This window comes from Microcaecilia unicolor, chromosome 8 (assembly GCF_901765095.1).
Source record: "Microcaecilia unicolor chromosome 8, aMicUni1.1, whole genome shotgun sequence".
NCBI lineage: Eukaryota > Metazoa > Chordata > Amphibia > Gymnophiona > Siphonopidae > Microcaecilia > Microcaecilia unicolor.
In genome coordinates this window covers 30,902,161-32,055,593 of record NC_044038.1, presented here as the reverse complement: position 1 = coordinate 32,055,593, position 1,153,433 = coordinate 30,902,161, and the positions used below count along the sequence as shown (strand labels likewise).

The window sequence follows — 1,153,433 nt, the reverse complement described above, 5'->3', positions numbered from 1 at the left end:
CAGCCATCTTTTTTCCATTACCAGCTGAAGCCGGACATCTCATATCCACGCCCCCGTCCTACCTTCCATACCCTTCCGAAACGCCCCCTTTAACTTTGGCCGGCTCTGCGACGGAAAGCAGTTGGAGATGGCCAAAATCGGCTTTCCATTATACCGATTTGGCCGGCTTCAGGAGGTGGCCGGCCATCTCCCGATTTGTGTTGGAAGATTGCCAGTGATCTCTTTCGAAAATAAGCTGGATAGATGCTTATAAACCCTTATAAAATAGGCGCACAAATACTGTCACACAAATTGACACCTGCCCTGAAGAAGATGTAAATTTGTTTGTGTAGTCTATCCCCCAAGTTCTATAAATGGTGCCTTAAGCTATGTGCGCTAACTTGGCCGCATGGCCAAATTATACACATAACTTAACTGATTAACAAGCCAATCAGTGCCAATAATTGGTACTTAACAACCAATTAGTGGCACTAATTGGCTTTAATTAGAATTTGTGCACAACTTTCTAGGTGTATTCTATAACGTGGTGTGCGTAATCTCTAACACATGCAGACAAAAAGGGGGTGTGGCCATTTCAAAAACTATGCACGCTATTATGGAATACACCTGATCTGCGCCTAAGTTAGGAGCAGGTATTTAGAGGCCTGGTTTTAGGTGGTCTAAATGGGTGCGCCTATATTTTAGTCGCAAGAATGGCGCATGAGCATATTCTATAAACTATACCTAACTTTAGGCGTAGTTTATAGAATTGCAGTAAGCGCATGGCTTTTTGGCTCTGATTTTTAAGGTGCCTTTTATAGAATTTGGCCCTATGAGCATAGAGACCGCTGCTCTCTGCTTTCCATCCCTTCTCTTTTGTGTTCATTAATCATATTCTCCAGGATATTATTTCTGAGCCTTGCAGCTCCATCTTCTGGTTCTGTTTCATCAATTGTCATAGTCTGCTTATGTCTATATAAAATGCAGTTGTACCATAATCTGTACCCCCCACCCCATTTTTATGAATTTGCAGGGTATTAAATATTCCAAACAAATATGTTTTGAAATATGTGCATATATGTCAGCTTCACCCTAGCTCCATTCAAGCTTCACCCCCAGGAACACCTATCAGCAGATTGGGCTCGATTCGATAAATAATACCTAAAGTTAGGAACCGAGAAGATCCGCACTAAGGGGCTCCTTTATAAAACTGCACCAAAAAGTAGCCTGTAGTAGTGTGGGCATGTGTTTTGGACGCGCGCTGGACCATTTCTCCATCACATCTGGAAAAAAGGTTTTTTGGGGGCCGGGAAATGATAGACCTCATAGATCTACCAACAAGAAACAGATCCAGATCAGCACGATCATACCTAAACCTACATTACCTCAACTGCAAAGGGCTAAAATACAAAACAACATTTGCATCTAGCTTTTCCATAGTGAGCACACAACTATGGAATGGACTCCCACATGCTGTGAGAACAATACATGACCATCTAAACTTCAGGAAATCATTAAAAACCTCTTCAAAATAGCCTATCCCGCCGATCCAACATAACTCCCCACACCCAGCAACACAGCATAATCAAGGATCGTACTGGACAACCTACTATCATCTTTCCCCTCAACCCAATGACGTCTGAATCACATCTACCTCATTTGACCATAACACAATCTTGTATTTGTTACCAATCGTAATGGCAAATGCCTTACGGTTACTTGTAAGCTACGTTGAGCCTGCAAATAGGTGGGAAAATGTGGGGTATAAATGTAACGAATAAATAAATAAATAAATGTGTGACAAAATTAAAACCAGCGTGCATCTATTTACAACCTGAGCCCTTAACACCACACTTTGACTTAGCAGTAAGGGCTCACGCATTATCTGCTTGGTAACCGTCCAGCATGCACCAACTGCCAGTTACTGCCAAGAATGCCCCTGCAGTAGAAAATAGAAAATTATTTTCTACCGCGGGTTTTTGGCGTGCAACGAACTCAGAATTACTGCCAGGTGCACACGTTAGCCGGGCAGTAATGCCGATTTGATGCACACTGCACGCACGTAGGCCTTTACATGCGTTTGTAAAAGGGCCTCTAAGCTATTATTCTGTAAATGGTGCTCTGTGCAGACCGAGCTCAACAGAGAATTAGTTTAGTGTGCATTTCACGCCTAACTTTGGCCACAAGCATTTACACCTGCCAAAAGCTGCTGCAAATGCTGGCATCCAACTGATGGCAGTTAGCCATGCAAATGCAGGTATTCTATAACTTCTGGAAACAGCCCTGACCCGCCCATTCTCCCCATAGCCACGCCCCATTTGCAGTTGCATGCTGTAAAATTTAGGCTCTCATGTTATAGAATGCGGACGTGCTTGTTAACCACAATAATTGATTTTTAGCACCTAATTGACTAATTAGTTTACATGAGGATCTGTGAACCACGCCCACATTTGGGTGCCCTATACAGAATCCGGGGTGTCATGTATAAGCAGGTGCATTCTTTCCATGCGTACTTATTATACATGCACACTCATGCACACTGTTAGAAAAGCTCTTTTCTTCATGTAAATCATGCTTCTTGATTGAAGAATGACTTCTAAAATTATTCCCATTGTAAATGTGCTGAAAGTGCTCTCCTACTTTGCCATTTATTTCTAGTGTGGGTGGCTAAGAAGGTAAACTAACATTCATACTCTGGAAAATGTTATGTATATGTGTCTTTTCCTACCCTGATCTAAATATGCTCCCCCAAAACACTTGCTTACAATCCAGCTACAGCTATGGGTATAAGCTAAAGCATAGTTTCAACTATTCCAGAGGGCAATTTCCAGACAGGGCAACTAAGGAGCATTAATTCATTTTGATGCTGCTAGCTTGCTTTGACAATTGTTCTCCCCATGACTAAAAACACACCCTAATACTGACCATGCACAATAGAAGATGTTAGGTCTGTAAAGCCAGCTAGAAATGTCATGAATTGATAATGCCTCAATTATAATACACAAAGATTTCAAAACATATTAACTAGCCTAGAGAGGGGATCTATTATGCAAAAACAGATGGAGAATGGGAATGTAAAGAAACATAAATATATTGCCGTTCTACGGTTGCTGTCAGAGATTCCTTTCCTACATCAATTCATATTTATTATAAAGTGCTTCATCACGCAATGCTGAATTTGCTTATTAACGCTTATCCTTGTCCCCAGGCCAGGCCTCCATTAATGCACCCCCTGACACTAGGAATTCTAAATATAAAATATTAGATCATTAATATTCATCAGAAATCCCATTTCGCAATGTGAGCCTTTCCACCAGTGACTCTAAATGCATGGTCTCTGATATGTCGTATATAAATAGCTGAATGGTAATTGGACTGCAGAGCGACAAAATGGAACAAAATTCTAAACAAGCTGCTTACCAAATTGAAAGTGTGCATTCCATTCATTAGACTGACATATGACTAGTCATTAGTAACAGTTCATTTCAAAAGTTACAGTGGATAAAAGCTGATTAAAAATTAACGAGGCCCAACCATGGCAGAAATAGTAGTGTTGTTTAAAATGGCAGTGCCTCCTAAGACAGGTCCAAAGAGTTGCTGAAATATCACCACCCAGCACACACAGAACAGTGAATTTCGGATGAGGTGGTTCACAGACATCTGGCTCCTCCCCAGCACTGTCTAAAATCTTATCTAGGTGACGCATGCAGTCCACCACCTTCACGCCAGGCAGGCAAGTAACCAAGTGATCCTCATGTCCACCAACCACCCAACTATCTACATGCCTAATGATTGAATCTCCAACTCATATGGCCGTCTTAACCCTTTCCTCCTGGGCTGAAGCCCCTGGAGACACATCCTTGGTGCAAGAGGATATTGTATCCCCTGGGAGGAAGGTCCTGGATGTTCTCCCTTCAGGTGATCTTTCTCCTCCATGGTAGCACAGAGGTTGCCAGTCTGAAGGTGGGACTTCTCTACTATGTCCCTGTAGGCCTCCTCTATATACAGGCATTGGCGCCAACTCCGTAGGTGCTGTGGGTGCTCGAGCACCCCCATTATTTCCCCACCGGAACCGGAAGTTCCCCAGGAGCCAGCCCGCAGCCCGCAGCCCGACCTCTTCTCCCACTCCCACAACAGTCCTTCGCCTGCCCCTCGCCTTCCTGCATGCCGCCCATAACTTAAAAGTCATCTTACCGGGATCCCGGCAGCAGCAGTAGTGAAAGGCGAGCACGAGCAGGCTCAGCGAGTCGGCGCTTCAGCTTGCCTTCCCTTCTCGTTGCTCTCAGCTCTGCCTCTGGTCCCGCCCTCGCGGAAACAGGAAATGAGAGCGGGACCAGAGGCAAAGCTGAGAGCAACGAGAAGGGAAGGCAGGCTTAACTTAGCACCGACTCGCCGAGCCTGCTTGTGCTTGCCTTTCACTACTGCTGCCACCGGGACCCCGGTATGGGCGGTATGCAGGAAGGCGAGGGGTAGGTGAAGGAATGTTGTGGGAGTGGGAGAAGAGGTTGGGCTGGAACTTGAGTCGGAGGGGGGGGGGGGGGTCTGGAAGTTGGAGGGAGGGAGGGGGCATCTGGTACTCGGAGGGAGGGGGGTCTGGAACTTGGAGGGGGGTCTGGAACTCTGAGGAAGGAGGGAGGGAGGGATTGGGGGCTGGAACTGAGGAGAGGGGGGGCTGGAACTCTGAGGAGAGGGAGGGGGCCTGGAACTCTGAGGAGAGGGGGGCGAGGGGAGGGGGACAAATGCACCACCTGTAAAAAAAAAAATTAAGCACCCCCAATCATTTTGAAAAGTTGGCTCCTATGTATACAGGGGTGGCCTGAACATTAGGCCACCTAAGGCGGGGGCCTCAGGCAGCACCCTTTCAAGAGTGGATATCTCCCCCTTCCTTCCTCCACCCCATTCCTTGAGTTTATCTCCTTTCTTTGTGTTCCAAAAGCTGGCAGTGGCAGGCACGATTCCCATTCACTGCCCTGCCACCGGCACCCGCCTCATCTATTTACTGTGGCCACCTCTCTGATGTGACTTCCTGTTTCCTCAGAGGTGGCCGCAGTAGAGAAGAGACTGGTGCTGGTGGCAGGATAGCATATGGGAACCGCTGCCGCCGTCAACTTTGGGAACATAAAGAAAGAAGATAAACTCAGGGAACTACTACTACTACTAATAGCATTTATCGGGTAGAGAAAGGAAAGAGGGAGATGCCAGAACTTGACCTCAGAGGGGATGGCATCTCTCAGAGGGGATGGCATCTCAGACCGGGGGGGGGGGGGGGGGGGGGGGGGGGCAGCATCTTAGCCCTGCCTCGGGTGACATCTTGCCTTGGGTCACACCTGTCTATATACCTCTTTGCTTTAGCTCTACCTGGGCCCCCCGTGGCTACACCACTGGTTTATAGGATATCAACTTTATCTAAAAATTGTTTCCCCAATATTTTGGTGAATTTACTTGCATATAACTGGTTTACATATGTTTATCCTTTGTTTGAAGAGGCATACCTGAGGGCAGGATGAAGAAGGGCTTGCACATGTATATACTTTAACCCAGAAAAATTGTACACCCCAAACAGCTAGTGTTTGTGAGAACATAGTTTTCTTGTGATAATTTTCAGTGTAGACGTACATATCTACTTTTGCTTTGAAAGCCTGGCAAAGTCTACAAGTGAAAAACACATACATACTTTTTATCCTTATGCTCAGTTTTAAAATTACCTTCATCATGGCACTGGAGGCACAGAGGATATTTTGTGGATAAAAATGAAAGCATTCCCAAGAGCAGAGGGAATAAGAAACATAAGGGATGTCAGTGATGGAGTTGTATGACCATCTCATAAAGATGAGGATTCAGTTCAGCTAAATTGAATGGCTGCAGGAACCAACAGTGAAACATGTACAGAGAGAAGAAATCCAGCAAAGCAGATAGCTGTCAGTTTGACTGATACTTTTATAAGCTGCCAGACAGAATAGAAATAAAGGGGGACTAAAGTATCTACCTGTGGTCGAGATTAGAATTTAACAGAAGAACTCTAGGAGGCGCTATACATATCTTTCACTCTTCATTAGACTGTATGGACTCCACTTTTAAGATGTCTTGGCATACACAGAGGGGCATAATTGAACGAAAACGTCTATCTCCATTGCCGTGAAGGGGCGGACCGAACCGTATTTTCGAAAAAAAATAGACGTCCATGTTTTATTCGACAATTTGTGAGCTGGGCGTTTTTGTTTTTCAGTGATAATGGAAAATGAAAGCGCCCAGCTCAAAAACGAATAAATCCAAGGCATTTGTTCGTGGGAGGGGCCAGGAGTCGTAGTGCACTGGTCCCCCTCACATGCCAGGACACCAACCGGGCACCCTAGGGGGCACTTTTACAAAAACAAAAAAAAAAGGTAAAAGAGCTCCCAGGTGCATAGCACCCTTCCCTTGTGTGTTGAGCCCCCCAAATCCCCCTCAAAACCCACTGCCCACAAGTCTACACCATTACTATAGCCCTGTGAAGGGGGGCACCTACATGTGGGTACAGTGGGTTTGGGGGGGTTGGACGACTAAGCATTAAGCAGCACAATTGTAACAGGTAGGGGGGGATGGGCCTGGGTCCACCTGCCTGAAGTCCACTGCACCCCCTAACAACTGCTCCAGGGACCTGCATACTGCTGCCAGGGAGGTGGGTATGACATTTGAGGGTGAAAATAAAAAGTTGTGAAACATCATTTTTTGTGATGGGAGGGGGTTAGTGACCACTGGGGGAGTCAGGGGAGGTCATCCCCGATTCCCTCCAGTGGTAATCTGGTCATTTAGGGCACTTTTGGGGGCCTTATTCATGAAAAAACAGGGTCCAGGAAAAGTGCCCTAAATTCTAGCTACAAACGCATACTTTTTTTCCATTATCGGTGAAAGGCGCCCATCTCTGTTTGGGTGATAACCATGCCCCAGTCCCGCCTTCACTACGCCTCCGACACGCCCCCGTCAACTTTGTATGCTTCCGCGATGGAGTGCAGTTGAAAACGTCCAAGTTCGGCTTTCGATTATACCGCGTTTATCGTTTTTGTGAGATAAACGTCCATCTCCTGATTTAGGTCGGAACTTGGGCGTTTTTCTCGTTCGATTATAAGCAGGACAGTGTATCTGATAAAGCATTTTAGCTGTCCCATAGTTTCATAAAAGTATGCAATACGGTTCCTTCTGTCTCATTATCCTATACAGGCCAATTTTATAAAGGGACACGCTTAAGCTAAGCGTCAATTACTTGCGTAATTCATTAGAATAATGGCATATATGTGCACATATAGGCATAGACACCAAATTTCTCCTTAAGCGCTGTTCTTTAAATATATGCGCATCTTACATAGTATGTAATTTGTACACATAGGTGAAGTCTGGGCAGAGCATGGGCGTGACTCATGCAAGTTACTTATAGACTACTATAAGTTGCCAGTGTATTTCTAACACTGGCATAAGTACCCGTGCCTAACTTATAAGCACATATTTTTGCTGTTATGCTACTACTCTAAACAGAAAGTAGGCACCTATATTCCTTTATATTAGGCTCCTACCAGGTGCCCTCTGGGCAGTGTGGGCCTGGGTGGGCCAGGGCCCACCCACTTAGGGCTCAGTCCCACCCAACAGTAGCACACATTTAGCGGTAGCTGGTGGGGATCCAAAGCTCCGTCAACTGAAGACTTCCGCCTAATGGTAACAAAAACGCTACTCTCAATGATACCGGAACCCGCGCACGCTCAGTTTTCAGCGCATGCCTTCTGCAGACTGCCAAGGTGGAAAGAAGCGTTTTTCTGCCAGCTTAGATATTTTTTTGGTGGTGGTGGTGATGTGGAGAACACTTGGTGCCCACCCACTTCTTGCCTAACCCCCAGGTACTAACCCCCGGATTCAATATATTGCGCCTAACGTTCTGCGCCAAAATCCAAGCATATTCTATAACAGCGCGTGTAACTTATTTGGCTTAACAAGCCAATCAGAGTAGTTAACAGCTCTTAACAAGCAATAATGAGCACTAATTGGCAATAATTCGAATTTACATGCACAACTCCTTAAGCGTATTCTGTAATACACTGCACCTAAATTCTAATGCATGCAGGCAAAAAGGGGCATTTTATGGGCAGGGAAATGGGCATTTCGTGGACATTCCAAAATTTATGTGCGTAGTTATAGAATATGGCCTAGTGTGCGTAATTCTACATGCCAGGATTTATGCCACATTTTCATTGGTATAAATGGATGCACATAGTTTTAGGCACTAGGTTATTGACTAAACCTATTCTATATACCATGCCTAAATCTAGGCGCTGCTTATAAAATACGCTTAGATAGAAATGTTTTCCACGCGGATTTTTTAAGTGCCATACATAGAATCTGGCCCTAAGGGACTGGTTGGTCCTATCTCATATAGACTACTGTAGTGGAATTTATGCTGGCTGCCGAAAATTCATCCTGAAAAAACTCCAGATTGCCCAAAACACAGCTGCAAGGCTAATTTTAGGCAAATCACGCTTTGAACATGCTCAACCTCTTCGTTTTAACTTACATTGGCTCCCCATTATAGATCGTATTACCTTTAAAATCTGCTCATTGACTCACAAGATAATATATGGGGAAGCCCCTGCCTACATGCTAGACTTGTTAGATCTTTTATCCAAAAATGCTTCAGTGACTTCTCGTTCCTACATAGGAGCCGACTCTGTGGGTGCTGTGGGTGCTTGAGCACCCCCAATATTGAGAATATTCCTTGTATGTGTCCAAGGAAGGATTATTTCCACTGGGCTTAGCACCCCCAATAATTTTGAAAAGTTGGCTCCTATGACTACACTATCCAAGCTGCAAGTCTGTTAAATATAAATTACTCTTTTCCTCCTCCTTCTCCTACGTCTGCCCAGCACTATCCTCACCTCCCCACCACCAGCCCTGCCTCCCAACCACCGGCTCTGGCACAGACAGTACAAGTCTGTCTAGCACTATCCCCGCCTCCCAACCACCAGTCCCGCTTCCCACCACCGGCTCTGGCACAGACCGTATAGGTCTGCCCAGCCCTATCCCCGCCTCCCAACCACCAGCCCCACCTCCCAATCTTGACTAAGCTCCTGAGGATCCATTCCTTCGGCACAGGATTCCTTTATGCTTATCCCACGCATGTTTGAATTCCGTTACCGTTTTCAATTCCACCACCTCCCGCGTGAGGGCATTCCAAGCATCCACTACTCTCTCCGTGAAAAAATACTTCCTGACATTTTTCTTGAGTCTGCCCCCCTTCAATCTCATTTCATGTCCTCTCGTTCTACCACCTTCCCATCTCCGGAAAAGGTTCGTTTGCGGATTAACACCTTTCAAATATTTGAACGTCTGTATCATATCACCCCTGTTTCTCCTTTCCTCCAGAGTATACATGTTTAGTTCAGCAGGTCCTCATACGTCTTGTAACGCAAATCCCATACCATTCTCGTAGCTTTTCTTTGCACCGCTTCAATTCTTTTTACATCCTTAACAAGATACGGCCTCCAAAAGTGAGGCTTACTGGCCTGTAGTTTCCAGCTTCTTCCCTATCACCACTTTTGTGAAGAGGGACCACATCCGCCGATCTCCAATCCCTCGGAACCTCTCCCGTCTTCAAGGATTTATTAAACAAATCTTTAAGAGGACCCGCCAGAACCTCTCTGAGCTCCCTCAATATCCTAGGGTGGATCCCATCCGGTCCCATGGCTTTGTCCACCTTTAGCTTTTTTTTTTTTCTGTCTATTTGTATCATTACCCTCATTGAGTTGTAAGCTTATGTAACCCTGAAAGCCACATTGTGCCCACTCTAGTGGGAAAATGTGTAGTATAAATCAGGGGCGTATCTGCGTGGGGCCACAGGGGCCTGGGCCCCCGCAGATTTCGCCCTGGCCCCCCTCCCCGCCGTCAACCCTCCCCCGCTGCTTACTTTTGCTGGCGCCGAGGTCCGACCCGCAATCTCCGTTTTTCGTCTTCCTCCGTGGCCATGCTTCCAGGAAGTAACGCTGCAGTGCTGATTCGTTGAATCCAGTTCGGCGTCTGACGTCAGACGTCGAACTGGGGTCAACGAATCAGCACTGCAGCGTTACTTCCTGGAAGCATGGCCACGGAGGAAGACGAAAAACGGAGACTGCGGGTCGGGACCTCGGCGCCAGCAAAAGTAAGCAGCGGGGGAGGGTTGACGGCGGGGAGGGGGTGGAGAGAGGCGGCGGCGGCGGCGGTGGCGGGGGGGGGGGGGGAGAGGGAGGCAAAAATGTGCCCCCCCTCTCTGGCTCTGGCCCCCCCTACCGCCGGATTCCAGATACGCCCCTGGTATAAATGTACTAAAAACAAATAAATAATAAGAGCCTTATTCTATAAAGTTTATTCTCCTAAATTACGAGCCTAATCTATGCTCCAAAATAGATTACACTCATAATTTAGGAGCATAACCTTTATAGAATAAAGCCCTAAATCTAGGCACCCAAAATAGACATTAAGGACTAGATTCTATATATCATGCTTAAAAAAAATTGGCACCAAAATGAAACATGCCATGGCATACTTTATAGAATAAGCCTACGGCGCCCAAATTACACATAGATTTTAGAAATTGCCACAACCCACCCATTCTACACCCCATTTTCAACTATGCAACTTAGAATTTACGCGCATCACGTTAAAGAGTATGTTTAGACAGTTCTGCGTGTAAATTCTAATTAATGCCAATTAGTGCCAATAATTAAGTGGCAATTATCAGCACTGATTAGCGTGTTAACTAATTAAGTTGCATGCGCAAATCCAGAATATGACTGGATTTGCGCATGCAACTTACATGGCACTATATAGAATCTGGAGGTAATTCTATGGGCTAAGTCTAGGTACACAAACTAGGCACTAAGGGAGTCCTTTTACTAAGGTGCACTAGAATATTTAGCTCATGCTAAAAATCAGCTGGTGTTAAACACTAAGACGCCCATTATATTCCTAAGGGCATCTCAGCGTTTAGTGCCAGCTGATTTTTAGCATGAGCTAAAAATTCTACGCACCATAGTAAAAGACCCCTTAAATCTAGGTACACAAACTAGACACTAACGCCCCCCCCCCCCCCCAAAAAAAAAAATGCCGCAGTGGAAATGTTGTACGATATGGGCTTGCTGGATATTAATAAAGGCCCCTAAATCTAAATCTAGGCATAGGACAGGCAAATACACACTTCCCTCTCATTCGCCTTCAAGCACTTCATATAGAGTCTTTCTGCTGAAGCTATCCTGTCCCTCCAAACTCAGCACAGAGTCTTGAAATTCTAAACTGTCTTCGTATGCTCCCAAAGATTTTAGACATGAGACCAAGAGCTTTCTGAATCTGGTTTCAGACTGAGGAAGGGAAAGTAGCCAACCACAAAAGGAATGCCATACTGGGTCCAAATGATGTTGTATTGAGTCCACTATCCTGTCCCTAACAGTGTTCAATATGGACATTTGTAATCAGTACCCAACAGATCATAATACTGAGGTCCTTCACCCCCATCTCCCAGCAGTAGGGGTATAGCCTTTTGGATTCAGGCCTACCCACTCATTGGCAGTGACACAGGTCAATGGGAGGAGAATCGGAGACAGTGTCAATAGCTGCAGTGCTTCTTGGCCATGCATGTTTATCATGGGCACCATCAACATATCATTCCTAGTTACACCACTGCCTAGCAATAAGAGATGGTATTCCCCAAATCTACCTCATCCAAGTAGGAGTAACATCAGGAAATACCTTTCCACAGGGATGCTAGTGCCAGCACTTAATCTCAACCAGTAGCCACATAGTTTCTGGGTGGTGGCCTGCATTTCTCACACCTGCTCCCCTTCTTTCTAATCCTACCCACCATGACTGGACCTCATCACTACTACTATACTCTAATTCCAATCCCCTCTTTGACCCTGTCACCATTACCAGACCCCTCTATTGATTCCAATTCCTCCGTCACCATTGCCAGACTCCCCATGCCAATTAGACCCTTCCTGCTACATCTGCTAGTGTGGCCACCACTTTAGAGCTTTAAGTGCAAGGGGTAGGAGCGAGCGTGGGTTTATTAAAAATGTTGGCCGCTGACAGTTGGTTATTGACTGGAACAATTATCTTCAAAAATTTAACATCTTAATTATAAGCAGCAGTGGCGTAGCCAAGGGTGGGCTGGGGTGGGCCCAGGCCCACCCACTTTAGGTTCAGGCCCACCAAGTACCAGAACACCTATAATGTGGCTGGCAGGGACCCCAAGCCCCACCAGCCAAAAACTCCCAACAACTGTTTGCTGCCGATGAAAATCTGCTATTTAAAAGGTATACAGGGGAGAGGGGATGCTTGAAAGACTGTATGGTATGCAGGCGAGAGAGGGAGAAACCAAATCACTTGTAGGACAAGGCGGAGTTCTGCACACCCACCTTGGGTCCAGGCCCACCCAAACTTGGGTGTCTGGCTACGCCCCTGATAAGCAGTAAAACGAAATTAAAATTAAGGCAACAACAAAAGAGGCAGAGACAAGTTAAATGTTACTAAACACTTTTCTTAAAGTAATTATCATTATATTGTAATTGTTTAGCTAAATAATGAGAGTGGTGGAATTCACTAATTAAAGATTCTAGATATAATTCTAAGTAGGATCATATACTTTGAATAAAGAGGTTCCCATTTTATCTGTTATCGACATTTCAAATTTGTAGCATTGTAGGAACAATTATACCAAAATTGATCACTTAAACTATGATTGTCTTTCCAATTAGTTAGTATCATTTTTTTCCATCACAGTGATAGTGTATCAAGAAGTTTAGATTGTGAGGAAATCTCGATTTCTTTTTTATATTGATTGCATAACTAACAAGTTAAACACTTACAACAGAAACACAGAATTAATAATAAATAGAAAAGTAAAACCAAAAAATCATGCAAAACATCACATTCTTTCATAAACCACAATAATTTTAAGGGACACAGCAGAAATACCAGGAGATATTATAATGGAAAATCAAGCAAAACTGCTCTTGCCATCACATGGCCTTTAACATGGAAACAAGCTCCCATTGGTTATCTGTCACACTCAAATCAATAGAAAGGTCAAACAGACCCTTTTGTGATCTTCTTCAGCTCCAGAAAAGAATGCAACTGTCCCAGCACTTAAAAAACATATTTAGCACCCAAATATTTAATGAGACATTTACAAGGATAGGCCAAAACAAAAAGTGCTACACTTATGGTCAGGACTTCCTGTCTTAAAGCCAAGAAAGCCTTCCTATGTTCCTGAGTCTGCTTCGTAACATCAGGAAACACCAACACTTTTTTTTTTAACCACACTACAATACCTAAGAGTTCCAAAAATAACATTTCAGAACTGCAATCAAGTATTGTTCAAAGACTAACCCAGCAGATACATTTAACGGGTCAGATCCTGAGTCCTGAAGACTCTTCTTAGCGGAAATGTAGTAAACTTTATTTAAAGGAGGTGTGGTTTCAGGGGAGAATTTAAGTACCTCAATCAAATATTTTTTAAAGGCCACTGTGGGAGAAATCCCCAGGGACCTAGGAAAATTCAGAAAGCGCAGATTTAACCTTTCATTAAAATGTAAGCGCAGATTTAACCTTTCATTAAAATGTTCCATAGCTTCAATTTTCTTATGTTTAGCTAATTTGTCTCTCACTAAAATTGCAGTAAAATTTTGCAAATCTGTGACCTACTACTACTACTACTATTTAGCATTTCTATAGCGCTACAAGGCCAAGTGCCTTCTGAAAATCCATATACAATATATTGACCATCTTGCTTTAAGTTTTTTTTTTTATTTACACATCTTACTGGAATATTACTGCCCCATCCTTGACCATCTTTAAATCTAGATTGAAAGCCCACCTCTTTAACATTGCTTTTGACTTGTAACCACTCCCCCACATTAATTGATTTGCATGCTTTATTTTTGTCTATTAGATTGTAAGCTCTTTGAGCAGGGACTGTCTTTCTTCTATGTTTGTGAAGCGCTGCGTACGATTTGTAGCGCTATAGAAATGCTAAATAGTAGTAGTAGTACGCAGCGCTGCACAAACATAGAAGAAAGACAGTCCCTGCTCAAAGAGCTTACAGTCCTAATCTGAGCGGTAAGCCCATTTTTAGTGCTGTCTAGATTTTGAGTCAGCATATCAGCTTTATCACAAGAGTGTAATCTCTTATGCAGACTTCTCAGTAGTACCATTTAGCCTTTAGAGAGCTTCCCAAATGCTTTCTGATGACACCACCGCTGGAACTTTCGCTATTGCCAAAGCTACCAGCCATTCTCCACTGCTCTCTACTGCTCCACCGACTTCCTCAGCAGTCCTGTCCCAGCCTGGATCTTCATCTTGTGTGACTTCCATATAATATGCTCCAGGAGCTTCATGTATGTCGGTTGGGCACGGCGGTGGTTCAAGCTTCAGATGGGTCAGAGTGACTTCTAATCCAAAGGCAGAGAGCTCTCCTTCTCCCGGCATGGTCGGATTCCCCTCTCTGATTCCAATAACGGGAGTCCTTGTTGCATAATGGTCAATCCTTTGCTGTTTAGGTGAAGAGGTTAGATTACCCCCTCTCTCTTAGTATGCAACTTATGTATAATATGAAGAAAAATCCAACAGCAGCCAATGGAACCCTCTAAATGCAGCAAAGGTTCATGCTGCCATCTTGTCACGTCCCTAGGCTCGGAAACCTCACTTTAAATACAGAAAATTTCATTTTCGCCTCCCTTTCTTGGCTATTTCAGTAGCAGTAAATGAAGACACTAGTGAAAGCTTCAGGGTCGATATTCAGCATGGTTCAAACAGGCAGGAGAGGCTCTAACCACCACGGCACTGCCAAGGTAGTGCTGGAAAGGTCCAGGGGTGCAGTCAGGGTAGAGCCACCAGTTAGGTACATAAGTACATAAGCATCGCCATGCTAGGATAGACCAAGGGTCCATCGAGCCCAGCACCCTGTCACCGACAGCGGCCAAAAGAACAAGCAATTTGTCCCGCCCATCCTAGAAATACTGTATTATTCCCTCGTCTATTCAACAACATTCTATGGCCTTTTCCTCCAGGAAGCCATCCAAACCTTTTTTGAAGTCCGCTAAGTTAACCGCCTTAACCCCCTTTTTCGGCAGCGAATTCCAGAGTTTAACTACATGTTGAGGAAGAAATTTGAAATTTCCTCCAATTCGTTTTAAATTTACCACAGTGCAGCTTCATCGCATGCCCCCTTGTCCTAGTATTTTTGGAAAGCATAAACAGACGCTCCACATCGACCTGTTCCATTCCACACATTATCTTATAGGTAGGTACCAGCCATATTCAGTACTGGGGTCTGTATGGCTGTGGGCAGCTAGGACTACACAAAAGACAGTCCTCTCTTTGCCTGCTTAGCTATATCAATGTCTGCACTGAATATTGACCGACACCCCCTTAACATTGCTACCACACCTCAAATATTGTGCTCAATTCTGGTTGCTGCATCTCAAAAAAGATATAGTGGAATTAGAAAAGGTACAGAGAAGGGCGATGAAAATGATAAAGGGGATGGGAAGATTTCCCTATGAGGAAAGGCTAAAGCAGCTAGTACTCTTCAGCTTGGAGAAGAGACGGCTGAGGGGAAATATGATAGAGGTCTATAAAATAATGAGTGGAGTGGAACGGGTAGACGTGAATCACTTGTTTACTCTTTCCAAAAATACTAGGACTAGGGGGCACGCGATGAAGCTACAAAGTAGTAAATTTAAAACGAATTACTCAACGTGTAATTAAACTCTGGAATTCGTTGCCAGAGAATGTAGTAAAAACAGTTAGCTTAGCAGGGTTTAAAAAAGGTTTGGCTGGCTTCCTAAGGGAAAAATCCATAGACCATTATTAAAATGGACTTGGGGAAAATCCACTGCTTATTTCTAGGATAAGCAGCACAAAATGTATTGCACATTTTTGGGATCTTGCCAGGTACTTGTGACCTGGATTGGCCACGGTTGGAAACAGGATGCTGGGCTTGATGGACCTTCGGTCTATCCCAGTATGGCAATACTTACCTACTTAACTTCTTATTTGGTGGCTGACCCCAAATATTCAATACTGGTGCCCAGATATGGCCCTGCATTGGATATGTGGACTTATTTCTGCCTGTAGTAATCAGCTGTTCAAAAAACGCTGACCACCGTGAGCTCAGTGTTCATGTTTATGTCATTTTTAACAGGCAGCATCAAATATGGCTTTTGTTGTAGAAGCTCTATTCGTATTTTGGATGTATGAAAACCAGCATTTAGACATTTATATTGCATGGATGTCAAAATCCCAATTTTATAAAGCCAGGATATGGATGTCTAAAACTGCAATAGGTCCATATGGCAAGGAGGGGACTATGGCGGGGCTAAAATATTGATTTATTTAAAAACTTCTATTCCGCTCAGTCCAAAGTTCTCAGTGGATTACATAATCATATACATAACATAACCCTCCCCTTGTCCCTTCTTCCTTCTCACCCATTACTTCCCTCACCCGTAACTGCCATGTCTGTCTGTATTATTTAGATTGTAAGCTCTTTTGAGCAGGGACTGTCTCTTTGTATCAGGTGTTCAGCGCTGCATGCGTCTGGTAGCGCTATACAAATGCTAATAATAATAAACAAAACATTCAAACAACATTCTAACTCCAGTTTCAGAAGGGGAAGGGATATCCATGTCTCAAAAGATGGATGTCCCTATTTAGCTCTGGTATTTGGCAAGTCCAGGTTACAGAAAGATGCTCTGAATGCACAGTTCTGTACTGGAGGGAGTAAGGAAAGTCACAGTAGGTATTTGTCTGTCCATGGAGGGCTCATAATTAGAAAAAAAAGAAAATGACAAAGAGCTGCAGTGGGATTTGATCCAGAACCCGTTGGGTCTTACTCAGGCTGCTTTAACCATTCGGTTACTCCTCCCCATAGAGTCTGGTAGCCATTTTCTATTATGGATGTTCCTATGCTGTCGCAAAGCCATCCAGTCCCTTTTTTCTCCCCATTCATAATTTGGATATTTCATTTTCTAAAATGGATGTTCAGGCTGGATGTAGCCAGCACTTGGACATCCGTTCTTCATGTGTTTTAGAACAGGTTGTATGTGGGCAGATCCTGTTCTAACATAATTGAGAAACTGGCTTTCATATGTGACGCACAGACTTGGACGTCCATCTTCTAAGTTAGATGTCCTTTCTAAAACGCTTCTGTATGTTCAGTATACTGCTGAATGTAATTGTGATTACTGTTGTTAGTATTGGGTACAGACTTTATAAATATTATCTGGGCTCAGGGATATGCTAAACCAGTAGCACTTGTCTGTTTGATTAGAGAGCTGAATTGGTCTTTATGGACCCAGTGGGTACTGTACCTTTTGGTTAGCAGATGGTCAGATATTAAACTGGCAGAACACTGCCTCAGCAAATGGAGTCAGCTGGGCTTTTCCCAGATTTCAGAGCATGAATGAATCAACGTTATGTAAAAAAGTGAACAGGCAACAATTCCTAGCAATTGTTAGTATTGTTTTAATATTGTGACAGAAAAGACTTTTAGATAGTGTAGCAGCATTCCCTAGGCTACCTAGAGGGGCATAATCAAACGCGAACGCCCATCTCCATGGGCGTCTATCTCCGAGAACGGGTACGTGAAGGGACGGGACAAACCGTATTTTTGAAAAAATGGGCGTCCATCTTTTTTCCGATAATACGGTTTGTGCCAGCCAAATGCATCGGATTTGTGCAGATTTGAGCTGGGCGGTATTGTTTTTCAGCGATAATGGAAACCGAAGGCGCCCAGCTCAAAAATGACCAAATCCAAGGCATTGGGTCATGAGAGGGGCCAGGATTCGTAGTGCACTGGTCCCCCTCACATGCCAGGACACTAACCGGGCACCCTAGGGGGCACTTGTAACAATTAAAAAAAAGTTAACTACCTCTGAAGTTCATAGCTCCCTTCACTTTGGTGCTGAGCTCCCCAAATCCCCCCCAAAACCCACTGCCCACAACTCTACACCATTACCATAGCACTTATGGCTGAAGGGGGGCACCTACAGTGGTGGAAATAAGTATTTGATACCTTGCTGATTTTGTAAGTTTGCCCACTGACAAAGACATGAGCAGCCCATAATTGAAGGGTAGGTTATTGGTAACAGTGAGAGATAACACATCACAAATTAAATCCGGAAAATCACATTGTGGAAAGTATATGAATTTATTTGCATTCTGCAGAGGGAAATAAGTATTTGATCCCCCACCAACCAGTAAGAGATCTGGCCCCTACAGACCAGGTAGATGCTCCAAATCAACTCGTTACCTGCATGACAGACAGCTGTCGGCAATGGTCACCTGTATGAAAGACACCTGTCCACAGACTCAGTGAATCAGTCAGACTCTAACCTCTACAAAATGGCCAAGAGCAAGGAGCTGTCTAAGGATGTCAGGGACAAGATCATACACCTGCACAAGGCTGGAATGGGCTACAAAACCATCAGTAAGACGCTGGGCGAGAAGGAGACAACTGTTGGTGCCATAGTAAGAAAATGGAAGAAGTACAAAATGACTGTCAATCGACAAAGATCTGGGGCTCCACGCAAAATCTCACCTCGTGGGGTATCCTTGATCATGAGGAAGGTTAGAAATCAGCCTACAACTACAAGGGGGGAACTTGTCAATGATCTCAAGGCAGCTGGGACCACTGTCACCACGAAAACCATTGGTAACACATTACGACATAACGGATTGCAATCCTGCAGTGCCCGCAAGGTCCCCCTGCTCTGGAAGGCACATGTGACGGCCCGTCTGAAGTTTGCCAGTGAACACCTGGATGATGCCGAGAGTGATTGGGAGAAGGTGCTGTGGTCAGATGAGACAAAAATTGAGCTCTTTGGCATGAACTCAACTCGCCGTGTTTGGAGGAAGAGAAATGCTGCCTATGACCCAAAGAACACCGTCCCCACTGTCAAGCATGGAGGTGGAAATGTTATGTTTTGGGGGTGTTTCTCTGCTAAGGGCACAGGACTACTTCACCGCATCAATGGGAGAATGGATGGGGCCATGTACCGTACAATTCTGAGTGACAACCTCCTTCCCTCCGCCAGGGCCTTAAAAATGGGTCGTGGCTGGGTCTTCCAGCACGACAATGACCCAAAACATACAGCCAAGGGAACAAAGGAGTGGCTCAGGAAGAAGCACATTAGGGTCATGGAGTGGCCTAGCCAGTCACCAGACCTTAATCCCATTGAAAACTTATGGAGGGAGCTGAAGCTGCGAGTTGCCAAGCGACAGCCCAGAACTCTTAATGATTTAGAGATGATCTGCAAAGAGGAGTGGACCAAAATTCCTCCTGACATGTGTGCAAACCTCATCATCAACTACAGAAGACGTCTGACCACTGTGCTTGCCAACAAGGGTTTTGCCACCAAGTATTAGGTCTTGTTTGCCAGAGGGATTAAATACTTATTTCCCTCTGCAGAATGCAAATAAATTCATATACTTTCCACAATGTGATTTTCCGGATTTAATTTGTGATGTGCTATCTCTCACTGTTACCAATAACCTACCCTTCAATTATGGGCTGCTCATGTCTTTGTCAGTGGGCAAACTTACAAAATCAGCAAGGGATCAAATACTTATTTCCACCACTGTAGATGTGGGTACAGTGGTTGTTGGGGGCGGTTTGGAGCACTCCCATTTACCACCACAAGTGTGACAGGTAGAGGGGAGATGGACCTGGGTCCACCTGCCTGAAGTCCACTGCACCACTAACAACTGCTCCAGGGACCTGCATACTGCTGTGATGGAGCTGGTTATGACATTTGAGGCTGGCATATATGCTGGAAAAAAAAGTTTTTAAAGTTGTTTTTTTTGGGTGGGAGGGGGTTAGAGACCACTGGGGGAGTCAGGGGTGGTCTTCCCCGATTCCCTCCGGTGGTCATCTGGTCATTTAGGGCACTTTTTTGGGACTTGTTCATGAAAAAAAAAGGGTCCAAAAAAGTGACCCAAATTCGCGCTAAAAAGTCTTTCTTTTTTCGATTATCGGCTGAGGACGCCAATCTCTCCTCGGCCGATAAACACGCCCCAGTCCCGCCTTAACCATGCCTCCAACACGCCACCGTCAACTTTGGCCATTTCCGCAACAGATTGCAGTTGAAGACGGCCAAAATCGGCTTTCGATTATACTGATTTGGCCGCCTACGGGAGAAAGACGCCCATCTCCCAATTTGGGTCGAAATACGGGTGTCTTTCTCTTTCGAAAATAAGGCGGCTAGTGGCTTAGATTAATGTGTCCCTTGAAAAATTGCAATAGTTACTCCTAAGGGAATCCTGTGCAAAAAAATAAATTCAAAATTCTGCACACACTATTTTAAAATTCTGCAAACTTCTGCACACATTTGTGGATTTTTGTGCAGAATTCCCTCATCATAAGGTCTGATATCCCTCCTCAGCGCTCTCTTGTTCCAGCTGCAGTTCTCTCTCCTCACCCCTCATTCTTCCCTGACCCCTTCAGTTCTTTCTCTCAGCAAGACCCCCGATCCTGTGTATCCCCAAGGTTCCCCCCAGGCATATACCCCCACCTCTCCTTCTCCCCAACCCTTATGCATTTACCCCATATCTCTCTCTTAGTCCCACTCACGCACTTACCACAACCTCTATTTTCACTCCCCTTCCCATTATTCCTTCCACCACCATGGCACACATACCCTCAGCTTGCTGAAGTGATCCCCCCCCCCCCCCCACCCCAGCTTACTTAACCAATCCCCACCCACAAGGCATACCCATCCCAGCTTGTTCATGCAGCTCTCACCCCCATGGAACACCTCCACCTTAAGTATATAAGTACATAAGTAATGCCACACTGGGAAAAGACCAAGGGTCCATCGAGCCCAGCATCCTGTCCACGACAGCGGCCAATTCAGGCCAAGGGCACCTGGCAAGCTTCCCAAACGTACAAATATTTTATACATGTTATTCCTGGGATTTTGGATTTTTCCAAGTCCGTTTAGTAGCGGTTTATGGACTTGTCCGTTAGGAAACCGTCCAACCCCTTTTTAAACTCTGCTAAGCTAACCGCCTTCGCCACATTTTCCGGCAATGAATTCCAGAGTTTAATTATGCGTTGGGTGAAGAAACATTTTCTCCGATTTGTTTTAAATTTACTACACTGTAGTTTCATCGCATGCCCCCTAGTCCTAGTATTTTTGGAAAGCGTGAACAGACGCTTCACATCCACCTGTTCTACTCCACTCGTTATTTTATATACCTTACTCCAGCAACCCCTGGCACTATCAGTAGAGTACCAGGCAGAGGTGACAGAGCTTGGGTGTTTCTTCTAACTGTACAGATAAAAAGGAATATTTAATTGTTATCCACATAGTATGCAGTTCAGTTTAGGACAGCCTTTTTGCTAAGATAGTGTGCCCTCCAGAAATAAGACAATATGTACTGTACCTGACTGTAATTCACTTTGAGCGCCATCTGAAAAAGGTGTGAGCTAAATCCAAATGCAAAGTGATGCACATAGGTAAGAGTGATGCAAACTACAGCTACATGAGTCACTTAAATCCTTTACTCGGTGTGCAGCAGCAGCCAAGAAAGCAAATGCCTAGGGGTTAGGGTGAACGAGAGGGGAGAAACGAGCGCACAAGGTCACAGCAGAGAGACTGAATGAAATCTTTGACTTTGTCTTTACTGAAAAAGATGTAAGTGATCTAAATATACCAAAAATGGTGTTCAAAGGTGACGATATGGAGGAGCTGAAAGACTTCTTGGGGACCCTGGAAGACACACTGAGCCAAATTGACAAATTAAAGAGTAGTAAATCACTGGGATCAGATGGTATGCACCCCAGGGTACTGAAAGAACCCAAATATGAAATTGCTGATCTGCTGTTAGGGATCTGTAATTTGTCTTTAAAATTGTCTATAGTACCTGAAGATTGGAGGGTGAAATGGTCTGCACAGGGCCCTGCAATTGCTAAGACTGTCCCTGTCTGTATTTCTCCATGGTGTGACCTGACCTTGTGTGCAATTCTGGTCACTGTATCTCATAAAAGATACAGCGGAATTTAAAAAAAGGTTCAAAGATGAGTGACCAAAATGATAAAAAGAATGGAACTCTCATATGAGGAAAGGCTAAAAAGGTTAGGGCTCTTCAGCTTTGAAAAGAGATGGCTCAGGGAGGATACAATAGAGGTCTACAAAATCCTGAGTGGTGTAGAATGGGTAAAAGTGAATCAATTTTTTACTCTAGCAAAAAGAACAAAGACTAGGAGACACTCAATGAAGTTGCAGTGTAATACTTTTAAAACAAATAGGAAGAAATATTTTTTCACTCAGGGCCTCTTTTACAAAACCACGCTACCGATTCTCAGTGCGGCAAATGAAAGAAAGCCCATTCAATTCCTACGGGCTTCTTCTCATTTGCTGCACGGGAATTGCTAGTACGGCTTTTTTAAAGAAGCCCTTAATGAATAGTTAAGCTCTGGAACTCGTTGCCTGAGGTTGTGGTTACAGTGGTTAGCATATCTGGGTTTAAAAAAAGCTTGGACAAGTTCCTGGAGGAAAAGTCCATATTCTGCTATAGAGATAGATATGAGGAATACCACTACTTGCTCTGGGATCGATAGCTTGGAAACTTGCTACTACTTGGGATTCTTCTAGGTACTTGAGACCTGGATTGGCCATTGTTGGAGATGGGATATTGCGCTGGATGGACTATTAGTCTGACACATTATGGCTATTCTTATGTTCTTATTAGGAATTATTAGATAAAAATGGAGAATAAAACAGAGAAAATCATAATGTCTCTACATCACTCCACAGTACCTCAAATATTATGTGCAATTCTGGTCACCATATCTCGAACAAGATATCCCTGAATTAGAAAAGATACATAGAAGGGTGACCAAAATAATCAATGAGATGGAATGACTCCTGTATAAGGAAAGGCAAAAGAGGTTAAGGTTTGTAAAATCATGAGTGGAGTGGTAAGGGTAAATGTGAATTGCTTGTTTAATCTTTTCAAAAGTACTACGACTAGGAGGCACACATTGAAGCTATTAAGAAGAAAACTTAAAACTAATTGGAGACAATACTTCTTCACTCAACTTATAATTAAGTTCTGCAATTCATTGCCAGAGAATGTGGTAAAAGTGGTTAGTGTAGCTGGATATAAAAAAGTTTCGGAGAAGTTCCTGGAAGAAAAGTCCATGAACTATTATTAAGATGGACTTGGGGAAAATCCACCACTTATTCCTAAACAACTGTTTTGGGATTCTGCCAGGCACTTGTGACCTGGATTGGCCACCTTTGGAAACAGCATACTGGGTTTGATTGATCTTCGGTCTGTCCTAGTATGGCACTGCTTATATATATATGTAATTATGTAAAATCTGTTCCCTTTAAAAGCCATGGGACTAATGGCACACCAGCAGACGATGCTAGATGAGTTAAAAGAATTAACTCAAACCATGAATTGGCAGATGGCTTAAACCTGAACTTGTTTGGGATTAAAATAACAAGGTGGCTCATGACAGCCGAGCATGGCCTTCTGGATAAGTGTGTCAGTTTCCATTCCTGGCAGAACTCATGCAAATAATACAATAAAACACCTGCTGAAGTCAGTCCAGATTGAAACCACTCTTCTAATTATACAAACACATCCGTCGGATAGCCGTAATCTCTATTAGCAATAATGATACAGGGATGTGCCAAACGGAAAAGTGAATACTGGCATGCCAGAAGATGAAGGAAATAGGGATCAATAAATCATAAAATTAGCCCAGGCATCTTTTGTGGCTTCTCTTCATTCTGGTTATTATACCCCAGGGCTCCAACTCATTTATTGCATTTTCAGATTATGAAAACGTGTCAAGATGCAGACTGCTTAGTGCACAGAGTAAGGCAAATTGCAGAACTATTTTTCTGATGCTAGAGCTGGCAATTAAACAAAGCCCCGAAACAATCCCACCCTCCTTGTTGCATTTGGATGACTATCGTCCTTCTAGAAGAGATATTAGCATTTGATGTTTTGAAAATCGTTCACGATAGTTACCCTTAACATGATAACTTCAACAAACTGCACTGGCTTCCCATAGCAGAAAGACTTAGGTTCAAAGCTGTTCGTTTAGATGGGCTGGTGCGTTTAAAACACAGACTAGGAAAATCAAGGTACTCCCAGACTGATGGTTCTGGCTAGGACAAAATAACATTATTATTAATTTATTTATTTATTTATTGGAATTTATTAACTACTTTTATGAAGAGATTCACCCAAGATGGTGTACAGTACATACAGTTTAACATAAAATTTACAATTTTTTTGTTAACAGCATAACAATAGTAAAATAACTAAGAATAAACATAAATGCGATCAATGGAGTAAACTTGAAACAGTAAATTGAAACATAACAATAGAACTACCGTGAAACAGTATCAAAAATATAACAGCACTGGAATTCAAAGACCAGAGATATAATACAATGGGGCCCTTTACTAAGGTGCGTAGGTGCCTATACACGTCCAACGCGCGTCAAATTGACACTACTGCCCGGCTACCGCGTGCCTGGGATGGTAATTCTATTTTTGGCGCGCACCCAAAACACGCAGTAGAAAATATTTTCTATTTTCTACCGTGTGACGCTTACCCAGCGGTAATCGGCAGTTGATGCAGGTTGAACGCTTACCACATGGTTAGCGTTCGTGAGAACTTACCGCTAAGTCCTACCTTACAGACAAAGCCAATAGCTGAGCAAAAAAATCTTCCTTTCACATAAGTAACAGATCTGTAGTCTGGAGGGCAGCTTCTTCTTGTTCTGGGCCTCCCTGACTTTCCCCAATTCTAGGTTTTTATCTTCCCTGGACAACACCCTCCTGGCTGAATTTTCCAGCCCTGGCTCTGTAAGAGAATGTGTTAGGAAGGATTGCCCTCACACAGCCCTATATATGAGTCTTAATTGGCATTGTAATGATTAGCCCTGGGCAGTTTTTTTTTTCTTTTTGTAATTCATTTTCCTTTTTTGTAGTTGTTTATTATTTCTTCCATGTGCCACCTCCACAGAGGGTTTAGTCAGTTCTATTTATGTTTGTGTTGACGTTTCTTTGAAATTTTAGATTCTGATGATTGGATGTCTTATTTGGCCTCCATTAACATTATAGTGAATTTGAGTGAATGAAGAAAAAATAAGTATATAAAAAAATAAGCATAGAAGTCCTAAACATTCATGAAGGGAAGTATATATAAAACAGGAAGATTAACTCTTCTGTGTTCACACCATCAATCACATGGTTTTGTGCGCCAATCTTCAAAGTTGCTTATGTGGCCATCAGCTCTATGATTAAATGCTGCTGCATACATCTATATGTGTCCATAGGAGCCGGCTCTGTGGGTGCTTGAGCACCCCAATATTGAGAGAATTCCTTGTTTGTCTCCAGGGAGGGGTTATTTCCATTGGGCTTAGCACCCCCAATAATTTTGAAAAGTTGGGTTCTATGTATGTGCCGAGAATTGTCCATAGAAAAAAAGGGGCAGGCTTATCAGTGGACTGGGGGCCAATCAACCAAAAAATGATCTAGAGAGCAGCGGCATAGCAAGGGCGGGGCGGTGGGGGCAGTCCGCCCCGGGTGCACGCCGCTGGAGGGGTGCAGAGAGCAGCCTTGAGGATCTCGGCTCCGCTGTTTCCCTGCTCCCTCTGCCCCGGAACAGGTTACTTCCTGTTCCGGGGCAGAGGGAGCAGGGAGCCAGCGGAGCTGAGAGCCGCGCGGCTGCTCCCAGCGGCCAAGAATGCACCCTGGGGGGGGGGTCATTGCGCCGGGAGGGGGGGGGGGTGAGCATCGGCGATCCGCCCCAGGTGGCAGCCGACCTAGGAACGTTACTGCTAGAGAGTGCCAAAATTCAGCTGTTTTCTGGATAACAGACGCATAAGTTAGGCCAGATAAATAGCAGGCTACTCTGCCTTCTGGCCCTTTACATTTGAGAGTCCATTCTCCCACCCCCTTCCCTTCCCAGCTCCCCTCATCCCTCTCAAACTTCTGTATTGGTTTTCTTTTAAGTTCTTATTTGAGTTCTCATGTAACTGCATTAGGAACCCCCTTTGAAAATAGCTCTCTGCAGCGGTGTTTTATTACAGGATTACTTTACTGACAGTCTAATGTATCATGACTTCTGTTAGAAAGGTTTCAGTAATTACTTAAAATGAAGATTAATAGTATTATCCACACATTCCTTGTACGTCCCCAGATAGCAATGGTATTACACCAAAAGTCATTTCCGAAAGCCAGAATGAACAGCTGGTGCCAAATTTAATCCCAGTTATATAGCTAAGAAAACAATGTTCCTTCCTTTCAAATACTGTCCACGTTAGTGTCAATAAGAACATAAGAGCAGCCATTCTGGGTCAGACCAAAGGTCCATCTAGCCCAGTATCCTGCTTCCAACAGTGGCCAAACCAGATCACAAGTACCTGACAGAAACTCCAAAGCTATCAAGTGACTATAGCGCTCCCTCCCACCCACCCCAAAAAAGAAAACCATTAATAGTAAACAACGGCTGCTATAGCTTTGTCGGTGAGGGAATTTGGAAACCTTTGCTTGAACTCAGCAGCTAAGCTAATAGCTAAGGGGCACTTTTACAACGGTGCGGTAGGCTCTATGTGTGTGCAGCTTGTGCCAAAATGAGACTACCGCCAGGCTAGTGTGCCCCCCTGGCAGTAATTTCGGATTTGGCGCGCAACCTGTTATGACCCGGTAGTAGTGAGCCCTTGTGCCCCGATAGAGCACGGCAGAGATGGAGTGCTACTACACTCAGTCAGGCAGCCAGACAAACCCTAGCTTCACCTGGAAAGCGACCACCGTTCACTGGGAGTTGAGCTCCCAGCTGCAGGCGGCCACCAGGACTTCTGGAACCGGCGGGGTTGCACAGCCGCTGACCAGGATGGCAGGAAACAGACACAGTCCAGAACCAGTACTCCGACAGGCAAAGAATAGTCAAAATCAGTCCAGGGTGAAGGCAGGCAGCAAACAAGCGTAATCCGAGAAAACTAGCCAAGGTCCGGTGCACAGGTAAACAGGACAGAAGAATAGTCAGTGAACAGCACTCCCACAGTAACTCCTCAGAACAATTGAGGCCGAAGTAATGAAGGCCTGGAGGCAGTGCTTTAAATAGTGAAGCAATCTGAGTAAACCAAACTCAGGTGAATCCAACATGGCTGCCCCCATAGGAGATCCTCCCAAGACCAAATATGGAGTTCCTTCCTGTTCTTGTTTGTACAAGATGGCTGCCCCCTCCTGAGCTAGCCAAGAAAGCTGCTGCCCTTGCCCCAAGCTGGATGACAGCTGCCAGACTTAGGAAACTGAAACAGACCCTCCTAAGACTGAACCTTGTCCCTTTTGGACGGAGCTGAGGAATGACTTAGCCGGGAGGAGCGTCAAACAGGTGAGGGACATAACACAACCATAACACGGGACAAATTATTTTTTTATTTCCTACCACATGCGGTGTTTCCGGCATTAATTGGCAGTTGGTGAGCACTGACTGGTCACTGCGTGTGTAGCGCGTGAACCCTTACTGCTTGGTCAATAAGTGGCGGTAAGGTCTCAGGCCAAAAAAATGGATGCACGCTGGTTTCAATTTTAGCGCGTGTCCATTTTCCGGCCCCTTAAGAAAGGCCCTTTTTCCTAGACGCGGTAAAAAATGGTCCAGTGAGTGCCCAAAAGATAAGCTTGCACTACCGCAGGCCACCTTTTACCACGGCTTAGTAAAAGGACCCCTAAGTTTATAAAAAATCTACCATTCCAGCAATATGTAGCATCCAGTCTCTAGTCGATTAAGCCATATCTGGATGAGGGCTTTTTGTGTAGTGCTGTCCAAGCAAGCTTTACTTGCATGGTCTCGATTAACGTGTTTTACAATGGAATGTTAGAGCGAAACCTGGATAAATTCCAATTATTGCAGAACTTGGAAGTTTGATTTTTGGACTAACAAGGTGGAATTGATTATTGATTATATAGAAGTTTATTGATCTATCTAGACCATTGTACCTTCTATTGTTACCAAATCACCGAAGAAGAACATTACGATCTGTGATTAGTTGGGATGTTATGAGGCTCATCCACTGGAAAAAAAAATGGTCCTTTAGAATTATTGGTCCAGAAGGCAGGAATAATCTTCCTCAAGATTTGAAAGATCAATCTTTGTTGTCATCTTCTAGGTAGAGGATGTATTTTATTTATTTATTTTTGTTACATTTGTACCCTGTGCTTTCCCACTCATGGCAGGCTCAATGCAGCTTACATGGGGCAATGGAGGGTTAAGTGACTTGCCCAGAGTCACAAGGAGCTGCCTGTGCCTGAAGTGGGAATCGAACTCAGTTCCTCAGGACCAAAGTCCACCACCCTAACCACTAGGCCACTCCTCCACTGTTGCTACTATTTGAGATTCTACATGGAATGTTCCTATTCCAACATTCCATGTAGAAGTTGGCCCTTGCAGATCACCAATGTGGCCGCGCAGGCTTCTGCTTCTGTGAGTCTGACGTCCTGCACGTACGTGCAGGACGTCAGACTCACAGAAACAGAAGCCTGCGCAGCCTTCTACATGGAATGTTGCTAGTGGAATAGAACATTCCATGTAGAATCTCCAATAGTAGCAACATTCCATATAGAATCTCCAATAGTATCTATTTTATTTTTGTTACAGTTGTACCCCACGCTTTCCCACTCATGGCAGGCTCAATGCGGCTTACATGGGGCAATGGAGGGTTAAGTGACTTGCCCAGAGTCACAAGGAGCTGCCTGTGCCTGAAGTGGGAATCGAACTCAGTTCCTCAGTTCCCCAGGACCAAAGTCCACCTCCCTAACCACTAGGCCACTCCTCCTTACTGTTTCTTCTGGACTATGGAACCCAGCATTAAACTATGCCAATATTGAAATTTGTATTTTATATCTTTTCTATTTTATTCTCACTCCTACTGTTATTGTTCTTTTTAAATTGTAAACTATTTTGAATGGAATTGTTTCCATAATAATGGCATAAAAGTTTTATAAATCAATAAATACAATACATTGTGAGTTGGCAGAATGGCCCACAGTTGGTACTACTATGAATAAGGGCACAGGAACATACTGCTAAAGTTGAGGAGAGCTTCAGAAGCAAGGTAAGTTGATACCATGGGCTCCTCAATCCTCATGGAGGAAGAAAAGCTGTGCTCTGTTTTCCTAGTGCTAGAATTCCAAATGGTAACAGCTGATCTGTTGCTCACCTTTATCTGCACAGCTGGAGAACATTGGGAGCCTTAGGAAGGGTTATACCTGAAAGGCATAGGGAAAGGACAAGGGGTGTTTTGTTGGGTTTTACTTTCTATATTCGGTAGGGAAGGGAATAAAGGTAGCAGAAGTTTCTTTGGATATACCGTTGGGCATAGGTGTCTAGTATAAGAGTCTTAAGCCCCCAACTCTCACTCTAGGCCAGTGATGGGCAACCTTTTGAGCTTGGTGTGTCAAAATTGGCCAAAAAACCGAGCATAACTCGGGTGGTGTGTCACTTCGAGAAAAAAAAAACATAATTTCGCGATATTTATAGTTTAAATAACAAAAATGTATAATTGTAATATATAACTGTATTTAATAAACCAAAAACTAATTAACTTACCTGCCGCTATTTCTAATGGCGGGAGACGGCACCCATGATTTATTCTCCCTTTTTGTTTTCCCTCTCTCATAACGAATTGCTACAAACAAGTAGTGAAAGGAGCATTATAAAAGCAATGAAAAGTGATTTCTTAGCTGGACCGGTATTTTTAGGAACTTCCCAAACAAGTGTGGAGCAGGAGCAGCAGTCAGTGTCCAAGCACAGCTGAGCTAAGGCTGCAACAGGATCACAGAGAGGAAGAAAGCGGCCGCTGACCCGACTTTATTTGTCTGAAGAGAGCCGTAGCTGCCTGGGTTACTCGCACTCAGCACTCAGGTTCGACATTTAATCACAATTGCCTCGAGCCTCAGGCAGTTTTTTCATCTGGCTGAGCTACAACTGCAATGAGCTGTGATTGGTTGTAGGGAGCCTGTCTGGCGCCTAAAAGGGCACTCCTAATTGGATGATTCTGATGAAGAGGACTGCTGGTTACCAAGGCTGCGAGGTGGGGCGGAGCAGGGGGGGTTCCGACTCGGAGGGGGGTTCTGAAGCTGCGATAAGACCACCAACGCCCCTGTCGCCCCTGCCTAAGACTGGCCCTGGCAGTAAGAGCAGGTAGGCTGGGTTCTATTTGCTGCCAGCTTTCAACCCGCGTGTCATCCAAAATGGCTATACGTGTCAGTGCTGACACGCGTGTCATAGGTTCGTCATCATGGCTCTAGGCAGTAGGGTGTCCACGTCATGGTTGCTCCAATTTCCAGCATCTCTCTCAGCATGGGTCCAGCACTTCCCTTTCCCCATCCATCATGCAGGTCCAGCATCTCTCCCGGTTCCAGCGTCTGTCCCTCTCCCTCCCCTCTCCGCAGTCCCTCTAACTAGACTTGATCACCACCAGTATCAGCACTGCATCAACTAGAACAGCTTGCTTTGGGGCTTTGGCCTACTCTGTGATGCGTCTTGTCTCCTCCGGACACAACGTCCTGTTTTCATGAGGGGGACAGACTGGCTGAGGGCTGATGAAATGTAAGAGAGAGAAAGAGGGGAGCAGACAGGCTGCAGGCTTCTATAGAGGTGTAGGCATCTTATAGTGACACTTTTTTAAATCCACTTTAATTTAATTGCCTAAGAGACCTATATATATCTACAGAAGTTTGCATTGTTTAATTTTTTTGCCATTTTATTCTTTGGCATTTATTTTATTTATATTTATTTTTGATATGTGTCTTAATATCTATATTTAATAAAAGGTCTTAGTTGCAACTTTTTGATGGCCTTTTTTTCTGCATGTTGTCAGACAATTAAGGACCCATGCCTTGCCTCACTCATATTAGTTTCCCAAACAGCTGAGCTGATGACTGCCTATGCTGTCGGGGTAGAGAAACTATTGTCTGCCAGGGATAGAGGGAAGAGGTTCTATCTTTGGAGGGAGACAGGGGCCTAGCTTCTCCTCTTATAAGGGCACTTGGGGTGTAGACTACCACTGCTTTAAGCAAGTTAACACAAACTCAGGATTCACTTTCGTAAATTACACATTTATTTATTTATTTGTTACATTTATACCCCACATTTTCCCACCTATTTTCCAGGCTCAATGTGGCTTACATAGTACTGTGAGGCGTTAGTTACCTTCAATGAAAAACAGATACAAAGTGATGTTATTATCAAAGAGGATCATGTGTTACAGATACATTAGGAGAATCATAGAGAAGAAGAGTTATATAATGTTCGTTACGGGCTTTGGTTTCGTGTGTTGCTGGATTCAGGCATTTAAGTTGGGCCAGTAGGGTATGCCTTTTGGAACAAGATGGTCTTCAGTGATTTCCGGAAGCTAAAGTGGTCATGGATTGTTTTCACAGCTTTTGGGAGGCCATTCCATAGTTGTGCGCTTATGTAGGAGAAGCCGGATGCGTAAGTTGTTTTGTATTTCAATCCTTTGCAATTTGGGTTGTGTAGATTTAGATATGATCTAGCAGAACCGACACTGTTTCTTGTTGGTAGATCTAAGAGGTCTACCATGTATCCTGGGACTATATCATATATGATTTTGTGGACCAGAGTGCAAATTTTGAAGATGATCCACTCCTTGATTGGGAGCCAGTGCAGTTTTGCTCGAAAAAGTTTGGCACTGTCGAAGTGTGTCTTGCTGAATATCAATCTGGCTACTGTATTTTGGGCGGTCTGGATTTTTTTTTGTTAGTTGTTCCATGCATCCCGCATAGATTTCACTGCAGTAGTCTGCATGGCTTAAGACCATTGACTGTATTATATGTCAGACCTCATAGACTTGCCTGGGAGAAATGCAAAGAGATCATCATGCACATACCTCAATCTCCACTATCCTAGCTGTAAAGGGCTAAAATATAAATCCACATACGCGACCAGCTTCTCATACATCAGCAAGCAGCTATGGAACGCACTACCGAAGGCCATAAAAACAACGCAAGACCTAACCATCTTCCGAAGGCTAATGAAAACAGATCTCTTCAAGAAGGCATACCATAAACATCCATCTTAAATACTAATTAATAACACTACACATGAGCTATACAAAACCGAACCCTTATCACACAAAAAATGGCACATGTGAGTTTATCTTGTTGGGCAGACTAGATGGACCGTGCAGGTCTTTCTCTGCCATCATCTACTATGTTACTATGTTACATGACAGACATCACCACCCTAAACCTTATGTAAAACAAGATCTCTCTACAGTCGATGACCTAAAGTACTAATGCAATTTATTACTCTGAAACCTTCAGGCTATACCATAATTATTCTTCTCTACCATGTATGTACGCACATGGTATATATATATACCATGATCTACTCCATATATGTTATGTTCCATGTATGTTATCATGTATATATGCACCATATGCAATAACCTTTGCAATACTACTACCCGAAATGGCATCCGCCATTACGGCAAACGTAAGCCACATTGAGCCTGCAAATTGGTGGGAAAATGTGGGATACAAATGCTACAAATAAATAAATAAATAAATTAGATATCGAAAGGTTTCCCTTGGGAAGAAGGGTTTTAGTCTTAGGGAGCACCTAAAAGTACAATGTTAGGATGCAGCTTCATACTTGTGTGCTAGTCAGTATTCTATCAGGGGCCACTTATTTATGTAAATGACTAGAATACCATTGCATTTTTGCTGCCTTAAAACTAGGTGGCCCCTTATAGAATTACTTTCCTACTATGCAAATATGAAGCTGCATCTCTCACACGCACTTTTAGGTGTAATCTAACTCTATTACACACTTTTTATACACAGTAATGTGTGAAATGTTTATGGAATTACCCTCTCTGAGTATAGATGAAAACTGATGTTACTGTTATGGCCTAGTTAACAAGTTTTGCCACCACTTAGCCCTTCCTTTGGAAACAGTTAAAGTAATTTAACAGAAAACGTGGCATAATTAGCAATTAATAGTTAGAGCCAATGAATCTAGAGTACAGATTGTTTCTCTATCGACCCTCGCCTGCCTTGTCAGCACTCTGGAGAGGCTGAACTTTAAGTGCTTAATTCAGCTGTATCCAACCAATGATTTTTGTTTTTATCCTCCAAACAAAAGTGCCCTTGTTTATTCTTCTTTCTGCAAGTAATAAAATCAATCAAACTATTTTTTTTTCAAACTTCATGCCCCGTAGAGTCGATCCATTTGAAATGTCAGTGTGTTCACAGAAAATGCCCTAATGCATTGTGAATTCTGAAAAGCAAAGATTTCAGCTAAGTGAAAATTTTAGGAACTCACGAAACATCTACTGTGCTGATTTTTTGGTAGAAGGGATTAATAATTAACCAACGCTAAGCACTTTCTGTCTTTGCCAATGTTTCACTTCTCTTTCCGAATTTGATCCAGTTTTGCCTAATATCAAACACTCCAGAGCAGGTGTGCCAAACATGAATCCCGTAAGGAAGTTGTGTGCGGCCCAGGTTGTAGCATCTAAAGCGCATTCTAAATTTAACATCTGATTAATTACATAATGTAAATTTTGGTCCTAAGTAATTGTAATGGGGTGAATAGGGAGGATGAATATTTTAGTGCCACCCATCGATGAATGAGCAGCTGTTGTAGTGACCCATCATTAGTCCTGAGATTGACATACCTACTCCAGAGAAAACAAGATCGATAATATATTCCAAACCTAGCTAACTGCTTGCCTGCATTCTTGAGACCCCCATGAATACACTTCCCATATATTGGGTTATTTAATTTGAACAAGAAGAGAAGAGGCAAGGATCTCTTCAGGATAGATATGTGTGAAAATAGTGGTGCCTCAGAAAGGACTGCAGAGGTCAATCAACTATGACGATGGTGCACTGAAACACTTGACCATTGTCCATCAGATCTTCCACTCTGGTCTTCGAACATTTCTGTCAAGCCTTCTTGGCCTTTATTCTCCTCAGTAATCCCTTCGTTCCTCTCATCAGCATTCACTTACTGTCCCCTTCGTTCACCATATATGACTTGACTCTTTATGTAACACTTGCTTTAGTGTTGTTGCACCCACTCTATGGAATGCTCTTCCTCTTTCAATCAAGACCGAGGCTTCTCTTAAAACATTTAAGGGCAGCCTTAAAGCACTCTTATTTTGTCAAGTTTTTCTGCAATCCTGACCATCTCTTCTGTCACGCCCAAGGCATTGCGCAAGAAGGACCAAAGAGTTGTATGCGGATAGGTGCACTTGAACTCCCATAGAACAGAGCAGGGTGGTTAGCAGACAATTTAACACTGCAGTACTCAGGACAGAAGACAGGGAGACATTCAGCAGATAAATTAACAGTGTCCCCCTTCCTGGGGAAAGCAATTTATTTGCTCAGGCCTTCAGGGCTGCATAGGGTACATAACAGGGCTTTTAGTTCAAAAGCTTTGTCAGCATTCACAAAACAGTTACAGCAGCAAAAAGAAACTCCCCTCCACAAACAGCAGGTTGGAGAAAATGAAGTTGGTAAAGGAGCAACTCAGATATTTTGTTACATTTGTACCCCGCGCTTTCCCACTCATGGCAGGCTCAATGCGGCTTACATGGGGAAATGGGGGGGTTAAGTGACTTGCCCAGAGTCACAAGGAGCTGCCTGTGCCTGAAGTGGGAATCGAACTCAGTTCCTCAGTTCCCCAGGAACTAGCAACATTCCATGTAGAAGTCGGCCCTTACAGATCACCAATGTGGTCGCACAGGCTTCTGCTTCTGTGAGTCTGACGTCCTGCACGTACGTGCAGGACGTCAGACTCACAGAAACAGAAGCCTGCGCAGCCTTCTACATGGAATGTTGCTAGTGGAATAGCAACATTCCATGTAGAATCTCCAATAGTAGCAACATTCCATGTAGAATCTCCAGTAGTATCTATTTTATTGTTGTTACATTTGTACCCTGCGCTTTCCCACTCATGGCAGGCTCAATGCGGCTTACACGGGGCAATGGAGGGTTAAGTGACTTGCCCAGAGTCACAAGGAGCTGCCTGTGCCTGAAGTGGGAATTGAACTCAGTTCCTCAGGACCAAAGTCCACCACCCTAACCACTAGTCTACTTTATCCAATTCTGTTGCAGAACCTGAAATTAGGGGAAAATTTCTCCAAATGGGCTAGTTTTGCACATAAAATCCCACCATGGAAATCATTTAATGAAGCACAGCTCAAACTAAAATTGCCATGCCATTGCAGGAATGAACCTCATTCCTGATATTAGCACTGAGGATTATCATATAGAGCAGCAGGATGTCTGCAGAGGTTTTTAGTAGACAAATCCCAATTAAAACAACAGCAAACAGGAGCATACAGGAGATAAAGTTACAGAAATATGAATTGATCAGGTCCTATTACTCATTCCCAAGCTTTTCAAATCAGCAGTAATTAATGTTTCAAAACATTATCAAATGTGACACAGCATAATCTTTTAAATTATAGTCTTGGATACGTGTTTATGACTCATGATCCATTTCAACTCTGGATACATTTTTTCAGTTTATACATAAATAAAATTGAGATTACTTTTTCTAAACCCATAAAATTGATACGGAATTTGCATGATAATGTGTGTTCTAACCACATGCAAAAGCCTCAGCACTGATTTCTGAGGTGTAGGTGTGGCATGTTGCGTACACAGGATTCCATTATTTATCTGCTGAAAAAGGGCCAAGAAGGGAAAAGGGCATATGAAATGACTGAAAAGTGGAGCCTACAGTTACTATCAGGCTTATTTTCGAAAGAGAAGGACGCCCATCTTTCGACACAAATCGAAAGATGGGCGTTCTTCTCCCAGGGTCGCCCAAATCGGCATAATCGAAAGCCAATTTTGGGCGTCAACTGCTTTCCGTTGTGGGGATGACCAAAGTTCACGGGGGCATGTCGGAAATGTAGCGAAGGTGGGACTGGGGCGTGCCTAACACATAGGTGTCCTTGACCGATAATGGAAAAAAGAAGGGTGTCCCTGATGAGCACTTGGGCGACTTTACTTGGTCCATTTTGTTTTTACAACCAAGCCTCAAAAAGGTGCCTGAACTGACCAGATGACCACCGGAGGGAATCGGGGATGACCTCCCCTTACTCCCCCAGTGGTCACTAACCCCCTCCCACCCTCAAAAAACATCTTTAAAAATATTTTTTGCCAGCCTCTATGCCAACCTCAAATGTCATACTCAGCTCCATCACAGCAGTATGCAGGTCCCTGGAGCAGTTTTAGTGGGTGCAGTGCACTTCAGGCAGGCGGACCCAGGCCCATCCCCCTCCTACCTGTTACATTTGTGGAGGAAACAGCGAGCCCTCCAAGACCCACTGTACCCACGTCTGGGTGCCCCCCTTCACCTGTAAGGGCTATATTAGTGGTGTACAGTTGTGGGGAGTGGGTTTTAGGGGGGATTTGGGGGGGGGGGGCTCAGCACACAAGGTAAGGGAGCTATGTTCCTGGGAGCATTTTATGAAGTCCACTGCAGTGCCCCCTAGGGTGCCCGGTTGGTGTCCTGGCATGTCAGGGGGACCAGTGAACTAGAAATGCTGTCTCCTCCCATGCCCAAAGGGCTTGCATTTGGTTGTTTCTGAGATGGGTGTCCTTGGTTTCCATTATCGGCAAAAATCAGAAATGACAAATTCTAGGGACGACCATCTCTAAGGATGACCTAAATTTCAAGATTTGGGCATCCCCGACTGTATTATCAAAACGAAAGATGGACGTCCATCTTGTTTTGATAATATGGGTTTCCCCGCCCCTCCACCGGGACGTTTTGCGAGGACGTCCTCAACAAAACTTGGGCGTCCCTTTGGATTATGCACCTCTATGAGACCGGGCATCTAAGTGGCAGATGAAATGTCATGTGGACAAGGATAGAATGATACACATAGGATAAAATATCCCAACTACAGGTAAAAAAAGCTGGGTGCTGAGTTGGGAGTCACCACCCAGAGAAAAGACCTTAGAGTCATTGTGAACAATATAATGAAATTTTTAACCCTGTGAGTCATGGCTGGACCCCCCCCCTCAAAAAAACCCCCAACCCAAATAAAATGTTAGGAGTTACTTCTAAAGGAATGGGGAACAAAACTGAAAATATTGCTATGCATCTATATAGGTCCAAGATGCGACCACACCTTAAAATTTTGTGCAGTTCTGGTCACCCCATTTTGAATAGGGTATAGTGGAACCAGAAAAGGTTCAGAGAAGGGAACACTTCCCTTACAAAGAAAGAACATGATAGAAGTTTATAAAATAAAGAGTAGACAGAACAGTTTAATGGAGAACTGCTTAACCTTTCAAACAAGTGGACACTTCACGAAGCTAGAGATCGGCAGATTGAAAATAAATCACAGAAAGTATTTTTTTCATGCAATGCACAATTGAATTGTGGAATCTGTTGATAGAAGATGTGGTCAAGGTAACTAACATAGCACCTCTTTTATTAAGCTGCATTAACGGTTCCTGCGCAGCAATGTCGACGGAGCCCATTCAAAGTTGGCATGACCGCACCAGGAGCCACTAGCGTGGTTTGATGAAAGACGCCCAGAATGGGATCTAGGGGTCCTTTTACTAAGCTGCAGTAAAAAGTAGCCTGTGGTAGTGTGGGCTCGTGTTTTGGGCACGCGTTGGGCCATTGTTTTACTGCGGCTGGGAAAAAGGGCTTTTTTAATGGTCTGGGAAATGGGTGTGCGCTGAAATTAAAACTAGCGAATGCCTATTTATGGCCTGAGCCCTTACCACCACCCATTGACCTAGCGGTAAGGACTCACGCGCTACCCACGTGGTAAACGTGCAGCGTGTGACAACTGCTGATCACCGCTGGGAACGCCCCCATGGTAGAAAATAGAAAATGATTTTCTACCACGGGATTCAGCATGCGCCAAACTCACGCCGAATCTCGTCGGTAAAAGGGCGTGGGTAGCATTTGCCCTCCTGCACCCTTTTACTGAGGCATGGGAGGGCTAATGCTACCCGCTCATTTGCCCTCCTGCACCTCAGTAAAAGGGCCCTTTAAAGAGGTTTGGTCAAGTTCCTGGACAGAAAGTCCATAACAATGTATCATCCAGGCAGAGCTGGGAAAGCTCTCACTTATCTCTGGACATTAGCAATGTGAAATAGATCTACTTTGGGGATCTGCTTGGTACTTGTGACTCAGGCTGCCACTACTGGATACAAGATGTTAGGCTCAATGGTCTTGGCCTGATTCAGTATGGCTGATTGTATATTAACCATGCAACAAACACAGAAACTCTAATGCTAGGGAAGTGAGGGTGAAGCTGGACTCTGAGTAGAATCTGTGGTTCTGTAAAAGGTAGGAAAAATGAGCAGTCTAGCTTCGTGTTTCTCAGATTGGTCCTGGAATATCCTCTAGCCAGGCTGGTTTTCAGGATAACCACAGCGAATTTATATGCAAAAGATTTGCATGAAATGGAGACAGACTTGCATGCAATAGGGGAAGCTGGTTGCTCCCAGGGGACAAAGAGGGCCATTTTCATTAGAAAACAGTCTCTAATTGGGCTTTGTTTTCTCTGGTGTATCCCTAGGCACATAGCTTGTGCATTATTATTTTTCTTGGCAGGATACTGGTTTGCTTTTAAAAACATCTATTAATGAAAAGCAGTCAAATAGAATTAAGAAGACATGAATAAATCCCTACAAGGTTTAGCAGCTCAGCAACATATGGTAAAGGGATAAATTGGGCAGAAATGAGAAGAAACCAAAGGGAACCAATGCAAAAAGGGAATAGGCAATGAGGATATACCAGGTGTTTGCATTCTTAGGTTTATAAACACTAGCAAACTCCTGTATCATCTAATAAATATTTACCAGAGATAGACACACGTTAATAAAACATCTGACAGCCTTTTGATCCAGACTTTCTAGAAGTGCAGAATCAAAACAAATTTTAGAAGGGACGGGCTGCCAAAACTTTGATCCACAGATTGCTGATGTGGATGCAATCCTTTCCAGTCTCAAGATGGTGACATGACACGCTGCAGGCGCCGGCGTTCTGAATCAACTCTTTACCCTTTTCCCACTTTGTCTTATAGATGTCCCCAAAGAGGAAGAGAAGGGATTCGGCCCATCCTACTTCCTGTTCTGGTACTCCTTCAGTTCAGCACACAATAGACACTTATGCAGCATGGCAGATTATTGAAGGAAGGGGTTAAGTTTCTCCTGCTGTTTACTGAACTGAGGGAGGCTGAAGTGACTTGAGAAACAAGCTTTTGCTAAGCCCCCACCAGCAGCTACCTCCGGCATTGCGACCAGTCAGCCCAACAGAGACAGTGACAGAAGCGGTCCCCAGAGATGACCTTACTCAATTGAGCAGGATGGCCATGTTAATGTCAACTGAGCCAGCTGTGGACTCGAACACTAATGCTGCTGTGTTAGGGGACAGTCAACTGTTGGCTGTGTTGTCACTGGGGGACCCTCAGGCCCAGTAAAGTTGACTTCAATCTCATATCAACTGTTTCATTTATTTATTTAAAACTTTTTCAATCCACTTATCTGCCTTGGCAGAGTACAAGAATCTTTCTCCCTGCTGGTCAAGCTGCCAGTGGTAACTCTGTATTTGATCTGGAATGTTTTGGTAAAATGTAATACTCGTTTATCAGTTTGCATGAAGGAGCTGAAAGCTTGAAGTTTGGAATTTTTAAATAAAATGCAGCAGAGGCCGGATTTGAAGCTTTCAAAAGGTAAAATGTTAGATATGGAAAATGGCATGAAATAAGTTAAGACTCTTGGGAACCCTTTTACAAAATGGTGGCATGAACTAACGTGTGCTTACCGCATACTAAAAAGGTGTGTCACGCTGTAATTCTGGGATTGGCATGTGCCAATCCCGCGTTAAAAAATGTCAAATGTTTTTAGCACAGGGGGGGCATATTTGGAGGTGGAGAGTAGGCATGCCCTGTGTTATCGGATAGCGTGGGTAAATCACAGCGTGCTACCCAATTAGTGCAGAGCCCTTACCATCTAGCAAATAGGTGGCGCTGTAGTGGTAGAAGCTGACGCACTAATGGCCATGTGCTAATTGGGAAATTAGCACGTGGCCACTAATGGAAAATAATTAATTGTGGCCATTTTAAAGCCGCATTAAAAGTTGCCTCAGCGTGCGGGAAACCTATACGCTAAAAAAAAATAGCAAAGGCCACTTTTTTAGCAGGACTCCTTGGTTTTACATTGGTTAAAGATAAAGATATTTACAATAGAAGATTGGAACAGCTGGAAAATTATACTTGTGTCAATTTAAGACTTTTAAACTTCTTCATGCTTCAAGATTTGGAGCCTAAAAAGACATTTAAGAAATACTGGTGTGAAATTCTTAATATTTCTTTGGATTTACTGCCTCCTAGTGCAAAGGCATAGTACCTTCCCATGGAAAAGCGCAGCTCTGGGGCTTTGCCAGTGTTGTTTAAATTTAAGACCCTTTTTAGAATCTTCGAAGAAGGTTGTTCAGGGGGAAAATCAATGGTAGTGGCCTCTGTTGTCTTTGAGCAAGTTGAAAACTTGATTATACAACTTGTATTAACAAACTTCTCAGACTTTATTTCTTAGCATAAAATTGAATCTATCCTGATTATACTAGAGTGACTCAGCAACATCGCAAGTTCTTCCTGGCCAAGTGTGAAGAAACATGTAGCAGAGAGCATCCTTTTTTAAGGATATCCCTGCAAATGCTTTATAAAGGGCTCCTTTTACAATGCGCTGCTACCGATTAGTGTGCGTTGAACGCGAAGAACTCGTGGGAATTGAATGGGCTTCTTTGCATTCTGCGCACATGCTAATTGGTAATGCCGCTTTGTAAAAGGAGTCAGGGGGAGAGCATACCTGGACTTCTGGGGGGGGGGGGGGGAGATGCAGGCGGTTCATGCTGCAGGCTGGGGGGCTTTATTTAATTTTTTTTAATAAATCATGCGGGCATCCTGATATTCAGTGCCGGACTCGCATAGCTACGCTGGCCAAACTTAGGACAGCTGAATATTGGGGGGTAAAGTTTATTTTTTAGCGCATGGAAACATGCCTCAGTCCGCCCTATGGTAAGCACTTTTTTACAGGAGCGTATCTATAATGGGGCCACGGGGGCCAGGATCCCCGTAGATTTGGCCCTGGACCCCCTACCGATGGCCCTTGCAACCCCCCCTCCCGCCACCTACCTTTGCTGGCGGGGGACCCCAACCCCGCCAGCCGAAGCCGTCGTCCTTCATTCGTTTGTTTTCTTCTTTCTGAGTCTGACTCATCTCTGACATCCTGCACATACACACCGTGAAGGACGTGTGCAGGACATCAGAGTCAGACTCAGAAAGAAGAAAACAAATGAACGAAGGACAACGGCTTCAGCTGGCGGGGGTTGGGGTCCCTCGCCAGCACAGGTAAGCGACAGCAGGCGGGGGGTCGAGAGGGTCGTCGAGCGGGCGACAGTTGTTGGAGGTAGTTTTGGTTCTGGTGGTGGCGGCTGCAATGGCAGCGAGGGGGGCAGCATTGGCGGTGCCGGGGGGGGGGGGCGGCAATGGCGGCGCCTGGGGGGGTCACTGGGGGGGGCCTAAAATGTGCCCCCTCACCTCGCCTTTGGACTTCCCTACCGGCGAAGTCCAGATACACCCCTGCTGTGAAAAGCACGTGCTAGTGCTTACCACAGCTTAGTAAAAGGTCCCTTAAAACATGGTGTAATCTTGTGATTTCTCCTCCAAGTCAAGAAAAGTAGATGAATAGGCTGCTTATAGGATTATCTGCTGATAGCCATTCCTAATACCCTTTTCGTTAATCATTTTCATTGGTTATTTCTTATTTTCTCCTCCTCCCCCCCCCCCCCCCATAAGATTGTGGTCTAATGGAGCTTTTTCTTTTCATTATAGTATGGTAATCTGTATTGATTTCTTTCTTTGTTTTCCTCAGTTGTTCAGGTTGCTGTAGCAAGTGTTTTTCTCTACTTGTGATTGTTAAAATTTTCAATAAAAATACAATTAAAGAAAAGAAGAACCTTTCCAATCTGCTCTGAAATTAGCCCCACCTCTCCTGCCATGTTGCAAGGTCTCTCAATGTGCAGGACGCCAGACTCACAGAAACAGAAGCCTGTGCGGCTGCATTGCTGATCTGCAAGGGCAGGCTTCTACATGGAATGTTGCTAGTGTAATAGCAACATTAACATTCCATGTAGAATCTCCAATAGTAGCAACATTCCATGTAGAATCTCAAATAGGGAAAGGGAAATGGGACTTGATATACCGCCTTTCTGAGGTTTTTGCAACTACATTCAAAGCAGTTTACATATATTCAGGTACTTATTTTGTACCAGGGGCAATGGAGGGTTAAGTGACTTGCCCAGAGTCACAAGAAGCTGCAGTGGGAATTGAACTCAGTTCCCCAGGATCAAAGTCCACTGCACTAACCACTAGGCTACTCCTCCACTATAGATCTGCAACAGTTCAGACTAACAAGTGCAGCACTTAGGAACCCACAGGTGGTCCCTTTGCCATAGCAGAAATCACTTACCACTGCCCCCTGAGCTCCAGTTAACCTTTTCTCTTTGTACCCAAAGGTTTTATTCAGCCTTTCTTGTAGTTAATGCTGCCGTATACAGCATTAAAACAAACAAATTGCAGGAATGTGCACAAAGGGAAAAAATGTGGTATTTTTTCAGACTTTTCCCCTGCTTTTTGGTTCATTTCAGACATTAGTTTTAAATGTAAAACTTTTTGAGGTATTGACTTTTTGGCATAAATACGTATATCAATTATGCACACATTAATTCATAGGCTAAAATATGTTAAATTGATTTTGTGCTTACTAAGAGGACCCTTTTACAAAGCGGCGGTAAACCCAATGCAGGCTTACCGCTCGCTAAAAGGGAAGTACCGCCAGGCTAGCGCAACAGCCCAGCGGTAATTCCCACCCTCAGCGCACATTATATCTGGCGCTACAAAAATATTTTGTAGTGCCGGTAATTGGGCAGTGCCGCTTGCTGCCCTGTTACCTCCAGGTTAGCGCAGGAGCCCTTACCGCCACCTCGATGGGTGGTGGTAAGTGCTCCCCCCCAAAATGGCCATGTGACAAGTGCTTCAGTAGCCTCACGGCCATTTCCTGAAAAAAAGAATGACCTGCCTTTTAGCCACTGTGGTAAAAGGGGGCCTCGGCGCATGTCAAATACGTGCTGACGCCAATGTAGGCCCTCTTTTGCTGCAGCTTTCTAAAAGGGGCCCTAAATATTTCAAGGCATGCTAATAAACTGAGGGGTCCTTTTATTAAGATGCACTAACAGACTTCCAAAGTTCCACAGAAACCTAAGGAAATTTGGAAGGCTAAGTGCTTTGAAAATATCAATGCATAGGTATAAAATGGGCTTCTTAGCATTTAGCACACACTAATCATTAGTACGCGCTAAATCCGTTTGTAAAATCTAATCTAATCTAATTTATTGCTTATATTCTGCAAGTTCCCAAAATTGAGTTCAATGCGGATCACATGAAAGAAAAACAGGCAGACCCTGTGAACTAACAAACGCACTCATGTAGTTTAGAAAATTACAAAGTATTGTTACAACATACGTAATTTACAAACACATTCAAGCACACTAATGAATGCAGATACTAGAAGACAGCTTCAGCTGGCAGGGCCGGTCTTAGCAAGTGCGGGGCCCTGTGCAGACCAATTTGGTGGGGCCCCATCCTAGCCCCGCCCTGCCCTAGCCCCGCCCCATCCCAGTTCCACCCCATTGATAATATTATTTAGAAAATTTTTTATTTATGAAATTTCAAATAAAGGCAAATGAAGCTAAACTTGTACAGAAAAGCTGATTGAAATAATAAGCACAATGCTATCATGAACCCGCCCCTCCTCCCCAGAAATTATTCAGTTCAAGTCCACTACAATTGGTAGTTCCAATTCTCATAACCCCGGGGGGGGGGGGGGGGGGGGGGGGGGGGGGTCAGAGATGCAGACACACAATCTCTCCACTGCAAAACACTATACACAAACTTGTGCAAAAACACACTCATAACCTTACCAAACCATAACAGCACTAATTCCAAGGACAGGACGAGCTGCAACCTTATGCATGGAAAGGCAGAACTGTAATTACACCAGGCTCTAAAACACCAATACAGTACCTCATGAAAAAAAACAAAACAAAAAGGGCTGCAAATGCTACACGCTAGCAGGATACTGCACCTTGATCACACATGACACAACAGATATGAAGGCAAAATACTGAACTGGAAAGTTACCTCAAGAAGTCAGACTCAGCATGCAGCAATACTAGAAAAATTGAAACTTACATGCAAAATATCACAGATGCACATTTCCAAAAGCTGACATATTCCAATTAATAAATTCTGAATAAAATACTTTTTTCTACCTTTGTTGTCTGATCATTTGGTTTTTCTATTCTCTTTGGACCCAGTGTCTTCTGTTTTATGCAGTGTCTTCTTTCCATTTGATATTTTTTCTCTCATCATGTCCACCATCTTCCTGTGTCCTTATGTGTCCTGTCTACCGTCTGTAGCCCTGTCCCTATCCTTTCTCCAGTTTCAGTATCTGCCTTCAAAGTGTTCCGATCCAGCCCTTAAATTCAGCAATTTCCCCTTCATGCATATCCAGCATTTCTCCTCCCTCCCCTCCATGTCCAGCAATTCCCCTCTCTCCCTGAGCCCTGCCCTCCCATCCATGCTCCTCTGTCCCCTGCCCCCTCCATTTGTCCCTATCCAGCAATTCCCTTCTCTCCCTGAGCCCTGCCCTGCAATCCATATCCATCCATGCCCATCTGTCCCCTGCCCCCTCCATTCATCCCTATCCAGCAATTCCCCTCTCTCCCTGAGCCCTGCTCTGCAATCCATATCCATCCATGCCCATCTGTCCCCTGCCCCCTCCATTCATCCCTATCCAGCAATTCCCCTCTCTCCCTGAGCCCTGCCATCCATGTCCAGGTCCTCTCTCCCTTGCCCTCCCACTCCCATGTCCAACTGCCTGCCCGCCCTGGCGCCCTCTTCTCCCCCCAACCAAGGATCCTTTTTCTTTTCTTTTCTTTTAAATTTACCTGACCTCCGAGTCTGCATGGACAGCAGCATCACTGAAAGCGCTCCTCCCCTCCCGAGTCCCGACGTCTCTAGCAGAAGCTTCCTGATTCGTGAACGAATCAGGAAGCTTCTGCTAGAGACCTCGGGAGGGGAGGAGCGCTTTCAGTGATGGTGCTGTCCATGCAGTCGGATTCCGGCGACGAAGGTTAGGTAAATTTAAAAGAAAAGAAAAAGGATCCTTGGTTGGGGGGAGAAGAGGGCACCCGGGCAGGCAGATAAGTGGCGGTAAGCTTACCCGGCCCCGGGAGGAGGCTGACTGAGGCACGCTGTGCGGGGCCCCCCTAAGCGCGGGGCCCTATGCGGCCGCCTCAGTCACCTCGGCCTAAGACCGGCCCTGTCAGCTGGCATGAAGAAACAGCCTAATGGTTAGAGCAGCAGCCTGAGAACCAGGGAAAACAGTGCTCAGACTCCAGTGACCAGTGACACTCCTTGTGTCCTTAGACAAGTCACTTGTGACTTAACCCTCCGTTACCTCAGCTACAAACCTGGGGCTAGATTTCTTAACACATATTAATGTGACAATACACTATTTCATGGAAGCCCAATTATTGCCAATGGAGCCTATTTAACACACATTAGTAAATCAGGTGCTTTGGGAGCAGGGAAATGTCTACTGTATCTGAATGTAATTCACCTTGAGCAACCCTTGAAAAGCCTGTAACCATTATACTAGTGAAAAGGAAGATAACAACTGGGGGGTGGGGGGGGGGGAGGGGGTTGTTATTTAAAGCAATTATACCAGGCAGGAGACTCTCCTGCATTGTTAAATCATGTTGAGTGGTTTAGGGGTAGATATTCTATGGCATTTAACTGCCATGCCATTATCAGGTTAGTGTCAGGGTGGGCTGGGGGTGGAGTTGGGGAAGAGTTGGGAGTTCTATGGATACCACCAAAATTCAGTGCTGAGATCACATACAGGCTTATTTTCGAAAGTGATCGCCGGCCATCTTCCGACATAAATTGGGAGATGGCCGGCGATCTCTCAAAAGCGGCGAAATCGGTATAATTGAAAGCGGCTTTTTGGACACCATCGCCGCTTTCCCGTCGCCGCGCCGGTGAAAGTTCAAGGGGGCATGTCGGCGGCGTAGCGAAGGTGGGACATGGGCGGGCATGGGTGTGGCTACCAGATGGCCGGCTTTCGCGGATAATGGAAAAAAAAAGCGACGTTAAGCAGTATTTCGCCGGATTTACTTGGTCCTTTTATTTTCACAACCAAGCCTCAAAAAGGTGCCCCAACTCACCAGATGACCACCGGAGGGAATGAGGAATGACCTCCCCATAGTCCCCCAGTGGTCACCAAACCCCTCCCACACAAAAAAATACAAATAAAAACCTTTTTTTGCCAGCCTGTATGCCAGCCTCAAATGTCATACCCAGCTCCCTGACAGCAGTATGCAAGTCCCTGGAGCAGTTTTTAATAGGTGCAGTGCACTTCAGGCAAGCAGACCCAGGTCCATGCCCCCTACCTGTTACACTTGTGGTGCTAAGTGTTGAGCCCTCCAAACCCCCCCAACACCCATTATACCCACATGTAGGTGCCCCCTTCACCCATAAGGGCTATGGTAATGGTGTAGAGTTGTGGGGAGTAGGTTTGGGGGGGGGGGGATTTGGGGGGCTCAACACCCAAGGTAAAGGAGCTATGCACCTGGGAGCTATTTGTGTATTTTTTTAAACATTTTTAGAAGTGCCCCCTAGGGTGCCCGGTTGGTGTCCTGGCATGTCAGGGGAACCAGTGCACTACAAATGCTGGCTCCTCCCATGACCGAATGCCTTGGATTTCGCCGAGTTTGAGATCGCCAGCATTTTTTTCCATTATCACTGAAAAACAAAACCGACGATCTCAAACCCGGCGAACTCTGGCATTTGGCCGGGCTAAACCGTATTATCAAAAAAAAAAGATGGCCAGCCATTTTTTTTCGATAATACGGTTCTGGCCAGCTGTTGTGCCGCCGCCAAATTAGATCGCCGGCGATCTATTTCGCCAGCGACGTTCGATTATGCCTCTCATAGCTAACCGGGCATGTTGGATACCATGAATATCAGTCCTAATTTTGCACGGTTAGCTATGTAAGTACAGCACTGAATATTAGCTATATCTGGATTGCTTCTGGGTGCTACCAAAAACCTGTTTATTCTGCAACACTGCCCAGATAAGTCCCACACTGATTATCCAAATCTAAAGTCTAAGGGGTCCTTTTGCTAAAGTGCGCTGAAAATGGCTTGCAGTAGTGTAGGCGCAGGTTTTGGGCGTGCGCCGGTTCATTTTTCAGCGCACCTGTAAAAAAGGCCTTTTTAAAATTTTCGCTGAAAATGGGCGTGCAGCAAAATCAAAATTGCTACACGTCCATTTTGGGTCTGAGACCTTACCGCCAGCCACTGACCTAGCGGTAAAGATTCACGTGGTAACTGGGCGATAATGACCTATGCGTGTCAAATGCCACTTGGCATGCGTCCGATATGTGTGTCCGCAAATTTGTTTTTCAGACACGCATATTGGATGCACGCCAAAAATGAAATTACCGCAAGATCCACGTGATAGCCGGGCGGTAAGTCCATTTTGGTGCCTGTTGGGCGCTCGTAGACGCTTACACGGCTTAATAAAAGGGCCCCTAGCTTAGTCAACAATAGTCAGCAGTTGCCTCCAGCTGAATACCGACTCCTAAATGTCTAAGATTATTTCAAATCAAAATAATCTTTGTTTTTGTTATCTGTTGTTGGTGTGTAGAGAGTGTTGAGTTGCTAGCTTATGTAAAGGCAAGCCAACAATGACACAGCTATCCTGCTTTATTTGTTATTTAAACAGCACAGTAGTAGTAAATGTGTTGGAAAAGTTTAGTAAAATGCATAAGAGAGTTTAAAAATATATTTATTTATTTATTGCATTTGTACCCCATATTTTCCCACCTATTTGCAGGCTCAATGTGGCTTACATAGTACCGTCAAGGCGTTTGCCCAGTCGGTTAATAGGAGATACAAGGTTGTATATTGATCGTATGAGTTATAAGTGGAGGGTTGCAAGGAATTAAGATTGCATGTTGTCCATTCCGATTATAGTCATGTTGTGTTGCTTGGGTGAAGAGGTTTACGTGGGGTCATTGTGATAGGCCGTTTTGATGAGGTTGGTTTTTAGTGATTTCCTGAAGTGCAGATGGTCATGTATTGTTTTCAGAGATATATATATCCCAGGGAAAGGTTCTGAGGACAAATGAATCTAGTGCAGAGGTTCCTAAGCCTGTCCCAGCAAGTCAGATTTTCAGGATACCTGCAATGAATATTCATGAGATAGATTTGAAAGCAACCTACCTCCATTGCATGCAAATTTCTTTCATACATATTCAATATGGATTTTCTTAAAACTCAATTGGCTGGGGGGCCCCCCAGGACAGGTTTGCCAGAAGTGATTTCCCCACAGGTCATCTCTTTGCAAAAACCAACATAATCACAACAAAACACAACAAACCTAACACTCCTGCCAAGACCAAATACACCATGAGCAACAAAGGGACTGACAACAGTCAAGAAAAGGACAATAGCGGTGTTACTGTCAGCTGAAGGAAGCCGGCATTGTTTGTTTCCAAGCACAGGGACCTTAATTCCTTTACACAATAGGCCTTTAATAAGCTATTAAGAACTACTTAAACAGGAAGAGGGAGAAAATCCTTTTCAATAAGGCATGTTTTCATTCGATTAATTAAAAATAACATAGTTCAGCTATTTTCTTTTACTTTTCCAGGAAACTTTAAATAAATTTCAAATTGGTGGAGAGAGAGAGAGAGAGAGGTACCATAAAATTAGGGCCTCTATTTTCAGATGTTTGTAAATTGTTAATTTAGGAGTTTATTTTCCAGGTTTCTTTGGAGGTACAAAATATCAGTGCGTTCACAATATTTTTTCAGGTGGAATCACATGTCACTTAGGAGTCCTTAGCACAGAAATGGCACAGAACCTGAATGCGGAGTACCCCAAGGATCCCCCCTCTCACCAACTATATTCAACTTGATGATGATACCTTTGGCTAAACTACTAGCAAATCAAAACCTCAACCCCTATATATATGCAGATGACGTCACGATTTCCATCCCGTTCAGACATGATCTAAAGGAAATCACCAACGAGATCAACCAAAGCCTCCAAATAATGCACTCCTGGGCAGATGCATTCCAGCTGAAACTAAACGCAGAAAAAACACAATCCAGCTTATAATTGAAAAAGAAAAACGCCTATATTGCGACCCAAATCGGGAGATAGACGTTTATCTCACAAAAACGAATAAAGCGGTATAATCGAAAGCCGAATTTGGATGTTTTCAACTGCACTCCGTCGCGGATGTGGACAAAGTTGATGGGGGCGTGTCAAAGGCATGGTGAAGGCGGAACTGGGGCGTGGTTATCGGCCGATCAGAGATAGGCGCCTTTCGCCGATAATGGAAAAAAAATATGCGTTTTTAGCGAGAATTTAGGGCACTTTTCCTGGACCCTGTTTTTCCACGAATAGGGCCCCAAATAGTGCCCTAAATGACCAGATGACCACTGGAGGGAGTCGGGGATGACCTCCCCTGACTCCCCCAGTGGTCACAAACCCCCTCCCACCACAAAAATATGCCGTTTCACAACTTTTTATGTTCACCCTCAAATGTCATACCCACCTCCCTGGCAGCAGTATGCAGGTCACTGGAGCAGTTATTAGGGGGTGCAGTGGACGTCAGGCAGGTAGACCCAGGCCCATCCCCCCCCCACCTGTTACACTTGTGCTGGTAAATGGGAGCCCTCCACACCGCCCCCCAAACCCACTGTACCCACATGTAGGTGCCCCCCTTCACCCCTTAGGGCTATAGTAATGGTGTAGACTTGTGGATGGTGGGTTTTGAGGGGGATTTGGGGGGCTCAACACCCAAGGGAAGGGTGCTATGCACCTGGGAGCTCTTTTACCTTTTTTTTTTGTCAAAGTGCCCCCTAGGGTGCCCGGTTGGTGTCCTGGCATGTGAGGGGACCAGTGCACTATGACTCCTGGCCCCTCCCATGAACAAATGCCTTGGATTTATTCGTTTTTGAGCTGGGCGCTTTCATTTTCCATTATCGCTGAAAAACAAAAACGCCCAGCTCTCAAATTGTCGAATAAAACATGGACGTCTATTTTTTCCCAAAATACGGTTCGGTCCGCCCCTTCACGGACCCGTTCTCGGAGATAAACGCCCATGGAGATAGACGTTTTCGTTCGATTATGCCCCTCCACGTCTTATTCTCACCTCACAACATAACAAAAGAAACTTCCCCACGATAACCACACCATAGTGTTCTCTGCCTATCTCCCAAAACTTGAAGATTCTAGGAGTCACCATTGATCAAAACCTTACTCTCGACACCCACTTGAAAAACACGATGAAAAAAATGTTCTATTCCATGTGGAAACTCAAAAGAGTAAAACCTTTCTTCCCGAGATACGTACTGTATTCCATACCCTGGTACAGTCAATGGTAATAAGTCACCTTGACTACTGTAATGCACTGTACGCAGGCTGCAAAGAAGAGAACATCAAAAAACTCTAAACTGCCCAGAATACCGCAGCCAGACTCATATTTGGAAAACCTAAATATGAAAGCGCAAAACCCTTAAGACAGAAACTCCACTGGCTCCCACTTAAGGAACGTATTACATTTAAGATCTGCACATTGGTAAGCAAAATTATACACGCAGATGCCCCAACTTACATGTTAAACCTGGTGGACCTACCACCCAGAAACGCCACAAAATTATCCCGCAAATTTCTCGACCTGCACTTCCCCAGCTGTAAAGGACTAAATTACAAGCTGATGCATGATACCACCTTCTCCTACATGAGCACGAAGTTATGGAACGCATTACCCAGAAACCTAAAAACAATCAGCGAAACAACTATCTTTCGCAAATCCCTCAAGACATATCTCTTCAACAAAGCATACAATGTAAACTCAGAACCTTACTAATCCACTGCTGAAAACCTACCATCTATTATAACTAATAAATGCCTTCCTTCTACTCTCTACTTCTTCCCTTAACTAATCTCGCTATAACAATAACTGTACCTGACATCCAGGACTAATTGTATTAACAAAATTATGTAAGCCACTTTGAGCCTGCAAATAGGTGGGAAAAGGTGGGATACAAATGCAATAAATAAATAAATAAATAAACCTGAGCAGAGAATATAAAAGAAATCAGCGGAGCGTGAAAGAGTGCTAGGGAAAGGGGTATTTTGGGGGTATTTATCCTATAAATACCTATTTTAGAGGCCCTTTTACTAAATTGCAGTAAAATCTGGGTTTAAAATGCTTTACATGGGACTGTCCCACATGTTAAGCCCAGATTTAACATGGCATTTATGGGGGATTTATTAAAAATATTTTATTCCAGGTCATTAACGTATGGCACCTGCAAACAGTTAACATGGGAACACTTACTACCTCCTATTAGGAGACACCAGGTGCTCCCGCATTAACTCTGCATTATCCAGTCAGCGCACGGTAATCAGTACGCTGTAGCTGGATAACGAGCCAATGCCCACTCTCCGCCAATGAAACTCCCCTCCAAAAATATCTTTTAAAAATAGATAATGCTCTGGTTAGAGAACACAAACAGGCAAATTACAAGCCTCATAATGCCTAAGGCTTAGGTTAGGGAGTTTTGTAAGATTAGGGCTTGCTCAAAAATCAGCTTAAATTCCCTACTTGTTGCTGGTATATTTGTTTACTCACTCTCTGGAGTTATTTCTTTGCATGCCCCTCATATAGTTTCCTGTAGTGGTATTTCCTTAAAGTGTATTATCTTGTTTGGAAAATTTCTAACAGGCCCTTTTACTAAGCTGCGGTAAAAAGTAGCCTTTATCATGCCCTTATGCAGATCTTTCCCACACACTTTTATTGCAGCAGGAAAATGGCCGATTTTCTGTTTTTTTCCACAAATATTCTCATGTTTAGACTCCTGAAGCAGGCCACCGGGCCGAAACAAGGCCGTGTCGAGTCCAGTCCTTCTTGCCGATCAATAAACCTTCTAGATCATACAGCATCTTCACCTTATTGTGTCACCTTCGCTGTCTCCTGAGTGAGCACATAATAATTTTCCCATGGGTGTGTGAGCCCCCACTGCCACCTATTTTGTACACGCTAAAGGCCAGATTCTATATAAAACGCCTAAAAAATCCATGCGGTAAACATTTTTGCCTAAGCGTATTCTATAAGCGGCACCTAGATTTAGGCACAGTATATAGAATATGCTCAATTGATATCCCAGTACCTAAAACTACACGCCTCCATTTACACCAATGAAAATGTGGCGTAAATCCCTGTGTGTAAATTTATACGCACTGGGCCATATTCTATAACTATGCACATAAATTTTGGAACACCAAGACACGCTCACTTCCCCACCCGTAGCCACGCTCCTTTTGAACTGCATGCATTAGAATGTAGGTGTAGTTCATTACCGAATACGCTTAGCGAGTCGTGTGTGTACATTTGAATTATTGCCAATTATTGCTCATTATTGCTCATTAAGTGCTGTTATCAACACTGATTAGCTTGTTAAGTCAATTAAGTTATGCGCCTGCAAATAGGTGGGGAAACGTGGGGTACAAATGTAACAAATAAATAAATAAATGGCACTGAAAAATGGTGCCGAAAAAGTCCACGCACAGTGCTAATCTATAAATGGTGCTCCAAGTTGAGCACTGGTTTTTGAATAGCGCTTAGAGGCCTGCGGTAGTGTAGGCGCGTGTATCGGGTGCACGCTGGGCCAGTTTTTACCGCATCTACAAAAAAAGGCTTTTTTAAAAATGGGATGGGAAAAGGACCTGCAGTAAAAATGAAATCAGCACGCGCCCAAAACCGGTCTGAGTCCTTAATGCCACCCATTGATCTAGCGGTAAAGGCTCATGCGCTACAAGCGTGGTGACTGGTTGGCGCATGCCAAGTGCAGATTACCACAAGGAACTGGTACGTGTAGGAGGAAATAAATAAATAATTCATCCAGGCATTATGGGCGTGCACCAAAACTGACATTACTGCCAGGAGGGTGCACTGGCCTGGTGGTAGTTTCATTTGGGCGCACGCTGCACGCGCAGAGAGCCTACCACGGTTTAGTAAAAGGGCAGAGTCTATTTCCATGCCAAACTTAGGGTGTAAGGATTTACACCTGAAATCTGGTGTTAATCCTGCGTTGTAAGTTAAGTGCTGATCCCCAGCAGGGGCGTAGCCAGACAGCAGCTTTTGGGTGGGCCTAGGCAAGAAGTGGGTGGGCACCAAGTGTTCTGCACCGCACCAAAAGAATATCTCAGCTGGTGGAAAAATGCTTCTCTCCACCTTGGCAGTCTGCAGCAGGCATGCGCTGAAAACTGAGCATGCGTAGGTACCGGTATCGTGGAGAGCAGCATTTTCGTTACCATCAGGGGAAGTCTTCAGCTGGCAGAGATTGGGATCCCCAACAGCTACCGCTAAATGTATACTACTGTTGGGTGGGCCTGAGCCCTATGTGGGTGGGCCCCAGCCCACCCAGACCAACCTGTGGCTACACCACTGATCCCCAGTATTCAGTAATACTGCACACATCTTTAGTGAATGCCCCTGACCCGCCCATGCCCCTCCCCCTTTTGAGTCGCATGCTATTTACGCCTGGATCTTTATAGAATAACGCATAGCAAGGTGTGCTCGCAAACCAAAAATATTGCCAATTTAGTTGTACGTACATCTCAGGATAATGCGCAGTTTTGCGTGCAGAAATTTGCACGTCATTTATAGAATCTGAGGGATGATGTAAATGACTAGAATATTGGCATTAACCTGCAAACTTGCTGCCTAACTTTAGGTGGTTCTTTATAGAATTACCTCCTATCGGTAATAATTTTGAGGAAATCACATGAAGAAAATAGCTACATAAGCATCACCATAATGGGACAGACTGATGGTCCATCAAGCCCACTATCCTGTTTCCAATAGTGCCCAATCCAGGTCACAGGTACCTGGCAAGATCCCAAAACAGTAAAACAGATTTTATATTGTTTATCCCAGGAATAAGCAGCAGATTTTCCCAAGTCCATTTTAATAATGGTTTATGGACTTTTCTTGTAGGAACTTGGCCAAACCTATTTTTAAATCATGTTAAGCTAACTGCTTTTACTACATTCTCTGGCAACAAATCCCAGAGTTTTAATTACACATTGAATGAAGACATATTTTCTCTGATTTGTTTTAAATTTACTACTTTGTAGCTTCATTGCGTGCCCCCTAGTCATTGTATTTTTGGACAGAGTAAACAAGTGATTCATGTCTACCCGTTCCACTCCAGTCATTATTTTATAGACCTGTATCGTATCTCCCCTCAGCTGTCTCTTCTCCAAGCTGAAGAGCCCTAGCTACTTTAGCCTTTCCTCATAGGGGAGTCATCCCATCCTCTTTATCAGTTTTGTCACTGTAACTCATTTTACAGAAGGGCTTTCAAAAGGAGTTAAATGAATAGTTTAATTTATTGACGACAATACTTAAGGTCTAACAAAACCTATGGTGTACACATTTGTTCGAAGAAATCTTCTCATTCCACGGCATTAGCTTTGTCAGAGCAAGTCTCCATAACCAGATGGCAGCATTAAGGATGTGATTAGGAATTTCTATTTGCTTTCTCTGTTTTCATTTTACAATCAATAATGCAATGAATGAGAGAGAAACACTCTGCAGTAATATAACTTGAAAAGAGCAAGGCAAAAGTATAATTTCTTATTGATTAGTTTCACATTGACGGCAGCAGCAATGGCCAGAGACAAAAGCAGATCGACTGTGGTGTTAAAAGAACAAAACACTTTGCACGACCAAAGGAAATATGTGTTGGATCAAACAAAAAGCTTATCAATATACTCATCCTCTGAAAGAAATATGTAAGAATCAATGCATTACATGGCTGAAAATTAGAGAAACAATGGGAAATTTAAACTGTTTAACCCATTCCTTATTACTACCCTGTTTCCCCGAAAATAAGACCTAGTAGAGGTTTTCCTGAATTGGTAGATATAAGGCCTCCCCCGAAAGTAAGACCTAGCAAATTTTTGTTTGAAAGCAGGGCCGCCGAGAGCCGGATAAGGCCGCCCCCGGGCCGCCCCCCCACCTGAGGTCGCCGGGCCCCCCCTCCACCCATCCTCCATCGCTCCCGGAACTAACCTTAAACGCCTCCTTTCACCTTCGCAGCAAGCAGCAGCAGGGCAGACCTCTCCTTCCTTCCGTGCCCCGCCCTCGCGGACGTTACGTCAGGTGAGGGCGGGACACGGAAGGAAGGAGTGGCCTGCCCTGCTGCTGCTTGCTGCGAAGGTGAAAGGAGGCGTTTAAGGTTAGTTCCGGGAGCGACGGAGGGCAGGTGGGCCAACCCCGATCCAACCCCGATCCAACCCCGATGTTTCCTCGAAAAATAAGACAGCCCCTGAAAATAAGACCTAGTTCATTTTGGGGGGCAAAAATTAATATAAGACAGTGTCTTATTTTCGGGGAAACACGGTAGTTAATCTATCACAATGCTGATACAGTCCAGTTGTAGTTAGATGGTTTCGGTTAGGGGATTTTGGATTTTGCTCATAAGCTTCTCAGTTGTTCAAAGTGAGTGACTGCACAGATGGATTGTAGACTATGGGGAGAAGTTATCTACATGGGTTGGCATTAAGACAGGTTATTTTATTTATTTATTGTAGCATTTGTATCCCACATTTTCCCACCAATTTGCAGGCTCAATGTGGCTTACATTTGCCGTAATGGCGGTTGCCATTTCCGGGTAACAGAATTACAATTGGTCACGGGTTAAGGTGCATACATACATGGTAAATGGAACATATCATGGCAGGGGCGTAGCCAGACTTCCGTGGGAGGGGTCCAGAGCCCAAGGGGAGGGGGTACATTTTAGCCCTCCCCCCGGCACCGCCCTCCCGCCGCCATTGCCGCCCCCCCCCCACGTCTTTGCCGACCCCCCTCCCGCCGCGAACCCTCCCCCGCCGCCGCCTACCTTCGCTTTTGCTGGCGGGGGACCCCACTCCCCGCCAGCCAATGTCCTCTCCGTCCTGCTCCTGCTCCTGTTGCATGCATTGCTGACGTCCTGCACGTACAACGTGCAGGACGTCAGCAATGCATGCAACAGCAGGAGCAGGATGGAGAGGACGTCGGCTGGCGGGGAGTGGGGTCCCCCGCCAGCAAAAGTGAAGGTAGGCGGCGGCGGGTTCACCGGGAGGGGGGTCCAGGCTGTAATCTACGGGGGCCCAGGCCCCCTCAGGCCCCACGTAGCTACGCCACTGTATCATGGTATATATATACACCATGTGCATATATATATGGTAAGGAGGAATAAAATATGGTATTGCATAAAGGTTCCTGAGTAATGGATTGGATTGTAACATACATTAGGTCATCGACTATAGAGAGACCCTACTCAGCATAAGGTTTAAAGTGTTATTGCTTGATCATTGATATCAGAGAGGTTAATCAGTCATGTGATAGGAGTTTGGTTTTGTATAGGTTGTGTATAGTGTTGTTAATTAGTATTTAAGATGGTTGCTTATGGTATGCCTTCTTGAAAAGATCATGCTATTTTAGCACAGGGTCTCATTGCATAAAAAGGGGTTCTATGTTTATATAGCATGACCTGTAGTAAATTAACATGTCAATATTGCTAACTTCCCCCCCTAAGTTTGTACCTGAAGTAATGGGGGTTTAAGTGACTAGCCCAAGATCACAAAGAGAGGCTGTGGGATCTGAATGCTGATTTCTCCGGTTCTCAGCCCACTGCTCTATTAGGCTACTTCAGGAGCAGACTGTCCATTTGGGCAACTGGGCAGCGTCCAAGGGTCCAGAGGCTCTGCCTAGATGCCCGGCGCACCGTTGGTGATCTAGTGGCCTCTACGAGGGGGAACATGTTCTTTCTTGCCCAGCCCACAGGACTGCCACTATTCCCCTCCCCACCTGGCACCACCGTATTTTAAAAATGGCAGCCGAGATTCCCTGCTGAAGTCTTGTGAGACTCCCTGTGGAAGCCTTGCGAGACTGTCGAGACCCGCGAGACTACCGCGAGAAGTCTTGGCCACCATTTTGAAAACGCCGGCAGGGGGGTGTATAGTGACAGAGCAGCGGGCAGGAAAGAACATGCTCCCCCCCACCACAGAGGCCACCAGACCACCAGGACCCATCAGGTAGGACAAGGGCAGCAGGGGCATCGGCTAAGGCAGCAGGGGGTGTCAGGCAGCAGCCAGACGGGGGGCCCAGACCACCCGTACCAGCTTATTTTCAAAAGAGAAAAACGCCTATAGTGCGACCTAAATCGGGAGATAGATGTTTGTCTCGCAAAGGCGCCCAAATCTGTATAGTCGAAAGCCGATTTTGGGCGTTTCCAACTGCACTCCGTCACGGAAATGAATAAAGTTGATGGGGCGTGTCTGAGGCGTGGTGGAGGCGGAACTGGGGCGTGGTTATCAGACGAGGAGAGATGGGCGTCTTTAGCTGATAATCGAAAAAAAAGGCGTTTTTACCGCGATTTTTGGTCACTTTTTTTGGACCCTTTTTTTTCACAAACAAGTCCCAAAAAAGTGCTCCAACTGGAGGGAATTGGGGATGACCTCCCCGGACTCCCCCAGTGGTCACTAACCCCCTCCCACCAAAAAAAAACCCACTTTCCAAACTTTTTTTCCAGCCTCTATGCCAGCCTCAAATGCTGTACCCACCTCTATGACAACAGAATGTGTTCAATCCTGTCACAGCCTTTCCCTGGGTCAGATGTGGCTCTCAGGTGCAGTACAGGGTCACATCAGCATTGCATTGTGGTGGGTGTAGGGTATTGGGCTCCGTGATTTCATTAGCTTGTGTTACAGTCTCACGATGTTGGTAGTTGGTAGGCTCTTCTCCCATGGTGCTTTTCCCCCTGCCTACTGGGTCAGAGTGTGCCCTGTTGTGTTTCCTGTTGTAGTCCATGCGGTAGTGGCCATTTTTGTAAGCCAGTTTTAGTTCCCTTTCCTGTGTTAGCCACGTTAGACAACTTAGTTCTTCCCTTGAATGTGGCTGAAAGAGGGCATTGTACAGCATTCTGCCAGCACTGACCTACTGCTAATCTCAGTACCAGGGAGACTCGTTGCCAGTGGGGCACAACCTCTGATCTGCAGTTAACTGTGAGTAAAGGCGGTTATTCCAACAAAGGACGTTTTCAGAGAGATTAGTCTTCAGGTGTCAACTGGTGTGCCAATGTTATATAGCAGCAACCAGTCCTAGAGGCCTGCGTGTATGCAGGTTCCTGGAGCACTTTTAGTGGGTACCGCAGTACACTTCAGCCAGGTGGCCCCAGGCCCATCCCCCCCTACCTGTAACAATTGTGCTGGTAAATGGGAGGCCTCCAAAACTCACTGTACCCACATGTAGGTGCCCCCTTCACTCCTAAGAGCTATGGTAGTGTTGTACATTTGTGGGTAGTGGGTTTTGGGGGAGGGGGGCTGGGAGCTCAGCACCCGTAGTAAGGGAGCTATGCATGTGGGAGCTTTTTCTGAAGTCCAACGCACTGACCTAGGTTGCCCGGTTGGTGTCCTGGCATGTCAGGGGGGCCAGTGTATTACCAATCCTGGCCCCTCCCACGACCAAATGGCTCGGATTAGGACGTTTTTGAGTTGGGCGTTTTTAGTTTCCATTATCGCTAAAAAAAACAAACGTCCAGCTCAAAAACGTCCATTTTTTAAAAAATTCGGTTCAGCCCGCCCCTTCACGGACCCATTCTCTGAGATAAACGCCCATGGAGATAGGCGTTTCCGTTCGATTATGCCCCTCTTAGTCCGCTCCTGGGCTACTTCTTCAATGTTTCCTATAAAGGATACTAGAGGATGACCAAAACTAGGCTCTCGGTTTTGACCGAAACTAAATCAGCAGCTGAAATTTGCTGCTCGATTTTGTCTGAAACTGAAACCGGAAATGATGCCTCCCCCCCAACAGATAGAGTGGGTCCTCCAGGGCTGCCATCCCCAACCTCCAGGCAGAGAGCATGAGTCCTCCAGGGCTGACCACCCCCTGCCCCCACTACTTGAAGGCCCTTCTCGGGCTTACCTTTAAATGCCCTGGTGGTCTAGTGGCCTCTTCTAGGCCAGAGCGATCCCCAATTGCTCCTGCCCCCATTGGTTCTTAGTCAAAATGGCTGCCATGACTTCCCTTGGCAGCCTCGCAAGACTTCTCACAGGAGGTCCCAGCAGACATTTTGAAACCGGAACCGGCATGGACAGGAGCAACCTCCCAGTCGTGCACACAACTGCAACATCTAGTCATGGACATTTACACTAGCCATTAACATGGCTTAAGTGGCTACATAAAATGTTGATTTAAGCTAGTATTCTTTAATGGCAATTACTTGCATAACGGCCATTAAATAATTAATGCTTAGCATGCAGCATTGTAGCACCTAACTTCAGGCGATCTGGAGAGAATTTACCCCATTGTTTTTTAATAAAATTCTGACAGCTGTGAGGATTCTTCTTCTCAAGGGAGGCCGACTAACAGGGAAAGAACTCTAACATTTTAGAACAAGAGAGAGCATTGATTTTCTTGCAAGGATCTGACTAGAATTCGGGTTTCAATATGCAGCATGGCCATGCAGTCTAAAGTACTGTGTCCAGTGTTGTGCTGCACATTACTGAAAAGACAGATTATATCTGAAGTAGAAAGGTTCAGAGAAAACAACAAAAATGATAGGGGGACTGCAAAGTTTTGAGTTACAGTCAAAGATTAAAGTGAAAGTGACTTTTTTTATTTTACCCTGCAAGGGAGGCATGATTGAACTGCTGAAAATAGTGAAAGGCTAAGCAAAAACAGAACGCTCAGGTAACTGAAGCATTATGTATGAAAAACCAAGCTGACACTGGTTCAAGTTATTAGGAGACACAATTTAAGGATAAACAAAAGTACTAGAATAAGATACAATAGACTGAGAGCAGCTAAGCTATGGAATACACTAACAGAGGGTATAGAAAATGCACAGCAGCATGCCAAGACTGATAAATACTTTACCTATAGATCCTTACATACATAAAAATTTCACTGAAAACCTGCCTTAATTATGAAAGTGTATATCATGACCTAATTAAAATGCTATAATACTTTCTAATGCAACTAGAAGGGGATAGGAACTGGGAGACTACCTACCATTACACAATGGAGCCATCTGGGGGTGATTCTGAAAAACTTAAAGAAATTTAAGCGTGAATTCTATATTGGTCACCAGAGGCGTAGCCAGACTTCGGTGGGAGGGGGGTCCAGAGCCCAAGGTGAGGGGGCACATTTTAGCTCCCCCCTGGTGCCACCGACCCCACCCCCGCCATTGCCGATCCCCCGCCACCGCCGCCGCCACCACCACCAACAACTTTGACCCCCCCTGCCGACGACCCTCTCAACCCCCCCTCCCGCCGCCAACCCCCCGCCGCCGTCGCCTACCTTTGCTGGCAGGGGACCCCAACCCCCATCAGCCGAGGTCCTCTTCTTCCTTCGTTCTGTTTCTGAGTCTGACGTCCTGCACGTTGTGCGTGGAGGACGTCAGACTCAGAAACAGAACGAAGCCTTGCAGATCTCTGCAAGGCTTCGTTCTGTTTCTGTGAGTCTGACGTCCTGCACGTACAATGTCAGACTCACAGAAACAGAATGAAGCCTTGCTCAAGGCTTCGTTCTGTTTCTGTGAGTCTGACGTCCTGCACATACAAAGTCAGACTCACAGAAACAGAAAGAAGCCTTGCAGATCAGCCAGCAAGACGTCAGACTCAGAAACAGAATGAAGGAAGAAGAGGACCTCGGCTGGCGGGGGTTGAGGGTCCCCCACCAGCAAAGGTAGGTGACGGCGAGGGCGGGTTGGTGGTGGGAGGGGGGGGGGTCGAGAGGTTCGTCAGCAGGGGGGTCCAGGGCCAAATCTACGGGGGCCTAGGCCCCCATGGCCCCACGTGGCTACACCACTGTTGGTCATGCCCCCTTTTGAGATTTGCACGTTAAAATTTACGAGCCCCACTTTACAGAATATACTTAGAAAGTTGTGTGTGTAAACTAATTAGTGCCAATTAGTGCTGGCCTATTATTGGTGCCGATTGGCTTGTTAAACAATTTACTTGCGCATAAAGTTTGGCCTAACTGCCAAACTTGCATGCACAACTTTAGTCGCATATATAGAATCAGGGGGTTTATGCATGAAGTAATGTTACAAAAGGCATTTTATGCATGCATACTGGTATATACAAGGCAAAAAATCTTTTATAGAATTACTAGGGATGGGCTGTCATTTGAAACAAATGTCATTCACCGATAAGAGTGTGCACTACTGGAAAAAAAATGTGCAGTATCTCCCTGATTCTATACAGGTTGCCGAAAATTGAGCGCGCAAATTTAGGCGCAGTCCCGATTTGCGGGCAAAATTTAATAGGATAATGAGCCAATTACTGCCAATAATGTCGCGGGCATTTGTGTGCGCAAATTTTGGCAACTTTTATAGAATCAGGGAAGTAGTGTGTATTTTTCAAGAGAAGTGTCCACTATGTGCACATAGGGGGGTCTCTTATTAAAGCACACTAGCATTTTTAGCGTGTGCTATTTAGGGCACGCTAAACATTAGCGACGTCCATATATTTCTATGGGCGTCACTAACATTTAGTGTACCCTGAATATTAACGTGCACTAAAAATGCTAGCGTGCCTCCATTAGATTGTAAGCTCCTTTGAGCAGGGACTGTCCTTCTTTGTTAAACTGTACAGCGCTGCGTAACCCTAGTAGCGCTTTAGAAATGTTAAGTAGTAGTAGTAGTTAAAGAGGCCCATAGTGCACACTATTAACATTTAGGGGTCTTTAAACTAAGGTGTGCTGAAAAATGGCTTGTGGTAGTGTAGGCGTGGGTTTTGGGCGCACGCCAGTCCATATTTCAGCGCGCCTGTCAAAAAGCCCTTTTTTAATTTTTGCCGAAAATGGACGTGCGGCAAAATCAAAATTGTCGTGCACCCATTTTGGGTCTGAGACCTTACCGCCAGCCATTGACCTAGCAGTAAAGTCTCATGCGGTAACCAGGTGGTAATGACCTACGCATGCCAAATGCCACTTGGTGCACGTAGCAGATGCGCACCAGAAAATAAAAAATATTTTTCGGACTCGCATAGCTGACGCGCACCAAAAATGAAATAACCACAAGGGCCATGCGGTAACTCCATTTTGGCGCACATTGGACACACATAGATGCTTCACGTGGCTTAGTAAAAGGGCCCTTTATTTTGAAACAAAAAAAAAAAGAAAACCCAGAAAAAAATGATTAAAAAATATGGTGGCTGCTCAGTCCTAAAAGTTATCCCATATATGCAAGGATTTTTAGTTCTGATGTCTTTTGGAAATCAGTGAGAACTCAGAAGTACAAATTCACATACACAGCTGGATAAGACCAGGACTGAATTAGCCTGTTTGACTGATCTTGGGGATAAAGTAATAACCCTAAGCATAGATTTGGAAAGCATATTTTTAAGAAAGATAATGGCATTCATCTTGCAGAGCTGCAAATGGTGGTGACATGAACGCAGCCGCAGGCAGATGGCTCAAAGGTTCCAGAAAGGTAAGAATACAAAGCGATTTCTGCTACTGTACAAGGTAAACTATGAAGGTCAAGAACTGCTGATGTAGCCTGCATGCAGCAACTTTGACTTGCATTTCATGATTTTATATTCAGAATAGAGAACAACCTGACATTGTAAATCGAGCAGTTGAACAAGAGGTCAGGTGCACTGTTAGCAGCTGTAAACATCACATGATCTGAAGCCTGATGATCTGTCCACTGTTGATAATGTAGATTATGCCTTTAGTGTCACTACCTCCATATATCAGCTGACGTCGTTTTGGTTAAGCACCACCTTCCCTAGCCAAGGTGACCTAATGCAGCATTTGGGAGTCAAACTGAATGCAACATCATTTCCTTGAAATATTATAGAAACATGACATGACGGCAGATAAGGGCCAAAAGGCCCATCCAGTCTGCCCTTCCTCAGCAACCACTAACTCCTCCTTTTCCTAAGGGATCCTACATGCCTGTCCCGCGCTTTCTTAAATTCTGACCCAGTTCTCGTCTCCACGACCTCCACCGTGCATGTACTTATTTATTTCAAATGCCTAATTTGCACTGTCCTACTTTCTTTGTGGATTACAAAGTTACATACAAAGTAATAGAAGTACATCACAAACCTCAGATCAAAACCAAAACAAATCATAAAAATTGTTTCCATAGCCATGCACTTGCCCCTCCATCTCACAAACCCGTGAAACCTCCTATCCCCTTAGAGATGAATACTGTTGGCTATAGGACCACAATTGCTTTCCGCAGCTATCTCAGACTTTGAGTTTCAGCCTCGGTGGATGTGAAATAAGCTAGCACTCACAGAAGCAGGCTGTCTCTTGTGTGGGTCCATGTTTTTGGAATTCTGTCCCTAGAGAAATTCAAATGTGTGATAGTATAATGGTATTCAGGAAGGCAGTGAAATTTTGTTCTTTGTCTAAGGATTTCAGGATGTGGAACTGATAGGGAGTCATTTTATAATTGGCTGAAAAGATTATGTGGCAGAAATTTGCATAAACTGCTAGGGTTGTGCAACCAAAATATCATTTTGTTTAGTCTCCTGTGTTGTTTTTGAAAATTATGTTTTTTTTTTGTTTCAGAAGCAATATCATAAATATTGTGCACTATTCTCCAATGCATGATTTTGGAATAAATTGGGAAAGAATATGCAGCCTTCTGAAAAGTGTGCACTCTTCCAGAAAAGTGCATACTACTTATGGAGGCATGGAGGTTCTGATCCTGGGGAACTGGGTTCAATTCTCACTGCAGCTCCTTGAGACTCTGGGCAAGTCACTTAACCCTCCATTGTCCCAGGTACAAATAAGTACCTGTATATAATATGTAAACCACCTTGAATGTAGTTGGAAAACCCACGGAAAGGCAGTATATAAGTCCCATTCCCTTTCCCTTATGACATAAATAGTCAAAAAACCTCAAAATTTCAGGGATTTCCAGAGACTTATACAATGGCACTATCACCTCCTTTTTCCTTTGTATAAGTCTCTGGTGAGGCTCCATTTAGAGTACTGAGTGCAGTTCTGGAGACCGCACCTACAGAAAGATATAAACAGGATGGAGTCGGTCCAGAGGGCGGCTACAAAATTAGTAAGCGGTCTTGAACACAAAAAATATAGGGACAGGCTCATGAACGTCAACATGAATACGCTGGGAGAGAGGAGACATGATAGAGACATTTAAATATCTCAAGGGCATTTATATGATATGATATGCAGATCAGTTTTCCAGAACTATACACCATATGTTCTGGAAGCCTATGAAAATCTTTGTTTTGCGGGTCACTAGGCTTTTAAGATTAAGCTGGCAAATGTTCAAAAGATATCCAGGTATCTGTTCTGCAAGTCTGCCTTAAACTAATTTAACATACAATCCATGTTCTGGAACCAGTGGGCAGAAAATTATGGCATATGCATCTTATACAAGCCACTGGCAGGATTTAATAGACTCAAAAACTACCTATGATGGCCAAAGATTAGTAAAACTAAAGTCAAAACTAGCAGGCACAGCAAAACACGGCAGCCCCAGTGATTGCCCTTCTCCCCCAGTGGCATTTGTGAGATGAGGCACACAAGGCACCAGTGCAGTCAGATGTGAGAGTCAGTGTTGGGTGCCACAGGTATTTCACCAGTGTCTGCAGAAGCCTTCTTCCCTTGCCCATTCCAGCAGTCTTCCCCGGCCAAACCTCACTACTAACACCCAACTGTTTGATCTTCTGCTCCTGTTGGTTCAAGCTGCCAGTCTTGTTGTTGGCTGCATGTGTTTGAGGCCAGTTTTCAGACCTCTTTCCTTCCCATGTGGCTGCTGGAGCCCCGCTGTGATCACAGTAGTGGTGTGTACATGCATGCTGATGTGCACATAGGGATTCCACTGATGCTGACAGATACTATTTAGGATAAGTGGTTCTATGTTTCCTTTTCAAGTTATCTCTGAGTGGAACAATTTACCTGGTTTAATTAGTTCAGAATTAGATTATATGTGTCTGCGTAAGAAGCCGAAAACTTTTTCATTTGATACATTTTATGGAATTTTACGTTTTCATTTTATTTTATATGTGTTGTTATTCCTCACTTTGTCTGAGTTCTTGTATTGTAAACTGCCCGGAACCTTCTGTCGGGATAGGTGCGGTATATAAACGGTGAATTAGATTAGATAAGTGTATTATATAGAGAGAAAGAGTTAAAGTATTGCTATGAATGTTTAATATTATAAAAGGCAGATATTAGTCATCAACACTATCACATTTTTGGAATAATTTGTTAGTGGTTAAATAAAATTGTAATGATCCTTTCTTTCTCTTCTGATTTGTTTCATTCTTGAGCCAAAGCCCAGTCTCAACACACAGGCAGAGAAAATGAATATGAAGACAGATAAAAATGGGAGGATTCAGCTAGTCTGCCCACTCCCTTTCCCCTTCTCCTGAAACCCTCATTGCTATTTTAGCTTTATTTGGATGAATGAATTTGACACTTTCCTATCAACATATTGTAATTCCTTGCCTCGATTCCTCTTATTGTTTTTTTTTTTTAATTTGTACACCGCCTAGATCTATCTGTTAGTTAAGGCGCTATACTAAGTTTGCCAAAATAAATAAATGAATAATAAAAAATAAAAACATGTAGATTTTTTATTATTTATTTATTTATGTTTTTAACAGTGATCTACTTATTTTATAAAAGGCTCAGTATCAATACTTGCCAGCCTTGCCTAGTTTTCAAGGAATGGCTGTAGACATCTGTTTCCCACACCTAGATAACAGTTTTCCTCTGTAGATTATTGCTTTGCAGTTGGCCAACTTAATTCAAGTCAACTAGGGTTGTTAATCTAATGGATCCTGCTAGACAGAAACGAGATCAAATGTACTGAGCAGCAGTAACATCTTAGTTATTTTTCAAAATTACCAGAAAATTGATTACTGTCAAGAAGATGGCATGAGAATTGTAAATCTGAAATGAAATGGAAAGCAGACAATGGGATCAATGTGTTCTAGTGACAGAATTGAAGAGTTGCTTCATTATATCTGCAGTAAATATCTGCTGCTTCTCTTAATATCACCTGTAAAGTTGACATTGTTCCAATTACACACTGTATTGAAGTAATAAAACCACCACGCACTGAATGGTTGCTAAAATGAGGCTGTAAAATCCATAAAGGGCACTGTGCATTGACACAAACTTTGCTATTAGTCAATAGTGACTGAAAGTCATTGCATTTGAAAAGTGGCTGGTGACCTACCTGAAATAAGTTGGTGGGCTCCAGTCCAGTTCCTTGTGGATGAGTATCCACAGACCAACAGGAGTAGAGGCTGACCAACAGACAAAAAACCAACTCGGGAGATGGTGCTGAAAACGTTTTATTGATTGCTTGTATAAGGGACCCAACACGGTTCGTGTTTCGACGTGATAAAACACCTACTTCAGGGATCACAAATAGTGTTCACAGAGTATACTAAGAGTGTTGCCACCAAGCATATGCTCTGTGAAGTTAAAAAACAAATTCTCCCTCTGAGCATTGACTCAAGGGATGATGAAAGAACTGCGTTCCAACAAATAACAGCAAGATTTCCCGGCGTTTTTCCTGCATGAAGGCAATCGGAAAAGGTTAGTGCATCTCGTTACAATAAGGTTTCTACACGAATTGCTCATCTGCATTCCGTTTTCGTTAGTTGCTACCGTCGTCGGAAAATGGCCTTTAGTGCATGCCACGGTTAAAAACTTGTTCGTTAAAGGCTCGTTTAGTTTAGTGCATCTGGCCCTTAGTCCACTGAAATGGTATCATCCTTGACCTCAGTCTGTTTACTGGTCATTACTTAAGTTTCTCAAACTTGAAACAAAAGGTATAGCATTTCACTGTGAAAGTTTGAATATTATATAGTATCAAACTGCAGATCTGAACTCTGTAGTGATAAGAGTTCATTGTAAAACAGAACAATGGCTGAAAACATTTGTCATCTGTTTGACTTCTTGACAAAAAAGTGGTTCAAAGACCTAGAGATGTGGCCAAAAGCAAATGAAAATATAGCTGGCTATAAGTACTTTTTTTTTTATAGATCGGGACTTTAAAGAGCTTTTCATTATTTGAGTCCAAGCTGCAACGTATGAATAATGTGTTTCATTCTTGTAACTAAAAGTGGAAAATCTTCTACTCAAGAATGGGTCTTTCTTGTATATTAAAAAGCATTCAGGCTATTGTATCTCACATTCAGTGTACTGAATGCTGCATTAGGTTTCTAGATCATGCTCACAGCTGGCATGCAAATGCAGACAGATTGAGTGCAAAAAGGCAGTCATCTAGATCCATGTTTGCATGCAACTGCAGTAAGCCTTGGTTTTTATGTGAAAAGAAATTTAAAAAAAAAAATACCCAGGCAAAAGGAGCAGAGACCTTAGAGTCTTGTACAGCAACCATAACTGAGTAGTAAGCATTAATTATAAATATCATGCATAAACTGCACGGTGTGGACTCGTATGGAACAAAGCCCTTGATTTAGCACATTCCCTTTTATTCTCCATATGCCAAGTGGAAGGCTCGATAGCTGACTTCTATTGATGACATTATTCATAAGAACATAAGCATTGCCATACTGGGATAAACCGAAGGTCTATCAAGCCCAGTATCCTTCTTCCAACAGTAGCCAATCCAGGGCTCTGTCACAAAAGTCAGGAATAATAAGCCCTTGGGCCACTGCCAAAGACCGGCAGCAGTAGGCGAACCACCCAAGCAAGGATTGAGGCTGAAAAAATTAAAAAGAACTGAAAAAATTAAAAACACAAGTAAGGAGACTTGAACGAGCATGGAAAAAAATGAAAGATGAACATACACTTAACGCATGGAAACAAATGCAAAGAAAATACAAATATACAATAAGACAAACCAAAAGGTCATACTACAAATCCAAAATAGGGCCAGATTAGAAAGAAACAAATAAACTGTTCCAACTCGTGAACAAACTACTTGACACCTCACCAGTTACCACAACCAACACAGACACCCCATCAGCAGACATCCTGGCTATATACTTCAATGAGAAAATTATAAAACTACGATCCACGTTACCACTTAATACCACCGACCATGAAAAATTCATTAACTGTCTGGACCTAACCACCGATGAATACCCAGCAGACCAAATCTGGAAAACTTCAATCTACTGTCCGACAAAACCGTCACCTAAGCAATCAACAGATTCGCCAAATCCCACTGCAAACTGGATATATGTCCCAACAACCTATTAAAATTTGCCCCTCAACGCTTCATAACAGACCTCACCTTATACCTAAACTTCATGCTACAACATGGACTCTTCCCTAAGGATAAAGGAAATATATTACTTACCCCAATACCCAAAGATTCAAAGAAAAAAGCAAATGATATAATCAACTACCGCCCGGTAGCATCCATCCCTCTGGCAGTAAAACTAATGGAAAGTATGGTAACCAAACAACTTACCAACTACCTAAACAAATTTTCAATACTACAGTTTATAGAATAAATAAACGTTTAAGTGGGGCGGTCACATGCAATTTTAGGCACTGCCATTTGCACCAATGAAAACACAAACATAAACACAAATGCCTGCACCTAAATTTACGCACAGAGCACCCATATTTTGTAAACACATGTGTAATGCAAAACCACGCCCCTGTTCTGCCCCAAAATGCCCATGGCCCTCCCATTTCCACGCCCCCTTTTTTGGTCCATGTGTAAATTTTAGGCACAGATCCCGCACCTAACTTTACTAGTGGTAGTCTACTACTACTACTACTAGTACTTAACATTTCTAAAGTGCTACTAGGGTTACATAGCGCTGTACAGTTTAACAAAGAAGGACAGTCCCTGCTCAAAGGAGCTTACAATCTAAAGGCCGAAATGTCAAGTTGGGGCAGTCTAGATTTCCTGAATAGAGGTATAATGGTTAGGTGCCAAATGCGACATTCAAGAGGTGTGCTTTAAACAAGGATTTCAAGATGGGCAAGGAGGGGGCTTGACGTATGGACTCGGTAGTCCCAATTAAATCTAATTATTTGCAATGATTGCCTGTTAAAAAGCCATTATTATTGGCACTAATTGGTTCATTATTCTATGAAATAATGCAAACCAATTGGGAATGTGCCTAAATTTGTACACACAGTTTTTGGCAACCTTTATAGAATCAGGGAGATAGCGGTATTAACTCTGGCTGTTCTTAAAATGGTGCATTATGAAAGAAAACATGACATAGGCCTGCTGTGATAAAAAGGTTTCTCTATTTTGAATCTATAAGAAAAATAGTTAGGGCCAATATTCAGTCAATACTGTGCCCTAATGGTTAGAGCAGTGGGCTGTGAACCAGCACACCCCAGTTCAAACCCAACTGCAGCAACTGGTTATCTTAGGCAAATCACTTACCCCCGGATTCTGTATATGGCGCCCAAATTTGGGTGGCGATCCAAGATGCACATGAAACTTAATTGGATAGTGAGCAATAACTGGAGGTTGACAACCAATTATTGATGTTAATTGGTGTCAATTAAGATTTGCACGCACATCTGGCTGCAGCCCAAATCCTATAATGCACAACCCAAAAGGGGGCAAGGCATGAGCTGGTCAGGGGGTATTCCAAAAAGTTGGGCACAATGTAACAGCATATGGGGAATGCACACCAGGATTTATACCAGGTTTCAGCTGGTGTAAATCCAGCACCCAGAATTGGGCATGGGAATCCTCTCTAAGTGCTAATTTAGAAAGGGTGTACGTCCCTATATAGAAAAGAGTTTAGTGCCAAGTTTTCTGGCGCCAAATTTTGAGCAGTGAAGGTCCACCCAGGCAAAGGAACACTAAGATGCCATGATAAAATAACAGAGAGACGAAGGTAATGGGAGATAGACCAGGCTGACCAGGAACAAACGAGGAGACTTCAAATGATGGTAAGACGTTTATTAGTGAAGACTCGGCACAGCACCGTGTTTTGGCAGTGAGTCTGCTTCAGGAGTCTAAATTAATAACAATGAAAATAAAATATAATGTACATAAACATTAAAAATTTTGAGCACCATGTATAGAACATAGCTAGGTAAGAGAGTAAGAGGAGTTAGAAAATAAGGCAGTTTACAACAGCTTAGTTTACCACAGGAGTCACTAACCCGTAGCAGCAGAGTACTACAAGTTAGTGACTACCCCGGTAAAGAATATTGGAGTGAAAGTGGTCAATATTCAAAGCAATTTAACTACGCAGGAATGGATCCTGCCAGGTTAAAGCACCTGTGCTATGCTATCCACTGATATTCAGAGGCACTGAATTGGACAGTACCACTGAATATCAGCATAAACCGCTTAAGCTGAAACTGGCTATTCAGTGGTGGACTGGGGCCAGAGTTGGGGCAAAGATGGCACTTAACCGGTAAAGCGCCGATATTCAGCCCTTAACTGGTTAAGTTAACTGGCCATATAGGGCCACATAAACAGTAGTCCTATCTTATAGAATATGTCGAACATCTGTCTGCTCAACTAAATTTAGTCGCGGGCAGTTACGCCAGGTAAAACTTGGTGTAAATGCCAACACCTAAATTAGGCATAGATTGGGTGTATTCTACAACAATGCACATAAGAGTGTAGATTTTCAAGCGCATATACTTCAACCAATCTTACTGAGGTGCATCTCTTTCACCTTCCCTTTTATTCATTTTTGTATGTATATATATATTTTTTTAAATTAATCTCTGTACATGTTTTGTTATTCTTTGTACCATTTTCAAAAGGTAGCGGTATATTACAAATGCTTCTTTTTATATCATAAGTGTCACATCAGTTCAATCAACATTTCTTTTATATCTATGTATATGTACCATATTTTTATCTTCTTTTCTGTATTTGTACATATGTGTTTACGTTTTATATATTTAATGTTTGTTTATTATAGACCCCTGAGGCAGGCACTCAGCTGAAACATGGTGCCATGTCAGGTATTACAAGAATAAAGTTTAGAGTATTACAAGATGCCATCTTCCTAGTGTTTTTGGAAAAGCCTTGCTGGTCGCACTACTCCTCTTTACCCATAGAATATAGAAACATCCACAACCTGCCCATTCCACACCCATGGCCGAGTCCCCTTTTCAACTATACGACTTAGAATTTACGCGCACCACATTACAGAATAGGCTTAGACAGTTGTGTGAGTAAATTTTAATTAACGCCAATTAGTGTTAATAATTGCTTGTTAAGAGGCATTTATCAGTGCTGATTGGCTTGTTAACTAATTAAATTGCGCAAAAATCCAGAATAAGACCAGATTTGCACATGCAACTTAAGTCACACTATATAGAATCCAGGGGTTAATGGGCTCCAATTTTGAGTGTCCAAATTTGGAGCTAACAATGATTTGGGCACTGATCTGACTGTGCGCTATTCTGTAACAATGGGCACCTAAATTGAATCGCATGCAATAGGGCAGTGATGGCGAACCTATGGCACGCGTGCCAGAGAGGGCACGCAGAGCCCACTCTGTCGGCACGCGCACCGTTGCCTCAGCCAGAGTCGTACTGCTGCTATGTACTACTGGCGCAATCGCGCTAGCAGTTCAAGGTTGTGTCGGAGCAGAGGAGAGACCCACCGGAAGTTCGTTCACCCACTGGAAGTTTCTTTCCCTCCTCCCTTCGAGTTCCAGGCCCCCTCCCTCCGAATTTTAAAAGTCATCTATTTTACCTCGTCGGGGTTAGGGCGGCAGCATGCAGGCTCGGCTCGGTGCTTAGTTCAGTTTTCCCTTCTCTCTTTCTCTCAGCTCTGGTCCCGCCTTTGCGGAAACAGGAAATGAGGGCGGGACCAGAACTGAGAGAGAGAGAGAAGGGAAAACTGAACTAAGCACCGAGCCGAGCCTGCATGCTGCTGCCCTAACCCCAACAAGGTAAGATAGATGACTTTTAAAATTTGGAGGGAGGGGGCCTGGAACTTGAAGGGAGGGAGAGAGGGTGGGACCCTGGAACTGGGAGGGATGTTAAATTGCCCTGTTGGCACTTTGCGATAAATAATTAGATTTTGGGTTGCTGTTTGGGCACTCGGTCTCTGAAAGGTTCGCCATCACTGCAATAGGGGGTGTAGTCATAGGAGGGGCATGGGCGGGTCAGGGGCATTCACAAAAATGACTTCAGTGTTGCAGAATAGCATTGAGCACCTTATTTTATCAGTGCCATTGATAGAATCTGGCCCTTAGTGTGCATTAAATCAATTTAGTGCATTTTAAAAATTTTAGTACACACTAGTGAACTAAATGTGCAATACAGATCACACACTAGTGTTCAGGTACTGTTCAGTACATACTTTTATTTTTGCACTAGGGATATATTGATTAGATCCCGACAAGCTAGAGGCTACCAATTTGTTTATTAATATTTGTTGCTGCTCTTACGGTCAACACTGTCTTCTTTTCACTTTTTTATCTACTTCAATGGCACAATGAACAAGGTACAGAAAGCTGATCTCTTAATCTGATTACTCTTAAATTATCTCCTTTAAACTGTTGTTCATTCAAGCGTTTAATAGGTATTCTGTGTTCCTTGTTTTGTTGGTTTAGTAATAGGTGTCACAGTCTACATGGATTACAGTTTTCCTTGCAACTTTAAAACAACTCAACAGTGCCATTTGTTCAGTTCTTGTATTAGTCTGTAAGTATGATTAAGGTTATAGCACATTCTTCTGAGCTTGCACATATGGTAGATACAAATGAATGCACAGTCTTAGCGAGCACAGCAGGGCTTCAATGCTGATATCAGAAATGGAAATTTTAGTCATTTTGCTGTTCGCAGTTTTCCTGAATCAAGTATATAGTTTATATCTAGAATTAAGGATAGATAAATCTGTTAATTTCTCTGTGTGTAAATATATATCTATACGTTGCTATATATCTATATCCATATGAGACATAGAAAGTTAGAGATATAAATATATACACAGAGAAAGAGAGTAAGAAATTGAGAGAATTGGCTAGCAGGAAGGAGGTGATAGTGCCTCTGTATAAATCTCTGATCAAACCTCATTTTGGAATACTCTATACAATTCTGTAGACCCTGCCTTCAAAAATATAATAAGCAGGATAGAGCCAGTCTAAAATGGTCACTGGTGTTCATCATGAAGCATATGGGGACAGACTGATCTCAGTATGTAGGTGGGTTTTATTAAGAAACAAGGAAAGAGAAGACATCTTGGTCAAGTACTTTAAAACACAAACAGATTTATTCTTTCAGAATTCATAACTGTCAGTTTGCTTGCCTTAGTAAAACTTCGCAGAAATGTGAATGAATGTTGTTAATTTGCAGGAGGGGGATGGGTCCCACAGCTCTGCCTGCATGCAAATGGCGGCAAACAGACAGGTTGATGGGAGCTCTTTTTACGCATTATGAGGGGATTAATTCACTGAAGGGAATAAAGCTTGTGGGATCCATGATGCACACACACTGAATGGAGAAAGCTGGATCAGAAAAAGGGAATTAAAAACCTGCTCCTCATGAGTATAGGGACGAGGGAGATTAGTGGCATGTTGGAAATTCACTGAACGCGGTAGATCTTGGGTTTCGTGTTCACCTTTGATAGATGGTCTTAGTGTCTGGCTAAGATGGGAGATAGTTCTCTAGAGGGAAAAACTGGTAGCTGGCAGTTGCAGAGCACTGCTAAGGGTTTGTAATTCTGAACCCCAGCTGGTAGAGTATTCTTAGAAACTCTCTTGCAGCATGTGGGAGCATTGCTCAAGCAACAGAGGCCTTTGTGAGCAACTCAGGTCAGAAGAATGAGCAGTAGCCCTTGGACACATCAATCAAGGCTAGAAAACCTTTTGGAGTAGCTTAGGACAGAAGAAAATGGTCTGCAGGTGCTCTATTGGTGTCTAGGGCCAAGAAGAGCAAAAGTTGCACTCTAGTGGGGAACCCTGGAAGTGGTAACTGCAGAGCCTTGTTAAGGGTTGGCAATCCTAAACCTTAGTAAGGAGAAACCTCAGAGCCCCCTCTTGAAGAGAGGACCAGTGAGGGTGTGAAGGCTGCCTCGGGGGTGTGATCGGCACTTGGGTCCCAGCATGGGAGAAGGCTGCCTAGATGTGGCTAGCACCAGGAGCCCAGCAGAGGAGGATAGCTCTTGGGAGGACAGCCAGTCCTCTGAGCCCAGGGAATGTTTCCAGGAAGCTGCAGTATGGACAGGCAAAGCCAGCCTGGAAGCCAGCTCAAGAAGTTTCCAGTAGAGAGGTGAGATCTGAGGGGACTGGGAGAGGGTGGAGTTGTACGGAAAGGAGAGGAAGGACCTAGGCAACACAGCCACGCCCGTGCACTGATTTAACTAAGCAACAGGGAAGAGCTTAAAGCTGCTACCTTGCCAAGCAAGAATGAAAGCGTTTGGAATGTGGAAGGGACTAAATTACTGATTCTGAATATCTGAGTCAAAGACTAAATGCTATTGGTAGCATGCATAAATTAAAAATTATTTGGTCTAAGAGGTTAAGTGCCAAGACTACTGGTGTTTGTTTATAGTACCTGAGTAATATTTATCTGTGTAAACAGTTCAATAAAACCAGTTAAATTTATTAGCCAGCCTTGTTCACAGCAGTTCTTTTTTTTGTTTTTTTTTTTACTTTTCCTGGGGGGGAGAAGAAGGTAATCCCACCCACTAATGCTTTTCTTCCCCAGGTGGAGTCACTGAGCACCAAGTGAGTAAGGGAGACTGCCCTTGGGGGCCTCCAGTTAGGTCAGGCCCCAAATCCAGGAGTGCCCAGTAAGGGGGCATTACATATATTTTGGAAGAAATGAGGGAGAGGGGAGATATGATAGACATTTAAGTATTTCTGTGGTATAAATACACAAGAGACAAGCCTTTTTCAATTGAAAGGAAGCTCTGGAATGAGGAGTCATAGAATGAAGGTGAAAAAGGATAGACTCAGGCAAAACCTAAGAAAATATTTATGAGATTCTTGATATACCACCTTTCTGTGTTCACCGTTCACTCTAAACTGAGTGGGCGTCCTCTAACTGCTGCCAGTGGGGGGGGGGGGGGAGTGGGTGGTGCTTCAATATTGTGTTTTCAATTGCTAGGGACCAGGGGCGTATCTGCGTGGGGCCACAGGGGCCTGGGACCCCGCAGATTTTGCCCCGGACCCCCCTACCGCCGTTAACCCTCCCTCCCTCGCCTACCGCCGTCACCTACCCCGAGGTCCGCTTCCTCCGGCTTTTTAAAATATTGCTTCAGCTGGCGGGGGACCCCAAGCCCCCGCCAGCCCAGCCGCGATCTTTAACTTTTTCATCCTTGTCGTGCAGCGCGCTGTGAAAGTTGCATGCATCTTTAGATAAACGTGCTGCGACGTCAGACTCCATCCAACTGGATCTAAAGCTTTCACAGCGCGCTGCACGACGAGGATGAAAAAGTTAAAGATCGCGGCTGGGCTGGCGGGGGGTTGGGGTCCCCCGCCAGCTGAAGCAATATTTTAAAAAGCCGGAGGAAGCGGACCTCGGGGTAGGTGACGGCGGTAGGCGGGGGAGGGAGGGAGTGTTAACGGCGGTGGGGGGGGGTTGTCGGTGGTGGGGGGGGGGCTATAATGTGCCCCCTCACTCTAGCCCCTGCCCCCCCTACCGCCGAACCTCAGATACGCCCCTGCTAGGGACAGGCAGGATCCCTGCAGTCCTGCAGAACTTGCATTTCCCTCACTATTGAAAATGTGATAGTGAAACAGCACCCACCCACTGGTGAGACTGTAGGTCGTGGACTCCTGCTCATCTTAGAGGGAACAGTGTCTGTAGTACAACTGAAGCAGTTTACATTTTACATACAGGTACAGTGGGTATTTCCCTATTCCTAGTGGGTTCACAATCTAAATTTTGTACCTGAGGCAATGGAGGGTTAAGTCATTTGCCCAAGGTCAAAAGGAACTGCAGTGAGAATTGAACCCAGTTCTCAGCCCACTGCATTAACCATTAGGTTACTCCTCTGCTACAGAACATGTATGGAATGGCCTCCCAGTGGACGTGGTGGAGCCGAGAACTACTGTATATCTGAATTCAAGAAAGCATGGGAAAAGCTCAGAGGATCTCTAATGGGAGAGGAAGGGATGATAGAGCTTAGCAGTTGGACCGGATGGGCAGACAAGATAGGCCGCAAGGTCTTTTTTTGCTGTCACGTTCTCTGTTTCTATACAATTGAGTAGCCTTTTGTCTAGACAGTGGAAGAATAAAGAGAAAGACAGAATGAAAGTCAGTAAGGGGCCAATGTATTAACCCATGAAACATTTTGCAGGTATATTGATTGCTTTTGGAGAAATTTAGCCACTGAAGCAAATGAGCTCCTGGTTCAAGAGCACTCACAGCTAAATTTCATAAGAAATTTCTTGCTTGTTCCTGTCCTTGGCAACTCATGAGAAATCTCCCCCCCCCCCCCAAAAAAAAAAAAAAAAAAAACATCCTTCCCTTCCTACAGCAGTGGCAGGCTCTTCTCCTGGGATAGTAATTTGTTCCTTTTTATTACTTTTGATAAGTAATACAGTAAAATCTCCCTCCAGGATTTTAATTTAGAGCCCAGCGTACTAAGGTGTGTTACGCCTAAAGAAGTATTAAAGTGCTAGGCAGTAGGCTGGGGATAGAGGCGCAGGTTCTGATGGGTGTTGGAGGGACAAAAGGATCTCAGCATTGGTGTGCTGGGGTAGGTAGGGGGATCAGATGAGTGGTTTGAACAGCAGTTGTAGTGGGTTGGGGATGGTAGGATCTTTCTACTGGTATGATTGACCTTTATGAGTTTTAGTAATTTGTCTATGTTGTTATTGTGAGTAAAGTCTATTGATTTCCCATATGTTAGGGTATATGTGTTAGTTCCCCAATTCTTTGATCAGTTGGTAGCTGTTATTTATACACTTATGAATTCCATAATTAAATTATAAACTGCCTTGATAGTCTTCTTGATTCAAATGGCAAATGGCCTGGAGACTCTTAGCTTTGGTGTGCCAAGGTGAGTGCAGGGACCAGACAGCCACTGCACTGGTAACAGGGTAGGTAGGTTTAACAACGTTTCATGAATTGAGCCTTAATTTGGTATTTTATGGAAGATAACACTAGCATTAAAAGCTTCCTGTGAAGCACATTAATGGCCAATTTCACTGCAGCTTAGTATACTGGCCTCTTAATAATGATGGCATGCTATTAACAAGAAAAATGAAATTATGCTACAAATGTCACAAAGAAAATCAACAAATACCATTTAGTGTTCTTGGACAGTCTGCTTCAGCTTAGCTATAATAACTACTGAAGCAAACAAGCAGAACTGATATTACATGGACAGTTCTAGAAACATTCTGAAGCCTGAGCTAGAAGGAGCTCACTCCTGAATGTGAAGGCGGATGAGGTTCTAGACGTGAGACACTAGTTTTTTCTTTTATTAAATCTGTATTTATAATACTGTGAAACAGTCAAAGAAACAGTACAACACATCAGAATTTACAATGACCCCTCATCCCTCCTCCTCCTTCCTCCCTTTCTCAACTCTCACCCCATTTAAACCCCACAGAAGCATAGCATCCATCCACTCTGTCCCTGACACGTTGATCAACCATTCAGTACATGGTTGTCAGCCATATGGGGCAATGTAGGCCAGAAGGGCTAGAGCTCCCCGCCAAAAAAAAAAAAAAGAAAATTCTACAAGGATTAGAATGTAACCTATGGAAATCATTTAAAACAGATAAGTATCTATTAAAAACTAAGTGTGGTGTTCATAAGAAGCTATTGTGAAGTCCTGTGAAAATGCTATTTCAATGTTATGCTTTTCTCTTCAAGAAAGAAGAGACCTGGTAATTGCCAGGTACTGACAGCTGGCAGACTCAAAATAGCTGTGCCTGCTGTTAGCTGTTTGGAAAGAAATGTATAAAAAAAAAAATAAGATTTTCTGCAAATGGCCTGACACTTTGGGACACTACAGCATGAAGCTGCATTGCAGAATATTGTGACTAGGGGGAGAAGTATCTGTAAATTTCGGAGTTAGCTGCTGTGTACAGCTGTGCCCACCCGCAAGAACATCTGCTATTTCATCATTTTTCCCCTTATAGCTTGAGGCATCTACGTTAAGCAGTTGGCACATTCTCAAATAAATCATGTCCCAAGGCCATGGCTAAAAAAATTTGTGGAAACAATATCTCCAAAGAGAATTCGGCTTCATTTGTGGTTTTTTTCCCCCACCTCTATAACTCAGAGAAGCAATAAAAAACAATTTATTTTGGATTTCTCAAATCTGCAAAACCTATACTATACCTGTGCTCTGTATGTTCTACAGGAGAATGCAAGCGGCTAATTCACTGGCAGACGGGAGGGGGGACAGAGGGAATTACCAACTTGCCGTAGCATATCGCATTTTATCGCAGCTTAATTTACCATCTTATTTTTCCTCCTTGTAAGCATCGGGCTGCTAACATGTGGCCCAATACTCCCTGCAGCCTTCTTAAATGGGGCTGGTGGTCTTTCAAGGACGCAAACACCCACAGAAGGTGAACTCTCCACAGGAAAACCAATGAAAGGCAAAACACACAGTGGATCCAAAAAAGTCCTCTCACAATGAGTGTCTTCCTGAACAAGGTCTTTATTAACAGTAGCAGGACTGCACCACCAACCCCCAATCTCTCCCTCAGCAAACATCCCTCAGTCACAGCCCTCCCCCAATCAATACCTCCTCCCTGACAACAGCCTCCCTCCTCCTCAGACAGATTGGACCCAAACCCTTCACCCTGAATTCATAAGAGATCCCTCACACACAGCGCAAAGATATCCCCAGGCCCCTGCTTGAAGACACCCCCATCCCTGAAACAGACCCTCTCTGGATACCCTCCCCACCATTTCTTATTTGGCAGCTTGACCCTTTAGTTGTATTACCATGAGACTACTGAAAGAGGGGTAGAAACGACTGGGGATCACGATAACCCTCTACAGCTAGACAGGTCTAGTTGGTGCAGAGGTAAGTCCAGGGATGTCTTTAGGGGTATGGGACCAGGGGAGGTATCTTCAGGGAGGGAGTTCTATTTTGTTTTGAAGGGATGGGTGCTTTTTAAAAAATATAGTGATCGAAATTCAAAACAATTTATGTGGTTAACTTTTAAAACCCCAGGCTGCTAACCATATAACTGTTGACTGCCCATCTCGATGGCCAATCAAAAGTTGTCCAGATTTTAGGGAAGACCTGATGCCATGCTCCTTCCTGGGTTGTGTAGGTGGTAAACAGCACTTTAGTAGGTTTTCACTTTCAGTGCATGATTTGCCACATACACAGCCCAGGAAGGAGCACAGAATCAGGATTTGTGTAGCTGTGTATCTTGCTGCTAGGCTGGATTTCCTGCTGTCCCTCTTTCCTCCAAGCTACAGCCTTGCTAAACATTAAGCTGTGTGTTTTTTTTTTGGAGGGGGGAGGGGTAGTGAGAGAGAGAGAGAGAGAAGGAGCAACATAGGGGTGAAAGGGAAGAGAGAGGGGACAGAGAGAGTTGCTGCACCATAGGAGTGGAGAATATGTGCTAGTTATGATCTGCGCCTGGGGGGAGATAGGGCATTTGTGGATGCTGAGCATGTTTACAGTTAATTTATAAGAATTGCCATACTGAATCAGAGCAAAGGTCTGTGAAGGTCACGCATGTAGTATGTCACTATATGTACGCGAGCATCGTCCAACAGGTGTGTCCCAACTGAAAAAAGGTGGAGAACCACTGATCTAAGCTGAGCAAGGGTCCTCCATCTGCAGTCCTACCAGTGGGAGGTGCTGTTTCACTATCAAGTTTCCAATAGTGAGGGACAGGCAGGGCCGCCGAGAGAGGGGGAAGGGGCAGCAAAATTCCACGGGGCCCGAGCCTCCAAGGGGTGCCTAGCACTGGGGTCTCTTTCTCTCTCTCTCCTTGCATTGCCTGCCTAGCAGCTGCTGGGCTCTCAGGCTGTGCATGCTCAGTTTTGAGACTGACCATGTGCAACCTGAGGAAAGCAGCCGCAGGGGCAGGCAATGCTGAGCAAAGAAGGTGGCGTGCTGCCTGCAGCTGGCGGGGCCAGCCAAGGTACTTCAGGCTAGGGCGATGACGATTCTGGGGGGGGAGGGGGCAGCGATCCTGGGATGGAGTAGCGGCCCTGTCCCGGGCCTGGCGGCAGCCCTGCACAACAAGGAACCTGCCTATTCATAGTGACTGAAAACACAGTATTGAAGCACCACCCACTGCTGGCAGCAATGCAGTTGGAGGACCAGTGGCTTAGCTACGTGGGGCCATGGGGGCCTGGGCCCCCGTAGATTTGGCCCAGGACCCCCCTGCCGACAACCATCTTGACCCCCTCCCTCCGCCAACCCTCCCCTGCCGCTGCTGTCGCCTACCTTTGCTGACGGGGGACCCCAACCCAGGGCTGCCGAGAGGGGGGACAGGGGGGGACAAAAGTCCCCGGGCAGGGGCCTCTGGGGGGGGCCCGGCACCGCCGCAGTCTGGCCCGCCTGCCCTCCGTCGCTCCGGCCAAAACTAACCTGAAGCGCCTTCATCTTCGAAGCAAGCAGCAGAACAGGCTACTCCTTCCTTCCGTGTCCCGCCCTCGCCTGACGTAACGTCCACGAGGGCGGGGAAGGAAGGAGAGGTCTACCCTGCTGCTTGCTTCGAAGATGAAGGCGCTTCAGGTTAGATCAGGGGGCCCGGCACTGGCAGCGGGTGGAGGGGGGGCCCGGCGACCTCGGGTGGGGGGGCGTGACGCGACCTCAGCTGGAGGGGGGCCTGGGGGTGGCCTTGTCCCGGGCCCGGCCCCGGCTCTCGGCAACCCTGCCCCAACCCCCGCCAGCCGAGGTCCTCTTCTTCCCGCGCAAGGCTTTGTTCTCTTTCAGTGAGTCTGACATCCTGCACATACGTGCAGGACGTCAGACTCACAGAAACAGAACGAAGCCTTGCAGATCAGCCAGCGGCCACGTTGCTGGCTGATCTGCAAGGCTTCGTTCTGTTTCTGTGAGTCTGACGTCCTGCACATACAACGTGCAGAACATCAGACTCACAGAAACAGAACGAAGCCTTGCGCCGGAAGAAGAGGACCTCGGCTAGCGGGGGTTCAGGTCCCCCGCCAGCAAAGGTAGGCGGGGGAGGGTTGGCAGCGGGAGGGGGTCGAGAGGGTCGTCGGCAGGGGGGGGGTCAAAGTTGTTGTTGGTGGTGGTGGTGGTGGTGGCGGTGTCGGCAATGAGGTGGGTTGGCAGTGCCAGAGGGGGCTAAAATGTGTCCCCTCACCTCGGGCTCTGGACCCCCCTCCCGCTGAAGTCTGGCTACGCCCCTGTGGAGGACTCCCGCTCAGCTTCAAGGGAACAGTGATGCTGGCATATACATGCTTGAGTGTGCACATGCTATTATTCTAAAGATTTATGCCCTCAGTGTACACATATGTGTTAGCACCAGCGTTATAGAATTGCGCTCCAACGATCATTCCTTAACCATGGCTGTAAACATGGGTTACGTGCAAAACCTTAGTGTGGCTTAGTAACTAGGCCGTTTAATATGCAAATCAGTGCATATGAACCACATAATTGCCACATCACTTCGGAAACATTTTCACAGAATTTTCCAACTGTTTTCATGGAATCTAACCTTGAGCTGGTATGGGAAAACCGAGGAGTGGAGTGGAGGAGTGGCCTAGTGGTTAGAGTGGTGGACTTTGGTCCTGAGGAACTGAGTTCAATTCCCGGCACAGGCAGCTCCTTGTGACTCTAGGCAAGTCAGTTAACCCTCTGTTGCCCACCACATTGAGCCTGCCATGAGTGGGAAAGCACCGGATATAAAAAAAAAAAAAACAGCTTTTAACAGCCATCAGAATACTAAACCATACTATAGGTAGAATTTTTTAACGCTTAATTTCATGTACATATATATACATGTTACACACACACGCACACATGCATACACACATATCACATCTATATCTATACCCATATATCTAGATCTATCTATCTTTGTCTTCATTAAAATTCTTCTATACTGCTTAACATATAAAAATGTTTGTTCAAAGCGATTTACATATCTATATCTATATATCTAGATCAGGGGTTCTCAACCCAGTCCTCAGGACACAACTAATCAGTCAGGTTTTCAGGATACTCGCAATCGATATGCATAAAATAGATTTGCGTACAACAGAGGCAGTGCAGGTAATTCTCTAATATGCATATTCATTGTGGATAGTTTGCAAACCAGACTGGCTTCGTATGTCCGAAGGACTGGGTTGAGAACCTCTGATCTAGATCTATCTATCAAACATATATTTATATGCACACATATACAGACTCATACAAATACATGTGTAATATGTACATCGGCACATGCCAGCTTCTTTAAAAGTGCCCCCTGTAGATTGAATAAGTTATGCAGAAAATACTCTTCAAGTTCTGTCAGACAGCTCTCACTCTTTCTCTTGCAGCGTTTCCTCTTCCTTGTGCTATTTTTATAATTTATTTTCAGGACTGCTGCAAAAAGAATCTGAAGAGAATAATATCAGCACAATGCATCTTGAACTTCTCGTTTCCGAAGGAGAAGACAAGGTGAGTCCAAGGTCAAACGGTCTATTCTAAAGGGATAGGAGATAGAGGAAACCACAGCCCATGAAACACACAGCATCTGTTATCACTGCCTTAGAAATGTAGATAAAAATGAACACCAGTTTGAATGTCTGTTGGGCAGACAGTGTCCAACATTAAAACGCATTTGATTCCTAATTGTTCTGGGGGAGTGAACAAAGTATTACATGATTGTCATTGCTTTGGAAATGACTCACATTTAACTAAGTATGTTTGTGATCACATCCTTAGGTCAATCCTCTTTAGAAGTTCTTCCTGACCTGCTAATGTTTGGAGTCTCAGAGTAAATTTATGTTTGGGGGCAGAAGATAGAACGGAGGAACGTAATAATATTTAAGAAGCTATGCCCGTCATCCATCTGCAGGCAGGATATTTGAGATCTTTCATTTACGACTGATGAAGTATGTTGTGATCGCACATATATTGTATACTGCTTAATGAATATGTAGCAAGCAGTAAAGCAAATGAATAAATTGAATGGAATAGAACAGAATAAATTGGAGAGGAACACTGGACTGCGAGCCAGCAGAGCTAGGGTTCCATTCCTGCCTTTACAACAGACATACTCTGTGACCTTGGGTAAGTCACTTTGGGGTCCTTTTACTAAGGTGCGTTGAAAAATGGCCTGCGGTAGTGTAGGCGTGTGTTTTGGGCATGCACAGATCCATTTTTTAGTGCGCCTGCAAAATATGCCTTTTTTACATTTTTATCAAAAATGGACATGCAGCAAAATCAAAATTGGCACGCATCCATTGTGGGTCTGAGACCTTACCGCCAGCCATTGATCTAGCAGTAAAGTCTCATGCGGTAACCGGGCGGTAATGACCTACACATGTCAAATGCCACTTGGTGCACGTCCAATACGCACATCTGAAAATAAAAATTATTTTTTGGATGCATGTATCGGATGTGTGCCAAAAATGAAATTACTGCAAGGCCCACATGGTAGCCGGGTAGTAACTCCATTTTGACGCATGTTGGGCATGCGTAGACGCTTACGCGGCTTATTAATAAAGTGTGCTAGAAATCTGGGGCTGCCCTATTCAACTGCAGGAGGTGGCCATGCTGCCTCTAGAGGTCAGCACTGAGCCCGGATATACAATTTAACTCATCAAGCCGATATTTAGTGCTGGTCGGTTAAGCTTTAACCAGCCAAAGATATTCCACCTATTGATGTGGCCATATTTGGCCATCAAACATAGCCGGCCAGACGCAGAATATTAACGCTGACTGGCTAGGTCACTCGATATAGCTGATCATCCACTGACTATTAGCACTTAGCCAGCTAAGTACCATTTAACTGGCCAGGTCCTACCTTCCCCCCTAAGTTCAGTATCTCCCCCATCCCCTATAACCCCCTACCCCCACCAGGTGGTCTGCATTTCATCTCTTCTTCTCCATCCATACCCTATGTCCAGCATCTCCTCCTCTTTTCTCAGACGCTGCTGACACCTCCTACCTTTTGTGCTGATCTTGAGCTTAAAGAAGAGTGAACACTGAATGGGTCCTATAAATCATTGAAGTGCTACCGTGTCTTGCACCCCTCTGACAGGAAGCCTGCCTCATAAGGGGTAGGCGAAGAGCTGGCTTTGAATCCATTGATTGTCATATTCAGAAGGATGCACAAATCCCTACCCTTGAACTTGAACCCAAAATCCCTTTCCCATGGAAAGCAGTTGTTCCTGGCACCCAGAATATACCAGAAGACAGAGAATTCCCTATTGGGAAGAAAAGAGAGGGAAGATCACAGGTGTATAGGAGGATTTAGAGGGATAGGGTCAACAATGGGAAAAGTACTGAGGGAGATGAGTCTCCCTGGCTTCATAAATACTATAGAATAGCTCTCAGCAGATCCAGAGATGGGAAACTCCAGGTTGGTCCTGACAAGCTTGAGGAATCCACTCCTATGAAGGTGGAAGTGAATGAGGTATCTGGGGATGATCAAGTGTCAGATTTTGAATTATGATCTGTACTGATGCAGAAGCTCTAATGGAGCCACAAGATATGGATATGTAAAAGGGGTGGAAGGAAATCTCACTTTGTAATGAAGGACTTATATACGTTTTTTTTGGTTGATAGCTATGGGGCAGAGGATAATGCCTGAAGTATGTGAAAACTATCCCAAGGGGAGGAGCTGTCAAAGATCCCAGATATATTATAGCTGAGAAGACCCTAAAACCAAGAAAGAGAGTGAGAGAGAGAAATGCAAGGTAACCAACTGAGTACTTTGTGCTTAGCTCTGTACAATGTGTGGTGACTAAAGGTGCTCTGAGGCGGGGCCTAGAGAGATCTGAATACCGGAGGAAAAGACTGGAATTTTCTAGAACCTTATTCGCATATACAGTAACTGTGGACAATTCAAGAAGCTGGATTTCAATTTGAGGGAATAGGAATCCAGATCTGATGTTATAGACTATTGCAAACTAATTCAGAGGTTTGCAATGTTTATGCTGATGTCCAGTTTCAAATTTCTTCATTCACCCTGACTAGGAAGGAGGCTAGGAACTAGGACTCTGGGAAGACGAGCACAGTACTCCTAACCTAGTTCCCTTCTCCCAACCTCATTTTGAGAACTCATTCTGTTGTAGTGTGCTGTATCATGTGGAGTAGCATATGAACACTATAAGTGCATGGAACCTTTTGATTGGCAGAGGAACCCTACCTGTTACAATGCTTATTTTTCTAAAGTGGATTTTTATGCTGTATGCTCCTAGTTCATAAACAGTCATTTATTCTGTATCTTAGAACAGGCTCCACATTGGTAGAGTTCTAAAGTATTGGTGAAACTTCAGATGCAATGAACTGCATGTCTCAATTTCTACTCCTATGACCTATCTACAATGAGGCTGCAAATGTTCAAGGTGGTTTACAGCAGGAGAAGCGTGGAGCAAGGTGGCAGCACATTAGTTGGAGGGAGAACACTATCTTAGGTTTTGCCTGTAGATATTATTTCTTACCTTCCCTATGCCTCGGAAATGGAAGAGGGTTGCTCACAGCCTTCCAGCCACCTCTACTCTGGTGACCGGGCAACATAAGATTGATGGATTCCTTCATTCTACATCTGGTGTAGCGAACTTAGAGCAGACTCCTATTGAGACGCTGAGTGAAGAAGGGGCCTGGGCATCCTTAGGAGTGGAAATTTCACTTTCTCTTCTGCCTTTGGTGATGTAGAGTGAGCATTGTGTGGTGATATTCACAGAGTTCGAAGAGCAAGTAGCACATCCTGAAGAGGTCAGTATAAGCATTGTTCTGTGAGGGAACCTGGTGTTTTGTCAGAGCTTAAATATGAATGGCAACCACCAAAGCAATTTTGGGTGCAGATTAAGTGCTGGCTGCATGAGTGGTGTGGTCAATGCACTCTACAACGGTCTGACTACAAAGGGTCTGCACCAGCTCCAATTGATTCAGAATGCTGCAGCAAGACTCAAAGAAGGTTGCAAGCAACGTGACCACATCATGCCATTTTTGCAAAAACTTCATTGGCTACCAGTGCAATATAGGGCTAAATGTAAAACTCTATTAGTAAGTCTGATCTTTAAGGCCCTTAAAAAAATGGCCCTGAGTACCTGAAGAACAGGATGATACTCTACACACCTCCAAGGAGACTAAGGTCCTCTCAACGACTATCACTAACCACACCCTCTCCAAAAGACATTACATGATGATACTCACAAGCGACCCTCTCCAGGGTAGCCCCGACACTCTGGAATGCACTGCCAGAAAAGCTCCACTTTACACAAGACTATCTCTACTTCAGGAAGCAGTTGAAAGCTTGGCTCTTCAACCAGGCCTTTAATGGAAGAAGTAACTAACCTGTTAGTCTCACTCACACACACAAGGAGTGACATGGGCTGCACATACTGCAAAAGGACATGTTTATCCACTCCTACCCTAGCTGAAATAATATTTAACCATCTCTCTGACATCACGTGTACTTTTCTTTAAATTAGTCACCTGATTTTGTAACTCCTCTTACTCTCTTTCCTATCTATGTATTCCATCTTTGATTATCCCTATATTGTCTATTAAAATGTTCTATTATATATTGTGTTCACATTGTAAGTAGTATACCACGCCATTCTTTGTATTGTTATCTGAATATTTTTACTGCAGTAATTGTCTATTGCTCATGTTTGATTTATTCTTACTGTATACCGCCTTGAGTGAATTCCTTCAAAAAGGTGGTAAATAAATCCTAATAAATAAATATATGCATTTTTTTTTACTATTCTTCCTGTTTAATTTTATTATGTATTATTTTATACAGTTTACATTTTGTTGGTCATTATTATTTTATGTGGTTGACAATTTGTGGGTTAATATCTCTATACTGGTCATTCATTTGAATTAGATACATATGTACAATTGATGTTTGTCATCATTCCTATGGGTTTTATTTTTTATTTTGTTGCATTTTATATTTATTTCTATTTTCATGTATTTGTAGACTCCTGACGCAGGCCATGTTGCTGAAACGCGGCCCATGTCGAGTCAGATGGACAAACTGTCAATAAAAGATCTCCTGCCTTTTTCATCCACTCCGCTGTTTTTCTTTGCATACTTGCTTTGTGCGGGGTATGGACTCTTGTTTGTGCTTTCTCTAGTGTGCTAATGGCAACATTAATGCATTGCCATTAATGCAAAAATGGAAAATCAGAGTTTTTACAGCCATAGTAAAAATGGCCTTAGCATGAAGGAAAGACCCCTGTAACGGTGTGCTAAGACCTATTTTTATATAAGCACATAAGCACCGCCACGCTGGGAAAAGACCAAAGGTCCATCAAGCCCAGCACTCTGTCTCCGACAGCAGCCAATCCAGGCCCCAAGAACCTGGCAAAAACCCCAAAATTTAATAACGATCAATGGACATTTCCTTCAGGAAACTGTCCAGACCCCCTTTGAACTCAGCAAGGCCAGTTGCCATCACTACCTTCTCCGGCAATGAGTTCCAGAGTCTAACTACACGCTGAGTAAAGAAAAACTTTCTCCGATTTGTTTTAGACCTACCACATTCTAATTTCAGTTTAGTAAAAGGACCCCTAAGAGATTTGAGATTTCAGAGCAAATAGTTGCAGTGAGAAAGGCTGCTTATCTACTCCATTAGAAAATGCCCAACTCTATTCCTTTACAGGCTCAGCCAAAACTCTGCAGTCTCCTAGATTTTTCATGCTCTGGAAATGGCTTTTTATCACAATAACACCCACAAGTGAGAGTAAAATCACTTTATTTATGTTTCTGCTGTTAATACCTCCTCAGGCAGCTTTACAATAGCAAACCCATTATTCACTCTTAAACCGCTAATTCACAGTTATTCTTCTGATATATCTCCAAGACTGGAAACTGGAAAGCACTTTTATTTATTCTGTTAGTACTGAAAGATTTACGCAAGAAACGGTGTCATATAGAGATAAGGCTGTAGTGTGGTATTATAAAGGATGCTTAAGCAGAATCTAATTGTAGTGCTCTCTTTCAAATTTAATAGAATAAAAACAAGAACAAGCTTATTTTTTTTGAATATGTGCTAGATCTGAGACGTAGCTTGACTATATGGAGCAAGACTGCCTATATAACCTCAGTAACAAGAATTCATGTTAGTCTAATTAAATATCCTGTATAATGTCTAATGAATAGCAATGATTACACCCACAAGAGACATGCTTACCATTTTTTACTGTGTTTGGATGAGGGATGGCTCATTGAGTCATTACAAATAACTTGGCTGCACTCATACTCCCAATTACAGTTTTGAAAATCCTTTTTTTTTTTTTTTATTGACTCCCCAACCCTCTTATGCCATCTACTGGTTACAGAGAAAGACAATATAGATTGACAAAATAACCTGAGATTTGGTCAAGAAAATAGGAAATGTCGGAGGCAAAATAAGTCAATTTACAGATTCCATAATATTTCGGGTTAGCTTGGGGATGCTGAAAGGAAGTGAGAACTTGTTTCACTTAGGAATATACATTCATTTGAAACAACATGGGAAATGCAAACAAAATGTTATTTCATATTACTTCTAACCTGAAATGATAGGGATCAATCCAAAATTTCAGGGTCAGGGTCAGGGTCTTCCCCCCCTCCCCCCACCAGCATTCTCAATAGTTCAATAGTTGTAAGTCATGAGCCAGCCTCAAACTAGTGACCTTTGGGTTGAAAAACACTTGACTTCCAGGGGGACAATTCTGTCTCTGGAGAGTCTGGTTCTAGCTAGCCAATTCCTAGTATCTTGTGTTTCTGGTAATCTTAGTTCCTGTTTCCTGATTAGTTCAATCAGGACCAGCCCTGTTTCCTGGTTGGTCCAATAAGGAGCAGCCCAAGGTGAATTTAGGTATTTCTACCCTGCTTCTGGGCTGGTTCCCAGCTGCTTCAGCCTTATTTTCTTCATCAGTTAAGCATCTGGTTCCAGACGCTTCAGTATTCCAGTTGCTTGCTTTCAGTAATCTTGTTTGTCCTTTTGAGTTGGATGCACTTCTGAGAGGTACAGTGACATTAAAAACTACCTTGAGCAATCCTAATTCCTGTTTTGTTCTTATCTTGTATTCAAGTCCCTGTCTAGTGGTTGCCCACACCCTGGCTAGTGACTCTATGACAGAATGAATCAGCCAAAGTAAAGGTACTAATAGATTGATTCAGTCAGTCACCTAAATAAAAAAGATGAAAGAAGGATTCAGCTAAAATTGAGTGTCACAGCAGTTACAGAGCTGTCAACTTACCCAGTTCTAGCACAATAAATTCTTGGGAAAGTATTAAAATGCTGTAATTTCCATGTTGAATTTTAGATTTGCAATTCTGATTCCCAAAGATCTTTGGACACTAGCTGCCTGATATTCATCCAGCAGCGGGCAGTGCTTTGACTGCCCGCTGCTGGCTTTCGACCCAGATATTCAACATTGGGCTATTTCCATCAACTGGCATTGAATATCTGGGTTTTTCAATGCCAGTTAGTGCATGACCAGTTAAGTTGATATTCAGACAACTGGCCATGGCTTAGAGGCAAAGATAGGCTTGCTTTTTATGTGGCCTTATTTGGCCACTAAGCCTGGCTAGTTAAGTTCCGAATATCGGGGCTTAACTGCTCATGCTCCTGGAATGCCCCAACATCGCTGGCTGTATTTTCGGTACTAACTGGACATTTTCAGTGGAGATAACTGGTTAAATGCTGCTGAAAATACCAGTTATCTATTGAGACGTAAATTAACCAGTCAGCAGCTGTTCCCAGCCAGTTAACTCACACTGAATATCGTCGGTAGGAAGTTATTCCTTGCTACATTAACAGTGACTTTTCTTTCGAGATCTGATAGAACTAAGATCTTGAAGTTATATTTTTGAAATAATACTAGGTTGTTTCCAGATATTTCTAGAGAGACTCAGAAATTTCTGAAGATGTGCCCTGGGGTGTTACAGTTGGGTGCCCCGTTCTATCTTCAGTGTCCTTGTAAATGTCTGGTAAAATTTCAGTCATGTCATAGGCGCCCGGTAGGTAAAAGAGGCTAGGACAGGCTAAGCCTCCCCTGCTGTGCTCTGAGAGGTTTAAATTGTTAATTTACCTCCATCCTCACAGCAGGAGCTGCAGTGAAAGCCCTCTAGCCTTGTGTAACCAATTGTAGAAATTGGTTTATGGTTTGTTTACCTTACTGCTGGGAGAGCAGGGGAAGGGGGGGTTGGCTGGGTTGCCAGGGAGATATTTAAGGAGGATGACTTCCTGACCTGCACTGAGAACAGATAGCAGCAGAATGGGACAACCAGACAACAAAGGTAGAAAAGATCATTTTATTTTCATTATAGTGTTTGGAATATGTCCACTTTGAGAATCAGGTGCTCAACATTAAAAGTTTATATTTATTTATTTACTTATTTATGGCATTTTATCCCACATTAAACATGAATTAGGGTGTTTTGTGGCTCTACATGAGAACTGTGATATTATGATCCCTTGTTTCATATTGTTGACAGTCTGCATTTTCCGTATGGGTGGTATATTGGTGTATTAGGTTCTGCCCAGTGTAATATTTATGATACAGTAAGGTTCTGAGTGTGTTTTTGCACAAAGTTGTGCATAGTGTTTTGCAGTTGAGCGATTGTGCTTAGAATATGCTTTGAGCAACCACTTTATTCTTTGACATATGATACATATCTAATATCTAAATTTAATAAAAGGTATTAATTGTGATTATTTTATTTTTATTTATTTATTTTTTTCTGTGTGCTATCAGACAATTATGGATTTAAGCTCCACCCCTGGCCCCACCCCTAACCCCACCCCCTTTAGCCTCCCCAAACATTGGGCCACTGACTGCCTATGAGTCATGTAAATATATTCTGTTTTTGAACCATTGCAATTGTTCACTTTTCCAGCTGCCAGGAATGTACCTGTGGGACTGGAAGTGATTCCTAAGGTTAAAGCTGTGTAAAGTTATACTTTATTCCTAAACTTAGAGAAGGAGTACAAGGACCTGAAAAGGATATTCCTGATTTACAAAACATCTCTGATATATTAGAACAACCTTCAGATATTATAATGAACAGAGCTACTGTGATTGTTTCTATGGTGTTTGAGCAAGACTATAATACTATTCTAAGACTTTACTTTAGAAACTCTAAAGCTCAATTTTGTGGCTCTAAAGTATGGATATACCCTGACGTCACTAAATCAACTCAACAAAAAAGGAAGAGGTTTCTTGCTTTAAAACAAAAGACTATAGATTTAGGTGCTTCCTTTTTTCTCGCTTATCCCTGTAAGTGTGTAGTTAATTGGTCAAACTAAATATTCTTTCTTTTCACCGGAACAACTCAAAACGTTTGTAGAATCGAAACAGCTGAAATAATGTATATCTTGGAATGAGTGCAGCCTTTGCCTTTAATTTAATTATATGCTACTATACACTTCTCTGATTCTTTTTCCCCCTCCATTCACAATTTGAGGTCTAAGAAAGGTTTTACAATATAATATTGATATAATTATACTCTAAATTTAGAGAGTTATTTCTTTTGTCTTTTTGTATAGTTACTTCAAAATTTATGATATGTATGTTTGGAGTTATATATATTATTTCCACCTGTATTTCTGAACAAGGGGATCCTTGATTATTGTAAATTAAAATTATAAATAAAGAATAAAAAAAAAAAAAGCTGTGTAAAGTTCTCAAAAATTATATCCTGAAGCTATGGGGATAGCCCATAGTATTATTTTCTAGACAGCTTGTAGCACTAATTTCTTGCTACGTATAATTCTCCTAAACTTCTCCCTTTAGACTTCTTGGAACTTAGCTGTGTTCGGTGCTAACACGTGCCTAATGCAGCAAAAATTGCATAAGACGGGTCATGCTAAAGCTTCACGCATTAGTACTGGGATGTGCGTACGCTAACAGTGTGGTATGTTTTGGAATTTTTTTTAGGATGCACATCAAGAGCGGAGTGTGGACTGGTTAGCACGTGAATAATGCAAGAGCCTTTTAAAATAGGTGGCAGTAAGCACTCCCATAATCATTTTTAAAAATTGCGGCACGCTAATGGCAACATTAGCGCATAAAATAGTTTGCTAAACATAGATGGCTAAGTCAGATGATGAGGGGCTATAATAATCTTTCTGATAAATAAAAGAGGCCTCAAAGCTCAACAGACGCAGGGCTAGCCAACATAAGTCAGAATCCCTACAAAGAGTCCCCAATTATTATCATTGGCCTCATTAATCCAACTCCAGAAAAAAGAGAGCAGCTAGTGGATTTTTTTTGGTTGCTCTCTTTTTTCTGAGCAACCAAAAAAAATCCACTAGCTGGAGAAAAACAGTTGCGTTGCTCCCCAAAAAACTGGAGAAAAATAGCCCAAACTCTCACAATCTAAATCAGATGTCAAAAATTCAAAATAAAAAAATTTCAAACCCTACCATAATCAGTTCCAAACAAAGCTGGTGATTTTAAACTTGTAGTCAGATACAGTTCCACAACTACTTAGCTTTAACTGAAGAAAATCAACTTCATCTCAATTTTTCAGAATATCATAGTCCTCAAGCGATATGGCGCCCAGAATAATGCTTCTTCAGATGCTATACTTCATAAACTATTCTCAGCAGTTTCATAACCCCGACAAGGGCCACTTGTTTTGCGAACTCACTGCGGTCAGGAGGTGGAACCAATACTTAAAAGAATCCAAAATGGCGACCAACCTTTCAAGCAAACATTCATAGGACCAACCAGTCCTAGATCAGCATTATCTTAAAGCACTAGTCCTTTAATAAAAAGCTTGCCATTCCACAGCAGTATTCAAGCCCTTAGACTCAACAGTCCTGAGGTAGAAAATCCATCGTTCACAGTGCCTTAGCATTTTTTAATGTCCCCACCTCTTCCACCCTCATATAACTGCTCAATTACCCAACAGCGTGTATCTTGAAACTCATGATGAGCTTTAGTACAATGTTGAACAAATAGAGCCTCTAATTTTTTTTCATAGATATGACGGTGTTAAATAATCCTTGTTTTGAATACACGAGAAGTTTGTCCCAGATATAATAAACCACAAGGGACAATGAATGGCACAAATAACTCCTCTGGAGTCACATTCAGTACTGTTTTTAATCTGTACCCATTTGTTATTATTCTTATCATAAAATGAAGAACATTCTTCAGTAATGGAGCAAATAGAACACTTGCCACATTGACTAAGTCCCCCAGTTTTTACTGATCTTTTAGTCCAAATGTCTGATTTACACAATCTATCGGCAAGATTTCCATTCCTGGAATAAGTTATCATGTAGTCAGTATTAGTGAAACATGGATGAACTTGCATAACATGCCAATGGCGTTTAATACAACTACTACTATTACTACTTATCACTTCTATAGCGCTACAAGGCATACGTAGCGCTGTACACCATACACGAAAAAGACAGTCCCTGCTCAAAGAGCTCACAATCTAAATAAGACAGGTAAACAGATGGTGGCTTTAGGGTGAAGAGGGCTCAGGGCTCTCGACGGAGGGGGGGCTCAGATGGGAGAGGGGGGGCTCAGAGGGGAGAAGGGGATTGGTGAGGCTGCTTAGAGGGGAGAAGGGGATTGGGGAGGGTGAGGGTGCTCAGAGGGGAGAAGGGGATTGGGGAGGGTGGGGGTGCTCATAGGGGAGAAGGGGATTGGGGAGAGTGGGGGAGCTCAGAGGGGAGAAGGGGATTGGGGAGGGGAGTGCTCAGATTGGAGAAGGGGTCTGAAGCTGGAACTGGGGTCTAACAAGTGGGCAGTAGGGAAAATGGGTCCATGCCTAGGGCAGGTGGGAGAATGGGTCTGGGGCTGAAAAGGGGGGATGCAAGGCATGTGGTGGAAGAAGGGGGCTGGAACTGGGGGCTGAAAAGGAGGGTATTTGGGATAAGGGGGCTAGTACTGGAACTGGGGGCTGAAACGGGGCAGGGGCTGAAACTGGGGGCTTTAAAGGGGACAGGGAGAACTGGCTGGGGCTGAAGCTCGGGACTGATGGGAGAAAAGGGCTGGGGACTGGTGGGATAGTGGGGCTGAAAAGGGGGGCAGGTGGGAGATGTGGGCTGGGGCTGGAACTAGGGGCAGGTAGAATAAGGGGGCTGAAAAGAGGGGGCAGAGAGAGAGAGAGGGGACAGACCCTGGATGGAAGTGGGGAGCGTGAGGGAGAGCAGACCTTGGATGGATGGGAGAGGGAGGGCAGATGGATTGAAGGGGCAGAGAGAAAGGGCAGATGGTGGGTGGAAGGGGGAGAGAGAAAGAGGGCAGACTGGGGTAAATGGTGGATGGAAGGGGCAGAGATAGAGAGCAGATGTGGATGGAAGGGAGAGAGAGAGGGCAGATGTTGATGGAAGGTGGAGAGAGAGATGGCAGACTGGGGCAGATGGTGGATGGAAGGGGCAGAAATAGAGGGCAGATGTGGATGGAAGGGAGAGAGAGGGCAGACAATGGATGGAAGGGACATTAGAGAGGGCAGACACTGGATGGCAGAGAGAGAGCGAAGACAGATGCTGGATGGACGGAAGACAGTGAAAAGAAGATGAGGAAAGCAGAAACCAGGGGATATAGGATATAGTATTGTAGCTGTGTTAATAAATGTTTATAAATAGAACATGTAAATAAGGTAATCTTTTTATTGGACTAATTTTAATACATTTTGACTTAACTTTCAGAGAACAAAACCCCCTTCCTCAGGTCAGGATAGGATAATGTTACAGCACTATACTGTATTGACCTGAGGAAGGAGATTTTGGCCTCTGGAAGCTAAATGTATTAGTCCAATAAAATGGTATTATTTTATTTTCTGTATTTGTTTTATTTCTATTTGTTAATTTGTAAAGTGGTGATTGGTGTTAGTTTTTTCAAATTTACATCTGCTGTCTTTATATTTTGCACAGTACTAGGGGACAGTTTCTGTTTCTGTTGTGTTGCATTGTATGCAGAGTCTGGCATCGGGGGTTCAGTTTAATTTTTGTCTAAATAGATTACTTATTCTATAGTGGATTAGGGTGTATCTGTGTTAGTGAAAATGACATGGCTTTCGGTTGGCATTGACTGCAGGATCGACGATCTGTACTAATCTGTCTGTTTTCGTTTTACAATAGGTGAATTGATGTTCTAGTGCTCACTGCAGTGTTTAAGATGCTTTCCTTTTCCTTGTGTGACTCGTACAAATTACTGCTTATGGTATGGTAGAATCGCTCTATAGGTCCTGAATGTTTTGTATTCTCGGTATGCCTAGTACTGGATTGGGGGGGGGGGGGGTGTTAAAAAATGGCCGGCCCCGTGTGTCAACTACCCTAGGTACGCCACTGCTCTGTGTCTTCCATTTGCTGCATCCCACCCAAAGGAAATTGTATCAGTGGAGGCAGGATATGGCAGAGGAAAGACCCAGGGGCTGGCTAAAGGCTGCCTGTCATGCTGCTGGCAACCAATGTAAACTTTACAGGACTGCAGGAGAGAGGAGAAGGAACAGTGCTGGACCATGGGAAAGGGGGACAGAGGAGGGGGAAAGAGAGATCAGACATGGGGGGGAGAGACACTGGCCCAAGAGAGGGAGATATGCCGGACCTGCAAGGGGGAGGGGCACTGGGAGTGATCCAATGGGGGGAGGCACCACCAAAGCAAGACGCCAGCCACTATTCTTTGAGCCAGCCCTTGTGATTCATAAATTTAAAAATAAATTAAATTATTGGTTTTTATTTATTTACAAGATTATATAACCTGCATCATCTAAAACTCTAAGTGGACTAGAAATAACATACTTAATGAGGCTGATTTTTAGACTATGGGAATTAGACCGGCAAACTCCCGCAGTCAGCGCTGAGTACAGATATTCAATTCCGGGCCATTTCCGGTGACTGACATTGAATATCTGGTTTATTTTTGGATGGTTTCAAGAAAACTGGCTAAGTCTGAATAATCTTGAAACTGGCCAAAGATATTCTATGGTTTCATGCAACCAAATATGGCCACTAAATTTGCTTTATAAATCAGTGGGTAGCTAGTTATATTGCACAATATAACTGTTAGCTGGGGATATTCAGCGGGGGTAGCTAGTTAGATCTGCAGCCGGTTAAATCGCGCTGAATATCAAGGGGAATAAGAAAAACATAAAAACATTCAATAAACCAAAATCAAAATACAAATTACATACAGTTTTAAGTGCCTCTGCATAATCCTTACTAGTGTGCTGACATCACCCAATTCAGGAAAAGTTTTTTTTTACTTTGCATTAAACTGTTTGCAAACCCAAAAACCACATACGCTCCCTCACAGACCTGAACAGAAAGGAACCATGGCAAGTGAAATCACTTGTGTTGTGTACAAGGAAATAGAGAAACACTGCAAGGACTAATGAGGTAGTGGTCAGTACTTTCTCTGAGAAGGTACCAGCCTGAACCTATTTTTAAATTGTCTCTGGCACTCATTCTTCATCCCTGGCCCTTTAACCCAATGACATGGCTGAACCAGAAACTATGACAAAGAAATAAAGTCTCATTTGCAGAAGGGCTGTGTTTTCCCTGCAAAAAATACCATGAATTAATAAATAAAATTTAGCTGTTCGGTATCTAAAACCTATTAGCTTCTTGACAACCTGAAAGAAACTCAGCCTTTCTACTAAATACAATGGATCCTTCTAGGGCAATTTAAAGGAGACACTTTCACATTTTGTAAAATGAGAATTTGACAAATCATCCAAAGATGAAACCTTGCTCAGTGTTACTTTTTTCCACTTACAACTTTTAGTTCGTTGCTGCCTTTTTGGTGATTTAAAAAAAAAAAAAAAAGAAGATTTTAATGAAATCTTTAAACCCTTAAGATCACCATTTGCTGCAACTAACATAACAGACATTTGTTTATAAATGTGGTGCAGCAACAGAAATATGCAAAACTGAAGCAACCTGGACTCAGAAGCAGTTCAAGAAGTGGTTTAGCTGCATGGGTCAATCTCACATACTCTATATAGTGAATTTTTTAGGGTGTATTTATCCCTCCCAATATAGTGGTCCACCCACTAGTACCTAGGAAGAAATAAATCACCCAAGGCTGCAGCAGTTTGCTCTTTATCAGATACCTTATCAAGTTTTGTATTATTAGCAGATCAGTGATATCTCAATAGGAGTACAGAACATTGCTACACAAGAATTACTTCTATATCTGAGACTCCAAAGAATATACAAGCAATGAAATGCTTTTATTTATTATTCTCCAAATATATGCACAATCAAATGATTATGGGAATACAGTACCACAGCTACACATAGGTGTTCTCTGGGTCTGAGTCTCTAATGTTTTATTTTAGGGTCTTTTTCACCCTCACCCCAAATTACCACCTAAAGCCAATTTGCAGATATAAAAGACTCGAGGATACTTATGAGAAAGCAATAGGATTACTTGCCAATTGATTGGTTTCTCATGGGAGAGCAGCTCCGCTTGCACAAAGGTGCTGGCTGTGACTGTCTCACTCCAAAGAAATAGGAAGTGCAATCACTTATATACGCTCATTAACAGGTCATTCTGACAATAATCCCATTTATTGGATATATGCTAATGTAATGGTTAACACTGATCGGCTATGGTAATGAGTTGATTAGTATTTACTGGAAAAGCTAACAATAGACCAGCTCTTACTGGAAGTAACTGACTCTGCCCTGTTGGTAAACTGCACCATCCTGTTTATGAGGTTTTTGCACCCTAGCCGTTCCTTATTTTACTGCATGGTATGTCCCAACAGCTCAGGAGTCTTACTGGAACTTCAAAGTTCAGATTACAGTTAAAGGCCCGTAAGCTTTTCTGTCACTTTTAGATCCTGACCCAAAGTCTCAGGCCTTGAACCAAGGCTCTCAGTTATGATAACGATATTCAATAGTTTTGCTAATGCATCATGGTAAAAAGAAACTGAAAATGTTCCTACTGCCTGTTTACCAACCCTTAACAGTGTCCCCTGGGTGAAAATAATTATATATTTCCAGATTGACCACATTCAAGTTCATCCTCTTTTCTCCATCAGAGAGAAAAATACTACTTCACCTCTCTCTACCTGTACCTCTGTCACTTACCTAAAGATTAGTGGACTGGAGCATTTTGAAGGCAGAACTTGGACTGCTAGTGAGAGAATGCGCAGTTTGGTATCGTCCCTGAATGATATCTAATTTGAGGTGCCACAGCTTGTCCACATGACCATGGGTCCTACATTATCCGGATAGCAGACCGGACAGTGCCACTACCCGGACTGGTTATCCGCATGACTTAGGGTCCCACATTATCTGCGGCGGCGTTTAAGAAAGCAAATAGAAGGTTAGGTATTATTAGGAAAGGAATGGATAACAAAATTGAGGACATTATAATGCCTTTGTATTGTTCCATGGTGCGACTGCACCTTGAATATTGTGTTCAATTCTGGTCACTCCATCTTAAAAAAGATATAGTGGAATCAGAAAAGGTACAGAGAAGGGCGATGAAAATGATAAAGGGGATGGGACGACTTCCCTATGAGGAAAGGCTAAAGCGGCTAGGGCTCTTCAGCTTAGAGAAAAGAAGGCTGAGGGGAAATATGATAGAGTGGAACAGGTAGACGTGAATCACTTGTTTACTCTTTCCAAAAATACTAGGACTAGGGGGCACGCAATAAAACTACAAAGTAGTAAATTTAAAACAAATCAGAGAAAATGTTTCTTCACTCAATGTGTAATTAAGCTCTGGAATTCATTGCCAGAGAATGTAGTTTAGCTTAGCGGGGTTTGAAAAAGGTTTGGATGGCTTCCTAAAGGAAAAGTCAATAGATCATTATTAAAATGGACTTGGGGAAAATCCATTGCTTATTTCTAGGATAAGCAGCATAAAATGTATTGTACTTTTTTGGGATCTTGCCAGGTACTTGTAACCTGGATTGGCCACTGTTGGAGACAGGATGCTGGGCTTGATGGACCTTCGGTCTGTCCCAGTGTGGCAATACTTATGTACTTATGTACTTTTGTACCTTAGGCAACTCCCTGAACCTGATTCTTATAATTTCCTTCAAAATCACAGGCACACGTACTGCAGGGGCTTTCCGAGACTACAGCACCACTCATTAATTTAACTGACACTATTGGGACCTAGAATGTTCCTCCTGCTACTGCATAGAATGGGATACTGTAGTGATCTACATATACTCCCCTCCCAGCTCATTTAGCTCTGTTACTACAGTGGTAGCCCTTGCCTATGACCAGTTCCAGAACTCTGGAGTATTACATATATCCCTACATTCAGCATGAGGTATCCATTTCACAATGGCTGGGAATCATACCTACCCCCCCCCCCCCCCCCCAAACACCCACACCCACACACACCCACACCTCTTAATGCAGTTTCCACAGCAGCAGCAGCCTTAGCAAACCCAGGGAAACAGATGATCTGAACCGAGAATCAAACCCAGGTCTTTCACTTGGCATTCCTTTTTTTTTTGTTTGTTTTGTTTTTAAATTATGAAACCTAGAATATTATATGCTGCTGGTGGCAGGTCATTGCTTCCTGAATCTAGAAAACTTGTCCATGAACTGCAGTTTGAACAGGTTCAGAAATCTTGTTTTCGGGTGTTTTGCCCTTTTAATTGCACACCAACAGCACTGACGGAGAAGGAGGAGAAATCTAGCGGTTAGAGAACTGAACTGTGGATCAAGAGACCTTGGAGAAGCCACTTTATCTTCCTATGCCTCCAGGACTCAGTTTTCGAAAACAAGCATTTATCAATCTGGCCTTTTTGTTCACCAAACTAACAGAAAAAGAAAACTGCAATCCTAATGCAGGTAACTTTGGCCGATTATGCAGCGCCGTAGTTTTGCTTCTCGGTGATGAGTACTGCATTGAAATTCAAGGCACATTCCCTTACAGCAACAGATTTCAGATATTTCAGCGTGCCTAGCCACCAGTCTAGTTCATTTGTATTGCACGGTAATAAAAGAAATAACTTTAACGAAATAGCACTTAGAAATGGAACACTTCAACTAGGCAGAAGGGATCATATGAATGCGGTCGAATACCACCTGCTGCATAGTCATGCATGATCTCTTTGTCTGATCATGTATGCTCAGCACATGATACTGTAAACATATTATCACACAGTAAACATTAGTGAATAGGAGCCAAAATAAAATGGGAAAGCTGAGCATATCTCAGAGTAAGTGTAATTTTATAAAGGAAAAAAAAATCACATATATTTCCTTTATAGAATAGGAATAACTTAATTACATATCGCAGGATGGCCGAGATTGGGTGGCAGAGATTAGCCGAGATTGGGTGGCAGAGCCAGCCGGTGGTGGGAGGCAAGGATAGTGCTGGGCAGACTTATACGGTCTGTGCCAGAGCTGGTGGTAGGAGGCGGGACTGGTGGTTGGGAGGCGAGGATAGTGCTGGACAGACTTATACGGTCTGTGCCCTGAAGAGGACAGGTACAAATCAAAGTAGGGTATACACAAAAAGTAGCACATATGAGTTTGTCTTGTTGGGCAGACTGGATGGACCATGCAGGTCTTTTTCTGCCGTCATTTACTATGTTACTATGTTACTATATATCTGTGGCACAGGCCAGATAACCTGCTGTAGAATTATCCTTTATTTGGATGGGTCGGAGTGGGGCTTTGATGATAGTTTGAGTAGTTGGGGAATAAGAAAAGTGCCGGGCAGACTTCTACGGTCTGTGCCCTGATCATGGCAAGGTCAAATCAAGATCAAGAATACACATGTAGTATACGTATCATATCTTATATTATGAGCTTATCTTGTTGGGCAGACTGGAAGGACCATACAGATCCTTATCTGCCGTCATCTACTATGTTACCACGGGGCTCATTATTAAAACAGAAAAATGTCCAAAAAGCAGCACAAAGTGGCAGATGAATTTTTTGTTTACCAAAACGTCCAAATTGCTATTTTTGAAACCTATTTTTAAGACGATTTTCTATGCGATTCATATGCGGTGCATCCAGATCACAAGGGGGCATGGGTTTGGGCGTTCCTAAAACTTGGACATTTTTCTGCCACAGTGGAATTAAAAAAAAAAAAAAAGTTAGACGGTTTGGTCTAGACCTGTTTCAATCACAACTAAGTCACAAAAAGGTGCCCTAGATGACTAAGGTCCTCCTTTTACCAAATCGTGCTAGCGATTCCCACGTGGCAACTCCAATGAAGTCCATTCAAAGTGAATGGGCTTTGTTAGCATTGTCGCACAGGAAACTGCTAGTACAGTCTGCAAATAGGTGGAAAAATATGGGATACAAATGCAATAAATAAATAAATAAATAAATAAAAGGGGCCCTAAATAGCCACTGGAGGGATAAAGGCATGACTCCCCTTACTCCCTCAGTGGTCACTGCCCCCCCCCCCCCCCCATAGATGTGAAAGAAAATATATACCAGCCTCTATGACAGCTTCAGATATTATGACCAGTCCTATTAGAGCAGCAAGCAGGTCCCTGGAGTAGCCTATTGGTCGTTGCAGTGCACTGTAGAGAAAGGGACCCAGGCCCATACCCCACTCTACCTGTTACACTTGTGATGGAAAGTATGAACCCTCCAAAACCCACCAAAAACCTACTGTACCCACATATAGGTGACACCTGCAGACATAAGGGTTATTGAAGTGGTGTACAGTAGGTTTTTGGTGGGTTTTGGAGGGCTCACCATATAATATAAGAGGGTAACAGTGAGATGTGTACCTGGGACCTTTTATGTGAAGTCCACTGCATTGACCACTAGGGTGCCTCACTGCTCTGCTGGGATGTCTCTGTGGCCAGTCTACTAAGAATGCTCCCCCCCCCACCCCCACCCCCACACACACATATATGCCAATGCGTTTTTCCCTTAGACATTTTTTCTTCTTCAAAAATGGTCCAAAAAGATAGATGCACTGAGCACAAAAACATCTAGCAAATGGTCATTTTCAAAACAAAAAGTTGGCCATTTTTCTGGTTTGGAAAATGTCTCTGCTCACTACTGGTTTTTTGGATGTGTTCCGCAAAACGTCCAAAATCAGATTTAGACGTTATATCGAAAACACCCCTCCATGTGTACATGTGATAATAATAACAAAACAAGATTTGAATAATAGGTTAACAGTTTTCAGCAGGAGAAGAAAAAGAACCAGGATTACTGCGATGCTTTATTGCAATGAATTCCAATCAACTTTAAATGGCGGTTAGCTTGGCAGAGTTTAAAAAGGGGTTAGACGGTTTCCTAAAGGACAAGTCCATAGACCACTACTAAATGGACTTGGAAAAAATCCACAATTCCAGGAATAACATGTACAGAATGTTTGTACGTTTGGGAAGCTTGCCAGGTGCCCTTGATCTGGATCGGCCGCTGTCGGGGACAGGATGCTGGGCTCGATGGACCCTTGGTCTTTTCCCAGTGTGGCATTACTTATATACTTATGACCTTCTTCAGATACATGGTAGCTTAGCTAAATTATGGTACATGTTACTTGTTTCATATTTTACGCTTTGCAATAATGTCTCAAATACAGAAAGACATTTTCCTGCAAGATGAGAGTGTATCTGCAGGTCACAGTGCACATAACCGTTAGTTTAACATGGCAGTAGTTCTTGCTAGAAAGTGGGCTAATGATTCAGCTCTGGGTTTTGCCAGGCTCTGCCTCTCAGGGCATGACAGCAGTGATATTGATGAAACATCAGAGTCACTTCCTAATTATCAGTACAAGTAAAAGCTCTAAAGAACAATTCATGAGACCTTAGAGGACTATTCTACTTAACTGAAGGAGCAAAAGGCAGCACAATTCAATTAAAAAGTTTCTTTTTAAAATTAGAAAGGCACAATAAATATAAAGGGGGAGACTCAAGAAAAGGCACCACCGGGCGAAGCTGGGATTTCGAAATATTAGAAATTTGATGGAAAAGACGAGCGTTGTATGTTATGAGTCTGTTGGGCATAAAACCTACTTGGTTAGGGTGTATAATAGTACTGAGAATTTAAGTCTGTTGGATAAAATCTTGGCCAGTGCAAACACCAACTTATGGATTACTTGCATAGTTTTATATTGGTATTGTATTAAAATTTTAGAATAAATAAAGTTGGACTATATAAAAAAAAAAGAAAAGGTGGCAAAAGTAAGGTGCAAAAAATAACTGAGCGCTAAGCAAGTATTCTATAATGACAAAATTGGGCGCAGAAGCTGTAATTGAGTATTAGCATAAGTCTGCATTTGAGCGCCTAACTTCAGATGTCACCATTTATGCAATGTCAAAGGTGTCTAAGTACTGTCATTGTGCATGTAACTGACGTAGGGACCCTTCTACTATGGTGCATAGGCACCTACGCATGTCCAACGCAGTGGCGTAGCTACGTGGGGCCATGGGGGCCTGGGCCCCCTTAGATTTGGCCCTGGACCCCCCTGCCGACGACCCTCTCGACCCCCCTCCCATCGCCAACTCGCCGTCACCTACCTTTGCTGGCGGGGGACCCCAACTCCCGCCAGCCAAGGTCCTCTTCTTCTGGCGCAAGGCTTCGTTCAGTTTCTGAGTCTCCCTGGTGGTGGGAGGGGGGTCGAGAGGGTCGTCAGTGGTGGTGGGGGGTCAAAGTTGTTGTTGGTGGTGGTGGTGGCGGGGTTGGCAATAGCGGGGGAGGGCTAAAATGTGCCCCTTCACCTCGGGCTCTGGACCCCCCTCCTGCTGAAGTCTGGCTACGCCCCTGATCCAACGCACGTCAGATTGGAACTACCGTCTGGCTACCGCATGCCCCAGGCGGTAATTCCATTTTTGACGCGTATCCAAAACACATGGTAGAAATTGGTGAGGCAAGATTTCCCTTCACTAAATCCATGTTGACTTTCAGGCTTATTTTCGAAAGAGAAGGGCGCCCATCTTTTGACACAAATCGGGAGATGGGCGTCCTTCTCCCAGGGATGCCCAAATCGGTATAATCGAAAGCCAATTTTGGGCGTCCTCAACTGCTTTCTGTCGCGGGGACAACCAAAGTTCATGGGGGCATGTTGGAAGCATAGCAAAGGTCGGACTGGGGTGTGCTTAACACATGGGCACCCTCGACCAATAATGGAAAAAAGAAGGGCATCCCTGACGAACACTTGGCTGACTTTATTTGGTCCTTTTCTTTTTACGACCATGCCACAAAAATGTGCCCTAAATGACCATATGACCACTGGAGGGAATCGGGGATGACCTCCTCCTACTCCAACAGTGGTCACCAACCCCCTCCTACCCTAAAAAAAAATTATTTTAAATATTTTTCCAGCCTCTATGCCAGCCTCAAATATCATACCCAGCTCCATGACAGCAGTATACAGGTCCCTGGAGCAGTTTTAGTGGGTACTGCAGTGCACTTCAGGCAGGCGAACCCAAGCCCATCCCCCCCTACCTGTTACACTTGTGGTGTAAATGTGAGCCCTCCAAAACCCACCACAAACCCACATCTAGGTGACCCCCTTCATCCCTAAGGACTATGGTAGTAGTGTACAGTTGTGTGGAGTGGGTTTTGGGGGGCTCAGCACACAAGGTAATGGAGCTGTGCACCTGGGAGCTTTTTCTGAAGTCCACTGCATTGCCCCCTAGGATGCCCAGTTGGTGTCCTGGCTTGTCAGGGGGACCAGTGCACTATGAATGCTGGCTCCTCCCAGGACCAAATGGCTTGGATTTGGTTGTTTCTGAGATGGGCATCCTTGGTTTACATTAATGCTGAAAATCGGGGACGACCATCTCTAGGGACGACCATCTCTAAAGTCGACCTAAATGTTGAGATTTGGGCATCCCCGACCGTATTATCGAAACGAAAGATGGCCGCCCATCTTGTTTCGATAATACGGGTTTCCCTGCTCCTTCGCAGGGAAGTCCTGCGAGGATGCCCTCAGGAAAACTTGTCATACATTTATGTCCCAAACAATATTGTATATTCAGCAGGAAATCATTTCAAACTCATATTTAAATATATCCAGTAAATATTTCTCAGAATTTTATAGATATACTTATAGGGATTATCAGATTTCTATGCATCACGCAGCCATCCGAACAATAATGTTCTATCGTTTTTTCTTTTCAACGAAATGGCGCGGTGCAAATCCTCATAGAATCCCACTATTTTCACTCAAATATTTTAATTAGTTTCATCCAAAAAGAGTTTTCTCAGAATTTCTTAAAGATTGCAACTTATCTTTAATGGCAGCAGCATAAAGTTATCAGGAACCTCCGCCGACATGGCCAAGTTTCGCTATACGCTTTATCAAGGAGGAGGCTCACTGCAAACCATCAACATAAATAAAGATAGAGATTAGACTATTTTCATAAAGGGATTCCATAAAATCTTAAACTTTAAAATGAGTAAAGTATAATATTTACCGTTGTAGCTTTCATATCGTTCCTGCATCAACAAAATGGCCGCGGCATCTAAGCACATGCCTCCCTCTTAAATAGGCTACAGCTGATCAAAGAGAGGAACTCCAGGATTGGATAGACACCCAACAGCAGCAACCAATCAAATTAGATCAGTGACCACCAATCTATCTCAGAATTCAAACCGCCAGGATACAAAGATTTAAGTTGAAAAATCCATCTTTGCTCTTTAAAATTTAATAGTTGACCAATATTACCACCCTCCCATCCCGCACAAATGTGATCAATAATTCTCCATTTGAGGTCTGTAAATGAATGATGAAATTCTAACCAATGTTGAACTAAAGGTGCTGAAAGCACTTGATGCTTTATACGAGACTTGTGTTCATTCAGACGCACCTTAATAGGTCTGCTAGATCTCCCTACATATATCTTATGGCAGGGACAAATAATAACATATATCACATTATTCGTTAAACAGTTAGTGTTTGATCTAGCATAAATCGGTCGAGACTCATCTGAATGTCGCCAAAGTACACCTTCAATAGTGGTAGCACACCACTGGCATGCTCCACATTTTGAATGGCCTACAATAGAGGAGTTAGTACATTCATAAACTTGGGCACCCCATTCGATTATGCCCCTCCACATCTCATTAATCCATGCTTTTGAATATGCTCTGTAATGTTCTTTATAATAGTCTCTACCATTTCGCCCGGCACCGACGACAGACTCACCGGTCTATAATTTCCCGGATCTCCTCTGGAACCTTTTTTAAAAATCGCTGTTACATTGGCCACCCTCCAATCTTCTGGTACCACGCTCGATTTTAAGGATAATTATATATTACTAACAATAGCTCCGCAAATTCATTTTTCAGTTCTATCAGTACTCTGGAATGAATACCATCCGGTCCAGGAGATTTGCTACTCTTCAGTTTGTAGAACTGCCTCATTACATCCTCCAGGTTTACAGAGAATTCATTAAGTTTCTCCGACTCGTCAGCTTCGAATACCATTTCTGGCACCGGTATCCCACCCAAATCTTCCTCGGTGAAGACCGAAGCAAAGAATTCATTTAATCTCTCCACTACGGCTTTGTCTTCCCTGATCACCCCTTTTACTCCTCAGTCATCTAGCAGTCCAAAGGCAATGGATGGCTAAGGGACCATTTTACTAAACTGTGTTAGGCACTAACACATCTTAAAATGCCATACAGCAGGATGTGCTCAGGCATCCTATGGTAGCTGCCACATGCTAAAACATTTTTATTAAGGGGGCGTCTCAGGGGCAGAATTTGGACAATCCTATGCTAAACAGTTATTTAGGGGCCCTTTTACCAAGCTGCGAGAAAAAGGTCCTTGCACTGGCAGCGGGGTCATTTTCCCCATGTGCCAGGGCCCTTTTTACCACATGAGAGAACTCTTACCACATAGCCATGTGATAGGGAGCCCTTACCGCCACCCACTGAGGTGGTGATAAAGGCTCCCACATTAACCTGGCGGTAACCAGGCAGCTTGTGGTAATGCCCGATTACTGCCGGGCTACTGCTGACCAAGCCATTTCCGGGGGTTTTCTTTTTCCACCAGAAATGGTGCACGCTCGAGGCGGGACTACCGCCGCAGCCACGTTGGGCTGGTGGTAGTCCTGAAAGAGTGAGCGGTAAGCCCGCATTGGCCTTACTGCCACTCTGCAAAAGGGCCCCTTATTTATTTATTTTCCAGATGTATATCCCGCTCACTCTAAAATCCTTGGTGGGTTACAATAAAACATACATAACCATAATTTGCCCTAGGTACATTCACAAACAGAATAAAATAAATAATAATCTATACTAAAAACACGAAGACATATTCAAAATTAAATGTCTCTAAAACAGTTCTCCTTTCACGACCAACAGTTACTCCATTGAAATGAACATCATTCCACCATACCATGTTATTGTTAGTGAATCTACATTAGCACATGCTAACTGGTTAACACAGGAATACCACATGAGCTCTCACCGCCTGCAAAATGGATGACAGTAAATGCGCATGCGGTTTTTTTTTTTTTTTTAGTGGCCACTTGCTAATGGCAACGTGCATGGCCATTAATACCAAAATAAAAAATCTGCTATTTTTCGGCTGTGGTAAAAATGGGCTTAGTGTGCGGGGAAAACCCATGTAAGGGCACATTAGGGCCATTATTTTCTGCAGCTTACTCAAAGGACCCTTAAGTGACTTGGCCAATTTCTCTGTTGTAAAATTAATCACCCCCAAAAACAAAAAGCGGACCATAGCAATACAAAATTACAAAGCTAGATAAAATAAAATGATGCTAGAAATGCAGGAAAGATTGTAAAGAACCCACACGTTTGCTGCATCTGATTGCATAAGACTCCTTGCCTGTACCATCTTTGGGTGAGATGACAATGCTAATAAACTATATTACTCTATCTACTGAATACTGAGCTCCTTTCTAATTGGGGAGGTTGCTACTGCCTGACGGTGTAAGCCTGTCATGAGCAGATTCAAGGTTGGGGTAATTAAGTATCTAGAGGGGATTTGCAGCTCTTTCTAGGATAGTACAGAGAGCCCATGGCTTCCGCTGCCCAAACGGGTGAGGCAGATGTAATAATTTACAGTTTCCAGTGGCAATATCTAAACAGCAAGTCAACTGCTTGTATTTAGTAATTTCACTTCCTTCATTAGCTCTGTTTTACAATACCTATGGGCCGGATTCACTAAGCAGTATTCCCATTGAAACAAAATAGGAAAAGCCCTTCAGTTCATTTAGGCACTAAAACGTAAGAAGAAATATGTAAATTCCATTGTAGTGAAATTCCATTAAATGAGCTTCCATATAATGAGGGTTTGCTCTGTGTGTGTGTGTGTGTGCATGTGCATACATCTTACACCTCCCCCACCCCCCCAACACACACACTGCAACATCATTTCAGCTATAGTAGTACTGACATATTCCTCCTGACCAGGTTTAATGAGCCTTTTGTAATAGCAGGGAAATGTCAAATGTCTTCTCTTGAAGGGAGAAAGGGACCTATCTTTGAAGGTTATCAGTGGCCAGACAATAAAGCGTAGAAGACATGGGCCAGCTCTTAAAATGATAGTGAGCACTTTGCCATTCACATTAACTGAGGAATGGGAGTATATACTGTATGGATATATAGATATAATCTATATTTAGATCTATCTATCTATATCTATCTATCTATCTATATATCTATCTATATCTATAGATAGATAGATAGATAGATAGATAGATAGGTATAGAAATAATCAGGAAACTTCAGACAGCCCAGAACACCGCAGCCAGACTCATTTTTGGAAAAACAAAATATGAAAGTGCTAAACCCCTGCGAGAAAAACTACACTGACTCCCACTCAAAGAACGTATCACGTTCAAGATATGCTCCCTAGTTCATAAAATCATCCATGGAAATGCCCCAGCCTACATGTCGGACCTGATAGATTTACCACCCAGGAATACTAAAAGAACATCACGCACATTCCTAAATCTACATTTCCCCAGTTGCAAAGGTCTAAAATATAAGCTAACACATGCGTCAAATTTCTCCTACTTGAGCGTACAGTTATGGAATGCACTGCCGCACAACTTAAAAACGATTTACGAACTCACCAACTTCCGCAAATTTCTAAAGACCCACCTCTTTAATAAGGCATACCACAAAGATTAACAAACGTAAATGTAACACTTCTCCTCTTACCTATATTTGGAACTGTTTGTATATATCTACTTGCTTAAATTTTACCATGTTATTCAAGGTCTCTATGTAACAATAATTGTCTACTTTCCAATCTATTTCCAGCAAGATTGATCCATTTTAAGCCACATTGAGCCTGCAAAAAGGTGGGAAAATGAGGGATACAAATGCAATAAATAAATATATATTCTCATTCCTCTGTCATTGTGACTGGCAAAGTGTGCACTATCATTTTAAGAGCTACCTGTGTAAAGTTGTGTGCATAACTGGGAGCCCTGTACAGCAAAGCAGTACGGATAACCAGAAAAGAGCTGATGATGCATGAAAATGAAATGGGCAGCTAACGTGCAAGTTTAGATATACAACTGCTTGTATTTGCTAATTTCACTGTCCTTTAATAGCTCTTTTTTACAATACCTAAGGGATTCACTAAGCAGTTTTCCCATTGAAACAAAATAGGAAAAGCCCATCAGTTCCAAGTATCATTTAGGTACTAAAGTCGTTGGTGAGGCCCCACTTTTAAAATTGTGTTCAGTTTTGGAAGCTAAGGACGTAAAAAGACTTGAAGCGGCACAGAGAAAAGTGACGAAAATGGTATGGGGTTTGTTTCGCAAGATGTATGAGGAGAGACATGAGGATCTGAACCTGTATAGCCTGGAGGAAAGGAAAGACAGGAGCGATAGGATACAGACATTCAGATATTTGAATGGTATTAATATACAAACAAGTTGTTTTCAGAGGAGGGGGTGGTAGGATATGAATTGAGGTTGCAGGGGGGCTGACTCAGGAATAATGTCAGGAAGTACTTTTTCATGGAGAGGGTGGTAGATACCTGGAATCTCATGTTGGGCTTACCACCATTCTGTTAAAAGGCATCTTAATGAGGAAACTATATATGATCTTTAATATTATCATACTTCTGACACACTTCTGACATATTTCTGTCACAAATGAAACGGGTGCTAGCAAGGTTTTCCTCAGAGTGTGTATGTTTGAGAGAGTGTGTGTGAGAGTGACTCTGTGAGAGAGAGTGAACGAATGTGCGAGTGTGTGACAGAGAGAGAGTCAGACTGGGTGCGAGTGTGTATGTGAGAGAGAGAGAGTGTGTGTGTGAGAATGAGAGTGTGTGCCAGGGGCCCCCCTCCCTCCCTCCCAGTTCCAGGGTCGTCCCCTCTCTCCCTCCGAGTTTCAGGGTTATCCCCTCCCTCCCTCCGAGGTTCAGGGTCCCCCCTCCCTTCCTCCCTCCCAGTTTCAGGGTCCCCCCTCCAAGTTCCAGGGTGCCCCCTCCCTCCCAGTTCCAGGATCATCATCCCTCCCTTCCTCCTTCCCTTCCTTCCAGTTCCAGGCCCTCTCCCTACGAATTTTAAAAGTCATCTTCACTTACCTCGTCGGGGCGTGTCTCGTCACTCATTAACCGGGAGGGCGGCTAATTTGAGAGGCAGGCAGGCTTGAGCCACTGCGGTAAGTCGGGAGGGTTACTGTTGAGCGCGTCAGTGGCGTCAGGCAGGCTCGAGCCACTTTTTTTTCTTTTGCTGTCAAGCTGTATGGTGGTTCAAATATGCGCGAGCCAGTTTTTTTTTTGGGGGGGGGGGGGGTGGATCAGCTGTGAGGCATGCATGTGCTTTTTTTTTTCTTTTTTCGCGGGTTCTAATGTTGACATCATATGGCTATGGTGACGTCAGCCTGTGCTATGGAGCCTAGCACACCAACTCCGAAGAAGTCACGAACACAGGCAGCAAGACCCATAGAACGTTGGAGGTGAGAATTAATATATAGGATATAATTTAAATTTAACTCTGTACTCCATCAGCAGCCAATGAAATTTAAAAAAAATATGGCATTATATTCTCAAACTTATGGACAGAATAGATAAGTCTTATAGCTGTGTTTTGGATTGTTTTAATTGTTTAACTAAAGCTTGTTCTCACCACTGTAAAAGGTAGAGCCAATGCTGGAGTGGGGGAGGGCAGGGAGGTGCCAATGCAGATGGGTGAGGGAGGGGTGTCAAAGCAGAATTTGACTCAGGGCACCACAACCCCTTGAGCCAGCACTGTTAGGGAAATAAAAGAACATGAACATACAGAGGGGCATTTTCGATATGATGTCTAAATCCAATTTTGGATGTTTTGCGGGAAAAGTCCAAAAATCCAGTAGAGAATATGGCCATTTTCAAACCAGAAAAATATCCAATTTTTTGTTTTGAAAATGGCCATTTGCTAGACATTTTTGTGCTCACTGTGTCTATCTTTTTGGACCAATTCCAGAAAAAAAAAACATCCAAGGGAAAATGCACAAAACCAAGCAATTTTATTTTGCTCATACCTTTTTCAGTAGTAGCTGAAGGTGAGTTACATTCAGGTACTCTGGATATTTCTCTGTCCCAGAAGGGCTCACAATCTAAGTTTGTACCTGAAGCAATGGAAGGTTAAGTGACTTGCCCAAGATCATAAGGAACAGCAGTGGGATTTGAACCAGCCACCTCTGGATTGTAAGACTGGTGCTCTAACCACTAGGCCACTCCTCCACTGGGTTGTATTGAGGGGGGGGGGGGGGGGCAGCATTCTAAGTCAACTGGCAACACAGACTTAGCACCCAATTTTTTGATGCCTAACTTTTAAAGTCATTTATACAATTCCCCCTTAGTGGTATTTCAGTGGCACTGAATATACCCTGATAAATGTAACTGGAAAAAAATATCAGTTCACTTTAGAAGTGGCGTAGCCATGGGTGAGTCAGGGTTGGCACAGACCCACCCACTTTGAGCTTAGGCTCACCCAGCAACGGCACAACTGGTTTGTGTTTGGCGAGGATTCCCAAGTCTGCCATCTGAAGACTCCCGGTGATCGGTGTCTCTTAACTTCCTCTCTGAACCTCTCCCCCGTTACCTTTTAATGCCGTGACGACAGCGAGTAGCGACTCATATCAGCTGCTTGAGCTGGCCCTGAGCCTTCCCTCTGATGCAACTTCCTCATCCCTCCTCTCCTCCAGGGTCTACATATTCAAGTCTTCAAATTTCTTATCATGCATCTTCTTATGGAGATCCCATACCATTCTGGCTGCTTTCCTCTGAACCTCTTTGAGTCTTTTTATGTTTTGGGCATGATATGGCTCTAAATCTGAACACAGTCCTCCAAGTGTGATGTCAGTAATGATTTGTACAAGGGCATTATCACTTCCTTCTTTCTGCTGGTTATGCCCTGTCTATGAAGCCAAGCATCTTCCTGGCCTTGGAGACTGTGTTATCATATTGTTTCATGACCTTGAGATCCTCAGACACTGTCACCCCAAGGTCTCTTTCCTGGTCTGTGCACATAGCTTCTCACCTCCTTGCACATACAGCTCTCCAAATGCATTACTCTACCTTTCTTCACATTAAAGCTCAATTGCCAATCATTAGCCCATGCTTCTTTTTGTAGATTGTTTCTCATTTTTTTCACTTCCTTCGAGATGTCAATTCTGTCAAACACACAGAAAATAGTAACAATAAGAGATGATAAAATGGTAAAAGACAATAAAATACAAACGTACACAACCAACACACACACACAAAAATATACACAGAGTACAATGTCAGATCAAGAGAAAAAGCTGGCTTCAAAGCCAACAGGGCCCAACAAAATAGTAAGGTTTTAATGCAATGTATTGAAATTAATTTGTAATATTTAGGGTGAAAGCTTTAATTCATATTAAATGAGTTTTAAAGTTTGAAATCAAGTTTTTCAAATGTTTAATTCTTCGTTCAGCATACATGTTACTGTGTATTCTACAGCCTCTCTGACAAAGGTCAGACATAAAATTATGTAAACTTAGCAGAGATTCCAGTTCTAAAGTTACCCATTATCCCCGGGATTCTATGTATTGCACTGAGATTTCCATGTGGAAATCGAAGCGTATGCCATAACAATGCGTATAACTTCTTTAGTTAACAAGCTAATCAGTGCTGATAATTGGATGTTAACAATCAATTACCAACAATAATTGGCATTAATTAGAATTTATATGCACTACTTGCCAAGTGTATTCTGTAACGTGATGTATGTAAATACAGGGAGGGGTATTTTCGATCGAGGATGCCCATCTCTAAGGGCGCTCATCTCCGAGGACGGCGCCGTGATGGGGCGGGGCCAACCGTATTTTCAAAACGAGATGGGTGTTCATCTTTCGTTTCGATAATACGGTTGGGGGCACCCAAATCTCAACATTTGGGTCAAATGCTGAGATCGCTGGCTGTAGAGATGGGCGCCCTCAGTTTTCAGCCATAATGGAAACAAGGGCGCCCATCTCAAAAACGAACACCTCCAAGGTATTTGGTCATGGGAGGGGCCAGGATTCGTAGTGCACTGGTCCCCCTCACATGCCAGGACACCAACCGGGCACCCCTAGGGGGCACTGCAATGGACTTCACAAATTGCTCCCAGGTACATAACTCCCTTACCTTGGGTGCTGAGCCCCCCAAATCCCCCCAAAACCCACTCCACACAACTATACACCACTACCATAGCCCTAAAGGGTGAAGGGGGGCACCCACATGTGGGTACAGTGGGTTTGTGGTGGGTTTTGAAGGGCTCCCATTTTCCACCACAAGTGTAAAAGGTAGGGGGGGGATGGGCCTGGGTCCGCATGCCTGAGGTGTACTGCACCCACTAAAACTGCTCCAGGGACCTGCATACTGCTGCGATGGACCAGAGTATGACATATGAGTGCGGCATAGAGGCTGGCAAAAAAAGTTTTTAAGGTTTTTTTTTTAGGGTGGGAGGGGGTTAGTGACCACTGGGGGAGTCAGGGGAGGTCATCCCTGATTCCCTCCGGTGGTCATCTGGGCAGTTTGGGTACTTTTTTGTGACTTGGACCTAAAAAAAAAGGGACCAAATAAAGTGGACCAAATTCTCGCCAGGAACGCCCTTCTTTTTTCCATTATCGGCCAAAGCCGGCCATGTCTTAACCATGCCCCCGTCCCGCCTTCCATACCCTTCCGACTCGCCCCCTTGAATTTTCTCCGGCTCTGCAACGGAAAGCAGTTGGAGCTGGCCAAAATCGGCTTTCCATTATACCGATTTGGCCGGGTTCATGAGATGGACGGCCATCTCCCGATTTGTGTTGGAAGATGGCCGGCGATCTCTTTCGAAAATAAGCTGGATAGTTGAAAAGTGGATGTGGTTATAGGCATGGAATAGGTGGGTCATAGGCATTTCTAAAATCTATATGCGTTGTTATAGAATACACCCGCTCCGTGCCTAATTTAGGTGTCAGGATTTATACCAGGTTTTACCTGGCATAATTGACTGTGACTAAATTTTGTTGGTGGACCGGTGCTCGGCGTATTCTATAAACCACGTGGAAATTTAGGCTTATTCTATAAAGTATGCCTAAGTTAAAGCATACTTTACAAAATACACCTATGCGAATTTCATTTTGGCGCCCAATTTTTAGGAGTGATATATAGGATCTAGTTCTGTTTGCTAAAAAGCAGGCAATTTAGTAGAAGAATGGCATACAAAACTTTTGTCCACTTTAATTAGCTCTTTAACTACTTTATGATACATCTTGTGTCCTGAAAGCTATTACTGTGCAAAGGTTTAATGAAGTATGCAATTACACAGAAAGAAACCATGAAGAAAATCTAAGTTAAAAAATTTCACATGACTATTAATTTTAGTGCTTTAATGTGGCCTTGCAGCTGCTCCGAGCTAATAGGGGCAATAGCTTCCCTTTGTTTTCCTTAATCTAAAGAAAATTACATTTTTGTATTAAGTGCTGTTCATCACCTTAATAGTGATTAAATCAGCTGGTACAATCAATACATTATATGAATGTTAGCTATTATATTTCAGATGCCTTTGCAAAAACAAAAACAAAGAAAGAAAAAAAATATATACATTTAAATTATAATTTCTGTTAATTTCATTTTTATTTCATACTATATTTCTTACAGCCAGGAGAACTAATCAGTAGTTGTGTTTGAAGCCATAAAAACATGTTAATTATAAAAGCTAAAGCCGAAACATTACTCTGGTCAGTAAATTACGTTTTGTTACAAAGAACTGACTTAAAACAGCCACATTAATCCCGTAAGGAATGCAGTATAGTGGGAAGAACACATCACTCTATTTTTGTACCCTTTCTTTCAAAGATGTCCAGAGTAGAGAATGACACAGAGACAACATCTGTCCACATCCCCACCCCATCCCCGGAAACTCAAATTCTATCCCCACCCCATTCCGGCAACAGTATAAAATCTCATTCATATCAAAACCGAGCAAAAATGATAGAACTATTTCGCTGGTGTTTACGTTTGAGGGTACGACATGGGGATGGGGGTCAAAGATTGCAGGACTGGGTGGGGATAAGGATGGGGTGGGGATGGGGGCAAACTTTGTCCCTGTTTCATTCTCTAGTCCAGTGTTCCTATCTGTGAGTGTAATGCAAGTACTTCAGTATAATTCCTTTGTATAATTCTTCTAAGTATCTATTCTATTGGTATCGTACATGTGTTTAAGTGGCAAGGAAATTGTCGTTTTCTAGGTGATCACAATGGGCTTGATTTACTCCAATTCATTTTGGCCTCCAGATGATCATAATGGGGCAATTCTATAACTTGGTACCTCCATTTAGGTATACCAACGCCGCATGCCAAGCACCTAGCATCTGCGTGCCAAGATGCCATTACAAAACAGTAGCATAAATTCAAATTAGTGCTTCTAAAGTTAGATGTGACAATTTACACCATGTCAATGGCACCATGCAAATTGCATAACTTATAGTATAACTATTATATCATATTAATAGTATACTATTTGTATAACTATAATTTAAGCACGTAAGAGACACACCCAGAGCCCTCCCATGCTCTGCCCACATATATGGCCCTTTAAGTTACATACTATTCGCTGGATTCTATAAACGTCATCCAAATTTGCATGCCAAAATTTGGGCACAATCCTGAGATACGTGCACAACTTATGGGCCGATGATCAGAAGCAAATGCAAGCGCTAGAGGCTATTAGTGCCATACCATTGCCTGCATTTGCTACCACCCCATGATCAGAGCCCCCGAGCGCGTGAAACAACGTGCTCGCAGGCTCTGAATGCAAGTAGCATGCAAATGCATGCAAAACAGAGCTCTAAGCTCAAGTAGCAAGCTAAACATATTCATCTACAATGATCAGCGACCCCCCCCCCCTGCAGGAGCAGGAACCCCCGACCACCCCCCCCCCGCCAGCAACACAGTGGCTGGGATCTCCAGTTCCCCCTTGACACAAGTTCAGGGGGGCCTGGAGATCCGGTGCTCAGGCACAATCCTCCCGCACTTTACCCTATGATCAGAGATAATAGCACACATAAATTTGCATGCTATTATCTCTGATCATAGGGGTGGTAAAGCCCCATGCTGTTCCAGCGCTATTTTTAGAGTGCTCTTTGGAACAGCACAGGGCTTTCGATCATCTGGGCATTAATTAGTTAATGAGCCAATTAACAGCAATAATTGGGTGCTAACAGTTCTTGAAGTTAATTGGCACCAATTAGTATTTGCACACGTATCTGGCTGTGCACTACTCTATAAGGCACGATGCCTAACTCTAATAGTGCGTAACTCATTTTGGGAGTGCCTCTAACCCTCCCATGCCTCTTCCCTGGCCACGCCCCTTTTGAAAAAGATAATTTAGGTGCACAGTGTTGCAGAATAGTGCATAGGCAGATCCATGCATACATTCTAAATAATGCCAATTAACATCAATAATTGATTGTTAATGGCTCATTAACTAATTAGTTTGCACACGAATCTGGGATCCATGCCCAAATTTGAGCAACCTTTATAGAATCTGGGGACTGGCATAGTAAGTCCTATGCCTTGAACTACAAATGAAACAAAGTATCAGTCAAATCAAAATAGATATGAAATGAAATGGTAGCTTTCAGTTTCAATTTGGTGGCGGCTATGCCACACTACCCATTAAGGACAGAAATAAGATTTTATTCATTAATGTCTCGGTACAGATGTAAATAAAGGCCTGACTAGAAGGTCTTGCTCTCTAATGCCCATCCGTTGTACCCCTAGGCAAGATACTTGCAGTAATTCTCTTTCCTAAACTGTTTTCCAGAGAGCCATCCTGTGTTCTCTTCAGCCTAGGTTATGTAACAGATGAACGTCTGTAGCCTGAAAGACACCAGCTGATAATGCAGAGTGAAGAATGACCTTGGCTTTGTTTTCCTATCTCACTAAACCTGCTTATCCTTGCTAAAACAGAGACCGAATTTCCATTTTTAGATTCCTGAGGTGCATGTAGTTAACTCTAGCTGCTGTACACAATCTGCACTGTATCTGGCCAACAGAGAAGTGTTGAACAGAGGACTGTGGCTCATTGTTTTGAAGAAAACTGAGGTTTTTTTCTTGAAATCAGAATTTTTGCCTTCAAGATCTGAGCAAAGAATTAAAAAAGAAAAATGCCCCGGATGACTTACATGATCAGCTTTCATCTGCAAAAATGTTGTAAAGAAAATATGTTTTGTACTGTGAGCAGTAATGGCATAACATTGTTTGTTCAAGATGGCTTGACTCTTATGAGAGAAACAACTACTACTACTACTACTATTTAGCATTTCTATAGCGCTACGCAGCGCTGCACAAACATAGAAGAAAGACAGTCCCTGCTCAAAGAGCTTACAATCTAATAGACAAAAAATAAATAAAGTAAGCAAATCAAATCAATTGATGTGAACAGGAAGGAAGAGAGGAGGGTAGGTGGAGGCGAGTGGTTACAAGTGGTTACGAGTCAAAAGCAATGTTAAAGAGGTGGGCTTTCAGTCTAGATTTAAAGGTGGCCAAGGATGGGGCAAGACGTAGGGGCTCAGGAAGTTTATTCCAGGCGTAGGGTGCAGCGAGACAGAAGGCACGAAGTCTGGAGTTGGCAGTAGTGGAGAAGGGAACAGATAAGAAGGATTTATCCATGGAGCGGAGTGCACGGGAAGGGGTGTAGGGAAGGACGAGTGTGGAGAGATACTGGGGAACAGCAGAGTGAATACATTTATAGGTTAGTAGAAGAAGTTTGAACAGGATGCGAAAACGGATAAGGAGCCAGTGAAGGGTCTTGAGGAGAGGGGTAGTATGAGTAAAGCGACCCTGGCGGAAGATGAGACGGGCAGCAGAGTTTTGAACCGACTGGAGAGGGGAGAGGTGACTAAGTGGGAGGCCAGCAAGAAGCAGATTGCAGTAGTCTAAACGAGAGGTGACAAGGGTGTGGATGAGGGTTTTGGTAGAGTGCTCGGAAAGAAAGGGGCGGATTTTACGGATGTTGTAAAGAAAGAAACGACAGGTCTTGGCAATCTGCTGGATATGAGCAAACACACCCGATATTCAAAGCATTAACCAGGTAGCAGTACCTGACACCTGTTAAGTGCCACTGGCTAGACTGAGTCATCGATTTTCAGTATTATTATTCAGATAGGGGGTAATTCTCAAAGGTCATCTAAAGTTAGATGCTGGCAGGGGCGGACTGAGAGTACTCTGGGGACCCCGGGCACCAAGATTACTCTGCCCCCCCCACTACCACTGCCGTCGCCCCTGACCCCTACCACTGCCACCCCTGATGCCTCTGCTTCCCCACAGATGCTACCGCCATCCCCGCAGCTCTTACCTTCTTCCATGTCCAGCAGCCTGTCTTCCGATCTCCCCTTTCCCACCTTCTTCCATCCCTGCTGTTGCTGAGCACGTTGCTGCTGCTGCCCGCGGCAGCTCCACAGTTTAAAATGGCATCTGTAAGCTCTCACGGTAGTCTCACGAGAGTTCGCAGCCACCATTTTAAACCACGGAAACAGGCAGCGGCGGTGTGCGGAGGCAGCGGCAGGCAAGGGCAACCAGGCAGAGCCTCTGGGCCCTCGGGCACTGCCCAGTTGCTCGAATGGTCAGTCTGCCCCTGGATGCTGGGATGATCCATGCAAATTCTATATGGGCAGTTACAATCATAATTGCCATTATAGAATACTACTGCAAGTCCGCAGTTATGCTGGTGTAAATGCTTGGGCTAACTAGTAGTAGTTAGGTGTGTCACTGATAGTATACTATAAGCTTACCAAACTTCACCCTTCCCATCTCAGACAGCCTGAAAATTCTTGGAGTCAAAATCAGGGGCGTATCTGGACTCCGGCGGTAGGGGGGGCCAGAGCCAGAGGGAGGGGGCACATTTTAGCCCCCCCCCCCCGCCGCCACCGACCCCCCCGCCATTGTCAGAGCCCCCACCGCCACCAATGACTCTCTCCACCCCCCTCCCCCCGCTGCCGTTGCTTACCTTTGCTGGCGGGGGGCCCCAACCCCCGCCAGCCGAGGTCCGCTTCCACCTGCCGCTGCCTTAAAAACTACTTCTTCAGCCGGCGGGGGACCCCAAACCCCCGCCAGCTGCCCCGAGGTGTTTAAAGTTCATCTTCGGCCTCCGTGACCGTGCTGCTGTTGATAGGAGCTGTTGAATCCACTTCGGAGTCTGACGTCGCAGCACATACAACGTACAACGACGTCAGACTCCGAAGTGGATTCAACAGCTCCTATCAACAGCAGCACGGCCACGGAGGCCGAAGATGAACTTTAAACACCTCGGGGCAGCTGGCGGGGGTTTGGGGTCCCCCGCCGGCTGAAGAAGTAGTTTTTAAGGCAGCGGCAGGTGGAAGCGGACCTCGGCTGGCGGGGGTTGGGGTCCCCCGCCAGCAAAAGTAAGCAACGGCAGCGGGGGAGGGTTGATGGCGGTAGGGGGGTCCAGGGCAAAATCTGTGGGGGCCCAGGCCCCTGAGGCCCCACGCAGATACGCCCCTGGTCACAATTGACCGAAATATGACACTCGAAAGCCATGTGAAGAATACAGCAAAGAAAATGTTCCCTTCAATGCGGAAACCCAAAAGAATTAAACCTTTCTTCCCAAGAGAAATTTTTCGCAGCCTAGTGCAATCAATGGTACTAAGTCGTATAAATGATTAAGAAGCTTCAAACAGCCCAAAATACTGCAGCCAGACTCGTATTTGGTAAGACAAAATACGAGAGTGCCAAACCCCGACGAGAAAAACTGCATTGGCTCCCACTCAAAGAACGTATTACGTTCAAGGTCTGCACCTTGGTTCATAAAATCATGTACGGTGACGTCCCGGTTTACATGTCAGACCTCATAGACTTGCCACCCAGAAATACTAAAAGATCAGCACGCACATTCCTAAATCTCCATTTCCCCAGCTGCAAAGGACTAAAATACAAATTAACACATGCATCCAGCTTTTCCTACATAGGTACGCAGCTATGGAATGCATTACCACTTGACGTGAAAAAACAGAGCGACCTAACCAACTTTCAGAAATTACTGAAAACCTGCCTCTTTAACAAGGCATACCGCAATGATCCTTCATATGAACTTTAACGCATTACCTCTTTACCTATTATCCTGAATGTGTTCTCTTTATACCTGTTTGCTCAATTTTATTTCTGTCATTCATGTTCTCTATGTAATACCACTTGTATCTCTCATTCTGGAATGGCGATTGCCATGACGGAACAATGTAAGCCACATTGAGCCTGCAAATAGTTGGGAAGATGCTGCGTTCGGCACCTAACCCTTACCGTTCAGTGAATCCAGACTGCCCCAATTTGACTGCCCCTATCGGACCGACCGTTCACTTGTCTATTAGATTGTAAGCTCTTTGAGCAGGGACTGTCTCTCTTTGTTAAATTGTACAGCGCTGTGTAACCCTAGTAGCGCTCTAGAAATGTTAAGTAGTAGTAGTAGTATTAAGATGTGGGATACAAATGCAATAAATAAATATACTAAAACCCAAACACGTCAGTGCTAGGCATGCCACTGACCTGCCCATGCCCCACCTAGGTCCACGGCACCTTCCAATTGCACGCTATGGAGTTTCTGCACACAATTAGTAGAAAACTGATTAAGGGCAGTTACACGTGTAACTGCAAATTAGTGCAAAGCAGTGCCACTTAAAGCCAACTAGCAGGCAATTACTAAATTAAGTTATGTGCATAAAACTGACACAATTCTATATTCGATACACTCCTGCTATCTGTCTGGATAGCACTGGGGCAATTCTATAAACTGCACGCACACCTTTGGCAACCTAAGCATAAAAGTTATAGAATTAGACGCATAATACTTCTGAGAATCATAACAGACTGCTTCAGCACTATCTGGATAGCACTAGAGCAGCCAGTGGGCAGTTAATAGCGATATTCAATACACAAACAGAACAACTATCCTGTTATCTACCTGGATATACTGGGATATTAGCGGGCAGTTAACAGCAATATTCAATACATTAATGAACAACCTATCCTGTTATCTATCTGGTTAGCACTGGGACAGTCAGAGGGGGGTTAACAGCGATATTCAATACACTAACGGAACAATTGGCTCATTAACTAATTAGTCTATGTGGGCAACCAGTATAAAATCTGAGGGATAATATGGAGCAAATACACTGTCACTGTGGTAACTATACGGGAAGAAGCTGGTCGTGCCCACAACACTTAATATAGCGGCTTTGCAGTTTTATTTTTTGGTTACATTTGTACCCCGCACTTTCCCACTCATGGCAGGCTCAATGCGGCTTACATGGGGCAATGGAGGGTTAAGTGACTTGCCCAGAGTCACAAGGAGCTGCCTGTGCCTGAAGTGGGAATTGAACTCAGTTCCTCAGGACCAAAGTCCACCACCCTAACCACTAGGCCACTCCTCTGCTGTTGCTACTATTTGAGATTCTACATGGAATGTTGCTATTCCAAGATTCCATGTAGAAGTCAGCCCTTGCAGATCACCAATGTGGCCGCGCAGACTTCTACATGGAATGTTGCTAGTGGAATAGCAACATTCCATGTAGAATCTCCAATAGTATCTATTTGATTTTTGTTACATTTGTACCCTGCGCTTTCCCACTCATGGCAGGCTCAATGCGGCTTACATGGGGCAATGGAGGGTTAAGTGACTTGCCCAGAGTCACAAGGAGCTGCCTGTGCCTGAGGTGGGAATTGAACTCAGTTCCTCAGTTCCCCAGGACCAACGTCCACCACCCTAACCACTAGGCCACTCCTCTATCACATGTTTATTTATGCTACTACCATGCAATAGCTGCAAAGGTTTAACTTGCTTTAGTAGCAGGGTCTCTAAATTCCTTTTCTATACTGTGTCTGAGACAAATAGGATAATTATGAAGGTTGATTTATGTTACCAATTTAGAATTTATTGTAAAAGGCGGATTCCATCTTGAAGTCCCCTGATACTGTGTGACTTTTAAATCTTTCAGGCCTACAATACATCCTCAATGAGTCTAATCTCGGAAAGCATTTTGGAGATTATAAATTTAGGAAAAGGAGGGGAGCTCCTGGGAGACTTTTGCAATAGCAAATAATGAATTTAACCAGCATCTTGAGTAATCCACAGGATTTATGACATCTATAGAGACTAAAGCCACAAAATCTTTTACTTCTGAGTTTATAGCCTCTATTACTTGTAGTTCTAAGTGAAGGCATGATGGTCTGCCCCACTGAATTCAATTCTCTATAAAGTCAGCTTTAATCATTTAGGAATCTACTCCCCCAGATGTCTATGTAGAAGGAATATCTGGTCTAAGGAGAGGGGCATGGATACTTGACGATGCTATCGGGGATTATTTTGAAAAGGTATTCTTGGAATATTCAGATGTTTCAACCCTTGTTAGAAGTTTTTGACCTTGATTTGGAGGCTAAAAGCAAGGTTGTTTATGAATATTTTACAGAATGAGATTCAGCTTTACTGAATTTAGGCTCAGAAGACATTTTGATAACTAAGGGGGGGAGGGGGAGGTTATCAAGTGTAGTAAAAGGTAGACTTTTACCACGCATTGATTTACCACGGGAGTCAGTAACATGGGGTATAACAGTCCCGTAGGTTTTTGGCTATCATAGTACATGATTAATGCTGCTTGAGAGATGGCTCATAAGCAGTGTTATTCCAGCAGCATTGGGTCTCAAAGCTGCAGCCCAATGCTCCTGGGCTGGAGCCTAAAGAGCCTGTCCTGTGTATTTTCGAAGGAGATGACCGGCCATCTTCCGACACAAATCGGGAGATGGCCGGCCATCTCTTAAACCCGGCCAAATTGGTATAATCGAAAGCCGATTTTGGCTGGCTCCAACTGCTTTTCATCGCAGGGCCGGCCAAAGTTAAAGGGGGCGTTTTGGCAGGGTACGGAAGGCGGGGTGGGGGCGTGGTTATGAGATGGCTGGCTTTGGCCAATAATGGAAAAAAGAAGACCGGCTCAGACGAGCACTTGGCCGGCTTCACTTGGTCCGGTTATTTTTAGGACCAAGCCTCCAAAAAGTGCCCGAACTGACCAGATGACCACCGGAGAGAATCAGAAATCACTTCCCCTTACTCCCCCAGTGGTCACCAACCCCCTCCCACCCCCCAAAAAAATTAAAATTCATTTTTTTGCCAGCCTCTATGCCAGCCTGAAATGTCATACCCTGCTCCATGACAGCAGTATGCAGGTCACTGGAGCAGTTTTTAGTGGGTGCAGTGCACTTCAGGCAGGTGGACCCAGGCCCATTCCTCCCCCTACCTGTTACACTTGTGGTGGTAAATGGGAGCCCTCCAACTCCCCCCCAAAACCCACTGTACCGACATGTAGGTGCCCCCCTTCATCCCTAAGGGCTATGGTAGTGGTGTACAGTTGTGGGGAGTGGGTTTTGGGGGGATTTGGGGGGCTCAGCACACAAGGTAAGGGAGCTATGCACCTGGGAGCAATTTGTGAAGTCCACTGCAGTGCCCCCTAGGGTGCCCAGTTGGTGTCCTGGCAAGTGAGGGGGACCAGTGCACTACAAATGCTGGCTCCTCCCACGACCAAATGCCTTGGATTTGGCCGGGTTTGAGATCGCCGCCATTAGTTTCCATTATCGCTGAAAACCAATGCCGGCCATCTCTAAAGCCGGCCCAAATGTTGAGATTTGGCCGGCTCCGACCATTTTATCGAAACGAAAGATGGTCGGCCATCTTGTTTCAATAATACGGTCGGGACACCGCTTTACGGGGCCGGCCATATAGATGGCCGGCCCCGTTCGACTATGCCCCTCTGTGCTGTTTCCCCATACCCCAGATCACTTCCCCCCACCCTGCAAAAGGCCCCCACTGTCTTAGAAGGCCTACCACTGATCCAAGTCCAACAAAAATGCGTGTATAAATTTCAATTAATGCCATTTTCCACCAGTAATGAGTGTTAGGTCCCAAATATCGTCGGTAATTAGCTCACCATAGACTGTTTTTTCTTTTCTTTTTGCTGTGATAAAACTTCACTAGAATAACTAATACATTCCCATATGGTTTCTTCTTGCAGTTAAATTTTTATGTGATAATCTCTCTCCAGCACATGTTGGGCTGTGCTTCCTTGTAAATGTCCTTTAGTCAGGGCCAGTTTTAGATATGTTTGGGCCCAGGGCAGAAATTAAGGAGGGAGCCCCTCTCCCAATCTCCTCACCCACCATTACTACCACACATAAAAAAACTTTAAATGACTTCTTCAAACATGAAACACAGACAGACCTTCACCAAATACAGAACAAGGGATTAGAAATGGAAATATGAATACCAAAATTAAACTGGGAACGCCAAGAAGTTAAACTTGGAAAGTAGTGCAACACTGAAGAAATAAAACCAGAAATGCACATCCTTTAGTTCTGAACACAATTGGTGGCAAAGCCACAGGGTCCCGGGCCTGGATCCCCAAAATTTGTGTTCAGATTCAGACCCTCCAAAATTAGCCATCAACCTTGCTGTGGCTGGCAAAGATTGGTCAAGCTTAGCCAGCTGAAGACCACCTCCTCTGCAGCTAGTGGCAGGGTCCCCAAGCTGCTGCTGACACTGCTGACCCACTTCTGTGACTGCTTGGTTTTTCTGCATGTGTGAAAACTGGTATCTACCATCTCTTCCCCTTCTTGCCACCCCATCTAAGGTCTCCTTCCATTCCCTTCACCTTTCCTGTGTAACTTAAATCACATTTTTGTTCAAAGGAGGTCGAGTGCAGCAGCAATTCTGATACGCTGCCTACATCTGCCATGGCGCTGTTTCTCTGCCACTTTCCTCCCAGGCTGAAAACAGGAAGTTACATCAGAAGGGGAAACAGCGTTGGGGCAGACACAGGCAATGTATCAGAATCGCTGCCGCGCTGGCGACCTCCTATGAACAAACACATGATTTAAGTTAGACAAGGAAGGTGAGGGGAAGGGAAGGAGACCTTAGATGGGGTGGCTACCATAACCAGATATATACGCATAACATTTAGGTGCAAGCAGTTCTGCCAGCCATAGAGCTCTGTGAGCACCTAAGTGTGACAGATACCTGTGTAAATAATACATTTAAATGAGAGCTCTGTCCATGCGCCACTCCTGTGTATGCCCCCAGGGGCGACCCAAGGCGATCTGCCATCTGAGGCAGGGAAGTGATGGTGTCCCCGGCACCCACTCCCCAAGCCCAGCATCCCTCCCTTCACACTTTTCCAAACTCCCTCCCCCCTTCCCGGCCATGGTCTGGCATCTCCCCCTTCCTTCCTAAACCCCTTCCCCGAGTTTGCCTTTTTTTTTTATTTCCAAAAGGTGGCAGCGATTTCCATATGCTACCCTGACACCAGCACTGGCTTCTTCTCTATATTGCGACCCACCCTTGAGGAAACAGGAAGTTACATCAGAAAGGCAGCCGCTGCACAGAGAAGAAGCCCATACCGGCGGCAGGACAGTGTATGGGAATTGCTACCTCGGTCGAATTTTGAAAATCAAAAAAAGAAGGTAAATTCGGGGAAGGGGATTGAGGAAGAAAGGGAGAGAAGTCAGACCGCAGCCAACGTTGGGGTGAAAAGGAGCGATGTCACTCCATAAAGAGTGCCGCCTGAGACCCCTGTCTCTGTTGGCCTAATGGTAGGGGTGCCACTGTATGCCCCTCTTGCAGATACATACTGCAAACTACTACTACAAATCATTTCTACAGCGCTACCAGTCGTATGCAGCGCTTCACAATTGAACATGAAGAAAAGACAGTCCCTGCCCAAAAGAGCTTACAATCTAAATCATGACAGACAGATAAGACAAATAAGGGATAAAGGGTAGGACAGTCAGATAGGACACATAGGGAAAGGGGATTATTGAAGAGAGGAAGACAAGATAAAGGTTACAAGCAAGTGGCAAGTTAGGAATCAAAAGCAGCATCAAACAGGTAGGCCTTTAGCCCGGATTTGAAGGCGGCCAGGGATGGAGCCTGACGTAATGGCTCAGCAAGTCTATTCCAGGCATAAGGTGCTATGTACATACATGCTATATAGCACATGCATAAATGTCACCATCTAGTTTTTCCCATAGGGAGGTAATTCTATAAGCTGGGCACCAACATTCTCCTATACAAGCACACAATTATGGAACGCACTGCCTAAAGTTGTGAAGACAACCTACGACCACCTAAACTTTAGGAAATCATTAAAGACTTACCTGTTCAAAAAGGCATACCCCGCCGACCTAACATAAATGCCTGCACTCTGCAACACATCATAACCAATGCTTGTAACGAACACTAAATAATCTTTCCTCTCCTTGATTCCTATTGTAATTGAAACATATGTTCCTTACTCAACCATAATACCACCTGTATTTGTTTCTTTACCGGACTGGCGAATGCCTCTACGGTACTATGTAAGCCACATTGAGCCTGCAAATAGGTGGGAAAATGTGGGATACAAATGTAACAAATAAATAGATAAGTGCCAAGAATGCTTTGAATATTGGTACATTTACCAGAATGGCACGTAGCCAGAAAACAGTCAATCATTTATGTACATATGTACCCACGTATGAGTGAAATGTGTATAGCGCTGCGTATGTCTAGTAGCGCTATAGAAATGATTAGTAGTAGTAAAATGTCTTGAATATTAGCATATACACATGTTCTTGCCATCTAGGCACCTCTTTATAGAATTACTTAAAGCTTAATACAGAAAAAAACCTAGGTTTTTGTTGATAGGAGCCATTTTTTTTCTAATATACTATTTCCAGAAATACAGATTAATATGTTAGTAAAGAAAGCGTTTTTATTGTCAAGAAAGCTAAGAGGGATTAGAGGTTTTTTTTTACAACCCTCTGCTTTCAAATTAGTGGCTTAAAGTCTTATTTTGGGACAGTTGGATTACTGCAACATAATTTATCTAGTATGTACAAAATATTTATTACATAAATTGCAGATAATGCAGAATACAGCAGCTAGAATGATATTCTCTGGTAAGTCTGCATTGGTTACCAGTGGAGGCATGTATTCAGTTTAAGTTATATGTAATGATTTTAAACATTTTATATGGGATTGCGCCCTCTTATATGTTAAAATCTAATTTGTTTCCCGAATTTGCGCAGAGCTGAAGTATCACGGCATGCTTTGTTGTTACAGTATCCAAGCTCAAAGGGTATTCATTTTAAATCTATATTTTCATCGAATTTTCCATTCCTAGCAGCTCAGAGCTGGAATGCACGCACTACCAATACAGGTTAGAGTTGTGAAAAATTGTGATAAGGCTAAGCGCACCAAGCAAGGCCAAGGGCAGGCAGGTCCGGAACTACCCTACCCAGAGTTCTCCAGGAGGCCTAAAGAAAAGGGTATACAGGCAATCCCGGTGGGGATTCCTGAGAATAACTGGAAGGGAGGCAGCTCAGGAAAAGGGATGTCATTGAAGTCAGTCACCAGTCATTTCCTTGGGTTCATAATCAGTACCAGATACCCAGTGGCATTCCTTGCCTGGATGGCACCCCCCCCCCCGGGTGCAGCGCGCCCCCCCCCACTAAATTACACCTTCCCCCCCCCCCCCCGGCGAAATGACACCCCCCCCCCGGGTGCACGCCGCTGGGGGGGTGCCGTGGCGCGCACCTGCTCCGAGTTCGCTAAACTTCTTTGCTCGTTCGCTGCAGCTCCCTCTACCCCGGAACAGGAAGTAACCACCCCACCGCCCCCCCCCCTTGGTACGCCACTGCAGATACCTCCCAGCTGTGAAAGGGGGGGGAGGAGGAGGAGGCTGAGTCCCTGAGAACAGAGAGCAGTGAGGAGGAAAGGGAAGGTTGGAAGGAGAGGGCAGAGCCCATGGACTGTGTGGAAGAAGGGAGGGAGGAGCCAGCACATATGGACTGGGAGGAAACAACTACAAGGTAACCTTTCCAGCCCTAAGTGGCAGAGTGCGGGTGGTCAAAGATGTGAAAACTATGAAGAGGATGGTGCTCTGCTAGGCCTGCTTTGTGCAGGTCCCATACAGTGCTCTGGGAGGACTGGGAACAGACTTTGAGAGAATTTAGTTTGGACTTCTTGCATTCATGTTTTGATGAAGTAAGTGAACTGAACTCTTTGACTTATTTTTTTTTTTCTTTTGCTTGCCAGTGTATGGAGTTTGTGGTCGTGGATTGCACGGCAGCTGAGCTGAAGTGATAAACTGGGGTGGTTGTTTTTTTTTTTTTGTTCTGTTGAAACAAAGCAGCCCCTTTGCTGAGGAAGGGCTGCTAACCACCTGGATGAAAGTTTTTTTTTTCCTTTTGGCGTGTTGTTTTAAAACTGAGTGGGATTACAGTGTGGTGTTTAACTGGATCTGGAAGTGAGAGCTGGACTGCAAGGAGCCATTTCCTGACCTGTGAGGAAAGGACCTTTACAAAATATAAGAAATTATTGGAAGCCAGTGGCGTAGCGGGGGTGGCTGCCACCTGGGGCGGATCGCCGCTGCACCCCCCCCCCACGGGTGCAGACCAACATGACACTCCCCCCCCCCACCGGCGTGGACCCCCCCCCCACCCACCGGCATAGCGCCACCCTGACACGGTCCCCACCTGCCTACGAGCTCCATCCATCTGCAGCGCTGCTGTAAAGAAGAAATTGCTTCGTCGGGCCTTCCCTCACTCACTGTGTCCCGCCCTCTGATGTAACTTCCTATTTCCTCAAGGGCGGGACACAGTGAGTGAGGGAAGGCCCGACGAAGCGATTTCTTCTTTACAGCAGCGCTGCAGATGGATGGAGCTCATAGGCAGGTCGGAGCCGTGTCGGGGGGGGGGCGCTGCGCCGGGGGGGGGGGGGTGGACGGATGCACCCCCCCCCACCCATTGACACCCGGGGCGGACCGCCCCCGCCCTTGCTACACCACTGTTGGAAGCTGTTTTGTTTATGAAATTTCTGTTGAGTTTAGGTGTACTTTTGTATGATTTTGAATGCTATTGTAATTCTTCTGGGAATTTGTCTGGAATTCATGTTTTCTAAGATATTTGTAATCCACATGGAACTCGGAATGGTTATTGTGGAATATAAGAATATTTTATAACTGCAATATGTGTTACCAGCACCTACTCTTATGCACATATAGCCCTGGACAAATGTATAAGTGCCTACATGAACATGTAAATGACCTACGTGCCCCAAGTCACCTATAGAATTACTCTGAATCTGAATTACGCGTCTTTAATGTCTTTTGCTCTAACACTATCATATATTTCACCATCATGTACCCAAAACTTTCTGTAAAACCAAATGTATATTTTTCTATTTCCAGTATCCACGATGAATTGTAAGCCACATTGAGCCTGCAAAGAGGTGGGATAATGTGAGATACAAATGTAATAAAAAAATAAATAAATAAATAAAATGCCACAGGGTTTGAGGGCTCTTCTGGATTATAGTTTATCTTTCCTCCTGCTCTTAACTTCCCTAAATCAGACATCTTCCCAGGAGCTGCATCAAGGAGTGTGAGACAGTCTACCACATGTGCAGTACATTTAGCACAAACCTCCAACAGTTCCTCTAAAGATGTTTAATGATCTAGATGGACTAGAGTTTGTTTTTTAAATTGAAAATCCTGATGTTTAAGCTACTTTTAATGTTTCTAAACAGGCAAGCAAAGAAATACATTAGTTTTGAACTAAGCAACTAGTACATTGTTAAGCCTGCTAAATTATTACGTAAGTACAATCAGCATGCGTTCACAAAGCTAAATGTAACTTGGTAATGTATGTATTTGCGAGTGATTGACAAGCATATTCCGCACTAACTATAACCAGACTATAACCAGCTTGGAGAAAAGGCGGCTGAGGGGAGATATGATAGAGGTCTATAAAATAATGAGTGGAGTTGGGTCTATAAAATAATGAGTGGAGTTGAACGGGTAGATGTGAAGCGTCTGTTTACGCTTTCCAAAAATACTAGGACTAGGGGGCATGCGATGAAGCTACAATGTAGTAAATTTAAAACGAATCGGAGAACATTTTTCTTCACTCAATGTGTAATTAAACTCTGGAATTCGTTGCCAGAGAATGTGGTAAAGGCGGTTAGCTTAGCGGAGTTTAAAAAAGGTTTGGACGGCTTCCTAAATGAAAAGTCCATAGACCGGGGAAAATCCACTATTTCTAGGGTAAGCAGTATAAAATGTTTTGTACATTTTTGGGATCTTGCCAGGTATTTGTGACCTGGATTGGCCACTGTTGGAAACAGGATGCTGGGCTCGATGGACCTTTGGTCTTTCCCAGTATGGCAATACTTATGCACTTGTGTACTAATAACTAGGGAGTAGATTCAAAAGGGGTTCAAGTGGACAATACACGCGCCTAGACAATTGCAGGCCACTTTTTACCGTGGCTTAGTAAAAGGACCCCTCAGTGCTATTCTATTTCTAGTACAGCGCTTAGCATTGTTCTTTCCCGGTTCCCATTTTTGAGGGTGATTTACAGAATTCTCCCTTAAGATCCTAACTTCTTTACCCCGCCCTAAATCTATCCATGTTACCACCCACTTTTTATGCTTCTAAATTTGAGAGTTTAGGGAAATTTTGAGTCAAAATGTATGCACTCAGGTCTAGTAAATTTTTAAAGAGACCAATTTATGAGCATAACTCTCAAAGTTAAGACCATAAATCCTTTGAATATTGGGCCCTTAGTGCATTGCTTTTAGTTTTCTAAAATTGTGGATATAAATGACCTACAAACATTCACACCAGCTTAAGAATAATATTATAGAATGTGTTTTATACTTGCATACTGGCATATATTTTATGTAATTACCCCAAACATTTGCAGAGTGCATCACACATAAAAACAACTCAGACATTTATCAAAGTAAGTATGTTCTCATATTAATTCTTCTCAACATACATACAGTATAGTACGAGGTCATTGTAAACCACAGGAGACCATTAGTTCCCAGATTCTTGAACTACTAGTCTGTGAAATAAAGGATAATACATTTGATGACCCATTATGCTGTATCCTATGCAATTGTCCCTCCTGGAAAATGGCCCGAAGCAGAAAACATTTTCCAGGAGTTTCTTGCTAGATACCCTGTACATTATGATTTTACATTCCTACTAGGGTATATCAACCTTCATTTAGATAAAGTCTCTGAACCCCAGGTTACAAAATTCCTTGGTTCCTTAGAAGCTCCCACCCACGACAGAGGTCACCAATTGGATTTGATAGAACCTACTATATCCTCAAATGGAAGTACCTCTCTCATTACTGTCAGAACAGTCCCATGGTAAGACCTCTCAATATTGGACATCATATCCTGGAGAGAAATGTCCAAAACAAGATCCGCTCTTCAACATCTCTCTCACTACAGACCCAAGATCAATCCAACTGAAGTTTGGCTAAAAGCTGATAACCAACTCCTCTTGACCTGCCTCAATGACAAGAACTTTTTTTGAAAGCTGGAAATCATTATGCAGAATAATACTTGACACCCTAGCTCTGGTTAGATGCAAACTGAAAATTGTCCATAAATCAGACAAATGGTTTGACCAGGATCTCATACTCCTCAAATGGTTATGCAGCAGATTAGAACAGTTTTGGAGACACACCCTACCCCAGAAAACAAAGTATGGTGAACCAATATTTAGGAATACAAGTCCCTACTGGCCAGGAAGAGAAGAAACTACTACTACAAGATAATTGGGAATGATGGGAAAGGGAAATGGGACTTGATATACTGCCTTTCTGAGGTTTTTGCAACTACATTCAAAGCGGTTTACATATATTCAGGTACTTATTTTGTACCAGGGGCAATGGAGGGTTAAGTGACTTACTCAGAGTCACAAGGAGCTGCAGTGGGAATTGAACTCAGTTCCCCAGGATCAAAGTCCTAGGCTACTCCTCCTAAACTGAATGTCAGGAAATTATTCTCCCTCCTTGATCAACAGACTAATATTAACCACCTAGTAACCACCAGGGTTAACACTTCCCTATCTGCAACAGACCTAGCCACCTACTTCCAATCTACAATCCAGACAGTCACAAATAATCTCTTCTCAAATTCTAGCTATGACCCACCACTTTATTCCCCCATTTCTACAGCAGCTGACAGAATCTGGTCCCAATTCAACGAGATACAACTCCCTGAGGTGAACCACCTCTTCATAAATAACACCAAATCAACCTGTTTTACAGCATTGAGTATGGCTAGTACGTCTAGCTTTCACCTAGTGGCTGAACTTTCAGTTGTGCTCCGGAAAATTTCCTCTTGCCGGAAGCGACATCGTCCTCACACTCATACCAAAAAATAAAAAACTGAGTATGTCCAAAGTAAGCAACTACAGCTCAATTGTGCCCATACCTCTATTTAAGACTATGGAGGCTATTTCCAAACATTTGACATTTTACACCCCTCCCAATCAGGCTTCAGAAGAAACTACAGCAGCGAAACCGTGGTGTCAACCCTGATGTCATACACTAAAGAGCTACTCTGCAAAGAATAATGCGCAATTGTTATGCAATTTGACTTCAGCAGCGCCATTGACCTAGTAGATTTCGAGCTAATCATCTAAATTCTGAATCACTTCGGCATTTACTACCTAGTCAAAAAGGACGGGATGCTTTCTGACAGCAGGGTTCCCCTCTCTCCCTTTCCCTTTTTAACCTCCCTATACAGTCCCTAGGTACCACCCTCAATCTTGCCAGGATACAACACTTATCTATGCAGACAACATCATCATGATCATTCCTGTCTCCCAACTATGGTCCGACACAACTGATCTCATCAGAACCTGTATCATTGTGTTAGAAAACTGGACCACACTCCATAAACTTAATCTGAACAAGAGTAAAACCAAGTTTTTATGGTTAGGCCTGAAATCAGACCCTAGATACATTGAGTCTCTGACATTAGATGGAAAAAATTTCTCCTTGGTCCTCCATTCAAAAATTCTAGGAGTAGAGACAGATCATCTACTATCAATGCAGAACCACATCCTGTCAATAATCAAACAATCCTTCATCACCCTGAGAAAACTGAGGATAATCAGAAAATATTTCACCCTATAAACTTTCCACCTTTTGCTCCAATCATTAATTCTCCCCAAACTGGTCTACTGAAATTTAGCAGTAGCTGCATGTTCCAAATTAGAAATTCACCGTCTGCAGCACGTACAGATTTTCGGCAGTCAGACTAACCTTTGAAATACCATGTTTAGAATCACCTCAACCATATTTTTCTAAGCTCCACTGGTTACCAGTTAGGGAGAGAATATAGTTTAAACTGGGTATCACCACCACAAAACTCTCAATGGGGAAGCGCCTGAGTACATGTTAAACCTAATATCCCTACTACGGAGCTCATCATCTAGGTACAATACTCCAAAACTTATTCCACCTGAAATTTCCAACTTTACAAGAACCTAAAATCAACCAACCACTTGACTCTTTTCATTCCATACCAACTAGTCAACCTGTGGAACCAACTCCCTGATTTTCTTAAATAGTGCACACAGTACCTCTAGTTCATAAAGCTCCTCAGAACCTTCTTATTCAGTAAGGCAGGCCTATCTAACACCTAATCTAACTACTGTCATGAGGACCCTTCCATAATTAACAGACATGCCTCTAGATGCTCTATTCTCATGTTACTTCTGGATAGTCTAGTCCACTTTATCAACTGTGATCCATCCTTGAACTGTATAGGTATAGGCGAAATACAAAAACTGTAATAATAATAAATCACAGAATTCAGCCATCTTCTTTTAGGTAAATGAGACTTGTATCTTGCAGAAGAGGTGGAAAAGTAAAATATTCCCCCACATTGCCTGACAGCCATCCAGAAAAAAAAGGTTTCCTCTTAAGTATTAAATTAAATAAGTCCCTGCTATGTCTGCTAATTAGAAAGACTGGTAGAGTTGGTTATACCCATAAGAATTTGTTATAATAAAGGCAGCCTGAAGAAGTAACACCACCAGACTTATTATTTAACCACAGTGGAAAAAAAAAAGGTGTTGATTAGGGAATATGTGATCCTACCATCAGATCAATTTTGAAAACTGGAGAACAACATGCAGATTAGCTGTCACTGGTGCAATATGTCTTAATTACGGTGCACATTGCTTTGACACTAATGGCAGTGGGGTAGCAGGTGATCTGCTGGTTGATTCACATTTATGTCAAGTTAGGCAGTAACAAAAATAATCCCTGTAAAAAAAAAAGTAAAGAAGGAAGTTTAATTGCCTGTTCATATTCAAGTACAATACACTTTTTTGTTCAGTCTCTCATAATTTATTTATTTATGTACTAATTATTATGGGACCCTTTTTACTGTGCAGCTCCATTTTAGATAAAATGTAGAAATTGGAATTGAGTCATCCAGGTCAGGACATGCCAAATTCGGGAAGTATTTTAGAAAAAGTTCTGTTGACAAATTGTCCTTTCCAAAATGCATGCAGGACTACTACTACTACTATTTAGCATTTTTATAGCGCTACAGAGCGTACGCAGCGCTGCACAAACATAGAAGAAAGACAGTCCCTGCTCAAAGAGCTTACAATCTAATAGACAAAAAAATAAAGCAAGTAAATCAATTCATGTGTAGAGGAAAGAGGAGAGGAGGGTAGGTGGAGGCGAGTGGTTACAAGTCAAAAGCAATGTTACAGAGGTGGGCTTTCAATCTAGATTTAAAGATGGTCAAGGATGGGGCAAGACGTAGGGGCTCAGGAAGTTTATTCCAGGCGTAGGGTGCAGCGAGGCAGAAGGAGCGAAGTCTGGAGTTGGCAGTAGTGGAGAAGGGAACGGAGTGCACGGGAAGGGGAGTAGGGAATGACGAGTGTGGAGAGATACTGGGGAGCAGCAGAGTGAGTACATTTATGGGTTAGTAGAAGAAGTTTAAACAGGATGCGAAAACGCTTAGGGAGCCAGTGAAGCGACCTGAGGAGAGGGGTAGTATGAGTAAAGCGACCCTGGCAGAAGACGAAATGGGCAGCATAGTTTTGAACTGGAGAGGGGAGAGGTGACTAAGTGGGAGGCCAGCAAGAAGCAGATTGCAGTAGTCTAAACGAGAGGTGACAAGGGTGTGGATGAGGGTTCTGGTAGCGTGTTCAGAAAGAAAGGGGCGGATTTTACGGATGTTGTAAAGAAAGAAACGACAGGTCTTGGCAATCTGCTGGATATGAGTAGAGAAGGAGAGAGAGGAGTCAAAGATGACCCCAAGGTTGCGAGCTGAAGAGACAGGGAGAATGAGAGAGCCATCAACAGAAATAGAAAACAGGGGGAGTGGAGAGGTGGGTTTGGGGGGAAAAATGAGAAGCTCAGTTTTGGTCATGTTTAATTTCAGGTGGCGTTGAGACATCCAGACAGCAATGTCAGACAAGTGGAATGCATATACAAATACTGTCTACGTGATGCAGGAGCAATCATTTACAACTGTCAACATCGAAAACATTAATGGAGGCAACTTGGCAACGTAGACGTCTACATGTTGGAACTTACACATGTAAGCTGGTATTTCAGAATCTAGACATGTGCTGACTATTAAATGTGTGTGTGTGTGTTTTGAAACTCTATAAGGCTGATTTTCAGACCACGAGAGTTAGACCGGCTAACTTCTGCGGTCAGTGCTGAGCCCTTATATTCAATACCAGGCTGTTTCTGATGACAGACATTGAATATCTGGTTTATTTTTGGCCAGATATCTTGAAACTGGCCAAAGATATTCTACAGTTTCATGCAGTCGAATATGACTGCTAAACTCGCTTTAAAAATTGGCAGATAACTGGTTATATCGTGCAGTATAACCGGTTAACCACTAGCCATGGATATTCAGCAGGGGATAGCTGGTTATCCCCTGCTGGATATTGGTAGATAAGTACATATATATTGCCATACTGGGACAGATCGAAGGTCCATCCAGCCCAGCATCCTGTCTCCAACAGTGGCCAATCCAGGTTACAAGTACCTTGCAAGATCCCAAAAAAGTACAATACATTTTATGCTGCTTATCCTAGAAATAAGCAGTGGAGTTTCCCAATAATGGTCTATGAACTTTTCCTTTAGGAAGCTATCCAAACCTTTTTTTAAACCCTGCTAAGCTAACTGCTTTTATTACATTCTCTGGCGATGAATTCCAGAGTTTAATTACATGTTGAGTGAAGAAAACTTTTCTCTAATTCATTTTAAATGTACTAGTTTGTAGTTTCACTGTGTACACCCTAGTCCTAGTATTTTTAGAAAGAGTAAAAAAGCGATTCACATCTACCCGTTCCACTAAGCACTATTTAACTAGTCAGCAGCCATTCTGGCCACTTAAATAGCACTGAATATCTGGGGGTATGTGTCTAAGTGTTCCTAATTACAATCATTCAGCACTATCAATTTTAGGTGGGAATGAATAGGGGTCATTGATGCAATTTTAAACCCAGTGTTGGCAACGGACAGGAACAACTGGTGTTCTGGGATCACATTTGCACTGACCCCACTAGACATCACAGATTGAGTCAGGTAGACCCAGTGACAAGGCTTTGTGTGTGTGTGGGGGGGGGGGGGGGTCTGGCATTGGAGCATCATGGAGAGCAGAAAGAGGGAAGGACAGCTCTAAGTATCAGCCCCTTTAAGGAGAGCACAGAAGCATTGTGGCTTGATGCTCAGGACATTAAAACAACACCAGATTTTTGCTGGTGGTATTTTCAAGGAATAATACAGCTTGCAGTGTTCACTGCAAGCCACATTATTCAATTTACATAGTAATAAGCTGTTTTGTATGCATTTCCATACTTTGAATCTCATTACTATGTATCTTGCAATACCTCATATTAATGTGCATTACGGTTATCTAACATTCTTGATTGCCCTTTAACAAGCTTTAAGTGCAAATAATGAATGTTAGGGCCTAAATGTATCTAACTACACCCGTAAGTGATCCACCCAAGGTCACAAAGAGTATTAGTGGAACTTGAACTCTGACTTACCAGGTTTGTGGCGCATGCTCTAAACACTAGACTACTCAAAATTTGAGTCAACTTATTTAGAAAAAAAACAACCCCCCCCCCCCCCAAAAAAAAACCAGCCTTCTCCAAACTGAAGACATCTTATAGACTTTGAAGTATAGTTATCAACATGGGCTACAATTAATACAGGTTATTTTACCACAAAGTCGTGCTATTTTAGCACAGGTCCCGTTTTATGCAATGAGACCTATAACAATAAAATAACACGCATTAACAATAGCCCACATTGATAACTCCACCCCTTAAAGAAAGAAAGAAATGTCTCTAGAACTCAAAACCACTGCTATATGTAATAAAAGTGAGCCAAGCCATTGTGGCATCACTGATGAGGTTGGCTCTTAGGCATTGGTGGAATGAGGCATTATGACATCACAATATCAGCTCTGGTTACCAGAGACTGAAACTCATCACACTAAGGAGCACAACCTGTTCAAAAAGGCATACCACAATGATCCATCCTAAATACTACAATGATCCATCCTAAATACCAGACAACAAAACTCTTCCATAACTAGACAAAACCGAACTCTCTATACCTAACTGCTTCAGTCACTCTGTCACTAACAAACGTTAACGCACTACCACCTATTTCTCACACCAGAAATGAACTGATTTACTCTATAGTTTACTCTACCATTTATGAACGTAATGCTTTACCACTTTGCATTTCTCAATCCGGAAATGGCGATCGCTACTACGGCACACTGTAAGCCACATTGAGGCTGCAAAAAGGTGGGAAAATGTGGGATACAAATGCAACAAATAAATAAAATAAATCAATTGAACAAAATAGGTGACAGTATCGATTCTTGTGGTACCCCACAGGTCAGTGCCCATGGTAGCGATGAGATGCTGCTGAATAGTATGGACAGTTGCCTGTCTGATAGGATCTGAACCAAGCAAGTACTGTTCCATTATTAATACCTGTTTCTCTGCCAGTCTTGCTAGCATGATATCATGATGCACAGTGTCAGAAGCTGTTGAGAAATCTAGCATTATTAACATTGAGGCAAACCCTCTGTCTCTGTTGTCACTGAATCTCAGTTCATTCAGGTTGGGTATGTCAGCTGGTTCTCTGTATGTGCCAGTTAATGTCAGTCATTCCTACTTTAACAATCCTGACAGTATGCCGGTGCATAAAGGCACAGTATCTTTAATATTAATCAACCTAACTTTGATGCCATACTATTTTTGAGAGAGAATGTAAACCTCTGAGGCATTATATATGCTGACGTTTTGACACTTCAGCTTTTTCACTGTTTTGGGCAAGCTGCATCTATGGAAAGTGAGGCTGTGAGTTCTGATTTTGGTCTTACCCTGAAAGCACTGGCTTGGAGGTTTAGACTTTGGAGCTTTGGATTTGATCTCATAAAACTACTAAAGATTCAAGTTTAAAAAAAAATTTTCATAAAGGTTTTTTTTCATATCAGCACTAACTTGTGTAGTGGTACTCAAAATACCAAGAAACCATGTGTTTCATATCCTTTATTTATTAACAATTTAGGGGTCCTTTTACAAAACTTTGGTAAAAATTGGCCTTAGCCAGCCCTTACACGGGTCTTCCCATTCGCTAAGACCATTTTCACCACAGCTGTAAAAACCCAAACTTTCTATTTTTTTTAAATTAATGGTCATGCACAAATGTTTAAATACCACACCGAAGCTTGTCGAATATCACTTCATTCATCAATGAATCAAAAATACGAGATATCTACAGTTTGACGATGCAGTAGAATTGTCTAAGGAGGAAAAGCCTCAAATAAACGTTGGGACACTCCGTTGTTAATATGGTAATTAACTTGAGGGAGGCCAACACATTCATCGCCGGCTGAAAAACCTCCTGCTTATACCTTTACTAACTCTTCAAAACAGCTGTTAGATTTAAATGTGAAAAAAGACTTATCTTTCACGTCACCCAGTAGTCTGCTGAATCTCTAACCACTAACCACGGCGGTTATACTATACTACGTGCGGTTGTACTGTGAATTAAGTACGATGTAACTGATTTTGTTCTGTTTTCAGATCCCAGTTTTTGTACACCGCGGACCCTGATGCAAGAGTCGAAACCTTGGCCATATTAACAACGGAGTGTCCTAATGTTTATTTGAGGCTTTTCCTCCTTAGACAATTGTACTGCATCATCATCGTCAAACTACTACTACTACTATTTAGCATTTCTATAGCGCTACAAGGCATACGCAGCGCTGCACAAACATAGAAGAAAGACAGTCCCTGCTCAAAGAGCTTACAATCTAATAGACAAAAAAAAAAATAAAGTAAGCAAATCAAATCAATTAATGTGAACGGGAAGGAAGAGAGGAGGGTAGGTGGAGGCGAGTGGTTACGAGTCAAAAGCAATGTTAAAGAGGTGGGCTTTCAGTCTAGATTTAAAGGTGGCCAAGGATGGGGCAAGACGTAGGGGCTCAGGAAGTTTATTCCAGGCGTAGGGTGCAGCGAGACAGAAGGCGCGAAGTCTGGAGTTGGCAGTAGTGGAGAAGGGAACAGATAAGAAGGATTTATCCATGGAGCGGAGTGCATGGGAAGGGGTGTAGGGAAGGATGAGTGTGGAGAGATACTGGGGAGCAGCAGAGTGAGTACATTTATAGGTCAGTAGAAGAAGTTTGAATTGAACTGTACATGCACAAATGTTGCCATTTTTTTTAAATTACCGCAGGAGCACTTACCGCCACTTATTTTGTAGGCTGTAAGGGCTCCCACATTATCCATGTGCTCACCAGTTAGCCCACAGTAATTGAGATACACTAACTGGTTAGTATAGGAATGCCCAATCTGTGCCCTTGACACCCCCCCCCCCTCAAAAAACCCCTATAAAATAATTTACCATGAAGATATTCCAAAACTAACACGTGGTGCTTTAGCACACCCCATGTTACACCATTTTTGCTGCATCAGGTGTGCGCTAGCACCTAACGCAGCTTACTAAAAGGACCACTTAGATATTATATGAAAGGAAACATGGGCAGTTCATTAAAGAGATGCAAAATTATAAACATAACAAATGCATGTTTTTTTCATTCAAAGAAAAAGTAAGCCCTTGGGAAAAAATAAAGATAGACAAAGTAATAAGGAGAGTGAAAGCTGAACTACAAAAAAAAAGGCATTTACTCTGAAATTAATCAACCAGAAAATGAAAAAAAAAATGCAAATGTCAATCCTCTCAAGAAGACACTGAGCCAGTCTGCTCCTAATTGTTTTTCATATACGAAAGAAGCTGTTCAGGCTCTAATATGTGATGTGGTAGGATAAAGACATGTATAAAATAACTGTTTAACACTCTGGAATAATAAAACCATATCTCTTAATTAGCTGACCTGAGCTCAAACTCCCTCTAGATATAAACTGATAAACTACAAAAACACATAACTAAAAATAACAAAAAGATGTACTTACAAGTATGACATATAAACTAAAATGGAAACAGAAATAACTAGGATTTAAAAGTTATGTATAAGTGTTTAGAAAGTGACAGAACAAAAGGTGAGAATAAAAGTTATTTAAATGCTAGTCATGTACGTATCAATTGGAATACCATACACGCCCTACGGTAAAATGCCACCTGTTTGTCCCCTGATAGGATAGTGAATATAGATCTTGACTTATACAACCTGAGTAGGTGATGTAAGCCACTTCCTTCTTCAGGGTGACTTGAATATCAGGTGTTTGCCTTGTCACAGGCATGGCTCATGTTTGACCTTTAGCTGTTGCTAGAGATCTGACGCTCTGTTCTGAGGTTAATTAGATGAGGTGAAGAAGAAGTCGGTCAATGATAGTTGATAGTGGTCAATGGTAGATAGGTTTTCTCTTGCCACAGCAAATGCCCTTTTATATCATTTTGATATCAGCAATGTCTCTGGTGGTTTGATAACATCGCAGGAGGTGATTGGCTTCTGCTCTTTTGTTATGGCTTGACATACCACAGAAATGTTTTTTTATATCAATCTGGAGGATTTTTCCCATATTTTGGTCTCCAGGCAGGCTGGGGTTGATATGACCAAGGGTCTTTATCACATTGCCTATACTCCTTCTTGATTGCATCAGCCAGATGGCCATCTTGACAATTCTAACTGGGTCACAGGTTCCTTCCTTCAGAAGGGCATGACTGGGCAAGTTTTAAATGTAGCACAGAGCAATTGTATATTCTGTGAGCTGAATAGGTTGTACCACATTTCTGGTATAATCAAGCTCTGCAATAAACTGATTATATTGTGGCAAGAGCTTTTACCCCTCCAAAACATAATAAATGACAGCAGATAAAGACTTGTAAGCTCCATCCAGTCTGCCCAGCAAAGCAGAATAAAATATATATACTTGAGCCTGATCTGTCTTTGCCATTTTCAGGACACAGACTGTAGAAGTCATCCGGGTACCGGTAATGCTCCTAGCTTTGAAGTGGACTGATGCGTATGCTTCTTTGGCTTCCCTCAATGCTCAACATTGTAGTCCCTTGGCACTGATGAGGATGACATTGAACCCATAGGCTTCCTCTGTGTCGGGTCCAATGCTGACTGGTCCCAGGGCCTATTTTCAGCGCCCAATGTTGAGTTAGATAGAGACCTCCTCAATGCCGGTACACTCCCAGTGGTAGATTAAGTTTGGGCAGCCACTGAGGTCGATGTTGGTGGTTTGGTTCAAGGCACCTGATGCACCAATTGTGTGGGTCTGTGGCAAAAATCACCTGATTACATTGGGCACACCTTTTGGAGCCACTGGAAGGGGGGGGGGGGGTCTTCTTAGACATCAAGAAAAGAATCATGGTCAAATTAAATTCTTTAATCTTGAGCTTCAAAAACGGGCAAGGCTCTGAGGTTGGTGCTCAGACTTAAACGAGGCCTAAAGGGCCACACAAAAAAGAAAGAAAACTTGAAAAGCCAAAAAAACCTAATAAAATAAAGGGGAAAGGTACTGAAAACAAAAAGATGAAGAAAATGAGAAAAATTAAGCAAAAACTGAAACAGAAATGCAGACAGAGACCACGAAGATGTGACCTCTCATTTCTGCAGATAAAAACAAATGGAAATAGATTCAGGAACCTGCACTTGTGCTTCAGGCAGGAAGGCACCTGCACATGTGTGGTGGGATGCTGCTATATACACTAGGCCGCATCCACACCAGTATTTGTTTGATGACATCACCCAGATGTGAGAATACAGATGGCCTGCTTGTCCTTGGAGAAACTCCTTTACTGTATGTGCAAAGGGGTAATTTGTTCTAAATTTAGCACCTCCTAATCATTTGAAAAGTTGACTTCTAGGTGCAGTCACACAGAATGATGTCCTCTGTCTCTTATACCACAGAGAATGGCTGTTTGCACTCTCGTAGTCACAGATTCTTGCTCCCCTACCTCATCTGTTAAACATGGTGCTTTATGGCAAGATTTAATCCCATTTCACTTGCTTTCTTGTAATGCAAAAACAACATTGCACAGCTTTTCCATTATGTCAATCTACCTCCAGAGATAATTACTTTGAAGATAATTACAGCTGAAAAACCCTATCAAAACAGCCCTGGATTTTTCATAGCTTTCGTTCCCATCTCCTGTTATTTCAGCATGTAACATCCTTGCTTTTTCAAGGTAAGTCCCCCGAGCAAAACATTGTTGATTAAAAATGTATTTACTTAGGGATTATATCAGATCTGGATTAACTGAAACATACAGAATGATTTCTCCTGCAGCTTTTTGGTCAGTAGCTACAAACAATTACTGACAGCATAATAATAATAATAATAAAATAAAAATTAGCTCCCGTCAGTCATTCTACATTGGTGTGTGACATCCGTTACCAGCTGCTTTACCAGAAGTATATTTTAAAACTGGAAAGCAAGCAAGCACACTACTTTGTTCAGCAGCTGGAAACATCGCTCTGAAATGAGTCGGATTGGAACATTTCCAGGAGCCATTCTGGCTCAGGATTAGCTTTCTGAACTCCACAGAAACGTATGTGGAAATGCAGGAACAGAGAATTTGGCAACAGTTCAGAACAGCAGTGGCCACCTTGCCTGCCCACTTTCCCTTGCTGTTACAATACCGACCTTAGCTTCCCCCTTGCCCCTAAGGATCCTCTTTCCCCATGCCGGACTCTCACGAATTCCAATATCTTCTTTACCTCTATCACCTCTACCAGAAGGCTGTTGCTTGTGTCCACTACTCTATGATTTTTTAAAGCTAATTCTAAGTCTGTTCACTTTCACTCTCATATCATGTTTCCTTGTAGAAGCAGTTCTTCTCTGCTGGAAAAAATAGGACATCAAATGGTAAAGTAATGCGAACAGTAGCAGTCACATTAGGGTAGGATGAAATCAGGACAACAGTGGAAGACTCTCCCCCACCCAGTGAACACTAGCAAGCACTGTCAAATGGCATTCCAAGGATACTGACAAAAATAAATAAAATGGACTACCTTTTGCTTGCAATAAGGGGGGAAGTAATCAATGTGGGCTACTGTTAAGTTGGGTTACTGTACCACACGTTAAGTTACTTTAATACAGGGTCTCATTTTATGCAATAGGACCCTGTGCTAACATAACCTGACTTGTGGTAAAATAACCCAACTTAATAGTAGCCCACACTGATAACTTTCCCCCTAAATGTAGTTAATTTTATAGACCTTTATATATTGTAAAATTAGCCTTATTCATGTTTATTTTTGCTGGATTTCGCATGTCCTTTTCTCCTTCTTATCCCGTCAGTATTCTCTATTGTTCCCTCTTCACTTCCCTCCAAAAGCATGCCAGTACAGTTTAGGGGATCACTCTTCCAAGGTACACCCTCAAGAGTTACCTCAATAGTGGCTACCATCTTCCCTTCCGTTATAACCCAAGCCTACCACCTCTGTTATATGCCTAAGCCTGTAGCTTGATGTGATAAATTTGATGGATTATTGATTTTTGTTACATCCTAGATTTATTTTTGACCTAGTATCTTAGTGGTAATCCGCTATGAACTATATTACTTGTATTACTACTACTACTACTATAAATCACAGCGCTAGCGTGCTATACATAAATTAACTTGTTGAAATTATTTATAAATAAATAAAAGTATTGCTGGCTGGAACTGATCAGATGAACTCAGCTCTGAGAAAATCTGGCCCCCTCCTCCTCTTCCGGGCCCTTGCTCGGAGCAAATGCGGGCACGTGAGGCCATTAGCGCTGGACTAGCACCTTTGTTTGCTGGTGCACCATGCTTAGAGCTCCCCCCCCCCCCCCCCCACGAGAAATAATAAGCGCGCCGAGGGATAGCACAACAATCATTCAAATGAGCTGATTCCCTATTCCTCCCCAATACTTAGTGGACAGTGTGCCAAACAAGGGCAATCTTGCTACTGAAAACTCTATGCCAGCATTAGGGTTGTCAGCGGCAAGTTCTGTCTGCTGGGAGGAATAGGGAAGGCAGCAAAAGACCTTCTCCATATTCCTCTTCCAACTACACTGCAAACAGAAGACACCTGAGCCAGGGTTTGAGAAAGGCAAGCAATCAAATCCAAATCCAGCCCTTTTTTTTATATACTGTCCCTTTTACCTCCACAAATTTGCAATGTATCTAGGAGAAAGTGGCACAGATTCCAAGAAGAGTAAACATCTCATGAGAGTTTCTTATGGGCAATGAGAAGTCATTAACATGTCAGCACTTTTCTTTCTTTCAGTCATTCTTTTTTTTTTTAACTTTATTTTTACATAAACTTTTGACATTTTTCATATAAATATTTGTTACAAGTTGTTGCATTAGTACATTTCCTTCACTTTTGCAATTAGTAAGAGGATTTTTTATTTTTAGCCATATGACTTCTTGGGAGGACGTTGGAAGGAATCAATATATTTTATTGTTCTTTCTGTGAGCTAGTGCAATAAAAGATTGTACAATCTATTTCTAGCAACCTACAGTGGAGCTTTGGTTAGGATTCAGTGTGCTCTTTCAAATAAGATTAATTGGCAAAATAATCCATACAGTAAAATGTAACATAAAATAAGTTCTAGGAGTCCAGGACTCATCAAGTGTTAAAGTATAGGAAGGAAACAAAATATATCGATAATATCAATGCCATCACTAAATTCATAATCAAGAAACACATTACCGTATTTTTCGGACTATAAGACGCACCTGACCATAAGACGCACCTAGGTTTTAGAGGAGGGAAATAGGAAAAATTTTTTTTTTCCTTTTTCCCTCCTCTAAAACCTAGGTGCTCCGGTGCGTCTTGTCCGAGTTCGGGATCGCCCTCCCCTACTTACGTCACGTGATGTTCCCTGGTGGTCTAGTGACGTCGGGGCAGGAAAGAGCCCCCTCTTTCCTGCCCAGCGTGCTGCTCTCCGTCCTTCTGGATGCTGCCTGACGGTCTTGGCGAGATTCAAAATGGCCGCCGAGAATTGACGTCTCGGCGGCCATTTTGAATCTCGCCGAGACCGTCAGGCAGCATTCAGGAGGACGGAGAGCAGCGCGCTGGGCAGGAAAGAGGGGGCTCTTTCCTGCCCCGACGTCACTAGACCACCAGGGAACATCGCGTGACGTAAGTAGGGGAGGGCGATCCCGAACTCGCTACCTTCGGACTATAAGACGCACCCCCCATTTTCCTCCCAAATTTTTGGGGAAAAAGTGCGTCTTATAGTCCGAAAAATACGGTAAATACATGATGCAATATCATTTATTTATTTATTTGTAGCATTTGTATCCCACATTTTCCCACCTATTTGCAGGCTCAATATGGCTTACATTTTCCATAATGGTGATCACCAATTCCGGAAGAGAAACACATATTTAAGGTGAAGGAGACAGAGAGGATTAGGAATACAGTTACAGAAAGTGCATTTTCATAATCAGAAATAAGAGATGTTGGATTAACTTCAATCGTGATAGATTAACTTGGACGATCAGAAATATTAAACTTCAATCTTGTTGATTAGTATGGACAGTTGGGAAGTACAGAATTATGTTTAGTGAAGATTCGGTGTAAAATTTTGATTAACTGATATTTAGGATGGATTATTGTAATATGCTTTGTTGAATAGGTTAGTTTTCAATAATTTACGGAAATTATTTATGTCGTGTGTTGTTTTTATTGACTTAGGTAGTTAAATCAACATTAACATTTATATTACTAAAAAAAGGAAAATAATAATTCAAATTGCATCTTTATCCCCAATAAAAATTCAGTTCCTCAAAACCAAACCTTTCCGCGCTCCCACTAAGGGGCCCTTTAATGAACGTGTGGTAGGCTATTATTTCCCTCCCATTCTCCTTCCCTTTCACCTATCATATCCTTGTCTACCTTCCCTATTCTAGTTCATTACGTTCTTTTCACATGTCCTTTGTAATGCCTTTCATAATGTAAGTAGTTATGATCATCACAATTTATAATACTGTTCCTACATTTCCTTGTTTTTACTGTATTCTTTACCATGTAAGATGCTATCTTTTACTATGTAAGCCGCACTGGACCTGCTGTATGTGGGAAAGAGCAGGGTACAAATGTAATAAATAAAATAAAATGAGTGATGTTAGTGTGCAGTAACAGTTAATGCACAAATGTGCTAACTGCTTTTTCTGATATTTTTAAAGTTACTATGTGCTAAGTCGCACGTTAAGGGCATTCTGTGTTTGGGGGACAGAACTTTGCAAAGCATGAATAGAGAATGGGTATGGGGAGTGTACAGCATTTAACATGGTTTCCCTTACTGCATGCTAACCCCCTGATTCTATAAAAGTCGCCACAAATTGTGCACACAAATGTAGGCATACCCCGGATTTGCACACGCAATTTAATAGAATAATGAGCCAATTAGTGCTAAGCTTCTGCTCAGTGTGCTGCTGTGGCTAAGAAAGCAAATAGAATGTTAGGTATTATTAGGAAAGGAATGGAAAACAAAAATGAGGATGTTATAATGCCTTTGTATCGCTCCATGGTGCGACTGCACCTCGAATATTGTATTCAATTCTGGTCGCCGCATCTGAATAAAGATATAGTGGAATTAGAAAAGGTGCAGAGAAGGGTGACAGAAATGATCAAGGGGATGAGACGACTTCCCTATGAGGAAAGGCTAAAGCGGCTAGGGCTCTTCAACTTGAAGAAAAGGCTGCTGAGGGGAGATATCATAGAGGTCTATAAAATAATGAGTGGAGTTGAATGGGTAGATGTGAAGCGTCTGTTCACGCTTTCCAAAAATACTAGGACTAGGGGGCATGCGATGAAGCTACAATGTAGTAAATTTAAAACGAATCGGAGAAAATGTTTCTTCACTCAACGTGTAATTAAACTCTGGAATTCGTTGTCAGAGAATGTGGCAAAGGCGGTTAGCTTAGCAGAGTTTAAAAAGGTTTGGACGGCTTCCTAAAGGAAAAGTCCATAGACCGTTATTAAATGGACTTAGGGAAAATCCACTAGTTCTGGGATAAGCAGTATAAAATGTTTTGTACTTTTTTGGGATCTTGCCAAGTATTTGTGACCTGGATTGGCCACTGTTGGAAACAGGATGCTGGGCTTGATGGACCTTTGGTCTTTCCCAGTATGGCAATACTTATTAATTGGCTTTTTAACAAGCAATTAATGGCACTAATTAAATTTAAAAATCTAGGTGTGGGATCCATGCCTAAAATTTACACGTGGCCCGAAAAAGGGCGTTTCGGGGCAGATCAGGGGCATGGTTTTGAGTTACACACATAATTATAGAATATGAGTACTCTGTGCGGGTATTTGCACCACATTTTCATTGGTACAAATGGCGACACCTAAATTTACATGTGACCTCTCCGCTTTTGCATTATTCTATAAACCATGCCGAACTTTAGGTGCGGCTTATAGAATACCATTTAAGAAGGGTTTTTTAAGGCACCATTTATAGAATCTAACCCTAACTGACTAGCACACAATTAATGGAGGACCACGTACTGCCTCTTAAATAGGAGGTGCTAAGTGCTAACTTGGGAACTGCAACCTGATTACTGCACACTAATGCAAATGTTAACACACAACCTGCAATGAAAAATGCTGGGCACCCTTCCAATACCATGTTAGATCTGAAGCTACTGTGCATTAATGTTCTGCACGATAGCAAGGCTGTACAATGGTTTTTGTTATTCCTATCTCACCAACTGCAAAGCATGGAGAAGTGGAGGAGTAGCCTAACCGTTAGAGCAGTGGCCAGGGCTCAAATCCTACTCATACACCTTGTAATGCTGAGTACTAACCATCCATTGCCTCAAATATGCCCTTTGGAGACAAGGAAATGCTTATTTAACATAGTAACATAGTAGATGACGGCAGAAAAAGACCTGCACGGTCCATCCAGTCTGCCCAAGAAGATAAATTCATATGTGCTACTTTTTTATTTGTACTGTCCTCTTCAGTGCACAGACCGTACAAGTCTGGCCAGCCCCATCCCCGCCTCCCAACCACCAACCCCACCTCCCAACCACCAACCCCGCCTCCCAACCACCAGCTCTGGCACAGACTGTATAAGTCTGCCAAGCACTATCCCTGCCTCCCACCACCGGCTCTGGCACAGACCGTATAAGTCTGCCCAGCCTAGTCCCACCGCCCAACCACCAGCCCCGGCACAGACTGTATAAGTCTGTAAGCATCCTGAGCTGGAATTATGCCCTGGGCAACATGGCCTGTACTGCCCTGCCCCGCCCCACCCCACCCCACCCACTGCACTACGGCCACCTCAGAAGAGACAATGGACAGGGAGTGAGTTTTGTGCCCCATCTCCACTAGTATGGTCCTTGGGATGGCTCTGACTCATTGTACCTGAGTATAACTCACCCTGAGTTACTGTTGGAAAGGTACTGTATACACTTAATTAAAAAAAGAATGACTGGATATTTTTCATGCTCAGGATTTCACAGCACATGCTACTATTCCATCCAGCTGAAATGGAGAGAAGAATTTTCTTGACTAGTGTTTCCATCTCCCTTTAGCATAAGATCTTGGTATACATTAGCTAAGGTTCAGTTTCTTTATAAATACACGCCCACTGGTGCCACACCTTATTGACTGCCAACAGGCAATACAGCAGAAAGGGCATAGAATACTGTGTTATCTGCATACTTATACTGATGTTAGATGAATGCCATTAGCAAATACAACACACATACAATGTCCTCAGTGCAATGATTATTCTCATTAATTTACTGTATATAAACCATATTTATTGTATCACGTAAACAATCATTTTTAGTGGGCCGTCAGAGGGTGGAAATCTTAGTGATCTATATTTATACCGCATTTCTCATTCCATGCACTTTATCATTTCAAAAATGAGAACTTATCTTGAAACAGACTCCAGGGGACCACCCGACATAAATCATGCATCAGAGAAGGTGATCACCTTTAGTTGCACTACTTGCAGATTATATTATAACCTACACCATGACTGACATTAGGAATTTATCGTGAGCTATTTTGGGGACTAGCAAATACAGTATCATATCCGTGCATACAGGCAGATTTATCCAAATACAGACATTTTCCATGATTAATAAATTTCTTGTGTATTCCATGAGGCTAGTTGTGGAAGCTCAACTAGAATAGTTCTCACACTTGGGGAAAATGATTGGCGTGGCTATATCGGCTATTAAAATTGGGAATTATTTGAATCTGATTACAGAGGTGTGATGCTATTACCATCAGAGATTTGGAACATCTTTAAAAGAGGCTTGCAAACAATTCAAGAAACGTGGAGGAAACTGTGAGGATTCTTTGAATTGGTTCAACAAACCTCTTTTAAAGAACAAGTACACCCTTCAATCACTATTCTGGACTTTGCTTGACTCCTACCCCCTTGATTCTATCATCCCATAATACTACCAAGTCTCACATCTTGTAGACACCACCCAGCCTTCCACTAGCACGTCCCTCACTCTCTCCCACCCACTGATGACACTATAAACATTGGCCCATGCAACCATCTCCCAGTCCTGCTTTTTCTCCCTCTCACTCATCCTCTTCTGATGCTATTAAGGTCCCCCTTTTCCAACTGGCTACTTTTCAGCTCTGCCCCTTCCTTCCCCACAAACCCCCTTAATATCACTGAAAATGGCTTCCTTGCAACATGCAGTGCTACATAACCCTAGCCTCTTCCTTCGTTTCTCCCTCCAGAGCTCATACCACTGAAATCCACACCCTTCCTTACATGTTTCACTGATGCTTTCAAGCATCATTCCCCCCACCATGGTACTATAGAACCTCCCTTCCTCAAGAGGATGGTACTAGATGGCGTAGTTGGGGAGTAGGACCCAAGGGATGGGAAGGGAGGGGCCAGGCTTCAGCAGTGTTGGAGCGAGGAGAAGAAGGGATGGGACAGAAAATTCACTTAGGGGTCCTTTTACCAAGCTGTGGTAAGCACTAACATGTGTTTACCACAGCTTAACAGGGCTTACTGTGAGGTGCACTGAGCTGTCCCCTGGTAAAATCCTGATGTAAATGTACTACCCACTCTGGGGGGTGGAGAGTGGGTGTGTATGCTAATCAGTTTGCACAGCTGTGTGCTAACTGATTAGTACATGAGCTCTTACTGCCTAGAAAGTGAGTGGCCGTAAGGGCTCATGCACTAATGTCCATGTGCTAATCACAAAATAGAAAATGGGCGATTTTCTAGCCGTGGAAAAAGTGGCCTTAATACATGGGAAAGACCCACATAAGGGTGCACTAAGGCCACTTTTCGCCACTTTGTAAAAGGGCCCCATAGGGAATATCTAAGAGCTGAAATTGTCAGCCAGTCTGAAATGTATTTGGTTTGAGTTAGAGCACAAACTATCTCTAGTTATCATCCACAAAACATGTGATTACTTATTTCCCAAGGAAATGGCAACTTTCCATTAATACAAGTATTATATATATATATATATAGATATAGATATATATATATATAGATAGATATATATATAGATAGATAGATAGATATATATATATAGCAAGACAATCACAGCAAAAATGTTTGCACGGTATATTTTACATTTGTCAATATGTTGACTATTAATGGGACTTTTTATATTTGTTTGAAAAGGGCCATACCACAACTTATGATTTTAACATAAACAGTATACATTTAATTGTGTAAAAGCCAAACTTTAATTAAAGAACCAATTTTTTTTAAATAAAGTACCATTATTTTAATGAAAATGAAATTCACTAGTAGATATTGATTTTTTTTCTGGTTTTAATAACAAGACCTCCAGGATGATGAAAAAAGCAATAGCAGATAAGACCAGATTGACATGGAAGATGCTTTTTAGTAAGAGGAGTAATGTGAAAATAAGGGATTCTTTGAACTTTTGAAAGCTTCAATTCCCCACTGACATCGGCAGCTGTAGAGTTAGAAATCAAGAAGTGGTGGATGGAGTTCAAAAGTGCTGGGCAGTGGCAGGAAAAAGTTACACTTAAACTGGATGAAATTAATCAGAATCACTTGAAAGACTTATGAAAATGCTAAAAAATAAAAATCGTGCCATTATTTGTTATATGGCCTGTTTTTTTTAGAAGCTCCATTACCAAAGGGCATTAAACCTTAATGCACGCTTAGGAGGAGAATTCTATATATGGCGCCTAAAAAAAACTGGTGGTGAAATCAGTGTCGACTAAGTATATTCTATAATCAGCACCTAGATTTAGGCACTGATTATAGATTATGCTTAGTTGATATTTCAGCGCCGATATCTGTGTGCATCCATTTACACCAAAGAGAACCTGGTATAAATCTCAGCGCGTAGATTTATTTATTTATTTGTTGAATTTGTATCCCACATTTTCCCACCTTTTGCAGGCTCAATGTGGCTTACAGGGCTCCCGCGTTAACCCAGAAATGATGGCGCACTAGAAGTGGGAAGTACTGTTGAGCTGCTACGGTAACCCGGTGGTACTTCCTGTATACTGAGCGGTAAGCAGTAGTAAAAGGAGCCCTTAGAGCGCAGTAATGCGGACAAGTTAACTGATTAGTGCAGGAACGTCTACTCTCCATGTCCAGACATGCTCCCTCCAACAACAAAAAAATACTTAAAAAAAAAATTGGTGATACCTTTATTGAGAAAAAAAACCCAAATACAGCATAAAATGTACAGAGAAAAAAACAATCAAAAATCAGTGACAGTCACAAATATGAGATATCACCTGCTTTACCTTTTTCTTTTGTTTTCCTGAAAAGCACCAATCAATCTAATCTATAGACCAATCACAAACAATACAACAAACAAGAATTGCGCACAGTGAGAACACGCCGATTTAAAACTTACCCCAGGACACCTTAGCGCATCCTGCAGTAAGCCATTTGAAGCTTCAGTAAGTGTGCAGTAGTGCTTACTGCAGCTTAGTAAAAGGTACTTAAAAATAAAAAAAAAACATACATGAACGTAAGAAAACTTGCATATACAAATACTAAATCATTAAAAATTCAAATAAAGAACATACATTAAAATTATATAATACACTGATAGCAGATGGTGGTCTCAATGGCACCAGGCTTCCTGTAATGGAGGTATAATAGATAAAAACAGCTTCAATATGTATACAGGGATATTCAGAATACTTTAGATGGTTAGCACATCCACACCCATTCTCTGCACCTGACACACCCCTTCTACAATGAATACTGCGTGCAACTTACTGCAGAATGCTTTAACGCATTTTGCACTGTTTTTATGCATTAGGGCTTTACACATTTTAGTAGACATATCCTATAGTGTGTTTAATAAGAGAAATTAGAGAAATGTATAAATACAAACATACATAGCATAAAACAAATGAAAAATAACATGCCACTCGTAAACAGTTCATAGTACTAATAGAGTCATCAAGGAGTTGTATTCACTACTTGAAGAAGTCAAAGGTGCAGTTGGAAAAGGGTTTGCAGTTACACATACACGTTTGAAAATTCAGGGGAGAATTCATCAAGCAGTGTCAGGGTCTTAAGTTGTGTCATTTAGCCCTTAATACAACTTAAACAGCCTTAACACTGCCTGACAAAAAAATACCAAGTCACCACGGGTAAAGTGGTAATAATATGCAAAACATGTAAATACATGTTTTGCATCTCATTACTATGCAAATACCGTAACACGACTTGCAAGTCATGGAAGGGCTAAAAAATCACAGTATAATAACACCAGATGTTATTTCACTGCCCAGGAGCATCAGGCTACAAAGCCGTGTCCTGATGATCCTGTGCCAGCAGAGCAGGGTTCCTTCAACTTCTGGGTCCCCCTGGCTAAAGGCCCCATCTGGCTTAATCCCCACCCATCTCACAAGTTCAAGCCTCTCATCCCCAACCCCCTACCTCAACAGTAGCCCTTGCTCCCTCTAAGGGCCACTTGCAATTATTGGTGGTCCAGGGAGATGGCTTCTGGGGGCTTCATGCAAGAGTGATGCCCAGTTGCCCCTGCCCAGTCTGGTGCTGACTGTAAAATGGCTCCCCTAGCAGTAGTCCTGCACGACTATCACTAGGGGTCATTTCCATATGAACTTCTTCAACTGATCAGTGAACTGAATATTACTGCTGACCAGTTAACTGCTGGCTCCGCCCAAGCTCTGCCCACAGACCACCTTGGCACTAGCTGGGCAGTGCTGCTGCAATCAGAGCTAATATTTATTTATTTTATTTATGTATTTGTTACATTTGTATCCCACAATTTCCCACCTTTTGTAGGCTCAATGTGGCTTACATAGTACCGTAAATGGCATTAGCTGATTCTGGTATGAACAAGGTGATATCGAGGTACATGTATGGTAAAGACCATTGGGAGGAACTTAGAGAGGGAGAGGAAGGATTAAGATATGTCCAGTTATGGACATTGGTTAAGTTATGTCGCTGGTATCCCTTGCCAGTCAGGATTTCAGGATATCCAAAATGGAGTATGCATGAAAGAAGATCTGCATGTAATAGAGGCAGTGTATGCAAATCAAGATCATGCATATTCATTGTGGATATCCTGAATATCTTCTTAATATTCAGCAGTTCTGCTCAGTTAAGTGCTGCTGAAAATTTGCAGCCGAACTGCTTAATCCACACTGAATATCAGCCCCTACAGTTTTTATTTTAAAGGACCGGGACTTTGGCGAAAATTTCTCAAAACAGGGTTGCCTGCACCTGGCAGGAGGGTAGTGGCCTATTGAAAGAAGAGTCAAGAAGTTTTACTTATTACCCTGAATGTTTCCTTGAAATTTAAATTGTGGTAAAATATTTGCACCTCTGTTCTGCCCTTTTACCCACATTTTTACCCAGCTTATATGTTTGTTTTCCCAGTGGTTATGGTGTGTATATGCTGCTGCTAATATCTTGTTTATTATCTCTGCTGGAGCAGAGGGGAGGAAGCCCTTAACACAGATTTTGCTTGGGGGGAGGGGGGGGAAGGGTCCTAGAATTTGAACTTAATGCTGCTGAGTGCAGTGTGTGTCCACAATTTTGATGCCCAACTCTTTAATTTTACCAAAGGCAAATTTTAATTTTATACCATCATCCTCAGACACCACTCATGATAATTTGGTTCTGTTAGAATCAATTTGGAATTTAGATTTAATTATTTGCCTTTACCACATATGAGCTCAAGGCAAGTTACAGTCAGGTAGATAAATTATTTCCCTTCCTAAGTGGACTTACCGTCTACATTGCACCTGAGGCAATGGAAGATGAAGTAACTTGTCCAAGGACACACGAAGCAGCATCTGTGCCCTGGTTTTCCAGTATACCATACTTTATGTAATTATAAACATTAAGCCCACATGATGGACAAGTTCTGTTGAGCATAACATGCAACTGAAAAGCACATTTAAAATGCACTGTGAGAAGAAAGTTCGATGCAGACTAATATACTTAAGCAATATTATCCAACAGAGAATAGTGTAGTTAAAGACTAGGGGAAGAATTATAGATCATTTTTGACCTCCTCTTTCCAAGGGCACTGCATGCCTGGTTGCTGCTTATTCTGAGGACTATATTGTTAAATGTATTACGTGCCAAAAACATTAGACTTTAAAACATTTTATTTAAAAGTACATATTTTGACTGTGGGTGGAGATACTATTTGCTAATAGTAGCTAGTCTTTCCTGGGTGGCTATTATTCGCTGAAGTAGTTAGGCAGCATAGCACACAGTCAACTATTTCTAATTTCCAATTCTTCTAACAATCTGTTATACTTAAAATCAACTTGAAATATTATTATCATATGGTAATAACAGATGGGTCAAATTCTGCTCTATTCCTTGTGGTGTCATAGTGAAAATAGGTAATGTGAGGCCATAAAACATTCGCTGACAGTGCAGTACAAATCACCAGTCAGCAGCAAAATTCTTTGGCTACTAGTTTGCTGGATTATAATTCTCAACTAGGAAGTGATGGGCTAGACAGGAGTAGGGATGTATGCTAGTATACAAATCAGTTCACATCCAACCAAAAAAGTAGTTAACCCATTCTGTTCATGCAGCTTTGGCTCACCATAGCGCTCACCATAGCTTACTTCTAAAAGTCTATGCAGTGGATGGACTTTTGGAGAAAACATGTGCAGGCAGTCCTTAAACTTTTGCAAATCAAGTTCTAATGTTTTGGAAGGATGTGCATTTGTTTGAAATGATCTTGGAAATTTAAACATTTCCTGTGTCATTTCATATGGTTCGTAACCTGAAACAATAGGAAGAAAACCATAATTTCAGGGTTTTCTTTTTCCCCAGTGTCGTTAAATTTGGTGGAGGCGGGGAGATTGCCAATATTTTTAATAGCTGCCAGTCATGAGTCAGCCTCAAACTAGTGATCCTCAGGTTGGAGATCACCTGTTTACCAGGAGGAACTATTCTGCCAACTGGGAATTGTGCTGTAGCAAACCCATAATTAGCTGTGTCTTATATTTCTGGTAATCTTAGTTCCTGTTGCCTGATTGGCGCAGCAGGGCATCCTTGGTATTTGTTGCTTTAGTCTTCTTTTCTTGATTGGCCCTGCATTTAGTTCTTTTTTTTTTCTTTTGTTTGCCATGCCTCTTGCCAATCTGTTTACTTTCAATCATCCTTTTTTGTTCTTTTGTTTAGACGAATTCCTTGAGCAATCCTAATTCCTATCTTGTTCTTAACTAGTATTCAAGCCTCGGAAGTCCCAGTCTAATGGCTGCCAACATATTGCCTATGGACTCTGTGACAAAATGAACCAACTCAAGTAAAGGTACTGATCAACTCAATCACCTAAATAAAAAAAAAAAACAGAAGTACTCAGCTAAATTTGAGGTCCTACAACAGCTTATGAAGAGCTGCCAAGTTACCCCAGTTCCGGTTTAAAACTTACATCCCAAAGCAGTTTGAGGATTTTTTTGTCTTTGATTCTACCTGTTGAAATAACTGCTGCAGGTCCCATTATCCATCAGGATGAGGTTTTCAGAAATCCAGGACTGGCCTACAGTTTCTCTCCTGCAAATGCTTTAGAGACCTACTCCTAAGACTTTTCTAGTGCCATATTCCCAGCACTGTAAGTTATAGGAAAAGTATTCTGGAACATTTGTTAAAATTTTGTCTTGTTGAATTTTTTTTTTATGTATGACTTTTACCAAGCCTGGTCTTCATCCGCTTTGTCCAGTTATCCGGTTTGATAGCACTCAAGAAGTATTATAGCTGAACTGCCAAGTTACCCAGTTCCAAGAAGAAGATTTTAGGGTAGTCCTGGCTGTCTGACAAGCCTATCATGAAGCATTATAGGACCTATGACATGGAATTCAATAGAAAGAATCAAGGACAATAAATTTCATGCCAAACGTGGAGTGGCCAAACAGTCTCCCTCCTGGAAATGGGTAACTTGGCAGCTCTGTATTAGAGAGGTTCCTTACAACGTATTTCTAATGGTTCCCCTCCCTCTCCTCTGAAAGTGAAATCGAAAGGGCACACCAGGCTATATGACAGCTTCAGGTATTATGGGCATTCTTAACAAAGAAAGGAAGTTTCAGGAGGAGCCAGTCGATACTGCAGTGGACTATAAACCAAGGGACCCAGGTTCAAATCCCACTTCTGCTCACTTTTAAATTGTGAGCCCTCCAGAAACAGAAAAAATATCTACTGCACCTAAATATATAAGCCACCTGCAAGCCTGAAGGCTATTGAAGTGATGTACATTCAGGTACGGTAGATATGTTGCAGTTCCTGGAGGGCATGCAATTACAAAATAAAAGAGTCAAAGTGGGATTTGAACCTGGATTCCTTGGTTTACAGTCTACTGAGCTAGCCACTAGGCTTCCCCTCTGCTCTGCAGGGACATCTGTGTGGCCATTTTCTAAGGATGCTGCCATACAGATGTCCATGTCCCTTATTTTCCCCTGTTCATAATTTGGACGTTCCAGTTTGTAAAATGGATGTTTATGCTGGACAGTTCCAGAGTATAGATACCCATTTCATGTATTTTTGAACAAGAAATCTTGAGGTATTTCTTGATTGAAAATACATGTGAGATGGATGTCTGTTTGGGACATTCTGATTTGGATGTCCTTCCAAAAATGACCCTCTATATGTTTCTTTTAAAGAAACTGTGTAAAAAAAAAAATGCTCTTATTACTATGTTATAGACAAAAGACTTCAACTTTATAGCAAATTAATACAATGGAGGAGTGGCCTAGTGGTTAGTGTGGTGGACTTTGGTCCTGGGGAGCTGAGTTCAATTCCCACTTCAGACACAGACAGCCCCTAGTGACTCTGGCCAAGTCACTTAACCCTCCATTGCCCCAGGTACAAATAAGTACCTGTATATAATATGTAAGCCGCATTGAGCCTGCCATGAGTGGGAAAGCGTGGGGTAAAAATGTAACAACAACATGGAATGTTGCTACTATTGGAGATTCTAGATGGAATGTTGCTACTATTTGAGATTCTACATGGAATGTTAATGTTGCTATTCCACCAGCAACATTCCATGTAGAAGCCTGCCCTTGCAGCCGCGCAAGCTTCTGTTTCTGTGAGTCTGACGTCCTGCATGTACGTGCAGGACGTCAGACTCACAGAAACAGAAGCTTGCGCGGCTGCAAGGGCAGGCTTCTACATAGAATGTTAAGGAGTGGCCTAGTGGTTAGAGTGGTGGACTTTGGTCCTGGGGAACTGGGTTCGATTCCCACTTCAGGCACAGACAGCCCCTTGTGACTCTGGCCAAGTCACTTAACCCTCCATTGCCCCAGGTACAAATAAGTACCTGTATATAATATGTAAGCCGCATTGAACCTGCTATGAGTGGGAAAGTGTGGGGTACAAATGTAATAAAAATTTAAACAACAGCAATCTCAAGGGTGCCTACAGATGGTCTACCCCTTGACAGACTCCTCATCATCGGTTTCACTATAGCCTCCAAAACCAACCACAGTGTAAAAAAAACTCCCTACTGGAGAAAAGACACTGTAGCAAAAAAAACCAGAGGAGTCTTTTAAAGAAAGCCATCTGAACAAAAATGAAAGCCCTATCTTTCCACTGGCCTCAGATTTCATATGTGGTACCTGCACTTGTGACTATTAACACCACGGTTTGTTATCAGGATTTGCACCCATTTTACATATAAATAGTTCTGACCAGAGTAGTGACCAGCCATGCTTTAATTTAATTTATTGTCCTTTTGGCAAGTGAATAGTCAGTGGTTTTCTAGCACTTTTAACCTTGGTGGACCCTTGGGAAATAAAAATGAGATTGAGAGAACATAACTAATAGTGAGGAACAGTACAAAAGTGACAGTAACATATATAAACCTCAGGCAGCAGTGGAATCGAGTGTCATATTTTTGAATGCTGCCTTCGAAAGCTCAATATTACATTCTTGATTTACACTTTTGTAAAATTTTCAGCATTTTTTTTATGCCTTTGGGGTTTTTCACTTACCCTTGTTATTAAGGCTGTGTGATGGCATTAACCTATTTAGCGATAAGCAATGAGCAAGAGAGCAGCAGCTGAAGTGGCCGATAGTAATTGAACTTCTCTGACCAAATACTAAAGATCCATTTGCTGCTTCCATCACATTTCCTTTTTCTAACATTTCTCTGTGATTAACACATTAAAGAGTACATTTGAAAAACTATAGGTGTCATTGGCATATATTAATAGTGGACATATACATGCAAACAGACATATACATATAAGTAGTCAGGTAGATATTCAAAGTGATTTTAACCAGACAGCACTGAACTGAAAACTGGCTATTTGGGGGCGTTTCAGGGGCAGTCAGCATTTGGCCTGTTACTGTAAGTGCCAATATTCAGCATTCAACCAGCCAAGGTAACCGCATGCATAGGACTTCATAAAAGTCAATTTTATATTTATGCAGTGCCCCACAGCCAATTAAGGGTCCCTTTTACCAAGCTGCGGCAAAAGGGGGCCAGTGCTGGCATCGCAGAGTGTTATACACACATGCCGAGGCCCCCTTTTACCGCAGCTGGTAAAAGGGAAGTCTCGCTTGCCTACAGGAAATGGCCAGGCGGCAAGTAAAGCACTTGCCGCATAGTCATTTTTTTGGGGGGGGAGCCCTTACCGCCACCCATTGAGGTGGCAGTAAAGGTTCCGCGTTAACCCGGCAGTAACCAGGCAGCAAGCGACACTGCCCGATTACCACCGGGTACACTCTGGTGTTAGGGATGGGAAGCACTGCCGGGCTGCTGTGGTAGCCCGGCAGTACTTCCTGTATAACGAGCGGTAAGCCTGCATTGGATTTACCGCTGCTTAGTAAAAGGAGCCCAAAGTGCTGAATATCACACTTAATTGGCTATGCGTTAGCCAGCACCACAAACCCAGAAGTTCAATGCCAATGCCCAGACATAGACCGGGACTGAATTTCTGGGTTTAACACTGGCAGAGGTCAGCAAAACGCTGATCGCCAGAGCCGCCAAGATGGAGAGGGCACGGAGGGACAAAATTCCCCGAGCCCTGCTTCAAAAATCTACACATGCCCTCCATGGTCCGATATCGCTGCCTTCCTTCCCTCCTAGTCCTCCTCTTCAGCAGTCCTCCACTTTTTCTGTGGGCTGCCGGCAGCATCAATAAGAGCAAGCTGCCTCTGGCTGTCCCCGAAAACATTCCCTCTGCTGTGTCCTGCCTCCTCTGACACAACTTCCTGTGTCCGCATAGGTGAGACACAGCAGAGGAAATGCTTCCAGGGCCAGCCATAGGCAGCTTGCTCTCCTTATTGACACTGCCAACAGCACACAGAACAATGGAGGACTGCTGAAGGGAAGGACAACAGCGATACCAGACCGCGAGGAGGGGGAAAAAGAAGGGTAAAAGATGCCAGCTTGTGTGCAGGGAGAGAAAGAGATGCCAGTAAGCAGGCAAGGGGAAGAGGGACAGATGGTACACCATGGGGGTGTGGGCCTTAAGATTGTTTGCCCTGGGCCTAATTTTGTCTCTCGATGGCCTTGCTGATCACCACTCGCTGAATGTTGGGCCCTGTGATTTTAGAAAAGCAGGTGGTATGCAGAGATTAAAATGCACAAAAAGAGGTATGGTTTGACTGGTCTTTTGTGTATATATATATTCTATATTTCTGAAATTATTTGCAGTCCAGTTCGTTCTGTGGGTCATTCTATAAATAAGGTACTTACCAAATACCTGGGTATATGATTGCCTCAATTGCATGCAAATATAACTCAAGAATGTAGATATCCCAAAACCCCAATGGAACTAGGTGTGCCCCGAGCACTGGATTAGGACTAGCTCACATATATGTTTAAGTGGAGCAAGACAGTGAAGTGGGCCACAGATGGAACAACACAGCAGAGTCAATAAAGGAAGCAATTTTATTGAAGGACCCGGTGACCCATGTTTTGGCAATTGCCTGCATTGTTGCCCTCACATTGTGTGTGCTGTCAGAAGTCTTGTTTTGGCCTCTGAAATATTATTATTGATGACATTATGCAGGAAGCGCTATATCAATGATTTACAAGATTTTACACGGAGAAGCCCCCACCTACATGAATCACCTTATCGACCTCCCAACCAGAAACAGTTTGACATCTTCCCGTACTTACCTTAATCTACACCTCCCCAATTGTGAAGGTATTAAGTACAAATCCTTCTACGCATCCAATTTTTCCTTTTCAGGTAGCCAGATTTGGAATGCTCTACCAAGATCCATTCAATCAATCAACGGCCTTTTGCCCTTCAGAAAAGCACTGAAGGCCCATCTCTTCAAGATAGCCTACCCCAACGATTCAACCTAATGTAAAGCCTGCCCACATGATTCTAATTGACGATTGCTATACACTGACCATGTTTCCCATTATCCTTATTGCTATTCCATATCCATTCCTCACCATCTTCCTATGCCTACCTTTTAACGCTTATTTCCTTCTGCACCCAATTCCTCCTATGTTTTAATTTACTTATCAACCCCATTAATTTTACGTTTACTACAAACTGTATATTCTTTTTACAACTTTGTAATTCTTCATATTGTTACTATGTAAGCTGCATTGAGCCTGCCATGTGTGGGAAAGCGTAGGGTACAAATGTAATAAATAAATAAATCACTGTGTCATATATTTTTACCCCTGACACAAGCAATTGCTGAAACATGGGCTGTGTTGGGTCTTTCAATAAAATTTGCTTATTTCTACTGTTGACTCCGCTGTGCTGTTCCATCTGTGGCCTACTTCACTGTCTTGTTCCATGTCCATCTTGTGTGGCTGTTTCCCTCTGTTCTGCTTTGATGTACATTTAAGTGCCAAAATCCACCTAAGCAAATGCATGTATTTCTTAAAAGGTGTGCATCTGACAAATGAATATATATATATATATATATATATATATATATATATATATATATATATATATATATATATATATATATATATATATACACGAGTGGAGTCTGCTGCTCACACTTAACATACATAACTTACATAATATATATATAACTTACATATATATATATATATATATATATATATATATATATATATATATATATATACACGAGTGGAGTCTGCTGCTCACACTTAACATACATAACTTACATAATATTATATGTTATGCATGTCACTCTGGCATTTAGATGCAAGCATTTATACCAGCTGTATGGCTGGCTGACCATATACGTGTATATATACATAATTACACGAGTATTCCATAAGGGAAAGTACCTACCTTCCTTTATAAAATAGGCATTTAAATATTATCACTGAACCCTTCATAAAGACATATAAACAAGCCATTTTAAGAAAACCCTTCAAATAAAAGCCAATTGGAATAAATATGTTTTCAATTGTTTATGGAATGCGAGCAAAAATTCACATAAACATGACCATAGAACTGGGCTTGCACCATAAACAGTGTATTCCTGTATTCTTCCAATCTAATATGTCTGAAAGATGGAAAGACGGGACCTCATGAAGCTGTTAATTACTGGATCTCAAAGTATGAGTAGGAATGTACAGAAATTAGATTGTAAACCCTCTGGAAACAGGGAAATACCTAGTGTACTTGAATGTAACTCACTTTGAGCTACTCCTGAAAAGGTGTGAACCTAACCCCCCCAAAATAAAGAAAACTACAGGCACAATTGTTATAGAATAGCTTTTTTTTTTGCATGAGCAAATCTTGTATTTGCTGGTCATTTCCCCCCCCCCCCCCCCCCCCCCGGATTATATATATGGCACCCAGATTTGGACATATCAATGTGGGTACAATCCCAAAATATGCACACAACTTAATTGGCTAATGAGCCGTTGACCATCAATAATGGCCACTAACAACCAACTATTGATGCTAATTGGCACAGATTAGGATTTGCAAACACGTCTCCCTGTGTTCTATTCTATAATGCTTGGCACCCAAATCTACATAAGTACATAAGTATTGCCATACTGGGAAAGACCAAAGGTCCATCAAGCCCAGCATCCTGTTTCCAACAGTCGCCAATCCAGGTCACAAATATCCGGCAAGATCCCAAAAATGTACAAAACATTTTATACTGCTTATCCCAGAAATAGTGGATTTTCCCCAAGTCCATTTAATAACGGTCTGTGGACTTTTCCTTTAGGAAGCTGTCCAAACCTTTTTTAAACTCCACTAAGCTAACTGCCTTTACCACATTCTCTGGCAGCGAATTCCAGAGTTTAATTACAGGTTGAGTGAAGAAACATTTTCTCCGATTCGTTTTAAATTTACTACATTGTAGCTTCATTGCATGCCCCCTAGTCCTAGTATTTTTGGAAAGTGTAAACAGATGCTTCACATCTACCCGTTCAACTCCACTCATTATTTTATAGACCTCTATCATGTCTCCCCTCAGCCACCTTTTCTCCAAGCTGAAGAGCCCTAGCCACTTTAGCCTTTCCTCATAGGGAAGTCGCCCCATCCCCTTTATCATTTTCATTGCCCTTCTCTGCACCTTTTCTAATTCCACTATATATTTTTTGAGATGCGGCGACCAGAATTAATATTCGAGATGCTTGCACCATGGAGTGATAGAAAGGCATTATAACATCCTCATTTTTGTTTTCCATTACCTAACATTCTATTTGCTTTCTTAGCCGCAGCAGCACACTGAGCAGAAGGTTTCAACGTATCATCAACGACGACACCTAGATCCCTTTCTTGGTCCGTGACTCCTAACGTGGAACCTTGCATAGCGTGCAACTCAAAAGGGGGCATGGCCGTGACAGGGGCATTCTGAAATGTTGTGTGCGTTGTTACAGAATAATGGATCAGTGTGCTCAACTTGGGAGCCAGCATTTCCACCAGGTTTCAGTAGGCATAAGTCTGGTACCAAAAGTTAGGGCAGAGGAATCAGTGCTATGCACTGTTCAATAAATGCATGCATCCTTTATATAGTAACATAGTAACATAGTAGATGACGGCAGAAAAAGACCTGCACGGTCCATCCAGTCTGCCCAACAAGATAACTCATATTTGCTGCTTTTTGTGTATACCCTATTTTGATTTGTACCTATGCTCTTCAGGGCACAGACCGTATAAGTCTGCCCTGCACTATCCCCGCCTCCCAATCACCAGCCCCACCTCCCAACCACCGGCTCTGGCACAGACCGTATAAGTCTGCCCAGCACTATCCTCACCACCCCAGCCCTGTCTCCCAACCCCGGCTCTGGCACAGACCGTACAAGTCTTCCAGCACTATCCCCGCCTCCCAACCACCAGTCCCGCTTCCCTCCACCGGCTCTGGCACAGACCGTATAAGTCTGCCCAGCCCTATCCCCGCCTCCCAACCACCAGCCCTGCCTCCTGATCTTGACTAAGCTCCTGAGGATCCATTCCTTAGGCACAGGATTCCTTTATGCTTATCCCACGCATGTTTGAATTCCGTTACCGTTTTCATTTCCACCACCTCCCACGGGAGGGCATTCCAAGCATCCACTACTCTCTCCTTGAAAAAATACTTCCTGACATTTTTCTTGAGTCTGCCCCCCTTCAATCTCATTTCATGTCCTCTCGTTCTACCACCTTCCCATCTCCGGAAAAGATTCGTTTGCGGATTAATACCTTTCAAATATTTGAACGTCTATATCATATCACCCCTGTTTCTCCTTTCCTCCAGAGTATACATGTTTAGTTCAGCAAGTCTCTCCTCATACATCTTGTAACGCAAATCCCATACCATTCTCGTAGCTTTTCTTTGCACCGCTTCAATTCTTTTTACATCCTTAACAAGATACGGCCTCCAAAACTGAACACAATACTCCAGGTGGGGCCTCACCAACGACTTATACAGGGGCATCAACACCCCCTTTCTTCTGCTGGTCACACCTCTCTTTATACAGCCTAACAACCTTCTAGCTACTGCCACCGCCTTGTCACACTGTTTCGTCGCCTTCAAATCCTCAGATACTATCACCCCAAGATCCCTCTCTCCGCCCGTACCTATCAGACTCTCCCCTCCTAACACATACGTCTCCCGTGGATTTCTACTTCCTAAGTGCATCACTTTGCATTTCTTCGCATTGAATTTTAATTGCCAAACCTTAGACCATTCTTCTAGCTTCATTATGTCCTTTTTCATGTTTTCCACTCCCTCCGGGGTGTCCACTCTGTTACAGATCTTAGTATCATCCGCAAATAGGCAAACTTTACCTTCTAACCCTTCGGCAATGTCACTCACAAATATATTGAACAGAATCGGCCCCAGCACCGATCCTTGAGGCACTCCACTACTTACCTTTCGCTCTTCAGAGCGAATTCCATTCACCACCACCCTCTGGCGTCTGTCCGTCAACCAGTTCCTAATCCAGTTCACCACTTCGGGTCCTATCTTCAGCCCCTCCAGTTTATTTAAGAGCCTCCTGTGGGGAACCGTGTCAAAAGCTTTGCTGAAATCTAAGTAGATTACATCCATAGCTCGTCCCTGATTCAATTCTCCTGTCACCCAATCAAAGAACTCAATGAGGTTCGTTTGGCACGATTTCCCTTTGGTAAATCCATGCTGTCTCAGATCTTGCAACTTATTGGCTTCCAGGAAATTCACTATCCTTTCCTTCAGCATCGCTTCCAGTACTGATCTTTTCTGGCACTCATTTTTGAGTTAAAAAAAGAAATAGACTATAATATACAATTACACACAAAACTCAGAGCAGTGGGCAAATTATAAACCAATTGTAAATAAAAAATGAAAAATAAGAATGAAAAAGCCTCAAGAAGCTCCCAGCCAAAAGCTGCAGTTGCAGGACTTCTTCGACATTGGCAAAAAACCTCCTTAATAAAACAGTGTCAACATAATAACTTTACTATACCAAGCTTTTCAAAAAATAGTATATAACAGCTATCAATACCTAGCTGTGGAGTTTCTATAGCAAAGCAGACCGTGACCAACAGTGGCCAGTGTTTCGTCAAGCTGCATCAGGGTCAGACTGTCAAAAGAATCTGCAAGAGAGAAGAGAAAAATCATAACCTAAAATCTTACAAACTTCGTTTAACTTGACGCTTCATTAGCCCATTGTTGCTCTCTTCAACTCCGTTCATAATCAGACGGAACTAAAGAGACACTCCTGGAAAAAATGGAAGCCCCTATTTAAAAAAAAAAAAACTGACGTCAGACACTATTTTGAGTGTCATTTATAGAATCTAGCCCTTTATGTCCTGTGATCTAAGAACGCATTTCAAGTACAGACTTTGACTTCTTACACCTTTTTTTCCATTAACAAATATTTCCATAGTGTTGATATATATGTATTGTAATTCTGGAGTTCTCCCTTATGATGAAACCTCATTGCTCAGTCACACTTAAGGGCCTTCTTTCAGCCACTCAGAATGTGATACTTACTGCTCTTGGAACACTGTTTCCACTTTAGTGTGACATGGGTTTTCTGTTGTGCTGAGTTCAAAGGTTTCAACAGGACACCATGAACTTTTTCGGGAGCTCAAACAGAATTTTAAGTGCTCAGGGTGAGGCGAGTTCATTGCAACCATATGTATTATCTGCTACAAAGCTGGATATCAGAATGCTGTTGAAATAATATTTATCTTGTTATCCATCAAGAACAAGCCAATTAAAGTGTCAGGTTAGAAATAATTTTACAGAAATAAATTGTTACTTTTGGTTATTTTGTCAGCTCAGTGTCTTATTGTCAGAGGCTCCACTAGCTGTTTCCCCCATTGCTTCATAGAAGATTCAAATAAACCACTTTGGAGAATTTCTCCCTTCTTTTTAAATATTATTATTTATTATTATTATTTATTGCATTTGCACCCCACATTTTCCCACCTATTTGCAGGCTCAATGTGGCTTACAGAGTGTTGTTATGACAAAGTCATGACAGGATAATGGATACAATCGATGGTAGGCTGAAGATGGATAAGGAATTGGAGAATATGGTGGTGTTAGATAGGGTAGTTTAGGAGGTGAATTTGTGTCTTTAAGGGTTCTTTTTGTAGGCTCTATTGAAGAGATGTGTCTTCAGAGATTTGCGAAAGTTACTTAGATTATCCATGGTTTTTAGGGCTGGGGGTAACCCGTTCCATATCTGTGTACTTCTGTAGGAGAAGGTAGAGGCGTATGCCTGCTTATATTTAAGTTATTTACAACTGGGGAAATTCAGGTTGAGGAATTTGCGGGCTGATCTCTTGGTGTTTCTGGGCGGTAGGTTCACAAGGTTAAACATGTACAGTGGGGCATCTGCGTGGATGATCTTGTGTACAATCGTGCAGATCTTGAATTCGATACGTTCCTTGAGTGGAAGCCAGTGAAGTTTCTCTCTTAAGGGTTTCGCACTTTCGTATTTGGTCTTTCCAAATATGAGTCTGGCTGCAGTATTCTGGGCTGTTTGGAGTTTCTTAATAGTTTGTTCTTTGCAGCCAGCGTACAGAGTATTACAGTAGTCCAGGTGACTAATTACCATAGATTGTACCAAGGTACGGAAAATGTTTCTCGGGAAGAAAGGCTTAACTCTTTTGAGTTTCCATATCGAGTAGAACATCTTTTTTGTCGTGTTCTTCATGTGGGTATCGAGAGTAAGGTTTCGGTCGAAGGTAACTCAAAGAATCTTCAGGTTTTCTGATATAGGGAGGGTGCAGTATGGTGTAGTTATAGTAGAGTAATTGTATGTGTTGTATTGTGAAGTGAGTACTAGGCATTGAGTTTTTTCTGCATTGAGTTTTAGCTGGAATGAATCTGCCCAGCTATGCATGGTTCTGAAGCATTGGTTGATCTCGTTGGTGATTTCGTTTAGATTGTGTTTGAACGGGATGTAAATCGTGACATCGTCTGCATATATGTAAGGGTTAAGGTTTTGATCGGCTAATAGTTTGGCTAGAGGTGTCATCATTAGGTTGAAGATGGTTGGTGAGAGGGGGGATCCTTGAGGAACTAGGATCTCTTTAGGGTCTCTTGAACTCTCAGTCCAGAGGAAATAAAATTATTGCTAGCTTGTTCTAGATCCAGATGTACCCTTGAGTCAGGGTTAACGTCTGGTGACCACACAATAAGGGAGCTCCCCCTCCCACCACCCCAGTGGTATTCTTGGCATGATATAAGAGTGGCTTGCTGTTGCCTTTTCCTGAGGCATGAAGAATTAAGCACCTTGCCCAAGATCATGAGGAGCTGCTGTGGGATTTGAACCTGGGCCTTCTGGTTCCCAACTGAGGGAGTCTTTTACTAAAACGTGCTCAGGTTTTTGCGCGCACTAAAACCGTGGACTTTCTAAACATTAGAGACGCCCATAGGAATGCATTGATGTTCTAATGTTTAGCGCACCCACAATTTTAAAACCTTATCTCCCCCTGAATACTTTCCAGAACTTGGTACAATCCACGGTACTTAACCACGCTGACTACTGCAGGGGCGTAGCCAGACACCCAATTTTGGGTGGGCCTGGGCCCAAGATGGGTGGGCAGAACTTCCCTGTCCCACAAATGATTTGATCTCTTCCTCTCTCAAACATCCCCCTCCCCCGCATCCCATTTAAATAGCAGATTTTCACCAGCAGCGAGCAGCAACTAATACACACTGCTCATGTTGGCCCCACAGCCTTCCCACTGATGCAACTTCCTGTTTCCCCATAGGCAGGAATACGTCAGAGGGAAGGCTGTGGGGCCAGTGCGAGCAGTATGTATCAGTCTCTGCTTGCTGCAGGCAAAGATCTACTATTTACAAGGTATGCAAAAAGGACAGTTGTTGGGAGTTTCCGGCTTGTGGGGCTTGGGGATTCCTGCCAGCCACATCATAGATGTACTGCTAATGGGTGGGCCTGAACACAAAGTGGATGGGCCAGGGCCCACCCTTGGCTACGCCACTGGACTACTGTAAAAGTATTTTCTTAGGCTGCAAAGACCCATATCCTGAAAAAACTTCAAACTGCCCAAAATACAGCAGCAAGACTTATTTTTGGCAAATCTCGATTTGAATGCGCAACACCTCTTCATGAAAAACTTCATTGGCTCTCTATTAGAGAACGTATCAACTTCAAGGTCCATACATTAATCCATAAGATTATCCATGGTGAATCTCCGAGCTATATGCTTAATCTGATTGACCTTCCCACCAGAAACGTCTGAAACTTCACGTACTTACCTCAACCCCAATTGCAAAGGACTCAGATATAAAACCTATTATGGATCCAATTTCTCCTTCTTAGGCAGCCAACTCTGGAATGCCCTCCCCAGACCTATCCGATCAATCAGCGACTATCTACCCTTCCGGAAGTCACTAAAAACCCATCTGTTCAAGCAAGCCTATCCTAATGACCCAAACTAATCCTATGAACCCTACTACCCAACACATATCCAGGCGACAATGACAATGACCTAGACTACTTCTCCCACCAAAATTCCCTATGCTTATCCTGTAACCCATCCCCCTCCCACCTCCTCCATCCCTCTTCCAATGTTCACCTACCCTTGCTCATACCTCTCCTACTCCCCTCACCCCTGTCATTCTCTACCTACCTATCTCTTTTGTTATTCTGCTATACTTAACTTTTTTATTTTCTTTATCAATATTCTGTAATCCCTATTTAAGCCGCATTGAACCTGCTTTGAGTGGGAAAGTGCGGGGTACAAATGTAATAATAAATAAATAAATTTTAGAGCACGCTAAAAGCGTGAGCGTGCCTTAGTAAAAGACCCCTGAATTAGGCTACTCCTCCATTCTGATAATTGTTTAGTGGCAGTGTTATATAGCACTATTAAAATGAAATGAAGCATCAAGAAAACAAAGAAATGAATTCCACATGGAATGGTAATATTTTTGTAATCTTTTTTGCTACAGTATTCAAGTGTGAATAGATAATTTAATCACAACACTAACACTTTAAAAGTAGTCTGGCAGCCCTGTAATCACTTGATGAGATGTATTTACCACAGTCCATAAGGAATAACTGTTACAGAATCACTGAGCAATTAAATTTGGTGGTCGTGGGCATATGTCCAATGATTATACACTCAAGTTGAGATTCCTATCTTACAGGTACAAGTCGGGGGAGGGGGGTTTCCCTTCACGTGAAACAAAGAAACCCTCTCAATAAATCAGGCCCAAGGTTTCTTGTAGCAAGGAAGTAATTCTACAAAGTTGTGCCAAATACACCTGTAAATAACCGATCAATAATCTGGCTCTGCACGAGGGAGAAGGAGCCTAACCAAGATGGTCGCTGACAGATTCGAGCCGTGAGACGCCGTCCCTACCTTGCTCATGATGAGGCGCAAATCGAAAGACTGGGTTTTTCCAGTGGATCCCAGGGTACTTCTCAGGTTGGGGCAATGGATGCCTTCGTGGTTCTGGGAGCAAGCATACAAACTTCGGAGGTTGCTTCTTTTGGGGGCAGCAGCATGGTGGAGACCTCATATTTCCCCTCAAGGCAGTCTGTTTTGTGCAATAAGATGGAAGCAGTTGAGACAAAGTTCGAAGTATTAGAAAGCCGAGGACAAACTTGGATGAAAGATAGTGTGAACCTCCACACTAATATTGAGAACTTGGAAAATTCTGTTAGGCGCCAAAATCTCAGACTAATAAATTTTCCAAAACAATATCTGCAGTGGACATGTTTAAAAGATATCTTTCTGAAGTTTTTAAGGTTCCAACAGGGCTGCCGAGAGGGGGGGGGCAGGGGGGACAAAATTCCCCGGGCCCGGGCCTCCAAGGGGGGCCCAGTGCCAGGGTCTCTCTTCTCCTGCTCCCAGACCACCAGCACTGCAGATCGCCTCCCTTCGGGCCCTCCCTCACTGTGCCCTGCCCTCATGGAAACAGGAAGTGACGAGGGCGGGACACAGTGAGGGAAGGCCCGAAGGGAGGCGATCTGCTGCTTTCACGCAGAGGTGAGGCGCTGCCAATTTGAATGCAGGGCGCCCAGTCACAGTGGCAGATGGAGGGGGGCTATTGATGGAGCCGAGGGCAGGCAGCTGAGACCAGGGACTGCAGCGCTGGCGGCCTGGGAGCAGGAGAGGGGGGCGACAGTAGTAGAGATTGGGGGGGGCGGGGGGGGCACGGCTCAGTCTCTCAGCGGCCCTGGTTCCGGAATCCTCATATCCACCGATATCAAAGATATTGTTGATGATAAGTTGAAACCCTCTGCTCAGTGTGCAGTGGAGACAAAGAAAGCAAGTAGAATGTTAGGTATTCTTAGGAAAGGAATGTCTTGTATTGTTCCATGGTGCGACTGCACCTCGAATATTGTGTGTAATTCTGGTCATCGTATCTCAAAAAATATATAGTGGAATCAGAAAAGGTACAGAGATGGGCAACAAAAATGATAAAGGGGATGGGATGACTTCCCTATGAGGAAAGGCCAAAACTGCTAGGGCTCTTCAGCTTGGAGAAAAGACAGCTGAGGGGAGATAGGATAGAGGTCTATAAAATAATGAGTGGAGTGGAATGGGTAGATGTGAATCGTTTGTTTACTCTTTCCAAAAATACTAGGACAAGGGGGCATGCTATGAAGCTACAAAGTAGGAAATTTAAAACGAATCTGAGAAAATATTTCTTCACTCAACGTGCAATTAAACTCTGGAATTCGTTGCCAGAGAATGTATTAAAAGCAGTTAACTTAGTGGGGTTTAAAAAAAAGGTTTGAATAGCTTCCTAAAAAAAAAAAAAGTCCATAAGCCATTATTAAAATGAACGTGGGGAAAATCAACATAAAATGTGTTGTTTTGGGATTTTGCCAGGTACTTGTAATCTGGATTGGCCACTATTGGAAACAGGATGCTGGGCTTGATAGACCTTCGGTCTGTCTCAGTATGGCAATACGTATGTACTAATTACCTTCCTGCTAGTAGCAGGCAAACCCAACCTAACCTACAGGATTTACCTATGGATACATTGGGCTTAGCTGGTTTCTTGGAACGGTCGGATTTGGAGGTCCTGGCTCCTGCTACATTAATAGTTCAGTTAGCACTGGACTCTAACAGGAAATGTCTTTTGAAGCTGTTCTTTAAATATAAAGATGCTTTGTTTATGAATTGTAAGATAAAAATGCATCTTGATGTATCTAGAGTGACGCAGAAGAGGAGAAAACAATTTTTGTTATTGAGACCAAAAGTGCCTCAGCAAAGGGCGTCTTTTGCCCTTTGTTTCCCTTGCAAATGTGTTGTCCCCCCCCCCCCCCTTTAAGATGTCATATATGTTTTCTTTGACCCTGGGCAGCTTACTACTTTTCTACAGTGTCTTCCAGCACTCCTAAATGATTGTCCCCCTGTATGTGTTTCTCCTTTCTGGGTAGTCAACTTTGGAATGCTCTCCCAAGACTCATCCGAGCTATTAATAACTATTTACCTTTCAGGAAAATGTTAAAGTCCCATTTTTTTCAAGCACGTTTACCCTAATGGACCAGCTTAATTACACCAGATCACCTACGATACTCCTGCTAAGACGTCGATGCATACTCTGACCCCAATGTTATACTCAATCCCTCATCTTCTTCCCTCCATCCTTTACCATTTCCCTCCCATTCTCCTTCCCTTTCACCTATCATATCCTTGTCTACCTTTCCTATTCTAGTTCATTATGTTCTTTTCACATGTCCTTCGTAATGCCTTTCATAATGGTAAGTAGTTATGATCATCACAATTTATAATACTGTTCCTACATTTCCTATTAGAGAACGTATCAACTTCAAAGTCCATACATTAATCCATAAGATTATCCACGGTGAATCTCCGAGCTATATGCTTAATCTGATTGACCTTCCCACCAGAAACGTCTGAAACTTCACGTACTTACCTCAACCTACATTACCCCAATTGCAAAGGGTTAATCTTTTACTATGTAAACCGCACTGGACCTGCTGTATGTGGGAAAGAGCGGGGTACAAATGTAATGAATAAATACATAGAGGAAAACATGTCAGTTCTGTCAGGAGCCTCTTTAGTTTCCCATTATAATTTTCCTTGTTTCATCTCTGCCAATAATAGCTCCGTCCTCTTTTCTTTATAGTTGACTAACAACAGTAGCTGTGTATCATATGCTATGGTTTCCCTTATTTGAAGGGAACTTTTGCTGACTTGTGGTGAAATAACCCAAATTCACAATAGCCCACATTGATCATTTCCCTCCTCAGCTGCTTAAGTGCTGACTCTACCTCTGGACTGCACACTGAATACCTGGTCTTAGCTTAGGCAGTTAAAGCAGCAGCTAACCCTGCACAGCCAATTTAACTGGGCAGGAGAGGCTGCTGCCAGGCTTAAATCACTTTTAATATTGACCTCTCTGGGGGCAATTTTATACACTGCATTTTAAATGTGTATACTGGCATATACATGTGAAAAGGGCCTGAACTGCATTAAAACATAGTTTCTTTCACTTCAAATTATATCTTTCCTCACCTTTTTTGTATGATTTATTCAGGAAAGGAAATAAAAGTAACAGGTAGAGAACAAAAAAAAGCATAGTAAGGATGATAATTATTAGGTTACTGTTGGAACTGCTGTGTGAAATGTCCAGGATTTGTCTGCGCTTCCTACTAGTTCACCTGTGTTTAGATTTGACCTCATGATGAGCACCGTAAAGTCGCACGTGTTATATTGGTGCTTAGTTCAGTCCCGAGTTCCAGTCTTCAATTCTGAAACCCACTGGGACACCTCAGTGAGATCCTCCTTCAAAGAGACTTGCATTTGTGATCTCGCAGCACTCTGAGGCAGTGTTTATCTGCCAGAGCAGTTTATTTCTGGTGGCTGAACATTCTAGTCCCTTGTGATTTGCAAAATGAAATGTGAAAGAGTGTGAAACTAGTTTCCTTTCTATGGAAACTCATCCTGAATTTATTAATCTTCACAAAGACAAAACTAACCCTCTTCACTTTAAGGTAAAGCTAAACTCCCTGCACTGCCTATTATAGTCCTTGTACCATCCTGAATCTTGTTAAGAAAATTCTAGAAACTATTTTTAAATATCACCACTGTGCTCAAACTGCCTGCAGCAGTCAGTGTTTTTTTTAAATGCCAGCTGCCGTGGATATTCAGCGCAAAGCCATACCCAGATCCTGACACTTAATATCCAGGTTGGGCTGGATCCCAGATCCGCATGCCAACTGATGAGCCATTAACAATCAATGATTGATGTTAGTATATTAATGAGCATCAATTTGGAGTCATGTGTGCATTTGCCGTGCAGGCTATTCTATAATATGCTCACCTAAATTTTGTAGCGCACAACTCCAAAGGGGATGTGGCCATAGGAAGGGCATGGACAGGACAGGGGTGTTCCCAGAATTTAGGTTCAATGGTACAGAATAGGGTCCTAGGGTCATTTGTGTGCCCAACTGCTACTAGGTCCGCACCAAAATACACACACAAAAAAAAAAAGAACCAGAAGAGGAAAAATCACCAAAATTAAAAACCAAGTAGGGACGGACAATGTTCTTCCACACATAAAAGTTTTTGTTTTAAATCCAACAGTTGTAAAGGCACCACATATGTAGAGACGTGACACGGGACCACTGATGCATTTCAGCATAGTAATACTGTGTGAGCAGAGTTTTGTTTCTTTCCTGTGCCCCATCGTGTTCAATCTGCATCTTTTGACAACATCGTACAGATTGTGTGACCCCTGAGGCAGGTGATTTTACACCGCCGAAACACGGTCCTGAGTCAGGTCAATGCACATGTGGTGCCTTTGCAACTGCTGGTTTTAAAATAAACTTTTACATGCACAAGAACATCGTCTGCCCTTACTTGTTTTCTTTTTTGTTTTTATTAGTTCCACACCAGCATTTACACCAAGTTTCGGCAGGCGTAAGTGCCATGCCCCAAATCAGGCGTGCGATTTGTGCTAAGCTAGTATTCTATAAAGTTCACGCACCCTTTGCAGAGTACCAGTTTAGCATGGATCTTCACAATGCCTAACTTTGGGCATCATTTACTGAACTTCCCCCCCCATAATGTGGCCTCCTAGACTTAGCCAGGGACCAGCAATATTCCACCTGTTATCTGGATAGCTACCCAGATAAAGTTAGGACAACCTTTTTTGCTGTCCTAACTTCACCCAAATAGTTATCCAGTTAGCAGACTGAATATTGCTGCTGACCAGGAAACTCCTGGCTCCACCCAGACTCCACCCCACACTCCACCCTGACTCCACCTCCAGACTCCACCCTGACTCCACCTCCAGACTCCACCTCCAGACAGCCCCAGCACTACCCAGATAGTACTGCAGTGGTCTGCCCGGATGCTCAGGTAAGGCTGCTGAATATTTGGATTAGCCCTGGTGAGTGCAGTTGAACTGAGCTGGAGCTTCTCTTGCTTGGTTAAATCATTTTAAATAGCTACCCTGAAATGCATTTTATATAAAGAGTGTTGTATGTGACTTGTGCACTGCAAATGGAAGTATTGAGTGTTTCAGAAGGCCTAAATGGATTAGAAGCCTTTTAAAATGCTCTGTCATTTTTCCATTTAAGGGATTTTGTTTTGGATATTACGTTCGCTGATTGCCGTAGGGGATGTATAAATGGATTAAGGAACCTTTAATGTTAGCCAGCCTCTCTGTTCTAATATCATATACCACGTAAGAATGTTATTACAGTTCTTTTATGAACCTTACTTTAGTTATCGTCAACTCTGATTATTAGACCTGGGACATCTATTGCCAGTTCAACTTCCTATTGACTCACATGGACTTTAATAAACAGTAGAAGGATATTGTCCATCTTTGGTTCTTGTCTGTTGTACCATACAGTAAGGGGAAAAAGTTCTTTGGCTGGCCAAACCATCAATTCACAGTGTAGTAGTTGTACATAACTGTTGATATAGGCTAGTATTCTATAATAAGTAAAACGATAACAGATCAGATTCACAAAATAACTGTGACGCACACCCACATCATGAATCAAAGAGTTGGCACTGGTACACTAATTAAATTGAGTTGAAAAGGGGAGGGGAAAAAACTCATACTACTACTGTGGCCGACCAGGGTCTGTGAAACCGATCTGCAAAAATCAGCAAATTCTAGAGCACACAGTAAAAAAGTAATCATCGGTTGAAAAAAAACCTCCCTTCAAAGTCCGATTCAAAGTTCAATGTTCTTTTGAAACAAAAATGCCATGTACATTTGTCATAAAACAAGCAAAGGCACTTATCTTCAATCGTACTAGTCCATTTTCAGTCGCTCGATGCTGGCGGGGTCAATGTCAAAACAGCGAGGTCCCGACGGACCCGTTTTGCTCCAGCTTCCTCTGAAGACCTTCACTGCACCCGAATGTATCAGGGTAAGTACATGACGAGGGAGGGAAAGTGGATCGGCACACTTCAGTCCGATACTCGGAAGCTGTGTGGATGCCGGCCGATATTTAGTGCTGGTACCTGCATAGCTAAGCAACCAAAGAGAGGACTGCTATTTATGCAGTTCTGTTTGGTCGCTTAGCTATCCAGGCACTGGAACTGGATATTGCTAACTGTACCACCTGTTGTATCAGGGATGCAAGCTATGGATAGTGCCATTTCTGTACCTCCATCTGCTGGTAGGAGGATATAACCTGTATGTATGGATTTGGCGTGGCAGGATTCAAGGAAAGGAAATTAGCAGGTAAGTCCAAATTTCACATTTTAACACATAAACCCCCCCATCTGTCATATTCTCAACCTCTCTCTCTCCAATGCAACTGTCCCTGACACCTTCAAGCATGCTGTAGTCACACCATTCCTCAAAAAACCATCACTTGACCCTACCTGTCCCTCCAACTACCGCCCAATTTCCCTCCTACCCTTCCTCTCCAAGATACTTGAATGCGCCGTTCATAGCCGTTGCCATGATTTTCTCTCCTCTCATGCCATCCTCGATCCGCTTCAATCCGGCTTTCGCCCCCTACACTCGACAGTTGATAACACCCTCATCCTCCCCATCTCATCTGCCCGCAACATCGGAGTCATCTTTGACTCCTCCCTCTCCTTCTCTGCGCATATCCAGCAGATAGCCAAGCCCTGTCGCTTCTTCCTCTATAACATTAGCAAAATTCGCCCTTTCCTCTCTGAGCACACCACCCAAACTCTCATCCACTCTCTCATTACCTCTCACCTTGACTACTGCAACCTGCTCCTCACTGGCCTCCCACTTAGCCATCTATCCCCCCTTCAGTTTGTTCAGAACTCTGCTGCACGTCTTATCTTCCGCCTGGACCGATATACTCATATCGCCCCTCTCCTCAAGTCACTTCACTGGCTTCCGATTAGGTACCGCATACAGCTCAAGCTTCTCCTACTAACCTACAAATGCACTCGATCTGCAGCCCCTCCTTACCTCTCTACCCTCATCTCCCCCTACGTTCCTACCCGTGACCTCCGCTCTCAAGACAAATCCCTCCTTTCAGTGCCCTTCTCCACCACCGCCAACTCCAGGCTCCGCCCTTTCTGCCTCGCCTCACCCCATGCTTGGAATAAACTCCCTGAGACCATTCACCAGGCCCCCTCCCTGCCCATCTTCAAATCCTTGCTCAAAGCCCACCTCTTCAATGTCGCCTTCAGCACCTAACCACCATACCTCTATTCAGAAAATCTAGACTGCCCTAACGACATTTCGTCCTTTAGATTGTAAGCTCCTTTGAGCAGGGACTGTCCTTCATTGTTAAACTGTACAGCGCTGCGTAACCCTAGTAGCGCTCTAGAAATGTTAAGTAGTAGTAGTAGTATTACATATAGCAGTGATTTAACCAGAGCTGAGATTGTGATGTCATAATGCCTCATTCCACCAATGCCTAAGAGCCAACCTCATCAGTGATGTCACAATGGCTTGATTGTCCTATATTTGTCTCACTCTTATCTATTAGATTGTAAGCTCCTTCGAGCAGGGACTCTCCTTCTTTGTTAAACTGTACAGCGCTGCGTAACCCTAGTAGCGCTCTAGAAATGTTAAGTAGTAGTAGTGGTTTAACATGCAAATGGACTTTTAACAAACTCTATATTTGAAATATAGGCATGAAATGAAACCATGAATGTTTTGTATAAATCCAAACCAGTGCAGGAAAATCCAGATTTAAAATATATATTCCGAGTCAAATTAGACTGAAACTGGCCATCTAAATACATAGATCTAAATGTGAATTGCAGCTGAATTAAGAAGCAAATGTACATAAAGTACTTTCAATTTCAACTTTGCCCAGACTACGGATGATTCATATCCCTGAGCTTCAAAAGAAAAATCAGGTTGCTCCTAGTAAATCACAAACTGTATGAAGAATAACAGGCTTTGTTTTCGTGTGCCTGGTGTGATAGCACATTTTCACAGTACGTTGAGGTTATTTCACAATTTGAATAAAAAGAATTCCACAAGGCGCCAACAGAATCACTTGACCAGAAAATCCTAGCAGATACTTTTTGAAACTGTAAGCAGAAGTTCTGGGTAATAAATAAACAGGTTTCCCCAAATGAATAATTCTGATGTGCAGATGTATAACTTCATTTTTTTTATTTTTATTTTTTGCTTTTGTTAGAAAAGAGAAGGAAAACATTCCTCTTCGTGTGCTCATGTTAAACCCAAGCATCAGAGCAATAAAAAAACGTAAATTGTAATAGGACATGAAGCAGATGCCTTTGACATTTTGTTCAGATCCTGATGGCATTCTAGTTGAATTTAATTAGTATTTTCAGTACAGTAGCTTTTGTGCATTTAGTAGGGATGTGTCTTGCAACATATGAGTCAGACACATAGGATGGAGGACACCATGAAGCCCTTAGGTGGGAGTGGGTGCAAGATATACTTTTGTATTAACTTCCGGGGGATAATATTCAGCCGGTGGCAGTCAGGGTTTTTATAAGCGCTGACCATTGCTGGCTAAATTTGACCTGGATATTCAATGCCAGGCCATGTCCTCTGAGAACTTGCAGTTATGCGCATAACTGCACTCATTCATAAACCCACCTCCCCTCTTCCCCCTTTCTCTGTCTCTGTTAATGGCTCTCACATCCTCCCTGTCTCCTGGGCTCGTAACCTTGGAGTCATCTTTGATTCCTCTCTCTCCTTCTCTGCTCATATGCAACAGATCGCCAAAACCTGTTGTTTCTTTATCTACAATATTAGCAAAATTCGCCCCTTCCTTTCTGAATACGCTGCCAGAACCCTTATCCACACCCTTGTCACCTCTCGCTTGGACTATTGCAATTTACTTCTCACTGGTCTTCCGCTCAGCCATCTCTCTCCTCTCCAATCTGTCCAAAATTCTGCGGCACGACTTATTTTCCTCCAGAATTGTTATGCCCACACTAGCCCACTCCTCAAGTCACTTCACTGGCTCCCTGTCCGCTTCTGCATTCAATTTAAACTTCTCATACTGACCTTTAAATGCATCCACTCTGCAGCCCCCCATTACCTCTCCACTCTCATCTCTCCCTACATTCCTCCCCGTGAACTCTGCTCACTGGACAAATCTCTCTTGTCGTCCCCCTCCTCCTCCACTGCTAACTCCAGGCTTCACTCCTTTTCTCTCGCGGCACCTTATGCCTGGAATTAGACTTCCTGGACCTCTATGTCTAGCTCCATCTCTACCTGTTTTCAAATCTATGCTGAAAACCCACCTTTTAGCTCCTAGCCACTACTCAATTGCCCTCCCCTTGTCCCTTCCTTCCTTCTCACCCATTACTTCCCTCACCCGTAACTGTCTTGTCTGTCTGTATTATTTAGGCTGTAAGCTCTTTTGAGCAGGGACTGTCTCTTTGTATCAGGTGTTCAGCGCTGCGTGCGTCTGGTAGCGCTATACAAATGCTAATAATAATAACTGCAAGGGGGTTGTGGATTTCGGAGGAGACTGGGTGGATCAGGGGCCTGCCCAGAACTTGTGTGTTGAGGTTATAGAATACTTAATACTGAAACAATGTAAAGGTATGAAATTTTGGTCCAAATGAGAGATGACAATATCAACCAGTTCTGGGCCAAAACTGGTTGATATGGTTATAGGATACTGACAATTATGCATGTGATTGTAACATTTAGCTGCAGACCTTAAAACAGTCATTGACATGATGTAAGCAACTGTATGTAAATGTTAGCCCATACCTGTGGACTTAAGCTTGTATTCTGTAATGGCAATCATGCGCTTAATTGCCAATATCGAATTCATGCTTAGTGCAAAGCATCCTGGCACCTAACTTTTGCCATCTGTAGGGAATTACCCCCCTTATATGTGGATTCAAGCTATAAGATATTACTATGGTCTATGTGTATAAACCGATGCTTGTATTTGGACCTAGAGAGACTGAGTCAGACCTGTTTTTTTTTTCTCATTGCATGCCGAGATGTGTAGCTTTAATAAAAATAAAACCTGCCTCTCCCTTCTGGCATGGAGTTCATATTGAACATTAAGTCAAAAAAGAAACACAAACAATATTGAAAAGAAATGCATGGCTTTTCCTGCTTTCAACATATCAGAAACATTTTTGAACTGAGACATGAAAACTATTCAAATCTTCTTTAAGTAGCTTTCTTTAAAATGCATGCAGCTTTTAATAGCTACCTCTCTTCTAGATGCTGCTTGAATTAGTTCAAATATGTGAAAAATTTAGTCTGTGTTCAGTTCCAGCTCCCTCGGGCATCAGGTTTAAACATCTGCTCACACAATGGCCTTCATGCCTGAGCCACTGAAGTAAGGTATTGTAATTCTGCTCAGTATTCATGAAATGCTCATTTACTCCTGGGGGGGGGGGGGGGGGCAAAGGGTAAAGAGTTCATATGGGCAGAGAGTCTGGGGATCATTCATTATTAGCACCTTCATTATTTGGGAGGTCACTGCCACCCTTTGCCCACCCCAAACTACACCTATGAACAAATGTTTGACTAGAATGAGAAAGACCATGTAACTGGGTGTAATTCTAAGTAGTGTTGCCAACTGGCTCCAGATTTTATAGCTTTTCTAATTGTTTATTATAAAACTTGATATACCACATTTAAAAAAAAATGTCAAAGTATTTAACTACATATTAAAAAAAATAGCACATAAAATCTTGAGAAATAGAACTCCAATTAGGAAAGAATACAATCATAACACAAGTGGGAGACAGAAAACAAGGATGGGAGAAAGGGGGAGGAAAGAAAGGGGGGGGGGAGTCAGTATGGAGTGCAATGTCTCAATGTTTTCCCACAGGATCTCTGCTTAATCTGGGGCAGTACCAAAAGCCATCTGGAAATGACAGGTTCTCAAAAACTGACTAATGAAAATTCTGATCTAATATCTGCAGGCAAGCTAATCTAGAGACTTGGGGCTAGAAAGTAGAAAGCAGAATTTCGAGTAGGGAATGCAGTTACTACTACTACTACTACTACTTAACATTTCTAAAGCGCTACTAGGGTTACGCAGCGCTGTACAATTTAACATAGAAGGACAGTCCCTGCTCAAAGAGCTTACAATCTAAAGTTGGTCCCAGTTTCTCTTTTTTTGCTTTCATGTCTGTCCTCTGTTAACTTTCAAGTGACTGCTGTCCATTTGTCATTTCCCCTCTTTCCTCTTTTCTTTTTCCATTTCCTCACTTCATCTGTTTCTAACATATTCCCTGCATTCAATAGGCTAAGCCCAGGAATGAGTCAACTCTGTCAGGAGGGGGAGGGGGGAATCTGGAACCAGATGTCACCTGAAGGTATAAGAGCTTTGATTGGGCCTGTGTGTGACTGTGACTTCAGGAAGAGAAACTGATGTATTTGATTACGTGGATATTTTAGACTTGATTTTATAATAGGACACCTATGTGAGAAGTCTAAAAAGATGTAAAGGCAACACAGGTGCCCATGAATTTTTATAATATAGACACTGTTCTGTATGTACATGATGATATTTGATGGCACACACTTTGCAGGTGGGTGTTCACATGGGCGGAGTTTCAGCAGTGTGGGCGGGGCACCTATTAATGTGTATACATCAAACAAGCAATATAAAGCACTGCAAAAGGTCATTCTATAAGTGGGCGCTCATGTTTACATGTCACTTGAGCATATAAATGAAACAAATAATAGCAGTATTGTGACAGACTGTACAATTACCCTTGGATTCTACATATGGCACCTAGATCAGTGCACCCAAATTTGAGCGAGCTCCCGAGATGTGCATGCTATTCTATAAGGCACGGCATCTAATTCTAACAGCAACTAACTCAAAAGGGGGTGAGGCTATGGGCGTATCAGAGGCGTTCCAAAAAGTAAGGTACATTGTTACAGAATACTGCCTCAGCACACCTCAAATGGGCACCAGCATTTACACCAGGTTTCAGAAAGGCGCCAAGCATGCCCAATTCCAGGAATAACATGTACAGAATGTTTGTACGTTTGGGAAGCTCGCCAGGTGCCCTTGGCCTGGATTGGCCGCTGTCGTGGACAGGATGCTGGGCTCAATGGACCCTTGGTCTTTTCCCAGTGTGGCATTACTTATGTACTTATGGTCATGTCCCCTTTTGAGATACATGCCATGGGAGTAGGGTGCACTACCTTATGGAATGGTGCACATCCAGATGCGCACGCAAATTTTCATGAGTTCCAATAATTGATTGTTAGCACCCAATTATTGATGATTCAGAGCTCCTTATCCAGTTTCTTTGCATGCCATATATATAATCCGGGGGGTATAAGCCTTGATTTTCAGGCACCTGAAGATTCACTCCCTCCCCCCACTTTATAATCCCTGAGCTTCCAAGTTGCCCGGTTCCGAGAGGGAGACTTGTTGAGAAGTCCTGATTTAAAACTTACATCCCAAAGCAGTGCGGATTTGGTAGTCCCCGATTCTACCCACTGAAACTGGTGCTACAGGTCCCATACTGCATCAGATTGAGAATGCCAGAGATCCAGGAATAGCCCAGAATTTTCCTCTTGAAACGGGGCAACTTGGGCAGCTCTATATCCTCTCTCACATCTCTTTTCCAAGTTGAATAGTCCTACCCTCTTAAGTCTTTCCTCATACAAAAGGAGTTCCAGCCCCTTTATCATTTTGATTGCTGTTCTTTGAATCTTTTCTAATTCTGCTATATCTTTATTGAGATACGGCGACCAGAATTGAACGCAATACTCAAGGTGAGGTCGCATCATGACTAGAATACCCTCATCCCCGCGCAATACTATTTAAGCCAGCATATGTCCATTTTGGATTAAATTCTATAATTGGTGCTTTGGCACTGAAAAAAATAGCGCTATTCTAAAAATGGTGCTTAATTTAAGCACCATTTATAGAATAGCTCTTAGCGCCAGGAACCACAACTACATTTAGGTGTGACCATTTACACCAATGAAACCTTGGTGCAAATCTCCTCGCTTAAATTAGATGTGGATCCCCTTTATTCTGTAACAATGCATGTAAATTAAAGGAACACCCCTGATCCACCCATGACCCTCCCATGGCCATGCCCTCTTTTTTGGACCTGTGCCTAAATTCACATGCATAAATTTTAAATGTAATCCAATTAGCACCAATAATTGCTTGATAAGATCTCAACTATTGGCAATCATTGGCTTGTTATTCAATTAAATTGGGTGCGCACACAAATTTGCACGCACAATTTTTAGTACTTTTTTTTATCAAATTTGAGGGTTTATGTACACTGCTGGTCACTATAATGTGGTTTGTGACCTAAGGTTGCTTCTTGGAATCCATCGTCATCATCATGTTGAGGAATGTGGCTTCTCCTGGGTGTCCCATTTTAATGGATAACACACTAACCCCAGAATTCTGTATATGCACCTTAATTTTTATGCAGAGATCAAAGCGTATTCTATAACACTGCATGTAACTTAATTGGTTAACTTGCTAATCAGTACTGTTACCTGGATGTTAACAAGCAATTATCAGCATTGATTAACATTAATTAACATTTGCACACACAACTCAGTAAGCATCTACTATAATAAAACTGACCCTCAACGTTCTGAGGACACTGACGTCAGTGAAGCCAAGCCCTGACTTCCTTCAAAAAGGTTCGAAGGTTCGTGGTGGTGAAGCCACCAAAATCGCTCCGGGCCCCGCCCTCGAGGGCGGAGCAATGGCAGAACAACGAAAGGGGTTGGCAGGGAGGGAGGCAGGGAGGCGGGGTGGAAATCGCTACGGGCCCCGCCCTCGCGTCAAACGTCATGACGTTGGGGGCGGAGCAATGGCAGAACAACGAAGGGGTTGGCCAGGGAGGGAAGGGGTGGCGACGAAAACCTTGCTAGCGCCCGTTTCATTTGCTCTTAAACTGGCCTCTTTTACTAGTATTCTATAATATGGTGAGCCTAAATTCTAAATCTCATAGGTGAAAAGGGGGTATGGCCATGTGCGAGGGCATAGGTGTCTCTAAAACCTTTGTGTGTTGTTATAGAATACACCTCTTCTGCGCCTATATAGGCATCAACATTATTCTATATATCGTGCAGAAAATTCCTTTAGAGAATACGCCTAGGTGTATTTTTTTTTCCACGTGGAATTTTCAAACGTCATCTATAGAATCTAGTCCTATTTGACTGACTGGCCACATAATCCTCCTTTTCACCGGAGAGCTGTAGAAAATGATTTCCATTAGCACTCATTTTGTCAATTTCCTGGCCAAAGAACTAAAACAGATGAAAACAGTTTTGAGTTCTACTTACTTTCTAGTTTTACATAAATGCTCTGTACTTCGAACGAATCTAATTAAATCATCTCATTGTGACAGGTTCTTTTGAGACATTTTATGGTGCAAGACTATGTGACTTCGCTGAATGCTTAGCCACCATGCCAGAGGATTGATGGACTGAATTAATATGTGAGTTTTGTGAGGAGAGCTCCTTCGACGTTCATAGCTCCCTAGATAATGGTTCTTCCTTACATTAATGTCACTGTATCTCCCATCAGGAATCAGGCAGCACAAGCCAGTGATCACACAAGAGAGGCCCCTTATCCTCGCTAGAATTTGCAACTTTTCTTTTAGTTGGCATCGCTGACAAGCTAAGCTCTTTTACTCACCATGGCTCCGTTCTGGAGAAAGGATTTACAGATGCCGTTTGGTGCATACACTGGAGAGTAGATTTGTACACCAGGCTTCATAATTGTTTTGTTGTTGTTACAAATGCAAATAGTAAGAGAGATTAAGCACACGCTATGCTAAAATTTGCTACTAGTCCACTGCTATACAGAAATACGAGAAAGACAGTCCCAGCTCCTGGCAGCTTACAACCTGGTCAAGATTCACAAAAAACAAAGATGAATGATGAAGAATCTAGAAAATGGGAGCACTGAACTTACAGGGAAATTTCTATAACTGGGTGCCTGGTATAGGGAGCCTATTCTGCAATAAAGCCTAGGTGCCTATGTTTATTTATTTATTTATTACATTTGTACCTCACGCTATCCCACTCAAGGCAAGTTCAATGCGGCTTACATAATAATGTGGATTACAGAGAATTGATAAAGAGAAAATAAGTTAATTAAAGCAGAATAATAAAAGAGATAGGTAGGTAGAGATGGGCAAGGGTGAAGGGAGTACGAGAGGTATGAGCAAGGTGTAGTTGAGCATTGGAGGAAGGGTAGAGGAGGCAGGAGGGAGGATGAGATAAGGCAGGGGTAGGCAACTCCGGTCCCCGAGAGCCGCAGGCAGGTCAGGTTTTCAAGATATCCACAATGAATATGCAGGAGATAGATTTGCAAGCACTGCCTCCATGGTATGCAAATCTATCTCCTGCATATTCATTGTGGATATCCTGAAAACCTGACCTGCCTGCGGCTCTCGAGGACCAGAGTTGCCTACACCTGGGGTAAGGGAAAAGCATACGGAAATGTTCTATCTAGAATACTAGAGTAACCGATATCGACACACCTAACATTTAGGCATGTGTATGTAGGCCAGCCATACAGCTAGTGTAAGTGTGAGCTCATAAGTAAGGCAGCGACATGTGTAACTTACAGTATTCTATAGGACAGATTGTTTACTGCAGCATCTGCTGGCCACTCCCAGAAGCTGCTGCCCTGGGCAGCTGCCTTGTCCGCCTAATGGATCAGCCAGCCCTGGCCAAGTTGATATTTTGACCAGTGTAGGTATATAGCTGCTTAGCACCTGCCTCCTTGATATAGGCTCTTTGTACCATTTTGCCTACTTTCAGATATTTGGGGGGGAATCGTTTATTAAATTGTGTATGATAATTGTGTTCCTACACAAAGGGGCCCTTTTACTAAAGAAGAATAAGCACTTACCATGTGGTTTACCACTCAGCAGCTGCTAGCTATTTTAGCAGTTACTGAGTTGTAAACTGTGGGCTCCTTTTACTAAGAGGCAGTAAGCCCGGTGGTGATTTCCGGCACTACAAAAATGTATTTATGCTTATAAATTTAGGAACATAATTTATGCTTCTAAATGTATGCTAAGTCTACGAACTTTAGGGCCTGTTACGCTCATAATTTAGGAGCATAAATTTAAGAACATAAATTTAGGAACATAACCTTTATAGAATAAAGCCCTTAGGGCCAGATTATATATATATATATATATATATATATATATATATATATATATATATATATATATATATATATATATATATAGTTACCATATGTCCGGATTTACTCGGACATGTCCTCTTTTTGAGGACATGTCCAGGCAACCGGACGGGTTTTGCCAATCTGCCCATTTGTCCAGAAATCTGGATAAACGGGCAGATTGCTAGCCTCCCTTCCCCTTACTTACTACTGCCCTGGTGGTCTAGTGACTTCTTCTGCCTTTGGGGCAGGAAACAGCCCCCTCTTTCCTGCCCGGAGCGCTGCCCTGCATGCATCCTTCCTGTTCGTGATCTCGGCGCCGATTCAAAATGGCCACCGAGAGTTGAAGTGACCTCGAGAGACTTCAACTCTCGGTGGCCATTTTGAATCGGCGCTGAGATCACGAACAGGAAGGATGCATGCAGGGCAGTGCTTCGGGCAGGAAAGAAGGGGCTCTTTCCTGCCTCGAAGAGGTCACTAGACCACCAGGGCAGTGGTAAGGGGAGGGGGGGTGACGGGGTGTGTGACAGGGGGGAAGGTAAAATGTGACAGGGGCGGAGTGAGGGCGTGAAGGGGCGGGGCGGGTGTGAAAGGGGCGGGTGGGTGTGAAAGGGGCGGGGCATGTGTCCTCCTTTTTAGGGCAGTATATAGAATACATTTACTTGATATCCTAGTCCTAGTGCCTAGAACTACATGTCTCCATTTACAACAATGAAAACATGGTGTAGATCCTGGCATGTAGATTTAGGCGCCTTATTCTGTAACTATACACATAAATTTTGAAATGCCCATGAAACTCCCATTTCCCCGCCTATAACCATACCCCTTTTTGCCTGCGCTCTATATAGAATCCAAGGGTCAGTGGTTAGCCAGTTAAGTGCAAATATCCACCGCTAACTGGCTAAATTTAGCGGTTGGTAGACCATATAAATAGCAGGCCTATCTTTAACCGCCAAGCACTTAACTAGTTAGTGCTGAATATCATCTTAACCGGTTAAGCTGCCGTGGACAAAACTGAAATTGAATATTCAATGTCAGTTGCCAGATACGGCCCAGCATTGAATATCCAGGGTCAGCGCTGCCAGAGGCAGCTAACCACACTGCTTGGCGCTGACTGAATATCGAGGGGGGGGGGGGCTAGGCATTTTGTCACAGACACCTAAACATTCTTGTATGTATGTATGTACTTTTTGGGATTTCTTAGCTGCTTTCATGAAGAGATTCACCCACCCACCTATAATATCCAGGAACGATATTCTCTTTTCATGCCTTGATAAATCTAAAGCACTTTTAATAATCCCTAAAAGAAAAATGGAAAAATGAAAGCATTTTAAAAAGTGTTCTTTAAGAAAAATGATGTAGTTTCTTGTTCTGTTTATTGAAGATTTTTCCCCATTACATTCAGTCTAATTACCCTATAAAACATGGCCAACAATGAAAAATAATCAATAGGGAAGTTATGTTCTGACTTCCTGTGGTAATGCTGTTTACTCGCATGCCTATCAAAGGTTAAAAAGAAGATTGAGTGATACTCCGAGCATCCATACAAAATACTGTACACAGTAATTAGTGCCTGATGCGTCTGGCTTTTCCTATCAATCGAACATGGAGGGATAAAGCATTTGTGAATCAACCTGTAAAAGTGATTTTTTTAAAAATGATTTGGTGCAGTAGATGTTTGCTCCAATGTTCTAACAATTTATTGCCCACCGAAAACAGCGGCACACAATTTTACTTGTAAATCAGTAGCAATTTTGGCATTACATTAAAAAAGGTGTTTGATAAACAGCCCCATCTTCCTCTGCAGAACTGCAGCATTCTACATTTGCTACATTACATTAGCAAACAATATACTAAATAAACCCCTACTTCTATAAAGTCACCAAAACATTGCGCACACAAATTTGCACACATGCTCAATTTGCGTGCACAATTTAACTGAATAATGAGCTAAGTAGCGCCAATAATTGGCTTAACAAGCAATCATTGGCACTATTTAGATTTATTTGGCATTTCCCCACAATCTGAAAATGGGGATGCAGAAACGGGAGGGTCATGGGCATTTCTAAAATTAACGCGCATTGTTATAGAATAACAGGGATATGCACCTAATGTAGGCATGAACCTTTGCACCACATTTCAGTTGGTGCAAGTGGCCACAGCTAAAATTAGGCACAATTCCCAGGCATAAGTTCATTCTATAAACCATAACTAACGTTGGGCCCCTTTTACTAAGCGGCAGTAAGCCCAGTGCGGGCTTACCGTTCGCTAAACAGGAAGTACCGCTGGGTTACTTCAGCAGCCCAGCAGTACTTCCCACACCTTGTGAGCTGTCATATCCTGCGCTACAAAAATATTTATTTTTGTAGCGCCAGAATGTACCTGGCAGTAATTGGGTAGTGCTGCGCACTGCCCAGTTACTGCTGGGTTAGCATGTGAGCCTCTACCGCCACTTCAATGGGTGGCACTAAAGACTCCCCCCCCCCCCCCCTCTGAAATGGCTATGAAGCAAGTGCTATACTTGCCGCACGACCATTTCCTGCAGGAAAGAAAGACTTCCCTTTTACCCGCTACTGTAAAAGCGGGCCTCAGCATGCATGAAAAACACACGCTGATGCCAGCGCAGGCCCCTTTTTGCCGCAGCTTGGTCAAAGGGGCCCTTTAAGTGCAGCTTATAAAATAATTTTTTTGGTGCCCATATATAGAATCTATCCCATAATTCCTAATTGTCATGGGACTCCACAGATAGTTGAATCCTGGTAGTGTGCAGTGTTATCAGACTAATTAATTGCCAAAAGCCATCAGTCATTAAACAAAAATCAATACATTGTGCTCTGAAACATCCTCCAGCACACAGCAATATTTTACAGCTACTGAATGAAGTGTTCCATAAATGTTAATGAGGCTAGTTGGTTTTAATTCCACTCACGCTCTAACACGACAGCCCATTTGGCAATCCACTGCTTTTGACCTCACAAATGGGTATTTACTTTAATGGCCATTCAGCTGCCAGTGGCTCCCCAATTCACCGACCAGAAGATTTAGGAAGAGTTCACAGTGCAAATGAACGTGATCTTCCTTTCAATCTGTACACTCTTCAGCGTGAATCTAAAATATTGTTTTTCCCCTCTCCTCAAGTCGCTTCACTGGCTCCCTCTCCGTTTTCGCATCCTGTTCAAACTTCTTCTACTGACCTATAAATGTACTCACTCTGCTGCTCCCCAGTATCTCTCCACACTCGTCCTTCCCTTCACCCCTTCCCGTGCACTCCGTTCCCTGGATAAATCCTTCTTATCTGTTCCCTTCTCCACTACTGCCAACTCCAGACTTCGCTCCTTCTGTCTTGCTGCGCCCTATGCCTGGAATAGACTTCCTGAGCCCCTATGTCTTGCCCCATCCTTGGCCACCTTTAAATCTAGATTGAAAGCCCACCTCTTTAACATTGCTTTTGACTCGTAACCACTCGTATCCACTCGCCTCCACCTACCCTACTCGCCTCTTTCCTCTACACATTAATTGATTTGTTTGCTATATTTTTTGTCTACTAGATTGTAAGCTCTTTGAGCAGGGACTGTCTTTCTTCTATGTTTGTGCAGCGCTGCGTACGCTTTGTAGCGCTATAGAAATGCTAAATAGTAGTAGTAGATGCGTGCAAATTTCTCCACATAGTTGTATTTAGGATCCTAAATATGTTTTTTTTTTCTTTTGTTAAACTAGATTGCCAGCATTAAAACCATATTTTCCACAGGCAGAATGAGAATCTGTGAGCTGGAAAACAAAAATTGAGATGAGGGGAACCTACATTTTCCCTTTTAAATGTTTTATTATTCTAGCTCAGGGCTCTCAACCCAGTCCTAGCCAGTCAGGTTTTCAGGATACCCACAATAAATATGCTTGAGATAGATTTTGGGTATCCTGAAAACCTGGCTGGCTAGGTGTGTCCTGAGGACTGGGTTGAGAACACCTGTTTTAGCTTTATCATCTGACTATTGGTGATGATTCATGTTGGTTATAGTACTTATAAACTGTCTTCCTGGTTTTTAAAATCGAGACCAAAGCAGCGTACAAAACCAGTTTCTGGTGTCAGTGAATCTAACTGGAAATATAAGCTAGGATTGTACTGTAAACTTGGTCTCCCTCGGTGTTGAAACTAAGGCTAAGGTTCCTAAGCTAGAATTAAAAGCTAGAGTTGGAGGAAAACTTATTTTAATTTATTTCTTATTTACATGGTGTCCGGAAAAAAACAGGACCCCTTACATAGATTCAAAATACTTCGCAATTGTAGGGGTCCTTCTACTAAGCTGCAGTAAGCAAAGGATTGTCCTAACTTTTATCCATGTAGTTATCTGGGTACCAGTCTGAATATTGCTGGTACACTAATATTTAGCACAGGTATTGGGATACGGCCTGGTATTGCATAGCCAGGTATAAAAACCAGTGGTGGCCAGAGTTTTTAAAAAATACTGACTGCCAGAGGCTGAATATTACCCCGACCTACTACAATCACATTTCACTACATCACATAAGCTAGTCTAACAAGAATATGAATTAAAATATTATTTAAACAATATTAAGAACATAAGCATTGCCATACTGAGACAGACTGAATGTCCGTCAAGCTCAGTATCCTGTTTCCAACAGTGGCCAATCCAAGTCACAAGTACCTGGCAAGATCCCAAAAGAGTAAAACAGATTCTATGGTGCTTAGCCTAGAAACAAGCAGTGGATTTTCCCCAAGTTCATCTTATTTATTTATTTATTTATTTATTGCATTTGTATCCCACATTTTCCCACCTATTTGCGGGTTCAGTGTGGCTTACAATACATTGTGAATGGTGGAAATACAATTTGTTACAACTCGATTATGGATTACATTGTGAGGAGTTATGCGAAAACAAAGTCAAAGTATCGTTAAGGGAATAGAACAGTGGAGAAGAACAATCTTACTAATGGCTTATGGACTTTTCTTTTAGGAGACTATCCAAACCTTTTTTTAAACCCTACTATGCTAACTGCTTTTATCACATTCTCTGGTAATGAATTCCAGAGTTTAATTATTCATTAAAATATAACTATAATTAATTAAATTAATTATGAATTAAGGAGACCTTTAGTGTGTTAAGCACTTAAGGCTTGATTCTGTATATAGCACCAAAAAAGAGTGCATTAAGCGCTATTCTATAAATGTCACTCTGAACTAAGCATCGTTTATAGAATAGTGTGTAGTGACAGGATCCGATCCCATTTATACCAACTGAAACCTGAAGTAAATCCTCACATCTAAATTAGACGCGAATCTGCCTTATTCTATAAAAGTGTACAGAAATTTTAGGAATGCCCCTGACCCGCTCATGCCTTCTTTTTGAAAACTTTGTATGTGCTCATCTTTACAGAATACTTACCATGAAGATGTGTGCGTAAATTCCAGAAACCGGTGGCGGCAGCGTATGGGAATTGCTGCCCATGATGACTTTTGGAAAGTAAAAAAAGGAAGGTAGATTCGGGGAAGGGGGTTGAGAAAGGAAGGGGGAGAAGGGAGTTGGGGAGGGGGGGAGAGAGACACACAGAGACAGAGAGAGTATGAAGGGAGAGATGTTGGACATGGGGGGATGCTGGGGGGGGGGGGACCAAGGGTGCAACCTTATCCCTTGCCTTAGTCGGCAGATTGTCTTGGGCCGTCCCTGCGTTGTGGTATGTCATGTATTCCATGGTTCTACCCTTTGCATTATTGAGGTAGGTCCCATAATGCACCAAGATGTGGTTGCCTGAAATCCAGGGTAGGCATATATTCTCCCTCTTGAAACTGGATAAGTCCTGTTACCATGGTGTTCTGGCAAAGACTGTGATGGATTCTGTATGTCTCAGGGTGTTTCTCGGCCTCTATCGATTCACCTCACTTGTTTCTCTGATTACTCGTATTAACATCTTTAGCAACTAGTGAAAACTATAGCTGATTCCTGTGTGACAAGATTTAATTAAAACTTGCACCAAAATAATTAGCAAAGGTATCTCTATAGACCTTTAAAAAAAAACTGTGTGGTAGTGAGGACCAAATACAGTTAACACTGTCATCAAAGATCAGAGTTGTCAAAGAATGTAGCTGGAAATGAAGTCTTACTGCAAGCAGCCTAATGAAGAAGAGATCAAATGCAGCTGCGATTTCTCTCTCTTGAGTCCTATGCACAAATTGATTTGACATGGGAAATTTCCCAGTGGCCACTTAAAACTGGTAAATTTCCATTAATTACACAGCAAAAGAATATTACTTCTATAATTTATAATCCATTAAGCCCTTTTTTTTTTGGTTGGTGTTCTGCATCTCTTATCAGTATTTCTTACTTTCCCTACCACATGTGGAATGAGCAAGCAGGTATAAACAAGCGATCTTCTGTTGGTCCTTAGGAATTAATTCTAGAAATCTTAGGCACTATTCCTATAAATGGGAATTGGAATAAGTGTATTCTGTAAATTAGAGGTCCTCAAATCCAGTCCTCGAGGTCCACAACCCAGCCTGGTTTTCAGGATTTGCACAATGAATATGTACGTGATCTACTGGCATGCAAAGGAAGCAGTGAGTGCAAATAGAAATCACGTATATTCATTGTGGAAATCCTGAAAACCAGGCTGGGTTGTGGACCTCGACGACTGGATTTGAGGACCTCTGCTGTAAGTAGTGACTTTAGAAAAGGTAATACTCTATGTACAGAATGCAGGGTTCTCTGTACAGAGGGGAAGAGTGTTCCAGCATACTCTGTTCAATTCTTTGTAAATTCTTTGATGACGTTTTTTAAAGTATTTTTCTTTTTTGATTTTTTTTTTTGTTTCAGTGTGGACAAGTGCAAAGTGATGCACACTGGGAAGGATAACTCAAATTATAGCTATGTGATACTAGGTTCCACAATAGGAGTCACCACCAAGGAAAGGGATTTAGGAGTTATTGTAGACAATACATTGAAGTCTTCTGCTCAATGTGCAGCGGCAGCAAAAATGCAAACAGAATGTTAATAATTATTAGGAAAGGAAAAAAATAAAACAAAAAAATATGTCATAATGCCTCTATATTGCTCCACGGTGAGAATGCATGTTGAGTACTGTGTGCAGTTCTAGGTGCCGCATCTCATAAAAGATGTAATGGAACTGGAAAAAGTCACAAAGAAGGGTGACCAAAATGATTCGGGGACGGAACAACTCTCATATGAGAGAAAGCTAAAAAGAGGTTAGGACTCTTCAACTTGGAGAAGAGATGGTTAAGGGGAGGTGTGATAGGGATGTATAAGATCCTGAATGGAGTGGACTGGGTTAAATGCAAATTGATTGTTTACTCTTTCAAAAAGTACAAAGACTCGGGGACACTCCGTGAAGTTACATAGCACATTTAAAACAAATAGGGGAAAATATTTTTTCACTCAAAGTATAGTTAAGCTTTAGAATTCGTTGACAGAGCAAGTGGCAAAAGCAGTAAATATTGCTGGGTTTAAAACAGATTAGGACAAATTTCTGGAGGAAAGGTCCATAAACCGTTATTAAGGTAGATCTGGGGAAAGCTACGGCTTATCCCTGAGGTAAAGTAGAATAGAACCTTGATTCTTTTGGGGACTCTGTCTTTGGTCTGATCCAGTATGGCAGCTCTTATGTTCTTTTCTTTATAGAATAGGCTTAAAATAGGCACCGTAACCAGCAGCTTTAACTAGCCGCCCGGTTATAGAATTACTGCTATTGAAACAAAAGTGAAAAAACAAACCCAAAACCGTTCGAGAATAAACAAACTGAATTTTATTGTCTGCGCATATCCTTACACTATTTCCCATCAGAGTACACAATGATAGTTTAGCACTCATTTAATTATTCTTATTATTGACTGTTAAAGAAACATTTAGGAGATCATTAATGATAGAAAGCAAAAGCTCATAGTGAATTATATAGAGTTGTTTCCAATGCAACAAAATAGTAGCACAGTGTTCCAATGAATCCTCCTCACCAAGCATATCAACAATTTCTGGAGAGGTGAGGAAAAATTTGAAAGGCGATGATGATGATGATGAGAGCATCTCCAGTTCTTCACTTCTATCTTCATCGCTCTGAAATGGCATTAGCGTATAGCACTCTGCTACAGGCAGCAACTGAATACCCACCAAGTGTTCGGAGAAGGGGAAAGAGAATTCTTGTATAGAGAAAGAATAACACTTTTAAACACTCTCTGGAGGATATGTTGATCTATAGTTGGATGAAGAGGGGATTGGCAGTGATGAGGATAAATCTTTCCACTTACGAAGAGGCGCAGTGCAATTTGTAAGGCATTTGATTCCTCATAGAAAGGAAAATGACTAGAATCAGAGACTGATGGTTTGCGGAGCTGTAGATGAGGAAAATAAATTTCACTTTATTCTAGGTGTGATAAACAAAAGGATTTCTTGCCTACAGTTTTTTTTTCTTTCTTTATTATAAAAGACGAGTTCTGACAGAACATTTCTGTGATTGAGTAGGTGCTTAAATGTTCAGGCCCAAAACATACAGCAGTCTGAACTAGGAAGCACTATTTTTGTTTGTTACATTAACGAAGCTTTCAGAAATAAATCTTGTAAAGCTCAATTCACCCAAATATAGGAGTCTGAAACTTTTCTGAAAAAAAAATTCACTCCATAAGTGATTAAACAAACAAAAATCCCACTTGCCTCAAAAAATATTGCTGGTCTATCATACAGATTTTTAAGCTGGCCCTCACTTAGCCCAAAAATCTTTTTTTACAATTAACTCATTCTTGAATGTGCTGCAATCAGGTGGAGGAAGTGTTCTGAACATGCTCCAACTATGATATCAATTGGAACTAAGGACAATAAGAAATCCTCAAATATTTATTTATTTATTTATTGCATTTGTATCCCACATTTTCCCACCTCTTTGCAGGCTCAATGTGGCTTACAATACATCATGAATGGTGGACATATATTAGAAAATAGACATTTAGTGTTACAGAAGGATCTTGGGCAACATGATAATGATAAAACATGATAATAGTATAACAAGCAAATATTATAAGTCAGTTCTGAATATATGTGGATGAGTTGTGTATATTCACATTGGTTGATCTTTGTGGTAAGCCTTGTTAAAGAGATGGGTCTTCAGTAGTTTGCGGAAGTTCATTAATTCGTAAATCATGTTGCGGTTACTAGGAGGTTGAACATTCCAAGAATCAATTAAAACAGGTAAAGAACACAGGAAGCTTTCACTGGTCACGGAAAAAGCAGTGTGGTAAGTAGGAGGACTATAAATGGTTGCCATACAAGGATATTGTTTACTGTTTTGTATTTATTAATATGAACTGCTTCATAATCTATTTTTTACAATAATTGATTTATAAACTAGCATATTTTAAGTGGGTAAGAGAAGCTTCTGCCTGCTCAAACCAGGTTGAGTGGACTAGACGTAGCACTTCACCGCTGTGCCACAGAATATCGGCACTGACCATGTCATAGCAATGATCAAGAAAACCCAGTCGACGGGTCTCAGCACATAAGGATGCATTTGACCGAAAGGTATTGCTGTTCCTTAAGCAAGTGTTCTCCTCGGCCATGCAGGCTGCCATATGTAGAGATTATCAGGCTCATTTTCGAAAGAGAAGGACGCCCATCTTTCGACACAAATCGGAAGATGGGCGTCCTTCTCACAGGGTCGCCCAAATAGGTATAATCTAAAGCTGATTGGGCGCCCAAAGTTTACGGGGGCGCATCGGAGGCGTAGTGAAGGCAGAACTTGGGCATGCCTAACACATGGACGTCCTCGACCCATAATGGAAAATAAAGAGCGTCCCAGATGGGCACTTGGGCGACTTTACCTGGTCCTGTTTTTTTTTTTACGACTAAGTCACAAAAAGGTGCCCGAACTGACCAGATGACCACCGGAGAGAATTGGGGGTGACCTCCCCTTACTCCCCAGTGGTCACTAACCCCCTCCCACCCTCAAAAAACATCTTTCAAAATATTTTTTGCCAGCCTCAAATGTCATACTCAGGTCCATCACAGCAGTATGCAGGTCCCTGGAGCAGTTTTAGTGGGTGCAGTGCACTTCAGGCAGGCAGACCCAGGCCCATCCCCCCTACCTGTTACATTTGTGGTGGTAAATGTGAGCCCTCCAAAACCCACCACAAACCCACCGTACCCACATCTAGGTGCCCCCCTTCACCTGTAATGGCTATGGTAGTGGTGTACAGTGGTGGGTAGTGGGTTTTGGGGGGCTCAGCACACAAGGTAAGGGAGCTATGTACCTGGGAGCTTTTTCTGAAGTCCACTGCAGTGCCCCCTAGGGTGCCCTGTTGGTGTCCTGGCATGTCAGGGGGACCAGTGCACTACGAATGCTGGCTCCTCCCACGACCAAAGGGCTTGCATTTGGTCATTTCTGAGATGGGCGTCCTTAGTTTCCATTATTGCTGAAAATCAGAAACGACCAAGTCTAGGGATGACCATCTCTAAGGATGACCTAAATTTCAGGATTTGGGCATCCCTGACCGTATTATCGAAAAGAAAGATGGATGTTCATCTTGTTTTGATAATATGGGTTTCTCCGTCCCTCCACCGGGACATTTTGTGAGGATGTCCTCAGCAAAACGTGGGCATCCCTTTCTATTATACCCCTCCACGTGTCTCAGGCTTTGTTACAGTGGGACAAGCAGTTGCTGGAACCCCTGAAGGTGGCTTGCCTGGAGTTAGGGGCAGCCTTTCAGGCAGATGTGCTTTACAATCTTGTCTGAATCTCATGATTGGTGACTTCTCGTAGTAGCCCTCAGGAGGCTGTATTTGCACCATTAGGCAATAGATTTATTTATTTATTTATTTATTACATTTGTACCCCACTCTTTCCCACATACAGCATGTCCAGTGCGGCTTACATAGTAAAAGAAAGCATCTCACATGGTAAAGAATACAGTAAAAACAAGGAAATGTAGGAACAGTATTATAAATTGTGATGATCATAACTACTTACATTATGAAAGGCTATACAAAGGACATGTGAAAAGAATGTAATGAACTAGAATAGGGAAGGTAGACAAGGATATGATAGGTGAAAGGGAAGGAGAATGGGAGGGAAATTGTAAAGGATGGAGGGAAGAAGATGAGGGATTAAGTATAACATTGAGGTCAGAATATGCGTCGACATCTTAGCAGGAGTATCGTAGGTGATCTGGTGGAATTAAGCTGGTCCATTAGGGTAAACTTGCTTGAAACAATGGGACTTTAACATTTTCCTAAAAGGTAAATAATTATTAATAGCTTGGATGGGTCTTGGGAGAGTATTCCAAAGTTGACTACCCAGAAAGGAGAAACTGGATGCATAGTATGTTTTGTACTTGACACCTTTGCAGTTTGGGAGGTGTAGATTGAGGTATGTTCACGATGACATTGTTCTATTTCTAATTGAGATGTCAATCAGGTTGTTCATATAATTGGAGGATTCTCCTGATATGATCTTATGGATAATTGTATGGATCTTGAAGTATATTCTCTCTTTGATGGGGAGCCAGTGAAGCCTTTCTCGAAGGGGTGAGGCGCTTTCAAATCTTGACTTTCCAAATATAAGTCTGGCTGCCGTGTTCTGGGCAGTCTGGAGACTTTTCAGGACTTGGGATTTACATCCAAGGAAAACACTGTTGCAATAATCAACCTGAGTGATGACCGTGGATTGAACCAGGTTCCGGAAGGTGTTCAATGGAAGATAGGATTTCACTCGCTTCAGGATCCACATCATATTAAACATTTTCTTTGTGATCAGCTTAGATGTGGCATAGTTCAGAGTTCTGCCCTTTGAACTAGCTACAGCACCCTGCCCCTTTTACAATGTCATGGTGGTGGTGGTGGTGGTGGTGGTGGTGGTGTACCTACGCATGCAGGGTATTTGAGTGCAGCCTCATTTGAATGACTGGTTGATTCAGTCCAACTCAGAAACAGATTCATGGGATTCCCCAGTGGTAATGGCTTTGCCTGTTTGGAATGACTCAGCTAGATGGTGAATAGTTATTTATTTTATTTATTTATTAATTTATTACATTTGTACCCCGCGCTTTCCCACACATGGCAGGGTCAATGCAGCTTACATAACAACAATATAAACAATTACAAAGTCGTAGAAAGAATATACAGTTTGTGGTGCCCTTGCTGGAATTGGAGTAGCTTGGGGTATGCTTTAACAGCTGGCAGGGGATCATGTTCCTACCAGTGAAGTAGACGCTCAAGTTGCAGTCTCAGAAGAGAGCCCTTAGTCCCAGGACCAAGGGGCTTCCTGTGCACAATCTCCAGTTTCTCAGATCCATGGCAGAAACTCTGGAGGTGGTCCCATGAGCAAGGGTCCACATGCATCCTCTTCAGAGGGCACTGTTTTGTCATTAGGCTCACTGCTCCCAGGAGTTCAACACTGGTCTTTCTCTTTCCAGGTCTCTGTGAAGGCACCTGGCTTGGTGGAAATAGCCTGGTCATCAACTCCAGGGGATGCCTTTGGGCTCTCTCGAATGGTTGGTAGTAAGTCACATAGGTTGTGGAGTCAATTGCTTTGGCTGTCTTGCTCAAGGTCCACGGTTACAGATGAAAGCAGTTTGATGCATCAATTGTCTGGAAGCAAGGACCACTCGATTGGAGCTGTGGGGGTTTCTTCCCTTATTGAAGGGGAAAGTAGCCTGGGTGATATCCAACAATGCCACAGCAATGTCTTACATTCACAGATAAAGGGGAACCAGGAATGTAGTTACTGCACTGGATGCTGGCTGCTGTGCAACTGGGTGGAGCTGCATCTCACAGCAATCTCTGTGATGCACATCACAAGAGCAAAGAATGTTCAAATGGATTTTTTTCAGCCAGAATGCCTTAGATCCAGGGGAGTGGGTCTTCAAGTTCCTTGTGGAGTGCTGGGGTCCACCATGTGCTACATCCTGATGGCATCATGTTGAAATACAAAATGTCTTCTATTCTTCAGTCACAGAAAGGAGTTTGGCTCAGCGGGCATTGATGTGCTAGTACAGCCTTGGCCATAGAATGAGCCTCTCTAAATGTTTCCACTCTGGTCCCTTTTCAGAAGGGTCCTTTGAAGAGTGTCCAAGCATTCATTTCTTGTGAGTCTCGTGGCTCCAGTCTGGCTCCTTCACCCCTGGTACACAGATCTGGTTTGCCTTCTGATAGGACCCTGCTTCCTCTTCTGCAGAGACAGGGGCCTCTAAGGCAGGGCTCAGTTGTCATGGAGGACCCAGATCCATTCCGGTTTATGGCATGACACTTGACAGGCATTGCCTGAGGAACAGGGGTTACTCGGCCTCAGTCACACCACTCTACTAAAGGCGTGTAAGCAGTCTTCAGTCCTTACATATGTCCAGGTGTGGCAAGTCTTTGAGCAGTGGTGGCAAGTGAATTTGTCCTCTATTGTAGCATTTTTGCAGAAGAGGTTGGAGCAAGGTCTGGCTCCAAGTTCCCTGTAGGGTGAGATGGTGGCTCTTGCTTGTTTCAGGGGCAAAGTCCAAGGGTTGTTTCTGGTAGTGCAGGTTGATGATGTGGGATTTTTTAATGGAGTGAAGCATATTCAGTCCCCCCCCCCCCCCCCCCAGGGCACTTATGCCACAGTGGAACCTTAACCTGATCCTCACCGCCCTGGTGGGCCCGTTGTTTGAGAAATCTTAGAATGGGCTTCCTTAAAGAACCTCACCCTCGAGGCAGGTTTTATTGTCATCATTTGTTTCTAAAGGCAAGTGTCCGAGTTGCAGGCCCTGTCCAGTAGAAATCCTTACTTGTGCTAGGCTGTATTATTCTTGCTAAAAGTGGTTTCTTCTTTTCATGTAAATCAGGTGGTCTCACTCTAAGCTTTTCAGGAAGAGAAAACTTGGAAGCTGTGCAGAACCTCCAAGTTGGATGGCCATATAGTACTTTTGCTGTATCTGAAAGTTACACGTCCCTTCCAGAATTCTGAGAGACTGTTTCAGGATCTGCACAGAGGATGCAATCAAGGCGGCATATATCCTTTGTCAGAAAACATTTCCAGTTTGGCTTCACGCACATTCCACATAGGCACAGGCCACCTCCTGTGTGGAAGCTCGAGTGGTTATGCCTGAAAATATTTGAAAGACAGCAAATTGGTTGTCATTAAATTCCTATGCAAAGTACTGCAAGATTTATGTTTTGGCCAGAGATGATGTTGCTTTTGGATACAGGGGGTCTTGTCTTGTCTTCTCCTGTCCAGTGATACTGCTTTGTACATTCCATTGGTCTAGACTGATCTAGAAGGATAAAATGGAGGTGAAATCTATATCTATCTATCTATCTATCTATCTATCTATCTATCTATCTATCTATCTATCTATATATATATATATATATATATATATATATATATATATATATATATATATATTAATGTCCTTTCTTTGAATCCTGTAGCCCAGGATGGTGTTAGGGAATTTTCTTTGGACTGTCTACTCTCTTCTCTCCTACTAAGTTGAAAACAGTTCTCTAAGTGTGGGCTTTGGTAGTATATTCTGCAGTGGTTCCCTAAAGAGTTTTTCAAATTGTGTGAAGTGGTTTTCACATTGTGCAGCTTTGGCATTAGCATGTTGAAGGATTCCAGGATGCACCAGTATTTATACCAGTGATGTCGCTTGAAAAGTTGTTTCTCTACTTCCATCTGCTGGTAGGCGGTCACAACCCACTGTTCTGGACTGGTCTAGTAGGATTGAAGGAAAGGAAATTAACAGCCATGAATAAATTTCACCTTACATGGTATAAGTATGAATTTAGAGTCAAAAGTATTTAAAATGTATTGCTAAAACAGACAAAAAATGTCTATCTAAAAAAATCCTTTATCTGTTGCTGTCAGCATATACAAAATACAGTAACCTTTATTTGCTCTGTATAAGTGTATGTATTACATTGAATTAAATTAAATGATATAAAAGTGCATCATATCTATTTATTTTAAAAGTAAATGCTTTCAGTAACAAACAGGAAATAATAAAAGTCTTAGTTAGAATATAATAAAATATGCACATTTATATAGTAGTTAGAAAAGTGCATTAAGCATGCATTTAGCTTCTGCATCTAGGTATTTCAAAGACTGGAAACAGTGAGGGCTCAAATAGAGACAGGAGAGTTGTTTACTGACCTGTCAAACTATACTGAAATGTAAGTACCCTAAGGTGAGCTCAGGAAGGAGGCAGAGAATGAAGAAAAGAACAAACTATTCAGTTGGTTTTGATTTTTACAACAAATAAAATTAGAACCTGGAAAAGCAACTTTCTAGTCCCTGAGTTCATAGAAAATATAAGTTTTCTGCTTTATGCCATTTGAACTTATTATGAGATCTTGCCTTATCCCTTTGGTTTACGACCTTCCTTAAAAATGTATATGTATATCTCACTCTTTGAATCGGGTCTCACCATCTTCCACCTTTGTTTATGACTTTAGTGTATTTCTTGATCTTAAACTGTGTATTTTATTACTAACATTGAGTTCCTTTTATATACCACCCCCACCCTTGGGGATGGTCAGCTACATTAGCCAAGCCTGCATCCTAATCTGGGAATCCTTTCCTTGCCTAGGGAGTGCATGTCTGTTTCTGGCAAGGAAAGGTTTCCCAGATTATGATGCAGGCTTGGCTAATGTAGCTGACCATACCCAAGGGTGGGGGTGGTATATAAAAGGAACTCAATGAGTCATAAGAACATAGGAATTGCCATACTGCGTCAGAGCAAAGATCCATCAAGTCCAGTATTCCGTTACCAACAGTGGCCAATCCAGGTGACAAGTACCTGGCAGATGCCAAATGGTAGATAGTTTCCATTAGCTTACCCCTAGGAATAGGTAGCGTATTTCATCAACTCCACCTTAATACAGATTTATGGACTTCTCCTCCAACAAATTGTCCAAACATTTTTAATCCCAGCTACACTAACTGCTTTTACCATATCCTCTGACAATAAATTTCAGAGTTTAATTATGCATTCATAGAGTGAAAAAATAGTTTCTCCAATTTGTTTTCAATGTATTACTAAAGCAATTTCATTTATACCTTTTGAATTGTGTTTACCTGTTTCATTCCACTCATTATTTTATATATTTCCGTCATATCTACCCTCCACCACTTCTTCTCTAAACTGAAGAGTTCCTAGTGTTTCTTCATTCCTACAGTTATTCACAAAGTGCCAACCTTCGTCCTGTTTGCTTTCTTGTCAACATTTGGCAGTGGAGAGAATGATGTCATTTTCATGCATATGCTTTTAAAGCATGATTTTGGTGGCCAGCCTGGTAACTCAGGGGCAATGCAACATTTTAACTATATGGAAGATCAGAGTTCTTTCTGGGGTCAGATGGTCTGACCCCCAGGATGAACTGGATTGGGGAGACTGTAGCGGCAATGTTCACAGTCACTTGTGGGGGAAAAAGTCCCAGTCATGGTCAGCCTTCCTAAACGTTTATAAACTAGCCAAGCCCTTAAGATCTGAGGCTGTGATGTATCTAACAATTCCAGCTATTAGAAAAATCCATTTTGCGAGTCCAAGAGAATGAAGTCATCTCCCAGTTCAGCTCAGGTTAGGTTAACAGATCTTTAGAAAACAGTTGAAGGCTTTCTTATTTATTGGCACCTTCGGATATGCTGTTTATTCCATGATCTTACAATGTTTTGTATTCATGTAATTTGTATTATGCATAACAGAAATTGGGATTTTAATATTTATGACTAGGATAGAGAGGTGATACTAGTATATATGTGAGATGTGATGATGTCATATAATACTCTTTGCTTTTATTTTTATATTGATTTTATTTTTGAAATTCTGTCTTTTATATTGTTTTATTTATGATTTATGGTTTATTGTATTTGATATACTGTCTCTCGTATATAAACAGCAAGGCAGTGTACAATTAAAATCAGAAAACTGAAATGAATTAGAGGCTTGACATGTAATTATGAATGTTGTATTGTAATCTGCCTTGGTTTAAAGGCAGAATATAAATAGTTAAACAATAAACAAACGATCAGTGTAATAAAGACCAGTTCTGATTAAGCTAAAAGCACAAAGGAACAGGAAGAAATTGCCGCACCAAATAAAAAGATTGATCTTGGGATGTTAGGTAGGGGGGCACAGACTGCATAGTAAAATAATACAAGAGAAGGGCAGCCAGAAAATCTTTATTTCATGTCAAGTCCCATGTTATTTCTGGGAATGTTTCTTTTATTCGTTTTCATTTGGCCATTTTTTTCAAAGACCAAAATCATTGAGTATGCACTCAATTGAAAGAGAGTGTACTATGTACAAAGAGTTGGTACTCTTTGTGGAATACTGCCCACTATGGGCCATTCAGTAAATGGTGCTCAAATTTAGGCACCAGTGAAAATCCACATAAGCGCTTTTCTATAAAGGATGCTCCAAGCTGTATGCCCTTTATAGAATAGCGCTTAGAGTAGATTCCTGTTCCCAACTTTGGGCACAAGGACTTACGCCAGCTGAAACCTGATGTAAATCCCACCGTGCAACCTGGGCACCTAATCCCAATATTCTATACCCCTGCCCCTAAATATTTGCAATGCCCCTGACCTGCCCCTGCCCTTCCTATGGTCACACCCCCTTTTGGGTTGCACATGAGACATTTTGGGCACTCATCATCATAGACTAACGCAGTGGTTCCCAATCCTGGTCCTGGAGGCACCCCAGCCAGTCAGGTTTTCAGGATATCCACAATTAATATTCACGAGAGAGATTTGCATGCAGTGAAGGCAGTGCATGCAGATCTGTCTAATGCATATTCACTGTGGATATCCTGAAATCCTGACTGGCTGGGGTGCCTCCAGGACCAGGTTTGGGAACCACTGGACTAACGCATAGGCAGATGCGCACACAGAACCAAATTAGTGCCAATTAGGTGACAATCAACTACAATTGAAACCACAAAGAAAATGTTCTTCTCGCTATGGAAGTGGAAACGAATAAAAACCTTTTTTCCCCGAGAGAGGTATTTCATCACCTAATACAGTCCATCGTTTTATGCCACTTGGATTATTGTAACGGAGTTTACGCTGGATGTAAAGACGGCCCAAAACACAGCAGCCAGATTAATTTATGGAAAATCCAAATTTGAAAGTGCCAAACAGCTCCGAGAGAAATAGCATTGGCTTCCTGTCAAGGAACGAATCACCTTTAAAATCTGCTCCCTAGTTCACAAATTTCTATATGATGAAGCCCCTAGCTACATGCTTAATCAAATCACCCTACCACCCAGGAATGCATTGAGACTATCCCGTCCGTATCTAAACCTTCATTACCCAAACTGCTCCGGACTCAAGTACAAATCCACGTATGCCTCATCCTTCTCCTTCATCAGCTCACAACTATGGAACTCTTTACCAAAAACTATGAAAACCATCCACAACCATCTAAATTTCAGGAAATCACTTAAGACCCTGTTCTTTGGAAAAGCTTATCCCAAGGACTCAGCATGTGTCTCCTCTGCTTGATACACATCAACCTAGTGACAATCTTGGACGCACCCACCCTTCCCTCCTCTCTCCTGGTTTCCCTGCTCCTTCCGTCTCTTCCCTATCCTCCCCAATAGTACTTGTGTATGTTTTCTGTTGTATTAGCTTAATTTTGCTGCATTGGCATCTGCCTCTGCGGTGCGCTGTAAGCCAAATTGAGCCTGACGCTGTTGGGAAAATGTGGGGTACAAATGAGATAATTAATTAATTAATTAACATCAATAATTGGTAGTGGTTGATGTGCATATCTGCGCTGTGTGCCCAAGTTTGGGCAACCTATATAGAATCTGGGTGGTATGTGAACATGCACAATGCTTCATGCACATGTGAGAATTTGTGCATGCACAAAGGGTACATTTTTGCAAACAGTGTGAATTCTCTTGAAAGAGTGCACATTATTAGCAACAAATGATATTGAATTTTCATGTTTTTTCTGCTCATTTTCATTTGATAACATGCCAATGACATGAATATGTCATTTTGACATTTCTGCTATTGTTTCAAGCAAATGCATATCTCAATATAATACCATTCTCACGTAATGCTGTGGTAGTGAATTATGACTACTGGTTTTTGAGCAGGGTTACCTTTTTCCTGCTATGGTGCCTTTTGGGTCAGATTTTTCTCAGCTTTCTGGTTGTTGACAGCAGGTGCCAAGAATCTAATTCTGTGAAGAATTTGAATATAAACACATATTTTGATGTTCAGTCTTGGATAAGATGCGAGCTGAACTTTATTTTGCAAACCATACTAGGCATTAGTAGAATTATGTGCTAAAAATCCTAGTGTCAGGTCCTTCAATATCATTTAAATGCCCACTGTAGTTGAACATGAATTTTTCTTGCTCTGGGAAATGCACGGTAAATTGGAAAAAGAAATCACAGCTCAGCCGCAGTCCATTTTTGTCCATAATTGTGCAGTATATTTAACAGTTTCACAATTTCCATTCACTGTAGGTAAAGTGCATTTGCAATTCAATTTTATTAGACATAGAAGCTAGGATTTCCTGCGGCTTGGGGGGGGGGGTTCATTTGACTACAAATTTGCTATTCACACAAGAAAGTTCCCATACTCAAACTATATTGACAGGGCTGAAATGCATTGCAGCTTTACTAATCAACAAGAAAAATATTGACAAAAAGAAAACTTACCCCTCTCTTGGATATTGAGGGGCTCTTTTACTAAGCCACATAAGCGTCTACATGCGCCCAACGCGTGCCAAAATGGAGTTACTGCCCAACTACTGTGTGGCTCTCGCAGTAATTTCAGTTTTGGCGTGTGTCCGATACTCGCATCTGAAAAATATTTTTTTATTTTTGGGCGCGCGTAACATACGCGAGCTAAGTGGCATTTGGTATGTGTAGGTCGTTAACGCCCAGATTCTTTACCACTAGGTCAATGGCTGCCCGTAAGGTCTCACACCCAAAATGGACACACAGCAATTTTGATTTTGTCGCACGTCCATTTTCGCCAAAAAAGCCATTCTGCCCAAAACACACGTCTACACTACCGCAGGCCATTTTTTAGCACGCCTTAGTAAAAGGACCCCTGAGCCTGCAGTGGTCAGCGGTTTTTAAAAACATTGACCACTGGGACGCAGAGGTGCCGGCGAGATGGCGACTGAGTAGGAAGTGGTAGAGGCAGCTCCTTGGACTCACCTCTTCTTTGTTTGGTTGTCTGTTTTCCTGATTCCTTTTTATGCCTAAAAGAAGGGGTAAACAGAGGGTTTCTCCTGCTTTCTCTGTAAGACCTGAGATGGGCCCGATGGACCGTTTCACCATCCGAGGAGGAATGGCAGGGCAAAATGCTTCGTTGCAGGGAGAAGCGGGGAGAGGTGAACCGCTTTCCCCTCCTAAAAGGGACATCACTTTGAGCCCTGAAATGCGGAGCCCTCCTGTGATGCCGGCAGTGCTGCAAAATGGATGTCTTGGATCGCTTAGACCCAATGTGGAGACGGCAGACCCGGGAGCAGGGGCAGAAGTGAGAAGTGGATTGCCGAGTACAGCGACGCAGGGATGCATTACTGGGAGTTCCACAGGAGATGTAGGAGTAACAACGGAGGAAGTGAGAGCCGGGGGTAGTGGAGAGGCCCAAGAAGAAAGTCAGCTTCAACTTAAAGTTTATCACTGACGAAAAACCCAGAAGTAATTACCTTAGAAAATATATGGGATGCTTTGGTGAGTTTAGAAATTTCTTTTACTCAGAAAAGTTCCTCGATGTTAATGGTTACTCAAACACTTCCTGGTAAAGTGGTAGAAATGGAAAAACAAATGGAATGAACTGTGATTTTTGAACAAACTATTAAGAACGAAACAGATAAAATTAAAGATGGACAAGTGGCACAAATTAAAGAAAACTTATTACTTCAAAGAAAAATAGAAAATTTAGAGAACCAACAACGATTTAGAACATTACCATTTATAAATTTTCCTAAAGTCCCAGCTGTGGCTCCTATATTAACTTTTAAGAGATATCTTTCAGAAATATTAAACATTTCTGATCAATTATATCCGCCAGTATCAAGAATCTACTACTAATTGCCGTATATTAAGAAATCTACAGACCATGCAGTAACAACAAACTCTGAGATACCATTTGAGGAATTAAATTTAAACCTTTCTCAAATAATAGAAAATGATTTACTGGGAGTACAAGCAGCTACATTGATCGTGGATTTTGTTCTACAGCCAGACCGGGATTGGATCCTAAAGACTTTTTTTTTCTCACACAGAGGAAACTTTTCTGAATTGTAATGTTAAGGTATTTCTAGATATTTCTAGACAAACTCAGAAAAGGCGTCAGGCATTTTTGAAATTGCGTACAAGAGTCCTCCAATTAGGAGGAATCTTCTGGCTTAATTTTCCTTGTAAATGTGTCGTTAAATTACATTCTGTTAAATATGTTTTTTATGAAAGTGAACATTTGCAGACCTTCTTGGACTCTAAACAAGACCCGGCCGTACCCCCCTCGCTAGTAACTCCTATAGCATCTACTCCATAAGAGATGTAGCTCGGATGTTATCTTCCTACTCTTTTCTTTTCTTTTCTTCAATTTATTATTTATGATAAACTCTTTGAATTGTGCCTTGCCCTAAAGGTAGACTTAAGATGTAATTGTCACTTAAAGATTTACTTTGAATAATTAGTAGCTTTAAGATAGTGACACTACTCTTTCTGTACAAGAATATTTTTCTTGTTAAAATTTTTTTGAAATTATAAATAAAGTATTTTAAAAAAAAACAACAAAAAAAACATTGACCGCTATGGGCAAATAAACCCAGATATTTAGGAGCAATATCTAGATCAGTGGTTCCCAAACCCACCCTGGGGGGAACCCCAGCCAGTCAGGATTTGTGTATATCTGCGAGGAATATGCATGTGTCAGATTTGCACACACTGCCTCCATTGCATGCAAATCTAACTCATGACTATTCACTACATATAAGAGGGTCCAAGAAAGCAAAAGGGCAGACGGTCTGCAAACTCCAAGACGGAAAATCAACAAAGCAGATCGTTATAAAAAATGCAATTTATTAATAGACTAGGAATAAATGCCCGTTTCTGAGGGCAATGAAACGGGCGCTAGCAAGGGGCCCCCTCCCTCCGAGCTACTTGCCTTGTTCGGTGTTCGCGTCGCTGTGTGTAGGTAGGGTTTTTTTGTTTGTTTGTTTGCTGCACCTCCGTGGCCGTGCCTGTGGCGTTTCGGTTTCGGGCCTCGAGTGTTATAGCTCCGCCCTTGACGTCATGACGTTTTGACGTGAGGGCGGTGCAGACACTCCAGGGCACACCGGATATCTCGGGCGCCTCAACTTCCGTGGAGGCTTCAGAATGTTGGGGTTGCCTTTTATATAGAGAGATGTTAAAAATTATATACAGTACAGCCCGACACAGGCCATGTTTCGCCCAGCAGGGCTGCTTCAGGGGCCTACACAATGATCCTCTACTGTCAAAATATGGTAGATTTGATGAAACCAAATGTACTGAAGACCGCAGTCGTGAATCTTCTAGTATATATGTTGAAAAAAACAGCTCAACCGAATAAACCAGAAAAATGTGCTGACATAAGATATGTCGGACACTCTCTTGATTCAGCATTACCAGAATCAAGAGAGTGTCCGACATATCTTATGTTGAGCTGTTTTTTTCAACATATATACTAGAAGATTCACGACTGCGGTCTTCAGTACATTTGGTTTCATCAAATCTACCATATTTTGACAGTAGAGGATCTTTGTGTAGCCCCTGAAGCAGCCCTGCTGGGTGAAACACGGCCTGTGTCCGGCTATTCACTACATATATCCTGAACACCTGACTGGCTGGGGGTTCCCCCAGGACAGGCTTGGGAACGAACCACTGATGTAGATAGTGGCTGCCGCTGAGTATCCCGACAGAGTGGTGAGGTGCCAGCACTTACCGGATAGCGGTAATAGTCAGCCACTATCTGGACAAAACTTAGGATAGATTTTTTGCTGCTTTAAGTTATCTGAATAGTTATTTGGTTAGCAGTGCTGGAAATTGCTACTACCCAGATAAATTATGTCTATGCCCAGACTCTGGTCCTGGACCACAGCTCCACTAAATATCTGTCTTAGATGCATTTATCTGGGTAGTTATGAGAATTTGCCCCTTAGCGTGACTTAGGGGCCCTTTCACTAAGCTGTGTAGGCACCTATGCACTCCCAACACGCGCCAATTCAGAACCACCGCATGGCCTGGGCGGTAATTTCATTTTTTACAAGCACCGAAAAATATACTTTATTTTCTGGTGTGCGGCGCTAACCGGGCAGTAATCGGCATTGTGCACATGCTGATGATTACTGCCCAGTTAATGCATGAGACATTAATACTAAGTGAATGGGTGGCGGTAAGGTCTCAGGCCCAAAATGAACGAGCGCTAATTTTCATTTTTCCGCATGTCCATTTTCAGCCAAAAAAAAAAGCGGTCTTTTTTGCAGGTGTGCTAAAAATTGGACCTGCACACATCCAATACACACGTCTACAACAGCGCAGGCCACTTTTCGGCGCAACTTAGTAAAAGGACCCCTTAGAGCGCTAATGCAGCTTATCCTGCCCTAATGTGGCAAAATTTAAGTCGCTGGTGGTCTGGTCTGGGGCTTCCCTGGGCAGGAGTGGGGTAGAAGCGGGGGGAGGGCTCTTGTTCGGGAGCTCAACATCAGGGAAGGCCTGGAAGTCATGACCCAGGAGCATTGGAGGTCTCTCACAAACAGCATTATTCATTTTTCAGGGTAGTCACCCACCTCCCATGGTAAATCAAGGTACGGTAAAAGCTCACCTTTTACCACACCTTGATAATTTCCCCCCAGAAGCTTTTAAATATTGGCCCCTTAGCAATTTTATACAAAGAATTCAAAGAACTTTTCTAATGGAATCATTCAACTATTTGTTCATGGAGGTTGAGTTGAGTTTCAGCAAACAGTGTATTCTGACAGAACAGTAGAAAAACATATAAGCAACAAACTACATTTGATTTTATTTTTATACCTTTGAGGATTCCCTGGAGGTCCTATGAAAATTCCGGTAACTTTGACTAAGAACACAGACTCTACAATAAAGAGAGATTTATAGTACACATGGCCTGTCGTATAACAAAGTCTAATCTACAGAAATGTATTTTGTGTCTGAATGTAATGTATTTGCTGTAGTATATATCTGTTTTATCTTGAGAATGCCAGCAACTCATTACTTGGGTAAAAATCATCCCAGGAAACAGATAGCTGTCATATTTTCATATGGCATAAGGAGAAAAAATAAGAATGCTGATCTAATTGTACTGAAAGTTGGCCTGTACAGCTGAGATGTAAAATTGTACCGTCTCAATCGTGGGCTGAATTCAGTGGAATTCTGTGGGAGCAGAAGTGCGCTTGGGAACTAACGTAAATGAACTTCTGCACAAGAGTGAACTCCTATTTTACTAACGCACTTAATTGTGATGTGTTATAATTTACTGGTGACACCGTGGAAGTTATTATGTATAGATCTGGAACTTGAGATATAAAAGTTGGGTTCCACATTCAAATATATTTATCTGAATAGCAGGCGCTGCTAATTGGATAACTGCTGAACAGATGGATATTTATTTATTTACTCATTTATTAATTAATGACATTGATATCCCGCATTACCCCAAACAAGTTCAGGTTCAACATGGCTAACAATAAGCATTTGCAAAAAGTACAATACAATTAGTTTTAGCACACGTAGTAATAATACAATGCACAAACTTCACTACTATGGATAACAAGAGCAGGGTCCCAAACATGCCCGAGAGCTAACAATTATTGTGAGTAAGGGATTTACTAAATAAAAATGCTTTCAACTGCTTAAAAAAATAAGAGGTAATCGGTAACGTATCTTAATGGATTAGTCAGAGAATTCCGTATCTTCATACCTTGATAGTTAAAGCCTGCATTATGAATACATTTATAATGAAGCTTCTTAGATCCACAGAGAGGGTGGTGGATACATGCAATGCCCTCCCACGGGAGGTGGTGATGAAAACGGTATTGGAATTCAAACATGCGTGGGATAAACACAAAGGAATCCTGTTTAGAAGGAATGGTTCCGTGGAATCTTAGCAGAGCTTCTTGGGTGGTGATGCCGGTAATTGGAAACAAAATGGGAGCTGGGCAGACTTCTACGGTCTACGCCCTGATCGTGACTGAATAGATAGGGATGGCTGGAGTGTAAATTTTAAGGGGCTTCGATGTTAGCTTCAGAACTTAGTACAAGAACAGTGCTGGGCAGACTTCTACGGTCTGTGCCCTGAGAAAGGCAAGGACAAATCAAACTTGGGTATACATATAAAGTATCACATACCACGTAAAATGAGTTTTATCTTGTTGGGAAGACTGGATGGATCATACAGGTCTTATCTGTCGTCATTTACTATGTTACAACTTGGGTAATGAAGGATGAGATAGTCCCTAGACGTAGGAAAAGCATTTCGTAAAGGCAGTTCTATCAAGTTTTGCATGTAGCAAGATAATAAACCATACAAAATTTGATAAACAAGTATACAAAAGGTAATCTGAGAATTTATTGGAAGCCAATGTAATTTAGCCAGGAGAGGAGTTGCCTTGATATATCGAGGAACTCTACAAACAAGATGGGCAGCAGTGTTCTGTGCTGATTGAAGTTTTTTGACTAAAGAATACTTTAAACCTGAGTAAACGGCATTACAATAGACAAACTTAGAGAGTACTAGTTTTGGAGCAAAGAATGGAAGATTGAAAGGTCTCAATCGTTTCAGCTAGAGCTGCTCAGTGTGATCCCTGGATCCTATATATGGCACACAAAATTATATGTGCAAATTTGGACATGCGCGCAAATCTAATTGAGTAACCAACCAATTAGCACCAAAGATTGGGCACTAATAATCAATTATCAGTGCTAATTGGCAATAATTAGAATTTATGTACGCATCTTGCTAGGCGCTATTTTATAAAATTATGGATATATGCTTGTTCGTGGATCTGAACATGAGAATAGCCATACTGGGTAGACCAATGGTATCCTGCTTCCAAAAGTGGCCAACCCAGGTCACAAGTACCTGGCAAAAACCCAATTACTAGCAACATTCCATGCTACCAATCCCGGGGCAAGCAGCAGCTTCCTCCATCTCAAATAACGGACTATGGACTTTTCCTCCAGGACATTGTTCAAACCTTTTTTAAACCCAGATATGCTAACCGCTGTTATCACATCCTCTGACAACGAGTTCCAGAGTTTATTCTTTGACGGGGTCTTTTACTAAAGCTTAGCTCGAGTTATCTGCAGCAGGGACCATAGGAATAAAATGGGCCCTGCTGCAGATAACTCGAGTTAAGCTTTAGTAAAAGACCTCCTGAGTAAAAAAAACAATTCCGCTTGAGGGTTCCCTTATCTTTGTACTTTTTGAAAGAGTGAAAAATTGATTCACTTTTACCCGTTCTACTCCACTCAGGATTTTGTAGATCTCAATCATATCTCCCCTGAGCTGTTTCTTTTCCAAGCTGAAGAGCCCTAACCTCTTTAGCATTTCCTCATGAGAGGAGTTTCATCTCCTTTATCATTTTGGTTGCTCTTCTTTGAAACTTTTCTAATTCCAGAATCTATTTTTTTGAGATACGGCGACCAGAACTGAATTCAATACTCGAGGTTGCACCATGGAGCAATACAGAGGCATTATAATATTCTTAATTTATTTTGCATCCCTTTCCTAATAATTCCTAACATCCTGTTTGCTTTTTTTGGCTGCCGCTACATATTAAGCAGAAAATTTCAGCGTATTGCCTACAACAACACCTTTTTCTTGACAGCTGATTCCTAAGGTGGACCCCAGCATCAAGTAACTATGATCTGCATTATTCTTCCCAATGTGCATCACTTTCCATTTGTCCACATTAAATTTCATCTGCCATTTGGATGCCCACTCTTCCAGTTTCCTAAGGTCTTCCTGCAATTTTTCACAATCCCCGCATGTGTTTTGACAACTTTGAATAGTTTTGTGTCATCTGCAAATGTAATCACCTCACTTGTTCCAATTTCTAGATCATTTATAAACATCCCAGTTTCTATCCCTGTGGCATGGCCATGGGAAGGGGCATGAGTGGGTCATAGACGTTCCAAGAATTTGCACGCAGTGTTATAGAATATGGCATATCTGCGCTTAATTTAGGTGTGGGGATTTACACCAGGTTTCAGTTGGTATAAAAGGGGTTGGACGGTTTCCTAAAGGACAAGTCCATAAACCGCTACTAAACGGACTTGGAAAAATCCAAAATTCCAGGAATAACATGTATAGAATGTTTGTACGTTTGGGAAGCTTGCCAGGTGCCCTTGGCCTGGATTGGCCGCTGTCGTGGACAGGATGCTGGGCTCGATGGACCCTTGGTCTTTTCCCAGTATGGCATTACTTATGTACTTATGTACTCATGTCTAAAAGTTAGGTGTGGATCCCGGAGCTAGGCGCTATTCTATAAATGGTGCCCAACTTGAAGTTGCTCCAGTATCTAAAACACTTTACATCAAGTTTCCTATGATGCTTATTTTAGAAACACTATTTGTGTTTAAGATATTCATAAGTGGCATTTGGGCATGCTTGTTACATGGACGTCCAAACCCTGATTTTACAAAGCCAGGATATGAATGTCTAAAGCTGTAAAATGTGCATATAGTGGGGGGGGGTGGGATAGTTTCTGCGTGGTTTGGGTGGGACTCGGATAGGTTTCAAATGTGGACATTCATCATTTCAGAAGGGGAAGGAACGCCCATGTCCTAACAGGTGGATGTGGGGAATTAGATCTGCTGCTTTGGATGTTCAGGAGGCCCTCTTAAGAGTGGGCAGTAGGTGTCTCCACTTACCCTGTGTTAACTGCAAAACATAACACAGGGTAAGTACAAAGCCTGTGAGGTACAAGCAGAGAGTGTGCCCAGCATCTGTCCTGCATGTACTGCACCCACTACTATCCAGAGCCCCCAGAAAGCCATGGTGGTGCACTCCAAACCTTTGGCCCCCTCCCAATCTAGGCAAGTGCAAAACCCCCTCCTACTTCCCTCCAATAATTCTGATCCCCCCTCTGACAGCCCCCATTCTGTCCTGATCTCCCTCTGCTCCCTCATTTAGTCCGGAACCCCATATACCAAACCCCACCCCAAACATAGGATCGGCACCTACCCACAGCCCTATTCTCTTCCCCCCAGATCCTCCAGGACCTACCTGAGGTAGCTGGAGCCATGGCACTGTTGTGTGGCAGCAGTGCTCTATCTTTGTTGCTGTCTGTGATTGCACTAGGATCCAAAATGGCAACTCTGCCGTCTAGCATTGCTATAAGGCAATACTAGATGGCAATTGGCATTAAGTATCAAAAATAGCCCTTAAGTGGCATTAATTGGTGGTAATTGGCACAGATTTATACTCGTATGCATAACTGCACTTAGGCGCTAGTCTATAAACTTAGCACCTATATGCTGTAGCACGCAGCTACAAGGGGCGTGTCTTGTAGTTGTATATGTAAGTTACAGAATACTATCACTTACATGCACAACTGCTTAACTTTAGGCACAAACATTTACCGTATTTTTCGGACTATAAGACGCACCGGACCATAAGACGCACCTAGGTTTTAGAGGAGGGAAATAGGAAAAAAAAATTTTCCTTTTTCCCTCCTCTAAAACCTAGGTGCTCCAGTGCGTCTTGTCCGAGTTCGGGATCGCCCTCCCCCCGGCCCTGTCACCACTTCTCCCTACTCACGTCACGCGATCTTCCCTGGTGGTCTAGTGACGTCGGAGCAGGAAAGAGCCCCCTCTTTCCTGCCCAGAGCGCTGCTCTCCGTCCTCCTGTACAGTCCTCCTGTACAGTCCTCCAGCCAGCCAAATCTCTACCTTCGGACTATAAGACGCACCCCCCATTTTCCTCCCAAATTTGGGGGGAAAAAGTGCGTCTTATAGTCCGAAAAATACAGTACATCAGCCTTTGACATGGCATAAGTGCTCGCACCTAAAGCTAGGTGTGCCCATGCCAACTTATGCCCTATTCCAACAGTTCCCAAACTGTGTGCTGCAGTGCTCCAGGGCACCACAGTGGACTCACAGGGGAACAACAGCATATTTCAAGACACCCTTCAAAATTGCGGCACCCATGGAGTGGATGGTGGGGATGCCCAAACCCCATCAGCTAAAGTGGTTTGCTGCCCGAGCCCTGAGCTGCATTCTGTCTGAGGAAGTCAGCAGCATGTTTCAGCCACCAATGCCAGCACTTTTGCACATGCTCAGTTGACGTTGAACTGAGCATGTAAAGGACTGCCGGCGTCTATGGCTGATGCATGCCACAGATTTCCTCATTGCTGAGGCAGCATACAATTCATGGCCATCCCCACCAACAAAAGGTAAGACTCCACACTGCCATCGCCATCACCGCTGGGGGGGGGGGGGGTGCAGAAGACCTTGTCAGGAATTGTATGGCTTAGGGGCACCATGAAAAAATTACTAAAGGGCCCTTTTATGAAGCAGCAGTAAGCCCAATGCAGGCTTACTGCTCACTAAAAGGGAAGTACTGCCGGGCTACCGCAGCAGCTCGGTCATAGTTCCCCCCCCCCCCCCCCCCCAGCGCATTCCATTTCTGGTGCTGCAACAATATTTCAATTTTTGTGGCGCTGGTGTGTATCTGACAGTAATTTGTAGCACTAGTGTGTACCCGGTGGTAATTGGGGAGTGCCACGTGCTGCCCAGTTACTGCCAAGTTAGCGCGGGAGCCCTTACCGCCACCTCAATGGGTGGCGGTAAATGCCCACCCCCCCAAAAAAAAAACCAAAATGGCCGCACGACAAGTTCTTCATGGCCATTTCTTTAAGAAAAAGGAAACCTGCCTTTTATCCACCGCGGTAAAAGGGGACCTCGGCGCACATCAAAAACACATGTCGATGCCAGTGAAGGCCCCCTTTTGCTTCAGCTTAATATTAATATTACGATTAATATTTCGCCAAAGTCGCCATGCCCATATCAGCCCTCTTCTGAAGTCACTTCACTGGCTCCCTATCCTTTTCCGTATATAATTCAAGCTCCTCTTTTTAACCTATAAGTGCATTCACTCTGCTGCCCCTCACTACCTCTCCACCCTCATCTCTCCCTACACTCCTTCCCAGGATCTCTGTTCACTAGGCAAATCTCTCCTAATTGCACCCTTCTCCTCCATCGCTAACTCCAGACTCCGTTCTTTTTATCTCGCCGCACCTTATGCCTGGAATAGACTTCCTGAGCCATTACGTCAAGCTCCATCCCTGGCCGCCTTCAAATCCGGGCTAAAGGCTTACCTGTTTGATGCTGCTTTTAATTCCTAACTTGTCACCTGCTCGTAACCTTATCTTGTCTTCCTCTCTTCAATAGTCCCTTTTCCCTATGTGTCCTACCTGTCTGTCCTACCCTTATCCCTTATTTGTCCTGTCTGTCTGTCCTGATTTAGATTGTAAGCTCTTTTGAGCAGGGACTGTCTTTTCTTCATGTTCAATTGTGAAGCGCTGCCTACGACTGGTGGCGCTATAGAAATGATTTGTAGTAGTAGTAGCTTCATAAAAGGACCCCTTAAATACTAAGGGCACCATGAACCAAGAAACTTTAACAACCAGTGCCCTACTCTATAATGGCAATTTTGCAGCAATTGCCTGTACAGAATTGGCACTTTGCACCCATATTTTTGGCGCGCTTTGTAGAATCTATCCCATGGAATTGTTCATTTTGGGGGCCCTTTTACTAATGTGTGCTTACTGCAGGTTAAAATCTAACACCTCAGGGCGCACTCAGGCGTCCCATGATATTTTTCATATTTGTGTGCAGTTCCCATTCACTAAACAATTGTTTTTATTTTTTAGCACTTGGGGTGTGTTTGGGGCCAGAGAGTAGGCATGCCAGTTAGTGCAGCTATATCGCCATGCACTGATTGGCACATGGTTCGCTCAGGAGCACTTCTCACCTAGAAAATCAGTGTCGGTAAGTGCTCTCTAATCCGCTGTTAACTGGGAAATTGATATGTGACCATTAACTGAGGAAATGGTAAGGGCTCCCATGCTAATGGCCACGTGCTAACTGGGAAATTGGTGTGTGATCATTAATGTACTCACTCTGCTGCTCCCCAGTATCTTTCCACACTCGTCCTTCCCTACACCCCTTCCCGTGCACTCCGCTCCATGGATTAATCCTTCTTATCTGTTCCCTTCTCCACTACTGCCAACTACAGACTTCGCGCATTCTGTCTCGCTGCACCCTACGCCTGGAATAAACTTCCTGAGCCCCTACGTCTTGCCCCTTCCTTGGCCACCTTTAAATCTAGACTGAAAGCCCACCTCTTTAACATTGCTTTTGACTCGTAACCACTTGTAACCACCTGCCTCCACCTACCCTCCTCCTTCCTGTACACAATAATTGATTTGATTTGCTTACTTTATTTTTTGTCTATTAGATTGTAAGCTCTTTGAGCAGGGACTGTCTTTCTTCTATGTTTGTGGAGCGCTGCGTATGCCTTGTAGCGCTATAGAAATGCTAAATAGTAGTAGTAGTAATTAAAGAAATGAAAATGAGGCCATTTTACAACTGCACTACAAGTGGCCTCGGTGCACGGGAAACCCACGTGCTAGTCATAGCGTAGGCCACTTTTTAGCACAACTTAGCAAAAGGGCACCTGTCTTGAAAACACTCGTTGTAGGTTTCGTTGCAAAACCTTTTTATGCATACAAAGGTTTTCAGGAAGGGAGAAACTCCAATATTTCGACAAAGACAAAGAAATAGAGGATTAGAGAGCACTTTCTTAACCTTCCATAGAAATAAATTGTATTCTATTGACTTTCTATAATAGGCTTCTAACACTTCGCATTCAGCAGTTTTTCTTTTTAAATAATAATTTGCCTGGGTAACCTTCAATTTCTGGAATTCATTTCTGACATGAATATTTTCCCGTCATATATAGGGTCTAAAATTAAAAATAATAATAGTAGCAGTAATGCTTTGGAATAAATTCAAAGGGATGAATGTGCATTTTTTTAAAAAAACATGCATCATTCAAGCACTCAAATTCTGAGCTGTCAAATTGTCTAAAATGAGAAATAAAACATTCAGTGTGCTGCCGGCAGCATTAAGTTGCTGTCAATCTGTGGCAGCTCCACCACTTGTCATCAATTCCATCAATATCGTATGACTGAAATTAAAATGAATTCCTGCTCTGTAAAGCAAGCAGTATCCCTCCTAGCCGCAGGACTTAGCCTGATCTCATCATCAAATTTCCTTATCCTGAACACACGTGAACATTTCATAGAGGAAATACAATTTATCAATTTTGTTTTACAGCTAGTTGTGTTATTGGTCTATTTAACACTCTTTAATAATAAAGTGAGAAAAATCTAAGGTGTATGTTTACTAAAACATGTCAAGCAGTTAGGGCTAGATTCTATATATGGCACCAAAATATCAGCGCCAAAAGAAACCCCGCACTTAGCAGTATTCTATAATCCTCGCCTAAAGTTAGATGTGGTTTATAGACTACACATAGGGCCAGATTCTATATATTGCACCTAGCGTTCTGCGCCTAAATCTAAGCATTTTCAATAACAAGGCGCGTAACCTAATTGGCTTAACAAGCCAATCAGCATTGTTAACAGCACTTAACAAGCAGTACTAAGCACTAATTGGTAATAATTAGAATTGACGTGCATAACTTGCTAAGAGTATGCTGTAATGAATTGCGCTGAAATTCTAAAGCGCACAGTTCAAAAGGGACATGGCTATGGGTGGAGAAATGGGCGTTTCATAGGTGTTTCCAAATTTAGGCACGCTGTTATAGAACATTGACCCAGTCCGCGTAAATCTATGCACAGGGATTTACACCACATAGCCAAGGGTGGGCCTGGGTGGGCACAGGCCCAATCAGTAATAGAACACCTATGTTGTGGCTGGTGGGAATCCTCAAGCTCTGCCAGCTTAAAACTCATGGCATCTCTCCTGCATACCTTTTAAATACCAGTTCTTCTCCATCAGTAACTGATACACACTGCTCACGCTGGCCCCCACAGCTAGGGTTACCATATTTTGTCCCCCAAAAAGGAGGACACATGCCCCGCTCCGCCCCTGTCACACCCTCGCTCCGCCCCCTGTCACATTTTCCCCTCCCCATCACCCCCTCCCCTTACCTTACTACTGCCCTGGTGGTCTAGTGACCTCTTCGGGGCAGGAAAGAGCCCCATCTTTCCTGCCCGGAGCGCTGCCCTGCATGCATCCTTCCTGTTGTTGATCCTCGGCACCGATTCAAAATGGCCGCCGAGAGTTGAAGGCTCACGAGGTCACTTCAGCTCTCGGTGGCCATTTTGAATCGGCGCCGAGGATCAGCAACAGGAAGGATGCATGCACGGCAGCGCTCCGGCCAGGAAAGAAGGGGCTCTTTCCTGCCCCGAAGGCGGAAGAGGTTACTTGACCACCAGGGCACTAGTAAGTAAGGGGAGGGGAGGCTAGCAATCTGCCCATTTGTCCAGATTTCTGGACAAACGGGCAGATTGGCAAAACCCGCCGGGTTGCCCGAACATGCCCTCAAAAAGAGGACATGTCCAGGCAGGGGTGTGCTGGTAAATTGTTAACAGGGGGCTCTCTCTCGCCAGCAAAGTAAAAGAGAATTCAGGAGGGGCCCAAGCCCACATTTTGGGATCCATTTGTTAAAGTAGCCATGGAGAACCGGCTCCCAAAATTCTTAAAACTTAACAAACGGCTCTTGAGAGCCTGTGAGAGCCTGCTCCAGCACACCACTGTGTCCAGGTAAATTCGGACATATGATAACCCTACCCACAGCCTTCCTTCTGATGCAACTTCCTGTTTCTGCATAGTGAAGACAGGCAAGTTGTGCAGGACTCCAGGGCAACTCACAATACAATATTGAAGCACTGCAGTTGGAGGACTCCCGCTCAGCTTACAGGGAACAGTGACAAGCGTGCGTCTAAGTGGTGCCTATTCTACATTTGTGTGTGAAAATGCAAGCATGCCATATCTAGAATTGTGGCAACAATATTTAGCTGTGGTATCTGGATTCCAGCCAATGCTGCATATCCAGGCATCAACACTGACTGGTAGTGCTATCCAGTTAGCGACAATATTCAGACTGCTAACCAGATAAAATTAGGACAACCTTTTTGCTTTGGATAGTGCCATCATTCAATGATTTATGCATATAAATCAGTGTGTAACTGTGGAGGGAACAGCCTAAATAGTTGTTGCAGGAGTGTTACATTAACATCCCCAAGCTTTTGCAGTTAACAATGGTTAGATGGGAAACCTTAGTACGCTTTTGTAAACAGAGGTTTTAGTGTTCACAAAATGCTGAAGAAATTATTCAAGAGACAGAAGAACGTTTGCCAGCAAAGTCAGGAATTGCACTGGCTACATGTACCATTCCTATATGACATAATGACACTTCCCCAGCAGCCGCGTGATGTATTATATTCTCTGCATACTGCAAAAATCATTACTGTAGTACAAATCCATCTAGCGCTCTATACTTCCACCCATCTCAGAAATGCAATTAAATTGGTAGTGCAAGAAACCATTCAATAAGCTGCAATCTGTAAATATCATGCAATTTAACAAGGAAAATCAAAAGAGCATTTTGTGAGTGGTATGGCTCAGAGTCTCAAAACGACTAGCAATGCTGCTCTAATCATGATTGAAATTCTAAATATGGGAAATACAGAGTATGTGGTGCCTTTGTGTAAACAATTTTATTAAATCAGACCTGAAAGAGGGGCTCACAAATAAATAGCATATTTCTGTTCTATGATTGTTTCACAGTATTATTAAATGTGTGTATTTCTGATATTGTATCTTGTTAGTCCGATTACTAGGATTCCATTTGCCATCTACCAGTTGACCTGATTGTATTTATTCTTATATTTGGCCATTTCATTACTATTATGCTGTTCAAACTTTGTATCAAACTCAATTTGCCATCCACCAGTTGACCTGATTTGGTCATTTCATTACTATTATGCTGTTTCAACTTTGCATCAAACTCTACCTGCTGTACATCATCTTGGGTGAATCTCTTCATAAAGGAAGCTAATAAGCCCTAACAAACAAATAAGGGGCCTTTTATAAGCCGCATTAGGCACTAACGCACGTCTAACACAGCTGAAAATGGCATAAAGCAGGATGCTCTCAGGCATCTATGTGCCAAAATGCATGCACTAACCACTCGCTAAAAAATAGATATATATATTTTTTTTTTTGAGGGGGCACATATTCAACAGATCGCCAAAACCTGTCGTTTCTTTATCTTCAACATTAGCAAAATTCGCCCCTTCCTTTCTGAATACGCCACCAGAACCCTTATCCACACCCTTGTCACCTCTCGCTTGGACTATTGCAATTTACTTCTCACTGGTCTTCCGCTCAGCCATCTCTCTCCTTTCCAATCTGTCCAAAATTCTGCGGCACGACTTATTTTCCGCCAGAATCGTTATACCCACACTAGCCCACTCCTCAAGTCACTTCACTGACTCCCTGTCCGATTCCGCATACAGTTTAAACTTCTCGTGCTGACCTTTAAATGCATTCACTCTACAGCCCCCCATTACCTCTCCACTCTCATCACCCCCTACATTCCTCCCCGTGAACTCCGCTCACTAGACAAATCTCTCTTGTCGTCCCCCTTCTCCTCCACTGCTAACTCCAGGCTTCGTTCCTTTTCTCTCGCGGCACCTTATGTCTGGAATAGACTTCCTGGACCTATACGTCTAGCCCCATCTCTACCTATTTTCAAATCTATTTTGAAAACCTATCTTTTCACAACTGCTTTTGGCTCCTAGCCACTACTCATTTGCCCTCCCCTTGTTCCTTCCCTCCTTCTCATCCAGTACTTCCCTCACCCGTAACGTCTGTCTGTATTACTTAGATTGTAAGCTCCATTGAGTACTGTCTCTTTGTGTCAGGTGTTCAGCGCTGCGTGCATCTGGTAGCACTATACAAATGCTAATAATAATAATAAAAGTCTGGGGGCACAGAATGGGCATTCCTGCACTAATCAGCACAGCTATATTACTGCACTCGAACATTTGCCATTTTAGTCCAGATGCTTATCCTCCCCCACCTAGATGCTTAAGAAAGCTACAGTTATTACAAAATACTGCAGCTCAGTTAATTTTCAGAATCTCCATGTTTACTAGTGTATCCAATTATACTGTTCAATTGCACTATATTATTTAAAGCAGCTTGCATTTTTTACCAGATGGTGTATGGTATGACTTCGGCTCTACTGATTGAAAAGTTATTGTTATGCTTTATTCGGGATGTCTTCTCGCCTGCTTGACAGGCTTATGATTCGCCCACCTTCCTGTAAGTGTAGCCAAGACTATGTTTTCATCTGTAAGTGTTACTCCTTGGAATTCGTTTCCAACCACTCTACAACTCGAGCAGAGCTATTGGAAATTTAGGAAAAAGCTTAAGATGTTCATAATCTGGTTCATTTTATTATTTACACTGTAATTATGAGTTTTTGCTAAATTTTGTTTTATTTTATCGTGAAAGCTTTATGTGATTCTGTTTTGTAAGTCTTATGGTATATCGCATTGAACCCAATTAGGGTCTATAGCAGTTTATAAGTATTATACTGGTATTGGTATTGGTTAGTACAAGAATAGTGCATGGGCCCTTATTACATAAGTACATAAGTAATACCACACTGGGAAAAAACCAAGGGTCCATCGAGCCCAGCATCCTGTCCACGACAGCAGCCAATCCAGGCCAAGGGCCCCTGGCAAGCTTCCCAAACGTACAAACATTCTATACATGTTATTCCTGGAATTGTGGATTTTTCCCAAGTCCATTTAGTAGTGGTTTATGGACTTGTCCTTTAGGAAACCGTCTAACCCCTTTTTAAACTCTGCTAAGCTAACCGCCTTCACCACATTCTCCGGCAACGAATTCAAGTTTAATTATGCGTTGGGTGAAGAAACATTTTCTCCGATTTGTTTTAAATTTACTACACTGTAGTTTCATCACATGCCCCTAGTCCTAGTATTTTTGGAAAGCGTGAACAGACGCTTCACATCCACCTGTTCCACGCCACTCATTATTTTATATACCTCTATCATGTCTCCCCTCAGCTGTCTCTTCTCCAAGGTGAAAAGCCCTAGCCTCCTTAGTCTTTCTTCATAGGGAAGTCATCCCATCCTCGCTATCATTTTAGTCGCCCTTCGCTGCACCTTTCAATTCTACTATATCTTTCTTGAGATGCGGCGACCAGAATTGAACACAATACTCAAGGTGCGGTCGCACCATGGAGCGATACAACGATATTGCCTACATAATGTGTGGCAAGTGCTCATGTGCTAAATATTTTTATATGGCCGCATACTAATGGCAACATTAGCGCATGGCAATAATACAAGGAATAGAAAAAGTCCATTTTTATGACTGTGGTAAAAATGGCTTTAGCGTATGAGAAAAGCCTGCGTAAGGCTACTTTTTGCCGCAGCTTAGCAAAATGACCCCTAAATAAATAACATTTTGCAACATAAGTTTGAAACTCTAAACTCCACTCCCAGAACTATTCACTCAGGGGTCCTTTTACAAAGGCACGCTGAAAAATGGCCTGCAGTAGCGTAGGCGTGGATTTGGGCGCTCATCAATCCTTTTTTTTAGTGCGTCTGTAAAAAAGGGCTTTTTTTTTGTTTTGCCAAAAATGGACATGCGGCAAAATGAAAATTGCCACGCATCCATTTTGGGTCTGAGACCTTATCGCCAGCCATCGACCTAGAGGTAGGGTCTCACGCGGTAACTGGGTGGTAATGGTCTACGCATGTACAATGCCGATTACCGCCCGCCAGGAAATAAAAATATCTTCTGGCGCGCGTAGCGGACTCGCGTCAAAAATGAAATTACCGCAAGGGTCACACGATAGCCGGGAGATAACTCAAAATTGATGCGCTTTGGGTGCACCTAGGCACCTACGCAGCTTAGTAAAAGGGCCCCTTGATGTTTGGTAAAAGCAGTTCACGTTATAGGATGAAATAAGATGAGCTCCCCACATTTCCATGCACAAGGAAGGGCCCGGGGCTGAACAACGATGCAGAACTAGATGAGGCAGCTCCGTGCTGACCCTGTAGTTATTAATCTGCAGAAGAGGGATGATCAAAAATAGCCTAGTTTAACAACAAGCTGACCCTGCAGAACATAGGTGACAGACAAACACAAAAAAATTGCTGATTTATCAAAGGCTGTATGAAGCTGCCCCTCAGTATTTGAAAGAGATAATACGTTTGTATAGACCATCATGGAAATTAAGATCTGAAAAGGATGCATGTTTGGCAGTACCAAATTTGAGCAGGTTCCATTATGTGGAGACAGCAGCAGGTTACTGGGGAATAACTACTACTACTCCTTAACATTTCTGGAGCGCTACTAGGGTTATGCAGCGCTGTACAGTTTAACAAAGAAGGACAGTCCCTGCTCGAAGGAGCTTACAATCTAAAGGACGAAATGTCAAGTTGGGACAGTCAAGATTTCCTGAATAGAGGTGTAGTGGTTAGGTGCTGAAGGCGACATTGAAGAGGTGGGCTTTGAGCAAGGATTTGAAGATGGGCTAAATTCAGTTTTGTACTACTGTCCAACAATTTAAAAAAGATTATCGAAAACACATCTGTTTGTGCAAACTTTAGAAACAATGGCGCGTACTTTCAACAAGGGTGGAGTTTGGGCAGAGTGGGCAAATATGTGCATAAATTATATAATACTATTATTTATGCGCATACTTAAATATGGGCATGGAAATTTACACCAGCTCTTGAGCTGATATAAATGTTTGCATCTGCCAAGTACTTACTTATCTTTATAAAATAGGCTTCCCATAGGTGCCTTCTAAAAAATTATACACGAATCCTTTTAAATATTGATGAGAAAGTCTTTTTATCTTTCATTTTAAGAAAAAAAGAAACAGCATCTAAGAGTGGAGGGATTTTGTCCATCTAGTACAGCACGACTAAATGAAGATTTACATCTCCCCTATTTTACCATACAGGCAGTAGTCCCTCCCTGCTAAATGCAGGTGATTCTTTTTTTTTCTTGTGTTTGATGAATGAATGGACCTCCTTTTTGTGTTATTTCCCTATTTACAGCACAGAGATAATGTCTTCACCGCAGACTAAATCTCTTTCTTCTGACATACTCAGTAGAAAGAAATGTTTCATATACTACCTACAAGAAAGCTATGCATTCAGGGATTTTTTTTTCACTACCATTATCATCATTGTTGATTTATTTCATGATTTCCCAACCAGAATAACTCAAAGCATTTTACAGTAGATTAGGATCTACAGTTTAAACATAGTACAGTAAATACATCAAGGAGATAATCATATTGGGGTAGTCAAATACAGCAAATAAATACCATCAAAGGAGTTAACTGCAATGAGGCAGAACATAAGGCAATATTTGGGGTGCTTAAGGTAAATTATCATCCATAACATCAAGTTTGTACATTGTCTTTTGTAATATTCTACAAGGTATCTGCATTGTACGGGCTGGCCTTCCATATAGGAGGACTCCCCCCCCCCCCAGGGGTGAATGACTAGCCAGTGGGTGCCCAATTCTCCTTAATACTCCAGAACTATAACATAAGTTTTTTCTGGGCACCCACAAATAGGGAATATACAGGAAAGAGGATGAAAGAGGGTAGTGATAGAGAGGATTCACCAACAACATGGGGTAATGTACCTCCTATTCCTACTTTTCATAATTTGTTGAAATAGCAGATTTGGAGGGGCATAATCAAACGAAAACGTCTATCTCCATGGGCGTTTATCTCCAAGAACGGGTCCGTGAAGGGGCGGACCGAACCGTATTTTCGCAAAAAATAGACGTCCATGTTTTATTCGACAATTTGTGAGCTGGGCGTTTTTGTTTTTCAGCGATAATGGAAAATGAAAGCGCCCAGCTCAAAAACGAATAAATCCAAGGCATTTGTTCGTGGGAGGGGCCAGGATTCGTAGTGCTCTGGTCCCCCTCACATGCCAGGACACCAACCGAGCACCCTAGGGGGCACTTTTACAAAAACAAAAAAAAAGGTTAAAGAGCTCCCAGGTGCATAGCACCCTTCCCTTGTGTGTTGAGCCCCCCAAATCCCCCTCAAAACCCACTGCCCACGAGTCTACACCATTATTATAGCCCTAAGGGGTGAAGGGGGGCACCTACATGTGGGTACAGTGGGTTTGGGGGGGTTGGACGACTAATAAGCATTAAGCAGCACAATTGTAACAGGTAGGGGGGATGGGCCTGGGTCCACTTGCCTGAAGTCCACTGCACCCCCTAACAACTGCTCCAGGGACCTGCATACTGCTGCCAGGGAGGTGGGTATGACATTTGAGGGTGAAAATAAAAAGTTGTGAAACATCATTTTTTGTGGTGGGAGGGGGTTAGTGACCACTGGGGGAGTCAGGGGAGGTCATCCCCGATTCCCTCTGGTGGTAATCTGGTCATTTAGGGCACTTTTTGGGGCCTTATTCGTGAAAAAACAGGGTCCAGGAAAAGTGCCCTAAATTCTAGCTACAAACGCATACTTTTTTTCCATTATCGGCGAAAGGCGCCCATCTCTCCTCGGCCGATAACCACGCCCCAGTTCCACCTTTGCCACACCTCCGACACGCCCCCGTCAACTTTGTACGCTTCCGCGATGGAGTGCAGTTGAAAACGTCCAAAATCGGCTTTCCATTATACCGATTTATTCATTTTTGTGAGATAAATGTTTATCTCCCGATTTGGGTTGAAATCTAGGCGTTTTTTTCTTTCAATTATAAGGTGGATAGTCAACTGGTTTGAATGCTGCAAACACATCAATCAGCAAAAGGACTACACTACCTCCTCTGCCCACCCCCATGTGGCCACCTTGATAAATCATCTACCATTGATGGCAATACAGTTTACAATCTGCAATGCTGCCTAAATCCTAACTAGCAGGTATCCAAAAACGTATTCCCGCCATGACTGTGGTCAGTAGATCTCACAATTGTTTTCTTAAATAGGGAAGGATTGCCACCACTCTATAACTAAATCTTTTGCTCTATTCCAGGTCTCTTCAATAAGAGCCTAACAGTCGGTTTCTTGGAAGTTTCTGGAAACAGGATATTGGTCTTGATGGACCTTCGATCTGTCCCAGAATGGCAATGCTTATGTTCTTATATGACCCCTTCCTGAAAAGAAGCTTTCACCAAGTTAATCAGTCTGTCTGTCACATCTCATGACCTTCCCTGATTCTCTAATAAGCCAGGAAGAATATGCTTTCAAAAGTACAACTTCTACCTGTTTGTTTATTTTATTTATTAGGGTTTATTTATTGCCTTTTTGAAGGAATTCACTCAAGGCGGTGTACATCAACTGGCCCAAAAGACTCTTAAATGTCCAGACTGTAATCTTACCCTGTACCCTTTATCACCATCTCTCCACAATGGAGCCCCCAAACATGCAGATTTACTTTCTTTCTCTTACCCTGGCCCCTACATCATCTGTTCTAACATCAATCTTTCTCAAATGAAATAATAAGCATCAGACCTGGTACCAATAGTGAGACTGAGTCAGCATTTGTAGATTGTATTTGATCAGTTTAGTAAGGTAGATGTGGGGGGGGGGGGGAGTAATTTCCCTTATGGGTGGGGTTTACACCTATGTATTTTTAATATATGCCATAGATCAGGAAAATTTATATAAGCTTGGTTCAAACTGGGGTACTAGCTTCTATGAACAGACGCACATGTAATTCTACTAGTTGTTTTTTTTAGGTATTGTATTGAGCAAAAGGATTTGCATTTGAGAGATCAACATCAGCTGTCATGGAATAGTCCCCTGAGAAAGCTAGAAGGTGAAATAGCTGGCCGATGGGATGTAATATATAACCATGTTTGATCATGACATCAGTTTTTAAGATAAGTCTCTTTAAAATTTAAGTATCCAGTTTAATTTAAGTAAACAATTTTTATATGGATAAATCAAAAAATAGGAATGATTGAGTCACAATTTGCAAACTAAAGGCCTGTAAGATCAGAGCCATTCATAGGTCAATGGCTGGCGGTAAGGTCTCAGACCCAAAATGGATACACGGCAATTTTCATTTTGCCGCACATCCATTTTCGGTAAAAATTTTAAAAAGGCATTTTTTACAGGTGCGCTGAAAAAGTTTTCTGGGTGGGTCAAAAACATGCATCTACATTACCGCAAGCCATTTTTCAGCACACCTTTGTAAAAGGACCCCTAAATATTTTTGCATTAACTCAAAATGACTTTTCATTATTCCTGTAAAAAAAATTTTTTAAGCCCATGCATAAATTGGTTTTTGATTGAGTTTTACGTCACACATCTCTAAATAGTACAATTTCCAATACGTCACTCTCACATTTGGGATTTTCTCTTCTGATTTTGGATACCGAATTAGACTGATGGCGGACTGTGGATGCTATTAGTGTGCTGTAATACTTTGGTTTTGAATAATTTATTTATTTGTTACATTTATATCCCACATTTTCCCACCTATTTGTAGGCTCAATGTGGCTTACATAGTACCGGAGAGGCGTTACAGACTCCGGTGTAAACAAATACAAAGTGATGTTGTGATAAGATAAAGTTCATGTGGCACAGCCACACTAGGGAATCGTACAACGGAAGAGTTGTGTTATGTCCGTTACATACTTTAGTTTTGTTCTGTTGCAGAGATCAGGCATTTATGTTTCATCGGTAGGGTATGCCTTTTTAAACAGGTTAGTTTTTAGTGTTTTCGGAAGTTTAGGTGGTCGTTCGTAGTTTTCCAGTCCGATAACAGGACATACCATAGCGCTAAATCATTGTCTGTCCAGTGTTAAATGTGCAGTAAGTGCCAACCTTCCAGTCTCAAATCTTTCTACCACATTTATATGGAAGAAACATTTCTAGACAATGAGGATGAAACATCAGGATTCACAATCCATAGGAGTTTGCCATAATGGTAGCAGGAGCCAGTTTTATGAGAGCCTGGGGCTCCCCTATTTCCTATCTTTTTAGCCTTTTTATAGACAGATGGATTATTTAAGTGTATATGCTCAGGCAGGCTAACAGTGTCTGTGCAGCACTGCCTTCCAAACCGAAGCTTTCCAAAATTCTCCTTCCAACCAGCCCCAAATTTGTCTTAATTTCTAATTAAAGCCAGCTTTGAGATATTTGAAACCAGTCTCAGTCAGGGTAAACAAAAGCTGTGTTCCTGACACTAATACAGAAATCTGTCACACTTAAACCTGCCTTCCAAAATCCAAGAACAGCATAGAATGTGTCCAAAAAATAACTAACTTGGCTTCTACAGGGAAAATCAACACTGCTCTGACTCTATTTTAACAGTAGTCCTCATCAGACTTTCTCTCCATGCACACTCACTCTCAGCTTGTTTCAGAAAAAAATCATCAAATGTGCTCCAAAATAATTCTCACCTACTTTCACAACTTAACATTACTATTTCTAGCAGGTTTTAGGTTGAAGCAAACCTTTTCAGGGCTCTCAAACACTGCAGCACCCTGTTCTGTCAGCCATTGGTCCCCAACTGTCAGCAATGGAACCCTAGGCTGTGACATCACTTCCTTCCTGGGGCTGCTATCATGAGCAGTCTCGTGCTCCATTCAAACAGTGCAGCCCTCATGTTTATTCCACCTCGTTACATTACATTACATCCAGACTTATGTCCCGCTAACACCTTTACAGTTCTAAGGGGCCCTTTTACTAAGCCACATAGGCGCCTACACGCATGCCAATTCAGAATTACCACCCAGCTACTGCGTGGCCTGGGCCGTAAGTTCAATTCTTATGTGCGCCCACTATGCACGCCGGAAAATTTCCGGCATGCAGCGCTAACCGGACGGTAATTGCCATTGTACGCGAGCTGACGATTACTGTCCAGTTAATGTGTGAGACCTTACCGTCGCAGGCACAAAATGGATGTGCACCAATTTAAATTTTGCCGCATGTCCATATTTGGCAAAAAAGGGCCTTTTTTGCAGGTGCGTTAAAAAATGAACCTGCGTGCGTCCAATACACACATCTACACAAGTGCAGGCCATTTTTCGGCGCACCTTAGTTAAAAAGGACCCCTAAGTGGGTTACAGATAATTATCTTCTAGTCAAGCAGAAAAGCTAATCGTGCTACAAGTTTTTTTAAATAAAAAAGTTTTTATATTTTTTCCTAAAAGAGAGATATGGTTGAGAAAAAGAAAACATTCCAGCAATATCACTCCATAGGTGTGCTGCTTGAATGGGCAAAGATTTATCAAAAAGTGCTAATCTTTTCTTACCCTTAATTGATGGAAATGTGAAAAGAAAAAAAAAATTATCAGTATCCTATCTCCTAACTCTGGCAGAAAATGCAAAGCAAAAATAAGCAAGAAATAACCAGGAAACTGCCTGTGCAATGCTTTAAAAAGAAAACAACCTAACTTGAAAAAAACTATGGCCTCGATTAGCAACCAATGAAGCTTAATATAAAAGGAAGACACACTATCAAAAGTTTTATTTATTTTAAAATTTTACACATCACCTATTACCTAGGCGATTTACAGAAACAGTTCCCCATTACACACACTCACATGCATCCATAAAATAGCATATTAAAAATAGTGTTTCAAAACAGGGCCGGTCAAACCCGGTAAGCAGGGTAAGCGCCGGAGGGGGGCGCCTGCCTTCAAGGGCGCCACTGCGGCACCATACCGCGCCGCCCTTGGTGCTTTAAATCTTTAATTTACCTCCGTTCCAGCAGCCGCATCATTTGAAAGCCCTGCCCCGTCTCTAGGCTTCCCTCCCTTCGTGAGTTCGTTCCGCAGTCCCGCCTTCTGATGTCATTTCCTCGAGGGTGGGACTGCAGAACGAACTCACGAAGGGAGGGAAGGCTAGAGACGGGGCAGGGATTTCAAATGATGCGGCTGCTGGAACCAGGGGCGTAGCTACGGGTGGGCCTGGGTGGGCCCAGGCCCACCCAATTCCAGCCCAGGCCCGCCCAGCGCCAGCGCCAGCTCCCATTGCCGGCCACTGCTGCTTTTCCTGATGAGCAGCAGGGCCGGCGCCCGGCGCTACAAAAAGAAGAAGCGCTCAGCTGACTGAGCTGAGCGTCAACGCGTCGCTAAGGACAAGAAAAAATGTTTTTTAAAAAATGCGGCACCGCAGGCAGCCTCGAAGCATTGGCTGCTGGCTCTGTGCAGGCTCCTCCCGTCTCTTACATCACTGCCCCTGTAGCGAAGCAGGGGCAGTGACGTAAGAGACGGAAGGAGCCTGCAGAGCCAGCAGCCAATGCTTCGAGGCTGCCTGCAGTGCCGCGTTTTTTTTAAAACATTTTTTCTCGTCGGGTTAGCGATGCGTTGGCGCTCAGCTCAGTCAGCTGAGCGCTTCTTCTTTTTGTAGCGCCGGCCCTGCTGCTCATCAGGAAAAGCAGCAGTGGCCGGCAATGGGAGCTGGGGCTGGTGGGCCTGAATGGGAGAGGGAAAATGGATGGCAGGATGGGGAGAAAGAGGAAAAATGGAAGGATGGGGAGAGAAAGAGGGAAAACAGATGGGAGGATGGCAGAGAAAGAGGGAAAATGGAAGGATGGGGAGAGAAAGAGGGAAAACAGATGGGAGGATGGCAGAGAAAGAGGGAAAATGGAAGGATGGGGAGAGAAAGAGGGAAAACAGATGGGAGGATGGCAAGAGAAAGAGGGAAAATGGAAGGATGTGGAGAGAAAGAGGGAAAACAGATGGGAGGATGGCAGAGAAAGAGGGAAAACGGAGGATGGGGAGAGAAAGAGGGAAAACAGATGGGAGGATGGCAGAGAAAGAGGGGAGATGGATGAAAGGATGCAGAGAAAAAGGGGAGAGTGGAAGGATGTGGAGAGAGAAGGGACACTGAACAGAAAAGGGTAGAGAGATAGACACTGGTTAGAAGGAGGGAGAGAGACATTAGATGGAAGGATCAGGAGAGAGGGTAGATGGGTGGAAGGATGGGGAGAGAAAGAGGGAAGACGCTGGATGGAAGGGTAGGGAGAAAGAGGTGACACTGGATGGAAGGATGCAGAAAGAAAGAGGGGAGACTATTGGAGGATGGGGAGAGAGAGGGGAGACACTGGAAGGATGGGGAGAGAAAGAGGAGAGCTGCTGCATGGAAAGGGGGAGTAGTGAAAGATTGGAGAATAAGAGGAAGGGGCATGGGGAGAACAAGGGTGAGAAAAAGATGAAAAGCCATAAGTAGATGAAGGAAATTAAAGAATGGATAGTAAGAATGAATTAAATCTGGACACAGAGAGAGGCAGAAAAATATTGAAGAAAGCAAAGAAAAAGGAGAGAAAAATGACAAATGGCCAGGAAACCCTGGCAGAAGAGTCAAGCGAAAACGAAGGAAAGCAGAATCTAGAGACTGGGAGCAACACAATGAGCAAAAGTAAATGGCCATACAACAAAGGTAAAGAAAATAATTTTATTTTTAATTTAGGATAAAGTAATATGGTGTTAATAAAGTTTCAGAGACCAATACTTCCTTCCTTAGGTCAGGAGAGGATACCTTAACAGCATTATACTGACCTGAGGCAGGAGGTTTTGGCCTCTGAAAGCTCATTGAAAAGGGTGTTAGGCTATTAAATAAATTGTCTGAAATCTGATGCACTGAAAAGCAGCACTTTACCCTGTGTGACAAATGCATCTGAGTGTGACTACATTTTGCTGGGGGGGGGGGGGGGGGTAGAGAGAAAATTTTGTGCCCACCCACTTTGGGTTCAGGCCCACCCAAAATTGGCAGTCTGGCTACGCCACTGGCTGGAACGGAGGTAAATTAAAGATTTAAAGCACCAAGGGCGGCGGGGAATGGGGGCGAAGGAGAATCGCTGGACAGGGGCAGGGTGGGAGAAGAGAGAAAGGAGATGCTGTGGGGGGCAGGGGCACGCGGCTACCAGACAGTGGGTGCGCGGGCTTCAAAAATAACACTGCCAGTACAGCTGTATTTGCTGCAGTACAGTGCTGTATTCCCAACCCTATTTACCTTGCCAGGGTCTCCCTCTGCATGTAGACACACACTGGACCCAAATCTTTCTGCCATGCCATATTCTCAGTGCAACTATAACAAGCTGCCTGCTTTGCCCCTGTCCCCTGATTCTATAAAGGCTGTCAAAAATTGCACATGCAAATTTAGGTGTGTTCCCAATTTGTGCATGCAATTTAATAGAATAAAAAGCCAATTAGTGCCAATTGGCTTTTTAACAAACAATTATTGTCACTAATTAGATTTAATAGGGACCTATGCGCTTAAAGTAAGGTATGGGATCTGCGTCTAAAATTTACACACGGTCCAAAAAAGGAGGCATGGAAATGGGAGGCTCACTGGCATTTTGGGGCAGAACAGGGGCGTGGTTTCAAGTTACATTTGTAATTACAGAATAATAGGGCTCAGCGCATAAATTTAGGCGCGGGCATTTGCACATTTTCATTGGTGCAAATGGCCGCACCTAAATTTACATACAACTGTCCACTTAAGTGTATCTACTGTAATAATTTGCACCTCCAACGTTCTGAAGCTGACTACCAGGAAGTTGAAGCCCGGTTCGTAATGTCTGAGCTCTGCCTCTGGACCCACCCTTCCAGAAACAGGAAATGAGGGCGGGACCACAGGCAGAGCTCAGACTGATAGGAAGGTAGTCTGTAGCGCTGCTCGCCTTCAATGCTGACACCGGACCCCGAGGTAACAATTTTTAAATTACAGCCGGCACGCAGGAAGGCAAGGGGCTGCCGGAGGACAGGTCCTCCTTGCACTTCGAGGGAGGGAGGCGCAGGGGCGTGGAACTCGGAGGGGAGTGGAGGGAGGGAGGCGTCCTGTAACTTGAAGGGGAGGGGGGCATCCTGCAGCTTGAAGGGGAGGAAGCCGTGGAACTCGAAGGGCAGGGGAGGGGGTCCTGCAACTCGAAGGGGAGAGGGGCCTGGAACTTGGAGGAGACAGAAGGAGGGAGGGGGGCTGGAACTCGGACGACAGAGAGGGACAGAGGGAGGGGGCCATGGAACTCAGACGACAGACAGGGAGAGAGGGAGGGAGGAAGGGAGAGGGGCGTGGAACCTTGCTAGCGCCTGTTTCATTCCTCTACGAAACGGGCCTCTTTTACTAGTATTCTATAAACCGTGCCAAACTTTAGGCGTGGCTTATGGAATATTTCTAAAGTAGATATCGTTTGGCACCAATTTTTTAGACACCATATATAGAATCTAGTCCTGTATGTCTTCCATGCCTCCTGCTTACCCTGAGCACTTTTTTCACCTGCTTACATTATCATGTCAGAATCAAAGAACTAATACGTCTAGGCACAGGAATGTACTAAAAGAGGAAAATTGAATTACATCATCGAGACATCTTCAAACTCTGGGGTCCTTTTACTAAGGTGTGCTGAAAAATGGCTTTCGGTAGTGTAGGCGCGGGTTTTGGGTACACACAGAATCATTTTTCAGAGCACTTTTTAAAATTTTTGCTAAAAATGGACATGCGGCAAAATGAAAATTTCCCCGTGTCCATTTTGGGTCCGAGACCTTACCTCCAGCCATTGACCTAGTAAAGTCTCATGCGGTAACCGGGCGGCAATGATCTACGCACACCAAATGCCACTTGGCGCACGTCCAATACGCGGGGCAGAAAATAAAAATTATTTTTTGGCTGCACGTATCGGACGTGCACCAAAAATGAAATTACCGCAAGAGCCACTCGGTAGCCATGCAGTAACTCCAGTTTGGCGCGCGTTGGGCACATGTAGATGCTTACACGGTTTAGAAAAAGGGCACCTCTAAGAAGTAACCGATTTTGAACCCTAAAACAGACCAAGTGTAGACTTTGGCTATAGCTGTTTCACTAAGTTCGCTCTTTATTCCACCTTCCTTCAAACCCCCATCATCATTTTTTTTCAAAATATCCATAATTAATAAACTTGATATATGTATGCATAAATTGGGTCCAAGAACTAGGTTGAGATATGGAAATATATCTAATGAATATTCATTATGGATATTCCAAAATAAACAGATCATTTAAGGGGTATTTAAGCACTACACAGGGAATCTGTGAAGTACAGAATAAGATGTGGCTTTATGATATATTTGTATTTGTCTGATGAAGTATATTTGTCCTATTTTCTTCTCTGAACATAATTATGCAACCCAGTTATATAATATATTTCCTTCTTTTGGCAGCTCATGTTATTTTCTACTGCTAGTAAAAGTTCCTCTTTAGGACTGTTCCTGGGCACAGACTTTTGGGTGGCTCATACGTGAAGAACTGCATGCATGTGAATTTCTAAAAGAACCCTAGATGCAATGCAGCAAGTGAGAATTACTGAAAAGCTGACTTCTGTGTTAACATCTATACTTCAGTATGTGACATATAGAAACATGATGGTTTTTTGTTTTATGAGTACAGTCTTTTGTAGACATTAAACTGAGGTTCATCCAGTCTTACTCAGCCAGTAGGTATAAGTATGCATTCTACTGAGTATTGTTGACATTTTGAAGAGACTGATCATGTTGAGATAAGGGTATATGGCTGGAATGAAAACCAAAACAATCCATCATATATAATGAATGCAGCCAAACCTCTCTTGACCTTGGCGTAATCTATAAGATAAATTCTGAATGAATTGTCTAGACACTCTCTTTAGCCATGTTATTCTCTATGTGAAGTCACCTTCTCTCTGACTTTTCTGCTCTGTTATATATGTGTATATACAGGTAGATAAAAGCATAACAGAATAGCATCCTTAATTTCTATAGGATATCTAGATCAGAAAATTGACATTTAGGTCCATGTATGCAAAACCGTGAGAGTATTTTATGAAGACCTTGCTAAATGCAGAGCCTTTTATAAATTATGTATATCAGTGTAAGAAAATTTGTTTGTTTATTTGGCAGCCAACACATGACATGAAACCATTTTGCAAAACTACGTATTCAAAAAAAGAGCAGCATTTTTTGGAGTGTGTGTGTGTGTGTGGGGGGGGGGGGTTGCACTGTTTTATTCATGCCTTTGGGGGTGACTATCCAACAAAGCACATATGTATGATGTCTGCAGGTATTTTCAACCCACAGACTTTACATTAGTTTTCACAGGGAAAAATTTCTTATTGAAAACTGACTCAGGAAAAGTATCTGCACAGGATTGCACATGCCATTTGCGAGATACTTTTGCCATTAAACTTATGCATAATGTTTTGGTAATCCAAAAAACGGGGCTCTTTTATTAAAGCAGGGTAAGTTATTGCACATACTGTGCTTTAACAGGAAATATTAAAATGTGGTACGTCCCCTCCGAAGGGACACCACCTTGTAAGTGGTGGAGGGGCTTCCGTGTTTCAGAGGGCTATGCTGAGGGGTTACCCATATCAGACAGGCCTCTGAGGAGAAACCAGACAAAAAGTGTCCCAAACTGGAGGATCCAAGATGGCGTCGAGGGAGGATGTACGTTAGTTGAGTTCCCGTTTTACACCAGAATACCTGAAGAAGTAGGCGCACTCCCCAGAGAATGGGGAAGAAGAAAGGCAAAGCCGTGGTGTTGCCCTCCTCGAACACGGCTGGGGTTCCCACCACTTCTCAGTCTACTTTGAAGAGATTCGGGGTCATAACGTCGGGGATATCGGTTCCTGCTTCGGGGAACAGCAAGGCTTTATTGCCGAATCTCAGTGGAGAGGGAGTGACTTTGAGTCCCCCTGTTGGCATGACCTCTCCAAGACCCGGAAACAGTAACGCTTCGCTATGGAGGTCGACAGTGGAAACGCCCGAAGTGGGTTAGGATTTTCACGCGATCCGAGGAGGTCCTGGCGCAGCATTGACTCCGGATAATAAACCAACTGGGGGATTGGAGAGTGAGCTCTTCCCCCCCCCCCCCCCCCCCGAAGATATCTGGAGCAGTTTCTGTGGAGAAATTGGCCCTGGTGAAGCCAAACAATGTCACAATGGACGCACTATAGGAAGTGCTGCAGAATGTGAATAACTCTCTTCTTCAGATGTCAACATTTTTTTAGGAATAAATATGTGATTATATCAATACTTATCTAACAAAGTGGAAGTCCAAGATAAAAAAAATAAAGACTTTGATTTCAGAAATGGTTTCTCTATGAAAATCAGTTAATCTGGTAATGAAGGACAATTTATGTTTCTGGTAAAAAATTGGAACTTCTGGAGAACCAATTAAGGAAAAATAACTTGAGAAAGATAAATTTTCCTAAAATACCCTGTATATATTATTAATGACTTTTGCCTTTGATTTAGATAGGAACAATGTTTTGAAATTGTATTTCCGACATATGGCTGATAGTTTTTTTGGGTTCAAAGATAAATATATTTCCTGACATATCAAGGGAATCGCAGACTAGGAGGTGTGAACTCTTGGCTTTTAAGCCAAGAATCATTGCCCTAGGTGGGACCTTACTAGAGCGATTCCCTTGTAAGTGTTTTATTCCCTGATTACTTATCTGTTGAACCCAGGAAATTACAAGAGTTTGTGGAGTTAAAAGAACAGATGAAGAACCCTCTGCAGCAACTTCCTTTAAGTTACCACTGTACCGGCTGCAATTACCGATTAACCTTCCTCCCTCCGAAAATATGAATTGTAAGATTAACCATTCAGTGTTTTTCTTATTTTCTTTGAGATTGTTTTCCTGATCTTGGATCCCCCAATTGTGGACTAACAAAGATGATATTTTTCCTTAATGTTTGTTTTAATTGATATTTTCTCTTTTCTTTCCCATATATGTATTGGACATAAATATAAAATGAATAAATAAAATAATTTAAAAAATAAAATGTGGTACATGCATAGGCTGTGCTTTAATTGTTGTGGGTGTTCCCAGCAGTTAGTGCAGCGAATAGTGAGGCACAAGCACGTCCATGCTAACTGCATAAGTGACAGTGTGAGGCAAGTACCATGCACGAACTGTAGTGTGCAATTTACACCCGTTCTCTTCCCATATCCCACCCAGTCCCTGCCTCCCAACACAGCATGTAGTTAGCACACAAATTAGCTTGCAGTATCATGCGATCGTAACAGTCATCACACATGTGCAATTAAGCCCATGCTACTTCTTGCATTAACTGCTTAATGCACTTTAACAAAAGGGCTTCTAAGTGCACTTTCTGCAACAAACAGTCAACTTCCTTTTCACACATTTATTTTTTTATGGGCTAACATGGCACACATACAAATCCAATTTCTCATGATTTGTCACTCATTGTACTTAATATTTCATTTTTCTCCATGCTTCCACACAGTCTATGTTAAACATGCCAAGGTCTAAGGCAGAAATTTGGAAGGGAGCCCAAACCCTCCAGCAGGATCTATCATCAGCTTCAGGCAAGCTTGGGCCTCATGTGGAATGGAGGCCCAGGGTAACTGTTTGGGTTGTACCTTAACATCAGCCCTGAGCAGCAGCGTAGCCATGGATGGGCCAGGGTCCACCCAAAATAGGTGCCAATTTTTTCTTGCACCGGATTTTGAGCAGCTGGTAGAAAAAGGGGCCACCAAGAATAAGTTAGCGTCATAATATGGCTTATTAAAAGACCCGATATGGTCCATGTTTCGGCAGCCTGCCTGCGTCAGGGGTCTGTTCAAGAAACAATAAACAACCCATTAATCAATGACATAATATCAAAAAATGATCAAGTAGAGCTAGAGTGAATACTGTGCTCTTCAACGCTGCCACAGCTTTCACTAACATGTCCCGTGCTCATATTCGTGCTCGTGTTTGTGTGTTGATAAAATTTTTTATCAACACACGAGCACAAATATGAGCACAGGACATGTTTGTTTGTTTGTTTATTTATTGCATTTGTATCCCACATTTTCCCACCTCTTTGCAGGCTCAATGTGGCTTACAATACATCATGAGTAGTGAAAAGTATATAAGAAGATTGACATTTGGTATTGCAAAAGGATCTTGGGTAACATGATAATGATAAAACATGGTAGTAGTGTAACAAGCAAATATTGTAAGACAATTCTGGATATGTGTGTAGGAGTTCACATTTGTTGATCTTCGTGGTATGCCTTGTTAAAGACATGGGTCTTCAGTAGTTTGCAGAAGCTGGTTAGTTCGTAGATCGTTCTTAGGTTGCGCGGCAGCACATTCCAGAATTGTGTACTCAAATAGGAAAAGGTTGACGCATGCATCAACTTGTATTTTAGCCCTTTGCAGTTGCTAGTTGTTAGTGAAAGCTGTGGCAGTGTTGAAGAGCACACTATTCACTCTAGCTCTACTTCATCTAAACCAAAGCTAAGTAAAAACTATCTGATAGAACTTATTGATATATGCTCGAGTGTTAAGACCCTTTGAGTACTTCTACAGAATGGCAGGAGGTAGGGCAAGAGTGCAATGATGTTTTGATCATATCATGTTTGCTTTCTAGCAGCCCAGCTGTAGCAGCTTGTTTTTTTGACTGAGCACTCTTAACAACATTAGCTGTTGGCTACCACCTTTGGTTGCTTCACAATAAATATTTTTTTCTGATGCATGTTTCACAGCAAATATAAAAACAAAAAAATAGGATATTGAAGTAACATAACATAGACATATTAGATGACGGCAGAAAAAGACCTGCATGGTCCATCCAGTCTGCCCAACAAGATAAACTCATACAGTGGTGGAAATAAGTATTTGATCCCTTGCTGATTTTGTAAGTTTGCCCACTGACAAAGACATGAGCAGCCCATAATTGAAGGGTAGGTTATTGGTAACAGTGAGAGATAGCACATCACAAATTAAATCCGGAAAATCACATTGTGGAAAGTATATGAATTTATTTGCATTCTGCAGAGGGAAATAAGTATTTGATCCCCCACCAACCAGTAAGAGATCTGGCCCCTACAGACCAGGTAGATGCTCCAAATCAACTCGTTACCTGCATGACAGACAGCTGTCGGCAATGGTCACCTGTATGAAAGACACCTGTCCACAGACTCAGTGAATCCTCCTCTTTTCTATCTACACTTCTTCCCTTGGCTCATTAATCTCATCCCATGGCTTTTCCTACCATCTCTATGCTGATGACTCCCAAATCTACCTTTCTACCCCTGATATCTCACCTTGCATCCAAACCAAAGTTTCAGCGTGCTTGTCCGACATTGCTATCTAGATGTCTCAACGCCACCTGAAATTAAATATGACCAAAACCGAGCTTCTCATTTCCCCCCCCCAAACCCACCTCCCTGCTCCCCCCGTTTTCTATTTCTGTTGATGGCTCTCTCATTCTCCCTGTCTCCTCAGCTCGAAACCTTGGGGTCATCTTTGACTCTTCTCTCTCCTTCTCTGCTCATATCCAGCAGATCGCCAAGACCTGTCGTTTCTTTCTTTACAACATCCGTAAAATCCGCCCCTTTCTTTCCGAGCACTCTACCAAAACCCTCATCCACACCCTTGTCACCTCTCATTTAGACTACTGCAATCTGCTTCTTGCTGGCCTCCCACTTAGTCACCTCTCCCCTCTCCAGTCGGTTCAAAACTCTGCTGCCCGTCTCATCTTCCGCCAGGGTCGCTTTACTCATACTACCCCTCTCCTCAAGACCCTTCACTGGCTCCCTATCCGTTTTCGCATCCTGTTCAAACTTCTTCTACTGACCTATAAATGTATTCACTCTGCTGCTCCCCAGTATCTCTCCACACTCGTCCTTCCCTACACCCCTTCCCGTGCACTCCGCTCCATGGATAAATCCTTCTTATCTGTTCCCTTCTCCACTACTGCCAACTCCAGACTTCGCGCCTTCTGTCTCGCTGCACCCTACGCCTGGAATAAACTTCCTGAGCCCCTACGTCTTGCCCCATCCTTGGCCACCTTTAAATCTAGACTGAAAGCCCACCTCTTTAACATTGCTTTTGACTCGTAACCACTTGTAACCACTCGCCTCCACCTACCCTCCTCTCTTCCCTCCCGTTCACATTAATTGATTTGATTTGCTTACTTTATTTATTTTTTGTCCATTAGATTGTAAGCTCTTTGAGCAGGGACTGTCTTTCGTCTATGTTTGTGCAGCGCTGCGTATGCCTTGTAGCGCTATAGAAATGCTAAATAGTAGTAGTAGTAGTAATAATCAGAATATATAGTCTTTCAGCTCCTTCACCTCAACAGAAGATACTAAAAAGTAAGAACACCTTTTGTTTTGTAATTGATCAAGTAGAGACCAATATAAGAGAAGGAGACAGAGCAAGGCGTCTTCTTCAGCTAGAACAACGCTGGATTTTTAAATTTCATGCTTTGGAACCGAAAGGTTTAAACACAGCAATTCAATGGGCAGCGTTCCTTTAAATCTTTAGTGTTCTGATGATGTCATGATTTAATTAGTGTCCTTTTAAGTAAGGGCGCCATGTTTGAATACCGACAAATTCACGCTGGCGGCCGAAGAATGCGGCGATTGTACAAGTAAGCATTTTTTGTTTGTACTGAAGTTTTGGAAAAATGTTTGATTGCAATGAATATTTGAGCACTTCAAAGTTCCACAGAAACCTATGGAACTTTGGAAGGCTAAGTGCTTTGAAAATATGCCTCCAAGACAACTTGGAATATGACTGTCTGGCAATGACGATAGTCAGTCATGAAGGTTTTGTTTTAGTAAGATGACATTGTAAACTGCTTAGATCTAAGTGGTATATAAATATTGAAATGAAAGAAATGAATTACATGGTGCATTTTATTGTCTTCTCTGTGTTCAATTTTTATGTAATCTATTCCATTTATATCATTATTTTCTATCAGTTTTTATTGATGTCTTTTAATTTACATGTACATTATGAGATTTTTTATGGCTTATATTATTCATTTACATATTATTCTATATCTATCTATCTATCTATCTATCTAAATGGTGCTCCGAGTTGCGCATCCAGTCTGTACAAGCCACTTCATCACTCTCACCATTGTCCAAGATGTCCAAGAACTGTGACCCTGCAACAAATATGGGAGCGGGAGGCTGGTGGGAATGTGATACATTCTAATTGGACTAAAATGGTATGATGTACTGCCTTCAGCATCTTTGACGCAGTCCGTGTTTTTCTTGCTGCATAGAGCTCTGTGGACTTCCGTTCGTCTTCAGCATGTGGATCCTAAAGTTTCTAATCAGCATTGTCTGTTGGAACATTGGAGCATATGGCAGGGAAAAGAAGGGAGTGGGACCTTCACTGAACCACAGGCATTTTGGCAGCAGGTATGGAGCAGAATTTGCAAAACCTTTCAGCTTGCAACTCCACTGATGTGTGTGGGTCTTTTATTTAATCCTCCTGGAGACAGGATTATTTTCGAAAGAGAAGGACACCCATCTTTCGACACAAATCGGAAGATGGGCATCCTTCTCACAGGGTCGCCCAAATCGGCATAATTGAAAGCCGATTTTGGGCATCCCCAACTGCTTTCCGTCGTGGGGCTGACCAAAGTTCCTGGGGGTGTGTCGGAGACATAGCAAAGGCGGGACTTGGGTTTGCTATGGGCGTCTTCGACCCATAATGGAAAAAAAAGGGCGTCCCTGAGGAACACTTGGACGACTTTACCTGGTCCTTTTTTTTCTTACGACCAAGGCACAAAAAGGTGCCCAAACTGACCAGATGACCACCGGAGGGAATCGGGGATGACCTCCCCTTACTCCCCCAGTGGTCACTAACCCCCTCCCACCCTCAAAAAAACATCTTTAAAAATATTTTGTGCCAGCCTCAAATGTCATACTCAGGTCCATCGCAGCAGTATGCAGGTCCCTGGAGCAGTTTTAGTGGGTGCAGTGCACTTCAGGCAGGCGGACCCAGGTCCACCCCCCCTACCTGTTACACTTGTGGTGGTAAATGTGAGCCCTCCAAAACCCACCACAAACCTACTGTACCCAAATCTAGGTGACCCCTTTCACCCGTAAGGGCTATGGTAGTGGTGTACAGTTGTGGGTAGTGGGTTTTGGGGGGCTCAGCACACACAGTAAGTGAGCTATGTACCTGGGAGCAATTTCTGAAATCCACTGCAGTGCCCCCGAGGGTGCCCGGTTGGTGTCCTGGCATGTCAGGGGGACCAGTGCACTACGAATGCTGGCTCCTCCCACGACCAAAGGGCATGCATTTGCTCATTTCTGAGATGGACATCCTTAGTTTCCATTATCGCCGAAAATCAGAAATGGCCAAGTCTAGGGACGACCATCTCTAGGGACGACCTAAATGTCAAGATTTGGGCATCCCTGACCGTATTATCGAAATGAAAGATGGACGCCCATCTTGTTTTGATAATACGGGTTTCCCCGCCCCTTCGCTGGGATGTTTTGTGAGGACGTTCTCAGCAAAACCTGGGCGTCCCTTTCGATTATGCCCCTCCACGGGGGACCTTTTACTAAGCTGTGATTAAAAAGTGGCCTGCGGCAGTACAAGCACGCCTTTTGGGTGCGCGCAGGGCCAGGTTTTGCTGCGTCCTGGAAAAAGGGCCTTTTTTAAAGCCCAATGTGGGCTTACCGCTGGCTAAACAGGAAGTACTGTGGGGCTACTGCAGCATCCCGGTGGTACTTCCCACCCCTAGCGCGCTGTCATATCCAGTGCTACAAAAATGTATTTATTTTTGTAGCGCTGGAGTGTAGCCGGTTACTACTGGATTAGCACAGGAGCCCTTACCATCACCTCAATGGGTGGCGGTAAGGTCTCTCCCCCAAAATGACCGCACGGCAAGTGCTTTACTTGCTACAAGGGCCATTTCCTGCAGGAAGGAGAGACTTCCCTTTTATCTGCTGCAGTAAAAGGGGGGCCTTGGCATTTATGAAAAACACTCACTGATGCCAGCGCAAGCCCCCTTTTGCCACAGGTTGGTAAAAGGGGCCCTTAATGTGTTAATTGTTAGCGAATGCTAACTCTGTTTTTCGCACCTTAGTAAAAGGACTCCTTAGTTAGCTTACCATCATGTACTAAAGTTCTGTTTGTCTCAGGAGTATGTAATATAACATTTAAAAAAAATTCTCTGCTATTCAGTTCCCCACATGCTTTTTATTGAAGACATGAGAAAAATATGACAGATGTAAATGAGATAACAGCATTCAACAAAGAACACGCTTGTGTATGTAAATGAGATCTGACTAATTTAGGCTGCAGTTGTGAATTATGTTTCCTTGCATTTATAATTAGAGGCTAGAACAGATGTGAAGTTTTATTTTAAAGAGATGCGGTCATTAAAAGAACTTTTTGTTTGCCAAGTAATTGTTTATTATAAAAAGTAATTTATTCACTAGTAGGGAGCATGTCCCCTAGAAAAAAAAAATAGAAAGAATAGTGGGGACCGGCTTTGACATCTAGAAGGCTATTTTCAAGAGTTATTTAGCAGGATAAGAACTGCTTTATCTGGCTGAACTGGGCTGTCTGAAATGTGTTCACCTTATTCCAGCTAACAGTACATTTTTACTTGTTTCGTTTGTACCCCGCGCTTTCCCACTCATGGCAAGCTCAATGCAGCTTACATGGGACAATGGAGGGTTAAGTGACTTGCCCAGAGTCACAAGGAGCTGCCTGTGCCTGAAGTGGGAATCGAACTCAGTTCCTCAGGACCAAAGTCCACCACCCTAACCACTAGGCCACTCCTCCATTCCATTACATGCAGTAATGCACAAAACAGGGGAATTTCTGTATGTGGCGCCATGTTTTAGGCGCAGAAAAGCGTTCTAACGGATGCAAACACCAAAACGGGGCAGAGATGGCAGACCCGTGCAAACACACACGTACCCATTTATAGAACAGCGTCTAAGTGTTTCCGCACAGACCTGCAAAGGAGGTGTGGCCATGGGAGGGTTACGGGTGGATCAGGGGCATTCCCTGAAAAATACATGCAGAGTTCTAGAATTTGTGGGACCTGCGCCCAACTTGCGCACTGGGATTTATGCCTGGATTCAGTTGGTGTAACTCCTCACGCCCAAAGTTGAGCGCGGATCCTGGCGCTATGTGCTACTCTAGGGTGCCAATCCTGGAATGCTCATTATAGAATATTGTACAGTGCTGATTATGTACTTATTGCCAATTAGTGCTCATTATGCTTGTTAAGTGCTGTAAACAATGCTGATTGGCTTGTTAAGCCAATTAAGTTACACGGATCGCTGGGCTCACTATATAGAATCCAGGGGATGATGGCTAAATTCACGGAACTGAGGTATAGTCTGATTCCTGTGGGGTGTGGAGGTCCTTTTTCGCCACAGTTGTTGTGTGTGATGACGATTCATATTAAGGTGATTATTTTTAGTATTTATTTATTTATTTATTTATATGTAGGCCTCTCCACACATTAAATGCTTGTAAAAGAAGGGGCAATATGTGGCGAGATATAGAGATAATTATTAGTAAGGTGTAAATTAAAATATATATTGTTTTTATTATTTTTAAGACTCCTTTTACAAAGCGGCGCTACCAATTAGCAGTGCGCTGAATGCAAAGAAGCCCGTTCAGTTCTCATGAGCTTCTTCGCATTAAGGAGCCCTTAATGTTTGTAACCTGATCTGAAGGGGGATATAAATCGCTAATTAAAAAAAATGTTTTTTAAATGCGTAATGTGGTTTACAAATTTAAAACAGAGTACAGTATAAAAACGCACTCAATAGCAAGCAGCCAATTCTTATGCTAAAGATAACCAATAGAAATAAAACAAAATAAAACATGGAAAAGAAAATAAGATGATACCTTTTTTATTGGACATAACTTAATACATTTCTTGATTAGCTTTCGAAGGTTGCCCTTCTTCGTCAGATCGGAAATAAGCAAATGTTGGTAGGTGGCAGTATATATAAGTGAAACATCAAAGCATTTCAGTGACAGTCTAACAGGATGAGGGTGGATAGGTGAGAGACAGGAAGAGTCGGGTGGATGAGGGACAGGGGGATATGCATGGAGATAGGAGGGTGACAAAGCAGTACAATTTTATGGTTTATAATGGGCTAGAAAACCCAGATCTTTGTTAAGTCCTGTGTGGTGGGTGTCAAAATATTTAATCATTCTGACTTCAAAGGTCTTACGTTCCTGTATTGTTTTAAAGTTCCCTTTTAGGATTCTTACCATGAAATCACTGGTACAGTGTTCTGGTTTTGTAAAGTGCTGCCCCACAGAGGTGACATCCTGATTGGTGCTAGCATTTTTCATATGGTGTCTATGTAAATTAAATCTCTTCTTTAGCATCTGACTTGTTTCTCCAATGTAGCAGCCTTCGTTGCATATTTTACACTGAATGATATATACCACATTGGAAGATGAGCACGTGAAAGATTTCTTATGCTAAAGATGAAACTAGACAGAACTGATCAATTAAGAAATGGAAAATATTTTTAAAATAGTCTTTCTTCCTAGGTCTCCATAACAATGAGATCCCAATATTAGGTTTATCAAACCCCATTTTTATACCAAGCTCTAAATACTCCCTCCCACATTCTGTTGTTATTGTAGGTCAGTGAGATAAGGGTACAGATATTTACATTTACTATAGTTGGAAATATGGAAACAGATCAGCAAGTTTCTAATAGACCGCCTAAGGCTATGATAGATGACTGTGTCTTGTGAAACCCCTAGAGGGCTGCAGATCAGCGTGACCTTGTAATTCCATCCTGATGTCAATACAACGGCAACAAGGAGTGATAGAGACTCTGGCATTTGCTGGGGGAGAGTCAGCATCCTCTGTCAATACCAGCCTGTGGCAACTGCTGCCCAATTGTATGGGGAATTGTGAGGCGTATGAACAAAGGTCAAAGAGATGGAATATCTGCTGAAGCGACAACTTCATCTCCTTTTCCCAAATGAAAGCACAAAGTAGAAATGAGTTCAAACCGTGCACGTAATACTGGATCCGATAGCTAAAAGTTAATCATTTAGGGGCCCTTTTACAAAGGCACGGTAGGATCTACGTGTGTGCAGTGCACGCCAAAATGAGACTACCGCCAGGCTAGCACACCCCCTGGTGGCAATTTCAGATTTGACATGCGCCCATACCAGTGGCGTAGCCAGTATGGGGCCACGGGGGCCTGGGCCCCCATAGATTTGCCCCTGGACCCCCCTGCTGACTACCCTCTCGACCCCCCCCCCCCCCGGCCGCCAACCCACCATCGCCTACCTTTTGCTGGCGGGGGACCCCAACCCCTGCCAGCCGAGCCGAGGTCCTCTTCTTCCCAATCCCATGCAAGGCTTCATTCTAGTCTGATGTCCTGCACGTTGTAAGTGCAGGACGTCAGACTCACAGAAACAGAACGAAGCCCTGCAGATCGCAAGGCTTCGTTTTGTTTCTGTAAGTCTGACGTCCTGCACGTTGTACGTGCAGGACGTCAGACTCAGAAACAGAACGAAGGAAGAAGAGGACCTCGGCTGGTGGGGGTTGGGGTCCCCCGCCAGCAAAGGTAGGCGACGGCGGGTTGGTGGTGGGAGGGGGGTCAAACTTTGATGGTCAAAGTTGGTGGCGTGGGGGTTCGGCAATGGTGGGGGGGGGTCAAAGCTGGTGGCAGGGGGGTTCAGCAATGGCGGGGGTCAACAATGGCGGGGCAGGGGGGGTCAGCGGTGCCAGGGGGGGCTAAAATGTGCCCATTCACCTTGGGCTCTGGACCCCCCTCCCGCCGAAGTCTGGCTATGCCCCTGGCCCATACCACCAGGACAAATTATTTTTTTATTTCCTACCAGGTGCAGCATTTCTGGCATTAATCGGCAGTTGGCATGCACCGACTGGTCACCACGCATGTAGGGCGTGAGCCCTTACCGCTAGATCAATGGGTGGCGTTAAGGGCTCAGGCTGTAAATAGGCACACACTAGTTTCCCTTTTCCCGGCCCATTGATGAAAAGCCTTTTTCCCAGACTTGGTACAAACTGGCCCAGCGTTCACCAAAAATACGTACCCACACTACCACAGGCCACTTTTTGCCACAACTTTGTAAAAGGACCTCTTAGGAAACAACTGATACGGTTTGTAAAATTCTCTGGACTCCTGGTCTGTTCTGTGTCCCACTTCTTGGTTAATATTAATCACAATTGTCCTTTAACCATATTTTAGGATAAAATTTAAAATGATCCAGCAAGATGCACATCACCACTTAACCTTATATTCTGAATGCTCTCTTTTTATATACGTTTGCTTAATTCTATTTGACATCCTTGTTCTTTACGTAACACCAATTGTATCTTTCACTCTGGAATGGCGAATGCCATGACGGAACATTGTAAGCCACATTGAGCCTGCAAATAGGTGGGAAAATGTGGGATACAAATGCAACAAATAAATACATAAAATGTCAAGTTCTCATGATAAAGTTTCTGTAGTCTATACCCTATAGGAGAAAACATGTTCTTTTGTTTAATTTGGAATAGTACAAAGCAATAGATCCTGATTTCAAGAAATAAATGTCTTGTGTATGAAGTAATTAAATTTAGTAATGGTTTTGGCCACTCTAATGGCTCCTCCTATCTCCATTCTTTTTGCATTCTTTCCTATACTCATTTTAATTTCTCCAATGCCCTTTTTTTCTTAATTTGAGTTTTATTAATTTTCAAATGATATATTAGACTTCTACTTCCGAGAAGCAGTATTAGAATTCACCAGTTCAACACAACTGTAACAAATAAGACCCCTAATGCCCCCCCCCCCAACCTCTTCCCTCCCCATCCCCCACTCTCACTACCCTCCCAATCATAACTTCACACTGACCACTGGCGATTAAATTAGGCTGAAATAGTCAGAGCTAGGCCCTACCCAGTAACCAGCACTGCATAAGCAGGCCATCAGCGGTGCCCAAGAAGTCATGCGAGTATGGTCAATATTCAGTATCCACATGGCGACCAGGAAAAGTTAGGAGTGCTATTTATACCGCCCTTCTTGCGCAGTTAACTGCTCAGGCACCAGCACTAATATTGCTGATGTCTGTATAACTCTTGGCTCCACCCAGACTCTGCCCCAGACTGCCAACACCATGGCGGTCAAAGTGCCCCTGTATATCCACTCCTGGCCTGCTCATTCAGGGTCCCTGTTGCTAAAGTGTGTAAAGCCCTAATACACAATTAGCATGCCAAATGAAGGCTTACCACAAAACGCATTAAAACATTTTGTAGTAAGTTGCTTGTTAGCAGCGCCAATTGTGCATTGTTTATTTTTTTTGGTAATTTTGTTCAGAAGGGACGTGCCATGGTCAGGGAATGGGCATGGAAGTGTTATCCAGCTAGCGCATACTGATTTGAGTGCACCAACTGGATAACGTGGATTTAATGCGGGAGCATATAGGGCCAGATTCTATATATGGTGCCTAAAAAATCTATGCAGTAAAGATTTCCACTTAAGTGGCACCTAGATACAGGCGCAGTATATAGAATGTGCTTAGTTGATATCCCAGTGCCTAAAACAATGAAAATGTGGCCTAAATCCCTGCACATACATTTATGCACACTGGACCATATTCTATAACTGCACATGTAAATTTTGGAATGCCCACGAAACGCCCATTTCTACGCCCATATCCATAACCCTTTTGAACTGCGCGCATTAGAATTTAGGCACAGTTCATTACAGAATATGCTTAGCAAGTTGTGCACATAAATTCTACTTATTGCCAATTAGTGCTCATTTTTGCTTGTTAAGTATTGTTATCAATGCTGATTAGCTTGTTAAGCCAATTACGTTATGCATATTGTTATAGAATGCACCTAGATTTTGGTGCAGATCTCTAGGTATGCTATATAGAATCCAGGGTTAGTGCCTCCTAATAAGTACTCTCATGTTAATTTTTTGCTGTCTTGTGCACAAATGGGAAAATTAGTGTGGGTCCTGCAAAAAAAAACAAAAAATTATTTAAAAAGCCCTAAATACTGCCATGGAAATTCTGGCCTCAATGCATGGGAAAGTTCCATATTAAAACGCTTTAAGCCCAGATCTTAATGTGTTTTAATAAAAGAGCCCCTCAATCATTTTGAATATCCACCAAGATAGAGGTGTTAAGAAGCAGTCATTTATAGTAATTTATCAGAGGCAACTCGACAAAATTACTGTCCGAAAAAGTCCGATATTGCACTGTCTATGAAGATAATGATATGGGAGAATGGAGTGGTTTCAGTTACTCTGCATTAAGTAGCAACAATTCATAGCCATAGCTAGACTGTGACACCATCCGCTGCAGCTGGGTTTCAGAACACACCGAAGCGTGGATTCTTTCTCCATAAGAGAGCTGGAGGAAGAAAAGGGGACACTAATAAGCACGTGTGTATGTACACCCCTTCTTTTGTTTCATTTCATCTGGGGGGAGGGGGAAGCTTTTAATTTCATTATTTTTGTTTTGTTTCCATTTCACTTTTAGCATGACAGTCTACAAATTGTGGGACCCTTTTACTAAGCAGCGCTAAAAAGTGGCCAGCGCTATCCCCAGCACGGGTCTTTCCCACGCGCTGCAAACACTTTTACCAAGGCGGTAGAATGACCCCATTTTCCATTATTCCTATTAATGGCCACACGCTAATTTCCCTATTAGTGTGTGGCCATTAGCACATGAGCGCTTTTTGACACCTATTTTCTAGGCGGTAAGGGCTCACATGCTAACCACGCCCTAAACGATCAGTGCACGGTGATGTAGCTGAGCTAACCAATTAATGCAGAAGAGGGCTGCCGAGAAGGAAGGGAAATTCCCAGGGCCCAGCCTCCAAGGGTGGCCCAGCATCAGGGTCTGTCCCTCTCCTGCTCCTGTCGGGACCCGAGTGATTGCATTAATGCGATAACCCGGTCCTGGCACACAGGAGCAGGAGAGAGACAGATCCTGGTACCTGCCTCCCCCCCCCCCCCCCTTGGAGGCTGGGGAGGAGCAGGCGCACTGATGCAGGAAGGTAGGGGTAGGGGCAGCGATGATAGCTGCGGCTGCGTCCCGAGTGGGGGGTGGCGTCTGCATCCAGAGTGGGGGGTGACGGCTGTGTCCCAAGTGTGTGTGGGGGGGGGGGGGGGTGGGGATGGCGGTTGAGGTGGTCTTGCCCTGGGCCTGGCTCTGTCTCTCGGTGGCCCTGGTACAGAACACACTTACTCTCTGCCCCCCAGACACACCCCCAGTGCTAAAAAATAAGTTCTATTTTTTTAGCTCGTGGGTAGCGCTCGCCAATCCTGAAATTGAAATGCTAAGTAGTAGTAAGTAGTAGTAGTAGTAAATTACTGTGGGATGCCTGAACAAGCCCCGCAGTACTGCTTTTTAACCTACTTACCACAGCTTAGTAAAAGGACCTCTTTATGTGCTAGAAATGAAACAGAGCAAAAGAAAATTTTAAAAATTAACTTCATGTTCAGGCCTACTTTGTTGACTGTTTCATTTAGTTTCAGAATAAATGCACATACTTAAGAGACTGAGGCACATGACCTCAAAATCTTGAATCTAATTCTGAATGGCCATCGGCAGGCCATACTGAGGAAGATCCCCCAGGTGAATCTTCTTATAGAGTCTTCGTACTCTTTCCTTTAGAAGCCTCTCGGTGTCCTCTACAAAGAGACAGATGAGAAATATCATTTTAAAAAATTACAAATTATCCAAAATGCAGCAGCCACATTATCGTTAGGAGGGCATCACTGGGGGAGTGCTAAACTTCTTTTGAGTCAATTACACTGGCTTCCCATGAAGGAAAGGGTACAGTTTAAATTATTATACTTAATTTGTAAGGTACTACATTTTCAGAAACCAGCATATTTGAAAGAGAAAAAGTATTTCTTATTCACCAAATCGACTGCTGCGATCAGGCCAAGGTAAACTACTTCAAGGGAAATGGGCCATTGTGACAGTGTTGGGATAATAACCAGTTACGTTTCAAAGGTTGCAAAGCTATCATTTACTATTTATTAAAATTTGCTATACTGCCTTGTTTGCAGATCAAGTCAAGGTGGTTTACAATTATAAAATGAAATTAATAAAAGAACTCCATATTCCATAGGAAAGAAGACAATCATTCAAGATACATAATATATTACAGCAAATTCAGACTGACGTTCCCTTTCCTGTTGCCACCTTTCTTCAGTAGTAAAGAAGAAACAGGAGAAGATCTGTAGATCGGAACAGGTTCCAAAGGAGTAGAGGATGACACACAACTTCACACGTATAAGGAGAACAAAAAACCCTTTATTCAAAGCACCAAACCTGACCCGGCACAGGTCCGTGTTTCGGTGGAGGACGCTGCCTGCATCAGGGATCTGATACAATTGCTACACAAGAAAACAGTGGTTAGGGTGGTGGACTTTGGTCCTGGGGAACTGAGGAACTGAGTTTGATTCCCGGCACAGGCAGCTCCTTGTGACTCTGGGCAAGTCACTTAACCCTCCATTGCCCCATGTAAGCCACATTGAGCCTGCCATGAGTGGGAAAGTGCAGGGTACAAATGTAACAAAAAAATAAAAAATAAACATCAGAACTAAAACAGAAAATGCATATTACTACAAATAACAACATATGCTAAAAAAAACAGACTTAAAAAATAGAATGTAAAACAGAAGTGGACTTATGTATAATCACCACTGTACTCATAGCGATCATTAGTTTCCATACATACCAGTGGTACTAGGTATGCGCTAGAAAGGACTGTATGTCACCTCTGCGTATCAAAGAATAACCTAGTTGTCACAAAAGGTTATGTGTTGAATCCACTATGCATAATTCAAGAAACCACATCAAAGTAACCCGCCTCTGAATGGCAAAGCTCCTATGTGTGGTGTAATGGAAGAAAAGGCTGCTGTAAAGCAGACAATGTGAATAATCACAGTATCACTTCTATAATAAAGAGAGCGAGGAGAGAATATCTCTCCATATAAAAGGCAACCCCAACGTTCTAATGAAGCCTCCACGGAAGTTGAGGAGCCCGAGATATCCGGTGTGCCCCTGAGTATCTGCACCGCCCTCGCGTCAAAACGTGATGACATCGAGGGCGGAGCAATGACACTCGAGGGCCGAAACGGAAACGGCACAGGCACGGAGGCGCAGCAAAAAAAAAAAACCCTTCCCACACAGAGCGAACCACGAACAACGTCCGACGGTCACACGGAGGCAGGCAAGCAGCTTGGAGGGACGGAGGGAGGGAGCCCCTACCATTATAGAACCTTGCTAGTGCCCGTTTCATTGCGCTGAGAAACGGGCCTTTTTTTCCTAGTGTATACATAAAACTGACTCTGGTAAGAATAAATACATGCATCTGCTATTTGTATATGAAGAACGGTAAATAAAATTGGATTACTTCTCTAAAGTAGATAAATAAAAACAGGACTCTAGGACCCCCCCCCCCCCCCAAAAAAAAAACAAAAAAAAAAACATGCTTTAAAAAGCACATAAACTGATAAAAAACGGGCTTATTCAACACGGATTATATTAATAATACAGTATCATAAAAGCCGGTTATGCTTAAAAACGATTATACTTTAAAAACCAGTTATTCCTTAAAACCAGTTAAAATTTTTTTTAAATGTAACTGGTTATCCTAACTCACAGCACACTGAATAAAGTAATAGTCTCCACTGGCAACATGCTTAAATCAGCTTTACTGGCATTGAACTAAAAAATGGACAGAAAAGAATATCATGTCAAAGAAAGGGAGAAGTATAATGCAAACATATAAAATAAAGTCACCACCGTGACAAGTGAAACCGCTAAGCTCCTAGCTGCTGTCAGGCAAAACGGCACGAAAAAAGACACCAGTGGCGACACAACCATTAAAATACGTCAAACACGAATAATGCATAAGCATACCAAAAAGCCATGGCTGGTGGCACTTGTTAAAAAATGTCCGTATAAAAAGGATATAAAAACTGATTATAAAATAAGCCAGTTATAAAAAAGCTGGTTAAGAGAAAAACAGACAAAATTAAAACGGAGATGATAATAAAACAGCCAAAAAAGGGGGATAGACTGGTAATGATAAACTATCTATGGAGTTTAATGCATGTTGGAACTGATATAATACTTGTTAAGAACTAGTTTTGTCACTGGAAAATAAAATGCAAAACTTGTTGACAGAAAAAAAACATAAAACAATAAAAAAAATTCCAGAACAGATGTGGATGTATGTGTTATGGCAAAAAAAAGGCCTCACAGAGCTCCTAGACGCAGAAACATCTCACAGAGCTGAATCGGATCTAAAACAAATCCTCTGTTCATCATCGGCCAAAAACCTTTGACAATGTAATAACTATACAGTTCTTTACATCTTTGTTATTACATAGTCAAAGGTTTTTGGCCGATGATGAACAGAGGATTTGTTTTAGATCCGCTTCAGCTCTGTGAGATGTTCTGCAACTAGAAGCTCTGTGAGGCCTTTTTTCCTTAAAAAACATACACAGCAGCTGCATTGTTAGGTACGTGCTGTATTTTCATTCAGTGGAGATATGCTATTTAATTCATTATCTTACGATTCCGTATTTCCACACCCAACTTCTAGTATATTTATGGCAAAAAAATGTCTAAAATCCACCTCTGAATTTAGTCTAGACAGTGAGAGGGTTCTCATGAAGACGATTGTTCTTTGCTCCTCCTTGAGGAGACATTTGCCTATATCGCCTCCACTCCGTGAGTTTGTGAGAGCTTTAAAGACAAAAAACTTCAAGTCATCTATTGTATGGTTGCTGGTGGTCAAGTGTTACGCGCAGTGGCGTTCCTAGGGGGGCTGGCACCCGGGGCGGATCGCCGATTCGCCCCGCCCCCCGGGTGCAGCGCCCCACCTCGATGCAGCGCGGACACCCCCGCGAAGGAATCCCCCCCCCCCCCCGCCGGGTGCGCGCCGCCGTGAGGGGGGCCGCACGCACCTGTCCTCTGTTGTTCCATGCTTCTTCTCTGCCCCGGAACAGGAAGTAACCTGTTCCGGAGCAGAGAAGAAGCATGGAACAACGGAGGGCAGGCACGCGCGTGGCACCCCCCCCCCCCCTGGCGGCGTGCACCCGGGGCGGACCGCCCCCACCGCCCCCCCCTAGGAACACCATTGGTTACGCGAGAGGTGCGCTTTTCATATCTCGGCTGATACAACTTCTGTGTTCAATTAGGAGGGTTATTCACTGGTCTTTTCGTTTTCTCCATATAAAGGAGGTGACGTGGAGGGGAATAATCGAACGGCGCCGGTGAAATAGATTGCCGGCGATCTATTTTGGCGGCGCCGCAAACAGCTGGCCGGAACCGTATTATCGAAAAAGATGGGCGGCCATCTTTTGTTTCGATAATACGGTTTGGACCGGCCAAATGCCAGAGTTTGCCGGGTTTGAGATGGCCACTTTTGTTTCTTCAGCGATAATGGAAACTAAAAGCGACCATCTCAACCCCGGCTAAATCCAAGGCATTTGCTCGTGGGAGGAGCCAGCATTTGTAGTGCACTGGTCCCCCTGACATGCCAGGACACCAACCAGACACCCTAGGGGGCACTTCTAAAAATTAAAAAAATATATACAAATAGCTCCCAGGTGCATAGCTACCTTACCTTGGGTGCTGATCCCTCCAAAACCCACTCCCCACAACTCTACACCATTACCATAGCCCTTATGGGTGAAGGGGGGCACCTACATGTGGGTGAGGTGGGTTTTGGGGGGGGGGGGTTGGAGGGCTCAACACTTACCACCACAAGTGTAACAGGTAGGGGGGATGGGCATGGGTCCTCCTGCCTGAAGTCCACTGCAACCACCAAAAACTGTTCCAGGGACCTGCATACTGCTGTCAGGGAGCTTGGTATGACATTTGAGGCTGGCATACAGGCTGGCAAAAAAGGTTTTTATTTTTATTTTTTTAGTGTGGGAGGGGGTTGGTGACCACTGGGGGAGTATGGGGAGGTCATCCCCCATTCCCTCCGGTGGTCATCTGGTGAGTTGGGGCACCTTTTTGAGGCTTGGTCGTGAAAATAAAAGGACCAATTAAAACCGGCGAAATACTCATTAAGGCCACTTTTGTTTTTTCCATTATGCGTTGAAGCCGGCCATCTGTTAGCCACGCCCATGTCCCGCCTTCGCTAAGAAGCCGACACGCCCCCTTGAACTTTCGCCGGCTCAGCAACGGGAAAGCGGCGATGGTGTCAAAAAAGCAGCTTTCGATTATACCGATTTGGCCGCTTTTGAGAGATCGCCGTCCATCTCCCGATTTATGTCGGAAGATGGCCGGCGATCACTTTCGAAAATGAGATGGATGGGCACTGTATGATGTAGATGACTCGTGACGTAGGTCAATCAGATATATACTTCAATACCAGAGTTTTACCAGACTGTGGATGTACAAATGATGAAACATCCATAGCATGATGGCACATACTACACCTCCCACAGCATCTGTGTCCTAAATGAAGATCAGCCAGAGGGTCAGTGGGTAGTACTGGAAGGGCTGATGGTACCAAACGTACCTTGAGGTTCCTTCCTCTAGTCAATATATACAACCATCAGTTGTTTATCTCGAAAACATTCAGGGGTCCTTTTACAAAGGTACTGTAAAAAGTGCCATGTGGTAGACAGACTTATACGGTCTGTGCCCTGAAAAAGACAGGTACAAATCAAGGTAAGGTATACACATATGAGTTTATCGTGGGCAGACTAGATGGACCGTGCAGGTCTTTTTCTGCCGTCATCTACTATGTTACTATGTTACTATGTAGCGTGGGCGCATCTTTTTGGAATGCGCTGGGCCACTTTTTACCATGGCTGGGGAAAAGGGCATTTTTTAATGGGCCTGGAAATGGACGTGCAGAAAAATTAAAACTAGTGTGTGCCTATTTATGGTCGGAGCCCTTACTGCCAGCCATTGACCTAGCGGTAAGGGCTCACGAGCTACTCGTGCGGTAACCATGCAGCGCGTGCCAATGTGGCCGCACTGCCAATTACCGCCGGGAACGTCCCCCCGCGGTAGAAAATAGAAAAATATTTTCTACAGCGGTATTCAGCATGCGCCAAACTCGGAATTACTGATGGGTAGTGCCGATTTGGCGAGCGCTACCCGTGCTTTAGCCCTCCTGCACCTTTGTAAAAGGGCCCCTCATAGTTCTCCATGATATGCCAATTCCTTCTAATTGTCTTCTGAATCTGAACAGCAATGTGAGAAAATTGTAGGGTACATACTAAGAATGGGGCTTTCTTTTCCTGGTGACTAGTCAAAAGGTCGCTCCTGAGTTGGCTGCTAGCTTTATCAACACCCTCCTTGATACCAGTGTTGCCATTGTATAATATAATCGGTAATCTGTTAACCTTAAACCCATTAATATTATATACATTTATTTTTCTAAAATGGAGTTCATGCTGCGTGAATCCAGCACATTTCTTCTGTATTCTGCTCTAAAACACTGGTGAAACTTGAGACACACTGACCTGCACACCTGCACTTGACTAAGAAAGGACTCTGAGGCGGTCTTTTACTAAGCTGTGGTAGCATTTTTTTTTTTAATCATTTATTTATAATTTTTTCATTTTACAAGGATCACTTGCAAAACAGTAAAACAGAGATGATTGTACATTAAAACAATATTAGAAGAAAACAATCTCAACAAGATAAATGGATTTTATACAATCTTTCTCTTTCTTAGACCACAAAATAAACAGGGAGAGTGAAACAAGACAAGGAGATCAATTTAAGCAACAGCAAACAAAGAAAACGTGGTATTAACCCGATTATCCCCAGTTATTATTTATCTAAATCATTATTCCACATTGATCATCTGGTTGGTTTCTTCAAGACCATAACGGTGCATAGTCCATCAGTTTCATTGGAAACATACTTATTGTCCATTATTAGTGAAAGTAATACACCTGATTTCATTTTTTTCCCTTTTAAAACCAGAAATTGTTTAACAATACAAACCCTTGAATCTCCAATCCAATTCCCGCTGATTAAAGTAATCCCAGTTTCACAGGCTTCACTCCTTTTGAATTAATATATTAAGAGGAATCATTTCAGAGGAAAAAAAACATTAGGAATCATACCCGGAACTCTGGGAAAACAACAATCTCGATATTAATCATCTACAACAATATTCATTTTGTTCAAATTTTTTCTGGTCTTTTATCATTTTCAAATCTTAACCGTTTCCTACTTCAGTAGAACTTCATTTGCTGTATATTCTCAAAGGATTCGATTCGATTATCCATGTGGCTCATTAACAAGACTATATCTGAAGCAAAGTCATTGTCTACCACCGTCAGGTCCTGGAGCACCCTCCAGATGACATTCAATGCAACCTCCACGGGAGCCAAAAAATCCAAGCTGATAACTCTTAAGGGTTTAGGAGTAGCACCGCCGACACGGGTTCAGCTGTAAACGACTTCCGTTTCAGCATACACTCCTGACTCACTCCTCCACTCCTTTGGGCATGGTGGTTAAATGATTTTTGAGCGATGAAGTTGTTTCCAGGTCCAAGAGCATCGACGCTCCTTCGTCGGCGCTAATCAAAGGACTCATCAACCAGTCATCTATGGGCAGCTCGTCATACAGCGGTCCCACACTTGCTGCACAGGGGACAAAACGCTGGTCATCGGCGGCTGACTCCCCATTGTCCCCTTCCTCTGTTAAGGCAACTGCAATGCAGAGAGGAAATTACAAGTGAACAAAAACTGAACTTCAGAGGACAGCTGGGCCGTTGAGTGTACGGGCTTCAGGTCACCATCTTTCCCCTCTCCCTAATTTGGGACACTCTTTGTCTGGTTTCTCCTCAGAGGCCTGTCTGATATGGGTAACCCTTCAGCATAGCCTTCTGAGTCACTGAAACACGGAAGCCCCTCCACCACTTACAAGGTGGTGTCCCTTCGGAGGGGTGTGGTAGCATTTTTAAGTCGCATTATTCCTATGGGCGTCTCGGCGTTTACCACCAGTTGATTTCTACCGCAAGCTAAAAACGCTACTGCGGCTTAGTAAAAGACCCCCTAAGTATACAGGCAGCTCTTAAGGAAACTTTTACCCTTCATCCTTCAGTCTACCGCTCTTCAAAGTGAATGATCTTTAAAGAGCAAAAGAAACAAGCAGAACTAAAACCGCAATCAAGACATTTCAATATATACATCTGTGCTTTATTTCATCTTAAGCCCCAGTGGGCTTCTTTTTTTTTTTTAACAAAGGATTTTGCAAGCAATCACCAACACAATCATTTGATAATTATCTTTGCCTCCTAATTTGCATTGGGCAAAAGACAAATAAGTAATTAGCGCAGAAGGCCTTGCAAATACTGGAGCCTCTATGAAATCTGACTTACTATTTCCACTGTAACACTGAACACTCATCCGCAGACTGATATGCTACAGTGCAGTAACTCATAATACTGCTGTTATCCCAGCAGGTCACCATGCATTTTTCAGTCATTTGTCCCTATTGAAAATAATGAGTCCATTGGTAATTCATACGCATGGAAAATCCACATTAAAGATTGGAAATATTACCACATTTTAGTCAATCAGCTCTTTAAAGTGTTAATTTTGACTTTTCAGAGAAGAAATATTGCAGCATAAATGAGAATATTTAGAAGGATTCACACTTTGAGGGGGCAGATTGTATTTTTTTTAATGAAAACAATGTGAAGTTTAGAAAGTCAAATCATAATTTAGTATTGGGGCAGTAACTGGACAGAAGGAAGCCTCAGGCAAGGGTTGTGCTCAATGAAGACTTCCCTTTGGGCTCACGTGCTTACAGACTGACTCAGAAGGGCAGTGTGGGGTCCCCTTCCCATGGACTAGCATGCAGAGTGGTCTCTACTACTACTACTACTACTACTATTTAGCATTTCTATAGCGCTACAAGGCATACGCAGCGCTGCACAAACATAGAAGTAAGACAGTCCCTGCTCAAAGAGCTTACAATCTAATAGACAAAAAATAAAGTAAGCAAATCAAATCAATTAATGTGTACAGGAAGGAGGAGAAGAAGGTAGGTGGTGGCGAGTGGTTACAAGTGGTTACGAGTCAAAAGCAAAGAGGTGGGCTTTCAGTCTAGATGTAAAGGTGGCCAAGGATGGGGCAAGATGTAGCGGCTCAGGAAGTTTATTCCAGGTGTAGGGTGCAGCGAGACAGAAGGCACGAAGTCTGGAGTTGGCCGTAGTGGAGAAGGGAACAGATAAGAAGGATTTATCCATGGAGCGGAGTGCACAGGAAGGGGTGTAGGGAAGGACGAGTGTGGAGAGATACTGGGGAAGCAGCAGAGTGAGTACATTTATAGGTTAGTAGAAGAAGTTTGAACAGGATGTGAAAACGGATAGGGAGCCAGTGAAGCGACTTGAGGAGAGGGGTAGTATGAGTAAAGCGACCCTGGCGGAAGACAAGACGGGCAGCAGAGTTTTGAACTGATTGGAGAGGGGAGAGGTGACTAAGTGGGAGGCCAGCAAGAAGCAGATTGCAGTAGTCTAAATGAGAGGTGACAAGGGTGTGGATGAGGGTTTTGGTAGAGTGCTCGGAAAGAAAGGAGCGGATTTTACGGATGTTGTAAAGAAAGAAACGACAGGTCTTGGCGATCTGCTGGATATGAGCAGAGAAGGAGAGAGAAGAGTCAAAGATGACCCCAAGGTTTCAAGCTGAGGAGACAGGGAGAATGAGAGAGCCATCAACAGAAATAGAAAACAGGGGGAGAGGGGAGGTGGGTTTGGGGGGAAAAATGAGAAGCTTTGTTTTGGTCATGTTTAATTTCAGGTGGCGTTGAGACATCCAGACATCTCTACTTACCCCTCCATGCAAGTGCCCTACTTAGGATTTTTCAGGAGACACCAAGCTCGGAACTAGAGAAAAAAAAATTCTCCTTTGAATTCTGTAAAGCACTACAGTTTAGAGCAGTGGTTCCTAACCCACTCAACCAGTATGGGTCAGTTGAGTTTTCAGGATATACACAATGAATATGCATGAGATGTATTAGCTTCCACTTCCTCCATTGCATGCAAATATCTCTCATGCATATTCATTGTAGGTATCTTAAAAACCCAACTGACCAGGTGGACCCTGAGGACTGGGTTGAAAACCACTAGTTTAGAGGACACTTTTCATATGAATTTCTCTGAGCAAAAGAGTGCTTTTGTCCATTTATATATGCCAATGATGTGACCATTTACATACCATTTAACAAACAGATCACAGAGATATTGGATAGGATGACATAAGGGCTGGACCTCATGGAAGATTGGACCACAACATTCAAACATAAATTAAACAGAGACAAAACTAAATTCCTGGTCCTATCCAGTCAACATAACCCCATGCCTGATCAAAACTTCACATGTGACAAAAAGACATACCCAATCGAATCACAACTAAAAATTTTAGGAATCATCATTGACAAACACATATCTCTTGAAAATCAAGTCACAACAGTCACATTAAAGACCTTTAAAACACTATAGAAACAAGAAGGATCGGAGACTACTTCCCTAGACAGTCCGTTTAATAGTATAATTGCTGATACTGCCCAAATAGATTACTGCAATGCAGCATATGTTGGATATGCAGAAAACATACTAAATTCGCTGCAAACCGTACAAAACACAGCAGCAAGACTGATATTCAAAAAATCAAAATATGAAAGAGCAGATCCACTGCTTACAACACTACATTGGCTCCCAGTCAGGGCCAGACTGTTTTTCAAAACTAGCACTTTTATTTTCAAGATACTGTTCGGCATGTCTCCTGATTACATGCTAGACTTGATTGAACTATTGCCGAGATATGCAAGTCCAGAGACCAGAGGATATAATTACTCCATTTGTCCAACTACAGAAACATAAAATACAAAACCATCTACATGGCTGGATTCAGCTACCTGGGTTCTAAATGGTAGAACTAAATTCCCACCGAGTACCTTCAGTTCAGGAAAGGCTTAAAAACCTACCTCTTCAAGAAATATTATGGTTAACCACATATGATACAAATGTCCGACACTGAACGTAATGCTATGATGGTAATGTAACGATTGTAATGTAACGGTAAATACAAAAATGTAGCATATACTACCTGAAAATTGAAAGCCTCATTGAACCGAAACCTGTTTTTGAATAATTGAGGGATATAAGAATGAATAAATAAATAAAAATAAATAAAGTAGGCTTTAATAAAGCTGCCCACTCAATATGTTTTATATTTAATTTATTTTGGAACCCTTTTACAAAACTGCGCTAGCATGAGAAAGCATTCCACGTTGGTTTTGCCATTTGCACACACTAACTGCATGGTAATTTTTGTTTTTGGGAAGGAGCATGTCAGGGGTAGAGAATGGGCTTAGATACATTAATAAGCTAGGGCCCCTTTTACTAAGCCTGACGCAGGCTTACCACTCGCTAAACAGGAAGTACCGCCGGGCTACATCAGCAGCCTGGCAGTACTTTCCACCCCTAGCGGAGTGTACGCGGCAGTAATCGGGCAGTGCCGTGCGCTGCCCAGTTACCGCCGGGTTAGCACAGCAGCCCTTACCACCACCTCAATGGGTGGCGGTAAGGGCTCCCTCCCCCCTCAAAATAGCCGCGCGGCAAGTGCTTTACTTGCCGCACAGCCATTTCCTACAGGAAAGACAGACTTACCCGCTGCGGTAAAAGGGGACCTCGGTGCACATGAAAAAAACACGCCACACCAGCACAGGCCCCCTTTTGCCCCAGCTTGGTAAAAGGGGCCCCTAGTGCACTGATACCACTGGCATGCTAACTGGTTAGCATATCTGTAGACTAGGACCCCTTAATGCCTCCTAAATAGGAGGTGGTAATTGATCACAATTCAGCCTAACCAAAGCCTGCCCACATGATTCTTATTGACGATTGTTTTACATTGACCATGTTTCCCATTATCCTTATTGCTACCCCATATCCACTCCTCTCCATCTTCCTACGCCTACCTCCCAATGCTCATTTCCTTCTACACCCAATTCCTCCCATGTTCAATTTTCTTATCCGTTAACCCCATTAATATTGCATTTACCAAAAACTATATATTCTTCTACGGCTTTGTAATTCTTTATATTGTTACTATGTAAGCCCGCATTGAGCCTGCTATGTGTGGGAAAGCGCGGGATAAAAATGTAATAAATAAATAAATCACACAGTAATTTTTTTAATGGTTGCACACAGCCAGAAACAAAACAAGCAGGACAAAGCCTGTTTGGACTTCCATTCTATAAATGGCCTTAGCGCGTAGCAAAGACCCATGCATGGACTCATTAAGCCCATTTCTTAGTGCACCCAAGATAAAGATCTAGCTGCTATTGTAGATAATACACTGAAATCTTCTATCCAGTGTGTGGCAGCGGCCAAATAAGCAAGCAGGATGCTAGGAATCAGTGGCGTAGCCAAGGGTGGGCTTGGGTGGGCCCAGGCCCACCCACTTTGAGCTCAGGCCCACCAGTAGCAGCACACCTATGATGTGTCTGGCAGAGATTCCCAAGCTGAAAACTAACAACAACTGTCCCTCCTGCAAACCTTATAAATAGCAGATCTTCGCCTGCAAGAAGCAGTGACTGATACATACTGCTTACACCGGCCCCACAGACTTCCCTCTGACGTATTCCCGCCTATGCGGAAACAGGAAGCTGCATCAGTGGGAAGGATGTGGGGCCTACATGAGTACTGTGTATTAGTTGCTCCTCACTGCCGGTGAAAATCTGAAGGTGTGCAGGAGAGGAGGGATATTTGAGAGACCATATGGCATGCAGGCAAGAGGAGAGACCAAATCACCTATGGGATGGGGTGGGGTTCTTCTGCCCACCCATCTTGGGCCCAGGCCCACCCAAAAGTGGGTGTCTGGCTACGCCCCTGCTAGGAATTATTAGGAAAGGGATGGTAATAAGACCAAGAATATTATAATGCCTCTGTATTGCTCCATGGTACGACCTCACCTTGAGCGTTCAGTTCTGGTTGCCGTACCTCAAAAAAGATATAGCAGAATTAGAAAAGTTTCAAAGAACAGCGATCAAAATGATAAAGGAGATGGAACGTCTCTCGTATGAGGAAAGGCTAAAGAGATTGGGGCTTTCCAGCTTGGAAAAGAGACAGCTGAGGGGGGATATGATTGAAGTCTATAAAATCCTGAGTGGTGTAGAACTGGTAAAAGTGAATTGATTTTTCACTCTTTCAAAAAGTACAAAGACCAGGGGACACTTAATGAAATGGTATAGAAATAATTTTTCACCCAAAGAATAGTTAATTTCTGGAACCAGTTGCCGGAGGATGTGGTTACAGCAGTTACCATATCTGGATTTTAAAAAAAGGTTTGGACAAGTTCCTGGAGGAAAAATCCATAGTCTGTTATTGAGATGGACATGGGAGAAGCCCATGAGAAGGTGTGACACCCCCCCCAATTGAACAGAATATGCTAATAAGCATAGAGTAGCACATTTTGCAATCATAAAGAAAATAAGGAATCGGTGGTTACGACATTTTCAGTATTTTTGAGGAATTGATGGACAAAAGCTAACAGTTTGTCAGCATTTCAGGCGTTTTATCTGATAGTGTACCATGCAAGAGATTGATTTACAAGGTTGACAACCATGATACAGGGAAACCATCTGGAATTGATTAAAACTTAGCTCCGGAACACGGTTATAGGATTTCAATAAAGGTGGCATGTGAGGTGCTAAAATGACTGTATTTCTGTCTACCTTGTTTATGAATTGCCTTCATAATTGGAACAAAAAAAAAGTGTGATTTGGTGCCATTAGGTGAGAATTGCAAGAGCAAATGCTTAGACAAGAAAGACACTAATTGCATTTGTGGAGACTGTAAGAGAATCCTGAAGAAAAGTGCATGCTTAATTGAGTCTGACTTAATTTTTACTTGTCCTGTTAGGATGCATGTGATCATTTACACTGACAGTTCGGGCTTTTTTTATTTGAGAAATTGAACATTGAAGTAGGTATTATCATTAATAATACGAACTGTGTATTTTTCTGTTATAAAACATTTACCCACTCGTTTTGGTGTTCTCTCTGTGAAAGGAAAAAGAGGATTATTATGATAGGAGAGACAGAATGAAGGCTTACTTTCCATAAGCATTGTTTGTAGTGACAAATATTTTGTGCTGAAGGAGGAACTTTTTATTTTCTCAAAAGCTTCAGCATAATATCAACTTTAGATCATTCTTATGTTGGCCCATAAAAGTGAAACAACCCATGAATAACCAAGAGACCAATGTTCTCTAGTGCAGGCAAACTTGAATAAGTGCAAAGTGCTCTTAGAATGCACCAGCGAGGGGCTCACTCAGATTGTTTATGCACTGACCTTTACTTCTGTGCATACACTCCCCAGACCTTGCTAATGAGATAATGAGATGCAAAATTGTGCAAAAAGCCTCTATTAGCATGTAAGTGCATGGGCAAACTTCATCTCAGATAATGTGTCATGAGAAAATTCACTGCACCTCCAGATGTTGTTAAGGCAAGTTTCTGGAGAGAACATAGTAAAGTGAATATTATGGCATGATAATTAAAACTATTGGGCCAATTATAAGCTTTGCATTAATATAGATGCCATCAAAAAAAAATCTTCAATATAACATCTCAATCTTTGTTCACAATTCTCTCTAAATAATTAATGAGGACAAAAAGTACTTCCGAAATTGAGCCTTCTCTAATACAACAGTAGGCTAATTCTTCTTTTTTTCATTCATTAGTCTAAAAATTCCTTTTATTTATACTCATTATCAAAACTTCTCATAGATACATAGAAAAATTAAGGCAGATAAAGACCATATGGTCCGTCCAGTCTAGCCATCCATACCATCGTCTACTCCTTCCTCTCCCTTAGTCCTATGTACAAAAACCATATGGCCTCTCCAGACTATCCATCCATATCATCTTCTATTTCTTCCTCTCCTTTAGACATTCTACGTACTTGTCCCAAGCTTTCAGATACAGTGTTTGTTTCCAACCCCTCCACCAGGAGGCTGTTCCATAAATTCATCATTCTTTCTGTGAAGAGGTGTTTTCACAGGTTACTCCTGAGTCTGTCCCCTTTCACTTTTGTCCTATGCCCCCTCATACTAGAGCTTCCTTTCAATTGAACAAGATTAACTTCCTGAGTATTTACCAATGGAGATATTTAAATGTCTCTATCATATTGCCTCTCTCCTTCCAAAGTATACATATTAAGATCCCCATTCTCTTTAGGATGAAGACCACTGACTATTTTAGTAGCTACCCTCTGGCTGGACTCCATCCTGTTTATATCTTTTTGATGGTTGGGTCTCCAGGACTGTACAAACTACTCTAAATGAGGTCTCACCAGAGACTTATGAAAGAGGGAACCTGGAATTAAGGAAGAAATCCCCAGAGTGCCACCAGTTTTCCCTCTTATTTCAAGGCTAAAAAACAAAAGGGAGAAATTCAAATGTAATGAAGGACTTTCCCAATAGAGGGCACTAGGATGCACATAAACTGAGGGAGGATGTAGATTACAGAAGAAGGAGGGGAGATGTTACAAGGGAGAGGCTCCCAAGGGAGAAGCTAAATGGTATAAAATCTCCCAGTGAGTTAGACCTGGAGGATCCCATGGAGGTGGAGGATTATCTCCTAACTGAGGAAACCAGAATTTAGGATGATGAAGAGATGTCTGAGCCTAGGGATCCAGGGGGAGAGATGGAGGTTCAGTACCTTTAACAACTGGAGAAAGGTAGCAGTCAGCAGTCTCTGTAAACAAGAAGTGAATGATTAACCTATGAAGAAATAGGACACCTTATGTTTTCCTTCCTTGTGTGAAAACCCTGTTACTGGCAGAAATGGGGTTGGTCACATTGCAATGTAAGCCTTCTGTGGTGTGGAAAAGGGTTGGGCCTGCCAGTCGTTGAGCCGTAGGTTTGGTGGGAAAGAGAGCTCAACTCAAAAGGGGGAGGGGAGGGGAGGCATTTTGTTAAAGCGTTTTGTTTTGGTTTCTTAAAATACATGACTGTGTTGAAGAAAAAGAAAAACCATAATAAGAGTTTTCTTTGATGAACTGCTGAAAGACTTGCTAATACTGCTTGGAACCAGCTGTCATAAATTGGGACTAAGCTTGGGAGGGGAGGGTGAGAAAGACATATAAATCATTGACTTATTTGGAACTAATTTGCATACAACTTTCCTTTCCTTTTGCATGAACATTGAGACTGTTGTTCTTCATTCTACAAGAATAAAGAGGAAAGAAATTACTAAGTAACTGGTTATTCCTGTTGAGAAAAGGAGTTCAAAAGATTGACTTAAGATGAACTCACCCTAAAAGAAAAGGAGACTGTTAAGATAGACTATGTGAATGAAAAAAAAAAAAAAAGAGAGAGGTTTTTTAATGGTGGAAAAGTGCTCTATAGATGTCTTTTTTGGGAGAAGAGGAAGTGCTTACTTTCTAGCATTTTTTGTTAAAAGGTATAGACTAATGTTTTTTTGTTAAAGGAAAAGCATTAGGAAGAGGTTTTTTTTTAAGTTTCTGAGAGAATAAAAAGGAATGTTCCTGATGGAGTTCAGTAGTGCTTTTCTTGGGTGAGAAGGAGTAGGCTGTAAAGGGCATTGTTCCTTTCTTTTTCATTCTGGTTATTTTTGTACTAGGTCCTATCTCTCTGATGTAAATTCTTATGGGTAGGATTCAGCAGAAGAAAGTCCTCACTAATCAAAGAGGGGCAGCTTTCAGCGTTCTCTGCAATAGCCTTTGGAGGACCTGCAGACTGAGGATTCAGTTATAGGTGACCCTGGGCATTTTGCTAGGCTCGATCAATAGTGGCTATACCCCTGGTGGACCTACAGTCAAAGAAGCAGCACTGGAAACCATGAAGCAGCTTAAATCAGAGTTGCACATAATTTTAGGCATTTATATTTCAGGCACTTTTATAAGAAGCTATTTCTGTGTATGAAACTCTGATTTACCTTGCATGTACTACCTGCTCAACAGGCTTTAGTCAAAGATCCTCATAGATTATTGTCACGTCTGTGGCCGTGACCACCCTCAGCCTTACCTTCTTTCTGGGGGTCAGCAGCTCTGCTGGCTTCTGTCTGTGTTTGTGTTTGTCTTGTCTCTAGTCTCTGTGCTGATTGCTTCACTAGACCTCACCTGTGTGGGCTATGCCTCTCTAGGGAGCCAGTATCTAAGATGGCTGCCACCGGCTCTGTGCCAGCTTCCAAGATGGCTCCTGCTTGTCTTTCCTGTGGGCTCACTTCCTATGTGTGTCAAGCCTCTCTTTGGGGTCTGTGTACTTCCTGCTTCTGCCCTACTGCTGGTGACTCCTCAGTGAGAGCCTTCATAAGGAAGTGCTGTGCTTGCAGTCAGGGCCTTTGCATAAGTGTTATGCTCTTAGGCCAGGTCAGGTTAGTAAGTGTCTGCTGCACAACTGCTTAGCCTCTCTCTGGGTTCCAGCCCAGTTTCTTTCTGTGTCTGTGTCTCTGTTGTCCTTCCGTGGGGGGTCTTCCCTGCCTCTGTCTGTCTATGGACTGTGGGTCCTTCCTGGCTTACCCTGTGTTTGAGGTGAAGCCTCTGTTCCTGGCTTACCCTGTGTTTGGGGTGAAGCCTCTGCTCCAGGCTTACCCTGTGTTGGGGTGAAGCCTCTGTTCCTGGCTTACCCTGGGTTGGGGTGAAACCTTTGTCCGGGTTTGTTCTCTGTCTGTATGCGAAGCCTCAGCCTTTGTGGGTTCCCCAGTCAGTGTGTGGAACGGCTGTGGCTTCAGACCCTTGGCCTGTTCTTCCTGGTTACTCTGTTTGCTGTGCTGCCTGCCCAGACCCTTGGCCTGTTATTCTTGGTTTGCTCTCTTTACCCTGAACCCTGCCTTGCCTAGCCTGTGTGCCTACCCTGCTTGTATATCCTGAGGGTATATCCTGAATCCTGTATCTGTCTGGCTAATGTGTTTTCCTGGGTGATTATTCCTGTATCCTGTCTCCACCTAGCTAGAGGGTTTACCCTGTGGGTATTCCCGGATCCCCGTTCTGCCTAGTGTGTTGCTGCCCTAGTCCTTGCTCCTGCTAGCTTCTGTACGCCTTGTGTTCCTTGGTCTGTCTTCTGGGTCTTGCTAGTGGCTGTGCAGCAGCACACTATCTGAGTCTAGTTCCGTGCCCTGTCGCCCTCGTGTATCCCAGACCCAGGGTGGGTCCTCTGGATCTTCAGTTCCTGCCTTATCCTGCAAGTCCTGCCGGCCGCCTGCACTTCGGAGCTCAACTCCGGAGGAACGGTGGCTAGGTGCACTTGAAGCTGTTCCTGTCTCATCTGTTCTAGTTGCCTGCCTTGTACTACTCCAGTCCAGAGTTCCAGTACTGCTCTTCTGTGTTTCCAGTCCCGAGGTGGTCTTGCCTGCCGCTCCTCGACAGTGGCCCAAGGGCTCACGAACTCCAGTCCTGCCTAATCTCCTTCACACAATGTGTCTCAATGTGTAGATTAATAAAGATTTCTCTCTCACTGTGGTACTCAAAAAGAACTACTCAACACGGTGGTATTATGAATATATATAGTTCAAAAGAACACTTATCTTTTGAAACTGCTTGCACTAGGGTATTTAACGATTCTGACTCGTTCCTTCTCTTCCCTCGCCCCAAGCCAACAATGGCCAGCGTTACGTCTCGCTGCGTCAGGGTCTTGGTGGCGGGACTGCTTTGGAACGGGTATTCACACTCCGTAAATTGTGTCTGTGCCTAGCCTTCATTAGAGACAGCACAGACCCAATGAAGGAAGTATAAGTCTTGAAGGCACTCATAAATGTATTGGTAATCTAAATCTTACCATGAACTTGTTGGTTGACCTTTATTTCTATAGCAAATCCTACATGCAATCATATGTGCATTCAATATCATTTGTGAGCATGAAAATACAGGAGAAAACACTCAAAACAAGCAGCAGCAAACAGCAGAGGCGGTCCAGAGAAGGAAATATTTTTAAAAACAAATAGGAGGAAATATTTTTTCACTCAGTGAATAGTTAAACTGTGGAACTCTTTGCCGGAGGACGTGGTAACAGTGATTAATGTATCTGGGTGTAAAACAGGTTTGGACAAGTGCCTTGAGGAAAAGTCCATAATCTGCTATTGACACAGACATGGGGAAAGCAACTGCTTGCCCTGGGATTAGTAGCATAGAATGTTGCCACTAGTTGGGTTTCTGCCAGGTACTTGTGACCTGGCTTGGCCACTGTTTGGTCCAAATTTGGTCACGTGGAGAGATACTCAGTGTTATTCTATATACTGTGTGGAAATTGAAGTCTATTCTATAAAATTTAAGTGTACTTTAGAGAATACGCCTAGGCGTATTTTTTAATGCATGGATTTTTCAGGTGCCATATATGGAATCTATCCCTAAGTACATAGAGGTTAACAAGGATAAATTATATAGCAAGAATTTGGGGACAATACTGGGTGAATTAGAAAGAGATTTGGAGAAATGACACTCTAGTTATTTATTGTGATGGGGGGGGGGGGGGGGAATGGCAGCCATAAAAATGAACATTCTATCTAGGCTCTTATACCTAGTTCAAGTTCTCTCCATTGAAATTCATTTCAAGACTGCTTATTAATTACATAAGGATATTAGGTATTTTATCTGGGGGCATTAAAAGCCAAGAGTAGCTCAGGAAGTACTATTTCAGCAGAAGGAGGGTGGAGGCTTGGTCTTTTCCTAATATTACATACTATTATTTAGCAGCCCAATTAAAGCATATCTTGGATTGGTCTTTAGGCCAATGAAAACCAGGAGTTATTCTTGAAAAGGCAGGGTGGACACCATTTTTTTTGTTACATTTGTACCCTGCACTTTCCCACTCATGGCAGGCTCAATGCGGCTTACGTGGGGCAATGGAGGGTTAAGTGACTTGCCCAGAGTCACAAGGAGCTGCCTGTGCCGGGAATCCAACTCAGTTCCTCAGGACCAAAGTCAACCACCCTAACCACTAGGCCACTCCTTAAATGCTTATTCTGGATATCAAGAGGGGGAGGAGGTTGGGTGATTCTATGCAATCCCTTCACCCTCCATTTATTGCAGGTTTGGCAAGCGGTCTTTTGTCTCCAAAGGTATCAAGAAAGCAAGCTTCGTTTGCTCTAATTAGAGAGGAAGAGGCTTTTATGAAGGGGAAGGAGAGGACAATTTTTAATAGGTGAGCAGCGTGAGGCCTACAAATATTTAGTCAGATGATTGGAGAGGAATAGTTCCATTCACTTCAGGAACTGCAAGAGACATATGTACTGGGTCCAGGGGACTTTCTTGTAGTCCACCCGGTTCAGTATTATTCCCCAGATTCTATAAACGGTGACCAAAGTTGTGCAAACAAATTTGCATGTGTAGACTATTTGCTCATACAACTTAATTGCTTAACAAGCTAATCAGCACTGATAATTGTCCACTAACAAGCAATTATCTGCAGTAATTGGCACTAATTTAAACATTCTAAGCGTATTCTGTAAAACGGTGTACGTAAATTCTAATATGCGGATCTCTAAAGGGGATGTTGGCATGGGAGAGGCAGGGGCGGATCATTGGGCGTTCCTAGAAATTACATGCACTGTTATAGAATAGGCCTGTTCCATGCCTAAATTAGGCATGGGCATTTACACCAGGTTGGAAAAGGATTTTTGACACAGCATGGAAATGGTTGGTATGCTCAGTGATAAAGATGATTACCTACAGGGTTCTCTACAGATGGTATCTCTTCCCCTCAAGACTGAAAAAAGATTTATCTGATAGCCTCCATCCTTTGCTGGAGGCTGTGTGGTCATGAAGGGACTTTTTGGCATTTATGATGGAAAGTAGGGAATTCTGGAAGTAAGTAGGAGGAGATACATTAAACTATCTGAGCAGCCCCTGAGAATAGTACCAAAAGTGACGCTTTTAGGGCTGCTGCCTCCTAAATTTAGCAAGGGAAAAGAAAGGCTGGTTAAATGGAGTATTATGGCAGCACAGAATACCGTAGCAAGTTGTTGGAAACAAGTGGAAGTTCCAACACTACAAAAATGGAGAGAGCATTTGCAGTTTATAGCAAGGATGGAAAATATAACAGACATCGGCCATTAAAGATTTGGAGGAGGAACCTTAGGCAACTTTGACAGATTTGGAGGAGGAACAAATTTGCCTGTAATTCCAAATTGCTGCGGAATGCTCCAAATTGGGGCAGTACTGGAAAGGAGTAGCAGAGGGTAACATAGTAGATGACTGCAGAAAAAGACCTGTACGGTCCATCCAGTCTGCCCAACAAGATAAACTCATATGTGCTACTTTTTGTGTATACCCTACTTTGATTTGTACCTGTCCTCCTCAGGACACAGACCGTATAAGTCTGCCCAGCACTATCCCTGCCTCCCAACCACCGCCTCTGGCACAGACTGTATAAGTCTGCCCAGCACTATCCCCACCTCCCAACCACCAGCCCCGCCTCCCACCACCGGCTCTGCCACCCAATCTCAGCTAAGCTTCTGAGGATCCATTCCCTTGGAACAGGATTCCTTTGTGTTTATCCCATGCATGTTTGAATTCCGTTACCGTTTTCCTCTCCACCACCTCCCGTGGGAGAGCATTCCAAGCATCCACCACTCTCTCCGTGAAAAAATACTTCCTGACATTTTCTTGAGTCTGCCCCCCTTCAATCTCATATTATGCTCTCTAGTTCTACCGCCTTCCCATCTCCGGAAAAGTTTTGTTTGCGGATTAATACCTTTCAGATATTTGAACGTCTGTATCATATCACCCCTGTTTCTCCTTTCCTCCAGTGTATACATGTTCAGGTCAGCAAGTCTCTTCTCATACATCTTGTAACGCAAATCCCATACCATTCTTGTAGCTTTTCTTTGCACCGCTTCAATTCTTTTTACATCCTTAGCAAGCTATGGCCTCCAAAACTGAACACAATACTCCAGGTGGGGCCTCACCAACGACTTATACAGGGGCATTAAAACCTCTTTTCTTCTGCTGGTCACGCCCCTCTCTATAAAGCCTAGCAACTTTCTACTTACGGCCACTGCCTTGTCACACTGTTTTGTCGCCTTCAGATCCTCAGATACTATCACCTCAAGATCCCTCTCCCCGTCAGTACCTATCAGACTCTCACTGCCTAACACATACGTCTCCCGTGGATTTCTACTCCCTAAGAGCATCACTTTGCATTTCTTCGTATTTAATTTTAATTGCCAAACCATTCTTCTAGCTTCCGCAGATCCTTTTTCATGTTTTCCACTCCCTCCTGGGTGTCCACCCTATTACAAATCTTAGTATCATCTGCAAAAAGGCAAACTTTACCTTCTAACCCTTCAGCAATGTCACTCACAAATATATTGAACAGAATCGGTCCCAGCACCGATCCCTGAGGCACTCCACTACTCACCTTTCCCTCCTTCTTGCGAATTCCATTTACCATCACCCTCTGGCTTCTGTCCGTCAACCAGTTCCTAATCCAGTTCACCACTTCGGATTCTATCTTCAGCCCGTCCAGTTTGTTCAAGAGCCTCCTGTGGGGAACCGTGTCAAAAGCTTTGCTGAAATCTAGGGGGAAAGAATGGGCAGGGAGAGGGGAAGGGAGGGCAGGTTGGGTGGAGGAGGAGAGGGGAGTATTGATCTGTGAAAGTGAAATATTATAGATGGTTCAACGTTTTCTATACAATGAATCTGTTACTAAAAAATGTTAATAAAGATATATTCATTTGGGAAAAAAAGAATTAAGAGCATAAGTAATCAGATAAGTTTAAGCAGATTTGCTCCTCAAAATATCAGCTCCTATAATTTTGGCACATCTGCTTCCTAAATCAGAGTCCATTGCAGAAGAACTGCTCTGCACTTTCAGTGTTGTTTCCAGTTAATATGTTCAGTTTTCTCTGGCAGATGGACAAGCACCGTATTGGTCTGTGTTGGGAGCTTAAGAAATGGATGAATCTAAAAAGCACAGCAGCAGGGAGGGTTCCTGAAGTAGGATGAACTCAACCTAAGTCATTTCCCCAGATTCTATAAAAAAAGAGTACACAAGTAGATGCTTAGCAGCCAAAGTGGTGTGCACTGTTATAGAAAAGGGCAATAGGCATTGTTCAAATTAATAAAATAATTCGCTCTTAAAGGACAGCCAATTATTGGCTATAATTAGAGTTAATTGGTGCTAAGTGGTGTCAATTTGCACTTGCCTATGCAACTGCCATTAGTTAGTATTCTGTAACCTGAACGTGTCAATTCAAGGGGGTGCATCTTGAAAAGGGGCAATGATGTGTGAGGGGCATGAGCAGGTCCAAGGCATGCCCAGAAAATGCACGCATAGGTTACAGAATACCTGTATTTTTGCGTGTATTTGGCACATTTAGGTGTCTGCATTTATACCAGCCTTTGAGCTGGCATAAGTGGGCTACCTAAATGGACACGCACAAATGCAGACTTAGTCACTATTCTATACACATACGACCACCTAATCTTTCCAGAAACTCCTAAAGACTAACCTGTTCAAAAAGGCATACTCAAATGACCCAACCTAAATGCCTTAACCCCGCAACACAACAATATAAATGGTCTTACTGGACATAACCTACTCTTCCCCTTATGACCCCCAATGTGTCTATCAATCCTGATCATTATTCTGTCATAACCTCACTTTGTATTTGCCACTACTGTACTATGTAAGCCACATTGAGCCTGCAAATAGGTGGGAAAATGTGGGATACAAAGAAACACGTCAAGATCATCACGAACATACCTAAATCTCCACCACCCAAGTTGCAAAGGACTTAAATACAAATCAACCTACTCATCCAGCTTCTCCTATATAAGTACAAAACCAAAACTCGTATTGGACATAACTTGACTCTTCCTCCTTATGATTCCCTAATGTGTCTGTCACACATGACCTTTACTTTACCACAACCTCACTCTGTATTTGTTCATACCAGTATTGGCGATCGCCTCTACGGTACTATGTAAGCCACATTGAGCCTGCAAATAGGTGGGAAAATGTGGGATACAATGTAACAAATAAACAAAATAAATAATGGAAAATATGTACTTTGCACACATTTTCCTGATGCCTAAATGTGGGTGCCCTATACAGAATCTACCCGACTGTGGGACAACAGCTGTTTCACTCTTCACAATTGTTCTCGTTATAACCTAGCAATAAACACTCGGGCTTTGCTGTGAATCTCAAATAGCACAGCAGTGTGGAGCCACGCTGTGGCTCGCGGTCATTAGAAGAGCCTCCTATAATGCTACAGTTCTTTTTGGTGAGCACTTAACATCTTGCATTTCCTGTCTAGGAAGAAAACAGTTAGTGGCCTAGAGGTCCTGTATTATACGTAGTAAATAATGGGTATTGTTCCAAACAAGTCTCAGATGAATGACTGCTAATGAAATAAGGATGAAAGAGAAACAATTCTATAGATAATGCAGTTGAGGTGAGTTTTCAAAATATGCAACAAAATGTGGAAAAAGAGTGGAATGTGTATCAAATGCTTATTGGTTTCAGTTCATGAACAATTGTGCTGGTATTTGTGAAACGGAATGGTAATCATAGAAATAACTTATAGCTTTAATGCAATAATATTGTGTGAGGCTTTCACTATGACCTTCAGTCTCTTGTAGCTAATAGAATTTTTCACTAATTGAAAGATTCAGTGTGAGAGTCAGTAAATGTATAACTGTGCTCCCTTTGGCTGTCTGTTGTGTAGCACATGCAGTATGAATAAAATATTTTTTGGCCTTTGCCAAAACCAACAGTATGAATGCAATTTGCAGTAATTACATCTTGTAACAGAATGGCCTTGAACAAACAAAAAACATTTTTACATCTTCTCGGGTGCTCTGTATTGTCTGGTTTTATTAGAATGCGTCGGATTAGTAAAAAAAAAAAAACTTGGATACCAGCTATTGGAGGGTTGATTAATTTAAGTTTGAAAATATGTTGGGATGAGAGTGTGTTTTCTGTATAATGACCCCTGAGTCTGAGTTTTCAGATCATCAAGAAAACAAATTGTAGGCAGCTGCTTAATCCCTTACCCCCCGGATTCTATATGGTGCGCCTAGAGATCCGCGCTGGGAGGAGGAGGTCCCTGTTGGGAATAAGGCATTGGAATTTGCGTTGCAGGGTTGGAATTTATATTGTTCATAAAGATGGTTTTTGTGTATGTTGATGAGTCCTTGTTCAATTTAAAAAAACTGAATAAAAAAGTAACAATAAAAAAATACAATCCTCAACAACACCAGAACATGCTCATCAAAATATGTTTTTAAATAAAGGCAGCATCAACATTCAACAGAGCCATTGTGTTTAAATTATGTGCTTCAAATAATATCATCTGTCTCACATATTTTACAAAACCATGTGTAAAGTATCTCAAGCTAGTCATATTTAAACTTTAGGGCTGTACATTTAATGCATTAATAATGCAATTAATGCATTAAGGGGGTGTTTTACAAAGGTGTGCTACCATTTTTAGCGTGTTCCAAACACTAGAGACAACTATATAAATATATATATATATATATATATATATATATATATATATACATACATATATATTACTATCCTGCTTATAATCGAACGAGAAAAACGCCCAAGTTCCGACCTAAATCGGAAGATGGACGTTTATCTCACAAAAACGAATAACGTGGTATAATCGAAAGCCGATTTTGGACGTTTTCAACTGCACTCCGTCGCGGATGCGGACAAAGTTGATGGGGGCATGTCAGAGGTGTGGCGAAGGCGGAACTGGGGCGTGGTTATCTGCCGAACAGAGATGGGCGCATTTCACTGATAATGGGAAAAAAGTATGCGTTTTTAGCTAGAATTTAGGACACTTTTCCTGGACCCTGTTTTTTCACGAATAAGGCCCCAAAAAGTGCCCTAAATGACCAGATGACCACTGGAGGGAATCGGGGATGACCTCCCCTGACTCCCCCAGTGGTCACTAACCCCCTCCCACCACAAAAAATGAAGTTTCACAACTTTTTATTTTCACCCTCAAATGTCATACCCACCTCCCTGACAGCAGTATGCAGGTCACTGGAGCAGTTGTTAGGGGGTGCAGTGGACTTCAGGCAGGTGGACCCAGGCCCATCCCCCCTACCTGTTACAATTGTGCTGCTTAATGCTTATTAGTCGTCCAACCCCCCCCCCCAAACCCACTGTACCCACATGTAGGTGCCCCCCTTCACCCCTTAGGGCTATAGTAATGGTGTAGACTTGTGGGCAGTGGGTTTTGAGGGGGATTTGGGGGGCTCAACACACAAGGGAAGGGTGCTATGCACCTGGGATCTCTTTTACCTTTTTTTTTTTGTTTTTGTAAAAGTGCCCCCTAGGGTGCCCGGTTGGTGTCCTGGCATGTGATGGGGACCAGTGCACTACGAATCCTGGCCCCTCCCATGAACAAATGCCTTGGATTTATTCGTTTTTGAGCTGGGCGCTTTCATTTTCCATTATCGCTGAAAAACAAAAACGCCCAGCTCACACATTGTTGAATAAAACATGGACGTCTATTTTTTTCGAAAATACGGTTCGGTCCGCCCCTTCACGGACCCGTTCTCGGAGATAAACGCCCATGGAGATAGACGTTTTTGTTCAATTATGCCCCTCTATGGGTGCCTCTGGCATTTAGCGCATGCTAATTTTTAGCATGTGCTAAAAACACTAGTGCGCCTTAATAAAAGGACCCTTTAATGTTTAATTCGTGCTAAAAATTACCACTTTGCCAAGTCTCTCTCTCTCTTTTTTTTTCTGTCAGGACTTTACCTGTCCAATGTCAGGGTTGCCAGGTGGAAAAATTTTTTCCCACCCAATCGAGCCCAAATCCAGCCCCAAACCTGCCCAAAGTCAAACCCCGCCCCTGACACCCCCACCCCCGCGTCATCACCCCCGCCCCCGCCGTCATCAACCCCGCCCCGCCATCATCAACCCCGCCCCCGTCGTCATCAGCTCCGCCTCCCCGTCACCGGCCCTGCCTCCCCCATCATCGGCCCCGCCCAAAACATCACTAACCCTGCCCCCCGTGGCCGAAAAAACCGCTTTTAAAACCGCCCAAAAGACCCAAAAGGAGCCCAAAAAACCGCAACCCGCCGCGGGCAAAAATTGCCCGCGGCGGGTCGCGGAAAACCGCCCACCTGGCAACACTGTCCAATGCTCCGGCAGCCCCCTCTCCTCCGCGTGCTCCAAGCCTCTCTCTCTGTAACAGGAAGTTCTGTTAGAGGGGTGGAACTTCCTGTTACAGAGGCTTCGGTGGGTGAGGCAGGGAGAAAGGAACTACAGCACCATGAGGAGCACTAGGTGCGAGGAGTTACCTGAGAAGCGCTGCATGTGAGGAGCTGCCGGGCTGGCTGCCGCATGGTAGGAGTTGTGCGCCTCAAGAAGCTGCCACAAGGAGGGAGAAGGAGCTGAGGCCTGAGGAGCAGGGCCTGAGGAGCAGGGAGAGGAGCTGCCTGGTGCTACCAAAGTGGTGATTATTTCTAACCTCCTTGGCTGGGATAAAAAAAGAGGGAGAGAGAAAGATGGCTATCAGGGAGGGAGGGGGGACCACGAGGGGGAGAAACAGGAAAAAAAAAAGAGAGAGAGACGCGGGGTGGGGGTTGTTAGAGGGACAGATGCTGGATATATAGGGGATGGAAGAATTAAAGAAGGGAGGTCAAGGGAGGGAGGTGGTGTCAGGGGAGGAGATGGTGCCCACAGTGGATCATGTGATTAATCGCATGATTACAAAAATTTTATCGATGTACAGCCCTAATAAACTTGCATCCATACAAATAGCTTTGAAAATGACAGAAGGTCCATTTTTTTTTTATTTTCAAAACAAAGTGAAACAAAATAGGGTATTTTGTCAGGATTGTTTTATTTTGTTTTAAACAAAAGCACATCCCTACTAAGTACACATGACCTATAAAGAACAGTTGATACTAATTTTTTTAAGTCTCTGTTTAGTTAATTAATAGCAACAAACAACCAAATCCAAACTCAAACAACAAATGTTGAAACCAGAGACAGCATGACAAGAAACGAATCAAAGCATAAGGCAAATCCTGTGCAGGGTAGAACAACCTGCTCGTGGTGTTAGTTTATTCCAATTTAGCTTAAAATAAAAATAGGCATATAGAGAACGAAAATTACAATTGCTACCAAACTATTCCAGATGGTGAATTCTTAAAGTTTCCAGATGTTAAATAAGCTGCATAAACGAATGGTTTGGATTTATTTCCTCAGCAGCAGGACAAAGATCGAGATCATCTGAATAAATTCTTCTCTCCTCTTAAATTCTTTTTTTATTCTCATATTTATCATCAACCATTTCTGATACATATTATGACTAACTGGCAAAAGGGGTGTGATAAATGTACACTTTTGCATTACAAAACGAAAGCCAAATGGCAGTTTTAACATCTGTTATTTGTCTGTTAGTTGCTTCTCTGTAGGTCAACAAAATCGGGAATATTTTCCCTTGTGTTATCTTTAGGGTACATTTGACCATAGAAGTCTGTCCAGTGCTGGGCGGACTTCTACTGTCTGTGCCCTGATCGTGGCTGGACAGATTTTGGTGGTCTGGAGTGGGGCTTCGATAACAGCTTCAGAAGTTTTAGAACAAGGACAGTGCCAGGTAGATTCGTGTGGGCTATGCCCTGAAAATGGCAAGGACCAATCAAGATCAGGTACACATATGATGATCAGGTACACATACCTAGTGCTATGAGTTTATCTTGTTGGGCAGAAAGAATGGATTGTACTATGTTACTGTGACATAATGACTTTTCATTCCTGTTTTGTAGACAGACCCCAATGGCCCCTCCCTATTCATGAGTGACTCAATAATATTTGTCATGCTGAATAATGGGTCTAATATTCAAAGGATTTAACTGGGCAAACGCGGTTCCTGCCTGCTTATACCTTGTTAAGCTGGTCATCCACCAATATTCAGTGGCACTTAAGTGGGTGCATACTGCCTTTGACTGCTGTGGTACCATCCGGTTATTGCTAGGGTGGTCCAGGGCGGTGCCAGCGTTTAATCAGCAGTGATATTTAATCCACTAACCAGTTCAGTAAGTGCATAAATTTAGAACTTGAAAAAGGCTGTCCTACCTTTATCCGCTGGGCTAACCGGGCACTGGTCTGAATATTGGTCAGTGCCCAGTTAACTTCAGGGTACCTGCAGTAGCCAGGTATTCAGTGTTTGTTTATATTTATTTAGCTCTCACCTTTTTTCGTTAGCAGCTCGAGGTGAATTACATTTAGGTACGCTAGGCAGTGGCGTAGCCACAGGGGGGCTTGGGTGGGCCAGGGCCCACCCATTTATGGCTCAGGCCCACCCAACAGTAGCACATGTTTAGTGGTAACTGGTGGGAATCCCAAGCTCCGGCAGCTGAAGATTTTCCCCTGATGCTAACGAAAACGCTACTCTCCATGACACCGGCACCTGCGCATGCTCAGTTTTCAGTGCATTCCTGCTGCCAAGGTGGAAAGAAGCGTTTTCCCACCAGCTGAGATTTTTTTTTGGGGGGGGGGGGAAACACTTGGTGCCCACCCAATTCTTGCCTAGGCCCACCCAAAATCTGTTGTCTGGCTACGCCCCTGACGCTAGGTATTTCTCTGTCCTTGAAGAGCTCACAATCTCCGTTGCAGCTTATTGAAAATTTATCCCCAAATTATCATCCTAGGACCTATCATAGAAAATGATAGTATACAGTTTATTTATTGGGATTTATTAACTGCCTTTATGAAGAGATGCACTTACCATACAAAGCACATTTCTTATTGTCCAGAGCAATACCCCAATGTGACAACCTGTTCCAATCAAAGAATAGTGGATGCATGGCGAATAACTTTTCAGACTGCTTGGTATTTCATAAATGCCCTGTCCTCAGGTGCTCTTATATACACACTGGTACTACAACATCTTCTCCTACTGATTTTGCAATGTATTGCTCATTGACAGGTTAGGGCATTTGATGTAGCTCCCACTGGGCCATTGCTTCACAAAGGTCATGCACACGCTGACAAATTCTGCCATTTGGCTTTTAAAAACAGCAGGAAGCAAATCTTATCGGTAACTGTAAGCAGAAAAAAGCTGCAGTTTCAGTGCTTATTATATTCGTGATTTAAGTTGTAACAAAACTTTGTTCTGTAATAAATAACCCTCTAGAACTCTGAGTAATAAACATTTTAAAAGAAATTATTGCAGCAGAATTAGAGGATAATTATCAAGGTGCGGTAAAAATCAGGCTTTTATCGCACCTTAAATTACCACGGGAGTGACTACACTGTGGTACTGAGCTATGGCAGGTTAGTCACTCCTTTAATATATGAATAATGCTGCTTGGAGTAGAGGGGTAGCCTAAAGTGCAGTGAACTGAGATTCTGGGGAACTGGGTTCAATTCCCACTGCAGCTCCTTGTGACCTTGGGCAAGTCACTTAACCCTCCATTGCCTCAAAAGCTTAGGTTGTGAGCTCACTAGAGACAGAGATAGTACCTGCATATAATGCTGCATATGTCTAGTAGTGCTGTACAAATGATTAGTAGTAATTCCAGGAGCATCGGGCCACAAAGATGTGGCCCAGTACCCTCATGCACTTTTTAAAGGGGCCAACAAAAGTCACACTGAGCTGTTCTCAATGCCACCCTCACAAAGACCCCCCTCCACACTTGGAAGGTGTCTCCCTACTCAAGAACCCCACTCAGAAGTCCTAAGAAACAAATCCTCCCCCCTCGGCCTTGAATATCCCTGGAGTCTAGTGGGGTCAGGCATGAATGGTCACTTCTGTTCTTGCTGGTGCCAGGTTCAAAATTATGCCAGTGACCCCAAGAGGTAGTCTGAAAGTACTACCACTAGGGATCAAGCTGCTAAATACTACTGAGCTGTTTTGCATGCATTTGCATGTTTTGCATCTCATTAGCATACTTTACTATTGACAATGTGTTATACCCCCTAGACTCTACACTTAGGGTACTGGGTGTATTAATTGACAGTCTCCTCACGTTTGAGCTGCAGGTTTCCTTAGTAGTGAAAAAAATCCTTCAGGTCTCTTTGGAAGCTGAGGAGAATCAGATCATATTTCTCATCTGACATCTTTAGACTGCTAGTTCAATCTTTGGTTTTAACTGAGTTTGATTACTGCAATTCCATCTATGCTGGATGTAAGGAGGGTGTCCTAGAAAGGCTACAAATGGCTCAAAATACTGCAGCTACGGTGTTTCCCCGAAAATAAGACACTGTCTTATATTCATTTTTGCCCTCAAAAATGCGCTAGGTCTTATTTTCAGGAGCTGTCTTATTTTTTGGGGAAACATCGGGGTTGGATTGGGGTTGGCCCACCCGCCCTCCGTCGCTCCCGGAACTAACCTTAAACACCTCCTTTCACCTTCGCAGCAAGCAGCAGCAGGGCAGGCCACTCCTTCCTTCCGTGTCCCGCCCTCGCCTGACGTAATGTCCGCGAGGGCGGGGCATGGAAGGAAGGAGAGGTCTGCCCTGCTGCTGCTTGTTGCGAAGGTGAAAGGAGGCGTTTAAGGTTAGTTCCGGGAGCGACGGAGGGTGGCCCGGGGGCGGCCTTGTCCGGCTCTCAGCGGCCCTGCTTTCAAACAAAAATTTGCTAGGTCTTACTTTCGGGGAAGGCCTTATATCTACCAATTCAGGAAAACCTCTACTAGGTCTTATTTTCGGGGGATGTCTTACTTTCGGGGAAACAGGGTAGACGTGTCCTCAAGGTATCACATTTTGATAGAGCCATTTCATTATTATGCAAACTGCACTGGTTGCCCATTAAAGCCAGGATTAGTTTTAAATTATGTGTTTTTGCCTTTCAAATATTATATGGCATGACACCGGATTATATGCAGCCCTGAATAACTATTCCCCTATGCAATATGGGTTCTAGGGTTCTAGGGACTACCTTAGACTTCATCTTCCAGATTGCAAGAGAGTGCGCTATAAGACAGTTCAATCTGCTGACTTTAGTTACCAGGGGCTAAGTGGTGGAATTCACTGCCAATGGCAATCAAGGGCCAGACTGATTTCTTGGTATTTCGTAAAGACGGAAAACTCTCCTCGAGAGGTTTCTATCCTCTCTCCATTGATGGAGTATCTTAGATTGCAACTGGCCAGCAGTGGTCTATATTTGATATTTTGTTTATGGCTTTGTAAAACTTGTCTGTTGTTTATTTACTGTTAGCCACATTGAACTTGAGTATGTTAGGGATAATGGGTATAAATGTCAAAATACATTTCAGGTAGAAAGAGCAGGATTTTTTTTACCATAATATATTGTAGATTTAAAAACCCGAAGGAGCCAAATGTTTCCCTACAAAAGATGGAGCAATTGGTGGCTCTGGCAGCATCATTTGGCAGACCATTTCAGCCTATCCAACCTAGGGCTTAGCTTTAGTTCCATGGCTTGTGTGATAAATATAGGGCATGCTTCAACAGGACCTAGCCACCAGTGTGGGAGCTCTTATGGTGGAAGACTGCTGTAAGGGAGCCACTAGAGAGTTCTCAGGAGTAGAAGAAGCCTGCTTAGATGAGTACTTAGTGACCACTAGAGGGCATTCTAATGGTGAAGGCCCTTGTGTTGTCTTGTAGAGGCCAGTAAGGGGAGCCCTGCTTCAACGATAGCCCTGAAACAGATAGCTGGGGAGGGTGAGGGGTGGAGGTTACCTTGCTCTAAGTTAAAAGGGGAGGGCAGTGGCAGAAGGTAGGAATAGCTCCCTTCAGAAGGCAAGCCCATTGGATAAGGTTCTGTACCTTTTCCAGAATATAGGAGGAGCCCAGGAAGGGTGGGGTTGGTAGGAAGCACCCCTTTTAAAATGTATCTCTCCAAGAAGAAATTAGAAGGAAAATGAGAAGGAGCTCTCCAAGAAAGGGAAAGATGCCAAGCAACGGATGATTAGACACTAAAGGCTAGAAACCCCAGGGCCTGGATCTCACAAAAGGATTCCTAAAGAAAGATAAGGTGTTTACCTGAAGTCTAGAATAATGGGGAGAAGAATCAACTTTAATTTGGCTAGAGCATGGAAGTAACACTGTAAGCCTTGAAGTAAGACTCTGATATCAACAGCCAGGGGTGGAAGACAGGATCGTAAAGTTGAGGTGAAGTAAAGTCCTGTCCAAGGGGTGGAGACTGTTTTTTTTATTTTTCGGAGACCCTCATCTCCTAGTGGAGGGCTCGGTTGAACAGAATGTACTGAATTGTTTGTTGAAAGAAGAGTAACCCCTACAGAGTGGTTAGCAGAAGCTAATTGGAGTAGATTTGTATTTAGAATGATTAATTTGCATATCCTGGGAAGCCGGCTAACCAAGTGTTGTATAACTGACCCACACATTCTCCCAGTGGAAGGCTCAGTTCAAAAGTGCTTGCTAAAGCGTTTGTTGTAAGAGGAATACCCCTTCACAGTAATTAAAGTATAGTTCATGAGTGAAGATTTGCTTTCTGAGTGGTTAATTTGCATATCTGGTAAAAGCCTGTTTGTCAAGTGGTATTCCCCAGACAAAGCACCAGCAGCACAAGGAGAGTAACAGAGCGGTGACCTGTTAACAGGGAAAGGCTTTAGAGAGGATGGAATAACAGGTGTCTTATGATTATTCACCCTGAGTAAAAGGGAAGCCTTGTAGATTGACTTTGAAAGGGAACGAACGCAGTCAATCAATGGATTCTTTATTTTTTTTTTTGTGGAAGAGTTTAAGCTTATTAGTTCTTCTTGTTAAGAAGAAATAATGTAAATGGCTACTTTTTATTAAAAAGGGAAGTAATGGCACTATGATTTTTAGGAAATGAAAAAGTATGAGAAGAACTCAAGATGTTATTCCCATAGCAAATTGGCTTTCTTTTTTTCCATTCTGAAGTATAAGCCTACAACATTGTCAGGTTTGTACTTTGAAAGACCAGTTAAGGTACATGGCTCTCTGAAAGTGTTTTTAGTGAAAGAGGAGAGGGGATGTGCCACCTCAGCCTAGTCAATTCATTAATTGGGCAGTGGTCACACTATTTATTTATTTATTTATTTATTGCATTTGTATCCCACATTTTCCCACCTCTTTGCGGGTTCAGTGTGGCTTACAATAAGATATGAATAGTGGAAATACAGTTGTACAGCTTGGTTATGGGTTACATTGTACATGTTATGCGAGAATCGAACTATCGTTAGGAATATTACAATGGGACATCAACACTGAAACATTGGAAGGAGACAATGGGAAGCTTAAGGGCAGTAGTAAAGCACAAAGACATATGTTGGGTGTACATATTTCTGTGAGTATATGTTTGGGTGATGTGGAATTAAGGGGGGTGATACATTGATGAATAGTGAGTGTGGACTCTATGCGTTTTGGCTCTTTCCGTAGATTGTTTCAAACAGGTGGGTCTTCAATGATTTGCGGAAGGAAGCTTATTCGTGAATCGTTCTTAGGTTGCGCGGCAGTGTATTCCAAAGCTGTGTGCTTATATAAGAAAAGGTTGACATGTGTAGCGTCTTGTATTTCACGCCCTTGCAATTAGGGAAGTGGAGGTTGAGGTATGTTCAGGTTGATCTTTTAGCATTTCTGGGTGGTAGGTCTATCAGCTTGGACATGTAAGCTGGGGCTTCGCCGTTAATGATCTTGTGGACTAATGTGCATACCTTAAAAGTGACGCGTTCCCTAAGTGGAAGCCAGTGTAGTTTCTCTCGTAGTGGTGTTGCCCTTTCATATTTTGGTTTTCCGAAGATCAGTCTGGCTGCTGTGTTCTGGGCTGTTTGAAGTTTCCTCAGTATTTGCTCTTTGCAGCCTGCGTATAGTGAGTTGCAATAATCCAGATGGCTGAGCACGAGGGATTGCACTAGGTTGCGAAAGACGAATCTTGGGAAGAATGGTCTTATCCTTTTCAATTTCCACATGCAGTAGAACATCTTCTTCGTTGTGTTATTTGCGTGGGTTTCGAGTGTCAAGTGGCGGTCGATGGTGACTCCAAGGATTTTGAGCATTTCTGAGATCGGAAGGTTTAGGTTTGGTGTGTTTATCGCGTTGAATTCATTTGTGTTGTATTGGGAGATGAGTATCAGGCATTGAGTTTTTTCTGCATTTAATTTCTAGCAGATGCAGGTAGCGCAGCTGCATTTAACACCACCTACTTTACGCTAGCCATGCCTAGCTTCCACCCTGTCATGTCCACAACCCCACTTCTACCCATGTTAAACAACTAGCACAGGTTTTTTTACCGCACTAATGGCTACCATGCAGTTAGCTCCCAGGCAGCAGCTTAATGCAGCTTAGTAAAAGGAACCCTGTGCTTGACTGCTTTGCCCAAAAATAAGTAGAACATTTCATTTTCTTTATAACTGAATTTAAGAAGCAATTCTGTTGAGATTGGCACACTCTATCAGGCCGTGCTTGACAATTGCACAGTTTCATTTAAAATGAAGGCATCCCCAGATTCCAAATACATGTGTCTAGCTCCGCATCTGAAAAGTTACAAAAGAAATGAATGCAGATTGAGCCTCTTACAAAAACATATTACAGTGGGCATTCTAAAAGTAATTCTCCTTTGGTTTTTATAAAGATTGCCCACGCACAAACTAATTAATGAGCCCCATTAACAATCAATTATTGAAATCAATTGTCATTAATTAGGACTTACCTGCAGATCTGCTCATAGGCGCCGACTCCGTGGGTGCTGTGGGTGCTTGAGCACCCCCAATATTTTAACCCGCCGTCGGTTCCGGTTCCAGATCCAATCCCAGCCAGCCCGACCTGCCTGCCCTCTTCTCCCTCAACAATCCTCCATCCTCGCCTTCTTACAGGCCAGAATTTAAAACTCATCTTACCTCGGGTCCCGGCAGCAGTGAAAGGCGAGCAGGCTCGGCTTCAGCCTTCCCTTCTCTCTCAGCTCTGGTCCCGCCCTCATTTCCTGTTTCCATGAGTGCGGGACCACAGCTGAGAGAGAAGAGAAGGCTGAAGCCGAGCCTGCTCTCCTTTCACTGCTGCCGGGACCGAGCGAGGTAAGATGAGCTTTAAATTCTGGGCAGCAAGAAGGTGAGGATGGAGGACTGTTGTGGGAGAAGAGGTCGGGCTGGGGTTGGGACTGGCACTGTAAAAAAAAAAAAAAAGAAAATGTCAGCACCCCCAATCATTTTGAAAAGTTGGCTCCTATGGATCTGCTTATGCACTATTCTATAACACTGTGCACCTAAATTGTCTCACACACAACTCAAAAGGGGGCCTGGCCAGAGGAGCGGCATGGGCAGACCAGGACATTCCGAAAATTTAGGTGCAGTGTTATGGAATAGGGTAATTTATGTGCCCAACTGCCATTAGTCGGGTACCAGTCATATGTTTATTTATACATCTCTTTAGATTTCATCACCTGATTTGCTTTGTCTAGGAACATTTATTTTTATGTTTTGTTTCAATCTCATTGTTTTACATTTATCTCGCTACCCAACAATTTATTTTAAACACTTTTGTATATTTATGTGTATGCTATATTTGAAGTTTTTATATTATTTTTATTGCATTCTATTAATATGTATTTAGACTCCTGAAGCAGGCCTGTGGCTGAAACACAGTACTGTGTCGAGTCTTCATCAATGAACTCTATTCAGGTGATTGAAGTTTCCTCGTATTTTCCTGAATTGCTCGGTCGATTTCCCACTGTTTGCCTGTATCTGTTTCTTTGTTGTAGGATCTCAGTGTTCCTCTGCCCCGGCAGATTTTCACTGGGCATTTACACTAGACGTTGAGCTCATGCAAGTGCTAGTACATAAAGTTAGGTGCATAACTACGGACTTACTCTAGTATTCTATAACAGCAATAAAATGCATAATTGCTGATATAGAATTTGCACTTACCTCCTAATTCTATAAAAGTTGCCAAAAATTGTGTGCGCCAGTTTGTGCCTGTGCCCAATTTGTGTGTGCAATTTAATTGAATAATGAGCTAATTAGTGACAATAATTGGCTTTTTAACAAGCAATTATTGGCACTAATTAGATTTAATTAAAACTTACATATGTAAATTTATGAGGTAATTAGTGACAATAATTGGCTTTTTAACAAGCAATTATTGGCACTAATTAGATTTAATTAAAACTTACATATGTAAATTTAGGTGCAGCATCTATGCCTACATTTTATGCGAGAGTAAAAAAAAAAGGAGCACAGAAATGGCATGGGCAGTAGGGGTGGGGGGAGTTCCTAGCATATATGTGTGTTGTTATAGAATATGGAGGTATGCGGCCAATTTAGGCATGTACATTTATACCATTTTTCAGTTGGTGCAAATGGTTGTTCCTAAAGTTAGGTGTGATCCCTGGATATAAACATTATTCTATAAACCATTCCTAACTTTAAGCGTAGCTTATAGAATGGCGCTTTTTTCTGTGCCCATTTTTTTCACTGCCATACATAGAATTCACCCCTTAATGCACATCATCCTAGTGCCTAACTGTAGACATCCTGTAGGACAGTGTTTCTCAACCCAGTCTTCAGGTTTCAGGATATCCACAATGAATATGTATCACTCTAATAATATCTTGTTGACTCATACCCTCTCATCCTTTTATAATTATCATTGTGACCAAATTTTACCTTTTAAACAAACAATTCCTTTCATCATATATCATTAAAAAGAAATGTTTGTTAATTTTATAAGGTGTTCAGAACAACCCTATAACGCCAATCTGGGATAGTATGGTGTCCTGATGAAAATCATTACACCATCATCACTATTTCAATCTTATATAGAACATCCAATGCTTAACCATCATTATACTTATCTTGATGATGCACGCTTCTGATGTGCTTCTCTACTCTCATTAATATCCAAGAAGAAACGTTCCAAAATGTGCTCCACCCGCATGAAGTGCTCAAAATCAACCACAGAAGAAATGGAAGTATTACAATCTGCTGAAGTCAAGAACAGGTCGAAAAACAAATGACCCAAAAGAAGCACTAGATGATCCTTACATTAATCCTGCAAAAGGCAATGGCAATCTTTCAACTGTCCATGCTCCTAGATCACAATAAATTCTTCACATAAATTGCTTTGAACTTGCGAGGGTTTAGTTGGAAATTGAAGAGCTCAAAGAGAAGAACATGGGATTCTGCAAGTCTGATTTGGACATTGCTTTTCAAGAGACAATCTGCTTGTGATTGGGACTAATTAAGAACTGGGAAGAAACATGAGAAACTCATTGAAAGCGTTGGAATTGTTGAACATCTGAATTACTGAGTGATAGAAGAGTCATCCCCTGTTTACTAAGCCATGCAGCAATGCCAACAGCTATGTCGGCATTAGCACATGGCAACATGGCAACCGCTAGTGCAGCTTAGTAAACAGGAGGGTAAATTGTCTAGGGCCCCAAGCCAACAAAGTCAGGCATTTCAAGGAACCAAGACAAAACACTTTAACAAAAAGCCTCCCCTCCCCCTTTTAGAGTTGAGCAGTTGGCAGACACAACCTTTTTCCACACCACAGAAGGCTTAGACTTCAATGTGACCCACCCCATTTCTGCCAGTAACAGGGATTTCATTTAAGGAAGAGAGCGGGGAAAGGTTAATCATTCATTTCTTATTTAAAGAGACTGCTGACTTCTATCTTTCTCCAGTTGTTAAAGGTTCTGAACCTCCACCCCTTCCTGTGGTTATCCAGACCATATAGTAGATTCAGTGTACACACGGGCAAAATTCAATCATCGAGAACAATTATTAAGGATGACAGCCAAAGAAAAAGATACAGAAGAACAACAAACCTGCATATTACGTTATATGCAGGGAACCAATGGTATAGTACGGATTCTGAAAAAACACTGGAAAATGATGCAATTACATCTAGTTTTCCAAGATCAATACCTCAGAATAGCTTACTCACGAGGTCAAAACTTGAAAGAAATATTACAAGGGAAAAAGGCAGAGTCTACTACGGTAACCAATCTAGGACATAAAGCATGCACAAAATGCAAATTTTGCCCTAGGATGTTGACAACATGAACATTTGTCAATCCTATTGACATGAAAGAATATTCTCTAAGGTTTGACACTAATTATGAATCCACATATGTAGTATATATCTTACTTTGCTCCTGCCCTAAAATATATGTAGGGAAGATGTCACGTTCCCTAAAGAACAGACTTAGTGACCATAAACACAATCTGAAATACTCTCGAGTTGAAGCACCAGTGGTTACACACAGCATTGAAAAATCACACAATGTGTGGTGATTGACCATATTCCGGAACTGACAAGAGGGGGCGATAGAGATAGATACCTAATACAAAAGGAACAAAGGTGGATTTACAGATTAAAATCCTTGACACCTAATGGATTAAATAATCGAGTCGAATGGAAAGCCTTTTTGTAAAGCTTAACAATACTGTTCTTTATGAGCAAAGTATGGATCTTTCACTTTAAATCATAGACTCACTCTGGCTCTCTGACTTAAGGGTAACTTTAAAAGCTGCCACCATTTTTAGAATTTACATATCAGAAGGTTAACAGTGGTAACAGGTGAGAATAAAACTAAGAGGAACATTACTCCAAGTACTTTCTAATCTCTCATGATACTATAGACTGTACTGATTCCTGTGAGAAAGATTTTGGGTTCAGCTCCTTATGAAGAACCTAGCGAAACAGGAGCTCGCTGTCAGGCATACCCAGCAGTCACAGAATGCACCGCAGCTAAGTACCAGTTTTGTTAAACACTTTAGCATAAAAATAGAAATTAACTTGAGGTTTTTTAGAGTTGTGACAAGGCTGTCTCCGCTTACAATGCCATTCTCTCCTCTGCTCTAGGCACCCTCGCACCATCCATCTCCCGTCCCACAAGGCGTACTAATCCCCAGCCCTGGTTGACCCCCTGCATCTGTTACCTTTGCTCATGCGCCCAATCTGCTGAACGCCTCTGGATGAAATCTCGCACCTATTCAGATTTCCTTCATTACAAATTCATGCTATCCTCCTTCCAGTCCTCCCTATTCCTTGCCAAACAGGACTACTACACCCAATTGACCAACTCTCTCAGCCCTCCAACCCTCGTCGTCTCTTCGCCACCCTTAACTCCCTTCTCAAGGTGCCCTCCGCTCCCACCCCCCACCCCCTCACTCTCTCCTCAATCACTGGCTGACTACTTCCGCGACAAGGTGCAACAGATCAACCTTGAGTTCACTACCAAGCCACCTCCTCCCCCTTCACTCTTCTACCCTCTCCCTCAACCAACCAACCCTGGCCTCTTTCTCCTCCTTCCCTGATATCACCGAGGAAGAAACCGCCCGCCTTCTTTCTTCCTCGAAAAGCACCACTTGCTCCTCTGATCCCATCCCCACCAACTTACTTAACACCATCTCTCATACTATCACCCCCTCCATCTGTCATATCCTCAACCTCTCTCTCTCACCTGCAACCGTCCCTGACACCTTCAAGCACGCCGTAGTCACACCTCTCCTCAAAAAACCATCACTTGACCCTACCAGTCCCTCCAACTACCGCCCCATCTACCTCCTACCTTTCCTCTCCAAAATACTTGAGCGCGCCGTTCACAGCCGCTGGCTTGATTTTCTCTCCTCTCAGGCCATCCTCGATCCGCTTCAATCCGGTTTTCGCCCTCTACACTTGACAGAAACAGCACTCTCTAAAGTCTGTAATGGCCTGTTCCTTGCCAAATCCAGAGGCCACTACTCCATCCTCATCCTCCTCGATCTATCCACAGCTTTTGACACTGTCAATCATGACTTATTGCTTGCCACACTATCCTCATTTGGGTTCCAGGGCTCTGTCCTCTCCTGGATCTCCTCCTATCTCTCCCATCGCATATTCAGAGTACACTCCCATGGATCTTCCTCCTCCCCCATCCCGCTCTCTGTTGGAGTTCCCCAGTAATCTGTCCTTGGGTCCCTTCTTTTTTCGATCTACACCTCTTCCCTGGGCTCACTGATCTCATCTCATGGTTTCCAGTATCATCTTTATGCTGATGACACCCACCAGACATCACCGCGGAGACCCAGGCTAAGGTATCAGCCTGCTTATCCGACATTGCTGCATGGATGTCCAACCGCCACCTGAAACTGAACATGGCCAAGACCGAGCTTATAGTCTTTCCACCAAAACCCACTTCTCCTCTTCCTCCGCTCTCGATCTCAGTTGATAACACCCTCATCCTTCCCGTCTCATCCACCCGCAACCTCGGTGTCATCTTCGACTCCTCCCTCTCCTTCTTTGCGCATATCCAGCAGACAGCCAAGACCTGTCGTTTCTTCCTCTTTAACATCAGCAAAATTTGTCCTTTCCTCTCTGAGTACACCACCCAAACTCTCATCCATGCTCTCATTACCTCTCGCCTTGACTACTGCAACCTACTCCTCACTGGCCTCCCACTTAACCATCTATCCGAACTCTGCTACACGTCTTATATTCCGACTGAACTGATATACTCATATCACCCCTCTCCTCAGGTCACTTCACTGGCTTCCAATCAGGTACTGCATACAGTTCAAGCTTCTCCTTCTCACCTACAAATGCACTCAGTCTGCAGCCCCTCACTACCTCTCTACCCTCATCTCCCCTTATGTTCCCGCCCGAAATCTCTGCTCACAGGATAAATCCCTCCTCTCAGTACCCTTCTCCACCACTGCCAACTCCAGGCTCCGCCCATTCTGCCTCACCTCACCCTATGCTTGGAATAAACTTCCTGAGCCCATACGCCAAGCCCCCTCCCTACCCATCTTCAAATCCCTGCTCAAAGCCCACCTCTTCAATGTTGCTTTCAGCACCTAACCCTTTTTACCTTTCAGGATATCTAGACCGCCCCAATTCGACTGCCCCTTGACTGACTGTACATTTGTCCTTTAGATTGTAAGCTCTTTGAGCAGAGACTGTCCTTCTATGTTAAATTGTACAGCGCTGCGTAACCCTAGTAGCGCTTTAGAAACGTTAAATAGTAGTTGTGATGATACTCGCAACACGTATATATCTTTAAGAAAAGGAACTTTTCTAATGTGCGTTGAGCGAACCGGACCGCTAAGCTAAAATTTAGCAACAGGTACCGAGTGTCTGAAGTCTTTTCCTCAGTTCAAGGTGAATATCATAAAGGCAGAGAGATATGCTTGCTTATAATGTACTTTAAGATTTCCATTATTTACGCAAGTACCAAGTAAACAGTTATTGAAATAAGAGAAAAAAGCCTATCAGCTTCTACATATTCCTCCCCTTCATCTTTGAACCTTAACTGACTATGCCATTTTGGTACTTCCTCCTATCTGCTCACATATTGTGATGAGTACCTTGTGGTCAAGGGTCTTTTCTACCCAATCTCCTCCTCACAGGGGATTCTGATCACTTTCTAAAGCAGTTGAATCCTTGGTGTGAATTTCCTGGTTTTCTATAGATGACTGTAGCCTGCTTACTATATATTGATTCTTCTAGATGTTTCAACTAAAGTATTATTATATGATAGCTAGTCTCTAAGAAGTTTGTTGCTTTTTTTTTTTTTTTTTTTTTACTTACAGAAAATCCCCCCAGCTCTCCTGTAAAATAGGCCGTAGTCTCGGTATCCTGGATTGGGGACCACTTTACACTTATGGTGACTCATCCATATACTCCAATCCTGCTACCTCTGGTAAAGCTTTCCAATAGTCAAACAATAGTTCTGGTACTTCACAAGTTTCCCCTGGTGCCTCTTATAGAAATAAATATGCTTGGTTAGCAGGTTTCATGAGGTTATGCAAATTAGGCCATCCATATGCAAACCAACTGCAATTAGCCTTCCTAACCACTCTGTTGGAGGGAAATTCTTTTCATAAGCAAACAGTTCCTCTTTCACTCTTTAACTGAGCCCTCCTTCAGGAGACCTGGGTCTCTGTTAAAACAGCCTCCACCCCTGGATAGGACTTTAAATTTCCACCACAACTTTACAGTCCTGTCCTCCACCCTGGCTGAAACAGGTGTATTATATCTTCTTTGGTTTTGAGATGTGGCAAATTGCTTCAACATTCCTAGGTACCTCTTAGAGATTCTGTACTGTGGTTCTCTTGGTCGAGCTTTTTCTTTGGGGCTTGTGTTCTGGGTTTTATAGCACATTCTAACAGGTTTTTCAGGTTATTAAGTAATCTGCATGCTTTTTTCTGGTTTCCTTTTCTTTTTTTTCTCCATAGCACGTCCTGGAAGGTACTCTTTTTATAGGGCTGGTAATAACCCAACACCTCTCTTTTGGGCTTCTCATCCTGCTTCTGGATGGGTCCAATACCTTTTCCAGGGTGCTTCCTTCTTAAAGGGAATCCACTGTCATGGGCTCTCCCCAGCCCATATGTTCCTGGCCTTTGCTGGAGCTCCCTCTAGGGGTCCCTTTACAGCATTTTACTGGCTTTTCACCATGAGAGCCCCCTCCGGTGATCTCTTCAGGATAGGGCATGTCCTGTGTTTATCACAATATGTAAAAAATGTCTTGTCCCCCAGTTTTACCATTCTGGTTATCTTTTCTTCCATTTGTATCTTTGCTTTCCTGACAGCTTTTCCAGGTTCTCTTAGCTTTTCTAGGTATTTTTGCCTGTCTTCCTTTTTCTGTCATCTTGTAACTTATGAATGCTAACCTTTTTTTTTCTCTTACTTTTTTCTCTTACCTTTTCAGCTCCTACATTTGAGAACCAAAGCATCCTTCTTTTCCTCTTACTTTTACAAACTTTTCTAATATGAAGGTTTGTCACATTTTAAAAGAGCTCCTTTCAGTTTTGCCCACTGCTGTTCTGCTTCCTTCAGCTGCTCCCATCCAACTAACTCTTCCTTGAGATATTCCCCCATCTTGGCAAAGTTAGTTCTTTGAAGTCTAGAACCTTCAGTCTTGAATACGCCCTCTCCTCGTGTGTCTTAATATTTCTTTATTTGTTATGACATTTCTACCCCGTATTTTCCCAAGAAAACTCAGATAATGTATTAATCAAAATAATAATGCCATTGGGTTTCAAGGTCATAAGCTATTGAAACTAATCACTGGTTTCAGTCCTAGACATTAACTCATAGTTTATTATTTTTAAAGTAAAAATATACTTTCAGCATTTTGTTGGAGGAGGAATGTTGAAGTGGCAAAGTCGACTGAAATATATTTAGAGGAGGAAGCATGCCTATCCCCAGAGAAATTAGAGCGTCTTACAGGTGCCAATGAATATATTACATTTCCACAAGGGGATCAGTATTTAGTTCTACAGAAACAAGAATGCAAGTGCATGTCTTTGATTGCAAATACAGCAACAATCAGGGAGTCTTGAAATGCAAAGCATCCATTTGCTGTGTTTGCTGGTCTCCAGGTATGCAAAGATCCTTGAATATTTATATTTCCATTTCAGTTTTTAAAAAATAGCTTTGAGAGTCAACCAGCATAATAGCAATAACTCAGTATAGCTTATATCTGTATGGTATTTACTGGTGCAATTTGTATTATTGTATTGGCTACAAAACCAGATATGCATAATGAGCGTGTCGCTTCACTATTCAGAGTGCTTAATTATTCAGTTTCTTGTACTATTGAAAGCTACACATTCATTACAACAGTGCTCAGATTAGTCCTGTAATAGGTAAACAGTGAAGCTAGATGTTTTTATGTACTAAAGTGGTTAAACTGTGTTCTTGAGAGCTATCATTCAGAGCTCAATAATGTAGCATCTGTAAAGACCCTGCAGGCCTTCTCTTTGTTGTCATAGCAACACCAAACCGGGCTTGGTATCTGCAAACTTGAAGAATATGACTTTTTTCAGCCTGTCTTCTTTCTCTCATAATTCTGAAATCTTTTCCTGAATTTAAAGCAAGTGGGAGACCTTTTTTTCTTAAGACTGACTCAGAATGCGACAGCAACCAAAAGCGAAAATCCAGCCTATACATTTTTGCTAATGGTATTTTTCAAAGTCTCCTATAGCAGAACAAATTAGATCATGCAATGGAGGCTCTTTTCAATAGTAGTAAAATGTTAGTCATGGAGATACAAAGAGAAGAGACCTACACGCTCAGAGAAGAGGTGGCCTTGTAGTTAGGGCTGAGAACCAGGGTAAGCCAGAGTTCAAATCCTGTTTTTGCCGCTCTCAGTGACCTTGGGCAAATCAGTATCTCACATTGTCCATCACTCCCAGTCCTCATGAGCCACCAACAGGTCAGGTTTTCTGGATATCCTTAATGAATATGCATAAGAAAAATTTTATTTATTTATTTATGTATGTACCGCCTTTATAACCTGCTTAAAACCAATAGAGATGATAGGCATGCAAATTTCCTTCGCGTTTAGGACACATGTATGCTTATTTCCTCTGTATCAAAGTACTTACAGGTTCTTTTACTAGGCGCGCTAACAGATTTAGTACGTGCTAAATAAGACACCCATAGGAATATAATGAGTGTCTTATAATTTAGCATGCACGAAATCTATTAGTGCACCTTAGTAAAAGGACCCCTTAGATTGTAAGGGCTTTAAGGCAGGGAAATGTATATAAATAATTTTATAAAATGATGTTTCATATGCATATGGTCATATCTGTGTGTAAATGGCTTCATAAAACAACTAAATGTATTTAGGTTGGATACTCTCTTATAGTTGCAGGGAAATTCCACACAAACTATAAAATAATGAGTGGAGTGGAATGGGTCGATGTGAATCACTTGTTTATTCTTTCCAAAAATATTAGGACTAGGGGGCACGCAATGAAGCTAGAAAGTAGTACATTTAAAACAGATTGGAGAAAATATTTATTCACTCAACGTGTAATTAAACTCTGGAATTTTTTGCCAGAGAATTTAGTAAAAGTGCTTAACTTAGTGGGATTTAAAAAAAGGTTTGGATAGTTTTCCAACAGAAAAGCCCATAGACCATTATTAAAATGGACTTGGGGAAAATCTACTACTACTACTACTATTTGACATTTCTAAAGCGCTACTAGGGTTACGCAGCGCTGTACAATATAACATAGAAGGACAGTCCCTGCTCGAAGAGCTTACAATCTAATGGACAAATGTACAGACAATCAAGTAGTGGCAGTCAAATTGGGGCAGTCTAAGGTTAGGTGCCGAAGGCAACATTGAAGAGGTGGGCTTTGAGCAAGGATTTGAAGATGGGTAGGGAGGGGGCTTGGCGTAGGGCCACAGGAAGTTGAATCCACTGCTTATTTCTAGAATACACAATATAGGTCAGATTAAGATCTATTGCAGTAGAAAACTAGTTGGCTGCGGAGGTTATCTCATAGTTTCTCAACGTCCATATATACCATTTATTGGTCTGGTTCTAAGGACTATGTATGTTTCTAATCATTGATAGCCTCCAGCCAACCAGTAGTACAAAAAGTACTCATGTACATATACAAACTTAAATCAAAATATGTACTACTGGTCAAATGAATATTTCAAAAATTCAACATTATTGCAAAAAACGCAAGTAATGCACTAAAGGTACTTAGCTTGCGGGCTCCAGGCTCTATCTTATTGTTTTCTGAAGCTGGAGTTTCCCGAGTTCCATCATAGCTTAGTAAAGTTTAACTGGCAACTCCGATGCCGTAGTGCGCCCGACAGGACCCTGTTTCGCGGTCTCTGGCTTTGTCAAGGGCATAAATCACTGAAAACGGAAACGAAATTGTGAGTATTAAAAACCATTTAGTAAACATGTACTTGCTAAGCCTTCCCGGCGTCTGGACTCACAGTATTATCAGCTGAAATCGAATTGTTGCCGGCCAAAATGGCGCTGGCGTATAGGGTTATATCTACCTGAGAGGTGGAGTCTAGAAATCTTAGATTTAAACATATACGCTACTATGATTGGAGGTATACTACCTTCACTCAAATTCGCTGTCTCTGACGTAGCCTTTAGAGGTGGAGTTTAGGTAGATATAACCCTATACTGTCGGACGCTGCCGCCTGGAAACGAACATCACGCGCACCAACCTCCACCCTCCCCCCCCATCCTCACTGCCGCTCCCGCCCTCCTCTGTATCGGGCCCCCTGCACTGACCTGACAGTGCCTCTCACCTCCGTGTGAAAGCGCTGCAGGCAGCAGCACGGAGGTGAGAGGCACTGTCAGGTCAGTGCAGGGGGCCCGGCACGGAGGGGGGAAGGAGCGGCGGCGAGGAGGGTAGCTGGAAATCTCGCCCGTTTTAACGGACTTAACAGCTAGTATATATATATATATATATATATATATATATATATATACGAACATCTTAATATAGCACCAGTCAATGCACAAACTTACTATATTCCTTTAAAGTAGGACCTTAAGAGGTGGCACTTTTCAAGCAAACAGATTATTCATTATATTGAAAACATGGGACCGATGACGAGTATGGTGTGCAGCAATAAACAAAGAATTTGTTTGCTTGATATGTGACACCTCTGAAGGTCCTACTCTAAAGGAATATAGTAAGTTTGTGCATTGACTGGTGCTATATTAAGATGTTCATATTTAGACATAAGAGGAAGATTGCTAGGATTTCTCATAAAACAACTGGCATAAAAGTATGTGCTTTTGACATGACAGTAACTACTTTGCAGCTAGGCGTGAATATCGCTGGGTTTTAGCAGAGGATGGGTGGAGCATGCATAGATTGTAAAAGATACGAATCTTCCGATGTACTCAAGCTAACCAACTCATGATTACCTCTTTGACAAAGGGTTTGAAGACTTATCCAATCAAGACATTTTGGTCTCTTATTCTCAATTAATTTTGGCACGTTTCACTGCAGTGATCATGCTTGTTGGGTAGGGTTCATTCATGTGTCTTCTAGTCTCTTTTCCCATCTGTACATATGTTTGAGCACCTTATCTAGGTACCGCCATTGAAGACAGATGGATAGATGAACATTGATAGTACTCACCTAATTCCTGACAGGTCTTGTACCCAGATATTCTATGCCACTATCCTCATGGATACCACAATATATCCGAGCACAATTCAGGTTGCAGTGGCCAGTGCTTAACCAAATGCTGACCACCACCAGCTGAATATTACCGCCATGGAGTTCCCACCCATAGCATTTTAAATTGTATTTGATGAAGGAACAGCGAAGTCCTCAGTTACCTATTGAAAATTACTGAACCAAGAAAACTTTAGGAGAAAGTTAGGACATTGTTTATTCGTGGTGAAATGAAAGTCTCCCTAGGAGAAATAGAGCGCTGTCAATTTTAGTCCTGTAACATCAGATGTTTCCCTGCTGATCTAAATCAGATTAAAGTGTGGCAGAACATCAGATTTGCCTCATAATTGTGTTTCTCCAACCTGCACAAAGCCAAAAGGTAAATTTTTTATTTCCCGCAGGCACTGCTCTATTGAAGCATAAGTTTTGCTTTATCATAAGTGGCCTTGCTACTGAAGAGATGAGGAAAAAGTAAACTTACCACATTTTGGATCTTGCTAAATCTCCTTTGCACCAGAATGCAAACATATATACCATTGGTTAGTTTAACATGATATTAGTATTAGTATTACTAATTCATATAAACTAACCAATGGTAAATATGTTTAATATGTAAATATGTTTTAATATATGCATTTCTCCAATCAACATAAAATATTATACAAGAGATCACAACCACAGTATTATGAACATACTATAAAGTCCAGCAACCACATTCTGATACTACTGGCCAGTCATGGCTTTCCCATAAATGAAGAATAGAATGAGTCAAAGGGAAGGCATTTTGGATTTCGCTGAGTAGTTCAAGGTGAGTTACATTCAAGTACAGTAGGTATCTTCCTGTCCCCGAGGGCTTCCAGTCTATCTTTGTACCAGAAACAAACACTCAAACATAAATAATCAGTTAGATTTGTAAATACCGTATTTTTTGGACTATAAGACGCACTTTTTTCCCCCAAATTTGGGAGGAAAATGGAGGGTGCGTCTTATAGTCCGAAGGTAGAGATTTGGCTGGCTGGCCGGCTGGCAGGCTGGCAGGCCGCCCGCCCGCCCTCCCTCCGAGTTCGGGATCGCCCTCCCCCCCGGCCCTGTCACCACTTCTCCCTACTCACGCGATCTTCCCTGGTGGTCTAGTGACGTCGGGGCAGGAAAGAGCCCCCTCTTTCCTCCCCAGTGCGCTGCTCTCCATCCTCCTGTATGCAGCCTGACGGTCTCGGCGAGATTCAAAATGGCCGCCGAGACTTCAATTCTCAGCGGCCATTTTGAATCTCGCCGAGACCGTCAGGCAGCAATGCATACAGGAGGATGGAGAGCAGCGCGCTGGGCAGGAAAGAGGGGGCTCTTTCCTGCCCCGACGTCACTAGACCACCAGGGAAGATCGCGTGAGTCAGGGGAGAGGTGGTGACAGGGCCGGGGAGGGGGGAGGAGGTAACCCTGAGGGCGATCCCGAACTTGGAGGGAGGGATTCGGACAAGACGCACCGGAGCACCTAGGTTTTAGAGGAGGGAAAAAGCAAATTTTTTTTTCCTATTTCCCTCCTCTAAAACCTAGGTGTGTCTTATAGTCCGAAAAATACGGTAATAAATATGTCCTATTAGTCTTTATACACTTGGCCAAAATAACATATAGAATTAGTTTAAAATCTATATAGGCTGCAGTGCTATAAAGAGTTTTAGAACACTGGTACATGATAAGAAGGTCTATTTTATATCCCCTCAAATTTTATCTCCTCTTTGGATGGTAACTTCATTAGACTGTCTTGACAGAGTCACATATGTTTCACATTTTGGGACATATCTATCTGTTCAAGAGTTCTTGAACATGTTTAGGCCTCTGTCCATGCAGTGCTTCCAAGGTAAGTATAGTTGTTATAAATAAAATGCATTGACCAATAAGCAGTCTACATAAGCTCCTGATATTTAGCCGCCTTTGGCCGGCCAAGATCGGCATATGGCTGGTTAAATGCTAGATAACTGGCTATCCGCCGATATCCAGCAGTACATGGCTGGCCATGTACCACTAAATATTGCCAGCTAGCAGCCAGTGAATAGCCGGTTATTTTGTGCGATATAACCTGGTATCCGCTGATTTTTAAACTTAGACTGGCCAAGTTTGATGGCCATATTTATTATTTTTATTATTTATTGCACTTGTATCCCACATTTTCCCACCTATTTGCAGGCTCAATGTGGCTTACAAAAACCTTTAATGGCTTCACCATTTCAGGGAGCAGAAATACATTTGGTGGTACAGAGATATATTAATAACAAGGCTAGCTGTCGATCTACTCAAGCAGTTATAGAAAGAGAACGATCAAAGTGAGGGAGGGATGTTGATGAGTTGTAGTTAGTTATGGATTTTTGTCGTAAGCCTTGGTGAATAGATAAGTTTTCAATGATTTGCGAAAGTTTGTTATTTCTTTAATTGTTTTCAAGTGGTTTGGAAGAGCATTCCACATCTGCGTGCTCTTGTAGGAAAAGCTAGACGCATGTGTTAGTTTGTATTTTAGTTCATTGCAGTTGGGGAAATGTAGATTAAGGTAAGTACGGGCATGTGAAACCCTAGAATATCTTTGGTCGGTCTTACGTCAACCATCCAGCACTGAATATTGGCTTGGCCAGTGAAAAGCTTGACTGGCCAAAGTTAAACCGGATATTCAATGCTGGTCATCAGAAATGGCCCGGCACTGAATATCAGCTCTCAGCGCCAACCACAAGAGTTAGCCTGTCTAACTCCCATGGTCTGAAAATTGGCCTCAAGCACATTAGCATAAGGATTACCAGTTCTTTTCTCTTCATAAAGGCAGTTTAAAAATCCCAATAAATAAATACATACTTACATTCTTATAAAGGACCATTTTAGATAGGCAGAGAAATTCAGATGTCCAAGTCAGGATACGCTCAATTCCCCCATATTTTACAAAAGGGTTTTACCAAATTCTGAGCTATTTGCTGACACATCCAGTTGGAGCAACAATGTTTCAAAAAGGTGATGAATACTGCAGGTTCGTGCAGTCGGTTAAAGGAGTTGGAAGGGAGAATCAAACGTTCCCCCTACCCACTTCCCCAGACCTTCTAATGTCATCATCGGTGCCCTTCCCCCAGCTATTTCCATGAGTCTTCCTACTGTCTATTGCAGTGTTTCCCAAGTCATTTCTGGAAAAACTCCTTGCCAGTCAGGTTTTCAGGATATCTGCATGAACTTGATTTGCATACACGGCCTTCATTATATGCAAATCTCTTTTATGCATGTTCATTGTGGATATCCTGAAAACCTGACTGGCAAGGGGGTACTCTAGAACCAACTTGGGAATCACTGGTCTAGTAGGAACAGCAGTGATCTCCAGTCACTCCTGCCCCACAGGGCACCCTAGTTTAAAACGGTGCTACCGATACTCCAGTCCTAATCTCTCCCTATGCTACTCCCTGCAAAATTCATTCAATTACGTGGCCATGTTCAGGTTATGATTTTTAGTTTATTGATTGAGTGTTGTAGTTTATTGCAATAAAGTTGTGTTTAAATCTTTGTTCATCATCTTTGATCTGCTGTGGTTCTTTGCTTTATAATGGATCTTAGTCCTGGCTATGAAGACTGGTTTGGTATGGATGCATTTATAATGGCAACATCAAGTTGGTGCACATCTGCTCAATGCTATACTAATAAACCGCATTTACCTAAATTATCATCTTGGAAAATACAAATTAGCAAACCAGATGCATCCATCCTGTGGTTAAAAATTAAATGTAACTGTGCAAAAAAAAAAAAAAACTGTGATCTATTGTATATTGGGGCTTCTGATCGTGAATCAAATACATTATTACTTGGAAATGCTTTAAAGAGTCTGAAGCGAATTATTTTGCTTTGTTTCATTAGCTCTGCTGTAATGTAGCAATGCTAATGCAGTCACATCCCAGTTCAGGTACCGTACCCAGCTGCTTATCTGCCATGAAAGGCGCTGCTTCTACTTTCATGATGGAAAATTAAATGTGGAAATAATTCCCTCTTCCTTTTGGAATATTACTGTGCTATTAAATAGGTTTAAAACCATTAAAAAGTAATGACATGAAGTTGCATGCATCATTATTTCAGACGGGATTGAATGGAAATATACTACTGCCTGCATTTCTAGGTCCTTGGCCAGTTCCAGTTAAACAGAGGAAGAGCGACAATGCCAATGCATTTCACTAATGAAGTTGAGTTTTCAGTCTGTAAAATGAGTTCTACTGCCTTCAGGATCAGCCACAAAATATTTTGTTGATGTGACTCTGTTATGCTAGAGGAGGCTACTGTAGCAGGAAAGTGCTTGTAAAGTGATGGTAGAGGAGCCATGCCCAGTGGCTCAGAACAAAGCACAGTGATGGTAGCTCTATAAAGGGCGGGGGGGGGGGGGGGGGCTATTTTTAGGCATCTAAAATATGCCTACTGTGAGTCTATTTTAGAATTTAAAAAAGCAGGTGCCTTTATAAAATATTAGCATAACCAGACATAAAAATGTATGTCGGAGTACTCAGTGCTGGCCATAGAACTGATAAAAATGTTCACACCTAGATTGGGAAGGCACATGCATAAATGATAGCTTTCTAGGATTTAGATGCATAAGTGTCTGCGCTGCCCAATTTCCACCCAGACTGTATCCAGACAGCGTCTGCAATTATGTTTAGCAAAAAACTGCCTGCACAAAGATTTTCACTTACTGTACTATTAGTTTTGTTATATTGTCCCTATTATACACAGAATAAAAAAAATACAGAATGCACATCCTTTGGGGTAGTAAACGTTGGTACTGAATAAAGGTACGCTAGATAAGTTTATCACTGAATTTCAGACTGCAGAGAAAGTACAGTTTTGGATGTGAAACCTGGCAAGTCGTTTGCAAATTGTAATTAAAATATAGTTTTTTGTGAGATCAGTAAACCAAATATAGAATGCAACCTGGGATTCAAACCACAGTAACAGAAAAGGTGTGTAGTGGAGAAAAATCAAGAAAGGCGGCATGTTGACAGAGAGATCTTAAACCTTCCCCTGGGAAATTTCATTTCATTTATTGATTGATATACCACCTTCCCTGTACCGAACAGACCAAACATAGCAGTTTACAGTTGGTTTTGTTAAAGATCTGTAAACCTTACAGTGCGGGTCATCATTTCAGTGTGTCGACACAGCGGGCACCCATATTGCTTGTGTGCAGAATTATTAGGACAGTAATATTCAACCCGTGCCAGTAAGCAGTTTGTAAGCCGCTCACATTTGGGGGTCTGAACTAGCCAGGGCATGCACGGCTCCCAGCTTTGAAAATCAGGATATGTGCATTGACTCAGAAGTTAGCCAGGTACCAGTCAATATTCAAACCGGTGCCCAGGTAACTCAGAGCATAAAGGGGCCCTTTTAATAAGCAGCGATAAGCCCACTGCGGGTTTGCCGCGTGGGAATCCGGATCTACCACCAGCCCAACGCGGGTGCTGGAGGTAGTTCCACCCCCAGCGCGCGGCATTTCCGGAGCTAGTGGAAATATTCGAAAACCACTACCTCAATGGGTGGCGGTAAGTGCTCCTCCCTGAGATAGCTGCGTGGCAAGTGCAGACTTACCGCACGACCATTTCATTTTTGGCCATTTTTATCCGCGGTGGTAAAAGGGGCCCTAGTGCACAGCAAAAATGTCTGCTGCCGCTTGTGCAATGCCTCTTTTACCACAGCTTAGTAAAAGGGCCCCTAAATTAGGACAGCCTTTTTGCTGTGCTAACTTTCAGGCTTATTTTCGAAAGTGATCGCCGGTGATCTTCCGACATAAATTGGGAGATGGCTGGCGATCTCGGAAAAGCAGCAAAATCGAAAGCTGCTTTTTTGACACCATCGCTGCTTTCCCGTCGCTGCGCTGGCGAAAGTTCAAGGGGGCGTGTCGGCAGCAAAGCGAAGGCGGGACATGGGCGGGCATGGGCACCAGATGGCCGGCTTTTGCGGATAATGGAAAAAGAAAACGGCGTTAATCAGTATTTCACCGGGTTTACTTGGTCCTTTAATTTTCACGACCAAGCCTCAAAAAGGTGCCCCAATTGACCAGATGACCACTGGAGGGAATGGGGGAATGACCTCCCCATACTCCCCCAATGGTCGCCAACCCCTTCCCACACATTCAAAAACTTTTTTGCCAGCCTCAAATGTCATACCCAGCTCTCTGACAGCAATATGCAAGTCCCTGGAGCAGTTTTTAATGGGTGCAGTGCACTTCAGGCAGGCAGACCCAGGTCCACCCCCCCCTACCTGTTACACTTGTGGTGTTAAGTGTTGAGCCCTCCAACCCCCCTCCCCAAACCCACTGTACCCACATGTAGGTGACCCCCCTTCACCCATAAGGGCTAAGGTAATGGTGTAGAGTTGTGGGGAGTGGATTTGGGGGGCTCAGCACACAAGGTAAGGGAGCTATGCACCTGGGAGCTTTTTTTGTATTTTTTAAACATTTTTAGAAGTGCCCCCTTTGGGTGCCCAGTTGGTGTCCTGGCATGTCAGGGGGACCAGTGCACTACAAATGCTGGCTCCTCCCATGACCAAATGCCTTGGATTTCGCCGGGTTTGAGATAACCGGCGATCTCAAACCCGGCGAACTCTGGCATTTGGCCGGGCTAAAAAGTAATATGGGAAAAACAGATGGCCGGCCATCTTTTTCGATAATACGGTTCCAGACAGCTGTAGCGCCGCCGCCAAAATAGATCGCCGGCGATCTATTTCGCTGGCGACGTTCAATTATGCCCCTCTTTATGTACTTACTTAGCTGATTAGCAGCTCCATCCAAAATCTGCCCCTGGAGCACCCCTAACCTAACTGGTTAGGAAATGGCTAGTTTGCAGAGATATTCAGTAGCACCATCCACTTAGAGCTCCTGAATTTTGGTGGCTGACCAGCTTAGCAGAGTTTAAGCGGGCAGGAGCTTCTCTTGCCCAGTTAAACCCCTCTGAATATCAAGCTTTATATGTTCTTTTATAAAGGGAATACAAGTAAGTCTTCAAACGGTCGTATATTTGATTAATAATATTAACTGCAAAATAAAGAAAGGAGAAAAACAACCACTTGAATAAGTAAAAATGCAAAAACAAGTGGAAACTATACCAAACTTTCTTCTAGAAAGATAAACTAAGATAGTAAATGTGAGGCGTAACCACAAGCTTTGCAAAAATCAAAATTTCAAAAAAAGGAGGAAAAAGACCTCGGCTGGGGTGCGATCGTGATCAGATGAGATCTACCAAGTTTCACACAGGAATGCCAGTACTTTTTCATGCACAGCTCACAGTTGTTTTTGTTTTAATAATATTAACTACAAATATTTTGAATCTGGCAACGCGCATCCAGTTAGTATCATGGCTGTCTTTTCAATCCATCGCTTCAAAAGCCCGTCTGAAACTGACTCTGCTAGTGTATTACTGACAGCCTGACTGTCTAAGAAATTCCTTGCTTTACAGAGGTATATTTTACATAGGAAAAAAAAGACCTCCTTTGCTGGACTTCAGCCTCTTCTATACTCTGTTTGATTCTCTTCAGTGATGTATTTACACAGCCACATTCATTAATGCCTCATGTGTTACAGAAACGATTCCACTTTCTCCTAAGCGTGGCCCAATGATGCTTTGAACATGTAGAACTTCAGTTTCATTAGGTGGTAAATTCCATGTGTTGATCACCCCGGCAGTATAACATGTTTTACATAAATTTGAATTTCACCTTACTGCAGTTCAAAGGCTTGTTGTCATTTTGCATATTGCTGAATATAAACATAATCCCCCTAATTCTATAAATTTGCTAAAAATTGCACACGCAAATTTATTACTACTACTATGACTACTTATCATTCCTTTAGTGCTACTAGACATACGCAGCTCTGTACTCTGGACAAAAAGAGACAGTCCCTACTCTGGTGTTTCGGTTTAAACTCAACAAGGACAAAACCCAATGTATCATACTTTCGTCCCCCCCCATAGCCCACTCACTGAAACTACTGTTCCAGTTCAAGGCTATGTTCTACCAATTTCCAACAGTTTACGTCTTTTAGGAGTGAATCTGGATGTGCACCTACAGCTAGACAATCACGCGCAACTGGTCTGCAAAAGAATGTTTAATGCTATGTGAACGCTCCGGCGCATAAGACATTTCCTTCCCAGAGAGCTGTTTCGTACCCTTGTGCACTGGCTAGTCCTGTCCCATCTTGATTACTGTATTGGGATTTATGCGGGCTGCAAAGTCTCTCTCCTAAAAAAGTTCCAGACAGTCCAGAACACAGCCGCGAGACTGATTTTGGGTAAGAATCGATGTGCACATGCTCACAACTCGGGCATTCGGCACACACTCAGACGTATCAACCCCCGCCCCCTTCAATACCACACTACAAGCCGTATCTTCGATAGAATTGGATTTATTTTGGCCGCAGCCAGGAACATCAAAATTGTTACAACTTAAACAAATTACATTACATCTTCTACTAATCATTATGCCAGCATGCATTTCTACCCGGGTACACAGCTTCTACACGTAGTTGCATATTCTGGGCCACAGGCCAAGCCGTACCAAGCCCCTGTGGCCCCCTGTGCTGTTTTCCAAGCACCCGATGTCACTTGGTGTCTCCCGTTGAAGGAGGCACCTACCACATTTACAAAATGACGTTCTAGGCCTCCCGGCCGCCCAAGCCAGGAGACAAGCTGTATACACGTTGTTTCCTTATAACAAGGCTGCTCACATGCAAGCCTACCATTTGCATCAACTTGATAATTTTCCACACAACTCTTTCTGCAGCAGTAGTTACCCCAAACTTGTAACTGTTATGTGTCAAGCTGCTGTGTACCCATTGCTGGCTGTGCGTAAACATTGTAGTCTAACGCCTCGCTGCGACAAATCTTGCCTCTCAAGTGGGTGGGCGGGTGGGCGTTGCTCTTCTCCTGCTTCCAAATTCAAAAGGACTTCCTGTGCAGTTCAAATTCCTCTCTCCTCCTCCCTTGCTCCTCCCCTTTTTTCCTGCCCCCTCCCCTTGCTACCCCTTGTTTCCCTCCCACTACTACCTCTGCTCTCTAGCTGGGCCCTCCCTGTACCCTCCCCCACACTTCTGTCTTTGCTGGCCTTCAGCCCAGTTGTGGTCGGCCCCCCTTTAATGGGTGTGCCTGGTTCTCAACTCGGGCATTCGGCACACACTCAGACGTATCAACCCCCGCCCCCTTCAATACCACACTACAAGCCGTATCTTCGATAGAATTGGATTTATTTTGGCCGCAGCCAGGAACATCAAAATTGTTACAACTTAAACAAATTACATTACATCTTCTACTAATCATTATGCCAGCATGCATTTCTACCCGGGTACACAGCTTCTACACGTAGTTGCATATTCTGGGCCACAGGCCAAGCCGTACCAAGCCCCTGTGGCCCCCTGTGCTGTTTTCCAAGCACCCGATGTCACTTGGTGTCTCCCGTTGAAGGAGGCACCTACCACATTTACAAAATGACGTTCTAGGCCTCCCGGCCGCCCAAGCCAGGAGACAAGCTGTATACACGTTGTTTCCCGTTGAAGGAGGCACCTACCACATTTACAAAATGACGTTCTAGGCCTCCCGGCCGCCCAAGCCAGGAGACAAGCTGTATACACGTTGTTTCCTTATAACAAGGCTGCTCACATGCAAGCCTACCATTTGCATCAACTTGATAATTTTCCACACAACTCTTTCTGCAGCAGTAGTTACCCCAAACTTGTAACTGTTATGTGTCAAGCTGCTGTGTACCCATTGCTGGCTGTGCGTAAACATTGTAGTCTAACGCCACAGGCCACGGCAATGACACCTCGTTTGCCGTGGTCCCCCACCCCTCCTGGCTGCGGTCATGCCCTAACGCTATGGCTTGTATCTATTCGCAAGTCATGTGGGATCGTATGACTTTTAATGCACACAAGAATGCCTGAAGCCTCCCTCCCTTACCTATACCCTGTTATGGCTACTCTATCTCCCTGGCTCCTCTATCGCTCTGACAACCCAGGCTCTCACTGTTCGGTCTCACTGCTGCCCTTCTATGCGCCCACCGCCTTTCCCTGTGCCCAATGTACATACAAGTGATGAGTGACCGCATATCCAAATCCGCTGCAGCTCATTCTGGATATGGATACCTGTAACAGAATATAATCAGAAGCAACATGTTAGCACAGTGCAAGCAACCATTATCACTTTGCTGTGGATGCCTTAATGGGTCCAATGTACCGCTTGTATACACTAGATGGGTCTGATGTAGCGCTTATATACATTAGGTCGCCATCGGCCCAGTCTTTTGATGGCCTCTATGGACACTCCTAGCGCTGCCACTGCCGTAGCTGCCCTAATCCTAAATGAGTGGGTACTGTACATAGTGTATGAATCAGCAGGCTGGTCTTTGGTCTTTGTTTTAAGTCGGCTTAAAGGTTCAGGACAGGGCATGTCCGTTCCGATCCATTTTGATTTGTGAATAAGTAGGTCAGTTGCCGCGGCTGTAATGGCCGCGTCACGTATTAAGAGGGACATGCCATGGTGGGCATGCTTGTACGTAGCCACCAACTCACTGACTCGCAGAGCACCATGCAAAGCTAATGAGAATGCGCATTTGACTCGACGGCCCTCAAACTCAGTGTCACTTATCTCCTCTAATGATGCAAAGAGACGGCCCATTTCCCTGCCGGTACTGGGTTTTCTTTTACCTGGGTAGGGTACTCCCGGCCTGCCCCATCCTTTCATCAGTCTCGTGACAACAAATGACCTAGATGGATTTTGGACAGCCACCGCTTTGGCGAGAAAACTGATGGCTGCGAACATGATTGAGACCTGGTTTCTGCTAATTCCCTTCATACATGCCGGGGGATATATCAGTACCACCCTTCTCTTCTAAGTGTTGACTATATGTGCGGTTGTGTATCTTGTCCGCGAGATATCTGTTAACTATCGCAGCATCGGGTCCCATTTCCGGGTCTGCGCTCTAAAAACGAGAAAGAGCATCCACTATAACCATTCTCCCTGCCTGGTATATGTTTAGCTGTAATCACTGCGGAACTATCTGTCTGCACACATAACTTGTGGGAAGTGCATGGCGGACAACTACTGCCATATTGTCTGAGGGAATTACAATTGACTTGTGAGATATGCCAGGTCCCCCCAGGAAACATGATATCCTACGTGGTCCCTGCTGAAACCCGAGCTTGCTGCGCACCACGCTCCCTGGAAGTAAATCTGCCGCATCTGTAAAGAAAATGCAGGGCTTCCGTGAGAGTGGGTGAATCGTGCCAAAATGAAATCCCATGGGCCAAGAACCTGCTAAATCTCGCTTGATGTCCTGTGTACGTCTGAGATGAAAATGCGCTTTGTTGGTTCCCGATGTTGCTAAAGCTATTGGGAATCACCCTTATTGCGAAGCCTACTGGACCCAGGAGTTCCTGTACCTGCTTCAGCCTTGCTTTTTTACAGTGCCACCTCGTATTCGCCGCTCTGGCAAGCTTATCAATTTTGTCAGCCGGCAGTCTGGAACATCTAGTTCCAATTCAATACCTATAATGTAAGGATTCGCCGTGGGTCTACTGTTTTTTCAACGGCTAATGGGATGTCCAATTTCTGTGCCAAGTGGATAAAGACCTGTAAAACATCCGTCCACTCTTGTGATTCCCGGTCTTTGAACAGGAAGTCCTCCAGATGAGGACCAGAGACCTAGCGGGGGCTAGTTGCTCCACTACCCCGTGCACAAACATGCTAAGCTCTTTGAAGTATGCGCACTAGATGTGGCCACACATGGGGACATATTTATCGCAATAAAACCTCTCCTGGAACCTGACACCTAACAAGGGAAAGGGCTGTGGGTGTAAAGGCAAGGTGCGAAAAGCCGAATCTCCGTCCACCTTAGCCCAATGTGCCTAGTTGCCTTGCCGCCGAATTATTTGAATGGCATTGTCTACAGATGCATATTGTACTGTACAGCTGCTATGGTCAATGTAGTCATTTACTGATGTTCCTATGTGGCGGGACAAATTACGACTGGGCCTACCTTTCCCCAGCTCCTTCCTTGGTATTATGTCTAGCGGAGACACTGTTGTTGCCTTGAAGGGCGGGTCCTCAAACAGCCCCGCTATGCAGCCTAGCAATAGTTCTTTGGTAATCTTGCCTGCAGCTATCTGTCGATGCATGTGAATCGAGGATGCATTGTTGGGGTAGTGTTGTCACTGTGGTGTTGTCCTCTAATATGGAATCATGCAACCTGATTGGAAACCTGTGGTGATGCACCCGTTCTGTCAGGGTAACGGGCTAACCTTGAAGCTTGATGGCTTCCAGACCCTGTCCTGAGTTAATAGGTTGCTTTCTCCTGTCTCATAAGCTTGATGGGGGGAGCGCTAGCTCCCTCAGTACCCTGTCCCGTGTTACTAGATTGCTGTTCCCTGTCTCTGGGGAGCCTGCCTTGCCCTGCAGCATGCCTGCCCGCACGGGCGTGTCGGGTGCTAGGTGCAATGTCCACTGCCTCCGTCCTGCCTTTGTCCTGACGGCATTGCCTGACAGGACTACCACTGTTGCTGACCAGATATGAATGGATTGTCTGCACTGCTTTCTTGTAAATTTAATATCTTAGTTAAGCCATGCCCGTCCCCTAAATATCTCATGCGCTTTTAAAATTATATTCCATATCCCACACCAAGTCCGGGCCCCTTTCCGTTTCCTTCACTATAGTGAGTGTCCTGAGTATGTGAACAGCTGAGTGTGCTAAGTATGTGAACAGCCTCCGACCAGCCCATGAAGGACCCAAATATCTTGGGCTTCTTATCTGTTACGCTATCCCTGCCTACGGTACCCTCCTCATGCAACTCCCACACAAGGAGGGAGAAGATATCGATCCACCTGTATTGTGAGAACGGTACCTAATGCATCGCTCCTGTGATTAAGTACTCCCACATCCTGACTGGTCCCCTGTGCACCGACCGGTGCCACAACCGCATTCTGTCCTGCCATATTGGGCTCCGTTACCCGTTCTTATCGTCCCATACTGCATATCTAGTTATGTCATGCGTCTGCGCTGGAAGGAGTGTGGTGCTGTCATTAGACTTACCCCTTGCCGGTACTGGCGGTAGCCCCGCAACTATGGAGGTGGAGTCTGCGGTGCTGCTACCTCCCTTGCAGGCCCCCGCACCGTCTGTGCTTGTGGTGTAGGTCCACTGTGACTTCTAAGGTCTGGGGCCACAGCACTCCGCGTCTTAGCTGGCGGAGTTTTGGTGGGCCGCTTGGCTGGCCTTGCTGGTGCATATGTCTCCTTCGCACACTACAATGACATTACTGCAATGGAGAGACTAAAAGAATAGACAATTTAAAGCAAAATGACCTCATAATAACTGATTGTGGTGACGCCGGCTTCCTCAATCGCTGCATGCATCCTATGGTGCCTGTGTAAACTGTACCCTCCTTGCTCACAGCTACATATCCGACTGCATGCTGTCTGCGCAGTGCGCCCTTCCTTAAATGGCTGGCCTAAAGCCCCACGGGCGATGGCTGTTACATTCAAATTTGGCCTGGTAGTCAAAACGGCTGCCGTATGCAAAATGGGCCGCTAAAATTAAAATGGCCAGGCCCCTGTAAATCCGGCAGATAAATCAGTAAGACTGGTGGTCCTTCTATCAAAATGGCCACCGTTTTCAAATTAGCTGCTTTAGTCCACGTGGCCGCTCTAGTAAAAATGGCCGCTAAGTGCACATGGCCCTCTAGGACTAACACTGTTGTACCAACCCTTCCCCCCGTGGACATGGTCCTAACGGCAGCTGAGAGTAGCATACTGTAACCGATATGTTTGTCTGATGCCCCTAAGTACTGTGTCCCGCTATGCTGGCACCAAACGGTATGATATCAATTGTTCCAGCCTATGCCGTGTGTCAAAGACACAAATGCGTGCGGTATCCAAGGTGGCCGCTGCAGTTAAATTTGTATTTGGAATGTCCATTCTAGTGAATTTTAGCGCCATAAAACTGGCTGCCTTTTCCAAATTTTACTGCTAGTCAGAATGGGCGGTGTATTGAAAGTGGCCACCGTTTTTACAATCGGCACTCATGCAAATGGCCACCCTATCGAAATTCACCGCTGCCGTACGTGCCTCTGTAGGTTAATGGCCGACTGTATGGGCGGGCAATTACAACGCGTAGTGAAGCGCATGTCCCGCCAATTTGGGACTCCCCCTAAGTGGCCCGCAAGAGAAGACCCTGACTAGCGAGGATCGCAATGTGGACGTTTCTGCAAAAACCCGCATCTCAAATATCGCATGGCAGACCAATCATACAGACATGGCGCCGGTAAGTAACGTTTAGGATGAAGCGTAGTCGACCGAGTAGAAAACACAGCATGGCCGTAGTGCTGCGTGACATGGGCAGCTTATACAACATGGGCAACTTATACCGCACTAAATTTTACCGAATTAGATAACACGGCGTGGCAGACCACAATGGGGCTTGTATAGCTCTGCGTGGCCTGGGCGGCTTATACAGCATGAACAATTTATACTGCACTCATTTTTGCCGCATTACATCGAAAATCTGGTGTGGCCGGCCATAACGGGGCTTAAGGTCCGTCGCCGTAATGGCATGGACGGCTTATACCGCATTTATTTTTCAAATTAGATAACACGGCGTGGCCAGCCACAACGGGGCTCGAAGGTCCGTTGCTGTATAGTGCGTAACTGTCGGCCAATTATTAGTGGCCGGCCATCACCGCATCTTAACGTGCGGTGTGCCGCTGAGGCAGGAGAAGAGCAAAAATGACGTACCATTAAAGGTGTTTTCGTCTCCCTGAGATAGTTTGCGCCTCGGTTCAGTACTGTGCACAAGGTCTTCCTAGTCGTGCCTCAGTGCCGTGCTATGCACTGCAGATTGTGAGCACTGCATGGCCGGCCAAAAATGGCAACCGCGCTGTGGCAAACCCATCTGCCATGCGCCATGGGCAGCGTATGTGGGACTCTAGCCTAGTGCACGTAATGCCGTGAGATAGGCAGCTAACCCGAGATGGCCGGCCATCCTGGAAAAACTAAATGGGGGTCGGCAGGAGAAAGCTAAAATGCCTTGCACAAAGTTTTAAATGTCTACATACCATAAAATTTGTTCTCAATTTGCTGGAATATCGTGCTCTGCTGTAAGAGCTTCTTTGGCTGTACTCTGCACAAGCTCTGCCCAGGGCAGACACAAAACATGTGCCTGTAAAAATTTCAGGAGCTGCTGCCCAGGGTTGCTCTTCTCCTGCTTCCAAATTCAAAAGGACTTCCTGTGCAGTTCAAATTCCTCTCTCCTCCTCCCTTGCTCCTCCCCTTTTTTCCTGCCCCCTCCCCTTGCTACCCCTTGTTTCCCTCCCACTACTACCTCTGCTCTCTAGCTGGGCCCTCCCTGTACCCTCCCCCACACTTCTGTCTTTGCTGGCCTTCAGCCCAGTTGTGGTCGGCCCCCCTTTAATGGGTGTGCCTGGTTCTGTCTCTGTGCTACAACCTTCATTGGCTACCTGTACAGGAACGTATCACCTTTAAAATCTGCGCTTTAACCCATAAAATTATCTATGGGCTTGCCCCGGACTACATGCTCAACTTGATTGATCTTCCACTCAGGAATTCTGTGCCTGCTGCCCGGTCATATCTTCAACTCCACTTTCCTAACTGCAAGGGCGTCAAATACAAGATGATTTTTTCCCTCTTCTTTCTGCTATTGCTGCCCAAAAATCTGGAATGCTTTGCCGAAGCACCTCAAAATGCAAATGGACCACACCCTCTTCAAGAAATTACTGAAGATTTACCTCTTTGTTGCAACCTACTCTCCTTGTTCCCCTGCTGATTAATATTCCCCTTTACGTTCCCCATCCTGCTTAGTTTTCCACTGTTAGTCAATGCTCCCCTTGTTTAACCTTTTTTTTTTTCGCTTTATCTGTATCTTCATAATTTGTAATTCCTCCTAATTTTCTGTAAGCCACATCGTGCCTGCATGTGTGGGAAAATGCGGGATATAAATGAACCATAAATAAATAAATAAATACTCGACAGAGCTCACAATCTAATTAGGACAGACAGGACAAATAAGGAAATTACTGAGGTGGGAATGATAAAACATGCGTATTGAACAATTGAGTAAGGGTTAGGAGTTAAAAGCAGCATAAAATAGGTGGGCTTTTATCTTAGATTTGAAGATTGCCAGAGATGGAGCTTGATGTACCAGCTCAGGAAGTCCATTCTAGGCATATGGTGAAAGCAAGATAAAAGGAACGGAGTCTGGAGTTAGCAGTGGAAGAGAAGGGTGCAGACAACAGAGATTTTAGCCAGTGAATGAAGTTCCAGGGGAGGAGAATAGGGAAAGATAAGAGGAGAGGCATGTGCAATATAATTGAATAATGAGATAATTAGCACTAATTGCTTTGTTAGCAACCAATTATTGGCACTAATCAGATTTAATTCAAGTGTATGCATGTAAATTTAGAAATGGGGGGGTCATATGCAAAATGGGCTTTTTGTTTTTAAGAAGGCCATGTCAAGTGCATTTTTCTGCACATATCAATGCAAAATATATTCAAAATAGAAAATGAGTTCAACAATTCTGCAAACCAGACTGCTATTTATAAAGACATAGATACCATATATGATAAAGTATGAATTGTGCTCAGCCCAGTGGTGTGCTGGAGCGGGCTCTCACGGGCTTGCGAGAGCCGTTTGTTAAGTTTTTAAGAATTTTGGGAGCCGGTTGTTAAAGTAGGCCTCCCCATGGCTGTTCTAACAACTGACTCCCAAAATGTAGGCTTTGGGCCCCCTCCTGAATTCTCTTTTACTTTGCTGGCAGTGATGCTGGCCCCACCAGCCAAGTAAATAGACTGCTGCTGCTCCCTGTTTCTGACTCTGAGCATCAGGCTGGGACTTTTCATGCAAGCGCATGAAGGTTCCATCATGCTGCTCAGAGCCAGAAACAAGCAGCAGAGAATGGTGGCAGTCCATTTATTGGCTGGTGGGGCTTGGCAAAGGTATGCCTAGTGTGCCCGCACAAGGGAGGGGAGAGAGAGGCATGTATTCCCCCTCCCCCCAAATTTCAGGGCCGGCTATGTCCGGAGAGAGAGCCCGTTGTTAAAATTTTACCAGCACACCCCTGGGTCAGCCCCTTATACCATAAGGACTCAGAGACAACTCTTTTTTCCAGTACCCAGTAGTCTCAGTATCCAGGATTGGGAACCATTTTACACTTAGGGTGACTCATCCATTCATCCATATAGTTCAGTCCTCCAGTCTTACTACCCCAAGTAAAGCTTTTCAGTACTCAAACAATAGTTCTGGTACTTCACAAGCCATATATAGAATTAGGGTGATAATGAACAAGACAATTAACACACAATAATGGGCTCAGCCCACCTTGGTTCTTGCTTGACGGGTTCCTAGCTAGAATTTCATCTCGGAGATAAAATTCTAATTTAGTAGTCCACCCTTTCACCAAACTACGCCTACTTTTCCAGCCAGACTCTGTCTAGAGAAAAAGCAAAATCAACGTACGCATGAAACTTGCAGGCAATTTTAGGAGAGAAAATACCAGGTTGTCTTTTTGAAGATTGTCCCTTGTATTGTCACTCAGCAGAATTATCAAATAGAACTTGAGCACATTTTAAATCAAGAAGAAAAGGCTCCTGGAGATCGAGTTCAAATAAAATACCTGTCTCCATGAAATGTCAACTGAGCAATCATTCCTACATCTAATGCACATTCGTGATGTAGTATATGTGCAGAGATTATGCATAGGCATGTTACATATCACTTCAAAGATGAAGCTTATCTTTCAGACTCCATTATATTTCAGATTGCTATTATAAGATATCCCTTGAACACATCTTAAAAGTTCAGTCAAGATTAATATTGATTTCTGTTCACAGCAGGACAGATACAGCCGACGGTTTTGATGTTAGAATTTCTCCGAATTATATATTCTAGATCTGGATAACAGGTGCTTAATTTAAGCTGCTGTATAGGTATGGGCATCATTCCTGCACAATGGTGGCAATCTTAAAGAATTGCACCTCAATTAAGGTGGCATAAAGGGGTATGCTTAGTGCTGCTGTTCCCTCGAAGCTGAGCGGGAGTCCTCCGACTGCATTGCTGCTGGAGGTGGGGGGGATGGGGAGGGACGCATGTTCCTTTGAGGACTGGAGAGCTTGCCTGTCTCTCACTATTGGAAATGTGATAAAGAAACAACACCCCCCACTGGCAGGACTGTAGGAGAAGGGCTCCAACATAGCTAAGAGGGAACAGTGCATACCGCTAGTTCTATAACTGTATTAGGGTGTGCCTAACTTGTTATAGAATGCTAGTGCAAATCCACAATTTGGCATGCCAAAATTTAGGCACAGCCGCATACACTAGCTAAATGGCTGGCATAAGCTGACATTTATTTATTTTATTTATTTATTCGCATTTGTATCCCACATTTTCCCACCTATTTGCGGGCTCAGTGTGGCTTACAATACTTTGAGAATGATGGAAGTACAATTGGTTACAGTACGATTATGGATTACATTGTGATGAGTTATAGAAACAGAGTAAATACAGGATATCATTTGGGAATAAAACATCAGAAGATAACAATGGTGAGTCGAGAGGGGGACAAATAATATCGAGGTAACATCAAGGTTTAACATTCTTATTTTTGGGTAGGGTTTTAAGGGTGGTGAGGATACAGGAGAAGAGACTTCAGGATGGAGTGTTTTGGTGCGTATCTATTGGTTTGTATGGACTTCATGTATTTTGATTCTTGCCGTAGATTTTCTCAAACAGATAGGTTTTCAGTAGTTTGCGGAAGTCGGTCAGTTTATAGATCGTTTTCAGATTGCGTGGTAGTGTATTCCAGACTTGTGTGCTCTTGTATGCGAAGGTCGATCCGTGCAATGCTTTGTATTTTATTCCTTTGCACTTGGGGAAATGGAGATTGAGGAAGGTTCGGGAAGATCTTTTTGCGTTTCTTGGTGGTAGGTCTATTAAATCAGACATGTATGCAACGGCTTCCCCGTGAATGATTTTATGGACTAAAGTGCATACTTTGAAAGTGATGCGTTCCTTGAGTGGTAGCCAGTGTAGTTTCTCCCGTAGGGGTTTTGCACTTTCGTATTTTGGTTTTCCGAAGATGAGTCTGGCTGCTGTATTCTGGGCTGTTTGAAGTTTCCTCAGTATTTGTTCCTTGCATCATGCATATAATGAGTTGCAATAATCCAAGTGACTGAGTACGAGTGATTGCACTAGACTGCGGAAGACAGATCTTGGAAAGAATGGTCTAATTCTTTTCAGTTTCCACATGGAGTAGAACATTTTTTTTGTTCTGTTGTTCGCATGAGTCTCGAGTGTTAGGTGGCGGTCAATAGTGACTCCAAGGATTTTTAATGTTTCTGAGATTGGCAGATTTAGTTTAGGTGTGTTAATGGCAGTAAACATGCTTATATGTGCCATAGAATGCGTGCAACTGATAGTATATTATAAATTGTGCACAGTGCTAGGCAGAATGCCCATGACACACCCATATACTGCCCACTTACGATTACGTGCCATTTATAGAATAGCGCCCAGCACTTGCATGTGTAACTGTCAATTTATGTCCTATCTCTGACAATTTTGGGAGTAATATTTGACCGTTTTTTAACATTTGAAAGTCAAGCAAAGGCGCAAGCCAAGAAGATGTTCATCATGTTGTGGAAGCTCAAGCGAGTACGCCACCTCTTCCCGAGACCACTCTTCAGAAATATGGTACAATCATTGGTGCTTTGTCACACGGACTACTGCAATGGTACATTAGCAGGGTGTAAGGGCTTTGTCTTGAGAAAACTACAGACTGTCCAAAATACGGCAGCGAGACTTGTCTTCAATAAAGCCCGGTTTGATAGCGCGACGCCTCTTCTTGCTAAACTTCACTGGCTTCCGATCAAGGAGCGCATTGAATTCAAGGTTTGCACCATGGTTCACAAAATCGTCAACGGGGATGTCCCCAGTTACATGCTGAATATGATTGACTTGCCAGCCAGAAATGCTGACCCGTCCTCAAGATTATATCTCACCTTGCACTATCCCAGCTGGAAAGGCTGTAAGCACGGATCTATTCAGGCGTCAAGCTTTCCTTTCATCAGTGCACACCTATGGAATGCACTTCCTAGAGACATCACCAGTCAGAGAGACTACCTTACCTTTCGCAAGGCACTAAAAACACATTTGTTTTCCAAAGCATTTTCTCCGGGAACAATATAGGACTATCGCCTCTGCCAGCTGGCATACATGGATCCTGTTTAGTCCTATACTTTTGTACTGTTATATGTAAAGTATCTTTTCTTTCGTGCCCTTCTACTCTACTATTCTCATTTGTATCTGATATCACCCGGAGTTCTCTCTCCGGTTTATGTAAGCCACATTGAGCCTGCATGTCTGTGGGGATAATGTGGGGTATAAATAAATAAATAATAATCATACATAAGTGTAGCTATTGTATAAACCTGGTGCACAAATTGGCACCTTATATTAGGCATACCTTATAGAATTTCCTTTAACATGTTTGGCATATTGATGTCCTCTAAGTATGTTTGCGTAAAAGGTTTGCATAGGAGATACAGATGGATTCAGTGTGGGCCATATCTGCAAAGCCTCAATAAGGTTCAGATTTTTAAGGCCATGGCTGATTGGCTTGGAGAAAATCATTGCCGATCCAGATCTAAAGTACCTTTGAATTGAATCAGCTTCTTAATTTCAAACTAGCTCTTCAAACCATGACAGGTAGCTGTATGTACTTGGCTTGATAGAGTTGTGCATTCATTTGAAACAACGTAGGAAAAAACTTGAAATATCAGTTTTTCCCCCCAGTATTGTTAAAAGCTGCTAGGCATGAGCCAGCCTTTAACCAATGACCATTGAGTTGGAGAGCACTTGCCTTCCTGGGCTCTAGCCAGTCCATGCCTAGCTGTGTCTTGTACTTCTGGTAATCTTAGTTCCTATTTCCTGATTGGAACAGCCCAGGGCAGACTTGGGTACACAGAAAAATTTCCATGCTGTGAATACTTCTGTTATATCCCCTAGATCTATACTGAGACAATAATCTCATATCATGTAGGTCAGCTTAGCTAGGATTGGAACAAAGATACGAGAAGTGAAAGACTCAGTCTTTCATTGCCTATTCTCCTGAGCCATGATCTGGTGATTAGTAGGGTGTTCTGCCATTTCTAAATTAAAAGAAACACCTCTGAAATGTGTTGTTCCATTTGGGTCGTCTTTAATCCAAAAAGGCACAAAAATGAAGAGAATTTCATTGTACTTGTTTTAGCATGTGTTAAAATGACCTATAGCTGTTAAAATGATTTAGTGCAGTGTCCTCAAACCACAACTAGCCAGTAAGATTTTCAGGATACCCACAATGAATATGCTTGAGACAGATTTGCATACAGTGAAGGTAGTGCATGCAAATTTATCTCATACGTATTTATTGTGGATACCCTAAAATTTTTAACAAACTTCTTTATAATTGTATCTGTGATGTTTTAACAAACTTTCTTTAGAATTATATAAATACTAGTAAAAAAGCCCCGTTTCTGATGCAAATGAAACGGGGGCTAGCAATGTTTTCTTCTGTGTGCATGTGGGAGTGTGTGTGTCCCTGCCCTCTGGCCTCTCTCCCCTCCCCCCTCTGAGTCCTTCACTGTTACAGAGCCAGCGATTTGATTTCGTGCTCTGCTGTTTCCCTTCACTGACTGTGTTACAGAGAGGGCGGGGCAGACACTCATAGGGAAACCGGATATCTCACCCCCTTCACACTTCCGGCTGGAGGCTTCATAGAACGTTGGGTTGCCTTTTATATATATAGATATGGTTGTTTATGATTATGCAAATGATCAATTTTTTAAATATATCTTTTTTATATATGTGTTTTTATATGTTTATAATTTTGTAGACCCCTGAGGAAGGCTGATACAGCCGAAACATGGACCGTGTTGGGTCCTAATAAAGGCTTTTCTGGAGCATCTTACCCTTGAGCGTGGTGACTGATCTCTTGATATTGGGCCCTCTCCACCTTTCTTTTTTCTTTTGTACCCTGAAATTTTGACAGGCAACTTTCCGCAGATCACAAAGTTCTCTGTGGATTCCAACAAACATATTTTAAACAGATAAGAGAGAGTTCACAGCATTACAACTAAACATCAATATAAATAAAAACAGGCCCAGTAATGCAATGCATTATAAAAAGCACTACAGCAGGAGCTGAATATTCTAAATCAGCCCCTTTCAAAGAGGGAAAACTGCTGAAATCTAACAGATTGCTGGAGAAAGCCTGGCTATATTCCTACAGAGAAATGTTTGTTAACCTTGACGAATACTGTGAGAAGAGTTGATTTCCTACCTGCTCGGTGGTTAATGCAGAGCTGTGGTGAATATGGAAACTTCAACTTCTGGCTTTTCACAGATAAGTGCCAGGTCTACTGCTGTGTTCCTAGCCTGTGAAATAAGAACCTTGCTGGATGCAAAGAATTAGGATTATGTCTCTTTGTTCTTTGTACCTGAGGAAAGAACAGTGAGTTTTCATTAACTACTGAACTGGTGCATTATTATATATAATGTTATTTTGTGTGGAAGGGTTGGAGAACTCATTTGACATGTCTCCTAGGCTATGACTTGTGAATAGATACTGTACAGAAGCTTGGAATGCTTAACTAGCGTATGACCTGCAGCAATTCTAACCCATTCTGATCAGTCATTTCCTAGAACTTTTTTGGATACACCAACAGAAATTTGGGCAAATGAAGAATATTTGTCAGCTGAATGTATGCAAACTCCAGCGTCAGACCTGGAGATACAATATGTGAATTGTGAGGTTTACAAGTAAAACCAACTTGAAGAAAAATCAAGCCAGCAGGAAGATGTTGTTTTAAGATAAGTTTTCAAGTATTTTTGGGACATTGTTTTTCGACACTGATTTTCACTAGCACATATCTACTATAATAAAACTCACCCTCAACGTTCTGAGGACACTGACGTCAGTGAAGCCAAGCCCTGACTTCCTTCAGAAAGGTTTGAAGGTTCGTGGTGATGAAGCCACCAAAATTGCTCCGGGCCCCGCCCTCGAGGGAGCAATGGCAGAACAACGAAGGGGTTGGCAGGGAGGGAGGCGTGGGGGTGGGAAATCGCTCCGGGCCCCGCCCTCGAGGGCGGAGCAATGGCTGAACAATGAAGGGGTTGGCAGAGAGGGAGGCAGGGAGGTGGGGGTGGGAAATCACTCCGGGCCCCGCCCTCGCGTCAAACGTCATGACGGGGGCGGAGCAATGGAAGAATAACGAAGGGGTTGGCCAGGGAGGGAGGGGTGTTGGCGACGAACACCTTGCTAGTGCCCGTTTCATTTGCTCTGAAACGGGCCTCTTTTACTAGTGTATATATATATATATAAACAATTGGTGGGGACAAGAAAATGGAAGGGAAGGACGCTGATGCTAATAACTTTGGACATATGAATTTTCATATTAGAGGCAATTTAAGTGAGCCTCTTCCCTTCACCCATATTGAAATTTATACATACTAGCAATGAACTCCCCTGTTTACTAAGGGGCCCAGGGCTAGTAGCGGCTGCCATTTCTGTCGAGCACTAGGTCCCCTTTTACCGCAGCATGTAAAAATGGCCCAAAAAATGAAATGGTCGTGTGGTAAGTTTGCACTTGCCGCACGGCCATTTCGGGGGGAGCACTTACCGCCACCCATTTAGGAGGCGGTAAGGGTAACCAGGTGGCGCACAGCAATGCCCAATTCCTAACGGGTAACCCCCTGTAGAAATATTTTTCAAATGTTTCCACTAATGCCGGAAATGCCTCACATTGGGGACGGAACTACCACCGGCGCCTGCGTTTGGCCAGCAGTAGTTCCGGATTACCACACAGCATCCCACTGGAACCAATAGCCAGCTAGTTTTTTTTGGGTCTAAACTGAACTGTTCAAACTCTAGGTGATTGAAGGGGCAGGTTAAGATAGGAGAAGAAATTGAGTCAGCTTGCAGTAATTTTCAATGCTAGTTGGGTCAATTTAGGGTCTCTTTTATCAAACCGTGCTAGTGGTTCCTGCACTGCAATGCCGACAGAGCCCATTCAAAGTGTATGGGCTTTGTCGGCATTACCGCACCGGGAGCCACTAGCATGGATTGATAAAAGTGGCCCCTAGTGAATCAAATAGAGAAACAAATGGTACCTGGCTTAAATCTAGCCTGAAACTGACTACCACCTTCTTTCTCTGGCTTGATCTTCAAACAAAAGATGGCCTTCAACAGCCCCAAACTCCTCTCCAGTCACTGGATATAGAAACATTCCATTCATAAATCCACCTTAACACCCATCTGATGTGAAAACTTTCAGATCCCCCACAACCACCTTCGATTATAGAACCAGAGCAAGAATGGAAAGAGAAAGAATGTGTTTTTTGTTGACTGTGAATTAGGAGCTTTCGGGGGGGGGGGGGGATTCTGGAGGTAGGAAAGAATAGGGACTTTTCATTGCTACTTAGATAGGTGGGAAGGGGTTCATGGATGGCAGGAATGAACCTCACCCTATGTCAGGATCAAAAAACCTAAAGACACTCACATATAATTTTTGCAACAAAAGCTGCTGTACACTATTATTTCAGTTCACTTTGAGAACAGATTGGAACATGAACCTGGCTCACTTTCCAGAGAGCTTTCTTTTAATCAGCACAAATTAACTCATCTGGGCTGCCTGTTCCTATAAATATTCCGTAAAACGTCTGCATGATTTCTATCAGGATCCTTTCACATCCTCAGTGCAAGAAATAACATTTCAAGAGATGATAAAATGAGGAACTGCCTTATGAAAATGATTATCTAATTAGAATCTGACCTTATATTATTCACCTCATTTCTCTATCTTAAGGACTTATGCTTGTTAGTGACCCTCCCTTTCTATATGCGGGATCAACAAGAACATTTTCAGCATCCCTGAATAGAGAATGACATGGGGACAGGGACCCACAGTAATCGCGGGGATGGGGACGGGGACAGAGCTTGCGGGGACGGAGCAGGGACAGGGAAGGGACGGGGACAAAGCCCACAAGGATGGGGACAAACTTTGTCCCTATCTAGCTTATTTTCGAAAGGGAAGGACACCCATCTTCCGACACAAATCGGGAGATGGGCGTCCTTCTCCCGAGGTTGCCCAAATCGGCATAATCAAAAGCTGATTTTTTTGCGTCCTCAACTGCTTTCTGTCACGGGGACGACCAAAGTTCATGGGGGCATGTTGGCAGTGTACCGAAGGCAGAACGGGGGCATGGTTAAGAGATGGGTGTCCTCGGCCGATAATGGAAAAAAGAAGGGCGTCCCACACGAGCATTTGGTTGACTCTACTTGGTCCCTTTTTTTCACGACCAAGCCTCAAAAAGGTGCCCGAACTGACCAGATGACCACCGGAGGGAATGGGGGATGACCTCCCCTGACTCCCCCAGTGGTCACCAACCCCCTCCCACCCAAAAAATAAAAAAACATTTTTCCAGCCTCTATGCAAGCCTTAAATGTCATATCCAGCTCCATCACAGCAGTATGCAAGTCCCTGGAGCAGTTTTAGTGGTTGCAGTGCACTTCAGGCAGGTGGACCAAGGCCTATTCCCCCCCCCCCCCCCACACCTGTTACACTTGTGGTGGTAAATGTGAGCCTTCAAAACCCACCAGAAACCCACTGTACCCACATGTAGGTGCCCCCTTCACCCCTTAGGGCTATGGTAGTGGTGTACAGTTGTGGGGAGTGGGTTTTGGGGGGCTCAGCACCCAAGGTAAGTATGGACCTGGGAGCAATTTCTGAAATCCACTGCAGTGCCCCCTAGGGTGTCCGGTTGGTGTCTTGGCATGTCAGGGGGACCAGTGCACTACGAATGCTGGCTTCTCCCATGACCAAATGGCTTGGATTTGGTCTTTTCTGAGATGGGCGTCCTCGGTTTCCATTATCGCTAAAAATCGTGGATGACCATATCTAAGGACGACCATCTCTAAGGTCAACCTAAATTTCACAATTTGGGCATCCCCGATCGTATTATTGAAACGAAAGATGGACGCCCATCTTGTTTCGATAATAGAGGTTTCCCCACCCCATCGCGAGGACATCCTCAGGAAAACTTGGACGCACCTTTCGATTATGCCTCTGCATGTCTTCCAATTTCTTAAGGCCTTCCTGTAATATTTCACAGTCCGCATGTGTTTTAACAACCTTGAGTAGTTTTGTATTATCTGCAGTCCTGTTAGAGCAGCAACCCGGTCCCTAGAGTAGCCTGGTGGTTGGTGCAGTGCACTGTGGAAAAGGGGACCCAGGCCCATATCTCACTCTAACTGTTACACTTGTGGTAGAAAGTGTGAGCCCTCCGAAACCAACCAAAAACCTACTGTACCCACATATAGGTGATTCCTGCAGCTATGAGGGCTACTGTAGTGGTATACAGTTGGATACGTGGAGGGGCATAATTGAACGAAAACGTCTATCTCCATGGGCGTTTATCTCCGAGAACGGGTCCGTGAAGGGGCGGACCGAACCGTATTTTCGAAAAAAATAGACGTCCATGTTTTATTCGACAATTTGTGAGCTGGGCGTTTTTGTTTTTCAGCGATAATGGAAAATGAAAGCGCCCAGCTCAAAAACAAATACATCCAAGGCATTTGTTCGTGGGAGGGGCCAGGATTCGTAGTGCACTGTCCCCCCTCACATGCCAGGACATCAACTGGGCACCCTAGGGGGCACTTTTACAAAAACAAAAAAAAGGTAAAAGAGCTCCCAGGTGCATAGCACCCTTCCCTTGTGTGTTGAGCCCCCCAAATCCCCCTCAAAACCCACTGCCCACAAGTCTACACCATTACTATAGCCCTAAGGGGTGAAGGGGGGCACCTACATGTGGGTACAGTGGGTTTGGGGGGGTTGGACGACTAATAAGCATTAAGCAGCACAATTGTAACAGGTAGGGGAGGGATGGGCCTGAGTCCACCTGCCTGAAGTCCACTGCACCCCCTAATAACTGCTCCAGTGACCTGCATACTGCTGCCAGGGAGGTGGGTATGACATTTGAGGGTGAAAATAAACAGTTGTGAAACGGCATATTTTGTGGTGGGAGGGGGTTTGTGACCACTGGGGGAGTCAGGGGAGGTCATCCCCGAATCCCTCCAGTGGTTATCTGGTCATTTAGGGCACTTTTTGGGGCCTTATTCGTGGAAAAACAGGGTCCAGGAAAAGTGCCCTAAATTCTCGCTAAAAACGCTTATTCGTTTTTCCATTATCGGCGAAAGGCGCCCATCTCTGATCGGCCGATAACCACGCCCCAGTTCCGCCTTCACCACGCCTTCGACACGCCCCCGTGAACTTTGTACGCTTCCGCAATGGAGTGCAGTTGAAAACATCCAAATTCGGCTTTCGATTATACCGCGTTATTCATTTTTGGGAGATAAACGCCTATCTCCCGATTTAGGTCGCAATATAGGCGTTTTTGTCTTTCGATTATAAGCTGGATAGGTTTTTGGTGGGTTTTGGAGGGCTCACCATACAATATTTGTTTTCCAAACTTCTATACTGCTTAAATATATGTGGTTTACAAAATACAGACAAAATATACATTAAATACAAATTACAAATAAACATAAAATTACAAATATATACCCCCAAAACTCCCTACACTGTCTGCTAATAATACAATATGCTGTTACAACCGCTTCATTTGCCACTATTCCATCTAAAATTATAGAAATGCCTGGACATATAAAGAGGTCTTCAAGTGACGTTTAAATTGTGAAGGCAGCTTCACATGGAGTGGAGGAGTGGCCTAGTGGTTAGGGTGGTGGACTTTGATCCTGAGGAACTGAGTTCAATTCCCACTTCAGACACAGGCAGCTCCTTGTGACTCTGGGCAAGTCACTTAACCCTCCATTGCCCCATGTAAGCCGCATTGAGCCTGCCATGAGTGAGAAAGCACAGGGTACAAATGTAACAAAAATAAAATAGATACTATTGGAGATTTTACATGGAATTTTGCTACTATTGGAGATTCTAGGTGGAATGTTGCTATTCCACTAGCAACATTCCATGTAGAAGCCTGCGCGGCCACATTGGTGATCTGCAAGGGCCGGCTTCAATCTCAAAGAGTAGCAACAGTGGAGGAGTGGCCTAGTGGTTAGGGTGGTGGACTTTGATCCTGAGGAACTGAGTTCAATTCCCACTTCAGACACAGGCAGCTCCTTGTGACTCTGGGCAAGTCACTTAACCCTCCATTGCCCCATGTAAGCCGCATTGAGCCTGCCATGAGTGGGAAAGTGTGGAGTACAAATGTAACAAAAAAAAAAACAAGGAGTTCCATGTGGAAATCCCAGCTATAGAAAAGGTTGAGAACCTTGTATCATTGTATCTCACACCCACAGATGAATCAAGTGAAAGATGCATTTCTGCCTCTGACCTTAAAGTCCTAGGAGGGTGATACATGCAAAAACAGTCCTTTAAATATTGCAGAGCCCTCAAATAAATCACTCGATGAACAAAACGGAGCACTTTTTTTGTTGTTGTTACATTTGTACCCTGCGCTTTCCCACTCATGGCAGGCTCAATGCGGCTTACATGGGGCAATGGGGTTCTAGGATAAGCAGCATAAATTTTGTTTTACTATTTTGGGATTCTGCCAGGTACTTGTGACCTGGACCGGCCACTGTTGGAAACAGGATACCGGACTTGATGGAGCTTCGCTCCGTCCCAGCATGGCAATGCCTATGTTATTAATGAAAAAGAATGATCATGTCACTCCACTGCTTTGTTCTCTACTTTGCTTACCTGTGCATTTTCATCTTCAGTTTAAGAAAACTGAAAACCATGAACAGTTTAACGAGCTTCCGCAAAGCTTTGAAAACACACCTCTTCAACAAAGCTTACAAAAGTCAACCTCAATGATACATATCATCCCTTAAACTACCCAAGCACACCAAAATCACCTCTCACACAACCTACCCAACATCTAAATCCTCTTCTACCCCAGCTTTTGATCAACTGTATTTAAATCATGCATTGACTTTATCATAACCTTACTCTGTAAGCCACATTGAGCCTGCAAAAAGGTGGGAAAATGTGGGGTACAAATGCAATAAATAATAATATTAAAAGGGGGTGACAATGAGACGTGTATCTGGGACCTTTTTTCGAAGTCCCCCCCCTCTAAAGTGCCCCAGTGGGTTATCTGTGTGGCTAGTCTACTAAGAATGCTCCCCCCCCCCCCCCCATACGTAAAATGGCTTGTTTTTGTGCATTTTCCCCTTGGCCTTTTTTGTTTCCGAAAATGGTCACAAAAGAAAAACACACTGGGGATGATATTCAGACCACGGGGAGTTAAAGGAACTTAGTAATGCATGTCAGGCTTTCCTCTCTGTTTTCTCTCAGCTTGCTTGATAATAGTACAGGCAGAAAAGTGAGCAAACCCTTAGAAACTTGTTGAAATGGTTAAACATAGATGTAACTCACTAAACTGAGGAGGTACCTTTTTCACCCCTTGTCCCTCGTGTAAGACTATGTCGACATCATTGTTGCCATGAGGTTTTCTCACAATGCACAACCCAAGTATCTTATATATTCCATACTTGGGAAGTGGGTTTGCTTTTTCCAAGTGAAATATGTAGCCAGCAGTTTGGTCATGCACTGTGCCTTGGTGGAATCAGTATGCATGTTATACATCCACTATTTCTTTTTCATTAATCCTGCACAAACCCTAGAGACATTTCCACAGAAAACAATCATGGAAATATAATAATGTAACCTGTCCGCATAAGGCATTTTTCATGGCTCAGGCCCTTCGGGACAAATAGACATTGTTGCCGGGGCTATTTGTCTGTATATTACAGGAGCAGCCAATGTGTCTTTCAAAGCTATTTGCAAGGTATTATATAATGCACATCTTAAGATTTAGAAGTCTAGGACAGGGAGCTACCAAAGATCAGTTTATAAAGTCATCCAAATTACAGTAGAACTTTCAAAGGACAATTTGAAAATGCATTTGCAAGCTAATGAGTTTCTTTCCTAGGCTGAAAATACCCTCTTCCTCAATGGCCAAAAGTATGTCCATTGTTTTCTAAGTCAGCGCTTCTGTTTATAAGCCTTCCCTGGTTTATATCCCTTGTCTTACTGTTAGACTGCATCGACTGCCAATCATTATGGAGGAAATATTTGAAAACAGCTCTCCCCCCCACTCCACACTTTATACCTTTATACCCACATGTACTCTGCCTTTTAAAATTGTGCCTGAGTCCAACTGGCTCACAGTCTATGCCTGGTCTTGTATGAGCTAAACTTGGCTAGTATATATGTATATACTTCAAGGGCGTAGCCAGACAGAAGATTTTGGGTGGGCCTAGGCAAGAAGTGGGTGGGCACCAAATGTTCTCCCCCCCCCCCCCCCCCCCCCACTACCAAAAAAATTTCTCAGCTGGTGGGAAAAGGCATCTCTCCACCTTGGTAGTCTGCAGTAGGCATGCGCTGAAAACTGAGCATGCGCAGGTGCCAGCAGTGGCGTAGCTACGTGGGGCCTGAGGGGGCCGGGCCCCCCGCAGATTCACCCCAGGACCCCCCTCCCGGCGAACCCGCCGCCGCCTACCTTTACTTTTGCTGGCGGGGGATCCCACTCCCCGCCAGCCGACGTCTTCTCAGTCCTTCCTGCTCTTCAATTTGTTTGCTGACGTCCTGCACGTAATTGTACGTGCAGGACGTCAGACTCAGAGAAGTTCTCTGAGTCTGACGTCCTGCACGTACAACGTGCAGGACGTCAGCAAACAAATTGAAGAACAGGAAGCGACTAAGAAGAAGACGTCGGCTGGCGGGGAGTGGGATCCCCCGCCAGCAAAAGTAAAGGTAGGCTGCAGTGGCGGCGGGTTCGCGGCGGGAGGGGGGCGGCAATGTCGGCGGTGGGGGGGCGGCGCCGGGGGGAGGGCTAAAATGTGCCCCCTCCCCCGGGCTCTGGACCCCTCTCCCACGGAAGGCTGGCTACGCCCCTGGGTGCCAGTAATTGTGGAACGCAGCATTTTCATTACCATCAGGGGGAAGTCTTCAGCTGGCAGAGCTTGGGATCCCCACCAGCTACCGCTAAACATGTGCTACCATTGGGTGGGCCTGAACCCTAAGTGAGTGGGCCCCGGCCCACCCAGGTCCACCTGTGGCTACGCCACTGATATACTTGAAAGTGCAGTTCGCATGTGCCTTTCTTAACCCATTAGTGCCCAACGTTCCCATATGGGATTTTATTATGGGAACATTGGACACTAATGGGTTAATCTCACCCAACACACAGCCCTGGGAATGCTTAACCCAGCTAAAAGCACACATACTGTGGAACCTCACAGATACCTTTTGCCAGGTTAGGAGTGAGGAACTTTAACACTGACTTTCACTTGGATAAAACCAACATTTACTCAGGTAAATGGACTTGGGAAACTGTCCACTGTGAAACCTGACAAACCATATGCTGTATAATGTTGACAGCCATCCACTTTTCACCTCAACCAAACTGAAGTTCATGGCTCCAGAGGTTATAGAGTAATTTACTTGTAATAAAATGTTTGTTCTAATCATGGATTTGAAAGATCAAGGGTACTGGTAGATTTTTCTCCTCACACTTAGAGCACGTTGAGAATTAGCAAGAAATCATGTTAAGAAGCAGCAGTGGCGTACCAAGGGGGGGCGGTCCGCCCCGGGTGCACGCCACTGGGGGGGGGAGTGCCGTGTGCCGGTCAGCGTCATTCGTTGCCATGCTCCCTCTGCCCCGGAACAGGAAGTAACCTGTTCTGGGGCAGAGGGAGCATGGAAACGAACGACGCTGACCGGCGCGCGGCACCCCCCCCCCCAGCAGCATGCACCTGGAGGGAGTTCCTTCGCTGAGGTGGGAGGTGTCCTTTCACTGGGGGGGGGGTCACGCTGCACCAGGGGGGGGGGGCACATTGGCGACCCGCCCCGGGTGTCAGACCCTCTAGGAACGCCACTGAGAAGCAGCCATTGTCCAATCTGGAAACTTGTATTTAAAACCTGTTCTCTGTGGGCAGCCACCTTTAAACTGACTCTTCTGATACAGCTCATAAAAGGCCAGTCAGATCAATATTCAGGAATGCCAGCAATCATATTCTTTTTAAACGTTGTCCGTAGCTTTAGCACTGCTATCTGGGTAGGTGGCACATTGAATATACATATAAGGCAGTCATTACGTTACATTACACAGGTCTTATAGCCCGCAGATTCCAAAAGACAGTTCACTGCAGGTTACAATAGTTTAAAAAAAAATAGAGACTAACTGGGTAATACACAATAATACTAATGGTAACTGAAGGATCTTTTTTACTAAGCTGTGGCAAAAGGGGAGTGAGCTGAAGCCCTCTTTTTCCGCAGCGGGTAAAGGGATCTTTTTTTAAAAGAAATGACCGTGCTGCAAGCACTTGCCATGCGACCATTTAGGGGGGGGGGAGCACTTACCGCCACCCATTGAGGTGGCGGTAAGGGATCCTGCGCTAACTTGGCGGTAACCAAGCAGTGATTACCACCGGGTAAACCCCAAAAATAAAACTCTTTTTTGTAGCACTGGAAATGGTGTGCGCTGGGGGTGGGAACTACCATCAGGCTGCTGTGGTAGCGCGGCGGTACTTCGCCCCTTGAATGCACTAACCTCCACAGAAAATACAATAAATGAACTGACATCTCAATTGGAACCAAGTGCTACATATTTTCTAAATAAAAATGTCATACGTGACCTCCTAAAAGCTTGATGATTTCTGATCACTCTGAATTCCAAAGGCAAAGCGTTCCAAAAACATACAGCTTGGTATGAGATAGAACAAGACGCCACTGGCTGTACATATGGGGAAAATTCTATAAATGGAGCTCAAAAATCAGCACCGGAAAAAAATTCTATAAAGGGGGCTACGAGATGAGATCTCTTTTTATTGTTATAATTTTTATTAATTTTTTATATACTTATTACAGAAATTATCATACTGCAAAAGTGTAATACAGCCATTAAATACTCATTACATGAGAAAAAAAAGGAAAATAATAATTCAACAAATTGTCTAAATAAAGACAGATATTGGATTCCTTAGACCCCAATAATGGGGGGGCAGGAAATAGTGAAGATATACAGAATCAAAACATATAAATGAAAATTTTTTGGTTCCGTCAGTCCCAATAAACTCTTACTCTATCGTTGTTTAGTGTCTAGGAAGGTCTGAAGCTGATCAGGCATATAGTATATATATTTAACTTGATTCAACCTGATGACACATTTACAGGGGTAAGCCAGGAGGAAAGAACCTCCCATATCCAATACTTTTGACCTCATAGATAGAAACTTTTTACGTTTTTCTTGTGTGGATTTAGTCACGTCCGGATAAAGCCAGATCCTTTGGCCTGCAAATTCTCGATTAGTAGATTTAAAGTAAAGACGCATTACTGCGTTTAAATCCTGTTGAAATACAAAGGAAATTATCAATGTCCCCCTTTCAGGTGATTCCTCAATTATTTGCTCCAAAATGGCTGTGACATTTTGTAAATCAATAGAATTTTCTGTCCCGACTTTTTTCATCGTACTAGGTATATAGTAGATTTTATTCAAAGGAGGAAATACTTCTTGGGGAAAATTTAAATTTTCTTTTAGATATCTCTGGAATATATCTTTTGGAGATTCTCCCAATATTCTAGGAAAATTCACCATTCGGAGATTTAATCTCCTATTGAAATTCTCTATCTGTTCCAGTTTTCTTCTGATTTCCATATTGTCTTTTACCACAGCCATTTTAAAATCTTCAGTTTGCTTTGTCTCTCTCTGTAAGGCCTCAATCTTTGAAGTAAAATCTTGGAAGGGAGCCTTTCACTTCCTGTACATTGAAATGCAAAGTCTTTACCTCATTCGAAGATTGTCTCAAGGTTTTTTCTATTTCCAATAACTTCAGCCAGATCTTGCCCAGGCTCACCTCCATCTCCTCTGCAGCTGCAGTTATCTTTACAGAGCCAGGCTCCCCTCTGGGCTCCCCAGGATAGCCCTTTCCGGGCTCCAAGAGAAACCACGTCTCGCTCAGGGCAGTTGCAGGGCAAGGAGGCGTCGTAGAAGGCGGGGAGAGAGAAACTTCTATTTCCTGCGGGGGGATCGCTTCACCGACCCCACCCGCTAAGGACTCCGCTCCGCTTCTTCGGGACAATGCAGGGAAGAAGCGTTCCAAACCTCCGCTTGCCGGTGTGGACGTCGCGGGGTGAAGGGGAATTTCCCGAGTCGTCCCTTTTCGTTTGGTATGTGGCATTGCGAGAAAAACAGGTATATAATTTAAAATTCCGCAAGCAAAAGGCAGGAGCTCGCTTCCAATGCGTCTGCTCACGGCGCCATCTTGACACGCCCCCCCGATGAGATCTCTTTATAGAATAACGCTTAAGACATAAGACATAAGCATTGCCACACTGGGACAGACCAAAGGTCCATCTAGCCCAGCACCCTGTTTCCGGCAGTGGCCAATCCAGGTCACAATCACCCGACAAGGTCCACGGAGCAAAGCATTTTGTACTGCTTGTCCCAGGAATAGTGGATTTTTCCCTAAGTCCATTTAATAACATTCTATGGCCTTTTCCTTCAGGAAAAGGTCCAAACCTTTCTTAAACTCTGCTAAGCTAACCGCCTTAACCACATTCTCCGGCAATGAATTCCAGAGTCGAATTACGCACTGAGTAAAGAAAAATCTTCTCTTATTTGTTTTAAACTTACTGCACTCCAGCTTCATCTTATGCCCCCTTGTCCTAGTATTTTTGGAAAGCGTAAACAGATGCTCCATATCTATCTTTTCCACTCCACTCATTTTATATACCTCTATCATATCACCCCTCAGCCACCTTTTCTCCAAGCTGAAGAGCCCCAGCCACTTTAGCCTTTCCTCATAGGAAAGTCGTCCTATCCCTTTAATCATCTTTGTCGCCCTTCTCTGCACCTTTTCTAATTCCACTATATCTTTTTTGAGGTGCGGCGACCAGAATTGAACACAATACTCTAGGTGCGGTCACACCATGGACCGATACAGTGGCATTATAATATCCTCATTTTTGTTTTCCATCCCTTTCCTAATAATACCTAACATTCTATTTGCTTTCTTAGCCGCAGCAGCACACTGAGCAGAAGATTTCAACGTATCATCAATGATGACTCCCAGGTCCCTTTCTCGTTCCGTGACTCCTAACGCTGAACCTTGCATGACGTAGCTATAGTTTGGGTTCCTCTTTCCCACATGCATCACTTTGCACTTGCTCACATTGAACGTCATCTGCCATTTAGACGCCCAGTCTCCTAGTCTTGCAATATCTTCCTGCAACTTTTCACAATCTTCCCGCGATTTGACGACCTTAAACAACCCCTAAAGTTGAGCACTGGTATTTACGCCAGCTGAAACCTGGTGTAAATGCCGGCACTCAGCTTATAAACTAAAAAATCCCCTTCTTCTCTGGTAACCTAGTATATAACACCTGATTTCCACTGCTGATACCAATAGATTATCTAACTTCCCAACTTAGCAGCACTTGTACATGTACGAGGGAAATGTCTCATCTACTACGGCAATATTCAAAAAATCTTATTTGTTTAATTGCACGTAGAAAAAGTCATCACAAACTAAAAAACCCTCAAAAACATTTTTTTTCAAATTTTTTCAATATTTTCAGTGTGTTACTCCATAAATCTGTTTTAACAGTTTTTTGATGCTTTCCATGTTTTCAAAAAAAACGCAAATCAATTCATTGCACTTATCTTGCCATGTTTTCCACCAAACAATGCGCTGATTCCTACGGTCCCGTTTCGATAGTCTTCATCAGGGAACCCAGCGGTGTAGAGGTCTCAACAACATTGATGCTTAATCTTTGTTGCAAATCTCAAAAACGACCAAATCCAAGCCCTTTGGTCATGGGAGGAGCCAGCATTTGTAGTGCACTGATGTATCTCGGGAAGAAAGGTTTTATTCTTTTGAGTTTCCACATGGAGTGGAACATCTTTTTCATTGTATTCTTCACGTGGGCATCGAGAGTGAGGTTTCGATCAATGGTAACTCCAAGAATTTTCAAGTTTTGTGAGACGGGAAGAGAACAGTATGGTGTGATTATGGTGGAGAAGTTTTTTGTGTTATGTTGTGAGGTGAGTACAAGACATTGTGTTTTTTCTGCGTTAAGTTTTAGTTGGAATGCATCCGCCCAGGTGTTGATGATTTAGAGCTTTGGTTGATTTCAAAGGTGATTTCATTTAGATCATGTTTGAACGGGATGTAGATTGGCATATACATGGAGAAATCACTATTTACCCTGGAGGGTAATTTTCTAGCAGGGCATCTTGGTTTGTAGGAGAGGAAAGCACCATTCTTTGCCTGTTTTATAAAATGTTAGTACAGATCCTGCAGAAATCTTGCCTAGATTGGAAGCTCTGATATCACATCTACTTTACAGGAAGTGTAAGTGTGTTTATGTACAATATGGCTGACTGCACTTAAATCATGGCGCCACCCATCCTGTGCCAAACTCCGCCCCTAATCACACCAACTCTAGTTACAGGCTGTCTATCCCCCAGTATTTAAAACCATTTAACCAGCCAGGAACAACACCTAACTGGTTAAATGGCACTTATCCAGCTATATAGCACAACACAGCCGGCTATCCCAAAATATTCAATCAATATCCAGCTATTGCAAGCAGCCAAATCAGGCCACTTAAATATCTGATATATCTTTAGCCGGTTTAAAGTTAACCGGCTATCTTTGAATAGCGATGTAGCCGGTTAACTTTAAACAGGCTAAAAATAAACCGGATATTCAATGCCGGTCACCAGAAACGGCCCAGCATTGAATATCCAGGCTGACAGTTGACCGTGGGAGTTAGCCAGGCTCCTGCCCGCGGTCTGAATATCGGCCCCACTGTGTCTCACGCTTTATAAGCATGCATACAGCCATCACTGAGGCGCATAGCTGACAGCACGCTTTTAGAATTTGGACCACACGAAAGCACAATTCCTATTCCTGCTGAATTACAGTTGGATACTCTAGGTCTACTATTGCTTATCCTTGAGGTTGAGTAGCAGAAAATCTTGGACTGATCATTGTTGGAAACTGGATACTCAGCTAGACAGACCCTTGTTCTACTACTACTACTATTATTTAGCATTTCTATAGCGCTACAAGGCGTACGCAGCGCTGCACAAACATAGAAGAAAGACAGTCCCTGCTCAAAGAGCTTACAATCTAATAGACAAAAAATAAAGTAAGCAAATCAAATCAATTAATGTGTACAGGAAGGAGGAGAGGAGGGTAGGTGGAGGCGAGTGGTTATGAGTCAAAAGCAATGTTAAAGACAGTGGCGTTCCTAGGGGGGCTGGCAACCGGGGCGGATCGCTGATGCGCCCTGCCCCCTGGGTGCAGCGCCCCCCCCCCCCCCGATGCAGCGCGCACCCCCCCCCCCCCCCGGCGAAAGGACACCCCCGCAAAGGAACCCCCCTGCCGGGTGCACACCACTGGGGGGGGGGGTGCCACGCGCGCCTGTCCTCCGTTCCATGCTTCTTCTCTGCCCCGGAACAGGAAGTAACCTGTTCCAGGGCAGAGAAGAAGCATGGAACAACGGAGGACAGGCACGTGCGGCACCCCCCCCCCCCCCAGCGGCGTGCACCCGGGGCGGACCGCACCCACCGCCCCCCCTAGGAACGCCACTGGTTAAAGAGGTGGGCTTTCAGTCTAGATTTAAAGGTGGCCAAGGATGGGGCAAGACGTAGGGGCTCAGGAAGTTTATTCTAGGCGTAGGGTGCAGCGAGACAGAAGGCGCGAAGTCTGGAGTTGGCAGTAGTGGAGAAGGGAACAGATAAGACAACTCGTATGTTCTTATGGCATTATCAACTGAATTGTTCAGGATGAAGCTGCCAAATAAATAGAGAGTAAATGCAAAAAATACAGTACGGGGGGGGGGGGTTCCAGTGTGCATCAGCTTTGGGTAATTTCTTGCAAAGATCACACATAAAAATGACAGCTCACAATTCTGGGGTTCTTTGATCTCATGTTCTGTCAGGCTTGGAGCCTAACAGGGGTACTGAGCTGCTGTCAGCCCTGATTTTCATATACAGCTCGTTAATTACAGTAGCACAGAAGTTTTCACTCATTTCTGCAGTCTGCAAAATGTGGAAAACCACTACGATGCTACAACTGCAGTCAGCAGGTAGAAATCAGTGGCGCTAGCAGCTCAAAGCCCAGGCTCCACGTTTTGCAGTATGAATATCAAAAACCATACTCGTGGAGGGGCATAATCAAAAGGGGCACCCAAGATTTTCTGAGGGCGTCCTTGCAGGACGTCCTCGCGAAGGGGCGGGGAAACCCGTATTATCGAAACAAGATGGGCGTCCCATCTTTCGTTTCGATAATACGGTCGGGGACGCCCAAATCTCCACATTTAGGTCGACTTTAGAGATGGTCGTCCTTAGAGATGGTCGTCCCCGGTTTACAGCGATAATGGAAACCGAGGACGCCCATCTCAGAAACGACCAAATCCAAGCCATTTGGTCGTGGGAGGAGCCAGCATTCGTAGTGCACTGGTCCCCCTGACATGCCAGGACACCAACCGGGCACCCCAGGGGGCACTGCAGTGGACTTCAGAAATTGCTCCCGGGTGCATAGCTCCCTTACCTTGGGTGCTGAGTCCCCCAAAACCCACTCCCCACAACTGTACAACACTACCATAACCCTAATGAGTGAAGGGGGACACCTAGATGTGGGTACAGTGGGTTTGTGGTGGGTTTTGGAGGGCTCACATTTACCACCACAAGTTAGGGGCGGGATGGGCCTGGGTCCGCCTGCCTGAAGTGCACTGCACCCACTAAAACTGCTCCAGGGACCTGCATACTGCTGTCAGGGAGCTGGGTATGACATTTGAGGCTGGCAAAAAATATTTTTAAAGTTTTTTTTTTTTTTTAGGGTGCGAGGGGGTTAGTGTCCACTGGGGAAGTAAGGGGAGGTCATCCCCAATTCCCTCCAGTGGTCATCTGGTCAGTTCAAGCACCTTTTTGAGGCTTGGTCGCAAGAAAAAATGGACCAAGTAAAGTCAGCCAAGTACTCATCAGGGACGCCCTTCTTTTTTCCATTATCGGCTGAGGACGCCTATGTGTTAAGCACGCCCCAGTCCCGCCTTTGCTATGCTTCCAACACATCCCCGGGAACTTTGGTCGTCCCCGCGACGGAAAGCAGTTGAGGACGCCCAAAATCGGCTTTCAATTATGCCGATTTGGGCGACTCTGGGAGAAGGACGCCCATCTCCCGATTTGTGTCGAAAGATGGGCGCCCTTCTCTTTCGAAAATAAGCCTGATAACTTCATTCTGTGAATGCTAGACAAAAAAGATTAGCTAGGTAAACCTGAGATTCTTCCTGTAATTCTTCTGGGTATGAGCAATAAAGAATGAATTTCTCCACTGGGATCTTCCAGGTTCTTCCAAGTGACCCAACTGGCCGCTGTCAGAACCAGGATACTGGGCTCAATAAACCACTGCATCACTGACCATGGCATCACTTAGGTTCTCTTGTAGATCACACATCTTCTCACATCTGGCATATGCTTATGGTGAACTCTGCTGCATGACTGATAATTTGCAAATATTTTATTTATATAGCATAATTCTCATGTCACTGTCTCACATTTAAGCTTGAAATTCATTCTGTTTGAATTTTAAATTCATTTACTTAAGTGTGCTTGAAGCTCAAATGAAATACATTTTCAAACTCATTAGCGGGTAATTAATTGAGAAGCGTACAACAAATAAGATCATAAATTTCCATGTTATTGTGCTAACTTCTGTTCCTTCCAAAGAAAGAAATGGATATAAATTATAAAACACTTTCTTATTGTCACAGACATGATCAGATATAGTCTTAGGTGTTTATTCTAAATTGCCAAGCTAATTTCTTAAAACAGAAAGGACATGTAGCTTATGAAACATTTAGGGGCAATTCTATAAAGTGAGGATCAGTGGCGTAGGAAGGGTGGGGCGTTCCGCCCCAGGTGCACGCCGCTGGGGGGTGTCGGCTCCACTGGTTTACTGCTCTCTCTGCCCCGGAACAGGTTACTTCCTGTTCCAGGGCAGAGAGAGCAGGGAACCAGCGGAGCCGACACAGCTCCCAGCAACGTGCACTCGGGGCGGAGCGGCCCTCCCGCCCGCCCCCTTTGGTAAGAATGCGCTCCGGAGGGGGGTGCGCGCTCCAGGGGGGGGTGTCTGCGCACCGAGGGGGTGCGCCGTGCTGCACCCGGGGGGAGGGTGTGCAGCAGCGAACCTCCCCGGGTGTCAGCCGCCCTCGCTACGGCACTGGTGAGGATCAGCCTTTATGTGCAAAACACAAAGAGGCCACTAGATTGCCAAAGCCCCTCAGGGTAGGACTGGAGAAGGCACACTAGTGTGTGCGTGGGGGGAGGGGGGTGGCAGTGCAGGGCCGTGCCAACCCAGTAAGCGGGGTAAGCACCGCAGGGGAGCACCTGCCTTCAAGGGCGCCGCTGCCGGTCGAGTTCTATTTCAAAATTTAAAAAAATAAACCCTAACGCGTTGGCGCATCAGCGCCTATGTGCATGCGCTGCTGCCTTCCCGCGCCCTCCCTCCCCATCAGCGCCTAGACATGTCCGCCTGCGAGCTCTACACCCGGGTAAGTGAAGCGTGGAATCTATCTCTTCAGCTGCTCAGCAAGCGACGGGGGGAGGGGCACGTTGAGAGAAAGGAGATGCCACACGGGGGGGGAGGCGCCAACTGATAGTCTGCAGGGGGGCGCCAACGACCCTAGGCACGGCCCTACGGCAGTGTACAGATGGGGGGTGTGGGTACAGCCAAGGGGAGCCCAGAGCCTCTTACTGCCCAGAGGTTCAGAGCACGGTCAATCCTCCCCTGCACTGTTCTCTTGATAGTTGCCCTGAATCCCTTTTTTTGTCTATTCCATCTGAGGTGGAATGGTTGATGCTTAGATTCAATGAGTTGTTAGATTCAGGTTCTCTCCCATTAGATATGGGTAAAATTGTTCTTACGCCTTTGTTGAAGAGATCAGGGTTAGATAAATCAGCAGCTGCAAATTATCACCCAGTAGCAAGTATACCCAGTGGTGGCTCTACCATTAGGCCACTTGAGGCGGGGGCCTCAGGCAACACTCTTTTGGAGCAGCATCCACCCCCATGCCCGCCGTGGTCTGGCATCACCCCCTCCCCCACTTTTCCTTCTCCGAATTTACCTTCTTTTCTTGCTTTCCAAAAGTCAGGCAGAGTAGAGGTAGCAGGTGGGCAGGAAAGAGGGGATTTATTATCTGCCCCCGAAGAAGCCACAGCCACTAGACCACATGGCCCTTCAAGGTGGGGGGGGGGCAGCGGCAACACGGTGGGAGGGAGGCAGCACGGCAGTGGCGGCAACACGGTGGGAGGGAGGCAGCACGGCAGTGGCAGCAGCATGGTGGGGGGGCACAGAGTACTCTCAGTCCACCCCTGGCACTGGCTTCCTATAGTTGAAAGAATTAAGTTTAAAGTTTCTTGTTTGTTTTTTCAAATTTTATATAGTTCTACATCCGAATTGCAGATCAATATTGTTACTTATTGGCTGATCTGATCGATTGCGAAAACAATTGGTTTTATCTCTGCCTTTTTATAAGAGAGTTCGGTTTCAGAAGATATTCACAACCCCTTGTTATTAGGTTAGAAAGAAGTTAAAAACTTTTTTGTTTCCCAAGAGTGATATGTGATGTTTTTTAATTGCTCAATGAATTGTTTATTTGTTATTTTATTATATATGTTGTAAACCGCACTGAACCCTGGGAAGGGGAGTTTGGCAGTATATAAGATCTGTTTTGATTTGATTTTGATCATTGGAGCAGCCTAAGGTGTGTTTTTGCTTAGAGACCAAATGGTGGTCCAATGAGCTCCTGCTATACTCAGGGTAACTATTCACTGGCTTCTGCCTTGCTTAGGTAGCTGCTGTGTCTTTTGGCTGCAACTCTCTAGCTTCTATTCTTAAGGGTCATAGGTTCAGTTCCTGATGAGCCTCACCCTGACCGAACAAAACAAGTGCTCTTTTCCTAGTTTCCAAAGATTATAAAATTAAAATGGCCTTATTTGCATCTGTGGTAACATGAATGAGGGCAGGCCCCAAGCCCGGATAATGCAGAGCCAAACAGCGGGGTTAAGGTGAACATAAATAGTATTTATTAAAGGTGCCAGGTAGGGGATCTGTTCGGTTCACAGGTAGGGAAGAAAGTAAACATAGAACTAGGCCTTAGGTGTAGGAACCTCCTCATGCTGGCCCACAGTGTGCACTATTGTCTCTAGCAAATAGCATATGCCGGCTGGGTGAAGGTTATGAAGCTTCAGTGAAAAGGACCTTTTTGTTGTGCACTGTGACCCTTTTTTCCGCAGCAGGTAAAAAGTCCAGAAAATCATGGCATGGCCAAGCGGTAAGATTTCACTTGCTGCGTGGCCATGCGGGAAGGGGAGCCCTTAACGCCACCCATTGAGGTGGCATTAAGGGCTCCCACACTAACCAGGTGGTAACCAGGAAGCACACGGTGCTGCCCGATTACCACCGGGTTAGCACCACACTAGAAAATGATAGCGGGGATGGGACGACTTCCCTATGAAGAAAGACTAAGGAGGCTAGGGCTTTTCAGCTTGGAGAAGAGACGGCTGAGGGGACACGATAGAGGTATATAAAATAATGAGTGGAGTGGAATAGGTGGATGTGAAGCGTCTGTTCATGCTTTCCAAAAATACTAGGACTAGGGGGCATGCGATGAAACTACAGTGTAGTAAATTTAAAACAAATCAGAGAAAATTAAACTCTGGAATTCGTTGCCAGAGAACGTGGTGAAGGCGGTTAGCTTGGCAGAGTTTAAAAAGGGGTTACACGGTTTCCTAAAGGACAAGTCCATAAACCACTACTAAATGGACTTGGGAAAAATCCGCAATTCCAGGAATAACATGTATAGAATGTTTGTACGTTTGGGAAGCTTGCCAGGTGCCCTTGGTCTGGATTGGCCGCTGTCGTGGACAGGATGCTGGGCTCGATGGACCCTTGGTCTTTTCCCAGTGTGGCATTACTTATGTACTTATATAGCATGGCAAATGGCGTGCACCGGGGCTGGAACTGCCGTCGGTGCCCTCATTCGGGCGGCAGTAGTTACAGATTAGCGTGCAGTAAAACTGCCGCTGTGCGAAAAGGTCCCCCAATAAATATTTCTGAAATAACCATGTTTTAAGAGTTTACATCTGTCTGACTCCAGGGTTAGAATTCTATCACTGAATCAGAGCAGCAGCAGCGCCTAGAACTGAACTATTAGAAGATTCCTGTCCTTCCCTGTTGTTGGACTGGTTCTTCCTGTACCTTCCCTTATCACATTACCCTGCCAATGCCATAAACATTTCTGAGGTTTTTTCCTCTGTATGAAAGATATGAAAATATTTCTGACTTTATAAAGTTACTGTACCAAAAACAAGAGTGGCAATTTCATACTTTGCCTATAACATATTATAGTTAGAAAAATGCTTGCGGCCATGCCTCTAAAATGGAGCTGCTCATGTGAGAAACCAATACCATTATTTTCATAGATCTGAAACAGACATTAGGCATTTCTCTCATCTTATTCAGAGGGAATGCTTAGTTAACATAATGGTTAGTAACTGACAGTGCTTGCTCTCTTTTTAAAGTCCTTGTAAGCTTTTGCCTCGCATGTTTCTGCATCGAGCTAGAGGAGTGTGGTAGCCGTGTTAGTCCACTCTTAAGGTTATCAATAGAAATCAAACAAAATAAAACATGGAAAAGAAAATAAGATGATACCTTTTTTATTGGACATAACTTAATACATTTCTTGATTAGCTTTCGAAGGTTGCCCTTCTTTCTCAGATCGGAAATAAGCAATTGTGCTAGCTGACAGTGTATATAAGTGAAAACATTCAAGCATTACTATGACAGTAAAATAGATACCATTGGAGATTCTACATGGAATGTTGCTACTATTGGAGATTCTACATGGAATGTTGCTATTCCACTAGCAACATTCCATGTAGAAGGCTGCGCAGGCTTCTGTTTCTGTGAGTCTGACGTCCTGCACGTACGTGCAGGACGTCAGACTCACAGAAGCAGAAGCCTGCGCGGCCACGTTGGTGATCTACAAGGGCCGACTTCTACATGGAATGTTGCTAGTGGAATAGCAACATTCCATGTAGAATCTATAGAAATCAAACAAAATAAAACATGGAAAAGAAAATAAGATGATACCTTTTTTATTGGACATAACTTAATACATTTCTTGATTAGCTTTCGAAGGTTGCCCTTCTTCGTCAGATCGGAAATAAGCAAATGTGCTAGCTGACAGTGTATATAAGTAAAAACCTTCAAGCATTACTATGACAGTCTGACAGGGTGGGAGGATGGGGGTGGGTAGGAGGTATGCATGGGGACATCAAAGCATATCATTGATATTCTAACAGGATGGGTGTGGATAGGTGAGGGGTGGGGTGATCAACAGAGACATACAGCTTTATGGTTTATAATGGGCTAGGAACCCCAGGTCCTTGTTAAGTCCATATGAATAATACAGCCAGTAGGGCCCCCACCCCGGAGGGACAGCACTTCACAGAACCAGGACACTGTACCAGTGATTTCACAGTGAGAATACTGAAAGGTAACTTTAAAACCATACAAGAACGTAAGACCTTTGAAGTCAGAATGATTGAATATTTTAACACCCAACAGAAAGGACTTAACAAGGACCTGGGGTTCCTAGCCCATTATAAACCATAAAGCTGTATGTCTCTGTTGATCACCTCACGCCTCACCTATCCACACCCATCCTGTTAGAATATCAATGAACTGCATCGAGCTAGAAATTTCATGACACATTTTTGGGTATTTTACCCAGTGCTAGCCTTCAGGTTTGCTATAGGTGACTCAGAACCATCATGGCAGTTGCACTGAATATAAAAGAGGGAAATATGGATTTTCTCTGTGTCGGCATTTGCAGGCTAAAGGATCAGAAGTTAAGATCTGCATTTTATACAACAGTAAATAAAAAATAATAACAAATGGGGGAAGACCAATGAAATTCCAACTCAAGGGTAAAAGGTTTATTAGCAATAATAAAAGCAAAATAGACTCCCTTCTAAACAGTACATCGAATAGACGCAAACAGTACATCAAATAGACTCGATACAGTCCTGTGTTTTGGCGCAGAAGGCGCCTGCCTCAGGAGTCAAAAATAATCCAGGCTAGTTGACAGGGATATCATGTCAATGAGTCTCAATGAAATATACAACTGTCACACCATCGATAGGGAACAATGGTGTAAGATAACAATATGGAGAGCAACTTGGTGAGCACATCTGCAAACACCAATGTCACTTTGCTATTATTATTAATAAACCTTGAGTTGGAATTTCATTCCCCAGGCCTCCAAGGGGGGGGGCCCGGTGCCGGGATCTCTCTTTCTCTCTCCTGCTCCTGACGGGACCAAGTGATCGCGTCCCAACAGGAGCAGGAGAGAGAAAACTCTGGCACCAGGCCCCCCTTGGAGGCTGGGGAGGACCCAGAGCTTCCTCCAGTGCTGCTCTTCTGCCCATTGCTGAGCAGCTGCTTTTCCTCTCAGGTGTGCAGGCTCGGTTTTGGTCATACAGTCAGGCCTTTCTGATGCTGATCTCATGATGCATGAGATCAGCCTCAACAAGTCCTTGTCCCATAACCATGTGTTTTGAAGAAGTCTGCGATCTTGGGCAAATTATTTAACCCTCCATTGTCTCAGGTGCAAGCTTTAGATTGTAAGCCTCCAACCCCCAAAGACAGGAAAATACTTACTGTACTTGAATGTAATTCACGTTGAATGAGACAAGTTCAAATCTTCAACCCTCCAGTCTTTAGGAAGAGGAAGAACAGTGGGGAGTCATGCCACAGGTTCCCACTTCCAGACTCTGCTGGTGGGTCATGGACTCCCCACCAGACATGCTACCCAGCCATTCCCACCCCCACCCCCCAAATGCTGGCACCCTAGATAATGGATTTGGTTTGCCTAGTAATAGGACCTGCTCTGGTCCCTCAGAAATTGGACCAAACCTTTTATAAATCTAATTATACTACTGTCCTTGACCACATTGCAGTGCCGTAGTGAGGGCTGCTGGCACCCGGGCCGGGTCGCCGCTGCGTACCCCCCCCCCTCCGGGTGCAGCACGGCGCACCCCCCCTCCACGGCACACACCCCCTCCGGAGCGAGAGACCCCCCCCCCGGAGCGCATTCTTACCTGCGGGAGGGCCGATCCGCCCCGAGTGCACGTCGCTCGGAGCTGCGTCGGCCCCGCTAGTTCCCTGCTCTCTCTGCCCCAGAACAGGAAGTAACCTCTTCCGGGGCAGAGGGAGCGGGGAACCAGCGGGACCGACACCCCCCCCCCCCCCCGAGCGCGTGCACCCGGGGCGGACCGCCCCTCCCGCTCCCCCCTTCCTACTCCACTGCCACATTGTCAAGCAACAAATTCCACAGCTGACTGAAAAAATGTTGTTTTAAAACTGCTACCAATCATGGTAGCATTAACCTTTTTGTGGGCCCTAGGCAGACAAAGTGCACTGGGACCCCCATCATAATATGAAATATTTTCAACTCCCACAAATGGGGCCCTACTTGGTTCTGTTTTTAAAGGAAAAATGGTAGAGGAGGAAGCAGCAGGTGAGAAATGTTACACCGGTTCCTCCTGCCAGCTGAAGGACAATGCACAGGGAGTGAGGAGAATGGACAGACCTCTGTGGCCAGTGGTGATTCTGATCCATCCCCTCCCCCAACACACACACACACACACACACACTCACCCACTCTTTCTCTGCTAGCTGATGACTTGTCAGGGCAAAACTTTGCCTGGGAAACCATTGACTTAGCCCACTAGAGTGGGCCTCTCCTAAATATTTGGTCCCTATGCACATGCCTAGTTTGCCTGTGCCGTAACCCTGCCCGGCTACCATTAGTTTCATGAAGTGTCCTTTAATTTATGGTTTTCATTAATCTAGCCTTACTAATGTCCATTTTTAGTGGTCCATGGATTCCATAGCTTTAAAGGATAAGAAATGCAATTAAAGTTATACAGATGTTCAACAGCATTAAGGAGAGAAGCTATGAAGGTGCCAATAAAAGGCGTGTTTTTATCACAGCTTGATTTACTACAGGAGCCAGGTTGCTGATTCGTATGCTAAATGAACAACACTGCTTGTGAGCTAGGCCCGTAGCTTAAAAGGGGCCAGCGCTGTCCCTTCCCCACCCCACCCCCACCCCCGATCACAGTATCCACTCCCTGATCAAACTCTACACACCTCCCATAGGACCCCATTACCATCATCCATGGCCAACTGTCCATGTACCTGGTGGTCAAGTGGTCCTAGGACAGGAGCAATTCCCAGTCACTCCTGCCCTGCTGGTGCTGTCTCCAAAATGGTATCTCTAGTAGTAGTCTCATGGGAGAGGGGGTGGAGTTTGATTGGGGAAGTAAGTAGTGTGATTGGGGGTGGGTGAGAAGATGTGATCATAGGGAGACAGCACTGGCCCATTTAAACTCCTTCCTGGGACCATCGAGCCGAGGCTTTTGAGGCCCAATGTTCCTGGCATGGTGAAATAACCTCAGCTTTTTGCGATGTATACAAGCTGCCTTCTGGGTTTTACATAGTAACGAGCTGCTTTACATGCATTTGCATGTTTTGCATCTCATTACTGTGTAACCCGCAGTGTTCTAATTGTCACTGCATTAGGGCAAGAAAACCTGCGATAGAGCTGTTTAAATCACGTTAAGGGGCTTTATTTCTCTAATACAGCTAGATAACTTCTCCCTAAATGTACAAGAGCTGCTGCTGAATATCCACGTACAACTTTGTACAGCTTTCTTAGCTGTAAAATACTTGTGTGGCAGCACTTACATAATACATTTAACTTATATGGATAGCGGCTGAATTCTGTCCCTACTGAAATGCTTAACTTTTGGCTGCATAGGAATCAGGATGCCCCAAAGTTAAGCCTTGGCCAACGTGATATTTTTAGGTGAAAGGATTATTCAGTCAATGCCCACTGCTGACCGCATAAGTCCCTCTGAAAACTGACCTAATCTACTTTATATATTTGCTCACTAGACATGTGTTCCATCGACCTGAAGAATAAGTAAGCAGGCATATTATTGGAACAGTTATCATTCCGATGAACAATTACCTACATTATCTTCTTTTGCTCACCTTCAAGAGACCCTAAAAAAAAAATATTGAAACTAAAAGATTTAAAAAAAAACAAACCTACAATAAATAGGACTGAAGCAGTTTATTCATGTAATAAAACACCAATCGCTTAAAGTTAACTGAGCAAAACCAGGCTCACGGTAAAGTGCTAAATTAATACGTCCCCACTGCATACAAGGCTATTGCTTCAGTGCATTTTCTAAAAGTTTAAACAGAAAACATTAACTGAGGTATCCCTTGACTGCAATCTTGAAGATGATTGGAAAGGGTACTTCTGAGTAATTCTGTTTTCCATTAGTTTAAACATTAAAATCTGAATGCTTTAGAGTGACTTCTATTATATACTAGCGTATTGCACTTCACTACACACTGATAACCTACACAGGCACATCGTGCGCCCACACACTCCATTTTCTCTCTCTCTCTCTCTCTCTTTTTTTTTTTGCAGTTACCAGACCACCAGAAATTCACATTGAATAAGTGGCTTTATATGTGGACCTTTCTGTTTACGATACTTGTCATTTCAAATTCTTAGTTACCTTACCAGCTGATATTTAAAACCTTTTAACTGGCCGGGAACGGCTCCTGGCCGGTGAAATGACACTTAGCTGGCTGTCTCCCGCTGAATATTGTCAGTTAGCAGCTAGCAGCTAGCCAGTTATTATCGCGCAATATATGCGATATTCAGCGCATCACCATCTAAGTTTGGCGGCCAAAACTCACTATAGAGATTCCCTTTTATACTCATTTTTAATAACAATATTTGCAATCTGATTAAAAAAAGGTTTTCCTTCCAATGGTTACCAATAAAGTTTTTCTTTAACAAAATATTGTTCTTAATTACAAAATCTCTTAAATGGCATAGAAAGCATGATTGTCCATTATTCAGAAACACCAGTACCCATTTCAACAATCCTATCTCCTTAATATGGAGTAAAGCTCTAATATAAACAATACAAATACATAGCTTTATACTGATGTTTTCATCAATTCAAATGCTTTGCACATGTCACTAATATTTTTTAAGGCTTTAAAAATGAACTTGGATTCAGGATAACATATTTACAATATAACTGTTTCTGCTCCTTACGAAACTCCAGATGTACATATATCAGCAGTCGGTAATTGCTGAGAATGTTCTCTACCAGCTGTCCGTTGACACTCATGTCATATGAATAAAGTCACAGGTTGATATTCCCAATTCTTGTTATAGTATCTCTACATGGGCTCATGTTTTGCTAAAAGCGTGATCAGGAGATTCTACAAAATATCATAGATAAGTGGGTTATTGAGTATCACATAATCTATTGAACTGTCTATGAAGCATCTATGAGCATCCAAATCTTTCCCTTTCTATAAAAATATACATTTGGTGTGATTAATTTGCATATTTGTTAAAGCTGATAAACAAGTGTTGTATTCCCAAGAAAGGTGGCAGGGGGTGCATCAGGGGTACCAGAAATGTGACCAGTTACCCAATGATACTTCAGAGAAGGATTCTAAGAAAGGATGATAACTGAGGAACAGTCACCCTGAGCAGAAAGAGAAGCCCATGCCTTGAGACTGGGATTACAGGGTGCTATAAAGGGAAGCTGTTTCTGAATTGTTTGTAGAAGCAAAGGTCTAATGACCCTTGGCTGTGGATTTGTGATACTGCAGGAGCCACAAGGGGGTTCTCTGCATATTACAGTTCTTCTGGGAATTTACAAGAACAATATTTAAACTCTCTGAGTAGTATTTCTTTTAAATACCAGCTGAGCTTTTAATACTTCTATGCAGGAAATCCACTGTTAGCCAATATGCTGGTGTTAGCACAGAATATCTAGGTGTGGCACTGACCCACTAGCACTATGCAGATAAGAGCAGTATTTACCACCATTTTCCAGATACAAATCCACATAACTTATGGCAGCTGTTTTCTGCCCTATGTTACCCAGATAAGTTTCAAAACAGAAAAACGCCTGAAAAACTTCATAAAGCGGCTGAAGGATGTTTTTTTTCTCAAAAACATCTAAATTGTGATTTTCAAAACTCTTATCTGAAGCATTTTTCTCCAGATTTCAAGGTTGTGTGTTGGGGGTATGTTTTGTGCGGGACTGGGACGTTCCCAAAAGTTAGATGTTTTTCTGCCATAATGGAATAAAACCAAAATATCTGGGGCAAAAATTGAGATGGCTTTGGCTAGACCTGTTTCAAACATGACTAAGTTACAAAAAGATGCCCTAAATGACCAGATGACCATTGGAGAAATTAAGGCATGACCCCCCTCCCACCCCCCACCCCAAAGATGTGACAGTACATACCAGGCTCTATGACACCTTCAGATGTGATGACCATTCCTATTGGAGCAGCAAGTGGTCCCAGGTGTAAGCTAGTGGTCAGTGCAGTGGACTGTGAGAGGGGGGACCCAGGGCCATACTTGGGGGGGGGGTCTGTTCCTAGAGAGCTCACAATACGACATGAGGGGGTTACGGTGAAAGTTGTACCTGGGACCTTTTATGTGAAGTGCACTGCAGTGCCCCCTAGGCTGCCCCACTGCTCTGCGGGGATGTCTATTTGGCCAGTCTTCTAAAAATGCTGGCCCTCTAGACATCCCAATGGCTTGTGCATTTTTCAGTAGGACTTTTTTTTTTTTCCCAAAAATGGTACCCAAAGAAAGACGCACTGAGCACAAAAACATTTAAAAAATGGGGATTTTCAAAAGAAAAATTACACATTTTTCTGGTTTGAAAATCACTTATTCATCACTTGATTTTTGGACTTTTTCACCAAACCTCCCAAATCGGGCTTAGACATCATATTTAAAATGCCCCTCCATGTGTACTGAAATAGTCATCCAGATACCATCACTGAATATTGTCTCTGCTCTGTCCCCATTGTTATCTGGAAAGCACAGGGTGGTCTGTAGCAATTTTCAACACCATTATCCAGAAAATGTTGCTAAAAAGTACGGACTAAGCTCAGTCTCTGCAACTTACCTGTGTAACTGTACCTGCTATTAGAATAAGTAGCTTTTAATATTGGGCCTATGAATTATAGGTGAATTCAGGTACTTTCTCTTAAAGAGCAGCTTTCCTTGATGAGAAAAATAAATCTAGAGAGACAATCAAGCTTTTGCCCAAAGGCTAAAAGTGAATAACCACAGGGGTAAAGTCATTGTTCACTGAGCTGTCATCATGTATTGGAAAATGCGAAGCTGTCCGCAGTGACAAATCATTTTACAAATTTATGTCTTACAGGTTCTCAGAAACTGACCTTGTAAACATAATCAATTATAAAATCAATATAATATATGAAATGAGAGATCATATTCTTAATGCACCGAATTTCAATATAGACTTGCTGCTGTCAGTAATCCACTGGATAAATGCTACAGTTGCTTAAGTTGCTTTTTTCTAATTTTGTTTCTGCTATCTTTTCGTAAATTAGTATTTAAAATCAATTCTGTAAGAGATAATAGGATTCATGTACGTTCCACTTTCCATCCTGCATGCCTGCCTTTTCATCTGTCAAGTGAAAGAACTTTTATTTGGGGGGGGGGGGGGGGGGGGGCTAATCAATGGAAAAGAAATAATGAAGGAGGTGAACTGAGGAAGTTTTATTTTTTTTTCTTTTCATGCTATAAAAAGTACAAACTCTTTTGAAATATCTTTAGTGCTGTGGACTGCAGAGGTTCCGCATCTCTTTGCCATTCTCTATGAAAGGGGTAAGTTAAGATCAAAAATAAACAAAGAGAATGAAAGAAATTATTCACACAGGAAAAGAAGACACGGAGGGGCATTTTACTCAAAACATCCAGAATTCAAAAAGCGAATATAGCGATTTTCGAAACAGCAAAACGTTTTTTTTTAATGTTCACTTGCTAGATGTTTTTGTGTTCTGTGCATTTATCTTTTTGGTCCATTTTCGAAACCATTTTGGACATATGCGGGGGGGGGGGGGGGCAGCATTCTTAGTAGACTGGCCACAAAGACATCCCAGCAGAGCAGTGGGACACACTAGGGGGTGCTGCAGTAGACTTCACAAATAAGCTCCCAGGTACATATCTCACCTAATATTGTATAGGGCAGTGATGGCGAACCTTTCAGAGACCGAGTGCCCAAACAGCAACCCAAAATCTAATTATTTATCGCAAAGTGCCGGTACTCATTATGGGTGGGGTCACCACATATGACTCCACCCCTATGATAGCCACATCCCTTACACCAGCCATGGCGCATATAAACAGACATCATTGAAAATATTATACTAGTATAGGAGAAAAAAAATAACATGATTTTCTTTCATTATAAATCATTTCTGTAAGCTGTTACAGCTCCAGTATACCCAGTGCAAAATAAGACAGCAGATGTAAATTCTCAAATTGGACATATTCCAAACACTAAAATGAAAATAAAATGATTTTTTCTACCTTTGTTGTCTGGTGATTTTGTTTTTCTATCCATATTGGTCCTAGTCGCTGATTCTGCTGCTCTCTATCTGTTCTCTTAACTCCGTTTCCAGGGCTTCCTTTCCATTTATTTCTTTACTTTCCTCCTTTCTTCTTCATTTCTTGCCCTGCATCCATGTCCAGCAACCCTCCTCTCCCCTCCAGCCACCCATGTCCAGCCACCCTCATCTCCCCCCTGCCCTCCCTCCCTCCCAGCACCAGGCAGGCCTCCCTTCCACCAAGCACCAGGCCTCCCTCCCACCCACTGAGCACCCAGCAGCACCCAGCACCAGGCCTCCCTCCCTCCCACCCACCCAGCACCCAGCATCAGGCCTCCCTCCCTCCTTCCCACCGAGCACGCAGCAGCACCCAGCATCAGGCCTCCCTCCCACCGCACCAGGCACCCCAACCAGCACCAGGCATCGGGCACCCCACCCAGCACCAGGCACCTGGCACCCCTCCCTCCCTCCCTCCCGGCCACCCACCTGGCATCAGGCACCCAGCACCAGGCATCCCACCCAGCCAGCACCAGGCTTCCCACCCAGCACCAGGCCTCCCTCCCTCCCTCCCTCCCACCCAGCATCAAGCACCAGGCCTCCCGGCCTCCCTCCCACCCAGCATCAGGCCAGCCTTCATCCCACCCAGCATCAGGCCTTCTTCCCTCCCACCCACCGAGCACCAGGTCACCCGCCTGCCCGCCCGCCCGCCCCACGGCACGCGCGCCCAGCCACTTTCCCTTCATCCTTTTTGCTAGAAAAAGAAAAAAAAACCCAAGCAATTGCGGCACCGCGCGCCGTCCAGTTCCTGCCTCCCCGAAATTTAAAACTCATACCTGTCCTGCTCGGGGGTAAGGCGGCGTCGGCAGCGAGACCACCAGTGAAAAGCGTGCTAGCTCGGCGCGCCTTCAGCTTCCCTTCTGTCTCTCAAGCTCTGGTCCCACTCTGGCACACGTGCCATAGGTTCGCCATCACTGGTATAGGGAGCCCTCCAAAATCCACCAAAAACCTACTATACCCAACTACAGTAACCCTTATGGCTGCAGGTGTCACCTAAATGCAGGTACGGTAGGTTTTTGGTGGGTTTCGGAAGGCTCACACTTTCCACCACAAATGTAATGGTTAGACTGGATTATGGGCCTGAGTCACCTTCTCCACAGTGCACTGCACTGATCACAAGGCTATACCAGGGGCCTCCTTGCTGTTCTATTAGAAACTGATCATAACATCTGAAGATGTTATAGAGGCAAGTATGTACTGTTTCTTTCACATCTTAAGAGGGGTGGGAGTGGGTTCGTGACCACTGGGGGGAGCAAGGGGATCATTCCTTTATTCTTTCAGTGGTCTGCTGGTCATTTAAGGCACCTTTTGTGGCATATTCATTATTAAAACAGGTCTAGCTCAAAATGTCTTAGTTTCAGTCCTGGACATTTCTGTTTTCTTCCATTATGGCAGAAAAACATCCAAGTGTTAGAAACACCCTAGTTCCACCCCAACGTACCCCTGGCACACCCCTTGTGATATTAATGCACTGCAGATGAAATACATAGTTACACGTCTGCAAAATAGGTTTTGAAAATAGCGATTTCAATGTTTTGATAAGCAAAATGTCCAAATGCTGCTTTATGCCACTTTTTAGATGTTTTTTTTTCTTTTGAAAATGAGCCTCGTATCATGACGTCCCTGTATTAATTTGTGATGCCACTGCACATGGAGTAAATTCAATAAATGGCATCAAAGTACCTCCTCGCACAATGTAGTTGTCTTAGCATTAAAAAGCCAGTCTTACAGAGGTCAGAAGCCTGAGGAGAAAAAGTAAGATTTGAGTCCAGGATAGAAAGCTCAGAAGTACCCCTGGTAATGGGGGGTGTGGATTTTAACCTGATTATTGATATGTGCAGAGATAGATAATCCTCTGTTCAATACAGGAAGGGGAGGGCTTCTTCAGTATTGTGCTCCATTATGCGAACCATTGGGTTGGTTGACCCATGGCAGGTATGTAACCCTGTAGCTAGGGAATATACCTTTTATTCACTCCCTCAATACACACACATCGCTGGGTTAGTAGTGGGACAGGAGCAATTCCTAAGAACAGAGAGGTGACTCTCATCCTTTCCATGTTTTCTATGCAGGTTTGACTGTCTGTATTTTACAGGCCATGTGCTCAAAGAATGTAAAGATTTCAACAGTGGAATTAGAAATAAAGGGGGTGGACAACTCCCCTATGAGGAAAGGTTAAAGAGGCTAGGGCGGCTTGGAGAAAAGACTGCTGATGGGAGATATGATAGAGGTCTATAGAATCCTGAGTGGAGTGGAATGGGCAGATGTGAATTGCTTGTTTACTCTTTCCAAACGTACAAGGACTAGAGGGCATACAATGAAGCTACTAAGTAGTACATTTAATCGGAGAAAATATCTCATTCCTAAACTTATAATTAATCTCTGGAATTTATTGCCAGGTAATATGGTAAAAGCAGTTAGCATAGCTGTGTTTAAAAAAAAAGTTTGGACAGGTTCCTAAAACAAGACTACATAAACCAATATTAAAGTATCCTTGAGAAATCCACTACTGGGATAAACAGCATGAAATCTATTTCACTGTTTTGGGATCACCAGATACTTGTAACCTGGATTGGCTGCTGTTGGAATATGATACTGGGCTTGATGGAACTTTAATTTTCCATATTGCATTCACTAACTGATAATGAATGCAATATGGAAAATTAAAATTAATGGCATGTGGATTACTAGCAGATATGCCATTGAAAGGAGCACAATGGGCTCGATATTCAGTGCTATTTAACCAGCCAGGAATGGCTCCTGGCCAGTTAAATAGTACTTAGCCACCTAAGCGCTAATATTTGGCAAGAGATAGCCGGTTGTCTCTGCTGAATATTAGCACAGTACATATCTGTTAATTGGCTATATCGCACGATATAGCCGGCTATCTACGAATATTCAATACTGATACAAGCAGAATCATTTTTAATGACTCTCACAAATGCTTGAATAGCATATAATTAGCAGTATGCCATGTGCATTCTTTCAGAGATTACGATGAGAATGGGACCATGTCTGACCTTACTTTATAGTCATTTAGATGTGCAAACTTAATCTCATGGTCTTTCTTGGATGGTGATACAAAACCTCTTCCATGTATTTTGAGAAGGAAGTTAAAATTCAAATCAGTTTTCAAATTCATTACATGGCTACCAAGCCTGAACACATCTGCTGTAACTTGCAAGAGGGACCAATAAAACAATGTCCTTTATGAAGCCTGAGAGCCATGATTTATCAGCTTGAAACAAGGCATTCTATGTAGCAACACACGATGAAAGGAGAAGCAGATAGAAATATGAACAGCACCTTCAGCAGCACAGAAGCTGCTTAGAAAGAGTAAAAGCACATCCTTGCAGAGAAATGTATGATGTTGCTCACAATGGACCCAGCAGCAAGATACTCAACTTAACTGTAAATATGATTAATTGTTTTAATTGGAATATTGGATTAATGGCCTCTTTTACTAAGCCTCGCTAGTGAATTCCTGGTGCAGCAAATGAGAGGAAAGCCCATTCAGTTCCCATGGGCTTCCTTTCATTTGCCGCGCAGGAATCACTAGTGTGCCTTAGTAAAAGAAGCCCGAAGTGATTTGTTGTGTGTTATCATTATAAGGCTTGATGTTCAAGAGGAGGAGTTCTGGGTAGGAGCAGCTCCTATTTGGATAACTCCAACATACCATGTCCACCTTAGCAAGTTTTAAATTATTGAAAAACTAAAAAATTACTAAGAAGGAGACAGCAGTCCAGCAACGAGAGGGGTGTTATCCAGTCTTTTGCATTAAGTGTCACGTGTATGATTATCTCCCAGTTGGTGAGCGGTTATATGTGTGTGCCCAATGCAAAGAGCTCCTAGCTCTCAGAGAACGGGTCTGATATGTTGAGGCTAGAGTAGCAGACTTGGTGGAACTGAGGGAGACAGAGGGGTACATAGAGGAGACCTACAGGAACATTGTAGAGAAGTCCCACCTCCAGTCTGGCAGCCCCTTGTATTGTTTGGGATCTTGCCAGGTACTTGTGACCTGGATTGGCCACTGTTGGAAACAGGATACTGGGTTTGATGGACCTTTGGTCTGTCCCAGTATGGCAACACTTATGTACTTATGAGGTCTCCTAGAAGGAGAGCATCACCCTGGTGAAGTAAGAAGTACTCCTGTAGTCAGGACATGCCCAGGGGATGCACTATCCTCTCGCACTGAGGATATGTCGCTGAGAACTTCTGCCTAGACGGGAAGGGTTAGGACAGCTGTTGAAAGTGGTGATTTGATCATTAGGCATGTAGATAGCTGGGTGGCTAGTGGACATGAGGATTGCCTGGTCGCTTGCCTGCCTGGTGTGAAGGTGGTGGACCTCACTCATCACCTAGACAGGATCTTTGATATTGCTGGGGAGGAGCCAGCTCTTGGTACATGTGAGTACCAATGACATAGGAAATGTGGGAGGGAGGTTCTGGAAATCAAATTTAGACTCTTAGGTAGAAAGCTGAAGTCCAGACCCTCCACGGTAGCATTTTCAGAGATGCTTCCCTTTCCACTTGCAGGACCCAAAAGGCAGGCAGAGCACCGAAGTCTCAATGCATGGTTGAGATGATGGTGCAGGGATGAGGGATTTAGTTTTGTTAGGAACTGGGCGACATTCTGGGGAAAAGGGAAGACTGTTTTGAAAGGATGGGCTCTACCTTAACTGGGATGGAATAAGGCTGCTGGTGCTAACTTTTAAAAAAGAGATAGAGCAGCTTTTAAACTAGAATGGGGGAAAGTCGCCTAGGAGTGCATGGTTTGGTGTGGAGTATCCTTGAAGGATACTATTGAAACAGGACATTTAGAGAATCCCAGTAGAGAGGTTTCAACAATGCTGAAAGTAAGCCAGGTGTGCTTAATGAGAGAGCAGGATAAAGGATGCGCATTATCCCCTTCAACTTCTAAGCTACTTGTAGATCAAAGGAAAAAACACAATTTGAAGTGTCTGTATACAAATTCTAGAAGCCAAACATTGTAAAGATGTCCAACCAAACATCAGCCTCGTGGATCTCTAAGTGTGGGGTACCAAAGGGATCACCAATATCACAATACTGTTCAATGTAATGATGGCATCACTTGGAAAAAGACTGGAATCAATGGATTTTAACCCATTCATATACGCAGATGATGCCACCATCTTCATATCTTTCCAAACTAATATCACAAACATGACAAAATAAAAAAAAGGATTGGACCTCATGGAAGAATGGGCAACAACTTTCAAACTTTATCTGAACAGAGATAAAACCAAATTCCTAGTGCTATCCAGCCCACACAACCCCACATCCTACCAGAAATTCACAATCAACCAACAAACATACCATATCAAAACACAACTTAAAATACTAGGAATCATTCTCGACAAACATCTAACACTGGACAATCAAATATCAGCAGTAACATCAAAATGCTTCACCACCTCTTTAACGCTGCTTTTGACTCCTAACCACTACTCACTTCCACTGTACCCTTTTATCCCCGCCTCTTTAATTCCCTTAGTTGTTCTGTCTGTTTGCCTGTCCTATTTAGATTGTGAGCTCTTTGAGCAGGGACTGTCTTTTTCATGTTTGGTGTACAGCACTGTGTATGCCTTGTAGCGCTATAGAAGTGATAAGTAGTAGTAGTAGAACACTATGGAACTGCGAAGAATAAGAGACTATTTCCCTAGACAATCTTTCCGGATGCTGGCCCAATCAACGATTCTATAGCAACTAGACTACTGCAATGCAGCATACATAGGGTTCAAGGAAAGCGCACTAAAATCGCTGCAAATAGTCCTAAATACGAAAGAGCAACCCCACTGCTTGAAACACTACATTGGCTACCAGTCAAGGCAAGAATAATTTTCAAAGTCAGCACCTTCAAAACACTATTTGGAATATATGCTTAACATTGATTGAACTATCTTCAAGAAATGCCAGCCCAATAAACAGAAATTACCTACTCCTAGAGATCTACCCAACTGCAAAAACACCATCTACAAAACTACACAGCAGGATTTAGCTACCAGGGTGCCAAATGGTGGAACTCGATACCAAAACCATAAGAAGCATCACAAATCTCCAATTCAGAAAAGAAATGAAAACCTACCTCTTCAAGAAATTCTACAGCTAACAAAGACATCGCTGCCTTCCTTCCAAATCTACCTCTCCAAAAACTATGAGTAAACATCACCAAAACTCTACAAACTGTACACAAAGCTACTACTATTTTTTCCTTTCATTCTTTCTCTTCAAAAACTCTATGAGTAACAACACAAACTTGTTTTTGGATAATAGTGGGATAAAAGAATGCATAAATAAAAAAATAAGATGGGAGTGTTAGAGTATATAACACTAAATGATGAGGTAGATATAATAGGCACCTAAGAGACTTGGTGGAAAGAGGACAATCCAGGGGCAGACTGAGAACGGTCTGGGCCCCGCCCGACTGCTGTCCAACACACCTCCTACAGCTGCGTAGCTGCCCCCTACTGCCGCAGCCGACGCCCCCACTTACCCAGTCCTACCTGAAGGACCCTCGTGTTGTAGTGATCTCTTCGGGGAGGGGGGAGCATGCTCTTTCCTGCCCACTGCACTGCCACTATTCCCTGCCAACCGGCACCACCATGTTTTCAAAATGGCAGCTGTTACTTCCTGAGGTAGTCTCGCAGATCTTGACAGTCTTACGAGTCTTCTGCAGGGATTCTTGGCCACCATTTTTAAAGTATGGTGGTACCAGGTAGAGGGAATAGCAGCAGCACAACGGGCAGGAAATAATACGTTCCCTCCCCTGCAAAGGCCACTAGATCACGCTTTTAAAGGTAGAACTGGGGAGGGTTGTAGTGTGCGGGGGGCATCTGGGTAGACCTTGTGGGACCCCTAGAGCCTCTGGGCTCTCGGGCACTGCCTGGTTGCCCGAATGGTCAGTACGCCCCTGTGACAATCAATGGAACACTGTGTTAACAGGGTACAAATTGTATCGCAATGATAGGATCAAATTGGAGGGGGGATTGCGCTATATGTAAAAGAGTTTAGCTGCATTGCTGCTCTCAAAATGAATGTATTTATTTATTAGGGTTTATTTACCACCTTTTTGAAGGAATTCACTCAAGGCGGTATACAGTAACAATGGATCAAACATAAGCAATAAACACAGCAGTACAAATATCCAAATAACAATACAAAGTATGGCATAGTATACTACTTGCAATGTTTTACCTTGTTTGATGTATCTTTTTCAAGTCTTACCCATTCACTGCTTTTAACCCCCCTTCTCCCTCCAGGTCTCACCTCTGGGATGTTTTCTCACTGGGCCACACTAGGCTTAGTTACCTGGGGCCAGCTATTTGATGAGGATGCTTTGCTTTCTTTCACCGCTCTGCAGCAGGAATATCGCCTTCCTTCTACTGACCAGTTTGCTTACACTCAGTTGTACAATTTTTTGTTATCCTCACATGTTAAAACGCTGGTCTTGCATGAGGATTCTTTTTTTGGAAGACCTATGTGAGGATTCCAGAGGTACTAAAGGCTTAATTTTCTGTCTGTGTAAATATCAATGGAAGCAGTTCCATCCGTACCTTTTGCACTGATCTAACTGGAGTCGGGAACTGGGGTTACATATTGAGGATGATGACTGGAAGATGATGGAAAAGATTTTAATGAAGATTTCCCTTGCGATTCCTTTTAAGGAGAATGCTGTTAAAGTGATGTACTGATTGTATCTCACCCCTGTCTGCTTGCGTCTTATGTTTCCCAGTGTGTCCCCTTTGTGTTGGCGGGGTTGTGAGGAACTGGTACTATGGGACTGTGGTGGTCTTGTGTTAAAGCTAAGGCTTATTGGAAGGCCATCCAGCACAGGTTACAAGGTTGGTTGTCCTGACCAAGTTGGTGGGACCCGACTGCTTTTGTTTCTCAGGAATCCAGTGGGGCTTAGTAAATCTTAATCCTTCTTGGTTCGTCATGCTATGAGAGCTGCTCGGATGGTCCTGGCTGCTCACTGGAAACAACTTCACGTGTCTTCTTTAATATACTGGATGACCAAGCTCTGGTACATTTGTGAGATGGAGCATTTGGTGGCTGTACACAAACATACATTGGTTAAATGGGAGTCTATTTATTTGGAGCCCTTTTTATCCTTCATTGTTCCTTTTGTTAGATGGTTGTATGGCACTGGGTTAGGAGGGGGTTGGCAATAGGGTGTTGCACTTTGTAGCATTTTGCATTCCTGTGCTCCTTCCTGGATGGATCCCTGGCTTTGTGAGGGGGAAGGGGGTGGAGGGATTCTTCTCTTTGTTATATCAATTCAAATAATGATTAGAAGTGTTTTGTATCAGGGTGTTATCTTGCTATTCCAAGACTTGTTATTGTTTCTTTTTGATTATTGGACCTGTTTTGTTGTTCGTTGTGTTTTGGAATTTCAATAAAGAATTCTTTAAAAAAAAAAAAAAAAAGGGGGGGGGGGTTGAATAAGTTCCTGAAGGAAAAGTCCATAGTCTGTTATTGAGATGAACATAAGGGAAGCCACTGCTTAACCCGAGACTGGTACCATAGAATGATGCTACTATTTGGGTTTCTGCCAGGTACTTGTGACCTGGATTGGCCACTGTTGGAAGCAGGATACTGGGTTAGATGTTTGTACAACAAACAAACAATCCTTGCTCAAAAGCCCACCTCTTCAATGTCGCCTTCAGCACCTAACCACCATACCTCTATTCAGGAACTCTAGACTGCCCCAACTTGACATTTCGTCCTTTAGATTGTAAGCTCCTTCGAGCAGGGACTGTCCTTCTTTGTTAAACTGTACAGCGCTGCGTAACCCTAGTAGCGCTCTAGAAATGTTAAGTAGTAGTAGTAGTAGTAGTAGTAGTAGTGTGGGGGGGGGGGTTATTTGTTGGATTAGTTTTCTGCATACCATGACAGTAATGAATCTCACTGCTAAGCCAGGGTATATGGAGTATGATACATAGTAACATAATAGATGACAGCAGATAAAGACCTGTATGGTCCATCCAGTCCCAACAAGATAAACTCATTACATATGGTATGTGATACTTTATATGAATACCTAGTCTGGATTTGTCCTTGCCATTTTCAGGGTCTATAGACTATAGAAATCTGCCCAGCACTGTCTTTGTTCTCCAACTTCTGAAGCTGAAACTGAATCCGTCCAGCCACTATCAAAGCACAGACTGTAAAAGTTTGCCCAGTACTAACTTTGCTTCGCAATTACTGGTGTTGCTTCTTTGGATCCATTCCTTCTAAACAGGATTCCTTTGTATTTATCCCACACATTTTTGCATTCCATTCCTGTTTTCATCTCCACCACCTCCCATGGAAGGACATTCCAGGTATCTACCACCCTTTCTCTGAAAAAAATACTTCCTGACATTATTCCTGAGTCTGCATCCCTCAAGTTTACTGCTAATGTTCAACGTTAATTGTGATTTCTCCCTGTTGTTTTTTTGAGCTTCAGAATATATGACAGCTATTTAGGAGATAAAACAGTAGGCTGGGTGTGAATGTGTCAAACTGCAGGGAAGATGTGATGGGAAAAGGACTGTATGCAAATATATAATAAGTTGCAATGACTGGCAGTATCTACACGGTGTTAGGAGTTCATTTAATTAAAGGCAGTAGCCAGGGCTTGTCACGGTACTGGGAAAAAGCCAACTACAGTTGTTACTGTCCAGGTCAGTGCCCAGTGCTACTATCCAATCCAAGCACTGTCCTGTTTTACTGACCAGTATGACCTCACAGTCAAACCTCCTCCTCCTCCCTGAGTGGAAAACGTTACCACTAGACTCTCAGAGGAAGATGCACTAAAGTGGTCAGTAATTCCCATTCCCTACCGATTCCATAGTGAATCGGTAGGGAACGGGAATTCACTAAGGAAAGGGAATGCAAATGAGCTACTCGTTGTAGCTCCGTTGCATTCACCATTACATCGGTAGCCAGTCGGAGAATCGGGACGTCCCTTTCGGTTTTGCTCCTCTTCTTGGGTCTCTTCAGCCAATCAAAGCGCATCTAGCTTGCTGGTGTCAGCTACACGCACTCTGATTGGCTGAAGAGACCTGGAAGAGGAGCATAATGGAAAGAGACGTCCCGAACTCCAAATCGACTTGAGTCGCAGGTCCCCGATTCCCTAATCCCTTCTCCTCGCTGCTACAGAAGGTGAGCAGCGCAGGGGAGACAAAACTAAAAAAAAACAGCGAAAAGACGTCCCTCACAAGCGCAGGCAGAGTACGTCCATAAAGGACGCCCCTCACGTGCACTCGCTGCTTTTTTTTCTTCCTTTTTTAATTTTTTTGGGGCTCTTTTCCTTTCCGATTCCCTCACAGGAGCCCTAACGAGAGGTGCAGACCTCACGTTAGGGTTTCCACGGTAAGGGAATCGGAAAAACGGTAGTGCATCTCATTATAATGAGCTGCAACGGTACTGCAGTTCATTATAATAGCCTTTGGATAATTTGCATTCCGTTTTCGTTGCCTGCTACCATGACAGGAAAAATGCCCTTGGTGCATGCCCCGGTAAACTACTTGCGTTTTAAACTGCCTGGAACCAGTTTAAAACGCAAGTTGTGGGCTCATTAGGTTTTGTGCATCTGGCTCTCAATTCTTAGGCAAATCTTTTTTTATTGCAATTTTCTCAATATACAGAGAATCCAATCTACAATTCAGCTGCCTATTGCAACATGGAGTCCGAGCCCAGCCACCTCAGAGGCAAGGAGAGGCCAGATCTCAGCACTGCTGAGAGGCAAAACTGTAAACTCAAATAGGGAGAAACACAGGGAAGGGACTTGCTATAAGGAAAGAGCCTAAAGGAGAGAGAGAGAGCTCTGTGAGAGGGCTAGGAAAACCTTGGGGAAAAAGACCTTCAGGGAAGCGAGTACCTGGGGCAAAGAGAGAGAGTATCTCGAGGAGAGAGGGAGAGAGAGAGTTAAAAAAAAACCTTGATGGAACCACAGTGGAACCAAGAAAGGTCTGCTCTTAGAAAAGCTGCTAGCATATGGCATGTTAGGCACAGACTGAGCCTCTCACACCCATCCTGCGGGAGCAAAGAAAGAGGGCTAGCCTTAACTCAGAGCTAACAACCAATAGAAACAAGCTCACAAGGAACCAATCACAAGACACTACAATTGTAGACAGGGGTGATGGGAAGCCCCAGTAAACAATGCTTTCTATACAAATAATATTCCTATTAAATATACTCAATAATGCCCTGCCCCCATGAATGTGGGGGCAACACACTCCCCGCCTTGTATTGCAAGATACCACTATTTAACTTTTCAAACTATTAACACCACAAAGTTTATTCATCTCTGGATCCTGAAACTTGGAAATTTCTTGCTTGTCTCCTCACATGGTAAGAGAAGTACCATTTCAGTGACTGGCCGGATGAAGGTCTTCATTGACCCTTGACTTGACTTCCAATTTGCGGCCTTTCCCATCCATATTCAGAAAGGTTCTAGTGATATGCTCTAAAGGCCAGCTATTGCGCTGTGATTGGCTATCTTTAAGTAATAAAATGTCACCCTCTTGTAAATTAGGCTGATTATGCCTCTTACTCCAGTATTGCAGAGTAGGAAGGTATTCCTTCTTCCAACATTTCCAAAAGGTGTCAGAGAGCTATTGACGTCTGTAAGTGCTACTGCCTTTGAAATCTCCAGGTAGGGTGGGAATTGTATCAATTTTTTGTGTTAGAAACATAGCTGGGGTTAAAATCGTCATTGACTCCGGATCTGAGGACACTGGTACCTTTTATTATTTTTTATTAGTTTTAAGTGTGACATCCATCCAAATGCATTACAATGTACAAAGTAATTGCCATCCCATAAGAAGAACCATAAGATATCAAACATATAACTATAATACTGGTAAAGATCATAAAATCGAATTATGTATACAACAATGGAAGAGGCATAAAAATAAATGATAATCTGGAGGGAAACAATAAACAAAGGACAGAGGGGAAAAAAGAAAGGGGAGAAAGGGGAGGACACTGGTACCAATGTTCTGGCGTTTATGATGGCAGTAACTTCTGCAAAAAAAGGTGGTCAGTACTTCATGTGTTAACCGAAGGTGATCAATTTTCATGAGCATAGCATCAATGATATGACGAACTACCCCAATCATTTGCTCCCATTCTCCTATATGTGAAGAGTGGGGAGGATTGAAGATCCAGGTACACTTCAGGTCACATAGGTACATTTCAATGACAGGATGATCCAGTCTATTTGATGTAATGTCCAATTCTCTACAAGCACCCACAAAGTTGGTTCCGCAATGGGCTAAGATGGCTAAGAATCTTCGTAAAGCATTAATGAAACTGGAAGTGTCCATTGACTCGATGACTTCAACATGGACTTTTTGGAAGCTCATGTATATGAAAATTACAGCCCAACATTTACTCCTGCAGTAAAAAAGAACCCCACCACGATTACCGCGGGTCTGGCATCTCCTTCCTCCCTTCCTTCTTCCCCTCCCTGTCATGTTGCATCTTGTCTTTCTATTTTTTAAGCTGCAAAGAAGATCCCCCATAAAACTTCTGAAACCTTCCCTCCTCTGCCGGCTCCCACCTTCTGATGTAACTTCCTGGTTTACGAAACAGGAAGTTACCTCAGAAGGCAGGAGCTGGAGGAGGGAAGGCCCCAGAGCAGGCCTATGAGGGATCTTCTTCCCGGCAAAAACAATGCTGGACCACGTGGGGGAAGAGGGGCAGTGCTGGACCTGAACAGGGGAAGAGTACAGTGCTGGAGGGGAGGCTAGAACTGAAAGGGACAGTACTGGAGGGAGGACTGGACCTGAGAAGGGCAGCTGTGGAGGGAGGGGTGGGCTTACCACTGCTTAGTAAAAGGGCCCCTTAGTGCACAACCTGTATAGCGCACAACTGGAAGGGGGTATACATATGGGGCATACATACGGGTGGGTCCCACACTTAGGAGCAGCCTAGTTGTTAATGTAGTGGACTTTGTTGGGGGGTGGGGGAATGGGTTGGATTCCCACTGCAGCTCCTTGTGACTCTGGGCAAGTCACTTAACCCTCCATTGCCCCAGGTACAAATAAGTACTTGTATATACTATCCTGCTTATTTTCGAACGAGAAGGCCGGCCATCTTCTGACACAAATCGGGAGATGGCCGGCCTTCTCCTAAAGCCGGCCAAATTGGTATAATTGAAAGCCAGTTTTGGCTGGCTTCAACTGCTTTCCGTCGCGGAGCCGGCAAAAGTTCAAGGGGCGTGTCAGCAGTGTACCGAAGGTGGGACGGGGATGTGGTTAAGAGATGGCCGGCTTCAGCCAATAATGGAAAAAAGAAAGCCGGCTCTGATGAGCATTTGGCTGACTTTACTTGGTCCCTTTTTGTTCAAGACCAAGCCTTGAAAAATTGCCCGAACTGACCAGATGACCACTGGAGGGAATCGGGGATCACCTCCCCTTACTCCCCCAGTGGTCACCAACCCTCTCCCACCCAAAAAAAAAAATTTTTTAACAATTTTTTTGCCAGCCTCTATGCCAGCCTCAAATGTCATACCCAGCTCCATAACAGCAGTGTGCAGGTCCCTGGAGCAGTTTTTAGTGGGTGCAGTGCACTTCAGACAGGTGGACCCAGGCCCATCCCCCCCTACCAGTTACACTTGTGGTGGTAAATGGGAGCCCTCCAACCCCCCCAAACCCACTGTACCCACATGTAGGTGCCCCCCTTCATCCCTAAGGGCTATGGTAGTGTTGTACAGTTGTGGGTAGTGGGTTTTGGGGGGATTTGGGGGGGCTCAGCACACAAGGTAAGGGAGCTATGCACCTGGGAGCAATTTGTGAAGTCCACTGCAGTGCCCCCTAGGGTGCCCGGTTGGTGTCCTGGCATGTGAGGGAGACCAGTGCACTACAAATGCTGGCTCCTCCCACGACCAAATGGCTTGGATTTGGCTGGGTTTGAGATCGCCGCCATTAGTTTCCAATATTGGCGAAAACCAATGGCGGCCATCTCTAACGCCAGTAATCTCTAAGGGTGGCCCAAATGTTGAGATTTGGCCGGCCCCGACCGTAGTATCGAAACAAAAGAAGGCCGACCATCTTGTTTCGATTATGCAGTCGGGTACGCCGCTTTACAGGGCCGTCATTAGAGACGGCCGCCCTTATAGATGGCCGGCCCCGTTCAATTATGGCCCTCTATGTAAACTGCTTTGAATGTAGTTGCAAAAACCACAGAAAGGCAGTGTATCGTCCCCTTTCTTTTTCCCTTAGGTGTGTAACTTCTGGAATACACCATTGTGCGACATGAATGCGCTAACATTTATGCCTGTCATTTACATGATATAAGTGATAGCGCTGAAATTTTGCTGCACAAATACAGCCCTACACTCTTATTCTATAGTGGACTCTGGGTGTCCAGATGCCGTTATAGAATTGACACAACGTCCTGCATTTTAGTGCCCAAATTTGGGTCGAGTTTATAGAATTGCCTCCTTACAGTTCAATGACAGAGGGGCCCTTTTACTAAGCTGCAGTAAAAGGAATCCTTTGCTAGCGGGCACAGGCTGTTTCTGCCGCGTGCTGAGGCCCTTTTTACTGCAGTGGGTAAAACGGGTGAAAAAAAGGAAATGGTTATGTGGTAAGATTTCACTTACCGCATGGCCATGTGGGGAGGGAGCACTTACCTCCACTTAAGGGCTCCCTCACTAACCCTGTGGTAACTGGGTAGTGCACGGAGCTGCCTGATTACAGCCGGGCTAGCGCCTGCAGAAATAGTTTTTGTACATTTCCGCTAACGCTGGAAATAGCGCATGCTGGGGGTGGATCTTCCATCGGCTCCCGCATTGAGCCAGATTGGGGCACGGTAAGCCCGCGGTGGGCTTACCTCCGCTTAGTAAAAAGGCCCCAGATTAAAGAAACTCGAGTTGCTTGTAAACATGATTGTTCACTTTCTAAGCATGTCAACTTTCAAGGATTATGCTAGCTTTGTGAAATCAAATTTTAAAAAATGAGCAGAAAGTATAAATGAATCCAATCAAAGGATATTAATATTCATCAACTAGCAGCATATTGAAATAATAAAGAACCTAAAAATAGTAGATAAATAACATAACCATGAAAGAGTTCACAAATAAATGTGTTAAATGTAGCGTTTTATCAACTAATTGATTTGAAATGAACTTGATATTTACATATTTTACTAAATGATATAAGCCTATAATCTTCTTCATTAGCAAGTCAAAGAAATATTATTCTACAATGTCATGTGTAAATTCCGACACCTCCCAAAGATAATGGTCTTGGAGAATTGGCCTATCTACAACTACTTATAACTAATTTTCTGGAACATTCTTGTATTTATTTATTTATTGCATTTGTACCCCACATTATCCCACCTTTTTGCAGGCTCAATGTGGCTTACAGGGTGTTAATATGGTATAGTCATTACATAATCTTAGACACAGTCGGTAATAAACTGGAGGTAGAAGTGGAATTAATTAGAAGGTATTAGGTAAGGTCGTGTTAGAGGTGTTTTAAAGCGTTTGGGTAGTATACGGAGTCATTTGTTTCATCAAGGATTATTTTTGTAGGCCTTGTTGAAGAGAAATGTCTTCAAAGATTTGCGAAAGCTGGTTAAGCTGTCCGTGGTTTTCAGGGTCATGGGTAGTGCGTTCCATAACTGTGTGCTTTTGTACGCAAAGGTAGTAGCGTATGCCTGTTTGTATTTGCGTTTGTACTGCCCTGATACTCTCCAGATAGCGCTAGAGTGGTCTCAAATGATTTTCAGCAGCAGCTTAGTAAAAGGATCCCTAAGGGGACTTTTACTAAAGGGCATTACGGACTAGATTCAATGAATGGTGTCAAAAATTGGTGCTGAAAAAGATGAGCTTCCATTAGGGAATAGCATTGAGTGCCGATTTTGGATGCCAAGACTTACACCTGCTGAAACCAGCGCCCAATGTGGACACACATCCCCAGTATTCTATAACAGTGTTCCCATGTCTGGTCCTGGAGTACCCCTTTCCAGTCAGAGTTTCAGGATATCCACAATGAATATGCATGAAAGAGATTTGCATTTATTTAGAAGATTTTGCTCACACCTTTTTTCAGTAGTAGCTCAAGGTGAGTTACATTCAGGTACTCTGTCCCAGGAGGGCTCACAATCTAAGTTTGTACCTGAGGCAATGGAGGTTTAAGTGACTTGCCCAAGATCACAAGGAGCAGCAGCGGGATTTGAACTGGCCACCTCTGGATTGCAAGACTGGTGCTCTAACCACTAGGCCACTCCTCCACTCTGACTGGCATTATAAGGGAGGCAGTGTATTCAAATCAAGTTCATGCATATTCATTGTGAATATCCTAAAAACCTGACTGGCAAAGGGTACTCCAGGACTGGACTTGGGAAACACTGTCCTATAACACTGTGCACAAATTTTAGGAACCCCCCTGACCTGCCCATGCACCTCCCATGGCCATGCCCCTTTTTGGATTTTTGCTGTGAGAATTGGGTGTATATCGTTATAGAATAGTGTTATCAAAATGTGCGCCCAGTTCCAAATTGGAGCTGATTAGTGCCAGTTAGCACCCAATTATTCAGACTAATTGGCTCCTTAGCCAATTGAATTGGACACACATCTTAACGTGCAGCACACATATACAAATACTTATATGGAAACAGGCTACTGTACAACCATGTTCAGGGGTTTTCTGGTAGTTTGCTGTTTCTGCATGTTAAAATGTGCATTACCCCATGTTTCAGGTTCTTTTCTTAAGAGCCATGGCATGGGTGGAGAGCGAGCAAGGAAGCATTAACCAGCTAGTGTGTTACACTCACTGAGTATTAACTAGCTAATGCAGAGTTAACAAGGGACCACTTACTGCCTCCTAAAGAAGAGGCATTAAGTGGCTCCGCATTAACTCTCAGCAGGTACCATGGAAGGAACATCCGTGCACGACCTGCAATAAAAAATACTTGGAGTTCACCTTCTTGATGCAGCCAGGGCCGTGCCTAGGGTCTCTGGCGCCCCCCTGCAGACTATCAGTTGGCACCCCCCCCCCCCCCCCCCCGTGAAAATGATCAGGCCCCCCCCCCTGGTGAAAATGATAGCTCACCACTTGCCACACTGACAGGAATTGTCAGCAATATTCTTAGAAACAAATTGCTATACATTGCAAAATAAGATAGCAGATGTAAATTCTCAAAGTGGACATATTCCAAACGCTAAAATGAAAATAAAATGATTTTTTTCTACCTTTGTTGTCTGGTGACTTTCTTTTTCCGATCATGCTGGCCCAGTATCTGAGTCTGCTGCTATCTGTCCTCTTAACTCCATTTCCAGGGCTTCCTTTCCATTTATTTCTTTACTTTCCTCCTTTCTTCTTCATTTCTTGATCTATATCCATTTCCAGCAATTTCTTCTCTCTCCCTGGGTCCTGTCCTCCCATCCACGTCCATCCTTGTCCCTCTCTGCCCTTCCCTCCTCCATCCATAGCCAGCAATCCTCCTCTCTCCCCTCCCCTCCATTTCCAGCAAATTGTCCTCTCCCTGGCCCCCCATGTCCATCCTTGTCCCTCTCTGCCCTTCCCTCCTCCATCCATAGCCAGCAATCCTCCTCCCCGCCCCTCCATTTCCAGCAAATTGTCCTCTCCCTGGGCCCCCATGTCCATCCTTGTCCCTCTCTGCCCTTTCCTCCTCCATCCATAGCCAGCAATCCTCCTCTCTCCCCTCCCCTCCATTTCCAGCAAATTGTCCTCTCCCTGGGCCCCCATGTCCATCCTTGTCCCTCTCTGCCCTTCCCTGCTGCATCCATAGCTAGCAATCCTCCTCTCTCCCCTCCCCTCCCCTCCCCTTCCAGCAATTTGTCCTCTCCCTGGGCCCTGCTGCTACCCTCCCATCCATGCCTGTCTCTCTGCCCTCCCATCCATGCCCTCCCATCCATGCCTGTCTCTCTGCCCTCCCATCCATGCCTCTCTGCTCTTTCCTCCGCGCCCTGGGGCCTTTAAATCTTTTACTTCCGGTCGCAGCAGCGTCAGTGAAAGCGGAGCGCTGCCGACGTCTCCCTTCACGCTCTTGGTTCCCTCAGTGTCCGCCTTCTTCTGACATCAGAAGAAGGCGGGACACTGAGGGAACCAATGAGTGCAAGGGAAGGGAGACGTCGGCAGCGCTTTCACTGACGCTGCTGCGACTGAGGTAAAAGATTTAAAGTCCTCGGTGGCGCGGGGCGAGGGTAAGCACCGCGGCGGCGCCCTCCAGAGGTGGGCGCCCCCCTGCGGCGCTTACCCCGCTTACTGCATCGGTATGGCCCTGGATGCAGCATTACTTTTGGGCTTCCTGCACATTAAAATTCTGCGTTAAAAGACATTTCCTCTTTCCCCGAAATTTAGTGCTACTTAATTAGCCAGGAATGGCTCCTGGCTGGTTAAAAAGGCTAAAGCCAGCTAAGCGCCAATATTCAGCACAACATAGCCAGTTAGCTCCAATATTCATCGGCTGGCCAGTTGACTTTAGCGGTCAGACAGACCCACATAAATAGCAGGTCTATCTTTGGCCGCTATAACTTAGCCAGCCAACCGATGAATATTGACTTAACCAGCTATGTGCACAGTGGCCAAAAAAACCCAAAAGTCAGATACAGCCCAGCACTGAATTTCCAGTTTCTCCGCCAACCGTGGGAGTTAGCCGGGCTCACTCCCACGGTCTGAATATCTGCCTTATTAAGCCCCAAACTTAACTCACTTTAAGAAAAGGGCCCCTAAACTTGTTGAATACCACTTAGCACCCAACCGATACAACTCGTGTGAATGCAACATTCACGTTTGTAAGTGCTAGGATTTGTTTGTGAGACTGAAAGAGGGGGAGCAGAGTCCTGCATTGCTGAGCCCCCAGTAGAGATCAGAACAGCAGTGTGGGATGAGCCCGTCACATGTGCTTTCATTCTGCTGAGAGCTATGGGGGGAATTCCATTAATTGCACAGTATAGTATTCTATAATGTGCATTCCAGGATTGGCACCCTTTATAGAATAGCATGCAGCTCCGGGATTCGCACTCAACTTTGAGCACGAGGAGCTAGACTAACTGAAACCAGGTGTAAATCCCAGAGTGTAAGTTGGGCATGGATCCCCCAAATTCTGTAACACTGCACGTATTTTAAGGGAACACCCCTGGCCTGGCTACATCTCCTTTTAGATCCGCACAGAAACATGTGGTGGAGCATAATCGAAAGGGACGCCCAAGTTTTGCTGAGGACGTCCTCGCAAAACGTCCCGGTGGAGGGACGGGGAAACCCGTATTATCGAAACAAGATGGACGTCCATCTTTTGTTTCGATAATACGGTCCGGGACGCACAAATCTTGACATTTAGGTCGTCCCTAGACTTGGTCGTTTCTGATTTTCGGCGATAATGGGCAACAAGGACGCCCATCTCAGAAACGACAAAATGCAAGCCCTTTGGTCATGGGAGGAGCCCGCATTCGTAGTGCACTGGTCCCCCTGACATGCCAGGACACCAACCGGGCACGCTAGGGGGCACTGCAGTGGACTTCAGAAATTGCTCCCAGGTACATAGCTCCCTTACTTTGTGTGCTGAGCCCCCCAACCCCCCCCCCAAAACCCACTACCTACAACTGTACACCACTACCATAGCCCTTACGGGTGAAGGGGGCACCTACATGTGGGTACAGTGGGTTTCTGGTGGGTTTTGAAGGGCTCACATTTACCACCACAAGTGTAACAGGTAGGGGGGGATGGGCTTGGGTCCGCCTGCCTGAAGTGCACTACACCCACTAAAACTGCTCCAGGGACCTGCATACTGCTGTGATGGACCTGAGTATGACATTTGAGGCTGGCACAAAATATTTTTAAAGATGTTTTTTGAGGGTGAGAAGGGGGTTAGTGACCACTGGGAGAGTAAGGGGAAGTGATCCCTGATTCTCTCAGGTGGTCATCTGGTCAGTTCGGGCATCTTTTTGTGGCTTGGTCATAAGAAAAACAGGACCAAGTAAAGTCGTCCAAGTGCTCGTCAAGGACGCCCTTTTTTTCCATTATGGGTCGAGGACGCCCATGTGTTAGGCACACCCAAGTCCCGCCTTCGCTACGCCTCCGACACTCCCCCATGAACTTTGGTTGTCCCCGCGACGGAAAGCAGTTGGGGACGCCCAAAATCAGCTTTCGATTATGCCGATTTGGGCGACCCTGTGAGAAGGACGCCCATCTTCCGATTTGTGTCGAAATATGTTCGTCCTTCTCTTGTGAAAATGAGCCTGAAAGGCACGTAAGTGTAATTTTGTGCAGATCTGCCGTTTCTGCCCCATTTCAGCACCTTGCATCCGTTAGAAGGCTTTTTCGTGCCAAAAATTCAGTATGGAAATAGTTCCTAATGTTCGGTGTCATATATGGAATTTTCCTCTAACTGTGGGACACTGCCATTTGCAACCTTCCCCCAATCTTTTCAGCCTGGGCAGCTGTAAAATTATTCTTGGAGCAGTGCCTATTCCATAGAAGAAGCTGCTTCCAGGCAAAAATGTATAACCCCCATGAGCTCACCTCTGAATCAGAACAAGCAGCAGGCCTCCTTTCTTATCTTCCTATTTATCTATTCCATGCCAAACAGTCCTTTCTCCAGAGAGGGCAGATAATATCTTGATTTCTAAAGGACTGCAAAAGGACATGGCTGAAAGTCATGGTGTGAAATGCTGTTTTCTTTCTGTTGTGAATCCACGCAGCAACATCAGCCATTCCACGTGTTGCTAGGGACCGTTTTCGCCATGGTCTATCCCAGGGGTAGGCAACTCCGGTCCTCAAGAGCCGCAGGCAGGTCATATTTTCAGGATATCCACAATGAATATGCATGAACTTGATTTGCATACACTGCCTCCATGGTTTGCAAATCTATCTCCTGCATATTCATTGTGGATATCCTGAAAACCTGACCTGCCTGCGGCTCTCGAGGACCGGAGTTGCCTACCCCTGGTCTATCCCAACACTGCAGTTGAAAGGGACGATGCTTTGTTCTCTTTTCCATAGTCCCATCTTATATCATGTTTGATGTGTATAAGAAGATTTCTACACATAGTTTTCAAGTTTTATAGTACAGCATAGAGGGAGCATCTCTCAAATAGCGTTACTTTATTTTGACTTAGGCTATCATTTTTTTGTACCTGTCAGGGAGATAATAAAACCTCTATGAGGCCAAAGAAAAGTAAAAACAAACTTTATTGCATTGTTTTCAGGGTAATGTAAAGTGTTTTGCAACTGTTATTGTATCGGAGGTACATGAGGGAAAGCTAAGATAGTAACAGGGCCTTTTACTAAAGATTAGCGCATGTTATCTATGGGGTCGGTAGTCAGCCAGCGGCGGTGAACGTTTTTCACCAATGCTAGCTTTTATATCCCGATATTCAGTGCCAGACCATGTCCAGGCACTGGCATTAAATATCCAAAGTTGTGCGGCTGGCTATCTGTTATGCAGGTAAGTGTGATAGCACTTAGGGACCCTTTTACTGAAGGGCCTTGGAGCGGCAACCCGGAACCACCGCTGGCCTAACGCAGCCTCTGGTGGTAGTTCCACCTCCAGTGTGTGTCATTTCCGGCACAACGCAAAATATTTTTGTAATTTTTACTTCAGCGCTAACCCGGTTGCCGCTGGAGCCCGTACCACCATCTCAATGGATGGCGGTAAGTGCTCCCTGCCACGTGGCCACGCGGTAAGAATAATCTTACCGCACGGCCGTTTTTTTAGAGGCTTTTTACCTGCATCAGTAAAAAGAGCTCTGGCATGCAGGAAAAACAGCCCCTGACTCTACCGCAGGGACCTTTTTACCGCAACTTAGCAAAAGGAACCCTTTATCGCTTAAGTGAAACCAGATAAAGATAGGACTGTGTTTTATGCCATCCAATTTGTCCGGTTGACTTAGGCAGTTAAGTACTGACTCTGCCCCCAGACCACCCACAAAATAGCCATCTTTCAGTTTAGCAGTTAATGCTGCGATTCAGAGGCCCTAATCGGTTAAGTGCCACTGAATACCAGCAATTCAAGCAGCCAGGAGCCTTTCCTGGCTGATTAATTGCTTTGAATATTGACCGGAATATATTTAGGGATTGATATTCATCATGTGACAATTAACAAGCCAATCAGTACTGATAATTGGCACTTAACCAATTAATGGCACTAATTGGGAATAATTAGAATTTAATATACGCATAACGTTTTAGACATCTTCTGTAAAGTGGTGCATGTCAATTCTAATGTGGTCTGCCGAAAAGGGGGCATGGCCATGGGCAGGTCATGGTCATTTCTAAAAAGTATGCACACTGTTCTAGAATACACCCAATCTGTGCCTAAAGTTAGGCACAGTTGTGTAGGCCTGGTTTTAGGTGGCCTAAATGGGGGCGCCTAGATTTTAGGCGCAAGAACAGCGGCTAAGCATATTCTATAAACTCTGCCTAACTTGAAGTGAGTTTTATAGAACTGCACTAAACACGTGGCTTTTCAGCGCCAATTTTTAAGGTGATATTTATAGAATTTGGGCCTAAGTGTATATCGGTCGATATTCGGACCAGTGCTTGGTTAGCTTAGCAGATAAAGTTAGAACAGCCTTTAAGCTGTCCTAACTTTCACCGCTTACTTAACCGGTTAATTGAATATTGCTACTAACTGATTACGTGCTGGATCTTTTTTTTTTCCAAAATATTAAATAAATATGGAATTAATTGTATAGGAGGGTTTTTTTTAGGACTGATGAAGAAGTAGGGCGGGTCATTAGACCAAGCTTAATTTCAGGTGTGACCTAAGCCACTGAAGTCCTTTTTCTTCCTTTTACTTTTATTCTTAGCAAATTCGGTATTACTTGCTAGTACTTTATAGTGATATTTTCTTGCGATGTCAAATAATCTCAGCAAAGGAAAAAGGGACACTCTCATTACCATTATTGTTATTATTATTTGCAAAGCAATGTTAGAATTTTAAAAGCATTTAAGAAGGTAAAATAGCTGGCAACATTTTTAAATTTTAGACATGCATGCTGTCCTATAAAATTTGGCAGAATGATGGCCTTACAGAGATGGTACCCAACGAAATTCTGAAGAAGTGGCAAAGTGGCTCCTAACTCACGAATTTTGGAATGTGTAGTAGAACTTATTTCTTTAGCTGAAAAATCCAGAGCCCTGTATTTTCAGTGCATTGTGTAAACCTTGAAAACATTCTGTCAAAAAAAAAAAGCCCCGAGTGCTCCATTTCAATCAGAGAAAGTAACCTTCAGTCCAGATCAGCAGTCTGGTCTCCATTTGTCTTATCAGAAAGAAAATGTTTTGCTTTATTTTTCTGGCACCGTAGCATTATCTCCTGTGAGCGTTGCATTAAAATGATAATATGAACCTTAAAACAATGTCAAATGAAATTCACTTTCTGTTCCCACACCATTCTGAGAACTCAACAACATTGGTTCTATTATTTTTAACAAAAAATGATGCACAGAACTTCAGTGTCTAGTAACAGAAAGACAGTAGACTTTTGCCAGCATAATATCTATTGAAAAATTGGATATTCTTATTGCGTGTTCTCTATCATTCCCTTTCTCCTCTCTGTATTGATACTTCATGTGTTAAACAGTTTAGCCTTCATACCCTGAATATTTCCACATTTTTGTCCCTGACATTCTGTGTTCTTGCATTCGGTGGCTCCTTCGTACAACAAAACACTGCTGTTGCTGTTTTAACACTGGGGAGATAACCGTGAAATCATTATTCTTTTCCATGTGTTTTGGTGGTGTACAGAAAACTGTGAACAAAGAGGGGGTCTTTTACTAAGCCGGGGTAGTGGATGCTATATTGGAGAAACAGGCCAGATGCTTAAGACAAGATTCAATCTACACAGACATCACATGAAAATAGCCGGTGCCAGTCAGGCCCCCACCCCTGTGGGCTAACACTTCACTAGACCAGAACACTGCACCAGTGATTTCACAGTAAGAATACTGAAAGGTAATTTTAAAACAATACAGGAACGTAAGACCTTTGAAATAAGAATGATTGAATATTTTGACACCCCAACTAACAGGACTTAATAAGGATCTGGGTTTTCTAACTCATTATAAAACATAAAGCTGTATTTCTCTGTTTATTACCCTCCTCTCACCTACCAACACCCATTCTGTTAGAATATCAATGAAATGCTTGGATGTCCCCATGCATACCCCCACCCTCCCACTCTGTCAGACAGTCAAAGTAATGCTTTGATGTTTCTCTCGTATATACTATCTGCTACCTCATTTGCTTATTTCCGATCTGAGGAAGAAGGGCAACCTTCGAAAGCTAATCAAGAGATGTATTAAGTTATGTCCAATAAAAAAGGTATCATCTTATTTTCTTTTCCATGTTTTATTTTGTTTGATTTCTATTGATAACCTTTAAGAGTGGACTAACACGGCTACCACACCTCTCTACTTTAGCTTGCGGTAGAAATCAGCTGGCGGTACACGCCAAGAGACCCTTATGGTGCTTGCCCCTCCCTCCCCAATTCTTTATTCAGCCTTAATTTGCCATGTTAACTTATGAATTAGCGTGCATTGTCAGTTTTCATTAAAAAGTTTTCACACACATTTAAAAACTGAAAAAAAGAGAGGGGGAGGGTGGAAGGCCAAATGAATAAAAAAGTAAACCAAAATATTTGCTCTGTGCACATCCCTACTAGGCAACACTCCTTCACCCTTCTACTGTCTGGCAAATAGCAAAGATCATGGTTAACCCTTTGCTGTCTGGGTATAAAATAAATCTTCTATCGTTTTCTCCACTTAAAGATACTCAGTTTTTTTGCACTGAAAAATGGACCTGCACGTGCCCAATACACGCATCTACTAGCATAGGCCACTTTTCGGTGCACATTTGTAAAGGATCCCATCCTGCTTATTTTCGAAGGAGAAGGGCAGCCATCTTCCAAAACAAATCGGGAGATGGCCAGCCTTCTCCTAAACCCGGCCAAATCGGTATATTCAAAAGCCGATTTTGGCCGGCTTCAACTGCTTTCCGTCGCATGGCCGACCAAAGTTCAAGGGGGCGTGTCGGCAGTGTACCGAAGGCGGGATGGGGGCGTGGTTAAGAGATGGCCGGCTTCTGCCGATAATGGAAAAAAGAAGGCTGGCCATGACGAGCATTTGACCGACTTTACTTGGTCCCTTTTTGTTCATGACCAAGCCTCAAAAAGGTGCCCAAACTGACCAGATGACCACCAGAGGGAATCAGGGATCACCTCCCCTTACTCTCCCAGTGGTCACTAACCCACTCCCACCCAAAAAAAAAATTAAAAACATTTTTTGCCAGCCTCTATGCCAGCCTCAAATGTCATACCTAGCTCCATGACAGCAGTATGCAGGTCCCTGGAGCAGTTTTTAGTGGGTGCAGTGCACTTCAGGCAGGTGGACCCAAGCCCATCCCCACCTACCTTTTACACTTGTGGTGGTAAATGTTGAGCCCTCCAAACCCCCCAAAATCCACTGTACCCACATGTAGGTGCCCCCCTTCACCCCTTAGGGCTATGGTAGTGGTGTACAGTTGTGGGGAGTGGATTTGGGGGGGGGGGTCAGGGGCTCAGCACCCAAGGTAAGGGAGCTATGCACTTGGGAGCAATTTGTGATGTCCACTGCAGTGCCCCCCTAGGGTGCCCGGTTGGTGTCCTGGCATGTGAGGGGGACCGGTGCACTACAAATGCTGGCTCCTCCCACAACCTAATGGCTTGGATTTGGCCGGGTTTGAGATGTCCGCCATTAGTTTCCATTATCGGTGAAAACCAATGGCGGCCATCTCTATCGCCGGCGATCTCTAAGGGCGGCCCAAATGTTGAGATTTGGCCGGCCCCGACCGTATTATCGAAACGAAAGATGGCCGGCCGTCTTGTTTCGATAATACAGTCGGGTACGCCGCTTTGCAGGGCCGCCCTTATAGTTGGCCGGCCCCGTTCGATTATGTCCCTCCCATATATCCTTATTATAGACCAGGGTAGGCATATTAATTACAGGAAAAATATCTTTCACCCAGGTCCATAGCCACTGTCATTGTTTTTGCACTACTGGAGTTAGAAGAACAGTTTCTGCCTTTTATTCATCGGGGAATCAAATTGACTTTTGTGACTGTTTCAACGGCTTCACACAACATTTCCTAACAGTCATTTAACACACTATTAAATTCAGGAGTATGTTGTCTGTACATTTGATAATTTGATTCTGAGTGATGTTTGTGCCATTACTAAGCAGGTTAGTCAGCAGCAATAATATTAGCTATTTGCACTGTATTGATGTTGCACTGCGGAAAAAAAATATGTTGTTGAAATTAAAGGGTACTGCGCTGGTTTTGTCTCTCTCCCGCAAACATATTCATTGCCTTCCCTGAGCTAGCTAAGTATAGATCTGGGAAATAACTTTAAACATCACGGCCTTAATTCACCTACAATTGAGACTTAGACAAATTTCCAGCGAAAAGTTATTTGCTGAGTTCAGCAAATAAAAAAAAAAAATCACATATGATACTGTAAAGGCAGCTTGGAAGCTCTTTGTAACTCGGAATGGTCCTATAAATCCGCTATGATGAGTTTTAGATTGCCTTCCACTCTGAATCATATCATTTTGTCAGAGCCATCCTGAGGACAGATCTACCTGCTTTTCTGTAGTTGCCCCTACTCACTGGAACTTACATAAGTACATAAGTAATGCCACACTGGGAAAAGACCAAGGGTCCATCGAGCCCAGCATCCTGTCCACGACAGCGGCCAATCCAGGCCAAGGGCACCTGGCAAGCTTCCCAAACGTACAAACATTCTATACATGTTATTCCTGGAATTGTGGTTTTTCTCCAAGTCCATTTAGTAGCTGTTTATGGACTTGTCCTTTAGGAAACCGTCCAACCCCTTTTTAAACTCTGCTAAGCTAACCGCATTCACCACTTTCTCCGGCAACGAATTCCAGAGTTTAATTATACGTTGGGTGAAGAATACCCCTTGATCTTCAAGACAGCTTTTAAAGCATATTGGGGCCTTTTTACTAAGGTGCGCCGAAAAATAGGTTGTGCTAGTGTTTTGGGTGCGCACAGATCCATTTTTCAGCATGCTTGTAAAAAAGGCTTTTTTTTTTAAAAAAATTTTGCCGAAAATGGACGTGCGGCAAAATTAAAATTGGCATGCGTCCATTTTGAGTCTGAGACCTTACCGCCAGCCATTGACTTAGCGGTAAGGTCTCATGCGTTAACCGTGCGGTAATGGTCTACGCACATAGAATGACGATTACCGCATGGTTTCTGCTACGCGCCAGAAAATAAAAATTATTTTCCGGCGTGCATAGCGGACACACGTCAAAAATGAAATTACCACAAGGGAGGGCCGCGCGGCTTAGTAAAAGGTCCCCATTCTGTATTTTGTTGGCATTGTAGTGTAGTATATACTATGCCATGCTTGTACTGTTATTTGAATATTTTTACTGCTGTAATTGTCTACTGCTTATGCTTGACTTATTCTTGCTGTACACCACCTTGAGTGAATTCCTTCAAAAAAGTGGTAAATAAATCCTAATAAATAAATATCTTTTCAATAAAGCTTTTACTGTCACGTAAGCTGTACCTGAACATTTCTTGATACTGTTTAGGTTGCCTTCGTATTGTAGGCCCTGGGATGCATTTTCAGTCTTGTCCTGTCTTCTTTTCCCTTATTCCCAGGGCCGTGCCTAGGGTCTCCAGCATCCCCCTGCAGTTGGCCCCGCCCCCCCAAAAAAACGATCGCTACACTACCCGCCCTCTTCTCCCAGATCCTTTTCCTTTTTTTTTGTTTAAATTTACCTCTGTCCGGCAGCAGCGTAGCGTTAGTGAGAAGGAGGCGGCGCTCCCCCGCCCCAACGTGTCAGTCTTCCCTTCGCTCAGTGTTCCGCCTTCTTCTGATGTCATTTCTGATGTCAGAAGAAGGCGGAACTGAGCGAAGGGAAGACTGACACGTCGGGGCGGGGGAGCGCCGCCTCCTTCTCACTAACGCTACGCTGCCGCTGGACAGAGGTAAATTTAAACAAAAAAAAAAGGAAAAGGATCTGGGGAGAAGAGGGCGAGGTAAGCATGGTGTGGCGGGGCGCCCCCCAGAGGATGGCGCCCTCCTGCCATGCTTACCTTGCTTACCGTGTTGGCACGGCCCTGCTTATTCCCTCCCCTTCTTTTGTTTCCTTTAGGGTTATGTTTCTCATACCATATAGCCCATCCCTATTATGTGAACATTTGTAACCTAGCTACCTTATCGTGCTCATTTTCAAAGGAGAAAAATGTCTCAAAAAGCGGCACAAAGCGGCAGATGGCTGTTTTTCTCACAAAAACGCCTTGTTGTGATTGTTGACACTCAGAAGTGGGACGTTTTCCTCCACAGTTCATCTAAATCGCAAAGGAGCATGTCGGAGGCGTGTTTTAAGTGGAACTTGGGTGAGCTTAAATTCTGGACATTTTTCAGCAATAATGGAACAGAAAAAAAGTCCAGGGCAAAAGAGAAGTACGTTTTTACCTAGACCTGTTTCAGTCACAACTAAGGGGCCCTTTCACTAAGGCGCAGTAGGCCTACCACAAGCCTACTACCGCATGCTAAAAGAGCACTACCGCAGGATGTGCTGAGGTGTGCCATAGTAGTGTTCTGCTTAATGTGCGCCAATCCCACGCTGGAAAATGTTTTTTTTATTTTTTGCTTTGAGAAGTGTGTCTGGGGGCGGAGAGTTGGCATGCCTGCGCTAATCGGGTAGCACAGGCACATTACCTTAAGCTACCCAATTAGGATGGGGAGTAGTGCGAGAGCCCTTACCACGTCCTAAATAGGTGGCGGTAAGGGCTCCCAGTGGTAATGGCCACGCACTAATTGGGAAATTAGCACGTGGTCATTACAAAAAAAACCCAAACACAGCCCATTTATTGCCACGCTAAAAGTGGCCGCACTGCATGGGAAACCCATGCACTGACAGCTGCGCCGGCCACTTTCAGTGTGGCTTAGTAAAAGGACCCCTAAGTCAGAAAAGGTGCCCTAGCCAGCTGACCACTGTAGGGATTAAGGCATGACCCCTTCTTAATCCCCCAGTGGTCACTGACCCCCCCTCTCCCACCCCAAAAGATGTAACAGTAACAGGAGATACCAGGCTGTATGACAGCTCCAGATATTATGGCCATTCCTAAGAAAACAGAAAGCAAGTGGATGGAGTAGGCTAGTGTAATGGACAGTGAACAAAGGGGCCCAGGGTCAATTTCTACTTTAACTCTATAATTTCAGTACAAATATATGAGCCCTCCTGGAACATAGAAATACCTCCTGTACCTAAATATATAAGTAACCTGCAAGCCTGAGTAGTGGTGGACCATTAGGTACAGTCTGGCCGATATTCAAAACTGTGTAACCAGCCAGAAATGGCTCCTGACTGGTTAAACAGTGTTTTAGCACCTAACCATGGATTTTCAGTGGGAGATAACTGGTTATCTCACACTGAATATTCACAGTTAGTGGCTAGCTGCTAACCGGCTATATTGTACAACATAGCCGGTTAGGTGTGGATATTCATCGCCAAACCAGCTATGTTTAGCATTTAAAACAGGCCACATAAATAGCAGGCCTATCTTTAATTTTTTATTTATAACCATTTACATTTTTACAAGCGATAAAATAACTTGCCGGAAATACAGAGAAAGTAATACATAGGAATTATTTCAGTCAGGTAATTCTTTTCTCTTCCTTAGACCACTAAATAGGGAGAGTGAAACAAAACAAGGAGATCAATTAAACAGTAAACAGAAAAAAAAGTGGTATTAACCTGATTATCCCCAGATATTACTCGTCTAATTCATTATTCCACATTGATCATCTGGTTGGCTTCTTCAAGGCCAATACGGTGTATAGTCAAATCATTTCATTGAAAACATACTTATTGTCCAATATTAGTTAGAAACAATACATCTGATTACATTCTTTCTCTTTTAAAAACCAGAAGTTATTTAACAATACATATACTTAAGTCTCTAATTCAAATCCCACTGATTAAAGTATTCCCAGTTTTCATAGGCTTCACTCCTTTTAAAGTAATAACTGAGGAAATATTTCTGAGGAAAACTTTAGGAGTCATACCCGGAACTCTGGGGAAAACAATAATCTCGATATTAATCATCTATAATAATGTTCATTTTATTATTCAAAGTTTCTGGTCTATTATCATTTTCAAAATCATAACCACTTCTTGCTCGTGTAGAATCATTTGTTTTATCAATTTTTCATTCTCAAAGGGTTCAGTTAAATTGTCCATGTAACTCTCTAATAAAATTATATCTGAAACAAAATTATTTACTGCCACCTTTAGGTCCCGAAGCGCCTTCCAGATAGTATTCAATGTAACCTCCACGGGAGCCAAAAACTCCAAGTTGATTTCTCTTAGGTGTTTAGGAGTGGTTCCTCCGATTCGGGTTCTGCTGTAAACGTCCTCCGTTTCAGCATATGCCTCTAACTCACTCCTCCACTCCTTTGGACATGGTGTTTAATAATTTGGGAGCGATGGAGTTGTTTTTTCCAGGTCCAAGAGCGTTGACGCTCCTTCGCCGGCACTAATCGAAGGACTCACCAACCCTTTCATCTGTGGGCAGTTTGTCGTTCAGAGGTCCTGCACTTGCTGCTCAGGGGACAAAACGCTGGCCATCGGTGGCTGACCGCCAGTTGTCCTCTTCCTCTCAGTTAAGGTAACTGCAATTGCAGAGAGGAAATTTACGTAAAGAATACGAACCTTCAGAGGGCAGCTGGGCCATTGGGCATACGAACTTCAGGTCGCCATCTTACCACTCTCCCAGTTTGGGACACTCTTTGTCTGGTTTCTCATCAGAGGCCTGTCTGATATGGGTAACCCTTCAGCATAGCCCTCTGAGTCATTGAAACACATAAGCCCCTCCACCACTACAATGTGGTGTCCCTTTGGAGGGGTAGCAGGCCTATCTTTAACTACTAAGTACGTAAACCAGTTAAGTTGCTGTAGTCAAAAATGAAACTGCCGGACGCCAGAAGTAGTTCAACATTGAATATGCAGGTTGAACGCCGGCAGCAGGAATTTAACGCACTAATGCCAGAGATTCTCAGTCCAGTCCTTGGGACATACCCGGCCAGTCAGGTATTCAGGATATGCAAAGTGAATATGCATGAGATACATTTGTATGCACTACCTCTATTGTATGTAAATCTATCTCATGCATATTCATTGTGGGTACCCTGAAAACTAGACTGGCTAGGTGTGTCCAAAGGGGTTCACAACCACTGGCCTAAAGGAAGGTCTTCTGTGGGCTGGATGAAGGGGTTCAGCAAGCTGGTAAGTTTGCCATCCACATGTTGGACACCCCAAGATTATATTCTTTGAATATCCAGTTTAAAAAAGCATACGTCAACCAGCTTAGGGTCCCTTTTACCAAGCTGCGGCAAAAGGGGGCCTGCACTGGGTTTGGTGCGTGTTTTTGACATGTGCCAATGCCCCCTTTTACCATAGTGGGTAAAGGGTAGGTCTTTCTTTTATTTACAGAAATGGCCGTGTGGCAAGTGAAGTACTTGCCGCGCGGCAATTTCGAGTGGGGAGTCCTTACTGCCACCCATTGAGGTGGCGGTAAGGGCTCCCACGCTAACCCAGTGATACAAAAATAAATATTTTTTGTGGTGTCGGATATGACGACACACTGCGGGTGGTAAGTACCGCCAGGCTTCTGCGGTAGCCCAGAGGCACTTCCTGTTTCCCGCTTCGTAAAAGGGGCCCTAAATATTTACAACTTAGAGAACAAGAATATATTCTGTTTTCAGTCATGAGCTCCTCTCAGAATCAGACTTCCTGTTACAAATCTCAGATTTTATGAAGCAAGTTTTAATTATCTATTTGTACATTTATATTTCTTCATGTTAGATAAAATTGTTCTTCAGGGAGATATTATAGAACTGCTAAATGATGAAGTTGTGAGTATATGTAGGATTGAAATGCCTGAACTCATGAATGGAGAAAAGGAATAATCTTATCCAAGGAAAACCTTTTTTTTCTGTTTAGCATTTTGGTTTTGATGTTTTATGTTAAATTAACTCCTATGGTGATCTCATTGAAGATGGCTGAGATTAAAATTTCAGCCACGTCTCACTGGCCAGAGATTTATTTATTTGTTTGTGTTAATTTACATTCTACTATTCTTCAATCTTAAGCAGATCAGAGCAAACACAAAAGTATAATAAAAATCAGCACTCGAAAGCAAGCTTATAACAAAAACAATACATTAACATAATAACAGGGATTTTAAAAACAGATATTAAAAGTAAAACAATAATAAGAACAATGGGGAGGAGGTAATGGATGTGTGAATAAGGGTAGGGAAAAAATGAAAAGAGAGAAGCTGTTTTGTTTGTTTTGTTTGTTTGTTTGTTTGTTTGATTGACTACTGTGCTATTTGTTTGTACTTTGTTTTTAATTACACATGGAGGCACATTTTCGATATGACGTCTAAGTCCGACTTTAGACGTTTTGTCCAAAATCTGGATAGGAAAGAAGTTCATTTTCAAAAAAGAAAAACGTCTACTTTTTGTTTTCGAAAATACTATTTCTAACAAGGTTTTGTGCTTTGGATGTTTTGTTTTTTTGGTCCATTTTCAAAAAAAAAAGTCCAAGTGAAAAATGTAGAAAAGCAAGCCATTGGGATGTCGGAGGGGCCAGCATTTTTAGTAGACTGGTCTCCCAAACATCCCAGGAGATAAATGGGGCACCCTACTGGACTTCAAAAACATGCTCCCAGGTACACATCTCACCGTTGCTCCCTTATCTTGTCTGCTGAGCCCCCCCCAAAACCCACTGCCCACAACTGTACACCACTACAATAGCCCTTATGGTTGAAGGGGGCACCTATATGTGGGTATAATGGATTTCTGGTGAGTTTTTGAGGGCTCACAGTTTCCCTCACAAATGTGACAGGTAGAAGGAGATATGGACCAGAGTCCCCCACACCATGGTGCACTGCACTGACCACTACACTACTCCAGGGAGCTGCATGCTGCTCTAATAGACCTGGCTCTAACATCTGAGGCTGTCACAGAGACTGCTAAATCATATTTGTATTCACATTTATGGGGGGTAGGAGGAGGTCAGTGATCACTGGGGGGGGAGGGTATTGGGGGGTCACCCCTGATTCTCCCCAGTGGTCATTTAGGGCACCCTTTTGTGCCTTATTTGTTATAAAAACAGGCCTAGCTCAAAATGTCTTAGTTTTAGTCAAGGACACTTTTGTTTTGTTCAATTATGGCTGAAATAAGTCCAGTTTGGTAACAGGATCCCTAAGCCTTTAAAAAATGTTTTTTAAAGAAGCTTCACTATGAAGTTCAATTGGTAATTTATTCCATAGCTCTGGAACCTGCCAGAAGAAAGCACAGTCTCGAGCAGTAGCCAAACAAGCTTTCAATAAATGAGGAATAACTATCTTTTGCTCTAATAGAGAACATGGAGGGGCATAATTGAATGAAAACATCTATCTCCATGGGCGTTTATCTCCGAGAACGGGTCCGTGAAGGGGCGGACCGAACCGTATTTTCGAAAAAAATAGACGTCCATGTTTTATTCGACAATTTGTGAGCTGGGCGTTTTTGTTTTTCAGAGATAATGGAAAATGAAAGCGCCCAGCTCAAAAACGAATAAATCCAAGGCATTTGTTCGTGGGAGGGGCCAGGATTCGTAGTGCACTGGTCCCCCTCACATGCCAGGACACCAACTGGGCACCCTAGGGGGCACTTTTACAAAAAAAAAAAAAAGGTAAAAGAGCTCCCAGGTGCATAGCACCCTTCCCTTGTGTGTTGAGCCCCCCAAATCCCCCTCAAAACCCACTGCCCACAAGTCTACACCATTACTATAGCCCTAAGAGGTGAAGGGGGGCCACCTACATGTGGGTACAGTGGGTTTGGGGGGTTGGACGACTAATAAGCATTAAGCAGCACAATTGTAACAGGTAGGGGGGGATGGGCCTGGGTCCACCTGCCTGAAGTCCACTGCACCCCCTAACAACTGCTCCAGTGACCTGCATACTGCTGCCAGGGAGGTGGGTATGACATTTGATGGTGAAAATAAAAAGTTGTGAAACATCATTTTTTGTGGTGGGAGGGGGTTAGTGACCACTGGGGGAGTCAGGGGAGGTCATCCCCGATTCCCTCTGGTGGTAATCTGGTCATTTAGGGCACTTTTTGGGGCCTTATTCATGAAAAAACAGGGTCCAGGAAAAGTGCCCTAAATTCTAGCTACAAACGCATACTTTTTTTCCATTATCGGCGAAAGACGCCCATCTCTCCTTGGCCGATAACCACGCCCCAGTTCCACCTTCGCCACGCCTCTGACACGCCCCCATCAACTTTGTACGCTTCCGTGATGGAGTGCAGTTGAAAACGTCCAAAATCGCCTTTCCATTATACCGATTTATTCGTTTTTGTGAGATAAACGTCTATCTCCCGATTTGGGTCAAAATCTAGGCGTTTTTCTCTTTCAATTATAAGGTGGATAGTGGTCTTGTAGGTACATATAACACCATCCTTGGTGCTAAGTAAGAAGGAATAGCCTCATAGAGGGGTCCTTTTACTAAGCTGCGGAGAAAAGGGCCCTGCGGTAGTGGTGGAGGCCATTCTTCCAGCACGCCAGGGCCCTTTTACTGTAGCGGGTAAAAAGCCCCCCCCCCCCAAAAAAAAAATAGCCATGTGGCAAGATAACTCTTACTGTGTGGCTATTCAACGGGGAGCATATACTGCCACCCACTCAGGTGGCGGTAAGGGCTCCTGCGGTAACCCAGCGGTAACTCGTGCTACCCAAATACTGCCGGGTTTGTGCCGCGCTAGAAAAAACATTTTTTATGGCACACCAGTGCATACTCAAGTCAGAACTACCGCCGGTGGCCACATTGGGCCGGCAGTAGGTCCATTTTAGCGTGCAGTAAGCCAGCGCTTTGTAAAAGGGCCACAGAGTACCTTATTAAATATTAAAATGTTAAACTCAATACGAAATTTCACCATCAACCAATGCAATTTCTTCAATAAAGGAGTTATATGATCTCAAGCACAGACCATCGGTAGGATTATCACAGCCACATTCAGCAGAGTTTGTAATCTCCTAGATTGTATTATTTGCTTGTAATAAAGATATTTAAAAAAAAAATTAAACACAGCTCGAAGGGTACACTTAGGGGCTCTTTTACTAAGCTGCATAAGCGTCTATGCGCACCCAATGCACGCCAAAGTGGAGTTACTGCTTGGCAGTAATTTCATTTTTGCTGCGCGGACAAAATATTTTGGACGCGCGCCAAGTGGCATTTGGCACATGTATGTCATTACCGCATGGTTACTGTGTGAGACTTTACCTCTAGGTCAATGGCTGGCGGTAAGGTCTCAGACCCAAAATGGGTGCGCGACAATTTTTATTTTGCCGCACGTCCATTTTCGGCAAAACCTTTTTAAAAGGCCTTTTATACAGGTGTGCTGAAAATGATTCTGCGCATGCCTAAAACCCGCAGGCCATTTTTCAGCGCGCCTTAGTAAAAGGACCTCTTAAACAGTAGGTAAAAATACCTTCATAAAGAGGAAAATAACAATACAGTGTTCATCAGTTATATCGCAGCATTTTGATTTCAGAATACTGGTCTAGGTCAAATAACTTTATATGTAATATGTTCTGGAAGTTTACTGCCTTTGTCTTAGGACCTTTTTCATATAATGTTTGTATACGATGATCACTGAACCTATATGAATGATAAGTACCCATAGAACATTTACAATTCTGTGTTAATTGGATTGTTTTCATGTGAAGCAAAGTATGAAGGACTTAGAACACGTCAGCAGATAATCCACCGTTTCTCCTCTTCTGTATTTTTTTTTTATTACATTTGTACCCCGTGCTTTCCCACTCATGGCAGGCTCAATGCGGCAGGCAATGGAGGGTTAAGTGACTTGCCCAGAGTCACAAGGAGCTGCCTGTGCCAGAAATCGAACTCAGTTCCTCAGGACCAAAGTCCACCACCCTAACCACTAGGCCACTCCTAGTGTTTGCGTTCCTTACTATGGGATTCCTTCCCAGAATACACCTATGAAAGCATTTCACCTAAGAACATAAAAATAGTGATACTGGGTCAGACCAATGGCCCATCTAGCCCAGTATCCTGCTTCCAACAGTGGCCAATCCAGGTCTCAAGTACCTAGCAGAAACCCAATTAGCAGTAACATTCCATGCTACCAATCCCAGGGCTAGCAGTGGCTCCCCCCCCCCCCCCCCCCCGTGTCCATCTAGTGGCTCCCCCCGTGTCCATCTGAATAACAGACTATGGACTTTTCCTCCAGGAACTTGTCCAAAACCTTTTTTTAAACCCAGATATGCTAACCACTGTTACCACATTCTCTGGCAATGAGTTCCAGAGCTTAACTATTCTTTGAGTGAAAAAAATATTTCCTCCTATTTGTTTTAAAAGTATTTCCATGCAGTTTCATTGAGTGTCCCCTGGTCTTTGTACTTTTTGAATGAGTGGAAAAATCGATTCACCTCCACCAGCTCCACACCACTCACGATTTTGTAGACCTCAATCATATCCGCCCCTCAGCCATCTCTTTTCCAAGCTGAAGAGCTCTAACCTCTATAGAATAACTCTATAGAATAATACGTAAAGCTCATATCCAGTCCAGAATGTTTCCCGTTAATTGGCAGATTGGACGTCAGCTGCAGGAGAATAAATAGTATTGTTCATGAATAGTTCATCACCTTCAATATTTCACAGCCAGCAGATCTCTAATGAAAATGTCACTTCTGTGCTAAGTTTACCTGAAATATGATTAATCATGGTGCTATTAAGAAACAGAATTGCTATCAGTATTGCAACAATGAAGAAAATTGATTTTTAATTAGGGTCCCCAATCCTGTAAATTAAAGGTCGTTCATAAATAATGGTGCTTTATGATGTTTTGCTTCCCCCTTCCCAACCCACTGCAATACCTATTGCCATAGAATTAATGTAACCAGTCACAAGAGTAAATTATTTACACAGAGGTAAAAGAAGAATGTTAGGAAAAGCTCATAGGTAAAGAGGGGAAGTTAAGGATCCCAGCCATCAACGATAGCCTGATTATTCTTCTCTGCTCACAGGCCATGTATCACAAACACTAGCCGCTGATATTCAGGTTCTCCTAAAATTACCCTCAAGCAGATAGACCAAACCACAACTGAGATTAACATAAAGGCAATTATTGCAAGATAGATTGTAGTGTCCAGAAGGGTCATAAATTTCCTTCTCCTGATTAATGGTGTGTTTCTGGTTTTCTCATAATACAGTTTATAATGGTCCTGGGATCTGAGCACTTATCCATGTGTGTACTTTTTATATAAGGTATGTAATTACAGGAAGACCATTGGAAACTTGCTCATCAGACATATTTTTAAGGTTGAAATTTAGATTTAATTACTTGCGTGTTCCAAATCCAAGCTCAAGGTGAGTTACACAAACTTTGTAGCCCACCTAGATTATAGGTGGGATAGAAATTTTGAAAATAAATATTCAGTAACAGAGGCAACCATGATACATCAGAACTACACTTTCACCAAATAAAGACTAAGCACAACTGGGTTTCCATTGGAATGAGTAAGGCCACAGGTTTATTAAAGAAAACCCTAATAAGCCTTCTCTCCTGTGTGCCCAAGCCTTGCCGTGCAACAGTGATCTCAGGTAGCCAATAACCATCTCAACTGCCCCAGTCAAGAAAGACTGTAGTTTTGTCTGAAAGCACAAATGGCCAGGGCTTCTCTGTGAGACCCATCTCATTCAAGCAGAGTTGCCAGCCCTCTGGGTCTCATTCAGTTTGTACCGTGAGTAGCTGATCTAAGGGTCCTTTTACTAAGGCACGCTGAAAAATGGCTTGTGGTAGTGTAGGCGTAGGTTTCGGGTGTGCGCCGATCCATTTTTAGCGCGCCTGTAAAAAAGGCCTCTTTTTTTTTTTTTTTTTGCTGAAAATGGACGTGCGGCAAAATCAAAATTGCTGCACGTCCATTGTCAGTATGAGACCTTACTGCCAGCCATTGACCTAGCGGTAAAGAATCCAGGCGGTAATGACCTACGCGCGTCAAATGCCACTTGGCACGCATCCGTTATGTGCGACCAAAAATAAAAAATATTTTTCAGATGTGCGTATCGGGCACGCGCCAAAAATGAAATTACTATAAGAGCCACAAGGTAGTCGGGTGGTAACTCCATTTTGGCACACATTGGGCGCGCGTTGACGCTTTCGCTGCTTAGTAAAAGGGCCCCCCCAGTGCCTTACCAGGGCCTTCTGACTCAGATGCCAGATAACCCTAGCTAGAAATTGTTCGGTTTGTTAACTGAAGCAATAGCTTACCCTCCCAGGCATGGAGATCCTGCCCAAACTGTGATGAAGACTTATCATACAAGAAATAATTGTGAACAAAATGAAAAGCCTAGTACTTATGTATTGACTAGACATTATGATTCTGCTAATTATCAGGAAGTTTCCATACTGAGGGTAGGAGGGAATCAGGAAAGATGTCTAGGCCACTGTCCATGTCTCCTTTAACTCACCAGCCTTCTCTGGCTAGCTAATCAATGTATTTCTTATACCGGAACTGGCGATCGCCATCACGGTAATATGTAAGCCACATTGAGCCTGCAAATAGGTAGGTAAATGTGGGATACAAATGCAACAAATAAAATAAAATAAATGTGCTGGGGGGGGGGGGGGGTCAAGGAGCACTGATATGGCCACATTAGCATGGGGGAGGGAGGGTCCATACCTTGTGTCGGCTCATCACCAAGTACCTGAGATATCCTTCCATAAGCCATCCCAGCATGGCCACCTAGTGTGAACACACATGGCCTGTTGTGTGGCTGCTCTGTGGGTCAGGGCTGGTCAGCCCCACAGAAGACAGTCTGCACAGTTCTCATGCATGCTTATCGGCACTTTGTACAGGGCTTACAATCCCAGGATTATATTTCCTTTCCCAGCTTACATTTTACGATATCTAGGTAGTTATAATACACTTTCATAGTCATGCATTTATTTGACCCCACATGACTTGGCCAAGGTCACAAGGAGCATCTGTGGAAGATACAGGGTTTGAGCCCTTGCTTTCTTCATTCTCAGTCTGCTGCTTTAAGAGTTTTCTTACCACACGGCCATTTTGTTTTGCGGTCTTTTACCTGCTGCATTAAAAAGGGCACTGCCTTGCAGGAAAAATGCCCCCCCCCCTGCCACTACCGCAGGGCCCTTTTTCCTGCAGTTTGGTGAAAGGACTCCTTTGTGAGCATGTGTAGGGATTAGTAATAGTTTGGCTCAAAGGTGTGGTGTAATATTTGCAATACTTTTTCATAGATTCTCTGACTGGTTGCAAGAGAGTTGTGGGGACAGGTATTTCAGTGGTGATCTTCCCCCCCCCCCCCCCCCCCCCTTCCGGACAGTACCTTTTTTGCTAGAACAAAAGGGCTGGTAGGATTTTATCATTTTTAGTTCTCTGGCATCCCGGTAGTCACCCTGCATCATAGGAGCCAACTTTTCAAAATTATTGGGGGTGCTAAGCCCAGTGGAAATAACCCCTCCCTGGACACATATAAGGAATTTTGTCAATATTGGGGGTGCTCAAGCACCCACAGCACCCACAGAGTCGGCTCCTATGCCCTGCATAGAGTCAACTTAAAGAGCTAGAAAGTACACTAAAAAGAATTATTGTCCTTAGTGAAATGGAAATGAAAATAAGAAAAAACTGAAATTATGAAACTCGTGGTATGGTTAAATTGAGAGAAAGAACTCCGAAATTTTTTTCTTGCGTTTTTCATCATTGAGAACAATGTTTTATGATCCAGTAATACATTCCAGAGAAATATACCTCAGAATTTCTCTCATATGTGTAGTGTTAAACATAATTAGACCTCATGATCTTTACTCATCTGTCAGGAAACCAGAAAGTTGATTATTATATGATTATTCATATAATAGCATGTAAATGCGATATAGAATGTCCTCATCCATTCTCTCATTAACACAACTAAAGCTATAAATCTCACCTCTGCTATTGCGTATTTTCAATTTATTTCCCTTCTCTGTCATGAAACTTGTCTATTAAGTAATATATGTACAACCATCTAGTTGGTTCATTACATAAATATGGTATTTTGCTCACTCCATTTGCAGTTCAGCTATTGAACAGCTGACAAAGCAAGTCGGGCTCTGTTCTTTGATGCCGATTCATTCATCTGTTTGGAAAATTAGAGTTTTAAAATTTCTGTTCTAGGGGAGCGCATTTATTCTAATTTGATTAAAAATCATTGTATAATTATATCTGAGTGAAAGGGAAGTTATTGGAAAAAGCAAAGTTAATGTTCTGCTTCAAAAAAATATTCTAACTTTCACATTTCAATTTTCTTTACTGCTGCATCAGCTATTCCAGACTCAAAAGTATAATGGGATGCTAAATAATTCAGACGAGTCAAGGCTGAAAAAGTAGCTAGCCCACGGGTTTGTGTTTTCCTTTGTGTGGCGTGAGTCACAACACTGGAATTAACTGGGATAGATAAAAAGCCCTGTAAGATGACATCACCAGTAAGGTGTTGATAGGATGAGATGCAATACAGAAGGTCATCCCTTTTATGAGAATAACTAGTAAGAAATGCCCGTTTCTGGCAAAAATGAAACGGGCGCTAGCAGGGTAATCCCCCCCCCCCCCGTCCTCCCTCCCTCCCTCCCGAGTTGCAGACACCCCCTCCGTGCCTCCGTTCCGAGTTGCACACCTCTCCTCTTCGTCCCTCAGTGACGTGGTTGCGAGGGTCGCCCCGCCCTCAACGTCATCGCGTTTTGACGCGAGGGCCGCCCCGCCCTCAACATCATCGCATTTTGACATGAGGGCGGAGCTACAGTGACTGGAGCCTGCAGGCCAAACCGGATATCTCGGGCGCCTCAAGTTTCCGGCTTGAGGCTTCAAAGTGCCTTTTATATATATAGATATTTAGGGTTCCCATGGACTCATACTAAGTTTAAATTGAAATCCATTTTATATCTTAGAGATGTTCCCCAGGTTCTACATATGGCGCTGAAAAATGTGCAGCTACACAAAGGCAGAGGTAGTCTAGGGAAGGAGAAGTCTCAAGATTAACGGAAGAAAACACTCTGCAGACGCAACACAAGCGAAGAGTGTTTTGCTTTGGTTGATCTTATAAGTACATAAGTAATGCCACGCTGGGAAAAGGCCAAGGGTCTATCGAGCCCAGCATCCTGTCCACGACAGCGGCCAATCCAGGCCAAGGGCACCTGGCAAACTTCCCAAACCTACAGACATTCTATACATGTTATTCCCGGAATTGTGGATTTTTCCAAGTCCGTTTAGTAGCGGTTTATGGACTTGTCCTTTAGGAAACCGTCTAACCCCTTTTTAAACTCTGCCAAGCTAACCGCCTTCACCACGTTCTCTGGCAACAAATTCCAGAGTTTAATTACGCGTTGGGTGAAGAAACATTTTCTCTGATTTGTTTTAAATTTACTACACTGTAGTTTCATCGCATGCCCCCTAGTCCTAGTATTTTTGGAAAGCGTGAATAGACGCTTCACATCCACCTGTTCCACTCCACTCATTATTTTATATACCTCTATCATGTCTCCCCTCAGCCGTCTCTTCTCCAAGCTGAAAAGCCCTAGCCTCCTTAGTCTTTCTTCATAGGGAAGTCGTCCCATCCCTGCTATCATTTTAGTCGCCCTTCGCTGCACTTTTTCCAGTTCCACTATATCTTTCTTGAGATGCGGTGACCAGAATTGAACACAATACTCAAGGTGCAGTCGCACCATGGAGCAAAATAACAGCATTATAACATCCTCATACCTGTTTTCCATACCTTTCTTAATAATACCCAACATTCTATTCGCTTTCTGAGCCGCAGCAGCACACTGAGCAGAAGGTTTCAGTGTATTATCGACGACGACAACCAGATCCCGTTCTTGGTTCGTAACTCCTAAAGTGGAACCTTGCATGACGTAGCTATAATTTGGGTTCTTTTTTCCCACATGCATCACCTTGCACTTGCTCACATTAAACATCATCTGCCATCTAGCTGCCCAGTCTCCCAGTCTCGTAAGGTCCTTCTGTAATTTTTCACAATCCTGTTGCGAGTTAACGACTTTGAATAACTTTGTGTCATCTCGAGTCTTCTCCTTCTCTGGACTACCTCTGCTTGTGCTAACAAGCTAATCAGCGCTGATAATTGGATGTTAACAGCCAATTGTCAACACTAATTGGCATTAATTAGAATTTACGTGCGTTACTTGCTAAGCATATTCTGTAACTTGCAGCTTGTAAATTCTAAGTAACATAGTTGAAAAGGGGGTGTGGAATGGGAGGGTCATGGGAGTAGTATCTAAAATCTATGTGCATTTTTATAGAATACACCCGCTCCATGCCTAATTTTGGCATTGGGGTTTACACCAGGTTTTACTTGGTACAATTAGCCACGACTAAATTTAGTCATGTGAACCAGCGCTCAGCGTATTCTAAAATCTTCACAAAATTTTAGGCTTATTCTATAAAGAATGCCTAAATTAAGGCATACTTTATAGAATGCACTTAAGTGAATTTCATTTTGGCGCCCAATTTTTAGGCATGATATATAGAATCTAGTCCTAACTGGCTAACACTTCCACACCCACTGTTTGCCCATGCCATGCCTTGCCCCTCAGACAGACATTAAGAAAAATACAACATGTGGTTCAGCACATGGACTGCAAAATGTTTAAATTGAACTTCCACTATACTGAAATACGTATATATTGAATTGTACTATTCCTGCTATCTGTAAAATTGTAACATTGTACCCGGCTGTTAGCCACATTGAACTCAAGAATCCTTGGGATAATGTGGGCTATAAATGTCATAAATTTTAAAAAATAACACATTTGTGTGGTAGCCTGTTAATGCACGCTAACCATGCATTAAAGGCTAGATTCTACATATAACGCCAATAAAATCAGCACTGGAAAATGTACTGTTCTATACGCAGTGCTTAAAATTAGACGCAGTTTATATAATAGCACTTATGCCCTGTAATTGCGCCTAACTTTAGTCGTGGCTATTTGCACCAATTGAAACATGGTGCAAATGTACACATGTACATTAGGTAAGAGAAAAAAGTGGGATGTTTGACCACGGAAAACAAAGACTGGAGAGATGGATTCTTCAAGAAACAAACGTTTATTGGATAAAAAGACTCGACACAAATGCTGTGTTTCGGCCACTAGGCCTGCATCAGGAGTCTCAGTGGATGGAAAGCATCGTTTATGCTGGTAACTAAACCCATCGATGAGCAAGTTTTTTCACCTAAAGGTCTTTTTAAAGACCGACTTCATTGACTCCATACATAACCAGTTCATATCCTCCACATCTGTGCATCAGATGCTCTCCGTCCACTGAAACTCCTGATGCACATTATTATTAATGATTGTCAGCACAAGACCCAACAAGCCTTGTTGAGTAAGGAGAGGAAGGAAGGAAGGGCGAATGCTGTGATGTTTGGCGGCTGAGTACCTACTCCATACCATATGGTTTAAAGGGCACTACAGCATTACTGAGCACTGCAAGTTAAAAATTATAAAAATTAAGAAACAACACAATACTTGATTTAATAGTGGATTTCTGGTGTAACTGATACATTTAGTTAAAATTTAATGCCAAGAAGTGTAGAGTGATGCACTTGGGGTGCGGAAACCCAAAAGAGAGATACCGGGTAGGAGGGGAGAGATTAGTAAGCTCGACTCAGGAGAGAGACCTTGGGGTGTTGGTGTCGGAGGATCTGAAGGTGAAGAAACAATGCAACAAGGCGACGGCCATGGCCAGAAGGATGCTAGGCTGCGTAGAGAGGGGCATAACCAGCAGAAGAAAGAAGGTGTTGATGCCCCTCTACAAGTCATTGGTGAGGCCCCACTTGGAGTATTGTGTTCAGTTTTGGAGGCCATATCTTGCTAAAGATGTAAAAAGACTGGAAGCGATGCAAAGAAAAGCTACGAAAATGGTATGGGATTTGCATTGCAAACTGTACGAGGAGAGATTTACTGACCTGAACGTGTATACCTTGGAGGAAAGGAGAAACAGGGGTGATATGATACAGACGTTCAAATATTTGAAAGGTATTAATCCGCAAACTAACCTTTTCAGGAGACGGGAAGGTGGTAGAACTAGAGGACATGAATTCAGGTTGAAGGGGGGCAGACTCAGGACTAATATCAGGAAGTATTTTTTCACAGCGAGGGTGATGGATATGTGGAATGCCCTCCCGCGGGAGGTGGTGGAGATGAAAACGGTAATGGAATTCAAACATGCATAGGATAAACACAAAGGAATCCAGTTTAGAAGGAATGGTTCCGTGGAATCTTAGCGGAGATTGGGTGGTGACGCCGGTAATCAGAACCAAAACGGGAGCTGGGCAGACTTCTATGGTCTACGCCCTGATCGTGACTGAATAGATAAGGATGTGCTGGAGTGTAAATTTTAAGGGGCATCAACGTTAGCTCCAGAACTTAGTACAAGAACAGTACTGGGCAGACTTCTACGGTCTGTGCCCTGAGAAAGGCAGGGACTAATCAAACTCGGGTATACATATAAAGTATCACATACCATGTAAAATGAGTTTATCTTGTTGGGCAGACTGGATGGACCATACAGGTCTTTATCTACCATCATTTACTATGTTACTATATTCCATTATGCAGAAAAACATCTAAGTTTTGGGAACACCCAGATCCTGCCTCCCCCCCCCCCCCCCCCCCCCCCCCCCACACACACACACACACATGCCCCCTTCTGGTTTGGACACACTGTAGAGAAATTGCATAGAAAAATGTCTTTAAAAATAGGTTTTGAATATTGTGATTTGGACATTTTGGCAAAAACATCCAGCTTCCGCTTTCTGCCACATTTTGGATTTTATTTTTTGATTCAAAATGAGCCCCAAAATCTGTTATTGGCTTTAAGTTTCTATAAATACATTCATTAATAATCATCAGAATTCTACATTCTAACCCATATGTCACAGTGTGCTTAGCCAGTGTTTTTTATGTAAACGTTTGATTGAAGTACAATGAGAAGACATTTTCTACCTATAATAGAATGTTAATAATCATATTAAAGTGTTAATGTTGGCTGCAGGCTAGAAGTGACTAAACCTGGCAAAAAAAAACCAACATAAGAGCAATTGTGAATTAGGTGGACGGCTCTACTTGTCATGGCTAAAATAAATACTGTACAATGCACAATGTGTAATCAACAGAAAAGAGAAATACGTTCACATCTAGAACACTGATTGTCCTAACAGGCAAAGCAAAGTAAAAAAAAATTACCCAAATATATTTGTCAAAGGACAACCTTTATAAAAGTAAACTTGCACTGCAGAAGGTAAATTTGCTGTCGATGCCAGTGCAGCTCTGTACGTGTTCTGCACATACATGGAAAAATATAACCGTCCGAAGTTGGGAGTCTGGCCTGTTCAGGGAATGTTTTCAGGTATTTTCTTAGGGGCCCTTTTGCAAAGGCACACTGACAAAATGGCCTGCGGTAGTGTAGACGCATGCTTTGGGCGTGCGCAGAATCATTTTTCAGCGCACCTGTAAAAAATGCCTTGCATGTCCAGTTTGGGGTCTGAGACCTTACCGCCAGCCATTGACCTAGCGGTAAGGTCTCGCGCGGTAACCGGGCGGTAATGGTCTACGTGCGTAAAATGCCGATTAGCGCCCACGCGCGCTAGAAAATAAAAACAATTTTCCGGCACGTTTAGCGGACATGCGTCAAAAATGAAATTACCGCAAGGGCCACGCGGTAGCCTGGGGGTGAGTAAAAATTGACGCGCATTGGGCGCGCGTAGGCACCTACGCAGCTTAGTAAAAGGGCCTCTTAGTCACTGAAAACATTTTCTGTACTCTCTTTCCCAGTGTCCAATAGATTATAAGTGAATTTAAGCACCTACTGAAGGAGCTATCAAAGAGAATGTTATTGTTCTCAGAACGCTTTTGCAGCTTAAGTGCCCAATATACTGTAACTTGAAGTTTTCACTCACTGTGAGCTCAGTGAGCCCAGATCAGTACAGAATAAGCTTCCCTGGTTTAAGAAAATAAAATGTAGAACCTGAAGAAATCAAAGCAAAAAGGAACATAAGTACATAAGTAATGCCACACTGGGAAAAGACCAAGGGTCCATCGAGCCCACCCAGCATCCTGTCCACGACAGCGGCCAATCCAGGCCAAGGGCACCTGGCAAGCTTCCCAAACGTACAAACATTCTATACATGTTATTCCTGGAATTGCGGATTTTTCCCAAGTCCATTTAGTAGCGGTTTATGGACTTGTCCTTTAGGAAACCATCTAACCCCTTTTAAACTCTGCCAAGCTAACCGCCTTCACCACGTTCTCCGGCAACGAATTCCAGAGTTTAATTATGCGTTGGGTGAAGAAAACGTTTCTCCGATTTGTTTTAAATTTACTACACTGTAGTTTCATCGCATGCCCCCTAGTCCTAGTATTTTTGGAAAGCGTGAACAGACGCTTCACATCCACCTGTTTCACTCCACTCATTATTTTATATACCTCTATCATGTCTCCCCTCAGCCGTCTCTTCTCCAAGCTGAAAAGCCCTAGCCTCCTTAGTCTTTCTTCATAGGGAAGTCGTCCCATCCCCGCTATCATTTTAGTCGCCCTTCGCTGCATCTTTTCCAATTCTACAGTTATAAATAGGGTACCTGAATTTAGGTTTTAACTGATACAATGCTCCCAATGCAAATAAAATTAAATGGGGGTCTATGGAAAGGGATTTGGAGTTAACCTTTTCAGTTTTAGTTCAAGTTGAGTTATATTCAGATACAGAAAGTATTTCCCTATTTCTGGAAGGCTTACAGCCTAAGGAGTCAAAATTCAGTAGCACTTAGCTAAGTAGGAGGGGCTTCTACCTAAATAAGTGCCACTCACCAGGGCCAGCCAATGATTTTCAGGGGACAAAACTATAGCACTTACCACAGCTTAGTAAAAGAACCCCTAAATTCCTTAATTCAGAACAGATGCATGTTTCTCAAAATAATCTCTGCTCAAATTTAGAGGGGTATGATGTTAGCCTAGAGCAGCAAAACCGAACAGAGGCTTGTGGTAGCTTACAGTCTAAACCAGTGGTATTCACTCCCAGTTCCTGAAGGCAGGTTCTCAAGATGTATCTAATGAATATGCATTAGAAAAAAATTGCCTGCCTATTACTTCCACTCTATGAAATCTCTCTCGTATCCGGAAAACCTGAACCTGTTTGGAGGCCCTCAAGGACTGGGAGTGAATACCACTGTACTAAACAACTTATTGAAGCATGAACTTTCAAGGACAAGAGACCATTTCGTCGGATGCATCTAGTCCTTGAAAACTCATTCCTCAATGCATTGGTCAGTGTATAATGTGCCACTAGCCTCTGGGTTGTTTTGATGCGTTTCACATCACTTTGATTTGAGACAGTAGCTCTAGCAAAAAAAAAAAAAAAGCACATTACATTTACTCAGGGGCATCATTAAACTGAAAACTATGTTAGATTAAAAGATCCATCCTAGTTGTGAGTTGTTGACTCTCATTTTGTTGCCAGTCTGCCTATTCTCAGAATAAGAGTGATGAAACAGGCTCCATCATGTTCATCACCTACCATCTGTATGACCTACCAGTAAACCATGAATGATGATAGTCTCTGACTCCTGACCTAATGTACTGAAGAACAAAGCACAGCATTACTCATCAAAGCACTAGCATAGTCCTACAGTCTGTGTCCCCTGACCTTTTCAGCTCTACAGTGGAAATATTTGTATATCATTGTGTAGAACTCACCCAGTTTTGGTACCACATAATATTCTCCACTAAATTAACATTAATAAAAATGGGAGGCCAGTGTTCTGGGGTGCAGGAATCCAAGAGTATCTGTGGGTGTTTACTTACTCTTCTTGTCCCCTGACCTTGTCTTGGTGCATCTTCCCCCTGTGGCCCAAATAGGTAGTCTTCTGGTGCCCTTTGCCCTCTTATGTCAGTTTCTTTTCTACTTGCCCTCTCTGGCCACCCCCTCAGTGCTATGGGCTCTGCCTTTGTGCATTGTCTTCCAGGGGAAACAGTTTCTGCACACAAAGGATCCAAGAGAGCCACTCCAATGCAGTTAGGCATTAGGGGTAATTCTCAAAATGTCACCTAAAGTGTGTGCACTAAGTGTGAATTCTATAATGACAATTAATGCTAATTAGCATTTTTGCTAGCTCAGTGACTGGTTTAAATGCTCACACCTAATGGCTGTCAGGCACATAACTGACAGTATTCAATACGCTGTAGCACGTAAGTGTTAGGCATGTCCTAACCAGGGCTTTTTTTGAGGGGGTACTTGGGGGTACTGAGTACTGGCACCTTTTCCATTGTCTGCTAAAATTGACCCATGGTTCCCAAGTTTTAATGAAAGAGCTCAGGCTCTGCATAACAATTCTGCTTTGTCATAGATTATGTGACTGGTTGCAGGTGATCTGGCTATTATGGGGTGGGTCTGTCAGTGATCACCCCACTCCTGAAGGGTAGCCCGCTATTTGAGTACTGGCACCTTTTTTGCTAGAAAAAATACACTGGTCCTAACCCACCCATGCTCACCCCACAGCCACACTTCCCTAGCAGTTGTGCACTAAAGAAATTACGTGCTAAGGTTATAGAAAATCGACTAAATGTAGTAATGTGCAAAACTGGAAATTAGTGCCAATCAGCGCTAATTAATCCTAATTAGTTTATGTTGGTAGCCAATTAATGTTAGTTAACACCGATTAGCACCTAATTTAGCAATTAAGTTATGCACGTAACTGGCAGTATTCTAAAACCTGTGTGCGCAATTTTGCACGCTAAAGGCTAGATTCTATATCTGGCACCTAAAAATCATCACTGAAAACCCCCCTCATAAATGGTATTCTATAAGCCATATCTAAAGTTCGATGTGGTTTATAGAATACACGCATAAGCAGAGAGTTGCTCATAAATTTAGGCATGACCACGTACACCAACGAAAACATGCTGCAAATGCACACGCCTAAATTTATGCATAGAGCACCTTTATTCTATAATTCCGTGTGTAACTTGAAGCCCTGCCCCTGTTCCACCCTGACCAGTGGCGTAGCAAGGGGGGGTGGGGGGCGGTCCACCCCGGGTGTCAGCTCAAGGGGGGTGCTCCCTGCCAGCTCCCCTCCCCCTGGATGCAGCACGATGGCACCCCCCCCCTCGGCGCATCAACACCCCCAGACCCAGTGCCTACCCTCAGCTCCGTCCAACCAGTTCCCGCACCCTACCTTTAAAGAAATCTCGGAAGCCGTGGCAAGGCGAGGCGCAGCACCTCACGCCTGCCTGTAAAAGAAGTGTGGATCGTCTCATCGGGCCTTCCCTCACTCTGTCTGTCCCGCCCTCTACTGACGCAACTTTCTATTTCCCCCCTTGCTATGCCACTGACCCTGACCCTCCTATTTCTACACCCCCTTTTTTGGACTGCAAGTAAATTATAGGTGGGAATCCCACACCTAACTTTACGCACATTGGTCAATTAAATCTAATTAGTGTCAATTGCATTACTGGCACTAATTGACTTATTCAATTGCAAATCGGGAACAAGCCCAGATTTGCATGCACAATCTTTGGCAACCTTTATAGAATCGAGGGAAAGTGCGAAAATGGGCACAGAGGATTGTAGAAGTAAGGGAACAATATACGATATATCATTGCAATGCTTATAAATCTGATTAACAAGCTTTTTTTATGTGCTCCTCAATCCATTCATTTCAAAAGGCACTGAAAAAGTTCTAGTTAAATGAAACCAAAGAAAAATAGAATATTGTTTTGCAATACGATGTACAAACCTTTCCAAATGAATACTCTCAATTACACAATGTGATACCCGCAAGCGAGCATTCTCTGGAATAGCCCCCACACTCTGGAATGCACTCCCTGAAAGGCTCTGCTTAACACAAGACCGTAGAAGTCTGCCTGGCTCTGGCTTTAGTTCCTCACAGCTGGAGTCGCTACTAAGCGCCGCTCAACACGTTCAACACGCATGCAGACATTTCACAAATTTGTTACGGTCAGATGTTGCACAAGAGGGTCTTTGCCTCGTCTTTCCGCTATTGGAGTCCTAAGCACTGGAATTCTCTCCCGCAACACCTTAAAACTCCAGCGGACCACGCCCGCTTCGAGAAGTTGTTGAAGACCTACTTACTACTACTACTACTACTTCTTTGCCAAGACCTACTCCTCACTTTATACCGCTGCTTGATGCACCCTCCCTGGCTCCTACCCTGCTAGTTCACCCTGTTAGATGCTTCTCCCCCTGCATACTCCTTGTATATTCTTCTAAGTTTTCCTATTCTGTATTTTATTTAATGCTTGTAAGCCACATTGTGCCTGCATGAGTGGGAAAATGTGGGATATAAGTGAACAATAAATAAATAAATATTCATTCGCTCCATCATCAATCGATATATAGCTGAGCACTCATTGATTGACCCCTGAGGAAGGCCTTTGTAGCCGAAACACGGACCGTGTAGGGTCCAAATAAAGTTGTGTTTGGAGTATCTTATCCTGGTGTTTGGACTGATCTCTTGGACATGGTTCTTTTCCACCCTGTTTTTGGTGTGTGCTGTTCTTGTGGAAAGTGTGAACCCCATTTGTTTTTGCAACAAATAAATGTAATGTACAGCCCCCCCCCCCCCACCCACCTTTCCAGCCTTCTCATACCTAGTTCTTGGGGTGTGTGGGTCCACACTGAAGCCCACTGACAAGAACACTGTCTCTTCCCTTGTGCAGCTGTTGGCTCTCATCCTTTGTACCATTCCTCATTGAAGCGGATTTGTTTGTTTGTTTCTTTACCACATTTTTGAGTAAATTCAAGGCACTGTACAGTACGCATAACCCAGACATAGGCAATAAACAATTATAGCAATAAAAATATTCAAATAACAATACAGATCGGACTGGATTATTATTTATTATTATTATTTATTGCATCTGTATCCCACATTTTCCCACCTATTTGCGGGTTCATTGTGGCTTACAATACATTGTATTGATGGAAGTACAATCTGTTACAACATAATTATGGTTACATTATGAGGCGTTAAATTAAAACGTAAATGGCTGTAAATGGCTCCCAAATTGGACACCAAATAAAATGAGCTGTATTCTATAAACGATAAGTACATAAGTATTGCCATACTGGGAAAGACCAAAGGTCCATCGAGCCCAGCATCCTGTTCCCAACAGTGGCCAATCCAGATCAAAGATACCCGGCAAGATCCCCAAAATGTACAAAACATTTTATACTGCTTATCCCAGAAATAGTGGATTTTCCCCAAGTCCACTTAATAACGGTCTATGGACTTTTCCTTTAGGAAGCCATCAAAACCTTTTTTAAACTCCGCTAAGCTAACCGCCTTTACCACATTCTCTGGCAACGAATTCCAGAGTTTAATTACACGTTGAGTGAAGAAACATTTTCTCCGATTCGTTTTAAATTTGCTACATTGTAGCTTCATTGCATGCCCCCCTAGTCCTAGTATTTTTGGAAAGCGTGAACAGACGCTTCACATCTACCCGTTCAACTCCACTCATTATTTTATAGACCTGTATCATATCTCCCCTGAGCCGCCTTTTCTCCAAGCTGAAGAGCCCTAGCCGCTTTAGCCTTTCCTCATAGGGAAGTCGTCCCATCCCCTTTATCATTTCCGTCGCCCTTCTCGGCACCTTTTCTAATTCCACTATATCTTTTTTCAGATGCGGCGACCAGAATTGAACAGAATATTTGAGGTGCGGTCGCAACATGGAGCGATACAAAGGCATTAGAACACCCTCATTTTTGTTTTCCATTCCTTTCTTAATAATACCTAACATTCTATAATTCTACATTCTATAATACCTAACATGCTCTTGAGTTGGGTACTGTTTATAGAATAGCAAGTAGCACTATTCTTTCCCCATGCACAAGCCTATGTTTGTATATTACCTTCCTTGTAAAATGAAAATAATTGTTGGTAGGAACATTTATATTTAGTATTATGTTTTTCTCCAAAGTATAAATAGTTCAATATACAGTCCATCCATGGAGCAGCAGATTCTGGATATTGTGAAGAGTAGACAGCAGCAGAAAAAACATATTTTTTTTATTTCTGGGAAAAAAATTAAACACAAAAATAGATTCTGTACTGAGGAGGGGTGAGGGGTGGGGAGTATTTTTGAGGGGTGTTGTGATATTGTTTTCTGGTTATGGGGGTCCTATTAAGAAGCTGCGGCAAAAGGGGGCCTGCGGTGGCGTCGGCATGTGTTTTTGCCATGTAACGAGGCGCCCTTTTACTGCAGCGGGTAAAAGGCAGGTCTTTCTTTTTTTTTTTTTAAGAAATGGCCGTGCGGCGAGTGAAACATTTGCTACTTGGCCATTTCAGGGGGGAGCACTTACCACCACCCATTGAGGTGGCAGTAAGGGCTCCTGTGCTAACCTGACGGAAACTGCCAGGTACACACCGGCGCTACAAAAATAAAAATATTTTTGTACGCCAGAAATGATGTGTGCTGGGTGTGGGAACTACTACTGGGCTGCTGTGGTAACCCGGCAGTACTTCCATTTTAGGGAGCAGTAAGCCCGCATTGAGCTTACCGCCACTAAGTAAAAGGATCCCATAGTGAGCATTCTGACATACTACTACTACTACTATAAATCATTTCTATAGCGCTACTGGACGTGTACGCAGCGCTGTACACTTGAACATGAAGGGACAGTCCCTGCTCCACAGAGCTTACAATCTAATTAGGACAGACAAACAGGACAAATAAGGGACAAGGACACAGAGTAGCAAGATTCCGGAATCCCAAAGAGTAGCAAGATTCCGGAATCCCAAAAACTATTACTACTACAAATCATTTCTATAGCGCTAGCAGTCGTATGCAGCACTTCACAATTTAACATGAAGAAAAGACAGTCCCTGCTCAAAAGAGCTTACAATCTAAATCAGGACAGACAGACAGGACAAATAAGGGAAAAGGGTAGGACAGACAGATAGGACACATAGGGAAAGGGGACTATTAAAGAGAGGAAGACAAGATAAAGGTTACGAGCAGGTGACAAGTTAGGAATTAAAAGCAGCATCAAACAGGTAGGCCTTTAGCCCGGATTTGAAGGTGGCCAGGGATGGAGCTTGACGTAATGGCTCAGGACGTCTATTCCAGGCATAAGGTGCAGCGAGATAAAAGGATCGGAGTCTGGAGTTAGCGATGGAGGAGAAGGGTGCAATTAGGAGAGATTTGCCTAGTGAACGGAGTTCCTGGGAAGGAGTGTAGGGAGAGATGAGGGTGGAGAGGTAGTGAGGGGCAGCAGAGTGAATGCACTTATAGATTAATAAGAGGAGCTTGAACTGTATACGGAAACGGATAGGGAGCCAGTGAAGTGACTTCAGGAGAGGGCTGATATGGGCATAGCAACTTTGGCTTGATTGACTTACGATGTACGTGAGTTTTGCATTGCGCATTTCTTGTTGGTTATTCTTGGTTGTTTGTGAAAATGTAATAAAAAATTTTAAACATAAACACAAAAATTGAAATAAAAAAAACACAGATTTTCAGAGCATGAAGAGAGATTCATATGCTCCGTCTCCACTATATGCAAATCTTTCTCATACGCGTTCACTGTAGATATTCTGAAAACCAGATCAGTGTGGTGTATCCCAAGGAGTAGATTGAGCGACCCTGCTATTGATCCATGGCTGAATATTTCGACTTTGCAATTTTTTAGTGGTCTGCTTTCAAATTATGCAATTGCAACATGCACGTAAATGAAATGCTGCCATGGAGCAGAAAGAGTAATATGAGAACAGTTACTTAGATTGCATTGAGATGTGAATCAAAAGCTTAACAATAAGGCATATGGATTTTCATTCTGGCAGTGGGTGTTGGGAAGATAAATTACATTTTTTGGTACATAAAATGTCAGAGTAGAAAAAAGTGAAAGTCTTTAGCTGTATGAATTATTTATCACAATGTACTTATGCAGTACAGTATTGACTTATCCTATGGTAAATTACACAAAAATAAGAACTTTCAAAAACTCTGATACAGATTCTCTAATCGAATTACTACTGTAATCCAAATTACTATGTTTTGGGTGAAACATAATTATGTGCTTTTCAGTTTAGATTTCCTAAATTAAAATATTGAGTTAAAATGGCTGACCAGTACTGACCAGCTAATAAGAACCTGCAAGTAAAAATGTACTGGTGAGCTTGGTCTCTAGTTTCACAACATAGGTGCAGCGAAGGGCGATGAAAATGATAGCGGGGATGGGACGACTTCCCTATGAAGAAAGGCTAAGGAGGCTAGGGCTTTTCAGCTTGGAGAAGAGACGGCTGAGGGGAGACATGATAGAGGTATATAAAATAATGAGTGGAGTGGAGCGGGTGGATGTGAAGCGTCTGTTCACGCTTTCCAAAAATACTAGGACTAGGGGGCATGCGATGAAACTACAGTGTAGTAAATTTAAAACAAATCAGAAAAACGTTTTCTTCACCCAACGCATAATTAAACTCTGGAATTCGTTGCCGGAGAACATTGTGAAGGCGGTTAGCTTGACAGAGTTTAAAAAGGGGTTAGACGGTTTCCTAAAGGACAAGTTCATAAACCACTACTAAATGGACTTGGGAAAAATCCACAATTCCAGGAATAACATGTATAGAATGTTTGTACGTTTGGGAAGCTTGCCAGGTGCCCTTGACCTGGAATGGCTGCTGTCGTGGACAGGATGCTGGGCTCGATGGACCCTTGGTCTTTTGCCAGTGTGGCATTACTTATGTACTTATGACTTACTTCGTTTTTGTTCTTGAAATCTTTACTGAGTGGCAAGAACCTAGCTCTCGTGTGGCCTGTGCATTCAACTTCAAATGGAATCTCTTAGGGGGCCCTTTTACGAAGCGGCGGTACCGCTCACTAAAAGGGAAGTAGTTCCCTCCCCCAGCACGCGCCATTTCTGGTGCTGCAAAAATATTTCAATTTTTGTAGCGCCGGTGTGTACCCAGAGGTAATCGGGCAGCCAAATTACAGGGCACAATTTAAGGCGCCATATATCAAATTTGGGAGTATATGTGTAAATATGTGTCCCAGCCCATGCTTTGCCCAGACTGCCTATTTGCACACCCACCCTTAAAATCTATCGCATATAAGATATACGCTTGTTTATAGAATGGTGTATAAGCACGTATCTGGCATGTTTACACATATATATGTACTTGTAACAAGCACACTTGTTAATATTTGGAGGAAAAGGCCTCGAGAAACCCCCAGACACATTAAAAAGTCTATAGGGAGCTGGACTTCCTCATCATCGGTCAGAAAAACCTCCATATGGGGTAAAGACTCACTAAATATTTTGATGTTAAACTTTAAACTCAGTCAAAAAAAAATTTAAAATAAACTTAGCTTTGTTCGGTAGATCTCTGTGTTTTTCTGTTTAACAATGACCGTGACCGTAAACAGAAAAGCACAGAGATCTACCGAACAAAGCTAAATTTATTTTTAAAAAATTTTGGCTGAGTTTAAAGTTTAACATCAAAATATTCTTTACCCCATGCGGAGGTTTTTCTGGCCGATGATGAGGAAGTCCAGCTCCCTATAGACTTTTTTTATGTGTCTGGGAGTTTCTCGAGGCCTTTTCCTCCGAATATTAACAAGTGTGTTTGCTACAAGTACTGAGAACCTTTTATATATATATTTGACTAATTAGGTATCTCTTCCCCATAGTTATTGTTAAGTGTGGTCCTACCCATATATGTGTACATGCACACATGTATGTTAGTATTCTGAACATTTGCACACATAACTGGCATGGAAGTATTAGAACCTACTTTATAGAATTAGGGTTAGATTTACAGATAGGCCGATGATCAAAAAACCCATGCTGTTCCAACAGCACTGTAAAATTAGTGCCAGAACAGCATGGGGAAATAACGTCCCTATGATCAATGCGAATAGCATGCAAATTTATGCATGCTATTAACGTTGATCATCAGGGTACTTCTGCGGGAGGATTGTGGCTGGGCATGCATCCAAGGCACAATCCTCCCACATAAAACGGACCTGTCAAACACAGCCCAATGGAAGGGCATGGAGATCTATTGGACCTCCAGACCCCCCTACCCCTGCCCCCTGGACACAAGGGGCTGGAGGTCTGATGGACCTGCAGTCCCCCCAAAAAGCTCCCCCAGAAACAAAGAGATTACCTGATGGTCCAGCTACTCTATGTCCCCCCAACCCTAGTGGCCTAGTGCCCCCCACCCTGGTGGCCTAGTGTTATTGAATATGCCTGTTCTGCGTGTAGTTTAGGCGGTGGCTTTCACTGGCGTAAGTGGCCATGACTAAACATAGGTGCAGAAAATGGGTGTTGGGCGTATTGTATAAACTATGCCTAGATTTGCTATAAAGCATCCAAAATTTAGGAGCAGTTTATAGAATACACCTAGGCATATTTTTTCAGCGCCGATGTTTTAGCCATAAAATATAGAATCTAGCCCAATACTAATCATTGGTAAATCCAAATTTGAAAGTTCCAAGCCCCTTCGAGAGAAACTGCACTAGCTCCCAATAAAGGAACAAATTAACTTCAAAATCTGCACCCTAGTCCACAAAATTCTTTATGGAGAAGCCCCAGGATACATGAATACACTAATCAATCTTCCGGCCAGGAATACATCAAGCACATCCCGTTCATTCCTAAATCTCCACTATCCTACCTGCAACGGCCTCAAATATAAATCCACCTATGCGTCATCCTTTTCCTTTATCAGCGCCTAATTATGGAATGCACTGTCAAAAGCTATCAAAACTACTCAAAACCATCTCAACTTTAGGAAATTACTCAAGACCAGCCTATTCCGGAAGGCCTATCACCAAGCTCCAACATAAAACCCAAAGTCTTTCAAACCAGCATATAAATGGACCATTTTGGACTCTCTTACCTTTACCCTTTTTCCCTTTATACCCTTTCTTTCTATCCACTCTGACTACCACAATCTATTGTATTTGTATAACTACTGGACTGGCGATAGCCTTTTCGGTCTATTGTAAGCCACATTGAGCCTGCAAACATGTGGGAAAATGTGGGGTATAAATGTGATAAATAATAAATAAATAAATATTGCCATTATAAAATATCTATTTTCTTTATTTAGATTTTATATATACACCTTTAAGGTCCACCCAAACCATGCCTGGAACACACCTTTAGATCACAATGCACTGCCACATAGACTTATAAGTATCACCTTGTCTCAACTTGGTACTTACACCCAGTGCCTAATTTGCCCATGTAAATTTGCATTTACACGTGCAAATAACTTTCTAAAATTGCCTCCTAAATTTTCTTCACACTGAATTTTCAGTGTCCACAATATTCCTTGCTCCTCTGATGGCAAACCTTTAATGGGGAAAAGGATAGGCATGATATTAAAAGCAAAGCAACAAACCTTTTTTCTTAGAGATTTTGGATGATTTGGTATTAAACACAAAGGGGGGAATGCTATATACGGCGCCTTGAAATCGGTGCCATAAAACCACACCGTTAGCGTGATTCTATAAACTATGCCTGAAGTTAGGTGTATTTTATAGAATACGCTCACACACCATTCTTGCGACTAAAGTTTAGGTGCACCTATTTAGGCCACCTAAAACCAGGCCTAAATACCTGCGCCTATGTTATGTGCAGTTCGGGTGTATTCTATAATAGTGCACATAGTTTTTTGAAATGGCCCACAACCCGCCCATTCCATACCCACGGTCACACCCCATTTACGACTGCATGCGATAGAATTTACGCACGCCGCGTTGTAGAATATGCCTAGAAAGTTGTGCACGTAAATTCTAATTAATGCCAATTATTGCCGCTAACTGGTTATTAAGTACCAATTACTGGCACTGATTGGCTTGTTAGTCAGTTAAGTTGTGTGCACAATTTGGCCTTGTGGCCAAATTAGCATGCACAACTTAAGGCGCCATATACAGAATTGGGGATAGTAAATATCTCTCATGGATTTCTTTTTTTTTTTTCTTTTTACTTCAACCTACAAAAGAAGATCAGTAAAGAAGTTGAAGGTGAGACCTTTTTATTCACCTATGTTAATACATTTCTGACTAGCTTTCAAGAGTTATGCTCCCTTGGTCAAGGCGAAATAGAATAAGCCATGACCTGATCAAGGGAGCCTAGCTCATGAAAGGCAGCTCAGTACAAAGGCCTCACATACAATTTCGTGACCTTTTATTTCTACAAATCTAAGTAGACTACTTTATTCAATTTCTTTTTCCTAAAAGATAAGCAACATCATCCTTAGTGGCAGCTGACACAGAAGACTCTGTTCCATTGTATGAGATGTTTTTATAAGTTGAATAATACAGAATGAAATTTCAATCAGTCCGTCTATTTGATTGCCATTCTTTGCTTTATAATAAAGTTAATTGGAAAATTGTTTGATATCTGTAAATGCAAACTGCCCATCTGAACTAAGTGAATAATTTAGTGTTGCTTATCTCTTGACAACTGTAGACCCCATATCGTCTATTTTTTGAAGTTTCAAAATGTACTGAAGCATTCTGTAATGCTGGATTCTAGATTTAATTATGTGCTTTTCTAAACTAAAGTTCGAGGTACATTACAATCAGTTAGAATAGGCAGCTGCCTGTCCCAAAGGGCTTACAGTCTTGCAGGACAATTCTATAAATTGACATCTCAGTTTAGGCGTATCAATGCCATGCGCTTAGCACCAATTTTATAAACAGCATCTTGGTGCAAAGAAGAAAAGAAACTCCATATCAGTGGCATAGGAAGGGGGGGGGGGGGGGGGGGGGCGGGGGGCGGGCGGTCCGCCCCGGGTGCACGCCGCTGGGGGTGTTGGCTCCGCGCTGGTGCACTGCCCTCTCTGCCCTGGAACAGGTTACTTCCTGTTCCGGGACAGAGAGAGCAGTGAACCAGTGCGGAGCCGACACACCCCAGCAACGTGCAGTCGGGTCGGAGCGGCCCTCCCACCCGTCCCTCGCCGCAGGTATGCGCTCTGGGGGGGGTGCGCTCCAGCGGGAGGAGGGTGCGCCGTGCTGCACCCGGGGGGGGGGGGTGCGCAGCGGCGACCCGTCCCGGGTGTCAGCTCCCCTCGCTACGGCTCTGCTCCATATATAACAGTAACGCAAATTCATACCATAAAAGCAAAAAGAGAAAAAAAACAGCAAAAATACAATTGTCAGTAGATACCCAAAACATCAAACCCCACCAATCCTCAGGAAGAGCAACATCAAATGCAGCTACATAATAATAATCTTTTAAAAGCCGCTTAAAATGTAGCAACATGCCATGGTTCGAGGGAAGTGAGCCCTTTGGCTGTAGCAAGGTTGGTACAACCTGTACAATGCAAGCACAGCACAAGTCCTCGTTGGTGACAACTGACACCGTTGCTAGACAAAATCCAGGACAGACTACAGGCATACACGAACCGGAACAGGACCCGGGTCTAGTCAGGCATGTTCAGGAGCAGGCCAGCAGTCAAGACAAGCAGCAACGAAGTCAGGTACAAGCCAGAGGTCAGCAGGTGTCTCTTACAAGAGTCCTTGGGTAGAGGAAACCAGCAGGATGACCCACTGGAAAGGCAGGGCAGAAACAAACAGGCAGGAAAACTAGAACAAGGCAAGACAGGAACATTGGAAAAACGCAAGGCAAGGACAGACAGGCAGGAATGCAGGAGCCAGCACAAGCTGGCTGGAATGTTAGGGCAGGGTAGGGCAGGAACAGGACAAGGCAGGAACACTGGCCCAGGCAAGGGAAGAACACTGGAACAGACTAGGCAGGAACACTGAAGTCTGCAGGACACTAGGAAGCCTGTTGCCAAGGCACTGGTGGAGAGTCAGGAATTTCATTATATACCTAGGCAGGATGTGATGTCATCAGACAGTCAGTGCCCTCTTACAGGGCTATAAGAGGAAGTGCAGAGTTCCAGGAAGTAGATCAGATTCTTCAGGCACAAAATGCTGCTGGAGACCACGGAGAGGGCCGGTCTTAGGCAGGGGCGACAGGAGCAGTCGCACAGGGCCTTGCACCTCAAGGGGCCCTGCGGCGCTTCCTGTTGCTCCCTGCCATTGATCCTCAGCTGCTTTCCTTCCAGCCGCCCTGTGTTTAAAAAGTTGCAGTGGCGGCAGCGAAAAAGCAAGCTCGCCTCTAGCCTTTAAGCCTTCCCCTTCTCTCTCAGTGTGCACTCTGCTGCCTTTGTGGAAACCGGAAACAGGAAATTGCATCAGAGAAAGGCGGCACAGTGCATGCTAAGAGAGAGAAGGGGAAGGCTTAAAGGCTAGAGGCGAGCCTGCTTTTTCGCTGACGCTGCGCCTGCAGTTGCTGCGACATTTTAAACGCAGGGCGGCTGGAAGGAAAGGAGGGCTGTGGAAAACTGAGGGCACAGGTGGGGCTGGGGCGAGTCACTGGACTTGGAGGGGAGGGCAGTGGAGAATCGATGGACATAGATGTGATGGGAGGGCAGGGGACAGAGGAAAATCACTGGATGTGGATGAGAGGGGAGGACAGGGGACAAAGGAGAATCACTGGACATGGAGGGGAGGGCAGAGGAGAATTGCTGGACATGGATAGGTGGGGAGGGCAGGGGAGAGAGGAGAGTTGCTATGGATGGAAGGAGGGGAGAGCAGGAGAAATGCTGGACATGGATGGAGGTGAGGGAAGACAGGAAGGAGATGCACATAGATGGAGGGGAGAGGAGAATTTCTGGACATGGATGGAGGAGAGGGGAGAGTTGAAATGCTGGATATGGATGGAGGGAAGGGAAGAGAGAGGATGCGAGATGAAGTTAGATGAACATGGATGGAGGGGAGGACAGAAAGGAGAAATGCTGGACATGGATGAAGGAGAGGGAAGAGAGGAAGGAGATGCATATGGGTGGAGGGGAGGGAAGAAAGAGGAAGGAGATGCATACTGATAGAGATGAGGGAAAGGGAAAGAAGAGAAAAACTGCACATGGCTGGAGAAAATGGGAAAAAGCTGGATCCACTCTATACCTCCTCCAGTCAAATCCATGGAGGACCCAGCTTTTATCTATGGATGTAAGACAAGAAATGAAGAAGAAAGGAGGAAAGAAAAGAAATAAATGGAAAGGAAGCCCTGGAAGTGGAGTTAAGGGAGCAGATAGAGAGCAGCAGAATCAGAGACTGGGACCAACATAATCAGAAAAACAAAGTCACAAGACAACAAAGATAGAAAAAAAATCATTTTATTTTCATTTTAGTGTTTGGAATATGTCCAATTTGAGAATTTACATCTGCTGTCTTATTTTGCAATGTATAACAATGTTCTGTTTTTCTGGTATTGTGCTGCATGCAGAATCTGTATGCTAATTTGGTTTGTGTCATTTTGGGTATACTGGAGCTGTAATAGCTTACAGAAATTATTTATAATGAAAAAAAAACAAGTTATTTTTCTTCTCCTGTACTGGTGTAATATTTTCAATGATTACTGTTTATATGCGCCATGGCTGGTAAATGGGTGTGGCTAAATGTGCCAACATTGTCCAGTTCAGCACACTATTAGCAGCCAAGTTTATACAAAGTTAATTATGTTCAGTGGAAAATAAATCTGTTGGCTCAGGCTGCTTGCTATGTGAATATTCAATCACTGTTTCATTATTGCTACCAAGTATTACATATTAAGGGGATTTGTTTTAATTCATTTATGTAGTCCTTACGTGCACGTGGCTTTGCTTTTTAAACCCAAAGGTTTACTAGTATAGCATTTTTCATGTTTGAATTAGTTTTTGTATAAAAGTTTTGATTGATTTGTCTTTATTTGAAATTTTAAAAAATGTTTAAAACATATCTTGTCAACAAGGGGCGGGGCAGGGCAGGGCGGGGCTGGGTGGGGGCCCCAGCAATCTGGTCTGCACAGGGCACTGCAATTGCTAAGACCAGCCCTGACCATGGATGACTTCAGCAAACAGGTGAGGAGCATGACACAAAGATTACAGGAGCGCATGCCACAAAACAGGTGCCGCATTCAAAAATGCCCTTTTTCTAGTCACAACCAACCGTGCCTTGGTTGATATTGATGCTTCCAACAAAAATGTGCCTACCGAACACAAATTACAGACAGGAACCTAGGTGCACCAAGTGCTGCATGAAATTTATAGTACTCTATGACCTATATGCATAACTGGGAGATACACCCATATCCTGTCCACATGTATCCAACCTCCCCCCCTTTGCAGTTAGGCACTATGGCACTTTGGTACTACCTTAGGGTCTAGTGAATATAGGGGTCCTTTTCCTAAGCCAGGCTAACACGTGGCCAGCACTGTTGTCAGCACATGGGTTTCCCATGCGCTGCAGCCACTTTTGGCTTGGCAGTAAAATAGCTGTGTTTGGGGGTTTTTTAATGGCCACATGCTAATTTTTCCATTAGTGTGTGGTCATTACCACAGAAGCCCTTACTGCCACCTATTTAGGAGGTGATAAGGGCTCCCATGCTACTCCCGCACTAATCGCGTAGTGCACGGTAATGTGCCCATGCTACCCGATTAGTGCATGCATGCCAACTCTCCGCCCCAGACACACCTCCTGCGTCAAAAAATATTTTTTACCGCAGAATAATTATGATGGACAAACTACTGCAGCGCGTCCTGTGGTATTGCCCTTATACTGTGCGGTAGGCCCAAATTAGGCCTACCGTGCCTTAGTAAAAGTGCCCCATAGGCACCTGTCAATTAATGGCACCTTTGATGTGCGTAATTCTAGGCGCCAGTTTATGGCATTGCCCCTTTAAGGACTAGGTTAACTGCTTTGTGTTAATGTATATCATTTTGATCAACATCGGTTATTAGTAAATAGGCCCCCACTGACAGTAATGGAACCTGCATTAAATAACAGATCTAGCAATAGGTTTGAACCTAAGGCAATGGAAGGCAAAGTGACTTGCTGAAGGTTAGAATGAGCAGCCGTGAAAGAAGCAGGGTTTGAATCATAGACTTCCCAGTCCTCGGTGCTCTGACCACCAGGAGACTTTGCCAGTCAACTCAACGCATTCCTTTCTAGCTCCAAACCAGAGATCTAGCAGGGGGCTAATATCAGGGGGCTCTTTTTCTAGATAGAATACTAGCACAAATGACAGAAAGCGTGCCTACCTGTAAGGCTCGCATAAATGCTCATGTTTAAATGATATGAAATGGCTCAAATAGTCCACTATCTTCTACCTACAGTCACAACTCTAAAGTGGACTTAATGTTCACTTGAATGTGTAATAACAGGGGGGAAAGGTCTCATTTGTCACTAGGATCTGTTACTCAACAGTAACGTCTATAGCATATGAAATCCCATGTTGTGACTCAGATCATCATTGACCAAAAAAACCTCCTCCTACCTAAAAATGTGCTTTGTGCAAACAATTTTTGTTTAACTTTTTTTGTCCAATTTAATGTCTAGATGTTAGCCAGAACACATGTAAATTATAGAATTCTATTATTTACATGCATTGTTGTGGACTTGGTCTATGCTCTGTCCATGTGCACACCCACCTGCAAAGTACATGCCATCAAAACATATACGTTATTTACATGCATAAGTGGCTTGAATGCCTCCATTTATCCACATTCCTCCCACTTAAAACCAGGCAACTCCTTACAGAATTACCCCTTACGAGCCGAATTTACCAAGACTTTCTCAGTTCTCACTCTCGTAAGTATAGAACTGCAAATAACCCTTTTTGAAACAAAGTACAGGCATATTAATAATGTTTAATTCGCTGTGCTGTTGACCAAAACAACCAGTTGAATGTGTTTGCAAGAACGATCATTCTGTTTTCCCTTATTTCCCATGAGATGAATTAACTAGATCCAATATGTCAAGTTAAGGCTATCCACCTTACTGCATGCATCAATCATGTACTCAAACATATAGAAGCAGAATCCAATTATGAAGGTTGCACCGTTTTACTGTGCTACTTGCTAGCTATTTTAATTGTCTTTACTGGAATCAGAAAATTAAGGTTTTGTGTTTTCTCCTCTCCAAACTGCCTGTTGTTTATCATTTTCTTCTTGGTAAAACATATTTCTATTAATTTCCCGACATTTTAATTTGTTTTACATTTTGGTGCATTTTCTTTTAAGGCACTGTAATTAATGGGTTATTCTGATTTCCTCTGGGACGGCATTCTTAATTGCTCTGATTCTGACTTACGTCTTTTCTGCATCCCTGCTGACATTGATTCATTTCAATTTGCATTCTTCAATTATAAAGAGGCAGTCAATACAGTGGGACAGTTCCTTTCCTCTCCATTTAACTAAGATTCCACACAAGAAATTTTGATATAGCAACTTCTTTTCTCATGCTTTTCGGAACTGTTTTGTTCCTATACGTTTTAGAACAAAGGCTTGTTTTCAGTGCTAAAAGTTACTTTGATATACAGAGAACTCCAAATTGCATAGGCAACTTTCTTTGAATTTTAGGCTTATTGTTTGGCTTATTGACCAAAATCCCTTTTTACGCAGTTCATTGCCACACAAAGAATTGATCATTTTCATTTACAAAAATTGATGGCACCGTCAGATGGCACCTGTGCTCCTGTATAATGATGTCATTTCCTGAAAAATCATACCCTGAGTTCTCCTGTCTGTTGTGACAACGACCATGGGATACCGGGCACTTCTAGCTTTCTCGGGCAGGAGGCCTCAGTTAAAGGGCCTGCAAAGCACGCAAATCTCATAACCAAACCGTAGTATCTGCTGTTCTCAAGAGTAAACCAGGGGCTTCCCCCTACACTGAGTCTAGTGTGTTGATAATCCTCAGGGTGTACTCTATAGCAGATATATTTTCACCCACATGAAATTTTCCATTATGGGAAAACCTGAGCTCTCAGATTAAAACGTGAAGAATACTGCAGAATATAAAGGGCTTGATTCTGTCATTTTATAAAGTTAAAGAAACAAATGGGGTTCACACTCTCCACAGGAACGGAAACCAAACAGTAAAGGGGTGGAAAGGACCCAAAATCAAATGATCAGTCAACCACACAAGGATAAGATGCTCCAGAAGAACCCTTTATTCAGACCCAACACGGTCCGTGTTTCGGCTAGAACAGCCTTCTTCAGGGGTCTTATTGTTTCCTACTTGCAGCCAATTCTACAGCCTCTGATGGTGAACAACAAGGACGCAGCCATGACATGTCAGGTGACCAGGCTACCAAGGAGACATTCGAGTCTGACTTCTCCTCTATGCTGTGAAGTCAGACTCGATTGTCTCCTTGGTAGCCTGGTCACCTGACATGTCATGGCTGCGTCCTTGTTGTTCACCATCAGAGGCTGTAGAATTGGCTGCAAGTAGGAAACAATAAGACCCCTGAAGGAGGCTGTTCTAGCCGAAACACGGACCGTGTTGGGTCTGAATAAAGGGTTCTTCTGGAGCATCTTATCCTTGTGTGGTTGACTGATCATTTGATTTTGGGTCCTTTCCACCCCTTTACTGTTTGATTTTATAAAGTTATACAAGCAATTATCTATTGGGATTTTGTTTGCTGGGAAAGCTCAAAGTGGCCAGTACATTAGGGGGTAAATTCTATATATAGTGCTGAAAAAGCGCAATTCTATAAGCCAAGCTTAAAGCTAGGAACGGTTTATAAAATAGAGCTTATACCCATGGATTATGTCTAACCTTAGGTGTGGCCATTTGTACCAACTAAATAAAGGTGCTTATCCCCATTATTCTATAATGTTCGTAAATGCTAGGAACACTCCTGTTTCACCCATGACCCTTCCATTTCCGTACCCCCTTTTTCAGATTGTGTGTAAAATTTAGGCATGGATCCCATGCCTAAATTTATATGCGTAAAGTTCAATTAAGTCTAATTAGTGCCAATAATTGCTTGTTAAAAAGTCAATTATTGGTGCTAATTAGCTTATTCAAATAAATTATGTGCACAAATTAGGCGAGCACCCAAACTTGTACGCACAATTTTTTGGTGACTTTTATAGAATTAGGAATAGATTCAGTTCTTTCTGATAAATACAATTTGGATGTGCCAATGATATATAGACACACATGGCCCTGTTTACTAAAGTGCAGTAAGTTTTTGCACCTACTGCACCTTTAATGGAAAACTTAAGTAATGGAAAATGCAAAGCCTTTGTGGTAAATGCAGGGGGTGTGGCCAGCATCTGCCCTACACTTACCAATTCTATAAGCTAACGCCCAATGTGTGCGTGCACCTACCTACTGAGACATGGAACAGGAGCCACAGCACTGCCCAGAGCTAAGTTAAAAAACATACTCATGGCATGTTCTCCCCAATCCAACTTCCCTGCTGGCCAGTTCCTCCCCTGATCCGCACCCCCGAGAACAGCAACACTCCCCATGAGCAAACCCTCCTCCCAGAAATTAATCATTCCCACTTTCAAGCCCCCTCCTCAAGACAGTAACTCCCATCCGCAATGAAATTCCCTCGCACAGGAACTTCCCCAAGTAGAAACCATACCCTGACCCTCTCCCTCACTCCCCTGACATTCCAGGATTTACCTAGTGGTTTCCCAGGGGTCTAGTATGTCAGGGTGGGAGCGGTCCCCTTTCACTCCCAGTCTGCAACTGCTTGGGTTCAAAATGGTGCCTATGACCCCTATTGGAAATAAGATTTCACCACTAGAAGTCATCGTGCCCTATAAACAGGAGATATTACTTTTCATTTAATACTCGTATATATTAAGTTTTATTTCTGTTTGGTCTGCTTTGTCTGATGAAGTAATGGATGTTAAACAGTATCTTTATGTCAGAATTACTATTTCAAAGAAATTTGCAGTGAGGAAAAAAAAACCACAAGTACTTACATGATTTTAATGATGGTTTTGCAGCCATCTGAAGAACACACTCTGAGTATAAAAGGCTTGCTTTGTTTTGTGGTTTCATTCAGAGTAACGTCTTCTGAGTCAGGTTTAACACCTCACAAAATTGAGGTATATACCAAATCCCTGATGCAGGTAGATGTTGAAACGTCGCCACGTTGGGTTACCGGTTTCTACACATTTTGAAATAAAATGTCCTTTGCCATACAGAGAGATGATGTTGGATAGAGGGGGAGGAATATGGACCCTGAGGGAAGATTCTAAATAGGGCAAAAATAAGGACACAGAGGGGGAGAAGCTCAACAGGGCAGGAGGATAGGTACAAAGACAAAGTGGAGATGCTGGATGGGCAAATAGGGGCACAGAGGAAAGATGAATGATGGATTATGTAGACAGAACAAATACCAAGTGGACAAGGAGACCCTGGCAGGAGAGTTAAGAGAAGACAGAGGAAAGCAGAAACTTGGATCAACATGATTAGAAAAATAAAATGACCAAATAACAAATGTAGAAAAAGGAAATTTATTTTGTAATTACTGATTAGAAAATGTCAATTTTTGGAATGTACATCTGCCAGAATTGGTTCTATAAATGGCTGGGACCTGCAAGAAAAACCTCACTCATTGGCCTTCAGTTTCAAGCACAGCAGTGGTAAATCTCCAGCTTTGGGATGAGCCACTCATGGTGTCTCTGAATTCCCTGCCCAACGTCTCTCACCTTTCTCTCTCCTTCCTTCCTCCCCCCTCCCATTAAGATGTCTCAATTGTCCTCAGACTAAAGAAGATTTGTAGCATGGAATAGTGCTACTAATTGGGTTTCTGCCAAGTACTTGTGACCTGAATTGGCCACTGCTGGAAGCAGGATACTGGGCTAGATGGCACCAAAGGTAGTAGAGAGTTGCACGGGGACAGAAATCCTACCCATCCCCGCCCGTCCCTGCTGGAATCTTACCCGTCCCCACCCATCCCCGCTGGAATCTTACCCGTCCCCACCCATCCCCACAAAAATTTAAACCATCCCAACCCGTCCCCACCCGTCCCCGCAAGAATTTAACCCATCCCCACCCATCCCCATAAGAATTTAATAGTACATAAAAGAAAGTTCCAGTCAGCTCCCTTTCTGGATTTGAGCCACAGCACTGTAGGCAAGGACGGACCGGAAGTTGGAACTTGGAACACTCTGGTGCGCACATGTAAGATTTGTCTCTGATTCACTGGGATTGTGTGCTGAGAGGCCGCCACATGCATGCACCAGTAGGTCAGGTGACATCTGATTCTCATGCCTGTGTCAGAGCTGAGGTCTGTACACCAGCCTGGGAGCAAAGAGGATTAATAGTAACATAGTAAGTGACAGCAAATAGACCTGAACGGTCCATCCACTCTGCCCAATAGTCACACTCATGATCAATTCATCATTAAATCAACGAGTGTGATATTATATACTTGATTATGGTCTTTCTTTTGTGTTTCTAGAACAAAGACCACAGGAGTCTATCTGGCCCCATCCTTATGTTCCAACTGCTGGAGTTGCCATCGAAGCCCACTCCAGCCTATTCATGTTCTCATTTGTGGGACACAGACCGTAAAAGTCTGTCCAGCACTGTCCTCATGTTCCAGCCACTGAAGTTGCTGTCTAAGCCCTTTCCAGCCCATCCTACACCAGATTGCCATGTATGAGACACAGAACATACAAGTCTGCCAGGTATCAGCTCTAGTTCATCACAGCCAGAGTCGCCATCTAAGCGTCACTTGACACATCCACACACATGCAGCCATTTAAGGTTAGCTTTTATATAACTTCCATTTTCTAATTAGAGATCCTCTGTGTTCATCCCACGCCTTTTTGAATTCCGTCATCATTTGTGACTCTACCACCTCCTTAATGGAAGACTTTCCACATTTATGCTGTTAAATCAAGGAAGAAGAGGAGGAGGAGACAGCACTCAAATAAATTGGTATTCGGTAGATGAGAGGCAGGTGCAGCTTACACTTCCACGGGAAGCCCACAGAACTGGTTCCATCCCCGCGGGAACCCCGCAGAACTGGTTCCATCCCCGCGGGAACCCCGCAGGAACTGCCTCCGTCCCCGCGGGAACCCCGCAGAACTGGTTCCATCCCCGCGGGAACCCCGCAGGAACTGCCTCCGTCCCCGCGGGAATCCCGCGGGTTCCGCGGGATTCCCGCGGGGACGGAAGCCGTGCAGCTCTCTACTTTGGTGTGACCTAGTATTCTTATTCTCTTATGTTCTAAGCAGCAGCCTGCCAGCAGAACAGGCTCTATCCCCATCCCTTCCTCCAGTCCAGTTTTCCTATTGTCTAGGAAACTCTATAATGGGTGTGGCTCCAGCTCACAGGCTCAACGCTTAACCTCTATTTGCTGCTACTACCACAGGAACATGAAGCTGGTACAGGTACCCCGTAGGATCTCTCCAAGTCTTGGCCCTAAGTTAAGGGCCTCCCCCCCCCTCCCAACTCCATCCATAGCTTGACGCCAAGGCAGCTGCAAATACTGCAATATATGAAACCGAATTTTGATCTTTTTCATTTAAGTATTACAGAAAACACTGATGTTCGGTCTTTTCACCGGATGTGATTGGCAGCTTAAACCAGAGTATAGAACATCACTATAAGAAGACTCAGAGCTCTTGAACCAAAATCTTCTTTTAATGCGGTAATCAAACAAGGAAAAATAACTTACAGTTCAGATGTTCTGGACAAGAGTTTTTGCCTTGCAAACTGGGAGTCTGTTCTCCACCAGTTCTCTCTCCATGCATAATGATTCATACTTTTACACTGATAAAATCTTGATAGCATCGCAGTAGCTTCAAAGGGGTCATACAGCAAAATACAGCATAGGCAGTTCCATGTCACAGAGGAGAATGCTCAGTCTAAACTCTTCAGACCTGATGGGGGGTGGGGGGCAACTTGCCCAGCATGCACAGAGAACAAGGCAAACCAATAGAAGCAGTCCCAAAAGACACAGGGAACTGAACACAGTGCCATCTAATTACAGATAATATAAGCTGGTATAAATAATGCCTAGTATATATACATAACCAACAAACAGCCTGCCTCCATGCAAATGGTAGCAGAACAACTGACCTTGTAATTTCACTGGAAATGCTATTAGATTACTAGAGCCTCATTTGGAACTGGAGAACCCCCTGGTGCTATGGTGTTATAGTGAAGCTCAAGTGTGAGCATTCGATTTAGCATTTTCAAAGGTATTTAGTGAGTTTTGTCAAGCATGGCAGCATCGGCCCCATTTTCTATCAGCTCATGTAGGAGAAAAGAGCCATGAATGATTTTCAATTCATGTATTTTAAATGCTGAAATTTACTCATCCTGTTCAGACTCGATTCTCTGGCCATCAGTCAATTATTCGGCATGCTTGGCAGCTATAAACCAAGAAAGATGAAATATAATCTCCGGTACTTGAGTAAGCAAATCCAAATTGGTTTTAATCACTGATAAAAATTCTACAAGTCACGCTGCCTCATCAAACCTGAAGACTGAGCCTGAACAGAACTCAAACGGTAAAAGTTAAAAATGCCTGCTCATGTTGGCTTTTGAGGAACCATGTAACAGATTTGCATTTGAGAAGCTTTGAGTGATGTGAAAAATAGGAACATTTTATTTTAAATTGGCTTGGAGATTAACAGCCATGCCCTTCTGTTTCCTTTCAGTGCCAGTTTAGGATTCTCATCCAAAATGACTACTCAGTTTGCAGTAACATGAGGAAAAGGATTAGCTCATTATCTTTTAGTCAATTAGGATGGTTAATCAACCAATTGAGAGGAGAATTGGAAGTTAAATGCATTAGAAAAATGTTTACCTGCCTAGTATAAAGGGTTGCCAAAGAATTTCTGAGCTCAGATTATAGGCTGGAGCAAAGGACAGAAGTCAAGCACAGAATATTTTATCATATACATTCAGCATAGTAAAAACATGGAAAATGCAAGAATACGTATTTTATTATTTGCTAAGCAGGATTATGGAGGATATTACCTGGCTCTTTGTAGCTAATTTTCAAAGGGAAAGTACCATGAAAGGTTTTATGCCCCAAACTAACACACACACAAAACGTATTAGTTTTAGCTGGACAGTAGAAGGAAACCTTCAACTTAAAACAATTTACTGGGGTAAATACCTATTTATGCAGATAGATGACTTTGTAAATTGTCCTGTATGAGAGTAATTTTCAAATGATTGCATCCAGCTAATGAAATAGTTATCTGGAGAAAATAGAATTCTGAGAATTGCTGATCCTTTCTTCTCCTCCCCTCCCCCCCCCCCCCCCCCCCTTTACACAGACACACATCAGGTTTAAGATGTTGTCACTGGTTTATAAAGCTCTGTCAGGTGTAGCAGTAGAAGTATTACAGCTTTATAATCCAGGTTGTGAGTTCCTCTGCCCAGGTGCTGTTATGCTGATACTAGAAATGCAGCCTCTTCTGTTGTGGGGCTTTTATTATCAAACTAGTAAAAGAGGTCCGTTTCAGAGCAAATGAAACGGGCGCTAGGCTAGCAAGGTTTTCGTCGCCAACACCTCCCCCCTCCCTCCCTGGCCAACCCCTTCGTTGTTCTGCCATTGCTCCGCCCCCAACATCATGATGTTTGATACGAGGGCGGGGCCCGGAGCGATTTCCCAACCCCCCCCCACCTCCCTCCCTGCCAACCCCTTCATTGTTCTGCTATTGCCCCGCCCTCGAGGGCGGGGCCCGGAGCAATTTTGGTGGCTTCACCACCACGAACCTTCAAACCTTTTTGAAGGAAGTCAGGGCTTGGCTTCACTGACGTCAGTGTCCTCAGAACGTTGAGGGTGAGTTTTATTATAGTAGATAAGCTACCAGAGATCTTGTGGTATCTCTCTAGTTTGTCACACTTTAAGAAGCATTTGAAAGCTCACTTGTTTCTTCAGCCTTTGAATTTATGTTATGAATAACAGAATCAATTGTAATAGTATTATAGAGCAGTTTGTTCTGTATTTTTGTGTGTGTGTGCTTTTAGGGCTTCTTTTACAAAGCCGCATTATCGATTCTCAGTGCAACAAATGAAAGGAAGCCCATTCAATTCCTATGGGCTTCCTCTCATTTGCTGCGCGGGAATTCCTAGCACGGCTTTGTAAAAGAAGCCCTTAATTATGTACGTTTTATTGTAATAGGCAAGCTAGAATTGAAAAATAAATACGTAAAAATAAAAGCATATACTCACGGACAATGGCAAAAATACCGATGCTATGAAACAAAGCAGAAATCTTTACCTATGTTGAAAAGGGGTGGCTTGGGGGGGGGCAGGGGAAGACATAGTAACATAGTAGTAACATAGTAAATGACGGCAGATAAAGACTTGAACGGTCCATCCAGTCTGCCCAACAAGATAAACTCATTTTACATGTTATGTGATGCTTTATATGTGTATACGAGTTTGATTTGTCCTTGCCTTTCTCAGGGCACAGATCGTAGAAGTCTGCCCAGTTTTGAAGATTCTGGAATCCTAAAGAGTTACAAGATTCTGGAATCCCAATTATTAGCAACATTCCATGTAGAACCCCAAAGAGTAATATAGTAAATGACTACAGATAAAGACCTGAACGGTCCATCCAGTCTGCCCAACAAGATAAACTCATTTTACATGGTATGTGATACTTTATATGTACACCCGAGTTTGATTTGTCCCTGCCATTCTCAGGGCACAGACCGTAGAAGACAACCACCATTTTGAAATACAGCACCAAATGCTCCTGCCCTCTTTAGAGTTCATAGATGAGGTGAGAGGTTGCTCTTTCAGTTTATAGCACATTTCATGAATATTTATGAACTGCCAGGAATATTGAAACTATGGTAGCATATCACAGGCAAGTCAGTCCCATTTTAATAGCTCTCCGATGAAAAGAAGTTAGTGTAATTCTAGAAGGTCAAATCAGAAAATGAAGCGAACACTGTACTCAGTTTAAGAACTTTAATAACAACTAGCTGCCTTTCATTTCCCCACTTACGAACAGAGTGTACCATTCCTTATTATACGCATTAATAAAGATTGATTTGGGGGTTTTTTTCGTCTTCTTTTTTTTTTTAAGGTGGCTGCTGCCTTGTACTTCTTTGGGCTTTCATTTAACAAGGGCTAGGATTTGGCATACTGTGGCGCTCATTTTCAAAAGAGAAATTGTCTCACAGTGGCATAAAGGGAAAGGAGAGGGGACTTGATATGCTGCCTTTCTGTAGTTTTTGCAACTACATTCAAAGCAGTTTGCACAGTATATACAGGTTAAGTAACTTGCCCAGAGTCACAAGGAGCTGCACTGGGAATTGAACCCAGTTCCCCCCAGGATGAAAGTCTGCTGTACTAACCACTAGGCTACTCCACAAAGTGCCAGCTAGACATTTTTCATGGAAAAACATCCACACTGCAATTTTTCAAACGCAGATTTGAGACAGTTTTCTCCGCAGTTCATATAAAAACATAAAAATAGCCATACTGGGTCAGACCAATGGTCCATCTAGCCCAGTATCCTGCTGCCAACGTATCTGCAGTGGCATACCAAGGGGGGACGGTGGGGGCGGTCCGCCCCGGGTGCACGCCGCTGGGGGGGTGCCTCGCGCCTGTTGGCTCCGATTTCGCTCGTTCCCTCCCTGCTGCTCCCTCTGTGCGGAACAGGTTACTTCCGGGGCAGAGGAAGCAGCAGGGAATGAGCGGACTCGGAGCCGACAGGCATGCGGCACCCCCCCCCCCCCAGCAGGTAAAAATGCACCCGGGGGGGGAAATTTTGCCGGGGGGGGAGCGCTGCACCCGTGGGGGTAGGGCACATCTGCGATCCTCCCCGGGTGTCAGCCAGCCTAGGAACGCCACTGCGTATCTGACAGAAACCCAAATAGTAGCAACATTCCACGCTACCAGTTCCAGGGCAAGCAGTGGCCTCCCACATGTCTATCTGAATAACGGACTATGGACTCCAGCAACTTGTCCAAACCTTTTTTTAAACCCAGGTATGCTAACCGCTGTTGTCACATCCTCCAGCAATGAGTTCCAGAGCTTAACTATTCGTGGAGTGAAAAAATATTTCCTCCTATTTGTTTTAAAAGTATTCCCATATAATTTCATTGAGTGTCCCCTGGTCTTTGCACTTATTTGAAAGAGTGAAAAGTTGATTCACTTTTACCCATTCAACACCATGCAGAAATTTGTAGACCTCCCCCCTCTGCAGTCTCTTTTCCAAGCTGAAGAGCCCTGACCTCTTTAGCTTTTCCTCCTATGAGAGGAGTTCCAGCCCCTTTATCATTTGGGTCGCTCTTCTTTGAACCTTTTCTAATTCCATTATATCTTTTTTGAGATACAGTGACCAGAATTGAACATAATATTCATGGTGAGATCACACCATGGAGCGATACAGAGGCATTATAATATTTACCATCCCTTTCCTAATGATTTATGATTTATTAATACCTTATATATTGCCTAGGTTTACCAGATTAAGGTGGTTTAAAATAAATAAAAACACATACGTATACAAATTATCACACAGAAAGGAACTCCATAAGCCAGATAGGAAAGACCTAGCCACAATCACTCAAGGAGTCAATCTTACTTTCTAAAATATTAACCAGCTCAAAAGATCTTTAATCCTCTATCACTATCTATATATATAAACTTACCCTCAAATTTGCACTGACATCACTGAAGCCAGGTTCGTAAGTTCGAAGCTCTGAAGCCACAGAAAATCACAGTCTGTGGGCCCCGCCCTCGCGTCAAACGTTATGACGTTGAGGACGGAGCACATTCTCAGCTCCAACGTTGTACTGCACTGTAGCTCTGCTCTGCCCTCGCGTCAAAACGCGATGACGTCGAGGGCGGAGCACACGGGGGGGGGCGTGCCAAAAGGGCCAGGGTCACACATTCGCAGGAGGCTGCAGGGGGGCCGGCGACACACGGAGACACAAAGGGACGGAGGTGAGCCTTGCTAGCGCCCGTTTCATTCCAATTTGAAATGGGCCTTCCTTACTAGTCAATATTAAAAGCCTGACAGAAATAAAAACATTTAAATAAAGACTTAAATTTCGGTGTCATCATTTCTACTCAGGTGTACTTAGGAATTCCATTCCATAAACTAGGAGTCGGGCATGAGAGGGCTCTATCACTAGCCCAGTCTCGTTTTACTCTTGTCCTAGATGGAACCACCAAACTAACATTTTGCAACGAACGCAATGCCCTCCCTGGAACATAAGGGATAATCAAAGATCATAAATAAGATAGCTTTAACATATAATATGCTTTATTCCCGGGATTCTATATATCTTGCTGAGATTTCTGCACAGAAATCAAAGCATATTCGATAACAATGTGCATAACCTAATTGGTTAACAAGCTAATCAGCACTGATAATTGCCAATTAACAAGTAATTATTGACACTAATTGGGATTAATTAGAATTTACATGCAGAACTGTCTAAGCTTATTCTGTAATGTGGTGCACATAAATTCTAAGTTGCATAGTTGAAAAGTGGGCCTGGAATAGGCGTTTCTAAAATCTCTGCATGTTGTTGTACAATGAACCCAGTCCGCGCATAATTTAGGCGTCAGGATTTACACCAAGTTTTACTTGGTGTAACTACCCACAGCTAAATGTAGTCATTCGGAGCAGCACTATAAAGTATGCCTAAATTAAGGCATACTTTATAGAATATGCTTAGGTGAATTTCATTTCAGTGCCAATTTTTTTAGGCGTGATATATAGAATCCAGTCCTGTGTGTCTACAATAGTGTCTTAAAATAAATCTTAAATTTAATAGGCAACTGATAATAATATTTATATAATGATTATATTTATGACTTCCACCTAAAAGACGTATAGCAGCGTTTTGTAATGTTTGCATTCCTGTCAAGCTATAATTGTGTAGACCCACATAAATAACGTTCACATAATCTAGTCACGCAATAAGGAGGGTATGAATCAATGTGTGCAAAGCTTCTTCATCAAAGAGGTACTTTAATGAACACAGGTTTCTTAACACCATGAAGCCATCCTTAATGACTTTAGTAATTTGGTCTTCAAATGTCAATTTAGAATCAATAATCACTCCTAAATACTTAAAGGACCCTACAGGTGTCATAGGTAAACCAAATAACACTGATATAGCAGCCAGAACCTCTTCCCCCCCCCCCCCCCCCCCCCCCCCGTTAACCAATAGACTCTCATTTTCTGAATATTCAGTACCAACTGATGCTCCTCTAACCAATGAGAAACCCTATCCAGGCCCTTTTGCAATGTTCTCAAGCCCAAAGTAGACGGACATACCTGCGTAATAATCACAATATCATACACATAACAGTAAGGGCTTAAACTGTAAGTCTGTATCAGAGAAATTAAAGGACTCAAGAATAAATTAAACAAAATGGACAGGAGGGTTAAATGCTTACCTCAAAATAGGTCACAGACGCTGTTGCTTTCAACTCATCCAGACTGCCACTACTTCTTTCCCATCCGCGCACACACACACACACACACACACATACACACACACACAAAGTCAAATGAGGTTGTAACAATCCCTTATATCTAGGGGCAGGCACTAGATAGGGATACAGGAGTGGTGCTACCATTCACCTGGGGGGGGGGGGGGGGGAGCGCCATCAACATTCTCATCCAAGAAACTACAGCTTTGAGAGTGTCTGTGTTTGCTAACAGAGGGGCTGATGCAATAAACCTTGCGTATGGTTTTCTAATGCACCATGTGGGGTCAAGTGCCACCATTTTCCAAGATAGTGGCACAGAGGCACAATTTCATTAAAACTGAGCATGTGAACTGGGGCAGGAAAGCAGGGCAGGTAGCATGGCACCGAGTATCGCCACAGGAAGGTTTCTGTTGGTAGAGCTTGGGGACCCCTGCTAGCACGAGTATTTGGGGTTGTGGCATGGCAAAGAGCAGAGGGGAGGTGGGGCAACATGTTCCCCCACCACTTTGGGCTCAGGCCTCTTCCAAAATCAAGGGCTGGCTACGCCTCTGGGAGTAAAAGTGGCATGGGAAAATTTTGAGCAAACCACTGCATTAAAGCACAGTGCAGTTTTCTGCATTGGTCCAAGAGAGTGAGTGCTAGAGGTTGAAAAAGGGACATGAGGAATCCACTTAGGTAGGCCCTTGAAGCTTGACTTACTCTGCCCAACATATAGAAACAGAGAAAACTGAAGGCAGATAAAGACCATATGGCCTATTCAGTCTGCCCTTACATACTATCTACTATCCCTTTCTCTCCCTTAGGGATCCAGTGTACTTGTCCCAAGCTTGCTTGAATTCAGATACACGCGTCTTGAGGTAGAGAGAATGGTTTTCCAACCTTTACCTATCTACCGACACACCCTGGATACCACCATAGAGGAAAACAACGAAGCAGATCAGTAGTAAATGTAAACAAACTTTATTAATAAAATAGCATATAGAGTATACTGCACGACACAGGCCGTGTTTCATCCAGCAGGGCTACGTCAGGGGCTACTCAGTGATCCTTACTATAAATACCTCCTAAAAAGTGTATGTTCCAATAATGGTTAATGAACAGAGGTTAAAAAAAAAACCAGTACAGATCATATTAATTTAACAGAGGACGACCTCACCCTCCTTGGGCCTGACTTGTCATAGGCGCAGGGTCCCATTCAGCAGCATCTCACTGGTTTCAGTGTTTGTGGGTTTGTAATCTACGTAAAACTCCCACAAACACTGAAACCAGTGAGATGCTGCTGAATGGGACCCTGCACCTATAACAAGTCAGGCTCCAGGGAGTGTGAGGTCGTCTTCTGTTTAATTAATATGGTCTGTGCTGGGTTTTTTGACCTCTGTGCATTAACCATTATTGGAACACACACTTTTTAGAAGGTATTTATAGTAAGGATCACTGAGTAGCCCCTGACGCAGCCCTGCTGGGCGAAACACGGCCTATATGCTATTTTATTAATAAAGTTTGTTTACGTTTACTGCTGATCTGCTTCATTGTTTTCCACTTTGGAGTTTGCGGATCGTTTGCCTTGCTTTTTCTTTGGCCCTGCCTCCATAGAGGGACGCCAGAGCTGCACAGAGAAAACGGACCTTTTTGAATAAAAGAAGATGCATGAAAAGGCCATACTAGATAACATTTTTTAAAAGTCTGGTGCACTCTTAACTATTTACATTAGTTTATGAAAAAGCAAAGCAATGAAGTACTTAAGGCCCTGTATACTAAACCATGCTAGCATTTTTTAGGAATATATGGGTGCCTCTAGTGTTTAACGCGTACTAAAAACGATAGCGCACCTTAGTAAACAGGATCCTTAGTATTTTGTACTTTGATAACTTTTATTTATTCTTTTATCCTGAGCACATTTACCATTTTGGATTATCGGCACAGCCTACGTTTTGGCAAATTACAGTAACTAATCAGAAAAGAGTATGCAGGAGCAGAAGAATGGTGAAATCAAATTACTGTTTGTTATGCAGAATCCCCCATCAGCATTTCTTTCTGTTTCTTAGTCCAGAATTCAGCTCTTGGCTTTCATAAAGAAAAACAGTAATCCTTTTCAAATCACTTCGGAAATTGCTGTTAATTTGAAAACAGCACGTTTCCGCTGCTGATTTCCTGCAACCCCTAATTTGGCACAGTTTCTCCTCCCTGAAGGCAAATTGTACATTTATCATGTACTTTTAAACAAAGATTCTTTTTTTTTTTCTTTTTTTGAGAACCCAAATGAGTACAAGGAAGACTCCTATTTTCAGGCCTTCTGATTAACAGTTGCATTTGCCCATAAGCACAGTTTGCCATTGCTGGACACCCGATTGTTTTCTTTCTTTTTAAACTAGACTTTGAGCCCGTAAAAACGGGCTATTATAGGAAGGGGGGGTTGAAAGGCCCGCCCCCACCGCCGAGTTCGCCGCTGCCCCTCCCCCTCCGAGTTCGCGCCCCCCCACCGAGCCGTCACCACCCACCTTCCACCCGGCCGGGCCCTCGCTCCGCTATTGAAACAGCGAGGGTCCGGGAACGCAGCACTGAGCTCTGCTGAGCTGCCGACGTCGGCCTTCGTTCTTCTTCTCTGCCTGTCCCGCCCTCGTGTGACGTAACGTCGTCGAGGGCGGAACAGAGGCAGAGAAGAAGATGGAAGGGCGATGTCGGCAGCTCAGCAGAGCTCAGTGCTGTGTTCCCGGACCCTCGCTGTTTCAATAGTGGAGCGAGGGCCCGACCGGGTAGAAGGTGGGTGGCGGCGGCGACTCGGGTGGGGGGAGCGTTAGACGGCGGTGTCCCTCCCTCAGCAATGCGCAGTACAGACCCTCTGTGTTCCGCCCCCCCGTCATCACGTATTGATGTGGGGACGGGGCAGAGAAGGTCTCTACTGCGCATTTGCGAGTGAGTACGGTCACTCGCCGTTTATATGTTTGATTGACCATTAGGTTTTCTTCTGTTTGGTGCCATTAAGATATTTATTTCTTATTTGATAATGTGGTGTCATGTCAAATTTCTTTTCCTTCAGGATGAGAAGGGGGAGATAACAAGATGAGATCATAGAAACGGAGAAAATGAAGGCAGATAAAGACCACATGGCCTATCCAGTCTACCCATCCATGCCGTCTACTATCCCTTCCTCTCCCTTAGAGATTCTGTGTACTTGCCCCAAGCATGCTTGAATTCAAGTACAGTTTTCGTCCCCACGACTTCCACTGGATAGCTGTTCCACGAACTCGCCACCCTATCCGTGAAGAAGTATTTCATCAGGTTACGTCTGTCTGTCCCCTTTCACCACACAAAGTGGAAGCACACAAAGTCCCTACGTACAAGAGAAAGTCCAAGGAGTAAGGTGGATAGGCTCTTCCAGAAAACCAAGTGAGACTTAGGTTCAGCAAGGTGATCTTTATTGAAACTAATAAAAGACTCAACACAGCTGCTGTGTTTCGGTGTCAAAACGTCTGCATCAGGAGTCTCGTATTGTTCGTTGTTCAAGGGTAGGCAACATTTCCAAAGTAATATGTAACTTTAGATCAATACAGTAGATCCTCTATAGCTTCAATGGCATATTCCACCTGGAACAATCTCCCTTCTGAAGAAAAGGTGTTTACACCCCTGTCATACTCGGAACGCGTCAGGAACATGATATGAGCGGTCGAGTCGGCGGATTGTTCCAGATTGTTCCAGGTGGAATATGCCATTGAAGCTACCATTCACACATGGGGGGAAGGGTGTGTGCACCATCACCATTCTCATCCAATTTGATTGTGTCTTGACAGTCTTTATATTTGTAATTGCCAAGAAGAAGAAGTGATTTATAAACACATCTCTCTATATAAAAAGCAACACCAACGTTCTATGAAGCCTCCAGCCGGAAGTGTGAAGGGGCGAGATATCCGGTTTCCCCATGAGTGTCTGCCCCGCCCTCTCTGTAACACAGTCAGTGAAGGAAAACAGCAGAGCGCGAAATCAAATCGCTGGCTCTGTAACAGTGAAGGACTCAGAGGGGGGAGGGGAGAGAGGCCAGAGGGCAGGGACACACACACTCCCACATGCACACAGAAGAAAACATTGCTAGCCTCCGTTTCATTTGCATCAGAAACGGGGCTTTTTTACTAGTTAAAATATATTGTGTGGCAGTTTATCAGTCTGTTTCCTGAAGTCCCAGAGAATTTTGGCTTGTTCATTTTCTACCGTGGTTTTGAATTTTGTGGTTCCACCAATTTGTGGTTATGGGCACATGGTACTTGCAGCAGATATTCCAGTGTACCATGGCCACTGCTTTGTTGTATCTTTCCTTGTAGTCAATCTGGGTGATCTTTTTGCAACCAGTGACTAGGTGGTCCACAGCTTTTTTTTTGCATAAGTGGCACTTGCTGTCAGTGGATCCTTTATCAATTTTAGCCTTTATTGCATTTGTTCGAAGTGCTCGTTCCTGTGCTGCCGTGATGTCCTTTGTTTCTTTCTTCAGAGTTCCATTCTTCAGCCATTGCCACATTTGAGATTTATCAACTTTGCCTTCAGTGTGTTTTATATATTGTACATGGATTGGTTAATTGTGCCACTTTTCTCTTTGCTTTCATACTTGTTCATGTCTGTAGACCTGCTCGGCTTTTTTGGTCTTCTAAAAGCCTTTTTGATTTACTAGTTTACTGCATCCTGTTTTGGCAGCACGGCCTTGTTTCTCCAATTCCACTGTTTATAGCACCTGCAGCAATCCTCAACCACCTATGCTGTGAGGAAGATAAAGCCTGAGAGTATCACTGTGGTGGTTGATGGTCATGACTTTTTCATGTTCTTCAATCCAAAGTTTCTAGCTCTGCTTTAGTCCAATTTACAATTCCCGCACTATATCTAATGAAAGTTTGGTCCAGATGTTGATGGCCTTGGTGGTATTTCCACCATTAAGTTTAGCCTTCAGGATTTTTATAACCTTTTTTTTTTCATAACCTTTTTGCTGTATTCTTTGGTGATCGGTGTTATTTGCTTGTAGGATGCACAAGTACTTGTAGGCTTCTTCCCTATCCAGTCCCTTGGTGCTCTTATTATGGGGCATTTCTAAACTTTAAATGTCAACCAATTTTCCCTTTCTTCTTATATTGAAAATGTTTTGCTTGTGCACAACCCTAATGCTTAACCAATTAGTGTTGAGTAGAATAAGACATAAAAAATGGAAGTGTGATTTTCATGCACCTTGATAAATACAGCCTTAGTGTAGAATTATCTGTACAGTTCCTCTGGATATCAAGGACTAATGTGCGTTAATGGTCAACATTTAGTTATCTTCAACTTTTCAAGCAGGGAAATGGGCAGAAGAAAGGACTAAAAAAAGATTGATAATATTAATAGGTGACCTTGCTTCTAATTTCTTAAATGCCATTTAAGGAAGCTGAAGCAGAGATCCAGAACCAAACTAATTCCTTCTGAAGAAGTCTGGAAAGACTAGATAGGGTGAATAAATAAAGGTGAACATCATAAAGGTGTAATTCCATTCAGTTTTTGATGTCATTAAAAAAAAACTGAAGTCATAAAGAGCCTTTTACTAAAGTGTGTTAAGCACATGGGGGGGGGGGGGGGGGGGTTACTCTACAGAGGGCGCCTGATTGGTGCATATTCTAGAAGCCATAAAAACATAAGCGTTGCCATACTGGGACAGACCAAGATCCAGCAAGCCCAGTATCCTGTTTCCAACAGTGGCCAATCCAGGTCACAAGTACCTGGCAAGATCCCTGGCACGCCTACTTATTTTTATTGAATACTAGGGTAACTGGTTATGTATGTGCATATGTGCTTAGGCATTCCATAAGTACATGCATGTAACTATCAAACACCTCCCAAGTGTATGTGGACTTACAAACTACATACTATCTGAGATAGTGCCTAAATGGTGTATTGGCTAGTGGAGCAGACCAGTGAAGTGGGCCCCAGATGAAACAAACAGGGCGGAGCCAAACATAGGAGGAAGCCAATTTTATCGAAGATACCGACATGGCCCATGTTTCAGCAAGTGCCTGCATCACAGGTCCAAATACTATCAGGCTCATTTTCGAAAGAGATGGACATCCAAAAAGTGACATAAATCGGCATTTGGACGTCCATCTCACAGAAACGTTCAAATCGGTATAATCGAAACCGCATTTTGGACGTCTTTCTCAGAAGTCCGTCAGAAGGACGTCCAAATGTCAAGGAAGCGTATCGGGGCGTGTTCAAGGTGGAACGTGGGCGTTCCTAAGACTTGGACGTCTTTGAGCTATAATAGAACAAAGCAAAAACGTCTAGCACTAAAACGTGGACGTTTTGAGCTAGACTTGTTTTTCTTACGAATAAGGCACAAAAAGGTGCCCCAAATGACCAGATGACCACTGGAAGGAATCAGGGATGACCTCCCCTTACTCCCCCAGTGGTCACTAACCCCCTCCCACCCACAAAAATTGTGTTGAAGAACATTGCTTGCCAGCTTCTATGCTAGCCTCAGATGTCATACTCTGGTCCATGACAGCAGCATGCAACGTCTCTGGAGTAGTGCACTTCAGACAGATGGACCCAGGCCCATACCCCCACTACCTGTTACACTTGTGCAGGAAACTGTGAGCCCTCCAAAGCTCACCAGAAACCCACTGTACCTACATATAGTTGCCCCCTTCACCCGTAAGGGCTATGGTAGTGGTGTACAGTTGGGGGTAGTGGGTTTTGGGGGGCTCAGCACACAAGATAAAGGATCTGTGTACCTGGGAGCATTTTATTAAGTCCACTGCAGTGCCCACAAGGATGCCCTATTGCTTTCCTGGGATGTCACTTTTCCACTATTCTGCCTGATCGTTTATCGTTTATTCATTTAGTAGACCGTCGCTTATTACAGGAGTAAATCAGAACGGTTTACAATATAAAATCACATTAAAATAGAGAATGAACAACACACTGAAATCCATTTGTGATAGGAAAGCACTGCAAAAGTACACACAGATTTCACAGCAATAGCTATAAAACATTAATAAAACATAAAGCTAAAAAATTTGATTAATAATATAGATATACCTATATATACACATACACTGATGCCAAGCTTTCTATTTTTTTATAACATCTGAGCCTTGTGTCTATTGATTATCATTAGATTTGGGCTTTGAATTCAGATCTATAGATGAAAAGGAGGTCTCATTACATATATCTAAATACCAGAGTGCTATTTTTCCATAGTCCATAGCAAGAGTGTACATTCCCTAATTACCTGTCCCAATGCAACTGAAGCTTTTACCTCCTCAGTGCATGTAAATGATTTCATCCCTGTGTGTATTCTCTGATGCCATGTGAGGCTTTCTTTCCAGCCAAAGATTTTACCACACTCAGGACATGTAAATAGTTTCACTCCTGTGTGTATTCTCTGGTGCATTGTGAGGTTTACCTTCTGACCAAAGCTTTTACCAGGTTCTATACATGCAAATGGTTTCTCTCCCGTGTGAACTTTCTGATGCACTTTGAGATTTCCATTACAACCAAAGCTTTTACCACACTTAGAACATGTGAATGGTTTCACTTTATTGTGGATTTTCTTGTGTATTTTGAACGTTTTGCATTTGGATGTATTTGTTTGAAAATGGACCAAAAAATAAAACATCCAAATCACAAAACATTTTTCCAAACAGGATTTTGCATCCTGTGGCATAAGGTGGGTTATAAGTGCTCTAAAATAAATAAATAAAATAAATAAAAGGAAAAGATAGACCTTCTTTTGTAGAAAATGACCTTTCCTGTTCTGATTTTGAACGTTTTACAAAAAACGTTCAAATTCAGACTTAGATGTCACATCTAAAAATGCCCCTTGTGCATTTGACTTGCCCAAAGTCACAAGGAACAGCAGTGGGAATTGAACCCATGTTGCCAGGATCAAAGTCTGCTGCACTAACCATTAAGCCACTCCTCCACTGTTTTGGACGTCTTGTATTTGGACGTCTTTTCTTCGAAAATGGACCAAAAAAAAGGAAGTCCAAATCACAAAACGTCCAAATCACAAGACTTCCATAGCATTTTCAAACACAAAAGATAGATGTCTATCTTTTTCGAAAATGATCTTCTTTCCTGTTCAGAATTTGGACGTTTTTGTAAAACGTCCAAATTCTGATTTAGACGTTCAATCGAAAATGCTCCTCTAAAATCAAAGCATATTCTATAACAATAACTTAATTGGTTAACTAGCTGCTCAGTGCTGTTAATTGGATGTTAACAAGCAATTATCAGCATTAATTGGCATTAAGATTTTCGCGCACAACTCACTAAGCGTATTCTGTAACGTGGTGCGTATGAATTCTAAGTCGCAGTTGAAAAGTGGGTGTGGTTATGGGAGTGGAATGAGCAGGTCATGGATGTTTCTAAAATCTATGCACATTGTTATAGAATACACCTGCTCCACGCCTAATTTGGATTTACACCAGGTATTAGTTGGCGTAATTGACCACGGCTAAATTTAGTCACAATGAGCAGCACTCAGCATATTCTAAATTAAACCATACTTTATAAAATAAGCTTTCATTTCCATGCAGAAATCGAGGTGCCATACATAGAATCTAACCCAAAGATTATAAAATATGTATAATTCTACAAGTTTCAAATTAAAATTAAGAGCTAACTTTCTTCTACCTCTACTCATGGCAATTACAGCGAACATACAAACTGCAGCTATAATTTACAACTAACAGATGCATTCTAATTTAGCAACAGGCACATATCACACATTTCCCTTCAATCACCCCAAACAATAATTAAAACAGTGAATAAAACAGCAATTAAATCTAATTTTGAAACACAGTATTTCTGCATGCAGCTGATATATACAGCTTAAATGTGAAGATACAAAATCCAAATTAACAGCTACTAAAAATGGAAAAAGTAAGCGTTAAAATTGAATAGATAATTGAGGAAACTATAAATTGACAGTTTTAGGTGAAATTTTATGAAGCTTAATTAGGGAATCTTAGAAATTTGCATGTTTGCATTAAATTTTGGATTCACAAGTTTCCAAAAGAAATACAAGTTTTGGTAGACATCAAAGACTTCCTGTTCCTGTTCCGGGGCAGAGGGAGCAGGGAGCCAGCGGAGCCGACAGGCACGCGGCTGCTCTCTGCACCCTCCAGCAGCCAAGAATGCACCTGGGGGGGGGGGCTTGATGCACAGCGGAGGGGGGTGTCATTGCGCCAGGGGGGTGTCATGCTGCACCCTGGGGGGACGGATGCCGCTGCACCCAGGGGGGGTGCGCAGCAGCGATCCACCCCGGGTGGCAGCCGACCTAGGATCGCCACTGCGCATTGCACAGTTTTGGAATCGCTGGCTTAATGTGATTCTATAAACGTACTTTATAGAATATACGCATGTGCCATTCATCCTCCTAAAATTTAGGCGCACCCTTTTAGGCCACCTAAAACCAAGCGTAAATACCTGGGCCTAACGTAGATGCACATCAGGTGTATTCCATTACAGTGCGCATAGTTTTTTGGAATGCCCACAACCTGCCCATTCCACACCCATGGCCACTCCCCCTTTTTGGCTCTGTGCATTAGAATTTAGGCACACCGTGTTATAGAATATGCCTAGAAAGTCGTGCTTGTAAATTCTAATGAAAACCAATTAGTGCCGCTAATTGATTGTTAAATACCAATTACTGGCGCTGATTAGCTTGTTAATTAAGTTCTGCACGCAATTTGGACACATGGACAAATTAGTGTGTACAACGTAAGGCGTCGTATAGAATTTGGGGGTATGTATATAAGTGAGAGCCACGCCCATCTCTCACTCCCATGTGCGTATGTCCCCCTTGCACTTATATGTTGTGCAGGATCAGTTCATTGGTACAGTTCATTTCCCCTTCCTTCATTTTCAAACTGATGCATGGCTGCTCAGGGACTAGGTGTGAAAAGACACGTTAAAGTGAGTTTCGTTAAGCTGACAGGCACCTACATTTGCTTTGAAAATTGGTTTTACTTTACATTTTTTGGTGCCCAAACTAACCAGATTCACACTCACAAATGCACACCCCAAATACATCTACATTTGCTTTGAATATTGGCTTTTCTTGTCGATGTAACTGCTTACAAATTTATGCAGACAGTTACAGAATTACCCGCTCTATTGTTTGGTGGCTAGTGTTTAGGACACAAAACTAAAAGCAACATGCCATACACAGGCATTTTTAGCAATCTCCTAATAATAATTCGTCAGTCTGCATCCCTGGATGGCTGACTGGCTGGGTTTCTAACCGTATGCAATGCTACGTAATGCTACGTAATTGGCTCACCTCCAGCCTTCCCTTCCCTCTCAGTGTCCCGCCCTCTCGGAAAGAGGAAATTATGTCAGAAGAGGGCGGGACACTGAGAGAGAAGGAAAGGGAAGGCTGGAGGCGAGGCGAGCCGAGCCTGCCGCTTTCACTGATGCTGCTGCGACTTCAGGTAAAATAAAAGCTTTAAAGGAAGGGTGGCAGGAAGGAAAGGAGGGCTGTTGTGGGAGAAGAGGGCGGGCAGGTGAGGGCTGGGGTTGAATTGGAACTCGAGTGCTTAAAAAGGGAGCAGGTGGGAGCTGGGGCGAGTCACTGGACATGGAGGGGAGGGGAGAATTGCTGGACATGGATGGGAGGTGAGGGGAGAATTGCTGGACATGGATGGGAGGAGAGGTCAGGGCAGGGCAGGGGAGAATCACTGAACATGGAGGGGAGGGCAGGGGAGAGACGAGAAATTGCTTAGACAATAGCCTTCCTAGGGCCCGTTTCATTTTTTGAAAAACGGGCATTTTTTGCTTGTTATTAAAATAAATTAAGACCTTTTGAATTGATTTTATTATCTTTTTTAACAACAAATCTGCAATAAACCCTCCTTTTACAAAGCTGCGCCAGCGGCTGCTGTGCGGCAATGCCGACAGCCCATTCAAAGCAAAATTGCCAGTGTTGGCATTACCGCTCAGCTTTGTAAAAGGGGGGGGGGGGTGAAATTAGCACAAAAATAATCCCTATTAATATCAATTCATAATAACTAAGCAAAAGTAATGACATTTATGATTCACTTATAGCTCAGAAGTAATTATCATAATAGTGCAGTCAGACAAAGTGACACAAAGGAGATATTAATCTTTATAATGGAGAAATACAACCCCAGATGCTCCTATAATTTACTTACATGAACAAAAGATCAAAGTTGAAAATTAAACAAGGATTTGATCACAAAAACTCATAACCAGCCCAGGTTCTTTTTCTTTATGCAGGCAGACATTAGGAGATGGGAAGACAGAATCATTTGTACATTTCAAGACCGTGGCAGAGAATATATTATAGGTAAACGCTAACGATAAGGTCAGCACTCACTGACTCTGCTCTAGAAAACTGAAATGAAATTGTTATAACTTATTACAAATTTCTTGGGGATCTTATTTTCTATTTTTTTTATATTAACGGCCATCTGCTAATGTTCTAGAACTCACAATAAACCACTGCTGCTATAATAATTTCAACATTCATTCATACAGAAAGGTAGTTTTGGACCGTCAGAGGCTGTAGTTCACTGGATTAAGGGGCGCACCCAACGCACGCCAATTCAGAACTACCGCCCAACTACCGCGTGGCTGGGGCAGTAATTTCATTTTTTTTATGCGTGCCCACTACACGTGCCAGAAAATATAACTTATTTTTCAGCACGCGGCGCTAACTCTGGCGGTAATCGGCATTGTACGTGCGCTGATGATTACCGCCCGGTTAATGCGTGAGACCTTACCGCTTAGTGAATGTGTGGCAGCAAAGTCTCAGGCCCAAAATGAATGCGTGCCAATTTTCAATTGGCCGCACGTCCATTTTCAGCCCCCCCAAAAAGAGGCCTTCTTTGCGGGTGCACTGAAAAATGGACCTGCGTGCATCCAATACACGCGTCTACACCAGCGCAGGCCACTTTTCGGCACACCTTAGTAAATGGACCCCTAATGGTTTGAAGAGACTCCACCTTTTCTCATCATCGGTCCAGTTTTTAACATTTCTATAGAAATATTTATAAATTCTTGGCATGCAAGATTAGAGTGTCAACACGTGTTTCGCTCAATGCTTTCACAAGGAAAGCCCCTCTATGTTTCAAGAGTACATAGTTCTTCATCCCCTACACCAGCATCTGCCACTGTTGCCATTAGTGTGCAGATCTTACTGTCATCCATTTTGTAGGAGGTAAGGGCACACTTACAGGGGAAGTTTTGAAAGAGAAGGGCGCCCATCTTTCGACACAAATTGGAAGATGGGCGTCCTTCTCTCAGGGTCGCCCAAATCGGCATAATCAAAAGCTGATTTTGGGCGCCCTCTACTGCTTTCCGTCGTGAGGATGACCAAAGTTCACGGGGGCATGTCGGCACCGTACCGAAGGCGGGACTGGGGCTTGATTAAGAGATGGGCATCCTTGGCCGATAATGGAAAAAAGGGCGTCCCTGACGAGCACTTGGCCGAATATACTTGGTTCATTTTTTCTTGCGACCAAGCCTCAAAAAGGTGCCCGAACTGACCAGATGACCACCAACCCCCCCCCCCCCCCTCCTCCTACCCTCAAAAAGAACTTTAAAAATTTTTTTTGCCAGCCTCAAATGTCATACTCAGCTCCATGACAGCAAGATGCAGGTCCCTGGAGCAGTTTTAGTGGGTGCACTGCACTTCAGCCAGGCAGACCCAGGCCCATCCCCCCTACCTGTTAAACTTGTGGTGGTAAATGTGAGCACTCCAAAACCCACCACAAACCCACTGTACCCACATGTAGGTGCCCCCCTTCACCCCTTAGGGCTATGGTAGTGGTGTACAGTTGTGGAGAGTGGGTTTGGGGGGAGTTTAGGGGAGCTCAGCCTCCAAGGTAAGGGAGTTATGCACCTGGGAGCAATTTCTGAAGTCCACTGCAGTGCCCCCTGGGGTGCCCGGTTGGTGTCCTGGCATGTCAGGGGGACCGGTGCACTACAAATTCTGGCTCCATTATGGCCGAAAACCAGGGACGACCGTCTCTAAGGTCGACCATCTCAACATTTAGGTTGACCATCTCTAAGGTTGACCTAAATATTGAGATTTCGGTGTCCCCGACTGTATTATCGAAATGAAAGATGGACGCCCATCTTGTTTCGATAATACGGGTCTCCCCACCCCTTTGTGGAGCCGTCCTGCGAGGACGCCCTCATGAAAACTTGGGCGCCCCATTCGATTATGCCCCTCCACGTATCCCTGTGCTAACTAGTTAGTATGTAGTAATGTAGATGCATATAGAGGCCCCTTTACTAAGTGGCGGTAAGCCCACCGCAGGCTTACGGTGTGCCAAACAGGAACTACCGCCAGTCTACTGCAGCAGCCCGGTGGTAGCTTCCACCTCCAGCTTGCGCCATTCCGGCGCTACAAAATATTATGTTGTAGCACCAGTGTACCTGGTGGTAATAGGGAAGTGCTGCCCAGTTACCACCAGGTTAGCACAGGAGCCCTTACTGCCACCTCAATGGGTGGCGGTAAGTACTCCCTCCTGAAATGGCTGCACGGTTCACTTACCGCACGGCCATTTCTTTTTAAAGAAAAGACAGCCTTTTACCCACTGCATGCATGAAAACATACACTGATGGTAGCGCAGGCCCCTTTTTACCGCAGCTTAGTAAGGAATGTCCACTCTCTGTCCCTGACAAACCTCCTCACACACAAAAAAAATCATAGCTTAGTAAAAGGACCCCTTGGTTTTGTAACAACCCCTGTATATAGTGGAAGTGCGATCAAATTTTGTAACGTAACAAATAGGGGTAGAATGGAAATGAGATGACACCCAGGGAATTCTATATGGAATTAAAACTGGCCTTGATTTAGTGGAATCCTGGGCCTCTGAATTCAGGCTAAAATTAAATCGTGCGAAGACTAAGGGCCTCTTTTATAAAGCTGCGCTACCAATTCTCGGTGCGGCAAATGAGAGGAAGCCCATTCGATTCCTATGGGCTTCCTCTCATTTGCCACACGGGAATCGCTAGCATGGCTTTGTAAAAGAAGCCCCAAATTTTTTAATAATAGCTAATCTGTTTGACCATGATCCCTGCAGCAATTTTAGCATTGACTGTATTTCTTAACCTTTGGCGCCTACTCTAAAAATTTTAGGGGTTGTTGTTGATCGGCACTTAACCTTTGAGGGGTCCTTTTACTAAGCTGCGCTGAATAATGGCCTGCAGTAGTGTAGATGCGTGTTTTGGGCGCACGCAGAATTATTTTTCAGCGCACTTACAAAAAATGCCTTTTTTAAAAATTCTTGTCGAAAATGGACGTGCGGCAAAATGAAAATTGCTGCACGTCCATTTTGGGTCTGAGACTTTACCACAAGCCCTTGACCTAGTGGTAAGGTCTTACACGGTAACCGGGCAGTAATGGTCTACATGCGTCAAATGCCGCTCGATGCACGTAGCTACCGTGCGTCAGAAAATTAAAAATATTTTTCAGACGCGTATAGCGGACGCACGCCAAAATTGAAATTACCGCAAGGGCCACGCAGTAACCGGGTAGTAACTCCAATTTGGCATGTGTTGAGTGCATGTAGGTGCCTATGCGGCGTAGTAAAAGGGCCCCTGAATCTCTGGTTACTAAATCTTTTAAATTACTTTGGAAGATGAAGCACATTAGGTCCTTTTTTTCAATTGATATTTTCAGATTACTTGTCCAATCTCTTGTTTTGACCCAATTTGATTCTATCTATGCAGGTTGAAAAGAATGTTTCTTAAGGAAACTGCCCAGAATACTGTGGCAAGACTTGTCATGCAAGTACCACGCTTTGAGAAGGCTATGCTGATACATTTGCATCGGCTTCCCGTTAGGGCCAGGATTGTATTCATATTTCAGATTTTGTATGGTATTGCCCCTTGTTACTTTGCCTTCTCGTGTCTTCACTGTCCTACCTGTAACAAAGTAGTTTATAAATCTATTTATTCAGCTACTTTTTCATGCCAAGATACTAAATGCTAGAATTCCTTGCTGAAAAACATAAGATCCCAATAAGATTATTTGGTTTTGTTTTTTTTTGTAAGTTTTTGAAATCTTTCCTTTAAAAAAAAAAAAATTCTGTCAATTGATCTTGGTGCCTAATCTCCCCCTTCCATTCTTCCCATTATGCTTTATTATTGAATTCTTTACATATTTATGATTGTTTTTTCTTATTGATATGTGTGGGTTTATGTATTTTGTTTCATATTTTGTAATGACTTCTTTTGTTCGCCACATTGAACTCAAAACTGTACGGGAAAATGTGGGGTACAAATGTCATAAATAAATAAAATTGCAGGTCATCTAATTCAATTTTCCCCTCTCCCAGGATTTGAGCCCCTGTGCTCCATTTCGGAGGAAGACAAAACACTTGTAAGTGTTTTTTCTGCTGAATTTGCAGATACAATGGTCCTTCTCGCTCCCTAATGGGTATTTTATGATTCTCTAAGTTAGAAAAATAGCCGAGGGAATTCATAATCAATAGTAGCCCTGACAGCTAAGGATTTGGTGGTTTTGCAGTTTCACTTGCACAAATTTTGTGCCTTAACCATGGTCTTTAAAGAAGTCTTTGAAAACATCTCTGGATTTACCAGCAGCTTTCTCCATCTATTCAGTAAGTTTCTTTGTGTACAATTCATCACCTAGGGTCAAATGCGCTAAGGTTTGTTTCCTATTGTGTGTCTATGAGAAAATGCTTACTACTGCCTAATGTGACTTTATGAATAATGACTATATTGATGTTGTAAGCTATCAGGAGTCTAAAGCAATGACTTGCTATTGTCAGACAACCAGTTTCCTGGTCACTGATTAATGGGACTTGTAATTTTTCAATCTAATGCTGGTGCCAAGGCATATGACTCAAAGAAATGTAAGCTCCTCTGAGAAAAACGTGTATGGATTTTCGGAATCATCTTTCCCTCTTGTGGTCCGGTCACATCTTTCTGAAAGCTGCAAAAGCATTGTTACTGTATGTGTAGAACCTATTTTGAAGACCTCAAAAAGAAAGCATGTAACAGTTTAGTGATCTTAGCCAACCAGTATACATTGGAGCTTGGTAGCGATTTGCAGTTTACCTTGCTGGCAAATAATACATACTTCGAAATACACTTGACACTTGATTATGATATCCAGGAAGGATGACAGCATGACGGTGCACTATGGACACAGATGTTGAGGTCCGAGATATTTTGGGATCTCTAGTGTATCATTGTAGACTATTTCTTTGTTTAATTTCCTGTTATATTTTCACCAATGTATGTCTTTTCCTATACCAGCATAAGCTCGTATAATTTCTTGGAAAATTTATGAAATGTAATAAATAAATAAAAAACAAAACACAAGATATTTAACCACATTACAAATGAATCTATGTTATATGCTGGGTTTAATTATTGGGATTTATTAACCCCAGGACTGAGTACAGCAGGTACAGTTTATACTGGGACAAACTGAAGGTCCCTCAAGCCCAGTATCCTGTTTCCTACAGTGGTCATCCAGGTCACAAGTACCTGGCAAGATTCTGAGTAAATCACAAAAAATCAGGAAGAACAAATCCACAAGCCAAGTTAAACCTTAAACTCACTATATTAAACTTGGGTTCAAAATAATTTATCTTTTTTTATTTTTATGTATGCACTTTAAAAAAAAAAAATTTAAAAAAATACTATAAAGTGTTTTAAATTATATGGAATTATATGGGATTCTGAGTAAAACAGATTCTAGAAATAAGCAGTGTATTTTGCCAAGTCCATCTTAATGGCTTATGGGCTTTTCTTTTAGGAAGTAATCCAAATCTTTTTTAAACCCTGCTAAGCTAAGTGCTTGTACCGCATTCTCCAGAAACAAATTCCAGAGTTTAATTACACGTTGAATTGAGCTTGAGATGAAACTTATAACATATTTAATGAAAAAATGAATGGTCCAAACCTCAATTGTATTGTAAGAGATTCTGTGCTACATGAAACTATAACAGGTCTCCAGTGCATTGATAATGACAACACTCCCTAATCCGAGAGTATATGCAAGTTGATCAATCCATAGGAACATATACAGAAAGCATTTCTATCAAGTCTGCTGGCCCTATACTGATTTAGCATGCAAATTAATTATAAACATGGTTCTGTCAAACTGAAGCTTTTGAGTGACTTCTTGGTTTCAATAACACAGTAAAATAAATTTACTGCATTCTTATCTCATTACAATCCTTACCCCTACAACCCATTAAGAAGTTTTGAACACCTAGTAGCTCCAGGGCAAAACACTGATGGAGACAGAATACCAGGAAGGACTCCAAGGCATTAAACCAGCCCAGGCCCTGCAGCAATCTATGGCAGGAGTTAAAAATGCTCCCTCTCGTTCTCATTGAATGTTGCTACTATTTGCGTTTCTAAATGGAATGTTGCCATTCTTTGGGATTCTACGTGGAATGTTGCTGCTATTTGAGATTCTACATGGAATGTTGCTATTCTTTGGGATTCTGCCAGGTGCTTGTGACCTGGATTGGCCACTGTTGGAAGCATGACACTGGGCTAGATGGACATGACCCACTATGGCTATTCTTTTATTCTATAACAGGTAACCTAGAGTTAGGAGCCGTGTGCACAAAGTTATAGACTAGAGTACTTATGAGCGTGATTATGAATGTAAGTTCTTGCTGCACACTCAGCAGTATTCTGTAACATAGTTGCGCAATTTGCTTAGTGTATAAATTCAAGGGAGCATACATGTGGGCTGTGGCGTACCAAGGGGGGGCGGTGGGGCGGTCCGCCCTGGGTGCGTGCCGCTGGGGGGTGCCGCAGCGTGCGCCTGCTCTGAGTTTGCTGACTTCGCGCGTTCGCTGCAGCTCCCTCTGCTCTGCCCTGGAATAGGTTACTTCCTGTTCCAGGTCAGAGGGAGCTGCAGCGAACGCGCGAAGTCAGGGAACTCTGAGCAGGCACACGCTGCGGTACCCCCCCAGCGGCATGCACCCGGGGAGGGTCCGTGCTGCATCGTGGGGGGGGTGCTGCACCCGTGGGGGTCCGCGCTGCATCGGGGGGGCGCCGCCCCGGGTGTCCACCCCCCTAGGAACGCCACTGCATGTGGGTGGGGTTTGGGCAGGTCATGGGCAGGGCTTGGTTTGGGCACATGCTCCAATCACTAAGTTACTCCTCCACTTAGGGTATAGCTTTTCCTGCTAATGTTCCATCCATACCCTTACCCTATATCAACTGGCTCTTCCCTGGTTGCTGATCTATACTGTGGATCTATTTTTAGGCTACTATGGAGACAACTTCTACAAGCACTGAGTAAATATGGCCCTGCTCTGTTGTGCGTGGTTTTGGATTCTCTTACACCTTCGGGGCCTGTGAAAGCTGCTTCTGTAAAAGTTGGATTTGGGAACTGAAGCCAGGTCTCCTGCTTGGTTGTGCTGCCACGAGGCCATTGGCCTGCCCTTATTTACAGCAATACCTTCTACAGGTACAGAATTCCCTGACATGGTAAGATTCTATAAGGCCCTTTTACAAAGCTGCGGCAAAGATTGGCCTTAGCACACCCTTACACTGGTCTTCCCATGTGCTGAGGGAATTTTTACCACAGGGGTAAAATGGATGATTTTCAGATTTTTTCCATTAACGGCCATGCACTGATTTTCCCATTAGCGTGTGAGCCCCTACTTCCACTTATTTTGTAAGTGGTAGGAACGCACATGCCAAACTATGCTAAGCCGTGTTTTAGAATGCAAAAAAGGACATCCAGTGATCCTGTATAGATTGTGCACCCTATTCTTTAAATGGTGGCCTAAGAATTTTGGGTCGGCAGGGATGTGACCAATGAAGCACAAATTAAGCAGCCTTGTCCGTAAAAAATGTGATTATACTTTTCACGGTTAGCAAAATTTAATAGAGTTGTTCAATTGCTAGTAAAGATGAGGAAATGTGCAAGAGAGCATCTTTTTTTCTGCAGTTTGCTTCCATTTGCATAGATTTCTAACACATAATTATGCAGAATAACAATCCTGCCTTTATATTTCCTTTGATATTTGGAGAATAAAACCATGCATTAATAATAATATGTAGATATGAAGCTGTACTGCAAAATGATCGTCTACTCATAGCATAATGTTCCTTACTGTCATTTACTTTTCTTCCTGCTTTAATTATGCTTTTCATTCAGAATACTTGCCAGTTTTATGCATCGTTCTGATAAAATTCAATGCATTCCTTCCATCTGAATTTCTGAAAAACGTGCTTTTGCACAGTTTTTTTTTACTGTTTTATAATCTAATGAGTTCTGTGATCCAATTTTTTGTTCATTAATTTAATTTGCCAACAATTCTCTGTTAATTTTAGGTAATTATTTCCTTGCAGAAATGTATTAGAGGGTAAACCAGCAAAAAGAGAGTCATAGAAATGTATCAACTATTTTACTTGTATCCTTTTTATATATTTTACTGTACCTAACTGTTTACCACTACAACAGCCCTCAAGTCTGCAGGTGTTTCCTAGCTATAGATATAGTTGGTATTTTGTGGGTTTTGAAAGGCTCACAATTTCCACCACAAATGTACTAGTTAACTGGTAAATGGACCTGGATCTATTTCTCTACAGTCCATTGCAGGGCCACTGAGAGACAGGTTTGGGACAGGGCCGCCACAGCCGCCCCCCCCCTCCATCTGGGCTGCCGCCACCCCTGCCCTGCGCTGCTGGTCGCCTCCCCCCACCCCCCCAGGCTGCCACTGCCCTCGCCCCCTTACCTTTCTGTTTCAGCTTCTTTCTCAGTCTGTCACTCTTCTGCCCCTGCGGGCTAGGACCCAGGTAATGTCAGGAGAGAGACAGACCCTGGCACTGGACTTCCCTTAGAGTCTGCTCCTAGAGAATCTTGCCCCTATTCTCTCAGTAGCCCTGGTCCACTGCACTGACCACTAGCCTATTCCTGGGACCAGCTTTCTGCTCTATTAGGAGTGACTATAAAATCTGAAGCTATCACACAGCCTGGTATGTTTTGTCACTGTCACATCTTTGGGGGGGGGGGAGGGGGGTCAGTAACCACTGGGGAATCAAGAGGGGAGGGTCATGAATTAGTCCTTCCAGTGGTCAACTGGTGAGTTAGGGCACCTTTTTGTGACTAAGTCATGATAACAACGTCTAGTTTTTGTCCTAGACTTTTTTTTATCTTGTTCCATTATCCCTGGAAAACGTCCAAATTCTAGGCCCACCCAATCCTGACCAAAACATGCATCCAACACGCCCCAGTGTGCGGCAGTGCCAAAAAAGCAAAGAGGATGCTGGGAAACTGCGACAATCTATTGCGCAGGCTGGTACTGTTAGGATAACTCCCTCAGTTAGCTCCCAAAGGGAGGAAAATCATGAGGAGGGGAAGGCTCGGTCAGCTTTTCAATTGATTTCTTTTAACAAAGTTGGATATTGATTTTGCTAAGATTAAAAATGCATTTTTCCCCTAGATTATATTCCCTCGTCCTGACTAAAAATGGCAAAGCACGGTCTTGCCCCTTTGTTGTTTAGGATGGTAAATCAAAGTCTTGAGTTAGGGATTGTTCCGGCCCACTGCAAACCTTCAATAGTACGACCAGTAGTTAAGGATAACACAAAGGATTGCTTGAAACCTCAGAATTATAGACCTATCTCCAATTTTGCCAGTTCCGGCCAAGATAATAGAGCAGTTGGTTTGGGAGCAACTGACATCTTTTGTGGAGTCAGCAAACATTTTGCATCCTAGACAAGCTGGGTTCAGGGTGGGACACAGCACAGAAACGTTGGTTTGTGCAATGTCAAATGAAGTTTAGGAATCTTTAGATAATGGAAACATCTTACGTGCTGTGTCCATAGGCGGTCGGTGGCCCAACTGTTTGGGGAGGTTAAAGGGGGCGGGGTTAGGGGTGGAGCCAGGGGTGGAGCTTAAATCCATAATTGTCTGATAACACACAGAAAAAAAATAAAAATAAAAGTCACAATTAAGACCTTTTATTAAATATAGATATTAGATATGTATCATATGTCAAAGAATAAAGTGGTTGCTCAAAGCATACACTAACCACAATCGCTCAACCGCAAAACACTATGCACAACTTTGTGCAAAAACACACTCAGAACCTTACTGTACCATAAATATTACACTGGGCAGAACTTAATACACCAATATACCACCCACACGGAAAATGCAGACTGTCAACAATATGAAACAAGGAATCATAATATCACAATTCTCATGTACAGCCACAAAACACCCTAATTCATGTTTAATGCGGGATAAAATGCCATAGACTAGGAGAGTGGCCTAGTGGTTAGGGTGGTGGACTTTGGTCCTGGGGAACTGAGGAACTGAGTTTGATTCCCACTTCAGGCACAGGCAGCTCCTTGTGACTCTGGGCAAGTCACTTAACCCTCCATTGCCCCATGTAAGCCGCATTGAGCCTGCCATGAGTGGGAAAGCGCAAGGTACAAATGTAACAAAAATAAAATAGATACTATTGGAGATTCTACATGGAATGTTGCTACTATTGGAGATTCTACATAGAATGTTGCTATTCCACTAGCAACATTCCATGTAGAAGCCTGCGCGGCCACATTGGTGATCTGCAAGGGCCAACTTCAATCTCAAATAGTAGCAACAGTGGAGGAGTGGCCTAGTGGTTAGGGTGGTGGACTTTGGTCCTGGGGAACTGAGTTCAATTCCCAGCACAAGCAGCTCCTTGTGACTCTGGGCAAGTCACTTAACCCTCCATTGCCTGCCCCATTGAGCCTGCCATGAGTGGGAAAGTGTGGGGTACAAATGTAACAAAAATAATAAAGTAAATAAATATAAACTTTTAATGTTGAGCACCAAAGTGGACATATTCCAAACACTATAATGAAAATAAAATTATCTTTTCTACCTTTGTTGTCTGGTGACTTTGTTTTTCTGATCATGCTGGCCCAGTATCCGATTCTGCTGCTATCTGTCCTCTTAACTCCATTTCCAGGGCTTCCTTTCCATTTATTTCTTTACTTTCCGCCTTTCTTCTTAATTTCTTGTCCTACATCTGTAAGTAAAAGCTGGGTCCTCTGCAGACTTGACTATCCAGTGGATCCAGCTTCTGCCTATTTTCTCCATCCATGTGCAGTTTTTCTCCTCTTTTCATTTTCCCTCATCTCATCTCCTTCCTCTCTCTTCCCTCCCCTCCCCTCTATGTCCAGCAATTTCTCCTCTCTCCCTGGGCCCAGACCTCCCATCCATGTCCATCCATGCTCCTCTCTCCCCTGCCTCCTCCATTCATCCATATCCAGCAATTCCCCTCTCTCCCTGGGCCCTGCCCTCCCATCCATGATCCTCTCTCCCCTGCCCCCCTCCATTCACCCATATTCAGCAATTCCCCTCTTTCCCTAAGCCCTGCCATCCCATTCATCTCACTCTCTCCCCTGCCCCAACTGCCCACCCTCTTCTCCCCCCAAGATCCCTTTACTTTTTTTTTTCTTTCAAATTTACCTCCGAGTCTGGCAGCGTAGCGTCAGTGAAAGCGCTCCCACTAAAAGTGCTTCTCTTCGCTCAGTGACCCGCCTTCTTCTGATGTCATGACATCATGACGTCAGAAGAAGGCAGGGCACTGAGCAAAGAGAAGCGCTTTTACTGGGAGCGCTTTCACTGACGCTGTCTGTCGCTGCGCTGCCGGACTGGAGGTAAATTTAAAAGAAAAAAAAGGAAACGGATCTTGGGGGAAAGAGGGCGGGCAGTTGGGACGAGCGTCGTCGTCATCAGGATCCGATCTTCGGCTGGGGAGGCTTAGCCTTCCCAAGCCTCCGATACCGGGCGCCTATGGCTGTGTCCCTGGAACTGGTCTCAGCCTTTGATTTGATAGATCCAGTGCTAATGTTACAGTGTTTAGAAGATATAGGAATAACAGGAAATGTTTTGCAATGGTTTTCTTCGTTTTTACATAAGAGAACATTTCAGGTTTCATTGGACTCAGAATCTTATCAGTTATTTCATTTGCAATGTGGGGTTTCACAGAGCTCATTTGGGTGCATTTCTTTGTCTGGTTCATGCATGTTTTCAGCTTTTCTCCTTCCCCTGCACCAGTTCTTGCTCAGGGCTCAATGTCACATGGTGCCACTGGTAAACCACCTGTTCACCCTATTCTAAATCCAGCCCTTGCCACTACTCAATGAAGCAATTCTATAAGGTGGCACGAAGCTTAGGCACTAAGAGTGGCGATGATCTATCATTCAGCCAAACCAGGTACCAATCTCAAGTGAAGACACCTTGTTTAAATTCCAGCATATTTTTATTACATAGGTAGAAAATTAACAAGTATCATGAAGCTCATTAGGGCCTTAACACGCATTAGAACATAAGAGAAGCCATACTGGGTCAGACCAGTGGTCCATCTAGCCCAGTATCCTGTTTTCTAAACAGTGGCCAAGCCAGGTCACAAGTTCCTGGCGGGAACCCAATGTGTTAGCACACATTCAATTTGTTTGGGTGCCTTAAAATGTTAGACGGCATACAAACCCAGTTTTACATATGTGCACCTATGAATTAATGCATGTACAACTGATTTGCCCACATTAGAGAGTTTTAAAAAAAAAAATGTGTAAAACAAACAAAAAAATGGAGAAAAAACATTCAGAAAAATCCAAAAAAGAAGCAAAACGTTTTTGGTCATGCACATTATTTATTTCTTTTAAAGGTGGAAGTTTGTCCTATCATGTGCACCCTCTTCTGCATCACCCTCCCTCCCCCCCCCCACCCCAATCATTCAACACCTTTTACATGTGGAAAAGCCTGATGGCGCTGCAAGAAATTATCTTCACACAAGATTTGGTAGAATTTGGTCCATTTGCCGGGACTATTTTCTGAAACGGCTTCAGACGCCTCAAAACACGGCTGCAAGACTTATCCTGGGGAAATCTCGCTTTGTTCCTGCTCAGCCACTCCGTATTCAACTACACTGGCTCCCTGTCAAAGACCGTATTACATTTAAAATCTGTTTACTTACACACAAGATTATGGTGAATGCTTACTCTAATCGATCTGCCCTCTAGAAATACCCTGAGATCTGCAAGGACCTACCTCAATCTTCATTACCCCACCTGCAGGCATGTAAAATACAAGACTCTTTATGCTTCGTCCTTCCCCTACATCAGCCCACAATCTTGGAATGTTCTGCCCAGTGGCGTACCAAGGGGGGGGCGGTCCGCCCCGGGTGCACGCCACTGGGGGGGTGCCGCGCGCCGGTCAGCGTCGTTCGTTTCCATGCTCCCTCTGCCCCGGAACAGGAAGTAACCTGTTCTGGGGCAGAGGGAGCATGGAAACGAACGACGCTGACCGGCGCGCGGCACCCCCCCAGCGGTGTGCACCCGGGGGGGAGGGGGTTCGTTCGCCAGGGTGGGGGGGTGTCCTTTCGCCGGTGGGGGGTCGCGCTGCACGGGGGGGCTGCGCTGCACCCGGGAGGCCGGGGCGCATCGGCGATCCGCCCCGGGTGTCAGCGTCCCTAGGAACGCCACTGGTTCTGCCAAGACAGCTTAAGGAGCTCATCGACCATCAACAGTTCAAGAAGTCCTTAAAAACCTTCTTATTTGCCAAGGCTTATCCCCCTGGCTACTCCTCTGTTTAACCTCTGTCTCTTGTTGGCTCTTCACCCCTGTCATTTACCCGTGTCCTCCCACGTACCTTCCCCTCCTGTCACATTCTGTTGCTGTGCCATCTCTGTATTGAATTGTATCCTCTTGACTTAATGTAAGCCACATTGCGCCTGCTTATGCGGGAAAATGTGGGGGTAAAAATGCACCAAATAAATAAATAAATAAATCTACGTTAGAGTTATAAAGGGAAGGGAAACCACATCCATTTCTTATGAATAAAAAAACAAGAATCAAAGTGGCAAAAGAGATAGCAAGACACTCTAATACTGTAACTTCAATGTAGACAAAGGGCTCATCCTAAACAAACCATGGCAACTGCTCATTCAAAAGAAATTTAGCCCAGAAAGGACTGGTGCTGAGGACAAGTCTTCTTCCTCTCTCCCCCCCCCCTAAAGTTTTAGAATATAACTTACAGAAATTCCTTCCCCCTCCAGAGTCAGAACTTTCTAGTGAATTTCTAGCTTCATTTCCTGACAAAATAACACAATTCAGATCTTTTTCACCATACTAAGAGCAATAAATACCTTGAAAAATAACAGTGAAACACTAAAAAAAACTCAGGAAAACGTTATATATTTTAAAAAAATGAAAGAAAAGACCTCATTAGAACTGGTACAGTGAAGACGACCCTCCCCCAGCCAATCAGGTTTGAGAAACTGATATATAAAGATAAACTGTAGACCTCACAGTATGCCCAGAAGAAAGCCACAGTACAATAGCTGAAACATCAACTCTACCTACTCAGATGCCACAAGACTCAGACAACCCCAACAATATATTTTTAAAAAACTGTAAAAACTACCAACTAGACACCACCTCCCCACGCCCCCCTCAGATTTCTCACCAACTCTGAAAAGGGGGAAAAGTTCAATGACTCCCTCCCCTCAGGATCTACCTCATCAGCAAAGTTGCCAGAGCTGCGGGTTTCTCGCCCAATTGGTCTCCTTTCCATGACCCGCTGCGGCTTTTTCACGCTGTGTCCGAGTTGCGGGATTTTGGGCGGCTTTTTTTTTTGCCCTGCTGCGATTTTTTCGCCGACCGCAGTTTTTCATGGCCGCGGGTTGGCTGGTTTTCCCGCGGCCGCAGCCAATAGAAGCCCCACGGAGGCAGGCTTAATGATGTCATTTGTATGCAAATGGCCTCACTAATATGTATTAATGATGTCATTCATATGCAAATGACTTTGTGCGGTTTTTGGGCTGTTTTTGGGCGTGGAAAATTTTTCCCATCTGGCAACACTGCTCATCAGAAAGCTTGGTGCAGCTAGGTCCTGTCATTCCAGTCATTCCACCCCCACCCTGTCAGATTGTCACTGAAATGCTTTGATGTCTCACTTATATATACTGTCATCTACCAAGATTTGCTTATTTCCAATCTGACGAAGAAGGGCAACCTTCGAAAGCTAATCAAGAAATGTACTAAGTTATGTCCAATAAAAAAGGTATCATCTTATTTTCTTTTTCATGTTTTATTTTGTTTTATTTCTATTGATTATCTTTAAAAGTGGACTAACACAGCTACCACACCTCTCTGCTCAGTTAAAGAATGAAACACACACACACATTCAGTTTGATTCTCCTAAGCCTCTCTTCATATCAAACTGGGGCAAAAAAATGGAATAATTCTTCATATCTCTTTGAAAATCTTCCGTATATTCCCTTCGAAGGGAAGATTAAATGTGCTCTTGTCAACACATGCATGACCTTGGATCACATTAGAGCCATAGGATATCTTTTGCTTCCTTCCCTTTCATTGTCTTCTGAAAGAAAAGATATCAGAGACGAATTGGTTCTTCGTTTAAGAAACTGCAGTCACTTTCAAAGTATGCTCATCAGATGCAGGACCTGGCCTACTTAGAATAACAATTTATTTTTGTGATAAAAAATGAACACATTTTTGGAAGGAAGCTACTTTTTATCCCTCTGAGGCGATATTATATCTCATGGATGCCCAAATTAAACATTCTAGAGTCAAACATTCTATCGTGTAAAAGAGATTCAGGGCAGAAGTGCAATAATGTAAGTGATTGGTGACAGCTGTTTTGCTATCCTCTTCATTATACAATATAAACTGCGTTATATAATCCAGGGATATTTTGCAAAATAATGTGCTCACGAAGAAACCAACTCAAAGGCAAAGTATTAAACTAAAAGATTAATTTCTCACTTGTGTCACCTTTGTTACTGCAAAGAAGGAAAAGTCCTCAGAGGTCCTGAGTCAAATCTCAACCGCTCCCTTAGAACCTATGTTTTCCTTCATAGGTCAAAAACCTCCTTATGGCTTTACTGAAGAAATGTTTATTTAATTTGTAAAGCCATGAGTTGAAACGGGTTGAGCTCTTTAAGCTAAGTGCCATTCATGTAATAATTAGTGAGCGCTGAGATAGTGTTTTTATAAAAAGAAATCTACATTAGAAATTAATGATTAAAAATTAATGTAAAGTCATAAGGAGGTTTATGACCTATGAAGGAAAACAAGGTTCTAAGAAAGCGGTTGAGATTTGACTCGGGACCTCTGAGGTCTTTTCCTCCTTCGCGGTAACGAAGGCGACACAATTGAGAAATTAACTTTTTATGTTTAATACTTGTCATTGAGTTGGCTGCTGTCCTGTTCACCAAAATCTGTGATCTTTGGTCTGTGAGGACTAATTTATTGCCCAACTCACCGTCATCACAATTTGTAATCATAACCCATATTTTTGAGAGTTTTCTCTTGCTCCTTTAAAAACTCCTGTCAATATTTAAACTTTGAGGTCGGTGTTTGACTTAAACACTGGCTGCAATGTTTAAATTATTCACGAATACTCGGCATCACTATCCCAATAGTGAACAGCGCTGAATATCTGTGAAAAATAGGACGCGCTGCTACTATCCGTGAAAACAATATTCAAGCTGCTATCCGGATAGTTCTCTGGATAAATTTAGTGCATCAAGTTGTCTTTTGCAACTTTTTCCAGATATCACCACTAGCTGGATAACTTCCCTCTTTGCTCACGCACTGCCCCAGCCCCAGATAGTATCGAGGTGGTCTGTAAGGATATTCAGCAGCATTATCTAGATAGCGCTGCTAAATTTCAACAGATTTTGGGTAAGGCATTTATTTATCAGGATAAAGACTGTCTTTATGATTTTGAATATCAGACCCTTTAATTCTCATGAAATAGCAAACAATATTCTGAAATTCTAATAATCACTAGTTCACAAGATTTCTTTCAACAACCCATGAAAACTTATCAGTGGCATCTCCTCAAAGGTATTCTTATATTCTTACGGTTTATTCATTATTCTGACTTTGATCCGACGGTAAGGTTTTTGACCGTGTTATACCAGACCCCCAAAACATTCTAGGCTTCATATTCAAAGGATTTATACTATATTAAATTGGACTCTTTAAAATATTTACTAGTGCTAAGCATGTAACTCATACTCAAAAATTTCACCAAACTCCTAAATTTAGGAGTATAAAAAGTAGGTGGCAATAGGGGTGGTCTTAAGGGCAGGAGTGATGCCCACTGTTCCTTCTAAGCTGAGCAGGGGTCCTCCAACTGGATTGCTGCCGGGGGGGGGGGGGGGGTTCAATATTGTGTTTTCAATCACTTGGAACAGGCAGGTTCCCTGGAGTCCTATAGAGCTTGCCTGTTCCTCACTGTTGAAAATGTGATAGTGAAACAGCACCACTCACTGGCAGGACTGTAGGTGGGGGATTCCTGCTCAGCTTACAGGGAACAGTGGCGATGCCCACGCGCTCCTATCTGTCGCAGCTCCAGCCTCAAAATGACTGCCATCACCTCTAGCAGCAGTCTCATATGTACTCTCTTTTACCTTGAGGCTGCTGCTAGGGGTCACTGTGGCCATTTTGAGGCTGGAGCCATGAGGAGCAGAAGCGAGGGATACCAACGTTAGACCTTGGGGGCCTGGTTAGGGGCTTCTTGTCTTCAGAGGGAGGAGGGATCGAGGGGAGGGAGGAAGGACTCAAAGGGATAAGAGCACCTGCTGAATATCTGCCAACACCCACATAAGATCCAGCGTTTCCCCAGATATTCAATGCCAGTGCCCAGATTTGGCCCGGCATTGAATATCAGGGCCTAATTTTGCCCGTGGCAGTCCATATTTAATAAAATGTTAGCTGCTGCCAGCTGAATATTGACCAGATCATTTATAAATAAAAGTCAGGCCAAACTGTAGGAGCACAATTTTTATACACCTAAATTTAGGTGAATTTTCAGCTGAAACTTAGGCTCATATGTTTGGCTGAAAATAGAGGACAAATTTGAAGGACAATTCAATAAGCTATAACTAGGTGGTGTACAAAGAAACGTACACATTTTCCACACAACATAAATATATGCAGACTGCTTATAAAAAGTTCTCTCTTCATGTAATTATAAAAATGCGGACACAAGTAATTGAGTTTTCAAAAACTTCCTAAAATGTGTCCTGCTAACACACTGGCGGAGCTGACCAGACAATTTATTCCATAATATAGTTCCAGCAGAAGCAAAGGCAGTGGCTCGAGTATCTGCATAATGCAATTGCATCAATGTATCAGTTGACAATAGTTTATAGAATAGTAAGGTAGCGCTTATGCACACGATCGGCACCAATAATTGGCAATTACTACTACTACTTATCATTTCTAAAGCGCTACAGAGTAGCAAGATTCCGGAATCCCAAAGAGTAGCAAGATTCTGTGTAGAATTCAAAGAGTAGCAAGATTCCATGCAAAAACTACTACTGCTACTTATCATTTCTATAGCGCTACTAGACGTACGCAGCACTGTACACTTGAACATCTCAAGGGCATTTATGTACAGGAAGAGAGCCTTTTCCAAATGAAGGAGAGCTCTGGAATGAGGGGGCATATGACAAAGTTAAGAAGGAATAGGCTTAGGAGCAACCTGAGGAAGTATTGTTTCACAGAAAGGGTGGTGGAGGCGTGGAATGGCCTCCCAGTGGAGGTGGTGGAGTCGAGGACTGTTCCAGAATTTTAAAAGGCATGGGATAAGCATGTGGGATCGCTTAGGACCAGGAAGAATTAGGGGTTACAGAGGATGGGCAGACTGGATGGGTCATATGGCCTTTAACTGCCGTCATATTTCTATGTTTCTATTGCAGAGACTCCGTAGAAGAAAGCCTCTTTCCAGCCATTTGTAGTGTCCAGGGCAGGCAAGAGAATTTGCAGTCCTCTGCCCCAGCTCCTAGTTAAGGCCCTGTCCAGTCCTCTCCTTCAATCACTTCTACTAATCAATAAACCATTCTGTCTTCTTTTATATATATAGCGATAGTATTTTGCCTCTCAGTTTTGCATGTTTCCATGTTTTATAATTGCCTCCCCCCCCCCCCCCCCCCACACAGTATAGTGAGCTGCTTTTCAAATTAATAATCCAATTGGTTTTGGAACATTGAACTAGAAAACTTAAGGCAGCCGTTCTCATTATGTCTTCAACCATTCTCACTTTCAGGATCCTCATAATAAATAGACACAAGATATATGAACCTGTTCTTAGACCCACTGTATGCAGATATAGCTCGTTTCTGTGTATTAAGGATAGCCTGAAAATCCGATTGACATGTGAGAGGAAGTGGTCACAGGGACTAAGCTAAAAACCACTTAAGAATTTGATTGTCCTGCTATGGAAAATCCAGCGCTCTTTAAGCTGCTAAACACAGCTTAGGTGTCCTCTGGGATCCTGTTGTGGAAAAGGCATAAAAAGTAAGTAGGTTATCCTCTAGAGACTCCAAGTATCGAAATAAGTAGGTTTGTTACTTGTACATCTCACAATAGAAGTTTTGCAAAAATAAAATCAATCATCCCACTAAAATACATTCCAGAGTAACATTAGGAAATATTTTTGCAGAGAAACATTGGTAGATAGGGGGAGGGGGGATGCAGACAAAAACAGTGAGAGCATTCATGAATCCTGGGACAAGCAGAGAGGATCCTTTATTGTGAAGAAGAGAAAACAGAGTTGAGAATCAAGTGAGGGCTATGATTGTAACAGGAATGAAACTCAGCAGACAAGGTCGGCTCTAAAATCTTTACCTGCTGACACACACCTTGTTTCCATGTCATATAGTCAAGTGAGCTATACAGTGATCTATATCCCTCCTCAATGGCTAACTTAGGCCCCGATGCTCTAAATTCCGGCTCTGTACGGAACATTGCCGGAGAAATAGCACCGGAACACCACAGCAGAACAACTCCCTAACTCTCAATGCTATTGATATGCAAATATAGGCACGCTGTTACCATTGAGCATTAGGGAGTTCAGGGGGAGGATTGTGCCTGGCGCATTCGCTCAAGAGTTGTGCGTTAATCACAGCTCTTGTGCGTATGCTCAGTCAACCAGAGGGGGAGGAGGAAGAGCTGCCAGTTGCCTCTGTCACTGCCTGCGTCAGAGAACCAGTTACTTGCCAGACTGCAATCCCAGCAACTGGATTTTTTTGCACATACAAGTCTGGTCCAGATCACAAGTAAATGTACATTTAAGTCGCGTTTTCTGTTTTAAAAGTAGCACTTGTATCACAAAAGCAGCTGCTCCAGGTTTTTTTCAGACGGATTCCTCCTCTCCCTCTTTTCAGCCCCTAATATTTAATTTTACGTCATAAATTCGGCAATCTTGCAAGCCCTGCGCTTTTTCCTGTTCTTCCCGCTTCTTGGCGTCTTGAGACACCTAACGCCAGTTCTGAGTGGCATAAGGTTCCTGGCGGTAAGGGCACCCTTGTTTAGGGCGCTCTTCTTTGAGCATCAGAGGGAATAGGAAATCACCTAATTTAAATGCTATTAAGCATGTTATCTGTGTTGATCTGGGTCAAAGTTCATTATCTCCAGCAGTAAGTGCCTCTGAGCATCGTGCAGTGGCAAATGTACTATTGTTTAAGAAAGATGAAGTCATTTCTTTAAAGTTCATTTAACTTGGAAATGTAAGCATAAGTGGCTTAAGTTTGATCATTATTTATCTAAACACTCAGCAATCTTCAGTGTTCCATAAGAATGTTTCCTCTCATCTGCTCATTTCTTATATTGTTATATGCTTCATGTTTGAAGCGTTTTGTTCCTTATTATATGCATACATAACATGTTAATAACATAAATTGGCTCTAAATGCTTTTGTATTATTGAGGGGAATAATCGAATGGCGCCGGCGATCTATTTTGGTGGCGCCGCAAACAGCTGGCCAAACCGTATTATCAAAAAAGATGGCCGGCCATCTTTTCTTTCAATAATACGGTTTGGCCCGGCCAAATGCCAGAGTTTGCCGGGTTTGAGATGGTTGGTTTTGTTTTTCGGCGATAATGGAAAAAAATGCCGGCGATCTCAAACCCAGTGAAATCCAAGGCATTTGGTCGTGGGAGGAGCCAGCATTTGTAGTGCACTGGTTCCCCTGACATGACAGGACACCAACCGGGCACCCTAGGGGGCACTTCTAAAAATTTAAAAAATATATACAAATACCTCCCAGGTGCATAGCTCCCTTACCTTGGGTGCTGAGCCCTCCCAAAACCCACTCCCCACAATTCTACCCCACTACCATAGCCCTTATGGGTGAAGGGGGGCACCTACATGTGGGTACAGTGGGTTTTGGGGGGTTTGGAGGGCTCAACACTTACCACCACAAGTGTAACAGGTAGGGGGGGGGGGGTGGGCCTGGGTCTGCCTGCCTGAAGTCCACTGCAACCAACAAAAACTGTTCCAGGGACCTGCATACTGCTGTCAGGGAGCTGGGTATGACATTTGAGGCTGGCATACAGGCTGGCAAAAAAGGTTTTTATTTTTATTTTTTTAGTGTGGGAGGGGGTTGGTGATCACTGGGGGAGTACGGGGAGGTCATCCCCCATTCCCTCCGGTAGTCATCTGGTGAGTTGGGGCACCTTTTTGAGGCTTGGTTGTGAAAATAAAAGGACTAAGTAAAACCGGCGAAATACTGATTAACGCTGCTTTTTTATTCCATTATCCGCGAAAGCCGGCCATCTGGTAGCCACTCCCATGCCCGCCCATGTCCCACCTTCGCTATGCCGCCGACACGCCCCCTTGAACTTTCGCCGGCTCAGCGACGGGAAAGCGGCGATGCTGACAAAAAAAGCAGCTTTCGATTATACCGATTTCGCCGCTTTTGAGAGATCGCCGGCGATCTCCCGATTTGTGTCGGAAGATCGCCGGCGATCTCTTTTGAAAATAAGCCTGATTGTAATGTTAAATAACCTTAATAAAGATGATTTTTTTTTTTTAAAACAGTACAACGGGGAGTTCTCAGGCATCCCATAGTAGTTTTGGCATCTGTGTGCACTTCTCATGCACTAAAACATACTTTTTATTTTGTTAGCGCTGGGGGTGGAGAGTAGCTGTGCCCAGCACTAATCGATTAGCACAGCTACATCACCGCGCACTAACCAATTAGCGCTTGGCTAGCTTGTGAGCCCCTACCACCTAGAAAATAGGTGTAGTTAAGGCCTCACGGGCTAATGGCAAAATTAGTGCACAGCCATTATTGCAAAAATGGAAAATGCAGCCATTTTACAGCCTCAGCATGCGGGAAACCCACGTGCTAGTCATAGCACAGGCCACACTTTAGCACAGCTTAGTAAAAGGACCCCTTAGTTACTTCGTACATGCAACCTCATTCATATGATAATGGTATCTTTGCAAATGATGTATGATTTTGGAGAAGCTGACACATATTTAATCTTGCAATGAATATTTCAGAAACCATGGACAATCATGGAGACCATCTCTGATCATACAGTGCACCTTTCTGGAACTTGATGCATGGATCTTAAATAATGCTCTTGGGGGCATTCCAGATATGACCGCTGAAGAAAAAGTGCGTTTAGATTTAGTAAATGCAACATAGCCTGCACTGTCTAGATCAAATGTTAAGCTGTTATTTTGTCCTTGGAAATCACGCACTTGTTTCACAATTCATGAACACTTCTAACAATGGACGTGTCTTTTATTCACTTTCAGAAGAATTATGGATGAATGGCTACAAACAAAGAGAATTGTCCAAAACCTCACCTAAAAGTTATCACGTAAAAGGACACCAGTTCAGATTGCAGTCTCATTTGAAAAAAAAGTTGGAGAGTGTGACACAATGGTCATCTATTGGCGAACTTCAGGACGTCTACATGTAACACGGTGATAAGGCATGATAAAATATGTCTCATAAGGGTGGCAGGGGATATGGGAGGGGGTATATTTGGTGAGGGGTGTCTGTGGTACCTCCAAAAGGTTTATAATCTATTAACTTCATTTGCTAACCTGTTCTAATGTGATTTAATGCATTGTAGGGGTTGTATATAACCCCACTATATAACCTTACCCCTTCTCAACCCCCTTTGTACCTGAAACACATGAACCTTATCCAACCACAATATCACATTGAGCCTGCAAATAGGTGGGAAAATGTGGGATACAAATGTAACAAATAAATAAATAAATATATGAGAAAGGATAAAATCTGCTGAAGCATATATGACCTGGGGTGCGTGTATGAGCCTGGGTCAGAGGAGTGAGCTGCAGAGAGTATACTCTTTCCCTGGTCCTTCTTCTTTCATTGTCTTCCACGTTCCCATTTCTACCTCTTCTTTGCATTCTCCCTTTCCTCCTTGAACTTGTCATGTGCCCCCTTCCTTGTATTCTTTTTGTCTCCTACATTCCCCTTCAACAGCTCTTTCCTCCCTCCACCCTCGTACTCTGTACTTCCTTCTTCCTTGTATTTTTCACTCCCTTTTTCTGATCTGCTCTTTCCCTCTTCAAACTTCATATCACCTGCTTGTTAGCTCCTACATATGTTTAGGTGCTGGGTCCTGGGCTCCCCATCACCCCACCACTTCTACCAGGTATTCGGGTAGCAAGGTCTGGCTTCCCTTCCATCCCAGAGCTCACTGCCTCCTGCCTCCTCTTCAGCTTTAGTCCTACACTTATGCTGTTTGCCCTTATATATATGGATGGATAAACAAATAGACAAATAGGTAGATAGACTAACCCTGAACAACAGGGCGCCCTCACTTTTTTGTAAAACATATCAAAAAGACATTATTTTGAAAAATTCCCCAGGGTGTGAAGCTTGAGGAAGATGGCAGCTTGCTAAAGGAGCTCCATGAGATACCGTTAGCCCACTAGTTATGCAAAAATCTAAGTTCTGGGTGTTTCCTGTTGAGCGCATTATAGCACTGGTTGACACCTCTGTGGTGTCTGGTCCAGGTCTGGAAGATGGCAGAGATTCAGCCTGCCTTTCTTTGAAGTAGGCAGCTTGTCTTCAAAGGAGCAGGGTTCTCCAGCACAACCACCCCCACCCTCACTCCACCCCCGAAGTTGGCCGACTGTGACACAGGGGAGAGCACAGGATGTGCAGCAAGTCCAACTAGGAAGTGAAGAGATGGCCGCAGGAGCACTGCAGGAACTTCAATCTCTGGCGTCAGTATCCAGATACCCTGTACAGACTGAGGTAACAAGCTTGGAGGAAGCAGGGCAATTTGTTCACCAGACACACACTAAGAGTTTTGGGGGGATTTTTGGCAGATAACGGGATTGAATTTGCCCCTGTGCCATAACCTCAGGTCTTTAATCTACAGAACATTTGGGATGCAATTTCTTGTCTTCAGGCCGTGCTGGGCACCCATTTGCAGAAGCAATCCTTACACTTAGAAATAGTTGGTGAGTCCTCTATCATAAAAACAAGAATACATACATTAGAAAATACAATTGGGATGTATGATGCTGGGCTCCAGACTTTGGAGTCTCAGAGTTGAGACCTGGATGAAAGACGAAATTTATGAGGGGAGGCAGAAATATTAGAAAATGTTGTTAGACGTCAGAATTTATGTCTAATAAATTTTCCTAAGGCTTTTTCAATTACTGTTTATGATATCTTTAAGAAGTACCACCTTCAGATCCTGATGCTCCAAGAAGCCTCCACTTCTCTAATCTCCAAAATTTATGACATTTCTTTGGGAAAGGAAAGTTCTTCTTAAGCCCGGCCATCTGGTGTTTGTATGGAGAGTTTGGACTTAACCAATTTCCTTGAAAGGTTAGATGTGATAGTACCTGTTACCCTTTTGCTGCAACTAGCTTTGGGCTCCGATAGGGAAAGGCTCTTGAAATCATTTGAAGTTTAAAGGTTTGCTGTTTGTGAATTATAAGAGTCATACGTACCTTGATGTTTCTCAAGTGACCCAGAAGGAAAGAAGGCCGTTTCTTTTGCTTTGACCGCAAGTCTTGCAGATGGGTGCAACGTTTGTCCGTCCATGTAAATGCGTTCTCACCCTGGAGTGCTTTATGTCTTCTTTGAATCATCACAGCTCTCAGCATTGGTAGCTAAACTGTAGTGCCCCTCAGTAACAGGGAAACATCAAACATATAAACGGCGAGTGACCGTACTCACTCGCAAATGCGCAGTAGAGACTTCCCTCTCTGTCCCGCCCCCGCGTCAATACATGATGATGGGGGGGCGGGACAGAGAGGGAAACTGCCGAGGTTGCCACTGCTCCCCCCCCCCAAGGTTGCCGCTACTGGTTCCCCCCCCCGCCCCCCGGAGTTGCCGCTGCCGCCACCCCTCCATCCGGCACGTCTCTTCGCTATTCAACTTACATCTCCGCAGCAGGCAGATCAGCTGAGCTGCCGTTGGCCTTCCTTCCCTGCCTGTGTCCCGCCCTCGCAGACGTTACGTGTACCATGGTTTTCTATGTAGTTCATATGCAGTGAATGCAAATTCAAGGGGGTGGGATGTAAGATGAATAGCGAAGAGACGGGCCGGGTGGAGGGGTGGCGGCGGCAACTCGGGGGGGGGGGGGGTACTGGCAGCGGCAAACTCGGGGGGGAGGGGGCAGTGGCGACCCACTAGCCCGTTTTAACGGGCTCAATGGCTAGTGTTTCTAGATTAAGACCTGGACCATCTAAAGCCGACCTGTTTATTGGCACCAACAGCACTGGTGACTTTTTTTCCTTGACACTGGTGGTACTTGACCTCTGAGGCAGGCAGTATACCCACCGAAACACGGGGCCCGTGTCAGGTCCTTAGTTTTATGGTCCACAATAAATCTTCAGCAATGTTCCTCAAGATCTCCTCCTGATGGTTTGTGGAAATCCTCATTCATCCCTACTTTGTGCTTGCTGTGCCTATTTTTAAAAAGACATTTGAATAAGATTATCATCACTGTTATACTATTGGCAAGCAAGATTGAAAAATCTTTCTGGAGAACACTTAAGATAATTATGCTTTATTTGTATTTTATTTTCTCCATATGTGCACTACATAAAGTAAAAAGTGAACAACATAAGAGGGAATGAGGAATGGAAAGGAACTGCAGAGTGGCAAGGACATTCTTCAAATGCTAAATGTTCAAATTAGGACCAATTATACCACTGGAAATGATCAGTTAATCTGGTTTGCATGTTAAATGGATGGACTATGCTGGCTGAGCAATGATAAAGACTTAACATATTTAAGTCAGCTGTTAACACTGTATAACACGAGCTCATCATTCCCTCCTACTAAAAGATGCCTTTTTTTATTTGTAGTATTAAGGGCTCATTTTCGAAACACAAAAACTTCCAAAAAGCAGTACGTGGACTTTTTTTTTTTTTTGTCAAAACTTCCAAATCGCTATTTTTGAAACACATTTGTACCATGGTTTTCTACGTAGTTCATATGCAGTGCATGCAAATTCAAGGGGGTGAGATTTGGGCATTCCCAAATCTTAGATGCATTTCTGCCGTAATGGAACAAAGCAAATACTTCCAGGCCCAAGGTCTAGACATGTTTCAATCACAACTAAGTCACAAAAAGGTGTCCTAAAAGACCAAATGAATACTGGTGGGATTAAGGCATCATAAAGTTGATGAAAAATTAAGACTGATAATGGAACAAGAAAGTATTTGAAATCTGAAGTTTCCATTAAGAATAAGATAATGAGTGGAGTGGAATGGGTAGACATGAAGCGTCTGTTTACTCTTTCCAAAAATACTAGGACTAGGGGGGGGCATGCAATGAAGCTACAAATTAGAGAAAAATTTTCTTCTCTCAACATGTAATTAAACTCTGGAATTTGTTGCCAGAGAATGTGGTAAAGGTGGTTAGCTTAGCAGGGTTTTAAAAAGGTCTGGCCGGCTTCCTAAAGGAAAAGTCCATAGACCATTATTAAAATGGACTTGGGGGAAATCCACTGCCTGTTTCTAGAATGAGCAGCATAAAATGTATTGTACTGTTTTGGGATCTTGCCAGGTATTTGTGACCTGCATTGGCCACTGTTGGAAACAAGATGCTGGGCTTGACGGGCCTTTGCTCTGTCCCAGTATGGCAATACTTATGTACTTATGAAGCGGGACGATTTATAACTTTGCTTCAGCAAAAGCAAAAAAGTTCTCTCTATAGTAGGGAAAGGGAAATGGGACTTGATATACTGCCTTTCTGAGGTTTTTGCAACTACATTCAAAGTGGTTTACATATATTCAGGTATTTATTTTGAACCAGGGGCAATGGAGGGTTAAGTGTCTTGCCCAGAGTCACAAGGAGATGCAGTGGGAATTATTATTTGTAGCATTTGTATCCCACATTTTCCCACTAATTTGCAGGCTCAATGTGGCTTACATTTGCCGTAATGGGGTTGCCATTTCCGGGTAACAGAATTACAATTGGTAATGCATACGTGGAACAGATAACGGTATACCTACATACATGGTAACGTAGAAGTAGCATTAAACTCAGTTCCCCAGGATCAAAATCCACTGCACTAACCACTAGGCTACTCCTCCACTAGCAACATTCTATGTAGAAGCCTGCCCTTGCAGATCACCAATGCGGCTGCGCAGGCTTCTGTTTCTGTGAGTCTGACGTCCTGCACATTTGTGCAGGACGTCAGACTCACAGAAACAGAAGCCTGCGCGGCTCCATTGGTAATCTGCAAGGGCAGGCTTCTACATGGAATGTTGCTAGTGGAATAGCAACATTAACATTCCATGTAGAATCTCAAATAGTAGCAATAGAATCTCAAAGAGTAGCAACATTCCATCTAGAATCTCCAATAGTAGCAACATTCCATGTAGAATCTCAAATAGGGAAAGGGAAATGGGACGATATACCGCCTTTCTGAGGTTTTTGCAACTACATTCAAGCGGTTCACATATATTCAGGTACTTATTTTGTATCAGGGGCAATGGAGGGTTAAGTGACTTGCCCAGAGTCACAAGGAGCTGCAGTGGGAATTGAACTCAGTTCCCCAGGATCAAAGTCCACTGCACTAACCACTAGGCTACTCCTCTAGTAGAGGTTCCCAAACCTATTCTGGGGGTACCCCTTCCAGTCAAGTCTTCAGGATGTCAACAATGAATATGCATGAGATAGGTCTGCATACACTGACTCTGTGGGATGCATATTTATCTCATGCATATTCATTGTGGATATCCTGAAAACCTGACTAGCTGGCCCAAAGCAGGATTGGGAGCCTTTGCACTACAGCAGAGATTTCCAGAGGGTGGGTCTGGATACAGGTTCAACTGGGGACACCTGGGCAAGAAATTCAAGCATTAAGGGTAGAAAAAAAGAAGACAGCAGTTTGTGCAGAATTTACATAAAGCATCACACCTTCTGCATCAAACCTGTGAAAAACAGTTTCCAGTTTTGACAGTAAAGTCAATTTATATTATTTTGAATCTTATGACTGTTTTTGCTTAAGAATGGGTCCTGGATGGAACAGTTTTGATTCCAATGTTTTATGGAAGCACAGTAAACAGTAATGGGGTAATTCAATCAGAAGCTATCTAAAGTAAGGTGACAAGCATGTATGATATAATGAGCACCTTCTAGCTAAGGGCCCAATCTAACTAATCTGTTCTTTTACTAGAAACTTTACCTGGACAGGTGAGATTTTAATATGAGTTTTCTGGGAAAATCCACAATTCCAGGAATAACATGTATAAAATGTTTGTACATTTGGGAAGCTTGCCAGGTGCCCTTGGCCTGGATTGGCCACTGTCGTGGACAGGATGCTGGGCTCGATGGACCCTTGGTCTTTTCCCAGTGTGGCATTACTTATGTACTTATATGTTTCTCCCTAGGCTTGACTGTAGCCTATTTACTGTATGTTAACTCTTTAATAAGTGCCACCTGGAGAGCTACGATAACCCTACTATGGCTCACAGCCTGACTCATGAGCAGAGCTACTGTATGTCTCATTAACCCCCCCCCCCCCCCCCAAAACAAAACTTAGAGACAGCATTCTCTTCTAAAATGCTAACGCTATCAAAGTCAATGTTAGGACCCTTCTTCCACCTCAGGGTGACTGTTGTCCACCTCTGGTTTTTCACTCCCAACTTTTCTGGGAAGGTTATTCAAGGATTACAAAACAGATCTGGTCATCAGGCTTCATTCTCTTTAAGACACTGGATATCAGGCTGAAGGTAATTTGCAAATTAGACTCCACCAATATCTAAATTAGCTTCCTATAGCATTTTGATGATAGTCACTTTGTGGGGGAATGATTTCTTCATATCAGTAAGTCATCAAAGGCCTCACCTGAGCACTCTTTAGGAAGAATTGGGGTCTCAGTAAAACATCCTCCACCCCTGAACAGGACTTTCCACTTTCACCACAACTTTACAGGCATCTGGTAAAGATCCTCTCCTCAGGTCCGGTTGGCTTAGTTTTTTTTTTTTTTAAAGGTGTCTGTGCTGTGGGATTTATAGCCTATTCTGACTGGTCTCTCAGGTTACTAGGTGGTCTGCGTACTTCCTTCTTCAGATTTCTCTTTTCCCGTGCGTTCTCATAGGGCTGGTAATAGCTCACCACACTTCTTCTGGGCCTCTTCTCTTAGTTTTGGAAGGGTCCAGAGCCTTTTCCTGGGTGCTTTCTTCTTAAAGAGGAATTCTCTGCTAGGGCCTTCCCCAGCCCCTACGTTCCTGGCCCTTGCTGGAGCTGTCTCTAGTGGCCCCTTTATAGCATTTTACAGGCTTTTCACTGTGAGAGCACCCTCTGGTGGTCTCTTCAAGGTATGGCATGACCTGTGTTTATCACAATGTAAAGGCCAGTAATTTAGGGCTCCTTTTACTAAGGTGTGTTAATGGATTCAGCATGTGCTAATGATTAGCACATCAAGGGCTCAAAGTTAGATTTAGTTGATATCCCACTTAGGGTCAGACCATCAAAGTGGTGTAGAAAATAAAAGCATAACACACAAAATGCCTTGTGCAGGTAAAACACATAAGCAGGTTTATGAACAAGGACATATGTAAAACTAAATAAGAAAGCAAACAAATAGATAAGACAAACTGACAGTTCTGCTGTAGCCCAGCAGGCTCCATCTAGATCAGCTTCTGAACCAATGTAAATCTGAGTTCATCTGTTAAACGCTATGCGAAACAGATGGGCCTTAACCACAGCTTTAAATTTAGGGAGAGTAGTCTCAGTTCATATTGTTAGCAGCAGGAGTGGAAGATTTTATAGACCAACAACAGAATTTTAGTGATCTGTTGTTCTAATGGAAGCCAGTGCTCAAGCTGTAGCAAGGGCGTAATCCGGTCAAATTTATAGGCTCCTTTTAAGTAGTTTTATGGCAATATTTTGAATGAGTTGCAGTCGCTTGATTTTCCTCTACTACTACTACTACTTAGCATTTCTATAGCGCTGCCAGGGTTACGCAGCGCTGTACAAGTTTAAACATGGGGAAGGACAGTCCCTGCTCAAGAGAGCTTACAATCTAAAGGTAAAAACTATGTAGTCAGTGTAGGTATCAGGAATGGGAAGGTGGTTAGGCACCAAAAGCAAGGGAGAAGAGATGGGCCTTGAGTAAGGACTTGAAAATGGGCAGGGAGGGCGCATGGCGTATGGGCTCAGGAAGTCTGTTCCAGGCATAAGGTGATGCGAGGCAGAAGGGGCGGAGTCTGGAGTTAGCGGTGGTGGAGAAGGGTACAGAAAGGAGTGATTTGTCCTGAGAGCGGAGGTTACGGGTGGGAACATATGGGGAGAGGAGGGTAGAGAGGTAATGGGGGGCTGCAGATTGAGTGCACTTGAAGGTCAATAGGAGAAGCTTGAACTGTATACGGTAGCGGATCGGGAGCCAGTGAAGCGACTTGAGGAGAGGGGTGACATGAGAGTATCGGTTCATGCGGTAGATAAGACGTGCGGCGGAATTTTGGACAGATTGAAGGGGGGATAGGTGGCTAAGCGGGAGGCCAGCGAGGAGAAGGTTGCAATAGTCAAGACGAGAGGTAACGAGTGAGTGGACGAGGGTTCGGGTGGTCTGTTCAGAGAGGAATGGGCGAATTTTGCTAATATTATAGAGGAAGAAGCGACAGGTCTTAGCTGTCTGCTGGATATGGGCAGAGAAGGAGAGGGAGGAGTCAAAAATGACTCCGAGATTGCGGGCTGAAGAGACGGGGAGGATGAGGGCGTTTTCAACAGAGACAGAAAGTGGGGGAAGAGTGCATTAGAATAGTCTATACGTGTGATGACAAATGTGTAAGGATGCACAATGCATCCTGGTCAAAGAGATGTTGGACTGAGCGGAGGTGTTGCAGATGGAAAAAGCAGGTACTGACTGTGCTAAATGCTAAGAAGCCCATAGGAATATAATGGGCTGCATGGCATTTAGTGCACGGTAATCGTTAACGTGTGCTAAATCCATTAGTAAAAGGAGTCCTTAGTCATTTACGCACATACTGGCTAAGCACTGTTCTGTAAGCATTCAGATATGTGCCATATAATGTAGTTTGCAGGTGGGCATTCATATAGCCAGAGTTAGCCATGGCACACGGTTATGCATGCAGATTATAGTACACCCCACAGTCTGCATGTATTATTTATTTATTTAGATTTTGCTCACACCTTTTTCAGTAATAGCTCAAGGTGAGTTGCATTCAGGTACTCTGGATATTTCTCTGTCGCGGGAGGGCTCACAATCTAAGTTTGGACCTGAAGCAACGGAGGGTTAAGTGACTTGCCCAAGATCACAAGGATTTGAACCGGCCACCTCTGGATTGTAAAACCAGTGCTCTAACCACTAGGCCACTCCTCCACTAGCAACATTCTGAGTAGAATCTCAAATAGTAGCAACAGAATCTCAAATAGTACCAACATTCCATGTAGAATCTCAAATATTTATTTGTTTACTTAGATTTTGCTCACACATTTTTCAGTAGTAGCTCAAGGTGAGTTACATTCAGGTACACTGGATATTTCTCTGTCCCAGGAGGGCTCACATTCTAAGTTTGTGCTTTATTGATCTAAATGAGAGCATTGACACCAGCTCTATCCTGCAGCTCTAAACTGGAATTCTCTCCCTTTTAGTATGCACCTCAGTTGGTGTAACTTCTCACGCCCAAAGTTGGGTGTGAATCCTAGCACTACATGTTATTCTATAAAGGGCCCCAATCCCAGAACGCTCGTTGTAGAACACTATTCGGTGAGATTTATTTTGGTGCTGAAATTTGAGCACCATTTATAGAAATTTTCCCTTAAGTGTACAGTGCCTTACCACACACTCTCACCTACAAATGGAGTGGAGGAGTGGCCTAGTGGTTAGAGCACTGGTCTTACAATCCAGAGGTGGCCAGTTCAAATCCCACTGCTGCTCCTTGTGATCTTGGGCCAGTGGCGTACCAAGGTGGGGGGGCGGTGCCAAGCACCTATCGGCTCTGCTCGTTCCGTGCTCCCTCTGCCCTGGAAAAAGGTTACTTCCTGTTCCGGGGCAGAGGGAGCATGGAACGAGCGAAGCCGACAGGTGCGCAGCACCCCCCAGCAGGTAAAAATGTACCGGGGGGGGAGGGGTGTCATGCTGCACCGGGGGGGGGGAGGGGGCGCGCATCGGTGAACCGCCCCAGGTGTCAGCCACCCTAGGAACGCCACCGTCTTGGGCAAGTCACAACCCTCCATTTCCTCAGGTACAAACTTAGATTGTGAGCCCTCCTGGGACACAGAGAAATATCCACTGTACCTGAATGTAACTAACTCACCTTGAGCTACTACTGAAAAGGGTGTCAGCAAAATCTAAATAAATAGAAAGTGGTAAGTGAATTCATGCCATCTGCAACTGTATTTACTCCAGGTACAGGAATGCAAGTAGCATAGCTGCAATTACTGCCTTGTTTGGACACAAGTTATTAGTTACAACACTGTATAGTCAGATTGATGTTTATGTTTGTTTGTTTGTTTGTTTCTTTCTTTCTTTGAAATGTCATCAATAAAAATTGAAACATAAAAGGTGGCAGTAAGTTTGGCTGCATTATTGACAGTACAGACCTGTGGCTACCTTTCACAGTGGGCTACACCTTCACTCATACATGTCACACCTCCTTCCATGTTCGGCAACTAACAGAATTTCTACCACAGTGGCTACAATCAACCTCCACTGGCCAGTGATAAATTCAGCTTACATTCCTCTGTAGAGTGCAAAGCACATGTGAATCAAGTAACCCTTAACAATACACTTACATAAGTTACATAAGTATTGCCACACTGGGAGGTCCATCAAGCCCCGTATCCTGTTTCCAACAGTGGTCAATCCAGGTCACAAATACCCGGCAAGATCCCAGAAAAGCTCAATACATTTTATGATGCTTATCCCAGAAATAAGCAGTGGATTTTCTCAAGTCAATTTAATAATGGTCTATGGACTTTTCCTTTAGGAAGTAGTCCAGACCAAGGTTGCCAGATGGGAAAAATTTTCCCCACCCAAAATCAGCCTTAAACCAGCCCAAAACCCGCCCAATGTCAAACCCCACCTCCAATGTCACCGCCCCCGCCCCCTGACATCACCTCTGATGTCATTTCCCCACCCCCAATGACACCTCTGGCGTCATAAACCCCGCCCCGGAAAAGCTTCTATTGGACCAAATTGGACCAATAGAAGCCCCGAAAAAAGAGCCCACACCCTGCACAGCTGCAGTGAAAAAGAAGCCCAATTTCCCGCAGCCCGCAACCTTCGATAATTTCCTGCATCCTGGCTTAAAAACCAGCCCAGTTGGGTGGGAGACCAGCCCACCTGGCAACTCCGGTCCAGACCCTTTTTAAACCCTGCGAAGCTAATTGCCTTTAACACATTCTCTGGCAATGAATTCCAGTGTTTAATTACACATTAAGTGAAGAAAAATTTTCTCAAATTCATATTAAATTTACTACTTTGTAGTTTCATCGCATAGCCCCTAGTCCTAGTATTTTTGGACTAATGCTTTAGGGACTTCTTACCCTAGTCTGCTTTTCTTCCTTGAGCACACAGTCCACCACAAGTCCATAGGGTTTAGCCAGTTCTTTCCAGGGAGATTCTCTTTCTTCAGCTAGTCTCTTTTCTGTTACAACTCAGGTGGGGTATAAAGTGGTTAATAGCTAAACCAGACCCAGCCCATAACCGCCTGCACCTGTAGCCATCCCAGGACTCTCCCCGGTCCTAGCCAGTGGTATAGCCAGACAGCCAATTTTGGATGGGCCTGAGCCCAAAATGGGTGGGCACAATATTTTCTCTGCCCTACCGCAAAATATAAATACATTAGCTAATAAGGATCCTCAAACTCTGTCAGCTGAAGACTTTCTGTCAAGGTGGCCAGAACTCCCTTTTACCAAACTTGGCAGGCAGCAGCAACATCCGTAAGCCACTGATGCCAGCACCCTATGCGTGCTTAGCTGTCGGTGACTCAAGCATGCTGTCACCGACTGCAGAGCTTGGTAGAAGGAAGTTCTGGCCGTCTTTGGAGGAAGTCCTCAGCTGGGGAGGCTTGGGATCCCTACCAGCTATACAGCAAGGGTCAGAACTGGTGTTAGACATGCTAGGGCCCCCTCCCTGATCCCCTCTCCTCCCTGCCTGCCCTCCGATTTCCCAACCTGCCATTACTGTCACACCAACAGACCCTCACCAAATACAGAACATGGGATCACGTATCAGAAATAAAAATATTTAGACAAAAATTGAACTCGGAACCCCAAAACGTTAAACTTAGCATGTACTTCAACACTGGAGAAATAAAAACAGAAATGCATTTCCTTTCTCCTGAACACGATACAAACACATTTGCTATGTAGATTTCCCAAAGCCAACATATTCCATTTAAAACATTCAAAATACATTGCTTTTTTCTACCTTTCTGGTCTGGACATTGTATTTTTCCATCATGTTGGTTGCAGTTTCTTTTCTGTTTTCCTGTCTGTCGTCTTCTAATTCTCTTTCGAGCGGCTGCTGTCCATTTGTCTTCTTTTACCTTCACTACACCTGCTTCTGACATATTGACTTCTTATTTTTAGCTCTTTCCTCTCTTTTTTCTTCTTTCTGCCTTGCTGTCAACTCAAATTTCACCCTCTCACTGTTCTCCTCCTTTTTAGTTTACAGCTACCTATCAGATTTTCATCTTTTTCTCTCACCCACTAGCTTTTCCATTTCCCCATCTCACTCCTTCCTCAGCCCTCCATTCCCTTTTATTACCATATTTCTATCCTTTGTAATCACTATCTTTTTATTTATTTCCTTGCCACCCTCTTCCTCTCCTTCCTGGCCTCTCCCACATGGTTCCACCATCTTCCTTCCCTCCACCCTTGTAGCCTAGCATCTGCTCCCTCTTTCTCCCCACCCCACTCTTGTAGCCTTACATCTCTCTTCCCTCCTGCCCTCTCCCCCATGTGCCAACATTTCTCCCTCTCTCTTCCCTCACTCCCACTGTCTGGCATCTCTCCATCACCCTTCTGCTCCTGAATCCAACATCTCCTCCTTTCTTCCCTCTCCACCTCCTGTGTTTTTCTCTCCCTCTCATTCACCCCCAGGTCCAATATATCTCCCTCTCTCCCATGTTCTACCATTTCTCCCTCTCTTGTGCCATGGGTCCAACACTTCTCTTCCCCCCTCCCCCCATGCAGCATTTTCTCTCTTCCTCCCTTCCACTGCTGTGCCATGTTCAACATTTCTGCCTCTCCCCCTCCCTTGTGCCCCATCCAACATCTCTCGCTTCCCCCTACAAATCTCTTCCTGCCCTCCACCATCATGTCCAATTTTTCACCATCTATCTTCTCCTCCTCACCACCCCCTGTCCAACATTTACCATCTCTCCCTCCCCACTACCCCCCCTATGTCCAACATTTCTCCTTCTCTTGTCCCTCTGCCCTCCCCATGCAAGATTTTTAACTTTCTTACCCCTCTCTACCCTATGTCCCACAATTCTCTCTCTCTTGCCCCTCTCCACTTCATGCCCCCCCCCCCCATGCAGCATCTATCTTATGGAGACCTCCCCCCAACTCTCCCACTCTTCAATGGGGCACCACTCTTAAAAGGCTGAGCTCCGATCCTGCATCTCCCTCCCTCTGTCCCACTGCAGCGCTTCCCAGACGCTGCCTACCTACCACCACCACGATCCAGCATGTACCTCCCGTTTCAGCAGCAGCGGTAGCGATTCATGTAGCCATTCATGCTACTGCTGCTTCGTGCTAACCCGGAAGCGTCTCCTCTGCCGAGCGCCCGCGTCCTGCCCCAGCAGAAACAGGAAGTTGTAATAATGGGGGCGGGACGCTGCAGAGGAGACGCTTCCGGGTTAGCACGAAGCAGCAGCAGCATGAATCGCTACCGCTGGTCCGCGCTGCTGCTGAAACGGGAGGATCGTGGCGGTGGTAGGTAGGTAGCGTCTGGGAAGCGCTGTGGTGGGACAGAGGGAGGGAGATGCAGGATCGGGGGAGCTCAGCCAGCCTGCTCCCTCTGCTGCCGTTCCAACAAAGGTGCTCTGCTGGGTGGGCCTGAACCCAAACTGGGTGGGCCTAGGCCCACCCAGGCCCACCCGTGGCTACGCCCCTGGTCCTAGCGACACACCCGGACATTCTGGACACTTTTAGGGGAACAGCGCCATCTAGGGCCCTGCCCAGGATAGGACCACCTCTTACTTATCACAGGATGTGTAGATGAAACATGAATGGCAGTTTTGTAAAACTGAAATGTGTAAATGCTGCTGTGTATACATGTAGATGCCCTGCCACTGTTCTAAAATGACCTCCTAAATGTAATTGCTTAGGCCTTTGGTCTGTAGATTTGGGGAGGAACACAGCCGTAGAGTCCTGCTCTGATTGGTAAAATTGATCATGTGGCCTATCAACTGTAGCACTCTAAACCTATTAGCATGCTCAGAATATTGGAGAGCACAGCAAGTTTTCTGAACAAGTTCAAGGTTGGGGAATTCTCAACTCTGCATCAGGGTTTTGTTTTTTTTTTAACAACTGTCTTTTGTTCAGGCCGGCTCACTGAAGCAAGCTTCACCTCTGCAGTTCACATGATTTAGTGCGTGGTGTAGAAAGATGAGGACTGTTCCCATGACGAAGTTGTAATTTAGTTGTCAAACCACCAACAGACCTTGCGGGAAGTGGCCTAGCAGGTGTCCCCTGACAAAACTGTAAAACACCTCTTACTTTCATTCTCATACTTTTCAAGTCCCAGATTGATTTCCTGACTCTGGTTTCGACGTACACCATGCAATCACTCACCGGGCAGAGTAATATTTCATAGTCTTACAGCATTGTTACATATGAACATGGGAAACCCGAATGGTGGCGTCTTAAACAAGATAAAACTGTATTGCTTCAGTCATAAAAAGGCAAGCAGCTGCTGAACACCCCCTCCCCCTTTTTGTTAATTATGTTTTTTTGGCCTGGCAGTTTACTCATACAACCCAAAATGGTCCCCTGAAGAAGAGCTTTCACAAAATTTTCAAAAGCTCATATAATTAAGAGTGATTTATTGTCTTTGTCTACAAGAAAAGACTTCCAAAACAATCAGCTTTGCAGCACAGCACCCCGAGTCAGCAGCCAATGATTTAAAGCAGTGATGGAGCCCTTTGAGTACCATGAATGTGCCAAACATTGAAAATGACCAGACTGGTTGACACCAAAGAAACTAGGATGTCATTCAGTTCCAGTTGGAAATTGTCTTTTCTAGGCACATTTCATTTCAAATCAAATTCTTGCCCTTGGTATACACCCCATCTGCTTTCCTGCAAACAAGATTGTTGCAGGTTAGAGAGGAAACGCTATTGATCGAGAGCCACGGAGGACAAAATAGCGTGGAAGCGTAAGTTCAAGCTTTATAAACTAGACATTTGTAATGCAAGAAAAACTTATTATTCTAAACTAATTGGAAACTCCTGTCTTAATCAGAAAGCCTTATTCCAGATTACAATTTACTGACTACCTCAGATTATACTGATACTCCCAGTGCTCACTCATTAGCAGATTATTTTTCTGCAATTCACAATTCTTTCTCTCAAGGACAACCAGATTTTACTATTACTGCTACTTCCCTATGAAGAAAGACTAAGGAGGCTAGGGCTTTTCAGCTTGGAGAAGAGACGGCTGAGGGGAGACATGATAGAGGTATATAAAATAACGAGTGGAGTGGAACAGGTAGATGTGAAGCGTCTGTTTACACTTTCCAAAAACACTAGGACTAGGGGGCATGTGATGAAACTACAGTGTAGTAAATTTAAAACAAATAGGAGAAAATATTTCTTTACCCAACGCGTAATTAAACTCTGGAATTCGTTGCCGGAGAACGTAGTGAAGGTGGTTAGCTTGGCAGAGTTTAAAAAGGGGTTGGATGGTTTCCTAAAGGACAAGTCCATAGACCGCTACTAAATGGACTTAGGAAAAATCCACAATTTTGGGAATAACTTGTATAAAATGTTTGCACGTTTGGGTAGCTTGCCAGGTGCCCTTGACCTGGATTGGCTGCTGTCGGGGACAGGATGCTTGGCTTGATGGACCTTTGGTCTTTTCCCAGTATGGCATTACTTATGTACTTATTACTATAGCACTGCTAGACATATGCAGTGCTATATACTTTATCCCCCAGATTCTATATAGAGGAACTTGAGTTGTGAATGCAAATCCAGTCGTATTCTGGATTTGTGCACAGAACTTAGTTATTTTAAAATGCCAAACGGCACCGACAATCCAGGTCACAAGTACCTGGCAAGATCCGAAAACAGTACATTTTATGCTGCTTATCCCAGAAATAAGCAGGGGATTTTCCCAAGTCCATTTTAATAATGGCTTATGGACTTTTCTTTTAGGAAGCTAGCCAAATCTTTTTTAAACCCCGCTAAGCTAACTGCTTTTACCACATTCTCTGGCAACAAATTCCAGAGTTTAACTACACATTAAGTACTGTTTCCCTCTTTCTACTCTACTTTATTTTCACTCTTTAATATGTTGTTTGAATGAATTCCTTTCCTATCAATATATTGTTGTTCTTTTCCTTTTCTATGCTTTTTTGATTTTGTATATCGCTGTGATCTGCAGGTTAGTAGCACAGCAAATTCTAATAAACTATAGCTATCAAACCCAGTTCCTCAGCTCACTGCATTAACCATTAGGTTAAACATATGCCATCTACCAAAGACAAGCATCAGACAGAAGTTGGTCTTTTTTCCAAGTTGTTGCAATAGATACAGTCAAGTTCTGCCTTCTTAAGCAATTAAAATCTCAACGTTCATTTGATGGTTGTCCAGTTAAGCTCTTTCAAAGTGCCCCTTTACTGCTGATTCATTGGCTTATATTGTTGATATACAGCATGTTGAGTGCTGCTCTCTTTCCTTTGAGATGGGGAAAAATAGTTCTCACTCTTATTCCAAAATCAAATAATCTTAAATTGTCAGATCCATCAAACTATAGACCTATAGCTAATATACCACTGTTTACTAAACTAATAGAGTCTATCACGATAGAAGTTTTCTATTTTACTTGCATTGTAATTTGTTTTTCATTGTGTACACAGTACAGAGTCTCTTTTAATTACGTTAGTCTCCAAAGCAAATAAAAGCCAAGGTGGCTCTGCTTTCCTCCTCCAGTTTGACTTGTCGGCAGCTTACGATACTGTCCATCACAGTATTTTATTATAGAGATTGAGTAATCTAGATATATCTGGAACAGTTTTGGGTTGGATTAAAGGTTTCGTGGAAGAAATATCTTATGTAGTGAAAAAGGAAGGTGTTTTTACTCAGTCAGGGAGCCCTGTTTGCGCGGTCCCCTAAGGATTGCCTATGCTGTTTGCGCGGTCCCCCAAGGATTGCCTATCCACCTTATAATCAAAAGAGAAAAACGCCTAGATTTCGACCCAAATTGGGAGATAGACATTTATCTCACAAAAACGAATAAATCGGTATAATCGAAAGCCAATTTTGGACGTTTTCAACTGCACTCCATCGCGGATGTGGACAAAGTTGATGGGGGCATGTCAGAGGTGTGGCGAAGGTGGAACTGGGGTGTGGTTATCGGCCGAGGAGAGATGTACGCGTTAGGGCGATAATTGAAAAAATAAAGGCGTTTTTAGCGAACATTTAGGACACTTTTGTTGGACCCTTTTTTCACATGAACAGGTCCCAAAAAAGTGCCCTAAATGACCAGATGACCATCGGAGGGAATCGGGGATGACCTCCCCTGACTCCCCCAGTGGTCACTAACCCCCTCCCACCACAAAAAAAATGATGTTTCACAACTTTTTATTTTCACCATCAAATGTCATACCCAGCTCCCTGGCAGCAGTATGCAGGTCCCTGGAGCAGTTGTTAGGGGGTGTAGTGGACTTCAGGCAGGTGGACCCAGGCCCATCCCCCCCTACCTGTTACAATTGTGCTGCTTAATGCTTATTTGTCGTCCAACCCCCCCAAACGCACTGTACCCACATGTAGGTGCCCCCTTAACCCCTTAGGGCTATAGTAATGGTGTAGACTTGTGGGCAGTGGGTTGTGAGGGGGATTTGGGGGGCTCAACACACAAGGGAAGGGTGCTATGCACCTGGGAGCTCTTTTACCTTTTTATTTTTTTTTTTGTAAAAGTGCCCCCTAGGGTGCCCGGTTGGTGTCCTGGCATGTGAGGGGGACCAGTGCACTACGAATCCTGGCCCCTCCCACGAACAAATGCCTTGGATTTATTCGTTTTTGAGCTGGGCGCTTTCATTTTCCATTATCGCTGAAAAACAAAAACGCCCAGCTCACAAATTGTCGAATAAAACATGGATGTCTATTTTTTGCAAAAATACGGTTCGGTCCGCCCCTTCACGGACCTGTTCTCGGAGATAAACGCCCATGGAGATAGACGTTTTTGTTCGATTATGCCCCTCTATGCTGTTTAACATTTTCATGCTGTCACTAGGTAGTATTATAGCAGGGAAAGGCAAATTGATTCTTTCTTATGTGGATGATATTTTTGCCATTAGTACAAGGCACAAATTAGCATGTGAGCCCTTACTGCCACCTATTTTGTAGGCAATAAGGGCTCATGCAGTAATCCCGCGCTAATTAGTTAGCATTCACCAATGTATATGTGTTGATTAGTGAAGACACACCCATTCTCTGCCACCAGACATGCCTCCTCCCAGAAAATTTTTAAAATATTTTTTTAGCACGCACGTTCAGAACTTACCACGGGACACCTCAGCAATCCTGCGATAAACCCGTTTAAGCTGCTGTAAATAACATGCTAGTGCTTACTGTAACGTAATAAAAGGAACCCCAAGTGTTCCATCACCAAAATCAAAAGTCCACCATAATAGAAGTGACCCAAGTGTCACCTGCAAAGTAATATGAAAAAGAAATTAAGACAACCCCCCCCCCCCCCCACCAGATATCTTTTATTTTTGTTTAGATATTATTACTGTTTTGGAGCAGAGGAGTGGCCTAATGGTTAGAGCAGCAGGCTTTGATCATGACAACCTGGGTTCAATTCCCACTGTGGCTCCTTGTGATCTTGGGCAAGTCACAGGGGTCCTCTTACTAAGCCACTTAAGCGTCTACACATGCCCAATGCACGCCAAAAAATCTCTTGTGGTAATTTCATTTTTGGCTCCTGTCCAAAAAATAGTTTTTTTTCCCTGATACGCGTGTTGGGCACGCACCGAGCGGCATTTGACTCACATAAGTCATTACCGCCCAGTTACCGCATGAGACTTTACCGCTAGGTCAATGGCTGGGTCTCAGACCCAAAATGGATGCGCGGCAATTTTCATTTTGCCGCATGTCCATTTTCAGCAAAACTTTTAAAAAGGCATTTTTTGCAGGTGCGCTGAAAAATGATTCTGCGCGCGCCCAAACATGTGTCTACACTACCGCAGGCCATTTTTCAGTGCACCTTAGTAAAAGGACCCCTTAGATTGTGAGCCCTCTAGGGACAGAGAATCTGTCTACATATAATGTGTACAGCGCTGTGTCCGTCTAGTAGCGCTATAGAAATGAGTAGTATTGCTGTTTTAAATTTCTGTTTTGTTTGTGGTAGTCTATGCCCTTGTATTCATCCAAGCTCCAACCACGGACTCAGCAGAGAAAGTCCAGTTCAGCCGTTTTAATTTCCTTATCCAGTAACTCAAAGAAAAAGGGAAAACCTATCGACAAATGCTATCAGCTTCAGAGCATACTGCCCTCCATCTGCCATCTTGGCTCTTCCAAAAGTTGTCTAGTGCAGAGCTGGCTCAACCTAAGGCTGGGGTGACGGCACTGGCTCTGGGCATCAGTGGAAAAGGGTGCCAAAATCCTAGTCTGGTATATCTCCCTCTCTTTTCCCTCTCCACTGCAGGCAGGGGTGGGAAGAGGAGGGAAAGTTGCCAGACTGAGATTTGAAATTTTGGTGCCCTTTTATCACCATCGAGGAGGGGGGCAGGGATGAGAGGGAGCGCTACCAGAGTGCAGGGGGGGCACTGATCCAAAAGTTGGCTCAGGTGCCAAAGTCCCTTGAGCTGACCCTGCTTTACATAGTAACACAGTAAATGACGGCATATAAAGACCTGACCGGTCCATCCAGTCTGCACAACAAGATAAACTCATTTTACATGGTATGTGATACTTTATACCCGAATTTGATTTGTAATTGCCATTCTCAGGGCACAGAGCGTAGAAGTCTGCCCAACACTGTTCTTGTACTAAAAGTTCTGAAGATTCTGGAATTCTAAAGAGTTACAAGATTCTGGAATCCCAATTAGTAGCAACATTCCATGTAGAACCCCAAAGAGTAACAAAGTAACATAGTAAATGACTGCAGATAAAGACCTGAACGGTCCATCCAGTCTGCTGAGGAGGAAGGAGGTGTTTTAGAGAGCTCTGCTGACTTCCAGTGGAAAGGGAGTGAGACCTAGCTCCCTCCCCAAAGATGAGGAGGGTCCCTGGGGAGAAGGCCTCAGGAAAGTCCCAGGCTATGGGGCCTCCTGGGGCCCGGGACCAGAAGGCCGAAAGGAGTGGCTCTCTCCCTGGTTTGACTACCGGGAGAAGGGAAAGGAGTCCAGTGGACCGAAGGGAGAAGCAGCCCAGTGGAGGCCACCAGAGCATTTCCCCCTCCATGGCCCAGCTTGCGGAAGGTAAGCGAGAAGACAGTGGAGGGGGGAGGAAGATAGTACAGGCCCCAGAAGGGCGCTTCCAAGGAAGGGAGAAGGAAGAGGCGATGGAAGTTTGCCAGAAGCCTTTGCTGGAGGCAGCTGAGAGTGAGAGTGAGGAGAGTGGATCGTCAGATGAGGAGTTCCTTGAAGTGAGCTATGACCCTGATGATCCAGCAAGTAGTGTGGTAAATATTGTAAGACGAATTAAGCTGGTGGAAAAAGAAGTAGTGGAGCTAGGAAAACGTCTGAAAATGGCAAGAACTATGTGTAAATTTGCCCCAGCGGAGCACAGACAAATGTATGTTAAAGAGGAAGCCCGGATATCGAAGTTGTTGGGGAAAAAAGAACACTTGTTGAACTGTTTAAAAAAGGGCTCTGTGAATCCTTTGAGGGAGCTCTATGTTAACCGAGAAAGGATGGCTTCTATACCACAGTCTGGGGGTTCAGGAACACTACAGTTGCAGCAAGCTTCAGTGTCTTCAGCAGCATTAGAATCAAAGAGTTGTCTGGGTTCAGAGGTGACCCCACTTTAAAATACATGAGACAGTTGGCAACACAGTCCAGAGCACTTACCCAGCAGCCAGAGGATAAGGAGGCAGCGGCAGGACATGGCTCTGAGGTGGGGGCTGGAGTAGAGATCCTACCTGTGGAGGGGAGGACAGAACTCAGTAACTTTTCAAAACTCCAGATAATGGAGGCAGCAGAGGGAGACGCAGGTAGCAGCCTGTTTTCTACAGAGGTGGTGGTCGAAGTCTCAGAGGGCTTACCTGCAGTTGTGCAAACAGCAGAGACAGTTGCCATGAAGGAGGCCCTGTTGGAAAAGGGTCAGCAGAGGCAGACTCCGGTATTTTTGGCCGGGTCTGCAATGACTGAAGTGGAAACCGAAGCAGCATGGCATCTGGAGAAGCCTCGCCCACGAAGTCCGGGAGCAGGGGAGGTCTTCCCTGAGCATGGAGTAGCTGGCGGTTTACAGGAGAGGGGTCAGAGAGAGAGGAATAGGAGTGGGCAGCAGCTGGGAGCTCATTTGACCAGCTGTCCATTACAAGAGGTGAAATCGGGGGGTGCTAACAGCCAGCCTGTGGCGGAATCAGGAACAGACAAGCCATGCCCCCGGGAAGCGCCAGCCATTGGGAGAACGCAGGAGGGACTGCACCAGAAGCAAGGGGGAAGTAACCCGATTGTTGAGAGACTTTCGTTGACTACAGAAGTGGACATGGCAAGTCTAACAGATGTGCAGCGGGTGGTGGAGCGGACCTGCCAGCAGGATGGCTGGGAGCAAGGAGCCAAGGGGAGCGGCGGAGTTCCGGAGGCTTCGCCCCTGGTGCCGGAGGTTGGAGGGAGTTCGGGGGCGGAGCGAGCAGGGAGTCTGGTATCGCCAGCTGCAGACCTGACTGGGCAGGTGCCAGAGTATCGCCAGGAGACAGAGGAGAGGAGGCGATTAGCCCAGAGGCTGGAGCCTGCAGTGGCAGGGACGAGCAGGGACGTTCCAGGAAGTGGAGATGGGCCGGACAATCAGTTGGAGGCAGCCCAAGCCGCAGAACTGACTATGGACGTTGCTGGATGTTTGTCTGAGAGGGAAGGGGATGGGGGACAGCGGGAGGGGGAGGGGGCTGTGGATATTGAGGAAGGGAGAGGGATGAGGGGAGGGGCAGAGGGACAGAAGGGGGGGGAGGCAGAGGGAAGGGCTGGAACAAGTGTGGAGGGGGGGCGGTGGGGGCTGGGGTCCAAGTCCTTTGCAGCAGTAGTCCAGGGAGGGGGAAGGAGGGAGGGGGGGAGATCGGGTGGTTTTGAGGGCCCAGGGAGGGGTTGGGGGGGAGCGGGGACAGGGGGTGGACAGCTGCCTAAGCGGCGAAATGTGGTACAGCTCAAATGGATAGGGGAGGGGGCAATGCCCTCCAGGGATCGGGTCTTGAGGCTGGTGATGGGGATGGGGTTTATACCCGAGGACTTTTACGCGTGTATACACCCCATCAACATCCCAGAATATGACTTGAGCTTCATGACCCAGAGGGGGATGGAAATATTCTGGGAAAGGTACGAGGGGGTGAGGGGAAAGGGGGAGTGGCGGGACCTCAGGGCCATTCCAATCAGCAAGCCGGACCTGGTGCAGGTCACCCTGCTCGTGAGAAATGAGTCTATCTCTGGGGCAGACTTAGCCTACTGGCTACAGAGGTACGCGGAGCTGAGATCCCCACTTACAAAGTTACCGGATCCAAGCAGGGTTTGGGCAGGAGGTTGGGGAGCCCTGGTCAAATTGAGACAGGAGAGCCATGTGGTCCAGCACATTCCTTCGGCTGCCTTTATCGGTCGCGACAGGATACTGTGCTTTTACAAGGGGCAGCCGCGGCAGTGTTTCAGATGTGGTTCGTTTAGGCACTTCAGCATGTCATGCCCAGTGGTAAAGTGTGGAAGATGCGGGGATCAGCACGCCACAGAGGACTGCACCGCGATCAGGTGCAACCTCTGCGGCGGGTTAGGCCATGCATATCGGAACTGCCCTAGGGCGGCCCATAATGAGTGGGATATGTGGGGGAAGGGACGGGGGGGGGGGGGTAATGGAGGAGGGGATAGGGCAGGGGGTGATAGGCAGGGAGGGGTAAGGGGGGGGAGAAGGAGGGGATGCAGGAGGGGGGGCGGCAGGGGGCTGGGTCAGGAGTGGAGCAGGGGGGAGAGGGGGAGTGGGTACAAGTGCCACAGAGGAAAGGGAAGTTTCGGAGGGGGGGGAAACGAGGGGTGGGCAGGGAGGGATCGCTGCAGGGGAAGAGGGGGGGGAACAGATTTCAGGTGTTGGAGGAGGAGGAGGAGGATAGGGAGGTTGGGAGGGAGGAGGAAGAACAGGGGGAAGGAGAAGAGGTGGAGTTAATGGAGGAGGAGGGGGCGGCAGGGGGGATTGGAGAGGGCAAACGGAAATATGAGGAAGCACTGGAGGAGGGTACTGGTGGTAGGAAGAAGGGCGGGAAGGCTCTGGGGGAGGGGGAGGTGTGAGGGAGGAGGAAGAGAGAAGGGAGGGAGGGAGGGGAAAGGGGAGTAAGAGGAAGCTGAGGGGGCCGGGCAGGTGGTGAAGGCCCAAGTGCAGGCTTGGGGGACAGAGTGGAGCTAGAGGAGGATCTGGAGGACTTGGAGGACTTGGGGGAGGTGGAGGACTCGGTGGAGGAGGTAGGGGGTGGGGGAGAAGAGGGGAGAGGGAGGGATCAGGGGGTGGGTCCGGATAGAGCAAAGAAGAAAGGAAGGAAGAAAGGGGGAGGTGGGGGTAAGGTGCAGACAGGACGGCTGCAGGGGGGGGAGGGGGATCTGGCAGGGGATGATGTAGACCGCATAGCAGAGGACCTGCTTCAGGGTAAGAAGGGGGTATCCCAGGAGATAAGGAAAGAAGTTGGGAGTGAGCAGACCCGTGACTCGCAATGAGGATGGCAGGCTTAGTGTTGACATTTGCCACGCTGAATGTGGCCAGCATCGCCTCTCCGAAGAAGCAGGGTTTAGCGTATGACTGGTTCGCGAGGGTCCAAGCAGATTGCTTCCTGCTCCAGGAGACTCGGCTGCGGTCCATTGAGGTGATCAGGCGGGCGAGGCGGGCCTGGAAGTGGGGTCCCTCGGTGTGGGGGTTGGCGGGGGAGAGGTATGGTGGGGTGGGGATCTTATTTAAGTCCCACCGGGTGAATATTCAGCGAGTGGTGGAGCTGGGGGTGGGGAGATGTCTTGTTGTGGATGCGATTTGGGAGGATAGAGCACTGAGGGTGGTGAATGTGTATGGGCCCCAAAGCAAGAAGGAAAGGGTGCTCCTCTTTGGGAAGATCAAGCCCTACCTATACACTTCGCGCCAAGTAGTCTGGGGGGGGAGATTTTAACACCATATTGCGGAAAAAGGATAGTGGGGGACGATCGGTACAGGTGGGCTATGACGGGGTGAGGCTGGCAGGGATCATGCGGGAGGCGGAGCTGGTAGACGCGCATGTGGCCTTCTGTGAGGAACAGGAGGGGTTCACGTTCTATCGAGGGCAGTGTAAAAGTAGAATCGATAGATTCCTGGTAAAGAAGGGGGTTTGTCTGGGGGGTCCACGAACCGTGGACGTGGACTTTTCAGACCACCACATGGTCCTCCTTCAGGTGGGGGGGGCGGCAGCGCAGAGGCCAGGGAGGGGGCTATGGCGACTAAATTTAAAGTGGTTAGGTAGCGAGCAGGTGCGGGAGGAGTACCGCCGGTTTTTGGAAGATCAGGTGTCAGTGCAGGGGGCATTTCAGTCATTGGGGGAGTGGTGGGATACAGTGAAAAGACGAACGCGGGGATTCTTTCTCAGACAGGCGAGAAGGGAGGGGAGGGAAAGGACAAAGTTGGGCATGGCGATAAAGAAAAAGAGGGACACATTGATTTCACAAGGGGGGAGGGAGGAAGAAATACATGATCTCCAAGCACTCCTGGAGCAGGTACAGTACAACCGCTACACCTCCTTGGTGTATGAGCGGGACTTCGGGAAAATGTGTAGCCCGGACCCCTTCGCATGCTGCCGGGAGCGGAGGGCGCGCAGGGTGATGGAGGGGGTGCAGGATGCACAGGGGGTCCTGCAGGACACCAGGGAGGGGATTCTGGGGGCAGTGAGGGACCACTTTGCGGCGTTCCTTTCAGCCCAGCAGATTGATATGGAGCAGATGGAGTGTTATGTGGAAGGAACCCCGGGGATAGGTCACGGGGGACCCCAGCTTCAGGCCCTCTTGAACCCGTGGACAGAACAGGAGGTGGAGGAAGCCATCGGGGCGCTCCACAGGAAGACCTCGCCGGGGCCGGATGGGCTAACAACTGAGTTCTACCAGGCCTTTAAGGAGCAGCTGGTGCCGATCCTGGTGAGGGTATGGGGGGCAGCCCAGTTGGAGGGTTCCTTGCCTAGTTCCTTGACAGAGGCGGCTCTTATCCTACTAAGTAAGGGGAAGGACCCGGCGATGCTGGCCAACTGGCGGCCTATAGCACTGCTTAATACGGATCGAAAAATTTTCGCGCGAATGCTATTCCAGAGAATGAGGCAGGTGTCTGGGGATTTGCTAGCAGCCTCGCAAGCATGTGGGGTTAAAGGGAGAGGGGTCTTGGAAGCTGCAGCGTGGGTGCGGGAGGGGGTAGAACGCAGTAGAGTGGGAGGGCATGGTAGGCTGTTGGTAACACTCGACCAGGAAAAAGCGTTTGATAGAGTGCAGTGGGGTGTCCTATGGAGCATTCTGGAGCGCTATGGGTTTCCGAAGGGCTGGATAGAGCAATTACAGCTACTCTATCGGCATGCGGGGTGTTTTCCCCTGGTTAACGGGTGGAGAGGGCAGGGGTTTGAGGTAGGGGCAGGGGTCCGACAGGGGTGCCCACTCAGCCCGCTGTTGTATGCATACGCCATCGACCCTTTTATAAGACGGCTGGAGAAGGGGGGGGCGGAGGGGCTGGAAGGGGTGGAGGTGGGGGACAATAACCAGTTAAGGGTCGTGGCGTATGCAGATGACGTTACAGTGTGGGTAGCGGACCAGAGGGAGGGAGGTAGATTGCAGAACCTGATCCAGGAATACTCGCAGGCAACAGCGTCGCAGGTCAATTTTCAAAAGTCCAATAGCCTGTGGGTTGGGGATCAGGGGCTGCAATTTGAGTTGGGAGGTAGGTTTCCTACAGCTGTGGAACGTATACGGGTCTTGGGAATATATTTCGAGAAGGGGGATTATAGGCTCTACAACTGGGATAGGTGTCTCCAAGAAGTGAAGGGGAGGGTGGATAGATGGAAGGGGTGGAAAATGACCATGGGGGAGCGGGTACAGCTCATCAAGGCACACTTAGTTCCTTTGTTTCTGTTCGTCAGTTACATCTGCTTGCTGCCGGAGAGCCGGTACACGGCCTTGTATGGGGTGTTCTTCCGGCTGCTCTGGGGCAACAGGACGAATCCGGTAAAGCGGAATGTTACCTATCTGCCTAGGAGGGAGGGGGGGGTGGGCATGATAAACCCAGTCCTGTTTTTCAGCGCTTTGTTCCTGCAGTTCAATCTGGGGAGGGCGGTAGGGCGGGAGCCACCGGGGTGGGCTAGGAGTGTCCTGCAGTGGTGGCCAAGATATTGGGACCTATGGCGGGAGGGGGGGAGGGTAGTGGCACTGCGAAGGGGGGCCCCGGGGGGGGTGAGTTATTGCAAGACCCTAGTGAAATTGGTGAGGGTGTGGGGGCTGACGGTGGGGGAGGTGAAGGCAGGACAACGGGGGGTCTGGATGGACAGAGTACGGGCGCAGGTGTTCTCAGCTCCTCTGGCGCTGAGGGACGCGCTGGCCCCACGGATGCAGCAGGGGTTACGGTTGATTGCTTCGAACCGCATCCCGGTGAAGTATAAAGACCTGGCGTGGCTGTCCTTTCACGGTAGACTGTACGTCCGAGGAAATTTGAAATATCGCAATGTGCGGGATAGAGGGTGCCCACGGGAGGAATGTGCTGGAACTGAAGAGACGATGGAGCATTTCCTGGTGAGGTGCCCATTTACAGTCCAGGTCTCTGACCGGGTTTCCTCGTTGTTGCAGATCCCCAGTTTCCGCAACTACAGCTATGCGGACTGGGTGTACGGCCCAGAGGGTGGAGGGGGACGCGGGGATCCGGTAACACGCTTTCTGATTTCAGTGATATTGCGGTACTGCCTCTGGATGGCGCGCTGCAGGGTGTCCCTGTACCAGGAGGTCCGGCCGGCAGAGGTAGTCAGCTGGGATGTGGTAAGGGCGGTGCAGGAAGCGGCGAAGTGGGAAAGGGTGGAAAAAGGGGTGGGGGTGACTTCGAGGTGGTGGAGACACGTGAGGCTTAAGCCACCATGAGGGGACATGCTTCCCAGGGGATTGTGTGCCAGTTGTCTGAAGGGGTTGTGGGGGGTCGGGGGGGGGGGGTTGATCCATTGTATTATTGAGGAGGGGGTGTACATAGATAGGCAGACCATGTCTAGCTAGGAGCCTGGGGTTTGATTTGCATGTCCGGTTTTTTTTCTTTGGTTTTTCTAATACACAGTTTCCACTGTACTATTGAGGAGGGGAGGGTGTGTACATAGATAGGAGGACCGTGTATAGCTAGGGGCTTGTTTTTGATTTGTATGTTATTTGTTTTTAGTTTTTTCCAATAAAAAGAGTTTTCCAGTCTGCCCAACAAGATAAACTCATTTTACATGGTATGTGATACTTTATATGTATACCTGAGTTTGATTTGTCCTTGTCATTCTCAGGGCACAGACCGTAAAAGTCTGCCCAGCACTGTTTTGAAGCTAACGTCAAAGCCCCTTAAAATGTACACTCCAGCCCATCCATATCTATTCAGCCACGATCAGGGCGGCATAGGAGTCCGCCCAGCACTGGTTTTACTCTCCAATTACCAGCATCGCCACCCGATCTCCGCTAAGATTCCATAGATCCATTCCTTCTAAACAGGATTCCTTTGTGTTTATCCCACGCATGTTTGAATTCCATTACCGTTTTCATCTCCACCACTTTCTGCGGGAAGGCATTCCATGTATCCACCACCTTCTCCGTGAAAAAATTCTGACATTAGTCCTGAGTCTGCCCCCCCTTCAACCTCAATTCATGTCCTCTAGTTCTACCACCTTCCTGTCTCCGGAAAAGGTTCATTTCAAATATCTGAACGTCTGTGTGACTGAAATGAAATCATGAGCGTACAGGGTTCATTTGTAAGTAATCATGCTGAATTAGGAAATCCAAATTTTAGGAAAATTACAAAAATGTCAGGAATAGGACACTGTACTATGGGGCCCTTGTACTATAAGCTGTAGTAGGGCGATCACACGGGTAGCGTGCACTGAATTGACCCCACTGTCGGGGTAGTGCGGGCGCCGGCGGTAGTTCTGAAGGTGGCGCACACAGTTTTCCATGATAGAAAATAATTTTCTATTTTCTACTGTGGGGGGGGGGGGGGGGGGGGGGGGGGGGGGCTTCCCGGCGGTAATTGGCAATGCAGCCACATTGCCATGTGCTACCTGATTACTACATGAGTAGCGCATGAACCCTTGTAGTGTTAAGGGCTCAGGCAGTAAATAGTCGCCCGATACTTTGAATATTAGTGTACGGCTATTTACTGCCCCATTTTAAAAAAGGTCTTTTTACCTGCCATGGTAAAGAAAAATGGCCCAGCGCATGCCAATTTCACACATGCCAAAAACTTTTACCACAGCTTAGTAAAAGGGCCCCTAAGAAAGAGGACACATGGCTTGCATACAAGGAAGGACCACCCAAAATAAGGTTATTTTTCTTAAGAAAAAAAAATGACTGCAGAGAAGGATTTAATTGCACTGTCATTACATTGCTAGATCAGGAAGAGATATCACGGGAAGAAGAGGACCTTGGCTGGCGGAGGTTGGGGGTTCCCCACCAGCAAAGGTAGGCGACGGCAGGGGACGGTTGGCGGTGGGAGGGGGGTCGAGAGGGTCATCGGCAGGGGGGGGGGGGGGTCAAAGTTGTTGGTGGTGGTGGTGGCGGTGACATAGGTAATTCTTGACTTACAATTCTTTTGGGAAATGTACCTCACCTATAGTGGGGATTATGATATAACTAGTAAAAAAGGCCCGTTTCTGTAAGAAATGAAACAGGCACTAGCAAGGTTTTCCTTTGAGTTTGTATGTTTGACAGAGTGTGTTTGTCAGTGACTGTGTGTGAGAGAGAGAGTGAATGTGTGTGTGTGTGTGTGTGACAGAGTGTATATGTGTGTGTGAGACTGTGTGTGTGTGAGAGAGAGATAGACTGTGACAGAGTGAGTGTGTGTGTGTGTGTGGCCAACTTAGTATGTGGGGCAGGTGGCAGAAAGGGGATAAGGCTTGAAGATAGGTCCGATATAGGGGCAGCAGCAAACAAAATCAATAGCCCGGAGAAATTAAGGGTTTGTAGCTGTACCATTTTGCTCACAGGTTTTAAGGCTGAAGGAGTGCCGTCGCCACCGCCGCTCCTCCTCCTCCTCACTCCGCACAGCCACTTTGCTCTCCATGAATGTGTTGGCGTCCCCGGCTCCTTCCCTCCTCCATGCCTCCGTCGCCACTCTATGCCTCACTCGCCTACCAATGCCATGTTCGCCCGTCGGGGGCTGGCGGCAGCGGTGCTGCTGTTGCTGCTCCTCGGGCTTGCGGCTGTGGTGCTGGCGTGAGTCCCCCCCCCCGACGCCCGCTGATTGGCGCACGCTGATCAGCTGGCGCGCAGTGTCTGGGCCTTTAAAGGGACAGAGACAGCCCTACTCCCGTCCCCCCAAAGCCTGCCTAACCCGTTCACCGCCTCCACCCGGTCAGTTTACCACTGCAAGCAAAAAGCAGGCTTCCCGCCACCGAGGAACGCTTCTTGCTTTCATTTGCTTGACCAACCAGTGCCAACCAGTAGCGGAAGCCGGTGTAGTAGCCGAGCAAGGTCATGGTTGCTGCACGCCTCTTCCGCCCCGTGTGCTGGAGTGGAGCGGGAGCAAGGGACAATTCAGTCTCGGCCCCCTCGGCGTTTTCTGGGCCGGACAGTCCACCAGCGTGAACTGCAGCGTGTGGTTTCCGCTGGCACCCAGGTGTTGGAGTACGGGCACCGCGAAGGAGGAGAACCCCAGGTCCAGGGTGATGCCCTGCTCACGTCTGTGCTTGTTCTTGTCGAAGGCTGCCGTGGGTGTGAATTTGTTGTTTGGGAAGGCTGTCGGTGTGGGCATGCGAGTTGCGCGAACTTGCTTTGTGCTGCTGTCGTACCGTTCCGCCCTCGACGTCATCACGTTTGGATGCAAGGGCGGGACAGAGACAGATGGTGACAGACTTACGAATCTGACGAACCCTTCACTTCAGTGAAGCCACGGAGTCAGTTTCAGAACTTTGGAGGTGCTTTTTATTATAGTAGAGATTACAGAAGTGGTGATGGAATGGGTTTAAAGTATAACCTATATTTTGTCGTTATAGGGGAGTGTTCCTTCATACAGCTGGAAAGCGAAACATAGTCTATGTTGGAGCTAAGCCCCCAGCTGACAAGAAATTCATCTTTAAGATAAGTATTGTGACTCATATTTGGAGTAAAACAATTGAGTTAAAGTGTTTATAATTCAGGATTCTAAATAGCAGAATTGTTGAAAAAGTTAAGAAAGATTCATTTTTCAAATGTTTTTGTAATAAAATTGTTTCTGCGTGATCGATGAGGAGGTGGGTGCATAAGTCTTGTTGGTGAAAAGTATTATACCAGCAAGGGGCACCGCTGAGGTCTGCAGTACAAAGATTTCTACTAACGGAGGCTTTCTATTGGGTTATATATATTGAAGAGCTTCTGAAAAATCCATTGCTTATTGTAGAAGGTTCTGGCTGAGAAATAACTTTGACATTTGAAACAGAGAACTTCATGAACCTCTGGTCTCCTTTCTGCCTAAGCCAGGAGAACATAGTGATTCGGTGAAACACTGAAAGGGAGTTAAAAATGAGTTGCCAACCACCAGACCATGCCCCTGACAAAGGCAGACTGTGCCCTGGGTGCTGTAAGACTATTCTTTTGTCAGTCAATCCTTCACAAGACTCCCCTCAGAAATACACCCAGGGTCTAGACTGTGAATCTGTCAGAGAGGGGCATTTCACAGATTCCACTTTAGATTTAGAAAGATAAGACTAATTTTTCAAACTTGATTCTGCCATTGGCCAAGCAGAAGATTCTGAAGCTTCTTAATTCAGAAGTTAAAACACTTGAAGGGTCTTTTACTAAAGCTTAGCTCGAGTTATCTGCAGCAGGGTCCACAGGAATAAAATGGGCTCTGCAGTAGATAACTCAAGCTAAGTTTTAGTAAAAGACCCCCTTTGGGCTCCTTTTACAAATCTGTGCTACCAATTAGCGGCACGCTATTCCCATGGGCATCTTCGCAAGCAGAACCATGCTAATACTAGTGCAGCTTTGTAAAAGGTGCCTTTGGGATGTACATTCATTTGAAACCACATTGGAAATGTCAATACCATTTTCCATGTCATTTCATGCTGTTTTTAGCCAGAAATGACAGGAAAAAATGGTCTTTACAAATAATGCGGACTATTAATGACATTGTGCCCCCCCCCCCCCCCCGGATGATTTTTTTTTTAAGATAGCACGGAATATAATTTTTTTTTAATTAAAAAAATAGAATATTTCCATAATTGCTTAACTCAATTTGCAAAAAATGAATTAGAAAAAGAGCAGTTAATTGTAAACAAAACACCAATAAGATGTTTAAAAATGTTTTTAAAAATTGTTTTTCTTCTTAAAGGGGGTCAGCCTTTACTGCTGTTTAATTTACCTTAGTAACATTCATCATTCTTCAGGAGTTACAGGCCAGGAAATAGGACTAATTCAGAGAACAATAGAGACACTTAAACCACTTGAATTATTTCAAAACATTCGGAGGCAGTCAGCTACTAAGTGCAACTTTAATTCTTCCTGACTTGATAAAGGGTACATCAAACTCTGAAATACTTGTTACAAAATCTATTGGGTTAGAGTCCAATAGAAGAGTATCAGCTGCCACTGTGTTGGCCATTATTTGAACTCACTTTGGTTAAGAGTATAAACGCCTATATTAAATTAAATCATTTTCTACTACGCATTTTGTGGATTAACAAAAGCAGCCACACAGGACAGTGAAAGAAGAATTCACATTACACAACAAAGCCCCTTCCCCGGATTCTGGCTGCACTATCTCATGCATACCAAAAAGAGCAAAAAGCAATCCTTGCAAAAACCTGCAACTCTTTTCCCTCAGAAGATGGCACTGTTCTCGTAAGCATCCGAAGGAAAGCAGCAACGCTGGACTGATACAAGGGATCTTGCTTCAGCGTCTCTCTTGTTCATTTAAAACACGAATGGGAAATACTGTGGATTTTTCTGCCTTATTTATTTTTCGCTCTACAGCCCCAGCAGTGTCTTAGTTTTCCCTTTCTCAAATTATTGGTTGAATTTTGATTAGACAGGGGGAAAGCGTCTCTCCCCCCAATCCCACCTAGCTGCCCCTCCCCCACTCTCTCCTCCTCCTCTCCGAGGCTGGGACGAGGCAGGGGGGGGGGGCTGCCTTCCTGCCCTCTCCCCACCACCCCAGGCAGCATGGCCTCCCCCGCCGCCGCTCCCTCCCTCCCTCCTATTTCTGGTGACGTTTCCAGCGCTGCCAGTCTGAAAAACGGCGATCGGCGGCGGTCGTGCGCGCGCCTGCCTCTCTCTCTCACATATACTGCCGTCTGTGCTGTCTCCGGGGCTGGCGGCGGAGGAGACGATGGGGGCCGCTCTGTGCGCTCGCAGGCTGGTTCGGCGCTCCCGGCCGGCGCTCCTGGCCGCGCTCACCGTGCTGTTCATCCAGACGCTGCTCGTGTGGAATTTCAGCAGCTTCGACGCCGGCGGCGACGAGAACGGGGACACGGGCAGCCTGGAGAAGAGGGACCGGGGCAGCAGCAGCAACAGCGGCGATCCCCGGCTACGGCAGCAGCGGAGAACGGCGGCGGCTGATGCACTTCAGAACCAGATTCTGGTAAGCTCCCGATCGCTGCTTTTTTTTTTTTTTTTTGCTATGATTCATTTATGACTGGAGCCGGAATGGACCTGCAGATGGTTTCATTCCTTCGCTCTTGCACTTGCCCTCATGCGATGGTTAAGGAAGATGCAGTGTTATGCCGGAGAGAAGTCCCTTCCCTTGCATGCTCATGCTGTAACCCCCCCCCCCCCCTTACGCAGACCCCCGTTGGATGTGCTTAGAAACCCGAATTGCGCTCGGTAGCATCAGCAAACGCACAAAAAACTTCGGCAGGGCTGATGCGCTTTGTCAGGACTCTGCATGTGTTGCAGGCGTAAACTGAGGTTCCGTCATTTCTCCAGCACCGTCAACCTAAAGTCCTTCGAAACTTTGATAACGACACCGTTGCTGGGTTTAAAAAAAAACAACAAACCTGCATTAATTGCTCAAATTGCAAGAGAGGGGAGGGAGGGAAGAAGGGCGACGGATCTGATCTATTGCAGGGAGGAAAGACAAGAGGCACTTGGTGTGATTTGGCTTTTTTCACAAAGCGTTTCTGATAGTTACCTTTTTTGCCGAGACACTTTAATCTCCTAAAGCAGCAGCCCGTGTGTCTACTGCAGACAGTGTGTAGTGTGCGCATCTGGGCCGTTTTTGCTGCTGTTGCACTGGCTCTCGGTGCTGTGGGAACGTGCGGCTCATATCGACTTGTCACTCACGTCTCGCGTGCTTGTTCCGGCGTGTGAAAGTGACAAGAGGTGCAGAATGCAGCAGCAGCGGCCACCTCTGCCACCATCAGGCTCCCACCCACCCCCTCCAGCTGCAATAGGCGGGGGGACTTCAGCCCGCTTTCTTGCTATTTTCGAAGTTCTTGAGCAGCGAAAATGAAATTTGCACCTCCAGGGGTCCCCTTCGGTTTTGAACGCGCCTGTGCGTTTTCAGCCCTCGCCGTAGGGCGCTTATCTTGCAGCGAGGTTTTCCAACAGGACACCACAGATTTGGGCTGTGTCGTTTAATGAGGGGGTTGTGCTTTGTAGGCATCCCTATTCTGCTGGCGAGTGCAGGGTCCAGAGGTGGCACACTGGAAGGGGCAAACGCTTAGCGTTTTCCTGATTGTCTGAAGTCCTCCGCGGAGACCGAATCGATTTTGAATCAAAAGCAGATGCCTCACTTGCTATCACTTCCACCCATTGTAATAATCACTTTCACGTAACACTAACCTACCAGGGGGCGTAGCCAGACACCCAATTTTGGGTGGGCCTGGGGTCTAAGATGGGTGGGCAGAAGAACCCCACCCCATCCCATAAGTGATTTGATTGGTCTTTCCTCTCGCCTGCATGCCGTATGGTTTCTCAAATATCCCTCCTCTCCCGCACATCTTTTACATTTCAGATTTTCAGTGAGGAGCAACTAATACACACTGCTCATGTAGACCCCACATCCTTCCCACTGATGCAGCTTCCTGTTTCCGCATAGGCGGGAATACGTCACAGGGAAGGCTGTGGGGCCGGTGTAAGCAGTATGTATCAGTCGCTGCTTCTTGGTATACAGGAGGGACAGTTATTGGGAGTTTTCAGCGTGGGAATCTCTGCCGGCCACATCATAGGTGTGCTGCTACTGGTGGGCCTGAGCTCCAGGCCCACCCAAGCCCACCCTTGGCTAAGCCACTGTAACCTACATCCCAGTTTCTGTGGGCGTTATCTCTAATTGCACTTCAGTTTGAAAGCTCCTGTTTAATTATAGGTGAACTTTTTGTGTAAATAACAGGAAATTATTTCAGAAGTCCGAGACACTAGATTATTAAAGAACATTGTAAATATGTACAGCTGTCTGACAGGCAGTATTTATGACCTCAGAGAAAACTAGCAAAATAGTTAAGTAGAGATGAAACGCGCAAGATGAATAAATGGCGATTGGCTATGGTTATATTTATTGGAGCTGAAATAGCTTTATTTTGCCTGTGTTTTAAGTGGAAGCACAAAAGTGAATATTACTCTCCTGGGTTGCATATAGCATTTGAAAATGTAGACAAATTATGAATCGCTTTCTGAAAAGGGGCTTCCTCCAAACACTTAAGCAAAACAATTTGCTGGCTTTCAACTAAGAACATTTGCATGCTTAGAAAAAAAGGGTCAGCTAAGAAAGAAACTAGTTCTGCACAAGCAGATACCCCCGCATGTACCAAAATGGTTTGGGGATGGGTTTGCCTTTCATACTGACCATTTGTGCAAGTGCCCTGTTAATCCACTTGGATGGATAGAAACTAGTGATTGTGCATAGGGCAAGAAATTTTTTTTTCTGCTTGTTTGGGGTTTTCCCCAGTTTTGGGCCCCCTTTTTTTCAGTTTGTTTCACACATTCATTTTAATAACATTTTTTAAACACATCTTAGTTCTTTCTCATTGTGGTTAGGAGCCATGTGTCTTTCATCAGATCAGTGCATTAACTGGATGAAGGGAGCTTACAGCCAGATGCACTAACTCCACGGAAAGAGCCCTTCCCTTACCGATCCCTTAACGAATCGGTAAAAAATGGGCATGCATGAAGGAAATCGCATGCAAATGAGCTGCTCGCTGTTAGCTCATTTGCACGCGATTTCCTTCCTAAGGAGGGGAAGCTAGTCAGCCAGCCGAGCATGCGCAGAGCAGCCAATCGTTATGCTGGCTGCTCTGCGCGTCCCAAAGACGACTTCATACACGTCACGCTCAAAAAAAAAAAAAAGGACGTCTCTGACGAGCACTTGGACGTTTTTTTCTTCAAATTTTGTGATGGGCGTCCTTTTTGGACGTGTTTTTCTTACGTGCCCGAAATGACCACCGCCGGAGAGAATCGGGGATTGGGATGTGTGAGGACGCCCAAATCAAAACTATTTGGATGTCCCTTTTGATTGGCTGGGAGAGACCTGGAGGGGCATAATCGAAAGGGACGTCCAAATAGTTTTGATTTGGGCGTCCTCACACGTCCCAATCCCTGATTCTTTCCAGCGGTGGTCATTTCGGGCACATAAGAAAAACACGTCGGAAACGATAGTGCATTGCATCGCATTCACATTACAATAGTAATTAGCTCATTTGCATTACGCTTTCGTTAGCTGCTACCGTGACAGGAAAATGGCTCGGGGAACCCTTTTGTGCATGTCCCGGTTTACTACTTGCACGCTAAACTGGCTAGAACCAGTTTAAAAGCCACGTTGCTGGCTCGTTAAGTTTAGTGCATCTGGCCCTTAGTTAGCAAAAGCTACTCATAAATAAATTAGCACAATTGAAATACCTGCAACTTGTTTGTTGATCTTTTATTTCTCTGTTGAGTGCATTTCCAAATGTCTGTAGGTGCTTTATAAATTTCAGTCAAGTTACTCTTTGGTTGACACTGTGAGTTCACTAAAATGCCCAGAGTCTATTTTCTTTTGATGTTAGTTGTGAAAATAGCTGCAGAAAAGTAGAAGAAGTATTTGGCTTGTTTTTATTTCTCATAAGCACTTATACAAGCTTTATTTCGTTTATAGCCTTTATCTGGGAGATATTTTTGATCAGTGGAGACATGATTAGTATATATGGGCTTATCAGAAAATAGTTTCTTATCGCTTGTTACAACACTTCATTTTAATGCATAGAAAGTATTCACCCTAATTCTATATATGGCGCTCAAAATTGCACGCACACTTATGAATGTGTACCCAATTTGTGTGTTCAATTTGATTGATTGATTAATGAGCCAGTTAGCGCAGATAACTGGGTGGTAATAATCAATTAGTGTTAATTGGCATTAATTAAAATTTGTGCACACATCTTTAGGTGCCGGGATCTGCGTTTTAAATTTTACACATGGATCCAAAAAAGGGGTGTGGCCATGGAAGGGGCCTAGGTGGATCAGGGGCGATCCTGGAATTTATGCTCCGTTTTACAGAATAAGGGAGATCCGCACGTAATTTAGGTGTGAGAATTTACAGCGCCCCAAATTGGACGCTGATCTCAGTGCCAAATGCTGTTCTGTAAACGTCACCCAGCTCTGAGCACTGTTTATAGAATAGTGATTAGCGTTGATTATTCTCAGTGCTCAAATTTGGGAGCCATTTATAGAATTGAGTCTATTATGTCCTGTTCTGGTGGACCTGTTTGTGTGAGTGGCACATGTACCCTTTTGTAACTTCTCTTTACTGAGGTGTTTTGTTGGGTTGTTTTTTTTGTGTGTGTGTGTGTTATGTTATAGCAGTTTATTTTTTGTCAACCACAGTCCTCAAGGAGCACAACCCAGTTGGGGTTTCAAGAGTTCCACAGTGAATATTTATGAGATTGATTTTCATGTTCTGTAGATAGAACTCATGCATATTCTTTGTGGAAATCTTGAAAACCCCACTGGGTTGTGGCCCCTGAGAACTGTGGTTGCCCAGCCCTGATCTACATGTTCTGAAACTTGGACAGTATTAAAACAAAATCCAGCAGTGTAGGTTGCCTACTTACATTAGGGGGCAGGGACAGGGACGTCATATAGGCAGTGGAGGAAGGTGAACTGATTCAGCATTAGCAGCTACAAGTTTTTTTTTTTTTTTGGGGGGGGGGGGTGTCCCTCCATGCCCACTTCAACTGTGATTAGGAAAAAAAAATCTTTAAATGACATAAAATAAATCTAACCACAGTATAAACATTGAAAGCACCTGCACTACTTGAAAACATCCAGAGGAAAGTTTGCTGCCATTCCTGGGAATAGCTGAATGTGAATTACTGACCTGAAGGAGAAAAGTGACTTATAATTCAGCTAGAAATGTCCAAATGCAGTTGGAGCTTTCATTTCTCACAGGCCATTTTTCCTGTGGTTGTTCCATATTTAATTAAACAAACCACGCAGTGGATCTCTTTCAGAACACCTGAACGTTATGGGTACTGCTGACTTTAGTGGGTGCTTGGAGCGCTCTGTTAAGCTTACCAAGCAGAAGTGTTCAAGGGATTTTTGTTCAAACACTGCTGCTTATTGGAGTGAGGCCCAGAAGCACAAAACCTAACGAGCCCACAACTTGCGTTTTAAACTGGTTCCAGCCAGTTTAAAACGCAAGTAGTTCACCCCGGGCATGCACTAAGGGCATTTTCCCTGCCACGGTAGCAGGCAACGAAACCGGAATGCAAATGATTGAAAAGCTATTATAATGAGCTGCACTACCGTTGCAGCCCATTATAATGAGATGCACTACCGTTTTTCCGATTCCCTTACCGTAGGAACCCTAACGAGATGTCTGACCTCTTGTTAGGGCTCCTGTGAGGGAATCGGAAAGGAAAAGGGCCCCCAAAAAAGGTAAAAAAAAAAAAAAAGCAGGGAGCGCATGTCCTTTAAGGACGTACTCTCCCTGCGCTTCTGAGAGACGTCTTTTTTTTGCAGTTCTGCCGGCGCTGGGGTTTTTTCCCCCCTTCTATTTTGTCTTCGCCGCCCCTTCACAGCAAAACTTTTATGTTTTCCTGGTTGCCGGAGAATCGGGACGTCCCTTTAGATTAGGCTCCTCTTCCTGGTCTCTTCAGCCAATCAGAGCGCGTTTCGCTGACAACAGCCAGCTAAGCCCGCTTTGATTGGCTGAAGAGACCAGGAAGAGGAGCCTAATCTAAAGGGACGTCCCGATTCTCCGACTCAGGTACCGAAGGACTAGAGAATGCAAGTGAGCTACAACGAGTAGCTCATTTGCATTCCCTATCGTTGATGCATTCCCGTTCCCTACCGATTCGCTATGGAATCAGTAGGGAACGGGAATTACCAATGTCTTTAATGTATCTGGGCCTGAGTAGTAAAAGTGAAGACCACTGCATGTGCAGGTGGTTGGTGGAAATGGTTGGGGAACCGAAAGTTGTGGACGTATGTGAGGGAGAGCCACGGCTGATTAGAGGAATGCCTTGTTCTAAAGTCTGCTGTGTTGTACTGTTTCAGCCTCCCGGTGTTGCGGTACTGTGCAGTTCATTGCATTGGGAACACTCAAATTCCCCTCCTTTGCTCCCATTTATCCTCTCCCTCAGCTTCCCACCACCTCTCTGGAGGTAGCATGTATTGTCATGGATGTCAGGTGTCATGCAGTATCACAGGATTATTATTATTATTATTGTTCGTTTAAAAGGGAAACTTTTTTTTTTTTTTGCTTTAATGGCATGTGCAGTGAAATGTAGCCCTATACATGTTGCTAGTGGTGTATGCAGCCTGTCTTTTGTATTTGTTTCAACTTTATTAACCTGTATTTCACATTTGTTCTCACATGGCCCCGTTGCTGAAAGTGGTGTAGGATTTTTGTTTTTAGAATTTGGATAGCTGTTAAAGCAACAGTAGCAGTACTACAAATATTACCCAACGGGTAGTTAAACTCTGGAATTTGCTGCCGGAAAAAGTGGTTAAGGCGGTTAACTTAGCGGACTTCAAAAGAGAAAAGGTTGGACGGCTTCCTGGAGGACAAGGCCGTAAAATGTTACTGAATGGACGAGGGAATAATACGCCATTTCTAGGATGGGCGGGACAAATTGCTTGTTCTTTTGGCCACTGTCGGTGACAGGGTGCTGGGCTCGATGGACCCTTGGTCTGTCCCAGCCATGGCGATGCTTATGTACTTATTTCCTGGCTTGGTGGAGTTTCACAGATAATGAGAGACTGGATGTCTCATGTGGGTTTTGCTATTATATTTTCATACTCAGGAAGGAGGGACAGGCATGGAGGGATTTCTGGGGTGTTGCCCAGATGGGTTTTTGCTGCCCCCCCCCATGCAGGAATGCTGCTGAAGCTGTGCTCCGACCATAATACCACTATGCTACTCCACAGAGGAGGAGTGGCCTAGTGGTTAGCGTGGTGGACTTTGGTCCTGGGGAACTGGGTTTGATTCCCACTGCAGACACAGGCAGCTCCTTGTAACTCTGGGCAAGTCACTTAACCCTCCATTGCCCCATGTAAGCCGCATTGAGCCTGCCATGAGTGGGAAAGCGCGGGGTACAAATGTAACAAAAATACAATAGATACTATTGGAGATTCTACATGGAATGTTGCTATTCCACTAGCAACATTCCATGTAGAAGGCTGCGCAGGCTTCTGTTTCTGTGAGTCTGACGTCCTGCACATACGTGCAGGACGTCAGTCTCACAGAAGCAGAAGCCTGCACGGCCACATTGGTGATCTGCAAGGGCCGACTTCTACATGGAACGTTGCTAGTGGAATAGCAACATTCCATGTAGAATCTCGAATAGTAGCAATAGTGGAGGAGTGGCCTAGTGGTTAGGGTGGTGGACTTTGGTCCTGGGGAACTGAGTTCTATTCCCACTTCAGGCACAGGCAGCTCCTTGTGACTCTGGGCAAGTCACTTAACCCTCCATTGCCACATTGAGCCTGCCATGAGTGGGAAAGCACGGGGTACAAATGTAAAATAAAAAGAAATTTGTCAATAAGACTTCAGATTCCCCACTTTTGCTCTCATTTTATTTAATGCCTGAGGGGAAAAGGCTACTGTTTTTATTTTAATTCAGCTTCTCTCACTATTGATATATTGTACCGGAATGTAACATGCCTTGAGCTGCTGCTGAAAAGACGACTTAAATTCAAATCCAAATTAGGACACTGCTTGGCAGATCATTATCAGCAGTAGCATAAGGAGATTTCTAAGTACATGTCTAAACATTTCAAGAGATTAAAAAAAAACTGGTGTGCATTTTGACTTTTTACTTCTTTTTCTGATTTATGCTTTTGGACAGCTGTATTATAGTTTCACATTTCCTGTCATATACCCCCAGTTTCTGTATAGCGAGCCTAGAGATCCGCTCTGGTCCAGGCATATTCTATAACAACGCGCATAACTTTTTAAAAATATATATTTTATTTAGAATGCAAACAACAAACATGTTGTAAATGATAAATTTGTTTTTTGTTTTTTCAAATCCCCTCCCCCTCACCGACCCTGCTAGTACAGCAGTGCAAGGACATCAATAGCGGTGATTAACTATTATAATAACTAGGTCCTTCATATTGAAATATCTTGCCATTGCATATAAGGTGTCCATATTTTTGAGAACTGCAAAAGATGTCCACGTTTTTTTTAGCTATGAGCTTAGACATAAGAGTACAATAATCCACTTTTTTGAAAACCTGAGCCACTGAGGGAAGTGTGGTTTGCTTCCAGTACTTTGCCACTAATATCCGATCAGCTGTGTAAACGTGAGACAAAAATTAGTGACGCTCTTTCTTGATTCCTGGCATCCGTACATTCAACAAGTAGGTATCCCGTTTCATAGTGGGAAGCCCTGGAGTGCAGTGAAGAAGTTGAGAATGAAGAGCAGTCCAAAAGTTTTGAAGTTTAGGACATGTTCGCCATATATGCCAAAAAGTACCTGGACCCCCCCGCATTGACACCAGCAAGCTTTTGATCCAGTGTTAAATATTTGTGACAATCTATGAGGGGTGAAGTACCACTGATATTACATCTTATATCCATTTTTCCACCAGGGGTGTGGCAACTGAGATTTTCAATAAGTATTTAAATATTTTTGCCCATTGTGATGATTCATATGTAGACAATAGCACTGATTCCCACTTTTTTTGATAGGGAAGTTTAATACCAGATCTTTGCATATAATGCTAAACAATCTCTTTCTTGACAACGCACACTCTCAATAAACCCATTCTGTAATGTGAAAACTCAACTTCAGGACATTTGGGTTAAACACAGAAAAAGCAATAAATATAAATAAATAAATATAACACAGGTTCTACCCATTCATCATAGCAGATTATGAGTCCTCTGCCAACAGGAAGAACCTACACATTGACCCAGGGTGAAGGTTGGGGCCCAGGGGCAGGCCCTCAGTCTTTGGTAGCTTAAGGCTGGTTTAAGACCTCCTATGGTATGGTGCCACAAGACACTTGCCTTGTTTATTAACCTCCTAACATAAAACCTTAGTTCTATTATATGGTCCTGCCCTACAAGGTCATGATCCATGGTATCCTTTCCACTCAAGGTGAACAAACAGACACATAAATTAGAGCACCAGGCACATTATGGATTCATGGAGGAAGTTTGCATTAGTCAATATTGTCCACGCTGGTCTGGATTACTGTCAGAAATACTTATAATCTAAGGGTTTGAGTAACACACAGAGTATATGCAAATGAGGCAGTAGGGAAAATGCAGTCCAATCCTCTGGTGCCCAGATCAGTCCAGGGCTTCTCAGATTTCTGCCATTCTCATCCAAGCACAGGGGTCCTTTTACTAAGGTGCGCTGAAAAATGGCATGTGATAGTGTAGGCGTGGGTTTTGGGTGCTCGCAGAATCATTTTTCAGCGTACCTGTACAAAAGTCCTTTTTTTGCCGAAAATGGACGTGCGGCAAAATGAAAATTACCGTGTGTCCATTTTGGGTCTGAGACCTTACCGCCAGCCATTGACCTAGTGGTAAGGTCTCATGCGGTAACTGGGCAGTAATGACCTCTGCGAGCCAAATGCCACTTGGCGCGCGTAGCTGACGTGCGCCAGAAAATAAAAATATTTTTCAGACGTACATAGCGGACGCACGCCAAAAATGAAATTACCGCAAGAGTCACGCGATAGCCGGGCGGTAACTCAGAATTGGCGCACGTTGGACGTTTGTAGGCGCTTACGGACATAGTAAAAGGGCCCCATAAAGAAATAAAGTCCTTACTGTTGTTTCAGTCTGGTGGGGCACATTATACTCTGCTCCTTGAAATCTCAGCTGATGCTGCTGACCCACTGCACAGGAGAGGTGAATTCGAGAAACATTTCCCCATATGGAGGGTAATTTTATAACAATAAGAGGAAAGGCACAGGGACAATAACACACACTAAATTTAAACAAAATGAAACCTCAAAGCTCCCAGCAGCCTCCCGATCACCAGTAAGTGCTTAATAGTGTTGCTTCATTTGGAAGCCCCAGGTATTATCATTGGTTTCTTATTTTCAAACAGGAAGAGGAAAAAGAAAACGGTGAAGAACTCCAAATAGGTACAAAAAAGACAGTTCTGTAAAAACCTCCTCCAACTACTGAGTGCATAAAGCTTGTCCCTGTAACTTCACTCCTAGACAATTTAAATAAAATGGCATACTATTATGTTCCTGGCTTCACATCACATTATATACAACTGTCAAACTGAACAAAATGCAAAAGCGCCTTAACTTGACAATCCAGTTGTCTGTTGGTTCTCCTGTTCAAACGGAGATACGACAGTCTTTTAATGACGCTTGCATTTCGGGGGTCCTTTGACATCCTCCATACTTCACTGAACTTGAAAAGTAACAGTACATATATTTTCTGAAGCGCTTTGGGCTTGTAAATATGTGCCCTAGTTTTCCAAAAGATTTTTGCTTTTCTATGTCTGAGCAAACACATTTGAAAAACGGATGCTGGCCATGTGTGACTAGAGGATTTTGGAGCCGTCTGATTAGTGCTGGATTGATGAAACGGGGGTCATTAAATCAGGTTAGACAGAAGCAAGCACCAGGTAATTTGCAGACTCGGCTAAGTGCAGCAGGCTCAGGGTTGTTACTGTCCTACAGGTTTTCCCTCGTTCTTTGGCCAATGTAGAATTCTCCAGGAAGGTCTGGTGTAGCTCATTGAGCGGCCCTTTTATTAAGGTGTGGCAAAATGTGGTCTTAGCGCACTCTTGCGTGGATTTTTTCCATGCGCTAAGGCTATTTTTGCTGCAGCTATAAAATGGCTGATTTTCCAATTTTGTAATTCGTGCGCAACCATTTAAAAAACAAACAAACAAACAAACGCTTGAGTACTTACTGCCATTTTGTAGGCAGTAAGGGCTCACTTGGTAATCTTGCACTAACTATTAGGGCCAAATTCTTTAAATGGCACTTTAAAATTGGCTCTGAAAAACCAGATGCTTAGCACAATTCTATAAACTGCACCTAAAGTTAGGTTTAGTTTACAGAATATGCTTAGTGGCCATTCTTGCACCTAAAATTTAGGCGCACCAATTGAGGCACTTAAAACCAGGCCTAAATACCTGTGCCTAAAAGATCGGGTGTATTCCATAATAGTGCATATAGTTTTCTGAAACGCCCATGACCCGCCCATTCTACCCTCATGGCCATGCCCCCTTTTCAGCTGGGCACATTAGAATTTGCACACAGCACGTTATAGAATAGGCCTAGAAAGTTGTCTACGTAAATTCTAATTAAAGCCAATTAGTGCTGCTAATTGGTAGTTAAGTACCAATTGTCGGCGCTGATTCAGTTAAGTTGTGCATGCAATGCTAGCTTCATGTTTTCACCCAGAGTTCAGCGGGAGGGAGCTACTGCCCTTTTGCCAAGCCTGCAAACCCCCAACCCGTAGCGGAGGAAAGAATCAGGGATGGGAGAAAGGGAAAAAGAATGAACTCATGCCCTGCCTTTCTCCCTCTCCTTGTGGCCAGACTTAGGACCCCTTTTACGAAGCAGCACTACCGATTAGCGTGCGCTGAATGCGAAGAAGCCCTGAGTGTCCTTTTACTAAGCTGTATTGGGCCCTTGGCGGGCCAATTTTTACCGTGTCGGCAAAAAGGGGTTTTTTTTTAATTGGACGGAAAAAGGGCCTGTGTTAAAACTGAAACCAGTGTGCGCCCAAAACTGGCCTGAGCCCTTGACACCACCCATTGATCTAGCGGTAAGGGTTCACGTGCTGAACGCCCGGTGACTGGTCAGCACGCGCCAAGTGCCGATTACTGCTGGAAATGATGCACGTGGGAGGAAATAAATAAATCATCCAGGCAGTATGGGCGCACGCCAAATCTGAAATTACCACCAGGGGGGGTGCTGTAGCCTGATGGTACTCTTGTTTTGGTGTGTGTTGCATGCACGTAGCATCTAACGCGCCTTTGTAAAACACCCCTAAGTTTGCTATTTTTTTTGGTGTTTTGCTTGTACTCACAATAAAATTGTGTTCCAGTTAACCTTTTCCAGGATTATTTTTCTATGCATCAGTATATCTGTCTATGTTTCTGTATATTTTATAAGCCTATATAATATTTTATTTTATAATAGTGTTTAAATCGTTTAGAAGAAAATACATTATAAGTACATAATGGATTAGACTATGACACCTGAAAAATCGGCACTGAAAAAAATATACACCTAGGCGTAGTCTCTAAAGTACAACTACATTTCTGTGTGGATTACAGAATACGCCGAGTGCCCATCCGCACAACTAAATTTAGCTGTGGGCAGTTATTCTATAACAACGAGCATAGAATTTAGAAACGCCCATGACCCACCCATTCCCCGCCTATGACCACGCCCCCTTTTCAACTCTGCAACTTAGTATTTACGTGCATCACATCACATTACAGAATACACTTAGTTCTGTGCATAAATTCTAATTAATGCCAATTAATGTCAATAATTGCTTGTTTTGTGGCAGTTATTGGTGCTGATTCGCTTGTTAACCAATTAAGTTCATCTAAGAGCTATTCTACAGAAGGTGTTCCAGGCTGAGTGTCCTGAATAGAATAATGCTCAGGGGGCAGATGACCTGCGGTAGTTCTGGCTTCAGCATGCGCCATTTCCCGCCCTGGAAAATAGAAATTATTCTCTAGTGCAGTGGGCAGAGAGTAGACGTGGTCTGCGGTAATTGGGCAGCACACTTCCATTGCCATAAGCTGCCTGATTACTGCCATGAATTTAGCACACAGCCATTAAGGATGCCAAAAAAAAGGCTTTTTATGGCTGTGGTAAAAAGTGGCTTCAGCACTCGACAATCCCACGTGGTAATACTACCGCTGGCCACTTTTGATTGCGGCTTTGTAAAGGACCCCTTAGTGCAGATTCCTGCGCCCAACTTTGGGTTTGAGGGCTTACGCTTGCTGAAACTGGGTGCAAATCCTGGCGGGCAACTTGGGCAACATCCCCCAAATTCTGTAACACTGTGCTGAAAGTTTTGGAATGCCCCGCCCCATCCATGCCCCTCCCATGGCCACACCCTCTTTTGGGTTACGCCTAAGACACTTGGGGCGCGCAGCGTTACAAAATAGAGCAGTGGCAGATTCACGTGTAAGTCCAAGTTATTGCCAATTAACATCCATAATTGATGGTTAACGGCTCATTAACTAATTAGTTTACACGCCATTTGGGGCGACCTGTACAGAATCTGGGGGTTATTGGAGAAATTTCAAAAACGCGTTGCTTCTCTTAATCTTTTCTCACGTTTCCTCATGCCCACCTTGGATTCTGCACTATGTTTTTCTTGGTTTTTTTTTTCTGTGCTGGTGATGCTTTTGCTGCAGAAATGTGCGTACTTGATTCATCTGGACAGAGAAAGTTCCTGTTGTGTATCAAGCATCTATTCTCGCTCCCCTATGCTTTAGTCTTTTTCAAAACCCCCTTACCACCATACCCTACCTATCTAGAAAAGAGACCCAACAATAAATCAAATCAAGTAATGTGGTGCTTGAGGGTAAACATTTTCAGTTTGTAGATCCAAAACAGTTGAAAGAGTTTATTGATGCAAGAGTTGATGTGAATATAGTAAACCTTCCCTAATTTAGCAGGCTGGGGTCTGAACCAGAGGAAGCATCTATTGATTATTAATTTTTGTATCTTTTTTTCTTTTTTAATTTCCTTAATCTTGGAATCAAATTTCTTTAACTTGTGGACAAATGCGCTGTAAAGATATATGCTTATCATTTTTGTTTCCTAATGTTAAATAATGCCGATTGCATATTCACTTTATGTGGTGATATATTGGAAAATTTAAATAATAAAAATTAAAATTAAAAAAAAATAAATCAAATCAATAGCACGCTGCAAATACTCCAATAAACACCAATTTATCAAATGACCACTAATGAACTGGAAAATAAGCACCTAAAAATAGAAGCCCTAATTATAAGAGGAATTACTATCAACTGTGATACACTGGTCGGAAGCTTTGACACCTTATTGGATGGCTGCAGTTCTCTTAAGTGTGAAAGGAAGAAACCATTTTTTTTTATACTTTGTTAATAGCTCTGGTTTGTCCTTATATGTCAATTAAAGGGATGATGGTAATTGCAAAGAGCCCAAACAGGCACTGAAGCAAAATCTTTAACATGCATTTTTGTGGCAGATAACTGTACATTTTTGCCTAATAATGTATTTGAAATCCTGTGTGGGGAAAATATGCTTATTTTACAGTGTGACAGAATAGTCAATGGATCTCATTTTGTGTTCTTGTAATATTTAGAGTTAAAATGGTCAAGAGAAAAAGATATGATATGTACCCGTACCAATGGCACAGAGATATTCATCACAATTTTAACATGTTGGTAAAATTAAGTGGTAATTTTTTTATCAGATCAGAAGTTCTTAAGCAGTGGTGCCCATACTCAAGGGGTGCAGGAAGAGGTCAAAGGGGTGCAGAGAAGGGTCTTCAAATCTGAAGCAGTTTATTGAAACTTTCTAGACAAAGTGAAGGACAGTTATTGGTAGTATAACTGTGCAGCAGAGTTGGCAACGCATTCCTCCTCTCCTCCTCCCCTCCCCCCGGTGCACATGCACGTTAAACATACCATTGCTGGTGGGAATGCCGAAGGCCTTCCAGCCAAAGAAATATAGTGGCCGAGCTGCTGCCCACCTCCTTGTGCTGATTCTGTAATGCGGAAGTTGGCGGTGTGCCTCCAATTGCCGACTCCAGAGCATGAGTGAGAAGTCCCAAACTGAGCATACTTGAACTGAGCATGTTCGAGGAATACTGGCATTGGTGGCTGGAGGCATGCTGTGGGCAGCAGATTTCTTTGATTGGCAGGGCTTCAGCATCGTCACCAGCAAACGTATGAAAGTTAACATGGTGGAGGGGGCAGGGAATGCGTGCCCCCCAGTCCATCCCAAAATAGACTGCAGGCTACATCCCTGGACAACGTGGCCTTCTTCCAATTGCCTCAGTAAAACCCAACTTCCAGTCAAATTCCCCATTCATGGAAGCAAGCCATTCATCCTATTGTCAAGAAATCTTTGGATATACAGTGGTGGAAATAAGTATTTGATCCCTTGCTGATTTTGTAAGTTTGCCCACTGACAAAGACATGAGCAGCCCATAATTGAAGGGTAGGTTATTGGTAACAGTGAGAGATAGCACATCACAAATTAAATCCGGAAAATCACATTGTGGAAAGTATATGAATTTATTTGCATTCTGCAGAGGGAAATAAGTATTTAATCCCTCTGGCAAACAAGACCTAATACTTGGTGGCAAAACCCTTGGCAAGCACAGCGGTCAGACGTCTTCTGTAGTTGATGATGAGGTTTGCACACATGTCAGGAGGAATTTTGGTCCACTCCTCTTTGCAGATTATCTCTAAATCATTAAGAGTTCTGGGCTGTCGCTTGGCAACTCGCAGCTTCAGCTCCCTCCATAAGTTTTCAATGGGATTAAGGTCTGGTGACTGGCTAGGCCACTCCATGACCCTAATGTGCTTCTTCCTGAGCCACTCCTTTGTTGCCTTGGCTGTATGTTTTGGGTCATTGTCGTGCTGGAAGACCCAGCCACGACCCATTTTTAAGGCCCTGGTGGAGGGAAGGAGGTTGTCACTCAGAATTGTACGGTACATGGCCCCATCCATTCTCCCATTGATGCGGTGAAGTAGTCCTGTGCCCTTAGCAGAGAAACACCCCCAAAACATAACATTTCCACCTCCATGCTTGACAGTGGGGACAGTGTTCTTTGGGTCATAGGCAGCATTTCTCTTCCTCCAAACACGGCGAGTTGAGTTCATGCCAAAGAGCTCAATTTTTGTCTCATCTGACCACAGCACCTTCTCCCAATCACTCTCGGCATCATCCAGGTGTTCACTGGCAAACTTCAGACGGGCCGTCACATGTGCCTTCCGGAGCAGGGGGACCTTGCGGGCACTGCAGGATTGCAATCCGTTATGTCGTAATGTGTTACCAATGGTTTTCGTGGTGACAGTGGTCCCAGCTGCCTTGAGATCATTGACAAGTTCCCCCCTTGTAGTTGTAGGCTGATTTCTAACCTTCCTCATGATCAAGGATACCCCACGAGGTGAGATTTTGCGTGGAGCCCCAGATCTTTGTCGATTGACAGTCATTTTGTACTTCTTCCATTTTCTTACTATGGCACCAACAGTTGTCTCCTTCTCGCCCAGCGTCTTACTGATGGTTTTGTAGCCCATTCCAGCCTTGTGCAGGTGTATGATCTTGTCCCTGACATCCTTAGACAGCTCCTTGCTCTTGGCCATTTTGTAGAGTTTAGAGTCTGACTGATTCACTGAGTCTGTGGACAGGTGTCTTTCATACAGGTGACCATTGCCGACAGCTGTCTGTCATGCAGGTAACGAGTTGATTTGGAGCATCTACCTGGTCTGTAGGGGCCAGATCTCTTACTGGTTGGTGGGGGATCAAATACTTATTTCCCTCTGCAGAATGCAAATAAATTCATATACATTCCACAATGTGATTTTCCGGATTTAATTTGTGATGTGCTATCTCTCACTGTTACCAATAACCTACCCTTCAATTATGGGCTGCTCATGTCTTTGTCAGTGGGCAAACTTACAAAATCAGCAAGGGATCAAATACTTATTTCCACCACTGTATCTCTGTGTTGGATCAATCGGTATCACATCATTCTTACTTATCCAAACTAGTTGCGAAGGTTGTTTTAGACTGGTCACAATACAGAATCCATTATGATTTCACTACTCAGTGAGGTTGATAGTTTTCTAGACTTTGCCATGTCCCTGAACCTGTTCTCAGTGATGCAGTCGATCGTCATTTACTTCGAACACATGTTGCTGATCGCAGGCTGGGAGGTTTTACTTTATAGTGGTTTGCATCCTTCTTAGAAGGTAGAGCCTTTTATGTTATTTTCCAATTTTACGTTCTCCCATTCCTTGCCCATCTCCTGTGGTGTCCCTCAAGCATCTGTTCTTGCTCCCGTACTCTTTAGTCTTTTTCAAAACTCTCTTCCCGCCTTAGTCCCAAGACTCAAGAATTAGCAGTTTCTTCTATGCAAATGACATTCTTTTAGTTTTTTATGTTGATTGTTTATCAGTTGATCTTACTTCCCTTTGATGTCATGGTCTCCTGGCTTACTAGACATCACCTGAAATTGAATTCGTCAAAAACGTTCACTATGTGGATTACTGGCTGTTCATCTAAACCTACAGTTTCCCTTTTGCTTCAGGATTCTCCAATCATTTTTTTAGATGCTATCAGAAAACTAGGAGCCCTAATCAAATATCAGTTGAGTTTTAAAGCACAAATTTCTGCTACAGTCAAGACTATGTTCCATGCCTCACGGGGATTTCGTTTTGTAAGGTCCTATTTTTTTGTTACATTTGTACCCCGTGCTTTCCCACTCATGGCAGGCTCAATGCGGCTTACATGGGGCAATGGAGGGTTAAGTGACTTGCCCAGAGTCCCAAGGAGCTGCCTGTGCCTGAAGTGGGAATCGAACGCAGTTCCTCAGGACCAAAGTCCACCACCCTAACCACTAGGCCACTCCTCCACTTGTATGTTCCAGCTCAGTTTGTCTTTATCCATGCTCTGATACTGTGAGTGAGGGTTGAGGTCAGGCCAAAGTTGTAAAATAAGGCAAGCACTTTATTCACTTAGTCCTGAAGCCTGTTACTTCACAGGGCCAAGTAAAGTCTCCTTAATTCTGTGAAAAGTCTCAGCATGGGCCTGTGGCTGACGGGGCCTAAACCACAGCCTGTGGCATGTGACTGCCATGACCCAAACACAGCCTGTAAGCTTCTCTCTCTAAGTTTCCAGACCTCAGAATAAGGCTTCCAAGTCTTCAAATCAAAAGGTTGACTTACCCCAGACAGGTCGTTGTAGTTAAATGTATGTCTTAAAGGTGACTGCTGGAGCTTCAGTTCTTCCTTCCCTAGACCTGCTTAACCCCATTCTGGCCCTGCCTTTTATATTTCCTGGTTCCTGTCCTTTTGGCTCCACCCCACCTGTCTCACTTCCTCTCTGGGTGGGACTAGTGGTTTTAAGGTGGATTAGACTACCTGAGGGATCCTTCTTAAGGGTGAGGGGCAGTGTTCTGTATACCACCTCACATATCCTCCCCCTCAGCTCAACCCTGCCCGGTTGAGTGCTTGCCATATCAGGGTCCACCTCCTGAGACAAAAGTCTGCATTAGCATGTTCTCGGTCCACCTGACGTTTCACCCGATAGCTAAAGGTCTGGAGGCTAAGGAACCAGCGCATGATACGCGCATTTGAGCCTTTAGGTTGAGCCATCCACTGAAGGGGCTGATGGTTGATGACAGCAGGAAATGTTGCCTCAACAAATAATATTGGAATGTATCAAGGGCCCGCTTGACAGCTAGAGCTTCCTTCTCAATTACCGCATACTTTTTCTCTCTTGGGAACAGCTTCTGGCTAATTATATCTAAAATAGATTACTGTAATTCCCTATACCATGGTTTACCATGTACCTTAATCTGTAGACTTCAATTAATTCAGAATACTGCTGTTAAATTACTCCTTATCAAGAAAAAGTTTGATTATGGATCCTGTCTTCTCATCCCTGAGCATTGGCTTCCTGGATCCTCCTGCATGGCTTTTAAATCTTTAATTATTGTACATCATCAAGTTATTAATACTGGCTCACCTTCCTTTATCTTCAGTCTTCTTATTTCAGATGTTCCTTCTCAAACCCTCTGTTCCTCCAGTCAGTATCTTCTTACTGTACCTTTATTTTGTCATTCCTGTTTTAGTGTTACTACAACTACTATTAATCATTTCCATAGCGCTACTAGATGTACGCAACACTGTACACATTATATTATTTGCAGGTACTTTCTCTGTTCCTAGAGGGCTCACAGTCTAAGCTTTTGTACCTGGGGCAGTGGAGGGTTAAGTAACTTGCCCAAGGTCACTAGGAGCTGCAGTGGGAATTGAACCCAGGTTACCAGGATCAAAGCCTGCTGCACTAACCCCGTCCATTTGGAACTAGCCACTCTTAGGGCTGAATTATCCTCTCAGAAATTTAAAATTGCTCTGAAGACTTACCTCTTTAAACAAGTATTCTCTATAACCTGACTCATGCTTTATTCTTTCCACATTTCTATAGTCGCTTGTTGCAGTTCACCTCTGTTTTTACCTATACCCACTTTCCCTTTATGTGTTTACTAGCCGTTGAGCCCGTAAAAACGGGCTGGTATTGGGGTTTTCCTTCCCCCTCCCTTTCTCCCTCCCCACGAGGTCGCCACCGCTACCGTTCCCCCCCCCCCACCCCCGGAGTCGCCGCCATTCCTCCACCCGGCCCGGGCCTTCTCTTTGCTACTAAACTTACACATCCAATCGCCGGAACGTAGCATGCACATCAGCTGAGCTGCCGTCGGCCCTTCCTTCTCTGCCTGTGTCCCGCCGTCCTGTGACGTAACGTCAGCGAGGTCGGGACACAGGCAGGGAAGGAAGGCCGACGGCAGCTCAGCTGATGTGCGTGCTGCGTTCCGGCGAATGGATGTGTAAGTTTAGTAGCGGAGAGAGGGCCCGGGCCGGGTGTGGGGGGGGGGGACGGTAGCGGCGACCTCGGGCGGGCGGGGGGGGGGGGCGGTATCAACCTCGGCGGCGCAGTTTCCCTCTCTGTCCCGCCCTCGTCATCACGTATTGACGCGGGGGCGGGACAGAGAGGGAAGTCTCTACTGCGCATTTGCGAGTGAGTCGGTCACTCGCCGTTTATATGTTTGATGGCTCTGTAATTTAGTTTAATTCTTATCCCTTCTGTGTGTCCCTATTGTATGTGTTTTTGTTTTGCTTGGGTTTGTCTTCCCTGTTTGCCTTGCTTGTATTTTAATTATATTTTATTTCCCTATTAAATGCTTTGTTAACCACTTAGAAGTATATTTTATATGACTGAAGCCTTAAACCTGAAGCCCCACCAGCCAGACCATGTCCTTGCATGAACTGAGCATGTGCAAGGAGGAGTTTTGGCATCGGCAGCTGGAGGTACGCTGCTGACTTCTTATCCAGCTTATAATCGAACGAGAAAAACGCCCAAGTTCCGACCTAAATCGGGAGATGGGCGTTTATCTCACAAAAACGAATAAAGCGGTATAATCGAAAGCCGATTTTGGACGTTTTCAACTGCACTCCGTCGCGGATGCGGACAAAGTTGATGGGGGCGTGTCAGAGGTGTGGCGAAGGCGGAACTGGGGCGTGGTTATCTGCCGAACAGAGATGGGCGCATTTCACAGATAATGGGACAAAAGTATGCGTTTTTAGCTAGAATTTAGGGCACTTTTCCTGGACCCTGTTTTTTCACGAATAAGGCCCCAAAAAGTGCCCTAAATGACCAGATGACCACTGGAGGGAATCGGGGATGACCTCCCCTGACTCCCCCAGTGGTCATAAACCCCCTCCCACCTCAAAAAATGATGTTTCACAACTTTTTATTTTGACCCTCAAATGTCATACCCACCTCCCTGGCAGCAGTATGCAGGTCCCTGGAGCAGTTGTTAGGGGGTGCAGTGGACTTCAGGCAGGTGGACCCAGGCCCATCCCCCCCTACCTGTTACAATTGTGCTGCTTAATGCTTAGTCGTCCAACCCCCCCCCCGAACCCACTGTACCCACATGTAGGTGCCCCCCTTCACTCCTTAGGGCTATAGTAATGGTGTAGACTTGTGGGCAGTGGGTTTTGAGGAGGATTTGGGGGGCTCTACACACAAGGGAAGGGTGCTATGCACCTGGGAGCTCTTTTACCTTTTGTTCTGTTTTTGTAAAAGTGCCCCCTAGGGTGCCTGGTTGGTGTCCTGGCATGTTAGGGGGACCAGTGCACTACGACTCCTGGCCCCTCCCACGAACAAATGCCTTGGATTTATTCGTTTTTGAGCTGGGCGATTTCATTGTCCATTATCGCTGAAAAGCAAAAACGCCCAGCTCACAACTTGGCGAATAAAACATGGACGTCTAATTTTTTCGAAAATACGCTTGGGTCCGCCCCTTCACGGACCCGTTCTCGGAGATAAACGCCCATGGAGATAGGCGTTTCTGTTCGATTATGCCCCTCTATGTGTTGCAGCAGCGCGAGGAGGAGGGGAACAGCTTGATAACGAATTTCTTTGGCTGGCGGGGCTTAAACATCCCTGTCAGCCATTTAATGGGAGTTGCACATTTGGAGGAGACCTGAGCCCAAAGTGGGGGCCCCAAGGCCCCCCTCCCCTTGATTATGCCACTGGCAGAACTGTCCAATCCAGTACCTTCTAAGCGCAGTTATGCATACTGTTACAATCAGAATCAGCTAGTCTAGTCCAGTCCAGTGAGTCAGCCCTTTCCCGACCATGTGTTAAGGCAACTTTCTGTCAGTAACATAATGGATGACAGGTGACAAAAGCCTGAATGGTCCATCCAGTCTGCACAACAGTCGCACTCATTATCAAGTCATAGTGAGATCAACAATGATGTAAATTATCAACAATGATATAAAATATGTATACTTGATCCTGATCGTTCTTTGCCATTTTCAGGACACCGATTGTAGAAGTCCACCCGGCACTGTCCTTATGTCCGTAAGTGTTTGTACTGTCATTGGGATTACATCCTTCTCGCACCATAGACAGATGGCGTAAGTTTTTAATCGCCTCCCTGGGAGAAAATCATAGAATTGGTTGATGTAATTTTGGTCGGTTTATTTATTGTCTGGGATAAAATAATACCCAGCAGCAGCTGCTAAGAAGGAAAACACAGGCATAGCTTCTAAAACAGCCAGGTGCTTGCTGGTAATCTTTTGCTTGCATGGACAAGTGCTTAAGTGACCAGCACCAATCGTGAAGATGTTTGTAATTATCTTCTGTAATGTAAAGGCTGTTTTAGATCAGGATTAAAGTTGGCACTTAGAGGCTTAGGACCAAATTCTATAAATGATGTCTTAAAAATCTGTGCTGAAAGACCACGTGGCTAATGTGATTCTATAAACTATGCCTAAAGTTAAGTGTAGTTTATAGAATGTAGAATATGCTCACAAGCTGTTCTTGTGACTAAAATTTAGGCGCTTCTATTTAGGCCACCTTAAACCAGGGCCGCCGAGAGGGGGGGACAAAATGGCCCAGGCCTCCGGGGGGGGGGGGCTTGGCGCCGCCGCCCCAGTCCAGCCCGCCCGCCCTCCGTCGCTCCCTGGCATTGAACTTCAGCGCCTCACCTTTGAAAGCGCAGCAAGCAGTGGCAGACCACTCCTTCCTTCTGTGTCCCGCCCTCGCCTGACGTAACTTCCGTGAGGGCGGGACACGGAAGGAAGGAGTGGTCTGCCGCTGTTTGTTGCGCTTTCGAAGGTGAGGCGCTTAAGGTCAGTGCAGAGGGCCCAGGGGTGGAGAGAGGACCCAGTGGCGGGTGGAGGGGGGCCCGGCGACCTCGGGTGGGGGAGGGCCCCGGGGACGGCCTTGTCCCGGGCCTGGCCCAGTCTCTCGGCGGCCCTGCCTTTAAACCAGGCCTAAATACCTGCACCTAAGTTAGGCACAGATCGGGTGTATTCCATAATAATGCACATAGTTTTTTGAAACGCCTACAACCCACCCATTCCACGCCCATGGTAATGCCCCTTTTTGACTGCGTGCATTATAATTTACATACATTGCTACTCCTCCACTTCATGGACTCCCTCTGTCCAGGCCTGGTTCAGCAACTTTTCAGATTGGTTTGTTTCCCATTTTGCGTCCGTCTGGAGGACTGTTTATTCTCCTTGCCCCGAAAGTGTGTGAACCACTGTCCTAGGCAGCAGAACTGCACTATGGTGCATGTGAAGTTCAGAATCGGGGCAGGATTTGAACTTCCGCAAGTGAACTGTGTTCAGAAATTCAGCACACAAAGGTATGGGATGACGGTTTATTGTAAATATCTTGACAACTAGAGCGGCTTTTGTGCATTGAGGGTGGGGTTTGGTGCTTAACAACAGTAAAAGAGGGAAATACTTTATTCTAAAGATATCCTAATATTTTTGGAAATCAAAATAAAATACTCTGCAGGCTTTACGTTCCCAATTTCTTCTGTTTGTCATGTGCTTTACTAGAGGTGATGTACTGGATTATCTATATATATAAAAGGCAACCCCAACGTTCTGAAGCCTCCACGGAAGTTGAGGCGCCCGAGATATCCGGTGTGCCCTGGAGTGTCTGCACCACCCTCGCGTCAAAACGTCATGACGCGTCAAAACGTCATGACGTCGAGGGTGGAGCTATTGACACTCCAGGGCCGAAACGGCCCACAGCGAACAAGGCAAGTAGCTTCGAGGGACGGAGGGAGGGGGCCCCTTGCTAGCGCCCATTTCATTCCGCTCAGAAACGGGCATTTTTTCCTAGTGATGTAAATAGAAGTGATTCAGAGGAAAGATCTATCAAACTCAGCTTCAGTCCAGGTCAAAAGTGCCTGTCAGGATCCCAAAGAATCAACCCTTTCCTTCCTAGTTAAATGTTACCGAGATAATTACCGAGATGATTTTCATTTTCAGAGTACCACTAAAATAGCCACAACATTGCCACTTAAGACCAAAGATTTCTTTAGCTGCCTACCTTCCTTCGTTATCCAATCAGTTGAGTATGGCTCTCGGTCACTCTATGAATCAGTGTTCGCCATGCCTTCTGATCTCTCACAACTTTCAGGTCTGTTGTGTTCATTCCTTGATAGTACCTATCTAACAAATTCTTGGGCGGCCTCTTTTTCTTTTGCCACTAACCATTCCAAGCATGCTGTCTTTTTCGAGGAACTTGCTTCGCATGATATGACCAAAATAGGAGAGCTTTTGTTTTGCTACCTTGGCCTCAAGCGAGGTTTTTGATTTGATATGTTCTACAATTGCTTGGTTTGTTATTTTGGCTGTCCATGGGATGCGTAACAGTCATCTCCGGCACCATAATTCAAATGAATCAATTTTTCGCCTGTCTGCCTTTCTCAGTATCCAAGATTCGCAGCCATGATGATTGCACTGACCAATCTACATTTGGTTGCCAGGCTGATTTCCTTGCTCTTCCAGATGTTATTCATGCTGACCAACGCACTTCTTCTAAGTGTCAGCCATCTCTTGATCTCAGGGGTGCACTCACCATCGTGATTAATTTTGGTGCCAAGAAAAATGAAATCTTTGACAACTTCAATTTCTTTATTGTTAATCTTGATATATATATATATATATAGAGAGAGAGAGAGAGGGAGAGGGGGAGAGGAAAATAAATAGACCATATAACTTTTTCTCTCATCATTCTTGGGAGCATAACTAGGGCTTTCTGCTGAAGAGACCTTCCTCTGCCTCTGAATTGTGCTGGAGTAAACTTAGGATGTCCTTAAAAGAAAGTGAATGTTTCCCATGATATCAGTTTGAGGGCAGAGTTCAACGTCCATCACCATGGTGTAAGAATCTTTAGTAATGTGGTGTGATTGGAATCTCTTGACACCAGTGTGTAAAAAGAGGCAGGGCAAGGTCATATGGCAGGAAATTATTTATCTAACTGGTCTAAAAGAAATGTGTTGTGGTGAAGACAGTGAAGATGGGGTTACTCAAAGCACATCACTTATCAAAGCAGACCAAGGCGATATCTTTCTTTCTTTCTCATTAGCTGCTGCTGTCATAGGTTACCAGCATCAACAAAAAGCCTCTCCAACTGCCTTTTCTCTGCAAAGCTTTTGTAAAAGGAGTGCGTCTCCCTTTGCCGTTGTCGTAATTATCTGTCTCGTCATTGTTTTAACTCAGAGTGCAAACCTATGAATGCATTATGCAAAAAAAAAAAAAGTCTATTTTTCTCCTACAAGACTTGCAAAGCAGACTTTTCTTTCGATTAAAAAAAGGCACACATACGGAAATGTCAGAAGTGCTAACAGTCATTTCAGGAAAATTTAAACGCTAAAGAAAAAGTGATAGAAAAAAAGAAAAGATCTTATGAGTTTAAAGAAGCAGTGCATATTTGCTCCAGTTTGGTCAAATTTGAATGAGACATAACTTCTTCCACTCTGGATACATAAGCCAGACAGTTCTTTCTTTTACTCTCATGTTTCGTAGAATTAGACACACACAAAAAAAAAAGAAACCCTTTTAAGAATTATTTTTATGGATATAGTTTAAATACTCTTTCAACACAAATCTTTGTGCAACGTCACTAGTGGTCAACGGATCGTATTATAATATGTCTTGCTTATTACTACATTTTTTACTTCATAATAAAAATGGAGGAAAAAGGCCCTGAGCATTAAAAGATTTCTCACTAAGCTAAGTTGCAGTTTCAATTGTAAATTTTCTCCGCTTGCTGCATGATTGTTCTTAAAGGCAATACTGTGTATTGTGCAATGCCAGTGGTAACATTGATAAATACAGATGATCTTTTCAGAAGTAAATAATTGAACAAAAAGTAAAGGAGGTTTTTTTTGGTCTAAGTTAAAAAGTGCTGCTGGGTTCACATTGAACGGAGATGTTGGTTGACGGCCAGAGCGCTGATCGTTGAAGCAGCAGGAAGCCTTTTACTGCTGAGGCCTTTTATCTCCATTTTTATTCTGAAGTAAAAAAAGTAAAAAAAAAAACCAAAAACGTAGAAAGAGCAAGAAGTACGAAGAAATATTATAATACGGTCTGTTGACTGCTAGTGACATTGCATGAAGATCCGTGTTAAGTGTGTATTTCTCACTTTGTTTTGCTGATTAGCACTGCTGTTTTCTGTGAGAATAGTTCTTCGTTGAGTCGCATTTTGCTTATAGTTTAAATATGCCATCTTTATGTGGTTGTGCCACTGTTTTGCCTGGTCAAATATGAGTATTATGTAAAACAAGGAGAGGCATTCTTCCAGCAAAACGTTAAACCTGGAAATGCAGCTGGATTAGAGGTGGAACAATAGCGGCAGTATAACATGCAGTGGCGTACCAAGGTGGGGGCGGTCCGCCCCGGGTGCACGCCGCTGGGGGGTGCCTTGGCACGTGCCTGCTCCGAGTTCATTAAACTTCGTCGCTTGTTCGCTGCAGCTCCCTCTGCCCCGGAACAGGTTACTTCCTGTTCCGGGGCAGAGGGAGCTGCAGCGAAGCGAAGTTTAGCGAACTCGGAGCAGGCGCGCGCCGCGGCACCCCCCCAGTGATGTGCACCCGGGGGGGGGGGTCATTTTGCCGGGAGGGGGGGGGGGCGGCGCATCGGCGCTCCGCCCCGGTTGCCATCCAGGCCAGGAACGCCACTGATAACATGCAAACCGATTTGTTGATATAAAAACACCTGACATGGCCGTGTTTCGGCCACCGCCTGCCGCAGGGGTATAGTAAAATCACATACAGATCAGTTCTCTGCCTTTTACCAGAATTGTCAAACTTCAGTATTGCAGCTTGTGGTGCAGCATTTTTGCTCCTTTACTTTGTAATTCAAAAAGAAATTCACTGGGCTCGTCTGGTATTTTTGTGGCTCTGCATGAACGAACTTTGACAATTTGGTAAAAGAAAAATAGACCAGTTGATAATCAGCTCATGGCGGTCTGCGTTTTATAAAGCTCTGACTGCCATAGGCTGGATTAGTTCTGAGTGTTCAATGCTGGGCCATGTCTGGGCCCCGGCATTGAATATTGTGGGTCAATTTGGCATATGCTAGCCACTGGGCCTTCTGCAGGTCCTGGCCGATATATATATATATATTTTTTTTTGTTACATTTGTACCCCGTGCTTTCCCACTCATGGCAGGCTCAATGTGGCTTACATGGGGCAATGGAGGGTTAAGTGACTTGCCCAGAGTCACAAGGAGCTGCCTGTGCCAGGAATTGAACTCAGTTCCTCAGTTCCCCAGGACCAAAGTCCACCACCCTAACCACTAGGCCACTACTCCACTCCACTACTCCACGCCGGGACCTGCATAAAACACTTGTGCACACGAGGTAGCGACAACACGCCTCCTAGACGCGCAGATTGCAGGCGCGCTGATTTCTAAGCTTGCGTGCGTCCCATCCCGCCTTGTACGCGTCATCGACAGATTTCATACCGCAGCTTAGTAAAAGGGCCCCTGTGTGCCTCCGGGGAAAAATTGAGAAGCACTACATTATGCGTATGGACAAAATTTAAAGGGAAAGTGCACACTGAAAATGAGAAACAAGGTCCTTGAATACTGAGGAGCCCTTTTATTTCTTTCCTTACACCTTTTTCAGTAGTAGCTCAAGGTGAGTTGTTATTATTATTATTAGCATTTGTATATCGCTACCAGAAGCACGCAGCGCTGAACACCTGACACAGAGAGACAGTCCCTGCTCAATAGAGCTTACAATCTAAAAATACAGACAGTCAAGACAAATAAAGACGAGGGAAGTACTGGATGAGAAGGAACAAGGGGAGGGCAATTGAGTAGTGGCTAGGAGCTAAAAGCAGTGGTGAAAAGGTGGGTTTTCAGCATAGATTTGAAAACAGGTAGAGATGGAGCTAGACGTACAGGCTCAGGAAGTCTATTCCAGGCATAAGGTGCTGCGAGGGAAAAGGAACGAAGTCTGGAGTTAGCAGTGGAGGAGAAGGGGGACGACAAGAAAGATTTGTCCAGTGAGCGGAGTTTATGGGGAGGAATGTAGGGAGAGATGAGAGTGGGAGAGGTAATGGGGGGCTGTAGAGTGGATGCATTTAAAGGTCAGTACGAGAAGTTTAAACTGAATGCGGAAGCGGACAGAGAGCTAGTAAAGTGACATGAGGAGTGGGCTAGTGTGGGTATAACGATTTTGGCGGAAAATGGGTCGTGCTGCAGAATTTTGGACAGACTGGAGAGGAGAGAGATGGCTGAGCGGAAGACCAGTGAGAAGCAGATTGCAATAATCAGGTACGCAGGTATTTTCCTGTAAGACTTGTAATTTAATTTGTAAGTGGTGCACAGGATCAGCCATTGGACTTGAGCCAAGTAGCCCTGGATGTCTAGTCTGGTGCTCTAACCACTAGGTTACTCTTCCACTAGATTGTGGTAAAATATTTAGCAGTTTCTGCATAGTGTTAGTATCCAAATTACCACACCTGTGCGTTAACTGTCAGGAGCGTTCCCCACATCTCCCCATACAGCTACTGCACAGAAAAACTTTGTGGTACGGGTTCATGCTGTAAATGTATTCATAGACTATAATTACCAAACTCTTTGAAAACTGTCCTCTTAGGAGTGCCCCAAATGTAAGAAGGCACTGTTTTATATAAAAGAAGGTCTTTGTGCTTCCTTCCAGCCATCTTATTCCTCTCTGACAGGTTCCGTCGTTCATTACTGCAGATAAAATGTAAGGGGATAATCATAGTCCGGCAGCACAATGTCCCAAGGGATTTCTCGGCCTGCCAGTAGTAAATAAAAACTTGTTTCTGGTTTCTAAGAAAATGACTAACTAATTTAATTAGCCTGTTTGTTATCTAATATGATGGATCAGTCGTACTTGATGTTCCCTATGAAATTAGATTACATGATGTAACTATATATTTTCTGGATGCTTATTGGATTGAAAGATTAAGTTTGATATGTATTCTATTTCTTTTAAAACATTCAAATTCACTGCATTGGGCATTGAAGTCAAAGGCGTTTCTGCCATGGTTTGTCAATGGTGCGAGAGCTTTGATGATTAAAGCTAATTGATAGACATGATATTAGCCGATCATCTGCTGGGGGATTTTTGCAGATGTAGCAGAATGAATGTGTGTTGTATCATTCCAAGCATAATTGCATCACACTCAAGAAAAATGCTTCCTTTAGCATTTTCTTGTATATTTTTTTTTTAACAGTGACTCCTAGAGGCGGTGCTTTGTATAGGCCCCAGAGGTGGCAAAGCAGGCCAAGTCACTGTTCAGAAAAGAGTGCTTAATATTTTATGAAGACTTGAAGTTTGCTAGTATGTACACCAGGTGCATATTCAGCAATCTCTCCTCATTAATAAAACTAATTTTAAAGCGACAGGAGTCTGCAGATCTGATGTGTTCATCATATTGCATCTTTCTGTTTGTGTCAATCACTGTCTGCCACCCCATTTTTCTATGACTCTACGTAAGTAGGAGCCCTGCTGGACAGAAATATCCATTAGAAACCGCTGGAGGAAGAATTATAGCAGCGCCTAAAACCAGAGTTCAGACTATTTTAAAATATATGGGGGGCCACAATCAGCAGGACAGCTGCCACTTAAACATTTCTGGATATCTTTAAGTCAGGGGGGTAGCCAGACCTGAAGGTGGGAGGGGTCCAGAGCACAAGGTGGGGGGGGGGGGGACACATTTTGGTCACTGCCCCGCCGCCACCTTTCCCTCCACCGCCGCCTTCCCTCTACCGCCTCGCTGCCCCCCCCTCCAACGCCCACTGCTGCCGCTGTACATCTTGGCTGGTGGGGGTCCACCCCTGGCAACTGAAGCATTGCCGCTGCAAATACCTTGGCTGGCTGGGTTCCCCATCCCCCGCCAGCTGAAGACTTCATCCAGTGCTGGTCTCCGGCTCCACCAAATTGCCTGCCCTTGCTCTCTCTTCCCCTCACGTCCGTCACGCTCCTTTTAGTGAAACTCTCAAATTCACTAAAAGGAGCGTGCCCGACGTGAGGGGAAGAGAGAGCAGGGCAGGCAATGCGGCGGCATGGCCACAGACCAGCACTGGATGGTCTTCAGCTGGCGGGGGTTGCAGAGCAAATTTGGAGGGCTCAGACCCCGTGACCCCACCTAGGTATGCCACTGCTTTAAGTGGATTCTCAGCCAGCCCAACCGTTTAAATCAGACCGATTAGGTTATCCATTTAACGAGGGGTTCTCAACCCAGTCCTCGGGACACACCAAGCCAGTCAGGTTTTCAGGATAACCACAGTGGATATGCATGAGACAGATCTGCATACAGTGAAGGCAGTGCATGTAAACTTATCTGATTTCATATTCATTATGGATATCTTGAAAACCTGGCTGGCATGGCGTGTCCCAAGGACTGGATTGAAAACCCCCTGATGTAAAGTAAGGACTGCTCTTACTGTGGTCTATCTACATGAATAACTGTTTAAGTAGTTTCTGAATAGCTAGGTAATATTTAGCCCCACCCACTGAATGTCCTGGGGTACCAGCTGGCTTCAGGATACCCTGTAGAGGTGCCTGCTTCCTGGTACTTGAGTTAGCAGGAAAGTGTGGTCGTTACATCATCTTCCATTTTCAGGATCTAGTTTCCGATTGTGTGTACCAAACATTTTGAGAGTGAGTTTCCCATAAGTGATCCATGAACTGAAAAATTCAGCAAAATCTTGTTTATAGGTTGGTCCTGTACTTAGAAGATTGCCCCACTTTAAAAATGCATTAGTCAAAGATTTTGCTTGTGGTTGATTGTAAAGGCGAAATCCAGTAGTTTTGTAGGTTCCCATAGTTACAGGATACCATTTGTTCATCAGCAGAGAGTAATTTTCTGAATCTGTTTCTGTGACCTTCCTGTTGTACTTTGCCAGTCAAGCTGCTCAATGGCTAGGGGACTCCTTGGGAGCATCTAGCAATAGTTAGTATTTTGAGATGTGGTGCATGACTTCACAGATAGCTTTAACTTAAAAAGTAAGAGGTGTCGCTGAATACCAGCACTAATTGCTAAACTGAAAATTGGCTATTTTGGGCTGGATTCTATATATGGCGACTAAAAAATCGGCACTGACAAAAGAGTTGTTCTATAAGCCATGCTTAAAATTAGGTTTGGTTTATAGAATTGTGCTTATGAACAGGACTTAGGCGCGGCTATGTGCGCCGACTGAAATGTGGTACAAATGTATACGCCTCTTCCCGTTAGTCTATAACAATGCGTGTAAATGCTTGGAATGCCCCCGTTTTCCCCATGACCCTCCCATTTCCACGCCCTTTTTACTCGTACGGATCCCATGCCTAAATTTACGCACTTGTTACAATTAAGTCTAATTAGTGCCAATAGTTGCTTGTTAAAAAGCCAAATTATTGGTACTAATTGACTTGTTATTCAATTAAATTTGCGCAAATTGGGCATGCACCCAAATTTGTGCACGCAATTTTTGGTGACTTCTATAGAATTAGGGGGTTTGTGGGCGATTCGGGGGTGGACTCAACACTTATGCCTTGGTGTGCTGCAGCGAACTCTCAGGGGTGCTGGGGGACATCGCGCCCTACTTTCCCCTCCTACAGGTCCGGCATCTGCCGCTTCCTACTTCTTCACTGCCACCACTGCAGTGCTTGCAGCTTACATTTTCAGGTGTTTGCAATTCACACAGGCATTTCAGGGACTTTCCTCTGCCACGTCCGGCCCTCGCAACAAGAAGTTGCATCAGAGAGGGCTGGATGCAGCAGAGAGGGAAGACTTCGGAGTGCCTTTGTGAATCGCTGATGGCCCGAAAATGGAAGTTGCAAGCACTGCAGCGACGGCAGGCTAAGGAGAATGAAGCGGCAGCGATCCTGGACTTGCAGAAAGGAAGGTAGGAGCGATGCTGGATTCAGAGAAGGTGGCCTGGTGTGAGAGGAGGGGGCTAAAGGAAAAGGGGGTGTGTGTGGAGACCCATGTGGCTGGGGGGGGAGTGTACGGAGACCCACGTGGCTGGGAGGGTGCGGAGACCCATGTGGCCGGGGGGGTGCTCCGAACTGAAAATGTTTGGAACCCCTAACTTATATGGTTAAGTGCCAGTATTCATCACTTAACCTCCTAACTTAACTAGACAGTTTGGACCGCATAAAACACTGTCCTATCTTTATCTGGTTTTGCTTAGTTGGTTAAGTGCTGAACATCTCACTTAAAACCAGATAACAGATAGCCGGCCACATAAATCTGGATGTGGCCCGGCATTGACTATTTGGGCATAATGCTGGCACTGGCCAAAAGAACACTGACTGCCGCTGGCTGAGTATTTATCCCTAATCATGTTTTTTTCAACAAGGCAAACATATGTGGCAGCATCCAGTAAAGAGCTGATCTCAAAGATCCAGAATGGTGAAGTCTCTTTTTGAATAAAGCCCAAAAGCATCTTGTCTTGTAGGCGGGCTCAGTGTGTTGAGAGGCTGAAATTGGGCATCGGTTGCAGGATCAGCAGTCCAAAGAATTGGAAAGATAGTGTATTTCTTGTGGGTGATGTTTCACATGCTAGACCATTTAATAATGCTCAATTCTTTCCATTGTGTATCGTTGGGATTATGAGCTTTCATTCACGACAACTGGCAGTTTTCGCCACTTGAGACCTGCACCCACTCTCTTCAATACTTATACCATTGCTGCCGAAATCCTCAGGGTGAGAAACTTAGAAAGCTTACGCACCTTGTTCCTGGCCTCTTGAGTCAGGTGGGTAGTAGTGTTTGCATCTCTTCTGGGATCCTGGATGTACCTCATCCTTTGAGACATAGAGAAAGAGGTAAAACCTTAAGGCCCAGTTGAAATAATATAAACCATTAGCAAGTGCTAGTTTTACTCTCCCATATTACTGGAACAAATCCTGTGGATTCACCTAATGGTTAGATCAGTGTTTCCCAAGTCCATTCCTGGAGTATTTATTTATTTGTAGCTTTTATACCCCGCTCTTTCCCGTTGTTAGCAGGTTCAGTGCGGTTTACAAAGTATGGTACAGAGTTACAATGTCTGATACAAAGTATCACAGAAATAACATAATTGTATAGAGTAGGACAAGAGGAAGAGATGTGGGGGAGGGTTTAATTTAAGGATAATGCTAGTGGTGTGGATTAGGTTCGTGAATTAAGTTGGGTCATTTGGATAGGTTTTCAACAGCTTGCGGAAGGGTAGGTGTTCTTTGGTTGTTCGGATGTGTCTCCCTTGCCAGTCAGGTTTTCAGGATATCCCCAATGACTATGTATGAACTTGATTTGCATACACGGCCTCAAGTATATGCAGATCTCTTTCATGCATATTCATTGTGGATATTCTGAAAACCTGACTGGCAAGGGGGTACTCCAGGACCGGACTTGGGAAACACTGAGTTAGATAATTGTAGGAGCAGTGGGCTGTGAACCAGGAAAACCAGGATTCAAATCCCCACTGTGTCCTTGTGATCTTGGGCAAATTACCTAATTCTCCATTGCCTCAGGTACATGCTAAGGATGCCATTCTATAAACTGGTGCCTAGAGGTATGAGCCACTTTCGGGCATCCAAGGCACCGTCAAACCAACAAGCGCCTATCTAGCTTATTTTCAAAAGGGGAGGACGCCCATCTTCCGACACAAATCGAGAGCCGAAAGCCGATTTTTTGCATCCTCAACTGCATTCCGTGGCGGGGACAACCAAAGTTCACGGGGCGTGTAGGCAGTGTACGGAAGGCGGGACAGGGGCGTGGTTAAGAGATGGGTGTCCTCGGCCAATAATGGAAAAAAGAAGGGCGTCCCTCATGAGCATTTGGTTGACTTTACTTGGTCCCTTTTTTTCACGACCAAGCCTCGAAAAGGTGCCCGAACTGACCAGATGACCACCGGAGGGAATCGGGGATGACCTCCCCTTACTCCCCCAGTGGTCACTAATCCCCTCCCAACCTAAAAAAAATTAAAAAACATTTTTCCAGCCTCTATGCCAGCCTCAAATGTCATACCTAGCTCCATCACAGCAATGTGCAGGTCCCTGGAGCAGTTTTTAGTGGGTGCAGTGCACTTCAGGCAGGCGGACCGATGCCCATTCCCCCCACCTGTTACACTTGTGGCGGTAAATGTGAGCCCTCCAAAAGCCATCCGAAACCCACTGTACCTACATGTAGGTGCCCCCTTCATCCCTAAGGGCTATGGTAGTGGTGTACAGTTGTGGGGAGTGGGTTTTGGGGGGGGGGGGTTTGGGGGGGCTCAGCACCGAAGGTAAAGGAGCTATGCACCTGGGAGCAATTTGTGAAGTCCACTGCAGTGCCCCCTAGGGTGCCCGGTTGGTGTCCTGGCATGTGAGGAGGACTGGTTCACTACGAATGCTGGCTCCTCCCACGACTAAATGGCTTGGATTTGGTCATTTCTGAGATGGGCGTCCTCGGTTTCCATTATGGCCGAAAACTGGGGACGACCACCTCTAAGGTCGACCTAAATGTTGAGATTTGGGCGTCCCCGACCGTATTATCGAAATGAAAGAAGGACGTCCATCTTGTTTTGATAATACGGGTTTCCCCGCCCCTTCTCCGGAACGTCCTTAGAGATGGGCATCACCGTTTGATTATGCCCCTCCACGTTCACTAGGTGCTGTTCTATAAGGTAGCACCTAAGTGCCATGGCGCCTAACTGCAAGCGGGGGGATACATATGAGCAGAGTATGCTTGGGCCATGGACATGTCTCCCAGTTACACACATAGTTTATAGAATACTGATCTTATGCTAGTATTCTATAATGGAATGTTGGCACCAAGATGCCATTATCGAATTTTGCTAAGTGCCTGGCATTGGGGCACCTAGACTGAGACACCAATTTATAGAATTGCCCTTCACGATTGTAAGGCCCTGAACACTGGAACAAACTACCACAGTCCCTTCGTCTTCAATCTTCACTTCCAACTTTTAAAGCAGAACTTAAGACCTTCCTTTTCATAGATGCATACGCCTGATTCTCTGTCTTTATTCCATGGAGCCTGGATAGGGTTCGCTGCACCGTTTTGAGGCACTTCCCCTCCCCTTTTTCCATCCCTCCTATCCTGTCTATATTGTAGTTCAACCCTGCTTCCCTTTTTGGTCATGTGTTGTCTATGATATAGTATTATCTTCTGTTTATTCTCTATGAATTTTTAGCATGTAATTTGCTCAGACATCTGTTTGATAGGCGGGATAAAAGAATTTTACCTGAATGTAAGTCACCCTGAGATACTACTAAAAATGCATGAGCTACATCCGAATCCTGTGTTCCTGTCCCATATCTTTTTGAAGCCTCCACTGGCTGGAGAAACAGAAGACAGGTTTAGGTATTGAACCTCGGACTTATTACTGTTGATGCGCCATTGGGCCATTCACGGTTTCACCTTCTTCTTTTTCCAGTTCTTTTGAAGTAATGTCTTCAGATGTGTCCATCTGCATATATTGATTGCTCTTTGTTGCTGTGTTATGCTGCCAAAAATGCACGGCTGTGCTGAAAAGCCGAGAAGCGTAGGACGGTATTCTATTAAACCGGTCTCTGATCTTCTGCCACATGCTAAACCTTTATCAAAGGGAACTGCATCTCACAGGTCTCTGTGGTGGGGAAATGAAATGATCTTTCTGCCACATTTTCGCCTTGTAACTCCTCGTAAGCTGTGACCTTCGGTGCCTGTCAGACTTCTCACATTGTCATTTCTTCTTGCCTTTCAGCAACTTGTCTTATGATTCTTTTCTTCTAAGATATTAGCAGAACAGGTTCAGCTCCTTTTACCTGTTCTGAAAATGCACATTCTTGAAATTTGGTGCGTAGGGTATCTGGGCGTAACGGGGGTGAGTAATTGTATTTGTACCTATATATAAATCTGTATCTATAAATACTTGTGCATATATTTCTTTCAATATATACGTATACATGCATGGGTCAACATTCAGCCCGTGGTGGTCAGCATATTTTTAAAGTACTGAGTGTCATGGGCTGATTTGATCTCTGATGTTCAATACTGGGTCTAATCCAGACACTGGCACTGAATCTGAATATCAAGGACATTTGCTGTTGCTGGACATTATTTGGGTCTGGTTGATATCGGGTTGGCATCCAGGTAGCTATCTAGGCAAGTTATTTCTGTGTTCCTACTTGATCAGATAATTCCCCCCCCCCCCCCATAGGTCTAGCATCTCTCCATCATCCCCCTTGCACATAAGTTTGGCTTCTCTCTACAGTACTTCAAACATGTCAATGAAAACAGGCTATCTCTGGCTGGGCCCACCAAAGCCTTTTCTCTGTGGTGTCCCACCTCTCTGATGCAACTTCCTGTGGGCAGGATGTCACAGAGGTAAGCCTGTGGTAGAGCCTGCCAAAGCCTTTTCTCTATGGTGTCCCACCTCTCTGATGCAACTTCCTGTGGGCAGGATGTCACAGAGGTAAGCCTGTGGTAGAGCCTGCCAAAGCCTTTTCTCTGTGGTGTCCCACCTCTCTGATGCAACTTCCTGTGGGCAGGATGTCACAGAGGTAAGCCTGTGGTAGAGCCTGCCAAAGCCTTTTCTCTGTGGTGTCCCACCTCTCTGATGCAACTTCCTGTGGGCAGGATGTCACAGAGGTAAGCCTGTGGTAGAGCCTGCCAAAGCCTTTTCTCTGTGGTGTCCCACCTCTCTGATGCAACTTCCTGTGGGCAGGATGTCACAGAGGTAAGCCTGTGGTAGAGCCTGCCAAAGCCTTTTCTCTGTGGTGTCCCACCTCTCTGATGCAACTTCCTGTGGGCAGGATGTCACAGAGGTAAGCCTGTGGTAGAGCCTGCCAGAGGCAGCCTATTTTCATCACCGACTCTTAGCAACTCATTGCATGTGGGAGAGTGGGGGAGCTAGAGAGATTCTGGACCCATATGTGGTGGAGGGGGGGAGAGGGGGGCAGGGGAAAGGAGGGATGCTGGACATGCAGGGAGAGAAAGTTCAACTGCAGGTGGTCCCTACCACTGGGCAGCCATGGGCATTTTTCCGGGCTAACTCAATAGTAGCTATGCCCTTGCTGCCGCCAAAATAGGTCTTCCATTGCTTAAAGCTTCTCAGCTCAAGTTTGAGACGTGCAGTGCAGGAACTGTGAAGCTGGTCGCCTGGTCCCAAATCTCTCAGTCTCAACTCTCATGAGAACTCAGACCACGCAACCAGCTTTAGAGTTCCTGCACCGCATAGCTTAAACGAGGTGAGTTGTGCTATGAAAGGTAAAGGACCTGTTTTGGCAATGGCGTTGGAGGAACAAAACAAAAACACCGCAAGAGCAGAACATTCTAGGTGCTAGGGGCCATAGCAACTTGGTGCCTGTGATTTGTTGAGCCCTATGTTACAGGAAGGCAGCCATGCTGTTAATACAGGGCAGAGGTCTCTACTGTACTCTAAGGCCTGCCTATGCCCCTCAACCGTAGGAGTCAGCTCTGTGGGTGCTTGAGAACCCCCAGTATTGAACAAACTCTTTGAGTGTGTCCAGGGAGGGGCAATTTGCATTCAGTTTAGCCCCCCCCCCCCCCCAATCATTTTGAAAAGTTGGCTCCTATGCCCTCAGCTACTGAAATTTTGCAGCTGTTGTGGTTTAACTTTTGCAGTTAACGTGAGTTAACTGCAAAACCTTAACACAGCTTAATAAACAGGTCCCCATGATGTCTTCCTTATTACCGCAGGTTGTTTATCCTCTGAAAAACAGCTGTGAGGCTGACATAGCAGATTGTGCCGCAGTTCAGCCCTCAGTGAAAGCACTTCTGCTTTACCAATAATATCACAAGTACTGAGTCATGACAAGGGAATATTTTAAGGTTTTGGTTGTGTAACAGCGTGTGCCAGTCCTGCTTTTATTCTGCTGCTTACTTGGAAACGTCCATACATTGTTTTTTTTTTCCATCAATTTAGCTCCAGTCTTTTCATTGGTGATTCAGGTACAGCAGTTGTTCCCTTAAGGATTTACAATATAAGGGCTAGCTTTACTAATGTGTGTTAATGTTTTAACGTGCTTTATTGTACATTAATCTGCATTAAATGTAAATTGACACACGTAAATCTAGCTCTAGGCGTGTACGTGAGAGAGTGGAGGGTGAAGTAACTCGTCGAAGGTGGTTGGTTGTGTCTGTGGGAGATGTGGGTTTTGAGTCTAATTCTCAGAGGGCAGCACTTCTGCAAGGTGATAGCCATGGATCGGTTTCCCATGATGCAGTTATAGCCATTGTAAAATTTGGGTATGAGCGGTGGAATACAGGCTTGACTGTCGAATCCCTATGAGGAAAGGCTGAAGCGTCTAGGGCTCTTCAGCTTGGAGAAGAGACGGCTGAGGGGAGATTTGATAGAGGTCTATAAAATAATGAGTGGAGTGGAACGGGTAGACGTGAATCGTTCGTTTACTCTTTCCAAAAATACTGGGACTACTGGGCATGCGATGAAGCTACAAAGTAGTAAATGTAATACGAATTGGAGAAATTTTTTCTTCACTCAATGTGTAATTAAACTCTGGAATTTGTTGCCAGAGAATGTGGTAAAGGCAGTTAGCTTAGCGGGGTTTTAAAAAGGTCTGGACGGCTTCCTAAAGGAAAAGTCCATAGACCATTATTAAATTGGGAAAATCCACTGCGTATTTCTGGGATAAGCATCATATTCATCCGAACTACAAGATTCATCCAAACTACAACCGAACTTCTAAGCTTCCGAAAGCTGCTGAAAACATACCTCTTTTAACAAGCCTATCCAAACAACCCAACTTAAGTTATGACTCTGACCCACACCACGAACATTAAACATACCTCAATCCTTCCCCCACATCTCTTCCTTTTACCCTTCTCTACACAACTGTATTATCTAAGTGACACTTTTTACCAATACATTGTATTACCTCTTTGATACTTTGTACCCTCAAATTGTGTTATCCCTGTGACACTCTGTACTTATACATTGTAAGCCGCACTGAGCCTACTATCGAGTGGGAAAGAGCGGGGTATAAATGCTATAAATAAATAAATAAATAAATAAAATGTATTGAGCTTTTCTGGGATCTTGACAGGTATTTGTGACCTGGATTGGCCACTGTTGGAAGAAGGATGCTGGGCTTGATGGACCTTTGGTCTGTCCCAGTCTGGCAATACTTATGTACTTATGGGAACCCTGTACCCTGGACTATTTCACCTTCTTACTGCTGGCCTGGTGACAGTGTGATAGCCACTGCCTCACAGGTGTCAATTTGTACATCCTCTGTTTCTCCCAATGGTGCAGTTGGAACCACCTTCCTCTTCATCAAAGTATGCCATCACCTTCTCTCTGTGCTAGTGTGGAGTCTAGGAAAAGCAAAAAGACTAAGAGACAAGGAAAGAGGAACAGGGCCACCAAGGGGGGGGGGGGGGAGGGACAAAATTCTCCATGCCTGGCCTCCAAAGGGGGGCCCGGCGCCATGGTCTGCCTCTCTCCTGCTTCTGTTTGTCGGGACCTGGGTGATTGTGTTAACAGAGAGAGAGAGAGAGAGAGAGGCATTTTCAATATGACATTTGAATTTGGAGATTTTACACAAAACGTCCAAATTCTGAACAGGAAAGAAGGTAATTTTCAACAACAAAAATTTCTTTTGAAAATACTGTTTTGAAAAACATTTTGCGATTTGGACATTTTGTTTTTCAGTCCATTTTCGAGCAAAAAAAACATCCAAATGCACAAAATGAAGACATTAGGATACAGACCATAAGAAAAATTTCAGTCACAGGAAAGCAATCATAGAGGATTACAGAGTTCAAACTGCTGTAGAATCAGTCCTGGTACGCTTGTGGAGGAAACTGAACCCTCCAGAACCCTCCAGAACCCCACTGTACCCACATATAGGTGCCCCCTTCACCCTTAAGGGTACAGTTGGGGGTAGTGGGTTTTGGGTGGCTTAGCAGACAGGGTAAGGGAGCGATGGTGAGATGTGTACCTGGAAGCATTTTATGAAGCCCACCGCAGTGTCCCCTAGGGTGCCCTATTGATTTCCTGGGATGTTACTTTTCCATTATTCTACCTGATGCCAAGCTTTCTATTTTTTTATAACATCTGAGACGTGTGTCTATTGTTTTTCAGTAGATTTGGTTTTTGAATTCAGATCTATAGGTAAAAAGAGGGTCTCATTTCATATATGTAAATACCAGAGTGCTATTTTTCCATACTTCATAGCAAGAGTGTAAATTCCCTAATTATCTGTCCCAGTGTAACTGAAGCTTTTACCTCCTCAATGCATGTAAATGGTTTCATCCCTGTGTGTATTTTCTGATGCCATGTGAAGCTTTTTTTCCAATCAAAGCTTTTACCACACTCAGAACATGTAAATGGTTTCACTCTGTTGTGGCTTTTCTTGTGTATTGTGAGGTCTGCCTTCAGCCTAAAGCCTTTACCACACTCAGGGCACGTATATTGTTTCACTGCAACATGGATTCTCTGGTGGACTGTGAGGCTGTCCTCAATGACGCTTTTATCACACTTTCTATATGCAACTGTTTTAACTTTTGAATAGATTCTATGGCTCATTCCTAGACCAGTCCACTAGAGACCACTTTGACTGTAACCACAGTAGAGAGATGTGGTAGCCGTGTTAGTCCATTTTTAAAGATAATCAATAGAAATAGAATAAATTAAAACAGAAAAGAAAATAAGATGACACCTTTTTATTGGACTAACTTAATACGTTTTTGATTAGCTTTCGAAGGTAACCACAGAAAGACGGTATATCAAGTCCCTTCCCCTTTCCCCTTATCAGTGATTTGCATTTGACTTGCCATTTCTTATGCTGCTTCTTGTTATTTTAAGTTGGATCCTTCTTCCATTTTCTGAATTCATTTTCTTTTAGCTCTAATAACTTCTTCACCTCATTTTTTAACCATGCCAGCTGTCGTTGGCCATCCTTTCTCCTTTTTTACTACGTGGAATATAACTGGCCTGGGCTTCCAGGATGGTATTTTTAAACAGCATTCATACCTGGTGTAAAATTTTGACCTAGAAGGTCAAATGTGGAGCATAGTGATCTGTGAATAATCTCATTAGACAGTGGTTTGCTGTAAACATTTGAAAATGCAAAGACTGGAATTGTACAAAGGTTAAGTATATCCATCAAGATCCTTATCATTAATCTAGGTGGTAGGGTGGAGGGAGGGCGGTCTGCCTGGAGAGGTGCACTGAGCATTGATTACTTCTTTTAAAGATCTTAAGGCTTAGGGAGAATTCTGCATTCCTACTTTTTTTTTAACATTTGCATCATCCTAGGAAAGAGGATTGTTAAGAAGTTTTGAAATTGCTTTAAATGTCTAAATGTCAGGAACACACTGTACAAAAAAGCAAAAGAAAGAGAAACTCCTGCCCTCTCGAATACGTAAACACCAGCAGAAAGGAGTGAGGAAACAAAAAATGAAGAAGCCAAAGCTGAGTGATCATAAAAATCATATTTATTATTTCCAACGTGCTGTAGGTGTACAATCAAAGGACTCGACATGGCTGTGTTTTGGCGAACGTTTTGGCGAACTCTAATAATGTAAATAAATGCAATAAAAGATATAAATAAATGAAATAACAATGAGCAAAACATCAATTAAAAGCAGTACAAAAATGATAAAATAAAAGTTAAAAAAATGCAATGAAGAACAATAAAAAAAAAGAAAGAATGGTGCGTGAAACAAAATGAAACATACTGTAAAATGCAAAATAAAAATGGGCTGTGGGAAATCTCATTAGATAGCAGTTTGTTCTAAACATTTGAAGATTCAAAAGACTGGAACTGTACAAAGGTTAAATATGTTTGTTTCTAGAAATCATTATTATTAAGACTAGGTGGTAGGTGGCAAGTGGGGGGGGGAGAGCGGTCTGCCTCGAGATGCACATTGAGCATTCATTACTTCTTTTAAAGATCTGCATTCTTACTTTTTTTTCACATTTGTATCATCCTAGGAGAGAGCTTTGTTATGAAAGAAGTGCTGAAGTTGCTTTGTCTAAATGTCAGGAACACATTGTACTCATCCTGTAAAATAACCAGAGTAAATATTGACTTACAGTGGCTCAGAAAACCAAGATTGTCAAAACTGTGTCTTGCCAGAGAAGCCCTTGCGGTTAGGACAAAAAAATACCTTCATTGCATTGAAGCGCCCATTAGTATTCCGTCCACATGAACCCGCCTTGGAAAAATCATTTTAATGGGCTCTGAATGAGTCCAACTGCCAGCCATTGTTGGATGCGGAGAGGCTGCAAACCCTGCTGCTTGTGAGTTATGGCAATGACTGACTAGTACCAAGCTAGATCAGGATCAGAAGGTAGCTTAAGGTGGCATCAATCAACAGGGGGCTACACAGAAAAAGCCCTGCTGCTGGAGAGAATTCCCAGGGCAAAGGCAACAGGCGGAGGCTGGGATTAAACACTGCCGACAGTGTTTGGAATGGAGCAGAGGCAACATGTCCTTTTAAAAAAAAAAAAAATGAATTAACAATGTAGACTTTGCATGCCAAATATTATATAAATAGGAGCTGGAAAAAATCAGTTTACTAGGCTTCTGTAAGTGTGCTCACATGGGCTCCTTTTACGAAGCTGCAGCAAAAGGGGGCCTGCGCTGGCGTTGCCGCAGGCTTTTGACGTGTGCCAAGGCCCCCTTTTACCGCAGTGGGTAAAAGGGAGGTCTTTTTGGTTTTTTTCAGGAAATGGCTGTGCTGCAGGTGAAGCACTTGCCGCCCAGCCATTTTGATGGGGGGGGGGGGGGGCACTTACCGCCACCCATTGAGGTGGCGGTAGGGGCTGCCGCGCTAACATGGTGGTGATCGGGCAGCGTGCGGCACTGCCCGATTATTGCCGGGTACACACCGGCGCTACAAAAAAATAAAAATATTTTTCTAGGTCCGAATATGACACGCGTTGGGGGTGGGAACTACCTCTGGGCTGCTGCGGTAGCCAACGGTACTTTCCTTTTAGCCAGCAGTACCGCCGCTTTGAAAAAGGACCCCATACTTAGGCCACATGTCCATAGAAACTGCCCTGTGCGCAAATTAATGAGCTAAAATTGTACTTTGCTAATGATGGAATTGGATGTGGCAGAGCTGCCGACAGTCCCCAAGCCACGAGCAACATTTTAAGCCAGTCACATTAAATTAAATCTCCTACGGGGGACAACATAAGAGAAATAATCACAGAGCGCATGGAGGAATGGAAATAAAATAAACCAGGACCGGATCAAAGTGCCCTTGATGGTGTAGAGTTTTTCAGCATCATGACTACTTCTACTGAGTACTTGTTTCTTTTAAATGTAATAGAATGAAAGTTTATTTTGCTTCAACTTTTGACCAGGGCTTGAAAAATATTAGAAATTCCTATGTGAAAATAGGAATTCCAAGCTTCACTACTCACGCACTCCAAACGCGCCTGGCTTTTAGAGTACTCAACGTAATATTAGAAGGCTTGCGCAGGATATACACATGCAGCATTTGCTTATACCAATACCCTATGGTGGTTATTTCAGAAGCTCTATTCTGTTGCGTGCACATCCAAATCCCATTTTTACAAAGGCAGGATATGGACGTCTAACACTGCAAAAAGCCCATATGGCAGGGGGATGTGGTCCGGGCATGGTATGGGAAGGCCCAAAACATGAACATCCAACTCCAGTCACGGAAGGGATGTCCATGTCTAAAAAAAGATGGACATTGTTATTTATGCCTAGTACTTGTCATGTCCAGGGTACAGAAAGGTACTCTGATTGAGAAGCTGTCCGCTGGAAGGATTAAGGCAGGACACCTCCTTAATCTCCCAGTGATTGCTGCCCCCCTCCCTCTTCCCTGAATGTGAAACTACCAGGCTGTATGACAGCTTTAGGTTTTATGGACATTCTTAACAGCATAGCATACTGTCCGAAGAGTAGCCTAATGGTTACTGCGGTGGACTGAGAACCAAGGGACCCAGGTTCAAATACCACTTCAGCTTTTTTTTTTTTTTTTAAATAATTGTGAGCCCTCCAAGGACAGAAACCTGCAAGCCTGAAGGCTATTGAAGTTGTGTACATTCAGGTACAGTACGTATTTTTCTGTTACTGGAGGGCTCATAATTAAAAAAAACCCATCTGAAGTGGGATTTGAACCTAGATCCCCTGATTCACAGCCCACTGATTTAACCATTAGGCTACCCCTCTGTTCTGCAGGGGTGTGTCTCTGTGGACATTTGATAAGGGGCCCTTTTACAAAGCCATGGGAGGGCTAACGCGCAGGTAGCGTGCGCCTAATCAGCACTACTGCCGGGTAGCGCGTGTGCCTGGCTGTAATTTTGAATCTGGTGTGCACTGAATCCCGCGGTAGAAAATATTTTTCTATTTTCTACCGCAGGGGGCGTTCCCAGCGGTAATTAGCAGCATGGGCACGTTGGCACGCGCTGCATGGTTAACCCTTACCGCTAAGTCAATGGCTGGTGGTGAGGGTTCAGGCCGTACATAGGCGTGCGCTAGTTTAAATATTAGCACAGGCCCATTTCCCGGCCCATTAAAAAACCCCTGCCTTTATCCCAGCCTCGGTAAAAAGTGGCCTAGTGCATGACCAAAAGTCGCGCCCACACTACCGCGGGCCGCTGTTTACTGCGGCTTTGTAAAAGGACCCTTAAGTGCTGCTGAATATTGCGGCTAGCACTGAACTCAGTCAGCTATGTTGGGGGTGTTCCGGGGGCAGAGTCAGCACTTGGCTGGTTAAGTGCTGATATTCAGCACTTAAGTGGCCAGGTTTAGTGCATAAATGGGACTACATAAAAATCTGTCCTATTTTTATGCCCTACCCCATGGCCACTTAAGTGCTGAATATTGACTTAAGTGGCTATTTGTTAGCTGGCTTAAAAATAACCAGATATTCAAAGCAAAAGCCTACACAGGTCCTGGATTTGAATATGAGGAAATAATGCCATTGGTGGTGAGCAAAAATGTCTGAATATTAATCCCGCAGTTTATAGTAATCTCTAAATTATAAGCAAGTACTACAACACGTAACACCATGTGCAAATTTCAATAGATTATCAATTTAATTTTTACCAGTCATATAATATTCCTGAATAAATAAACTTTAATATTTTAATATTTAGCCCTTTATCTCATTCCCTATTTCATTCACTCATCACATACATTCTCTATACTAATTCCTAAAATATCAACATTAAAGTGCATAATTAACAGCTGCAAGTGCATACAGTCTGTCAAACTATTGTGCAAACCCGCATTTGCTATAAAACATTTAAATTAAATATACATCAACATATTCTTACTTTGCATAAACCATTAAAATGTCCATATGCATCACTTGACACCAAGTGTGCCTGTCGAAGCATGCCCGTGCTCCACCCAGAGTTCACCCATGTGCATGCTCACCTGTAAAATACATGGTATGTAGCCTGTGTATCATTATAAAACTAGTAAAAAAGCCCCGTTTCTGATGCAAATGAAACGGGGGCTAGCAAGGTTTTCTTCTGTGTGCATGTGGGAGTGTGTGTGTCTCTGCCCTCTCTGCCCTCTCTCCCCTCCTCCCTCTGAGTCCTTCACTGCTTTGCTGTGTTTTCCTTCACTGACTGTTTGTGTTACAGAGAGGGCGGGGCAGACACTCATGGGGAAACCGGATATCTCTCCCCTTCACACTTCGGGCTGGAGGCTTCATAGAACGTTGGTGTTGCCTTTTATATAGAGAGATACCAAAACAAATCCCGCGGAAGTGCCCAAAATCTGCTGTGAACACGCTTACACCTGGCTGTGGGCAAGGACATTGAAATGAGGAGGGGAGGGGGAGTTTAATCAGACTAATTTCCAGTTTCACCCCCTCCCCCAGCTCTCTAGCTGCTGATGCTGTGTTGGGCAAAATATTGGTAGGGCCATGGCCCCAGTGACCACCCCAGTCCGCTGATTATGCTATGGGTGCATTTTTATAAATGAGCAGAAGGAGTAGTGTAGCCAACATGACACTTCAAAAACAAAACAGGACAATGGAGTGGTTACAGTAGAAGACTTTATTCTATAAAAGACTTGACATGGCACCATGTTTCGGCTAAGGAGCCTGTCTCAGGAGTCTAAAAACGGGAAAACAAAACATGTCCTCAACTGCTGTCACTTCCCCTCCTTAGGAAGGAAATGTGTGCAAATGAGCTAACGGCGAGCAGCTCATTTGCATGCAATTTCCTTCATGCATGCCCATTCCTTTCCGGATCGGTAAGGGAAGGGCTTTTTCCATTCAGTTAGTGGGACCAGTGCATTACAAATGCTGGCTCCTCCCACAACCAAATGGCTTAGATTTGGTCATTTCTGAGATGGGTGTCCTCGCTTTCCATTATCGCCGAAAACTGGGGACGACCATCTCTAAGGTTGACCTAAATTTCATGATTTCGGCGTCCCCGACCGTATTATTGAAACGAAAGATGGACGTCCGTCTTGTTTCGATAATACGGGTTGCCCCGCCCCTTTACGGGGCCGTCCTTAGAGATGGGTGCCCTTAGAGATGGGCGCCCCCGTTCGATTATCCCCCTCTAAGAGTCTTAGTATTATAAATAAGACTATAAATGATTATACAATCAGTCACAAGAGTAAGGGCTCCTTTTCAGAACTGCAGTGGCTTTTTGGGTCACAAAATGTTGTGAGAACAAATGAGATGAGACCAAGATACGGGTCTAGAACACTATTAGAATCATTAAGCAACCTTATAATCATTCTCCTTAACTGCTAATTTGTTAGACTTGTAAATCTGGAACGCTGGGGGGAGGAGGTAAAGGGTGAGACGGGAGGGGGGGGGTAAAACATTTTCTTAAAAATGTTGATGGCAATTATTAACTCATTTGTATTACTGAAAGCTGTATATTTTACTATACTTGTATTGAGTTAACTGGTTGTAATGCTAAGTTGTTCCTTCAATAAAAAATATTGAAACATAAAAAGGTAAAAAAACACACATGGAGGGGCATAATCGAACAGAAACGCCTATCTCCATGGGCGTTTATCTCCGAGAACGGGTCTGTGAAGGGGCGGACTGAATCGTATTTTCGAAAAAACATGGACGTTGATCTTTTTTTGAGCTGGGCGTTTTTGTTTTTCAGCGATAATGGAAACCGAAAACGCCCAGCTCAAAAACGAATAACTCCAAGACATTTATTCGTGGGAGGGGCCAGGATTCGTACTGCACCGGTCCACCTCACATGCCAGGACACCAACCGGGCACCCTAGGGGGCACTTTTACAAAAACCAAAAAAAAGGTAAAAGAGCTCCCAGGTGCATAGCACCCTTCCCTTGTGTGTTGAGCCCCCCCAAATCCCCCTCAAAACCCACCGCCCACAAGTCTACACCATTACTATAGCCCTAAGGGGTGAAGGGGGGCACCTACACGTGGGTACAGTGGGTTTGGGGGGCGGTTTGGAGGGCTCCCATTTACCAGCACAAGTGTAACAGGTGGGGGGGGGGGGGGGTGGGCCTGGGTCCACCTGCCTGAAGTCCACTGCTCCAGTGACCTGCATACTGCTGCCAGGGAGGTGGGTATGACATTTGAGGGTGAAAATAAAAAGTTGTGAAACGGCATATTTTGTGGTGGGAGGGGGTTCGTGACCACTGGGGGAGTCAGGGGAGGTCATCCCCGATTCCCTCCAGTGGTCATCTGGTCATTTAGGGCACTTTTTGGGGCCTTATTCGTGGAAAAACAGGGTCCAGGAAAAGTGCCCTAAATTCTCGCTAAAAACGCATATTTTTTTTCCATTATCGGCGAAAGGTGCCCATCTCTGATCGGCAGATAACCACGCCCCAGTCCCGCCTTCACCACGCCTTCGACACGCCCCCATCAACGTTGTCCGCATCCGCGACGGAGTGCAGTTGAAAACGTCCAAATTCGGCTTTTGATTATACCGCTTTATTCGTTTTTGGGAGATAAACGTCTATCTCCCGATTTGGGTCACAATATAGGCGTTTTTCTCTTTCGATTATAAGCAGGATAATCTCACAAGGAACCATACAAACATACAAGATAATGCACTGAACTTTATGAATAAATTCAACATAAATATGCAAAAATATGTATTTAAAACCGTATAACAATCACAATCTGTTAACAAAGAAGCTAGGCATTAGCGATTAAATAGACAGAAAAATAATCAAGTTTATTAAAGACCAGTATATAAATAGCCAATGCCAACATAAACAGTTTAGAACATAAAAATTGTATCTAACACACCCATGCTTGTATGCATATACAAGGATACAAGCAAAGGTTATCTGGAGGAAAGAATATATTGCAAACATAACCCATCCTGAAAGGCAAACACAAAATGATGAAACAATAGTAATAGTCTCCAAGAATGCATCAGTCCAGAATGGAGCGTGAAGAGGAAAAAGGGAGAGAGAAAAAACTGTTATAAGAAATAAAGAACAGTGAAAACTGCACCTGATATGTGAAAAGTGGAATATGTAAACAGACATAATGTATAAAAACAAATGTACATGTAGTTTATGGGACCATAGATACGAAAAAGGCAGAATAAAAAGAAATAGAAAATGAGGCCCTTGTATAGTGTTAGATATAGGATGCACAAGAGCAATAGTAAAGTAAAAAGTGTATATGTAAAAAAAAGATATAGCAATAAAACAAAGATGCCCCCAAAAAGCAACAAACAATAGTGTTAGATATAGGATGCACAAGAGCAATAGTAAAGTAAAAAGTGTATATGTAAAAAAAGATATGCCCCAAAAAAGCAACAAACAAATTTACAGAACATGGACATGCTTCCCTATAAAAAGACGCTATTATGGCAGCGTTGGCAATCTTGGGAGAGAAATAATGATTTTACTTCCAAACTAAACAAGTGGAAAAAAGATAAAGAAAAATAAAATACTAGAACTCCGAGCAAAAAAAACATAATAATCCAAAAACATTATGTGAAGTGAAACCATACCCACAGGAAAGAGGTGCATAGATGTCAAATAGCAACGTAAGAGAGTGCATTAAAAACAACAACACAACACTAAGGATTCAAAAACAAAAGGGAAAAATGTAACATTTTGAAAATGAGGTGTTGATGGCACCTAGTTGGAATATAAAAGTAAGCTGCAGTCACACATCCCAAACAAACATGACGTCATATGAATATAAATGGAAAGACACCCCGTTAGAAGTGAACAGGGAGCAGTGGGGAAAAAATGTACTCCCTCTCTTGCCCCCTCCACCCCAACAGCCTGGAAACAGCTTTCTAAAAGCACAGCTCACTCTGCAAAGGGCCCTGATCCCCCAGTAGGTGGCCTGCACTCCAATGGAAGCTAGAGGTCTTGATGGTCATTTTAAAGGCTGGAGGACATGAGGCGGGAGTGAGTGGCCTAGTGGTTAGAGTGGTGGACTTTAGTCCTGGGGAACTGGGTTCAATTCCCACTGCAGGCACAGGCAGCTCCTTGTGGCTCCGGGCAAGTCACTTAACCCTCCATTGCCCCAAGTACAAATAAGTACCTGTATATAATATGTAAGCCACATTGAGCCTGCTCTGAGTGGGAAAGCATGGGGTACAAATGTAATAAAATAAATCTCACTAGACACTAGGGACCTTCAGTAAGTCCAGGGACTGGGTTGGGTGGGAGGGAGGACTTGGGACCCAGTTCAGTATTTGCCTTCATACATATTCATTATGGTTATTCCCCCAAAAAGCCAGCTCTTTTCCCCTTCCTTCCGCCATATTAGCATATTCATTTGCATATATATACATATGCAAATGAATATGCTAATATGCTCTGCCCCATCCTTTGCCCCCCCCCCCAAATGAAACAGTCAAACTACATCCATGGTCTTTGCTCTCGACTACTTAGTTCTAAGGGCTTTTTATTAAGGGGTTGTGCAGAGTCAGCACAATCATTAGGCAGATTAGGCACCCGCCTAGGGCAACAGAATTTCCTTAGCGTCCCTCCGGACCGGCCCAGGATTGGACTGATGGGTTGTGCACGCCTTCTAGCAGGTGGAGACTGAGAAAGTTAGTAAGAGCCCTGGCCATGTGACCCTAGCCTCAGTATTTTCTCAGTCTCCAGCAGGCAGGAGGTGAGCCCATTTAGGAGGGACAGTGGAATTTGGAAGGTAGACTGGATACTTAACCACAAACATGTGGTGCAGGCTTTTACCTAAACTTCCTGTCAGAGGGGGCAGGACACAGCAGGCCTATGAGCCCTGGCGTGTGCTCAAGGCACCGCCCCACATGCTTATGGTTTTTTAGACCGCAGAACAGTGATAGTAGCAGAGGAGAAGGGGAGGCAAATATGCTGGACAGAGTAGGGATAGGGAAGGGGAGATGCTAGACAAAATAGGGGAGCAGAAGGGGTGATGCTGGACATAGGTGGGGAGAAAGGGAAATGCTGGGGACCTGGAGGCAGTGGTAGGTAAGGGAAGTAGAGGCACTGGAAATGGGGAGAGGATAGGGAAGGGAAAAGGAGATGCTGGAAAGCTAGAGCAGGGGGTAGGGAAGGGAAGATGAGTTTGGGGTAGGACCTTGTGCCACCCCAGTGAAGGGTGAGGCAAATGGCTGAAGGTTTGCCTAGGGCAGTGATGGCGAACCTATGGCACGCAGAGCCCTCTCTGTTGGCACGCACGCTGTCGCCTCAGCCAGTTCCAGCCCTCCGAGCACCAGGGCCCACCTCCGAATAAAAGTCATACCTGGTCGGGGTTAAGGCGGCGTCAGCGGCAGCAGCAGTAGTGAAAAGCGTGCTGACTCGGCGCGCCTTCAGCCTTCCCTTCTGTCTCTCAAGCTGTGGTCCCGCCCTCATTTCCTGTTTCTGCAAGGGCGGGACCACAGAGCTTGAGAGACAGAAGGGAAGGCTGAAGGCGAGCCGAGTCAGCACGCTTTTCACTGCTGCTGCTGCCGCCGACGCCGCCTTAACCCCGACCAGGTATGACTTTTTTAAATTTTGGAGGGGGGCCCTGGTACTCGGATGGAGGGAGGGCGGGCTGCTCTGGAAAAGCTTTTGTCTTTGACGCCATTGGTTTTCCTTGTCAGACCAGCCTCCATGTAGGATTGCTGGTGTGTTTTGACTATGACAGCACTGCAGGATTAAATAAAACACCGTTCCGTTTGTGGGGCACAAAGATTGGCTGCCACAGTAGTAGGAAAATGCTGATAGGAGAGAGTCATTGAATGAGCAGCATTGTGGTTCCTCCCATGACAACCCTGGAACTGGGAGGGGGGGGGGGGGGGGGGGGACAAGAGGGGGAGGGGGAATGGCACTTTGTGATAAATAATTAGATTTTGGGTTGCTGTTTGGGCACTCGGTCTCTGAAAGGTTCGCCATCACTGGCCTAGGGCATCAGATAACTTGGGCCTATCCTGGTGTTGTACTGATGTTTGTTGCAAACGAGATTTTCTCTATACACAACTACTGAATACATGCATAAATGTGTCAGCTTTCCAGCAAGTAGGGTTTTTTGCACTGAGCTGAATTAACCTGTTACTTCCAGTTTTGAATATGATCCAAGATTCAAGCATACTCTGCAGATCTTTCTTGCACTGTATCCAGCAGCCTTGTAGATGTCTGTCTGCAGCGAACTGCTGTCTCCATATTATTGATATAGAGAACTGACATTACCTGCCAATGAGCATCATATCCTTGTTGTTACCAAATGTGTTCATTGGCAAAACAGTTTTTAATTAAATTTAATTTAATCTTTTGCAATAAACAGTTCGCTTGAAGGCCAATAGTTATATAATTATAATCAGGAACATTTGTTAATGCTTTTCTTGAATGGAATTAATGCATATTTTGGTTTTTATGAACTTCTTTTTAAAATCCTCATTTCCGTATTGTCTGCTGAGCAAATGAGTGCCTTTTTCTGGATATGGAGTAATTTGATGCCAGAGATGATAGAGCTGTGCACGTTGGTTGAAAATGATGTCATCTTCATATTTCTACCTAAACAGTCTGAGCTACCTCTTTCACAGCACAAATGTATTTCATCCATTAGTTTGCTGAAAGTAGGTTTCTTGGCTATGGTTACTTTATCCTAGTCCTGTGGTTCTCAACCTTTCTTCTGTTGTGACACAACTGACAGACAAGATTCATGTGTGTGACCCACTAACCACTAAAATTCACAGCTGAACAGAAAAAAAAATCCTAAATATTAAATTGTAAAAAATCATGCAAGGGAAATAGAATTTACTTTGCTTGTTTTATAAATTGATTCTAGAGTTATTACATTTTTAGTTTTTCTCAAAAGGTTCAGCAGAGAGAAATCTGGGACTTATGCGTTTCAAATAGATTTCAATAATGGATTGAATGGTAGGCAAAGTCACCCTAAATGTACTGTCAGCATCAATGTTTGAACCATTCTGCGGTCTATAGAGAGCACAGAGCTGAGATGTTTACCTTTACTGCTTGTCATATTTATTTATTACATTTGTACTCCGCGCTTTCCCACTCATGGCAGGCTCAATGCAGCTTACACGGGGCAATGGAGGGTTAAGTGACTTGCCTAGAGTCACAAGGAGCTGCCTGTGCCTGAAGTGGGAATCGAACTCAGTTCCTCAGGACCAAAGTCCAGCACCCTAAACACTAGGCCACTCCTCCACTGTTGCTACTATTTGAGATTCTACATGGAATGTTGCTATTCCATCAATGTGGCCGCGCAGGCTTCTGATTCTGTGAGTCTGACGTCCTGCACGTATGTGCAGGACGTCAGACTCACAGAAACAGAAGCCTGCGCAGCCTTCTACATGGAATGTTGCTAGTGGAATAGCAACATTCCATGTAGAATCTCCAATAGTAGCAACATTCCAAGTAGAATCTCAAACAGTAGCAACAGAATCTCCAATAGTAGCAACATTCCATGTAGAATCTCCAATAGTATCTATTTTATTTTTGTTACATTTGTACCCTGCACTTTCCCACTCATGGCAGGCTCAATGCGGCTTACATGGGGCAATGGAGGGTTAAGTGACTTGCCTAGAGTCACAAGGAGCTGCCTGTGCCTGAAGTGGGAATTGAACTCAGGACCAAAGTCCACCACCCTAACCACTAGGCCACTCCTCCACTCCACCGCCTTTCTGTGATACAATCAAAGCAGTTTACATATTACATACAGGTATAAAACCAATATATTCAAATTCCGGTGTTAGCTCAGTAACAACACCAAAAAAAATCTGATTCTACTGCCAGATACTGTGAAGTAACACAAAACCCTACAAATATGCTACTCAGAAACTATGTAGCAAACAGAATCTGTGGCCAGCAGACCTGCAACATTTCCAGCTGAGGGAAGTGGTAAAGGAGAAACGGTCATCACTTTGTGGGTTTCAGGTACCGGACTGGATTTCTACTCTCACCAGTTTGCAGGCATGGATGGTTAAGAAAGCACAAGCCTGCTGTTTATTCCAAATTTTTGGCCACACACCTACCACCTCTTGGTGACTCACTGGATGAGAACCACTGTCGTAGTCTGAACCTGAGCATAAATGATCAAATTCAGACTACCCATGAGCAGTGTTGCCAGATGGAAAAAATTTGTCACACCCAAAGCCAGCCCCAAACCAGTCCAAAACCGCACAAAGTCAATTTGCATGTGAATGACATCATTAATAAATATTAATGAGGTCATTTGTATACAAATGATGTCATTAAGCCCGCCTCCGTGGGGCTTCTACTGGCCACGGCTGCAGGAAAACTAGCCAACCGGCCGCGGGAAAAACCCCGCAGCTGGTGAACAAACCACCAGCGGGGCAACAGGAAGCCGCCCAAAATCCCACAACCCGTACGCGGCGTGAAAAAGCCGCAGCGGGTCGCAGAAAGGAGTCCAATTGGGCGGGAAAACCGCCCATCTGGCAACACTGCCCATGAGTTATCTCTCAGGTGGGATAAAGACTGACCAATTAGATTTTACTTTGCTGCAGTGACACAGAAACTTCTTCCTGATTGGTTAAGCTACGGCTTTGCAAGCAACCACTGAAGAACTGTTCAGCTCTCCTCTCGATTCTGTAGATTTTGAAGAACCCATTTACGTGAATATCTCAAGTTGCTTGTTGTCTTGATCAGGACAGGTAAAGTCCTTGTTTTATTTTGGATATTCTGGTTACCGGGTGCTCCCTTAGATCTTCCATGGGTACCCATCTAAATCCCTAGAAATACTCTGTTAATAATTTGGTAACAGTGGGTAAAAATATCTGATACAGTGAATAATCCAGCAACTGCATCCTGTAATTGGTGCAGCTTGGGAGAAAGAGGAGGTGGAGGAAGAGGTCTGGAGACCACAGCCACCATCTGCCCCTGGGCAGCAGACATTCATTTGCTCTGAAGCAAGTAGAAATGGTCAGTTAAATCTAAATTACCCATCTGTTCATGGTATTAGATACAAATGTATCCATTTTCTAATGATCTCTTACCATTCTCAAAGATTTGGAATGTTTTGCCAATATAAATTAGGCTGGAAACAAATGGTGAAATATTTAAGAAACGCTTAAAACTTTTCTATTTCTATATAAGCGATATTTCAGTGATTACATTTTTAACTCTAAGTGGTTATGTATACTTCTGGCTATGTATGTTCCCAGTATCTAACTTGACCTAGATTATTTTATTGTGATCCACATCCTATGTGGGGCCTGGGGGGGGGCCTTGGCCCCTGTGCCGACGACCTGCTTGACCGCCAACCCGCCATCGCCTACCTTTGCTGGCGGGGGACCCCAACCCCCCGCCCCGCCAGGAAAGGTAGGCGACGGCGGGTTGGTGGTGGGAGGGGGGTCGAGCGGATCGTCGGCAGGGGGGGTCGTCGGGGAGGGGGGTCGACAATGGCTGGCAGGTGGGTGGTGTCGGCGGCAATGGCAGGGGGTGGGTCGGCGCCGCGAGGGGGGGGGGGCTGAAATTTTGTTCACCTTTGCTGTATCAGGGTAGTGCCAGGTCGGAGCACGGAGGCATCTGTGGGGATGAAGGACGCCATTTTTGTAAAAGAGATTCCAAGCTTTATAATATATGTGATTTTTCATGGGCACCCCTAAAAATTAGCACGCGCTAAAATGTGTGTGCGCCTATAGTGCAGCTTAGTAAACAGGGCCCTTAGTCCCCTTGAAGAAGCTTGATACAGGTGAAACGGAGATCTCCATTGCGAGCTTATTATCAAAGCTAAGTGCCTGTCTCCTCTTAAGTATTTGTCAAGATGTTATGATCTTTTGTGCATACTTATTATTAAAAATATTGAGGAGGTTTTGTCAGGCCCATGCTGACACACTATTACCAAAAAGTGTTATGGCAGACTTTTTGAGGACTTTTTCCTCCTCTCATATTTTTTTAATGAAGTATATACAGTGCTGCTAAGTAATTATTTCAGCTGCTTTGTGGAGGCTTTCCACTGGGCCTCCAGCCCCCTGTGTCTGTTGGTGGTAGGGGGCCTGTTGGACAGCTGCTCATTCCTCCCCAATGCTCCGCAAACCCTAACGCCAACTCCGAGCTGGTGTAGGGTTTGCCATGGGAGCAGCGCCAATGTTTGGTGCTCTGCCTGCTGAGCATTGGAAAGGAATAGGTAATGTTTTTGTTTTTGTTATTTTTGTTACATTTGTACCCCGCGCTTTCCCACTCATGGCAGGCTCAATGCGGCTTACATGGGGCAATGGAGGGTTAAGTGACTTGCCCAGAGTCACAAGGAGCTGCCTGTGCCTGAAGTGGGGCCCTGGTTTGCATGCATTTGCATGATACTTGCTGTCAGAGCTGGCAAGCTCCTTGTTTCATGAGCTCGCTGGCTTTGATCATGGGTTGGGAGCAAACACAGGTGCTAGTATGGTGCTAATAGCCTCTAGAGTCTGCGTTTTCTTCTGATCATTGGGGCCTGAGAGAGCTGATCGGAAATTTTTTAGGTGCGAAGGTGGCGGACCTCACGCGTCACCTAGATAGGATTCTAGATAGTGCTGGGGAGGAGTCCGCTGTCTTGGTACATGTGGGTACCAATGACATAGGAAAATGTGGGAGAGAGGTTCTGGAAGCAAAATTTAGGCTCTTAGGTAGAAAGCTGAAATCCAGATCCTCCAGGGTAGCATTTTCTGAAATGCTACCTGTGCCACGCGCAGGGCCCAAGAGACAGGCAGAGCTCCAGAGTCTCAATGCGTGGATGAGACGATGGTGCAGGGAGGAGGGCTTTAGATTTGTTAGGAACTGGGCAACATTCTGGGGAAGGGGGAGCCTATTCCGAAAGGATGGGCTCCATCTTAACCAGAGTGGGACCAGGCTGCTGGCATCGGCGTTTAAGAAGGAGATAGAGCAGCTTTTAAACTAGAAATGGGGGGAAGGCCGACAGTCGCTCAAAAGAGCATGGTTCGGGATAAGGTATCTTTCAAAGATATCACCATAACAGGGAAGATAGAGTATCCTGATAGTGAGGTTACAAAAGAGATTGTAGTAGATCGGGTATCTTTAAATAACAATAAAAATCAGACAAAAGATTGCCAATTAATACTGTCAAGTACTAAGCATGATGTACTTAGGAACAACAAACATAGTTTGAAATGTCTATATGCGAATGCCAGGAGCCTAAGAAATAAGATGGGGGAGTTAGAATATATTGCACTAAATGAAAAATTAGATATAATAGGCATCTCTGAGACCTGGTGGAAGGAGGATAACCAGTGGGACACTGTCATACCGGGGTACAAATTATATCGTAGTGATAGGGTGAATCGGATTGGTGGAGGGGTAGCATTGTATATTAACGAGAGCCTTGAATCAAATAGATTGAAAATTCTGCAGGAAACAAAACACTCCTTGGAATCACTGTGGATTGAAATTCCATGTGCAAAGGGGAAAAGGATAGTGATAGGAGTGTACTACCGTCCGCCTGGCCAGGACGAACAGACGGATGCGGAAATGTTAAAGGAAATCAGGGACGCAAACAAACTGGGCAACACAATAATAATGGGGGATTTCAATTACCCGCATATAGACTGGGTTAATGTAACATCTGTACACGCAAGGGACATAAGATTTCTTGATGAAATCAAGGACAGCTTCATGGAACAGCTAGTTCAGGAGCCGACAAGAGAAGGAAAAATACTAGACTTAGTCCTTAGTGGTGCTCATGATCTAGTGCAGGGGGTAACGATACGAGGGCCGCTTGATAACAGTGATCATAATATGATCGGTTTTGATATTGGCATTGAAGGAAGTGAAACTAGGAAATCAAGTACGCTAGCGTTTAACTATAGAAAAGGTGATTACGACAAAATGAGAAAAATGGTGAAAAAAAGACTGAAAGGAGCAACTCGCAGAGTAAAAAACTTGCATCAGGCGTGGATGCTGTTTAAAAACACCATCCTGGAGGTTCAGGACAAGTATATTCCACGTATTAGAAAAAAGGGAAAAAAGACTAAACGTCAGCCGGCGTGGCTAAACAGTAAGATAAAGGAAATCATTAGAGCCAAAAAACAATCCTTCAGAAAGTGGAGAAGAGAACCAACTGAAAGTAACAGGATAGATCATAAGGAATGCCAAGCCAAATGCAAAGCGGAGATAAGGAGGGCAAAAAAGGACTTTGAGAAGAAATTAGCGTTGGAAGCAAAAATACATAGTAAAAATTTTTTTAGATACATTAAAAGCAGGAAACCGGCCAAAGAGTCGGTTGGGCCGCTGGACGAAAATGGTGTTAAAGGGGCGATCAAGGAGGACAAAGCCGTAGCGGAGAAATTAAATGAATTCTTTGCTTCGGTCTTCACCGAGGAGGATTTGGGGGGGACACCGGTGCCGGAAAGAATATTTGAAGCGAGGGAGTCGGAGAAACTAAACAAATTCTCTGTAACCTTGGAGGATGTAATGGGTCAGTTCAGCAAGCTGAAGAGTAGTAAATCACCGGGACCTGATGGTATTCATCCCAGAGTATTAATAGAACTAAAAAATGAACTTGCGGAGCTACTGTTAGAAATATGCAATCTGTCCCTAAAATCGAGTGTAATACCGGAAGACTGGAGGGTAGCCAATGTTACTCCGATTTTTAAGAAAGGTTCCAGAGGAGATCCGGGAAATTATAGACCGGTGAGTCTGACGTCGGTGCCGGGCAAGATGGTGGAGGCTATTATTAAGAATAAAATTGCAGAGCATATACAAAAACATGGACTGATGAGACAAAGTCAGCACGGATTTAGTGAAGGGAAGTCTTGCCTCACCAATCTAATGCATTTTTTTGAGGGGGTAAGCAAACATGTGGACAATGGGGAGCCGGTTGATATTGTATATCTGGATTTTCAGAAGGCGTTTGACAAAGTGCCGCACGAAAGACTCCTGAAGAAATTGCAGAGTCATGGAATCGGAGGTAGGGTATTATTATGGATTAAGAACTGGTTGAAAGATAGGAAGCAGAGAGTAGGATTGTGTGGCCAGTATTCTCAGTGGAGGAGGGTAGTTAGTGGGGTCCCGCAGGGGTCTGTGCTGGGTCCGTTGCTTTTTAATGTATTTATAAATGACCTAGAGATGGGAATAACTAGTGAGGTAATTAAATTCGCCGATGACACAAAATTATTCAGGGTCGTCAAGTCGCAGGAGGAATGTGAACGATTACAGGAGGACCTTGCGAGACTGGGAGAATGGGCGTGCAAGTGGCAGATGAAGTTCAATGTTGACAAGTGCAAAGTGATGCATGTGGGTAAGAGGAACCCGAATTATAGCTACGTCTTGCAAGGTTCCACGTTAGGAGTTACGGATCAAGAAAGGGATCTGGGTGTCGTCGTCGATGATACGCTGAAACCTTCTGCTCAGTGTGCTGCTGCGGCTAGGAAAGCGAATAGAATGTTGGGTGTTATTAGGAAGGGTATGGAGTCCAGGTGTGCGGATGTTATAATGCCGTTGTATCGCTCCATGGTGCGACCGCACCTGGAGTATTGTGTTCAGTACTGGTCTCCGTATCTCAAAAAAGATATAGTAGAATTGGAAAAGGTACAGCGAAGGGCGACGAAAATGATAGTGGGGATGGGACGACTTTCCTATGAAGAGAGGCTGAGAAGGCTAGGGCTTTTCAGCTTGGAGAAGAGACGGCTGAGGGGAGATATGATAGAAGTGTATAAAATAATGAGTGGAATGGATCGGGTGGATGTGAAGCGACTGTTCACGCTATCCAAAAATACTAGGACTAGAGGGCATGAGTTGAAGCTACAGTGTGGTAAATTTAAAACGAATCGGAGAAAATTTTTCTTCACCCAACGTGTAATTAGACTCTGGAATTCATTGCCGGAGAACGTGGTACGGGGGGTTAGCTTGACGGAGTTTAAAAAGGGGTTAGATAGATTCCTAAAGGACAAGTCCATAGACCGCTATTAAATGGACTTGGAAAAATTCCGCATTTTTAGGTATAACTTGTCTGGAATGTTTTTACGTTTGGGGAGCGTGCCAGGTGCCCTTGACCTGGATTGGCCACTGTCGGTGACAGGATGCTGGGCTAGATGGACCTTTGGTCTTTCCCAGTATGGCACTACTTATGTACTTACAGTATGTACTTGCAGATTTAGGTTTGGACGGCTTCCTAAAGGAAAAGTCCATAGACCATTATTAAATGGACTGGGGAAAATCCACTATTTCTGGGATAAGCAGTATAAAACGTTTTGTACATTTTTGGGATCTTGCCAGGTATTTGTGACCTGGATTGGCCACTCTTGGAAATAGGACGCTGGGCTCGATGGACCTTTGGGCTTTCCCAGTATGGCAATACTTATGTACTTATGAGATGGGTCAGATTCGAGCAGGGATGGGTCTGATTTTTGTCCCCATGCAGCTCTCTACACCAGGACCAACAACTTGTGATTTGTATGTGTACTTTATGAAATGCATGCATGCATACACATGTATTTTACACGCTAACATTTATGCTGCTTCTGAGCAGACACAAATGTTCGTGACTTCAACCTAGCTGCAACTTCTGCCAGTTATCTCCTAATACTTTATGAAGACACATAAGTGCCTCAAAGTCTTCATAAATAAGCCAGAGATAGGCGCCTGCTTAAACCAAGTGATGTATTATAAAGTTAGGGTAATTCTATATTAGTGTGCCTAGATTAAGGCACTAGGAAAGAGCCTATTGTAAGCATCCTTATATAATAATTCTCACCTCCAACAGGATGTGCTTGGGACCCTGCCTGCCGGAAGTGGTCTGCTAGGCAGGCATGCTCTGACCTCAGCGACATCAGTGACAGACAATTTGGCAAAGCAAAACAATCTGAGTGCTGGCCATTAGGACACAGGGTTGATAGGAGAGTTTTAAAAGACTGAAGGAACCAAAAGTGTTAAATGGGGGGAGGTGGGGAGTTCTGAACCACTGAAAGACATGAACATTTGGAAACAATCTGAATGCTGGCCATTAGGACACAGGGTAGATAGGAGAGTTTTAAAAGACTGAAGGAAACGAAAGTGTTAAACTGGAGAAGGGGGGGGGGGGGGGGTTGTGAATGACTGAAAGACATGCAAATTTGGGACAGGAAAACAATTTCAATGCTGGCCATTAGCACACAGGGTACATAGGACAGTTTTAAAAGACTGAAGGAACCAAAAGTGTTGGGGGGGGGGGGGGGGGTAAGTTCTGAATGAATGAAAGAAATGAAAATTTACGAGAGGAACACAATCTGAATGCCGGGCATTTCTACACAGGGTAGATAGGACACTTTTTTTAAAAAATGAAGTACGTGAAAGTATTACATCTTGGGGGAGGGGTGAGGAGGAAAGTGGTGGGGTATCCGGATACTGGGCGTTAGGGCCACGGGGGTACATAGACTTTTGAAAGCCTTAAGGAACCCAAAGTGTGGGAAGGAGGAGGAAAAGGAGGAGAGGGAACGGGGTGAGGGGCATTAGGAACAGGGGAGGGGGCCCTGTCACACACTGTCACACAGACAGTCTCACTCTGTCACACACCCGCACATTCGCTCTGGCTCTCTCTCTCAAACATACACACTCCCAGGAAATCCTTGCTAGCGCCCGTTTCATTCGTTCCAGAAACGGGCCTTTTTTTACTAGTAATCAATAAAGAAAAGTAAGGCGCCTATTTTCTGTATAGGATACAAGTGTAAGTGGGTGACGTAAATGCCTGCACCAAGGTGTATACATTAATGTGCATTTTGCATGTATTTACATGTGTACCTTTGCACTCTACCCAAACTTCAACCATGCGCACGTCCTCAGTAACCAGCAGAGTATACCCCATTAAAACATTGGTGCGTACTTGTACACTAGTCAGTGTTCTATAAGGCAGGGGTTCTCAACCCAGCCCTCGGAACGGAACGCACCTAGCCAGTCAGATTTTCAGCATGCCCACAATGAATATGCATGAGATAAATTTGCAATAGAATGGAGGTAGGGCATGCAAATCTTTCTCATGCAAATACATTGGAATGCTCTTCCTCAGGCACATGGAGGCTTTGCTTCGCTTTATGCGTATTCTTAAAGCTTATTTTTTTTTTCCTCAGGCTTTTTAGATGTTACCTTGGTTGCTCAGCCTAGGTTATTTGCTTTTTTATTCTTTTCCTCTCTTTTATGAATGGGATGATTGATCTGCAGTGACGGTGCTGTCCTATTTTTAATGGAGTTCTTTTCTCTATAAAAACTTTTTTTATTGTAAACTGCTATGATCGCTTTGGTGGGTAAACGGAATATCATATTTAATAAACTATATAAACTGTAAATAGGTGTGTCCCAAGGACTGGGTTGAGAACCCCTGCTATAAGGGGTTATTTACACGCATCTAGTTGCCACGCGTGAGCATAAATAACTACAATACCGCTATTTCTGCACATTCCTGTCGCCTAAAAGGAGATGACTCCCCTATGTCTAGATAAACACAAATATACACCAGGGAGGCTGTATATTTTTTTGCTTTTAAAAAATGTTTGCGTCACTGTGCTGTAGCTATCTGATGGCATTTTCGCACAAACAGCATTTGTTGATAATGATATAATGGTCATGCACTAAATTGAATTGTTCATACCAGTTTGCATTTGACTTTTTATGCATCTTACATGCAGGTTAAACACTTAGAAAGGATGCTGCTGGGGACAGACAAGTGTTAGGTGGCTATGGAAGTGGCTTACAGTAATTATGTGATTGAACCTCTAGTTGAGCTTTAGATGAAGCATTAACAAGTAACCAGACTCGCCTGCGGTTTTCAAATGGGCCTACAAGCTTATTGTGGTTTTGTTTTGACAATGGATGCGAGAGCCTATGCTGATAAGCAGTGTCATATGATCTAGGAAACAGCTCCACTTCACTTTCCGCACTCAGAGCCTTGAAGAAGAGAGCTAAACATAATTAGTGGTATTGTGTTACCCGTTAGCTGACCAAACTGCTGCATAAACCCTTCGTTCTCTGAGATGACCTGGAATAATTCCCAAAGATCGGGCACTAATGGCAACGTGCACCGTAAGAGATAGATTGGTATCAGGTTTCATCTGTATTCCATGATGCAAGGATTTTTATTTATTTATTTACAGAAACTTGCTATACTGCCTTCACTAACTAGCAGACCAAGGCGGTGGTGAACACTTTAAAACTGTAAACAGTAGTGCAGAAAGGAACTACAGTAATTTTTTAGGAAAGTCGAGATATCGTTCATTCAAGGCAGCAGCAGCACTAAACAAGGGTAAGAGCTGTAGAAGAGGGAAGGGGAATAACAACAGGGTAACAGTTTTGGACCACACTCACCCTCATCTCTTTAGAAATGGGGTAATAAACGCAGAGCCTTTTGAAAAATACATATGAGGAGATGCATGAGAGCAGGTGTATTTGTCGACTTGTACAGCTGGACCATTTGTTTTACAAATGTACACTGACAGAAAAAGATCAGCATTGCTTGGGGGGTTTTACACAGGTAAGCGCCCGCATCTAAACATATAGGTGCCTATTTGATAACATGTGCATGTATATGATGGTGTTTACACATCTGTGTACCAGGGGCATAGCCAGACTTCAGCGGGAGGGGGAGTCCAGAGCCCAGGTGAGGGGGCACATTTAACCCCCCCCCAGCGCCGCTGATCCCGCCCTCCATTGCCGACTCCCTGCCACTGCCACCACCAACTTTGTCCCCCCCCCGCCGATGACCCTCTCAACCCCCCCCCTCCCGTCGCCAACCCTCCCCGCCGTCGTCGCTTACTTTTGCTGGCGAGGGACCCCAATCCCCGCCAGCCGAGGTCCTCTTGCTTCCCGCCGAAGGCTTCGTCCTGTTTCTGACGTCTTGCACGTTGTACGTGCAGGACGTCAGACTCACTGAAACAGAACGAAGCCTTGATCTGCAAGGCTTCGTTCTGTTTCTGCGAGTCTGACGTCGGACATCAGAAACAGAATAAAGCCTTCGGCGGGAAGCAAGAGGACCTTGGCTGGTGGAGGTTGGGGTCCCCCGCCAGCAAAGGTAGCCCACAGCGACGGCAGGGGAGGGTTGGCGGCGGGAGGGGGGTCGAGAGGGTCGTCGGCAGGGGGGTCCAGGACCAAATCTACGGGGGCCCAGGCCCCCGTGGCCCCACGTAGCTACCCCCTGGTGTGTACTTCATTTTAAATCAAATACACATACAAGAGGAGCTAATTATGGGGCCCTTTTATTAAGCCGCATAAGCGTCTATACATACCTAACGCGCGCCAAAATGGAGTTACCGCCCGGCTACCGCGTGGCTCTTGCAGTAATTTCACTTTTGGCGCGCATCCGCTACACGCGTCTGAAAAATTTTATTTTCAGCCACACGTATGAGAATTGCGCCAAGTGGCATTTGACGCGTGTAGGTCATTACTGCCCGGTTATTGCGTGAGTCTTTACTGCTAGGACAGTAGTGGCTGGCGGTAAGGTCGCAGACCAGGAATGGACGCGTGGCAATTTTGGTTTTGCCGCACGTCCATTTTCGGCAAAATTGTTTAAAAAGGCATTTTTTTTACAGGCACGCTGAGAAATGAATCGGCGCCCGCCGAAACCCGGCGCCTACACTACCGTAAGCCATTTTTCAGCGCACCTTAGTAAAGGACCCCTAAGGAAAGGAGTAGAGTAACACTGTTTTTGAGGTGGTGGTCTTGCTACTCTTTGGGATTCCGGAATCTTGCTACTCTTTGGGATTCCGGAATCTTGCTACTCTGTGTCCTTGACCCTTATTTGTCCTGTTTGTCTGTCCTAATTAGAGTGTAAGCTCTGTTGAGCAGGGACTGTCTCATCATGTTCAAGTGTACAGCGCTGCGTACGTCTAGTAGCGCTATAGAAGTGATTAGTAGTAGTAAATGCCCCTATTGCTTCTGAAATGAGCTCCAGAATCTTTATAATTTGTCATATGGATAATCTTACCGTCTGTCATTGCTATCAAAAGATCTTTAAGCTACTGCAGCCTCACCTTGTGCCAGCCTTGCCACGGACTGAACAGACTCATTCCGCTGTTTTAAGAATCCTATGGGAGCCTCTGCAGAATGGTTCTGTGTCTGCTGGCAACTGTACTAAATGGATTTCTTTCATCAGAAGTGCAAAGCTTGGCTGAAAAGTCAACATGGACCTGTATAGGGCCCAACTGCCTCCCTGGGGGGACTAACAGATTTGAAGTTCTGGTGCCAGATGTACTAGAATATCATTTCAATGAATAGAGGCATTCTGAGGAGCGGGCAATTGCCATATGCTGTTAACAAGGACCAACTGTGTAGCAGTTAAGCTCTGGCATAACCTCACATTTCATAAGTAAAATGCAGAACTCAAATTTATGAACTGCCTGAAGTTTTGTGTACACTTTTTAACCCTCTGCTGACAAGAATCGTGTGGTAGCATTTAAAAGGCAGCACAGAGGAGATACAGGACTTATAAATGGCATTTAAAAGTATCTGTTGTCAGAAGTACTTTGAGAAATAGTTAATGGAAAAATTTGACTCTGTGGGAACATAATTTAAAACAGAATGCTGGACTTCCTCAAGCTACACGAGTTCTTTGTCGGTTTTTACTATGTGATAAGTATATATATATATATATATATAATGCTCCAAGATGGCGACTGAGTAGGGCTCACCTACAGGAGCTCCGCAAGCAACCAGGCTCTACGAGCGAGAGAAGCCAAATCAGCCGGGTGCAGACAGCACTGCAACCCTCTGAAGCCAGGACAGGAGATGGAGCGGCGTTGAACCCTAGGAACCGCTGACTGGGACCACAGTGGTGTTCCTCCTTGGAGACCACACCAGCCCACTGACTGCACCCAATCCTGGAGACCTATGCCAGCCTTCGAATCCAGGATAGACAGAGCAGTTCTGATCCCCTGGACCATCAGCTCTGGAATAGTGGGGGGCACCTCCCGGGAGACCACGCTGGCCCACTGACCCACACCGGACCCTGGAAACCACGCCGGCCCACTGACTTGCTCCCAACCTGCTGTCCCAACCAGCAACCCTGCACCCGACTGGCATTCGACCAAAGAAGCAGGGCACCAAGAATGCCAGGATGAAGCAGAGGACACCCACGATTACCTGATAAGCAGAGGTAGACTGGGCCCACCACCATGTGAGTCAGTGGGCACGCTTTCCTTTTCTTGGCTTCAGTCCATCTTTCCCTCACTCTCCTCCTCCTTGTTGCCTGATTCTGTGGGCATGCAACTCGGAGACAGGGCCGCCACCACATGAGACTGTGTGCACACGACTCAGAGGAGCGGAGGTGGCCGAGACTGACTGAAACTGACGGCTCATACATAGGGCCGATGGCGGCAATTCAGCCACACCGAATCGGGGGGGGGGGGGGGGCAATGGCACAGAGAGAGAGCCCCTGAAGACCAGCAGGACTGGATCAGCACAGCATGCCTACAGCACACTGTGGGACAGGAGCAAAACATGCCAGACCAGGAAGGTAGTAGGCAACAATTCAACAAAAAAGAAAAACCTACCTGACACGACCAGAATGTTAAAACTAACTATATGCAACAGTGACTACGTGCAAATGTATGCAATAATTATAATATTATTTTACTAGTAAGAAAGGCCCGTTTCCGAAGAGCATGAAACGGGCGCTAGCAAGGTTTTCCTTTTCCTTCCTGTCATCTTAGTTGCAGCTTTCTTCCCCCCCCCCCCCCCCACCATCTTCCAGGCGCAAGTTGTTTGGGTCGTTCGGTCCGCCGTGACAGGTTGTTTTTTTTTTTGCTGTTGGCGATTCTCCGCGGCTTGTGGCTTCCCCGCCCCGCCGTTGATGTCATCGCGTTGCGTGACTGCCTTCCCCGCCGTTGAGGATGACGTTTTTTTTGTTGTTGTTGGCGATTCTCCGAGGCTTATGCATTCCCCGCCCCACTGGTGAGGTGATCACGTTGTTTCCCCACCCTGCCGTCGATGTCGTACCAAACGTCATGACGTTGTGACGTGAGGGCGGGGCACACATCTTTGAGGGTGGGCAGGGGGACATCTCGTTTCCTGGAATGTGCTCCGCCCTCCTCGTGATGACGTTCTGAGAGGAGGGCGGGGCACAGGACGCCTCACACTTCCGTTTTTGAGCTATGGGGAAAACGGATATCTCTGGAGCCTCGCACTTCCGGTTTGGAGAGGTTTGGAGGCTTCATTTAGAACGTTGGGGTCGCGAATTATGTCCGGAAGGGGCATGGCTGAGGGCAGGTGTATGAGTGACAGTGAGTGGTGCATGAGTGAGAGTGAGTGAGCTGAGAGCCTAGCCTTCAGTGTTTCCCTCCCACAGAGTGAGCTTCAGAATGTTTCCAGGTGAGAATTATTATTATAGATAATAGCTTTGCCTTTATTGCACTGTAGCCTTACTACAGATTTATGTAAGCCACTTTGAGTCTGCAATCAGCGGGAAAATGTGGGATATAAATGTAATAATAAATAAAATAAATAAATAAATAAATAATAACCCACCCAATCATCTACATGAGAGTGACACTGGAAAGGCCCGACCAATGTGGAGCTATTTGTGTTTCGATTCCTGGCCTTTATTAGTATACTTAGGTTTGTTTTTTTACTGTATGTTTAATCCTGGCCTGAGGACTAAAGGCATTTAGTTATTCTCCGAGGACAAGCAGGCTGCTTGTTCTCACGACTGGGTGACGTCCGCGGCAGCCCCCACCAACCGTAAAAAAGCTTCGCGGGACGGTCGGCACGCAGGGCACGCCCACCGCGCATGCGCGGCCGTCTTCCCGCCCGTGCGCGACCGCTCCCGCCAGTTCCTTTTTTTCCGCGTCTGGAGAGAGTCGTGCTTTGCCGCTCTCTCTGTTTTCAGCCGCCGGAAAGCCGTTCGCGTTTACGCGAATCGTTTATCTTTTTCTATTTTAGTTTTGATACACCGCCCGGTTTCTTTTTGTTAAAAAAAAAAAAAAAAAAAAACCTGAGCGTGTGGAGCACGCGCTCCCCTTTTCCCTCGCTTCTAGCGGGGACGCCACGTTGCGGCCTAGTGGCCGCACGGTCGTTTTTCCCTTTTTCGAGGTGTGATTTCCGCCACCATCGACGACTTTAACTTCGCCGACGCGATTTTTCCGTCGATGTCCTCGAAGGTCCCGAGTGGATTTAAAAAGTGTGGTCGGTGCGGCCGGCCGATCTCGCAGACCGACACCCACGCTTGGTGCCTCCAGTGCCTCGGGCCGGAGCACAATCTCAAGTCGTGTCCCCTGTGTCTCGGTCTCCGGAAACGGACTCAGGTTGCGAGGCAAGTTCTACGGGACCGTCTTTTTGGAACTTGCGCCGGCCCCTCAACGTCGACCTCGACGGCATCGGTATCGACGCCCGGTCCTTCGGTACCGGTATCGATGCCCGAGACATCGGCACCGATGGCATCGACCCCAGGAGAACAGGTCCCGTCGGCCCGCCGGTCCTCCGGTGAGAGTGGAGGTGAGAGGCCGCGTGGGCAGTCGGCCCCGGTCACTCCCTCGGCTCGTGGCCCACGGGACCGAACCCTGTCTGACCCGGTCCCTCGAGACCGAGGGGGATCGACCTCCTCCTCCTCCATTCCTTCCGGCGCCGGTGACGGGCATCGTAAGAAAGATAAGAAGCGTCGTCACCGGTCGCCCTCGGTGCATCCGGACATCGGAGAGGAGGCGACGCCGAAGCGTCTACGTCGAGAGGAGAGGTCCCCGTCGGTTGTGGAGGTACCGACGCGTCGGGGTTCCGGCACCTCGGTGCCGTCTCCTGGCTCCCATCAGCTTCTGACGCCGACACCCCTACCGGCCCCACCGCCTTTCCCGGCAGCGGGCCTGGACGAGTGCCTCAGAGCCATCCTTCCGGGGATCCTGGAAGGGCTGATGCGCCAGGCTGTGCCGGCGCCGGGGGTGCTTGCGCCCTCGGCGCCGATGTCTGTGGCGCCGGCGAGCTCTAGCCCGGCGCCGGGGCCATCGACACTGCCGCCGCTTGCGGCGCCGGTCTCGACCGCCACGCAGGTGGAGTCCCCGTCGACGTCGATGGAGGGAGCTCCGTCCCCGCCGGCGCGGGAGTCCACCGCTCGACGACACCGAGGCCTCGGTGCCTCGACGTCGAGCCGGGCCCGGTTCAGGACTCAGCTACATGAGCTTATGTCCGATACCGAGGAAGAGGACTCGTGGGGGGAAGAGGAGGACCCTAGATATTTCTCCTCAGAGGAGTCTACGGGCCTTCCCTCGGACCCCACGCCTTCACCGGAGTGGAAGCTCTCACCTCCCGAGAGTCTCTCCTTTGCCTCCTTTGTGCGGGATATGTCTATTAGCATTCCCTTTCCCGTGGTCTCTGTGGAAGAGCCGAGGGCCAAGATGCTCGAGGTCCTCGACTATCCATCACCACCTAGAGAGTCCTCCACGGTGCCGCTGCACAATGTCCTCAAGGAGACACTGCTTCGGAACTGGGTGCGACCATTAACTAACCCCACCATTCCCAAGAAAGCAGAGTCCCAGTACAGGATCCACTCCGACCCAGAGTTAATGCGGCCCCAATTGCCCCATGACTCAGCGGTCGTGGATTCTGCTCTCAAGAGGGCACGGAGTTCGAGGGATACCGCCTCGGCGCCCCCAGGGCGGGAGTCTCGCACTCTGGACTCGTTTGGGAGGAAGGCCTACCAATCCTCCATGCTCGTGACCCGCATCCAGTCATACCTGCTCTATATGAGCATTCACATGCGGACCAATGTGCAACAACTGGCGGACCTGGTCGAGAAGCTCCCGCCGGAGCAGTCCAGGCCTTATCAGGAGGTGGTCAGGCAGCTGAAGGTGTGCAGAAAGTTCCTGTCCAGGGGTATCTTTGACACCTGTGACGTGGCATCTCGTGCTGCGGCCCAAGGCATAGTGATGCGCAGGCTCTCATGGCTGCGTGCCTCTGACCTGGACAACCGCACCCAGCAGAGACTAGCCGACGTCCCTTGCCGGGGGGATAACATTTTTGGTGAGAAGGTCGAGCAGATGGTGGACCAACTGCACCAGCGGGAAACCGCTCTCGACAAGCTCTCCCACCGGGCGCCTTCAGCATCCACCTCAACAGGTGGACGTTTTTCCCGGGCCCGGCAGGCTGCACCCTATTCTTTTGCAAAGCGTAGGTACAACCAGCCGGCCCGAAGACCTCGTCAGGCACAGGGACAGCCCCAGCGCGCTCGTTCTCGTCAACAGCGTGCGCCTAAGCAGCCCCCTGCGCCTCCACAGCAAAAGCCAGGGACGGGCTTTTGACTGGATCCATGGGAACATAGCCGCCCTAAAAGTGTCCGTACCGGACGATCTGCCGGTCGGGGGGAGGTTAAAATTTTTTCACCAAAGGTGGCCTCTCATAACCTCCGACCAGTGGGTTCTCCAAATAGTGCGGTGCGGATACGCCCTGAATTTGGCCTCCCTGCCTCCAAATTGTCCTCCGGGAGCTCAGTCTTTCAGCTCCCATCACAAGCAGGTACTTGCAGAGGAACTCTCCGCCCTTCTCAGCGCCAATGCGGTCGAGCCCGTACCACCCGGGCAGGAAGGGCAGGGATTCTATTCCAGGTACTTCCTTGTGGAAAAGAAAACAGGGGGGATGCGTCCCATCCTAGACCTGAGAGGCCTGAACAAATTCCTGGTCAAAGAAAAGTTCAGGATGCTTTCCTTGGGCACTTTTCTGCCAATGATTCAGAAAAACGATTGGCTATGTTCCCTGGATTTAAAGGACGCATACACTCACATCCCGATACTGCCAGCTCACAGACAGTATCTCAGGTTCCGCCTGGGCGCACGGCACTTTCAGTATTGTGTGCTGCCCTTTGGGCTCGCCTCTGCCCCACGAGTGTTTACCAAGTGCCTCGTGGTGGTAGCGGCCTACCTACGCAAGCTGGGAGTGCACGTGTTCCCATATCTCGACGATTGGCTGGTCAAGAACACCTCGGAGGCGGGAGCCCTCCGGTCTATGCAGTGCACTACTCGACTTCTGGAGCTGCTGGGGTTTGTGATAAATTACCCAAAGTCCCATCTCCAGCCGACACAGTCTCTGGAATTCATAGGAGCTCTGCTGGATGCCCAGACGGCTCAGGCCTACCTTCCCGAAGCGAGGGCCACCAATCTCCTGGCCCTGGCTTCGCAGACCAGAGCGTCTCAGCAGGTCACAGCTCGGCAGATGTTGAGACTTCTGGGTCATATGGCCTCCACAGTTCATGTGACTCCCATGGCTCGTCTTCACATGAGATCTGCTCAATGGACCCTAGCTTCCCAGTGGTTCCAAGCCACCGGGAATCTAGAAGATGCCATCCGTATCTCCACCAGTTGCCGCACTTCACTGCTCTGGTGGACCATTCGGACCAATTTGACCCTGGGACGTCCATTCCAAATCCCGCAGCCCATGAAAGTGCTGACGACGGATGCATCTCACCTGGGGTGGGGAGCTCATGTCGACGGGCTTCACACCCAGGGTCTGTGGTCCCCCCAGGAAAAGGATCTGCAGATCAACCTCCTGGAGCTCCGAGCGATCTGGAACGCACTGAAGGCTTTCAGAGATCGGCTGTCCTACCAAATCATCCAAATTCGGACAGACAATCAGGTTGCAATGTATTACGTCAACAAGCAGGGGGGCACCGGATCTCGCCCCTTGTGTCAGGAAGCCGTGGGGATGTGGCGTTGGGCTTGCCAGTTCGGCATGCTTCTCCAAGCTACATACCTGGCAGGTGTAAACAACAGTCTGGCCGACAGACTGAGCAGAGTCATGCAACCGCACGAGTGGTCGCTTCATTCCAGAGTGGTACGCAAGATCTTCCGAGAGTGGGGCACCCCCTCGGTGGACCTTTTCGCCTCTCAGACCAACCACAAGCTGCCTCTGTTCTGTTCCAGACTACAGGCACACGGCAGGCTAGCGTCGGATGCCTTTCTCCTCCATTGGGGGACCGGCCTCCTGTATGCTTATCCTCCCATACCTTTGGTGGGGAAGACTTTACTGAAGCTCAAGCAAGACCGCGGCACCATGATTCTGATAGCGCCCTTTTGGCCCCGTCAGATCTGGTTCCCTCTTCTTCTGGAGTTGTCCTCAGAAGAACCGTGGAGATTGGAGTGTTTTCCGACTCTCATTTCGCAGAACGACGGAGCGTTGCTGCACCCCAACCTTCAGTCCCTGGCTCTCACAGCCTGGATGTTGAGGGCGTAGATTTCACTGCGTTGGGTCTGTCTGAGGGTGTCTCCCGGGTCTTGCTTGCCTCTAGGAAGGATTCCACTAAAAAGAGTTACTTTTTTAAGTGGAGGAGGTTTGTCGTCTGGTGTGAGAGCAAGGCCCTAGAACCTTGTTCTTGCCCTGCACAGAACCTGCTTGAATACCTTCTGCACTTATCAGAGTCTGGTCTCAAGACCAACTCAGTAAGGAATCACCTTAGTGCGATTAGTGCTTACCATTATCGTGTGGAAGGTAAAGCCATCTCTGGAGAGCCTTTAGTAGTTCGATTCATGAGAGGCCTGCTCTTGTCAAAGCCCCCTATCAAGCCTCCTACAGTGTCATGGGATCTCAACGTCGTCCTCACCCAGCTGATGAAACCTCCTTTTGAGCCACTGAATACCTGCCATCTGAAGTACTTGACCTGGAAGGTCATTTTCTTGGTGGCTGTTACTTCAGCTCGTAGGGTCAGTGAGCTTCAAGCCCTAGTAGCTCATGCTCCATATACCAAATTTCATCACAACAGAGTAGTGCTCCGCACCCACCCAAAGTTCCTGCCGAAGGTGGTGTCGGAGTTCCATCTTAACCAGTCAATTGTCTTGCCAACATTCTTCCCCAGGCCGCATACCCGCCCTGCTGAACGTCAGTTGCACACATTGGACTGCAAGAGAGCATTGGCCTTCTACTTGGAGCGGACACAGCCCCACAGACAGTCCGCCCAATTGTTTGTTTCTTTCGACCCTAACAGGCTAGGGGTCGCTGTCGGGAAACGCACCATCTCCAATTGGCTAGCAGATTGCATTTCCTTCACTTACGCCCAGGCTGGGCTGGCTCTTGAGGGTCATGTCACGGCTCATAGTGTTAGAGCCATGGCAGCGTCAGTGGCCCACTTGAAGTCAGCCACTATTGAAGAGATTTGCAAGGCTGCGACGTGGTCATCTGTCCACACATTCACATCACATTACTGCCTCCAGCAGGATACCCGACGCGACAGTCGGTTCGGGCAGTCGGTGCTGCAGAATCTGTTTGGGGTGTAAATCCAACTCCACCCTCCAGGACCCGAATTTATTCTGGTCAGGCTGCACTCTCAGTTAGTTGTTCTTCGTAGGTCAATTTCCTGTTGTATCCTCGCCGTTGCGAGGTTCAATTGACCTGGGTTCTTGTTTTGAGTGAGCCTGAGAGCTAGGGATACCCCAGTCGTGAGAACAAGCAGCCTGCTTGTCCTCGGAGAAAGTGAATGATACATACCTGTAGCAGGTGTTCTCCGAGGACAGCAGGCTGATTGTTCTCACCTACCCTCCCTCCTCCCCTTTGGAGTTGTGTTTCATATTTTATTGCTTGTCATTCAACTGGCGGGAGCGGTCGCGCACGGGCGGGAAGACGGCCGCGCATGCGCGGTGGGCGTGCCCTGCGTGCCGACCGTCCCGCGAAGCTTTTTTCCGGTTGGTGGGGGCTGCCGCGGACGTCACCCAGTCGTGAGAACAATCAGCCTGCTGTCCTCGGAGAACACCTGCTACAGGTATGTATCATTCACTTTACTGTATGTCTCATATCCTCTATTGACTTAGGGCAGTTAGTTTTTACTGTTTTCTTCACTGCTAATGCCTACAGAAATTGACTCCATGGTAATCTATGACGCACCTGACTAGCAATCGCATAACAGTAACTTTTCCTATTAACATTCTTAAGAATATACTTAATTTTTACTGATTGTTTAAATCCTAGCCTGAGGACTAAGGGTGTATGTTACATATCCTAGCTTGTGGACATAGGGATATTAGTTTTTACTGTATGTCTAAATCCTAGCCTGAGGACTAAGGGTGTATGTTACATATCCTAGCTTGTGGACATAGGGATATTAGTTTTTACTGTATGTCTAAATCCTAGCTTGAGGATTCTAGCTATTAGTTTTACTGTATGCTTACAGGCGATGGCATTTCATGCAGTTTCCTTCACCTGCCATTGATTTACAGAAACTGACTCCCTGGTGAGCTGTGACACAACTTATATTCTTTCGAAATCACACCAGTCTCAATTCAAATTCACAGGTGACTGCGTTCTATACTATTGTCAGCAAGCACCTCTCCGTGCTGTCCGCTCTCGACCCGCACCTCTCCATGCTGTCTGTCTTCACCCACACAATTGGGGCTAATCCACCTCCTAAGAGGAACTGCTTCTGCTCACTTGCAAAACGTAATTATTCACAGTACCAAATTTATCCTGCAGAGTGCTTTATTACACCGCGGTACCAGTGAGAAAAACAGTATGTTCACTGTACCACAGCTGTTGGTCTCCATGCACTTTGCTTCACTTTTCCAACACACCAAACAAACAACAGTTCAGTCTTAGAATTAGCTAAAGACTTGGGAAAACCTGTGGTTCAGTCTATTCCTCTGCTCTTCTCTGCTACTGCCTAGGAGTTAGAGGCATTTTCACCACCCTCATTTGCCAGACACCAACACTCTGACAACCTCCCACAAATGTTCAGACTGACCTCCTTCAGGTAATTAATTCCCACAGTTCCATGAAGCCAGACCGCATCTAGGCAGTGTCACTTAGCGGCCCCAAATCTCTGGCTTCTCTCTCTCTGCAGTCTCTTCCTTTTCCACCTCCCTTTATCCTGAGCAAAAGAACTCCATTTGCTCCTCACCAACCTCTTTCCTTTCGCTTTCCTCTCCTAGTTCAATCTCCTCCCACTCCATGGAGTCTTCCCCCACCCTCTCACCCAGGTGCTGCTCCTCTCCCTGATTATCCTCCATCTCCCAATCACCCCCTGACTCTACTACCTGCTGGGAGTTGTGGTACTGTTTCTCTTGTTCCCTCCTTCCTTGCAAGTGTTGCTGGGCTCTGTAGTTCTCTTCCCTTTTCATCAGTCTCCTACTCCCTTTTCCCCTCTGAGGGTTTTTCTCCTTTCCCCGCTTACTGTCACTATCAGCTCTTCTCTGCCTTCCTTCTACCTCCTCCTTACACTATGTTCTACGTTTGTCATTGTCTCACAGAAATTGACTTCCTGGTTAAATCTGTAACAAAACTTTCAACACTTACCACTGTCACACCCACATACACAAAAGGAAGACACAATGCACACCACAAAGCTACTTCTAGGCCTCTACACACACTAATTAATACAACTATTAAATACATAAGCAGTGCCATACTGGGACAGACCGAAGGTCCATCAAGCCCAGTATCCTGTTTCCAACAGTGGCCAATCCAGGTCACAAGTACCTGGCAAGGTCCCAAAAAAGTACAATACATTTTATTCTGCTTATCCTAGAAATAAGCAGTGGATTTTCCCCAAGTTCATTTTAATAATGGTCTATGGACTTTTCCTTTAGGAAACAATACTCAGTAGGGGAACTACCGCTCAAAAAATCCAAAATATCAAACAAGAAAAGAGCGGGTTTTTATATGAATGGGAACCCTGTTCAAAAATAGTGATAAGGAAAAGTGGAAAGGACCTCAGATAAGTGACATACAGCAATAATGCTGAACAAGTTGTGCTCTACATGAGCGTCACTACAAATCAATCACTGGTCACTTTCTCACCATCCTCCTATGTGCTCAAATTTTGTAACAAATCAAATATTAAATATCAAAAGCTACATTGCCCATAATGTTAAACATCACTTAGCTGCAAAGCGGTCGCCATCGGGCTTCCCTGCCCAGGGCTTCTTCAGGGGCAAACGGGGGTACCCTCAGCATGACCGTACTTTGACAACTGGACAATCTTACAAACTACCATCCAAAACACTGGCTTTCTGTAAGGAGGAAGCCATCCAAACCTTTTTTTAAACCCCACTAAGCTAACCGCTTTTACTACATTCTCTGGTAACAAAGTCCAGATTCTAATTACACATTGAGTGAAGAAAAAATTTCTCTGATTTGTTTTAAATTTACTACTTTGTAGCTTCATTGGATGCCCCCTAGTCCTAGTATTTTTGGAAAGAGTAAACAATCGATTCATGTCTACCCCGTTCCACTCCACTCATTATTTTATAGACCTCTATCATATCTCCCTTCAGCCATCTTTTCTCCAAGCTGAAGAGCCCTAGCCGCTTCAGCCTTTCCTCATAGGTAAGTTGTCCCATCCCCTTTATCATGTTCATTGCTCTTCTCTGTACCTTTTCTAATTCCACTATATCTTTTTTGAGATGCGGTGACCAGAATTGAGCAAAGTATTCGAGGTGCGGTTGCACCATGTAGCGCTATAAAGGAATTATAGCATCATTTTTGTTTTCGCTTCCTTTCCTAATAATACCTAACATTCTATTTGCGTTCTTAGCCGCCGCCACCGCACACTGAGCAGAGGGTTTCAACGTATAGCCCTTTCCTGGTCAGTGACTCCTAATGTGGAACCTTGTATTACGTAACTATAATTTGGGTTCCTCTTTCCCCCATCACTTTGCACTTAATAAATGCCGTCTGCCATTTAGATGCCCAGTCTCCCAGTCTTGTAAGGTCCTCTTTCAATTTTTCACAATCCTCTTGTGATTTAACAACTTTGAATAACTTTGTGTCATCAGCAAATTTGATTACTCACTAGTTACTTCCATCTCTAGATCATTTATAAATACTTTAAAAAGCAGTGATCCCAGCACAGACTCCTGGGGAGCCTCACTATCTACCCTTCTTAATTGAGAATACTGACCATTTAACCCTACTCTCTGTTTTCTATCTTTTAACCAGTTTTTAATCAATAATAGGACACTACATCCTATCCCATGACTCTCCAATTTCCTCTGGAGCCCTACCAGAAGATGATCCCAACATTATACCCACATGGTACAACCCATACCACAGAACCAAATACGCCACCGTCTATCATGTCAAAAAATGATCAAATAATAGAAAAGATCCACCCAGGAGCCAAATACACCAGGCAACAAAAAAAAGGACCAAAACAATCCAACAAAAGTCGTACAACCAACAACTACTAAAAATCCCCAAACTCAAGACAACAGAAGAAAACCACCAACCATTTCAAGTGGGATACATAAACGCCAGATCAGTAGTAAACAAAACAGAAACCATAAAGGACTGGATCCTAGAATGCTCGTTATAGAATAACATTCAGCGCTGATTTTTTTCAGCGCTGAATTGTGAGTGCTGTTTACTGATTCCAGCCCTTTAATTATACTCTTGTTATTTTGTTCATAAATATGTAAGGTTTACCAATGTTGTTTGTGTGTTTTGTTTGTAAGGTGAAGGTTGAGCACTAATGTAATGTATGGGTTTTTTTTTGAGTTTTTGAATATTTTGTACATTGTTTTCACTTATATATGTTGGTTGTACTTAGTGGTGTGCTGGAGACGGTTGTTAAATTTTGCAGAATATTGCGAGTCAGTTGTTGAATGGAACCAGGCAGCCAGCACACAAACGTCTATTTTTTTTCTCCTTCCTTAGAGCTGACAGCATCATCATCTCTCCCTCTCCCCTGCCTGGAAGTCCAGCATACCTCACTGCTTTCCACCTCATATCCTCCCTCAGGTCCACCCCCCTCACTGTCGTCTGTCGAACATCACTACTCTTCAAGCAGCACTAGTGATAACACGCTGTCTGGCCAACCTGGAGCCTTTTTTTTCTGCCAGATCCCGCCCACGCGTAAGCAGGAAGTTGCATCAGCTGGGCAGGACTTGGCAGAGAAAAGGCTCCAGGTCGGCCAGGCAGTGTGTTACCGCTAGAGTACAGTTGCTGGAAGAGTAGTGAGGTTTGAAGGATGGCTGATGAGTAGAATGGATCTGGGGGAGGTATGCAAACCCCTTTATTCACTGTATAGAGACTGGAAATCAATATCATTACAATCAAATGGAATAGCTCGTTTTCTGTTCCGTTTCTGTAATCTTAATACTGGATGCACACAGCCTATAGAAATGTGAATGTAATGGCAAGTACAAGAAACAAAGTCTTTAGGATGTTGCATTCAGAATAGCATATCCACATTCTAGCAAAACCAGGATGAACTAGTGTACCTGAATGTAACTCACCTTAAGCTACGAGTGAAAAGGAATGAGTTCACCTGTCATACAATCAGCAATGTAACTGGCAAAATATTTAACAGTACATATAACAGGCAACTGTGTTATACAGCAAGGCATTAAAACTGTACTCTTTCCAATTGAATGCCAACTGGCTTTTATTGACTATTAATATATCTTCTTCCACAGTATAGCTTAGCATGAACCAACACTAATCATTACAGAGAGGTAAAGGGAAGACAAATTTAGGTGTACTTTATAGAATAAGCCTACATTTCCACGTGGTTTATAGAATACGTTGAGCACCCATTTGCATGACTAAATTTAGTCACGGGCAGTTAAGCTAAGTAAAACTTGGTGTAAATCCTGACACCTAAATTAGGCGAGGACCATGTGTATTCTATAACCACGCACACAGATGTGAGAAACGCCATGACCTGCCCATTCCGTGCCCATGGCCACGCCCCCATTTCCAACTATTAACTTAGAATTTACGTGCATCACATTATAGAGTACGCTTAGACAGTTTTGAAAAGTAAATTCTAATTTAATGCCAATTAGTGTCAATAATTGCTCGTTAAGTGGCAGTTATCGGCACTGATTGGCTTGTTAACGAATTAAGTTGCATGCGCAAATCCAGAATATGACTGGATTTGCACGCATAGCTTACGTCGTGCAATATAGAATCCCAGGGTTAGTGCCAGGGGTTAACAGGATAAGCCGTTTTGTATCAAAATTGTAAGGTGGCCAATGCATAAATTTTGACTGGTCAACTCATTGTCCAATGAAAATGTATCCGTATAAGATGAGGTATTTTAGGGCAGGGCCAGAAGTGATCTGATTTTCTGTTGCTGTTCAGATAATTTATTCATTTACTGTCGTTTATGCAGTTCTGCTAAATGGGTAGTTAACTGTTGACATTTAGGACTGCATATTCATTATCTCCCCAAACAGCACTGCTGAATATCAGGCATAGGGGTAAGTGGCTAAATGGTGCTGAATATTGACCCTTGAGTTCTCATACTGGCATTGGCTGTAGGCTCAGTTCGCCCAAAATTAGGACATAGAGTAAAAGGAGGGTGCATGTTCCAGGTAGATTTCCTTTTTTTCCCAGAACACTGCATCAATGATTTTATGGTGAGAATACTAAAAGGAACCTTTAAGACAATCCAGGAATGTAAGACCTCTGAAGTCAAAATACTGAAATATTTTGACACCAACCAGACAGGACAACAAAGATTTGTTTTTGTTACATTTGTACCCCGCGTTTTTCCCACTCATGGCAGGCTCAATGCGGCTTACATGGGGCAATGGAGGGTTAAGTGACTTGCCCAGAGTCACAAAGAGCTGCCTGTGCCTGAAGTGGGAATCCAACTCAGTTCCTCAGGACCAAAGTCCACCACCCTAACCACTAGGCCACTCCTCCACTGTTGCTACTATTTGAGATTGAAGTCGGCCCTTGCAGATCACCAATGTGGCCGCGCAGGCTTCTGCTTCTGTGAGTCTGACGTCCTGCACGTCCTCCATGACAGCAGAATGTGTTGTATCCTCTGACAGCCTTTCCCTGGTTGCGATGTGGCTTTCGGGTGAGTGTGACACCTTTTCTGTTAGGTGCTCTGCAGAGTCACATCAGCAATGCATTGTGGTGGGTGTAGAGTACTGGGCTGTACTCCCATGGTGCTTTTCCCCCCTGCTAACTGGGTCAGAGTGTGCCCTGTTTTGTTTCCTGTTGTAGTCCATGCGGTAGTGGCCATTTTTGTAAGCCAGTTTTAGTTCCCTTTCCTGTGTTACCCACGTTAGAGAACGTAGTTCTCACCTTGAATGGTGCTGAAAGAGGGCATTGTACACCATTGTGCCAGCTCTGACCTACTGCTAATCTTAGTACCAGGGGACTCTTTGCCAGTGGGGCACAACCTCTGATCTGCAGTTAACTGTGAGTAAACGTGCTTATTTCAAGAAAGGACTTTTTCAGAGAGATTAGTCTTCAGGTGTGAACTGGTGTGCCAAAGTTATACAGCAGCAATAAGTCCTAGAGGCTGTATGCAGGTCCCTGGAGCAATTTTAGTGGGTGCAGTACATTTGTGGGTAGTGGGTTGGGGGGGGGGGGGGGGTTGGGAGGCTCAGCTCCCAAAGTAAGGGAACTATGCACATGGGAGCTTTCCTGAAGTCCACCGCAGTGACCCCTAGGGTGGCTGGTTGGTGTCCTGGCATGTCAGGGGGGGCCAGTGCACTAAAAATGCTGGCTCCTCCCACGGCCAAATGCCTTGAATTTGGCCGGGGTTTGAGGTGGCCGACATATCTTTCCATTATCTCTGAAAAACAAGCCCGGCCATCTCAAACCGGGCGAACTCCACGGCATTTGGCCGGGCTAAACCGTATTATCGAAAAAAAAGATGTCGCAGATTGTTGGGATAAAATAATCAGATGTTTCCAAAATGTTTTAAATAACAAAGCAAAGGAGGAAGTGGGACTGTACCAAATAACCAAGGCGAACCACGGGTAAAAAGCATCCAAAACTTTATTTGCCAGTGGTAAACCTGACCAAAAGAAAAGACCCAACACGGGCCGTGATTCAGCTGAAGAGCATTCCTCAGGTCAGATCCATTCAAATCAGTCAACTTCACAGAATTGTGAAAACGTGTGGCACGAACATACTCCTGAAGTGATGATATCACTTGTGAAGTGTGCGCTTTTGCTGACCTGATGGCTCATTACGCTAGCAGAAGCAAACACTCTACAAGAAATATCATCACTTCAGGAGTATAATTGTTCCACATGTTTTCACGATTCTGTGATTTGAACGGATTTGACCCCTGAGGAAGGCTCTTCAGCCGAAGCACGGCCCGTATTGGCTCTTTTCTTTGGGTCAGGTTTACCACTGGCAAATAAACTTTTTGGATGCTTTATACCCGTGGTTTGCCTTGGTTATTTGGTACAGTCCTGTAGAAGGCGTGTGGACCCTATCTGTTCTTTTTCCAAAGAGTTTTAACCAACATTGCAGCATTTTAGCGGCGTGCATTAGGAAAATGTTGTAGGCTTAATGTGCTGTAGCTAGAAACTAGTTTTCATTGCAGCTGGAAGAAGAGGAGTAGAAAAAGCTTCCATTATTTTTAAATTCAGGACACGTCGCTATGTTTTAGTAAGCGATGGCAAATTTCTGCTTGTAAATGGATCTTTAAAATATATCTGTATCTAAAATTAGACTAATTTCCCTCTCTCAGCTTGGCAATAAAAAAAGAAATCTTATCTGTCACTCACATCCTTCCCTGTCACTGCTGCAGAGATCCTGGAGCTGCTGTTGGTGCATGGGAGCTGCGCATCCCATACTGCAGAGAGCTTAGCAGCAGGTCAGTGTCAGAGGTCCAGAGAGTGCCCATCCAAATAACCTTCCCACTCTGCTTTTCAATCCCAGGGGAAACCCTAGCAACCCCCCCCCCCCCACACACACACACACTCTTCAATCGCAGGGAGACCCCTTACTGCCCCTACCCTCCATTCTTCAATCCCAGTGAGACCCCTTACCACCCCCCACTTCAATCCCAGGGGGATCCCTTTCACCCTCTACTCTTCAATTCCAGGGGGACCCCTTACTAAACCCTCCCCACCTGATACACACATTCTTCAATCCCAGGGAGAACCTGTACCACCCCCTCCACTCTTCAATCCCAGGGGACCCATTACCACCCTCCCTGCTCTTCAACCCAAGGGAGACCTCTTACCACTCCCTACACTTCAAATCCAGGGATAGCCCCTTACCCCCCCCCCCTACTCTTCATTTCCAGGGATGGCCCTTACTGCCTCTTGCCCAATCTCATCCTTGCAATAGAGCAAATAGGGACAGAACTGATAATGACATTTAGGCCAAGATTTATACTCCACTTTTGGTGTTTCTTTTAATCACCGGCCACAGTATTTAAAAATATTGCTGGATGTTCAGTGCTGGCTGCTATCTGACTCGTGACGTTGAATATCTGGATAGATGACCGATCACAGAGATAGCTGGCTAATGGTGATATTCCATGCTGCTATCCAGATTAACTATCTGGATTACTTAGGACAGCGATTTTTTGGCTTTAGTTTTCTAGAGAGCAGCACTGAATATCGCTGCTGTCCAAATCATTTCACCCTCTGCCCTCAGACCACCCCAGTGCAATCCAGATAGTTCCAGAACAGACTGTAATGATTTCCAGCAGCTTTCTGCATAATGCTGTTTGGATAAGTGCTTTGCATCATTTTCTAATGTTCTGCTGCTAATTGGTGGTGCCATTATATTATTAATTTGAAAATTAATGTAGATTTAATGTTTGCAATGATAAATGGCCAAAAATGTATTTTGAGAAAGACTGTCCAGCTTATTTTCGAAGGAGATCGCCAGCCATCTTCCGACACAAATTGGGAGATGGCCGGCGATCTCCTGAACCCAGCCAAATTAATCGAAAGTCGATTTTGGCCAGCGCCAACTGCTTTCCGTCGTGGAGCCGGCCAAACTTCAAGGCAGGGTACAGAAGGCGGGATGGGGCGGGATGGGGGCGTGGTTACGAGATGGCTGCACTTGGTCCATTTGTTTTTAGGACCAAGTCTCAAAAAAGTGCCCCAATTGACCAGATGACTACCGGAGGGAAACGGGGATCACCTCCCCTTACTCCCCCAGTGGTCACCAATCCCCTCCCACCCCAAAAAAAATTTTCAGCAATAAATGTTTGGCGCTGTATATTGAATTCTCTGTTGGAAGTGCAAAGGCTATGTGTAATTGTTGGGGACACGCTCACCGCACTGAAATGTTTTGTACCATGCCGTAAGACTGCAGATTGTGTGGATTTAATTGTCGCCTCCCCCTTGAGGATGCGGTACATGCACCTGCACTAAGGGGGGGGGGGGGAAATTCTGTATCAGTTGCCAAATGTTAGGTGCAAAGTAATGGCGAAATTGATGATAAAAATCAATAATTGACATGAACAAGCACTTTAATTGACAATCATTAGGAGTTAGGCATGGGTCTGCCCTACACCCTATTCTATAACATAGTCCACAACTCCAAAGAGGCGTGGCCATGGGAGGGGCATGGGTGAGTCAGTGCAGTATTATCGAATATTGGCATTTCCGCCCCCAATTGCCCTTAGTTGGACGTGAGCGTTTATATCAGAATTTGGCAGGCATAAATTCTCGCACGCAAAGCTAGGTACAAATTCTGCACTAAACTAGTGTCCTATAAAGGCCATTCCACACAGAACAGCCTTTATAGAATTAGAGCTTGGCACGGTCATCTCAGTGCCTAATTTGGACGACCTATACATATGCAAAAATGACGGTGTGCGGTTAAGTATTGTGCGCTAACTGCAATGTGCAGTGCATGCCCGTTTTCCTTCCCTGGACCAGCCAGTTCCCACCCCCCTAACACAGTATACAGTTAACACGCAAATTAGCATGCGCTGTCATGGCACTGCGGTAACAGTTACTGCACTCGTACGGTGACAGTGTATACAAGTTCACTCCTTAGCATCTTTGGAAATGAAAGCGTATAAAACCTTTTTTCCCTAGAGAAGTATTTTGCAATTTTGTGCGGTCGCTAGTTTTAAATCATCTTCATTACTGCAATGGAATCTATGCAGGGTGCACGGAACTGCTTCTGAAAAAATTACAAACTGCCCAAGATTGATCTATGGTAAATCGAAGTTCGTCAGTTCCAGACCATTACGTGAAAAACTGCACTGGCTACCTGTCAAGGATCGTATAACATTTAAAATTTGCAACCTGGTGCATAAAATCCTGTACAACGAAGCTCCAGCTTATAAGGATAATCTTATCATCTTACCACCCAGGAATTCTTACAAATCTTCTCGTTCTTACTTACATCTCCACTACCCCACATGTAGTGGCCTCAAGTATAAAACCAGCTACGCTTCTACCTTTCCCTATATCAGCGCACGATTGTGGAATGGTTTACCCAAATCAGTTAAAACTACTTCCGAACAACAGGCTTTCAGAATATCACTGAAGACCACCTTATTCAGAAAAGCTTACGCTACAGTCCCGCATTGCATTAGCGACTCCTGAACTGTTACTGTTATGCGGCCGTATTGAATTCTTCTGCCAAAGGCTAAAGAGTTGGCGTTCCAGAAATACACAAAAACTCAAGAAAAGGAACACGAGGAGGAATACAGGATGAAACTGAAAGAAGCCAAGAGAGAGATACGTCTGGCGAAAGCACAAGCGGAAGAACAAATGGCTAGAAATGTAAGGAGGGGTGACAAAAATTTCTTCAGGTATATAAGTGAAAGGAGAATGGCTAAAAAGGGAATTGTGAGACTAAAAGATACTGCGACCCGCTATGTGGATAATGATGAAGAAAAAGCAAATTTGCTAAATAGATACTTTTGTTCTGTTTTCACAGAAGAAAATCCTGGAGAAGGACTGCGATGGACTGCAAAAAGTACAAATGAGATTGAAGTGGATAGAGCACCGTTCACGGAAGAGAGTGTGTATGAACAGCTTGAAAAGCTAAAGGTGGACAAAGCCATGGGACCGGATGGGATCCACCCCAGGATATTGAGGGAGCTCAGAGAGGTTCTGGCAGGTCCTCTTAAAGATTTGTTTAATATATCCTTGCAGATGGGAGAGGTTCCGAGGGATTGGAGAACGGCGGAGGTGGTCCCTCTTCACAAGAGTGGTGATAGGGAAGAAGCTGGAAATTACAGGCCGGTAAGCCTCACTTCGATTATTGGAAAAGTAATGGAAGCGATGCTGAAGGAAAGGATAGTGAATTTCCTGGAAGCCAATAAGTTGCAAGATCCGAGACAACATGGTTTTGAAGGGAAATCATGCCAAACGACTCTCATTGAGTTCTTTGATTGGGTGACAGTGAATGGAATTCGCTCGGAGGAGGGAAAGGTGAGTAGTGGTGTGCCTCAAGGATCGGTGCTGGGACCGATTCTGTTCAATATATTTGTGAGTGACATTGCCGAAGGGTTAGAAGGTAAAGTTTGCCTATTTGCGCATGATACTAAGATCTGTAACAGAGTGGACACCCGGGAGGGAGTGGAAAACATGAAAAAGGATCTGAGGAAGCTAGAAGAATGGTCTAAGGTTTGGCAATTAAAATTCAATGCGAAGAAATGCAAAGTGATGCACTTAGGGAATAGAAATGCTCGGGAGACGTATGTGTTAGGCGGGGAGAATCTGATAGGTACGGACGGGGAGAGGGATCTTGGGGTGATAGTATCTGACGATCTGAAGGCAACGAAACAGTGTGACAAGGCGGTGGCTGTAGCTAGAAGGTTGTTAGGCTGTATAGAGAGAGGTGTGACCAGCAGAAGAAAGGAGGTGTTGATGCCCCTGTATAAGTCGTTGGTGAGGCCCCACCTAGAGTATTGTGTTCAGTTTTGGAGGCCGTACCTTGCGAAGGATGTAAAAAGAATTGAAGCGGTGCAAAGAAAAGCTACGAGAATGGTAAGGGATTTGCTTTACAAGACATATGAACAGAGACTTGATGACCTGAACATGTATACTCTGGAAGAAAGGAGAAACAGGGGTGATATGATACAGATGTTCAAATATTTGAAAAGTATTAATCCGCAAACGAACCTTTTCCGGAGGTGCGAAGGCGGTAGAACGAGAGGACATGAAATGAGATTGAAGGGGGGCAGACTCAAGAAAAATGTCAGGAAGTATTTTTTCACGGAGAGAGTAGTGGATGCTTGGAATGCCCTCCCGCGGGAGGTGGTGGAAATGAAAATGGTAACAGAATTCAAACACGCGTGGGATCAACATAAAGGAATCCTGTTCAGAAGGAATGGATCCTAAGGAGCTTAGCCGAGATTGGGTGGCAGAGCTGGTGGCGGGAGGTGGGGATAGTGCTGGGCAGAGTTATACGGTCTGTGCCAGAGCCGGTGGTGGGAGGCGGGGTTGGTAGTTGGGAGGCGGGGATAGTGCTGGGCAGACTTACACGGTCTGTGCCCTGAAAAGGACAGGTACAAATCAAGGTAAGGTATACACAAAAAGTAGCACATATGAGTTTATCTTGTAGGGCAGACTGGATGGACCATGAAGGTCTTTTTCTGCCGTCATTTACTATGTTACTATGTTCCTCTTTTCTTCCCCTCTGTCTTTCCTCACCAACTACTTCACCCTTAATGTATCTGATTGTTTGTTACTAGATTGATGTAAGCCTTTTTATACTGATGTTAGCCTTTTTGAACTAATGTAAGCCACATTGAGCCTGCCCAAGGGTGGGAAAGTGTGGGATATAAATGCTATAAATAAATAAATAAACAAACACAGGTTAGTAAAAGGGCCCTTTAGCCGATGCTTGGTCTGCTTAAAACACCCAAAATATTTCTCCTTCCATGCTTAGATTATCAGTACTTGTTCTTTTTAAGGATTTGGCATGCTCAGTAACAACAAAAACCTGCAGTGAACAGCCTCGACAACATTTCAACCTCTGCTTCTTAAGTCTGTTCCAATTACTCTTAACAGATGACTTCCTGGTGTTGTCCTATTTCCTAGTTCACGAACAGCAAGTACAAATATTTCTGCAAGTGAACATATATCCATAAACTTGCAGTACACATGCTTGAATTTTTCCGTCAGTAAAAGGGAGCATTCTGATAACCTGTGCCAGTGTTTTTCTTTCTTCTTCTCTGTTTAGTTGTTATGTTTTTATGTCATTTTCATTTGGTCATGCTGCCATTCTCAAGTCCCTTGCCGTAGACCTGTCTTCCAATGACAGTTGATATTCTCATACTGTTTCTTGGTAATTTGTAGCTCCACCTTGAGGGCCGCTCTTAATAATAGCATTTGCTTTTGTGTGCTGAAATACAGATAATGTACTTTTCGATACTGCTTTGGTTCTAAATTAGTGACCGGGTTAAAGCTGTTTGATTTGTGGACTGCAGCAAGGTTTCTGTACAGGATTCCTTCGGTAAAGCAGCTTTCTCTACTGAAGGGCAACATTTAGGTTTACAGTGAAAGCCACATAGAACATTTTACACCATCATGTGGCCCAGATAGGGATAGTCTATTCGGGTTTGAGAGTGGGGAGAGTTTATTTATTTATTTATTTATTGGGATTTCTTAACTGCTTTTATGAAGAGATTCACCCAAGGCGGTGTACAGCAGGTACAGTTTAACATAAAACTTACAGTTTTGTTAACAGCATAACAATAATAAAATAACCAAGAATAAACATAAATACAGTAAATAAGGTAAACTTGAAAACAGTAAATTGAAACCTAATAATAGAGCTACCGTGAAACAGTATTGAAAATATACACATTTAACAGCAGTGGAATTTAAATACCAGAGATATAATACAATGTTCGCATAATACTAATGATACACCTAATAAGCATGCATTAGAGCATTCAACTAACATAGATATGATGCTAAATAGTTTCTGCAATACGGCTTACCATATAGCTGAGGGACCAAGAGCAGATATATGATGGGAACAAGATAGTTGGGATAATTTGATGGTTAGCTAAAATCAAGGCTAGTTCTTTGTAGTTAAGCAAAAGATAAGGAACTGATCTAAGTTACATTATCAGGCTTATTTTCAAAAGAGAAAGACGCCCATATTTCGACCCAACTCGGGAGATGGGCGCCTTTCTCCCGTGGGCGCCCAAATCGGTATAATCGAAAGCCGATCTTGGGCGTCTTCAACTGCAATCTGTCGCGGAAACAGGCAAAGTTGGCGGGGGCGTGTCGGAGGTGTGGTGAAGGTGGGACTGGGGTGTGTTTATCGGCCGAGGAGAGATGGGCGCTCTCGGCCAATAATCGAAAAAAGAAAGGCATTTTTAGCGCGAATTTGGGTCACTTTTTTTGGACCCTTTTTTTTCACGAACAAGTCCCAAAAAAGTGCCCTAAATGACCAGATGACCACCGGAGGGAATCGGGGATGACCACCCCTGACTGCCCCAGTGGTCACTAACCCCCTCCCACAAAAAAAAAAAAATAACTTTAACAACTTTTTTTTCAAGCCTGTATGCCAGCCTCAAATGCCATACCCAGCTCCATCACAGCAGTATGCAGGTCCCTGGAGCAGTTGTTAGTGGGTGTGTTTCAAGAAATGATTTATTTTGGGGAAAATAGCTCTAGAGCAACTCGCCACTGTTTATAATTTAAGAGCAGGTGCTGTATTTATAAGTTTTAGGATATTAATTTCTCCACCAATCACCAAAGGTGATAATTGCAATAAATTAAATAAATTAAGTATATATACTCAGAACACAAAGAGACCGTATTTTTAGCTTCAAAAAGGTTGATTTAATATACAATTGCACACGAGAGGTAGGTTTTTAAGAGATCTTTACAGGTAATCTGTGCATAAAAATAGAACAAAGTAGCAGGTAGGTTAACTTACAAGTCTTTGTTACAAGCATGCTGTGGTCCAGCTGATTGATGAGCACATGTTTCAGGAGCAAGGCATCAGCAGACCCCAAAGAGAGCAGCAGGTCCCAAGAGGAGGCAGGTTCCAAGAGGAGGCAGGTCCCAAGAGGAGGCAGGTCCCAAGAGAGCGAGCTGGGCTGTTTCCAGGCCTTTTATAATGTTAGCAGAGAAGCATGGTGTGTGCATGTCCTGGATATTTTGCAAGGCATTATAGTTAATGTAGTCTGTTCACATGACCACATTATTAGTCCTTCCTTTCTGCACATGTCTGAAAGCTGATGGGAGGGGCAGGTATACCTTTGACAAGCAAATGTCCTGTTTATGGTCTCCCCTCTGAAGTCTTTGTCTTCAATGGGTTCTCCAGACTTTCTGTCTCTTGGGTCTTTGGTTTTCAGAGATGTCCTGATGAGCGTCCAAGTACCCACCTTTTGTTCAGTCTTTTTAGGTGGGAGGGCAGAGAGAGTTATATATCTCTCTTTTGTCTTTGTTAAGTGTTTGTAATTAACTATCCCTGCTATCAGAAGCTCCCAGAAAAAGGGATGGGGGAGAGAGGGGCTTGAAATGAAACTATTCTCTCTGCTGCAGTGTAAAAGCTGCACAAATATATTGGTGTATATATAATCCAGCAAAATATAATAAACTGATACCATTACAGGTGCAGTGGACTTCAGGCAGGTGGACCCAGGCCAATACCCCTGCTACCTGTTACACTTGTGGTGGTAAATGGGAGTGCTCCAAACCGCCCCAAAACCCACTGTTCCCACATCTAGGTGCCTTCCTTCAGCCATAAGTGCTATGGTACTGGTGTAGAGTTGTGGGGAGTGGGTTTTGGGGGGATTTGGGGGCTCAGCACCCAAGGGAAGGGAGCTATGGACTTGGGAGGTATTTTACTTTTTTTTTTTAATTGTTACAAGTGCCCCCTAGAGTGCCCGGTTGGTGTCCTGGCATGTGAGGGGAACCAGTGCACTATGAATCCTGGCCCCTCCCACGACCAAATGCCTTGGATTTGTTCGTTTTTGAGCTGGGCACCTTCGGTTTCCATTATCGCTGAAAAACGAAACCGCCCAGCTCAAATCCGCACAAATACGATGCATTTGCCCGGCACAAACCGTATTATCGAAAAAAAGATGAACGCACATTTTTTTCAAAAATACGGTCTGTCCCGCCCCTTCACATACCCGTTCTCGGAGATAGACGCCCATGGAGATGGGCGTTCGCGTTTGATTATGCCCCTCTAGTCCAGGTGCAGAACGGGTGATTAGTCAGTCACCCTATGTATTAAAGACCTGGGAGAAGAGCCAGGCTTTCACCTGCTTCTTTAAGTAGAGGTAGTCTCGAGTTATACGTAGCCCCTCTGGGAGTGAATTCCATAGTGTGGGGGCTACTCCTGAGAAGGCTCGCTGGCAGGTATCACATCGTGCAGATTGTGATGATCCTTGAGAGGCCCTTAGAGTTCTTAAAAGTGTGTAAAAGGTTAACTTATTCTTTAAGTATTCTGACCCATTTTGTCTGAGGGCCTTGAGTTCTCCTCACAGTTTGATGCCTGCTGTCTACACCTGGCTCCCAGCAGCATAAATCCTTTCCCAGCAGTGTTTACCAGCTGGCTTCCCCTTTCTTCAATTGGCTTCATCCTCTGGCCAACATGGGAGGACTCTGATGTTATTTTTCTCTCAGGTATTGTCCTGGACTGCCGCTGCTTCTTCCTGGAGGAGGAGATGGTAGTACTGGTGGTGATTGTGCCAGCGGAATTCTGAGTGGGCTCAACACAGCTGTCCCTACGCATGCTTCATCCACCAGCATTCCTCCTCCCTCGCCCTCTGCCTTCCCCTGTCCCTCACCTTCCATTATACTACTGTGGAGGAGTAGCCTAATAGTGGTGAGAGCAGTGGACTGAAAACCAGTACATTCAGGGTTCATGCTGCTTGTAATTTTCGGCAAGGTATTTTACCCTCTATGGCCTTTTTATACAACCTTAGGGCTAGACTTTTTAAATGTGATTTAGCACATATTATTTAACGCAAGCCCTATTATTATCAGTGGGGCCTAGTTAACCAAGCACAGTAATAAATTAGGCCCTTAGACTGTAAGTCCTCCCTAGGGACAGGGAAAACTTACCGTACCTGAATTTAACTCAACTTAAGCTACCAAGGAAAATGCCTTAATTAAATAAATGAAAGGAAATAATAAATCCCAATAAATGTGCCAGCCAGATGACCTTATTTTTTGGAAGGTGCTCTCTTGGCCTGCACCTGTTTGTTCCTACGGGCTGCCATGAGATGGTGGGGTGGACCATTGAGGTGGCAGTAGTCATTTTTATCCCAAAAGCTATCCTGACCTGCCTCCTTGCCTGCACAGTATCAGCTTGCTCTCCCTCTCCTTTGTGTATGCAAGAGACCACACGCATGTGACCCCTGACTCTTCAGTTCTGGAGGAGGGAGGTGGGGATTCCAGCCAAGGACACAGGCTTGCTTTGTTTGTTTTCATGGCGCCTTAAAGAAACTTACAGTGAACGTTGATTTGTGGAATGGATAAATGAGTTGTTGCTTGCATCTGGATCATGGGAAGTAGTAGGAAGACAGAAGCACCTTCTGTGCAATAATGGATCAATGATAAAAAGTTGAGAAAGGGTCCAGGAGCTCTAAATGATGCTTGTGCAATCTCCACGACATGTTAACTCCGGTTATTAGTAACTAGGTCTCATTGCATAAAATGGGACCTGTGCTAAAAAAAGAGCACAAGGTACAGTGGTGGAAATAAGTATTTGATCCCTTGCTGATTTTGTAAGTTTGCCCACTGACAAAGACATGAGCAGCCCATAATTGAAGGGTAGGTTATTGGTAACAGTGAGAGATAGCACATCACAAATTAAATCCGGAAAATCACATTGTGGAAAGTATATGAATTTATTTGCATTCTGCAGAGGGAAATAAGTATTTAATCCCTCTGGCAAACAAGACCTAATACTTGGTGGCAAAACCCTTGTTGGCAAGCACAGCGGTCAGACGTCTTCTGTAGTTGATGATGAGGTTTGCACACATGTCAGGAGGAATTTTGGTCCACTCCTCTTTGCAGATCATCTCTAAATCATTAAGAGTTCTGGGCTGTCGCTTGGCAACTCGCAGCTTCAGCTCCCTCCATAAGTTTTCAATGGGATTAAGGTCTGGTGACTGGCTAGGCCACTCCATGACCCTAATGTGCTTCTTCCTGAGCCACTCCTTTGTTGCCTTGGCTGTATGTTTTGGGTCATTGTCGTGCTGGAAGACCCAGCCACGACCCATTTTTAAGGCCCTGGCGGAGGGAAGGAGGTTGTCACTCAGAATTGTACGGTACATGGCCCCATCCATTCTCCCATTGATGCGGTGAAGTAGTCCTGTGCCCTTAGCAGAGAAACACCCCCAAAACATAACATTTCCACCTCCATGCTTGACAGTGGGGACGGTGTTCTTTGGGTCATAGGCAGCATTTCTCTTCCTCCAAACACGGCGAGTTGAGTTCATGCCAAAGAGCTCAATTTTTGTCTCATCTGACCACAGCACCTTCTCCCAATCACTCTCGGCATCATCCAGGTGTTCACTGGCAAACTTCAGACGGGCCGTCACATGTGCCTTCCGGAGCAGGGGGACTTTGCGGGCACTGCAGGATTGCAATCCGTTATGTCGTAATGTGTTACCAATGGTTTTCGTGGTGACAGTGGTCCCAGCTGCCTTGAGATCATTGACAAGTTCCCCCCTTGTAGTTGTAGGCTGATTTCTAACCTTCCTCATGATCAAGGATACCCCACGAGGTGAGATTTTGCGTGGAGCCCCAGATCTTTGTCGATTGACAGTCATTTTGTACTTCTTCCATTTTCTTACTATGGCACCAACAGTTGTCTCCTTCTCGCCCAGCGTCTTACTGATGGTTTTGTAGCCCATTCCAGCCTTGTGCAGGTGTATGATCTTGTCCCTGACATCCTTAGACAGCTCCTTGCTCTTGGCCATTTTGTAGAGGTTAGAGTCTGACTGATTCACTGAGTCTGTGGACAGGTGGCTTTCCTACAGGTGACCATTGCCGACAGCTGTCTGTCATGCAGGTAACGAGTTGATTTGGAGCATCTACCTGGTCTGTAGGGGCCAGATCTCTTACTGGTTGGTGGGGGATCAAATACTTATTTCCCTCTGCAGAATGCAAATAAATTCATATACTTTCCACAATGTGATTTTCCGGATTTAATTTGTGATGTGCTATCTCTCACTGTTACCAATAACCTACCCTTCAATTATGGGCTGCTCATGTCTTTGTCAGTGGGCAAACTTACAAAATCAGCAAGGGATCAAATACTTATTTCCACCACTGTAGTGGTAGAATAACATGTCGTAACGGTAACCCATGTTGATAACTTTCCTCTTAGTGTGAAGAGTTTCAGCTTCATAACCAGAGCGATATTGTGATGTCATAATGCTTCACTCCACCAATGCCAGTGATGTCACAATGGCTTGACTGCCCTATAGTTGCCTCATTTTTATTACATATAGCAGTGATTTTGATTTCTAGAGACATTTCTGTTTTCTTTAATTAAGGGGGGGGGGGGGGGTTGGAATAGTGGGCAACCGTTAAGGTGTTTTATTTTACTGTTAATCCCAGTTATTAGTAACTAGGGGGATCTTTTATTAAAAGTTAGGGCATCCAACTTTAACGCCCCCTAGGTTTCAGCGCTGCCCCGCTTTGCAACAGTAACAGAATCTGCTATTGGTCACAGCACCGGGGTAAGATGTTTCCCCTGAAGCGGAGCACACTTCCGCCCAGCGCTACTGGTTTTTAATCATTAAGGAATAAAATAACTAAAATTAAATAATTTTTATTAACAGAGTCGATTATTTTCAGAGTGTGAGGAACCCCATTCACGCTGGCAAAGAAATGTGTATCACCACCTTTAACAAGCACATATGTTTAATTTATTCTGCAACTCACATTTGTTTAACGGTTATATTTACTTAAGCATTATGTGAACAGCTCAAAGTAGCTTCTATTCCTGTTTACACTTTTCAGAACTTTACAGAATCTTTAAATGCTTATACTGAAAGAAATGCAAGAATACAAAGTGCTTAATTTGTGCACTAGCAAAGGAATTTACTTCCTTCTTAGGGTTTTCTGGATTTCATGGACCCAAGCTCAAGGATTCCTGAAAACTAAGTTCAGAAATGTTTGGAGACCGGACCCCAGTAAAACTCAAACCTCAGCATATCATTATTACCAGTCCAGGACTTTTTTTCTCCTGTTTTAAACCTTAAAAGCAATTTTCCTTTGGTTTAAAAAAAACAAACAAAAAACAATTGTTTATCTTCTTTCACAGGTAGGGCGAAACAACAACAGGCACCTTTACTGTTTCAGCTGTTCAAAGTTAAAATTATGTGTGCACACAAAAAATAATCTTGAAAATTATTCAAAAATTCATAAAGGTAAATAACTTATTCACTCCTTCCCGTTTTGATCCGGTAACCTCTTGCTGCTTGAGACTGGATCCCAGGAAACACTGCTACCACAAGGAAATACCGCCACTCTGGAGGAATCAGCAGCTGCCCCTCAGAATTACTGCTGCAATTCCTAGGAATCCGCTTTGCTGCAGTTGATGCACAGGAACAGGAAAACCTCAACTCTATTGTGACTCTGATACAGGAGTTCTTTCTGAAACTAATGCTGGCTAACCCCCTTTGTAATAATAACTTCGCTGGTAGCTTGAATTTTCCAGCTCATCACCTTCAAGGTGCTCTCTCTGAATTCCAATACTTAGTGTTGGAAACCTTTCACCCTGGCTTTTCCCAATACAGCTAAACCCCCCTTTCTTTTGGAGTACTGGAGAGTCCCCTTAAAAGTCCCTTCCCTTACCAGTACTGCCTCTGAGTTATCAGTGGACTCTACAGAACAGGGTTGCCAGGTGGAAAAATTTTTTCCCACCCAAACCAGCCTAAATCCAGCCCAAAACCCGCCCAAACTCAAACCTCGCCCCTGACACCCCCACCCCCGCGTCATCACCCCCGCCGTCATCACCCCCCCCCCCGCTGTCATCAACCCCGCCCCCGCTGTCATCGGCCCCGTCTCCCCCGTCACCGTCAGACTCACAGAAACAGAAGCCTGCGCGGCCACGTTGCTGATCTGCAAGGGCAGGCTTCTACATGGAATGTTGCTAGTGGAGGAGTAGCCTAGTGGTTAGTGCAGTGGACTTTGATCCTGGGGAACTGGGTTCAGTTCCCACTGCAGCTCCTTGTGACTCTGAGCAAGTCACGTAACCCTCCATTGCCCCAGGTACAAATAAGTACTTGTATTTGCTATGGGCCCCGTTTACTAAGCCACAGTAGAGGCACATTAGTCCTTGGAGCGTGCTCCAACCATTAGCATGCGCTAACTGTGTCGGCGCCCACAATATTCCTATGGGCGCCTACACATCGCATGCTAATTTTGTGCACGTGCTGAAAACGCTAGTGCACCTTAGTAAACAGGGCCCCCTATGTAAGTTGCAAAAAACTACAGAAAGGCAGTATATCAAGTCGCATTTCACTTTCCTTTACCGAATATCTACATCTAATTCTACCTGAAGTGGAAAACACTGTCAAACATGCTGACCACTGCTGGAATATAAGGAAATGTGAAAATAAATAAGAAATGTGATCTATATTTATGAACACAGATTACATTTTTTGAAAGGGAAAGATTCCAATATTCCTAAAAACTAAAACCACTTGCACACAATAACAATAATCTTACTCTGTCAAAATATGTTTTTATATATAAATCAGGTTTATTTTTCTTTTCATAAAGATTTTAATTTTTCTGGCTGCAGGTTCTGACAGGCTCCAGCTTCCAGCTGCTACTGCGTTGACTTAAGCTGCCTGCCATCAGAGCTGCTGATGGCAGCAGAAAGGTTGCGCTAGTTCAGCTGCAGACCTTGCAAAATTTAAAATCCCCAAAACACATTAGGAGGGGCATAATCGAACGAAAACGTCTATCTCCATGGGCGTTTATCTCCGAGAACGGGTCCGTGAAGGGGCGGACCGAACCGTATTTTCGAAAAAAATAGACGTCCATGTTTTATTCGACAATTTGTGAGCTGGGCGTTTTTGTTTTTCAGTGATAATGGAAAATGAAAGCGCCCAGCTCAAAAACGAATAAATCCAAGGCATTTGTTCGTGGGAGGGGCCAGGAGTCGTAGTGCACTGGTCCCCCTCACATGCCAGGACACCAACCGGGCACCCTAGGGGGCACTTTTACAAAAACAAAAAAAAAAAGGTAAAAGAGCTCCCAGGTGCATAGCACCCTTCCCTTGTGTGTTGAGCCCCCCAAATCCCCCTCAAAACCCACCATCCACAAGTCTACACCATTACTATAGCCCTAAGGGGTGAAGGGGGGCACCTACATGTGGGTACAGTGGGTTTGGGGGGCGGTGTGGAGGGCTCCCATTTACCAGCACAAGTGTAACAGGTGGGGGGGGGATGGGCCTGGGTCTACCTGCCTGACGTCCACTGCACCCCCTAATAACTGCTCCAGTGACCTGCATACTGCTGCCAGGGAGGTGGGTATGACATTTGAGGGTGAACATAAAAAGTTGTGAAACGGCATATTTTTGTGGTGGGAGGGGGTTTGTGACCACTGGGGGAGTCAGGGAAGGTCATCCCCGACTCCTTCCAGTGGTCATCTGGTCATTTAGGGCACTTTTTGGGGCCCTATTCGTGGAAAAACAGGGTCCAGGAAAAGTGCCCTAAATTCTCGCTAAAAACGCATATTTGTTTTCCATTATCAGCGAAAGGCGCCTATCTCTGATCGGCCGATAACCACGCCCCAGTTCCGCCTTCACCACGCCTTTGACACACCTCCATCAACTTTGTCCGCATCCGCGACGGAGTGCAGTTGAAAACGTCCAAATTCGGCTTTCGATTATACCGCTTTATTCGTTTTTGTGAGATAAACGTCTATCTCCCGATTTAGGTCGCAATATAGGCGTTTTTCTTTTTAAATTATAAGCTGGTAGGTCTTCCTTCCTTCTTTACATTCTTGAGGAAACATTTGCAATCGACTGTTGCTTTTCAGCCATTCCTATTGGACACCTTATCCTTACGAAAGGAAATTGGAATTGACCCCTGTTTTAAGAGAGACACTCATTGAGGCTGGCAAAAAAATGTATTAACATTTTTTTTGGGTGGGAGGGGGTTGGTGACCACTCGGGGAGTAAGGGGAGGTGATCCCCGATTCCTTCCGGTGGACATCTGGTCAGTTCGGGCACCTTTTCAAGGCTTGGTCGTGAACAAAAAGGGACCAAGTAAAGTTGGCCAAATGCTCGTCAGGGCAGCCCTTCTTTTTTCCATTATCTGCCGAGGACGGCCATCTCGTAACCACGCCCCCATCCCGCCTTCGGTACACTACCGACATGCCCCCTTGAACTTTGGCCGTCCCTGCGACGGAAAGCATTTGAGGCCGGCCAAAATCGGCTTTCGATTATGCCGGTTTGGCCGGCCCTGAGAGAAGGCCGCCCATCTCCCGATTTGTGTTGGAAGATGGCCGCCCTTCTCTTTCGAAAATAAGCTGGTTAGACACCTATGTATCTATAACATACTAGCGTAAGTGGCAGAAATCAGACCTACATGATTCATTGCGTGGATGATTTTCTCACAGTACTTGGCAGTTATACTGTTTTGTCTTGATAAATATTGTTAAAGTTGAATAAAGAGATTTGAACTCAAAAGAAGAAATGTCTCTTACATGGCAGTCGTAGACAGTTATGCATTCTCTAATGTGGGTGTAAATATCTATACCTAGATTATTTAAGTACATGCATAAATAAACATATTTTATAATCTATGCATACACTTATAAACTCCGCACATGCTCTGCCCAAACTCCACCCCTGTACACACCTACCGGCAAAGGATGCATCATCACGTCAAGTCCTGTGCTTTTGCGCCAGTTGGAATTCTATGAGAAGCCAATGACATATGACTACATACATGCAAAAATGACTATAAAATAGTTACAAAGGGTGAAGAGAGCCTGCAGCGTATTTCAGTACCCAATTTTTCCAGCATTCGTGTCTTGGTCTGGCATTGTTTGACATTGCATTTCTGGGAGATCATAAGAGTTCATGAAGCATTTTGTGCATTCCTTCTTACCATTCATACGCCTTGCCTTTCTTGATCAGGTTTGTGGTGTCAAGTGAATGGATTGGTAGCTAAATGAAGGATTGGCTAAGCTAATCACGGTTAAAATCGTGTCTAATGAGTTAATGAACTGTTCTTGAGTATATCCTATGTGTACGTGTAGTAATGAGCATTTTTCCAAGTCATCGAGTGGAGAAACTTCACTGTAAATTCTCTGAGGCTTAAATGAGGACATTCTGTCTTTTAATTACCACTGTTAGTTTTTCTTGGAATTATAATGAATTGGAAACAGAATAACATACTGATTACTTGACTGCTGCCTTCTTATATAGTTTAAATGGGCATCGACTTCATAAAATTGTTGAGTTAATTTGATTGGAACCAAAGTAATGGTGATTGTTTGATATCAAGTTTACCTCACTGATCATACTTTATACTTATATTTGGTCATTTTATTATTGTTATGTTATTAACCAAATTGTAAGTTTTATGTTAAACTGCTGTACATTGCCTTGGGTGAATCTCTTTATAAAGGCAGTTAATAAATCCCAATCAAACATACAAATGGGAAGAGGCGTACTCACTCGCAAATGCGCAGTAGAGACCCTCTCTGTCCCGCCCCTGCATCAATACGTGATGACGGGGGCGTGACAGAGAGGGAACCTGCGCACCTGCGAATGAGGGAACCGCCGTTGCCACCGCTCCCCCCCCCCCAGGGTTGCCGCTACCGCTACTGCTCCCCCCACCCACCCGGAGTCACCGCCACCCACCCTCCACCCAGCCCGGGTACCTGGCTTCACTATTCAAACCACCAGAACGCAGCACACAGCTCATCTGAGCTGCCGTTGGCCTTCCTTACCTGCCTGTGTCCCGCCCTCTCCGACGTTACGTCACACGAGGGCGGAACACACGCAGAGAAGAAGGAAGGCCGACGGCAGCTAAGATGAGCTGTGTACTGCGTTCCGGCAGTTTGAATAGTGAAGCCAGGTTCCCGGCCTGGGTGGAGGGGTGGCGGAGGGGACTGCGGGGGGGGGGGGGGGGGCGGAGGAGGCGGCAGTGACTCCGGGGGGGGGGGAGGGGCGGCGGCGACCTATCCGGGGGGGGGGCTTTCAAACCCCCCCCCCCATCCTTTACTAGCCCGTTTTTACGGGCTCAACGGCTAGTAAATAAATAAAGAGCAGATGAGTCCAGAATATCAATCCAATTTTTGTTATATAGGGGGAGGGGATGGAGGGGGGACGGGACCAAAGAAGATTTAGAATTTGTAATAAATATTATTTGTGTTTTGTCAGTGTATAACAAATTGTCTTTTAGAAAGTTCTCTAAAGACTTTTTAGTGAAAGGTTTATTGCTAGCAAACCTCTGAACATTCAGTTAAAGAAAATTGGAAGGTCCTTGGTCCAGCCCTGGACTGCCCAAGCCAAAGGGACTGTTGATCACACATGTTTGGGTGTCCTTGGCTCCAGCCTGCTGAGTACAGGGATCCCCAGGTCTGTGGATGACTGTTTATTCTTCTTCTCAGAGAAGCAAATGGAAGTTAAAACTTTACCTCTAGGACTATAGTGAAAAATTAGCACTAAGAGATGAAGTAATGTGTGGCAGTCTTAGAATAATTGTTTTTCATTGGAAGTAATTCCCTGTGTAGTTCATTTCCATACATTAGCATGGAAAGAAAACTTACACCTTTTTTAGGAATAAAAATGTTCTAAACTTTGCTGCTACATTAGAGTGTGTTAATGTTGTTATCTATGTGTTATTTTACCACAGGTCTCATTTCATTCTGGAGACCTAGGGCCCCTTGTACCAAGCTGCGGCAAAAGGCCTGTACTGGCATCAGCGTGTGTTTTTCACGTGCGCCGAGGCCCCCTTTTACCACAGGGGGTAAAAAGGAAGTCTCTCTTTCAGCAGGAAATGGCTGTGCGGCAAGTAAAGCCCTTGCCATGTGGACATTTGGGGGGGGGGGGGGAGAAGGAGCCATTACTGCCACCCATTGAGGTGGCGGTAAGGGCTCTTGTGCTAACCCAGCGGTAGTCTGACAGCACGTGGCACTGCCCGATTACCGTCGGGTTTACTCCGGTGCTACAAAAATAAATATAATTTTGTAGCGAGCTAGGGGTGGGAAGTACCACCAGACTGTTGTGGTAGCATCGCTTAGTAAAAGGGGCCCTTAGTTACTAACAACACACACTAATGTGTAGGGAAAGGGAAATGAGACTTGACGTACTGCCTTTCTGTGGTTTTTGCAACTACATTCAGAGAAGTCTATGTAGTATATACAGGCACTTATTTGTACCTAGGTCAATGGAGGGTTAAGTGACTTGTCCAGAGTCACAAGGAGCTGCAGCAGGAATCGAACCCGCTTCTCCATGATCAAGGTCCCCTGCGCTAACCACTAGGCTACTCCTCCACAGAGTATTAACTCCAGCTGTTTAAGTGGCTTTGCTTCAGAATTAATTATAGTGGTTCAGACACGGGGGCTAAAACAGGAGTTAAAAAGCATCAATGGCATAGCCAGACCTCACGGTAGGAGGGGGCCAGAGCCTGAGGTTGGGGGGGGGGCACATTTTAGTCTGCCATCCCGTCGCCTCACCCCCCAACGCCTCGCTGCACCCCACAACAGCAAATAACTTTGCTGGCGGGGGTCCCCAACCCTTGGCAGCTGAAGCCTTCTTCAGCGCCGGTCTCCGGTGCGCCGCGTTCGCTGATCTGTGCTTTATTGAGTCCTGACGTCCTGCACGTTCCTTTAAGTGAAACTAAGCATGCTTAGTTTCACTTAAAGGAAGTGCAGGCGCACCGCGCTCGCTGATCTGTGCTTTCTTCCTCCTGACGTCCTGCACGATGGTTTTGTTTGCGGGGGTCCCCAACCCCCGCCAGCTGAAGCCTTCTTCAGCGCCGGACTCGCTGATCTGTGCTTTCATGAGTCCTGACGTCCTGCACGGTCCTTTAAGTTTCACTTAAAGGAGCATGCAGGCGCGTTGCGTTCGCTGATCTGTGCTTTCTTCCTCCTGATGTCGAGGGACGTCAGGAGGAAGAAAGCACAGATCAGAGAATGTGGTGTGCTGGAGACTGGTGCTGAAGAAGGCTTCGGCTGGCGGGGTTGGGAACCCCCGCCAGCAAAACCAGGGGCTCGGAGTAAATCTGGGGGGGCCAGGCCCTCATGGTCCCACCTAGCGACGCCCCTGAAAAGCATGCTAAGCATAGCACCCTTTGGGGCCCTTTTAGTAAACCATTCTTAATACGATAAAAAAGGCATACTGCGAGAGGGGGCATGTCAAGGGCAGGGAATGGGCATGGGAGCAGGGTCGGTCTTAGCAAGTGCGGGGCCCTGTGCAGACCAATTTGATGGGGCCCCATCCTAGCTCCACCCCCACCCTAGCCCTGCCCCCACCCTAGATCCACCCCCACCCTAGCTCCAGGGCCAGCCGCCATTCCCTCTGAGCTCCCGGACCATCCCCTCTCCCTCCGAGGCCCCCCTCCCCCCTCCCAGCTTCAGGGTTCCCTCCCTCCAAGCTCCCAGATCATCCCCTCTCTCTCCGAGGCCCCCCTCCCCCTCCCTCCTTCCGAGCTCCAGGGCTCCCTCCCTCCGAGCTCCAGGGCCCCCCCTCGCTCCCTCCCACCCACCCAGCTCCAGGGCCTGGCCCCCCTCCGAGCTCCAGGGCTCCTCCCTCCTTCCCAGCTCCAAGGCCGGCCTCCCAGCTCCAAGGCCCCCCTCCCAGCTCCAAGGCTCCCCTCCTTCCGAAGCTTCCCTCTGAGCCCCAGTCCCCCTCCCTCTGAATTTTAAAAGTTACCTCGTCGGGTTACAGGCAGCGGCAGGAGTGAAAAACGTGCGAGCTGCTCGGCGCTTCAGGAGCCTTCCTTTCTCTCTCTCAGCTCTGGTCCCGCCTCATGTCCTGTTTCCTCGAGGGCGGGACCACAGCTGAGAGAGAGAAAGGAAGGCTCCTGGGTTTAGCATGCATGAAAGTCCTGTGGTAAAAAGTGCTAAACCCTCAAGCTGGATGATTATATTTCCGCTTAATTATGATGACTGCTCATGATACCAGTGTTTTTGTTGTGTTTTGATTTGTTTATTGTTTCTTCTTTTGAAAATACAATAAAGAATATTTGAACTGGAAAACACGCTATGTTCATATTTTAGTGTGTTTTAATAAAAGGGACCTTTTATATTGTGGGGGGCTCAGTAAGTGCATCAGGCCAAAAACCAGACTGTGAATTGACTCCTGACTCGATGCCTTCAATAAGCTTCTCCGCTCATATCCTTCCCCCTCAAACTCTAATCTTTCTGTAATTCAACTGTTATGCAGAATGAATATATTAAAAGGGAAACCTTTTATAACGGCAGACAAAGGAAGGGGCTGTCATCTTTGTAGACGTGTGTGCACAACTGGGAAGCCGACACTGAAAATACGTTGAGGAAATTGGGACATTGATTAACAAATAAGATACAAAGGATATCAGAGCTAATCTGCTGATTGAAGAAATGTCGGTTCTTTACTTAATGTATCCATTTTGGCTTGCAAAAGGCAAGCACAGCTGCACTAACATGACTTTAAAGAGTTTCCATTGCAAGGGACTGTTGGAAGCCACGCTGTCTAATCCTAATTCAGTCTTCTCAGCTCAGCACTCTGCATTTGTTCATACTTTGAAACCGCTTTAATATTGGCCAGTAGGCTGCTTTTTTATTTATCCCTGCAGCTGTGCTGTGTGACTCAGCCTTTAAGCTTACCATGGCCGAAGTCTCTATCAAATGTGGCTGCACATTCATGCTCGGGGTTTCCTTTTTTAACCTTTCCCTCTTAACTGGTTCTTTCTGTTAGAGGCTTTGATATTCTTAAATTAGGTTAAGTGGGGGGTTTTTTTTTTTAAATCTGAAAAAGGCCCACAGATTCTGTTCCATGACAAATGTTTCTGAATATTTAGTGGATTTGTGCAGGAATAGAATAATTATGCCCCGAAGAACGGGAAACTTCCAGGCATACCAGTGTGCTTTGAAAGTGTATTTGAGAGCTGAGTTGTCTCTAACCTGCATATAACAGAGTAACATAGGGGCTCTTTTACTAAGGCGTGTAGGCGCCTACGCGCGTCCAACGTGCATCAGTTTGGAAATACTGCCCGGCTACCACGTGCCCTAGGTGGTAATTCCATTTTTTTACGCGTGTCTGAAAATAGTTTTTGTTTTCTACCATGTGGCGCTAACCGTGTGGTAATTGGCAGTGTTACTGTCAATGGGTGGCAGTAAGGTCTCAGTCCCGAAATGGACGCGCGCCAATTTTTATTTTGCCACACGTCCATTTTCAGCCCCCAAAAAAGGCCTTTTTGCAGGCACGCTGAAAAATGGACCTGCGCACGTCCAATAAACGCGCCTACAACAGTGCAGGCCATGTTTTCAGCACACCTTAGTAAAAGGACCCCAAAAAGCAGCAGGTAACAGGTCCATCCCATCTTCCCAACAAGGCAGCAGCATCCACGCAGGTTACAGTCCTCTGTGCCCTGGTTAAAGTATGAAAATCATTTTTTTATTTTGCACCTAGCCTCTTTATTTTAAGGGATCCTCTGTGTTTATCCCACACACTTTTGAATTCCGTTACTGTTTTTGTCTCCACCATCTCTACTAGAAAGGTATTCTAGGTATCCATCACTCTTTCTCTGAGCTGAACTGAGCATGCACAACAGTACCGGCATCGGCGACTGAAGCAAGCCACTGAATTCCCTGCTGCTGAAGTAGCACAGTTGAAGGGACTGGGTGGTGGACCTCTTCAACTAGTGTGGCTTGGGCATCCCTACCAATGGATGCTGCAATTTTGGAGGGGTCTTGAGCCCAAAGGGTCCCCCCTCCCCATGGCTATGCCCCTGGCAATACCAGTTGGTTCCACAGAGTCTCCCCTGTTAGTTAAGAAGGAAACAGTAATTTCTTAGTGTCCCTCCGGATGGCCCAGGATTGGACTGATGGGTTGTGCACGCCTTCCAGCAGGTGGAGACTGAGAAACTTCTGACTCTAGAGAGCCAATAAGAGCCCTGGCCATGTGACCCTAGCCCCAGTATTCTCAGTCTCCAGCAGGTGGTAGGAGGTGAGCCCATTAGTCTCTCTCTTTCTCTTTAAAAAGAAAATCCTTCTGTACCTGGGGAATCTAGTTATAGAGGCTAGGTAAATAGCAATTTTTTCTTCTCCAGCCTCTGGGGTGCTAAACTGCTTTTGGAGGGGTCTTGAGCCCATAGGGCCCCCTCCCCATGGCTATGCCCCTGGCAATACCAGTTGGTTCCACAGAGTCTCCCCTGTTAGTTAAGAAGGAAACAGTAATTTCTTAGTGTCCCTCCGGATGGCCCAGGATTGGACTGATGGGTTGTGCACGCCTTCCAGCAGGTGGAGACTGAGAAACTTCTGACTCTAGAGAGCCAATAAGAGCCCTGGCCATGTGACCCTAGCCCCAGTATTCTCAGTCTCCAGCAGGTGGTAGGAGGTGAGCCCATTAGTCTCTCTCTTTCTCTTTAAAAAAAAAAAATCCTTCTGTACCTGGGGAATCTAGTTATAGAGGCTAGGTAAATAGCAATTTTTTCTTCTCCAGCCTCTGGGGTACTAAACTGATTTTGGAGGGGTCTTGAGCCCAAAGGGCCCCCTCCCCATGGCTATGCCCCTGGCAGTACCAGTTGGTTCCCCAGAGTCTCCCCTGTTAGTTAAGAAGGAAACAATAATTAATTAGTATCTCCAAGAGAATTAGGAGATAAGACCTTCTTGGAGAGAGATCTGGAAATCCTGCTAACATACAGCCATCTTGGATTTCCTCGCAAATAATTTTTATGAGAGAACTTTCTGGGACATAGTTTGGACATACACATTTATATGCTCCACCTGCCTAAACTTAGTAATAATACAAATAAAAATATTGATGAGATCTTATCTTACTCTACGTAAGATCTGTACACGGGACCCTGATGGCTCATCTTTTTGTTGCTGGAAGTATGGATTGATTGGGAACTTTTGAACACATGGAGAGGTCTTAAATAGCATTTCTAAAATACTGGCAGAACATACAAGCAAAAATCTTGGTCGTTTCTGGGAAATCGGTGCCATGTGCTGTTCCAGCGATTATTCTTGGCTCAGTTTCCCAGGATTCTTCCTAAACATGCCATGTGCCTGGTTAAGTTCTTGCTTTTAACTGGTAGACGTGCTCTGGCAAGATTTTGGAAATGAGATTCCTCTCATCTCTAGATGTGGTTAGAAAAAGTTTGGTAAGCCCTATTCTCTCAAAATATTAACTTGGGAACTGTGAGACAAACTGATGTGTTTTCCGAAGAGCTGGTCCTCTTTTCCTCTCTTTGATTTGACCTGGTTAGTTTGGAAACCTTATGTTGACTGTTTTTAGAATTAAGTTTCTCTTCTATGTTGTATTGCTCATACATTTGAGGTAGAGTTGAAGAGGAAGGGTGGGGTGCAAGGTTGTTTTCAAGGTTTTCTGTCAGGATTTCAGTATTAACAAAGTTTCATATGGCAATATATAGAAATAAAAGAAAACAACAAAAAAAATAAAATATATCTTTTTTTATTGTCCTAATAATACATTTTTTGACTAGCTTTAAATGGCAGAATCTGCTTCCCCTGGTCAGAAATTAGCAAAAGATGGCAATATCAGAATATATAAGCAAAACATAAAAACATTTTCATGGAGAAAATGTAGTGAGGCTGTCATTGGAATGCATCAATGTTATATTGGGATATTGTCATCTTTTAATTATTTCTGACCGGAAGAAGAAGGGTCGACACTACCTTCAGAAGCTAGTCATAAACCCCCCAGTTCCGTAAATGGCGCTAAAAATTGTGCATTCAAATTTGGGCAAGTGCCCAACTTGCGCATGCAATTTAATTGCATAGCGAGCCAATTAGCGCCGATAATTATCAGCGCTAATTTGTACTCTCAGGACTGCAAGGCCCACAGGGAGTTTAAAAAATGCCATCATAATCACATAATCACGTTAATACAAAGGGACTTTCTGTGGTCTGTGTAAATATTTATGAATTGATTTTTTTTTCATGATTTACCGAGGGGCCCTTCTACAAAGGCACACCAAAAAGTGGCCTGTGGTAGTGTGGGTGCATGTATTGGATGCGCGCTGGGCCATTTCTTCAGCGCATCTGGAAAAAAAGGGTTTTGGGGGGGGGGCCGGGAAATGAACATGCAGCAAAATGAAAACCAGCTCGCATCTATTTACAGCATGAGCCCTTATTGCCCCCTATTGACTTAGCAGTAAGGGCTCACACATTACCCATGCGGTAACCATCCACCGCACACGCCAATTGTCTGTTGCTGCCGGGAACGCCCCCATGGTGGAAAATAGAAAATTGTTTTCTACCGCGGGTTTTCAGCGCACACCAAACTCGGAATATCCACCAGGCGCATGTAGGCCCTTATGAGCCTTTGTAAAAGGGCCCCTGAAATGGGGACTGGTAAATGGTGAGAAGGTAGTTGTTGTTTTATTTTTTTCTTTAACTGCCGTGAAGCGAAGCTTCCCTGGTATTTGGTTAAGATGTCCAGCAGAAACAATAAAATTATTTTTGACATGACCTGTGAGAACAATCTGGGGATGCCCACTGTGTTTCTTTTTTTAATGGAATCTGTGTCTTTGCTTGAATGCATTCTTTCCAGACCAATTTCACAGGAGCTGCTGAGTAGATTAACGGTGTCTTTATATTTTCCTCCACATGAACTCCATTGGTGAACAAACGAGGTGAAGGGAAGACAAAAGACACTGAGCATGTCACACTGCAGGCCAAACTGATAATTGCAAATCTTCCTCTGTAATTATTCTCCCGTTCTTGTCATACCTTAATAGTGAGGGGTTGTGTCACAGGCTGTAAAATATTAAAAAACCGTTTTCTCTTAATCTGGCAGAATGTCCTTACTAGACTCTGGTGTTTGCTTCAAGAACATATTACTGCTGTGAATTTAAATACAACAGCACAAACGATTAAACAATTGTACAGAGCAGGCCATTTATTTAGAGGCGATTTCTGTATCCCTTGTGTGTCATTGGGCTGTAATCTCCGTTAGCCATATGAAAAAAGAAGTAATCTTTATAAATGTACAGTGTTTGGCTCTAGGGAGATTTTTGATTGGTTTTGTAGGGCAGCTGAATCCCCTCCAACATTCAGCTTTTATGTGCTGAAATTAGCAATTGTTACTATTTGGTTGTCGATTGGACCTGTCCTTCTTGTGTGAACGTTTTGCCGTCCTTTGGACATTGTAGTTCCTCTTCTGTTTCCTTTTCTTGATATTAGATTGTACACCACCCAGTTCTGCAGGTCAGTATGGACGATATAGAAAGTCTAAATAAACTGTAAACTGTTGATAGAATGAAAAGAAAGCCCAGTCTGTTTTGTAAGCTCACTTATGACAGCATCTTTGGACAAAAGGGGCCTTATTCTATAAAAGTTAGGCTGCTAAATTTACACTCCTAAAATTATAAGTACATAAGTACATAAGTAGTGCCATACTGGGAAAGACCAAAGGTCCATCTAGCCCAGCATCCTGTCACCGACAGTGGCCAATCCAGGTCAAGGGCACCTGGCACGCTCCCCAAACGTAAAAACATTCCAGACAAGTTATACCTAAAAATGCGGAATTTTTCCAAGTCCATTTAATAGCGGTCTATGGACTTGTCCTTTAGGAATCTATCTAACCCCTTTTTAAACTCCGTCAAGCTAACCGCCCGTACCACGTTCTCCGGCAACGAATTCCAGAGTCTAATTACACGTTGGGTGAAGAAAAATTTTCTCCGATTCGTTTTAAATTTACCACACTGTAGCTTCAACTCATGCCCTCTAGTCCTAGTATTTTTGGATAGCGTGAACAGTCGCTTCACATCCACCCGATCCATTCCACTCATTATTTTATACACTTCTATCATATCTCCCCTCAGCCGTCTCTTCTCCAAGCTAAAAAGCCCTAGCCTTCTCAGCCTCTCTTCATAGGAAAGTCGTCCCATCCCCACTATCATTTTCGTCGCCCTTCGCTGTACCTTTTCCAATTCTACTATATCTTTTTTGAGATACGGAGACCAGTACTGAACACAATACTCCAGGTGCGGTCGCACCATGGAGCGATACAACGGCATTATAACATCCGCACACCTTGACTCCATACCCTTCCTAATAACACCCAACATTCTATTCGCTTTCCTAGCCGCAGCAGCACACTGAGCATAATTTATGCCGCTAAATTATGAGCATACTCTGTTCTCCAAAATAGATTATGCTCTTAATTTAGGAGTGTAAATTTAGGAGCCTAACCTTTATAGAATAAGGCCCAAGGTGTCTCAACTTGCAAAGGAACAAGTAAAGTGATGACATTTCTTCAATATTCCTACACCTGGTTTTCATAGTGCCGACACTGTATATTTAGCATTTAGGGGCCTTTTTACTAAGCCGCATAGGCGCCTACGTGTGTCCAATGCACGCCAATTTGGAACTTTTTTTACATGCGTCCACTGCGCACGCCAGAAAATATCATTTTATTTTCCGGCACACAGCACTAACCAGGTAGTAATCGGCATTGTACACGCACAGACAATTGCCGCTCGGTCAATGCATCAGATCTTACTGCTAAGTCAGTGGATGGCTGGATTAGTTCTGAGTGTTCAATGCCGGGGCCATGTCTGGGCCCCGGCATTGAATATTGTGGGTCAATTTGGCATATGCTAGCCACTGGGCCTTCTGCAGGTCCTGGCCGATATATATATATATATATATTTTTTTTTTGTTACATTTGCACCCCGCGCTTTCCCACTCATGGCAGGCTTAATGCGGCTTACATGGGGCAATGGAGGGTTAAGTGACTTGCCCAGAGTCACAAGGAGCTGCCTGTGCCTGAAGTGGGAATCAAACTCAGTTCCTTAGTTCCCCAGGACCAAAGTCCACCACCCTAACCACTAGGCCACTCCTCCACTGTTGCTACTATTTGAGATTCTACATGGAATGTTGCTATTCCACTAGCAACATTCCATGTAGAAGTCGGCCCTTGCAGATCACCAATGTGGCCGCGCAGGCTTCTGCAGGACGTCAGACTCACAGGTCGTGCAGGACGTCAGACTCACAGAAACAGAAGCCTGCGCAGCCTTCTACATGGAATGTTGCTAGCAACATTCCATGTAGAATCTCCAATAGTATCTATTTTATTTTTGTTACATTTGTACCCTGCGCTTTCTCAGTCATGGCAGGCTCAATGCGGCTTACATGGGGCAATGGAGGGTTAAGTGACTTGCCCAGAGTCACAAGGAGCTGCCTGTGCCTGAAGTGGGAATCAAACTCAGTTCCTTAGTTCCCCAGGACCAAAGTCCAACACCCTAACCACTAGGCCACTCCTCCACTGTTGCACTAGCAACATTCCATGTAGAAGTCAGCCCTTGCGGATCACCAATGTGACCGCACAGGCTTCTGATTCTGTGAGTCTGACGTCCTGCAGGACATCAGACTCACAGAAACAGAAGCCTGCGCAGCCTTCTACATGGAATGTTGCTAGTGGAATAGCAACATTCCACGTAGAATCTCCAATAGTAGCAACATTCCATGTAGAATCTCCAATAGTATCTATTTTATTTTTGTTACATTTGTACCCTGCGCTTTCCCACTCATGGCAGGCTCAATGTGGCTTACATGGGGCATTGGCGGGTTAAGTGACTTGCCCAGAGTCACAAGGAGCTGCCTGTGCCTGAAGTGGGAATTGAACTCAGTTCCTCAGGACCAAAGTCCACCACCCTAACCACTAGGCCACTCCTCCACTGGCTTGTTAAGTAATTAAATTGCACATGCAAATCCAGAATATGACTGTATTTGTACATGCAATTTCGGTCACGCTGTATAGAATCCGGGGGTATTTGCTTGGCCAAGTATCGAGAGACATTTTTGCTTGCAGCTTTTCTCATCATGGTGCACTGACAGAGGAAGGCTTAGGAATTGCCACTCTTACCACAGAGGAGATTGACGCTTGTGCACACGTCTGAGCTTTGATGACTAGAGGCCTGACACCAGAAACCCCATGAAATGAGATTTAAGAATCTAAGAGGAGAAGTTATCAACATGGGCTACTGTTTAAGTCGGGTTATGTTAGCACAGGATCCCATTTTATGCAATGAGACTCTGTGGTAAAATAAGCTGACTTGATAGCTTCCTCCAGGGCCGCAGAGAGACTGGGCCGGGCACAGGGCAAGACCGCCCCCCTGAGATCATCGTCGTCGTCGCTGCCCCCTCCGTCCACCACCGGGCCGGGCCCCCCTGAATTCAAATCATAGCGCCTCACCTCGACCTCGCTCGGTGTGAAAGAAGCGCAGCAGCGGCAGTCTGCAGATCGCCTCCCTTCGGGCCTTCCCTCCCTGTGTCCCACCCTCATCTGACGTAACTTGCACGAGGGTGGGACACAGGGAGGGAAGGCCCGAAGGGAGGCGATCTGCAGACTGCCACTGCTGCATTTCTTTCAAACGGAGCGAGGTCGAGGTGAGGCGCTATGATTTGAATACAGGGGGGCCCGGCCCTGTGGGGGGCGGGTGGAGGGGACTGCGGCGCCGGAGAATTTTGTCCCCCCTGCCCCCCCCTCTCGGCGACCCTGGCTTCCTCTCCTAAATATGTGTACCTTTGAGGAAACAGAAGGGGGTGAGAAGATCTGATAGTACTACTACTAATCATTTCTATAGCGCTACTAGACGTACGCAGCGCTGTACACTTGAATGATAGACATTCAGGTACCCGAAGGCTATAAAAAATGTACAAGGAGCAGATATTTTTGAATGGAAAAGAGTTCTAGAAGTCATGATCTGTACATGCATCTAGCTTCTCCTACATCTGCACGCAATTATGGAATGAACTACCAAATACCATAAAAACAACGCATGATTTGACAATCTTCCGGAAGTTACTGAAGACTAAGCTGTTCAAAGAGACCTATAAAAAGAATCCTCCATAATGACTTGACCCTAAACTACACCAGAACTAACTAATATTGAACTCTTTTAATCTGGTTACTTCAATCACATTATCATTACTGAACATTATATCTTGTCCTGCTCTCATTTATATGGTTTGAATTATTTTATTTATTTACTTGTAATTTACCTGATTTTCTTATGTACCTTAATTGTAACAATATTCTGTCCTTCTTATTCCGTTAATGGTGATTGCCATTGCGACATAATGTAAGCCACATTGAGCCTGCAAATAGGTGGGAAAATGTGGGATACAAATGTAGCAAATAAATAAATAAATGATATGAAGCTCAAATGGGGAACAGGGCTGTAGATTCAGGATTAATTTTAGAAAATATTTCTATATAAGCCGATCTATGAAAAACAGCCTAAAGGCAACAGTACGTGCAGCATCTGTGAGAAAATAAAACTTTCTATCACTTTTTTTTTTTTTAAATCAAGTCAATATGTACGTCTCCCCTCCCCCCCTCTTTCACCACTCTTCCTGGTATGAAAGGTAGCGTGTTTGAGCAGTTTTATTGAGATGCCCATGGCTTTCTCGGGTTTTATTTCCAACCCTATGGAATGTCAAGAGTGTGTTCTGTCTTTGTGATGATAGAGTGGGGCCCTTTTACTAAGCCACGGTAGGCTCTGCGTGTGTGCAGTGCGCGCCAAAATGAAACTACCGCCAGGCCAGCGCACCCCCCTGGCGGTACTTTCAGATTTGGCGCCCGCCTATAGCGCCTGGATGAATTATTTATTTATTTCCTCCTATGCGGTGGTAACTGACAACTTGGCGCTCGCCGGCCGGTCACCGCGCGTGAGCTTTTACCGCTAGATCAGTGGGTGGCGTTTAAGGCTCAGGCCGGTTTTGGGCACGTGCTGATTTCATTTTCACCGCAGGCCCTTTTTCCGTCCCATTAAACAAAACCCATTTTTTGTAGATGCGATAAAAACGGGCCGGCCTGCGCCCAATACATGCGCCTACACTACCACAGGCCACTTTTTACTGCGGCTTAGTAAAAGGACCCCAGAGTCCCCCCCAAAATGGCTCAGTGCATTTCTTTGGGAGAAACAGTTCTAGCTTTTAATCATATAAACACTGATAGACTAATGTATAGTAGATAATGTATAGTACACCCTACCCCTCTACCCACCCACCCCTAGAGTGACATGTCTTATATAACCTCCCTATCAACCCACTCATTACTTTTACCTCACCCATTTCTATTCTTCTATCACCTTCTCCCACTACTCCAACCTAATCACACTGACCACCCTTCAACATCTTCAGTCCTTCTGTGACTGTTCTCTTGTGCTTGACTGCTGAAATATTAAATGCTTTACTTTTTGTCTATTTAGATTGTAAGCTCTTTGAGCAGGGACTGTCTTTCTTCTGTGTTTGTACAGCGCTGCGTACACTTTGTAGCGCTCTAGAAATGTTAAATAGTAGTAGTAGTAGTAGTTAGGAAATTGCTCCGTTTGAAACCAGCTGTCCCCTCTTTTCTGTTCTTCTGGTCACAGGAACATAGAGCCAACACACACACGCATGATACTTCTGTGATTCATATATACTCTCTCCTCACCCACATAAATAAAGATTTTTAAAAATGGATGGATGGAGGATCCATGGCCGAGCCTCTCCTGGGTGATAGTGAAGGCAAAATCAATTCCTTTAGTCTCTCTTCTGTAGGCATTATTGAGCACACATTGGTTTGTGACCCTGTTCCTCCTTCGTTCTCAAGCTGTTTACCTTGGATATCAAATCCAACGTGAAAGGTTGTGCTCCGTGCTTCAGAGACTGGAACTTCTTCCCTTGGCTCGGTTTGACTGTCTCCAGTTGCCCTTTTCCTAGATATTAAGCTGATTGCTATCGCTGTTTCTTGCATGCTGTGAGATGTCAAAAAAAGAAACCAATTTACAGTGTGCTCTTGAGTTAAGTGATAAGAAATATATGGAAATTATTAAACCTAAGTATGTTGCGTTAAGATGTTTACAGTTCTTTGCTATATATTACTCACAGATGCAACTAATTACTTTCAGAATTACCCTTTAATTGCATCTTAAATCAAAATTGTCAAGAATCAAAGATGAGCCAGTTCTGTCATTTATAATAATCATGCCTTTGGAGCTGGGAAGTATTTTGTAATAACAATATTTCCTTTTCAACACCTCATAATAACCATAACAACCGAGTGCTACTACTACTACTTATCATTTCTATAGCGCTACAAGGCATACGCAGCGCTGTACACTATACACAAAAAAGACAATCCCTGCTCAAAGAGCTCACAATCTAAATATGGAATGTTGCTAGTGGAATAGCAACATTCCATGTAGAATCTCAAATAGTAGCAACAGAATCTCCAATAGTAGCAACATTCCATGTAGAATCTCAAATAATAGCAACATTCCAGAATCTCAAATAGTAACAACATCCCATGTTCCACTGCACTAACCACTAGGCTACTCCTCCACTAGCAACATTCCATCTAGAAGCTTGCCCTTGCAGATGAGAAACACAGCTGCGCAGGCTTCTGTTTCTGTGAGTCTGACGTCCTGCACGTACGTGCAGGACGTCAGACTCACAGAAACAGAAGCCTGTGCGGCCGCATTGCTGATCTGCAAGGGCAGGCTTCTACATTACTACTACTACTTATCATTTCTATAGCACTACAAGGCATACGCAGCGCTGTACACCATACACCATACACAAAAAGATAGTCCCTGCTCAAAGAGCTTACAATCTAGATAAGACAGGTAAACAGACAAAACAATTAAGGGTAAGGGAATAAAGAGGTGAGGATAAAGGACAGGGCAAGTGAGTTAGGAATCAAAAGCAGTGATAAAGAGGTGGGTTTTGAGTTTGGACTTGAAAATGGCTAAAGAGGGGGCAAGACGTACAGGCTCAGGAAGTCTATTCCAGGCGTGAGGTGCAGCGAGATAAAAGGAACGGAGTCTTGAATTAGCAGTAGAGGAGAAAGGGACAGATAGGAGAGATGGTGCTCCAAATCCAACACTTAAATTTCACCACAAATCTTTCTTTTTAATTCACTTTTGAGAACCTCGGCGGTGCTCATTGCTAATACCTGCGAGAAGCAATGTGTCTAGCAGTGAAGAGGTGGGTGCTAGACACATTGCAAAAACAGGAATCAAACCCTTTGTTGCATGCTATATTTTTAGTAACAATAGAAGTTGCCACCTACTTCCTTTTTAACAGGAAGAACTGAATTAGCTAGGCAGTGTGCTTTTTGTTTCATTTGCCTGTTTTTAAGCATTCACCCCCTGATATTCAAAGCTATTTAACTGGCCAGACATGGCCACTTACCGGTTAAATAGCATATCAATGCTTAACTGTGGATATTCAGTATGACATAACCAGTTAGGTGTGGATATTCGGGGGCCCCTTTTACTAAGGCTTGTAGGCGCCTATGCCCAGGGCCGCCGAGAGACTGGGCCAGGCCCGGGACAAGGTCGCCCCCGGGGCCCCCCCCCCCCACCTGAGGTCGCCAGACCCTCTGCACGGACCTTAAGCACCTCACCTTTGAAAGCGCAGCAAGCAGCGGCAGACCACTCCTTCCTTCCGTGTCCCGCCCTCGCGGAAGTTACATCAGGCGAGGGTGGGACACGGAAGGAAGGAGTGGTCTGCCGCTGCTTGCTGCGCTTTTCGAAGGTGAGGCGCTTAAGTTCAATGCCAGGGAGCGATGGAGGGCGGGCGGGCCGGACTGCGGCGGCGGCGCCGGGCCCCCCCCAGAGGCCCGGGCCCGTGGAATTTTGTCCCCCCCTCTCGGCGGCCCTGCCTGTGCCCATCCAGCGCATGTCAATTTTGAACTACCGACCGGCTACCGCATGCCCTGGACCGTAATTCCATTTTTTATGTGCGTCCAATACGTGCTAACTGGGTGGTAATCGGCATTGGGTGCGTGCTGACAATTACCGCCTGGTTAATGCGTGAGACCTTACCGCTAAGTCAATGGGTGGCGGTAAGGTCTCAGGCCCAAAATAGACACGCGCCAATTTTTATTTTGCCACATGCCCATTTTCAGCCCAGGTACAATGAAAAATGGGCCTATGCGTGTACAATACACGCGGCTACAACAGCGCAGGCCATTTTTCAGTGCACCTTATTAAAAGGACCCCTCAGTGCTTAACCGGCTATGCTAAGCAGTTAAAACAGGTCACACAAATAGCAGGCCTATCTTTAAATACTAAAAAGTTAACCGGTTAACGCTGAATATCGGCTTAACCGGTTAACTTTTTAGTGATTAAAAATCCCCCAGATATTCAATGCCAGTGGCTGGAATCAGCCTGGCATTGAATATCCGGGTTTAATGCTGGCGGCAGACAGCAAAAGTGCTGCCTGTCGGTGTCTGATGAAAATGCCATTGTAAATCAGCCCCTTAGAAAGGGAAGTGTTAGAAAGCTCCACCCACGTACGTTTTGGCCTCTGGTCCTAGTGGAATTGCATTTTGGACTAGGGCTGGGTGCAAACAGATGTCGACTCAGCCATGCATTGCCTTGTTAATACAATTGTGTTTCCATTCTGAAGAACTAGAAAGGAGAAGAAACATTGCAAAAATAAAAAGGAACGTGTGAGCATAGGGACGGAGGAGGAGAATGGCAGTATGACACATACTGGATAAAAGAAAAAACGAACTACAATTTGAACAGCATTCAATATTCATGTCAGCGTGTGGTTTTAATTTTTGTATTGCAATCTGACCTCTTTTTAGGTTTTGTACTTGGAGAAAAGAATTAGTGACAAATGGCCTCTTTACCAGTTGCCTGAAATTTGCACTAATTAGATGCACATATGTTGTGGTTTAAATATCTCCTACAGGCAACAAGCAAGTGAAGAAAAAGTGACACCAGCTCATTCTCTTTAAAATATCTATGTTGCTGATCAAGTTTGCTAGTTTGTTCCCCACGGAAAGTTTGCCTGGTCATGCATTGAGTCAGCAGTTCCTTTGGAAGCTGGGAACTGTCCAGGCTTAACCAGAGATCCTATTTTCCTGGTTGTTGTAACTTTCCTTTCACTTACAGCACATTCTGGGCTCTGTCCATGCTTAGTCACAGTATCTTCCTAGTCTGAAAACAAACCTTGCTTTTATCACCTCCCCAGCTCAGTCCGCTAGCCCTGGTCCCCGGAAGAGGTCGTCCTGTCCCTCTTCAGGGGCTTTTAACCCCTTCGTGTAGCTCCTCCTGCGGCCAGCGGGGAGCCTCTGGCGACGGGGTCCAACCCCTTCCCTTGCCTCGCTCGCTCCCCGCTGGCCTGGATGCACGCGCCCATCGGGGCACGGCGCAATGTTATTTTTGGCTCCATGCACTGCGCCTTGTTCGTATCTTCCTAGTCTGAAAACAAACCTTGCTTTTATCACCTCCCCAGCTCAGTCCGCTAGCCCTGGTCCCCGGAAGAGGTCGTCCTGTCCTTCAGGGGCTTTTAACCCCTTCGTGTAGCTCCTCCTGCGGCCAGCGGGGAGCCTCTGGCGACGGGGTCCAACCCCTTCCCTTGCCTCGCTCGCTCCCCGCTGGCCTGGATGCACGCGCCAGTCGGGGCACGGCGCAATGTTATTTTTGGCTCCATGCACTGCGCCTTGTTCGTATCTTCCTATTCTGAAAACAAACCTTGCTTTTATCACCTCAAGACAAAGCAGCCAGTTAAGGCTATTTTTTTTAATGTGTCATATCATGGTCTTTCTTTTGTTTTCTTATTTTTGTAATTGCAGGGCTGGCATTACCATTAGACAGACTAGGTTGTCACCAAGGGCAGCAGCAGTCAAAGAAAAACAATTCACCTTGACAATCACTAACTCAAAGAAATGTTAGTACATACCTTTATGCTTTTATGTGTTTGTACAGGATCATTTTTAGCAATAATGGCTTGAGGATCTCTTGCCAGCTAAGATATTTACATTTTAAACAGCGTTGGGGTGGCCATGAGGGGACTTATCCAGAATTTGCTGTCTGGCTACACCATTGGGTGATCTGCGTATTTTCTGTGGCACATACCGAGACAGGGAGGCTGCCATGCACTATTCAATTAGTGCCAAGGCATACCGGGGCAGACCTTGGGCAGTTAGCAGCAATTTTCAGATTGCTAACTGGGTAAGTGTCCAAATAAGGATAGCAAAACTGCTGTCTGAATTTTATCCGGGAGTTACCTGGGCACTGACCAGTCTGGATATTGGTCAGATAACTTCTCCAAGTTGGCCAGGACCAGATATTTCTTTTATTTTTATTTCTGTTACATTTGTACCCCGTGCTTTCCCACTCATGGCAGGCTCAATGCGGCAGGCAATGGAGGGTTAAGCGACTTGCCCAGAGTCACAAGGAGCTGCCTGTGCCGGGAATTGAACTCAGTTCCCCAGGACCAAAGTCCACCACCCTAACCACTAGGCCACTCCTCCACAATATGCAATGCTGGTGCCTGGATTAGGCCTGCCATTGAATATCCATGTCACATTCTGCCTGCAGTAGTCAGTGCCTTTAAGATCACTGATTGCCTTGGGCTCACTATCAGCCCAGTTGGGTTTAATTATCAAAATCCCAGAGAGGGTGAGGCCTACAGCTCTAAAATTTGATTAAGGGTGCACAACACTAAATATTCTCCTAGGGTGCATAATACATGTGCACTGACCTTGTTTATTGGGTATTATCATTGTTGTCATCAGGACCGGTCTTAGCAATTGCGTGGCCCTGTGCAGACCAGTTCAGCGGGCCTCCGCACCCGCATCGGCCCCCCCTGCCTGCGCCCACCCGCGCCCACCACCATAAGCCATAATTTATCAATTTAAAAGGAGGTTTGGAGCTCTTGGAACCCCACCTCACCCCATACCTCGATATGCATTCACCACGTTTCAGTAGAGAGCGGCAGTCAGCGGCAGCAGTTTTCATATCCCGTCAGCTGCCGAACCTAGAGCCTCCTTGCTGCTGCATCCTGCCATTGCGGAAGCAGGAAGTGACATCAGGGGGCAGGATGCAGCAGCGAGGAGGCTCTAGGTTCGGCAGCTGACAGGATATGAACATTGCTGCTACTGTCTGATGTTCTTTACTGAAATGTGGATGCATATTAAGGTACGGAGCAGGGAGGTGATCCGATACGGGAGGACAGACGTGCCGGAGATGCGGGGCCCCTAGGAGCGCGAGGCCCTGTGTGACCGCCGCTGCCTAAGATCGGCCCTGATCATCATTGGTGTAGTGCTACCAGCTGTACACAGTACTGTACAGTCTCATAGTCCCTACACCCTGGAGCTTATAGCCTAGTCAAGACAGCAAAAGAAACAAACAAGATGTTTTGAGTTAAGACAGATAGACAAGTGAAGTCAACACTCTTAGCACCAGATAGAGATCACTTAAACTAATTGATTAGCAGTGTCATTCTGAAGCAGGGTCAGGGTGTTCCCACCCCTTGTTCCAGTATTTGAATCTCTATGCAAATGTTGGTCCTGCAACTGGATGGCATCTGTAGCAGATTTAAGGATTAGGACAGTGGCTGCAGGATGTAAGTAGTCATAGACACAGTATCTTAGGTCATTGTCCAAGAAGCTTGTGACTTTTTTGCACCATTTCAGCGTTGACTTTGCGATTAATCTTTCAACCTGTGATGTCATATTACCAAAGGTTTGAAAACCAATTAGGAGTTAATGTTGGGAACTCACAGATTCTGTAGCTCAAAGTGGACTACTGGATGGGGCAATTTTATAACTTGGGGCCTCAAGTTAGTCACCTTAAGGACATAAGCATTGCCATACTGGGAAAGACCAAAGGTCCTTCAAGCCCAGTATCCTGTTTCCAACAATAGCCAGTCCAATCCAGATTACAAGTGCCTGACAAGATCCCAGAACAGTAAAACAGATTTTATGCTGCTCATCCTAGAAATAAGCATTGGAGTTTCCCAAGTCCATCTTAGTAATGGCTTATGGACTTTTCTTTTAGGAAATTATCCAAACCTTTTTTTTAAACCCTGCTAAGCTAACTGCTTTTATCACCTTAATGCCATGCTTTGAGCACCAATTTTGTAATGGCATCTTTGCACCAAGATTCCATTGTAGAATAATAGTGTAAATTGGCATTGATGTGCCCACATTTAGCCAGGTCTTTGGCTGTCATTGGTTGGCATTGCTGAGCTCCCCATTTAGCCAGGTCTCTGGTTGTTATAGGTTGGTTGATATTGATCGCCCCATGCAGTGTGTGCAACCTATTAGTCTATAGGTGCGTGTATAAGTAGAAGACACACCCATATCCCACCCATGCATGTGCCCAGTTATAGAATTGCTCTGAATGTAATTTCATAGTTCATTTTGAATAAAAATATTTCTCTTGCTCCGGTATTATCTTCTGACAAAACAGCAGTAATGAAAAATCTGCTCATATATTTTGCTTGGAAGGGTGAATGCAGTGTTTCCATAGATACAGAGGGAGAGAGGACCCTGGAGAAACAGGAACATAAATTGGTACGTATAGACTTCAGAGCTGCAAAATTCTTAGCAGCTATTGGTCTCTAGTTAGCTATCGACATAATTATCAAATTAGTGATACCTATCAAATTACTGGTGAATAATGACAGTGTTTTACTGTTAATTAGGCTGATGAATGTTGTACTATAGCTATTGTACGTCTCAAAGCCCAGATGTGGATGGCTGTGTTAATATTATTACAGATGCAGTGTGCCTTTTTTCAGTGTTGTCTATTTGACTGTCAGAAAGAGTGAAGTTTTTTTTATTTTTTTGCAAAAGAGGATAAGGAAAGCTGGAAGTACTTTGGGGTGGCGGAGCACTTCCTTCTGTTTGCTAAGGAAATTGCTTCATGCTTTTGTTTATGCAGATGGAAATAGCATGTTAACCACGCTACTTTGTTCCTGGTTTTGTTTAGGAATGCGCAGCTGATATTGATTGTAGTCTTGTTCTGTTCGAGATAATCATACTTTTCAGTTTAAGAGCCTTATTTAAGGGCCCTTTTTACTAAAAATGTTAAGAAATGGGCTTAGCACCTTTGGACGCGGGGCTTTCCTGCCTGCTATCCCATTTCTATCGCAGTCAAAACTGGGGGTTTAAAAAAAAAGTTTTTCTTTTTGCAGGTCACGTGCAAATTTTTCCATTAGAATGCAAGACCTGCAAAAAAATGTAAATGCAGGAGCACTTACCGCTTACTTAGGAGGCGCTAAGAGCTCCCTTGTTATGATCGCGCTCTCCAGTTTGCACATGTTAATGCAAACGCATTAGCTGGATAATTCCTTCATGCCCATTTCTCACCCATGCCATGCCCCCACTCCAGAAAAAAATAACGACCCCCCCCCCCCACATGATTAGTGTGGAAATCACCACAAAGCATTGGTAATGCATTCTATAGTAAACCGTTTTTCCTGTGTTAAGTGTGCGTTAGTGCTTCACGCAGTTTAGTAAATTGACTCCTTAGTAGGGACGCAATATTAAAAAAAAAAAAGCTGAGTTCCTGAATTGAGACTAAGTTTGACTGAAGTCTGGCTACTAAACATGGGGCCCTTTTACTGTGCTGTGGCAGTGGCCAAAAATGAAACGGCCGCGCGGTACGTTTGCACTTGCTGTGCGGCCTTTTCAATGGGGGGGGGAGGAGCAGTTACCATCACCCATTGAGGTGGCAGTAAGGGCTCCCGCGCTAACCTGGCGGTAACTGGGCAGCACGTGTTGCTGCCCGGTTACTGCCGGGTAACCCCCTGCGGAAATATTTTTCAATATTTCTGCTAGTGACGGAAATGGTTTGCTAAAATCAAGCGGGCAGCATTTTTCATTTGAGAATAACATCGCGATTCTAGGAGTCGCTTTATCCGGATCATTAACACTGGAATCTCATGTTAACCTTCTCATTAAGAAATCCTTTTTTTTTTTATGAAAAAACGAAGGGCCCTGTTTACAGAGGCGCGCTAACGTTTTTAGCGTGCGCTAATCGTGTAGACGCCCATAGGAATATTATGGGCATGTACACAGTTAGCACGTACTAAAAATGCTAGCGTGCCTTTGTAAACAGGGCCCTAAGAAAGATTAGTAATATGTTTGATACTCCTATATTTAGACTTATTGTTCAATGTTAAATTGGGTTCAGACAAGCGCACAATTATGGAATGGGCTCCCAAAAGCTGTGAAAACAATATACGACCACTTGAACTTCAGGAAATCACTAAAAACCAACCTCTTCAAAAAGGCCTACCCCAACGACCCCACGTAACCCTCTTCACCTACCAACACAGCATGACTATGATCGCACAGGACAACACGCAATCTTCATCCATTCCGACCCTCCACTTATACCTCATACGATCGCTATACAACTTTGTATTTGTTATCCACCAACTGGGCAAACGCTTTTGACGGTACTATGTAAGCCACATTGAGCCTGCAAATAGGTGGGAAAATGTGGGGTACAAATGCAACAAATAAATAAATAAATAAATAAATAAAAAAGAACAGGGACCTTTGTGATAGTGGCCTCCTGCACTTCCCCGGTCCACGAGGTTTAAAACGTAAAACTAGTTTTTCTGCTAGTCTTTTCTACCAAGTACACAGACTTTGGAATGCGATTCCTCTTTATTTAAGGAGAACTTACAACTGTGCTGTATTTAGGAAATCTTTAAAAGCCTTTCTTTTTGAGAAATATTTAGGGTAGTTTTTAGTTATGGGGATTATTTTAAGATATGTTAACTTTAGGGCTATTCACCGATTAAAAGGTTTAATCGAATGGCAAATTATGATTACATTTTTTAATCACATGATTGATCACCTGTATAGTGAAAAATATAGCCTGCAAATGTCAATTCTCAAAACTAACATATTGTACTTCAGTTACTTAACTGAAAATAAAATAATTTGTCTTACCTTTGTTGTCCGGTGATTTTATTTTTCTAATCATCTTATTCCCTGTTTCTGGTTCTCTTCCTCTGTCTGTACTCTGAACTCTGTTTTCAGGGCCTCCTCTCTCCTCACTATTTTTTTTCTCTCTTCCTCGCTTCTTCACTTCTTCCCCTATAACGTCTTTCACATTCAACTTTCTGTCATTTGTCTTCCTCCTTAGATCTGCCTTGTTTCTATCCTTTCCCTTCCCCTTCACCCATGGGCACCATCTCCTCTCTCCTTCTGTCTCTCCTCCCCTCCCCTCCATGGGCACCATCTCCTCTGATCTCTCCTCCCACCCCATGGGCACCATCTTCTCTCTTCTCTCTAGCAACCGACTCCTGCAGCAGGAAACAGGAAGTTTCATCAGAGAAGGCGGGACGCTAGAGAGGGAGGGCTCCGGTTACAGAGAAGAGCAGTGTGTGCTTAATGTGGCTGTGTGTAAAAGGCAAGTTTGGAGGGTGGCGGGATGAGATGCCAGAGCGTGGTGGCAGGAGAGAAAAGGCTACCAGTGTACAGTGGCGGGTAGGAGAGAACAAGCTGCACGAGCACCGTGGAGGGAGGGGTCAGCGATTGGAGAGAGCAGCATAATGCGATTAATCGAGTTAAAATTATTGGTGCACGTTAAAAAAAAATTACCGCGATTAATTGCGTTAAATGAACAGCCCCAGTTAACTTAGAAATGGGAGTATTGTCTGTTTTGTTACTTCACAGAGGCTGCCTCTTTCTTTTATGTGAGCTGCACCGAACCTAATTGGATAGAATTATTCCCTATGTGTGGAAATGATTATCAACTTACTCTCAGACTTGGGGGCGGGGGAGGGAGACTAATAAATAAGTACCCTAAATGTACTGTATTTGCTGTTATAATGTAAGTATGGCACTTAATATCAATCAGTACATCGTTTTAAGGGCTTCTCAAAGTCCTTTTCCAAATTCCAGCATAGTCATGCCAAAGACTTACAAGGTGGCCACTTTTTAAAAGTTGTTTACACAATGCAGAATCCTAATATCCTGAAGTAGGTTGGAGCATTGAAAGCTGCTCGTCTCAGGAGCACAATGATCTGATAGAGGAGAGCCTTCTGCATTGTAAACCGATGTCTTCCAATTTTCACAAACGTGCAAGATTTAAAAGCAGGCATCATTGGCATGGCTTCACTTTCTTAAGTTTTCCAATTAAAACAAATGTTGGGAAATGTGAGACCCTGAGTTATATTATACCTTTGCTCCAAGCCAGTGAATGAGTTTCAAAGTATACTTCCTCCTGTATTTTATGGATGTTCAGAAATGTTTTCTTGGTAGGTTAAGTCCCTACACATTTATGTTTTAACCTCCTCTTTTCAGAATTCTGACCTGTGACTGCTAGCTCAACAGACCAATTTATTGTGGCATGCTGAATTTGGTTAATGAGTGTTGGACCCCTGAATAAGTACTCTAGGGGCCCTGATTAATACTGAGAAGGAGATACTTGACTGCCTAGCTGGAAATGCACATTTAAACAGAATGCTAAATTAATCAACACCTGTAATAAAATTTCCTGGAGAGATCTAAATGAACAAGAGAGAGATAAAAATGAGCTGAATAGTACATTAACCTCTTGCACTCCTGAGGACATATTATTGCTTGTCCTGCAAATGGTCCTAGTACTGTGTTGGGATTCAGACTGTAAAACGCAGTGAAACTTGACGGTTAGGGCAGATATTCCTCCTTCTCATGATAAAATATGTAGATTAGGAGCTTAGTATATTTGAAAGTGACACTTTGGTGATTGAGGGGTCCTTTTACTATGGTATGCTGAAAAATAGCCTGCACTGGTGTAGACGTGTGTATTGGGCGTGCGCAGGTCCGTTTTTCAGCGCACCTGCAAAAAAAGGTCCAGTTTTTTGGGCCAAAAACGGACGTGCGGCAAAATTAAAATTGCCGCACGTCCGTTTTGGGCCTGAGACCTTACCGCCACCCGTTGACTTAGCGGTAAGGTGTCACGTGTTAACCGGGCGGTAATCGTCAGTGCGCATACACTGCCGATTACCGCCCGGTTAGCACCACGTGCCGAAAAATGTCCAGCGCACGTCCTGGCTGCGCGTAAAAAACGAAATTACCGACCAGGCCACGCAGGAGCCGGGCTGTAGTTCTGAATCGGGTCGCGTTGGGCGCGTGTAGGCTCCTGTGCGGCTTAGTAAAAGGGCCCCTGAGTTAGCTAGGCTGTGTTGAGACATTTTGAGGGCAATTCTATGAAGGGCGCGAAAAGTTAGGCACCCAAAATCTAGGCGCTAAGCTAGTATTGAAGTTTGAATATACAACCAAAGACAAAACTTTGATAAGAAGTCAAATAATCAAGAAAATAATTACTACATCCAGCCAACTGGAAACAAGAAATGATCAACAAGGATTATAGTCCACAATAGGAGGAGGCAAGAATCCAAAAGCCATAGGAAGATGGTAATATCCACAAAAATCAAGCTGCTAACTGTTATAACCTGAGCTATCATGATGTAAATAGCCTAGCTATAAAGAATCAAACAGAAACACCTTTCCCATCAAGAAAAAAATGTCAGTTGAGAAGCTTCATAATAAACATGATTATTTTGGAAAGAAATTAAAGATTTGCAAGGAAATTGTAACAGACAATACTTACTGCCTGAGTTCAAGAATTTGCCTTTTCCTAAGCCGAGTCCACTTAGAGACATCTGGAAAAAATAAGTGCCCAATATTCAGCCGGCAGCTCTTTAAGGGACCCTTCACAGTAACCCGAAACTGCTGCTGGCAGTAGTTCTGACTCCAGTGTGCGCCGTTTCCGGCACTATGGAAAATTATTTTAAAATTTCTGGTGCGGCGCTAACCTGGCGGTAATTGTGCTGCTGGGTTACCGCTGGTTATCGCAGTAGCCCTTATTGCCATCTCAATGGGTGGCGTTAAGTGCCCCCCCCCCCCCCCACCGCATGGCCGTTCAGTAAAAATAATCTTACCGCATGGCCATGTCTGTTTTAGGGGCTTTTTACCCGCTGCAGTAAAGAGGGCCCTGGCTTGTGGCAATAACAGCCCCCGCTGCTACCGTGAGGCCCTTTTTACTGCAGCGGACCGCTGTAATTAAGGCTGTCTAAAGAGTCACTATACTAAAATAACTTTTGAACCCTACTTTCTAAGGATTTGAGGGATTCTTTGTTTTCTAAATAATTAATTGTAAACTAACTGCTGATCAGGGGCATAGCCAGACTTCGGTGGGAGGGGGGTCCAGAGCCTGAGGTGAGGGGGCACATTTTAGCTCCCCCCCGCCATTGCCAACCCCCCCCCCCCCGTTGCCGCCACCACCAACTTTGACCCCCCCCCCTGCCGACGACCCTCATGACCCCCCTCCTGCCGCCAACCTGCCCTCACCAACCCGCCCTCGCTGTCACCTACCTTTGCTGGCGGGGGACCCTCAACCCCTGCCAGCTGAGGTCCTCTTCTTCCTTCATTCTGTTTCTGAGTCTGACGTCCTGCACGTTGTACGTGCAGGATGTCAGACTCACAGAAACAGAACGAAGCCTGGCTGATCTGCAAGACTTCGTTCTGTTTCTGTGAGTCTGACGTTGTACATTGTAGGTGCAAGGCTTCGTTCTGTTTCTGAGTCTGATGTCTTGCATGTACAACATGCAGGACGTCAGACTCAGAAACAGAACGAAGGAAGAAGAGGACCTCGGCTGGCGGGGGTTTGGGTCCCCCACCAGCAAAGGTAGGCGACGGCGGGTTGGCAGCGGGAGGGGGGGGGGGTCGAGAGGGTAGTCGGCAGGGGGGTCCAGGGCCAAATCTGTGGGGGCCCAGGCCCCCGTGGCCCCACGTAGCTATGCTCCTGCTGATGATTCCATAAGCTTTGCCATCAATAGAATGCCTTCAAACAGTCTGCAGCTAGCTGGTAAGGCCAAATCCAAATTATCCCCTTTAGGAATAGGAATAAAGGCTATGGGGTTGACATTCAGTCAGTTAACTGGGTTAGAGAACTTCTTACTCGGTTAACTGGTGTTCAGCAGGATATTAGGATAGTGCCACAATATCCCCTCTAACTGCTACAGCTGACACCAGCTATTGTGCAGGAAGTCTGGGGGCGGAGTCTACTACTACTACTTCTTATCATTTCTATCGCACTACTAGACGTATGAAGCGCTGTACACTTGAACATGAAGAGATAGTCCCTGCTTGACAGAGATTATAATCTAATCTGGACAGAGAAACAGGACAAATAAGAGATAAAGGAAGTACTTAAGGTGAGACTGATTCAGACGTGGGTACTGAACAAGTGAATAGGAGTTAGGAATTAAAAGCAGCCTCAAAAGGCGGGTTTTTAGCCTAGATTTGAAGGCGGCCAGAGATGGAGCTTGATGTGCAGACTCAGGAAGTCTATTCCAGGTGTACGGTGCAGCAAGGTAAAAGCAATGGAGTCTGGAGTTGACAATGGGAGGAGAAGGGCACAGATAAGAGAGTTTTACCCAATGAACGGAGTTCCCAGGGAGGAGTCGGCGCTTAAATGGATAAGTGCCAATATTTATCGGCATTCAAGTTAAAACTCAATAGATATAAAACCCAATGTCTCATTCTCTCATCCCAATACAATAATGCCCCCGCCTTGGCAATTAACGCATAGGGTTCATCCTTCCCAATCTCAGACCACTTAAAAATCTTAGGCATAACAATTGACTGCAGCCTAACGCTAGAAAGCCAAGCTAATAACACGACCAAGAAAATGTTCCACACTATGTGGAAGCTCAAACGTATAAAACCTTACTTTCCCATGGATTTATTCCGCAACATGAGCCAAACCATGGTGCTAACCCATGTAGACTACTGCAATAGTATTTATGTAGGCTGCAAAGATCAGATCATAAGAAAACTACAGACAGCACAAAACACGGCTGCCAGACTCATCTTCGGAAAAACATGCTTCGAAAGTGCAAAACCCCTCCTAAGAAGCTTACATTGGCTTCCTATTAACGCTCGTATAATATTCAAAGTATGCACAATAGTCCACAGAATCATCTACGGACTTGCACCAGATTACATGACGGAACTTATCGATCTACCATTAAGAAACGTGACAAGAACAGCAAGAACCAACCTAACCCTTCAGTACCCCAATTGCAAAGGTATAAAATACAAATCTTCACATGCCACCAGCCTCTTGTTTATAGGCACACAACTTTGGAACTCACTACCCAAAGACCTGAAACTCACAGAACACTACCTACAATTCAGAAAAAACCTGAAAACCCATCTTTTCAAGAAATCTTTCCCCCCTGGATCTGCCTAATCCCACACCACCATACATCACAAAAAGTTCAGAAATGGAAAAAAAATAATATTAACCTCTCTCACAATATGCTAATATATCAACCTAAGCGTTTATTGTACTTCTGTATTATGTACTAGACTTCTACAAATCTAAATTTTGTAACCACCTTTTTAGCAATATGTAAGCCACTTTGAACCTGCCATACGGTGGGAAAATGTGGGATACAAATGCAATAAATAAATAAATTTATCTCATAACCGCAAAAGTTAGCCAGACCAATAGGACCATAGAAATAGCAGTCCTGTCTTTGGCCAATTTAACTTAACTGAATATCAGCATGTATCCAGTTAAGTGCCAGCCGCCCATATATACAGCACTGAGTATCAGGGCATAATTTTGGTGGTGGCAGTCAGTGCTTAAAAATACTGCTGACCATTATTGGGTAAATATTGAACTCCTATATGACCCAAACAGATGGAAAAATACTCTAATCAAAAGAAAAGAAATCCATGGAATAATTTGCATAGGAGGGTTTTTAAAAAAAATATTTTTTAAGCAAAATTCAAGGATAGCCATCAAGTGCACAGTAACAGGAGGAAGTGTTTTGCAACAAAGATGAAGCCTGAGTTGTACTGATAGGAGAGAAATTTGAAAAGTCTTTGATCACTGATAGGCTTAAAAAGAATTTGCAGGATGTGTGGTTGCTCTATCATTGTAGTTTAAGCTGGAACTGAGCAGGTTTTGATGAACACAGACTTGAAAGCTTAACTGTTGGGTATCTCCTCTGTTCCTCTCTTCTTGCTCACACCATTAAGCGTCAGTCTTAGGGCCCCTTTTACTAAGCCGCATAGGCGCCCATGCGCACCCACCGCACGCCAAAATGGGCTTACCGCCCGACTACCACATGGCTCTTGCGGTAATTTCATTTTTGGCACGCATCCGCTATGCGCGTCTGAAAAATCATGTTTATTTTTGGACGTGCGCCAAGTGGCATCTGATGCTCGTAGGTCCTTACCACCCAAATTCCTTACCGCTAGGTCTATGGCTGGCAGTAAGGTCAGAGACCCAAAATGGATGTGCGGAAATTTTGATATTGCCGCACGTCCATTTTTAGGGGGAAAAAAAGAGGCCTTTTTTTACAGGTGCACTGAAAAATAATTTCCATGTGCCCAAAACCCGCACCTACACAGGCCACATTTTACCGCGGCTTTGTAAAAGGACCCCTTAATAAAGTAACGCCTATCCTTTTGCAGTGAGGGCTGTGTTCAGAGCTGAGAAACTGTAGCAAGTGGTACCTGAAGCTCACACTGTTTTCCTAGGTAAGGCTGAGGTTCCTGCCTAATGGATGAATAAGTGTTAGCTTTACGCAGTTAACTCAGACACACCATTAAGGTACAGATGTTCACTGCAGGCATAACAATGCACAGCAATGAATCAGTGGGGATGCCTGGCATATAAAGGTCAAAGTGATTTGATTTTAGAGAGCTACCCATTCTTTGATTTGTCTTTTCTAACAAGGCAGTGGTATTGATTTTCTTCCTCTTGATATTTCGAAGGTAGCAAAGGCAATAGCATGGTGATGATGGTGCAGATTAATCAATTAAATGCATGCCCCTTTAATTTCCTGGAATGAAGACATAGGCTTTTATCCTTGGGTTGCAATGATCTTCTTTCTGCATGGGAATTAAACCTGATGAATAAGATGTTATGAAAGAGACAAACCAAACACACGGATGTCCATGATGAAGTGTACAGTAGGACAGTGGTTGTAGGCTCATTGTGTGTGTATGAGATAATAGGAGGTCATTTTACAAAGGCGTGCTGAAAACTGGCTTGCGGTAGTGTAGGCGCGGCTTTTGGCCACGCGCTGATCCATTTTTTAGCGCACCTGTAAAAAAGGCCATTTTTTAAAAAATTTTGCCAAAAACGGACGTGCTGCAAAATCAAAATTGCTGCGCGTCCGTTTTGGGTCTGAGACCTTACCGCCAGCCATTGACCTAGCGGTGAAGTTTCACGAGCGGTAATGACCTACGTGCGTCAAATGCCACTTGGCGCTCGACTGAAAATAAAAAAGTATTTTTCAGACACGCGTATCGGATGCGCGCCAAAAATGAAATTACCACAAGAGCCACGCGGTAGCCGGGCAGTAACTCCATTATGGCACGCGTTGGGCGCGCATAGATGCTTATCAGCTTATTGGCTGCAATTTGAACTTTGCTTGGGAGAATAGAGCTTCACATCATGGAGTAGGTTCTAATCTGTTTGGTCTGCACATGTGAGATCATCATTTACCACACAGAGCAATCCTCGTTTCTTTCCTTATTGTCTCCTTGTAGAGAAACAAACCACTATGGCTTCCTAAGGAAGCCTGGATCAGGCTGATAAAACACCAGAAAATAAGACCCTTTTTTTTGTAAAAAAATTTTTTTTAATTCCCTGCTATTTCAATTACATAGATCATTATCTTCATCCTCTCTAAATTTGTGTCTGTGCAGCTGTTCCACATTGTGGTGTAAATGAATTGATCCGATGCTGAGGGCTTCCCTAATGCTTAGTGCCATTAGAACTGCGGGTGTAGTGCATCTGGTAGAGTCGGCGGGACATTCTGCTTAACAGTCAGATTAATGAAACCAGTCAGCTATCGGCATCCTTACCTCCATGTGTCACTCACATGAGGAACTTTTGGTTCTTGCTCAAGAAAATCTGCTTAGCTTTATAAGAACCTTTGGCTTTAAAGAGTCATTTAGTTAAAAAAAAAAGTACTTGTATGAATGATGCTGTAGGAAACACAGGAGACAGATTTTTAACGGAAGCTTCTTCTAATTTTTTTTTTGCCAGCCATTAATAAATTCATGTTAATTACTTATACTTGAAGGTTCATATCCTAGCATTAGCAAGGTGAAGCAATTTCCTTTCTCAGTAGGAAAATATCTGCTGTTACTTATCTTGTTAGCTTCATGTTAGGCATGCACGTGTCGCTCCACATTTGTAATCAAGACCATATTTCTGGTATTTTTCAGTTTCTTTTCATAGCTGAAGAAATTCTTGACTTGTTGAGGAGGGCTAAAAGAAAACTAGACAGGTTAGTTTGCTTCTGAGGGATCTGTTCCTATGAAACATTCCAGAAAAGACTTGGAAAGCAGCAAAAAAAACAAGTTACTAGGTCAGGGGTGGCCCAAGGCAAGATGTCACTCCCAGCTGCCCGTCCCCCCCCCCCCTCCAAGTCTAGCATTTCTCCCTTCATACTCTCTCTCTCTCTTTCCCAACTCCCTCCCCTCCCCAGCCATGGTCTGGCATCTCTCTCCCTTCTTTCCTCAACCCCCTTCCCCAAATCTACCTTCCTTTTTTGTTTTCCAAAAGTCATTGTCGGCAGCGATTCCCATATGCTGCTCTGCTGCTGGCACTGGCTTTTCCTCTGTACTGCAGCCCGCCTCTGAGGAAACAGGAAGTGACATCAGAGAAGTGGTGGAAAAGAGCGATGACGTTCCATGAAGAGTGCTGTCTGAGGCCCCCACCTCAATTGGCCTATTGGTAGGGCCACTACTGGACTAGGTAAATCAGTCATATGGCAGAGAGTTTCGTGCTAAACAGTCTCCACTATACAGTAGTTCTGCCTTTTCTGTAGTTGTTCAGTGTCTAGCTGTTTTACTGGAGGTAGTTCTTGTCAGATGAATCTGATCAGTTTCTTAAACTGAGTTTCCATGGAGTTGGACTGAAGGAGAGTGCTAGATGGGGAATACTTACATTTCAGCAAAGCCTTTGACGTGGTTCCACATAGGAAAATTACAATTAAGCTGAGTATCCTTCGTATGGACCCTAAAGTATCTATTGAGTTAGAATGGTTGAGTGGGAGGTGACAAGCTATAGTGATAAATGGCGTTCACTCTGAGGATAAGGGTGTCACAAGTGGTGTGCCACGATGATCAATCTTAGTGCTGTTCTTTTAAAGGTTTTTGTATGCAATATTGTGGAAGTGCTGTTTGGTAAGGTTTGCCTCTTTGCAGTTGATTTTAATATCTCAACAGTATAGACACCCTGGATGGTGTAGATAAAATGACGAGAGACCTAGCAAAGCTTAAAGAAAAGTCTAGAATTTGGCGGCTAAGATTTAATGCTAAAAAATGCATTTGAGCTGTAAAAACCAAAGGGAGTGGTACAGTACAGAGGTTGAAGTTCTTCTGTATACAAAAGAGTGAGACCTGGGGGTGATCAATCTATATCTGAAGAACTTAAGGTGGCCAAACAAGTTGAAAAGGTGCTAGCAAAAGCCAGAAGGATGCTTGGGTGCATAAGGAGAGGAATGGCCAGAGAGAAGAAGGAGGGGCTAACTGATTGTAATAAAACTTTTTCAATGCTAGCAGATGCGTTTTCTGCTTCTTGAGGACTGTTTAAATGGAAGTACAAAAAAAGAAATGATTAATTTTGTAAGTATGTTTTCGCAGCCTCTAGGAAGGAGAAATGTGGCCACATAGGTGGAGGTAAGGGCTTAGGCGGGAAAGGCCATGGGCCAGTTGTGAAATTAGTACATGGCCATTACTGACACAAATAACAATTCTGGCTTTTTTTTTTTTGCCACACTAGAAAGTGGTCAGAGCAAGCGGCAAACCCATGCGCTAATAGTAGCGCTGTCCACTTTCTAGCGTGGCTTGGTAAAAGGACCCCCTATGTGAAACATGATCATGTCAGTTTTTCTGTGATTCCATTGTTGATGTTTTTAGTTTAATAGATCTCTAGTTTTAATTTTACTATTTTTAATTGCCCCTTTTATTTGTTCTGTGCATTTTTAGGTGCACACTATTTTTTTCCTTTGTTTCTATAATGAGACTTGAGGATCTAAATATATAAACCAGAAGTGGGCAAACACGACCCACAAACCAAATCCACACTACAAGCATGCAGTTCCTGGCCTGCTCCACATCTTCAGTTTTCAACTGGTTCTGGCCTGCCGACCTTTGCCCTCAGTCAATCTGCCCAGAACGTTAATCTTTAATGATGCATGAATACCAGTGTGTCATTAAAAGTGGGCACTGAGACATGGAGTGATGATGTCATCAAAGTGACCACATGGACCACTAGCACGTTTCTTCCCCAGCTCTCTGCACTAGCTCTACACCAGTACTGCTCTAGCCCCAAATACTGCATAATTTTTGATTATCTGTAAGGTTTACAGCTTTGTAAAAATATTTTAACATTTTGTCAATTATCTTGATAAACATGCAATTTATTATAGAAATTTAGATATCAGATTTGGTTATTGACCATAGTTCTCTTTCTGTCATGAAGACTGCATTGGAAGTTGTGAGTGGATTGTGGGAATTCCTCAGACCACAGACTACATGAATCCCCCCTCAACTCAATCACAACTCCCAATGTAGCCCTCGGGCTGAAAGGTTTGCTCACCCCGATGTAAACCCTTTGCTGAAAAGTACAATTGGGCTGAATCAAAATTGCAGAAGGTTTTTTTTTTGTTTATAGATTATTTTTACATAAAACCTTACAAAATTATTAAGATTTGTTTGGAGTTATGTTGGACAAATTATGCATGAAAAGATCCTGCCTCTTGAGCTTCTGTTTGTGTTGACTTTTTAAAGACCTTGGGCAAGGACACTGGCTATCGACAGTAGTATACTGCTGCCTGTCATGCAATGATGGGTACACATCTGATGCTAGCTTCAAGGCACTATATGCCCTCTTCATTATTGCAGCAGTCCATTTAACTTTGCGCAGTCTTCCAGTCCAGCATCATTTTCTGTTAAGTATAACTCCTACTGGTTAAATTCTTTGCGACTTCAAGCAATGGTATTCTCTTCTCAGCCAGAAATTAAGGAAAAACAGCTTAGCATGTGATGACTCCATGACAAATTCGTGGCTTAATAGTAGACCGAATGTTTAATATTAGAACAGCTGTGTTGGTGCTGGTTCTGGGAAGAGGCCAAACACAGCTTCAGGAGGACTAAACAGGCTATCAGTAAGTCGACATGGTTAACAGCTTGATTACTTGCCATTTTTCAGAACAGCATGCCAGCAACACCACCGTCAGCCCATGGTAATGCTGTAAGTACTAATAGCTCTGTTCTTTTGCTAAAGAAATAAGTTTGGAGGTGGCAGGTCTTAACCCAAAGAGAGTTAATACTAGTTACAGTAGGCCTGTGGCAGTGTGGCTGGCGGACAGACTGGGAGCCCCACAGACACAATAAGGGTACAGTGTAAGGTCAAAAGGCTGAACAGACAAACAAGATAGCAGTCTGTTTCCGTCACAGACTCAGGACTTAACATGGCAACAATCACATTAACAATGGTTTCTCCTTGCCTCAGCAGTCCTATCTTGTCGGGCTTCTACAGCTTAGTTTAAGTCATTCATGCATACATCCAGGCCTGGCTCTAGTTATGACACTCAGGTCTGAGTCTTTCTTCACAAATAAAGAATGCACTCTTTACCTTTGCAGCCTTCTATTCCTTCTCTTGTAACTCATAGGTGGTTACTCTTTACCCCCAGGTGCAAACCTTGGAAATAGGACCACTCCTTACTTCCCTGGGTCTCCCCGACAGGTACTGCAGTCCAGCCAACACTTTGGGAAGATTCCTTCACTCCTGGTCCTCCTCCAGGAGACCTTTGTATTGGGGGGTCTTTGTTCTGAAGACCTCTTCCCTCAGGGCCTCTCTGGTTTACTCTGCTCCAGAGCATTTAACCACCTCCCTGCCTGAACCCCACCCCTCTAACTCAACCTATGACATGGCAGGTTGGCGCCACCTGCCATAAGGTGGCTTAACTGCAACATCAGTGAGGGAGGGTTTTCAGGGATGTCTGCCGCTATACCACTCCCTCCCTCCCAAGGGCTTTAATAAATTATTATCCTGATAGTTCATACCTTGGAGTGCAGTCATAATCAATTTAGCAGATTGCTGTCTGTTTTTGAGATTTTTATGTTAGCCAGTGTGGGATTCAGTATCTAGAACTCTCCTGAAAATTCTTCAGTAAAAAAAAAACCATTCTTTCAAGTAGAAAACTATTTATTTTTCAATAACTTGTTACTTTTGAACTGATTCTGGAATTTTAATGTAGTTTTAAATTCCCTAAAATTCTAGCTAAGTATTTGTGCCACTGTTGCTTGGAATTCTTTCTAAGAACATAATTATTGCCATACTGGGACAGACCAAAGGTCCGTCAAGCCCAGAATCCTGTTTCCAACAGTGGCCAATCCAGGTTACAAGTACCTGTCAAGATCCCCAAACAGTACAATACATTTTATGCTGCTTATCCTAGAAATAAGCAGTGGATATTCCCCAAGACCATTTGTCTTGCAGAATTTTCTTTTAGGAAGTTATCCAAACCTTTTTTAAACCCCACTATGCGAACTGCTTTTACTACATTCTCTGGTAACGAATTCCAGAGTTTAAGTACACATTGAGTGAAGAAATATTTACTCCGATTCATTTTAAATTTACTACTTTATAGCTTCATTGCTTGCCCCCTGGTCCTAGTATTTTTGGAAAGAGTAAACAAACGATTCACGTCTACCCGTGCCACTCCACTCATTATCTTATAGACCTCTATCATATCTCCCCTCAGCCGTCTTTTCTCCAAGCTGAAGCTGCTTTAGCCTTTTCCTTCTCTGTACTTTTTCTAATTCTACTATATATTTTTTGTGATGCGGTGACCAGAATTGCACACAATATTCGAGGTGCAGTCGTACCATGAAACGATACAAAGGCATTATAACATCCTCATTTTTGTTTTCCATTCCTTTTCTAATAATACCTAACATTCTATTTGCTCTCTTAGCCGCTGCCACACACTGAGCAGAGGGTTTCAACATATCATCAATGATGACACCTAGATCCCTTTCCTGGTCGGTGACTCCAAATGTGAAACCTTGCATCACACAGCTGTATTTCAGGTTCCTCTTTCCCACATGCATCACTTTCTATTTGCTTACATTAAATGTCACCTGCCATTTGGATTCCCAGTCTCGCAAGGTCCTCTTGCAATGTTTTACAATCCTCTTGCGATTTAACAACTTTGAATAATTTTGTGTTGTCAGCAAATTTAATTACCTCACTGGTTACTCCCATCTCTACATCTTTCATCGCGATAATTCTGGCTGTCTAAGCGGTAAGTGCAAGTTTGAACTGTGCAAAGGCTATTGTGTAGAATTTGCCCAAAACAAGTCTTCCTGAGAGTGTGATACTTCAACTGCCTATGTTTTAATCCATAAGTAACACAAGGTATTTTTTACATAGTAAACGTCAGGCGACAGAAGAGAAGATCAAAGTATACACATAGAAATTAAAAGAAAAAGCACCAAGGGCTGTCAATTATGGGACAATCAAGAGTCCTTGATTGATAGACCCGACACAGGCTACGTTTCGGCACGAGTACACTTTTGTCAGGGGTTAGAGAATACGGAGAAGCTGGCAAGCAGGCGGTTCACTGTACTACTTTATGCTTTACATTGGAAACTGTTGGTTGTTGGCTTGAGTGAACTGCGGCTTTATAAGCTTTTATTTTTTGAATATTTCTCAGGAGTCCGTTTCTCTGACCCCTGACGTAGGCATATTTGCACCGAAACACGACCTATATCAGGTCTGTCAATAAAGAACTCTTGATTGTCCCATACTTGACAACCCTTGGTGCTTTTTCTTTTCGTTTTGTTACATTTTGGTCTCTCTTTCCAGAGTAACCAATCATCTTTCATAGGCTATGGATTATGTTTAAATCTTTTTTATTATTAGCGTAAAGGTAACATAACTTGTACAAGACATTAAACCGAACATAAGCACAATTAGTCATCGTTTCGTAAGTACCATCATACACTTTACATTTTCTCCCCACCCCCCAACCTCTTCGCCCCAATAGGTTCTATGGTCACATCACAGTGTGCTGCAATAATATGCGCGGAGCACTATAACTTTAGCGGAAAGTGATGTCGTCCACAAAGTATTCTGCAAAGCGTCCTTGACGACACATATAGTTGCCTATTGCCTGAGGTTACATGCCAGCCAGTGCCTTGAGCTGCAACGGGCCCTGGCTCTTGTAGCCATTCGCCGAAGGATGTCACCTCTGGCATACTTGTGGCTATGGATTATAAAAAGAATTGACATCTTGCTCAGCTTGATGTTCTCCCATTTTCATAACAATGACAGAAAGGTTTGTCAAAGAATGCTTGAAGTTTTCATGCAGCTTTACTGCCACAATTTGGTTTTCTCTTTGAGCAAGAAAACCAAGCATGAAAAGCACTAAGAAATATGCAGCAATGAAAGGCACTGTGGAAAATAACACATTATTTTTTAAAAAAGTAATTAATGAGGCATTTAGATACCAGCAATTCTGGAAAGCCTTGATAGCATTGACTAGCTTTTGTTCATTAGTTTTTCTTCTGTGAAAACAATACATTCTGGGACAGCATCTGCATAAAAGGCAAGGGATGCCGGACTTCTTGGAGAGCTGCCAGTGCATGCTACATAGCAGCAGAAGGAAGTACATCGCTCTTCAGAAAACTATGGAAGCTGCTGTTGTCTCCAATTGTTTTCAAATTCTGCTACATACGCGGCACCTTCTAAGTAAATATCTGGAACAGGTTCTACTCCAAGGATCTATGTAAAGTTGCAGTGGGGTCTCTGATGTTTTCACTAGACCCTAAACAGGGACAACCTCTACGCCAGAAAGACCAAACAGGAAAAAGTAGAGGCTGATCAAAGGACGAATCCAACACTGGAGACGATTTGGAGAAATACTTTAATGATGCAGATATTGAGGGACCCAACACGGTCCGCGTTTCAGCGTATCACAACGCCTAATAATTCATCCGAGAGAGCCTGTATTCAAACGCTTCAAATATCAAACCGAAGAACTGTGATACGGTCGGGCTGATCAAAAGACATACGCAAGTAGACCAACACTGACAAACTCTGTGGGGTCTGCTCGTGAATTCTTCATTTGACCCCTGATGTAGGCGTTGTGATACGCTGAAAAAAAAAAAAGGACCGTGTCGGGTCTCTCAGTATCTGCATCAATAAAGTATTTCTCCATAACATCTCCAGTGTTGGATTCACTTTCACTAGACCTAACAGCTAAGCAGGCCTTCCTAGAACTAGTATTTGACACATTTGACATTGTTATAAGACTTAATGTGTAACATTTACTGTGAGATTAAGCAGCTGGTTTTTAGGTCCTAGAAGTGTACAAGCTTCATTGTTAACAGCTTTTCTAGAACAGCAAATTCTGTTCAGCATGTTAAGCTGCTTTTCAAATAGCAGCATTAGAGAGATGGTGGAGTTTATTATGATATTAATTGAAGGGGAATGTAGAATTCCAACCGGACCATGTGGGGACCTTATAGGCATGGCAATGTGCTTGTGCAGTCCCATTTTAGATGAAACGTAGGAATCAGAATTGAGGTATCTGGGTTGGGACGTGTCAAAATTTGATAATATTTTAGAAAAGGATTTCCTATCATAGAGCCTTTTCTAAAATACATGGAGGAATGCGTGTGTCTGCATCCTTTGTGTGTGATGAGAACATCAATTTTACAATTTTCATTGACATCAATGAAGGTAACTTCCTATATAATGATTCTCACCTCCAACGTTCTGACTTGCCTGGACCGTGGCTCATTCCGAGTTGGTCTGCTAGGCTGCGTAGATCAGGCTGACATCACCATAGCCATTATGATGTCAACTTCAGAACCCGGGGGAAAAAAAAGAACATGCCTCACAGCTGAACCATGTCCAGAGGAGGGTCGCTGGACACGGGTGGCTGGAGGGGGGGGGGCAGGGGAGAGAGGAGGGTCGCTGGACATGGGTGGCTGCAGGGGGGGCAGGGGAGAGAGGAGGTTCGCTGGACATGGGTGGCTGCAGGGGAGAGAGGAGGGTCGCTGGACATGGGTGGCTGCCGGGGGAGAGGAGGGTCGCTGGACATGGGTGGCTGCAGGGGAGCCGAAGAAGACCTTGCTCGCGCCCGTTTCATTTGTGTCAGAAACGGGCCTTTTTTTACTAGTAGCAACATATATGTCTACGTGTCGACATATATGTCGACATGTTCGTGCCAACACAAAGACATGTATGGATGCCATTTTGGAAACTTACACATCTAAATTCGCCCATAAAGTACAGGGGCCACAATTGTTTTGATGTAGGGGAGAAAACAAATACTGTGGAATTAAAGGGACATCGTCCCCTAATCTCTTCTGTAGAGTGCTGCCTAAAATGGCCACTTTATAAAACCAATATGTACCCAGGAGCAGCTGTAAATCCCAACATCGACCTCGCTGATCATGGTCATGCATTCTGCTTCTGAAATGGGGAATACACTTGGTTCTGCACTAGTCCTACCCAAACTGTGCCCCCTTGTCATCTGTACATATTTCAGATTGACATGTCTAATTCCTGGCTTTGAAAAATTGGGGTTTCAACATTTATTCGATACACACATGCATTGCCGGGTTTTACACGTGTAAATCGCAAATAAATAAATAAAATAAGGGCCTTAGGGTTTGGAGTTGAAAATCCACTCATTCGTATTCAACCCTGTTGCTTGCTAGCAGCTTCTGGAAGTCGAATAAAGGCCTGAAGTTTTCTTCATTCTAGTTAAAAACCTTTTCCAGCGTAGTAGCAATACTGAATCATGGATTGTTCTTACACACTGAAGATCTTGGAAAAACGGAACCTCGAGACCTTCTAGGACATTGTCTCGTGTTATTTTACAGTGGATCTAAGGAAGTGGAATACTGGTCTACGTCTAATATATTTGCTCTAACAATTTTGTTGTTAAGGAGTTCTGCAAACCAGTCATTGTTCGTATTGCATCGAAGATATGCACAGTCCTGCAGTTTCGATGAATATTTCATGTGAAATGCCAAAAGGTAACATCTGCGCTTCCTATTTGTTTTCGAGAGGTCACTGTTGTTTAAAACAAGTAGGGGCCTATTTAGTAAACAGTGTTAACAATTATTGTAGAAAGGGGTGTGGACTGAGCTATCGAAGCAAGAGACTACTTGTCGGTATACTAGCATTGATCTTCATGATTTTTAAGGTCTCTTGGAGACAAAAAGCATTGGACATTTCTGTGTTAATCCTCTTGGTGTATTTACCCAAGAAGGACAACTTTTCAGTCAACATTTTTACACTGTTAAAGACTCCTGAGGCAGGCCTGTGGCTGAAACACAGTACTGTGTCGAGTCTACAATAAAGTTTGCTTTGTGAATATCATTTCGGTCTCAATGTCCTGAAGTCATTGGTCCACTTCCCACTCTGTTTCCTTGCTGAGCAGAAAACAGGCAGCTAACATGGAGGCACTTACTGCTCTCTGTTAACACAGCTACCTGAACAGGTGTGGCTAACTGCCTCGGGTCAGAGACAGGCTGTTGAACTGTTGGGGTCAAAACGGGTGCCTGGTCCTGGCTGCCTGGAGACCAGCAGTCCTCCCATAGTTGATGCTACTCGAGGACCGAATCCCTTGGTACCTTGGTGCGTCGAGGGGGGATCGATACTGATGCATTTTGGCCTTCGCCTGATGCTGGTCATTGAACTCCTCAGTACCAACAAGGATGACATTGTATCCTCATCCCGCCTTGAGTCCGATACTGACCGGTCCTGGGGGCCCTGCACAGCAGTTGGCATCGAGGCAGGTGGAGACCCACTCAATGCACACCCACTCCCAGTGTCCGAGACAGGCCTAGCAGCCATATGGACCGATGCTCCTGTTGTCAGTGCCAAGGATTCGGACTGGGCTCCAAAACGTTTTTCTCGCAGAGCCTCTCTGACCAACTGAGTCCTTTTCCTCGTATGAAGGCAAAGAACACAGCTGGAAGGGGTATGTTCAGTCCCCAAACCCTGAAGACACCAAGAATTAGTGTCTGTGCAAGAGATGGTCCTATTGTACTGGGTACAGTGCTTAAAGCCACAGGGAACCTTTGATGACATGGAAGGAAAAACAGCAGTGGCCAAATCGAATGGCTCAATGGTGCCAGAAAAAGGGGCAAAGCACCAGGAAAAATATGGGGAACCAGTCCCGACCAGAGTTCAGGCCTAAGAGGGCCTAAAGAGTGCGAAAATATAAGAAAACTTAAAAAGTGGGGAAAGATTACCTAAACAAGTAAGGGGAAGGGATGAAAAGGTACAAACCCCCCAAAAAACAGGAGAAAAAAAATCTCCTAGGCAAGGCACAATCCCTCAGATTCTATATAGCACGATGAACATGAGTGTAAATACAATTGTATTCTGTATTTGCGTGCACAACTTAGTTAACAAGCCAATCGGTGCTGATAATTTGCCAGTTAACAAGCAATTATTGACACTAATTGGTATTAATTAGAATTTATGTGCAGAACTGTCTAAGCGTATTCTATAACGTGCTGCGTGTAAGTTCTAAGCCCCATAGTTGAAAAGTGGGTGTGACCATGGGTGTGGAATGGGCGGGTCATGGTCATTTCTAAAATCTATGCACGTTGTTTTAGAATACACCCAGACTGTGCCTAATTCCTGACACTATCATCTGAGGGCAGTCTGCTAAGCTCTAGGAAATGGATTTTGTGGCTTCTAGCTGGCCAACTTAGACCTTTTCTGCCTGATTTGAATTTTCCCCAACAGTGAACTATTTAATCAGAGCATATAGCAAAAATGGCACAATGTAATACTTTTGTTAGAAAAGAGCACGCTCAGTGTGAAGGCTCTGGGTTCGGTTTCGCTCCCTGGTCCAACTAGAGCTGAGGCAATGTTCACAGCCCTGGAGGGAGTGGTGACTCCTAATAACCAAACGCAAGATCCGCAATTTCAGGGTTGTTGAGGAAGCCCTCCACCCCCTTTTACAAAGCCGCCCTAGTCAATCAAAGTGAATGGGCTGTGTTGGCGTTACCGCGTGGCTTTGTGAAAAGAGGGGGCAAGAGTTGTAACTGGGTTAACTGAGATAGGAAGTTGATGTCAGACAGGGAAAATATCCCCAGATAATTGCAAATGAAGGCTCTTGACAACATAGCTCAATGAAGGATGGCTCAGAGGAGCTGGATGAAAAAATAGACACAGGATGTCTAAATCTTCCAGGTCAGTTATTTTTCAAATAATTGTAAAGCCAGCCCAGTGGTTCTATGATCGATTGATTTATCTTTATTAAAGACTTGGCCGCTCTCCCTAATAATATGACAGCTAAAAACACTCCATGGCTGAATAAGTTGAGGCTGTTGAAGTCAGATGCTGTAATCTTGGCTTGAGTTAGGGGAAAATCTAACTTTTGTACCTCCAGCAGACATGATGGATCTGTATTTTCCTGGCTCTTCTATCTGCCTTGCCATTTTGTTATAATGAGATCACTCAAGTCATGTTTAACTCCGCCTTATGTAGAGTTTCCAGTATGTTTACCGCACACCATGGGTGACTGACTGTGATGATGATGGGACGGACATCTTAAAAGCATTTGCATTTTTCCAGGAACATTTATAAATAAAATTATTACCCCAAGACATGTAAAAGTATTTGCTGTCAGTAGCAGAAGCATACAGAAATTTTGCATGTCTTTGTGTATTCCTTTTTCAGGCACGTCATTTTCTTTCTCAGAAGCCGCTACCATTGTTCAATCCCAAGATGTCAAACTTTATACAAAATAGTAATCCATGCATTAAAATGATTTTTAAGTGCTTTTTGTTTTGTTGCCAGATATGCAAACATTCTTCCCCTGACTTTAGTTTCTTTGTTTACCTGAGAGTTTGAGCTCCTTTTACAAAGTCACGCTAACGATTCCAGCGCAGCAAATGCGACGAAATGAGCTTCGTTGCATTTGCTGTGCTGGGATCGCTAGTGTGGCTTTGTAAATGGAGCCCTTAGTGTCTAGTATTTTCTTGGATTGGTGTGTTTCAATGTAATTCTAAACTGCCTTGAATGGTACTGTATATCTATCAGTTAAGGTGGTATATAAATTCTTATATAGGGGTCCTTTTACTAAGCTGTGCTAAAAAGTGATCTAAGCACACCCTAATGCAGGTTTTTCTTGACTGCTAAGTCCATTTTAACTGCGGCCATAAAAATGGCCTTTTTCCATTTTTTTTGCATTAATGCCCATGTCCTAATGTTTCCATTAGTATATGGCCATTTTTGACAGTTCAGCAAAAAAATAATATAGAAGGCAAATCAATACATTAGCAATCTAACAAAAATATCATTTCCTTAAAGCAATTAAAAAAAGAGGACACAGCTATTGAAGAATAAACTTTAAACAAATGAGCTTCAACTGCCCAGGGCTAATTTCAGGTACTTAACCTGAAATGGCTTCTCTCATCAGCCCAATGCAATGAGATGCAAAAAAAAAAAAATAGTGAGAAACGTCTCTCCAAACAAAGGAGAGAAAAAAAATCACTATTAAAAAAAGCTATCTCATGCTAAAATGCAAAATTTAGAAGTATCTCATAACATGCTCTTAGCAGTTCCACATTTCCATAGGATAGATAAGCCTGTTTCAAAAATACTTATCTAGCGAAGTATATTTTCATGTAATCCTCAAACTTAGGGTTACCATATTTTGTCCCCCAAAAAGGAGGACACATGCCCCGCCCCACCACACTCCCCGCTCCGCCCCCTTTCACGCCCTCGCTCCGACCCTGTCACATTTTCTCCTCCCCCCTGTCACCCCCCTCCCCTTACCTTACTACTGCCCTGGTGGTCTAGTGACCTCTTCGGGGCAGGAAAGAGCCCCTTCTTTCCTGCTCTTTCTTGCCCGGAGCGCTGCCCTGCATGCATCCTTCCTGTTGGTGATCTTGGCGCTGACTCAAAATGGCCGCGGAGAGTTGAAGTTTGCGAGGTCACTTCAACTGTCGGTGGCCATTTTGAATCGGCGCCGAGATCACCAACAGGAAGGATGCATGCAGGGCAGCGCTCCAGGTAGGAAATCCGGACAAATGGGCAGATTGACAAAACCCGCCCGATTGCCCGGACATGTCCTCAAAAAGAGGGCATGTCCGGGTAAATCCGGACATATGGTAACCCTACTCAAACTTCTTCCAGCTTGAAGTCGAACGGGTAGACGTGAATCGTTTGTTTACTCTTTCCAAAAATACTAGGACTAGGGGGCATGCGATGAAGCTACAAAGTAGTAAATTTAAAATGAATCGGAGAACATTTTTCTTCACTCAACATGTAATTAAACTCTGGAATTCGTTGCCAGAGAATGTAGTAAAGGCAGTTAGCTTACTGGGGTTTAAAAAAGGTATGGGTGGCTTCCTAAAGGAAAAGTCTATAGACCATTATTAAATTGACTTGGGAAAAATCCACTGCTTATTTCTGGGATAAGCAGCATAAAATGTATTGAACTTTTTCGGGATCTTGCCAGGTATTTGTGACCTGGATTGACTGCTGTTGGAAACAGGATTCTGGGCTTGATGGACCTTTGGTCTGTTCTAGAGTGGTAATACTTATGTACTTATATTAATACAGCAAAAGGCAGCCACAATCAAATCCTATGCCTTTTGCGTTGGGCCGATGAGAGAAGCCCTTTTTAGGTTTGAGCAAAGTTATTTCAGGTGTAATGATAAGAGCGTGGATGAGGGTTCTGGTAGTGTGCTCAGAAAAGAAAGGGCAAATTTTGCTCCCCCCCCCCCCAGAGTAACATAGGGGCCTTAGTAAAAGAGCCCCTATGTTACTCTGTTATATGCAGGTTAGAGACAACTCAGCTCTCAAATACACTTTCAAAGCACACTGGTATGCCTGGAAGTTTCCCGTTCTTCGGGGCATAATTATTCTATTCCTGCACAAATCCACTAAATATTCAGAAACATTTGTCATGGAACAGAATCTGTGGGCCTTTTTCAGATTAAAAAAAAAAAACCCCACTTAACCTAATTTAAGAATATCAAAGCCTCTAACAGAAAGAACCAGTTAAGAGGGAAAGGTTAAAAAAGGAAACCCCGAGCATGAATGTGCAGCCACATTTGATAGAGACTTCGGCCATGGTAAGCTTAAAGGCTGAGTCACACAGCACAGCTGCAGGGATAAATAAAAAAGCAGCCTAATGGCCAATATTAAAGCGGTTTCAAAGTATGAACAAATGCAGAGTGCTGAGCTGAGAAGACTGAATTAGGATTAGACAGCGTGGCTTCCAACAGTCCCTTGCAATGGAAACTCTTTAAAGTCATGTTAGTGCAGCTGTGCTTGCCTTTTGCAAGCCAAAATGGATACATTAAGTAAAGAACCGACATTTCTTCAATCAGCAGATTAGCTCTGATATCCTTTGTATCTTATTTGTTAATCAATGTCCCAATTTCCTCAACGTATTTTCAGTGTCGGCTTCCCAGTTGTGCACACACGTCTACAAAGATGACAGCCCCTTCCTTTGACAGTCTGCCGTTATAAAAGGTTTCCCTTTTAATATATTCATTCTGCATAACAGTTGAATTACAGAAAGATTAGAGTTTGAGGGGGAAGGATATGAGCGGAGAAGCTTATTGAAGGCATCGAGTCAGGAGTCAATTCACAGTTCGGTTTTTGTCCTGATGCACTTACTGAGTCCCCCACATCATAAAAGGTCCCTTTTATTAAAACACACTAAAATGTGAACATAGCGTGTTTTCCAGTTCAAATATTCTTTATTGTATTTTCAAAAGAAGAAACAATAAACAAATCAAAACACAACAAAAACACTGGTATCATGAGCAGTCATCATAATTAAGTGGAAATATAATCATCCAGCTTGGGGGTTTAGCGCTTTTTACCACAGGACTTTCATGCATGCTAAACCCATATTTAAGGCACCAGTATTTTAAGAATTTTCTTTGTTGGGTTTTTTGGGTTTTTTTTTTTTGCAGGTCCCATGCTCATTTTTCCATTTGAGTGCAGGACTTGCAAAAAATTAACACAGGAGCACCTTAATGCCTCTGATTTAGGAGGTGCTCCCACATTAATCCTGCATTGTCCAGTTGGAGTGCACTAATGTGAATGAACTAGTGGATAATTCTCCCATGCCCATTCCCTGTCCGTGACATGCCCCCTCTCGCAGTATGCCTTTTTTATTGTATTAAGAATGGTTTACTAAAAGGGCCCCAAAGGGTGCTTGGTCATCCCCGATTCTCTCCGGTGGTCATCTGGTCAGTTCGGGCACCATTTTGTGCCTTGGTCGTAAGAAAAATGCGACCAGGTAAAGTTGTCCAAGTGCTCATCAGGGACACCCTTTTTTTTTCCATTATGGGTCAAGGACGTCCACGTGTTAGGCACGCTCAAGTCCCACCTCCGACACGCCCCCATGAACTTTGGCCATCCCTGCGACGGAAAGCAGTTAGGGATGTCCAAAATCGGCTTTCGATTATACCGATTTGGACGACCCTGTGAGAAGGACGCCCATCTTCCTATTTGTGTCGAAAGATGGGCGTCCTCTTTTGAAAATAAGCCTGATAGTGTCCTTTTCACTAAGGTGCGTAGGCGCCTACACATGTCAAATTGGAACTACCACCCAGCTTCTGCATGCCCCGGGCAGTAATTCCATTTTTGATGAGCGTCCAAAACATGCAGTAGAAATTTTCGACTGTGTGGCGCTTACCCAGCGGTAATCGGCAGTGTGTGCGTGCTGACGATTACCGCCCGGTTAATGTGTGAGACCTTACCACTAAGTCAATGGGTGGTGGGAAGGTCTCATGCTGAAAATGGATGCGCGCTGGTTTTAATTTTGTTGCACGTCCATTTTTGGCCACAAGAAAATGGCCTTTCTTGTTGGTGTGCTGAAAAATGGACCTGCACACATCCAAAACGTTCTCCTACACCAGCGCAGGCCATTTTTCGGCATGTCTTAATAAAAGGGCCCCATAGTTTGGCAATGGAAGCTCTTAAACCAAATGGCTACCCTCAATCCACAAAGTTTTATATACAATGATGATTTTTCTGAGGAAGAGTGGACAAATGTAGCGGGAAAATGTTCTCTTTTTGTAAGGTCAGTAATCTTTGTAAGGTCTCTCTTTTTTGAACCAGATTACTCTGTACCACAAGTTTTTATAGCAGCTCAGGACACAGGATCCTGGGCTCATTTCTGATTTAAATGTAAGCCATACAAATGCTTGAGTGGTTTAGCTGGCCCAGACTTTAATTGAATTGTGTACTTAGCTGAATTGAAAAAAAAGAAAATAGACGTGAAAATGATTGAGATAAGGGCCAAGTTCGGTCTAAAACTTAATCATTGGTTTTACTCCCTTGTACAAAATAAAGCCCACATTGGTGTTATGACATATTGTTGTGAGCGATTTACTGTAAATTTATCATACAGACATGAAAGAGATCCAGGTTACTAGAAAAAGAAAATGCAGGAATCAATTAAAACAGCAGATCAATAAAACTGAATTGTTAAGTACCAGATCTAATTCACAGTAACCTTTTCAAGCTGGATGCCTATTGCTTCAACTTTGACATGCCAGAAAGGTGTGACATTTTGGTACCAAATTGAACAGAGACGTATTGTTTATTTCTGACATAACATTAATGATCTGTGTGACCTCACCTTCCCCCAATCCTTTTTCTAAATTAACTGTACCATGATTGCTGTACCCTCAGGATCAAATGTAGATGCTGAATCATTACGAATATATTCAGCTTGGGGTGAAGCTGAAAAGAGAAGGTACTTTGTGATAAATTTGCAGGGGAATACAGATCCATCACATATATGTATACTAAGGTCGAAAAATTGGATTTTCCCCTTCAATTCAAGCCAAGACTGCAGTTTCTGACATCGCAGTCTCGGCTACTTCAATGCTGGAGTTGATCTAAAATGGCGTAATGTTACAGAAAGCAGCCAAGTCGTTAAAAAAGAAAAGAAAAGCATTTGATTAATATCGTTGGACAAGCTTTCTGATTAGAAGAAAAGTTCTGCACAGCCAAGAAGAATCAGAAATTTTTCAAACCCAGTTCTATACAAGGTAAATCACTTTTTCAAAAATGTTTTGCATACTTAATCCTACTATTGTGGCCATATTATTGACATCACCCTGTTCTCAATGGGGGCAAATAGGGCAATAATCCCCACTCTGTGTTGTACAGGTTCTCAGTATCAGACAAAAGGTTACGAAGGAACCATCCTTAGATCGAGGTCAGAATTTGTGCTCAGCCATTCATGGATTGGCACTTAGGCTAGACTGAAACAAAAAAGGAGGTAAAAACCCTCACGGAGCCGTGAGATAAAAGACAAAAAGTGAGGAGAGTGAATAAGGATGCCAGTCAACATAGCATTGTGAAGTTTGCTGAGTAAGCTTGGGAAGCACTTATGTAAGATGGTTGTATGACTACTTTTAGGGGTTCGCTTTGCTTTTTACCCCTATTAGTTTTTTTACCCCTGACGCAGCCTGAGGACGAAACGTGGCCACGTCGGAAACTCTTGCACCAGTCTATGAGAACAATAACCTTTCTCCAGTATAACAAGTTCGTTTTGATTTTTAACATTTTTTAGAAGAGAGGAAACCCAAGAGAGTTTTGTCTTATTATTTCCCTTGGAGTACACATTTCAAGTCATATTTTCCGAGGTTACAAAGACCCCTGAGGCAGGCCTTTGGGCCGAAACACGGCCGTGTCAGGTCATTTTTAATGCAAATTACGTTACTTTTTATTTTTTAATTTTAATGTGAATAAAAAAATTTTTGGTATCCTTATTCACTCTCCTCACTTTTTGTCTTTTAACTTAGGCTAGACTACCATGGTGTCACAAAGTCTTCTGATCATCTCCTTTTTAACTGATGAAGCCATTTCTAAGTTCACAAGGTTAATCTTGTGTTCTCTGCCAGGGCACTGCCATCTCCCCTTCTCCCACTTCATTTTCACAAGTTTCTCTGCCACTCTTTCTTCCTGTTCTAAAATCACAGAAGAGGAAACTGCACATTTTTCCTCCTCCAAACTCACTCTTTTCTTCTGATCCCAGTACCACTGATTACTCGGCTCTGCTATCATCCTTTTGGTCATATCCTCAATCTATCATTTTTCCACTGCATTTGTTCCTGATGCCTCATAAAAACTTCACTGTACCCTCCCTACCTGCTGTTCCAGCTATTGACCCATCTCCTTCCTTTCTTTCACATCCAAGCTACGTGAACATGCTGTTCACCATCATTGTTTTGATTTTCATCTGAAGCTATTCTTAAATCATTACAATCTGGCAGACTTGCCAGTATAGAGAATTGATACCCCTCCAGTGACCTGTTCCTGGGCAGATCTTAGGGCCTTTACTCAATTTGCATCCTTTGTTACCTATCTGATTCTTTTGACACAGTTGATCACTACCTACTCCTTGATATACTGTCCTCACTTGGATTTCTAGGTTCTGTTTATCTTGGTTTTTCTTCTTATCTCTTCCATCGCACCTTTAGTATATGCTTCTGTGGATCCTCTTCCACTGCTATCCTACTATCAGTTGGTGTACCTCAAGGCTCTGTCTTGGGACCTACAAGTACAATAGTATTGCCATACTGGGAAAGACCAAAGGTCCATCAAGCCCAGCATCCTGTTTCCAACAGTGACCAATCCAGGTCACAAATACCTGGCACGATCCCAAAAAAGTACAAAACATTTTATACTGCTTATCCCAGAAATAGTGGATTTTACCCAAGTCCATTTAATAATGGTCTATGGACTTTTCCTTTAGGAAGCCGTCCAAACCTTTTTTAAACTCCGCTAAGCTAACAGCCTTTACCACATTCTCTGGCAACAAATTCCAGAGTTTAATAACACGTTGAGTTAAGAAACTTTTCTCCGATTCGTTTTAAATTTACTACATTGTAGCTTCATCGCATGCCCCCTAGTCCTAGTATTTTTGGAAAGCGTAAACAGACGCCTCACATGTACCCTTTCAACTCCACTCATTATTTTATAGACCTCTATCATATCTCCCCTCAGTCGTCTCTTCCCCAAGCTGAAGAGCCCTAGCCACTTTAGCCTTTCCTCATAGGGAAATCATCCCATCCCCTTTATCATTTTCGTCGCCCTTCTCTGCACCTTTTCTAATTCCACTATATCATTTTTGAGATGCGGCGACCAGAATTGAACACAATATTCGAGGTGCGGTCGCACCATGGAGCGATACAAAGGCATTATAACATCCATTTTGCCCGGCACCGACGTCAGACTTACCGGTCTGTAATTTCCCGGATCTTCTCTGGAACCTTTTTTAAAAATTGGCATTACATTGGCCACCCTCCAATCTTCCGGTACCATGCTCGATTTTAAGGATAAATTACATATTATTAACAACAGCTCCGCAAGCTCATTTTTCAGTTCTATCAGTACTCTGGGATGAATACCATCTAGTCCAGGAGATTTGCTACTCTTCAGTTTGTAGAACTGCCCCATTACATCCTCCAGGTTTACAGAGAATTCATTAAGTTTCTCTGACTCGTCAGCTTCTCTTCTCATTCTGTACTTGTTCCCTTGATGCCCTGATATCCTCCCATAGTTTTCAGTACCATCTATACTGTGATGACTCTCAGATCTACCTCTCTACACCAGAAATTTCACCAGGAACCCTTGCTCAAGTCGCAGCCTTCTTTTCTGACATTACTGCCTGAAGATTCATTTGCATTAGAAGTTCTACTCTGGAGCGTCATATCGGCATTGAAGATTTGTATTTCACACTTTATCATAGTATTTAGGAGTGTTAAGAATTGTGAACCAGCCTTTTTTGACATCTGCCTTGAAGTTTTTGTAGAGACCCCTGATGCAGGCATTTGCTTATGCCGAAACACAGCTGTGTCGGGTCATAGAATTGATGCTGGCAATAAAGAGATTTTGGTTCCTTCTCTTTTTGTGGACTTCACTTTTTGTTTCCCATCTGGATTCTTTCCATTTGTGAAGGCTTTGCCTTCTCTGTTTGTGGTTCGTATAGTGCTGTTTATATCTGGTAGCACTATAAAATGGTAAGCAGTAGTAGTAATAACCTGCAGTCCTTGTTTTCTAGTTTTGGCCACTCTTTAGTCTTCATTGCTTTTCTGTAATTCTAGTTTCTGAAACGTTTGATAATAGTATAGTAACTTCTATATCTAGAAGTGTAGTAAACTGTATTCTATATAAGCAGCCATGCTAGTATGACGTTTGTTAGGGGCATGTTTGCCTCCCCTAAGGCTTAGAATGCTTCTTACATTTACCATAGAGGTTTTGCATTTAACCTGTTTTAACTTTGGCTGTTAGCATGTGTTACATGCAAAGCCTTAACTGAGGTTATTAAATGGAACTCCTAATTTGTTGGGAATTTACCCCAAATCAGTTAGAAAATAATGAAAATTTGTAATGCCTAGGTATTGGTGTCAACCAAAATAATGCTTTGGCTTGATTTTTATACTTGAATAGAAATTAATACATCTTAGATACACTCGGAGTAGAGATTCTGATGCACATGTTTCTTATGTTTCAAAGCACAACAATCAGCGCGTATTACTCCAGCCAACCCGGGACAGACTTGCCAGTATAGAGAATTGGTGGCTGCCAAGGTGCAGCTGCCCTCCCATCATTGGGTGTGTTGATCTTGTGCAAGCGTCGTTATTTAGTTCAGGGCTGTAGGGGGAGGGGGGAGAAAATTCCCCGGGCCCGGCCAGCACAGGGGTCAGGCCGCCGGCGCTGCAGTCTCCGGTCTCACCTGCCTGCCCTCGGCTCCGTCGACAGCCCCCCTCCGTCCGCCACCGGGCCCCCTGCATTCAAATCGGCAGTGCCTCACCTCCATATGAAAGCGGCAGATCGCCTCCCTTCGGGCCCTCCCTGTGTCCCGCCCTTGCGGAAACCGGAAGTTACATCAGACGAGGGTGGGACACAGTGAGGGAAGGCCTGAAGGGAGGTGATCTGCCTCTTTCATATGGAGGTGAGGTGCTACCGATTTGAATGCAGGGGGCCCGGTGGCGGACGGAGGGAGGCTGTCGACGGAGCCGAGGGCAGGCAGGTGAGACCGGAGACTGCAGCGCCGGTGGCTTGAGAGCAGAGGGGCTGTGGTGGCGGCGGTTTAGTCTCTCGGCAGCCCTGATTTATTGATGGCCAGTTGATATAACTTCAGAGTAGAGCTCCCCAGGCCAGAGGCGACTTTCCCAAACCAAAGAGTTGAATCCATTGTTGCAGTCAAGGTTGCAAACCCGCAAAGAAGCCTGTAGTATAGGGTCAGGCTGCTCTGGTCCTAAAGGGGTGCAAACTGATAGGTTTTCAACATACGTATATTCATTGTGGATATCCTTAAAGTACAATTGGCTTGTAGCAACTCAAGGATTGTAGTTGTCTACCCCTGCTTTTACATTGTGCATGGAGATTCCCGTTTCTCAGAAATGAAAGACTGATTGTGACATTGCGCAGCACCATCTCTAAAGATCACGTGATTACAGTTTGGAAATCAACACAAAATACTACTACCCTAGGCTGTACAATTGCATGGTAGATTTGGATTGAAGAACAGACTTACAGCTACTAATAATCATTTCTATAGTGCTACTAGACATATGCAGCACTGTATACATTATATACAGGTACTTTCTCTGTCCCTATGGGGCTCACAATCTGAGCTTTTGTACCTGGGGCAATGGAGGCTTAAGTGACATGTCCAAGGTCACAAGGAGCTGTAGTGGGAATTGAACCTAGATTGCCAGGATCAAAGCCCACTGCACTAACCATTAGGATACACCTGATTGTCGGCTTGCCACAATAGATACATTGTTATTTATTTATTTAGATTTTGCTCACACCTTTTTCAGTAGTAGCTGAAGGTGAGTTACATTCAGGTACACTGGATATTTCTCTGTCCCAGGTGGGCTCACAATCTAAGTTTGTACTTGAGGCAATGGAGGATTAAGTGACTTGCCCAAGATCACCAGGAGAAGCAGCAGGATTTGAACCAGCCACCTCTGGATGTCAAGACTGGTGCTCTAACCACTAGTCCACTCCTCCACTCTACGTTCAACTCTCCACTACAATGTTCAACTCTTCTACGATAGATTGCTTTGTCTTGTTTGGAAAATAACATTGAAGGCTATTACGGACTGCACCCGTTGTTAACTATCCTAGCTACTATATAGCAGTTGATTCATATAATAACGCAGGATGTAAATTTAATTTGCTGTGATATACACTTAAGAGATAAAAGGTTTGTTTTCTTGGCTAACATTCCACTGAGACTGGTTCAGTGTAGGCAAATTAAATAAAAATCTTGCTTGTTGCTGTTTTTTTTTTTTTTTTTTTTTCATTTAAACAGCTGTAGTGGCTTAAACTATACTGATGCATCTGGTGGATATTAATTCATGAGGGCAGTGTAACCCACAGAAATGAAAAGGAGAAAAACTGACTATACATTTTGATGGGGGTGTGGGAGAAGGTTTTGAACTGGCAGCACTGATCCAAGCCTGCAAGTGACTTTTTTTTACCTGTACACTTTGTACAATGTTGCAAAGAAAAAACACACTCCTGCCTTCCTTTTAAAACATGTACTCTCAGACATTTGCACCTACTCTTTATGCAAGTACATGCTCCTCAGGAAATAACATGCATAAGGGGCGTGGCATTAAAATGCGCTAAGAGACTAACGTGGGAATTAGTGTACATCCTCTATCAGTGCATGGCTGTGCCAGGGCCGCCAAGAGCGGGGGGCAGGGGGGACAAAATTCCCCGGGCCTCCAGGGGGGGGGGGCGGTGCCACTGCCGCAGTCCGGCCCACCCGCCCTGCGTCGCTCCCTGGCATTGAACTTAAGCGCCTCACCTTCAAAAGCGCAGCAAGCAGCGGCAGACCACTCCTTCCTTCCGTGTCCCGCCCTCGCCTGACGTAACTTCCGCGAGGGCGGGACACGGAAGGAAGGAGTGGTCTGCCGCCGCTGCTTGCTGCGCTTTCGAAGGTGAGGCGCTTAAGGTCAGTGCAGAGGGCCGGGGGGTGGAGAGAGGGCCTGGTGGAGAGGGGGCCTGGCGACCTCGGGTGGGGGAGCCCCGGGGGTGGCCTTGTCCCGTGCCTGGCCCAGTCTCTCGGCGGCCCTGGGCTGTGCTAACAGTTAACATGGTGGCTTGACACTTTGGAGGTAACTCTTTCACTGTGCTGGTAGCATCCTATTCTGTAAAAATACATGCCTATAAGTTAGGCACAACCCCTTAGCGCCAGCCATGGAGATAGGCAAATAACTTATAATATTCTGTCAGTTATCCACATAAGTGTGAGTTCTATCCAGACTCCACCTGTGAATGCCTAAGGTCCCTGTTTACTAAGCAGTGCTAAGGGCGAGCTAGCATTTTTAGTGCATGCTAAACACCCATAGAAATATATGGGTGTCTCTAGGGTTTGGTGCGTACTAAAAATGCTAGTGCATCTTCGTAAACAGGGCCCTAAATGTAAGATATGTGCAATGTAAGATATGTGCATATTTACGGAATAGCTCATAGACGGAAATTTGACATTTGCTTTCTTATAGTGCATACATGTGCCTTTATTCTAATGATTTATGGTAGATGACATTTACCTCCGAATTCTATATGACATGCTAGAGATACGCGCTGAAATTGGCGTGGATGCTATAACAGCGCATGTAACATAATAAGACTAACAAGTTAATGAGCGCTGATAACAGCACTTAACAAGCAATAATGAGCACTAATTGGCACTGATTAGAATTTACGCACACAACTTGCTAAGCGTATTCTGGAATGAAGTGTTCCGAACTTCTAATGTACGCAGGCAAAAAGGGGCATGGTTATGAGCGGGGAAATGGGCATTTTGTGGGTGTTCTGAAATTTATGCTTGTAATTATAGAATACTAGTAAAAAAGCCCCGTTTCTGATGCAAATGAAACGGGGGCTAGCAAGGTTTTCTTCAGAGTGTGCATGTGGGAGTGTGTGTGTCCCTGCCCTCTGCCCTCTCTCCCTCCCCCTCCCCCTTCCGAGTCCAGTCCTTCAGGGTTGTTTCCTGCTGTTCTGTGTTTGTGTTACAGAGAGAGTGAGGGCATCTCTCTCCCCTCCCCCCTCTGAGTCCTTCACTGTTTCCTGGGATTTCGTGCTGTGCTGTTTTCCTTCACTCATGGGGAAACCGGATATCTCTGGCGCTTCACACTTCCGGCTGGAGGCTTCAGTGGTGCCTTTTATATATATAGACTAGAGAAACCATGCCCTTTTCCTCAACAATGAATTGGGCCTAGGAAGGCTGTCATGTAAGCTTTTTTTTTTGTCTCTCCCCTGCCCTCCCCTCCATGTCCAGCGATTCTTCCCTTCCCTCCCTTCCATGTCCAGCGATTCTCCTCTTCCCTGCCCTCCCATCCGTGTCCCACGATTCTCTCCTCTAATGTCCTCCCATCCCATCCATGTCCATCAATTCTCCTCTGCCCTGCCCTCCCCTTCCTCCCTCCCCGCGATGTCCCGCAATTCTCTCCTCTACTGTCCTCTCATCCCATCCATTCTCCTCTGCCCTGCCCTTCCCTCCCCTTCCCTCCCTCCCTTCCCTCGCAATTCTCTCCTCCCCTCGATTTGTACTCGAACATTCTCTGGCTGGCTGACACTGGCTTCCCTTCCCTCTCACTGTTCCGCCCTCTGACATCATTACGTTTTGACGCGAGGGCGGGGCAATGAGTGGTTATGGATGTTACGAACCCAGGCATCCAGATGTAGAATGTTGGAGGTGCAAATTATTATATAGGATGGCTCAGTGCGCCTACATCTACATGCTGGGATTTACGCCACATTTTCATTGCTGTAAATGGGTGTAGTTTTAAGTGCTGAGATATCAACTAAGCATATTCTATAATCTAGGCACCGAGTATAGAATACACTTAGCACTGATTTCATGGCAGATTTTTTAGGTGCCATATACAGAATCTCCCCCTTAATGTGAGCAAGTGCAAAGTGATGCGTTTAGGAAAGAGGAACCCAAACTATAGTTACATCGTGCAAGGTTCCACATTAGGAGTCACTGCCCAGGAAAAGGATGATCGCTGAAGGCCTGCCGGAAAAGCCAAGTTTTAATGGCAACCTTAAATTGTTTTTGTAATTTAGACTTATTAAAAATTTAACCTGCTAGACAGTTTTGGTTTGTATTTCCTTGGTCTAAAGGTAAAAAAAACCCCATTCTTTAGTTGATCATTTATACTCGTAAACACTCTGGTAGAAATTTAAGTGGCACCGAGGAATACACAGTCAATATCATTAGCTATAATTACATTTGATCTATATTGAATGAAATGCAGAGTTCATTAACTGTTGTGGTTTCTTTTATTTAAACCACTTCAGACATGAATGTGTCTGTGCTTTGAGCCTAACCACTTCGTTTTTTATGTTCTGTGCTGAAACTCAAGGTGAACTGGAGCTAAACATAGCAGCTTGTCTTGTTTTTCTGATCAAGGTGAATTATATTGCTCTACTTGATGGTGTTTTGTTTTCTGCTGATTTCGGGTTTAATTTTGGTTGAAGTAGGCTTACAATCTAATCAAGACAGACAAATAGAACAAATAAGGCATAAGGGAATTACTTAAGGTGGGAATGATAAAAACAGACTTGGATACTGAACAAGTGAATAGGAGTTAGGAGTTAAAAGCAGCCTCAAAAACATGCGCTTTTAGCCTAGATTTGAAGACAACCAGAACTGGAGCTTGACGCACTGACTCAGAAAGTCTAATCCAGGTGTATGGTACAGCAATATAAAAGGAGTCAGGAGTTTGGCATTGGAGGAGAAGGGTACAGATAAGAGAGATTTACCCAATGAAGGGAGTTCCTGGGGAATAGTGTAGGGAGAGATAAGAGTGGAGAGGTACTGAGGAGCTGCAGAGTGAATGCACTTGTAAGTCAATAAGAGGAGTTTGAACTGTTTGTGGAAATGGATAGGGAGCCAATGAAATGACTTGAGGAGAGGGCTAATTTGAGCCTAGTGCCAATGGCAGAATATAAGTTGTGTAGCAGAGATTTGAACAGACTGAAGGGGAGAGAGATGGTTTGTGGGAGATCTGTGAGAAACAAGTTGCAGTAGGCTAAGCGTGTGTACTATTTTAAGCCAAACTTAGGATCATATGTTTTCAGCTGAAAATTCATCTTAATTTAGGACCTTAAAAGTTTGCTTATAAAGTTAGGCCTGGAATTTAATTTCATTAGGTTTAGGAGTGGCCTAGTGGTTAGAGCATTGGTCTTGCAATCCAGAGGTGGCCAGTTCAAATCCCACTGCTGCTCCTTGTGATCTTGGGCAAGTTACTTAACTCTCCATTGCCTCAGGTAGGAACTTAGATTGTGAGCTCTCCTGGGACAGAGAAATATCCCGAGTACCTGAATATAACTCACCTTGAGCTACTACTGAAAAAGGTGTGAGCAAAATAAATAATTTATGAGCCTCGTGCTGAAAGTCAATGCTAAATTTCAAACTTTTTTCCCCAGCTCAAAATCCACTCCTGGTGCCACCAACATTTTATGCTCCTAATTTTAGGAGCATAGTGAAATTTTGAGTATAAACTTAGGCACGCAATCCTAGGAAATTTTCAAGGCCAATTTAAGAGTAAAGGCTGACTGAATTTTGATTTTGGTTTCAGCGCCAAAACTAACCCAAAATTCAAGTTAGGCCTTGTTTCAGTTTTGGTAAAAAATGCTGGTGCATTTATGGCTGAAAAATGAAATTCCACCTGACCAACTGTGGACCCCATTCTGATCTTATTCTACCCCCCCAAACAAAATTGGGCCTCACTCTGGCCACCCCATGAACCAAAATGGGCCCCTACCTTAGGCCCCTCCCCTTGGGCATATCCTACAATTCCTTATTTTCTAATGGCCTCATTGGGGCAGAGTGATCCACAGTCGTTCTTGCCCATGCTGGCTCCAATCTCAAAATGGCAGCTGCGGCATCCCATGACAATGTTGGCAACCATTGCGGAGCCGGCATGTAGAGGAACAGCAGGGGATCGCTAGACCCCCGGGGATTGTAAGGTAGGTCTGAGGGGAGGGGCTTTCAGGTGGGGGCACATTTTGTTTAAGGGGCAGAGTGTGGCCAGAGTGGGACACACTGGATATTTATTCCAAAGTACAATACATGACTGGGAATTTGCATAAAACCTTAACAGTGCAGCCATAAACAGGCATATACCATCAGTTAATGTAAAAAGCATCAATAAAACTTATGAACACGGGGGGAGGGGGGAAGAGGGGAGGAAGATAGATAGAGAAAGAAAGAAAGAGAAGGGGAATGGAATGAATTAGTGACTCTGCACTTTTATCTGTAAGGGTCCAGAAAACAGATTTTAATTTATCTTGTTTGTCCTGTTTGTCTGTCCTAATTAGATTGTAAGCTCTGTCGAGCAAGGACTGTCTCTTCATGTTCAAGTGTACAGCGCTGCGTACGTCTAGTAGCGCTATAGAAATGATAAGTAGTAGTCTTTGGGATTCTGGAATCTTGCTACTCTTTGGGATTCCGGAATCTTGCTACACTGTGTCCTTGTCCCTTATTTGTCCTGTTTGTCTGTCCTAATTAGATTGTAAGCTGTGTTGAGCAGGGACTGTCTCTTCATTTTCGAGTGTACAGCCCTGTGTACGTCTAGCAGCGCTTTAGAAATGATAAGTCATAGTATTAGTAGTAAATCATCATCACCATGTAATGGCTTTTTAGGTGAACTAAGTTGTTGGTTAAAGTCCCTTTCTTTGGAAACAGGTGTCTACTTTATGAAAACCAGCTAAAAGATAGTTCTTCCATATTATTTATTAAGATTTACTAATTGCTTCTCAGAGGAGACTCAACCAAGGTGATGTACAATAGGCATAGATTGAAATAGCTTACATTGTAGTAACGGCAAAGAATAGTACAATGGCCACTTCAGTGTAATACATAATTAGAAATACTAAATCCTAATAATAACAATAATATGATACATTGTTAGTAATATATACATTAAAATAGCACAATACAATTCATATAACAAATATGATACAATGTCAACAGGATACAAATGTATAATATTTGGGGGGGGGGGGGTTATGATGGATGTGTGTATGTATGTTAGGTTGGGTTCTGCGTCTGGAACTCAGTTTATGCTGGCAATCATAAAGAGGATGAGGATTGAATGAACGCTTAGGCATGCAGCCCTAGCAAATTTTCAAAGGCCAACTCAATTTTGGTTTCAGCACCAAAACCAACCTGAAATTCCAATTCAGCCTTGTTTTGGTTTCGGCTGAAAGTACCGGTGCATTTTCTGCTGAAACCAAAACTCCCTCTCAACCAAAATCGAGCTGCACTCTGGCCTCACTTTGCGCCGTTCCCCACCAGAACCAAACAAAAATGGGCCTCACTCCAGTTCTGTTTTACCTTGACATGTTCATTTACTCACATTTAAATCAGTTTGTTGCACCATTGGAGCACCCAATTCAGGTACAGTTTTCCTCAGAAGTCTATTCACAAAGGAGGAATCTGTCATTATATAGATCACACCCCTGGGTGAGGTTATTTAATGTCATTTATAATACCAGTTGGGCTGCAGAAAGACAACATTCGACTCCACTGAAGAATTCAAAACCTTGTAATCTGGAAGGGTTTAAAACATGGTTTGATTCTTACCATTTTTTGGCTTCCACCCAGAATGCCAGCTGCCTTGAGGATCTTTAATTAATCCTATAAAGTACAATGCTGTCCAGAGTTACAGGTTACAATACCTGGCACAGATTCATATATAAACACCTGTCACCTTTGATTTTCTGCCTTGCAACTGAAATTCAGTTTTCATTTAAATCAAATAAGGGATGCTGACAGTCTGACTGTAGAGCTGGGTTACTGCTTTGACCAGACCTTGATTCTTTGGTATTAGCTTTTCTTGAGTTCAGTTCCAAGATGGAAAAAAGGGCTAGCAAACAAGCATGCTTTGCTGTTGAGTCACAAGATTTCTAGTAAAAAAAATCAATTTTTAATTAGGGAATCTTAATTGTGCTTTCAGAAAACTGCAACCTCACCCATCTAAAGGCTTTTTCCCTTACATTCTTATTATGGTTTTCATTATTATAGTGAAATAGTCCCTCTAGTTGTATGGGTCAAGAACTTATTTTATTTATTTATTTGCAGTACGTGATGTACTGCTGCATGCCAGTAACTGGCTTCGAAGCGGTTTACAATAAAACAATCTTGTAGGAAAGTAAGAAAGTTGCTGATAACAGAGAAGAAAAATAAATTACTGAAAGTAGGCAAGAAATTGTTGTACTATTTATATGCTGTATTTGCAAGATTAAATGAGAAGCTTCTCCATTACTTCTTACTACCAATTCCATGGCTACCATACAGCTGCTTTATATAACCGACTTGTCAGAGATCTCAGGAGAAATGGACCGTTGTTTAACTACAATGTACTTTTGGGCATCTTCTTTCAAGCTCAAACTGAATACTGACAAAACCCACTGCCTACTATCAACTTCTCAGCACAACAACTATAGGCCTCCCACACTAGTTACCTCCACCACCTTAAGCCTCCCCATATTAGATAGCCTCAAACGTTTGGGAGTCACCCTTGACCGCTCTCTGTCTCTCGAGCAACACGTTCATGCCACCACAAAGAAGATGTTCTTCTCGCTGTGGAAACTAAAAAGAATAAAACCGTTTTTCCCTCGAGAGGTCTTCAGGAGCCTCATACAATCCATTGTACTATGCCACCTGGACTACTGTAACGGAGTGTATGCCGGATGCAAACGGCAACTGCTTAAGACGCAGCAGACTGCCCAAAACACAGCGGCAAGATTGGTTTGTGGTACTTCCAAGTTCGAGCCTGCCACGCCCCTTCGACAAAAGTTGCATTGGCTCCCTGTCACAGAACGTATCACCTTCAAACTTTGCTCTCTAGTACACCAAATCCTTTACGGCGAAGTACCTGGCTATATGATGGCTCTCATCTCCCTACCGCTCTGGAATGCGTCCCGTCTCGCCTGCTTGTATCTTACCCTCCACTATCCAAACTGCACTGGAGTCAGGTACAAAACTGCATATGCCACCTTCTTCTCTTTCCTTGGGACTCAGTTTTGGAATTCTTTACCAAGGTCCATCAAAACCATTGCAGATCATCCGACATTCCGGAAAACACTGAAGACCATGTTATTCCGGAAAGCCTACCCTGCTGGCTCTCACAGTGACTCCACTGCAGGAAGCCAACCAAACTGAAGACATTTGGACGTATTCCCTTCCCTAACAGCTTGCCCTCTATCGCCCTGCCTACCTATTTATCTGGTTTAAGATTGTATTTATATTCCCTTCCTTTATCTCTCTGTTCCTTCTACCCTCTCAGTTCTCATTGCATTTATTTTAATGGTTCATTGTAAGCCGCTTTGAGTCTGCAAAACTGCGGCAAAAGGCGGGGTATAAATAATCAAAATAAATAAACATAACCACTTTCACAACTTAATCTAAAGTGCTTTCCTTAAATCATAACATTTACTAGACCCTGTCTCTGGCTCAAACTGTAGCCTATGGCTTTATTTATTTATTTATTAGCCGTCTTTATGAAGAGATTTACCCACAGTAAACCATTAACAACAAACTCAACTTTCTTCTATAGCCTACTTCCAGTTTCTACAACAAACAAAATTATCTTCCAGAGCACATTTCTCAGACATGCTATAATATATCTTTGAATATGATTCTTCCCTTTAGCTAATGTGCCTTTCCTAGCTTAGTGGTACAATGTTATTCTAATTAGACCATTATTTCACCTAGGATCCCTACAGGTTTATTTTCGAAAGAGAAGGACGCCCATTTTTCGACACAAATCGGAAGATGGGCGTCCTTCTCCCAGGGTCGCCCAAATCGGCATAATCGAAAGCCGATTTTGGGCGTCCCCAACTGCTTTCCATCGCGGGGATGACCAAAGTTCCCGGGGGCGTGTCAGAAGTGTAGCGAAGGCGGGACTGGGGCGTGGTTAACACATGGGCGTCCTCGGCTGATAATGGAAAAAAGAAGGGCATCCCTGACGAACACTTCGCCGACTTTACTTGGTCCATTTTTTCTTACGACCAAGCCTCAAAAAGGTGCCTGAACTGACCAGATGACCACCAGAGGGAATTGGGGATGATCTCCCCTTACTCCCCCAGTGGTCACTAACCCCCTCCCACCCTAAAATAACTTTAAAAATATTTTTTGCTAGCCTCTATGCCAGCTTCAAATGTCATATACCCAACTCCCTGATAGCAGTATGCAGGTCTCTGGAGCAGTTTTAGTGGGTACTACAGTGCACTTCAGGCAGGTGGACCCAGGCCCATCCCCCCCCACCTGTTACATTTGTGGTGGTAAATGTGAGCCCTACAAAACCCACCACAAAACCACAGTACCCACATCTAGGTGCCCCCCTTCACCCATAAGGGCTATGGTAATGGTGTAGAGTTGTGGGGAGTGGGTTTGGGGGGGATTTGGGGGGCTCAGCACCCAAGGTAAGGGAGCTATGCACCTGGGAGCTATTTGTGTATTTTTTTTTTTAATTTTTAGAAGTGCCCCCTAGGGTGCCCGGTTGGTGTCCTGGCACGTGTGGGGGACCAGTGCACTACAAATGCTGGCTCCTCCCATGACCAAATGCCTTGGATTTCGCCGGGTTTGAGATGGCCGGCATTTTTTTCCATTATCGCTGAAAAACAAAACCGGCGATCTCAAACCCGGAGAACTCTGGCATTTGGCCGGGCCAAACCGTATTATCAAAAGAAAAGATGGCTGGCCATCTTTTTTGATAATACGGTTCCGGCCAGCTGTTGCGTCGCCGCCAAAATAGATCGTTTCGCCGGCGCCCTTCGATTATGCTCCTCTAGGGCTCTTCTAGCTTAAAGAAGAGATGGTTGAGCGGGAATATGATAGAGGTCTGCAAAATCCTGTGAGAAGTAGAATGGGTAAACATGAATTGATTGTTCTTTCAGAAAGTACAAAGACCAGGGAATCACTCCATGAAGTTACATGGTAATAACAAATAGGAGGAAATATTTAAGCTGTAGAACTCGTTGCCAGTGGATATGTTAAAAGCAGTTAGCATAGCTGGGTTTAAAAAAGGTTTGGACAATATCCTGGAGGAAAAGTCCATAAACTGCTATTAAGGTAGACATGGGGAAGCCCACTACATATCCCTGGGGTTAGTAGTAGCATGGAGTCTTGCTACTTTTTGGAATTCTATCAGGTACTTGTGACCTGGATTGGTCTCTGTTAGAATCAGGATACTGGGCTAAATGGACCATCGGTCTGACCCAGTATGGCAATTCTTATATTCTTATGTGGGTTGCTCTTAGTCATGTGATCAGGGACATAGTGCAGTCCTATAAGAAAATTAAAAGCTGAGGCAGCCATGCAGAGAAGGGCTGCAGGTGTGCAGAAGCCATAATTTAATGATTTCCTTTCTGTCTGCATCTTCATGACAGGCATGAAGTATAAGAAGACTGCACAGTGAGCAAGGTAGGAGGGTACTACACAGGGGCGTAGCCAGACTTCGGCAGGAGGGGGATCCAGAGCCCAAGTTGAGGGGGCACATTTTAGCCTCCCACGGCGCTGCCAACCCCCCCTGCCGCCACCACCACCACCAACAACAACTTTGACCCCCCCCCCTGCCGACGACCCTCTCGACCCCCCCTCCTGCCGCCAACCCTCCCCCGCCGCGACCGTCACCTACCTTTGCTGGCAGGGGACCCCCAACCCCCGCCAGCCGAGGTCCTCTTCTTCCGGCACAAGGCTTCGTTCTGTTTCTGTGAGTCTGACATCCAGAAGAAGAGGACCTCGGCTGGCGGGGGTTGGGGTCCCCCGCCAGAAAAGGTAGGTGTCAGCGTCAGCGGGGGAGGGTTGGCGGCAGGAGGGGGAGTCGAGATTGTCATCAGCAGGGGGGTCCAGGGCCAGATCTATGGGGGCCCAGGCCCCCATGGCCCCACGTAGCTACACCACTGGTACTACGGTTATGAAAATGTGTAGATATTCCCCTAGGAGCCAGGTCTGTGGGTGCTTGAGCACCCCCAAAATTGAGCAAACTCCTTGACTGTTTTCAGGGAGGAGACCAGACACTGTTCGTGCTCGAATCTTTAGTATGACAACTCCCACCCTATGGAACTCATTGCCACTATACCTAACATTAGGACCATCACACTCCACCTTTAAATCAGAATTAAAAAGCTTTTTATTTTGAGATGCTTTCCCTTCTGATTAATTTGGTTTACCAAATGTACTCACTTGCCTTGGGCTCCCTCCTTCTCCCTCCTGAAAGGTGGGGCATCAGCCACTGGAAGTCTGCTTTTACTGAATGTACCTTACATAAGTACGTAAGTATTGCCATACTGAGACAGACCAAAGGTCCATCAAGCCCAGCATCCTGTTTCCAACAGTGGCCAATCCAGGTCACAAATACCTGGCAAGATCCCCCAAAAAGTTCAATACATTTTATGCTGCTTGCCCTCAAAAGTAAGCAGTGGATTTTCCCCAAATCATTTTAATAATGGTCTATGGACTTTTCCTTTAGGAAGCCATCCAAACCTTTTTTAAACCCCACTAAGCTAACCGCCTTTACCACATTTATTCTGTATTCTTTCTATTCTCTATTGCCACTTTCCTATCAACATTTGTAGTTATTTTCATTCTCTTAAGATTATATTGTTACTGTGAACTGCTCAGTGTGCACTTTGGTGCCGTATATCAAGACTAAGTAAAATTTGAAAATTAAACTCCCTTGGGTTGAGCATCCACAATCATATTAAAAAGTTGGCTCCTATACCTCCAACAATTATGCTGTAATAAATACGATGCCTTTTCAGTTCAGTCCAGTTTAATCCTGTTCATTCTGTCAAAAAGTTCTTAGGAAAATGAAAATTGATATGGAATGAAAACTGATGTTATAAGGGAAGGGAAGGGAAGGGAAATGGGACTTGATATACTGCCTTTCTGAGGTTTTTGCAACTACATTCAAAGTGGTTTACATATATTCAGGTACTTAGTTTGTAGCAGGTGGAATGGAGGGTTAAGTGACTCACAAGGAGCTGCAGTGAAAATCAAACTCAGTTCCCCAGGATCAAAGTCCACTGCACTAACCACTAGGCTACTCCTCCACTCCGCTTTCACTGAAGTTCATTCCCAGGAATTTCTGGTAGTCTGTCTCTAGGAACATCTTTTGGGTTTCGTACAGATACGGGGTTATGAGTGACAGAGAGAGATCTGTTGGTGCTTCTGAGCATAAGAAAAGATGAATGATCAGCACACTGGTGGTAATACAAACCTTTTCTGGCCTGGGATGTCTTTTCAGTTGCAAAGCCCCTCTGCATGGGGAATATGCAACTATGAGGACCCCTGAACAAAAGAATGGCTGTTTCTAGGAGTGTTTGAAGCTGCTGGCTCTGTTTGTGGATGGTTGGCACAGAAAGTACAGATCAAAATCAAAACAGAGCATCAAAGAAAAGAGGAAACACTCTCATTTATATTAGCAGTACCTACAGTGGAGGGAAGTTGTATCATTCCGAAGGAAAAGTAGATTTTCAGCATGCTGTGACAGCTTTTATTACCCACATATGATGTATAGACAGGGCTTAACTTCTCAGAAACTATTTCTCGGAGCTCCTGACAAAATGTTATACTCCCTTATTCCCCTCGTCCATCTAAGGTATAATCAGGCTGTGAACAAGCAGACAAGGAGGCATCCCACATTTATTTGGAGCACCTCGGGGAGTTTCCCCTTCCTCACACCCTTCCCCCCGCCTCCCGCTAACCCCACAAGTAATCACTGTAAAAACACATAGACCTACAGTATGCATATGTCCCCCTTCACCCAATAACAACAAATAAAGGGGCCCTGTTTCGAAAGGACATTATGCTCTAATGTGCACTTAACACACAAGAAAATGCTTTTCTGTGTGCTAACCTTGTGGTTTTTTTAAAAATAATATTTTGAAAGGGATGTATCACTTGTGTGGAATGGGCACGGAAGCAAAATAAAACCAAAGAAGTGGAAAAAGCCAACCAAAATGTCCAGGATGACCAAAGTTTATTCTTCAATAGAAATGCTGATAGAACAACCCAACACGGACCGTGTTTCGACACACACAGTCTTCGTCAGGGGTATCTGTGAAATCAGCATACAATATGTTGTCTTTTGGGAATTGCCATAACAGCATTCTTAATGAGTGTGAAGCATAGCCAAATGTTCCGCAGGGACTTGCTCTGCCAAATCTTAAGACAAGACATAGTTAATGGGAATTACCACAGAGCCACCGGAGAAGGAGAGGTTGCGCCAGAGCTTCCCTTTCCGTTGGGCCCCATCCCATATTCGTTACTTAGGGATCCAGGTTTCACGGGGGTCTTACCCAGTTATATTTTTTTTAACTATGGCCCATTGCTTCGCACGTTACAGATGGACTTACATAAATGGGGTTCTTTGTGGGTTTCGTGGTGGGGGAGGATAGCTATGCTCAAGATGAATACACTGCCTAGACTTCTATTTTTATTTCGTACCTTACCCATTGAGGTACCTGAGGGGGGGGGTCTTGAAGATGTTACAAAGTGAGTGCCCAAGTTTTATTTGGGGGAGAAATCACCTCGATTGGCTCGTCACCTTTTATGGAGAGGAGTGGACCAAGGGGGAAGGGGGAGGTTCCAAATTTAACCTGGTATTATTGGGCTGCTCAGCTCCATCAATTGCTGAAGTGGAAGGTTGCCCCACAGGGTGGGTGAGATATGGTTGGAACAGGCCCATTTTGCAATTTTTCCTCTTAAATATTTGTTATGGTTGTCCAAGATACCAAGGGAATATTTTCACCGGATTCGGAATCTGTTTGTGACACGTCTTGTAGGGGTTTGTAGAAAAGTGAAGGGGTACTTAGGTACTCGGGGAAGGAGTTCATCTTTGTTTTCTATCTGGTATGAACCAGGGTTTCAAGCAGGGAGGGAGTGTGGAGTTTTTGCCAGATGGAAGGCGGGGGGGCTTAGTTAACTGTAGGCAACTTTTAGATGTGGGGGAGTTTATTAGTTTTGAGGAGTTGCGGGACACTTATCATTTAGGCGGGACAGATTTGTTTCCTTACTTGGAAGTTAAACATTAACTGTTGGGCCAGTGGTAGCATAAAAATGGTCCGGATGTCACTGAACACTTTGAAAATTTATGGAAGACCTTAGGGAAATTGTGGAGACCTATTTCCCTCCTTTTTAGGTTTCAGGAGGGAGGTGGAGTTTAAGAAAAGTGGATACATGTCTCAATGGGAGGTTGACTTGGTGGTAGAACTTTAACCTACAGAATGGGAAAGGGTTTTTCGAGAGGTTCAGAAATCATCTGATTGTGTTTTGATTAAATAAAATGCTTATAAGGTTTTAACTAGGTGATATTATACCCCTGATAGATTATAGGTTATGTTCCTCTCTGTCAATACATATCTTTGGTGGAGGTGCCTAACAGTTAAAGGAATATTCTTTCATGTATGGTGAGACTGTGAAAAGATACAAGTTTTCTGGTCGGGGGTGGTGGATCAAATCACATGGTGATTGGATAAGGATTTCTTTTGGACCCAGAAGCCTGTTTATTGGGACTTCATAATCAGAGGGGGAGAGCATTGGCAGACTTGACTTAAACGCCTCTGTCTAGCAGCAGCCAAATATGGGATTGCTGCTCATTGGAAAAAAACCCCATGGGACCTACCTTTGTGGACTGGTTGGGCCGTTTGACTCATTATCGAGAGATGGAGATTTTCACGGAGTGTCTTCACGGTCACCATGACCCATAGAAGGATGAATAGACTCATTTGGACTTTGTTCTAGAGGGGGATCAGGGATAGAGCTAAGGGGATTGGGGAGTTATGTTCAGTGGGGCACTGAGGAGTACCAGTGTGTCCCTCGATTGTGTTAGTTGCAGGAGGGGATGGGGGGAGGAAGGATGGGGGGGGGGGGCAGTTTAGGGAGGGTTGAGAGGTGATTCATTGTTGGGTTGTATATCTGCCAATTTTGGATTGCTATATTTTTGAGAGTTGAAATTTAGATAAAAAAAAAAAGAAATAAATATAATATATCAAGACACATCTTGATCCGTAAGAACACACAACAAAGAGTGTGGAGAAGTTTATGGTGGCTGATAAGAAAGAAGGATAAGATGGTTTTATTTAGCCAAATTGAATTACTTATGAAATCAATACCTTGTAATGAGACAGTAATAAACAGCTGGCAAGGATGCAGATGTTCTGGCGTAGACTATAAAGAACATCTGTGTTGAGGAGCGGGGGGTCTCGTCTCATGCTTCTTTCCCTCGTGAGAGCAGTGAAAATATAAATGAGATGTTTGAACTCAGTAGCGAAGAGAATTGCTACTGTTCAAAATGTTCTCTGGAAATAGATGTAGCTTTTACCGTTTTGAAATAGTTGGGGAATTGGCCACCTGAGCAGTTGTTTGTCGCATAAAGAGGAAGTGTATAAAACGTTAGGAGAACCAAAAGCTTTCAACAAGGGGCAGTAATTTCAAATCACTTGACTGAACATGTTGACATGGCAGGACAGGTATAACTATGGTGGCACTGCTGCAGCACTGTAATAAGAAAAACAGACTATTTGGATCAGAACAGCAGCCAGATGTAAAACCAGTGCCTCTGTTGCAGTATTTCAGTATATCCAGACAACGTTATTGCTGCTTTTAACTCTCATAAGTACATAAGCATCGCCATGTTGGGACAGACCAATGGTCCTTCGAGGCCAGCACCCTGTCACCTACAGCGGCCAAAAGAACAAGCAATTTATCCCACCCATCCTAGAAATACTGTATTATTCCCTCGTCCATTCAATAACATTCTATGGCTTTTTCTTCCAGGAAGCTGTCCAACCCTTTTTTGAAGTCCGCTAAGTTAACCACCTTTACCACCTTTTCTGGCAGCGAATTCCAGAGTTTAACTACAAGTTGAGTGAAGAAAAATTTCCTCCAATTCGTTTTAAATTTACCACACTGCAGCTTCATCGCATGCGCCCTTGTCCTAGTATTTTTGGAAAGCGTAAACAGACGCTCCACATCGACTGGTTCCATTCCACTCATTTTCTTATAGACCTCTATCATATCTCCCCTCAGCCGCCTTTTCTCCAAGCTGAAGAGCCCCAGCCTCTTCAGCCTATCCTGATAGAGAAGTTGTCCCATTCCCTGTATCATCTTTGTCTCCCTTCTCTGCACCTTTTCCAATTCCACTATGTCTTTTTTGAGGTGCGGTGACCAGAATTGAACACAATACTCGAGGTGCGGTCGCACCATAGAGTGATACAACGGCAGAATAAAATCCTTATTTTTGTTTTCAATCCCTTTCCTAATGATACCCAACACTCTATTTGCTTTCCTAGCTGCAGCAGAACATTGAGCAGAAGTTTTCAATGTATCATCAACGACGACACCTAGATCCCTTTCTCGGTCCTTGACTCCCAGCGCTGAACCTTGCATAACGTAGTTATAGTTTGGGTTCCTCTTTCCCACATGCATCACTTTGCACTTGTTCACATTAAATGGCATCTGCCATTTAGATGCCCAGTCTCCCAGTCTCATAAGGTCCTCTTGTAGTTTTTCACAATCTTCCTGCGATTTGACTACTTTGAATAACTTTGTGTCATTGGCAAATTTGATTACCTCACTAGTTAGTTACCCTAATCTCTAGGTCATTATGAATATGTTAAAAAGCAGAGGTCCCAGCACTGATCCCTGAGGGACCCCGCTAGCTACCCTTCTCCATTGCGAATATTGACCTTCTAATCCTACTCTCTGTTTCCTATCTTTCAACCAGTTTTTAATCCACAGTAAGACACTACCTCCGATCCCATGTCCCTCTAATTTTCTCTGTAGTCTTTTATGAGGGACCTTATCAAACGCCTTCTGAAAATCTAGATACACAATATCAACCGGCTCACCTTTGGCCACATGTTTGTTTACCCCTTCAAAGAAATGCAGCAGATTGGTGTGACAAGACTTCCCTTCACTAAATCCATGTTGACTTTGTCCCATTAATCCATGCTTTTGAATATGCTCTGTAATTTTGTTCTTGATTATAGTCTCTACCATTTTGCCCGGCACCGACGTCAGACTCACTTATTCACATGTATAATACCCATGTTATTTTAATTATTTCCCTTATGAATGTAACTCCCTTATCCCATGTTTGTTCTGTTTGTCTGTCTGGAATAGAGTGTTAGCTCTGGTGATCATGGACTGTCTCTAATATGTTTATGTACAGTGTAGTTTAGGTCTAGACATATCATTTACATAGAATGTAGCTAAATGAAAAATCAACCGTTTTGTACTTCATATCAAAATACAAGAACTAAATCTGAACATGTGAAAACAATCATTTACATCAGCTGACACTTGCTTATCACCATGAGTCATCAAAAAGGCCATTTCAGTCACACCCAACCACAAAAATGACCTAACCCAGTAAAAAGGCCACACATGTTATATATATATTAAATAAATTAACATGCAGCTTTCTGGAGCTCTGTATGGTACCCTTCGTGGATGGATGAATTAGATGTTTTCTCTGTCATATAGTATGGATTGATGTATTTCTTTGTGGTTAAAAACACTTGGGGCAGCCAGGAAAGTCGCAGCCACACTTATGTTAGCTATACAGAATTTTAATCAGTCACACATTTTACAATCACTCTTCATACTTTTCAGTGTCACAACATCAAATATTCTTGCAAGTGCTACATATTCTTGCAAGGTTGGCCTGAGATTTTCACAGCAAACAATGAAATAGCATTTTCAGATAGAACTTGGACTATTGGACACCCTGAGGGGCATAATCGAACGGGGCCGGCCATCTTTCGTTTTGATAATATGGTCAGAGCCGGCCAAATCTCAACATTTGGGCCGGCTTTAGAGATGGCCGGCATTGGTTTTCAGCGATAATGGAAACTAATGGCGGCCATCTCAAACCCGGCCAAATCCAAGGCATTTGGTCATGGGAGGAGCCAGCATTTGTAGTGCACTGGTCCCCCTCACATGCCAGGACACCAATCGGGCACCCTAGGGGGCACTGCAGTGGACTTCAAAAATTGTTCCCAGGTGCATACCTCCCTTACCTTGTGTGCTGAGCCCCCCAAATCCCCCCAAAACCCACCCCCCACAACTGTACACCACTACCATAGCCCTTAGGGGTGAAGGGGGGCACCTAGATGTGGGTACAGTGGGTTTTGGGGGGGATTTGGAGGGCTCCCATTTACTACCACAAGTGTAACAGGTAGGGGGGATGGGCCTGGCCTGAAGTGCACTGTAGTACCCACTAAAAACTGCTCCAGGGACCTGCATACTGCTATCATGGAGCTGGGTATGACATTTCAGGCTGGCATAGAGACTGGCAAAAAAATGAATTTTAATTTTTTTGGGGGGTGGGAGGAGGTTGGTGACCACTGGGGGAGTAAGGGGAGGTCATCCCTGATTTCCTCCAGTGGTCATCTGGTCCTTTGGGGCACTTTTTGGAGGCTTGGTCCTAAAAATAAATGGACCAAGTGAAGCCGGCCAAGTGCTCGTCAGAGCCGGCCTTCTTTTTTCCATTATCGGCTGAAGCCGGCCATCTTGTAACAAGGCCCCCGTCCCACCTTCCATACCCTGCCACAATGCCCCCTTTAACTTTGGCCATCCCTGCGACGGAAAGCAGTTGAAGCCGGCCAAAATCAGATTTTGATTATACCGATTTGGCCAGCTTGGCCACTGTTCGGAAAGCAGGATACTGGGCTAGATTGACCATTGGTCTGACCCAGTATGGCAACTCTTATGTTATCTTATGTGGTAGCACAACATGGTAAAATAACCCATCTTAACGATAGCTCCCATTGATAACGTCTTCTCTGTAACTTGCCTTGAGCTATTCCTGAAAAAAGTATGAGCCAAATCCAACCCCCTTTTTATTGTGTTATAGAACTGTGTATATATGGAGAGCACATTTCTTTGCATTCCTTTGGTTTACTTACCACTTCTGTTAGGCAGCCAAATGAAGATGGGACCCCTGGTTCTCCAGTCTTCCGTCAAACCTATCATCTATATTATTTGTGGGAGAGGATGAAAGGAATGCTACAGTCTTAGGGACTTTAGTTCAGCTGAAATGCTTGTGTCCTTCTGTTTATTTTGTGGGTGGGTGCGGTGAGCTGTCCCTTCAGTAAGCAGGACAAACAATATTGAAAAAATTCACAGTTGTAAAACGTATGAGTAATTGGCTTTCCACTCTGTAATTGTGTGTGTATTCAGGGATTGAGAATGTTTTTGTGGGAAGACACCACAGCTGTCTGTGGTATACAGTAAAGAAGTGACCGCAATCAAAATTAATTAGTCTAGAAGAAAGCTTGGTACTGACTTAGGGCTCCATTTACAGAACCTCAGTAGTGATGCTGGAGCGGCAAATGCGACGAAGCCCATAGGAATTGAATGGGTTTTCTCACATTTGCCACATGGCATCCACTGGCTCAAGTGTCGGCATCACTAGAGCCAGTGGGCACCATGTTGTAAGGATCTTGGCACAAAGTACAGTTGAAATGCACTTTGTCCCCTGATGAAGCTCAATAGACAAGTGAAACGGAGAGCTTCGTTGGGCGAAGAGCTAAGCTAAGTGCTTTAAAACATTTGAAATGTTTCTTTAATTTGCCTTGGACTGATATAATTATGATTGATGCACAGAGAACTAGTTAAAAAATATTATAAAAACTATAAAATTTATAAAGAAATAAGGAGGTTTTTGACCAGTGATAATACCGGAGTCTAAACAAGCTGGCACTTAGAAATTTTAATCTGCTGCCTAGCGTAGACTGTTGAGGTCTTTTCCTCCTTTTAATAGATGAACAGAGTGATTAAGAATTAAACTCAATACCTCACTGGGAAAAGTGAATATTTATTTATTTATTGCATTTGTATCCCAGATGGAGAAATTTGCGGGCTGATCTTAAGGCGTTTCTGGGAGGCAGGTCCACGAGGTTTAGCATGTATATTGGGGTGTCTGCGTGAATGATTTTGTGTACAATCATGCAGATCTTGAACGCAATGCGTTCCTTGAGTGGGAGCCAGTGAAGCTTCTCTCTTAGAGGTTTTGCACTTTCATATTTAGTTTTTCCAAATATGAACATAGTAACATAGTAAATGACGGCAGAAAAAGACCTGCATGGTCCATCCAGTCTGCCCTACAAGATAAACTCATATGTGCTACTTTTTGTGTATACCTTACCTTGATTTGTACCTGTCCTTTTCAGGGCACAGACCGTATAAGTCTGCCCAGCACTATCCCCGCCTCCCAATCACCAGCCCCGCCTCCCACCACCGGCTCTGGCACAGACCGTATAACTCTGCCCAGCACTATCCCCACCTCCCGCCACCAGCTCTGCCACCCAATCTCGGCTAAGCTCCTTAGGATCCATTCCTTCTGAACAGGATTCCTTTATGTTTATCCCACGCGTGTTTGAATTCTGTTACCGTTTTCATTTCCACCACCTCCCGCGGGAGGGCATTCCAAGCATCCACTACTCTCTCCGTGAAAAAATACTTCCTGACATTTTTCTTGAGTCTGCCCCCCTTCAATCTCATTTCATATGAGTCTGGCAGCTGTATTCTGGGCTGTTTGGAGTTTTTTGATAGTCTGTTCTTTGCAGCCAGCGTACAGTGCGTTGCAATAGTCCAGATGACTTATTACCATTGACTGTACCAGGGTACGGAAGATATGTCTTGGGAAGAAAGGTTTTACTCTCTTCAGTTTCCACATGGAGTGGAACATCTTTTTCGTCGTATTCTTCACGTGAGCATCGAGTGTGAGGTTTCGATCAATGGTAACTCCAAGAATTTTCAGATTTTGTGCGACGGGAAGAGAACAGTATGGTGTGGTTATGGTGGAGTAGCTGTTTGTGTTGTGTTGTGAGGTGAGTACTTGACATTGTGTTTTTTCTGCGTTGAGTTTCAGTTGGAATGCATCTGCCCAGGAGTGCATGATTTGGAGGCTTTGGTTGATCTCATTGGTGATTTCGTTTAGATCACGTTTGAATGGGATGTAAATTGTGACATCGTCTGCATATATGTAGAGGTTGAGGTTTTGATTGGCTAGAAGTTTGGCTAGAGGTATCATCATTAGGTTAAAGAGAGTTGGTGAGAGGGGGGATCCTTGGGGAACTCCACATTCTGGTGTCCATGGGGGTGATATGTCCGCGTTTGTTGTTACTTGGTATGATCTTGTGGTCAGGAATCCTTTGAGCCATTTGAGTACTGTACCTCCTACTCCGAAGTATTCTAGTATATGTAATAGTATTTGAAACTTCAGCTTGGTATTTGGGTATTCATACGAAATTTTGCTGAAAAATTCTGTTTAGTTTGTACCTGTCAGACACCACAGCTGCAATTTAATTCATATAATTCTTCTACTCTCTCCACATTTTTGCATCTAAGGATTCTCAATGTTTATCCCATGCCTTAATGAAGTCTGTTACCATTGTAACATCTACCACTAATTAAAGAGGGCATTCAAGGGTTCTGCCTTTTTCTCTCTAAAAACACTTTCTGATGTTGCTTCTGAGTTCATCTCCTCAGAGCCACATATCATGACCCCTTCTCGTGGAACATCTTTTCCCTTGAGACAGTTTTGCTTCTTGTGCACTATTAGAATGATTCAGGTATTTGAGGGTTCCTGCAATATTTCCCCTTTCTTGCCTCTCCTCGAGACTATACTGGAGATGTGCATTTGTTAGCTTGCACTGGCGGTTCTTAAAAAATTTACTGCAGGCAAAATTGATTTAACCTATCCATAAGGGGTGTAGTTATTAATGTGGGTACCTTATTTTACCCTAACTTCTGCTGTTGTAGCACAGGTCCCATCTTATGCAGTGAGACCTAGTTACCAGTAACGTGGGTTGACATTAAAATAACACATCTTAATAGTAACCTACGTTGATAGCTTCCTTCTTAAAAGCATGCACAATCGATTTGCACATATTAATTTCTTTTTTATTAAAAAGAATGTGTAAAATGAACCAAAAGCATATTGCCTGTCCACATCCCTATAACAATGTGGAAGATGAAGTTACAAGCCTTTATATGTTTATTAGTATTATATCGCCCCTGAAGCAGCCCCGCTGGGTGAAACATGGCCGTGTCGAGCATCTTTTTACCCGCTGTCTACAATAAAGGCTTGTAACTTCATCTTCCATTGTACTGGGACTAGCGGACCGATTGCCCATCTGCTTTTTAGGCATATCCCTAGAGCATGAATATTTAGATCTCATCTCATAAGGCTTTCATTCACTGTTCAGTCTATGCTGAGCAAGAGCCCTCCACCTATAGTCAGGGGCGTATCTGCGTGGGGCCACAGGGGCCTGGGCCCCTGCATATTTCGCCCTGGACCCCCCTACCGCCGTCAACCCTCCCCCGCCTACCACCGTCACCTACCCCCGCCAAGGTCCGCTTCCTCCAGTCCGGTGCCATTAAAAGTATTACTTCAGCTGGCGGGGGACCCCCAACCCCCACCAGCCCAGCCGAGGTCTTGTTTTAAGAAGTTCTTCCATCCTCGTGCTATTGAAAACTGCCTGCCTGCATCCCTTCCAGTTTCGGACTGAGTCTGACGTCGCAGCACGTTGTACCGGACCGGAGGAAGCGGACCTCGGCGGGGGTAGGTGACAGCGGTAGGCGGGGGAGGGTTGACGGCGGTAGGGGAGGGTTGACGGCGGTAGGGGGGGCGGCGGCCGGGAGGGGGCTATAATGTGCCCCCTTACTCTAGCCCCTGCCCCCCCTACCGCCGAACCTCAGATACGCCCCTGCCTATAGTCCTTTCAGTAGGGGGTGCTGTTTTACGGTCCCATTTTCAATAGTGAGATAACAGGCAAGCTCTGCAGGATTCCAGAGAACCTGCCTGTCCCTAGCGATTGAAAACACAATATGAAGCACCCCCCCCCCCCCACCCTAGTTAGAGGACTCCTGCTCAGTTTGGAGAGAACAGTGCTTTCAGTGCAGATACTGTATGGTTTTGGTAGCCCTCTATATCCTTCCCTAGAACTAGACTCAGTATTCCAAGTGAGGTCTCCTGTACAGTGGCATATTCACTTCCCTTTTTCTATTAGTTGTGCCTCTTCCTCTACACTCTTAACATTTCTCTTGATTGGAACACTGCCTTGTCACACTGTTTTGCTACCTTGAAATTAGCTGGTATAATTGCCCCGAGGTCTCATTCCAGTTCTATTGATGTCAGTAGCTTCTCTCCTCCTTCCTCCCCCCCCCCCCCCCCCCAGTTTGTAATTATTCTTTGGATCTCTGCACTCAAAATGATTGACTCTGCATTTTTTTAATCTCTGAAACTTAGTTGCCAAGTAGACTACTATGCCTTGATCTTTCGTGGATCACTTTGCCTGTCATCTGCTCCTTCAAGGGTTTTTACTCTGTTGCGTAATTAGCACCATCAGCAAAATGCCCCATTTTTTTTTTACTTCGGCCCCCTACTAACTATGGTTCTGGTTACTTTGATACACTGGCTTTCTTGGGTCAAAACAAAGCAGTTTACAATTAAAATTAAAGGAAATTGATCAGGAGCACCAGATCTAACCTTTGACCCTTCCTGTCTCAAACTTGTGATCTTGGGCAAGTCACTTAACCCTCCATTGCCTCAGGTACAAACTTAGATTGTGAGCCTTCCTGGGACAGAGAAATATCCAGAGTACCTGAATATAACTCACCTTGAGCTACTACTGGAAAAGGTGTGAGCAAAAATCTAAATAAGATATCCAACAGGAAGGAAAAACAGGTCAGGAAGTCGCATGCTTGTATGGTTCTCTTTGGGGTCTTTGTGTGGTTCCCTTTGGGGTCTATGGCCAGCCAAACGTTTTGTTAAAAAGATGGGCTTTTAAGGCTTGCTTAAAGTTAGGGAACAAACATTTAAGCTGGAGAATAAGTGAAAGGGGATTCTAAAGAATGCGCACCAAGAAAAAGTAAGCTAAAAGTTTGGTGGTATCCAGAAACACTAAAGAGGATGGGGGTATGTACAGCCATAGGGCATTTGAGGAGCATTAAAGGCAAGAAGAAGAGTAAGGTGTGATAAGGGAGGCCAGGAAATGAGGGTGCTAGATATAAATGGCCTTGTGGGCAAGTTTCAGTATTTTAAACTGGATGCAAAATTCAGTTGGAAGCCAGTGATGCTGATCTATCAAAATGGCAGAGGTCAATCTGCTAAGTAAGTAAGTTCAAAATATACTGCTAAGTTCAGGCCAAGGAGGTTTGATTAACAGGAGATGGCGTGATGTCACAAGGCTGAAGCCTGTCCAACCATGGAGGTTTTAATTCTCCCTAATCCAGCCACTACCATCTTGGTGTACTCAAAACAGTGTAATTGATGAGGTGACAAGCTCCGCCTACTGGCTTTAGGTCAGATAATGGGCCAAGCATGCTCCTGCTGTCTCCTGTTAATCAAACCTCCTTGGTTCAGGCACCACCATTTTGAAAGATGGCACCATTTGCAGGAATAATTGAGCATCACTTTTGCATTCAGAGGTAGGTGGGGAGTTTGGAAGTCTGGTTAGGGTTGGGGGGAGTTGTCTGGTGGTGGAGCTGGGGATGGAGAGAGAAATGCTGGACCTGTTTGGTGGGGGGGGGGGGGGGGGGAAGAAGGAAAAATGCTGGACTTGGTTGTGGAGGGGAGAAGGAAAGATGCTGAACATGCTGGGGGGACGGGGAGGGAGACACAGAGATGGAGGCACGATGAGAAATGTTGGATGAGAAAGGTGGGAGAAAGAGAAGGAGATATGCTGGACTTGTGGGTGGGGGGAGAGGTTGTAGAAGGAAAGATTCTGGACTTGATGGGGATTGGAGAAGAAGGAGAAAATGACCAACAGCATATGCCTTGATAAGAGAGGCATTTAAGAGAGATACATATTGGTGGGGGTGTATGTCATTGGCATACAGTGGTCTGTCGTGTTCCCGTGTGGAAAGATATTTGTTGGCTTTTCTGCAGCCCTTTTGGACACCAACTGCCCCTGACTTAAAATTTAGTGAAGTCCGCTGGCTTAGATAATCAGTTATATAATCTATATTTAGTTCAATCTCTGTTGAATCTTATTCAGGTCTCTTAGAAGATGATTTTAGTAATTGGTAATTCCCAGTCAGTTGCTGCTTATGTGTGCACTGTTGACTGCACATTTTCCACTGTACTGTGACCTCATTCAAAAATAAGGATTTGGTAAATAGTTGTAAATCCTAAAAGGAAGCTTTCAGTATTCCTGGAACTTTCCAGGTGTAATTGTAGAAATGTCATTAAGTAGTTTAATTTTTCAGGAAATACAGTAGATCCATAAATTATAAATCTTGTCCTAGGCCATCTGACAATGAGGCCAGTGTGCTGCAGTTCACTAACTCTTTTGCAAGCATAAATGTACAATATGAATGCTGTTAACAGGAGCAATCTAGTTTGCACATGTTAACAGCACTTCAAATATGCATTACTTTGTGGGAGTTTTAATGCAAATGCTATGATAATCAAACATATAAATGACAAGTGACCGACTCACCTGCAAATGCGCAGTAGAGACTTCCCTCTCTGCCCTGCCCTCGCGTCAAGACATGATGACGTCAGAGGGCGGAACAGAGAGGGAAACGGATGCTGCCGCTGGAGCCTGGAGACGTAGCAACATCACCGGCGCACCAACCTCCACCCCCCCATCCCCGACATCGCCGCCGCTCCCCTCCGTATTCGGACCCCCTGCACTGGCATGACAGCGCCTCTCACCTCCGTGTGAGAGGTGCTGTCATGTCAGTGCAAGGGTCCCGGCACGTAGGGGGGAGGGAGCAGCGGCGAGGAGGGTAGCTGGACATGGGGGAGAGGGCAGAGGGGAGAGAGGAGGGTTGCTGGACCAAGGGAAAGAGGAGGGTTGCTGGATATGGGGGGAGGGCAGGGGAGAGAGGATGGTTGGTGGAAGGGGGGGAGGCCAGGGGATACAGGAGGGCTGCTGGACATGGGGGGGAGGGCAGGGGAGAGAGCAGGGTTGCTGGACATGGATCGGAGGAGGGGAGGGCAGGGGAGAGAGCAGGGTTGCTGGACATGGATGGATGGAGGTGAGAATTATTACAGTTTGCAAAACACATATCTCGCCTGTTTTAATGGGCATAACAGCTAGTAAACTAATAAGGTACAAAAACTTACCTATCTGACATAAAAATATGCAAAAAATATGTAAAAAAAAAAAACTACCTCTATAAGTGGTGTAATTTTTACAATGCAAGCCAGAGAACAACCACTGAAGTGGAGAAACTGGATCCGCTACGAGTGGGAGTACAGACACAGGGGAGTAGGGTGATCAACAGGACACTTCCAACTAAAGCCAAGGGGATGAGAGATGGACCAATAATGCTTTAATTGTAGATAGAACTCGACACAACACCGTGTTTCAGCAAACAACGCCTACCTCAGGAGTCTGTGAGTGGTGATCACTTGTGGATGTGACTGAAGAGTAAGCAAACTAAGTCAAGCCTTCAAAAAGACTGATGACTGGTAGAAGTACAAGTATCCTAGTTAGACAGCATTTTCTTTGTCTGTTTCAGACTCGAATCCCTCCAGTCTGTTACGATTTTCTAACTAGGATACTTGTATTTCTACCAGTCACCGAAATTTGCACATCCAACTTGAGTCGACCTATTGAGATTCTGTCAGTATGTGCTTATCAGCCACCCTCTGGGCACTTATATATAGGCTCACGGTTATAGATTTATCCCCCTTCCCTCACCAATCTCTGTGGTAAAACTTCCCAGTAAACCTTGTTTATTATCCAGCACTTGTATAACCACAAATCTTCAACATTAGGTTTTTTTTGTGTGTTATTTTTATTTTTTGTATATCTCTCATGATTTCTCTGTATTGTTTGTAGCTTTTTTTTTTTTTTTTCGAAATTCCTTTCTGTCTCTGATGCCTCTGTATTTTACATCTTCCAATTAAGCCAAATGAATAACACCAGCCTGCATATTCTGTTAGTGTCCTAGAAAACCAGTTGTTCCGTTCTAGAAGGAAATATTTTTTTTTACAGATTGGCCAGGACGCTAGTGTTCTAAAAATGTTCTCCTCACCTCATACAAAATGGTCTTAAATAAACATCCCCATCACTGTATATCTGTGTATAGTTTGATAATTTATTGTTGTCGTTCATGAAATCTGTTAAAAGCCGCTTTTACTTGAAACGGTAGGATCTACAAAATGTTGATTTCGTGTCTTTTATTTGCAGTTCTAATCAGCGTGATCCAGCTGCCAGTGCAGGGAAACCAGAGCTGGGTTTTTAATTATCCCCGCTTTGCCAGAGTTAAGAATTCCCAGTAGTGCTGTCTGAGTAAAGATGCCAAAAACCCACATTGTCCTTTAATTAGCTGTTGTAATTGTCTCAGTTTAATCTCCATGATTAGAAGCATTATTAAATACAGCAGTAAGAATAGACCTGCCCCCTTTGTGCTGCCCTGGTAAACATTTCGTTCTGGGTGTTTTTTAGGGTTTCTTTTTCTTTTTTTGTTTGGAATTTCTGTTGAGCGTGATATAAAATCAATTAGAATCCTGCCAGTGTGGATGGAGTGTCATAGGGTGCAGATTGCTTTTAGAAGCTGAGGATTTTTATGCTTTACTGTTTGGGTTCTGAGAGGTGACACTGGAATGATAACCTTCTATTGAAAGATTTTGGAAAAAGAAGCTCAGGAGGACCTCTCTGGCTCTCTCCATCTCAAGTCTGGCAGAAACAGCATTTTTCAGCCTCAGTTCTTCAGCTAAATCACTTCTAAAGTGGGTGCTTTTCATACCATCTAAACAACTGCTGCTCCCAGCCTGAGGATTTGAGAATCAGTAATGTGCAAATGAGATGCATGCCTCTCTGAACAGAATACCTTCTTACAAGCTAATTCTTAAGAAATGAATGGATGGCCGTCAAATTGGCTTAGCCGGTATGAAACTATTTATCCTGTAGCATTATGGAAACCGTTCTCTCGTTAAGTAATATAGCAGTCAGCCCAAAGGTTCTGTGTGACAGGGAACTGGAGTGTAACCTCAGGGAAATATGTAACGTGTTACTGAAAAGTCCCTTCTGTTCGGAGCCATTTAGGGCAGTGTTTTTAACTGAAGTTGCAAAAAAGTTATTGGAGCTTGCCATAAGAATATTCAAGGAAGAGCAGAAGTGTGAAATTCAGACAGCGAATAAAGACAGTATTTATTTATTTATTAGGATTTATTAGTTTAACTTTAAAATTTATTTAGAGGGTAGTTGATAAGATGACTCAAGGCTTTAATGCACTTTACTTACATAAGTACATAAGTAATGTCATACTGGGAAAAGACCAAAGGTCCATCAAGCCCAGCATCCTGTCCCTGACAGCGGCCAATCCAGGTCAAGGGCACCTGGCAAGTACTCAAATGTACAAACATTTTATACATGTTATTCCCGAAATTGTGGATTTTTCTCAAGTCCATTAGTGGTCTATGGACTTGCCCGTTAGGAAACCGTCCAACCCCTTTTTAAACTGCCAAGCTAACCGCCTTCACTAAGTTCTCCGGCAACGAATTCCAGAGTTTAATCATGCGTTGGGTGAAGAAAAATTTTCTTCTATTTGTTTTAAATTTACTACACTGTAGTTTCATCGCATGCCCCCTAGTCCTAGTATTTTTGGAAAGCGTGAACAGACGCTTCACATCCACCTGTTCCACTCCACTAGTTATTTTATATACCTCTATCATGTCTCCCCTCAGCCGTCTCTTCTCCAAGCTGAAAAGCCCTAGCCTCCTTAGTCTTTCTTCATAGGGATGTCGTTCCATCCCCACTATCATTTTTGTCGCCCTTCGCTGCACCTTTTCCAGTTCTACTATATCTTTCTTGAGATGCGGTGACCAGAATTGAACACAATACTCAAGGTGCTGTCACACCATGGAGCGATACAACGGCATTATGACATCCTCACACCTATTCTCCATACCTTTCTTAATAATACCCAACATTCTATTCGCTTTCCTAGCCGCAGCAGCACACTGAGCAGAAGGTTTCAGTGTATTAACAACGACGACCCCCAGATCCCTTTCTTGGTCCTTAACTCCTAACGTGGAACCTTGAATGACGTAGCTATAATTCAGGTTCTTTTTTCCCACATGCATCACCTTGCACTTGTTCACATTAAATGTCATCTGCCATTTAGCCGCCCAGTCTCCCAGTCTCGTAAGGTCCTTCTGTAATTTTTCACAATCCTCTCGCGAGTTAAGGACATTGAATAACTTTGGGTCATCAGCAAATTTAATCACCTCGTTGGTACTTGCCCCTTAATGTGTGTTAAACAGCAATAACATGTGTTATATTATTGTAACACAACTTAAAAGTTACCACGGGATATCTAGTAATGAGAGTCAAAGCGTTCAAAATACTGCATTGCTATATAAATCCAGTAGCGCAGCTTGTGATGAACAATGAAGCTGCATTAGTCCTGAAAAAATGATGCCACAATCTAAGCATTGGGCCAGTGCTCCAAGGGGGCCGGGCATTAGTTTGCTCCCTATCCATGATGCCTTCCCCTTGGCAGACATAATCCCCCATCACATACCCCCATATCATACCCCCCCCCCCCCCAACATACAGCACTTAACCAGCCAATGTAACCACATAAATGGGATCGCATGAAACACAGTCCTATGGTAATGTGATAACCTATAGCTGCTTCAGTTCTGAATATCGACTTAATCGGCTGTGCGTTAGTCTGCTCAACATTCAGTGGCAAAGCCCAGACACGACCCAGCATTGACAGGCAGATGATCAAAAACAAACGCCGGTGTTAGAGGCTGTTAGCGCCATACTAGCGCCGGCGTTTGCTACCGCCCCATGATCAGAGCCCTCGAGCACGTGAAACAATGCGCTCGAGGGCTCTTATTATTATTACGTTTGTACCCCGTGATTTCCCACATAATGCAGGCTCAATGCGGCTTACATAGTAATTTGAAATACAAAGTTAATAGAATTTTAATAAAACAGTAGTAAAACAATGTAAAGTAGTGTATGATAAGTTGAGCTAGATAATATATGACTAGGATAAAAGAGGGTAGACAGGATAGGATAGTGTAATTTGGGAGAAAGGGTAAGGAGGGATAAAATTAAGGAGAGATGGAAAGAGAAGGATGGGAGGTTGGTATTTAAGTCAGAACAGAATTGGGGGTGGAAGTTGGCGAGATTAGCACAAGTAGCATGCAAATGCATGCTAAACAGGGCTCTGCGCAAGTAGCTTGCAAATGCATGCTAATCAGCGCTTAACGCATTCATCCCCAATGATCAGCGACCAGCACGCCAAAGATTTGGTCGCTGGCCGCGACAAACCCTACGCCAGCTCCAAGCTGGCGTTAGGGTTTGCAGATCATTGGGGAAGAATGGTGAGCCCTGTCCAGCATGCATTTGGATTTTGGCAGGCCCCCATTCCCCCCTACAGCAAACCTGCCAGCGAGGGCAGTTGGACGTTTCTGTGATGGGGCAGATGAGGACGTCCAAATTTTGGACGTTTCTGCAATGGGCAGTTAAGGACGTCCAAAATTGAATGTTTCTGTGAGAAATGTTTCTATGACGTCCTCAACTGCCCCGTCACAAAAACGTCCAAATTTTGGACGTCCTCTACTGCCCTGTCGCTATACCTCCGACACCCCCTTGAAATTTGGCCATCCCTGCAACAGGGCAGTTGAGGACGTCCATCTTCCGATTTAAAGATGGGCGTCCTTCTCTTTTCATTGGTCTACAGCCCAGACCTGCCAAACAAGTGCGGGAGGATTGTGCTGAGCGCATGCTGAGGCACAATTCTCCCGCACTTCTACCCCATGAGCAGTGCCCCGTGCTGTTTCAGCGCTATTTTAGAGTGCTGTTTGGAACAGCGTGGGGCTTTTGATCATCTGCCTTTGAATATCCAGGAATAGCGCTGGTGGCCATCAACAAAACGTTCACTGCCGCAGATTGTATTCTGATTGTTGCACATTTAGATTAAATGGACTAAGTGTTGAACAGCACTGTTTTCTTCACACACGTGATTTCCATTTGTACCACAGACCGATGATGTTTATTTATGCCAAATGACGCCGTTGCTATGGAGTTTTCCATTAATGAAGTGGCAACAAAGCAGTTAGTGGTTTTTGTTGCTTGGATTTTACTGATGGTCTCCTGCATTTTTTTTCTTAATTGAGTAATTTCGAAACACACAGACACTAGTGAGTTACTCAACAGTATTCAGTTGTGTGGTGAGTAACATTTGTTAGCAGAGGAGCATGGTTTGTATCAGCAGAATTACTTTCTGCTCTTGGGGATTTGCGTTTTTGGGAGTTATCTCTGACAGCTTCCATTACTGGGTATAGGTTACGTTAGCAGTCCAGAAAGAGGGAGGCCACCCTGTTTCTGTGACCCACCTCTACTGCTTTGAGCTCTCTAGCCAGAAATGTATGAAATGTACTATGGTGACAATGATATTTTAAAAGACTATAGAGCTTTCGGTTAGGTATAGTACTCTAGGTAATGGCATACAGAGGCACAAAGCAGTTCTTTATGGACCCTATCTTCTTGGTCAGGGCAGTGGTTCACCCAGAGTTAAAAGAGTGTGTTAGAATTGTGGCACCAGTGACATGACTGAAATTTATAGTTACTTGTGGGCAGCATCTATTTATTTCCAGGTCTCTTGGTCACTACTTGAATTTTGTTGATTTGGGTTATCATAACAGCCATCTCCATATGCACTTTGTTTCTTTTTGAACAGGAAACATGGGAGTTAATAGGAATGTTCTGTGAAAAGATTTTTCTCAAGGACACGTCAGTTAGGTGCTATCGGAGTTATTCATAATGGACCTGGCTTAGACCGTTGGGGTAGCCATGTTACCTAGCTAATTATTTGTGTCCAGGAACATTTTATTAACATTGACTGATTGGAATCTTGCTGTACCTCGAATCTATATCCATGTTCTGTAGAGACTGCTTAATGCTGACAGCAGGTTGGGCAAATATCCAGCCTTAGGTTTTACTACATCAACTGTATCATTCAGTCTACATGGAGGTGGAGCAAGAAGGAAGAGAAAGTTGACAAACCAAGTCCAGCGACTATCACAACCTGCAGGCTTATTCTAGTAGATGATTGACCTCCAATGGGACTTTGGCATTTCCGAACATTCTACCATTCAGTTGCATCTCAGTTGTGGATGATTGGTTGGTAGAGCTACGGTGTCTCTTGCATGTTCAATGACCTGACTGGAGCATCCCATTTGTACTGACTACTGTTGCTGTAAGGAAGCAAAGATATTGTGGCAGTAGGGAGTGAAGATAAGTCAGAAATAGAACAGTGGTACAGTATGGTAATTTGAGTATACACAGTGATACCTCGGTTTTTGTCGATAATCCGTCCGAAAACAATCGGCGAAATCCGAAACCGATGAAAACCGAGGCAATTATTTCCATATGAATAAAAACACTGGAAAGCAATGGAATTGTTTGGCTAGACGCGCGGGGTGATGCTCACACAACGAGAAACAACGCCACACTGAGCAGGAGAACGCGTTTTTGCAAAATTAGCAGCGAGGTCACGTGGGCACGCCGACGAAATCCGAGACAAATTTTTCGTAAAAAAAATCGACGATAAGCGAAGTCAACAAAAACCGAGGTATTACTGTATATGAAATATGAACAAAAACATGCTAAATACTATCTGGAAAAGACTACAACATAATTGACTATAGTGTCTTGCTTAGAAATGAGTTGGGTTACATTCAGAAAACAATGCTCAGAAATAGAGGAGGTAGTACTTAAATTTAGTTCACCTTTTTCAGCAGTAGTTCGAGGTACAGTCGATATTTCCCTGTCCCTGGAGGGCTTACAATTTAAGTTTCTACCTGAGGCAGTGGAGGGTTAAGTCACTAGCCCAAGATCACAAGGAGCAACAGCGGGTTAGGATGTCAGCCTGTTGCTCTAACCATTAGGTGACTCCTCAACTGTACGTTAGTAGAGATTATGATCAGTTTCTCACATAAAGCTTCGCATAAACTGATAAAGATCGATAGGCCTGAATGCTAAACATAAGTGATATTTATGAAGCTAAAGTCAACAACAGCTTGTAGGTGTTCATCTCAGAAATAATTCACTAGAAGCTTTTTCCTTTCACAGCAATAACAGCTCAACAACTTGACGTGCATAAAAATGGCTTTTTGATCAACAGTCGCGTGATAATTCACCCTTGTAATAGCTGTATGGAAAAGGACTACACAATCACGTCCTTAAGTACAGCAAAATTTCTGGCAGGCATTCATCATTATGGTGTTTTACTGTTGGCTGTCAAATTGTTTGTTCTTGAAACCATTTGCTGTGCCAAACTAAAACGTTTGCTGTCCCTTGCTGAAAACCACTTTAACTTCTTTATGGCTAATATTTGTGAGACTCCAGAAAGGAAGCTGGTGTGTTCACCAGCTGCCCAACTCTACTGCTTGAGTTTTCTAAAAGAGCTAAATGTAGAAGGGGTTAATGCTAAGAAAGTGTGCAATCCCTGTGGTCTTGAAAACACATGTAAATGCATTTCTTTTGTGTGATATTGAATTTCAGCAGCCAATAAATCTCATTTACAGCTGACTTTACTGCTTGGTTTCAGCATCGTACAAAAATTGATCAACTAAAATATATGCACCTGAGGACAGCCTTATGTATGGGTTCTGCAATGCTCTGTAGCCAGTGCTGCACTTCATTGAATCCGGCAGAGGCCTGATACTCCATAATTACCATTTAGGGTTGCTGTTTCCTAAAGTGTTTTTTTTTCTAAGTAACTGTAGGCTTCCTTTCGGCCTTTGTTCTGCGCCGATGCCTGGAAGCAAAGTTCCATTTCTTTAAAATAAGCCGCCAGAATTCACGGGTCAGTTAAATGACCTGATGCTGTTTCAGCATCAACTGAAAACCTAGGCCCGATATTCAGAATGACTTGTGTTTCCCAGGGGCTTGTAAACCCCGAAGTCTACTGGCCACTGGTTTTCAGTAGCTCTGCGGATATTGCTAGCAAAAACCGATCTAATTGCTGTAGTACTTTGGGCTAGATTCTATATATCACTCGTAAAAAATTGGCGCAGAAAAAATATGCCTAAGCGTATTCTCTAAAGTACTGTGGTGCGATTAATCTTCAAGATAAATAGATACACTAGTGTCTCAAAGTATATAATGAAGTTGCATTGGTTACCGGTACGAGAGTGTATTTCTTTTATGTCATTATGCATACCGTACCAAGTTCTTCATGGCCTTCTTGTCTTCTGATAAACACAGTTTCTAATTCTTTATTTGGATTTTCCTCACGATTGGTCAATAAATTGATTCTGTGTTCTGTATGTTTTCGTAAGACGGGATTTCAAAAATTATTTAATACATTTTTTTTTTATCGTGATTGGCCCAGTATGGATCTCTCTTCAACAGTGTATTAGGACTGAGAGAGATTACCTTAAATTTTGTAGGATGTTAAGACTTACTTTTTTGAATGCTGTTGCTAAAGTATTTGTCCTTTGGTTACTTATATCTTGATGTTATCTTGAATGTCTTTCTAATTTTACTGTACATCGCACTGAACCCTCAATGTAGGGAAATTGCGATTAATAAGCCTATATTTACATATTAATGTCTAAATGCAAGGACCTTCCTCCATCTTCATTACCCCACCTGTTGGCATGTAAAATACAAGACTCTTTATGCTTCGTCCTTCCCCTACAACAGCACAAAATCCTGGAATGTCCTGCCTCGACAGCTTAAGGAACTCGTTGACCATCAGAAGTTCAAGAAATCCTTAAAGACCTTCTTGTTTGCCAAGGCCTATTCCCCTGGCACCTCCTGTGTTTAACCACTCCCATTTTGTTGGCTCTTCACCCCTGTCCTTTGCCTGTGTTATCCTGTGTACCTTCCCCTCCTGTCTCAGTCTGTTTCTGTGCCATCTATTTAATGAAATGTATACTCTTGTCTTAATGTAAGCCACATTGCGCCCGCTTATGTGGGGTACAAATGCACCAAAATAAATAAATAAATAAAATGTAGGCATAGTTTATAAAATACACCTAGTGCCTGTCCGCGCAACTAAATTTAGTCACGGACAGTTATGTCAGGTAAAACTTGGTGTAAATGCTGACGCCTAAATTAGGCGCAAACCGGGTGTATTCTATAACAGTGCGCATAATTTTTATAAATGTCCATGACCCACCCATTCCACACCACTTTTTCAACTTGCCTCAGGTATAAACTTAGATTATGAGCCCTCCTGGGACACAGAAATATCCAGAGTACCTGAATGTAACTCACCTTGAGCTACTACTGAAAAAGGTATGAGCAAAATCTAAATAAATCTAATATAATAAAACGCACCCTCAATGTTCTGAAGCCACGTTCTGTGAAGCCAGAAACTTGAAGCCGGAAGCCTCAGTTCTGTGAAGCCGGAAACTTGAAGCCGGAAGCCTGAAGCCTTGAAGCCTGAAGCCTTGAAGCCATCTGACGTCACTCCCAGGCTGAGGCTGAAGGGTTCAGCCTGCCGTCTCTGCCCCGCCCTCGCGAGAAAACAAACAAATCCGGAAGCGAAACGTCAGGGAAGGAGGCGGCGCTCCCGACGTCTAGCCTTCCCTTCGCTGTGTTCCGCCTTCAAAACAAGGCGGAACACAGCAAAGAGGGAAAGCTAGACGTCGGGAGCGCCGCCTCCTTCCCTGACGCTTCGCTGCACGAACCGCCACGGAGGTAAAGTTAAAAAGAATAAAAAAAAAAAACAGGATGCATGGATGCGAAGGGGGGGGGGCATGGATGCGAAGGGGGGGGGGAGAAGAGGGCGGGCCAGGCTGGGACATGGGAGAGAGCGTAGCATGGATGCGAAGGGGGGGGGGGGAACATGGAAGGGCGAGAGGGGACTTGCTGGAAAAGGATGAATGGAGGCGGCAGGGGATAGAGGAGCATGGATGGGCATGGATTGGGAGGGCAGGACTCAGGGAGAGAGGGAAATTGCTGGATAGGGAAAAATGGAGGGACCAGGTGACAGAGGAGCATGGATGGGCATGGATTGGAAGGGCAGGACTCAGGGAGAGGGGAATTGCTGGATAGGGATGAATGGAGGGGACAGATGGGCATGGATGGATATGGATTGCAGAGCAGGCCTCAGGCAGAGAGGGGAAATGCTGGATAGGGAAAAATGGAGGGGCCAGGTGACAGATGAGCATGGATGGGCATGGATTGCAAGGGCAGGACTCAGGGAGAGGGGAATTGCTGGATAGGGATGAATGGAGGGGACAGATGGGCATGGATGGATATGGATTGCAGAGCAGGCCTCAGGCAGAGAGGGGAAATGCTGGATAGGGAAAAATGGAGGGGCCAGGTGACAGATGGGCATGGATTGCAAGGGCAGGACTCAGGGAGAGGGGAATTGCTGGATAGGGATGAATGGAGGGGACAGATGGGCATGGATGGATATGGATTGCAGAGCAGGCCTCAGGCAGAGAGGGGAAATGCTGGATAGGGAAAAATGGAGGGACCAGGTGACAGAGGAGCATGGATGGGCATGGATTGGAAGGGCAGGACTCAGGGAGAGGGGAATTGCTGGATAGGGATGAATGGAGGGGACAGATGGGCATGGATGAATATGGATTGCAGAGCAGGCCTCAGGCAGAGAGGGGAAATGCTGGATAGGGAAAAATGGAGGGGCCAGGTGACAGATGAGCATGGATGGGCATGGATTGGAAGGGCAGGACTCAGGGAGAGGGGAATTGCTGGATAGGGATGAATGGAGGGGACAGATGGGCATGGATGGATATGGATTGCAGAGCAGGCCTCAGGCAGAGAGGGGAAATGCAGGATAGGGATGAATGGAGGGGGCAGGTGACAGACAAACATGGATGGCCATGGATTGGGAGGGCAGGGCTCAGGGACAGAGGGGAATTGCTGGAAAAGGATGAATGGAGGGGGCAGGGGACAGATGGCCATGGATTGGGAGGGCACGGCTCACACTCTCTCTCTCATATACAATGTCTTTCTGACTCTCACTCTCACACACTCTGTCTCACACTGTATCACATTCACTCTCTATGTGCCACACAGTCACTCACACACTCGCTTGGTCTCATACACTCACTCAAACAGAGAATCTGTGTCTCACACACACTCTCTCTCTCGCCCACACACACACACTCTCACTCACACTGTGTCTCACATATACACTTGCACACACTCTCATTCTCACACACACACTCTCTCACAAACACACTCACACCCAGACTCACGCTCTCTCTCACACAATCACACTTTCACTCTGACTCTCAAACAGACACTCTCACATACACTCTCCCAAACATACACACTCCGAGGAAAACCTTGCTAGCGCCCGTTTCATTTGTGTCAGAAACGGGCCTTTTTTACTAGTAATAATAATAAAATAATGATATGTGCCCTATAATTTACATGATTTGCCAAATAATGTCAATAATTAATGCCACTAATTGGTGTGTTAGCTAATTATCAGGGGCATTTTCAAAAGAGAAGGGCGCCCATCTTTCGACACAAATCGGGAGATGGGCGTCCTTCTCTCAGGATCACCAAAATCAGCATAATCGAAAGCCGATTTTGGGTGCCCTCAACTGCAGTCCGCGGGGATGACCAAAGTTCACGGGGGGGGGGGGGGTGTTGGAGGCGTAGCGAAGGCGGGATTGAGGCGTGATTAAGAGATGGGCGTCCTCGTCCGATATTGGAAAAAAGAAGGGCGTCCCTGATTAAGAAGCCACTAGGCCACCAGGCCATTTAAAGTAGGCCTTAAAGGGCCTTCAGATGGTGGGAGAATGGAGGGTGGAGGCTTTGAGGTCAGATGGCTGGTTGATCCAGGAGGACCTTCCCTCTTCCGGGTTGGGAAGAGAGAGATTGTGTGTGTGTGTGGGGGGGGGGGAGGGGAAGAATTTTGGTTTCAGCTGAAAATGCACAAACATTTTTGGCCAAAACCCCAATCCAGATTTGAGGTCAGTCTCAGTGCCGAGTCCGAAACTGAAATTCGGTTGGATTATAGTTCAGTGCCTTGCTCAAGATCACAAGGAGCAACAGTGGGATTTCAACTGGGCTTCACTGGTTGTCAGCGCAGTGCTCTAACCAGTATGCCACTCCTAGGGGTCAATATTCTATGCGATTTAGCCCGCCAGAAACAACTCCTGGCTGGTTAAGTTGCCTGTTCAGGTCATTTTCAACAGCACTTACAGTGGTGGAAATAAGTATTTGATCCCTTGCTGATTTTGTAAGTTTGCCCACTGACAAAGACATGAGCAGCCCATAATTGAAGGGTAGGTTATTGGTAACAGTGAGAGATAGCACATCACAAATTAAATCCGGAAAATCACATTGTGGAAAGTATATGAATTTATTTGCATTCTGCAGAGGGAAATAAGTATTTAATCCCTCTGGCAAACAAGACCTAATACTTGGTGGCAAAACCCTTGTTGGCAAGCACAGCGGTCAGACGTCTTCTGTAGTTGATGATGAGGTTTGCACACATGTCAGGAGGAATTTTGGTCCACTCCTCTTTGCAGATCATCTCTAAATCATTAAGAGTTCTGGGCTGTCGCTTGGCAACTCGCAGCTTCAGCTCCCTCCATAAGTTTTCAATGGGATTAAGGTCTGGTGACTGGCTAGGCCACTCCATGACCCTAATGTGCTTCTTCCTGAGCCACTCCTTTGTTGCCTTGGCTGTATGTTTTGGGTCATTGTCGTGCTGGAAGACCCAGCCACGACCCATTTTTAAGGCCCTGGCGGAGGGAAGGAGGTTGTCACTCAGAATTGTACGGTACATGGCCCCATCCATTCTCCCATTGATGCGGTGAAGTAGTCCTGTGCCCTTAGCAGAGAAACACCCCCAAAACATAACATTTCCACCTCCATGCTTGACAGTGGGGACGGTGTTCTTTGGGTCATAGGCAGCATTTCTCTTCCTCCAAACACGGCGAGTTGAGTTCATGCCAAAGAGCTCAATTTTTGTCTCATCTGACCACAGCACCTTCTCCCAATCACTCTCGGCATCATCCAGGTGTTCACTGGCAAACTTCAGACGGGCCGTCACATGTGCCTTCCGGAGCAGGGGGACCTTGCGGGCACTGCAGGATTGCAATCCGTTATGTCGTAATGTGTTACCAATGGTTTTCGTGGTGACAGTGGTCCCAGCTGCCTTGAGATCATTGACAAGTTCCCCCCTTGTAGTTGTAGGCTGATTTCTAACCTTCCTCATGATCAAGGATACCCCACGAGGTGAGATTTTGCGTGGAGCCCCAGATCTTTGTCGATTGACAGTCATTTTGTACTTCTTCCATTTTCTTACTATGGCACCAACAGTTGTCTCCTTCTCGCCCAGCGTCTTACTGATGGTTTTGTAGCCCATTCCAGCCTTGTGCAGGTGTATGATCTTGTCCCTGACATCCTTAGACAGCTCCTTGCTCTTGGCCATTTTGTAGAGGTTAGAGTCTGACTGATTCACTGAGTCTGTGGACAGGTGTCTTTCATACAGGTGACCATTGCCGACAGCTGTCTGTCATGCAGGTAACGAGTTGATTTGGAGCATCTACCTGGTCTGTAGGGGCCAGATCTCTTACTGGTTGGTGGGGGATCAAATACTTATTTCCCTCTGCAGAATGCAAATAAATTCATATACTTTCCACAATGTGATTTTCCGGATTTAATTTGTGATGTGCTATCTCTCACTGTTACCAATAACCTACCCTTCAATTATGGGCTGCTCATGTCTTTGTCAGTGGGCAAACTTACAAAATCAGCAAGGGATCAAATACTTATTTCCACCACTGTAACTGATAAGTGCCTAATTGCAAACCAGCTATTTTGAGAGCCGTTTTTCAGAGATTTTGCACTTAACTGGCCAGGTTAACCGCATAAAAGTCAGCCCTATCTTTAAGCTTAACCCATAGCTAGTTAAGTGCTGCATATTGGACGCAACTTGCAACACATTAGTCTTCTCTGCAAACCTAGATATTCGGCAATAATGCCGGCAGCTCTCAGCAAAATGCTGAGCACCACCAGCTGAATATCAATCCCCTATTTTTTTCTTCTAATATATTGTGAGCGAGTTGTTCTGTATTACATGTTGCTTGTTGTATATTTGGCCTCTTTTGTTACACATTCTGGGAACTATGCGAAAGAATGGGTAAGAAAATGAATAAAGGGAATGAAAATTAAATACATCTACATGAACAGCTAATTTGACTGCAAAGAATTCCTTAGCCATTCTGGAGTTATTAACGTACAAACACAGGCAGTAGGTTTGCAGTCCCTCGCCTTCACAATATGTGCAGTCATGTGGAATCAGGTTTGCATTTAGGGTGTTCCTGGAACTGATTTCCATCGATAGGATGAGTAACCCATTGTTCCTCGATAACACAAATCAAATTTTGATTGAAGTGGATGGAGAAAAATTACTGCAACTGTCAAAATAAATGCTAATCCCGTCTGAAAATCCAAAGCAAATTGACTCCCAGTGTAGCTGAAGTTGTTGGCACAGATCCACCGAGTTGATCATAGTTTATTTTTCCAGCTCCACGTTGTAATTGTGCAATTCATTTAATGAATTGAATTGATTGTATGTATAGTAATCTGACACTATCAGTCAGCCTAGGAAGTTGATGACAGAGTAATTTGTTATGTGTAGGTTAAAAAGATTTTGAGGCACATCTCTCATATTTACAGGACATTTAATGTGCCCTTGTTTATACGTCTGATTGAATTAGACAAGCTTTTCGCACTGTGTGCGGGGAATAAGAAATGCTTATCTTTGCATTAAGGATGTCGTATTATTTAGTATTAACGAAAGGCATTTTATCCTCTTGGATTAATATTACAAATCAAATCAAATTAGCATCATATTTTGTTACGTTAATCTGACCAACACAGAACTGTATCAGTCTGTTCCATTATCTCACAACATCCATGACAGGGTACAGTGCCGTAGCGAGGGTGCCTGACACCCGGGGCGGGTCGCCGCTGCGCACCCCCCCCCCCCGGGTGCAGGGCACGGTGTCCCCCCCCCTCCGGAGCACCCCCCCCCGAAATGCACCCTACCTTTCAGCGGGGGGCAGGCGGGAGGGCCGATCCGCCCCCAGTGCACGTCACTGGGAGCTGCGTCGGCTCTGGTCTGCTGCTTCCCTGCTTTCTCTGCCCCGGAACAGGAAGTAACCTGTTCCGGGGCAGAAAGAGCAGGGAACCAGCGAGCCGACACCCCACCCAGCGCGTGCACCCGGGGCGGACCGCCCCACCGCTTCCTACGCCACTGACAGGGTAACAGATTTTACACCCTGAGCTTTATGAGCAGCCTGTGACCTTGAGTAGGAAGCACTGTTTCTGGTCAGAGGTTTGGGTATTGTTAAACACTTGGCTGTAACTTAAGTTCTGAAGCAAGTCATCTCCTCAATTCTTTTTAATCTACCTCAACAGCACTCTGCATTTTTTTCTTCCTTATTTGCTGCCTTGATGATATCCAAGTCAATTTTGTGATATCCCCCTTCTCGCTCAGGGTGACCTGGTTCTCAATATGCAGATCATATGCAGATTAGTGTGCTACCCCTTCTTGCTCAGGGTGACCTGGTTTTCACTAAGCAAATTAGACAGGTCTCACCAACAGCATATTCCTCAGGCCCCTGGGCACACTTCTTCTAGCTTAATACTTTATACTTTCATAGGTCTTCAAACTGAGCCTCCCCACACAGATACATGGGCTCAGTACTAACCAATACTTTGGGGACTTTTAACCCCAGGCTTTGCAGCCTGCTTCTCTCAGTACTGGGACACACAGCCCCCCCCCCCCTTCTTTGGACACATAGTTCTGGACACACAGTCCTTCCTTTGAACACACAGTTCTTTACAAGTACTGAGGACACACAGTCCAACACTAATGCTTTAGGGACTTCTTACCCCAGGATTTTCAACCTGCTTGTCTCCTTTGGACACACAGTCCACCACAAGTCCATAGGGTTAGCCAGGGGATCTCTCTTCTTCTGCCGCCAGCTCACTTCTCTTCCTTTCCCAACTCAGGTGGGGTATAAAGGGGTTAATTAGCTACACAGGACCCAGCCCATAACCTCCTACACCTGTGGACATCCCAGGGCTCTCCCCGGTCCTAGCGACCTCCATCTATCCTCCTACTAGCGCCCTCTAGTGGCCTACCCGGATAGGACAGCCTCATACTTATCACAATATCCATTGTGCAAGTACACACCCAAAGTCAGTAATCACAGAGCATGTGGTATAAGAGATCACCGAGTGAAGTGGTAGTTATGTGAACCTGACTCTTAGTTGGGTTGAAAGCCGTAGACACAGTCTGGAATTCTTGCTACGTTAAAGTTAAGATTGACTATAGGTGGCAGGGCTTTTTTTGAGGGGGTACTTGGGGGTACTGAGTACTGGCACCTTTTCCATTGTCTGCTAAAATTGACCCATGTTCCCCAAGTTTTAATGAAAGAGCTCAGGCTCTACACACCAATTGTGCCTTGTCATAGATTCTGTGACTGGTTGCAGGGGGTCAGGCTGTTATGGGGTGGGTCCCTCAGTAATCACCCCACCCCTGAAGGGTGGCCTGGAATTTGAGTACCGGCACCTTTTTTTGCTAGAAAAACACACTGATAGGTGGTAACACATTCCAAGAGCCACAAATGTAGGGTTCCATGTGGGCTTCTTACAGAGTACCCAGATTAAAGCTGATGTGTACTTTTTAAAGGTCTAAGTAAGGAAATCAGTCTTTATGATGGTATATTACTGAGGTTGTTGGAGTACCCAACTCCTCCTCCACCTGAGCTCCATGCAGACACTACTGTCCCATACTTCAACTACCCCCTTCTCCACCTAGGCACCAAGGTCCTGGAGTTAGTACTGTAGGTCACTAGAGGCAGGGCAAGGAGGTAAGAACTGCTTACCAGGTTGGTGAAAGAATGGTGAGAAAGGTGTGACATGCTTTTATTTTGTGTTGTGTGCACTGGTAGCATGCATTTTTTCTGACGGGGGGGGGGGGGGGGTGTTCTTTTCAATGAGCATTCCTGAGACACAATAAAATTCACACAATATTATCCCCCCAAATTCCATAAAAGTCACTAAAAATTGCACACAGAAATTTGGCCATGTATCCAATTTGCTTTCGTCATTTAATTGAATAAACCAATTGAATTAAAATTTACATGGGATCCACATTGCACATGGGTCCAAAAGGGGGTTTGGTCATGGGAGGGTCATGGGCGGATCGGGGGCGTTCCCATAATAAATTTGCATCGTTATAAATAACGGGGATCCGTGCCTAATTTAGGAATGGGGTTTTACACCAAGGTTTTGTTTATGTAAATGGTCACACCTAAATAGTTTATAGTTCATTTCGATTTGCAAGACCGCTCTAGAAGCTAAAGCAGTACAGAGCGGTGTATAGGCTACAAAATGAAACAGGAAAGGAACTCCAATTAAAGATAGTAAAGCTCAACAATCACACACTAAAGGTTAGACAGATAAGAAGAGCATACGAGTACAAGAAGGTCTCTAGTTGATGAATTCAAAGCCAGGCCTTCAGGTTGGCCTTGAATGTTTTAAAGGAGGATTCACTACAAAGGGGAAGCGGGAGATTATGTAGAGAAAAAAAAGAAGAATGCACTGTGCCTAGTAGATTCTTAGTGGGTAGTCTTGGGGCTGGGAAGAATAAGGCGATGGAAATTGAGAGAGCGAAGAATGCGAACGAGTGAGTAAGGGATGGTGAGGCATGTGAGGTAATCTGGAAGGCCAAAGTAAAGGTCCAACCAGCCATCTGACCTCCCGGGCCAAACAGCCATCTGACGTCAAAGCCTTGAAGGTTAAGGTCACTATCTTAAAGATTACATGCTGGTCAACAGGTAACCAGTAATGTTGTTTTAACAGGATGAGAGCATGAAAATCATCATGGTTGAAAAGGTAGCGAAGAACGCAAAGCTGGCAAAAAAGAAAAAAATAAACTTTTTAGACAGGTGCAATATTTGGGGCTCAAAGGAGAGAGAGGAGTCCCAAATAGTCCCAAAATAATGAAAACTAGTGATTGAGGAAATATGTGACCTGAGCAGAGCGAGGGGCGAGGACGAGGGGAGTTAGAGGATCTGAAAACCAACGGGCAACAGTTCTGTCAGGGTTGAGAACCAGACGGTGTATGCAAATGGACTCATTGATATTTATTAATGATGTAATTCATATGCAAATTGACTCATTAATATTTATTAATGATGTCATTCACTTGCAAATTGACTTTGTGCGGGTTTTGGGCTGGTTTTGGGCGTGCCAAATTTTTTCCATCTGGCAACACTGCTTGTCATGAAGAAACTGGGAAATGCTAGCATAAAAGGCGAGTTAAAACCCTTCCTCCATGAGTTTCCTGTTTTATCACATGCAGAGGTCTGTTCTTCTGTTTACCACAGACAGCTACTGAAAGCTGCACAGTGCTGCTCTGTAGAGTCTGTTCTTTGCCCTCCATAGCTTCTACTACTGTGGAGTGGGCTATGAACAGATTGATTTTTGCAGTGTATGTGGACTGCTCAGAGGTGCTCACAAATAAAGGACCATTCAGCAAGGTAAAATTCTGAGCAGCAGCTTAAAGAACTTGCAAAGGAGAATGAGTTTTGCTAGTAAACTGGGATGGTGGGTGTTGCTTCCTGTTTTCGCTGGAACATTTGAGTATTTGCTTCAGTTTTGAAATAATTATCTTTAGGTGTTTTCTTTATGTGGATACTGTTATTTTGTTGACAGAAAATGCTGCAGTAGCCGTGCTAGTCCACTTTTAAAGGTAATGAATGGAAATAAAATAAAAGAAGATAAGTACATAAGTACATAAGTACATAAGTAATGCCATACTGGGAAAAGACCAAGGGTCCATCGAGCCCAGCATCCTGTCCACGACAGCGGCCAATCCAGGCCAAGGGCACCTGGCAAGCTTCCCAAACATGTTATACATGTTATACATGTTATTCCTGGAATTTTGGAGTTTTCCAAGTCCGTTTAGTAGCGGTTTATGGACTTGTCCTTTAGGAAACCGTCCAACCCCTTTTTAAACTCTGCTAAGCTAACCGCCTTCACCACTTTCTCCGGCAACGAATTCCAGAGTTTAATTACACGTTGGATGAAGAAAAATTTTCTCCGATTTGTTTTAAATTTACTACACTGTAGTTTCATCGCATGCCCCCTAGTCCTAGTATTTTTGGAAAGCGTGAACAGACGCTTCACATCCACCTGTTCCACTCCACTCATTACTTTATATACCTCTATCATGTCTCCCCTCAGCCTTTTTTTTATTGGGCTAACAGTACATTTTTTTTTTTACTAGCTTTCAAAGACAATGCCTTCTTCGGGTCATTAAAAAAAAAAAACAACAACAGACCTCTTCTGTTAGTCTTCCAGGTTTCTCCACAAAGCGGCTCACTTGAAAACAGTGTTTTAACTGGACAGAAGAGATCACATGACTGTGCTGCAACATTTCACTTCCTGCATGGTCCTTCTCCAGATTTCTCTATCAAATAGCTTAAATGTTACCATTTCCCCCTCCTCCATCCAATATTCAGGTGCAGCTACCCGGAGAAGTAACACTGACCGCACCATCCTCAGAGTTTTGGCGGCACTGAATAATATCGCAGCCTGTCTCAGCGCTATCATAAGGGCAGTTCTGTCAGTTTTCTGGTTATTGGCAATATTCGGTCTGATAACCAGTAAGGATAGGCATTCATTTACAATGGTGTAGAAAATGTCAATGACATATCCCATGTCGTTGCATGTCAGTATCAAACGAAAACAAGCAGAAAAAAACCCCATGAAAATTCACGTTTCACCATTTGCCAATAATAGTGTACACACATTAGTGCTTACCGCAGGTTACTAAAAAGGCTCCTTTGTGAATAGTGCACACTCATTAGTGTAGCGCACACTCACTAGTGTTGCACGCACAGTGTTTCAATTGTGCACACACTACTAACAAGGTTGCCCTGAAACGAAAACATTGTTATAAAAAAAAGAACAAAATGAAAACCTATTTGTCATGGGACACTAAACAAAACAACTTTTTATTTTTGGTCTGCCTACCTCTAATAAACGGTGAGTGTTTTCGAATCTGTCATGTTGAGGTTGGTGCTGGCGATAACGATTTGATATTTTAATCATGAAAACATGGATTCAGTTCAATAAATGGAAATCCGGCTATAGATGACGGCGCTGAATCTCAGCCCTATAATTAGGAAATCCAAAAATCAAATTTTAAATAAAACAGGCATGCATGTCTGAGTAGCAAGAGTGATTTATGAGCAGGAAAATTTCCTTTCACAGTTCCAACATTCATCCTTTGTCACAATAAATCATGAGGACAATATTCGGCTGGATGGTGGGGGACCTTTTGCAGATTTTCAGTGGAACTATGCATTTAAGTCTGAATGCTGGAAATGCAGGCATAATTTTATAGGGTTAAATAATCTGCATAATATTATTCCTGCTATATTTGCATTCCGATTTGTACACACAAATTTTACATAGAACAGCCAAACTTTACCATTCTCCATATATACTTAATTCAATATATGGCGCTCTAAATTGTGTGCACACTCCTGCTGGCCACTTTTTACCGCAGTTTAATAAAAGGACCCCTTAAACAGTTTTGGTTTCACCAGCTCTGTGTACCTGGAAATTCAGTGCTGAAGCCCGGACATGACCTGGCATTGAATTTCCAGGTATAACGCTGGCAGTGGTCAGCAAAACACTGAGCGCCACCAGCTAAATATTGACCTATACATGGCTAAAATTTATCCAGACATCATTCAGTATTTTTAAAAAAATCTCCCTTCAGCCATCAACCAGTCATTCCTAGCTCTAGATATATGTTCTTTTATATTTATCCGTCCATATGTTACGTAATGTTTTGATAATGCTGTTAAGTCCTTCTTGCTTTCAAAACTTTCCGTATTGACCTGCCGCTATATCTTTCATCTCTCACCAGTGCTTTTTTTTGTTGGTAAAAAGGTACCGGTACTCTTTATGGGCAGGGTCACCATCTTATACCAGCCACACCCCTTATACCAGCCATGGCGCATATACAGTAAGCAGTATTATTAAAAATACTATACCAGTATAGGAGACATAAATAACTTGTGATTTTTTTTTTTTCATTATAAATAATTTCTATAAGCTGTTACAGCTCCAGTATACCCAGTGCAAAATAAGACAGCAGACTTAAATTCTCAAATTTGACATCTTCCAGACACTAAAATGAAAATAAAATGATTTTTTCTACCTTTGTTGTCTGGTGACTGTTTTTCTATCCATATTGGTCCCAGTCTCTGATTCTGCTGCTATCTGTTCCCTTAACTCCGTTTCCAGGGCTTCCTTTCCATTTATTACTTTACTTTACTTTCCTCCTTTCTTCTTCATTTCTTGCCCTACATCCATAGGTAAAAGCTGGGTCCTCTATGGACTTGACTGGAGGAGATGTGGAGGGGCATAATCAAAAGGGCCAAGTTTTCGGGCGGGGAAACACGTATTATTGAAACAAGATGGGCGTCCATCTTTCGTTTCGATAATACAGTCTGGGACGCCCAAATTGTGAAATTTAGGTCGACCTTAGAGATGGTCGTCCTTAGAGATGGTTATCCCCGATTTTCGGTGATAATGGAAACCGAGGACGCCCATCTCAGAAACAACCAAATCCAAGCCCTTTGGTCGTGGGAAGAGCCAGCATTCGTAGTGCACTGGTACCCGTCACATGCCAGGACACCAACCTAGGGGGCACTGTAGTGGACTTCAGAAATTGCTCCCAGGTACATAGCTCCCTTACCTTGTGTGCTGAGCCCCCCCCCCCCCCCAAAACCCACTCCCCACAACTGTACACCACTACCATAGCCCTAAGGGGTGAAGGGGGCACCTAGATGTGGGTACAGTGGGTTTGTGGTGGGTTTTGAAGGGCTCACATTTACCACCACAAGTGTAACAAGTAGTGGGGGGTGGGCCTGAGTCCGCCTGCTTGAGGTGCACTGCACCCACTAAAACTGCTCCAGGGACCTGCATACTGCTGTCATGGAGCTGGGTATGACATTTGAGGCTGGCATAGAGGCTGGCAAAAAAATATTTAAAACGTTTTTTTTTAGGGTGGGAGGGGGTTGGTGACCACTGGGGGAGTAAGGGGAGGTCATCCCCGATTCCCTCCGGTGGTCATCTGGTCAGTTCGGGCACCTTTTTGTGGCTTGGTCGTAAGAAAAAATGGACCAAGTAAAGTCGCCCATGTGCTCGTCAGGGACGCCCTTCGTTTTTCCATTATCGCTTGAGGATGCTCATCTATTAGGCACACCCCAGGCCCGCCTTCACTACGCTCCTGACACGCCCCTGTGAACTTTGGTCGTCCCCGCGACGGAAAGCTGTTGAGGACGCCCAAAATCGGCTTTCGATTATGCCAATTTGGTCGACCCTGGGAGAAGGACACCCATCTCCTGATTTGTGTTGAAAGATGGGCACCCTTCTCTTTCGAAAATAAGTCTGATAGAATGAATCCAGCTTTTGCCTATTTTATCCATCCATGTGTAGTTTTTCTCCTCTTTTCCCTTTCCCTCATCTTTGTCAGTATGCATCTCCTTCCTCTTTCCATCCACGTTCAGCATTTTTCTTCTCCCCTCCATCCATGTTCAGCATTTCTCCTCTCTCCTCCCCTCCATCCATGTTCCTCTCACTTCCTCTCTTCCCTTCTGTCCATCCATGTCCAGCATTTCAACTCTCTCCCCTCCTCTCCATCCATGTCCAGAATTTCTCCTCTCTCCCATAAATCCATGTGCATCTCCTCCTCCTCTGTCTTCCCTCCCTTCCATCCATCCATGTCCAGCATTTCTCCTCTCCCCATCCACTCCATCCATGTGCATCTACTTCCTCTTTCTTCCCTCCCCTCCGTCCACGTCCAGTATTTCTCCTCTCTCCCTTCCCCTCCAACCGTGTGCATCTCCTTCCTCTGTCTTTCCTTCCCTCCAACACTTCTCCTTTCTTCCCTGCCCTCCATTCCATCCAAGTTCAGCATTTCTCCTCTCTTCCTTCCCCTCCGTCCATGTACATCTCCTTCCTGTCTTCCCTTTCCTCCACCCATGTCCACCATTTCTTCTGCCCTTCCATCCATCCATGTCCAGCAACTCTGCTCTCTCCCCTGCCCTTCATTCCCATCCATGTCCAGCGATTCTCCTTTGCCCCTATCCTCCCCTCCCAACCATGTCAGTGATTCTCCTCTCTCCCCTGCCCTCCCCTCCATGTCCAGCGATTCTCCTCTCTCCCCTGCCCTCCCCTCCATATCCAGCGATTCTCCTCTGCCCTCCCCTCCCATTTATGGCCAGCGATTTCTCCTTTCTCCCCTGCCCTTCCCTCCTATCCATGTCCAGCGATTATTCTTTGCTCCCTATCCTCCCCTCCATGTCCAGTAACTCACCGCAGCCTCCACCTGCCCCCACTTTTCAGCCCCCATTAAGTTCCAGTACCAACCCGAGCCCCACCTGCCCGCCCTTAGCTCCCCGACAGCCCTGCTTTCTGTTCCTGCCACACCGCGACGTGTTTAAATTCTATTTTTTTTAACCTGAAGTTGCAGTGCCGGTGGCGGCATTAGTGAAAGCAGCACAGGCTCACCTCCTCCAGCCTTCCCTTTCCGAAGTATCAGTGTCCCGCCCTCGCGTAAACAACAAACTACATCAGAGGAAGGCGGGAGGAGGCGAGCCTGCGCTGCTATCACTAACGCCGACGACGGCTCTGTGACTTCAGGTTAAAAAAAAATAAAAGATTTAAACGCATCGCGGGCCGGCAGGAACAGAAAGCAGGGCTGTTGGGGAGCTAAGGACGGTCAGGTGAGCTGGCCCTAGCGTACCGACACAAAAAAAGCACTGTCTCTCACCATCCCTTATTGCCCTTCTCATACACTATGCTCCCTCAATGACCATCGTTTCATCCTCCCAAGCCCATAGCAAGCTGTTCTCGAATCAACCAGATGGCAGGCATTTTTCTTTGCTGCCCCAGCTCTCTGGAACTCCCCCCCCCCCCCTTAGAGCAGAAACATCCAAAACTTCAAATCACTCCTCAAATCTTGGCTTTTTCAACAAGCCCTTCCTATTTCTTAACGCACACTGCCCCTGGCACTCTAAGTGTGAGAAACACCTAGACGAGACCTAAGGAGATAAATTTTAAAATGTAATTGTCTTGTGACTTTTGCTGCTTCACCTTTTTGTCTCATCTGAATGCGTGGTTATCTTATCTTTCTTTCCTATCATAAATTGTAGTTGTTTTCTGCATGTTTTATGTTATAAATTTTTGAATTGTAAACCGCTATGAACCGCTCGCTAGGAATGGCAGTATAGTAAGGTTCAATAAGTAAATAAATAAATCAGACTGTGTCCATCAGTGCTCTGTGGGGTCCTTTTACTAAGCCACGGTAAAAAGTGGCCTGCGGAAGTGTAGGCGCGTATCGAGCCAGTTTTTACCCTGTCTGCAAAAAAGGGTTTTTTTTTTAATGGGATGGAAAAAGAGTATGCGGTAAAACTGAAACCAGCGTGCGTCTAAAACTGGCCTAAGCCCTTAACGCCACCCATTGATATAGTGATAAGGACTCACGCGCCACATGCGTGGTGACCGTTCGATGCACGCCAATTGCTGTTTACCGCAGGAAACGGTGCGTGTGGGAAGAAATAAATCATCTAGGCGTTATGGGTATGCACCAAATCTGAAATTACCATCAGGGCATCACGGTAGTTTCATTTGAGCGTGCACTGCATGCGCGTAGAACCTAATGCGCCTTTGTAAAAGGCCCCTAAACTTACGAAGAATTTAATACAGGAATAAAACTAAAATCTGAGAATATTTGCACTAATATGCAATGTAGTGTGTATCAGGGGCATAGCCAGACCTCGGCGGGAGGGGGCGCCAGAGCCCGAGGTGGGGGGGCACTGTTTAGCCGCCTCCCCCTGCCGCTGACCCCCTCCCCCCGCCACTTTGGACCCCGCCGCCGCAACTCCCCCGCCGTCACCGCCCGTCCCCTGCCCCACCACCGCATCAGGTACCTTGTTTGTTGGCGGGGGTCCCCAATCCCCGCCAGCTGAAGAGTCGTCTTCAGCGCCGGTTGACTCTGGCGCCTTCGTTGTGTGATCATCTGTTTCTGATGCCTTACGTCCTGCACAGGGCTACATGCATGGTGCAGGACGTAAGGCGTCAGAAACAGAAGATTACACAACGAGGGCGCCGGAGTCGACCGGCGCTGAAGAAGACTCTTCAGCTGGCGGGGATTGGAGACCCCTGCCAGCAAACAAGGTACCTGATGATGCGGGGGGCGGGCAAGTGGCGGCGGGGGTCAAATGTAGAGGGGGCCAGGGTGTAATCTGTGGGGGCCCATGCCCCCGTGGCCCCACGTAGCTACGCCCCTGGTGTGTATTAAATGAAATAAATATGGGCAAATGTTTATCAGGTGAGAGAATTAGAAGGCTAATCATTTATCCTTGATTCCTGTTGTTAAAAGGCAGTGTTGCTATAGTCATTTTTTATGCCATTATTATACCAAATGAACATTTCTATGCTAAGAAGCCTTGAATTAATGGATAATTAACTCACTGCTGAAGCAATTGTTGGGCAATTTATATGTAAAATGTGAGGCAGTCTATCAATCACTCGAGAATATGCACTAAGACCTGACCTGAAAGTTCCTAGTAAGTGATAATATGCCAAGAATGAGCGTGCAAAGCTATGCAGTGACAGTTAAAGCTGAGTATGCATTAAACCATGGTGTCAAGTCATGTTCAACCATTAGGATGTATTTACCGCCTTCTTGAAGCAATTCACCCAAGGCATTGTACAGAAAATGTAATGTCGAGTGCAGTTTCTAATACTTATCTATACAGGAGGAGTGGCCTAGTGGTCAGGGTGGTGGACTATGGTCCTGGGGAACTGAGGAACTGAGCTCAATTCCCACTTCAGGCACAGGCAGCTCCTTGTGACTCTGGGCAAGTCACTTAACCCTCCATTGCCCCATGTAAGCCGCATTGAGCCTGCCATGAGTGGGAAAGTGCAGGGTACAAATGTAACAAAAATAAAATAGATACTATTGGAGATTCTACATGGAATGTTGCTACTATTGGAGATTCTACATGGAATGTTGCTATTCCACTAGCAACATTCCATGTAGAAGGCTGCGCAGGCTTCTGTTTCTGTGAGTCTGACGTCCTGCACATACGTGCAGGACATCAGACTCACAGAAGCAGAAGCCTGCGCGGCCACATTGGTGATCTGCAAGGGCCGACTTCAATCTCAAATAGTAGCAACAGTGGAGGAGTGGCCTAGTGGTCAGGGTGGTGGACTTTGGTCCTGGGGAACTGAAGAACTGAGTTTGATTCCCACTTCAGGCAGAGGCAGCTCCTTGTGACTCTGGGCAAGTCACTTAACCCTCCATTGCCCCATGTAAGCCGCATTGAGCCTGCCATGAGTGGGAAAGCGCAGGGTACAAATGTAACAAAAATAAAATGATTCTATTGGAGATTCTACATGGAATGTTGCTACTATTGGAGATTCTACATGGAATGTTGCTAGCAACATTCCATGTAGAAGGCTGTGCAGGCTTCTGTTTCTGTGAGTCTGCAGGCTTCTGTTTCTGTGAGTCTGACGTCCTGCACGTACGTGCAGGACGTCAGACTCACAGAAGCAGAAGCTTGCGCGGCCACATTGGTGATCTGCAAGGGCTGACTTCTACATGGAATGTTGCTAGTGGAATAGCAACATTCCATGTAGAATCTCAAATAGTAGCAACAGTGGAGGAGTGGCCTAGTGGTCAGGGTGGTGGACTATGGTCCTGGGGAACTGAGGAACTGAGCTCAATTCCCACTTCAGGCACAGGCAGCTCCTTGTGACTCTGGGCAAGTCACTTAACCCTCCATTGCCCCATGCAAGCCGCATTGAGCCTGCCATGAGTGGGAAAGCACGGGGTACAACTGTAACAAAAAAAAAAAAAAGAAATGCCATATTGTTTCACATCGAATCTCCATGAAGCTCAATATCCTATTTATGACCGTGGCAGGATTCTAGAGAACAGATCTACTTTTTCTTGCTTATATCCAGTGGTTTTTCCAAGTCTATGTGGCTTTTGAGCTTTCCTAAATTCACCCGCTTTAGCTTCTGCAGGCCTCAGCTGAATATCGCCAGCACCCGCATGAGCTCCGGCTCCTCCCTAACACGCCCTCTGGGTAGTCCCTCACCGACCCACTTTTTTGGGGGCTGATCAGAGGCCATGTTCAGTGGCATTACCCAGTTTAGCGTTGCTGAATATCGGCAGTTGGGCAGAGTCGAGTGATTTAAGCAGGCTAGAGCCTCTCTAGCCCGCTTAAGTCACTCTGAATATCGGCCCCTGAGTCTTTATGGTATTCTCTGTTTTGTTTTCCATGTGTTTCCTAATAGTAACTAGCAGAGGCAGTGGAACACCTTTTTGGTCGGAGGGGCCAAATAAATCAGTCTTCTACCCTACTGTCAAGCTCTCTAAATGCTGATGCTGCCTTGGGCAAAAAAAAAAAAAAAAATAGTGGTCAGGCCAAGACACTAGTGGCCTTCCCACCTCATTCCTTTGCATTCGATTCCTAGCATTCAGTTTGCCTTTTTGACCCAAGAGGTACGCTGAGCTGTGGAAGGAGCAATACTGCAGCAGGTAGCCAAGACCTGTCGCTTCTTCCTCTATAACATTAGCAAAATTCGCCCCTTCCTCTCCGAGCACACCACCCGAATCCTCATCCACTCTCTCATTACCTCTCGCCTTGACTACTGCAACCTACTCTTCACCGGCCTCCCACTTAGCCATCTATCCCCCCTGCAGTCCATCCAGAACTCTGCCGCACGTCTTATCTTCCGCCTTAACCGATATACTCATATCACCCCTCTCCTCAAGTCTCTTCACTGGCTTCCAATCAGATACCGCATACAGTTCAAGCTTCTTCTACTCACCTACAAATGCACTCGATCTGCAGCCCCTCCTTACCTCTCCACCCTCATCTCCCCTTATGTCCCTACCCGTAACCTCCGCTCTCAAGACAAATCCCTCCTTTCAGTACCCTTCTCCACCACCGCCAACTCTAGGCTTCGCCCCTTCTGCCTCGCCTCACCCCATGCTTGGAACAAACTCCCCGAGCCCATACGTCAGGCCCCCTCCCTACCCATCTTCAAATCATTGCTCAAACCCCACCTCTTCAATGTCGCCTTCGGCACCTAATCACTACACCTCTTCCCAGGAATCCGTAACTGCCCCAACTTGACATTTCGTCCTTTAGATTGTAAGCTCTCCTGAGCAGGGACCATCCTGATTTGTTAATTTGTTAATTTGTACAGCGCTGCGTAACCCTAGTAGCGCTCTAGAAATGTTAAGTAGTAGTAGTAGTAGCAGGTACATAAGGCACAGGGATAAAATGCATCAAATAAAACTATTCAAGAGAAAGGCTGGGGGAGGTTGGTGATTGAGAAGAGGACAGGACCAAGATCCACCCTGAGCAGCCTCACCCAATCCCTACAGAAGAGAAGAGATGGGCTGTCATTTGCAAAGTCAGTGATGTATCCAGGTGTTGCATGTTGTTACCAAATGAAAATGTAAATTTGCATGCAGAATTTAACATTTAAGACTAGATTTTATACCTGGCACTGAAAAATAAGCACTAGTCTATTAGTGGCGCTTTGACTTAGGTGTCATTTGTAGAACAGCGCCTACGCACCACACCTGACTTATAGACACAAAGGATTTACTCCCAACTGAAACCTGGTGTAAATCCTCGCGCCTAGATTAGATGCAGATAAGGTGTATTCTGTAAGTGTGCGCAAATTCTTGGGACGCCCATGCCCTTTCCATGGGAAGCCCTCTTTTCAGTTCCGTTCATTAGAATTTACGTGCACATCTTTATGTCTAGCAAAATACGTGCATAAATTCTAATTGTTGCCAATTAGCATCAATAATAGATTAGTAGCACCCAATTAGCAGCGTTAATTTGTTCAATAATTAATTAAATTGCATGCAGAAGTTGGGCATGCACCAAATTTCCTGCGCACAGTTTTGAGCACCATATATAGAATCTGGGGGTTAGAGCACAAAGTTGCACGCACAAGTTATAGAACACTGTCAATTGAACGCATAACTTAATTGTTAAAATGAGGTGCCAATTTGTGTTAACCAATAATTGTCTGTAATTGGTGTTAATTGGCACTAATTAGCACTAATTGACAGTTTCATGCACAACTACTCTTAGTATTCTACAAATTGAGCGTGCAAAATCCATAGTGAGCAATTCCAAGTGAGCGTGGACCTGGGAAGGGCGTTCATAGCACTTTGCTTCTGGAATTGATGCCCTTCGTAGAATAGCGCATAGTTCTGGGATTTGCACTCAACTTTGGGCGCGAGGAGTTACGCTAACTGAAACCAGGTGTAAATCCTGGCACAAGTTAGGTGCGCATCCCCTGAACTCTACAACACTGTGCGCATTTTAAGGGAACGCCCCTCCCATGGCTACTTCCCTTTTGCAGATTTGCACAGAAATACGTGTTAGTCTATAAGTGAGCATGTGAGTGTGTTTTTTTGTGTGGATATGTCGTTTCTGCCCCATTTTGGAGTCTTGCAGCTTTTTTTACACTCAAAATTTGGCGCAGAATGAGCGCCTAATGTTTGGCGCCATATATGGAATTCCCCCCCAGAGTGTGCAAACAGGATGTGAGGTACAATATTGTGCAATTGAAAGTGTGTTCTGTTTAACGTCTAGGTGCAGACATCAGGGGCGTAGCCAGACTTTAGCAGGAGGGGGTCCAGAGCCCGAGGTGAGGGGGCACATTTTAGGCCCCTCCGGCGCCGCTGCCCCCCCCCCCCTGCCATTGCCGACTTTGCCCCCCCCCCCCCCCGCCTCCCCTGCCGACAACCCTCTAGATCTGATCTTGAAGGCTTTGTTCTGTGAGTCTGACGTCCTGCACATTGTACGTGCAGGACGTCAGAAACAGAAGGAAGCCTTTTGCGAGAAGAAGAGGACCTCGGCCGGCGGGGGTTGGGGTCCCCTCGCCAGCAAAGGCAGGCGACGGTGACAGCGGGTTGGTGGTGGGAGGGGGGGTCGAGAGGGTCGTCGGCAGGGGGCTCCAGGGCCAAATCTATGGGGGCCCAGGCCCCCCCTGGCCCCACGTAGCTACGCCACTGGCAGTCATTTACATCAGCTGTAGGGCTGGTGGAAATAATCATGCCATAAATGTAAAGCACATTTTCTGCCACTTTATAGGATAGGTTTGTTTACCATCTTATACTAGATGCCATCTTAAAGAATTACCCTCCTTATGTATAATTTCTTTCCAGCATTCCTTTGGGCTGGAATGAATAAAAAGGTCCAGGACAATAACAGAAAACAGCGGCACAGATCTTATCGCATCTTATTTGTCCTCAAAGTCTCTTTCCATGTAATTATGGAGGATTCTCAAGATACTATACAATTAGGAAAACATAGCACTTGACTAAGTACTGCACCCTGATACTATGCAGACTTGTTAAATTCTTATCACCCTTGGACTGCTAAATGAAAGCGTATAAGCCACTTTTGGCCTGTTTGCCGCTTCCTGGATACATCTCCACTGCCGTCCCTTTTACACATACCAAAAGCGTTTCTCTGTTTAATAATATATTTGCTTTTCTTCCTCGGCTGCAGACAGGAGCTGCATCGAACCCCGTTTCTCATCTTTCCACAGCAGACATGAGATGAGCGTGAAGAAAATCGATCAATGTAACTTTAATAAGAGGCCTCTTTGTAAATACCTGGCAAAGTGGATAACGTTGCCGTCGCAGAAAGGCAGCCACTGTGTGCTTGTTGCTCTGAGAAATGATTTCTCAGAAAGCTGAAGACTTTCGTGTTTTTCTGTGCTATCGGAATACGCCGTTCCCCGTTTTATTCACAAGCAATGTGCAGTAAATCTTAGCATCTTCTAAAAGGGCAAATACATTTCAGCTGGTGCCAATTTTCTGTGATTTTGGCTCCTTGATTTCTTAGCTGGAAAAGTTTTAGCCACCGGGTGGAAAGCAATTTTCTGTCTGTATCTTTTCACAGGCTGCAAAGCAAACAATGTTTTATAGAGCTTTTCCATTTGCAAAGCAAGTACTGTGCTTAGATATTGCTAGATTTATACCCCCGGATGCACCTTCTGCAAAATCTCACTCTTTGGTCTTCAATCTCACCATGTGGGAATGGTAAATTTTACTCTTTGGGATGGTTTGTCTTTGGTTTAATCTATCTGTAGCAGTGTAATCTGCATGTAACAGGAAGCAAACAAAATAAAACATGGAAAAGAAAATAAGATGATACCTTTTTTATTGGACATAACTTAATACATTTCTTGATTAGCTTTCGAAGGTTGCCCTTCTTCCTCAGATCGGAAATAAGCAAATGTGCTAGCTGACAGTGTATATAAGTGAAAACATTCAAGCATTACTATGACAGTAAAATAGATACCATTGGAGATTCTACATGGAATGTTGCTACTATTGGAGATTCTACATGGAATGTTGCTATTCCACTAGCAACATTCCATGTAGAAGGCTGCGCAGGCTTCTGTTTCTGTGAGTCTGACGTCCTGCACGTACGTGCAGGACGTCAGACTCACAGAAGCAGAAGCCTGCGCGGCCACGTTGGTGATCTACAAGGGCCGACTTCTACATGGAATGTTGCTAGTGGAATAGCAACATTCCATGTAGAATCTATAGAAATCAAACAAAATAAAACATGGAAAAGAAAATAAGATGATATCTTTTTTATTGGACATAACTTAATACATTTCTTGATTAGCTTTCGAAGGTTGCCCTTCTTCGTCAGATCGGAAATAAGCAAATGTGCTAGCTGACAGTGTATATAAGTGAAAACATTCAAGCATTACTATAACAGTCTGGCAGGGTGGGAGGAGGGGGGTGGGTAGGAGGTATGCATGGGGACATCAAAGCATATCATTGATATTCTAACAGGGTGGGTGTGGATAGGTGAGGGGAGGGTGATCAACAGAGACATACAGCTTTATGGTTTATAATGGGCTAGGAACCCCAGATCCTTGTTAAGTCCTTTCTGTTGGGTGTTAAAATATTCAATCATTCTGACTTCAAAGGTCTTACGTTCTTGTATGGTTTTAAAGTTACCTTTGAGGGTTCTCACTGTGAAGTCACTGGTACAGTGTCCTGGTCCTGTAAAATGTTGACCAACAGGCGTGGGAACCCTGCTGGCACCAGTATTGTTCATATGATGTCTATGTAAATTGAATCTTGTCTTAAGCATCTGGCCTGTTTCTCCAATATAGCAACCTTTGTTACATTTTTTACACTGAATGATATATACCACATTGGAAGAAACCCGTAGGAGTCCCCAACACTCATTCTTCATAGGAAGAATGATACTTTAACCACAAATATTTTTTAAAATCTTTTAAGGTTTTCAGAACCAAAACTAATAATTATGAATTTTGATGGTACAGAAAGTCAGATCTCTAATTAGAAAATGAATGGTAAAAAACAAAACAAAATCTAAATGACTATCAGGCTTATTTTTGAAAGAGAAGGACACCCATTTATAGCATGTTGGGGTTAATGTGTATTAAAAAAAATGTCTCTGCATTAACTGCAATTATTATTATTGCAATGCTTATAGAGTCTTGTTTTCTTGGTGGGGGGGGGGGGGGGGGGCACAGAGAGAGTATTTCAGTTTTTGCCTTTATGTCTTTTGTGGTTCACTATTTAGTATCAGACAAGGGTCTGCCCATATTCAGCAGGTGTGACTGAGATGAAGGATTCTACTATCATGTAGTGTCTAGGTAGGAATCTGTAACAGTACAGCTTGTTCAAGTTTCCCAGTAGTAGGTGTATTAGTGCTCTAGGACCCAGTGCGGCGCCACCACACGAACAAAAACCCATCTGCTTTAAACAGTGTTTGGCAGTGGAAAGAGCATGTGCTGTTTCTGAGGTAATAATCACAATCTCAATCTTTTGTGTATGTAGACTTGTAAGGGGGATAGCACCATTGCTGGGGAATATGGAGTTTGTGATACAGAACTGAAGGTGCAGGGTTTATATTGAGATTGGGTCCAACCCAGTCCAAGCTTCACTCCCTCAAAGAAGGATTTGTTGAATAATGCTATCAATTATAAAGGTGGTTTTACCTGGTAGCTGAAACTACCGTGTTTCCCCGAAAATAAGACACTGTCTTATATTAATTTTTGCCCCCCAAAATGCGCTAGGTCTTATTTTCAGGGGCTGTCTTATTTTTCGAGGAAACATCGGGGTTGGATCGGGGTTGGCCCGCCTGCCCTCCGTCGCTCCTGGAACTAACCTTAAATGCCTCCTTTCACCTTCACAGCAAGCAACAGCAGGGCAGGCCACTCCTTCCTTCCGTGTCCCACCCTCGCCTGACGTAACGTCCGCGAGGGCGGGGCATGGAAGGAAGGAGAGGTCTGCCCTGCTGCTGTTTGCTGCGAAGGTGAAAGGAGGCGTTTAAGGTTAGTTCCGGGAGCGATGGAGGGTGGGTGGAGGGGGGGGGGGGCCCGGCGACCTCGAGTGGGGGGCGGGGGGCGGCCTTGTCCGGCTCTCGGCGGCCCTGCTTTCAAACAAAAATTTGCTAGGTCTTACTTTCGGGGGAGGCCTTATATCTACCAATTCAGGAAAACCTCTACTAGGTCTTATTTTCGGGGGATGTCTTACTTTCGAGGAAACAGTGTAGGAGCCAAAAGCAGCAGTGAAAAGGTGGGTTTTCAGCATGGATTTGAAAACAGGTAGAGATGGAGCTAGACATATAGGTCCAGGAAGTCGATTCCAGGTATAAGGTGCCACGAGAGAACGAAGCCTGGAGTTTAGCAGTAGAGGAGCAGGGGGACGACAAGAGAGATTTGTCCAGTGAGCGGAGTTCACGGGAAGAAATGTAGGGAGAGATGAGAGCGGAGAGGTAATGGGGGGCTGCAGAGTGGATGCACTTAAAGGTCAGCAAGAGAAGTTTAAACTGTATGCAGAAGCGGACAGGGAGCCAGTGAAGTGACTTGAGGAGTGGGCTAGTGTGGGTAAAACGATTCTGGCGGAAAATAAGTCGTGCCACAGAATTTTGGACAGATTGAAGAGGAGAGAGATGGCTGAGCGGAAGACCAGTGAGAAGTAAATTGCAATAGTCCAAACGAGAGGTGACAAGGGTGTGGATAAGGGTTCTGGTAGCGTAATCAGAAAGGAAGGGGCGGATTTTGCTAATGTTGTAGGTAAAGAAATGACAGGATGAAGAAAGGGTGGAGGAGTAGCCTAGTGGTTAGTGCAGTGGACTTTGATCCTGGGGAACTGAGTTTGATTCCCACTGCAGTTCCTTGTGACTCTGGGCAAGTCACTTAACCCTCTATTGCCCCTGGTACAAAAAATAAGTACCTGAATATATGTAAACCACCTCAGAAAGGCAGTATATCAAGTCCCATTTTCCCTTTCCCTTATAAATGGCACCACCTAGAATACCCTAAACCTGGACTCAGTACACCTTTCTCTTAATTTCTGTTGCTTTCTGACGGGGAAAAACACCTTAATTGATCATTTGCTGTGACAGTCCTGTCTGTTATTTATACTTGGCCCTTCTTCCCTTTTGCATGTAGAGGCAAATATGTGCCTTTCACTTCCTCTTTCTGAGAAGCTGAAAAATCCACAAGTGATAATAAGATACCAAACGCAGAAGTCATTGTTTTAAAGTGTGTTCTGTGCAGTATTAGTGCATGAAAAGTTACATCATATGTAAACTGCAGCCATGCCGAGTCACACACATTAGGGGTGTGACACATATTTTGCCCCTTCTCTAGCTCTTGTGCCGAGCGGCTCTTCTCATATGCATTCTCTCCCTTCTCTCACTCCACTCCCCGCAGTCCAGCATCTCCCTTCTTTTCCCTCCCCCCACCAGTCATCCTTCCACTGCAGTCATCCAAACGTGTCCTGTTGCCAGCAGTGGCAGTGATTAAGGTAAGCAACCATTGAGTGACCCCCCCCCCCCCCCCGGGGCCTTCCCTCTACCACGTCCCTCTTCTTTTGATGCAATTTCCTGATTCCACGTGGGTGGGATTCAGCAGAGACAAGACCCTGAGACTGGCCAGAGGCAGCATCTCTTAATCACTGCTGATGCCAGCAAAAGAACACATTAAGAGGGAAAGATGCCGGACCAATGGGGGTGGTGGTGGTGGGGCAGGGGAGGGAGGGATGAGAGAGACATTGATGCACCATCCTTCTCACATCAAGCCATAGCACTGACCTGTGTTGACTTCTGAGCCACGTTACATGTTGATAGGTCAGTTTCAAATCCTGTATCATGCAGATTTTGTTAACAATGAATTCTTATGCTATTGCCTTTATGTTTTCCCCTTGGGTTCTGTTCTCAGGATTTCCATGTAATTGTAAGTAACTGATTTTTGGCACTTTTATAAAATATTGTTCCTACAGAGCTTAACTCCCCTTCCCCATACATGGATGCTTTGGCAAGGGGCTACCTCATTCCGGGGCCTATTTACTAACGTTCTTCTCCCATCAGCCCCCGTGCAATTTAATTAACAGTGTCATTAGTTGGGCGCTAACAATCAGTTATTGGTATTAATTGGCCAACATTTGGATTTACACGTTCATCTTGCTAAGAGCTGTTCTATAAAGATAAGCACGCAAATCTTTCAGTATGCAACTGAAAAAGAAATGTCATGGGAGGAGCATGGGCGGGTCAGGAGTGTTCACTAAAGATGCGTAGAGTATTCTAGAATTCAGGGGATTCACGCCTAACTTGCACACAAGGATTTGCCCCAGGTTTCAGTTGGTATCAATCCTCACGCCAAAAGTTGGGCACGGATCCTGGCGCTATTCGATAAGTGGCACTGAGCTCAGAGCACCATTTATAGGATGGTGCTCGGGGCTCATTTTGTTGGGCGCCATTTACAGAATCTAGTCCTATGTGTCTATGGAAAAAATGCTTCTGTTGCAGAAGTCCCTGGTGAGTTTGGTTCCTAAAATGTGATCTATAGTTGCTGATTGCATATCATGGAATAAAGTAGATGTGAATATCTTCTGTTAATTCCTGGAAACGACAGCTCTGACAGTACTATTGTAACAGTCTAGTAGGGGATTTTCTGCATCTTGTACAGCCTTTCGTTTCAACTTCCTTTTAATGAAAAGTGACACTTCTGCTTGATGGGCCCCAGTTCAGTATCTACAGGGGGAAATTAGCACCACACCATTCACACATTAATGCCAAAGTTCCCATGGTTTCATAACAATATCATTCTGTTTGAAATGGAGATGCACAATATTTGGTGAACCGAAGAATTGGTGCTGGTGGGGAGAAAGCCTAGGGGAAGGATCGATAAGAAATTGAAATTCAAGTTTCAAATCATTTTCCCAATTCTTTAAGGATCATTGTATTTTATAATTAAAGACAGAGAGAGATCATGAGACAGTTTGCATCCACAATAATGTATGTGTGTGTGTGGGGGGGTCTATATATTGGTACTCAGAGGGCACCTTATAGGTGCATATTCTATAATGCAAAGTAGGCTCCTACTTTCCTTACAGAGCGCTAGTGTAACCAGGTGTATATGTGCACATGTGGTCAGGTGTGAGCAGTTAGGCCACTGATTTAGTTGCCTAAGTGCCGGTGATATGTGCGTAAACTTACAGTATTCCGTGTTACACATGTAGATGTGTGCCCTGCTCACACTCTGTCGTCCCACCTGTAAAATGTGTTCATGTTACACAGAAACAGAGAAAAACGTAGGCAGATAAAGACCATGTAGCCTATCCAGTCTTCCCATCCATGCCATCTACTCTCCCTGTCACTCCCTTAGAGAGCCTATGTACTTGTCCCAAGCTCTCTTGAGTTCAGATACAGACTTTGTCTCCATCACTTCCACCGGGAGGCCATTCCATGAATTCATCACCCTTTCCAGGTTACTTCTGAGTCTATCCCTTCTCACCTCCATCTATGCCCCCTCATTCCAGAGCTTATGTTTAGTAAGTCATTTACTATGACACCTTACCAAAGCGGTGTACAGACTAAAAAAACACTCACCCTAGTACGAGAGGCTAAAGACTGCCACAAAAAAAGTAGGGCGGACTTAAAATGCTTGTAAGATGCCTCACCCCTAAGGGCAGGAGGAAGTGTGTTCCGCAGTTCAGGGGTCTTTCCTCATATGAGAGGAGTTCCATCCCCTTTATCATTTTGGTACAGACTTCCTGTGTCACAATTACTCCTTTATACATCTTGGCTGTTACTAGGTGGGTCCTGCAATTGAATGTTGAAACAAATTTCGACTGGAGCTTCTTGGTGCACTTTGGGAGCCATAAGGTTGAAAGACCAGTGTTATCAACAAACCAATAAATCCTGCAGTCATTATGGGCAGCACAGCCTAAATTAGTATTATGGTGATGTAACTGTAGAAGCTTTATTCATTCTCTTGATTTGTATTGGATTTTAAATGTCAAAAATACCTCATTGGTTCTTCTGATAAGATGCTGGACATAAGCTCTGTTCATTTATGAAATTTGCCATTGGGCAGTGTGGGAGTAATTTTAAAATGTTTTTTTTTTTTTTTTTGCATCTGCACTGTCTGTTTTCCATTGTCACAACTGTCAGGAATGGTGAGCCCTTGGACCAAAGCCGGAGCTTTGGCAGACAAATCACCTGGGCTGGCACAGGCAGGAATCAGAACAGACTGGACTCTACAAGGCAGGACAGAGGTAACTAAACGCAATGGACTAAACAAGGACCGGATCCAGATGAGGCAAGGAAAAGAAGGCAAAGGGCCAGAACTGGGACCCAGACAGGACAAGGCAAGACTCGGAACTGGATTAAAACTGGGACTGGGACCCAGAAATGCAAGACAAAGCAACACACGGAAGTAGATTAAAACTGGGTCCAGAAAAGGGCAGGACAAGGCAAGAACTGGATCCGGACAGGACTAGACTGAAAGAGACAAAACAAAGCACACCTAGACAGGCAAGACAGGGCAGGAGCTAGGCAACAGAATAACAGAAGCAAGACAATACACAAGGCAGGAACAGGGTTCAGGATTCTCAAACAGGATTCTCAAACAGGCTTGGCTAGAACAGAATTCAGGATTCTCAAACAGGATTCAGGATTCTCAAACAGGCTTGGCTGGAACAGGATTCAGGATTCGCAAACAGGCTTGGCTGGAACAGAATTCTGGAATGGGCTTGGCTGGAACAGGATTCTGGAACGGGCTTGGCTTGGCTGGAACAGGATTCTGGAACGGGCGTGGCTTGACTGGAACCGGATGCTGGAACAGACTTGGCTTGGTTGGAACCGGATGCTGGAACGGACTTGGCTTGGCTGGAACTGGATGCTGGAACGGACTTGGTTTGGCTGGAACCAGATGCTGGAACAGGCTTGGCTTGGCTGGAACTGGATGCTGGAACGGGCTTGGCTGGAACCGGATTCTGGAACGGGCTTGACTTGGCTGGGACTGGATGCTGGAATGGGCTTGGCTTGGCTGGAGCAGGATGCTGGAAAGAACTTGGCTTGGCTAGAGGAGGATACTGAAAGGGACTTGGCTTGGCTTGGCTGGAGCAGGATACTGAAAGGGACTGGGCTTAGCAGGGAACTGGGACAGAACTAGCTCTAGCAGAACCTGGCTCAAACACATACAGGAACAGAACTTGGCAGAAACAGAGCTCAAGAGCCAGGAAGCAAACATGGCAGGCAAAGGATTAAGCAGACTAAGGGAAGACAAACAAACAAAGAAGCAATGTGCTTACCAGCACCCACAACTGGATAGCAGTGAAGTAATCAGGTATGATGCTGGCTTCTACAGACTCAGAATAAACAGACAAGAACCACACACACAGGAAACAGAACAGGGAATACAGAAACAGAACTTGGCTAAACACAGAGGTTAGCTTAAACACAGAGCTTAACTATGTCAAAAGCAGGGCTAGACTAAAAGCAGGAGCCAAGGGTAGAATCAAACAGATACAGACACCAAGTGCAGGGTGCTCTACAGCCAGGCTTTCAGGAAACAAGATTCAAAAGCAAACTCACAGAAACAAAGGAAAGCATTGAAACACAAAACTCAGAGAAACACAGCACAGACCTTCAGGAGCAAAACACTCAGGAACGAAAGCATGGATATGATCTAAACAGGTAACACAAGATTTGAGACCTCTTGCAAAGGCAATGTAGGAAAGCTCCCTGGGTCCTTATAAAGAAGTAGGCTGATGATGTCTCAAGTAGGAAATGAAGCAGAAGCAGGGAGACCAAAGCGAGGCTTGGCTTACAGGAAGAACAACAATAGGGAAAAAGGCAGACTGGAGAGGTCACAGAGCTAGGTCTGAACATAAGGGCACGGCCACAATCGTGACAACCATTCAGAAAAGGTTTTTAATAAAATTCCACGATCCCATACGCACGTAGAATGTAGACACATAGAAAGCATATGAGGACACCTGGGGAACAGAGGCTGAGTTCCGATGTATATGCATATTTTATAAAATAACTCTATCCAATCCCTCCTCCTTGTAACAGCTTAAGAGTTGATTTTTGATCTTCAGAAATAGAGAGAAATACTGCACAAATTCATCTTTAGCAAATATGGGCACTCTCATGCTTTATCATTAATCCAGAAAGAATTTTACTGTTTTCTATTCAATGTATCTCATACTTTTAAACATTATTCACTTCTTCAAAATCTCAAACTTAACCTTTTTTTCAAAACTAGTCCATTTGAATCATACAGCAAGAAATATAATACATATATCCAGTGGTGTGCTGGAGCAGGCTCTCACAGGCTCGCAAGAGCCGGTTGTTAAGTTTTTAAGAATTTTGGGAGCCGGTTGTTAAAGTAGGGCCCTCCATGGCTACTTTAACAACTGGCTTCCAAAATGTGGGCTTGGGCCCCCTGCTGAATTCTCTTTTACTTTGCTGGTGGGGATGCTGAGCTCTGCCAGCCAAGTAAATAGACTACTGCTGCTCCCCGCTCTTTGTTTCCAGCATGCTGCTCAGATCAAGACCTTGGGAGTGGTGGCAGTCCATTTATTGGCTGCCAGCAAAGGTATGCCTAGCATGCCCGCATGAAGGGAGGGAGGAGAGAGAGGCAAGTGTTGCTCCCCCCCCCCGGCCACCCCTGGCCCTTCCAACTGCAGAGCTGGCTACGTCTGGAGAAAGAGCCTGTTGTTAAAAATTTACCAGCACACCCCTGCATGTATCCATGTTTCATCTTACAAGCTATATCAAGGACCAGTCTCAGTCACAACGTGGTGAAGGCGGTTAGCTTAGCAGAGTTTAAAAAGGGGTTAGACTGTTTCCTAAAGACCAAGTCCATAAACCACTACTAAATGGACTTGGGAAAAATCCACAATTCCAGGAATAACATGTATAGAATGTTTGTACGTTTGGGAAGATTGGCCGCTGTCGTGGACAGGATGCTGGGCTCGATGGACCCTTGGTCTTTTCCCAGTGTGGCATTACTTATGTACTTATGTACAAAACAAATGAATTGTTCTTTCTTCGCAAGTACACTCATAGAATACCTGCAAACATTTACAGCTTTTTTGGAGCAGTGTAAATTTGTGTGTGTGCATTTGAACTCTCTTGGAGCAGCTTCCAGAAGCATATTTTATAAAGAGGGGCATTTTCAAAAGAAACGACTAAGTTGGAATTTGAATGTCTTTGTAAAACGTCCAAATTCGGAGGCGGGGAAAAGATCATTTTTGAAAAAAGATGGACGTCCATCTTTCGTTTCGAAAATACCAAGGACGTCCTTGGATTTGGACGTCCTTAGATTTGGACGTCTTTGATTTTTGGCAATTTTCAAAACCAAAGACGTCCAAGTCTAAAACGTCCAAATGCAAGCCATTTCGATGTGGGAGGTGCCAGCATTTGTAGTACACTGGTCCCCCTGACATGCCAGGACAGCAGTCGGGCACCCTAGGGGGCACTGCAGTGGACTTCATAAAATGCTCCCAGGTACATAGCTCCCTTGTGTGCTGAGCCCCCCCAAAACCCACTACCCACAACTGTACACCACTACCATAGCCCTTACGGGTGGGTACAGAGGGTTTGTGGTGGGTTTTGGAGGGCTCGCTGTTTCCTCCACAAATGTAACAGGTAGGGGAGGTATGGGCCTGGGTCCACCTGTCTGAAGTGCACTGCACCCACTGAAACTGCTCCAGGGACCTGCATGTGCTGTCATGGACCTGAATATGACATCTGAGGCTGGCACGCAATATTTTTAAAGATGTTTTTTGAGGGTGGGAGGGGGTTAGTGACCACTGGGGTAGTAAGGGGAGGTCATCCCTGATTCCCTTCGGTGGTCATCAGGTCATTTCGGTCACCTTTTTGTTCCTTATTCATAATAAAAACAGGTCCGGGTGAAGACATCCAAGTTCTAGTCTTGGACGTCTCTGCTTTTTTCCATTATGGCTTAAAGACGTCCAAGTCTTAGGAACGCCCAAGTCCCGCCTTCACCATGCCTCCGATACACTCCCCTCAGATTTTGACGTCCTTGCGACGGACTTCCACTAGAGATGTCCAAAATCGGGTTTTGATTATACCGATTTGGATGTCTCTGAGAGAAATGGACATCCAAGTGCCAATTTATGTCAAAAAATGGACGTCCATCTCTTTCGAAAATAAGCCTGAAAGTGACATAGGTGCATATGTTACCTTTATAATATAGGGTTAAAATAGACAATTTTTTAGACTTCTTACCTAGGTGTTCTGTTAGAAAATTACCCTTTTATTTAAGGGGTACAGGGAGAAATGGGAGCACCATGACATCAGGAATTCAAGTTAGGTTGGAAATCATATATGCTGCCTTTCAAGTCTCGGAGAAATAAAATGTATGTGGTACCCTGTATGATTAAAATGCATTCATTTCTCTCCTATGCTTCTGTGCCTTATCTTCAGATATAGTATGACATATGTTGTCTTCTATTTAGCTGTAAAATAACTTCATGCTGATTTTGTATGACAAATGCATTATTTTTGTGTTACCAATTTCACATGAAGCTATTGAATTGGGAGTAAGAGTGCCAAGTCCACTTTTTATCAATCAATTCTCTATTCATACATTTTGGATGTCTCATTATTTGTCCTGTGGAAGCCAAAGTCCAACGCCTACTATTTTGATCTCTTATGTAAAATCCAAATCATGAATGCTAACTCAAAACTGGAATGGAAAATCCCTTGGAGAACAAAGAGCTTTATGTACCTGTGTGGTTCCTTTAAAAAAAAATGCTACCTTTCTGTGAATCCCAGGTGGCAGTTCTATAAATATCAACGGAGCCTATTTTACCATATTCAAGCTGACATTCAGCTGGGAGATATGACGCAGTCTGTTTTTTTCTACACTATGTAAAATAGTTTCAAGGGAGAACAGAAAAAATTGCAGTCCAGTGGGATTAAATCATTGGTTTGCTTCCTCTGAAACTAGTTTTGAAATCCCCACCATTTGGACAGAGAAGGAATTTGCATCCTGTTTCCAAGGAACTATTTGCTGGTTTTATAGGAGAGAATTTCAGCAGCGTGAGAGTCAAAAACTTGTCATTAAAAATCAAGGGAACTACAACATGAAAAATAACTGCAATGCAAGTAACGTGAGCAGTGATGTTAGAAACCAAAGGCAAACCTTTGACCTTCACCAAGAGAGGAGGTGTTTTAAAGGTCTTGTGTATCTCTAGGCAAAATGAGTTTCGACTCAGAAAGGCAATAAGCATACCATGTCCCTGTCAAATAGGATTCATTTATTGTAGCTTAAAAACTTTGAGGCAGAAATGCAAACCTAATAAAAAACAAGTTTATAATGGTAGCTTAATATTTTGCTATAAAAATAATTGGTTTCACCATTCATGACTATTATATTTTGATTAGTTGAATTGAAGAATTAGAATTCGACTGTATTGTATCAAACATGTTCTACCACTAAATTCAAAATGCACCTCTTGGTGTTGCAAAATACCACACGAATGACTTGAGTAGTTTGTCTTGAATTTATGTTCCATTAAAAAAAAAAAATTGGCAATGAAAATATAGAGGGGGCATTTTCGGTATGATGTGTAAAACAGATTTTGGACATTTTGGGGGAAACAGCCAAAAATTCAGTACTGAGCACGACTATTTTCAAACCAGAAAAGTGTCCACCTTTTTGTTTAAAAAAAGCCCAAAGGAGAAACGCAAAAAAAAACCAAGCTATTAGGATGTATGGGGGGGGGGGGGGGGGGCAGCATTCTTAGTAGACTGGCCACACAGACATCCCAGCAGAGCAGTAGGGCACCATAGGTGTTAGCACTGGCCGGTTAAATTCAGAACGGCCAAGGATATTCTAGGGTTGCACGCAGCCAAATATGGCTGCCAAACTTTGCCAGTTACATTTTAGAAATCGGTGGATAGCCAAATTATATTGCCCGATATAATTGGCTAGCCACTAACCAGAAATATCAGCGGTACATGGTCGGTCATCTACCATTGAATATTGGCGGATAGCCATTTTTTTTGGCATTTAACTGGCCAGGTGATAATCGGGAGGATTGCGTATATTCAGATAGTGAGCAGCACTGAGCATAGGTTAAGAGTGGTGACCACTGCTGACTCTATGGGTAGTGTTAATATGCAGCCGCTCTCTTAACAAAATTCTTAACAATATGGTTAGCAGTTAAATATTGCCAAGTCTTCATAGGATATCCACATGTACTCCATCCTGTCGCTATCAGGATAGTCTTGAGATGCTCTGTAAGAATTCTCAGTGCCACTATCCACTAAATGTAGAAACCCCTTTGATTATCAGGTTGTAAATTTATTGAAAAAATTCACCATTAGAAGAAGGGGGATCTATGAATAAGACCAAAAGAAATGGTTAAAGAGCCATGAATCACATGCATAGTACAGGAGCCCTATTTCTAAGCTTTGTTAAGCATCTAAGCAAGTTTTGCTGTGTGGTAGACATTAACGTAGATCTCCATTAATGGCTACCATGCGTTAAATCTAGCCAGCGTGGTAAAACAACCAATGTAACATATGTGGTAGGAGCATGCCACAGGTGTGGCAGGCAAAGCAGAGGTGTTGGTGGTATTAAATGCAGCTGTGGCTACTGCTCCAAACAACATGAAGCCTCTTCCAACATCCCCCCACCTGGTCTCACCTAGGACTTCCCCTTCCACCCTCTTCTTCTGGCTTCAGGTGTCAAAATTGCAACAATGACCCCATCAATGTTTTCGACTCTTTTCCCTTCCGCAGGTGTTACTCCAGGCTTGTGCTTCAGATCTTCAATGCGACTGTTGAATCCAAAAACATATATTGAGTCAAAACACATACATTGTTTTCTTGAGCAATCAACATCCACATTGAAGTAGAAAAGCTGAAGCACAGCGTTGGCATGACCTCTGAGACCGGCAAAGAAAAAGCAGCTGTATTGGGTCCAAGGAGTGGCAGCATTTGACACAGTTAATTTTATTTATTTATTTGTTACATTTGTATTCCACATTTTCCCACCTATTTCTAGGCTCAATGTGGCTTACATAGTACCGGAGAGGCCTTTGCAGGCTCCGGTGTGAACAAATACAGGGTGATGTTGTGGTAAGATCAAGTTCATGTGGCACAGCCACATTAGGGAATCGGAGAACGGAAGAGTTGTGTTATGTCCATTACATGCTTTAGTTTGGTTGTGTTGCAGAGATTAGGCATTTAAGTTGGATCGGTGGGGTATGCCTTTTTAAACAGGTTGGTTTTAAGTGTTTCTCTTCATGTAGATAGTCTGGGTGACTGCTTTGCCAAAGCTTCGTTCATGTTTTACAAAAGCTTATAAAAACTATGAAACAAATGATGAGTTTGAAATGTTGAGCACAGGAACCTTAAAGTTTGTCATGCTCAGTTGAAGTTTGATTCCTCTTAAATAAATTTACTGGATTAAGCTACAAGTGCTGTGCTGTTTTCTTCAGCGGTTATATACAAGTGCTTGTTTTGGTAATCGAGCATGATGCACATGGCCCACAGATTAAAAGTGATTTTTCTGCAAATGACTGTTTTTCTAAAATCTCTTTATTTCTTGGCCCCTGTTCATGTATTCTCTACAGCACAAGCTTCTGCAATGCAAGAGGGCTGTAAGGCAAATCAATGCATAATTACTGGGTACTTTAGATTTCATATGCCATTGGCTGCTCTAGTGATCATTAATGTAATAAAATCTAATGACTTTCTCTTTCCATTTTCCTGTAGCTATTGATAAATCTTGTCTATAAATGTTGAGATGGCCAATGGGAAGATCATTTGAAATGCATCTAAGATGACATTTTATGGATATGTTCATGGTTAAGTAAAATGAAAATAAATCAGAAATAATGTTAATTTGGCAGTGTTGATTCTGATACAAGTTTAGCGGATAAAAAGATGCAGAGTTTGTTTTTTGTTGGGTTGGGTTTTTAAATTTTTTTTTTAGAGTGTTCATTGAAAATGTGGCCAAAATAATAAAATCACAATTTTACAACTGTACACTGAACTGTTTTGTTCAACACAGAAAATGAAATCATTATAGAAACCTTAAATTTCAGTATGAGAAAAAACTAGGGGGCCTTTTTACTAAGCTGAATTAGGCCCTAATGCAGCTTAAAATGGCATTACAATGGAAAGCACTCATAAGAACATAAGAATAGCTATATTGGGTCAGACCAGTGGTCCATCTACCCTGTTTCCCCGAAAGTAAGACATCCCCCAAAAATAAGACCTAGTAGAGGTTTCCCTGAATTGGTAAACATAAGGCCTCCCCCGAAAGTAAGACCTAGCAAATTTTTGTTTGAAAGCAGGGCTGCCGAGAGCCGGACAAGGCCGCCCCCCCCCCCACCCGAGGTCGCCGGGCCCCCCTCCACCCACCCTCCGTTGCTCCCGGAACTAACCTTAAACGCCTCCTTTCACCTTTGCAGCAAGCAGCAGCAGGGCAGACCTCTCCTTCCTTCCGTGTCCCGCCCTCGCGGACATTACGTCAGGCGAGGGCGGGACACGGAAGGAAGGAGTGGCTTGCCCTGCTGCTGCTTGCTGCAAAGGTGAAAGGAGACGTTTAAGGTTAGTTCCAGGAGCGACGGAGGGAGGGCGGGCGGGCCAACCCCGATCCAACCCCGATGTTTCCCTGAAAAATAAGACAGCCCCTGAAAATAAGACCTAGCGCATTTTGGGGGGCAAAAATTAATATAAGACAGTGTCTTATTTTCGGGGAAACACGGTAGCCCAGTATCATGTATCCAACAGTGGTTAATTCAGGTCACAAGTACCAGACAGTAGCAAGATTCAAGCTACTGATCCCAGGGACAAGCAATGGCTTTCCCTATGTCCACCTCAATAGTAGACTATGGATTATTCCTCAAGGAACATGTCCAAATCCTTTTTAAACCCAGATACATCAACTGCTGATACCACATCCTCTGGCAACGAGTTGCAGAGCTTAACTATTCTTTGAGTGAAAAAATATTTCCTCCTGTTTGTTTTAAAAGTAGTACTATATAACTTACTTGAGTGTCCCTAGTCTTTGTACTTTTTGAAAGAGTAAAAAATAGATTTAGGTTTACCCGTTCTACACTACTCAGTATTTTGTAGACCTCTATCATATCTCCCCTCAGCCATCATTTTTCCAAACTGAAGAGTCCTAACCTCTTAAGACTTTACTCATATGAGAAGAGTTCCATCCCCTTAATCATTTTGGTCACCCTTCTTTGAACCTTTTCTAATTCTGCTATATCTTTTTAAAGATACAGCGATCAGAATTGTACACAATGCTCAAGGCGTGGTTTGCACCATGGAGCAATACGGAGGCATTATAATATTCTTTGTCGTATTTTCTAACCCTTTCCTAATATTTCCTAGCATTCTGTTTGCTTTTTGGCCACCCCACACACTGGGCAGAAGATTTCAGCGTATTGTCTATGATGACACCTAGATCTTTTTCTCGGGTGCTAACTCCCAGGGTGGAACCCAGCATCAAATAACTATGATTTGCATAATTCTTCCCAATGTTGCACTTGTCCATATTAAATCTCATCTGCTGTTTGGGTGCCCACTCTTCTAACTTCCTAAGGTCTTCTTGCGATTTTTCACAGTTTTGTGTTAATCTGCAGATTTAATCATCTCATTCATCATTCCCATTTCCAGATCATTAATAAATATGTTAAATAGCACCGGACCCATTAGAGATCCCTGGGGTACTCCATTATTCACCCTCCCCCACAGAGAGAATTGGCCGTTTAACCCTATCCTCTGTTTTCCATCCATCAACCAGTTCCTAATCCACAACAGAACATTGCCTCCTATCCCATGGGTTTTTACTTTTCTCAGGAGTCTTTCATGAGGGACTTCGTCAAACACTTTCTGAAAATCTAAATACACTACATCAACCGGCTCACCTTTATTCATATGTTTGTGCACACATTCAAAGAAATAAAGCAAATTGGTAAGGCAATCCATGTTAACTGTGTCCCACCATGTTGTCTATTTGTTCAGTGATTTTATTCTTTATAATAATTTTCACTATTTTGCCCAGCGCTGATGTCAGACTTATTGGGTTGTAATTTTCCAGATAACCCCAGATCCCTTTTATAAAATAGGCGTTACATTGGCCACCCTCCAGTCTTCAGGGACTATAGACAATTCCTTAAATTTGGACATCCTTGGATTTGGATGTTTCTGACTTTCAGCGATTTTCGAAACCAAAGATGCCCATGTCAAAAATGTCCAAATGCAAGCCATTTGGATGTGGGAGGAGCCAGCATTTGTAGTGCACTGGTCCCCCTGACATGCCAGGACACCAACTGGGCACCCTAGGAGGCACTGCAGTGGACTTCATAAATTGCTCCCAGGTACATAGCTCCCTTACCTTGTGTGCTGAGCCCCCCAAAACCCACTACCCACAACTGTACACCACTACCATAGCCCTTACGGGTGAAGGGGGGCACCTAGATGTGGGTACAGTGGGTTTATGGTGGGTTTTGGAGAGCTCGCTGTTTCCTCCACAAATGTATCAGGTAGGGGGGGTATGGGCCTGGGTCCACCTATCTGAAGTGCACTGCAGTACCTACTAAAACTGCTCCTGGGACTTTCATGTGCTGTCACGGACCTGAGTATGACATCTGAGGCTGGCATGAAATATTTTTAAAGATGTTTTTTGAGGGTGGGAAGGGGTTAATGACCACTGGGGGAGTAACGGGAGGTCATCCCCGATTCCGTCCGGTGGTCATCTGGTCATTTCAGGCACCTTTTTATGCCTTATTCGTAAAAAAATCACGTCCGGGTGAAAACGTCCAAGTATTCGTCAGGGACGTCCTTGCTTTTTTCGATTATGATCATAGACATCCAAGTGTTATGCACGCCCAAGTCTCGCCTTCGCTACGCCTCTGACATGCCCCCTAGAAATTTGGACATCCTTGCGACGGACTGCAGTTGATGTCCAAAATCAGGTTTCGATTATACCGATTTGGACGACTCTGGGGGAAGGACGTCCATCTTTTGATTTATGTCAAAAGATGAACGTCCTTCTCTTTCAAAAATGATCCCGATATTACTCTTTTATTTGTCAGTTTGACTCAGTACATCTTCCAGGTTCACCAATATTTCTTCCAGTTCCTCAGCATCGTCACCCTTATTTATTTATTAGGATTTATTTACTGCCTTTTTGAAGGAATTCACTCAAGGCGGTGTACAGTAAGAATAGATCAAACAAGAGCAATAGGCAATTACAGCAGTAAAAATATTCAAATAACAATAAAAAGTATGGCAAAGAGGGGCATAATCGACCAGAAACGCCTATCTCCATGGGCGTTAATCTCCGAGAACGGGTCCGTGAAGGGGCGGAGTGAACCGTATTTTTAAAAAAAAATAGACGCCCATGCTTTATTCGCCAAGGTGTGAGCTGGGCGTTTTTGCTTTTCACCGATAATGGAAAATGAAATCGCCCAGCTCAAAAACGAATAAATGCAAGGCATTTGTTCGTGGGAGGGGCCAGGATTCATAGTGCACTGGTCCCCCTCACATGCCAGGACACCAACCGGGCACCCTAGGGGGCACTTTTACAAAAACAAAAAAAAAGGTAAAAGAGCTCCCAGGTGCATAGCACCCTTCCCTTGGGTGTTGAGCCCCCCAAATACCCCTCAAAACCCACTGCCCACAAGTCTACACCAGTACTATAGCCCTAAGTGGTGAAGGGGGGCACCTACATGTGGGTACAGGGGGTTTGGGGGGGTTGGACGACTAGTAGCATTAAGCAGCACAATTGTAACAGGTAGGGGGGGGGATGGGCCTGGGTCCACCTGCCTGACGTCCACTGCACCCCCTAACAACTGTTCCAGGGACCTGCATACTGCTGCTTGGGAGGAGGGTATGACATTTGAGGGTGAAAGTAAAAAGTTGTGAAACATCATTTGTTGTGGTGGGAGGGGGTTAGTGACCACTGGGGGAGTCAGGGGAGGTCATCCCCGATTCCCTCTGGTGGTAATCTGGTCATTTAGGGCACTTTTTGGGGCCTTATTCGTCAAAAAACAGGGTCCAGGAAAAGTGCCCTAAATTCTAGCTACAAACGCATCCATTATCGGCGAAGGGCGCCCATCTCTGTTCGGGTGATAACCACGCCCCAGTTCCGCCTTCACCACGCCTCCGACACTCCCCCGTCAACTTTGTCCGCATCCGCGACGGAGTGCAGTTGAAAGCGTCCAAAGGTCGGCTTTCGATTATGCCGCTTTATTTGTTTTTGTGAGAAGAACGCCCATCTCCCGATTTAGGTCGGAACTTGGGCGTTATTCTCGTTCGATTATAAGCTGGATAGTATACTACTTACGATGTCAACACTTTATGTAATAGAACATTCTAATTGATAGTGAAGGATACAGATACAGGTTGAAAGATCTCTTACATCTTCAGTAAAGACCAAGGCAAATAATTAATTCAGCATTCTCTGCTGTGGCCCTGTCCTCTTGATGATCTAATGGTCCTACAGATTCCCTCACAGACTTTCTGTTTCTGATATACCTGAAAAAGTTATTACTATAAATTTTTACCTATGAGGCAAGTTTCTCTTCGTATTCTCTTTTGGCCTTCTTTACCAATGCTTTGCATCTAACTTGCCAGTGCTTATGTTGCTTCTTGTTTTCTTCATTTGGATCTTTTTTTCATATTCTGAAAGATGTTCTTTTGGCCTTAAAAGCTTTTTTCACTTTTCCCTTTAACCATGCTGATTGTCATTTGCTCTTATTTTCACCTTTATTAGTACATGGAATACATCTGAACTGGGCTTCCAAAATGGTACTTTTAAACAACATAACATGCCTGATTTAAAGTCCTAACCTTTGCAGTTGAGCCTTTCAGCTTTTTTTTAAACCATTTTCCTCATTTTATCATGGTTACTCTTTTGAAAATTAAATGCTGCTATAGTAGATGTCCTTTGTGACAGCACTTCAGTACAGCGTTGTGTATGCCTTGTAGCGCTATAGAAATGATAAGTAGTAGTAGTAGTAAGTCAACTGGATCCAACCCGGTACCTGTTGCACTCAACGTCCTGCGGTAGCTACCAAATGTGCATACACTAAATGCACAATAAAAATATTTTTTGAGGGGGGTGCATCAGGGGGTGTAGCGTGAGCATTCCAGTGGATCTATCTTAGCACAGGAATACCAGCTGAGCCCTTACAAAATGGGTAGCAGTAAGTTCTCATGTGGTAATTATTTTAAAATGGCTGTGTGCTAATGGCAACATTCGCATATGGCCGTTAACACAAAAGATAGAAAAATCATCCATTTTACAGCTGCGGTACAAATGGCCTTAGCATGTAGGAAAGATCTGCCTCAGGGTGCGCTAAGGCCACTTTTTGCCACAGTTTAGTAAAAGAAACCTTAGATTATCGTAACATAGCCTAAAAATCCTCACAGAGGAAGCAGAGCTTATGCTGATGCTTGTGCAGTGTTTAGCACTGATATGGCTGACGTTTGATCGTTTGATCCTTGTAATCTACTTATAGATTGCTGTGATGCAATAACATTTTCAGTGCTCTGTGACTAATACCATAGGCCAGTATATTATAAGAGCACTGTATCAGCGGTGCGGTGGAAGTGTGTGCCTCAGCCTTCTTATCACTGCTGAAGAAGCGTATTACTCCTTCACTGCTGCAGCCAGTCTCATGGAGGAGGGCACATTCCTAAGAAGCTGACCCTAAGGACAGAAAGTCTGTGTCCTAGTGATCTGTGGCATGTACGTCAAGCTCCATCTCTGACCGTCTTCAAATCTAAGCTGAAAGCCCACCTTTTTGATGCAGCTTTTAACTCCTAACCCTTGTTCACTTGTTCAGAACCCTTATTTTATCATCCTCACTGTAATATTCCCTTATCTCTTGTTTGTCCTGTTTGTCCTAATTAGATTGTAAGCTCTGTCGAGCAGGGACTGTCTCTTCATGTTCAAGTGTACAGCGCTGCATACGTCTAGTAGTGCTATAGAAATGATAAGTAGTAGTAGTAATTGGGCAGCACCTCAATGGGTGGCAGTAAGGGTCGTCCCCCCCCCCCCCCGAAATGGCTGTGCGACTAGTGCTTTACTTGCCACACGGCCATTTCCTGCAGGAAAGAGAGACTTCTCTTTTACCCGCTGAGATAAAAGGGGCATCAGCGTGCATGGAAAACACATGCCAGCGCAGGTCCCCTTTCGCCGCGGCTTGGTAAAAGGGGCCCTCAATTTTGTGTTATATTTAAATTATATTAAAAGCAGGGCAGCGCTGTGGCTCAGTGGTAATGCTGTGAATGGGGTGGGCTTGGGTTTGGGTTATGTTTAAATTTAGGTCTAAGCAGTATATAAATAGTTAAATGAATGAATGGCATTTCTTTATTGGGATTAACAATGTGAATATAACAAATGAGACTTACAATTAACAGCTGAAGTACAAACTATTCATGCCACTAATATAACTAACTCACAAATGTACAGATCTTAACTGTTGTAAGAAATTGATTTGCCATATAGGTAAACTGAATCCCATAGATGTAAATCTTTTAGTGTGCAACTAAAGTTGGGGCGTGGCCATGAGAGGAGCATGGATGGGTCGGGGCATTCGTTAAAGATGCGTACACTATTAATTCAGGGGATCTGCGCCTAATCTGTGTACGAGGATTTACACCAGGTTTCAGTTGGTCGATCCCGGTACTACATGCTATTCTACCAACAGAACCCAACTTGGAGCGCCATTCACAGAATCTAGTCCTATATGTGCATCTAAATGCTGATGCCCAGTTTATTTATATGAATTCTTGTCACCTAAATCGTGGCTCCCTGCTTACAGAATTATCCCCATATGGTATAGGGGCTTTATGCCAATAGTACAACATGATTTGTTTCTCTTGGCCAGCTCTGGTCCAGCCTATTGCAACATTCTAGTTTTCTTTCCATATCTACAACAGATATATTTGAGCGCTCTGTCATGAACTCCTGCTCAAGAGGAAATGTGTTCCTACAAGTTATTCAGGCAGCACAAATTGTACTGTGAAACCTAGATCTAGCTCAGCGGCTTGACACATTGAACCTAGTATGCGTAAGGCAGTTGTCTCTCCTTGTTAGTGTAAGTCAATTACATGGAGTTGCTGGTGTTTCTAGAAGGACTACATGTAGCCACACATTGATAAAACCTTGTTCGACCTTCATTGTAATGCGCAGAGCCACCGTAAGATCAGTACTGCACACTGGTAGGAGCTGATGTAATAAACTGTGCATTAAAATATGTAGTAAAATTCAGCACACAGTTATAACATATGATTAACAAAAAAAGCCCACGTTACTCCTAATGTAGTGAGGTAATAAAACCATACAAATTATTGTGGTGATAAACTAAAAACGACCTTTCAAAGTGGAGGAACACTCAGTCACTACGAACGTCAACAAGAAGACCGTTCAGGTCGTTATCTGCTGTCACATACTGTGTTGCTAAGTTACTGTGTATGTATTAGAACTGTAGTGAAAACATTCACTTCAATATACAAATACTTCCTTTATAAAAATTTTCGCTTTATTTCTAGACTTCTGCTTATGTATTCACCACAGCACAAGCTTCTGAAAGGCAAACGGACTATAAGGCAAATCAATCCATACATATTGGGTGCTTTAAATTTCATATTCCATTGGCTACTCTAGTGATTATTGATGCAATAAAATCTAACGACTTTCTTTTCATTTTCCTGTAGCTGTTGATAAATTTTGTCCTAGAAATGTTGAGACAGCCAACGGAAGATAATTTGAAATGCTTTTGACCAAGATTACATTTTATGGATATGTTCATGGTCAATGATTTCTCATTTGAGTTAAGTAAAATTAAAATAAATCAGAAATAATGCTTAATATGACTGTGTTGATTCTGCTTCAAGCTTGGTATCTAAAAAGACTCGATTTTAACAAACTTTCAGAATGAGAGAAAACCAGATTACATCAAAGCGGAGCAAGGCTTGCTGTACGTTTTTCCTCTGTGGTCTATGAAAATGATATGCTTTCATCCTCTCTGCCACCTGTCTACATAAGTGAAGTAATAGTGATAGCATCTTAGTAGTTGGGAAGGCGATGTCTTCTAGATTTCTTAAGCATATAGGTGGTGGAACCCTTCAGACTTTGTTTTAAGAAGGATATAATTAGTTAAGAATGGATCCCTGCTCCAAACTTAGGATCATTGTTTTTGATGAATAGGAAGTTGGGTATCTTTCCAAATAACAGAAGGCAGTATTGGTCTGGTTGAGAAAGCCATTCCTAATGAAGAACATAGGAAAAAGCACAAATTATATCAAGTTAGAAGTAAAGTTTTAATAAAGCAGGCCAAAAGAATTTTGCCATGGAGGCAAAAACATAACTTTTACAAATACATTTGAAGCAAAAAGCCTATAAAGGAGTTGGTTGGACCACTGGATGACCAAGGATGAAAGGAGCACTGAGCAATGACTAAGGCCCTGATGGCGAACCTATGACACGCGTGTCAGTACTGACACGCGTAGCCATTTTCGATGACACGCGGCCGCATGTGGCCGCATACAGAGAAGCAGCGGCGTTCCTTGCTGACACCCGGGCGGATCGCCGATGCGCCCCCCCCAAGGTGCAGCGCGACCTCCCCCCCCCCCCCCCCCGGTGCATGTTTACCCGTGTGCGCTCCTATTGGCTCCCTCCGAGTCCTCCGCTCGTTCCCTCCCTGCTGCTCCCTCTGCCCCGGCTCCTGCACGGCCGTTTGACCTCACTTCCGGCCGGCGGAGCAGAGAGCAGTGGAATGCCGTGGGGGACGCATCTCTGAGGGCCCTGTGATCGCCATTACCAGCAACCACATAACCACAGCAACCATCATCCAATCTACTGTTCTGGGGTGTCGTGGATTTCTAATTGACCATCATTACTGAGATAGGTGAGGGGGAGGCTGGGAGAGGCAAGGGCATGTGCTATGGGTGCCGTTTCCCGCCATTAGAAATAGCGGCAGCCATCTTAATTTACATAAGGTGGTCAGTTAGGCTAGTTAACCCCTAATTGCCTGCAGGGCTAACAGGCTATCTATAATTCTATCTTCTGTCACTGCCCCCCTGATGGAGAACCCAAAAAATAAAAAAACAAGGTTAAGTAAAGGAAGTGGTAGTAGCAGTTGCCGACCCTTTCAAGAGACATGGACCGAGATGTATGGCATTATAGAAAAAAATGGCAGATCATTTTGCGTTCTATGTACTGAAACGGTAGTAAGCAGAACGTGGAATATAAATAGACATTTTGAAACTAATCATTCCCAGCTCCTGAAAAAAAGTGAGGATGAAAGGAAGGAATACATTTCCAGGCAGCTACACTTTTATAAGAGCCAATCTAATTCCATCCTTACATTTGTAAAAGGTTCTACAAATTTAACATCTGCAAGTTTGAGCATTGCTCACTCCATAGCTCAGCATGGAAAAGCACTCAGTGAGGGAGGATTTATTAAAGAAACTCTCCTAAGATGTGCACCAGTTCTATTTCACGATATGCAGAATAAAGATGCAATTATTAAGAGAATATCTGAGTTACCAGGAAATTTGGAGTGCCTGGATCCGATTACCAGACACTTTTAGCACCCTGAAAAATATAGCAATGGCTTTACTCACAATTTTTCCCTCTACGTACTTTTGTGAAACCTTATTCTCAGTGTTAAATAATATCAAAACCAGCAAAAGAAACAGATTGAAAGATGAAGTTAGTAGCGCATGCTTGGGCTTGAAGTGTACAAAATACCAACCTTCAATTGAAGATTTAGCCAATGAAATTCAGCAACAAAAAAGTCACTAATAGGCAGATTAGTTAAAGAATTCCCCCTCCCCCTCACTTATCTTAGTTCACGGCACCCCACACAAGTTAAATAATACCAAGACCAACAAAAGAAACCGATTGACAGATGAACAAAGAAGTCACTAAGCAGGTAAGTTAAATAATTAGTTTTTGGTTTATTAAATACAGTTATATATTACAATTATACATTTTTGTTATTTAAACTATAAGTATCGTGAAATTATGTTTTTTTTTATCGAAGTGACACACCACCCGAGTTATGCTCGGTTTTTTGGCGAATTTTGACACACCAAGCTCAAAAGGTTGCCCATCACTGGACTAAGGCATAGCACAGAAACTATGGGTGTCTTATCAAGCCGCACTAGCAGTTCCCGTGTGCCAATGCTGACGAAGCCCATTCAGAGTGAATGGGCTTTGTTGGCATTGCCGCACCAGGGACCACTAGCACGATTACATAAAGAGGCCCTATGTGAACTCTTTGCGTTCAGTAAAAAGTGAAGCAATCTCAGAGAGATATCTCCACCAGAAACACTCTTTGATAGACATGAGGACCTGAAGCACATAACGATAAACCTAGAAGGTGTAATGGAGCAAATCGACAAGCTGAGCAGTAACAAATCACCTGTACTGGATTGCATTCACCCCAGAGTTCTGAAAAAATTCAAAAAGAAAATTGCAGATCTATTATTAGTAATATCACTATAATCTACTGTGGTACCTAAGACTGGTAGGTGGCCACGGTAAAACCAATCTAAAAAGGGCCCAGTAAACCATAGACCAGTGAGTCTGATGCCAGTGCTGGCAAAACAGAAGGTATTCTGAAAAACAAAATTACTGGCCATATGGATACTTATGGCTTATTGGGATGTTTGTGTTTATTAGATTCCTGACGTGTCACTTTTCTGGGTTAGAGCCAACATGGATTTTTTTTGAAGGAATAAATAAACGTATGGATAAGCCTGTTGATTTGGATTTTCAAAAGGCATTTGAGAAAGTTCCTCATGAAAGACGCCTGAGGAAATTAACCCCCAGATCAGGGGCGTAGCCAGACAACAGATTTTGGGTGGGCCTAGGCAAGAAGTGGGTGGGCACCAAAAATATATCTCAGCTGGTGGGAAAACACTTCTTTCCACCTTGGCAGTCTGCAGCAGGCTTGCGCTGAAAACTGAGCATGAGCAGGTGCCAGTATCATGGAGAGTAGCATTTTCATTACCATCAGGGGGTTGTCTTCAGCTGGCAGAGCATGGGATCCCCATTAGCTACTGCTAAATATGTGCTGTTGGGTGGGCCTGAGCCCTAAGTGGGTGGGCCCTGGCCCACCAAGGCCCACCTGTGGCTACGCCACTGCCCCAGATATTCAACTCGTGGCAGTCAGCACTTTTGAAACTGCGCTGGGTTAGTGCGGGAGCCCTTACCGCCACCTCAGTGGGCGGCGGGAAGTGCTCCCCCCACACGGACATGGGGTAAGATCAATCTTTCCGCATGGCCATGGCTACTTTCAGCCCTTTTTTACCCACTGCGGTAAAAAGGGCCTCAGTGTACGGCAAAAACAGCCCCCGCTGCCAGTGCAGAGCCCTTTTTACTGCAGCTCGGTAAAAGGACCCCTTGGAGAGGTGTTGCTGGGCCGGCGGTAGCACAGATCTTGTGGTTTTTCTTCAGTGAATTAGAGCGATGTTAAACACACCATAGAGTGGCTCTGTTGAAAAGAATTAGCAGGTAAAATGACTAAAAAGTCTTGACTTGATTTTCATTGCATAAAGTGTAGGTCATTGTCCTTGGTTGGTGTATCTTCTGAAGGTTTAATTAGCTTGTAATGAATAAATAAATAACCGGTTTCATGACTGGTACAGCTATCTACAGTGCTTCCATTTGCTTCCTAGGAATAGGTTTTACCTTTCAGGCTCTCAGCTTATTATAATACCGGTTTAAAAACATTTATCAGTTTAAGATCACTGCAGGGTCCTTAGTGATTATAGTTACCCAAGCTTAGAGTAGGAGACTGTTAAATAAGCTCCAATTACTTCCTATTTATTAGTGCTATTTATTTCCTCTAACTGCTAAATGTAGTGATGGAGGTGGTAATAATTCCTTGCATTGTACTTTATCTAAACAGATTTTCTACCTAATTAAAACTGAATGTGCTTGTATCAAATTGTCTGATTCCAGCATTGCTCTTGTGGAGGATCCTATGTGAAAAGGTGCACATCTTTTTCCAGTATTCACGTTTTGGCCAAGCTTGATTTCTTTCTTTATGTATTTATTGAATTTTATAGCATGCTTTTACTGTGCTGTAAATAAATAGAATAAACTATATAAAGAAAAATAATAGGAATGTCCATTCGTTTGAAATCACACGGGAAATGACATTTGTAGAATAGTAGGAAATACATTTTTCCCTGTTGTTTCGTATCATTTTCTAGTAGGGACCCCCCCCTCCCCCTCCATATTTTATGGCTTCGTTCCCATATCGTTACTAGTTTGCCCTATTGCTTGTGCATTCTATCGAGTAGTAGTGGATTCTACTAATGAAAATTGCCCCCCCCCCCCCAAATAAAAATTAAATAAATGAAAAAGCAAACAACACAAACAAAATATGCAAAATTAAGGGGTCCCCTTACAAAGCTGCGGTAAGCTCTAATGCATGCTTACCGTGGCAAAAGAGTGGCTTATGCTGGGGCATGCTGAGGCGTCCAGTGGTAATATTGGGATGTGTGCACGTCACTCAAATGCTAAAAAAAGAACTTTTCATTTTTTTTAGGACTGGAGGCAGGTTCTGAGGGTGGAGAGTGAGTGTTTTCTGCGCTAATCAGTTAGCATGGGTTTTCGTTCAGAAGCTAATGACCACTGTTTTCTGGATTACTCTCAGAAATACTTATAATCTAAGGGTTTGAGTAACACACAGTATATGCAAATGAAGCAGTACAAAAATACAATACAATCTTTTTGGTTTCCAGCTCAGTCCGGGGCTTTCCAGAGCTCTGTGATTCTCATTTAAACATAAAGAAAGTCCTCGCTGTGTCTTAAATAAAAAGTAGCACATATGAATTTATCTTGTTGGGCAGACTGGATGGACTGTGCAGGTCTTTTTCTGCCGTCATCTACTATGTATGTTACTCTAATGAAACACTTTATACTCTTCTCACTTCGTATCACGGTTTGGGGTCTTTTCCACTCTGGGTAGACCTGAGACCCCTGATAGCACCTCCACTTGGGATGATGTTCTTCAGTCACCAACACGGCACTATTCCTGTGGTTCCCAAATCTGGTCGTGGAGGCACTCCAGCCAATCAGGTTTTCATGATATCCACAACGAATATTCATGAGAGAGATTTGCATGCACTGCCTCCGCTGCATGCAAATCTCCCTCATGAATATTCATTGCGGATATCCTGAAAAACTGCTGTCACCCCTAAAGAGCGAGTATGTCCTCCACGGCTGGGATGCAATATATTCCCTTCAGGTTACCATACCTTGTAACCACTACAACTCCTAAATCAGTGCAGTCCGTGCTTTCAGAATCAGACCACGGCTGATTTCCAGGTTCCTAAATGCATTCAGGCTGTTCAGGGAAAATGGCTCCAGACTGCCCTCCTTCTCCCTGCTGGGTGAAGGCTTTTTTCGAGGGTGCAAATGGGCATTCCCCACTCCCCCAGCCTTGCTTTGGTTCTTGCACATATTGCTTGGTAACCCAGGGAAACCGGGACTCATCTGAACGCCACTCCCTTCTGGAAACTATGCTTTCTTGGAGTCTTTAACTTGCTGCTCCTGCGGGCAAAGCGAGTATTCTGACCTTTCTTGCATATTGGCCTGTGTTTGGGGCAAAGTAGTGCTAGGGCTGCCAACTGGATCCGGATTCGCCCAACAGGGTTGATGCAGTCCTGGGCTTACCCCAATGCATGCAGGGACTTGTAGCATTGCTTTTCTTAGAATCCAATGGGGGAAATCAGAACTACAAATCCCTGCATGCAGTGGGGTAAGCCCAGGACTGGATCAACCCTGTCAAGCAAATCTGGATCTAGTTGGCAATTCTATGTAGTGCACTCAGGAGTGTAGCCAGACACCCAATTTTGGGTGGGCCTGGGCCCAAGATGGGTGGGCAGAAGAACTCTGCCTTGTCCTACAAGCGATTTGATCTCTCCCTCTCTCACCTGCGTGCCATATGGAGGCATATTTTCAAAGCACTTTGGGAGGCTAAGTTCCATAGGTTTCTATGGAACTTTGGGAGGCTAAGTGCTTTGAAAATAAGCCTCTTAGTCTCTCAAATATCCCCCTCCTCTGCATACCTTTTAAATAGCAGATTTTCACCGGCAGCGAGCAGCAACTAATACATACTGCTTATGTGGGCCCCACAGCCTTCCCTCTGATGCAACCAGGGTTGCCAAAAAAAAAAAAAAATTCCCACACAAAACAGCCCAAAACCCGCCCAAAAACCGCACACACCCCACCCCCTGCCGTCATCAACCCCGCCCCTTCCGTCATCACCCCCACCCCCGCCGTCATCACCCCCGCCCCTTCCGTCATCACCCCCGCCGTCATCAGCCCCACCCCTTCCGTCATCACCACCGCCCCCGCCGTCATCAGCCCCGCCCCCACCGTCATCGCCCCGCCCAATACATCACCAAACCCCGCCCAAAATGTCACAAACCCTGCCTCTGTCGCCATTAGCCCCACCCCCCGCCGGCCAAAAAACCGCCCCAAAATCCGCACAAAAAACCAAAGCGAGCCCAAAAAACCGCAACCCGCCCAATTGGGTGGGAAAACCGCCCATCTGGCAACCGTGGATGCAACTTCCTGTTACTGCGTGGGCGGGAATACATCAGAGGGAAGGCTGTGGGGCCGGTGTGAGCAGCGTGTATCAGTCACTGTTCACTGCCGCCGAAGATCTGTTATTTACAAGGTATGAAGGAGGGACAGTTGTTGAGAGTTTTTGGCTGGTGGGGCTTGGGGATCCCTGCCAGCCACATCCACATCATAGGTATACTGCTACTAAGTGGGCCTGAGCCCTTATGCCACTAAGTGCACTCCCTACTCTGGAAGTCACCTCTCTGGTTATTGCAGTGTCCATAATGAGCTACAGACCTGTCCTAGTTATGTCGTGGTGAAAGACTGATGTCTCATTTTGTTTTCAACTTTTATTGTAAACAGATAAATCCTTTATAACTTTTTTTTTTCATGAGCTGACATTTTTTTTTTTTAAGTCTCAGAGCCATAGTAACAACTCAGAAAGACAACAGTAGCTGATCAAAGTTGTCTATGCTGAGAGTGGATGCATGATTTCAAGAGTTTTAAATGTCAAGATGTCATCTAAACTGCAAAGGTGATAAGATACACATATGCTCCCCTTTGTGCTTTTGGTATCATTTATTCTTTTAAGTTTTCTTTTTGAATTTATGATGTTTGTGCAGTGGTTGCAGGGGGAGGGAGGGGGTTGAATCCACAAACTGTCAAAGAGGCAGCAAGTCCTCAGTGCTAAGTTTCTACACATGCAACAACTATGCTGAGTGTTTTAAGAAAACTAGGAAATTGCAACAGAAATTAAGCATTTCCTTTCTAAAATAGCTTCTAGGGCTGGCCTGTTGGTTTGAAAAATACCCAGGTTTAATTCCTAAACCCAGCTTTTGCTCCTGGGATGCTGATGTGAAAGTGATAGACACAGTCCCAGGCGTGGGCAGGAGGTAGGGAGTCTCAAAACATTACTCAGTGGTGGCACTTGCTGACCGTACTTAGGCTGCACGTGGTGGGTGCCGCTGGTTTTAGCCCCCTGCTCAAAGGTTGCCTTGGATGGAGTAGGTGCAAATGAAAAACTGCTGGTGCCAAGGCCCAGAAGTGACTGATTTTAACTCAGCTGCAAGCTCAAAGGAACAGGATCTTCTTATTTTTTCTATTTTAATCGTTTCTTTACCAGTTGAAAGTTAATTTCACATTTCTCCCCTTCTGAAGTAGTTTTGGTCAGAAATACAACTTCTTGGCATCAGTTTGAGCAAATGGGGAGGGAAGAAATCACTTGAAATTATGTTCCAGTTTTAAGTGGCTTGGATGGTTTGGAAGAAGGCTAGTACAGAGAGGCTCAGTTTACTGTTAAGAAAAATACAAGCGTGGGGAAAGTGTGATGTGTTTCCCTTCAGGTTCCTCTTCTGCCTTCCACTACATTGTCATCAGGGAGGCGCAATAGGAAAGCATCGATGGGAGGACAGACGTCCTCGCTCCCTTCTGCTCTCCTAGAAAAACTGCATCACAGATGGGGAACACTAGTTGCAGTTGTGGTAACAGAGACTCCTGGTTCTTTACCCACTTTCCCTGCAGGCCTTCAGTTGCCTGACATGTGGCATACACACCTGCTTAATGATTGGCCCATGGCTAGGGTTACCATATTTGCGGACACAAAAAAAGAGGACAGGAGGAAGTGACGTCAGCGCTACTGAATGGCTGCCTAACAAGCGAGCTCTGAAGAGCCAGAAGTAAAAGGAGCCTCCAACTCCCCGAAAACGCGGCGAAAATCCTCACCAAGCAGGAATCTAAACTCCGGAAGTAATGGCAGCTCGAAAGAAACTAGCCAAATTCAAATACGCCACGGAAAACCCTGGAATAGGGAGAAGCGCGGGCGCGAAAGTAGCGTCGCGAAATTTCAAAATGGCGGACGGAGTTTCCGAATCAGACCCGGAGCACGAGGAAATGGTAGACGAAAACTCGGAGACAGAAAAAATGGACGTTTCACGCTGGTTCCAAGAACTAAAAGCGGAAATGGTAAATACAAGAAAAGGGATACAGGCGGCAATAGGAGAGCTGCGGGAGGAATTGAGAGATATGGGGAAACGAGTGGCGGAGACTGAGGAGAGAGTGGATGGTGTAGAGGAGGAGATAAAAGAAATGCAGCAGGCAATAAAAAAAGAAAATCAATGCAGAGAAGCTCTGGAAATGCAACTAGAGGACCTTGAAAACAGGTCTAGACGATGCAACCTGAGATTCAAAGGAGTACCAGAGGTAGAGTCATACAAAGACGCATCCAAAACAATAAGAGCAATCTGTGCAGCCATTATGGATCTGGAGAGTGAAAGGGAGGACTCCGCCAACCCGGACAAATATAGAATTGACAGAGCACACCGGACATTAGGGCCACAGAGAGCTGAAGGGCCCAGAGATATAATAGCATGTTTCCATGACTATAATACTAAAGAGGCAGTGTGGCGCAAAGCTCGGGCCATGAAAGAGATTACATGGGAAAATAATAAAATACAAATTTTCCAAGACTTGGCAAAAAAAACCCTGCAAGCACGGAGAGAACTTAAGGACATCACAATGTATTTGCAAAAAGCAGGACTGAGATACCGATGGCTGTACCCAAGAGGAATTTTGGTAACAGTGGGCACCAAGTCGAGGCGAATTCAGACGGTGGAAGGAGCATGGAAAAACCTGAGGGACATGGGCTGCACAGACATTCCACAAGATAAAGAAGGAGAACAAGGACGACAACAAAGACAACAGACCCCGGAAACTCAAAGATGGCAGAAAGTTGGAAGAGAAAAGAAAAACAGATCCCCGGACAAGGCCAGATTCGAGGGAGAAATAAGAGGAAAAGACTGAGAAATGAACCAGAGGTCAACTAAATGGAACTGTGGTAGTATATTCTATGAGAACCATAGGGCTGGTTCATTGATGTAATATGCTTGGTGTGGGGGAATAGGGAAATGTAAATGGGGATGGGGGAGGGGGAGGGAACGGATGAGGTAAATATATGGGGGCAGCCGTCTGGCACAGATGCACTTCCTCCAGGGTAGCACTGGCCAGAAGAGTCCAGGGCCAAAATCAGGAGCCCACTGGGGGGGAGGGAAAAGAGGGGGGGAGGGAAGGGAAAGGGGAGGGAGGGGAATAAAGATAGGATCTTGGAATGTTAACGGTTTGAATAATCCTGGGAAAAGAAGCATAGTCCTTAAAGAACTGAAAAGATTAAAATGGGATGTGATAATGCTTCAGGAAACCCATATCCAAAGACGAGATGAGCACTTGATTAGCTATAAAACACTGGGGCAGGGAACTAAGCTGGCGGATCCCAAGGGAGGGAAGACGGGAGGACTGGCAATTTACATAAATGAACAGTTAAGATTTGTACAAGAAGATATATACAAAGGGGAAGATGGGAGAAGCTTAGCAATTAAAGGAAAGGTAGGGAATCACTTGATCACATTCATCAATATATATGCACCAAATGAGGGACAGGGAACATTCTTCACAAAACTAGGCTTAGGCCTAAGTAAATTTGCAAGGGGACAGATAATCATGGGAGGGGACTACAACATGACAGCCTCTAGACTAGACCATTCACAGGGGAAAGGAGGAGGACCGAGAACACATAGGGGGAAACTTCTGCAATTAATGAAGGATTTAGACCTGGTAGATATATGGAGGATACAACACCCAGGTCAAAAAACATATTCTTTTTACTCTCATGCCCAAAAATCATATTCAAGGATAGATGCGATCTGGGGGAGCAGAGCAATATGGGGGGACATGAAAGACTCAGACATAGAAAATATACAGATATCAGACCACGCACCAGTATGGGTACTGGTGGGGAAAATAGAGATAGAGAGAAAGGAAACGATGTGGAGACTAAACGAATCTCTGATAGCTGCAGAGAAAGACTGTCAAGATATACGTATGAAGATAATAGAATACCTCCAAAATAATGACAGGGGAGATGTATCGGAAGGCACCTTGTGGGATGCACTAAAAGCTGTGATTAGAGGGCATCTGATAGCAAAAGGCACCTACAAAAAAAAAAAAAGAGAAGCAATAGAGTTGGCACTCAGGATAAAATTAACACAATTAGAAACACAACACCAATTACAGGGAGATACAAAAACGCTCAAAGAACTAATACAATGTAGAGGGGAACTTCGGAAAATACAGATGAGTACGATGGAATTCCATAGAACACTGATGAAACAAAAATTCTTTGAATTTAGTAACAAAGCGGGGACTATGTTGGCACGCAGTTTAAGACAAAAACAGAAAAGGAGCTTAATAACTAAACTAAAAACACAAGGAGATAGGTTGGTATATCAAGATAAGGATATTAGGAAAGCCTTTGTGCAATATTATTCTAAATTGTATGCGCCAGGGGAAAAAGCCACCAAAGAAGACATACAAAGTCAGTTAAGAGATCTAGGACTCCACAAAGTAACGGAGACTCAGAAATTAGAGTTAGAGAAGGCCATAACGCTGAAGGAAGTATTAGAGGTAATTAAGGGGCTAAAAGGAGGCAAGGCACCGGGTTTGGATGGGTACACGGGGAAATTTTATAAAGTATTTGGAAGGGAGTTAGCCCCAATATTGGTGAGAGTTGGAAATGTAAACTTTGGAGGCAATGGGCTACCTAATAGCATGAAAATAGCGGGCATTACAGTATTACCAAAACCAGGAAGGGACCCAACATGTTGTGGATCATACAGACCTATATCATTATTAAATATTGATGTTAAGATCCTGGCAAAGGTCATGGCCGACCGCCTAGCCCGTATAATGCCACAACTTATACACCCGGATCAATCTGGATTTATATTAAATAGAAAGGTTGCTGACAACATTAGACGGACATTGAATATTATCTGGGGGGCGCAAAGAAGAGGGGACTCGTTGACGCTGCTAGCAATAGACGCCGAGAAAGCATTCGATAGAGTGGAGTGGGACTATTTATGGGAGGTAATGAGGGAAATGGGTATGGGAATACCATTTATAGAATGGATAAAAGGGCTATATGCATCACCGACTGCAAGATTAAAGATTAATGGGGGATATTCTGAAATTTTCCATATCCAGAGGGGTACACGTCAGGGATGCCCGTTATCACCCTTATTGTTCGCGTTATCTATTGAACCCCTGGCACAGAGAATCCGAACCATGAAGGAGGTGAAAGGAATAAAACTAGGTGGAAAGGAACATAAAATAGCATTATTCGCTGATGACATTCTATTTTACGTGGGCCAACCGATGCACACTCTACCTGTCATAGTTAAGGAACTTGAAGCATATGGGAGACAAGCAGGATTTAAAGTAAATTACGATAAATCTGAAATAATGGGAATTAGAATAACAGAGGCAGAGTGTAAATACTTGAAGGAAAGGTGCAATTTTAAAATAACGGAAATAGGTTTCCGGTATTTAGGAATAAAAATTCCCAAAGATTTACAGAATCTATATGCTTGGAATTATGAACCCCTGCTTAGCTCAGTGAGGAGGGATCTGAACAGATGGGGGTCAGGATGGCTGTCGTGGTGGGGGCGAATAGCAGTAATAAAAATGAATATCCTGCCAAGACTTCTATTTTTGTTTCAGACACTACCCATCCCAGTACCAATCAGAGAGTTGACAAGAATGCAATCAGAATTAGGGAAATTTGCCTGGGGGAGAAAGCCGGCCAGATTACCCAAGAGGATAATGTGGGGAAGAGTACAGGAAGGAGGAAGGGAAATGCCAAACATGCAATGGTACTACTGGGCAGGACAAATCACACAAATAGCAGAATGGTGTAAGGTAGACTTGTCACACATAACCACATTAGAACAAGTGTTTGTCAGAGAGGGATATTTGGAGGGTCTTTTGTGGGCCTCCATTCCTGAACAAAGTTATGGGAAACTGACTCTAAACCCGTTTATAACACATTTACTAACTCTTTGGGGTACCTTAAAAAAGAAATTAAGGGGGACACAACAGAGATCCTCATATGCGTGGATCACACAGGAGGAGGGATTCCCAGCGGGGAAAGAATCGAGGGTCTTCTCCACATGGTTTCAGAAGGGACTGATCAGATTCCGGGATTTAATGGATGGAGGTCGCATAAGGGCATTTAAAGAACTCCAAGAGAAATATGACTTACAAGAGACAGATAAATACGCATACATGCAAGTCCAACACTTTATTATAACAGAAAAATGGATAAAACACCCACCAGTAGACCATGAGAAATTCGAAAATCTATGGGGAGAAATTGATGTGTCAGGCAGGGGAATCTCCAAGGTATATGGGCACCTTCGGGGCCAAACTTTTAGAAAACATGCTTTTATGGAAGCATGGGAAAAAGACATGGGACAGACATTAAGTGAGACCGAATGGAGGAGGGTGTGTACCGAAGTTAAGAAAACATCAGTTTGTGTGCTGATCAAAGAAAATGCATACAAGATACTAAGTAGATGGTACTATACACCAGAAAAAATTAATAAAATGTACCCAGGAGCCTCTGCGGAATGCTGGAGGTGTGGGAAAGGGAAAGGCACATTCTATCATATATGGTGGGAATGTGGCCAGATACAAGAGTATTGGAAAGACATTGTGAAAGAATTATCAATGGTCCTGGAGATTCCCTTTCCGCATGAACCAAAATGGTGCTTACTGGGATGGGGAAATCATAGAGGGCAAAAATGGCAACAAAGAATTAAACGGATAGGGCTGGCAGCAGCGAAAACGAGTATAGCACGCCATTGGAAAAGTAAAGTGGGGCCCACAAAGACTGACTGGAAAATTAAACTAGGGGAGCTCATTGAGTTGGATAAATTAACAGACAAAAGAATAGGGAGATACAATTCTGAAGCAAAAGAATGGACACAATTACAAGGACTCCTGAAGGATGCGGAATAAGAAGAAGTTGATATAATATCCTGAGGATTAAAAGAAGGGGGGGGGAGGGGGAAGAGAGGGAGGGAGAGGGAGGAGGGAGGGGAGGGAGAAAATGTATAAAATATAGAGAAACATTGTTATAATATTATGAGAAATGGAGTGTTAAGTTATGTTACAACGCAGTTGTGATATTGTGTTTTCAATAAACTATATAAATTACAAAAAAAAAAAAAAGAGGACAGAAAAAATAAAAATGGTTGCTACCTTTGCTAAAGAAATATTTAATTGTAGTTAATGAACACACATCAAACAGCAGTAGACATTCATGCAAAGGTCTAAAATACAAATTAATGCACGCATCAACCTTTTCCCATATGAGCACGCAATTCTGGAATGCATTACTACTACTACTACTATTTAGCATTTCTATAGCGCTACAAGGCATACGCAGCGCTGCACAAACATAGAAGAAAGACAGTCCCTGCTCAAAGAGCTTACAATCTAATAGACAAGAAATAAAGTAAGCAAATCAAATCAATTAATGTGCACAGGAAGGAGGAGAGGAGGGTAGGTGGAGGCGAGTGGTTACGAGTCAAAAGCTATGTTAAAGATGTGGGCTTTCAGTCTAGATTTAAAGGTGGCCAAGGATGGGGCAAGACGTAGGGGCTCAGGAAATTTATTCCAGGCGTAGGGTGCAGCGAGACAGAAGGCGCGAAGTCTGGAGTTGGCAGTAGTGGAGAAGGGAACAGATAAGAAGGATTTATCCATGGAGCGGAGTGCACGGGAAGGGGTGTAGGGAAGGACGAGTGTGGAGAGATACTGGGGAGCAGCAGAGTGAATACATTTATAGGTTAGTAGAAGAAGTTTGAACAGGATGCGAAAACGGATAGGGAGCCAATGAAGGGTCTTGAGGAGAGGGGTAGTATGAGTAAAGCGACCCTGGCGGAAGATGAGACGGGCAGCAGAGTTTTGAACCGACTGGAGAGGGGAGTGGTGACTAAGTGGGAGGCCAGCAAGAAGCAGATTGCAGTAGTCTAAACGAGAGGTGACAAGGGTGTGGATGAGGGTTTTGGTAGAGTGCTTGGAAAGAAAGGGGCGGATTTTACGGATGTTGTAAAGAAAGAAACGACAGGTCTTGGCAATCTGCTGGATATGAGCAGAGAAGGAGAGAGAAGAGTCAAAGATGACCCCAAGGTTTCGAGCTGAGGAGACAGGGAGAATGAGAGAGCCATCAACACGCAACCTAAAAGCGACCTATGAACTGAACAACTTCCATAAACTACTAAAGACCCATCTCTTCGACAAGACATACAACTAAGAACAAATCATGTGATACTCTTACATATTTCCAGAAATGTCTACAATGCCTTCTATTATATTACTATCAAGTATTCCATTACCATGCAATCCAACATCCTTCTGTAACACCAAATGCCTATTCTCTTTTCATTTCCATTATCCATGATGTTTTGTAAGCCACATTGCGCCTGCAAAGAGGTGGGAAAATGTGGGATACAAGTGCAATAAATAATAATAATACATATTCTACTTTGCAAGAACTTCTGGATTTTAGTTCGACTGAGTCTGAGCCTAAGCATACTTATCATAAGAGCGCATATCCCTTTGGCTGGCTTCTGAGATGCATGTGTGAAAGTCCATGACATATGCTCAAAATCGTGCTGCACGAATAAAATTCCTTTGACAGATTCAACCAGCAGCAGGGTTGCCAGGTGGAAAATTGTTTTCCCGCCCAAACCAGCCTAAATCCAGCCCAAAACCCGCCCAAACTCAAACCCCGCCCCTGACACCCCCGCGTCATCACCCCCGCCCCCGCCATCATCAACCCTGCCCCCGCCGTCATCGGCCCCGCCCCCATCATCAGCCCCGCCTCCCCATCATCGGCCCCGCCCAGAACGTCACTAACCCCGCCCAAAACGTCACTAACCCCGCCCCCGCGGCCGAAAAAAACGCCAAAAAACCGCCCAAAAGACAAAAAAGAAGCCCAAAAAACCGCAACCCGCCGCGGGCAAAAATTTTCCGCGGCGGGTCGCGGAAAATCGCCCAATTGGCCGGTAAAACCGCCCACCTGGCAACACTGACCAGCAGGGGAGCAGAGAGGGGATCAGCAATGCCCTTTTCCCTCTTTAGAACCCCCATGTGTCCAGACTGACTAATAAGCCAGAGATGGTTTCTCTCATTATGTGGGTAGGTGTGTTGGTCATAGGCACATAAAAGAAAAAGAGGACATTTCCCTAAAAATTAAAAATCCTCTAGGACATCTGAAGATGTCCAAAAAGAGGACATATGATGGTAACCCTACCCATGGCTGAACAACTGCACCTGCACATAGATGCAGATGACAGATGAATGGAGAGATGCACAGACAAACCCTGCACATTAGGTGCTCACCAGAGCAATATGCACCCAAAAATAAATAATGCCACAGACAGAAAGAAACATGGGGGCACATTAGGGGGAAATAACACCCTGCAAAAGACCACGAGTACTCCAGCATTTTAGTTTATAGTTTATTAAAACTTGTTCGATCGCTGTAGCTGACAGTGCAGTACAGAGCAGTGTACAGGCTAAATATTTTTAAAGAAAAAAGAAATGAACACAGAGAGAAGACAGTAGTAAAGAAAAGAAAAATGTGAGGATATAGAATGGACTTCCAGCTAGTCATTCTGGCCCATCAAATGCCTGTTTAAAAAGCCAAGGGGCCCTTTTACTAAGCTGTGTAGGCGCCTACACGCGCCCAACTTGTGCCAAATTGGAGTTACCCATCCAGTTATCACGTGGCCCTTGCGGTAATTTCAATTTTGGCGCATGTCCGCTACGCGCATTTGAAAAATATTTTTTAATTGCCATGCGTCAAGTGGAATTTGACGCACTTAGACCATTACCACCTGGTTACCGCGTGAGACCTTACCACTAGGTGAACGGCTTATGGTAAGATCTCAGACCCAAAATGGGCACGCAACAATTTCATTTTGACTCATGTCCATTTTCTGCCAAAAAAAAAAAAAGACATTTTTTGTAGGTGCGCTAAAAAATAATTCTGTGCGTGCCCAAAACATGTGTCTACACTACCGCAGGTCATTTTCCAGCACACTTTAGTAAAAGGGCCTCCAAGTCTTCAAGGAAGACTTAACATTTTTAAAAGAAGATTCAGAACGAAGAGGAGGGTGGAGGTTATTCTATATATTTTATTTATTTATTTATTTCCCACCTATTTGCAGACTCAATGTGGCTTACAAAATGTTATAACAATATGTACACATTATAGGATAAGAATTTCAGAATATAGATACAGATGGGTACATAGAATATCATAGCAATCATATTAACGGAATAATAATTTTACAATTGTTACAAATAAGAGTGCATAAGTAAATCATAATGGATTGGAAGTGGATTGAAAGATCAACATAACATAATGATATCAGGACAAGACATAATATTCAGTTGAGAGGATGTAATTAGGATGAACAGATAGGAGGGTTCCTTAATAGTTGTGATTGGAATCATTAGGAAGTCAACTCGTTATGGGGAATCTTTATCGCGGGTCATACATTAGATTTGGTAATGACACACAAATTGGATGAAGTGAAATGTTCAAAAATCGTACTAATTCCGGTATCTTGGTCAGACCATTACCTTCTTCAATTCTACTTATTAATACCACAGTTATTACATAATGCTGAACCAGCTCAAATTAAAACCAGGAGTCTAAATAAAATCGATTTGACATCTTTACCTTCTTTAGCAAATAAGTTCCCACTAAATTTTGATACACACCCAATAGATGACCAAATCAAAATATGGAACCAAGTTCTTTCAGCAGCCCTTGACGATATTGCACCGGAAAAAACAATTAATAAAACAATGAAACGTTCCCAACCTTGGTACCATCCAGGATTAAAATTATGTAAACAACAGGTACGTAGAGCTGAACGCCAATGGCGTAAGCATAAGACCGCAGAATTACAAGAAAAGTGCAAACAGTGTAAAAAATACTATTTATCACAATTAAAGGATGCTAAAACTACGTTCTTCTCAAAAGAGATAAAAGAAGCAGCCAGTTCGCAGAAAAAACTGTTTCAAATTATGAAACGTTTGACAACAATAACTAACGAAAAGAGAGAATCGCCTACTATTGACTCTGAAACTCTAGCAAAGTTCTTTAGCTCTAAAATCGAGAAACTAAGAGCCCTCTTCCCAAGGGTACCAAGGCTCGGTCATTCTGACAACTCCCCAAGTTCACAACTACTGGTACCTTGGAAGGATTTTGAAATTCCGTCTGCCGAATCATTATATACCTTGGTTGCAGGTTTATCTCCTACTTATAGTTCGTTGGATCCTATACCTTCTGCATGGTTGAAAAAACACTCGCTAGAAGTCCAGCAGTTTATGTACTCAATTGTCATGTTGAGCCTTTCTGATGGGATAGTTCCCACTATTTTGAAAGAAGCGCTAGTAAAACCTAGTCTAAAGAAAGCCTCATTGGATCCCTTATTACCTTCTAACTATAGACCAGTCTCTAATCTTCCTTTTCTATCCAAAGTTATAGAGACAGTAGTATTTAGACAGTTGCAAACTTATGTAGATTCAAAAAATTTGTTACATCCCAGACAATCGGGTTTCAGGAAAGGTCACAGTACAGAGACTATTCTGACTTCACTGTTAAGTGAAATCCATGCAAAATTAGAACTCGGTTATATTGCCCTGGTAGTTTCATTAGATTTGTCTGCGGCCTTCGACCTAATCAATCACAACTTACTCATTGATAGATTGAGTGAGATTGGTATTTCAGGGACAATTATGAAATGGTTTATATCCTTTCTAACGAATCGTTCATTTAAAGTAGTTCAGCAGCAATCCTGTTCTACATCCTACAACTTATCATGTGGAGTTCCTCAGGGCTCGGTCTTATCTCCACTACTGTTCAACCTATTCATCAGTCCCCTGGCGCTCCTCATTCAAACAATGGGTATAAGTTTTTACTCATATGCAGATGATTTTTTGCTTATCCATTATGTTAGACCATCGAACATAGATCTTACACCCATTCAAATATGCTTGGATAAAGTAGCAGACTGGTTGACAACACATCAGCTGGTACTGAACCCGGATAAGACTACTACATCTTGGATAGTAGGGCAAGGCACATATCCCTCTGTGGTACCTGTGCTATTTGGTCAGAATATTCCAACAGTTAAGTCTTTTAGATATCTCGGGGTCATTATTGATTCCGCATTGACCTTTGAGGAACAAGTATCCGATGTAGTGAAAAAATCTTTCTTTCATCTGAGACGGCTTCGGTCAGTCAGAAATTCAATAAGTAAGGACTCTCTCAAAACGCTGACATCGGCATATATAACTTCACGTTTAGACTACTGTAACATTGTATATGCTGGGATTACTCAAGCAAACTTAAAGCGATTACAAAGAATTCAAAATACAGCAGCACGTATGATCTGTAGGGCCCGGAGGGATGATCGAGCAACACCTTTATTGCATCATCTGCACTGGCTCCCGGTCGAAGCAAGAATAAAGTTTAAGGCTCTTGTCCTGACACACAAAGCCTTTCACACATTAAACCCTAGCTACTTGTCGAATTTAACAATCCCCTACACCGCTATGCGAACTCTCAGATCCCTAACAGATAACAGGTTAGTCATTCCCCCTCTTACTAAGGCTAGGTGGGAATCTACACGGAGATCGGCTTTTTTCTACCTGTCACCCTCCCTTTGGAATAGCCTTCCAAAGGAGATCAGATTAGAGAAATCTTATCTCCATTACCGAAAACTTCTGAAAACCTTTCTCTTTATAAGCTACGTAGAACAGAACTTAGCATAATGAGATAAGGTCAAAAAGACAAAGAAAAATGGGATAGCTTAACTGGATATTAGATTTTTAACTTGTATTGATTTATTATGTAGTTTATCTTGATTGCTGTGCTTTCCTGTCATGAATGGAATTCCTATGTCTGTTTATTTGTATATACCCATTTTTTTTATATATATGTAAACCGTTCTGTTTTGCAGATGCAATAAGATACGGTATATAAATTAACATAAATAAATAAATAAATGAATAAGTAGGTCTTTAATAATTTTCGGAAGGTTGTCAGGTCGTGTGTTGTTTTTATGGCGATGGGTAATTCATTCCATAGCTGTGTGCAGGTGTATGAGAAACTGGATGCATGTACAGACTTGTATTTAAGTCCTCTGCAATTGGGATAATGAAGGTTTAAGCGGAGTAAGGAAGAAAAAAACAACACTGCATCTAATGGATTTGTAGTGAACTCTCTTTGGACTGGGGAAGACAAGACAATGGTCATTTAGGGAACGAAGACGAGGATGAGGAGAATAAGGGATCGAAAAGCAGGCAAGGTAATCGGGAAGACCTGAGTGAAAAGCATGGAACGTGAGAATAGCTATTTTATAAATAATAAGCAGCTTGATGGGTAACCAATGGTACTGTTTCAGAAAAGGAGTAATATGCTCTGATAAATGGGCATGACATAATAGCCTAATTACAGTATTTTGAAGCGTTTGTAATTTTTTCAGTGAAGATTGAGGTAAACCTTCATACACAATATTGCAGTAGTCCAATCATGAGGTAAAAACTAGGAAGCAATAATGCATGATGATCTTTACGACCAAAATAGCGACTCACAATTCGGAGCTGATGAAAAGTGATAAAAGACATCTTGGTTAAATGTGCAAAGTGAGATTTAAAGGAATGGGCAGAATCCCAAATGATGCCCAGAGATCTGAAACTAGTTACGGGGGTAATTTGAATTCCGAGCAGAGTAAGTGGCATGGATGGGGTGTGGAATAGCCCGTGAACCAACAGGCAGTTAGTTGTCTTTTCTGGGTTTAGGACTAATTGATAGTCCTTCAACCAGAGAACAATATTATCTAAACATGTCTGAAGGGGTGTAATCACCAGAGGGGTAGAAGAACTCAAATAAGTTGCCGGAGAATGTGGTAAAGCTGGTTAGCTTAGCGGGACTTAAAGAAGGTTTGGACAGTTTCCTAAAGGAAAAGTCCATAGACCATTATTTAAAAGACTTGTGGAAAAATCCACTGCTTATTTCTGGGCTAAGCAGCATAAAATGTATTGAACTTTTTTGGGATCTTGCCAGGTATTTGTAACCTGGATTGGCCACTGTTGAGTGGAGGAGTGGCCTAGTGGTTAGGGTGGTGGATTTTGGTCCTGGGAAACTGAGGAACTGAGTCCACTTCCCGGCACAGGCAGCTCCTTGTGACTCTGGGCAAGTCACTTAACCCTCCATTGCCCCATGTAAGCCGCATTGAGCCTGCCATGAGTGGGAAAGCGCGGGGTACAAATGTAACAAAATAAAATACAGGATGCTGGGCTTGATGGACCTTTGGTCTGTCCCAGTGTGGCAATACTTATGTACTTATGTCAGCATAATAGTAGGACAAACTCTAATAAGACTGGATAAGTGTGTCAAGAGGGCTTAAAAATAGGTTAAATAAAAGAGGGGACAGAATTGAGCCTTGGGGGAATTCTACCCATTTCCTTTTAGTGCCACGTTTTACTGACTATATTAGACCTGGAGAAGACTGGATTATTGGCAGGATTTGACACCTTTTCTTAGACCCAATGGGTCAAGTTTTCAGGGTATCCCTAATGAATATGCATGAGAGAGATTTCCATACAGTGGAGTTAGTAGGCATGCATTTTAAGCATCACTGGACCACACCCTGAGGCAGCAATAGTGAAACATGCCCCATGTTGGTGATTCAGTGCCTGGGTCCTGTGCGTTGGTAAGTTAAATGCTGTTTTTACAGTTCTACATTAAAGTAAAATTGATTGAGTATCTGCAAAAATATGTAACGTTTGGCAAAAGAGACCGATGAAGAGGCTAGTGAGCTATGGGCTTGCATGCTCATGTGAAAAGAATCGCCGTTGAGGTCTGCCATTGCTGATCGAGATCAAGTTTCATTAAGAGCATAAGTAAGAAAAAAAGAGTAATTTTTGCTGGGTTTGGATGTGATTTGTACAGACTGTGGCAGCAGGATGAGAAGGGGCAGGATGTTTACAAATTAGAGTGTACTTTTGAGAGTGCCATCCATTTGGCTTCCAATGAGGTTGAAATCCTTTGCATTTATGACTCAAATGCCTTTTTTTGTGTGAGTAGAATGCATTTCAAGCCCATCTGAAGCGAGGACTGTGCTATGAATTAGTCCTAATTTTTGGTAAGAGAAATGGTTTGTGCACGTTCCCTAGAAAGCGAAACAGTTCTGGCAACTCTGGACAAGGGCAGCGCCAAAGCGAGCAGATGGAGAAAAGACAACAGATGTTAATACAGTTTGTCTTTTACATATGCTTTTCTATTTCAGTGCAATAAATAAATTATACTTTAATAGCATTCAATAGCTCCAAACTTCCAAGGTTTGTAACCACAACTGAGAAGAATCATGAATAAACATTTTCATGCTGAATAAAAGAAAAAAGAGAACACATGTGAAGAAGTATGTGAAAATTATTAACAATTCAAAAGGGATTAAAATATTTGTAATTTCATATTATAAAAGCTTGCGAAATACAAAAACTGCACACTATTTGCAGGAGAGCTAGGGTTTAAAGGACAGCAGTGATTCAACAATGCAATGCATGCAAAACGTGGAAAAATTTAACTTTTATTCAGGGCTGTAGTCAGGTGCGTGCTGCCAGTGTGGCCACACAGAACGCGAGAGGCAAGGGTGCCATGTTTAGTACTACTACTTATCATTTGTAAAGCGCTACTAGATGTACACAGTGCTGTACACTTGAACATAAAGAGACAGTCCCTGCTCGACAGAGCTTACAATCTAATTAGGACGGACAAACAGGACAAATAAGGGACAAGGACACAGAGTAGCAAGATTCCGGAATCCCAAAGAGTAGCAAGATTCCGGAATCCCAAAGACTACTACTACTACTTATCATTTCTATAGCGCTACTAGATGTACGCAGCGCTGTACACTTGAACATAAAGAGACAGTCCCTGCTTGACAGAGCTTACAATCTAATTAGGACAGACGAACAGGACAAACAACCCTACAAACTGCCTGACACACACACACAAAAAAAATTATCCCCTGCAGCTACTGTCATATCCCCATAAACTACATAGGCAGAGACCCAGTCCATTGCCTCCCCTGCTGATCTTGGCACCTGGGATTACATAAATTACATCAAACTCAATACGCTCTGTTATTTTTAGTATATTAATTTATATCATTTATTTAAATACACCTTTAAACCCATAAAACAATGGAACCTAGGAACACACTCACACAAGCCATGCAACCCACAATCTTTCAGCCACTATCAACAGGCAGCTATTACATTACAGCAATATTTTCACTAAATATACATATGTATAAATGTTATTAATTCAGTGAAATGTAGTGAAATATATTTCCACTGCGCCCCAATAAATGTTAAATAGCGCTCCAGCTGATCCGCTTGTCACGTAATAGTGGTTATTTCAAAAATCTTCCTGAGCCAGTTTCTTAATCGCAAGTCAATAAATAGTAGGGGGCTCAGCATGCCCACCCTCTTATGTGCACAGTGTAGAGGATTTTACAAGGCGAAGCAAAGCAAACTTGTTCAATGGCACTTCATGGCAAGGCGAGGGCTTCCATAGGAGACCATAGTGAACCCCAGTCTTCGTCACTTTAAATCCACATTAGCTCCTCAAAGCTGCTCGATGCGAGACCGCATTTCGAAGTGTTCTTCATCAGGAGGAACCAATCTTAAACCCAGTACAATGGAAAATAAGCCGTCCAAGGCGGACACCCTCAGGGTCGCACCGCTAAATCTGGGATTACATGCCATGAAATGCTGTTTGTTGAGCTGTCTAACAGTGCATCTCCCATATGTGCACCGTGATTGTCTCCCAATTTCAAGTCCTGTGACACTTCCTCCATAGTGTGGCTCAAGTTTAGGGAGAATCCAGTTGCGGTGCACACATGAGAGAGGCACTGTTGGTTAAGCAGACAAGGTAAGGGTAATAGGTGCCAGACAGGTGGTATGAGAGAGAGAGAGAGAGAGAGAGAGAGAGAGAGACTGACTGGGTGAAGATTGGGGAGGGGGTATGAAAGAGAGAGAGAGTGGGTGAAAGCTGGGGAGGGGATATGAGAAAGAGAGAGAGTGGGTGAAGGTTGGGGAGGGGGGTATGAGAAACAGAATGGGTGAAGGTTGTGGAGAGTGTGTGAGAGAAATGCTAGCAGCCAGAGCAAGTGGTAAAAACCATTAATGTAGTTGGGTTTAAAAAAGGTTTGGACAAATTCCTAGAGGAAAAGTCCATAAACAGTTACTAAGGTAGATCTGGGGAAAGCCACTGCTTATCCCTGAGATTAAGTAGCATGGACTGTTGCTACTTTTTGGGACTCAGCCAGGTACTTGTGACCTGGACTGGCCACTGTTGGAAACAGAATAATGGGTTAGTTGGCCCTTTGTTTTTATAGTGGAACTAGTAAAAAAGGCCCGTTTCTGTTTTAAAGGAAACAGACGCTAGCAAGGTTTTTTTGTGTTTTGTTTTTAACCATACAGAGTGTGTCTGTGTGTGTGTGATAGAAACTGTGTGTTTGTGTGACAGAGAGATACAGAGAGCGTGTGTGTGTGAAAGTGATTTCCATGACCCCCTCCTTCCCTTGCTCTCCTTATGTCTGTGTTGCAGGCCCCGCCTGCTCCGCCCCTCTGCAGTCCTACTTGAAGACAGGGATTATTGTATTTAGAGATGGTGCCCTCCCTGCTTACCTTTCTTCGGTGTTTGTGTGCGTTGGCCAGCACAGCGTTAACTGTGGAGGGAGGGTGTTCATCGCGTGCGGGTTTTTTCTTGTATTTTTGTCGCGAACGCCAGCTGAATTGAGAAGGGAGTGTGTTCAGCGCTTCACTGACGGCAGGGAGGCTTTTCAGCGCTTCACTGGCGGCACCGGTGTTCCAAGGGGGGGGGGTGTTTTCAATGCTTCACCTGCCGGCACCGGTGTTCTGAGGGGGGGGTTGTTTTCAGCGCTTCACTCACTGCTTCTTTTTTCCACTTTTGTTTTCTTGTCGTCCGTGGGAAGGTGAGCTGAGCGGTTTGCGGTTTGAGCTGGAGAGGGGAGGGGTAGGGGGGTTGGGTGATGCGCGTTGGGGGGGTAGGGGCTTGGGTGATGCGCCGAGGGGGGGACGGCAGTGAGAGCTGGTTCGTAGGCAGGGGGAGGAGTATCCTCCCCCTGCAGTGATGTCAGCTGAGGCTTCTCCTCCTCCCCCTGCAGTGACATCAGCTGAGGCTTCGGAGACCCAAGTTACGGACACAGGCAGCCAGGTTTTAGAGCGTTGGAGGTGAGAATTATTATATAGGATGAGAGTTAAATAATAATGAGAAGCAAATGCATGCAGAACAGCTATTTATTGTTCAAAATGAATAACACAACTTATGTTTAGCCTTACTAGCTGTACTATTTATGGATAAATATGCCAGCTTTGAGCTAGAGTTATCTTTTAACCCAGGAGCATCAAGCCACTAATCCATGACCTGATGCTCTTGGGGAGCCTTTTACAAGGCCAGTGGTGGAATCAACAAGTCCTCCAGCCCGTGATTATAACCTCCAATCAACAACAGCCCCAGACATACCCTTCTACCAAAGGCTACTTCTCTGATCACCCCGAATAGCCCTGATCGACCCTACTGCAAAGCCCCTCATCCCAACAAGCATCTCTATAAAGACCCCCAATCCCCTATGATAACCCTGAGAGGCCTTCTTCAAAGTCCTCTACCGCTCCACCTGAGGGATTCTCTGGTGGCTAGTGGGTGGATAGGACCTTGCAGAAGAGCTTATTGGAGAGGCGAGGGGCTTTGCTAAAAGGCCTGTTGGACTTTCAAGGGGATTGGGGGAGGTAGGATAGGGCCTTGCAGAAGAGCCTTTTGGAGAGGTGGGGTGTGAGGGGCTTTGCCAAAGGGCCTGTTGGACTTTCAGGGGGATTGAGGGAGGGAAGATATGGCCTTGCAAAAGAGCCTATTGGAGAGGTGGGATGTGAGGGGTTTTTGCAAAAGGGTCTGTCAAGGCTGTTGTGAGGGATTGGGGCCAGGGGGGCTTTGCAAAATGGTCCTTTGGAGGGAAGGGTGTTATACTTGTGGGTTATTGATTCTGCCCACTATCTTTGAGTTTATGCGGTCAGAAACATGTGAAGTCCCCACCTACAGCAATACAAAATGAAATTTACCGTATGAGTTACTAACCTGCAGTGCTGAAGTACCACAAACTTGCATCGTAAATTTTGCTACAGTGTTTTTACTGTAGTTTAGTAACTACACCTTGGAAGTCTTTAAATATTCCGTTCTCTTTAGCTGGATATCCTGCAGATGAATATTGACCTCAGTGGAGTTTATTTATTTATTGCATATGTATCCTACATTTTCCCACCTTTTTGCGGATTCAGTGTGGCTTACAATATGAGTTAAATGTTGGAAATACAATTTGTTACAGATTGGTTGTGGATTACATTGTGCAGAGTTATGCGAAACAATTGTAACAATGGAGCACAAACATTGAAACTTTGGAAGGAAACAATGGGAGCTTAGAGGGCGATAAAAAGGCATGAAGACATATGGTATATATCTTTCTGTGAGTAAAGGTATAAATGATGTGATAATACGGGAATGAGAGTTCAGAGGTGAATGTATGATGCATTAGTGAACAGTAAGTGTGGACTTTATGTGTTTTGGTTCTTTCCGTAAATCTTTTCGAAAAGATGGGTCTTCAGTAATCTGCGGAAGGAAGCTTGCTCGTTGATTGTTCTTAAGTTGCGCGGCAGTGTATTCCAATACTGCGTGCTCATGTGAGAAAAGGTTGACGCGTGTAGCGCTTTGTATTTCAAGCCCTTGCAATTGGGGAAGTGGAGGTTAAGGAAGGTTCGGGATGATCTTTTCGTGTTTCTGGGTGGTAAGTCTATTAACTCAGACATGTAGGCTGGGGCTTCGCCGTGAATGATTTGATATTCAAAGCGATTTAACCAACCAGAAACGACTTCTAGCCAGTTAAATCGTCTGTTCGGGGCTAACTGCTAATTTGTGGCAGCACTTAATTAGTTAGTGCTTCTGAAAATAACCAGTTGGCACCAAAATGAAAACTGGCTATTTTGGAGGTGTTCCACGGGTGGAGTCAGCATTTGGCTGGTTACGTGTTGATATTAGCACTTAACCAGCCAGGTTAACCACACAAATAGGACTGCATAAAAGTCAGTTCAATATGTGGTAACTCATAGCCAGTTAAGTGCTGAATATCACACTTAACCGACTATGTGTTAGCTAGCTCCAGAAACCTAGAAATTCAATGCTGGTGACCAGACATGGCCCAACACTGAATTCCCAGGTTTAATACCAGCAACGGTCAACAAACCGTTGATTGCCACCAGCTGAATATTGGGCCTAGTATTTTTTGTTTTATGCTGTTGTCAGCAGAGGTGGCCCTACCATTAGGCCAATTGAGGCGGGGGCCTCAGGCGGCACTCCTCCTGGACCGGCATCTTCCCCTTTCCTTCCTCCACCCCTTCCCCGAGTTTACCTTCTTTTTCCATTTTCCAAAAAGTGGCGGTAGCAGTGATTCCCATACGCTGCCCTGCTGCAGGCACCAGCCTGTTCTCTTTACTGTGGCCCACCTCTCTGATGTAACTTCCTGTTTCCTCAGAGGCGGGCCACAGTAGAGAAGAGGCCGGTGCTGGTGGCAGGGCAGCCTATGGGAATCGCTGCAGCCACCTTTTAGAAAATGGAAAAAGAAGGTCAATTCGGGGAAGGGGTGAAGGAAGGAAAGGGGGAGGGAGATGCCAGACTGTGGCCGGGGGTGGGGGTGGGGGTGGCAGCATCTCGCCTTGGGCTGCCCCTGCTTGTCAGGTTTCATGGAATAGAAGCCACTTAGTAAGTTTAATGATGCGAAAAACATATCTGAGCTGCAACTTGTATGATATGACACTGTGTCCAAGTCAGTTTTTGTCTTCCTCGTTGGTTTCCTACCATCCTGAACCATGAGCATACAAGATCACCAGCACTCTGTTTCTACCGCAATATGATCTGAATGTCAGTGCTAAAATATGACTTACAGTGGCTGGTATATGTTTCACTCTGATAGAAAGTGCCATAATGCTAGAGCAGGTAAATTCTATTTACTTCCACCTCTTGGACAAATTCCTTTAATACAGTTTCCTGAGCAAGACGGTAAAGGCTCTTTCACATGGGGAAAATCACGAGAATGAGCTGTCAGTGCAGAATGACATCAAATTCTTACATGCTGCAGGGAAAATCAATGTATGTCAACTCAACAAAGTTTGAACACCTAGACTTCTCATTTTAATTGCTTATGATTTGTCTATGCTTGTAAAGTCGCCTACTTGTGCAATTTAAATGGCATCCCAAACTCTCTAATAATTTCTCTGTCCTGCAAAATAAAGTGCCTCATATTTGCAACAGAAAACATGGCTTAGCTTATCTGTAGATTAGCAAAGGAATAGTGTACTGTTTTTATTTTTAAATATTGATTGTACTGTAATTTTCAAACATAGAGGCCATTATGAAATGGTCATTGTGACAAGGAGAAAATGTTTTCCCTTTAAATTTGCATTTCTAAACAAGCTTAGAAAACAGTAAACAGAGGAAAGCACATTCCATTGGAATAACAGGGGCCCTTGAAGTGCATTAAGATTTGCGGTTTATGTGGCTTAACACGGGATTTTCCCCATGCATTAACTTCAAATCTAATATGGCACATTTTAGCATTTTTATTTTGCAGGTCTTGCGCTACGGTTGTCATTAGTGGCCTAGAGTTAACATGGCAGCACTTACCACCTCCTATAGAGAAGGCACTCAGTGCTTTTGCATTTAGTGGTCATTTTGCTAAGGTGCGCTAATGGATTTAGGGCCCTGTTTACTAAGCTGCAGTATAGGCACGCTAGCGTTTTTAGTGCACACTAAAAAGTATGCTAGAGATGCCCATAAGAATATATGGGCGTCTCTGGCATTTAGTGCGTGCAAAAAACGCTCACACACCCACGAGGGCGGGACACAGGCAGAGAAGAAGGACGGCAGCTCATCTGAGCTGTGTGCTGCGTTGATGCTGTTTCAATAGCGAAGCGAGGGCCCGGCCCGGGTGGAGGGGTGGCGGCGACTCCGGGGGGGGGCCATAGCGGTGACCTCGGAGGGGCAGCATCGAGCTCGGCGGCGGGGTGGCCTTGCAGCGGCGAGGAGAAGGGGCCTTTCAACACCCCCGCCCGTCCTATACTAGCCCGTTTTTACGGGCTTAACGGCTAGTGTTTTAATAAATTATACTGTGCACATCTCTTATCATTATTTTCCAAAAGCATATAATATTGCTATATAGTTTTTAAAAATGCGTAGGTCTCCCCGACATTGGCCACCGTTTTGCAGTGTCAAACTGTTGCTTCAGGGGTTAGTAGACCTTCTCTGAATTGTTCTGCGAACACCATGCAGGTCTTTCTCTGCCCTCATTTACCGTGTTATAAGGGCAGTTGTTTTCGAAGAATATGGATGTCTGAAAATGCTGAAACAGACATCCCCGTGTGCTTGAAACGTCCAAATCCCAATTTTGTGAAGGCAGAATTTGGATGTCTGACACTGCCGTACTTCCAGATAGCAAGGGGGCATATTGTGGGTGTGTTTTGGGCGGGACTAGGGAGGACCCAAACTCGGGACGTCCAGCAGTGATTACCAAAGGGGAAGAAACGTCCCAGTCTAAAAAGAAGGATGTTCTTAGTTAGACCTGTCTCAGGAACATCTAGGGTACAAAAAGGTGCCCTGATTGAGTAGCTGTCCACTGGAGGGATTAACAAAGCAGGAAGCAGGTGTGAGGAAAAGGCTAGTGGCTTGTGTAGTGGACTGTAAACCAAGGGACGCAGGTTCTAATCCCAACCCTTAATTTTTTTTTGTGTAAGCCCTTCAGGAACTGAAAAATTCTTACTGTACCTAGATATATAAGCCACCTGCAAAGCCTGAAGGTTATTGAAGTGGTGTACATTCAGGTACAGTAGGTAATTTTTTTTTATTATAATTTTAATTTGAACATTACAAGTCAAAAGATACTTGTTACAGAAACACAGTTGAAATATTATTTTTAGGAATTACAATTACGTAGATAGGAAATACAACTCAAACTTCCTTAGACCACTTTAAGGGGGCGTGATATGAAATAAAGGAGTAAATTCAAAATTATACATCTTAAAGTAAGACAGTGAATGGAGGCTCAACTTTCCTTCTTTTATCTAATATTACTTAAAGTCTTTTCATATCTAGAAAAACTTTCAATTGTTCTGGTGCATAAAATATATATTTTGTCTCTCCAAATCTTATCATGCATTTGCAGGGATAAGCAAGAAAAAACGTAGCTCCAAGGTCAAGCACTTGTTGTTTCATACTACTACTACTACTACTATTTAGCATTTCTATAGCGCTACAAGGCGTATGCAGCGCTGCACAAACATAGAAGAAAGACAGTCCCTGCTTAAAGAGCTTACAATCTAATAGACAAAAATAAAGTAAGCAAATCAAATCAATTAATGTGAACGGGAAGGAGGAGAGGAGGGTAGGTGGAGGCGAGTGGTTACGAGTCAAAAGCAATGTTAAAGAGGTGGGCTTTCAGTCTAGATTTAAAGGTGGCCAAGGATGGGGCAAGACGTAGGGGCTCAGGAAGTTTATTCCAGGCGTAGGGTGCAGCGAGACAGAAGGCACGAAGTCTGGAGTTGGCAGTAGTGGAGAAGGGAACAGATAAGAAGGATTTATCCATGGAGCGGAGTGCACGGGAAGGGGTGTAGGGAAGGACGAGTGTGGAGAGATACTGGGGAGCAGCAGAGTGAGTACATTTATAGGTTAGTAGAAGAAGTTTGAACAGGATGCGAAAACGGATAGGGAGCCAGTGAAGGGTCTTGAGGAGAGGGGTAGTATGAGTAAAGCGACCCTGGTGGAAGATGAGACGGGCAGCAGAGTTTTGAACCGACTGGAGAGGGGAGAGGTGACTAAGTGGGAGGCCAGCAAGAAGCAGATTGCAGTAGTCTAAATGAGAGGTGACAAGGGTGTGGATGAGGGTTTTGGTAGAGTGCTTGGAAAGAAAGGGGCGGATTTTACGGATGTTGTAAAGAAAGAAACGACAGGTCTTGGCAATCTGCTGGATATGAGCAGAGAAGGAGAGAGAAGAGTCAAAGATGACCCCAAGGTTTCATCTTTGACTCAGGAAAATCTTTCTCCTCTCTTGAGTCACTTTGGTAACATCTGGGTAAATCCAAATTTTTTTCACCACCAAACAGATCTTTAGAGTGCTTAAAATAAAGTCTCAAGATATTGTTCAGATCTTGCTCAAATATAAATGAAACCAATAAAGTGGCTCTTTCTGTTCTATTTTCAATCGATTGTTCCAATATTGCTGAGATATTATTTAAATCCAGATTATCAGTTCCAAGTCTTTGTTCCCCATCATTTTTCCCAGGATTTTTTGGAAGGTAATACATCTTATTTATAGGCGGAATAGCAGTCAGGGGGATTTTTAAATTATCATGCAAAAATCTTTTAAACAGTAGGTAATTTTCTATTCCTGGAGGGCTCACAATTACAAAATAAGGGGTTCTTTTACAAAGGTGGACTGAAAAATGGCTTGTGGTAGTGTAGGCGCGGGTTTTGGGCACGCACCGATCCATTTTTTAGCGCGCCTGTAAAAAAAGGCCTCTCTTTGTTTTTTTGCTGAAAACGGACATGCGGCAAAATCAAAATGGCCGCGCGGCCATTTTGGGTCTGAGACCTTACCTCCGGCCGTAGACCTAGCGGTAAAGAATTTGGGCGGTAATGACCTACGCGCGTCAAATGCCACTTGGCACGCTTCCATTATGCTCGCGCCAGAAAATAAAAAATATTTTTCAGATGCACGTAGCGGATGTGCGCCAAAATTAAAATTACCGCAAGTGCCACGTGGTAACCGGGTGGTAACTCCAATTTGGTGTGCGTTCAGCACGCTTAGGTGCCTACGTGGCTTAGTAAAAGGGGCCCTAAAAGGCTTAAAGTGGGATTTGAACCTGGATCCCTTGGTTTATAGTCCACTGCACTAACCATTAGACTGCGCCTCTGCTCTGCGTGGATATCTGTGTGATCGTTTTCTAGGAATGCTGCCATACAGACATTTATGTCCCTTGTGTTTCCCCCCCCCCCCCACCTGACCCATCCATCAACCATTCAGCAATGCCCTGTCTTACCCTCTCCCCAAAGCACTGCCCTCCCCCATTCAGCTTTACCCCGGTGTATGTGTATGTCTCTCTCTCCCCGTCCAATATTGACCTATTTTTCTCTCTTCCCCCACCCCAGCATTGTCTCAGACTCTCCCCATCCCCCACACCCCACCCTAACATTGCTTCAGGCTCTCCCCAACCCCCACATCCGAGCCCAGCATTGCCTCAGACTTATCCCACACCCTAGCATTAGCTGAGGGGCTCCCCCAGCACTACATCGGACTGTCTCTCTGCTTCACCTTGCCGTCCTTCATTCAGCATCCTTTGCGCCCTGCTGTTGCTGCCTCCGTGAGACTGTCTCTTTGCTGATTTCATTTGTGGGCTGGGCAAGGTGGCAACGGGAGAAACGGAAAGATCCTCAATGAAGGATAGCAAGGTAAAAGAGAGAAACAGGGTAGGGGGGAGGCAGACAAAGAGAAAATACTTGGCAGGCAGGAAGATGGACAATGATGTCACTTATATAGTGCTGGGCAGACTTGTAAGGTCTGTGCCCTGAAAATGACAGTTACAAATCAAGGTAAGGTATACACAAAAAGTAGCACATATGAGTTTGTCTTGTTGGGCAGACTGGATGGACCGTGCAGGTCTTTTTCTGCCGTCAACTACTATGTTACTATGTTACTATTGAGGCTTAAGAAGTGCCCTGGCCCCCACTGGAAATCATAAAGATCAACCCTGAAGCCAAGTCAACTTTTAAAGCACTGAGAGTCATTTAACAGAAAGAGATTTTATTCTCTAAAGCTCTAAAAATCCACAGATGAATAAAAAAAAATGGCTGTTTATTCTGGACGTCTCTAGCACACGGATGTCCATCTCACGTACTTTCGAACAGGAAATCTTTGACATATTTCCTGTTCAAAAATGCATGTGAGACGGACGTCCCTATTCTGACCTGGACGTCCTTTCAAAAATGCCCCTCCACTTATAGTAGAATATAATTTCATCCCTAACCCGCTTTCTGCAGGTGAGAAGACAACCTGTACAGTGAGCACGTTTGTTCTCATTCTTGGTTTTAGGATGCCAAACAAAAAATGAGAATGATACAGGTTCCTGTTGTCTGAATGCTTAAACAGTTCTGGCAATGCTCTGGAAGCTGTCAGGGAAGGAACTTTCTCCATAGTGAGCCCTCACCCTGCTGGTGAAACAGACATAAACTAATTGTTAAGAGCTCTTGTATCCATTTTGCAACAGCTGGGAGCCCTGCTATGAACATGACTGTGCCTGATACCTTTGTGCCGTCTCAGTGGTTGCTGTTATCATTTTCATCTTTTTTCCCATTATCAAGTAATTAGATACATGCTGTAGAGGAGAACATTTGAAAAATTAGGCTGTCCTACATTCATCTGTGGATTTTTAGAGCTTTAGAGAATAAAATCCCTTTCTGTTAAATGGCTCTCAGTGCTTTAAAAAGGTGACGGCTTCAGGGTTGATCTTTATGATTTCCAATGGGGGCCAGGGCTTAATTTCGGCACTTCTTAAGCCTCAATAAGTGACTTCATTGTCCATCTTCCTGCCTGCCAAGTATTATCTCTTTGTCTGCCTCCCCCCTACCCTGTTTCTCTCTTTTACCTTGCTATCCTTCATTGAGGATCTTTCCGTTTCTCCCATTGCCACCTTGCCCAGCCCACAAATGAAATCAGCAAAGAGACAGTCTCAGGGAGGCAGCAACAGCAGGGAGCAAAGGATGCTGAATGAAAGACGGCAAGGTGAAGCAGAGAGACAGCCTGATGCAGTGCTGGGGGAGCCCCCCAGCTAATGCTGGGGTGTGGGATAAGTCTGAAGCAATGCTGGGCTCAGATGTGGGGGATGGGGAGAGCCTGAAGCAATGTTAGGGTGGGGTGTGGGGGATGGGGAGCGTCTGAGACAATGCTGGGGTGGGGGAAGAGAGAAAAGTAGGTCAATATTGGATGGGGAGAGAGACACACGCATACACCAGGGTAAAGCTGAATGGGGGAGGGCAGTGCTTTGGGGGAGAGGGTAAGACAGGGCATTGCTGAATGGTTGATGGATGGGTCAGGTGGGGTGGGGAAGAGAGAGAGACACACACAGACAATGTTGCATGCCAGGGTCAGACAGAGACAAAGAATGAGCAATGTTGGGTGGCGGGGGAGAAAGACAGATACTGGATGGTGGAGAGAGGCGGGGATGGGATTTGATATACTGCCTTCTGTGGTTACAATCAAAGCAGTTTACATATTATCTACAGGTACTTATTTTGTACCTAAGACAAGGAAGGGTTAAGTGACTTGCCCAGAGTCACAAGGAGCTGAAGTGGGAATTGAACCCAGTTCCTCTAGTTTTCAGGCCACTACACTCTACAGAAGATATTCTGGAGGGGAGGGGAGACACGCTACACACATACAAGATAATGGTGGAGAGAGAGGGAGAGACAGAGGAGATGCTCAGTGGCGGGGGGGGGGGGGGGGGAGAGGAAAGTTAGTGAAAGACTGGGGAATACGAGGAAAAAGAATGGGAGGGCTAGGGTGAGGGAAGGAGTTGGAAAGCTGTACATAGACACTGTAAAAAGAGGGAGATTGATGAATGGTAAGAAGAATGAATGAAATCTGAATGAATAGGCAGAAAAAAAATGGAATAAAGCTGAAAAGAACAATGTTGGAGCTGGATGTAGTGGAGGAGGTGAAGAAGACAGAAAGAGAGACAAAAATGACAAATGGACAGTAGACACTTAGAAAGAGAGTTGAAAGGAAAGCAGTACCCAGAGTCTGGGACCAATACAGAAAAATTAAATGGCCAGAGTGAAAAAATAGTAAGAAGAATTTTATTTTTAATTTAGGGTGAAGTAATGTGGTTGCTGTGTTAGTCTAGTACGTCTAGTAGAGCTATAAAATGATAACTAGTAGTAGTAATAGTAGTAGTAGTAAGTCCATTTTAAAGGTCAATAAATAAAAAGGAAAAAAATGGAAAATGCAATGATACCTTTTTATATTGGACTACACACATTTTTTGACTAGTCTTTGTTTTAGCTTTTAGAAGTCAATATCACTTTCATGTGGGGACAGAATATTGCTGTTACGGTATACTGTCCTTACCTAAGGAATGTGATTTTGGCCTTTGAAAGCCAGTAAAAAAAAGTGTATTTATTTATTGGGATTTATTAACCACCTGTATGAAGAGATTCATCCAAGACTGTGTACAGCAGTTTAACATAAAACTTTACAATTCTGTTAATAACATAACAATAATAAAATGACCAAATATAAGTATAAAGTACGATCAGTGAGGTAAACTTGATATCAAACAATCACCATTACTTTGGTTCCAATCAAATTAACTCAACAGTTTATGAAGTCGATGCCCATTTAAACTATATAAGAAGGCAGCAGTCAAGTAATCAGTGTGTTATTCTGTTTCCAATTCATTATAATTCCAATAAAAACTAAGAGTTGTAATTAAAAGACAGAATGTCCTCATTTAAGCCTCAGAGAATTTACAGTGAAGTTTCTCCACTCGATGACTTGGAAAAATGCTCATTACTACACGTACACATAGGATATACTCAAGAACAGTTCATTAACTCATTAGACACGATTTTAACCGTGATTAGCTTAGCCAATCCTTCATTTAGCTACCAATCCATTCACTTGACACCACAAACCTGATCAAGAAAGGCAAGGCTTACGAATGGTAAGAAGGAATGCACAAAATGCTTCATGAACTCTTATGATCTCCCAGAAACGCAATGTCAAACAATGCCAGACCAAAGCACGAATGCTGGAAAAATTGGGTACTGAAATACGCTGCATGCTCTCTTCACCCTTTGACACTATTTTATACTCATTTTTGCATGTATGTAGTCATATATCAATGGCTTCTCATAGAACTCCAACTGACACGCCCTCTTGAGATTTGGACGCACTACAGAAGAACAGCATAGAAAACCATCTGCAAAATAGTCCAAATGCCGCCTTTTGAAAATGAGCCCCATACTAGATTATATATTGCATAATACGGAGATAGTACAGTACAGTAGATGACAGCAGATGAAGACCTCTATGACCCATCCAGTCTGCCCAATAAGATAAACTCTGCCCAATCATACATCATTTGTCCCAACCCATATATCATTTTTTTTTCTCTTCTCTGGGTATTGCTGTTCATCTGCATATTAAATGCCAGCATTGAATATCCAGGTGTAATTTGGCCGCTGGCAGTGAGTGTTTTAAAAAACGCTCACCGCAGCCGGCTGAATATCAGCTGTATTCCTACGTTATATATGAGCATCAGCTTCCAGCCTGCAAGTTTTAGAACAATGCGCATGTGACTGAAATTTTATTGCATTAGTAGTGAGCCATCGTATTTATTTATTTATTATTTATTAGGATTTATTTGCCGCCTTTTTGAAGGAATTCAAATATAAGGACCCTTTTACAAAGGCGCGATAAGGCTACTGCATGGGTGGTGTGCACCCAATTGGCTGTACCATCGGAGTAGTGTGGGAGCCCTGCGGTACTTCCAAAGTTGGCAGTTGCAGCTTCCCGCGGTAAAAATACATTTCTATTTTCTACCACAGGGAGGAGGGGGGGGGGGTGTTCCCAGCACATGCTAATTTTAATATTAGTGCACAGCCATTTACTGCCCGTTTAAAAAACCGGCCTTTTTCCCGCCACAATAAAAACCCATTAGTTACCTGCAAACTGTCCCCATTGTAACTGTCCCCACTGTTCCATGTAAGCCACATTGAACCTACCAATAGGTGGGGAAAATGCAGGATTCGAATGTAATAAATAAATAAAAAGTGACTCAGCGCGTGCCAATTTCATGCGACAAAACTAACGCAGGCCACTTTTTACCACAGCTTAGTAAAAGGGCCCCAAGTCAGTGAGGCATGAAATAACCTTGAGATTTAAGGGGGATTTATATAACAATAAACTGCCTTATACATGGATGTGTTTACAGAATTTGTGGTGGCCTTCTAACAGTGGCGTACCAAAGGGGGGCGGTGGGGCGGCACCCCCCCCCCCCCAGCAGGTAAAAATGCACCCGGGGGGGGGTGTAATTTCACAGGGGGGGGGGGGGGTCGCGCTGCACCCGGGGAGGGCACATCGGCGATTCGCCCTGGGTGTCAGCCAGCCTAGGAACGCCACTGCCTTCTAACATTCAAAGATTTCACAGTATGAGGTACGTTTACTAAGGTGTGTTAGCGGTTTTAGCACGCACCTAAAATTAGTGTACGCTAACCGTGTGATTAGCGTACATTAATAGTTAACGCGCTCTTAGCGCTGCTTAGTAAACAGGGCCCCCTGTGTGTTGATGGAAGGGCACTGTGGCATTTATATTCGGTCTGTTACCTTGCTCTTTGATGCTAAGTAGATTAATAATGTCTTGGGCTTGCTTTTGGAATCATAGTCCAGAATAGCTAAAACGAGGCCTTTAGGAAACAGCATTGATGCTTTTAAATGTAATTCCCACTGGAGTATAATTTGTATCTTAGACACATATCACATTTAGCATATTTCTGCCTGATTGGAATGCCCAAGGTTGAATAAGGATAGAGGACATTACTGTATTTAATTATTTCATGAGGAGAAAAATGGAATTGAGCAGCAGAACAATTAGAATTTTTAAGCAATCACACGGACATGTGATATACAAGATCATTAAAACAAGTACATTAAAATGTCACAACTGTTGAATTAGCATAAATAACCTAAGGATAGAGTGTTAGGCTAGCTAACAATCAAAGAAACATTGTACACAATCAAACATTCAAAATAATAGACAATTTGTTAGGCAGCCACATTAGAATGAAGGTGTCTGGAGCACAATATTAATAATCTCTGCCTTTGTTCTTTGAGCTCTCTGGCATGGCGTTCCTTTCCCTTTCTAATCACGTATGGTGGATGTCATCCTTAGTGACTGTCTGTGGCTTAGTCAATGCTTAGATGCACCTGAGATTCTTGAGGGCTATTTCAGGGCTGACACAGATGGGAAGATGCTGGGGAGAACCCAAGACCGAGTCAACCGGAATTTGAAAAGATTTGCTAGGCTATGTTTTGCCTGTTTGTTACGGCAGGGCAACAGAAGAACAATAACCCTTGTGGTCAAACAGACGAAACAGTCACCACAAGGGTGACAAACGAAAGGGCAGCAGATGATGTCACAATTATCACTTTTATTAACCATCCAAGACTCGACACGAGTCGTGTTTCGGCCCGCAAAGGACTTCCTCAGGAGTTTTATGTAGGATGTGTGCTGATGTATATCTGAACCCAATATGAAACAAAATGCTATGTAAAATCTTGCTGTTCAAATAGCGAAAAGCATAGACCACTTGAGCTCACTGATGGTTAATGAAAGTGATAATTGTGACATTGTCTGCTGCCCTTTCTTTTGCACCCTTGTTGTGACTGTTTCGTCTGTTTTACCTGTTTGTGACTCACCTTTACATCCTTCAGATTAGATGCGGTATTTTCTTGAAGCTCTTGCTAGTGAGACAGGTTAGGGGCAAGCCGGGGCGGAGTTAGGGCGAAGCATCCGCTTAGCTGGTTAGTTGCAATTTTCAATCTACTAACGGGCTAAGTAAACACATAAAGTTAGGAAAGCAAAATAGTTGTCCTAACTTTATGTACTGAGCTAACCAGGCACCGGTCTGAATGTCGGCCAATGCCCAATACTTCTTGTTGGTGGATGTACCCAGATATTCAGTGCCAGGAACCATTCATGCTCCAGCATTGAATATCCAGGGTTAGTTCATTGTTGGATGTAACTTGTAAGCTACTCACTGCCATGGGCTGAATATCAGCCCCCTTTGTGTTTAGCACTTCCAATCATTTTGAAATGAAGTTACTGTATGTACCAGATTAGTATTGTGTGATAGGTACTTGTTTACCTGGTTGATTTACTTTACATAGATAAGTGAAGCCCCATTTTTCTTAGCACGTCGAGAGGAATTGGAGTGTCCAGGTGGCGGCCTTTGCAATTCTCCTCGATATTTTACAAGAGGCGCTACCTTTTGAAAATTATTTATAAGGCTGTGCTAAAATTATATCATGGAGGGGCATAATCGAACAGGGACGATCATCTCTAAGGGCGTCCATCTCTAAGGACATTCCGGCGAAGGGGCGGGGAAACCTGTATTATCGAAACAAGACGGGCGTCCATTTTCATTTCGTTAATACGGTCGGGGACGCCCAAATCTCAACATTTAGGTTGACCTTAGAGATGGTCGTCTCCGGTTTTCGGCCATAATGGAAACCGAGGACGCCCATCTCAAAAACTACCAAATCCAAGCCTTTTGGTCGTGGGAGGAGCCAGCATTTGTAGTGCACTGGTCCTCCTCACATGCCAGGACACCAACTGGGCAAGATTCCAAAACAGTACAATACATTTTATGCTGCTTATCCTAGAAATAAACTGTGGATTTTCCCTAAGTCCATTTAAATAATATCTTATGGGCTTTTCTTTAAGAAGCTATCCAAACCTTTTTTAAAACCACGCTAAGCTAACTGCTTTTACTACATTCTCTGGAAAAGAATTCTAGAGTTTAATTACATGTTGAGTGAAGAAATATTTTCTCCGATTCATTTTAAATTTACTACTTTGTAGCTTCATTGCGTGCCCCCTAGTCCTAGTATTTTGGGAAAGAGTAAACAAGCTATTCACGTCTACCTGTTCCACTCCACTCATTATTTTATAGACCTCTATCATATCTCCCCTCAGCCGTCTTTTCTCCAAGCTGAAGAGCCCTAGCCACTTTAGCCTTTCCTCATAGATTGTAAGCTCTCTATTAGATTGTAAGCTCTTTGAGCAGTGACTGTCTTTCTTCTATGTTTGTGCAGCGCTGCGTACGCCTTGTAGCGCTATAGAAATGCTAAGTAGTAGTAGTAGTAGTAGTCATAGGAAAATCATCCCAACCCCTTTATCATTTTCGTCCCCCTTCTCTGTACCTTTTCTAATTCCACTGTATCTTTTTTGAGATGCAGTGACCAGAAGTGCATAAAATATTCGAGGTGCGGTTGCATCATGGAGCAATACAAGGGCATTATAACATCCTCATTTTTGTTCTCCATTCATTTCCTAATAATACCTAACATTCTATTTGCTTTCTTAGCTGCCGACGCACACTGAACAAAGGGTTTCAACGTATTAACGATGACACCTAGATCCCTTTCCTGTCAGCAGATAAAAATCTTTTGGCTTGGGAAGTGCCTTTAATTCCTGTGTATCTGCCTACAGATATTGATCTTTTTGCTTGCCTAGTAGATTTTTATCTCCTGTGACACCATGGACTCCCTCGATCACACTCGCACCTCTTACCATTTTTCTCTAACCCCAACCATAGTTGCTGTCTATTTTGGTTGCTACCACTTCTGTTTCTGTATGGTTTCAGTCATTAACCATCCTCTAACTAAGGATTAATTACTCTCATTTCCCTCAAACCTTCCTCTTTTTATTTTATCAAGGAGATTTACATTCTGGTACACTAAGGAGCTCATTTTCGAAAGAGAAAAACGTTTAAAAAGTGGCATAAACTGGCAGATGGACGCTTTTCTCGCCAAAACGTCCAAATCGGTATTTTAGAAACCCATTTTCCAGACTTTTTTTTAATGCTGTTCATCTGCAGTGCATCTAAATCTCAAGGGAGCAGGTCGGGGGCACGTTAAGAGCGGGATTTGGGCATTCCATAATACTTGAATGTTTTTCAGCCATAATGGAACAAAACAAAAACGTCCAGGACTAAAACTAAGACGTTTTGAGCTAGACCTGTTTTAATAATGACAAAAGCCACAAAAAAGTGCCCTAAATGACAAGATAATCACTTTTGGAATAAAGGAATGTGACCCTTCCCCCTCTGGTGGTCACTGACCCCCTCCCACCAAAGAAAGAAACAGTATATACCAGCCTGTATGAGAGCCTCAGATGTGATAGTTAGTCCTCTCCTTTATTGCCCCACCAGGGTTGCCAAATAAAAAAAAAAATTCCCACCCAAAACCCGCCCTAAAACTGCACACACCCCACCCCCGCCGTCATCAACCCCGCCCCTTCCGTCATCACCCCTACCCCCGCCGTCATCAACCCCGCCACTTCCGTCATCACCCCGCCCCCGCTGTCATCAGCCCCACCCCTTCCATCCTCACCCCCGCCCCCACCATCATCAGCCCCGCCCCCACTGTAATCGCCCCGCCCAGTACGTCAGCAAACCCCGCCCAAAATGTCACAAACCCCGCCTCTGTCGCCATTAGCCCCATCCCCGCCGGCCGAAAAACCGCCCCAAAATCCGCACAAAAAAAACAAAAGGAGCCCAAAAAACCGCAACCCGCCACGGGCAAAAGTTTCCCGCGGTGGGTTGCGGAAAACCGCCCAATTGGGCGGGAAAACCGCCCATCTGGCAACCGTGTGCCCCACCTCCTTACCTGTCCTTATCCTTTCTCTCACACCTCTTCTGTCCCATTTACTCCTTGTTCATTTGTCCTATCACATACCTCCTATGTTTTTTTTTTTTTGTTCTTACATTTGTACCCCGCGCTTTCCCACTCATGGCAGGCTCAATGCGGTGGGCAATGGAGGAAGGTTAAGTGACTTGCCCAGAATCACAAGGAGCTGCCTGTGCCTGAAGTGGGAATCAAACTCAGTTCCTGAGGACCAAAGTCCACCACCCTATCCACTAGGCCACTCCTCCACGTCAGGACATCAGACTCGCAGAAACAGAAGCCTGCGCAGCCTTCTACATGAAATGTTGCTAGTGGAATAGCAACATTCCATGTAGAACTCCAATAGTAGCAACATTCCATGTAGAATCTCCAATAGTATCTATTTTATTTTTGTTACATTTGTACCCTGCGCTTTCCCACTCATGGCAGACTCAATGCGGCTTACATGGGGCAATAGAGGGTTAAGTGACTTGCCCAGAGTCACAAGGAGCTGCCTGTGCCTGAAGTGGGAATCAAACTCAGTTCCTCAGTTCCCCAGGACCAAAGTCCACCACCCTAACCCTAACCACTAGGCCACTCCTCCACTCCAGTCCTCCACTGTTGATTCTGATACTACAGATTGTATTCTCTTGTTACTATGTAAGCCGCATTGAGCCTGCGATGAGCGGGAAAGCGCCGGGTACAAATGTAATGAATAAATAAATAATATTAGAGCAGCAAGCAGGTCCCTGGAGTAGCCTAGTAGTCGGTGCAGTGCACTGTGAAGAAGGGGTCCCAGGCCAATAATCTACTCTGACTGTTACACTTGTGGTGGAAAGTGTGAGCCCTCCAAAACTCACCAAAAACCTACTGTGCCCACACATAAGTGACACTTGCAGCCAAAGGGGGCTATTGTAGTGGTGTTCAGTTGGGTACAGTAGGTTTTTGGTGGGTTTTGGAGGACTCCCTATACAATCTAAGAGAGCAACAGTGAGATGGGTACCTGGGAGCTTTGATGTGAAGTCCACTGCAGTGCCCCCAAGGGTGCTCACTGCTCTGCTGAGATGTTTGTGTAGCCAGTTTACTAAGAATGCTGGCTCCACCGTCATCCCAGTGGCTTGATTTTGTGCATTTTTCATTTGAGCATTTTTTTTTTTTTTTTCGAAAATGGTCATAAAAGTTAACATTCTGAGTACAGCAACATCTACAAAAAGGCCATTTTCAAAACAAAAAAGATAAAAGTTTTGCCGGTTCAAAAATGGTCATATTTACTATTCGATTTCTGTACATTCTGAGTAAAACATCCAAAGTCAGGTTTAGACATCATATCAAAAATGCCCCTCCATGTATTTCGCTGTCTCCAGAGGACTCACAATCTAAAATCACAAGCAGCAGTATGGGATTTGAACTGGGCTTCCCTGTTCATCTGCCTGGAGGCTACTCCTCCATTCTTTATATAATGACCTCATTTTTAATTGACAGTGCTGTTCCCTAGTATCTTATGGACACTTCTGTCATATTCTCTTTTTCTTTTAGAGGACAGCACACTTTTGAGTTGGTCTCTCGCTGGATAAGTGCTTCCAATTGGGTTCGTTTTCTGCATACAATAACAGAACATAAAAAACATAAGCGTTGGCATACTGGGACAAATCAAAGGTCCATCAAGCCCAGTATCCTGTTTCCAACAGTGGCCAATTCAGTAAAACAGATTTTATGTTGCTTATCCTAGAAATAAGCACTGGATTTTCCCAAGTCCATCTTAATAATGGGTTATGGACTTTTAGGAAATTACCCAAACCATTTTTAAACCCCTGTTAAGCTAACTGCTTTTACCACATTCTCTGGCAATGAATTCTAGAGTTTAATTACACATTGAGTGAAGAAATATTTTCTACGATTTGTTTTAAATGTACTTCTTAGTGGCTTTATTGCGAGCCCACAAAAAGCCCTAGTATCTTTGGAAAGAGCAAACAAGTGATTCACGTCTACCAGTTCCAGACTTCTATCATATCTCCCCTCAGCCATCTCTTCTCCAAGCTTTAGCCTTTCCTCATAGGGAAGTCATCCCACCCCCTTTATCATTTCCATTGCCCTTCTCTGTACCTCTCTCTTAACCTAGGGTATCTTGGATTTGAACTTAGCCTCTCAGGGATTCTGTTAACTGGTGAGAGGGATATATGTAGTGGAAGAGTGGTCTAGTGGTTAGGGTGGTGGACTTTGGTCCTGGGGAACTGAGTTTGATTCCCACTTCAGGCACAGGCAGCTCCTTGTGACTCTGCGCAAGTCACTTAACCCTCCATTGCCCCATGTAAGCCGCATTGAGCCTGCCATGAGTGGGAAAGCACAGGGTACAAATGTAACAAAAATAAAAGAGATACTATTGGAGATTATACATGGAATGTTGCTATTCCACTAGCAACATTCCATGTAGAAGGCTGTGCATGCTTCTGTTTCTATGAGTCTGACGTCCTGCACGTATGTGCAGGACGTCAGACTCACAGAAGCAGAAGCCTGCGCGGCCACATTGGTGATCTGCAAGGGCCGACTTCTAACTTCTACATGGAATGTTGGAATAGCAACATTCCATGTAGAATCTCAAATAGTAGCAACAGTGGAGGAGTGGCCTAGTGGTTAGAGTGGTGGACTTTGGTCCTGAGGAACTGAGTTCAATTCCCGCTTCAGGCACATGCAGCTCCTTGTGACTCTGGGCAAGTCACTTAACCCTCCCATTGCCCCAGGTACAAATAAGTACCTGTATACAATATGTAAGCCGCATTGAGCCTGCCATGAGTGGGAAAGCGCGGGGTACAAATGTAACAATAAATAAATATTGGGGGTTTATTGTTTATATGTGCATGTATGAAAGCCATGTGTAGTTTTTTTTTCCAGCTGAGGGTGCTAGTGCTGGGCAGACTTATACGGACTGTGCCCTGAAGAGCCTCCACAAGGTGCTTCAGCCTTTTTTTTTTTGTTCTATAACAACGTTTTCACAGTGCTATTACGTGCAGGACACACACAAATACTATTATATGATAGCAGACTTCTCAGCCAATAAGTTGTCATCATGCAACGACAACTCCAAACCTCCCGGAAAATTTTACACATTAAAGGTGGGCACTCCTTTTTGTGCATTGCTCGGAATGCTCATTTTAATACGAATCAGCTCGCTGTAATACATTTGCATAAGATTATCATTGGCTGCTACCGTGAACGGTAAGATCAACGCAGAACCTTTTTGTGGATTGCTCGCTGAATAACATGAATGCTAAACTGGCTAGAACCAGTCTAAATCGGACATTGCTAGCACAGAAAGCTTTGTGCATCGGAGCTTCAGTCCGCTAACTGGCTAACTATCCGGATAAAGTTGAGTCAGCAAAATAGTACCTTTTGCTGAATCTCACTTTAACTACCACTTTCCTCTGAAAGCTGACCATTGCAGCTCAGTATCTGTCCCCTCAGTTCCTTGATCTTGGGGGCAGTGTATCTAAATGGCACATACCATGACAGCAATGGACTGCCTGGGTGTGTGAACTATGATCTTGGTCTCTCAGGTTTATTTTATATTTTTGCTTACACCTTTTTCAGTAGTAGCTCAAGGTGAGTTACATTCAGGTGTCCCCCTGGAGGGCTCACAATCTAAGTTTGTACCTGAGGCAATGAAGGGTTAAGTGACTTGTCCAAGATCACAAGGAGCAGCAGTGGGATATGAACCCACTACCTCTGAAGGGTGGATGTGAATAGGGTTACCATATGTCCGGATTTACCAGGACATGTCCTCTTTTTGAGGACATGTCCGGGCAACCGGACGGGTTTTGCCAATCTGCCCGTTTGTCCAGATTTCTGGACAAACGGGCAGATTGCTAGCCTCCCCTCCCCTTAGTTACTACTGCCCTGGTGGTCTAGTGACCTCTTCTGCCTTCGGGGCAGGAAAGAGCCCCCTCTTTCCTTCCCGGAGCGCTGCCCTGCATGCATCCTTCCTGTTGGTGATCTCGGCGCGATTCAAAATGGCCACCGAGAATTGAAGTGACCTCACGAGACGTCAACTCTCGGCGGCCATTTTGAATCGGCGCCGAGATCAGCAACAGGAAGGATGTATGCAGGGCAGCGCTCCGGACAGGAAAGAGGGGGCTCTTTCCTGCCCCGAAGAGGTCACTAGGCCACCAGGGCAGTAGTAAGGTAAGGGGAGGGGGGTGACGGGGAGGGGCGGTGATGGGGTGTGTGACAGGGCGGAGGGGAAAATGTGACAGGTCGCGGAGCGAGGGTGTGAAAGGGGGGGGCGGAGCGAGGGCGTGAAGTAGCGGGGCGAGGTGTGTGGTGGGGCGGGGCATGTGTCCTACTTTTTGGGGGACAAAATATGGTAACCCTAGATGTTAAGACCTGTGCTCAAACCACTAGGCCACTTCTCTAATCCTACTATTATTACTCCATTCCACTACTGCTAAAGCTCACCAGAATACTTTCACTTTCCAAAGAGAGCTTTTGTCTGCGGGTCATGAAATGTAATCTGTGTAGGCAATATACTGAGGTGTGCTTGGAAGTTATTTTCAATCAAGCTGTGGTACCTCTTTGTGTAGGCCTTGTATTGCAAGTTTCTTTCAGCATCTTGCTCAGTGGTCTAATGGAGAAGGCGATTTTAAAAAATCATTCACCCAAGTGAATGTGCAGTGCTGCGTACGCCTTGTAGCGCTATAGAAATGCTAAATAGTAGTAGTAGTAGTAGTAGTAATAAGCTGTTTGAAAATTGCCCACTCTACACGTGGATAAAAGTATACATGGTGGTCAAACGTAGGTGAGGTCAGAGGTAGGATTAGGTTGGGGGAGGAGGGGGGAAACAGCACGTGTAGTTTTGCATTTTCACGAAGAAAAATTAGGTACAAATCCGTAAGGGCACTTTTTTTTTCTTAGTTTTGAAAAGGAACATATGTGCATGCTTTTTCCTTTGAGAACTGGTGTAACGTTTTTGCAGACTTTGTAACTACCTGCGTTTTGAGAATTGCTTCAAAAATGTTTCAACATAATCCCGTTAATGACTGCGCTGATTTTAACCAGGACTTTTATTTGCATTCTTTCCTGCAGGATGGATATTTCTCTCATCGGCCGAAAGAGAAACTGCGAACAGACAGCAATAATGAAAACTCTGTACCAAAAGACTTTGAAAATATTGATAACAGTAACTTTGCTCCAAGAACTCAGAGGCAAAAACACCAGTCAGGGCTGGTGAAAAAGCCACTTACCAAACAGAAAGAACTTTTAAAACGGAAGTTGGAGCAGGAGGAAAAGGCCAGAGAAAACTCCCTGTTGGGGAAGAACTCAAATGTAGTGTTACAGTACAGCAACCAGACTGCCAAGAATAGCAGCAGTAAACTGAAGGACAACCTTAGGATCTCCAAGCAGCACCATATCAAAAAGAGCGGGAACAGCTCTCCTGAGCTCAAGTACGACCTGCCTCCAAAATGTGAGATATCAGGAAAAGAGACAATCTCAGCGCTGGCCCGGGCTAAATCCCAGCAGTGTCGCCAGGAGATTGCTGAGGTTTACTGCCAGCACAAACAGGGAAAGTTGATGCCGGAGAAGGTGATACGGTTCTGTCCCCTAGAGGGTGAGTGAGTGCTGGAACCAGCATTTGGTGAAATGTGTTAATTAAATACGCTGCTTCGGGAAGGCTTAATATTGAATCCTGGAATATGGTCTGTAAATCACTATTAGAATAAATGAAATTGTGTGTTAGGGAGGACACATACTGGAGGTAAGGTTTATTATTACAGAATGCCTACGTGAAAAGTCCCAAAAAGTGCCTCTTTTAAACCTATTTTCTGAAAGCAACATAGGGTGTGTGTGTGTTTGGGGGGGGGGGGGGGGTGCACCTTTATAAAATTAGACTTTCAGAACCAGCCAAAGTACCACACAAATGCTGGTGCACAAGGTGTAAATCAATGGTTAAAATCACTAGTTATCAACAAGCTTATCCAAAAACTAAAGCTTGTTCGATTATTTAAAAAGGAGAAAGATCCCTCAGAAATCTCTTAGTAATTTTGACTACTGGTATAGATTTACCATATTTATACACTTGTATTTACTGAATGTTTAGATTTTGGTAAATCAGTGGTTTCCAAACCTGGTCCTGGAGGCACCCCAACCAGTCAGGCTTTCAGGATATCCACAATGAATATTCATGAGAGATTTGCATGCATTGCCTCCACTGTATGCAAATCTATCTCATGAATATTTATTGTGGGATATCCTGAAAACCTGACTGGCTGGGGTGCCTCCAGGATAAGGTTTAGGAATCACTGGTGTAAATCATGTTTTCTAAAAATTGCATGTGCACTGCATCTCCGCCCTGCCCTGCCCAAACTATGGGCCCCTTTTACTAAGCAGCGGTAAGCCCAACGCGGGTTTACTGCTTGCTAAACAGGAAGTACCACGGCGCTGGACTAACACAGCAGCCTGGTGGTACTTCCCACCCCTAGCGCATCATCATATCCAGAGCTACAAAAATATATGTATTTTTGCAGCACCAGACTATGCCTGTGAAATTGCATTGGTTACCAGTTTTATATCAGATTTGGTTCAAGGTTCTTCTTCTTACGCATAAACTATTTTATGCAGGTGAGCTGTCTTATCTCTCTGTACTTTCTTATTCCTTATACAACTTCACGTCTACTTCAATCTCTGGATTCCAATCATTTAGTGTTACCTTCTCCCAGGCAAGCTCAATATGAGTCCACCCATGTATCAGCCTTCTTTTTTCTATCCTCAAGTGTTTGGAATAGTCTCCTCTCGGATATTAGAAACTGAAAACGTACTACTTTCAGATGGCATATAAGGCCAATCTGCCCTGAAAAGGCATAGTGGAGGAGTGGCCTAGTGGTTAGGGTGGTGGACTTTGGTCCTGAGGAACTGAGTTCAATTCCCAGCACAGGCAGCTCCTTGTGACTCTGGACAAGTCACTTAACCCTCCATTGCCCCATGTAAGCTGCATTGAGCCTGCCATGAGTGGGAAAGCATGGGGTACAAATGGAACAAAAAAAAAATATATATATATATACTTTTTGCTTTCCCCTTTCCTTCTATTTTCCTCATAGTAAATGTATGAATGTGCTCTTTCCTGTTATTTATGTTGTTCTTTTCCCTGAATTGTATTTTATTTTGATATTTGTTAAACGCTTTGGTCTTGATTGAAGTAAGGCAAGCCTTAAATTTATTTATTTATTTAGAACATTTATACCCCACTTTTTCCCACATTGTGCAGACTCAAAGTAGCTTACAATGTACTGGTTAGACTATCGCCAGACCAGTGGTTATACAATTTCAATTAAATAAACATATACTTTAAAAAAAAAAAAAAACAACTGTACACCGTTACAATAGCCCTTATGGCTGCAGGTGTCACCTATCTGTAGGTACGTAGGTTTTTGGTGGGTTTTAGGGGGCTGACACTTGTCACCACAAGTGAACCAGTTAGTGTGGGATATGGGCCTGGGTCCCCTTCTCTACAGTCCACTGCACCGACCACTAGGCTACTCCAGGAACCCGCTTGCTATGAAACATCTGAAGCTGTCATACAGGCTGGTATATACTGTTTCTTTCACATTTTTGGTGGGGGGGAGAGGGGGGTCAATGAATACTGGGGGAGTATGGAGGTTTATAATCCCTCCAGTGTCATTTAGGGCACCTTTTGGTCACTTAGGGCCCTGTTTATTAAGCTGCGCTATAGACTCGCTAGCGTTTTTAGCACTCGCTAACATTAAAGACACCCATAGGAATACAGTGATACCTCTGTTTTCGTCGATAATCCGTCCGAAAACAATTGGCGAAATCCGAAACCGACGATAACCGAGGCAATTATTTCCGTATGCATCAACACTGGAAAGCAATGGAATTGTTTGGCTAGATGCGCGGGGTGATGCTCACACAACGAGAAACAACGCCACACTGAGCAAGAGAACGCGTGGGTCGCCCTTTGTTTTTGCAAAATTAGCAGCGAGGTCACGTGGGCATGCCAATGAAATCAGAGGCAACCGACGAAATCCGAGACAAATTTTTTGCAGAAAAAATCAACGAAACCCGAAACCGACGATAACCGAAGTCAACGAAACCGAGGTACTACTGTATATGGGTATCTCTGGCGTTAGCGCGTGCTAATTTTTAGCATGCGTTAAAAACACTAGCGCACCTTACTAAACAGGGCTCTTAAGTCATGATTCAAACAAGTCTAGCCAAAAATATCGTTAATTGTGGCCCTAGACATTTTTATTTTGTTCCATTATTGCAGAAAAAAACGCCTTATCTTTTGGTGCTGCCCATGGCCTGCCCAAAACATGCACCTTTGAAATTTAGACAAACTGTGGAACAAAACCAGTAGCGTTCCTTGCTCGGCTGCCACCCAGGGCGGATCGCCGCTGCGCATCCCCGCCCCCCTCGGGTGCAGCATCGTTCCCCACCTCCCAGCACATCACCTCCAAGCCCCCCCCCAGGTGCATTTCTTTTACCTGCTGGGGTACCGGGAGCAGCCGCGCAGCTGTCGTCTCCACCGGTTCCCCGCATCCTCTGCCTGGAACAGGAAGTAACAGCAGAGGAAGCAGGGAACTGGTGGAGCCAACAGCTACACAGCTGCTCCCTGCACCCCTCCTGCGGCGTGCACCTGGGACGAACCGCCCCTACAGCCCCACCCTCAGTATGCCACTAATCATAACATTTAAAATCAAAGTGCTGAAAATTGCAACTTGGACGTTTTTGAGAGAAAAATGTCCTTCTGCCACCATATGACACTTGCTTTGAATGTCTTTTTGTTTTGAAAATGAGCCCCTATATATCTCTATATACCTGTCTAGCTATATATCTATAAATAAAACCCTCTTATCTTCCCTGTTCCTATTACTGACCTCTTTTCAAAGGGATCTTCTTTGTGGCTGAACATAGCTTTTACGCACACCTTTGAAAATTGCCCCTAATTGGATGTACATCATTTACATATCTGTTTCCATAATGCCCTCAGTTGTTTCTTAACACACATTATGAAATTACATGTGTGTATTCAGGTGGCTAAAAATCCATATACCCAAATATGACTGGTTTAAGTGATTGAACCCATGTAAAGGGTACCTAAACTTTTGAAAAATTACCCCTGTAAATATCAAAAGAGCTCTGTGTGCGGGTCCTAAAGAACTGAGATCAGTTCAAGTTGAGGTGGCTGGTTGGTAGATCAAATGATATCTATCCTTATATAGCACTTGTATGGGGAGATGCTCTGCTCTCCGTTTACAGTGAAAGACAAGACCTTTAAATATTTATCGGGTTAACATATTCATTCATTCTCCCTGTGTATAGACTCGTGCATGGAACTGTGACTTCCACTGAGATGTCATCCACTGTGCAATTCCCTTGGGCCCATCCACAAATACAAAGCAGTTCTAAACCTCAGAATAGCTAAATGCGACCATCGATCATGATACAAGACTCCATCAAGTCAGACTGTCATAAATTCTGAAAGATGCATTTACATCTCTGGTCATCAATAAGAGTAATGTTTTATAAGCCCATTTTTTTTTCCTTTAAAGTATTTATCACTTTTTCAGGCAAGAGGGAAAATCAACCGTAACTATTATCTCAGCCAAGAATTCAGTATTCTTTTGAGTGCATGGATTTTGACATTTAGCATTATCTAATGCTGGCTATTAAAACCAAACACATTGGTTAATAAATTATCAAAGGGAAATGGAGGGTTATGAAATTTTGGGGCGTATGCAAAACGTTTTTTAAAACATACGGGGTAGATATATATTCAGCTACTTTTTCATACCAAGGTATTAAACGGTGGAATTACTTGCCAAAAAATATAAGATCCCAACATGATTGTTTAGTTTTTCATAAGTTTTGAAATCTTTCCTTTTCAAAAAAATTCTGTCAGTTGATCCTGACAGAAATTTCCCTCTTCTCCCTCTTCCATTCTCCCCATTATTCTTTATTATTGAATTCTTTATATATTTACAATTCTTATTGATATGTTTGGGTTTATGTATTTTGTTTAATGACTTCTCTTTAGCTTGTTATCCACATTGAACTCGAAATTGTTCGGGAAAATGTGGGTCATAAATGTCATAAATAAATAATAATAATATTTAGCTGGCGGTCCTCAGTGTTGTGCTGACTGCTGCCGGCGTCATCCTAGAAATTCAGTAGTGGGCCATGTCCAGGCTTTGCCATTGAGTTGAGTTTCTGGGTTTGCAGAGTTGTTTAAAGCGCTTAACTAGTTAAGACAAGATGTGTAACGATAAGACTTTTTTATGCAATGACCTTGGCCAGTTAAGTATTGAATATCAGCACTTAACTTAAGAAGTGTTGACTCCATCCCTAGAACACCCCCAAAATAGCTGGTTCTAAGATAGTGTCATGAGGATCTTGTGGCCAATACCAACATGACCAGAGTCTCAGCCAGCAAGTCTTGTAGAACATACTAAGACCCCAATGCTCCAAAGTAAACGTGGGTGCAAGAGGCCATTAGCTCCACAATAGCGCCCGAATAGCGCAGATGGCTTGCAAATGTAGACAAGCTTATGTAAGTGAGGTCGTTTTGTATTCTTCCCCAATGCTCAGAGAAGAGCACCTAAAACAAAACTACCTTACTGCTGCAAAAAATAACGCCAGGTCGGAGCAGGCGTTAGGATGTTGGAAGAGAGGATTTCTCATGGTGCTCATGGTTCTCTCATGATTCTTTCTGCAAAACCTGCTGGTTTTGATTGCTTTTGGAAGTAGAAGGAAAATGGTGTTAGCTTTTAAGCGCTGATCATGAGAAACCGCAGCCCTGAGGGAAAGCACACATTGGTGTCTGTTTCCTGCATCTAAATTTAGGCGTCCAAGCTAAAACGCTTATATTTAGGCTGCAGAAAACAGACACCAGTGTGTACTTCATGTTCAGGTTTTACCAGGCTCATGTGCACAGCAGCCAAGCTCATCGCGGAACTCTTCTGCACATGCTCCAGCATAATCCTCCCACCAAACTCCTTAATGCTCAATGGTAGAAACACGCCTATATTTTGCAGCTCATTGAGCATTAGGATGGTGTTCTGTGCTGTTCTGGCGGTATTTTTATGACACTGGAGTTTTGAGCATTGGGGCTTAAGAGTGTTTAGAAACCTTTATTCAGAAAGCAAAGACATATAGAAAGCATAGAGAAACACACAAATGCCACACGCATAGAATATACAAAATAAGAAAAACCCTCCAACAAAAGACAGGAGCAAAACACATTCTCTGCAGCCAAGTATCGCGTCTTAAGAGACTTAGGGGCAGAGAAACAAGCAGAGAGCCAATCCACTGGGGAAAGCCCCTATGATGTCACCTGGGGGAGGGCGGACAAACAAGCAGCCTTATGATGTCTGCTTGGGGGGAGGGACGGAGAAACAAACAGACAGCCAGTCGGCTGGGGGAAAGCCCCTATGATGTCAGCAGGGGAGGGGCTTTCAGCAAGGAAGAGCTTCTCAAGCAAAAATCATCAGGGGCAGCCTGAGGGAAGCGTGCAGGAGGAAGGTGGAGCCAGAATCAGAGCACTGCAGGGGAAAGGAGACAGGAGGACAGTGGAGCCGGCAAGTACAGCAGCGGGATTCCTGGGCATATGCAGAACATGGACACTTACCAAGAGGCTGTTCTGCGCATGTGCCAGGCGCTTTCCCTACTGAGCTTTCTAAATTGACGTGAATCTCATTTGCATGCAATTTCTTTTGAGCATCGCTCGCTATTTCAAAATCGGTAACTTCTACCGTAGATCTAAACAGACATGGTTTTTAATGGGGACTTTTGAGCATCGGCCCCTTAGAGTCAACGTGGGACCACTTACCGCGTCCTATTTAGGAGATACTAAGAGCTCCTGTATTAATTCTGCATTAGCCAGTTAGCGTGCAGTAAGTATAATGTGCTAGCTGGCTAATGCTTTCATTGCCACTCTGCCCATGCCCCACCCCATGACAGAAAAATTCTGATGACATCAGTACCGTGTGGTTTAATGCGCGAAAACAAACTACAATGTGTAGTAGTTTGTCTCTGGATGTTAACTGTGAAAAACCCCCGGATTCTATAAATGGCAACTAAAGTTGCACGTGTAAATCAGCGTAGAAACCCAATTTGTACACGCAACTTAGCTGCTTAACAAGCTAATCGGTTCCGATAATTGGCCAGTAACAAGCAATTATCAGCGCTAATTAGAATTTACGCGCACAACTTTCCAAGCATATTCTCTAAAGTGGTGCGTGTAAATTCTAATGCGTGGCTCACAGAAGGGATGTGGCTATGGGAGGGGTCACGGGCATTCCTATAAATTACGACACTGTTATAGAATACGCCCGGTCCATGCCTAAATTAGGCGTGGGCATTTAGACAAGGTTTTAGATGGTGTAAATGGTTGCACATAAATTTTAGTCACGGGGACAGGTGCTATTCTATAAACTGCTCCTAACTTTAAGCAAGGTTTATAGAATAGCACTAACTGCCTTATTCTATAAAGATTATGCTCCTAAATTTATATTCCTAAAATTTATGGTCCTAATTTATGAGCATAATTTACGCTCCGAAATGAATGCTTCTAAATTATGAGCGTAATCTATTTTGGAGTTTTTTCGTGATTTAGGAGCATAAATTTTAGAAGCGTAAATTTAGAAGCATAACCTTTATATGAATAAGGCTTTAATCATGTTTTTTTTTCAGCACCAATTTTTTTTAGGCACCATGTATAGAATCTGGCCCTAAGTGCTTAAAGGGCCTCTTAATCCTCTGTTGCCTCAGATATAAGTCCATCTGGGACAGGGAAATATTTACTGTTCCTGAATGTAACTCACCTTGAACTACTACTGAAAAGTCATGAGCTAAATTCAAGTCCCCCGTCGTACATTTGCAAGCATGAATCGCCTATACAAAACAGGAAAAGATGCGTAGAGTAGAATTTCACAGCGAGATGCTTGCACAAATTTTTTGGAATTCCAATTAACATCAGTAATTGGTTGTTAGCACCCAATTATTCATGTTCCAACGCTCATTATTCAGTTTATTTGCGATGTACGCACAGTCGGGCACTGATTTTTGAATACCATATATAGAATCCGGGGGTATATGTGTAATCCCAACTCGATTTTAACAGAAGGAAGTTCTTTTGAGAATTACAGTAAGCATCAAAAAGAAAATAAAGGGAAAATGCAGTGCAGGCTCTTGTAATCTGTCACGCAGGAAAGAAATAACGTCTTGTATTCTTACATGAGATGCACTTGACATTGGAAGGCTCTTTGAAAAGTGCTCAAAATGGGTTTTGCGGTATTAGTCACAGTTCCCTGACTACCCTCCTTTCTCAATGTATTCTCTCCAGTTTCAAGGATCTGGTTAGATTAATTGAAATCAGAGGAAGTCATGACTAGAAAACACCATCCCAGTGATAAGTTGCATTGTCATGTCAAGAAAACCATTCAGTGGAAGCTTGAGCAGAAGTGGTAAAGGCTTGCTCAGAGTTGAACAGTGAATGGTAGTGGAGTTTATTTGCACAGGGGTTTCTGGGTCCCCACAGTTGAATTCTCGACTCTCTTCAGGCTTTGATCTCTGTCCCGCCTGATATTCAGCTGACGGCGGTCAGAGTTTTTTTTTTATTTTATTGCATTTGTATCCCACATTATCCCACCTCTTTGCAGGCTCAATGTGGCTTACAATACATCATGGAAAGTGGAAATGAGAAGAGGTTAAGCATTTGCTTACCGTCACCGGCTAGTTTAGCCCTCAATATGGAGTGGAGGAGTGGCCTAGTGGTTAGGGTGGTGGACTTTGGTCCTGGGGAACTGAGGAACTGAGTTTGATTCCCAGCACAGGCAGCTCCTTGTGACTCTGGGCAAGTCACTTAACCCTCCATTGCCCCATGTAAGCCGCATTGAGCCTGCCATGACTGGGAAAGTGGGGTACAAATGTAACAAAAAAAAAAATATTCAGTATCAGACCATGTCTATGTAAGGGGCTAAATGAGAATGGGCTGGCTGCTGGACCTTAATATGAGCCCCTAAGAAAGTTATGTGGGCCCTGGCTGAATATCAGACCAGGACCAGCAACCCCACCTCCCACCCCTAGGACCCCTCCACAGACTACCTGACCTCCCTGGTGGTCCAGCACGGTGTTGGGGGCAGGAGCAAAAGGTCATAGCACCCATTTTGACAAAGCTGCCGCTAGGGGCAGGAGCAAGAGGGGTCGTTCCTGTCCCCGATGCTCCACTGATCACCAGGGAGGTCAGGAAGGCCCCGGGGGGGGGGGGAGGGGGACCTATCTTGACCAGGGGTGGATAGTAGGGATGTTGACTGGGGGAGAGACACCTACAGACCTCATGGGGGGGGGGGGGGAATCGAGGGGGAGAAGAATTTTTTTTTTTAATGAAGGTCCCGGCCCGATATTCATCCCAGGCCCACATAAAATAAGCAGATGAATTTAGGACAGCCTTTGAGCTGTTCTAAATTCACCCACAACTTATGCAAGCCTCGTCTGAATATTGCTGGCACCTGCATAAGCCCCGGCTCCTTCCCTGCGCCGACCCCTGGACCGTTCCTGAGCGGCCCACTGAACTCTCTGCTCAAGGTGCCTTTACCTCCAATTTAGTGCATGTTACCCAGTGCTAGCTATATTTCAACAAGTAGTTAGGACAGGCCTACCCATCTCTGTAGAACCAATACAGCTATGCTATACAAATCAATGCTCCTTGTGCTCTGCTACATTCTTCCAGTCGCTTGAAAGTTTCTCTCTAGTTGAAAAATTTGTTTATTGCGTCAAACCCCTAAAACTGAATCTTCACTGTCTCTTTATGAGATTTAACAATTAATTGTATTACCTTTGGGTCTATTCTTGATAAGAATCATAATTCCACATAATTGCTGAGGGATATTCTCTCAGTGGCTGGGAGAGGTTGGAGAACACAAGAATTCCTATGCAGGGACTACCAAAGGTTCATCAAGCCTACTATCCTGTTCCCAACAGTGACCAATCCAGATCACAAGAAGGAGTGACACTCTCTCTCTCTCTCTTTATATATATCCCTTCAGCTTGCCCAGTAAAAAAGTGGGCAGGTCAGGGGTGGTGCTGGGGACGGCACTAGAGAGGAGCCCCAGGTTATGCGGGTGCTGGCAATATTCAGTACTGGCACTCCCATAGCTAATAGCTAAGCAGCTCATTGAGAACAGGAGTGGAACCTAGCGTCTTGAACCTTCATTTGAAACTACCCAGTAACATTTTACCCCTTTTATATAACATTTTAAAGTGCTTAATTCAGTCACCACAGTGATAGTCCTTCATTGGGGCCATGCACCAGAGCTCCTTCCGATCACCTGCACACTTGAACCCCAAATTCAACCACTAGATGTCACCATTGTGTAATGGCTATGACTGTCTCAGCAGCAATATCCCCAGCTCTAGCCACAGAAAGAGAGAGGGACCTCAACCGGGAATTGAACCTAAGTCCCACTGAACAACCTAGCCAGCCGAGGAGGTTATCTCTTTGTGATGATACATTTGTTTAGCGTTATGCTTTAGTTTTGTTGTGTTTTCAGGTGATTGAAGACCTTGTATTCTTCATTCAGTATCGCACAAGCAGAGCTCATAAAATTTCATGGCCAATTCTGTAAAGGTTACTTTGTATGGGTTTTTTTTTTCCTGAAGCATTTCAAGGCATATTTTAGTCACATTCATTCTTCTGATTCTTCTTCAGACATTTAATCCATTAACCAATGTGGCACAATTACTATGAAACGCTTATAAAACATCTGAAACTGGCATTTGGGAACAAATGCCACCGTAGACCCAAGAACACTTCAATTTGCTGCACCACAAACCGCTCGTGGCAGTAAATTTGCTGTGAACACACTAATTGCCGAATAATCCTAATTAGGTAGTTATCGTCGAACAACATTCTGTGGAACAAAACTGCTTACAATTAATAGCATTTGGGGCATGAAATATTCTCGTGCACAAAGTGAAGATGTAATTACCCTAAAATAATGCGGTTGCATTCAGTGCTAGGAAGCATAGCAGGAATTTCTTCGTCATTATGAACAATTTCAGCTTGAATGTGCTTGATTACACCGTGCTTAGTGAGAAGCTCCGAAAATGTAAAGTGCAGTTCATCCTCTTATTACTAATACAAAGCGAAACCTGTAGTCAGCATTACTCGGAAAGTCTGATATAATTAAGGAAGTGTTCTCTTTCACATGGAAATCCAGCAAGTACCTACTTTTACTGGTTTTAAGAAGTTAGTGAAAACATGGCAGTTCCAAGTGGCATTTTAATAACCCAAGACGCATCTGTCTCTCGGTCCTTTCCCTCCCTGTACTTCCCCATTTAATTATTTCCAGATGTGTTTTGTCTTCCCCGCTCTGTATGTTCTTTTTTTTTGTATTTCTTTTTATTTATCTCTTTGCTTTTTATCTATAACTTTTCATTTGGGTTGATTACATTACATTAAAAATGTTTGTATCTCACATAAACCCATACCTATTCCCTGCCCATGACACACCCTTCCTGAATTTGTTTTTAATTAAATACCGGGGGCCGTTATTTAGAGCAATTTAAGTGGGCTGGAGAGGCACTGGTCCACTTAAATCACCTGTTGCCACCCAACCACCAATATTCAGTGGCACTAAACCAGGCAGTGCCGTTGAATATCGCCTCTAACCAGCCCCCAAAAAAGTGGGCTAGGGGGTGGTGCTGGGGAGGAGCTGGGCTTATTCAGGTGCTGGCGCTATTCAGCCGAGGCCTGCATAAGCTAAAGCTGCTGAATTTAGGGCAGCTCAAAAGCTTAGCTTAGCTTAAGTAGGCCCTGCCTGAATATAGAGCCAGGACCCTCGTAAGCTCCCCCCTCCCCCAGCCCCTGACACATACCTCACTCCCCCTTCCCCAGTCAAAATGTTTTATTGCATTCCTCTGAAAATAATTATGTCTATATTTATATTTGCATTACCAGGATGGTTGATTTCTTAGGTTTAATGATGTTCACTATTTATACAGAGGAACCGAGGCCCAATGTTGATACCATATTCTGGGCACTTTAGTACTGCTGTTATTATCAGGTCTGCTCAGTTAATATGGACTAATGTGCATCAGTAAATGTAATGGATCTCATGGCAATTAATTCAAGCGTTAAGTCACATTAGTTAGCAGCATGCATTAGTTGAGCATGGTTACTGCGCTGTAGTGAATAGGCTTGTATCTGTAAAGCAGAGCATTTGTAACCTGTTAACTGATCTGAACTGCTGGTATACAATCATATAGTAGATGACAGCAACAGAACACCAACAGACCCATCCATGCTTCCCAGTTATTCCTTGCCATGTTGCTAAGGAAATATCCCAGCTGACAACCATATAGGGCTCAAACATTGTCGCTGGAAAAAAATCAGCACTGAACACTGTTCTATAAAGGGTGATCCGGAATGGCTACCCTTTATAGAACAGCGCATAGCGCCGGAATCCATGGCCAACTTTAGGCGCGAGCATTTGCACCAGCTGAAGCCAGGTGCAAATCCCAGCACACAAATTGGGTATGGATCCCCCGAATTATATAACACTGCACACATTTTTAGGGAATGCCCCTGACCCGCCCGTGTTATGCCCCATTTTCAGATCTGTACAGAAAAACTTAGGTGCTATTCTATAATCTGCCATTTTTGGGCTATGTCGGCACCTTGCTTCTGTTATAGAGTTACCATATTTTGTCCCCCAAAAAGGAGGACGCATGCCCCGCCCCCTTTCACACCCCACCCCGCCCCCTTTGATGCCCTCGCTCTGCCCCCTGTCACATTTCCCCTCCCCCATCACACACCCCGTCACTCCCCCTCCCCGTCACCCCCTCCCCTTACTACTGCCCTGGTGGTCTAGTATCCTCTTCGGGGCAGGAAAGAGCCCCCTCTTTCCTGCCTGGAGCGCTGCCCTGCATGCATCCTTCCTGTTCGTGATCTTGGCGCCAATTCAAAATGGCCTCCGAGAGTTGAAGTCTCGTAACGCTTTTCTGTGCTGATTAGCGCATAACGCTAGGCACCATATATATAATTCCCTAGATAATGTGACTGACTAGAGGATATCATGCATTATCCAAGACATTATTTGCTGACTTCTTCCTTTGTAGTCAACCATCTTGGATAGATGAACATGGCCACCAGTTCATTTTTCAATGCAATATAGTTGAAAATCCGTAGAACAGTGGGTTTCAGTGGTCTACACAACACAATTACACTTTCAACATGAAACAACAATTATACAGACATGGGGGGAAAAAACCAAGGGTAAGAAACTAAAATGTCTTGATTGCATCTTCACCCCTTGTCTTAATAATCCCAAATTAGCTCCTGTTCCTTCAATATGTTATGAAGCCCTCATGTTGGCATTAAATCAATGTTGTTGTTAGACAGAGGAAAGGATATTGTAACACAAAGTGATGGAGAGCTTTTAGCTTGTAAAGATTAGTCATGGATCTTAATATTGAAGAACAGATGCAAGAAAGTGTTCTATCTGGCTGACATTCAATAACGAATCTGTAAAACTACTGAACCATAGAATTAGGGACAGAATTAAATGTAGAAGCATGTAGATATTTGGAAGGTATGACTTATGACTATTTCAGCCCAGGTTTTTATAATTGGCCTTGGTGCATGGAAGCTGTGATATAGAAATACTAAAATTAGTCATTAGATGTATTCTTCGTAAATTATCGGAGCAACTTATTTTAAGAGAAAGAAGCCCACTCGAGTCAGATAAGAACATAACAACATAAACTTTGCCATACTGGGACAGAATGAAGGTCCATCAAGCCCAGTATCCTGTTTCCAACAGTGGCCAATCCAGGTTACAAATACCTGTCAAGATCCCCAAACAGTACAATACATTTTTTGCTGCTTATCCTAGAAAAAAGCTGTGGATTTTCCCCAAGTCCACTTTAATAATGGCTTATGGACTTTTCTTTTAGGAAGTTATCTAAACCTTTTTTTAAACCCCACTAAGCTAACTGCTTTTGCCAGAGTTTAATTACACGTTGAATGAAGAAATATGTTCTCCAGTTTGTTTTAAATTTACTACTTTGTAGCTTCATTGCATGCCGCCTACTCCTAGTATTTTTGGAAAAAGCAAAGAAGCGATTCACTGTTCATTATTTTATAGACCTCTATCATATCTCCCCTCAGCCTACTTTTCTCCAAGCTGAAGCGCCCTAGCTGGTTTAGCATTTCCTCATAGGGAAGTCGTCCCATCCCCTTTCTCTGTACCTTTTCTAATTCCACTATATATTTTTTGAGATTTGGTGACCACAGTATTCTAGGGGGCACACAATGAAGCTACAAAGTAGTAAATTTAAAACAAATCGGAGAAAATATTTCTTCACTCAACATGTAATTAAACTCTGGAATTCGTTGTCAGAGAATGTGGTAAAAGCAGTTAGCTTAGTGGGGTTTAAAAAAGGTTTGGCTAACTTCTTGAAAGAAATGTCCATAAGCCATTATTAAAATGGACTTGGGGGAAATCCACTGCTTATTTCTAGGATAAGCAGCATAAAATGTATTGTACTGTTTTGGGATCTTGACAGGTATTTGTAACCTGGATTGGCCACTGTTGGAAGCGGGATGCTGGGCTTGATGGACCTTCGGTCTGTCCCAGTATAGGAACACTTGTGTACTTATATGCACCCATGTGTATGTCCCATTACACTTGTGTGCTGTCCCCCCTGATTGTGTAAAAGTTGCCAAACATTGCACATACCCGATTTGCACACACAATTTAATAGAATAACAAGCCAATTAGTGTCAGTAATTGACTTTTTAACAAGCAGTGATTGGCACTAATTAGATTTAATTGGAACTTATGTGTGTAAATTTATGTGCAGGATCCACGCCTAAAATTTATGCGTGGCCCAAAACAGGGAATGCGGAAATGGGAGGGTCATGGGCATTTCGGGGTGGGTTGGGTTGTGGTTTTGAGTTACACACATAATTATAGGCCAGTGATGGCGAACCTTTCAGAGACCGAGTGCCCAAACAGCAACCCAAAATCTAATTATTTATCACAAAGTGCCAACAGGGCAATTTAACCTGAATAACAGAACTTTAAAAGCATTTGGCATGCATTTGAATAATTAATGTGATTTTTGCTGTTGCATGCATGTTGATAACTCCCTTCCCCTCCATCCATTTGCATCTCCTTCCTGTCTTCCCTTCCCTCCCCTCCCCTCCATCCATCCAACAATTGCCCTCCCCTCCATCCACCCATGTCCAGCAACTCTCCTCTCCCCTGCCCTCCATCCATCCATCCATACCCAGCGATTATCTTCTCTCCCCTGCCCCCTCCATCCATCCATACCCAGTGATTCTCTTCTCTCCCCTTCCCCCCTCCATCCATCCATGCCCAGCGATTCTCTTCTCTCCCCTGCCCCCTTCCATCCATCCATACCCAGCGATTCTCTTCTCTCCCCTGCCCTCCGCTCCCGCTCCCATCCATGCCCTGCATGTAAATCTTTTTTATTACCTCTGTCGAAGCGGCCACGTCTTTGAATGCCCAGCCCGTCTCTAGCCTTCCCTTCGTGAGTTCGTTCCCTCAGAGTCAGTCCCGCCCTCGCGGAAATGATGTCAGAAGGCGGCCGCTTCGATGGAGATAATCAGCGCCGGCAGGGAGGACATGCGAGGGGATGTTGGGTGGGTGGGCCTGGAGGGAAAGTGGCTAGGCCTGGGGCCTTCCAGGCCCACCCATGGCTACGCCCCTAGCGACGGCGCGTGTGCCAACAGAGAGAGCTCTGCGTGCCATAGGGTCGCCATCACTGTTATAGACTATAAGTGCTCCATGTATAAATTTAGGCTTGGGCATTTGCACCACACTTTTGTTGGTTCAAATTGCAGAGCCTAAATTTACACGTGACCTCTCTGCTTAAGTGTTATTCTAAAAACCATGCTGAACTTTAGGCGTAGCTTATGGAATACCGCTTAAGTGGATTTTTGGCACAGATTTTTTTAGGCGCCATTTATAGAATTCACCCCTTTGCAGGTTGTGCGCTAAGGGGCCCTTTTACTAATCTAGGGTTAATGCACAGGTAATGTGCGCCAAATTGACACTACTGCCGGGGTAGCATGAGCACTTGGCGCTAATTCCAAAGTTGACGCACGCTATTTCCCGTGGTAGAAAATAATTTTCTCCTTTCTACCGCAGGGGGGGCATTCCCGGCAATAATTGGCAGTGCGACCACATTGCTGTGCGCTGCCTGATTACCACATAAGTAGTACATGAGCCCTTACCGCCAAATAAATAGCTGGTGGTAATGGCTCAGGCAGTAAGTAGCCGCACGCTACTTTTAATATTAGCGCACGGCCATTTACTGTCGTTGGTGAGGCCCCACTTGGAGTATTGTGTTCAGTTTTGGAGGCCGTATCTGGCTAAAGTGTTATGAGTAAAGTCCACATTGGGGCAGATTTTTTCAAAATGTATGCAGTCAGCATCAGTGCCAACTGCTTAACTCTTTTTAAAGATCAGGGTCCGTATTTTTAGTGAACCATGTTAACCTAGCATTGCTGCCGTTTCAGACGTGAGTGATGTAACTGAAATCTAATTGTCCATGGTAAATGCAGATTAATTATTTCCTTTGGCTATGTGGATTAGACTAGCATGGTTTAAGAGGCAGAGCAGCTGCAGAGATTTGCTTACCTCTTGTCTTTTTATGATGTCACAAACAGAACAATGGGGAGACCCTAGAATTCTCCGACAGCTCTTTAACTCTGTGTAACGTGTCGGGCTCCCTATCTGGGCTTGTTTATTGCTTTGAATGTGGGAATGCGTTTTTACAATTCATAATGTACCATAAAGAAACTTAACTGTAATTTAAAACGCTCTATGGGGAAGCCCCAGTGGTTAATTAATAATGCATTATTGTTGTGAAAGATTAAAAAAAAGCCATAGATACATTGCTTGAGGTATGCTGTATTGGCAAATCCTATGCTTGATTCTGCCAGTCATGTGTGTCATACACCACCTTGCAGTGCGATTCCTGGGGCTCATATTGCATTAGGGGAAGGTACCTAATGGACGGCTGAATTATATTTGTATATTCTTTAATTAAAAGCAGTCTTGTTGCTTTGTGAAAAAGGCTCAGTTCATGGGTACAGTGTTGTGCATTGGTAAACCATATTGCCGACTACAGACATAGACTGCTCAATTTTTAAAACCATTTAACCAGCAAGGAACTGCTTCTACATAGTAACATAGTAGATGACAGCAGAAAAAGACCTGCACGGTCCATCCAGTCTGCCCAACAAGATAATTTCACGTGTGCTACTTTTTGTGTATACCTTACCTTGATTTGTATCTGCCATTGTCAGGGCACAGACAGTATAAGTCTGCCCAGCACTAGCCCCGCCTCCCACCACCAGCTTCTGGCACTAAACCGGCTATCCGGCAATATTCAGCGGGGAAATAGCCGGATATATCCCCTTGAATATTGCCAATTAGGCTTAGCACTTAGTGGATAGCTGGTTATATCACATGATATAACCGGCTATCCGTCAATATTTAGCGCATCGCCATAGCTGGAATATCATTGGCCAGATTAAACTTAACTGGCCAGTGTTGAATATCGGTTTGACTGGTTACATTTAAACCGGCCAAAAAACACCCAGATATTCAATGCCGATCACTGGAAATGGCCCGACATTGAAAACCGTGCTCAGCTACCTCCCATCGTCTGACTATCGGCCCCAGAGTCAGTAGAGGAAAAAAAACGACAGCCTGCAAAGAATGGATTCATCTCATTGGCAGCTGGCAAATCTAAGAAAATGCGTACAGGGGAAAAAGGACCAATTTCATCCTGTATCAATGATAAAACATATACTAACAAAAACATAGAAGAATTACAGAAGTTATATTTGGTGTATGATGCTTTATTCAGACGAAGTTAGGCATAAGAATGGGGTTTCCTGAAGGCTGGGCTGATTTGAAATAAAGGAAAATCATGACTCATCCTTGCATCCGCCTTTCTGCCACACATTTAATGAGTAATGGGAAACACACGAGTTGTATTTTCCCTTTCACCCCCTCAAGCTTCCAACCTGCTATAGCTGAAATCATTTTCTATCTTTCTTTATAGACTGCCTGCTGAGTTTGCTGTTGACTTACTGCAACCATGTTTTCTCCCGCATAGCATGACCATATTCACCCTTCCAGAAAGTGTACTTCACGTACACAGTTTCTTGTTAATGCCTGTTGTCATGCTGTTAATTAGTCAACACTTCTGAAAATCCATCGTCATGTTTTCAGAAAGCACTTTGTAATTGGAAAGAAACTGTCAGACCTGTGAGTTCTTGTACCAAGTAGAGCGCTGCCGAGCCCGGTACTCGGACCAGGTTCTGCTTTGCGGCCGGACAATCCCGGGTTTCACCTGCGCTGACTGCCGTTCCCCAGAGGTTGAGCCCCTAGGTGCGGGCGGCCTGCAGGGCTTACGAGATGGAGCAGGAAGCGGGGTGATGAACGTGACGGCCAGATAGGCAGCAGGCAAGAGAGTGATCCAGGTTCAGGCAGAGTCAGTAGGCAGGCAGCAGGTCAAGAGAGTAATCCAGGTACAGGCAAGGTCAGGAGGCAGGCAGCAGACACAAGAGTAATCCAGGTACAGGCAAGGTCAGGAGGCAGGCAGCAGACACAAGAGTAATCCAGGTACAGGCAAGGTCAGGAGGCAGGCAGCAGACACAAGTGTAATCCAGGTACAGGCAAGGTCAGTAGGCAGGCAGCAGACACAAGAGTAATCCAGGTACAGGCTAAGTCAGCAACGAAGAACAAAGTAGAGGAGAAGCACACTACTGAGCAAGTAACACCTACCAAAGTGAAGCCGAAGCAAGGAGTCTAGCGAGAGCTCAGCTCAGCACTTAACTAGTTTTTGTTGCTGGAAATGCCTAGTTAGCTCTCAATGCGAAACCGGCTATTTTGGGGGTGTTCCGGGAGCAGAGTCAGCACTTAACCGGCCAAGGTAACTGCATAAATAGGACTGCATAAAAGTCCTATAGTTATGCAGTAATGCCGAAGCCCAGACATGGCCTAGTAGTGAATTTCTGGCATAATGCCAGTGGCGGTCTGCAAAACGCAGAGTGCTGCTGGCTGAATATCGACCCCAATGTTTTTATCAATATCGACATAGCAAAATTAGTAAGTTACATGGCAACTGTAGTCTCCTTGCTGGCTTAAAAACAGGACCTGAAAAGACATCAAGCAACAAGTTAGTACAAGCAGAATTTTCAAAGCCTTTAATCTGGGTAAACAACTTAGTTGAAAATTACCTCTTCAGCCCAGCTATAAGTGCACATAGTCCACAATAACATGCATCTGTTTAGCTGAGTTTAAAAGAGATTTATTATGGGAATATGTTAGATTGGAGGGGAAATCAGAAGAGCATGCATTTTTCACATTTTCAAATGTACACCTACTATATTACCCCCTCTGGGCCACCCGCTTCTATAACATAGGTACTAATATTTATGCATTCAATATATAAGTAAAGGTTTAGAGCAGAGGTTCTCGACACACCTAGCCAGTCAGGTTTTCAGGCTATCCAAAATGAATATGCATGAAATACATTTGCATGTCCTACCTGCATTCTATGCAAATCTATCTTATGCATATTCATTGTAGATTTCCTGAAAACCTGACTGGCTGGGTGTGTCTCTCTCCTTCTCTGCTCATATCCAGCAGATTGCCAAGACCTGTCGTTTCTTTCTTTATAACATCCGTAAAATCCACCCCTTTCTTTCCGAGCTCTCTACCAAAACCCTCATCCACACCCTTGTCACCTCTCGGTTAGACTACTGCAATCTGCTTCTTGCTGGCCTCCCACTTAGTCACCTCTCCCCTCTCCAGTCGGTTCAAAACTCTGCTGCCCGTCTCGTCTTCCGCCAGGGTCGCTTTACTCATACTACCCCTCTCCTCAAGACCCTTCACTGGCTCCCTATCCGTTTTCGCATCCTGTTCAAACTTCTTCTACTAACCTATAAATGTACTCACTCTGCTGCTCCCCAGTATCTCTCCACACTCGTCCTTCCCTACACCCCTTCCCGTGCACTCCGCTCCATGGATAAATCCTTCTTATCTGTTCCCTTCTCCACTACTGCCAACTCCAGACTTCGCGCCTTCTGTCTCGCTGCACCCTATGCCTGGAATAAACTTCCTGAGCCCCTACGTCTTGCCCCATCCTTGGCCACCTTTAAATCTAGACTGAAAGCCCACCTCTTTAACATTGCTTTTGACTCGTAACCACTTGTAACCACTCGCCTCCACCTACCCTCCTCTCTTCCTTCCCGTTCACATTAATTGATTCGATTTGCTTACTTTATTTATTTTTGTCTATTAGATTGTAAGCTCTTTGAGCAGTGTGAAAATGATCCTCCCCTCCGCCTGAGGGTCCTCGGGATCTCCCCTTCACCCTTGCTGCCCAACCTCCTGGTTCACTGCAGTCCACAGGGCAGGGCTCAAAGAAATCAACTTCAAAGCAAACTGAACAAGTTCTTTATTTTGCTTGGGATCCAACAGTCCAGCAGTGCAAAAAGACACAATACTTGAATCAACAAAAAACCTCACAATTCCCCCTGTTGCTCCTCTCAGGGGTACAAACACAGCAAGAAAAAAAAAAAACAACTTTCAACTCCCAGGCTTCCAGCACCTAGCTGGGCTCCTTTCAGACAGTTTTATAGCCCTGGGTCTTCTTTCTCCCCCCCCCCCCCTCTCCCTTGGGAGGGGCCAAAACACTGCAAGCAGTTCCAACAAAAAAAAAACAACACAGTTCTTGAGGCTTCAGCACACAGCTCAAACCCCTTCAGCTTCTTTTAGGCTTTTTAGCCACAGTTCACACTCCACCTTCTTCCTGCTGGGCTCAGCCCACTCTGAGAAAATCTCTCATCCCTCTTCAAGCAGAACTCTTTAAACTCAAAGTTCATTCACAGCCTGAGCTCTGGAAAATGAAAAGGCCCCACCCATCTGGGTCACTCTCTGTAAGCACTGACCCATCCTCCCACATGGCCTTTCCTCTTTCCTCTCTTAGCCCAGTTACCATACCATGAAGTTACCTGGTCCCTTAGTTTGTTACCTAAGGAGTGAGCCCAGGCTGAGAGGTCCATAGGCTCTTCCTCGCTCTCCTCTCTTTCTCTCTGCCCAGCTTCTTGATACTCCATGGGCTCCCCGTCCCACCCACTTTGCAGCTGTTCCTCTTTCCCTTGATTACCCTGCAGGGGCACCACCCTTTCCTTGTTAGAGTTCTCCCCCTGTTCCTGCTGGGGAAGGTAATCTCTGTACCAGGCTTTGCCCCGAGGTTGCTGGGAAATGTAGTCTCTTCCTCTCCTCCATTTTACAGGGGTCACGAACCTTTCTCTGCTCTCTCTCGGGGGATGCTGGATAATGTAGTCTTTTTCCCTCCACCCTTTTCTAGGGGGCATTACTACTTCTCTCGCTCTCTGGAGATGGAATGGAGGCCAGGCTCTGTTCTGCCTATGTCTGCTCGTGAGCTGCCTCCCTTCTTCCTCTTCCACTTCCATCTTATCTACCCCCAGGTCCTCTCCTTCACAGCAGGGACTGTCTTTCTTCTATGTTTGTGCAGCGCTGCGTACGCCTTGTAGCGCTATAGAAATGCTAAATAGTAGTAGTAGTAGTGTCCCGAGGGCTGGGTTAAGAACCACTGGTTTACAGTAATGGCAGGTATGCCATTTAAGTATTTAAGTACTTTGCATCTGAGAGGCTGTAGTCTTTTGTTGAATCACCTGTAATATCTTGTTTTCTTTGTGTAATTGAGTTTGTTGGGGATGGGGATGATAAAAATCTGATGGTGTGTGTGTGGGGGGGGGGGGAGGGGGAGGAATAAAAAAAGGATGACGGCTATTCTTCGATCCTGCTTCTGTTTTCTTGGCGATTTTTACCGTTGTCAATAAAAACGTTAACACTAAAGAAATTCAGGCGTCTACTTTCCTTCGTATAATAGTGGCCTAACATTTAGGTGTGAGCACTTATGCCCAGTGGCGTAGCTAAGGGGTGCCTAGACCCCCCCCCCCCCCTAAATTGTCTCTGGGGCATGCGCTTGCTCAGTTTCATTAAACTGAGTGTGCACAGTGACTGAAAACAGAACAGGGCGCCAAGCAATGTGAGACCAGCGCGGGACAAACGCTTTAGCTGGCGGGGGTTGGGGACCCCCACCAGCCCAGGTACCTTCGCAGTGGTGGGAGGGGGGGCAGAACTGGCGGCAGGAGGACGGCGGCAGGGAGGCGGTAGCAGCCGCAGAGGGGTGGAAGTGGCGGCGAGAGGTCAGCCAAAATCTGCCACCCACCTCGGGCTCTGGCCCCCCCACACACACTCCCGTCGAGGTCTGGCTACGCCCCTGCTTATGCCAGCCACAGAGCTGGTGTGTTAGTGTCTAAGTGTGTCAGTTCGGGCCCCGCTCAAGCTCCGCCCATGTGTACAACCCCTTGCAATGACTTGAATGGTCAGTAGTGCGAGTAGAGAATAGCATTTCGGTGGAATTTTGGCAGTTATGCGCATATGTGCCATTACTGTAAACCAGTGGTTCTTAACCCAGACCTCGGGACACACCTAGCCAGTCAGGTTTTCAGGAAATTTACAATGAATATGCATGAAGTACATTTGCATGTCCTACCTGCATTCTATGCAAATCTATCTTATGCATATTCATTGTGGATATCCTGAGGGGAGATATGATAGAGGTCAATAAAATAATAAGTGAAGTGGAACGGGTAGACGTGAATCATTTGTTTACTCTTTCCAAAAATACTAGGACTAGGGGGCAGGCGATCAAGCTACAAAGTAGTAAATTTAATATGAATTGGAGAAATTTTTTCTTCAATCAACGTGTGATTAAACTCTGGAATTCCTTGCCAGAGAATGTGGTAAAGGCGGTTAGCTTAGCGGGGTTTAAAAAAGGTCTGGGCGGCTTCCTAAAGGAAAAGTCCATAGACCATTATTAAATTGACTTGGGGAAAGTCCATTGCTATTTCTGGGATAAGCAGCATAAAATGTTGTGAACTTTTTCGGGATCTTGCCAGATATTTGTGACCTGGATTGGCCACTGCTGGAAACAGGGTGCTGGGCTTGATGGACCTTTGGTCTGTCCCAGTATACTTACGTACTTATGTAAATAGGACTTCCACTGTTTTATATACAGTTCCTTCCATTTTAAGGAACCCTTTGCTTCCCTCACCTCCCAGTTAGCGAGAAAATGCAACTGACTTCCCCAGTGCCATTAGTCCCGACGGTTCCAAAGAGTAAGTAGTGCATGGGCTGCTTTGAAAATGACCCTTCCACTGAAAAGATGTGAGAAAGGAAGCAGATAATGGTGAGAATATTAAGCAGAAATTTGTCAGGTTTAAAATGTAAGAAGGGGACAGATCATAGTAGGTAGTGCTAAAATATGTTATACCTCATTGAAAGAAACATGAAACTGTTTAATTTAATTACAGCAGAACACATTCATTGTTAATATTAAATGACAATTTTGTATCCTATAAACTGACTGCAAAAAGCTAAGAAAGCGGCAGCATGCATGATACAGCCATAAAGTACGCTTAGGCCTCTGAATCTCTTTTTTTTTTTTTCTAAATAAAGATGATACATGTGTGGTTTTTAAAAGTTAAAAGCTTAAGAAATGCTACCCATAAAAGAAATTATAGCCACGTTGTCACATCTCTGCCGCACGTGACCTCATAATCGGAATTAAGCAAATGCATATGTCACATTGTAAGTGGAGCTTAGCTGTGATTTAGAGGTTCAGCTTTAATTAGGATGCTTTTAATTCCAGGCTTCATATACAGTATGCTCAAATCAGCCGTAAGAAAACACAACAAACGTACTTGTAGTTTACTGATAAGGAAAAATGCCTTTTCTTAAAAAGTCAAATTGCAGAAAAGATGTGTGTTTATCTCGTACACATGAATAAATGTCCTTGTTTTCTTACCCTGAGGCTCAGAGAACTTGTGTATATGAAACATGTCTTTTATAAAATATGTTTTACCATCAGGCCTACAAGGCTGCTCTATGAGCCATTGATGAGTGTCCAAATTCAAGCAAGAGAATGCCACATGGTTTGGTTATGTCCTAACATACCCGCTTTTTGGAACATATCTCTAAACTATGGAGGATTAGGTTGCATGCCACCTAATCCTGCATAGTGGAAATTCCCAATTTATCAATTTGATATATCCCTCCCTTTGCCTAGGGGAGCTCGGGGGTTCCTGAAGCATTTGACACTGCTGACTAGGACAAGCGTCCCGACTTCCCGAATGACAGATGAGCCCTCCCCCCCCCCTCTCTTTTGAAATAGAGATTATTAACGCTTCAAAAAAAATTGGGGGGGGGGGGGGGTAGAGTGTATGAATCCTGGTAAAGGGGTAAAACACATGTGGGAATGTCTTGAGAACTCAACCCATGTAGCACGTATCAAGGCTCTAAATATACAAAGTTTAAACATCTCTGCATTAAGTTTTGCCTTCTTGGATCTTGGGATGCCAGGGGAAGAGTTTTGGGGATAGGGAAGAATGAGGGGGACGTTGGGATTCAAGTGTAGGGTGGCAATGAGATTTTGTAGTACACGGTTGTAATTTGGGAAAAAGTGAAAAGCAATATGATACATTACACAGATTGGGGTAGATTCAGTAAATGGTGCCTTAAAATATATTTGCCTTAATTTTCCCTTGGATATTGATGCATATTCTACAGCAATGCATATAACTTAATTGGTTAACTAGCTAATCAGCGCTGTTGATTGGATGTTAACAATTACCAGCTCTAATTGCCATTAATTAAGATTTATGTGCACAACTCATTAAGTGTATTCTCTAACGTTGTGTGAGTAAATTCCAGTGCAGTAACCATTAGGCCACTCCTATACTCCTGAGAAGAGTGCAAGTGTGCCATAGCAAAGGGTCATGGATTTGATATACCGCCTTTCTCTGTCTTCAACCAAAGCCAGCAGCACTTCTCACCCATTGCTGCTTCCTGCTGGCTTTTCTCTGCAGTCAGAATCATGCCAGTCCCAGTCGTGGGAGTTTTGAAATATTTTAAAATATTTTTCTATTACAATTATGGGAGGGCCCTACACACTTGTTTGTGTAGGGCCTAGCAAAGGGTTAATCTTTCCCTGTTCATAGTATCTGTATGCCCATTCTCTGAGTGATCTTACTTCCCATGTCCAGCCTATGTCATATAGCTAAGTTAAGGATGCTGACACAATGGGGGAGCTATGTGTGACAACTCAGGGCCCTTCCTGTAATTGTTTAATACCCAAATGCAGTAAATCTCATAGAATAAGATATTGTAATGGTTTGAGCATAATTGGAGAAAAGTCAGAAGAGGGGAGATATAAAAGAGATCTATAAAATCCTGAGTGGAGTGGAGGTGAATCGCTTGCTTACTCTTTCCAAAAATACATAGACTAGGGGACACACAATGAAGCTACTAAGTAGCAAATTTAAAACAAATTGGAGAAAATATTTCTTTACTCAAAGTATATTTAAGCTCTGAAATTCACTGCAAGAAAATATGGTAAAAGCAGTTAGCTTAGCAGGATTTAAAAAAGGTTTGGACAAGTTCCTAAAAGAAAAGTCCATAATCCACTATTGAGATGGATTGAGGAATAGCCACTGCTTATTTCTGGGATAAGCAACGTAAAACTTATTGTGCTCTTTAGGTCCTGGAGTGCAGTATTTTTATCTTTGGAAAGATTGCAGAACGTTCTTTTTTGCTGTTTCTCCAAACGTGTGATGTCACGTAATACACATTGTTTGAAAGTAGAAATCAGAGGATCTGTGGATCCCGGGGGGAATCCATTTGGAGGGGCGTTTGACCGTGGAATGGTCATTATAAGTAGAATCAATCCCAGCGAAAAAGTGTGTAATCTTTAGCTTCCTTTTGAATTTAAATAAGTCTATCCTCGTCTTCAACGGATCATAAGAATTGGTCAGTACAAATTTCAGTCATTTCTTGAGAACTGACATTTCTTTCGCTGATAATTCATTATTTGAAAGGTTGACTATCCACCTTATAATTGAAAGAGAAAAACGCCTAGATTTCGACCCAAATCGGGAGATAGACATTTATCTCACAAAAACGAATAAATCGGTATAATGGAAAGCCGATTTTGGACGTTTTCAACTGCACTCCATCGCGGAAGCATACAAAGTTGACGGGGGCATGTCGGAGGCGTGGCGAAGGTGGAACTGGGGCGTGGTTATCGGCCGAGGAGAGATGGGCGCCTTTCGCAGATAATGGAAAAAAAGTATGCGTTTGTAGCTAGAATTTAGGGCACTTTTCCTGGACCCTGTTTTTTCACGAATAAGGCCCCAAAAAGTGCCCTAAATGACCAGATTACCCCCAGAGGGAATCGGGGATGACCTCCCCTGACTCCCCCAGTGGTCACTAACCCCCTCCCACCACAAAAAATGATGTTTCACAACTTTTTATTTTCACCCTCAAATGTCATACCCACCTCCCTGGCAGCAGTATGCAGGTCCCTGGAGCAGTTGTTAGGGGGTGCAGTGGACTTCAGGCAGGTGGACCCAGGCCCATCCCCCCCCCTACCTGTTACAATTGTGCTGCTTAATGCTTAGTCGTCCAACCCCCCCCAAACGCACTGTACCCACATGTAGGTGCCCCCTTCACCCCTTAGGGCTATAGTAATGGTGTAGACTTGTGGGCAGTGGGTTGTGAGGGGGATTTGGGGGGCTCAACACACAAGGGAAGGGTGCTATGCACCTGGGAGCTCTTTTACCTTTTTTTTTTTTTTTTTTTGTAAAAGTGCCCCCTAGGGTGCCCGGTTGGTGTCCTGGCATGTGAGGGGGACCAGTGCACTACGAATCCTGGCCCCTCCCACGAACAAATGCCTTGGATTTATTCGTTTTTGAGCTGGGCGCTTTCATTTTCCATTATCGCTGAAAAACAAAAACGCCCAGCTCACAAATTGTCGAATAAAACATGGACGTCTATTTATTTGGAAAATACGGTTTGGTCCGCCCCTTCACGGACCCGTTCTCGGAGATAAACACCCATGGAGATAGACGTTTTCGTTCAATTATGCCCCTCCACGGGTATATCGGTCTCCTGTATGATGGACGGCGTGGGTAGCCTATGTTCCATTCTCTCCCTCTGCCGTGTCCTCTCCCTCTTCCTCTGAATTCCATTCCTGTGGTATGGTTGGTAGTCCCTCTCCATCCTTCTGTCTGTCAATCCATATGAAGGATGATATCCTTTTTCTCTCCCTTTGTTCCTGTTGTCCCAAATCCTGTCTAAAAAAATTAGTAGGGACAATATCTTTTTCTTGTATAACTGTAGAATTGTTGATAGGTATTAAACAAGAGGAAGTGAAGAGCTCATCAGAGTCATTGCGGATTCTCTTACGTGCTCTTTCCTTTTGTGATCTGCGCATTAGAATTTATACACAACACTTTACCGAATACGCTTAGAAAGCTGTGTGCGTAAATTCTAATTAGTACCAATTAGTGATGATTGTTGCTTGTTAGTGGCCAATTATCGGCGCTGATTGGCTTGTTAAACAAATTGCGTGTGCAGTTTGGCCATGCGGCCAAAATTGTACACGCAACTTTAGTTGCCTTATATAGAATCTGGGGGTAAATGGTTTTACAGTATGATAACTACTACTACTACTAATATAAATCATTTCTATAGCGCTACCAGTTGTACGCAGCGCTTCATAGTAATTGATTGAATATAATGATCAAAATGGTCATCTAGTCTATCCAGTAAGGTGGATAGTGTCAGGACGCAGCCGCTGGGCCCCCCTCCACTGACAGTTGGAACGCAGCCGCCAGGCCCAATCCGGAACGCAGCTGTCACTGCTGCCCCTCACTCACTCTTAGGCAGCCACCAGATCCTGACACCCCTGCCCCCTACGTCAGTCGACCTTCGAGTGGGGCCTGGCGCCGCGGTCTGTCTCTCGCCTGCTCCAGTGTGCCGGGACCGGTCCCCAATAGGAGCAGGAGAAAGACAGAACCTGGGGCCCAGTGCCAGTCCCCCCCCCCCCCCCCTTGGAGATCGGGCCCAGAGAATTTTGTCCCACCCCCGCCCCCTTCTCTCAGCGGCCCTAGATAATGTGTACTAAATTGTATGATTGTGTACTACAATGATTTAGCATGCACTAAAGTACAAAATTGACATAAAATAGTAAAAGAAGAAAATAAAACAAAATAAAAATTTCTGTATGTGAAGGTCAAGACTTTGTGTAATGTCCAATATTGTCACAGTTTAGAATCCACTGAAGACTGACCTAGTGCTGTTATGAATTTTTAAGTTGATAGATATAATATACGCACCTCAATCAATTAACTTTAGATTCCAGCCAGTATTTACTCTTTTTAATAACTTGATACACAAATCCTAACCAATTAAATGATCTCCCTTTTTTTTTTTTAATTCCAGGAATAAGTCTATATAATTTAAACTAGGTTCAGGAAAAATTCTATTAAATTCAAGCTAGGCTTGTGTGCTTTGTGTATTGGGTAAAAACAAAATGGTTAATATCTGTCTAATACGTTGTCATCCTACAACTTGAACTGCAGAGACACTGTGTAATCCAACCAGCACACCACTCTTTATTATTCATGCAGTATTGTAACGTACCACACCATCTGAGTAATCTTTTAAAGCCTGCCAAACGGAACCTGATGTTAATTGCTTACGCTGGAACATATTTGCTGTTAGGAATGTCACACCATAATTATATCCCATTTTTCTGTCCGACAAGTAATATAGTAAGAGAAAAATTAGTGGGGTTTTTTTTTAAATTTGACATGTAAAATCGCTTACAGTCTCCTTCACATGCTGTACGTAGAAACAACTAGAAAGCAACAATGGTTTCTTGAGTTACTGGTGATGAAAGAGAGGACAACCTACAGGTAAGAGTTTACGGGAAGACATTTTCTTCCTCAGTCTGTGACTTGGCACCTAATGTAAGGCACTGTGATACCCCAAGCGAGGGTTGAAGATGGACCTGCGAAATAACACAGCCAGAAAAAGGTATATAAACAAAAAAAATAAATGTTTTATTACCTGAATCCTGAGGCCTGTTACATCACTGGGCCGGGTACACAAGTTAAAATGTCTCTGTACGTTGTACGTGCAGGATGTCAGACTCAGAGAACAGTTCTGTTCTCTGAGTCTGACGTCCGACGTCAGCATGCAAGAAAGAAGACTTTTCTCTGCAGCAGAACGGTCGGAGAGGACGTCGGCTGGCGGGGAGTGGGGTCCCCCGCCAGCAAAACGGAAGGTAGGCGGCGGCAGGGGCGGGTTCGCCGGGAGGGGGGTCCCGACTGAAATCTATGGGGGCCCAGGCCCCCTCAGGCCCCATGTAGCTACGCCACTGCCCCAAACACAGCCTGTAAATTCTTCTTGGTTCTAAAAGTATTTCCGAGTAACTTCCTTGAGTGTTCCCTAGTCTTTGTACTTTTGGAACAAGTGAAAAATCGATTTACTTCTACTCATTTTACACCACTCAGGATTTTGTAGACCTGAATCATATCTCCCCTCATCTGGCTCTTCTTTTGGTCATTTCATCTAGTGTTGGAGTAGGTTTTTTTCTATAGAGCTGGTGTAAATGCTCATACATAGATTGCCCAAAATGCATGTAAATGGTACTATTCTGAATATTACACGCATAATAACTGTGTGCCATGTGTGCACCCGCCTTCAAACTACATACCATCATATTTAAATGCCAGCCCAGTATGAAAATGATATAATTAACATACTTAATATAAACACTGGAAACTCTTGATAATGTAAGCATAAAAATATGCAGGAGGAAAAAGTCTCAAGAAGCTCCTCTTTAGCTTACAATAGCAATAAGAGGACTAGGACTTCTTCATCATGGGCAAAAAAACTCCTGGTTAAGTTCGCTTGCCTTATTTTCGCCAAATTTTAACAACAGCTATTTCAAAAAGTACTTAGCTTAAAGAAGCAAGCCAACGTTAGCCCCCGTTTCGCCACTGCTGCTTCAGAACCAACATTAACGTACTAACGTAGTAAATGATGGCAGATAAAGACCTGAATGGTCCATCCAGTCTTCCCAACAGTCATACTCATAATCAATTCATGATTAAAGCCAACAATAAATGTGATTGAAAATACTCGATCATGCTCTTTCTTTGGCATTTCTGGGACATAGAGCATAGAAGAGCACCCAGCACCATCCTTAGCATTCCAACGAGTGGAATTGCCAGCCATCGAGGCCCACTCCAGCCTATCCGAATCCGTCTTGTCATTTGTGGGACCATAAAAGTCTGCCCAGCAATGTCGTCATGTTCCAGCTGCTGAAGTTGCCCTCTCCAGCCCATCTTAAACCAGATAGCCACGCTTTCCCACTCATGGCAGGCTCAATGCGGCAGGCAATGGAGGGTTAAGTGACTTGCCCAGAGTCACAAGGAGCTGCCTGTGCCTGAAGTGGGAATCGAACTCAGTTCCTCAGTTCCCCAGGACCAAAGTCAACCACCCTAACCACTAGGCCACTCCTCCACTCCTGTAATGTTTTTTCTGTTCACTTGGCTTTGGACAAGACAGTACTAGGACTGGCTAGTTTGCTGTTGAAGTCAAATTTGAACTGAATGAGTTTGTGTTAAACTTAAAGTAGGTTCGGTGTAAAGAGGTTTCAGAAGGAGGGCATCACTTCCAGCCAATAACACTATAAGTTGCTAATTTCAGCGTCTTCATTACCTTTTGGCCGTATATCCTGGGAACTGACAGTGAGCAAAAGAGAGAAGGCTAGGCATGCGCTGGGCTCCAGACACAGCGAGACAGAATAGAGAGTAATGATCAATAATTATTCCCCGCAGACTCTAATTTGAGGTCTCAGCCTTGATAAATCAGGTTTTGCAGCACCCTAGGGATTTGTTGTATTCATATTGTTGGCTTTTTATTTAATATGTCAGCCATGTGTTTCTAACACAACTGGCTCATTTCCCACTGTTTCATTGTCTGGTGGGTTGCGTACAGGCAGGGGGAGAAGACCTCAGAAGCCAAGTTAATTTCATTCTGCTTGATATCAAAGCAATTTAAGTTGGCAGGAGAGGCTCCTGCTCCTTTAAATTACTCATGGCAGCCCAACTGCTCATATTCAGTGGCATATAGCCAGGCAGTGCCATTGAATATCAGCTCTGATTGACCGACAAAAAGGTAGGCAGGTCAGGGGTGGTTATAGGGGGCGGCGCTGGGGAGGAGCTGGCAATATTGGCAATATTCAGTGCCGGCACCCATATTGCTAAGCGGCAAATTTAGGTCAGTTCAGAATATGTCCTGAATACACGCACTTAGCTATGCAGACCCCGGCTGAATATCAGCTGGGACCCGCATAACATTAAAAAATTGCTGAGCCACAATCCTCCCTCCTCAGCAATGCCAAGCTGCCACAAGAGGTCCAGGCAGCCATTTTTCTGAGGCAGCCGCAAGGAGCAGGAGAGAATGGGCTTCGTTCCTGCCCTGATCGCCCCCATTGGACCACCAGCAATTGCAGGTAGGCCTTGGGGAGCCTCCTGCACTGAAGAGGGTTGGGAGGGAATTTGGGGGTGTTTGGCTTGGTTGAGAGAAGGGGGTAGGGGGCTTGCTATCACCGGGGAAGGGGTGGGAAGGCCAGGACTGGAGTGGAAGGGGGGATTGAGGTGGTTCAGCTATTTTTTAACGTTTTGTGGGTCCTGGCCGATATTCCTCCAGGGCCAACTTATTGGCCAGGACCCGCATGGGCATCGGTTTCATAAATTGTTGAATTAATTTGAAAGTAATTGTGATTGATATGAAGTTTACTTCATTGAGTTTACTCTGTGCTTATGTTTAGTCATTTTATTGTTGTTACGTTATGAACAAAATTGTTAACTTTTATGTTAAACTGCTGTACACCGCCTTGGGTGAAGCTCTTCATAAAGGCAATTACTAAATCCCAATAAATAAATATTTTCTCATGGCCAGAGCACATGTTATTAGCCCCAGATAGTCAGTGCCAGTGCCTTCATATGGCCCAGCACTCAATATCTGGGGTTAATTAACTGGTCACAGTCAGTGTTACCCCCCCCCCCCCCCACACACACACACACACACACACTGTTCTTAACACAAGGCTTTTGCAGTTTAAGCTGTCCTCAAACAGACTAATTCTGCATCATTAAAAAAAATGTCATGTTTCAGATTTGATTCAGGATATTTTATTTAATATGATGATTCTTCCTTACAGAAGTAGCAACATAGATTGTGGATTGTGGTAAAAGCAGTTAGCTTAGTGGGGTTTAAAAAAAGTTTGAAAATGCCACGTTGGGCATACCGACGCTTTGTAAAAGACCTCTATAGATAGATAAGAGGAGTTAGAAAATAAAGAGACTAATTTGAAGAAAGTTGCACATGAGGTCAGAGAAGTGATTAAATATTATCTCAGCTAGGATGGGAGTGGATAAACATGATCTTCTATAGTACCCGTGCCACTCTGTGTGTGTGTAAGGCTCGCTAGCAGGTATCACATCGTGTAATGTCCTGTGGAGAGGGTGTGGTTAGGGATACTCCTTGGGAGGACCTTAGTATCCTTGGAGGTGTGTAGAGGGTGTTATTCAAGTGCTCAAGGCCATTTCCTTTAAGAGCCTAGAAGATCAGACATAGAGTTTTAAATTTAGCCCCGAATTGTACTGGTAGCTAGTGAAGCTTTTGCAAAAATGGTGTGATTTGGTCACATCACTTGCAACCTTCTATGATTCTTGCTGCAGCATTTTGAATCAATTGGGGCTGATGCAGACCCTTTGTAGTCAGACCAGTGTAGAGTGCATTACAGTAATCCAGTCTTGATGTTATCATGGCATGCACAACTGGGACAAGATTTGCCTTCTCAATGTAAAGAGAGAGGCGGCGTAGTTGTTGCAAATGGTAGAAGCAACTCTTGAAGGTTGCTTGGATTTGGGGAATTAGAGTAAGTGTTGAATCTAACTGTATTCCAAGGTTCCTGATAGTCACCTGTCATACCCTGTATAATAATTTGCACCTCCAACTTTCCATCGCTGTCTGGCTGCCTGGGTTCATAACATCTCATGACGTCAGCCAGCCTCCATTGTTCCATTCCCCCTCACTGCCCCAACCTTGCGTCAAAACATAATGACGTCAGAGGGCGGAACAGTGAGAGGGAAGAGAACGCTGGAGGCGAGCTGACGTCAGGATGTTACCAACGGAAGGGAAGCCAGCCAGGTCAGCCAGAAAACGATGATGTACAAAGGATGAGAGAATCGCGGCACATCGAGGGGAGGACAGAGCAGAATCGATGGACAAGAATGGAATGGGATGAGAGGAAAGGACAGGAGAGAAGAGAATCGCGGGACACGGATGGGAGGGCAGGGAAGAGGAGAATCGCTGGACATGGAGGGGAGGGGAGGGAAGGGAATAATCACTGGACATGGAGGGGAGGGCAGGGGAGAGACAAAAAATCGCTTACAAGAGAGCCTTTCTAGGGCCCGTTTCATTGTTGAGGAAACGGGCTGGGTTCCACTAGTCACTTATTTTTATACACATCTCCAATTGACAAAATAGAACGTTATATGGGAGCTTGCATGGCTTCAGTGATTCAGCACCTTGAGATTTTTAGTAATGATTACGTTTTAAAGTAGTGGTCTGCCTCCAATCTGTCTTCCTTTGGTTGCAGTTCATCCACTTTGTAAAAAAAAAAAAAAAAGAGCCTTGATGCTAAATAATTCAAATTCTAGTTCTCAAAGCAGGACTTCATTTTCCAGATCTTTCAGACTTGCCTTCTTAACTAGTAATGATAAATGATTAGATGAGGGAGTTTTTAAATGTTGGACTTCCCGCTTGTAGCACTGTCCTGGTTTATAACACACACTCACCTTCTCCGTACCTTGCATGGTAATATAATGTAGTAGATGATGACAGGAAAAGGTCACAAGCCTTTACCAGTTCTCCTATTGATTTTTATGAATACGATTTGAGTATCACACGCCGTATTTACACCGCACTATACAGACACATCTTTCTGGTTCACATCGCTGTGAAGCATCAGCCGTCCCACTCAGCCATGGGTGGAAAAGCATCTCAGCAGGGCAAATGAAAACGGGCAGTAAGTGATAAATCAGCGGCTGGTCAGTGTTCTCATTCCAGCCTGCCCGGGTTTTGGCATCTACCTTATGTATACTGATTTCACTGTAGGTAAAACATGCCCAGCAAATCAGCACTTGTTGAACCATGGCTGAGTTATGGCTTCCACTCCAGTGCACAATCATGGTTGCTACAAGTCCACTGTGGAAAACATCGTCAGGAATATGTTCAAATCTATCCATACCTGGTATAGACACTGTGCACCAACAACAGTAAGGCAGTGAAAATAGTAATTAAAAAAAAATAGCATTCATTTCTTGGCTCTTTTGATCACAGAATAGAACAACATATTTTCAGTGTATTCCATGTTTTGGGAATCTTGTCCTGTCATAGGGATGTGTAGTGTCTTGTATGAGAAGCTGCCTTTATTTTAGGCACCATGAATATGCCTAGTCTAGAAAGAAAAGAAGGCAGTAGCACAGGGGTTCTCACACCTAGCCAGTCTGGTTTTCAGAATATTCACACTGAATATGCATGAGATAGATTTGCATAAAACAGAGGTAGTGCATGCATATTTATCTCGTGCATATTCATTGTGAATATTCTGAAAACCAGACTGGCTAGGTGTGTCCCGAGGATTGGGTTGAGAACCCCTACGCTAGCCTAACCGTTAAATACCCATGTATGTCTTGCGTTTCAACAGTTTTTATTGATGATTCTAGGTGGTTTGTCAAAATTTTGGCCTGTCCACTTACAGCAGGTCAATGGCTGGTGTAAGTTGGTTCAACGCGGGCAACTGATAGTATTCTATAGGTTGTGTACGTTGGTTGGCAAAGGGGCCCTGGCCTACCCTTGCCTCCATCCACATGTACGTCCCCTTCCATTTACACACTAAGGGGTCCTTTAACTAAAGGGTTGGCACATGGCAAGGCGTGCCACGTTCCAATCCTGCACTAACGCAGGAGCCCGCGGTAGTTCCCACCCCCCCCCAGCGCTCCCCATTTCCGGTGCTACAAAAATGTTTCTATTTGTGTAGTGCCGGTGTTTACCCAGCAGTAAGCGGGCAGCGCCGCAAGCTGCCCAGTTACCACTAGGTTAGCGCAGGAGCCCTTACTGCCTCCTCAGTGGGTGGCGGTAATTGTTCCCCCCAGAAATGGCCACGCAGCAAATGGTTCACATACCACACGGCCATTTCTTTTCCAGCAAAAATGACAGCCTTTTACCTGCTGCAGTAAAAGAGGGCCTCAGCGTGTATCAAAAACATATGCTGGTGCAGGCCCCTTTACCTACTTAGTAAAAGGACCCCTAAGTGCCTTATTCTAGGAGTTTATGCTCCTAAGAGTTTACACTCCTAAATTTATGCTCCTAAATAACGAGTGTAATCTGTGTTCTTACATACATTTAGGAGCATAAATTATGCTTCTAAATTTATGATTTGTAAATTTAGGAGCATAAATTGCACTCATAAATGTAGGAGTGTAAACTTTAGGAGTGTAAATTTAGGAGCATAAACTTTGTAGACTAACGTTCTAAGGGGTAAATTCTATAATGGCGCTAAAAGTTAGGCGCCAAAAATTTGGGCACTAAAGCTAGTATTCTATAACAGTGGACATGTGTGCCGAATAATAGTGTACATCCGCAGTTAAGTTCCAATCTTTAGGCATGACCGTTTATGCTATGTCTATTTCTGGTATGACCTGTTCACGCCTAAATGCGACAGTTGGAAACGTCAATTCAGCTACTCTGTAAACTGTGCACAAGAATAGTCGGAATGCCTTGACCTGCCCATGTGTCTCCTACATTAGCACACATCTTGCTGCTTGAAGTCCCCCTTCATTCCCCCCTCCCACTAACTCTGCTAACCACTTCACCTGCATTCATAGCAAGGATGGAAAAGCAAGAACATTTAAGTATGATGCAGACAGGTTCATCATTATATAGTGCTACAAGCATGAAAGCATCAGAGAGGCATAGCAGAGGTAGAGGTAGGAGGCTGTAGCATCAGGGTGTAACCTACAAATTATCAAAATATTACATCTAGGAGGGGAAGTTACTAATGTGTATTAAGAGAATAATGTGCATTAATTGGCAAAACCGTGCATTGTTTGCTCTTAACATGATTATTTGAGCGCAATGCACAGTAAATAATGAAATATAACGTATTTAGATGCATGCAAAGCACCTCATTATCATGCAAAATGAATTACCCAAATTGCACTTTAATCTGTCAAGCTGCATTATTCATGAAGAGAGAATGCTACTTCAAGGTGGTGTTATCTTTCCTCCCTAGGGGCATGGAGCTGCTAAGACATAGCCTAATCTCAGGTGCTTGATCAAGACTCCCCTTCCCTGATTCTCTCTTTTAAAAAAATCCTCACCTTGTTCCCTTATAGCAGGACCTATCACACCTTAAACTCCTCCTCTAGCACCTACCAGGGATTTCCCAGATGGGTAGTTGAGGGTAGGAGCAATCCCCAAACATTCTTGCTCCATATAGCTTTCTTAATGGTTTCTAGGTGTTGTGCACCTAGTGCCTGGACCATGTAGCTTGCTCCTGGTTGCTGTCCCCCAAATTCCACAAATGTTGCCGAACGTTAGGCATGCAATTGGGTACATAGCTATAGGATAGGACCAGATGCACATATAACATAATGAACTAATTGACCCTAAATCAGCAATAGATGCCAATAATTGGAGTTAACAAGCACTAATTGGCACTAATTTGACATTGCAGGCATAGCAGACTTGCACTCCTATTCTATATACAGCACGCCTAACATGGGAGGAGCATGGGTGTGTCAGGGGCGTTCCGACTATTCTTGTGTGCAGTTTGTAGAATAGTGACACATACAGAGTGTAGATTACCAATGGAAGATGTAGATGTAGTGGAAGTCAATTTCAGAACTTTAATGCACAAATATAGCCAGAGCCTGATGTGGCCACGTTTCGCCTATACAGCTGCTTCAGTGGCAGCTATTAAACATGAACATCACTAAAAATATAGGGCTCTTTACAAAGCTGCGCTTGCAATTCTGGCAAATGCGATGAAGCCCATAGGAATTGAATGGTCTTTGTTTCATTTAAAGGAACCCATAATAAATACAATAAGAACAAATCATAATACATAATAAAATAACTAAAACATAGTGAATCATAAATATCAACTTAGAAAGTCAATGGACTCCTTTTACAAAGACATGCTAGCGATTCCCGCGTTACAAATGAGATGAAGCCCATAGGAACTGAATGGGCTTCATTGCATTTGCCATGCCAGAATCGCTAGCACAGCTTTGTAAAAGGAGTGCCAAGACTTAATTGCAACGTATGACACGTTGGCCTGCATGTATGTTGACATTTCCATACATGCAGATATTTTGTACAATGTGCATTTAATTCATGTATTCGTTTAAGTATTTACATACCGCTTAGACCTCAGCGGTTTACAGTTTCATTTCACAGGTGGTACATAGCATAAACATCAGCCATACAAAGATTCTTCAGAACGTACAGCCAGAGATATAAATGACAAGAACATAAAAATATGGCAGTGTTGAGTGTCAATCAAATAGTATAGTGTCCCAAACAAACACTCATTTAAAGGATAACTAATCTTCAGGAATAAGTACCGTATTTTTCGGACTATAAGACGCACCGGACCATAAGACGCACCTAGGTTTTAGAGGAGGGAAATAGGAAAAAAAAATTTTTCCTTTTTCCCTCCTCTAAAACCTAGGTGCTCCGGTGCGTCTTGTCCGAGTTTTGGATCGCCGTCCCCTACTTACGCGATGCCATGTTCCCTGGTGGTCTAGTGACGTCGGGGCAGGAAAGAGCCCCCTCTTTCCTGCCCATCGCGCTGCTCTCCGTGCTCCTGACTGCTTCCTGACGGTCTCGGCGATATTCAAAATGGCGATATTCAGAATCTCGGCGGCCATTTTGAATATCGCAGAGACCGTCAGGAAGCAGTCAGGAGCACGGAGAGCAGCGCGATGGGCAGGAAAGAGGGGGCTCTTTCCTGCCCCGACGTCACTAGACCACCAGGGAACATGGCATCGCGTAAGTAGGGGACGGCGATCCAAAACTCGCTACCTTCGGACTATAAGACGCACCCCCCATTTTCCTCCCAAATTTTGGGAGAAAAAAGTGCGTCTTATAGTCCGAAAAATATGGTATATCATTTAGCTTTGCAAGTCTTCTTCCTTATAAGAATCTGGAACCTCCACCTGGTTGAAAGTTCGCTGCCAACTTAAGTGTGGGATGAATTAAGTTATTAATGAGATTGAATACTAGTAATGCAATGTATTGTAGCTGAAAAAAACAAAAACCCAGTGGATCAATGAAGATTTGCACCGCTACCATTGTTTCTAAAAGAACGTAATGTTCTTATGGGGTGTGTTGCAGTAGAGTCTGAAGATCCCTCGGTATACATACAAGTATTTTTTTAAAAATTGAATAATGATAAATTGGGTTGGATCCAGATTGTTATAAGGAAGAAGACGTGCAAAGCTAAAATATATACTTATTCCTGAAGATTAGTTATCCTTTAAATGAATGTTTGTTTGGGACATTATACTATTTGATGTACATTAAGTCCCCACATTGACCACCGATACGGTCTATCAATTGGAGTGTTGGGCGTCAGCATGTTTTTATTGTATTTATTATATTTTTAGTGATGTTCATATTTATGTTTAATAGCTGCCCCTGACGTAGCCATATAGGTGAAATGTGGCCATGATGGGCTTTGGTTGCATTTGTGCATTAAAGTTCTGAAATTTCCTTCCACTATGCCTATGTTTTCTATTTGGTGATCTACCCTGTGTAAGCATCGCTCATAGACTTGCAGATCCCTGCCTTCCACATTTATGCTCCTACCATTTATGCCAGCCATAGACATGGCATAAGTGGTCATGCCTAAAGTTTGGCAAATAACTGAGGACTTACACTAATATTCTATAAGAGGTTTGGCACGCAACTTTGCTGTTATAGAAAACTAGTAAAAAAGGCCCGTTTCTGTTTTAAAGGAAACGGGCGCTAGCAAGGTTTTCCTTGGAGTGTGTATGTTTGAGTGAGTGTGTGTGAGAGTGACTGTGTGAGGGAGAGTGAATGTGCGAGTGTGTGTGTGTGACAGAGAGAGAGTGAGACTGGGTGCGAGTGTGTGTAAGAATGAGAGTATGTGCTAGGGTCCCCCCTCCCTCCCAGTTCCAGGGTCATCATCCCCCCCCCCCGGTCTGTCTCCCAGTTGCAGGGTCCCCCCCTGCCTCCCAGTTGCTGGGGGGTCCCCCCTCTCTCCCGCCCTTTTTCCCAGTTGCAGGGTCCCCCCTCCCTCCCTCCCTTCCTCCCTCCCTTTCTCCCTTTTTCCCAGTTGCAGGGTCCTCCATCCTTCCCCCCCTTCCCATCCCTCCCCCTCCTCCCCTCCCCCCTCCAAGTTGCAGGGTCTGTATGTCTCCCCCCTCCTTTTGTCCTTGACGTTTTAAGGCACTATCTATCAACAATGTAAAAACGACAATGTGCAGCAGGTTTGCTTGTTTTTGAGTGTATGCGAATGACGGCTGCGTAGGGGAGTGGAAACAGAGATTAACCAATGGGCTTCCTTGCTTACCGTAGACTTCCTGTGCTCTCTTCTACTCCTGTCTATTAAATGTCCTGCAGCATCTCATAGGTGTGCTTGCTTTGTTGTGAGTGAACGGGGATGATGGATGCGCTGGAGTCGGACCCGCTGGTCTTTCCCTCCCCCTCTTCCGACTCTCCAGTGGACCCCGACCCCCGCCTCCTCCACATTGGACAGTCGCCGCAGCCGGTCGCTTGCCGTCTCACCGCCCTCCCTCTTCGTCCTCTCCGACAGTCCGAATCCGGACTTGGAGAGGACAGGGAGGGCGGCGGCGGTTTTTCAAGGGCGGTTAGTGTGCGCGGGTGGTTCGGGAGGTTGGCAGCCAGTCTGGAGCGATTCCTAGGCAGGGGGAGCGTGTTTCCCTACTCCTCCCCCTGCCTGTGTCGCTGTTTGCTGTGACATCAGTTTGATCTACTCCATGAAGCAGACCACTTCCAGCGGAATCCACGGTCCCAGGCAGCCTCAGAACGTTGGAGGTGAGAATTATTATATAGGACTAGCTTACCATCCAATTTTTTTTGGCGCCTAACTTTCAGAGCTCTATAGAGAATTTACCCTATGCTAGTGGTGGAGAAACCCAGTCATACTTGTTGCTTTACATGTGGTTAAACTGGAAAATCCATCCTTTCAAATCTGTTGATAGTTACATTTAGGGGGGAAGTTATTAGCATGGCCTACTGTTAAGATGTGTTATTTTACTGTTAACTCTAGTTATTAGTAACTAGGTCTCCTTGCATAAAATGGGACCTGTGCAGAAATAGCATGAGTTAGTGGTAAAATAATATATCTTAACGGTAACCCACTTTGATAACTCCCCCCACCTTTGAAGAGTTTCAGTCTCTGATAACCAGAGCTGATATTGTGATGTCATAATGCCTCATTCCACCAATTCCTACGTGCCAACCTCATCAGTGATGTCACAATGGCTGATTGCCCTATGCTTGGCTCACTTTTATTACATATAACAGTGATTTCTAGAGATATTTCTTTTTTTCTTTAATTATGGGGGAAATTATCAACATGGGCAATTGTTAAAATGTGTTATCTTACCATTAACCCCAGTTATTAGTAGCTAGGTCTCAGAGCATAAAATAGGACCTGTTATAAAATAGCACGAATTAGTTATAAAATAACCTGCCTTAATGGTAGCCCATGTTGATAACTACTCTACGTACTGGTTTGAAATGTTATCTGTGCCCCATAGAGGATCAGAAAATACAGTTTTTCACCGTTGCCTCACAACTGTATAAAATGCTGATTGTGTACCATTTTCCATGCAGGCAGAACTGTGTAACACAGAATTAGTTCTGCCTGTGTCTGTTAACCTGGACATAAGGCTCTATTGAGATAGGAAAAGGTTGTTTGAGGACTTCACTGTCTGAGTCTGTGTTGTTCACTGAGCCATCAGACCTCAATTTAAATGTAAAGCCCTCTCTTTAAAGAAACCTACGTCTTCTGCAATGTGAGATAACAGGATAGTGCAGTGTAACCACATTTATATCTTATATTACTAATCTTTCATTGGTGATCTAAACCAGCTTTGTAGAAAAGAAGACAAATCCATTAATTCACAGGGCAGTTCAAGCCACTCCCTTTAGTGCCTTTTCCTCCTTAAGGTAAAAAGATTATTTTCAAATTTTCTACGTTGTCCACTTCCTTTTTGTTTGTGTTACTGTGCATTTTAAGAGTGGGGGAGGTACTAGAGGTGTTGGGTGCCAATTATAAGTTTTTCAAATTTCAATTTGGGTGATGTGTATATAATCCTCCTTGAGAAAATAACTGGATGGAAAGGTTAATCTCCCACACATCATATTGAAAATTCACACCTAATAATTTTTCCTCCTGGCAGAATGGTATATTATTTTTAAGGCCGGGCACATGAGTCTGTTCTTTGAGGGGAATAACAGTGTTATGAGTAAAATTTAGCAGCCTTTTTTAACAAATCCACTTTAAATTCTTTCCACTAGATTAAAATAGGAAAATAGTTTATTAAGTTTAGGATAAGTTCTTTCTAGTCATCCTTTCATAACAAAGTGGTTTACAATATAATAAAAAAGAAAGAAAGAAAGAAACCTGAGAAACCAGAAAAATTAAAGCCCAACTTAACTGAATAACAAGATAATTAGTGCCAATAATTGGCTTTTTAACAAGCAATTATTGCCATTAATTAGATGTAATTGGAATTACACGCATAAATTTGCGCCTAAAATTAAAGTACAATCTGAAAAAGGGAGCATGGAAATGGAAGAGTCATGGGCACAACGAGAATGCTCCTAAAATTAATGTGCATTGTTATAGAATAACGGGGAAACACACCTAATGCAGGCACATACATTTGCATCACGTTTCAGTGGTGTAAATGACTGCGCCTAAAGATAGGCACAATTCCTGGACATAAGTGCTTTTCTATAAGCCGTGCCTAACTTTAAGTGTGCTTTTAGAATAGGGCTTTTTTGGTGCCGATTATTTTGGCACCCTAAATAGAATCCAGCCAAAAATGGGCAACAAACAATATAAAATACAGCAATAATATTTTATATTACATTTTGTAACCCATGCTTTCCCACTCATGGCAGGCTCAATGCGGCTTACATATTATATACAGGTACTTATTTGTACCTGGGGCAATGGAGGGTTAAGTGACTTGCCCAGAGTCACAAGGAGCTGCCTGTGCTGTAGTGGGAATCAAACCCAGTTCTCCAGGACCAAAGTCAACCACTCTAACCACTTGGCCACTCCTCCTTCCTAAAGGAATGGTCTAGCAGAGGATGGCACATGAGTGGAAGAGTAACCTAATGGTCAGTGCAGTGGACTGAGATCCTGAGGAACGGCGGGGGGGCCCTTTTACTAAGCCGCATAGGTGCCTACTTGCATCCAATGCATGGCAATATGGAACTACCCCGTGGCCCGGGCAGTAATTCCATTTTTTACGTGTGTCCGATAGGCACCTTGGAAAATATTTTTTATTTTCCAATGCGCGGTGGTAATCAGAAGTGCATGCGCGCTGATGATTACTGCCTGGTTAAGGCATGAGACCTTACCACTAAGTGAATGGGTGGCGGTAAGGTCTCAGACCCAAAATGGACGTGCGCCAATTTTTATTTTGCCGAACATCCATTTTCGGCCAAAAAAAAGAGGCCTTTTTGCAGACACGCTGAAAAATGGATCTGTGTGCATCCAAAACACGCACCTACACTAGTGCAGGCCATTTTTCAGCGCGCTATAGTAAAAGGACCCCTGGGTTCAATTCCCACTGCAGCTCCTTGTGATTCTGGGCAAGTCACTTAACTCTCCATTGCCCCAGGTACAAAAAACTTAGATTGTGAGCCCTCTAGGGACAGAGAAAGTATCTGCATGTAATGTGTACAGTGCTACATACCCTGTTTCTCCGAAAGTAAGACATCCCCCGAAAATAAGACCTAGTAGAGGTTTTCCTGAATTGGTAGATATAAGGCCTCCCCCAAAAGTAAGACCTAGCAAATTTTTGTTTGAAAGCAGGGCCGCCGAGAGCCGGACAAGGCCGCCCCCCCTCCACCCACCCGGAACTAACCTTAAACGCCTCCTTTCACCTTCGCAGCAAGCAGCAGCAGGGCAGACCTCTCCTTCCTTCGGACATTATGTCAGGCGAGGGCGGGACACGGAAGGAAGGAGTGGCCTGCCCTGCTGCTGCTTGCTGCAAAGGTGAAAGGAGGCGTTTAAGGTTAGTTCCGCGAGCGACGGCGGGCGGGCCAACCCCGATCCAACCCCGATGTTTCCCCGAAAAATAAGACAGCCCCTGAAAATAAGACCTAGCACATTTTGGGGGGCAAAAATTAATATAAGACAGTGTCTTATTTTCGGGGAAACACGGTATGTCTAGTAGTGTTATAGAAATGATTAGTAGTATGAGTGAGAAAGATAGCATGTCTGCCCAGCAAACCTGCCACAGTTCTCAAAGCTTACATTCCCAAAATAATAACAACAAAAAAAGTTTTAAGGCCTTCCTAAACCTTCTTATCTGAAGTTGTGACTCGAAGAGGCAGAGATGAACAATTCGATATGAAAGGAGCCAGATTTTTAAAAAGAAGAAGCTGAATGCCAGTAGATTTAAGGTGTCAGAGAGAGACTGGTGGGAAGGTCAGAAGATTTGTGTACCCATGATCTAAGAGAATATGATGATGAATAGGGAAGCAAAGGATCAGTTAGATATTGAGTGGAGGAGTAGCCTAGTGGTGAGTGCAGTGGACTTTGATCCTGGGGAACTGAGTTCAATTCCCACTGCAGCTCCTTGTGACTCTGGGCAAGTCACTTAACCCTCCATTGCTCCTGGTACAAAATAAGTACCTGACTATATGTAAACCGCTTTGAATGTAGTTGCAAAAACCTCAGAAAGGCAGTATATCAAGTCCCAATTCCCTTTCCCTCTTTGAGATTCTACATGGAATGTTGCAATTATTTGAGATTCTATGTGGAATGTTGTTGCTGTTGCTACTATTTGAGATTCTGGAATGTTGCTACTATTTGAAGATTCTACATGGAATTTTGCTAGTAGAGGAGTAGCCTAGTGGTTAGTGCAGTGGACTTTGATCCTGGGGAACTGAGTTCAATTCCCACTGCAGCTCCTTGTGATTCTGGGCAAGTCACTTAACCCTCCATTGCCCCTGGTACAAAATAAGTACTTGAATATATGTAAACTGCTTTGAATGTAGTTGCAAAAACCCCAGAAAGGTGGTATATCAAGTCCCATTTCCCTTTCCCTTTCTAGTACGAAAGGCTGTGAGCCGATAAGACCAATTTTCAAGCCGCCAGTGCTGAGCCATTTCCAGTGACCGGCATTGAATGTCCGGATTATTTTTGTCCAGTTTTAAGATAACCAGCTAAGTTGATATTCAGACTTAGTTATCTTGAAACCGGCCAAAGATATTCTGTGGTTTCACACTGCCAATTATGGCTACTAAACTCACTTTAAAAATCAGCGGATAGCCGGTTTTATTGTGCAATATAACTGGCTAGCTGCTGTCCGCTAACCGGGGATATTCAGTGGAGGATAGCCAGTTATCCCTTGCTGAATATCAGCAGATGGCCAATTAAGTGGTATTTAATCGTTCAGCAGCTGTTCTGGCTGGTTAAATAGCGCTAAATGTCGGGGGGAATGTGTATCAGCTAATAGGGATGTAACATCATATTTAAAGTGTGAAATACTTAGTTTGGGTGATACTGACTTAATACAAAGAAGTAAATTCATAAGGAAAGAAGCACTAATGAAAAGCCATAACTATTCAAAGAGAAATTGTGGCGATGTGCTTTCAAAAATGTCGACAGCTGAGAAATTGCAGCAAAAACGGTCCTGCAGTTTTGAAAATATGAAAAATATGTAGGATACTGTTACTCTTCTGACTGGTGTTGTAAAACAGTGATTCTATTCTAAGAAGAAATTAGCAAGTGTGTTTTATGATATTTAAAAGAAGACCACGGATGCCTATGGGAGCAGACGTCCCAGATCTGTTCTACTTCATCAGTCATTTGGAACATATCTGTCATTTAAGAAATTTCTTGTGGATACTCTTCAGATCTTAACCGAAACCCCAGTCCCACTGATGCTGCCTAGTGTTAGTGAATAGGTTAAAATGCCAAATTGAATCTCACGGGCATTTTGCAGGCAAAATTCAGTCTTCGGCACTCGGTGTTTGTGAAAATATTGGTCGCTGCATTTAAAAATATACTGGATATCCCATGCCAGTATTTGGTTGGCTGACACTAAGGGGACCTTAGCGTTTTTAGCACGTTCTAAAAATAAGTGTGTGCTAAATGCTAGAGATGCCCATATATTCCTATTGGTGTTTGTAGCATTTAGCTTGTGCTAATCATTAGTGTGCACTAAAAACACTAGCGGGCCTTTGTAAAAGACCCCCTGAATATCTGGTAATGATCACTGGCCAGCATTAGTATTTATTTATTTTATTTATTGCATTTGTACCCCACATTTTCCCACCTATTTGCAGGCTCAATGTGGCTTACATAGTATCGTCAAAGGCGTTTGCCCAGTTGGTGGATAACAAATACAAAGTTGTATAGTGATCGTATGAGGTATAAGTGGAGGGTCGAAATGGATGAAGATTGCGTGTTGTCCTGTTCGATCATAGTCATGCTGTGTTGGTAGGTGAAGAGGGTTACGTGGGGTCGTTGAGGTAGGCTTTTTTGATGAGGTTGGTTTTTAGTGATTTCCTGAAGTTCAAGTGGTCATGGATTGTTTTCACAGCTTTTGGGAGCCCATTCCATAGTTGTGCGCTTATGTAGGAGAAGCCGGCTGCGTAAGTTGTTTTGTATTTCAGTCGTTTGCAATTTGGGTAGTGTAGGTTTGGGTAGGATCTTGAAGATCTGACTTTGTTTCTTATTGGTAAGTCTATGAGATCTGTCTTGTATTCTGGGACTATGCCGTATATGATTTTGTGGACTAAGGTGCAGATTTTGAAGATGATCCGTTCTTTGATTGGGAGCCAATGCAACTTTTCTCGGAGGGGTTTGTCACTTTCGAAGCGTGTTTTGCTGAATATCAGCCTGGCTGCTGTATTTTGGGCGGTGTGGTATCTGGTTAGCAGTGAAATGCAAACTACAAACTGGATAGCTAACTGTTCAGCTTTTTGGCTGAGCTAACTTTGCCCTTTTACTAAGCCGCATAGGCACATATGCGCGTCAGTTTTGAACTATCCCCCGGTTACCGCATGGCCCGGGCGGTAATTTAATTTTTTAGGAGTGTCCACTAAGCGTGCCGGAACTTTTCCGGCGTGCGGCGCTAACCGGGCAGTAATCAGCATTGTACACAAGTAGACCATTACCGCCTGGTTAACGCGTGAGACTTTACCACTAGGTCAACAGGTGGCAGTAAGGTATCAGGCCCAAAATGGATGTGCGCCAATTTTTATTTTGCAGTACGTCCGTTTTCGGCCAAAAATAGGCCTTTCTTGTAGGCACGCTGAAAAATAGACCTGCGCACATCCAATACACACGTCTACACCAGACCATTTTTCTGCGCACTTTAGTAAAAGGATCCCCCAGTTAGCAGTTTGAATATCACCAAAATGCTGTGGTACTGTCTGGATACCAACGAGGCGATCAGAGGGAATATTCAGCAGTAGTAAGTGGTTAGTGCTACTAAATATCCCAATTACCAGCACAGCACCTTCATCTGTACCTGCCAGATTTCTCTGCCAGATTTCATAACCTCTCACCTAATCAACCTTTGAAATGGCAGTCATTGTCCTGGGATCAGACATGCCTCCCTTCAAAACCTGACATGCATGCATCCTGGGTCTGACCAACAGGTGTCACCGTTGACTGATGACCAAGAATTCCTTCTCCATAGAAATTTGAGCATTCTGTCCCAGGGAAATGAAGCTGGGTCTGGGAATTAAATATGAGTCTTCCACACAGCAGTGTATGACACTGACATTGAACTGTTGGCTTGGCCTGGGAACACAACATTTTCTGGCAGCAAGGTTGCATACTGACATTAAATTTTAACCATGAGAGAGCACACTGGCTGCAGCATCATCACGAAACACAGACAAATATTTGTGCTTATTGTGCTGAACATTTCTGTTTGGAAATATGCAACAGAATGCCTACTTGTATCACAGCAGGCACCTAACCACTACACCTCTACTCAGGAAATCTAGACTACCCCAACTTGACATTTCGTCCTTTAGATTGTAAGCTCTTCCGAGCAGGGACCGTCCTTAATTGTTAATTTGTACAGCGCTGCGTAACCCTAGTAGCGCTCTAGAAATGTTAAGTAGTAGTAGTAGTATTACATATAGCAGTGATTTAACCAGAGCTGAGATTGTGATGTCATAATGCCTCATTCCACCAATGCCTAAGAGCCAACCTCATCAGTGATGTCACAATGGCTTAATTGTCCTATATTTGTCTCACTCTTATCTATTAGATTGTAAGCTCCTTTGAGCAGGGACCATCCTTCTTTGTTAATTTGTACAGCGCTGCGTAACCCTAGTAGCGCTCTAGAAATGTTAAGTAGTAGTAGTAGTATCTCAGCATTAATGTCTTTTTTGTTGCCTTTTTTTCCAAATAGGAAAAGCAAACAACAATGTCCAGTGGGATGAAGACTCGGTAGAATACGTGCCCACCAAACCAGTCAGGATTGCATTTGTCTTGGTCATTCACGGCAGAGCCTCTCGTCAGCTCCAGCGCATGTTTAAGGCTATTTACCATAAAGACCATTTTTATTACCTTCATTGTGACAAGGTAATTTATTAGTCGTTGTGCGTTTTGCATATCTCCATGACTGTCGATCTGTTCTTCTTTGATACTCTTCCTAGCCACATCCATCAGCTGGTTTTCTCTCTTTTTACTGCTGCTGTGCCTGTCTGATCTGATACCTTCATTCATTGTCTTTTCTTCTTGAATGCATCTTGTACTCTGTTCTTTCCATCTGTTTACATAGGTACCAACCCATCGTATCTATCCTTGTCTTTGCACAGGGGTGTCTGCTGGTGATAAGTACACAATCTTAAACGTGCATTAGCATCTCCAGGAAGAGTCACAATAAATAAGGGGTCCTTTTACAAAGCCACAGTAAAAAAAAAGTGGCCTGCGGTTAGTGTGGGCGTCTTAATGACACTTTTTACCACAGCTGGGAAAAGGGCCATTTTTTAATGGGCCGGGAAATGGGCATGCGTAAAAATGAAAACTCAGTGTGTACATGTGGTGGAACTAGACCTTATCGTTCAAGAAATAGGAACAATCCATGGTTTTTCATTCCTTAGGTGTACCATCTCGTCTACGCAAATGGAAATTATTAGATGATTTCTTAGCACATAAGCCCGTTGTGCTTTGAACATGCTTAAACTGTTAGAACTTCCTTGTTACATATGGTTTTCTTCATGTTTTTTTTATGTTGCTTTTAAATTATATTCTTCTATAAATTCAATAGAGATATTTTTTTTAAAAACTAGTGCACGCCTATTATACAGCTTGAGCCCTTACCACCAGCCATTGACCTAGCGGCAGGGCTTTTTTTGAGGGGGTACTTGGGGGGACTGAGTACCGGCACCTTTTCCATTGTCTGCTAAAATTGAGCCATGGCCCAAGTTTTAATGAAAGATCTCAGGCTCTACACACACCAATTCTGCCTTGTCATAGATTCTGTGACTGGTTGCGGGGGGGGGGGGGGGCATGGATATTATGGGGTGGGTCCCTCAGTGATCACCACACTGCTGAAGGGTGGCCTAACATTTGAGTACCAGCGTCTTTTTTGTTAGAAAGAAACACACTGCCTAGCGGTAAGTGCTCATGTGCTACCTGTGCGGTAACCATGCAGCACACACCAACATGGCCGCACTGCTGATTGCCACTGGGAACGCCCCTCAGGGTAGAAAATAGAAAAATATTTTCTACCGTGGGATTTGGTGAACGCCAAACTCGGAATTACCATCGGGCGCACACTCAACCCCAGCGGTAGAGCCGATTTGGCACGTACCTGCGCATTAGCCCTCCAGCAGCTTTGTACAAGGGCCCGTAAAGATTTTAACATAGTAACATAGTAGATAACGGCAGAAAAAGACCTGCATGGTCCATCCAGTCTGCCCAACAAGAAAAAACTCATATGTGCTACTCTTTGTGTATACCTTACCTTGATTTGTACCTATCCTTTTCAGGGCACAGACCATGTAAGTCTGCCCAGCACTATCCCCGCCCCCCAACCACCAGCCCCGCCTCCCACCACCGGCTCTGGCACAGACCGTATAAGTCTGCCCAGCACTATCCCCGCCTCCCAACCACCAGCCCCGCCTCCTACCACCGGCTCTGGCACAGACTGTATAAGTCTGCCCAGCACTATCCCCGCCTCCCACTACCTGCTGTGCCACCCAATCTCGGCTAAGCTCCTGAGGGTCCATTCCTGAGGATCTTTCAGTTATTTCAGTTATTCTCCTGGGAACCTGGGCACATGCCTTTTGGGATCATGTGTGATAGGTACAGTTTCACATGCCGTTTCCCATTTACTGTATATCAGGGGAAATTTTATTTATGCATGTGAAGGGTAATTCTATATATATATATATATATTGGGTTTTTTTTGCCTATTTTTCCAAATATAGAAGCATATTCTGTAAAGAAAAGTAGGTGCTGCTATATTTTACATACGGCTGCTTATACCAGCCATGGGGCAGATGTAACTGTTTGATATTAGTTGCTTTAATGATGTGTTTTATTGATTTATGTATGTATTTTGTAATCTGCCTAGAATTTGAAGATAGAGCGGAAAATAAAATCTAGTAAATAAATAAACTGCTCACGCTTAGAATTCTAAAAAACACTTGTAAATTATAGTGTCTATGATTTGGGTATGTAACTGTGAGCCCTGCCCACATTCTACCGAGACTCCGCCCATGTATATGCCCACCTTCAAACTACACACTGTCACATTAAGGCTCCATTTTCTAGAATAGCAACTAGCCTGGATATTGGCATTTATGTGCACATATGTGCTGGTATTCTGGTCGTTTACAGGCATTCTTGTTGACTAAATGTTGGCAATTTCCTTATAGAACTATCTCCTCAGTGCTGAATTTGGGTTTTATGTATAATGACTCGGCTTTCTAAATCCGAACTCAAGGCGAGTTGCATTCATGTGTAGTGGATACATCAATCTAGGTTGGTACCTTAAGCAATGGAGAGTTGAGTGATTTCCTCAAGGTCACGAGGAGTATATATGGGAAAACTGCTTCTCACTGCTCTTGGACCTAGACTACATTTCCTTTCTTCCACTCTTCCCCCTCCTTTTTAGTTCCACCATTTTCACTTTCCCCTTCTCCAGAGTAGAGGAGTGTGGTAGCCGTGTTAGTCCACTATTAAGGTTATCAATAGAAATCAAACAAAATAAAACATGGAAAAGAAAATAAGATGATACCTTTTTTATTGGACATAACTTAATACATTTCTTGATTAGCTTTCGAAGGTTGCCCTTCTTCCTCAGATCGGAAATAAGCAAATGTGCTAGCTGACAGTGTATATAAGTGAAAACATTCAAGCATTACTATGACAGTAAAATAGATACCATTGGAGATTCTACATGGAATGTTGCTACTATTGGAGATTCTACATGGAATGTTGCTATTCCACTAGCAACATTCCATGTAGAAGGCTGCGCAGGCTTCTGTTTCTGTGAGTCTGACGTCCTGCACGTACGTGCAGGACGTCAGACTCACAGAAGCAGAAGCCTGCGCGGCCACGTTGGTGATCTACAAGGGCCGACTTCTACATGGAATGTTGCTAGTGGAATAGCAACATTCCATGTAGAATCTATAGAAATCAAACAAAATAAAACATGGAAAAGAAAATAAGATGATACCTTTTTTATTGGACATAACTTAATACATTTCTTGATTAGCTTTCGAAGGTTGCCCTTCTTGGTCAGATCGGAGATAAGCAAATGTGCTAGCTGACAGTGTATATAAGTGAAAACATTCAAGCATTACTATGACAGTAAAATAGATACCATTGGAGATTCTACATGGAATGTTGCTACTATTGGAGATTCTACATGGAATGTTGCTATTCCACTAGCAACATTCCATGTAGAAGGCTGCGCAGGCTTCTGTTTCTGTGAGTCTGACGTCCTGCACGTACGTGCAGGACGTCAGACTCACAGAAGCAGAAGCCTGCGCGGCCACGTTGGTGATCTACAAGGGCCGACTTCTACATGGAATGTTGCTAGTGGAATAGCAACATTCCATGTAGAATCTATAGAAATCAAACAAAATAAAACATGGAAAAGAAAATAAGATGATACCTTTTTTATTGGACATAACTTAATACATTTCTTGATTAGCTTTCGAAGGTTGCCCTTCTTGGTCAGATCGGAGATAAGCAAATGTGCTAGCTGACAGTGTATATAAGTGAAAACATTCAAGCATTACTATGACAGTCTGACAGGGTGGGAGGAGGGGGGTGGGTAGGAAGTATGCATGGGGACATCAAAGCATATCATTGATATTCTAACAGGATGGGTGTGGATAGGTGAGGGGTGGGGTGATCAACCAGAGACATACAGCTTTATGGTTTATAATGGGTTAGGAACCCCAGATCCTTGTTAAGTCCTTTCTGTTGGGTGTTAAAATATTCAATCATTCTGACTTCAAAGGTCTTACGTTCTTGTATGGTTTTAAAGTTACCTTTCAGGATTCTCACTGTGAAGTCACTGGTACAGTGTCCTGGTCCTGTAAAATGCTGACCAACAGAGGTGGGAGCCCTACTGGCACCAGTATTGTTCATGTGATGTATTTCTCTGTTGATCACCCCATCCCTTACCTATCCACACCCATCCTGTTAGAATATCAATGATATGCTTTGATGTCCCCATGCATACCTCCTACCCACCCCCATCCTCCCACCCTGTCAGACTGTCATAGTAATGCTTGAATGTTTTCACTTATATACACTGTCAGCTAGCACATTTGCTTATTTCCGATCTGAGGAAGAAGGGCAACCTTCGAAAGCTAATCAAGAAATGTATTAAGTTATGTCCAATAAAAAAGGTATCATCTTATTTTCTTTTCCATGTTTTATTTTGTTTGATTTCTATTGATAACCCTTCTCCATAGCAAAGCCCAGGGCTGATGAGAGGAGCACTTTCTCTGAGGAGCTCCCTAGATGCTACTGACCTGCTAGTAGAGGCACAATGATAGTAGGACTAATCTTCTCTCTCTCCCTGGACCTAAGTATAGATGAGAGTTGATTGATTTTCAATATGTTGTTCATCGAAGTTGAGCTTGTTACATTAAAAAAGAATTTATTCCTCTTACGGACTGTGAAATGTTTTACTTTCTTTCTCATGAAAGCGATCCAATTATCTGCACAGACAAGTGCTCCAGATAGCCACTCAGTATCCAAATGTGCGGGTCACCCCTTGGAGAATGTCAACGATCTGGGGAGGAGCGAGCCTACTTTCCATGTACATGCAGAGCATGAAGGATTTGCTGGAGATGAAAGACTGGCCCTGGGACTCCTTCATTAACCTCAGTGCTGCAGATTATCCAGTCAGGTACAGTAAGTTTCCACATATTTCATGTCTTCTCATGTGCAGTCTTGGCTTCCTCAAGAGCTAGAGTTCAAACATTCTAATAGTATTTATCCCTACAAAGTTACCTGATAAGGAAGAGAGGGCCTGATTCCAGTGGCGTACCACGGGGGCGGTCCGCCCCGGGTGCACGCCACTAGGGAGGTGCTGCGCACCTGTCGGCTCTTCGTTTTCATGCTCCCTCTGCCCCGGAACAGGTTACTTCCTGTTCCGGGGCAGAGGGAGCATGGAAACGAAGAGCCGATAGGTGCGCGGCACCCCCCCCCCCCCCCCCCCCAGCTGCGTGCACCGGGAGGGGGGTTCTTTCGCCGGGGGGGTCGCGCTGCACCGGGGGGGGGGGGGCGCTGCACCCGGGGGGCGGGGCGCATCGGCGATCCGCCCCGGGTGTCAGCGCCCCTAGGAACGCCACTGCCTGATTCAGCAAGGCTGTTTCCTCTGGAGACAGAACGAGGAGAAAGTCTTAGTGAATCCAGCCTAGAGTAGCTGTATTTCAAAGAAGAGACGTAAAAATGGAAACAGAACACTATCAAAAGAAGTCTGGGTAATCATGAATAATCTATTGAAATTACTAGAACATTAAACATGGGGCATTTCTAGTTCTTGAGTGTGTTTACTTATTTATCTTAATTTCTCATTTACCGCCTGAAAGCTTGAAAACTATGGAGACAGTGTACATTCAGGTACAGTAGGCATTATTCTATCCCTGGAGGGCTCAGTTACAGCAGAGAATTGTCTGCATATAAATAAGTCCATGAGAGCAGGAAATACCCTCAGAACGCTTCCTCTTTGCTGTGTTGTAAGCAGCTGAAAATAAAAAGAAATGGATCAATTTGAATGAAAGAGAAGTAATAAAAAGGGAAGCAGAACCAGTGGCTTAGCTACGTGGGGCCTGAGGGGGCCTGGGCCCCGCAGATTCGCCCCTGGCCCCCTGCCAACGACCCCCCCCCCCCCCTCCCGCCACCAACCCTCCCTCGCCATCACCGCCCGCCCCGCCGCCGCATGATTTACCTTGTTTGCTGGCGGGGATCCCCAAACCCCGCCAGCCAAGAGTGTTCTTCAGCGCCGGAGTTAGTAGACTCCGGCGCCTTCATTCAAGGAAGTTCGTCTGAAGGATCAGCTGGTTTTGACGCCTTACGTCCTGCACCTTGCATGTAGCCCCGTGCAGGACGTAAAGGCGTCAAAACCAGCTGATCAGACGAACTTCCTTGAATGAAGGCGCCGGAGTCTACTAACTCCGGCGCTGAAGAACACTCTTGGCTGGCGGGGTTTGGGGATCCCCGCCAGCAAACAAGGTACTTCATGGGGCGGGCAGCGACGGCGGGGGAGGGTTGGTAGTGGGAGGGGGGGTTTAAGAGTGTCGGCGCGATCGAGCGGGGGGAGGGGGGTCGCCGAAGGGGGGGAGGCGGCTTAACAGTGCCCCCCCCACCTCGGGCTCTGGCCCCCCCTCCTGGCAAGGTCTGGCTACGCCCCTGCAGAACATACAGCATACAAGGTTCAGTGAAGGAAGGCTGTCACGTGTTGGTCACTGTTTTGAATAGGGAGTTCCTCGGGCACTTGGAGCACTTTCCTGGACAGGCATTGATCACTTGAATGCTGGCAGGTTAACAAGTGGGTTTACCCAGAAGGGTGGATTTGGATTCCTGGAAGCGCAAAGGTAACCCTACGCATATCAAGCAAATAGTAGGAGAGTATACCTATTGGCTTATTATTATTATTATTATTATTATGAGGATGATGATGATTATGGGAATTTTAATACTTTACCAAAATAAAAAGAAGGTACAAGAAACTATGTTTCAATAATCCAGTCAAAAGAAGGCAACGAAGACAAGAAACAGTTTGACACACATTTCATAGCCGTCTCCATGAGGAGATAAAAGATCACTACTACTACTACTACTTATCATTTCTATAGCGCTACTAGATGTACGCAGCGCTGTACACTTGAACATGAAGAGACAGTCCCTGCTCGACAGAGCTTACAATCTAATTAGGACAGACAAACAGGACAAGTAAGGGATAAGGACACAGAGTAGCAAGATTCCGGAATCCCAAAGAGTAGCAAGATTCTGTGTAGAATTCAAAGAGTAGCAAGATTCCGTGCAGAATCTCAAAGCGTAGCAAGATTCCGGAATCCCAAAGACTACTACTACTACTTATCATTTCTATAGTGCTACTAGACGTACGCAGCGCTGTACACTTGAACATGAAGAGACAGTCCCTGCTCAACAGAGCTTACAATCTAATTAGGACAGACAAACAGGACAAACGAGATAAGGGAATATTAAAGTGAGGATGATAAAATTAGGATTCTGAACAAGTGAATAAGGGTTAGGCACAATCCTGATGTTAGAGCAAACTCTATGGGGTCAATATTCAAAGTGATTTAACCAGCCAGAAATGGATCCTGGCTGGTTAAATCGCATGTTCAGGGTTAACCAGTCATATTCAGCGGCATTTAACTGAATAGTGCTGCCAAAGATGTCAGTTAGTGCCCAGCTTGAACCTTTCTATTTTGGGGGTGTTCCAGAGGTGGAGGCAGCACTTGGCCAGTTAAGTGTTGATATCTAGCACTTAAGCAGCCAAGGTAACCACATAAATGGAACCGCATAAAAGTAGTCCTATCTTTCCTCCCTGTTTACAAAGCCGTGCGGCAATACCAAAACAGCCCTTTTTAAAATTTTTGCTAAAAATGGACGTGCGGCAAAATAAAAATTGGCGCGCATCCATTTTGGTTCTGAGACTTTACCGCCAGCCATTGACCTTGCGGTAAAGTCTCACATGGTAAAGTCTCATGCGGTAACCGGGCGGTAATGACCTACTCGCGTCAAATGCCACTTGGCGCGTCTAATGGAAGTGCACCAGAAAATAAAAATTATCGGACGTGCCCCAAAAATGAAATTACTGCAAGAGCCACACGGTAACTTGGCAGTAACTCCTTTTGGCACATGTTGGGTATGTGTAGAGACTTACGCGGCTTAGTAAAAGGGCCCCTTAACCGGCTTTATTTTTGCTGGCTCAGTATATCCGGAAATTCAGTGCCAAATCCCAAACATGGCCATGGCAGTTTTTGAAACATGACTGTTTTCAGTGCCAATGCCCGGACATGCTGGAATATCAGGCCCTATATAAATAATATGCATATATTCAACCCCCATCCTCTCCCCACCAAACAGTCATAAATATAAATGGGGGAAAAAAACTCCAATAAAGTGATAGGAACCTATACAGATCCATCTTCAGTTATTCCAAATTTATTTTCCCCCAAATTCTCTAAATATAATGGATCAGTATACATATATAACTCCCTGATAGATCCCTAGACATTTGCAGGGAAAGTAGTGGGTAAAGTAGTAGGGTAGCTGAGTTAGTCCACTTTTTAAGGTTATAAATAGAAATAAAACAAAGAAAAGAAAATAGGTTGATACGTTTTTTTATTGGACTGACTCAGTACATTTGTTGATTAGCTTTCGAAGGTAACCCCTTCTTCAGATCAGAACTTCAGAAATCCAGGGAACACATGAAAGGAAAGTTGCCCCTGCTGCCAAGACTCACAGTCATAATTGAAGAAAGAAGTTTTTCCATGCCTGAGTAGTTCTTGAAATGTCACATAATGCTGTCATCTTTTGTCCACAAAAAGAGAGCTTCTTCGGAAAATATGTCTTTAAAATCACAATTTGTTTCGACCTCGACATCTTGCCTAACCACTAATGTTGCCCTTTAAACCAAACTTGAAACATCTTCAACCATCTGGGCATCATCAGTTTCCAGAGCTGAGAACTTTTGAGAAGAAACATAGAACAAAGTAGTAACAGAATTTCTTGAGGCATTTTCTTCATAAAATAATGGGAAATGACAAATGAGTCTTAGGAAAATTCAACAAACTTAACATTTTTTTTTACATTTCATAATATTTTCCAAAGACTCGGTTTGTCTATGTAAATAGAGACTATCCCTAACAAATGAAGTCCCTGCAGCCAGGAAAGAGGCCACCTGGGCTTAAGTCCTTTCCAGGATCCTGGATGACTGTCAGTTACCCTCCCCCTACCCCCATTTTAGTTTAAAAGCTTCTCTATCTCCTTTTTAAATGTTAGTGCTAGCAGCCAGGTTCCATCTCAAAGGTAGAGTCCTTTCGGAACAGGCTCCCCCTTTCCCAAAATGTTGCCCAGTTACTAACAAATCTAAATCCCTCATTTCTGCACCATCATCTCAACTATCTCTTGGCACTATCACAGAGTTTCTTACTTCCTAACAGGAGGACCCTTTGCAAAAGATTCTCCCTCCCACAAAAAAAAAAACGAACGTTAAACTCTTTTTTTCCAACTTGTAAGCCAGCCTCAAATGTCATCCCCAGCTCCATGACAGCAGTATGCAGGTCCCCAGAGCACTTTTAGTTTAGTTGGTGCTGTCCCCCAGAAGGCTTACAATCTAAGGGGCCCTTGTACTAAAGCTTAGTACGCACTAACAGATCTTAGTGTACACTAAATGCTGCCTGTCCTATTTTATATCTATGGGCCACATGGCATTAAGCACACACTAAACTTAAAAGGACCCCCTTAAGTTTGTACCTGAGGCCACAAGGAGTATCAGTAGGATTTGAACTTTGGTCTCTCCGGTTCCCAGCCTGCTGATCTAAACACTAGGCTATGCCTATGCTCAGTGCTGACCCCCCCCCCCCCCCCCCCAATCACCTCTACTACTTGTAGGGCACACCAGACATTACCCACTAGAGTTAAAATGTATGTAATATCCAGTGAGAACTTACAGTATGTATGGATATTATTTTAAAATTAAATGCGCGCATGTAGAGGCCAATTCCAGCTACATGGACATTTAATAACAGATAAGTTATCTGCTTTAAAGTTGGGCAGAAAGCAACTGTATGCCAACACACTTCACTGACTTTGGTCTACATGGTCTTGCTTTATTTAGTAAGGAGACAGGTGGAAGATAGATGGTCCAGCATTTGTGGTCTTTGTTTTCTAAAGGGGTAATTTAATTTTAAGACTGACATTGTGATGCATGGTGAATAGTGAGGGCTGGATTTAGATTGAATTGTGGATAATAGCCCAGAAATCGGGAATGAGTGCTCTGTATACCTTCAAGAAGGGTTTAACAATATAACAATAATAATCTAGGTGTTGTTGACTAAGGGGGATCATTATAAAGAGGGAGCCTCTTCCTCACATATTTTATTTCATCCCAAATTAGTTTCCTCCTATTCCATTCTACTGCCGGCTCAGTGGGAGTTAGAACTGGGATATGACCTTCACTTCACAAGTACCCGAGGACTTTTCTTCTATTTTATATCCCTGCCCTAACTTAGCACAGCCGCTGCAGCAGCTTTCCTTGAAAAGAGCCATAAACTGCAGCGCCCTCTGGAGCTCGGCTAATATGAACCCCGAGGCTGGTCTCTAGGCAGGGGTGTTCTGGTAAATTTTTAACAACAGGCTCTTTATCCGGACGTAGCCAGCTCTGCATTTGGAAGGGCCAGGGGTGGCCGGGGGGGAGGGCAACACTTGCCTCTCTCTCCTCCCTCCCGTCGTGCGGGCACGCTAGGCATACCTTTGCTGGCAGCCAATAAATGGACTGCCACCACTCCCAACGTCTTGCTCTGAGCAGCATGCTGGAACTTCTCTGACATGCTCAGAAGTCCCAGCCTGCTGCCCAGAGCTAGAAACAAGGAGCGGGGGAGCAGCAGCAGTCTATTTACTTGGCTGGCAGGGCTCAGCATCCCCACCAGCAAAGTAAAAGATAATTCAGCAGGGTGCCCAAGCCCACATTTTGGGAGCCAGTTGTTAAAGTAGCCATGGAGGGCCCTACTTTAACAACCGGCTCCCAAAATTCTTAAAAACTTAACAACCGGCTCTTGCGAGCCTGTGAGAGCCTGCTCCAGCACACCACTGCCTCTAGGTGACATGTTCAAGCAATGACCAAGAGTCTTTTCCACCAGAGATTATCAGCACTGCTTCCACAGCTCTCCCAGCCCCGGGCAATCCAGAGAATGGGAACACGGTCCTATGACCTCCGCTTGGCAGTGCACTGAGCTACCGGGCCGGTTCCCCGCAGAGTCAATCTTGTACAAAGAAAAAAATGTATAGACAGTACTTTGGTAATGTTCGTATATATTTTTGGAATCACATCCTCTAATGGAAAGCGAGGCATTGTGTCGGAAAATGTGGATAGAGAGCAGAGATTATTGTTGAATTACTGCAGAACATCTGTTGGGTTGCAGTGCTCTGGTCTTTTATTTGTTTGTTTGTTTTTTCAGTTGCTGGTTTTATCTTTTTTCTTGTAGACATTGTTTGTGGGTTATTCCCTTGGAATAGTTTTATCAGGCAAGCCAGATGTCAGTCCGTCACTGTGTGCTGCATGAGGCAGCTATTTATTTCATGTTAAATAGAAATGAGAGAAAGGCAAGTTTTAATCTGCTTTATGTTAAAACTTCAGATATTTACCTTTTGTACCTGAACGTAGCTCGCCTGGAGCTACTATTGAAAAAGGCATGAGCTAAATCCAAAAATCTCTTCGCTTTCATCTTCCCTTTGTAAACCTCTGAATTAGCAACCTATCACTCACCTGCATCTGTCCATTAAAGAATATAATTGTGTCTAGATTTTTTTTTAACTCTACCAGTGACATGTCTGGAATAATCTACTAGTAACATAGTAACAAAGTAGATGACGGCAGAAAAAGACCAGCACTGTCAAAACAATTTAAAGAAGCCTGGGACAGATACAGAGGGCAGTGGCAGAAACGAGGTCGAGAGATGGTATTGAAGACTTGAGAAGGAGAAGCTGATGCCAGTCTAAAATAATGGGAAAATGCTCACCTACCCAAAGTGGTGGAGAACCAGAGAGGGGGACAACAGGGCAGACTAAATGGACGAGTTTTATTGTCATCTATTTTATTGCTGTGGAGATAAAATAAAACAAAAAGTTACTTTTTATAAACTCGCATAATTACTGGTTTCCACATACTGGGAGAGGAGCCACAATTATGGCTTCCATGGTTTGTTTAGATCTGATAATAAAATAAACATTCCTGAAACACTCATTTTTCATAACTGAAAATCTTTTTCTCTATGGTGAGAGCATAATGGTTTTACTCAGGTCTGTGATTGTGAGGTCAATTTTCAGTGCATTCCTGGGGGCTTGTTTAGGTCAGCAGAAGAAACATGCATGCTTGTATCCCTGGCCACTGAAAATACAGGCATACTTCATAGTGAAAAGTTTGAATAGCTTTTCTTTGTATGTCAATTAACTCTACATTTCTTTCATCGAAAGGGTCAGGAAGTTGGATGGTCAAATAAGTTGGTAGGAATGCATCGTTGTTTAGCTATAGATTACAGATTCAAGGCGCTGACTGCCAGGGGCTGAATCTGGCTGTGGGCTGAATTTGACCTGGATATTCAATGCTGGACCTAATCTGACCATTATCATTGAATATCCAGATCTTCAGTAGCCACCAGAAATCACCTGATTTGCAGCCGATATTCAGACCTGTGCCCAGATAACTGCCCGGATAAAGTTAGAACAGCCTTTTTGCTATCTTAATTTATCCGGGCATCAGTCTGGTTAGCAGACTGAATATCACCGCTAACAGTAAGTCCCTGATGTGCCTCAACTTCGTCCCCTGGACTGCCCCAGCACTAACCATAAGAACATAAGAATAACCATACTGGGTCAGACCAATGGTCCATCTAGCCCAGTATCCTACTTCCAAAAGTGGCCTATCCAGGTCATAAATACCTGGCAGAATCTCAAAGGGTAGCAAGATTCCAGAATCCCAAAGGGTAGCAAGATTCCATTCTACCAATCCCAGGGCAACCAGATAGTGTTGTGCAGGTCTGTGCTGATATTCATCAGAACTAACTGGTTAAGTGCCAGTGAGTATCAGTGGCATCAGGATTTAACTGGGTACTACTGCTACTACTACTTATCATTTCTATAGTGCTACTAGACATATGCAGCACTATCCATTTCAAATTTTGACCCCTTCATATAAAGTCTGCTTTTGCATCAAAATATGTACAAAACGGAGTACAACATAACACACAAAAATAAGATGTCTATGTATCATTCAAAATAAAACAAAATAAAAATTCTTAACATACCCATCTATTACCACCTCACCAACTTTCTTTTCACCTATTTCCTGTTATTAATTAAACAGCCAAGTTTTCTATTTATGATGAAAAATTAAATTATCATTCATATCTTTTAAATCATCTGGGAGGGCAATCCACATTGTAGGGGTAGACTTGAGAAAGAAGCCTTACCTGAGAAGAATTTTATGCTGCAGACTTTCCAGAGGAAGTCATTTATTCAGTCTGAAAGAGTTAATGATCTGAATAATACAAATTTTGAAAAATGTTTTAAGATAAGTACACGTGTCTTTTGATACAGCACAATGTTTTGTTATAGCACTACTAATCGAGGAAATAGCACATACATTTATGCACAAGAGTGGCCCAATGAAAGAGGTGCTGTGCCACTTCGGCAAAAGAAATAATATTTCCTTAAAACAAGTGGTTGTTTCTGAGGGCACTCTTTCACTATTGAGTATCAGCTTTAATAAATGTATAAAAAAGTATTTTATTTCAGTATCGCTGTTAGCCTCGGTCTTTGTTGACAGGTAGAGTCCTGGTTCTATATAGTACATATTGTCAATTTTTACCTAGGAATGTGGGATCTGCTTTTGCAGGCAGGGCTCAAACATAATAAGAAGGAGAACGCAAGGTCCATACTGAAGAATTCAAAACCAGTGGGCCCATACCATGAATAGCTTCAAAAGTTAAACACAGAACCTTAAACTTAACGCAAGAATCAAGAGGAAACCAATGTAATGAGAACAAGAGAGAAGCCACCTTGCCCCAAAGCCAAATATAGATAATCACCTTACCTTCAAAATTCAGAATACACTGAAATCTACCCTACAGTTTCTTCAGAGGTCCGAGATACATCACCTTAAGGTAGTCCAGATGACCCAAAACTGTCATCTGGACCTACTGTGTGAAAATGTTGCGATCGCAAAAAATGATTGTATATTGTACACCGCTCTGTTATGATCTATGAAGAGCGATTTATTAAGTCGAGTAAATCGCAAACCATGTCAATTGCCAGATCAATCCTGTGCACAAATCCAGAGCTGCTCATATCTCTACTTTATCTGTTTAGGTGCAGCTTTCAACAGCCAGATTTTGAGAAGAGTAGTCAGGCATGGGAGCCATGAATTGCTCAACAGAAAAACAAAAAACAACCTTTTAAATAACCATTGCTAAGCAAAACTCTTTCAGAGAAAGCTGTGACTTCTCCGAATAATATACTCCCTACATCCAAGCTTGTGGCTCACCTTTATTTATAAGATAAAGTGGAAGGAAACTGCAGTTTCTATATTGTAAGTGGGTGTGAGTATCGGAGTCAGTGCAGACATGGTTACATTCATGAGGCTTTGAATCTATGAGGTTGTAAGCTCTTGTAATGTATTGCTTCTTAGCTCGCTATGAATAGGCAAGCAATGTCATTGCATTTTGGAGGTTATTTTAAAAGGGTTAGGTGTCAGTTACATATGTAAATGGGCATATACACTTGAGCTGGTATAAATATTCACATCAGTATTTGTCATAGTAGTTTGAAACCTATGCATTTACTTGCACACTCCGCCCAGAGTGTGCCTACCTCAGAGTGCACACCTTCATTTCAAAGTGCATACTCTTGCACAAGTTTTTTTTTTATAAAAGGTCATTTACACACGTATGTGGCCACATTTGCACATAAATGACCAAAGTACTGCCTAAAACGGGTAAATACTTGACCGCTTAAAGTAACATTACCTGTTTTGGTTGGCCTCCCTGTGCTCTGCAAGGTACTTAGAAAGAAGGAGCCATTGTTTGGACACTTCTGTCTCCCTGCCTGCTTGATTTATAATCCTGGGTTTACATGCTGATTTCTGCTGGGAGTAAGCAAAAGGTGGGTGCAAGAGAAGTTTATCATGTGCTGTAGTCATTTCATGACCCTCAGTTTAACCTGATGCCGCAATGATTACCGTAGAATCTGTCTCTCACTCCAGAGTTTCCCTAACTGGCTGCCCTCATCATCTTCTCTGCATCCCTCTCTTGCACACCAGCCTAAGGGCTGCCAGTGATTTTCTCCTCTGGTGGACTGGTGCTCAGTCCAATCCTGAGGGCTGCTACACCTCATGTCATTAAGGTAGTACCAATAGCTTCTGCTGCTTTCCTTCTGCGACCACATGGCTCCCAGTAAATGAAGTCAAAGGGCAGAGAGGGATGAAAGGGTAAAAAGTTTCAGAAACTCAGCAAGACAAGGAAAGAACAATTCGAGAGGAGTGATAATGGGCTTGAGGAAAGAAAGAATAAGAAGGGAAGGAGAGTGTGAGAGATGGGCTGTAATAAATGAGAAAAGGGGATATCAGAGGAGGAAGAAGAAAGAAAACAAAATTAAAAGTGAATAAGAAATTTAAAAAGGAGAAAACAAAAGAACTGATACACTACGTAAATTGTATGTAAACATACCAACTAAGCTACACAATTTCATAAATTTTGCTACAAACACTCAATGAAATTACATGGAAATACTTTTAAAAGAAATAGGAGGGAATATTTTTTTTCACTCAAAGAATAGTTAAGCTCTGGAACTCATTGCTGGAGGATGTGGTAATAGCGGTTAGCGTATCTGGGTTTAAAAAAATCTTTTGGACAAGTTCCTGGAGAAAAAGTCCATAGTCTGTTATTGAGATGGACGTAGGGGAATCCAACCTCTTGCCCTGGGATTGGTAGCCTGGAATGTTGCTACTAATTGGGTTTCTGCTAGGTACTTGTGACATGAATTGTCCACTGTTGGAAGAAGGATACTGGGCTAAATGGACCATTGGTCTGACCCAGGACAGCTATTCTTATGTACCTTTGAGATTCTACAGGAGATTGGGGGTCTTGTCCACTGCCCAACAGGGAAGCCTGTAGCAGTGGCGTTCCTAGGGGGGGGTGAGGTCTGCCCCGGGTGCACACCGCTGGGGGGGTGCCGCGTGCGCCTGTCCTCCGTTGTTCCATGCTTCTTCTCTGCCCTGCGCGCGGCACCCCCCCCCCCCCCCCACCCCAGCGGCGTGCACCCGGTGGGGGGGTCCTTCGCGGGGGTGTCGTTTTGCCAGGGGAGGGGTCCGTGCTGCATTGGGGGGGGCGCTGCACCCGGGGGGGCGGGGCGCATCGGCGATCCGCCCTGGGTGCCAGCCCCCCCAGGAACGCCACTGGCCTGTAGTAATGTCCCTGTAGACAGCACCGCTAGCGAAGCAATTAAAAGGATCAAGGCAGCAACTCAGATAACGGCAAGAACGTTATCTAATGTGATGGATTTGCTACTATGCTTACTTTATGTCCTGTGAGACTGGAGAACTATTCCTATTAGCGGATGCTGTAGGTGACGAGAGGTCAGAGTTGAAAAAAGATAACTACCTTATTATCTTAGCTTTGCAGTCTGTGCTAAGCTATTGTCACTGGTTTCATATTGAAGCTCGTTGTCACTTCTGCCACAGGGTTGACTTAATAACCTGTGCTTCGAGCATCTTTTACCTTTGTGCGATCTTTGAATGATAATTTAGCCTAGCAAACAGTTTTCAGCCTGGCTTAAACTGAGATACGCAGCAGGCCACAACTGTTCTGTGTTCTCTGCTAGCTATAGATATGTTTTCTGCTACTGTTTAAAACCAAACGCCCAACACTCATAGCGGTCTCATTAGTGACCTCAGTGACGACTCGTTTCACATGGGCACTCAGCCCATGACTCGCCTTAATCCTCATCAGGTCACAAAACATTTCTATACCCGTTAATGTCTTTTAATGTACAAAATGTATGAAAAAGTGACTTAAACTAGCTTACATTTTTCTTGAATTTAGCTTTTAAGTGTCCTAACAAAAGCTAAGTTCATGCTAAGTTTAAGCTACTTTAAGTCACCTTTTCATACATTTTGTACATTATAAGATATTAAAGAGTGTAGAAGTGTTTCGTGACCGATGAGGATTAAGGCGAATCACGGGCTGATGAGTGCTCATGTCAAACGAGTCGTCACTGAGATCACTAATGAGACTGTTATGAGTGTTGGGCATTTGAGTAAATCTATAATTGTAGCCCCCACTTGTTGAATGTTTGGAGTCTGTCTTTTAAAGGGATTTAAGCATTTAAAACCAGACACAACTTTGGTCATATGCAAAGCAAAATTTCATCTCGTCCATCCCTCGCCCCCCCCCCCCCCCCCCCCCCCAACCTCCCATATGCATTTAACGCTTTAATGCTGCACACTTCTCATAGGTTACCCAGAGAGATACCAAGTTACCCAGTTCCAGGCTGGAGGTTTTGGGACTGTCCTGGCTTTTTGACCACCCCATCCTGTTGCATTGTGGGACTAATAGCACTGATTTTAATGGGGAGAATCAGGCACTACAAATCCCACACTGCTTTGGGAAATAAGTTCAAAACCAATGACAGGCCCAAAATCTCCAGCCTGGAACTGAGCAATTTGGCATCTCTGGGTTACCTCAATAATTAGGATTTTCCCTGGCAGACAGAGCCGGGAAAGAAGGCTCCTGGCTCTGGAAGGCTGAATTCCCCACTTTCTCTTCAATGAGCACGATACTTCCTGTGTCAATTGTCTAATTCCCCTCTCCCCCTCCTCTTCCTGACAGCATATGAAAATAGTATCTACGTATGCCTTGAGCCTATGGGACCCTGACAAAAGACAGAATCCCATGTCTTTGTGCACAGATGCGTAATGAATTACTGCTAAATCCCAGCTATAGGGGTCCTTTTACTAATGTGCACTGAAAAATGGCCTGCGGTAGTGTAGGCGCGGGTTTTGGGCACACACAGAATCATTTTCCAGCACACCTGTAAAAAAAAGGCCTTTTTTTTTATTTTTGCCAAAAATGGATGTGCAGCAAAATGAAAATTGCCGCCCGTCCATTTTGGGTCTGAGACCTTACTGCCAGCCATTGACCTAGCGGTAAAGTCTCACGCGGTAACCGGGCGGTAATGACCTGCGCGCACCAAATACCACTTTTCGGCCGTGCATATCGGACGTGCGGCAAAAATGAAATTACCGCAAGAGCCGTGCAGTAACTCCATTTTGGCACGCGATGGGCACACATAGAGGCTTATGCGCCTTAGAAAAAGGGCTCCATAATGAATCATGTCCATTAATTCACATTGTAGACATGTGTTATTGGTAGGAGAGAAATGATAGTGCTACTGAATACTTCCTCTTGCCACCTTGACACTATCTGGACATTGCCAGGGAGGTCCTTGGGCGGAGCCAGATGTTATTCAGTTAGCAGCTGTATTCAGTAAACAGACTTCCCAAACGTTGTCCGATTAGTAGTCTAAATGCAGCCACTAAGAGAATAGCACTTCCAGGTCAGTGTAGAAACAGAATAATCAGTGCCAGTGGACATCCAGCTACGAGTGCTGAGTATGTGGGGTTTTTTTTTATTTTAACTGCAGTGGCCGGTGTTTTGCCTGAACATTGATTGGTCATAAGCACCTACCGTGTGCATTAAACTTGAAGACTTCTCACTTTATCGTAGATTTCAGACTCAGCATGAACACAAGACAATGTTGTGACTGTAAAAGAATTGTGGCTTCTTACGGTGTGTAAACAAGTGCCTTGCTCTGCTTCCCTTAATGGCTTTTCCACTGCTGCAATCAGTGGCGGCCCAATCATTAGGTCAACTGAGGTGGGGGCCTCAGGCGGCACTCTTTAAGGAGCGGCATCTTTTTCCCCCTTCCTTCCTCAACTCCCTTCTCCAGTCTGCCTTCTTTTTTTTTTTTAAAGTCTGCCACGGCAGCAATCCCCATATGTCTGCATTTCCTCTGTATTGTGGGCCGCCTCTCTGACATCACTTCCTGTTTCCTCGGAGGCGGGCTGCAGTACAGAGGAGGCACCGCTGCCAGCAGCAAGGCAGTATATGGGGATTGCTACCGCCACCAAATTTTGAAAACAACAAAAACTGAAGGTGGGCTCGGGGAGGGGAGTGAAGGAGGAAGGAAGGGAGGGAGATGCCAGACCGCAGCCAGAGGGGGGAGGGAGTTGGCAGAGAGAGTGTGGAAGGATGTTGGACTCGAGGTGGGATGCGATGCCTGGGGGACAGAGGCGCCGTCTCATCCCTGCCTCAGGCAGCAGATTGCCTTGGGCCGCCCTGGCTGCAATGAGCAACTTTAAGGAGTAGAATGAAATATCGCGTTTTGAATTAACCTTAAAACAGATTTTTGATAAATTGCTGCTCACATGGGCTCACTCATTCAGAAAACTCTTAAGCTGCTTATTTTGCCATTGGGTAATATCCATCTGAAGTTGATCTGAAGGTTTGGCCATGTGGAACCCCTGATGCAGCAGTGGCAAAACAAGGTGCCCTTGTTGGATTGTGATCTGGATGCATCTGTCATGCTGTGGCCTTTACTTCAGATAAGTGTTTCTTGATATCGTTTTTCCAGTACCTGAAGCTATGGAACTATATGAAAATGAGGTTTTTCAATTCTAATGAACTGTGACTTTTGTCAGATTGTGGTTCTCCATATAGTGTTCCCCGATTTTTGTTATTTGAACCTGAAGCTGTATTGTGCTGTTTATAGTGGAGTTGTGTCTCTGCCAGTGGGCTTTTTTTCTCTACAGTTTAAGACTGAGCTTTAGGGTTTGTTGACCAGTAATTCCCGGGTTGGAATATATTTCCTGTTGAGAGTGTTTAGCACGGATCTTCTTTGTTGTGTATTGCAGTATATCGTGGTAATATCCATCCGCCTGTCTTCATGCACCCAGACTGGACAATATGGGGGATAATTTCAGGAGGGCACTAGGCAGCAGGTTTCCTGGGCTATACTGGTTTCAGCCACAACCTAGCCAGTGACGATATAGAGGACTTTTTACCTGTCTAACCAGGTGCAACATAGCTGGCTACATTTAAACCTACTATTTAGGGGCAGCCCAAGTAGGGTTACCATATGTCCGGATTTACCCGGACATGTCCTCTTTTTGAGGACATGTGCGGGCGTCCGGATGGGTTTTGCCAGTCCACCCTTTTGTCCGGATTTCTGGACAAACGGGCGGGCGGCGGCCTAGCCTCCCCTTCCCTTACTTACTATCTACTGCCCTGGTGGTCTAGTGACCTCTTTGGGGCAGGAAAGACTTCAACTCTCGGCAGCCATTTGAATCCCGAGAACTTCACAGCAACAGGATGCAGGGCAAAGATAGATCTCCGGGCAGGAAAGAGGGGGCTCTTTCCTGCCCCGACGAGGTCACTAGACCACCAGGGCAGTAGATAGTAAGTAAGGGGAGGGGAGGTGACCCGGGGGAGGGAAGGTGACCGGGGGGGGCAGGGGAGGGGAATATATGACCCGGGGGAGGGGAATATGAGACAGGGGGCGGGGCGAGGATGTGAAAGGGGCGGGGCAGGGCGAGGATGCGAAAGGGGTGGTGTGTGGGCAGGGCAGGGGGCGGGGCATGTGTCCTCTTTTTGAGAGGTCAAAATGTGGTAACCCTAAGCCCAAGGCAAGAATGAGATGCCACCCACGCCCATGCCCACTCGCCCACCCATGCCTGCACCCGGTCTGGCATCTCCACTCTTCCCTGCATCTTCCTAATTTATTTTCTTTTCCAAAAGGAGACAGAGGCAGTGATTACCATAGGCTGCCCCGCTGTGGTGCCCTCTGGCACCAGCCTCTTCTCTCTACTGCACATCCCACAGGAAGTTACATCAAGAGGCGGGCTGCAGTAGGGAGAAGAGACCGGTGCTGGTGGCAGGGCAGCCTATGGGAATCGCTGACACTGCCACTGCCACCTTTTGGAGAAGAAAGAAATAAGGTAAATGTGGGGAAGAGGGTTGAGGAGGGAAGGGGAGAGTGCCGCTCCTTGCAGAGTGCTGCCTGAGGCCCCCGCCTAATGGTAGGGTCACCACTGCTACTATTTCTACATATAGGGAGGGTTGCTTAACTTAGATGGCTTATGCTGAAACTGTGCACTGAATCCTTCTCCAACAAACCAGTCACTCCTTTGGGAACAGTCACATTTTGAAGAGCTAAGTCTAGTGAACACAGGAAACTATATTTAGCCACTCAAGAAGAGAGATGTTTTCAGAAGCTTAGGTTTTGTTTTGTTTTTTTGTTACATTTGTACCCCGTGCTTTCCCACTCATGGCAGGCTCTATGCGGCGGGCAATGGAGGGTTAAGTGACTTGCCCAGAGTCACAAGGAGCAGCCTGTGCCGGGAATTGAACTCAGTTCCTCAGTTCCCCAGGACCAAAGTCCACTACCCTAACTACTAGGTCTAGCTATGTGACTCCCCAAGTTAGTTGGCTAGACTTCTTTGAAAATACGGCTACCACTAAGAATGCGCATTTGTTGGCCTGCCTTAAAAAATTAGCATGCTCAAAATCAGATTAACATTCATTAATTTGGAAATTAACATGAGTAAAGTCGGTGGCATGCATTAAAAGTTCTAGTGTGCATTAAAAAGTAAACTTTACTTCTCTGCTGCTGCAGAAAACCCCAAGGAGGGGAGGATGGAGGGCTGACAGGGATGCGGAGACCTTGACCAGGACTCATTGATTTCCTCAACCCCACACAACACCGTTTTATCACAAGAGACTCCGCTCCGTTCATTTATCTCCAGCACGACAGCTAGGCAAAGTTGCTGACTAAAGCTTTAATGACATCTAATTCTTAAGGGTTAACTAAAGCGATTTGAGAAGGCTGGACCTGTTGTTCTTCCCATAAATCTACTTGACTACATGTGGCCGGTTTTCCATTATGCTCTTCACAGATACGCACCAGCTCTTGCCATCAATTGCACTGCCATTTGCTTCTGATCCCGACATTCATTTAAACTAAAAATTGATTTTTGACCAGAGTTACGCTAGTATTACCTCTCTTTGTGGTCTTTTGACATTCTTCTGGTAACTCACAAGGCAAACGTGCAACAGTGTAATTGCTCGTTTTAGCCTTTGCACTGATAAGAATAAATGTAATATCTTGCTCATTTGCTACAAATGTAACTATTCACATGGTATTTGTTGCTCTCTAGTGGCGTGTGCTACCCTGTTAATTCAATACCAAGAACCTCTCCAAGGCAGGTTTTCTACTGTTAATCAACAGACCCTTGTAAATCACTCACTGTGGTTACAACAATTTGTTCAGCCATCGGTTTGGTTTTATAATATATTCTGAACTCATCATCTCAACTTTCATGTTCTATTTTCTCTGAGCAGTGAGTGATTGTGTAAAAATAAATTGATTATGGCCAGTAAACTGAACATATGTGAGCTGAAATCAGAGAGCAGCCAATCTGACTGGCTTATGTCTAAAATACTACTACTAATCATTTCTATAGCGCTACTAGATGTATGCAGCGCTGTACACATTATAAGCAGGTACTTTCTCTGTCCCTAGAGGGCTCACAATCTAAGTTTTGGTACTTGGGGCAATGGAGGGTTAAGTGACTTGCCCAAGGTCACAAGGAGCTGCAGTGAGAATTAAACCCAGGTTGCCAGGATCAAAGCCTGCTGTACTAACTACTAAGCGACTCCTCAATATAACCCCCTGGGTTATATTGGGTCCTGATTTAATCAGAAAATGAAAAGGCTCCCCCCAAAAAAATCGAAACCTCTGCAAGGAGCATAACTGCTGGCTTTCATTGTGATGAAAACACATCTTGTGCTGCCCTTCCTAGCAGGGGCGTATCTGGACTCCGGCGGTAGGGGGGGCCAGAGCCAGAGGGAGGGGGCACATTTTAGCCCCCCCCCCCCCGCCGCCGCCGCCGAGCCCCCACCGCCACCAATGACTCTCTCCACCCCCCTCCCGCCGCCAACCCTCCCCCGCTGCCGTTCTTACTTTTGCTGGCGGGGGACCCCAACCCCCGCCAGCCGAGGTCTGCTTCCACCTGCCGCTGCCGTAAAAACTTCTTCTTCAGCCGGCGGGGGACCCCAAACCCCCGCCAGCCGCCCCGCGGTGTTTAAAATTCATCTTCGGCCTCTGTGGCCGTGCTGCTGTGATAGGCGCTGTTGAAATCCACTTCAGAGTCTGACGTCGTTGTACGTTGTACGTGCTGCGACGTCAGACTCCGAAGTGGATTTCAACAGCGCCTATCACAGCAGCACGGCCACAGAGGCCGAAGATGAATTTTAAACACCGCGGGGCGGCTGGCGGGGGTTTGGGGTCCCCCGCCGGCTGAAGAAGAAGTTTTTACGGCAGCGGCAGGTGGAAGCAGACCTCGGCTGGCAGGGGTTGGGGTCCCCCGCCAGCAAAAGTAAGAACGGCAGCGGGGGAAGGTTGATGGCGGTAGGGGGGTCCAGGGCAAAATCTGCGGGGGCCCAGGCCCCTGAGGCCCCACGCAGATACGCCCCTGCTTCCTAGCAAGCAGATGTGCACCTGTATATGGCCTCTTATAGAGTGCATGCATTTGCTGTAGCTATGTTCTAGGATGGCATTTGGGCGGAAAATGTGAGCCTGCATGTATTATTTTTGCATTCATTTAAACCGCTCTTGAGTTCTACTCACAATTTCTGCAGGATTTGTGCCAGTATTTTATAAAGACACATATGGGCTCATTTTCAAAAATAAAAAATAAAACAAAACATCATAAGCTGGCAGAAGGACGTTTTTCTCTCAAAAATATCCAAGTTACAATTTTTGACACCTTGATCTTAGGCATTTTGCTCCATAGTTGATCCAGATTTCAAAGGTGCATGTTATGGATGGGACAGAGGGTAGCACCAGGGTTGCCAGGTGGAAAATTGTTTTCACACCCAAACGAGCCCAAAACCCGCCCAAAGTCAAACCCCGCCCCTGACACCCCCACCCCCGCGTCATCAACCCCGCCCCCGCCGTCATCGGCCCCCGCCCCCCGTCATCGGCCCCGCCCAGAACGTCACTAACGCCGCCCAAAACGTCACTAACCACGCCCCCCGCAGCCGAAAAAACCGCTTTAAAAACCGCTCAAAAGACCCAAAACAAGCCCAAAAAACCGCAACCCGCCACGGGCAAAAATTTCCCGCGGCAGGTCGCGGAAAACCGCCCAATTGGGCGGTAAAACCGCCCACCTGGCAACACTGGGTAGCACCAAAAGACAGACATTTTTATGCAATAATGGAACAAAATGAAAACAGCTAGGGCCAAAATTAAGACATTTTTGGTTAGACCTGTTTCAATCATGACTAGGTAACCAAAAGGTGCCCTAAATGACTACTGGAGAGATTAAGGCATTAACTCCCTTACTTCTCCAGTGGTCACTGGCCCCCTCTCACCCCCCCCCCCCCCAAAAGATGTGAAACAAACCATACAAGCCTCCATAACAGCTTCACACGTTATGGCCAGTCCTATTAGAACAACAAGGAAGTCAATGGAGCAGCCTACTGGTCTGTGTAGTGTACGGTGGAGAAGGGGCCCTAGACCCATAATCCACTCTAACTGGTTCAATTTTGGTGGAAAGTGCGAACCATCCAAAGCCCCCCAAAACCCACCAAAAAGCCTACTGTACCCACATATAGATGACACCTGCAGCCATAAGGGCTATTGTAGTGGTGTATAGTTGAGTACAGTAAGTTTTTGGTGGGTTTTGGAGGGCACCCCATACAATATAAGGGGGTAAGGGTAAGATGTGTACCTGGGACCTTTTATGTGAAATCCACTGCAGGGCCCCCTAGGGTGCCCCAGTGCTCTGCTGGGATGTCTGTGGTGCCAGTCTACTAAGAATGCTGCCCCCCCCCCCCCCCCCGATTTTGTGCATTTTTCTGATTTCTTAGGGTTATATTAAGAAACTACATACATAATTTAAATATTTTCAAAAAGTATATGAAACATATAAACGGCAAGTGACCGTACTCACTTGCAAATGCGCAGTACAGACTTCCCTCTCTGCCCCGCCCTCGCGTCAAGATGTCATGACGTCAGAGGGCGGAACAGAGAGGGAAACGGAGTCGAATTGTCGGCCGCCACCACCGCCATCTGGAAAGGAACATCGCGCGAAACAACCTCCACCTCTCCCCCCCATCCCCGCCACCGCTCCCGCCCCCCCTCCATATCGGGCCCCCTGCACTGACCTGACAGTGCTACAGGCAGCAGCAGAGCTGCTGCTGCCTGTAGCGCTTTCACACGGAGGTGAGAGGCGCTGTCAGGTCAGTGCAGGGGACCCGGCACGGAGGGGGAGGGAGTGGCGGCGATGAGGGTAGCTGGACATGGGGCGAGGGCATGGTTGCTGGACTTGGGGTGAGAGCAGCGCACAGAGGAGGGTTGCTGGACATGGGGGGAGGGTGGAGGCCAAGGGAAAGAGGAGGGCTGCAATACTCGCCCGTTTTTACGGGCTTAACGGCTAGTATATATATACAGTGGTGGAAATAAGTATTTGATCCCTTGCTGATTTTGTAAGTTTGCCCACTGACAAAGACATGAGCAGCCCATAATTGAAGGGTAGGTTATTGGTAACAGTGAGAGATAGCACATCACAAATTAAATCCGGAAAATCACATTGTGGAAAGTATATGAATTTATTTGCATTCTGCAGAGGGAAATAAGTATTTGATCCCCCACCAACCAGTAAGAGATCTGGCCCCTACAGACCAGGTAGATGCTCCAAATCAACTCGTTACCTGCATGACAGACAGCTGTCGGCAATGGTCACCTGTATGAAAGACACCTGTCCACAGACTCAGTGAATCAGTCAGACTCTAACCTCTACAAAATGGCCAAGAGCAAGGAGCTGTCTAAGGATGTCAGGGACAAGATCATACACCTGCACAAGGCTGGAATGGGCTACAAAACCATCAGTAAGACGCTGGGCGAGAAGGAGACAACTGTTGGTGCCATAGTAAGAAAATGGAAGAAGTACAAAATGACTGTCAATCGACAAAGATCTGGGGCTCCACGCAAAATCTCACCTCGTGGGGTATCCTTGATCATGAGGAAGGTTAGAAATCAGCCTACAACTACAAGGGGGGAACTTGTCAATGATCTCAAGGCAGCTGGGACCACTGTCACCACGAAAACCATTGGTAACACATTACGACATAACGGATTGCAATCCTGCAGTGCCCGCAAGGTCCCCCTGCTCCGGAAGGCACATGTGACGGCCCGTCTGAAGTTTGCCAGTGAACACCTGGATGATGCCGAGAGTGATTGGGAGAAGGTGCTGTGGTCAGATGAGACAAAAATTGAGCTCTTTGGCATGAACTCAACTCGCCGTGTTTGGAGGAAGAGAAATGCTGCCTATGACCCAAAGAACACCGTCCCCACTGTCAAGCATGGAGGTGGAAATGTTATGTTTTGGGGGTGTTTCTCTGCTAAGGGCACAGGACTACTTCACCGCATCAATGGGAGAATGGATGGGGCCATGTACCGTACAATTCTGAGTGACAACCTCCTTCCCTCCGCCAGGGCCTTAAAAATGGGTCGTGGCTGGGTCTTCCAGCACGACAATGACCCAAAACATACAGCCAAGGCAACAAAGGAGTGGCTCAGGAAGAAGCACATTAGGGTCATGGAGTGGCCTAGCCAGTCACCAGACCTTAATCCCATTGAAAACTTATGGAGGGAGCTGAAGCTGCGAGTTGCCAAGCGACAGCCCAGAACTCTTAATGATTTAGAGATGATCTGCAAAGAGGAGAGGACCAAAATTCCTCCTGACATGTGTGCAAACCTCATCATCAACTACAGAAGACGTCTGACCGCTGTGCTTGCCAACAAGGGTTTTGCCACCAAGTATTAGGTCTTGTTTGCCAGAGGGATTAAATACTTATTTCCCTCTGCAGAATGCAAATAAATTCATATACTTTCCACAATGTGATTTTCTGGATTTAATTTGTGATGTGCTATCTCTCACTGTTACCAATAACCTACCCTTCAATTATGGGCTGCTCATGTCTTTGTCAGTGGGCAAACTTACAAAATCAGCAAGGGATCAAATACTTATTTCCCCCACTGTATATAGCTTTACACCTTGGTTTTCATTGAGCCTGCAAATAAGTGGGAAAATGTGGAATACAAATGCAACAAACAGACAAATAAATAAATAAGAGTGTAGAGTTAATGCACATTTTGCTGCATGACACCCTGATATTCAAATTTTGCAGTTAAGCATGGACTGAAAATGTACCCGTATGAGAATCCTTGTTAAAGAAAGACCTCTTCCTCCTCCTGAAGCTAAATGTCATTCCCCCTCCCCCACCAAAACCACTTTTCTCCAGTCTTGTAAGTATTAGGTGCTCAGATTCTGTGACCAATCTTTTCTTAGTTAATATATCTGTTATGTGAGTGTTGTAAAATATAGAAACACTAACTCCACCACTGGTGGCTTGTCTAGCTTCGAATGCAAATTAGCATATTTAATAGAGCACAACTAATAATTAGTCATTAGCAGACAGTTCGTAAGTTCACTCTACAATTAAGTAGGTGGCTGCTCTGATACCAACACATGTTGACTCACATGCTAAAAGAGAAGGGCTTTTTATGGGGTTCTCTGTCTCGGTTGTGCATTGTCGTATTTGTATGGGTAAACTCATAAGAACATAAGCATTGCCATACTGGGACAGACTAAAGGTCCATCAAGCCCAGCATCCTGTTTCCAGCAGTGGCCAATCCAGGTCACAAATACCTGGCAAGCTCCCAGAACAGTAAAACAAATTTTATGCTGCTTATCCCAGAATATGCAGTGGATTTTCCCAAGTCCATCTTAATAATGGCTTATGGACTTTTTTTTTAGGAAATTATCCAAACCTTTTTTTAAACCCTGCTAAGCTAAATACTTTTACTACATTCTCTGGCAATAAATTCCAGAGTTTAATTACTCGTTGAGTGAAGACATTTTAAATTTACTACTTAGTAGCTTCTTCGCGTGCCCCCTAGGCCTAGTACTTTTGGAAAGAGTAAACAAGCGATTCACACCTATCTGTTCCACTCCACTCACTATTTTATATACCTCTATCATATCTCCCCTCAGCCGTCTCTTCTCCAAGCTGAAAAGCCCTAGTCGCTTTAGCCTTTCCTCATAGGAACAAAACCATTTGTGACAGAGCAGTAAATAAATTACTTTGGTCTAGTGCATGTGGAGGGTAATTCCCTAAAGGGGCACTTATTTTTTGGTACAAGAATGCACCTTTTTAGAGCTTGTTCTGTAAAGAAATTAGGTTCCTATAGTAACAAGGTCAAATATGTGTCTATATTTTAGGTTTGAGCATTTACACCAGCCATTGAGCTAGCATAAGTGTGTGTGACTCAGTTTCAGAGATACATGTGTAAATTGTATTAGTCTGTATGATACACATGGGTACGTTCCACTCACACTACACCCAGACACTGCCTGTATATATACCTACCTGTAAAATACACACTGGTCAATATTCAGATGGCGGCAGTGTTTTTTTAAATGCTGACTGTCGCTGGTTAAATTAGCTTCAGATATTCAATGCTGGGCCATGTCTGGACACTGTCATTGAATAGCCAGGTCTCACTGGACTTCTGGCTGCCAGAAGTTATATGGGTCCCACTCGCCCCCCCGCCAGCCCTCTCCTCTAGCAAAGCCTGACCCCCCTACAGCTCTGTCCCCCAATCATGGCAGCCTCCTCCCCCAGGGTCTACCTGGAGAGGCCTAGTGGTTTACTGGTAGTCGGGCCAGAAACGAACCCCACTTAGTCCTGCCCCTCACAGCTCCTGTTGAACATGTCTACCACGACCTCTAGTGGTAGTGTTGTGGTACTTTCGCTAGAGGCTGGCACCTAGCAGAAGTACAGGAGCTGCTAAGGGCAGGAGTAAGGGGGGATTCACTCATACCCTGACCTCCACTAAACCACCAGGCCCTGGGGGGGGGGGGAATGCAATAACTTGAGGGGAGAGCTGGGGGGGAAGTCAGGCTTTGCTGGGGGTGAAGAACCAAGAGGGGGATCAAGCCTTGCTAGGAGGAGACAGGAGGGAGAGAGGATTGCTACTTTGATCAGGACAGGAGGGAGGGCGGAGCAGCTTCAGGCCACAAACAATAGTTATGTGTTTAGTTAGTCCAATAATGAGGTATCACTTAATTTTATTATTTGATTTTATTTATTAACTGATGTTTGTGAATGAATACTCATGACATTAGACACAGTGGAGGCCAGCTCCAGTTCACTAAACTGGAAGCCCAGTGAAGCGAGAGAAAATTCAGGAAAAGTTCCGTTTTCCCTTACGCAGAGAACCAACCACACGACTCCCAAAAGTAAGTTCAGTTCTCTCCAGAACATTAACTTGCTGGACTCTTGAACAGAGCGTGGTATCTCATTGTCACAAGTGTGTGTGCCTGTGTAATGCCTTACTAAGTTAGAAATACTGGAGCCTTAGCAGGTACCTGGGACTGGGACTTGGAAAGGGATGCTTTATTTTCTCCCAGAAAGTTGGCATCTACTCCTGGAACTGTGACATCTGTGAATAAGTAGCCTTGTTACAAATCTTCTTCTCAAAGACAAGCCTGGCACTGTAGTTTACATTCAGTGGCTTGTTATAATTCCTGCAGGAGCTTCAATTCCTTGTCCTTGCAAACTGCGCTTAGCGTAACCAAGAAATTATTTTCCTAGCTGTCGTACTACTCATCGGCCAAACTGCCTGCCCTACGTCACTGGGGAAAATACTAGTTTTTCTTTCTTGAATTCAGTTCGATCTGTACATGTTTTGTTTTGGGGGTTTTTTCAGTTGCCTCAGTTCGATCTGATGGTTGTTGTTATCCTAGTCAGAGGAATAAATCAGCTTCTACTAGGCAAAAATATGTGTTGGAGGGAAAGGGGAAATTTTCACATAGGGACCCCTTTACCAAGGAGCACCAAAAAGTGGCCTGCAATAGCCAGTGGCGATCCTAGGTCGGCTGCCACCCGGGGCGGATTGCTGCTGCGCACCCCCCCCCCCCCCCTTCCCGGGTACAGCGGCATCCGTCCCCCTAGGGTGCAGCACAATATCCCCCCAGGCGCAATGACACCCCCCTCCCCGGCACATCAAGCCCCCCCCCCGGCGCAATGACATCCCCCTCCCCGGCGCATCAAGCCCCTCCCCCCCGAGTGCATTCTTGTCTGCTGGAGGGTGCAGAGAGCAGCCGCACGCCTGTTGGCTCTGCTGGCTCCCTGCTTCCTCTGCCCCGGAACAGGAAGTAACCTGTTCCAGGGCAGAGGGAGCAGGGAACCAGTGGAGCCGACAGGCATGCGGCTGCTCTCTGCACCCTCTAGCAGCGTGCACCCGGGGCGGACCGCCCCCACCGCCCCGCCCTTGCTACGCCACTGGCAATAGCCCCAACGCGGGTTGTTCACGCTCGCTGAGACCACTTTTAGTGCTGCCGGTAAAAGGCAGACTTTTGTAATAATGATCATGTGCTAATTTCCCCATTACCCTGTGGCCATTAGTGCGTGAGCCCTTACCGCCACCTATTTTGTAGGTGGTAGGGGATGCTGCGCTAATCCTGCGCTAATCAGTTTGTGCACAGCGATGCCCGATTAGCATAGCTATGCTTATTCTTTGCCCCAAACTTGCACATGGAAAAACTACTGCAGGACGCCTGAGTTTGCCCACAGTAGTGCATTTTAACTACTACTACTACTAATCATTTCTATAGCGCTACTAGGTGTACGCAGCGCTGTACACTTTATAACCAGTGGTAAACGCTACCACCGCATAGTAAAATGACCCCATAGTCCAGGTACTTGCTCTTTCAAAATTAGCCCAAAGTGCATGCATTAAAGCTGCCATTGTACTTTGCATGGGCTCTTTTGTGAGGGTGACTGAGAGGAGTAGAGTAATGCACATACCTTCTGGAAATGTCACGTACGCATGCTTATTTTAAGGCCCCCCCCCCCCCCCCCCCCCCCCCCCCCCCCCAACATCAGTGCTTCTCCAGGAAGTGCCTCCTTACAGTCCAGTTAAAATGGCATGCATTATGGAAGCCTGTGCACAGTGACTGATTTTCTTTCAGGTCACCAACCAGATGCCTTTTTGAATTTGCTTCCTTTTTCCCATTGATGATAGAGCTAACTAAAAAACCAGTTGGAAAGTGCATGCTTACCTCTTACACAATGGCGCATTTCCCCCTTCCTCCATTTGCAAGCTCTCACATTTCCGTTCAGTGACTGGTATGGAAAGACACGATAAAGTGAGGTTTCTTAGGATGACGGGTGCTCCAAGCTGTGGTAAAAAGGGCCCTGCAGCAGCGCACGTTTTTGCCATGCGCTTCTGCCCTTTTTACCACAGCGGATAAAAAGGCAGCAAAAACACATGGTCGTGCGGTAAGATGGCTCTTACCATGTGGCCATGCGGGAGGGAGCACTTACCGCCACCCATTGAGGTGACAGTAAGGGCTCACGGCACTAACCAGGCAGCGCACGGCACTGCCCAATTACCATAGCTGCCGAGAGGGGGGACAAAATTCCCTGCCACCAGGCCAGGCCCCCTGCATTGAAATCACAGCGCCTCTCACTTCCGTGTGAAAGCGCTGCAGGCAGCAGCAGATCGCCTCCCTTCAGGCCTCCTTCCCTCCCTGTGTCCCGCCCTTGTTTGACGTAACTTCCGCGAGGGCGGGACACAAGGAGGGAAGGAGGGCTGAAGGGAGGCGATCTGCCCTGCTGCCTGCAACACTTTCACATGGAGGTGAGAGGCGCTGTGATTTCAATGCAGGGGGCCCGGCCCGGTGGCGGACGGAGGGGGGCCGCGGCGACCTCGGAGGGGTGGAGGGGGGTGCGGCGGCAATCTTGGGGGCGGAGGGGGCGGGGCCCCGGGAGCGGCCTTGCCCTGCGCCTGAACCAGTCTCTCAGCGGCCCTGCCAATTACCACTGGGTTATCACCACACTAGAAATTCACTCCCTATTTTCCCCAGCACGGGAAATGGCGCACTCTGGGGCTAGAACTACTGCCAGCACCTGCGTTGGGCCGCTGGTAACTCCAGATTAGCATGCGGTAAGCCCGCATTGGTCTTACCGCTGCTTTTTAAAAGGGCCCCTGTGATGTATGTTTTTGTGACTCTGTGTCTATGTGTGTGTGTGTGCATGTGTGTATCCCTTTTGTGCCTATGCATACAGACAAGAGATGGAACCCCCTCAACAGGCGTTATCACTTAGGCAAAACGCACTTAAAATGGTTTCTCTTTCTGTTTGGGTTTGCCAGTCCAGCTGGCCCCACGTTTTCAAGAGAGATTGATCCAGTTCTGGTTCTGCCCCATTCCGTACATGCAGTTGTAGTTCTGATTTCCCATGCATGCAGTGGATTAAACCAGGACTGGATTAACCTGTCCAGATTTGGCAGCCCCACTCCCAGTGCCTTACTGTTCTCCAATAAAAGGTACCACCTTACATATTTCCTTTGCTTTTATTTAGTTCATAGTTTTTTCATAGTTCAACTTTATTTCACGTGCTGCAAAATCGACCAAAAATGTAAACAGTTTACGGCGTCAATATAAAAGCAGCATTTCTTAAAGACAAAATCCAAGAATGGAAGAGACGACAGAAGAAGAGAAAAAGTTATAATTTAACACGTTGATATGCGCAAGAGGTGAGACAGAAGGATGGGATAAACACAAAGGCAACATATCTTTATTTCAAAATATTCATGTGGACTTGCATGGTAACCACTCTTACACCTGTCCTTAAATCATGTTTAGGCCTGCCTTGCTGTCTGCCAGGGTTCGTCCTTCACTATCATTTACTCAGGATAAGGTTCAGGAGTGTTAATAGAAAAACCTCTTTTCTCACCTTCTGCCTGTGTAAAGCCAAGTTTAAGTGACATGAAAAATGCTTTTCTATTCACCCGTCTTAGCTTTCTACCACCTTCAAATTTGTTTTGCTCTTTAAGGGTGGGGGGGGGGGGGATTATCAGGGAGAGATGGGGGATTTGAAGGCATTTGTTAATATACAGTTATTGCCAAAATTGCTTGATGTGTGATGATTACTAGAATTTAAAACTTTAATAAAAATAATTCATTAAAAGAAAGGGGGGAATTATCAACGTGGACTGCCGTTGAGATGTGTCATTTTATTGTTAACCCAGTGGTGTTCCTAGGGGGGCGGACACCCGGGGCAGCGCCCCGCCCCCGATGCAGCGCGGACCCCCCCGCAAAAGAGCCCCCCCCCTGGTGCATGCCGCTGGGGGGGGGTGCCGCAGCGCGCGCCTGCTGCGAGTTTACTAACTTTGCTCGTTCGCTGCAGCTCCCTCTGCCCCGGAACAGGCAGTAACCTGTTCCGGGGCAGAGGGAGCTGCAGCGAACGAGAGAAGTTAGCGAACTCTCGTAGCAGGTGCGCGCCGCAGCACCCCCCAGTGGCGTGAACCCGGGGCGGACCGCCCCCCCCCCCCCCTTGGTACGCCACTGTGTTAACCCCAGTTATTAGTAACTAAGGGGTGCTTTTATCAAGCCGTGGTGGAGATACTGCTGCAATGGCATACAGCAAATTGGCCCTACCGATTTGGTTCTGGCTTCCGCCGTGCACCATTTCCGACACTAGGAACATTTTTTAATCTTTCTAGCGCTGGGGGCTTACCCGGTGATAATCAGGCAGTGCCCTTGCCGCCTCCTAAATAGTGCGCGCCCATTTCTTCCCACTTTGAAAAAAAAACCTTTTACCTACTGCGGTAACAGGGGCCTCTGCACAGTGATGCCACCATGGGCCCCCTTTTACTGCAGCTTGGTAAAAGGGGGCCCCTACGTGTCATTGTATAAAATTGGACCAGTGGTGAAATACCATATCGTAATGGTGACCCACTTTGATAACTATGCCCCTGAATGCAGTCTGAATATTTCTTAATTCACAGTAGTCGTTTCAAGTATTAATATGTAATGATAACAATGATAAAAGCAGTATGTATATCATGAGTACATGCAAATAAATATCCACACACAAAAGCAAAATATTTACCTTGCTATTGGACTAACAATACAGGTGACGACCAATTTATTCATTTATTTATTTATTTATTGGTGCTTATATCTCACATAATCTGAATTCCAGTTATTCAGCTCTATGTGGCTTACAATAACAACAAAATATTAAATTCATACAGTATACAGTTTCAAGCAAGATAAAGAACAGTATTGATGTAGGAACTTTTTTCAGATTAACGAATTGAGTAAAGATCATAACATTTTTTATGTTGAGATGTTTACAAAAGGCTCACTGAATGCAAAGCACTTTGTAAAATATGTGTAGGTCAGTGAGAAATACACGTTTATTTACTCAAATGTGTAATGGTTAACAACAGCCAGTTATTAAATGAAATTGCGCATTCAACTGACTTTATTCTATAAATTGGGTGCCCGACTCCACACTAAGACGCTCATTTTCATAAGGGAAAAAAAACCCTCAATCGCAATTTTCAAAAAGGCAGACTTGGGACGTTTTTCACTGAGTGCGTCCAAATAGCAAGGGGGCATGTTGGAGGTGTCTACACGGTTAGTGTGCGCTAATGTTTAGCGTGCGCTAAAAATGCTAGTGCACCTTAGTAAACAGGGCCCATAATGTCTTCCGCAAAGCCAGCCTTTTAATCTATGACACAGCCATGTCTTCAAGAAGCATTTGAGAAGCATATAATCCCCAGTTCTCTTCAAGTCTTCAAGCAAACCATTCCAGATTTCTGGGACTGTCAGAGACAAGCTTTGTGACCTTGTTCTCATCAACCCATAATGGTTGAACCTAGACTACTAATACTATAGCAGCTGATCAGAGCACCCTGGAAGGGGCATAGTGCTTCGATCTATTACTCAGATAGCCAGGCCAAATTTTACGAAATGTCAGACAGAGAATCTTAAAAAGTTATCCTCAGCACATGATTTAAAGCTAGTAATAAGGGAGTAACTCTACCCCATTGCTTGCTATATGTTAACATTTTTGCTCCAAGAGAGAAAAGGGGGAGTCCACTCCTTCCACAAAAACCCAAGCAAAACAGACCAAGGGTGGAAGAAGACCAAGTCTAAGTGACCAGCCCAAACAAAGAAGTAAAAGCTCCAAAGTTTATTGGGACTCAATAAACTTTATTTGGAGCTCTTACTTCTTACTTCCTGTTCCGGGGCAGAGGGAGGGAGCTGCAGCGAACGAGAGAATTTAGCGAGGGTAGCGAACTGGGAGCAGACAGGTGCGTGCTGTGGCACCCCCCCCCCAGCGGCGTGCACCGGGGGGGGTGTCATTTTGCGGGGGGGGGGGGGGCGCATTGGCGATCCGCCCCAGGTGCCGTCGAGGCTAGGAACGCCACTGGCTTAAGGCAATCCTCCACTCTCAGCCTCATCTCAGAAAAAAATACTAAAAAAAGAAAAACAGCTATACATTGTTGTCCTCGTACAAAAACAGATCAAATCCAAGTGCTCTAAAATAGTTCTCCAAAGGTCTAAGAGATTAAAAAACAAGGGAAACAAAAGAGAACTTTGAGGGACCAACGTTAGGAAAACTCTCTCTCAATACCTCTTTTATTTTGGGCTTAATTAGAAACACACTGCAAAGGGCTTCTTGTTAAATCAGGCTCACGGTAAAAAGCTGGAACAGCTATGGCTCTGGGAAGTGAGCGCCTTAGCATGGTCCCAGCCCACAAACTGCAAAGTGAGACAAACGGTTTATGGAAAAAACGATGCCCTCCTGTCTCATCCTGTTTCATAAGCTACAGTACTTTTCCCCCTAACTCTTTGCTGTTATCAGACTAGTGACACAAAAGGCAACTCTGTAACTGGGCGCTTGATTTATTTATTTATTTATTAGGACGTATTCACTGCCTTTTTGAAAGAATTCACTCAAGGCGGTGTACAGTAAGATGATTGCCTTGTGCACTTAAGTGCAGAGAAAAGTTATGCACATGTGTGCACTATGCACCATTCTGTAAGATAGCACATAAGTGCCATAGTACGTGACCACAAGGGGGCGGAGCATGGGCATGTCTCTGCACATGTGACTATAAGGTATGTACTTTCCATGGTGGGCCCAATATTCAGCTGGCGGCAATCACCGTTTTACTGATCACCGCAGGCATTAAACCTGGAAATTCCGGGTTTGCAGAGCCAACTCATAGCCGGTTAAGTGCGATATTCAGCACTTAGGGGGCCCTTTTACTAAGCTGTGGCAAACAGTGGCCTGCGGCAGTGCGAGCACGTCTTTCGGGCCAGGTATCTTGGGTTTTGGAAAGTTTTGAAAACTGGCTTTTTGAAATTAACTTTAATTAGGTGCTGATTGTAACATTAATTGTTTGAGACTCATGACTTGGAACTTTTTCTGTTAATATTAGTGGTATTTTGTTAATGGGATTTTTAAAAATAATTGATATCAATTTTATTACTTGTAAAATTATAGGATATTGTTTTGTTATTGTAAATTGTTATCTTTTTTTTTGTAAACTGCTTTAAAACTTATGTATTGAGCGGTAGATCAAGTCAATAAATCCAATCCACTCCGACACTTTGTTAAGGTAAAGACTGAAGGATTTATTTAGCCTTTATGATTGAGTTCAAGGCTCTGCTTGTGACCCACTGCACATTTTTCTCAGGACTCCCTAGTTACCTGGCCGGTCTACCATTTCCTTACTCTCTTGCATGGCCCCTGAGATCCTCCAAGAATAATCTCGAGACCTTACGTGCATCCTCACATATGGAGGTATTGTGATGCAATTTTTTTTAGCTATCTGGCCCCTTACCATGGCTTTTTATTCTTTGATTTTATATTATGATGTTGTATATTATATATTCTGTTTTATAGTCCACGACTAACAAAAGTTGGGTTATTAAGGGGTCCTTTTACTAAGCCACGGTAAAAAGTGACCTGCGGTAGTGAAGGCATGTGTATTGGGCGCACACCGGGCCAGTTTCTACCGCATCTACAAAAAATGTTTTTTTTTTTAATGGAATGGGGAAAGGGCCTGTGGTACAAATGATACCAGCACGTACCCAATACCGGCCTGAGCCCTTAATGCCACCCATTGATCTAGCGGTAAAGGCTCAAGCGCTACACATGAGGTGACCGGTTGGTGCATGCCAAGTGCCGATTACTGCCGGAACCAGCGCACGTAGGAGAAAATAAATAAATCATCCAGGCATTATGGGTTTGTGCCAAATCTGAAATGAGTCTGATTTTGGCACACGCTACATGCGTGTACTACTACTACTACTACTACTATTAAACATTTCTATAGCGCTACTAGACTTACGCAGCGCTGTACAAATTAACATGAAAAGACAGTCCCTGCTCAACAGAGCTTACAATCTAAATTGGACAGACGAACAGACAGCTAGGGGTGGGGAAATTGCAGTGGTAGGGGTGACAAGTGAGGGTGTTGAGTAAGAGAGTCATGGTTAGGAGTCGAAAGCAGTAGCAAAGAGGTGGGCTTTAAGCCTAAACTTGAAGACAGCCAGAGACTGAGCCTGACGTACTGGCTCAGGGAGTCTATTCCAGTCCCCTGAATTAATAAAAAAACTTTTTATTTATTTTCATTCACTGAGTCTGAGTTCAAAGAGACTTATGTAGTGGGCAGTGACACGGACTGCATAAGTCTTTGTTTTTATTATTATTTATGCGATGAGTTACACGAATAAAGGTTATCTGTCTTCTTGAAGGCAGGCTTAGGACTAGACCGTGGCTGTCAAAAAAGGGTTGAGTTGTGTTATTGTGAGCTTGGGTACCACCAACAGGGCAGGAGCCTCTGAGGTTTGCTCCTGTCCTCCCATTAACCACCAGGGAAAACCTCTACAGATGGGGGGGGGGGGGGGAGTGGCAGGATGGCTCATTGTGATTCATTTTGGGAGAGTTGGATAGTGGCTTGTATCCAGGGGTGGGAGACTTGTATCCAGGGCTGGAGTCTTTGATTGGGAGGTGTTTTGGAGCAAGTTTCCCAGCACCACCCCTTCAAAAGGCTCTCTGGGAGCATCAGACCATGTGCACCCAGGGAGGAATATGGGAGGAGATCCGCCGGCAAGCGGGGAACTCAAACACCCCACGGTAAAAACAGGAAAGTGCAGAAAGTGGGAGAGCGACCAAGGATGCCAGAAACTGGAGGATGTTCGTTAATGAAGAATTTTATTAAAAGATTTGAAGACTCGACACAACGTATTACCAGCAGTGCGTGCAGTGCTTCTGACGGATTTTTCCACAACAGTCTTCTTAAAGACTACCTACGTTTCTTTTAAAGAACCATCCTCAATGTTATTCAGCAATACTCTGCACAAGAGACTGCTGTGAGATCTTCAAAGGACCTCCATCATCATTGTTCTGCAGCATTCTGCACGGCAGACTCCTGATGCAGGCCTGACGGCCGAAACACGACGTTGTGTCGAGTCTTCAAATCTTTTAATAAAATTCTTCATTAACGAACATCCTCCAGTTTCTGGCATCCTTGGTCGCTCTCCCACTTTCTGCACCACCCAGGGAGGAAAGCATAATGCAGCTTGAAATATCAGATTTTGCATTTATAATTAACTGTTTTGCATGCTTTATTAACTTGCATAACTTGTTAACAATTAATCTACATTTTTGCCATTTTACCCCTATTACTTGGCACAAAGCCTGCATTATTTCCTTAACACGCACATTGATAACTCTCAGTTGGCCGTCTGAAATTTGCCCTCACTTAGTAGAGCTAAAGCTCCTGGTGTTCTTCCGTGTGCGTATTTCAGCTGCATTGTGAGGTGGCATTTCTGCAGCATGTGCAGGATAGGGGAGGAGAAGAATGTGCGTTGATTGTATTTTCAGATCTTTATGTCTACTTTTCCAGTATTGCAAACCTCAAAGCGAACTTCGCTTGGAAAATCGGAGCACAGGTCATAGTAAATAAAGTATCTTGTCGCTATCCCGCTACTGACAGTTTGCAAAATGCCCCTGACGTTATTTTTCTATAATGTAAAACTCTTTCTGCTATCAGTTGCCTCTTTTCTGACTGTCTATTATCATTCCAAGCCCTGTCTGGGTGCCAGAAATGTGTGCGCTTTCATGTGATAATGCACAGCAAAGGATCAGAGGCCAACTGGGAGAATTATCATAAAAAAAAACAAAGTAAACCTTATCCCCAAAGTGGGTAAAGCACTATTTAATGGCCCTGGACCATTATAGCCGAGTACTCTATCATCAAAACACTACTTCAAAGTACATTTTCCTACGCCGTTATTCCAATTAAAGCCGTTACTATACAATCATGGGCATTTTCTAGGGAGGAAAATGTAATATAGTTTTAATGACAATTGTTAGTACAATTGCTTTGGCCTATAAAAGCATCCCTTGGACCAGATAAAAATGTTCCACCAATCTAACAGATTGTTGGTGTGTCAAATAGATGTTCTAATGATGGAAGCTCTTAGTCATGAAATCCACTTTTGTTTTGCCTTTCTCATGCTTCAAGGAAGGGTCCCTGTACTTTTCAATTTTGATATACTCTGTAGAGCATCTCTGTATGCAAACTTCTGCCTCAAAGCTCACCCTAAGGTGCCGCCTTTGAAACTTTTTCATGTGGAAGTATTGCTAAGTAAATTCACTGTACGCCCATTCATTCCAGTATGATGGATAGGCACTGGAGCAGCAAATGCAAAAGTCTGCCCAGCTTACTCTACTATAGAAAAAAACTGTTTGCCAAATTGAACTGCTGGGTCTGACCTTAGGTGGCAGTACAGTTCAACTGAATATTCTCTTCTGAATAGTCTTGCCATGTAAGCTGATTGATAGATGCTCTGAGTGCTTTTTTTTTTTTTTTGTTACATTTTTACCCCGCGCTTTCCCACTCATGGCAGGCTCAATGCGGCTTACATGGGGCAATGGAGGGTTAAGTGACTTGCCCAGAGTCACAAGGAGCTGCCTGTGCCTGAAGTGGGAATCAAACTCAGTTGCTCAGGACCATATTCCACCACTCTAACCACTAGGCCACTCCTCCACTGTTGCTACTATTTGAGATTCTACATGGAATGTTGCTATTCCACTTCCATGTAGAAGTCGGCCCTTGCAGATCACCAATGTGGCCGCGCAGGCTTCTACATGGAATGTTGCTAGTGGAATAGCAACATTCCATGTAGAATCTCCAATAGTATCTATTTCATTTTTGTTACATTTGTACCCTGCGCTTTCCCACTCATGGCAGGCTCAATGTGGCTTACATATTGTATACAGGTACTTATTTGTACCTGGGACAATGGAGGGTTAAGTGACTTGCCCAGAGTCACAAGGAGCTGCCTATGCCTGAAGTGAGAATCAAACTCAGTTCCTCAGTTCCCCAAGACCAAAGTCCACCACCCTACATAAAGTATTTAACACGGGTCCCTTCATAAACTACTTAGGAGATCTTTTACTAAAGTTTGGTGAAATCTGGGCTTAAAGGGGCAATAGACGGTGGGAGGCAGTCTGGCTAACTCCCATGATCAGCAGCAAACCCGGGAATTCAATGTCAGGACATATCCAGCAACCAGCATTGAATTTCGGGGGGGGGGGGGGGGGTTTGGCCACTATGAACATAACCAGATAAGCCGATATTCATCACCAGACTGGCTAAGTTCTAATTGCCAAAGATAAACCTGCTATTTATGTGGGTCTCAGGGCCAGCCCAGGGCAAGATGCCACCTGAGGTGGAGCTTGCATGCCGTCCCTCCTGGGCCAAGATGCCGCCACCTCCGGGCGTTATACCTGGTCACAGCGACCTTCCAAAGCTGGCAGCTGCAGCAATTCCTATACGCTACCCTGCTGGCACCCACCTCTTCCCTTTACTGCGGCTGCCTGAGCGAAACAGGAAGTTACTTCAGGCGGCCACAGTAAAGGGAAGAAGCGGGTGCAAATGGGAATCACTGCCAGGTTTGGAACATCACTGTGATGAGGTAAAACGCCATCAAGCCACCCCCCCCCCCCCTCCCCGATGAGCCATTCCTAAAGAGTGCCGCATGAGGCCCCTACCTCAGGTGATCTAATCAATGGTCAGGTTGCCCCTGGCGGGTCTATCTGGCCACTAAACTTAACTGGTCAGTCAATGAATACTAACACCAGCTGTGTCATGTGACATAGCCGGTGACCAGGCTAGCCACTAAGCGGTAATATTCAGCCGAGATAGATGGCTATCTTGCGCTGAATATTAGCTATTTAACCAGCCAGGAGCCGTTCCTGACCTGTTAAATAACACTGAATATCAGGTGGAATGTGTTTTAACACGGGACTTCCCAGCATACTAAGCCTAGATTCAATGCAGCACTCATTTTAATGCAAGTCATGTGCTAATGTCATTAGTGCATGGCAACTACAGTTAACACAAGAACACCGAGGGGGCCTTTTACAAAGGTGCAGTAGTGTTTTTAGCCACGCTAATGATCAGCGCGTGCTAAACGCTAGAGATGCCCACAGGAATATATGGGCATCTCTAGCCTTTAGCGCACACTTATTTTTAGCGCACACTAAAAATGCTACTGCGTCTTTGGAAAAGGACCCCTTACTGCCTCCTGCTGCATTAACCCTGTGTTAGCCAGTCAGCGTGCACTAATCCTAACACACTAGGGGAAATGGTGCTCTAAATTCGGTGCCAAAAGAAATTGGCGCTGAACAGTATTCTATAACAGGCGTTCCAGGATCTGCGAACTTTATAGAACAACACGTAGTACTGGGGTCCGCACTCAACTTTGGGCACGAGGAGTTTACACCAACTGAAACCAGGTGTAAATCCCAGCACACAAGTTGGGAATGGATCCCCCGAATTCTATAACACTGTGTGCATTTTAAGGGAATGCCCCCCCTGACCCACCCCTGACCCTCCTGTGGCCACGCCCCTTTGCAGATCCATGCAGAAACAGGTGCTGCTCTGTAAATGCAAAAGCATATAGGAGTAATGTAAAAAGTGGGAAACCACCAAATTGACGTTAAATACTTACCCCCTGTTTTCTAAGTTGTGCGGCATTGCCGACACAGCCCATTGAAATTGAATGAGTTGTCTCGGCATTAGCGCACAGCAACCGCTAGTGCAGCTTAGTAAACAGGGGGGGGGAGGGGGTTAATTAGAATCTAATTATGGGACACGTGGAGGGGCATTTTGGACCATGGACGCCCATCTCTAAGGACACCCATCTCCGAGGACGGCGCCGCAAAGGGGCGGGCCGACCGTATTTTCGAACGAGATGGCCGGCCATCTTTCATTTTGATAATACGGTTGGGCTGGCCAAATGTCAGAGATGGCCAGGTTTGAGATGGCCAGCCTCGGTTTTCGCCGATAATGGAAACCGAGGCCGGCCATCTCAAACCCAGCCAAATCCAAGGCATTTGGTCATGGGAGGAGCCAGCATTTGTAGTGCACTGGTCCCCCTGACATGCCAGGACACCAACCGGGCACCCTAAGGGGCTCTTCTAAAAATTAAAAAATAAAAATAGCTCCCAGGTGCATAGCTCCCTTACCGTGGGTGCTGAGCCCCCCCAAATCCCACTCCCCACAACTCTACACCATTACCGTAGCCCTTATGGGTGAAGGGGGGCACCTACATGTGGGTACAGTGGGATTTGGGGGGGGGTTGGAGGGCTTCCATTTTTTCACCACAAGTGTAACAGGTGGGGGGGATGGGCCTGGGTCCGCCTGCCTGAAGTCCACTGCACCCACTAAAACTGCTCCAGGGACCTGTTTACTGCTGCGATGGACCTGAGTATGACATTTGAGGCTGGCATAGAGGCTGGCAAAAAAAGTTTTTAAAGTTGCTTTTTTGAGGGTGGAAGGGGGTTAGTGACCACTGGGGGAGTCAGGGGAGGTGATCCCCGATTCCCTCCGGTGGTCATCTAGTCAGTTCGGGCACTTTTTTTGGACTTGCACATGAAAAGAAGGGACCAAATAAAGTGGACCAAATTCTCGCCAGGGACGCCCTTCTTTTTTCCATTATCGGGCGAAGCCGGCCATCTGAAAGCACGCCCCCATCCCGCCTTCGCTACCCAACTGAAACGCCCCCTTGAAGTTTGGCCGGCTCCGTGACGGAAAGCAGATTATACCGATTTGGCTGGCTTTAGGAGATCGCCGGCCATCTCCCAACTTGTGTCAGAAGATGGCCGGCGATCTCCTTCGAAAATAAGCTGGAAAGGCATCAGATGTTCATAAGAAAGCTATGAGATTTTATAGTGCTATGCTATTCCAGATCAAAGCTTTATAACTTTTTTCATCAGTCACTTGCCACAGTGTCCATTTTTTATTCAATTTTTTTTGAAGAAATTATCTAAATATCAAAAGTATTTAAACGAAACCACAGTAAGAAACATGAAAATACTGTTCAACGAAAAGACGCGACTTTTTATGTTTAAATGTGCAAAACACGCTCAGTGCTAGCGATGCCTTTGTATCCCATAATTAGATTTTTTTAACATCACTTTAGGGGTTTGCTACTCTTTACATTACTCCTAAATGGTTTTGCTATTATTCGATTGGGAGGGTGTTTTTCCTCTTTATTTTTTCATGCTGTTCTATAAACGGGCATGGAAGTGTGTTTTCATGTGGATCCACCGTTTCTGCCCAATTGCAGCACCTTGCGTCTGTTAGAACGCTTTTCTGTGCCCATATATTGCTGGATAACACAGGAATGCCCCGTCTCCACCCATATAACTATTATCAATCTCCCAAACACATAATATGTTCAAACCAACTTCTCAATATCTTATTATCATCAATGGACAAATAAACATAGATTTTTTGATATCCGGGGATCTTCAGATATTTCAACAGTTTCCACCATACGGGACTTTGCCCCAAGCTGTAAATGGTGTCATTTGCATCTTCATAGATCAACCCGCAAATTTTTATCTTTTTCTTGCGTTTTTACTCTTTGTATCTTAAAAACTATGTATCATCAATTAATTTTTCAAAAATATTGCTTAAGCTTAACTTAACCCATGACACGTCCCCGTCAAAAAATATTTTAAAAAAATAAGTAACATGCGCGTTACCATATACTAACAGGTGAAATACCACAAGATGCTTTAATGCGTTTTGCAGTAACCTGCTCTCACATGAGAGCCGCACGGCAACCCGGAACTGCCATCGGCCCAACGTGGGTTCCAGCGGTAGTTCCACCTCCAGCGAGCACCATTTCTGGCGCTAGTGGAAATATTTAAAAAATATCTCTGCAGGGGGTTACCCGGAGGTAATCGGGCAGCATCGTGCGCTACCCAGTTACCGCTGGGTTAGCGCAGGAGATCCTAGTGCTCCCCCCCCCCCCCAAAAAAAATGGTCGTGCGGCAAGTGCGAACTTACTGCATGACCATTTCTTTTTTTTGGCCTTTTTACCCACTACGGTAAAAGGGGCCCCGGTGCATGACAAAAATGGCTGCTGCCACTAGCCCAGACCCCTTTACCGCAGCTTAGCAAAAGGGCCCCTAAGGGCTTAGCACCCTGTAGCAAAAGTGTCCCTTAAAGAAGAGTTATGTATACTGGAAAGAAGTAAACATAGAAATGAAAATAAGGTGATACCTTTTTTATTGGACTATATTGGAGAAACAAGCCAGATGCTGAAGAAGAGATTTAATTTACATAGACATCATATGAAAAATGTCATTGTCCACCAGGATATTACCTCTGTGGGGCAGCACTTTACAAAACCAGAACACTGTACCAATGATTTTATGGTGAGAATACTGAAAGGAAACTTTAAAACAATACAGGAACGTAAGACTTTTGAATTCAAAATGATTAAATATTTTCACACCCACCAGACAGGACTTAACAAAGATCTGGGTTTTCTAGCCCATTATAAGCCATGAAATTCCACTGCTCTGTCACCCTCTGATCACCATGCATATCTCCCTTTCCCTCATCCTCTCAGCCCTCTCTGTTTCTCACCTAGCCCACCCCTCCCACATCCTTTCAGACTGTCACTGAAACACTTTGATGTTTCACTTATATATGCTGTTACTTATCAAATTTGCTTATTTCTGATCTGACGAAGAAGGGCTACCTTTGAAAGCTAACCAAAAGATGTATTAAGTTAGTCCAATAAAAAGGTATCATCTTATTTTATTTTCTATGTTTTATTTTATTCTATTTCTGTTTGGTGTAGAATGTGATTTTTTTTGTTGTCTGTTACCCACTTTTACAACCTCTAATATGACTGCCATCGTCGTCGATGGCATGCCCAAGTAGATTTAGGAATTCTTACTGTCCCTCAGAGCCACTCTTTGACTTGCAACAGCTGCCTCGGTAGAGACAGCCAATTTTCCTCCCCCCACCTCCATCACTTTGGCCTCAATGGTCTAGGGATCCAAACCTAGATTTCCCTCTCTCACACACACATACACATTCCAGCACATCATACAATCCTACAGTCGATATTACAATGCGATCTTAAGTGATCTAATTATTCACCAAGACATGATGGAAGCTGTCAAGCCATCCTTTATGAGCTTCCTACATTATCATCCTTACTTCTTGACAAGCTAAAGCAGCACTATCAATTCTATAGACAGGAGAGTGAACTGGAAGTGTCTTCCAAGACTGACCCCTGTTATTATGTTTCTACTAGTAAACCAGCAACAGATGCCTGGTAATATATTACCCTCTTCCTGAAGCTCCGACTGTCATCTCTGTCATGCACTTGGACTCCAGTTCCTCCCTCCCCCAAATAGTGGAGGCTATTTTGCAATTCACTTTATTTTCCTTGTGGCATTCATCACTGCCAGGAGGTCGGCCAGGTTGTGCTTGTAATCTGGTGCAAATAATATTTGCTTGCAGGAAACCTTTTGAAATTAGACTAAAATTCAGTTACGATACAGGAAGTGTTAAATTGACTGTTATCATAAAATTGACTGTTGTAATAAGTAAAAGGGATGCTGCTGGTGCTTCCCCTGGTGCAGTATTGCTCTTCCAACCTTTTAGGTGTTAGAAATAAAATGAGCTAGCCCAGTCAAGAGATGTTTTATTAGTCCTGCGGGGTTTTAGCCTACAGTGTGTAGCACTTACGTGTTCTGTGATAAGGCATTTCAAAGAATCTGTGAGACACTGGGATTACATGCAAATGCAGCATAAAGATGAAGGAAAGAGTTGACTGGTCTACATAAGCCAATAATTACTGCTCCCATGTCACCTTTTTTATACGATCTCTCTTTCCACATAAGAGAATTTGAAATAAAAGTCTGTCCTATTCTGCAGCTGATGCATTAGACTGGAGCGGCTTTGTCTAGCTTATTCATTTGTTTCGTTTTTTTAATATCTTCAGTTGTGGCACCCAGCTGTTTGTTTTGTATAAAATTTAGTTAAAGGAAACACTGTGATAAAATAGCATATCTATGCTGTAAAAAAAAATGAGCTTTTGCCACTGTAAAACCAGACTGTCAAACTGTGTCTGATCTTCACTGTGTGCCTTTTCTGCTCTCTCTGTAGGACAAACGACCAGCTGGTAGCATTCCTGTCTAGGTACCGAAATATGAACTTCTTGAAGTCCCATGGGAGAGACAATGCAAGGTAAGAGTACTGTAAGATCTCACGTAGGTTTAGAAAAATCGTACATGAAAGGCATTTCTAGTGGCCAGGGCTGTTGCAGGGGGTGGGCAAGGCAGGACAACTGCCCTGAGCACCAAGATGGAGAGAAGGGGTGCCATTCGCAAGTCAGTCTGCAAGTTTACTACTATGTAATCCAAAAAGTAAAGGGAGTACCAAAAATAACCCTTCCTTTGAGTATTCTTTTGTGCAGTGACTGCCTTGCTGGTGATACCAAGAAAGCCAGATTATTGCAGCAGGCTATATGGCTACAGAGATGCTTCTGGTGTGGACCTCACAAAATTAGGTTTTTGAGGTTACAAAAATAACACATTCTTTACTCGGATTCTGTGCATCTACTGCTCCCTAAGCAAGAGGCTACGGCCAGGGAGCACATAGCACTTTTCATGGCTTATATAATATTCCAGCACCGTTATTAAATGAGCCAAAAAAAGTTGATGCTTTGGTCTTAAATAGTACAGTGATACCTCGGTTTTCGTTGATAATCCGTCCGAAAACAATCAACGAAAACCGAAACCGACGAAAACCGAGGCAATTATTTCCATATGAATCAATGTAAACCCAATTAATTTGTTCTAGACACTCCAAAATACATACCAAAAACACATTTTATAGAATAAATATAGTCCCATGATGGAGCTAAAGGGAAAGGGTTAACTTATTAGCAAGGGAAACACTTAACAGGGACAATGAGATTTGAGGACATGTGATTTTATCTTACGTGCGTTGCGTTACACGCGCGGGGTGATGCTCACACAATGAGAAACAACGCCACAATGAGCAGGAGAACGCGTGGGTCACCCTTTGTTTTCGCAAAATTAGCAGCGAGGTCATGTGGGCACGCCAATGAAATCCGAGGCAACCGTCGAAATCCGAGACAAATTTTTCGCTGAAAAAAATCAACGAAAACCGAAACCGACGATAACCGAAGTCAACGAAAACCGAGGTATTACTGTATTATAAATTAAGTTCTGTAAGGTGAAGCTGATCAACCTTGCAGAGTACTATGATGGAGCTCCTTATGGTTTATTCAAACTTGCTAGACCGCTCCAGCTCCCACTGCAGAACAAAGTGGTGTATGGGCTAATAAAAGAGAAAACAAGAAAGGAACGCAATTTTGTATTGTTTTTGAATATTTTTGCTGCTGTAATTGCCTATTGCACATGTTTGATCCATTCTTACTGCACACCACCTTGAGTGAATTCCTTCTATAAGGCGGTAAATAAATTTAGTAATTGGAAAGAAAAACATTAGCAGGTTGCAGTATAATATAACATAGTGGTGATAACTACTACTACTACTACTACTACTACTACTATTTAGCATTTCTATAGCGCTACAAGGCGTACGCAGCGCTGCACAAACATAGAAGAAAGACAGTCCCTGCTCAAAGAGCTTACAATCTAATAGACAAAAAATAAAGTAAGCAAATCAAATCAATTAATGTGTACGGGAAGGAAGAGAAGAGGGTAGGTGGAGGCGAGTGGTTACGAGTCAAAAGCAATGTTAAAGAAGTGGGCTTTCAGTCTAGATTTAAAGGTGGCCAAGGATGGGGCAAGACGTAGGGGCTCAGGAAGTTTATTCCAGGCGTAGGGTGCAGCGAGACAGAAGGCGCGAAGTCTGGAGTTGGCAGTAGTGGAGAAGGGAACAGAAGGATTTATCCATGGAGCGGAGTGCATGGGAAGGGGTGTAGGGAAGGACGAGTGTGGAGAGATACTGGGGAGCAGCAGAGTGAGTACATTTATAGGTTAGTAGAAGAAGTTTGAACAGGATGCGAAAACGGATAGGGAGCCAGCGAAGCGACTTGAGGAGAGGGGTAGTATGAGTAAAGCGACCCTGGCGGAAGACGAGACGGGCAGCAGAGTTTTGAACCGACTGGAGAGGGGAGAGGTGACTAAGTGGGATAAAATACTTCTCTGTTCTCAGAAGAAATTCCCCCCCCCCCCCAGTTTACTAAGCCATGCTATCGACTGGAGGTGCACTAATGCAGGGCTGTATCTGCATTACTGTGTGGTGTAGTAAACAGGGGGATTAGTAAGGGAAATTAAAGAAGAGACAAAGGTGAGAGTTACAGGCTGTTGATTGTTCCAGTTTTTTTTTATTACATAATTTAAGTATAGTTGAATACTCCTCCCATCTCTTAGTCAGGCCTCCCACGTGAAAAGTGACCATGATACAATATAGAAGTAGACTGATTAGGACTCACTCAGATTGTAAATAAGGAATATGAGTCCAGCCCAATTCAACCTGAGCCATTAAGGTGGCTCTGTGACATTCTGCATGGTACAAAAAGAATCGTATCAGCTGATCTTATCAGTTTTCGGTGCTCAGCAAAAGATTTGAATAAAACAGAACAGAAGATGCAATAATTAAGGTAGCCCAGCAGTTCATTTTTCATGCTCACTATTTTCCAGTGTTTAGATTTTGTGGTCATATTTTTATAATTAGAAACATAAAACGTGACAGCAAATGAAGACCATAGGGCCCATCTAGTCTGTCCATCCACACCTGCTCAGCTTTACCATCCCTTTCTCTCTCTCTCTCTCTCTCTCTCTCTCTCTCTCTGTTATCCTTTCTAGCTGTCTCAAGCATCCTTGAATTCAGATATTGTCCTTGTCTCCACCACATAAGTACATAAGTATTGCCACACTGGGACAGACCAAAGGTCCATCAAGCCCAGCATCCTGTTTCCAACAGTGGCCAAACAAACAGAAAAAGTAAACACTGGGCCTTCAGGAATGAGAAAAATGCAATCCGTTATTAATGATGAATACCCGACACGGGCCGTGTTTCGGCGTACAAACGCCTGCATCAGGGGTCAAAAAGCTCTTCTAGGTCAGCTAGTTAGCTAGTAGATAAAGATGATTAACAAACAGCTTATATTCCCTTGTTCATTCTGGGGTTTGAATTGTACTCAGTTCCTGTCTCTTCCCTGAGGTCAGCACCTGTCCCCTCTTTAGCAGGGACCTTCCCCAGTGCCTCAGCCTCTCTCCTCCGGCCTTCCACCACCGTCTCCAAGGAGCTGTCAGCCCCTCACAATACCTTTCCCGGTTTGGGCCAGAGCCCCAATCTCCATCTGTTCCTCTCCTCTGGCCCAAACCGGGAAAGGTATTGTGAGGGGCTGACAGCTCCTTGGAGACGGTGGTGGAAGGCCTCAGCCGTCTTTTCGCCAAGCTGAAGAGCCCTAGACGCTTCAGCCTTTCCTCATAGGGACCTCGTCCCATCCCCTTTATCATTTTCGTCGCCCTTCTCTATACCTTTTCTAATTCCACTATATCTCCATTGCGAAGCTGTTCTATGCCTTCGTTTTGAGTTAGGAATTACTACGAATAGTATCTTATGAACTGTATTGTAAACCTGATACAAGGCACTCATCAACCCTTTCTGATCAAGTGTGAAAAAGTAGATAGACATTTAGGACCAAATTCTATAGATATTGCTGAAAATTGTCACCGAAAAAAAATAACGTTAAGTGCTGTTCTACAAGTAGCAGTTAAAGTTAGGTGCTGTTTATAGAATAGTGCTTAGCATCAGGATTCGTGATTAACTTTATATGCAAGAATTTACACCAATGGAACCCTGGTATAAAACCTCATGCCTAAGAGTTCCTTTTACTAAGTAGCGGTAAGCCCAACACAGTCTTACCGCTCGCTATACAGAAAGTACCGCCGGGCTGTAGAACTGATGTTATAGAATTGATTCCAATTGCATAGCATTGGGGCGCCTGGACTGAGGTGTCAGGTCATAAAATTGCCCTTCATATGTGAGAGTTAGACAATCTGTATATTTTTTTTAATCCTAAATAAGGACGCAAGTGTTTTAAAAGCCTTTGGCTTTGCAAAGCAATGCTTTCTCTTACTTCTGCCAAAGTTACTCAAAACCACAGCCCTGGGATGGGGAAAGGAGTGCAGGAGTGAAATGATCTTTTAACACAGCAGGAGAACATTATTTCCTAAGAGACGTAAATGCATGGCATGAAATGGTGTTACAGCAGCTAATGTTGTGGTAGAGTGCACTTAGTGGGCCGTGATCATCTCTTCCTACTGTCTTATATTATTCTCCCCTGATAGGATTCAACAGCTAGAACCTGCTAGTGACCTCCTTGAAACACCCAAAATATTTTGGCAGCTGTACATAAAAAAAAAAAAAGAAAGCCTGTAAACGTGACTTCTTTGTGTGAAAAGCACAAAAATGGAAGTATTAGTAAACTGTAGAAGTGTAGGCTGTTCAGATGTTATACAGTGTATAAATCTGAAGCTTTCCCAAGTGTGGACTTGTCAAATGAGAAAATGAGAGCACTATTTAAAGCTCCAGAAATAGTGTGGACAGCGTAAATGTATGGAGTCAAGCAGTGGGATGTGGACCAATTAAGACCTGAGCAGGTCATGGAGACATAGGTAATTGACTAATAGGGTTTACAGATCTCTTGGAAGCAGCCAATAGAGCCGATCACTACAAGGGCAATTCTCTAACTGGGCACATCCATTTAAGTGCCCCGAAGGCAGACGGTAGAATCCTATTTATATTAAGGAATCTAGGTACCTAGATTCCATTGTAAAACACTAGCATAACCCAGTATTGATGTACCTAATTCTAGGTGTTTTCGCACTTATGCATCAGGCATAGATTTGGCATAACTGTGAGCACCTAAATGCGATAGGAACACACGTAGCTTACAATAACTGTAGGTTAAGCAAGAAAATAGATGCCCCAACTATGTCCCACCTATATCTTTCCCCTGTCTACACCCCCCCCCCCCTGCAAATATGTGATCTGTAAGCATTTGCAGAATAACACATAGCAGTTGCTGCTGGTTGTTGCTTCAGTTTTAGCCCAGGAGAAGAGATAGAGAGATGATCTTGCTGAAGCTCTGTGAACAACTGTGTGCCCTGATCTCCCCAGGTACTTTCTAGGAAGTAAGCAAATGTTTAGTTAGTGTTAGAAGTGATCCATACTTCAGTTACTTGTTATTGTTTGCTGATTGTACTTTTTTTTTCTTTTGTTTTTGTTCATTGTTCAGTTTTAAGACAATAAACAATTTTGTTTTTTGACTCTGCCTGTCTGGACTGATAAAAGAATCCTGGTGGTTTGTGTGTTGGGTCTGTGAGTGCTTTCTGGGAACTGTGGGACCACTGGGAGTGTGGCCTCTAGTAACCCAGAAATCACTAGGGATAATTTGAGAGTGGGAGACTTGCCCAGAGGCGGTTGTGACCCAGTCGGTGGGAGGAGGGTGCTGGTGTAGAGTACAAGCAGCATGTGTAGGTGGACCTGAGCTGTGCTGGGGATAGACCCTCTAAGTGGCTGCGGAGTAACCCCAGGTGGGTGGCTAGGCGTTTCGTGACAATTGTGATTTATTAACTATCCTTATAAAGAGATTCACTCACAGTGGTGTAAATAAGGTACAGTTTGACATAAAACTGTTTTGTTAACATTATAAACAATAATAAAATGACCAAATATATGCATCAATACAATTAATGAGATAACCTTGGAGATGGCCAATTGAATCCTAGTAACAAGCGTAACTTGGTACAGTATGAAAAATATACACCATTCAGGAGACTGCACCTATGGAAAGATATAAACAGGATGGAGTCGGTCCACAGGGCAGCTACAAAATTAGTAAGCGGTCTCTGTCGTAAAACATGTAGGGAGAGGTTTAGGAACCTCAACATGTATATGCTGGAAGAGAGGCGAGAGAGAGAGGATATGATAGAGACGTTTAAATACCTCAGTGGTGTCAATATACAGGAGGCAAGCCTTTTTTCAAATGAAGGAAAGCTCTGGAATGAGGGGGCATACGATGAAGTTAATAGGAACTAGACTTAAGAGGAATCTAAGGAAATACTCTTTCACGGAAAGGGTGGTGGATGCGTAGAATGGCCTCCCCGTGGAAGTCGTGGAGACGAGGACTGTATCAAAATTTAAGAAAGCGTGGGACAGGCACATGAGATCTCTTAGGAAAAGGAGGAGTTAATGGTTATGGAGGATGGCCAGACTGATAGGCCATTTGGCCTTTATCTACTGTCATGTTTCTGTGTTTCTAACTGCACTGTAAAACAATGATATAACAGAAATATGATGTGGTCATCAAAATCTGAATGATACTATGGGGTGAATTCTATAATTCGTGCCTAAAAAATTATTGCAGAAAAAAAATGCTTAAGCACTATTCTGTAAGCTGCACCTAAAGTTAAACGGTTTATAGAATAGCGCCTAGGGATCATGGATAAATTTAGGCCCGTCAGTTTGCATCAGTTAAAAGGTGGTGCAAATGCCCCCACCAACATTTTTGGGTGGAACCCTCTTATTCTATAATTGTGCGTGTAACTCAAATCCACACTCCACCACAAAACGCCCATGATCCTCCCTTTTCTGGGATGCATGTAAAATTTAGGCACACACTTGTTAATTTATTTCAGTTAGCACTGATAATTGCTAGTTAGTCAGTTAAAATGTACATGCAAATTGAGCATGCACCCAAATTTGCTTGCGCAATTTTGGCCGACTTTTATAGAATTAGGGTTATATGTGTAAACGCCAGCATTCCATCTAAGCACTATTCTACAAACACCCATTTAACTTACATAACATAGGGGTCCTTTTACAAAGGTGCGCTGAAAAATAGCGTGCGGCAGTGTAAGGTGCAGGTTTTGGGCGCGCGACGATCCATTTTTTTAGCGCACTCGTGAAAAAGGCCTTTAAAAATTTTTTCTCCGAAAATGGACGTGCAGCAAAATGAAAATTGCCACGCGTCCATTTTGGGTCTGAGACCTTACCGCCAGTCATTGACCTAGCAGTAAGGACTCACGAGGTAACCAGGTGGTAATGACCTTCGCGCGCCAAATGGCGCACGTATCGGTAGTCGGGCGGTAACTCCATCTTGAGTGCATGTAGACGCTTACGCAGCTTAGTAAAAGGACCCTATAGTGCACAATTGTAAGATGAGGCTTAAACATAGATGGAACTTACATGCATAAAAATTATAGAATGCTGTCATTTACATGCATATCTCTGTCATCTACACACTAACACACCATAGGGCTCTTCTTGGAAAGAGAAAAATGTCCAAAAAGCGGCACAAAGTGGCAGATGGACGAATAGTTTGCCAAAACTTCCAAATCACTATTTTTGAAACACGTTTTTAAGATATTTTTCTATGCAGTTCGTCTGCACTGTATCCAAATCATAAGGCAGTGGCGGAGCCACAGGTGGGCCTGGGTGAGCCGGGGCCCACCCACTTAGGGCCCAGGCCCACCCAACAGTAGCACATGTTTAGCGTAGCTGATGGGGATCCCAAGCTCCACCAGCTGAAGACAGTAACGAAAATGCTACTCTCCACGATACCGGCACCTGCGCATGCTCAGTTTTCAGTGCATGCCTGCTGCAGACTGCCAAGGTAGAAAGAAGCATTTTCCCGCCAGCTGGGATATTTTCTTGGTGGTGGTGTGTGGGGGGAAGAACACTTGGTGCCCACCCGCTTCTTGCCTAGGCCCACCCAAAATCTGTTGTCTGGCTATGCCCCTGTCATAAGATGATGTGTCGGAGGCGTGTTGAGGGCAGGGTTTGGACATTCCCAAAACTTGGACGTTTTTCTGCCATAGTGGAACAATGCGAAAACATCCAGGGCTAAACGTTAACATTTTGGTCTAGACCTGTTTCACAAATAACACTTCAAAGCTTGTGTTTTGGACTTGTGATACTAGAAACTAAAGAAGTTTTTTTAAGAAGACCTCAGCTTAACGGAGTCATGGGGCACTCTTGTTTTAGCCTCCACTCTCCAATCGTCGCTGGTCTATATTTTAGAATCTAATTGAATTAAAAAAACTCTGTTGAGTGCAAACCTTCTGCAAAAAAATATAGTCACATATCAGATTAGTTCCATAGCAACAGTTAGCTTAGATAAGTCACTTCCCAGACAACGTATCCCCCTGGGATGTGATTTATCTAAGCTGTGTTGCTATGGCACTAATTGATATGTGTGACTATAACTTTTTGCAGAAGGTTTGCACCCAATAGAGTTCTTGAATTCAATGAGAGACTAACTAAAATATAAAAATACATACAAAATATACTTGAAGACCAGTGACGATTGGAGAGTGGAGGCTAAAACAAAAGAGTGTCCCATGACTCTGTTAAGCTGAGGTCTTCGTAAAAAGACTTCTTTAGTTTCTAGTATCGCAAGCCCAGAATACAAGCTTTGAAGTGTTACTATCAGTTGGACTTGCGCTAAGCAAATGAGCTTTAAGTGAGTTTATTGACATATACAATGGCTCAATCACAAATAAGTCATAAAAAGGTGCCCTAAATAACCAGATGACCACTGAAGGGATTAAGACATGACCCTCCCTTACTCCCATTACATATCAGCCTCTATGACTGCATCAGATATTATAGCCAGTCCTATTAGTGCAGTAAGCACATCCCTGGATTAGCCTAGTGGTCAGTGTCGTACACTGTAGAGAAGGGGACCCAGGCCCATATCCCACTCTGTTACACTTGTGGTGGAAAGTGTGAGCCCTCCAAAACCCACCAAAAACCTACTGTACCCACATATAGGTAACACCTGCAGCCATAATGGCTATTGTAGTGGTGCACAGTTGGATATAGTAGGTTTTTGGTGGGTTTTGGAGGGTTCACCATACAATATAAGGGGGTAACAGTGAGATGTGTACCTGGGACCTTTTCTGTGAAGTCCACTGCAGTGCCCCCTAGGGTACCCCTCTGCTGGGATGTCTGTGGTGCCAGTCTACTAAGAATGTTGCCCCCCCCCCCCCCCCCCAGACATCCCAATGGCTCATTTTTGTACACTTTTCCCTTAGATGGTTTTTTTTTTTTTTTTTTTTTTTTTTCGAAAATGATCACAAAAAACACACTGAGAGCACAAAATGTCTATAAAACGTCTAGGACATGACCGTTTTTGAAACAAACAAAAAAGAGAGAGACATTTTCCTAATTCAAAAATAGCCATGTTCACCGCTTGATTTTTAGACTTTTTTCAGCAAAACATAAACACCGTATCAAAAATGCCCCAGTATGTTACCTCACTCATAGCTTTCAAATAGTAGTTACTGATTTTTTTTTCCTTAGTGCCGAGGTTGCTGTAAAACCTTGTGTTTCTTCTTACAGTTGGCTTCCTATCTTTTCATAGTCTGAGCTGATCAACAGAGTTAGCACAAAAAGCTGTATTATTACCCAGTGAGGAGCGTGCACTGATAACAGATGCACTGTAATAAGAACCTGAGGAAATAACCATTCATCAGTTTCAAAATAACGCTGACTGCAGGTGGTTTTCCATAGCGTGTGGGTGTCAGCTGCCATGCTACCAGTTCAAAACATGGTGACTCTTTTGTATGCGGAAGGCATGGCTGCATTCCTTAATTAAGAGCAATGCCCATTTTTCAGCTGGAATTATAGATCTCAGGTATGATTCACTAGTAGTTACAGTACTGTGTGAACCATCGTATCATCAGAAAGGCTCTTTATTCAGTCCATAATGCTCCTCTGTAGCCCTCTGTGGTGGAGATCTATAATCAAGGCTCCTAACCTGCCCCCTCCCCCACCCTATTTCTAGGAGTAGTACCAGAAGTTCTTTTTAGCAACATCCTTTTCAGCTTGGGAGCCATGTTTGTAGGTGCACTTGTTGGACAATTATCCCCTGAAGCAGCCGGAGGGACTGGCGAAACAGGGTTCCTTGTCGGGATTTTGTTTATTTCTGCTGGGATGAAATTAAATTCTGCTGTGGATTTACATCCGTGATTGAGCCTGGGGTAAGTTTGGATGGAAATGCAACTGATTGGAAGATTTTTGCAGATACGTTTCCTAGTGCATGATTATATTTAAACCCCGGGGTGTGTATTGCTGTTAATCCCTTTTTAGTCTATACTGACTGATGGTTTTTTTTTTTATGCTGATGATATAATTGAAGGCAACTATTAAACTGAGGTACACAGCTGCTACTTTAGTTTGAGGCTTTTTTTTCTCCATCTGTTGAAATTTCATGAGACAACGGGGGGATTGCAGCCACAGTAGCAGTGAAGTTAGCTGTATTGTGAGTTTTGCATTGCCTACTACAGAGTGCTATCCTTTAAAAACTACCCATCCTTCCCGCAGGTAAAAGTATGTGTTGATTTTTGTTTTGTTTTGTTATGTTTGTTTTAGGAGGATGTTTGTGTGGCTGTTAGGATCATTCATTTTGACTGCAGCTGCTCTGTGCTGCTGCCCTAGGCAGCTGCCTAGTCCTGCTTAATGATTGGGTCAGCCCTGTCTTTAATCCACAAGTACAATTGTGAAGCTGCTTCTGCTTGAGGCAAAAATGGCAATATAAAGATTTAGAGGTATAGGATAAGCCAGCCTCTGTAACATTTGTAGACTAGTTTTCCCTACAGAGAAATTGTCCGTTTAATATTACCATGTTCATCTCTCTCCACCTCCCTCTTCACCCCACCCCCCAAATAACCTAGAATGAAAATGGAGCACCCACTGCTCCTTGCCCCACTGTTTTTTTTTTAAACTTTATCTTTATTAAGCTTTTTAACAAACATAATTTCACATTTATGAATGATAATACACAATTTGGAAATAAATTATATAGACAAGCAAATATTTTTTTTAAGTTTCAAATAGTTATCGACCACAAGAATAAGAAATCAATCCAAGATGTAAGATTAATAATATAATCTAAAGGAAATAAACATACATTGTAAATTATAATAATGAAGCGTCACGTCCCGAGTGATTCACTCCAAGGCTGTTAAACAGTGTACATATGGGATTAAACCACTACATTAACCGCTTCCCTACCGATTAGAATAGTGTTTCAATCTAAACAGTTTCAATTTTTTGACCCCCAAACAGCTAGAGGAATTTTTTGCCCCACTGTTTTTATGCACTGTTGTAAGGAAGGACGGTTTTCAAACAGTTACCTGTGGGTGAAATCCCCTTTAAAAATTGCCTTTCCCCCAGTGGGTAAAAGTCTGTTCTTTGTTCACAGGGTGCATGTTTTTATCCACAGACAGAGAGGGAATAGAGAGAGGTCGGGGGGACAGAGTTTGTGCAGGTGCAAATACACCTACTGAGAATGGTGTCTTTTTCCTCACGGCTGGCCTGATTTTCAAAGGGATCATGTCCTCATGGACCTGTAATCCCAGCAGGCAGACTCAGCATGGCCCAATTAATAACACAGCAAAGAGTGGATAAAGAAATCAAAATAAAGAGAGCCTGCCCTGTTTTAGTTAAATGTGCATGATTTATGATGATCAACATCTGTAATGATGGAAAATTCTGCTGATTTAATCAGGGCTGAGACAGGCATGATATTGTTTTTCCTCTAGAAATTTTCCAAGCCAAAGGTTTCAGCAAATTGAGTGGCTGTTGCAGAAAGCTTGAGTTAGAGCCGTGTGTTGATGTCGGAGCAGACGCTGGCCAATATTTAGCCAGCGTTAGTCAGCGGTTTTATGTCCAGCGCCGGCTGTATTCCCAGATATTCAGTGCCAGACTATGTCTGGGCACCAGCATTGAATTTCTGGTTATATGTTGGCCGCTAAAACTTATGCGGTTAAGTGCAGTATTCAGCCCTTAACCACATAAGATGAACCACATGATAGGACTGCTTTTAATGCAGCCCAGTTTGTGTAGTTAAGGGCTTAATATCGGCACTTAATTGTGTTCAGTTTTGGAGAACGTATCTTACTAAGGATGTAAAAAGCGGTTCAGAGTAAAGCGACGAAAATGGTAGGGGTTTTGTGTTGCAAGACGTACATGGAGAGACTTACCGACCTGAACATGTATTCCCTGGAGGAAAGGGGAAACGGGGGTGATATGATACAGACGTTCAGATATTTGAAGGGTATTAATCTACAAACAAACTTTCACTTGGAGTAACTTACCACTTTCCCTACGTGCCAGTTCTTTGATTAAAAGTGTCAAGGCTGACCTTAAAGAAGCTTTTGGGGTTCTTGACTGACTTCTAGGTCTGTCTGACACTGACCCACTAGACTCCAGCCTTTTTGCTCTTCTAGTTCACTTATCTTTTGGTAGTGCTTTGTTACTTTCCTATAGTTTCTGGAGTTCCTTTCATGCTGCATATTAGGGGGTCCTTTTACTAAGGCGCGCAGAATCATATTTTAACGCACCTGTAAAAAAATGCCTTTTTAAAATTTTTGCTGAAAATGGGCGTGCGGCAAAATGAAAATTTCCACGCGTCTGAGACCTTACCGCCAGCCATTGACCTAGCGGTAACTGGGTGGTGATGACCTTCGCGCGTCAAACGCCACTTGACGCGCATAGGTGACTTGCACCAGAAAATAAAAAAATATTTTTCAGACATGCATAGCGGACGGTCGCCAAAAATGAAATTACCGCAAGGACCATGCGATAGCCGGGCAGTAACTCGGAATTGGCGCGCGTTGGGCGCGAGTAGCGCTTACACGGCTTTTCCATAGACAGGAAGGTGCTAGTGCTAGTATAAACCTTTTTCCAGAGTCAGGAAGTCTCTAGTACTAGACAGTATGAATTGAGGTTGGAAGGAGGCAGACTCAGGAATAATGTCAGGAAGTATTTTTTCACTGAGAGGGTGGTAGATACCTGGAACACCCTCCCGTGTGTGGTGGTGGAGATGAAGACGGTAACAGAATTTAAAAATGCATAGGATAAATACAAAGGAATCCTGTTTGGAAGGAATGGATCCAAAGAAGATTAGTGGACATTAGGAAGCAAAGCCAGTGCTGGTTAGACTTCTACGGTCTGTGCCCTGATCATGGCTGGACAGCTTCAGCTTCACAAGTTGGAGAATAAGGCCCGTGCTGGGCACATTTCTATGGTCTGTGACCTAATCATGGCTGAACAGATTTGGATGGGCTGGAGTGGAGCTTTTCAGGGGCTTCAACGTTAATTTTAGAACAAAGACAGTGCTGGGCAGACTTCTACGGTCTATGCCCTGAAAATGGGCAAGGACAAATCAAGACCAATTATACATATTGTAAAGTGGATCCTCTTTTCTCAGCGTTTGCAGCTCTCCGCAGCCTGAAGAACACCTTCCAGTACTGCTCCTTTTCCCCTCAGAAACAATGACTTTTTTTTATGGCCTAGGAGGGGCTTCCCTCCTTCCCTCGGTTGTGGCACCAAAACACAAAACAAAGCACAGTTATCATTCACCTTTTTCAAGCCGGTTAATTGCCCAGTCCAGGCTTCCACAGCTGCTTCCTCTCCCTCCCTCCTGGGGAAGAGTAGCAGCAGATAATAAAAGAAACAAATACCCTGTTCAGAGTAGCGGGGTTTTCCCAAAACACAGTTCACTTTTAGCCAAGCTTTACCCCACTGCTCAGTTTAGCCAGGCTTTCAAAAACACAGTTCAGTTCTAGCCAAGCTTCAAAAACATAGCTCAGTCCAGCTAGGCTTTCAAAACACAGTTCAGGTCTAGCCAAGCTTGCAAAACACAGTTCAGTTCTAGCCAAGCTTTCCAAAACACCACTCAATTTAGCCAGGCTTTCAAAACACAGTTCAGTTCTAGCCAAGCTTCAAAAACATAGCTCAGTCCAGCTAGGCTTTCAAAACACAGTTCAGTAATGGCTTTGCGCGGGCTCAAAGCCTAGGGTCCCACCCTCTTGGTCAGTCATACTCCTACCTGACCTCCTCCCGCTTGACCCGGCTTGGCCCCGCTACTTCCTTGGCTTTCGCTGAGCCAGAGCTGAAAAGTCCATCGGCTCTTCCAGGGTGTTCTCCGGTTCAGTCAACTCCATAGGGCAAGGCTCACTCTCTGCCTCTCTCTCCTCAGGAGCCCAATCCATATTCTCCTCGCCCCGCCCTTCTCCCAGCTGCTCACCCTTTCTTTCATTAAAGCTCTTTGGTGGCTCTTCTTTCTCCACCCACCTGTTCCACCACCTCTTCCACCAGGTTGGAGAATCAGCCTTATTCCTTCCCCTGCGGCCCTCCTCTGGAGACTCCTGGGAATGCACATAGTTTCTCTTATCCCCGGTCTCCCTTGGGGCATGCTGGGAGTTGTAGTTCTTTATTTCTAGTTTTTTCCTGGGGAATGCCTGCCTATAACGGGGGTATTCTGGCCTATCCCAGGGTTCCTTTGGGGCCTGTCCTACATACTCTTTACAATATAAAGTATCACATACCGTATGTAATGAGTTTATCTTGTTGGATAGGCTAGACCGTGTAGGTCTTTATCTGCCGTCATCTACTAAGTTACTAGGTTAAGTGCCAACTCTGCTCCTGGAAAGCCCACAAGTTAGCCGGTTTCAGCTCAGGCACTAACTGTGAATATTCAACGTCACTAACCGGTTAAGTGCCACTGAAGTTTTACGCTTAGCTATGGCCAAGCGATGTAGGTGGCTACGAGCCTCTGCAGGCCCTTTAAATTAATTTGAATATCGGGCGAACAGCAAACCTAATGCTCAGTATTGCTCACCAATGCAGTAAGTGGAGGAGTGGCCTAGTGGTTAGGGTGGTGGACTTTGGTCCTGGGAAACTGAGGAACTGAGTTCAATTCCCACTTCAGGCACAGGCAGCTCCTTGTGACTCTGGGCAAGTCACTTAACCCTCCATTGCCCCATGCAAGCTGCATTGAGCCTGCCATGAGTGGGAAAGTGCGGGGTACAAACGTAACAAAAATAAAATAGATACTATTGGAGACTCTACATGGAATGTTGCTACTATTGGAGATTCTACATGGAATGTTGCTATTCCACTAGCAACATTCCATGTAGAAGGCTGCGCAGGCTTCTGTTTCTGTGAGTCTGACGTCCTGCACGTACGTGCAGGACGTCAGACTCACAGAAGCAGAAGCCTGCGTGGCCACATTGGTGATCTGCAAGGGCTGACTTCTACATGAGGACACAAAATGGCAACCCTACGAATGCAGCCATTTTTGAAAAAGCACAACCGTCTATTTTTTTTTTTTTTTTCAAAATGGTCTTTCAAGTCGTTTTTGTGCTGAGTGCATGCAACGCTGTACACTTGAACATGTAAGAAACAGTCCCTGCTCAACAGAGCTTACAATCTAATCAAGACAGACATGCAGGACAAATATGGCATAAGGAAATTACTTAACGTGGGAATGATACAACAGACCTGGATACTGAACAAGTGAATAGGGGTTAGGAGTTAAAAGCAGCCTCAAAAACATGGGCTTTTAGCCTAGATTTGAAGATGGCCGGAGCTGGAGCTTGACGTACTGATTCAGGAAATCTATTCCAGACATGTAGTACAGCAAGATAAAAGGAACAGAGTCTGGAGTTGGCATTGGAGGAGAAGGGCACAGATAAGAGAGGTTTACTCAATGAACGGAGTTCCCGGGCAGGAGTGTAGGGAGAGATAAGAGTGGAGTGGTACTGGGGAGCTGCAGAGTGAATGCACTTGTAAGTCAATAAGAGGAGTTTGAACTCTATGTGGAAATGGATAGGAAGCCAATGAAGTGACTATGAAGAGAGGGCTAACATGATCATAGCAACACTGGTGGAATATAAGTCAAGCAGCAGAGTTTTGAACAGATTGAAGGGGAGAGAGATGGTTTGTGGGAGACCTGTGAGAAGCAAGTTGCGGTAGTCTAAGTGAGAGGTGATAAGAGTGTGGATACGGGTTTTGGTAGTGTAGAGAAAGAAGCGACAGGTTTTAGCAGTCTGTTGGATAAGTACAGAGAAAGAGAGAGAGGAGACAAAGATGACCCCAAGGTTGCGAGCTGATGAGACAGGGTGGACGAGAGTGTTATCCACAGAGACAGAGAATGGGGAAAGAGGAGAGGTGGGTTTGGGGGGAAAGATAAGAAGCTCAATCTTGGTCATGTTTAGTTTCAGATGGCAGTGAGACATCCAGACAGCAGTGTCAGACAGGCAGACTGATACTTGGTCCTGAATTACTGCTGAAATTTGTGGTGTGGAGAGGTAGATCTGGGAGTCATCTGCATAAAGGTGATACTGAAAACCAGATCAGAGCATCAAGGGAATAGATGGAGAAAATAAGAGGTCCCAAGACAGAGCCTTCAGGTACACCAACTGATAGTGAGATAGAAGTGCAGGAGGATCCACCAGAGCATACACTAAAAGTGTGATGGGAAAGATAAGAAGCAGTGGCATACCAAGGTGGGGGCGGTCCGCCCCGGGTGCATGCCGCTGGAGAGGTGCTGCGCGCCGGTTAGCGTCGTTGGTTTCCATGCTCCCTCTGCCCCGGAACAGGAAGTAACCTGTTCCGGGGCAGAGGGAGCATGGAAATCAACGACGCTGACCAGTGCGCGGCACCCCCCCCCCCCCCCCCAGCGGCGTGCACCCGGGGGGTTCTTTCGCCGGGGTGGGGGGTGTTCCTTCGCCGGGGGGGTCATGCTGCATGGGGGGTGCGCTGCACCCGGGGGGGCGGGGCGCATCGGCGATCCTCCCTGGGTGTCAGCGCCCCTCGGAACGCCACTGATAAGAAGAAAACCAGGAAAGAACAGAGCCCTGAAATTCAAGTGAGGACAGTGTATCAAGGAGTAGGTGGTGATCAGCAGCGTCAAAAACAGCAGATAGATCAAGAAGGATGAGGATACAATAGAGACCTTTGGATCTGGCCAGGAACAGGTCATTGAGTAACTGTGCAGGAATGCGCCCCCCCCCCCCCCCCCCCCCCCCCCGATAGCATCCAGGCTTTGTACTTATCATGCATTCATTTTTATTTTTAATGGACTTGAAGTGCAAACCTTTACCACACTTTAGTAAAAAAAAAAGGCCCCCGCCCCCGGTAAATTAAGCCAATGTAGCACCATGTCAAAGAGGCACTGACAATGTTAATTCCCCCTGTATACAGACGTGTGACAAAAAACAACAAGGCAGTTTTTCTTTCCCAAAAAACAACAAGGTTTGACAGCAGTGCATCTGCTTGCGTTGTGTTAAGAGTCACAGTCAGTATAGCCTCCGTTTCAAGTCATTTTAGGCATCTGCTGTACGCGCTGGTTTTTCCCAATCTGTTATACACCACAAGTTTTCCGTTTTTAGAGTTGCTCCTTTCAGAAGGTTTCAAATTAGCCCCTGAGGCAGCCCTTGGTGGGCGAAACACGGCCTGTGTCGGGCAGTTTGTTTACATGCGGTATCTTCAATAAAATCTTTCTGATGTTATATTGATCTGCTGGCTTCTTTTTCCATAAAGACGTGTGATGCCACACGTTTTCAAGACACTTCAAGCAGGGAGAACTGTCTGACTTTTGTCGCTCCTTCCTTTTCTTGTGAAAAGGGAACATTCCCGTCATGGCTTTTAAAACAGCAGGAGCACTGAATTCTGCACTTTTCTTCCTGCCCAATTGCTCATCATACCAGGGGGATCTCCACCTGTCTTGCCAGACTAAATAGCTGCTATTTCTTTCTGACACAATTCTCTTTGTGCTCCAGTTGTGATGGGAGAAAAAAAAACAACAACTCAGAACAAAAGGTTAACGACAGAGGTCCCCAATCCTGTTTTTAGACCAGGTTTCTTTCAGAGCCTATTTTGCAAGATAGCATCTGTAGAATGGAAGGGACATTTGTAGGTGGCACTTCTAAGTAGTAATAGCCCTGATAATATAGAAATTATCTTAAAACAGATCAAAGCAAATATTGTGGTGTTATCTTGCTGTGTTATGATTATGAAAGTAATCTTCAAGGGGCCCAAACTGTGGTAAAAAGTGACCTTAGTCATTCATAATTACGTAAGAGCATAAGAGTAGCCATACTGGGTCAGACCAATGGTCCATCTAGCCCAGTATCCTGTTTTCCAAACAGTGGCCAAGCCAGGTCACAAGTACCTGGCAGAAACCCAAATCGTGGCAACACTCCATACTACAGATCCCAAGGCAAGCCGTTGTTTCCCATGCCTGTCTCAATAGCAGACTATGGCGTCCTTTTACTAAGATGTGCTGAAAAATGGCTTGCGGTAGTGTAGGCACAGGTTATGGGCACGCGCCGATCCATTTTTCAGCGCGCCTGTAAAAAAGCCCTTTTTAAAAAAAATATTTGCCGAAAATGGACATGCGGCAAAATCAAAATTGCCGCGCGTCCATTTTGGGTCTGCAACCTTGCCACCAGCCATTGACCTAGTGGTAAATTCTCATGCGGTAACCAGGCAGTAGTGACCTACGCGTGCCAAATGCCACTTGGCACGCGGCCGATACGCACGGCCGAAAATAAAATTTATTTTTCGGCCGTGCATATCCGGCAAAAATGAAACTACCGCAAGAGCCATGCAGTAGCCGTGCAGTAACTCCATTTTGGTGCACGTTGGCTGCGCTTAGACGCTTACGCAGCTTAGTAAATGGGCCCCCTATGGAGTTTTCCTCCAGGAATTTGTCCAAACCTTTTTTAAACCCAGATAACACTAACTGCTGTTACCACCTCTTCTGGCAAAGAGTTCCAGAGCTTAACTATTCGTTGAGTAAAAAATATTTCCTCCTATTTGTTTTAAAAGTATTTCCGTGTAACTTCCTCGAGTGTCCCCTAGTCTTTGTACTTTTGGAACGAGTAAAAAATCAATTTACTTCTACTCATTCTACACCACTCAGGATTTTGTAGACCTCAATCTTATCTCCCCTCATCCGTCTGTTTTCCAAGCTAAGGGCACGCTAAGGCCGTTTTTTACCACAGGAGTAAAATGGTCGATTTTTAAATATTCACTATTAACGGCCACACGCTAATTTTCCCATTAGTGCATGAGTAGTGGTGTGCTGGAGCAGGCTCTCACAGGGTCTCGAGAGCCGTTTGTTAAGTTTTTAAGAATTTTGGGAGCCGGTTCTCCATGGCTACTTTAACAAATGGATCCCAAAATGTGGGCTTGGGCCCCTCCTGAATTTTCTTTTACTTTGCTGGCGAGAGAGAGCCCCCTGTTAATTTACCAGCACACCCCATGATCCCCTAATGCTACCTATTTTGTAGGCAGTAAGGGCTCGCTCACATGCTAACCACGAGCTAATCAGTTAGCACGTTGCAGTGTAGCCGTACTAACCAATTAATGCAGAACACACCCACTGTCTGCCCCTAGCCCCGCCCCAGTGCTAAAGAATAAAAAGTTTTAGCACATGCGTAGCGCATGCACATCCAAAAATTACCGCAGGACACAGTGTGCCCTGAATGCTAAACGGTTACCGCATCTTAGTTAAAAGACCCCTTAATGAGTTGTCTAAAAATATTCATTATTTTAAATCTGCTTCTAGCATGGACCAGACTATTGAATTTTTTTTATTAAAGTCTAGTTGAGAATTTTTGACCAGTTTCGGACAAGGTTTTTCCAGTTGCAGGTCTCAGATAAGTTACGGTAATTTTAAAAAGAAACATTTTGGCTCATGAAGGCCATAGGTTAGCAATGCGAAAATGCTATCTAGAAATGCTTGCATCTTCCATACGTAAGCAGACCTAGATTTTGATACTAAGAAGACTGTTTGTGGCCAAGTCTATGGACCGCTTCCATGCACATGTTTTTTGATCACAGAATTAAATGGCAAAGGTCAGACCTCCAACAAGGAAAGTGCATTTAAATAGGTTATTTTGCTCCACATGTTACAGGCTTGAACATTTGTTCCGTGTTTTATTGCTGTTTATCTAGGAGAAAGGGTTCAGCATAGCTGATTTCTTGTTTAGTTGTGATGAGATGCTATCTTAAAGCAGCAGTGCCTGGGAAATTAACATCCGCAGCAGGCAGGAATCAGGCCCAAGCACGAGGATAAGACCCTTTCTTTCCTAACATGATTTCCTCCATTAGAGAAAAAATTGACTCCCCCCCCCCCCCCCCCCCATACTGAGGCTGTGTCGGTCAGAGTGATTTCTTAAATGGTGGCAGTCACAGGCAAAAAAAAGTTTGAAAGGGAGGAAGTGACGTCATCTAACAGCATGGCCGCATAAGAGCTAAGCTCCCACAGCCTCACAGAGGAATTAAGCTAAAACAGAAGAAATAGCGCTGTTTGAGACACGAGACAGAGCCAGAGAATTAAAGAGAAATCATAGCGGCGAATATATCTGGGATCAGAACCCAAAGTGGCGGATCTCTCCCGTTTTGCTTTTAAAGCAAAAACAGCGGCGTCCCGAAACAAAATGGCGGAGATGCGGAAGGCATCGGAGCTAGCGAATGGAGGGAAAACAAAGTCGGCGGGAAACGCATCAGAGCTCCAAAACGAGCGAGCAATAGACGACAAGGTCCCACAAAAATTAGAAACGTGGTTACAGGACATTAGCGCTGATCTGAAGGCACTTCGGGCGGAGATGGTGACGCTCAAAGAGGATCTGAGAGGGGAGATACGAGAGCTGGGCTCACGCCTAGAGGACATCGAAGCGCAGATGGAAACTCACAGTGAAGCCATGGGAAGCATGGACCAGCAACTTGGTGAGGTTCAGGGGACCCAGCAACAACTTTTGGACAAAATAGAAGATCTAGAAAATCGGGGCCGACGCAACAATTTAAGGTTTCGAGGCCTGCCAGAAGTACCCGCGTACCAAGACTGCGAACATGTGGTACAACAATTGGTTAGTGCACTGCTCTCAGACAACGGAGAAACGGTAGAAGCCGCTACCATACAATTAGAAAGAGCACATAGAGCACTGGGTGCCAATCGGAGCAATAAATCAAAGGACATAATCGCCTGCTTTTCTAGCTTTAAACTAAAAGAGCGGGTGCTGAAAAGAGCCCGCCAGGTGCCAGACTTTCACTGGGACTCTTATGCTATCGAAATTTATCAGGACCTGGCTGCAGCAACTTTAAAAAGAAGGGGTGACCTGAAACCATTTACCAGGCACTTAAGAGAACTCAAAATTCAATATAGATGGAGGCACCCCTTTGCACTAGCTTTTTATAAAGATGGAAACATGCATCAAATAAAATCTATTGAAGAGGCGAGGGCTATTTGCCCTGAAACACCAGAACCGGAAGAGAGAAGAGCAGGGGGTCAAGAGAAAAAGAATATCACTAGACCCTTACCACCAAGATGGCAAAGAGTGGGGAAAGGGCCCAGAAGACTACAACGCCAACAATCGGCTACAAGAGTCACCTGAAATTAAACAAGACTCAAATGGACTCAAGTTCACTGTTAATGCATAAGCTGCAGATAATCTGTTAATGTAAGGTATGGAATCATGAGAACTCTGTGGGGTAAACGGGAAGCGGGGCGGCTACTTCCTCCATAGGTAGACACTCGCGGATATACCACGGGGTATTACACAATTGTTAGGGACATTGGGGGGGAAGGGAAGGGGGTTAATCAAAAGAGGGAGGGGGAGGGGGATTTGTGTTGTGTGATAGCAAGGGAGACTCAGATATATATAACAAAGATCACGGAGCAATTGGGCAGTAATGGCCAGCAAGCAAATAGGGGAAATAAGAGAAGTATAGTAACACTTTATGAGAATGGGGGAATTTAAATGTATGTCTCTGAATGTCAAAGGGCTAAATATTCCCAGAAAAAGGCAGCTGTTGTTTCGGGAAATGGTGAGACTACAAATAGACGTGGGCTTGATTCAGGAAACTCACCTGAAAACAAAATATGAAAAACTATGCAAACATAGGCAATACCCGATTATCTACTTTGCGTCCAGCAGGGATAACACGAAAAGCAAAGGGGTGCTAGTGATGTTTCGAGGGAATAAAACTTGGGGGATAAAAAAAGTGATAAAAGATAAACAAGGGCGATATTTACTGATAATTTTTGAATTAGCAGGCCAGACTTATACACTAGTAAACATATATGGGCCCAATACGCAACATTCGGAATTTTTTGCAGAGCTTGACCTCATGTTGTGTGGGAATATAGAAGGAGCCTTATTAATGGGAGGTGATTTTAATCTAACACTGAACCCGAATTTAGATAACTCAGCGACCACTACACACTATGCTAAGCAGGATAGACGAAATTTTCAGGATTTCCTTACACGCTGGCAATTAATAGACTATTGGCGTAAAGATAATCCTACTGCACGTACATACACCTTCTATTCAACAGTACACCATACGTCCTCTAGGATAGATATGTGGTTAGGGGATGCCTCCCTACTAGGGCGAGCTGAAACTCCACAGATCATTCCACATACCTGGTCAGACCACTCGCCGGTCATTCTACACATTAGGGGAGTAGGACCCAGAAAATCGAGACCTCCCTGGCGAATGGATGATGCACTACTATCGGACGCAAATAATGTAACACAAATAGAACAATCTCTTAAAGAATATATATCTATTAATGATAATGGAGAAGTTTCCCCAATCACCCTATGGGAAAGCCTTAAGGCTGTGACTAGGGGCTACCTTATAGCATTAAAATCACGGGTATGGAAAGCTCGCTGTACACAGGAGAATAATATTCGCCAGCAATTGGCAGAGGTTGAGGCACTATTGCAAAAGGGAGAACCCACAGATCTCACAGCCCTTAAGATGCAAGCACATGACCTGCGTTCGCAGTTGCATGATTTGGAATTAGCGGATATAAATGAGCAATTACAGCGAGTGCACCAGATACACTTTGAATTTGGTAACAAGCCAAGCAAATTGCTAGCCCATAAATTAAAACAACAGATAACAAGAACTGGAGTAGAAGGGTTACGAGATGAAGGGGGAAATATACATTCTGATCAAAATTTTTTGGAAGAGGCCTTTAGGGGATTTTATAAAAAACTATACAAACCAGAAAAAACACAGAGCCCAGAGGAGGTAGACAACTACTTAGAGGAAATAGAACTTCCAGTGCTTCCAACAGAAGCGGACCAAGCTCTAGGCAGTCCTATCACATTGGAAGAGATAGAGCAGACGATTAAAGGATTGGTGCCTAATAAAGCACCAGGGCCCGATGGGTTCACTAACAAATTTTATAGGTGCTTTGGACAGATATTAGCACCCATCTTAACAAGAGTTTTCAACTCCATAAATGAGGTCACTGGCTTACCACCAACCTGGAACTTGGCGACTATAACAGTAATTCCAAAACCGGGCAAAGATCCTCTTGCATGTAGTTCGTACAGGCCTATCTCATTACTAGGGGTAGATTATAAGATATTTACTAAGATTTTAGCCACTAGACTGCAGAAATATCTCCCCACACTAATACATGAAGACCAAGCAGGCTTTGTGCAGAACCGCCAAACCTTTGATAACATAAGGAGAACTCTGCAGGTAATTCAAGGGGCACAGCTTACAAACTCCCCAATGTGTATACTTTCCCTGGATGCCGAAAAGGCCTTTGATCGTGTTAGCTGGCCCTTTCTTTTTGCAGCACTAAAGAAGGCGGGTATTGAAGGGAGGTTTGCGGAATGGCTAAAAACTATATATAGACACCCGAGGGCAGGGTACGCGTTAATGGGATTATATCTCGACCATTCTCTCTCCACAGGGGCACCAGACAGGGCTGTGCACTGTCACCATTGCTGTTTGCTCTGGTTATGGAGCCCTTAGCAGCCAGAATCAGGGCAAACGACGGAATACGAGGTCTACGAGGAGGGGGGATTGAAACTAAAATACTTCTGTTTGCGGATGACATTTTACTGCTCCTCAAGGATCCCATATTAGCTTTTCCATTGATTGGCGAGGAAATACAAAATTACGGAGATGTATCAGGCTTTAAAATAAACTTTGACAAATCAGAGGCACTGGACATAAACATAAAAGATACACAATTAGATCAACTGAAGGCCCAATTTCCATACAGATGGGCACAGAAACAGGTCAAATATTTGGGGGTGAATATACCTCGAAATATAGAGGAAATTTACAAAAGTAATTTCCCGCCAAAAGCAATAGAACTGTTTCGGGAGTTGGAAAAATGGGAGGGCCTAACATTATCTTGGGTAGGAAGGATTAGCGCTATCAAAATGATGATTCTACCAAAACTTCTGTATCTATTTATGGCCTTACCAATTGATATTCCTGAAGATTTCTTTCGGGGTCTGCAAAGAAAAATATTTTCCTTTATCTGGAGGAAGAGACCACCCCGGGTTAGAAGGGAGGTGTTATGCCAATTAAAAGATAAGGGGGGGATGGGAGTTCCAGCATTCCGTGAATATTATCAGGCGGCCCATTTAAGAATCTTAGCGATCTGGATGCAAAATAAGGGAAAGATATGGGAACGCATTGAACAGAGTTGGCTGGAACCATTTCCACTTAGGGCTATACCTTGGCTACAAAAGCAACAACTGAAAAGGGTACTAAAAGACAGTCCTCCCCTGATTCGATGGCCACTGAATACATGGTACAAGATTAGGGAGAAATTCTTCTCGGAGAGGAAGTACTTTAAACATGCATTCCTTAGATTCACACCTCAGTTTGGACCGGGAGCAATTGATAAAACGTACGAGGAGTGGGAGGTCATGGGATTATGTACACTGGGTCAAATGTCCGAAGAGGGGCAGATTCCTTCTTTCCGGGTACTGCACCGGGAACATGGGCTCTCACCTCTCCAAGTGTTTCAATACTATCAGGTACGAGATTTTATCTGCCGGGACGCAGGGGAGGAGTTGAGCTTAGCTGAAACAATGCTAGAAAAGGGGATGGTGGGCGGAGGGGAACGAGGTTGTATCTCAAGGATATATAAGGCCCTGCTTGCCTGGTCCCAGCCAGTAGAATACTACACAAGAAAATGGGAATTGGCAATGGGTGCACCCCTTGAACCTAAACAATGGGCACAGGCCTTTAAATCTCTCCTGAGAGTATCAATTTCCAGTTCATTAATCGAAAACGGACATAAGATTCTATATAGTTGGTACTACACTCCCAGCCGCTTGGCAACCATATATCGTTCAGGTTCAGCTTTGTGTTGGCGGCAATGCGGAGAGGTAGGAGATATGTACCACATATGGTGGGCGTGTAATCAGGCACAAAAATATTGGGGAAAGATAGGGGATTTTATTAACCAGGTAACAGGGACACAATACCCAATGACACCATATACATGTCTACTACACCTCAAGCCGCCAGGATTCAAAAACCACATTCACAGGTTTGCTACACAGGTGTTTGCATCCGGAAAAATGGTCCTGGCGGCATGGTGGAAACAATCACACTTACCAGATCTGTCCGTGGTTATAAATAAATTAAGGTCCATTCAATTGATGTCTAAGCTTACAGCAATACGTACTGGGCAAATCGCCCAATATCATAAGATATGGGACTCGTATATCACATGGGCCTCCAAGCATATAGCGACAGTTCCGATACACACACAGACATAGGGTTGGGGGGGAAGGGGAGGGAAGGGGGGAAATAAGTTTATGGTTTATTAAGAGACAATAGCTGACGCTGTTAGATACTCTTTATTTTCAATGTTTCTGTACAATATGCAAAGTTATTACAACACAAAATGGTTCTGTATGTTATGAACATTGAAGTTGGTTGATATTGAAAAATGTATAAATAAACAATATAAAAAAAAAAAAAAAAAAAAAAAAAAAAAAAAAAAAGTTTGAAAGGCCGATATTCAGACCGCTAACTCCAGCGGTCAGTGCTGAGATAGGATATTCAATGGCAGGCCGTTTCCTGTGACTGGCATTGAATATCCGGTTTATTTTTGATCGGTCTGAGTTTAACTGGTCAAGCTGATATTCGTTGCTGGCCAATTAAAGTCAGACTGGCCAATGATATACCAGGGCCCCTGACCCCACCAGCGGAAGTGCGCCTCCACTTATGACTGCTGCTACTGCTACCGCCACCCTGAGCTCCCCCACCCAGTGGCGATCCTAGCCGGCATGACACCCGGGGCGGATCGCCGATGCGCCCCCCCCCCCCCAGCGGAATGACACCCCCCCCCCCGGGTGCACGCCGCTGGGGGGGGTGCCGCGGCGCGCGCCTGTCAGCTGAGTTCGCTGACTTCGCTGCAGCTCCCTCTGCCCGGGCCGGAACAGGAAGTAACCTGTTCCGGGGCAGCGGGAGCTGCAGCGAAGTTAGCGAAGTCAGCTGACAGGCGCGCGCCACGGCACCCCCCCCAGTGGCGTGCACCCGGGGCGGACCGCCCCCCCCCCCCCCCCCTCTTGGTACGCCACTGCCCCCACCTCCCCATTTCAGTTTTTGATAGTGAAACAGCACCCACACTGGCAGGACTGCAGATGGAGGACTCTTGCTTAGCTTAAAGGAAGGAGTGCTCCCACATCAGCATTTAAGCTACAGACTGGTAACCAGCTCAAATAAAAGTCAATGTAATTTCAGAATAGAAATAAACGGGAAGGGCTTCCTGGATTTAAAGCTGTGAGCTACAAGACAGAGATTCAGGCAGACCTAGGAAAGGTGAACTGATGTGGAACTACAGTGAAGCTGGAACCCACGATAGATGATGAGGATACTGAAACCAAAAATTATTAGTTGAGTCTCTCTCTCCCTTGCTTTTACTTCTCCAGTCCAGCATATTGCTGGCAACTTAATTAAAAGTCTGGAAGAACAGTAACTGAGCTGATTATTCACTAGATACCAGTGACATAAGTGGCCACTGAGGGCTTCCAGGCTTAGAAGGCCCGTTTCCTAGTTGATTACATGATCATTAATTTTCATTCTGCTTTGTGTTCTTTAATTCTTATCACCATTGTAGGTTATAGAAAGTATATGAGATGTAAGGAAGTTGAAAATAAAACTAAAATGCTAAAATTAACCAGGGCTGGCACTGAATACTTGAATAAGGTGGTCACCACCAGAATTTATCAGTCTGCTAACTAGACTACTTGGGCCAGATTCAGTAAATGGCACTCAAAATTCGCTGCCGGAAAAAAATAGTGCTCAGTGCTTTTCTATAAAGGATGCTCCTGGCTGAGCACCCTTAATAGAATACTTTTAAAACAAATAAGAGGAACTGTTTTTTTCACTCAAACAATAAGTAAGCTCCGGACCTTGTTGCTGGAGGATGTGGTAACAGTGGTTAGCATATCTGGGTTTAAAAAAAGGTTTAGACAAGTTCCTGGAGGAAAAGTCCATAGTCTGTTATTGAGATGGGCACGGGGGAAGCCACTGCTTGCCCTGGGATTGGTAGCATGGAATGGTGCTACTAACTGGGTTTCTGCCAGGTACTTGTGACCTGGCTTGGCCACTGATGGAAGCAGGATACTGGGCTAGATGGACCATTGGTCTGACCCAGTATGGCTATTCTTGTGTTCTTGCGTTCTAATAGCACATAGCACCGATTCCCGTGCCCAGCCTTGGGTGCTAAGACTTACCTGTGCCCAGCCTTGGGTGCTAAGACTTACCTGCTAAAACCTGGCATAGATAATGGCATACAAGTTGGACGCGCATCCTCGGTATTCGATAACACTGTGCTTATATTTTTGAAACGCCCCCGACCTGTCCATGCCCCTCCCATGGCTACACCCTCTTTTGGTTAGACACCCAGTGTTATAGAATAGCATGAAAATCCTAATTGGCGCCAATTAATGTCAATAATTGATTGTTAACATCCAACTATTGATTTGTTAGTGGCTCATTAACTAATTTGCCTGCACGTTTCAGTATCACAAAGTTGGGTGACCTTTATGGAATGTGGGGGCTTATCTGGATAACAGAGCGGCCTTCTATCTGTCCTAAATTATCTGGGTAGGGGACAAACTATTGCCACTATTCAGATAAATTACTAACGTAAAAGTTTAGAATACTACCATGTATGTGCATAGCATCTGTTTACGAGGGGGGCACACATATGGGTGGAGATTAGGCGGGATCCACTGAGCTACTTCTAAAAAAAATTGCAAGAGGAGGAAATGGAAAGTAGTTAGGGAGTATGATCGTCTAATTTCAAGAATTATATCACCAAAGGAACCAAGGTTGCCTTTGGTTATTATCGATATGAGTGGGGGCTGGGGGAAGGTGAGGGGGTTAGGAACAAGCATGAAACCCCAAATACCTAGCTGTACACTGTAATAGTATTTGGATATGGCTTTAGAGTTCCAAGGATGTTAGGTTTCTAGTACAATGATACCATTTTCTAATGTTTGAAATATCAATAAAGATATTAAACTATAAACAGGTGTGAGCTGAGTATTTTAGCAGTGTTGACCAGTTAAAACCTAAAAACAGAAGGCCTGATTATATTACTGTGTGATGCTGGTACACACCACGTGGAGGGGCATAATCGAATGGGGCGCCTAAGTTTTCCTTGAGGACGTCCTCACAGGACGTGCCGGCGAAGGGGCGGGGAAACCCGTATTATCGAAACAAGATGGGCGGCCATCTTTCGTTTCGATAATACGGTCGGGGACGCCCAAATCTCAACATTTAGGTCGACCTTAGAGATGGTCATCCCCGAAACCTCTCTACAGCGATAATGGAAACCGAGGACGCCCATCTCAGAAAAGACCAATTCCAAGCCATTTGGTTGTGGGATGAGCCAGCATTCGTAGTGCACTGGTCCCCCTCACATGCCAGGACACCAACCTGGCACCCTAGGGGGCACTGTAGTGGACTTCAGAAAAAGCTCCCAGGTACATAGCTCCCTTACCTTGTGTCCTGAGCCCCCCAAACCCCCTCAAAACCCACTCCCCACAACTGTACACCACTACCATAGGCCTTAGGGATGAAGGGGGTACCTACATGTGGGTACAGTGGGTTTGTGGCGGGTTTTGGAGGGCTCACATTTACCACCACAAGTATAACAGGTAGGGGAGGGATGGGCCTGGGTCCGCCTGCATGAAGTGCACTGCAGTACCCACTAAAACTGCTCCAGGGACCTGCATCTTGCTGTCATGGAGCTGGGTATGATATTTGAGGCTGGCATAGAGGCTGGAAAAAAATATTTTAAATTTTTTTTTAGAGTGGGAGGGGGTTAGTGACCACTGGGGGAGTAAGGGGAGGTCATCCCCGATTCCCTCTGGTGGTCATTTAGGGCACATTTTTGTGGCTTGGTCGTAAAAAAAGAAAAACCAAGTAAAGTCAGCCAAGTGTTCGTCAGGGACACCCTTCTTTTTTCCATTATCAGCCGAGGACGCCCATGTGTTAATCATGCCCAAGTCCTGCCTTCACTATGCTTCTGACACGCCCCCGTGAACTTTGGTCGTGCCCGCGACGGAAAGCAGTTCAGGATGCCAAAAATCGGCTTTCGATTATACTGGTGGCAGTGAAATAATCGCTGACTGCCGCCGGCTGAATATTTATCCCATGGAGTGGCATTTTCGAAAGGACATTCAAGTCAGAATTGAGAAGTCTGCTCATAACGTCCAAAAAAAAAAAAAAAGTCCATCTCACAGCCATTTTTGATCCGGAAATATGTTGGAGTTTCCTGTTTGAAAATATTTGAGAATGTCCAAAATGAACAGCCATTTTACAAACTGAAATATCCAAATTATGAATGCCAAAAAACATTTCAATCTTATGTACTGTAGTTAAAGTAATCAGCCTATGAATATAACCGTGTTAGGTAGGGTTACCATATTTTGTCCCCCAAAAAGGAGGACACATGCCCCGCCCCCATCACACACCCACCCCTCCCTCTTTCACACCCCTCCCCTTCCACGCCCTCGCTCCGCCCCCTGTCACATTTTTTCCTCCCCCCTGTCACACACCCCGTCACCCCCCTCCCCTTACCTTACTACTGCCCTAGTGGTCTAGTGACCTCTTCGGGGCAGGAAAGAGCCCTCTCTTTCCTGCCCGGAGCGCTGCCCTGCATGCATCCTTCCTGTTGGTGATCTCGGCGCCGATTCAAAATGGCCACCGAGAGTTGAAGTCTCACGAAGGCGGAAGAGGTCACTAGACCACCAGGGCAGTAGTAACTAAGGGGAGGGGAGGCTAGCAATCTGCCCGTTTGTCCGGATTTCTGGACAAACGGGCAGGCTGGCGGGCGGGCCGTCCTACGGCCCACCCACCAGCCTGCCCATTTGTCCAGAAATCCGGACAAACAGGCATTGGCAAAACCTGCCCGGTTGCCCGGACATGTCCTCAAAAAGAGGACATGTCCGGGTAAATCCGGACATATGGTAACCCTAGTGTTAGGCTAATTTTAGATTAACATCCACCTTATAATTGAAAGAGAAAAACGCCTAGATTTCGACCCAAATCGGGAGATAGACGTTTATCTCACAAAAACGAATAAATCGGTATAATGGAAAGCCGATTTTGGACGTTTTCAACTGCACTCCATCGCGGAAGCGTACAAAGTTGACGGGGGCGTGTCGGAGGCGTGGCGAAGATGGAACTGGGGCGTGGTTATCGGCCGAGGAGAGATGGGTGCCTTTCGCCGATAATGGAAAAAAAAGTATGCGTTTGTAGCTAGAATTTAGGGCACTTTTCCTGGACCCTGTTTTTTCACGAATAAGGCCCCAAAAAGTGCCCTAAATGACCAGATTACCCTCAGAGGGAATCGGGGATGACCTCCCCTGACTCCCCCAGTGGTCACTAACCCCCTCCCACCACAAAAAATGATGTTTCACAACTTTTTATTTTCACCCTCAAATGTCATACCCACCTCCCTGGCAGCAGTATGCAGGTCCCTGGAGCAGTTGTTAGGGGGTGCAGTGGACTTCAGGCAGGTGGACCCAGGCCCATCCCCCCCTACCTGTTACAATTGTGCTGCTTAATGCTTAGTCGTCCAACCCCCCAAACCCACTGTACCCACATGTAGGTGCCCCCCTTCATCCCTTAGGGCTATAGTAATGGTGTAGACTTGTGGGCAGTGGGTTTTGAGGGGGATTTGGGGGCTCAACACCCAAGGGAAGGGTGCTATGCACCTGGGAGCTCTTTTACCTTTTTTTTTTTGTTTTTGTAAAAGTGCCCCCTAGGGTGCCCGGTTGGTGTCCTGGCATGTGAGGGGGACCAGTGCACTACGAATCCTGGCCCCTCCCACAAACAAATGCCTTGGATTTATTCATTTTTGAGCTGGGCGCTTTCATTTTCCATTATCGCTGAAAAACAAAAACGCCCAGCTCACAAATTGTCGAATAAAACATGGATGTCTATTTTTTTCGAAAATACGGTTCGGTCTGCCCCTTCACTGACCCGTTCTCGGAGATAAACGCCCATGGAGATAGATGTTTTCGTTCAATTATGCCCCTCCATATCACTCTCATATACTGTAGTGAAAGTAATCAAATGCTGGAAGAGATTCAGCAGTAATTTCTTATAAATGATAACGCAGTTGATCCATAATTTCTAGATATGTCTGTGAAGATTTATGCAACTTCCCCAAGGTTGGTTCTGATTTTAATTTTCAAGGCGGCCATTTTGTTTGTAGAAACGGAGACATGTCAACAGCTGGAAAAGTCATTTGCCACGAAGGACTTTCTTGTTGAAAGATTTCAGACTATCTTCCTAATAAGAAACTTGCACATGAGTTTTCATTAGCTTAGCTGTTATTTTTGAGTCAAAAAATAGTAGCCTATCAGGCTGGCACATGAATATTTTATTTGCATGTAAATTTGCCAGTATTGTGTTTGTAGATATGTATCAGAACATGGCATTAAAAATGTAAGACTGTGCCATTTCTTTACATAATGAAACTTGTTACACGACATGCATCTACCTTTGTTTTTGTAATGTACTCTGTATTCATGAGAGTGACTGAGATGGTAGAAAAGAACGTTTTATTGGGCTTTTGAGGATCGGAAAGATATATTGTCTTTGATTACCTGATTAGATGCCAGTTCCAAATAGCTTTTGTTTTAGGTTGGTGAATTCCTTCGGTTCGTGCTGTCATTTGAAAGAAGTCACAGCTTAGTATTTGCATTTAATTATACGAGATAGCATAAAGATGTGTCATGCTAGTTAAAGTTTAGTTGGCTATGCTAGAAGAACTGCTGAAGTTGCCATGACTGGAGTACGCAAGGTCTTCAGTTCCTGTTTGTTCCAATTATTTCTGCTCTTTCATCTTTCTCGGCATTCGGATCCACTCTAGAACTGTGTTTCTTATTCCTCTCATTCTAAAATAGTAACATAGTAGATGACGGCAGAAAAAGACCTGCACGGTCCACCCAAGAAATGTGCCACTTCTTTGTGTATACCGTACCCCGATCTGCACCTGTCTCCTTCAGGGCACAGACCGCACAAGTCTGCCCAGCACCATCCCCGCCTCCCACCATCGGCTCTGGCACAGACCGTACAAGTCTGCCCAGCACCATCCCCGCCTCCCAACCACCAGCCCTGCCTCCCACTACTGGCTCCGTTATCCAATCTCGGCTAAGATCCTGAGGATCCATTTCTTCTGAACGGGATTCCTTTATGTTTATCCCACGCATGTTTGAATTCCGTTACCGTTTTCATCTCCACCACCTCCCGCTGGAGGGCATTCCAAGCATCCACCACTCTCTCTCTCTTCTTGAGTCTGCCCCCCTTCAATCTCATTTCAGGCTTTTCTTTTGTATGTTTGTTTTTCAAACTGGTTAATTTATTCTGAGTGCCCAGTTGACTTTATTGATAGAACACACATTTTCCTTATGTTGAATCTCTTTGGCCTAATTTAATTATTAAAGCAGGCCTTAGTGAAAATACAGTGATCATTTGGGACATCTGTGCACCAGCCAATAAGAAGCTTGATGCCAGAAAATTGGGAGACCGATTGTCTGAACTCTGATTACCTGGATGTGCAGTTAACTGGACTGCTTCCAGTTTCTTTATCTTTTACATTTTTTATCATAGTTATCACATTATGCCTGATATACAGAAAAAAAAATTATAACATCAAAAATTGTTTGGTATTTTTTTGCCATGTATTATTGAAAGCAAAAAATAATGCTTGACATGTAACTCTCAGTGTGAGCTCTTTTCAAAAAGGAATGTGCAATCATCTGGATTTTAAATTATCCAGACTGCTCTCTGCCGAGGTTAGTCCGGATAATCGGCGTCCTCCTGTAGCGGTAAAGGAGAAGAAAATTAGAATTGACTGTGATTATTCTGTAGAGAAAGAGAAGATCCTCAAGTATGAAGAAATGCAGTCAGAGATTAAGAAAATGCGGCAGAAAGATACAGAAAAATGTCAGTTGTTGTACAAGTCCACTGGCCTGATAAAAAGAGCTTCCAAGTGTACTTTAATATGCTGTTTGTATTACTGCTAATATTTGTGCAAAACTAACCCAGTTGGAAACTGCGCCACTGAACATACAAGTTAAGTCCCTAAGACTCTGATCTCATCTTAGTGTTTCTTAGTCTTTGATCAGTATCTTTGAATTGGAATGGCCTCTGCCAATGAACGATCAAGAACGCTGTGCAATCATTTTTTTTATTTTTGTTACATTTGTACCCCGCACTTTCCCACTCATGGCAGGCTCAATGCAGCTTACATGGGGCAATGGAGGGTTAAGTGACTTGCCCAGAGTTACAAGGAGCTGCCTGTGCCTGAAGTGGGAATTGAACTCAGTTCCCCAGGACCAAAGTCCACCACCCTAATCACTAGGCCACTCCTCCACTGTTGCTACTATTGGAGATTCTATATGGAATGTTGCTATTCCACTAGCAACATTCCATGTAGAAGTCGGCCCTTGCAGATCACCAATGTGGCCGCGCAGGCTTCTGCTTCTGTGAGTCTGACGTACGTGCAGGACGTCAGACTCACAGAAACAGAAGCCTGCGCAGCCTTCTACATGGAATGTTGCTAGTGGAATAGCAACATTCCATATAGAATCTCCAATAGTAGCAACATTCCATGTAGAATCTCCAGTAGTATCTATTTTATTTTTGTTACATTTGTACTCCGTGCTTTCCCACTCATGGCAGGCTCAATGCGGCTTACATGGGGCAATGGAGGGTTAAGTGACTTGCCCAGAGTCACAAGGAGCTGCCTGTGCCTGAAGTGGGAATCGAACTCAGTTCCTCAGTTCCCCAGGACCAAAGTCCACCACCCTAACCACTAGGCCACTCCTAGAAACTGTGGAGCCCTTTTACAAAGGTGCGCTGAAAAAATGGCCTGCGGTAGTGTTTTGGGCGCGCACAGAATCATTTTTCAGCGCACCGGTAAAGAATGCCTTTTTTAAAAATTTTTGCCGAAAATGGACGTGCGGCAAAATGAAAATTGCCGTGCGTCCATTTTGGGTCTGAGACCTTACCACCAGCCATTGACCTAGCGGTAAAGCCTCACATGGTAACCGAGTGGTAATGACCTGCGCACATCCAGTACGCACGTCTGAAAATAAAAATTATTTTTCGGACGCGCGCCAAAAATGAAATTACCGCAAGAGCCACGCTGTAACTCCATTTTGGCGCATGTTGGGCACGTATAGACGCTTTCATGGCTTAGTAAAAGGGCCCCTGTATTCTTTCAGTAATTAGCATAATGATACAAATTTGGCCATGTTTTCAGATTGTGAGACCTTCTGTTGGACCTGCTAAAATACATTGCTTCTCAAGACTACATAAGTCCCTTCTTTAGATGGCGACAAGAAGAAAGAGACCAATGTGATCTCAATAGTTCATGTGCTCTGGAATTCGTTGCCAGAGAATGTGGTAAAGGTGGTTAGCTTAGCGGAGTTTAAAAAAAAGGTTTGGACGGCTTCCTAAAGGAAAAGTCCATAGACCGTTATTAAACGGACTTGGGGAAAATCCACTATTTCTGGGATAAGCCGTATATAATGTTTTGTACATTTTTGGGATCTTGCAGGGTATTTGTGACCTGGATTGGCCACTGTTGGAAACAGGATGCTGGGCTCGATGGACCTTTGGTCTTTCCCAGTATGGCAATACTTATGTACTTAACATCCTTTTTCAATGGTCCAGTAAAAAATATCACAACCTAAAACAGATTCCAGGTTCTCCAGGATCGGTATGGTTGCTAGAAGTCTCGATTGTAATTATAATAGGTGTATTAGGCATACATAATTTTAAAAAATAGAATATGACAGCAGACATGAACTGCAAGGCCCCTGGACCCACCACATATGCCCCCTTTCGCTTCTGGTACTGCACCAGAGATGCTAGTAGATCTCTGATTTTCTCTTCTTTATTGCTTCATGAGCTGAAGGTAGTCCTATGTTATCTAAATTATTTACAAATTGTATATGTACCATTACTGAAACTACTTATAAGTTGTTTGCAAATAATAATTGCAAGGTACAAAAAAAACTGTGAGCCAACTAGGGACAGAGACAATACCTGCGTATAATAAATGTAAACTGCTTTGATTGTACCACAGAAAGGCAGTATATCAAATCCCTTTATGCTTAATGCTTGCTTCCTCGTGTGATCATTCCTGATGCTTTTTAAGAATTTGAATGTGTATTATGAATTGCCATGATTTAATTTCATCCTCACAATTAACACATAAGGGAGGTCCAAACTTGCTTGACTCATCTCAATCGACAGGTTTAGAGGGACATTTTTGGTAAAACATCTAAATCCAATTTTGGGCGTTTTGCTAAAAACTTCCGAAACTCAAGTGGAGAACACAGCCATTTTCGAACATGAAAAACATTTATTCTTATTTGTTCAAAATAACGCCTTTTTCTAGACATTCTGCCCCTATTTCTATAAAGGGTGCTTTCAGATGCATGTGCAAATTTGGGTGCACGCTCAAATTCTGTGCATATCTTAATTGAATAATTAACCAAGTAGCACCAATAATTGGCTTTTCAACGCACTATTATTGACGTTAATTGGAATTAATTAAAATTTAGGTGCGTGATCCGTGTCTAAATTTTACGTGCATCCTGAAAAAGGGGGCGCAGAAACGGGAGGGTCATGGGCGTTTCGGGGCAAATCATGAGTGTCCTTTTGGGTTAATCGTGCATTATCCAATAAGGGGGGGGCTCTACGTTTAAATTTAGGCATAGGTATTTGCACCACTTTTTCGTTGGTAAAAATAAGTGTGACCCTTGTGACTTAAGCACTGTTCTATAAATTCTGCCTAACTTTAGGCGCGGCTTATACAATAGCACTGAGTTGGAGGTGGGGTTCGGCACTGATTTTTTTTTTTACATCATTTATAGAATCTAGCCAGTCTGTTGGATATTTATTTATTTATTTGTTACATTTGTATCCCACATTTTCCCACATATTTGCAGGCTCAATGTGGCTTACATTTTACCGTGAAGGCATTCACCAAATCCGGTACGGGATAAGTACAAAATGTTGTATTGGGATAGGGAAGATAAGATTCAATCAAGTTGGGGTGAGGTAAAAGAGTTTGTCAATGTCCAATACGATCTATGATAGTGAAGTGTTGCAGGGTTGAGTCACTTAGGTTGGGTCATTCGGATAAGCCTTTCCAAATAGGTGAGTCTTTAATAATTTTCTGAATTTTAGGTGATCATAAGTTCTTTTCACCACTTGTGGCAATGCGTTCCACAGCCGCGTGCTCATGTAAGAGAAGTTGGACGCATGTGTTGTCTTGTATTTTAGTCCTTTGCAATTTGGGTAGTGGAGATTCAGGTAAGACCGTGATGAACTGGTACTATTTCTGATTGGGAGGTTGATTAGGTTGATCATGTAACCTGGGACTTCACCATAGATAATCTTATGGACTAAGGTTTAGATTTTGAAAGAGATGCGTTCTTTGATAGGAAGCCAATGCAATTTTTCACGGATATGTGCAGAGAAAGAGATAGAGGAGTCAAAGGGGTTAGGAGCTGATGAGACAGGGAGGATGAGTGTTATCTGCAGAGATAGAGAATGGGGGAAGGGGAGGGGTGGATTTAGGGGGAAAGATAAGAAGCTCAGTCTTGGCCATGTTTAGTTTCAGAGCAAATCCTATAACAGATTACCCCACTTGTAGTAGTATTTCACTGAATTGCATGTTACAGCACTGTTCGCGGGTGTAGGCTAGGTTTACATGTGCTAAACACTGCTGCTGCACACAGATTAGTTTTCAGACTTTTTAATGTGGAATCATTACTAATGAGGTAATAAGCTGCAATAATAATGAGCATACATTCAGGTCATTTGGGTGTCCAAAAATGTAACGCGAACGCAAATCTTTTGTACTTGTGTTTACCTTCAGACAGGGGCGTAGCCAGACCTCGCCAGGAGAGGGGGCCAGAGCCCGAGGTGGGGGGGGGCGCTGTTTAGCCGCCCCCCCCCCGCCGCCGCCACCACATCGGACCCCCCCCCCCCGCCAGCCTACCCACGATCCCCTTCAACCCCCCTCCCTCCACCAACTCTCCCCCGCCGTCGCCGCCCGCCCCGTCGCCGCAAATGATACCTTTTTTGAAGAGAGACTTCCTTCTGCGCTCGAGTAGCGCCTTTCTTCAACGAAGTTCCGGCGATCAGCTGTTTCGACGCCGGCAACGCTGCCGGCGTCGAAACAGCTGATCGCCAGAACTTCATTGAAGAAAGGCGCTACTCGAGCGCGGAAGGAAGTCTCTCTTCAAAAAAGGTATCATTTGCGGCGACGGGGCGGGCGGCGACGGCGGGGGAGAGTTGGTGGCGGGAGGGGGTTGAAGGGGATCGTGGGGCAGGGGCCCAGGGCCAAATCTACGGGGGCCCGGGCCCCCTCAGGCCCCACGTAGCTACGCCACTGCCTTCAGACTAACGCACATTCAGTCAGTCGTATGCATTCTTAAGCTCTTGTACTACTACTACTACTACTTCTATAGCGCTACAAGGCATACGCAGCGCTGTACACCTTACATGAAAAAAAAAGACAGTCCCTGCTCAAAGAGCTCACAATCTAAATAGGACAAACACACAGACAGACAACTAAGAGGTAAGGGAATTAAAGAGAGGTGGGGATAAAAAGGGGACAGGGCAAGTGAGTAGTGGTTAGGAGTCAAAAGCAACGTTAAAGAGGTGGGCTTTTAGCCTGGATTTGAAAACGGCCAAAGACGGGGCTAGACTTACAGGCTCGGGAAGTCTATTCCAGGCGTGAGGTGCAGCGAGATAAAAGGAACGGAGTCTGGAATTAGCAGTAGAGGAGAAGGGGACAGACAAGAGAGATTTATCCACGGAACGGAGTACCCGAGGGGGGGGGGGCGTAGAGAGAGATAAGAGTGGAGAGGTACTGGGGAGCGGTAGAGTGACTGCACTTATATGTCAGTAAGAGAAGTTTGAATTGAATCACCCACCTCTTGTACTCATACATCGCAGTCCTAAAATAAATAAATAGGTCAAATGAATAAATGCCCAAATATCGAAAAAAAACTTGTTTTCACTTTTTTGGCTATGTACACTTCTACAAAATAGCTCATTGGACTAGATTCAGTAAATGGTGCCCAACTTTGGGCGCCGAAAAAAATCCACAAAGAGCACTATTTTAATCCAAGATGTGCACCTTTTATGGAATAGCGTATAGCACCAGGATCCGTGCCAAACTTTGGGTGCGAGGATTTACACCAACTGTAACCAGGTGTGAATCCTGGCACGTAAGTTAGTTACAGAGCCCCCAAATTCTGTAATACTGTGCGCATCTCTAGTGAACGACTCTGACCCACCCATGCCTCCTTTTGAGTTGCGTGCTAAAATATTTGCACGTAGATCTTTATACAATAGCGCTTAGCTAGATGTGAGCATAAATCTAAATTGTTACCAATTAACGCCAGTAATTTTTTGTTAGCACCCAATTATTGGCACTAATTGGCTCGTTAAAGAATCTATGCACACATCTCAGAATAGTGTGCAATTTCGCACATGTAAATTTGGGTGCCATATATAGAATCTAGGGAGTTATGTATTAGCACGGTGAAAAAGTGCACATGCATACTGGTGTAATTAAGATTTTTCAATACTCTGTATATGCAAAATATGTGCACACCTATTGTCTTCCTCGTTTCCATATCATTAACATTGAGTGTTAGTATGCCAAGTAAAACCCACTTTTGGGCGCATTAACAGCCAATGTGAGCGTACTTTAGTACACCAGCCAGTGAGTTAGGTTTTCATTTTTGGTTACGTCGATGTTCTGATTACCCTTTCTTATTGTTTCTCCAGGTTCATTAAAAAGCAAGGACTGGACAGGCTTTTCCTGGAATGTGACACCCACATGTGGCGTCTTGGAGACAGGAAGATCCCTGAAGGCATTACTTTAGATGGTGGCTCAGACTGGTTTCTGTTGAACAGGAAGTTTGTAGAGTATGTTATCCTTTCCAATGATGACCTGGTAACCAAGATGAAGAGATTCTATGCCCACACCTTGCTGCCGGCTGAGGTATGCTATAACAACTGCCAGTATTGCAAGGAAACTGCTGCAGATTATAGATTTTTTGCATCTCCAAGACAGATTTATAATAGTTCCGTTTTTTTTTTTGCTTTGTGCCCTCTAAAGCAGGAGTTCAGTAGACAGTGCTGATGCCCATCTAAAGTGAGCTATGTGAAAATGTGTTTCTATCAGTATACAGTCCTGTTCTGTAGTATATAAGATAACCATACAATCAGTGGCGTAGGAAGGGGGGGCGGGAGGGGCGGTCCGCCCCGGGTGCACGCGCTCGGGGGGTGCCGGCCCCGCTGGTTCCCTGCTCCCTCTGCCCCGGAACAAATTACTTAGGTAGGAATGCGGTCGGGGGGGGGGGGGTTTGCTCTGGAGGGGGGGTGCGCCGCAGAGGGGGGGGGGTCACGCCATGCTGCACCTGGGGGGGGGTGCTCAGCGGCGACCCGCCACGGGTGTCATTAGCCCTCGCTACGGCACTGCATACAATTATCCTAACAGTGGTGTAATTTTCTTTTAAGGAAGGAAAGCCTGAAACAATGATAGGATACTCCTTTGTTGATCACTCGTTCAACCTAAGGGAGTTCCATCCATTCATCATGGGCTAAAAAAAACCTCCTTAGTTTTAAACATAAGGTCCCCGAACCACACTTAATTCTGCTTTCTGCTAGTGTTGTAAGGATCACTTATCTCTCCAGCTGTTCAGTCTCTTATCACTGTCCAAGGCCTCTCAAACTAAGGAGGTTTTTCAGCCCATGATGAATGGATGGAACTCCCTTAGGTTGAACGAGTGATCAACAAAGGAGTATCCTATCATTGTTTGAGGCTTTTCCTCCCTTAAAAGAAAATTACACCACTGTTAGGATAATTGTATGGATATCTTTTTTGGATGATGAGACATTAATGTGATATTCTATTAGCGCTGAGTTGATGTTTAGATTTACTGCAATGTATAAGACCATGTACACTTTGCAGTTGAAAAATTACTTTGTAGATTCCCATGCAATTTTGGGTACAAGATTCAGGGCCTGATATATTAAATGGTGTCCAACCATAGTCTCATCCTTCAGGAAGAAGCTCTACCTAGTATAGTAGCATAGTAAATGACGGCAGATAAAGACCTGTACGGTCCATCCAGTCTGCCCAACAAGATAAACTCATTTTACATGGTATGCGATACTTTATATGTATACAAATCAAACTCAGGTGTACATATAAAGTACTATATGTTTGTATTTGATTGAACCTGCTAGGGTAGAGCAACCCAGACTTTGGGTCGGGACCCTAAATGGGATCACAAAAACCATGTTTGGGGTTAATCTGGATGGACTCTCCATAGGTGTACAATTATTCTGTAGCTCTGGTGGTGGTGGTGGGGGGGGGGGGGGTCACACAGTTTTATTTGTCCGCAATTTGGGGGGTCACAGCTACAAAAGGATAAGCACTGTGCTAGGGATAGGAGGGCCAGCAAGGTAAAGAAAGGAAGTCCCTACCCAAACAAGAAATATTTTAGAGAAATTGTTTTTCTATTCAGTATTATTTGTGCTCAGTGGCAGAGGTGTGTGGTGGGTCTACAAATCATTTCCTCCTCACTCTGGCCCAGATGCACTAAACCTTAACAACCCTTTAAAGACCCTTTAACGAAGAAATTCCTAACCGTTGCATGCATTAAAGGCCTTTTTCCGACGAAACAAGCAGCTAACGAAAACGGAATACAAACGAGTAACTACCGTTGTAGTGTGGACGATTCGGGATCCACTAACAATACCGACGATTACACCGAATCATTTACTGCGACGTATTAAACGTATGGTCAGTCGTAAAGGCCTGAGCTGTCATCTCCCCGCTTCCCCCTGCACCTTAAAATTCCAAGCTGGCATGTTGAAAAACAAAACAAACAACACCAACATGTGGCTTCCCGCTTCCCTCTGCATACAATACAAATGAAACGAAACAAAATCAAAAAAGGACCGGGAGGGAGCAAGGGCGCTCGTCAGGAGCATCCTGTATGGACGGCCTTGCCCCCCACCCCCCGAGGTTGCCGCTGCTCCCCGCTTCTGCATGTATTAAATAAAAAATAAAAACAAAAAACCAAAGTTTAGTAGCCCCGGTCCCCCTCCCTTCCTCTCTCTGTTTTTCTTCTTCTCCCACAGCTCCGCCTCCCGCCATCCTCCGCCCCCATGCCCCGCCCCCCCTAAGCTCATCGCCGCCGCTGCCCCCCTCTACCAGACCCCCCCTATGCTTTACCGGCCCGCACAGCGCCTCTCACCTCTGTGTGAAGGTGCTGCACGGGCAAGAACAGCTGATCGGCGATCAGTGCTGCCTTCTCCGACGTCCCTCTGTTCTTCCTGGGCCCGCCCTCCTCTGACGGGCCGGTAAAGTGGAGGGGGGGTCCGGTAGAGGGGGGAGCGGTTGCAATGAGCTCAGGGGGGTGGGGCACGGGGGCGGAGGATGGCAGGAGACGGAGCTGTGGGAGAAGAAGAAAAACAGAGAGAGGAAGGGAGGGGGACCGGGGCTGCTAAACTTTGGATTTTTGTTTTTATTTTTTATTTAATACATGCGGGAGCAGTGGGGAGCAGCGGTGACCTCGGGGGGGGGGGGGGGGGCAAGGCCGTCCATACAGGATGCTCCTGACGAGCGCCCTTGCTCCCTCCCGGTCCTCCTGACGAGCGCCTTTGCCCCTTTTATTTTCAACATGTTTTTTTTTTGTTTTGGGTTTTGACTTTTGTGGCATGCGCAGAGCAGCCAGCATAACGCTTGGCTGCTCTGCGCATGCTTTACGGGCAGATTAACAATGGGGATTACACTTCTGTAACACATTCGACTTTCAAATACCGAACCGAACATGCGGGACTTCTGTTTTTAGTGCATTCTTCGTTTTTTCAACTTCGGTAAGGACTTTTACGTTTTTGATTTTTTTACGTATGGTTGATGCATCTGGGCCTCTGAGTCGACAAGCGTGGGAAGGCTGAAGAGACAGCTTTCATAGACCCTGGGATGCAGTGAAGGAGGGCAACACCGGATGCTCAGATTTAGGGATTTTGGAAGAAACCCTGGTGCATGCCTCCCAGCCTAAGGATCATTGCTGCAATGACCAGACTAGGAGCGGGAGGGGAAGTGTCTACTAAAAATCCCAGCACTGATTCCTGTTTGCACTGGAACAGAAAGGAGGAAGTAATGAGTCAAAAAAAAAAAAGTTATTTTTGCCTGCAAAGAAAACAGTGCCTTAACCTGCTGGTAGCATTTCAGCAGAACTCTTTTTTTAGCTGGCTGCGCTGAAGAGCTATTTTAAGGCCTCTCTTTGGCATACGTTGCTTTTTATATGGCTGCGATGAAAGGCAAAGACACATGAGGTAAGACTTAATAAAGGTTTTTCCCAATTCTCAGTGGAAAATAAGGCTTTCAAGTGTTACAGACTAAGCAGGTTTAAGAATAGGATCGCAGGGTTTTTTTTTTTCTCCAGGATTGGTTGGGGTCAAAGTGCCTGTCTGTATTCTTTTTAAATATAGAAGGACAGAAAATAAAATGACGCATGGGCAGAGTCTTTCCAGTTTTGATTTTGTTAAGCTTGGTCTTACCTTCATTGGACTAAGATTATTTTCATTACTAGGAAAAAATGCCCGTTTCTGAGCGGAATGAAACGGGCGCTAGCAAGGGGCCCCCTTCCTCCGTCCCTCGAAGCTACTTGCCTTGTTCGCTGTGGGCCGTTTCGGCCCTCGAGTGTCAATAGCTCCGCCCTCGACGTCATGATGTTTTGACGCGTCATGACGTTTTGACGCGAGGGCGGTGCAGACACTCCAGGGCACACCGGATATCTCGGGCGCCTCAACTTCCGTGGAGGCTTCAGAACGTTGGGGTTGCCTTTTATATATATAGATAGTACACGTTAGACCCGTGTTCAACATTTCTGTCTTCCCCCACCCTCCACACACACTCACACACTTAGAGGTAATTCTCAAAAGATCACCTAAAGTTAGGCGCCGGGATGATGCATGCTACATGCAGAGTCTACTAGCATAAGTCTGTATTTATTTATGGCATTTATACCTTAATATGCTTTAGCCTGCTGAAAGAAGGTTGCAGGCGGGTACTAACATGAAAAGCTGGCAGTGAGCTTATTCCCCTGAGGAAGCCTATTTGGTGAAATGGGTCCCCGTTGGGATCGCTCCTGCTATGAACTAGGCTAAGTGATTCTTTATACACACATTATACATGCATTTCTATTTGGAAGATCCAGGAAGCTTCACGTTTATATTTTTGAATTAAAAAAATGTCTTTGGAAGTTTTTTTAAGACCAATGATAGAGAACTAAGCTCTGTCGAGCAGGGACTGTCTCTTCATGTTCAAGTGTACAGCGCTGCATACGTCTAGTAGTGCTATAGAAATGATAAGTAGTAGTAGTAGTCTTTGGGATTCCGGAATCTTGCTACTCTTTGAATTCTACACAGAATCTTGCTACTCTTTGGGATTCCGGAATCTTGCTACTCTGTGTCCTTGTCCCTTATTTGTCCTGTTTGTCTGTCCTAATTAGATTGTAAGCTCTGTCGAGCAGGGACTGTCTCTTCATGTTCAAGTGTACAGCGCTGCGTACATCTAGTAGCGCTATAGAAATGATAAGTAGTAGTAGTAGTAGTCTTTGGGCTTCTGGAATCTTGCTACTCTTTGAGATTCTACATGGAATCTTTCTACTCTTTGAATTCTACACAGAATCTTGCTACTCTTTGGGATTCCGGAATCTTGCTACTCTGTGTCCTTGTCCCTTATTTGTCCTGTTTGTCTGTCTTAATTAGATTGTAAGCTCTGTCGAGCAGGGACTGTCTCTTCATGTTCAAGTGTACAGTGCTGCGTACGTCTAGTAGCGCTATAGAAATGATAAGTAGTAGTAGTAGTAGTAGTAGAACTGTGAGCTGTTCACATATTACAAAATGTCTACCTGACTGTAAGTTCATCTGCCGTTTCAGTCAGATAAGACAGTCACAGCCAACTGAGGTCTTTATTCCTCCTTTTCAGACAATTAAAGAATAATTCTTATAAAATAAGTGTAACGATATTAAACAACTGGATCTTGAAGAAACGCAATGAACCGTGTGTTTACATCACACGTTTCACATTCTGGAGCGTATTTGTAATGTGATTTATCCACTATTTGTATATTTTTGGTGCGTTCGCTTCTATAGGGGTTCTCCTTTTTGATTTGTTGACGTTTATATCCCACATTATCCCCAAAACAAGCTCGAGTTCGACTTGGCTTACAGTTTAGATTAAAAATACAGAGTTTGAATTTCAACAGTAGCGAAGTAGTATAATGAAATGGCTGAGAGTAACAGATTAGCAAATAAGGTACAAGAAGTGGACATATTGATTCACAATACAGAAAACAGTCAAGATTATCAACTGGTTATTTTAATATTCACTAATGTCATGAATTCTGGAATGAATTGTTGAAGAAATGAGTTTTTAGCAATTACCGCACCTAACTTTAGGCTCAAGGGCTTATGCCAGTCTTGGAGTAAATGTTCGCACCTAAGTATAGACAGTTAGCCATGTAAATTCTAGTGTCCTGTAACCCGCATGCGTAACTGCCTGACACACCCCTGACCCATCCATGCCCCTCCCAGTTCCACACCCCCTGCACTCTCGAATTTGAGTTCACAGCTTATAGAATACCAACTAAGGGCCCTGTTTATTAGTTCTTTTAGTGTGCGCTAACTGTGTAGGCGCCCACAATATTCCTATAGGCACGTACATAGTGCGCACTAATTTTGTGCACGCGCTAAAAACGCTAGCGCACCTTAGTAAATATGGGCCTAAGGTAGTTATATGCGTAACTGCCAATTAGCACCCATTATAGCTAATATTTTGTTGTTAAGGCCAATTAGGTTTTAATTAATCTGTTCAGTTATGCACGTAAGGTCAGTGGCCTGTGCAAATTTGCGCGCTAGTCAGAAATTAGGGTACACACAGCTTTCTAGAAATAGAGGTAGAGGGGGCAGTTCTATAAGTGAGCAGCCCCCTTTAGGTGCCCTAATGCCATGTGGTGAGAACCTGCTCTGTAACAAAATCCGGGGTCCATTTTCTGTAATAAAATACCAACATATCCTGGTATGCCCACGTGTGGCAAGGGCATAGGTAGCATACTGTGGGGCCCTTTTACAAGCCGCTTAGTTGCACGGCAGCTCCGCGCATCAAGTGGCATTTGACGTGCGTAGACCATTACCGCCCGGTTACTGCATGAGACCTTACTGCTAGGTGAATGGCTTGCGGTAAGGTCTCATACCCGAAATGGATGCACTGCAATTTTCATTTTGCCGCACATCCATTTTTGGCAACAACAAAAAAAAGCATTTTTTTTTTGTAGGTGCGCTAAAAAATAATTCTGCACGCACCCAAAACACACATCTACACTACCGCAGGCAATTTTTAAGCACACCTTAGTAAAAAGACCCCTGTATTCTGTAAATTGTGCATGTAAGCAGCAGCCCTGCTCTGCCGTTCTTGTCCCTTCCACATGAGTGATTCCCTTGCATTTACATGCTATGCCACTTAAAATGTACATCCTTACAGAATAGTGCGTAGGTGTTTTGCTGCCACTTGCACAAGTAAGTTTACACTTTCCCATAAACGTGAAAATATTCCTCTAGCATACCAAAGGCATGGTGGTGGGGGCGATCTCCCTTGGTTCATGTAGCAAGGGGGTGCGCTGAGCAGTCACTGCATTGAGCAGTCGTAGCTGTCGGCTGTGCCGGTCCCATGCCCCCTCTGATGTCAGCTCCCTGTTCTGGGGCAAGGGACCAGCAGAGCTAATAGCTGTGCCACTGCTCAGCACACTCCTTTGCTCGGAGGAGGAGGGGGTGCTCCGCCCCGGGTGGCAGCCGAGGTAGGTACACCACTGCAGTATTCTGTATAATTTTGCGCTCACGTGGCATGTCATTGTGAGTGCCCTGTTATAGAATTACCTTGATTCAGCCCAGGATTCAAATCAGCACTTTTTTTTATAGATGTTTTCCTGCTTCTGGACAAGTGAGTGGATTAAATAGATGGAAAAAGCGCTCAAACACTGTAGATTTGCAGACAGAGTTTTGGTTCACTTTAAAGACTTCTAGGAGCACCAGTGACTTTCATCCCTTTAAAATATCTCCAGCAGTATGGGACTCAGAAAGCTGGGACAGACCTAAAATGGTTTGCTGACTTGCGGGGCTGGGCGTTAACTTTTTTTTTTTGTTACATTTGTACCCCGCGCTTTCCCACTCATGGCAGGCTCAATGCAGCTTACATGGGGCAATGGAGGGTTAAGTGACTTGCCCAGAGTCACAAGGAGCTGCCTGTGCCTGAAGTGGGAATCGAACTGAGTTCCTCGGTTCCCCAGGACCAGAGTCCACCACCCTAACCACTAGGCCACTCCTCCACTGTTGCTACTATTGGAGATTCTACATGGAATGTTGCTATTCCACTAGCAACATTCCATGTAGAAGTCGGCCCTTGCAGATCACCAATGTGGCCACACAGGACGTCAGACTCACAGAAGCAGAAGCCTGCGCGGCCACATTGGTGATCTGCAAGGGCCGACTTCTACATGGAATGTTGCTAGTGGAATAGCAACATTCCATGTAGAATCTCCAATAGTAGCAACATTCCATGTAGAATCTCCAATAGTATCTATTTTATTTTTGTTACATTTGTACCCTGCGCTTTCCCACTCATGGCAGGTTCAGTACAGCTTACATGGGGCAATGGAGGGTTAGGTGACTTGCCCAGAGTCACAAGGAGCTGCCTGTGCCTGAAGTGGGAATCGAACTCAGTTCCTCAGTTCCCCAGGACCAAAGTCCACCACCCTAACCACTAGGCCACTCCTCCACTGTTACTACTATTTGAGATTGAAGTCGGCCCTTGCAGATCACCAATGTGGCCGCGCAGGCTTCTGCTTCTGTGAGTCTGACGTCCTGCACGTACGTGCAGGACGTCAGACTCACAGAAACAGAAGCCTGCGCAGCCTTCTACATGGAATGTTGCTAGTGGAATAGCAACATTCCAGGTAGAATCTCCAATAGTAGCAACATTCCATGTAGAATCTCCAATAGTATCTATTTTATTTTTGTTACATTTGTACCCTGCGCTTTCCCACTCATGGCAGGCTCAATGCGGCTTACATGGGGCAATGGAGGGTTAGGTGACTTGCCCAGAGTCACAAGGAGCTGCCTGTGCCTGAAGTGGGAATCGAACTCAGTTCCTCAGTTCTCCAAGACCAAAGTCCACCATCCTAGGCCACTCCTCCTGAACACATTTATTCTTTTTTTTTTTTTTCGGCCAGCTTAGTGCAGCAGTTCTTTAACCAAGAACTGCAGAAAAGATGCCAGTTTTGTCATTTTGACTGTCTGGTTGGGAAATGGGAAAGAACTCACAACTGTCTCTTACTGTGTCTTGCTCTTCTTGGCCTCTCCTCACAAGCGCTCTGAACTGAGGAGGCAAATCCTGCTAATATTGGCCTTTTGTTATTCCATAGAGTCCAGTTGTCATAATGTGACTGGTTTTTTTATTATTCAGCCCACGTGTTAAATAATCTCTTTTTAATCCTATTTCTGCTAAAATCACCTTTCCGCTCAACTTTGATAACCTTCTCATCCATTATCTTGCAGGGAATTTCTGTATCATTATGAAAGGACACAGGGCACTGGGTAATTGGGCAGCTTTTCCTCGCTTGGATGAAAGTATATGCCTTTATAGTTTTAACTAGTCAATTCAAGCATAAAATCAATGTTCACCGGCCTGTCATTTAACATTAAAGGAGGGTAAGGGTATTATTGGAGGTGTGGGTGTTTTAGTAACACCAGGCCTTTTTTTTGTAGATCATTCGGTGCTTGTTTTAAAAATAAGTCACCACTTTATGCTTATCTGTATTCATGTTTGATGAATCGCATTTTTTACCATATAAACCAAGGCGATGTACAATAACCCAATACACAACTAACTTAGGACCCCTTTTACTAAGCCGCGTAGGCGCCTACGTGCACCCAATGCACCCCAAAATGGTGGCTCTTGCGGTAATTTCATTTTTGGCATCCGCTACGCACGTCTGAAAAATATTTTTTATTTTCTGGCGCGCGTAGCAGACGCGCACCAAGTGGCATCTGACTCGCGTAGGTCATTACCGCCCAAATTCTTTACTGCTAGGTCTATGGCTGGCGGTAAGGTCTCAGACCCAAAATGGACGCGTTGCAATTTTGATTTTGCCGCACGGCCATTTTGGGGGGGGGGGAGAGGATTCCGTGCCAACCGTGGACATTAACAGACCGTCTAATATAAGCTAAGCACTTTGCCATTCATCTTGAGCTTTATTCATGCAGATGAAGAATCGGTTGATATATAGCAGCAACCTACATTATGAGTAATAGGATCAATGAGAATGTTTCCCAATGACCATTTCTCCTTTGCTGTTCATTTGTGATTCTGGGGTGGTTTTTTGCCCATGATGAGGAGTGGATCTTCTTAAGACCAAGTGATTGGTCAACAGGATCAACAGGTTGCTTGTGGTAGCGTTTTTGACCCAGGCACTTTGAGGCTAACAGATTTTGCTAACACTTTTTACAGTGCAGTGGGAGTTGTGATTGATAGTATTTTAGAGATTTGGCATCCAGTGTATTGTATTTGGGTATTTCTTTTTTTTTTTATCATTTATTTATAATTTTTCATTTTACAAGGGTCACTTGCAAACAGTAATACAGAGATGACTGTACATTATTACAATATTAGAAGAAAACAATCTCAACTAGATAAATGAATTATATACGATCTTTTTCTTAGACCACAAAATAAATAGGGAGAGTGAAACAAGACAAGGAGATCAATTAAACAACAGTAAACCAAGAAAACGTGGTATTAACCTGATTATCCCATTATTATTTATCTGAATCATTATTCCATATTGATCATCTGGTTGGCCTCCTCAAACCCAAAACGGTGTATAGTCAATTAATTCCGTTGGAAACATACTTATTGTCCAATATTAGTCGAAACAATACACCTGATTTCATTTTTTCCCCTTTTAAAACCAGAAATTATTTAACAATACAAACACTTGAATCTCTGATCCAATTCCCACTGATTAAAGTAATCCCAGTTTCACAGGCTTCACTCCTTTTGAAGTATTTGGGTATTTCTAAGGTTTAATGACATCACACAATCAGCCATGGAATATGGACACTACATTAGCTAAGCTATTCCAACATGGCCACCCATCTAGTAACACCTCCCAGCAACCTGTTGTTATGAGAAAGAACCCTGATTCTAAAGCAAAAGGCATCTCTGCCTCCATGTGCACCTGTTGTATGCCTTCATTCTAGTGCCGAAGAGTGAGAGCTTAAAAATATTACTAAAGGATTAAGCAAGTGTTCTACCTTTTGATCAGTCTTTCTCATGTACTATGGCCACTTGTGTCTGTTATTGTAATCCTTGATTGTCTCTCATTGGACAGTGATTCATATTTAGGCTTCTTACCATTTACTGCTAAGCATTGGCGTAGGAAGGGGGGCGGTGGGGTGGTCCACCCCGGGTGCACGCCGCTGGGGGGGTGTCGGCTCCGCTGGTTCCCTGCTCTCTCTGCCCCGGAACAGGTTACTTCCTGTTCCGGGGCAGAGAGAGCAGGGAACCAGCTGAGCCGACGCAGCTCCCAGCGACGTGCACTTGGGGTGGAGCGGCCCTCTCACCCGTCCCCTTTCCTACGCTAGTGGTAAGAATGCGCTCCGGGGGGTGCGTGCGCACCGAGGGGGGGGGTGCTCCGTGTTGCACCCAGGGGGGGTGTGCAGCGGCAACCCGCCCCAGGTGTCAGCCGCCTTCACTACGGCACTGCTGCTAAATGTTTGCGGGCATATCGGTCCTTAAGAGAACTGGAATCACTGTAGGTCAGGATACCGTTTTATTAAATAAAGAAATGAGATGGATACACATATGAGTCCTGTGGTTTCTCTAGTTCTTAACATGAGCGATGTGGTCTTACCTAGAAAGTTGTGTTTTGTACAAGACCCATCTCAAGAGATGGAAATCCCTCACTGTTGTTGACCTCTGAAGGGTAATGCATTGTTTACTGCTGGTGGTGTCCGTGTCCTAAGCACGTGTGTTTTTTTCTCCCTGTTACTTGGTCCCTTGCAGTCCTTCTTTCACACTGTCCTGGAGAACAGTCCCCTCTGTGATACTATGGTTGACAATAATCTGCGGATCACTAACTGGAACCGTAAGCTGGGCTGCAAATGTCAGTATAAGCACATTGTTGACTGGTGTGGCTGCTCCCCCAATAATTTCAAGCCTGCAGATTTCCATCGATTCCAGGTAAGCGGGTTGATAAGAGGTGATATTGCGTGTAATAATTGTAATTTATTTGCCTCTTGGTTGGTTGTCTTATGAAATAATCTAACTTCATTGCTTTTGATAGCCAGGCCTTATAGTGAATTATAATGATCCCTCTTTACAATACATCAGGGGCATAGCTACGTGGGGCCACGGGGGCATGGGCCCCCGTAGATTTGGCCCTGGTCCCCCCTGCCACCAACCCTCCCCCTCCGCTGCTGCCGTCGGGTACCTGGACGTCAGACTCACAGAAACAGAAGCCTGCCCTTGCAGTTCAGCAACACGTCCGCGCCGGAGAAGAGGACTTCGGCTGGTGGGGGTTGGGGACCCCCGCCAGTCAAAGTAATTGACGGCGGGGGAGGGTTGGTGGCAGCGGGAAGAGGGGGTCGAAAGGGTTGGCGCTGCGGGGGGTCAAAGGTGGTGGTGGCGGCGGGGAGGTCAAAAATGGTGTGGGGGGGGTTAAAAATGGCAGGGGGGTCAGCGGTGCTGGGGGTAAAATGTGCCCCCTCACCTCGGGCTCTGGACCCCTCTCCCGCCGAAGTCTGGCTTCGCCCCTGCAATACATTATTCAGTTTTCAATATGTTAGGCTGAACAGCAATCCTGAGGGAGATCTGATTGCAGAAGCTGCCTCTGCTGGTGGGTGAGCAGGACTTACATTGCACTTGAAAAGAGGGCGAAATATTGTTTAATTCTGTTGTGCATGTCTTTGAAAGTTTGAAGAGGGAGAAAGGTTATGAGTTCAATTCTTTATGCCTAGAGTGATAAAATGTTTCTGGTGCAATGGTTTGCAAAAGGGTGTTATACCGTGAGATGAAAGCTTTTCCTATGAAGCAGTAATCAGTAGTGTTTGATTCTCAGCCTTCATCCTTCCATATCTCCCAACCGTCCCAGGCATGTTCTTTGATTCATAGACCTGTACCCCAATTAAGAGGTTAAGGGTATAATTATCAACATGGGCTACCATTAAGATGAGTTATTTTACTACTAAATCATGCTACTGTATTTTTGTACAGGTCCCATTTTATGCAGTGAAACCTAGTTACTAGTAAGTGGGGTTAAAAGTAAAATAGTATATAACGAAAGAGACATTACGCTAAGGAAACTGGAATATTTAGATAATCAAATGAGGAGAAACAATCTAAGACTACTTAATTTTCAAAAGTCACCATTGATTCCAGCAGTAGAAATGTTAAAAAAATATTTTGTCCAAGTACTGGGAGTTCCCAAGGAAGTTTTACCACCCATTGTGAAAGCTTATTATATTACCGGAATTAGAACTGAGCCTACAGAACCCTGGCCGGAGTTAAACTTAACAGAATTTTTAGAGAGTTCATTAGAAGTAATTACTGAACGTACAACTCTCCTTGTATCTTTTGTATTCGAAACAGACAGAAACAATATATTCCGACTATACTTCAGATACATGACTTCACAGTTTCTCGGATCAAAGATACAAATATTTCCTGATCTAAGTAAGGATACACGAAAAAGAAGACGGGAGTTCATGGGCTTGAAACCAAGAATTCTCGCTTTGGGTGGAACTTTTCTTTTGAAATTTGCGTGTAGATGTTTAGTATGCTTAAATTTGATTAACTATGTTTTGGGGGTTTTTTTGACCCGAAAAAAATACAGCAATTTATTATTTCAAAAGAAGGTGGTGGTGATTCCACTCTGAATGTTCAGACAGGTTAATTATGCTGAAAATCGTTAGCCGGTCATCTGTGCTCCCTCCCTCGCTTTGAATAATATTATAACCTTACTAATATTATTTCCTTGTATCTTGACTCAAATTGTGGACAAAATTAGTAGTTTAATTTCCTCACCTTGTTTTAAAGGAGAATATTTGTTCTAAATTTATATTTTTCTCCATTGCATAGCATCTATGTAAAATGAATGTAACTAATGAAACTTATAAATAAAGAATTAATTTAAAAAAAAAAAAAGTAAAATAGTATAAATTAATGATAGCCCTCTTCCCCACAAGAGGTACATTTTTCAGAGTCAAGTAGGGATTTAAATTCACAACTGAGTGGGACAATATTCAGCCGACGGCAGGGAGTGTTTTTGTAAGTGGTGACTGTCACAGGCTGAATTAGGCCCAGTTAGTCAGAGTTGGGCCTAATCTGGGTACTGCCAGTATTCAATGCCATACTTACTTAACTAACCAGGTACAATAAGTACAGCATCTTATGTTGCCCCTACTTGACTGGTTAGTTATTTGGGAAGAGCATTGAACATCTGCAGTGCCCAGATAACTCCTGGATCCACCCCAACTCCACCTCTGGACTGCCTTGTCACTGCCTAGAAAGTGCCCTGGCAATCAGAGCAGATGTTCAGTGGCATTCTCCAGTTAAGTGCCACTGAATATCAGACAACACGGCTTAACCAGGTGAGAGCTTTTCCTGCCCAGTTAAACCATGCTATATATCTATGCCCTTGACTTAAACAGTTCTAGGTTTTTTGCAGTTCATTAACAAATTAAGAAAGCACACCAAATTTATATAAGGTACTTTGATTTGGATCATGAAATCTTTACTCCCAAATAGCTATATATAATTTGAATGACAACTTGACAACATTAACATGCAGACAGCAGTCCAGCATTGAGATGAAGGCTATCCAGTCTTTTGCACAAGTACTATGTCTATGATTAGTTACTATTTGGTTAGAGGCTGTAAGTATATGCCCAATGCAAAGATCTCCTGGCCCACAGGGAAAGCATTCAGACTTGGAGGAGCTGAAGCAGACCAAGAGGTTCAGAGATTTGGAGGGGCATAATCGAACGCGAACGCCCATTTGTAAAAACGTCCATCTCCGAGAACGGGTCCGTGAAGGGGCGGGCCAAACTGTATTTTCAAAAAAAATGGACATCCATCTTTTTTTTCGAAAATACATTGGATTAGGGCGTTTTTTGAGCTGGGCGTTTTTGTTTTTTAGCGATAATCGAAACCGAAGCGTCCCAGCTCAAAAACGACCAAATCCAAGGCATTTGGTCGTGGGAGGGGCCAGCATTCGTAGTGCACTGGTCCCCCTGAGATGCCTCTATGCCAGCCTCAAATATCATACCTAGCTCCATGACAGTAGTATGCAGGTCCCCAGAGCAATTTTACTTTAGTTGGTGCTGCGCGGGACCCATGCAGAGAGGAAAAATCGGAAGAAAAAAAAAACAAGCAAGCAAGTGCAGTCGGGGACGTCCAAATTAAAAGATAGTAAAAGGGGGAATTGAACCAGCAACCTTTTAATTAGAAGCTCAGTGCTCTAGCCAGTGCACCACTGATTAGACGTCCTTCCCTTTCCATTAAGTCTCTCCAAGTTTCTGTCAGCCAATCACAGCTCATTTAGCTGACATCTGTCAGCTAAACAGCGGTGATTGGCTGACAGAAACTTGGAGGGACTTAATGGAACGGGAAGGACGTTTAATCAGTGGTGCACTGGCTAGAGCACTGAGCTTGTAATCAGAAGGTTGCTGGTTCGATTCCCCGTTTTACTATCCTGGTAATTTAGACGTCCCTGACTGCACTTGCTTGTTTTTTTTTTTTCTTTCGATTTTTCCTCTCTGCATGGGTCCCGCACAGCACTAACTAAACTAAAATTACTTCGGGGATCTGCATACTGCTGTCATGGAGCTGGGGATGACATTTGAGGCTGGCTTACAAGTTGGGAAAAAAGTGTTTAACATTCGTTTTTTTTTTTTTTGTGGGAGGGGGTTAGTGACCACTGGGGGAGTCAGGGGAGGTCATCCCCGGTTCCCTCCGGTGGTCATCTGGTCATTTAGGGCACTTTTTTGGGACCTGTTCGTGAAAAAAACGGGTCCAACAAAAGTGACCTAAATTCTCTCTGAAAACGCCTTTCTTTTTTCCATTATCGGCCGAGCACGCACATCTCTGCTCAGCCGATAACCACGCCTCAGTCCCGCCTTCACCACGCCTCTGACACACCCCCGTCAACTTTATGCGTTCCCGCGACGGAGTGCAGTTGGAAACGCCCAAAATTGGCTTTTGATTATACCGATTTGGGCACCCACAAGAGAAAGACGTCCATCTCCCGATTTAGGTCGGAATTTGGGCGTTTTTCTCTTTCGAAAATAAGCCTCATAGTATAATAGAGAGGGGTCCACTTTCAGTGTGGTGGTAGCTCCTTTGCTGCCTTGAAGGTCACCTGAATGGAAGGCATCACCTTGATGTACCAGGAAGTAATCTTGTAGCTAGGGTCTGCCCTCCAGGTGATGCAGTATCTTGCTCTGGATGTGTCTTCAGTGGTGTACAACCTACAGAGTAGGGTTAGGATTGCTGTTGTACTTGGTGATTTGGTCATTAGGAATGTAGCAAGCTTGGTGGCCTGTGGGTGTGAGGATTTACTTGTGTTTTTAGTTACCCCTCTCTACACTTGGTAACTTGCCTACATTGTGAGACGGGGGCAAACCTTACATGTATCACCTAGATAGGATTTTAGACAATGAGAGGGAGGAGCAGGCTGTCAAAGAGCTTGTGAGTACCAACAACATAGGAAAGTGAAGTAAGAAGGTTATGGAAGCCAAATCTAGTTTTATAGGTAGGAGAGTTAAATCCACAACCTCTAGATTAGTATTCTCAGAAATACTTCCACTTGCAGGATCATAGAGGCCGGAATGAGCTCCGAGTCTTAACAGATGCACAAGAAGAAGGCTTTAGATTTTTTAGGAAATGGGCAACATTCATAAAGAATGGGCTTTACTTTAAGAAGGGTGAAACTAGGCAGCAAGCACCAACATTTAAAAAGGAGACCAAGTAGTTTTTAAACTAGTCCATGGGCATAGTTCAGACTCCAGATATCTTCAAAGGATGCTGGAAAAATGAGAGAATATCCTGACAGAGAGATTATCACGAAGACTAAAGTAGCTGAGGTGGATCCTAATAAAGAGATGACAGCTAAAAATGATTAGAGTTTATTCCTATTAACTACTAGACCAGTTTTGAATACAAATGTTTAAACTGTTTTTGAATTGTTGGGAGTGCCACAAGACCAGAGAATTAGGAATGTAAGACACTGAATGAAAATATAGGCATACCAGGCATCTCAGAGACCTGGTACAAATTATATTGAAATCATAGGCTAAAGCAAATTGGTGGAGTGATGCTACATGTTAAAGATGATGTAGAGTCAAAATGTATAAAAGTCTTGCAGGAAACAAAATGCATTGTGGATTTCTTATGGATACAAAATTCAATATGTGATGGGGAAAAATATAGCAGTAGGGGGTTACTGTCATTCACCTAAGCCAGTGCAAGGAAACAGTCAACAAAATTGCCAAGACATTAGTAATGGGAGATCTCAGTGACCTCAGTCTTGATTCCATAAATGTCTCAAGGAAACAAAGGTTTTAGATACCATAAACAACTGCTTCTCGGAGCAGTTTACCCAAGAGTCAAAGAGGAAGGAGTAGCCTAATGCAGTGGGTTCCCAAACCTGGTCCTGGAGCCCAGCCAGTCAGGTTTTCAGGATACCCACAATGAATATTCATGAGAGAGATCTGCATGCACTACATGCAAATCTATCTCATGAATATTCATTGTGGGTATCCTGAAAACCTGACTGGCTGGGGTGCCTCCAGGACCAGGTTTGGGAACCGAATATTTCCAGATAGCAGGTTAAGTGCTGTTTAACCAGTCAGAAGTCGTTCCTAGCTGGTTAAATGGTTTTAAATATCTGGGGGCAGGTCTTTAATGGACCCTGGAGATTTGCAGGTTATGGCTGATATTCAGTGCCAGCACCTACATACATAACTGATATGCAGTATGATTTTTCTGCTTACATGATCTCTGGTGTCTCTGGTGGTATGTTCTCATTCAAGTCTACGTCTGCTTCTTTTCACTACCTCCCTCCCTCATGTTTTTTTAGGGTAAATTTATACCTATTTCTTCAGTTACTTTGTTTTTAGAGGTCAATATTCCAAAAAGGTTTAACCAGGCGGGAGGGGCTCCTGCCTAGTTAAAGCATGCTAGGCGAGCCAGCCACTAATAAGAACATAAAAACATAAGAATAGCCATATTGGGTCAGACCAATGGTCCATCTAGCCCAGTATCTTGCTTCCAACAGTGGCCAATCCAGGGCACAAATAACTGGCAGAAACCCAATTAGTAGCAACGGCTCCCCCCATGTCCATCTCATTAATAGACTATAGACTTTTCCTCCAGGAAATTGTCCAAACCTTTTTTAAACCCAGATATGCTAACCGCTGTTACCACATCCTCTGACATCGAGTTCCATAGCTTAACTATTCGTTGAGTGAAAAAAATAGTTCCTCCTGTTAGTTTTAAAAGTATTTCCATGTCATTTCATTGAGTGTCACTTGGTCTTTGTACTTTCTGAAAGAGTGAAAAATCGATTCACTTCTACCCGTTCTACAGCACTCAGGATTTTATAGTCCTCAGTAATATCCCCCTCAGCCGTCTCTTTTTCAAGCTCAAGAATCATAACCTCTTTAGCCTTTCCTCATATGGGAGGAGTTCCATCCCCTTTATCATTTTGGTTGCTCTTCTTTGATTCTTTTCTAATTCCTCTATATGTTTTTCGAGATACGGCGACCAGAATTGAATGCAATATTCAAGGTGAGGTCCCACCCTAGAATGATACAGAAGAATTATAATATTCTTGGTCTAATTTTGCATCCCTTTCCTAATAATTCCTAGCAACCTGTATGCTTTTTTGGCCGCCAATGCACACTGGGCAAAGGATTTCAGTGTATTGTCTACAATGACACCTAGATCTTTTTCTTGAGTGCTGACTCCTAAGGTGGACCCTAGCATCAGGTAACTATGATTCAGATTATTCTTCCCATTGTGCATCACTCTGCATTTGTCCACATTAAATTTCATCTGCCATTTGGATGCCCAGTCTTCCAGTTTCCTAAGGTCTTCCTGCAATTTTTCACAAACCGCATGCGTATTGACAATTTTGAATAGTTTCGTGTCATCTGCAAATTTTATCACCTCACTCGTCATTCCGTTTTCCAGATCGTTTATAACTATGTTAAATAGCACCGGTCCCAGTACTCCACTATTCACCCTCCTTCACTGAGAAAAATGACCATTTAACCCTACCCTCTGTTTTCTGTCTAATAACCAATTCTTAATCCACAGAAGGACATTGCCTCCTGACCCATGACTTTTTAATTTTCTCAGGTGTCTCTCATGAGGAAAATTGGCAAAACGCTTTCTGAAAATCCAGATTCACTACATCAACTGGTTCACCTTTATCTACATGTTTATTTCCACCTTTAAAGAAATGAAGCAAATATTTAGCAGCATTAACCAGCTTGTGCCTCTGATTCTCTCCTTTATCCGGCTAGGTTAGGGGCTGGCCAGGGCGGAGTTAGGGCAGAGCGGTGATATTCAGTCCGTTAGCTGCCACGTAACCAAATATATTTAGGACAGCATCAGGGCCGGTCCTAGGGTCTCTGGTGCCCCCCTGCAGACTATGAGTTGGCGCCTGCGCCCCCCCCCCCCCAGCACCTCCTTTCTCTCTTCTCCCACCCTGCCCCTGTCCAGCGATTCTTCTTTGCCCCCATCCCCCGCCGCCCTTGGTGCTTTAAATCTTTAATTTACCTCCATTCCAGCAGCCGCGTCATTTGAAAGCCCTGCCCCATCTCTAGCCTTCCCTCCCTTCGTGAGTTCGTTCCCTCAGAGTCCCGCCCTCCAGGAAATGACGTCAGAAGGCGGGACTGCGGAACGAACTCATGAAGGGAGGGAAGGCTAGAGACGGGGCAGGGCTTTCAAGTGACGTGGCTGCTGGAACTGAGGTAAATTAAAGATTTAAAGCACCAAGGGCGGCGCGGTATGGCGCTGCAGCGGCGCCCTTGAAGGCAGGCGCCCCCCTGTGGTGCTTACCCCGCTTACTGGGTTTGACCGGCCCTGGACAGCATGGGCAGAGAGTGGGCGTGGAGGTGCTAACTAGCTAGCACAGTATACTTACTATGTTGTAACTGGCTAATGCAGAATGTTAATGCACAGCCTGCAATAAAATATTGTGGGAATTCGCCCAAAATATGCTGTATAAGATTTGCAGCTACTACAGGATAAAATCCCACGTTAAGCCACGGTAAATGTAATTTTTAGTGCACTTTAGGAAAAGGGCCCAACTGGTCTTTAGAGACCTGAATCAGCCACAGCAATGTGTAGCTTTGCTGTTCATCATGCTTTCCTATATCCTCTCTGGTGTGTCCAGCTACAAATCCGTGGTGGCCTATTTGATCTTTCATAGGTGAGTAGTATTCTCTCCAGCTTATAATTGAAAAAGAAAAACGCCTATATTGCGACCCAAATCGGGAGATAGACGTTTATCTCACAAAAACGAATAAAGCGGTATAATCGAAAGCCGAATTTGGACGTTTTCAACTGCACTCCGTCGCGGATGCGGACAAAGTTGATGGGGGCGTGTTGAAGGCGGAACTGGGGCGTGGTTATCGGGCGATCAGAGATGGGCGCCTTTCGCCGATAATGGAAGAAAAATATGCGTTTTTAGCGAGAATTTAGGGCACTTTTCCTGGACCCTGTTTTTCCATGAATAAGGCCCCAAAAAGTGCCCTAAATGACCAGATGACCACTGGAGGGAATCGGAGATGACCTCCCCTGACTCCCCCAGTGGTCACAAACCCCCTCCCACCACAAAATATGCCGTTTCACAACTTTTTATTTTCACCCTCAAATGTCATACCCACCTCCCTGGCAGCAGTATGCAGGTCACTGGAGCAGTTATTAGGGGGTGCAGTGGACTTCAGGCACGTGGACCCAGGCCCATCCCCCCCCCCCCACCTGTTACACTTGTGCTGGTAAATGGGAGCCCTCCAAACCGCCCCTCAAACCCACTGTACCCACATGTAGGTGCCCCCCTTCACCCCTTAGGGCTATAGTAATGGTGTAGACTTGTGGGCGGTGGGTTTTGAGGGGGATTTGGGGGGCTCAACACCTAAGGGAAGGGTGCTATGCACCTGGGAGCTCTTTTACCTTTTTTTTTGTTTTTGTAAAAGTGCCCCCTAGGGTGCCCGGTTGGTGTCCTGGCATGTGAGGGGGACCAGTGCACTACGACTCCTGGCCCCTCCCACGAACAAATGCCTTGGATTTATTCGTTTTTGAGCTGGGCGCATTCATTTTCCATTATCACTGAAAAACAAAAACGCCCAGCTCACAAATTGTCGAATAAAACATGGACGTCTATTTTTTTCGAAAATACGGTTCGGTCTGCCCGTTCTCGGAGATAAACGCTCATGGAGATAGACGTTTTTGTTCAATTATGCCCCTCTCTGTGTCTTAAAATTGCTTCTTTCTCTTCATTCTTGAGGCAATATTGACTTGGACAGCTCTGCCTCATGATATCACATTGTGACAGTTGAAAAAGAATCTCCGAACATACACATAAAAGCTTCCAAACAATTATTGCCTACTGGCAAGGGGTGTGTGTTTTTCCTGTCAGTAGGAGACATGTCTGTTCTTGTCAGAGTGGTCCCACATGAGGTTTCAGAAACATTCAGGATCCTGAACTGAAGCAAAGCTGTTCTGTGAAACAGGATCCTTGGTGAGAGGGAGGCAGATGTGCAGCTCTCTAGCAACAAGACGGATGCTATATAGAAGCTGTTAACTAGTAGAAACCTGTAAGTAAATAAGATCAAAGTAACAAGATAAATGAAAGAACAGAAGATCATAAAGCCCAAAAAGTTAGGGCCCCTTTTACTAAGCCGAGTAGGCGCCTACGCGCTCCCAACGTGTGCCAAAATGGACTTACCGCCCGACTACCGCATGGCTCTTGTGATAATTTCATTTTTGGCGCGCGTGCAGTACGCACGTCTGAAAAATATGTTTTATTTTCTGGCGCACGTAGCGGGCGCGCACCAAGTGGCATCTGACACGCTTAGGTCTTTACCGCTAGGTCTATGGCTGGCAGTAAGGTCTGAGACCCAAAATGCACGCGCGGCAATTTTGATTTTGCCGTACGTCCGTTTTTGGGGGGGGGGGGAGAGGCCTTTTTTATAGGTGCGCTGAAAAATAAATCCGCGTGCCCAAAATCCGCGCCTACACTACCGCAGGCCACATTTTACCATGGCTTTGTAAAAGGACCCCTTTTAACTTTCAAACCACGGTAAATGTAATTTTTAAATGTAATTGCAAGATGGAGACATTTGCTTCATGAGGTAATGTTAATAGAACATCCAGGGGTGGGGAAATCTCTGGCAGGATATGCAAAGTTTTATGGCTGTTTGGGAGAGCTATATCCAGTCATTGCCCCAGTGGGCCAGAAGTTTCGTTTTGAATTTTTCATAAATGCAACCCACTTTGTTTTGTGCAGAAGAGACAGGTAGCGAATGATGTGCGAGAAGGAAGGATGATTGTAGTGACGGGGAATGATCTAGGGAGGTTGAGGAGAAGGTGCAGGGGAGCGGTAGGTAGGGTGAGGGGACGCTAGGTGGGAAATAGGATCCGGGAGAGTTGAGGGACGGGGTACGGTTTCATTGTGTGTTGCAGGTTTTAGGTTTGGGCAGAGGAGGAAGGGAGCAATTAAGTGGGTAAGGGATTTACTGGGGGTGGGGGGCGGAATTGTTAAAATGTTGACATCTGTAATAGGGATATTCAGTTGGTGTTCAGGCTGGTGTGTGGAAGGCACAACCATGTACTAGCTTTATTGAATAGAGGTATTTAAATCTGTCTGGAAGGAGCTTTCCATAGATGTGCATGAGGAAAGAAATATGCGTCCTGTGAAATAGAAGTTCCTGTGGCATCCGTAACTCACCGTCTGCATGGCCCACTCTGCTATGCCCTGCAATATTTATGATGTGTCCTAGAGCTGATAGTGCAGGTCACTACAGCAGTTAGCTCTGATTCTGCCAGTGTGTGTCACAGATATCCAGATTATATGTGTACCTAGTCTGCAGCAATAATAAACATAAGAAACCCCAGGCGATATACAGTATCCTCAGCACATTACTAAAGCAGTGAAGCATGCAGATGAATACTCAGGGGAACGTAAATGACAAAATATAGTCTCTGATTTACTCAACAACCCTACTCTCATCTCAGGAAAGCACACTGTATAGACATCACAATTACCAGCTCGGGGGTTCTGGTGCAGAATATCATGGTGGAACCAGGAGCGTAGCCAGCTGGCAAATTTAGGGTGGGCCTGAGCCCAAAGAAGGTGGGCCCGAAAACTCATCTCTTCCCTGCCCTCCTCAGCCCCTCCCTCCAGTGCTCTCCCTGCCCTCCTTCTCCCCCTCCGGTGCTCTCCTCAGCTTCCCTCTGGTTCTCTCCTCCCCCCAATGAAACCAAAAGAAATACCTGGCAGGGGATCCACAAGCCCCATCAGCAGAAGATCTCCTCCTAGCAGAAAGAACACTTACACCGGTGCCAGCCTCTGGTTTAAATCTTTTTTACCTCCGTCGAAGCGGCCGCATCATTGAAAGCCCTGCCCATCAAGCCTTCCCTTCGTGAGTTCGTTCCTTCAGAGTCCCGCCCTTACGAAAAGAGGAAATGATGTCAGTGGCCCATCCAAAGTCTGAGGCCTGGCTACACCTCTGTGTCCCCCATCCCTCTCACCTGAAAGTGAAACTGAAAGGGGATACCAAGCTCTCTATGACAGCTTTGGGTTATGAGCATTCTTAGCATTCTACCAAAACCCTCATCCACACCCTTGTCACCTCTCGTTTAGACTACTGCAATCTGCTTCTTGCTGGCCTCCCACTTAGTCACCCCTCCCCTCTCCAGAGTTCAAAACTCTGCTGCCCGTCTCATCTTCCGCCAGGGTCGCTTTACTCATACTACCCCTCTCCTCAAGACCCTTCACTGGCTCCCTATCCGTTTTCGCATCCTGTTCAAACTTCTTCTACTAACCTATAAATGTATTCACTCTGCTGCTCCCCAGTATCTCTCCATACTCGTCCTTCCCTACACCCCTTCCCGTGCACTCCGCTCCATGGATAAATCCTTCTTATCTGTTCCCTTCTCCACTACTGCCAACTCCAGACTTCGCGCCTTCTGTCTCGCTGCACCCTACGCCTGGAATAAACTTCCTGAGCCCCTACGTCTTGCCCCATCCTTGGCCACCTTTAAATCTAGACTGAAAGCCCACCTCTTTAACATTGCTTTTGACTCGTAACCACTTGTAACCACTCGCCTCCACCTACCCTCCTCTCTTCCTTCCCGTTCACATTAATTGATTTGATTACTTTATTTATTTTTTGTCTATTAGATTGTAAGCTCTTTGAGCAGGGACTGTCTTTCTTCTATGTTTGTGCAGCGCTGCGTATGCCTTGTAGCGCTATAGAAATGCTAAATAGTAGTAGTAGTAGTAGGTAAGTCTGAGGAGTACCTAGTGGATTATTACTGTGGGTGTTAAACCAAGGAACCAAGGTTCAAGTCCCACTTTGACTCTCTTATTTTTTTTTTATGTGAGCCCTCCAGAACCAGAAAAATACCTTCTGTACCTAAGTATATAAGCCACCTGAAGGCTGTTGAAGTCATGTACATTCAGGTAGAGTAGGTATTTTTCTGTTTCTGGATGGCTCACAATTACAAAATGAGAGCAGTACAGTGCGATTTTTGAACCTGGGTTCCTTGGTTTAATGTCCACTAGATGAACCAGTAGGCTGCAGGGATGCCTCTGTGGCCATAGACATCCTTGTCCCTGCATTTTAGCCATTCACATGTTGGAAAATACATGTGAGATGGGCATCCGCTGTGGATTTTGTGAGCTGGACATCTTTATTCTGACTTGGACATTCTTTCAAAAATGTCCCTCCACGTTGTCTTTATATAAAATAGGCGCCTTCTTACACATCCTACCTAAACGGCGTGCGATCAAATTACCCTGCACATGATGAGAAGCAATAATAAGGAATTTTCTTACAAAGCTGAAAAGGTAGCTGGAGGAAAAGCAGAAGACTGGCAGTCATTTTTATTCTCATTTCAGAAACACTACACTTTCTGTCTCTTCTGTCTTCCCCCTGTTCATTGATTCTCCCGCTGTACACACGCTCTATAAATAAATTTTCCCCTGTGCATTCCTAACACAAACTTGCTTCCTTTTAAATCACTTTCAGAGTGAAGTGAAAGTAAAACAGCAGTGCAGTTGTGCTCTCTTGTTACCGTATGGTGCAACAGCACAAAATTTATTAACTTCAAAATCTTAACAGTGTATCAGTAGAACTACTGCTAGCTATACTGAGTTTAACACTAGAATGGTTTATAATCTTATTTACCCATCTAAACCATATTCTTATAATGAACACATTCTTTATTTAATATAAAAGAAACTTTAAAAACAAGTGTCTCATACAGACTACCCTAACCACACGCCCTCAGACCCGCAAAAGCAGAAATCCAGGAGATGCAATATTACTCCAGTACTTATCTTAGTACCCTCCTAAATATAGATAGTGGTAAGTATATAGGAAATACAGGAAATGAATTAAATTATTAACAAATTTAGGGAGGAAAAGACCTCATAAAGACCCAGATCACTAATATCAGAGCCAACCTTTTAATGTGATTGATCAAAAAGCCATTATTGGTACATAAGTACATAAGCACCGCCATACTGGGAAAAGACCAAGGGTCCATCAAGCCCAGCATCTTGTCTCCGACAGCGGCCAATCCAGGCTTCAAGCACCCGGCAACCCCCCCCCCCTAAAAAAAAACCTCCCTCACAAAAAGAGGGTTGATGACCTTTTGACCAATCACATTAAAAGGTAGCCATGAATAAGGTTGGCTCTGATATTAGAGGTCTGGGTCTTGATGAGGTCTTTTCCTCCCTAATTTTGTTAATAATTTAATTCATTTCCTGTATTTCCTATATACTTACCATTATCTATATTTAAAAGCTTTCTATTTTTATATGGTATTTGGATCCTTTTTTAATTGTTGTTGTGGCTTATCTTAGTACCAGCATGGGTCCAAAAAGGAAACAGTAAACACTCGGCTTTCTTCGTTCCAGGGCAGCATACTTGTGCAAAGAAGCCACAAACACAGCTTGTTTCAGAGCCAGCTCCAACTTCAGCTCTGCCGTACATTTTCAAATCATTCTGGCTTTATCCAGATACCACATTTCCCCTGCAAAGATGCCAGGAAGCTGAGCATACAGATATTCCTCTATCCAGCCAGCACATTTACTCTTGTGAGTCACTATAAAACTATCATGTCATATTGATGGAAAGTGTGCAAACATAATCGGCTTCCCACATGTAAATGGCTTGAACACAAGTTTAGATATTTTGTGACATTGAGTCTTCTGCCTCTGCTGAAGATTTTGATGGGAACATTTACAATTAAGATCATGACATAAGCCTAATTTCTATGGACAATTTATGTCCACTGGGTGCTTTCCTTTGGGAACTTAGGGATTTGTTTGGAGATGTAGCATAGGAGCAAAAGATTGTAATCATCAACTCCGTTGTATTCTTTGAGTAAAGCACTGGTTGTGTTGAAATTCGTCTTCCTAATCCTTATGAACATTCCCTCAAATGTCGAGTTTTCAGGGTGACCATATTCTGTAAATTAAACTGTCTCTTAGACCAAATAGTTTGGAAATATACTGCATATCTCGTAAATGTTAACTGTCGCTATCCCTGTTGCGGATTCTTGATGACTGAATTTGGGAATGCTTGAGCTACCTGCTTTGGAGCATATGTGGAGGCATGAGAGAAGATAATCATTTGGTTTGCACTTTGGAATTCTCCATTGGCTTCTACTGAGGGTCGTAGCCAAAAGTCCGTTTGGGGTGGGGGGGAGTGGGCAGGTGTTGACCAAGGGGATCACATTTCCTCTCAGCTGCCCCCCCCCCCCCGCCCCGCATCCAATCATACCTTTGCTGGCAGAGATACCCAAGCCCTACCAGTGGAGGAGTAGCTTACTGGTTAGAGCATTGGGCTTAATATCCAGGGGTGTCCAGTTCAAATCCCACTGCTGCTCCTTGTGATCTTGCCTCAAGTACAAAATTAGGTTGTGAGCTCTCTAGAGACAGGGAAAATACCAAGTTTAGCTGAATGGAACTCACCTTCACTACTGAAAGAGGTGCAAGCAATATCTAAGGGGTCCTTTTAATAAGGTGTGCTGAAAAATGGGCTGCGCTAGTGTAGGCACGTGTTTTGGGCGCACGCAGATCCATTTTTCAGCGCGCCTGTAAAAAAGGTCTTTTGAAAATTTTTCCTGAAAATGGACGTGCGGCAAAATAAAAATTGGCGCGCTTCCATTTTGGGTCTGAGACCTAACCATCACCCATTGACTTAGCAGTAAGGTCTCATACGGTAACTGTGTGGTAATCGTCTACACACGTAGAATGACAATTACCGCCCGGTTTCCGCCGTGCGCAGGAAAACAAAAATTATTTTCCAGCGCATGTAAAAAATGAATTTAACATCTGGGCCACGTGTAGCCAGGCGGTAACAGGTGGTAACTCCAAACTGGCGCATTTAGGATGTGCGTATTTGCCTACGTGGCGTAGTAAAAGGGCCCCTAAATAAAACATGTCCATAAGTGTAGGCTCCAGGGCTGGTGTAAATCTTAGTGCAGTAGTGAGTATCCTTGAGGGCCACAACCCAAGTGGGTTTTCAGGATTTCCCTCAATTAATATGTATGAGATCTCTTTGCAGGCACCGCCTCATTGTATGCAAATTGATCTCATTCCTGAAAACCCAACTAGATTGCAACCCTCAAAGTCTGGGGATTGTCACATATAAGTGCAGACTGTCTGCACTCCACCCAAACTTCACCCCTTGTGCCTATTCTGGGAAAGAGCCAGTGGTATGCATACTATAATGAATCATGTATTATGAAATTCAGAGTGGGACTGGCCTAAAAGGTTTATGTATAGGGTGAGGGGTTACAGCTTCCCTAACACACACACATACCAAGATTCTCTATATAGCGCTCAAAATGGTTCACGCAAATTTGGGCATGTGCCCAATTTGCGCACACAATTTAATTGAGTGACGAGCCAATTAGCACCAATCATTGGGCGCTGACAATCTATTTGCATTAATTGGCAACAATTTGGATTTGCGCATGCATTTTGCTAAGTGCTGTTCTATAAAGATGCGCACGCAAATTTCTAGCGTTTAACTGAAAAGGGAGCTTGGCCATGGGAGGGTCAGGGACATTCATTAAAGATGTGCACAGTATTATAGAATTTGGAGATCCGCACCTAACTTACGCATGAGGATGTACACCGGTTGGACGCGGATCCCGGCACTACACACTATTCTATAAATGATGGCCGTCTCAGAGCGCCGTTTATAGAATGGCACTGAGCATGCATTATTTTGGGCCTCGTTTGCTGAATCTAGTCCACAGAGTATGATTATTTTAGGTCAACAAAGTTAGCAAATAACTTTATGCTGGAAATGTTTCTGAGTCATGATGCATGTGAATAGAGCTGACAGAGGGTAGGAACACAGTGAGCTGATTTGTGTTGATGTAAAATTGCCGTTGGTATATGGGTTGGGGGGGGTGGTGAGAGTGTTGATGCCCCAGTGTATACTATGTGTTTTTCCTCTATAATCAAAGAGCTCTTATTCAAACAAACTTGTTACTGGTTTCACTGAGGAGAAACACCCAGCTTTGCAGACTTTCCCTAGATTACAACTGTGTTCTTGATTTCGGTTTCATACTGTTTCTGAGAAACCTTTCCACAAAAACACACAGACTGACATTAGTGTAATAGAAGTGGCTTAATGTCTTACCATTGTTGGAGATTTGAGGTTATATACTAGGGCTTAATGTAATGGTTGTTTCTGTGCTGTGGGTTGTTAAGTGTGCACCAGCAGCTCATATGTCTTTCCTTCTTTTAACATTATCTACACAGCAAACTGCAAGACCAACATTCTTTGCCCGTAAATTTGAAGCTGTGGTAAACCAGGAAATAATTGGACAATTGGACTATTATCTGTATGGTAACTATCCATCTGGCACGCCAGGGCTCAGATCCTACTGGGAGAATCTCTATGATGAACCCGATGGCATTCATAGCATCAGTGATGTCATGCTGACCATGTATCACTCATTTTCCCACCTGGGCCTAAAGAGAGCTGAAACGTCCTTGCACACAGATGGTGACAATAGCTGCCGGTTAGTATGCAAAAGAAAATGTAATCCTTCCTAATAAGTGATAACTGTTATGCATATATTAGCTACACACGTGCTGGGCAATTTTTACAGGCACCGTTTCAGCGTTAAAGCCTTGCTCAATGCCTAGAAATGCCTTGAAGATTGTCCTTGTAGAGAAATTGTAAATGTGCAGATAATGTGAGCAAATGTTTTTTTTTCCCCGTTTATCTCATTGGAAAGGCCACCAAACACCAAGTATTGTTTTTGCCATTCCTACTGTTGCACACACCCACCAGTTGTATAAATTTGCATGCCCAATTTTACTCTTAGTGTGTGACGTTGCTCACGTAAGTTATAAAAGTATCAGTTGCGTGTGTAACTTAATTTAATAATTAACTGGTAATTGGTGTTAACCAAATATTGGCTAGTGTTGGTCTTAATTGGCTCTAATCATAGCCATTACTGCCCGATTTGCATGCACAATTTAATTGATGAATGAACCAATTAGTGTGGTGCTATAAATCACTTTTCAGTGCTAATTAGCATTAATTCAAATTTGTGCACACATCAATGCATAAATTTTATGTGCGGCTCCAAAAAGAGAGTGTGGCTTTGGGAGGGGCATGGGACAGATCAGTGGCATTTCTGGAATTTGCATGCGGTGCTATGGAATTTGGGAGATCCGCGCCTAATCTAGGTATGAGAATTTACACCCAGTTGGTGAAAATCCTCATGTCCAAAATCAGGCGAAGATCCCAGCGCCAAACACTATTCTATAAAGACACCCAACTCTGAACGCCATTTATTTCTTCACTCAACCTGTAATTAAGCTCTGGAATTCGTTGCCAGAGAATGTAGTAAAAACAGTTAACTTAGCGGGGTTTAAAAAAGGTCTGGATGGCTTCCTAAAAGAAAGGTCCATAAGCCATTATTAACATGGACTTGGGGAAAATCCACAGCTTATTTCTAGGATAAGCAGCATAAAATGTATTGTACAGTTGGGATCTTGCCAGGTACTTGTAACCTGGATCGGACGCTGTTGGAAACAGGATGCTGGGTTTGATGGACCTTCGGTCTGTCCCAGTATGGCAATACTTATGTACTTATGTTGGTGCCCAAATTTGGTTGCCATTTACAGAATTCAGTCCTATGTTTATAACTGCCATTGTGCGTGCAAAATCTGTCATACACAACTGCAAAGGGGTTATGAGCCTGGGAGTGACATGAGAACAGTTGGACGCATTTCAGGCAGTAGCGCGAGCAATTTATATAATACTACCATTGACGTATCTGACTGCCTACAGTTTACACTAGCCATTGAGCTAACGTAAGCTCACGCCTAAAGTTAGGCACTCAAATGCGAACTTACACTAGTATTCTATAATGGCAATTGCTTGCACAATTACTAATATAGAATTTGCATTTAGGAACCCTTTTACAAAGGCGTGCTGAAAAGTGGCCTGCGGTAGTGTAGACTCCTGTTTTGGGCGCGCGCAGAGTCATTTTTCAGCGTACCTGTAAAAAAGCCATTTTAAAATTTTTGCCGAAAATGGACGTGCGGCAAAATGAAAATTGCTGCGCGTCCATTTTGGGTCTGAGACCTTACCACCAGCCATTGACCTAGCGGTAAAGTCTCATTCGGTAATGGGCGGTAATGACCTTTGTGCATCAAATACCATTTGGCACACGTCCAATAGGTGCGTCCAAAAATAAAAATTATTTTTCGTATGCGCGTATTGGACGCTCGCCAAAAATGAAATTACTGCAAGAGCTACATGGTAGCCGGGCAGTAACTCCATGTTGGGCACGCATAGACGCTTACGCAGCTTAGTAAAAGGGCCCCTTCCATATCATCAAGCTGATCAATCCATAGACTGGTGGGTTGTGTCCATCTACCAGCAGGTGGAGATAGAGAGCAAACTTTTGCCTCCCTATATGTGGTCATGTGCTGCCGGAAACTCCCCAGTATGTTCTCTATCTCAGCAGGTGGTGGTCACACACAGCAGCAGCTCTGGCTAGGCCTCCAAGCCTAATTTTTAGGTTTTGTTGAGTGCCTGGGGTTGAGGGCTCTTTTGAGCAAGTGCAAACCTGGTGGTGCCAGGTCCCTCCTTTTCTCCCCCCTCCCGCTGGCTCCGTTAAAAAAAAAAAAAAAAAATTTTGAACGTCCTTAAAGGCGTTTATTTCGACGTTTATTTAAGCGTCTATTGCAGCTACTCACTGGGACACCAGGTTGTTACAACTCGGAGCGGACAGCAGGTAATTTTTACCTTTTTATAGCGGGCGGGGGTTCCCCGATTCTTCTCCTCGTGGCATATGGCGTCGGAGGGCGAGGGCGCAAAGGGTCGCTCCCCGGGTCGCTTGAGCGCTTCTAGAGGGGATGCGGGGGTCTTAAAGCCTGATTCGCCCTTGTTGGGTGACAGTTTCGTGACCGATGAATGTCCCGGTCCTTCCTCCGGCGTGGCGGTTTTTCCCGCCATAAACGCCCATCCGCCGCTCCTCGCCTCCGCCATCTTGGCCGGCCATGCGGCTCGGACGGCTTCTTCTTGGGCCGCCCTTGAGGTTGGAGACATTAATGCCATGAACGCCCTTAATTTGGGCGACGGCACTGAAGCGGCTAAAGTTAAGAGCCGTTCTTCCCGCGCGGCTCCTTCGCGGAGTTTCGCGCCGGACGCCATTTTGGATGCGCAGCATGTCTCTCCCCCGCTATTGCGAGCGCCGGTTGAGGGTGCGTCTAGGGCTGTTGCCCAGGCTGCGGAAGTGCACAGTCTGGGGGGTTTCTCCCCCGAGTTTGTTTTGCTGCTGCATCAGGCCTTCCTCATGCACAACGCTGCCCCTGCTCCCTCGTCTGGTAAAGAGGTTGAGGTTCCCAGAGGTAAACGCCCTCGGGTTGATTCCCAGGCCTTGGAGGAATTTGTCTCCTCCGATGTAGATGAGGGCAGCATGTCTGAGGTCTCCCAACGGTCCTTTGCGGATTCCTTGGAGGAGACGGATCCCCGCTCGGATGGAGTGGATGACCCCTCTGCAGCGCGGCTTTTTAGCCCAGAGGATTTGCCCAACCTGTTGTTACAGGCCATGGACACTTTGAAGATTTCCTCTCCGGAGGACGTCTCTCCCTCAGCCCCTGTTGGCTCTGCCATTATGCTGGGGACGAAGCGCCCGCCTAGAACCTTCCACGTGCATGATGCCATGCACACCTTAATTTCGGCTCAATGGGATGTCCCAGAAGCAAGCCTTAAAGTGGCTAGGGCTATGTCCCGCCTCTATCCTTTGGCTGTGAGTGAACGTGAGGCCTATCTGTGGCCTACCGTGGATTCTTTAATCACTGCGGTGACTAAGAAAACGGCGTTGCCGGTGGAAGGTGGCACGGCCCTAAAGGACGCCCAAGACAGAAGATTGGAGGCGGCCTTAAGGTCGTCCTTTGAGGCGGCTGCTTTAAGTTTGCAGGCCTCAGTTTGCGGCTCCTATGTGGCTAGGGCGTGCCTGACTATGGTGCAGCGGGCTTCCCCCTCGGATCATTCCTTGAGGGCTGATTGGCCGGCCCTGGAATCGGGCTTAGCCTATTTGGCAGACTTGCTGTATGATGTCTTGAGGGCCTCAGCGAAAGGCATGGCTCAGACAATCTCTGCGCGGCGGTGGCTTTGGCTGAAACATTGGTCTGCTGACCACGCCTCTAAATCCCGCCTGGCTAGGTTGCCTTTTAAAGGCAAGCTGCTCTTTGGGGTCGAGCTGGACAAAATCGTGACCGATCTCGGCACGTCTAAGGGCAAGAAATTACCAGAGGTCAGGGCTCGGGCTAGTACTCGTCCCGGTACCTCCAGAGGACGGTTGCAGGAAGCCCGTCGGTACCGCCCGGGCAAGTCGGGTTCCTCTGCCCCCTCTTCCTTCAAGAGGAATTTCTCCCCCAAGCAGCATTGCTTTCGCAGAGACCGCCGTCCTGGAGGTGCTCCCTCCGGTCCTCCCCCAGGGTCTCGTACCCAATGACGGGGTCTTGGTCCACGCCCCAGTGCAGATTGGAGGACGGCTGTCCTCGTTTCTGGGCGAGTGGACCACAATAACTTCAGACGCGTGGGTGCTGGAAGTCATCAGAGACGGCTACAAACTAGAGTTCTGCCGACCCTTAAAAGACGGGTTTGTACTCTCTCCCTGCAAGTCTCCGGTCAAAGCTGTGGCAGTGCAGCAGACCTTGGACAATCTGATCCGCCTGGGCGCGGTCGTTCCGGTGCCAGAAAGTCAGCTTGGCAAGGGACGTTACTCCATTTACTTTGTGGTACCAAAGAAAGGAGGTTCTGTTCGGCCTATCCTCGACCTCAAAGGGGTCAATCGGGCCTTGAAAGTGCGGCACTTTCGCATGGAGACTCTCCGCTCTGTTATAGCGGCAGTGAAGGCAGGAGAGTTCCTGGCATCCTTGGACATCAAGGAAGCGTACCTGCATATTCCCATCTGGCCTCCTCATCAACGCTTTCTGCGTTTTGCAGTCCTGGGACGACACTTCCAGTTCAGAGCCCTCCCTTTCGGGTTGGCTACTGCTCCGCGGACCTTTTCCAAAGTAATGGTGGTCATCGCGGCCTTCCTACGAAAGGAAGGGGTACAAGTCCATCCTTATCTGGACGACTGGTTGATCCGAGCCCCCTCTTATGCAGAGTGCGGCAAAGCTGTGGACCGGGTAGTTGCTCTTTTGAGCTCCCTGGGATGGATCATCAACTGGGAGAAGAGCCAGCTGCGCCCGACTCAGTCCCTGGAGTACCTGGGAGTTCGATTCGACACCCAAGTGGGCAGAGTGTTCCTGCCAGACAATCGGATTGTCAAACTTCAGGCTCAGGTGGACCAGTTCCTAGTAGCCTCTCCCCTTCGGGCTTGGGACTATGTGAAGCTGTTGGGCTCTATGACGGCCACGATGGAAGTTGTGCCCTGGGCCAGGGCTCATATGAGACCACTTCAACACTCTTTGCTGCAGCGCTGGACTCCGATGTCGGAGGATTATGCTGTGCGCCTTCCCTTGGACCCAGCAGTGCGCAAGGCGCTGAGCTGGTGGATGCAGACAGACAAGTTGTCTGCGGGAATGCCTCTGGTGACCCCAGAGTGGATTGTCGTCACGACGGACGCCTCGTCGGGCTGGGGAGCCCACTGCTTGGGAAGGACAGCGCAGGGGCTCTGGTCTCCTGCAGAGGCAAAGTGGTCTATCAACCTCCTGGAACTCAGAGCCATTCGGTTGGCGCTTTTGGAGTTCATCCCGGTACTGGTGTTGAAGCCTGTACGGGTCCTGTCGGACAATGCCACGGCTGTGGCCTATGTCAACCGCCAGGGAGGTACCAAGAGCGCCCCTCTAGCCAAGGAGGCTATGAATCTTTGCCAGTGGGCGGAAGCGAACCTGGAGCAGCTTTCAGCGGCCCACATTGCCGGAGTCATGAATGTCAAGGCGGACTTTCTCAGTCGCCATACCTTGGAGCCCGGAGAGTGGCAGCTATCTGCTCAGGCGTTCTTGGACATCACGAAGCGCTGGGGCCAGCCGAGCCTAGATCTGATGGCGTCATCGGCCAATTGCCAAGTGCCGCGCTTTTTCAGCAGAGGACGGGACCCTCGATCCCTGGGAGTAGATGCTCTTCTCCAACAGGGGCCGACACAAGAGCTTCTCTATGTGTTCCCGCCCTGGCCCATGTTGGGCAGGGTGCTAGACCGGGTGGCAAAGCATCCCGGCAGGGTAATCCTGGTGGGTCCGGATTGGCCCAGGCGTCCCTGGTATGCGGACTTGATCAGGCTCTCAGTCGACGATCCTCTGCGGCTGCCAGTGGAGCAGGGCCTGTTACATCAGGGTCCCGTGGTGATGGAGGATCCCTCCCCCTTTGGTCTTACGGCCTGGCTATTGAGCGGCAGCGTCTGAGGAAGAAGGGCTTCTCAGACAAGGTCATTGCCACTATGCTAAGAGCGAGGAAGCGCTCTACTTCTACTGCTTACGCCAGGGTTTGGCGTATCTTTGCAGCGTGGTGTGAAGCAGGCTCACTTTCTCCCTTCACTGCTCCAATTTCTTCAGTGTTGGCGTTCCTGCAAGAAGGTCTGGAGAAAGGCCTGTCGCTCAGTTCCCTTAAAGTCCAGGTAGCGGCTCTGGCTTGCTTCAGGGGCCGCCTGAAGGGTGCTTCCCTGGCTTCGCAGCCAGATGTGGTGCGCTTTCTCAAGGGAGTTAATCACCTGCGCCCTCCTCTGCACTCAGTGGTGCCTGCGTGGAATCTCAACCTGGTACTAAGAGCATTGCAGAAGCCGCCTTTTGAACCCTTGTCGAGGGCATCTCTGAAAGACCTGACGTTGAAAGCAGTCTTTTTGGTGGCTATCACTTCAGCCAGAAGAGTTTCCGAGCTCCAGGCGCTCTCATGTCGAGAGCCTTTTCTGCAGTTCACTGAGGCAGGAGTGACTATTCGCACAGTGCCTTCCTTCCTGCCCAAGATTGTTTCTCGCTTCCATGTGAATCAGCAGCTCTGTCTCCCTTCCTTTCGTAGGGAGGACTACCCAGAGGAGTACTCTGCTCTTAAATATCTGGATGTGAGACGAGTCATCATCAGATACTTGGAAGTGACCAATGATTTCCGGAAATCGGATCATCTGTTTGTCCTGTTTGCAGGTCCTCGTAAGGGTCTGCAGGCTGCTAAGCCTACAGTGGCAAGATGGGTCAAGGAAGCCATTGCAGCGGCTTATGTGGCCACGGGGAAGGTGCCGCCTATCCAGCTGAAGGCTCACTCCACGAGAGCTCAGGCGGCCTCGATGGCAGAGGCCGGATCTGTCTCCTTGGAAGAGATATGCAAGGCGGCAACTTGGGCTTCGGCTCATACATTCTCCAAGCATTACCGTTTGACTGTGGCTGCACGGGCGGAGGCCCGGTTTGGAGCTTCAGTGTTGAGGTCAGGGATTTCAATGTCCCGCCCTGGGTGAGTACTGCTTCGGTACATCCCACCAGTCTATGGATTGATCAGCTTGATGATATGGAAGGTAAAATTATGTATAATCATACCTGATAATTTTCTTTCCATTAATCATAGCTGATCAATCCATAGCCCCTCCCAGATATCTGTACTGTTTTTATTCTGGTTGCATTTCAGGTTCAAGTTTAGTCTTCAGTTACTTCAGAAAGACTTCGTGTTCAAGTTTTTTCACTTGGATTCTTCAAGAGTTAAGACGAGTTTGTGTTACAGTGAGCTGCTGCATTCCTCTCCCCTCCGTTTTACGGGGCTGGATTGAGACTTAAAATTCTGCCGGCACTCCCTCCCGCTTCGTGCGGCTGTAGGGCAGCTTTGTACCCCTCCCGCTTCGGCGGTGTTAGGGTCAGTCAGCTCCTCCCGCGGTTGCGGTTGCAGGATAAGCCAGATCCCCCCGCATCGGCGGGTGTGGTGTCCCTCCCCCGCTCCGCGGGGATGAGCTGGACGGATTCCCCTCCCCCACTTGTGTGGGGATGAGCTGGGTTAATTCCCCTCCCCCGTTTCGGCGGTGGTGAGCTGGGCAGAGTGTCCCTTCGTGGGTGTAATTCTCTAAGTGCTGAGTCCTGCGGATGGAGCTTTGATATCGACATACTGAGGAGTTTCCGGCAGCACATGACCACATATAGGGAGGCAAAAGTTTGCTCTCTATCTCCACCTGCTGGTAGATGGACACAACCCACCAGTCTATGGATTGATCAGCTATGATTAATGGAAAGAAAATTATCAGGTATGATTATACATAATTTTACCTTAGTGTATTCTATCCCAACACCTAACTTTAGGCATCCCTTTGAGAATTACCTCCTCTGAGAACAGGGGTTTCATAATGATTTTTCATGAACTGTTTTCCAATTTGTGAAGATATATCTCGTGAATATTCTTTGTAACTATCCTGAAAACCTAGATGAGTCTGCTTTCAAGGGTGATGCACAGCATAATAGGCTAGATTCTATATATGGCGCAAAAAAAAATCAGCGTCTAAAAAAAGTGCTATTCTATAAGCCACGCTTAATGTTAGGTATGGTTTATAGAATAATTCACCAACTGAGACTTGGTGCAAATGTCGCACCTAAATTGGGCACATTTCCCCTTTATTCTATAACAACACACATTAAGTTTAATAACGCCCCCGATACTCCATGACCCTCCCATTTCTGCACCCCCTTTTTCAGATCACGTGTAAATTTTCTCGGATCCTGTGCCTAAATGCCAATTAAACCTAATTAGTGACAGTAATTGCTTGTTAAAAATCCAATTATTGGTACTAATTAGCTCGTTATGCAATTAAATTGTGCACGCAAGTTTTGGTGACTTTTATAGAATTAGGGAGACTATTTCTATAACATGGGTTACGGCATGAGGCAGTTCCTCTGATGGTGACACACTATCGGGCTCATTTTCGAAAGAGAAGGACGCCCATCTTTCGACACAAATCGGAAGATGGACGTCCTCACAGAAACGTCCAAATCGGTATAATCGAAAGCCGATTTTGGACGTTCTCAACTGCACTCCATAGCAGGGACAGCCAAAGTTCAAGGGGGTGTATCAGAGGCGTAGCGAAGGCGGGACTTGGGCGTGCCTAACACTTGGACGTCCTTGACCCATAATCGAAAAAAAGAATGACATTTTCACCCGGACCTGTTTTTCTTATGACTAAGGCACAAAAAGGTGCCCGAAATGACCAGATGACCACTGGAAAGAATCGAGGATTACCTCCCGTTACTCCTCCAGTGGTCACTAACCCCCTCCCACCCTCAGAAAACATTTTTCAAAATATTTTGTGCCAGCCTCTATTCCAGCCTCAGATGTCATACTCAGGTCTGTGACAGCAGTATGCAGGTCCCTGGAGCAGATTTAGTGGGTGCAGTGCATTTCAGACAGGCGGGCCCAGCCCCATTCCCCCTCTACCTGTTACGTTTGTGGAGGAAACAGCGAGCTCTTCAAAACCCACCACAAACCCACTGTACCCACATGTAGGTGCCCCCTTCACCTGTAAGGACTATGGTAGTGGTGTACAGTTGTGGGTAGTGGGTTTTGAGGGGCTCAGCACACAAGGTAAGGGAGCTATGTTCCTGGGAGCAATTTATGAAGTCCACTGCAGTGCCCCCTAGGGTGCCCGGTTGGTGTCCTGGCATGTCAGGGGGACCAGTGCACTACAAATGCTGGCTCCTTCAACGACCAAATGGCTTGCATTTGGTTGTTTCTGAGATGGACGTCCTTGGTTTTGAAAATCGCCGATAATCAGAAACGTCCATGTCTAGGGACGACCAAATTTAAGGATTTGCACATCCCTGGTGGTATTTTCGAAACGAAAGATGAACGTCCATCTTGTTTCGAAAATACGGGTTTCCCCGCCCCTGGATTGGGACATTTTGCGAGGACGTCCAAATCAAAACCTGGACTTTCCTGTCGAAAATGCCCCTCTATGCTTCCCAACCTAGTCATAGAGGCACTTCTAGACAGTCTGATTTACTGGATAGCCACTGTGAATATTCATGAGATAAATTTGCAGTGTCTGGATCTCCAAATTGGTTAGGTGTGCATTCAGGACAAGCTTGTGAACCACTGTGGAAGAGGATGTCACTTCTGAGAATATGTGGCAGTGTTTTGTTTTTCATTGAGAATTGGGGGGAATTTATCAATGTGGACCTATCGTTGTGTTATTTTACTGTTAACCCCAGTTATTAGTAATTAGGTCTTATTGCATAAAATGGGAACTGTGCTAAAATAGCATGAGTTAGTGGTAAAATAAAATGTCTTAACAGTAGCCCACATTGATAACTTCCACCCTTAGTGTGAAGAGTTACAGTCTCTGGTAACCAGAGCTGATATTGTGATGTCATAATGCCTCATTCCACCAATGCCTAAGAGCCAACCTCATCAGTGATGTCACAATGGCTTGACTGTCCTATACTTGGCGCACTTTTATTACATGTAACAGTGATTTCAATTTCTAGAGACATTTCATTTTTCTGTCATCAAGGTGGGAAGTTATCAATGTGGGCTACCGTTAAGACAGGTTATTTTACTGTTAACCTGGGTTATTAGTAACTAGGTCTCATTGCATAAAATGGGACCCATGTTAAAATAGCATTGGTAAATAACATGTCTTAATGATAGCCCATGTTGATAACTCCCCCCCCCCCCCCCCCCAGTATAATAGCACATGGTACATGCAGGCTTTATGCCAGTTTCCAAAGTGAAAGCATGCCCATATATATGTTCACTTTGAAACCAGCTGCAAGGGCAACACATGTATAGTCACTTGTAATTTCCATGTGCCTGTGTTGCCTTTATAAAAAAAGGCAAATTTTTGCAAATTTTTATAATCACCCTGTTTTCAGATTACCCCCCACATGCTTAAGGCTGTTCTAGTTTAAAATGTTCCTATTCTTGTCATGGCATCCCAAAATAAATATGGTAAGTATCATCAACTGTAACAACATAGTAATTTTCAGCGTGAGATTTGCACCTCTTAGCTTTTGATCCATTTTGTGATGTCAATACTACTTCGCTTGTGCTACCCAGGGCCGTGCCGATGCGGTAAGCGAGGTAAGCGCCGCAGGGGGGCGCCCACCTCTGGAGGGCGCCGCCGCGGTGCTTACCCTCGCCCCGCACCGCCGGGGACTTTAAATCTTTTACCTCGGTCGCAACAGCGTCAGTGAAAGCGCTGCCGACGTCTCCCTTCCCTTGCACTCATTGGTTCCCTCAGTGTACCGCCTTCTTCTGACGTCAGAAGAAGGCGGACACTGAGGGAACCAAGAGCGCGAAGGGAAGGAAGACGACGGCAGCGCTCCACTTTCACTGACGCTGCTGCGACCGGAAGTAAAAGATTTAAAGGCCCCAGGGCGCGGAGGAAAGAGCAGAGAGGCATGGATGGGAGGGCAGAGAGACAGGCATGGATGGGAGGGCATGGATGGGAGGGCAGAGAGGCATGGATGGGAGGGCAGCAGCAGGGCCCAGGGAGAGGACAAATTGCTGGAAGGGGAGGGGAGAGAGGAGGATTGCTGGCTATGGATGGAGGAGGGAAGGGCAGAGAGGGACAAGGATGGACATGGGGGCCCAGGGAGAGCACAATTTGCTGGAAATGGAGGGAGGGGAGAGAGGAGGATTGCTGGCTATGGATGGAGGAGGGAAAATAGGCAGAAGCTGAGGACCAGAAATGAAGAAGAAAGGAGGAAAGTAAAGAAATAAATGGAAAGGAAGCCCTGGAAATGGAGTTAAGAGGACAGATAGCAGCAGACTCAGATACTGGGCCAGCATGATCGGAAAAAGAAAGTCACCAGACAACAAAGGTAGAAAAAAATCATTTTATTTTCATTTTAGCGTTTGGAATATGTCCACTTTGAGAATTTACATCTGCTATCTTATTTTGCAATGTATAGCAATTTGTTTCCAAGAATATTGCTGACAATTCCTGTCAGTGTGGCAAGTGGTGAGCGATCATTTTCACCGGGGGGGGGGGGGGGCGTGATCATTTTCACGGGGGGGGGAGGGCGCCAACTGATATTCTGCAGGGGGGGCGCCAGAGACCCTAGGCACGGCCCTGGTGCTACCAAAATTCGAGGGCCGTGAAATTTACTAGCATCTTTCCACGGAGTGCAGTGAAACTTTTCCTCAGTGCTGCCAACTGACAGTTTACTCAGACTGCTTCATGAGTAAATATTTGCTGCAGTACAGCCAGAGAACTGAAGACCTTAGTATTCCGAACAGCAGTTGGCATGCTGCTTATGTTGGCTGCAGCACTTTGTTTGCTGTCTCTCTCCAGACTCCATCACTGTCCGCCTTGTTTGTATTCTAGCTTGCTCTGTTTACTTCGCATGCTTTAAAAAAAAATAAAAAATTTCCAGCCTTCCTGTTGCTGGCTTCATATAATGCAGCACTGTTCATGGCATCTTGTTCTTTGATATAGTTCACTGGAAATCGGACTCAACAAGGCATTATTTCAAGCCGTTTTATGCTCATAAACTTGGAATGTCTCACTGATGTTCTAGATTGTGCATTTACTTCCTACATTTCAGTTCAGTCCTTTCTATGTAATTTCTGCTTATATCCAGGATTGGGTGTTAGAAATACTTGCTGGGCTGCAAATGTTCAGTCTGGTAGATCTTGGTAATCCGCATGATAAGTATGAATGCCTTGATAATCGATGTGGCTAAAAGCGGATAAATGCATAGATAGGAACACAACAGCCAGCTCAGGTTGATCTGGATGAGGTGGCAAATGAAAGTTTGATATTCTCTGCCCACATCTCAACTACTACTACTACTAGTTAGCATTTCTATAGCACTACAAGGCATACGCAGCGCTGCACAAACATAGAAGAAAGACAGTCCCTGCTCAAAGAGCTTACAATCTAATAGACAAAAAATAAATAAAGTAAGCAAATCAAATCAATTCATGTGAACGGGAAGGAAGAGAGGAGGGTAGGTGGAGGCGAGTGGTTACAAGTGGTTACGAGTCAAAAGCAATGCCAAAGAGGTGGGCTTTCAGTCCAGATTTAAAGGTGGCCAAGGATGGGGCAAGACGTAGGGGCTCAGGAAGTTTATTCCAGGCGTAGGGTGCAGGGAGCAGAAGGCGCGAAGTCTGGAGTTGGCAGTAGTGGAGAAGGGAACAGATAAGAAGGATTTATCCATGGAGCGCACGGGAAGGGGTGTAGGGAAGGACGAGTGTGGAGAGATACTGGGGAGCAGCAGAGTGAGTACATTTATAGGTTAGTAGAAGAAGTTTGAACAGGATGCGAAAACGGATAGGGAGCCAGTGAAGGGTCTTGAGGAGAGGGGTAGTATGAGTAAAGCGACCCTGGCGGAAGATGAGACGGGCAGCAGAGTTTTGAACCGACTGGAGAGGGGAGAGGTGACTAAGTGGGAGGCCAACGTACAGAGCATAGTAGATTCTCTCCAGTTTCATTTCCATCAACATTCTCACTACATCCCCCTCCAGTATTAGAGATAAAGGGATAAGAATCAGACATTTTTGCATAGATGAGTGAACGCTAACCCACACAAAATCTCTGTCCTCCCTTAGTTCAGGTAAAAAGGGCGAGGTTAGATCAGGGAAGAGAAATGATGCCTGAAGTTTACTGTACTTCCAATTAAAATAAACGCAAGCAAACCTGGACAAAAGCGCCTGCATTCTCTCATCAAGCCACAAATTCAAAGGGAAACTCCCTGAAGAATTTCCCTGTAAAAATCTGCTTGCAGGCCTTTGGGTACGAAGTAAAAAGCCTGAACACCCCAGGACCAGTTTCAAAATTGCCCTACCTATCTCCACAACTGGCTTTTCTATTGTTCATATTACTGTATAGTATCAATTAAACAGAAACACAAATTATCCATACACAGATTTTTCAATGGGATGCAATAATCAAACAACACAATTCACTCCCACTGTTAAATGAGTTATTGAAAACCTCAGCAGCACAACTTGCCAGTGACTTCACACTGTTGCAAGACTTGACTGCAGCCACCTCGTCATTGGTTCTCAAAACATTTTTTATACAATTTTCCACACTTCTGTTAGAAAGGGTTCTCTCTCTCTCTCTCTCTCTCTCTCTCTCTCTCTCTCTGTATATATATATATATATATATATATATATAACAAAAGTGTTGAAAATTGTATTAAAAAATTTTTGAGAATCAATTACGAGATTGCTGGCAAGTTGCACTGCTGAGATTTTCAATAATCCACTTAACAGTGGGAGTGAATTGTGTTGCTTGATCAATAAAACAGAAGCATGTGAAGAATCATACTCCTGCCTTAAAAATTACCCCAAAAGTATGCACTTACATTTACATTTATTATTTGGGGCCTACATATTTAGGTAACAGAAATAACGGGAAGCTCTCTCAATTGAGCAACTATCGTCAAAACAAAACCAATAACGGACTGTAGTCAACACAGGTGAAACACTTAAAAAGAAATAAGCAGGGGAAAAGATCTCAGAAAGCTGTGGTCACCGGCTCAGTGGCGAAGAACCGTGGTTTGAAAGATACAGACTGATTTTTAACCGGCCACTGGGCCTACACATTTACAAATGTTGCAGGTAATTTTACAAAGAGGTCCTTTTACTAAGGCGTGCTAACAGATTTAGCGTGCACTACCGATTAGACGGCCAGAGGAATATAATGGGCATCTTATCGTTTAGCACACACTAATCATTCTTCCATTAGTGCACCTTAGTAAAAGGACCCCAAAGTAATTTTGTATAAAAGGCATGTTAAACTATTTCAACCAGTATAAAAGTTTGCACATACTTGAGTATGGGGCGGAGCATGGGCAGAATTTGCAAGTATGCGCATGAATTATAAAATGGGCTAATTAATGTACATCTAATATAATAATTTGCACCTCCAATGTTCTGAAGCTGACTTCTTGGCAGTGAAGCTGTGTAGTGTTCGTAGGGTTCGTAATCGCACTCCTGATCACTGCCCCGCCCTCGAGGGAACTCTGTATAGTTGCCAGGGAAAGAAACGCGACGTCAGAAGGAGAAGGGACCAACCACAGGCAATCGAACTCACTCTCACTGCCCCGCCCTCGGAGGGAAGGGAAGGCTGCATAGTAACACTTCCCTTAAAAACATGAATGGCAGAAGGTGATTACCTTGCTAGTGCCCATTTCATTTCAATGAGAAATGGGCTTTTTTTTACTAGTATTTAAATAATCTGGAATCAGATCACATTGAAAAGTTCACACAGTGCAAAGTTGACGCGTACTTGTAGGCCTGCTCAGGGAGGAGTTCAGATGGAGCTTGTGTAGACACAACTTGCATGCATATTTCATAACATATGTGCATAATCTCATAGTTTCAAGCTTCATATTTACACATGTTCCTGAGCAGGTGTAATGTCCCTTCCTTCAATCCAGGTGCAATGTCTGCATCGTTTGTGCTGTGTTCTGCATCGTTTGTGCTGTGTTTGTCTTTATAAGATAGGCATCCTCTCCAAACCTTCACTTGTATAAAAAGTTTCTAAATTATCCCCTGGATTCTGTATATGGCGAGCGGAGGCGTGCGCATAAATTAGTACATGTGCCTAATTTATGCGCACACCTCAATTGATCTACATGCCACTTAGTGTTTGGTAATTGGTCTATAATGACCAATTAGCAACACTAATAGGCCTTATTAGGAATTTACGGGTGTGCTTTGCCAGGTGTACTGTGTCCGAATTCCCACATGCGCAGCCAAAATGGGAGCATGGTCATGTCGGGCCTATCAATCACATCTGTGTGCACTGTTACAGATTTTAGCCAGTGTAGATATAGGTGTGGGCATTTACACCACCTTTTCATTGGCGTAAATGGACGCACCTAGATTTAGGTGCATCTGCCTGACCCAGGCGTATTCTATATGTTGCACCTGAATTTAGGCATGTCTAGTAGAATACACCTAGGCATCTATCAGACACGCCTAGATTCTAGGCACCATGTATAGAATCTAGCCTTTTGTGTGTAAGAATAAACCCCTTTCCTGTCCTGCCCTCTGAAATGTCTTTTCAAACAACAGATAACACTGCACACATACAGAATGAACACCCCATAAGTTTACCTAGAAACTGGGCGGACACTTTTATAACAAACCATTTATGCATGTGAAGCACTGCTTTACTTGGGGGGAAATGCTTTTGAAAATTACCATCTTAACTTTTAGCAACAAAGCCTAACAGATCTTAATTTGTGTTCTGTAGGTACTATCCCATGGGTCACCCAATATCTGTCCACCTTTACTTTCTCGCGGATCGATTCCAAGGTTTCCTGGTCAAGCATCATGCTACCAATTTAGCAGTTAGTAAACTAGAGACACTGGAGACATGGGTGATGCCAAAGAAAGCGTTTAAGATTGCAAATCCCCCCAGTGATTTTGGAAGGCTGCAGTTTTCCGAGGTAGGTGAACTGTGATCTGTTTCCAGCTGTGATGTATTCAGTGTGTGCTGTCATTAAATTTTAAAGGTGGGTGTATATAGGGCCCCTCCCTTCCTGCCTCTAAAAGGAAGCTGAACAGAAGAGACTAGAAAAAAGCAAACCCTTCTGGCAAAGGAAAAACACTTTAGAGTTCAGTTTTTTCTCTTTTATTAGAGTAAATAAATGGTTACAATAAAAATTATTTTATCCCAATATTACAGAAAATTGAATTCTTATTTATATGAGTCCAAATTTCAGTATAAGGAAAATATAATCTCTGTGTGTTTTCCCTTCGGAAGCTGTCAGACTACTGAAGCTTAATTTGTCCAATCACTTAATGCCTTATATTTTCTCTCTTACTTATCTCGTATTCTTCAACTCTGACCTCTAAGGTCACCTTCACATAATTCTGTTTCTTTGGTATTTTTCTCAAATATTCATCACTTGCCCTTTGTAACTCTAAATCTCTGAATATCTTAACACTCATATTTCCTTCACTGAAAATGTCCCTGTGTTAAGTTCAAAACCTGTTTGAAACAAACAAACAGACACTTGTTAAAGTTTATAGCCCATTACTAGGGTTAAGCAATCCTGTCAGTGGTCTGTGAGAAAACCAAGATACAAGCTAGCTAATTGCCCTACTAGATCAGAAAAAGGAATGTTATACAAAGCTGACTGATTTGAAAAACCAAACAGCTCTATACAAGGGATTTAAAAACCTAGGGCCCTGTCAGTTTTCAGGGGCAGAGCGGTATGGGTCTGGAGCAAAGGCAGAACTGGAAGTTATCCAATTATTGTGATATTCAGAATATCACAGGTGAAGTTAGGACAGCAAAAGAGCTGTTCGGCCTATGCTGAAAGCGGGCTCAATGTCACCACTCTCCTGATAGTGGTACCAGTCACTGTTCTACCTGGATATTCAGCACTGGCTACCATCACTGGCTCTGAAGGTCCGAATTTTTTTGGCTGCAGCGGTGACTGAATATCAGCCCATTAACTGTTTATCCTTTTGTTATTATTATTTTACTTTTATATTTATGAATTTATAAACACACTATCAAGATAACTCTTGAACTTAGAAATAATGGCATTAAATAATACAGGAAGTGAATATCGTAGAATCATAAATCCTTCCTTGAAAAGGAGAGACAGAGGGAGGAGAAGATCGAAGTGTAGGAGATTAAACAAAGGATACAAATTATTAATGAAAGGCTTATACTTCAAGGTCCTTATACTTAACAAGCAGGCATGCTTTTCCCTTATCCCACCCTCTCCCGCCTCCTCTACCTCTCCTCCAATGCTCAACTACACCTTGCTCATACCTCTCCTACTCCCTTCACCCTTGCCCATCTCTACCTACCTATCTCTTTTATTATTCTGCTTTAATTAACTTATTTTCTCTTTATCAATTCTCTGTAATCCACATTATTATGTAAGCCGCATTGAACCTGCCTTGAGTGGGACAGCGCGGGGGTAAAAAATGTAATAATAAATAATTAAATAAATGAATACACACTATAACTTCTTCAAGTCCAAAAAGGAGCACAACTGCTCCATTAGCTCTTTAATTTTGCTCACACCTTTTTCGGTAGTAGCTCAAGGTGAGTTGCATTCAGGTACACTGTGTATTTCTCTGTCTGTGGAGGACTCGCAATCTTAATTTTATGCCTGAGGCATTGGAGGGTTAAGCGACTTGCCCAAAACCACAAGGAGCAGCAGTGGGATTTGAACCAGCCACATCTGGAAGGCAAGACTGGTGCTCTAACCACTGGGCCACTCCTCCACTTCATATGGCACCAATTAGTGGATTCCTATTAAAAAAAACATGTTCAAAATGGCATAATGCTGCACTATAGACTTTATGAAGCAAACCTATAAGACTGCATATATATAGGTGCCATGAATGCACGTGAATGACCTGAAGATCAACATATACACAAACGCCAGTATTCCGGTCGCACGCAATTCTACACACTGGTGCCTAAATGCGATGGCTTGTACTTTGAAGACAGATATTCACAGGGCTTTTTTTTGAGGGGGTAATTGGGGGTACTGAGTACCGGCACCTTTTCTATTGTGTGCTAAAATTGACCCATGGTCCCCAAGTTTTAATGAAAGATCTCAGGCTCTACACACACCAATTCTGCCTTGTCATAGATTGGTTGCAGGGGGCCTGGATATTGTTGGGTAGGTCCCTCAGTGATCACCCCACCCCGATGAGTGGCCTGGTACGTGCAGGACGTCAGACTCAGAAACAGAACGAAGGAAGAAGAGGACCTCGGCTGGCGGGGGTTGGGGTCCCCCGCCAGCAAAGGTAGGCGACGGCGGGTTGGCGGCAGGAGGGGGGGGTCGAGAGGGTCGTCGGCAGGGGGGTCCAGGGCCCCCATGGCGCCATGTAGGTTTGCACCCCATTTTAGGCAATCTAGGCACAAGTATTTACACCAGCTCTATAACAATTTAGAAGGTGGTAAGTGCTTCCACGTTAACCGGCATTGACCAGTTAGCATGGCACACTAGTAGCTAACACTTCTGTACCCATGCCACACCCATTCTGTGTCCATACTGTACCCCTTAATGCATGAGTTACCGGTCTGTACCTGCTGTGGAGTCAATATTCAAAAGGGTTTAATCAGCCAAGAGAGGCTCCAGCAGTTCAACTCTGCTGAGCAAGGTGGCACCTGGCATTCAGTGGGACTAGCCAGTTTGTTCTGCTGAATATTTCCACTAACCAGCCAACCCCTAACCAGCTAGGTTAGGAGCAGTCATGGTCCCAAAAAGGAACAAGGCAGCTGATCCGCAAAATCCAATGTGGAAACAGGCAGAGCAGATCAGTAGTAGATGCAAACTAATCCTTATTGTTGAGTTTCAAACTAATGCAATGCCCGACACAGGCTGTGTTTCGCCCACAAAGGGGCTGCATCAGGGGCTATGTGGTGTATATACTGATACCACCAAAGGATTAATAGAGCACCATAGTAGATTTTTTAAAAACCCAGTACAGTCGCCACACGGTGATCAAAACTTATTAGTCAGCTGTTAATAACTTGCACTGTAAAACCAGGATGTGGTGTATAAAAACTCAAACAAACGTTGAAATCAATAAAGCCAGCAGAACTGCAGTCTCTAAAGGGATGACCCTTTGTATCTACTACTTATCTGCTCTGTCTGTTTCCACACTAGGTTACAGGCAGGCCAGAGGCAGAGTTGGAGAGAAGGGTTCACTTAGCCGGTTAGTGGCGATTTTCAGTTCTCTAACCAGCTAAGTAGCTGCATAAACTTAGCACAACAAAATATCTGTCCTCACTTCATGCAGCAAGTTAATCAGGCACCAGTCTGAATATCGCCCAGTGCCCAGTTAACTTCTGGGTAAGCTGACATACCCAGATGTTCCATTCCAGGAGCCATGCATGCCTCAGCATTCAATATCCAGGGTTAGTTCAGCCTGCAGCTGGAAGCAGCTTACCAGCCACTTACCACCATAGGCTGAATATTGACCCCTGTAATAACCCAAAACCCTTTAATGCAGTTGTGCACTAGCAGTTACTGTGTGGTAAACCTCACCCTAAGTACTTAATGCACTTTAGTGAAAGGGCCCCTTAGAAATAGGCATGTGATAAGAATAAGTAAATAAAGGCCGATGGTGCAAAGATGTATGTGCTTTATGAAGGTTAGTTTCATAAAAGGGAAATGAAGATGGCTAAGTACATTACTTTAGCCATTAGGACCAAGGAAACAAATGACCTATACACTTGTAAACTTCCAATCATTCACCTTGCCTTTTAAAGAACTTTTTGGGAGAGCCTCTCAGATAGCCGGAGGAGATCCCAGATGGAAGAGGTTGGAGAATGTTCATAACTGGTTATATATACTGTTGTCATATGTTTTCGGGAGGTTATAGTAACGAGGGGAGGGGTTGGGCTGGGAGGGAGGGGCGGAGAGGATGGAGGGAGTATACAGTCAAAAGTTTATGGACATTGTTAAAAGTGCATAAGATGTTTGCTTTTTGTGCTTTATCTTCGAAGGAGTTTTGTTCAGCCTCATGCGTTATATGTCTTGAAATGGTATATTTGATGAGCGTTCCAAAATAAAAACCGTTTATACATAAAGAACTTTTGGGGATTTTCTGGGTACTTATGATCTAGACTAACCACTGTTGGAAGAAGGATTTTGGGCTCGATGGACCTTGGATGGACTCAGCATGGCTTTTCTCATGTTCTTAAGTTCTTATGAATGGTCATGACCCGGTTGGCCTCCTTTTTTAGAGAAGTCCATACTCTCGATATATTTTAAATACTCCTGTTGAATATTTATCAAGAAATAAAAAAATAAGGAAGAATGAAGAATTATGGCAGATGCTCATAAATATAATGATTGGAACAAGCCTTCTGATGGTCCTCAAAAAACATTTAAAACCTTAAAAATATTTTAATTTAGATATCATAAGAATGTCTACTGTCCATTGAAGATATTATTTTTGCAGGGAGAAAGATGAATTGATTCACCACATCATCTGGCATCAAATTCCATAGCTTAATTATTTATTCACTAGAAAACATACTTTTGTAAATTAAGATCTATATCTACTATTAGTTTCATGGATATGCTCTAATTCTAGCATCGATTAAGAGACATTCAGAGGTCTGGTGGATTCCTCGCTTGTCCATCAGGTTTTTGATGTTTAAATGTTAACCCCTTCTAGTCCATGGACCCCCTCCCACAATAGGCCCCCGAGCTTACCTGAATCCCTATTGGTCCAGCGGATGACTGTTTGGACCATTTGCTCCCACCTGTGGCCATGACTGATCCAATACTGTGGCCACAACCTTCCACCCAACTAGAGTTCAGGGAAGGTTGGAAGTTTTTCTGATCCTGGTCTATAGGGAGGGAGGGAGGGTCCAGACAAATTTTGTTTTGTGTCGACAAGGGAAGGAAATCCCCAAAGAAAGAAACGTTCTCCTATACGTCACAGGAAACAACACAACACAAAACTTTTCTGGGTGCCCATCCCTAAAGCAGAATATGCAACACTTCATAATTACTTCCTCCAGCCCTTCCCTGGCATTATCTTGTCGTAATGACAGAAGTAATGCCACATACAGTGAGGTTGATTTCAGACAGCTAACTGTCTTCCTTGTAAGACTGAAGCACTTAAGTTCACATTTTTTTCCTCAGTCATTGGCTAAATCATTGCAGCCGAAATGAAATAGAAAAAGGCAAAGGCGGATGGATGACAGGCAGTAAGTCTACATTGTCGAGACCTAATGACCTAATTTATGTAGAGCATTGAAAGAAATTAGTTGCCACAGTCCCTTTTCGACCTTAAAATTGAATGTAATATATTTCTCTCTTTTCAAAAGCATCATTGTCTATTAACTGATGTGTTCGCTAAAGGTGTTCCTTTGTTGTTTGATTTCATGGGGGGGTGGAGGAGGCAGATTTGATCCCATGCTAATAGGGATTGAGTTGATCCATTAAAATCCTTGCTAAGAGCCATGTGTTCTGAATAACAGCTCAAACCATGAGCACGCCTGTTAAATATTTACAGTATCTTGTGCACCAGCTCCTTTGCTGATAAGAGGTGGTCCACTAACCTTTGTCTTTGTCTCTGTCCTTGTCTCTGGTTTTGCATTTCCTTAGTTCTTTCCTCCCCTTAGTTCTCGCCTTTATTGTTTCCTCCCTCTTGTTCATCTTAAGTTGTGTGTTTTGTGTTTTTGTTCTTTTTAGTCTGCCCCCATCTATCGTATTTGAATTGTAGTTCCTTTTTTATAATTTTTGTCTTGACCTTGGCTTTGTAAACAATTGGTTGTACGTTTTGTTTTGGGGTTTTTTTTTGTAAACCACTTGGTTCTATTGGAGTTAAAGCAGTACAGCAAATGGAAATAAAGAATAATGAAGGACAGAGCTGTGCAGAAACTGACCCTGGGAGCATGTGCTGCAGTTAATCTGCAAAGGGAGGCTCTTGGGCTCATTTTCGAAAGAGATGGACATCCATCTTTCAACATAAATTGGAAGATGGACGTCCTTCTCCCAGGGACGTCAAAATCGGTATAATCGAAACCCGATTTAGGACGTCCCCCAACTGCACTCCATCGCAAGGACGGCCAAAGTTCAAGGGGGCTTGTCGGAGGCGTAGCGAAGACGGGACTTGGCCGTGTCTAACACTTGGAAGTCTTTGACCCATAATCGAAAAAAACAAGGACGTCCCTGACGAACACTTGGACGTTTTCACCTGGACGTGTTTTATTACGACTAAGGCACAAAAAGGTGCCCGAAATGACCAGATGACCACCGGAGAGAATCGGGCATGACCTCCCGTTACTCCCCCAGTGGTCACTAACCCCCTCCCACCTTCAAAAAACATCTTTCAAAATATGTCATGCCAGCCTCTGTGCCAGCCTCAGATGTCATACTCAGGTCTATGACAGCGCATGCAGGTCCCTGGAGCAGTTTTAGTGGGTACTGCAGTGCACTTCAGACAGGCGGATCCAGACCCATAACCCCCCCTACCTGTTACATTTGTGGAGGAAACAGCAAGCTTTCCAAAACCCACCACAAACCCACTGTACCCATATAGGTGCCCCCTTCACCTGTAAGGACTATGGTAGTGGTGTACAGTTGTGGGTTGTGGGTTTTGGGGGGCTCAGCACACAAGGTAAGGCAGTTATGTTCCTGGGAGCAATTTATGAAGTCCACTGCAGTGCCCCCTAGGGTGCCTGGTTGGTGTCCTGGCATGTCAGAGGGACCAGTGCACTACAAATACTGACTCCTCCCACGACCAAATGGCTTGCATTTGGTTGTTTCTGACATGGACGTCTTTGGTTTTGAAAATCGCCGAAAATCAGTAACGACCATGTCTAGGGACGGCAACATTTAAGGATTTGGACATCCCTGACGGTATTTTCGAAACAAAAGATGGACGTCCATCTTTTTTTGAAATAAGGGTTTCCCCACCATTAGATTTTGCCATTTTGCAAGGACTTCCAAATCGCATCTTGGATGTCCCTTTCGAAAATGCCCCTCTCTCCTGCTTATTTTCGAAAGAGATCACCGGCCATCTGCCGACACAAATCGGGAGATGGATGGCCATCTCCAGAACCCGGCCAAATCGGTATAATGGAAAGCCGATTTTGGCCGGCTCCAACTGCTTTCCGTCGCAGAGCCGGCCAAAGTTAAAGGGGGCATTTCGGAAGGGTATGGAAGGCGGGATGGGGGCGTAGTTATGAGATGGCCAGCTTCGGCCAATAATGGAAAAAGATGGCCGGCTCTGACGAGCATTTGACCGGCTTCACTTGGTCCATTTATTTTTAGGACCAAGACTCAAAAAAGTGCCCCAATTGACCAGATGACCACCGGAGGGAATCGGGGATCACCTCCCTTTACTCCCCCAGTGGTCACCAACCCCCTCCCACCCAAAAAAAAAAAAAAATTAAAAAACATTTTTTGCCAGCCTCTATGCCAGCCTGAAATGTCATACCCAGCTCCATGACAGCAGTATGCAGGTCCCTGGAGCAGTTTTTAGTGGATGCAGTGCACTTCAGTCAGGTGGACCCAGGCCCATCCCCCCTCTACCTGTTACACTTGTGGTGGTAAATGTTGAGCCCTCCAAACCCCCCCAAAACACACTGTACCCACATGTAGGTGCCCCCCTTCATTCCTAAGGGCTATGGTAGTGGTGTAGAGTTGTGGGGAGTGGGTTTTGAGGGGGATTTGGGGGGGCTCAGCACCCAAGGTAAGGGAGCTATGCACCTGGGACCAATTTCTGAAGTCCACTGCAGTGCCTCCTAGGGTGCCCGGTTGGTGTCCTGGCATGTGAGGGGGACCAGTGTACTACAAATGCTGGCTCCTCCCATGACCAAATACCTTGGATTTGGCCAGGTTTGAGATGGCCGGCCTCGGTTTCCATTATCGCCGGAAACCAATGCCTGCCATCTCTAAAGCCGGCCCAAATGCTGAGATTTGGCCGGCTCCAACCGTATTATCGAAACGAAAGATAGCCGGCTATCTTTTTTTGATAATATGGTCAGGGCACCACTTTACGGCGCCGGCCAAATAGATGGACGGCCATCTATTTGGCCGGCGCCGTTCGATTATTCCCTTCCATGTCACCTATGAGTAACTATTGAACTTTATCAGAACAAGCTATCTTCGTAAAAGATCAACAGCAATTTCTAAATGGTTCTTGTCATTCTAGTGTGTGTTAAAGGTCTATTTTATATAAAACACTGACATTGGAATTCAGATGTCCAGGTCATGATGTGCTCAATTTCAGTAGTATTTTACAAAAGGTCCTGCTGAATGGGGAGCCTTTTGTAAAATATATATAAGGACATACAGGAAGCAGAAGTAGCCATTTTACAAATTTAGTAGGACAGCATCATTCAGACTCTTAAAATGCCCTCTCTTCTTAGGAAGTAAAGCTAATCTGAATGAAACAGGGGAGGGAGTAGAGAGAATTTTAGTGACATCTGAGAATTAATGTCTTTCTTGATTCTGCTTTAATTTTCTTAATAGCTGCATTTTCTGCATAATGCCGTCCACAGTAAGTGAACTATATACAGAAATCGTTATAGAATTGACCTCAATTTAACTTTTGTTACAGATTGGAACTGACTGGGATGCTAAGGAAAGACTATTTCGGAACTTTGGTGGCCTTATTGGGCCAATGGATGAGCCCATTGGCATGCAGAAGTGGGGCAAAGGCCCGAATGTAACGGTGACTGTAATCTGGATTGACCCCATCAATGTCATTGCAGCTACTTACGACATTCTGATCGAGTCCAATGCAGAGTATACACATTACAAACCACCACTCAATTTACCACTGAGGCCTGGAGTCTGGACTGTTAAAATTCTGCACCATTGGGTACCTGTAGCGGAAACCAAATTCCTTGTTACGCCTCTTACATTCTTCAACAGGCAACCTATCAAAAAAGGTGGGTGTTTGAGCAAATCTTGTTCTGAAGATGATGCCAGTAATTGGATATAGAATATTGTTTAGGGAGTGTTCTGTTAGGCCACCAAACATAACATTTATTAAGAGAAAAATAAGCTTAACTATTGTTGTTCAAGTCAGGTTTTCAGGATACCAAGCTCCACTTTGCAACGACCTATTTGTTTCTTTCTTTATTTAAGAATTTGGGAAACGCCACATTGCCAGAGGTGTTCGGGGCTTACAACAGCAAAAATGGGGGGCAGGGGATGTGGTTTCAACTATTTATATCTGCACAATGCACATGCCAAGATAGGAAATGGACATAAATGTAAGCCATCCAGTTGACAACATTCACAATAACATTCATCAGAAAAGCAGCACTTATGTGTGTAACTGCACTACATGCATTTCTGTAAGATATTGTGCAAGTGCTAAAGTGCACAGCTGTAAGTGGCGTACATGTGAGTGGAACATGGGAGGGGCATGGACGTGTCTCCAGCTCACATGTGTGGCTTACAGAATAAGTTGCATGTGTTGCATGACGTTCATAGGTACACCCATTTACATCAGCCATAGATCTGGTGTCAATGGTCATGCCAAAATGTAGCCACACCAGGCAGGTCTACGCTAGTATTCCATGACGGAATCAGGGTACCAGATGCCATTATAGAATAGGCTTTCTCTGCTCTGCATTGGGGTGCTTATGTTTCAACGTTTTTATTGAGTCTTCATCGGGTTAGACATCTAACATGCTCCAAATACTTTTCACTATAAATCAAAAACCTGTACAACGTAAGTATTCAAGAAATTTAACATCCAAATATTTTCTTTTAACATTTCCTCCCCCTCCCCACCCCTCTTATACCAACTCCCTCCTCCCCCTCACCTCCCTCCTCTTGTCTATACTCCCAACATCTCTCTTCCCTCTCTCTGACTATTCGCCTAAACCTGTACTCTGATAGTCCAGGCGGATCCTCCCCCCCCCTCCTCCCCCAACTAGGCTTATGGGTTGGGCTATTTGAGAGTGCAGGTGCCTACTTCCTTATCTCTAGGGCTTAACGGTTGCATTGGGGTGCTTAAATGGCCCAGTTCCCCCTAAGAGGGAGCAAAAACAGCGTCAACACAAGGAAATTGCAGATAAGTGATGAAAACGATGACGTGAAGTTAGAATTTTACCCAACTTGGGAAGGGCAAGCAGCTTTTGATCCTTCATCCTAAGATGTTACTTTTTGGCGTTCCCATGTAAATGTATTGTAAAATGTGTGAATGTTAATTATGTGTTTTTTTGAGCCAGTTCAGTTAATACTGGGGTTGATATTCAAGGTGATTTAACTGTGGATGGTGCTACTAAAACTGTCTAGTTAGCATCCAGCTCAAAACTGACTATTTGGGGGAGGGGGAGTTTTGGAGGGGTGGAGTCAGCAGTAGACAAGTTAAGTGCCGATAGTCAACACTTGACTGGCCAAGGTAACTGCAAAATAGGATCGCATAAAAGTCAGTCCTATCTTTATGTGGTTCGTCCTAGTTGGTTAGGTCTGAATATGACATTTAACCAGCTTGTTTTCACCAGCTCCAGACTTGGCCTGGCATTACATTTCTGGGGATAATGCCGGCTGATCACTGCCAGCTGAATATTGGGCCCACTGTTTCTTAGTCAGAAGCTGTTTTATTTATTTATTGGGATTTATTAACCGCCGTTTTTAAGAGATTCGCCCAAGGCAGTGTACAGCAGGTACAGTTTAACGTAAAATTTACAATTGTGTTAACAGCATAACAATAGTAAAATAACCAAGAATAAATATAAATACAGTAAATGAGGTAAACTTGAAAACAGTAAATTGAAACCTAATAATAGAACTACTGTGAAACAGTATAAAAAATATACACATTTAACAGCACTGGAATTCAAATACCAGAGATATATTGAGGGGCATAATTGAACGAAAACGCCTATCTCCATGGGCGTTTATCTCCGAGAACGGGTCAGTGAAGGGGCGGACCGAACCGTATTTTCGAAAAAAATAGACGCCCATGTTTTATTCAACAATGTGTGAGCTGGGCGTTTTTGTTTTTCAGCGATAATAGAAAATGAAAGCGCCCAGCTCAAAAACGAATAAATCCAAGACATTTATTCGTGGGAGGGGCCAAGATTCGTAGTGCACTGGTCCCCCTCACATGCCAGGACACCAACCGGGCACCCTAGGGGGCACTTTTACAAAAACAAATAAAAAGGTCAAAGAGCTCCCAGGTGCATAGCACCCTTCCCTTGTGTGTTGAGCCCCCCAAATCCCCCTCAAAACCCACTGCCCACAAGTCTACACCATTACTATAGCCCTAAGGGGTGAAGGGGGGCACCTACATGTGGGTACAGTGGGTTTGGGGGGGTTGGACGACTAATAAGCATTAAGCAGCACAATTGTAACAGGTAGGGGGGATGGGCCTGGGTCCACCTGCCTGAAGTCCACTGCACCCCCTAACAACTCCTCCAGTGACCTGCATACTGCTGCCAGGGAGCTGGGTATGACATTTGAGGGTGAAAATGAAAATGTGTGAAACATCATTTTTTTGTGGTGGGAGGGGGTTAGTGACCACTGGGGGAGTCAAGGGAGGTCATCCCCGATTCCCTCCAGTGGTCATCTGGTCATTTAGGGCACTTTTTGGGGCCTTATTCGTGAAAAAACAGGGTCCAGGAAAAGTGTCCTAAATTCTAGGTAAAAACGCATACTTTCTTCCCATTATCGGTGAAATGCGCCCATCTTTGTTCGGCAGATAACCACGCCCCAGTTCCGCCTTCGCCACACCTCTGACACGCCCCCATAAACTTTGTCCGCATCCGCGATGGAGTGCAGTTGAAAACGCCCAAAAATCGGCTTTCGATTATACCGCTTTATTCGTTTTTGTGAGATAAACGTCCATCTCCCGATTTAGGTCGGAACTTGGGCGTTTTTCTCGTTCGATTATAAGCTGGAATACAATGTTAGCATAATACTAATGATACACCTAACTAGCATGCATTAGAATATTCAACATAGATATAATGCTAAAGATTTTCTACAACATGGCTGAGGGACCAAGAGCAGATATACGATGAGAACAAGATGCGTGGTACAGAGTCAGTTGGGATAATTTGATGGTTGGCTAAACTCAAGGCAAGTTCTTATGCAAGAGATAAGGAACTGATCTAAGTTACATTATGTGTAGCAAGCTAGTCCAGGTGCAGAATGGGTTGTAAGTCATGAGAATGCTACAGTATCTGTGTCCAGGGGTGCGGGCAAATCCTTGGTAATATAAGTTCTCTTAAATACGAGCATATACTGTGATTAATGTCACAGACCTTTCTCCCCCCCCCCCCCCCCCCCCCCCCCCCTCCAGAACATCAACAATTTAGATAACTCTGTTTTGATAGGGCATTTAAAACAAATCAGACTTCACAGTCCCGAATTATGGAAAGTGTGGCCTGAACTTCCTTCTTTAAGATGTGTAGTCCTGCTTTCCTGTTAGGATAATATAGCTAAGGCCAGCTCAGTGGCTAGGGCAAGTGCTACACGTTGCCATGCAGAAGGCCCTCTGTTCAATCCTTACGGAAGGGATCATGGTCCTTGCTTAAGGGTGACATCTAGTGTTCAAATTCAGGTCCTGTGGCTGCAGGATTCCATAAGGAGCCTGGTTTACATTACTACTACTACTACTACTATTTAACATTTCTAGAGCGCTACATTACATTAAGAACCTTTATATCCCAAGTACACCTAAAAAAAAAAAAAAAAAGCTCAATGCAGTTTAAAAACTAGGAATACCTATAAAGTAACAACATCTAACCACATAAAATTTAAGACTTATTCAGTATAAATTTCCAAAACAAATGGGGCTTTTCAAAACAACTTATAATGAGACAGTTGTCTAAGTGCTGTCGGTAACATATTTCACCATTTAGCTGCCTAATATATAAAAGGCAAAGCTAACATATTCTTGTATTACACCCTCTTGGGGTTTGGAAAGTGAAAAAATGTCTAGAGGAACAATCACTGTTTCTGCCTGGAAAAATGATCAAATTATTCGTATACTGAGAAGTCTGGGCTCATGTGTTACCTGCATGGCAGTGGCGTAGCTGCGTGGGACCACTGGGGCCTGGGCCCCCATAGATTTTGTCCTGGACCCCCCTGCCGACGACCCTCTCGACCCCTCCTCCTGCCACCAACCCACCCTCACCTACCTTTGCTGGCGGGGGACCCGTTGTACGTGCAGGACATCAGACTCACAGAAACAGAACGAAGCCTTGCGTCGGAAGAAGAGGACTTCGGCTGGCGGGGGTTGGGGTCCCCCGCCAGCAAAGGTAGGCGACAGCAGCGGCGGGGGAGGGTTGGCGGCGGGAGGGGGGGTCAAGAGGGTCGTCGGCAGGGGGGTCAAAGTTGGTGGTGGTGGCGGGGGGGTCGGCGGCGCCGGGGGGGAGCTAAAATGTGCCCCCTCACCTCGGGCTCTGGACCCCTCTCCCGCCGGTCTGGCTATGCCCCTGCTGCACAGTAACTGCGCACCATCTGTCAATTACTGCCAGGAACACCCCCACAGTAGAAAATAGAAAATTGTTTTCTATTGTGGGTTTTCTGTGCGCCAAACTCAGAATTACCGCCAGGTGGACGCACTAGTTGGGCAGTAATGCCAATTTGATGCATTCGCGTAGGCCATTATGCACCTTTGTAAAAGTGCCGCACAGCGCCTGATTTTGGCCATCGTTTATTAAATCGACCTCTAAATGCCGCTGTGCCACTGAAAATTTGTACAGACCACCCTGGTTAGTACCAGAGCAGATTCCACCCAACTATACAGATAGCTGATAATACTCAGCTGGTATTTATTCATTTTTTTTTTTAAAGCATTTCTGGCCTGCCAATCACACAAGATCTAGGTGGTAGCAGTGAAACGTGCAGCTGTATGGATAAAAGCTTAATGTTTCCAGCCATCCATGTTGTGGCTCTTGCCACTGTGTACATACATTCACCGCTGCTGCTGCTTCTGCAGATGACAATGATGAATATACATAAAATATTTAAACTCTGCGGCCAACATTTAAAAGCTAACCCCTAACCATGGCATTTGAGTGTTGACACATCCGACTGTATGATATTTGCTGTCCTCGGCATCCAAGGATTTCTCGGGAATGGTGGGTAAGGGGCCCAGTGGAAATGACACTACCTGAATCTCGTGCTCCTTATGTGCTGCTCGTGGAACAATACTGCCACTGTGTGGGCAAAACGTGGGAGCTGAACGTGGACTGCTGGAGTTGCTGCTCTTCTTCTTTGCATTTTATAACTCCTCCATAAGAGATAAGAAGTCATTCAAATTGCATATGACATCTGAATACTTCTCACCAGCATACTAGGTTTAATTCTCTTTCTGCACTGAAATAAAAAAAAAGTACAGAAGTGTTTTACATATTACATAAGAGAGCCAAGACGAAAGAAATCTCAAATCAGGCCCGTTTAGAAGAACACACTGTCAGAGCATCATTGTCATCTGGAATACAGCTCAGAGTAATAGGAGAAATAATCCAGAATTTTGTAGAGGACACAAAGGAACCCGTTTCTAAAAATCTGTTCTAAAGTAGGGCCTAAAGTGCTTTCATTCTGGAAATCTATGGCTGATCCAATGCCACGTTTAATGTAGAAACATAGAAATGTAGAGTGTGATGCAAGATAAGGACCTCAGCGCCCATCGAGTCTCCCCAAATTCCGTCCTGTTGTTGACTATGTACCTCATGTAACCTCCGTCTTTCTTTCAGTCTTTGTGGCTAGAGATCTCGGCCTATCCCGACCTTTTCAAATTGTTTTACCATTCTTGTCTCCGTTTCCTCTGGAAGACCATTCCATGCACGTGTCATTTTCTCTAGGAAGTAATATTTTCTGCTATTACTTTTTGAGCCTCACTGTTGGTAATTTACTAATAGTACACTGTAGGGGCAATTCTTTAACAGGGCACCTGATCTGGGCATCCAGAGGTTGCGTGTTAAGGACCTGTTCTGTAAAGGAATATATGCACCTATCTGCCACAGGGTTCATAGGAATAAAATGGTCTCTGCAGCAGATACAGGGAAGTTTTATAACCTAGGTGCTTACGTTTATGTGCGATACACATGTAAATGTTTACTAGCAATTATGCACATATATGTGCGTTATGTATTTTGTCATGGGCAGGAGAAATCTGGCATGGCTTAGCTCTCTTTCTCTCTGTTTCTCCCCCTCCCAGACACAAGCAACAAGGAATAGTTCTTAGAAATATGCAGAGGTTCTTTATTATAGTTCTCAAAACAAAAACACAGCCTTCGCTTTGGCAGATATATTCTCTCTGCAGTTTCCAAACAACAAACACAGCTTTGACTTTGGCAGATACATTGTCCTTGCAATTTTGGCAGATATATTCTCTCGGCAGTTTCTAAACAACAAACAAAGCTTTGGCTTTAGCAGATATATTATATCTGCAGTTGCTCAACCAAAGTCCTCAAACATAACAGTCTATGCAGTCCACAGTTCCTTCTCTTCTCAGCACAGGTCAAACACAAAGAAATTACAGCCCTTGCTTTCAGAACTTAGCCATGTGTGCTGAGCAGCCAGGCCTCACCTCCTTCCAGGGCTTTAGGCCTTCCACAGCTTCCTGGTCCAGCATCCTGTTTGCCCCAGGTTGGGATACCCGCTTACTCCATCTGCCTACTAGCATCTGCAGCTCCTTAATCTAGTCTTCACTTTGGGGTCCTCTTTGCCCAGAGTTGGGTAGCCCATGTATTTCTGCTGGCTATCAGTGTCCACAGCTTCTTGGCCCAGCCTTCACTTTGAGGCAGTGGCATACCTAGGTTGCGTGCTGGGTCACCGCTACACCCCCAGGCACCTCACCCCCGAAGCCTATCACCCACCTCCCTCCCAAAGCATATCATCCTCACCACCCGCCGATCCCCTACCCCGGAACAGGAAGTAACGTCAGAGGGGCAGGGAACCAGCGGAGCCGACAGCCGTGTGGTTGCTCTGTGCACCCCCTTGCTGTCTGCACCCGGGGTGGAAGGCACCCACTGCCCCACCCTTGGTACTCTAGAGCTTTGAGTTCCTCTTTGCTCTACGTTGGGTAGCCCTACTGTGAGAGAGCTCCCCTCTCTCGGCAGGGGCATTTCCCTCTGGTTCCTTTTCTCTTTCTCTTCCTGACCCCTTTGCTCAAACCCCTCCCTTTGGGGCCCCTCCTTCTTCCCTTGATTGGCAGATAGGAGTTTAGGGAAACTAGAATTTTCTCTCTGTTGGTGGCTTCCCTGTTTCCTAGGGAGCACAAACCTCTGTCAATCCTTGGGATTCTGCTCCAGGTCTTCTTCCCCTCTTGAACTCTAAATCCTTCCTAAAGCTCCTTTATGCAACCCAAGTGGGAGAAGTGGAATGGGTGCGCTGACTGCTCCTCTCAACACTACACCATAAATGATAGCCTGCCACTTAAATGTTATCCTATAAATACCTATTTAACTTACATAGTGCATATACATATATATAAGTAAGGAATTTTGCAAGGAGTGGCCGGAAAGCTTACTACTACTACTACTACTACTATTTAGCATTTCTATAGCGCTACAAGGCATACGCAGCGCTGCACAAACATAGAAGAAAGACAGTCCCTGCTCAAAGAGCTTACAATCTAATAGACAAAAATAAATAAAGTAAGCAAATCAAATCAATTAATGTGAACGGGAAGGAAGAGAGGAGGGTAGGTGGAGGCGAGTGGTTACAAGTGGTTACGAGTCAAAAGCAATGTTAAAGAGGTGGGCTTTCAGTCTAGATTTAAAGGTGGCCAAGGATGGGGCAAGACGTAGGGGCTCAGGAAGTTTATTCCAGGCGTAGGGTGCAGTGAGACAGAAGGCGCAAAGTCTGGAGTTGGCAGTAGTGGAGAAGGGAACAGATAAGAAGGATTTATCCATGGAGCGGAGTGCACGGGAAGGGGTGTAGGGAAGGACGAGTGTGGAGAGATACTGGGGAGCAGCAGAGTGAGTACATTTATAGGTTAGTAGAAGAAGTTTGAACAGGATGCGAAAACGGATAGGGAGCCAGTGAAGGGTCTTGAGGAGAGGGGTAGTATGAGTAAAGCGACCCTGGCGGAAGACGAGACGGGCAGCAGAGTTTTGAACCGACTGGAGAGGGGAGAGGTGACTAAGTGGGAGGCCAGCAAGAAGCAGATTGCAGTAGTCTAAAGCTTACGTTCATTATTTCGTAAATCAGCTTGGGCGGAAATTCTTCTTCTGGAGAGAGAGTGAACCCTCCTCCTTCCTGTCATTGTCATGCAGTCTGAATTTTCTGAGCTAAGACAGCTGTTTGTTACTGTGTCTTCCTTATTGTGCAGTGATATGACTTATTTAGCTTACCAAGATTTTGCTTTACCAGAGAAACATACCTTCTCAGTTGAGTTTCTCAACATTTTTGTCACTAGCAGCAGAAACTCAAACTGCAATATTTATTACCTGGACAGCTGGCTTACAAATTTGGGTTGATATTCATCCCACAACGGCTGGCGGTTTTGTTTTTGTTTTTTTTTATGCCAGCCACCATGGTTAAAATTATACTGGATATTTAACACCAGATACCGGCTGGCACTCAGCACACACTGACAGTGCAATCTGATTAGCAGTGATATTCAGATTGCTAATCGGATAACTTCCAGCTCCCCCAGGCTCTACCCACTAACCGCCCGTGTACTGCTGAGGCCAATATTTAGATTGCCCGGCTTACTCCCGCAATTTTGTTTAGAATTTGCTACTTAGTAGGTTCATTGTGTGCCTCCCAGTCCTTGTACATTTGGAAAGAGTAAACTAAGAATCAGGGCTGTGTGTTTGATCGCCTAGGAATGTGGTTGATTTTGTTTCAAGTCTTTCTTTACTATAAATATGTTCGTGGCATATCCTTACGAAGGAAATGATTCCTATCTGTATCTCTTGAGAAAGGGTAACTGTGCTACATCATACATCTTGAAGGCGTCCTCCCCTGGTTCTCCAGCTTCTTCCTTGAGCTGGTGGTCCCCAGGTGGATGTGCCTGTGCCCTTTTTCCTTGCAAACAAGATGAATAGAAAACCTGCCCCAGAGCTGTCACAGCAGTTAGCCAGTAACTTTAGAGACAGATGACACCCAGTAAAAACCCACAATATGCATTAGAGACAGGCATTCAGTTACTGTTAACTGCTCTCCAACATTGCTATAATTATACATTGCTAATAGTTTTCTGCTCCGAAGCTGACAGTTATAAATGACATAAAGGTGGTTGCTATGCCATTTACATAGTAACATAGTAACATAGTAGATGACGGCAGAAAAAGACCTGCACGGTCCATCCAGTCTGCCCAACAAGATAACTCATATTTGCTGCTTTTTGTGTATACCCTACTTTGATTTGTACCTGTGCTCTTCAGGGCACAGACCGTATAAGTCTGCCCAGCACTATCCCCGCCTCCCAACCACCAGCCCCTCCTCCCAATCACCGGCTCTGGCACAGACCAAACAAGTCTGTCCAGAACTATCCCCGCCTCCCAACCTCCAGCCCCACCTCCCAACCACCGGCTCTGGCACAGGCACAGACCGTTTAAGTCTGCCCAGCACTATCCTCACCTCCCCACCACCAGCCCTGCCTCCCAACCACCGGCTCTGGCACAGACCGTACAAGTCTGTCCAGCCCTATCCCCGCCTCCCAACCACCAGCCCCGCATCCATAATGTGACTTCCTGTTGGTTTGTGTCTTGGTATTTGCAAAGCTGGTTTTTTGAAGCAGCTTTGGAGTTAGTATTTTTGAAGGGACAAAAAAAAAAGACAGTGACAGTCTGCATCATCTAGGCAGAGTCATTGGAGATGTAATGGGGACCGTGAGAGCAAATTACAAAGGTAAAAATAAGTAGAAGCCAGACTTACGTGAAAGTATTTTTAGAACAGAAGACACCAATAGGGATGTGCCTGTCATTTTAGCCCGAAAGCCAGGGATATACACTGAAATTTAGGATTTTACGCTTTCTTTTTCAAGACTATGCGCTCTTCACAAAAAGTGCGCACGTTAGAGTTCATTCTATGAATTCAGTGCTAACGTTTACCTACAAATCGTGCATGTAAATGATTAGAATAATGGCATATATGCTTGCATTTTATTTGAGTCATTTGCTATACCACACATTCTGGAATCGTCGTGGCGGTGTACTGTAGGGAACATCACCGGAAAAACACTGGCTCAACAGCAAGTCAGAATCACCGACCCATGCTCAACACTAACAGCATGCAAATTATAAGCACGCTGTTAGATTTGAGCTTTGGTCAGTAAAGGGGTACAGACATTCCTGGCACATGCCTACAAGAGCTGTGCATATGTCCAGTAATGATTGGACCAGCCTAAATCTTGAAAACTTCCGGGGGGGGGGGGGGGGGGGGAGGGGGTCCAGTGGACCCTACCAAGCAAGCTCATTAGCAAGGGGCTTTCAGTCACTTTTCCCATGTACGGTAAAGCAGTGGTCGAAAGCCTCTGTGCACTGTCCGCACAGTAACGTTTTATTTAGACTGGCTAAAATGAATCTTTGCAAGCCCGGTTTGTTTGAGCATCGGGCCCTGAGTTATGTAATACAGAAGCACACAGACATACTTGTAGTAATTGAGGACATAAGATCAGCCCCATCAAAGGGTGGGCAGTTGGTATATACAGAACAATATTTATCAGAGACTACAGTAGCAGGACACACAGTGGTGAGATCAGATAAAGTGTAATCTGTTTCCTTTAAGGACTAAATAGACTCAGGGGAGAGCTGTGTCTCAAGGGATCAGGCCATATCCAAAAATGCCTGATTAAAAAGTACGTACACATTTGTAATTGCCAAAAGTGTGCCTTAGCACTGTTCTGTAACTGTACGCATATCTCTGGTAGCATGTCATTTGCAGGTAGGTGGAATCTGGGCAGAAGCACACATAACTAATAGAATTCTATAAGTTATGCAGATATCTCTGGAACATAGGCACACACATTTACGCCAGCTCTATGACTGTCTAAGCGCTCACAACCAGCGGCGTAGCAAGGGCGGGGCGGTGGGGGCGGTCTGCCCCGAGCACACGCTGCTGGAGGGTGCAGAGAGCAGCCGTGCGCCTGTCAGCTCCGCTGGTTCCCTGCTCCCTCTGCCCCGGAACAGGTTACTTCCTATTCCGGGGCAGAGGGAGCAGGGAGCCAGCGGAGCCGACAGGCGCGCGGCTGCTCTCTGCACCCTCCACCAGCCAAGAATGCACCCGGGGGGGGGTGTCATTGCGCCGGGGGGGGGGTGTCGTGCTGCACCCTGGGGGGACGGATGCCGCTGCACCCTGGGGGGGGGGGGGGTGCACAGCAGTGATCTGCCCCGGGTGACAGCCGCGAGTATACCCAGTTACACTAGTATTCTTTAAAGCAAAGTAGGCACCTACTTTCCATGGGACCATCATTTGACATGAACTCCTGTTTCACAAAAAGGTGTAACAAGGATGAGTCCCCTGTGAGCAAAAAATATCAACAGTTAAAAATCAACTAACTTCTGTCAGGCGTGTAAGTGTTAGGCATGTCCCTGAACCTCCCATGCCCCTCCTAGGTCCACACTCCCCTGCAACTGAGCACTGTGAACTTTGCACGCATAATTTGTGGATCCTGAGGCCCAGACTAGTGCCCGTGTTTGAATGCATCCAAGGATCAGAGCTGGCGAGCACATGTAACAACACGCTCACTGGCTCTGAACGCTAACAGCATGCAAATGCTTGCTAAACAGGGACATTAGTATGTCTCCCTAGTGCTCAGCGGGCAGCGCACCAAATTAGCATTCTGCTAGAATTGGGAACCCTGTCCAGCATGCATCTGCATGGTAACAGCCCCCCCATCCCCCAAAAAAAGAACCACAATCTCTCCTCCCAGCAAGAGACTCAACCCCCCCCCCCCCCCCCCCAACCTGGTGGTCTAGAGACCCCGAACACCCCACAATACCTTTACACGAAGGAGGAGGGAGCAGCAATCCTTCCTCCTTCCAGCACCGCCTCCAAAATGGCAGCGCCCTGCCAGTGCATCCTGGGTTGCACTGGGCGGCGCTTCACTTCCATATAAGGGAGAAATTCTGCTGAATGTCTTTCCTATGTGAGTGTTTCCAGGTCATTGAATCTTGCAGGACTTTGTGCCATTTTTTTCTGTTGGAAGTTTATTTCTCATTAGTCTGCATGGCTGCAGAAAACCTAGAACTGGAAAATTTTCCAGTAGTTGTAGAACTTTACTGTTTCTCAATTGTGTGTTACCGCAAGGCTTTCCTTTGTGTTGCAGTAGGATTTCAGTGTGAGTTTTAAAGTAAAGATGTATTTATCTCAGGTGTGAATTTAAGGGCAAGAATGTTTTTTGATTAAAGAATTCAAATAGTACTTTGAGGTATATTATGAGTCATTGTCTTTACTGTGGTGCCATGTGGCTTGGCTGTGTATGAGTTTTTCTGTATGTGAGGGCAGACACTGGAGTTGTGAAAGCAGCTGCATTTTTCAGTTGGTTTTTTTGAATACAGATATGGGTACATGACTGTTATTAATTGAAACCTTTTGTAAGATAAACCAATTAAACTGAACGTATTGAATGAAATTCTTTAAAATGCATAGGGGTATAACATCTATCAAGAATGAAAAAATAGAGGATTATCTTTTTTGTAACCCCCCCCCTCCCCCCATTTCATGAAAGAGAATTCTTACATTTGACTGCCAGTACTCTTTAACATCAAAAGGTTCACTTTCCCTGCTTTGAACGTTCCCATCTTTCAGCTAATCCCCTTTGAAGCTTAGAGAAAAATTCTTGATGGTAGCTGCGGCCTTCATCTCAGGCTGCCTGGTGTTAATCAGGTCATAAAATCACTAAACCTGTAACCTTGAACTCAGATCATGTACCTGTAAACTATTATCCCAGTGAAACGCTAAGAATATTTTATTAAGTTGTGCCTGGCTGTCGTACCAGGCTTCAGTTTCTGAGATGCGTCAGTCACCATACAAGCAAAAATTCCAGTATACAGAAGTAACACTAGCACTGCAGAGTCAATTGGCATTTCATATGATCAAAAATCAAATGGAGAGCTAGAAAGGAGAGTGAAATTCAGGATGTTGCTCATTTTCAAAACAACAAAAGCATCACACGCATGGACTTTTTTTTTTTTTTGCCAAGACGTCCAAATCGCTGTTTTCATACTCCCATTTTTAAGACGGTTTTCTTTGCAGTTCTTATCACAAGGGGGTATGTTGGGGGCAGGATTTGGGCATTCCCAAAACTTGGACATATTTCTGCCATAATGCAACAGAGCAAAAATGTCTGGAGCTAAAAGTTAGACATTTTAGTCTAGACCTGTTTCAATCACGACTAAGTCACAAAAAGGTGCCCTAAATGACCAAATGACTACTGAAGGGATTAAGGCATGACTGAATCCCCCTCCTTACTTTCCCAGTGATCACTGACCCCCTCCCACCCCCTCCCCCAAAGATATGAAAGAAACAGTACATACCAGCCTCTATGACAGCTTCAGATGTTCTGGCCAGCAGGTCCCTGAAGTAGCCTAGTGGTTGGTGCAGTGCATTGTAGAGAAGGGGACCCAGGCCCATAACCCACGCTAACTGGTACACTTGTGGTGGACAGTGTGAGCCGTCCAAAACCCACCAAAAAACTACTGAACCTACATATAGGTAGGGTTACCATACGTCCGGATTTACCTGGATATGTCCTCTTTCTGAGGACATGTCTGGGCGTCCGGCCGGGTTTTGCCAGTCCGCCCGTTTGTCTGGATTTCTGGACAAATGGGTGGGCGGGCGGCGGACCTATCCTAGCCTCCCCTCCCCTTCCCTTACTTACTATCTACAGCCCTGGTGGTCTAGTGACCTCTTCGGGACAGGAAACAGCCCCCTCTTTCCTGCCCGGAGCGCTGCCCTTGCCCTGCATCCTGTTGCTGTGTGACGGTCTCGGGATTCAAAAAGGCCACCGAGAGTTGAAGCGGCTTCGCGAGACTTCAACTCTCGGTGGCCATTTTGAATCCTGAGACCGTCACACAGCAACAGGAATCAGGGCAAGGGCAGCGCTCCAGGCAGGAAAGAGGGGGCTCTTTCCTGCCCCAAAGAGGTCACTAGACCAACAGGGCAGTAGATAGTAAGTAAGGGGAGGGGAGGTGACGGGGGGAGGGGAGGGTAATATGTGACCCGGGGGAGGGGAGGTGACGGGGGGCAGGGGAGGGGAATATGTGACCCGGGGGGAGGGGAATATGTGATGGGGCGGGGTGAGAGCGAGAAAGGGCGGGGTGAGGATGCAAAAGGGGCGTGGTATGGGCGGGGCAGGGGGCGCGACATGTGTCCTCTTTTTTAGAGGACAAAATATGGTAACCCTACATATAGGTGACACCTGTAGCCATACGAGCTATATTGCAGTGGTGTACAGTTGGGTTCAGTAGGTTTTTGGTGGGTTTTGGAGGACTCACCATACATGGGGGTAATGGTGGAATGTGTACCTGGGACTTTTTATGTGAAGTCCATTGCAGTGCCCCAGTGCCCCACTGCTGTGCTGGGATGTCTGTGTGGCTAGTCTACTGCTGCTCCCCCCCCCCCCCCCCCCCCCCATTACCACCTAATAGCTTGTTTTTGTGCATTTTTCCCTTGGACTTAATTTTTCTTTCAAAAATGGTCCAAAAAGAAAGACACACTGAGCACAAAAACATCTAGCAAATGGCCATTTTTGAAACAAAAAGTAGGACGTTTTTCTGGTTTGAAAATGGCCATGTTCGCTACTGGTTTTTTTTTTTTATTTTTCCACAAAAGGAAATGAAGTTACATGGTGCTACTTTTAAAACGAGCAGCAGGAAATATTTTTTCATTCAATGAATAGTTAAGCTCTGGAACTTGTTGCCAGAGGATGTGGTATCGGCGGTTAGTATATCTGGGTTTAAAAAAGGTTTGGATCAATTTCTGGAGGAAAAGTCCATAGTCTGCTATTGAGATAGGCATGGGGAAAGCCACTGCTTGTCCATAAGATCGGTAGCCTGAACCTTCCTACTATTTGGGATTCTGTCAGTACTTGGCTACTACTGGAAGCAAGATACTGGACTAGATTGCCTGACCCAGTATGGCTATTCTTATGTTCTTATGTCTAACAAATTTATAAGAATTTAACTAGACACAGGGATGATGACGGTGAGAGATTACATGGAAAACTGACAGGGTATGGGTTGAGCAGCATACAACAGAGAGGGTCAAAGGGTCACAAACAGAGCAATCCAAAAAGAAACCACAGCAGGCTCTCAAGAAAAGGTACAGAAACGCCAAAAGATCATCCCGAACTTTCCTCAACCTCCACTTCCCTAACTGCAAGGGCTTGAAATACGAAGCGCTGCACGCGTCAACCTTTTCTTACATGAGCACGCAGTTCTGGAACACACTGCCGCGCAACCTGAAAACGATCTACGAACAAACCTCCTTCCGCAAATTATTGAAGACACATCTTTTTGCTAAAATCTACGGAAAGAACCAAAACACATAAAGTCCACACTCACTGTTTCAGTAATGCATCAATACATCCACTTCTGAATTCTCATCCCCCGAAATCTCACCACACTCATACCTTTACCCAGAGAGGAATATATGCCATATGTTTTCTTGTTATTATATATTGCCCTTTAGTCTCCCTTGTTTCCTTCCAATGTTTCACTGTTCTTTTCCATTGCTATATTCCTTAAAGATACTTTGATTTTGTCTCGTATAACTCTTCACAATGTAATCCATAACCGAATTCTAACACATTGTAATTCCATCATTCATAATGTATTGTAAGCCACACTGAGCCCGCAAATAGGTGGGAAAATGTGGGATACAAATGCAATAAATAAATAAATAAATGCAAGAATGCTTTATTAATAAAGCACACTTGTACCTTTTCTTGAGAGCCCGCTGTGCTTTTTTTTTCTGGATTATTTTTAGGGTATGGGATGAGGGCAGCATGCATACTCTGGCATTCGTTAATGTAGTAAAAGCAGTTAGCTTAGTGGGGTTTAAAAAGGTTTGGATGGCTTCCTAAAGGAAAAGTCCATAGACTATTATTAAAATGGACTTGGGGAAAATCCACTGTTTATTTCTAGGATAAGCAGCATAAAATGTATTGTACTGTTTTGGGATCTTGCCAGGTACTTATGACCTGCATTGGCCACTGTTGGAAACAGGATGCTGGGCTTGATGGACCTTCGGTCTGTCCCAGTATAGCAATACTTACGTACTTATGAGTGCATAAAGTTAGGACAGCTAAAGGGCTGTCCTATCCTTTTCCGCAAGTTAACCAGGCACCAGTCTCAATATTGGCCGATGCTCGTTTAACTTCTGGGTTGCCACACCAACCCAGATATTCAATGCCAGAGGCTAGACATGCTCTGGCATTGAATATCTGGAGTTAATTCAGCCCGCAGCTGTTGGCAGCTTACATGGGATGAACTTGAAAGAATCAATTTTCTGTCCCAGCCAGTTTACATCTTGGCTAGTTGACTGGATCCTCTGTATGTTAACATAGTAACATAGTAGATGACGGCAGAAAAAGACCCGCATAGTCCATCCAGTCTGCCCAACAAAATAAACTCATATGTGCTACTTTTTGTGTATACCTTACCTTGATTTGTATCTGTCATTTTCAGGGCACAGGCCGTATAAGTCTGCCCAGCAATATCCTCGCCTCCCAACCACCAGCCCCGCCTCCCACCACCGGCTCTGCCACCTAATCTCAGCTAAGCTTCTGAGGATCCATTCCCTCGGAACAGGATTCCTTTATGTTTATCCCACGCATGTTTGAATTCCGTTACCGTTTTCTTCTCCACCACCTCCCGCGGGAGGGCATTCCAAGCATCCACCACTCTCTCCGTGAAAAAATACTTCCTGACATTTTTCTTGAATCTGCCCCCCTTCAATCTCGTATCGTGCCCTCTAGTTCTACCGCCTTCCCATCTCCGGAAAAGGTTCATTTGCGGATTAATACCTTTCAGATATTTGAACGTCTGTATCATATCACCCCTGTTTCTCCTTTCCTCCAGGGTATACATGTTCAGGTCAGCAAGTCTCTCCTCATACGTCTTATAACGCAAATCCCGTACCATTCTCGTAGCTTTTCTTTGCAACACTTCAATTCTTTTTACATCCTTAGCAAGATACGGCCTCCAGAACTGAACACAATACTCCAGGTGGGGCCTCACCAACGACTTATACAGGGGCATTAAAACCTCTTTTCTTCTGCTGGTCACGCCCCTCTCTATAAAGCCTAGCAACTTTCTACTTACGGCCACTGCCTTGTCACACTGTTTCGTCACCTTCAGATCCTCAGATACTATCACCCCAAGATCCCTCTCCCTGTCGGTACCTATCAGACTCTCCCCGCCTAACACGTACGTCTCCCGTGGATTTCTACTCCCTAAGTGCATCACTTTGCATTTCTTCGCATTGAATTTTAATTGCCAAACCTTAGACAATTCTTCTAGCTTCCGCAGATCCTTTTTCATGTTTTCCACTCCCGGGTGTCCACTCTGTTACAAATCTTAGTATCATCCGCAAAAAGGCAAACTTTACCTTCTAACCCTTCAGCAATGTCACTCATAAATATATTGAACAGAATCGGTCCCAGCACCGATCCCTGAGGCACTCCACTACTCACCTTTCCCTCCTTCGAGCGAATTCCATTTACCACCACCCTCTGGCATCTGTCTGTCAACCAGTTCACCACTTTGGGTCCTATCTTCAGCCCGTCCAGTTAGTTAAGTATGAGCTGCATACTTTTTTTTTGTTAAATTTGTACCCCGCACTTTCCCACTCATGGCAGGCTCAATGTGGCTTATGTGGAGTAAAGGAGGGTTGAGTGCTGTCATTACAAATGCTGAACTGGAAATTAAAAGATAATTGTGTGTGGGGAGGATGAGAAGTCACACCTCCAGGTTTTCAACATTTACAAAAAGAAAATAAGAAGTCCTTTCAAACAGAGTTGTGGTTCCTGTAGCATTTCCTTTTATAGATTTATTCAGTTAAAGATGTGTAACACAGATAACCTTGAATTAAAACTACACATTTGAGGTTAGATTCCATATATATATATATATATATATATATATATATATATATCATCCCTAAAAAAAATCAGCGCCAAAAAAAATATGCCTTGGTGTATTCTACGAAGTATGCCTAAATTTCTACTTGGTTTATAGAATATGGAATTTAGTTGCAGGGAGTTACACCAAGTAAAACATGGTGTAAATGCAGACGCTTAAATTAGGCGCAACCGGGTGTGTTCTATAAGATGCATAGATTTTAGAAACGCCCATGACCTGCCCATTCCACGTCCATGGCCACGCCCCCTTTTCAACTACTCGACTTAGAATTTACACACATCGGGTTACAGAATATACTTAGGGCTCTGTTTACTAAGCCGCGCTAGAGGTGCGTTAACGTTTTTAGCGCACGCTAACTGTGTATGCGCCCACAATATTCCTATGGGCACCTACACAGTTCGCATGTGCTAATTTTGTGCATGCGCTAAAAACACTAGCGCACCTTAGTAAACAGGGCCCTTAGACAGTTGCACACGTAAATTCTAATTAATGCCAATTAGTGTCAGTAATTGCTAGTTAATTGGCAATTATCAGCGCTGATTGGCTTGTTATCTAATTAAGCTGCTCGTGCAAATTCAGAGTATGCCCGGATTACCATATAGAATCCGGAGATCGGTGATGGTTGCAAAAATGAATGAAAATCATCTCTGTACAGCCTGTACCTAACATAATAGTACACTTGTTTTTTATAACCCGTGATACCTCTCAGTTCTGTGCGGGTTACATACAAACAAGCTGGTCAGACCAGGAAATACAGCACAACATAACCATCACTCAGTTTTAAAAAGCTAATACAATCATTTCCTTCTGTAATTCTGAAACAAATATGTCTTAAGCAAATGTCTAAAGTGCTTATAACTTGATGCCTGAACTATCAAAGAGGAGACTTCTTTACCTAATTTGGCAGCCTGATAAGAAAGCAGAGAATCTATACATCTCTTTCTTACTTTGCCCTTCGTTGATGGAAAAGAAAATGAGGTTAAATACCCTTGAAACTTTCACCGATTTAGATATGGCAAAGCATCTTAACGAATAGAAAGGAACCAAACAATTACAAACTTTATACATTAAAACAAAAAAAACAGCACCACGGGCCTTTAAAAATGGAACACAGTTATTTAATGAATGAGCCTTGACAAAAAGACCCGACACGGGCCGTGTTTCGGTGACTAGCACCTGCGTCAGGGGTCACAGTGATGACGTGGAAAACTTGGGGAATAACTCGAATATATTCCTCTACAATATATTATTCCTTACCCCACGTCTCATATAGTAAAAGCTACAAAGCACAAAGGCACTTTCATTGTGACCCCTGACGCAGGTGCTAGTCACCGAAACATGGCCCGTGTCGGGTCTTTTTGTCAAGGCTCATTCATTAAAGAACTGTGTTCCATTTTTAAAGGCCCGTGGTGCTGTTTTTTTTGTTTGAACTTTAGTTTGTACTTCGTTCCCTCTCTTTTGTTATATCCAAAACTTTATACATTAAACATGAACCCTTGGATCACTGGCAGCCAATGACCTTTAGAATAATAGGCTGACAGATGATCAGAAAGTTTTAAGGAAAAAAATAAGGCGTGCTAGCATTTTTAGCGTGCGCTAAACGTTAGAGACACCCATATGGGTGTCTTTAGTGTTTAGCATGTGCTAAAACGCTAGCGCACCCTTAGCGCAGCTTAGTAAATAGGGTCCTAAGTCTCAACGCAGTGTTCTGAATACAGACGTTCAAATGACGTTCAAATGATACAGACGTTCAAATATTTGAAAAGTATTAATCCGCAAACGAACCTTTTCCGGAGATGCGAAGGAGGTAGAACGAGAGGACATGAAATGAGATTGAAGGGGGGCAGACTCAAGAAAAATGTCAGGAAGTATTTTTTCACAGAGAGAGTAGTGGATGCTTGGAATGCCCTCCCGCGGGAGGTGGTGGAAATGAAAACGGTAACAGAATTCAAACACGCATGGGACAAACATAAAGGAATCCTGTTCAGAAGGAATGGATCCTAAGGAGCTTAGCCGAGATTGGGTGGCAGAGCCGGTGGTGGGAGGCGGGGATAGTGCTGGGCAGACTTATACGGTCTGTGCCAGAGCCGGTGGTGGGAGGAGGGGCTGGTGGTTGGGAGGCGGGGATAGTGCTGGGCAGACTTACACGGTCTGTGCCCTGAAAAGGACAGGTACAAATCAAGGTAAGGTATACACAAAAAGTAGCACATATGAGTTTATCTTGTTGGGCAGACTGGATGGACCATGCAGGTCTTTTTCTGCCGTCATCTACTATGTTACTATGTATGTTACTATGTTTAGTGTTTAGCACGTGCTAAAACGCTAGCACACCCTTAGCGCAGCTTAGTAAACAGGGTCCTAAGTCTCAATGCAGTGTTCTGAATTGTTTGTAACTTGTGCAACAATACTTGAGGACAAACTAAATATATTTTATTACAGTAATCTAAAGAGCTCAGCAGTAATGCCTGAACCAACAACCTTCAGTAAAATCTCTTGAAACTGAACCCATTTAATTACAGGATGGAAATACATTTGATTAAAAAATACCCCAGCAATTTTACTTATTCTGAGCTAGCAGATGCTCCAGATTTTTGTATGAGAGTCAATTTTTCAAACCAATTTGGAATTGATTATCCAAACTAATTTGGATTTGATTAGATTCAGCAATGAAATTTCTCTAAAACACAAAGTTTTCAATGTATAAATCCCATCTCCAATAACACCTGAATTTTTTTTTTTTTTTGCAGGAAAGAGAAAGCTGTTTTATGAAACTGCTATGATTCATTTAGTTTTGGTTGTCTTAACAGTGTTGATTTGTAAAAAAAATATTTGTTTCTATTTTATGAAAAATGTTGTTATTGAGTTTCAAAAGAACAAGGTTCATTAGAACCATACGGCATGAAACAAAACATTATGCATCCTGGACCCAATATTCATCCAGTCGTGGGCAGTGGTTTGCTGTCCGCCACCATCATTAAACCTGTTTATTCAATTCCAGGCCATTTCCGGCAACCAGCATTAAATATCCGGGGTTTTTTAACCACTAAAAAGTTAACTGTCTATGCCGATTTTCATTGCTAACCAGTTAACTGTTTAGCAATTAAAGGAAGGACCGCATAAACAGTAGACCTTTTTGACCTCTAAACGTATCCGGTTAGCTGAATATTGGCATAGCCCATCTCCCTGCTATTCAAAACCATTTAGCTGGCCAGGAATGGCACCTGGCCGATTAAATGGCACTTAACTGGCTATACAGCAGTAATCAGCAGGGGATAGTCCCCAATGAATATTCCCGGTTAGCATCTAGGAGATAACTGGCTATATCGCATGATATAGCAGGTTATGCCCGAATATTCAGTCCATATCTGGCTATTGTAAGTGGCTTAAATAGCTGGTATATCTTTAGCCGGTTTAAAGTTAACTGACTATCTTTGAATATCAACTTAGCCAGTTAACTTTAAACCGTTATTGAATATCCAGGCTGACCATCAGCTGTGAGAGTAAGCCGGGTTCCCTCCTGCGATCTGAATATCGGCCCCAGTGTCTTTTTGTGAGTGCCCAACTGAATATCGACTGGTCAGTTTGGAATATTCAGTGCCAGCGCCCAGACAAAGCCTGGTATTGAATATACGGGTGTAACTTAGCCGGTGTCAGTAAAAACTTAGCCGGTGTCAGTAAAAACATCGTCACCGGCAAAATATTGACTAGGTATCATAGGCCATCATTTTGAATTCAGTAAATTTACACATATAGTGAGGAGGCAAGAAACTACAAGGTCCAGAATGCACTGCAGCAGGAAGGGAATCAGAGTCAGGGGAAGGACTCTAGGCAGGAGAGTGAGAAGCCAGGACTTGATTGGGAAATTGAACCAGGTGTGAGAGTTTTTCAGGCAGCTTTATTAAGACAATGGTGGAAAGCTGGAAGGTGGAAATGGAAGCACTGGGGAAGCTCTCTGCTGAAAAGGTGACAGTTGCACAACCCTCTGAGAAGGAAAAGTAAATGCTTTTGTTTGGCTGTTGATACTGTGAAAGTTTGAGGAACTGCTTTAAGTCTGAAAAGGGTTTAATTAGAAGACTCTGAGTAAATGCCTTTTGTTATGTTTGAGTTGAAGAAGAAATGTGTGAGTTAAAGAAGAAATAAGCCATGAAGATTGTGTTAAATGGCAACTAATAAAGCCTTTGGTTATAAGAAACCTGATGTTGATAAACATTTGTGAAAGGAGAAGAGGAGGCAGAGAACTCCCCTGTGTTTGAGGCAGAGTCCTGGTGAGTTACTGAGAAGTGTAGAGCCCAGCAGTGACTGTGTGTGAAGGAAGCTAAGCAGGGTCAGCCCTGCCCAGGTCCTGGAAGGGTGACCAGCTCACAATATATATAATAATCCAGTGTTCCGAAACAGTTGATGAAGAACGTCTTATGTTTGAAAATCTGGTGGTTTTGTTTGTGCATAAAAATACACATGCAGCTAGACATGCCAATGAAAATTTCCCTCATAGTAAATAGGACTATAGTATAATTCTTTGCAGTGCTACTCATTAATGTAAGAATTTTTTTTTATATACTTTCAGAGGAATTGGTGAAATTCCACAGTGGGCCTCCTAAGAATGCGTACATGGAACAGAATTTCCAAAGCTTGAATACAGTTTTAAATATCCCTGTCATCACTGCTCAAGTGGAAGAAGCCAAAAGGAATGCTGCACTTGTTGGCACAAAGCTGGAGGACTGGGTAGACTCTTTGGTGAGCAACCTCTGGTCAGCGGTGGACATCTGCGCCACAGGCCCAACTTCCTGTCCTGTCATGCAGGCCTGTAGTCAAACAGCGTGGAGTTCACACAGCCCAGATCCTAAGTCAGAAATGGGCCCCATCAAACCTGATGGACGCTTGAGGTAGCACCTGGTACACCCTTGGTGTGGCATAAGATTTAAAAGGGAATTCAACCATTTTTATACATCAATCTGGCTAAAGAATCCAGGACCGAATGAAATGGTTTTGCTCTTTTTTTTGTATAGTGACCTACTGTAATTTCCCATTTAGACATACAGGGGTCGATATTCAGCCGGTGACGGGCAGCGCGGTTCAAATACGCTGACGGCGCTGAACCCAGAAGGAAATTCAATTTTGTGCCATATCTGGTGATCAGCATTGAATTTCTGGTTTTTATCTTTGGCCTCCGAAACGTAACCAGTTAAGACGATACTCAGCGCTAACCAGTTTAGTTTCTAGCGGCTAAAGATAGGACTGCTATTTATGAAGTCTTACTTAACCGCTAAACCCAGCGCTGAATATTGGCGCCAACCGGCTATATCGCACGATATAGCCGGTTAGCCGCTATGTTAAACCGCAGATATTCAGCATAAATAAGCAGTTATCTCCTGATGGATATTCATAGTTAGGCAGTTAAACGCTATTGAAGGAGTCGTCGGATGTTGCTGACCGGTTAAATAGCACTGGATGTTGAGGGGACAGTAATTAGTGCTGATAACTGACCGACATAAATCATGTTTCTGTATAGTGGCCAGGGCTGTAACAAAGTGACATTGTTTCATTTTCAGACTTTGGTAGTACACGTGGATTACGAACACCTTTTTTGCGTTTGGTTTTTGAGTCACAGACCTTCCTCCACGTTTAGGAAACGTTCTCAAAGGGCTTTAGCATTCACATTTTGTTCTTTTCTTTATTATTATTATTATTGTAAAAGCAAGTAGTGTGTTTGATATCATGGGAAATCAAAATGTCAGTAAGTGGATGATTTTCAGCAGGGTGACTAGTTTCAACCTCAAGTACCCTTAGAAATTTACTTTTGCAAGCATTGGGGACTCTGTGTCTGTTTTACCTTTGGGCAGATTCCATGCGTGAAAGTATGCATAAGGATTTGAAAATTAAAATCCCCTACATATACTTTCCCTACCCTCACTGTCCACTGCCCCTTAGGAACTCCTGTTTTTCCCCATGGTTATATCAAGCCACCTTATTATATTCAAATAGCTCAATATAACCGCTGAGGAGTGGGCAGTTTTTAGCATGGCAAACTGGCCTCGTGAATTCTGAGGCATAGGTTAATGTCCAGTGCTTTTTACTGATATGTACATTCCCCCAAATTCTATATATGGTGCCTTAAGATGTGTACGCTAATTTGTCCGCATGGTCAAATTTTGTGCACAACTTAATTGATTAACAAGCCAATTAACAGCACTAATTGGCGTTAATTAGAATTTACATGCACAACTTTCTAGGCGCATTCTACAACGCGGTGCATGTAAATTCTAGTGTATGCAGTTCAAAAAGGGGGTGTGGCCAAGGGCATGGAATGGGCGGGTTGTGGGCATTTTAAAAAAAACTACTGCACACTTTTATAGAATACACCTGATCTGGGCCTAACTTAGGCTCAGGTATTTAGGCCTGGTTTTAGGTGGCCTAAATTGGTTGTGCCTAAATTTTAGTCGCAAAAACAGCGCATAGGCATATTCTGTAAACTGCACCTAACTTTAGTCGTAGTTTATAGAATCACGCTAACCACATGGGTTTTTTTGTGCTGATTTTTAAGGTGTCATTTATGGAATTTGACCCCGTTGTACATATCATTTTAAAATGCAGTGTTCAGCAGGGATAATCAAGCAATTTTGTATTTGACCAGTTTGACAGTTCTGTGAACGACTGAAATCCACGACTGAGCTACAGTCTCGCTGTCGCTAGATAAGAATTTTCACTGCTATTCCCCACTGATTTCAGAGGAAGTTTTGCAAGGTAGGGGTGTCTATTTGTTTGAAATGACATGGGAAATATCAATATTTCCCATGTTTTAGACCATTTTTAAGCCAAAAACAATCAGAGAAGTCTGCAGCGTTGTTTTTCCCCTGTTTCGTTAATAGTGTGCATTCTTGCTCAAATAATGTGCACTGAGTAATAATAGGTCCTTACTGCGAGTACGATATTGAGCCAAATAGTGTTCACCATTTGAAGAACTAGTGATCACAAAAAATATTAAAAATCTATAAAAAAAAAAAATGAAGAACCCCATAAACAACAAGAAAACAAAAACAAAATGGTTAACCTCGACATCTCTTTTATCAAACTGATAAGTTTAACTATGACAGACTTGGGAAGGGAATGTTAATTTCTGCTGTCTTTTGAGAAACTGCTCTGTATGGGAAAGTCAGATTATTATTAGCCATGAATGCCCTTCCTCTTCTAAATTCTTAAAGTCGTAGTATAGAGCATCGTGCTAAACAATATTATTTTTTGTCAGTTTAGAACGTATAACACTGTTTTAAATATGACCAAAGGACATCAGGCTATTGTAGACCTTTCCTAAACTCCTCCCAAGGCTTTCTGGGTACCGTGTTGTTTGCTTTTAAGTCTGCATTTCCTGTTGAGAAAAGAGGAAGTATGGAATCCAGACATTATAGTCAGAAATGAAATGGATAGAAAATTCCAGTCACCCTAGCCTCATGTGTTTTTCGCTGCTTGATGCATTGACATGGTAGGGCGTGTGAATTGCTTGATGAGTAACTGTGAAATTCCACACAACCACCTGAAAAGTTGTAATTGCAGCTGTCTGTGAAATTCCTGCTGCTCCTAAGGCTGTGAATATATAGTAAAGGAGACCGATTTCACATTCGGGGATAGCTTTCAATTTTCAAATAATTAAAACATTTTTGTAACATTCAATGCATTCATCACATACGCTCAAGGTCTCATTGACTTGAAATATTGGATTTCCGGGACTTATGAAACACTAGTCGCTATTCACCTGGGCTTCTTTCATATCTCTAAATACCAGATGAACATGTTCTGGCTAAGAAAACCCTTATGAATTAAGGCACAGAGCAAAGATTAAATTAGGGGAGGACCAACATAATTCCAACTCAGGAGTAAAAAGCAAAATTATTAGTCGGTCTTGACGCAGATCTGTGTTTCGTTGGGTGGGGGGCGCCTGCCTTGGGGGTTAACAAATCCGGATGGGCGTGGATATCAATGTACATAAAGTCTTGCAGACACTTTACAAGGCATGTGAAAAAAAAAAGCTAACAAAACAGCGTCCTTTGACTAAGCCACGTAGGCGCCTATGCGTGCCAAATTGGAGTTGCCACCCGATTACCGCGTGGCCCTTGTGGTAATTTCAATTTTGCTGCGCGTCCGCTACATGCATCTGAAAAATATTTTTTTATTTTCTGGTGCATGCCAGCTACGCACTTCGAGTGGCATTTGACGTGCGTAGACCATTACCGCCCGGTTACCGTGTGAGACCTTACCGCTAGGTTTATGGCATGCGGTAAGGTCTCAGTCCCAAAATGGACGCACAGCAATTTTCATTTTGTTTCACGTCCGTTTTCGGCAAAAAAAAAAGAAAAAGGGCATTTTTTTGTTGGTGCACTAAAACATAATTCTGCGTTCGCCCAAAACCCGCGCCTACACTACTGCAGGCCATTTTTCAGTGCACCTTAGTAAAAGGACCCCTGTATGCCACAAGTAAACTGCAGGTTTCAAAAAACGTGGTCACAAGGAGCAACAATTGTATTGATCCTCCACTACTTCCATTTTTGTTCTGGCTATAGTCAGTTCACCACCCCACACATACCTAGTTTGGTTGCCCTACGGGGTCCTTTTACTTAGCTGTGGTAAAAAATGGCCTTATCACACCCTTCGGTGGGTTTTTCCTGCACTTTAAGGCCATTTTTACCATAACCATTTTTTTTAAATGGCCATTTTTAAAAAATTAGTAGCTGGGTAGGGCTCATGTGCTAATCCTGCGCCAACCAGTTAGTGCGCAGTGATGTCGCTGCATTAACCGAATAACGCAGGAATGCCCACTCTCTGCCCCCAGACATGCACCCTCCAACAAAAATTTTAAAATATTTTTAGCACGTGTTTAGCCGCTCGCAGATTCGGAACTTGCCACAGGACACCTGAGCGTGTCCCGCGGCAAGCTAGCACACTTAACACAGTTTAGTAAAAGGGTCCCCTAATGAGTCATCAGAACCTGTACCATTTATGAGATACAGTAGCCTGCAAATACCCTTTCTGTGACTATTTGATGTGTGTTGTAAGACTTCTCCCTCCCCAGGATTAAATTATAAATTGTTTTAATTTATGTGAGATAATATGCAAAGAACCTTTCCAGTGTGGCATATGATCACAAATTGGTTGAATTCTCTCTTAAATAATTGACTTTTGTTTTGCACGAGTACCATTAATCAGAGATCCCAGTGGGTTGTTGTATTTCTCTCCATAATGTTGGTTTAGAGCTATTGCAGTTTGCTTTAGACTTGAAATAGCAATGTCAGCTGTGCTGGCATTACGGCAGAGCGTTCAGTCTATCTGGAACAAGAAAGAAAAATAGGATGCCTAGAAGGAACCATTTAGATATTTATTATTTATGTTTTAGTCAATGACTAATTAGTAGGTGCTGCTTTTGCAGCTTCAAGATTATGTTATCATACTAACTAAAGCTGCCTTTATTAAAGAAAGGCCCGTCCCTATTCCCCCCCTCTCTCTTCTTCTCTGCTTCCTTGGCCTGGAAGGTTTGCAGCTAGTGGACCATATTCATTCAGGAATTTTACCATAAATGCCAACTGGGAGAAACTCTTTAGCAGGCAGGGGCTATGGTGTTCAGACAGAGGATTGCCAGCTCATTCATAAAATATGTTTGCAAAAACAATCTGATATGCAATGCTCTGTAAAGGAATATTATAACCCTAGCACAGGGTGGCCAAAAGTTTTAGATTACATCCTCACTAGTCGAAGTAGCTGTTTGGATTATTACAAAGGTTGGCGGTAGAACACAGGAGGACTAAATATGGGACTTCTGAGAACCAAAGAGTAGAATGATCAGGTTCAGAATAGCCAGTCAGCGAAGGTAGGGGAGTCTGGCATTGTAACAGAATGCAAATATGCTTGGAAGAGAGATAACAGAGGTAGGACCAAGGTTGAGCGATTACACAAAAGACATGAGCGAGAGGAGGAAGACTTGTTGTTGGTTTAATTAGTGGTTAGTGCAGCGGACTTTGATCCTGGGGAACTGGGTTGGAATCCCACTGCAGCTCCTTGAGACTGTGGGCAAGTCACTTAACCCTCCATTGCCCCTGGTACAAAATAAGTAGCTGAATATATGTAAACCGCTTTGAATGTAGTTGCAAAATACCACAGAAAGGCGATATATCAAGTCCCATTTCCCCTTCCCTTTCCTCTGCTCAAAGTGGTAGAAGGCATCTGAGCAGACAGGATAGTGTCATCTGTTATTTTCCTATGCAGCTATTCAGTATTTAGTCAGGAAAACCAAACCTCAAGAGTAGAGGATCACCCAGAAGTCATCTACGTTCAAGTGTTCCCTACCCTCCAGTACGTAGCTCTAAATAAAGTGTAGCACTATGTACCCATAGAAGAAGAAAATGATTGCTGTTTAGAGATTTTCTCTGCAAATCTAGAGCATAGCATGCACTAGAGAATTTCTTAACAGTGTTCCAAGATAACACTGAGACTGTCCCATACACTCAGCTGAAGGTGTTCGGAGTCTTCCAGGTATGTTGCACAAGCAGATACCTCAAAATTATATTGACAGTCATTTAAAAAAAAAAAAATTTCTTTTCTTTCTAAATGTTTATAACTAAAGTACTCTGTGATCTCAGGTAAACTTTTCAACATAGCCAAAAATGTGAGTACATGAGGTTAAAGTGGCACTTTGAGAGCACCCCTGAAATAAGCCACATGTACTGTTCCCTCTAAGCTGATAAGGACTCCTCCAACTGTACTGCTCCCAGTGGGGGGGGGGGGGGGGGGGGCGTCAATATTGTGTTTTTTCAGCTGCTGGGGATAGGCAGGTTCCCTGGAGTCCTGCAGAGCTTGCCTGTCCCTCACCATTGAACAAGTGCTAGTGAAACAGCACCCCCTACTGGCTGGAGTATAAGTGGAGGATCCCACTCTGCTTAGTGAGAACCCAAGCTGCATTACAGATAAGTTTTTCCTGATCCCTTCATTAAACCTAAACATCTGCACACAAAAAAACACACAGGTCAATAGAAGACAAAAACATTTGCAAAATGTAGCTGAAAGATTCCAGTGTTCGATTGGAGGGACGTAAGAGTCCAGTCTCCCCCTCTCCTAGGGCAACATTCCTTATGTTGCCTGTGGAAAGCAATTTAATAACTGCACTGATATTTAAAGAGCTATTCTATAGTAGACAGGTAAAACCAAGCGCCTATAATTTATGCACAAACAGGTGGCCCAGCCATAGAGCTGGTGTAAATGCTCACATCTCAATTGCTAAAAACATTCATCAAAATTTTAGTACGTATTCTACAATTTATGCACCTAACTGTGCATTCTGCCCAGCCTCCACCCATGTATGCAGCAATCTTCACACTATGCCCCATCGTATTTAGGTGCCTTTTAGAAAAGTAGCACGTAGCCAGAATGTTGGTTAGCATGGATGGCATATGGACCTAAATGCTGGTGCCCACTTTATAGAATTACCCCCAACCCCTCCCCACCCAATTCTATAAAAGTTGCTAAAAATTTAGTTGAATAACGAGCCAATTAACGCCGATAATTGGACCCTAACAATCCATTATCAGTTCTAATTGGCTTCAATTTTGAAACTATACCCCAGATTCTATATACTGTGACTTCAGTTGCATGCGAAAATCTGGCCTTATTCTGGATTTGCATACACAATTTAATTAGCTTAACAAGCCCATCAGCACCGATAATTGAATGTAACAAGCAATTATTGACACTAATTGGCATTAATTAGAAAATGCGTGTTCAAATGTCTGTGCGTATTCTATAAAGTGATGGGTAGGTCATGAATTTATGCGCACTGTTATAGAATATGCCCTTTCCGTGTGTAATTAATTTATGGTCATGTAATACACATAGAAGCTCCTATGAACTTATCCTGGCTCACTTCTTCAATGAGAAAGATCTACAGACTCTCACTGTCTCTACCGACCTGTTAACCTCACACGATACCTTGTAACCGCCCCCTTGTTCTACGTAAGCCACACTGAACCTACCGATAGGTGGGAAAATGTGGGATACAAATGCAATAAATAAATAAATAATTTAGGCATCAGCATTTTCACCAGGTTTTCATTGGTGTAAATGGCTGTGAAAAAATACAGTTGCAGAAAACAGGTGTTGGGCATATTCTATAAACTATGCCTAGATTTAGGCGCATTCTATAAACCGCGCCTAAATTTAGGCATAATTTATAGAATACGCCTAGGCATATTTTTTTTGAGGGGGGCGCTGATTTATTAAGCATGATATATATAATCTAACCCTATACGTGTAAATTTAGGCTCCGAGATCTGTGTGTAAAAATTACGCACGGGTCCAAAAAGGGGGCGTGGCCATGGGCATATCAGAGCCATTCCTTTCATTTATACACGTTGTTATAGAATAAAGGGGATCCACGCCTAATTTAGGTGTGGGGATTTACACCAGGATTTCGTTGGTGTAAATGGTTGCACCTAAATGTAGTTGTGGTTCCTGGCACTATGCGCTATTCTATAAACAGCGCCTAACTTTAAGCATAGTTTATAGAACTACGCTAAGTGCTATTTTTTTCAGCACTAAATTTTTTAGGTGCCGTTTATAGAATTTAGTTCTACGTGTGCAAATATGAAAGGACTTTGCTCGGATACCGCTGTTCACATGTGAAAATATTGAAGGCATTCCGTTAATGTGCGCATAACATATCTTGCACATTCTACACAACAGAAAATTAAGGGGCCCTTTTACAAAGGCGCAGTGGGCTCTTTGCGCATACAGCGCGTGCCAACATGAAATTATCTCCGGGCTAGCGAACACCCCCTGGCGGTAGTTTCGGATTTGGAGCGCACCCATAATGTCTGGACAAATTATTTTTTTTATTTCCTACCGCATGTGGTGTTTCCGGCATTAATCGGCAGTTGGCGTGCGCCAACCGGTTACCACGCATGTAGCATATCAGCCCTTACCGTAGATCAATGGGTGACGTTAAGGGCTCAGGCCGTAAATAGGCGCACGCTGGTTTCAATTTTACTGTAGGCCCTTTTCCCAACCCATTGAAAAAAAGCTCTTTTTCTCAGGCGCGGTAAAAACTGGCCTAGCATACGCCCAAAAGATGTTCTTGCACTATCGCAGGCCACTTCTTACCATGGCTTAGTCAAAGCACCCCTAAATAAGGTATCATTTTATAATGGACATTAATGTGGACTTTGCTTATTTAAGGATTTTGCTATGGATGCAGTGAGAGGTGCAGAGAATGAGTGGGGACCACCCTGAAGGACTTTAGTTTATTCTTTAGAAAAATCAGATTAGAAAGTGTTTATGTTTTACTACATTTGTGCGTGTGTGTGTATATATTCTTTTTGGAATAGCTAGACATTCTCTTTATACTTCGTTTCCTTTCAGTCTGTGTTCCTGAAAAGAAAACTCAACTTTTTTAAAAAGAGAACATCCATTTGTACATTCCACATATTTAGAAGGTCATTTGAGAAAGGCTTTCTTTCCGCCTGTGTAAACCGGGTTTTACACATGGAAAGAGCTGTTACTAAAGGTAGTGATCTTATATGTACTTTAAACCCGTTTTTTTAACTGAGCAGCCTTTAGATTTACACTTTACGTTGCAAAATCCTGTCAGCTACACATCAGTATATTTATATCTTGTGTAAATATGCCCGTGTGCCTGCTGCCTCTAGATTCATACAGAGTAATACGGTAAATGTCGACAACAAGGTGGCCAGAGTTGAATCTGGCACTCTGTACAGGTTCCCCTTCTTCATGGTTAAACGTGTCGGCTCATTCTCAAAGCACATAGACTTACAAAGTTACATAGGTTACTGTGCATAAGTAACCCTCGTCACCTACCAACACAGCATGACTATGATCGCACAGGACAACACGCAATCTTCATCCATTCCGATCCTCCACTTATACCTCATACGATCGCTATACAACTTTGTATTTGTTATCCACCGACTGGGCAAACGTCTTTGACGGTACTATGGAAGCCACATTGAGCCTACAAATAGGTGGGAAAATGTGGGGTACAAATGCAACAAATGAATGAATAAATAAGTCTATGTGTTTTGAAAATGAGCACCTATCTCTCTCTCTCTCCCTGCCAATTTTGGGACACAAAGAAATTGGCCCAGCACCGGTGACCGATTCTAGTTCCCAACTACTGGAGCTGCAGTCAAAGCTCACTCCAGTTATGACGTTGTTTAAATTTTGCTTTAATTGAGTTCCATCCTTTTTCTGTATAGTGATCCTCTGTGTTTATCCCACGCATTCTGAATTCTATCACCGTTTTTGTCTTCACAGCCTCCTGCAGTTTCAGATGTGTTAAGCCTGTGACATAGTGCCTGTTAGTGCACTATAACCTAGGTGTTACCTATTTTTCGAGGGGTGGAGAGTGGGAGTTCCCACATTATCCATTTAAGGCCAGATTCTATAAATGGCGCCCATAAAATGTTTCGATCAACTCTATTCTATAAAGGGCACTTCAAGATGAGCATTCTGTATAGAACTGCGTTGCATGCTGAGTTCACTGCTCAACTTTGGGCGCTGAACTTGTTACCCAGCTGGGTGCCAAGGGCCCCTGTTACAAAGCAGCGGTAAGGCCAACACGGGCTTACCTCTCACTAAAAAAGAAGTGGCCCGGCGGTAGTTCTCACCCCCAGCGCGCCATCATATCCGGCGCTACAAAAATATATTAATTTTTGTATTACCATCGTGTACACCAACAGTGTGTACCCGGCGGGAGCCCTTACTGGTAATGGCGGTAAAGGCTCCACCCCCCTAAAATAAGAATGCCGCGCGGCCATTTCTTGAAAAAAAGAAAGACCTACCTTTTACCTGCTGCAGTAAAAGGGGGCCTCGGCACCCATCAGAAACACATGCCAGCGCAGGCCCCGTTTTGACGCAGCTTGGTAAAAGGGGCCCCAAAATTTGGCACTCACCTTTAAGCACGATGACTTATACCACTTGAAACCTGGTGTGACTCCTGGTGCACAAATTGGGCGTGCATCCCCACTGTTATGTAATACTGCACGCATCTTTTGCCCCTCCCATGGCCACGCCCCCTTCTGAGTTGCATACGATCCAATTTAGATGTCTACCGTTACATTTCTGCGCCCTCTTTTTTGGACCACTCGTACGTTTTAGGTGTGGATTCTGCACCTAACTTTATGCGCATTAGTCCCAATTAAATCTAATTGGTGCCAATAATTGCTTGTTAAAAAGCTAATTATTGGCACTAATTGGCTCATTATTCTATTAAATTGCACATGCAAATCGGGACTGTGCCTAAATTTGTGTATACAGTTTTTTGGCAACCTTTATAGAATCAGGGGGGCAATGAGGAAAATGTTAGTGAGCAAGGCACTTAGACTAGGAACACATGCTCCCTTATTTCCAGAGGAATATTTTCTTGATTCTTTTATTCACCTTTCTCAGAGAGCATAAAAGTCAGCTGATCAACGTTATACAACTCCAGTATCTTAGTATGTGGCTCTACAAAGGACTGCCACAGTTATTTTTAAATACATTTGCCACAAATAAAAACTGTAATCACTTGTTTGTTTTGTTACATTTGTACCCAGCGCTTTCCCACTCATGGCAGGCTCAATGCGGCTTACATGGGGCAATGGAGGGTTAAGTGACTTGCCCAGAGTCACAAGGAGCTGCCTGTGCTGGGAATCGAATTCAGTTCCTCAGGACCAAGGTCCACCACCCTAACCACTAGGCCACTCCTCCACTGTTGCTACTATTTGAGATTGAAGTCGGCCCTTGCAGATCACCAATGTGGCCGCGCAGGCTTCTGTGAGTCTGACGTGCAGGACGTCAGACTCACAGAAACAGAAGCCTGCGCAGCCGTCTACATGGAATGTTGCTAGTGGAATAGCAACATTCCATGTAGAATCTCCAATAGTAGCAACATTCCATGTAGAATCTCCAATAGTAGCAACATTCCATGTAGAATCTCCAGTAGTATCTATTTTATTTTTGTTACATTTGTACCCCACGCTTTCCCACTCAAGGCAGGCTCAATGCGGCTTACATGGGGCAATGGAAGGTTAAGTGACTTGCCCAGACAAGGAGCTGCCTGTGCCTGAAGTGGGAATCGAACTCAGTTCCTCAGTTCCCCAGGACCAAAATCCACCACCCTAACCACTAGGCCACTCCTCTCCTCCACTTGCCCTAGGAAGCCATGATTTTTGGAAACATCTTTTAAAAATCAGTCATTCTTCAGTAATGATGTCACACTCGAGTTCACTGGATGCGGGGAAATTCGTGCTGTGACATCATGCAGTTCCATATAGGGAGCAACGTTTCTGCAGTGACATCGCAACCACGGCCCCACTATCACAGCACTGAGTGGAATCAGCTGCAGGGTAAAAAGAACTGGTGTTTAAAACTGACGCTGTCTTCCAAAATCGCAGCCTCCTGGGGAAAGTGATTGCAAGGTGCTTTTCAAGCAACATTCTCAATAAAAAGATGCACGGTGGACCCACTGTAAACCGAGCAATTTGCTGGTTAATTTTGTGCTTTCATTTTTCTCTATCAAATCACAGTTTCTAAGGTTTAATGATATGTATGACTAAAGACTCTACCTGAATGACTGCACTGGACACAGTTCGTTTCCCTTTCTAAGCAAAACAAAGCATATATATATATATGCATGCATAATTTCTTTCTGCCTGTGACCATGTAAACTCCTTTAGACGTTCTGTCAAATATCCACAGGAGACTGAAATACCCATCATCAGCCAGGCGGAAAGGAAATGTGACAAAATCACCTCATGTCTGCATAATTTGTTTTTATTTAATGAATTATGCACAAACTCTCTTTTTTTCTGTTTTTCCCCTACAATATACAAACCATTTTATGGAAATCTCAACCTCCAGAGTCGCACAGATCCGATCAGATAGCAGTTTATTTTCTGAGCATGAAACAGTTCATTAACTGGCGACGAGACTTGGTAAAACTGCTGAAACTGAAGTCCTTCAAAATGCTCTCGTCAACGTTGCTCAACACTATGAGAGACTCTGCTTTTATAAAATAATTTAGCAAAGGGCTGCACGGAGTCTCTGGGTGTCCCCCTGGAACATCATTGAGGTATTTTTTCGTAAGCCGAACCCAGGGATTTCCTAACACAGGTTTCCATGAGTTTCTGCAAGATCTCAAAGTGACGTACACGTTCATTTGTTCGCAAATGCTACTTCTTGTCAATCATTTTGTGGCCAAATAAAATTGTGTGACACCCCTCCCCCAGAGGTGCAAAATAATAATGTACCTACGGATAGTCCACCCAGCTCATTACCCCAAATGTGGGTTTTCAGACCCACGGTTTGGAAAGCTCTGTGCATGCCTTTGAAAACGTTCATATTACAGAGAGGATAGAGACTTCAACCGAGGCAAAATTTCATATAAGCTCATAACGCAGGATAGGGCCCATGTAAATTCGTAACGCATATTACCACGTGTAGAATTTTAAAGCACAGAATTTCAACCACCGCGTTTGACGTGGTGAACCACGATATCCTGCTACTTAGGTTGAGTCAAATTGGTATATCTGGCAGAGTGCTTGGTTGGTTTTCACCTTTTTTAAAAACTTGAAACTATAAGGTGTCTGTTCATCATGACTGTTCTTCATCTTGGTTCCTAACACGTGGGATCACTCAAGGCTCCTTATTATCCCCAATATTGTTTAATATCTACTTTAGTCCATTGGGAAATCCATGAGCCAGTCTTATTATATCTATGCAGATGATGTGCAGATTATCTTTCCAGTTACTTCTTCATTATGGGGCCCTTTTTACAAAGCGGCAGTAAGCTTTGAATATTGGCCCATGAGTTTTTTTTGCCTGCAATTAAATCCAAATTGAAAAAAGAAAAGTGAAACTCTATCAAACCAGATTTGTAGATTGTCTTAACACATTTCCCCATGCACCATGTTTAATTGAGCTTGTCTGATCAGGCAGCTCTGCCATCAGACTAGCAGGCTTGCTAATTTGGTATAATATCACTTTGATGTTAATTTAAATAAAGGTCTGCTGTAGAAGGGGAATGTACTGATACAGTAATTTAAGTTGATAACCATTTCCCCCTTTTCAGATATTTGATATCTGATTTCTCATCAGGTATTGAGGGATCCTCAGTAGCTGGTAGTACGTGGTCCCTAGATCCATTTTTGTAACCATAATAAAAATAGTGTGGCAGGACATTGTAGCACTCTCTCTGGGCTGCAATTTCAGCTATCCATCAGAATTCCTTTACAGATGCTGTGTTTTGGGATAAGTGTACATTTATGCACGGAATATGCATGTAAATAATTAGAATATTGTATATTCATGCATAAGTACGCACATACACACATACCCCCCCCCCCCCGAATTCTATTTATGGTGCTATGAGTTGTGTACCCAAATTTGGGCGCGCGTCCAAAATTGTGCGTGCAGCTTAATTGGATAACAATTCATTTACTACCGATAATTAGGTACTAACAATGAATTATCGGTGCTAAATTGGCATTAAATAAAATTTACACGCATAGTTTTATGCGGACGGATTCATGCGTGGGTTCAAAAAGGGGGTGTGGCCATGAGAGGGTCATGGGTGGATCAGGGGCATTCCTTTAATTTACATGCATTGATATAGAATAAAGGGGATCCATGCCTAATTTAGGTGCGGGAATTTACACCAAGGTTTTGTTGGTGGTGTAAGCGGTCACACCTAACTGTGGTTGCGGTTTCTAGTGCTAAGTGCTCTTCTGTACACAGCGTCTAGCTTTAAGCACCATTTATAGAATAGCACTAAACCCTGTGTTTTTCGGCGCTGATTTTTAGGTTCCGTTTGTAGAATGTAGTCCATAATGTCGCTAAACCGCTTAAGCGCTGTTCTGTAAAGATGTGCATATCTTATTACATAGCGTGTATTTGACAGGTGGGCCTGCACATGGGCGGAGTCTGGATGCAGCATGTTCAGGAGTCACACTTAGGGCCAAATTCTATAAATGGCGCCAAAAAATCGGCACCAACAAAAAATGAGCTAAGCGCTATTCTATAAACAGCGCTGAAAGTTAGGCACTATTATAGAGTAGAACTTAGCGACAGGATCTGCACCTAACTTTAGCTAAATCTTGGTGTAAATCTTCGTGCCTAAACGAGGTGCGGATCCCCCATAACAGCACGCATTAATTCAAGGAACACCCCTGATCTGCTCGTGGCTGTTTCCCATTTTTGGAGCCTTTATGTGAGAATCCCAGCACCTAAAAATATGTGTTCAAATTTTAATTAATACCAATTAGCATAGATAATTTATTAGCACCCAATTATTGGTGCTAATTGATTTGTTTTTAATTAAATTGCACATGCAAATTGGGCACAATCTGCTATTCTGTAAAGGAAAATGGGCACCTACTTTTCTCTATAAACTAGGCTCCAAAGAGGTGCCCTCTGATCCCTGGATTCATTATATGGCACCCAGATTTGCATGCCCAAATTTAGGTGCACTCCTGAGGATGCGTGTGCAAATTAATTGAATAATGAGATCATAACCATCAATAATTGGGCGCTATCAACCAATTATTGATGTTAATTGGCATCCAAGAGAATTTGAGTGTGCATCTGGCTGCGCTATTCTATAAGGCATGGTGCATAACTCAAAAAGGGGGGGATGACCACAGGAGGGGCATGGGCTTGTCAGGGGCATTCTAAAAAGATACGTGCATTATTACGGTATACTGCCTCAGCACGCCTAACTTGGGCGCCATCATTTATACCAGGTCTCAGCAGATTTAAATCTAGCTCCTACAATTAGGTGTGGGAATTGGCGCTAAGTGTGATTCTATAAAGGTCACATGCGCTTTATAGAATCGTGCTTAGCGTCAGTTTTTTGGGGGGCACTGAATTTTGAGGGACATTTATAGAATTCCTCCACACTATTGCCCTCTTTGGGCTAGATTCAGTAAATGGCGGTTAAAAAATCAGCACCAGAAAGAAAATCGGCACTCAAAGATGAGTGCCCGTTATAGAATAGCGCCCAAATTTAGGTGACAAAACTTAAGGCTGAAACCAGGTGTAATTCCCGGTGCCCAATTTGGACACATATCTCCACTGTTCTATAACACTGCGCAGAAGTTTTAGGAAAGCCCCTGTTCCACCCATATACGTCCCATGGCCATATCCCATTTTGAGTTGGCATGCTATGGGAGTTGGGTGCACATTGTTATAGTGTAGTGCGTAGCAAGATGTGCATGCGAACCCAAATTGGTGTCAAGTAGCACCCAATTATTGGCACTAATTAGCTTGTGAGGCAATTTAATTGGGCGTACATCTTGAATCGGTGCCCAATTTTGGGTGCCATATATAGAAACCGAGGGTTTATGTCCAGGATGCTAAAGACAGTCTTAGGGATACCATGTCTTTGTAATCCAGCTTTATACCACTTGAAACTAGGTTTTATAACTATCTATCTCTCATTTAAAATTGTCAATCGATTCCTATAAGCTTAGTTAGAATAGATAGTGAATTGTTAAATTAAAAATTAGTTGATATTAAAGAGCAGCAAATCTGAACAGTTCATAAGAAATGTATATGACAGCATATAGGTTAATAGCCCATAGCTATTAAATAGTGAATTAGCTTCTGACTAGCCTACTGGTTGGAGTAGCAGGCTGAGAACAAGGGACACAAGGCTTCATATTCTGCTTTTCCCACTGATACCCCTTATGACGTTTGATATTATTTTGGCTTCTGTTGCACCAGCTACCAACTCGGGGGGGAGGGAGGAGGAGTTATCAACGTAGGCTACCGCTATCATGGGTTATTTTACAGGTCTTGCTATTTTAGCACTGGGTCCCCGATATTGAGACTGTGGGAGTTAGACTAACTCCCACTGTCGCTGGTGAACCTGGAAATTCAGTGCCGGGGCCGTATCCAGCCACCGGAATTGAATTTCGGGGGGGGGGGGGGGGGTTGGCACCGCAAACATAGTCGGTTAAGCCAGAGATAGACCTGCTATTGACACGGGTCTATCTGACCACTAAACTGCTCAGCTGCTGAAAATCAGCAATAACCAGCTATGTCATGTAACATAGCCGTTGATCGGGATATTCAGCGGGAGATAGCTGGTTATCTCCCGCAGAATATCGGCGGATAGCTGGCTTGAGGGTATTTAACCAGCCAGGTGCCATTCCTGGCCGATTAAATACGTTTGAATATCAGGCGGTGGGTTTGAAAAGGCTGGCAATTAAATCCAGTTCCAGTATTTCATGGAAGGGAGACTGCTTTAGGAATTATTCTGCTCTTGCCGGAAAGAAAACCTTTGCAGACGTTGCTTGATGTAAATAATAAGGTTGTATCCGGAAGGTAACTGATAATTCATTTTCTGCTCATCTACAGTTATCAGTGCTTCAGTATTTAAGATGCAGTTTATGAGCTGCATACCCTGGGCCCTTCTGCTGTTCAAATGTCTATTGGTTCTGAAGTGTTTACAATAAGAAAAGAAGTCAGAATGTGATACTGAAAGATTCACCCAGAGATCGTGGAGAATAAAAAAAAAAGAGTTTGCTCAATAATTACTTGGCTGCAGGATAATTAAGCATTTTATAATGGGGCAGAAAAGTAGGATGATTCATGTTTTGTGCTAGGGGACCATGGTAGCATTAGGCAGTCTTAATATCTTTAACATTGGGGTGGGGGGTTAACAAGAGATTATAGCATTATAACTTTTTTTTTGTATGTGTACTCTATTTGGTGCTTCTGTTGCTCTCTGTACAAAGAGTAGGGTTTAGGTTTGGTCTTTGTTCATTGCTTATGCCTCGAGTCTCTTCTTTTGCCCATGGGTGCTGCCAAGGTGCTACCTCACTGCGTCAAAACAAAAGGTTTACCTGACAGAATACGCATGGAAGATCTCCTAGAGCTGAACGTCCAATCTATGCAAACTCATTCTCTCTTTCCCTCTATCTCTTCCCTCCTCCTTTCCTCTTCTGTCCGAAAGTTTAGAAGTATTAATTGTAACCTTGCCTAAAAACAGCAAGATACTGTACAGGTTCCTCTGATGACAGAGCAATGATTACAGGCGCAGTTATTGGCGCCCTCTACTTGTATATTGTGATCAGCCGGCTTCAGTTCTGTTGTAAATCCCCTCAACTAGACAATTCTGATTAATATTATAACCAGGACTTGCTCAACCCTGTCTCACCGTGAATCCTTTTCAGTATTTAAATGGAGGTTGACGAATTTCATTTTAACAAAAAAGCTGACAGGTGCTTGAATGGCATTATTTATATATATATATATATATATATAGCAAAACAACAGGGAACATGTTAAAAATGAGGGTGTGCTTGGAGGGGTAGGAGTCACTGGCAAAACGTCCTGAGAGCAGAAAAATATGCTTTCACTTAGAAAAAAAAATCTGCTTCTGGTCTCTTTTACAGTTGCCTAGTCCATGCTCTCTAATGATATCTGAGTAAGGGGTTTTTACACATTATGAGATGTCGTCAAGCGTTGAGAGCTGCTTGGCCATGGGGTGGCGCCCTATCAGTTTATTTTTCTTTCACTGAAAAATGCAGAGGGATAAGTCACATGATGCTACCTGATAGACTACAGGGTTCATTTCTTTGCAGCATTTGACAGATGCATTTGTGTACCCCATGAACTTTTGCAGGATCTGGCAGACTGTATAGCACACACTTCTCCCCCATCTCCAATTTGTACACGTGTGTTGTGTATAAAGAATACAATACATAGGTATGTGTATAGCCGTACCTATTTGATTACAAACCCATAAGAAATGCTCTCCTCCCTTTGTGTAAAAAAAAGTCCACAGACGCTTGCCGAAAAGAAGCACATGAAGTTTGCTGGGAGTATATCGATTTACAAACATTTCTTACAGTTTTGCCTTATAAAGAGGACTGTAGAAAAATTAAAAATAAGATTGGCAGATACTCAATAGCATTTATCTGATTAGCTGGCTGTCTTAACTTTATAGAACAAAAAGGAAACCACCGAAGTAGAAGAACAAGGGGAACCATATGGAGTCAATAGAAATAGTCATACGGCAAGATCAACGGATGAGTCTTCCAACACAATTATACAAACAAGATTCTTACTGGTGTGGTTTTATTGATTGACAAAAAGATCTGACACAGAACTTTGTTTCGGCTTATAAAAGCCTGCCTCAGGGGTCTTTTGCAGGGTAAACAATCTAACACGTTCTTCCACAGTGCTAAACCACAAGGGATATCTCAAAAGATGATCACAAAGAACACACTTTTGACGCAGCTCACGCTGGACAAAAGCGCGGGAGCAGTAAAAAAAACTACTACTGCTTCTGTGCTTTTGCCAGAGTGAGCTGCGTCAAGAGTGTGCTCTTTGTGATCATTTTTTGAGATATCCCTTGTGGTTTAGCACTGTGGAAGAACATTAGATTGTATGTTCTGCAAAAGACCCCTGAGACAGGCTTATTTTAAGCCGAAACAGGATTCTGTGTCGGGTCCTTTTGCCCATCAATAAAACCACACCATTAAGAATCTTCTCTCATTTGTGTAACTGTGTTGGAGACTCATCCATTGACCTTACTGTTTGACTGTTTCTAGCTTCATGCGAGCCAAGGCAGTGCACCAGCTGGTATCTGAATTTCAGAGCTGAATAATTCATACTTCTTTAACCGCAGCAGCCAACATTTTTGTTTTTAGAAAATGTCGATCGCCACAGCTCACTATTGGGCCAGGTTTTTTTTATTTGTAATTTTAGTTTCCTACTGGGGCATCCTGCACATTCCCCCATGTTATGCTGCCCTTCTTTTAAAAGTGGCTTTAAACTGTGTTAGAAAGTCTCATCTTCCCCCTTTCTCTCTGTTCACAGTAAACAGAATGAAAGTCACCTTGAGATTCCTGTTACAGTCGCAAACTGTGTAGCTGTCAGTTTATACTTCACAAATACAATTTGAAATTGCTTCCTAATGCAGTCTTTAAGAAAAATGACCTAATATTATTCCTACGGGCAAAATGAGGCGCTGGAAGCTCTTTATAAACCTTAGCAAATTATGAGTGCGGCCTTCTTCATCTTTCTCTAGCTTTGATGGGTTGGCTTAATTATCTTCACTGCGCCCTGAATTTATAGAGGTTCCTCTGCCTGTCTCTTTTGGAAATGTAACCTGGCCCTGAAGAGCAATTTGGCTGATATCAAATTAAGTTTCATGAAGGTGAGCAAGACTTTGTCGAAAATGGCGGGCGTTTAAATTATCCAGTGAGGAGGGAATGAGCCATCAGGCCCTTGCAACTTATTTATACAGATGGCAGAGATATTTATTTATTTGTTACATTTGTAGCCCACATTTTCCCACCTATTTGCAGGCTCTATGTGGCTTACATAGTACCATAGAGGCGATCACCAATACTGGTTTGAACAAATATATAGTGAGGTCGTGATAAAGTGACGTTAATGTGTGACAGACACATTGGGAATCATAAGAAAGAAGGGTTATGTCCAGTACGAGCGCCAACATAAAAAGAAAACACCCCTCTCGTACTCCAGTGTGACGGGCTGTTGCCCTTTGCTTGCATGAAGCTACTTCTCTTTACGCTGAACCATTAAAGCAGCATCACTATCTCAATAATTCAAAGGATCAGCTTTGTCTGTTTGGGGGTTGGTATTTCTTAAGCAGGATCTCTTTGTTTGGACTTTTTTGCCCTATATCTTCATTACGTTTTCACAGTTTTTGGAATCAAGTGTACCACCCACTCTCAAAAGAACGTCTTCCCCAAGTCCACTTGTCAGGTGTCCGTACTGTCTTTGAGCTTTGCATTAATGTGGAAGTGGCCACACTCCAGAGATTTTTCGAAACTTTACAGCCTGTGATAGAAACGGTACAGAAATCTGATTAAGAATGGAATGTTGCTGATTTTAATGCCAATTAACTTAGGGGTCCTTTTACTAAGCTGCAGTAAAAGGGGGCCTGCGCTAGCATCAGCGCGTGTTTTTGATTCGCGTTGAGGCCTCCTTTTACCGCAGCAGGTAAAAGGCTGTCTGTTGTTCTGGAAAAGAAATGGCTGTGTGGTAAGAGAACCACTTGCCGCACAGCCATTTTTTTGGGGGGGGGGGAACACTTACCACCACCCACTGAAGTGGCAGTAAGGGATCCTGCGCTAACCTGGTGGTAACCGCCGGGTAAGCGCCGGCGCCACAAAACTACAAAAACTTTTTTTTGCCGCTGGAAATGGCGTGCACAGGGGATGGGAACAACTGCCTGTCCTGCGGTAGCCCGATGGTAGTTCCGGGTTGGCACGCGGCAAGCACGTTACCGTGTGCCAACCCTTTAGCAAAAGAGCCCATTAGCGAGAAATGCTGCCATTGCGGCTGCTTTACATTGTAGAAAGTAAACTTTCTGAGCCACACAGACAGCCAGCATTTCGGAAATACTCTAACCACGGCAACTGTGTTTGTCCTGCAAAAATGTATTTAGGGTATGTTCAGGGCACACTCAGTTCTCCTATGTGAAGTTGCCCCACAAAGAACTATTCTATCTGCTTCTGAATTTCACAGACAGAGGTCTAGGTGAAAAAGTTAACCAGAGGAGTACTTAGTGTCTCCATGTTTCCACACCCTGGATCACTGACTCAGGATCTAATTACAACATATTAGGATCTGGTATACTCCCAGCCAGCTGCCTGTGCTTTGAAAGGGACTTTACCTCTGGAGAAATATTTTTATTTCTCTTGGTACGTTGCCTATTCTGAAAAAATAAGTTACATTAATGGTCAAACTTATACCATCCCTTTTTCAGTTCTTTGATTCTGCATAGTAGCCTTGCTGGCTTTGTGACATCACATTTATCTAAATGACAGCATAGTGTGATGTCATAAAAGGAATGCCAACCCCCCCCCCCCCCCCTCTCCCTGCAATTCTTACTGCAGAAGCAGAAAGAGATTTTAGTGTGTAACACTGAAACTCTTCTGATAAGTCTGGGTAACTTTCATTTAAATATATTCTGAATTTGATTAAGCCTCAGGATTTTTAAAAAATCCCTTTTGTTTAAATTGAGTCTTACAATATTTTTCTTTCATTATTCCATTGGGCTTATATAAAGAGCTTTATTGGTTAAGTAAAATTTACTTTGAACTAATGAGATTATTATTTTTTGTAGTTAGGTTATGCATAATAAATTATTAATTTGTCCTTTTTTTCCAGATATTGTTGGCAACATGGTTGTAAGAAGTAACTATTTTGTTATGATCATAATGTGCATAATAGTTGTACAGGAATATTTTGTAAACTTGATTTTAAAAAATGACATGTAAATACAGTAGAGTTTAAAAAAAAGAATAAATTCAAATGGAACACACTGAAAGATGTAGATATTTTGTTATTTAAAGGAGTATTTTATGAGATTATTAAAATGTCTTAAATTGACTTGTAATCAAAGTTGAAAAGTTGAAATACTTTTTATTTCCTGGTAGTAGAATGTGATTTTCAGCAAATTGTTGCACTACCCTTTTTCTACCCTTTTTGTCTTTCATTTCACTGAAGCAAAAAATTGTGCCTTAGCTGTAATCTTGGTTGGTTGTTTTTTTGTGTTTTGTTTTTTTAAATCCCTGTCTGACAGACCAAGGTATTTTGCAGAAAACAATGGATGTATTGAAATGATGTATCATACCAAAAAAACACTGCAGTTGTAAATGCTTTCTGTCATACTCTGTTTTCAGATGCAGAATTTTAAAATAAAAACACAAAATGCTTTCTTTGAAAAATATGTATTGTGTGTATTTTTGGGGGGAGGGGAATGGGAGCAGAGGGATTCGGTGTATATATCCTAATATGAGAATTTGAAAAATCCTAAAATCTTGACCTACTTTCTGTTTTATAGTAAAACTAGTAAAAAAAGCCCCGTTTCTGATGCAAATGAAACGGGGGCTAGCAATGTTTTCTTCTGTGTGCATGTGGGAGTGTGTGTGTCCCTGCCCTCTCTCCCCTCCCCCCTCTGAGTCCTTCACTGTTACAGAGCCAGCGATTTGATTTCGTGCTCTGCTGTTTTCCTTCACTGACTGTGTTACAGAGAGGGCGGGGCAGACACTCATAGGGAAACCGGATATCTCGCCCCCTTCACACTTCACGCTTCATAGAACGTTGGTGTTGCCTTTTATATAGAGAGATATCCTTTATAATGGCCTGTGAGCCATCTACCCAACTTCATCTTTCATCCCTGGTTATGCAGCTGTGAGCAATGAGGGTTCTATGCTAACAATCTGTAGAAAAGGGAGAGCCTCAGAAATAATTTTAAATCTGTATCTACTGATCAAGAGAAGGGTGTATGAGCTAGGTTGCAATGGAAGGTACAGTATAGCTTCCTCAGTCTGTGGATGTATCACTATAGACATCCCCTAGGAAGGGAAGGGGTGAGTGCATAAGGGAAGAATTTGTATGCATGCATCCATGAAAGCAGGGCTTAATTTGTAGGCAAAAAAGGAAATTGGATTGTAGAGCCAGAGGAGGGGATATGTGGGCCAACAGCAGAAGAAACTTGCAAAAAGGGGCTGGATTAGGAGTAGTGACTGTTTTGTGCTCTGCTGCAGGCTTCTGCCCTCCTCTTTCCTGCAGACTGCTGAGAAGGGAGGGGTTGTTTATTTATTTATTTATTTATTGCCTTTGTATCCCACATTTTCCCACCAATTTGCAGGCTCAATGTGGCTTACATTTGTCGTAATGGCGGTTGCCATTTCCGGGTAACAGAATTACAAATGGTCTTGCGATTAAGGTGCATACATACATGATAACATACAGGAAGTGTGATATATATGGAACAGATCATGGTATATATATATATACCCTGTGTATACATACATGGTGGAGCAGAGGAGCCCTGCTGCTCTCTAGTCTGAAGTGGTGGAACTGCATTCCAGGCCATTCCCCCAGACATTAAGGGAAAGGGACTTTGATATCAGTGGCGTAGCTACGTGGGGCCACGGGGGCCTGGGCCCTCTTAGATTTGGCCCTTGACCCCCCTGCAGACGACCCTCTCGACCCCCCTGCCACCAACCCGCCGTCGCCGTTGGCTACCTTTGCTGGCGGGGGACCCCAAACCCCGCCTGCCGAGGTCCTCTTCTTCCGGCGCAAGGCTTCGTTCTGTTTCTGTGAGTCTGACGTCCTGCATGTTGTACGTGGAAGACATCAGACTCACAGAAACAGAACGAAGCCTTGCACAGGAAGAACAGGACCTCGGCTGGCGGGGGTTGGGGTCCTCCGCCAGCAAAGGTAGCCGACAGCGGCGGCGGGAGGGGGGGTCAAGAGGGTTGTCGGCATGGGGCGTCAAGGTTGGTGGTGGTGGTGGTGGTGGTGGTGGTGGTGGTGGCGGCGGCGGCGTCATCGTCAAAAATGGCGGGGTGGGAGCGGCGGGACTAAAATGTGCCCCCTCACCTCGGGCTCTGGACCCCCCTCCTGCCGAAGTCTGGCTATGCCCCTGCTTGATATACCACCTTTCTGAAGTTTTTGCAACTACATTCAAAGTGGTTTACATATATACAGGTACTTATTTTGTACCTGGGGCAATGGAGGGTTAGGTGACTTGCCTAGAGTCACAAGGAGTTGCAGTGGGAATCGAACTCAGTTCCCCAGGATCAAAGTCCACTGCACTAACCACTAGGGAACTCCTCCAATCCAATTAAGGGTGTAAGGGCCCCTTTTACCAAGGTGAGGCAAAAGGGGGCCTGCAGTGGCATCAGCGCATGTTTTTGACGTGCGCCGAGACCCACTTTTACTGCAGCGGGTAAAACGTAGGTCTTTCTTTTTTTAAAGAAATGGCCGTGTGGCAAGGGATGCACTTGCCACATGGCCATTTAGGGGGGAGCCCTTACCGCTACCCATTGAAGTGGTGGTAAGGGCTCCTGCCCTAACCCGGTGATAACTGGGCAGCACATGGCACTGCCCGATTACTGCTAGGTACACATCAGTGCTACAAAAATAAACGACTCACTGGTGGTGGGAAATAAATCACACCCAAAGTTAGGCGCTGGGATGATCCCTGCTATGCTAGTTTTCTATAAAGGGCACCAGCATTTACACCAGCCAAAACCTGGTGTAAATGTTGGTGCCCAGTTTAAGGAAATTGGCTGCGCAATTGATAGTAGTCAATAACATCACGCCTATGTTCTGTGAACCCCCTTGAGATACCCATGCCCCTCTCATGGAGTTGCGCCTTATGAAATTTAGGTGTGCATTTTATAGAACGGTGTATAGAGCAGATGCCCGCATAACACCAACTTGCTGCCAATTAACATCAATTATTGATTGTTGATGCCACATTAACTAATATGCATGTGGATCTGCAATCGGCACTCAAATTTGCATGCTCAACTTTAAGTGACCTATATAGAATCTTGGGGTAACCGTCTAATTGTATAAAATTGTGTGCCCAAATGTGAACATGCAATTTCTAGAATAGAGTCGGTTGTGCACATAATTTAATAATTAGATGGCTATAATTGGCGCTAATTAGCAGATATGTTTGTAAGTCTCTTTAGTATTCTCTAAGTTATGCACTCAGATTGTCTGGCGTAAGTGATTGCGACTAAGGGCACTTTTTACCAAGCTGTGGCAAAATGGGGCCTGTGCTGGCATCAGCGCGTGTTTTTGACCCACGCTGAGGCCCCTGTTTTCTGCAGCGGGTAAAAGGTAGGTTTTTTTTTAAGAAATGGCCATTTGGAGGGGAGCCCTTACCACCACCCATTGAGGTGGCGGTAAGGGCTCCCACGCTAACCTGGCAGTAACGAGGCAGCGCGCGACACTGCCCGATTACCACTGGGTACACACTAGTACTACAAAAATAAAATATGTTTGTAGCGCCGGATTTGACGGTGTGCTGTGGGTGGGAAGTACCTCCAGGCTGCTGCGGTTACCCAGCGGTTCTTCCTTTTTAGCGAGCGGTAAACCCTTGCTGGGTTTACTACCACTTTGTAAAAAGGGGCCCTGAGTTAGGCGTGTAAATGTGGACTTGCACTAGTATCTATAATGGCAGTTGCGTGTGCAACTGAAGTTATAAAATTTGCACTTAGAACACATCATCCTGGTTCCTAACTATAGGCATCTTTTTGAGAATTATTCCCTAAGCCCTCATGGAAAGTCAAATATGAGCCATCAAGTTCAATGCAATCTGATTCTCTTTTCCTTCTGCAAATTATTTTAAACATGTGTACTCGTAAGCACGCTTACTCTTGTTCCTTGGTATCTCTGTGGAATCATCTTCCTTTATCCATTAGGATTATCAATAATCTTTTAGAGTTCCGTAGAGGCATTAAAACTTGGTTGTTTAACTAGGTAGAGATTCTAGAAATTATAAGTTAGCTTTAGGCCCTTAGCTTGGTTATGAGGTATTCTGGATGAGTGATTTTGTATCTGTGATTTATATCATGATGTTTTAAACAAAATGTTTTAATATGGCAAGTATGTATGTTTGTAACCCGTCCTGGGCGCTATTGGTTGAGCAGGTTACATACATGTATAAATAAATAAGAACATAAGAATAGCCATACTGGGTCAGAGCAATGGTCCATCTAGCCCAGTATCCTGCTTCCAACAGTGGCCAATCCAGGTCGCAAGTACCTGGCAGAAACCCAGTAAGTAGCACCATTTCATGCTACCAGTCCTGGGGCAAGCAGTGGCTTCCCCCATGTCCATCTCATTAACAGACTATGGGCTTTTCCTCCAAGAACTTGTCCAAATCTTTTTTAAACCTAGATACACTGACCACCCTTACCACATCCTTCAGCAGAAAGTCCTAGGGCTTAACTATTCTTTGAGGGGAAAAAATATTTTCTCCTATTTGTTTTAAAAGTATTTCCATGTTATTTCATTGACTATTCCCTGGTCTTTGTACTTTTTGAAAGAGTGAAAAATCAATTCACTTTTACCTGTTCTACACCACTCAGGATTTTGTAGACCTTAATCATATTCCCCCCCCCCCCCAGCTGTCTATTTTCCAAGCTGAAGAGGCCCAACCTCTTTAACTTTTCCTCATATGGGAGGAGTTCCATCCCCTTTGTCATTTTGGTTGCTCTTCTTTGAAACTTTCTAATTACACCGTATCTTTTTTGAGATACGGTGACTAAAATTGAACCCTATACTCAAGGTGAGGGCGCACCATGGAGCGATGCAGAGGCACTATAATATTCTTGGTCTAATTTTGCATCCCTTTCCTAATAATTCCTAGCATCCTGTTTACTTTTTTGGCCACCAATGCACACTGGACAAAAGATGTCAGTGTATTGTCTACAATGACACCTAGATCTTTTTCTTGAGTGCTGACACCTAAGGAGGACTCTAGCATCAGGTTACTATGATTCGGGTTACTCTTCCCAATGTCCAGCATTTTGCATTTGTCCACAATTATTTATTTAACACATTTGTACCCCACATTTTCCCACCAATTTGCAGGCTCAATGTGGCTAACATCAAACCGTAAAGGCAGTCGCCAATCCGGTAACTATACAGATAACATAGTGTAGAGGATAGGGAGATCAAAAAAGCGGGGTATAAGGGCAAAAGGTGAAAGGGTAAAAGTGGTCAATACGGTCCAGAATATAGGGACTTATGTTGGATCCTTGGGGTAGGCCTTTCCGAATAAGCTGGTCTTGAGTGATTTCCTGAAATTAAGATGATTGTGGATTGTTTTCACAGCTTTTGGCAGTGCATTCCATAGTTGTGTACTTATAAAGGAGAAGGTGGATGCATAAATGGATTTATATTTGAGACCGTTGCAGTTAGGGTAGCGGAGGTTTAAGTATGAACAGGATGATCTGGATATATTCCTGAAAGGTAGATTGATTAGATTTCATTAAATGTCATCTACCATTTGGATGCCCAGTCTTCCAGTTTCCTAAGGTCTTCCTGCAATTTTTCACAATCCATATGTGTTTTGACAACTTTGAATACTTTGTGTCATATGCAAATTTAATCACCTCACTCGTTCCGATTTCCAGATTATTTATAAATATGTCAATTAGCACCAGTGTCAGTACAGATCCCTGTGGCACTCCACTATTCACCCTCCTCCATTGAGAAAAATGGCCATTTAACCCTACCCTCTCTTTTCTGTCCAATAACCAATTCCTAATCTACAGAAGGGCATTACCTCCTATCCCTTGACTTTTTAATTTTCTCAGGAGTCTCTCAATGAGGAACTTTGTCAAAAGCTTTCAGAAAATCTAGATACACTACATCAACAGGCTCATCTTTATCCACATGTTCATTCACGCCATCAAAGAAATGAAGCAATTTGGTGCGGCAAGACTTTCTTTGGCTGAACCCATGTTCACTCTGTACCATTAAACTATGTTTGTCTATTTATTCTTTATAATAGTTTTCACTATTTTAACCGTGTACTGAAGTCAGGCTTACCGGTCTATAATTTCCTGGATCACCTCTGGAACCCTTTTTAAAAATCAGCGTTACATTGACCACCCTCCAATGTTCAGGTACTACAGATGATTTTAACATCAGATTACTGATCATTAACAGCAGATCAGCAATTTTGAGTTCTTTCAGTACTCTGGGGTGTATACCATCCAGTATAAATTAGCGATGAGCAATTGTACAATCTCTATGGCTGGCATCATAGCCACATATGTGCATATATATCTGGCATCTACTTTCCTTTATAGAATATGCACCTGAACATGGGTATACTGTTATAGAAATGCCCACCTTGTGATTTTGGGCGTGTCATTTAACCCTCCATTGTCCTAGTTCCAAAGTTAGACTGTAATGTCTCTGAGAACAAGGAAATGCCTACTGTAACTCACTGTGAGCTGAGTTATCAATCAAGAAGTGTGAGCTACATCCAAAAAAACAAACAGAAAACCAAAGACAAATGACTGGTCTAGCTATAGTTCTTAGTTTTAAAATGGCACCCCAACATAATAACGCAGACAAACTAGCCTTCACACAATTGCAGCAGTAGAACGGGCACTTTTGTCCGTGGTTAGTTTGTTGAAGTCTATTTTGACTGGGTTTTTTTGTTTTTTGGGGTTTTTTTTTTTTTTTTTTTGTCAGAGCCATTTTGTGTTTGGGCCTTCTTGTTTGGGCTTTTTTGACCGGCACCTTTTTAAAATGTACAGACTATCTGCCCAAGTTTACAGAATTAAATTTATACAAGATATTTTCATCCTAAGAGGACATCTTTTGGCATTGTATAAAACTCATTACTTAAACTGGTAATCTAGATTGTGAGGTATAAATACGTTCAAATCTTTATAGCGTAAATCAATTAATTATAAAGCTGGAGGGCTTACCAAACTTAAAAGCATTACAGAGGTCAAGTAGCATTTATACATTCACTGGTTTTATTCAAATTAATTAGGGTTTAATTAAAGCTGAGATAAATAGACTAAGACACTGCACAGCAGCCACAAGGGAATGAGAAATTGCAGATCACACATTCAGGACCCTATTATCTGTTAATTTTTTGCCATCCTTTCAGAATGAAAGGAAAACGTTGGAACTTCATTTAAAAAAAAAAAAACTTTAACTGCAAATACTAAAACTAAAACTTGCACAATCTTCATTTTAGAGGATTCAGGGACAAGCTTTGAAAAAAGGTCTACATTTTATGCCATTTGGGACTTGAAATTCTGAATTCCCTTGAAAAAAGGAACATTGTGAGGGTGTTAATTTTCGACAAGTTTTTCTATATTTATAGGCTGTTTTTATTTACATGTGGAAAAGGCCCTTTATAAAATTTCCCTGTGGTAACGTGGTAACAATAGTAGATGACAGCAGATCAAAGACCTGTACGGTCCATCCAGTCTGCCCTACAAGATAAACTCACTGCATACTTCATACGCATACCTGACCTTGATTTGTCCATGTCATTTTCAGGACACAAACCATAGAAGTCTGCCCAGTACTGTCCTTGTTCTCAAATTTCTGAAGTTAATGTCAAGGCCTCTGAATGCTACACTCCAACCCATCCAAATCTATTCAGCCACGATCAGGGCACAGACCGTAGAAGTCTGGCCAGCACCGGCTTTTGCTTCCCAGTTACCAGTGTTGCCACACAATCTCCACTCATCTTCTGGTACACAGGCATAAAAGTGTGCATGCTGACAAGATGGCCTCTACTTACATGCATGTGTGCTAGTAGATGTTCTTGGGGATGTAGTTTGGACAGAGCAGGTTGACAGTTGGACGTACCTGCTTATTTTATAAAATATGTATCTACATGCATAGAATACATATATCAGCATCACCATTTGCTTCCTATTGGAGCTGGCTAAGGGTATCTGTTTTATAAAGGCATTTTACAATCTTTACCACCGGATTCTGTAGATAGCGCCTACCCAAGCATATTCAATAACAATGTGCATAACTTAATTGGCTTAACAAGCTAATCAGCATTGATAACAGCACTCAACAAGCAATAATGAGCACTAATTGGCAATAATTAGAATTTACACGCACAACTCGCTAAGTGTATTCTGAAATGAACTGCACCTAAATTCTAATGCGTGCAGTTCAAAAGTGGTGTGGATATGGGCAGGGAAATGGACATTTCATGGGCATTCCAAAATGTATGTGTGTAGTTATTGAATATGGCCCACTGCGCATAAATCTACGCGCAGGGATTTACACCACATTTACGCTGGTGGAAATGGAGGCGTGTGGTTTTAGGTGCTGGGATATCAACTAAGGCTTATTTTCGAAAGAGAACGGCGTCCAACTTCCAACACAAATCGGGAGATGGGCGGCCTTCTCTCAGGGTCGCCCAAATCAGCATAATCGAAAGCCAATTTTTAGGCATCCTCAACTGCTTTCCATCGCAGGGACGAGCAAAGTTCACGGGGGAGTGTCGGCACCGTAGCGAAGGCGAGACTAGGGCGTGATTAAGAGATGGGCGTCCTCGGCCGATAATGGAAAAAAGAAGGATGTCCCTGACGAGCATTTGGGCGACTTTACTTGGTCCATTTTTTCTTGCGACCAAGCTTCAAAAACGGTGTCTGAACTGACCAGATGACAACAGGAGGGAATCGGGGATGACCTCCCCTTACTCCCCCAGTGGTCACCAACCCCCTCCCACCCTAACAAAAAACTTTAAAAAATTTTTTGCCAGCCTCAAATGTCATACCCATCTCCCTGACAGCAGTAAGCAGGTCCCTGGAGCAGTTTTAGTGGGTGCAGTGCACTTCAGGCAGGCGGACCCAGGCCCACCCCCCCCTACCTGTTACACTTCTGGTGGTAAATGTGAGCCCTCCAAAACCCACCCGAAACCCACTGTACCCACATTTAGGTGACCCCCTTCACCCCTTAGGGCTATGGTAGTGTTGTACAGTTGTGGGTAGTGGGTTTTGGGGGGCTCAGCACCCAAGGTAAGGGAGCTATGCACCTGGGAGCAATTTCTGAAGTCCACTGCAGTGCCCCCTAGGGTGCCCGGTTGGTATCCTGGCATGTCTAGGGGACCAGTGCACTACGAATGCTGGCTCCTCCCACGACCAAAGTGCTTGCATTTGGTCATTTTTGAGATGGGCGTCCTCGGTTTCCATTATGGCCGAAAACCGGGGACAACCATCTCCAAGGTTGACCATCTCAACATTTAGGTCGACCATCTCTAAGGTCGACCTAAATGTTGAGATTTGGACGTCACCGACCATATTATCAAAACAAAAGATGGACGCCCATCTTGTTTCCCCTTCATGGAGCTGTCCTGCGAGGACAGCCCCAAGAACACTTGGGCACCCCGTTCGATTATGCCCCTCTAAGTGTACTCCATATACCCTGCTTATATCTAGATGCCGCTTATAGAATACACTTAGTCAGAAATGTTTACCGTTTACTGTAAACAATCAAAAAGTAATCATAGGTCTGAAAAACCTCCAAACAATTACCAATCTCTTTAATAATGTCAAAATTTACTAATCAGTTTAATAATGTCTTTAATAATGTAAAAAAATAAACCATGTGTATCAAAATAAATCGAAAGGCACACTTAACTTTTGTTGCGTTGTAAAGCTGCTTTTCATTGCATCAAAATATCACACACTCAAGCATCCAGGCTCTTAATCCAACAGCGAGGAGGATCCAATCTTCAAGCAGTGAGATAATCCACAAACTCACAACGCAATATGTTTGATCCATCCTGAGTTGGCTAAGGTCCCGATGGGGACCTGTTTTGCAAACGGCTTCTTTTGGAGACCTAGCCGTGAAATCGCTGATGCTGCTCAATGACTATATTCACGATATGATCCCCAACGTATTTTTGTGAGAAAAACATCCAAATGCAGATTTAAGTCACTTTTTGGACGTTTTTCTCTTTAGTAGATGATGGCAGGTAAAGACCTGCACAGTCCATCCAGTCTACCCAACAAGATAAACTCATAGCGGAAGGTATGATGTGATACTACATGTGCACACTTGATCTTGATTTGTCCTTGTCATTTTCAGAGCATAGACCGTAGAGGTCTGCCCGGCACTGGCTTTGTTCTCCAACTACTGAAGCTGTCATCAAAGCCCCACTCCGGCCCATCCAAATCTGTCCAGCCACAATCAGTTTGTTATAAAATACAGACTGGTATAAAAGTGCAAGCGATGTCATGATGGTGTGTATTACATCAGGTGCTGACAGTTCAAGGCTACCAACAGTTCAACTCACCAATTATGGAAGAATGTTTTTATGGGCTCAGTTACGCTGGCCATGTCTTATATGTTAGGAGAAGATAGTTTGGAAACATCTTAATGGAAGGCTTTCCTGTAAAGCAAGCTGAAATCTAGCCTTTAACTTGACATTTTCAGACGGAAGCAAACCTTAAAGTGAAATTCAAACAAAACCCATATGTGATGCTTCATTGCAATAACAGTTAAATGTCATCGGAAAACACACAACTCTCAGGTATCAAAGGAACTGCCCAGGCCTCTGCATTGTATGCAGGAACTGATGTTGTCACTGTCAGTGATAAAACAAACAGAGAAGTTCCCTGGCTAAAGCAATGCTCCCAATATTGACAGACAAATTCTTCAATTCTAAGCCATAGAACAGCCCACAATTACCTTTCTGATCTGCTATGGATTTACAGCCTGTCTCACTAACACAGACTGCTCGATGATTACCGTGGATTCTTTTGGATTAGTGAGAAGTAAATGAAACCTTTATTAGGGAAGCTAAATTCTACAATGGTTAATATATATACATATATATATAATGGTTAGCTCATATACAATAATTAGCTCTATAAACACAATGGTTAGCTGTATAAACAATCATTACATCACTGATCTCTACATCTAAGCAATGCAAAGAGTTATTAGACCAGGAAAGAAACAAACACAATGATTAGCACATAATCATTACATCACTGGCCTCTACATCTCTTAGACCAGGAAAAGAAGCAATACAATGATTAGCTATATAAACAATAATTACACATACAATCATCACTGGTCTCCATCATCCAGGCTCTTATCAACAGCTGGGGGGGGGGGGCCGGTACAGCGTGAGCCCGGAGCTTTTGAACCAGGACCAAACCTTCTGCGCAGTCCGTACGTTACTCACAGATTAACCCCCAACCCACTGTGACAAGCCCTCCCTTTTTATAGGCTCTGAGCTCATGTCCAGAGCTAAGGAAAGTTACTCAAAGCTTCTGAGGGAAAATTACAGAATGCTTCTATGCTTACGTCTGTGGGAACATGATCACAGGCTTTCCCAAGTCCAGGTGGCCAAGCTGGACCTGGGAAAATAAGTGCCATCCTCCCCTTTCCATACCAAATTAGTTAGAGCTGTGTCTTATCTCCTGCATTCCAACTTGTTTTTGTACAATCAAAGTTAAACAACCATTTTGAAACAGGATTACTTCTGATCAACAATACAGACCCCGTGTGTCCCTGGCCGGTCAGGGGCCCAGGCCCAGCCACTTTTCCTTCAGGCCCGCCCACCCTAACAAGCCCCAACCCAAGTGAGGCGTCAATCTTTTCCTGCCTCTTTTGCCCGCTCTCCCCGTCCGCGTGGTCTGATTATTTTTACTCCCTGAAGCGCCGTTCTCCCTCCAGCACCGGCGTTTCCCATAGCCTTCTGCCAGCGTGCATCATCAGGGGTGGGGCCTCTCCTCATGTGCGTCCCGAGGGACAGAGAAAGTACTTGCATATGGTATGTACAGTGCTGCATACATCTAGTAGCACTATAGAAATGATTAGTAGTAGTAGTAGACACTCACAATAGTTAATTTACTCTTTATTTAGTTGTATGCTTGCTTAATTCTGGTTGAATGGTTAGGTCTTCCCTGTGTTATTTAATCAAATTTCTTTCTATTTTAATTTTAACTTGTTCATTTTGTTAATCAGGCAGTGTTAGAAATTTTAATAAATGATAAGCCCACACTGGCAGGAATTTAGGTGGAGGACTCCCTCACCGCTTAGAGGGAATGTTGCTTGTTGTTGCAGATTGCATTTTAAGCAAATTTAGTAATGGTACCCAAATCGACATTTATGGTTTGTCTGGTACAAATTATGCCACAGTGACAGTGGAGGCAGCAGAATCTGATATCTGTGCCTACAACACAACATCCAAATTTAGATGGCTGATTTCAAGTCAGGTCAAAAGGAAGATCAAAACCGAGGTATCTAGTAGTAGCAGTAGGGGTGTAGCCAGACTGGCGGGAGGGGGATCCAGAGCCAGAGGTGAGGGGACACATTTTAGCTCCCCCCGGCGCCGCCGCCCCCCCCCCCCCCCCCCCCCCCCCGCCATTGCCGACCGCCGCCACCTCCAACTTTGACCCTCCCCTGCCGACGAACCTCTCAACCCCCCCCTCCTGCCACCAACCCTCCCCCGCCACCGCCATCGCCTACCTTTGCTGGCAGGGGACCCCAACCCCCGCCAGCTGAGGTCCTCTTCTTCCGGCGCAAGGCTTCGTTCTGTTTCTGTGAGTATGTGCAGCACGTCAGACTCACAGAAACAGAACGAAGCCTTGCAGATCAGCCAGCGGCCCCGTTGCTGGCTGATCTGCAAGGCTTCGTTCTGTTTCTGTGAGTCTGACCAGACTCAGAAACAGAATGAAGCCTTGCGCCGGAAGAAGAGGACCTCGGCTGGCGGGGGTTGGGGTCTCCCGCCAGCAAAGTTAGGCGACAGCGGGTTGGCGGCGGGAGGGGGGTCAAGAGGGCCGTCAGCAGGGGGGTCCAGGGCCAAATCTATGAGGGCCCAGGCCCCCGTGGCCCCACGTAGCTACGCCACTGAGTAGCAGACAGCTATGGTAAAGAGGAACAGGGTCAGATAGGAAGGCGCCCAATGTTATAGAATAGCACACATCCAGATCAGTGCACAAATCATAATTAGTGCTAATTAAGTGCTTGTTAATGCCAATAATTAAATGATTACACCTCATGAACTAATTATTTTGATTGTAGATCTGGGATCCGTGCTCAATTTTTTGTGACATATATAGAATCTGGGGGTGTACGCAGGTTACTAGCCAAAAATGCAGTCAAACACTGGTCGTATAAGCAAAGGTAAACAATACCAACACAGCAAATCTTCACCAGTGCTACCTCTGATGATCCCGTCAAACGTTTTTTTTTATGATTGTTAATTTTCATTTATTTTTTTATATGGGAGAAAAGACCTGTACAGAAGGTCATGTCCTTGCCTTTTGCACAGGAACTTTTATCTTTCTTTGGTCTAAAAACTCCTGTTTTTTAATATAATAAATGCACTACTTTCAAAAATGTGACTCCATACCCTGTGGTGATTTAAATTTGAACAATGCCAGAAATACAAGCACTTATCTTTGTATGCCGATGGGGCACCTCGGCAAAGCTTCCTCAGGGGCTCAGTGCTATAGCCAATTTATCCAACACAACTGAGTTTCTAAAAAATTAAAAACCAAAAGAAAAAACAAGAATTAACTCAGAAATCATAGATCTTAATGGGATTTTCCCTACTCATGGTTCACTCACCTCACATTGTTCACAATCAGTTTCAAAATGGTGCTGAAACGTCAGATACCTCCATGTTAATTTAAACGCTTCCTAATGACATCACATCCTGTCTGTTTCACCATGAGTGGGGAAAATCCCATTGGGAGCTACGATTTATGAGTTAATTCTTGTTTTTGTTTTATTTTTTAGTAATTCAGTTGTGGTGGATAAAGTGGCTATAGCACTGTGCCCCTGAGGAAATTTTGCTGAGGTGAAACGGTGTCCCGTCAGGCATACCAAGATAAAAGTGCTTGTATTTCTGGTGTTGTTCAAATTTAAATCACCCTAAGTATGGAGGCACATTTTTGAAAGTCTTGCTTTTACTACATTAAAAAATGGGAGTTTTTAGACCAATGAAAGATAAAAGTTCCTGTGGAAGAAGCAAGGACATGAACTTCTTTGCGGGTCTCTGAGGTCTTTTCTCTCATAAAAATAAATAAATGAAAAATAAAAAATCATAACTAAAACGTTTGAAGGGATCATTGAAGTAGCACTGGTGAAGATTTGCTGTGTTGGTACTGTGTATGCAGATTACCCCGGATTTATTGGTAGCCTTAGGTAGGTCATATCTCTGCAGTTGGCCCTCTAACCATGGCTTCTCCAAGCATGTACCTCCCAAAATCTGAACTCAGATAGAATGCGTTTCAAACCTTTGTGGGAAAACTGAATGAAGACTGTGCTGTGTGTACCAGAGGAGTGTGGAAATGACAAGGATTACTATAAGACCTTAAACTAGTTAATAAGTTTTCACTGACTTGGGTCTAGCTTGTGATATATAAAGGAAATCCCACTTGATCCTATTCAGATCTCTTTCAATACTGACAGACACCACTGCTATTGCACCATCCTCTCTGGGTTAATAATCTTTCATAACTTTCATATCTGCTCATAGGAAGAATATGATTGTATCAAAGGTTAGGAGGATTTTTCTGAAGTTTGAGGCTTTGAGCAGGAGAAAAATTACTGCAAGCAAGACATTTTCTCCCTTCATAAGAAATAATGTTTCGGCGACACACACACACAAGAAAAGGTTACACGTTTTTAAAACATAATACCCAACGCAACACCGGTTTCAATAATGCAGAGAGTAAAGGCTAAGACTTGGTTTCTTCTTTTTTGGTCAGGTCTGGGGATTAGGTATAGGCAAGTCAGGCAACATTCCTCAATCTTCATTTCCCCCAACTGCAAAGGTCTAAAATACAAACTAATGCATGCGTCGACCTTTTCCTACCTGAGCACACAATTCTGGAGCGCGTTACCGTGCAATTTAAAAAAGATCTATGAACTAACAAACTTCCGCAAACTACCGAAGACACATCTCTTTGACAAGGCATACCACAAAGACCAACAAATACTCTCACCCTAATGTCCTCACCTGAGCAACTACATAATGCTGACACCTACACAAGATCACGATGTATTCTCCTACCATGTATGTACGCACTTGATTGTAAAACCATGTACTAATATGTACGCAAGATCACTATCCTGCTTATAATCGAAAGAGACAAACGCTTATATTGCGACCCAAATCGGGAGATAGACATTTATCTCCCAAAAACGAATAAATCGGTATAAGCGAAAGCCGATTTTGGACGTTTTCAACTGCACTCCGTCGCGGATGCGGACAAAGTTGATGGGGGCGTGTCAGAGGTGTGGCGACGGCGGAACTGGGGCGTGGTTATCGGCTGAACAGAGATGGGCACCTTTCGCCGATAATGGAACAAAAGTATGCGTTTGTAGCTAGAATTTAGGGCACTTTTCCTGCAGTTGTTAGGGGGTGCAGTGGACTTCAGGCAGGTGGGCCCAGGCCCATCCCCCCCCTACCTGTTACAATTGTGCTGCTTAATGCTTAGTCGTCCAACCCCCCCAAACCCACTGTACCCACATGTAGGTGCCCCCCTTCACCCCTTATGGCTATAGTAATGGTGTAGACTTGTGGGCAGTGGGTTTTGAGGGGGATTTGGGGGGCTCAACACACAAGGGAAGGGTGCTATGCACCTGGGAGCTCTTTTACCTTTTTTTTGTGTTTTTGTAAAAGTGCCCCCTAGGGTGCCCGGTTGGTGTCCTGGCATGTGAGGGGGACCAGTGCACTACGAATCCTGGCCCCTCCCACGAACAAATGCCTTGGATTTATTTGTTTTTGAGCTGGGCGCTTTCATTTTCCATTATCGCTGAAAAACAAAAACGCCCAGCTCACACATTGTCGAATAAAACATGGACGTCTATTTTTTTGCGAAAATACGGTTCGGTCCGCCCCTTCACGGACCCGTTCTCGGAGATAAATGCCCATGGAGATAGACGTTTTCGTTCGATTATGCCCCTCAATGCATTCTTTCACCATGTTTGTACGCACTTGATTGCAAAACCATGTGCATATTTGTAGTCCGGAATGCCAATCGCCATTACGGCAAATGTAAGCCACATTGAGCCTGCAAATAGGTGGGAAAATGTGGGATACAAATGCTACTAATAAATAAAATAAATAAAAAAATATCTGCTTGTTATCCTACTATCATATTTTATTCACAATCATGTTACCCAAGATCCTCTGTAATACTAAATGTCTATCTTACCATGTATTTCCACTATTCATGATGTATTGTAAGCCACATTGAGCCTGCAAAGAGGTGGGAAAGTGTGGGATACAAATGCAATCAATAAATAAACTGCCTAGGGTGCAAAATTTGGAAGGTGCCAAATTCCCAGGCCATCTTCCTGTGCTGTTTAAAGGGTACTATGGCCTTCCTCTATTCCTCTCCTGGGTCTCTAATTTTTGGAATCTCCAAACTCCCCCTCCCACTGCTTTCTGGTCTTGCCTAAGGGTGCCAAATCTTAAATCCAACTCTTCCTGTAGGGGGCAATTTTATGACATCAGTTTCATGCATATATGCCAATAGGTGCACGTATAATGCCACTTATAAAGTTATCCAATATGTAAAGTTTGCATGATGACAAGATCATGCATACCTGTATACGCATTTGGTATAAGTGAGTTCTGGGGTGGAGTTTGGACAGAGCATAGACAGACTTGCAATTTGCATATGTTGTTTTGTAAAGTACACATGATTGCATGTAGCTTGTAATTTGCTACATGCAAATGTATATGGAGGTTCATTTTATCCATCGTGTCTATAGAATTTGCGATGGTAGTAGCTAGAAGGATGCTTGGGTGCCTAGGGAGAGGAATGGCCAGTAGGAAAAACAAGGTGATGATGCCTCTGTATGACTCTGGTGAGACCTCTGCTGAGAATGTTGTGTACAATTCTGGAGACCATCATAAAGCGTATGGGGACAGACTTGAAGATCTCAATATATATACTTTGGAAGAAATGCGGAAGAGGGTAGATATGATAGAGACATTTAAATACCTACACAGCATAAGTGCACATGAGACAAGTCTCTTTCAATTGAAAGGAAGCTCTGGAACGAGGGGGCATAGGGTGAAGGTGAAAGGGGACAGAATCAGAAGGAACCTGAGGAAATACTTCTTCACGGAAAGGGTGCTGAATTCGTGGAAATGCCTTAACTCTTTCCACCTGCCTATGCATGTATTCCATCAGATGATTTTGTACGTGTACAACAGGCTACACACACAGCAAATGCTTTATAGAATTACCTTCCAACAATTTTGAATAGTCGATTTTGTTTGCAATGCACATAGCGACGTTTAGCTCTCATGTAAGGCTTTGAAAATTGCCCTGGTAAGTGTTAGAGCAGCAGGGCAAAACATTTTTGATTTATTTTTGGTTTATTTGACCACTTTTCTCATTATTTGGCCGCTTTCACAATTTGTTTCACACATTCAGTTTAACATTTTTTTCACATATATTCAAATGTTATAATACACTTATGAACGAAAGTCCTTTCTTTGCTACGGTGCGGTAGGCCTAACATAGGCCTACCACACGCTAAAAGAGTACTACCACGGGACGTGCTGAGGCATCCTGCTGTAGTTTTCCAATTAGCGAGTGCTAATCCCGTGCTGGAAAATATTTCTTTTAATTTCCAGCACAGGAGGTGTGCCCGTATGTGGAGAGTAGGCATGCCTGCACTAACTGGACAGCACGGGCACACAACCGCTCACTACCCGATTAACATGGGAGTAGCAAAGGAGCCCTCATCGCATCCTAAATAGTTGACAATAAGGGCTCCCACGGTAATGGCCATGAGCTAATGGACAAAAAACAAAACAGCGAAGACAACTAAAGTTAAAATTAAAAAGGACGACCTCACAGAAATCAATTTTAAAAATGTTTATTGATTATAAAAATAAAAAGGGAAAGGTGATCGGGACTCAACACAGCTGTGTTTCGGCCTGTCAGGCCTGCATCAGGAGTCTTTTCACCATACAAAAAAATCTTGTTTTCATGAATAGCTATATTGGAAAAACTCGGGCCAAAGCTTCTGCTCGGTCTATTCTTCGGGTTTCTCGTAAAAACGTATCCCGTTGAAAGTACAGCTAAGGCTATGGGTGTATGGTGGTATATAAGAAATTAATTTTTAAAAACATTTAGTACCATGAACCTCCATAGTTCCTGAAGATGTCACAAGTCCAGTATCCCTTGCCATTTCACTTTTGGGGAAGGGGGGAGGCAGCAACCACTGTGGAATTAAAGAGGTGACTTCCCTGAATCCTTCCAGTGGAGAGCTGCTCAATCAGAGCACCTTTCTGTATCCTGCTGAGTACAAGGTCTACATAACAACCAGGGGCGTAGCTAGGTGGAGCCACGGGGGCATGGGCCCCCGCAGATTTAGCCCTGGCCCCCCTGCTTTCACCCCCCCCACCGCCGACCCTCCCCCGCCACATTTGAACCCTCCCTCCCGCCGCCACCAACCCTCCCCCACCACTGTTGTCAGGTACCTTTGCTGGCGGGGGTCCTCAACCCCCGCCAGCCGAAGTCCTCTTCAGCGCCAGTCTCCGGCACATTGCTGATCTGGATTCTGTTTCTGTGAGTCCTGACGTCGTGCAGGATGTCAGGACTCACAGAAACAGAATCCAGATCAGCGAACGCGCTGGAGACCGGCGCTGAAGCAGACTTCGGCTGGGGGGGTTGGGGACCCCCGCCAGCAAAGGTACCTGGCGGTGGTGGGGGAGGGTTGGCGGCGGCAGGAGGGGGGTCAAAGGAGACAGGGGAGGGGGGTCAAAAGTGGTGGGGGGTCAGCGGCACATGGGGGGGGGCTAAAATGTACCCCCTCACCTCCGGATCTGGACCCCCCTCCTGCCAAAGTCTGGCTACGCCCCTGATAACAGCATCCATCTTTTTGGACATGCATGTCCCTTCCCTTTCTGAAATTGGAGTTGGATGTCCATATTTTGGCCCCTCCCTAGTTCCACCCAAAACACACACCCAGACTATGTTACTATGTTACTATGACCGTGCCTCCTTGCCTTAAGCACATACTACAGTTTTAGACATCCATTTCCCAGCTTTATAAAATAGAGATGTAGATGTCCATGCAGTATGGATGTCTAAATGCTGATTTTCCGATGTCGAAAACATGAATAGAGCTTCTACAATAAGAGTCGTTGGGGGGCATAATTGAACGAAAACGTCTATCTCCATGGGCGTTTATCTCTGAGAACGGGTCCGTGAAGGGGCGGACCGAACCGTATTTTTGAAAAAAATAGACGTCCATGTTTTATTCGACAATTTGTGAGCTGGGCGTTTTTGTTTTTCAGTGATAATAGAAAATGAAAGCGCCCAGCTCAAAAACGAATAAATCCAAGGCATTTGTTCGTGGGAGGGGCCAGGATTCGTAGTGCACTGGTCCCCCTCACATGCCAGGACACCAACCGGGCACCCTAGGGGGCACTTTTACAAAAACAAAAAAAAAGGTAAAAGAGCTCCCAGGTGCATAGCACCCTTCCCTTGTGTGTTGAGCCCCCCCAAATCCCCCTCAAAACCCACTGCCCACAAGTCTACACCATTACTATAGCCCTAAGGGGTGAAGGGGGGCACCTACATGTGGGTACAGTGGGTTTGGGGAGGTTGGACGACTAAGCATTAAGCAGCACAATTGTAACAGGTAGGAGGGGATGGGCCTGGGTCCACCTGCCTGAAGTCCACTGCACCCCCTAACAACTGCTCCAGGGACCTGCATACTGCTGCCAGGGAGGTGGGCATGACATTTGAGGGTGAAAATAAAAAGTTGTGAAACATCATGTTTTGTGGTGGGAGGGGGTTAGTGACCACTGGGGGAGTCATGGGAGGTCATCCCCGATTCCCTCTGGTGGTAATCTGGTCATTTAGGGCACTTTTGGGGGCCTTATTCTTGAAAAAACAGGGTCCAGGAATAGTGCCCTAAATTCTAGCTACAAACGCATACGTTTTTTCCATTATTGGTGAAAGGCGCCCATCTCTCCTCGGCCGATAACCACGCGCCAGTTCCACCTTCGCCACGCCTCCGACACGCCCCCGTCAACTTTGTACGCTTCCGCGATGGAGTGCAGTTGAAAACGTCCAAAATCGGCTTTCCATTATACCGATTTATTCGTTTTTGTGAGATAAACGTCTATCTCCCGATTTGGGTCGAAATCTAGGCGTTTTTCTCTTTCAATTATAAAGTGGATAGTTTAGTTTATCTTCATGTTCTTTGCACTATGCAGTGCCTTCCACTACCTTTCATTCCACTTTTCATTTCTTGCTCCTTTTGGCTTCTACTCCAATCAAAGCAAGAATCTGTTGCCCTACAAGGGCGTGAGCTTTTAGTTACAACTACCTGGGGGGTGGGAGCCCCTCTTCTACATCACCCCTATCCCCTGAATCAACATTTAAGAGTTTGTTTTGGTCTAGGAAAAGTGCCTGCACAGTGGAAATTCACCGACAGGTAATGTGCAGATTGGAGCAGCACAAACGTACAGTCACAATGTTAATGATGGTATTTTAACACAGGGCTCACGCATGCTGTTGAAGGCATTAATATCGCTGTAACCCTCTGAAGCACACCTGACAAAATGTTTTTATTCTACTTAAGCTTGGTGGTAGGTTTTCCTCATCCACTTAATGCGTGTCATTGTAATCAGTCAAACATTATAATCAAGTTTTTGCAACTGGTTTTGGATATGTTTTATATGTGTGTACATTGCACAGCACTTTGAGAAGTTAAATACATGGTTTTAGTTCATGCTTTACGAATGACTGTGACACTCGTGGTGTAACCAAGACAGCTGTATGCTCCCTCCCCTCCCCCTTATCAATATAGTAAGCACACACAAACCATTTTGGTGTACAAGGTCTTAGCTGTGTTGAATGAACATACAATGCATCTGTCCTGAGTTAGTCAGTTCCTAGCCCTCATCCCGCCATCCAGACTCAGCAAGACTGAGGTTGACAGAGCCATCCAGAGCTCACAATCTGTTTTTGCACCTGCAGTAATGGAGGGTTAAGTGACTTGCCAAGAATCAGAAGGAGCTGCAGTGGGAACTGAACCCAGGTATCCAGGTTCTTTGCCCATTGCTGTGACCATTAGGCTACTCTTCCACTCCACTGAATATTTACCCCTTTATGAATAGCAGAGTAAGACTTATCTTTGCTCTTATTCTCTTTCTCCTTCTAAGACTTTGTTGGCTCCTTTTTTCTTTTTTTAATATTTTTATTGAATTTTTTAAATTTTAAAAATAAAACAAACATTTTCAAAACAGAAAAAAAACATATACAATACAATCTATAATAAACAATGCTGAGTTTTAAAAACAATGCTATATGGCTAGGTAATAGAAGAGAGAAAAAGGTCTAAAGTTTTCCATTTCTTAAGACCAGCTGGAGGACCAAGCGAGAAATAAGTAATAAACTGTTTTGTATAATAAAATCCAGTTCCACCAGAGATAAACATTCACTTGAGAGTTATCGTTCCAATGCGAATTATTAATTTTAATGTAATGGATACTAAAAAATCAAACAATAATTTTATTTATTTATTAGGATTTATTTACCGCCTTTTTGAAGGAATTCACTCATCTTCTGAGAGAAAAAAATGGCTCCTTTTTTATCTTTAGCCACACTTTATATCTTCTGTTTATTTTGTGAAGCCCTACATGCTACAGTGTCTTTCTACACCAGTTATTACCCTCAAATCCATTGCTTCCTACGCAAGGTAGACTATCAGGCTTATTTTCGAAAGAGAAGGGTGCCCATCTTTCGACACAAATTGGGAGATGGGCGTCCTTCTCCCAGGGTCGCCCAAATCAGCATAATCAAAAGCTGATTTTGGACGTCCCCAACTGCTTTCCGTCGCGAGGACGACCAAAGTTCCTGGGGGCATGTTGGAAGCATAGCGAAGGCGGGACTGGGGCGTGCTTAACACATGGGTGTCCTCGGCCGATAATGGAAAAAAGAAGGGCATCCCTGACGAGCACTTGGCCTACTTTACTTGGTCAATTTTTTCTTGCAACCAAGCCTCAAAAAGGTGCCTGAACTGACCAGATGGCCAGTGGAGGAAATCGGGGATGACCTTCAAGTTGTTACATTTTGGTAAGCATTTTCTGTTTCTCACCCGCCTTGCTGGAACCAGCCTCTCAGGAGATAAGGGGGGCCTGGTTTGCCCACAGCATGTCCTTGGTGTTGAGCTTCTGCTGTAATTTTCCACAAGCTGCAAAGCTGTTTCTTGCTGACACAGAGATGTGCGGGTCAGAGTTTACAGCCTCCATTTTGCTGTCATAGGATTATACAGGCCAAGGCCCGCAAGGTGAGACACACAGGGAAATACTCCTACAGAGCTGGGTATGACATTTCAGGCTGGCAATAAAAGAAAACTTTAAAAATATTTTTTTGCCAGCCTGAAATGTCATACCCAGCTCTGTAGGAGTATTTCCCTGTGTGTCTCACCTTGCGGGCCTTGGCCTGTATAATCCTATGACAGCAAAATGGAGGCTGTAAACTCTGACCCGCACATCTCTGTGTCAGCAAGAAACAGCTTTGCAGCTTGTGGAAAATTACAGCAGAAGCTCAACACCAAGGACATGCTGTGGGCAAACCAGGCCCCCCTTATCTCCTGAGAGGCTGGTTCCAGCAAGGCGGGTGAGAAACAGAAAATGCTTACCAAAATGTAACAACTTGAAGGTCAAGAACAACGAACTGTTCTTGCCAGGCAGTGATCCGAGAAAGATCCAGATTGGTTCCTGCAGCCACCGGACCAAGAGGTACGGGGAGAGCGGGAACAAAGAAAGGAGTTAGTAAGAAGCCTTGGAAGAAGGTGGAGGTGAAAATAAGACCAGTGAGACCTAATAAGGTCCACCAACTGATGAACTGTGTATCTGGAGGAAAGTATCGTGGTTCAGCTGTATCAGCACGGAGTGACCTGTGCCCTCCTTATCTGCTGCAGAGTTCCCTTCCAGCTCTGACTAAGACTCGCTGCTATATCAGCTTGAGTCTGTGACATGTCCCGTGCCAGCTCCCGAGAGAGACGACCCTGAGGTCTCAGCCTGGTGAGAAACACGGTGATTCATTTCCTACTAGTCGGGGGCTAGTTAGTGGTATTTACCTGAGCAGAAGGCTGGTGCCGTCATACTTGTGATCAGGAGAAGCTGCTAATAACTGTACTACCTCGTAACATAGTGTGACTTATCAGTGGTGTAATATTATCTGTTAACCAGTAAGAAGTAGTGTTTAGTAGTGTGACGATTGAGTGTAATTTTTATCAGCCAGTGATTTTGTATTCAGCCAAAGCTTTGCAGAGTTCTATTTTGTATACCTTAGCTCTATTTTCTTACCTGATATACCATAATAAATCTAATATATTCAGTTTGCTTTTCTAGTCGCATTCCTTTCTAACGGAAGTATTTGGCTAGGTTCCAAGGTTCCCACCCCTAGACCTAATTCAGGATTATTTGCTTGCAGATAGTTCTGCTTAGGGGAACCTGGATGCAGATAATTTATTATCTGTGATAACGATCCTACAGCTCCCTGACAGCAGTATGCAGGTCCCTGGAGCAGTTTTAGTGAGTGCAGTGCACTTCAGGCAGGCGGACCCAGGCCCCCCCCCACCTGTTACACTAGTGGTGGTAAATGTGAGCCCTTCAAAACCCACCAGAAACCCACTGTACCCACATTTAGGTGACCCCCTTCACCCCTTAGGGCTATGGTAGTGTTGTACAGTTGTGGGTAGTGGGTTTTGGGGGGCTCAGCACCCAAGGTAAGGGAGCTATGCACCTGGGAGCAATTTCTGAAGTCCACTGCAGTGCCCCCTAGGGTGCCCGGCTGGTATCCTGGCATGTCAGGGGGACCAGTGCAGTACGAATGCTGGCTCCTCCCATGACCAAAGGGCTTGCATTTGGTCATTTTTGAGATGGGCGTCCTCGGTTTGCAATATCGCCAAAAACCAGGGATGACCATCTCTAAGGACAACCATCTCTAAAGTCGACCTAAATGTTGAGATTTGGGCGTCCCCAACCATATTATCGAAACGAAAGATGGACGCCCATCTTGTTTCGATAATACGGGTTTCCCCGCCCCTTCACGGGGACGTCCTGCGAGGACGTCCTCAGGAAAACTTGGGCACCCCGTTTAATTATGCCCCCTATGTCAAAGTATTTAAAAGGATCAAAAGATTAATTTTTATTTAATGTTCATATTAGTAAGATATAAGTATAGAAATGTACCAACCATCCCTAATCCTTAGGAACAGCTTGTACACACTTAAAATAATTAACTAGAAATAGAATCACTGTCAATTTGTGTCAAACTGTTCAGCATATGTCTATACTTAATTCAAATAGAGGGCCTGATATTCAGCAGGACTTATCTGAGTCCATCAGGTCATAACCAGGTTTTCAGTGGAACTTGCCTCTGAAAGTCCAGTCAGACCACCTCAGCACACTATCCGATCTGGGAGTTACTCAGTTAGTGCAATATTCACCGAAGAAGTTATCAGCGTGCAGTAAAAGACAGGCTTTTGCTGCACTTTGATTTATCATGAGAGTCACCAACATGCAGTAACTTAATACCACAGGTTGCTGACTCCCATTGCAAATGAATAATGACACTTATGAGTCACCGCACAAGCAATATTATTACCCGAGCCTGGAAGCATCAGGCCGCCAAGTCACTACTGCCCTGCTAGCACCTTCACTTAAAATGGGTCTGGCAACCCCTAGTGGTAGTCTCAAGGCACTGTCATTAGAAGTCATGTTTCTATATAAAGGCATCATATGATACCAAAAGACTACTGCTAGGGTCACTGGTGCCCTTTGGGTGAAGGAGTTGGCAGGGCAGGAAAAGTTAGGGTTTGACTCCTGCCTGGACCACATGACCCCAGAAATTTCAACTAAGGTAGGAGGGGGGGGGACTTCTGGATGATGGGAGAGCCTGCAGAATCCTGTATTGGGGGATAGGAAAGTTCCACTCGTGGGAGTCAGCACTAGGGAGACCTTCAGGTTGTGGAGAGTAATGGTTGAGCTGGCATTATGGGAAGTGGGCTTAATTGGGGGGAGCCCAAGAGGAACTTTCACTTTGGGGGAACTCTGCCCACTACTTTGACAAATTTTGCATCTCATTATTATGTACCCCACATTGACTTAAATAACATAAGAACATAAGTGTTGCCATACTGGGACAGACTGATGATCCATCAAGCCCAGTATCCTGTTTCCAGCTGTGGCTAATCCAGGTCACAAGTACCTGGCAAGATCCCAGAACAGTAAAATAGATTTTGTGCTGCTTATCCTAGAAATAAGCAATGGATTTTGCCAAGTCCATCTTCATAATGGCTTATGGACTTTTCTTTTAGGAAATTATCCAAACCTTTTTTTAAAACCTACTATGCTAACTGCTTTTATTACATTATTTGGCAACAAATTCCAGACTTTAATTACACGTTGAGTGAAGAAATATTTTCTCTGGTTTGTTTTACATTTACTACTTAATAGCTTCATTGTGTGTCCCCTAGTCCTAGTATTTTTGGAAAAGCGATTTACCTCTACTTATGACATTCCACTCAGTATTTTATAGACCTCTATCATATCTCCCCTCAGCTGTCTTTTTAAACTGAACAGCCATATCCGCTTTAGCCTTTTCTTATAGGGAAGTTCTCCCATCCCTTTTATCATTTTTGTCGCCCTTCTCTGTAACTTTTCTAATTACACCACATCTTTTTTGAGATGCAGTGACTAGAATTGCCCTCAGTATTAGAGGTGCAGTCACAGCATGGACTGATACAAAGGCATTATAACATTCTCATTTTTGTTTTCCATTCCTTTCCTAATAATTTCTAACATTCTATTTGCTTTCTTAGCCACCACTGCACACTGAACAGAGGATTTCAACATATCATCAACAGTGACACCTAGATCCTTTTCCTGGTCGGTGACTCCTAATGGGGAACCTTGCATCACATAGCTATAGTTTGGGTTCCTCTTTCCCACATGCCTCACTTTGCACTTGCTCACATTAAACATCAACTGCCATTTGGATGCCCAGTCTACCAGTCTCGTAATATCCTCTTGCAATTTTTCACACTCTTCTTGCAATTTATAAACTTTGTGTCATCAGCAAATTTAATTACCTTACTATTTATGATTATGCATACAGTTCTGGTTACCTGACACTCAAAGAGAAATGTTCTCAGAAGTAGAACATCCAGTTATTCCCACAATTTACACCCTACCCAAAATTCATAAATCCTTGACTAATCCCCTTGGAACACTTATCATTTCGGGGAATGGATCTGTGTTGGAGTCTTTGTCCGGTTTTGTAGACTTTTTTCTCAGACCCTTTCCATTAATCGAGTTGTATGTACGTGACTTCACATATGATCACGCTTTTGGACAATTTTGACTGAGATCTTAATGACATAACATAGAACTCTCGTTGTCACTGCATTAAGGTAAGACAACCTGCGATAGTGCCCTTTAAGTTGTATTAAGGGGAAAATAACACGGGTTATTACTCTAACACAGCTTGATATCCTCTCGCTTCAGCCTACTAACTCAACAGCTATCTGAATAACATTAAGATAGCAAAGAGGCTGTCCCAACGTTATCCTGGAACCAGTCTGAATATTGCTAGTGCACAAGTAAGTGCCAGCAGCCATATTATACCCAGATATTCAGCACCAGAAGCCAGGTTTGGCCTGGAGCTGAATATCCAGGTATATAAAACCCATTGTAACCAGAACACTGACGGTCACAGGCTGAATATTGACCAGAATATCATCAGTAAGCTTTCCAGAGATGCTGAGAGATATCCATCAAAGGAAATGGGATTTTCCTTTTTTTGGATCACAATTGTGACTCTGGGCAAGTCACTTAACCCTCCATTGCCCCATGTAAGCCGCATTGAGCCTGCCATGAGTGGGAAAGCGCGGGGTACAAATAAAATAAAATAAAAACAATTGTCAAACACTGCTCATAAGCACATATCCAGATAATGGGTATAGTTCTTGATCATGCTCTAGAATCTCTAACACAACCAAGGATGAACTGACATGGCATGAGCTATTTTTGGAAAGTAGGTATGACTCAGTACATTTTGTAGTCTTTAGATACGCATTGCATTTCAACTGTGTTCTTTGTCATCACAGATTGTATTTCCAGTCCATCACATGGTCATAAGGACCCGGCGTGACCTAGTCCTAGTTTTGTCCTATTGTATATACAGATTTATTTTATTTTATTTATTTATTCATTTACATTGGCTTGATAAACTGCCAATCGCATTAACAAATGCAACAAATCAGTTTATGATACGATATGGTCATCAAAAAAAGGGAGCTATCAGAGAGGGTAAAAGCTGTAAGAAAAAGTGCTTGCTGAGTGGAGAGGAAAGATGGGGAGACAAGAAAAGTTGTGCTGTCAGGGTCCTAGGTTTTCTGGAGAAAACCTGGTAAAAGAGCCAGCTTTTAATCTGTTTCTTGAATGTTTGATAGGAAGGTTCCAGTTTGAGTGACTATGGTAAGAAGTTCCAGAGCTTGGGTCCAGCATATCTAAATGCAGTTTCTTGGGTAATGTCAAGACACAGATGAGAGCGAGAGGGGAAGTGCAGAAGAGCATTTTATGATAACGGCAGGGCCAGACTCAGGGTATATGGGATTAGTAGGTTAGAAATGTAGTCTGGGACAAGTGAACCATGCCCCTTGTAAACTATAGTGAGTAGTTTGAATTGAATGCTGGCGGACACCGGAAGCCAGTGTTCATTTATCACCCTCAGGGAAACATGGTCAAAATGAAGGGCATTGTGAAGCAGTTTAACTGCAGTGGATTGTACTAATTGTAGACGCTTGAGGAAAGACATGCATTGCAATAGTCCAAATGAGTGATGACTAAGGAGAGGATAAGCATGCGGATGCACAGTAGGGGGAGAGGAAGGTTTGACTGAACAAATTATTTGTAACACAAAACAGTGTCAATTTGTGCCTTAAATGTAAGCCTGCTATTAAATATGACGCCTAGGTCTGGTTCTGGATAATAGATGCAGAGGGAGTCGGTGTGTAGGGTTCCCACATACAAGTAAAATTAGATAATAGAGATGGGCAGGCCACAATTTTTTGTTTTGTTTTATTTTTTTTTCCTGTGCAACAGTGTTCATTTTGTTTTATTTTGGTTAGCTTCATTTTCATTTTGGGAGCAATGTCGTTAAGAGTGCAAACTCTTTGGAAAGAATTAACAAATGAGAACGAGCAGAAAGAACAATATTTTATGTGTTTTTATTTGCTGATAATAGTGCACACTGTTCACAAATAGAACACACTATTTACAGGACTGGCCCAAAAACATCTGATGCCCTAGGCAAACCTTCAGCTATGTGCCTCCCCCTCCCACACACAGGACAACCCGCAGTTCAAGCCCTGCCCTCCCCCAGTATCCAGCATCTCTCTCTTTCCCTACTTACTTTGCCCTTTAACCTCCAGCATCTCTCTCTTCCACCCCAACCCCTTTCACCCCACCTCTTCCCCTCCCATAGTCTCCAGTATGTCTCTTATTCCTTCCTTCCTTCCTTCCTTCCTTCCTTCCTTCCTTCCTTCCTTCCTTCCCTCCTTCCACCTCTCCCCCTGCTTCCTGAGGCGCTCAGATCTTACCTCCCTTCCTCCTTGGCAGCAATGCAGAAGTTGGCAGCTACAGAAGATGTAATCATGGTCAGTGCAGGAGAATCCCTGCATGCTTAAGCCCTGTTGACTCCTGCCCCCTCAAATTTCCTGTTTCAGAAGAGGCAGGAGGCCTTGAGCATGAGTGGATACTCAAGGTCCCACACAGGCCACCATGCTTTTTCCATAGCTGTTGATTGTTGTGTCGCTGCCACGGAGGGAGGTAAGACCTGAACAGGGGAGGGAGAGATGTAAGGAAGGATGAGTGGAGTGGAGTGGAAAAGATAGATATGGAGCGTCTGTTTACGCTTTCCAAAAATACTAGGACAAGGGGGCATGCGATAAAGCCGGAGTGAAGTAAGTTTAAAACAAATAAGAGAAATTTTTTCTTTACTCAGCACATAATTCAACTCTGGAATTCATTGCCGGAGAATGTGGTTAAGGCGGTTAGCTTAGCAGAGTTTAAGAAAGGTTTGGACGGTTTCCTGAAGGAAAAGGCCATAGAATGGTATTAAATGGACGTAGGGAAAAATCCACTATTGCTGGGACAAGCAGTACAAAATGCTTTGCTCCGTGGATCTTGTCGGGTGATTGTGACCTGGATTGGCCACTGTCGGAGACAGGGTGCTGGGCTAGATTGACCTTTGGTCTGTCCCAGTGTGGCGATGCTTATGTCTTATGTCTTTCTGGAGACCAACAGTTGTGAAAATTTTGTTTTAAACAAACACCAGCTAAACATTTTTTTGTTTCTTTAGCTATGCACAACCTTAATATCTGTATCCATAATAGGGCAAAATCAGCCTCTCTGGGTTGACCTGTTTTAGGTGGCAACTCCGGTCTGGCACCTTACACTTGAAACGTCTTTGTTGGACTATGCGTTGCCAAACCAGCTGGAAAGTTCTTTTCTTTTTTTCATTGCTGTGGAATTTGAAAAGTCGGTCACTGTAGGGGATAAGATTTATTATTCAGCCAAAGAAATACAGCGATCCTGCACTTGAAAGAAAAAGTTAAAGCCTTAAAAAAAAAAATCTTTGTTCCAGTTTATAAACTGCAATTTGTTGCTAAGAGACAAAATGATGCCTATTAAAAGCCATGAATATCCACATGCATTTGTATAATACCATTTCCTTTTTATAGACATGCAAATCATGCCATTAGTAAATACGCCTGCAGTAGGCACTGAATATGATCAGGGGATTTCTATAGGAGTCCTGGAGCGCCACTTTCACAGGAAAGAAGAGGAGGTGCTGGATGACTCATGTCCTATTCCGATTCCCACTCAAAAAGATTCCAAGCAATTTCTGTGTTAATTAACAAATGATTTCATCGCCACTTCACAATTATTTTTTTTACACAATTAGCACCATAACCAATTAATTTATTGACATGGTTGAGTTATTTTAAGCGGAGGGTTTTTTTTTTCAATATCTTGTCAAGTAACAGTTGCAAATAATGTTTTTGTGGGCTTAATATAATCTGTTCTTTGATGGAGTGATAATTGCGACAGAATCTTGTCTTTCACAATAACTCATAAAATAACTCATAAAATATATTTCAGGAGATAAGTGCAAAAGCAATATCTCGAAAAGGATCTATGTGAAAATGGACTAAAGGCAATCCTCCCGATATTTAGTGTCGCGTCCCTCACCTGTGCCGCTTCTCCGTCGGGCATGCCACGCTGTCAGGGTGTCGCAGGGAGTGTTGGCCAGGAGAGGTGGTCGGGCACCAAGCCCCTGCGTCGCACCGCTGGGATCCTGTCTGCAGTCTGGGCTGCTCCGGCCCTCCGGTCCGCTTCGGTGGCGGCGGGGAGACGCCGGCCAGGTGGACAGGGCCGGCGTTCCCCGAGAAAGGGATCCCTTGCAGGCGCGGAGCCTCAGAGGAACGATGTCACTCCCCACAACGTCTGGATTGGCCGATCGCGGCTGACTCCGCCCCCTGCTTCTGGCCGGCCAATCCGGGGCTGTTGAGTCACGGTTGTGGGTAGCTCCGCCTCCTTTCAGCTGTTACCGGTCCTCCTAATGGGGAGGGCTATTTAGGAGCAGCAAAGCAGAACTCTCATTGCTTCGGCTTCTGCTTTGGTGGATTCTGTGGCGTTGGATTCTTCCTGGATTGCTCTTGCTTTGAAACTTGCCTGGACCTGGACTTTGCTTTTGTTCGCAGCCTGCCTTGAAACTTGCCTGGACCTGGACTTTGCTTCTGTTCGCAGCCTGCCCTGAAACTTGCCTGGACCTGGACTTTGCTTTTGTTTGCAGCCTGCCTTGAAACTTGCCTGGACCTGGACTTTGCTTTTGTTTGCAGCCTGCCTTGAAACTTGCCTGGACCTGGACTTGCTTTTGTTTGCAGCCTGCCTTGAAACTTGCCTGGACCTGGACTTTGCTTCTGTTCGCAGCCTGCCCTGAAACTTGCCTGGACCTGGACTTTGCTTTTGTTTGCAGCCTGCCTTGAAACTTGCCTGGACCTGGACTTTGCTTTTGTTTGCAGCCTGCCCTGAAACTTGCCTGGACCTGGACTTTGCTTCTGTTACCACCTGCCTTGTGTTTGCCTGGACCTGGACTGTGCTCTGGTTCGTCCCCTGCTCTGAGGCTTGCCTGGTCTTGGACTTTGTTCCTGCTTCTCATCTGCCCTGGAAGTCTCACCTGTGTCTACACTCCTCTGACTTCCTGAGGAGTTGTTGCCTCACTCTCCAGGTAAGATCAGGATTGTCCGGCTGCCTAACTCCGTTCGGCACAGGGGCTCACTTTCTGAGGGTCAAGGGCTGACAGTAAGCCGAAGCCATGAGCTCGCCGGATAAGCCTGATTTGACCGACCTGGCCCAAGCTCTTCAACAGCAGCAGGCCCAGCTTAATAGACTTTCGGGAGTCCTTCAAGATGTATGCTCACAGATGTCGGCCCAGCGCAGTCCGACTACTGGTGCCAGCCGAGCAACTCCACCCCAGCTTCTCTTCCGTCTACCTGAGCCTCCCCGGTTTGACGGTACACCTGCCGCCTGCCGCGGGTTTTTGAACCAATGCCAAATGCTCTTTGACATGCAACCTGCTTCATTCCCTACAGACAGAGCCAAGATTACGTACATCATCTCGCTATTGTCTGGGTCAGCCCTGGCATGGGCCTCACCCTTGTGGGAACAACAGGACCCTCTTCTGTCTGATCTGGGAGAGTTCTTGCGGAGGTTTCGCATGGTGTTTGACGTCCCGGGACGCCCTTCCTCCGCAGCTAGTGAACTGCTGCGTATTCAGCAAGGAAGCAGTTCAGTCGGGGCCTTTGCTATCCAATTTCGTACTCTAGCTGCAGAGCTGAAGTGGAATCAAGAGGCCCTCACGGCGATCTTTTGGCAAGGTCTGAACGGGCGTATCAAGGATGAGTTGGCTGGTCGGGAGGTTCCTAGTACATTGGATGCACTTATTTCCCTCTGTGTCCGGATTGATGTTCGATTCCAGGAGCGAGCACGAGAACAAGGAACTTCGCGTCCGCCTCGAAGAACTTCTCCTCCTAGGCGACGGCCCACGTCTCCTCAGGGTGCGTCAAGATCAACCACAGAGGGGTCCGAAGAACCTATGGTGATTGGCAGACATTGTCTTTCAGCCGTTGAGAGGGCCCATAGACGAAACCATAGACTTTGCCTTTATTGTGGTAAACCTGGTCACTTTGTGAAGGAGTGTCCCAATAAGCCGGGAAATGCCTAGACCCAAGCCCTGAGGAAGGGGTGGCGTTGTGTCATTCGAATTTCCTTCCAGATAACTTGATTTCTGTGCCCATAATTCTCCTTTGGCGTGACTTCAGGGTAAACACTTTAGCTCTGTTGGACTCTGGAGCGGGAGGTAATTTTATTGATGCATCTCTTCTTAAGAAGCTGGGTGAACCTGCAGTGCCTTGTAGACCCGCGCTGCAGGTAACGTCCATTCATGGCTCGGCTCTGCCTCATCTTGTTACCCAGCTCACCCCACCACTGAAGATGCAGGTGGGTCTCTTGCATCATGAAGAGATCCAATTTTTTATTTTGCCCCATGCTATCCATCCTGTTATCCTAGGGTTACCCTGGTTACGTCTACACGCACCCAGCATCAACTGGCCGACTGGGGAGATCAGTCAATGGAGTAAACGTTGTTTTGAGGTCTGCCTGACTCCTGTGGAACCTCCTCCTAGAAGCATTGCCGCCTCACCTGGGATTCTTCGACCTTATGAAGCTTGTCTTCCTGAGGAATATAGTGACTTTCAAGATGTTTTTGATGCACGGGAGGCTGACTCCCTCCCTCCCCATCGCCCCTTTGACTGTTCTATTGATTTACTGCCGGGCAAGATGCCTCCTAGGGGACGATTATATACTCTGTCCAGAACTGAGTCGGCTGCTATGCGGCAATACATTCATGAGAATCTTACCAAGGGATTTATTCGACCCTCCTCCTCCCCGGCTGGTGCGGGTTTTTTTTTTGTGTCCAAAAAAGACGGGTCGCTGAGACCTTGTATTGACTATCGAGGACTGAATGCTATCACGATTAAGAACCGCTATCCCCTTCCTCTAATCCCTGAGTTGTTTGATCGTCTTCAGGGGGCGGTTATCTTCACCAAGTTGGATCTCCGAGGTGCATACAATTTGATCCGCATTCGTGAGGGGGATGAGTGGAAGACTGCATTTAATACTCACGAAGGCCACTTTGAATACCGGGTCATGCCTTTCGGCCTGTGTAATGCCCCAGCTGTTTTTCAGGACTTTATTAATTTCATTTTCCGGGATTTACTGTATTCATCCGTTATTGTCTATTTGGATGATATCCTTATCTTCTCTGCTTCTCCTCAGGATCATCCAGGGCACGTGCGCACGGTGCTCCAACGCCTTCGGGCTCATCGACTGTTTGCCAAGTTGGAGAAATGTGCATTTCACCAGTCGACTATTCCTTTTCTGGGACATATTATCTCCGCCGATGGCCTTCAGATGGACCCTGCTAAGCTTCAGGCTATCCAAGATTGGCCCCGGCCTCAAGGACTTCGGGCCTTGCAGAGGTTCCTTGGTTTCGCCAATTACTACAGACAGTTTATTCCACATTATTCTTTGATTACAGCTCCTTTGACAGCTTTAACCAGAAAAGGGGCCGATGTGCGGAATTGGTCCCCCACAGCTCTGGAGGCTTTCTCTACTTTGAAGACTGCTTTTGTGTCTGCTCCAGTACTCCGTACTCCAGATATTGCTAAGCCTTTTGTTGTTGAAGTGGATGCATCTGCTCTTGGAGCTGGAGCTGTCTTATCACAGGTGGCTTCTTCTGGTAAACGGCATCCTTGTTTTTTCTTTTCTAAGAAGTTTTCCCCAGCGGAGCGTAATTATACGGTGGGGGACAGAGAATTGCTAGCCATGAAGCTTGCCTTTCAGGAATGGCGTTATCTTCTTGAGGGGGCCGCTCATCCTTTTACTGTGATCACTGATCATAAGAACCTTCTTTATCTACAGAATGCCAAGCGTCTCAACCCACGGCAAGCCAGATGGTCTCTTTTTTTTGCCCGTTTTGACTTTCACTTGATCTTCCGACCTACTGAAAAGAACGTCCAAGCTGATGCGCTCTCCCGAGCCTTTGAGGAGCCCGAGGACCCGGATGAGGTTTCTCCTATGCTAAATCCGGCTTGTCTTCCTGCGTCGGTGGTGGCTGCTGCTTCTCTGCGGACCCCGGTTCCTGCCCGCTCCAGACGCAAGGTGTTACAGTGGGGTCATTCTTCTGTTTTTTCTGGACATTTTGGGTTCCGAAAGACCTATCAGCTCATCTCCCGTTATTTTTGGTGGCCTCATATGGCTCAGGACATTCTACAGTTTGTTTCTACCTGTCCCACCTGTGCTCGCACCAAGTCTCCTCCAGGCAAGGCCTGGGGACCTCTGCAACCCCTGCCCATACCTCAGCATCCGTGGCAGGACATTTCTATGGACTTTATTACGGATCTTCCTCCCTCCAAGGGTAACACTGTCATCTGGGTGGTGGTGGATCGTTTTTCCCGCATGGCACATTTTGTTCCTATGCGAACCCTACCCTCTGCTGCTGTTTTGGCCTCTCATTTTGTCCAGCATGTTTTTCGGTTACATGGATTTCCTCGGCGTATCATCAGTGATAGAGGTTCCCAATTCACGTCTCGATTCTGGAGGTCCTTGTGCTCCGCTTTTGGTGTCGCCACACTTTTTTCTTCAGCTTATCATCCGCAGACAAATGGCATGGCTGAACGGACTAATCAGACGCTTAAGGCTTTCCTCCGGGCTTTTACTAACGCCCGTCAGGACAATTGGACTGATCTTTTGCCTTGGGCTGAGTTCGCCTACAATAATAGTGTGCACTCTGCCTCCCAGACTTCACCCTTTTTTGCTGTTTTTGGACGTCATCCTTGTCTTCCTCCTCCGCTTCCTTTGGATCACGCTCCTCCACTAGTTCAGCCAACTCTCTCCACTATCCAGGACACTTGGAGAACAGTACAGCACCACTTGCAGCGGGCGGCGGTCCGGTATAAACGATTTGCTGATCGCCATCGTCGGGCCGCTCCCGTTTTCCAGCCGGGGCAACGGGTGTGGCTTAGCACCAAATATCTGAAGCTTCGTCTTCCGTCCTTGAAGTTTGCTCCCCGATTTATTGGTCCATTTGCTGTTCAATCTAGAGTGGGGACGGTAGTCTATCGTCTTCACTTACCTAGTAATCTGCATATCCACAATGCTTTCCACGTCTCGTTACTCAAACCTTTCCGGGCCTCACAGTGGCATCCTGAACCTAAGCGGATTACTGTTCCTGATTCTGAGCCGGATCCTGAGTTTGAGGTACAGGAAATTCTGGATTCCAAGCTCCAAAGGGGAGGACTTTTTTATTTGATTTCATGGAAAAATTTTGGTCCTGAAGATAATTCTTGGGAACCAGCAAAGAATGTCCATGCACCCGACTTGGTTCGAGAGTTTCACTCTCGTTATCCTTCTAGACCTGGGCCGAGACGGAGGAGGGGGGCTTTCGGGGGGGGTACTGTCGCGTCCCTCACCTGTGCCGCTTCTCCGTCGGGCATGCCACGCTGTCAGGGTGTCGCAGGGAGTGTTGGCCAGGAGAGGTGGTCGGGCACCAAGCCCCTGCGTCGCACCGCTGGGATCCTGTCTGCAGTCTGGGCTGCTCCGGCCCTCCGGTCCGCTTCGGTGGCGGCGGGGAGACGCCGGCCAGGTGGACAGGGCCGGCGTTCCCCGAGAAAGGGATCCCTTGCAGGCGCGGAGCCTCAGAGGAACGATGTCACTCCCCACAACGTCCGGATTGGCCGATCGCGGCTGACTCCGCCCCCTGCTTCTGGCCGGCCAATCCGGGGCTGTTGAGTCACGGTTGTGGGTAGCTCCGCCTCCTTTCAGCTGTTACCGGTCCTCCTAATGGGGAGGGCTATTTAGGAGCAGCAAAGCAGAACTCTCATTGCTTCGGCTTCTGCTTTGGTGGATTCTGTGGCGTTGGATTCTTCCTGGATTGCTCTTGCTTTGAAACTTGCCTGGACCTGGACTTTGCTTTTGTTCGCAGCCTGCCTTGAAACTTGCCTGGACCTGGACTTTGCTTCTGTTCGCAGCCTGCCCTGAAACTTGCCTGGACCTGGACTTTGCTTTTGTTTGCAGCCTGCCTTGAAACTTGCCTGGACCTGGACTTTGCTTTTGTTTGCAGCCTGCCTTGAAACTTGCCTGGACCTGGACTTGCTTTTGTTTGCAGCCTGCCTTGAAACTTGCCTGGACCTGGACTTTGCTTCTGTTCGCAGCCTGCCCTGAAACTTGCCTGGACCTGGACTTTGCTTTTGTTTGCAGCCTGCCTTGAAACTTGCCTGGACCTGGACTTTGCTTTTGTTTGCAGCCTGCCTTGAAACTTGCCTGGACCTGGACTTTGCTTTTGTTTGCAGCCTGCCCTGAAACTTGCCTGGACCTGGACTTTGCTTCTGTTACCACCTGCCTTGTGTTTGCCTGGACCTGGACTGTGCTCTGGTTCGTCCCCTGCTCTGAGGCTTGCCTGGTCTTGGACTTTGTTCCTGCTTCTCATCTGCCCTGGAAGTCTCACCTGTGTCTACACTCCTCTGACTTCCTGAGGAGTTGTTGCCTCACTCTCCAGGTAAGATCAGGATTGTCCGGCTGCCTAACTCCGTTCGGCACAGGGGCTCACTTTCTGAGGGTCAAGGGCTGACATTTAGCCGGCGGCAGTGGGTATTTTGCTGCCCGCCGCCGGTGTTATTCCTGGATATTCAATGCCGGGCCATGTCCAGGTTTTGGCGTTGACTATCCAGAGTTTTTTTGACTCAGCCTACACATAGCCGATTACATCAATATTCAGCCCCTCACTGCATAAAGATAAGACTGCTAATTATGTGGCCCGATTTAAGCAGTTTGCTTTTGTGGCGAGCAGATGAATATCATCACTTGTCTTAACCCAACTCTGCCCCTGCAATGCCCACGAGTTAGTCGCTTTTGAACTCGGTGCTAACTGGTCATTTTCAGTGGACTAACATAGGCAGGCAGTACACCCCTCCCTCAGGACCAGGCATGGCAGGTGAAACATTGGGACATTTTCAAATAATAATACAACAGACACAGGTATTAAGGTAAAAGTTTTGTGATACTAGGTCACAGCTTTATTCAAAAACTTCAACAACAGAAATTAAGGAAGCATCCCAAGCCCGTGAAGCCAGTAGCCGAACTGGAGCCACTCCCCACCTTGCACCAGCTAGGGAGGTATGATGTAATTGTCGTACACTTTGATCCGCTTTGCGGTCCTCTCTTCAGCTAGGTCACGTACTACTTCAGTTTTTTGACCACAGTCGTTCGCTGTTCCACATTCGTCGTCCTCCAACTAGGCATGTGCATCAGAGTCAGTGCTCAGTGTAGGCATGTGCATCAGAGTCAGTGCTAAGTGTAGGTCTCAGTCTCATCTTCCGGTGGCCCATAAACCATTATCTGTCTGCTGTTTCCACACACATGGTTATCTGGGCTTGGATGCCTCTGCTACAGCCAGGCCAGCAAGTCTGGTCTGGGTCCCCCCTAATGTGCATCATGAGAAATCAAACACTAGAGTAGTGCCATATTAGTCAATTCAAGAGTAGTTCCAAATTAGTCAGTTTTAACAAGACGTGCCTCAAGGGCTTCCTGGAAATTGTTGATCAGTAGGTCCAGTGCAACATCCAAAAGATGCACCTGATCAGTCAAAAATTCCCACTGATTGTAGGGGTGGCCTATTGATGCCAGATCTTTCCCTCGCCTAGATGAATGCTCTAGTGCCCAACTTGGCGCTTCACCTTCTGTAGGCTGCTGTTCCAAAGTCTGGATCCGTTCCAGTGCAGACTCGGGATAATGTCTAACCAACAAATCCACGTCCAACCAAAGAGCACTAACAGATCGAAAAGGTCTTTTTTGGCTGCAGAGATGAAGTCTTTGCATGATAACTGTCCGATGACGTTGCATCCTAAGTGAAGAATTAGCATATCCAGGGATGAGGATGTTGCAAGTAGCTCAGATAAAAGCATGAGTTGGAGCCAGAACATACCTGCGACTCCCAGCCAGTTGATGCTCAGACTAAGACCTAGATGTACGCCCAAGTGGCGAGAGGGGGCTCTTCATCCAGCTCATAAATTGTAAGAGTGTTCCACAATCCAAACTGTACGTAGTTGCTCAGTGGTAAAAGAGGTATGCAAAGTGTCAGCCTTTTGTCACTGCAAAGGATGCCAAATGTATCTTTTGTAAGCCAATTACTTCCAGCAACCCAGGCACTTGATAACGGGTGCTGGGAGGCCATGCTGAGAGGTTGAGGTAAATGCATCCCAAAGTCACCTGGGCTGAGGCCAACATTGAGTAGCACATGCTGGAGCACTGCCACAAATTGGAATCTGGTTAAGGGGCTCTAATCTGTATATGTAAGGAGAATAGAGCCTCCTGGTGGTCGCATGGTGAAGTAGGCACTAAGATTAGAGATGGGGCAGGTAGGCAAATTCGGCACCATTATGGAGGGTTAGTAGGTGGCCCCTAGTCATCTGTTCTGTCTTTGACTTGGGAATGTTGATGTGGATTGTGTCTTGCTCGAGCAGGATGTCTGTGAGATGGAGCCCTCCCTCTGGATTGTCCTTCGATTGGATGACTAATTCGCCAATGCATATTGCCACAAAGAAGGCTAAAGTTAAAGCCACTTGGAACAAGACTGTTTCAAATGCAGATGAACAAACCTGCTGGAGTGACTCCCATAGCATGACCAGGATGTCATGCGTTATGGGCTGCCTCTTGTCTGGTGTCATTGGTTTCTTCCTGCCCAGCCTCTCATCAAAGTCTGAATGAGAAAACTGTTGTCCTGAGGAGCTTGGCAAAGAAAGTAAACCCAGCCATTCTTGCATTGACAAATGCTCAACAAAATCCCATGTCATATGCCTCAGCAGTGAATCCAGCAAGCAGGTCATCTAGGACTGGGCCATGTTGCAGACATCTTCAAAAGCCTTCTTGTAGGCTCGCCACTTTGATGGTGCAAGGGCTCTGGAAATCAGCATTTCTACTATGTTTCTCCTAGGTCTCACAGCTCCTTCAGGATTGCCGTTAGTACCTCTCTGGTGAGGGGCACAAGCTGTCAAAAGAGGGGAGAATGTAAACAAGAAAGGGCATCAGCAATATTATTGTCGACACTGTGCTTGGCTTGGGTGGTCACATTTAGCCGTATGTAATGGAGCACAAGGATACTGCTTTGGGGTAGTGTATCATGTGATCTGGTGTCCATGCCAACTGGTCTACGTGGACAAACATTTGCGTTCCATCAAAGCACGCATTTTGGAACATAAGAGTCATCTGAAGTGCCAAGATATAGCAGCACCTCTAGTGGAACATTGTTTATCAGCAACATTCCTTTTCCCAATTATGTTTCGTAGTGCTAGGACAGATTGTCCAGCATCCACGTGGGGGCGATTTAAATGCCCTTCTGTGCTGTAAAGAACGTCGATGGATTCATTATCTTTCTACTATTGAACCAGGAGGTTTGAATAGTCTCTGGATGCTTGACTGAGGGATGTGCCACTGTTCATTGGAAGTGGTTTGAGCAAAACTGATTGTTTTGATTTTTTTCTTTTTCATTTCTGAGTTTTTTTTGGTTGTCCATGCCATATCTATAGTAAGCTGCATGGATATACAAGTATTTTTGTTGTTTTAGATTTTTTTTGGTCTATTTAAACATATAGTTTGATTTCAGTTTTCTAAAATTTGTTTTTATACATAGTAACATAGTAGATGACGGCAGACAAAGACCTGCACGGTCCATCCAGTCTGCCCAACAAGATAAACTCATATGTGCTAGTTTTTTGTGTATACCTTACCTTGATTTGTACCTGTCTTTTTCAGGGCACAGACCGTATAAGTCCGCCCAGTACTATCCCCGCCTCCCAACCACCAGCCCCGCCTCCCAACCACCAGCCCTGGCACAGACAGTATAAGTCTGCCCAGCACTAGCCCCACCTCCCAACCGTCTCTGCCACCCATTCAAGGCTAAGCTCCTGTTTTTGTTATAAGGCCTGTCACCCCCGTTATTCTTTTCATGACATCTTTTTAATATTCAGTATGACATATTTGGGTAGCGCCGTTGGACATCTTTTTTGTTCTGCCATCTGAGTGAAGCTTTTTTCAATCTTGACGTCATGATGTTTTGACATCCAATTTAAAGACCGGAAAATGCGCTGTTTCAGGCCTTTAGACGTTCACGTCTTTTTGCCTGTTGCCACCTGTTTGTAGCAGTTTGCAATTGTAAGCAACTCCATTTGCTTTCACCTTTATGTATTTTTCTGCTATATTAGCTAACTTAACGTCCTGAACATAGTGGTGAGATGGTGTGGTTATAGTAGTGTTTCCAGTAGAACTTGGTTTTCATTAATTTTCTCTTCTGTTTTAGTGCCCAGCGACCAATGTAAAAATCCCCTGGAAGCAGGTTCATCTGAACCGAAACGCCATGTTCTACCCTTTAGTGGGGCATCAGGAGTTCTGCTTCTTCTTCAGCGCTGTACCATTATGGTATTAACTAAGTATTGGGTCGCTGATTTTTTTTTTAATTGTGTAATCTTATATAAAAGTGATTAAAATTAACAAACAATAAAAATTCAACTATTCATTAAAAAAATTTGGTTCAGTATAGGAGGCAAATTATTAATACACGTGATATGCTGCAGATCTGGAATAGCTTAGCGCTATAGGAGATCACATAGCCTATATTTGATTGGCTTTATGATGCCTCCTGTCTGACTTTTTCTAGTTAAGCTATTTTGGGCTTTTTGGCAATTAAAAAAATTCTTTGTTACTCACCACTTTATATGTCATAATTTTTGCAAAACATGGTCAGGTTTGTTTACTCCCTTTGCTGTTTCAGGTTATAAAATGCTAGCATAAGCAGTAGAAATCATGCCTAACTTGGAGGCGCAGATGATGCTCATGAATTCTACAAATATTCACACACATACCCATCAGCATATTTTATAATCTAAGCATGTGCTTGTGAACTCCACTCATGTTCTGCCCAAACTCTGCCTCTATATAATGCCTACTGACAAAGTAGAAGCCATCATGGCATGGTTTATGGGGTTTTTTATTTGCTATATCGCCATGACAAACTAGCAGTCCTCGGCAGTTTATAATAATCCAAACATTAGAAAAGAAAAGGAGCTACAACATTGATAGGAAAGTGGATAGATCAGGCATCCAAAGGGATGAGAGGAAAATGGGTGGGGGTGGGGGGGAAGGGGAAGGGAAAGTCGGTGCAAAGAAAGAAAAGAGGAGAAGGTGAAAATGGATTAAAGATGGGGATAGGGAAGTACTGTTTAGGCCTGTGGTTCCCAAACCTGGTCCTGGAGGCACCCCAGCCAGTCAGATTTTCAGGATATTCGCAACGAATATTCATAAGAGAGATTTGCGTGCAGTGGATGCAGTGCATGCAGATCTCTCTCATGAATATCCATTGTGGATATCTTAAAATCTTGACTGGCAGGGGTGCCTCCAGGACCAGGTTTGGGAACCCACTGGTCTAGGCAATGGTGAAAGTCTTGGTAAACAACCAGGCAAGTATTTTCAGACTTGTCGGTATTTTATGACCCATTTACACATGTCAATCAGCATTTTATAGGCAAAATGGTTTATAAAAGTCACCCTCAATATGGGTAGTCTCCAGCAATTTCCCTTTTCTTCACATATGCCACATTATCCTGGGTGAGCCTTCACGTCACAACTTGATATATATCTTCTGCACTGCCCAGCTGTTAAGCCTACCAGCATTGCAGCTGAAAGATCAACTGCTGGTAGCCCTTTCTCTCCTCTATTGTCTGCTCTTATGTTGAAGTTACTCTTTCAAGAATATATCCTATAGGTTCAAAGGGCCCAATGTTAAAAGGAGAGGCTCTTGCCTGATAAATCCCATTGAGGAGGCTGGCTGCCAATACGCAGAGGCTCTTAACCAGCAACTGAATATGACTGTTAACTAAGTCTAAAGCAGGAGAAGGTATTCTCTGCAGCCTATCTGTGAGATGGAAAATTTACATGCTAACATCTAGGGTGTAGACATTTACATCACCTATAGGGCTGCTGTAAGTGATTGACCCTTATTGTATGCCAGTCTATAAAGACAAGTAAATGCTTGGCCTGTCCTTGCCCCTAAATCTGGCCCACAAATACATAGGTGGTATCAGGCCATTTAGCAATTTACATGGCCTGATGGTATCTGTATATCTTCTGAAAGTCCACAGATAACGTGGTTTAGTTAGCTGCCAGTGAACCCGTAATTGTCTTTGAATATTGGCCCATATGATTTTAGTATTATCTTTCGCTCATTATGACTCAGAGGAAGCAGTCTGCTCTTTCTGTTCTAATGATTTCAACAGGTAGTCTCAAATTGTAATGATGAGTCTGCTAGTCTAATTGTTGATCCATGCCCCTAAATTAATTTAATCTACTTTTAATATGACCCTTAGGTGTGCCTTAACCAGGTAACTCTTTTCTGCTCCCACACCAGTAACCATTAAAGCCTGTGGTAGGCTGATGATATATTTGAGTTTTCTCTGGTGTCTGCCTATTATATCTGTGTAAATCTGGCATTCTCGAGTCTAAATCCCAGCACAACCGACTCAGTCTTATCCTCCCTCTGAGGTGAATAAAATGAACAACAACTGTAATTGGGTAACAGTAATTGTGTAGCATGTCTAGGAATGTTTTGAACAAATGTACTCTATCAGCATACCAACATTATTGTTTGAAATCTTATTTCGTGCAACTTCCTGCCTTTAATTTCACCAGCTGAAATTCCCCTCAATTCCCTACACATATTTATAGAGTAATTGTAATCATCTGTTCTTAGACTGAATTGCCTTTACTAATCTGGCTTCCTTTGGGAGACTTAAGGATATGGCTTTTGGCTGTGGATTTCATTCTCCAGACATCAGATATGAAATTCTAGATATTAACCCAGAAGCATTAAACAAGTAGAGGACAACTGAAACTGGGGCTTTCAGTTTTACCCAAAATCCACTGCTTGGGTTCAGCCAAAGCTAAAACTGTTGCCCTGCCTCCCCCTGAAGAAAGTCCCTCCCCCTTACCTGTAGGCCGTCCCTAGGACTTCAAAGGGAGGCTGAGGGAAGGCCACAGGTGGTTGGTAGGGGGTCAGCAAAAAGTGGTCGTGAGGGCAGGGATGGGGAGTTTCAGTTTCAGCTGAAATGCACTTGCATTTTGGGCCAAAACAAAAGCAAAGCCAACTCCTGATTGTGGGTCAGTTTCAACGGCCAGTGCCTTTTAGCGCTTTTGTCCCATTGAGGATCTTACAGCTAAGATTTGACTGCTTGGACTTTTACAACCATCTCGTTGTTAAGCATTTGTGCCATAACACCAGAGATTCACCAGACCCTTGTGTAACACTAGGGGGCGCTGTGCTTATGACAACACAAAAGCCACCAGACACAATATGCGGTATATCGCTTTTATTGGTGATACATATGTGAACACATACACCAAGATACTTACAGCACCCGCAATTCAGTCAGCATCTGGGAAGACCACCAGGGAAGCACTAGCTCTTCCTCAGAGATTGCAGGGACCATCACTGAACCAGGCGTCCCTTACGTTCAGGCAGGCTTCTAAAGCAAGTCCGGTGCTCTCGCCTCTTTTATAGTGTGAAACAGAGGTGCCTTTCCCAGACTTGCACAAGCTGGCATCCCTTAAACAACCAGCCTGTTTCCCATAACAGAAAATAACTCCCCCAGACTTGCACAGGTTGAAGGTGCCTTTCCCAGATGTGCTGGCATCCCTTAAACAGCCACCATAACAGAGAATAACTCCCCCAGACCTGCACAGGTTGAAGGTGCCTTTCCCAGAGGTGCTGGCATCCCTTAAACAACCACCATAACAGAGAATAACTCCCCCAGACCTGCACAGGTTGAAGGTGCCTTTCCCAAAGGTGCTGGCATCCCTTAAACAACTAGCCTGTTTCCCATAACAGAGAATATCAACACATAATTACAGCCAAAACATTCCACTCATTCCATCCCCAGCTGACCTTCAATCCCATGTATTACACCTTGAGGCAGACCTTTGGTGCTGCACAGCTGTGTCGAGTCGTTTTTTAGCTGTTTTCCAATAAAGACTACTTGATATCCTCCTCGCATCCACCTCACTGTTTTGTTTGTTGCCCACATCTATGTGAGGTCTGCTCCTCCTATCTGCTTGTTTCATGGCATATTTACCCTCTGTCAGACCTGGCTCCCCCCCCCCCCCCCCCCCACCTGTCTTCATCTGGCTAGCGACAGTGGCACTTTTAGGCTGCCTATGTCCTGCACCAGGACTTCTCTGAACTGTCCCGTCCTTTCTGATGCAACTTCCTGTTTTTTGAAGGGTGGGACGGTTCAGAGAGGAAGTCCAGTGCAGGCCTATGAGTGCCATTGCCCGGGCGAAGACTGCAGCAGACATGATTTTAAGGTACCGGGGAGCACACAGGAGAGGGAAGTGGCACTGTAGACATACCCCCTGTAAAAAAAACTTCCTGCCTATGCCATTGCTATGATGTGTAAGATATTCTGAAAAAGCACCATCAAAAGCCCTGTAAATCAAACAACTCAATTTAAAACATATTCGCATCTCAATGGGTAGCCAGTGCAATTTGATCAGAAGTGTCATCACCCTACCATATCTCTGAAATCCAAAGATCAGTCTAGCCACAGTATTTTGTAGCAATGGTAGCCTAGCTTTAAGTGTAACAGTAATGCCAGAATACAGAACGTTATAATAATCTAAATGTGGCAATGTGCTTTACTAATAGACAAAACTGTGCTTCAAAAAACAGATCTAATTGCACAAAGTTGCAATGCTGTTTTGGTGCTCACTTTTACCACTATCCAGCTTATTTTTGAAGGAGATGGCCGGCCATCTTCTGACACAAATCAGGAGATGGCCGGCCAACTCCTGAGGGCGCCCAAATCGGTATAATCGACAGCCGATTTTGGGCGCCCCCAACTGCAGTCCATCGCAGAGCAGGCCAAAGTTCCTGGGAGCGTGTCGGAAGGATAGAGAAGGCGGGACAGGGGCGTGCAGGGGCGTGCTTAAGAGTTGGGCGCCCTCGGCCGATAATGGAAAAAAGAAGGGTGTCCTTGGCGAGAATTTGGTCCACTTTATTTGGTCCCTTTTTTTTTAGGTCCAAGACCCCCCCAGTGGTCACTAACCCCCTCCCACCCTCAAAAAAACAACTTTAAAACCTTTTTTTGCCAGCCTCTATGCCAGCCTCAAATGTCATACTCAGGTCCATCGCAGCAGTATACAGGTCCCTGGAGCAGTTTTAGTGGGTGCAGTGGACTTCAGGCAGGCGGACCTAGGCCCATCCCCCCCACCTGTTACACTTGTGGTGGTACATGGGAGCCCTCCAAACCCCCCCAAAACCCACTGTACCCACATGTAGGTGCCCCCCTTCACCCATAAGGGCTATGGTAATGGTGTAGAGTTGTGGGGGATTTGGGGGGCTCAGTACCCAAGGTAAGGGAGCTATGCACCTTGGAGATATTTTAAGTGCCCCCTAGGGTGCCCGGTTGGTGTCCTGGCATGTCAGGGGGACCAGTGCACTACAAATGCTGGCACCTCCCATGACCAAATGCCTTGGTTTCCATTATGGGCAATACCGAGGCCGGCCATCTCAAACCCGGCCATCTCTGACATTTGGGCGGTCGCAACCGTATTATTGAAACGAAATATGGCCGGCCATCTTGTTTCAAAAATACGGTTGGCCCCACCCCTTCACGGCGCCGTCCTCGGAGATGGCCGCCCTTAGAGATGGGCTTCCACGATTGAAAATGCCCCTCTATGTCTGTTTTTTTGGGATCCAGCTATTTATCGATTGGAATGGAAATGTCCCAGGTGGTTATAACCTCTTCTTTCTCTATAATTCCTTTAGGGCCATGATCCCAGTATAGTGATGTTATAGTGTTTGAAAAGTTTCCAGTGGGTGAGATGTGCCACTTTATAACGTCTTTCAGTATAAAAATATTGTGCCATCAGAACCTCACAGCCAGATATGAGGTGAGTTATCATTTATCCTTTTTACAAAATCTACATGTATCCATTGTGCTGGGGGGAGGGGGAGGTTCTCTATGTTTGCTCTGAACTATCTCATTCATAATCCATTGTCCTGGGCAAGAAGTCAAACTCTCATCCTTAGATTTCAAAAGTGCCAACGTGATAACTCTTACATTTAACCCTCTTAGGATTCCGATAATGAAGCAGTAGAATATCCCTAGAATGAACATTAGAGTTCCTGGGGGATACATTAATAAGAGAGACCATATAATAAGGAGATAAACCATGTAAAATAAAATTAAAAAAAAACAAAGAGCACAACTTAACACATGCCTGCATTGGTAGCCAGTGTAGCTTTACCAGCAATAGGGTAGCCCTCTCAAATTAAAAATTTAATGAGCTGTTGTATTCAGTAGCGTTTGAGCTTTGTTAATTATCTTGTCTCTACAGCCCATGTAGACTATATTATAATAATCGACATGGGCCAATACCAGAGTCTGAGCAATCAGTCTAAACATATCTAAAGAGCAATAAGACCTTATGCATCTCAGCTTCCAAAGTACGTTAAAAATTCTATCCACTATCTCCAGGAAATGAAATTCAAATGTGAAATAGTTATCAAAAACTATCCCCAATAGTTTTATTCTAGACTCCAAAGGGAATACCATTCCATCAATCTTTAGAGCTTCGTCATCTATGAGGTTAAAAACTAAAAACGCAGTTTTCTCCTTATTCAATTTTAACTTGAATGTCGCTGCCCATTCTTCTAGTATATCTAATCCCCTTCTAATAAGAAAAACTATATTCAAGAGCTCACCTTCAAAAGGGATATACATTGTAATATCATCAGCATGGATTAGCAACCAGAAATTGTGTCTAAAAAGCCTTCGTCCTAAGGGTGCCATCATTAAATTAAACAGAATTGGTTATATGGAGGACCCTTGAAGGACACCATAACTCTGGGTCCACTTTTCAGAGAAAACTCCCTTCATTTTCTCTCTATAACTTCCATATTTCAAGAACCCCCTAAACCACTCCAACATTGTACCACCTATACCATAATGGTCCAAGATAGCCAACAGCACCTAATGCTCCACCAGGTCAAAAATGCTTGGCATATCAAATTGCATTAATAGGACTTTCTAACCTAAGCTAACCTCCTGCCTAACTTCTGCTGATAATGTCACCAATATTGACTCAGTACTGTAGCCACTTCTGAAACTAGACTGAGAGTCATGCAAGATTTCATGATGAACAAGATAATTGGTTGGTTTTTCCGCAACCACGCCTTCCATAAGTTTCACTAACAAGGATATGGAGGCAACACAATTCCCAGTTGTAATGTTGTTTTTGGGGGGATAGGAGTCGATATTATATGTCCCGTCACCCCTGGAAATCTGCCCACATCCAGCAAATTTATTATTCCTCGATACAAAAAGATCAAAAATTCACAGGGAGCATTTTGCAACAAATATGCCAAGCAGACTTTCAATACTGACATAAACATGTTCTAACCAGAGAAATAGGGGGGGGGGGGGGGGTAAGAATTAAAGAAAGCTTGGGATAAGTGCGTAGGAACTCTAAGGGGAAGGACAGCATGCATACATGGGAGTGACAGTATGCACGGAGATTTCATTTCCAGTATCTGCATAATTTAACTCACATACTTTGGACTTGCTTCAAAACAGGTACAAAGTGTGTGGATAAAAATGTATCCACATTCCCTATTGTTTAAAAGGGGCATTTCCCTTATCAGCTTGCATGCCCAAAGTTAGGCACCTAAATCCTTAGAAAATTGACCCCATAGTGCAACTACTTATATTAATGCCAGTGGCGTACCAAGGGGGGGGGGGCGGTGGGGGCGGTCCGCCCCGGGTGCACGCCACTGGGGGGTGCCGCAGCGCGCGCCTGCTCCTCCGAGTTCGCTAAACTTCGTTCGTTCGCTGCAGCTCCCTCTGCCCCGGAACAGGTTACTTCCTGTTCCGGGGCAGAGGGAGCTGCAGCGAACAAACGAAGTTTAGCGAACTCGGAGGAGCAGGCGCGCACCGCGGCACCCCCCCTCCCCCAGCGGCATGCACCCGGGGGGGGTCATTTCACCGGAGGGGGGAGGTGTCATCTAGCGGGGGGTGCTGCACCCGGGGGGGGGCACATTGGCGCTCTGCCCCGGGTGCCATCCAGGCCAGGAACGCCACTGATTAATGCACTAGTACCAAGCATGATAACAGGTAGGATATACCTGGCAATTCACCAAGATTTATCCAATGATTGCAATGGCAGACCTAGGAAACATCTATGCCAATCCATCATCCTACCATCTCTTATTTAAAGTTGAATTTCTTTTATTGGTTTTCAATACAAATATAAGCAAGAGCTCACAACATAACAAGCAATATGCTGCAAAGTATGACAACACTGGAGCTCACATTTAAGAAGTAGCAATCAACATCCAGAATCAAATTAAGTGAAAACAAGAGAGAGGGAGGAAAGAGGAAAAGAAGAGGGAAAGGGGAGGGGGGGGGGGCTGGAGGATGCAAATCAAAGTATAAAGCATGCATATGCCAAAAAATACATCAAATTTAGTACTTATCTTTGTACCGTATCAAAACAAGAGACAAGTGGTAGCCATTTTTCCCTATATGAAGCAAAATGAGAAGATTTCTTTGCAAGGTGTGATTCGAATTTGTAAATTTGGAGCACTAAGTTCCACCATTCCTGGTAGGTAGCCTGATGTAAAGACTTCCAGTGGGAGAAGATTACCTTCAATGCTAAAGAAACCATGGTGCTAACAAGAGCCCCTTCACTAGGAGTCAGCAGACCCTTGTAATACTGATCCCTGAGAGTCACAAATTGATAACACTCTCTCTCTCTCTCTCTCTCTCTCTCTCTCTCTCTCTCTCTCTCTCTCTATGTGTTTCCCATAGGGTTGCATAATTTTCTTTGTTTTTCAAAACTGTCAAATATATACAAAAAATGAAGGAATGGATTAATTTGAGGTTAGGAGGAGTCCTATTCCATGTAACCATTTCCGTTTGGGTGATGACCATGTATCTCAAACAGCTGCACTTTATGCTGGGGATCACTGGCTCTGATTCCAATCCTTTCTGGTTCTGTAAAAGTGATTCACCAGTCCTGATCAGACTGGATGTCTTTCCATTTGACTTACTGAGAAAATTTGCTTCGAGTCTGTCAGGTAACCTCCAGAGGCCTGGGCTCATCTGCTTAAATTACCTTAACAAATTATAGCTATAGCTGTAGCCTAATTGTTTGGCCATAAATGCCGGGGAATGATTTAGGTCCGACTCTAAATGAACAAAACTCAAAACCTAGACAGTTACTCCAGTGACATTCGGCAGGATTTGGTCAAGTACACAACATAAACCCATGAGCAATTCAAACTCCACAGACTGTGCAAGATTTAGCTTTCTCTCAGTGACTGTGGAGGTCATTTTAAAAGAGACAGGCAGAATTTACATATTTAAATGGGCATACAGTGGAGTTCACAATGAGTTTTACATCGGAATTTTGTGGAGTAGGGTGCTTTCATGTGATTATAGTGACTCTTTACAAATGTAAAAGTGGTTTAAGAATTTTTATGTTGCAGGGTTCCCCAAAATGTTCCCTCTTTCTTTAGAAGGGAAATTTCTCTGACCCTACTCCTAGATTTTGAGCCCTTCAGGGACAGAGAAATGTGCAGTGTACCTGAATTCAACTCACCTTGAGCTACTACTGAAAAACGTGTGAGTAAAAGCCAAATAAATAAATAGTTTGTGTGGTAAAGTAAAGTGATGTAATGCAGAATGGGCCATGATAGTGTGAGTTACTTGTATGTGTTTTGGAGGAAATTATAAGAGCGTAAGAATAGGCACACTGGGTCAGACCAGTGGTCCATTTAGCCCAGTATCCTGCTTCCAGAATCCCAAATAGCAAGGTTCCATACTACCAATTCCAGGGCAAGCAGTGGCTTCCCCATGTCTTTCTCAATAGCAGACTATGGACTTTTCTTCCAGAAACTCGTCCAAACCTTTTTTAAACCCAGATATGCTAACTGCTGACACCTCATCCTCTGGCAACAAGTTTCAGAGCTTAACTATTTGTTGAGTGAAAAAATATTTCCTCCTATTTGTTTGAAAAGTATTTCCATGTAACTTCCTTGAGTGTCCCCTAGTCTTTGTACTTTTGAAATGAGTAAAAAAAAATCAATTTACTTCTACTCGTTGTACACCTCATATGAGAGAATTTCCATCCCCTTTATCATTTTGGTCGCTCTTTTTCTGAACCTTCTATAATTCCACTCTATCTTTTTTGAGATACGGCGACCATAACTGAATGCATACTGAGCAGACAATTTCAGCGTATTGTCTACAATGGTACCTAGATCTTTTTCTTGGGTGCTGACTCTAGCATCAGGTAATTATGATTTTGATTATTCTTCCCAATATGCATCACTTTGCATTTGTCCACATTAAATTTCATCTGCCATTTGGATGCCCAGTCTTCCAATTTCCTAAGCTCTTCCTGCAATTTTTCAGTCCACATGTGTTTTAACAACTTTGAATAGTTTTGTGTCATTTGTAAATTTAATCACCTAACTTATCATTCCGATTTCCAGATCATTTATAAATGTTAAATAGCACCTGTCCCAGTACAGATCCCTGCGGCATTCCACTATTCACCCTCTTCCATTGAGAAAAATGTCCATTTAACCCTACCCTCTGTTTTCTGTCCATTAGCCAATTCCTAATCTACAGAAGAACATTGCTGCCTATCCCATGACTTTTTAATTTTCTCAGAGTCTCATGAGCAACTTTGTCAAAGTTTTCTGAAAATCTAGATACACTACATCAGCCGGCTCACCTTTATCCATATGTTTATTCATGCCTTCAAAGAACATTTATTTATTAGGATTTATTTACCGCCTTTTTGAAGGAATTCACTCAAGGCGGTGTACAGTAAGAATAGATCAAACATGAACAGGAGGCAATTAGAGCAGTAAAAATATTCGAACAATATAAAGTATGGCATGGTATACTACTTGCAATGACAACACAATATGTACTAGAACATTATAATTGGTGGTGAAGGGTAAGGCAGAGTTGTAACATATAGATGAGTAAGAAAGTAGGAAGAGTTAGAAAGTAAGGTGATTGATTTGAAGAAAGTTGCACGTGAGGTCAGAGAGATGGTTAAATATTATCTCAGCTAGGGTAGGAGTGGATAAACATGTCCCGCTGTAGTATGTGCAGCTCGAGTCAATCCTTGTGTGTGTGTGTGAGTGAGACTAACAAGTTAGTTACTTCTTCCATTAAAGGCTTGAAGAGCCAAGCTTTCACCTGCTTCCTGAAGTAGAGGTAGTATTGTGCTAAGCGGAGCCTTTCAGGCAATGCATTCCAGAGTGTGGGGGCTACTCCGGAGAAGGCTCGCTTGTGGGTATCACATCGTATAATGTCTTTTGGCGAGGTGTAGTTAGTGAAAGTCCTTGGGAGGACCTTAGTGTCCTTGGTGGTGTGTGGAGGATCATCCTACTCTTCAGATACTCGGGGCCATTTCCTTTCAGGGCCTTGAAGATCAGACATAGAGTTTTAAATTTAGCCCTGCATTGTACTGGTAGCCAATGAAGTTCTTGCAAAAATGATGTGATGTGGTCACGTCGCTTGCAACCTTCTTGCAACATTATCATATAAACAGTGTTTGAGAGTTAACCCGGTCCTGCTGGTGTTCATTGGCATGTTATTTTTCAGAGAGTTTTTTCTATTATTTGGCACAGTTTGCCTTTCTGCATAGACATTGTTTGTTTGGAGTACACCATGTCAATAGCAGGCGCAACTCATAGTACTCTACAAGTTGCGTATAACACTAGGTGGAACACCCATGTCATGCCTATGCTCTGTCTACAGGTACAGCCTTCTTGTACAGAGTTGCATGCTAAGCCAGTGTTTCCCAAGTCCAGTCCTAGAGTACCCCCCAGGAAAAAGATTTGTATATAACGGAGGCAGTGTATGCAAATCAAGTTCATGCATAGTCATCGTGGATATCTTGAAAACCTGACTGGTAAGGGGTACTCCAAGACTGGACTTGGGAAACACTGTGCTAAGCAACATGCACATCATGCTTACATAACAGCACCTGGCACTTATATGCATACTAGCCGTTAAGCCCGTAAAAACAGGCGAGATTTCCGGCAACCCTCCTCGTCGCCGCTCCCTCCCCCCTCCGTGCCGGGCCCCCTGCTCTGCTGCTGCCTGTAGCGGTTCCACACGGAGGTGAGAGGCGCTGTCAGGTCAGTGCAGGGGTCCCGATACGGAGGGGGGTGGGAGCGGCGGCAGGGAAGGCGGTAGCGTCTGACAGTCCGACTCCGTTTCCCTCTCTGTTCCGCCCTCTGACGTCATCAAGACTTGACGCGAGGGCGGGACAGAGAGGGAAGTCTCTACTGCGCATTTGCAGGTGAGTCGGTCACTTGCCATTTATATGTTTGATTTACCAATTAAGGGTACCAGTCCCATGCAAGCTAGTATCCTGTAAACACTGGCACGCAATTGGTGCCATAATTTAGGCATGCCTTATAGAATTCCCCTCAAACAGTGTACTTTGGGGTCAGGCAGTGAAGATCCTGGGTCAGTTGCCTCCTCTCACTCACCAGGACCTCTTCTTTTTCTTTAAAGTAACCTCCAAGGAATAGAATTTAAAAAAAAAAAAAAAACTTCACCCACATGACTTGAGCTACATACAGTATGCCATCTTGAAAGTACTCAAGTTGCGTGTCAAAATCAGGACATGTATCTCTCTCTTTACCTAATCCTTACATTTGGTTTAAAGTTTGACTTAATCCTTGAAATATGTCTAGCAGTAGAAGTAAATATGACTTTGGGAATGGATGCTAGAAGAAGCCCTCGTCCTTCCATTTTAATGAATAGGTTTGCTTAATAAAAAAAAAGCAAGTATTCTTTCTCTAAGGCATTTCCTAGTGTAAATGCAGCCTAATCTAATGTAGAGCCCACTGCTTGGATTACACAAAATGGATTAGTTTGCCAGGGGAAACCTATTATTGGATTAGGAAAATTAAGAAGGAAATGTTCATCATAGCCTCTATCTGTCAATGTCAATATATTATACATGATTTTAGAAAGACAAGAACTCAATTTAAGCAGGGAAGTGCTGTCAGCTACATATTGATGAACAGTAGATTTCAAATTTCGTATAGAGTCTTACTGTTAAGACTTAAACAAAAGATTTCAAGCTGGCCTTTAGGTACACCACAAGACAAAAGAAAGAGTTATGTCAAGGGTTTATACCATTAGATTATTTGAAAAATATTCAAACTGAGCAAGAAGCAGGAACCAAGAGCTCCATATGAGTTACATGGAAGCAATTGGTTGAGACAAATCACATCAGAAGACAGATGAGATGAAATGTAAGAAGATATGATAGAGATTTAGAAACCTTTTGAGTATTATTGCACAAGAAGTAAACATTTTTCATAGACAGGGAAATTCGAAAACTACAGGTCATGACTTAAAGCTCCAAAGGGGATGGACTCACAAACAATATCATGAAATAATTTTTCACAGAAGGGGTGGCGCCTGCCTGGAACACCCTCATGGAAGAAAAGGCAAGGCCAGAAATGGTAATAGAATTCAAAAACTCATGAGATAACCATAAAGGATTCCTAGTGGTTAAGAAGATGGTAGTACAGCTTAGTAGTTGGTATGGATGAACAGACTTGTTAGGCCATGTGGAGGGGCATAATCGAAAGTTTTGCTGAGGACGTCCTCGCAAAATGTCCCGGTGGAGGGGCGGGGAAACCCATATCATTGAAACAAGATGGACGTCCATCTTTCATTTCGATAATACGGTCAGGGACAACCAAATCTTGACATTTAGGTCTTCCTTAGAGATGGTCATCCCTAGACTTGGTCGTTTCTGATTTTTGGTGATAATGGAAACCAAGGATGCCCATCTCAGAAACGACCAATTGCAAGCCATTTGGTCGTGGGAGGAGCCAGCATTCATAGTGCACTGGTCCTCCTGACATGCCAGGACACCAACCGGGCACTGCAGTGAACTTCATAAATTGCTCTCAGGTACATAGCTCCCTTACCTTGTGTGCTGAGCCCCCCAACCCCCCCCCCAAAAAAAAACCCACTACCCACAACTGTACACCACTACCATAGCCCTTACGGGGGAAGGGGGGCACCTAGATGTGGGTACAGTGGGTTTTGGAGGGCTCACATTTACCACCACAAGTGTAACAGATAGGGGGGGATGGGCCTGGGTCCGTCTGCCTGAAGTGCACTGCACCCACTAAAACTGCTCCAGGGACCTGCATACTGATGTTATGGACCTGAGTATGACATTTGAGGCTGGCATAGAGGCTGGCACAAAATATTTTTGAGGGGGAAGGGGGTTAGTGATCACTGGGGGAGTAAGGGGAGGTCATCCCCAATTCTCTCTGGTGGTCATCTGGTCAGTTCGGGCACCTTTTTGTGGGTTGGTCGTAAGAAAAACAGGACCAGATAAAGTCGTCCAAGTGCTTGTCAGGGACAGCCTTTTTTTTTCCATTATGGGTCGAGGACGCCCATGTGTTAGGCACGCCCAAGTCCTGCCTTCGCTACGCCTCCGACACGCCCCCATGAACTTTGGTTATCCCCATGACGGAAAGCAGTTGGGAATGCCCAAAATCGACTTTCGATTATACCGATTTGGGCGACCCTGTGAGAAGGACGCCCATCTTCCGATTTGTGTCGAAAGATGAGCGTCCTTCTCTTGTGAAAATGAGCCTGATGGTGTTTTTCTTTCTGCATTAATGTTTTCTGTTTCACTGTTTTTAGTGAAGCACTAAGGTAACCTGCACAGAGCAGCCCCCATTTCACTGTGCTGTGTCTTCACTGATCTGATAAAGGATAATTCTTGACAGCTAGTCAAAGATGAATGACGGTAGTCTAATAAAAGGTATAATTTGAAACTTGTTGACACTTATCTCTAGAACAACTAAGACAATTTTATAACTTTTGAGAGGCTGATGGTTTCTCACTGGGGTGAGGGGTTAGTTTTGCACATACCATGACAGGAATGAACCTCACTCCTAAGCCAGGGTATATGAAGTATGACCTCAGTCTCTCAAATTTACTGCTAATGCTCAGTGTAGTTCTAACTTGCATCGTGCCGAACAGAGCTTCCTGCTGGTGTTCATAAGATGCAACATGCATAGGCTATTTCTCCAGGTGTTTTTGGAAATCCTCTTTGATCAAGCCTGTGGCACCCAAGATAGTAGGAAATATCTCTGTATCTTTCTGCCACATTTTATTGGTCTCGGGTTGCCTTTCTTGATACTTGAGGATTTTCTCTCTCTCTCTCTCTCTCTCTCAATCTCTGTTGATTTCCATATGAGAATTTCTATGTTCGTCTAGCCAAGATGGACAAATCACTAACAGACTGGCTAAATCATTCTGGTCTTTATCCGCTGTTATTTACCACGAGTGTTGCTATATTACAAACTGGTAGTACAAATAGACCCTCATTATTGTACAGCCAATTAACTTTATTGCAAAATGTGATTAAATGTGGAGCTTTCGGGAAATAGACTCCCCTTTTAGCAGGGATCTCCACACTGTGGCCTGCAGATACATTTTTCCTAGCCTGATTTATGCCCAATATTGTAGTTACCTGTGGCCCCCATGTGACAGTTGCTGATGCTACCCAGAGGAAGCTGAAGTGAAGAAGCAGTCGCTTCTGGCACACGTTTGATATTATAATCGCTACTCTGCCTCTTTATGGTATCATCTGTGTGCCAGAAACAGCTACTGTGACTGCACAGTCTAGGTCACAAGCACTGCATTATTATTTATTTATTTATTTGTAACATTTATACCCCGTGCGTTCCCACTCATTAGCAGGTTCAATGCGGCTTACAAATCCTACAGTTTAAACAAAGTAACTTAACATGGATGCAGCTGTGATACAGTAAGTAAAGAGGAGGTCGTTTAAATAGTAATGCAGATTAAACAAAGTAATATAAAATGCATGTAGATGTGATATAGTAAAATTGTACAAATGTAACAAAAATTAAAAAAAAATAAAAAATTGAAAGTGATCGTAAGATGTGGATAGGTGAGATGGAGGGAGGATGGTAGAGGTGGGGAATGGGAGATGGGTGTGTAATTGGGTTAGCGTATTATTTATAATGGGAGAGTGAAAGGGAGGGAAGAAGAGGGATGCACAGAATGGATAAGAAGGTGTAGGAAGAGGAGTGTACTAGAAGAAAAATATGGGACAAATTCCAGATAAAGTCTTCGTAGTCTAGTTTAGGTAGTACCGATGGACTCGCAGATTAAGTCAAGTTTTTATTTTAGTCTTACTTGAAGAGGTAAGTTTTTAGCAGCGTCTGAAAAGGTAGATGGTCGTTGACTAAACGGATGGATCTTGGTAAGGCATTCCAGAGTTGGCTGCCCAAGACTGAATGTGAATTAGAATAACTGCATTAGAATGTGGGTAGGCCCCATACCAGAGTCTAATATAGCCAATCATGCTCTAAAACAGTGGTTTTCAACCCAGTCTTTAGGGACCACCTGGCTAGTCAGGTTTTTAGGATACCCACAATGAATATGTATGAGAGATAATTGCATGATAATATATCTCATGCATATTCATTGTGGATATCCTGGGGTTGAAAACCACTGCTCTGGAAGTCCCCCATTCTTTATTGGCAGGCTGAAGACAGCTCTTCGTGCCACAGCTCACTGTCTGCTTGAGATGCTCATATTTCTGTTAAAGAGCAGTGGAGACTGACCTGGGAAAATGATCTGATAGAGTGAGACCCACAGGTAGGATGTGTCTGAACTTCTTGAAAACAAATTTTCCCCACTGCATCCCCACTCAGCAAACTCTCTGGCCTTTTCAATAATCTGAAAGGTCCAATGTGGACTTTGGTCCAAATTTTTGGAGATCCCTGCATTATAGAGAGGAGAATCTTGGGGAAATACTCTGAGAAATGTGCTATGGATCTCATTTACCTTGCTGGACGGTACCCCATCATCTACCTACTTCAGGGATTCTCAACCTAGTCCTGGGGGTCACACCTAGCCAGTCAGGTTTTCAGGCTATCTGCATTAAATATGCATGAGACAGATTTGCATGCACTTCCTTCCATGAGTGCAGATCCATCTTATTCATATTCATTATGGATATCGTAAAAGCCCGATTGGCTAGGTGTGCTCCAAGGACTAGGTTAGGAACCAATGGCCTACTGCTACAGGCCCACTTGGTTTCTAGAGAGTTGTATCCTCTCTCACCACATGCCCTGTGGTGGATCTAGACTTCTTTTTTGCCGCTTGTTTTCTCTCCTTACCACCTTGCTGTAGCAACTTAAATAAGAGGGACCCATCTGGCTCCCATCAGTTGGGTATTTGTGTTTTGTGATTCTGCCGTGGTGAGTGCTTCTTTGTCCTCTAATTTATACTTTTGATGTTCCATTAGTTTTTAATTGGAGTCTGCAGACCTCTTTGTAAATATTGTTTTAATGATTTTTACTATGAAGGACTTGGAATGATTGAGAAGGAAATTAGACTTTTCTTATTACAATTAAATGAATAATTTATAGCACAATTCTATGCAGGCAGGTGCAGAGATTAAACTACATAAATCCACTTGGTTGACCTCGATTAGATTTTCTCCAAAGTAAAAGGGAGTAGGGGGAGGGTAGTGAACTAAACTGTAAAACTAGAGCCTCTAAAGAGTAAAATTCCCCTTGATGCGCCATATCTATTTGTTGTGATATTCAAGTATCATTATGAATATAAATAATTTCATCCTTAGTTTATAAATTTGACCTTGGGGTTACCAGAGAGATCTCAGCAATTTTATTCAGTAATGTTTCTGTAGCTGGCAAGCCCCATATTGGTTTTGATTCAAGAATATATTTTCTCCTTCATTTCCTTGTCTCCTCTCATTATGCCTTAGAAGTAGGATGATCATATGCTTTCGTGTCCAGGTGCAAACTAAGCCAGTACCTGTGGAGGTGTTAATCTGCTTTCCCTGTTCAGTTCCTTAAGAAAAGCAGGATCACAGCTCCTTGCATCTACAAATGTGATCACTTCATGGGTGTAGCCAGACTTCGGCGGGAGGGGGGTCTGGACTCCGAGGTGAGGGGACACATTTTAGCCCCCCACCCCAGCGCCGCCAACCTCCCCCCCTGCAATTGCCAACCCCACCCCTCCTGCTGACGACCCTCTGGACCCCCCCCCCCCCCGCCGCCAACCCGCCGTCGCTTACCTTTGCTGGCGGGGGACCCCAACCCCCGCCAGCCGAGGTCCTCTTCTTTCCACAAAAGGCTTCCTTCTGTTTCTGACGTCCTTCAATGATTGAAACACTGAAGAATCTTGAGTCCTGTGATCTAGGGTATTTATACCCATGTTGATCTCTCCGAGACTCAATCTATCCCCCACCTAAAATTCAAGTTGGCTCTGGCTTACCTGTAGTTCTCCTTTGTTCCTCATGTGTGAAGCAAAGGAGAGACAGTACTTAGCTACCACATTTGAATGTCATTGTTCCTTTCCATTCCATTTATCTACTTCATATACCGCTTATTACAAATGCATAAAATGAGACACAGTGACTAATAGCAAGAGTGCATACATCTCAAAATAGCATACATAAAAATCTGCATTAACACTAAGACAATAAAAATATAATCATTAATAGCCCTGAAATGCTTTATCAGTTAAATTCTGAAAACCTTACCTTGCCCTGGGGTAAGGCAGGGAACAAGGAGCCCAATGGGGTCTAATTTTACCAGACTTGAGTGGAGCTGGGGATTTGGAGTAGAGGAATGGGGTTTTGGGGTGGAAAGGAGGGAATGGGGACATGATAATGCAGGCAGCAGTAGGTCCATTAGGAGGGATGGGATTTTGACCCATCATTTTTTTATAATGTCTTCTACTATGATATGTAGTTTAAAAAGTCATATAGATATTAGGGATGAACATTCAGTTGAAAATTGTTAACCCAAAAGGACAGGTTTCTTTCCAAGGCCCTTAAATTTCCAGACTATTTTTTTCTACAGCAATCAGGTACCATCTAGCTTTGAACCTTTCACCCTTGAGTTAGGAAGCAGCTTTTTCCATGAGGAGCTATTCTGCCTCTTAGTAGTTTGGCTGTAGCCAGCCCATTCTTAGCTGTGTCTTGTATTTCTGGTACTCTTAATTCCTGTTTCCCAATTGGTTCAGCAGGTACCAGTTTAAGGCAGGTTTGAATATTTCTGTCCCACCTCTAAACTTGTTTCCTTTTGCTTCCATGTTGTTTTGTTTTCCAGTCCTCCCTTTAGTTCCTGTTTTTTGCCTTACTTCCTCAGGGCACAAGATTCCAGTGTCTTGTCAAGTTCTGCTTTCAGTAATCCTTGTTTGACCTTTTGTGTTAGATGTACTTCTTGGCAATACAGTAACATTAACTTGAACAATTCATGTCTTGTTTTAGTCAGACATTCTTCAAGCCCCAGGAATCCCTGCAAAGGCTTCTATGACAGAATGTACTGGCCAAAGTAAAGGTACCGAAAGAGTGGCTTAAATTAACTTATTTTCAAAGCACTTAGACTTACAAAGTTAACCTATGGAATTTCGTAAGTCAAAGTGTTTTGAAAATGAGCCCCTGTCACCTAAATAAAAAGCTGATGGAACTCAGCTAAATGCTACCCTGCTGAAACAGGGAACTGGGTCTCACTCCCAATTTGTAGTATACTCTGGCCAAAATACCTCAGACCCTGTCTCTGTTCAGGGTGAGAGTGAACAAAAAGAAACTAACCACATTTGGATGGGTTGACTCCAATCCAAAGGAAAATAAACTAATGTGTAATTAAAATTCTTAATGGAAAATCAATTATGGTGTTACAAGATTCTCAGATTTGTGTTTACAGTGTAAAGATGGAATAGACTCTGAATTTAAAGTGCAAATGGTAACATTTATTGCACAAATCGTGTTATTAAAAACAGTAAAATCAGTTAAAATTGTTTTTTAAATCCTGTCTAAAACTCCTTAAGACCTAGTACTGGATCCAGTTAACCTTTATAATAATATGCAATTTTTATCTTCTAATAACAGTATTGAAAGGTGAATTACAGTTCAATATATTCTTCAATTACAGAATACTTATCAGATAAATATACTTAAATTTACTTTAACTGAAATTATTTTCATACATTAATATTAAGGATTTGGTTCTTTGTGTGATTTATTTATTTATTTTTCTTTTTCAGGAATCCTTTTCAGAATCATTTCAAAGGATCCTGCCAGGTAAGTATATGTATGTTGTCTGCTCCTGTCTTTAAGGGTTCCTTTAATTAAGCTGCAGTAAAAAGTGGCCTTAGCATGCCCTTACGTGGATCTTTCCCGTGCGCTAAAGCCATTTTTACTGCATCCAGAAAATGGCTGAATTACCATTTTCCCAATTATTGGCCATTCACTACTACTACTACTACTACTTATCATTTCTATAGCGCTACTAGACGTACGCAGCGCTGTACACTTGAACATGAAGAGACAGTCCCTGCTTGACAGAGCTTACAATCTAATTAGGACAGACAAACAGGACAAATAAGGGACAAGGACACAGAGTAGCAAGATTCCGGAATCCCAAAGACGACTACTACTACTTATCATTTCTATAGCACTACTAGACGTACGCAGCGCTGTACACTTGAACATGAAGAGACAGTCCCTGCTTGACAGAGCTTACAATCTAATTAGGACAGAGAATGTTGCTATTAACACATGGTCATTAACAAAAGTTAGTACGCGCCCTTATCGCTACCCATTTTGTAGGCAGTAAGGGCTCATGTGCTAATTCCCTGCTAATTAGTTAGCACATGCTGCTTCATGCTGTCACACCCACTCTCCTCCCCCTCTGAGAAAAATTCAGGAATTTTTTGCACGTGGTTTGTGCGTGCACATTGAGATTTTACCACAGAATTCCTTAGCATGTCCCATGGTAACTTCAATGTAAATTGTGATTTAAATCCCTTTTCTCAAAAATGAGTAGAGAGGTGTGGTAGCCATGTTAGTCCACTTTTAAAGGTAATCAATAGAAATAAAACAAAATCCATAAACCTGGAAACCCTGGCAAACCAATCATATCGGGCATTGGCACACTCACAGAGGAAATATCTGGACTCATAGAGGGAATTCTGAAACCTCTCGTGCACAAAACAAATAGCTTCATACAAGACACCACAGACTTTCTGAATAAATTGAAAAATATCAAGCAATTACCACCAAGTTCCCGTCTGGTTACGATGGATGTAGAATCACTATACAGCAACATTCCCCATGCGGATGGCATAGCTGCATGTGAGAAACTCCCAAAAACATCCACACTGGACTATCAATACTCACCAGAAACCATTACAAAACGAATCAAATTTATTTTAACTCACAACTATTTCCGCATTAACAATGATATCTATGTACAAATAATTGGCACTGCAATGGGCACCAGGACAGCACCCCAATATGCCAACCTCTTTATGGCTGAGCTGGAAGAGACATTTCTGAATACATACCAGCAGTATTCAGAAATGTCTCTTCCATTATTTACAGCCAAGCCACAAGATACCACCATATCTGTTCTGACCCAGGGGACAGAGACAGACACCTTGAAACCCTTTCTGTATCCTTCAAACAGAAAGGCTACAACCCTAAAATAATCTCCAAGAATATTGCCTCCTCCCTCAAAACACCCAGGGAAAATCTGCTACAGTACAAAGAAAAAAAAGCCACAGACAGAATCCCCCTTATAGTGACATACAACCCAGAGCTGGAAAAATTAAGAAAAAACATAAAAGATCTGCAGGAGGATGAATTACTGAAAGAGATATTCCCATCCCCACCAGAGCTGGGCTTCCGACAGCCACCCAACTTAAAATAGAAGCTAATTAGAAGTAAGCTCCCAACACAGACTCAAAAAGAAAAGAATGGCACACATCCTGTCACGCCTGTGGGGCAGCACTTTACAAAACCAGAACACTGTACCAGTAATTTCATGGTAAGAATCCTGAAAGGGAACTTTAAAACAATACAGGAACGTAAGACCTTTGAAGTCAGAATGATTAAATATTTTGACACCCACCAGATAGGATCTGGGTTTTCTAGCCCATTATAAACCATAAAATTGTACTGTTTTGTCACCCTCCTGTCTCCATGCATATCTCCCTGTCCCTCATCCACCCGACTCGTCCTGTCTCTCACCTATCCACCCCCATCCTGTTAGACTGTCACTGAAATGCTTTGATGTTTCACTTATATGTGCTGTCATCTATCAACATTTGCTTATTTCCGATCTGACGAAGAAGGGCAACCTTCGAAAGCTAATCAAGAAATGCATTAAGTTATGTCCAATAGAAAAGGTATCATCTTATTTTCTTTTCCATGTTTTATTTTGTTTTATTTATTTGTTTGTTACATTTATACCCCGCGCTTTCCCACTCATGGCAGGCTCAATGCGGCTTACATATTATATACAGGTACTTATTTGTACCTGGGGCAATGGAGGGTTAAGTGACTTGCCCAGAGTCACAAGGAGCTGCCTGTGCCTGAAGTGGGAATCGAACTCAGCTCCTCAGTTCCCCAGGACCAGAGTCCACCACCCTAACCACTAGGCATTGATTACCTCAAAAATGAGTAAATTTTCCGAAAATATTCACTTTTAAATCATCCACTCATTTCATAGACACAGTTCTCTTTATTTTATTCCCAAAATCAAGGATTTTCACCTCGAACACCAGTCTCCTCACAATTCTCTCTCCCACACACAACCTGCAGCACCTCCTTACTTTTCAAATTTCCCTGCTGCTGTTTGTGATAAGGTTCCTTTGACGAGCAGCCATCTGCTTTCATCTGCCCTAAGGCACAGAGACATTCTATCACACTAAGTTATAATTAGAATTACTCCGGCCTGATGTTCAAAGCAATTGAAGCGGGCAGGAGTAGAGAATGACACAGGATTAGGGACCCGCAGTAACCTTAGGGATGGGGACGGGGACAGAGCCCACAGGGACGGGGACAAACTTTGTCCCCGTGTCATTTTCCTTGAAGCCTGTTAATGAACTGGACTGTTATTTATGTTTGAGTGATGCAGACAACGATATTTTGATTTTTTTTTTTTTTGGGGGGGGGGAGGAAAACAAGCAAACATGCTGACCACAACTAGCAAAATTTGCATGGGGGATCCTGTACATCCTGCTACCAGCACATCTAAGAAGACATCTTCTATTGCAGGAAGGACTGTGGAAGACAGGAGAGCTAGACTGAATCCTGAGATTGTTGACGACTTCTTATTCATCCACAGATTAAAAAATCATAACAGTTCTTCATAGGGCATATTTCTCCCCTCTACTACTACTTACTACTACTACTTAACATTTCTAAAGCGCTACTAGGGTTACGCAGCGCTGTACCGTTTAAAATAGAAGGACAGTCCCTGCTCAAGGAGCTTACAATCTAAAGGCATACAGAACGGATGATATTTTGTACCCCTGGACATTTTAAACAGGGTGGATTAGGATTCCTTGGAGTAGTAGAAATGAGCTATTGTTGAGGTTGGAAGGGTAGAGGATGGTGGTGAGGAAGGTTATTATAGCTGCTCATTGTTATTATTGTTTTCTATTTGTAATTTATGCACAATAGTTGCACAGCATATTGTTCCTTTTTATACTTTAATAAAAAGATTTAAATATAAAATCATAATTGTTCGAGGCTTCTGCAGATGAGGATAGAGCCCGTGGGGATGGGATGGGGACAGAACCTGCGGGGATGGGGCGGGGACAGAGACAGAATCCACGGGGATGGGGACAAACTTTGTCCCCATGTCATTCTCTAGGCAGGAGCATCTCCTGCCTGCTTAAATCGCTTACCGCCACCTAAGTGGGAATATTCAACGGTACTTAACCGGACAGTGTCGCTGAATATCCCCCACAGTCCACCCAACAAAAAAGTGGGTAGTTCAGTGGCAGCGCTGGAGGGTGGCATTATGAAAAAGTTGGGGATTATGCAGGTGCCGGCAGTATTCAGTGCCAGCACCAGGTGAATTTAGGACAGCTCCTAACTTGACCCTCATAGCTACATGGGCCCGGCACTGAATATTGTCTGGCATCTGCATAACTATTTTTAAAAGCCCACCTGATCCCCCTTCCAGTCTCCCAAATAGCCCCCTCCCTCCTATCTCTTCCCCCCTGCCTGTGAGCATCGATGCCCATCCCTTCCCCCTGAATGAGCCTCCCCCCAGCCCCCCTCAAGGTCTAGGTAGCCCTCCCCCAGGCCTACCTGTTTCTCTGGTAGCCCCAGTGGGGTGGTTGGGGGCAGGATCAAAGCCACCTTGTGGCTGCACTGGCAAAACAGCTGTCGCGACCTCTCGTAGCAGCTCATGGGTGTACGTAAATTAAGTGGGATTTGGAAAATATCACTTAGGTAGAATATTGGCATGTACATGCATATATGCTAACATTTACATGCATAATGCATACATAAATGTGAGCACTTAGTTTACAGAATTCCCTTTAGATGATTCTACTGGCGTTCCTGGGCTAATAAATATGTTAATGTGATACCTTTACTCATGCCAATGTGACATTTCCATTTAGAGATTCATCTTTCTTATCTGAGTTGTAGAATACAATGAAATCTCTAGTGAATGAGGCAATGCATGTTCTCCTTAAGTTATGAGCAATTTATGTTTTTCACAAGGATTTCAGCTTTACAGTTTATTTGTGTATCTATCACATTCGTATTACCTTTTTCTAATCCTGCTTTTTTCTTTTTAGTAAGGTTTTTCACCACCTCAACACTGTCTATAGGGGACAAAATGCTCTTGTGTACATGCTATGAAATTATCCTTGTTATCCTGTGATGTATTAAAATTGAAGCGCTGTAAATTCCAGTTGTCATGGTGACATATTTCATGCTGCAATTTGATTGGTCACCTGAGCTCACTTTCCTTTGGGTGTTTTAGCCTAATTAACTGTTATTTTTATCTTTGTATGGGGGGGCGGGAGAGGACCCACGCTGACAATTTTGGTTGTGATTAGATCCCTAAAGATATGAATTCATTTTCAAGCAATGGGACAGAAATGCGCAGACTTTTTGCAAGGCGTTTATGGTGTTAAGCTTAATCAGTGCTTAAGCGGGGTGAAATAGAGGTGTGATCAGACCTCAAAGTGGAGGGGGGGGGTGCAGAGTCCAAAGTGGGAGGCACATTTTGGCCTGCTTCTCTGCTGTTCCCTTGGCTGGCAGGGGTCCCCAAGCATTTCTCCAGCGCTGCTCTCCTTACATTGACTGCCCTTCTCCCCCTCACATTGCGCATGCTCGATTTTAATGAAATTGAACACGCTCGAAGTGTCGCGCATGGTCAGATTCACTAAAACAGAACATGCACGTGACAGTCTGTCCTAATTAGATTGTAAGCTCTGTCGAGCAGGGACTGTCTCTTCACGTCCAGTGTACGGCGCTACATACATTTAGTAGCACTATAGAAATCATAAGTAGTAGTAGTAGGAAAATGTGGGAGAGAGGCTCTTAGGTAGAAAGCTCAAATCCAGAACCTCTAGGGTAGCATTTTCTGAAGTGCTACTCGTTCCACGCGCAGGGCCCAAGAGACAGTCAGAGCTCCGGAGTCTCAATTCACCCTAGAACTTCAACAATGGAATGGTCAAAAGGTCTTTCTAATGAAATCTACCTACCTCCTTGTGACTCCTGAGCAGCTAGTATTTTTCACTTTTTGTAGTCCTTTTGGACTATCTTATATGTTGTGTAAGACAACCCAGTTTTCAGGTGATCAGGGCACCCTTAACAAGCAAGGTCACAAGTTAGACAATGAAAAAAAAATCACTAAATGTCTAACAAAGTACAAATTCAAGCTCCATCAAATAACATATACCAGAGCAATCAGAGCTACTAAGAAAGATTATTTTTCCATTCTGATAGCAATGGACCTGAATTCCTTTAAGAAAAATTGCTACGTATTGTGAATTGTCTTTTGAAGGACCCTTAGATGTCTTTGATGGTTGATGACTCTGCAGATTGATGCAATTATCTTGCTGAGTATTTCTCAGATAAGATTCATTGCATTCAAGAAGAACTGAAAGGTAAGGTGGAATCATAGGTGCATCCTGAAGATTGAAACACTTGCAATTCTTCTGTATTGTGCAGCTTCTTCTATTAGTTAGTTATTTATTTATTACATTTGTATCCCGCGCTTTCCCACTCAAAGCAGGTTCAATGCGGTTTACGCAGTAAATGGAATACAGAATATTGTTAGAGAGGGTAAAAGTTAAGTATACTAGAATAATAGACGAGATGGGTATGTAGAAATAGGCAATGGAGAGGGGAGTAAGGAGGGAGATGAAGTCTGGGTCAATGTCGTTATCATGGGGGTATGTGTTAGGTATATGGTTCGTAAGATGAATCTGGATCGTTTGGATATGCTTGCTTGAATAAATGGGTTTTTAGTGCTTTTCGGAAGGGTAGGTAGTTGCAGATTGATCGGATATATCTGGGGAGAACATTCCAGAGTTGACTGCCCAGGAAGGAGAAATTAGATCCATAGTTCTGTAGTCACTATCGGGATTAAAACTGTAATATTATCGGCATATAGATAGGCTCTAAAGTCATGTTTTTCCAGTTCAAATCCCGACGAGCTCAGAAATTATGGAGATATAGGATATTTAATGGAAGTAGTAAGACCTGTTAGCTGTCTTTTGGATACATGTCTATCATTATTGAAATCTTCCAGGACGGACCCATGTCCATCATGGATATTGAAATCTGCCAGGAGGGATTGTTAGAGCACCTTTATTAGCACACTTTATTAACTGCCCAGCCTCTTAAGAAAACTATGGTTTTCCTTGTTACAAAAGGCAGCAACAAACAGCACAGGTGGTCCAGAGAAGGAGAAGACAATCATGGATTTGCCACGTGCAATTTTACTATATATTGACCTAACGTGGCCAAGTTTCAACAGGCTCTTGATTGTTGAAACAAGCAAATGGCAAGTATGAACACACTTCATGGCAGTCCACTCACTGCAAGAGTTCCCACCAGCATCAAAACACCATTATGTGGGTCTCCACAAGCTAGATAGTTGTAGATCTATAGTCATTGTTAGGCCAAGACTAAGTATCTCAATTCTTGCCCTTCTGACTTTTGGTCTCATTTCAGTACTGAAACTACTTTAGTAATTTTATTGGATGACCTTTGTTTAGAACTTGATCAGTGCCATGTCTCTCTCTGTTAGTCTAATTTATTTGTTGCATTTGTATCCCACATTTTCCCACCTTTTTGCAGGCTCAATGTGGCTTACATATTGCTGTTAACGGCGTTAGCTGATTCCGGTCTTTCTGCCATATTTGATACTATTGATCACCATATTCTGCTGAATCACCTTTCTGCATTACATAAGGGCAGTATCGTGTTGACTAGTTCCATTGTGTCCTAGAGGAAATAATGCAAAGAGTTCTCTTGCAGGAAGTCTATTCTCAGGCCAGGTCACTGATCTGCTGGATTTATCTTCCATATTGTTTAATATTTATACAGCACCTTTAGGGAAGATCTTACAAAGGTTCTAGTTTGATAGACCAGGTCAGAAATGGGAATAAGATGGATTTGACTTAAATGTTGGCCATGTGAACCTCATCAAAATCTCCTTTCTTCCTCCTTCTTTGGAGGCTACTCAAAGTCACTAAAGAAAGCCTAGGAAATGCCATTAAAAGGGCAATTTTCAAAAGCCATTTACCCATGTAAACTGTCTGAAAACTGTCCACGCTTTGTGAAGGTTAAAGCAAATGTGCTGTTCCTCAATGGGGGGTCATTCTATAAACATTTACATGCTGATTACCAGGGCTTTTTTTGAGGGGGTACTTGGGGGTACTGAGTACCAGCTCCTTTTCCATTGTCTGTTAAAATTGACCCATGGACCCAAAGTTTTAATGAAAGAGCTTAGGCTATACACACCAATTCTGCCTTGCATAGATTTTGTGACTGGTTGCAGGGGACCTGGCTATTGTGGGGTGGGTCCCTCAGTGATCACCCCACTCCTGAAGAGTGGCCTAGCATTTGAGTACCGGCACCTTTTTTGGTAGAATAAACGCACTGCTGATTCCACACATAAATAAAACATAACATGCATAACATAACAATCGCTTTATATAGCGCTACAACCTTGCAGTTCTGAACGGTTAACAAATTAAAGAAAACCAGAATATAATTCTGGGAATACACTATACTATCAATTAGGATAAGCTACATTAAGAGGCCCTTTTACTAAAGGGTGGTAGGGATAACGTGCGGGTAGCGTGTGGAAAAATAGCATTAACACGGGTGTGCCCGGCGGTAGTTCTGTTTTCGGCACACGCAGTTTCTCATACCCAGAAATTAAATTTTATTTTCTAACATGGGGGGGGGGGGGGGCCCAGCTGTAATGGACAGTGCATGGCCATTGTCGCATGCCGCCTGATTACCGCATGAATAGTAGTGTGTGAGCCCTTACTGCCTACTATTAATAGAAGGCAGGACAGGCTCAGGCAGTAAATGGCCATGTGCCAATTATTTTTATTAGCACACAGACATTTGCTACCGCCAGTGAAAGAAGGGGTTTTTATAGCCGCGGTAAGAAGTGGCCTCGGTGCGTGGCAAATCCATGTGCTCACATTACCGCGGGCCACTTTTTACTGCAGCTTAGTAAAAGGGCCCGTAAATCAGCTAAAACTAGTTCTGAGAAAGCAAAGACAACATTTGTTAAAAATCATTATAATTAGGGAATTGCCACAAACATTTGGAGATCCCCAATTTTAGCTGCTTGAAAAGCCAATAACATTTCACCTATTTGCAGTCTTTTAACACCCTTCGAAGATGGAAAGGCAAAAGGATTATTGGTCTATCATCTCAGCCTAGATGAATCAACAAAAATAAAATGTTCGTACATATACAATGGTAACTCACCATATAGAAGTTTGTGTAAAATACACTAAGAGTTTAAATAAAACCCTTGCTTCTATGGGGAGCCAATGCAATTGCTTATAGTAATGTGAGAACTTTTCAAATGTATCTAAGGAGATCAGTCAAACTGTCGTGTTCTGTGTTTCTTGCAATTTCTTTAACAAACATTTAGTGCAACCTATATAACTAATATTACAGTACAACTGGGAGAGCAATAAAGCCTGCACTAAGTTGAAAATGTTCTATTGCAAAACGATTTTCAGATCCTCCTTAGTTTTCTTAACAACAAGAATGATTTCCTCACTAAGGCATTTGAGGCTCTAGGGACAAGAGTACAGTCTATCAAAACTCCCAACATTTTAGTGCTTGGAGAAAGTTTATTTTTTATCTGATTGATCCAGGGCTTTTTTTGAGGGGGTACTTGGGGGTACTGAGTACCGGCACTTTTTCCACTGTCTGCTAAACATGACCCATGGTTCTCGTATTTTAATGAAAGAGCTCAGGTTCTACACACAAATTCTGCCTTGTCATAGATTCTATGACTGGTTGCAGGGGTCCTGGCTATTGTGGAGTGAGTCCCTCAATTACATAGTAACATAGTGACATGGAGGGGCATAATCGAACGAAAACGTCTATCTCCATGGGCGTTAATCTCCGAGAACGGGTCTGTGAAGGGGCGGACCGAACCGTATTTTCAAAAAAAATAGACGTCCATGTTTTATTCGACAATTTGTGAGCTGGGCGTTTTTGTTTTTCAGCGATAATGGAAAATGAAAGCGCCCAGCTCAAAAACGAATAAATCCAAGGCATTTGTTCGTGGGAGGGGCCAGGATTCATAGTGCACTGGTCCCCCTCACATGCCAGGACACCAACCGGGCACCCTACTTTTACAAAAACAAATAAAAAAGGTAAAAGAGCTCCCAGGTGCATAGCACCCTTCCCTTGTGTGTTGAGCCCCCCCCAAATCCCCCTCAAAACCCACTGCCCACAAGTCTACACCATTACTATAGCCCTAAGGGGTGAAGGGGGGCACCTACATGTGGGTACAGTGGGTTTGGGGGGGTTGGACGACTAAGCATTAAGCAGCACAATTGTAACAGGTAGGGGGGGGATGGGCCTGGGTCCACCTGCCTGAAGTCCACTGCACCCCCTAACAACTGCTCCAGAGACCTGCATACTGCTGCCAGGGAGGTGGGTATGACATTTGAGGGTGAAAATAAAAAGTTGTGAAACATCATGTTTTGTGGTGGGAGGGGGTTAGTGACCACTGGGGGAGTCAGGGGAGGTCATCCCTGATTCCCTTTGGGGGTAATCTGGTCATTTAGGGCACTTTTTGGGGCCTTATTTGTGAAAAAACAGGGTCCAGGAAAAGTGCCCAAAATTCTAGCTACAAACGCATACTTTTTTTCCATTATCGGCTAAAGGCGCCCATCTCTGTTCGGGTGATAACCATGCCCCAGTCCCGCCTTCACCACACCTCTGACACGCCCCCGTCAACTTTGTACGCTTCCGCGATGGAGTGCAGTTGAAAACGTCCAAGTTCGGCTTTCGATTATACCGCATTATTCGTTTTTGTGAGATAAACGTCCATCTCCCGATTTAGGTCGGAACTTGGGCGTTTTTCTCGTTCGATTATAAGCAGGATAGTAACATAGTAACATAGTAACATAGTTATCACTCCACCCCTGAAGGGTGGCCTGGCATTTGAGTACCGGCACCTTTTTTGCTAGACAAAATGCACTGGATTGATCCAAATAGAGTCCAGCAAATCTAATTTGTTGCTAATCAATAAAAAAAATTGTTATATCTGTATTGAGTTTTACTTTGTGATTACTCATCCAAGATTCTATTAACATTACACTTTTCTCTAGTCACTATCGGGATTAAAGCTATAATATTATCCGCATATAGAAAGGCTCTAAAGTCATGTTTTCCCAGTTCAAATCCCGACGAGCTCAGAAAAACGTTAAACAATGTGGGCAACAGGGGTGATCTGGGGCACCCCACATGGGTTTTGCCAAGCATCAGACAGGTTCTTCATTTTAACCCTGTAAAATCTAAACTTCAAAAAACCCTGAAACCACTTCAACACATTACCTACTATTCCTAAGGATTCCATTTCCTGTAAGAAGATATCATGGTCCACTACGTCAAAAGCACTAGAGAGATCGAATTGAAGTAAAAGTGCTTTATTACCTTTACTAATAATTGACCTAGTATGATCTAATATAGAACTAATCAGTTTCTGTGCTGAAAGGTGAATGAAAACCTGATTGAAATGAATATAAAATATTATGACGATCTTGTCAATTGCAGAGTAACTAATCCTTCCATAAGCTTTGCAAACAGAGAAACTGATGCAACTGGTCTATAGTTACTGGGTAGCTGACTAGGTGTTTTTAGTTTCAACATTTTTTATTGATGATTCAGCAGATTAACATTACAACAAGGTCCACCAATAGACTAGTTATCAAAACAGACTGAACAAAGCAAGGTGGCATTCTATCATCAAACTTTTTAACATTTTCTCCCCTCCCCCACTTGAACTATTGAACTCCCACCCAAATTATACACATAACAAATAGTTGAGACAGTTTAGTAGTCCCACAGCCCCTCCCACAGATGGTAACCATGCTATATCGAGTTTCACTCCTATACGACAATCAAATTCTACCAACACCCAACTAAGCATTACGTGTCTCATCCCTCCCACCCCCCCAACTCCCCCCATTCTTGAATACAACCTTACAAGGGTGGTGTATCATGAAGTGAAATAGAGACACACCTGTCCTACTAAGAGAGAAAGCAAGAAGCTACCCCACTTCTTCAATCCACTCCCCAGATCCTATAGAGACTTAAGCCAGACAATAACCTAACCGCGAATCCCTTCCCCCCATCCCAACCAACTTGCTGACTAGGTGTTTTATATCTTTTCGTATAGGTGTAACAATAATCTCCTCAAGCTCTGAAGGTAAAGTACCAGAAAGAAGATACAACAGAATCCAATCAAAAAGTTGAGCTCTAGAATTTAATGGTGAAAGTCTCAAAATATTAGTTGGACAATTGTCTACTTGGCAATAAGATTTGGCATATTTCTTAAATAATGTGTTGAATTCTTGCCATATAGGAGAAACAAAATCTGACCAAAACCTATCCATTGGTAGTTCATTATTATTGTAGAGCTGAATGCAATCCCTATCATTAATACTCTTGGTATTAGCAAACTGGTCCCTAATGATTTTTACTTTATCTTGAAAATAGATCACTAAATTCAATGCTGTAGGAGTCACATCTAAAGATGAATTTTGACAATAGCATATGTCCACAATAGTAACAATTTGCAGAAAACATCCAAAAATTCAGTAGTGAACGTGGCCATTTTCAAACCAGAAAAACGTCCAACTTTTTGTTTCAAAAATGGCCACTTGCTAGATGTTTCTGTGCTCAGTGCATCTATCTTTTAGGAAAAATTTTTAAAAAGTCAAAGGGAAAAACGTACAAAAACAAATCATTGAGATGTATGGGGAGCCAGCAGTCTTAATAGACTGGCTACAAAGACATACCAGCAGAGCAGTGGGGCACCCCAGGAGGCACTGCAGTGGATCTCACCGTTATCCCCTTATATTGTACGGTGAATCCTCCAAAAAAACTCACCAAAAACCTACTGATTCTAACAAAACTAGAACTAATCCAATTGATACACATCAAGAAAACCCATAGAGAAATTCAGCAAAGCCTTACTCCGCGTTAGGAGTTACGGATCAAGAAAGGGATCTGGGTGTCGTCGTCGATGATACGCTGAAACCTTCTGCTCAGTGTGCTGCTGCGGCTAGGAAAGCGAATAGAATGTTGGGTGTTATTAGGAAGGGTATGGAGTCCAGGTGTGCGGATGTTATAATGCCGTTGTATCGCTCCATGGTGCGACCGCACCTGGAGTATTGTGTTCAGTACTGGTCTCCGTATCTCAAAAAAGATATAGTAGAATTGGAAAAGGTACAGCGAAGGGCGACGAAAATGATAGTGGGGATGGGACGACTTTCCTATGAAGAGAGGCTGAGAAGGCTAGGGCTTTTCAGCTTGGAGAAGAGACGGCTGAGGGGAGATATGATAGAAGTGTATAAAATAATGAGTGGAATGGATCGGGTGGATGTGAAGCGACTGTTCACGCTATCCAAAAATACTAGGACTAGAGGGCATGAGTTGAAGCTACAGTGTGGTAAATTTAAAACGAATCGGAGAAAATTTTTCTTCACCCAACGTGTAATTAGACTCTGGAATTCGTTGCCGGAGAACGTGGTACGGGCGGTTAGCTTGACGGAGTTTAAAAAGGGGTTAGATAGATTCCTAAAGGACAAGTCCATAGACCGCTATTAAATGGACTTGGAAAAATTCCGCATTTTTAGGTATAACTTGTCTGGAATGTTTTTACGTTTGGGGAGCGTGCCAGGTGCCCTTGACCTGGATTGGCCACTGTCAGTGACAGGATGCCGGGCTAGATGGACCTTTGGTCTTTCCCAGTATGGCACTACTTATGTACTTATGTAAGACAAAAAGAAAAAGTTCAAAGAAACATAAGTGGTATATAAATACTTGAATGAATATCTGAGAGCCAGGAAAAAAGCAAAAAAGCAAAACCCACGGAAAAGATCAAAACCAAATACAAATGTCTGATACTAATTCTCCAGTGTATTAGATACCATGGGCTTCCTAAATTCTATGAAGAAAGAAGTATGATGGTTCAGAGAATACACCTGTCCCATATATTTGCTTCAAGATATCCTTATTTCTCTAGGAAGCAGCTGAGAAACTTTAAAATGCCTCTGTCTCATTAAGGTCCCTCTTTCTTTTTAAAAGATATTTATTTTTATTTACGATAGTAACATAGTAGATGACGGCAGAAAAAGACCTGCACGGTCCATCTAGTCTGCCCAACAAGATATGTGCTACTTTTTGTGTATACCTTACCTTGATTTGTAGCTGTCATTTTCAGGGCACAGACCGTAGAAGTCTGCCCAGCACTAGCCCCGCCTCCCAACCACCAGCCCCGCCTCCCACCACCGGCTCCGCCACCCAATCTCGGCTAAGCTTCTGAGGATCCTTTCCTTCCGAACAGGATTCTATGTTTATCCCACGCATGTTTGAATTCCGTTACCATTTTCATCTCCACTACCTCCCGTGGGAGGGCATTCCAAGCATCCACCACTCTCTCCGAGAAAAAATACTTCCCGACATTTTTCTTGAGTCTGCCCCCTTCAATCTCATTTCATGTCCTCTAGTTCTAAGGACAATTTATTTATTTATTTATTTATTTGTTACATTTGTATCCCACATTTTCCCACCTATTTGCAGGCTCAATGTGGCTTACATAGTACCATAAAGGCATCTCCGGTAGAGAAACACATACAAAGTGATGTTGTGGTCGAATAAGGTTAATGTGTTATAGACACATTGGGGAATTGTAGAGAGGAAGAGTTATGCAGTGTCCATTATGAACTTTGATTTCGTTGTGTTGCAGGGTTTCGGCACTTAAGTTGGGTCGGTAGGGTATGCCTTTTTGAACAGGTTGGTTTTTAGTGATTTCCGGAAGTTTTGGTGGTCATACGTTGTTTTCACGGCTTTTGGTAGTGCGTTCCACAGTTGTGTGCTTATGTAGGAGAAGCTGGATGCATAAGTTGATTTGTATTTGAGTCCTTTGCAGCTTGGGTAGTGAAGATTTAAGTATGTTCGTGTTGATCCGATTGTGTTCCTTGTTGGTAGGTCTATGAGGTCTGTCATGTATCCTGGGGCTTCGCCGTAGATAATTTTATGGACCAGGGTGCAGATTTTGAAGGCAATATGTTCTTTGATTGGGAGCCAGTGTAGTTTTTCTCAGAGGGGTTTGGTGCTTTCAAATCGCGTTTTTTCCAAATATAAGCCTGGCTGCTGTGTTTTGAGTGGTCTGAAGTTTCTTTATGAGTTGTTCTTTGCATCTCGTGGATAGTCCTACTGGCACATACATGTGGCGACCTCTCAGCATAGTGCCAGTGAATCAGAGACAAATCTTACATGTGCACACCAGAGTGTTCCAAGTTCCAACTTTTGTTCCTTCCTTGCCTACAGTGCTGCAGCTCGAACCCAGAGAAAGACTGAGAGAGCTAAACGGAATTTTTTTAATGTACCATTAAATTCTTGCAGAGACAGGTGGGAATGGGTTAAATTCTTGCAGAGATGGGTAGGTATGGGTAAGATTCCAGCGGGGATGGGTGGGGATGGGTAAGATTCCAGCAGGGATGGGCGTGGACGGGTAAGATTTCTGTTCCCATGCAACTCTCTAATCTGCAGCATAGAGATAAACCCTAGATGTCTGATTTTGGAGGTCATTTCTATTAACAAAAGCGCTTTCCTTTTAAAGGCCTAACTTTTTAGGCTACACGGATCACCAAGGCAGGAATCATACCCTAAAGATCTTTCTTCACTTGCCTGAATGTGCTCATGTCAATTTCTTGTTTACCTGCTGATGACCCCCCCCCCCCCCCCCCCGAAAATACAGCAGGAACCAGAGAGATACTGGAGAATAGCAGTGTGAGATGAGACAACCATACAAATGGGTAATAATACTCCCTGTGTCCTATTAATACAGTTCTATTAGAAATATTACTAAAAACATCTGTCAGTAATTTGTACTTTTGTTCATTGTACGCATACTCATCTTAATTGTGTTCACATTGTGAAATATGATCTGCATTAATCAGTGTTGTATTGTAACTAAGTAAAAAGTAACTGGTTACTGTACTTAAGTAAAGGTTTTATCATTCTTACTTGTAAAGAAGTACAGGAAATATTTGTTACTTTTACCAAAGTAATGATTTCATCAATTCTTACTACTTTTACTTAGTTACATCTGATACTTGCAGTTAAAAGTAAAAGTGGAAGCAAAATGCAAACCAAACAAAGCAGCAAAAACTGGAACAGGATTTTGCTAATGTAAACCTCACCACACTAACAGTGATCACCTCATCTTAAAATCTGCTGTTCGGGAAATACAGCCTATGAGAACAGTGGAGTTGCCTGTGTTTGTTGAACTGGTTACTGGTCTCCAGTCGAACAGAACAGTGATGAGTTGGGTCACTGTGAAGCAGAGATGAAGCTGAAGCTGGTTGCCATCCTTGGGGAACATATATATGTCTCTATCACAACTGACTTCTGCTCATCCCATAGAAAATTTTACATTGGGGTGACTATCCACTGGATTGATAGACTCTTTAGAAAGAAAGTCTGCTTGTCTAGCCTTAAGACTGAAGGGTTCCCACATATTTGATGTTCTTGGATTCATTCTTGAAGATATTCATATGAAGTTTGCCATTAGATGAAAAATTGTTGCAGCAACAACAGAATGATTCCAACTTTGTGAAAGCCTTCTCTGTATTTGGACATCATGATGACAATACTTGCCCTTTAGAAAAATGTTGAAAGCTCACCTCTTTAAGCAAGCCTACTCTAATGTCCCAACCTAATCTTACCAACCTCCATTCCCAATTCTGTTCTGACTTCGATACCGACCTCATCATTGGCTTTACTTATCCCTCCTCCCCATTCCCCCTCTACGCATCCCATCCTTCACTTCTCCATCTCCCCTTTATTATATCCTTCCTTACCCCTTTCCCCCCAACTTATACTATCCTATCCTGTCTACCCTATTTTATCCTAATCATACATTATCAAACTCAACTTATCATACATTATTCAAGCTCAACTTTATAATGTTTCACTACCGTTTTGAAATTTCTGTTATAAGACTTTGTATTTCGAATTACTATGTAAGCCGCATTGAGCCTGCATTGTGTGGGAAAGCTTACTAAAGTCTCCAATGACCTATTACTGGCTAAATCCAGAGGTCAATATTCCATCCTCATCCTTCTTGATCTTTCCGCTGCTTTTGATACTGTCGATCACAGCATACTTCTCGATACCCTGTCCTCACTTGGATTCCAGAGCTCTATCCTTTCCTGGTTCTCTTCCTACCTCTCCCTCCGCACCTTTAGTGTTCACTCTGGTGGATCCTCTTCTACTTCTATCCCTCTGCCTGTCGGCGTACCTCAGGGTTCTGTTCTTGGTCCCCTCCTCTTTTCTATCTACACTTCTTCCCTTGGTTCATTAATCTCATCTCATGGCTTTTCCTACCATCTCTATGCTGATGACTCCCAAATCTACCTTTCTACCCCTGATATCTCACCTTGCATCCAAACCAAAGTTTCAGCGTGCTTGTCTGACATTGCTGTCTGGATGTCTCAAAGCCACCTGAAATTAAATATGACCAAAACCGAGCTTCTCATTTCCCCCCCAAACCCACCTCCTCGCTCCCCCTGTTTTCTATTTCTGTTGATGGCTCTCTCATTCTCCCTGTCTCCTCAGCTCGAAACCTTGGGGTCATCTTTGACTCTTCTCTCTCCTTCTCTGCTCATATCCAGCAGATTGCCAAGACCTGTCGTTTCTTTCTTTACAACATCCGTAAAATCCACCCCTTTCTTTCCGAGCACTCTACCAAAACCCTCATCCACACCCTTGTCACCTCTCGTTTAGACTACTGCAATCTGCTTCTTGCTGGCCTCCCACTTAGTCACCTCTCCCCTCTCCAGTCGGTTCAAAACTCTGCTGCCCGTCTCATCTTCCGCCAGGGTCGCTTTACTCATACTACCCCTCTCCTCAAGACCCTTCACTGGCTCCCTATCCGTTTTCGCATCCTGTTCAAACTTCTTCTACTAACCTATAAATGTACTCACTCTGCTGCTCCCCAGTATCTCTCCACACTCGTCCTTCCCTACACCCCTTCCCGTGCACTCCGCTCCATGGATAAATCTTTCTTATCTGTTCCCTTCTCCACTACTGCCAACTCCAGACTTCGCGCCTTCTGTCTCGCTGCACCCTACGCCTGGAATAAACTTCCTGAGCCCCTACGTCTTCCCCCATCCTTGGCCACCTTTAAATCTAGACTGAAAGCCCACCTCTTTAACATTGCTTTTGACTTGTAACCACTTGTAACCACTCGCCTCCACCTACCCTCTTCTCTTCCTACCCGTTCACATTAATTGATTTGATTTGCTTACTTTATTTATTTTTTGTCTATTAGATTGTAAGCTCTTTGAGCAGGGACTGTCTTTCTTCTATGTTTGTGCAGCGCTGCGTACGCCTTGTAGCGCTATAGAAATGCTAAATAGTAGTAGTAGTAGTAGGAAAGCGCGGGGTACAAATGTAATAAATAAATAATAATAAATAAATAAATAAAATGCAAGTGATGAATTACTTCTAATGTAGATAATAATGACAATAATGGTAGTAAAACATTCTTTGCTATAAGTAAGTCAAGTATTTCAAACAGAGATTCTTTTGATCAATACCTATAGACGTGGTCGGAAGACATCAGTAGTATTGCAGCCTGGTCTGATTTGAAGGAACTTTTTATCAGGCTGAATATGCCACTTCCTGCCGATCCAGTTGTTGATCGCCTTTTTAGTTGTGCTAATTTAATAATGGTTCACAAGTGCACCTGCATGAGTGGCAGTCATTTTCAAAATTTCTACAAAAAGCTCTATTAAAAGCAAAGTGGATTAAATGTAGAGCAATAAAGTTGTTGGGAAAGCAAAAATTAACAGGAGAGGCATTGATTGTACTTGCAGTACTCTTACTCAAAATGCTTTATATTAGGCAATAATTTTTTTTTACTTTCAATTTAAGTACATTTTTAATGTCTGCTTCACTGTACTTTTGCTTTTACTTAAGTACTAAAACATGAATTTATTTTTAGTTTTACCTAAGTACTTTGGCTTTCAACAACACTGGCATTAACCCATACTAGTCCTCTTCAGAACTTTAAACTTTTTAAATTAAGCATTGAACACATTTTCCTTAACTTCTCAGAAGATGTTCTGTGTTTCTCTAAATGGTAAGTAGCTAAAGTTTGTGTCATTTTTATTACTATACTAGTAAAAAAGGCCCATTTCTGAAGGCAAGGAAACAAGCTCTAGGCAGGCAATTTCTCCCCCCCCCCCCCGTGCTGGTGAAAACCACCCCTGCCACGGCGCTGCCGTTGTGGACTACCTGTGCTGACGGGGGACCCAAACCTCCGACAGCCAAAGTGCTGTTGTGCCCTTTGTGTTGCTTCCTCAATCATCTTCTCTGGAAGTTCCTCTGCATGCGTCTGACGTCAGATGCACGCAGAGAAACTTGCAGAGAAGATGATTGAGGCAGCACGCGAAGGGCACAACAGCACTTCGGCTGTCGGGGGTTTGGGTCCCCCGTCAGCACAGGTAGTCCACAACAGCGGCGGGCGGTTTTCGGTGGGCTGGGGGGTCAACATGTTCGTGGAAGGGGGGGTAGAGAGTGCCGTAGCACGGGGGTGACAGATGATTCCGAGGCAGGGGATGATTCCTTGCCTTGGAATCAGCTGTCATGACGTCAGTGACGTCAGTGTGTGTCTGCCTAGCAGACCACCACCTCCAGGGAGCCACGGTCCTAAGCACAGAACGTTGGAGGTGAGAATTATTATATAGGATTACCTCTTCTCCTCACTCTATATAACCTCAACCCAAGCTGCACTGAGGAGAAATTTCCACAGGAAAGAGTCAAATATTCTTCAGGTTTGTCCAATTATTTATTCTTGTTTGGGGGGGAACAAAGATGTGTGAACATTTCACAGTACCTAGTTTCCATCTTCAGTATAGAAATGTGCATAGGATTATGATTACTAGCCAACAGTAAGACAGCATTCAAAATTATGAAAATCACCAATAGTAATAAATGATATCGTAATGTTGTCTGACCTCCCAGAGATTATAACTGAGCTTAGAACTCAACACAGACACACAACCTCACACACTGTGCTGTCCCCATTTAAATAGGACAAAAAAATGTGTTATGCAGGGACCTTAAAACATGCCCAAAAATTATTCCCAGCATCATACATAACTACTTTGCAAAACATATCATTTTGATAATATGGATCTTCAGATATAACACAAGTACTGCAGAATCAACTTACCTTCAGCAGCAGAGTGTGAATTGTCATTGATCCAAAATACATTTTTCAAGAATTTTTTGTTTAAATAACATTGCAGGAAAAAAATATAAAGCTACATAGCTTCAAATTTCAAAAACAGTCAGAACTTCTGCTGACATGGCCAGGTTTCATTTTTCTTCTGATGCTTAGTATAGAGTGAGAAGTTGAATTGAACCTCTTCCCTAAATTTTATGTGCTTCCCAGAAAAGAGGGCATGCAAATGGGAAGGTCATGGGCATATCGGGGCAGAGCATTGGTGTGGATGCTAGTTACGCACGCAATTATAGAATATAGGGATGCGTTTGTACCATGTTTTCATTGGTGCAAATGGATGCACCTAAACTTACATGCGACCCATGAGCTTAAGCGCTATTCTATAAATCACACCTAGCTTTAGGCACAGTTTATAGAATAACATTTAAGTGTTTTTCCAGCGACGATTTTTTTTAGATGTGATTTATAGAATTTAACCTTGAATGTGACTCCTGCTGTGAAAGTAGCTTGTCGCTTTTCTCGCTTCTCAAGTTGGGCAACACTCAGAAGAGCCATAACACACCTCATTCATACTGCCCACTCGTTTTGTCAACCAGATGATGGAAGATCAGATGCCTGTCATCACTGGCCTATCTGCACAAAGCCTCTCACAGCGAATCAGTTTACAAGAGCAGAGAGTATCGTCTTATGCTGCTTACAACAAGAAATGTATGCTGAGGAATTTAAATGTATCAGCAAGAAGGGGGGGGATTCAGGATTTTCGGACTAAGGATCAAGTAAGATTAACAGAATAAGAGGAGGGGGGAAGGAAGGGTGCGGCGATAAGGGAGAGGGTGGAGAGAAAGGGAGGGGGAGAAAAGAAAAATTAACTATTGTTGCTCATATTTATAGATGGTGTAGATATTTTGGGACCTGCACGCGTGCAACAAATGAAACTGCTGATTATTGTTAAGATGGTAATATTGGTTACTAGTTAGGTTGAATAAAAGTTAAGTATAAAATGGTTAAAAGGAAAAGGCAAAAGATACTTATGTGTGTAAACACGTGATTGGGTCCCTGACACCACAATTATTTACAAGCTGAGTGTAACCGACTGCTGGATCCTTGATACCACAGTATACTATAAAGCAGTCCAAGTTAGAGGCGAAGGTTTTAGTGCAGGGTCATTGGAGTCCAGACCCTTTGAGTCAGATTACATTGAATTGCACCATGCCTCGTATAGTATGACTATATGTGTACTGATGTTGAATAAAATGTATGTCTGGATCATTTAATAAAAATGATTTAAACATAAATGCATCAGCAAAGGTGTGAACCTTCCAAAGATAGTCGTCTACAGAAGTTAAATCCTTCATTGATAAGGATGGCCTGCAGAGCCTCGGTGGCCATCTCACCCATGCCGAACTAGACAAGAGTGAGAAGAACTCTCTCATTGTTCCAGGTCGACACCGCACATCTACTCTGCTTGTGCATCATTACCATGAACAAGCTAAGCGCCAAGGCTGACCCGCGTGCTAGCTAATGGGGGGATTTAACTTCAGTAGCTGCCTTTTTAACACAGGAGACAGTAGCATAGGTCTGTGCTACTGTCTACCATACAGTAATCCCCATTTAAAAGGTTCCCGACTCGTGTCTATAAGAACAAAATTGAAGTGGTGGACATTATTTATTTATTAGAATTTATTCACCATCTTTTATATAATCAGTATTGTAAAACATTAATGAAATAATGACTGTAGAATGGCACCAATTCTAATTATCTATCAAAGTTCCTGTACAGAAATTTGCATTTCTTAGAATAATTCAAGGTTTCCGTGTGGGATGGATGTAAATTTTCATCCTTTCACTTCTTTTATTCTTTGAGATGCTTTTAACCCAATGTTTCCTAAACTGTGAGCCACAGTACCCCAGGGTGCTGCAGTGAATTCACAGGGGTGCTATGGTATATTTTACCCACTTCCCTCCCCTCGCCATGCAAGCCACCGCCGCTGCTTCTCTAGATAAGCAGCAACAGTGGCAAAACAAGTTGTTGCCACTGCGGGGCTGGATTCTCCATACACACAGCTGATGGTCTTGCCCCCTTGAATGTCACTTCCTGTTCTGGGGCACCACTGGCAGCTGCGCGAATGAAGAGTCCTACTGTATGGTGGCTGTAGCTTACATTGCCACTGTTGCTGGTCTAGGGGGGGTAGAGAGGCAGATGCTGGATTGGGGGGAAACAGGGGGCTTAGACTGGATGGAAGAGGGGGAGAGAAGGTGGGCAGATGGAAGAAGAAGAAAAGGTGGCAGAGACTGGACGGAGGGGGAGAGAAGGTGGGCAGAAGCTGGATGAAATGGGGGAGGGTGGGAAGAGGCTGGATGGAAGGGGGAGAGAATGTGGCAGCGGCTGGATGGAAGGGGGACAGATGGTGGATAGAGGATGGATGGAAGGGAAAAGAGAAGGAGGGCAGACACTGAATGGAAGGGAGAGAAGAGGGCAGATGCTGGATGGAAAGGGGGAAGAGAAGGAGGGCATGTGTGGGAATGCTGGTGTCAGTGGATGAAGCATGCCACCAAGTTTGCTCTGGAGCTCGGGCCTCAGGCAGTAGACTTCTTCAGCTGGCATCCCCGCCAACAAAGGTAGGACTCAATACCATTGGCAGCGGCAGTGGCAGCCGGGGGGGGGGGGGGGAAGACCTGAGAGGAAATGTGTCCTAGGGGCGCTGTGACCCAAGAAATTTTGCGACCTACTGCCTTAACCTACACAAGACCCAGAATATCTGATTACACCTTTTTGTTACTTTGTGTTAGATTCAATTTCCTTGTCAGTTCTCAGAAGACACTTCCATAAATAACAAGTTGTCTAATGTGTGCAGCAGGTAGATGCAGAAGATATACCATGTGCATATTTTCCTTTTGAAAATTATCCCATGGAAAGTACAGGCATGCTTTTAATTTCCTGTTTTGTTTTATCTGCATGAATTTTTATAAAATGTGCATATAAGGTCAAAATGTGTTCTGTGATGGGCACCTAATAGCCAATTTCTCTGGGGACACTATCTGGATTCTAACCCCTTTCTTAGACAGTTGAAGCCTTGATGTGAGTTCCCTGGTTCTTTATAGACTTTATTATGTGATGATTCTTCAGTATATTCCACTTGGGGTACTATTATAGGATGGGTTTCTTTGTAGCTCATGGCCTACATGATTAATTCATTACCAGCAGCAACCAAAGGTTTATCTCTAACAAAGATCTCAGACAGCTCTAGCTTCTAGTCAGTAAATGTGATCAGAGTCAATGCTAGGGCCTTCCTTCCACCTTAGGGTGACTTTTGTCCACCTTTGGTTCTTCACTCCTAATTTTGCTGGGAAGGTTATTCAAGGATTATATAATAGTTCTGGTACCATCCCTTGGTCATCAGGCTTCTTTCATTCACGTTAAGACACTGGTTATCAGGCTGAAAGTAATATGCAAATTAGGTGGTTCACCGGCTCCACCAATATCCAAATTAGCTTCCTTTAGCCTTTATAGCCACTTTGTGGAGGAATGATTTCTTCACACCGATAAGTCATCAAATACTCTACAATCGAGCACTCCTTAGGAAGAATAGGAGTCTGAGTAAAACAGCATCCACCCCTGGACAGGACTTTCAACTTTCACCACAACTTTATAGTCCTGTCCTCTACCTCCAGCTGTCCAATTCTTAGTTCATATCATCCAATGTTATTTCACACTGGGTTCTGCAACAGGGTGTGTTACTTATTTAGCATACCTTCTCCTTGGTTTTGTAGTTATGATTCCCTTCTCCCTGGCTTCTCCTGGAAGGTGCCTTTTTATAGAGCCAGTAATAGCTCACCACACCCCTTTGGGCCCCTCCTAGTTCTGGAAGGGTCCAGAACCTTCTCCTGGATGCATTCTTCTTAAATGGAATCCACTGTTATGGGCTCTCCCCAGTCCCTATGTTTTTGACCTCTGCTAGAGCTCTCTCTAGTGGCCACTTTACAGCATTTTATAGGCTTTTCACCATGAAAGCCCCCTCCGGTGGCTTTTTCAGGGTAGGGCATGTCCTGTGTTTATCACAGTTCAAACCATGTTCTTGGAAATGCCTCCACTCAATCAGTTAATTGCATGCACATACTGAATGTATAAGTGCATATGGTCTGGACACTTTTATAAAAAGCTATTTCTGAAAGCAAAACAACATTTAAACCCTGAAAGTGCTTTTTTTCAAATTAGCCATAAGAGAACGAATGAACTTTGTAGCTTTATGATTTTACACAGCATTTGAAACAAACAAATTGATCACCTAGGAATGCATGGAACTTAAGGCTTTAGTGAAACACATATTTCCCATTTCTAGAAAATAATATTCAGAGATGCATTCTGTAGCATGAAATCTATCCACAATACTTCACCTAATTAAGAGACAGTGGGTAATCACCTCAAATTGCTATACATTCAAAGGAAAATTCTCAAAGCAATTTACTCGGGGAGAAAGCATTTTACCCGCATTAATCAGTTGCCTGGAAATTGTTTTCCCTGACTGCAGCTAGAAATTTGCACATTGCTCTACCCTGTGCATATTTCTAGCTTCTCTGAGAGAAGATGTCCCTGGGGTTGGGAAAGTGCACACACAGAATAGATTTTCAAATCTTTACGTACTCTTTCAGTAAATTCTGACTGCAGGATAGGTAGATGCAAATAAGTGCATGAGTTTTGCAACCAGGACAGGTTTCAAAGCAACAACACATACATACTTTTGCCTTGAAAACTGGAGCAAAATAAAAAGGCAGAATATAAATACACAAAAAAAAATAAATTAAGCAATAAACAATGTACACTTCTTTTGGCCCAAAGGAGGCAGTGTGAAAATTCCCATAGGAAAAATGCTTGGTTTAATGATCAGAAGCAAACTTGAGCGGAAAATGACAACTGGCAGCGTAGCAGTGGTTAAGACTGGGAGCTGAGCTCCAAACCTGAACACTGGCACCACTTAGCAGAGGGTTTAGGCCGCAGAGCTTCTGGGTTTGGTGCTAACATGCAGCTAATGCATCAAAAATGGCCTAACGCTAGACATGCTAAAGTTAAACGCAGTGCAGGCCACTTTTAGGCACGCCTTAGTAAAAGGGACCCTAAGCCCATACTGCGACCGTCAAAAAAAGGCTTTATTCTATTTCTTGACTATATGACTGAGTGCTGTTAGCATTAGCATGTGACTCAGGAAACAGACAAGGTGACAATAAAACAATGATGCTGTATAGTCATCAGTTTATTGAGGGATAAAAGTAACTCAGCGGTGATGACTCGGACACGGCCATGTCTCGGCCCACCGGCCTGCCTCAGGAGTCCTCTTGTGTTATGTGGCTGAGTCTATCATTGTCACTTCCTGTTTTATAGTATTATTAATCTGGTCATCGAAAACGTCTTCTGTTTAGGGTCTAAGGCAGACAAAGCCTTCCGAGACCCTAGGCTGGTAAACCTGAAATAAATGGGATCTACAAAAATATAATTAATCAAATCAAGCAAGATTTATTCAGTGGTTTCAAGGGTTACAGAAATGAAGAAGGAATTAATAAAGGCTCAAGAAGCAAATATGTGAAGACTAGTAAAAAAAGGCCCGTTTCTGGAGCCAATGAAACGGGCGCTAGCAAGGCTTTCCTCTGGCCCCCCCACCCAACGCACCTTCGTCGTCAGTGACGCCATTGCGCCGCCCTGGGCGCCGTCGATGTGAGTGAATTGCTCCGCCCTCAACGTCATAACGTTTGATGCGAGGGCGGGGCCCCGAGACTGTGTTTTTCGTGGCTTCAGAGCTTCGAACTTACGAACCTTGGCTTCAGTGACGTCAGACAATAGAACATTGAGGGTGAGTTTTATATATATAAATTCTTGAGGGAGCACTGCAATTGCTACTCACTAATCAAGGAATCCAGACACGCAATGCTCGAACCCTAGTGCTACGCTCTTACTTATATACTAAAATTTTTACCTGATTTCCTCATACGCGTTTCCCATACGTGCTTCCTTTGCTAGCTGTCTCTTCAAAACCTGTTCAAACTGGCTTTGCAAAAATGCCTTTTCAGCAGCCCTTGCTTTTTCAGCTTAAAGGTTGTGACTCTTGTGTCACAGGAAGCATAAACCACAGCCTAGTCCTGCACCTGGGCCTGTGTCTCGCCTATATTTCTTGAGCTTGCTCTACACTTCTAGACTAATGACTGCTAGTCTTCGTCTGAAGATTAACAAAACCCATTTAAGGGCTCCTGCATTGTGGAAGAGCAGCATGGTGGTAATGTTAGCACACTAGCTGATTAGAACATCCCACGCCAGTTCTCCACTACTCATCATTTCTTGTTGCGCTATAGAAATGATAAGTAGTAGTAAACGCACGGTAATTATTTCTTTTTATTTTTTTGAGAGTGTGTGTCAGGGGTGGAGAACTGGCACGGGATGTTCTAATCAGCTAGTGTTGCTGACATTACCACCATGTTGCATTTCCACAATGCAGGCGCCTTGTCTTTGGGAGATTTGGGGGTCCACTGGACCCTCAGGACTGATGGCGGCAGCCCGGGATGACAGTGACAGCCTGGGCCGCCTGGCATGGACAGGGGGAGGAATAGCACCTTAACCTTAACATCAGCTCCGATCAGTGCTCTGATCATACGGGCAGAATACTGAAGAGCAACATTTAAATATAATTTAAGTGAGCTCTGCGGTATTCCTTGGCGCGACCCCTCTGATCTTGCCTCGTTTGTAAGTGTGGACGCTAGTCTGGTGCTAGTGGCCTCTAGCACCTGCATTTACCTTTGATCATCGGGGCACTAATTCTTAATGTAACTGTCCTTTTAATGCAGTAATCATAGCAAACAAAGAAAAATCAACTTAAAGTTCAGTTGCTTGGAAAGAATTGTTGCCTTCTGCAAACAGAGTCCATTTGTAGCCACCTCAGAGGCAAGGAGATGGCCAGAACCACAGCCTAGCTGAGAGGAAAAGCTGTAATATTCAAAGGGGAATAAATGTGGGGTGAAGAATCTTGATGGAATCACAGTAAATTAAGATAGGGATCATCCCCTAGAACAGCTGCTAATCACAAAGGCATACTAGGAAGAATGGGACAGCCCCCAGGGGGACAGCGAGAAGGCTGGCCCTGGCCCATAACTAAGAGCCACTAGAGACTGCCCACAGTACTTAGTAGACAAGGACACACGCTCAGAAGGAGTCAACCACAGGAAACTGCAAACTATAGGGATAGTAGCCCTAGTACACAATGCTATCTACAGTGGTGGAAATAAGTATTTGATCCCTTGCTGATTTTGTAAGTTTGCCCACTGACAAAGACATGAGCAGCCCATAATTGAAGGGTAGGTTATTGGTAACAGTGAGAGATAGCACATCACAAATTAAATCCGGAAAATCACATTGTGGAAAGTATATGAATTTATTTGCATTCTGCAGAGGGAAATAAGTATTTGATCCCCCACCAACCAGTAAGAGATCTGGCCCCTACAGACCAGGTAGATGCTCCAAATCAACTCGTTACCTGCATGACAGACAGCTGTCGGCAATGGTCACCTGTATGAAAGACACCTGTCCACAGACTCAGTGAATCAGTCAGACTCTAACCTCTACAAAATGGCCAAGAGCAAGGAGCTGTCTAAGGATGTCAGGGACAAGATCATACACCTGCACAAGGCTGGAATGGGCTACAAAACCATCAGTAAGACGCTGGGCGAGAAGGAGACAACTGTTGGTGCCATAGTAAGAAAATGGAAGAAGTACAAAATGACTGTCAATCGACAAAGATCTGGGGCTCCACGCAAAATCTCACCTCGTGGGGTATCCTTGATCATGAGGAAGGTTAGAAATCAGCCTACAACTACAAGGGGGGAACTTGTCAATGATCTCAAGGCAGCTGGGACCACTGTCACCACGAAAACCATTGGTAACACATTACGACATAACGGATTGCAATCCTGCAGTGCCCGCAAGGTCCCCCTGCTCCGGAAGGCACATGTGACGGCCCGTCTGAAGTTTGCCAGTGAACACCTGGATGATGCCGAGAGTGATTGGGAGAAGGTGCTGTGGTCAGATGAGACAAAAATTGAGCTCTTTGGCATGAACTCAACTCGCCGTGTTTGGAGGAAGAGAAATGCTGCCTATGACCCAAAGAACACCGTCCCCACTGTCAAGCTTGGAGGTGGAAATGTTATGTTTTGGGGGTGTTTCTCTGCTAAGGGCACAGGACTACTTCACCGCATCAATGGGAGAATGGATGGGGCCATGTACCGTACAATTCTGAGTGACAACCTCCTTCCCTCCGCCAGGGCCTTAAAAATGGGTCGTGGCTGGGTCTCCCAGCACGACAATGACCCAAAACATACAGCCAAGGCAACAAAGGAGTGGCTCAGGAAGAAGCACATTAGGGTCATGGAGTGGCCTAGCCAGTCACCAGACCTTAATCCCATTGAAAACTTATGGAGGGAGCTGAAGCTGCGAGTTGCCAAGCGACAGCCCAGAACTCTTAATGATTTAGAGATGATCTGCAAAGAGGAGTGGACCAAAATTCCTCCTGACGTGTGTGCAAACCTCATCATCAACTACAGAAGATGTCTGACCGCTGTGCTTGCCAACAAGGGTTTTGCCACCAAGTATTAGGTCTTGTTTGCCAGAGGGATTAAATACTTATTTCCCTCTGCAGAATGCAAATAAATTCATATACTTTCCACAATGTGATTTTCCGGATTTAATTTGTGATGTGCTATCTCTCACTGTTACCAATAACCTACCCTTCAATTATGGGCTGCTCATGTCTTTGTCAGTGGGCAAACTTACAAAATCAGCAAGGGATCAAATACTTATTTCCACCACTGTACCCTTACCTTGAGTGCTGAGCCCCCCAACCCCCCCCCCTAAACCCACTACCCACTGCTGTACACCACTACCATAGCCCTTACAGGTGAAGGGGGGCACCTAGATGTGGGTAAAGTTGGTTTGTGGTGGGTTTTGAAGGGCTCATATTTACCACCACAAGTGTAACAGGTGGGGGGGGGGATGGGCCTAGGTCTGCCTGCCTGAAGTGCACTGCACCCACTAAAACTACTCCAGGGACCTGCATACTGCTGTCATGGAGCTGGGTATGATATTTGAGGCTGACATAGAGGCTGGCAAAAAATATTTAAAACATTTTTTTTCAGGGTGGGAGGGGATTAATGACCACTGGGGGAGTAAGGGGAGGTCATCCCCGATTCCCTCTGGTGGTCATCTGGTTCAGGCACCTTTTTGTGGCTTGGACGTAAGAAAAAAGGACCAAGTAAAGTCGTCCAAGTGCTCGTCAGGGACGCCCTTTTTTTCGATTATGGGCAGAGGACACCCATGTGTTAGGCACGCCCAAGACCCGCCTTCACAACGCTTCCGACACTCCCCCGGGAACTTTGGTCGTCCCCGCGACGGAAAGCAGTTGGGGGACGCCCAAAATCGGCTTTCGATTATGCTGATTTGGGCGACCCTCAGAGAAGGATGCCCATCTCCCGATTTGTGTCGAAAGATGGGCGTCCTTCTCCTTCAAAAAAAAGCCTGAAAGGATCCTTAAATAAAAAGAGGATAGTATCAAAACAAAAGTTAGCATATCAACAGCTTTAAGCTCATTTATGATGCACAGCAGTGGTGCTTAAATGGCAGCTCCAGTATTAAAGAAGTGAAGCAATGCAGTCTATGTCCCATATATACAAATGTAACAAATAGATAAATAGAAATAGATATATAGCAAGGCAGATCAGGATGGGCTGGAGTGGGCTTTAACAGCAACTACAGCAGTGGGAAAGACAGGCCAATATCGGGCGGACTTCTACGGTCTGTATGCCGTATATGACAAGAGAGATCAGGATGGGCTAGAGTGAGTTTCCACAGCAACTGCAGTAGCTGGGAAGGAGGGTCAGTGCAAGGCATACTTTTTACAGTCTGAGCCCAGAAAATGACAAGGACTATACCACATTCATGTCGTATGAGTATGGGTCTCATATATCTCAGCGGGGGAGAGAAAGACTTAGGGATCCTTTAACTAAGTTGTGTAGGCGCCAACGTGTGCCCAACGCATGCCAAATTGGAGTTACCGCCCGGTTACCGCATGGCCTTTGCGATAATTTCGATTTTGGCGCGTGTCTGCTACGCGCATCCAAAAAATATTTTTTATTTTTTGGCGCACGGTGGCTGCGCGCATCAAGTGGCATTTGACGTGCTTAGACCATTACCGCCTGGTTACCGCATGAGACCTTTCCACTAGGTCAATGGCTTGTCGTAAGGTCTCAGACCCAAAATGGATGCACAGCAATTTTCATTTTGCCGCACGTCCGTTTTCGGCAAAAAAAGGGGCATTTTTTGTAAGTGCACTAAAAATAATTCTGCACGTGTCCAAAACACGCATCTACACTACTGCAGGCCATTCTTCAGTGCACCTTAGTAAAAGGACCCCTTAGTGAGTAAAATGTAATAATACTGTTGGATTGTTGGTTCAATAATACTTTGATAATGATTGTGACTTGGGCGGACTGGATGGACCATACAGGTCTTTACCTGCTATCATTTACTATGTTACTAACCAGCTTATTTTCGAAGGAGATCGCTGGCCAATATTCCGACACAAATCGGGAGATGGCTGGCCATCTCCTGAAGCCGGCGAAATCGGTATAATGGAAAGCCGATTTTGGCCGGCTCCAATTGCTTTCCGTCGCAGAGCCGGCCAAAGTTAAAGGGAGCGTTTCGGAAGAGTATGGGAGGCGGGATGGAGGTGGGACGGGGGCGTTGTTAAGACATGACCAGCTTCAGCTGATAATGGAAAAAAGAAGGCCGGCTCTGAGGAGCATTTCACCGGCTTCACTTGGTCCATTTTTTTTTAGGACCAAGTCTCAAAAAAGTGCACCAATTGACCAGATGACCACCGGAGGGAATCGGGGATCACCTCCCCTTACTCCCCCAGTGGTCACCAACCCCCTCCCACCCCCCAAAAAATAAAACTTTTTTGCCAGCCTCTATGCCAGCCTGAAATGTGATAGCCAGCTCCCTGACAGCAGTATGCAGGTCACTGGAGCAGTTTTTAGTGAGTGCAGTGCACTTCAGGCAGGTGGACCCAGGCCCATCCCCCCCTACCTCTAACACTTGTGATGATAAATGGGAGCCCTCCAAACCCCTCCCCCCAAAAAACCACTGTACCCACATATAGGTGCCCCCCTTCACCCATAAGGGCTATGGTAATGGTGTAGAGTTCTGGGGAGTGGGTTTTGGGGGGGAGATTTGGGGGGGGGGGGCGCAGCACCTAAGGTAAGGGAGCTATGCACCTGGGAGCTTTTTTTTTTTTTTTTAAATTTTTAGAAGTGCCCCCTAGGGTGCCCGGTTGGTGTCCTGGCATGTCAGGGGGACCAGTGCACTACAAATGCTGGCTCCTCCCACGACCAAATGCTTTGGATTTGGCCGGGTTTGAAATGGCCGGCCTCGGTTTCCATTATCGGCGAAAACCGATGCCGGCCATCTCAAACCCGGCCATCTCTGACATTTGGCTGGCCCCAACTGTATTATCGAAATGAAAGATGGCCGGCCATCTTTTTCGATAATAACATAGTAACATAGTAGATGAAGGCAGAAAAAGACCTGCACGGCCCATCCAGTCTGCCCAACAAGAAAATTTCACGTGTGCTACTTTTTGTGTATACCTTACCTCAATTTGCATTTGCCATTGTCAGGGCACCGACTGTACAAGTCTGCCCAGCACTAGCCCCGCCTCCCAACCACCAGCCCCGCTTCCCACCACTGGCTCTGGCACAGACCGTATAAGTCTGCCCAGCACTATCCCCGCCTCCCAACCACCAGTCCTGCCTCCCACCACCAGCTCTGGCACAGACCGTATAAGTCTGCCCAGCACTATCCCCACCTCCCAACCACCAGCCCCGCCTCCCACCACCGGCTCTGACACCCAATCTCTGTTATGCTCCTGAGGATCCTTTCCTTCTGAACAGGATTCCTTTATGTTTATCCACGCATGTTTGAATTCCGTTACCGTTTTCATCTCATATGGTTCGGGACTGCCTTTTGCGGCGCCGGCCATATAGATGGCCGGCGCCATTCAATTATGCCCCTCTATGTTATTATAGAAACAGAGAAAATGACAGCAGATAAAGGCCATAAGGCCTATCCAGTCTGCTCATCCATACCTCTATCTTCCTCTCCCTAAAAGATCTCATGTGCTTGTCCCACACTTTCTTGAATTCTGATACAGTCTTTGCCTCTACGACCTCCACTGGGAGGTTGTTCCACATATTTACCACCCTTTCTGTAAAGAAGTATTTTGTTAGATTACTTCCGAGTCGAACCTCTTAACTTCATCTTACGCCCTCTCATTCCAGAATTTCCTTTCAGTTGAAAGTGACTCACCTTCTGTGCATTTACACCACAGAGACATTTAAATATCTCTATCATATCTTTTTTCTCTTGACTTTCTTTCAAAGTATACATATAGGCTTTATGACAGAGACCACTGACCATTTTAGTAGTTGCCCTCTGGACTGACTCTATCCTGTTTATATCTTTTTGAAGGTGTAGTCTATTACGTCAAAAGCCACTGCTACAATTAATTTTATTTATTTATTTATTGCATTTGTATCCCACATTTTCCCACCTATTTGCAGGCTCAATGTGGCTTACATAGGTCTGTTATGGCATTGCCATTCCAGGGTGTCGGATACAAGTAGTAGTGCAAGGGAATAAGGATGGGGAAGAGGTTCTAAGAGAATGGATATAGAAGGGTGACTTTCAGACTTGGGTGGATTGGTGAGGTGGTATAGTTGAGCTATAGGTCTTCTTTGTAGGCTTTATTGAAGAGACACTACTCAGGAACAGCTTATGGAGATTAAATAACACTAAACCAGCGCCAATATTCAGTGTGAAGTAGGCAGTTATCTCTGTTGAATATTAGCACTTAGAATGCATCCCTGGCTAAGTTTAACGGCCAAATAGGATCACCTATATAGTCCTATCTTTGTCCATTATAAACTTAACCGGCCAGTGCTATTAACTTGGCCGTAACCTGGCCAAACCCTCCCCTCCGCCCCAAGATATTCAGTGCAGGTCACTGGAAATGGCCCGGCCTTTAATATCTGGGCTCGGCACCGATCATGGGACTTAGCCGGCCTGCCTCCTGTGAGCTGAATATTGTCTGGTATAAGATTTGCAAGCCAAGGAATGTTAGCTACTGATCTATAATTATCCATAATACGAAGGTCTGCTCCAATAGATTTTGGTACAGGAGTCAGTTCAATATTTATTTATTTATTGTTCATTTATATCCCACATTTTCCCACTCATGCAGGCACAATGTGGCTTACAAACATTAAGTAAAATACAGAATAGGAAAACTTAGAAGAATATACAAGGAGTATGCAGGGGGAGAAGCATCTAACAGGGTGAACTAGCAGGGTAGGAGCCAGGGAGGGTGCATCAAGCAGCGGTATAAAGTGAGGAGTAGGTCTTGGCAAAGAAGTAGGTCTTCAATAACTTCTTGAAGAGGGCGTGGTCCGCTTGAGTTTTAATATTAGTTATATTATCAAGATAGTGCCCCTCTAATAGGGTTGTATCAATACATTTAGGGATCCTTTTACTAAGGGCTTACCACTCGCTATAATGGACGTACCGCCAGGCTACTGCAGCTGCCCAGTGGTACTTCCCACTCCTACTGTGCCGTCATTTCTGGCGCTACAAAAATGTTTATTTATTTTTCTAGCGCTGGACTGTACCCAGCAGTAATTGGGTAGTGCCCCGCACTGCCCGGTTACCACCGGGTTTGCGCGGGAGCCCTTACCGCCACCTCAATGGGTGGCAGTGAGGGCTCCCCCGAAATGGCCACATGGCAAGTGCTTTACTTGCCACCCAGCCATTTCCTGCAGGAAAGCAAGACCTTCCCTTTTACCAGCTGCGGTAAAAAGGGGCCTCATTAATTTGGTGAAGGATATCTACTGAGATGTCCGTTAACAGAAAGGAAGGTCAGGTACCTGAAAGGCAAAATATGCTTGACAGTTTATTTACAGTTAGAGAAACTGAGCAGGTAATACTGGAGAAAATTTATTCCAAGGCCCATCTCCTGGAACAGTTTAATTGCCTCATTATTTGGCATGTCAAAAGTTAGCCAACTAACTAACTAAAGAAATAAAAGTGAGTTCAATAGTTTTAAACCCTGTTCCCAATACAAATTTCAAACAAGAAATAGATCAGGTAATTGATAATCTTTACATAAATATAATAACATTTTTACCAATACATTTTTTAACGTGAAACGATGTGCTCAGTTCAGTGTAATTACTCACAACAGTGTGAGGCTATTTATGACGAACCACCACTGCACATCCTGTTCTTATAAACCAGGCAACCATCTGGCAAATCCTTTGTATTTCAATTCTCAAATTAAACAACCATTCAATGACAGTTCTTTAACAGTACTTATCCTTTTTGAAGACATATCGCCATGACTCCGTTGCTACTAACAACCATGTCGGATGCACATAAAAAGAAGAAACTGCCTGGTTCAACATTGCAGTGTATCCATATCTTACATAAGTACATAAGTAATGCCATACTGGGAAAAGACCAAGGGTCCATCGAGCCCAGCATCCTGTCCATGACAGCGACCAATCCAGGCCAAGGGCACCTGGCAAGCTTCCCAAACGTACAAACATTCTATACATGTTATTCCTGGAATTTTGGATTTTTCCAAGACCGTTTAGTAGTGGTTTATGGACTTGTCCTTTAGGAAACCGTCCAACCCCTTTTTAAACTCTGCTAAGCTAACCGCCTTCATCACTTTCTTAGTGCATTGTCCCACACCACATGCAAGTCCCTCATGCTCAACTCAGATCTGAGTTTCACAAAGCTTCACCAGAAGGAATGAGCTCCCCTAAAACATTAATGAAGCCCGTCAAAATAATCTCAGTCCAAATAATGCTATTACTTGACATATCAAGTTCCTGAAGTGATCTGACGAAGACCTTCGAAAGCTAATCAAAAAAATGTATTGTTAGCCCAATAAAAATGTATCATCTTATTTTTTTCTCTATGTTTTATTTTATTTCTACTGATTACCTTAAAAAGTGGACTAGCACAGCTACCACATCTCTCTACTGAAATAACTTGTAATTAAAATTATAGCTGCTCACCGAAGGGCAGCCCTACTCTGGAGCCGCATAATTTAACACAACAGTCACAAGCCAACACAAAACGCTAAGATACTTATACCCCGAGTTGTGCGTTCTGACATCAGTTCCAAAATGACAAATGATTGGTGTTATATAATTATCCCTATAGTTCAAACAAGCCATTCTACTTCCTTAGTTAAACCATTAGGCTGGACTGTATTCCATAAATATATAAACCATTGCTCTTTTAACATCAAAATTCTTAAATTGTCATCACCCCTTTTAAGATTAATAGTGAGTAATACCGCAACACGTAACTCATCAGTAGCATGTTTATAGGTGAGCCGATGCAGAGTTAAAGGAGCCTCCATTTTTTGAGTCCTGAGGTTGCTAATATGCTCAGCAATATGTGTTTTAGAGGTCCTTTTACTAAACTGCATAAGCGCTTACGCACACCCAATGCACATCAATTCCGAGTTACCGCCTGGCTACCGCGTGGCCTGGGCGGTAATTTCAATTTTGACGTGTATCCCCTATGCGCGTCAGAAAATATTTTTATTTTCTGGCGCGCAGGCGGTAATTGGCATTTGAATGCGTGTTAACCATTACCGCCCAGTTCATGTGCGAGTCCTTACCGCTAAGTCAATGGCTGGCGGTAAGGTCTGAGATCCAAAATGGACATGCACCGATTTTCATTTGCCACACGCCCATTTTTGCCCCCTCCCAAAAAGGCATTTTTTACAGGTGTGCTGAATAATGATCCTGCGCGTGGCCAAAACATGTGCCTACACTACCGCAGGTCATTTTTCAGTGCACCTTAGTAAAAGGACCCCTTAATTTTGCATTGAGTTTGACCTACATAATACACGGACAAAAACTGCAATAAACAACGAGTCCTATTACAATCTGAGCATGCTCCACTTGTTAGTGCTTACCACAGCTCAGCAAAAGGACCCTTTAGTTTCTTCTTTATTAAAAGTACTTTATTATCCAATGTGGTGGAAACTGAAGTTTTCCATGTTTGAAAAATGGACTCATAAGTACATATAAGTACGTAGGTATTGCCATACTGGGAAAGACCAAAGGTCCATCAAGCCCAGCATCCTGTTTCCAACAGTGGCCAATCCAGGTTACAAATACCTGGTAAGTTCCCAAAAAAGTACAAAATATTTTATACTGCTTATTGCAGAAATAGTGGATTTTCCTCAAGTCCATTTAATAATGGTCTATGGACTTTTCCTTTAGGAAGCCGTCCAAACCTTTTTAAAACTCCGCTAAGCTAACCGCCTTTACCACATTCTCTGGCAACGAATTCCAGAGTTTAATTACACGTTGACTACATTGTAGCTTCATCGCATGCCCCCTAGTCCTAGTATCTTTGGAAAGCGTAAACAGACGCTTCACATCTACCCGTTCAACTCCACTCATTATTTTACAGACCTCTATCATATCTCCCCTCAGCCGCCTTTTCTCCAAGCTGAAGAGCCCTAGCCGCTTTAGCCTTTCCTCATAGGGAAGTCGTCCCCCCATCCCCTTTACCATTTTTGTCGCCCTTCTCTGCACCTTCTCGAATTCCACTATATCTTTTTTGAGATGCGGCAACCAGAATTGAACACAATATTCGAGGTGCGGTCTATCCCATAGATCTAGCTTTGCTCTTGCCAAAATGAATGTTTATCAATTTTATTTCAACGAATACTTTCTTTAGTTAAGGAATCCACTGGACTAATTACTTTAGAGATTTTTAAAAAGAAGTCAAGAAGAGAGTGATCAGACCTTCTGACTGGTTTCCATTGTATATGATCTAAAAGTTCATAAGAGGATCCAGAAAAGTAGCCAAGAAAATGTAGTGTGTGTCCATTAGAATGGGTAGAACTAATGGGACCTAAGTTAACATTTAAAGAATTTAAAAATTGTAAAAAAAATAATGAGTAGAAGGGTCTTATAAATCTTCCAAATGCAAGTTCAAATTGCCTAAAACAATAATTTCTTTAAAGAAAGTAACATAATAAGAAATAACTTCAAATAGTGTATGTTGTACTAAGCTCCATTTCTCAAGAGTACCTGGACATACCAAGTCAGTAAGTTGACACTCCACGAATTCTAAACATGAGGTTGTTAAGTATCTATTAGTTTAAGAGAAAGAAAATCCTTATAGATCAAAGTTAAACCTCCTCCCTTCTTGTCCTGCCTTGGGCAATTTATGGCTTTATAACATAAGGAGAGTTCAAATCTGTAACCCAAGTTTCCTCAATAAAAGCCAAGCATATCTGGGCATACCCTATCAAAGCTCTAATTACTAATGTTTTATTGCATACTGATCTCGCATTGAAGTAATATATAATTTATAGAGATATAATTGGTCTGCACTTCTGATACAATTTGCTGGGGAGATATAAATCAAATTCTCAACCCATCTACTTTTTGTAAACCTTGAGTGTAATTTATAACAAGTTCTGTTACTAATGAGAACTTCTGGGACTTGTAGAGGGTGAGCAGAACCATCTAGCAGATTATTAAAACTTCTCAAATTTGTTATACATTGTTTGTAACGTCGTGGATGGTTTAGAACAGCAGGAGTAAATGAAGGCATTAAACAATTAGGCCCATCTAATTCCCTCCCACCTAATAGTCCAAGGCCTAGATATGTAAGATAATAATAATAACCAATGCATCTTTACTTTTCTGTTTAAGCGGCAATCAAAAACAACATATCCTATATAATAAAAACCAACCTCAACGTTCTGAAGCTGACTCTGTGGCTTCAGTGAAGGGTTTGTAACCTCTGAAGCTCAGGCTCCATCTCTGTAAGCTCCGCCCTCGCATCCAAACGTCATGACGTCCAGCACGTCTACACGTCATGACGTCGAAGGCGGGTCAATCGCCATAAAAGAATTGCGCTTCAAAAAACAGAAACAAACGTAGGTCTAAACTCCCGATGGAGGAGTACCAACAAAAAAAAAGAAAAGAAAGGGAAATGTAGCTCCGCCCTCATGTCACAACGCAATGACGTCAAGGGCGGGGCGGTACACACAGCGGCGACGACAGAGGACTTGGAGGAGATGCCAGAACCCCCCTCGGTATTTCGGAATAGAAAGCCTGCCCGATCTCTTGCAATAACGCAAGCATGGAGGAGGAGGAAGTCAGCAAAGGAAGACAGAAACGCTTAACAGAGGGAAAAGGAGGCGGGTAGGGGGTCCTCACACCAGAGAGATGGGGGTGGGGACCCTGCGAGAGGGGAGGGGTTCACACTCATTCACTCACTCAGTAGAGGGCGGGAGGAAAAGGAGGGATGGGGAGGGAAGGGAGAAGGGGGAAAACCAGACTCACTGTCAAAAAAACTGTATCTCTGAGAAAACTCTGTCTCACTCACTCTGTCCAACATACGCACTTGCACACAGTCATTCTGAAACACACACACTCACTCACGATACACAAGCACTCCGTCTCAATCTCTATGTGACACACAATAGCACAGTCAATCTCTCTCTCACACAGTCACTCTCACACACACACTCACTCAAACATACACACTACGAGGAAAACCTGCCTAGCGCCCATTTCATTTCTTTCCGAAACGGGCCTTTTATACTAGTTAAAACAATAAAACTGAAAAGTACTAGCAATGTTAGCTTCATGGGCTACACAAGGCCATACGAAGGGGTGTACAAAGGGGCAAGACCTCAGGAGCTGGTGTAGTTATGTAGGCAGAATGGTGATGTTATCTATGGGCAACCAACTCCTCCCACATTCACCTGAAGGAAGCACTGAAGCTATCCCATCAGCGGGTAGGATTTCAGTAGATGGAAACAATCAGTGCTTTCTTTAAGAAGGCAGTAAATAAATCTTTTTTTTTAAATGTATTCAATTATTTAATTGTTACAAAAGGAACATTTACAGAAAAATGAGGAAGAAGAAAAATAACATATAAATCATTAAAAAAACATTCAGACAGTAAATAAATCTTGATAAATAAATAAACTCATATTCAGTGCTGTTATTCACGTAATCAGAAGCACTGAATATACATATTCTATGGTCATCACCATTATACGTTAGTGTAAGTCTGCTATTCAGATAGCAGCTGAAAATGAAAAACATTTTTTTGTACCTTCTTCTGCCCCTTCTGGGTTTTGATTGTTGTGGCTATTTAGGCCTCGCCATGTCTGAGTAAGCGGAACTGACATTTCAGCCATCGTGCTGTGGCTTTCTTCAGGGTCTGCAGTTTGTCTTTATATATATATATATATATATATATATATATATAGGGTTCTCAGACTTGATTGGCTGTGGTATGAGGTGGGTGGTTTCCTCAGGAGGGCAGGAGATTTTGGCGGGAAAGTCCGTTGGTCACAAAATTTGAATGTTGGCAGGAAGGTAGGTCGGTCAAATTTGAATTTTGGAGGAAAAGTTCATTACTCACAAATTTGAATTTTGGAGGGAAAATTTATTGGCCACAATTTAAACTTCTGGCAGGAAATGAGGCTGGAAATAGAATCTGCACTTAGCGCACATCATCCTGGCACTTAATTGTAGGCGATCTAGTGAGAATTACCCTCTATGCATGCTAGTATTTATGTGTATAATTGTGCACCTACACACATAAATGCTAGGATGGCACCTAAGTGCTCTTTTGTAAATACCTGCTTAATTTACATAGCGCATATTTACATGGGGGGGGGGGGTGTATGTAAGAGCAGAGTATGGGAGGGATAGACGAAGCTCCCACTTACATGTGTAACTTACAGAATACTGTAACTTGTGAACATACTTACACCAGCTCTATGGCTGGCATAAGTGTGAGTGCCACTTTTACTTCTAGGCTGAGCGAGTGTCCTCCAAAAGCATTGCTACCAGTAGGGGGTGATGCTTTGAGTTTTCAGTCGCTAGGGACAGGGAAATCTCCTGGAGTCCTGCAGAATTTGTCTGTCCCTCACTGTTAAAATGTGATAGTGAGACAGCACCTCCCCACTGGAAGGACTGTAGATGGAGGACTCCTGCTCAGCTTAAAGGGCACAGTGGCGAGTACCTAAATGTTAGGCATAGTAATAACCCGGTTATGCTAGTATTGCATAATGGAAAATAGGTGCCTACGTTCTGTTATAGAATAGGACCCTACCATGCACTTTCCAGGCATCTAATTAGAGGCAGTGGCGTAGCCACAGGTGGGCCTGGGCCCACCCATTTAGGGCTCAGGCCCACCCATCAGTGGCACATGTTTAGCAGTAGCTGGTGGGGATCCCAAGCTCCGCCAGCTGAAGACTTCCCCCTGATGGTAACGAAAACGTTACTGTCCACGATACTGGCACCTGCACATGCTCAGTTTTCAGTGTAAGCCTGCTGCAGACTGCCAAGGTGGAAAGAAGTGTTTTCCCCGCCAGCTGAGATATTTTTTTCGTGATGGTGGGGGGGAGGGGGAGGGAGAACACTTGATGCCCACCTACTTCTTACCCAGGCCCACCCAAAATCTGTTGTCTGGCTACGCCCCTGATTAGAGGCACCTAGCTATAGAATTGCCCCTATCTATATAGTGCCTGAAAATTGATGGATAGTTTACGTTCACTGCCAGCGAACATCACTCTGTGTGTATTATGTTAATGAGCCTAGGCTTGCACCCCACTGTTCTGTGGTTAACATTTCACTTCCTATTCTGCAGTTCTCCTCATTGGTAACTATCTTGAAGGCTGATGATAATTATGCTGCTCTAATTAGCTGGAATGCCACCATCAGTACTGTGCCCTGTCATTACCCATTTCTGATGCCTCCACTGGTGCTCAGTGGCCTCAATTCCTTATCAGACTTAGGATGTTCGGGTATGTAATATCTTCTAATGTTTGACTTATTGAGTCTCACTAGTGTTTATGTCTCCCATTTTAGCAAGCAGCGTAATCCTGTACAACCACAAGAGAGACAAAGCAATGGATAGAATTCAAATGACAGAGGACATGGGTACAGTACAGATTAGAGTGTGACACAGCAATAACATAGTAACATAGTAACATATAGTAACATAGTAAATGACGGCAGAAAAAGACCTGCTTGGTCCATCCAGTCTGCCCAACAAGACAAACTCATATGTGCTACTTTTTGTGTATACCCTACTTTGATTTGTACCTGTCCTCTTCAGGGCACAGACCGTATAAGTCTGCCCAGCACTATCCCCGCCTCCCAACCACCAGCCCCGCCTCCCACCACTGGCTCTGGCACAGTGATATAACCAGTTATCCACCAATTTTCGGTGCATCACTGCTTAACTTTAGCGGCCCTATTTGGCCACATTCAAGGCAGTCCTATCTTTGGCCGGTCTGACTTTGCCCGGCCAGCGCTGAGTATCGGCTTGGCTGGTCAAAGTGAAACCATCCAAAAATAAACCAGATAAATATGCTGTCTTAGCACTGACCGTGGGAGTAACCCCTGTGGTTTGAATATCAGCCTCTCTGTTTTTATCCTCATATATTCTGTGAGCTAAACCAGGGGCGTAGCCAGACGCCCAATTTTGGGTGGGCCTGGGCCCAAGATGGATGGGCAGAAGAGCTCCGCCTTGTCCCACAAGTGATTTGGTCTCTCCCTCACTCGCCTGCATGCCATATGGTCTCTCAAACATCCCCCCCATCCCCTGCATACCTTTTAAATAGCAGCTTTTCACCAGCAGCGAGCAGCAACTAGTACACACTGCTCATGTTGACCCCACAGCCTTCTCTCTGATGCAACTTCCTGTTTCCGCATAGGTGGAAGTATATCAGAGGGAAGGCTGTGGGGCTGGTTTGAGCAGTATGTATCAGTCGCTACTCACTGCAGGTGAAGATTTGCTATTTACAAGGTATGCAGAAGGAACAGTCGTTGGGAGTTTTCGGCTGGTGGGGCTTGGGGATCCTTGCCATCATAGGTGTGCTGCTACTGGGTGGGCCTGAGCCCAAAATGGATGGGCCTGGGCCCACCCTTGGCTACGCCACTGAGCTAAACCCAAATAAATATATAACCTTGGAGCAGTAGACAAAAGAGGCCTCTTTAGAAACTTCCAGAAGTCTCAGGGGTAGTTTAAGGCCATAATAGATAGTGACCACTTTGGATATGCCACTGGAAGATTGATTGACAAGGAGTCATCAAATTTCTCATTTTGTGCCCTATATCAACTGCAGCAGATATGATCTTATTTATATCTTAAGGATCTGCAGACTGCTGTTCATTCATCAGTTCTGACACAAATCAATTACTGTAACTCATTACATCAGGGATTGTCAGGATATAGACTTAAGCGATCACAACGAATACTGAACATAGCAGCTAAATTGATAACACAGATTTAATGCAAGGCCAAATCAGAAGCAATGTGTATTAACACCTCTGGGATTCTTGATGGGGGCAGTGATGATCCCTAATCAAAATGGCACTGCTTGACCTCTAGCAGTATGGCAGAATGGTATGAATGATCCCATTAAATCCCTCTCAAGGGTGTTCAGGTAAGCTTTGTAGGGAGAGAGAATGTTAAGTTTTGGGAAAAGGAATGGATTCTTGGACAGGGGTTGGGTCTTCATGGATCCTGACTTATTAACAAAGTTGAGTCCTGAGTAGGGGCTGAGTAGGGGGGTCCATCATTAAGGGGTACCTTGGAAAGACTGACCAAGGGGTGGCCTTAAGGGACCCCTTGTGGTATGCTTATAGCAGTTTAAATCACTTGTACGGGCTAACCAGGCATTTTCACTGGCAATTAACTAGACAGTGCAGCTGAACATGTCCAGTTACCACTCTAGTGAAAACTATTTTGGGGGCATTCCAAGGGCAGAGTCAGTACTTAACAGACTAAGATAACCGCATAAGTAGGACCACATAAAACACAGTCCTATCTATGCGGTTCTTCTTAGCCACTTAAGTGCCAAAATATTGCACTTAACCAGCTATATTTTCACTGGCTCCACACCCAGAATTTCAAATGCCGAAGCTCAGATATGGCCCAGGATTGCATTTCCAGGTATATCGCCAGTGGTGGTCAGCAAAATGTTAATCACCGATGGCTGACTATTGGGACATAAATCTTTATGACAAAAAACCCCACGGTATATAAGATGATTTTGCTGGGAGGATCGCAGTACCCTCAAAGATGAGTATAACACAATGTTTTCAGCTAATGAATAGGAGACACAAGAGTGACAGATTTTATATATATAATTCTGTGAGAGACTGGCTTACACAAGCTGTATCTGCAGATAGCAGCAGACAATCTGTGAATGGTCCTGAGAAGTCAATGAGATGAAACTATATACAAATTCTGGGTTAAAAACCAAGCCAAGGTTAAAGTTCAAGGGATGAGGAATATCAAGTAATGTATACATATATTTTTTTATTTATTTGTTAAATTTGTATCCCACATTTTCCCACATATTTGCAGGCTCAATGTGGCTTACATAATATCGTGAAGGCATTCACCAATTCCGGTACGGGGTAAGTACAAAATGTTGTATTAGGATAGGGAAGATAAGATTCAATCAAATTGGGTTGAGGTAAAAGAGTTTGTCAATGTCCAATACGATCTTTGATAGTGAAGTGTTGCAGGGTTGAGTCACTTAAGTTGGGCCATTCGGATATGCCTTTCCGAATAAGTACATAAGTACATAAGTAATGCCATACTGGGAAAAGACCAAGGGTCCATCGAGCCCAGCATCCTGTCCACGACAGCGGCCAATCCAGGCCAAGGGCACCTGGCAAGCTTCCCAAACGTACAAACATTCTATACATGTTATTCCTGGAATTTTGGATTTTTCCAAGTCCGTTTAGTAGCGGTTTATGGACTTGTCCTTTAGGAAACCGTCCAACCCCTTTTTAAACTCTGCTAAGCTAACCGCCTTCACCACTTTCTCCGGCAACGAATTCCAGAGTTTAATTACATGTTGGGTGAAGAAAAATTTTCTCCGATTTGTTTTAAATTTACTACACTGTAGTTTCATTGCATGCCCCCTAGTCCTAGTATTTTTGGAAAGTGTGAACAGACGCTTCACATCCACCTGTTCCACTCCACTCATTATTTTATATACCTCTATCATGTCTCCCCTCAGCCGTCTCTTCTCCAAGCTGAATAGCCCTAGCCTCCTTAGTCTTTCTTCATAGGGAAGTCGTCCCATCCCCGCTATCATTTTAGTCGCCCTTCGCTGCACCTTTTCCAATTCTACTATATCTTTCTTGAGATGCGGTGAGTCTTTAGTAACTTTCTGAATTTTAGGTGATCATAAGTTGTTTTCACCACTTGTGGCAATGCGTTCCACAGGTGCGTGCCTATGTAAGAGAAGTTGGACACATGGGTTGTCTTGTATTTTAGTCCTTTGCAATTTGGGTAATGGAGATTCAGGTAAGACCGTGATGAACTGGTACTATTTCTGATTGGGAAATTGATTAGGTCAATCATGTAACCTGGGACTTCACTATAGATAATCTTATGGACTAAGGTGCAGATTTTGAAAGAGATGCGTTCTTTGATAGGAAGCCAGTGCAATTTTTCACGGAGTGGTGTGGCGCTTTGGAATCGTGTCTTACCAAATATCAATCTGGCTGCTGTGTTTTGTGCCATCTGGAGTTTCCTTGTGAGTTGTTCCTTACATCCCGCATAGATTCCATTGCAGTAATCAACGTGGCTTAATACCATTGATTGAATTAAATTACGGAAAACATCTCTTGGGAAGAAAGGTTTTAAATGCTTGAGTTTCCACATCGAATGAAACATTTTCTTTACGGTGGAGTTGACTTGGGACTCGAATGTATATATCTTTTACAGGCTATTTAGATTGACTTTTTACTATTTGGGGAAAGTTTAGTTTCATTTCCCAATATGTATGTGCCCATTTTGGTTTCATTTGGTTTTAGACAACAGAATGTTATGGTTGTATGGATTTAAAATTTATATGCATGCCATGAAACAATATGGTGTTTTTGTGCATTCTGTTCCTGTTCACTTATCCCTATGACTCTCATTCTGCATGTGACAGATTTTAATGTTTTTATTCATATTTACACATTTGATTTATGCTTGTCACTTTTGTCCAAGTGTGAATACGTCACCATTTCACATCTCACTATGGGGCTCATTTTTGAAAGACAAAAATGTTCAAGAAGTGCCATAAAGCATCATTTGGACGGATTTCTTCTCAAAACGTCCAAATCTGAATTTTTGAAACCTATTTTGCAGACATTTATCTGTACATTTTGTCTGCAATGCTCCAGATCACAAGGAGGTGCGTTGGGAGCATTTTGAAGGCAGGATTGGCGTGGGTTTAGGGCATGCCGAACACTTGGATGTTTTCCAGCCATAATGGAACAAAACAAAAGCATCTAGGGTGAAAACTTAAATGTTTTGGTCTAGACCTGATTTTATAACAAATAAGGAACAAAAAGGTGCCCTAAATGACTACTGGAGAGAATCATAAATGACCTCTTACTCTCCCAGTGGTCACTGACTCCCTCCCACCCCCAGAGGGGTACTCACCAGCCTCTATGATATCCTCAGATATTATAGTCAGGTACATTAGAGCAATATACAGAACTCTGGAGTGGAGTAGTGATAGTGCAGTGCACTATAGACAGGTGGTCCCAGGCCCATACACCCCCCCTACCTGTTATACTTGTGGTGGAAAATGTGAACACTCCATAAGTCACCAGAAACCCACTGTACCCACATATAGGTGCCCCTGTCAACCATAAGGGCTATTTTAGTGATGTACAGTTGAGGGTAGTGGGATTTGGGTGGGTTTTGGAGGGCTCAGCAGACAAGATAAGGGAGCAACAGTGAGAAGTGTACCTGGGAGCATTTATATGAAGTCCACAGCAGTGCCCCCTAAGGTGCCCCATTGATCTCCTGAGATGTCTAGGGGACCAATCTGCTAAAAATGCTGGCACCTCCTACATCCCAATGGCTTGAATTTCTACATTTTTCACTTGTATATTTTGTTTTGAAAATGTCCTGAAAAAATAAACGCACAGAGTACAAAACCTTGTTACAAATGGTATTTAAAAAAAAAAACCCCAAGATGTTTTGCGGTTTCAAAACATTCAAAGTCCGACTTAGATGTCAGTCATATCGAAAATGCCCCTCCGTATGTGTTTTAATTATCCATGGTTTTATTCTCATTGATTTTCTCCAAATGATGTCTGCTCACATTGAAACGAAATGGTGTTCACTAAGGATTGCATCATGTCTTTGGTCACTGAATTTTGTGAATCTGATTTTGCATGTGGTATACTTGTATATTCATATTCTTATTCATTAAATCTCATAGATCTACCACCCAGGAACTCTAAAAAATCATCTCATCCACTCTTGAATCTCCACTTCCCCAGCTGCAAAGGACTAAAATATAAACTGACACATGCACCCAGCTTCTCCTACATAGGTACGCAGCTATGGAATGCACTACCAACTGCGTTGAAAAAAATGCACGACCAATTCAACTTTCGGAAATCCTTGAAGACCCACCTTTTTAATAGAATATAACATAATGATCCATCATTTGAACATTAGTACATTGTCGAGTTTACCGGTTGTTCCGATATTGATATCTTTGTACATGATGCTTTTATATACTATGCTTCCCATATTCTTATGAAATCATAACTGTATATGCCATTCTGTCGTGGTGACCCCACGACGGAGCAATGTAAGCCACATTGAGCCTGCAAAAGTGTGGGAAAATGTGGGATACAAATGCAATAAATAAATTGCTATTTATAAGATTTTAATTCCTTTCTCTATTAATATACTAGTTTCTTCCCCTGACACAGCCTGAGGGAGAAATGTGGCCCCGTCAGGTGATAACTGCACAGCGCTTCAGAACTGTTGGTCTGCTTGTTTACTGCTACGCACTGTTGCGGATCATTGCCTCTTGTTGTTGTTTCTAATGTCATCATTATTGCACACTGTTGTTCACATTGAGTGCACTATTGCTCACTAATATTCCCTGTTGTGTAATAAGGCACTTATCAATAAATTGTGTGCACTATTGAGCAATAATGCACACTATTTGAGCACTAGTGGACATGTGCAATAGTGAGCATATTGACAACATGGGATAAAACCCCAAAATTTGTTTTTTTCTTGTTGTTTTAGGTAAAAAAGAACATAAAACATTTCCCATGCTGTTTCAAATGAACACACATCCCTAAAAAAATCACTAGCTTGGGAAAAAGTAGGGCACTAGTTCAAATGACATGGGGAGCTTTGGTGTAGGATTTAGAAAATCAGAGATCTGGAAAATATTCCAGTTAAAATGGCATAAGAACATAAGAGTAGCCATACTGGGTCAGACCAATGGTCCATCTAGACCAGTATCCTGTTTTCTAAACAGTGGCCACGCCAGGTCACAAGTACCTGGCAGAAACCCAAATCGTGCCAACACTCCAAACTACAAATCCCAGGGCAAGCAGTTGCTTCCCATGTCTGTCTCAATAGCAGACTATGGACTTTTCCTCCAGGAATTTGTCCAAACCTTTTTTAAACCCAGATACGCTAACCACTGTTACCACCTCCTCCAGCAAAGAGTTCCAGAACTTAACTATTTGTTGAGTGAAAAAAATATTTCCTCCTATTTGTTTTAAAAGTATTTCCATGTAACTTCCTCAAGTGTCTCCTAGTCTTTGTACTTTTGGAACAAGTAAAAAATCGATTTACTTGTACTCATTCTATACCACTCAGGATTTTGTAGACCTCTAATAAGAAAAGGCCAATCAAGCTTGTATATACCACAGGAAGCACAACAATGAAAGACCTCTTTTGGGTAATATTACCCATTATTGCTTGAACTGCACATGGATTAACAACATTTGCAGTTTTATCTTGTGAACTGAAGAGACGTTCCTGGGGGGCAGAGAAAAGGCAGAGCTTGGAACAACGCGCCTAGTTTTCTTTATTTAAAGTAGGGGCATTGTTTTGCCTTCCCAAAACTTAACCACAAAGAAAGCAAGCATACATTTCTGTTAGTAATTTTTTGTTTGGTGATAATGAAAGCAAAACTAATGTAAGCTTTATTGCTGTAGACTCTGCGAGTTAAAATTCCCTGCAGGGTGTGTAGGAGCTTGGGGAGACTGATAATTGCCTCCATGGTGACCATTATTGATGGGCTGAATTCATTCTACAGAGTATTTTCTTTGGAAAGTACAAATATCTATAGAAAGCCTGTAGAATGTCATTGTGTGAATGGCCATGTTTTCAGGAACCAAATACATTCAAGTTCACGAAACTGGCAGCCTGGTGCTTTGCTGCTAAGCAACATACACATGCTGCTTGGAGGAAAACATTTCTCATGATAAATAATTAGATGAAAAAGTAACATATCACACCCGATAAAATTTGAACCTTTGAACCCTGGTGACAGATACACCTTTAGGGTTTCAGATTTTTCACAGTGAATTCCAAGTCAGTTTTTTTTTTACTTGTAATATGTTCTCTCAGTGGTGATGTGGCAGTCCGTCTTGGTGATTTCATTTGAACTTTCTCAAAACAATGACATTGAGTCAACTCAATGGCTTGGCAGCTTTGCTATCTACTGCCATGCAGGAGGCCTGGGTTTCATTCTTCAGCCCAACTTTAGCTTTTAACGGGCCCTTTTACTAAGCTGTGTTAGGAGCTAATGTGCACCTAATACAGCAAGAAATGACCTAACGCAAGATGCAGAGGACAATGGGAGATGGAAAACGGCTTCCAAAGGACAAACCGAGAGGACTTCAAAAGTTCAAAAACACAGTTTATTGATGAATGAGGACTCAACATGGTACTGTACTACATAGGTGTTACCAAACGTCTTTTTCAAGACCAATTTTTTCCATAACCTTTTGATATTCATTGTTATATTTGGCTCATCGGACATTTTACTCATGAGATAAAGTATTGAGACTCCTGAAGCAAGCTTATTGGCCGAAACACAGTACTGTGTTGAGTCCTCATTCATCAATAAACTGTGTTTTTGAACTTTTGAAGTCCTTTTGGATTGTCTTTTGGAAGCCATTGTCCATCTCCTACTGTCCTTTACCTCCTGTACTTCTCATGGGACTTTGTTGCTCTTCCACAACGGTGGACCTTTTGGTATCTTAACGCAAGATGCGCCAAAATGTTCTGTGTTAGTTTTGCCACCTGCATGTGCTAAGTGCTAGTATTTATTTTTTTGGAGGGGATGTTAGGGACAGAGAATGGGTATGCTAATCAGTTAGCATGCTCACATTATTGCCTTGCTAACTGATTACTACATCCATAACACGGGAGCCCTTAGTGCCTCCGAAACAGGAGGTGGTAAGTGCTCCCATGTTAATTTTTCAAAACGGCAGTGCACTAAAGTTAACATTATCACATGGCCAGAAATAAAACAAATACGAAAAATTCCTTTTTGATGGCTGCCCTAGGAATGGGCTTAGCGTGCAGGAAAGGTCCATGTAAGGGTACTCTAAGCCCTTTTCTTAGCACAGCTTAGTAAAAGGGCCTCAAAGAGAGCAGTACCCGAGGGATGCACAAGAGGCAACATTCACAGGCTATCTCTTGCATCCGACAGTGACCCCCAGCTCTGTTGTTATGACCAAGGACTCAACCAATAGTCCTGCAAAACACACTGAGGAAAGGCGCTCAAAACTTCGGCGCTGTACTGAACAGCGCTGGAGAAACAGCGCTGGAACAGTGTGCTAGAACAACTCCCTAATGGTGAACGCTAATGAGATGCATCTATAGGTGCGCTCATAGCATTGAGCATTAAGGGAGTTGTTTTGAAGTTAAGGCCGAGGATGGTGCCTGGCACATGTGCTCAAGAGTTGTGTGTTAAGCACAGCTCTTGAGCATGCCCAGAATGTCAGAAGGGGGGGGGGGGGAGGATGGAAGGAGGTGGAAGAGGTGCTGGTTGCCCAGCTCCAGGTTCCTGGCAGCAGCTCCCACATGGTGCTCTCTCCCAAGAGAGCATGGTGCCTTAAAGCGATCCAAATGATGAGATTATAGTAAGTGTATTTAAAAAAAAAAAAAATTAAAAGTGGGTTTCAGTTTTAGCAAACTGGCTCCTAGTAGCTCCAATACCCCAGATCCACTTTGAAAATTTTTTTTTGACATCTTCTGATGTAGTTTGGCACGTCAGTTCAAATGGATGCTTTACCTACCTAGCAAAGTCTTAACTAAAATTTCCCAAATCGAAACACTGATGTGGGGCTTCCTTTGCCAGTCCAGAGGTTTACCTCAGAGTAGGCAGGACCGGCACAGGAAACAGTAGCGGCAGGCAGAAAGCCGCAGACCCAGCGAGGTGCAGTGGCGTAGCCACAGGTGGGCCTGGGTGGGCCGGGGTCCATCCACTTAGAGCTCAGGCCCACCCAACAGCAGCACATATTTAGTGCTAGCTAGTGGGGATCCCAAGCTCCGCCAGCTGAAGACCTCCCCATGATGGTGCTGAAAACACTGCTCTCCGCTTCAGCAGTCTAAGCTTCCTAAGCTGCTGATACTGGCCTCATCGCATTGGGGGGGGGGGGGGGGGGGGGAGGAGAACACTTGGTGCCCACCCACTTCTTGACTAGGCCCACCCAAAATCTGCTGTCTGGCTACGCCCCTGGCGAGTTGCAACGGGAGGGTGGATGAAAGGTGAGGGAGGGAGAGAGAAACAGGCACCGGGCCAGGTCCTAGGGTAGCTCTCATATGAGTGGCGGTTGTTGCTTGCTGTTGCTAGACTGGAGGCACGGCTGCACATGTGTGAATGAAAGGCTGTGCAGCTGTGTCTGTACACAGAATGGCACCGATTGGAGGGTGACAAAAGACTGGGTGGTCCTGAACAGAGATTGGATGGGCATGTCCACCCATAGCTATGCTCCTGCCCTAACCAACACTGTGGGGGTGATTTGCCCTTTAATACAGTTATATTTCAAGTAACAATGTTGAACCGAGCCCTATCTCTGGAGTACCAGAAACTCTGTTTAACATCCTCCACCTCTTGGACAGGACAACATTTCACCAACACCTTGCGGCCTGTCCTCCACCCCCTGCTGTTAGTCCTAATTCCAAAACAACAGGGTATTCATTCCACACTGCAGTCCCAACAACATTGCAAAGGTCCTCTTCAATAATCCACTAAGAAAGACGCTTCCTTCTTGCTTAAGGGTCCAGTCTCTGGGAATGTCTGCCCATCTCATTTATCTCTGGCCACAGGTAGGACTCCTTCCTTCTCCTCCAGCTTCTCTTCCACTCCTCTCCTCTCCTCTCTGCTTTCTGGGGAGAACGTTCATGGTTCTATTAGAGTAGCCTAGTGGTTAGTGCAGCAGACTTTGATCCTGGGGAACTGGGTTCAATTCCCACTGCAGCTCCTTGTGACTGTGGGCAAGTCACTTAACCCTCCATTGCCCCAGGTACAAAATAAGTACCTGTATATATGTAAACCACTTTGAATGTAGTTGCAAAATACCACAGAAAGGCAGTATATCAAGTCCCATTCCCCTTTCCCTTACTTCCAGATGGGGCCAGAACTTTCCTAGCTAGGCCCCCTTTTTCAAATGACCACTTCTGCTCTCTGACAGGTCCCCCATACCCGTCAACCATAAAAGGGCAAGACCATTTCCTATAGTCCTCCAACATTAAGCTGTAATCAGAGATGCAGAGTTCCCCCTTGTAGCATTCCCAAAACAGATATCACCTATGCCCATCACAAGACCCAGGGGAAGAGTAAATGGGAGACCTAGAAAATCACAACCATCAAACAACAGCAATTTCCACTCATAGAATTTAAGGTACATGTATACTGTGTTCCAACTGAAGCTCAAGTCTGTGAGCCCCTACTGAGGTCTGTTCAAGGATCAGGTTGTAGAGAGAGGAGGGTGAGGGAATAAGTTTGTGGAAAATAAACGTTTGGTAGCTGCAAAGGAAGTCTGTAAGATCTCTAGTTCTATTTGAGACAGGTATCAATTGAGCTTGAAGCTACAAAGAATGGAGGGAAATCGCCAAGCCCAAATTAATAAAAAGAAAAAGAAACCCTCAATATTTAAATACTGTGGATTGTGTTGACTTCAAATGCTGACTATGACTTTCAAATTTATATCCATATATTGAGCACCAGACCATATCCAGGTACCAGTGCTGAATATCCAAGAATAAGGCAGCCAACAGAAGTTATCCAGATACCCCCGATATTCAGCACCGGGTACCCCACTATCTATCCAGATAAGCTGGGTCAGTGATTTGCTCTCTTCATTTGTCCAGATAGATATCTGTGCTCCAGCAATGAATGTTTCTGGTACCCAGATAACTTCAGTCTCTGCCTTGGCTCCATCCCATGACCACCCAAACTCTATTCCCAAAATTTGATAAATGGCACCCAAAATTAGGTGCGCAATTGGGTGTGCAGTTATAGAAAGTATCTACAAAATCAACTAATTGGCACCATGTTGGTGATAAATGCCAATATTGTCATTAACAAGCACTAATTGGTACTAATTTGCTGTTGTGTGCATAACAGACTTCGGGGCCCTTTTACTAAGCTGTGTAAGCATCTACGCATGCCAAACATGCGCCAAAATGGAGTTACCGCCCAGCTACTGCGTGGCTCTTGCGGTAATTTCATTTTTGGCACACATCCGATACGCACATTCGAATATATTTTCGGATGTGCACCGAGTGGCATTTGACGCGTGTAGGTCATTACCGCCCGATTACCGCATGAGACTTTACGCTAGGTCAATGGCTGGTGGTAAGGTCTCAGACCCAAAATGGATGTGCGCCATTTTTGATTTTGTCACTTGTCCATTTTCGGCAAAAATTTTAAAAAGGCATTTTTTGCAGGCGCGCTGAAAAATGGATCTTCGCGTGCCCAAAACACGCACCTACACTACCGCAGGCCATTTTTCAGCGCACCTAAGAAAAGGACCCCTCATACCATTATTCTATAAACAGGGTGCCTAACTTCTCTCACATACAAATGCAAAGGGGATATTTACATGGGAGGGGAATGGGTGTGTCAGGCGTTCTGACTATTCTTGCGCAAATAGCTGCATTTACGCACCCAACTGCTGCATTTAGGTGCCACCATTTACACCAGCCATAGGCACGGTTAAGTGGTCACGCCTAAAGTTTGGTGCGTAACTGCGAACTTACACCAATATTCTATAACAGATTTGTTTTATAGAATATTAGCTTAGTACCCAGTTTCCTGGCACCTACCTTTGAGCGACCTATACTGAATTTACCCTTATCTGGACAGTAGGGGGCAGTCTGCAAAGATTTCAGCGGCTTTACTGGTGAACAGCACTTTTCTGGGTTGGAACCTACCTAGGTTAGGGCCACTGAATAACGGCCCCCGAAGTTTCTAAAGGATGACAGACTGTCTTCTTTCCCTCCCCCTGTATTCTTTTTAGTTCATTTCTAACAGACTACATAATTGTCATGTCAAAATACAAGATGCCAGCATGTGCCTTACGAGTGAAATTTACAGAAAACTGTTAATGGAAGAGATGGTCCTACAACCCATTTCCCTTTGTGTAACAGAACTTTTAAAGCAATGTCTTAAGTGGTTCATTTTATTTGATAACTTAAAGGTGCTGCATAGCTGTGACCTGCCTTGGCAAGACATTTCAAGCACAAATCCTATAATGATACCTATTTGCTATGCCCTAGACGTTTTCATGAATAAGTCCGCAGCTTCATTACAAATTCACAGTGAATGCTTCTGCTGGAGAATGATTACTTTTCTTCCCAAGTGTTGTCAGTTTTCCAGCGGCTTAATTTGGGTTGCTATGTGAGGAAAAATTCAAGTAAAAATTTTGATTCATTCTTTGTAATGTCACAAAGACTCTCCGCCTGCTCTGATGTATTCGGCATTTCAAAGGCTGTGTCAACACAATTCATTTAATACCATGGAAAATGTTTGTGGCTGAGTCGTGAAATGCCTCTGTAATTTAAATAATTAATATTACTAATATCCAGCTCTAATCTTAATACAATATTCTGGTACTGACATAATTAATCGACTGGTCTACAATCTGTATAACCACTGTAAAGCAGAGTGGGAAAACGGAATTCTTGTAAAAGAGACAGTGCAGGTTTAACATGTGGGGGACAATTCTCCATAGGTTTCCTAACGCTAGGCACCGGGATGAATGCATGTTAAGCGCAAATTTTATAATGGCAATTGTGCGCATCCACAGATGCATGCTTAACTGTAGGAGTGAGCACCTTCGCTAGCTCAAAGCAGTGGCGCAGCTACGTGGGGCCATGGGGGCCTATGCCCCCATAGATTTGGCCCTGGACCCCCCTGCTGACGACCCTCTCGACCCCCCCCTCCCGCCGCCAACCCACCATCGCCGTTGCCTACCTTCCACCAGCCGAGGTCCTCTTCTTCCGGCGCAAGGCTTCGTTCTGTTTCTGAGTCTGACGTCCTGCACGTTGTACTTGCAGGATGTCAGACTCACAGAAACAGAACGAAGCCTCACGCCGGAAGAAGAGGACCTCGGCTGGCGGGGGTTGGGGTCCCTCACCAGCAAAGGTAGGCGACGGCGGGTTGGTGGCGGGAGGGGGGTCGAGAGGGTTGTCGTTGGGGGGGGGTCAAAGTTGTTGTTGGTGGTGGTGGTGGTGGTGGCGGGTGGGGTCGGTAATGGGGGGGGGGGGTCGGCGGCACCGAGGGGAGCTAAAATGTGCCTCCTCACCTCGGACTCCAGACCCCCCTCCCGCCGAAGTCTGGCTACGCCCCGGCTGAAAGACTGGGTTAAGTGCCCATGGCCTAACTGTGGGCACTTAGGTTCTTAACACAAGACTATCTCTACTTCAGGAGGCAGGTGAAAGGTTGGTTCTTCAACCAGGCCTTTAATGGAAGAAGGAACAAACTTGTTAGTCTCACTCACACACACAAGGAGTGACTCAGGTTGCACCTAGTGCAGCGGGACATGTTTATCCATGCCTACCCTAGCTGAGATAATATTTAACCATCTCTCTGACCTCGTGTGCAAACTTTCTTTAAATTAGTCACCTTACTTTCTAGCTCTTCTTACTGAGGAGTAGCCTAGTGGTTAGTGCAGTGGACTTTGACCCTGGGGAACTAAGTTCAATTCCCATTGCAGCTCCTTGTGTCTCTGGGCAAGTCACTTAACGCTCCATTGCCCCTGGTACAAAATAAGTACCTGAATATATGTAAACCGCTTTGAATGTAGTTGCAAAAACCTCAGAAAGGCAGCATATCAAGCAGGGGCATAGCCAGACTTCGGCAGGAGGGGGGTCCAAAGGTGAGGGGGCATATTTTAGCCCCCCACCACCACCAACATTGACCCCCCCCCTGCCGACGACCCTCTCAACCCCCCCACTACCGCCGCCAACCCTCCCCCACTGTCGGCTACCTTTGCTGGCGGTATATCGTCAGGGCCGCCGAGAGGGGGGGGACAGGGGGGACAAAATTCTCCGGGCCCGGGCCTCCGGGGGGGACATGCCATCACTTCCTGGCATTGAACTTAAGCGCCTCACCTTCGAAAGCGCAGCAAGCAGCGGCAGACCACTCCTTCCTTCCATGTCCCGCCCTCGCCTGATGTAACTTCCACGAGGTGAGGCGCTTAAGGTCTGTGCAGAGGGCCCGGGGGTGGAGAGAGGGCCCGGTGGAGGGGGGCCACGGGGGCGGCCTTGTCCCGGGCCTGGCCCAGTCTCTCGGCGGCCCTGTATCAAGTCCCCTTTCCCTTTCACCACCAAATACATTGTCTCTCTCATTTAAATGACTACCTCCCCTTATATTCTTTTTCGCTTTCCCTAGTAACATCATATATTACCGGAAAACGTAGAAGGACAACAGCAAGTGCAGCCTAACAGACTGTGTTTATGCATTGTGGACTTGAAGTCATAAATGTTTGCCCATATTTCAGCCAACAGAGTGGGGATTTTTCTAATTCTCTGCCTGTGAATCAGGTGTGGAAGACACGGTGCAGTCATTTTACAGAGAAAGTATCCCTTAGAGTTCTTACATTTTGTCACTTATGATCAAAAACACCTTGAAGGCAATGCTGTAAATTGGTACCTTGAAATAGGCTCCACTTACATGTGTCAAAGGTTCCATTAATTGATAGTTAGGCACCGTTGCTAGGTACAGCCTAAGTACCATGGTGCCTAAGAGCAAGGGGGCATATACATGGGTAAGCACAGGTGGGCCGTGGGTGTGTTTCCAAGGTACTTGTGGAATTTATATAATACTTTAAATGACATCTCTCACTAGGCACATTTAAGCATGCCAGCTTAGGTCTGCCACTGACATGGCATACTTAAGCAGTCATGGCAATGTAGAGTTACGCTAGTGTTCTATAATGGAATCTTAGTACCAAGATGCTTTTATAGAATTGGTGCTAACCTCCAAATTCTATAAAAACTGCACGGGCAAATGTGGGTGTATGCCCAATTTAATTGAATAACGAGCTAATTAGCACCAATATAATTGGCACAAATTAGATTTAATTGAAATATACACACGTAAAAAGGGGGGGGGGAATAGAAGGGTCATGGACGGAACAGGTGTGTTCCTAATATTTATGCGTGTTGTTACATTTGCATCATGTTTCAATTAGTGCAAATGGCTGCACCTAAAGTTAGCTGCGATTCCCGGGTATAAGCACTATTCTATAAGCCATGCCTAACTTAAAACGTGGTTTATAGAATAACACTTTTTTCAGCACTGATATTTTTTTGCACCATATATAGAATTAACCCCTACATGCCTGGCATTCGGCTGCCTAAACTGAGGCACCAATTTATAGAATTGCCGCCATATGCTTTTCCCAGGCCGTTATTTATTGACCCCCCCCCCAATCTCCAGATTCTTCTTTCTGTTATTACTCTCAAATCACAACCCTGCTTTGCATAAAAGCACTTGTATAAAAAGGCTGCTTTCCATTCTCAGATGCCACCAGCTGGTCAGACTTTCAGGATACCCACAATGAATACGCATGATATATCTGCACAGCAGAGGGGCTGTGCGTGCAAGAGTAAACTCTGCATCTATTCCTTGTAGATGGGTGGTCCTTGAGCACCACTGAGATAAGTGACCTCAAAAGACAGTTCTATAATGAACAACAAAGTCAGCTCCAACATTTTACAGAGAAAGACCAGGCTCAAACTGTCTTTTGGGATTTACAACTAAAAGGAATCAGTGGCAATAAGATCTAGTAAAGGCTTAAAAAGTTTATTCATGTCAGGAAGTATTTTTTCACGGAGAGAGTGGTGGATCCTTGGAATGCCCTCCCGCGGGAGGCGGTGGAGATGAAAACGGTAACGGAATTCAAAAATGCGTGGGATAAACATAAACGAATCCTGTTCTGAAGGAATGGATCCTCAGAAGCTTAGCGGAGATTGGGTGGCAGAGCCGGTGGTGGGAGGCGGGGCTGGCGGTTGGGAGGCGGGGCTAGTGCTGGGCAGACTTCTACGGTCTATGCCCTGAAAATGGCAGGTACAAATCAAGGTCAGGTATACACATAAAGTAGCACGTATGAGTTTATCTTGTGGGCAGACTGGATGGACCGTACAGGTCTCTCTCTGCCGTCATCTACTATGTTACTATGTAATAAAATTATACAACAGAACTATGTCACTGCACTAGGCTGTGACCAGCATTTGAACTTTTTCTTGTGAATCTGTGACAAACATTTGTGTGATGCATTTCCAGGTGGCGTTTACATATATGTAGAATTGTCTATAAGGTGGTGTAAGACCGACTTCTCAGAATTATTTAAGTGCCCCTGAGGCAGGCCATCACGCTGAAACATGCATTGCCATCTTCTGGACAATTTTGGTTTCACCACCTTGAAATATTTGTTTTATAATTATATGTATTCCTAATAAATAAATAAATAAATAAATGAATAAAAGCTTTTAAGCCTGTGCTTATCAATCTTTTTGTGGCCGTGACCCCATCATTGCAGCCAAATAAAATTTTGTGACCACCCCTAGAGGCTCATAATAGTGATTCACCAATGGACAGGCTACCCAGAATGTGACCTCAAACATGGGATTTGTGACCCAGAATTTGGGAAGCTGGTTTAAGCCCTGACTAGTTCTTATGTCCAGTGCTTCTTTAACTACAGAGTTTATAATTGCTTTTTCTACCAGCTGCAATAATTTTTGAAGCCGTTTTATTTCTTTTCTCGTCCAGCTTTTAAGGCACTGCTTATTTACAGAAACAGCTTTAGCCTTGTTACGGATCAACAATAAAGAACGACAACGTGGATGTAGCAGCTCATAAGTTTGCTTGTTTTGTTTGGGGTGAAGGCAGTGATGATGACGGCTACGCGGGGGAGTGGAAACACATTAACCAAATTGGCTTCCTTGCTTACTTACTGGACTAGAAAGGCTCACTTCCACTCGTCTATTAAACCTCCTTGGGCAGCTCTCCCCCCGGAGTCTTGCATCTCTCCCTGTTTTTTCTGCTACCTGCTGTCTCCCGTCTTGCGTCGTCATTTTTACTGCCCTGAAGAGTTCTCCCTCAGCACCGGCAATTCAGTCAGCCTTCTGCCAGTGTCAGGGCTTCTCCTCAGGCGCATCCCGGACTCCCGCCTACTCTAACGCAACTTCCTCTTTTCCGCAGAGGTGGGAGTGAGACGCGCCTGAAGAGAAAGCCCCGACGCTGGCAGAAGGCTGACTGTGAATCGCCGGTGCCGAGGGAGAACTCTTCAGGGCAGTAAAAATGACGACGCAGATGGGAGACAGCGGGCAGCAGAAGAAACACAGGGAGAAAGATGCAAGACTACGCGGCAGGCGGCAGGGAAAGTTACTGGTACTTGGCGCATAAGCGCCATTTTTTCAAAAATCTGTTTGGGGGAGCAACGCCCCACCTAGCTACGCTTCTGCTTCTTTTAGTTGGAATACTCTGGATTTGTGTCTTTTTATTTTTCTGGACCATACCTGATTCACAACCAGTACCTACATGTTCTCAATTCCCATTATCTTTCCATAACTTTTACCTAATGTTAAAAAAAGGCTTACAATTTCATCAATGTGAAAATAAAATGCATTTTGCATTAATATGAATAACCCTAATTAGCATACAAATGGCATTTTTTGTGTCACTGTCGCAAAATCACTTACATTTTCCGTGATTGCAGTAGATGAAATTAATTTTTGATAGCCTTTTCTGATTTACCTAAAACTTTTAATTTCTTTTTCTTTGTGTGTGTATTAGTAACAAACGATATCCATTGCTTCTTACCAAATTTGGTTATGAAGCAATTAAAACTACATGGATTGAAGATCTTATCTCTTTTTTTTTTTTACGACAGTCTATTTTAGTTTCATTATTCATGAAGGAATATGTTTAATTCAGGATTCATAATTACAGCTATAGCTAGCACAAATTCAACTTTACATTCTTTCTCCTCCATTTCATTTTTTAACAAGCAGATCTCTAGAAAAATACAATGAGATGGAATGAGAAAGAGAAGGAAAAAAAGACAGATAAAAGAGCCAGCCCTGCATACAGACATATCCAATGGAAACCTTTGGGCTACTGCTTGAAAACAAGCAGAAGACAGTTGGTGAAGGAAAACCCCATGAGAGACAGAATTTGTAATGCTGCACTCCTGTTAAAGAGGTGAACTAGGTCAAGGTTGTAGGCCCGGCTTTGCAGATATGTGCAGTGAATATTCATCAGATGTATTTGCATGCCTGTGACCTAAGAGAGGGCTTCCCAAACCTATATTGGTGTCTCCCACAGCCAGGTGAGCTTTTAAGCTTCCCACAATGAACACGCAGCTTCCCATTTATGGAAGATCTTCCATCTGTTGATGTTGAAAGCCAAAATCTACTTTGTCACTGCCTAGACTTTTAGGGTATTGAGGGTGAACTGGCTGCACTACCTATGCACCAGGCTATAGTGTTATGGAGGTAATTCTATAACTTGACATTTTGAATTAGGCTCCACAATGGGGCAAGATGAGCGCCAATTCTATAACGGCACTTGGGTACACTTAAGATGTCATAGGATACTAGCATGAACCCAGGTTAGCATGCCAAAAGTTAGGCATGATCACTGGTCAAAAGCTGGTGTAAATTGGCATGGCTAAGTGGGTCATTCAATGCATGCAACTGATAATATTCTATAAATTGTGGGCAACCCTTGGTGCCATGCCCATGGTGCACCCATGCTTCAGCTCTGTGTTCTCTCTTTAGGCACTATAGCACTTACACGCTACTTTATAGAATAGTACGTAGTGCATTTTGGATTGTATCTACCAAATGTCATAAAAACAATGCACGACCTAACAATCTTCCGAAAATTACTAAAAACCAACCTGTTCAAAAAGACATACCACAATGATCCATCCTAAATACCAGACAATGAAACTCTTCCAGAACCAGACAAAACCGAACTCTCTATACCTAACTGCTTCAGTCACTCTGTCACTAATGACCGTCAATGCACTTCCACCTTATTTCTCACGCCGGAAATGAACTGATGATCTAACTTACTCTATAATTTACTCTACCATTTATGAACTTTAATGCAATACCACTTTGAATTTCTCATTCCGGAAATGGCGATCGCCATTACGGCATAATGTAAGCCACATTGAGCCTGCAAAAAAGTGGGATACAAATGCAACAAATAAATAAAATAAATATCTGCCAATTAGGGTGGCACTTACGTATGCGAGGCGCCTGTCACTGCGTGCATCCTTTTATAGAATTACATCCTACTTGTCTGGTCCAGCATTAAGATTTAGTAAGATGGTCCCCCCCCCTGATATTTAAAGCCATTTAACTGGCCAGTAATGGCTCCTGGTCAGTAAAATGGCACTTAACTGGCTATCCAGCAATATTCAGTGGGAGATAGCCAGTTTTCTCCTGATGAATATTGCTGGTTAGCACTTGGCGGATAACCAGTTGCATTGCACGATATAACCAGCTATCTGCCGATATTCAGCACATTGCCAACTAAGTTTGGCGGCCAAATTAGGCCGCCAAAATTCCTGGAATATCTTCGGCCAGTTTAAACTTAACCAGCCAATATTGAATATCGGTTTGGCCAGTTTAATTTAAACTGGCCAAAATCACCTGGATATTCAATGCTGGTCACTGGAAACAGCCCAGCATTGAATGTCTGGGCTGACTGCTGACCCTGGGAGTCTGCCGGGTTCTCTCCTGCAGTCTGAATATTGGGCCCCGGTATGTTTATCAATCCCTGTAGTTAAGGCAGTGATTCCCAAACCTGTCCTGGGAGAACCCCAGCCAGTCAGGTTTTCAGGATATCCTCAATGAATAATCATGAGGTTGATTTGCATACACTGCCTCCTTGGTATGCAAACCTATCTCATGCATATTCATTATGGATATCCTGGAAACCTGACTGGCTGAGGTTCTTTCAGGACATGTTTGGGAATTGAAGACCCATCTTTTTGAAAAAATTTACGGAAAGAGCCAAAACACATAAAGTCCACACTTACTGTTCATTAATGCATCATACATCCACTTCTGAACTCTCATCCCCCGTAATCCCACATCACTCATACCTTTACTCACAGAAATATGTATACCATATGTTTTTATGCCTTAATATTGCCCTCTAAGCTCCCATTGTCTCCTTCCAATGTTTCAATGTTTGTGTTCCATTGTTACATTCCTTAACGACACTTCGATTGTCTCGCATAACTCTGCACAATGTAATCCATAACCAATTTGTAACAAATTGTATTTCCATCATTCATTTCATATTGTAAGCCACACTGAGCCCGCAAAAAGGTGGGAAAATGTGGGATACAAATGCAATAAATAAATAAATAAATCACTGAGTTAAGGAGATGAGGAAGCAGAGCTCAGGCCTTTTTGGTGGTTGATCTCGTTGTGGAATAAACTTCAGGAGGAGCTAAGGTTATAGCAGGAAAATAGTCTAGAGGAAAATTAAAAAGCTTAGCACTGAATTCAACTGACCATGCGCAGGAGTGCCAGTGTCATGGCCGCAGACTTCTGTACTGCTCAGGGAGCACGGGCAGGGACTCGGGCAGTGGGCTTCTTGGGCTGGTGGGGTTTGGGCATCCCCATCAGCAAAGGTATGATTTAAACACAGGGTGTGTGTGGGGGGGGGGGGAAGAACCACTGTTCCCCCCCTCCAAATGGACTCCTGGTTACGCCCCTGGTGTGCATGTAAGCCAACTATAAAACTGCTGTAAGTGCTTGGGCCTAAATGCAGAAGATATGCACGTAACCTATATATGTTCTATAAGGTACACATTTATGTGTGAGTTTCACCAGCGCTCTACCCAGACTCTGCCTCTGTGCAAACCCACCTGTTAAAATATGCACTATAGTATTCTGTATGTTACCCCATACTGGGAGCCCTGCCTAAGCCCTGCTCGTGCTCCACTCCTGTCTATTCCTCTTTTGCTAATATGCATAATATAAGTGGATATTTGCAGAATAGTATTTAGGCAGTCATTTTTGCATTTATGTGTATATATGTGTGCATATTTATTTATTGGGATTTATTAACCACCTGTATGAAGAGATTCACCCAAGGTGGTGTATAGCAGGTACAGTTTAACATAAAATTTACAATTTTGTTAACAGCATAACAATAGTAAAATAACCAAGAATAAACATAAATACAATAAATTAAGTAAACTTGAAAACAGCAAATTGAAACCTAATAATAGGACTATACTATCATAAAATGGAATAAAAAATATACATATTTAGCAGCACTGCATTCAAATAGTATAGATATAATATGATGTTAGCATAATACCGATAAAACATCTAATAAGCACTCATTAGAACATTCAAATAACATAGATATGATGCGGATGCTTTTCTACAATACAGATTACCATGTAGTGAAAGGGCCAAGTTCAGATATGGATAGATGGGGACAGGATGGGTAGTGCAGAGTCAGTTGGGCTAAATAGATGGGTAGCTGAACTCAAGGCAAATTCTTTGTACAGTTAAACAAGATATACGCATTGAGCCTGCTATGAGTGGGAAAGCGCGGGGTACAAATGTAATAAAAACAAATAAAAAATAAATAAGGAATTGGTCTCAGTGAGTAGCATATGAGCGTATATGGCAATATTCTTTTTTTAAAGTTATTATTTATTTATTTATTTCAATTATTTACCAAGTATTACACTTGAAAAGAAAATGTACATCATCTGAAAATTTACATCATAAAAATAAAGAAAATTTTTTTTAGATTAAGTACTCTCAAGTCCTCAATTTACGATCCAAGATTAACTTACATGGAGATATACTATTAAAACAATTTAAGGAAATTGAACCTGTCTACTGATAATATTCCATTATCACTTTGAGCTCTTTACATTTTTAATACAGATCTTAACACTTTTCACCCCAAATATCTTTTAGCTGCAATAAATTCTGTAAGTTGCAAAGACTCAAAAATTACATACTTGACCGACTGATAACAAACAATACATTTACAGGGGTAGCGTAGATAGAAGGTAGCACCCAGCTGGAGTACCCCTGGTTTTAACAACAAAAACTGTCTACGTTTTTTTGAGTCTCTTTCGAGACATCAGGAAATATACGAACTTTAAGACCCAAAAACTCTTTATTTCTATTTTTGAAGAATTTTTTCATAATCAATATTTTATCCATAGTTAAGGCTAGAGTAATAATGTTGCTGAAGTTACTAGGTCCATAGTTGAAGCTTCTAGTATTGCTGAAAGATCTAACGGTTGATCAGGTTGTTGTGTAGAAGCTTCTATTGTTTGACTTGGTAAATAATAGACTTGAGTCAAAGGAGGAATAATATCATCTGTAAACCCAAGTTTCTCTTCAATCTGCAGCCCCTCAATACCTCTCTACCCTCATCTCCCCCTACACTCCTACCCATAACCTCCGCTCACAGGACAAATCCCTCCTCTCAGTACCCTTCTCCACCACCGCCAACTCCAGGCTCTGCCCTTTCTGCCTCGCCTCACCCTATGCTTGGAATAAACTCCCTGAGCCCATACGCCAAGCCCCCTCCCTGCCCATCTTCAAATCCTTGCTCAAAGCCCACCTCTTCAATGTCGCCTTCGGCACCTAACCATTATACATTCATTCATGAAATCTAGACTGCCCAATTTGATTGACCACACTTTTGTCCTTTAGATTGTAAGCTCCTTTGAGCAGGGACTGTCCTTCTTTGTTAAACTGTACAGCGCTGCGTAACCTGGGTAGCGCTTTAGAAATGTTAAGTAGTAATAAGTAGTATATGCCAATATTCTAAACATTTACATGTGTAATGTGAAAGACATTTAGGTTATAGAATTGCCTTTTTATTTATAGCAGGGATTGGGTAGGAAATGGGCAGGGAATGGGCAAGGATTTTACCACAGCAGATAATGCATACGACTTAGTGCCACCTGTGGTATTAAGTGCACCTGCGTTATCTGTTGTGCCTTTAATGTGCAGTAAAGATTTTTTCCTCTGCATTAACTACATGGGCATCTACCACAGAGAGGTGGTGGATGCCCGGAATGCCCTCCTGTGGGAAGCTGTGAAGACAAAAATGTAAGCAAGTGCAAAGTGATGCATGTGGTAAAGAGGAACCCGAACTATAGCTAAGTAATGCAAGGTTCCACGTTAGGAGTCACCGACCAAGAAAGGTATCTCGGCATCGTTGTTGATGATACTTTGAAATCCTCTCCTCAGTGTGCTGCGGCGGCTAAGAAAGGAAATAGAATGTTAGGTATTATTAGGAAAGGAATGGAAAACAAAAGTGATGATATTATATTGCATTTGTATCTGTGGCGTAGCCAAGGGTGGGCCCGGATGGGCCCCAGGCCCACCCACTTTGGGCTCAGGCCCACCCAGTAGCAGCACACCTATGATGTGACTGGCAGGGATCACCAAGCCTCACCAGCCAAAAACTCCCAACAACTGTTCCTCCTGCATACCTTGTAAATAGCAGATATCCACCTGCAGTGAGCAGCAACTGATACATACTGTTCGCACTGACCCCACAGTCTTCCCTCTGATGTATTGCCGCCTATGCGGAAACAGGATGTTGCATCAGAGGGAAGGCTGTGGGGCCAACATGAGCAGTGTGTATTAGTTGCTGCTCACTGCCGGTGAAAATCTGCTATTTAAAATGTATTTGTGGGAGGGGGGATGTTTGAGAGACCATAATGGCATGCAGGCAAGAGAGGGAGAGACCAAATCACTTGTGGGACAAGGCGGAGTGCTTCTGCCCACCCACCTTGGGCCTAGGCCCACCCAAAACTGGGTGTTTGGCTACGCCCCTGCTTTGTATCGGTCCATGGTGTGACCGCACCTCGAATATTGTGTTCAATTTTGGTCGCAGCATCTCAAAAAAGATATAGTGGAATTAGAAAAGGTACAGGGAAGGGCAACGAAAATGATAAAGGGGATGGGACGACTTCCCTATGAGGAAAGGCTGAAGCGTCTAGGGCTCTTCAGCTTGGAGAAGAGATGGCTGAAGGGAGATATGATAGAGGTCTATAAAATAATTCGTGGAGTGGAACGGGTAGACGTGAATTGTTTGTTTACTGTTTTCAAAAATACTAGGACTAGGGGGCATGCGATGAATCTACAAAGTAGTAAATTTAATACGAATCGGAGAAAATGTTTCTTCACTCAACGTGTAATTAAACTCTGGAATTTGTTTCCAGAGAATGTAGTAAAGGCTTAGTGGAGTTTAAAAAGAGTCTGGATGGCTTCCTAAAGGAAAAGTCCATAGACCATTATTAAATTGACTTGGGGAAAATCAACTGCTTATTTTTGGAATAAGCAGCATAAAATGTATTGAGCTTTTTTGGGATTTTGCCAGGTATTTGTGACCTGGATTGGCCACTGCTGGAAACAGGATGGACCTTTGGTCTGTCCCAGTGTGGCAATACTTATGTACTTATGACAGAATTCAAGAATGCACGGGATAAGCACAGTGGATCACTATATAGAAAAAGGATCAAATCCGATTAAAACAAAACTTAAATGATCTCATAGCTGGAGTGAGCTTTGACGGCAGCTTCACAAGTTGGGAAGTAAGACTACTGCTGGGCAAAGACAGGTCAGGATCAAGGCTAAATGATAGTTCAGTGCAGTGCATTTTTTCTAGCGAAAAAGGTGCCGGTACTCAAATGACAGGCCACCTTTCAGGGGTGAGGTGATCACTGAGAGATCCACCCCACAATAGCCAGGCCCCCTGCAACCAGTCGCAGAATTGGTGTGTAGAGCCTGAGCTCTTTCATTAAAACTTGGAGACCGTGGGTCAATTTTAGTAGATAATGGAAAAGGTGCCAGTACTCAGTACCCCCAAGTACCCCCTCAAAAAAATGCCCTGGTTCAGTGTATTAACTTTTAGCACTGCAGTCCTGAAAATGCTTCAGAATCAGAGAAATCAGGAAATTATTAACCAACAAGAGAAGGGAGCTCAGAACTATTTGATGTGTACATGGCAGTAGGGATGTGTATTCATTTTGAAATGAAATGAAAAACACAATGAAACCGGCTTGCTTTGTTCAAAGTTAAATGAAAAAAAAAAGCAGCTACATTTCATTTATGTTTTGTTTTGTTTCATTCCTAATGCATGTTATTTGCAAACAGCATGCATTATTTACAAATAGTATATACCAAAATGAAATGAAATGAAAAGGATAAAAAACAAAATGAAAAACCTGGACATTTTCATGAAACGGAAGAAAAACAATGTGCACACCATTACATAGCAGTAGAAGTCATTACGCAGTCATAATTCATTTCAATGATTTTCGACTGACACATTCCATTGAAACACATGTGGGGGATGGGAAATTCTACTAGCATTTACACACATAATGGCATTTATATGGATATTGCACACATGCCTGCTTATTTTCGAAAGAGAAAGCCAGCCATCTTCCGACACAAATCGGGAGATGGCTGGCCATCTCCTGAAGCCGACGAAATCGGTATAATCGAAAGTCGATTTTCACCGGCTTCAACTGCTTTCCATCGCAGGGCCGGCCAAAGTTTAAGGGGGCGTTTCCGTAGGGTATGAAAGGCGGGACGGGGGCGTGGTTACGAGATGGCCGGCTTCGGCCGATAATGGAAAAAAGAAGGCTGGTTCCGAGGAGCATTGCGCCGGCTTCACTTGGTCCATTTATTTTTAGGACCAAGCCTCAAAAAAGTGCCCCAACTGAGCAGATGACCACCAAAGGGACCACTTACTACCCCAGTGGTCACCAACCCCCTCCCACCCAAAACAAAAAAATAAAAACATTTTTTTGCCAACCTGAAACATCATACCCAGCTCCATGACAGCAGTATGCAGCTCCCTGGAGCAGATTTTAATGGGTGCAGTGCACTTCAGGCAGGTGGACCCATGCCCATCCCCCCCACCTGTTACACTTGTGGTGGTAAATGGGAGCCCTCCAACCCCCCCAAAACCCACTGTACCCACATGTAGGTGCTATGGTACTGGTGTACAGTTGTGGGGAGTGGGTTTTGGGGGGGATTTGTGGGGCTCAGCACACAAGGTAAGGGATGTATGCACCTGGGAGCAATTTTTGAAGTCCACTGCAGTGCCCCCTAGGGTGCTTGGTTAATGTCCTGGCGTGTCAGGGGGACCAGTGCATTACAAATGCTGGCCCCTCCCATGACCAAATGCCTTGGATTTGGCCGGGTTTGAGATGGCCGGCATTGGTTTCCATTATCGGCAAAAACAGATGCCGGCCATCTCTGATATTTGGCTGGCCCCAACCGTATTATCGAAATGAAAGATGGACGCCCATCTTTTTCAATAATACAGTTCTGGACCACCCTTTGCGGCACCGGCCATATAGATGGCCACCTATATAGATGGCTGACGCCGTTCGATGATGCCCCTCATAGGCATGTAGTACTGTGAAATTTTATAAGGTGCTAAAATTTGCTACCTGATATTCAAAGTGATTGGGACATAGCCAGAAGTTTTTTGGGGGAGGGGAGCCCAAAGGTGCACTGAGGGGGCCAGGTATTCTCTCTCCTCCTCCCTGCCCCCACCGCCCCCACCGCAACTACGACATTGAGGCCCACCTGTGCTGCCAGAGCAGCGCTCATGTCAGCAGCGCATTTCAGCCACCGACATCGGCACTCCTACGCATGCTTAGTTCAGTTGCTGAACTGGGCATGCGCAAGAGAACCAGCACTGGAAGCTGAAGTGTGACTGCCATGGCGCTTTTTTCTGTTTGTTCCTATATGTGTACTTTGATCCTCTCTTAACATTAGCACATGACCATTAATTGGGAAAATAGAAAATCAGCCATTTTCTGGATGCAGTAAAAATGGTCTTAGCATGCGAGAAAGACCAATGTAAGGGCATGATGAGGCCACTTGTCACCACAGTTTAGTAAAAGGACCCCTTAATTGGGTAGTGTCACTGAATATCACTGCTAATTGGCCATCCCCTAACTGGCTAGATTAGGGATGGGCTGAAGCAGGGCCACCGAGAGGGGGGAACAGGGGGGACAAAATTCCCTGGGTCCGGGCCTCCAAGGGGGGCCTGGCACCGGGGTCAAGCCGCCGGTGCTGCAGTTCCCGATCTCACCTGCCTCCTCGGCTCTGGGCCCCCTGCATTCGAAGCGGCAGTCACAGATCGCCTCCCTTCTGGCCTTCCCTCCCTGTGTCCCGTCCTCACGGAAACTGGAAGTTACATCAGAGACGAGGGCGGGACACAGGGAGGGAAGGCCAGAAGGGAGGCGATCTGCGACTGCCGCCTTGAATGCAGGGGACCCGGAGCTGTGAAGGCAGGCAGGTGAGACCGCAGACTGCAGCGGTGGGGGGAGCGATGGGGGGCGGCAGCGGTGTGGGGAGCAACAGTGGGCGGCAGCGGCAGGTGGAGTGATGGGGGGGGGCGGCGGAGGCGGGGTGGCCTTGCCCTGGGCCCAGCCTAGTCTCTCGGCAGCCCTGGGCTTGAGGCAGAATTAGTGAGGAGCAGCAACTTAGCTGGTTAGCAAAGATATTCAGTCCACTAATTGGCCAAGTAAGGGGCCCTTTTACAAAGGCTCACTGAAAAACGGCCTGCAGTAGTGTAGGCTTGCGCTTTGGGCGTGCGCAGAATCATTTTTCAGCGCACCGATAAAAAATGCCTTCTTAAAATTTTTGTTGAAAATGGACGTGCGGCAAAATGAAAATTACTTCGCGTCTATTTTAGGTCTGAGATCTTACCGCCAGCCATTGACCTAGTGGTAAGGTCTTATGCGGTAACCAAGCAGTAATGGTCTACGCTCATAAAGCGCTGATTACAGCCCAATTACTGCCCGTGCATCAGAAAATAAAAATATTTTCCGGTGCATGTAGCAGATGTGCATAAACAATTACCGCAAGGGCCACACAGTAGCCGGGCGGTAACTCAAAATTGTCATGCGTTGGGGCATGCATAGGTGCCCATGCGGCTTAGTAAAAGGGCCCCTGAGCGTATAAAGTTAGCGCAGCTAAATATTGGACCATAAAGAGAATACACGGTTATGGAAAAAAAATTCTCCTTTGGGTTTATACCAGCTCAGACACATGTGCACATATTAAAAATGTTCTTATTTCGGGCAGGGCTTTATATGTGGGGTTAAAGGAGCCCATTGTCCTTAATCCTCATTGTTTATTTCCCCGTCTAAAATGAAGCAAAACCAAAACTGTGGTCCCCCTACTTAATTGGGGACATTTAACATGTGTAGCTTTGTAAAATGAGGCAGCAGCTACTCACGGAAGTGGCAGCTATTTACAAGTGGAAATTGCTTCCGTGTCCAAGTGCCAACACCTCCGCGTGGAAGATGCCAGCTTTGTGCCTTTCATTTTTTTCAATGTGTTTATATATTTAAATCTTTTTTATTATTATTAGCAACAATGTAACATAGCAGACACAATGCTCCAAGAGAAAATACACCTTTACATAAAATGCCCTATAAATGTTGTTTTACATTTTCTCCCCTCATCCCTTCCCTCCCACCACCAACCCAGCCTATTCTTATTCTATGATTCCAACATTTATTACACCTCAAACACCATAGCTGAATTCAGCAGTATCTCTAATACCAAATACATCAAAAAGAAAACTCCCCATTCCTCCCCCCTCACCCTCTCCAAACAATACCAATGTGTTTTACCTTCCCCTTCTTTCAATGTGTTTATAAAATGCTTGTTCCCTTAAAAACCTTTTGTGGCCAAAGATTGTGGATATACCCGGATGTTTGTAAGACAACTCAGGACAGGAGAAAGATATTTCTTTCATATAGAGAAGAGACCCGAGCTTTGGGGGCAACATACTTACTTGCTTACCCATGTAAATGTCTGGTTAAATATATGGGAGTAAAATATATATTTTTTGAACCGGAACATCTTAAAGCATTCTTAGCGATGAAAAAATTAGCCATTACACCTGCAGAATAATTGATGTTATCAGATTATCAATAGTAGTAAGGGTAAGGAAGGCCAGGCCATAAACAATTATTTTCTTTTTCTTCTTTGAGATCTCCTATAATCTAATTCACGTTTCCCCTGGAAGTTATAGTTGTGGTCTAATTAATTGTATAACCTGCTCTTACTTGGTGAATTTGTGTACTTGCAAATTATTAATAATATAATTGTTTATATTATTGATCAAGGTACACAATGTATTACCATTTACATGTTTTACGTGTAAAAAATTTTGAAATCTAATAAATAAAATAAAAATAAAAAAAAATGCTTGTTCCCGCTGCACGTGTCTGTGCTGGCAGAGCCTTTTCTACAAAACCACTGGAATTGAGCATATCCTGACCTGGGCGTTTCAGTTCTGATCCCTACATTCTATATAAAATGTGCCTTTATGAACATTTTAGTACAATGCACATGCCTCATAGTCCCAGGTCTGCTTATAGTAACATTGAGCGGTACTTTCGAAAGAAACGCCCAAGTTGCGATTTGGACGTTTTTGCAAAACATCCAAATCCAGGGGTGGGGAAACCCGTATTTTCGAAAAAAGATGAACATCCATCTTTCGTTTTGAAAAATACCGTCAGAGACATCCAAATCCTTAAATTTGGACATCCCTAGATTTGGTCGTCCTTGGATTTGGACGTTTCTGACTTTCGGCGATTTTCGAAACCAAAGAAGTCTATGTCAAAAACGTCCAAATGCAAGCCATTTGGAGGTAGGAGGAGCCAGCATTTCTAGTGCACTGGTCCCCCTGACATGCCAGGACACCAACCGGGCACCATAGGGGGCACTGCAGTGGACTTCATAAAATGCTCCCAGGAACATAGCTCCCTTACCTTGTGTGCTGAGCCCCCCAACCCCCCCCCAAAAAACTCACTACCCACAACTGTACACCACTACCATAGCCCTTACGGGTTAGGGGGCACCTATATATGGGTACAGTGGGTTTGTGGTGGGTTTTGGAGAGCTCGCTGTTTCCTCCACAAATGTAACAGGTAGGGGGGTATGGGCCTGGGTCCGCCTGTCTGAAGTGCACTGCAGTACCCACTAAACCTGCTCCTGGGACCTTCATGCGCTGTCATGGACCTGAGTATGACATCAGAGGCTGGCATGACATATTTTTAAAGATGTTTTTTGAGGGTGGGAGGGGGTTAGTGACCACTGGGGGAGTAACGGGAGGTCATCTGGTCATTTCGGGTACCTTTTTGTGCCTTATTCGTAAAAAAACACGTCTGGGTGAAAACGTCCAAGTGCTAGTCAGAGACGTCTTGTTTTTTTCGATTATGGGTCAAAGACGTCCAAGTGTTAGGCACGCCCAAGTCCCGCTTTCGCTATGCCTCCGACATGCCCCCTTGAAATTTGGACATCCTTGTGATGGACTGCAGTTGGAGACGTCCAAAATCGGGTTTCGATTATACTGATTTGGACATCTCTGGGAGATGGACGTCCATCTTCCGTTTTATGTTGAAAGATGGACGTCCTTCTCTTTTGAAAATGAGCCCGATTGAAACCTAGTAAATGTCGGCAGATAAAGACCTGAACGGTCCATCCAGCCTGCCTAACAGTCACACTCATTACCATAGACCTTAGAAGTCCGCCTGGCCCTGTCCTTATGTTCCAACTACTGCAGTTGCCCTCGAAACTCACACCAGCCTATCCAAATCCATCTTGTCTTTTGCCGGACACAGACTGTAAAAGTCTACTCAGCACTGTCCTCATGTTCCAAATTACTGGAGTTTCTGTGGAAGCCCCCTCCAGTCCATCCTAAACCAGATTGCCAAATACGGGACTTAGACCGTACAAGCCTGCCCAGCACAGAGTCATCATCTAAGTGCCACTGGACATGCAAACAAACATTCAACCATTTAAGTATTGTTTTTTATACCATTCATTTTCTAATTAGAGATCCTCTATGTTCATCCCACACCTTTTTGAATTCCGTCATCATTTCTTTCTCCACCATCTCTCTCGGGATGGCATTCCAGGCATCAACCACCCTCTCCTGGAAAAAAAAATAGTATATGGCTGGTACCCTTAAGTTTGAGTTGAAATTTGTCCAGCCATTAACAAGGAATCAAGATAGTGACAAAGACATATGGGGAAAAATTTCTGTACTAATAAATTGATCCTGTTCTATGTGTATTTAAATTTGGGGTTAATCACACTCTAGTTAAGTCAAGGTGATTCATTACCACTATACTAGATATGGATGCTAATGTGGCACACAATTCATCAGGAACTCAAACAACCCTCAGTCTAAATGGAAACAGGATTACCAGCTAGAGTTTTCAATGTTTCCTTTGTCTTCACGTTTTCATTTGTTTGTTTCCTCTTTCAGGTTTATTTTTAAGTCTGTTTCCTTTCTTGTCCTTATAAGGGGCGATTTTCAAAGGCATTTCCACATTAAAGGGTCCTTTTATTAACCGTGGCACAAAGTGACCTTAGCGCACCCTTACATGGATTTTTCCCGTGTAGTAAGACCATTTTTACCACAGCTGTAGAGGAGGAGATTCTATATATGGCACCTAAAAACTTGGTGCCCAAATCAGTGCCAACTAAGCGTATTTAGGCGCCAATTATAGAATAAAACTTAGTTGATATTTCAGTGCCTAAATCTACACCAATGAAAACTTGGTGTAAATCCCGGTATGCAGATATAGGTGCACTGGGCCATATTTTATAACTAGGCATCTAAATTTCAGAATGCTCATGAAACGCCCATTTCCCTACCCATAACCACACCCCTTTTTTGCCTTCAGATGTTAGAAGTTTGGTGCACATCATTACAGAATACCTCTTCAATGTTGCCTTCGGCACCTAACCACTACACCTCTACTCAGGAAATCTAGACTGCCCCAACTTGACATTTCATTCTTTTAGATTGTAAGCTCCTTTGAGCAGGGACCGTCCTTCTTTGTTAACTTGTACAGCGCTGCGTAACCCTAGTAGCACTCTAGAAATGTTAAGTAGTAGTAGTAGTATTTCCCTTCCCATAACCACACCCCTTTTTTACCTTCAGATGTTAGAAGTTTGGTGCACATCATTACAGAATACGCTTAGAGATTTTTGAGCGTAAATTCTAATCAGTGCCAATGAGTGCTCATTATTGCTTGTTAAGTGCAGATATCAGCACTCATTAGCTTGTTAAGGCAATTAAGTTACGTGCGGTGTTATAGAATCCATGCAATTTTGGCACCTAAATCTAAGCGTGCTATATAGAATCTGGGTGAAAATGGCTGATTTTCCATTTTCCCAATTAATGGGCCATGTGCTGATGTTGTAGGTGGTAAGGGCTCACACGCTAATCCTGCATTAATCAGTTAGCATGCAGTAATGTGACTGCGCTAACTGATTTACACTGTCAAACCAACTGTCCACCCCCAGACATGCCCTCTCCATGTCCATTGGGATTTTACTGTAGACGCCTCAGCGTGTCCCATGCTAAGCCCTTTGAAGCTGTGGTAAGAGTGCACTAGTCCTCTAAGAGAGGAGTTCACATGCAGTAATGGGCTTTCTGAAAGTTGCTTAGCTTATTTGAGCATAATTTTAAGTGCAGATAATAGAAACATTCCAGGGGGTGGAATAGGATAGGAATAGAACTTATACACGTTTTTCTTTCAAAGATATGCACAGAATTTTACACGGAAAGCGTGCTTACTCAAATAGCTAGTTTAAAATTGTGCACCTTATTTAGGGTGAAAAGTACATGCAGACTTTGCACTTCCATGCACAGTCTGATTTCTGAGCTTTGGTGGAATAAAAGATGTGCCCCATTTTTCTGCCAGTGGGGATGTGCTTTGAGGGAGGGCCTGGTGCAGTTTGGAGCAGTGGCGTAGCCAGACCTGACTTTTTGGGTGGGCCCAGAGCTAATATGGGTGGGCACTATGTATATAGGTATGAGTAGTGTTTCTTGGGATACTACAAAATAATGCCTTAGAATGCTGCCCTGCATCAATATAAACCACATACATACTTAAAAAACCGATATTTGTAAATATAGCTACATTATGCCATATCAAACTTGACCAGACATAAGTCTACTATAATGGCAAACATCTCAACACACATGACAGGATCCTGCATTATAATTACAGCAATGACATATAACCATGTATTCAAATTCTGGTAGCACCTCAATAATAGCAACAAAATCCCGTCACTGCCAGGTACTTTGTGAAGTAACACTAAATCTGAAGTGATTACTCTACCCAGAAGCCCACCACCATCAGCCAGCATTTTCAGTATAATTACACATTAAAAATTTCTTAAAAATAAATATATGTTACCTGCTAGGCAGCTGCTTGTAGTTGCACGTGGTGCAGACTGCAGAGCACCCTGGCTCCAGTCCTGTATCAGTGTTGAGTGGGACTGGGTGGGAGAGTGTTGTTGTTGCTGCTGCTGCTGTGATGATGATGATGATGTGTGATGATCAACTGGAGAACTGCACTAGCACTGAGACACTAAATCTAGAACTGGCTGGCAGGCAGGCACTGTGGAGGAGGTGAGCCTGCGGCACAGCTAGGCCGGCAGCACCATTTCCCATGCGGCACTGCGTGTGGCCGCGGGGCCGTTGTGCCATGCGCACTGCAGGGAGTAGGCAGCATAGGCAGTCGATGGCCCAGCTGTTTGGGGAGGCTAAAGGGGGCAGGGTCAGAGGCAGGGCTTACATTCATAACTTCTACAGAGTACATCCAAAACTAATTTTTATTTTCTCATTTCCATCTTTCAAAATTCCATACAGCAGATATACAGGGCAGGACCCAAAGCAGTCCAAAACAAGTAAAATCAGAAATGGCATAGTTTACACCTCATTGCTTAACCAACCTTAGGCTTCACCTTTAGGTTTAAAAAGCAAAACCATGTGCATGTAAGGACTGGATAAACAAATTAAGTTTAAAACAAGTGCCCTTAATATATAATACTTGATAGCAGTAATGAAACAGTGATGGAATATTCACATAGCAAGCAACTTGAGCCAACAGATTTATTTTCCATTGAACATAATTAACTTTGTATGAACTTGGCGGCTAATAGTGTGCTGAACTGGACAATGTTGGCACATTTAGACTGACTCGACAGACCTTCCGCATGACGGAAGCCCTTCATTATTCAATACCTCTTTGTGAAATACTAGTAATAAAAAAGGCAAGTGAATTTTTATAATATACCACTGCAATCTACAAAACAAAAAAAATCCACAAAACAAAAGGAGAAGGTTCCCAAATGCCATCTTTTTCTTGTGACGTAGGCTCCTTCAACCTAGTTAATATTTTTTAAAATTATACTCATAAATAGCCTGATTGTTAAGCATCTGATTCTCAACATGATGTCTGTTTCCGAGGCCTTTTATTAAGTGAAAACATCTCTGTATGAATACAGGGAGTCCCTATAGCCAGCACCTCCAAATGACACAATGAATTAAAACTTAGAACACATACTCTAACCGATAAAACCAATACTTCCTCTTTGTACATCCTCATGCTACACAAAGCTGGCATATTTAAAAATATGTGAGATGCTGCCAATGATAAAGAATGACAGTGGGGATAGAGAAGGCTCTCTCCCTCAGTCCCACTCCTTGCTGCTTCCTCCCTCCTTGGTTCCAATCTCTCCCTCTGCCCCGCTCCTCCCCAACCCCTCCCCCAAAGAACCAGTCGGACTTGCCAGAATGGATACTTGCCTTTGTTTCTAGTCTAAGATGTAGATTAGTCTGCAGCATACAGTGCTGCTGGTAGCGGTCTCCATCCCAGTGATTACAGCAGGCCTGCCTCGAGGATTCAGACATCTTCCTGACACGTCCCTCCCTCACGGAGGCAGGCCTGCTGTAATCGTAGCAGTGTGAGAGTTGGGGGAGGGGGGAATTGGAGTCCTGAATACTGGTTATTGTGGCGGCCTGCCGGTCAACTGCAGCAGCAGCGGGAGGTCCTGTGGCCACAGCTCTAAGGCTCTTCTTGCGTCTTCTGTAGTGTTCTGCTGTGCAGAATGCTGCTCCAGTTACCTTTGGGAAAGCTTTTGGGTCGGCGCCTATGGTAGGCACTGCAGCGTATGTGCCATGCAGCTGAACCTGCTTACTTTTTAACAAACGAGCGGGGCAGACGCACTGGACGAAACGGCGCGGGATGTCAATTATGCATCGCTGACCGAGCGCAGCAGAAGTCAGACTTAAAAGAAGATATGCCTGCCAGTGCCGCCCGAGACTAAAAAGCAGGTGGGAGGTGGTTGAGTGGGCCGGCGCCGCCGCGAGGCAGAAGGACAGTGGCTGCTGCTTTTAAACTGGGTGGGCCTGAGCTAAGATTGGGTGGGCCTGGGCCCACCCAGGCCCACCTTTAGCTACGCCCCTGGTTTGGAGGCTTGGACTGTGGATCATGCTCCTCCCCGAGACAGATAGTTTTCCCTGGAGGACACTTCATTATTACTCTTGCCAATGTATCTGAACAGAGCCAGAGAACAACCACAGACAGTGGCGTACCAAGGGGGGGCGGTGGGGGCGGTCCGCCCCAGGTGCACGCCGCTGGGGGTGCCGCGGCGCGCGCCTGCTGCGAGAGTTCGCTAACTTCTGTCATTCGCTGCAGCTCCCTCTGCCCCGGAACAAGTTACTTCCTGTTCCGGGGCAGAGGGAGCTGCAGCAAACGAGCAAAGTTAGTAAACTCACAGCAGGTGCGCGCTGTTGCACCCCCCCCCAGCGGCATGCACTCGGGGGGGGGGCTCTTTCGTGGGGGGGGTCTTTCGTCGGGGGGGGTCCGCGCTGCATCAGGGGGGGGCGCTGCACCCAGGGGGCGGGGTGCCGCCCCGGGTGTCTGCCCCCCTAGGAACGCCACTGACCACAGAAGTGGAGAAACTGGATCCGCTACAAGGCGGAGTGCAGAGACAAGGGAGTGGCGTAATCAACAGGACGCTTCCAAATAAAACCAAGGAGACCAGAGCTGGAAAAAGAATGCTTTAATGGTAGATAAGGCTCGACACGGCTCTGTGTTTCGGTGAACAACGCCTGCCTCGGGAGTCTGTGAATGGCGATCACTTGTAGATGGAACTGAAGAGCAGGAAAACTTGCTGAGACAGTGATTTTTCCTGTCTGCATCGGACTCGAATTCTTCCAGTCCCTCATGAGCTTCGTGCCACGTCACTTGAACTTTTAGCAGTCATCAGTCTTTTGATCTGGTTTTCCATCTACAAGTGATCACCATCCACAGACTCCTGAGGCAGGCGTTGTTCGCCGAAACACGGTGCCAAGTCTTATCTACCATTAATGTATCTGAACTGCATGTCCATTTACCCCCTAATTCTATAAAAGTCGCCAAATATTGCGTGTACAAACTTGGGCATGTACCCCCTTTGCACGTGCAATTTAATTAAATAACGAGCTAATTAGTTCAATAACTGGCTTTTTAACTAGCAATTATTACCACTAATCAGACTTAATTGGAATTTACATGTGTAAATTTTGGTGCAGGAGGAGTGGCCTAGTGGTTAGGGTGGTGGACTTTGGTCCTGGGGAACTGAGGAACTGAGTTCGATTCCCACTTCAGGCACAGGCAGCTCCTTGTGACTCTGGGCAAGTCACTTAACCCTCCATTGCCCCATGTAAGCCGCATTGAGCCTGCCATGAGTGGGAAAGCGCGGGGTACAAATGTAACAAAAATAAAATAGATACTATTGGAGATTCTACATGGAATGTTGCTATTATTGGAGATTCTACACGGAATGTTGCTACTATTGGAGATTCTACATGGAATGTTGCTACTATTGGAGACTCTACATGGAATGTTGCTATTCCACTAGCAACATTCCATGTAGAAGGCTGTGCAGGCTTCTGTTTCTGTGAGTCTGACGTCCTGCAGGACGTCAGACTCACAGAAGCAGAAGCCTGCGCGGCCACATTGGTGATCTGCAAGGGCCGACTTCTACATGGAATGTTACTAGTGGAATAGCAACATTCCATGTAGAATCTCAAATAGTAGCAACAGTGGAGGAGTGGCCTAGTGGTTAGGGTGGTGGACTTCGGTCCTGGAGAACTGAGGAACTGAGTTTGATTCCCACTTCAGGCACAGGCAGCTCCTTGTGACTCTGGGCAAGTCACTTAACCCTCCATTGCCCCATGTAAGCCGCATTGAGCCTGCCATGAGTGGGAAAGTGCGGGGTACAAATGTAATAAAAATGTCTAAAATTTTATATGTGAGAAAAAATGGGGGCACTAAAATGGAAGTGCCATGGGTAGAACGGGGGTGTTCCTAGCATTTATGTGTGTTGTCATAGAATAAGGGGAGGATATGTGCCTAATGTAGGCACGTACATTTGCCCCACATTTGCTGCGTGTGTCTGGTAGCGCTATACAAATGCTAATAATAATAACAACATTTCAGTTGGTGCAAATGGCTAATGCCTAAAGTTAGATGCAATTTACAGGTGTAAGCACTATAAACCACACCTAACTTCTCAAAAAAAGATATAAAGGAATTGGAGAAGGTGCAGAGAAGGGCGACGAAAATGATAAAAGGGACGGAACGACTTCCCTGTGAGGAAAGGCTGAGAAGGTTAGGGCTCTTCAGCTTGGAGGGGTGATATGATAGAAGTCTACAAGATAATGAGCGGAGTAGAGCGGACAGATGTGAAGCGTTTGTTCACACTTTCAAACAACAACAAAACCAGGGGACACAAGATGAAGCTAGAATATGGTAGATTTAAAACAAATAGGAGAAAGGTTTTCTTTACTCAGTGTGTAGTTGGACTCTGGAACTCGTTGCCAGAGAATGTGGTGGCAGCGGCTGGCCTTATGGAGTTTAAGGGGGGGCTTGGACAGATTCCTGAAGGAAAAGTCCATTGAACATTATTAATTTTTTTTTTGAGGGGGGGTTCACAGGTTCTTGAAGCCTGGATTGGCCGCTGTCAGAGACAGGATGCTGGGCTTGATGGACCCTTGGTCTTTTCCCAGTATGGTGGTGCTTATGTGCTTACTAGTAAAAAAGGCCCGTTTCCGAAACCAATGAAACGGGTGCTAGCATGTGGTTTTTGTGTGTGTGTGTGTGTGTGTGTATGTGTCACAGAGTTATTTTGTGTGTGTGTGTGTGAGTGTGTGAGGGTGGGGTGTGTGTGCAGGTTGTTGATGTGTGTCTTTTTTTTTGTTTTGTTTTTTTGCTTGGGGGTTGGGGGATGTGCTGTGCTATGCTGGCAAAGTGGGATGGATTGGTGTGTGGCTTTGAGGGTGTGTGTCTGTTGTATTGTGTGTGTGTGGTTTTGTCTGTCAAGGAGGTTTGTGGAGGGGGGTCTTTCTGTTGGTGAAATGTAAATGTGGTTGTAGGGGGGTCAGCCTTTGCTGAGTGGTGGATTGTTTTTTCCGTTTTTTTTTTTTTTGTGTGTTGTACTGAGGCAGCAGTGTTGTTTTAGATGGGTGGAAGGTAGAGGAGCACGTTCTTGGTCTGTCGGTATTTTTTGGCCGTTTCAGGGCTGCTGTAGGGGAACACTGGAAGAGAAATGTGCTGTGGGAAGCAGCGCTGTCTTTTTCCGTTGGGCTGGGATTCTGGGCATCCTGGAGGTGGGAGACGGCTTGCCTGAGGACGGGGATGGTTGTATTAAGTTGGCGGAAGGGAGAGGAGCACGATCTCAGGCCATCAGGTGTTGATCCGGCATGTTCGGTCCATTTCAGGCCGGCTGCAGGGGAATGCTGGAACATGTGCTGCGGGAAGCTGCGCCGTCTTTTTCCGGGTGCTCAGGGAATCCCCGAGGTGGGAGACAGCTTGCCTGAGGCTGGGGATGGTTGGGCACGGCCGCTTTGTCAAAAGGGGAAGAGGAAGGGGGTGGGGAGTTACCTGTAGCTGCGTGAGAAACCATGTATTCTTTGTTTTGTATTATTAGTTTGCATTTCTGTTGAAGAAAGAGTGGATGCCTTTTGAATGATGGAGGTGGTGCGTCGGTGTGCGGTTGTTTCGTTAGTTTGGTAGCCAGTTTCCAGCGATTCCTAGGCAGGGAAGGAATATACTCCTCCCCCTTCCTTGGTCGCTGTTTGCTGCTGGCTGGGTTGCGGGTAATCCTTCCAGTTGGGCCGCAGCTTGTCCTGTTCGCCCACGTCCCAGATGGTGAGGGGCACGTTGTTTTCTGGCTCCTCTGACTCCATGTCAAGTGATCCCAAATATAGTCTGTGCTATAGGCCCTCTTGCACTCTTCAGTACCGGCATTAGGCATTTAAAAATTTCTCCCCCCCCCCCCCCCCCCGGTCTATTTTTGCACATACCCACAGCAGGAATATTCTTCTCTCGTTCCAGCGGTGGTTCTGTGCTCTCTGTGCTGCACAGATAATGAGCCATTCTGCTGGGGAATGCTCCTCCCTTATTGTCACGTAGTTTCCTCTGATTGGTCCGTCTTACGTTGCCTAGTGTTGCCTGGAAACGGTGTTGTGATGGTCCTTTGTGTTTCAGAATGTTGAGGGTGTTTTTTCTGATTGGTCCGTCATGCGAGGGCGGGGCAGAGAGACATGGTCAGTGTTGTGGCTTCACCACCATGAATCCATGAACCCTTCAGGGAGTGACTGAGTGACTTCAGAACGTTGAGGGTGAGTTTTATTATAGCAGATGTGCTAACTTTAAGCTCAGCTCTTTTCAGCACCATATATAGTGTCTTTCTGAGTCCCGCTGCTGCTTTGAGCCGAGATATGGCTACCCTTTGCCACTCTAGTTTCAGTGCTCACCATCCAGAATGTCTCCCTCTTCTTCCTCCTGCCTGCCCTGCGCCCTTCCCGCTCCCTCTCAGCCATCCTCCAACGCTCCTGTAGGCTGCCAGCCTTGTCTGACACAACTTCTTATGCCTGTGTAGGCAGGACACAACAGAGAGATTGCTTCCGGGGCTGGCCAAAGAAGCTTGTTGATGCTGCCGGCAGCCCACAGGAACACTGGAGGATCATGGGATCCAGACCATGGGAAGGGAAGGAAGGGAGAGAGAGAAATGCCAGAATGCAGGGAAGGGGATAGCGGGATCAGAAGCGTAGCCAGGTTCAGCCAGGTTGACGGCACAGGGGGAGCGAGAGCAGACTTCTGCCGGCGCACATTTTCAGTGCTGCACAACGAAAAAAAATAGGCGCCAGCAGAACTCCGTTTGGGGGAGCGGCCGCTCCCCTGGCACCCCACCTAGCGGGATAGAGATGACAGAACACGGGATGTGGAGAGAAAGATGCTGCACTGGAGAGGGAGTTGAAGGAAGAAAGAGCTCAGATGAGGGGAAGAAGAGATGCTAAGCCCAGAGGCGGCCAGTTCAAATCCCACTGCTGCTCCTTGTGATCTTGGGCAAGTCACTTAACCCTCCATTGCCTCAGGTACAAACTTAGATTGTGAGCCCTCCTGGGACAGAGAAATATCCAGAGTACCTGAATGAAACTCACCTTGAGCTACTACCGAAAAAGGCGAGAGCAAAATCTAAATAAATAAATAGAATACAGGCATTTATGCACATTCTTACTGGTTAAGTGTAGGCGACTCCTTGTTGATTTACCCGTTAATGTAGAATTTCCAATTAGTGCACCTGGAAATGGATCAGGACTGTACTTTGCACTTAACGCAGAGGTTGCAAATTGCTCATGTGGAGTGTAATTAACTGCATTCTACATTATCAGTCATGCCATCAACATGCATTACTGGAGGTTGGGAGGCGGGGATAGTGCAGGGCAGACTTATACGGTCTGTGCCAGAGCCAGTGGTGGGAGGCGGGACTGGAGGTTGGGAGGGAGGGATAGCGCTGGGCAGACTTATACAGTCTGTGCTAGAGCCGGTGGTTGGGAGGCGGGGCTAGTGCTGGGCAGACTTATACGGTCTGTGCCCTGAAGAGCACAGGTACAAATCAAAGTAGGGTATACACAAAAGTAGCACACATGAGTTGTCTTGTTGGGCAGACTGGATGGACCGTGCAGGTCTTTTTCTGCTGTCATCTACTATGTTACTATTAGAATTTAGTGATCATTTCCCTGTCTTAGGAGCATGGCTGCCTCCCTCAAAATGCTAGGAATGCCTCCAGCATTTAACACTGAGGTTTTGCTTTTACACTGTGAGTTAACAAACCTTAGCATAGTTTAGTAAATAGAGGCCTCACATATAAAAAGTATGCAGCTTAATTTTAACAATACATTTGTAGATACAATTTTTCCTTTCATCTTAGTTTTCTTTCTTATTTTTTCCTGATTGTTTTTTTTTATTATTTTCATGATAAATATTCAGGCTGTTCCTGGTAGTACAGTTTTCCTAGTGACTTTTCCTAAATGTTCTCTCTTTTCTGTTTATATCTACTCAGTATTTGTCTGGGCAGTTGACTCTTACAATTGTTCCATCTTTATTCAGAGAGATGTAAGACTTGAGCTGTTTAACAGTGATAGCCTCAACCAATATTGAAAGGGCAGTTCTTCAAAAGCAGGAAATCTACCTGGGTGGCAGCCTTAACACTTCTGCTCTTCAAATGGATTGAAAATAGCAAGGGGGCTGGCTGGACCAGATCAATCGGTATACTTATCTCTGGCACCCCTGCATGCCAACATCAGGATCAGAGCAGCAAGTACTGTAGCTTAGTTGGTGCTAAATGAAAGTGGGTCAATATTTAAAGGCACAGCTGCTGCACAAAGATAAGCAGATGATACATCTTCTTAATTTTTGTGTTCGACGTTCAGCAAATCTATCCATTTAGGCAAGATAGCTGAATATACAATCCTAAATGTAAACAGATAAGTTATCTATTTAAAGTTAGGAGTGCTGTATGTGCAACCCCCCTAAATGGATGCATTTAGCTGGATAATGGCTGAATGTCATCTGCATCATTTTTTGCTCTGCCCCTAGTATATTTCTAGCCCCTCCCTAATTGAAAACGGATACATTTTTGGTTGCACATTGAGTTTTCCTTCCAAAATGTATCTGTTTGTCAGCACTGTGTGCAAATTGCAGACATACTTTGGAATATTGATGTGAAGTAGATGATTGATGTTAGATGATGGATGCAAGGGAGTAACGTGATCAACTTAAATGCCTTAACCCTGCAACACAACAAAACCAAAATTCGTCCAGGACATAACTTAACTCTTCCTCCTTATGATTCCCAATATGTCTGTCACACATGAACTTTACTATACCATAACCTCACCCTGTATTTGTTCATTCCGGTATTGGCGATCGCCTCTATGGTACTATGTAAGCCACATTGAGCCTGCAAATAGATGGGAAAATGTGGGATACAAAAGTAACAAATACATAAAAATAAATAAATAAACAAGACACAAGCAAAACCAAGGAGACGAGAGATGGCAAAATATTCTTTGATAGTGGATAAGACTCAACACAGCACTGTGTTTTGGCAACCATTTCACTTTCTGTTTTATATTGGTTCTTACACCTTGTTCTCATATTTTTGTATTTATGCATCTTTATGATTTTTTTTTTTAATCTTTTTTTTATTAATTAACAGTTTTTCAGTACAAACATTAACTCAGGCTAACAATATACTCTAGTCTTTGTGCAGTACAAAACCCACAGACCTCCCCCCTCCCACCCTCCTCAGGATAACATAGCCAAGAAAATACACACTGTTTTTGCCATAAAAGTCACCGAATACATACATCAGCCTGTAAGCCCCCGCCATTCTACATAAGTAGACCAGGTTTTAAGAAATTTCACCATTCCTCCTCGTCGCAGGGCAGTTAGTTTATCCATCAAACAACAATAGTCCACCTTGGTGAGCACTTGGTCCACAGTGGGTAGCATTTGTTGTTTCCAATATTTTGCAATTAAGGTCCTGACTGCTGTAACAATATAGCGTAAAAGTGCAGAGCAGGAGCCTTGGCTCTCTCTTAAAACTATGTTCAGCAGGCACAAGCCAGAATCAAACTTTATCACAAGCCCCATCCCGCTCTGCAATCTGGACTGTAAGTCCTGCCAGAACTGCTGTATCATTGGACACTCCCACCATAGATGCCAAAATGTATCCTCTGCCCCGCACTTACGCCAGCAAGCTGCCGATCCATTTTTGAAAATGCGGACAAGTCGGCTAGGGGTCATATACCATTGATACAACATTTTATATCCATTTTCCAGTAAAGGGGTAGCTACTGAGAATGCCAATAAACGTTTAAATATTCTTTTCCAAACCAGTGGGTCATATGTGGTACCCAGTAAAGTCTCCCATTTCTTAAGGCATTTGTCCAGTGGTTGGGTCTTATGTAACAGAGCTCTGTAAATGCGAGATATCCCCCCTTTACCTTCCCCTGATCTCATGGCTAGCTCAAGCTCTGTGTCTGCAAGGGATAAGTCCTCTCTCGCTTTTCTCTGTAATCTTTATGATTTTTATGTATTTATTATTACGATGTATTATTTATGTATTTGTAATCTGTAGACTCCTGAGGCAGCGGTGTTTGCCGAAAAACGGTACCGTGTTGAGTCTTATCCAATATTAAAGAATATTTTGCCATCTCTCATCTCCTTGGTTGTGCTTGGAAGTGTCTTGTGGATCACGCTACTCCCTTGCATCCATACTCTTCCCATAGCGGATCTAGTTTCTCCACTTCTGTGGTTTTCTTGTGTGATGTTAGATGATGCCATTGCTACACTTGAAATTGGGTATGTAGAGAGGGAAGTTAGAAGAAAACTATTTACAGACATATATTTATTGTATACAGAGGTGTCTGAAATCAGCCTTGACAATTCAGAAGAACATTTCAAAAGTGCCAGAGCAATTAATAACCCTGACTTGATTACAGTTTTTATTGCTAACTTATTATTTGCTGAAGTGTAACTCTGTCAAATCCTGGGGGCAGGTATGTTAGGATGAGTGTCATAAATTATTTCACAGGAAATGTGACCTGATTAGCTCATCGAGTGAGGGCAATATCACAGGTGACATCATAGCTAGCATGAGGCTAATTGGAAAACCTGAGGTGCTTTACCCAACGTTACAGTTCTCTTGCTAAGGTAGCTACCCAAGGTATTCAAGAAGAATAAAGACTGAGCTTAAAGAATTTATTTTGAATTGTATTTAAAACATTTATTTGTTCTTATGTCCCATATTATCCAAAAATAAATTTCAGTTCAATGTGGCTTACATTTAATGGAACATCTATATATATAAAACTCACCCTCAACGTCAGTGAAGCCAAGCCCTGACTTCCCTCAAAAAGGTTCGAAGGTTTGTGGTGGTGAAGCCACCAAAATCGCTCCGGGCCCCGCCCTCAAGGGCGGAGCAATGGCAGAACAACGAAGGGGTTGGCAGGGAGGCGGGGGGAAATCGCTACGGGCCCCGCCCTCGCGTCAAACGTCATGATGAGGGCGCAGCAATGCCACAACAACGAAGGGGTTGGCGGGGGGGGGTGTTGCCGACGAAAACCTTGCTAGCGCCCGTTTCATTTGCTCAGAAACGGGCCTCTTTTACTAGTAAGAACATAAGCACCGCCATACTGGGAAAAGACCAATGGTCCATTAAGCCCAGCATCTTGTCTCTGACAGCGGCCAATCCAGGCTTCAAGAACCCAGCAAAACCCATTAACAGTATACTGAATAAAACTACAATTAACAAGAATCAGTCATAAATATACGCCTCTCCGGTACTACGTAAACCACATTGAGCCTGCAAATAGGTGGGAAAATGTGGGATACAAATGTAACAAATAAATAAATAAATAAATAAATAAATAAATAAAGTACTAGGTGGGTTACAATAAAGCACATAAAATTAACCAGAAAACATGCATGAAAACATAAACCTCCCTATTTACAAAGCCGCGCTAGCAGCTGCCAGTGCAGTAATGCCTACTGGGCTGTGTCGACGTTGCCGCGTGGTAGCTGTTGGAATGTAATTGTATTTTACATGCATTGCCTGTCACCTATTATTTCTCTGTGATTACTCTGTGACCTCTGATGTGAATTACTTAGAGAGGTCACACTGCTATGCAACTTCCTGTGGGGGTTAGATGCAGCAGATGCAGCACATGGAGCACATGGAGCTCATGATCTCTCCTAACCTGAGAGGATCTATGGTGGTGTGAGCATCCATTACCATCTAAGCACATGGAAGGAGCTGATAATACAAATGTATAGTAATATGTATATATAAGCCTGTCTGATTATAATCTAACTACAAACTGTGAGTAAACAGATGTTTTGTTACTTCAACTTTAAAGTGACTCAGCAGCTCATGATCTCTCCTAACCTGAGAGGATCTATGGTGGTGTGAGCATCCATTACCATCTAAGCACATGGAAGGAGCTGATAATACAAATGTATAGTAATATGTATATATAAGCCTGTCTGATTATAATCTAACTACAAACTGTGAGTAAACAGATGTTTTGTTACTTCAACTTTAAAGTGACTCAGCAGTGAATTATTCAGGGGTGAATGAGAGAGAGATGAAGAAAGAAATTAACATTTCTAAAGCTGAAGCTGTGTGTACTAAAATCTGCTAATTATTTACTACAAATAATCCAACAGTAGCCACTAGCATGGCTTTGTAAACGGGGGGGGGGGGGGGGGGGGGGGGAGTTAACTAAAAGAAAAGCCTTTTTACATTTTGCCACAGTGGACAACGGCCACAATGGCCTATGAGTGAGGTGGCTGAATATCACTAGCTAATTTTTAATCTCATCCCTGGATCAATCCAAATAATACCCCATTTAATAGGAATAATAGGGGTTGTTTAGTAACTTGGAATCTTTTAAAAGAAAAATACACCTATACGTTTGACACTTCTACAGTTGAAGGTTATTTGTCCAAGTGTATGGAAAGTGGATGGGTTGTTCAGTTCAGTTTGATTTTAGTTATATTTTTGTGTTTTTGAAAATCTGTATGTATATTGAGAAATTTTTTCAGATACATATCTGAGCTTTGTTGCGCCCTGTGCTGTTAAAGGCAGAATAAAAAATAAAATCATTGGACTTGGTTATCTCATGCTGCTTTCTCAAGCTTGCTCTCGTGGCATTACTGACAGTCTGTAGAGAGTAAAGGAGGGTACAATGGACATGTTGTGTTAAATGCTCCACATACATAAGTACATAAGTATTGCCATACTGGGAAAAACCAAAGTTCCATCGAGCCTAGCATCCTGTTTCCAACAGTGGCCAATCCTGGTCACAAATACCTGGCAAGATCCCCAAAATATTCAAAACATTTTATACTGCTTATCCCAGAAATAGTGGATTTTCCCCCAGTCCATTTAATAGCGGTCTATGGACTTTTCCTTTAGGAAGCCGTCCAAACCGTTTTTAAACTCCGCTAAGCTAACCGCCTTTACCACCTTCTCTGGCAACAAATTCCAGAGTTTAATTACACGATGAGTGAAGAAACATTTTCTTCAATTTGTTTTAAATTTACTACATTGTAGCTTCATCGCATGCCCCCTAGTCCTAGTATTTTTAACCTTTCCTGATAGGGAAGTCGTCCCATCCCCTTTATCATTTTCGTCGCCCTTCTCTGCACCTTTTCTAATTCCACTATATCTTTCTTGAGATGCGGCGACCAGAATTGAACACAATATTCGAGGTGCGGTCACACCATGGAGCGATACAAAGGCATTATAACATCCTCATTTTTGTTTTCCATTCCTTTCCTAATAATACTGAACATTCTATTTGCTTTCTTAGCCGCAGCAGCACACTGAGCAGAAGGTTTCAACGTATCATCAATGACGACACCTAGATCCCTTTCTTGGTCTGTGACTCCTAACATGGAACCTTGCATGACGTAGCTATAATTCGGGTTCCTCTTTCCCACATGCATCACTTTGCACTTTGTCAGCAGGAATTGAGGGCAAAGAACTAAGGGGATCTTTTACAAAGCTCTGGTAAGCACTAACGTGTGCTTACTGCAGCAGAAAATGGCTTACGTGGGATGCACCAGTGGCATAGCTACGGGGTGCCATGGGGGCCTGGCCCCACCCTCCAATTTGCTCTGGGCCCCTGTTTGGCTGGTGGGGGTCCCCAACCCCCGCCAGCTAAAGCCTTTGTCCAACGTTGATCTCTGGAGCCACTGCCAGATTGTAAGCTCTATTGAGCAGGGACTGTCTTTCTATGTCATGTGTTCAGCGCTGCTTGCATCTGGTAGCGCTATACAAATGTTAATAATAATAATAATTTCTTGCCCTGCTCGCTCTTCCCCTCATGGTCCAGCATGCTCGTTTTAGTGAAACTGAGCATGCGCGCATCTTCGATTTCATTAAAATGAGTGTGCTGGACGTGAGGGGGAAGAGAGAGCAGGGCAGAAAATGCAGTGGTGCCAGAGACCAGCGCTTGATGAAGGCTTCAATTGGCAGGGGTTGGGGACCCCCGCCAGCCAAGGCATGTTCGGTGGTGGTGCTTCAGCTGGTGGGGGTTGGGGACCCCTCCAGTCATGATATGTACAGCGGTAGCAGTGGGTGGGGAGTGGCAGGGCAGCAGTCGCAGCGGGGTGGCGGACCAAAATGTGCCCCCCCCCCCCCACTTTGGGCTCTGGCCCCCTCCCACCTCGAGGTCTGGCTATGCCACTGGGATGCACTGAGGCATCCTGTGGTGATTTGCACATGTGCGTCTGCTACCCATGCACTAAAAAATAAAATTTATCTTTTAGCGCTGGGAGTGGGTCTGGGGGCAGAGAGTAGGTGTTTTCTGTGCTAATCGGTTAGCGCCTGGGCATTGCCGTATGATAACCAATTAGCATAAACTTAGCATGTGAGTCTCTACTACCTGCAAAATAGGTGGTGGCAGGGGCTCAGGTGATAATGGCCACGAGTTAATGGAAAACTTAGCGCATGGTGAGTAATAGGAAAATCAGCCTTAGCACGTGGGAATGACCCATGTAAGAGCACGCTAAGGCCATTTTTTACCACTGTTTGGTAAAAGGGCCCCTAAGAATGCTTGCTCACAATTCCCCTGATATTGAAATCCATTTAACCGGCCAAGAACGGCACCTGGCCAGTTATATGGCACATAACCGGCTATCTGGTGATGTTCAATGTGGAATAGCCAGCTATCCCCCATTGAATATTCCTGGTTAGCAGCTAGGAGATAACCGGCTATATCCCTGAATATTCACCACATAGCCAGCCATATTCAGCTGCTTAAATAACTGGAATATCTTTGGCCGCTTTAAACTGAACTGGCTACCTCTGAATATTGATTTAGCTGGTTAAGTGTAAACCGACCAAAAATAAACCGGATATTCAATGCCGGTCACCGGAAACAGCCTGGCATTGAATATCCAGGCTGACCACTGACCTCAGGAGTTAGCCGAGCTTCCTCCTGCGGTCGGAATATCAGCCTTACTATTGCCACCTCACTGCTTCATTTGTCCACTCCTACCCTAGCTGATCTAATATAACCACCTCTCTGACCTCATGTGCACTTTTCTTTAAATTAGTTGCCTTACTTTCTAACTCTTCTTACTCTCTTACCTATCTGTATGTTCCATCTTTGCTTATACCCTACATTGTTAATTAAAATGTTCTATTACTTTTTGTGTTGACATTGTTACATAGTAAGATAGTAAATGATGGCAGATAAAGAGACCTGTATGGTCCATCCAGTCTGCCCAACAAAATAAACTCATTTTACATGGTATGCAATACTTTATATGTTTACCTGAGTTTGATTTGTCCTTGCCATTCTCAGGGCACAGACCGTAGAAGTCTGCCCAGCACTCTTCTTGTACTAAAAGTTCTGAAGCTAATGTCAAAGCTCCTTAAAATTTACAGTCAAGCCCATCCATATCTATTCAGTCACAATCAGGGCGTAGACCGTAGAAGTCTGCCCAGCAGCAGTTTTGCTCCCCAATTACCGACGTCGCCACCCAATCTCCACTAAGATTCCGTGGACCCGTCAGTGGCTTAGCCAGAAGGCAATTTTTGGGTGGGCCAACAAGTTGGATGGGTGGGCACTAGAGTTGCCAACTTTTTGAAAGAGAAAAAAAAACCCAGCCACCTAATACACCCATGCTTTACCCCTACCCCACCCCATGCTTAACCTCTACCTCACTCCCCATTACTTCTTCAATGAGGGTAGCAGTGCAGGCTTCAGTGGCCAATTAATTGAGAGCTAAAGGAAGTACAAGGAACTGCACTCTTCTTCAGCCCCCATTGAGCCAAGGTCCTCCAACACACATATGGTATTGAAAGCTAAACACTGAACGCCAAACATATTCTGCATCCAGAGCACCTCCTGGCCTTCCATCAATAATGGATGCAGAGCACAGCAAGGACATTTCCCCATAAAACTCACCATACAAAGAAATTCTGGTAATCTCAATAATAGACATGTTGTAAAGTAATTTTAAAAAATATACGAACAAAAAGTCACTCAGAATCTAGAGCAAATCTACCATGCCAGCACTAACTTCCAAAACAAGGATCCTCTACCTATGAAAAGCGGCTCTAAAATATTGATACATCTATCAAGAAAACTGAACAAGCCAAATTAATACAGAATGCTACATAGAAACTTCATGGTGACAAAATACCTCGGGGCCACGCACACAGAACACAAGAGCCAAATACAGAATAAGTGACCACAAACTCTATAAATATAAATTAAACTGAAACCCCAAGAAACCAGACCTTGCATGTAGTACAACACTAGAGAAACAAAAAAGAAAGGCATTTCCTCCTGTGCAAAATTTAAAGGTATCACATGCCAGGGATGATGGTTTTTTTTTTTTTTTTGGGGGGGGGGGTGCAAATAGGGCAATTGTGCTTGGCTCTCTGGCCAGAGAGAGCCCCAAGCCTGCCAGAAGCTGAAGAAGGTGCAGCCTGGTAATGGGCTTTGGGGTCCTCTCCTAGATTTCTTCCCTGGGCCCCAGCCATGTCTGACATATGCCAACTCTGACATAATCTAATCACAAAATAGAAATAAAATAATTTTTGTACCTTTTGTTGTCTGGTCATTTTATTTTTCATATCATATTGGTCCCTGTCTCTGGTTTCTGCTTCCCTGTGTCTTTCCTGTCCATTTGACATTTCTTCTGTCTCCATGTCCACCATCCATCTCCCATCTCTGTGTCCATTTATACAGAATCTCCCGTGTTCATATCCCCGCATCCATCATCATTCCTTTGTGCACCCATGTACCCCATGCCCAGCATCTCCCATCTGTGTTCCTATTCTCCCTCTTGTCTGGTATCTCCCCTCTGTGTCCATTATATCTCTATTCTCATAACCCCCCCCCCCCCCATGTCCATTGTATCTCTATTCCCATATCTCCCTCCCCACCCCCATGTCAGGCATTGCCCCTATGTGCCCATATGTCATCCCAATACAGCATCTCATCTGTGTCCCTGTCCCCATGCTCCCATCCAATGCTCATCCCTTCTGTTTCTTTGTACCTCTCTAAGTCCCCTTTCACCCTCCCACACACCTTTCCTCTCTAACCAGCAACTTTCCTTCTCTCTTCCCTCCCCCTTATGCATCTGGTTCATTCTCCACAGTGAGTTCAGCATTTGACCCCCCCCCCCCCCATTCCTTTATCTCCTTGATCCAACATCCTTCTCCCTTTCCTCTAACACTAACCCTTCCCCCTCTCATAGGTCCAGTACATCTCTCCCTTCGTTCTCGCC

General features: G+C 44.1%; 1 protein-coding gene and 1 long non-coding RNA gene across 2 annotated transcripts; both read left to right on the top strand.

Annotated features, from left to right (window-relative positions):
- The first annotated feature begins 278,785 nt into the window (after positions 1-278,785).
- On the top strand, positions 278,786-462,473 carry LOC115475645. The gene is made up of 3 exons (XR_003943077.1): positions 278,786-278,998; positions 446,705-446,908; positions 462,034-462,473. It is a non-coding gene; the product is annotated as an uncharacterized LOC115475645 (long non-coding RNA).
- Positions 462,474-494,566: 32,093 nt separating this feature from the next.
- Positions 494,567-981,170, top strand: XYLT1 (xylosyltransferase 1). Its single transcript, XM_030211542.1, has 11 exons — positions 494,567-494,838; positions 770,642-771,164; positions 818,322-818,494; positions 823,090-823,292; positions 864,626-864,706; positions 903,458-903,674; positions 914,814-914,990; positions 931,831-932,093; positions 947,722-947,917; positions 956,535-956,868; positions 979,553-981,170. Exons 1-11 carry the CDS (start codon positions 494,587-494,589, stop codon positions 979,873-979,875), a joined length of 2,742 nt encoding a protein of 913 aa, XP_030067402.1. The 5' UTR covers positions 494,567-494,586; the 3' UTR covers positions 979,876-981,170.
- The last annotated feature ends 172,263 nt before the right edge of the window (positions 981,171-1,153,433 follow it).

Coding starts and splice junctions, on each gene's coding strand:
- XYLT1 (XM_030211542.1), top strand. CDS start 494,587: ATGGGGGCCGCTCTGTGCGCTCGCAGGCTGGTTCGGCGCTCCCGGCCG. Junction 914,991..931,830: donor CAGATTTCCATCGATTCCAG/GTAAGCGGGTTG, acceptor TTATCTACACAG/CAAACTGCAAGACCAACATT. Junction 932,094..947,721: donor GATGGTGACAATAGCTGCCG/GTTAGTATGCAA, acceptor TGTGTTCTGTAG/GTACTATCCCATGGGTCACC.